The 1,153,433-nt window shown below is 44.6% G+C and overlaps 4 protein-coding genes, 4 long non-coding RNA genes, 2 other non-coding genes and 2 pseudogenes across 17 annotated transcripts; 6 read left to right on the forward strand and 6 right to left on the reverse strand.

The window, feature by feature from the left end:
- The first annotated feature begins 2,087 nt into the window (after nt 1-2,087).
- On the forward strand, nt 2,088-10,057 carry LOC140699293 (uncharacterized). The gene is made up of 2 exons (XR_012077340.1): nt 2,088-2,516; nt 9,868-10,057. It is a non-coding gene; the product is annotated as an uncharacterized lncRNA (long non-coding RNA).
- A 14,827-nt stretch (nt 10,058-24,884) lies between these two features.
- Nucleotides 24,885-187,364, reverse strand: LOC116282380 (ral guanine nucleotide dissociation stimulator-like). 3 transcript variants are annotated; one of them, XM_072972324.1, is made up of 8 exons: nt 31,181-31,258; nt 29,775-29,892; nt 28,789-28,899; nt 27,962-28,155; nt 27,277-27,336; nt 26,130-26,323; nt 25,763-25,862; nt 24,885-25,493 (listed from the first exon to the last, which is right to left on the reverse strand). In XM_072972324.1, exons 3-8 carry the CDS (start codon nt 28,882-28,884, stop codon nt 25,355-25,357), a joined length of 783 nt encoding a protein of 260 aa, XP_072828425.1. In that variant the 5' UTR covers nt 28,885-28,899; nt 29,775-29,892; nt 31,181-31,258; the 3' UTR covers nt 24,885-25,354. The 3 variants fall into 3 exon arrangements, with proteins under 3 accessions (XP_072828425.1, XP_072828426.1, XP_072828424.1); XM_072972325.1 differs by lacking the exons at nt 29,775-29,892; nt 31,181-31,258 and adding an exon at nt 187,310-187,364; XM_072972323.1 differs by lacking the exons at nt 29,775-29,892; nt 31,181-31,258 and adding an exon at nt 29,312-29,471.
- On the reverse strand, nt 34,700-38,536 carry LOC140699776 (uncharacterized). Its single transcript, XR_012078015.1, has 3 exons — nt 38,483-38,536; nt 35,027-35,502; nt 34,700-34,891 (listed from the first exon to the last, which is right to left on the reverse strand). It is a non-coding gene; the product is annotated as an uncharacterized lncRNA (long non-coding RNA).
- On the forward strand, nt 54,502-54,574 carry TRNAG-ACC (transfer RNA glycine (anticodon ACC)). The gene has a single exon. It is a non-coding gene; the product is annotated as a tRNA-Gly (tRNA).
- Nucleotides 61,289-70,592, forward strand: LOC140699294 (uncharacterized). Its single transcript, XR_012077342.1, has 2 exons — nt 61,289-61,958; nt 69,640-70,592. It is a non-coding gene; the product is annotated as an uncharacterized lncRNA (long non-coding RNA).
- LOC102540613 (U6 snRNA-associated Sm-like protein LSm3 pseudogene) lies at nt 74,307-74,643 on the forward strand (annotated as a pseudogene).
- WAPL (WAPL cohesin release factor) lies at nt 84,154-149,073 on the forward strand. 2 transcript variants are annotated; one of them, XM_006217380.3, is made up of 19 exons: nt 84,154-84,610; nt 87,412-87,932; nt 105,286-106,329; nt 108,422-108,540; nt 128,687-128,782; nt 129,863-130,015; nt 130,271-130,407; nt 131,146-131,257; nt 132,708-132,935; nt 136,065-136,176; nt 136,535-136,632; nt 137,653-137,729; nt 140,250-140,425; nt 140,754-140,869; nt 141,256-141,420; nt 143,377-143,584; nt 144,444-144,532; nt 148,053-148,148; nt 148,480-149,073. In XM_006217380.3, exons 2-19 carry the CDS (start codon nt 87,434-87,436, stop codon nt 148,543-148,545), a joined length of 3,591 nt encoding a protein of 1,196 aa, XP_006217442.1. In that variant the 5' UTR covers nt 84,154-84,610; nt 87,412-87,433; the 3' UTR covers nt 148,546-149,073. The 2 variants fall into 2 exon arrangements, with proteins under 2 accessions (XP_006217442.1, XP_006217443.1); XM_006217381.4 differs by having other exon boundaries at nt 108,440-108,540.
- On the reverse strand, nt 154,088-154,160 carry TRNAG-ACC (transfer RNA glycine (anticodon ACC)). The gene has a single exon. It is a non-coding gene; the product is annotated as a tRNA-Gly (tRNA).
- Nucleotides 181,063-185,549, reverse strand: LOC140699777 (ral guanine nucleotide dissociation stimulator-like). 4 transcript variants are annotated; one of them, XM_072972322.1, is made up of 7 exons: nt 185,446-185,549; nt 184,923-185,033; nt 184,111-184,304; nt 183,419-183,478; nt 182,277-182,470; nt 181,911-182,010; nt 181,063-181,467 (listed from the first exon to the last, which is right to left on the reverse strand). In XM_072972322.1, exons 2-7 carry the CDS (start codon nt 185,016-185,018, stop codon nt 181,431-181,433), a joined length of 681 nt encoding a protein of 226 aa, XP_072828423.1. In that variant the 5' UTR covers nt 185,019-185,033; nt 185,446-185,549; the 3' UTR covers nt 181,063-181,430. The 4 variants fall into 4 exon arrangements, with proteins under 4 accessions (XP_072828423.1, XP_072828422.1, XP_072828421.1 ...); XM_072972321.1 differs by having other exon boundaries at nt 181,063-181,470; XM_072972320.1 differs by having other exon boundaries at nt 181,063-181,641.
- Nucleotides 187,365-209,640: 22,276 nt separating the features above from the next.
- GRID1 (glutamate ionotropic receptor delta type subunit 1) lies at nt 209,641-833,734 on the forward strand. Of its 2 annotated transcripts, XM_072972326.1 has the most exons (17): nt 209,668-210,116; nt 212,354-212,509; nt 339,595-339,879; nt 403,476-403,681; nt 595,571-595,624; nt 626,180-626,350; nt 638,802-638,963; nt 640,441-640,560; nt 723,210-723,311; nt 724,713-724,910; nt 728,631-728,955; nt 730,179-730,317; nt 788,569-788,764; nt 815,677-815,843; nt 821,947-822,187; nt 822,445-822,535; nt 833,008-833,734. In XM_072972326.1, the coding sequence occupies exons 1-16, from the start codon at nt 210,038-210,040 to the stop codon at nt 822,532-822,534; spliced, it is 2,691 nt and encodes an 896-aa protein (XP_072828427.1). In that variant the 5' UTR covers nt 209,668-210,037; the 3' UTR covers nt 822,535; nt 833,008-833,734. The 2 variants fall into 2 exon arrangements, with proteins under 2 accessions (XP_031538194.2, XP_072828427.1); XM_031682334.2 differs by lacking the exon at nt 822,445-822,535 and having other exon boundaries at nt 209,641-210,116.
- On the reverse strand, nt 643,465-645,767 carry LOC140699778 (uncharacterized). The gene is made up of 2 exons (XR_012078016.1): nt 645,682-645,767; nt 643,465-644,827 (listed from the first exon to the last, which is right to left on the reverse strand). It is a non-coding gene; the product is annotated as an uncharacterized lncRNA (long non-coding RNA).
- A 176,711-nt stretch (nt 833,735-1,010,445) lies between the features above and the next one.
- LOC102540125 (small ribosomal subunit protein uS2-like) lies at nt 1,010,446-1,011,342 on the reverse strand (annotated as a pseudogene).
- Nucleotides 1,011,343-1,153,433: the final 142,091 nt, after the last annotated feature.

The raw sequence follows: 1,153,433 nt of genomic DNA on the forward strand, positions 1-1,153,433 counted from the left end.
TGCCCCCTCTCCCCGTGCCCCCACCCAGCAGCAGAGAGTAGAGCTCCTGCCTCTGGTCCCTCCCCCGTGATCGATCATCCGAGGCCTGCCCCATGCAGGGGTGGAGGGGCACTGCCGCCGTGGCTGGAGGGCAGAGCCAGAACGTCAGGTGGAAACCTAAGTTTTGCGACTGACTGGCTGCCTCAGGCCGGAAGCAGTCTTTGGAGAAACACCGGGAGCAAACCTTCCACCTGGTTTCTCTTCATCCAAAGGCACCCCGCTCAGCGCTGGCACCAGGAGGTCGGGCAGGGTGTCATGATGCTGGCTCTGTAGTTCACAACCACGGAGGCACCTGCCTAGTGGACACCAGCCCGCTGAAGGGTGTGAGGACTCCGTGCGATGCGGTTCCCGGGGCCCCCATCACTCGTGGACACGTTTTGCATTCCAACACATTATTTATTGACAATCCACATACATGGGAAGCTCTCCTCCCATGCCCCCCACCCCCTTCCCCCCAACTCACCCCCCCCTACACGAGGGGAGAGTTAAAACACCTCGTGGAGCAAACCCTCCAAGGCCCTTTTGATCTCATTGACCTCAGCCTCCTGCTTGCACCACCACTCCTGCTGCTGCAAGGCCTCCACTTCCCACTCCAGCTCATAATTCCTCTCCAGCAGCCTCTGGAGCTCAGCCAAGGACTCCTCCATCCTCAGGGCCAGGGGCTCTGATGGAATGTGCCCACGCCCCTCCCTCCCTGCCACGACCCGGGACTCCTGTTCTGCTGGCACCTTTCTCCTCCCCAAGATGACTCTGAGTACAAAGATGACCCCGCAGGTGTTATGGAACCAGGACGGTAGGTGGAATGTGGCCCCAGCCCAGGGGCCTGCCGGCGCCTCGGCCCAGTGACCCATAAGGAGGAGGACCACGCTCTCAAGGGTCCCGGGCACCGAAATGGTGACGTTGGAGTGCCTGCCCTTGCCAAAGCCCGCCGTCGCCTCCTTGGACCACCACCGACACGACTGCTCCGGACACAGCAGCGGTATGTCGAGCCTGGCCTGGGCTGGTGGCCTGGGATGTTTCCAGTCCGCGTCAGGGACAGGACGGCCTTTGGGTCCAGGTTTCTGTTTCCGGTCTGTGTCTTGGGCTCCGGTCTGGCTGGCTGGCTGTAGGGCAGGCTGGACTGGTGGTACCCGTTCTTCCCTTCGTGGAGGAGGTTGGGGCTGAGAGTCAGGGAGGGAACCAGGGCCAAGGGAGCCAGGGCCAAGGTAGGGGATGGCACGCGTGAGGACCGGCAGGATGTCTTCCTCATCCAAGGTGTAGCAGCCTCTTCCTGCCAGCTGACCCGGGACCGGCAGAGGTGCCGATGGCCAGAGGCAAAGGATGACTCGCCCTGCGTCCACATGAGGCTTGGGGCCGGATACCCGTGGCTCAGTTGGAGGAGGTCCTGGGGAGTGCGGCACAGGAGTCAGCGGCTGCCCTCTGTCCAGTGTCTCTCCGTGGTCACTCGGCTGGCTGGTGTAAAGCAGTGTTGGGACAGCAGAGGCCTGGGAGGGACAGTCCCAGGATGGGCAGGGGTTCGCTGTGCTCCTGTTGGAGCCCGATCCCCCACCATGGGGCTGGAACCAGGAGAGGAGCCAGGCCAGCCCATGCCGGTACACGGGGCGCCGGCTGCGGGTACGCGGGCTTGCTGGCCCGCAGAGGGGCCCGAAGGTGGACCCTAGCGTTGGAGTAGGGTGCTCGGTGTGGGTGAGGGGCCTGGGGCAAGAGGAATGGGCATGGAGTGTGTCAGAGGTGGGTGTGGAGAAGGCGGTCGAGGACGTGGCCACAAGTAGCAGGAGAACCAGAAAGGCCATCTCTGCTATGGCTCACCTTGGCAGCGGCGCTGGCTTTTATAACCACCCGTGGTGCATCATAATGCCTCCCTGTGACCCCTGCGTCCTGTCCGGCCAATCACCAGGCTGCTCTCAGCAGGCCACGCCTCCGGCCAATCGCCAGGAGGCTGTCACCGTGTCCCTCTGTAACGGAAAAGAACAAATTGGACTCCATGTTGGATCTGTTCCTGTGGCTTTCACCACTGTGCCTTGTTTTCCAGGCTTAGTCTTGCTAGCTCTGCACCTTTTGTAAAACAGTGTTGCCTTTAGTCTGAAATGTACAGGAGAGCCCGTTCTGGGATGTTAGCACTTGTACACTGATGTAGAGATGGCAGGTTGCAAAACAGAAAATAGCCTTTGTTTGTTGGAGGTTTACAGGGACACCAGGGCCTGACTCACATGGACAGCTGCAGGAACAAAGGCTTCCTGTGGCAAGAAGTTTGCAACAACCATCCACACCGCCTCCCCTGTTTTTCTGTATAAAAGGAGACTGTGTTCTGACTGGAGTAGGATGGTTCTCCAAGACATTAGTCTGCCATCCTGTCGGTTGGCCAGCTTTCCGAATAAAGTCACTATCCTTGCCCAGCGGAAAAAAAAAAAAAAAAGGTGTGGGCACCGACCCATACCTTTACTCCAGTGCCACCTACGCATACACCTGGACACGCGGTGAGTCCCACGCCTCCCACCCACAGCAGGTCCCCTTGGCTCCCTGCTCCGTCTGCTCTCCCTGCTGCCGCTGCTTTGCAAACTCTCCAGCCTGCAACCGTTCAGGGCAAGGTCTGGATTCAGATCTCTGCCAGCCTGTCCTAACCGCTGAAAAGTGAGGAAGGGGATGGCGGAGGGGGTCCAGAACCTGATGCGGAGGGGCAGAGGGGCACAGGAGAGGAGCCCGTGACAAGCAGAAGCTTTGAGGTGTGGGGGCCAGGGGGAGAGGCAGGGTTCTCAGCCTGGGTCCACAGGTGGACTTCAGGGCATCCATGAGCTTGGGCGAGGAAAAAAAGATACTGATGTTCACCCTAACCTCTAGCTGAAGTTTAGCATTTCCCGTCATTATGAACGTGGACAAAACCCCACATTAGCATTACCCGTGACTTTGTCACCAGTGGAGATCGCGGCTCCCTTTCTATGGCGGCAGAGTCGCTGCAGGCAAGGCGCAGCACTGGCCTTGCTCATCACTGCTTCAAAACTACGGCCCTGCTTGAAGCCCCAACCCGGTCTTGCTCCTGACTTGTTAGAAAACACACATGTTCTCCATCGCAGATTTATTATTTAACATTTTGGTAACAATATTTCACTGATTGGTTTCCTTTGTAACTCTGTGTTTTTTTGTTGTTGTTTATTTGTTGTTAATTGACATATAGCTGTTTTACAATGTTGTGTTAGTTTCTGGTGGGGCGTCTGTTTTATTCTGTGCATCGAAAACACTCTGGAAAAGGGCTCTCTCCATAGGCAGCCCAGAACTCCAAGGGGGTCCCCGGCACCATAAAGTTGAAGGCTGTGGAGTAGAAGACGAGGCGAGGGGTGCTCAGAGGCCAGGAGGTGGGGGCCATGATTCCAGGGGCTGGAGGCCGTCTCTCTTGGGTCCCCTCAAGGGCTGCCTGGGAGTCTTCAGAACCACCCATTCCCACTGCATCTGCGCCAGGCCCGGTTGTTCAGCTTTGCCTGGTCCCCTGAGCCGGCCAAGCCAGCTGGAGTCTGACCAGAACTTCCAGGCCTCGCGGCCCCACTATCCATCCCATCCCCGAGCCCTGGTGCGCGGCTGCAGGTCCTGCCTCTCCCTCTCCTCAGATAAACTGCAGTCCTTGCAGCCGGCAGAGCTGACCAACACTGTGCGGGCGGAGTCTGCGGGGGGCTTGGGCCGCACAGAGACAAGGGGACCCCAGTGTGTGGCGGCCCCCCCCACCCGGAGAGGGAGTCTGAGCAGGTGAGCTGCGCTTGGCACAGCGCCTCACTGGAGAGACAGGAGTTGCTGGGTCTTTCAGGGAGGGCTGGACAGAGCAGGGCGGTGGAGACAGAGGCCGAGGTGGGAACTGGCTTCCACTGCCTGGGTCACCCGCACCAAAGGGGATGGAGGCCCGGACTCTGACCCCATAGCTTGGACCCTCCAGCCAGCCCTGCTCCTCCGCTCTTTTCACTCCGAGAGGCTGTGGTCTCCACCAGGAGCCTCGCCTTTCGCTGATCATCTAAAAGCTTCTCGGAATCCTTGTTCTGAGAACAAAAACTTCACAGCTTCTCCCCAAGGACCAGGAAGCCTAGGATTTCGCACCAGCTGAAAAGCAGCTCCTCCCACCACCCTGCCCCTGAGTCGCTGCTCAGACTGTGCACCTGCAAACAGTGGGCAGGGGTGAGGAACCAGGATTTGTTTGGATTGAAGAGTGCCGTCTCCCCTCCGTCACCCCCGTCCCATAAATCCCCGAGGACCCGCCAGGGAAGGGAATTACTAGACTTGTTTTGTAGCTTTTATTTGTGTGATCTAACTGATACCAGCACCTCCTTTAAAAATGAAGTCGTACTGAAAGGCTGATGCAAAAAATAGTGCCCAGTCCAATCCCTGCTGCTCCCCCAGTTCCACTTCTTGGATGCAACCATTTTCAACCCTTTAGCCTTTTTTTCCTGCTATTTACCTCCATATTTATAAATAAAAGGCTTACACTGGTGACTCTTATTCAGAAGGATGTGAAAAGAGACTTCTGTTGATTAAAGCCTCAAAGCCGATCAAGAGGCTTAAGGGACCCCATATTCTAGAAAGGATGTCATAGAGCTGCTCCACTGTCCTCTAAAGCCACCTCAGAGGGATCCACAATGATGCTCCGGCCCCCTGGTCCCCAGCCAGCCTCAGTGTTCGCAGGGGGTGTGCTGGTGTTCCTCCTCTGTGGGGCCAGAGGCTGGGTGAGTCCCCCCACCCCACCTCTTCATGGGGATGTCTGGCTGGGCTGTTTGTCAGGGGACCCTGATACCAGTTTTCCAGAGAGCAGCCAGGTGGAGAAGAGGGCTGGTGGGGGAGGGAGCAGTCTCAGCATTCACTTGCCTCCTGGTTTGGGTCAGTAACCCCACGCTCACTTTTGCCTGCTGTCCCCCAACACAGACCCTCTTAGCCGTTTCAGAGACAACTCTCCAGTCTGCTGGGATGTGGAGACAGCTGTGCAGAGTGGGGAGGACGTTGAAGGTCTGAAGAGCGTGCTGCAGTCCTCCCTCCTCCCAGTCACCTCTCCTGAGGCACCTGGTGCCGCTCACAGCAAAGCCTTCGGGGGATCATGCATGATCATGGATGGTGCCAGGTTGCTCCCATTGCTAAGTTAGGACTTGGCTTTCTTGAGGGTACTGAGTTGGTTTCCACTCATCCACCTGCTTCGAGGTTCCAGATTTTTATTGTGGTTTCCTCTACATCTTTGGGGATATATGCCTTTAAAAATGTCCACTTAGTAAAAAAAAAATTCCACTTACTGTGATTTTAATGGAAGTTTTGGAGCAAGAGCAAAATTAGATACACATGTTCCATTTGCCACCTTTAGGCGTGCCCAGTTTGACTTCTGCTCTGAGATACAATGAGACTGTGCATTTTATGTCCTGTAGGCTGAGAGGCGGGGGCAAGAGTGGACGAGGAGGCACACACGGCTGGGCTGAGGCACTTCTGGTCTTTTTTAGGCTACCTGTATTCTACTCTTTCTTCTCAAAAAGGTTAATTAATCAGTAAGCTGGTTTTGTTTTTTTTTTAAACTGAAGTATAGTTGATTTACAATGATGTGTTAATTTCTGGTGTATCGCATAGTGATTCATTTATACATACATATATTATATAAATCTTTTTCATTATAGGCCATTACAAGGTATTGAATGTAGCTCCCTGTGCTATACAGTAGGACCTTGTTGTTTACAAATTTTATATAGAGTAGTTATTATCTGCAAATCCTGGACTCCCAATTTATCCCTTCCCACCCCCTTACTCCTCTGGTAACTGTAAGTTTGTTTTCTATGTCTGTGAGTCTGTTTCTGTTTTGTAAATAAGTTGTGCATCTGTGTCTTTTTTTTCAGATTCCACATATAAGTGATATATGGTACTTGTCTTTCTCTGTTTGACTTACTTCACTGAGTATGACGATCTCCAGGTCCGTCCATGAGGCTGCAAATGGCATTATTTTATTCTTTTTTATGGCTGAGTAGTAGGCTGGGGTTTTGTTGTTGATTTGCTAGCTCACTCTGTTAGTTCCGGAGGGAGAGACTGTCCGTGAGGAAGTTTTAATTGACTATTGGAATCCATGTCAGGAAGTCTCTCCGTAAGCACTGACTTGGTCCCTCTTGAGGCTTGCTTTCCCACAGTGCTGGAAGTGGGATTTCGGGATGTGGGTCTGCTCAGGGATCTGGCCCCCTGCTCTGAGGGTTGGCCTCTCCCACCCTCTCAGCTCCCCTCCGCAGCCGGGACCCTCCACACAGCACAGCAGCAGCACCCAGGGCTGGGCTGGATGGAAAAGCCCAGATTAGAACAACTTAATTTGGGGACTTGAAATAAGAATGTTATTTGATTTTACAGAACCCTGAGCCTAAAAACCTAAACATTTTTTTAAGCACAATGGCCGTCATACCCCACCCCATCCTCAAATCCTGGGTCTGATTAAAAAGCACAATCAGAGCTTCAGACCCCTCTCCCCAGCAGCCCAGCCCTGAACTGGAGTTTCCTTGGGTTCAGGTTTCTGATCTTTAGACTTTTGCACAGGAGTGATGTTTCCCTATGAGAAAGAATCCAGGTTTGGGGATTCCTGAGTATTTTGTTTCCAAACTCATGGAAGGAAGCTGAGCTGCATTTCTCTCCATCATGGATTTTGCTGCCCCTGCCTCCAGTCAGTGCTCCTGGAGAGGCTGGAATCAAGGGCACTTGGGCGTAAGGCCTTGGATACCTCTGAGCTCCATGACACCGGCAAAGCTCCCTGCTGGGTCCAGCACCTGCAAAGGACGCAGAGACAGAAGTCTGCAGGAGGTGGGGGCAAAGCTAGGCTTTGAGGAGGAAACTGGCATCAGGAGTGATGAAGCCTCCCCTTAGAACCGGGCCTCATACACCCCTGAGAAGAGTGGGGGTACTCATCTGAGCACGTATGTGCCTCGCTGAGGGCCACATCAGCCAGAGAACATACTGTTGAGGGACAGCTCCCCTCCCCACCCTTTTGCCTCCCCCTCTGCCCTGGTCTTGGGCCTCAACTGTCCTTTGATCAGAACTGGCTCCCGACCAGACCATGCACCAGTGCTGTGTTTGAGTGGGGTTGACTCATGAGAGGCCCAGGGAACTCTTCCTGAGCCTTCCTGCCTGTGCCCCTGAAGCTTTATAAGGGGGAGGGACTGTAGCCGGCACTCTGCAGGCCACGACCCCGCCCTGCCGGCCACTAGCCCCTGCCCCTGCCCCTCTGCATAGAGCCCCAGGAGCGGGGGCACCCTTCTTGGCACTCTTGATGGCCACCTAGATGGCCCGCTTGCTGCTTTTGATTCAGAAATTCGGGGACTTCAAATTCAAGAACACATTTGAAGTATCAGGATGGGATGGGCTCGGCTAGACCTGGGAGTGGGGTGAGCAGAGTAGGGAAGGGGAAAGGCAGTCAAAGGTGCCATTTCAGGCGAAGTCCTAGCCTCTGCCTGATTCTGCTGGGAATGCTGGAGTATAAATTACCTTTGGGAGTCGACCCAACCTCAAGGCAAGGAAGTTGTGTTTCTTTCCCTGGCAGTGCTTGGCTACAGGTTACCCTGGAGGGACATACACACTCAAGCGCTTCCAGCTCAGTCCAGAACCCAAAGGGTGAGGAAACCCAGATGCCAGCACTTAGAAGGGGGTGGGTGTACAGGACCAGTGAATGGGGGCCACAGGACCTGGGCAGAGCACCAAAAATTTCTGCTCCATTGAGTAGGTAATTGGAATGAAATTCTCCAATATCAACTGATGTTCATGAGGCACAGAGTCCCAGGATGAGAAGGAGCGGGTCATAGGTCATGACATGTAGACTCCCAGCTTCCACTCCACCTTCTCTGGGGGAGAGTCCCTTCCTTCCAAAGGTTTAACACTCCAAATCTGTCATCTTCTCTTGAGTCACCGGAGTGTCCTATCCTCCAGTCTGTGTCATTGAACTGACCCATAAGCTGCTAGAAGAGACTTTGGCCAAGTCTTCACAGATGACTACCATGACCCGAGTACTCACCTCACCAGCCCCTGCCCATCCACTGTAGCTGGCTTTCAGGAAAGTGATGATCTGGCTTGCAGAATGTCTCTAAATCTAGCCACTACACCCTTTCTCCAGGAGCACAGGTTTTACAGTTGATCAGCGATGTATATAAAGACCTAAGCTTTTAAAGTATCACTAATTATCTGAAAAATTAAAATTAAAACTACAATGAGGTATCACCTCACATCTGTCAGAATGGCCATCATTCAAAAATCCACAAACAATAAATGCTGGAGAGAATGTGGAGAAAAGGAAAACTTCCTACACTGTTGGTGGGAATGTAATTTGGTGCAGCAACTATGGAAAACAGTATGGAGATTCCTTAAAAAACTAAAAATAGATTTACCAGCAACACTACTTCTGGGCATATATCCAGAGAAAACTATAATTCAAAAAGACACATGCGCTCCAGTGTTCATAGCAGCACTATTTACAATAACCAAGACACAGGAGCAAACTAAATGTCCACTGACAGATGATTAGATAAAGAAGATGTGATGGAATACTGCTCAGCCATAAAAAAATGAAATAATGCCATTTGCAGCCACATGGATGAACCTAGAGATTATCACACTAAGTGAAGTAAGTCAGACAGACAAATATCATGTGATACCACTTATATGTGAAATCTAAAAAAAAGATACAAATGAACTTATTTACAAAACAGAGACTCACAGATATAGGAAACCAATTTATGGTTACCAGCAGAGAAAGGAGTGGTGAGGGATAAATTAGGAGCTTGGGACTAGCAGACACAAACTATGTAAAACAGATAAACAACAAGGTCCTACTGTATTACACAGTGAACTACATTCTATATCTTATAATAACGTAATGGAGAAGAACATGAAAAAGAATATATGTATATATACACATATAACTGAATCACTACGCTGTACACCAGAATCTGTAAAATAGGAGAACAAATCTGACAGTGTTGGATCTGTTCCTTTAGCTTAAGATGTCACCAATAGATGCAACTAGTGTTCCAGGTTCTTGTCCCGTCCCAGAAAGAATTCAGACACAAGACTTAGAGGTTTAAAAAAGGTAAAGTGAGGATTTATTAAAGAATGGATAGTACACTCTCAGGGGAGAGCTGGCAGGCTCCGGTGAGCAGCTGCCCTGAGTTTCTTTGGCAAGTTAGCTACACAGGGTGTAAAGGTGAATGGGTGGAATATTCATTAGGGAGGGAAGGGTTGGGGTCGTATTTCCTATTTATCATCCCAACTCCACCTTCCCACAGGGAGAAGGGGTTTTTGTCTTATTTAGTCTGGATCGAAAGTGTCATGGCGTCGGTGCATGATGGGTACTTCTGATCTGCAAGGCTAATTTTATTGAAATGAGGGCATAATGAGCAAAAGGTTACATTCAGACACCAGAAATTCCTGCCTTTTCTCACCTTTCTTTGTTCTTCTCCAGGCCACTTGTCATCCCAAAAGGCATGATCCCTTATCAGCCCCAAGGTTCCTGCTTTTCTTTCTCTGCCCAAGGATCCCTGCTGCTTACATGATCTGTGGTTTCCTGCATTTGGCCTGTGCCCCTCCTTTCTGCCCAATTTCTGCCATTTGATCTGTGTGCCCCTTTCTCTGCTCATACCTAGCTATCTGCCTGCTCTAACATAGCCACCGTGCCCTGCTTTCTAGGCTCAGTCTTACCAGCTCTGCAACTTTTGTGAAACAATGTTTCCTTTAGCCTGAAAAAGACAGAAGAGACTATTCTCCAGGCTCTGATCTTTGAGGATGTTAGCACTTCTGCACTTATATGGAGATGGCAAGATGCAAAATAGAGAATAACCTTTATTTTGTTGGAAGTTACAGGGACACCATGACCTGGCCCACCTGGATGGCTTCAAGAACAAAGAATTCCTGCAGCAAGAAGTTTGCAACAATCCCCTTCCCTATTTTTTGGTATTAAAAGAGCCTGTATTCTGACTGGAGCAGAAGACATCAGTCTGCCATCCTCTCGGTCTGCTGGCTCTCCGAATAAAGTCACTATTCCTTGCGCCAACACCTTGTTTCCCAATTTATTGGCATGTCTTGCGGCGAGCAGAACGAGTTTGGACTCAGCAACAAAACTAACACAACGTTGTAAATCAACTGTCCTTCAATTAAAAAAAAATAGTAGAAGATCTGAGCTTCTACAATTGACCTCTCCTGTTTTCTATATGATGGGTAATTGTTCCCTTCATCTCCCTTGGTGCTTCCCACCCCAAGGGCTCTGGGGGCAAGGACCACACCTTCTGTGGTAACCACTGCCTCCCCAAGATCCTCCTGGTGCCCAGAAAACAAGAGGAGGTGCTAAGTGACTGGGCGTGGAGCAGAACTGATGTCACAGGGCAATTTTTGTAAAACAAAGTGTGAAGAATGAGCTATGTCTTGGCCTCCATTCCTCAGAAAAAGAGCTTGAGACGAAAGCTGAGATGTTAACACTTTTAGGGGGAGTGAATCCCAAGGAAGTGGGAGTGAGACACCAGCAAAGAGGGAGGGGAGGCACCGGGAAGGTGTGACTGAGGGGGTCACAGGAAAAGGGTCCGCTTGGCTTCAGAAGACGTCTTCCGAGAGGCCATGAACCATCATGACGCCAAGGGGTCTGCCTCAGAGGAGGGAGGGAGAAGTGGCCCACAAACTCCCACGTCCCAGTCACTGTGTTTATTGGGTAGCCTTGCCAGGAGCTCTCTGCCCCTGCACTTGTGGGAGGTGCCCCATGGCCCCAGCAGGCATCAGAAGAGAGGAACCCCAAGGCCATGGTGCTGCACCTTCAGCACCGGCTGCTGCTCGTGGGGTGAGCCAGGCAGGAGCAGAAGTCAGTGGCACAGCCCGCATCTCCGCGGGCTGTCCCTGCAGGCCAGTAAGCATGCAGAGGTGCCACGTGGGTCTGCAGCTGCTTGTGTGTCCATGGGGACAAGCTTCAGGACAGGAGGAAGAGATGTGCAGCATGAATGGGGGTGGGGGGGGTGTGCGCTGCAGAGTCAGGTGGCTGAGCGGGGGGCACTAGGCAGACTTGGCCCAAACCTCAAGGCTGTGCCCAGCTCAGCAAACTCCCTCCAGTGAAGAGCCAAGCGTTCATTCCCTGTGCCTCAAGGATGTGGTGGTGCCAGGCTGCAGCCAACACCGACCAGCACATGCTATTAACATTTTGTCTTCTAGTCTCCCTCTCTTGGAGCACCAAGCTTACTAACTTCATTATCTGCCTTTCAAGTTATTGTAGGTGATAGTTTTGTTAAAGTTATCCACGTGAAACAGCTTCCAAAATCATCTTGCTTGTCTACCAGTCACTCCATCTCTCAGCATCAATTCTTGGATCAATTAAAGTATGCTAGATCATGTCAGAATCCAAATGACATAAAATACCAAAGGTTTATATGTTGCTCATGCTGCTTGATTGCCAGTTGCTGGGTCCTCTTCACTTCACACCTTCTCACTGCAGGATCTAGGCTGATGGAGCAGTCATGATCTTGAGCATTGCCAGACTCAAAAGCAGAGGGTTTGTTCTAGAAGGGGACACATGGGCTCATAGCAGATTGGCCAGAACTCGTCATGTAGTTCCCCAAGCAACCACAAGGGGGCCGGGAAGTGCGAACAGCCAGCTGCCCTGAAGGCAGAGAGAAGGAGGTAACTTGGACACCAGCATATGAACTATCCAACGGCATATAAACTATGTAGTTGAATGTGCTCTGGGTCTGAGGAACAGAGGCCCAACCTTACAGAGCTGCAGCCCCTCATAAGCCCATTTCCAGACTTCAGACACCCCTGACCAGCTTAAACAGCACACGTACACGCTGTGCACGTTTTTCCTAGTCTTCTGCCGAGGAACCTGTGGGGATTTTGCCAGGTCACTGAGCCAGGTAAAGAGGAAATCCCCGGGGGGGGGGGGAGAGTGTAGCTCAGTGGTAGAGCGCGTGCTTAGCATACACGAGGTCCTGGGTTCAATCCCCAGTACTGCCATTAAAAATCAATCAATCTACCTAATTACCTCCCCCCTCCAAAAAAGAGGAAAACCCCAAACTTTTCAGTTACAATTGACACTGGCTCTGAGATAAAACTAATTCCTTGATACTATGAATGAAAAATACTGCAAACCATATCAGTAAACAAAAAATGCTGAAGTCATCAAGTCATCAGCGGCTACTGCCACCCCCCAGTGAAGACAAGCCTGAAGCCCAGCCTCTGCAGCCACTCACAGTGGTACACTCTGAGGGGACTCAGAATAAGAAAGGACAGGATGCTGGTCCTAGGTAGCTAGGTGCTTGTCAAAGGAATGAATTCAATGAGCCCAAATGTTTGCTTCCTCCCATACATAGAAAAGTGCTAAATTCTTTAACTTGAGATGCCTGGTTTTCTTTAGTTAACAAGTATCTTTTAATGTTCTAACTACTTGGTCTTTGTTGTAAAATTCCTATATATCCTAGCTCCTCCCCTTCCTTTTGGAGCAGCCCCTCAGAGCAATCTGAGAGGCTGTCATATGGGCTTGAGCCCTCCCACCAAGTAAAACATAACCCTCAATTTTTAGGCTGCGCATTTATGTCAGTCGATAATACTTAGACCACCAAGTTGGTCCACCAATCAGGGCTTAGGAGCATCAGATGATAACTGAAACTTTGGCCAGAATCAACAACAGAGCCCACAAAGCAGCGATCATCAGGATCACTTCCCCAGTTTCTGAATGTGTAGATGGAGCAGATGGCCTGACTGCCATGCAACTGCACCTTGACTTAAAGAGTAAGCCCCCAAACTGTATTCACAAGTGTGGAGCATGGGAACTTCTGAGTCACAGAGATGTACGTTAGAACTGGTGCCATGGCAACCCTGGACCATTTGCAGGATGAAATCACAGGGAACAGAAACCTGGAACCCACAGAGCGCAGGGTGGAGTCTCAGAAACAGGAGACGTGGACCATACACACGAAACAAGGAGCCTCCTCTGATCGTAATGCTTCCCAGATCCCAGCCTTGTTCCCATGAGGCCTGGCTCTTCGCCATTTCTGTCCTTACAGAAAACACCCCTGGCCCCACTACCAACAGCCTGAATGGGCTTGTTCATATGATTAAATAAGCTTGACCTACATCTCTTCCATATCAGTCCCTGTGGTGCAGCCTCCACAGCATGTCACGTTCTCTCCTGCTTTTCCATCTCCACCAGCTCCTTCAGGTCCTTCTCGTGTCCCACTAGGGCCCTTGTGCTGGTGCCAAGCCAGTCTCTAGGCTCGCCCTTAGGCAAACCATCTTTCCTCGCTTCCATCTGCATCCATCTGCAACCAAGTCCTGAAACTACACCTGCCCAACTGGCCGTGGCTGCCCATCCCCTCTGGAGTCTAAGCGTCTCCCCTTGACCTTCAAGGACCCACACTGTTGGTTTTCATTGCCTCTCGAACTTATGCCTCCTCTCAGCGACAAGTGACCCAAGCTGGTCAGAACCGTGCTCGCCTTGGGTCTTGCTGTGCTCACACTCTGGTCCCCGGCAGCCCTCGTTCCCGTGTTTCACTCCACCCGCCCCGCCGTGCCCCGTAGGTCTTCTCAGGCCGCACAGAGTAAGGACCCTCTCAGGTCCCTGAGGGGTGGACACAAGGGAACTCAGGACACATCTCAGCGGTGGTGACCAGCCCTCAGGAGCATGTGTGCATCAGTCCCCTGCCAGCTGTCCTGTCATCCCCATGCCTCACGCACCCTCTGTCACGTCCCCTCCTATGGCTCCCCTGTGCCATCTCCTGCCCTCTCTGTTCTCACTTTAGGAAGCTCAGGTGGGCACCCGGGCTCCTGGCCAGCCAGCGAAGCTGCCACTCACCAGGGAGAGTCTGTCTACACCCCTTTCCTTAGAAGGGCCAGTGGGCGTTGACAGACGCCCGCTGCTTTTAAACATAAATTACATCATATTTTATGTATCGACAAATCTCACTTTTGTTTACTATTGTTTATTTTGCTTTCTCTCCAAAATAGTATTTTGAACAGAGAGAGATGTACACAGTCCAACATGTACAGGTGGCAATAGATAAACAATGAAAAACCTCCGTCACTACTGTCTTTTGATCAGGGCTTCTCCATCTAACACCCCTCCCTCACCATCCCTTATCCTGGGTAACTTTTTTCCAACACACTTGTCACCAGCTGATATAAGCAGACGTGTCAGTTTCTGCTTCCTCCTCATTGATTGGAGATTGTAAGAGAAAAGGGACCAGTCTCTTGCCAGGAGTCCCCAGCTCTTAGGGAACAACGCCCAGTCGGAGGCAGATCTAAGAGTCTGGGGCTGGTGCGGTGCAGGGCGAGCTCTGGGAGGCCGCCAGAGGGATCAGCAGCGGCAGTCCATGGAGTGGAGCGATGTCCTTTGAGGAAGGGCACAGGAGAGAGTTGATGACAGAGGTCCAAGCAGAAGAAAGAGGGAAAAGAATGGGGCGCTGAAGGACTTTCATGGTGGGTTGGGGAGAGACTGGAGCCCAGAGTCAGTCCTCATTTTTTAGGGGCACTACACTACTCAGGGCCACTAGCGTGTCCTCCCTTCCCTTTGGTGTGCCCCATTCTGGAACCTCTTCTATGGGCAGCCGAGTGGGGCTAACTCACCCTTCTGCCCCTAAGACCATCTCAGAGCTGTCAAGAAGCAGTGAAGAGGGCAGGAGATTGCCCTTGGTGGACCCCAAGTCCAGGATCCAGTCCCTGTGTGCATCTCTACACTGGCTAGATTGTGGCAGAAACTGCATCACTGACCTAGGCAGCTGGCTGTCCCCTCCATGTTAACTTTTATGACCCTGCGGTGCAATTGGAGACACTGGGAGAGGCGCACCCACCAAGGACTACCTGGAAAGGAGGCCGGTGCTGGCAGGTGGTGAGGGCAGCCTTAGGCCCAGTGCCTGTCCTGTCCTTGTCTGACCCCTCCTGGGGTCTCGCCAGCACCCCGGCGCCAGGAGCCCAGGGCCGGGATTTGTGGATGTCACTGCCTGGATAAGTAAGTGGGCGGAGTGAGGCGTCCTGGCATGGGCAATGCCACCCCGGACCTCTCGCTGCCCTGCTCCTTTCCCTGGGGACCCTGGGCACCCAGCCAAGTCACAGCCTCATGCTCCCAGTGTCCAGAGAACGGAAGGATGGCCGATCCGCTTCTCCTGCTCCGAGTGGTCCTGAGGGGAGACCCCAGTTCCAACCTCCTCTGTTCCCAGGCCAGCAGCTCGGGCCTCCTCGATGGAGGGTGATGCCTGAGGGTGGCGGGGCGCCGTAGCCTCCATCCTTCCTGGGCCTGGAAGGAGGGTGGATGTGGGGGATCCTGGCGGGAGGCAAAGCTGACTCCAAACCAGCGCAAACAGACCTGGAGCGCAAGCCAGGGGAAGTCTGTGAAGTTGGCGACTGTAGCGGAGGACTGGAGAGAAACACAGTCGGCCCAACCGAAGGAGCCACCAGGACAAGCAGAGCCTGGCAGCAACCAGCCTCACGGGGTGCGCCGCCTCCTCCCGGACCCTGATTGCAGGCCTCCGCCCTCCCACACTGGGCTGCAGGCCCGGCCGGTTCTCCGGGTGCTCGGGGCCCCGCGCACAGGCCTGACTCTCCGAATGCAGGGCTTGTGCCCGCCAGCCGTGGGGCCAGGACCCCCCGAAGCCCTCCTCGCCATCTGCTTTCCAGTTCTGAGATGGACTGGACACGCCTCTGGGCTTCCCAGGGGTCAGATACAAGAACTGCAGCCCTTTCCTTGGTCCCAGTGTGCCTGCAGCGCCCCCTGCAGTGAGTCTGCAGCAGGGCAGCCCGGCTCCGTTCCCACCTGAGCCTCAGCCAGAGGTCCCTGGGGCCTCCTTTCTCCTCCGTGACTGACTGCCCCCGCGGGCTGTAGCCTTTGGGTGTTGGAGTTGGAATTCCTAGTTTGTATCAAATCCCCAATATATAGCAAATGACACAAAACAAACGTGAAGCTTAGTGAATTCTTACAAAAAGAATAACCTTGTATGGTTCAGTATCAATGTAATACACCATAGTAACAAATTGAAGAATTTAAATCATGTTCATCTCAATAGACGCAGAAAAAGCTCTTGACAAATTTCAACATCCGCTTATGATAAAAACTCTCCACAAAGTGTGTATAGAGGGAACACACCTCAACATAGCAAAGGCCACATAGGATCAGCCCACAGCCGACATCATACTCAACAGTGAAAAGCTGAAAGCATTTCCTCTAAGATCAGGAACAAGACAAGTTTGCGTACTCTTAACATTTCTATTCAACATAGTTTTGGAAGTCCTAGCCACAGCAACCAGATAAGAAAAAGAAATCAAAGGAATCCAAAACAGAAAGGAAGAAGCGAATCTGTCACTGTTCATAGATGACGTGATACTATACACAGAAAATCCTAGAGACGCCGCCAAAAAACGACCAGAGCTCATCAATGAATTCAGTCAAGTTGCAAAATACAGAATCAATATACAGAAATCTGTCACATTTCTATACACTAAGCACAAACTATCAGAAAGACAAATTAAGAAAATAATCCCATTTATCATCCCATCAAAAAGAATAAAATACCTATGAATAAATCTAAGGAGGTAAAAGATCTCTACACAGGAAAAAAAATCTCTACACAGTAAAGTATAAGACATTGATGAAAGAAATGGAAGATCACACAGACAGATGGAAAGATGTACTTCAAGGATCAGAAGAATGAATACTGTTAAAATGACCATACTCATAAAGGCAATCTACAGATTCAATCCAATCCCTATCAAAATACCAATGGCATTTTTCACAGAAGTAGAACAAATGATTCTAAAATTTGTATGGAAACAGAGACCTGAACAGCCAAAGCAATCTTCAGAAAGAAGAACAGAGATGGACGTATTGTGTGTCCTCACTTCAAACTATCCAACAAAACTGCAGAAAAAGAACAGCATGGCACTGGCACAGAAACAGATGCACAGGTCAATGGAACAGAATAGAGCCTAGAAATATACCCATGCAGTTACAGTCAATTAATCTAGGACAAAAGAGGCAAGACTATTCAATGGGGAAAAGCCAGTCTGTTTAATAAGTGATACTGGGAAAACTGGACAACTACATGGAGAAGAATGAACATTTTCTTACATCATATCCAAAAATAAACTCAAAATAGAGATCTAAGTGTAAGACCAGAAACCATAAAACTCTAAGAAGAAAAGGAGAACACTCTTTGACATAAATTGTAGCCATAATTATGTTTGGATCTGTCTCCTAATGCAAAGGAAGCAAAAGTGAACAAATGGGACTCATTAAACTTAGAAGCTTTTCCACAGCAAAGAAAACCATCTGCACAACAAAAGGACAAAATACTGAACTGGAGAAAACATTTGCAAATGACATGCCTGATAAGGGGTTAATATCCAGAACAGACAAACAGCTCATAGAAACTCAATCTCAAGAAACCAAATAACCTGATGTAAAAATGGCAGAAGAACTGAACAGATTTTTTTCCCAAAGAATACATACAGGTGACCAACAGACACATGAAAATATGCTCAACATCATTCATCATCAGTGAATGTAAATCAAAAGCACACTGAGACATCACCTGACCTGTCAGAATGGCTATCATTGAAAAGTCTACAAATAACAAATGTTGGAGAGGATGTGGAGAGAAAGGAACTTTTGTACACTGCTGGTGAGAATGCAAATTGGTGCAGCCAGTTTGGAGGAAAGTATGGAGATTCCTTGAAAAACTAAAAGTAAAACTACCATAGGATCCAGCAATTCCACTTCTGAATAGATATCCAAAGAAAGCAAAAACACCAGTTTGAAAAGATACATGCACCTCGATGTTCAAAGCAGCTCTACTTACAAAAGCCAAGATACGGAAGCACCTTAAGTGTCACCCAAGAGATGAAAGGATAAAAAATATATACACTATATATATATACACACATATATATATAAATAAAATGGAACACTACTCAGGCATAAAAATAGAATGAAATTTTGCCATTTGAAACAACGTGGACGAACCTGGAGGATATTATGCTTAGTGAAACAAGTCAGAGAGAGACAAATACTGTATGTTATCAGTTATATGTGGAGTCTAAAAAATAAGAGAAAGCACATATGATAAAACAGAAACAGACTCACAGAGATAGAGAAGAAACTAGTTGTTACTGGGGAGGAGAGGAGGGTGGGGAGGGGCAAGACAGGGGTAAAGGATTAAGAGACACAAAATACTATGAATAAAATAATCAGGCTGTGTGTGGTTAGGAATGTTTACATGTATGTTTTAAACATAAACAAGCCCCAGTTCTGTCCTGAAGATGCTGATGGACGCTGGGGGGGGATACAGCTGCCTTTGTAAAACAGTTGCCAAGCTTTCCAACAGCTGGAAGGAAGCAGCTCCTGAGGTCTCCCCCGAGGTGGATGCATGACCAACTTTTATAATTCTTTTAAGAAAGTGGGCTGTTTGGAGTTTTTGTATTTCCTAGATTTAATTTTGGTTACTTTTGTTTTCCCGAAAATTATTCATGTAGCCTAATATGGCCAGTATATGGGTATGAAGTTGTTCATTACCTTTTTCATAAGACTTTTTTTCTACAGTATTTCTTGTCTTATTCATAATAAACTTTTTTAAAAAAAAATTTGCTTGATAGGGTTCATCTATTTTCAATTAGAAAACAACACTTTTCCTTTTCCAAAACCATCAAGCACAGTGTTTGCTTTCCAACTGTTTATTTTAGGTTTTCTATGTTAAATTTCTCCCCCATTTCCAATGTTTAAAATTTTGCTTTCAATTCCTAGGTTGAATGTATGCTTTGTATAATTTCAAACTTTCTAAACAAAGAAAAAAGTTCGTTTCCACTGAAAAAATGGAAGCACAGCTTCCATAAAAGAAAACAGACACCAGAAACGAAGTTATAGTGATTGACAGAGGGAAGAATGCATTTTCAGCATCGGTAAGACAAAGACAATCAAAAACAAATCAAAGACAAAATCAACTAAAGTAAAAGGGACAAAAAGTAACTGCACGCATGCGCAGTTGGGGCACTCATGATCGATAAGATACAGAAAGGCCACAAAACAGCTGCCACTCTCAGGCACCAGAAGTAAACGCAGAGCACTGAACGTGGCCCTGCACACAGCGCCAGCAAGGGGGTGGGCCCACCACCTAAGCCAGCCCTCTGGCCCCTCCCACCAGTCAGCCCCCACCCTCCCCCCATTTAAGGAACCAACCCGCCCCATCTGAGAGCAAAGGGCACCTGTTCCTTGTTCTCGCTCCCTTGCGCTGGAGCCTACCTGTTCTCAATTTCTATTGTTTCAAGGATCTAAGACCCAAAACGGGATCAATTACATAAGGCAATCTCTTCTTTTAACCCTCACATCATCCTGCTTCTACAAATAACCATATATTTACTGCTCACACTAATCCTTCCTGCAATATCTCTTCAGTTACTTTGATTGTGAAACTGGTTCTGAGCAGAGTCCTCTCCGAGGGCTCCTGGAACACTCTCCTGACGCGCAGTGATAAAGGCGGGGGCAGTATTTCTAAGTTTTACTTTTGCCTCTGGCTCCAATGTGACTCAGTACAGGTCTTCATGATCCCATCTTCACTTTATAGTTTGATATTTTGCTCATGGAGGACTTTTTGGCACTGATTCTGCTTTTTGAATAATTATTGCATTAAAACCTCATTTATCTTGATTTCTGAGTTGTTTGTGGTCCCCTGAAATTTTGTGCCTGAGCCCAGTGCCTTCTTGCTTTTCCTGGCTCTAGCCCTGAGTTGAAGTTTCTCCGTCCTTGGTCTTATAGGTTCCCATCCTGCCTAATTTTCCCCCCCGCACTCCTTATAGTTGACATCCACTGTGGGGTTCAGTCCTAACATAGCCCAGGCACCGCAGTTTGAGAATTCAAGGACTTTCATACCTTACCTTAGAGCTCTGCCTCAGTCACTGGCAGCGGTGTGAACCGAGTTCCTCCTCGAATCAGCTGCAAGTCCTTGCCTGACTCTGCATCAAACGACCTCAAGGCACTGCTATGGGTCCTTACTGGGCCTCAGCACCGCGCATGCGTGGGGCTCTCCTTGTCCGTAGGGGAAGTGGATCCCGCTGCTACTGTACTGAGCATGCGCAGGGCCTTCAGGCATTTACTTACACTGTTGCTAAGTCTACTTTGCCCAGACTTTTGAGATATTGGGCGGGTCTCATGGCCTCTATTCACCCACTTGGCTTTTACAGTCACGGGGCAATACCTTGTAACCTAGACTTGTTGTAAATGGGTTTTGATTTTAATATAATATGCTCTGTGTTTGTGTGGAGGTTCTGGAAGAAAAAAACTGGGCTTCCGTGAACATAGACATCGTCCCAGAATTCTTAAATTTATTTTATTTTTAAAAGGATACTTCAAAAAAAATGGAGGACAAGAATTATTTTTCAAGTACAGAAAGTATAAAATATTACACTAAAAAAACCCACAGGAGAATCTTGTTTGCTCAATGCTTATGCATTTCTCATTGTTAGCAAAGCAGGTTTCAACTGCTAAAGATGTGACAGCTCCTGGTCCAGGCGAAATGTAGACCAGACAGTCCAAACACCCTTGTGCTACAAACATCCAGATGTTGGGTGGCCTGGCCAAGCTCAGGAGAGAGAAAGGGAGAGGCCTCAGAGTGAAGAGGAAGGGAGGACAGGATTCCAGTCTGTGATCCAATGTGTCAGCTGTGGGCGGTGGGGCGGTGGTGGGGCAGGGGGGTCCTGTTATTGGTCCATGGAGCCAGGTGAGCATCTTTCTGATTTTTGCCCCTTTTGATGGGAGAGAAGGCAGGATCAGGGATGCAGACACAAAGGCACATAAAGCGAGGTCTGTGGGTGGATTCTGCCCCTAATAGACGTTGACTAGAAAACATTTTACTCACTGAGAAATATTTGATGTCTGAGTTCTGGGTTAGAAGACAGACTCCTCTGAGGGGAATATTTGTTAGGTCTGTGCTGAGGACTGAATATTTATTTTCCCCCCAAAATGAATATGCTGGCAGCTGAACCTCTAAGGCGAAGGCATTAGGAGGTGGGGCCTTTGGGAGCTGATTAGGTCAGAAGGCAGAGGCCCTCATGAAAGGGATGGATGCCCTTGTGACAGAGACCTGAGAGGGTCCCCTTGCCCCTTCTGCTGGGTGAGAACACGGTGAAAGATGGCCTCCTGTGAACCAGAACGTGTACCCTCACCTGACAGGAATTTGCAAGCAGTTTGATCCTGGATATCCCAGGATTTAAAACTGACAGAATTAAATTTTTATTGTTCATATGCCACCCAGTGTAAGGTACTTGTTAAAGCAGCTCAAACGGAGGAAGACAGCCTGTGACTCAGGCAGCCACTGCTGGATTATAAGTGCCATGGGTATAAGTACACAGAGGAAGGGGTGGAGGTGTGGAGTTGGGGCATTCTGTTTTAACTGAAGAGGTAACTGAAGCCTTTGTGTTGGGAGGAACATGAAGGAAATGATACTTAAGAAGAATATTGTATATTCATCTCCACAGGGTCTGAGGATGCACTTGAGAAAATTCCACATTGTTGTCTGATTAAAAACCAAGATAACACTTAACAAAATGACAATAGATCAAAATGTCCTTAACACGCCCCCCCAAATATATATACATCAAAACCCCAAAACCAGCAAGGATCCACTGTCACCCAAACGTGCCCTGATCTACCATGAACACGGGTCAGCAGATACTATGAATGGGGAGATTGGAACACCAAGACCTATATAGAATAGACCGATATAGAATAATTTGGCAAAAGTGTAAAAGAAATTCCTCTAAATTGGTTAAAGAACTAAAAGTTCCGATTGGAAACATAAATGAATAAAGATAATATGAAATTTCATCCCCCAAATTAAAATTTCATCCCCCAAATTAAAATAGTTGGAAGTGAAAGACTTAGAGAACTACAACACATTGAATAAGGAAATTAAAGATGCCTTAAAGCAATGGAAGGACACCCCCGAGCTCTTGGATTGGAAGAAAGAATACTGTGAACATGGCCGTACTGCCCAAAGTGGTCTACAGATTTAATGTGATCCCTGTCACATAACCCAGGACATGTTTCACAGAAGTAGAGAAAATCATCCTAAAATTTATATGGAATCACAAAAGACCTAGAATTGCCAAAGCAATACTGAAGAAAAAGATTGAAGCTGGAGGAATAACCCTCCCAGACTTCAGACAATACTACAGAGCTGCAGCAATCAAAACAGCATGGTATTGGCACCAAAACAGACATACGGACCAATGGAACAGAATGGAGAGCCCAGAAATAAACCCACAGACTTTTGATCAATTAATCTTTGACAAAGGAGGCAAGAACATACAAGGGAGTAAAGACAGTCTCTTCGGCAGATGGTGTTGGGATAATTTGACAGCTGCGTGTAAATCAGTGAAGTTAGAACACTCCCTCACACCATACATAAAAATAAACTCAAAATGCTTAAAGGCTTAAACATAAGACAAGACACTATAAAACTCTTAGAAGAAAACAGAGGCAAAACTTCATGTGACGTGAATCTTAGGAAGGTTCTCCTAGGGCAGTCTGCCAGGCTATAGAAATAAAAGCAAAAGTTAACAAATGGGACCTATTAAACTTCCAAGCTTTTCTGCAGCAAAGGGAACCATAAGCCAAACAAAACAACAACTTACAGAACGGGAGAAAATATTCACAAATAATGCGAATGACAAAGGTTCAATTTCCAGAAGATACAAATGGTGCATACAACGTAATAACAACAAAACAAACAACCCGCTCCCAAAATGGGCTGAACACCCAAACAAGCAGTTCTCCAATGAAGACATACAAATGGCCAATACCCACATGAACAATGCTCAAAATTGCTAATTATCAGACAGTGCACATAAAAAACTGCAATGGGGTATCACCCCACACCAGTCAGAATGGCCATCTCAAAAGTCCACAAACAATAAATGCTGGAGAGGGTGCAGAGAAAAGGGAACTATATTCAGTATCTTCTAGGGACTGTGGTGAAAAAGAATATGAAAACGAGTATGTCATGTATGACTGAAGCACTGTGCTGTACTGTGAAAGACAATTGAAGACTTTGTCACACAGGAGAGAAGGCTGAGGACAGGGAGTGCAAAGAGCAGTCCAGGCAGCAGGACTAAGTCAGGGCAGAACACATGACAGAACGACATCTTCAGATGCCAAGAGACACATCACAGGAACGTCCATATATTTTTCCTTCTAAGCCATCACTCAGGAGTAAAAGCAAAATAACATCATTTTCAGATTGAAGTACCTAAGAGAGTTTGCCACTGTCAGGCTGTCACTGAGAGTGAGGAAGGATGGATTTAAGGAAGAAGTGGAGAGTGAGACACGGAGGCAGGAAATGGGTGAGTGCAGGTCTGACAGTCACAACTGTGTAAATCAACAATCAGGGCCTAATAAGAACACTTACCAGGTTCAGTGTTGTGTCCTGGCCATCACCGGCCACCCTACCAGGGCTCAGGAAGCCTGAGCTGAGATAGCAAGAGCAGAAAAGTACTTATATTCTAGTCATTCATAATCCATCTGTGTAAGAAGAATTGCACACCATGAACAAGTGTGAGTGATTCCTGGAATGCAAGAAGGCTTCAGCCCAGGAAAATGCATGAGTGTAATACACTACACTAACAGTGTGAGGAGAAAAAACAGGAGCATCTCAATTAACAGTGAGAAAGCAATTGAAGAAATTCACCACCATCTTCTGAATTTCATATAAACATGAGAAATTGAAAGGGTAATACTCACACAATTTTTTTTAATGTAACTCTAGCACAACTGGCTAATAGAAATTTTTAGAAGTATCACACCATTATATATTGCACTATAGCACAGTATCACTTCCTTCTGTTCCTCTTGCTGTGTGTCAGGTCTTTTAGAGCCTCATCAGAGAAAGGACAAAATTTGGTAGGGATGCTCATTGCAAAGAAAAATATATTTGTTTTATGATACCGAGTTAAACATTCATTGCTCAAGGAACACCAACCATTATGACAGTCATGCAGAGCTGTGTTTCTCCATGTGGTGATTGATTCATAAATTTAGTCCCATCATGAAACTTTAGGTCAATAGGATCTACCATTCTGACATTGGATCCCTGAGGGATCTCCTAAGAGCTGTCCCCTGAGACCTAGAGTGCAGAGCCACACAGTAGGACAATCAAGGGGGCCGAAGTGAGAACCGAAGTGACAGCAGATGGTGCGATGTGACGTGGGAGAGCCCTGGGATCAGGTGGGTCCTGGCTGAGGGGCGCTGTGGGAGGGTCATCAGGTGTTAAGGGCCTGGCAGGGGAGGAAGGTGCTTATGTATGATGACCTCCTGTCGGGACAGCTCCAGGAGAGTCCCCATTTCAAATACATTCCCAAACCTGTCACATCTTGCCTCCCAAGTGTATTCAGTCAGCAATACAAGCACGTCTTCTCAGCCAAGTGCTGGGCTAGAGACCTGTAATATACTCAAAACCAAGGCGTAGACTCTGCTCCCAGGTGGCTGAGCGTTCGTTATAATACAATCCAGGGAAAGTTGTTGTAGGTAGAGGACCAGGGCATTAAAATCATAACCTGTCCCTCTCCCACAGTTCCTGTAATCACTGTTCTTTATTCTGACACTTTAGGATACACAGGATTTTAGCAAAGCCCCCAGGGGAAAGCAGATTCAGTGCTCTGGGGAAAGAAGTCAACGAGGACCCACCTTGGCTGTGCTGAGCAGGAGAACTTCCCTGGTGAGTGACTCCCACTGAGACCTACTGCCCCGCTTCAACTGTCTCCTAGGGATTCAGGGACAACCCCAGTGTCCTGTGAGCAGACCGCTTTCTACCCAAATCTACATCAGACACACACAAGGCAACATGAACTAAAATCTCTCTACTACATTGCACTGATTGTCAAAGTGTTTTATTTAAATAGATATTTACAAATGGAGGCGGTTGGAGGGAGAGAGGAAGGGACAGAGGTGGACACAGATGGGGGCTGGACACAGAATTATATACATGTTTATGTGTCACAAGGGACAACGTCCACTCAGTGCTTCACCTTATATTTGTGACTTATAGTGTATTTATATTAGCTTCCAAATGAGATTGAAGAAGAAAAGCAAATCACTATAGCTTAAAGAAATCCTCAGTTTACAAAATATTCTGATGAAGGCTCAATTGGAAAGGACCGTATTTGAATGGAGCAGAGTGTTTGTCATAAGCAGTTACACACCTCCCTCTGGTGGCCGTATGAGGAATGGCATGCATGCTGCTGGCTCCATGGATGTCAAACAGGCAACATTTGCACACACACACATCAGTCTCACTGCTAGAAGAAAACAAATTCTCTAAGATCAAAGGTTTGGGGTCGCCTTCTATTTGAAGTCCTTCCCTTCATCTTGAGGTGACCAGGCACTCCCCAAGGGGAGGGTCTCAGGGAGTGCTGATGGAGGCCCTGAGCTGGGCCCTGGGTCCACAGCAGACAAGAGGGAGGAGGCCGCTGCCTCACAGGACCTGCAAGGAGAGGGTGGGAACGTGCTGGGGTCACTTGTCCACGTCCCCGCCCTGTGTGTCTGGTGCAGAGAAGTGAGTCTACCTGAACAAAGACATGTAGGGCACTTTGATGTTTATATTAACGATAAAACACAGACACAACAGGCCGCAAGGAATATGTTATCACCTCTAAGAATAATCAGGAATTGTAAATTCACAGACACATCAGGAACAGTGGGCGTCCCGGCCCTGAAGGGGAGGGGAGGCAGCAGAGCCTGACTGAGACTTACCGCGTGTCCCTCTGCTCTGGCTCTGGTGCTGTCGCAGGCAGGAGAGCTGGAGCTGGCGCTCCATCCAGAGGGGTTTCCCCAGCGGGTTCTGGAGCTGGTGCTGTAGCTCCAGGAAGGGAAACTCTCATCAATAGGACTGCTTTCCCACGTGTCTCCCAAAGCCAGGGGAGCCCTCACTGCCAATCAATAAACTCCCAGTCCATGATTCCACCCCCAGGAAGTCTTCCCAGACTGCAGTCCAGGGGATGAGTGTTCTGAGCCTCCTCATTGCTCCTGAGCCAGTTCCAGCCTTGGGAGGCTCTAATCTGTGTGGTTCAGTGCCTTCCCCGCCCCACTCACCCCATCACCCACCCAGCATCTTCCTCACCATCACCCTCTGTGTCCGGAAGCTCCAGGTGCTCCAGCTCTGCCAGGAGAAAGTGGACCCAGTGCTTCAGGTCAGAGCCAGGCATGCTCAGCTCTATGTAGGCGAGCACGGTCTTCAGGCAGGGAAATTCTGGAGGCTGGTGGAAATCCTCTGGGTACTGGTGCAACCAGGTGCCCAGGATGGAGGTCATGGCCCTGGGGGTAGTGAGGGGGACAGCAGAGTCAGTGACTGGGCCTTGTCCAGCACACTGGGCTCCCAGAGCAGCCCTGCAGGGACCTGGGCCTCTTTGCCTTTGGCTCCTCTCCATCCAGAGGCTGGCTCTGCTCCACATCCCATGTCACCTGGCCGTCTGGGCAGAGGCGGGCCTGGACACAGAGGAGGGGCTGCTACAAGCCTTCTGAAGGGACAGCCCTTTGTCAGCAGTATGGGCACCTCTCTACCTCTTCAGGGACACATGTCACTCTGCTCTGTCCCTCTCCCTGCCCCTCCCCACTGGATGGTACCTTTGTGAGGACAGGAAGGCTGTCTGCTCTGGTCACTGCCCTCTTGGGAACACGGGAGCTGCTCTATGAGTGTCTGACCCAGGAGGGAACAGACAGGCTGTGTCTGCCGCCCAGGCTTCCCCCGGGCCTCCTCACTCCTCAGACATTAGCTCCTGCACCTGCCTGCTGCCTAACCCTCCAGGGACCTTGCCTTGGTCTCCTCCTGCCCCTGCCACTCAGCTTCCACAGGGTGGGCTCAGCTGTCCCCTGAGGCTCACGGGGTCCCCTGAGCGCCAGCTGAGTCCCCACCATTGAGGCTCCACTAGATGATGGTGAGCAGGATGCTGTCTACCCTTTGCGTTCTGGGTCCCAGAAAGGGGTGGGGGCAGGGCTGGGATGAAGAGGGGATGGCTGTGGGTTCTTTTAGGGGCTGACTCAGTCCTCTGACCTCCCATATGCCCCTCACAGCACCACAGCCCCATCCGCAGCTCTCTGGGTCTCCTTTCCTCTTTGCCAGGAGAAGCCCTAAGACTTCTGCTCTCAAGCCAGAATCAGAGGATGTGTGGGATGCAGGGTTCCGCCCACTCCTGCCCATCCACACAGCCCACAGCTTCCCACAGTATTTGGGGGAAGGAGTCCCTCCCGCTTCAATCAAAGAAACTCACTGTTTCAGCTGGTGCAGGGGTCCATCGTCCTCATCGCTAGAAGGGAGGATGCATCCGTATCTAGAGGAGACCACGAAGGCGTCACATGGACTGTCCTGAGGACACTACCTGGATGTGCTGTCTAGTGTGACAGTGTGATCCCAGGAGAATGGAAGCCGTGGAGGGCAGGGCTGTTGTCTGCTCGATGCATTAAATGATGGTTATTCCTAGAAAAGCCCCTGTCCCTCGGGGCCCTTCCTATATATTTGAGGAATGAATGAGCCCAACCAATCCCATAGCACACATCTGAGTGGACCTGGGACCCCCCCCCCCCAGGGATCCCTGCTCTCACTCTGCCAGGACAGGGACAGCTAATGGCATCACCGATCCCCTATGACATGGGAAAACAGTTCCACTCAAGGCCAAAGTCCCAGTGACACAGGAGGCAGGGGCTTCCTCATGGGCAGGAGGACAGTGACCACTTAGCACACCCACAGCCCCTCCAGCTGCCCTTTCCAGGGGCCAGGTCCCCAGAAAGCACTTTCCATTAAAGACCCCCTCCGTTCCTACCCTCCCAGGGCCCGATGCTCTCTTGACCCCAGTGTGCAGAGGGGCAAACAGGCTCAGAGAGGTTGAGTGCCAATCCCACATGTCACTGCTAGTAGGTGGTGGAGTCACCAATGTCCCATGCGGACAGAGTGCTCACCTTTGGAACAGAAGGTCCAGCACCTGCCGGGCGGTGGCGAAAGATCTATAGCTGCCCAGGAATGTGCGCAAGTAGGAGGGGTGGCCGCCCAGCATGGCAGGCACCAGGTTTGCCACCAGCTTCTCCAGTCTGTGTCGCTGGAGGCTCCACACCCTGTGGGTCTCATCCCTGCTCCCTGATGGTCCAGCTCCCCACTGGGTTGGAAAGAGGAGAGACATGAGTCAGAGGCAGCACCGGGGACCCCCAGGCACTTGGGGCTGGAGATTAGACCGAATCCTCAAGCCTCAAAGTCTTGTGCCTGAGGTGGAACAGGGGAACCCTGAGCAGATTCAAGGTTCTCGGCATCACCAGTACCAGGGGCGAAGGGCGATGATGAAATGCATCAGTGTCTCGGATCCCTGTGTCAGCACCGCAGTGCCGGCCCCTTCCTGCATGCACTGCATCATCCCTGTGACTGCTGTCACAGCATCCCATTCTAGAGATGAGAACACAGAGGCTGATCCCGGGGTGGGAGGGCTCAGGATTGTTAGGCCAATGTGGACACGTAGGGAATCGAGACAAAACAGGACAATCCATAGAAAAATGCAGAAACACTCTTGACTTATATAAACTGAACTTCTGTCAAAGTCTCTTTCTGAAATTCTGATTCATATGTGGGCACTGACTTTGCATCTGGCCAAGGCAGGGCCTGGGCTGTGAGGGCAGGTGGGGGAGACGGGGATCAGATCCCTTTGCCAGCAGGTCTCTAAGAGGGAGCCCAGGGGAGGAGCAGGGCAGCTGTGGGACCCAGGGCTTCCTGGGTGTGGAGTCTCCTCGCTCGCACTCACCCTGAGCGCGTCCTGGGCTCTGCTGCTGTTGTGGGGCACCTGTGCCTCCTGCAGGGAGGTGGAGCGGGGATCTCCATGGACCAGGTCCTGTCTCATCCCCTGTGTGGAGTCCTGAAAACACAGTGCCCAGTGGCCAGGCAGGAACCTCAGAGCCCTGTCTGGTTGTCTTGACTAGTTCTCAGACCCATAAGACATCTCCAGTCCCAACACACACACACCACTCTGCACAGGGCTCCATCAGGGACAAAAAAACCTGTCAACCTGAGGGCCTTGGATTCCCACTGGCACAGACAAGATGCCCCTCAGGAGTCCTCTTTTCCCCTTATCAGCCCTGTCCTTGGGTGTGGCCATGACAGGACCACCAGGTTACCAAGTGTTCAACAACCTGTTCCCACCCAGAGGGGACACCTCCCCTCAGGTCCCCCTTCCCCGACATGGAGATGAGGGGAAGTGGGCCTGCACAAGGACGGCCTCGAGCGGAGGCTGGGCCAGGACTGGCCTGCTCCAGGCCACCCAGTGTTACCTTAGGTGCCCTCCTCCTAAAAGACCAGAGGCGTTGGGGTTGAGGATTCAACCAACGCCTAAAGGCACTGAACAACCTCTCAGTCCAGGGTTTCCTGGCGGAGAAGCCCCTGGAGTTTGTGAAACAGGAGCAGAACATGCTTCTTCTTTAACTGTCTCCAGCCAAGTGAGCTGGCTCTGGGGCTGTCACTAGAATGTGGGTGCCTGGTAACCAGGTTCCGTTTCTGTTGGGGTCTGTGGTCAAGGAAGTGACCTCACTTCCTGGGGTCCACTTCCTTGGACCCCCTCCTCAGACAGCACCTCCACACACAGCCCTCCGGGCTGCTGCCTGCGCACCCCCTTCCCTGCGCAGCCCCACCGCTCCCGCAGTTACAGCGCCCCGCCCGCTCCACGGCTCCCGGGGTGGCTCTGCCTGCAGCTGTGAGGAGCCGCCCCGGCTTCCAGACTCCACTCCTCATTCTTACCTGCTCTCCATCCTGGATTTACCCTGGTGTTTCTCCAGGACGGGCTCCCCACCTGCACAGCGGGGCTGGTTCTAGCTCGTGCTTCTACGGACGTCCTCAGGCGCATGTGGGATAAGACCTGACAAGTGTGGGAGTGATGTCACTGGTAGGGGATGCCTCCAACCCCCCTTTTTTTGGTCTTATTACCACCCTAACATCAATTTCTCTCCTGATCCTGGCCCATAGTCCTTACTTAATGTCACTGTGCCCGTGTGTCTATGCGTTTGTGTGTGTGTGTGTGTGTGCTTGTGCACACATGTAAGCCAGTGCTTATACTCTGTGTGGCCTGCAGAAAACTGGCCCCACATGGAATGGTTGTGCAAGAGCTTCCTGAGGTCTGAGGGTTTCTAATTTCCAAAGCAAACCTGATGAGGGAGGTTCAAGCCTTGGCCAGCAGGTCAGAGCACTGTGACTCCAGGCCATGCAGGTGGCAGTGGCTGGAGCTGGGATCACAGACCCACACAGTCTGGTTCCACTGTCCACACTCAGAACCACAGTGCTGGGGGCAGGGAGGCCGTCCCCTTCCCGGGCACACGGCCTGGCAGGGTCATCTTCTCTGGCTGGACACACACTGGTCCAGGGACAGATGGCAGTTGAAGGGTTGCTGTCACCAGAGAGATCTGACAGTCTCACCTGGTGCTGCCTCTATGTTCCTGTCCTCACATCCCTCCCCCCAAGTTCCAGCCCCAGTGTAACAGTCACCTTCCCCAGGAACAACAGGATTTGTATGCGCTGGAGTAAGGAGATCCTCAGCCTCGGTCGGAATTCCTCGGTAATCAGTTCCTCCCAGTGATTTCATGAGGAACGTGTATCAGATTTGATCTAATCTCATAAGTGCCTAAGGTTCAGTTGGCCCCAAGCTGCCTTCTGGAACTCTCCTCCCACCCCTCCGCCATCCTTGCAGCATCTCCATCTCCCCACCTGCTCAAACCAGAACCTGGGGCTCTGTCTGCTCCCTCTTTCCTCCTCACCCCACATGCAGTCAGCTCCTCCCCGTCCCTGGGTCCCAACTCCAAATGCGTTCGTCACCTCTCTGTATCTCCCTCCCCCTCCCTGTCCAGGCCACCACTGACACTGTCCTGGATGCATGCTCTTTGCTTCCCTTTCTCACTCTCTCTGACCCAAGGGAGGGATGTTTAAAAGACAGATCTGTTCCTGTCCCTCTGCTAACACCCAGGAAATCTCTCAGAGGCACTTTGGGGAAAAGCCCCAATTCTCAGTCAGACGTGAAGCCCGTCCTCCTGCCAGCAGCCCACCTGGCCTTGCTGCCCTCAGTCCAGCCACTCTGGCCTCTGTCTGTTCTTCCAAGGACCACCCCCTGCCCCACCTTCAAAAGCCCCAGGCTGGGAGCCCATTGAGCTCATTACCTGGATGACTTCTTCAGGTTTATCTCAAATGCTGCAAGTTGCTCTGCCCTGGCCCTCAGTTCCTACCCCGGCTCTTTCCATCATCCTGGGAGTCTTCTTTGCAGTGTCCTGGGCCCCAGGGTTTGCCTGGGGAAGGTGCAGGGGCCCGGGATCCTGGGCAACCTCCCGGTGCCTAGCCCTGTGACTCCTCCTGCCACCAGCTTGCATGTGACCACAGAGGGCTCTGTCACCCCCTGTCAACCTGGTAGAAGAGGCCTTATAGACCTTCAGAGCCCCTCCTCCCTGCTGGTTTTTCAAGGGAAATTAAGAGGGAAAGCCAGAGCGGTGGGCGGGGCTTTCAGATGCTGCCCCGCCCATCACAAGCCCCTCTCCTTTTTCAGTTTCCTTGGTTGGTCTTTCAGGGCTCAGTGCTCAGAGTCACCTGGCGGCAAATCCTCACTTCTTCTGTTTCACTATGTGGCTGCTGCAAGTCACCTTAATTTTTTTTCTTCAACATGCCTGGGACTACTCCAGGCACTGGGAATACTGCGGGGAATGAAACCTACAAAGAGCCTGCCGGCTCGGAGCTTACAGCCCAGCGTGGGGAGAGTGACCATCAGTATGTTCACATCTCTGTTGGAGCTGGACCCGTGCCCCCTCCCTCCAGCTGCTACCCCATCCCTCCTTCCCTTTAAAGCAAACACTGTCAGAGGCTTGTCTAGACTCTGCTCCAACGGCTGTGATGGATTTATCTGTCTGTGAGAAGAGCATTCTTGGTGGAGCAAATAGCAAGTGCACAGGGATGTTCAGGGGATTCAAATAGTCCAGCTGCTGGGGTGGGTGGGAGGGCAGAAGGGGTTGTTGCCGAGTCCAAACTCGTTCTGCTCACTGCTTGACAGGCTTATAAATTGGGAGGTGAGTTGTTGAGGCAAGGAATAGTGACTTTATTCAGAAAGCCGGCAGACCGAGAGGACGGCAGACTAATGTCTTGGAGAACCATCCTGCTGCAGTCAGAATACAGGCTCCTTTAATATAAAAAAGTAGGGGAGGGGGTGTGGTTGGTTGTTGCAAACTTCTTGCTGCAGGAATTCTTTGTTCTTGCAGCCGTCCACGTGGGCCAGGTCATGGTGTCCCTGTAAACTTCCAACAAAACAAAGGTTATTCTCTATTTTGCAACTGGCCATCTCCCCCTAAGTGCAGAAGTGCTAACATCCTTAAGGGTCAGAGCCCGGAGAATAGGCTCTCCTGTGTGTTTCAGGCTAAAGGCAACACTGTTTCACAGAAGGTGCAGAGCCAGCAAGACTGAGTCTAGAAATCAGGGCGCAGTGGTTACAACTGAAGGAACAGATCCAACATAGAGTCAGATTCATTCTCCTCTATTACAGCTACTTGGGAGATGATTACACTCTTCTCTCAACTTTTTTTTTTAATCATACTTTTTTAAAAAAAAGATTTTTTCAATCATTTTTTAGAAGGGAGAGGTAATTCGGTTTATTTATTTACTTATTTTTAATGCAGGTACTGGGGATTGGACCCAAGATCTCGTGTTTGCTAGGCACCCACTCTACCCCTGAGCTATACCCTCCCCCCATTCTATTTTTAAGTATAACCTATTCCAAGGACTCCAACAGATATCTGTGTACCAATGTGTATAGCAGCACTATTCACAAGAGACAAAAAGTAGAACCCACCCAAGTGTCCATCAACAGCAGAACTGATAAATAAAATGTGGTATTTAAACACGATGGAATATTATTCAGCCATAAAAAGGAATGAAATGTTGATACATGCTACAACATGGTAGACTGTGAAAACATGCTTAGTGAAATAAGTCACACACAGAAAGTCAAATATTGTGTGATTTCATTTATATGAGGTGTGTACATAGAGGCCAGAGCTGACAGCAAAGATGAGGAGGCCAGACCCACCGCACCCCGCAGCTCCAGCCTCAGCCATCTCTGATCCTGTCCATCCTTCTTCAGTGAACTGGTCCACCAGTGACATTCCCCCCGTCACCATTTCCACTCAACTGCTGCCCTCAGAAGTGGCTGCATTTGGTGAATTTGGTTGACTTTTTTCCTTTCAACAGACCACTGCAAAGGGAAGTGGGGTCCTCTAGGATCCGTGGCCCTTCCCCATCTCCCTTCCTCTCTACCTGCTCATCTTTCATTCTCTGCTGTGGGGCTTCTGTGACTTCGCTGCATCAGTACCATCCTTCCGATTTGTGTGGTGTCACCTTGAGCTTGCGAGTGATGTGAAGGGGGCTGCGTCATGGAAAACCTGCCTGAGAAGGGTTAAGAGCTGAAAAATCAGTGGGGATGGAGTGGGTGCTTGCTAGGGGCAGTTAAAAAACAGGAAGAAGATCTGAAGGAGTTTCAGGTCACAGGCAGGAGAGGAAATCCAAGGCAGAGAGAGAGGTCACCTGTCCAAGGGGAAGATTGGTCCAGGGTCAGGGTCGCACGAACTTCAGTGCCTCCCTGCACCTCCTCCACAGCCTGGGGTCTTTAGAAGCAAACTGTGGCCCTGCCAGGCCCAGTCTGGAGCCCTGTCGCAGCCTCCTTTCCCCATCACCTGAGCAAGCCAGTGGCCACACCCATGGGGCTCCTCCCTGGGCAGGTTACAGAACTCAAAGGACAAAGCCAGGTCCCAGTGAATAGCCAGTCTGGCTGAAGCACAACCAGTGCCCTCTCTCCTGGACCTCCAGGCTCCTAGCAAGGAGGGGGCTGCAGGTGACAAAGGCAGAGCGTGAGCAGACGTTAGCTCGGTCTGCCCTTCCCGCTTCAGGTATTTCCAGCATCCTAGCTGGAGGTAGGGTCCAGGTCTCAGTGCTGGTCAGATGGTTACTGGGAGCTTCTGAGAAGGAGTTGCCCTTACCCACCACAGGAGTGAAGACTTCTGCTCATCCTTCAAACCCAGGCCTTATGCCTCCTCCTCAAGGAGGCCTTCCTGACCTGCCACCCATTCCACTCCCAGGGGACTCTGCAGCTCCGTCCCTTATTTGTATCAAGTACACCCAATAACTGCCTTACTCATGATTTTATATTTGTGTGTTTATGCCTGTCTCCCCAGCAGGCGTGTAGGCCCCAAGGTAAGGTCAGCCCCTCTGCCAGCACAAGGCTTGGCAGAGAGCAGGCTGTTCGGCAAGATCACCCGGACGGCAGCATCGTCCCAGCTCACTATGGTCCCTGGAACAGGAGGGAGGAGTTATTTCCAGGAAGAAGAGTTCTTTGGCTAAACAGACCTCAGGAGAGCTCTGCAAACAAAAGCTAAACAGATCTCTGCTGTGGGATGTCACAGGGCCGTTAGTCCACGGATGTTCACGGCGGTTCTCTGTCGGAGACAAGGTAGGCGGGGAGCCCAGGGTGACTCCTGGAAGAGTAATTACAGAAAGGATTTAGCCAACACTGCTCTCCAGCTGCTCAGAGGCTGACACAGACCTGCTGTGCCCACCCCCGCGCCCCACCACACACACGGCTCCCAGGGATGTTCCTATTGGGAAGAGGCACTTGTGCTGAACGGTCAGCACATTCAGAAGACAGGCCCTGGGCTTAGGAGGGTTCCCAAGGGGTGGCCACTCTGTTCTTTAGTTGTAGAGTCATCTGTCTTTCCTTTCACTGTGTCCAAGTCAAGCTCCTCCATCTTCAACTTCCCAGGACATGAACAGAAATTTCCAACATTTACATTTCTTGGTATCAAGCTGATCCTCCCCTCCTTTGGATTTATAAGTGTAGCCTATGATGGGGAAAGGGCAAGGAGAAAAGAGGACAGGTGTTGACAGTTCTGATGCTTTTGAGCTAGGCAAGTCGTTTCAGGATGTTTAAATATGCAAGAATAACATACCCTGATGGGCAACAATCAGTGCCTCACCTGGTGCCACAGCAAAACTGCCTGAGACACTCAGCTCCATAACTGTCCCACAAGGAGCGAGTTCTTTTTTCCTCCTGGAGTCAAAACATGAATTTTAAGCTCTTCAGACAAACATGTCTGCTGCTCCAGATTTCAGGTCAAAATCATCAGCACTCTGAGAGTTTGTACCTCTCTGCCTTAAATTTGTCCCGGCACCTTGGTCCAATCACTCACTCACTGTGTCAGAGTCCCCATGGGAAAAGTGGGCTGATGATACCAACCTCCTAGGATTATTGTGAGGATGAAAGGAGCAGGTAGGTGGAAAACAAGCTGGCACAGACGATGTTCAGCAGGTATTAGTTATATCTGGATCGCAGATGACTTACTGATGAGGCTTTCAGTTCAGCTTCACTAGATTCCAGTTGTGGTTGTAACTGTGGTTGACCTCAGCCATAGGTAAATTTCTTTTAATTATTTACTTGATCAAAAAAATACATCTTAAGAGAAAGAAAAATACTGTATGATATCACTCATATGCGGAATCTGAAAAAAAAAGACACAACTGATCTTATCTACAAAACAGAAACAGACTCCTAGGAATAGTAAACAAACTTATCCTAACTGGGTTGGGGGTGGGGGAAAGAAATAGGAAGGGATAAATTGGGAGTTCGAGATTTGCAACTATTATTATATATTAAATAGATAAACAACTAGGGGAGGGTATCACTGAAGTGGTAGAGTGCATTCTTAGCATTCATGAGGTCCTGGGCTCAATCCCCAGCACCTCCTTCAAAAAATAAATAAGTAAACCTAATTACTTCCCCCCATTAAAAAAAAGAATTAAAAAAAAAAAACAAGTTTATACTGTATAGCACAGAGAACTATATTCAATATCTTGTAGTAACCTATAATGAAAAAAATATGAAAACGAATATATGTATGTATGTGTATGACTGAAACATGCTGTACACCAGAATTGTAACTGACTATGCTTCAATAAAAAAGATACACATCTTTATATATAAAATGTGGGAAGGCAGTAAAGTACAAATAAGCCAAAAAAATCACCAGTCACTGTATCTGACCATATTGCAAACTCCCATGCCTTTCTCCCACATCTCCATTGTAAAGGCTGCCCGAGGTACCATTTCATGGATCCATTTCTATCCCCTATTGTTGGCTTCTTTGATTACTTCCGGTTATTGACTGTTGCTAAGAATGTTGTAATAAATCTCCTTAAAAAAAAATCTTGAGGTGGGGGGGGGGGATAGCTCAGTGGTAGAGTGTGTGCTTAGCATGCCTGAGGTCCTGGGTTCAATCCCCAGTACTGCCATTAAAAAAACAAAGAAACCTAATTGCCTTCTCCTCCAAAATCAAACAAATTAAAACAAAAAAACCAAAACAAAAAAAGAAATCTTGGTGCACATCTACTGCTAATTCTTTAGGAGAGATTCTTAGAAGTGAAAATTTTAAGACAAAGCATGAGAATAATTGTAAAGGGCCATTTGTATCAGGGGTTAATCAATTCCTCAAAGAGTGGTGGGAGTTTGGACCCTGTATGTGACCTGCTGACCTGCATGCATGGCCTGCCTGCTGTCAACAGTTCCAATAACATGGCCAAACTTTTTAGAGCAACCCTTCTCAGGATTTGAACCAAGGTCTCTACCGTACACTTTCTCCCTCCAGCTTTTCTGCATCTCCAAGAGAACTGGTTGAGCTTTGCCTTTCGTTGTTTATTTGATTCAAATCCTAGGTTTATTAAATATGTTTTTAACCTTTGAAGGCTCCTCCACATGTCATATTCTGGCATTCTTCCCAGAAAGCAGGACCTCGCACTCCCCACATGAAGAATCACTCAGTTTACTTGACTTTGTAGCCAGTCCCCTAGCTGTCAGGAGCAGTGCTGCAGTGTTGCTGGCTGGACACAGGATGCAAAAGCCTAAAGCTGATTCTGCGTTCCTGTTCCTGTCACCCCCCACCTCCACTCTCCTCTAGTGCACCAGGGTAGCCCCATCCCCTTTTTGCACAGCCAGGGTTTCCTTTTCAGTTTCCACCTGGACCCAGGCAGGAGGTGTCTCTGCTCCCTGGCTTCACCCTAAAAAGATACATCCTTCCTGGGGAAGCAGAAGGTCTTCCATCTCTCCCCCTCATCCCAGAGCTGCTCCCTGCTCTCTCAAGGCCAACTTCACTCCTTCTTCTCTGGAATACACTTCTTATCTATTTCCCTGAGCAGGGGGGCCTTATGCTGTAGCTAAAAGTCTAGCCAAGCCAAGGAAAAGGCTTGAGGGTAAATTGTATCCTCTTATTCTTCTTTTTGTTTGTAGTAAGGAGAGATTTTATTTGAAAGGATTATTGCAAGGGGGAAAGGGACTACTGCCATAGGGAGCATGCATGTGTGTAAAGAGTTAGGCAAAAAGTGGTTTTCTATTATAGAGAGGAGTGACAGGGCTAGGAAATTTTTCACCCTGAGCCCAGTCAATTGTCAGGAGAGGCTGTATGCTGCCCCAGGCAGAGAATGGGCCACAGTTCACAGGCCTGGAGGAAGGAGAGAAGCTTAACCAAAGTGTAGTTAACAGGCATTTTGTCCAGTTGATCAGTGGGAGTGAAACAGTTCAGCTAATCATTTGTTAGGCAAAGAATGGGAATTTGTAGGGTTAGTGTCTAGCCTTGTCTTTGGTCAGCAATGGGGCATCCTTGAGTGTTACCTTCATCATTTGGGTAAGAGTGATTTTTTTTGTTGTAAGCTGTTTTCCTAAATTGTCTCCTCTTCAAAGATCAGGAGTCCTGGGGCCCCTAGTCTGAATGGCGTGTAACAATACAGCCTAAACCCCTCCTCCACTTACTCATGAGGAAATGGAGGCCCAGGGAGGCGTGGGGCGTGTCCCAGGCCACCCAATGAGAAAGCGTCGTAGTCCAGATTAGGATGAGGGTCTTCTCCTGACCCTCTGCTGACTGCGACCCAAGTCAAAGTCTTGACTGTTTCCCTGCCTTTGGCAGGTGCGGGACGTTTTGAGTTCCTATCATATGAGGACACAATGGATCAGACCTCGCCCCAGGTCCCTGCCCCAGGCGGTGAAACTGACCAAGGAACAGTACACTTGCACACACTTTACTTGTATGGACGCATTTGTTCCTTATAACCCAGCAGGGCAGTTATTATTATGCCCCATTTTATAGACAAACAAACTGAGGCCAGTGAAGTTGAGTAATTTGCTTATAGTCTCACAACAGATAACGAGCAGAGCTGGGACTTGAATCTAGGCTGATTAAGCTAGATATCTGCAGTTGCAAGCATAGGAGGGTGGTGCCTGAGCTGAGCCTGGAAGAGCATTTTGGTAGCACGGGAAGGGAAAAAGGACTGCAGGAAAGGAAGAATAGGAGCCTCACGCAGATACAGCAACACAGAGCCCAGTCTCTATGCCCAAAGATCCCACAGGCACTGAGCCTGCTTCTCTGACGCTCCGCCCCCGTTTTAACCTTGGCTGTGGAGTGCTGGAGGGCCCTGCCCGGAAGGTGACCCGTTGATCATTTCAACTCCTGCAGTAACCGGTCTCCACCAGCAGGGGGTGAGGCGGAAGCGCCCTCGGCGAGCAGCCTTAGTACAGCCAGCCCGCCACCGGGGGGCGCTGCGGCTCCTCAAGAAAGGAAATGGCGCCCACAGCGATACTGGCCGCGAGGAGTGGGAGCACAGCTGGGCCCTTGGGTGCTGGGCACTGGGGTTACAAGAGGTACAAGAAATAGTTCCTGCCTTCCAGGAGCCCACGGTGGGTCCCCTAGACACATGGTTAACTAATTAACTGCTCTGACAACTGGTTCCCACTGAAAGGCCCAAGGCGGGGGGCGGCATTTGAGCCCCGATGTAGGATTCGTCCATAGGCCGTTCTCGGACCGGATGGCTGTGAGGGTGCCGGCTCCCACGTGGGGTGGCGGGGTGTGGTGTGGAGAGGGGTGTGCAGAGGCCCCAGGGGGTCGGCGGGTAGGCGGCTGGGGCTGCAGGCCTGGGCCTCTGTGCGCTGGAGCTTCAGGGCCGTCCCCGCCCCCCGCCCCCCATGTGCTGCCTCCCCGGTGCTCTTCATCTTGGTAAGCGCGTAGGTCAGGGACATAGAAGAGAGGCCCCTGGTGTTAGGACCACTGGCAAATGGTGGAAGCCCCAGGCAGGGATGAAATACTACGGACCTCCTGTCCTCTTAGTTCCTAGCCCTCCTGGTGCTCGGTCTCCGGTCCCAGCTGTGGGGCCACCTTGCTGCGGAACTTGGGACCCAGACGCCATAGGTCTTGGGGCTCAGTGATTGCATCTGTAAAAGGGGTCTTTCGTATGCATAACTATGTTGGAAATGAAAAATGTTAGTCAGAAGCCACAGGGTGGGGATAGATAAGTCAAATAGCACCAGAACAGCCCCTGTTGCTTCCTGTTGACCTGAGGGCGCACCCCGGTCTCCTTCTGGGAGATGAGGCAGCTGGGGGCAGCCGTCTCCCTCCCTCGGCTGCTTTAGTTCTGGGCAGGGCCCTTGGAAAGCCAGGATCTATCTTTGTCCTTGGAGAACAATTCATCTCCACAGAGTCTGTAAAATTTGATAGGCCGAGTTTTGCAGCAAGGAAAACAGTATATCTGGTAGATATATTTTCATTCTATTTTTAAGGATGAAACAAAGACTCTCTGTTTTCAAATTTTCTATTCAGAAATTAACCCGTCATGTTGTTGAAACCCACATTCAAACAGCTGAAAAATCGACTTTAGCAAAACACATGCGAAGATGGACAGACTGAGGTTAGTAACTGGAGACTTCAAGCCAGTGCAATCCAGGTGGTCCGGCTGGAGGTGGGCGGGCACTTACTGCCAGCACCCATCGGTGGAAAGGGACCCCTGTTTTTGCTCGCAATCCTCCCTCCCACAGGCACTGGCGGGATGGGGGTGCCCGGGCAGCAGGCCAGGACCCGGTGTATCATTTCAAGCAGATCCTTTTGTCATTTACAAATAATTCTGGTGAGAGGTGATACGGGCACTTGGAGGTGCCCAGGGTTTGCCAGGGAGGGGGCTCCTCCTCCCACTCCTCTCTGCCAGTTTCCAGCCCCAGAGCAGACTTGTCCACCCGAGATGGGGAGCCCATGTCTCTTTCAGAGACTCCAGAAGAGGCACAAGGGACTTTGTTGCAAGCTACATGTGCATAGCACTGCACAACCTTTTCCTTTAAATAGTATATTACAGACCAACACAAATCACAATTTTCCAAAGTTGCTTTTATTTACACATTTCACTGCAACACAACGGAAAATGTAATTATCTATTATTTATAATGATGAAGGAGGAGGAGGAGGAAGGCCTGAGGGGAGCTGATGGGGAATAAGGGAGATAAAGCCCTCTGGTCCTCCCCTCTCCCCTGCCCCTGTCCCTCTTTGCTCCTAAACAATTCCTTTTTAATGTTAGAGATAAAAGGGTCATGCAGCAATGAGGTCAAGAAATGCACTTGGCCAGGCTTTGGGGGTGCCACAGTCAGACTGTATGTAATTTCGTCCCCCAATTGTTAAGGAGCTTTCAGCACAGACCAGACTAGGTGCAGAAGTGCTTCAGCTTTTTGCACAGAAGGTAGCCTTGGAGGAGAGTAATTGAGTTTCCAGAAGACATGATGCAGCCCCAGGCACAGATTTGTTTTCTGCAACTGTGCGTTCCAGGAGAGGATTTTGAGGAACCTGGGAATCTTATCTATCCCTCATCTGTCCTGCAGAATGCTTCTAGTCTCTTTATGGGTATCTAATCTCTTTATGGGGTATCCTGGTACCACTGAGTTCCTTTTGTAAATTTGAGATACGTAAATTTAAGCAAGTGATGTGTCTGGTCATGCCATCAGTCAGAGCTTACTGTTGATAGCATCAATATCTTGGTGGTGGTATTATCCTTAATACATAAAGAGCTCATATAAATCAAATAAGAAATGAGTATCCCAGTTGAAAAATGGGCAAAAGACATGAAAAATATAACTCACAAAATGTTAAAGGTGCCCTGTATTAGATGAAACTGGCCTTCACCTTCTATGACTAGACATGTAATTTTATACAATCTTTTAATTGAGAATAGTTTCAAAATTGTTGAAATGTGTATACTCTTAGATCAAGCAATTCCACTTCTAGAAAATTATCCTCTGGAAACAACTGTCCAACTAAGCAGAGACAGATGTGCAAGGATTTCCCTGGCAGCACTATTTATTATATAGGCACATTGGAAAAAGCATGAAAGTCCATGAAGACTGGATTGGTTACACACTGGTATAACCACACAATGGAACACCGTGTAACTGTTAAGAAGCATACGGTAGATTCAAGCCTCTTAATGTCTGCCAGTCTACCCGCAACGTATTGTCAAGTAAAGAAAGCAGATTAAAAACCAGTATGTTCCCTATGAGTTCATCTACATAAAAATATAAATCTATATGTGCATAGAAAGTCTGGAAATTTATATAGCACATTAAACTTTTGCATGTGGCTGGCTTTGGGAAGGATTTTAAATTTCCTATTTTCTACTCTTCTGGATTAAAAAAAAACTTTGGTAATATTTCTTAATGTTATAATCAGTAAAAATAATAGAATTTCCATTTGGGGAGAAAATAAATATTCCAACACTTGAATTCCAACATGGTTTTTATGAGTTAGCTTTATATTGGTTTGATATCATTTTAAATCCACTTGTTTATGACTTAAATGAAGTTGTTTTAATCCACTTGTTTGTGGCAGAGACCAAAAAAGTGGTTTTTAGAGGTAAAATTGTTTTGATATAAGAGTGAAGTCAGTTGTGTCAGGATGTCATCACCTGGCCTGTTGTCACTGATGAGCACCCAGTAGCCCAGCTGCTGACGGCCCTGCTGGGGGCTCAGTGATGAGAGCACGTGAGGAAGCAATGTGGGCGCGCCTCGGAGATGTTACAGGCTGAGTTCTAGACCACCACAATAAAGCAAGGCACACAAACTTTTCGGTTTCCCAGTGCAAGTGAAAGTTATCTTTACACTGTACTGCAGTCTATTAAGTGTGCAATAGCATTATATCTATAAAATGTCCATACCTTAATTTAGAAATACATTATTGCTTTAAAAAAGTGCTACTCATCATCTGACAAAGAAAGATTGCCTCAAACCTTCAATTGGTAAAAACCACAATATTTGCCAAGTGCAATGAAGGGAAGCACAATAAAACGAGGCGTGCCTGTCAGTGCTGAGCATTTGTGGGGCTATCTGAGAGTGTTCGTCTGGGCAGGTGACCCTTTGCTGATCTAAACAGCTCTCCGAAGTCTGGGGCATTAGCTCTTGCGTGGAAAGGGTGACTGTTTTACTGGCAGTGGGGAAGGCCACTCAGCGGTTTCCCCAAAGAGATCATCTTGCCCATTAACAGCAGCGCCCTCGTTCCCTAGCAATGAGCTCTAGCAACTGGAGACTTGTCCTTTTGTGCTGGCAGCTGGGCGTCAGCTAGCGTTTGGCTCAGGCATCTGTGCTCTCCCAGCTTGTACAAAGGGACACCTCAGACTAAATTTGGACTTTATTCCTTCCACCTCCCCTTGCCTGGAACAATGGTGTGATTAATCTCTCATTGGTTTGAGGTATGTTATTTCTTTATTGGCTTTTTAAGAGATATCCCGTGTGCTTTTTGGCTTGTGAAATGAGCGCAGTGAACGTGTGTTAAGTACTTTGCTGGCAAAGACAGACTCAGTCCCTGAGCATTAATTTTGCCAAAATAAAATGAAACAGAACACTACCCCTCTCCGGGCCAGGGACGAGGCCAGTCTTTTCACCTCAGTCTTATGTCCCGATGGGCACCTTGAATCCCAGGAGTGCAGGGAGCTTGGCCAGGATCACACAGACAGAGGTGAGTGATCACCTCTCTTCAACTACATGTTTCACAAGGAACTTTTTGTTTTTCTTCTTCTGGGAGCCAGACCCTCCGTCCTGAGAACCTCCAGGTAGTTATCTTGGTATCTTGTATTTTTCCATAGCAGATTCTCAGTACCCTACCTGTACCTGCTTAGCTTTATCATTCCATTGTGTGTTGGCTTGACTTCTGAAGGCCAGCACCTGCATCCAATTGCCTGAGAACATTCTCTGGAGCCCATCCTACCTTCAAAAATAATTCAGAAGTGACAGAGCTCATCCCTCCTCATAGCAGTCCTCTACTTAATCACAGGCCGGAACTGGTGTATAAATACCCCAGCTCACTCACTCTGCGGGCATAACACTGAGCCTGGTGTTCTACATTGGCTTCCAGAGTTCCATGGCAAATTGACCTCCAGTTGCTCGGAATGGTAACTTGCTTGATAACATAAAATGTTGACTTCCTTTCCTATCTTACTTTCCCACACCCTTAATGAGGTTTCTAGGAAGCCCTTCCCAAATAAATTACTTTCATTTATATCCATATGTCAGAATCTGCTTCTGGGGTTACTCAAATTAAGACGCTATGCTTTGTTAGCAAGTAGGAAATGAGAATCCGCCAGGATGGAGGAGCCAAGAGTTCTGAGGGCAATAATCACACTTTGATGTCAGGTTAGGTCTCTGGAATAACCTAGAAAGAGGAAAACACCAAAATTCCCTCACAGCCCCAGTGCTGTAGGACAGGGCTTGGCAAACTTTTCTGTCAAGGGCCAGGTAGGAAATCTTTTCGGCTTTGTGGTTCAAATGGTCTTGGTTGTAATTACCCAGCTTTGCCACTGTGGCATGAAAGCACTTACAGGCAATATGGCAAATATTGGGTGTGGCTGTGGTACAGTAACACTTTATTTGCAAGAGGGTAGCAGGCCAGATTTGGCTCACAGACTGAGTTTACTAACCTTTCCTCCAGGACAACAGAGAGAGGCCTGGCAATCAGCTGGCCAGAGTGGAGTGCTGGGTGGGAGGGGAGGCCAGTTGCTGCCTTAGACTCTGTGAGTCCAGCAGCAGGGTTCTCTGCCTGAGAGGCCGATGGCTGCGCTGCCAAGCCAGGAGATACGCCTTCATCTCTGCTGACAGGGGGGCACTCAGTGTCTTAGTTTCCAAGCTCAAGATAAGCTTGCCTTCTTGTTCTTTTTTTAATTGAAGTACAGTCAGTTTACAATGTTGTGTTAATTTCCGGTGTGCAGCATAGTGATTCATATATACATATATATATTCCTTTCATATTCTTTTTCATTGTAGGCCATTATAAGGTACTGAATATAGCTCCCTGTGCTGTACAGTAGGATTTTGTTGTTTATCTATTTTCTGTAAAGTAGTTAGTATCTACAAATCCCAAGCTCCCAGTTTATCCTTCCCCACCCCCTTTCTCCCTGGTAACCACTAGTTTGTTTCCTATGTCTGTGAGTCTGTCTCTGTTTTGTAAATAAGTTCATTTGTATATTTATTTATTTATTCATTTATTTTAGATTCCACAAATAAGTGATACCGTATGGTATTTATCTTTCTCTTTCTGGCTTACTTCACTTAGTATGAAGATCTCCAGGTCCATCTATGATACTGCAAATGGCATTATTTTATTCTTTTTTATGACTGAGTAGCATTCCATTGTGTGTGTGTGTGTATGCATATATATATACCACAACTTCTTTATCCAGTCATCTGTTGATGGACATTTAGGTTGCTTCCATGCCTTGGCTATTGTAAATAGTGCTGCTATGAATAGTGGAGTGCATGTATCTCTTTGAATTAGGGTTCCCTCTGAATATATGCCCAGGAGTGGGATTGCTGGATCATATAGTAAATCTTTTTTTAGTTTTTTAAGGAATCTCCATAATGTTTTCCAAAATGACTGCACCAAATTACATTCCCACCAACAGTGTAGGAGGGTTCCCTTTTCTCCACACCCTCTCCAGCATTTCGAGATAAGCTTTCTACTTCATTTTTATGTGATCACTTTTCCTAATGGGAAGAGTACTGCCCACTAGAAAAAAAAAAAGCAGCCCCCTAGAAGTAAAAGCAGCTTGATATTTTAAAAGACATATAAAATGGTGAATTCAACTGATATTTCAAATAAGACAGGGAATGCAAAACTTGATTACAAATAATTTATGAAGCAAGAAATGGAGTCATTTGGCTGGAAACTGAAGACATAGTATTGATAGATGACTGTGAGAAATCTTTGGTTATGGTACTGAAGAGTACTGAACCAAGTTCACCAAAAGAGAGTTGATTCAAAGACGGGTGACAGTATTAGGAAGAAAATTATTCTAAATAATACAGGTTTCCTAATCTGGTGAATTACATTCTGGAAAATTTGCAAATAAACCAACAAAACTACATTTGGTTAGCTTTCCAATTTCTAAAAAGAATTGTCCATAGTGAGCTTCCTGCAGATTCGAGGTTGTGTTGTAGATGGAGTCTTTGGAGAGGCTGGTTTCTGAGCTGACCTAAAAAGGCAGTGAGCCCCAGAATGAGGAATAGAGACGATCAGGCTAAATTTATTTTCTTCTTTGATGGTGTTACTGGGCTGGTGCGTCAGAAAGTGCAGAAGACAGAGGGCGTGGTGGAAGCATGCTTTGAAATATTAATCTTTGTGCTTTTCCCTTTTTACTTCCGAGTACCTTGTGGCCCTCCCCAGACCAATCATCCAAGCCCTTCTCCCAGTCCTGTCTCAAGAGAGGTCAGTTACTTCAAATGGGCACAGATATCAAAGTACTCTTTGAGTTTTAAAATAGGCTTTTGGAATATGTGACAAAGACAACACTTTGATAGAAAGGGTTTTAGAATTCCCAAAGCCTTCCATTGCCTTGGATGTCAAAAATGAAACCCAAAAGAACTCAGGGCATCTAACTTATGCCATAAATTGCTGTTTTGGGGAAGTATAGGTAAAATGCCAGATTAACCCCACTTCATACATTTGAGATAAAAGTTCCACTCCCAGGGGAAGGGCAGGACAAATATGACCTAGCAAAGAGATTTGAAGGGTTCAAGGCAAGGTCACATGGACATGAACTGCATGGAAAACAAGATTAGAATCAGCATGAAAAAATGGCATAAAATGCCTTGGAGAGGGGAGTTCCCTTTTAACTTCAAAGTTCTTCAAAATCCAGAAGTCATAGACTACAAATCAATCAATTTGATTACATAATATCTAGCCATTTCTGGATGGAAAAAAAAATTTAAACAAAACAAATACTCCAGAAACAAATCATCAAAACAAATGACAGACTTTCACCTCAGGCTGTAATGGAATAAAAAGGACCACATTTAGCATTGCACCAAAAGAGAAAAAAAAAAAAAACTGGGCAAAGTGTGTGAAACCATTGGTTTCAGGCATCAAATAACTGGCAAGACACAACTGTGACACTTGAGAGAAAGGAAACAAATGAGTTGAGCCCTACGATCACCACAGCTTTCTTCCTGGAGGCATGTTTCAAACTAGGGAGTAAGGAAGGGGAATCCAAGCAGAGCCCAGCAATCTTGCTTAGATGAGGAGCCAGAGATAAGAGTTCAGGATATCTGAAGTGGCTGGAAATTGCAGGGCAGAGTTCAGAGAGGAGTGGATTATACAAAAAAAAAAAAGAAAAAAAGAAAAAAATTCCAGAAATCTCCATAGATACTTCCATGAATCTTTGTTGGACAGTAATATGTGAATGTATGGGATGAAACTCCATGAGGCTGGATAGAAACAAACCAGGAAGCTATGAGCTGAATGCTTCCCCAGCTCACAAAGGACTGGAAGACATTTGAGTTCTGACCAGCCAGAAGAGAGAGCTCTAATTGATCCCAGGGGACATTCAGCAGAGGCCCTAAGTGGGCCATGCCTTCATGAAAAAGCTGAACTCTCCCTAGAATATAGCCTCTCTAAACCCACTTTAATAAAACTTTAAAAGAGCCTCAAAGGGATCAAGCTGAACTGAAGTTAACTTCATTTACTATGAGAACAAAGCTGCAAAGGAAGAAAACAAAAATGAGACACACAACAATTAAAACAATTTCTAGCAACCAATTAAATTTACTGGACAGGGAAGAAGCCAGAAAACATGACTAGGAGAAAAATCAGTCAATACAAAGAGACTCGGTAATAGATTTGATAGACTGACAAATAAGAATATTAAAACAGCTATTATAACTATGTTCAAGTATTTAAAAGAAAACATGAGCATAACAAGGAGAGAAAGCATGAACATAATAAGGAAGCAAATGAAAGATAGAAAAAGACATAACAAAATGAAACTCCTAGAGATGAAATATACCATACCTATGTTGAAAAAAAATCACTGGATGAGATAAAAATCAGATTAAATAATGAAGAAAACAATCAGTAAACTTGAAGATAGAGCAATAGATTGTATTCAAAATTAAACAAAGAGAGGAAAAGAAAGACTGAAAAAAGTGAACAGAGTCTAGTGACCTGTGGGACAATAGACAATGGTCTAACATAATTGGAAACCCAGGAAGCAAGAAGAGATACAGCACAGAACAAATATTTGAAGAAATAATGGCCAATTTTTTTTCCCATAGGTGATAAAAACTATAAGGCTACAGATCTAAAACATCAACAAACACAAAACAGGCTGACTGTGCACACTGCTGCCACCACCACCGGCACCAGAATCAAGACACATTATAATCAAATAGCTGAAAACCAAAATATTATTAACAGAAAACCTTACAGTTATCCAGAGGAAAAAAGAAACAAAGGAATAAAGACAAGAATTACTGAAGAATTTCAGAAACTATGTAAATCATAAGGCCATGGTACATCGTAAAAGTGCTAAAACAAAAATGATCAACCTGGACTGCCATGTGTATCAAATATTGTTTACAAAAGAAAATAAAATAAAAACCTTTCCAGGTAACAACAATAAAAGCTGAGTATATTTGTTACCGGTTGATCTGTAGCACAAGAAATATTAAAGGAAGTTCTTTGGAGGTAAGGAAAACAAAAATGGAAGTATGCTATTGTAAGATTCTTACAATCTACATTAGCTGATACAGTATTATTGGAAGGTAGACTGTGAAAAGTTAAATGTGTATATTGTCTATGCTACAGAAACTCCTAAAACTAATAAAACAAAAAGAGGCAGAGCTATTAAGCCAATAGAAGAGGTAAAATCGAAGCATAAAAAATTAATTCAAAATAAGCAGTTAAAAAAATAAAAAAAAGAAAGAACAAATGGCACAAATAGAAAACAGATAGTAGACTTAAACCAAGGCAGAACAATAAGTACAATAAATTCACGTGGTCTAAACATACCAATTAAAGGGCAGAAGTATCAGATTGGTTAGAAAAGCAATACCTTACAATGTGCTGTATGTACAAGAAACTCAATTTAAACTTAAAGACATGGAGGGTGGGTATAGCTCAGTGGTAGAGCACATGATTAGCATGCATGAGGTCCTGGGTTCAATCCCTAGTACCCCCATTAAAAAAAAAAGTAAAGACATGGACAGAATAAAGTAGAAGAATATAAAAAGATATGCTATGGAAACACCAAGCGTAAGAAAGCTAGAATGGCTATATTAGTGTCACACAAGGAACAACAAGAGACATTACAAAGACTTAAAAATACTAAATAAGTACATACCCAATGGCAAAGCTTCAAAATACAAGAAAAAATAAAACAGAAAGCTAAAATAAAGAAATCCACAATTATAGTTCAAAATACAGACATGTTTCTCGCAGTAATTGATTCAATAAGTAGGAAGAAAATTGGTAAGAATGTAGAAAACTTGAAAACACTATCAACAATTTAATTGAAATTCATGGAACACTCTACTCAACATATACGTTTCAAGTACACTTGGAACATTTATTAAAATGTGCCATATGCCATAAAACAAGCCTCAACAGTATTAAAGAATTGAAATTACACAAATGCAAAATGAAGCAAAAGAAGCAAAAGAAAGATTTTACAAAGTGAACAGCACTCAGTGAGCTATGGGATAATATCAAGTAGTCAATGTATGTGTGAATGAAATTAAATTAATAATTAGTAGTTGAATTAAAAAAGAAATCAATATAAGAAATGAATCTAGAAAATCCCCAAATATTCGAAAGTTAAACAACTCTTCTAGATAACCCACTAATCAAAGAGAAAATCACAAGGAAAATCAGGAAACACACTGGAGTGACTGAAAATGAAGACACAACATTTCAGAATTTGTGGGACGAAGCTAAAGCAGTGAAAACAGGGAACATTATAACTTCAAATGTTTATGTTTAAAAAGAAGAAAAGTCTAACATCGATAATCCAATTTAGTACATTAAGAAGCTAGAAAAACAATAAATCTAAAATAAGTAGATGAAAGAAATAAAGATGAGAACGGAAACCAATGAAATAGAAAAAGAACAAATAATTGAGAAAAATAAAGAAATCAAAAGCTGATTCTTTGAAAAAGTCGTTGAAATTGATAATAGTTTTAAGTAGACAAATCAAGATAAACATAGAGAAAATACAAATTACCAACATTAGGAAAGAAAGAGGATAATTCTGTAGATCCTGCAGATCTTAAAAGTAAGTAAAAATTATGAAAATCTTTGTTATAAATTCTGCAACTTTGGTGCAATGGAAAATTTTCTTGAAAGACAAAAATCACCAAGAAAGAAAGTTAAGGCTCTAAGTGTCCCATTTTCTGCCAAAATAATAAAATTTATATTTATAAACCATCCTATTAAAAACTATCCAGAGCCAAAGCCTTCAACAGTGTATTCTCTCAAACAATTAAGGAAGAAATAGTATCAGTCCTACTCAAGTTTAAAGAAGGAATACTCCTCAACTCATTTTACGAAGCCAACATAGTGTTGTTTTTCTCAATATGTATTTTGTTGAAGTATAGTCTGTTTGCAATGTTGTATCAGTTTCTGGTGTACAGCACAATACTTCAGTCATATAAGAACATACATGTATTCATTTTCATGTTCTTTTTCACCATAGGTTACTACAAGATATTGAATATGGTTCCCTTTGCTATACAATATAGACTTGTTGTTTATCTATTTTATGTATATTAGTTAGTATCTGCAAATCTTGAACTCCCAGTTTATCCCTTCCCACCCTTTTTCCCTGCTGGGAACCATAAGTTTGTTTTCTATGTCTGTGAGTCTGTTTCTATTTTGTAAACAAGTTCATTTGTCTTATTTTTTTAGATTCCACATGTGAGTGATATCATATGGTATTTTTCTTTCTCTTTCTGGCTTACTTCGCTTCAAATGACATTCTCCAGGTCCATCCATGTTGCTGCAAATGGCATTATTTTATTCCTTTTTATTGCTGAGTAGTATTCCATTGTATAAATATACCACAGCTTCTTTATCCAGTCAGCTGTTGATGGACATTTGAAGCCAACATAATGTTGATACCAAAACAAGTGGAATTTATTACAGGAATGAAAGCTTCGTAACATTGTGATTTCAATGAATGTTTATTGAGACAGGAGAAAGTGGGAAATACCATACATTTTTAATCCTGAGATGCAATAAAATAATTTGACAAAATTGTACACACATTCATGGCCTTGACAATGATTTCTTGGTTACAACATCATCAGCAAAAGCAACAAAAGCAAAAATTAGTTAAGTGGGACTACATCAAACTTAGAAGTTTCTGCACAGCAAAAGAAACAATCAACAAAATGAATAGACAAACTACAGAATAGGAGAAAATATATGAAGAACTCATACAATTCAATAATAAAAGTAAATGAATAAATAAACAATCCAATTACAAAATAGACAGAGGAACAGAATAGATATTTTCCCAAAGAAGACTAAGACATGTCCAGCAGGTACCTGAAAACTGCTTGACATCACCAATCTTTGGGGCAATGCAAATTAAAACCACAATGAGATATTACCTCACACTTGTTAGAATTGGCTATCCATCAAAAACACAAGAAATGACAAGTGTTGGTGAGGATGTGGAATAAATGAAACTCTTCTGCACTGTTGGTGGGAATGTAAATTAGTACAGCCAAACAATATGCTGGTTTCTCAAAAAATTACAACTAGAGCTACCATATGACTCAGCAGTCCTACTTCTGGGTATATAGCTAAGGAAAAGAAAACAAAATCTTGAAGAGTTATCTGCACTTCCATGTTTGTTGCAGCATTATTCACAATAGCCAAGGTACGGAAACAACCTAAGTGTCTGTCAATGGATGAATGGATAAAGAAGATGTGGTATAAATATACAATGGAATATTATTTAGCCACGAGAAAGAAAAAGATCCTGTCATCTGCAGCAACATGGGTAGAGCTTGAGGGCATTGTGCTAAATGAAATAAATCAGACAGAGAAAGACAAATACTGTGCAATGTCATATATATGTAGGATCTTAAAATGCTGAGCTCATAGAGTAGACTGGTGGTTACCAGGGGCTTAGAGGTAGAAGAAATGGGGAGATGTTGTCAAAGGGTACAAACTTCCAGTTATAAGACAAGTAAGTTCTGGGGACCTAATGTACACCATGATAGTTAATACCACGCTGTTACACACTTGAAAGTCGCTAAGAGTGTAAATCTTAAGTGTTCTTACCACACACAAAAAATACTGAAATTATGTGATGTGATGGAGGTGTTAACCAAAGCATAGTGGTAATTATTTTGCAATATATAAGTGTATCAAATCAACACATTATTCACCTTAAACCTAAACAATGCTATATTTTATCATAACGTAGCTAGGAAAAAAAGACAATAGAAAAAGAGCGAACTAACCCCAAGGCAAGCAGAAAGAAGGAGATAATACAGAACAAAGCAGAAATTAATGAGATAGAGAATTAAAACAAATAGAGATTCAACAAAATCAAAGGTTGGTTCTTTGAAAATATTATCAAAACTGACAAATCTTAGGTCAAATGATCAAGAAACAGAGAAGACTAAAATTACAGAGATCAGGAATGAAGGAAGGGATGTCACTACTAACCTTACAAAAATAAAAAGTATTTTAAGGGAATACTATAAATACTAATACACCATATTTAATAGAATAAAGGACAAAGACCACATGTTCACCTGGATAGAGAAAATCAGTGAATAAAATTCAATACCCTTTTATGACAAAACCCCTCAGAAATTAGGCATAGAAGGAAATTTCCTCAAGCTGATACAGGGCATTTATGAAGACCCCACAGGTTACAAACATACTTAATAGTCAAAGACTGAATGCTTTCCCCCTAAAATCAGATCCAAGAATGTCCTCTCTCCCCACTTATATTCAGTATTGTGTTGGAGATTCTCGCTAGGGTAATTAGGTAACAGAAAGAGATGAGTCATTCAGATTGGAAAGAAAGAAGCAAAACTATCTTTATATGTAGATTGATCTTTTATGTAGAGAGTCCAAAAAATAGCTCTAAAAAACTGGTAAATAATAAATTCAGCAAAGTTGCAGGGTATAAGGTCCATATGCAAAAATCAATTGTATTTCCATGTACTATTAATGAATAATCAGAAAGTGGAATTAAGAAAATTACCCCACTTATAATACTAGCAATGAGAATAAAATATTTGGAATAAATTTCACAGTAGCACTGCATGGTTTGTACATGGGGAACTACAAAACAGTGTTTAAGTTCATAAAGATAAATAAATGGAAAGACATTCCACTCTCATAGATTGGAAGACTTAATATTAAGATGGCTTACTAAAGGGGATTGGGTTGGGAGGAATAAATTAGGAGTTTGGGATTTTCAGGTACAAAACACTCTGTATAAAATAAACAGCAAGGTCCTACTGCATAGCACCATGTTCAATAGCTTGTACTAACTTATAATGAAAAAGAATATATATGTGTTTATAACTGAATCACTATGCTGTACACCATAAACTAGCACAAATATTATAAATCAACTATACTTCACAAACAAACAAACAGATGGCAATACTTTCCAGATTGTTCTAAAGATTGAACACAGCCCCTATCAAAGTCCCAGGTTCCTCTCCCAACCTTTTTCTGGCAGTAATTTAGAAGTTGATCCTAAAATTCATATGGAAATGAATGAGACTCAGAATAGCCAAAACAATCTTGAAAAAGGTGAACAAAGTTGGAGAATGTAGACTTCTCAATTTTAAAACTTACTGTGAAGCTACAGGAATCAAGACAGTGTAGTGCTGGCATAAATACAGCTGGATAGATCAATAAGGTAGGATCAAGAGTCCAAGAATAAACCATTACATTTATGGTCAATTGATTGAAACAAGATACCAAGATAATTCAATGGGAAAGAATAGTGTTTTCAACAAATGGTGCTGGGACAATTGGATACCCGCACACAGAAGTGAACTAGCTCACGTCATGTGGGGGAAAAAAAAAACAACTCAAAATGGATTATGTACCTAACTATAGGAGCTAAAACTACAAACATTTAGAAGAAAAACATAGAATGAAAGCTTCGTCACCTTAAGCTATGTATGACCTCAAAAGCACAAGAAAACAAACTGGGCTGGGGGGAGGGCAGAATAGATACATTGGAAATCATCAAAATTAAAAACTTTGGGGATCAAAGGACACCATCAAGAATATGAAAAGACAACCATAGAATGGGAGAAGATAAATTGCAAATTATATGTCTGATAAAGTACTGATTATATCCAGAATATATAGAGAATTCTTCCAACTTAATAGTTTTTAAAAATCCAGTTTAAAATTGGGCAAAATACTTGAATATACATTTCTCCAAAAAAAATATACAGACGGACAATAGGTACATGAAAAGATACTCAACATCATTGGTCAGTAGGGAAATACAAGTCAAAGCTGCAATGAGATACCATTTCTTATCCAATATTACAGCTATAGTTTTTTAAAATGGAAAATGACAAGTGTTGACAAGGATGTAGAGAAATTAGAACCCTCATAATATGACTGATGGGAATGTAAATGGTGCAGCCACTGTAGAAAACATTTTGGCAATTCCTCAAAAAGTTAATCACAGAGTTAATCATTTGACCTGGCAATCCAGTCCCACATAGATACCCAAGAGAATTGAATACATATGTTCACACAAAAACTTGTATATAACTGTTCATAGCATTATTCATAGTAGTCAAAAGGTACAAACAAAGCAAATGTCCATTAGCTGATGAATGGATACACAAGATGTGGTACATACCTACACATATTGTATTTCATATCATTTATATGATTTTCCTGGAATAGGCAAATCCAAAATAGAGAAAGTAGGTTAGTGATGGCAGGAGCTGGGGAGGGGTCAATTGCATATGGCATTTATTTTGGGGATGATAAAAATGTTCAAAAATTATATAGTATACTCTTTGAATATACTAAAACCACTGAATTGTACACTTTACAAGGGTGACATTTATGGTACGTGAATTATATCTCAATAAAGCTATAATTAAAACATGGATCATAGACTAAATGTAAAAGCTAAAATTATAAAACATTTGGAGGAAAACCTTATGTTTCTCTTATAGAAAACTTTTGCAACCTTGGGGTAGACAAATACATTTTAAGACACAAAAAGCACAAATCATAAAAGAAAAAATGACAAGATAAATCTCAAAAAAAATTTAAAACTGCTGTTTTTGAAAGGCAGCATTAAGAAAATTAAAAAATAGTGGGGAGGGTGTAGCTGAGTGGTAGAGCACATGCTTACCATGCATGAGGTCCTGAGTTCAATCCCCAGTACCTCCATTAAAAAAAATTAAATAAATCTAATTACCTCCTTCCCCTAAAAAAAAAAAAAAAAAAAGAAAAGAAAAGAAAGAAAAAAAAAAAGAGAGAGAAAATGGAAAAGCAAGCCACAGACTGAGGCAGTATCTGCAATACAGAAACCTGACAAAGGACTTGTTTCCAGCATATATAAAGAACTCTTCCAATTAAGGAATAAGAGAAAAGCTTGAAGAAGACATAGTTAAAAAAAAACAAACAAAAAAACCTCACCAAAGAAGATATATGAATGGTCAGAAAACATAGGAAAAGATGCTCACAATCTGTAATCATCAGAGAAATGCAAAGTAAAACCATGTTCCGATACCACTACACACCCATTAGATCAACTAAAACTAGAAAGACTGGCAAGTATTTATGATTATAAAGATAAACCAGAATTTTCATATATTTCTGGTAGGAGTGTGAAATGCTAAAAACCAATTAGGAAAACAGTTTGGCAGTTTAACAAAAGTAAAATTAAACATATTCTTCCCATAAGATAGAGCAATTGTACTACCAAGAGAAAAAAAATGCATATTTATGCCAAGGCTCGTACATGAATATTCAAAATAGCTTTATTCATAGTGGCCAGAATCTGGAAATAATATAAATGTCCATCAACAGGTAAATGGATAAATAAATGATTGTATATCCACACGGTGGTGTACTGTGCAGGAAAAGGGAGAAAAAAAAAGAATGAATTATCGATACACACAACGTAGTTGAATCTCAGAAACAATCTGCTGAGCAAAAGCAGCCAGACAGAAAAGAGTACATACTGTACATTCCATTTATACAAAATTTAGGAAAAACAAATCTATAGTTAGAGAAAGAAGATATATGATTTCTTGGATCTGAGAGTGGTGGATGGAGATCACTTGGGAATGGGCATAAGGGAACCTTTAGGGATGATAAAAATGTTCTGTATCTCGATTGTGGTGCTGGTTACATGTGGGTATGTATTTTTCTAAACTCATAGAATTATACTCCTAAAATGGGAACATTTTATTATACATAAATTTTGTTTCAATTGAGCTGATTTTTAAAATTTCAAATTGGTTTTCAAAATATATGCAATTCAAATCACAAAGGCCTATCTCTCTAATAATAAAGAACTCCTAAAAATCAAGAAGTCAAAGAGCAACAACTGATGCAGAAAATTTCTGCAGAATAAAGGTAAAAAGGCATACATACAGTTTTTAGAAAAAGCAATACAAACTGCCCTTAAACATATGAAAAAAAATGTTTACTTATAAAAAGAGAATGCATATCTAACCCACACTGAGGCTACATTTCTCACTTATCAGATTGGCAAAAATTCAAGACTGACGGCACGTTCTCTGAGCCTGTGGGAAAACACTCATGCATGAGAGTCACGTATGCATGCAGCTGGTCCAGGTGCAAAATGCTACCTTCCCCAAAGAAGGAAATTTGGAAATTTTTATTAGAGCCTATCCACTAAAATTACAAATGCACATACATTTTGACCCAGCAATTCCACTTTTGAGAATGTATCTGACAGATATTCCTACATAGGGGCAAAATGATGTGTGTACAAGTTTATTTACTATAAGACTGTTTTTAATAGTAAAATATTGGAAACGCCTTAAGTATCCATCTAAGGGTGTTGGATTAAATAAACCATGGTTCATTTCTATAGTGGATGCAAGTAATAACAAAAAAAGAATAAGAAAGCTTTTTATGTAGTGATATGGGAATTTTTCTAGAAAATATTGTTAAATAAAAAGACAGGGCACAAAATACAATAAATAACATGCTACCTGTTTTTGTAAGAAAGAGGAAAACTACGTAATGTAAACCACTTTATGAGGTGTGATTGACATACAAAGAGCTGTACGTATGTAATGATACAACTTGATAAGTAATATATACATATCTATATTTTCTCTTATTTGCATAAATACACACTGGAAGGATTCACAATAAATGAATAAAAATACAGAGAGCAGATAAGGAGGTAATGGGCTGATGGGGACAAATGTGAGCAAGACTTCTAAGGATGGACATTTTTATCCTGTTTTTGTATTTGAACCAGGTAAATGTATTACCTATATTTTAAAAATTAAAGAAAAACCCAGCGAGAATGGTATCATCAAATCTAATAAAGATGTAATGAAATTATTTTACACACACACACAAACACACACACACACACACATATGTCCCATCTGCATCCAAGCAATTATTCATTGCCAGCATCAGAGATCATTTTTCAGTTCATTTTTCATTAAATCTTCAGTAATTCTGCTATGCATTACAGAGTAATGTGATGTCTGGGCAGTGACTAGCACAGTGACACAGAAGACTGGGAAAAATCTAGCTGAAGTTGGGTAGAATGGAGCTTTGACTTTCTTTTGAAGCTACCAAGCATATGAACCTATCTGTGTCTCTTGGTGGGAGGCAGAGAACATCATTTTCCACTACGGAAGCCGTAAAGGCCAGATCCCTGCTTTTCCAGCTTCCTTTGCAAATAGGGCATGGACACATATGACCTAGGCTCAGCCATTCAGCTGCATCCTCCCTAGAACCTAAAGTGAGAGCCAGTGGTGTAAAGAATCCTTTCTAGGGTCATCAGCTGCAGCCAGGGTACCACCCAGTTCCTGGGACAGTGTAGGTATCTCAGAAACAGTGGTGGTAGAGAATCCAGGGCTAACAATGGGTCCAATGGTGATGTCCCAGATTCCATGTTGATAGACCAAGTAGATGGAGCAGGGACCTCATTTTATGTCACTGGTTTCATTTTACAGCATAATATTTGCTGTGGCTCTGGCTACATAGCTTCCCTTGGACCTACTTATTTTCTAGGCCAGAGTCTCCAAGTCTCCCCATATGCATTCTGTGCATTCCATGTTCCTTCAGTTTCTTAGAGTTGGTTTCTGTTGCTTGCAACTAATAAGCCTGATTCAGGCATCTGGATTTTGTCAGAGTTTCTCTGGATAGAAATCAGAGCAAGTAAGGAAACCCCAACCTAGCAGGGATCTCCAGGCCTGCACTGCTGGTGGAAAAGAAAGAGATAAGAGGCTACAGAAGTCCTATCAATCGTAGAGAGAGGGAGGGGGAGAGAGAGAAAGAGAGAGAGAGAGAGAGTGTGTGTGTGTGTGTGTGTGTGTCTCATAGGACAGAGTTGGGGTAGGGGTCAGACATGAGAACACAGGAGGCTTTCTTGAGAAGAGGCTGCTGGACCTGTGTCCTGGCCTCAGCTGGGAGGGAAGCTTTGATGGGTACGTGCAGGTCATGGTTTCAGCCAATGAACAATTGGAAGTAAAAACTTGAGAGTGGGTATAGGATAGAAAATCCATGAAAGTGAACGTTCACATAGTTACAGTGTGTGCATGTATAATTTTTAATAACAACCATAAATTCACATATTGCTTTTGAAAATTTTTTAAAAGACAGATGGGAAAAGGATTCAGCCATGAAGGTTTGTGTGATTGCTCCTCTGTATATATCCAACAATACTTCCACTATATCTGACTCATTTCTTCATGTAATACATATTCAGTGAGCAGATTAAAAAAGTGAACTAAACGTGCATCTAATCACTCCTCTGGAGACCTCAATAAAATTGCAGTAAGAGTTTTATAAATTTTTTATTTGTGTCTATATTTTTCATTGTGGTAAAATGTACATAATACAAATTTCACCATTTTAACCATTTTTAACATACAGTTCAGTGGCATCAAGTATACTCATAATATTGTTCAACCATCATCACCATCCATTTCCAGAACTTTTTCATCTTTCCAAATGGAAACCCCAGACCCATTACACACTAACTCCAAGTTCTTTCCTCCCTCCAACCCTGGTGTCTCTAGTCTATTTTCCATCTCTACAAATTTGCCTATTCTATGTACCTCATATAAATGGGATCATACAATATTTGTCTTTTTGTGTCTGGCTCATTTCACTTAGCATCGTGTTTTCAAGGTTCATCCATGTTGCAGCATGTGTCAGAATCTCCTTCCATTTTGAGGGCCAAATAACATTCCATTATAGAGATATACTGATTTTTGTTTACCCAGTTCATCTATCGATGGACACTTGGGTGTTTCCACCTTTTGGCTGTTGTGAATAATGCTGCTGTGAACATTGGTGTATGGATATGTGCTCAAATTCCTGCTCTTAGTTCTTTTGGGTACAGGCCCTGAAGTGGCCTGTTTGGATCATATGGTAATTCCAGATTTGACTTTGTGACAGCCATACTATTTTCTACGGCAACTGCATTGTTTTACATTCCTACCAGCTGTGTATGAGGGTTCCAAGTTCTTCACATCCTCACCAACACTTACTTTTTATTTCTTAAAAAAAAATAATAGCCATCTTCATGTGGTAGCTCAGTGCGATGTAATTACTTCTGAGTGCATAACCTCGCAAAGCCAGGGACGTACACCCAAGCCTGTCTGAGTGACCTTTCCACGCCACATCCTGGCCCTTCTGAGGCCCAAGCACGTTTGTTTTAACCAAGCAGAAGGCTTCCCAACATGGCAGGACTTAGCTTAGACGTGCAGTGTTTGGTATTGATGGCATGTATCTCATTTTTAGGCCCACACCCTGGAATCTTGCTTCAGGAACAATGGGAAAATAAGCCTCAAGAAGGACTAACTTTAATATATGAAGATGTCCATAAAAGTAAAAGAAAATCTAGAATAACATAAATGTACAACAGGTATATGCCAGATAAATTCCAGTGTATCTTTTCAGTGGCTCTTATGCCATGATTAAAGAATGATAATTTTGAAGGCTTTGTTGAATCATTGCACCACTGAAAAACACTTAAGTGGAGAAAATGGCCTACAGCTGTAGTAAAATAATATGAAGTTACATGAATAAGGCCAGAAAACACACTCCAACAACAAAGTTGCTATGTTAGGATGTGGGATTATTGGTTATTTTCTTTGTTAAAAACATCACTCATGTCCTTTTATTGTATTTCCAGTAAGAAAAAGGAAAGGACAAAGTGAAGCAGACACTTCCCTGAGCTGCCTGATGAGTGACAACCAAATATATAACTTACACAAAACATTGTGTAAGTTTAAGGTGTACAGTGTGTTGATTTGCTGCATTTATATTGAAATACAATTGCTACTGTGATGTAAGCATCATTATTACCGAAGTATCATTTCTTCTAGTGGTGGGAACAGTTAAAGATTCAGTTTCAGCAGATGTGATGTTCATAATATGGTACTATTGTCTATAATCACTGCACTGTGCACTTGTCTATAATATGATATCATTGCCTATAATCACTGTACAAGTAAACTGTAGGGCTTACTTATCTACCAGTTGCAAGTCTGTACCTTTATGTCAGATCTCTCCTAATTTCACCCCGCCTCCCCCAGCTCCTAGTAACCATCATTCCACTCTATTTCTTCAAATTTGGTTTTTCAGATTCCACATATAAGAGATATCATACAGTATTTGTCTTTCTCTGTCTGACTTAACATAATATCCCCAAGGTCCATCCATGATATAGCAAATGGCAGGGTTTTCTTTTTTCTCATGGCTGAAGAGTATTCTATTTTATATGTGCATATATAAATATTATAGGAGAAAACATTATAGAGTAGAATAGTATTCTATTTATAATAGAATCATATACATATATATATGTTATCTTTTTTATCCATTCGTTTTTTGACAGAAAGGTTGTTTCTGTACCTTGGCTGTTGTGAATAATGTTGCTTTGAACAAGGGAGTGCAAATATCTCTTCAATATCAGTTTTCACTCTTGTCAGGCAGCACATCTCACTGTGACTCTGACATTTATTCTGAACCCTCTGTTGGCACTTTTTGCCTAGTTACATCCTGCGATGGGTTCCAAGAAAGGTGTGATTAAAACATGTGTCCAAATAGGAGGCCTCGACAAATGTGTCACTTTTGGATGGAAACCCGTGGGTCAGGTTTTGACAGCTGGTTGATGGGAGTATCCTAATCCTCACATTTCTCCATGTATTAAACAACCACTAGATGCTACCGTAGGCTGTGATCGGCTTCCCAGACAGGCAGCGTTTGCCTTTCCTCCTTCCTGTGGGAAAATGACAAACACATTGAAATGTTAAGTGTTAGGACACACTGTATGTGTTTTTAATGCCAGGTAAAGCCCAGCAAATTGGAAGCATCACCTTTGCTACGTCTTTTGAGCAGTGAGTTGAAACTAAGGTCTACCAAGTGTCTTCTCTAGGCCAGGCATTCTTTATTCACTTTCCATTTAATCTCCGCTCTTCACCCATCTCCACCCACTGGCTGCCCCCCAGAGGCTGACCTGTTAAGACAGCATCAGCCAGCTCCTTCCTCCTCTGGCTTCTGCTAGGGTTTGGCCAATAGGGAGCATCAGCTGGAGGTGACACACGGAAGAGAGAGCATCTGAGGTGTTTGTTCCGCCAGCCACCGAGGGTCTCACCTTCCACTCAGCCTCTCTGTCTCCAGGTTTTGTCCTTCAGGCCCAGGGAAGATGACAGCCCTATTGTTCCTAGTTCCTAGTCTCTACTCCCAGAGGACCACACTGTCCATGATGGTTATTCTACACCTTATTCACACCTTTGTAAATAGTCCCTTTATGAAACCCTCTTCAAATTACCCAACCGAGTGTGTCATCTGTTTTCTGCCAGGATCCTGACCAGTATCATTCCTGAAGAGATAGGGAGTAACCTACCCAAGTGTAAGAGTCCGTGGGTGGCATAAGCAGGCTGGGGAACAGGTCTGTCTGCATACTTTGCCAGGTCAGACTGCACTGCCCATGAAGGAGGCTCCTTGAGGAGTGGGCCAGTTGGGCACCCAGCACGAGGTCTAGCCCTGGACCTGGGGAACGGACTCTTCTCCTGCTCCATGCCCTAGGCTGCTGCACATCCAGAGCTCATTCCTCCTTTGTATTTCCTGAAGTTGGTGTGTGTCCTCTTCATTATTCAAACACTAAACATTTGCCCAGGAAGTCTTTTTCGCAGAGCCCAGAGCAACCTCCCTAATGGCTCTTGTGGTAGTTTGTAAAACATGGCCACAAATTCTCGAGATTCTCTCCATCGGGAGTGGAGTCTAATTCCCCTTCCTTTGAATATGATTTGCCCCTAGTAATTTGCTTCTAACAAATAGAATACAAAGGAAGTGATGCAGCATGACTTCCGAGGCGAGTTCATAAAAGCAGATTGGCTTCTGCCTGCCTCTCTCCTCTTGGGACACTCATTTATGAGATCCAGCTGCCAGGCTGTGAGGAGTCCACATGGAGAGAGCACATTCAGGTGTTGGCAGCTGAAACCCCAGCTGAGGTTCTAGCCATGAGAAAGCCTTCAGGTCCCAGCCGGGGTTTGACTACAATTACATGAGAGATGCCATCATGAACTCCTGAGCTGAGGTAGGCAGGAACTGAGAAAAAAAAAAAAAAGGTTGCCATTGTTTTAAGTCACTAAGTTTTGGGTTGGTGTGTGACAAAGCAGTAGAAAATGTCTTAACTCCTTTCTGCATAGGAGTGGTGGATTTACCAATATTGATTCTCTCTGAGAGATCCAGTGTATTCCGGGAGACCACTCTTCTCTAATTCTCTTTAAAAAATCTCAAGATCTCCACCTATTAGTTCCACCATGATTGTCCTGGATTTTGCTCCTGGATACTTGAAAAGTTGGTAAGTTCTTGGGATCGAATGTGCCTGAATTTTTCAGAACAAGATCATGTTCTAGGACTTGCTTTTTTCACCAAGTGATGTATTGTTGACAACTTTCCAAGTAAGTAATTATAGATACCCTGCTTTTTAAAAAAATATCTTCATCGAGGGGGAGGGTATAACTCAAATGGTAGAGTGCATGCTTAGCATATATGAGGTCCTGGGTTCAATCCCCAGTACCTCATCTAAGAATAAATAAATAAATAAATCTAATTACCTCCCTACACACACACACACACACACACACACACACACACACACACAAGTCATAGTAATAAACTCAGTTTTTAAGAGTTTTCCCAAGCTGAATATGCCACCAGATAACACCCACATACTACTGGAGAATTTATTAATTCATTCATTTATACATTCATTCTCTCATCTGTTTATTTAAAAAACCACAAAATGTTCACTACATGCCTAGGGGTAGTTTTGAGAATATCAAGAACTTTTTAGAATGCTAAGTCTGATTTTATAGAGATCATTTTTGCTTAAGTTAATCAGAGCTGGTTTTTTGTTTTGCAACAAAGAGCCCTGAATAGAATGGCAATTCCTACAAGGTGTGAGGTGTAAGCAAGAGACTCTCAGGGAAATGGAGAGAATCGAAAACTGGTCATCTTCCCTTAATTGGGGTTAAGATAATTGTGGTAGGCAGCCTTTAAGATGGCTCCCAAAGATCCCTGCCTCCTGCTATTCATGCTATTTTATAAACTGGACCTAGTGAACATTCTTCTAACGAATATTCTAATATGGCAAAAGTGATGGGATATCACTTCCATGATGAGATTACAAGAGACTGTAACTTCGTTTTGCCCCATTGTCTTCTATATTTGCACTTCTTTTTTTTTTTTTACATTTTTATTGATTCATAATCATTTTACAGTGTTGTGTCAAATTCCAGTGTTCAGTACAATTTTTCAGTCATACATGGACATATACACACTCATTGTCACATTTTTTTCTCTGTGATTTATCATAACATTTTGTGTATATTTCCCTGTGCTATACAGTGTAATCTTGTTTATCTGTTCTACAGTTTTGAAATCCCAGTCTATCCCTTCCCACCCTCTACCCCCCCGGTAACCACAAGTCTGTATTCTCTGTCCATGAGTCTATTTCTGTCCTGTATTTATGCTTTGTTTTTGTTTGTTTGTTTGTTTTTGTTTTTTAGATTCCACATATGAGCGATCTCATATGGTATTTTTCTTTCTCTTTCTGGCTTACTTCATTTAGAATGACATTCTCTAGGAGCATCCATGTTGCTGCAAATGGCATTATGTTTTCGGTTTTTATGGCTGAGTAGTATTCCATTGTATAAATATACCACATCTTCTTTATCCAGTCACCTGTTAATGAAGCAAACTGACATGTTGGAGAGGTCCAAATGACAAGGAACTGAGGGGGACTGAATCATGTCAACAACCATGTGAGCTTGAATATGGATCCTTTTCCATCAAGCCTTCAGATGAGATCACAGCCTCAACTGACACCTTGATTGCCACCTTGTGAGAGACCCTGACATACAGGATGCATATAGATTGTGCCCAAATTCCTGACTCACAGATACCGCAAGATAATTGCATGTTGTTTTAAGCCCCTAAGTTGCAGGGTAATTTGTTATTCACCAATAGATAACTAACTCAGTAATTATTTAGGGATGGGAACTTGCAAGTTATGGCATGTGATGATGAAATAAGTAATTTAACTATTGCTTAGGGTTGTCTGTAATAAAGTATCCATTGAGACAAGGCTCTGGGGAACCCAGTGGCTGACACCAAAAACCAGTATATAGAAAATAAGGTTCAAGGACTATGGCTGATGCCATTGCTTTGAATTCTGCTGGACAATTTAAGGTAAGAGATTGATAAGCACAAGTTCATGAATTCTTCTTCTTCCACTTCTTTTTACTTTTACTTTTCCATTCTCTTCTCTTCCCTTACTGTCCTGAAAAATTCAATCCTACGGGCATTAGCAGAACAGAGCAAGGAAGGCATTTGTGCCTGGAATGGAAGGAACTCTGGAGGCACAGAGTGACTGGTGACTGAATTGGGTAAGGAAGGCATGTGTATAGGAGGGCTACCTGGCATGGAGAGTCTGAACTTGAGCTGACTGAGGAGGGTGTTACCCTAAGAAGGTGACCTAACATAGGTGTTAGAGCCCAAGAAGGGTGAGAAGGACAGCACTGCCAAGGAGTAGTTCAGTGAGGGCATCATAGCCTGAGCATGATACTGAATGTGTATTAGTTATCTCTTGCTGCGTAAGAAATGACCCCTAAATTCGATCCCTACATTAGAACAATGATCTTTTACTGTCTTAGTTTCTGTGGGTCAGGAATTGAGACAGGGCACAGCAGGAATGGCTTGTCTCTGTTCTGTGATGTGTGGAGCCCTGGCTGGCAGACTCGATGGACAGAGGGCTGAAATCATCTGAGGGCTTGGCTGAGGCTGGGAGATCTGCTTCTAAAGTGGTTCACTTCATGCTTGTGAAGTCAGTGTTAACAAGTTGGTTTCTTTCCATGTGGGCCTATCCAGATGTGGCTCCCTCCAAAAGACTATTGAGTGTCCTCACGACATGGCAGCTAGCTTCCCTGAGAGCCAGGGATCCCAGAGAGTGAGCCAGGAAGAAGTGATCCTTTTTATGACCTAGTCTAGAAAGTCATATGGCATTGTTTCTAGCACGTTTTATTCATTAGAAGTGAGATGCTAAATCCAGCCCACAGTCAAGGAGAGGGAAATTAGGTCACCTTTTTTTTTTTTTTTTTTTTAGTGGAGGTATTGGGGATTGAACCCAGGACCTCATGCTTGCTAAGCATGCACTCTACCACTGAGCTATACCCACCTTCCTTGGTCCACCTTTAAATAGGAGGAGTATCAAAGAATTTGAAGACATATTCAAAGACCACTATAGAAGACACGGAGGGGCAGCCTGGTGTATGAGCAGGGTGAGGGGGGTATACACACAGAGGGGAAGCTAGTGTGGGTTTACAGAGCCTGAGCAGGATGAAGAAGACATCCATGTGGGAGAGAGAGAGAGAGAGATTGGTGTAGGGAGTTGGGGCCCAAGTGTGTTTGATGAAGACATCTGTGCTTCTGTGTGGTGGAAGCAGTGGTGAAGATAGTTTGCATATAAAGGATTGATCACATGAGTGAGCTATTAAGGATAATTGGAGTTTCTCACTGTCAGAAGAGTGAGTTACAAATACGGAAAGGGAGAAAAATAACATAAATTGTGTGATATTGGAGGTATGAGTGTGAACTCACAGTTTTCAGAATAGATAGATAGATGTGTGTGTGTGTGTCCGTTTCGTACTGCTGTCTAGGGGGCCTGGAAGAGCAGAGTCCTAATAGCCATGAGCATACCTAGCACCCAGAAATACTATTCCCGTAAAAAAGAACCAGTGTTCCTTAGAGAAATGGCAGATTCCAGGCTTAGAGCAGGGAATATACAAGATAAGTTCAAAACATCTTTTTGCCCCAGAAAGCAAGGATTTGCTCAAAGAATGTTGGGAATGTGTCTGAAAGACCTATGAACTAGAATCCTGCTGGCCAAATCTGGGACAATTTGAGCCAGTCAAAGGAAATAATGACATTAGGAAAGTAAAACCCATTAAAATAAAATAGGAAAGCATGAGTCTATACTATATATATTAATATCAAGTAAACTAATGAGGAATGGACAATTTACAGAGGTTCAAAGTAGCCGCAAAATACTTGTTAATTTCAAAGGGGAAAATGCGACTTTACAGTGGAGAGTCCTGGCAGACACTATCTTACTTAAGTGGTCAAAGCAAACATCGCCAGTGATAATGACAAATCAGAATCATGCACCATCTGATTGGTGCAGATAGAAGCACACAGTAGCACTTTGGTGATAACCCCGATCTAATCATGAGGAAACAGCAGACAAAACCAAAATTGGGAGCTACAACAAAATAACTGAACTCTAACCTCCCCAAAATGTCAAGGATACAAAAAGCTAGAGAAAGACAGAATTGTTCCAGAGTAAAGATTAAAAGGACATGACACTAAATGCCGTGTGCCAGGGAGGAGGGCATAGCTCAAATGGTAGACACATGCTTGGCATGCACGTGGTCCTGGATTCAATCCCCAGTACTTCCATTAAAAAAAATTATAAAAAAGAATAGAAGCAATGTGCCCAGTCTGCACTGGATCCTATTATTCTCAAGGACATTACTAAGACATTTGGCAAAGCTTGAATGGAGTCTGAGGATTAGATGGTGGTAATGTTGATTTCCTGACTTTAATGTAAGTGGCTTTTTTTGTAGGAAATGCACCCTAACTTAGTGTTACATGAAAGAAGTAGGCTCTTGTATCTTAAGCATCCATAACATAATATGAATTAACTCTCCCTGAGCATAATGATACTAATTATGTGCCATTCTTGGGGGGAACTGGAATAAATTGTCACTCAAATCATATTCTCCTCTTCTGTCATTAAGGTGAGGACCCTGGTTGAGAAAGGCTACACTTTAGTATTATAAGATGATCATGTTAGCAACTTCCTCTCAAATAGTTCTGGGAAGAAAATAAAAGTAAGTCTGAGATTGTTTTGAGGTTAAAGGAGGGAAAGAAATAAAATGTTATAAAAATCTTTTTGGCTTTAGACACGATAAAAACCTCTATTTGCAAGTATTCCATTCCTTTAAAAATACATACAGAGGAAAAGATTTGGATAAAGTATAAAATCACAGGAAACGAAGCCAAAGTCTGATAAAATGGAGGAGAAATTGGTGACACACAGTTACAAAGTTGGAGACTCACCACATCAAATTTTCCTTGAACCCTCTGCCCACTGTTTTTGCTCCATAAGTTAATAGCTAGCTCAGAAATTTCATGTTATATACAGTCTTACCTCTGCTCACTTCACATAATGGTGAAATCATTTATTTAATAAAAACAATATCAGAGAAAGGGATTGCCTCCAGAGAACACAGTAGGAAAACCATTTGCTCAAAGTGACTGAGAATTCTTTGAGAAATGAAATCACATAACCTGGGATTGTGCTAAAAGAACCTCTCACCTCTTGTAGCCACATGGCTGAGGTAGCCAAAAATCAGACCCAAAATCTGAGCAGTAATTTGATAAATTACACTCTTAGTTGAATTCATAGCCTCGCTGTTTCTTACAAGGCAGTGATGAGGATTCCCAAAAGTGCAGTGAGGTTCTCACTATCCTAACCACACTCAGCCTCATTTGTCTGAGGAATCACCTGCTTGAAGACCCTTTAGAGACTCTGGAGCGAGTTAGTTGCAAGAGGCCAATCCCACCCGGTGTTGGATCTACACCTACTACAGGAACAATGGTTCTCAGCCTTGGCTACATACTGAATCACCGAGAGAGTCTTAAAAAATACTGTTATCTCTGGCTTGCATGGCTAGAAATTTTGATTTAATTTTTCTGGGGTCCAGTTTAATTTGGGTCTTAGCAGCTCCCAAAGAGATTCTAACTTGCAGCCAAGATTGAGAACTACTGAACCACAGAGATCAGACCCAGCATGTCCAGAAGTCAGGTTGCAACATAAAACCCAGGAGCAGCCTTCTATGCAAAAAGATTTCAAGATTAGCTAATTCACATCAGCAGCTTACATTATTTGGAATTCTTCTGCATGGGAGATTTGCTGCTTCTTTCCCATTTATTTATTTCTTCAATCATTTATATCAGCATGGACTCATGGATATTTATTTTATATTTTGGGTCACCATCCAACACTACCTTTATTGTTCAAATTGCTCCAGCTTTAGCCATTGGAAACTCTTTCAATTGGCTTCTGGGTCCCTTTGCCACCCCCAGAATTGTGGAGTTTTGTTTGTTTTTCAGTGCTTCCTTACTTTCTGGCACTACAAGATGCTCCAGGCTTATCTTGCACATTTGTTTCCCCAGTCCTAGAATGAGCATTTCTCCAAGGGGCCCTGGCTCCTTTTATTGGACAATGGAATGAAACCAAGATCTGAGAGCTAGGTGTAATTTTTATATCCCGCTACCCTAAAACAAAACCCCCAAATTAAATTTTATAAAACCTGAGTTTCCAGGGCCAACAACCCCAGATTGGCACGTGCCCAACCTTAGAATTGCTTTCCTGGATGTCCTTTGAGAGTTTGAGTTGGAGGCTGTCCTGACCATCATCCTTCAGGTGGGCAACGGCCTGGCTCTGGGGGGCACTGATAAAACTAACAAATGATGGTGTAGTAAGTACTCGAAGAGAGGAAAGTAAAGATGCACAGAAGGAGAAATTAATGCGGTGGGGAGGAGCTGAAAGAAATTTCAAGCCTTGAGAGCTGCTCAGAAAGTACTGCTTGAGCCCAGACACTGAGCCTGTCATCTCTTAGACCCCATGCTCCCGGTACCCCTAACCCGACCTGCCACCTGGCCCACAGCAACCCTCCATCAGCATCCTGCTGATGGTCCCACTCCACTGAGCTCAGAGCAGCCCACAGAATATTAGCAGAGCCCTCAGTTTGGGAAGCCCGGAAGCAGTTCTCCAGCCCTGCTGCTTGTCCTAGGCAGAAGAATACTGCCAAGTTTCTGACACCAAAGAATCTACTCTGTGGGCCTTCTGGGGATTTCTGAATTATCCTTGGTGACATCCCCACTGAAAGCAGCATTTGGGAGATGACCTCCAAGATGAAGTTATTAAAGGGGTCCTCCAGTCAGCGCTGGACTAATGGAGGTGAAGAGGGCACAGAGAATAGCAAAGTCAAGGCCCTGTCCCAGGATCGTGCCAGTCATGGGGACTGAGACAAACTCAACGAAGGCAAAGGCTAGGAGGCAGCTGGCTCCAGGTCAGAAGGTTCAACCAGTTGCTGTAGCAGTTGTGAGATGATGACCCCTGGCTGGGGGGAGGGCAGTGGGGGAGAGCTGCAAGGGAAGCGGGGTGGGCATTCCTGCAGGCAGCTCACTGCTAACAAAGACACTGAAGCTGGATTGCCCAGGTACAAGTAGGCCAGCTTGGCAGGAGAAAGGGAATAAGCAGGGAAGTGGAGTCTGAGGAGCTTTTGAAATGGGATTCTTAAATCTGGGCCTGGATAGATTTCCTGGCCTGGAGCCTGAAACCAGGTGCAAAGTTGGGAGATCGCATTTTTCAGGGCACAGAATTAACAGGGCATAGCCTTTTTTCAAAGGTTGAAACCAGTGAGTCTCTGCACCTGTCAGGAGATCCACTGCGGCTTCTGACCAGAGACATAAAACTCAGAAGCTGCCTGGGATCAGACCTTACAGTTTATCCAAGAGGCTTTAAGTCTCCTGGCCCTTAACTCACTTGGGCCTCCTAAAGCTCTTTCGGGAGGGGGAAAGGGGGCCTGGTATTATTGTCCTCATTTTACTAAAACTGACAACTCATTTCCTTTCTACAATCCCAGGGATCCTCTTGGAGGTGTCTCCGTGATTCCAGAGAAAATGGTGCACAGACTGAGGTGAGTTCGGGAGAAGACCCGGCATGCAAACATTCTCCAGGGGAGACCTGGTCTCGAGGGAAGCCACCGCCTGGGGAAGCCTAGGACGCACGCGGCTAATTACAACCGAGACTACAACTTTGTAGAATGCCGTCGGGGGTCACTGAGAGGCCACAGACCCGGAGTCCTCCGGTTTGCCATGTCGATCAGCTTCAGCGGGACCAAGATAGCAATGCATACGTCAGGCAGGAGGAAAGGGGAACGTAGCAAACTGCGCAGGAACCATGCATCTGGCGTCAGAGCCGGGGGCAGCGCGGTGCAAGGCTGGATAGGCTCTGCGCCTGGCCTGGGGCGCCCAGGGCCTGCTGCAGACGGCGGGTCCGCTCCCACACTTCCTCCTTGAGCTGCACATGCCGCACCTCGATGGGACGCAGCGGGAGGGAAGCACGGAGGTGCGGGGTGTCCATTTGGACTTAAAGCCCTCAGATACGGAGATTAAAGCCCAGGTGGCGGTGGACTGGCCAATCCTACTATCGCTAGCCGGCCCCCAGCGGCTCCCGAGCATTGCGAGGGACAGCAGAGCCGGTGCGCTCGAGCGAAGGCGGCTGCCCGGCTTTATTCCGCCAGCAGGAGCCCAAGGACCCGCCTTCGTTCATAGAAACCCATCCGCTCCCCCGGCCGCGGCCGGATAGCACCGCGTAGCCGCCCGGCTGTTGATTAGTCCAGGAAGTGTCCGCGAGGTCACCCGCACAACAAAGGCGGCCCCAAGCGGCGCCTTCAGTCTTGTAAATACCCGGCCGGGTCCCTGGGCGAAGCGGAGCCCCGGGAGAGGAGCAGCCCAAGGATCCCGCCGCTACTCCGCTCCCCTCCCCCACGACTCTGGAGAGCATTCATTTGAAATGTTAATGTTTTGAAGCTTCCCTCTGTGCCTGGATCTGTCTCCTTGAAAGCGGGCTGAATGAAGCCTCTGGGGTTAATAAACAAACCGGCATTTGGTTTGGGTTAGAGCCGGGTAAATAGTTGTTGGTCTAAAAGAGAAAAACAGGTGTACCAGGACAAATGTGGGTAAATTATTACACAGCCCCGGCCACTCGCTTTAAAAAGATTGCTTTGTGCACCGATTCCAGGAGTTGGAGAAGTTTCCTCAATTCACAGATCCTTATTTGCACCCTCCAGGCTGAGGGCCCCAGCCGTGCGTCTTTCCGCCGGCGCCTGGCTTGGAGGAAACCGGGTCACAGGTAGAGGGCGGGGCGGGCCCGCGCTCGGGCGGAGCCAAGCCCGGCCCCGCCCAGGAGCTGTCAGGCTGGATCCCCGCCCGCCGCTCTACCGACAACTGGTCGCTAGAATTCCGGATGTCGGCGGGGAAGCCCTGACCCCCGCTATGTTATGTGTCTCTGGCCCGTAGGCCTGTGTCTGCAGCGGGAGGACACATAGCGGGTGTCACAGCCGGTGCTTTTTAAATGTCTTGGCCTACGGTTCCCTGTTCACATCCGTAGTTGTCGGGTTATTGCCAAAATAGCACCATGTTGGATTCTTTGCCGCTAGCAATGGTAATAGTATCCGCGAACGCTTTGGCAGCGCTGACACCGCCAGGCACTCTTCAAAGCCCTTCACAAGGAATAATTTGTGAGGAGACGACTCAAGTCATCGATGCGCTTCTTTCTAGAACGGGTACATCACCTACTCTCCACACGTCCTCTCCAAGTGAGAGCAAATTGGGGCACGCGCACAGGATATGGGGTTCCAATTGTGCAAGTTAGACTGCAAGGGCTCAGGGCTTGTGTGTGCTGTAAAGGGGATGTGGCGGTCACCAGGGCGCCATTGTGGTCCTGGAACGATGCCAGGCCCCAACAATTCCCCAGCTTCAACGTTCTTTAATCCATTAAATCCTCCAAGCAGGCGCTGCCTGGTCTTCCAAAAGCATTTCCCTCAAGCTGGGAAAACCCAACAGAGAAATGATCATTTTTCAACCCTGGGAGCCAACAACACTCATACATAATGAAGCAAGCCACACAAAGGAAAGAATTCTTTCCCACCCTCCTGGGAGAGGCCCCTCAGCCCAGGAAATCGTCAGGGCTGCCCAAACTATGGGCCAGGCTAGGGTATATTGGGGGTGGGAGTGGGGATTCACTGAGGAGCCCTCCTACCCACCCAAGAGCTGGAGTTTGTTGCTGTAAGAAATCCCAGCCCAGGTTATTCATTAGCATTTCTTAGGAATCCCAATTCCTGTGTTTTCTCTGCCCCAAGTGCCAGTTGTGGGTCCCCTGGGCCAGCTGAGGGACACAGGGAAGGGTGGAAGAACAGCTTATACTAGAGGAGTCCTTTCTCCATCCCAGTAAAAGCATCTGGGTGCAGTCAGAGGACCAAGTGGACAGAGTGTGAAGAGACTGTATATCACTGGTTAAGACAAGGCACTGTAGCCCCAAATTGGTGAATAAGATTGAATAAGAATAAAATGGTCTTGTAGACACCTGTCGGCACCTCTACCCTCAGTGTTCACAGATGCATATCTCCTAGGGGCTCGTAGATCTGTTATATCTTCCTGCAAGGACTAGTCCATTCCTGACTCCAACCTGGCTGCTTCCTCTAAACACCCCTGAAGTGTCAACCAGATCCTTACTCCTCCAGGCAGGCCTGGACCTCTGCTTTAAGAACAGCCAAAGGATGGGGTTCCTCTACCTGACCTGATATCAAGGGCCCAGAATAGCACACGTTTCATACCTGTGACCTTTGGAGAAAGACAGACACCTAAATAATTGGGATGGGGGTGTAGCCCAAGTGGTAGAGTGCAATGCTTAGCATACATGAGATCCTGGGTCTAATCCTGAGTACCTCCTCTAAAAATAAAGAAATAAACCTAACTGCCTTCCCTCCCAAAACAAACAAACAAAAACAACAACAAAAGATAAATAAATAGTTGGGTGACCTTGGGCAAATAATTTATCTTTGACAGTATTCCTTAAGTTTCCCATCAGCAGAGTAGTCAGATAATAGAGCATCCCTGAAAAGGAGATACAGGGAAATCTGCATTGTAAACTCAGCATCTGCTCACATGTTCTCCTGAGGCTCTACTATATGGTAGCAGAGATGGTAATGTCATTATCACACTGTCATCTGCCCTGGAAGTAAAATACTTGAAACTGAATCACACTGGCATCCTGGCTAGGGTGAGCAGCAGTCAAAGGCATATTGGCTTTCAGAGCAGGTGACAACCCGGAGGCCTGTCTCAAGTCATTGTAGCCAAGCAGTCAGCTAACACCACCTTACTTTAGGATAGATCTTGCTCCCAGCAGGGTATCCCAGTGCCCCCTGCCCAGGAGATGAGCCCAAGCAGATCTTCACTGACATTCAATAGCCTTATTCTGCTTCCATTGTTTTCATCTCAAAGATATTAATCCCTAGCCTGCCTGTGGCTATCAGAATTCTATTTCAACACTTCCAAGAGTAATATATACACTCATATCCATTTTCCAAATTTATTAGAAAAAGGCACAAAACTCCAATTTGACCAAAACTCAATAGGCCTATTTTCTGTATCCACTTTTAAATTAGAACCTATGGAAATACAGAATAGAGGATGACTGACTTATATGGAAAGGTGTATGATTCATGATAAGGTTCCACAAGTGGAGAGAGAGAAGGACTTTCCAGGCAGAGGGGACTGCATGAGTCCGTCAACGAAGGCTTGAGGCCCTTGAGTAGCCTGATACAGCTAGAGAGGAGAGGACACAGAACTGGAGGTGTGGTCAACGCCACTGCCAGTGCCGATGGATGTGAACTCATTTCTGGTAGACAGTGGGAACTACCAAAGTTTTTTTTAAAAAAAGATTTAAGTAGTTTATTACATTTATGTTTTAGAATGATCAGTCTGGGGCTGTGCAAGCATGGATGCATTTTTTAAAATAGACTTTTTTTAAGAACAGTTTAAGGTTCACAGAAAAATTGAGCATGTAATACAGAGAATTCCCATATCTTTCCCTCTCCACCCTGCCACAGCTTATTATTAATGTCTTGCATTAGGGTGGTATGTTTGTTATAAGTAATGAACCAATACCGATACCCTGTTAACTAAAGTCCCTAGTTTACATTAGGGTTCACTCTTGGTGTTTTACAGTTCAGTAGCTTTGACAAATATGTAATACCATGTACCCACCATTACAGTAAAATATAGAATCATTTCACCACCCTAAAAAAATCCCCTGTGCTTCACCTAGTCATTACTCCTCCTCCCTCCCCATAAATCTCTTGGTGATTACTTTATCTTAACTCATTTTGCTTTTGCAGAACATCATATAGTTGAAATCATATGTTATGTGGACTTTTCAGACTGGCTTCTTTATCTTAGTAATATGCATTTAAGGTTCTTTCATGTCTTTTTGTGGCTTGATGGCTCATTTCTTTTGGTAAGTCTGCTTTTCTATGTTTCATTTCAATAAATATTTACTGAACTTCTATAGCAACTTCTATATATTCTGTCTGTCCAATAGAAATATAATGCAAGCCACAAATTTACTTTTTCTAGTAGCCACATTAAAAAAGGTAAAAAGGAAATGAAATTAACTTTAATAACATTCTTCTTAACACAGTATATTCAAAATATTATCATTTCAACATTTCATCAGGGTTTGAAAGACATGGACTAGTAACAAACTACCAGCACCATCGAAGGGCCCCTGGAACTCATCAGTTTCAGCCTGGATGAGCGAATCTATGTGAAAATGAGAAATGACAGAGAGCTTAGAGGCAGTATACATGCTTATGATCACATCTAAACATGATAGTGGGAGATGTAGAAGAAACTGACAATATAGAAATTGATGAAGAAACATATGAAGGGATATATAAATCAACAAAACAGAATACCCTGATGCTCTTTATCTGAGGAGATAGTGTTGTGCTAGTTGCCTGCCATTGAGAGTTGGCCGAAACAAAGAATTTATCCTGTGTGGAAAAATAGGACTCTTTCCATGATTGCCTCTTTAAATGGAAAAGATAACCTAGAAGAAATGGACACGTTTCTGGAAACATACACTCCACCAAGACTGAATCAAGACTGTTGAAGACCACTTGAACAGACCAATCACTAGAAATGAAATAGAATCAGCAATAAAAAACCTCCCTACAAACAAAAGTCCAGGACCAGATGGCTTCACTGGGGAATTCTACCAAACATACAAAGAAGAACTCATACTGATCCTTCTCAAACTCTTCCAAAAGATTGAAAAGGAGGGAGTACTACCAAACTCATTCTATGAAGCCACCATCACCCTGATACCAAAACCAAAGACACTACCAAAAAAGAAATTTATAGGGCAGTATCACTGATGAACATAGATGCAAAAATCCTCAACAAAATATTAGCAAACAAAATCCAACAGCACATAAAGAAGATCATACACCATGATCAAGTTGGATTCATCCCAGGGACACAAGGATGGTTCAACATATGCAAGTCAATCAATGTGATACACCACATCAACAAAAGAAAGGACAAAAAATCACATGATCATCTCAATAGATGCAGAAAAAAGCATTTGACAAAATTCAACACTCATTTATGATAAGAACTCTTACCAAAGTGGATATAGAGGGAACATATATCAACATAATAAAAGGTATTTATGACAGACTCACAGCCAACATAATACTCAATGGTGAAAAACTGAAAGCCCTCCCACTAAAATCTGAAACAAGACAAGGATGCTCAGTCTCACCACTTCTATTCATCATAGTCTTAGAAGTCCTAGCCACAGCAATCAGGCAAGAAAAAGAAAGAAAAGGGATCCAAATTGGAAGAGAAGAGGTTAAACTGTCACTATATGCGGAAACATGATATTACATATAGAAAACCCTAAAGGCTCCACACAAAAACTACTAGAGCTGATAAAAGAATTTGGCAAGGTAGCAGGATACAAGATTAACATATAGAAATCAATTGCATTTCTTTACACTAACAATGAAATAGCAGGAAAAGAAAATAAAGAAACAATGCCTTTTAAAATTGCATCCAAAAAAATAAAATACTTAGGAATAAATCTGACCATGGAGGTGAAAGACTTATATGTGGAGAACTACAAAACACTGATTAAAGAAATTAAAGATAACTTAAAGAAATGGAAAGATATCCCATGCTTTTGGGCTGGAAGAATCAATATTGTTAAAATGGCCATACTGCCCAAGGCAATCTGCAGATTTAATGCAATCCCTAACAAATTACCCATGACATTTTTCACAGAATTAGAACAAATAATCCTAAAATTTATATGGAATCACAAAAGACCCAGAAGTGCCAAAGCAATACTGAAGAAAAAGAACAAAGCTGGATGAATAACCATCCCAGACTTCAGAGAATACTACAGAGCTACAGTAATCAAAACAGCATGGTATTGGCACAAAAACAGACATACGGATCAATGGAACAGAATAGAGAGCCCAGAAATAAACCCACAGACTTATGGTCAATTAATCTTTGACAAAGTAGGCAAGAATATACAATGGAGAAAAGTCAGTCTCTTCAGTAAGTGGTGCTGGGAAAACTGGATAGCAGCATGTAATCAATTAAGTTAGAACACTCCCTCACATCAAACACAAAAATAAACTCAAAATGGCTTGAAGGCTTCAATATAAGACAAGACACAATAAACCTAGAAGAAAACATAGGCAAAACTTTATCTGACATAAATCTTAGTAATGTTCTCCCAGAGCAGTCTACCCAGGCAATAGAAATAAAAGCAAAAGTTATCAAATGGGACCTAATTAAACTCATAAGCTTTTGTACAGCAAAGGAAACCATAAGAAAAACAAAATGACAACCTATGGAACTGGAAAAATATTTCTAAATGATGTGACTGGCAAAGATTTAATTTTCATTATATATAAACAGCTCATACAACTTAATAACAAAACAAACAAACAAACAATTCACTCCAAAAATGGGCAGAAGACCTAAACAAGCAATTCTCCAATGAAGACATACAAATGGCCAAAAGGCACATGAAAAAATACTCAATATCGCTAATTATCAGAGAAATGCATATCAAAACTACAATGAGGTATCACTTTGCACCAGTCAGAATGGCCATCATTCAGAAGTCCACAAACAATAAATGGACTGGAGAGGGTGTGGAGAAAAGGGAACCCTCCTACACTGCTGGTGAGGATGTAGTTTAGTGCAGCCATTATGGAAAACAGTATGGAGAGTCCTCAAAAAACTAAAAGTAGACTTATCATATGAACTAGCAATCCCACTCCTGGATATCTTTCCAGAGAAAACTCTAATTGAAAAAGATACATGCACCCTAGTGTTCATAGCAGCACTGTATACAATAGCCAAGACATGGAAGCAACCTAAATGTCCATTGACAGATGACTGGATAAAGAAGGTGTGGTATATTTATACAATGGAATACTACTCAGCCATAAAAGAATAAAATTATGCCATTTGCAGCAACATAGGTGGACCTTGAGATTGTCATTCTAAGTGAAGTCAGACAGAGAAAGAAAAATACCATATGATATCACTCATATGTGGAATCTAAAAAAAGAAATAAAGAGGAAACTAATGAACTCATCTACAAAACAGAAACAGACTCACAGATGTAGTAAACAATCTTACAGTTACTGAGGGAAAGAGGGTGGGAAGGGATAAATTTTGGAGTTTGAGATTTGCACATGATAGTCAGACACTATATATAAAAATAGATTTAAAAACCCTCAAATTTCTTCTATACAGCCTAGGGAACTATATTCAATATCTTGTAATAACCTGTAATGAAAAAGAATATGAAAACGAATATATATATTTATATGCATGACTGGGACTTGGTGCTGTACACCAGAAATTGACACATTATAACTGACTATACTTCAATTAAAAAGAAAGTATAAAATATTCAAAAGAGAAACCTGCATACATTCTGATTATTAAGAAATGACCAGGAATTCTTCCCTCCTGAAATAAATTGATTTGCAGATAACTTTTAAATTAAGCTAAATGGCATTTTAATTTTTCTCCAACCCTTCCAATAAATGTGATCAAAAAGATGCAAAAAAAAAACCCCAAAAACCCAACCCCAAATAATTTAATCAGCATAAAAACTGGATATACATTTTTTTGTACTAAGCCTTGGAAACCCAGTATTTTGTATTTTCAGCACATCTCAGGTTGGGTTTTTTTTTTTAATGTTTAAAATTTTTTTTATGAGGAGGTAATTAGGTTTATTTGTTTAACAGTACCGGGAATTGAACCCACGACCTCATGTATGTTAGGCATGCCTTCTACCACTGAGCTACACCCTCCCCACTTCATCCCAGGTTGGACAAGCCACATCTCCAGTGCTCAGTGGACACACTATAGGACAGTGCAGGATGGAGGATCCTGAGGATAGAGCAGGGAGCAGAGCAGACAAGGTCTCTGGCATGGCACTGTTGACAGTCTAGCATGGAAGACATGGATTGACATGGATGGTAAAGAAGTAAACAAATCAGTTTGGAGAGTGATAAGTGTCATTGAGAAAATAATACACATGTATTATATAGAGACTGGGTGGCTGATTTAGATTGCCTGGGTAGTTGGGAAAGCTTTTCAGAGGCTGAGACCCAAATGAGGAGGCATTAACCATCAGTTACCTATTGCCGCAATAATACTTTATAAAAAACCACATCAAAATTGAGAGGCTTAACTAATAGCTAGTTATTATTGCTTATGAGTCTGCAAGTAGCTGGTCAGTTCTTCTGGTCCCAGGTGGGCTCACACGTACATCTGTGAGCAGTTGCAGGTCAGGTGGGTGGCTCTGCTACTGGCTGGACTTGCCTGTTTGGGGTCTGCTGGCTGTAGACTGGTGTAGGATGACCTCAGCTCTTTCCCCTGTGGCTTCTCATCCTCCAGCAGGCTAGCCCAGGCCTGTTCTCATGGTGGAGGCAGGGATCCAAGAGAGAATGTGGAAGGCTCAGCCTCAGAACTATGTATCACTTTTGCCACATTATTTTGACAGATGCCAAGTTACAAGGCTGGCCCAGATTCTGGGAGGAGCTGCAAAGTCACACTGCAGAAGGTGTGTGCACAGGGAGAGATGGAAAATTCAGGCACTTTTTGCAATTAATCTCCCATATTACTTAAAAGCTTTCAACACCATCAGAAAGTTCTCACAATGCTAAACTTGTACGTGCCCAATAAAATATCCTCAAAATATAAAAATAAAAATGGAATTGTAGGGAGAAATTGACAAAATTACTCTTCCAGGGGAAGTTTAAATGTACCTTTTACTATTGATAGGTCAAACACACATAAAAATTAGTAAAGATACAAAAGAGTTACGCATAATTTATGAGGTATTCAGTCCAGAAATATCTTTGTTACACTTCCTGTGTGTGAGGCACGATTCTAGGTGTGTTAGCAAACCAAACTTGGGTCCCCTCATCCATTCGCAGTAAAGCCAATCTACTGATGATACAGGGTTGTGGTGAAGGCAAGTGCAGCGTTCATTGCAGGGAACGAAGCAACAAGTCCAGGGCAGCTAGTGCTCCGAACACCAGGTTTCTGCAAAGCATTTTTAAAGGCAAGGTGTGGGAGGGGCGTCCCAGGGTATGTCATCAGCTTGTACACAATTCTCTGGCTGATGGTGAGGTAACAGGGCAGTGTCACAGGGGTTAACATTATCAATCCTCAGGCACCAGTAGGTCTGGGGGCTATGTGCTCATGATCATCAAGAAGTTAATTTCTTCCATTTGGTGGGGGTTTTAGCATCTGGAAAACAACTCAGGAAATGTGCATCAGGTACTATCATCTAGGTACTTCAGAAAGGAGCTAAAGCAGAGGGTATGGGGGAAGGGTCTGTCCTGGGAAGGTCCCACAGGGTCCTGCTTAGTTACAGGTGTGCTGGACATACAGCAGTGATCAAAAGCCAACAGTCCCTGCCCTCATAGAGTTTCTATTCTAGTGGCAGGAAACAAATAAATAAATATGTAAAACACACATGATGACTACTATGGACAAAGATGACAGGGAAAGGAGATATGGAGTGCTGGGATGGCGAGGTGAAGGGTTTAACCTAACTAGCGTGGTCAGGGTAGGCACCACTGAGGAGACACTGGAGCTAACCTGGAAAAGGTGAGGGAGTGAGTCCTGGCCTTATCTCCAGGAAGAGTGGAGGGAACAGCAGTACAAAGGCTCTGAGGCAGGAGCTGGTTTGGCAGGTTCTTGTAGTAGACAGAGGCAGGCTTGGCAAAGTGGGAAGGGATAGGAGTAGTCAGGGGCCAGACTGTGCAAGGCCTTATAGGATTTTGGATTTTTGTCTTGGTGATGGGAAACCCCAGGAAAGTTGTTTTGTTTTGTTTTGTTTTTTGAGGGGGAGGGGGTATCACAAAGCATTAGGGGTGAGGGCCCTGGGGTTCAGAAGAGGGCTGTTTTCAGACAAGGGTCAGATAGCCAGATCTTTAGAGGTAACTAGGTACCAATCCTTGTCAGGCAACCCGTCCCTAGGGTACTTCCCTTGCTTTGTCTTTCAAATACCTAGATAGCAGTTTATTCCCCAAAGGATGTCACCATCTCCAGAGAACATATTCCAATTATCCCAGAAAACAAGGTAATTGGGATTATCATAGTATTCATCATCTCAATTCTCAGAATGAAAATCTATCCAAAGGAAGAACAAAAGGTAGCTCCAGAAAGCACTCCCCTCCCCCTTGGGAAAACCCAGTCAACAAGTTATGGAGCCGCAGATTATGTGAAACTGTGTTAGTTTCAAGTCACTTTCCTTTCAGAATATAATTTTACCCGGGAGAAAGAAAGAAATGGGGACATTCATTCAACAAGTATTTACTGAGCACCTACTCTGTGCCACATATTCTTCTAGGTGCCAGGGATATAGCAGAAAACAAGACAGGAAAAGATCCCTGCCTTCACAGGGAAGAGAATCATGCAAAGTATGCGATATGTTGGATAAGGCAATAAATGTCCTGAAGAAAAACAAAGAGGGAACAGTGAACATTTAAGAGTGGGCGTGTTACAATTTAAAATAGGCTGGTTGGGGGAGATTATTTGAAAAGTCCTATCTGCCCAGCATGGGCAGAACAGAGAGAAGGGCTGGGGAGTGTCACAGAGATAAAGGCAGGGCCTGGCTAACATCTTGTAAGCATTGTAACATAACTACTACAAAATTAAGTGTACAGTTTATAATTTTATAACACATTCTATGAAAAGGAAAAACTTCCTGGAGCCAATGTGGTCTACTCTCTGACTTCTAGCTCTCTGAACTGAATTCTATACGTTCTAATACATTTTACTACATGGTATCAGAGAAAGACTGCACAGCTCTATTTAGCAACTGCAGTTCTGACCCGTTCCCATGCCAGGGCTAAAACAAAGGCACAACAATGGCAGAATAGATTCTTCTCTTAGTTTTCTTTGTGGGATCTTTTTTCAGCTAGAGGCCACCTGAGTGGGACTCAAGGTAGTGAGGATTCTGTCCTCCTCTAGGCAGCATGCAGGAGGGCAGCCTGCAGCATCAGAGGGTACATGCTTGCCTCAGATCCATAATTTCAGTTTCTGGCATAAATATGAGATTTAATGGGGAAAAAAAAACAGACATCTGAGAGCTGGCATAGAGGCATTCTAGCAAAGAAAAAAGCACCTGCTGGCTACTTGGGGTGTGTGTGTGTGTGTGTTTGTGTAGATTCAAATGAAGAGAAGAGAACCAATCTACGGGGTGGGGATGGGGAATGGGCAGGTGGTGGAGTATAAGCTGAGGAAACTAAGAAAACAAAAGCTGTAAAATAAAAATAAAACTAAAAGCTGCTTGTGCATGTGTTATCCACAATGGAATCCAGATCACTTATTATGCTGTGGAAGTCAGGGCCATGGCAAGGAAATGGGGTGGGGCCTTCAGAGCACTTGCTTACTTCAGTGGAACCAGGGAGGTGAAGGGTTAAGATAGTGGTACAGCTTGGGGGCCCAGAGTCTGAACTTTCTCCAGGAGGGGCTCTCAACAGGGCAGGCTCTCCCCTGCCTTTAGTGTTGGACCCATGAGGGTGCAGAGCCCTAGCACAGCTCTTTTCAGTATTCATAGATTTAAGCTTACACAGACTAAACACACACACACACACACACACAATTTTAATTTTTCAAATCATGTACCAGATTCAGGAATGTCTATAAGTAATAATGGGTATCGAATGCTTAAGAAAAAATTTGATTCCCTCAATAGTTATGATACCTTGAGCAAATACCAATCAATGTCCCCATTACCTCACCAGTAAAATACAGAAAACAGGTAGAGATGCAAAGGAAGACTTCCTCAAGTGACTGGTATCATACCTGATGCATAGCAGGTTCTTAATCTTGTCCCCTATCCTAACAAAAAAGAATTAGATTGCTGTCAAACCAGATCAATCCACCTGGGGGGATCCTGTTAAAGCGCAGATTCTGATTCAGGGGAGTTGGGGTGGAGGCAGGGATTCTTGCATTTCCCAACAAGCTCCCAGGTTCTGCCTGTGCTGGTGACTTGGGCAGGGAGGTGGGGGTCACTCTTTGAGGAGCAAGAATTTAATATTATGTATGTTTCATTACTTAGCACAACGACTGCACAAAAAGCCCTCAAAAAAAAGCTCCTTGGACTAGTTTGTTTCTTTAAAAATTTAACTTTTCCACTTTAGCTTCTGCAGTCACTGACCCAGCTAAGTGCCCAGCACCAGCCAGGTCAGGGCATAATGAGCTGTGTGAGGGCATCATTTGGTCCCAGAGGGTTCACAGCTCTCTTTTACAGAAAGATCCTGCAGTCTTCTCCCCACAACTTTCGGCTTTTTGATCTTCGCCTTTGCCTCTGATGATAATTACCCCTTAATCAGCACCCTCCACCATGTCATCGAAATAATTATAGTAAGTGCAGCTTGCACCTCTGCTAGCAGTCTTCAAACAAACTGATAAAACAAGATCCTATGCCAATTTTTAAAAAAGACAAAACTGACCCAAATAAAAGTCATATGCTGTGAAATACACAGACCTGTTATAAACTATTGAAGGGTTGATTTTTAAACAATCAAAGACTGATTTATCTGGGAAATGGTAAATGTCAGAATATAAATTTTGCAAGCAGTTGTGCAAAAGTAAAAGTTCAACCATGCTAAAGTCCACCTTAAATTCCTGTTGGGAAGGGCTACAGGATGTCTGAACTATTTTTTCTCTATTTGGCGTTTCCCCGAATATATTGCAGGAGCTTGGTAACTTCTGAGTGCATTCAAGGCAAATTATTCTTTTGTGGAAGAGGCGGGGTTTACACTGAAAGCAATTAGTAGTTTTCTAATTTCCCAAGTGGATCTATATTCACTGTCCACTAAACAGCAGGGCCGTCCCGGCCCAAAGAATCGTGCACCTCTCTTAGGAGGAACAAAATGTGCTACCCTTCAGAACGCTGTTTTCCCACCGCAGTCTTTACAAAAACAGAAACAAAAAAACGCAAAACTTTCCAGTTTTCTGAATAGGTAATACATTGACATGGAAAAAAGTTCGAACAGCACAAAATGGTGTATAGTGAAAAATAAATACACTTTGATTCCATCATCGCCCACCTCCTTGCCCTCCCCAGAGGCAATCAGTGGTTCATTAATTTTTTTATTACGGAAAATTTCGGATATACGGGTAGACAGCCTGGAACGATCCCGGGTATAACACTGCATCAACAATGGAAAACATCCCTTGACTAGTTTTATTCTCCCTCCTTAGTTTTTGTAGGCGTTATTTTAGAATAATTCCCAGACACCAGATCATTTTACCCGTCAAAATTTTAGTATTTCGTCCTTTTTTCCCCACCCTCCTTAACCTAACCACATTACCAGCCTCACACCCACCAAGGTTAACGATAATTTCTTAATACCATTCAATTTTCTCGGGGGTCACTTTTAAGGAGTTCGTGACACACAGAGGGAGAAAGAACTAAGAAGGTAGGGCCGAGGGAATGCAGGCGGCGCATTAAAGAGCCGGGCGGACGTCGCTCCCGGCCGCGGCCATTGGATGCCCAGGGCCCCAGGCCTCTCGGGTCGAGGGCCGCTCTGAGTAGGAGCCGCGAGCTCCCCGCCTCCCGGCTCCCAGGCAGCGGCCCCAGCAGGCCCGGCGCAGCTGCACAACCCACCGTCCCCAGGCACCGGCGAGTCCCTGGAGGGGAAACGATTGACACAGCTGCCTGCACGGCGCTCCCCGGTCCTCCGCCGCAGCACCTGCGTCTCCCGGCGGGGCTGGGAGCTGGAACTGGCTCGCGAACCCGGACCGGTCAGGCCCGCCGCAGCCACTCCGCCCGCTGCCCGCTCCCGCGCCCGACTCTCAGCACCGCGACCTCGCGGGCTGAGACTACAACTCCCGTCGAACCCCGCGGCCGGGCCAATGGCGGGCGCCGGAGCATGCGGGGCGCGGCGCCTGCGCGGCGGTTTGAGTAAGCGGCCGCGCGATTGGCTGCGGGGTCGGGCGGCCGCGCGGGGCCTGTGGGAAGCGGAGTGACGGAGCGAGCGGCTGTTGGAGGAAGGAGGTGGGGGCCGGGAGCGCAAATGGCGTTGAGATGGTTCAGGGCCCTGTTCAAACTCCAGCGCTGACCATTCACCGACGGAAGCGGCGGCGCAGGAGGCGGCGGCGGTCCATCGGGGGCACGTAGCGGGCTCCGGCACCAGCTCCGGCGGCGGCGGCGGCGATCAGGGAGGCCTAGGCCCGGGCCCGGCCAGCGGCGCTCGACGCGGGGAGGGAAGTTGCGGTGCCGCCGCTCCTCCCCCCCTTCACCAGGTTTCCTATTTACCGAGAGCGGAGCCGCGGGTTCTGACGGTGGCGGAGCCCCTTGCCTCTCTTCGCGCACCAGCCGGCCCTGTTCTCCCGCGCGGGGCTCCGGCGCCCGCCCGTGGGCGGCTGGGAGCGGGAGAGGCGGAGGCGGCCCGAGGCCAAAGCACCCGCCAGGCGCCGAGGGTAAGTGAGGTCTGGGGCGGCTGCCTAGGCCCGGAGCTTGCCGAGGGTGGGGGAGGCAGGGGTCTGGGAGGGTGTGATGTAAGTCTCTATCTCACCCACCCGGCCTCTGAGGAAGTTGGGCAGGGGAACGATCTGAAGAACTCTTTTTCCTCTTTTCCCCTTTATTGTGAGTTCTTTCTGGGCGACGGCGGATTTACTTCCCTCCCCAGGCGCGGTCAAGTGTGTTGATTTCAGGACTGAGTCTTTTGCCGTCTTTCCCTCCGCCCCTGCCCGCCGCTGAGGCCTTCCACTGCCCTGGGGATTCGGTGGCAGAGGCTTCCGGGGCGTCGGAAGCAACATCCCTTTCCTGGGTGGTGGGGGTGGGGAGGAGAAAAGTTGCGTGAGCTTCCAGAGGGTGCGGGGCCGCCTCTCCCCGCCACCTCCTAGTGCACCGCCGCCCCCCAGGTGAGGCTTTCTGGGCGGTCAGGTTTGGCCTTTTGAGCTTTCATTCCTTCATGGAAGCCCCCAAGCCCTTGGAGATCTGAAAGACGCTGGATTTATTTGGAGGTTAAGTGTGAGGACTTTTTATCCCAGCGCACTTCCCTTAAAATTCGACCTGGCTTTGGTCTGAGGCAAAGGCCCAACGATCGAAAAGACTTAGTTGTGAATCATTCTTTCTTTTTTTTTTTTTGGAGGGGTGGTTAGGGTAGTCTTTGGAGTTTGAAGCCTGAGCAAGATAGCCTGTGTTCTTGAAATACAATGTCGAATGTGTCTATACACATATTTTTGAATTTGTACGTACTTTACGCTGTAGGCTTAGATAATGCCATCACGGTAGTGTGTAGTGACTTTTAAAAAAAGATACGGAAAATTGTAAAGGCAGTCAGAGATAGGGAGTATTGTATAATGAACTCCCATGTACTTAAGGGATTTCAGATTCAACAGTTATTAACATATAACCAGATTTTTCTCATCTAGGCACCTTCCATTTCTCACCCCTTAAAAGTTGGAGAATGACGTTTCATCAGTATTTCAGTGTTTATTTGTCAAAGATACGGGTTCTTTTAAAAGACAAAGATGATTTTCTTACCACTTAAAGTAATTAACTCCTTAATATCAAATACTCATCTGCAGGCTTTCAACTTGAAACAGTTAATGCTTTATGGTTCTAAGACCCATTTTTACCAAGCGCTGTTCTGTTATGGGCCTAAAATAGCCCAAGTCTAGATTTTTGGTTTGGCCTTTAGTCAGCATTTTTAGGTGATTGCCATGTAAGTGTATCCAAAACATTCCAGTTTTGTTGGGTGTATATGTAAATGTAGGTCTGTAGATCAGGGCTTTCCATTCACGGAGGAATGAAAAGAAATGACTTAATTTGTGTTTCTTGTAGATGCCAAACGTACTTAGTTTTTTTAGGTTATACTTGACAAGATTCTTGAATGTAAATCGATAGTAGAAGGGGAAATAGATCTCCCCAGGAAAAAGTTTTTGTGACATGTTAAAAGGTCTTCAGACAAATTAGACTATTTTCTCTTAAAACAGATGTGCATGATGACTAAATTAAGTATTGTCCAACTAGAATTGGATTCTAACCAAAATATGAGAAAATTCCTTTACCGAATATATTATATATATATATATATTTTAAACTAAGTTTATTATAGTAATTCACTCTAAGTTGTAAGAACTTAAGTTAATAAAGGGAAACATGTAAAATATAGATGAAAACATCTAGAAGTGTAGGTCAAAAATATTCCAATTGTTGTATTGTAAATTTGAAAGTATGAAGTTTTTTTCCAAACCCCTAGGCAATTGTTCATTTTTTTCTGGTTGTATTTAACTTACTGATATTTAAACTTTAGAAGGTCAAAGTATGGGAGGCGGATAAGGAGTGACAGTGTTTTGAAAGTACTTTTAACTGGTTTTAAAAATGTTTGACTCTTGATTTACTGTCCTGAAATTTCTTTTTGCCCTAGTACTTTTTAATGTAGATAAATCAGATGAATCATTTTATCTTTTACTAAAGCAAAGAGGAAAAAAAAGTTACATGTTTCTGTTGCTTCGTTTAGTAATCTATGGACTAGTCAGTGTAATATGCTGGAGTTCAGGAGCTCCAGAAAATGTAACTCAGCAAATGAGCACAGCACTATAGGGACAAGGCAGAATAAGTGTTAGTTTCTTGCGCTTAGGGAGATGACCAAGTGAAGAATATTTTTCAAGTCACAGTTCAGATGACATTAGACCAAGAGTCAGAATCTTTGAGATGGGGTTAAAAGCTGCAGATTCTGATGTGTGAGAAAACAGCACCATTTTTCTGATTTTTCCCCCCTTATATGAATAAGTGCTCTGAAATTTCAAAGAACTATATTTAGTCAATTATTTGACACTTCTGAGATTCATAAAATAACATTTTGTGCTTAAGGTTTTATATTTTAAGGTAATTAGCCTATTCAGATAATTTTTTAAGGTAAAAGTGATGAGAATGTTAAGTAGATTCATTTGAAACTTTAAAGAAAAATCGATGTTCCACAATAAGTTGGTTTTGTGTGTACTGTATTATAATTTAGTTGTTATGTTTTCTTATTCTAAAAGTAGCATATGAATATGTACTCACTGAAAAAAAGTTGATGTAGAAGCATATAGAGTAAAAAATGAGCCTCCCTCTTTACACTCCCTCCCCATATTTATTTAACTATTTTTAAAAATTTGTATCTTGATTGTTGAAAAGCCACATGCAGAGAATCCCTATGTTCTTAGTTTTATATTCAGTATTCACATTTGCGAAGTATTTGGCGATTATATATTTTCTTTTTTTTCCACAGAGAATATGAAACAGGTGTCAAAATGACATCCAGATTTGGGAAAACATACAGTAGGAAAGGAGGAAATGGCAGTTCAAAATTTGATGAAGTCTTTTCCAACAAACGGACCACCCTTAGCACAAAGTGGGGAGAGACCACATTTATGGCTAAATTAGGTCAGAAGAGGCCCAATTTCAAACCAGATATCCAAGAAATTCCGAAGAAACCTAAGATGGAAGAAGAAAATACTGGTGATCCTTTTGGATTTGATAGCGATGATGAGTCTCTACCAGTTTCTTCGAAGAATTTAGCCCAGGGTAAGGGTTCCTCTTATTCAGAATCTAATGAAGCTGCTCAGCTGGAAGATGTCACTTCTGTACTTGAAGCTAATAGCAAAATTAGTCACGTGATGGGTGAAGACAGCGTTGTATCTGATAAATGCTTGCGTTTGGAGGATACTTTGCTTGGGAAAGAAAAGAGCACAAACCGTGTCTTGGAAGATGATGCAAGCAGAAGTAGCTGTACTAAATTAATGACTTCAGGTAAGTTTTGATTTTCTTTGTTCTGAACCAGGAGAGCATTGTGTAAGCCATTTAGTTAAATGAGTTTTGATTTAAATTCTGAAATACTGTACCTCTTGGGTTTTCTTTCTGCATTTATAATTAATTGGGACCAAAGATAATTTTGTAGAAGAGATTTAAGAAATTAAAGAAACCAGTGGGGGTTGAAATTTTACTTAAACAACTTGGAGATTAATGTTTCCACACTATACTTACAGTAATTTTGGGAATGGTTTTTCAGTAGTCCCTAACTCCAGTTCCAGTAGTAAGCGTCTCTTTTTGTTGTATTAGGATTGCACAGTATCTCATTTCTATTACTGTGGAGAATTTGGATGGTGACTGATAATGAAAATGAGATGAGCATTTACAATGAGGATTAGGTTTACGAGTGTTAGACTTTCTTCCAAAACTGGAGAGATTAAGGAGGTATTGAGTGGGAATGTTGAAGAATTGAACTTCATTGCAGATTGAGATTAGTTTGAAGATGGTTTGGTGCCAGTAGCAACTTGTATTAATAGATTTTCCTCCACGAAACCAGTTGTATTTTTGAAATGTTAATTTGTAAATGTGGCATCTAGTGTTTGTTCCTAAGACAATGTATTTTGTCAGTTGTATCCCTAACTCTCTTTTGTAAAGAATTTGAGACTGAAAATAAATGATAAGAAGTGCAATTAACTAAATGACTGAAGAGCTAAGGTTGGAGATGGCAAGGAAGACAGCGTGCATGCCTTATCAGCAATAGGACAAGGATGGCACCTTGGTCGAAAACAAACCTTAGTTTTTTATCTTTTGGCAAAATTTAGCGATAATGAAAGGTTATATAGAGCTTATATTTTGAAAGGAGGTCAAGACAAACCTTTCCTGGTTCTGGATTATTGAGAGGAATTTGTCCTTTGGGAGCCTTATAAGGCCCTCAAACCGTATAATGCAAGACTATGCCTTGCATAGTTTGACTAAAAATGCTGAACATTTTTCGCTCTTTTTCTCACCCTTGGATGAGAGGATGAGCCAGCTGTTACTGTCATTCCGTTGACCCTCCTGGTTAATTCTGATTTGGCTCTTATCCTTTGCCCACATTTCTCCTGAGGCATTGTTTGTAACTTAGGTTAGGTTAAATTTCATTAAAAAACAACGTAAAAGCTGTTTCCCAAATCAGCTCCTAAAACTCTGTTCTAATCATAGAACGATTGAACCAAAACGATCTTTAACTCATGTCTCCTCGTTTGACATATGAGACTCAAAGACGTTAAGTAACTGTTGAAGGTTGGGTCGTGGCAGAATTGGAATGAGATTCAATTTTTGATTTTTTTAAAAATGTTGAGCACCTACTCTGTGTCCTGTACTGTGCTAGGCTCTGGGAATGCTGTTCCATGGCAGTTATCTAGTGGTCTGGTCCTCAGTGTGGGGCAGATAGGCTGGAGGAAAGAAGATGAGGCTGGGCAAGTGGTGAATCATGAAGGCAGACACAAGCTTCCCCAAGTGCTGTCTTTGGAGATAGGGCGGCGGCATTGGCAGGCAGAGGGTATTGATAGGATGAATGTTTAGGTAGAGGGGGAGCAGGAACTTGGAAGTGAAATAGTCATAGGCAGCAGTTACTTAGAGAGCTTTGCTGATGTTACATCTGTGTGTGTCCAAACTACCATTTGAAGTTGTCTGGGGGGAACTGGAAACATAATTTTCTGTAGAAATGAGGTACTAGCTTCCCAGTCTTAATGTAGCTGCGTTGTAGTTCTGGTACTGATACAGCGGACTGACTGGGACTCCAGACTCAATTATAATGGGTTTGTGAGGAGAAAGTGTATACTAAAATTCAGATAGATAGATGTTAAAGAACATCTTGCTCCTCTTCCTTCTTTCTTCACAAGGCACCATTAGTTGGGAATGGTGTAGCACTATGAATATTTCTTACTTTATCCTTTTTGGCCATCCAAAGCTGCAGCAACCCTGGCAGCCTGCTGTAGGATAAGAAGGAACTTTGAGTGAGTTCTTTTAATTCTGATGGTAATCTTATCTTACCCCTAACACGTGTAAGTTAGTTGTTCTTATAAACCCTTTAAAAGTTCGTGTGTTTATACGTTGATTATAGTTCTGGGAATACTTCTATACATTGTGCCCTTCTTTTTCATTGCTTCTCTCCTTTGAAATTTGGGCATTTCCCTGGGCGTAGACTTTTTTCTTGCATTTTGTTGGTCAGATTGTCTTGCCTCTACTATTGTTTCAAAAGCCTTCTGATTTTAAAGTTTAGAAATTCAAACCTAAAGTTTTGATAAAAGGGGTTTCTGTAAATCAAAAGTGATTCCTAAACCTTTTTTGAATTGGAGGTCTTTTGAGAATGATACATTTTGGACTTCAGATAGAAGTGTTTGCATACCTATGTAGGTCTCAGAAATCCTTTGCGGGTCTTTTTCAGGTATTTTGTATAAGAACCTGTGAAAAATTTTATAATCATGCTTGTTCAGAGTGTACAAGTTGGGTTCTTCGGAATCCTTCCAGTGGAATGTTCCTGCTCATTCAGACCTTTTTTTGCTGAGAATTATATAGCACGTTAGTGAAAAGGGCTTATCCAAGCTCAAACTTATTATATATCATTCCTCCTGACATTAAGTTTTAAAACAGATCTCTTTATAGGGGAGTATGTGGTTAATTTTTAGGTGCTATTAAAATTCCTTGTTTTTAATGTTTTATACCCGATAGTGCTTTTTAAAATTGTGGCTTATTTGAAGAGGAAACCCAGAATGAGGTCGTGATAAAATATGTAATGGTTGCCATGTTCCAAATAGATGCTTGATGGGTAAGGGAACCAGAAGCAAGATTACAAACTGAATGAGAACTGCAGGGAAGGATTGGGTTGCTAAAACATTCTAGCCTTGATTTTTTTTTTTTAATATGGAACTTTCAGGCACATAAAAATAGCATGTTAAAAGAACTTCATGTGCCTGTTTTCTCACTTCAGCAGTTGTCAGTGTATGGCAAGGCTTGTTCCATCTATTGTATATACTACTCTCTCTACCTCCTGTCCTCTACCTCCTGGATTATTTTAAAGCAGATTCTGGATTTCTTATTTTATCAGCATATACTTTAGTTGCAGTTGCCATGAAAGCCAGTGAGTTCTCAAACAAGTGTGACACTTAAAAATGACTTTTAGCAGGACCTAAAAGTTTGGCCTTTTGAGAGATCTTAGAATATTCTTAGGAAGTTTAGAATCCAGGGCTGTGTGCATTAGGAGTAAAAGAAGGCTTCTCTTGGCTTTTATATGTAGCTACTTCTATTTTTCATCTTTCTGCTACAGGTTTTTAATCTGGACTCTAGAATAAAGTGTGCAAAGACTTGCATTTCTATTTGGCACGTTTTCCTTGCTAGCCAGCTGGGATTCAGTCTGCATATCCTGCCAAATATTGAGATAACTACGGCATAGGCTCTTAATTTGCATGACTTTTTGTAGCCAATAATTTTTTTTTCTATTTGCTTAAAGCTGTACTGAGTATTTGTATAAGTTAGAGGGATGTTGTCAAAAAATCGGGAACTTTGATTTAGAACTAAAGATGGTTTTTAGAAAGAGATGGATTGTTTTATGCCTGAAAGCTTAAAGTAGGCCAGGAACTTGTGACCTGAGGAGATTGTCATCTACTCACTGGATAAAGTACAGGTGATTAATGAGGATTATTAAAGAATTCCCAAAGTATAATATAGGCAAGAGATGTTTGCCTTCATTTAGACATTGAATGTATTTGTCATGTAGAATATACTTAAATCAAACCTAACATCTACTTTTAAGGGAAGACAATAAAATGCCTATTATTACTCTTTGCTGAGCCCTTTATTTATCAGTTGATACTTAATCACAACTATTTAAGGCAGGCTTTATTCTCATTTTATAGGGTATAAAGCATAGTTCAGAAAGGTTGAATAACTTGAACTATTAAGTGGAAGATCTAAGAAACATCCTAAGTGTTCTTTTCATGTAGTGCTGCTGTATTCTGATGTGAGTGAACTTTATTTTATCATACTTAAAGCCTTACATTTAAAATAACAAGACTACTGCTATATGATCAGTTTAATCTTGATATTGGGAATCCCTTGGACAAATAGCAAGTTATGGGTTACCTTGTCTCTGTTTAAATAATTTTCTTTTTAATAAGAATGATGGCCAAACTACTTATCATACTTACTGAAGAAAGCTGGCCATATTTTTATAGATAATAAGTATCTTTTATTTGCTAATTTTTTGTGCTGTATACAGATGGAAATTCAACAGTATGCAAATTCTGAGACACTGTAATTTCAAGTAAATTCATTGTGTTTCAAAGTAAAACTTTTATTTATTGTAAAAGTTTTTTTTTTTTTAATAAAAGGAGGTTAATTCTCAAGGTTTGATCAATAGCACAAGCGTGGGTAACCACTAACAAGTTTCTCCTTGGATACTGGTTGAATACCAACCATGGGCTAGTACAAGAAAACTGTAAGCATAATATCTGTCTTCTAGGGATGGAGCTACTGACTTCTGCTGGTCATGATAAATAACTACTTCTAAAACAATGGCAACATACTTGTTTAATGCTTGTTGCTTTTCAGAGCATTTCCCACATGTATTCCATATTCTTAGACTTTAGACCCAGATGATACATCATATATTTTGATGATCCAGCCCCATCCTCAACTTTTCTAGACCCCTGGTGGTAGAGGAGGATGAATTTTTCATAGGTTGTTCTGGAGATACCTTCCTTCCAACTGTCCAGCTATAATTTTAGTATCTTCTGTATGCCAAGCGTTGGGTGTATATCCATGAACAAGATCTTGCCTTTTTCACATTCTAGTGGGCAAGATGGATTGAATAAAGAATAGGACAGAGATTGAATAAAGATAAACAAGTGTGCAAAAAATGACAGGAAAATATAGGGTGCTGTGAGAGCATATAATAGGCTAATTTACTTGATCTGAGTGAGGCATTTGGGCAAGGCTGACATTTAACTTGAGATGTGTTGGTGCACTGAGAAAGGATAAAAGTGGCAAAGTATGTTGACATGGTCTGTAAGGAAGAAGGAGATATGAAGAATTGATCCCAGGTATCTACTGTGAGCAACTGAGTGGATTGTAGTATTATTCATTGAAATAAGGGGACGAGTTGAGGGAAAGTTTATATGAGTTCAGTTTTGGCCACATTGAGATATTTGTGAGACATGTTCAAAGGCAGTAGAATCTGCTGGTATGGAACTTAGATAAAAAGTCTTGGTTGGAGATGATACATTTGTGATTCAACATATAAATGTTACTTGAAAGTACAGGATTAGAAGAAGTCATTACGAAGAATGTGAAGAAAAAGTACTGAACTTGAAGAACTAGCAATGGATGGAGAGAAGAAAAAGAAAAACTAGATAAGGAAATTGAGTAGGAGCAGCTAGAGCACCTGAAGGAAAATCAAGCAAGTAACATTTTATAGAATCTAACTGAAGAGTGTTTCATGAAGGTTCAACTGAATTGGAAGGCCTGTGCAAGGTCAGTGAAAATGAGGACTGCAAAGCCGGCATTGGATTTCACAGCTTGGACAGGAGTGGTCTGAGCAGTGAGTACACAGTGAGGAAATGGAATTCTACACAAATTGTTAAAAACGTTTGAAGGAAAGAAAAGAGGCAGCGAGAGATACATGAGGGGTTCTGGAAAGTTCAGTTGCACAAGAGAGCCTCAAAGCGTAGGATCAAAAGGGGAGAGTAGTCTTGGGAGAAAGGATGCTGCATTTCCTGGACAGGAGAAAAGGTGGGTGAAAATGGGAGCTTAACGGGAGGATGGAAGCTAAGACGTTGTATGAAAGCTTCATTTTCCTGCCCCCTCCCCCCATAAAGTGACAAAAGAGGTCATTGCTGAAAGGAAGAAAGAAAGAAGGTTGATACGTGGTGGCTGGAGGGAATGGGCAAAGGATTCAAATAGATAACTGCAGAAAGTGGAAGAGGAGGAAGTTGTCTAGAGAGAAAGTAGAATTTCTGGACGTTATTGATGCCTTAGTTGAAGTTTGTATCCCTGAAAACCCCTGGTCGCTGATCTGACTATTGAGCGTGTGTTTTCCCCTCTCCTTTAGTAGGCCTTATTAGCCAGAACCTGCCCAGAATATGGAATATTGGATAGGATAATGAGAATTATTTTGGACTGGCATTTTGTCTGACAGGACATAGAATGAATAGAGAAGAGAGTTAGGATATCAGCTGGAGAGTGATGGAAATGATGGACTGTCCTAGGTTTAAAGTTTATTAACTGGACAGGGTGGGTGGCTAGGAGAAAGATCAGAAGAGAGGTCAGTATACTGAAAGTCTTATTGAATAAAAGTCAAGAATGGGTTACTGAAACAAGCAAGTTGGATAGCTGGTAGTGATTAAAATGTGGGTTGTCTGATTTTAATATTTAAGATTTGCCACATTTTAGGACATGACAAGTTCCTGATGAAACTGAACTGGTGGCTGAAGTGAAATGTAGAAGACTTGTCAGAAGAAGGTTAAGGAACTGGGAGACCAGGGAGTTGGAATTTGGTAGAATTCAGGGTGATGGCAAAACTGGCATGGGTAGGGGTAGATTATAAATCTGGTGTGAAATCCTTAAATAAATGAAGAATAAGAGGTGGTTGGACAACAGATAGGAGAGATTTAGAGGGTAACTGGCACAAACCTGAAAAGAATGGGCTTGTATAAGAGGGGTGTAGTCATGGTTTTATATAGGGCTCTGGAGAGCCATCACGTGAGTAACCACAAACCGTCCTTCTCTGAGGTACTTGAGGGCGCCACAGGAGGAGGGCATACTCAGTCAAGTTTCAGCTAGGGCCAGGAGGTGGTGGAGGGCCTGACGCCCAGGTGTATGTGAGTATGCTGATCACTGAGGCCTGGGTACTCTGGATTTAGAAGGTGTGGGGTGGTGGGGGTGGGTTGTTGGATTAAGAGATGGGAAAGAGGTACAGGTAGATTTTGAGGAGATAGATAAGATGTTCCCCCCCTCATGAATTTTTCAAGTTTGCATCATGATTTATCAGTCAAGGTCCCAACTGAAAACAGGTGACAAGGACAGGTAAGCTAATACCAGGAGGGTTTATTTGTAGAGGGTCTGTTTATGAAGGTGTGGGAGGACTGTTAGGGAAAGCACCGAGGATGGTGCCCTAGCCTCAGTTAGCTGCAGTGAAGCTCTTCTCACTGAGTTTCATAGGGGCAGGGGATTATTTGAGCTGTGTAGAGAAGGCCACCTTGAAAGCAGCATCCTTCTTTTGAGGGACCTTGTAAGGAGGATACTGGAGTATAAAAATACCTGAACCTAACTCTGCTCCCTCCTTCCTTTGTCCTGGCGCTCCTCATAGTTGGAACCCAGTGGAAGCCTGAGGGTAAGGAAACTGACACAATACAGGTCAGCCTCCTGGAGCTGAGATCTGGGTGGAGAGTGGATCTGGAAGGGCAAGTAGAAGATAACTGGTACAATATCTTAAAAAAAACTATGAAGGTTTATGGAAATGTACACAATTATATAATCATTATTCAGATAGAGAATATTTCCTTCATGTCAAAAGTTCCTTCATGGTTCTTTGTGGTCAGCCCCTCCTCCCACTTACAAGCCTGACATCCACTGATCTGTTTTCTGTCCCTGTAACTTTGTTTTTTTCCAAAATGTCATATACATGAGATCATACAATACGTAGCAATTTCAGCCTGGCTTTTTTCATTTAGCAAAATACTTTTAAAGCATATTCCATATTGTTGCATGTATGAGTATGTTTATTGTTGAGTAGTATTCCATTGTATATATGTACCACAGTCCATTCACTAGTTGAAGGACATTTGGGTTTTCAGTTTTTGGTGGTAATGAATGAAGCTGCTTACATTTGCATTTAGGTTTTTGTGTAGCTGTATGTCCACATTCCTCTTGGGGCCAGTACCTAGGTGTGGATTGCTACAAGTCTTAAAAGTATGGATCCTAAATTTAAATGTTTGCAAGGAATATAATTTCCTGCAAAGTAATTTATGTAATTTGCTATAAATATTGGTGTTTTGAATTGAAACTGGCATGCAATTTAGGTATCAGTGATTTCTTTAAACCTTTTTATTGCAAAATAAAACACAGATATAAAAAATCACAATATAACATATAGGAATATCTGTTTTGCTTAATGAATTATAGGGCAACAAACACTGTTATAACCACCACCCACATCAAGAAGGAAAATAGTGCCAGCTACTCCAGAAGCTCTTCCTTGTGTCGTCTCCTTCACCCTCAAAGTAATTGCTATCCTGTGCTTTATCATAATCATCTGCTTGCTTACAAATACCGTAATTATTTGCTGTTCACTTTCACACGTTAAAAAAAAATAAAAACAGGTTTTTTCTTCAACAGCCAGATTTACAGCCCCCTCTTTGCCTTTTTGTAATTGTATTTCTGTCCCACTTCCCCTTTAGGATTTTATCCTAATGTTTAAAATGACTAGTATGTTTAGTGTTTTAATGGTCATCTTTGTCTTAATTCTTTGTACAAAAATATGTATATAAATTTAAACGTAAACTTTTAAGAATTTTCTGTGACTCTAATGCTTATTTAAAAATTCTTCTAGACTAAATTCTGATTGTAATTATTAGTGCATAATAGATCCAGTGTGAATGCTGTACATTTTAAAGGCAAAATTTATTGAAAATGACACATGTGGAGCCTTTTTCAATTAGTTTGAGTATATGTGGATGAATATTATTGCTAGAATTAAGAAAAAGCTCTGGCATCAATCTCTTCTTATTTCTTAATACATCTAAATATTGAGATACCCTATTGACAAAAATGAGAATGGAAAGAGTTTTGTTATGGCAGGTTTTATTTGTTAAAGCAATAATCGGAACCACCTGACATGCAGAGGATTTGTTACCGAGACATTAGACGTAGTTATTAAGCCCAGAAGAAAATAATATGTCACATTATTTATTTTTAGGCCATGCCAGAGTAGGAGCGGTATACCATAGTAGGTTTAGAGATAGGTGAGTGATAGATACGCCATTATTTGTAATGTGGGAGAGGAATGATTAATCCCGGGTGTGTTGGTAGAGGTGTTTTGGACCAGAGTACATGAAGTTGAGGATTTAGAAATGAATGTCCCTAAAACTTAATTGTGCTATATATGTTTTGAAAGGTCTTTGTTTAACTCCAGGCGTCTGTGTATTTAGTTTGAAAACTTAATTGTCAGGGTGGCCTACTAGTTGAAAAGTGGCTGGGGTATGTGGATGTGTTTCCTAATCTACTGCAAGGGTGGGCAGAGATGGGCAGTTTGAGCAGGAGACCCCAGGAGCAAACAGGCTCTTTGATATGTGGCTGGGACAGTAAGGCCCTTTTTGGGCTATTGATGGGGGGAGTAAGGGAAGTTGAGTTGTCTTGGACTGCTTTGTGTAGTGGGCCCAGTTGAATAGTTCTTTTGAAGTTTTTTTCTGTTCACTCTTCTTCCTTTAAACTTACATGTAAATTTTGTGTTTGATAGCTATGCTTTATAAAATACAAAAATGTTTTAAATTACCAGTTGAAATGCTGTGGTTTTTGTTTTTTTTTTTAAGTACTTTCTACCTTCCAAATATTTGAGTAAAATTGATTCACTGAGGAAGATGTGCCATGTTTTTCCTCTGGCTTTCTAGGTGCGTCTGATAAATAGCCACATACCCTTGTTGACAGTGAAAAATGAGTTCCCTTCCACAGAAGCAAATGCTGTTAACAATTTTTTATATATCTTTCATAATCTTTAATATACACAGCATGCAAATCTATGTATCCTTAAAAACAAACATATAAGCGGGAGCATGATATATATATGTGTGTACTGTGTGCATATTGTATAGTGTGTACACTAGTGTATTGTGCCTTAAAAAACACTTAAAGAAACCTCTTTAAGATGTACACTTACCAGTATTTATAAATCTACCTTGTTCTTTGTCAGCAGCTTCATGGTTTCCCATTGTATGGATATTCCATACTTCAAAGTAGTGTCTTTGGGATAATTTGGCTGTTTCTAGTCATTTGCTGTTACAAATAAATGCTGCATTGAACATTTTTCTACTTAAGTTTTTGAGCATAATATACATCAGTATAGTGTGGTAGATGTTTGTAAAAATGGAATTGAAAGATCATACACATTTAAATATTTAATTGATATTCCAACTTTTCCACTAACAGTGTGGTTTTTTTTTTTTTTTTTTTTTGCTTGCATCCTGTCAAACTTTGGACTTTGCCTAGCTGAAATGTAGAAACAAATGTCTTGTTTATTGTTAGGGTTTAATTTTTTCCACTTTAGAATATGCACATCTTTATTTTTAAAATTTTAAATTAAAAATTTCTACTTGCACATGGTACAAAATGATAGTTGGCTAAAAGCTTCCCAGCCTTTTTTCCCAGTCACCTTAGTTCTTGGAGTGATTGACCAAAGTTATTTGTGTTAGTCTTTCTTACATACGCCTTGTACGTACGTACAAGCAATATAAGCAGTTACACGTGTGTGTGTATTTAAATCTACAAAATGATAGCCTTCTGTTTTATACCTTGCTCTTTCATTTAATATATTTTGGGAATAATTCTGTGTCAGTATATTAAAAGTTTTCTTTCTGGCCTCTCTTTTATTTGAAAATACTGCTGCATGGTGTGTCAGTTTCTCTGTGTGTTGTGATTTCTTAACCAGTTCCATGTTGATGTGACTTTAGGGTTGCTTCCAGTGTTTTTGTTTTCTTTTTAAGTTGCTTTATTTTTCAGACAATAAATACCACTTAATAACTGTGTGGCTGTCAACTATCTACTAACCAAAATCAACTGTCCCTCATCTGCAGAATGGGTTACAGTTTCACATTTCCATATCCGAAAACTTTGGGGCCAGATTTCTCTTGGAATTGGGATTATTTTGGAATTTAGAAAGTATATATATTTTACATTAACACCCATCAGGGTCTGAGGCAGCACTCTAATTGAAGACAAGTGTGTTTTCAGAAAAAGGAAATAGTATAAATAGCCTCACTTAGGTGAGGTCAAGTTTTGCTTCAAGATGTGTTATGAGAAAATTTTGTTTTCAGAGCTTTCTGGATTTTGGAATTGTGAATAAAGGCTTGTGAACTTGTAATAGTTACTACCTCAGATAGTTGCTATGAGATCAAATGATCAAATGAATTAATGGATGGAAAATATTTAGAATAGTGTGAGGCACATACTGAGGGCTTAGTAAGTATAAATATAGTTCACCTTTATTTTACTTTGATTTTTTTCCAGCTTTATTGAGATATAATTAACATATAACATTGTGTAGTCTGATTTTTAATTGTAAATGAAAATTGAGTGTCTTTTCATAAGTTATTAATTCATTCTGTTTCTTTTTCCATTAGTTGCCTCTTTGTGTCCCTAGCTGCTTTTTCTGCTGAAACGTTGATTGGATTTGTTGATGTGTAAGAATCCTTAATATATTAAGGAAATCAACCTTTTGCTTTTCCCTGATGACTAATGATGAGCATTTTTCACATGTTTATTTGATATCAATATAGTTTCTTTGGTGATGTCTGCTCAGATTTTTTTTGCTTATTTTTAATTGGGTTAATTTTCTCATCAAACTTTCAGAGTTCTTTATTCTGGGTGCAAGTATTTTATCAGACATTTATTGCAGACATTTTCTCTGAGTCTCTGGCTTGTCTTTGCATTCTCTTAACAGTGTCATTGCAGAGTAGAAGTTACGGGTTTTGATCAGGTCCCATTTTATCATGTTTCTCTTATGACAAGGGAGTACACTTTCCCTGGGCATCACCTTGGTTGGACAGCTGTAATTGATCTTTAAAGCTCTTGGATCATCAGTCCTTATTATTTCCGTGAATTGAGTGATTTATACACGTTGGAACTTATTCCCTCTTTGTGTGATAGCCACTCAGATATTTAGAGGTGGCATGCTATGTAATAGTGGCACCCCATTTGCCCCCCAAGTTAAACTTTTTTAGGTACCTTAACCGTATTTTGTAAGTCATGGTCTCCAAAGCCACTTCTGTATCAACTGTACAGTCCCCTGAGTCAGAAGTCAAAGGTTTTATTTAAATTCAAGTCTTCAGCACATCATGTGGTACTCATTTGCAATTTGCCCCCCACATTAGATTTTTAACCTCTTCATCTGGATCTCTCCTATTAATGTGGGTTAAGGTGGTTTATCTGCTTTAGTATTTCAGTTTTCAGCAGCCAACCACTAGAGGTAGTGGAACATAGTAGAACTTGGTATGGTTCTTTTTATGAAGTCTCTTGGTCATTGTTTTAATTGGCAACCTTTGTCGTCATTGGCCTCTCTGGGCCGCTTTTTCCTCATCTATATAATGATAAAAAGTGAACGGGTATATCTTCACTGTCTTAGAAGAAGAGTGAAGGAAGTATATATGCTGTTTGTATATACAGACCAGCATACAGTTAAACGGGGGTGTGTGTGTGTGTGTGTGTGTGTCCAGCTTCAGTAAATGTCAATTAATGGCCAGTTTATCATTACTTACTCTTTCAACAGTGGATTATTTTGAAGCAAATTCCAGGCATTGTATTTCATACATAAATATAATTCTTTAACAGCTAAGGACTCCAAAAAAGATAACTGCAATATCATGGTTACAGTTTAAGTTACTTAATACGTACTTAGTATGTACCTTTGTCAGTTTTTACTTTTTAAGCTTTTGAATAGACAATAGACAGTATAAAATTCAAGAGATACCAAAGACTTTTCCCTCATCCTTCAGACATCCTTTTCCCTAGTGGCATAACATAATGTAGACCTACCTTACACTTTTTAACAGCTACATGGTATTCAGATATGTGGTTGTACGTTAATTTAATTAGTTCTTTACTGATAGGTGTTTGTATTGTTCATGAAAGCAAAAATCAGGAAACAATGTTGTAGTGAATTTCCTTGTTCTTTACGTTATTCATAGTTATGGGAAGTTATTTGTAGAGTGAATAAAACTGCTTGCTTCAGGGTAAGTCTATTTCTTTGACATGTAATTTTTAATTTTTAAAGATAATTACTAAATTGCTCTCTATAGTGATTGTACTGAAATATGCCCCTACAGAAATGTAGTTTATTTTTATTGCTCTGAAGTATTTCTTTATATGAACAGACCACTTGATTGTACTGTTAATGAATATTTATATTTCATTGTTTTGGAATGATGTGAGCATACTTAAATTGAACCATGTGGAATTGCTAACACTTGATTATTTTAAAAGTGGAAGTTTCATAAGGTTCACATTGATAACTCTTTTAGTGCATATGTGCATACATTTCTGTTAGGTAAGTACTTCCAAGTAGAATTCCTGGGTCTTAGGATAACTGTTACATTTAGCTTTTGTAGGTATCCCAGAGTGATTGTTCCCACTTCCGCTCTGACAAACTGAAGTTGCTTGCCTTCTCCACAATACTTGGCATTGTGAATTTGAGCTCTTGGCAGTTGTGTAGTGGCATCTCATTATGTTTTTAATTTGCATCTTCCTAATAAGTAGTGCATGTAAATGCCTTTTAATGTATTTACGTTTTATATATTTATTTAATGTCCTTTTTTTAATCAAGTCTCTTGATCATTTTTCTATTTTTTATTTCCGTTGGATATCTTATTAAGTTGTAGGCATTCTTTTTTGTGTGACATTACTTGATAGATTGATGGATGTATGAAAGTATAGTTTTTTGTAGGCATTCTTAACATGGTAGTAGTATCTCCCACCCCATTCTGGTCTGGTAGTTCTCTTCAGGATTGTTTTTTTTTTAATGGACATTTGATTTTGATGAAATTTCTTTTGTTTTATGGTTAAAGATAAAAGATGTTCCGGTACTCATTATTGAATAATCCTTGTTACAGAGATTTGAAATTCTACAATCAACATATACTGATTTTCCACAGATATTTTGCTCCTTCTCTTGCCCTTTCCCAATTATAAAATATATTTTGGAGTATTTGAAAACTTAGTAAAATTATAGATACTCTCCTTGAAAAATATGTGCACATTTTTTTCATGCAGTTTCACAAGATTTGCAGAGCTCATGAAACCCATTCATAGATCTCTGATTAAATCTTCCTTCCCACTTTTTAAATAGTTCAGAGTTCACTCGTAAAAGCCTTAAATCATCCCACCTGTTTATTTTCTTTATACTCACATGTGTGTACATACTGACAAGTATAATGTATACTGAGGTATATATACTCACATTATTTTGAGTACTGATGTGTGTTTTTTTTTTTTTAAGGAATCATCTATTTCCTTTCAAAATTAAGATTCTTGGCTCAGTAGTGTAGCACATGCTTAGCATGCACGAGATCTTGGGTTCTGTCCCCATTACTTCTATTAAAAAAATCAAAATTAAGAATCTTAAGGGAATAATGGGCATTTAATTAATCTTTTGTCAGGTTGTTAACTGCTTTTCAGATAAGCAGAATGAGAAAAAATATGACTTGCCAAATTTTTGCACATCTAGTTATTGTCTTAGCCATGTGGTTCAACAACGTGGTCCTCAAGTTCCAAATTCCTTGTCGTTTTCATTATGCTAAATTTCCTCCCTTATATGTTACCTGATGTACAAAAGATTGAGTACCTACCTAGTGATGCTAAAATCCAGTGATGTTAAAAGGCATTTATTAAGTACCTGTTTGCAGATGGTACTGGGATAAGTCTTCTACTGAAAACTTTCTACATATCCAGTCTGCCTTCTAGCTTGAGGAAGAACAGTAGGCCTTAGAATGTAGTTTTGAAATCCTTGCATGAAGCCGAAAGACACAGGACCTAAGGGAATACTGATGAATATACAGGTTAGATTCCACTAAGAAATGTCTCACTAAAAGATTATTAAAAATGTACCCTGTATCGTGGCTGAGTTGTAAAAGCTATGATAATTTGCATTTGTGTGATGCTCTATAACCTGCAAAACATCCTTAGGTATATTATCTTCTTTTATCTGTTCAACCAGCCCTTGAGACAGATTTTATTAGCTCATTTTTTTCAGATGAAGAAACTCCCAGCTCCTTAAGGTGACTTGCCCAAGGTCATTTTAGCTAGTGAGTGACAGAGCTGGTACTCATCCATTTAACTCCTAAACTGTATTTTGCTAGAAGTACAGTTTTGTTTCTTTAGCCGGTTTGGACTAAAACAGAATAAATGCTTATCTTCTCTGTAAAAAGAGAACTTTTTCCTTTTTTCCCCCCTTGATATTTTGAGATGTAAAGTCAGTTTATCTGATAGGGAACTGGGATGTTTGAGGAAGGAGGGCAGTTGAAAGTAATTGCTGTTGTGCATTTTAGGACAAGATAGCCTTGCTCTCTCTTCTGAAGGTATAGTTAAGAATATGTGTTGGAGAGCTAAATGAGTAAGAACCATAGAAAGCATTTATTTTATACTTTAGAATACTTTTATGGAGAACTTGGATAGCTTTTCTTTTGCAGAACTCTTGATTAGATTAAATTTTATCTATGCAATGTGTTTCAGAAGTTTAAAAATATGTACTTTAATAATTCATCTGTAGGATTGTTTATGCTATATAATTGAATACATGAATAAATTATATGTGCCAATGACATAATTTTTAGTGAGAATACTTCTTTCTATAGGGCCCTTTATTACTCTTGGCACTTAAAACAAAATTTATAAGATGTGCTCACAATACAGTTAGACTTATATGAAAGGCAGCCCATGAGAATAGTAACTGTTAAAACATTCTCTCTGACTTAGGGGAAGTGGGAGTAGTAAGTAAAACTTGCAGTAGTAATTTTTAAAAACATGAGTAATAAAGTTTATTGTTAATAAGCTTTTTTTAAGTCAGAAAGTTATTACATAAAATAATAAGAAACAGCCTGAATAAATTTTAATGACATTAAGATAGTAGAATGCTATACAGTTGTAAGTGGTGTGATATAACATTAATGACATCTCATGGACTTTTGTGTAGCTAAGCATACAAAGCATTCCCCTAGGCATTTATTAGGAAATAATTCCTTCAACAATGCTGTAAAGTAGTCTGGGTCAGTGGCTTCCCTTTTGAAGGGAAGAAATTGAAGCCCTCAGGAAAACTCCCAAAGTTAGGGGTCTTGCCTGAGCTCTACTGGGCTAGTTTGACCAGGGCAGCAGAAGTCTCCAGATTCAGGTACTAGTGCTGTTTCCACATGTTATAAAAGTAGTGGTATAATTTCCCCAGGTTTAGTTTTAGACTTGGCTTTTCTTCTGTTCCTTTTAAGATAGTATCAGATGTCAGCTTTTAATTCTTAGCTTTTCAGTATCTTACGCTTAGTGATGGGTACTTATGAGATTATAAAAACTTAATTCTTTGCCTTCGGCTGGGAAATATCTAAGAATACAATATATATCTTTATGAATTAGATGCCTTCTAAAGGTAAGTAAGTATAGGTTGTATTTTTTTATACCCATTGGGTAGCATTAAAATTGTACAGGAATTTCATGTAAAGCATCCTTTTGCTTGTATGTGATGGCTTGTTAATTGGAATTTGTAAATGGTTTTTCTTAAATGTAGGTGCTTTTTTGGGTAATTTTATTATTAGGCATAAACATTTTGCCTGGGCTTTTCTACTTAAAAGTGCTTAGAGAATTCACTGTAGTTCCAGTTTGAATCACATTTTCATCTCTTATTTAGAAAGATTTTTTAAAAATGTTTCTGATGATAAAAATTAAAGACAACAAAAATGAATTCCCCAGGTACAAAATTAATATGCAATTTAAGACTTACTACTGGCTGATATGGATAAGTAGTCACTGTAACCATGTAATTTAGGCATCAGAGCCACTGTTAAAAAAAAAATTCTTAAACTTATATGGCTTTTAGGATTAGGAGAAAGAATAGAAAACAAATAGCTAAAGAAACCTGACCCCAGAACAGGTTTCTAGACAGAACTGGCATGCCATATGGGCAGCCCGACCCCAGAGAAACATAAATACTGCCAGAATGTTTTCATTTATTGTGTTACATCGTTTAGGTTCTACTGAATAACTTATTATAGAAGTATTCTTGAAGTATTTTGAACAATCCATAATACCTCTAGAAGATTTGGCTGAGTTATTTGTATGTCATTCTCCTGTTGCTTAACCCTGCTGAAATCTCTTGAGTTTAGGGTAGCAATTTTAAGAGACTTGAATGTCTAGGGAGAAATCGCTGGAAGATATGAGAGCTGTGTACTGAAAAGGTAGAAGAGGAAATGTCAGTTATGTAAACATTTATTTCTTCACAATTTAAAATTATTGCAGTTGTTTTAAGATTAGTTGACTGTACTCTTGTTAATTGACCAAATGTCCCTTTTGTTAACTTTTACAGTGATGTCACTCATGTTTTTATCCTTTGACCTATTTTTCATTTTTGTAGATAAAGTGGAGAACTTTAGTGAAGAACATGATAAGAATAGTCTCCATATTTATAAAAATGCTGAAGACAGTGCTAAGAAATCCAATGTAGAAACCACAGCGGCTTCTGGACACAAAGCTGATGAAATCAAGGAAACAAATGATACTTGGAACTCCCAGCTTGGAAAAAGGTCAGAATCTCCGTCAGAAACATCTCCAATTAAGGGATCTGTAAGAACTGGTTTGTATGAATGGGATAATGATTTTGAAGATATCAGATCAGAAGATTGCATTTTAAGTTTGAATAGTGATCCTCTTTTGGAGATGAAGGATGAGGATTTAAAAAATCGGTTGGAAAATCTAAATGAAGCCATTGAGGAAGACGTCATGCAAAGTGTTCTTAGGCCAAGCAACTGCAGGACGTACTGTAGGGCCAATAAAGCAAAATCCTCACAAGGAGCATCAAATTTTGATAAGCTAATGGACGGCACCAGTCAGGCCTTAGCCAAAGCAAACAGTGAGTCGAGTAAAGATGGCCTGAATCAGGTGAAGAAAGGCAGTGTGAGTTGTGGGACCAGCTTTAGAGGGACGGTTGGACGGACTAGAGATTATACTGTTTTGCATCCATCTTGCTTGTCAGTTTGTAATGTGACCATACAGGATACTATGGAACGCAGCATGGATGAGTTCACTGCTTCGACTCCTGCAGATCTGGGAGAAGCTGGCAGGCTAAGAAAAAAGGCAGATATTGCAACTTCTAAGACCACTACTAGATTTCGACCTAGTAATACTAAATCTAAAAAGGATGTTAAACTTGAATTTTTTGGTTTTGAAGATCACGATGAGACAGGAGGTGATGAAGGAGGTTCTGGGAGTTCTAATTACAAAATTAAGTACTTTGGCTTTGATGATCTTAGTGAAAGTGAAGATGATGAAGATGATGACTGTCAAGTGGAAAGAAAGACAAGCAAAAAAAGAACTAAAACAGCTCCATCACCCTCCTTGCAGCCTCCTCCAGAAAGCAATGATAATTCCCAGGACAGTCAGTCTAGTACTAATAATGCAGGTAAGATTTAAAAAATAAAAAATTATTCCTAGTAAATGTGTTTTTCAGACTTAAATAACGGCTCCTTAATATCCTTCTAGATAATCAATTTTAGCTTATTAGGTTTAATTTTAAAAGTAGTGCCTATTTAGAGCCAATGTTACTGTATCTAAAGATACAGCATTTTAAATGTTAATAAAGTCCCACATTGTAAGGCACCAACCAATTTGTAAATTGAGGAGTCTTTTCATATTTGTATTTTACTTCTACCATTAGCACTTGAGAATTTTTAAGTGTGTATGTGTACAGGGATACTAAACATCTTGATGTTTCAGATTTGAAAAACCAAATGCAATGGAAACATGAGGATAGATTTTGGACATTTAGAACTATATTGATATTAGATGGTTGTAATGAGGATAATGTTAGAAAAGTAAAATAAGAAAGCTTTTGTAGTCTCAAAACTAATCAACTAATAAATGTTAAAAAATATTTTTAAGAAATCTTAACTTTATAAAGTTAAGATTAAATCTTAATCTTAAGAATCATCCTCGTTGACTTAATAAATTTGAAAAGTGCCAGTTAAGTATTTATATACTCTGAACAGTGAAAAATTAACTTGTCCTTTAAGATAGTAGGACCAGTAATGACTTAGGTCCTTGAGGAGTCGATAGTCTCCACTGTGAGAGACAAACAAAAGAAATAGGTTAGCTTTGCTATAAATAAGTCACTTTGACAAGGGCTTTGTGAAATGAATTGGCTGTTGAGTGAGGAAGAGGATGCGAAAGCCTCTGGGGCTGTACTTATTTATATTTAACAAATACAGTTTTCCTATATTGGTTTACTTGTTAAATAAAGTTTTTGTCCTGTTAGGGTCAACGATCAAGAGTTATGGTGAATTAGAATTACCACAATATTCTTACATATTGATTCTCTTGTAGAGTATGTCATTCTTGAGACTACCTATCATTTTGCTTTATTTGGCCTAAAATAGTTTTGCTAGATTAGAATCACTCTTATCTTCAAAACTAGAATTATACAGAAATAGCCCTTAGGAGCCCCCCTCCTCTTACTCACCACTGCAAAAAAATAATAAAGAAGAGTATTTTTAGAATTCATCCAATGTTGTCCTGAGTCCCTTCTGGAGAACCGAAATTGCTACAGCCTTGCTAGTCAGTTGAGATCTAACTGGGCAGACAGCTTTACAGTTGCTTTCTCAGGAGGATGAAAAGTAACTTAAGTACTATGAAACCTGAGCTCTTGTCCTGCTACAGCCTATTTAGCTCTTATGCTAACCTTGATAGCAAGCTATCCTGATCTGCAGTGGAAAATGCGTGTCTGAAATGTACATGTAAGGTAATTAACCCTTTGAGCTTTAAAATGTGCAGTCATTAGAGTCCCTTTCAAAAATGTCAAATTGATACATCAAATAACATTTAAAAATTAGAGACCATTTGATTGATATATATCCGAAGTTGCAATCTTGTGTCTTCATACAATGTATGAAACAACAAGCATTTTTAAGAGTTATGATAAAGTCCTATTTTTCTTTTGTTTGTTTATTTCTTTTTTAAAATTAATCTAATTCTTTTGTTAGTTTTGTGGGAATATCCACAAACCATTGAACTGCATTGTATTAGGTCATTCCATGTCTTTTTCCAAGGATAGCTATCCTCTTTTTTTGGTTTTGTAAAATGTGGCCTTTGTAGACGTAAGCAGGTATTCTTTGAAGGCCAGCGTGATTCAGTGTACTTAAATTCTACAAAAGTGTTATGGGTAGATACCACCTGATGTGTATGTGTGTTTTAAATTAGGCCATGCCGGTATCAGTGTCCAAACATATTCTGGAAAATATCTTATTTTGCCGATGAAAGTGGAGCACATACATAGCAACTCGATTTCTGGTTTTCTTTTTAGAGCAGGAGACAAGCGGGTTGAGCATGGGAGGATGAGACTTACTATCATTGGGAATATTTTGTCAACTATGTGGCGCTTCTATTCCTTTATTCTTTTCTCCCCATCATATGCCTCTTTCCTCCCCAAATATTCATAGATTGTCTGGTAGATAATTTGAAATTAATAGACAGCTAGCTAGTTTTGGTTACCATTTCAGAAAACTTGGATTTTACAGAGGACTTGCCTGGTGTGCCTGAAAGTGTGAAGAAGCCCCCAAATAAACAAGGAGATAAATCGAAGGAAAATACCAGAAAGATTTTTAGTGGCCCCAAACGGGTAAGTAAAGCACTATCATTGATTTGTATTATTTATCATTGGAGGGCTCAACTCTTAATTTTTTAATTTAAAAATTACTAACAAACATGGTAATTAATTTTTGTCTTTCAAAATATATTATGTAAGTCATTTTTTAAAACATTGTAACCATATTTTGAAGTGTGGTAAAGTGTACATAACATAGTATTTATTATACGCATGTGTACAATTCAGTGACATGAAGTATATTCAGTGTTGTGTAACCATCGCCATTATCTACACCCCAGACTTTTTCATTGTCTCTAACAAAAACACTGTACCCATTAAACAATAACTTAACCTTTGACCTGCCCAGCCCCTAGTAAACACTGTTTTACTATCTGTCGCTATAAAATTCTTTTCTAGATACCTCATATAAGTGGTATCACTTAATATTTGTCTCTGTCTTATTTCACTAAGCATTGTGTTGTCAAGATCCATTCCTGTTGTAATGTGTCAAAATGGCATGCCTTTTTTATGCCTAAATAATATTCCAGTGTTTGTATATACCACCTTTTGTTTATCTATTCATCTGTAAATGGACACTTTGTGGGAGAAATGGGTTGTTTTCACCTTTTGGCTATTTGAGTTCCTGCTTTCAATTGTTTTGGATACCTAGGAGTTGAATTTTTGGGACGCATGGTAGGTCTATGTTTTAACAGCCAAACTGTTTTCCCCTTTGCACCATTTTTACATTCCTATCAGCAGTGGACAAGGGTTCTAATTTTTCCACATCCTCAACAACACTTGTTACTTTCTGAGGGTTTTGTTTTTTGGTAGTAGCTATCCTAATGGGTGTGGAATGGTATCTTGTTGTAGTTTGATTTGCATTTCCCTAACTAGTGATGTTGAGGATCTTTTCATGTACTGGGCATTTGAATATCTTTTTTGAAGAAATGTCTATTCAATACCCACTTTTGAGTCGAGTTGTTTGGTTTCTGTATTGTTGAGTTATAGGAGTTGTTTATATATTCTAGATATTAATGCCTTAGTAGGTATGTAATTTGCACATAGATTCCCCTATTCTGTGGATTGTCTCTTTACTTTCTTCATAGTGTGCTTTAATTTCAGTGGAGTCCAATTTATCTATTTTTTCTCTTGTTACCTTGTGCTTTTGGCATCATATCCAATAAATCATTGTCAAATCGGATTTCATGGAGCTTCCCCTTATGTTTTCTTCTAAGTTTTATAGTTTTAAGTTTTACTTTTAGGTCATTGATCTATTTTGAGTTAATTTTTGTATATAGTGTAAGTTAAGGTCCCAATCATTCTTATGCATTATATAAGTCATTTTAATATAGTCCAGCATAAGTATTGAGAATAATATGCTTGATTTTTACCTTTTTATTAAAAAGTTACTTAAATAGCTTGTTACAGTGTTAAAAAGTTTGGTTATTGAAAATTGCTGTTGAAAGTTATTGACATTTTTTGTAGATTGAACTGCTTTTAAGCAGTTAAAGAAAGTGTGTCTTTTTTATGATCCAGCTTTATTACCTCTGTAAAGAGCCAGTTGGGAATATTTTCAAGGTAATTGTGTTATACTTTTGTACTCCCAGGTGCCCACCCATGCCCCCCCGCTCCCACCCCCAATGGAAAAAAATGCTTAATGCTAATTTCAGCTGAACTTGCTCTGGAGACAGGGGCTAGGGTATTGTGATATAATGATTATATAATGTCACCTTAATGCTTTGATGGGGCTTAGATACTTATTAATAATTCACTTAAAAAACAATAACCTATTACATGTTAATGTAACATTTTAATGGGAATTACTTTCTCTAAAATAGTACGAAGAGTAGCATTGTTTTAAATCTTTTGCAAATCTTTATAGAGTTTGGCTTAATAAAGACAATTTGTTATATCCTCTACATTCAGTGTATTTCATTATGTTGTTTTTAGTTGAAATATATGAAGAAAATTCAGCCTCACATATTAGTTGTATTTTAAATAGTCTTTTCAAGTAATCGTGGACATTCTTCTTTGATACTATCAAAACTCAACAAATGAGAGTTTCTTAAAGGTGGGTTGTAACTTGGATCTAAAACCATGCCAATGTACCTTTTGTAATTTATTGATCTGTCTTGCACTTTGAAATACGTGCATGCTTTGTAATAACATACATTGGTCACTTGGAAAAAGTTATATTGGTTTATGCAGATTTTTCAAATGGTGACACATTTCATTATACAGTATCAAAAAATCACGTTAATACCACTGCCAGACTCCTCAGATGAGTCACTAAGTATTGGGACGCTATCTAAAGTTAACAGTAATAGGTAAAAGTTCTTCAAAATTTTAGTTTTTGCTTCTAAGTTCCACATTTAATAACTAGAATTTTGTAAAGAGGAGTTTTCTTTTTTCCCCACCCACTCCCCTGTCACTATAGACTCAGTAATTTTTACTTACAATGGATTTGGCCAGAGTGAACCATCTTAAGCTGTTTCTTGAGTCCTTTTCATATAACCCCATTATCTTTGACCATTCTTTTGCTTTTAATAAACTGAGTTCATATTGATAGTTTAATTTCAAATTTAACTTTTCAGAATTTTGTATTTAGCTTACTTGCTTTATTCTCCTTTTTAAATTGTAATACCAGTATTATTATGGACAGTAAATACACTTTTAAGTTATAATACCAGTAGTATTATGGACAAAATACACTGAGTGAAGTTTCAGATTTCTTTGCAGTTCTTTTTGTCTTGAGATTATTTTACTAAAATGAAGCCATAGTGATGTGTTCAAAAGTTTTGAAATAATTTTTATCTTGTGAATGTTAATTCAGTATTCATTTGAATTCATTTGTACTTACTTGTGCTTTTTTTTTTTTTAACTTAGTTTTAAACTTAATATTACAGTCATTTCTTTGCTACTGACATGGCTTAGAAGACAGCAGTGTGCATGTACTTGACCCGATTATAAAAGAATCTCTAGCTAAAGTAAATCAGGTCATGCAACCAAGTAGGCAGAAGACCTATTTACTGTTAATGGGTAGTTGTCAGAGGAAAATTATTATTTGAAACCAAAAGAGCTGTGAGATTGAACTCATTTGAAAGATGTAATGTGAGTAAAGTCCTGCCTTAAGACAACAGTCCTGATTGAATCCCTGATGAGGCTTCAGTAAATGTTTTAATTTCCTTTTTAACCTCGTATTGAAATGTTTGCCAAAACCCTTTTTATTTTAAGTGGAATTATGTCAGAATTTTTTCCAGTTAGATATTACTGCTACTTAGGTGGATCAGAAAGCTTCAAAAATAAGACTGAATCCTGAGTGTTTTAGTACTTTAATAAAAAGTGACAAAAAAATGCTTTAAACCCCATGAAGTTAATGTATCCTTATGACGATATCTAGGTAAAGAATTTAGAAGCCTGCTTCAGGAAGAGAGCAACAGGAAATCAAGCACTATAAAATCCCTAGCTCTTTTAAGAACTAGGTCATCCATTTGTCTTCAAGACAACTAAAAGGCTACTTAAGAGTTGTTAAAAAGGAGAGAGCTATTGAGAAACAGAAATAGGAGAAATTTTACATACTGAGTTTTGGCGAGTATAAAGAAATAGGAGAAATACATAAATAGGATCAAAGTTTTAAGTATTTCTAAAGTAAGAGTGGAATAAATAGATTTCTTTTATATATAAGAAATCCGGGGGGTGGTATTGCTCAGTGGTAGAGTGCCTACTTAGCATGCACAGGGTCCTGGGTTCAATCCCAGCACCTCCATTAAGAAATAAATAAACCTAATCCCCCCACAATTTAAGAAAATTAAAAAAACAAACAAACCAGGATTCACGTTTTCCAAGCAAAAATAAGACAAGCTCAGTTCTCCAAGGAGTTTTTATGTAGGTTATCCTACATATCCCAGATCTCCAGAGAAAAAGGAAAGGGAGAGTTGCTGGGTAGGTGGGTGTAGGACATGTTTTCAGCAGTTGTTCCATTTCTCCATTTTAATAGAAATATCCTCCTGTAGCTGATAGGTTAGTGGGAATATCTGGGTCTTCTCTAATCTGATTAAAGACACTAATGACCTCATTTCAGAGTGGTGGAGAAGTGGTTTACGTCTTGTATGATAAGTATTCCTCCTTACCTACCAGGCTTTCTTAGCCTCAACACCGATGTTTGGGTTGAATGAGTCTTTGCTGTGGAAGGTGGCCCTGTATATGGAGGATATATAGCAGCATCCCTGGCCTCTATCCGCCAAATGCTAGTACCACCCCCTGACCCCCATTTCAACCAGGAATGTCTCAGACATAGCTAAGTGTCCCGTGGGTGGTCAGAATGGGCCCCCTTCTCATTGGGGGTACTATGTGTGTATGTATGACCTGAGAGTGGGTTGCAGACTTCACACGGATTAATCCTGGATACCGTAGTTTGTGCTTTCTAGAAACAAGAGTGCTCTCCTGCATAGCAGCAGTCTGCACATCAACCCCAGGAAGCCAGTGACATTAAACACAATAATTCAGTCTAATCCACAGATCCCATTCAGTTTTACCGATTGTGTCACCATCTTCCAAACAAAGAGCCCATGAATCCAGAATCACATGTTGTATTTAGTTGTCACAAATCTCCACTTCCTTTAGTCTGGAACGTCTGTTTCTTTCCATGGCTTTGGAAAGAGTTAAGATTGGTTATTGGTTGAATGGCTCTCCATTTGTGCTTGTCTCATGTTTCCTCACGATTGGATTTAGGTTATGTGTATTTAGTGGAAATACCAGGAGAGATGCTGTGTTCTCATAGTATTATCAGGTGGCATACAGTGGCAGTCTGTACCATTACTGTTGATGTTAACTGATGTTGACTGTCTTTTGCGGTCTGTCCAGTTCCTAAGCTTTCTGCATCAGACTTTTACCCACTAGTTTTAGCATTTTTGCCTGAATCCATCTTTACTGTGATAGTTGTTGAGTAATTTTTCCTAATTACATCATTCCTTCTATAGTTAGTAGTAGTTGGCCTTCTAACATAAGATAGATCTTTTCCTACACTTCATTTATATAAGAATGTATGTTTATACATTACATTATATATTCATTATTATATACCCATTTATATACTTATATATTCATTTCTTTATGTCAATATGAACTTGTTTTATTCAGTTGCTACTGTTACTTATTTAAATGATAGTACTATCATTATTTTGATACTCAGATTTTCTTAGATTTGGCCTGTGGATGTTTTTTCAAACTGACTTTTAAGGTGGCCGACCATTTTGCATTTCCTTAGTAAATGACACACTAAAGATGTTCAAAGCTCATCATATACATTCCCAGACCTGAAATCAGCCATTTCTCCAAGGACTCCTGTTTTGTTTTAGTGGAGTATGATCTTTAGAAATACCTGATTACTAAGTATGGCCATTTCTTCTTGGAGTAAACAGTATGGAAACGTGAATATATGAGTCTGTCTCTGTCCCCCCCACCAAAGGACACACCCAGGCATATACTTATTTCATATCTGCATATTTTTACCTCTGTATATTTAGAACCATGAGTTCATACTGATAATCTCCAATTCCAGTTAAACACCACATATTTTATTCTAGCCCTCCTGCTTTTCACATTTTACTTCTTTTTGCCAACAGCGAGGACTCTGGTTTCCATTATCCTCAATATATTTACTTATTTGTTCAGTCTTCTTGTATATAGCCAAATTCCTGGCCACACAAGCCATCTCCTTAGTTTTAGTGTCACTCGCCAAGAGGTCCCTCTTCCCTTTTTAACCTTCCCATGTTAGAAAACATTAACTTTTTAAGTTTGCTGGCAGTGAGAATTTCCCCCAACACCTCACCAGGGGTATAGACAAGGGTTGTTCATAATAGGGCTGAAGGCTTGCTGGGTGAACACATGTGGCAGGAAGAAGATGAGGAGGGTAAAGAAAACTTCTAGTAAGGACATGTTTGACATGATTATGCAGAAAAGGTTCGCTTGCAAGGGAGAAAAGTAAAGAGGGTTTGTGGGATTAGGTTGAAACATACCTGCTTTTAAGTGCCTTTTGTTTCTACGTAGTTTTATTGATCATTTGGCAATTTTAATGCTTTTTTTTCCCAAGGCCATCCTTTTTCTGATCACTGGCTCCAGTTTCTCTGAATGCCATTATTTGTAGTTGTCAAATATGTGCTGATACTTAGGTCATTTCTTCTGCCTGCCCTACCTTTTGTTGGATTTCAGCTGCTGCCTGTTTGCTCTCTTTCTAAAGGATTATCCGTATAATCATCCTTACTAACCTTTAGTGCTTAGAGGGTTATAGTTTACCTTGGGCTTTGGCTGTTTTATTTTGCCAGTTAAGACTGTTGCTGGGTCATTGATGAAACTAACCATAATGTCAATCTCAGTTTCAATTCTCAAGTGTTTATACCTTCACTTGTATCATTTCCCAGTGGTTTAATGCTGGGCGCATCTGGAACTATCTTTTGTTTGACTCTCAAAGAACATTCTGGCCTTTTTTTTTTTTTTCTTTTCCCTTCCCTTCTGTCATTCAATATGACACATAATAGTGGGCTTGGGCAACTGAATTAAAGTTTGGTTATCAGTATAAATCATGGTTGTATATTTAGCTGTATTAGAAACTTAAAATTACATAAAGCTGTGGTTTTAAGTGTAGTTTATATAGTTTTAGAAATTTATTTTTTGTTTAATAAAATAAGCTTATATAGGTTGTCAACTTAAAAGCAGATCTTAAAAATTGAAGAGATTTTGGAGGACAAGTAGTTCTCCCTCTCACCAGTGTTCCTTCACAGCATCGTTATCTGGCAGTTGGAACTCACTCTGATGAAGCCGCTTATTTTTCTATCAAATTGTTTTACATTTTGGCTTGGTTACCTTTGATCTGTGTCTGGGGATTCATTGACCATCCTGGGATCCAGTCATCAAGATAGCAGTATGAGAGTCACTATATTTTCATAGACTAAAACCTGAATGTGAAGCCTGAAAAAAAGGGAGACTCCAGTCACTGGTCTGCCGATGAGGGAAACTAGCCAAAGTGTAAAAGTAAAAAGCTACTGCTAGCCAGAGCTCCCAGGTTGGTGATCCAAAGAGTGGTTGAAGCTGAGCACGTTCTGGCTCAGCCTGGGTATGGAGAGGGTCAGTTTTAGCGGGCTTTTCTTTGTCATTGTTTTCATTCAACATATGCTACATGCGTTTCACTGTGCTAGGTGCTGGGTATACAAAAAGGAACATGTCTTCAAAAGTGTGTTATAGAATGTTCTTCCCCCATGAAAACTTGTGAGTAGTCTTAGTATTTCCTCAGTGTGTTAGTTCAGAAGCAGGAGTATCTGCTTTTTATGTATTTAACTTAAACATTAAACTTGATACTTGTCATTGATTTGTATTCTATAAAGACCTAGGAAAGTATAAGTTGTTTTCTCTGTGTGATCTAATTCTTGTGTTTTTTTTCCTATGATATATTTTTTTCTGGAAGAATTTTAATATGGAATAAAGGTACCATTAATCTTTTTATTTTCTTTAGTTCAAGATCTTTTAAAATTTGGAAGTTCAAAATATTGCACTATAACTTACTTCTCAGAAAATAAAGTTCAAAATGAGAAAATTTAGCTATGGTTTAATCAAGAAGAGCATGAGAACTTTGACACGTATTTGACACTGAGCCAAAGTGTCTGTGTGTGTATTAGGGTGTTTATAGTTTGGAATTTATTTTTCCAGTTTGTAATAACATTTTATTTAGAATTCATTGGGATTCTAACATCCAGAAAACTCTTTGCTGATATTGATACTCTAATGTCTTCATGCTAATAATGCTAATAATGACCCCAATTTAACATCAGATGCATAATACCAGGAGTTTTTTGAGAATAGTGACCATATTTTTTTTTCACCTTTAAATTCTTAGTGCCCAAAGTACAGAAGGAGTTTATAAATGTATATTTCTGGGATTCTTGGAAGTATCTTTCAGCAAAGAATCTCATATAGTACTAAATACTTGGCTTTTTTATATTTGAAAATTGGTAAACATCAAATTTGGGAAATTTTCAGCCAGTATTATTCAAATAATTTTGGGCTCTCTGTCCCCCTCTGGGGACTCTAATTACACCTGATTACATTTGTTTTACTTCGGTCAGCCTTAAATCAGCAGGTAAAACCTGTGGTCTGACAGAATCAAGCTTGTTGACTTACTGCAATAAAGGATACTGCACACCAGAGGAACCACGGGGCATTTTACCAAAGAAAAGTTTTTATAGGATTTTGGAGGAACTGGAGAATTGAGGTGAAATTTAAATGAAACAGTGTTTGAGAGGCTCAGAGCAAAGCAGTGCTCTCTGTGAGGGAAGTCATCTTTACCTTCTCACACAGTTATTGAGCTAGGTGAGTTTGTCCCAGTGTGCGCTGACAATTTTTTCATCTTTAATTTTTTTCAGTCTTTTTTCTTTTTGTTTCATTTAATTAAATAGTTTAGTTTCTGTTGCCCATTTTCAAGTTATTCTACAGAGTCTAATCAGCTATTAATCCCAATCATTATAATTTTCATTTCTGAAAGTTTAGTTTGGGTCTATTTTATTTTTTTCTTGTCTACTTAGCATATTCATTGTTCCCCCTACCTTCTTACATACGTGGAGTGAGTAACAGTTATTTTCATGTCTTTGTCTTCTGATTCTGACATCTGTATTATTTCTGGGTATGTTTTTATAGATTGATTTTTCTCATTATGGGTTGTATTTTCCTGCTTCTTTGCATGGCTAATAACTTTTAATTGGATGCTAGTCACTTAGACTTTTACCTTGCTGGGTGCTGGATATTTCTCTGTAAGTTTCAGCTTGCTCTGAGATGCATCAAAGTTATATTCGATCCTTATGTGTCTTTTAAATTTTAGGTGGGAGGGCAGCCTTTAGAGTTCACTTCCCTCTTCCACTCCCCATCCCCCCAAATATATCACCTGATTCCTCTGGATTACAAGGTTTTTCAGCCTTGGCTAGTGGGGACACAAACTTTTCCAGTTTGAGGAGAAGCAGTTTAGGAATTGTTTGCTCTTTTGAGGGAAGTACTTTTTCCTGCCTCACATTTGCTCGTCAGTACTCAGCCACATATTTGAGAGGGAGTCTCTGTAGATCTTTATTAAGTTCTTTGTGCAGCTCTTTCCTGTGATACTGTGCTCTGTGAACTTTCAGTCACCTTTATCCCTGGACTCCTAGTTCCGTCTCCTCAACTAAGAGAGGCTGCTGCTGGCTGGGCTCTGAATTCTCCTTCCTTGTGCCATTGTCTGGAAACTTAGGCAATTGTAGGCCTTATCTCATTTCACCCCTGCTTAGGGATTATTGTGCTATGCTACCCAATGCCCAGTGACTGAAAATTATTTCATAGATTCTGTCCAGTTTGTTATTTTCTAGTAGAAAGATAAATTTGGTCCCTGTTACTCCATCTTGTCCAGAAATGGACAGCCTAGATTTATATAATCGCTATATTCTATATCCTTATAGTCTAGAAAGTAAATCTTTTTTTTTTTTTTTTGTAGAGGACCTAAGATGTAATGAATACCTTCAGAACTAATGATTCATTCTTGTTTCCTTCTCTTTTGGTTTGTTTTTTTTTTCTCTTCTACCCATACTTTTGATTTGACTTGACATGGAATTCCATATTAAATTGAAATATAATTATATCTCTTTATGTTTAATTATGATTTATATGATGTCCATATAAAAAACTTTTTAAAAAAATGTATAGAGATAAGGTTGGTAGAACCAGATTGAAAATAAAGGAGGAAATTGTGTGAAGAAAAAGTAATGAATAGATGGAGTTGAAGCCAAAATTCAAGGGTTTTTGTCTTGATGGATTTCTTAGGGACCTACCACAAATATAATTTTGTGTTTCTTAGCAACCAGGGCAGAGGAGGTTGTCAAGTGGCCCCTTTGCTTTTTACCATTAAAAAAGAACACTCTTACTATCTTGGGCCAAATGTGAGTTATGTTGTAATCTTTTCCCATGCCTCAACTAAGGAAGTATTGCTGTTAAACTTTCGTTTGTTATTGATGGGCTATTTAATTAACAGTATTTGATTTAAGAACATAAATGAAAGATCTTTATCCCTTCCCACTTGGTAGGATTGCCTGTGTTAAGGTTATATTAATCTTTTATTACTCTTTGATTTCTTACTTTCTTTTACTCTGGTCTGCATTTGATTTAGTTTCATGAAAATTAAAACATTAACTGATAGAATGATGATTTATACTTTTTCTATTTTACAGGTTTTCTGAGAGAATTTTAAAAGATTTTTAATATTTTTTACTTGGAAATAATTAAAAATAGTTTGTATTTGGAAATAATTTCAAAATTAATAGAAGAGTTGCAAAAATAAAATAGTACAAAGAACATTCCTTACCCTGATTATCTTAATATTTGCCTTTTTCATTTGTTCTTTCTCTGTATTTGTGTGTGGTGTGTGTGTGTGTGTGTGTGTACACTCATACGTACACATTTTTTTCCTGACTATTTAAGGGTAAGAGATATATGTATATTTTATATATACATATATATGTATTATATATGTGTGCATATTTTATATATATATATATCTAATTTCCTAGTCAGTTACATGTCCACATCACAGTAATCACCTTCAGTATAGATGACATTGTTCCAGTATTTTTATCTAATTTATTGTTGTGTCAGTTTTGTTAGTTGACACAGTAGTGTCCTCTGTAGTGTTTTCTCCTCTCTGGTACAGGATCCAGTCTAGGGTGAGGTATTTCGTTTAGCTATCATTCATTTAGTTGCTTAGCTGTCTCTTCAGTCTCCTTTTTTTGGGGGTGGAGGAAGGTTAGGTTTATTTAGTTCTTTATTTTAACGGAGGTACTAGGGATTGAACCCAGGACCTCATGACATGCTAAGCACACACTCTACCACTGAGCTCTCCACCTCTTTAGTCTCCTTTAAACAGGAACATTTCCATAGACTTTCTTTGTCTTTTATAACACTGACATCCTGTACTTAAAAAAAAAGTTCCTCATTTTGGTTTAGTCTGATGTTTCCTCAGGATTGAATTCAGGTTATTCATTCTGGGCCAGGATACTGTGTTAAGTGATGATGAATTCTTTTCAGTGTCACCTCTGGAGGATGCTAATTATGATCACCCAGTTAAAGGTTGTCCATTATTCCACTGTATACTATTTTTTTTCTCCCTTGCAACTGAAAAGCAGTCTTTGAAGAAACCATCCAAGTGCCCTTGTTCTTCACTAGGATATACTCTTAAATCTGCTGCCTGCAAAAAACCATTTTCCATCTCTCACATCCCTTCACCTTCATCAGTCAGTCCTCACCGCCGTTATGAGCATCAGCCCATCCTCCTTCTCCCGTTTATTTATTCATTTGTTTATTTTATTTGGTTTTATTTTTCTTTTATCAGTATGGACTTAAGAATCCCTCCCCTCACTTTTAAAATGGTTTGAATTTGTCCTGACTTGGCTAATCTAGCTCTTCTTTCACTGTGACATGCCCACATCATTTTATGAGCACTTTCTTACTTTCTGGCATAACAGTATTGCAGATTCATCTTGCACCTGGTGTGTTCCAGCCCTGGAATCAGGCCCATTCTCTGAGGAGTCCCCATGCCCTGTAGTGGGGAATGGCACTAGAGACTAAGATCTGGGCAGTAGATGTAGTCAGCACTTCTTGGCCCCTTAGGTGGGAAATATGCACGTACATGCATGTAGATTTTAGCATGTGCACATACCTGTTGTAGAAATCATGAGTTCACACTATGTTCAGTATTAGTCCATCCCTGCAGGGTTCTTTGCTTGCCTTCTGTTTTAACCCTGACTCGCAGCAGTATCAACACTTTTACTCAAACCTCTGATACATCTAAAATAGAATTGCTTTGTCTGTTCCACTGTAGTGAATAACTCTACTAATGTGTTTAGGATTTGCTTGTGATCCTGCACTTGCCCCAGGCTACACTGCCCATGACTCAGGGAGTAAAGTCAAATATTGTGTTATAAGTTATTTAGATTAGTTGTCTGCCTGTCTTTTGTTCGCTCTGTTTTCCTTTCAGTGTGTTTGCTGTTTGTTTGAGTTATAAGTAGGTTTATTTGTTCTGATTTGCTTTTATTTTAGGCTTTTTTCCCTTTTATTCTCATTTATTTAATTTTTTTGATTGAATATGTATATTAACATGTTATGCATGCTTCCAAAAGTCAACACTATACAGAAAGGTAAGTTCAGTGAAGGGTCACTTCATTGGGAGATGTTGCAGCCCATCACCCACCTCTGGTAGGGAAGTGACTTAATTGTTCTCTCCTCTATCCTTTCTGTGTTTCTTTTTATAAAAAATAAGTACAAATTATCTTATTTTCCCTCCTTCTTATGTAAAAGGAAGTATCTATATGTGCACTTTTGCACTTTGCCTTTTTTTATTTAGTAATAACTCTTGGAAATCATAGTCTATAAGTTCATAGAGATCTTCCTTAGAGTATATGTATTTATAATTTTTTTAAGTTATATTTTTCCTTAGTGTTTTCCTTCCTCTATTCTCTTAAATGTTGTTTATATCCTTCAAAGTTACTTCTTTTTAAGGTTATATGTGTGTTGGTTATGTATATACAAATCCAGTATTGGTAAAATTTTGTATGTTCAGCACATCCCTATCATTATTTGGTCCTAATTTCAGTTGAAGATAATTCAGAGATTGTTGTCCTAGCATTTGGTTTAGCTACTGGAAAAGAAATCCTAGATTAGTTTTTATTTATTTATTATTTTAATGGAGGTACTGGGGATTGAGCCAGGACCTTGTGCACGCTAGGCATACATTCTAAGACTGAGCTGTATCTCCCCCTGCCCCCCCCCCCCATTAGTTTGTAATACGTAGCTTATTTTTCTTTGGTTTAGCAGTCCTTGGCTGTTTGTCTCTGCACTATTTTCAAGTTGCTGTATTACCAGGGACCCAGCTTTCTCTGTGGTGGTGTTCTGCCATTTCTATAGTATTGAAGAGTACAAATAGAAGGAATGGGAAGGAGAGGCACTGGACCATCCCTAGAAGGCCAGGACCCAGAAGATGTACTACACTTCCATTCGTACATCATTGACTAGAACTTGGTCACATGCCCACTTGAGCAGCAAGCGATGCTGGAAAATCAGAACAAGCACGTATCCAGCTAAAGAGTTTATGCTCAGATTATACTATTTCAAGGTGATGTTCTGAGGTGGCAATGCCTGCTTTTGTAAAGTTTTATAAAATTGTCACTAATTATACTGTTGAAGTTATACTTAAAACAGCTGAGTAGTGGTATGCATTGTTTTTCATATGATAGGAATTGACAGTTTCTTCATAAAAATAGCAAATGTATCTTTAAAAGGTTTATCTGCTATCTCTTACCTGAGTCAGGCAGAAAAGATTTTCATCTCTACTTCTCCTGTTACTTGTAGATTATATTCTCTGCATAGTTCTCTGTCTTTAACATACTCTAAATGTCTGGTTCTTAGCAGTACAGACATTCTTGGCTTTAGTATAGGGATAGCTGCAGTTTTCCCTCAAATAATCTAATACCCTGAATATTTAACAAATCATGAAAATTTAAGGATTTTTGTTTTATCATAGTTTAGAACACTTTGAGATTATATGATTCTGCTTAAAAGAAAGTTCTAAAGAGCTGAAACATTTTCTCATCTTTGCAAAATTTTCTCCTTCCGATTTCCAATGCTTCTACCACCCGTCTCAAAAAAAAATCCTTAGCAATTAAAAAAAAAGCCAAATTGAGATTAATTTTCCCCCTTTTGAGTTTCCGCTAAAGTACCACACACGCACATACACAGTTGTGCATTGCAGTGCTTTGCTTTTTCAGAACTCATGTAGTTGTAGAGTGTGCTGATGGAATTATTGGTGAGTGCATGCTTCTGTTCTCATGCTATCCTGGTGTGGGTAAGGCTGGATGAATTCTAATCAGCTTACTGTATTTGTCCTCATTTAGTACATAGTGCTCTTTAAAACTGAGAAATAAGTTTGGTACTGCTGAAGAATTGATAAGACTTAAAAAAGAATTGATAAGGCTTAAAAACAGTTATTCCAATATTTTTCCTTTTTGAGAGCCAGCTCAATAAAGGATAGCATAATATTGTCATTTCTTTGTAGCTTTTAATGAGGGAACTCTTCTTACCTCTGCTTTATAATTGTGATTCATTGAGCCAATCTGTTAACTGCAGCCTTGGCGTTATAGTAGTAAAAACTAATTTTTACCCATTGCTTTTATAGAAACTGGATTATCTCTCATGGATAAATTTTATGCTCCATAGTTCTGCCACTGGCATATTTTTTCCTTAGCTGTAGTGGAGTGTTAACATTTGACGTCTCCTTATGTGTCCTGCCCCTGGAGAATTGAATAGAAATGAATAATATGTTTAAGATTACTAGGACTGAAGTATGCTAAAATGATTCCAAATATTTAGAATATTAGAGTAGTCTTAAGAGCTTTCTGCTCATTTTGTTTTAAGTATTCTTCCCATTAGATTGCAGAGCAAACAGAATCCACAAATACTATAACATGGAGAAAAGTTATGGTTAATATGATGCATCTGCTTTTTAAACCACAATAAAATTAACAAAATTAAAGATAAACCTGGTGGTATAATCAGAATGACTCAGTTAAAACTTAGCTAAGTTACTCAATGGCAAGAGTGATTTTCATTTTCCATGAAAAGTTGATTGCTGTCTGGTATTCCTGCACATACTGTACACACTCACTCACTGAGTAGTGACATTAGAATGTGACATAGTAGTGTTGTGTGGTTTCTTTCCATATACAGTTCACTTAGGTGCATGTGAAATTGTTACACCTTTTGGAATGATGTAAAGAGCTCAAGAGTCCCTGAGTGTTGTCGTATCCTCCCATCCCCCCAGCATGTGTGTGTGTATTAACCACTCTAGATGTTACCTTTTATTTTAATTTTTAGATAGTGGGATGTATCTTCATCTCCTCCACCTGCCTGTAATAAACCCTATATTAATCTTGTAAAACTTTGAAATAATAGCCAAGGAACAATTTTCATTGGTTTACTTTCCTTTCAATTACTCATTAGCATTAAAGTGGCAAAACACCAGCAAAAACCTTTAAGATAATAGTATTTACTAAGTTGTCTTGTTCATCAGAGTAAACAAAAATTTCATTGAATGTATTTTGACTATAACTTACGCAGTTATGCTGAATACGTTAGGCTTCAAAGGCTTTTCAAAAATTTTATTTATTGTAGCAAAAAACACAGCATGAGATCTACCCTCAGGAAATTTTAAAGTGTACCATATTGGTAACTACTATTAGCACAATATTGTCCCATGGATCTGTAGAATTTTTTCATCTTGCATGACAGAAACTACTCATTGAACAGCAGCTCCCCATTTTGCCCCCCTCCAGCCCCTGGTAACCACCATTTCTGTTTTTATGAGTATGACTAGATATCTCATAAGTCGAATTATGCAGTATTAACTCCTTCTGTGACTGGCTTATTTCACTTAGTATAGCAGCCTAAAGATTCTTTCATGTTGTAGCGTATGATAGGATTTCCTTCTATTTTATTGATGAATAATAGTTGCCTCTTTTCCCTACACTTGTTTTTTGCTCTTTTCATGGTGGCCATCCTGATGGGAACGAAGTGATACTTCATTGTGATTTTGATGTTGCATTCCTCTTAATGCTTAGTGATGTTGAGCATCTTTCATGTACTTCTTAGCCATTTGTATGTCTTCTTTGGAGAAATTTCTATTCAGATCTTTTGCTTCCTCTTTTTTTTTGCCCCCCCCCCCCCACTGTGAAAACAGCTCTTTAATAAAATGACTAATTTTGGCAACTGGCCCTGAGAGGAGATGGAAAACCTACTTAGTTTTACTGCCATGAGTGACACATACCTTAAATCTGAGTTTCTTGCTAGAAGACTTTTAAAATTTTAATTGTAAATGCTGAGGACTTTTTTAAAAAACATCAACTAGCTGAAAATTCTGGGCATTGTTCATCATCAGGCATATTATATTTTAAGGAAAGGAATTTTTAGCAAGTTTAGCACCCGAATTACATTAATAGATCCAGTCAAGTGTGGCTTTTAAAAGACATTGCTCTTGGTCTATTTTATAAGTGACCAAAACAAAGAGAGAAAGAATTTTTGTTTTTGTTATTTTCAGTTTTAATAGGATTGTTAGTTTGACTGCACATGTACAATATATTGCATGTAAATACATATACATAATATACTGCACTTTTTTTTAGTTAACATATATGTACTGATTATTGTTTCTAAGAACAGTTTAGAGATTTAGCTTTTTAAAGTTACATAGTTGTCAAAGGAATAAAGCCAACCACAAAATAAGAATCAACGGAATGCTGTGATCCAGTCATCATTTTGCCTGTCTTTCAATCAGGTGGTTATTATTGTCTGTTATTTTTCTATTGACTTATAGGAGTTCCTTGTGTATTTTGGATAGTAACTCCTTATCAGATACATGATTTGCAAATATTTCCTCCCATTCTGTAGGTCACCTTTTTACACTTAATTGTTCCCTTTGCTGTGCAGAAGCGTTTATGATGTAGTGCTACTTGTCTGTGCTCGCTTCTGTTGCTCATGCTTTTGTGCTTGTGCTTCTTGGCAAGAAGTCATTGCCAGGTCCAGTGTTACGTATCTTTTCTCCCATGTTTTCTTCTAGGAGTTTTAGTTCTAGGTCTTATGTTTAAGTCTTTAATACATTTTGAGGTGATTTTTGTGTATGATGTAAGATGAGGCTTCAGTTTCATTCTTTTGAATGTGGATATCCAGTTTGCCCAGCACCATTTGTTGTAGAGACACTGTCCCCGTTGTGTAGTCTTGGCATCCTTGGTGAAGATCATTTGACCATAGATATGTGGATTTATTCCCGGGCTCTCTATTCTGTACTGTAGGTCTATATGTTTATCTTTATGCCAGTAGCATACTGTTGTTTTTTGTTGTTGTTGTTGTTTTTAATGGAAGTACTGGGGATTGAAACCAGGACCTCGCTCATGCTAAGCATGCACTGTACCACTGAGCTATATACCCATTTCCCTACCCTACTGTTTTGATTACTTTAGCTTTGTAATACGTTTTGAAATCAGGAAATGTGGGGCCTCTGGGTTTTTTGTTCTTTCTCAAGATTATTTTGGCTATTCAGGGTCTTTTGGGGTTCTATATGAATTTTGGGTTTGTTTTATCTACTTCTGTAAAAAATACCACTGGAATTTTGACAGGAATTGGATTGAATCTGTAGATCGTTTTGGGTAATATGGTCATTTTAGCAATATTAAGTTATCTAATCCATGAACACAAGATGTCATTCTATTTCTTTGTGTCTTTAATTTGTTTCAGTGATATTTTGTAGTTGTTGGGGTACAAATCTATTGTCTCCTTGGTTAAGTTTATTCCTAAGTTTATTCTTAAATATTTTATTATTTTTGATGTTACTGTGAATGGAATTTTCTTCATTTCCATTGGATTCTTCTTTGTTGGTGTATAGAAATGCAAATGATTTGTATATCATACAGCTTTATTGGTTACATTTATTTGTTCTAACAAAGTTTTTTTTTTTTTTAATGTGTGTGTGTGTAATCTCTAGGGTTTACTTTATGTAAAATTGTCATCTGTGAATAGAGAAAATTTTCTCCCTTCCTTCCTTCCTTCCTTCCTTCCTTCCTTCCTTCCTTCCTTCCTTCCTTCCTGATTTGGAGGCCTTTTATTATTTTTTTTTTCTTTCCTAATTGCTTTTGCTGGTATGTTCAGTACTATCAGTGAGAATTAGTGTGAGTGGGCACTCTTGCCTTGTGCCTGATCTCAGAGAAAAAGTTTTCAGTTTTTCACTGTTGAGTATGATGTTAACTGTGGGCTTTGTATTTATGATCTCTATGTTGGGGTAATTTCGTTTTGTTCTTAGTATGTTGAATGTTTTTTCATGAAAGGGTGTTGAATTTTGTTAAATGCTTTTTCTGCACCAATTGAGACAATCATGTGATTTTTGACCTTCATTCTGTTAATGTTGTATATATCACATTGGTTGATTTTCGTATGTTGAACCATCCTTGCATCCCAAGGATAAATCCTAAATGATCATGGTGTGTGATCCTTTTAATTTGCTGTTGAATTTAGTTTTCTAGTATTTCGTTGAAGATTTTTGCCTCTGTATTTATCTGGGATATTGTTGAATTACTTTTGATATGAATTAAGACAGAATATCCAAGTCTGCTTTTTATAATGTTAGTATTTGTTATCAGAATGTGTTCATTCATGTCAGTTGTAGTCCCTCTGTTACTTGGCTACACCATATATTCCAATTCCCTTATGAAGATGCTGGTCTCAGACAGAACTGCACATCATCACATAATTATTACTGTTATTATTAATAATATTTGTAAAGCACATATTGTTTCAGGCACTCCAGTATATGTTTTACACATATTCATTTAATCCTCACAATAACCTTTTGCAACAGGTACTGTTATTAACCCTATTTTACAGATGAGAAAAATTTTTAGTAACAAGCAATAGTAGAGTTTACTATTTATCTGGATTTTAATCCAGACCATCTGGTTCCTGAGTCCACTTTATAACTGTTAGGTGTATTGCCACTCAGAATTAACTAGAAGAGGGTCTATTTACTTTAGAATGTTGACCCACTCCACCATTTTGTTACCTGTGAAACCAGGTTACCTTTTTACTATCCAAAAGATTGTTAATAGGAGCTTTGAGGCACCTATTCTTTTCAAGTCTTGTTATCTTCCTAGGCTTATGACTGTGCTTTGGTATTAGTAGTTGCTTAAATGCAAGATCTGACGACTAGCAGGCATGTAGATGATGTAGATGTTTGAGAGAAAAACATTTAAGAGAGAGCTAGATTTTATAATTTATGTTGAGTCTGCTCTATGTGGTTGTGCCTCAAGGGGCCTGATCAAGTCATTGCATGAGTGCATAAATTGCTTTAGATTACTAATGCTGTGTCACTTTATGCTACCTGATATATAAAAATAATGCATTTGTATACATAGTACAAATGAAACTTTCTGCTTTATGTAAGTTTCATAATAGATTTGTTTTAGCATTAAGGTTTTCTAACAAATATGTGAATCAGTTTAAACTTTACTTTTAAAAAGCCAGTTCTTGGGACACTGTTGTCTTTGTCACAGCATGGTTACTTCGAAGATAGTATTTGTATAAAAAGATAACTTTATTGTATGATTCCAATTATGTTACTTCACTGCAGCGAATAAGGGAAGATGGTTAATTTTTTGATACAGATTTTTGGCTAGTCTTGAAGTATGTTTCTCCTCTTTTTGTATGTAGTACTAGAAATCTGAAGATTATTAATTATTACCCTCTTACAAACAGAATCTCTAATAAGATCAAACCATTTATTTGAAGTTTAAAAGACATAATTTAACATCATTTTTGTGATGGAGAAAATGTTGTCAGTCTGTTTAATCAGTCTTCTTTTGAAAGTGAGGATTTGTTCCTTTTATACCGGTTTAATCCTATGGATTTGATTATGCAGGCTTACGGTTATTTATTCTCAATTCTGAAGTTCAAAGTATTAAAACCGAAAGTTTTTTTCATTAAGTTTGTAGTATATTGATTTGGCAGCAAACTAGCCTGAACTAGGGTGGGGCAATTTACATCTTTATCCCACCCAGTGTGAATATTTATAATTTTGCTGCAGAAATCATGTATCTTATTACATAGTACTGCTGTAGATTCCATTATGTAATTGTGTGGTATACATACCATATTTACCTTTATAACTTTTGAATAATGGCACTCGTCTGGTCCTACCAGGTTCACTTAAATGAAAGAACCATTATCACTTGTCATAAGCTGCCTATTTCCATTGTTGGAAGAATGTGGGGCATGAATCAGTAGTATGAGGAATAAAGAACAGGTTGAATTAACTGTATTGATTAGTAAGTTAATATAAGCTTGGCAAGAGGTTTAATTTCTTTTCTTGGTTGAAAATAGTTCTAGAACACTGATTGTTGATTTTGTGGTGGAAAAACACAGTGACCCCCTGTCTGCTACAGGGCCGGATACTGTCTGTCCTCTGTCTAGGATCTGTGTTTCTGTATTTAAATTATTCTTTATGATTTTTAGTTTTTAAAATGAGGTAATTTAATAAGGATGCAGAGTAAGGTGGAAACAGTTGATCTTTTCCCACTTTCTCTAGTCTCCTACAAAAGCTGTATATAATGCCAGACATTGGAACCATCCAGACTCAGAAGAAATACCTGGGCCACCAGTAGGAAAACCTCAGAGTGTCACAGTAAGTGAACTGTACTGTTTAATTTCATGCTTGTGTAATGAATGGTAAATTAATTAATCAGTTGCTATCTTCATTCATAATTTGAAAGTCTCTGGCTTTTCTTACAGTTTATTTTCAACTTCCTCACTAAAATTTAGTAGCTTCAGTTTAATTCATTGGAACAGTAAAGATTGTGGACAAGATAACAGAAATTCTGGTATTACTAGGTTATAAATGAAAGCCTTAAAAAATATTAGACTACTTTATTTACTCCTGACCCATATTTTATGGAAATACAGTATTATGTATTTCATAGTTTGTAATAGTTTGTATTAACTATTAAGAGCTATATTATAATTTGCATTGATCTTAAAGTGGCTTTGAGTGATTAATTTGCTTTTCAGAGCAGAACTTTTTCCTGCGTTCCAATAATACCTTTCAATTCAAAACACATTTGCAAAAAGTTCTTATCAGATTATTTTCTTTAGAATAACTGATAGGGCCATACATTAATATTTCTGATTAATGGTGACACCTCAGCCATCTGGAGCTGTCAAAGAATGAGTACGTTATAACAACAAAAATAGGGATAGAAATCATTCTGAAATATACTGTACTGTTCCTTGTCTTCTTAAGTTGATATATTAAACTCCTTTTACTAGTATAGAACTATCACTGTGCATATTATGGCTGTTTTTTCCTACCCTAAACTATAGATGCTTCTACTTTAAAAATTCTTTTGTCTGTCTGTTATAGTTTTCTTGGCCATCCTGAGCTGCTTAAAAGTGCTATTTATGTATGTAATTGTGGTTCTTTATTTCTTCTAATGGTCCTGGAGACAAAACAAAATTTATGAAATGTAAGTTTAAAAAGACCAGAAGGAATTCCTGAGTGGTTCTTTTGTGGATAAAACGTACATGAGTCTTACCTTGTAGTGCATGGAATTTTTAAAGTATCCCTGATGACCTTTCAGAGGCTGCCTCCTACCTTCTGCAGGGGGAGAGGGGATTATTCTTCTTAAGCTAAATTTGCCAAGTAGATGAGATGTTACTATTTTTATGTATTTATTTAGAACAACTAATTTAATACCTTTATTAATAGGTGAGGCTGTCTTCAAAGGAACTAAATCAAAAAGATGATGGAGTTTTTAAGGCTCCTGCACCACCACCCAAAGTGATAAAAACTGTGACAATACCTACTCAGCCCTACCAAGATATAGTTACTGCACTGAAATGCAGAAAAGAAGACAAAGAAGTAAGCAGCCATATACAGTTTTACTGCACGTGGATAGAGTTTTGTGTTATCTAGCCTTTTAATGTCTTGAACACATATTAGCACCCTGATACTCAATTTTGAACCATGAACTTACCCTACTACTACCCATGTTTTTACTTATCTTTTGGTTGACATCTGATAAACTATCCATTTTAAGTAGAGCACAGCAAGCCCATAGATTTAAATATGCTACTGCATAGTTAAAAAGGAAGTGGACTTATGTTTTCTTGGCAGTTATATACTGTTGTTCAGCATGTGAAGCACTTCAATGATGTGGTGGAATTTGGTGAAAATCAAGAGTTCACTGATGACATTGAGTACTTGTTAAGTGGCTTAAAGAGCACTCAGCCTCTAAACACACGTTGCCTTAGGTAAGACTTTTTTTATATATTTGGTAATTGTATGCATGCTCTTTCTCATTAAAAATTTCTAACTGCATAGAGCACAACATTTGTGATTTTGTTATTATAGGTGTAGGCTATAGCCAGTGATAAGTTAAAACGTGATTGATTTCTTTTAAGGGACTTGATTCTACATGGACGAAGTAAAGTTGGATGATACAGCCTTTTGAAAGTATAGAATAGGATTCACTTCCGATGCTTAGAAGGAGTGTTATTCTAAAAAATCTTTTCAGTTCCTTCTTAGCCCCAAATTTTACACATGCAGATGATAAATTTGATTGACATATGTTTTGATTTGAATCATCTTTTACATACTGTAATGGATTGAATATCTTGATTTGACTGAATTATCCAGACATTTGGAATATGTCCAATTAGATATTATTTATACTCTTTATGAATTAGAAGCATTATGAAAGGTAGCTGAGATTTTTTTGCTTTTAATTTAATGGTAGTGATAATGTAAGAAATACACTGAAGATGATCCTGTGTCATATTTTTTAATATAGTGTGCATAATCACATACTATGCACCAGTAAGTTTTTTAATAATTTGGTTTGCCCATGTTTTTTATATTGTCATCTGTATGGGCTTTGACCCCCCACCCCGACCTACCACGTGTCTTTTTGCTTGTTTTGGTACTGTGCAAACAGAAAATTAATGCACTAGGTATTTTCAGTTCCCCTAACCTAGTCTCTTTTCTTCTAGTGTTATTAGCTTGGCTACTAAATGTGCCATGCCCAGTTTTCGAATGCACCTGAGAGCACACGGAATGGTAGCAATGGTCTTTAAAACCTTGGATGATTCCCAGCATCATCAGGTATTTAAGTTTCTGGGATTGAGAAGCATTATTTTAAAATTCTAGTTTACTTAGCTATTGAAAAAATACCTTCATTGAATATTCATCTATAAATATTTCCTAATTATGAGTTAAGTTTTATTTGCTTAATGCCAGAAGTTTTTGCTTAATAAATCAAAGTTATTTGCTCATGACATTTTTCTCTTAACCTGTCAATTTATACTGTTAAAACATTAATTCAGTTATTATAGCTAGCATACTACTGGAGATTTAATTCTGTAAGCATTGATTTTCTCTAATCAAAATTACTGGAAAAAAATCTTTTATGGTTTTTGATATTAATAGCACAGAAAAAAGTTCTGATAAAAAATTTTTTTTAACATTTTATCTGGATGTTGACTATAGAACATAGCCCATTATGAAAAGGGATCAATTTCTCATTTTCATTATGACTTTGACACTTTCTCTTAAAAATAAAGCATATTTACATTAAAAAGTTGGGTTTAACATTTTTGAAATTAGAAAAAAAATCACTACTAATCATGATCAGTAGTGGTATTTTGAGGTGGCTTTATTAATTTTTGTTCAAGGAAATCTCCCAGGGCCTATGCCATTTTAATTTCCAAAACTACTTTGCTCTGTAAGCATTTAGGTAGAATTTTGAACCTAATCAGAATTTGGGAGATTCAGAGCTTAAATCTTTAGATAGTTAATTGTGTTTCTGTGCATTGAAACAAGTGTTAAGTACAGAATATCCTAAATGTTGGAATATCCCAACATAGACTTTTTTTGTTATATTAACGCTTACCTATAATATATCACCTTCAGTGTTTGTAGATTTTATTGTAAGCAGAGTGTACTACTTGATCTGAATGATTTTGAGAGCACATTATATTAATGGTTTTCTAAAAATTACTTGCTTCACCCAGGCCTGATAGGTTTATTTTAAAGAAATGAGTCTAAATAATGCTTATTTGAGCATCCTAGCTTTATATATATTGACACAAACTCAGTTGTTTTCCTTTTACATAAAAAAAATAGCTGATTCTGATACAGATTTTACATTTATACTATTGCATTTAGTTACTGATTTTAAACTGAAATTCGACTTTATCTACTGTATCATAAAGAACAAAGAGTGAAGGTATTTTAAAATAGGATTATTTATAGCTGGAAAAGTATTTTGTAAACTCTTCATTTAGTACAGAATGGCCTCCAAAATATGTAATTCCACTTGAATGCCCTAAAGCTAGAAGCATTTAGGTAGGGAAATTCTGTAGAAAGGAAAATTTTAAGCAACGGTACTTTATGTATTTATCTAATTCATATTTCCGCAGCATATTTTAAGAGGGGAGTTTTCACTGAATAAAACATTTTTAAGGTTTCCAGAATATGAACAAACATCAAAATGATCTTATCTCCTGAAATTATCACTAATTGCTTACTTTTTTTTTTTTTTTGTCTATTGAAGAATCTGTCCCTTTGTACAGCTGCCCTCATGTACATACTGAGTAGAGATCGTTTGAACATGGATCTTGATAGAGCTAGCCTAGATCTAATGATTCGACTTTTAGAACTGGAACAAGATGCTTCGTCAGCTAAGCTGCTGAATGAAAAAGACATGAATAAAATTAAAGAAAAAATTCGAAGGCTCTGCGAAACTGTACACAATAAGCACCTTGATCTAGAAAATATAACGGTGGGTTCCTTCCTTCCATTATAAAATGAAAATTACTTTCAGAAAGTTTTTAGTCATAGTAGCTGTGTGACTTTGGACAAATCATTTCACCTCTTGGTTTATAATTTGGCAAATTCTTCTGATGTTTTGCTCAGCATAATTCTGTTTCCTAAAATGGCCCATGGGTATTTAGATTTTTTTTTTCCTGGCAACTTTTTTTCATTGCAGTTTGCTTAATCCTTTTCCTTTTTGTTTGTTTGCTTGTTTTTAATATAACTACATTGAGGCTAGTAGGAATTTGAATTCTTACTCTTCGTAGATTCCAGTAGTAAAGACTCAAAAGATTTTCAAAAGCATTTTCAATGAGCATTTATTTATTTCAGAGTTATTGCATGATATCTGATTAACTGCTGCAAGAGATCAAGACTCAGAAGGAAGATTCCTAGGCATCAGCCCTTTTCTGGAGTATTGTCTCTCATACTGGGGATCAGTCATGGCTGTGGCTACCGTTAGGCTCAGTGCAACTCCCCAAGTTCAAGATGATTGTGTTGCTTTCGGTTGATTTTAGTTCTACTTCCTTCTGGCTTTTTAAAAACTTGTCCTAAAGATTAGTAGAAGGTCATTAAAAAAAAAATATATATATATATATATATATATAAATACCCAACTTTCAGATATTTCCAACATTTGAATTATGTAAGCATTGATTTCTTTTACTACCCACAAAACTGAAGACTGCAGCATTTGCCTCAAAAATTGCAGAATGCTTCATGTTAGCCACATATGACTTAGGGATATTGCTGTGTTTAGTTAAGATAGAGTAGGGAATAGATTCAGGTAGAGTGGTGTTTGAGAGGGAAAGTGAGTTACCATTAAAAGTCAGGATACAAATTACATGTACTCAGTACTTTAAATTACTAAAATTAGAAAAGAGATAAGATTGTAGATAAGCAATCCTTCTACCTCACCAAACTATCTGTATGCTATTTTAAAAACATATTTTACTTTTAAAAGTAAAAGTTATTTACTTTTAACATTTTTACATATACTAATTTTTAATGGTAAAAATTTGAGCCTATAATTTTTATTTGCTGCATGATTGAATAAACATACCTTTAATACTATTTTGTCTCCCATATTGTTGTACATTTCAATTCTTTCCAGGCATTTTCTCTTAAATAACATGATGATAAACATACTCCTTGAATTTTCTCCATCATTTGTTGAATTTATTAGGATGGTAAATACCATTGTAACTTTCTTATATTGTGTTAAGGAGTTAACCACATGATTAAAACCAAACGCAGTTGCTAATATTAGGATGACTCTTTTTACATCCCTCTCCCCATTTCAACTGGTCTTGAATTTTGTGTGTGTTTTAAATCTTACAATAGACATTGCTTTATATAGTGACTATCTCCTACACATAAGTTTGGTTTGTTTTATTAATTGTTCGACCTCTTCCTTGAAATATATTGCTACTCCTGATGTGCTGTGGAAAGATAATTCAAAATATTAATATAATGTTAAAATAATAAGTATAATTCAAATAACTGAGAGCACACAATTGCTGGGTAGTAGTCTTAGTAATGATTGGGTTGTGCTTTAACTTTTCGAAGACTATTCCATTTTCAGATAAAATGTGAATTGTATGCTGCTTTTAAATACTAGCTTGTATAGTGTACTGAATATAGCAAGCAGTCCTTTTTATGCCTATAGAAACAAACAGTAAAGACCCCTTTTTTGCATAAAACCTTGTGAATCTTTGCTATGTTAACCCCAAATTACTATTACTCTCTTTTCTAAATGAAGAAAGCCTTATTAGTCTTCAGCTTTTCACTACTGTGACTCACGAGCTGACTTACCTGAACTGATCCCATTACATTACTCTTTCAGGGCCCTAGAATGAGAACTGGGCAAAACTTAATCTGTTTTTGGAGTATTGAATTCTAGTTTTATATTTATCACCTTGGACATCAACCTTGCTTTTTTTTTATAAAGAATAAAACAAAGTCTTTAGATCTCTTCTAAATCTAGTAATACTAAGATTTTTGCTGATAAGATCTTTTTTTTTGCATTTCTAAATATCTAATGTATATTCAGTTTCAAATAGGTCAGGAAGACTTAATGTAAACTTGCATCTTTCAAAGGAAAGACGCTTTGGGAAGAAAATCAGGTGTTTTCAGCTTTGCTAATTAAAGCATTTCTTTTGTTAGACTGAAGTTTCTTTATTGCAGCAGGAACTAGGTTGCCCTTTATTCAGAGGATGGCTATGAGTTTTTTTTTTTTTTTAAGAAATACAAAAAAAGAAAAATTAAAGGAAAAGAAAAATAAAAAAACTGACTGGTTTATAAATACGGCTCTGACTGCTCTGTGCTCCCTCTAGTGGTGGTCCTAAATCATTATTTGTGTGTTAACACTGTCATGTTGGCCACATGATGTGTATCCAAGCTGCTAACGCTGCACTGTAAAGTGTAAAACTGGTGAATTTGAAACCCTAAATGTAACAAAGGACTTTTATTCAGAATAGGTAGGAAAATATATAGAACAATATGAAAAAGACAAGAAACTTTGCGGGAAAATAAGGAAAGAATATTTGACAGGGGACTCCCAGTGGAAGAAAGAGTTAACTGATAAATACATGAGGACAGGCTCATTTTCAAAATAGTTAGAAAAGTACAAAGCAAAGCAATAATATACGTTTTTTACCATCAGGCAAAAGTTTAGACACACCCATACCCAGTTTGTGCAGTGTTACTTGTTACAACCTTTGTGGTAAATTAATTCAATACATTGATCTATAGTTGTAATACATGTACCCTTTGGTTTAGTAGTCTCACCCCTGAGCCTCTATATGGTAGAAGTAACAATACTAGTGTATATTTTATTGAACTGGCGAATGATAGACTACTTTAAATAATGGATTTTCGCTGAAATAAGCAAATGGTAAAAAAAAATTTCTTCAGTTTAAGACATTTCTGATACCAATTCAAATTAGTTTAGCTTTACATGAAAAGGCAATTGTTCTAAAAATACTATGGGCTGGTAGCATGAAGTAAACTTTTTTTTTTTTAATAAAAGTCTCTAGAAGTTTTGCTTCAGAATTATTGTTGAGAGTCAGGATTCATTAACGGCGCTTCTGGTTTTCAGACTGGACATTTAGCTATGGAGACATTACTGTCCCTTACTTCCAAACGAGCAGGAGACTGGTTTAAAGAAGAACTCCGGCTTTTGGGTGGTCTGGATCATATTGTAGATAAAGGTAATGATATACATGCAATAAAACATTTTAATATATTATTTAAAGCCTGAAGAAAATTCACATACTTCAAAGAATAATTACATCAATTTGAAAAGATCTGTTTTTAGTAGCATCTTGAAAATCTTCTAAAAGGAAAGGCCATTAATGCTGATATGGGGGAGTTGTGGAAATTTAAAAAACAATAAATTACAGTCTCATACATTTTCACGTCTCACAGAATAAAACTTAGAATAAACAGTATTCAGAGAAGCTCTAGCATATTCATAGCATGTGTACAGATGGCTTTTAAATATTAGTTAAGGGGAAAAGTATTGAAGTGATGAGACATGCTAATGTATATCCATTTCTTTCCTCCCAGTGAAAGAATGTGTGGATCATTTAAGTAGAGATGAAGATGAAGAAAAGCTAGTGGCCTCGTTATGGGGAGCAGAGAGATGTTTACGAGTTTTAGAAAGTGTAAGTATGAACAAATACTTGGAGAAAGTATTTAATCTTAAACATGACTGTGTGTGAGACTGTCATAGTTTTATATTAAATATCCCTAGAGTTTTACTTTGGTGAATCCAAATTGAAATTGTAATGCGTTCTTTGAACACCAATGTTAAAGAACAAGTGAAGTGAGCAGTGTAAGTTTTTTGTTCATTGCTCCATATGAAACCATGCACGTCAAGTTTGTTTCCATTGCCAGATGTTATTATTCTTTCCTTAATGTGGAATTCTTCTTAAACATATTGTTTGTGGAAAATAATAAATGCAATTATATTTTTTCTTTTATTTTTTAATTAATAAAATTTTTCTTGGTTTTTGCTATTGTTTGAGTCATGTTTATAATCACAGCTTATATTTGGCTCTGAAGAGTACTTCTGAACCATGTGCCATAAGTATATTTATTCTTTGACTTTTCTGAATGACAACCCAGTTCAGAGTAGATTAGAATTTATGCTGCCAGTGAATTTCAAGACGCATAGACTGTGTGTTGGCCAGATTGGATTAATGGGTACTACCTTTTGAAACATCTATGGGAAAATGATCTAGTGTGAATGAAAAGTTCCTGGCATAGATGAAATGGAAATTGTTCCTTGGCTCTTGTAGAGTGCTTCAGGTACATTTGATAAACAGACAATTTTTAAAAATTCTAGATGAATCTACTTTAAGACCTTTAAAACATTAGTTTATTTATTATATTAGTGATTTTTCTTTTCTGACCTTTAAAGTGCTTGGTAATTCATTACCATGAATGTATAGTACAGAATATATTAATTATGAACAAGCAGTTATAACAGTGATGTTTTAATTTTGTAGTAAAGCAATAGCTGTATTATTTTCAATTTAGAACACGTGCATTGTTTTTCCCTTAGATGACAAGGGCTGATCATCCATCCTCATCTTTATGTCCTTTAGAGCACTGTGTGTTGTGTGTGAATGAATGAATGAATGTTATGGATTGCCACAAAATTTCAAAATTTCTCCTTTTAGGTAACAGTGCATAATCCAGAGAATCAAAGCTACTTGATAGCATATAAAGATTCACAACTCATTGTTTCATCAGCTAAGTAAGTTTTTCTGAAATGTCATACCTTTTTTTTCCTTTCAAATTGATGAGCGGTGTTGTGTTTTTAGTATACAGTGTTGTAGTTCAGTTATAGACAGATTCTTTTTTATTATAGGTTATTACAAGCTATTGAATATAGTTCCCTGTGCTATATAATTGTGTATCGATTTTGTATATAGTAGTTTGTATCTGATAATCCCAAACTCCTAATTATGACTCCCACTTCCCCTTCCCCCTTTGGTAACCATAAGTTTGTTTTCTGTGTCTTTTAGTTTCTGTGAGTAACTTTTGTTTTGTAAATAAGTTAATGTCATCTTTTTAGATTCCACATACAAGTGTTATCATGGTATTCGTCTTTCTCTTTCTGGCTTACTTCACTTTACATGATAATCTCTAGGTCCATCCATGTTGCTGTGAATGGCATTATTTCATCCTCCTCAGAGCATGTAAAGTTGCCAAGTATATCTCCAGCCCTGGTTCTAGCTCATTATAGCAGCTTCTTCCTAATATGTCTATCCCAGTTCTTGATATGGCTGCCCTGGTTCTCTGGTTTCTAATCAGTCCAGTATAATACCAGTACCACAGAGGGTTAACCTTCCACAGATGTCTGTTTGTAAAAATAATCCCAAACTCCAAATGTGTGTGATGCCTTGTTGTCTTTGGATGTACATCCAGCATTCTTAGTATAGTATCAAAGGCCCACTACAACCTGACTCAAGTTTAAAGAATTTCAGAGATAAAAGTAGACAGTAGCATCATAGCCCCTGTTGTACACCTCATTTAGCTTGAATAGTCAGCTGTCACGGCCAGTCCTGTTTCCATGTATTACCCTATCCATTCCCTTTTTCTATATTATTTTGAAGCAAATTATATATTTCAAATCATTTCATTCATAGATACCTGAGTATATAATCTCTAAAAGAGGACTCTTAAAAATATAACCATAGTACCATTTTCATACCTTATAAATTATTAATTGCTTAATACCGTCATAAGTCCAGTCAGTATTCCAATTTCCAATAGTTTCAAATTTCTAATAGTCTCTAGTTACTAATAGATTTGTTTTTAATCTGTAGGATTCCCTGTCATCTCTTTTGTCTTCTATTTGTAAATTTTGTATCATGGTTAGTACCTTTAAGGCATGTTCTGGTTGTTTTGTTACCATGTTTACCCTCCTTTACCAAAGAGTACTATTGCAAGTTAAAATATGTTTCTTATTTTGAAAATGTCTCTTGTTTATTTCATGACCCCTGACACATGACTTCTAAAAGGAGGCGGTTAGGAACCTTTGTGATTAGGAACTTTGCATCAGATGTCTTAGAAGTGGCAGTAGAGATCAGAATTGGCTGTTTGTGAAAGACCACTCATCTGGCTTTTTGAAATTTTCAGCAGAACCCTGATAAATGCAGGGATAGCATGTTGAACAGTTATATATACTCCTGCTGTTCCCAGCTCACCTCCCAGCAGATTTATTAGCTCAGTACTACTTCAGGCAGTTAACAGTAACAGCATGGTCATTCTGGTGAACATCCCCAGTCATCTAAAGAACAAATTATTTTATGTTAGACACAAGGAACCCCTTCCTAACCACAGAGTATGTTTTAAGGAACAGCTGGACAGCAGTTTTCTTTAAGGGTTTTCTTTATAGGACAGTTTTCTAAAAGGGTTTTGTGTGGTATATGATACATGAAAACTCAGCCAACAGAGTTAGCTGACTTCATCTCTCACAGACTTTTTAAATTAATGGACTTGGCAATTTAAAGAGAGTCTTTAGAAATACTAGGCCCACTTAGAGATTACATTTCCTTGTTATTTTGGGTAGCATCTTGAGAATCCTTGGATATAGTTGATACCCTTGTATGACTGCCTGGAGACATTTCAGTTAAATGACCTCATGTTGAAGAATATGATTGGGGGGGTTGTTTATAGCTCAATGTAGAGCACATGCTTAGCATGAACAAGGTCCTGGGTTCAATCCCAAGTACCTCCATTAAAAAATATGATTTGTTCTAAGGTTTATGAAGTATTTAATATTTATCTATACAAGGTTATTATGTAATATTGATATAAATAATATTCTCTACCTAAGCTAAGAGCTTACATTTGAAATGCAAAAAACATCTAAATGAAATTCGGAAGTGCCCAGTGTTAGCTTTCAAAGGTTTGACTTGTTTGGGGATGGGCTGTGGTAGGTTGTTACGCTGGAGATTGGTAAAATGGGGCACAGCTGTGGGTAGTGTAGTTATAAACTTCTGCATTGAGTTTATAATTTTAACTTTGCTTAGAAAAATTTATATTATCAAGTTTTCCCAAAATAAAGCAAAAACTTAGCACCTAGCATGATTATCAGACATGCTTGGTACATGATAGAATAGGTAATACGTTATAAGTTCAGAAATGGAAGAAAATTAATTTGGTAGCATTTATGACAAAATTAAAACTGTCAGGTCCAGGTAAATAGACATTCTTAGTGTAACTATGTTTACTGAACATAATAGTCTATATTCTGTTTTCTCTTAAGAGCATTACAGCATTGTGAAGAATTAATTAAGCAGTATAACCGTGCTGAGAACAGTATATGCTTACCTGACAGTAAGCCTCTGCCTCACCAGAATATCACTAACCACGTGGGCAAAGCGGTGGAAGACTGCATGAGGGCCATCATTGGGGTGCTGCTCAATTTAACTAATGATAATGGTAAGTCATATTTTCCACATATATTCTCACTGAAAGATTGTATTACATGTAAAAATAAGTTACTCCCCTTGTTTCTTCTTTTCTTAATGTAGTCATTTTTAAATTGCCATTGTGTCATTCACTTACTCATGTATAGATTTAACTGCTTTTAGGAGTAGATGTTTTTAGAACCAGCCTGGTAGCTTGGCTCAGAAACATTGTAGTCAGCAGTGTATCTGAATAAAGGAATAGCTATGCATTTTTAATTTCTAATATTAGTATTAATAAGTATTGTTAGTGTCATAAAAGATAATAGCAACCTTTATCCTCTTCCCATTCCCTGTTTCAGAATGGGGCAGCACCAAAACAGGAGAGCAGGATGGCTTGATTGGCACAGCGATGAACTGTGTGCTTCAGGTTCCAAAGTACCTACCTCAGGAGCAGAGATTTGATATTCGAGTGCTGGTGAGTCACAATGACTATTTCAGAAATGAATGCTTGATCTATTAAGATGACAAAAACTTCATGTTAGTTTTGGATTTAAGAACCAGTTGTTCAATAATATTGTGGGTTTCAGTTGATTACCTATGAACATACCTCTTATAGTACAGAAGGGAGCCATGAAGGGCCAAGTGTAAAAATAAGGAGTATAAGGACTAAAAGTGGTGATTTTTAGAAGTGGTGAAATCATTCTTTGGGAAGAGCATTACTTACAATTTTATATTGGTTTTTAACCATTTTGTAGATGATAGAACACTGATTAGTTTTCTAGCTGTCAATAAAAGTTGTATATTGTGTTCATTTGCTTTTAATTCTCACCTGTGATAACATGCATATTTTACCTTTTGTAGGGTTTAGGTCTACTGATAAATCTAGTCGAGTACAGTGCTCGGAATCGGCACTGTCTTGTCAACATGGAAACATCGTGTTCTTTTGATTCTTCCTTCTGTAGTGGAGAGGGAGATGACAGTTTAAGGATGGCTGGACAAGTCCATGCAGTTCAGGCTTTAGTGCAGGTAAGCAGCAACTTAAAAACACACTGACACCTTCAGTTTTTACATCTGTCCAATTCCTTTATCAGGTGTTACCTTCTCTCCCTCCTACCTTCCCTCCCCTCCTTTTCCTCTTCCTCTGACTCTCTCACTGGGTCATGAGAGGTACACTGGGTTAGAATGTGTACCATTACTTACTCTGCTGACTGTTTTCAACCACGGTAATCACTCCTTAGGCATTGTTAGCGAAAAGCAGAAATAAGGCATATTTGTTTATGAATCAAAAGTAGATTATTAACAAATTAGGAATCAAGTTTTAGCTTTATCGCATCTGATTCAAGTCCTCCAGCATTACTTACTGGTCTGATCTGTACCCAGGACTGTGTGCACCTAAATATTGGGGCATACTTTGCAAAGTGCATATGTCTTTGGAGTAATTTCCGGGCCGAGGAATTGTCAGAGTATGTATGTTTAAAGTTGATGTCCCCGGCTTGCCCCACCCCAATCACATACTCCCTTTCCCATCGATTTATACTCCCCTCTGAAACTGTATGTGGGTTTTTGTTTCTTGACTGTTGTTACTTTTTCCAGTATCATACTTTCTGCCAGTTCCTAGCTACCTTTGTTATTTCCTTAAGTGACAGTTTGTACATGTTCAGAAGTGATGATGAACCTTTTCTTTTCTCTTTTCTTTTCTTTTCATTTTTTTCCAAAGCCTTTGCTAACCTGTTAATTCTTTTGGCCTTTTTGAAACTAGAAATGCTTGAACTCTGTCTTCAGGAAGTGATCTGCAACAACTTGATCTTTTCTTGAGTCATAACTAGGAGCCTATCATTCTCTTTTCAAACATTTGGATCTCAGGACTTTTTTATTCTATATACTTTATATCTTGTATAAAGTACATATACTTTATAATAATTACTGGGGATACCAAATAACTTTTGTTTAGGTGTGCTTTATCTATTGATAAATTAGAAATCAAAACTGGGAAAATTGTAAAATTCAGGCACTCATTCTATTAGCCATTGGAGCAGAAACATAATCACATAGCATGTAGATACTGGAAAACTCCACCATACAGTTGTGAGAGAATGAAAGAAGTCAGTTGACCTTTTAGTATTCTTATGAATGCAGTTTTGGGCTCACAGACTCCCTGAAAGGATTTGGGGGGACCCCTAGGGAACCTGGAACCAATTTTAAGAAATACTGCTTCATATAAAGCTTAAGTTTTATTTTCTTAAGGGTATTAAAGTTTGTATACCACTCTTGTATATATCTGAGATCTTCTTGTCATGTGATTTTCAGGTAGTTGCTATTAGTAACTGGGTCTTCCCCAGGTGCATCAGTGAGTACATGAAATGCTTTCTGTTCATTCAGCACTGCACCAGCACAGGGAACTAGAGTGAGTGAAGGCAGGAGGTTTAGTGGGTTCCCTTTTTGGTGTGTACTTCCATTATTAGTTATTCTAGTTGAGATTCATTTCTGGGTCTTTCTCTGAGAACTAGCTTTTTACTTTTACTAGTTCTTGTCTATCTCTTTACATTCCTTTTAAAGAAGCCATGTTGCTTTCTCCCCATATTATGTAGTTTTTTATTCGGTGTCCTTTCTTCCTTCCAGTTAATTTATCCAGGCTGCTTGGTTTAAATTTTTTTTAACTCTTTTAACTTTTAATTTGTAGTTTTTGCTTGAATTTTCCATCAGTATTACCCAAATTAAGAGAAGCGTTGCGATTTTTCAGTCTTACAATCAGAATGCCTGCATCATTAGTAGATACACTTTATTTACTTGATTGAATCCCAACAGCATTGATACTTTTGGTTTGGCCTTCAGTTGGATGAAGAGCGAGGGCTTTTATTGATACTCACTTTTTACCAGACAACATGTTTCTTAGCGTTAGTGATATTTAAAAGCAAATTGAGCCTTAAATTTGTTGCTGGTTGGTGATCTCTCTTAATGATCTTCAAAAATAATCTTTATCAGCTATTCCTTGAGCGAGAGAGAGCAGCCCAGTTGGCAGAAAGTAAAACAGATGAGTTGATCAAAGATGCTCCCACCACTCAGCATGATAAGAGTGGAGAGTGGCAAGAAACAAGTGGAGAAATACAGTGGGTGTCAACTGAGAAGACGGATGGTACAGAAGAGAAACAGAAGAAGGAGGAAGACGATGAAGAACTTGACCTCAATAAAGGTATGTTTATTTTGATGTATTCAAACTAAATACGTGTTCTTTTTCCTCCAAAACATTTTTTAATTCATATATTGTTAAATCTTGCTATGTTTATGGCCTCTCTAGTCCAGTGCGGACAAGCTTTGTTATTTCAGTGCTTGTAGGAGTTCTTCACAGGCTTCCTAGCAGGGAGGAAGGTATGTGTCCAGTGCAGGCACAGTCTGCTTTGCTTTCCTGGTTCTTTCTTTACTTATCTGTAAAGCGAAGCAGCTGAATAATATGACCTCTAAAGGCTTTTATACTTCTGAAATTTTGGGATTCTTTTATTAGCCTCACTTTGTAAACTGAGAGCTATTGTCATAAATTACAGTAATAGTTCTCCAAATCTTTTCCCCATATTTTTAATTGGGTTGTCTCTTTTTGGTTGAGTTGTAAGAATTCTGTATATTCTAGAGACTTGACTCTTATTGAATACCTGATTTGCAGATAAATTCTGTGAGTTACCCTCACTTTTTTGATGGTGTCTTTTGAAACACAAAAGCTTTAAGTTTGATGAAGTCCAACTTACCTGTTTTTTATTTTGTCATTTGCAGTTTTGGTGTCATGTCTAAGAAACCATTTCCTAACCCAACATCACAAAAATTTGGTCCTGTGTTTTCTTCTAAGGGTTTTATGGTTTGGGCTCTTATATTAGGTCCCTCTTCCATTTGTGTCATTTTTGTTGACTTGTGTGGATATCCCATTTTCCTAGCACCGTTTATTGATGTTTAGCAGTTTTGAAGGAAAGGTGACTGACAGAGATGTTGGTTTCTTGGATGCTTTTCTGTATGTGTGTGTGTTTTTAATGTACTGTTACAGTTTTTGGTTTAAATATTTTCAGCTCTTCAGCATGCTGGCAAACACATGGAGGATTGCATCGTGGCCTCATATACAGCGCTACTTCTTGGGTGTCTCTGCCAAGAGAGTCCAGTAAGTAATAGTTCAGAGCTGTTTATGTGTCTTAAAAGGATTCCATTGTGACCGCTTCATATCAGTACCTAACTAACTTAGGACTTTTTTTTACCCCCTCATATTTGGTGAACTTTAGAAGGTACATTTCAAAATAAGAATAAATTGGGTTTAATGAGAAAACTCCCAGGTTAATGGAGGAATGGATTCACTGTGCCTTTGGTTGAAGTCAGAGAGCATCGTCTAAAACCTGTGCTCAACTGGCTTGAGGTGGAAAAGTCCAGCCTCAGTGAGAGCATCAAAGACTCAGAATTTCTGTCTTTAAACTCTGCTGTCCTCTGCATGTCGTCTTTTTGCCAGCTCTCTTCATGGCCCTGTGCTGACTCTAGCTACATGTCTTGTCTACTTAACTAATGTCCAGTGGAAGAAGGTTGCCTCTTCCCGTTTGTTTATTTGTAACAGCAGTGGTTTCTTATCCCTGGGACCCCTGCACACGCACTGCAAAAAGTAGCCCTCCCCTCACCTTGGCCAACATCAGCTCACTTGCTTTTGTTTGATCTACCCACTGGCCAGGAAAATGGGATTACTACGTGAGATGTAGATCATCGTGATTTAACTATGAGAAGCATGTGAGTGTCTAGACATTTGGGCCGACTCAGCACAGAAGGGGACAGGTTCTGGCTATTGGAATGGTCTCTGTTAAAAGGGGGAACATACAGATATTGTTTAACAGAAAGGCCCAGTAGAAGAGCCAGATTTTAAAATAAAAGGGAGGGTTTTTCCCCCTTAGGAGCCAGGGGCATTCAGGATGCAAGAAAGAGTGGAGGGAGGTCTATGGTATAGTAGGATGGTTAGTTTTTCTTCTCTGAGGCTGGAGGATTAGAAGTAAAGACCATAATCTGAAGGCCTTCTCTCAGTCCACTCACATTTCTTCATTTCTGTCATTGACTTTTCTGCATTGCTTTGTTTTCTGCTGTATCCATTTGTCTTAAGTCCTGTGTATTTTTCTGATGGACAAGAGTCCATCTCTTCCATATTTATATTGTAGTTAAGCTCTGATCTAAATGCACACTTGCCCACTTGGTTGTGGCCCTTGTTGGCACCAGCGCTTTCAGGATCAAGACCAGAGTTCTTATCATGGCTTTGGAGGCCCTGCAAGATCTTTATTCCCCTTCCTGTATGTAATCTCTTCAGCTCAGCCCTTTTCCTTATTTCCTTAAAATCCAGAGATTTTAAGGGCAAATGAGAAACACATGCCAAGCAAAGGGAAGGTACAAGAGGCTCCTTCAGTAGCACCCCCCCCAAACCTGATGGGCATGCTATTTAAATTTAAAGATTTTGGGGTATTGCATTTTGCACACACCCTAATTTCAGTCAAGCTCTTTGTTAAATAATGGTTCTTGAAACTAACTTGGGTTATTAGCAGATGTGATTTATTTTGGGCCATCTTTCCTATGTTAATAAATTCCTATCCATCCATGTCTGTCTTGTCTGTAAAGAGATCATAAGGTCCTTAGGTTGTGGGAAGTGTTGTGAATTCATAGAACCTAAGATGTCTTTGTTGCCTAGGGAATTACTATGATTAACCCCAAAAAGCTAGCTGATACCACAAAATGTAAAGGAAATTGGTTTGCCCAGTGCTTAAGTGGGAAAGAAACAGAGAAGCAGGTGGTTCTGTGCAGTAAGCGCTGCTCTGTGGTGAGGGCAGCCTGCCTGGGAGCCCGGGAGACTCTGCTGTCATGTCCTGTCACCCCCTGCACACCTGACGTCCTGCAGGGCTCAGTCTCCTCTGGTCTCCCTGTTCTTGCCGCTCTCGTGACTCCCCGTTCCTGAAGTCCTGCACGCCGCTGCCACGGCTGACTTCCTTAAGAGCACGTCTGATCCCATAGCTTCTCTCTCACCAGTCTTTCTTGAGTTAACATCATTTAGGGAATGATGACTTGTTTACCGCTGCAGGACCCCAAACTTAAAACTACGTCCTCCAAATTTTAAATCTGTCAGGCCCCTTGGGTACTTTTTAAATTTCCCAAATAGGCCGTGCCGTTTCCTACCTTTTCTTTTTGTACCTGCTGCAGGCTGCTTAAAAATAAACGCTGTGACTCTCCCCCACGCCTCGGCCACTCACTGTGTTGTATCTGCGGTGTGGGGACAGAGGAGGATGGGCTTGCCTCTTTGAGAGGCTTTCCCTCAGAACCCCAGATCTGATCATTTATTCTGTGTGATGGGCGTGCGCTCCTCTGTTGAGATGTCTTCATAGACACCTCAGCCACCTCTCTTCCCACCACTGTGGTCTCAGGCCCCTTTCCTAGAAATTGGTTAAAGATGTTGTTAAATCCAGCTTTCCTTTCCCTCTGCAGTGACCGTAGCTATTGTTCTTAACAAAATATTCTCCACTTTCCAGTATATTTTAGAAATACAGAGAGTTAAAGATTGTAAAAATCTCTCAGTATTTTAGCTGCAAAACTTGTTAACTCAGTAGGAGTAAGCTTGTGCTCCGCCTCCCAGCCGGGGGCCTGTGGTGGCTTTTGGTAGGAAGGTTCACTTAGAATATGGGTGATTGCTACCGTGTACCTTAGCACATGGTTATGTTAGCAATGTTTTTATTAGATCTTTTCTGAAACTCTGTTCATACCATTATTTGCTTATTTATAATTTCAAAAGGACCTTGACAGAAATAAAAAAGAGGGAGAGAGGGGACTGGTGGCTTATTTCCCAAGAGGGGTGATATATACTCTTTCCTCTCCTGCCCCATCAACAAAAATCAAATCAGAAACTTCCCTGTTCCTCCTCCTCTTGTGACAGCTTATTATCTTTTGTGCTTTTTATTACAGGTGAGTCTCCTTAGAAGAGCTTTTCCTTGTATTCTTTATGAACCTTTAAATAATTTTTAAAATATGTTGAAATAGACCAGTCTTTTAGAGGCAGGCTGTGTATTTCCCTTGTAACAGAGAGGTTTATGTATAGTTTGGCTGCTTCTTGCTGTTAATGAAGGGAAACATCTGAATCTCATCTCCTGGCACTGCCTGCGTTCCCCTTCTCGTAGATGGTCCTAGGGTGTGTTTGGAAAGATGGAGTTAATTCCTAGCCTACATAGGAACCTGAAGAATCCTCTTTGATCTGTTTCTTTCTATTCCTGAGCAGCTCTTTGGGTGCATCTAAGTCAGCACTCCTCCCTCCTCCTTTCCCAGTACTTCCCGCCCCCCAGCCCACCCCTGCACACACATTCAACAGCGCATTTTGTTATTTCAGGCATTTTTCTGTGCATTTATGAAAGTGTATATGCACACAAGTGTTTCTTTGTAGGCTTTGCTGGCTTTATCTTTTTCCTTTCTTTCTAAAAATGGGATGGGGTAGGGAATGGACTGACACACGCGCTCACAGAGTTGAGGCCTGTGGAAAAGGAAACTGCATATTAACCAAGGAGTTCAAGGGCCTTGTAGAAGTTTGATACAGGATGTCTGCCAGAACTGACAACACAGTGCAAGGTTCAAGCTCATGTTTTCTGCCACCTGACCTGTGTTTCTGTGATCTGTTTCCTCAGATCAATGTGACCACTGTGCGGGAGTATCTTCCAGAAGGGGACTTTTCAATAATGACAGAGATGCTCAAAAAATTCCTGAGCTTCATGAATCTTACCGTAAGCAGCTTCTGTGGTTTTAAATATAAGCATGATACATTAATGACAGTAGAAATACAAGTACTAGGGCCATAGTGAGTAGAAGCAAAAAAGATTCCCTTTTAATAATTGTGTTCTGTTTCTTTAAGACAATTATGAATTATGGCCAAATATTCTGATAGTGTATTATCAGAGTCACAGTTTAATCTCTGTGTTCTGATTCGTAGTGTTCAGTTTAGTAAAGCTAAAGAATTTAAGCTTTGGTTCAATACTTTTGAAAACTTGTTAAATATTAACTGTTACTTCCTCTCCGCCCCACTCCCACCCCCGTCTCTGACCCTCCCCGTTTCAGTGTGCTGTTGGAACCACAGGCCAGAAGTCTATCTCTAGAGTGATTGAATACTTGGAACATTGCTAGCTGCTTTACCTTTGCTTCAGGTGCTCGGTAATGCTGGAGCTATTCTTAGACAAAGAAAAGTCACGAAAGAAGTCCTTGAAGATATATCAAGAACATTCATCAGTATCATTCATATTTGGATTTTTAAGGCCACCTGATTTCTTCGTCATGCATTCTGCATTTGCTAAATGGCAGTTACTACATCAATCTGCAAGTATCAAAAATGAGGGAAAAGGTTCAGGCTGTTAACAATTCCATGCAGTATTTAAATACACTTACTTCGGCAGAATTTCTACTCTCCCCTTGTTCTCTTGCTTTGTTCCGGGCAAGTGTAAGGGGAACATTTGTGCTGCTGTTCGTGCAACTGCTGTGTATGCTGAGCCCCTGTTGTCATGCCAGCCAGGTGCCAAGGCAGCTTAGCTACTGAGGTGTTGAATGTTTTGAGGACATTCTAGACAACAGCTTAGTTCCTTTTTCAGGCTCATTTGCTTTTGCTTTTTTTTGTTGAATGATTCCAATCGTAAATAAAGCTTTTAATAATTTTGTGAATTTTTTTGTTGTTGTTCCCTGAACTACTGTCTATATTTAAAATTAGATGGAATCCAAAGACACAAGGGATTAATAGTATATTTTTTTATTCTTGATTTGGTTTGGGTTGTCGAACTGTTTTTCACCTTGGAGACCATGACCATGTTACCATACCACGAAGAGTCGTAGCTGTAGATGCAAGAAAACAAGCAACACTCTGAGGGAACGTTGTGTAAGACGATGTGCCCTGTTAAAGGATGAAGCAAAACAGAGAGAGTGAGGGCAGGTGACCTGAATGCTAGGGGCGGCTCTTGAAACATGATGAAGTTCTAAGGGAGGACTCCCTAGCTATATTTTCTAATATTCAGTACAATAAATATAAGGAAGCTAACACACCAATGTGGAATTCATGTTTCCAGATAACGTGTATATTCTTCTATAGAGTGACAGGATCAAATGCATATATGCAAAGCCTTAAATTGCTGGTTTAGAGAAGATCCTTTTTTTCTTAGTTCATAGAACAGTGTTTCGTTTGGAAAACAGTCATGGAACACAGAAAACACATTTTATATATTTAATTTCACAACATGGCAAATTTTTCTTGTATTCTTGCTCAGACCACTGGTTATACATTTTTTTTTTAATTGATCGAGCCTGAATACGGGCGTTTCAGATATTTCACTTAATACTTTCAAATACCTTTCAGGTGGTTTTATCATGTTTCTTCATTGGATTTGTAAAACTTGAAGCCATAAAAATATTAGTTTGGTGTGTATTGGGGAAAATAGCTAAAAGTCTAATTTTTACCCATTTAGACTTTGTTATTTCCTTGTATAAAGTGACAAATCGGGGCTCTTGGATCAGTGCCAGCTGTAATGTTTTTAATGCAGTGGCTGCCTTCTATTGTCTTCCTATTTTTGATAATGCAGATTGTTGGGAAATCTATAAGGAAGTAACTGATTCCAGTCAAGTTGTTTTCTTCTTTCTCCTACCCACCCCAATCCCCAGCCATCACCTTTTAAGAGCATAGTATGCCAGTGTAACTTGGGAAAGACTGAGGTGGTATTTGCCCTGAGTATAAAACCTAGCTTAGACTACTTTAAAAGCATTTTGGTAAATGATATCCATGAAATTGAATTAGTTAAATTATTTTAAAAGATACTGATATTTATTAATCATTGGATTTAGGAAAAGGAAGAGATTTGGGGTAAAACTGACTTGTGGCAGATGGTAAAGGGATATTATAAAACATTTGGATGAGAACAATCAGGGCGAACTACATTTTTTCTGTTACACTGGTAATCATTTGAGAATTGATTTACCTCAGTGTTTAACAGTTTTTTGTTTTGTTTTTTAAATAATAACTAATTGTCAAGCACTGATAGAGATGCAGACTTTGGTGGGGGGGGTTGGGGGGGAAGAAATCACCTCACCAACTGCAGTGCATTTGTGTGTTTTTAACCCTCAGAGAACTCTGCATTTTAGGGTACTTGAGGCTGACTTGCAAATTAACTAAAGTTTTAAAGTAACCTTTTTTTCCATTGTAAATATTTCTGTAAATACTACCATTGGAAATTAGAAGGTAGAGTACTTTTCTGAATCCAATCCTATTTTTATTTTATACAGTATTTCTCAGCTGTGATCTTTGGAGCAAAAGCCAACGGCAGGAAAAAAAATAGTTTGTACCAGTTTCATGAAGTATGTCTTTGGGTTTTTGTAAATAATTTTAACTCAAATAAAATTGCTACTTTCAATACACACGTTGTCTTTAACATAAATCTATTGAACTGTTCTGGAGAAAGAAGTTTCATGAACTTGTTAAAGCTGATTAATGGGAAACCTGGTGTATCACTTAAGTGAATTTCACACTTTCAGTGCACACATAAAACTTTAACCAATTTTTGTTGGTTTTCTTCTTGTCAGCCTTTAAGTTGCCTGCATTTACTCAAGTGTCGTCCTCACCCTCTCCTCAGTGCTTTTAACTACAAACCTAGATTAAAAGACCCTGTCGAGAGAGTTCCCATCTACTTTCCCCTCTTACACACGTACGTATGTGTATTACCACGTTTAGGAGTGCAGGCTGCATCCATAGAAAGATCTTAAATCACATGCACAAATTTGGAATATTTGTTCAGATATGTTTGGTTTATTGACTTTGAGCAAATTCCTGAACTTTTACTGAACCAGAAATAAATAGCGGATAGTACTTAACCTCAGGGTTGTGAAGGTGCAGGTAGGGCCCGTGAAGCATTAGCAGTGTTCCAAACTTAGGTCCTGGTAAATGGTAGCTTTTATCAAGCAGTTTTGTTTTCAGTCCATCAGGAAATTAAAATACAAAGAACAGAGTAGAATACTGTGACTTTTTAAACAAACACATGGGATACTACCTTTTAATATCACTGAGGACTTTGGGTTTGGGTTACTTCAACAGCAAATCTCTAGTTTCCAAAACTAGTATTGTTAATATCTTGGTAGTGACTAATAAAGCAGGGGAACGTGGGATACACTTAAGTGATCGTTAAAATGTTTCAAACAGGTGTTTTCCTTATATTAGAAGGAAGAACCAGAATAGGTTTGCACAATTCAGTCAGTTAATGATCTCCTGATACTGGATGCACAAATAATTTCATACAGAAAGTCTTTATAGAAAAAAATGAATAAATACTGTTGAGTGTTTTGGTCAAATCTCTTGTTTCCTTAGCTTCTGTGTTTGCAATCTGAATGCCCCGAAGGCCACGGACTGGCTTAAGGAGCAAGAATAGAAAGCTGTCTGTATACCACCTAGTTTAGAAGGACCTTCCTGCTTTACAGAGTTGTGTAACAGAGGGGGTAGGTAAACTGTACTGTTGCAAGGTTCAGAAATCTTAATATAAACTAGTGTAATACTTAGTAGATTGTAATCAGTTAAAGACGCAGGTTATAATGCCTAGAGCATCCAGTAAAAAATAATACAAAGAGATACAGCCCAAGCTGCTTACAGGAATCAAAACGGAATACTGAAAAATATTTGATTAACCAAAAGTAGGGAAAGAGTAGCAGTCACAGAAAGCTGATGAGAAAGAAAACAGATGTGAGTAAAAAGCAAAAAATGCTTTCCTCCTAAGACAGGGAAAAGCCAAGTTTGTTCACTAAATCTAATGATACATACCAGTAAGTAAGCCAGACACTCCAATGAAAAGGCAGAGATGGTCGAACTGAAAAATGAAGAGACACAATAAATACAAATAATTTCAAAGAAAATGGATTGGAAAAGATGTTAAGAATCATAAGAAAATTAGAGTGATTAATATCAGATGAAGTAGACTTTTAAGACAAAAAGCACGTATCAGGTCTAAAAGAAGCATTTCATAATGATTAGAGGAAGGAGAAAGTCTTTATCCGTAAGAGAGAACAATTGCCTTTGCACTCAGCAGTAGAACCTTTCAAATACACAGCAAAAACTGAAATTAAAGGGAGTGTTTACTGAAGAAAAACACAACCTAAAAGGTGTGAGTTAAGTTTTATTTGGGGACCTTACTGAGGACTATATCCTGAGAGACAGCTTCTCATATAGCTCTGAGGAGCTCCTGCAAAGAAGTAAGAGAGGATCCAGAATAATACGTTTGTTGAAAATAAGCATGTAGTCAAACATTGAAAGATTACCACTAATCACAGAAAACAACATTTCAAATTAATGATTTTATGCTTTTCTGTGTATGGAAAGATGCAAGGGTCTGTGCTCACTGAAATTAGTCCATAGGTAACGCATCTTAACTATCTAGGACCAGTATCCAGAGCACAGAATGGTAACTTTTTATCCATCCTGGACTCCCCTTCCTAGTGTGTGCAGGGGAGTGCAGGGGCTGATGGCTTGATGGCGGGCAACATTTGTTGTTCACTGGAATGGCAGGCAACATTCATTTTCCACAAGAGAAATAGAGTTACAGTAATAGTTTAATATTTTAACACCTCTCGGGAATTGGTATGTTTTTCAAATCAGTAAGAAAATAATATCTGAATGACAATATTAACTACCTTGACCATCATTTATGACATACATTTATGGGCCACTACACTCAACAATTTTTCAATCGCACATGAAACTTTCACTGAGACAGACCACATGATGGGTCATAAAACAAGTCTGAGTGAATTTCATATGATTGAAGACCACAAGGAATTATATCAGAAAATAATATAGTAGAATATCTAGAAAACAATACTTAAAAATTAAGTAAACTTCTAAATAACACTATAAGGAAATTAGAAAAAATCTTTGAATTAAATGTCAATGAAAATACAAATAAAAATTTGAGAGATGCAGATAAAGCAGTGCTTAGAGGAAATTCAGCTTGAAATGTTTAGAAAGAAGGCTTAAAATTATCTTAATTTCTACCTGAAGTAGCTAGAAAAAGATGAGCAATAAAACTTAAATAAGTTGTGGAAGGAGAGAAAATAAGAGCAGAAGTCAAAATAATTAAAAAGACAAGCAATCGAGGAATTTTACCAAAACCAAAATTTGGTTCTTTGGAAAGTTAAAAGAATTGATAAACATTTAGCAAGACTCATCAAGAAAAAAGTCACAAATTACCAATGCCAGGAATGAAAGATAGAATATCACTAGAGATACCGCAGACCTTTAAAAGGATGATACAGACTATTACGAATAGCTTAAGCCAGTAAATTTTACAACTTAAGTGAAATGAGCAAATTCCTTGAAAAACAAAACTTACCAAGACTGACTCAAGAAATGGGAAACGCAGGTTGGGGGTAGGGGAGGGTATAGCTCAGTGGTAGAAGTGGATGCCTAGCATGCACAAAGTCCTGGGTTCAATCCCCAGTAAACCTAATTACCTACCCTCCCCCCCCAAATAAGCGTTTGTAGGAATATTTTAAAATCTTCCTGCAGATAAAAGTCCCGTCCCAGAAGAACACTGATGCATCATAATATGTTTAAGGAAGAATATCAATCATCTTTTTCCCCCAACATTTTATTTATTGTTTGTTTTTGTTTGGGGGAGGTAATTAGATTTATTTATTTACTCATTTATTATAATGGAGGTAGTGGGGATTGAACCTAGGACCCTGTGCGTGGTAAGCACATGCTCTACCACTGAGCTATACCCTCCCTGCCTTAAATAGACTTACTGAGAAAGCAGAGAAGGGAAATACTTCTCAAATCATTGTATGAGGCTTACTCATTAATCCCTAATACTAAAGACAGACAATCGAAAAAATAAACAGCAAAAAAACAACTACAAACCAAAATTATGAAGATGGATGCAAAAGCTTTAACAAAATATTAGAAAATAAAATCCATTATATATAAAAAGCATAGTACATCACAACCAAGTAGGGTTTATCAAAGGAGAACACATTTGGTTTAACATTTGAAAATCAAGATAATACACCATGTTAACAAAACAAAGGCCTAAAATACTATGATCATCTATTTAGATACAGAGAAAGTATTTGACAAAATGCAACCCCGTTCGTGATTTAAAAGGCCCCCAGCTCTCAGCAAACTAGAAATAGATGGGAGCCACCTTAAAAAGATAAAGAGCATATATGACAAGTGCAATAATATAATGTATGCTGCTTTACTCCTAATATCCGGAAAAAGGCAGAGATGCCCAATGTCAACACTTTTTTTTTTTTTAAAGTAGACTTGGCATACTGACCTCAAATTCACACGGAAATGCAGAGGATGTAACGTAGTCAAAATAATCTTGAAGAATAACAAAGGTGGAGGATGTGCACTATTGAACTTCAAGTTTCACTGCAAAACTACAGTCGTCCAAACCATGTGATATTAGCCTAAGAGCAAACAGATCAGTACAGCAAAGACAGAGCCCAGAAACAGATGTACACATATATCACCAACTGAATTTTGGAAGAGGCACCAAAACCATTTAATGTAGAAAGAAAGTATTTTAAACAAATAGTTCTGAAACTAGATGTCCATTTAAAAACAAACGACCTCATACCAAACACAAAAATTAATTCTAGATGGACCATATCTAAGTGTAAAAGCTAAAACTATAAAGCTTTTAAAAGAAAGCATGAAAGAACATGCTTTGGGGACCGGCAAGAATTTTTTTTTGACAGGATACAGAAATCAACAACCTTGAAAAATAGATTAGATTTTATCAAAATTAAAAATGTCTTCGTAAAGAGACACCATTAAGAAAATGAAAATGCAAGCTTCTGATGGGGAGGAAATATTCACAAATCATATGCTTGACAAAAGACTTTGAATCCAGAATAAAGAACTACAACTCAGTAAAATGGCCCCATTTTTAAACGGGAAAAATCTTTACAAAAGATGATACACAAATAGGTAATAAACACATCTTAAAGGTGTTCAACATCATTAGTAGTCATGGAAATGCACGTTTAAATTACGAGATACTACTACTGTCTCTTCAGCAGAACAGCCAAAATTTAACAGATGACAACACTAATGTTGGCACAAATGAGCAACTGGAACTTTGGTAATGTTGCTGGTGGGAATGTAAAATCAGCCCCACTTCAGAAAAGTTTTGGGAGTTGCTTGTAAAATTAAAGATAAACCTCCGTCACCCAGCATCTCCATTCCAGGAGAAATGAAAACATTCAACAGAAAAATCTGTGACAAAATGTTCATATCTATTTTATTAATAATAGTCTAACACTGGAAACAAGATAAATGTCCATCAAAAGGCAATGGGTAAACAAACTGCGATATATTTATGCAACAGAATACCACTTAGCAATAAAGAGGCAAGAACTGCTCTTTCAATCAACAATGTGGATAAAGTGCATGTTTACAATGCTTGGTGGAAGAAGCCAAATAAAACAACATACATATAACACGAATCAGTGGATACAAATTTGTAGAAAAGGCAAAACAAGTCTAAGGGGAAAATATTCAAAATTCATTTAGAAGCAAATAATGAAAAGTTAAGTTGTTTAGAAAATTTAAAACACATTTCTTGATAACTCATGGGTTAGAGAAATTGTGATGGAAATTTTTCAAAAGTTAGAACTAAATGATTACAAAAATAAAATATCCAAAGTCCTAAGATGTAGTGAAACAATACTAAGGATAAATGTTTAACCTGAAGTGTTTATATATAAAAAAAAAAAAGAATGGCTGAAAATTCTAAAAGACAAACTCTCCATTTTTAAGATAGAACAAAAGCAATAGAATAAACCTTTGATGAGTAGAAAGAATGTAAGAGGCAAAAAATTTTTTAATTGGTCAAAAATAGGTTCTTTGAAAAGAATAACCTAACTGGGGGCACAGAGATTTAAAAGACATTAACTGAATACTTTGAATAAGTATGTGCCAATGAAAGTGATAACTTACATGAAGTTATCAAAATACTAGAAAAATTAAGGGAAACTGACACAAGAAGAAATGGAATGAATATATGTGGAATCAAAAAAAAGATACAAACTTCATTTACAAACAGAAATAGACTCATGGACGTAGAAAAAGAAAAACTGGTTATGGGGGGGAGAAGAGGGGGAGGGATAGATTAGGAGTATGGGATTAGCAGACTCACATTACTATATATAAAATAGATAAACAACAAGGACCTACTGTATAACACAAGGAACTTAATTCAGTTTCTTGTAATGAGCCATAATGGAAAAGGAACAAAAAAAATATGTATGTATATGTAAATGTATAACTAAATTGCTTTGCTATACACCTGAAATTAACATTGTAAATTGACTATACTTTAATAAAAAAAAGAAATGTAAAACAGAAGAATTTTATAACTTCTAAAAAATCAAATCAACATTAAGAAAAAAATTCCATAACATATAAAGTTTACGTTTTTGAAAGTTATTTCTACTCAGTTTTCAAGAAATAAACAATTCCAGTCTTACACAAATTCTTCTGGAGCTTTGAAAAAGAGGGAACTCCCTTAAATACTCGATGAAATCTATAGAACATTGATAACAAAATAGGAAAAGGAAAATTGGAGGTTATCCCACTCATAACTACCAAATTCCTTTAAAACATATTAGCAAATTGTGTCCAGTAATATATAAAAAAAACAGAACATGTCCAATTTAGATTTATCACAGGAAAGCAATGGTAAATTAACATTAGAAAAATCAATATCTGATGAATGGCCAATAGGCACATGAAAAAATGCTCAGTATCGCTAACTATCACAGAAATGCAAATCAAAACTACAGTGAGGTATCACCTCACACCAGTCAGAATGGCCATCGTTCAAAAGTCCACACACAATAAATATTGGAGAAGGTGTGGAGAAAAGGGAACCCTCTTACATTGCTGGTAGGAATGTAGTTTAGTATAGCCATTATGGAAAACAGTATGGAGATTCCTCAAAAAACTAAAAATCGACTTATCATATGATCCAGCAATCTCACTCCTGGGCATATATCCAGAGGGAACTTTAATTCAAAAAGACAAATGCACCTCAGTGTTCATAGGAGCATTATTTATAAGAGCCAAGATATGGAAACAACCTAAATGTCCACCAACAGATGACTGGATAAAGAAGGTGTGGTATATTTATACAATGGAATACTACTCAGCCATAAAAAATAACAAAATAATGCCATTTGCAGCAACATGGATGAAACTGGAGATTGTCATTCTAAGTGAAGTAAGCCAGAAAGAGAAAGAAAAATACCATATGCTATCACTCATATGTAGAATCTAAAAAAAAAAAAAAGACAAACTTATTTACAAAAGAGAAACAGACTCACAGACATAGAAAACAAACTTATGTTTGCCATGGGGGAAAGGGGTAGGAAGGGATAAATTGGGAATTCAAGATTTGCAGATACTAACTTACACATATAAAATAGATAAACAACAAGTTTCTTCTGTATAGCACAGGGAACCATATTCAATATCTTGTACTAACCTATGGTGAAGAATATGAGAACGAATGTATGTAAGTTCCTTTATGACTGAAGCATTGTGCTGTACACCAGAAATTGACACAACATTGTAAACTGACTATACTTTATCTATAAAAATATATTAAAGCAAAAAGAAAGAATGAAAGAAAGAAAGAAAACTGGAGGCTACACACACTGCTAAAACTCAATAAAAGAAAAGAAAAGAAAAATCAGTATTGGTAACTTATCACATTAATAAAGAGGAAAAATGCATGGAATTTTCTCAGTGGATGCATAAAAAGAATTTAATTCAAATAATATTCAAAGATAAATATTCAAAATAAATGGAAAGACTAGCTGAAAAGAAATGCCTTATTTGAAGATTCAATGTTAACAATTCAGAAATATTCAAAGAAAAAAGATCTTTTAAAAAAGTAGAAATAGAAGGGAACTTCCTTGAAACAATTATTGAAGGTATTTAGTAAAAACTTACAGAAATTTACCTTAACAGTAAAATCCTAGAATTATTTTCTTGAAATTCAGCATCAAAATAAGAATTGCCAATGTCAGTATTTCTGTTTGATATTATTTAGAGGTCTCAGTGTGATAAGACAAAGAATGACAGACAAAAGTTTGAAAATTAAGCCTGAAACCACATGCAGATAAGACTGTCTAATACAAAATCCAAATAAATCCATAGAGAATTTGTTAGAAACAAAAAGAAAATAGTTTAGCTATATAGTAGATAAAAAAAAACAAAAAAAAGCAAAAACCCAAACAGCCAACAGAAGAGTTCAAACTAACCATCTTGCTGAAAACAATTAAAATGCTGGCAGGAAAAAATTCTTTTTCTTAAACCTTTTAAGAAAGCATTGAAGAATTAACAGGCTAATGAAACATCACTTGACCTAATAGAGAGAGAAGATGGAAGAACAGAGCACTCACAATCACTTTTGCCCTCAAGGATTTGCTCATCCACAAGTAATAACAGTGAAATTAAGGCAAAAAGTATTATGCGTCATAAGCATTACATTTAGGGCAAATCTCTGAAATACCATACATCTGTGGAAAGAAAGAGATCATTCTTGTACTGACAAGATCTCAAAGTCATACTGTTTGGGGGAAATTCAAATTGCACAGTCATACATACAGTGCATCATAATCCATTAAAGTATACAGTCACATAATATCTGCATATGCTTCTGAGTGCACAGACAGAACAATCCTGGAAGGCTATTTATCAAACTGATAAAGATGATTATTTCTGCAGGAAGATGAGATGAGGGGAAATGTGTTTTAACAGGTTTTGTTTAATTGGTATTGATTTGAGTTTCTTTTAAATAAGAATATATTTATTCATTTCGTATGTATTCAGAAGAAATGTGAAAGGCCAGAAAAATCAAATGAACAGACATAAAGCTGCCATTGCTACTTAACAGCTGTCTGCAGAGGGTGGTAAATATTGGGCCTATATGATCTGGTTACATTCAAGAGCATCCCAGCAAACCACCCTCAACTTAGTTAAAATAGTTCTAATAGCTCAGTGGCAACTTGACCTTTCTGGGGGCAGATTATCATTATTTACTGCCAGAGGCAGGCAGTAAATATAATAAATGTGTTATATACAACTAAGAGTTCTTAAGAGGTTAACAGGTATTGTGTATTTCAACCAGCATCATATGAATAGATTAATGCAAAAATTGGGAATGATTCTTAGACTTATTCCTGAATCTCCTGATCCTCTAAAATCTAAAATGTCTCGATCCCTGAAAGAAAGCAAATAGAGTCAAAGCAAAAAGAGAATAGAGCCAGTTTACAAAGAGTTTAAGGTATTTAAAGCGTTTTAAAACATCAAGAGCTGGGGTTGTAACTCAAAACAACTCTGTGCGATGATGTGAAGAAAATGTGACCACTGTTTGCTGACAAGACCAAGACTCTAGGAGGAAAAGCAGGCATGTGAGCAGCAGGAACCGGACCCTTCGATGAAGAGCCAAGCTGAGGAAGACGCCAGGAAATGGTCGTACTTTACAAACTGTCCCTTTAGCTTTCAAGTAATACCACCTGATGGCTGGCTGAAATCTTACAATCCTCTTAGAATATACAACAGCAGAATTTTCACTGGGGCGGCTTTTCTCACAACCACCACAAGGAGTTTCTGGCAGATGAGACTTGAGTCAGGCTCTGAAATGGTGATGAACTGAAACAAAGTTTGTACCTGCTGGTAAAACTGAGCTTTTTACTCCCCTAGTTACAAAACCGTAGAAGTCCAAACGTTGCATGGTGATCCGGGGGAGGATGAGTGCAAAATGAAATTAACATGGGCATGAATCGTAAGGTTTGTGAAACTTGGATTTCATTTGGAGTTTTTCTGTGACTTAGCACACGGGTCCAACATGCTGCTAGGTGATTTCACATCTCTTCTCTGATATAATCTCTCCAACCTCCTGGAAGGGTGAGTGGTATCTGTATTTCATTGAGAAATACATTGAGACTTTAGGTCAGATTGGTTACCTGAGGCCCCATAAGGGGCAGAATCTGGATTTAAACCCAGATCTGCCTGATTCCAAACGTAAGCAGGGGTCGCAGCACTCACGCTGTCCTCCCTGGGGTGACCTCTCATTGTATCCCTGCATCCGTTAAAGGTCTCTACCTCTTTCTGTTTCATGAGTTTCCCCATCCAGACTGAGTTTGTTGAGGGCAGGAAGCAGGACTTACTTGTGTTTGAATGTTCAGTGTCCTAATGAAACTGGCTTAAATTAACTTTATTTTTATCTCAATGAATTTCTAAAATAAATTCTAATTTCTTACAGCAAAGAAGAAACCATTTAAATTTCTCTCTTCTAAGCTTTAGGACTCCAGGAGGGACATAGGTAAGAAAACATTAGACTGAACATCAAAACTACAATGAGGTATCACCTCATACCAGTCAGAATGGCCATCATTCAGAAGTCCACAAATGGTAAATGCTGGAGAGAGTATGGAAATAAAAGAACCCTCCTACACTGTTGGTGAGGATGTAATTCGGTGCAGCCACTGTGGAAAACAGTATGGAGATACCTCAAACAGTTGAAAATAGACTTACCATATAATCCAATAATCCCACTCCTGGGCATATATCTGGAGGAGACTCTAATTTGAAAAGATAAGTGCACCCCAATGTTCATAATGGAAATATTTACAACAGCCAAAACATGGAAACAACCTAAATGTCCATCAACAGATGACTGGATAAAGAAGTTGTGATATACATATACAATAGAACACTACTCAGCCATAAAAAAGAATGAAATAATGCCACTGCAGCAACATGGATGGACTTGCAGATCGTCTTACTAAATGAAATAAGCCAGAAAGAGAAAGAAAAATACCATATGATACTTACATGTGGAATCTAAAAAAATGACACAAATGAACTTATTTACAAAACAGAGACAGACTCACAGACATAGAAAACAAACTTTTGCTTACAGTGGTGGGGAAAGGGGTGGGAAGGGATAAATTAGGAGTTCGGGATTGGTAGATACAAACTACTATATATAAAATAGATAAATAACAAGGTCCTACTGTAGAGCACAGGGAACTATATTCAATACCTTGTAATGGCCTATAATGAAAAAGAATATGACAAGGTATATATATATATATACTGTTGTATATGTATATGAATCACTATGCTGTCCATCGAAATTAACACAACACTGTAAACTGACTAATTCAATTAGAAAAAAAGACTAGAAAAAACTAGGTTGATATGATAGCTCACTAGTTTGAATGTGCTGAGAAGCAATTTACATGTCAGTTGGCAGTTTGGGATCAATTAGAGACATGTACTTAGAAAATGAAGCAAAGTATTGACTTAGAGGTTAACCAAATGTTGCACAAGAAAAAAATGTAATCGAAGGTTATTATATGTAGCTCAATATTTACACAATTGTTGTAATATTACACAATATTGGTGAAATATTGATTTCAGCACGTGTGATATGGGTATGTTGGAAGGATAAGTAGGGGCAGGGGGCCATAGGAGAGGGAATCCTAGTCTCCCAGGGCCGCCGGTTGATGGAAAAATCAAGAAATAACAGTATAAGCATATTGTTTAGAAATCAGGAGGGAACAGACAGAAGCAGCAGCTGAAAGACGGGGGAGTGGGGGCTTCTGGGTAACAGGGATGCGGTACCTTGCAGGAGGGCCAAGGGAACTGCTGTAGCTCACTGTAACCTTTTTCACTGTAGCACTTTTGACTTTTTAAAGTACATACATATACTACTTTGATAAGATAACAAATTATAAAGTGAGTGGTAGCTGGGACTGTCTTCAGGGGGGAACCCACATCCTGAGTTGAACCTTTAGACCATGGAACAGTTTCTGAAGTACTTGAGCATGAATTCCTGCATGAGTAACCAAGTAGAGCATCAAAGAATTTTTAGTGACTAAACTGAAAAAATAAAAATAAATGCTCTTGGTTTCAGGAGTCTCGTTGTCAGGACTCCAGCTCTACAGCACATCGTGGAAAAGAAAACAGTGCAGATCACGCAGTGCTTAAGCACGTACCGCGACTCCAGTGTTTCCTGCTGCTGTCACGCAAGGGGAAAACGTAAGCCCAGTTTTCCTAAAAATAACTCACCTGTACTGAACATTCACTGTATCTATGCCAGGCCCTGGATATACCACTTCCTGCCTTTAACCTTTGGATCACTGAACAGTTTCTGAAATGCTAAGCATGAATTACTGCACCACCTACCATGGCCGGCCAGAAATAGTTCGATGGACTAATATTAAATACACCATTTATTTTTAGGGTTTTAGGAGTAAGTGACATAGCAGAATCACATATAAGAGAAACCAAAATGCAGTGAATCTTTTTCAAGCACCTGTTACTTTTTCAACGACTACCTCATTTTGCTGCTCCAACCTACAATCACATTTTGAGGGATGTTTTAATATAAACTGCTGATGTACACTGAGCCCCTAGGATATGCCTGGCACAGGCTTCAATTTTTTTTTTTAATGCTAACTTTTTTTTTTAGTGGGTTTTTTTTTTTGGAGCAGGGGAAGGTAATTAGGTTTATTTATTAATTTTTTTAATGGAGGTTCTGGGGATCAAAGCATCCGCTTTGCTACTTGAGTTACACCCTCCCGCTAGCCTTCAATTTTTAGAGAAGAGCTGATGTTCCAGTTCTGGAGTTCCAGGTCTACGCCGGGAGAGCTCATAAATTGTGGACAAGCTAAATTTTAACTAATTTTCAAGGCACTATGAAAGTAAAAAAAAATAATGGAGGTTTACTTTGGGCCTTGCCTGGCAGTTATGAGTTATTTATGAATGTGGTATATAGATTTTTTTATGCATCAAAATAATGCAATGACATTTTAAGTAAATCTTCTACAAAGTGCAATGATTTGCCAGTGATGAACACGCAGGGGGTGAGCCACAGATGTGTACAGCCTTGTGCAGTAGAATAATGAACAACTCCTTTGGAAGAGGCAGTGCCGAGTGGGGACAGCCTACCAGTGCCTGGTTCCATGACAGCTGATAAAGTGGTTGGACACGGACAGCTGTCTGCAGGGCTGGGCTGCTTCAGTTGTCCCAGCGGAAGCCAACATCTATTGCATATCTACAAGGTGCTTTGGAAGGGGCTAGGTCTGGTGCTAGGGGTTTTCTGTGCACTGCCTCATTAATTGTCACACTGGCAGGAACTGCGGCCTGGAGGAGGCCGGGATCACAGTTAGCAGCTAAGGGCTAACTCAGTGCTGAAACCCAATTCTCCAGGCCTGTCCTTTACTGGTGATGCTCCCTGTGTCTGCAACTCTGAAGGGCAGCAGTATCCTCCCTGAGTTCCATGGGTGTTTCCTGAAATAATCTGCTGGGTGAGAAGGCTGACTGATGTATTTTATCTGTGCAGACTTTGACATTTATTTCTGTTTTGCTCCATGTGCATTTTTACTGACACTTTGGCTTTTTGAGGATGTAGCCTGAATGAGAAATCCAGGAAGAAGCTAGGCCTAGTGGGGAACACTGTCAAGAGAAGGGGCCGACTTAATTATCCAATCATGGGTTTATCCAAAATAAAGTTTCCTTTTGTAAGGGAGAGAAAATTAAAAAAAAAATCTTAGACTAGAATTAGTCTTTTAATTGTAGCATGGATAATACTTCTTGTGTGTTTCCTTAGCAGGGTTTTTTAGACACATAGAGGACACCTGATGCTGGTGCAAAGCTCAAGGCCCTAGTGTAGCATGTTTTTAATGTTTGTTTCAGGGACTGTGGAAGCCATTATCAGAAAGTTTCACAAGAGCTCAGTGGGAAAGGATATGATGTGTTAAAGTAATGCATAAAGAGCAGGCATTGTTAAGAAGAGGGAAGCCCTAGTTGAGCTGCCCCATATGATACCATGTGGAGGAGAAGCCATGCCCACTGAGCATCACTCAAATACCTGAACAGCTGACAAGAGGACTGTTGTTTTAAGCTACTAATTGTTAGTGTACTTTGTTACACAGCCATAGCTGACTGAGACAGACCCTTATTAGGAAGATCTTAAGTGGGAAAGATTCACAGGCCGAGGTTGAATCTAGGTAAGCTAAATTCATGAGACATAAAAGGTCCACAGAGAAAAGGGTGCTAGAATTCTTACACAGGGCATGCTGAGAAAGAGAAACCTGGTTGAGAGGGGACACTGGAAGTTTTTTTTCTTTTTTAATGGTATAACCTATATATAGCAGAACACACAAATCTTAATTATACAATGCTATAAAACATGCATATGTATACACCATATAACCACCATTCAGTTCAAGATCTAGAACATTTCCATCATCCCAGAGGTTTCCTCGTGCATTTTCCTAGGTACCACAGGGTAACCACTATTCTGACTTCTATCATCGTAGATTAACCTGCTCTTGAACTTCATGTCTATGGAAATACACAACATGTGTGTGACTCCTTCTGCTCAACAAAATGTTGATGACTCATCTCTGTTATATCAATAATTTGTTTTTATTCTATAAATACACCAAGATTTATATACTGTGTTGATGGACATGCAGGTCTTTTCTAGTTTGGGGCTATTATGAATAAGGCTGACATGAACTTTCTCATCCATGTCTTTCGCAGATATATGCATTCATTTTTTGGGGGGTAAATACCAAGAAGTGAAATTGCTGAATCATAGGGTTAGGTGTATATTTAACTTCAGTAGATAATGTTCAACAGTTTTCTGAAGGGGGTAACAATGATTTATTCTCCCTCTGAAAATGAAGGATGCTCTGTATCCTTGTCAGCACATAATATTGTCAGACTTTTAGATTTTAGCTGGCCTGTCTGGTATGCAGGAGTATCTCACTGAGGTTTTAATTTGCATTTCCTCCTTGAATGAAGAGGTTGAGCACTTTTTCAAGTGCTCATAGGCCATTTGAATGCCTCTTTATGAAATGCCTGTTCAAGTCTTTTGCTCATTTTCTAACTGAGTTATCTGTCCTTTTCTTTTTGATACGTAGGTGTTCTTTGGGCAGATAAATGTGTTGTGAATCTATTCTCCCAGTCACTGGCTTGTCTATTCATGACTTCTTTTGCTTAACATAAATATGGATTTTTAATTAACCAGGACTTAACTTTTTAAAACTATGGTGTATATATAAGTTATAATAATAATAAAACAAATGTCTACATACCCACCCCAAACTTCAGATCTAGAACGTGACTTCAACATTAGAGTAGCTTTCCTTCAAGCCAACTATTCCGTCCCTGCTACTCCTGCAGAGATGGCTCCTGCCTTGAATTTTGTGTGTATCATTTGCATGCTTTTTAAAAATAGCGTTACCAAACATGGATGTATCTCAAAACAACATGTAGCTCAACTTGCTTGTTTTTGAGATTTACAAAGTGTGTTGTTTCCTGAGGCTTTCTTTTTTCCCCCACTACTTCATGTTTTCCAAGATTCATCTTTATTTCTGCATGTCACTGTAAGTCATCCATTTTCACAGCTTGAAAACATTCCATTATGTGATTTTATCACAACTTATTTAGGCATTGAGGTCAACAACAGAAATATACATTTTCCTCAGTTTTTTTTTTAATTTCAAGAATGCTGTTATGATCCAGCTCACAAATACCTTCACATGCACCTGTGCAAGAGTTTCTCTAGGGTTTATACCTAGGAGTGGAATACACAGTTCATGGGATACACACATGTTCAGTTTTACAAAATACTGTCAAGTTATTTGACAAAGTGGTTGAACCAATTTATACCCCAACCTGCAGTTAAAGGTGCTCTCATTGCCCCATATTCCCTCCAACACTTCAAACTATCAGATTTAAATTTTTTTTCCTAATTTGGTGGGTATAACATGACATCTCATTGCTATCATCTATTTTTCTCATTACCAATGAGCTGGAACCTATTTATGGACCACTGGTCTTTTGTCCATTTTTCTATTGATTTATCTTTTCCTTATTGATTGTTTTAGTTATTCTAAATAGTATTCTCAATACTATTCCTTTGTTCATTAGGTATGTTGTGATTACCTTCTGGTTTGTGGCTTGATTTTTCACTTTCTTTATAGTATCTTTTATCAAACAGAAGATCTTCATTTTACTGTAGCAAGTATTAATCGTTTCTTTCATGATTAGAATGAAATAAAATTGTTGAATAGACCATTCTCTACCCAAGTTGATAAAGACATTCATCTGTATTATCTTCTGAAAGTATTAAATTTTGCTTTCACATTTGAGCATTCAAATTGGAATTGAATGTTTGCGTTACAAATATCAATTTCATTTTTTCCATATGAATGAACAATTGTCTAGCTGGATTTTCTGTTCCTTTTCTGTTGGTCTTTGTAGAAGGCTGAATAATGGTTCCCCAAAGAGGTCCACTTCCTAATCCTTGGAACCTGAGAATGTGTTACCTCTTATGGCAAAAGGGAATTTGCGTTATGACTAAATTAAGGGTCATGAGAATGGGAGATTATCCTGGATTATGTGGGTGAGCCCAGTGTAATCAGAAGGGTCTTCATAAGAGGGAGAAGTAGACTTAAAGAAATACAAGGACAGAAGCAGGGTCAGAGATTGGAGTGATGCAATCACTTGACAGAAGAAGGGGTCAGGAGCTAAGGAAGTTAGGCAGCTTTTAGAAATTGGCAAAGGCAAAACAACGCATCCTTCTCTAGCGCCTCTGAAAGAAATGAAGCCCCATGGACGCATTTTAGAAGTCTGAGCTCCAGAACTGTATGATAACCAATTTGTGTTACTTTAAGCCACTAAGCTTGTGGCAATTTGTTGCAGTAGCCACTGGAAATTAATATAGCCTTCATCATCACCGTTGTCTTATGTCACGGTTTCATATTCTTCTGAGGCTGTTTCTGGGCACTCCTGTATTTATTTGGGCCTTTTATGTCCTATAAGAAGCTTCACATTTTTTTCCAAACTGGTACTGTACATTTTTTATAAGATTTTTTCCCATATATTAGTTTGTGGCTTCTTTGTTTCCAACAGAAATAGCATTATTTTTAAGATTTTATTTTCTAACTGATGTTGGGGTATAAAACTGTGGTTGATTTTTATATAAGCTTTTATTAACATAACAGTTTGTCTATAGATTTCTTTGGTTTCTATTAGATAATATCACCTATGTAATGATAATTTTGTTTCTGCCTTTCCATTTATATTTTATACATTTTCTTTTTCTTCTCTTACTATGCTGGCTAGGATCACCAACATAATGTGGAATAGAGGTGGTGATTGTGGTCATCCTTTGTATATTTTTAGTTTTGAAGGAATTTTAACATTTCCCCATTGACAATAATGTCGAGTGTAGATTTTAAAAAAATTATAACCTGGTGTTGACCTTCAGAAAATATTCACCTTCCTGCTTTCCTTTCAGTGAAATGCAGCAACGTTTTTCAGTGAGAACAGATTGATCCTACTATTATACACCATATACAAAATAGAAAAACAACAGGTTTATACTGTATAGCACAGGGAACTATACTCAATATCTTTCAGTAATTTTTAATGAAAACGAATATACGTATGTACATGTATGACTGAAACATTATGCTGTACACCGGAAGTTGACGCAACATTATACACTGACTGTCTTTCAGTTTCAAAAAAAGAGAAAAGACTGGATTGACCCTGTTATTGCCTCCAATTGCTTCCCTGCGGCATTTCTGCCAGACACGTCATTCAACTTCTGACCTAATCTGCTTTGCCAAAGCTCAGGGAGGGGCAGCCCTGGGTGACCTCACCCAATAGGAGACACATGACCCATTAAGCACGCGTGGCTCAATGCTGGCCAAGTATTTCACTGCAAAGCCCCCAAACTGTGTTCACAAGTGTGGAGCATGGGAACTTCTGAGTCACAGAGATGCAGGTCAGAACTGGTGCCATGGCAACCCTGGACCACTTGCAGGATGAAATCACAGGGAACAGAAACCTGGAACCCACAGAGCGCAGGGTAGAGTCTCAGAAACAAGAGACGTGGACCATACACACGAAACAAGGAGCCTCCTCTGATCGTAATGCTTCCCAGATCCCAGCCTTGTTCCCATGAAGCCTGGCTCTTCGCCATTTCTGTCCTTACAGAAAACACCCCTGGCCCCACTACCAACAGCCTGAATGGGCTTGATCACACGATTAAATAACCCTGACCTACACCTCTTCCATATCGGCCCCTGTGATGCAGCCTCCACAGCATGTCACGTTCTCTCCTGCTTTTCCATCTCCACCAGCTCCTTCAGGTCCTTCTCGTGTCCCACTAGGGCCCTTGTGCTGGTGCCAAGCCAGTCTCCAGGCTCGCCCTTAGGCAAACCATCTTTCCTCGCTTCCAGCCACATCCATCTGCAACCAAGTCCTGAAACTACCCCTGCCCAACTGGCCGCGGCTGCCCATCCCCTCTGGAGTCTAAGTGTCTCCCCTTGACCTTCAAGGACCCACACTGTTGGTTTTCATTGCCTCTCGAACATATGCCTCCTCTCAGCGACAAGTGGCCCAAGCTGGTCAGAACCGTGCTCGCCTTGGGTCTTGCTGTGCTCACACTCTGGTCCCCGGCAGCCCTCGTTCCCGTGTTTCACTCCACCCGCCCCGCCGTGCCCCGTAGGTCTTCTCAGGCCGCACAGAGTAAGGACCCTCCCAGGTCCCTGAGGGGTGGACACAAGGGAACTCAGGACACATCTCAGCGGTGGTGACCAGCCCTCAGGAGCATGTGTGCATGAGTCCCCTGCCAGCTGTCCTGTCATCCCCATGCCTCACGCACCCTCTGTCACGCCCCCTCCTATGGCTCCCCTGTGCCATCTCCTGCCCCCTCTGTTCTCACTTCAGGAGGCTCAGATGGGCACCCAGGCTCCTGGCCAGCCAGCGAAGCTGCCACTCACCAGGGAGAGTCTGTCTACACCCCTTTCCTTAGAAGGACCAGTGGGCGTTGACAGACGCCCACTGCTTTTAAACATAAATTACATCATATTTTATGTATCAACAAATCTCACTTTTGTTTACTATTGTTAATTTTGCTTTCTCTCCAAGGTAGTATTTTGAATATAGAGAGATGTACGTGGTCCAACATGTACAAGGTGGCAACAGATAAACAACGAAAAACCTTCGTCACTACTGTCATTTGACCAGGGCTTCTCCATCTAACACCCCTCCCTCACCATCCCTTACCCTGGGTAACTTTTTTTAAGGCACTCGTCACCAGCTGATATAAGTAGACGTGTCAGTTTCTGCCTCCTCCTCCATTGATTGGAGGCTGTAGGTGAAAAGGGACCGTCTCTTGCCAGGTGTCCCCAGCTCTTAGGGCACAATGCCCAGTCGGAGGCGGATCTAAGAGTCTGGGGCTGGTGTGGTGCAGGGAGAGCTCTGGGAGGCCGCCAGAGGGACCAGCAGCGGCAGTCCATGGAGTGGAGCGATGTCCTTTGAGGATGACAGAAGAGAGTTGAAGACAGAGGTCCAAGCGGAAGAAAGAGGGAAAAGAATGGGGTGCTGAAGGACTTCCAGTGTGGGTTGGGGAGAGACTGGAGCCCAGGGTCAGATCTCATTCTTTAGGGGCACTTCACTGCTCAGGGCCACTAGCGTGTCCTGCCCTCCCTTCGGTGTGCCCCTTCTGGAACCTCTTCTGAGGGCAGCTGAGCCTGGCTGACTCGCCCATCTGGCCTGAAGACCATCTCAGAGCTGTCAACAAGCAGTGAAGAGGGCAGGAGATTGCCCTTGGTGGACCCCTAGTCCAGGCTCCAGTCCCTGTGTGCATGTCTACACTGGCTAGATCACAGCAGAAACCGCATTGCTGACTCCAGGCACCTGGCTGTTCCCTTCTAACTTTTATGACCCTGCGGTGGAATCGCAGACCCCGGGAGGGGCCCGCCACCCAAGGACTACCTGGAGAGGAGGTGGTGCTGGCAGGTGCTGAGGGCAGCCTTAGGCCCAGCGCCTGTTCTGTCCTTGTCTGACCCCGTCTGGGGTCTCGCCAGCACCCGGGCGCCGGCAGCGCAGGGCCAGGGTTCATGGATGTCACTGCTTGTATAAGTAAGTGGGCGGAATGACGCGTCCTGGCGTGGGCAACGCCGCCCCGGACTTCTGGCTGCCCTGCTCCTTCCCTTGGGGACCCTGGGCACCCAATCAAGCTCACGGCCTCATGCTCCAGTGTCCAGAGAAGGAAAGGACGGTGGATCCGCTTCTCCTGCTCCCCACGGCCCCCAGGGGAGCCCATCAGCCCCAGTTCTGACCTCCTCTGTCCCCAGGCCGACAGCTCGGCCCTCCTCGATGGAGGGTGATGCCTGGGGGCGGCGGGGAGCCGTGGCTTCCAACCTTCCCGGGCCTGGAAGGAGGGTGGATGTGGGGGATCCTGGCGGGAGGCAAGGCTGGCTCCAAACCAGTGCAAACAGATCCGGAGCCCAAGCCAGGCTGGGATCTGACCAAGCGGGGCGCAGGGCAAGTCCGTGAGGTTGGTGACTGTACACGGAGGCCTGGAGAGAAACGGAGTGGGCCCAACGGAAGGAGCCACCGGGACAAGCAGAGCCTGGCAGCAACCAGCCTCACGGGGTGGGCCGCCTCCTCCCGGCCCGGGATTGCAGGCCTCCGCCCTCCTACACTGGGCTGCAGGCCCGGCCGGTTCTCCGGGTGCTCGGGGCCCCGCGCACAGGCCTGACTCTCCGAATGCAGGGCTTGTGCCCGCCAGCCGTGGGGCCAGGACCCCCCGAAGCCCTCCTCGCCGTCTGCTCTCCAGTTCTGAGTTGGACGGGACAGGCCTCTGAGCTTCCCAGGGGTCCGATACAGGAACTGCAGCCCTTTCCTTGATCCCTGTGTGCCTGCAGCGCCCCCTGCAGTGAGTCTGCAGCAGGGCAGCCCGGCTCCGTTCCCACTTGAGCCTCAGCCAGAGCTCCCTGGGGCCTCCTTTCTCCTCCTTGACCGACTGCCTCCGCGGGCTGTAGCCTCTGGGGTTGGAGTTGGAATTCCTAGTTTGTATCAGATCCCCGATATATAGCAAATGACACAAAACAAACGTGAAGCTTAGTGAATTCTTACAAAAAGAATAACCTTATATGGTTCAATATCTGCAAATCAATGTAATACACCACAGTAACAAATTGAAAATTTATCACGTTCACCTCAATAGACGCAGAAAAAGCTCCTGAGAAATTTCAACATCCGCTTATGATTAAAAACTTTCCACAAAGTGTGTAGAGAGGGAACACACCTCAACATAATAAAGGCCACATAGGATAAACCCACAGCCAACATCATACTCAACAGTGAAAAGCTGAAAGCATTTCCTCTAAGATCAGGAACAAGACAAGAATGCCTACTCTTGATATTTCTATTCAACATTGTTTTGGAAGTCCTAGCCACAGCAATCAGATAAGAAAAAGAAATCAAAGGAATCCAAAATAGAAAGGAAGAAGCGAATCTGTCACTGTTCACAGATGACATGACACTATACACAGAAAAGCCTAGAGACGCCACCAAAAAACGACCAGAGCTCATCAGTGAATTCAGTCAAGTTGCAAAATACAGAATCAATATACAGAAATCCGTTGCATTTCTATACACTAAGCACAAACTATCAGAAAGACAAATTAAAAAATAATCCCATTTACCATTCCATCAAAAAGAGTAAAATACCTATGAATAAATCTAAGGAGGTAAAAGATCTCTACACAGGAAAAAAAACTCTACACAGGAAAGTATAAGACATTGATGAAAGAAATGGAAGATCACACAGACAGATGGAAAGATGTACTTCAAGGATCAGAAGAATGAATACTGTAAAAATGACCATACTCATAAAGGCAATCTACAGATTCAATCCAATCCCTATTAAAATACCAATGGCATTTTTCACAGAAGTAGAACAAATGATTCCAGAATTTGTATGGAAACAGTGGCCTGACCTGAATAGCCAAAGCAATCTTCAGAAAGAAGAACAGAGATGGACATATTGTGTGTCCTCACTTCAAACTATCCAGTAAAACTACAGAAAGAAGAACAGCATGGCACTGGCACAGAAACAGACCCACAGGTCAATGGAACAGAATAGAGCCTAGAAATACACAGATGCAGTTACAGTCAATTAATCTAGGACAAAAGAGGCAAGAATATTCAATGGGGGAAAAGCCAGTCTCTTCAATAAGTGATGCTGGGAAAACTGGACAACTACATGGAGAAGAATGAACATTTGCTTACAGCATATCCAAAAATAAACTCAAAATAGAGATCTAAGTGTAAGACCAGAAACCATAAAACTCTAAGAAGAAAACATAGGGAGAACACTCTTCGACATAAATTGTAGCCATAATTATGTTTGGACCTGTCTCCTAATGCAAAGGAAGCAAAAGTGAACAAATGGGACTCATTAAACTTAGAAGCTTTTTCCACAGCAAAGGAAACCACCTACACAACAAAAGGGCAAAATACTGAACTGGAGAAAACATTTGCAAATGACATGACTGATAAGGGGTTAATATCCAGAACAGACAAACAGCTCATAGAACTCAATCTCAAGAAACCAAACAATCTGATTTAAAAATGGCAGAAGAACTGAATAGGCATTTTTTTCCCCCAAAGAATACATACAGGTGACCAACAGACACATGAAAAGATGCTCAACATCATTCATCATCAGTGAATGCAAATCAAAACCTCACTGAGACATCACCTGACCTGTCAGAATGGCTATCATTGAAAAGTCTACAAATAACAAATGTTGGAGAGGATGTGGAGAGAAAGGAACTTTTGTACACGGTTGGTGAGAATGCAAATTGGTGCAGCCAGTATGGAGGAAAGTATGGAGATTCCTTGAAAAACTAAAAGTAAAACTACCATAGGATCCAGCAATTCCACTTCTGAATAGATAGCCAAAGAAAGCAAAAACACCAGTTTGAAAAGATACATGCACCTCGATGTTCAAAGCAGCACTACAAAAGCCAAGATATGGAAGCATCCTAAGTGTCAGCCAACAGATGAAAGGATAAAAAATATGTACACTATATAATATATATATGTGTGTGTGTATATATATATATATATATATATATATATATATATATATATATATAATGGAACACTACTCAGGCATAAAAATAGAATGAAATCTTGCCATTTGAAACAACGTGGACGAACCTGGAGGATATTATGCTTAGTGAAACAAGTCAGAGAGAGACAAATACTGTATGTTATCAGTTATATGTGGAGTCTAAAAAATAAGAGAAAGCACATATGACAAAACAGAAACAGACTCACAGAGATAGAGAAGAAACTAGTTGTTACTGGGGAGGAGAGGAGGGTGGGGAGGGGCAAGACATGGGTAAAGGATTAAGAGACACAAAATACTATGAATAAAATAATCAGGCTGTGTGTGGTTAGGAATGTTCACATGTATGTTTTAAACTTAAACAAGCCCCAGTTCTGTCCTGAAGATGCTGATGGACGCGGAGGACCGGGGGGGGGGGGAGTATTGCTGCTGCCTTTGTAAAACAGTTGCCAAGCTTTCCAACAGCTCGAAGGAAACGGCTCCTCAGGTCTCCCCGAGGTGGATGTGTGACCAACTTTTATAATTGTTTTAAGAAAGTAGGCTGTTTGGAGTTTTTGTACTTCCTAGATTTAATTTTGGTTATTTTTGTTTTCCCGAAAATTATTCATGTAGCCTAATATGGCCAGTATATGGGTATGAAGTTGTTCATTACCTTTTTAATGACTTTTTTTCCATCAGTATTTCTTGTCTTATTCATAATAAAGTTTTTTTTTTAATTTGCTTGACAGGGTTCATCTATTTTCAATTAGAAAAACAATACTTTCCTTTTCCAAAACCAACATTTATTTGTGTCCATCAAGCACAGTGTTTAATTTCCAACTGTTTATTTTAGGTTTTCTATATTAAATTCCTCTCCCATTTCCAATGTTTAAAATTTTGTTTTCAATTCCTAGGTTGAATGTATGCTTTGTATAATTTCAAACTTTCTAACTAAGGAAAAAAGTTCAAGTTTCCACTGAAAAAATGTAAGCACAGCTGCCATAAAGGGAAACAGACGCCAGAAAAGAAGTTACAGTGAGTGACAGAGGGAAGAACGCATTTTCAGCATCGGTAAGACAAAGACAAAAACAAATCAAAGACAAAATCAACTAAACTAAAAGGGACGAAAAGTAACTGCACGCATGCGCAGTTGGGGCAATCATGATCAATAAGATACAGAAAGGCCACAAAACAGCTGCCACTCCCAGGCACCAGAAGTAAACGCAGGGCACTGAACATGGCCCTGCACACAGCGCCAGCAAGGGGGTGGGCCCACCACCGAAGCCAGCCCTCTGGCCCCTCCCACCAGTCAGCCCCCACCCTCCCCCATTTAAGGAACCAACCCGCCCCATCTGAGAGTAAAGGGCACCTGTTCCTTGTTCTCGCTCCCTTTTGCTGCTGCGGGAGTCCTGGTAAAGCCTCGCCTGAAGGCCTCGCCCACCTGTTCTCATTTCTATTGATTCAAGGATCTAAGACCCAAAACTGCATCAATTACATAAAGCAATCTCTTCTTTTAACCCTCACATCATCCTGCTTCTACAAATAACCATCTAATTACTGCTCACACGAATCCTTCCTGCAATCTCTTCAGTTACTTTGATTGGGAAGCTGGTTCTGAGCAGAGTCCTCTCCGAGGGCTCCCGGAACAGTCTCCTGACGCGCAGTGATAAAGGCGGGGGCAGTATTTCTAAGTTTTACTTTTGCCTCTGGCTCCAATATGTCTCATTACAAGTCTTTTCATGATCCCATCTTCATTTCACAGTTTGGTATTTTGCTCAGGAAGGACTATTTGGCACTGATTCTGCTTTTTGAATAATTATTACATCAAAACCTTATTTATCTTGATTTCTGAGTTGTTTGTCGTCCCCTGAAATTTTGTGCCTGTGCCCAGTGACTTCTTGCCTCCCCTGGTTCTAGCCCTGAGTTGAAGCGTCTCTGTCCTCGGTCTTATAGGTTCCCATCCTGACTAATTTTTCCCCCCGCACCCCTTATAGTTGACATCCACTGGGGGTTCAGTGCTAACATAGCCCAGGCACCGCAGTTTGAGAATTCAAGGACTTTCATACCTTACCTTGGAGCTCTGCCTTGATCACTGGTGGTGTGAACCAAGTTCCTCCTCGTATCAGCGGCAAGTCCTTGCCTGACTTCTGCATGGTATGACCGCAAGGCACTGCTGTGGGTCCTCACTCGGCCTCAGCACCGCGCATGCGTGGGGCCCTCCTGGGAAGTAGGGTGGATGCTCGCTCCTTCTGCTACTGTACTGAGCATGTGCAGGGCCCTCAGACGTTTACTTGCACTGTTACTAAGTCTACTTTGCCCAGACTTTTGAGATATTGGGCGGGTCTCATGGCTTCTATTCACTCACTTGGATTTTGCAGTAATGAGGGATACCTTGTATTCTAGACTTGTTGTAAATGGGTTTTGGTTTTCATATAATATGCTCTGTGTTTATGTGGAGATTCTGGAAGACAAAAATTATGCTTCCATGAACATAGCCATATTCCCAGAATTCTTATATTTATTTTATTTTTGAAAGGATACTTCAAAAAAAATGAAGGACAAAATTATTTTTCAAGTACAGAAAGCATTAAAAAATATTACACTGAAAAAAACCCACAAAAGAATAATGTTTGCTCAATGCCTATGCATTTTCTCATTGTTAACAAAGCAGATTTCAACTGCTAAAGATGTGACAGCTCCTGGTCCAGGCAAGATGTAGACCAGACAATCCAAACACCCTTGTGCTACAAACACTCAGATGTGGGATGGCCTGGTCAAGCTCAGGAGAGAGAAAGGGAGAGGCCTCAGAGTGAAGAGGAAGGGAGAACAGGGTTCCAGTTTGTGATCCAATGTGTCAGCTGTGGGCGGTGGGGCAGTGGTGGGGTGGGTCCTGATATTGGTCCATGGAGCCAGGTGAGCATCTTTCTGATTTTCACCTCTTTTGAAGGGAGAGAAGGCAGGATCAGGGATGCAGACACAAAGGCACATAAAGCCAGGTCTGTGGGTGGATTCTGCCCCTAATAGACATTGACTAGAAAACATTTTACTCACTGAGGAAGCTTTGATATCTGAACTCTGGGTCAGAAGAGAGATACTCCTCTGAGGGGAATATTTGCTAGATCTGTGCTGAGGAATGAATATTTATTTTCCCCCCAAATGAATATGCTGGCATCTGAACCTCTAAGCTGAAGGCATTAGGAGGTGGGGCCTTTGGGAGCTGATTAGGTCAGAAGGCAGGACCCTCATGAATGGGATGGATGCCCTTGTGACAGAGACCTGAGAGAGCCCCCTTGCCCCTTCTGCTGGGTGAGAACAGAGTGAAAGATGGCCTCCTGGGAACCAGAACGTGCACCCTCACCTGACACGGAATCTACACACAGTTTGATCCTGGATATCTCAGGATCTAAAACTAGCAGAGTTAAATTTCTGCTGTTCATATAGCACCCAGTCTAAGGTTTCTGTTATAGCAGCTCAAACGGAGGAAGACAGCCTGTGACGGAGGCAGCCAGTGCTGGATTATAAGTGCCATGGGTATAAGTACACAGAGGAAGGGGTGGAGGTGTGGAGTTGGGACATTCTGTTTTAACTGAAGAGGTAACTGAAGCCTTTGTGTTGGGAGGAACATGAAGGAAATGATACTTAAGAAGAATACTGTAGATTCATCACCATAGGGTCTGAAAATGCACTTGAGAAAATTCCACATCATTCTCTGATTAAAAAAAAGGTAACACTTAACAAAATGACAATAAGTAGAAATGTCCTTAACATGACAAAAACCACGTATATACATCAAAACCCCCAAACCAGCAAGGATCCACTATCACCCAAACATGCCCTGATCTACCACAAACAAGGCTCAGCAGATACTATGAATGGGGAGATTGGAACACTAAGACCTTCGTGATATAGAATAATTTGGTAAAAGTAGAAAAGAAATTCCTCTAAATTGGTTAAGGACCTAAAAGTTCCTATTGGAACCATAAATGAATAAAGATAATATGAAATTGAATCCCCCAAATTAAAATACTTAGGAGTAAGTCTAACCATGGAAGTGAAAGACTTAGAGAACTAGAAAACATTGACTAAGGGAATTGAAGATGCCTTAAAAAAAGGGAAGGGTACCCATGAGCTCTTGAACTGGAAGAATGAATACTGTGAACACAGCCATACTCCCCAAAGTGATGTACAGACTTAATGTGATCCCTGTCACATAACACAGGACATGTTTCACAGAAGTAGATCAAATCATCCTAAAATTTATATGGAGTCACAAAAGACCTAGAATTGCCAAAGCAATACTGAAGAAAAAGAATGAAGCTGGACGAATAACCCTCCCAGACTTCAGACAGTACTACAGAGCTGCAGTCATCAAAACAGCATGGTATTGGCACATGGCATAAAAACAGACATATGGACCAAAGGAACAGAATGGAGAGCCCAGAAATAAACCCACAGACTTTTGGCCAATTAATCTTTGACAAAGGAGACAAGAACATACAAGGGAGTGAAGACAGTCTCTTCAGCAAATGGTGTTAGGATAACTGGACAGCTGCGTGTAAATCAGTGAAGCTAGAACACTCCCTCACACCATACATAAAAATAAACTCAAAATGCTTAAAGGGTTAAACATAAGACAAGACACTATAAAACTCTTAGAAGAAAACATAGACAAAACTTTATCTGACATAAATCTTAGGAAGATTCTCCTAAGGCAGTCTACCTGGCTATAGAAATAAAAGCAAAAGTTAACAAATGGGACCTTTTAAACTTAGAAGCTTTTGTTCAGCAAAGGGAACCAAAAGCCAAACAAAACAACTTACAGAATGGGAGAAAATATTTGCAAATGATGCGAATGTCAATGGTATAATTTCCAGAATATACAAATAGTGCATACAACTTAATAACAACAAAACAAACAACCCACTCCAAAAATGGGCAGAACACCTAAACAAGCAGTTCTCCAACGAAGACATACAAATGGCCAATACCCACATGAACAATGCTCAAAATTGCTAATTATCAGACAATGCACATAAAAAACTTCAATTAGGTATCACCTCACACCAATCAGAATGGCCATCTCAAAAGTCCACAAACAATAAATGCTGGAGAGGCTGTGGAGAAAAGGGAACCCTCCTACACTGTTGGTGGAAATGTAGTTTGGTGCAGCCATTGTGGAAAACAGTATGGAGATTCCTCAAAATATTAAAAATAGACTTACCATATGATTCAGAAATCCCATTCCTGGGCGTATATCAAAAGGGAAACTTAATTCCAAAAGATACATGAACCCCAATTTTCATAGCAGCACTATTTACAATAGTCAAGATATAGAACGAAACCTAAATGTCCATTGACAGCTGACTGGGTAAAGATGTTGTAGTATATTTATACAATGGAATACTACTCAGCCATAAAAAGAATAAAATAATACCATTCAAAGTGACATGGATTGACCCAGAGATTGTCATTCTAAGTGAAGTAAATCTGAAAGAGAAGGAAAAATACCATATGATATAATTTATATGTTGAGTCTAAGAAAAAAAAAAAGACAAACTTATCTACCAAACAGAAACATACATAGAAAAGAAACTTATGGTTACCAGGGGAAAAGAGGGTGGGACTGGATAAATGGGAGTTTGAGATTTGCAGATACTAACTACTAAACATAAAATAAACAACAAGTTCACACCATAGAGCACAGGAAATTGTATTCAATATCTTGTAGTAACTTGTGGTGAAAAAAATATGAAAATGAATATACATATGTCATGTATGACTGAAGCACTGTGCTGTACTGTGAAGGGCAATTGAAGACTTTGTCACAGAGGAGGGAAGGCTGAGTACAGGGAGCGCAAAGAGCAGTCCAGGCAGCAGGACTAAGTTAGGGCAGAAACATGACAGAATGACATCTTCAGATGCCAAGGGACACATCATAAAAACGTCCAATATTTTTCCGTCTAAGCCATCACTCAGGAGTAAAAGCAAAATAACATCATTTTCAGATCAAAGTAAATAAGAGATTTTGCCACTGTCAGGCTGTCACTGAGAGTGAGGAAGGATGGATTTAAAGAAGTGAATGAATCCCAGAAGGAACGAGTGGAGAGTGAGACACGGAGGCAGGAAATGGGTGAGTGCAGGTCTGACAGTCACAACTGTGTAAACCAACAATCAGGGGTTAGTAAGAACACTTACCACGAATAATGAGAAGGCAGAAGCCTTTGTGGTTCAGTGTTGTGTCCTGACCAGCACCAACCACCCTAGCAGGGCTCAGGAAGCCTGAGCTGAGATAGGAAGGGCAGAAAAATACTTACATACTATTCATTCATAACTATCTGTGTAAGAAGAATTGCACACCATTAAAAAGTGGGAATTATTCCTGGAATGCAGGAAGACTTCAACCTAGGAACATGCATCAGTGTAATACACTACACTAACAGTGTGAGGAGAAAAAAGAGGAGCATCTCAATTAATGCCGAGAAAGCAATGGAAGAAATTCAATACCATCTTCTGACTTTCATGTAAACATGAGAAATTTAAAGGGTAATATTTGCATAAGGTTTCTTTTAACATAACTCTAACACAACTGGCTAATAGCAATTTTTAGAAGTATCACACCATTCTATATTGCACTATAGCACAATATCACTTCCTTCTGTTCCTCTTCTATGTGTCAGGTCTTTCAGAGCCTCATCAGAGAAAGGGCAAAATTCAGTAGGGATGCTCATTGCAAAGAAAAATATATTTGTTTTATGATATCGAGTTAAACATTCATTGCTCAAGGAACACCAACCATTGTGACAGTCATGCAGAGTCGTATTTCTCCACGTGGTTATTGATTTTTAAATTCAGTCCCATCATGAAACTTTAGGTCCATAGGATCTAGTACTGTGACATTGGATCCCTGAGGGAATTAGAGGTGTCCCTTGACCTAGAGTGGAGAGCCACAAAATAGGACAGTCACAGAGGCTGAAGTGAGCAGAGAAGTGACAGCAGATGGTGAGATGTGACATGGGAGAGCCCTGGGATCAGGTGGGTCCTGGCTGAGGGGCGCTGTGGGAGGGTCTTCAGGTGTAAAAGGCCTGGCAGGTAAGGAAGGTGCCTATGTATGATGACCTCCTGTCAGGACAGCTCCAGGGGAGCCCCCATTTCAAATACATTCCCAAACCTGTCACATCTTGCCTCCCAAATGTATTCCGTCAGCAATACTCGGCCAAGTGCTGGGCTAGAGACCTGTAATGTACTCGAAACCAAGGCGTAGACTCTGCTCCCAGGTGGCTGAGAATTTAATATAATACAATACAGGAAAAGCCGTTGTAGGTAGAGGATCAGGAAATTAAAATCATAACCTGTCCCTCTCCCACAGTTCCTATAATCACTGTTCTTTATTCTGACACTTTAGGATACACAGGATTTTAGCAAAGCCCCCAGGGGAAAGCAGATTCAGTGCTCTGGGGATAGAAGTCCACGAGGACCCACCTTGGCTGTGCTGAGCAGGAGCTCTTTCCCTTGGAGTGACTCTCACTGAGGCCTCCTGCCCCCCTACAATTGTCTCCTAGGGATCCAGGGACAACCCCGCTGTCCTGTGAGCAGGCCACTTGCTACCCAAATCTACATCACACACACAAAAGGCAACATGAATTAAAATATCTCTTCTACATTGCACTGATTGTCAAAGTCTTTTATTTAAATAGATATTTACAGATAGTTGTAGGGAGAGAGGAAGGGACAGAGGTGGACACAGACGGGGCTGGACACAGAATTATATACATGTCTATGTGTCACAAGGGACAACGTCCACTCAGTACCTCACCTTATATTTGTGACTTATTTACATTAGCTTACAAGTGAGATTGAAGAAGAAAAGCAAAGCTCTATAGCTTAAAGAAATCCTCAGTTCATAAAATGCTCTGATGAAGGATAAATTGGAAAGCACCATATTTGAACATAGCAGAGTGTTTGTCATAAGCAGTTACACACCTCCCTCTGGTGGCCATATGAGGAATGTCATGGATGCTGCTGGCTCCATGGATGTCAAACAGGCAACAATCGCACACACAAATCAGTGATGCTGCTAGAAGAAAACAAATTCTATGAGATTAAAAGTTCGGGGTTGCCTTCTATTCGAAGTCCTTCCCTTCATCTTGAGATGACCGGGCACGTCCCAAGGGCAGGGTCTCAGGGAGTGCTGATGGAGCCCCTGAGTCAGGTCCTGGGTCCACAGCAGACAAGGGAGAGGAGGGACCTGCAGGGAGAGGGTGGGCACGTGCTGGGGTCACTTGTCCACGTCCCCGCCCTGTGTGTCTGGTGCAGAGAAGTGAGTCTACCCAAACAAAGACATGTAGGGCACTTTGATGTTTATATTAACGATAAAACACAGACAAAACAGGCAGCAAGTGATATGTTACCACCTCTAAGAATAATCAGGAATTGTAAATTCACAGACACATCAGGAACAGTGGGCGTCCCGGCCCTGAAAGCAACGGGAGACAGCGGAGCCTGACTGAGACTTACCGCGCGTCCCTCTGCTCTGGCTCTGGCGCTGTCGCAGGCAGGAGGGCTGGAGCTGGCGCTCCATCCAGAGGGGTTTCCCCAGCGGGTTCTGGAGCTGGTGCTGTAGCTCCAGGAAGGGAAACTCTCATCAACAGGACTGCTTTCCCACGTGTCTCTCAAAGACAGGGGAGCCCTCACTGCTACTCAATCAACTCTCAGTCCAAGATTCCACCCCAGGAAGCCTTCCCAGACTGCAGTCCAGGGGATGAGTGTTCTGAGCCTCCTCATTGCTCTTGAGCCAGTTCCAGCCTCGGGAGGCTCTAATCTGTGTGGTTCACTGCCTTCCCCGCCCCCCTCACCCCATCACCCACCCAGCATCTTCCTCACCATCATCCTCTGTGTCCGGAAGCTCCAGGTGCTCCAGCTCTGCTAGGAGAAAGTGGACCCAGTACTTCAGGTCAGAGCCAGGCATGCTCAGCTCTATGTAGGTGAGCACGGTCTTCAGGCAGGGAAATTCTGGAGGCTGGTGGAAATCCTCTGGGTACTGGTGCAACCAGGTGCCCAGGATGGAGGTCATGGCCCTGGGGGTAGTGAGGGGGACAGCAGAGTCAGTGACCGGGCCTTGTCCAGCACACTGGGCTCCCAGAGCAACCCAGCAGGGACCTGGGCCTCTGCCTTCGGCTCCTCTCCATCCAGAGGCCGGCTCTGCTCCACATCCCATCTCACCTGGCAGTCTGGGCAGAGGCGGGCCTGGGCAGAGAGGAGGGGCTGCTACAAGCTTCTGAAGGGACAGCCCTTGGTCAGCGGTGTGGGCACCTCTCTACCTCTTCAGGGACACATGTCACTCTGCTCTGTCCCTCTCCCTGCCCCTCCCCACTGGATGGCACCTCTGTGAGGACAGGCAGGCTGTGTGCTCTGGGCGCTGCCCTCTGGGAACACGGGAGCTGCTCTATGAGTCTCTGACCCAGGAGGGAACAGACAGGCTGTGTCTGCTGCCCAGGCTTCCCCCGGGCCTCCTCACACCTCAGACATTAGCTCCTGCACCTGCCTGCTGCCTAACCCTCCAGGGACCTTGCCTGGGGCTCCTCCTGCCCCTGCCACTCAGCTTCCACAGGGTGGGCTCAGCTGTCCCCTGAGGCTCACGGGGTCCCCTGAGCGCCAGCTGAGTCCCCACCATTGAGGCTCCACTAGATGATGGTGAGCAGGATGCTGTCCACCCTTTGCGTTCTGGGTCCCAGGAAGGAGTGGGGGCAGGGCTGGGATGGAGAGAGGATGGCTGTGGGTTCTCTTAGGGGCTGACTCTGTCCTCTGACCTCCCAGATTCCCTTCACAGCACCACAGCCCCATCCACAGCTCTCTGGGTCTCCTTTCCTCTTTGCCAGGAGAAGCCCTAAGACTTCTGCTCTCAAGCCAGAATCAGAGGATGTGGAGGATCCAGGGCCCTGCCCACCTCTGCCCATCCACACAGCCCACAGCTCCACAAAGTTTTTGGGGAAGGAGTCCCTCCAACTTCAATCAAAGAAACTCACTGTTTCAGCTGGTGCAGGGGTCCACTGTCCTCATCGCTAGAAGGGAGGGCGCATCCGTATCTAGATGAGACCAGGAAGGCGTCACATGGACTGTCCTGAGCACACTAGCTGGATGTGATGTCTAGTGTGACAGTGTGAGTCCCGGGAGAATGGAAGCCCTGGAGGGCAGGGCTGTTGTTTGCTCGATGCATTAAATGATGGTTGTTCCTAGAAAAGCACCTGTCCCCAGGGCCCTTCCTATATATTTGAGGAATGAGTGAGCCCACCCAGCCCTACAGCGCACATCTGAGTGGGCCTGGGACCCTACTTGTCCCTCCCAGGGATCCCTGCTCTCACTCTCCCAGGACAGGGACAGCTAAAGGAATCACCGATCCCCTTTGAAATGGGAAAACAGTTCCACCCAAGGCCACAGTCCCAGTGACACAGGAGGCAGAGGCTTCCTCATGGACAGGAGGACAGTGACCACTTAGCAGACCCACAGCCCCTCCAGCTGCCCTTTCCAGGGGCCAGGTCCCCAGAAAGCACTTTCCATGAAGGACCCCCTCTGTTCCTCCCCTTCTAGGGCCTGCTCCTCTCTTGACCCCAGTGTGCAGAGGGGCAAACTGAGGCTCAGAGAGTTCGAGGTCCAACCCCACATGTCACTGCTAGTAGGTGGCCGAGTCCTCAATGTCCCATGAGGACAGAGTGCTCACCTTTGGAGCAGAAGGTCCAGCACCTGCTGGGCGGTGGCAAAAGATCTATAGCTGCCCAGGAATGTGAGCAAGTAGGAAGGGTTGCCGCCCAGCATGGCAGGCACCAGGTTTGCCACCAGCTTCTCCAGCCTTTGTTGCTGGAGGCTCCACACCCTGTGGGTCTCATCCCTGCTCCCTGATGGTCCAGCTCCCCCCTGGGGTGGAAGGAGGACAGACATGAGTCAGAGGCAGCACCGGGGACCAGCAGGGGAATGAGTTGAATCCTCAAGCCTTAAGGTCTTGTGCCTGAGGTGGAACAGGGGAGCCCTGGACAGATTCAAGGTTCTCAGCATCATCAGTGCAAGGGGCAGAGGGCGATGATTAAATGCGTTAGCATCTCAGATCACTGTGTCAGCACCGCAGTGCCAGCCCCTCCCTGCATGATGCCTCATCCCTGTGACTGCTGTCACAACATCCCAATGTAGAGATGAGAACATAGAGGCTGGTCCCGGGGTGGGAGGGATCAGGACTGTCAGGCCAATGTGAACACGTGGGGATGGAGGAGAAACAGGACAATCTGTCGAAAATGCAGAAACACGCTTGTCCTAACGTGAATTGAAATTCTGTCAAACTCTCTTCCTGAGATTCGGACTCATATGTGGGCACTGACTTTGCATCTGGCCAAGGCAGGGCCTGGGCTGTGAGGGCAGGTGGGTGAGACATGGAATCAGATTCCTTTGCCAGCAGGTCTCTAAGAGGGAGCGCGGGGGAGAAGCGGGGCAGCTGTGGGACCCGGGGCTTCCTGGGTGTGGAGTCTCCTCGTTTGCACTCACCCTGAGCCTGTCCTGGGCTCCCTTGGTGTCGTGGGGCACCTGCCCCTCCTGCAGGGAGGTCACATGGGGGACTCCATGGACCAGGTCCTGTCCCATCCCCTGTGTGGAGTCCTGCAAACATAGTGCCCAGTGGCCAGGCAGAGACCTCAGAGCCCTGTCTGGCTGTCTTGACTGGTTCTCAGACCCATAAGACATCTCCAGTCCCAACACACACAGAACACTTTCTGCACAAACCTCCATTAGGGACAAGAAAGATGACAACCTGAGGGCCTTGGATTCCCACTGGCACAGAGGAGAGGCCTTCAGGAGTCCTCTTTCCCCCCTATCAGCCCTGTCCTCGGGTGTGGCCATGACAGGACCACCAGGTTACCAAGTGTTCAACAACCTGTTCCCACCCAGAGGGGACACCTCCCCTTAGGTCCCCCTTCTCTGACATGGAGATGAGGGGAAGTGGGCCTGCCCAGGGAGGGCCCCCAGAGGAGGCTGGGCCAGGACTGGCCTGCTCCAGGCCACCCCGTGTTACCTTAGGTGCCCTCCTCCTAAAAGACCAGAGGTGTCACAGTTGAGGGTTCAACCAATGGCTAAAGGCACTGAACAACCTCTCAGTCCAGGGTTTCCTGGCGGAGAAGCCCCGGGAGTTTGTGAAACAGGAGCAGAACATGCTTCTTCTTTAACTGTCTCCAGCCAAGTGAGCTGGCTCTGGGGCTGTCACTAGAATGTGGGTGCCTGGTAACCAGGTTCCGTTTCTGTTGGGGTCTGTGGTCAAGGAAGTGACCTCACTTCCTGGGGTCCACTTCCTTGGACCCCCTCCTCAGACAGCACCTCCACACACAGCCCTCCGGGCTGCTGCCTGCGCACCCCCTTCCCCGCGCAGCCCCACCGCTCCCGCAGTTACAGCGCCCCGCCTGCCCCACGGCTCCCGGGGCGGCTCTGCCTGCGGCTGTGAGGAGCCGCCCCGGCTTCCAGACTCCACTCCTCATTCTTACCTGCTCTCCATCCTGGATTTACCCTGGTGTTTCTCCAGGACGGGCTCCCCACCTGCACAGCGGGGCTGGTTCTAGCTCGTGCTTCTACGGACGTCCTCAGGCGCATGTGGGATAAGACCTGACAAGTGTGGGAGTGATGTCACTGGTAGGGGATGCCTCCAAACCCCTTTTTTTGGTCTTATTACCACCCTAACATCAATTTCTCTCCTGATCCTGGCCCATAGTCCTTACTTAATGTCACTGTGCCCGTGTGTCTATGCGTTTGTGTGTGTGTGTGTGTGTGCTTGTGCACACATGTAAGCCAGTGCTCACACTCTGTGTGGCCTGCAGAAAACTGGCCCCACATGGAATGGTTGTGCAAGAGCTTCCTGAGGTCTGAGGGTTTCTAATTTCCAAAGCAAACCTGATGAGGGAGGTTCAAGCCTTGGCCAGCAGGTCAGAGCCCATGACTCCAGGCCATGCAGGTGGCAGTGGCTGGAGCTGGGATCACAGACCCGCTCAGTCTGGTTCCACTGTCCACACTCAGAACCACAGTGCTGGGGGCAGGGAGGCCGTCCCCTTCCCGGGCACACGGCCTGGCAGGGTCATCTTCTCTGGCTGGACACACAGTGGTCCAGGGACAGTTGGGCAGTTGAAGGGTTGCTGTCACCAGAGATCTGACAGTCTCACCTGGTGCTGCCTCTATGTTCCTGTCCTCACATCCCTCTCCCCGAGTTCCAGCCCCAGTGTAACAGTCACCTTCCCCAGGAACAACAGGATTTGTTTGCGCTGGAGGAAGAGGATCCTCAGCCTCAGTGGGAATTCCTCGGTAATCAGTTCCTCCCAGTGATTTCATGAGGAACATGTATCAGATCTGATCTAATCTCATAAGTGCCTAAGGTTCAGTTGGCCCCAAGTTGCCTTCTGGAACTCTTTTCCTCCCCTCCACCATCCGTGCAGCTTCTCCATCTCCCCACCTGCTCAAGCCGGAACCTGGGGCTCTGTCTGCTCCCTCTTTCCTCCTCACCCCACATGCAGTCAGCTCCTCCCCGTCCCTGGGTCCCAACTCCAAATGCGTTCGTCACCTCTCTGTATCTCCCTCCCCCTCCCTGTCCAGGCCACCACTGACACTGTCCTGGATGCATGCTCTTTGCTTCCCTTTCTCACTCCCTCTGACCCAAGGGAGGGATGTTAAGCAGACAGATCTGTTCCTGTCCCTCTGCTAACACCCAGGAAATCTCTCAGAGGCACTTTGGGGAAAAGCCCCAATTCTCAGCGAGACGTGAAGCCCCTCCTCCTGCCAGCAGCCCACCTGGCCTTGCTGCCCTCAGTCCAGCCACTCTGGCCTTTGTCTATTCTTCCAAGGACCACCCCCTGTCTCGCATCAAAAGCCCCAGCCTGGGAGCCCACTGAGCTCTTTACCTGGATGACTCCTCCTTCAGGTTTATCTCAAATGCTGCAAGTTGCTCTGCCCTGGCCCTCAGTTCCTACCCCGGCTCTTTCCATCATCCAGGGAGTCTTCTTTGCAGTGTCCTGGGCCCCAGGGTTTGCCTGGGGAAGGTGCAGGGGCCCGGGATCCTGGGCAACCTCCTGGTTCCTAGCCCTGTGACTCCTCCTGCCACCAGCTTGCATGTGACCACAGAGGGCTCTGTCACCCCCTGTCAACCTGGTAGAAGAGGCCTTATAGACCTTCAGAGCCCCTCCTCCCTGCTGGTTTTCCAAGGCGAATTCAAGAGGGAAAGCCAGAGCAGTGGGCGGGGCTTTCAGATGCTGCCCCGCCCATCACAAGCCCCTCTCCTTTTTCAGTTTCCTTGGTTGGTCTTTCAGGGCTCAGTGCTCAGAGTCACCTGGGGGCAAATCCTCACTTCTATTGTTTTACTATGTGGCTGCTGCAAGTCACCTTGTTTTTTTTCTTCAACATGCCTGGGACTATCCCAGGCACTGGGAATACTGCGGGGAATGAAACCTACAAAGAGCCTGCCGGCTCGGAGCTACAGCCCAGCGTGGGTAGACTGACCATCAATATGTTTATATCTCTGTTGGAGCTGGACCCCTGCCCCCTCCCTCCAGCTGCTACCCCATCTCTGCTTCCCTTTAAAGCAAACACTGTCAGAGGCTAGTCCAGATTCTGCTCCAACGGCTCTGATGGAATTATCTGTCTGTGAGAAGAGCATTCTGGGTGGAGCAAATAGCAAGCCGCAGTTCAGGGGATTCAAATAGTCCAGGTGCTGGGCTGGGTGGGAGGGCAGCAGGTTTCATGCCTTCGAGGAAACGCTAGAGAGAGGTGAGTGTGAGTTGGGGGCAGGAGGGCTCTTGGCCCAGGAGTGACAGGATAGCCACTCAGTAACTGAATCCTTATGGCTGCTGCACAAGATCAGAGGACATGAGAGGAGTCACAGGATCAGATGGGGTGACTGTGTTGTAAGGATACCAGGGTGGTGCTGGTGGAGGGGTGGGAAGAGGCTGGATTCCAGATCTGAGTTGAAGCTAGAGAAGTTAGGATTTGCTGTTGGACTAGATGTGGGATTTAAGGGACACTCAAAAGTTTCTGAACATCAGAAAGGCTGGAGCTTTCTGGGTCGTTGAAGACTGTTGGAGAAGCTGGCTTGGGGATGGGGAAATAAGGAGCTCACCTTTGGACATGTCCAGTTAGCGCTTAACAGAGGACCTCTAGTGGTGATGCTGGTTTGAAGTTGATAATAAAGGGGAGGAATTCAAAGAGGTCTAAGCTGGAAATCAAGGTTTTTGAGGCAGGCAGAGATAGCACTTAAAGCATTGGAACTAGGTGAGATCATTCAGAGACCAAATGTGAAAATGAAAGAGCAAAATGTGTGTGTGTGTGTTGGGGTGGTGGGGAGTAGGGTAGACTGGGCAGGAGAAAGCAGAGAGGAAGTCGGGGAGCGGGGTGAGTAGGGCCAGGTGAAGGGAATGTTTCATGGAGAAGGGCATGTCGTCTGTACCAAATGCTGAAGGGGCAAGATGAGGACTGAGGGGTGACCACTGGATTCTGCAACATGGAGGCCACGAGTGACCTTGACAGAGAGGTTGTGTGAATGGTGGGGGTGAGGCTTGAAGTGGGTTCTAGAAAGAACTGGCAGAGCATTTGGAGGGGAGTCTAGACAAGCCTCTGACAGTGTCTGCTTTAAGGGGCAAGAGAGATGGAGCAGCAGCTGAGGGAGGTGGGAAGGTCCAGGTCCAGTAGAGAAGTCAGCATGTTGATGCAGGAGAGGGGGGAGTCGCGGGAGTGACGTCCTAGGGTGGAGAGCTTGACTTTCCAGGAGCAAGTGCATCTCCTGCACAGAAACAGAGAGAACAGGCTGTAAGCACAGATGCTTCTGGGGGGAACTTGTGGTTCTCTTTCTCTATTTTAACTCATGAAATACATTTGCAGAAAAGAACATAAAACACATATATATCACTTAATGAATAATGTGGGTAACTATGTAAACTTTACCTAGGGGAAAAAAAAAAAAGGACATGATTAACACCTTAAAAAATTCTCCAGTCAGAATTTTTTCCTTCTGCCCCAGATGCAACCACCATTCTGGTTCAGTGATAATAACTCAAAAAAAAAAAAAAGTTTTACCCTCTAAACATATTCCTAAACCACTTTAAATGTTATTTAACTACATTTGTTTTTTTTAAATTTGATTTGCATTTTTCCAACTTTATTGAGGTTTAATTGACAATAAAAATTTAAGATACTTAAAGTGTACAGCGTGATGATTTGATATATGTATACACTGTGAAAAGAATCCCTAGGTTTAATGAACACATCCATCACATCACGTAATTACTCTTTTTTTCTTTTGATGAGAACATTTAAGTTTTATTAACTTCTACTCTCTTAGCAAATTGTAATGGTAAAATACAGGCATACCTTGGAAATATTTTGAGTTACATTCCAGACCACCAGAACTGAATATATTGTGATAAAGTGAGTCACAGGAATTTTTCGTTTTCAGTACACAGAAAAGTTATATTTATACTATACTATAGTCTATTCAGTGTGCAATTAGCATTATGTATTAAAAATCAATATACTTAAAAAATCAATATACTCACCCTAATTAAAAAATACTTTATTGCTAAAAAAAATGCCAAAATGATTATAATAGTAACATCAAAGTTTGCTGACCACAGATTACCATGACAATTAAAATAATAATGAAAAAGTTTCAAATATTGTGAGACTCACCCCAGTGTGACACAGAGACACGAAGGGAGCAAATGCTGTTGGCAAAATGGTGCCCACAGACTTGCTTGACACGGGGTTGCCACAAATCTTTCATTTGTTAAAAAAAAACACAGTCTCTTCAAAGTACAATTCAGGGAAGCAAAATAAAATGAGATCTGCTTTGACTGTGTTATCAACTGTAGTCACCACATTACTCGTTCGATCCTGAGACCTACTCATCTTGTAACTGAAGGTCTGTACCTTTACCACCCTCTCCTGATGCCCCTGGAAACCACTGTTCAAATCTTTTGTCCACTTTTTTTTAATTGGTTGTTATTCCCGTTCTTTATTGTTGCATAAAATCCACCCCAAAACTTAGTGGCTTAAAACAGCCACAGTGGTGTGATTTGCTCATGAATCTTCAATTCGAGCAGGACTTGGCCTCAGCTGGGATGATTGAGGGTTGGGATTTGAACTAGCTGGACCATGGATGCCTACAGCATGGTGGTCCCAGGGTGGTCAGAGCTCTTGCATAGCAGCCAGTGCCCCCTGCACTAGGCACTGCAAGAGATCTGGGTGGGAGCTGCAAGGCCTCTTCTGATCTAACCATGCATGTTCCAGATGTGTCCTATTCATCAAGCAAGTCTGTGAGGCCAACCCAGATTTAAGGGAAGGGAAATTAGCATCCACCCTTCAGCTAAGAGGACTAGCAAGCAATTTGCAGTCATTTCCCATCTCCTGCACTTGTCTACTTTTTCCTTATTGATTTACAGGATTTCTTTATATAGTGTTCATCTAATGTCAGTTACCTGTTTTGGAACGATCTCTCCCATTGTGGCTTTCTTTCACTTCCTTTATGTCTTTCCCCCCTTTGTGACTAGTGCCTTTTGAGTCTTGTTTAAGAAGGTTTTCTCTCCCTCAAGGGCATGAAAATATTCTCTTAAAAACCTTCCAGTTTTTTAAACTTCTAAAAGCTTTCTAACTTCTTTCCTATTTATAGGTCTTTAATCTACCTGAAGTTTACTTTGGTGTGTGGAGTGAAGTAGTCTTTTCCCATGTGAATATTTAAGTACCATTTATTAAGAAGAATGCTGTTTCCCCACTGCCCTGCTGTGTTGTTTCTGCCAGATGTCAAACGTTGGTGTATGTGAGTGTCTTTTCTGGGCTCTCTGGTCTTTTCCATCCTGGCTTCCTATCCCAGCTCAATACCATGCTGTCTGAGTGTCTGTTGCACTAGGTGTCACCATCTAGTAGACTAAGCTTTCCCCTCTCACTCTGTAAGAGTGTCTTGGCTATCTTGGCACTACACTCCCTCCAAATTTTAGAATCGTTTGACATCTTCTACCAAAATATCTGTTGGGATTTTGACTGGAATTGATATCTACACTCTACTTACTTTTCCAGTGTTTATTTATCACATATCTTTATCTACTTAGATGTTCTTTGATGCTTGCCAACAAAGTCTAATATAAAGTTTTCTTCCTGCACCCTTTAAATCTGTATAGTCCACAGGTTGTTTATAGCTTTTGACACCACTGTAAATGTTATTTCTTTTTCTCTTTTAATCCATTACCATGCGATGAATATCACTGATCGGTTTTCCAGTGTTAAACCACTTTTGTTCCTAGAATAGACCAGTTTGCTTATTATGTATTAATTATCCTCTTTATATATTGTTGGATTTGGTTGGCCAATGTTCTGTTTACAATTTTGGCATTGACTTTCCTGCAGGCCATTGGTCTGTACTTTTCATTCCTCTGTCTTTGTGAAGTCTTGGTATTAAGGCTATGCTGGCTTTGTGAACAAGCTGGGGTTTTTTTCTCCGCTCTCTGCAGGAGTTCCTGTACTATTGACATTATTTCTTCCTTAAATATTTGGTGGACTTCATCAGTGAAGCCATTGGACCTGGAAGACGCACATTTCTTTAATAATTACAGGACTATTTAGATTTTAAGTCATTTCTTTTGGTATAAACTTTGGTGATTGTATTTTTGAAAGAAATGTATCCGTTTCATCAGAATTTTCAAATAGTGCGCATAGTGTTTTCTCATTACTTTGAATGTCTAAAGGTGCCTTAGTTAATTTCTCTTTTTAAAATCTTGGTTAGCCTTTTGTTTTCTTTCTCTCTTTCTCCCTTTTTGATCAGTCTTGACAGCCAGGGATTTTTAACTTTATTAGTCATTTCAAAAAACCAATTCTTTTCTTTTGATCTCTCCATTGTATGTATTGCATTGTTTTATATGTTATTAATTTCCACTCTATATTATTTTATTTATTCTGTGTTTTTGGGTTATTTAACTTTTCTTTTTCTAATGTCTAAAATGGATGCTTTCTCATTAGTTTTCTGTGTTACTTACTTCAAGACTATAAACGTACGTCTAAATACTCCAAGGACAGCTTAGAAGCATAAACTTTTATATGTAACATAAACTTTTTTTTCTACTGGAGCATAATTGATTTACAGTGTTTCAGGTGTGTAGGAAGGTGATTCAGTTATACATACATAAACATGTATTTTTAAATATTCTTTTCTATTATAGGCTATTATATAGCTCCCTGTGCTATATAGTAGGTCCTTGGTATTTATCTATTTTACGTATAGTAGTGTGTATCTGTTGATCCCACATTCCAGATTTTTCCCTTCTCTCTCCCCTTTCTTCTTTGGTAACCATAAGTTTGTTTTCTATGTCTGTAAGTCTATTACTGTTTTGTAAATAAGTTCGTTTGTATCACTTTTTAAGGTTCCACATATAAGTGATACCATATGACATTTGTCTTTTTCTGTCTGACTTACTTCACTTAGTATGATCATCTCTAGATCCATCCACATCACTGCAAATGGCATTATTTCATACAATATTCCATTATATACATATATATGTACATACTTACATACACATCTATAAACCAGATCTTCTATATACAATCATCTGTTGATGGACATTTAGGTTGCTTCCATGTCTTGGCTGCTGTAAATAATGCTGCTACATGTGTGTTTTGAGTTAGAGTTTTCTCCAGATATATGCCCAGGAGTGGGATTCCTGGATCATATGGTAACTCTATTTTTAGTTTTTTAAGGAACCTGCATACTATTCTCCATGGCGGCTGCACAAATTTTATATGGGGCGTTTTTATTATCATTACGTTCTAAATATTTACTATTTTCCAATTGTTATTTCCTTTTTGCCCACTGGGTTGTTTAAGAATGCATTTCTTAATTTTCAAATATAATGGAGATTTTCTCATTGTCTTTTCATTATGTCTTGCCAATATTGATTCCATTGTTGTAAGAAATCATGTTTAATACTATTTCACTTAAGCATGGTCTTTTTGTAAATGTTTCAGATAGGCCTGAAAAGAATGCGTAGTCTGTTCTCACTGGGTGCAAGTTGTGTGTCATGAGGTCAAATGTGTTAATAGTTATATTGATCAGATCGTCTCTTTCTTCACTGAATTTTAACTTCTTTTGGTTGCTTTTTCTATCTTTTCCTAAGAGACTTATGTTAAATCCTCCTGTTAAGATTTTGTTTTCTGTGTATCTATAACTTTGGGGTTTTCTACATTTTGAGACTCCTTCATTAAGTACATAAAAACTAAAATTGTTGCATCTCCTTGGTAAGCTGAACCTTTTATTATCATGTAATAACCCTCTTTATCTCTAGTAATACTTTTTTGCTTTAAAATCTATTTTGTTTGATATTGCATAGCCACACTAGCTCTTTCTTGGTTAGTGTTCACAGAGCACATTACTTTTATTCCTTTTACTTGCAGTCTTTCTGTATCTTTATGTCTTAGACGTGACTTTTGTAAACAAGATGTAGTTGAATTAAAAAAAAACCAATTTGCAACTATTTGCCATTTAAGTAATATGTTTAATTATCTCACATTTGATATACTTATTAATGCATTCATGTTTAGAAATACCATCTTATTTTGTGCTATTTGTCACCCTCTTGTATGTTTCTTTCTTTCTTTTTTTTCTTCTTTCCTTTCTTGCTTCCTTGGGTTTGTTTATATCTTATCACTCCATTTCCACCCAGAGTTTTCCTCTTGGCCTCTCTGTGTGTGTGTCTGTTGTTTTCTCCTAAATTAAAATCTGCATTCTTAATTTACTGATTCTACAGTTAACCAATACTTTTTCTATTTTCCTAGACAACACCTATGCTGTCTTGTATTTTGATTCTCTTACTTTTTTTTTTAATTCCACAGACATTACTGTTGCAGACAGTGTTCATTTATATTTACCCACATATTAAATGCCCTTTGCTTTTTATTCCTTCTTGTGTATCAGTCCTTCTGGGATCATTTTTCTTCTCCATGAAATGTCTCCTTTAGCATTTCCTTTAGTGCAAGCCTGCTTCTCAGTGAACTCTTTATGTTTCATTTGCCTGAAATTCTATATTTCACCCTTTTACTTGAAGGATATTTTTTCACCCTCAGCCTGGAATTCTAGGTCAGAAATGTTCTTTAGCTCATCGAAGTTTCATACCACTATTTTCTGCCCCGTGTGTGTATGCACATTGTTGGAAAGTCAACTAAGTCGGTCCAAGAAGTTATTTTCTTCAGCTGCTTTAAAGAGTTTTCTCTGTGTCTTAGTTTTCTGTTGTTGCTCTATGTTGTATCAAAATGTAGACTTTTTATTGACCGTGTGACTGACCAGGAGCTCCGAGGGCAGAGTGATGGGTTTTTGGAGTTGGGAAGGGCTGGGAGATAGGAGGAGACACAAGGAGGCATAGAATTTGTAGACAGTTCGCTTAGGATTTCCACATCTTTGAACCTCTGTTGTTGGTTCTATGAAAGAGGTTTGGTGATATTTACTTTGAATTTATGTATTTATTCTGTAAATTTGGAGAACCCACCAGGTGCCAGATCATAACCTGGGGAGTATGGACACAAATATAAGCCTCTGCTTCTGAGACTCTTCCAGCAAGTTGGGTTCCAGCAGATGTGCTAACAGATATAAGCAAAGGGGAGCGTTACTGCCAAAGATGGTACAGGATGGAGGGTTCTATGTCCTGTTGGAAATGTGGGTCACAAAGACTTCCTGGTTGATGGGGCTTGAGTTTATCTCAGAGGCTGAGTAAATTTTCACTGGACAACTCAGGAGAAAAGCCATTTGTAGGAGAGAGAAGAACATGAGTGACGGCTGAAAGTTGGGAAAGAGCTTGGCTCTTCAGTGGTACTGAATTGTTTTGTATGGGCGCAGGGAAGGGTGCTGATTGGCCTAGTTTGGATGAGTGGCCGTCCCTAGACCAATCATGTGGAGCCTGGGACAGCATCTTGCAAGAACTCTGTTACTGCTGCAGCCCTGGGTGTTGGTGGAGTTCCCAGGGGAGCAGGCTTTACTGGGTGCCAGTCCTGAAGGTGTTCATTGCAGCTTGAGGAGTCTGACCTTTGCTCACCAGGTAGAGGAGCCAGTATAAAACATTCATTTAATTTATTTTAATTTAAAATTTTAATTGTGGTATGATACATATAACATAAAATTTGCCATTTTAACCATTTTTAAGTGAACAGTTCAACAGCATTTAAGTACACTCACACTGTTGTTCAACCACTCATTTCCAGAGCTGTGAAAGCAAGTTGCTATTCCATTTATTCATGATAAACAGTATAAGTTACTCAACATGATTTTTTAAAATTGTTTATCAGTTCTTCCACTCTATTTATTTACACACCCTCGGCACCAGTTTGTGAGCACATTTGGATGTTTTCTACTATTATAAGTTAGACAGATGGCAGAATTTTGTCTTTCAAATTTCTTGTGGAATTACATAAAAGAAAAAGAACAGATCTTGCATCGACAGCTAACTTATCATTTTTGTCAATCTCTGAGGGGATTCCCAGGGAATATAATGGTGTCCTTAGACTAACAATTTACTATATTGCATATGAATACAGAAAGGAATTAAATACTCATGGAAATTATTTGGAAGACCGCCTATGCCCTGAAAGGTACAAAACTGGTAAAATTCATATTTATCTGGCATGCATAATTTCCATAGCTGGATTAGTTAGTGACAAAATACACACTGCTTCAGTGAATAATGTTGCTATCACTTTCAATCTTAATTGCACAATTACTTATTCTAATAATACATAGTGTATTCATATGAAGAGATAAATCAAGGTAAGCAGAATTCTTTTATCTATATTCTAATTGGTATTCCAGGAAGTTATCAGCATGATTTATAATTCATACCGTCCATGTTACCTAAATATACTAGATACTGAAATACTATTGAGATAATTTGGTTGGATGTTTCATATTTACCTACCTACATTAAACAGCATTTTATATGATTAAATGTAAAAAAGTTAAACAAAATTAATTTTGGAATAAATTTTGAGTAAAACAGACATCACAGAATTATACATTTACCCAGGACTTTTATAATCTTCCTTAACTGAAACTCTGTACCCATTAAACCACCACTCCCGACTCTCCCTCCCCTCCCACCCCCGGCTCTTGGCAACCACCATCCTACCTTCCATCCTTATGAAGCTGACTACTCTAGGGACTGCATACACGTGGAATCATAGAGTGTTCATCTTTTTGTGACCAATTTATTCACAAAGGGTTATGTCCTCAGGATTCATCCATGTTGTAGTGCATCAGAATTTCCTTCTTTTATGAGGTCACATAACACTCCATTGTAGATATGTTTGTTTGTCTTTTCATCTTTTGATGGACATTTGGGTAGCTTCTGCCTTTTGGCTATTGTGAATGCTGTGAGCATGGGTGTACCAGTATTTCTTTGAGATCCTGCTTTCAATTTTATTGGATATATATCCAGAAGTAAAACTGCTAGAACATATGTAATTTTTTTAGTCTGTATATTGCTAGCTTTTTAAAAATTGAAATAGAATTGATATAGCATTATGTTAGTTTCAGGTGTACATCACCATGATTAAATATCTGAATACATTGTGAGATGATCGCAATAATAAGTCTAGTTAACATTCAACACCATACATAGTTACAGAATTTATTTTTTCATGTGTAGTAGCACTATTTTTAGTTTTTTTAGGAATCGATATGCTGTTTTCCATAGTGGCTGCACCGTTTTATATTCCCACCAACAGTACACAAATGTTCCAGTTTTTTCATATTTTTGCCAACACTTGTTTAAAAAAATTTTTTTTAGATCCTAATAGGTGTGAGGTGGTATCTCACATGATGGTTTTAAGTTGTATTTCCCTAATAACTAAAGATGCTGAGCTTCTATTTACATCCTTATTAGCCATTTGTGTATCTTCTTGGGAGAAATATCATTTAAAATCCTTCGCCCATTTGTTTTAATTGAAGGTTAGTTGATTTACAATGTTGCGTTCTGGTGTACAGCATAGTGATTCAATTATACATACATATAAATTTATTTTCTTTTTCATTATAGGTTATTACAAGATACTCAATGCAGTTCCCTGTGTTCTACAGTAGAAACTTGTTTATTTTATATAGAGTAGTTTGTATCTACTAATCCCAAACTCCTAAATTATCCCTCCCCCACTTCCCCTTTCGTAACCATACATTTGTTTTCCATGTCTATGAGTCTCTTTCTGTTTTGTAAATAAGCTCATTTGTATCAATTTTAAAGATTCCATATGTAAGTGAAATCATATGACATTTGTCTTCCTCTGCCTGACTTACTTCACTTAGTGTGATAATCTCTAGGTCCATCCATGTTGCTGCAAATGGCATTATTTCATTCTTTTTTATGGCTGAATAGTATTCCCTTGTATATATATACCACCCTTTATCCATTCATCTGTTGATGGACATTTAAGTTTGCTTTCATGTCTTGGTTATTGTTCTAAAATAGTGCTACTATGAACATTGAGGTGTGTGTGTCTTTTTAAGTTAGACTTTTCTCTGGATATATGCCCAGGAGTGGGATTGCTGGAGCATATCCTTCCCTCAATCTTTAATTCACTTATTTTTTGTTGTTGTTTAGTGGTAGTAAAGACTTTAAGAAAGATGTTATAATTTGACCTATGGTTTGGAGAGGGGTGAGCTTGAAACTTCTGCAGTAACCAGGGTGAGAGTATGGGAGGACCACAGCTGTCTACGGCTGGCAGGATGCACACTGCACACACAGGTGTTCTCCACAAAGGCCCACCTAGCTCTCCTTCTCTGGACCTTGGGTGAACTTGGACAAGGATGACTCAAGTCATTCCCTTAAATATTGGGGTCTGCCAAGATCCTCTTCTTGTAAATGTCTAGGGATGGCTCAGAGTAGACTCAGGCCCACATGAAATCCATGGTTTTGGTCCTTCCACGTAGCCCAGGCAGAGAACAGTTCATAATCAGGGCTGTAGGCAGTCTGCTCTTCTGCAGCAGTGGCTGAGGGGTGAGGCGGTCTCTGGGAATTACAGAAAGTGACACCATTTCAGGACACATAAACGAAGACTCTCCCACTCCCCTTTCTGACAAGCACGTGGTTCAAAGGGCTGTAGAGTCAGACTGCCTGGGTTCAAATCTGACTCTGCCACTTCCTAGGTGGGCAACTTACATAACCTTCTAGTACCTCATTTCCTCCTCTGTAGAATGGGAATAATTAGAGTGCCTCCAGTATTAAGAATTAAGAGTAAATAAGTTAATCATGCATTTAAACACGAGAGCCATGCATGGCTCATAGTAAATTATGGCCACTATTGTCATTTTCACTGAGATCAGGACCTGCCCAACTTCTGATCTAACTACTGTCCAGCTTCTCGCAGCAATCCCCACCTAGGTTAAGGCACCTGTATCCCCAGCCAGGTCCTGTCTCCTGGGGTTCTCATGGCTGTTGTAGCCAGGCTTGGCTCCTGGCTGCCAGCAGGGGGCAGCATTGCACCACACTGTGCTGCTCAGAGCAGTAGGTCCAGCCTGTGAAGTCTGGCTCTGCGTCCCTGGTGCAATCCCCTCTGGCCTGGCATGCTGGGCCCCGGAGCCAAGAGACTGTCCTCTCTGCCAGCCCAGCACCCAGTCTCCTCCTTCAGGAGGCTCCCAACCCCCTGGGGCACTTGTGGCTCCTTCTCTGCCCTTTGTGCAGCCTGGAGGCACTAGTAGATACTCTTGACTTGGTGCACAATCTCCTCATCTGTAAAATGAGGACAACTGCTCTGTGTTGCAGGGCTTGGCTCAGGGTTGCAGGGTGAGGAGCAACAGATCTTTTAACAACCTCTACTATGCCCTTCTTTAGGGAGTAAGCTGGGCTGGGAGGTGATGGCATCAGGTGGGAGTTTGGTGGTGCATGTTAAGGGAGTGGGGATTGGGGAGATGGGGAGTGGGTGAGTTGTGTTTCTGAACGTGTGACCAACTGAGGGGAAGCGTGACCATGAGGGTGTGCTCAGGGGTCTCTGCTCCAGGCTGTGGCTGGCTATGTGGTCTTGAAGGCAGGGCTGATCAGGGTATGAGCGCACCTCATTCTTGAACTTGCTCAGTGCCTCTGCATCTGCTTCCTGGAATGCCTCTCCCTTTCTCCTTCGCTTCTTCTAATCCTGCTTAGGCTTCTCAGAAGTTCTTAAAGACTTCTAGGCAGCTCAGGGCCTGGCATCAACTTCCCCTGGCCCTTGCCAGCCCCCAGCAGCAGTCTTAGCCCCATCTGGGGCTACCCAAGTTCCTGCCATCAGGGCCTGAACCTCACGCCAGAACAAGTATCCATCTCAACCTGGCCCTTAGCAAGGGACCAGGGAAGTTGCCCGGCATCCAATAAAGAAAGTTCCAGTAAAGCTCAATGATTCCAGTCTTGGAATCTTGGGGACTTCAGGAGTCTAGCCCTTGGCTTTCCTCTCCTACAATTCCTGGAGGGCCTTGAACACTGGCCAACCCTACTTTAACCATCTGTGATCACACACCTCCAGTAAACCATGGCAGATGCAGATTCTCCCTTTAGAAGCTTGGGACCTAAAAAACCGTGTCAAAGAATCACAAACTGGCAAAAGAACACTCTGTGAATCCAGTGGTCGGGAAATGCACATTAAAACAATTTTGAGACATAACTGTTCACTTATCAAAATGAAAAAAAATTAGAAATTAATAATGCCTAATGTTGGTGGAGGTGCAGAGAAACAAATAGTCATGACTTTCTCTTGGAAATGTTAACTGGTTTTAAAAACTGCTTTAGAAAACAATTTTGGAAATATGTATTGAAAGATTTAAATTATGCATAACTTTTCTAGGCATTTATCATAAAAATAATTGCTTAAGTACCTGAAATGTGTATATGAGTACTTTTACAGTAGCATAAAAAAATGTCCACCAGCAAGTGACTGGTTAAATAAGTATGACAGGTGCATGGAAAACAACTGTCATCAGGGAGAAAAAAAATCAAGGTTTCGGAAAATAAATTCACAGTTGGGGAGGAGCTCACATTAAGATGTTCATTCACTCATTAATTAATTTATTGGTTTAACTAACATTTATTGAATATTGCGGCATGTCAGGCATTGTTCTGGATACAGGAAATATAATCATAAATGAGATATATCGTATCTTTCTTTTCATGAGGCTTGTCCCCTCTAGGGGGAGACAGACAATAAACAAATGAAAAAGAAGATAATTCCACGTATACTTTTCTCTGCTTGTATGTAAAAATTATAGCTGAATAGAGAAAAGGACAGAAAGAAAAACATCATTCGGTCAACAGTAGTTTCAGGTTGGTGGTTATCAGTTAGGATTTCTGTTACTAATAAGGGAAAACTTTACTGCAGGAGCTGAACTAGTCGAGGGCTGAACTGTCTCAGGTGTCCAGGGCTGAAGAAGCCAACCACTGTCACCTGGCAGCTCTGCCATCTGGGGTGAGGCTGTCCGTCTCCTGCTTAGCTTCTCAAGGTCACATGGCAGCCTCTCTTCTGGATCTGCTGTCCACATACATTACAGATCTGAAGGAAGAACAGGAAAGGTGGGGAAGAGAAAAGTCTTTCTCCTCCTGGGGTCCTTGTCTTTTTATCATCCAGGAGCAGAGCTTCGACGTTGTTGTTCAGAGAGGGCCACGTGGCAGCTTTGAGCTGAATGAGGGCAGGGAGAACATGGAGGTGGTGTTAGGACCAATCCTCATTGTCTTCTCCACGTTTTGGGGCATTTTCTAAATCAATCCAGGCATCAAAAAAAAAAAAGGTTTTACATAGAGGAAACCAAGAGCTTTCTGTGTTTTAAGAAATAGAGGAGGAGCAGTGTATTGCAGGCGCTCAAGGTCTGGCAGGTTCATGGATTCGGGTAGACAGAAGACACTGGAGGAGCTGTAGGTATCTCTGACATGCCTTTATTGCAGAGGAGAACACGGGACTAGATGGTGCCGGTGGCGGAAAGTCCCCTCCATCTTATAGACCAAGGCTAACAAAGCCAGCGTCTATCCAGCAATGACCTATGGGCTTACCCAGTGCGCTTGCGTAGCGCAAGTCATCCTTACATAACAATACATGGGTACTGCGCATGCGGGGTAACACTGCTGAGTCACCAGGCACTGGACGTCCAGGAAGGAGCCTGACTCCATTTCCCCCATGGGTGGATTGCGACATGTGCAGCGAGGGCAGAGGAAAGGCAGCAGCAGCTGGACCCAGACGCACCTGCGCGGCCCCTGACGCCAGTCCCTTGGATTTCCGTCCCCTTCGGCTTTGTGGCCACAGGAGGTCAGTGCAGCCCTGAGAGGACACGGGAAGTACAGGCCGTGGCCGCCCCAGTGAGGGCTGCTCCCTTTTACCGGCCACCCTGCTGGCCTGCGCTAGCTCTGTCCATTTGCTGGTCTGCAAGGAGGGGGCGCGTCTGCAGGCTGGGCTGGTGCAGGCCTGGGCCCACTGGCCCTTCTGCCTTTCTCCTCAAACAAGCTGGAGTTTGTCCCCATGCATAGGCCCTGGTGGCCCACGCCAGGCCGACTTGTGTTTGCATTCTGGTTTCCCTCCTTTGTTCCTTCCCTGTGGCTGGTGTATCAAATTACTGTAGATGAAGTGCCTTTAAACAACAGAAATTTATTCTGTCCCAATGCAAGAGGCCAGAAGTCTGAAATCTCGTGGGACCATGTTGGCTCTAGAGATCCTAGGGGAGAATCTGTCCTTGTCTCTGCCAGCTTATGCTGGCTGCTGGCATTCCTTGGCTGGTGGCTCTATCACTCTGACCCTTATCTCTGCAGTCACATCGCCTTCTGTCTGTGTGTCTACCTCTGCTTCTCTCTCATAAGGGCACTTGTGATGGAATTCAGGGCTCACTCAGACAATCCAGAACAATCTCCTCATTTCGAGCCCTTAACTTACTCACATCTGCAAAGACTATTTATTTTTTCAGTTTTACATCTATTTTTTTTAAATTTTATTTTTTTATTTAAGTGTAGTTGATTTACAGTGTTAGTTTCAAGTGTATAGTGAAACGATTCAGTTATATATATGTGTACATACGTGTATACACACCATATATTTTCAGGTTCTTTTCCATTATAGTGCAGACACTTTAAAAGACACTTTTAAAAAACAAGGTCACCTTTACAGATTCTGAGGATTAGGACACAAATATCTTTTGGGAACCACCGTTCAGCCTATCACACCCATGAACTGTCCTGGGACTTTGCCACTCTGAGCCTCAGTGATCTCATCTGTAGATTGGGGATGAGAACCCTATTCTCAGAGGGTCTTGTACTGATCACCAACTATGTGAGCAGGTGAGAGGAGGACAGGGCCTCTGTGTGGTTGGCCCTGCTCCTCCCCTCTGACCTCTGAGGGCTGTTATCATCTCCTAGGGCAGTTTCTCCCTCCACCCCTTTTTATCATTGACTGGTCCTGATTCTGTGAAACTGGGAGGCAAACAGACCCTTATCTCCACCTCCAACTGATGCTTTTTCTGGCCTTGCTGCCCTTCTGCAGTGAATTGTGAGGTGCTGCTGTGCCCAGGCCTGGCACTTGGCAAGTTTAGACACATGCAAGTTCCCTTCCTCTCCTGGGATCTCCGCTTGGGACTTCTGCTCTCCTGCTGCCTGTCTTGGCCCCTTCACCCCAAATCCTGGCTCTCCTTCTCTGTTTTCCAGATGAATGTCTGGGAATTTGGGGACCCTGCCCAAGGTTGCTCAGTAAATCAGTAGTCAATCCAAGGCTGTGCTGTCTCCCTGCCTCATCTGAAGGAGCATGGGGCAGTCCTTGCTCCTAGCCAAGTCCTCAGAAGCATCCCCAGGAGATAGCACCTTCATCCTTTGGGGTGACTCAGTGCTAAATGCACCGTGACACCCAGACAGAGAAAATCAATCACAATTTCATTTCATTGCTGCATAAAAGAAGAGGTTTACAGGCAAGAAAAAGTGCTCATGGAAATGGGTGTGTCCATGAACAGGGTCATCTGATTCATTAGGGGCTGTGTCTAGCTGGAGGTCTGAGTCTGGGGAAGGAGTTATCTGCTAGGTGAGCCAGTGCTTCAGGCAGATGCAGGTCCCCTACTCCTTGCCCCTTGGGAAAGTGGGGTCTCAGCTCTGAGAGGCTGCAGGCCAGGCTCTACCTGCCTTGGGATGGGATGAGATGGGATTGACTGAGCCTCTCACATTCATTTCACAGAGTGTCTGGGGTCTCCACATTGAGACCTCGGCTCTCAGCTCAGTGGGAAGGGTAACACTTGGTTATCCCATCACAGGTGAGGAGCAAGCTGAGTCTGAGGTCCAGTGAGTCCTGGGGCCCCACCTCACCTGTGGACACCTGGAGCTTCATCCCTCGTGAGGACAGAAGACATATGACTGGCTCAGAGTGTGATGTGCAGAGTCAGGGTGGGTCAGCTTCCTGTGAGCTCCCTGGTGGCCAAGGGGACAAGGGCTTCACCCCTCTGTCTTGACTGTGTCTTGTGGATAAGTGGCCCCCTGGCTTCCCTGCAATACCCACTGAAGACACAATGGTTGACATGTCTCTGGCTGCCCAGGGCCACCTTAGGACCCTGCTCTGTAGAGACATGTCTGAAAAGTAGTGAACAGGCCTCAGCATTCTCCCACCAGGACCATTCTGGCGACTTCCATCCTGGGCTCTCCACCGACTCCTCCTTCACATCTTGCTCCCCTCCCCTCTGTGTTTGTATACATGCTTCTACCTCCATGCTTTTACATTTGCTGTTCTCTTGGTTTGGGATGTGCACTTCTTCCTTAACTCAGCTCATGCACTCATCTCAGCCCGTGTGGAGCCCACTGCAGGGACCTACTGCAGCAGACGGCAGGGGCGGGGAGGCCTCTGGGCAGTGGTGGGAAGGACAAGGGGCCTCTGTGGTGCTCCACGTCCTGGGTGTAGAGCCTTGACAGTGACTGGCCAGGGTGTGGAGGCCCGAGTTCTGCTCTGGAGAAAGATAGCCTGGGGTTTGGTTCCTTGCTACTTGTCCTTCCTGGGGGAATTGGAAGCTCCCTCAGTGCAAAATGGCCAGCGTTGCAGGGCCCAGGGGCCGGGGAGAGAATTGGGAAGCCTCCTCAGGCCTTGTAGTGGGGAAGCAGGGATCCCAGCTTGCAACCTGGGGAGGGCCTGGGCCAGCTTTTGGGCTCTGGAGAGATTCATCAGGATGGAGGTTTTCAAACTTTAGACTCTCAACAGCAGAACCCTTTCCTCATACACAGTGGACTTAGAGCACTCAAGTTCAAGCCTGAAGGAAGTGGGGTGGGGCTAGAGCCCTGGAAGCCAGGACCTCCTCTGAAGGACACCCTGGACCCAGGGTGGGGGACACACACACACCTGGAGGACCACTGCTCTAGGAGGAAGTTGGGACACAGGCTGCCCCAGGAGGCCTGGGACTGAGATGACAGCTCAGGGTTCTTCCTGATAACTGAACCCTCCTTCTTTTTGCTTATGCTTGGTATTTGGTAATGCCTCTGTGCAAACTCTGGCCTGCCTCTTCTGCCCTTCAGAGGGGCCTACGGAAAGAATGGACCTTGCTGGACTCCACAGGGCCAAGGGGAGCCCTGGATGTCAGCATGAGAACGTGGGTGGGCTTGAGCTGGGGTTTGGTGCTGCCACCTACCCTGCCAGGGAGGCCTGGGTCCAGGGACCAGATCTCTGAGGTTCTAGATTGTTTTTGCGGAGGAAGCAACTTCTCACACAGGCAATGTTTTAGATTATCCTGGTTTTAAGCAGACTGCACACTCTAAATGGCCCTCAGTTTCCTGACCATAGAATGGGGATAGAGAGAGATCCCTGCCCTGCAGAAAGAAGGTGCTCTTGTCTAGAGAGGAAATGCTATGTGTGATTTCCTTCCTCCTCATTGGCCTGTGGGGCGTGGCTCCAGCAAAAGGAAGCCTCCTTACCTGGGCTGTGAGGCATGGGCTCCTGCACTGTGCCATTGGCACTGAAGTAGACAGAGTACCTGGGGAGGCTGGGTGTGGCCAGGGGGTTGGGCCTATCAGTGGATCCTGCCTTGGAGGCTGCGGCAAGGTGGGTGCAGGGAGGGCACCTTCAGTTTCATTCACCCAACCCCCAATGTGGAGAAAACCAAAGACTAAATGAATAGAAGCCTCGAATACTGGAATGAGGGATACAAAAGATTGCTGGCCTGGGAAATTGAAAAGTAAAAACCCATGAGGCTAACCAGAATAAAAATAAAGTAAAAAATACGGTAATATAAAAGAAGATGAAATCAAATAACTACACACTGAGAAACAGTAAAAATGAGATGAAAGAGATTGGCAAGAAGGGGTAAGGAAGACAAAGCAGAGATGGACAATTAACATACAACAAAAGACCAAAGGCAGCGACTGAGGGGAAGGATGAAATAAGCAATAAATAAATGGGGGTTTTTTGTTTGTTTGTTTTTAAGAAAAACCCAGTGGGTTAAGAGAAGAAAATAGCAGTGGGGTTCTCTGAGCTCAGATTCTGGCAGATGCCGGTTGTTTGGAGCCACTGGGAACTGAAGACACAGGGCGTAGAGCTTGGCTCTTTCTAAGATGCTGGCTGGCCCCTCCCTGGGGGGGTGACCCCAGGACTTGGGTTGGCTTCCTCCTTGTGTTCTCTGGAGTGCTGTCTTCTGTGAAAGCCTGCAGAGAATCCCCCAAGCTGGGTCTTGCTCTCTCTTGCAAGTGGTAACCATGCAGGTCTGAGCTGAATTATCTTAGAAATCCTGGGTAGGCTGTATGCTGGGGAGGGAGGGAGGAAGGTAGACTATCTTATCTGGTTTGGGGCTTGCTTAAAGGAGCATCACTGGGGAGGGGTAACCTCTTCAGGGGTTGGGCAGTGGTGGTTCTACATGAAGGAGACAGCACCCCAGGGAATGTGCCAGGGCAACAGGCTCCTGGGAAGGTCAGGACTCCAGCTGGTGCTCCCTCTGTCCAGTTGGGATGGCTGGGATGAGAAATGAGATGACAGAGAAAGGAGAGGTCTGCTTTATGGGATGACAAAACTCCAAGTGATGAGGTCCAAGTGGACCACCATGCGTTGTTTTTGTCTTGATGTTTCATCTGCAGGTGTGATGACAAAATACTGGCTTACGGTAGTGTTTTAATTAAGATTCCTGATGGGCTCAGGTTATCTCTTTGCATCTCCTTTCCTATATGGAAAATGGGAATACTATCTTCTAGTAAGATGTAGGGTGTTGAGCACTGTGCCTGCATATGGTAAATGTTAAATAAATATAGCTAGAATTAGTGTAACTGAAGATCTTTTAAGAAAAAGCAATCACTTGTGCTGGCTGAACTCTGTTCAAAAGGGGGATTGATTGATCCACTTTTAATTTCTGTGACTACATCTTTGGGGAGTGAGGAGCAAACCAAGAGCATTGAGTCCTGAATCTGCCAGTAACTCACCTGGTAACTTGGGCAAGTTACTCCTTTCTCTGAGCCTCAGTTTTCCCCTCTGTGAAATGGATTTGCATCATATGATCCAGAGATTGCTAATCTCTCTTCTCCAGCCATGTTATTAGCGTTGGGGTGAACTTGTTCATCAGGTAGAGTTGCTTCCCCTGGAGTCTGGTTTGGGGGAGACAGCTTTTGCAGTCCCAGAGGTTATCAGGTCTTAAAGGGACTGGGCTGGCCAGGATCAATAAGTAATTAAGGATTTGATGAGCTTGATAAAGCCCCAATTATAGCCAATGTCCTTGGAACCTGGTAATCCCAACTTCAGGTGGCAGAGAGGATTAAAAGAGTCTTGCCTAGAGGTAGTGGGGCATAGCACCCCAGTGATCTCTGGGCCTGCCTCCCCACTCTAGGAGAAATCGGACCTGTGCAGAGTGCCCCTCCTGGCTAGTCAAGGGCTACCCAGGCCATTCCGGTCTAGCAGGAAAAACTGGCTTGGCTTGGGAGTGTAGGAGGATGAGCACCAGGAGATGAGCATCTTGGGATGGTGAAGGACCCCACACTATGGGAGATGGAGAGAAAGGTGGTACCCAGGACAGGAGGTTGAGATTTACTCAGGCCAAGAGCTTCCAAGGGTATGCCAACCTGAGTCATCGCCGTCAGGTCCCAAACTACAGGGAATCTCATCATCCAAACTAGAAACTGATAGAAATCTCAAAACTGTGTGTGTGCTTATAGGTTGACTTCTTAATATTTGGAAAGGGGTCTTGAGACTGGTCTCACTGCAATCATCCTACCTCTATCTAGCATAATAAATATCAAGAAAAACTTCTAACTGGGTTAGAAGTATCACATGCCTACTTTACTAACATACTGCAGGGGTCCAAACAAGTGTGTTTGAGGAATCCCTGACCCTGTGGCTCTTGATCTCAAGTTTGAGCCCCTAGAGGGTGAATATACTACCATCCTTCTGAGGTGGAGACAATCCCCATAGGAATCAAAATGTTATATAATAAAATCCATCCTTTATTTCCCTTCTCTCTACAACTGTTCAGCCAGTGCATGGTAGAATTCCCAGGGAATGAGAATGGAGACATGGAGAGTTTGTAGAGCCTGAGTGGGGCATGTTTTACAATTCAAGGCCCCTAAGATGGATTTCTTGAGGAAGTGCCTTTGTGTGAGCACCACATCCAGCTGGACAGCTCGGCCTGCAGCATGCATGGCCATTTTTCTCTCTCTGTCCATTGGCCCCCTCATCCTGGAAGTTGCCGTACCAGCCCATGTGGCTCCCTGCTGTTTCTCCAAATCAGCTTCTCCTCTCCTCTAGGTGCCCCTGCCCAACTGAGTCAGTCCCATCAGTCACTGCAAGGGCTGCCTCACTGCTCTCCAAGCCTGCACTGGTCCCCTCTGCACCGCCTCCTCCCCCATCTTTCCACACACACACAGACTCACACTAAATTCTTTTTCTTCTTGCCTTGGCTGGCTAACCAGCATTCAATGCCTGGAAGCCTCCCTTACTTCTCCCTTGGTAACCCCTACTCAGCCTTTAGAACTGTCACCTCTTCCAGGCAGCTACCCCCTGGCTCTTCTTCCCAGGCTAGGTCACAGCCCAGGACGTGCCTGTGCGTATATGACACTCAGGGTCCTTGACACCTCTTTTAATGATCTGTTTAGGTGTCTGCCTCTCCTTTGAGTGGGGAGTTCCAGGAAAGCCTCTCTGAATCTCTCACGCCCAGCGCAGGGCCCTGATCAAGGCAGAGGCCTTGGGGGCAGGCCAGCAACAGGGCTCAGGGGTGCTCCTGGGCTCGCGGGAGCAGCCTCTCCTAAGAGGCTCTGCCAGCTGCTCCCAGACCGAGAGCTTCCTTGGAATCCTGGTCTGGGAAGGCTCAGTTGTCTCCCCAAAATCTTGAGTGTGCCACGTGCAGCCCACTCTGTCTGAAACTTGGTAGGGTGGGTGGGGGCGATGGGGAAGGGTGGCTACGCTTCAGGCTTGCCACCTCCTTCCAGGCTGGAGCCCAAACAGCTTAACGCTGTATCTGGTGGTGGCGGCTGGCCGGAGGCATCCATGGAGCAGTGGAGAGAGCCCCGCTCTCCGCTGGCTATAAGAAGCAAGCTCTCCGCCTGGGCTTGCGCGTAAAGGCTCCGTGCAGGGTCGGAGTCTGAGCACGCGGGCCGCTTGGAAGGCTCCTCACGTCCAGGCGCCTCGGTCACGGATGCGCCGGTTTCCGGCCATGAATTGGGCTTCAGAGTCAGAGCCTCCTGCCCGACTCCCGGCTGAGCCCAGGGCAGCCGGGCGGGGGATGGGCGCCCGCCAAGGTCCGTGGGGCCAGCTAGGGTTCGAGCCCACAGCGGTGGCTCTGCTCCTGGACGTTTGGCCGTGGCGGGTCCCCTTTGGCTCCCCTTGCATCCTGGTGCCTGGCTCAGCGTCCTGCCCCATCTTTATCCTGGCTATCCCTGGCCAGGCTCCGCGAGGGGCTCTTTGCCCAGGGCGGGGGTAATGGCGCGAGATGCTCGGCGGCTGAGGTTGGCGGGCGCCAGGGGGCTCCGGGAACCCCCGAGGGCAGTCGGAGGCAGATCCTTCTTCATGCTCTCCTCCCTGGCGAACGGGGCCCGAGACCCTGGGCCGCCAAGTCTCTGTGCACCGCAGTCCTGCCGATTCCCCACCGCCCTGCCGGCCTCCGAGCGTCGCTCCAGCTGGGAGAGAGGGGCACCCGGCGCCCCCTCCGAGCCACGAGCGGGAGAGCGCCGCGCTGCGAGGCAGAGGCTCCGCAGTCACGTGGTCGAGAGGAGGGCGGAGGGGAGGGAGGCGGGCAGGGAGGGGAGGGGGAGCAGAGCCGAGGGGGAGGGGGAGGGGAGGGGGCGTCCTCCGCAGTTCGCTCCTCGCCGGGGCTCAGACACACAGCAAGCCCGGAGCCGCCGCGCCGGCCCGGCTGCTGCTGCCACCGCCTCCGCCGCCTCCGAAGCCTCCCGAGCCGCGGGAAGCGCCCCCGCCGCCGCCGCGGGCCGCCCCCGCCGCGCCGGCCTGGGCTCGGGCTGTCGCGCCGCCGCAGCCACCACCGGAGCCGGAGCGGGAGCCCGACCGCGCTGGGCTGGGCTAGGCTGGGGCGGGCGCAGGGCGCAGGGGCGGGCACGCGGGGGAAGACGCACGGGCGGGCTCGGCTCTCCCGGGGAGCGGCCCGGGACTGCACCCGGACCGGCGCCTCCCCGCTCCGCGCTGCCCTCGGCCTCGCCCCGGGCCCGGGCGGATGAGCCGCGCGCCCGGGGGACATGGAAGCGCTGACGCTGTGGCTTCTCCCCTGGATATGCCAGTGCGTGTCAGTGCGGGCGGACTCCATCATCCACATCGGTGAGCGCGGCGGGCGGAGGGGTGGCAGGGCCGAGGCTGGGCGGGGGCCCCAGCGGCGCGGGGGGCGCGCGGCGTCCAAACTTGGCTGTTCCCTGGGCTGAGGGGCTCGGCGGGCGGTGCTCCCCCAAAGGGCCGCGCCGCGCCGCCCCGCGGAGGAGATGTGCATGGGCCGCGCCGCGCTCCCGCGGGCTCCCGCTGCTCCCCGTGGTTCCAATCCCCTCGCGGGGCCCGCGGCTTCTGCCGACACTTCGGGCTGCGGCTGCGGGGAACCTGAGGCTAGACGCACGTCCAGACCCGCGCCCGTGGCGGGGCCGTCGGCGGGGTAGGGCTAGCCCTTACGCTCAGTTCAGAGCAACGTGGGGGCAGGGGGCGGACAGGGCCCGGGGTCTCGCCAAGTTGGCAGGGCAGGATCAAAGAGGCCTGACCGGAACCGTCCGTGAATGTGGGTGGGTGGGTGGGTGTTGTCAGCGTGTGTCGCTTTGTATGCACCTGGCACCGTGTTGGTGTCACTGCGAGAGGGCGTCGGGGTGTGTGGGGCCATCCAAGTCTGTGTTGATGCGTGCACGACTGTCTGTCAGCCTGTCAAGAGTGGACACTGTCTGCCTGTTTCCCTGGTGTGTGTGTATTTCTTAGTGTATGTGTGGGGAGAGAGAGAGAGAGAGAGAGAGAGAGAGAGAGAGAGAGTGTGTGTGTGTGTGTGTGTGTGTGTGTATCTGGTTGTGGCGATGGCAGCCTAATCCTGGACAGTCCCAGAGTTTCCCATGGCCCAAGTGTTGGGGGCTGGCAGATGGCCTGGGTGGTGGGAGCCAGAGGAGAAGCCTGGGCAGCGGTGTGTTGGGGCAGTGTGTGTGCGCAGGCTGAGCGGGATTTGACCAACGGAGGGAGAACCGGGAGAGAAGAGGAGACAGGAGAGGAGGAGGGGGCCGGTGGATGGGGAGTGTGTGGGAGTTGGTAGCAGCATGGGAGAAATCCCAGGAAGTTGGGCCGGGTTAGGGGATTGACAGTGGTTGCTTTTAGGGAGCTCTTCTGCAGTCGCCTTTCCGGAAGTTGGGAAAGACCATCGAGCCCAGAGAAACTGGGGGTTGGGAGGTGTGAGAAGGCAGGAATGATGGGACAGGCCAGGCAGGGATGTGAGGGGTGGTGAGGGACTAGGCCTGGGCTTGGTGTGCTGCAGTTCCCCCGGCAGGGGCCAGGGCCAGTCCTGCTTCCCAGTGGTGGGTGGTGGTGGGGGGCGCTTGGGTCTTGGGTCTTGTGGTCAGCATTGCGGCTCTGGGTATAGCATGGAAGGGTACCTCCCTCCTCCTGCCCAGCCCCCAGCTCCCAGGATCACTGGGCCCAGCCCTGGGACTACGGTGAACCTCAGAGCCTGGAGGGGAGGAAGGACTCCAGAGTTGTGCAGGCTGCAGGGCCAGGCTCTGGCGAGTCTGACGGATCTTAGCTGCAAGTGCACAGAGTCAGCCAAGGCGGTGCTAAGAACGCAAAGGGCCAGCCGGAGGCTGCCCGGGAGGAGATGTTCATGGTTCAAGAGCAGCTCCTTCTGGCTCCTCAGCCTTGCTGTGTCAGAAGGCAAGGTGTCCAGGGACATTCTCTTACCCACCGGACCCCCAGTGTACTTGGAAGAAGAAAAAGCGGGGAGGGATGGAGAACAGGAGGCAGAGCCCAGGCAGCCAGGCTGGGACTGAGCTGCCTGTCATCAGTCATCAAAAGCCCCTACATAACAAAGCCCCCTGACACAGGAAAGCCACTGTGGACCTGCTTGCTCAGCTCCATGCCAGCAGGGAAGAAGGAAGTCATCAGTCAATTTTTGGGATGGGGACTGGGGTCATTGCCCTGCGGGGGAATTTTCTGGCTCCTAGGATGGCACTTACGGGGCCATGTCAGGGCATTTAGGAGCTGCCTGAGGTCATGCCAGCTTGGCTCAGTCCATTATATGGGGGCATGTCTGGTACATAAGGTGGCTTGATTGTGAGACACTTGTGTGACCTGGCGGCAGCATGTATCATGTGCATGTGTAACTCATGTCAACTGTGTTGGCATACGGGGGCGGGCATATTTCTGTGCTGGTGGACTGAGGAGAGCCTTAAACTATCCTATCTGGCTAGAACTCCAGCCCAGAACTCCCACCACCTGGCAACCTGCAGTCCTGCCAGCACCATGACCCAAGGGCCAAGGGTAGGGGTGAGGTGGGGAAGGAGAGCCTCTCTCTAGGCCTGGTCTTGACCCCTCCTCTCCTCCAGGTGCCATCTTCGAGGAGAACGCGGCCAAGGACGACAGGGTGTTCCAGCTGGCCGTATCCGACCTGAGCCTGAACGATGACATCCTGCAGAGCGAGAAGATCACCTACTCTATCAAGGTCATCGAGGCCAACAATCCTTTCCAGGCCGTGCAGGAAGGTGAGTGACCGGCCGCAGTGCCCAGGCTGGGGCCGGGGCCCGCCAGGCCGCGTAGCACTGGAAACCCGCGGGGTTGCGAAGGGCTGGGCCGCGCGGGGGGCCTCCTGTGCCCCTGGGCGGTCGCGGTGCTACGCACGGTGCGCGCTCTCTCCCCGGCCCACCAAAGCCGGAGCGCGGGGAGTGCTCCTCACCGCGGGGCTGAAGCGGAGAGCTTGTGAGCCAGCGAACTGGGCTCCTTGCGGGGCGTGTCGCGGGCTTGTGTGGCTCGTTTTCAGCTCGGTGGGCTAGTGTGTGTGCCCAGCGCTGGCGGCGCAGGGTGTGCGGCTCAGGGCCGTCTTTGTTGTTTTGAGTGTTTGTGGGTGGGCGTGTCTGCGCTCCCGGTACCTGGGGTGGTGCGCCTCCCCTGACCTGGATGCGCTGCTGTTTTCTTTGCTGCCGACCGAGGCGCGTCTGGCGCTCAAGCCCGTGGTCTGTCCTCTCCGGAGCACAACCCCGGACGTCATGCGGCTCCTCTGTGCCTTGGCCCGCGTTTCTCGGCCTCATTCCTCGTCCGGGGTTTGGAGAAGCCACGCTCTCTCGCAATCCTCACCATGGGCGGAGGCTTCGCTGCCTGGGCCGGAGGTGGGCGCTGTTTGACCAGGAAAGGAGTGAAGTTGGGCCAGGCCAGGCTGCGGGGAAATCCTAGCCTGCGCCTGGGCCTGGGCCGGCGTGGTCCAGCCTCTGCCTCGGCCCGCGGGGGCAACAAGAGTGCCTGGCTAAGCGCGTTTGAGACCGAAGCCCTTTAGCTTTTCCCTTCTCTCTGCTGCGCTCCCTCCCACTGGATGTGAGCCTGGGTTCTGGGACTTGTGTGTCTCCCCCACGACGCCTGCTTTCTCATCAAGGCTCTGATACCTGATCTCAAGGCCCCTCATATCTGCCCAGCCCAGGGCCCCTTTCCTCTCCTCTGCCCCTAAATCCATGGGTTTGACTCCAGGCCCTTATACCTGGGAATATTGAGGACAGAGGGCACCGCTGGTGGCACAGGGTGCAGGGATTTCTCCCAGGAGGAAGTGACAGGACAGTGGGTGTACGGTGGAGGTGGGCTGGCTGAGGGCTCCAGGAAAGTTTTCTCTCTCCCCCCTCCCCCAGCCCCTCGCCCCAGAGACCTCCCCCAGCCCTGGGCTATACGTGGCTGCTGGTCTCTTGGGGACCTCCAAAGATAGGGTGACTCAGTGAAAGGTCTAATCTGAGTCTAGAAGTTCGGTGCTGGGGAGAACTTCTTGCTGGAAGGAGGTTTTGGGGGAGCCTTCTATTCTTGAGTGTAGCAGAGGAGAAGAGGGCCCAGCTCTGGGGCCTGAAGGTCCAAGGATGTCTTGAGGTAGTCGTAAAAACCTGGAGTCCTGAATGTGTTTTGGGGGTGGTGGTGAGTGAGGTGAAGCTGGTGTTGTCTGTCATGGAAACTGCTGCTCCCAGATGTCCACTGATGTTCACTGAGATACGGGAGGAGGAATCCCTGTCCTTCTTTGCTGTTAGATCATGCCCGACCTGCAGTCCCTGTCCCCACACACCCTGCCTCTGGATGTCTTTCTGTGTGCCCTTATTAGGAGAATTGCCAGTGCTTGGGGTGGGCTCTAGCTAGGGGAGGGCGGGGCCTCCTTAGGCGGGAAAGACCCTAGCTGGGGTGGGAATCTGTGGTGACCCAGGCTTTTCCAGTTACACAGCACAGTTTTCACAGTGCCTTTTGCTCCCTTGACAATGTACACACACGCTTGTCTCTATGGACATTCGTTCTTTTTGAGCTCAGGAGCTGAGGACTCAGTTGGGGAGCACATATTTTCCTGCTCCAGGGAGCTCACAGTGTGACAGCGATGCCACCTGTGTTCGCCATGGTGTTTTGGCCCTTCCACCTTCTCTGTTGACGTACCTGGTTTCCGTTGACTTCCTCTCAGCTGTGTTGCGTATTCCATGCTCACTCATTTTGCTCCGAATGATGCTGATCTCCACGCCCCTTCCCTGCCCCGCAGCAGGTCCCCAGAGACTGAAGATAATGCCTTTGCCCCGGGTTACAGTCTCAGGCAGGTAACACACATGGGTGAGCTGGGCTGCTGGGCCTGGAAGGACCCAGAGTGTAGGGTCTGGAGAGGTCTTCTCTGTCAAAAGCAGCAGCTGTTCCACAGCTTCAGCCGATTTTGTCATTTTGGAGTGAAAATCCTAGTGTTAAAATTGTGCTGACTTTTTTTTTTTTAAGAAGAGCCCCAAATCTGGACCTTAATGTAAAACCTGATTTCTAACTGTTGTCAACTGATCAAACAATTTCAGCAATACAGTACAAGCCAAAGAAAATGGAGCCATGGGCCATTTAGCCTTCAAGCCCTAATGCAGTTTTGTCCTGGAGACACAGGGCTTTACCTGGGGCCCTTTTCTGGGTCTCAGTTTCCCTCTTTGTATAACTGGAAAAATGTCTCAGTGGGAGGGTATAGCTCAGTGGCACAGTGCATGCTTAGTGCACAGGAGGTCTGGGGTTCAATCCCCAGTACATCCATTAAAAAAACAGACAAACAACAAAACCCTAATCTCTCCCCCAAATAAATAAATAAAATATAAAAATTGAAAAAAAAAAACCTCAGGCTCTAAGGATGGGTGGCTGACACAGTCACAGGAGGGTGTGAGAGTGCGTGTGTGCACATCCGAAACTAGAGAGCTGGATGCTGGTGGCTGACAGTTGTCCAGGCAGAAGAATACTGACCAGGGGTTGTTGGGCTGCCCTCTGCCCATAGGGCATGTGCTGGTTAAAGTTGGCGGGCTTTCAACTGAGAAGCCACGTGGGCAGAAATCCACATTGTTATCTGTGACCTTTCGAAGCCCTGGGATGTTACCCGGGATGGGAGGAGCCAGCCCCTTGGGGGCCTTCAGGAGCGTAGAGCTGGGCACCAAGGCTCCCTCTCCCTGGCCTGAGGCTTGGCTAGGTAGGTGCTCAGCCCACTAGGTGTCCTCTGTGCTCCGTAGGGTGCTGTCCATCCCGTGGCTTGGCCCTGCTTGATAGATACCTCATCTCTCTCCTGGGCCTGGACAGTCAAAGAGCAGCAGAACATGGGTGGTAGGCACAGTTTTGCTGGGAAAGGAAAGGACTTCTTGGCTGGGGAGTGGCCAAGGCTTAGAGCAAAGGCAGACGGGTTCAGTCTCATTGTGGACCCCCTGGTGGAGCTGGGATTGAGCTGAGGCTGCCCTATTTTGGCCTGAGAGGCAGCACCATGCAGGAAGTAAGAACTTGGCTTCTGGTGCCCAAGAAATTGGGCTCAGATCTTGCTTGCTTCCTGTGTAGTGTGATCCTGGGGGAGGCCTGGCCCTGTTCAGAGCTTCTGTTCATGAGCCTGTTAAGAGGGAGCACTCACAGTACCCGCCTCCTGGGGTTATTGGGAGGATTAAATGAGACGTGTATGAATCGTCTGTGGAAGACCTGCGGTAGGTGTTCAGTAAACACTAATTCCCTCTCCGTTCCTTGACCAACTGCGAATCCATCTCAGCTTCTCTGGAGGCTGTTGGTATTTCCAGCTGCCTCACTGCTTCAGCTAGTGAATTCCTTGAGAGCGGACCCTAACTGACCTTTTTATTTCCAGCTTTTTACTTAACTTTTCCCCTCCTGATTATAAAAGAAATGCCTTGCAACAATGAGTGTGAATTAATTTAAAAATGTACAAAAGGAAAAGGGCAGTGCGTGCTCATTATCTAAAATGTGAAAGGTACAGGGAAGCAGCAAGAGACAGAACAGAATCATTCTACCACTGTTATTTCCTTCTAGTCTTTTTTCACTGACTGAATTTCATAAGTGCTGAGAGCTCCTATTCTGTTCAGTTGTATATTTTGAGTTTTTAAATTTTTCATTTATCATTGGCTTTTTTGGAAATCACTATGAACTATTTGTAAACATTACTTTTAATGGCTGTGTATATTTTTCAATATTCAAAACAGCTTTTTTAAAGAAAAACAGTGGAAACATTTGTGCTAAGATATGTTTAAGTATTTAATGAAGAAAACAAGAAACTCAGCTTTGGCTTGCTGGTCCTAAGCTTTATACCTGCAACTTCTTCAGGCTGGTTTTGTACAAGCTTCTTACAAACTACCTTTAGAGGCAGTTGGTCTGTTGAATGTAAAAGATTGGATCACTTTTAATACAATATGCATTTGGTGAGGATTTAAAGTTAGCAGATGATAAACAGAAGTGATGTTTAAAACTCTAAAAATGTTGTATCTCAGATTTAGTTGGCAAAGTCCATATTAACAGTAAGTGTGAAAATTTGTCTTCTAGATACTAGAAGAGATACTAATTTGTTAAATAAAAAAAATTTCATGTTGCTTTAAAGTGCCTGCTGAAGGAAATGATTACATAAATGCATAAATGCATAAAAGAACTGGCTGAACACGAGTCTCCTCCATTCCCAATATTACCTTTTACTGTAAGTAAAAGACTTGAGTTATTGACTATGCTGTAGATACATCTGTCATAGAGAGGAGAGATAACAATTTAGGGAAGAGGAAGAAAAAAGGAGCGTATGTGAGGCAATATTCCTTTTAGTTACAATAAGCACAAAAATGTTTCAGGAAGGCAAGGTAAAAATCAACCAAGTGTAGCTTGGTGTTCACAGAATAAACCAGTGAAACAATGAAATAAAATGAAAGGAAAGTGCAGTGAGTTTGTTGGTGTCTCTCTGATGGTCTTGATCGTATTATAGTGGGCGCTCTTAGGTGCCCTTCCCCTCGTGCTCCATGACATCTGCTAGATGGTCTCCCTCCTTGACACCTCTGGTAGCTTCCTCGGCTTCCCTTCAGAATGAGAGGTCCCGTTGAGGTTGAATTTTTGTAGCCCCTGCTGACAGACCCATTGTTCTCTCTGGGAAAGTCTTTCTTTGGTCCCTGCCCGGAAGACACTGCCAGCATCTCCCTGGGTGTGACCTTAGTGTCATTAAAGACGCTTGCAGGCCCACCGCCACCATACCCATCCACTCGGCTGCATTATTTTTTCTCTTGGTGCTGGAACAAATTTTACCACAAATTTGCTGGTTAACAACGGACATTTATTATCTTATAGTTCTGCAGGTCAGAAGCCTGACATGGGTCTCACTGGGCTAAAATCAAGGTGTCATCAGTGCCAATTCCTTCTGGAGGCTCTAGGAGAGAATCCATTTTCTTGTCTTCTCAGCTTCCGGAGGCTGCTTGCCTGCGTTTGCTCCTGGCTCCCTTCCTCCATCTTCAAAGCCAGCCGTGGTGGGTGGGGTCCCTCTCAGGGTGGGTCCCGTCTGTCCTCACACCTCCTCTGCCTCTGGTTCTTCTGCCTGCCTCTTCCCAGGACCCTTGTGATTGCATTGCCCCCCCCCCCCCCCCCCGATCATCCCGGCTGATCTCCCTGTCTCCAAGCCAGCTGATAAGCAACCTTAATTCCACTGCAACCTCGATTCTCGTTTGCCATATAGCCTGGCATGTTCCTGGTTCCGGGATGAGGACGGGGATGTCTCTGTGCGCCTGTGGGTGCCTGTTGTGGCCAGGGCGTGCTGTGACCCTTCCCTTTCTTCTGCACGGTTGGCTGCCCTCTTGCTTACTGGCTGGCATCTTCTTGTCACTTGGGGTGTATGGCCATGGTTCCCTGTCTATCAGACTCACTCTGGAGGTGGCACACTGTAAGCCTGCAGGCCTCTACAGACTTACCTGTGCTCTCCCGTGACACCCTGACTTCCTTCCCTGGGCCTGGAACCTGTCTGTGCCTAAGGAAGATCCTAGAGGAATGTGCTTTGTGAATAGCCAGACTGTTTCAGTCTGTGTCACCCATGCAGGGCCATGACCTCTGTTTCTTTGAGGCTGGGTTCTCCAAACCCCCTTCCTCTCCCCATCCTCCACCCCATTCACCTAGAGCCCAAGGCGGGGTCCTTGCAGAGGTTAGGCTGCCACCCAGGGGCTCCTGCCCGTGACGCTTCAAACCAGAAGATGGCTGTGGCCGTGGCTGCGGGTGCTGATGGCCACTCAGTAGAGCTGGGCTGGGGACGGACGGGGAGCCATCTGGTCCCCTCTCTGGATTTCTAACAAGCCTGTGGCTCTGTGAGGGAATACTGTCCACTTCCCTCATCTGAACTAGCAGGCTTCAGAGTTTCCCCTCGTTCTAAGGTCACACACAAGCGTGCACACAGACACACACACACACACACTTTATAGACTCTACTCCTGCCCTCCCCACATCCCCATATTTTGGTTCTAAAGGCTCCCTTTCAGTATCTCTAATGCCATGTCCTTGTCCCCAGATTGGGAGGTTGGATGTAGCTGGCAGTGAATAGGTGGGCAGCCTATGCCAGGCATGTGGGGAGGAGGCCACGGGTCTAGTGAGAGCTGCCATTCTTCCCCTTCCTGGTGACATGGGAACTTTAATAACCTTCCTGTCTAGAGCGGAGTGTTGGGGCCATTTCTCCAGGTTTCTCAGCCTTGGGTGTCCTCCTTAACACTCAAAGCCATATCGTGGAAGGGCCAACAGACTCTCCAGATTCTTGTAGTTGTCAGGTCAAAAATCCCCTAGCCTTGTCCCCTCCAACAGCCATCTCCTCTCTTTACTCAGCCTTTTCACTACCCAGAAAATGCTGTCACCTAAAAACTTGGAACAGTGAGTCTGTGCTGCTTATTTCCAAACCATTTCTAACCCAGCCTGATCCCTGGATATGAATCATTTTAGACTTGGCAACCCAGGGAAGAGCCAGTTTGTCCCTACTCTTTGGTTTTGTTCTGTAGTTCCATTGTATCAGTCAGGATAGAGTAAGTTACACTGTCGTAACAAATACTCTCCAAGTCTAGTGGCTTTAGCATAGCACTCATTTATCTCCTGCTCATGCTACTTGTCCATCGTTGGTCAGTTAGGAGCTTGGCTCATCATGATCACTCAGCTTACATATTGCTAGTTGCTATACTAGAGGGAAAGAGAGCTCTGGGGGTCTCCGCCTGGATGTGACACATCTCACTTCTATTTATAACTAGTCGTGTGGTTCCAACTAGTCTTAAGGGATCCAGGAAGCACAGTCCTGCGATCTGCCTAGAAGGAGGAGAACTGGAAATATTTGGTGAATGACACAAGTATCTACTACCCAATTCACATCAAAACAGCCCTCCCATTTCCTTGCTGACTCATTAAAATGACAACAGTGAAACAAACAAACAAACAAACAAACCAAAAAGAATTGTAGGTACTGGATCCTGGTTGGACCAAATGCATGGCTCCTGTCAGTTACCCTTTGCCCACTTGTTTAACTTGTCTCCCTGCTCCAGAAAGCACCGGGCAGCCCTTTGGTGTAGTGGGTAGTCCGGAACCCTGGGTCCTCAGCCCTGCCAGGCTCTCAGGAGAGAGCCAGTCTTGTATCTACCAATCCTGTCCTCTGTGAACTAGGGTCTAGACAGGCCCAGTTCTCAGATGACTTGTGCTCAGTGCTTCCTAAGTAATGAGGTGAAGATTGGCATTCCGGCTCATCTGGTGCTGGCACCAGCACCCATGGGCCCCTACTGCTGGGCTTCAGCAAGCCTGCACTTCCTGTGGACTCAGAAGGCCTCCCTGTGACCCTGTTTCTTCTTGCAGAACCTCCTGCCCCCACTTCCCACACAGCAGTACTTCTCTGTCTTTTGCTGCAGCATCGGGGCTGGAGTGGAGACTCACCTCTGCCACGGGCTGTCCTGTGACAGCTCCCCTCTCTGGGGGTCTGGCCTCTGAGAGGCATGGGGCTCAGGAAGGCATCTGGGTCTGTGTTCCATATCCCATCAGTTGGGTTCTCTAAGACCTTCCTCCCAGCCTATGAATGGCCAGTTTTCTGGCTGATGGCCACAGGCTGGGGAGAGAAAGACCCTGGGTTCTCCCTTCTAGGCCTGAAGCACAGGCAGGGTAGCTGGGAGGTGATTAGATGGCCCTCTTCTATCTGTTTCTGGGCCCAGTCTGTGGGCGGGGCAGACTCCCAGCAGGTAAAGCTGGGAGCTGCCCACTGGGGTCCAGGGTGGTCCTCATCCCAGGCTGTGCCTCGTCCTCCAGCCAGATCTGGGGCATATGGCCCTGACTGGCCCTGTCTACCAAGCTTGCTTCCCTTACATTAGTTCTTTGCCAGACCCAGCAGACGCAGCCAGATGCTGCAGCTCTGTCTCTGCCTGCCCTGTTCGTGCTCCTGCTCCTAGCAGTGCTCAGCCTGGCCCTGCCGTGCCTCTGCGTGAGAACAGACGTAGCGTCCACAAGCCGATGGGGTGGGGGTGGGAGTTGGGCAAGAGTCTTGCTGCTGTCACATGCAGACCGGGGTTCCCGATGCTGCTCTGTGTCTCACTCTGGGCAGGCTACCACAGTTTCCTTGAGTGGAAGTTGGGGTTAATGCCACAGGACCCTGGGACGGTCAGTGGAGGAAATGCACTAAAAAGCCCAGTTAAGGGCCAGGCACAGAGGTTGAGATGGTTGCTGTAGTGCCAGCCTGAGTGGTCCCAAGGGGCTCTTGGCCTCTTTCCACTTCCTGACCTGGGCTGGGCAGGCTCTCCCAAGCCCTGCCCCATTTAGGGGAGCTGAGAGTTAATCCCGGCCTTGCTGGTGTCCCAGAAAAGTGGGGAAGCAGGTTAATACTGACGATGTGACTCACATAGAGGCTGCCTGGAGCCACCAGTGTGGGTGGTGCTCTGGGAACCCGTAGCCCGTCGCTGCATGGAACTGCAGCCTTCTGCAGCCTCACAGCTCTGAGTGCGCATCGGGGCCAGAACCCAGCCCGCCTGGCCCAGCCCCCGAGCAGCCTGCTGTAGAGCCCATAACTTGCTCTATTTGGCGGGCAGGGGTCAGGCAGAGCCTGGTTCAAATCTCAGCTCTGTGACTGATCTGCTGTGTGGTCTTTAAAGGTCGCTCGCCCTGTCCAAGCCTCAGTTTCGGTGTCTGCGAAGTGGGGCTACCTCAGCGTTGTGGTGATGGATCTAGAGAGGTGATGTACGTACGCATGGCAGGAAGGAGGCCATTGGTCAGCAGCCGTCCACTGGGGTACCCAGCAGAGGTGTGCTGAGTCCTGTGCTGGGGTTAAGGGTGTGGGTGGTGGCACACTGTACCCTAAGTAGCCCTTGGTTCTCTCTGTGTCCTGGCTACCATTTGCTCTGTTCTCCTGTTCCCTGGACAAGGGTGCATGACTCTCCTTGGTCTCTGGGCCCTGCCTGGGTCTACCAGCCCCCAGGTTAGGGCAGAGACATGGACCCCGCTGGCTAGACCCCATCCTCCCTGGGCCCTTGGCTGGAGCTCTTGGCTCAGCCTGTCCATGTGCCGGCCCTAACAATGCCTGAGCTGAGCCCCTGCAGGCTCAGCCCAGGGCTGGCCTGGCAGGCGGTCTCCATGCTCTCTCCTCTCCACGCAGCCCTTCTGCTCGGTGCAAAGGCAGAGGCATTAGGTCTTGCCTTAGCTCTGCTCCTGGACTGGGGCTGGGGGCTTTTTTTCCATCCTTTTGTCTAAGTACCCAGAGGCCTAGGAGGAAGGGTGGGGCCACAGTCTGGGCCCTAGTCTGGGCTCCAGGCCCAAAGCTCTGAGACCTGAACTCGGCACTGGGCTGGGCTCCCGGGGCTTGTCACCGTGGTGCCCATCTTTGGAGACCAGTGCCAGGCGCTGAGGGGCCCTGACTTGGCTCTGCCCCAGGGTCCTGGCTGCCTTCCCTGTCATGGCCGCAGACATCAGGTGCTGCTCCCCCTCAGCCCTGGGTGGTTCCAGGGCCCCTGCCCTCACTTGCCTCTCCCTCCCTCCTGGGCTCTTACTGAGGGGGTTGGCCCCCCAGGGCCTCAGGGCCCACACATGTGGGATGAGATCCCTGCAGCTCCCAGGGCCATTACACTGGGATACACTGACCTGAGGCTCTCTCCCTACCTCAGCCCTTTAAATGTTTAAAGACAGCCACTGTGCCTGCAGACTTTTTCAGGCTTCACATCCTGCAGCCTGAATATTTCTCACTTGGTTCTCTTTTTGACATGTTGATTTTGTTCCTGCCCCTTTTAACACACAGCATCCCGGATGTCTCTTGACAAGGGATTTAACTTGCTGACCTCAGCTTTACCACCCATAAAATGGAGACAGTGGTACCTCCCTTAACAGGTTGTCTCAAAGACCAAATGAGGTAATAACAGTGAAGAACTTAGCTGGTGCCTGGCACTAAAGAGGCGCTCGGGAAACAGGATACACAGTTACTGTCCTCATGATGTCTGACCAGTGCAGAGGGAGAGGCACGGTCACTGCTGGTCCTGGATGCTCTGCTGACACTAATGAAGCCCTAGTTAGTACTCCTGCTATGGGTCTGGGTGAGGCTCAGGTCCTCGAGCCCAGGGCTTTTGCCCAAGAAAGGGTGATGCATCAGAGAACCCCTCCTGGAGCCTGTGCAGGTGATGGATTCCAGTGTGTGACTTCACACCTGCTCCTTTAAAGTCCAGCCTGCTCAGAGCTTGTGAGTCTCGCTCATGCCTTCCAGAGGGTTGCCTCTCCTTCCCAGCCCTGAGCCAGCCTGCAGGGTGTCTGTGTCTCTCTTACCCACCTCCAAAACCCTCGGCAGGCTGGGCCTGGGCCGATCCTGCTGCTCGGCTCCCCAGCTTACTGCGTGGCTCCACATGGGGTCACTGGCCAGTATGCGTGGGACACGGGATCTTATCTGTGGGGAATCACTGATGTACCACTAACGGCTGCATTTCTGCCCCGACTCCATCCTGTGTTCTGTTTCTACCCATGTACACTCTATATATGGACTTTACAGAATCACAGCACACAGGGTCTTCTAGGGCCTGGACTCCAGACTGTCCATTCCTTCACTGTAGAAGCCTTGTGGGCAGTCACCTGGGTGGCCCTGGGAGCCAGTCCAGGAACCTCACTGAGGGGAGGAATGCGGAGTGCTTGGCAGCTGTGGTCTAGTACAGGCTCCTGGTGTTGGCCTGTTAAAAAGCGGAGGCATCTCTCAATACCCATTGTCTATGGACCCCTGTGCCCAGGGCTGTGTGAGCATTGTCTCGGAGAGCAGAGGGAAGCAGAGGTTGCTTCGGAAATGTGAAGGAACCTCGGAAGCTAAGCAGGGTTGGGCCTGGTTAGTACTTGGATGGGGGAAACGTGAAGGATTGGTAGCCGAGCCAGCATTCTCCTTGTTCCTTGCCTGCCCTCCCACTATGCACGTGACCCTCCCCCTATCTCAGGCCTTTGTCCAGTTCTCCCCACCTCCACCGCCATGTCCCCAGCCTCAGCTTGGATCTTTGTGGTCACTTACTGTTCCCCGCCTCTGCTCTCCCTTCCAGGCCTCTGTCCATGCAGCAGCCAGAGTTACCTGAAAAATTAATTCAGTCACCTCCCTCTCCTATTGAAACCCTTCAGTGGCTCCTTGCAGTACTGAGAATAAAATCCAGACCCCTTGTCAGAGCCTGCAAGCCACCAAGTACCCCAACAAGGGCTGAGCTCACCTGCTTCACTGCCGCCACTCCTCCTGACATCTCTGCTTCAGCCACCTTGACTTTCTTCCTGTATCTCCAACAGGTGAAGCAAGCTCCCACCCCGGGGCCTTTGCACATGCTATCCACCCCCACCTGGAAGGCTCTTCACATGACAGGCTCTTCCTCAGCCTCAGCTATTCCTCAGATCTCACCTCCTCAGAGAGGCTCCCCTTGGCTCCAAGTAGGGCCCCTCCCATTCCCTGACAAAGCCTTCTTTTCCTTCTTTGCCAGCTTCCCCACCTGCAATTGCGTTATTAGTTTATTTGTGAGGAGCCTCAGATCTGTGAGGGCGGGGACTCGTCTGTGTCATTCACTGCTCAGTTCCTAGAGCCAAGCCTGTGTGCCGTGGGTCATGGGTGTGCAGTAAAAGCCCCTGGATGGATAATAGGACAGACGGACAAATGGGACCTCTGTTCTCTGAGAGCCCCTCAAGCTCAGGGTCTTGCTTTCATGCTCAGAACCACTCGGGGCCCCACGGCATGCGGGCTGCAGGCTTGTTGCATTTATAAGCAGCCCCGTCCTGCCACCTTGTGCCGGCCTTTCTCTCCTGGTCAGCTTCTGGATTTGAAGATCTCCCTCCTGGCAAGAAATGATAGGAGCTGATGGCACAGCCTCTCCCTGGCAGTGGCCACTTTCACTGGGGAGGCTATGGCCCAGCACAAAGGCTACAGTCACATTGTGGGGGGGGGCAGTTCTTATGCTCACGGGCTGGAGCGGGTAATAGACTTGGGGGACCCATTTCTGGAAGGTGTCTCCCCGCCTGAGCTGTTCTGTCAGGAGCTCAGGGCCATTGGCCTGTCCATCCCCTCTGACGCGTGCCTGTGGGGCTGGGAGTGGGTGGGGAGGGAAGGGAGGTTCCCCGGGGGAAGTAGACCCTCACCCTGGGCTCCAGGTGCTGGCATTGGGGGCTCTGTGGCGTGATTGACGCACAGGGTATAAGCCAGGATCTGGGTTCTTCCAGATCCATTCTTTTTTTTAAATTGAAGTCTAGTCGATTTACAATGTTGTGTTAGTTTCTTTTGTACAGCATAGTGATTCAGTTATATACATATAGATTTTATTTTCATTATAGATTATTACAAGTTACTGAGTATAAGCTCCCTGTGCTCTACAGCAGGACCTTGTTTATCTCTTCTGTATATAGTAGTTTGTATCCGCTCATCCCACACTCCCAATTTATCCCTCCTCTCTGCTTTTCCCCCTGGTAACCATGTTTCTTTTCTGTGTCTGTAAGTCTCTTTCTGTTTTGTAAAGAAGTTCATTTGCATCTGGGTTTCGATTCTTGTCTCCCATCTGGGAATCCTCTGGTGGGCTTGGGAGCCTGCAGACTCTGGCCTCAGTCTCCACATGTGTGAAATGGGGATGGGGAGGGGAAGGGGGAGGGAGAGACAGGAGCAGCTGGAGGTGTGGGGTTGGCGAGGCTGGCTGCTCAAGCTTGGAAGGGTGGGCACTGCCGAACCCCCCCCCCCAGCACCCCTGCAGCAGCTGGTGAGCGGAGCCCATTTGCAAGGATGTAGCTGCCAGCCCTGCCATGTTGGCCTCTGAGGAAGCAGGAATTAGAAGCCTCCTGGTGAGCCAGGGCTGAAGAGGCTTTGAAGCTCTGCAGTTGTTAATGATGGCATCCTCATCAGGAGCAGCCTGCAGAGCGTGGCTGGGGGTCTGACTGTGTTAGCTCCTGGAACGTCATTAAAGGGAGGACAGCGGGTCTGTGATGAGTATCAGCGCCCACTGAGCAGAGCTGGCTAGTGCTCCAGGGGAGCTTGTAGATGGCGGGGTGCAGCTGGATGGGGACTGTGTGCCAGCTCTGCTCTAGCCTAGCCTCTGGGACATTCTTCTGGAAGCCCTCCCTGGCTGCTCTGTTCCCTGAGGGGGCTAGAGCCTTCTCTTTGCGGCCATGCCATCCTGGTCATCTCCCCACATGTCTTAGGGGTCACCTGTGGGGTCTGGGAGCACAGGCACCATGTGTTCTGCCTCTCAGGATTCCCAGCAATGCAGGACCAGAGCAAGTGTTTGTTGAGTGGCTGTGTGACTGTACCTGTGGCATGTACATGTGTGGGCCTGCAAACACACAGGAGTGGTTTGCCTGTGTGTTCAGGTGAGCTCACAGACATAACACCTGCAGATGAGCTGAGACCCTGGTGGTGGGTGGGTCCAAGGATCATCTGCTTAGAGAGCCCCTTCCTGTCAGGACCCCATTAAGACAGTGACAGGGAGACTGAGCTATGGTGCCCTGGGGTGTGTAGAGAGTTTCTGCCTCACATGTCTGGGAGGAAGTGGTTGCCCCCATGTGTGCTTGTGGGCCTGCTAAGTTGGACCATCTGAGAATACCACCCCCGAGCCTCACATCAGGGAATCCTGCCGAGGGTCTGAAATCTCCTTCTGTGTTAGTTATATTAGTCACATGGGTGTCAGGAGCACCTGTACCGGCCTAAGCAAATAGGGATATTTATCAGGCCATAAAATGGAAAAGGCCTCAGGTTGTGTAACTTCAGGCATGGCTGGATCCAGGGGCTCCAGTGGTACCCTCAGGACATCATCTCCTTTTCCTCACCCTGTCCCTGCCTTCCCGGGGGTGGGCCTCCCTCCCAGGCAGCCCTATCCGTTCAGAGCCCCCAGAGGCTACCAAGGTCCCAGGATCGCTGCTCATGGGCCTGGCGGGGAGACAGTCTCCTCCGGATCAGTCCTGGTGCCAGTGGAGTCCCTGGGCTGAGAGTGAAAGGGGCAGAGCGGACATGGGTGGGGTCACCTGAAGTGGGATCACCTGAAGAAGAGAAAGGAGGCTGGGTCCACACAACACCGGCTTGCCCTCCGCCTTCTCTTTGCTGCCCCCGGAAGTGAGAGCGGTCATGCATCATGGGGCTTCTCTGCCCATTCCCAAGGTGCTCTGGGGATCAGGGTTGGGCTGGAAGCTGTGGGGCCACACCTGGTGACCGGACAGTGGGCTCCAGGAGACCTCAGACCTCGAGGACTTGAAAGCTCTCTGGGGCAGGCGGGGTTAGGAGGGAAAGAGCCAGGCTTTGAGCTCTGTGCTGTGCCTGTGGGGGCAGGGAGGAGACCCGATGTGGACTGGGCAGTGTGGGAAGGCTTTCTGGGGGAGGGACACATGCTAGCCCAAAGGTCAGGAGGCTTTGAGTAAAGGAACTGAGTGCTTCAGGCATGTAGGAAAGAGTGAACCGAGTTGTGGGTGGCATTTGTGGCAATGAGGGAAGTGTGGGGACCAGCCTGGTGGGGTGGGGGTGGGAAGAGGGGAGCGAGCTTGGGGTCTGACCCCCACCCCTCTGGGTGCCCTGAGGGTCCTCATGGATGTGGTGTGACCAGAACCTCCCTTCACACCCCTAAGTCCTGAAGGGAGGAGGACCTCATGGCCAGGAGGTGGGCGCACTGCTCTGTGGCCTCCTGCAGTTCCTGGGGTGTCTGCGGTCCTCCTCCTCACTGTGTGTGATGTCAACGTCCTGTTTCCAGGAAGGGGGTGGGGCAGTGGGACTTGGCCTTAGACACCACACCCGCACTTTATATGTAGCCACAACCCATAACCTTGGCCCCAGACTCAGCCTTTTCCACCTGGGAGGGTCTTTCCTATCCCCACACCCTGTTGTGGGCAGGGCTCTTTGCTCCCTTCTGGATGGCTCATTTGTGGTCACCCCTGAGAACTCACTCAGGTGCTGAGGGAGGGGAAGAAGTCCTAGGTTGGCAGCGAGAGACCTGGCTTTGCACCGTACCCCAGGCCAGCTCTGCTCATCCTTCTGTCTGGTGGTGACTCTGCCCCAGGCTACCATGGACCCTGGGGGGCTGGACTGACCATGGAAGAATTAGGAGTGCAGGAGGCAGCTGCCTTATCAACAAGGGCTCCCGCATCCTCCTGGGCAGTTTTTGTCCTGCTCTGAACGACTAATTGAATAAAAATCCTCCACACCATGAGGCAGGGCTCTCTCGGGCTCTGCCTAATCTCGTTAGGAAGTCCCCTGACAGTCTCATTAGGTGGCTGGCTGATCCGAGAGGTTTGTCTCTGCCACGGGGTGGTCAGGCCCCTGGAGTCTGGACCTGGGATCAGGCCCCTACCCTGCTGCCCTCTAAACACAGGCTTAGGCAGAGGTGAGGCTGCATAGCTCTGCCGGCCACCAGCAGTCCTTACTCAATCGGTTACAGTTTGCTGGACTTAATTACTTTAAAATTATTAACTTCAGCTGGAGAAAGCAGGCAGTAGGGGTCGAGGAAGGAATGGGAGCCTCCTTAGGGGCGTGAGGCTGGGCAGGCTGATGGGATGGTTTCTAGCCGGGTCAAGACCACTTTCTGGGAAAGCTCTAGCAGGCCGTCCATCCTGCCTGCCAGGTGTGGCAGGGACGGTCAAGTAGGCTAAGGGTATGATCTGTGCTACAGGAGAATGAAGCCAGCCCAGGAGCCCTGGGCGGACAGATGGGGTGCCTAACCTAGCCTGAGCTTGGGAGCAAGCATGGAGGGCATCCTGGAAGAAGTGACTCCTGAGCTGAGTCTTGAGTGGACAATGGTGGTTGGTCAGGTGAAGAAAGGGAGGCCGGCACTCCAGGTGGTGGAACAGCTTAAGCAAAGGCTCAGAGGTGTAGAAAGACAGGCTCTGTGAGCTGTCCAGGGTTGCTGGGCATGGATGGAGGAGGAGGCTGCAACAGCCTGGCAGGCCTGCAGGGATCTTAGCACTTCCTTTCTGTGGTCCTGGCCCCTGGGGCAGGCACTGGGAGCAGGCTGTAGACCCTAGAGGAGACGTTGGGGCCCAGAGCTATATACTTCGATCTAGGGGAAAGACTCATGGGGGTGGGAAAACCCAAAGGGACAGTCAGCTCCCTTCACTCCCTTCCCCCTGTGGGGCTCTGTGCTCTGGGCTCAGGGGCTGATGATGGGGACTTGTCCTTGAGGGTGGAGTGCACCCTGCTTGAAGGTTTCAGGATTCTGCATGATGTGGCCCATCCCTATAGCCTAGCTCCTGCCTTCCATTCCTACCACTACCTGGTCCCCCATGGGGAGGGGGAGAGGAGGGACAGGCTGCCAGGCTATTCTGGGGGTACTGCCTGGCTCCCATTTTGGTGGGGAGACCAAGGCCCAGAGCCCCAATTTCCTGCTGATGGGTGTGGTAGCCCTGCTCCTGTCTTTGCAGGCTGGGCTTTTCTCAGAGTCACTTTATTACATATGCTGTTAAGACGGTGATAACTTAAGCATCCTTGCATTTCACAGCTGCTAAAGCCAGAGGCTATCTGCGCAAGCCCAAACCAGAGCCTGAGATGCAGGCGGATGTGCACTTTGGAACATGTTCTAAAGGCACAGGAAGCTTGAACCAGGGAAGCAGGGAAAGCCAGTGCAAGCTGGGCATTGCCCCACTTGGGGCTTATTCTCACTGGGCCATCCAAGAAGCCGTGTAGACTGCCTGCCTCTTGTATTGTCCTCCTGGTGAAGGGGGTGTTTAACTACCAGCCCATCTCCAGGTCAGAGTGGCCTGCAGACATTCCCTCCCCAGCTCTTCCAGGCTTGCACAGCTGCTTTAGCTGGATAGGCTCCCATGGGTGCCTCGTGTGGTGCCATCAGGGGTCCCTCTGGCAGGGGAAGTGTTGTTGCCATGGTACACCTGTGTGCAGCTGGTCACCATAGCAACAGGTCTAAAGGTGGGGTGAGAGGATGTGACATGGGCCACAAAAGTTGTCTAGAGACTCAAATTCTGCCAGACTTCTTAAAATAGCCTAACGGTGAAGTTTTAGGCATCAGGGCAGGGACCTCCCTGATGTCTGGAAATCATACTCTGTAAACATACTTTGGTCCCCAAAGGGGCTGATGTAGGAGAGACTGGTACCCTGATCTCCTCCCCATGCCTGATGGTATCGCTAGACCTGATGGCCTCAGAGGCAGTGGCTAGCTCTTGTTTGTCCCTGTTCCTCTCCCAGCCTCTGGCCCAGCATTGGGCACATGAAGGTTCCTGGTCAGTTCTGATTGGCGGAGGCAGGGTGGGGCAGTTGGGAGTCCCTGAATGGACTTTGACATTAGACAATAACCTAGCTGGCCTTGAATCCCTCCCGTGCCTCTCGCTGGCTGTGTGATTCAGAGCAGTAATTCCACTTACGTTTCTGAGCCTCAGTTTCTTCATCTATAAAAATGGGAACACTTACATTTACCTTGAAGAATTGTCTATAGAGTTCAAAGGAATGGTATATATACCGGGCATGCATATAGTAGGTGCTCATTTATTCCCTGCCCGCATGTCTACGAAGGGGTGACTCTGTGCCACCCACTGTGCTGGGCATGTGTGAGCACAGCAGACCCAGCCCGCATCCTCAGGGATCTCAGACAGGTGTCATTGCCCAGGCTGTGCCCCCGAGATCCCGATTTCACAGGCCAGGGCAGGGCCCAGGCACGGGTATTCTGTAAGTGCTTCCTGGGTGGCACTAATGTGCTGTGGGACCTGCCTGTCATCACCGGCCCTTAATGACGGAGAGGGATGCTGAGGCTGGGCCCAACCTCCCAGACACCTTCCTGCCTCCCAGGAGGTAGCTAATGGGGGTGCTTATCACCATAGATGTCCTTCATTACAGCTCTCCCTGGGCTTCTCCAGTTCAGACTGTGCTCAGAAACGCACACCTCTGCCCCACAAGGAGGTGTTCCTGGCTGGGCCGTGAACTGTCATTTGGTCCACCTCCCTGTCTCAGGCCCCTTGGTTTTCCCTCCCCAGACACTGGGCTCTGGATTTCAGAGAGAGGACAAGGAGAGGCAGGCAACACTAACTTTGGGACTGGGGTCTCCAGAGAGGACCTTCCCACCTTGGCTGACTTGGGGACCACCTCCTTTCCCAGTCTGGGGGCCTCAACCACCAGATGCTCTGTACGCCCAGCAGCTTGGAGCGGAAGGTGGCTCACATTCTTTGCAAGGAGTATTTCTCTGCAAGGAGTATTTCGTCTCATCTTATCAGTAACGTGAAGCAGTGAAGCGGTGGTACGTGTGTGTTCTAATTTATAATTTTACAGTAATTTAAAAAAACTCAAGATACTGGTTTTCTTTCCATTAGTGAGATGGTGCCAGGCAGTAAAGCCCCCTGTCTTCCTATAATCGGATTTAAATTGTTTTAATTATACAGCCCATATTCTCCCAGTAACACACCATCTCTGTGAGTTAATGGGCTTTGAAATCTCCCTTTGTTCTATGCGCTGTAGATACAGATTTTTTTGGGTAAAATGATTTATTTTATATATAGAAACTCAGTAAATTAGCTATGAGGTAGCTTCAGATGAGTATTGTGAAGTTCTGTTATGTCAGAAGAAGGCAAATAAATGTCTACAGAAAACCCAGCCCAGATTCCTAGATGGAATTCTCAGCATCTCTCTGTCTCCGGAACAAGGTTTTAAGAGCACAAGTGATGCGCAGAGCTATCAGCGCTGCTCTGGCTGCAGCAGAGAGAACATATAAAGTTCTCTTCAGTCAGGCTGTTAGAAAGGGAATATTCATTCATTCATTCATGCATTCATTTCCTCAGTGCCCACTGTGGGCTTAGCCCTGAACTTGGGGATACATAGCAAGGGAAGCTATGATCTGTATCCTTTAAGAGCTGGTGCTTTCCAGAGAAACAAGCATTTCTGTATATGACGCTCAAATAAGAGCTTTTCAGTGCTTCTCTGGATCGGGCTGCTGGGCAAGGCCCACAGCTCCCAGGTCCCTCTTCTGCCGACAATCTCGGAATGCTGAGAAGGTGCACCTGGGTCTGACTCAGGCTGCCCCTGGCAGGGAAGCAGTGTGGCTCTCTAGGGCTTCCTGGAGGGTGGCCTGGGTCAGGCCAAATCTGTTCTTCAGATCCAGACCATCCTTCAGCTCTGCCCTCCCGACTCTGTCCTGGGGGCCTGGCCCTGTATCGAGACCCTCTTGGATATTTACAAGAGCCCAGCCTCAGCTCCGTCCACCTCTTAACAGGGCAGGGGTGCTGCCCCACTCAGGCCAGTGGAGTTGCTAGAAAGGACTCCTGGGTCCTGATGGCAACTGGCTGAGGATCTGTGTGTGTGCGTGTGTGTGTGTCTGCACCGGAGGCCGTTGGAGGCAGCCCCCTTGGTCCCCCTGGCCTGATGCTGAGGCATTACTAGGATCAGCTGGAAGTACCGTGTGGTCTTTGTGCATCTCTGCCCTCTCTGTTCTTGATGCTGGCTGCGGCGGGCGGCGTGTGCAGTGGTGCCTCTGCCACAGTCTCGGGGAGATGTGCCCTCCCGCCAGAGAGCAGTGAGACCCCTCCTTTCTCCAGCGCTTTCTTCTTGTCCCTGCTTCTGGAGTCCATGGGCACTGTGTTTGGACCCTGCCAGCTAAGGGTCTCTAACAGTGGCTTGGGGGAAAGACCAGAATCCCCTCAAGGGTCCAGAAGTAGGTGGGGTGCACAGGTTCGGGAGAGCCAGCTGCCCCTCGCCCACACAAGCCCCTCCACTGGAACAGCCCAGAGCGATTCTTCTCTAACAGGCTCCTTCAGCACAGAACCTCAGACTCAGGAGCCCTGCCAACCCCATGCTAGGACTTCTAGAATTAGTGCCCTTAAATCTAGACCCCTTCACCAGGCTCACAAACTCCAGGTTAGCATCCTAGGCTAAAAATCTCCATGGCAAAGCCTCAGGGTCCAAACCTTGACATCAGCTCCTCAGAATAAGAGCTGCAGACTCAGAACTCTCTATCCTGGAGCCCCAGTTTGGAAGCCTCCCAGCCCAGACCCTCCAGGCTAAGGTCCCCTGTTACAGAATCCCAGAACCATCCCTTTGAAGCCAGACCCAGCTCATAACCTCAGTCCCAGTGCCCCCTCTTCAGGCAGGCCAGGGTGGGGAAGAGGTTCCACCTCCGCAGATGTAAATGCCGAACCCACCGGAGAGACCACGTGTTGTGGGATGCGACTGACGTTTTGCGAAACCCGGCCTCTCACAGCGTGTCTGGTATTTACAGCTGGCGAGGAGTCCTGTAGTTCTGGAAACTGTAAGGAGGGAGATGCTGGGGCTGACGGAGGACTGGGGGCTGGGAACCCTGCAGGGGAGAACTGCTCACCCTCACCGGCTGCAGAACTGCACCCTTTAAGCTCCTTCAGTGAAATATTACCCTGAGCAGGGGAAACGTGTTGGTGGGAGGGCGCAGCATGAGTGCCCAGGGCCCAGGCTCTGGGAGGGGATGCGGCTGACATGGGCCATCAGCCACAGGGTTCTCTACTGTCCTTCTGGCTTGTTTATCAGGCAGTGGAGGCCCTGGGGGACCTGCCAGCCTGAAGTACAGGGATCTCGGTGTCAGCAGTAGGATTTCTCTCTCTCTCCCCAGAGCACTGTGCTTCCTTTTTTCTTGTGTTTGAAGAGCTCATATTGAAAGATGGACCTGGGGGGTCAGGGACAGTCCCAGCAGGAGGTGATGTCTTAAGTGAGGCCTGAAGGAGAAGGAGGACTTTGCCAGGGAAGGGAAGGGGAACAGCATGTGCAAAGGCTGAGAGGCAAAAAGAGGGGTGCCCTGGGGGCAGAGGGCAGGGGTGTGAGGTGGGGGGGTGGGAGCTTGCAGAACCCGAGGAGCCTGAGGATGTGGGAGCCCTCTGAGTTTACAGGATTGGCGGAGCTGGACTGGATTTGTCTGCTGTAGGGACTGGATGGGAGAGGCCCAGAGTTGAGGGGAGCTGGGGGTCCACCTATGGTCCTCAATTACCAGGGGTCTGAAGTAGGAGGGCAGAGATCTTGGCCTTTCCCTTCCTCCACGGGCATCCTCCATGCATTTCTTCCAGGGCCACCTCCTCCAGGAAGCCTCCAGTCCTCACCCCAGTAGCTCTGCTTTTCTGCCCCCTGCAGGCTCTGGCTGTCCTGAATGCTCCAGCCGGCAGGGAGTTCTCGGCCACTCTTTTTCATCCCCCCTCCTTTCCTCCTATCTTTCCCTCCCTAATTTTTATTTTTATCAAAACTATACATGCAGAGTGTGGAAAGAGTTGGCGACTTCCACGGGGTTAGAAAACCAGCGGCTCCCCTTTCCTGCGACCTTTCCCGCAGCGGCGGCCCCTGCCCCCTCTTAGTGGATGTTGGCTGTTTACCTGCACAGTTCTCCAGAGCACCTCTGCTTGCACGCCTTGACTTTCCAGGTGTAGATGGCTCTCTTTGGGGGCGGGGACTGTCGCACCCCCCCCACCTCGCCCACATGTTCCCCTTCCCCTCCCCCCAGCATCCTTAGGGTAGATCAGTGCTGCCTGGGAAGCTTTGTCCCTTCAGCCCTGTGTCAGCGTGGGCAGGGCCGAGTGGGCGTAGCCTTTGTCTTTCTTGTACCTCATTTTGTTCCCCCGGGGTTGATGACTGACTTTCTAGCTGTTTGGCGCTTCCTTTTCCGTGCATTTCTCACTCATTCATTCCCACACTCTCAGTGGTCACGTGCATGCCCTCTTGTGTTCATTCACGTTGGGTGTGGTTTCCAGGCCACCTCCTGACCGTGTCCCCTGGAGCCTTCTGTCTCCCTCAGAGTATTGGTGGGGCTCACGCTCAGCTCCACTCGTCTCTGCTCAGAACAAGAGCTCATCTCTGACACTCTGTATAGAATTTCACCCTGTTCCCTGTCCCATCCCCAGCATGCCCCTCATTGCCCTGTTTTTCTCCGGGGCACTCACCTCCTTTGAATGTGCCATCCCATACCAGTTGGAAACTTTAGGGGGGCCAGAGATTGCTGCCTTTTGGGCTCCTCATCTCTGGCACAGCCCCTCGCATACAGCAGGTGCCCATTCAGTGCGGGTTGCATGGGAGACTGAATACCTCTGAACTGGTTGCCAGACCCTGGTGCAGGAAGCTGCCCTGTGATATCCCAAGAATTGCCCTCTCCACACCTCCATCCTGAGGTCACTCCCAGTCTGCGGACTCCCAGCTGTCCTCTTCCTCTACACAGTCCCTCTTTCGTTCTCATAGGTTCCTCAGCTAGGTGTGGCCTGCCTTGCCAGCAGGGTACTCAGTGTGGCCATCCCTGAGAGCCAACTCTGGGCCCTCCTCCCCAGTGGGAGAATTGCCTCGTCCTCAAACCCCTGCCCTGTGCACTGGCAGTGCGGTTCTGCCTGCCTGGCTCAGCCGCAGAGTGCCTCGGGAACTCCCAAGCCCCTGGGAGTGTCAAGTTAATTAGTGTGGCTAGAGCCAGCTCTGAGTAATCACCGAATCCATCCCCAAGGAAAGGCACGTGTCTGCTGTAGCCTCCTGCATGGGGCTCTGAGTTGCCCTGGCCTCTGCCAGCCTCAGTGGCTTCTCTGGTCCCTATGCTTCACCTCCTCTCCTGCCCCTCCTGCAGCTCCCCCCAGGGAGCTTTTCTCTTTGGGTCGGACTCCTGGGAGGCTCCTAGGAGATGCCCAGGTGTGGTACTGCTGGGAGCATCTGCTTGCTTCCACAGACATTCACTGGTGTCTCTCTGGGCCAGGTGCTGTGTTGGGCACCAGCTGGGTGATGGACATGGCACATGGAGTTTGCTGTCTAATGGAGAGAGGGTGTGAGAGGCAACACTTTGGAGGCAGACCAGCTGGGTCTGAACCGCAGCTCTGTTACTTATCAGCTCTTGACCTTGAGTCACTTACTGAATCTCCCTGAGCATCACTTTCCTCATCTATAAAAAGGGGATAAACAGCACCTGGCACCCAGGGTGTTTGTGTGAATTTAAGTGGACAAGAGATGCTAGGAAGTGTTTGCCGAATGTGGCCCCATCCTCATCCCCAGCACACATCAGGGCAGCACCATGAGCCAAACACTTACTGTGTGCTGGGTGTTGTGAGGAATACAGAGGTGATCTCACCTGGCCTCAGAGTTCCAGGAACTCATGGTGGAGGGAGAGGAGAGAGGGGGAGGGCAAGGTGGGAGCCATGCTGGACTAAGTAACAGAGGAGCAGACAGAGCTGAAAGTTCAGATATGAGTGGAAAGTGCAGCTGGGGCCTGAAGGGTCCGTAACAGAGAGGCCTGTTGTGCTGGATGTTAAGGGTCGGACTGAGCTTGGAAAAGAAGAGCAGGGGAGGCACTCTTAGCTGTTGGGGTGGGCATCACAGGGGTCTGATGGTGGATGGACTCCTGACGTGGGAGGGAGCAGCAAGCTTCCCAGCTGAGTACCAGTCAAGGCTCCTTCAGTTGTGTGGGACAAGGATCCAGCTCACCCTGGAGTTGCCAAAAGGAGACTCAGGGAAGGCTGGGTCCTGGGCTTTGGAGTGGTCTCTTTGTGGCTCTGCTTGACCTCATTCTTTTGCTAGGCTTCTTTTATATGTCAGTCATTCTTCCTGCTTAGCAGAAATGCCAGGGGAAAGAGACCAGCTCTCTATTCACTCTGAGGGAGAGGACCCAGAGGCCTCTGATTGGCCTAGCTGGGGTCATATGCCCATCCAGGAACCAATCAGCACTTCTAGGGATGGGAGCATCCTGATTGGCCAAGCCCAAGTCATGTGCCAATTCATCGACCAATCAGTGCTACCAGGGATGGGACCAGCCGAGTGCTTCACTTCTCCCAGAGACTGTGTTGAATTGTAAGAAAAAGTTGCCAAAGGGAAAGAGAAAGGCTGTTAGCAGAGTAAGGTCAATGAGTAAATGCGCCGATCATTCAGAACTGCAACTGCCATGGCCACTGCCAGGAGTGATTCCAGCACGGCAGCTCTCATCATGGGCCTCTTGTCCTCACCATGCTGCTTTCAAGGCTGGCCTGGGCCTCCCCTGCGAAACAGCACCTACTACTTTCACAGCTCCAGGGAGGGCCTCAAAGGTGGATCAGTGTCTCCCCCGGACAGGGGCTTCTGTGGTGTTGTAGCTGGGGCTCAGCTGTGGTTGGGAGCTGCCTGCCCCTTACAGGACGATGTCTCTGGGGGAGGCACCCTGGCCACTAGGGGAGGCCCCTCGGCTCACAGGTCACGGATTAGAGACTCCCAGCTCCTGCCACATCCTGAGGCAGCCTCTGGTCCTGTCCCACTCACATTCAGGCTGGATGGTAGGGTGGACTCAGTGCGGGCCTTTTCTGGGGGGGCCAGGCTGCATTCTTGGCAGCTGGCCTGGGCTTGTGGTCAGTCCACCTGTTGATTGATAAGTCAGTCAACTAGAGTGGGCCAGGCAGTCAGCTGGGCTGTGTGACAGGGTCTTTCTAGAATGTGTACAGATGAATGGGTGACGGTCACAGGAAATAAAACAACTGTCAGAAACAATTTATAGCCATGTTCCCATGGAGCCAGGCCTGGTTATGACTTTGCATGTTGCTGCCTGGCAAATGGGGTTTGTCACCTAATCACTGCACTTTAGTACCTGTTAAGAAAGTCAGCCCTGGGGAGGGGGTGGGCACCATGGGCCTCCAGGCCCCAGGGGATGCTGTGGGGAGCCAGTCCAGGACTAGGAAGGCGTGGAGCCGTTGCGGGGGGTTGAGGGAGGAAGCAGCCCTACTTGTCACAGTGGAGAGGCCAGACTGTGGACATACACTTGGATTTCTTCTTCAGCTGCCAGCTTGGGCTCTAGAAGAGCCTCTGAGCCATCAGACTCCATAGGCTGTGACTGTGCTTCAGGAATGTTGACATTCCCGAGGCCCTCACTCCGTGCCCTCCTGTCTCTGATGTATCACAGTTTTTTCATTCAATCACCAACCCTCTCTGTTGCCTAAATATGTACTTGACCTGGGCTATGGGTTCGGGGTTGTAGTGGAAACTGATTCACATCTGCACATACCATCCTGAGCCCCATTAGTGTTTTCTTACTTAGTGCACATGTGTCCATTTTATTGTAAGCACTGTGGAAAAACTCCTTCGGAGACACAACATTGAACTTATAGTCTTGTTAAACTCCTAGGAGGGCAACCTAAAGTTGTCCATGGCTATCACAGTCTTTAGAAAAGTGAAACAGCCACTGCCACCTTCCCAGCTCCAGTCAGGGCCGACATCTGTGATCAGTAGATGTGATGTCCATGTGGCCACTGGATTTCTGTCCCCTTGCTGGCCACCAAAACCATGCTCAATGGAACCTCAGGAGGCCCCCTGAAGGGTTTGCCCAAGGCCAAGACCAGGCCAGGTGCCTGTGCATCCTGTCCCATCTTATCGTCACAGCTCCCTCCAGAGGTCAGAGTCAGGAGGGGCCCTCCTGTCATCTGTGGAGAAGTGGCCATGGGAAGTGCAAGGAGTTCCCAGCTCTCCCATGAGTGCCTTTCAATTGGCATCTTTTCCTGAGCTGCAGTTTCCGATTATGTGGCAAGGACCTGTTCTGCCTTCGTCTCTGTGCTAGGTGCTGGGGGTACAGCAGTGAATGGAAGAGACCTCAAGAGCCTGTCTTTATTTCTAAGATGGGGACAGCCCTACTTTCCCAGGCTACTGAGGAATGAAATGTAGTTCCAAACTGAGCTCTGCAGTACTAGTTCTACAGAGTGTTGTGGGGGAAGCAAGCTCTGTGGTTGCACGCATGTGACTCAGCCAGATTCTTCTCTTGAAGGTATTATCATGTGCATTGGTATATTTAAGGCTCTGAGAAGTCCTGCAGTCAAGAAGCCTATGAGCTTTTGTGAGCTCAGCATTGGCAGGCTCAGTTGAACATGCAGCTTTCTTTGGCAAAGCACCTAATAGCATCCTGTGTAATTACGGCCTCGCAAAACCGGTTTTGGAAATGCCAAGGCAGCATATGTAAAATACCCCTCGGAGCACCCTGTACCTGTGAGGTCCTCAGTAACTGTGTCTTCCTGCCTCAGTGTCCTGAAGGAGACACAGGGACAAAGCAGGGCCCGGCTGCCCACAGATCAGCTTGGTGGAGCTGACGGTAGCTCACACACTCAAGTTTTAATGATCATAGCAACAAAAGTCAAAGTGAGTTTAATCTTTAAAAAGCAAGGAGTGATTTCCCCCAGGCTCTGCGCAAAACAGGACTTGATAAATATTGCAGCAGTGTGTGTTGGATGCCGGGCACTGCTCCTGGCTGGGAGAATCTCTGCCAAGCACCGCCCAGTAGCAAAGTTACACTCCTGTTCTTGTTAGCAGGACACTCCACTTGACAGCTTTACCTGGTGATGCCACTGGCTGGCCTGAGGATGGCGGCAGATTTAGCAGGCCTGTGTTCAGGAAAAGACATCCCTGCAGCCACTGATGTGGGGAAAGACTGAGGGCATGGGAGGCTCTGTAGACCCAGCCACATCTTCGGCCTCCCAGACATGTTGCAGGCTCAGGGAGCCTCAGTTCACTGCTCTGGAACATGGAGACCATCATGTTCAGCAGAGTATGCCTTGAAGTAGAGACTGCATCTTTCCCCACTTGTGTGCCCATTACCCAGCACAGATAAAAGTCAGAATTGGGTTTTGAAGAATGAATAGGAGTTTTTCTTTTTAAATGAAAAATACATATAGTAGAAGAAAGGCATTCTAGGCAGACAGCATTCCATGTCCAAGGGCATGGAAGCCTGAAAAAATCTGACCTGTGACATGAACTGTATATAATGAGGTGCAGGGAGTGTATAAGGACCGAGAGCAAGTTACAGAAAACCCTTCTCAACTGGGTTGGTTAGGGCAGCCTTGAGAATCTGCTTCCTGGGCCAGAAAAGACACTAGGAAGGGAAGCATGGTATGCTCAGAGACAAGAGTGATCCCTGCTCCCACGCCATTCTGGGGAACCGGTTGACTTCCTCTTGACAGCCAGCAGCGGCAATAAATGAGGGAGATGGAACATGTTATTTTAATTATATATTCTCACCACCTAATTATAATTTTAATTGATATGTGAGCAGGTGCTGTGCTCTTCCAAGCAGTTTAAGGCAGGCGCATTCCCTGGGAAAGGAACACTGGTTGTTCTATTCATTAGTCAAGCAGATGGATGGGCTAGAAGAGTCAGGAGGGGCCGAGGGGCCAGGAGGCCAAAGGGAGGGAAAACAGCTTTTGCTCTGAGTGATTCAGAAGGTGAGGGTCCTGCCCTGGATGGGCTGAACATGGCATGTGAAGAGGAGTGGAGGAGAGGGAGGGCAGGGGAGGGGAAGGGAGGAGGAGGTGGTTGGCATCCAATGAGTGGATTTACTCATTTATTCATTCAGTTATACTTTCAACAAACATCTGTTGTGAGCATGCTGCATAGCAGGCTCTGTGCTAAATGCAGGGGATTCCAGAATGACTCCAGTACAATCCCTTCCCTCAGCATGCTCCTAGTCTGGTGGGGGAGGCGGAATAGATGTAGAAACAAATAATTACAGTTCATGAAATGAATGAGAAGTTATCAAAACAGCATAGACTAGGGGGAAATCTTTGCTCTCTAGTGAAGTCAGGGAAGGCTTCCTGGAGGACACTTGGGTTGGGGTTTTGAAGTGTGAATAGGAGTTGGCCAGGTTGTCTAAGATTAAGGATAGGAGATTTTAGTTGGGGGTGGCATTCTAAGCAGAGGCAGGAAGTTGTATGGGATGTGCAGGGAGTGCCTAGTGGTTTGCTGGATCACTGGCAGGAGGGAAGATCTAGTAAGAGATGAGGCTAGAGATTTGATTGGTGATTGTGTCTCCCAAGGAGTGAAGCTGAGGTGATGTGATGAGGTTTGTGTTTCTGGGAGATCATCCTGGTGGAAGATGGGCTGGAGAAGCCAATGATGCAGCCAGGGGGAGAAGTGAGGAGGGGTGTCATGAATGTCAGGGCAGGAGCATGGAGGTTGGATTCTGGATATTGGCATGAGGGAAGGGGAGGGTCAGGGTGAAGGCTGATTCAGGGCTTAGGCCTCGAGGGGAGGCCATACTGGAGATGGACAGTTGGGATGAAGCAGGAAAAGTCAGTGAGATTAGTTTAACATGAGATCTACCCTCTTAACAGATTTTTAAGTGCACAATACAGTGTTGTTAACTATAGGTGCAGTGATGTACAGCAAATCTCTAGAACTCATTCATCTTCATACCCCTTGAACAGCAACTCCCCGTGTCCCCTCTCTCCCAGCCACCATTCTGCTGTCTGTTTCTATGAGTTTGACTGTTTTAGATACTTCATAAAAATGGAATCATGTAGTATTTGTCCTTCTGTGACAGACTTATTTTACTTAACATAATGTCCTCAAGATTCATCCATGTTGTTACATATGGCAGGATTTCCTTCTTTTTAAAGGCTGAATAATATTCCATTGTGCAGATATACCGCCTTTTCTTTATCCAGTCATCCATCCATTGATGGATATTTAGGTTGCTTTAAAATCATGGCTATTGTGAATAATGCTTCATTGAGCATAGGAGTGCTAATTCCTCTTCAAGATTTTGGTTTCAGTTCTTTTGAACATACACACAACAGTGGAGTTGCTGGATCATATGGTAGTTCTATTTTTAAGTTTTTGAGAAACCTCCATACTGTTTTCTATAGTGGCTGCAACATTTTCATTACCATTGAAAGTGTACACGAGTTCCAGTCTCTCCACATCCTCGCCAAAACTTGTTGGTCTTTTTTTTTTTTTTTTTTGATAATGGCCATCCTGACAAATGTGAGGTGATGTCTCATTGTAGTTTTGATTTGTATTTACCTGATGATTGATGATGCTGAACATCATTTCATGTACTTGTTGGCCATTTGTTTGTTTTCTTTGGAGAAATGTTTATTCAAGTCCTTAGCCCATTTTGATTGGATTATTAGTGTTTTTTTGTTTGTTTGTTTGCTATTGGGGCGCCAATGGAACAGAGTAGAGAGTCCAGAAGTAAATCCACACATATACAATCAATTTGATCTTTGACAAGGATGCCAAGAATACACAATGGAGAAAGGATAGCCTCTTCAACAGATGGTGCTGGGCAAACTGGATATCCACATGCAAAAGAATGAAACTGGACCCTTATCTCACACATACACAGAAATCACCAAATCAACTCAAGATGTAGTAAAGTCTTAAATGCAACACCTGAAACTATAAAACTCCTTGAAGAAAACAAAGGGGAAAAGCTTCATGACATAGGTCTTGACAATGGTATTTATAGGTATGACACCAAAAGCACAGGCAAGAAAAATAAAAATAGACAGGTGAGAGGACATCAAACTAAAAAGCTTCTGCACAGAAAGGAAGCAATCAACAGAGTGAAAAGTCAGTCTACGGAATGGGAGAAAGTATTTGACAGTCATGTATCTGATCAGGGGTTAATTTCCAGAATATATGCCGACTTTGGCTTCCAGGAGGCTTGCTCGTGGGAGCTCTTGGGACCCACACCTGGGCAAGGAAAGCAAAGGGACAGAGTCGGGCCCGGGCAGGGTTATAAGGCAAGGAGTGAGGTCATCCTAGGGGAAGGCTGTGCAGACACCCTGGGAGCCCTGGAGGTGAGGCGCAGTGACCCTTCAGAGGCGCTCTGCTGTTGTGTCGGGGGGCTGGACCCTCCATACACCACGCTTCTCAGCCCTGGGTGGAGGGGGCAGCTGCTCCAGGAATGGGATGTGGCTTGGGAACAGGGTTTCTTCCCGGCTGGTGAAGAGCATCTGAAAGCAACATCCCAGGAACCTTTCACTCCTGAAGAGAGGTTTGGGACACATCCCAATGTCCCTCACATGTGGCGTTGAAGGAGACCAGAAGAGGATCCTCAGCCCAGCCTCCCCGCCCCACCCCTGCTCCTTGTGGCTTCCTGGACCCAGCATGTTCTGTTCTTCTTGTTTTCTCTTCCTGGAATGCCTCTCTCCTCTGCATGGGAAGTTCTCAGCCATCCGTCACCTCAGCAGCCTCCCCTCCTGAGGCAGGAAGTCGATCTTGATTCCAGAAGGGTAGAGGGGGTTGGTGAAGGAGCCAGTTCAACCGTGAGTGTGGGGAAGGCCAGGGAAGCCAACTCCACGTGTCAGGCTGCCACTGGTTGGCTGCGTGTCCTCAGGGAAGTCACCCCCTCCCTGGGCTCTGGTTTTCCCATCTCTGAAGTGAATCATCTGGACCCAGCATGTTCTGACAACTGCAGGTGGCTCTGGTGTTGCAGGCCTGCCCTGAACTCCCCCAGGCTCCGTCTGGTCTGCCCCCAACAGTCAGTTTCTGCTCTCTGTGTCTTCCCTGTCGGACAAGATGGCCAGTGTCCTGGCGGTGGACCTATGTCTGATCCAGCTCTGCCCCCTGCACGGTGTCCAGTAAGATCCAGCAGTGACAATGGGCCTGATGCTCTCCTCTCCGGAGAAGAGGTGTCAGCCTGGTTTCCCCTGTTTTGTGCCAGCTGCATGACCAGCGCTAGTGCATTTAAGTCTCGGGACAACCTGTCTGCAGATGAGGAAACTGGGACTCAGAGGCTTTCAGCCCGGCCCCAGGGAACAGAGCTGGGATGGAAGTGACAGCCCGGTTGGGAACTCAGGTCTAGTGACCTACAATTCTGGGCTCTTTCTGTTCTACCTCCTGTGCTGCCTGGTGGGGGTCACTAGTGGGAAAGCCAGCACTGTATTGTCCCTGGCTGGTTCAGTGGGCACCTTGCCCACTTCGCTGGGGGTGGAAGGGAAGGGGGCACCGCCTGGGCAGGCCAGCTCCAGAGCCACCCCCCACCCCAGCCGTCCATGCAACGGCTCGGGCTCAGCTGTGCAGTGACCTCCCTGGGTAGGAGGCCCTGCACGGTGGCTCTGAGTGTGCCTCCTGCCCCACTCAGAGGTGCGTAGCATGGGAGCCAGAGGCCAGGATGCCAAGTGGAAATTTGGGGAGGTGTTTAAAGAGGCCACAGTGCCCTGGGCAGCTGGAGAGGGGAGGAGAATGGAGTTTGTAGCACATCCCACAAGGACAAGCCCAGCCTGCAGCTTTGCACTGGTGACACTGATCACCTTCCAGACCCCATCTTCATGTCCTTGCCCTGCCACAGCCCTCCCCCACCTGCCCCACTGTCTACAGCAGAACCCTTGCCAGTCCTTCTGTGAAGGGTTGACTTTGGAGGAGGCTTGAGTTCAAGCCTTGCTTCTTACTTACTCAGTCCAGTTGGGGCTTTCTGGATTTGACCATCTATCCTAGGGAGGTAAGACTTCTACAGAGGGACGCTCAGTCTTCATGGCTTTGAGGGTCCAAGTTCATTCCCTGAATCCTGGGCCCTCATCCTCCTGCAGGCACCTGGCAGTAGGGGAGGCTCTGAGCCCAAAGACAGGTAAAGAGCTATGGGTGAGGGGCGACCTGGGGTCCTGGGGAGAGTTGTAAACAGAGCACAACCTCACACAGTGAGTCCCCCCAATCCAGTGATTCCTTGGCCCCCCAGGAATGGTGAGTCTGGGGGACCCGCACAGGCAGCGGGTGTGCACAGGTGCACAGAGTTTGGGGCTCCCTCTTGACCCTGAGCCAGTTCTCAGAATGTGAGCGAATTACAGGGCATCTCTCCCAGTGGGAGCTGCAGGGCAGCCAACATCTGCACATAAAAAGGGTTCCTGAAATTTTCTGATTGTAAAAGCACCACAGAAAAATTAGGACATACCACAAAGCACAAGAAAGTAGATAAATGTTGCTAGGAACCCAGCCATGCAGAGACGCACTGTTCACATCTTCCAGCCTCTCACCTCGCAGACTTCCTCTCCACAAGGTTGAGCTTGGTTTTGTCTTCAACCTTAACACTTCTGTTTCTTTAAATGTCACAAATAATACACACAAACTTCTCATTATGAAAGATTTAAGAAGTAATTATAAGAAATAAAAGTCTCATTTCCCTCCATAGAAGGAAAACTGAAATCAGGTTGCTCTGTCCTTCCAGAACTTTCTCTGTGTTTACATTTATATATACAGAAAATGGAATATGCAGTTCTGCTTTGTGTGTTTTGAATAATGCTGACTGCACATTTTACATCGCACTTTGCTTATTTCCACTCATCAGTATGTCTTGGTGAGCTTGCTGAGCTATTTCTTACAAATCCACCACCTTTTAAACAGAATCTCACGTCCTTCCCAGTAGAAATGTAGGTGATTTCCAGTTTTTCACAATTGCAAGCCATATTGTGATTAAAATTCTTGTACATGCCTGTGAGTATTTATGTAGGTAGATTCCAAGATGACACATGTGCTTGGCTGATCAGCACGCATAGTTAAATTTTTAAGTCGCTTCAGCCACATTGCCCTCTAGAAAGCTGAATCAATTTGCGCTCCCGCCCCACCGTGTAAGAAGAGCACCTAGTCCCTCACATTCCTGCCAACACTTGATATTATCAGCCTTTTGCTTTTTGCCAATTTGGTGGCTAATAGGCAGTGCTTCACTGTTATAATTTGTATTTCCCTCATTGCTAGGAGTCTTTTCATAGCACCTACGTGACATGTGCCATTTTTGCAGATCTTCATTGTTAATAAAAATACTATCATTTCAATTTATTTATCCAAATACCTCACTGTAAACACAGTTCATACAGGCACTCTCCTCTGATATAACACTTGATGAGTCCAACGATGAAACATTTGAAAGAGCAGGATATGGTGCCCTGGGACTCAGCCCTGCTGGTGATGGATTGATTGGTGCCCACTGATGTGCGTGCTGTTGTTCTTATGTAGATTTGCTGCATGTGAACATTTTAAAGATGATTTTGCCAAAGGATGGGGTCTCTGGCAGTGGACTGAGTAACTGAGTATAGATACCTAGTGTATAACCAGGGTTACGGTGAGACCCTTGGAATCTCTGAGCACTGGAATTTTAGGCTGCCCTACCTCCATATCTAATTAAAATAAAACAGCCCAAATTGTATAGCAAAAACATAAGGATGTACAACAATGATGTTAGTTTTCTCAGGATGACAAACTTTGATACAAAATTCTTTCTAAAAGGTGTTCTTTTGGGGCTATTGCTCTGCTGGTTGCCTGCTGGGTAACCTGGCACGTGCTTCATTCTTGCCTATGATTTAACCCGAGATGTGCCCACAGTCACAGCCCATACCTCCTATGTTACGGGTACCCATGGGGCTTTCAGCTCACTGATCACTGGAGCTTAGTATTGTCACTGGCTTGGTCCAGGAACGCTCCATCACTGCTCTTCCAATGGCCAGTCATCCTTCATATTCTTTTATGCCCTTTGGTGACTTTGTAGCCCTAGATTTTAATTTTCCTTTCATGGTCTATTTGAACTGCCTTCTACTATTTCATTAATTGATTTTCCTCTAACTTCTCAGAGTTTGTCCATATGGTTGAGACCATTTTGCCTTCTTAAAACCTTCAAACGTTTGATTAAGTAAATGAATGCTTGGAAAATGAATGCAATTCTTATACACAATCATTAGTTACTTGTCACACGCTGGTGTCAGCAGTTATAAATGAAAAGGTGTGCCTGTCACTGGATGCTTTGAATATATAGATTAATAAAGTGAGAGCTGTCATCTTCATATACTGATATTTACCATACAGGGACATAGTGTGTCTCTCCATTTATCTGGACTCTTTTAATGCTTTTGGTAAAGTTTTATATTTTCCTTCATATAGGTCTTGTACATTTCTTATTAGGTGTATCCCCAGGAATTTTATAGATTTTTTTTCCCCCTAATATGAATGAGCTTTCTTTTGGATTACATTTTCTAATTGGGAGTGCTGGCATACACGAAAGCTATTGATTTTTGCATATTGATCTTATATGCAGGAGTTTTGCTGAACTCTTCTATAAGTTCTAATAGTTTACTAGTTGTTTCTCTTGGAGGTTATAGGTAGACGCTCGTATTTTCTACAAATACTGCCATCCTTTGTCTCTTCCTTTTCAACATTTATCGTTATTTCTTTTTCAGGTGTTATCACATTGTCTAGGACAATGCTAAGTATTGATAGTGATAAAATATTCTAAAATTTCACGATTAAGTATGACTCAGGATGTAGGTTTCTAGGAGATGTCTTTTGCAGTTATTCTGTAGGTTATTGTAGAAGGTTACTGTAGTTCCCTTTCAATCCCTAGTTGATTAAGAGTTAGGAAGGGTTTTACCAAGAGTACTATTTTGGTCAAACCCAATAGGTGCCCCAATTCAAATTCATTTCTAAATAGCTTGGAAACTCTGTTGTCATGTTCTCTTCAGCCAGCAGCTAGGAAAAAGAACAGTTTAAGTTTCCTAAGTAGGTAGACTGGGGACAATTTCTTTTTATTGTTAATTCCTAAGCTGATTGCATTAGACTCAGTTAAGGTGCAATAAATTTCTGAATAATTTCTCCTGTAGGATTTTACTGAATTTCCACTGTGGAGAGCTGAGTGTGCGTGGAAAAGATTGCTCTGTCTCTCGCGGGTGCCATGACAAGGGAACAGAAGAGGGGAGAGAGAAATGACTCTGGGGCCAGCGTGTGGACTTGAGTCCTAGCCCACCTCCTGCTGCCTGCATGATGGTGGCAAGTGGCTGGACACCAGTTTTCTCATGTGTAAAATGGTCACCATAATAGTACCTACATTACAGCATGTGTAAGAATTAAACTACTTAATATATGCAAAACTTTAAAACAAAACCTGAAACATAATTCAAGTACTTAATAAGATACATATTGGGTACATTCACAGGTGAAATGTGCATATCTCCCCTATTATTATGTTTTGCCTACTGAATATGAAATAAAAATGTTAAGTCACCTTTATGGCTGGATTTGTCAGTTTCCTCTTCCATTATTGTCAGCTTTGCTTTCTCTATTTTGAAGTTGTGTTGTGAAGGTCACAACCTGCCATGACTGTTGTATTTGTGGTGTGGCTTGTTATCTTTTATGACTACAAATTTTCCCTGTCTTTTCCTTTGAGTGCTTTGCACCTTGGATTCTATTTTGTCTGGTAAACACCTTCTTTTTCTGGATTATCTTTTGTTTCGTATTGCCTTTCTCATCCTATTATTTTTTAAATTAATTAATTATTTTTAATGGAGGGATTGAACCCAGAACCTCGAGCTTGCAAAGCATACGTTCTACCACTGAGCTATACCCACCACCCCCATCCTATTATTTTTAACCTTCCTGGGTGTTTATCTTTGTAACTTTTATTTATTTTATTTTATTTTTTTATCTTTGTAACTTTTAGTAAAAAATTAAAAAGAAATCTACTCCATTTATTGATGTATTTATAAGGGAAAATTAATCTAATTACATTGAATGACACTGCTGATACGCTGGGATGTTTTTCTTGGCATTTTACTGTTTCTCATTTGCTCTGCTTTCTTGTACAGTTTTTCCCCTTTTCTGCCTTTTGTCATGTTAGTTGGGTTTTTCTTTGTCCCAGTTTTTGTTCCTTAAAGCAATGTTCTCAGTGGCTGCTGTCATTTTGGGCAAGACTGTCCCTTGGGATGTGGCACTCTCCCCTCCATTGTTGGACGTTTAGCATTCTTGTTCCTGGGCACTAAATTACAGTAGAGTCCTGCCCATCACTGTGACAACCAAAAATGTCCCCTTCTTTCTGTTCCTGGTGGAGAGCCATCTTCAAAGGCTTCAAAGAATATATTTTTGTCTTCTAGTGATTACTTATATCTTAAAGATATACTTAGGTTCATATTTGTCTTTCTTCCTATAATCACTGTTTCCTCTGTCTCCTGGGACGAGTCAAGAACCGTAACATGCCTTAACTGCTTCCACACCCAAATCTTATCACCACTCAAGATGAGGCCACCTGGAATTTTACTACTTAATGATAACCCATAGATGATTCTAACATAAATTAAAAGTTTTTCTCCAGTTTTCCCAACACCATTTGCTGAAGAGACTGTCTTTATTCCATTGTATATTTTTGCCTCCTTTGTCGAAGATTAGTTGACCAAAAGTTTGTGGGTTCATTTCTGGGCTCTCTATTCTGTTCCATTGGTCCATATATCTGTTTTTGTACCAATGTCATGCTGTCTTGATTACTGTAGCTCTATAGCATTGTCTGAAGTCTGGGAGAGTTATTCCTCCAGCCTCTTTCTTTTTCTTCAGTAATGCTTTGGCAATTCTAGGTCTTTTGTGGTTCCATATAAATTTTACTGTGATTTGTTCTAGTTCTGTGAAATATGTCCTGGGTAATCTGATAGGGATTGCATTGAATCTGTAGATTGCTTTGGGCAGTATGACCATTTTAACAATATTGATTCTTCCCATGTAAATCAATGAAGCTAGAACACTCCCTTACACCATACACAAAAATAAACTCAAAATGGATCAAAGACTTAAACATAAGACAAGATACAATAAACCTCCTAGAAGAAAACATAGGCAAAACATTTTACATACATCTCAAAAATGTTCTCCTAGGGCAAGTCTACCCAAGGAATAAAAATAAAAGCAAGAATAAACAAATGGGGCCTAATTAAACTTACAAGCTTCTGCACAGCAAAGGAACCCATAAACAAAACAAAATGACAACCTATGGAAAGGGAGAAAAGTTTTGCAAAAGATGCAACTGACAAAGGCTTGATCTCCAGAACATATAAGCAGCTCATATGACTTAATAAGGAAAAAAAAAATCCAAAAATGGGCAGAAGGCCTAAACAAGCAATTTTCCAAGGAAGAAATACAAATGATCAATAGGCACATGAAAAAATGCTCAGTATCACTAATTATCAGAGAAATGCAAATCAAAACTACAATGAGGTATTTATAATAGCCAAGACATGGAAACAGCCTAAATGTACATCGACAGATGCCTGGATAAAGAAGGTCTGGTATATTTATACAACGGAATACTATTCAGTCATAAAAACGACAACATAACGCCAGTTGCAGCAACATGGATGTCCCTGCAGAATGTCATTCTAAGTGAAGTAAGCCAGAAAGAGAATAGAAAAATACCATATGAGATTTCTTATGTGTGGAATCTAAAAAAAAAAAAGAACTTAAATACAAAACAGAAACAGACTCATAGACATAGAATACAAACTTGTGGTTGCCAAGGGGGCGGAGGGTGGGAAAGGGTAGACAGGATTTCAAAATTGTAGAATAGATAAACAAGATTGTACTGTGTAGCACAGGGAAATATATATGAGGTCTTATGGTAGCTCACAGTGAAAAAGAATGCGACAATGAATATATGTATGTTCATGTATAACTGAAAAATTGTGCTCTACACTGGAAATTGACACAACATTGTAGACTGACTATAACTCAAAAAAAAAAGTTTTTCTCACTGCTGTTTTTGTATTCCATATCTTGTTCTTGGATTCATTTTCTGTGGCTGTTGTTGAGGTAAAATTCACCCAACATCAGCTTCATGATTTTAACCATTTTAAAGTGTACAATTCAGTGACTTGTATTACATTCAAAATGTTGTACAACCATCACCACTGTCTAATTCCAGAACATTTTCATCACCCCAGAAAGAAACTCGGTACCCACTATGAGTGTTCACTCCCTAGTATCCCCTTTCTGCCCCTGCCCCCAGCCTCTGGGGGAGCCTCTTACTCATCTGTTTCCTGTTGGATTCATTTTTGTGGTGGCTGGAGCACACCATTTGGTAGTTCTTTCCAAGAAGGTATGTGGAGGATGAACTTTTTGTGTCCTCACATTATCTGAAATTGCCTATTTCCTTCCCAAAGGGTGAGTAGAGAATTCAAGGTTTATACCATTTGCACCTACGCACATCTGAGACACTGTTTCATTGACTTGTGCGCATCTGATGTTCTCATAACCGTAAGGTCTAAGTCTTACATAGCGGGCGCTCTGTGCCAGGGCTTTACGAATGCCAAGCCGCCTAACTCAGATGTCAACCCCTGTGAGGTAGGTACCGTTCTTCACACAACAGATGAGAAAGTGTGGCAGAGGGAGGGGGGCCCTCCAGCTAGGAAAGGGGGACTGAGGTTCACACCCCCGCCGCCTGGCTCTCAAGTCTACATCAGTCGCTCTGACTCCTGTTCCTCTGTACACTGTAGTCTGTGTCATTTTTCCCCTGGAAGAATTTGGCACTTTTTCTTTTTCCCTTGGGTTCTTAAATTTCCCCACTCTGTGCCTAAATATTGTCTTTATACATAATCCTCCTTTGCGTGTGGTGAGTTCTTTCCATCCGAGGACTTGTGTCTTTCCGGATTTAGTTCTTTTACTTATTTCCTGTATTCTCTCAGACAGAGCTCTCTGGAACTCCTTTTAGATGGTGTTTGGAGTTTATATCCTCCATTTCCTTTTATTGACTTTATCCTTTCTGTCCCTGGGTTTTTGTGCCACCACTGGGGAGGATTCCTGTCTCTGTCTCCAGGTCCCTCAGTCACTCTTCATCAGCTCCAGGCTGCTCTTGAGCCCCTTTTCCTACTTTAGCAGTGAAGTCTTCGCTTTCCAGATTGAGTTCATTCTTTTTTTTTAAATGGATGCAGTAGCCCCTGAGACCCATCGCTCTGAAGGTTCTTGTTCTAAAATGTCACTCTCTTTGTCCTGGTACCTCTCTGTCATTAGGTGTTAGTTCTTGTTACTGATGAGTTGGGTGGCCCTCTTTCAATGTATGTATCTTCTTAAATGTAGGGGGAGCAATTCTGGGTTTTGTACTTATCTTTATGTTTGAAATTTCCCACTGTCCTGTCTGTGGGGCTGTGCCAGCCCCCAGCAATGGCTGAGTTGGGTCCCTGGGCTGCTGTATCAGTGGCACCAGATTCTAGTGTCTGGGGATCTGGGGATTCCACTTTCCTTTTGGGTGTTGGACTTTAGGACTGCCTGCTCCCTGGGAATCAAGTAGTCCTATTCCTAGCTCCTGTGGGCCATTCACTGCTTAGTGTTATGGGGAAGGGACGCCTGGATGCCTCTCCCAAGGTCCTATCATCAGCCACCCTCACGTTTGATCTGGGGCTCCCTCTGTGTCCCCACTTCCTTGGTTACCTGCTGGAAGCTGCCACCTTCCTGGCAGCCCTTTCCTGGGTGTGCTTTGGGCGATGGTACCATTTCCAGCCTGAACCCATCAGCCTTCTACCCTTCAGGGATTCCTCATGATTTCTATTCCGAAAGACAGCATTCTGTCCTTGTTTTCTAGCATTGAAACGGAGTTTTAGAAATTATTTACTTTTTATGTCACTTTAAGGGTTTTGTGCTGGGAAGCAGAGGCTGACTGTGTCCTTAGACCAACATTTGGATCCAATCTCTATTTGTTTTTTTATGGATGACTGCGTTCCAAGAGGACCTTACCACATTGCATACCTTTGCATGTAATTACTGTGATATGGTAATCATTTCCTGGATCATTAAAAATCCCTTGTAATCACTATTTTAATGACTGCATAATACTTCTCCTAGTGGTATACCTTAATTGACTTAACCATTTCTCTTTTCTTCCCAATATTTTACTATACTCAAAAGTGCTGCAGTGAACCTCTTGCACCTGAAACTTTGTCCACCGTTGAGACTATTTTCCTAAGGTTATACGTGTATGTATGATTATTGTGTGCATAACAGATTTTATCATTTTAACCATCTTTAAGTGTACAGTTCAGTGCCATCAGGTACACTCACTGTGTTGTACAGCTATCACCAGCGTCCATCTGCGGAACTTTTTTTTTCATCATCTTAAACCGAAACTCCTTACCCGGTAAACAGTTGCCCATCCCCCCTCCCCCAGCCCCTGGCAACCACCATCCTACTTTCTGTCTCTGTGAATTCGACTACTCCTGGTACCTCATCCAAGTGGAGTCATAGAGTAATTGTCCTTTTGTGACTGGCTTATTCATTTAGCATACTGTTTTCAAAGTTCATCCGTATTGTCAATGTGTGTTTTAAAATGCCCCGTCTGTCCCCCTTCCTTCCCGAGCCCCTTTCCCCGGCGCCCCCAAGTTCGGGAATCCACAGCACTCTCTCAGGAGGTGGCCCGGGTGTCTCCCATCTCACTTCATTCCTGTGCAGAAGGGCTTTTCCCGGAGACTCTGCCATCCCCCTTTGGTGAGTGATTCATCTCAGAGCCAAATGAAATGGAATTTCATTCCCAGCAGGGCCAGTCCAAAAGTTTGTGCTCATAAACTCGCTTTACAGTAATCTGTACATAGAGTTTTCGCACACTTCTGGCTCTGTTTCTCCCGCCTCTGCCAGATGCCCTGCTGCGATGGGCCGAGGAGCCCAGGTCTGAGGGGAGGCCCCTCTGTGCCTGTGGGGTGGGGGATGGGGGTGACAGCGAGAGGGTCCAGTTTAAAAAAAAAATTGGGCTTGCATTTTATTACCTGATTATTATTCAGTATTACTTGATTATTACTTACTCAATTATTACTTGATTATTTCTTGATTACTTATTACTGTTGGTGCTGTCACCAAGGAAGCAAGGGGGCTCCTGATACATTTGCTTCTCCCTGCAGTTCATGCTTTAGTATCTGACCCTAGGAGGCTATTTGATAGAGTACAGAGGCCCAGTGCAGGGGCTCCCACCTCCCAGATTATCTCAGGGAACCTCTGAGGGAGCTGTTACCATGGCCATTTTATAGATGGGTACACGGAGGCTCATTGCCCAGTGTCACACCTTAAGTTCGTTCCTCGTGGTACATTGGGTGCTTTATCTGTGGGAGGGAGGGAGAGGTGAGGGCTTTCAGAGGTCCCCTGGGCCTGGAGTGGGTGGAGTGAGTGAGAGAGGCGGGGAGATCCCCATCACCCTTCTCACGCACTCCTGCTGCTCCCCCCCTGGGGCTCCTCCCTCCACCCCCCCCCCCCCCGAGCTCCACCAGTTCAGGATCCTCCTTCCCTCCTGCCCAGTGCAGAGGCTACCCCTGGGGAGTGTGTGGGGCACGTCAGCAAGACGGTGGTAGACAGAGTCTTTGCAGGCTCCTGGAGGCAGCAGGCTGGAGCTCCAGTTTGGATTCTTGGCCCTGCACTCCTAGATGAGTGACCTGGAATCACGTTCTTCACCTCTCTAACCTTGGTTTCTGTTGCTGTGTCACCCCGAGGGGTGTGGAGAAGTGTTTGTAAGGGTGATGTGTCAGTCTAGTCTCTGTGCTTCTCTTCCCAGCACAGCTGTCGGAGTGAGTCTTATAAAACAAAGGTAGAGGTACTGCTCAGGGGTAAAGCGTGTGCTTAGCGTGAGTGAGGTCCTGGGTTCAGTCCCCAGTCCTTCCATTAAATACATACATACATACATACATACATACATACATACATACCTAATAACCCCCCCCCCAAAAAGGGAAAAAAAACAGAAAAACAAGAAACAAACCCCAAAGGTAGATCATGGCACTCTTCTGCCTATGACCTGCCATGGCTCCCCATTTCTCTTAGGGTTGAAGCCTATCAGGCCCCTCGTGATCTGGTGCTGTTACCTCTTGGGTCTCACCTCCTCCCTTTCTCCCTGCACGCCCTCTGCTCCAGCCACACTGGCCTCCTCCTGCTCCCTGAGTACCCCAGGCGTGGTTCAGCCTCAGGGGCTTTGCACTCCCTGTCCCCTCTGTGTGGAGTCCTCTAAGACGTCCACATGGCTTCCTCTCCCACCTTCTCAGAGCACTTGTTCATGTGTCACCCCAGTGAGACCTACCTTAACCCCTATTTTAAGTTAAAGCCCACTGCCCAATCCTGAGTTCGCTTCCCCACTTTTCCCACAGCATCACCTGTAACCCACTATATGCTCTGTGTGTACATATTCACTTTTTTTAAAAAATATATATGTTTTCTTTTGCTGGAGTACAAACTTCATGAGGATAGCGTTCTAAACCTGTTTGTTCTCGGATGAATCCCAAGTGCTTGTTACACTTGAGTAGGTGCTCAGCTGTATGAATGAGTGAGTGAGTGAGTGAGTGAGTGGTGGATGAGGGTGTCTAGCAAGTTGTCCTGCCTCTGACAGGGTCTCAGGAAGAGCGAGGGCTTTTCTCTTCCACACCCTCTCCTTCTGCCCAGGACTCAGGCTCAGCGCCTTGGCTCAGGTGTGTCCCAGCAGGGGTGGACAGGCAGGACATTAGGCCTGGGCTGGTTGGGCTTTCTTGTCCTTCAGCCCCAGCACATCCCTAGGACACGGGAAGTGAGGTTTTCACAGCGGGAGGGGCAGCCTTGTGAGGTTCGCCCACCCCCTCAGCCTGTGTGGTGTGGCTGTGGGCTGGCCCTGGCAGGTGGAGGCCAGGGGGCTGGGAGTGGCTGTTTGAGCAGAGCACAGAGCTTGACTGGGGACAGAGGGGGCATTTTCCAGCCCTGGCATGGCTTCTGTGTGGCAGCTGTGGCCATGACCATGTCTGAGTTCAATGCAACATGCAGAATAAAAGCCAGAGTGAAATATGATTTCTGGAGTCAGCCTAGTTCCGTCACTGAGAGGAACTTTGGTGGACAGCATGGGGGCTGGCTGTCCAACTGCTGTGCACCCTTTGGGCCCAAAGCCCCTGCATCCTGCCTCTCTCACCCTGAGGGTCCTACCAATGCTTGGCTATGCTGACTCTTAATGGGGTGTGGCACTTTGGGGAGAACCAGCCCCCTACACTTGCTCAGGAACAATGGGGGTAGTTGAAAAGACAGCTCAGAATCTATTAAAACAATAATGAAAAAGCTGGGTCTCTCATGGTCTGAGGGAGAGGCCTGGGCACCTTGCCTCAGGGGTGGCTGGAAGGAGGCTAAGGCCATCAGAAGGGTCTGGTGGGTGTCTGTTTAGGGCCGCTCTGCTCTTGAGTGGGGCCCGCAGCAATGGGGGCAGGGCAGCCACACTTGGCACCGGCACTGAGGTCCTGGGTCATTGCTAGTGCCCGTCCGTGCCGATGTGGGCTACGGCCCTTCTTATGCCTCTGAAGAAATGGCCAGTGGTGGGGTGAGGTGTCCCACGGACCTGGGGCTTTTTCTTTCCACTTGGGAAGCCCTGGCTGGCCTTACAGACTGCATGAGCCAGGAGGTGTCCTTTGACCTCCTGATCCCTAAGTCTGAGCCAAGGAAAGGGGCCCCACTCGCCCTCATGGCCCAGCCAGGAGCACTGGCTGAGATGCCTGGGCACAGGGTTCCTGCAGCCTGCCCGCCGCTCCTTGCCATCCCAGCAGAGGCAGGCTCTGAGAATGCCAGGCGGGTGCTCCCAAGAAAAACGGCAGTGTGGAGAATCCATTTTCAGGAGGTGAGATGTAATTGTGGGTGACTGAGAATACTGTCAAGCTACTTGTTATCATGTTTACAAGTGCTTTCTCCTGGGGTCACTCATGAGACTTGCAGAAACTCCAAGGTCTGCAGGGCACCCACTCACTGCATTCTTCTCCACGGAGCCTGTGTTGTTCTGGGTGGGTGCGGGGAGCTTGTGGGTGGATTGGCCAGCAGGCAGGAGTAGGCAGGCCTGGGCGGGGAATTTCCTGGATTCAGGGGCTGAGCACTGTGGGATGAGGCGCAGCCTAGTCCTAGCAGCGGGCGGCGAGCCCGGTGTTTAGAATCAGGGAATAAGGAAGTCAGAACAGAGGGGCAGCTGTGCTCACACGGGCTGAGCCCTGAGGCCCTGAGGAAGGGCCCAGGGTGGGATGATGGGGTGCAGGGGTCTGCCTTTTGCATGGAGATGAAGGGTAGAGACCCCTTCTCTTTCCAAGGTGTGTATTTTTCATGAGTGGTCCTGGGGCCACCTATGTAGGAATCACCAAGGCTGAACCTTTATACAGCTTCCTGCCTCCACTAGCTCTGCCCAGTCTCTTGGGGGAAAGGCCTGGGGATCTGCATTTCAGCAAGGGTGGTTCTGGTGATTCCTGTATACCCTATAGTGAAAGCACCGGCTGTGAATAGGTGGTCTTTAACTCCAGCCTGTCCCTGTCTCAGAGAAAATGACACAAGCTCAAGATGGGGGCCATATCTGGAGGCTGAAGAGGTTGGTTTGAGGTCTATACATTTGTGTTCAATGCTGGGAGCTGGGAAGGCTGGGGTCCAGGAGCACTCAGGTTTCTTGCACTCACTGCTGGGCCCTTCTAGGTTGGGCCCCACATGCCTGTCTTCCATTGGGTCTGGGCCTGCCAATCCTGGAGGTCTGACCTGTGCTGTTCCAACTTGGCTGGGGGCACTTTTGAAGGGCCTCTGGATCCAGTGCTGGAGAAAGACCCTTTCATTTGGCTTCAGGGGTGTGTAAAGCCCCAGACGCCAGGCTGGGCCCGCCATAGGGGGCCACTACAGCACTGGAGACCCTGGAGGACAGTGCCTTATGATTGGACTCACTTGTTAAAGTCAAGGCTGCAAAGTCCCTGGCTTACAGGAGTGTGTGGTGAGGGTGGACTGTGAGAGGAGTGAGATCCTGCCAGAACGTACTGGAGGTACAGAATCTGCCTGGGCGATCAGGGAAGACTTCCAATGGCGCAGTGCCTAAAGGCTGTGGGAGGTGTTGGCTGAACAGAGGTTCCCAGCATGGACCAGAGTGGACAGGGTTGCCATGGGCGGGGTCTGTGGCCAGTGCTAGCCCCCCGTGTTGCATTCTACGACACACTTGCTTAGTCTTAGGAGAAGAGCAGGGCAGTGTAGTTTGGCTGGATGTGTAGATGGGTGGATATAGTGAATGGATGGATGTGTAAATGGATAGCTAGATGGATGGGGGCTAGGTGGATGAGTGGATGGAGTTGATAGATAGGATTTAGAAAGGTGGGTAGACGTACATATATATGGCTGGCTGGGTAGTCAGTGGGAGGCCATGTAGATAGTGGATTAATGGGGATTAGTATTGGATAGGTAGACAGATGGATTGGAGGATGGGGATGTCTGAGTTGATGGCTGGGTTGATGGAGTATAGATGGGAGTAGATCAGTGGATGGGTGGATGCTGGAGGGAGATAAGTCGGGAGTCTGAAGGAGAAGATGGATAGGTGGGGTATATGTACGAGTGGGTGGGAGGATGGGTGGCTGAAGGATGGGGTGAAAGGATGGGTGGATCTACAGGCAGATTGGTTAATGGGGGTGGATGGATGATTGCTGGGTAGGAAGCAAATCAGATGGACGATGAGGCTTAAATAATACAATATTAAATTGCAACCAGATATGCAGCAATGCAGGTTGCTTGTGGGACTCAGAGAGGCTGTAGGGGGTCTAAGAGGAGTTGCTCAGCCTCAGACCCACTCAGGGGAGCATCCCTGCACTCCTCCCTGGGCTGCCAGCCCATGTTCCTGCCTTGAGGGGAGGGGACTGATGCTGGGGGAGAGTAGGAGGCTGTCCCAAGGTCATGCTGTTTGACAGGGGCAGAGCCTGGAGGTCCAGCAGAGGCTGGGGGCTCTGAACTGGCGACATCACAGCAGGATCAAATCAGTGACGGTTCTGGAGCAGAAGGACAGTTTGGGTGGAGGGTCCTGACTGCAGGCCCAAGCAGAGGGCAGGTCCCAGGGAGCAATCCCTATGGGGTAAGTGAACACTGGGGGCTTGATGACTGAGTGATGGGGCCCTGGTCCTCTGCCTGGCTTATTTTATGGTGGGTTTCAGGCTGGGGGAATCGGCCCTCCTCAGTTCAGACCCTGGGCACCAGTTGAAGCAGCTAGCCCCACCTCTTGGTGGGAGAGCCCGGGGTGGGAGGCAGGGAATGGAGCCTCAGGAGTGAAGAGCAGGAGGCCCCTGTGTTTAGGAGGCAGGAGAGGGGACGCTGGACCTGAGCTGGCCTTAGCAGAGAAAGATAAAGCCAGAAAAACAGAAAAGTAATTTTAGTGCATTAGGCTAGAGATGGGAGAATGTTTACGGATCATTTGGTTTACGGACGGTGATAGGTTAGTGGTTGGATTAGCAGGAAGCCAGTCAGTTCGAAAGGAGGGAATTAATTTATGAGATTGCAAAGGGGAAAATTGTTTGCAAGAAATACAGGGGTTTTGTTGTAATAGCATCAAGTTCAGCAGAAACAACAAGCGCCAGCAGGCCCGGCTGTCCATCAGGGAGCCAGCCTCCAGGAGCGTGAGTCTGCGGGCTGGGGATGCGGGGGCAGCAGGACGCCCCAGCTGGGGGACAGCCCAGCTCTCACCTGCTCCCCAGTCAGGAGAAGGCTGTTCCTGTCCTCTGAATTTCCTGGGCTTCAATGTTGAGATTCTGGAGCCTGGAACTTGGAGTGGGAGTCAGGGTTGGGGGAGACTTGGCTACCAGGGTGGTCGTGGTGGGGTAAGCAAGACGCAAGATGCCACCCAGTCCTGGGCCATTCTGTGCCAGGTCCTGCTGCACCGCACCGCTGGAGGGGAGACCTCTGTGCTATGGGGATCCGGGAAAGGAGGTTCCCTGGTGACTCTTCCTGGTCCTGTGTCTCACTGAGAGATTGGGAGACGGGGGACCTGAGCAGGGGATCCCAGAGGCCTTGGAGAGTCCTCTGTTCATTACATAAACATTCCTTTGCTCAGCTTCTGTGCTCAAGAGTTGGGTGAGGTCAGAGGAACTGGGCTCCAATTCCAGCCCCACCACCTACTGGCTGAGTGACCCAGGCAAGCTGTGGAGCCTCTCAGAACCTCCGTATCCTCATCTGTCAGCATTTCAGGGATGTCCTGAGGATCACCCGAGAAGACGCGTACAAGGAGTCTGGCACGGTGCTGGGTGATGGCAGCTGTCAGTATAATTCCTGGATTACTAATGGTAGGGGAGTTAAAGAGAGCCTCCCAAACCTCAGATTCTGGTGGCCTCACTTCACTGCCCACCCCCAGCCCTGGTCCTTTCCACAGGACATGGCCTCGTGGTACCAAGGAAAGAGCTGCTGAGTTTGGCATCCTCTTTCCTGGTTTCCTGTCCTACAGAGCTGCTTTGAGGTCCCATCGCTCCTCTCAGTGGGAGGCCAAAGTGGGTGGGCCACTGCGAATGTTGTCACTGGGGTTCATTTGCCCATGGCCCCCTATGGGGGGCGCCGTTCACTGTTGTCTAGGTGAATGGCATCCCTGGGGTGTGTCAGGTGGAAGCCCTGAGGGCACTTAGCCCTTTACAAAGGACCCGGTCTCCCTAGTTGCTTTGTGAGATGTGACCAGTGGTGAGAAAATGGGGGCAGGAAGGTGAAGCGTCTTGCCCAGTGCAGGGCTTGTAAGTGACGGAGCCAAGGCCTCGCCCTTCCTTCTGTCGCGCTGCCTGTGCCGTCAGCTCTTCCTGTTCCACCGCCTTCAGGTCCAGCCTGGTCTCTGGGGTCTGAAGTCCTCTCTGGAGGAGCAGCTTGGAAGGAAGGGAAAGCAGTCAGTTTCCCTCTGCTGACTAATGAAGGGTGAGCTGCTCCCTGGGAGGCGACGAGTGGGCACTCTGGTCATTAGCTCCAGCAGAGAAAGGGACTGGTGTTTAGGGCAGGGTGGGGAGCCCCAAAGTGCATTTCCTCTGCTTGCTCCCGGCACCGCCAGGGAAAGTCATTTCTTCCAAGTTGGGGGAATTTCTGTTTTGGAAGAGAAGTGACTCTGATGTCATCTGGGCTTGACGGAGCTAAACCACCTGGAAGCATTAGGAGACAGCTTTGCTCTGTTTTCACCCACATTTAACTTAACAGGAGCCACGGTTATCGGAACTTTACAAAAGCGCCCTGTCAGCAGAAAGAGCCTGCGTGGTGGCGCTCAGCCAGGAGCCACTTTGCACAGATTGCAAGTGCTGGGGAGTGGAAGCCAGCCCCAGGGCGGAGTTGGGTTCCCTACTCCATGTGGGGAAGGCCCCCTGGACTGAGTCACTGGGACCTTCGAAACTGTTGACCCAAGGGTTTCAAAACCAGCTAATTCAAATGGATTGTGGTGCTGCCAGTGGGATTTTTGCTTTAGCTTCTGAATCCCGAGCTCAGGTTGGAGGGAAGGAGAGATCGGGAGAGAGAGAGGGAAGAATCATGGAACAATTCTTCACTCTGGTGGCCTGGTGTTCTCAGGAGCTGGAAAGCCCCTAACCCCTCTCTACTGTTGGGTCATAAATGTATGGTCTAGGTATTTCCCTTCCTTGCTGGGGGTGAGGGATGGTCCATGTAGGAGCCAGTAACACTCTCAGGCTTCGGTGGAGGGAAATTTTATTATGGGTGTGTGTGTGGTCACATCCCATGCATGATACGGTGGAATGTTATGGGGACAAGCATGTGAGTGACACTCATATGCTATCATCAGGTCTCCCACATGCCTCAGGCTTTTCTCCTACTGCCTGTTGGAAACTTCATAATACAGTGGAGAGAGGATTGTCTTCCACATCCAACAGTCTGAGTTTGCACTTACTGGCCGTGTGATTTCAAGGACATTTCTTAACCTCTCTGAGCCTTGGTTTCATCATTTGTAAAGACAGAATAACACTTACCCAACAGGCTCTTGGGAGACTGAACAAGTTATCAATATAGAGTGTCTTAGCTTTTAGGCTGGCACAGAGGAGATGCTCAGAAAATGTTATTCTGACCCTCCTAACCCACTTCTTCCCCCTCGTTCTCCTCTCCCTGTTCTGCACCTCCTCCTGCTCCTCCATCTTGACCCATGAGGCTCTTTCAGGATGGATTGGCTGGAGATCTGTCATGCTCACCTTCCTGTACCCTCTGCTGTCTGGGACAGAGAGATGTGAGCTCAGAGATAACAGGCTATTACTGTGCAGACTGCTGTACGGTGTTAGCAAAGCTGGCCGAGTTGTAAATTCCTCTGACTTCGGCTTTTTGGAAGCTCCAAAAATAAATGTAGGGACATTTCAGGCTCCAGCAGAATAAAGTGCATGTGGAGTCTCTGGGACAAGATGACAGAAGGGCAGCAAGTGTGTCTGGCTGGGATAAGTGGGATCAACCGCCTCTTCTGGAACTGCCAGCCTCTCTGCAGAAACCACAGACCAGACAGTGGGAGGCCTGGAGTCTGAACCTGTGTATGCTTTTCTCTGCAACTCTCAGATACCTGAGTCCCCTGCAAGAGCACTGATGGGCTGATACGTTAAACTATGACTGGGGTCCTGGGGACTCAAGGCTCATTATTGGGGTGGGGCACAGGCTGAGAGTTGATGGAATCCTGCTCCTACCACTCTGCCCCACCCAGGGCTAGGAAACACCCGCTGCAGCTGCTGGCCCGGGTGAGAGTGCTGGGGGAATGAGGCACCAGGTCCAAATGCAAAAAGAACCCATGTGGCTCTGTCCTGAGAGTTACAGGGAAAGATATGGGGCATTGGGCTGTGTCTGTTAAATCCACCAGTGTTAGGGTTAGAAGGATCTGGGCTTGGGGATGGGGGAAGGAGGGTGTGAGGGCTGTTGCTAAATTGCTCTGGGTCAGGGCAGATCTAGCAGGAGTGGGGGAGGAGGGAGTTTCTGGCTCAGGTGATGACAGACGTGATCAGAATCCACACAGATGGTGGAGCTGAGGCTGCTGGCCCTGGCAAGTGGCCTCGAGTCAGCCAGCTTGAACCTGAGGGTGGGGTGATAAACTTGCACAGGTTTGGTTGTGAGTTCTGAGAAGGTGGGGGTGGGAGGTAGAGTGGAGCTGGCTCCTGGATGCACGCATATCACAGGGGTGGGATGGAGGGCAGGGTTTAGAGCTCTCAGGGCTGAGTTCATTGAGGCACTGCCTTCCAAGACGCACTGGAGAGGATGGGCTCTCCCAGCAAGGGTGCTTTGTGGAAGGAGGAACTTCCATGCAACCTTCGTGTGCTGCTGCATAGACGTGCTTAGGTGCTGAAGGACATTGACTCCACCCACTTATGGCGGGGTTCTTTGATGGCATTAACCATGGAGGCCAGAGGCCGTGCTGCTAGTAATTCAAGCCTCTCATAAGAGTGGCCAGGGAAACAGACACTGTCCCCTCCAGTCCAGGGTGCTTTCCAGGAAGAACAGGTGATGCAGTGTGGACTCCTCTGACTCTTTACCCTGATTGAAACTGTGCCCTTAGGAGATGCAACAGGTGGGTCCCATTCCCAGAACTCTCTAGAATGCAGGCTCAGTTGATTCATTTTATGAATCACCCTGGTCCTCATCCTTAAAACCTCTTTGTCCTTTACTCCTGGCTCCAAACTCCATCCCAGTACCTACCCCAGGATAGTTTTTACCAGATCAAAATTGTTGGCTACTTCATTTACTATGGCTTTGTTGATTATCACTCATTAGCATGAGGAGGGGGCCGCTTTACAGGCAACTGAGACTAGAGCCTGCAGGCTTTGGTCTCAGCTGACCCTCTGTTCACTTTGTGAAATCTAGCTGTGTTTAGGACTCACCTCGCTCATGCAGTGTCAAGGAAATTAATGCTCTGCATGTTCCTCCTTTACCTCCTCTGCAATTTTATAAATACTAAGTTCTAAGACAAATTCTCCTAAATCCGCTAATTTACTGTGTCATCTTCCTATTAACATGAAGTATAGACTATTTCCAAACACAAATAACCAAATAATTATGTATTTAGAACCCTCTAAGTATATTATATTTTGTGTACTTAGTGTTGAACCTCATACATTCTCCTTTCCCAGCATCGCAGACTTCTCTTTAATCAACACCACCCTACAGGAGGGTTTATGACTTGTGAAAAGTGACACAAGGTCACTCTGAGGCTGAGTGCTTTGTGTTCTTAGTCCACCAATATCTTTGGGCGTAGACTCCCTAACTTGTCAGAACGTACAGAAGCAATAGCCTGTTTGAACCAAAAACATTTTCCGGAAATGGCTCTGAGGCTGCTGCCAAGTGTCAGGGCCTCACCCCAAAGACTGACGGGCCCTAGTTCAGGTCTGGGGGTGGAAGGACCCGAGTGGCCCCTCAGAGCGGGGTTCAGGTGATGGGTCTATGGAGCTAAAGATAAGCCGCTTCTAGGGCAGGGTCCAGCTGGAAAGTTAAGGGTCTGAAGAGAGCAGGCAAGAAGTGTAGGGTGGCAAGAGGTGAGGGCAGAACTGGTACCCAATGAATGGTTCCTATCTCTGGATGGATTCACACCAAGGTGGCAGTGAGACGTGAGGCTAGAGAATGGTGGTTCTTCCCCTCCCCGCTCTGATCAAAGCACACACCCGAAGGCCAGGCCAGCACCTCGGACAGTGCCAGGCAGGGCCGTTGTCCTGACACTTCTGCGGAAGGACGATCTGGCTCCACAGTCCAGACTGCAGTGAGCGACCTGCCCTCTCTCTGGAACTTTTCTCCCACCTCTGGGACTTCTATTGTTTATTGTGTGTTATGTGTCCTCAGGACTCTGGATCTCTGTGTCGGCGGCGGCGGGGGCAGGGGGGCTTGTTTTCCAGCCTGGGAAATTGTCCATTTCCCTAACATCTAGACTAGTGTTTGACCAAATGACTGGCCACATGGCCTAGCCAAGTTGACACATAACATTAACCACCACAGTTGGGGACAGTGTCATCCAGGGGCTTAGAAGTGCTCCTCTAGCCTGTGTTTTCATCCAAGAGGCTCAGATCTGAGAGTACCCCGCACCCTGACCATGAAAAGAAGGTGACTTTTTCTTTTTTCTTCATTGCTTTGGCTGTTGGCCTCTGGAGGCCAGACTCATGGCAGGGGCATGAAGGAGGGAACTGAGGGAATTGAGCCCAGACACAGGGAGTGTAACCATCTTGGAGACCCTGTGGTTTCTGGGCCAGTTCACCACAACTTTATATTTGGGAATTTTCAGATAGCTCCTCTGTTTCTCCCTGGGGTTTGGATGTCTCCTTGAAGCAGATAAGGGAGAACCAAATGTGATCAGGAGCTATTTTAAATCAGTGAGAGGAAGTAACTGGGGAAACATACTCATGGAGAGAGACTTCTCCATTGGCCTTGGCTCAGAGAGCCCTGGACCAGCCACCAGGGCCCATTAACACTCAGTTCATGTGGGAGCCACGGCCAGAGCAGGGGCCGGCTGAGGCCTGGGGCTCTAGCAGGAGGGGGCTCCAAACTGGACCAGCTTGGATAGGGGACTTTTCCATTCTAGTTTTGAAGAAGAGGCTGAGAGCCCAGTTTGCTTAAAGATTTGCCTAAGGTGTCTCGGTGGGATGATCCCTGAAGGCAGTTTCTCTTCTCTGCATTTGCATGTAAGGTAGAGTCAGCATTTTCCACAGCTGGGAGACATCTGAGCAAGGGGCATTTCTAGATGTAGTGAGGTAAATGTTGGGGCATTGATCAGCATCTTAATGTCGGTGGGAGGATTTGGGCTGGAACACGGGAGCATGCATTTTGAAGTCAAAACACTCGTTCGTAACCTTAGCTTCCAACCATCTTGTTGCGAGGCCTTTGGAAAGAGGGCTGTGACAACTCTTGAGCCTCAGATTCCTCAGCTATAAATGGGGACAGTGTTGCTGACTTTATAGGATTGTTGGGAAGATTAGAGACAAAGTATAGAAAGTGCTCAATGGGATTCTCAGCTCTTCCTTCTCAGAGGATCCAAGATACTGTGTGATCCTCCTTTCTGAAGGCCCTAGGGGAGGACCTCACTGGAGTTCCCAGTTCCCATTGTTTCTGGGAGCTTTTACCCGCGAGTAATAGAGACCCCACCCCTTCTCTCTGCACAGAGAGGCTGATTGAGGGACTTCTCTGTGCACAAGTGCTCCCAGCTGTGGCGGCACTTCCCTCTCTGCTTCTATTCCCACAGCCTTTGGGGTCTCTGCTGCGGATGTTAGATACTCTGTTACTTCCCAGGGCAAGAGGGAATGAGGGGTGGGGAGTGAGGTCTGAGAGTCATGGTTATAAACTAACAGCTGTTTCTTTTGAGTTTTACACAATCATAAAGCCAGGCTCAATCCTTAGCCATGTCACTTCCAGTCACCTTAAGAGAAATAAAGAAAGGTTTGTGAGGCACATCTCAGGGCAGGTACAGGTCCTGCTTCTTTGCTTGCTTCTCAGCACCCCCATACTCCTGACCAGTGACAGGCTCTTGAGGAGGGCTTCTTCCAGGAAATGGTGTATTAGTGAGGGTTCTCCTGATGATCAGAACCAATAGGCATGCATATTTCTTTCTCTGTCTCCCCAAACATCCATCCATTCATCCATCCATCCATCCGTCCATCCATCAAGATTGACTGAATGACAGATTTTAAGGAATTGACTCACATGATTGTGGGTGCTGCCAAGTCCAAAATCTGCAGAGCAGGATAGCAAGTGAGGGACCCAGAGGAGAATTAATGTTGCAGTCTTGGGTCTGAAGGTAATCTGGAGGCAGAATTTCTTCTTCGTGGGACCTCAGTCTTTTCTCTTTAGATCTTCAACTGATTAGATGAGGCCCACCCAATTATGGAGACTATTTGGCTTTACTCAAAGTCTACTGATTTAAATGTTAATCACATCTGAAAAATACCTTTGAAGCAACATCTAGACTAGTGTATTTGACAAAACAACTGGCAGCCATAGCCTAGTCACGTTGATATATAAAATTAACCAGCCATCACAGATGGGGACGATGCCTTCCAGAGGCTTTAAAATGCTCCTGTAGACCATGTTTAAATCTATGGGCAGGTAGGACCCTTTCTGAGACCCCTTTCTGAGACCTCAGCAGCAGAGCTTGGTGTAGGAAGGGCCAGACTTCATGGGGAGCCAAATGTGGCAGCTGAAGATGGGACACACGCAGCATTTATTCAAATGTAGGATTGGGTGAGGAATCCTTTCTGCTAATGTCTTCCTCCTCTTAATCAGGTCCCCACTTGTGCCCTCACTTTGTCTTGGTGCATCTTAAACATGCAGCTTCTGGGCTCCCTGGGAAGAACATGTGATGTGACAGGGGGCAGAGAGTGTTTTGAAGCTGGTTATTGAAGAGGCAGTTCAGGTAAGTCATACAGAGAAGTGCAGTGGAGTGAGCTGGGGACTGGATCCTCGAGACCCTCTCAGCACCTCCCCTGAGTGAGGTCAGAGCAGAGAGGCTCATCACCAGGGTCAGGGGCCTCAACAGCCTGCCAAGGAAGAGTTGTGGAGAGCACCTGCCATTGCATCTTCTCCTGGCACAGCCGATAGGTACCCTGCATGAGCATCCAGCTGGAGGGGGAGGAAATATTGGAGATGGGAAAGGGCAGTGTAATGAGGAGTAATGATCTGAGACTGAAAAGGGTAAGTTTTCTGGGTCTTTAAAAGGTCAGCATCTGTGAGGTCAGTTAGCCTGGAGATAACTTGCAGAGGCAGGTCTAGGAGAGAGTGTTGAGAAAGGCACCAGCATGGGTGGGAAGAGCTCAGGATGAGCCTCACCCCTGCTTCTGCCAGGATCCAGGTGCCCAGAAGAGAATTCAGGTGCAGCTTCTCAAATAGCTCCCTGTGGAACCAGGTGGGCCGCCAGTGTGTTGGAGAAAACTGAGGCTGTCAGCAAAATCCAGACGCCAGTCCTTCCCGAGCTGTGTGATGTGGGGTAATGTGCTATCCCTTAGGCAGCTCAGTGCCGTCATCTGTAAAGTGGGGCAAATAAGACCAAACTCATGGGTGATGTTAAGATGAATGGGGAAAACAACTATCAATTACTCTGGTGCCTAGTAAGTGGCAGGTGTGCAAGAAACATAGGTTTTCCTCCTGTCTGTCCCTCCTCCACTCACTGCCTACCTTCTGAGCCTAATTCCCCCAAGTGGGGAACTCACCTGCACTGACTCCTACCTGAGGACTACTCTCCTTTTTGTTTAGAAAATCTCTTTTATAAATTCTTTCCTTTTAGTTCTCATTTTCATTATACAATTTTTTCATACATACACCAAAGTAGTAGAATAGTGTAATGGACACCCACATCTCCATCACGTGGATTTCATAGTTGTTGGCATTTTGCTATATGTCTGCTTCATAGACTATTTTTTTCTTGTGGAACTATTTTGAAGTAAGTTACAGACATGACATTTCACTCTTCAGTACTTAAGTATGTATTCCTAAAAACTTCAGGACATTTTTCTATGTAATCACAACACCATTATCACCCCTAGGAGAATAATCATAATTTCTTATCATAATCCAACAGTCCCCATTCAAATGTCCCTAGTTGTTGTCCCCAAACTATCTCTTACGGCTGATATGTTCAAGTCAGGGTTCAGTCAAGACTACATCTTACCATTCGTTGTATTTCTCCCAAATTTCTTCTTATTTAGACTGGTGTTTGTCGGATTTTCATGTGTGCATACGAACCACCTGGAGTTCTTGCTAACATACAGATTCTGACTTGGGGGCTGGAGAGGGGCCTGAACTTCTGCATTTCTAACAAACTCTTAAGTGATGCTGTTGCTGGAGGTCCATCGAATACACTGTGAGTAGCAAGGGTCTAGAACAATCCCCCTCTGTTTCTTTTCCATGACATTGATTTGATGTAGATCATGGGCCAGTTGTCATGTAGAAGGTGACCTCTGCTGGGTATAGCTGTTTGCTTCCTCATGGTGTCATTGAACTTGTTCATCTGCCCCCTGTATTGCCTATAAATATTGCCTATTCTTTGTGGTGAGAATACATCATTGGGGGTGCAGCATGCTTCACGTTGCATCATAACATCAGGCACAGAAAAACATCCTTCGGTGTGATTCATGGTTGGGCATCAAAGGTCCTTGACCACTTGGGATTGTAGGTAGGTGCTGTTGGATGTGAGTGTACCCATTTGGGAAAGTGGGGAAAGGATTCATTAATTGCATCAGATTCTCAAAGAGATGTTAGAAGTTTGCATTCATGAAAGACAACCCTTGGGAGTGCTTCCCAAACCCTTGAAGGACATCAGAACTGTTCCTGGTTCCTCTTTTTGTCCCCATCTCCTTGCCTACAGAAGTGCCCCTGCAGGGTGAAGATCATCGCCTTTTGCTGCAGATGTGGCTCCCAAGCAGGTGTGTTTTCCCCTGTGGAGTGAGTCCCAGGGAAGAACTTGGCCCCAGGCATTGCTGCAAGGACCCTAGCTGGACATGGTCCACACCAGACACCAGGGTGAGGAGAGAAGTGCAAGGTCAAAGATACGGAGTTGGACAGAGTGAGAAGGGGCTTTCAACAGAGAAACAAGTGCTGGGTCAGGAGCCAGGGATGGTGGGAAGTGGAGTCGGGGTGGAGGGCAGGGTGAGTGACTCAGGAGGGCGGTGGTGACCATGCCCTGAGTCCGCCCACTTTGGGGGATGTGAGGATAGCCTCGATGGCTTAATAGGCTTCTTCAGGTACAGAATAACCTGACTCCAGAGGGTGTTCATTGAATCAGAATGGCTGTCATCCAAAGGCTGTGAACAGTTACTGTCTTTAACAGCACTGAGGCCTGTGTTAGTCGGGAAGGGCCTGATCACAGAAGGGGACACTGAAGTCATTTACCAGTGATGACTGTCAACCCCTGTGATGCCAGTGGTTCAGGCAGACACTGCTCAGAGGCAAGGCAAACAGCTGATATGCTGGTTCTGAGGACTCGTGAGTCCCTGCTGCCCTTTTCCTCAGAAAAGTTGGGCTATAAGGTAGGAATAGTCCTCCGTGTCTGAGGGTCCATTTGTTGGACCAGTGGGCCCCTTGAGAAATGGGTCTCAGCTGCATGACATTGGTACCTGCTTCCTTTCTTTAAAGAGTCCTCAGAGCTGGAGAGGAGAACACATGTGTGCAGGCTCGGGGGAAAGATAATGCTGTATAATTTTATATCTTCTTTTATACTGTGGCTCAGCCACATACCATTAGCACAACAGGCAGGAAAATGAACGGAAATGAAGGGTGTCAGTGGCAGACATAGATAGATGGGGGTGATTGATTTTGGGTTTTTCTTCAGTGCAAGCTGAAGCAGAAAGTCGATGAGCCGCCCTGAGCCAGAGTCAACCAGGGCCCGGGCAGCAGGGCCACGCACGGGTGTTGTGGGCCACAGGCCTGCGTACCTTTGAGCTTCTCTGGTCACCACGGGGAGCTGGCCCCGCTGTGTCTTTTCTGCTCCGGTGGGGGGTGTCTTTTACTTTTCAAACAAGGATTTATTTCCTTTGCCTTCCTTGGAAAGCAGAAGGAACTTCAGATCCTCCACACACACATTTTAGCTCTACAGGATGGACTAGCCATAGAGGGGGTCAGAAATGCCATGCTCCCTGCTCTCATAGGATTGCTTGGTTGGTAGACGCTGGAGGTGGTATTTGAACTCTGTCTTCTGCTTCCAAAGCTCCTGCTCTTTCTACTGGTCCATGATGCTGTGGGTCTGTCTTGTCCTGTCTTTCCCTCCTGGCTTAGGCTCCCTGGGCCCCACTCTGGACTCTAAGCCCATCCTCCAGGTGGAAGTGGGGAATGGCTGGTTCCACTGGGGAAGGGATAAGCCTGGATATTCTGGCTTTCTGCTAAAACCTCACAATCCGCATTAGCAAAGTGTTATTGAGTTCTTATTGCTCATGTGGAGCGCCAGTCCCTGTCCTGCAGGTCCCCTGTGTGACAGATGGGCTGAGTGAGGTTATCGGGCAAAGGCACAACCTTTGGATCAGCGCACCTGTTCATTTCCTGGTGTTGTGTGACTCCACCACCGTCCTGAGTTCATCAGGGCGTCTGTAAGTGGAGGTGATGAGAGGCACCCTTACAGGGTCGGGTGAGGATGGGATGGGATAAAGCACGGACGCTCCCCCACAGTGCCTCTAACTGTGAGCTCCTTTCCTTTCCAGCTACTCTGTGAGCTTCTAGAAGGCCTGATGCTGTTCCCTCCTCCTATGTATGTTTCCAAGTGCCCCACTGCCCCCACGCTTAGGTAGAAAGTGGGAGGCCAGTAACATGTGAAAGATGAACAAGTCTTTACTGATGTCCCCTGCACACCTAGTCAGAGCTCAGTGCTGGGCCTCCAGAGGCAAACTGGACAGAATCATTGCCCTCACGAGAATCCCCAGGCTTAGCAGGAGCAGGACACAGACACACTGGCAGCTCCACCAGGGAGAGCTGCAGGTGCTCTGAAGGTGGAGTTTGCGTGGACTGCAGGGAGGGAGCTGAGGAAGCTTCCTGGAGCATGTGAGCTGCAGGATGAGTCTTGAAAGATGAGGTTTTTCTAGGGAGGTGGGACGGGTGTTTCAGGCATCCCAGGAGAAGCACAGCACAAGTCTGGTGCACCCACGGAGCCTGGTGGGCCAGACCAGGGTAGGGCCCTAGGTCCTGACCAAGAATGGCCAGGGGGCACCATGACCCCTGAACCCCAGTACATGGTTTCTGGAGTTCAGGGGCAAGTGGCAGGTGAGGCTGACCATGTAGCCCAAGAGAGTCCTTTGTCTGAGTTTTAATGTAATAGACAAAAATGCTATTACACTGGGATGGAAATAATAGAACCAAATCCCATGGTTCTATTTTCATTTTCTATATTCCCTTCTAGTCCCTGGTCCACGGACATATTTTTAATCACAGCACAGCTACAGTTTTGGTTACAGCTTTCTTCATTATGTGGTAAACATTTTTCACTGTAGCTACAGAGTTTTCATAATTATCATTTCAATGGCTGCATAAATTGGCCATTAAGTTGATGTTCTTTAATTTGCTTAAACATCACCCTTTGTTCAGAGGTTTAGATTGTTTAGATTGTTTTCAGTTTCTGGTTATTATAAATCATGTAATGTTGACCATCTTCTTAGAGTAGCCTTGCCGTTTTCATGAATTATTTTCTTGGGGAAAAAAGTGAGATTATTGGGTCAAAGAGTGTGGGCATTTTCGTGGCACTTGCAATGGTAACGCCAAACCATTTTTGAAGAGGATTGTTTCCTGTCACTGTGTGAGAAGGTGGGTTGGGCTATAACTCAAGAAGCATTTGGTGTTACAATTACAAACCTCTGTTTTTCTTTGTTGCTATTTTAACAGACTTTCCATTTGATTCACAGAGGGATGGAGACTTTCTCTTCATGTGTTTACTAAAGGTACCTCTTCATTTGTGGATTTCCTACTCAAGCCCATTCATCTGTTGGCATCTTGAAGTTTTCAGAACAATTTGTGTGAACTCCTTACATTATGGAGTTATCAACACTCTGCCTGACACATTGCTACAAGTATTTTTCCTAGACTATTTTTATTGTAGTGATCTTGTTCCTTTTTTGCAAAGCTTTTGTGCTTTTATATTGTTGAATCTGTTGGGTTTTCTTTTTTGGTTGTACTTTATCAGTATGAAACTTAAGAAGTTATTGCTCGCTCCAAAGAACAGATAAATATTTCCTGCTAAATTTTTCTTTCATTTGACTTCTCTGTTTGATTTTCTAATCTCTCCAGAGTTTATTTTTTGTTGTGTGAGGTAAAGTGTGTTTCTGAGTTAATTACTTTTCCTTGAAACTACCCATTATCATAGCGTAATTTATCAAGCAAGAATTTCTTTCTCCATGATTTGGTGAGCCCTACTTTGTACTAAAATTAAATTCTTAGTGCAATTAGGTCTGGATTTTTTAATTCAGATTCATTTCTCTATTTGTGCCAGTTCTATAATATTTTAAATTCTCATTGCTTTATATTTTTATACCTGGTTTTCTCTCATTTTCCCCTCTACAGAAATTGACTTAATATGCTCATCTATTTATTTTCAAAATTATTTTAGAATAATTTTATTTAATTCCTCAAAGAAATCCTTTTGAGATTTTGATTGGGGTCAAATAAAATTTATAAATTAACTTTTGGGAAGTTGATGTCATTATAATGTAACATCTTCTCATCTGGGAACTGTTATTTTATTTTATTTTGTTTTATTTTATTATAGTTTTATTTGAATAACTCCCAGTAAAGTTTGGTTGTTCTCTTTCATCGGTCATGCATATTGCTAGTTAAATTTACTCCTAAGTAGTTATGCTCTTTGATGCCTCTGTGAGTGGGATCCCCTTTTTAACTTTATTTTATACTTATGCCTGGATAGAATACAGTGGTAGAATAATTAATAAAAAAAACCGATGCTTTTTATTTACTGTATAACCAGGATGGCAATAACAATTGCAGAATTCATAAAGAAAACCAGAGCGTAACCTGTCATCTCACCATCTGAACAAACAAATGGTTCACATTTTTCTGTGGCTTCCTCTAGAACTTATCCATAAACAGACGCACTGGTGATCTATTTGGCATCCCACGGCTTCTCTTATGTTACATCATAAGCATTTTTCCCCTTCTTGCTGCAGAGTTTTGCTAATGATCTCTGTTAATGGAAAGCCAGCAGGGGTGGGTGTGTGGGGTTGGTTCTCAGACTTCCTGAGGAGCACATGGGGGCGAGGAAGACAGCTGTGGCTGCTGTCCGTGGTGTGGAAGGTGCTGTGATGGACACAGAGTTGGTGAAGCAGGCAGAACAAGGGAGGCTGCTTTCTTCCCTGTAGGGCTTGCCAGGGCTAGATCGATCCGTTTTATAAACCTCCACAGGTGGTTCATGAACAGCCACAGTAAACAGGAGGAGCAAGGAATCAGAAACACCATCTGCAGAAGAGATGGAGAGATGAGTTTTGAATCAACTGATTGAAATTGCCCTCTGCAGTCTGGATGAACAGGATACTTTCCAGATTTCTTTGGCTTTGGTGCCAGGTGGGCACAGTGTCCATCTCATGGGTGTGTCTCCCTCCCTCATCATTCCTCCTCTTAAACATTTACTGCTGAGTAGTATTCCACTGTATGTGTATACCACAACTTCTTTATCCAGTCCTTCAATCCTTCAATACCTTGTAACGACGGCCTATGATGAAACAGTACATGAAAAGGAATATATACATATATTGACCAAGGTCTGGCAGCAGACTTGGGAACATGCCTGCAGACCTGGGTCTCCTGAGAGCAAGGTGTGTGCTCTTAGTTATCTTGCAGCTGCCTCTTACTAATGGTTGTTACCACTTGTTGAATGGGCTTTGGGAATGTTATCTTGGTCAATTGTTTTAAAAAGATTTTTAAGAAATGAAAAAAAATTAGGCTGACATATATATATACATGTCACATATATGTATGTATATATATATATGCAGACACACAGAGACACGTACATAAATAAAAATGAATCACTGTGCTGTCCACCAGAAATTAACACATTGTGAACTGACTACACTTCAATTAAAAAATATATAAAAAAGATGAAGCCTGTATACATATACCTGTGCCTCTTGATACCTCTAGCTCTATCTGTATCTGCATATGTATCTAATCTGTACTTACAGCTACGTCTCTCTCTCTATCTCTATATCTAATCTATATGTGCGCCGACACCCATACCCAACCTGGCTGTCTCAGAGCAGTGCTGACCTGCAGCGAGCACTACACCCGTGTTAGCTGTCTTGTGATTGTTATTACTGCCAAGTGCGGTGGTGCAAAGTCGAGTCTCTCCGAGGGTCCAGAAGCATGCCTGCCCTCCGCTGCCTGTCCCATGCTGCCCACCCACGCTCCTCGGCCTGCACGGCCCCCAGGCCTGACATGAAGATCTGGCGGGGCCCGTGTCCTGTTTCCCTGACCTGATCAGCAGGGGCTCAGGGCCTGGGCATTTAAATAGCTTGTTTATTGGAAGCTGCTTCCTTGGTTTCTGTGTCTGACGTCTCCCTGGCTGCATCTCTTTTGCGGGTCATTAAGAATGTCACATTTGGTTTAAGCAAGCGTGTCACCACAGGGCTTTTCTGTGAGCATCACATGCGGGGTGATCCTGAAGGCGCCTCCAGGACCTCCCCTGCCGGCAGCCTGAGACTGACTGGGAGATGGTGTCTGGCCCACACGTCATCCTGAAGGCAGCAGCGCCCTGGCTCTGGGGACGCAAGGCCTCACCAGGCTACTGAGTCTGACGGTGCCTGGGGGTGGTGTTTGCAGGAACATCCTGGACCCTCACCTGGCCCGGGAGGGGCTGAGGCAAAGGTCTCGAACCCCAGGAGAGCCTGCTTCTCGTCTGTCCTGACCGCGGCTCACCATGGAGGGAGAACGGTTGACAGGTGGAATGTGAGGCCAGTGGAGCCCATGTGGGGTTGGGTACAGGCAGGGGCGTGTCCTCACTGCACCCTCCAGCGACCCCACTGTGCTTGTCCCTCTTGTGTATCATGACACTGAGGCCTGAGAATGACAAGGCTGTCCCAGGCCACCCTGCAGGTTGGTGCAGAGCCAGACTTGAGTGACCACAGGTCCACTTCCCTCCTCTGGTCCTCAGTGCCCGCCCAGCCCCACCCTGCCATCTAACCCCACCCCCCTCTGCTGTGATTCTGCCCTTTGCTCAGACTCCGACCTGGGGTGTTGGAACCTGACAGCCAGTGGTGTCCAGCCTCCCCTACTGCATCTGCCTCTGCGCAGGGAGCTCGTTTGGCCTTTCTGCTTGCCCTGCCTGCCACATTTTTCGCCTGTGGGACCACGCTGCGGCACGTGGCCTGCTCCAGATGGCCCGGCTGTGTGATCGTGCTTGACGGCCCTCTTAGCTCCTGCCCTGGGAGCTGGCAGAGGCAGGGCTGGTTCATCCCCGCAGTGGATAGGACAGCCCAGCTCAGCAGTGGTGGTGGAAGTGGGTGCTGTCATGCAAGCCAGTGCTCTGGGTTTGTTCGGAGAGGAGTGTGTGTAGTCTTCTTGGCTCAGAGACTGAGCCTCCCCATTTCTGTGTGCTTCTGTGAAGCTAAACCTGTTTGGAAGGTGGCTGAGCTGCCGGAGGGATCTCCATCTGTAACTGGAAATGTGGTGATTAGAGAGGGGCAGGCTATGTGTGTGCAGGTGTGTGTGTGTGCAGGTGTGTGTGAGGGCAGGCGTGTGAGTGTGTGTGAGTGTGTGTGTTACGTGGGACAGCTACCCAGGTACAAGCTGTTCTGAGTGCCTGAGCCCAGCTCCCCTCTGCTAAAATTGGCCCAGCTCTGCTAAGCCAGGCGGTGAGCTCCACTCTGTGGGTACCTGCTACCTGTGGTGAACTGAGTGGGTCAAAGGACCCGGGCCTGGCCTTGAGAGTCTGAGTCTTCCCCTTCTCCTCTCCCCAGCCTTTGCAAACAGCCCAACTGAAGGGCCAGCAGAGGGGGGCTGGGCCAGCCCAGAGGTTTCTGAACACAGCCTGGAGAAGGTCTTCCTAGGGGATGGAAGGCTTTCTGGAGGAGGTGATACCAAAACAAAGCCTTGGAAGATAAGCTGGAGGAGTTGGTCAGGCACACAGGAGATGGGGGAGTGCATTCTAGGCCAAGAGGGCAGCATGGACAGGCACACAGATGCCTGGCAAGGGGGTGCTGGTGTCTTAGAGGAAGTGCAAGAGTTCAGTCTGGAGTGGGGGATGGGAGGAGGTGAGGGTGGGTAGGCAGGGGCTGGACTCTGACCCTGAGAGTCCTTCATGCCACTGCAGCCAAATGGGTTGCTGCTGAGTGGTTTTAGGTGGAAGAGTGACATAAACAGACTTAATTTTTAGGAGGATCCCTCTGGCTGGGGGTAGAGAGTGGGCTGGAGTCAGGGTGGGTATGAATCAGGGTGAGAGACCGTGGCTGATCTGGGGCCATGGCCTTGGGGGTTCAGAGGTCCCAGAGGGGAGAGTCCAGGGAGGGCTCGGGGACTGCTGAGATGAGGAGAGGAACGCAGGGGCCAAGGTACCTGGATGGGGGCGTGCCTGGGGCTAGGAGCTCAGCGCCCACCGCAGCTCCCCGGGAAGAGCCCTCCGTGCCCACCTGCAGGCACCCCCCCCAGCCCATCCTGAATGGTCTTGCTGCTGCTCATGGTGACTCTAATTATGCACAAACCTACTTCAGCTACAGCTTTTTTCTCCTCTGCGGATGGGGATTCCAGAGCTTGCTGATGATTCCACTCTTCCATCTGCTCCCTGAGAAGGGCCATGGGCCCCTGAGAGGGTGGGCCCAGGCAGCTCCTGGACCCCATGGAAGGGCTGTGCTCTGAGGGCCCTCTGGCTCTGATGTCCCTGACGGGTGATGACAAGAAAGGCTCACATAAAATAACAATAAAGGCTTGGCTCCTGTCCGCAATTATCCCCATTTTACAGATGAGGCAGCCAAAGCCCAGGGAGGCCCAGTGACTTGCCCAAGTCACCTAAAGAGAGAGGAGGACCCCCAGGCCTCCTGCCCCGGCCTCCAGAGGCTGGGATGGGGCTGTGAGGGCTCTGCTCGAACGTGTGCTAAGTGCTAGGGTCTGTGTGGGCTTCTTAAACCCCCCTTCCTGTGCCAACAGGTAGAGTCTGCTGCCCTGTCTGTTGATTTCTAAGTCAGTATAGGGATCTGACAAGAACCATGTCCCAAAGGGAAAGTGCCCCGGCCCCCAGTGAGGTCAGAGTGCCCTGGGAGCTGAGAGGAAGTGTGACCCCCCGATGGGCAGAGGCAGGGAAGTCCTCTTGGAGGAAGAGGTGTTTGCAGCTGGTCTCGTCTAGGGGAGGATTTGGGTGTACATTGGAAAAGGGGTGCTTAAGGCTGAGGAGGGAGCCAGAGGGCAAGGCAAGGAGGAATGGGGGTGGGAGAAAACACCTGGAAGTTTTCTGCACTGACAAAGGAGATCTTGGAGGATGTATGGGGAGCAGTGAATCGGGTTAGCTGGTGAGAGGGGTCCGGAACGGGGGTCATCGGTAATAACGGTGGAAAGGTAGGTAGGGGGCCAGGCCATGGCATTGAAAGCTGGGCCAGAGTCTGGACTTGGTTTCCTAGTGGTGGGTGGGGGAACATGATCAGAGCTTTTGTAAAATAAATGAAGAGGGCAGAGCCACGCAGCCCTGGATACAATGCAGGTAACTGTGAGTTAGAGAGGTCGGCCTTGCCCTTTGGTTTTCACAAGGATTCGACTCTTTAGTCTCTTTGCAACCAATCCCATTGCTGTTCTGAGTTTGCTGGCTACATGGAGGAGTTGTTGCATTTGGCCTTGACTCTGCTTCTGAAATGGAAGAGCAAGGAATCACTGAAGGAGCAGCAGGTAGAGGCGGGAGAAGGATGAAGAGGAGGAGGAGGAGGAGGAGCAGACTGTTGTGGTAGAACTTTTGTCAGATTTGATTCTAAGTACTTTGTAGTTTTAATGCTATACTGAATCATGAGATTTAAAGAAATTTCATCTTGTGAATGCTCATTGCTAGTATATAGAAATACGATTGACTTTTGTGTCTTTATATTTAAGGTGGATCTCTTGTAGACAGAATACAGTTGGGTCATGTTTTTTGATTCACTCTGAAAACCTCTGTCTTTCAATGGGTGCATTTAGACCCCTGACGAAGTGATTATGGATACAACTGGATTAATATCTACAATATTTATTAGTGTTTTCTGTTTGCTGCCCTTGTTCTTTGTTTTTGTCTTACACTTTTTTTCTGCCTTTTTGGGTTTTAATCGAACATTTTATACGATTCCATTTTCTCTCCTTAGCATTGGTTATATTTTTTAATTTAAAAAAATTTTTTTTCTTTTACTTTTTTCAGTGGTTGCCCTAGTATTTACAATGTATATTTACAGCCAATCCAAGTCACCTCTAATTAAGACTGTACCACTTCATGGTAGTGTGAGTACCTTAACAACAAAATAATACCAATTCCTCCCTCCCTTTCCTTATATTATTGTCATTCGTTTAACCTATGTAAGCATGCGTAACGTGTACACACGAACACATGCACAAGATATATAAAAGCCTACATAATTGAATGCATTGTTGGTGTTATTATTATTTTTAATTCTTATTTTTTATTGACGTGTAGCTGATTTACAATGTTAATTTTATGTGTACAGCAAAGCAGTTCAGCCATACATATACATACATATATATACATACTTTTTCAGATTCTCTTCCATTACAACTCATTACAAGGAATTGAATATAGTTCCCTGTGCTATATAGTAGGTCCTTGTCGTTTATCTATTTTATATGTAACAATGTGTATCTGTTAATCCCAAACTGGTATTATTAGTTTGAACAAACTGTTCTCTGTTAGTTGAAATAAAAGTAAGAAAAATAAAAGGTTTTATTATTTTACCCTCACTTATTTCTTCTTTGATGCTCTCCTTTTATGTAGCTCTTAGTTTCTCATCTATATTTTCTTCATCTCTAAAGAATGTCTTTGAACATTTCTTGCGAGTCAGGTTTACTGGCAACAAATTCCTTTAATAGTTGTTTCTCTGAGAAAGTATTTCTCCTTCCCTTTTGAAGGATAATTTCAGAGGGTATGGAATTCTAGTTTTTTTTTTTTTCCTCAATAGTTTAAAATATTTCACTCTACTCTCTTCTTGCTTACATGGTGTCTGTGGAGAAGCCAGATGTAATTTTTACCTTCTTCTATGGGTAAGTTGTTTTCCTGCTCTCTGGCTTCTTCTGTGATTTTTTTTCTTTATTTCTGATTTTATGAGTTTGAAAATTGTATGCATAGGTATAGTTTTATGTTTGTTTTTTGTTTTTAGCATTTATTCGTCTTGGTGTTTTCTGAGATTCTTGGATCTGTAGCTTGGTGTCTGACATTAGTATGCAGAAATTTTCAGTGGCTATTATTTCAAATGTTCTTTTCTGTTTCTTTCCTTCCTTCCTTTCTTTTCTTCCTTTTTTCTTTTTATATTTTCATTACATGAATGTCGTACCTTTTGTAGTTATTCCACATTTCTTGGTTATTCTGTTTTTTTTTTTTTCAGGTTTTGTTCTCTCTGCTTTTTGACTTTCAAGGATTCTATTTGATAGATCCTCGAGCTCAGAGATTCTTTCCTAGGCCATGTCCAGTCTACTAATAAGCTCATCAAAAGCATTCTTCATTTCTGTTACAATGCTTTTTAATTTGTAGCATTTCTTTTTAATTCTTTCTCAGCATTTCCATCTCTCTGTATACCTTGCCCATCTATTCTGACAAGCTGTCTACCTTATCCATTAGCACCTTTAGCATATTAATCTTAGTTTTTAAAAATTCCTCGTCTGATGATGCCATATCCCTTCCATGTCTGGTTCTGATGCTTGCTCTGTCTCTCCAGATTGTTTTCTGCTTTTTGGTATACCTGGTCATTTCCCCCTCTATAGCTGAGCGTGATGCACCTGGCCAAAGGAACTGCTATAAATAAGCACTTAGGAATGTGGTGAAGTTTGTTGGGGGAGGGAAGTATTTTATAGTCCTAGGATTTGGTCTTAATCTGTTAATGAGGCTGTGCTCTGTGGCCTGTCAGCTTAACAAGTGTTTCTCAACTTTTCCCCCTCTTTCTTAGGACAGGACTGGTAGAGTGTGCTGGAGCTGGGTATTTCCCTTGCCTGGGTTGGTTATGCTCTGATAATACCCCAGCTGGTCAGGCTCTGGGTACTAGTTTCCTCTGAGAACTTGCTGAGAAGGACAGAGTGTTGGGGTACATTTCAAAATGGTTCCTTTGCCCCTCTCCCTACCAGAAGCCCTAGCGTGTTTGTCTCTGATATTTACTCGGGGAATCTGGTTGAGCTTCTGGAGGCAAATCTCACCGGATTGTGGGATCCTTCCTGTGACTGGATCCCCTGGAGTTTTGAACTCTCAGAGTTGCCCACACTGAGCCTCCAGCAGTTCCTCCACTGCAGTTCAGCTCTTCCTACCCACCACTGGTTCCTGCAGCTGTTCCCACTCCCGAGTCTTGGATTTAGGAAGCCACAGCGACCTGTGCTCACCTGTCTCTCCAGTCTTGGGGGCAGCGCTTTTCCCTGTGAACTTCTTTCTCATATAGATCCAAGAAGAATTGTTGATTTTTCAGTCTGTTATGCTTTTTTACTGTTTTTTTTTTTTTGGACAGAGGGATGGCTTCCAAGCTCCTTATACACAGAACAGGAAACTGGAAATCTGCTTTTCTTTTTGAAACAAATTCTTTTTCTTTTTTCCTTTTCTTTAAAAACAAATGAAGTATCATCAGTTTACAATGTGTCAATTTCTGGTATACAGCATAATGTTTTAGTCTTGCATATACATACATAAATTTGTTTTTATGTTCTTTTTCATTATAGGCTACTACAAGATACTGAATATAGTTCCATATACTATACAGAAGGAACTTGTTAATTTATTTTATATATAGCAGTTAATATTTGCAGATGTTGAACTCTCAGTTTATCCCTTCTCACCTGCTTCCCCCAACTGCCCCAGTAACTGTAAGTTTGTTTACTACGTCTGTGAGTCTGTTTCTGTTTTGTAGAGAAGTTCATTAGTGTCTTTTTTACTTTTTTTAGATCCCACATATGAGTGATATCATATGGTATTTTTCTTTTTCTTTCTTGCTTACTTCACCCAGTATGACATTCTCCAGGTTTATCCATGTTGCTGCAAATGGCATTATTTTATTCTTTTTTGTGGCTGAGTAGTATTCCATTGTATAAATATACCACAGCTTCTTTATCCAGTCATCTGTCAATGGACATTTAGGTTTAAAACAAGTTCTTAAATAGACTCTAAGGTAATTAAATTCAGTCTTTTAGAAGTATATAATATCCACTTTTGTTTCTTATAACAGTTTTAACTTAAAGTCTATTTTTTCCTGGTATTAGCATAGCCACCCCAGTTTTCTTTCAGTTACCATGTGCATAGAATAACTGTTTTCAGCCTTTCACTTCCAACCTGCTTATGTCTTTGGATTTAAAGTGAGTTTTTAATAGACGGCATATAGTTGAATTATATTTTTAAAAATCTGTTCTTCCAGTCTCTTTGACAGGAGAGTTCAACTCATTTATATTTAAAGTAATTATTGATAAGGGTTGAATTATTCTACCATTTTCCTATTTGTTTTCTGTATATCTAATAGCTTTTGTGTCCCCCGTTTCTTGTATTGCTGCCTTTTTTTGGTGTCTATTTGATTTTTTGGTAGCAAGCCATTTGATTCCTCTTTCATTTCCTTTTGTGTGTATTTCTTAGCTATTTCCTTTGTGGTTACCATGAGGATTACATTTAACCTCTTAAATCTATAGCAATGTAATTTGAATCGATGCTAACTTAAGTTCAGTAGCAATTGAAGGGCGCAGTTTTGCTCCTGTCCGGCTCCTTCCCCCTTTATATCATTGTCACAAATCACCTCTGTATACATTGTGTGCCATTAGCAGAGATTTATAATTTTAAAAATGCCTTTGCCCTTTAAATCATTTAGGAAATGAAAAATGGAGATACAAACTAAAAATACAATACTAATGGTTTATATATTTGCCTATGTAGTTACCTTTACTGGAGAACATGATTTCTTCATGCAACTTTGAATCACTGTCTCCTGTCCTTTCATTTCAACCTGAAGGTCTCCTTTTAGCATTTCTTATAGGGAAGATCTAGTGGTAACAAAGTCCCTTATCTTTTGTTTATCTGGGACTGTCTTAATTGCACTTCCATTTTTTGGTAGTTATATACATATATATATATATATACATATACATATATATATATATATATGTATATATATACATATATACATATAAAACTAAAAATTTATCATTTTAGCCATATTTAAATGTAAAGTTTACTGGCATTAAGCACATTCACATTGTTGTGTAATCACACAGTCACCCTCCATCTCCAGAATGTTTTTATCTTCCCAAGCTGAAACTCTCCCCATTGAGCAATAACTCCTTGTTCCCCCTCTTCCCCTTCCCCTGGTAACAGCCATCTACTTTCTGCTTCTATGAATTGAACCATTCCACACACCTTACATAAGTAGAATCATACAGTATTTGTCCTTTGATGACTGATTTATTTCTTGTTTAGCATAATCTCTCTCTCATTTTTGAAGGACAGTTTTGAAGGACAGAATTCTTAGTTGACAGCGTTTCCCCTCCTAGCCCTGTAAACACGCCATCCCCACTGCTTTCTGGTCTCGTTTGTTTCTGATGAGAAATGGGTTGTTCATCTTACCGAGTGTTACGGGTTGAATTGTCACCCTCATCACCTCAAAATTCATGTTAAAGTCCTAGCCCACAGTGTCTCAGAATGGTCCTTATTTGGAAGTAGGATCACTGCACATGTAATTAGTTAAGTTAGGATGAGATCATTAGGATGGGCCTTAATTCAATATGACTACTGTTCTTATAAAAAGGAGAAATTTGAACACAGAGCTAGACAGACACATGTAGAGGGAAGACTGAAGAAGGGACACAGGGAAAAGACAGCCATATACAAGCGAAGAAGAGAGGCCTGGGACAGATCCTTCCCTCACAGCCTTGAGAAGGGACCAATCCTGCCAATACCTCAATTTCAGACTTCCGTCCTCCGTAACTGTGAGACCATAAATGTCTGTGGTGTGTGGTACTGTGATAATAGCACCTACAGTAAATCAATACATTGCTGATCCCTTGGACTTGATTAGTTGCTTCCCTCTTACTGCCTGTAGGAGTCTCTCTTTGCCTTCCAATGGTTTGATTATAATGGGTCTCTTTGAGTTTATCCTACTTGGACTTCATTGAGCACCTTGGGACTGTAAATTCATGTATTTCATCAAATTTGGGAAGTCTTTGATCATTATTTCTTCAGATATTCTTTCTTCCCTCTTATCTCTCTTTCTTTCTTCCTTCTGGGATACTCATAATGAGTACGGTTGTGTCCCACAGATCACTGACTTGGTTAATGTAGGCTGCCGTAACAAAATATCATAGTCTGGGTGACTTACACAACAAGATGTTTTCTCACGGTTCTGGAGCTTGGGAAAGTCAAAGGTCAAGTTTCCAGCAGATATGCTTCCTGGTGAGGACCCTCTTCCTATAAGTTTCAGGCAGCTGCCTTCTCACTCTGTTCTCACATGGTGGAGAGACAGAGAAAGCTAGTTTTCTGATGTCTCTTCTTATAAGGACATTAATTCTGTTGGATCAGGGCTCCACATGTATAACCTAATTTAACCTTAACTGATCTCCTTACTCCAAACACAGCCACACTGGGGTGGGGTGAGGCTTCAGCATATGAATTTGGTAGGGGGACATAATTCAGTCTGTAGCAGTCACTTAGGAGGTTGTTATTCATTCATACAGTTTTGAGTTATTGTCTAGTGTCCTTTCATTTCACCTTGAAAGACTCCCTTTAGCATCTCTTATAAGGCAGGTTTATTGGTAACAAACTCGCTCAGCTTTTTTTTTTACCTAAGAATGTCTTGATTTTACTTTTATTCATTTTTTATTGCGGTCATGTGCCATGTTGAAGAGGAAGTGGGGCAAGGGCAAGTAAAAATGTTACAGTGCTTTCCTAGTGTTTTCAGGTTGCCCTTTTCTTGATTAAGTGTTCTCTTGGTTGCTGTAAACCTTTGACTATTTTGCAGAGTTCTGACGAAGTTGGTTCTTCTTGTGGCCATTACTATTATTATTTTGTTTCTGTAGAAAGGTGAGAACTTAGAACCGTCTATTCTGCCATTTTGTTCTGCCATCATTTTTTGAAAGATATTTTCACTGGGTATAAAAATCTAGGTTAATAGTTTTTCTCTCTCAGTTCCTTAAAGAGTCACACCATTGTCTTCTCTTTTCCATTGTTTCTGATAGGAAATTTGCTGTCATCTTATCCTTGTTCTTTTGTACGTAACATACCTTATTTCTCTGGCTGTTTTAAGATTTTCTCTTTATCTTGGTTTTGAACATTTTGATTATGATGTGCCTTGATATAGTTTTCTTCTTCATTTTTCTTGTGCTTGGGATTTCTTAAGATTCTTATATCTGTGGGATTATAGTTTTTATGAAATTTGGAAAAATTTTCATGAATTATTACTTACCCCTCTTCTTTCCTCTTCTTCCCTCCTCTCTTTTCTGCTCCTCTGGGACTCCAACTGCACATATGTTAGGTTGCTTGAAGTTGTCCCTCAAGTTAATAATATTCTCTTCTTTCTTTCCCTTTCTTTTTTCTTTCTCTCTCCTTTCTTTCCCTTCCTTTCTTCCTTCCTTCCTTCCTTCCTTCCCTCCCTGTCTTTTCTTTCTCTCTCTTTTCTTTCTCTCCCTTTCTTTCTCTTTTTCCTCCTTTCTTTCCTTCTTCCTTTCCTTTTCTTTCTTTCTTTCTTCCTTCCTTTCTTTCTTCCTTCCTTTCTTTCTTTCTTTCTTTCTTTCTTTCTTTCTTTCTTTCCTTCCTTTTTCTCCTTCTCTCCTTCTATATTTCATTTTGGGTACTTCCTTTTGCCATGTCTTCAAGTTCACTAATCTTTTTTTTGCTCTATCTAACTCAACATTAATATAAATCATTTTATTTTTATCTCGTAAATTGTAGGTTTTTGCTCTTGAAGTCTGATTTTCATCTTATTTTAATTCTTTCATGTCTCTCCTTAACTTTTGAACATATGGCATGTAGAATAATGACTGCTTTAATACACTTGTCTGCTAATTCTGATATCTGTGCCAGTTCTGGTTTGGCTGTGGTTGATTAATTTTCTCTTCATATGGTTTACATTTTTCTGCTTCTTTATATACATCATGCATTTTGTTGTATTACATGCATTGTGATGGATATTTTATATTCCTGGAAATATTCTTGAGCTATATTCTGGGGTGCAGGTAGGTTACTTGGAAACAGTTTGATCCTTCTGAGTCTTGCCTTTACCTTTTGATAGGTAGGACCACAGCCATGGCTGCTGAGGCAAAACCTTTGTGTGTAATCCACCCAGTGTCTTGTGAACCAGGTTTTCTAGTCTAATTGGAAATAGTCACTGTTCTTTGCCCTCTGTGAATGTCAAATGCTGTTCCCTCAAATCTTTTTGGATGGTTCTTTTCCTGGTTTTGGGAAAGATTTACTCTACTAAATATTTAAGTGGGATCTTATGAAAATTATCAGATTTCTCTGCCTGTGCACACCTCTCTCCTTTCTGTTACTCGGTCCTGTGAACTCTGGCTCCCTTTGTCTCCTTGAACTCTCAGCTTCAAATCCTTACCTCAGGGCATCTGCTGGACTCTTCCTGTGCGCCTGACCCCAATTTCAGCCTGGACACTCTCTTAGGACAGGACAATGAGGCAATCATAGGGCTCACCTTGTTTTATTTTAGTCTCTTGGGGATCACTGTCCTTTGTTGCCTCATGTTCAGTGTCTCGAAAGCCATTTTTTTTCATATTTTACCCCCTTTTTTTGTTTGTTTCAGAAAGTAGTAAATCCAGTCCCTACACTTACTTACTACATCAAAATCAGAAATCTAAATGTTATCATTTTAAATATTGATAATTTTCTTTTATTTAATGATGGAGGGAATGGAATGGATAAAGCTGTGAAGAATGGTGAAGAAGAGACAATTGTTGGAATGAGGTCGGAAGAAATGATTTAATTATTTAATCTGCTATTGATTGATATTCTTTGCCAGACTCCTGTGGGTATTGGGTGGAATAATTTATAGCCCTTGCCTTCAGAAAAAATGCCCATGATCTGATGGTGTGGTGGAATAGTTTAGAGTTTTTTTAATCAGGAGATACAGTTGCTGAGACAAAGCAGATGTTTCATGTTTCCAAACTATGAAGAATTGGAGTCATTTAAAACATTTTTCATTGAATGCAATTATAAATGCTATTCCAGAAAGAGCTACAAATCACGGTAGATTTGTTCAGCCCTTAAGGGAAATGATGGTTAATTTTGTGAGGAGGTTGTAGGAAGGAGCGTAAGGTCTGGGGTCAGAAAACACACATATGAGCCCCCTGGACCCTCTGCCCTCAGGGCGTATTTGTGCCTGCATGTGCAGTAAAATGGGATGAAGGCAGGCATGTTGGCGGTTTTTCATGGGGTACACATGTAGAGTACCCAGCATGGTGCCTAGCATCTAGCAGGTTATTAGCAAATGTGGCCCCCACTACTTTGTGCAGAATGAGCCTTGCATTGTGTCTTTGCATAGCCCGACTCTCTCATGGGCACTTCCTTGGGATTCCCAAGTTGGCACACGTGCCAGTCAGACTCCCCCCAGCAAGGAACTGAGGGGGCTTTGGTTTATGCACTGCATTCTGAGAGGTGCAATTTCTGGCTCTTATTGGACCCCTTGTTCATTGGGAGTCACCCCCTGTTATAACCCTAAGAAAGATGAATCTGAAGGCTTAGAGGAATAGCAGGAAGCAAAAAGGAGGTGCCCCTATCTCCAAGACATTGCTTCCAACCTGCCTGAAAAGTGTCTTCTGCTGGGGAATTGAGACTAAAGGACAGAGAATGCAGCCCAACATGGGGCCTGAGGACAGGGCTGCCTGAGGCCAGGGAGGAAGAGAAGGACTGAGGACCAGGAGAGGCATGAGGACGGGGACAGGAGGACTCCTAACCAACAAGGGGTCAATGGAGACCAGGGTTCAGGTATCTCAGAGGAGCCAGGATTGGGAGTTCTCAGAACACTGCCATTCATCTGTGTGTGTGTGTGGGGGAGGTGACAGGCATATCTCAGAGCATTGGCTTGGTGACCTCAGTGAGCCCAGCACACCATCAACCTGGGGCCACTCTGTGGTCCGTGTGAGTAACAGGTGGCGTTATCTCAGATACAGCCTGTCCTAAGGTGGCTGGCTGGTCCCTGAGCTGACCCATGCCACAGCTTAGGGCTCAGGCTGGCTCATCCTGCTCCCTACCCCCCCCACCAGGTATTTTCAAGTTAATCAAAGGAGCTGGCAACAAAGAGTGATGGAGACACCTAAAGTGCTGGGAAATTTCCATGCACTTTTCTTAACATTTTAAAAATGCCCTTGGGGGTAGACATTGTTGAACCCATTTTATGTAAGGAGACTGAGGTTCACAGAGGGGAAGGGACTTGTCCAAGGTCCTGGATATGTCTTAACTTGGATTTGAATTCAAATCTCTCTGCCTCCAAACCTCAATCTTTCTAACATACCCCAGAGTTTCTCTTCCTTTTTCAGATTTAGTCATGTGGTCCTCACAGGCCTCTAAAACACAGCTGGAGTAGGTGTACTTAGAAAGCCAGCCAGGGGATGTCAGTGACATCCTGCAGAGTCCTGACACCTGGGCTTTCCTGGGCAGGCATGGGAAGCATCTGTTCCTTCTGTCCTTGCCAGAATAGGATAGCCTATGTGACCGTAACAAACAGCCCCCAAATCTTGGTGATTCATTTCTTGCTCAGACCACATGCTCAGCATGGGCTGGCCTTGGGGCGCTGCTGGCCAGTTGTCATCTTCCTCACTCCAGGAACCAGGCTGAGCAGAAACCACTTCCCATAATGCTGTTGGCAGTATCGGTAGAGAAGCAAGAACCAGCTCTGAAGCTTCTGCCTGGAATGAATATGTATCACAACTGTTTGCATTTCATTGGCCGGACAGCAACGGTCCACAGTGGATGCTCTGTGCTGTCCCATGAGGGATGACTTTTGGAGTCCCCGTGGTGCTCCCTGTGCCTGAGCTGAGCTGGGGGTGCTCAGGGGAGAAGGGCCCTGTTCCCTGTCTCCAGGAGGTCACTGTCTAGTGGAGGCAGTCATAATCCCAAGGAAGTGAGAGTGAGAAGGACTGTGTGTGACATGGGTTGCGTGCAGGGCTGTGGGGTTCATGGGAGCGGTGATGTGTTCTGCCTAGGGAGAACTGCAGAGGGGGCAACGTCTGAACCCTCAGCTCAAAGATGAGAAATCCCCAGCATTACGCAGGGAAGGAAGGGGCTTCTGCAGTCTGAGGGACAGGGTGTGCATGGAGACCAAGAGCATGGTGCTGACTGAAGCCAGTGGTCTGTGTGCTTAGAGCCCAGGGGTGTAAAGGAGTGTGGTGGAAAGGGGAAGAGGCTGGAGAGGTAGCGGGAGCAGGAGTGAGGTTTTCCTGGTTTGGCTGTCTCCTGCTGAGCTGTGGTTGTGGAGTTCTGGCCAGTGGGTATGCTGGACACTGGGTTCCCCTCCCCACATGCATCAACCCAGCCTGGGTTGTTCCAGGCTGCACAGTGGGTCTCAACCCTGCTCCCCTGCCGGCAGCCTCTGTTGTTCACCCTGGGGGGATGAATCAGCTCCATTCTTCAAGAACGAAAGCTCCTGGGTTGCCAGGGAGATGCAGGGGCTGCTGCTTGCACTTCCTGGAGCTGTGGTTCGGTGTCAGGAAGAGGTGGGCACAGAGCTCTGGGGTCCTGTCCTGAGCAGGGTGGGGCTGCATCCTGTAGCCATTCCCCAAGTCATCCTGGTTGAATGGGGCTCTCTGTGGGTCAGAGCTGAGCAGAGGCTCTGGAGTAGGACAGCCTGTGTTTGAACATGGCTCAGCTGGTTGATGTGCATTTGAGGACCAGATGTGGTGGTTTGGGGTTGTTGATGGCACACAGGAGTGTCACATGTGTGTGTTCTCCATGGTGGGGTTTGGGGGAGCAGGAGGGGTGTGCTTCGGGAGCTTTCTGATGAGGTCATAGGTGCTGTGCATTGCGGGGTTGATGGCGGGTCCTGGGGTCACAGGTGTGCTGGGGAGGAAGTGGTGTGGGATGTTTGGAGATTATTGATAGTGTGGTGAGGGATGGGGATCAGTGGGGATAGGGTGGGTACTGTTGGCCCCGGGGGTCATCAGTGACTATCCCTGAGTTCTGAAGTGTCTGTTTCTTGTCTGAGCACCCAGGGGACAGCTTGGGCCTGAGCCAAGGTTTACCTGGACAGAGAGGCATTTCTGGGGACTGGGTCTGGGGGCCAAGGGGAGGGGCTGAGCCAGGGCTGCAACGAAGCAGGGGCCTGGGAGGCTGGGCTGTTGCTCAGCCACTTTGCAGATCTGCAGGGTCATTACTTGCCATTGTCACCCGGGAAAGTAACAAAATGAAAATTAACTGTCGGAGAAGATTGATTTGTCTGATGTCTAACCAGGAGCAGCCTTTTATTGCTGCAAAATGTTGATTTCCTCTCTCTGCCAAAGGCAGGTAAGTCTTAGTGGCACTGAAGGAAGACAGACCCCCAGTCAGAACCTTACAGAAAGCGCGGCCTGTGGGGCCCAGCTCTCCTCCCTCCAGCCTCCAAGGCTGCAGGGGCAAGACCCCGTGTCTGATCTCACTCACAGGCGAGAGCAGACCCTGGGCTGCCAGCCACGTGGCAGGGCTGGTGGGGAGCCCTGGGGCTCTGGATTCAGACACAGCTGGGTTTAAATCCAGGCTGGGCCACTTAGAAGTTCTGTGCCCTGGGCAAGCCTCAGTGTCCTCATCTGTAGAACAGGAGAGTGTATCTAACCCAGTCTTAGACTCCGAAGCGCTTGGCACAGCGCCTGGCACAGGTTATTTGGGGGTTGGCCTGGATCTCACTGAAATGATCAGAGACTGATGTGATCGCACACAAATCACTTCTCAGGAGGAGTATCAGTCGAGAGTGAGCATGAGGTTGAGGGCAGGATGCAGGTCAAAAGAGAGGGAGCCACCAGAGAAACAGAGAAGGAGGCCAGTGAGGACAGTTCTTTAAGCTGAGACTGTCCAAGGCCGAGTGTCAGGAGCTCACACTTAACGGGGGCTGGGCAGAGCGGGCCATTCAGCCTGAAGGCCATGCAGGAGGCATCAGCAACCCCAGTCGGTGCCCCTTGTGTGGCCAGGGAGCTTCTCCTTGCCCACGGTACTTTATTTGCTTAAATGTAGGCAGGAAGGCAATGGCTGGGCCATGCACCTCCCGCCTGGCTGATCCCAGGCCTTGTTGGCAGATGGCAGTGTTCAGGGGGCTTCCTGGGGGTTAGGAAACAGCCATCCTTCCCTGGGAGCTTCTGGCTGGCAAAGGGTGCAGTTGACTGCAGGTCGAAGGGGCTTCCTTGTCTGTGAGGCCGAGGAGGAAGGGGCAGTAGTGACACGGCGAGCGAGCGTGTGGGAGGTCTCTGTGTTGGGCGTCTGTCTGCCCGCATGCCTGCCTCTCTGTTGCTCTGAAGGAGGCAGGGGCTGGGCCTGCAGCTGCCTGGGCAGAGCGGCTCCTGTGTGGGACACAGCTCTCCTGTCTGGTTACAGACCCACCGCTTCATTCCCCACCCACCTTGACAGTCAGCGTGGGGCATCGGGCCAGGCTCTCCTGAGCGAGAAGATTGTGGAAGTCTCATTGTCCAGGCAGAGCAGCGAGCCCTCTGGGAGGTGGTCAGGGAATGGCCCTGGCAGGGGACAGCCCCTAGAGGGGTGTGGTGAGCTCAGGCTGGGTTTGAGCTGAGCAATGATGCATCCAAGGAGCCTGCATCCAAAGCTGCGTGGTGGTGGTGGGCGTAGCAAGGAGGTGTCACCCTGCCCTGGACTGGTCTCTAGCCTGTGAGGCAGAGTGCAGACTCCAGCCCTGGGGGATGGGGGTACAGGATTCCTAGGGGCCAACAAGATATAAGGAGGAAAGGCAGGCAGTTTTGGCAAGTTTCCATGCCAAAGAGATGCAGCTGAGACCCAGAGGGTAAAAGAAAATGACAAATGAAGGACAAATGGGCAAGAATTTGCTAGCCTGCAGAGTGGAGGAAATTAAAGTTTGAGGCACCCCAGGTTTGGCCTGCCAGTGGGATGGTGCTGCAGCTGCTGGGATGGGAGAGGAGGGTGCCCAGCTGGGATCATCTGTGGGCCACCCTGGCCTGGCATTAGGTAGAGAGACTGGTAAGAACCTTACTGAAAATGAGGAGACTGGGCATCCTGAGGTCTCATGCTGCACACAGGAAAACTTGACCTGGGGCCGAGGCAAAGGCCTGGATTCCGTTCCCAGCTCTGCGATGAACTTGCTGGGGGCCCTGGACAAGTCCCTTCCTCCCTTTGGCTTTTAATTTGCTCCTTTGTAAAATGCAAACCATGTCTTTTTTAAAAAAGGGCTTTCTATCATTTTCAAGCAGTGGGACCCTTAGTTCAAATGAAATGTTCTAGGACCCCTTCTATCCTTAACTGAGTGAAGCAGGTGGAGTGGGTGGGGTGGGGGAGCTGGGCAGTGCTCTGCCCACATGCTCCCTTATTGCAGGACACAATTAGGACCCAGTGGTTTAGCCTATTTCCAACACCCTGCTTACAAACACTTGCCCTAGGTTTCTAAAATGATGTAGACTTTAAACCAACTTTTGCTGAGCACTTGATACATGCCAGGTGCTATTCTAAGCACTTTACAAATATTAACTCAGCTAATTCTCACAACAACCCTAGAAAGGAGGTGGGGAAACTGAGGCACAGAGAGGTGAAGTGACATCTCAAAGTCACACTGCTAGTGAGTGGCCCAGCCAGGATTACAGCCCAGGCAGCGGGGGCTCACATTTGAATTTTCCCACTATTCCTTGCGGCCCGTAGATGATAGCAGAAAGAGGTGGCTTATTCTGCTAAGAGAAGGGCCACCCAGCAGGTGACTCGGACTGTGGCTGCATGCTGGGACCCCAGACAGACAGTCTCTGAAGAATAGGGGGCCTGGATCTGGCTGAGCTGGGAGAGCCTGGGTCCTGGCTGCTGCCCTCTCCATTTCCCAGCTGGGACCGCTGAGGCCCCAGGGTGTCAAAGACGAGTTTATAATGGCAGCAATGCACACATTGGCACCTAGGAAATTGAATGCGAGAGTTTCTCCGCCAGGCACACACTCTAACCACCAAATTTATTTAAGCAGATAAAATGCAGGGGGTGTAATGTCAGATTAATGGATAAATAACCGTTCTGGTTTTTGGCAGGATGGCGGGGAGCGGCAGTGAGAAGCCTCATTATGTGCTGCTCTGCCTCGAAGAACAAGGCTCGCGCTGCAACCCCAGCACCCGGGCCCGCGAACAGAGCATTAAATTGTTGGAAATGGCTCCCCTTCACTCGCAGAACAAAGATGTTTTCTCCAGAATAAATTGACTCCCTCTCTGCGCGCTGAGTCCTGGTTTCCCACAAATGCAGCCTATGCTCCCGCTCAGCTCACCGCGGGAGGAGGGAGGCATGGGCCTGGGAACAGGGGTCTGGGAACGGGGCGCGTGGGGCGCTTCCTGCTGGGCTTATGGCACAAGCCCTGGGGGATTTCTGGCTCCCGGGCTCTCTTTCGCCAGGTCTCTGTGGCTTTGGGGGAAAGGAGCCAACCTGCAGTTGTGTGGACAGTGTAGGAATCTGGAGGAATGGATTAGGAACTAGGGCTGGTAGAGAGGCAGCGTCTGTTGTGGTTATGACTGTGTTTGATGTCCCTGGGGTCTGCGTTTTACTCACCAGCTGTGCAGTCTTTAGGCGAGTTATTTAACCTCTCTGAGCTCAGTTGTTATCAGAGAAATGGGGATAATAGCCCCTCCTACATGAGATAACACACAATGAATGTAGGACCTTGGACAGCGCCAGCAAACTTCTGCGGGGTGGAGCCTCGGGTGCAGCTCTATCAAGGCTCTGCCTACTCTTTTTGCAAACTTGATGCCCAGGGAAGAGGGGTGGGGAGTGGGGACCCAGGAGGCTGCTGAGCTGCTGGGCCTTGACCCTGTGGCATGAATCAGGTCCAGGCTGAAGGACCCAAGCTCCTCAAGGTGTCTAGCAGTACAAGGCCCCCTCTGGCTCCCCAAGGTCTGCCCAGTGCCCTGACAGGCCCCTGCTTGGGTGGGACCAGAATCTCAGGGGAAACTTGGCTTTGACGTGGGGCAGAGTTAAAGACAGAAATTCTGAGCTGCTGCCCTGGCTGCCCTAGGCTCTGTAGGAATAAGGCTCAGAGAGGCTGCTCAGGGGAGAGTAACTGCTTTCTGCTCCAGAAGAGCCCTTTTTTTACCCTCTCTTTCCTTCTTCTAGAGGCCACATGAGGCAGTGGAGAAGGCATAGGCTTTGAGGTCAGACTCACTGCTCTCACCCCCCAGCTGTGTTACTCTGGGCACATTGTTTCCTCTCTGAGCCTCAGTTCTGTCACCTGCAGACTCTGGAATGATACTTGCAGAGTTCTGGAAGACTGATGATGGAGTGCGAAGCTCCTGGAACAGTGTCTGGCACACAGCAGTAATGTTCTATAGCAAATATTTATAAAGCACCTACTCTGTGCCTGGGCCTGGGCTGGTCTCTAGAGATGCAGTGGTGAGCAAGGCAGCTGTGTTGTGGCCTCTAGGGGCTGCACTGGGGAGCAGGGCTGACCTGATGCTGGTGGCTGCCTGGTTGCATACGTGTCCTGCCTGTTACCTGCGTGCACCGGGCCTTCGAGGGTGAGTGACCTAGGAGTCTGCTGCCTCTGACAGGATCTGGCCTTTAGGGGAGTGGGCTACCTCTATCTTGCTCTGCCTTCTCCTTCCTCCTCACCTGCTCCATCTGAGTTTCTGTTTCATCCAGCCTAGAGGCTGGGAAAGGAAAGTTCAGAAAGTGCCCTGGCCTGGGCTGGGTCAAGTGAAGCTGTTTTGGGTCTGTGGGGCGCAGGTCCCTGCTGGTTGATGGAGCAGCTCCCAGCAGGTACCTTCGGGCACTCTTCAGGCTCGAGGGTCCCAGGTGGGCAGAGCAGACGAAGTCCCTGTCCTCGTGGAGGTTTCTGTCTTCTGAGAAGTGACAGTTACCAAGCATTTTCCCAATGTCAGGTTCAGTGCAGGCGCTTTTGGCATCTAATTCTCAGCATGGAATGGATGGTCTGTGGCCAGCTTTGACCCTGACCCGCTTCCCAGGCTGGCAGGTCCTTTGTAGGCTCCCTCTCTCCTAGAGTCCTGCAAGGCCCGCCAAGAGAGAGCTCTGGCCTCAGCCAGGATGGATCGGAACTTGACTCGGTCCTGTTATGTGGCGAGTCATATAAGCTGTCTGAGCTCGTTTCCTCATGCACAAAATTGGGATGTTGCTTGCATCACCCACCGCGGTGTGAGGAGGGAGCCACTAAATGCAGAGCTGTTGTGGGGCTTGTCCGACCTGGCTGGGTGTTTTGTTCACTGGGAAGTGGGCTCGGAGGTCCCAGGCTGTGTCCCAGGGCGGCAGCCACATCCTCTGCAGCCCCAGCCCCTCCTTGCCTTTCTTCTGGTTTTGGAAATCTGTGTTTGGGGTGAACTGGACTCCCTAGGGGCAGCGCTCCATCTCCCACCTGCTGGGTCTTTGTTTAGCTCCAAATTAAAGCCAGAGCAGAAAACACAAAACATTTCCTGCTTGGAGAGTGAAGGAACCGTCTGTCTTGTCAGCTCCAGAGCCGCCAGTGAGCGTGGGCCGGTAATTGTGGAGTCTGGCAGCGGGGTCTCCTCTGGGAGGCTCGCTTTCCATCACTGTCCGTGTCTGTTATCATGGTCATCACATTCCCAGGCAGACACTGGGGAAGCGGGGCTGATGGGGGTTTTCAGTTTTCCGGAGATGTAGCTCCCACCTCCACTCACTCACTTATTCTACTGGCCCAGCTCCTTATAGCCTTCCCTGCCCCCACCTTGAGCCTTCTGTGATGTCAGCTGATATTTGTGTAGTTCATTTCAATGTGTCTATCTGTGTCCCCACTGAGACCATGAACTCCTGAAGACCTGGCTGGAGTCCAGACAGATGTGCACTGCAGGAACCATTAAATAAGCTCTAATGAGGAAGGCAGTGGGTCACTTTGGCAGAGTACAGGCATCAGAGGCAGACCTGGCTTCTAAATCTAGCTCTGTCACTTGCTGTGTGACCCTGGGAAAATTACCTAACTTCTCTGAGCCTCACTTTCCTCATTTCTAAATTAAGGGTGATGGTGGTACTCGTGGCTTTAAGGTTACTATAAGGATTATCACAAAATAATATCCACAGTGTGTAGCTTAATGCCTGGCACATAGTCAGTGCTTCAAAATGTTGCCTCTGAAGTGGCAAGAAGCTATGTGGGCAGTGCCTGAATTTCCTTGGCGAAGGCAGAGCAGAGAACAAAGCCTAGGAAAGGAAGGGTGAATGTTGCCCAGGCCACTGCACATAGTTCCCGTGGGTGGGAGCAGACTCGTGACTGTCTTAGAAACAGGTGGGAACTGACTCACACTAACCAAACTCATGAGAGACTGAATTTTGGCTGAATACATTCGAGGCCAGCATATTAATTCACAGGGAGAAACCACTGCCTGGGCTCTCTCGTGCTCCTCCAATGAGAAATCCCAGTCCAGGAGTTCAATTTCAGCCAGCTTCTCTGTGAGCTGAGTGATTGGGAGCTTCCCACATCCATCTCTACAGAGGGGGTCCTCCTGCGTGGGCTTAAGGAGACTTCTTGATCACTGTTTGGAGCCTGCTCTGGAAAGAGGTCAGGGCTTGACCTCTCGCTGGCCTCCTCTGCTCTCTGTGCTTCCTTACTGGCCTCTGATTTCCATTCTCTCCTTCCTCTCGCCACTGCCTCCCTCTCTCTCTTCTCGTCCCCTCCCCCATAGGTGCCCCCACCCCCAGATGTACACCATTAGGGAAACAGCTCCAGCTGGATTCCACGCTTGATGAAGTGAGTTTGAAAAAAATTTACTGTATTTTCTGATTTGAAACTTTCAGATTTCTTCCCTCATGTCACTAGTGTCCCTGGTTTTCTTCTAAATGAGTATTTGTGTTTATATACTTTTCTATATAATTATAGATTTATATGATTTCATATTCTTTAATGATTCAAAAACATGTCATCTGCTGCACGCAGATACTTTGCAGACACAGATGAGGAAGGATGGGCACTGCATCAGCAAACATGGGCAGATGCAGATTTACGAGAGAGAGGAGGGAAGAAGACTGTGGAGATCCTGGAGTAGCCAGAACTGTCTTTATACTTTTGGGGTAAACTGCTAAGATGACAGCTTGCAAAGAGGTCAGCTTGGGCATCTGCCCTGGGCAGGGCTGGGCTCATCAAAGGAAGTGAATCCACATTCTTACGCGTTCTCTTACGTCTTTGAGGGTGTAGCTGTGGGGCACCCTTGACAGACTCCCCTTGTCTGGTCCAGCACCTGTCAGCACTCCCCTGCAGGAGGCCACAACAGCACCGTTTCCTCATCGGAATATCTCACTTTCTTTTTCTTTGAAATCGAACCATTACTCAGTCATGAAACTTAGCATTACTTTCTGTGCACAGACTTTTCCTTAGAGTGTGTCCTTTTGATTTCTACTCTCAGTTCTTTGTTCAGTTCCAGGAACTCTTCTGCTGGGCTTCTGAAGATAGAGACGATCTTCTCTGTTTCTCGTGTCTTCTTTGGGGATCAGAGCCCCTGCAATGGGCTTCTTCCAGCATCTTCTCCTATATACTTGTCATCTTCCCCATCATTTACTCTGTATCCTGGATATGCGTGGTAGACTGTCCTGTTGTTCAAAATCTCCGCTGTGGGAGGATTTATTGGCTGCTCTGATGATGTCATTCCTGGTCACGTGACTTGCTTGGCCCAATGAGATAGGGGTGAGCATGACATAAGCCTCTTCTGAACGGAAGCTTTAGGGGCCATCACGTGATTCTGGCGTGTTTGTTGTTCTCTCTGCCGTGAGAGAGGAGAGCCGCTCCCTCAGCCGGGATCAAGAGAGCTGCAGCCAACCTGCAATACACATGCAGTGTGAGGGGAAAATAACCTTTTGTTGATTTAAGCCTCTGAGATTTTGGGGTCACTTGTTCTGACAACACATCACCTTAAACTGACTAATACAATACTAACTACTGATGTTTCTCAAGTGTATTTTTTGTTTCACTGGTACAATTTTTTTGGCAGTACCAATTCTGTTTTTTACTGCTTCCAACAGTGGTTTTATTAGAATCACAGAGACATTAATTTTATTCTGAACTCTGTTTTTCAGTTGATGTAACATGTATATTTGTTCTTCTCTCCGAACACAACTGGTAGCATTTTTTGGAAAATCTTCTTGTGCTCTATGTATGAGTCTATTGTAGGGTTGGCCATGACTCTGAAAATGTACTGCTTTTTTTTTACTTGGATCGAATAGATTTTATTATTTTATTTTTAAATCTATTTACTCATCTTTGCCTTTTTTTTTTATTGTTCCTTCCTGTTTTGCTGAGGAACTAGTAGACTCCTTGGGGTAGGAAACTGCGTTGTCAGGCTGGAGGGGGACACCCACCCCAGGACCTTGGTTGACGGTAGAAAGTGTGTGATTTGAGGCTGGGCCTGTTTTTCACTCACGGCTTTTGGTCCCAGTGATGCTGTTTCTCAGTGATTGCAGATGGTTTTAATTGGATCAGAGGGAGAAAGTCCTTGGCACTGCTCCCCCGTCCTTTGTTTTCCTGGAGATAATCCCTTTAGCTGTCTGGAGCCGGCTCTTATGTCACCTTCTCACTTGGCCTGCCTCTTCCCAGGGTCCCTCTGGTCCCCTCAGCCATGCCCCTGGTGAGCGTCTGTGTCCTCTACACCTGGCCTGGTTGTCCCCTTCCAGGCCTTCCTCATAGCACCACTGTCCCTACTGAATTGCAGCCCAGGGTGGAACTCAGCTCTCAGTTGATGTCTGGCCCGTTCCCTCCTTATCCTGGGTGTCCCACTGTTAATTCACCCAGCGATGGCTGCATCAATCTGTTGACTCAGATTCAGCTTAAAGGTGGCTGAACTCAAGTCTTTCTTTCACAAGCTTCTCACTGTGTCTTCACCTCTTTTTATGCCTTTGGCCTTCAAAACCTCCAGGCCTCCATCTATCTCTGTTTGGCTGAATATGGTCCATTGCTCCATATAGCTGAGACCATTTTGGCGCCCAAACACTTCCGTTCGATATTGTAATGATCTCTTCAGAGAGATCAGTAGCAATCAATGTCCTTTGCCACATCATTCATGAAAATGTTGAACAGACAAGTCTTAGGATGGAGCCTTCAGGCACATCACTAGAGACCCTTTGCTAGTTGTTATGAACCGTCCTACTTTGGATCTGGTTAATTTCATCTCTGAATCCACTTAATGGTACTGGCATCCAGCCCACTTCAGAGGGCTGTGGAATGCTTCGCTAAAATCCAACCCTACGTCAAAGGCTAAAGGTGTAGACTCTCCAGGTGAGGTCAGTGTTGGGCAAGAAACAGATCGAACATTCCCAAGGGTCATTGAGCAGAGTTGAATGAAGAGGAGCCAGCCAGGGATAAGGAAGCACTCAGGGACTGGCGGTTGCAGGGAGCTGCCCCATCTCTGGGCCTGAAGGGGTGGGGGCAGGGCAGTGTGTGACTGAGCCTGAGAGAAGGAGGCCGCAGGCAGAGAGGGGCTGCCCAGGGGGAGCTGTGTCCCAGATGGTGGAACACAGTTGCTGCAAATCCTGCTCCACCACAGCCCTCTGATCGCCTGCTCATGCCTCCCAGCAGCTAAAGCCGAGTAGAAGCCAGGAAGCAAGGAAGCCCAGGAGTGGAGTCCCCGGAGGCCAGGCTCGCAGGGCACACAGCAGGTGGATCGGGAGGTGCGTGCAGAATAAGCAGCTCACCAGGTCAGGCGGTGCCCATGTGCGCCTCCACAGCAATGCAGCTAAGCTCCATCTGGTGCGACACACAGTTACTTATAAACGTCCCGGACAATCTCGTGAGTTACATGTTTGTTCGGGGCTGACCCCCTGCAATGGAGAGAGGGCTTCTCTGTCTATTGTCACTCGTGGACTCTCTTGCCAACAAGGTGAATTTAATTGCAGTCGTGGAGCTGTGTTGACATTTACATCATTTGGCAAATTCAATGCCTGTGGGAGCTAGCTGGACCATTCTGAGCCCCTGCTTGGGCCAGACACAGTGGCCTCAGGCCACCGAGACGGGGAAGAAGAGCAGGCAGGGCCCCCCGGAGTGGGAGGAGCTGGATGGGAGTTCATGGAGTCGTCCCTCTGCCCAGGACTGTTCTGAGCAAGACATACAGACGCGGTTCACATCCACACATCCGTGGGGCTGGGAGAGCCGTGTCAGCTTCTGGACAATTTCTGGAGCTGGATGGTTTCCGTTCCATGCCTGCTTTCTAAGGAAAGGCAAGGGCGGGATGTGATCTGAACGATCCTGGTTTTCTCTCTGGGAGCTCTAGTTACTGGCTGTCCTGTGCATCCTAGGGGAGGTGATAGAGTGGTTAGGGGTGTGTAGAATGTAAGGAGCTGAAATGAAGTATGTGTTGGGTGGGCAGCAGAGGTGAGGGCCCTGGGACTCCTCTCAAGTTGTCTGCCAACCTGCCGACCCAGCCCAGCACAGGTGAGCAGACGTGGCCAGTCTCTCCAGCTGCCGTGTCCAGGGCCTCTGCCCGACAGGACCAAATTGAACTCTTATAGGGATGGTGCTGAGGATACCCCAGGACTCCTCGGGGCAATGCGGGTCCCCTCTGAGGCCGAAGGCTGGCACTCGTCAAGAAAGCTGGTGACAGCAGGAGAAGGAGGGCCTCCTGAGCCAAGAGTGCTCAGAGCCTGTCCAGGTGTGCACACAGGTGCGAGGGAGCTCAGCTGAGGCACCCCAGGGTGCAGAGGCCAGGGCAGGTGTCCCTGAAGGCGCTGGTGTGTTTGTGTGGGATTAACCTAAGCCTTGAAGCGAGGAGATAATTTGTACTAATCATTAATTTTAAAGTATAAATACAGTATTATACGACAGAACTTTTGAAAAAGGAAGGCAAGAGAAGATAGATTCTTACCCTACAGCCTAACTCCACCAGCTTGCATTTGGGCTTGTTTCCTTCCAGGCCTTTCTCAGGTAATTGCAATTTCTCAGGGAGCAGAGGGCAGAGGTCACAGCGGGGTGACACTTACGTGAATGGAGGGCCCACGGAGCAGGAGAGAAGTTGGCTACCAAGGACAGGCCTGGCCTTGGGCGTTGGGGGCCAGGCTCACGCAGAACTTGTCCACAGTGGGTTCCCTCACGTGGCCCACCCTGGGAGCCGATCCTTGTCTGGGCTTCCTGCATCCTTGAGGCTCCCTCCTCCCCGCCCCCCCATCAATGCAGGTGGCTGTCGATGAGGCAATGAGCCGCAGCTAAGCATGTACAACCAGCGTGGGTCCCTCTGCAGCCCAGGCATTCCTGGCTGGGGTGGTGCAGCAGGTGTGGGTCTGGCCAGGTCTCTGGTTCCCTGGGCAGTTTTGTGGCCTAGGTGGGGCCTGTCGGACATCAGACCGGCGATGGCCAGTCTCAGGTGCTGGGTGGCTCTGCCGGCAGCACAGCTGGGACCTTGCTGGGCCCTGTCTGCCCTTCCCGAGAAGCACACAGCCCAGAACATGGCTCTCAGCTGCAGCTGCACGTTAGAGTCACCTGGGAACTTGTCAAATCAGTGACTCCCGGGCCCTCCGTGCTGGGGGTGCAACCTGGCTGTCAGGGTTTTTGCAAGCTCCCAAAGGTGATTCTAAAGAACAGCCATTGTGGTTCTCAGATTTCATGTGCATCAGAATCATCTGGAAATCTTGCTAAAAAACACAAATTACAGGGCCCCACTTCAAAAGTTTGTTTCATCAGATTTGGGTGGGGCTAAGAATTTACAAGCAATTGAACTTTGACAAGTTTCCAGGAGATACTGATGCTGTTGGTCTGGGGACCATACTTTGAGAACCGCTGGCTTAGAGGAAGGTGACTGCTGGAAGTCCTGGTATTTCTGGGTGTTGAGGGCAGGTATCACCTCTCCTGGGTGGTGAGGGCAGGTGTTGGCTGCCACGGAGAGGTGGTGAGAGAAGATGTTTGTCAAAGATGGGGAGGGAAGAGGTTGGTTGTCACAGGTGGTGAGGGAAGTAAGCAGGAAAGGTGTTTGCCGTGACACGCAAGGAGGTGGTGCAGGAAGGTGTTGGCTGACACAGGAAGCGGAGGAGGGCGCTGGCTGGTATCAGGTGAGGAAAGCTGTGGGTAGCTGTAGGTATAGGAGGCAAAGAGTGGTGCTGGCTGTGACAGGGGGCGAAGGAAGGTGTCAGCGTTAGTGAATGATAAGGAAAGCTATTGGCTTTCTGTAGAGCTGGTGAGGGCGGCACTACTGTTGCGGGTAGAGAGGGAAGGTATTGGGTCACCAGGTGGTGAGGAAGGTGCTGGTGTCACACACGTGACACGAGGGAACTGTTGTCAGTTACAGGTGGAGAGGAAGGTGCTGGCCTAGAAGGCAGTGGATCTCCGAGGCCTCCTGTAGGAAGGGTGCATTTGGAGGGAGAATTGTGACAGTTGGGTGGGAGATGGCGGTGAGTGTGGGGCTCTGTGGTGCTTTGCACAATAGCCCGCTGCCCGTAAATAATGCATCGTCCACCGAAGGCTGGCCCCAGGAAGCATAACTTCCCGGCACACATACAGGAGGCACATTTCAATGCAGAAACCACAGGAAGAGCACGTCCTTAGCTCTGTCTTTTATCATCATTTTCCAGTCGAGAATCACAGCAGCCTGGGTCCTGGGGCTCCAGCCTGGTGCCTTTGGGGGAAACAATTTTCTCAGGAGCAGACGGCCGAGATGCCAGATTTGGAGCCCGGTCTTTGGAGATGGCAACACGCAGATGAACCATTCTTGGGGGAAAAGACAGAGCTGTCAGCCGGGCTGAGTCTGATGGCTCTTGTTTCTATAGCTACAGTAAATGTAATCACCAAAGAGTAACCCTTTGCGGATTCCCTCGTAACCTCAGATAGTTAATGACATTTACTGGGTCTAGCAATCTGGGACAAAATGCTCATTTTGAATTTAATATGAGTAATGCCATTTTCCGTCTTAGTCAAGTACTTTGTGTCATAAAAGAGTTATCTGCACAGAGCCCCCGGCCCTTTCAGTAAGCACATCACAAGCACCATCACCACTTATTTTCAGGATGAAAGATGTGGTGGAAGCCCAGAGAAGCAGTTCTCCTTCACATTTACGTTGCTTCTCGGAGACTCAGCAAACTCGATGTGAGATCATCACGGAGGTGATTCTGACCGCGCACGGATATCTCACACGTAGCTGGAGGTCCCCCGGCTCCGGAGATGGTGATGTTATCTCAGGCAGCACAAATTGTTTACATACATCCTTCCACCACCCGGCCACATGTCAGACGGTGTCACTTGGCTACCAGCACAGATGACGGACACTGCGTGTCTTTGGTCCAGGAAAATGGAAGTCACTGACTGTAGCTTGTTAGTGGGGAGACGTGTTTCCTCTGTTCCTGGAGACATTAAGCATTTGCACACCAAATTGGAGTTGGTGCCAAACCACATGTGCATTTGTTTATCCATTTTTTCATGCCACATCAATAATCCTGTGTGTGCAGTGTGGTGGGGGCTCTGATGGAGGGGTCCCAGGAGTGCTGGGGCCAGAGCTAACATGGGATGAGGGAGGCACCTGGAGTGCCTGGCAGAGGGCGGGGGTCCAGGCAGGTCCTTGGGTTAGGTGTCATTCAACCAGGGGCTGAGTGGATGTGAAGGAGCTGGGCCGCCGGGGGCTGATGGAAGACGCTCCAGACTGAGCAGGCTAGTGGTGCTTTTCTTGGCCAAGTCCAAGGTCTCTGGCTGGAAGGCAGAGCGACATCTCCCTGCCTACCCTTGGGCTCATCACTACTTTAGAGGCCAGTGGGATGGAGGGAAGAGCCCCAGTGGGCCTGGGCTCTACACCCGGCTCTGCCCCTCAGTAGCAGGGTCACTTCAGGTCAGGCCAGAGTCTCAGTGTCCGCAGGGATAAAGTGCAGACACTCAGATCTACCTCCTGGAGCGGTAGTGACGATGACATGAAACAGCACACCAAGATGCAGGTGCCGCTTCAGGTCTTGTTCAAGGTACCTCATTTAGGCAGTGGGGGCACCCATCAGGATGTGCCCTGGGGAAGTCTGTGCCCCCAGAGCTTCCCAGGACAGACCTTGGCCCAGCTGGAGGTAGAGAAGCCTCAGCAGGTGCCTGGCCTTGAGCCGCCTCCCAGCTGCGGAGGTGTGTGGAAGAAAGGCATGAGTCCGTGCCAGGTGTCCATGCCGCCTTGATCCCTGGTGATACCTTGAGGGACCATGGAAGCTGCTGGGTGACCGAGGCCTGTTTCACTCCAGCCGCTGCCCCGTCCTGGCTCTGACTTTTGCAGGCAGTGATTGGCAGACAAATTCCAAAGTGTGTGACCTTTGGGGAAGGTGCTCCTGGCTCCTGGATTGAGCGGATTTAGGTGACAGTGCCCACCCCTGACTCCAGACCTGCAGGCCACTCCATCTGGGGCCTGACATGCTGGGGAGCTGAGCAGAAGGATGCACATCTAGGCTTTTCTAGGAACAACTGGGTGGTGGCCCTGCAAGGCTGGGAGGTACCCGCTTTTGGCAAAGATTAGGGGCCTGTGAGCTGCAGGTGTGGGGACTGGCTGCAGCCATGAAGCTGTGTAATTTGGTGTAATTTTGTCCTCTTGCATATAAAAATGCACATAATTTCTAAGGATTCTTGTTTTAATTCAAGTATAGTTGATTGACATTATTATGTTAGCTTCAGGCGTACAGCACAGTAACTCAGTATTTTTATAGATTATATTCTATTTGAAGTTATTATAAAATATTGGCTATCTTCCCTATGCTGTACAGTATGTCCTTATGACTTATTTATTTCTTGCGTAGTAGTTTGTGCCTCCTAATCCTTCACCCCTATATTGACCTCCCCTTCTCTCTCTTCACTGGCAACCACTCGTTTGTTCTCTGTATCGGTAAAGTACACACGATTTTTAAACGATCCTTGGACAAGCCTGCTGAGTGTCCTGAGGGGGAGCTGAGAGGCAGCACATTTGCATAAGGAGCTGGATCTGTAGAGAAAGTCGGAGGCTCGGTGCCCCCGCGCTGCTCACTGAGAGCATTTCCCTTTGCCCACAAGACACCCCAATGCCAAGGGCTCCCCACACCACTCTTCTTCGGGAAGGCTGTGCACTGAGAACGTAACCGTGGAAACAAAGGGGCTGCTCAAGCAGCAGGAGGGAAAGCTTAATGCTGGAGGGATGCTGGAGAGGTCACCTCGTCCACCCCTGTGCCTCTGCCCTGCATGCCCTCAACAGAGAGAAATGCACCATATTTGCAGCTTGGTGGAGCTTTGTCTGCCGTGGAGGGAATCTTGGCCCTTGGAGAGAGGGTCCGTATTGGCTCCTGCCCTTGCATCTTCTTCATGTGGTATTCTTGTTGGACCTCTTCATCCATCCATTCAGGCCATCATTCATTCATCCATTTTTGCACTTATTCATTCATTCATTCATTCTTTCATCCATGCATCCATTCGTGCAGCCATTCATTCATCCGTACGTTCATGCATTCATTCATCAAACACTGATGAGGCTCTCTGTGAGACCCATCTGGTAACCAGGGATTGGAAGGACTAGTATGGGAAGATAGACATACAAGCAAACATGCATAAGAGGACCTGGAGGCCTGGTGATTGGGTGGCAATTGGAGACTTTCTCAAGGAGCAGATACTTGGGTTGAGTCTGGAATTAAAGGCCGATTTATCACTGCAAAGTAGTGGTTGAGGTAAAGGAGTTCCAGGCAGAGGGGACCGCCTGGGCTAATGCCTTGAGGTCTGGAACAGCTTTCTCCTCTCCTTGTGGGGAGGAGGAGGAGGTGGGTGGAGAAATGGAGGTGAGTCGGGATCAGTGGGGGACAGATGGAGGTAGAGGGCAGTGGGAAGAGAGGCAGGGTGGTCGGCAAGATCCTCAACAAAGGTGTTAGCTGCTGACTTTTTGGCCTGAGGGCTCAGCAGGGGGCAGAACCCGATCAGTGTTCAGTCACTTCTGTCTGATGTCAGAGACTGGAGAGGGTGGGAGGCGTAGGGATGGGGGAGGATCTGACTCAAGGCCAGAGGAGGGGGCCTTAAAGGTCAGGCCTGCGGTGACCCCAGCTGGCCTGTAGTGGCCAAATGCTGGGCCCTCTCCTGCCTTCCAGTCCCATCCCCAGTGCACAGGTCCTACTGTCAGGCAGGGGCTCCCTGGGGACTCCCCTCCCCACCTCCTAAGGAATAAGGGAGGCCTTAGTAGGGGACCCTCTCTCCATCTGGTGACATCGTGGTAGTCAGAAGAGGAAGGTATCTGGGGACAGGAGGGTTTTCTGGGGGCCCTGTGTCAGGCCTTATGCCCCTTGAGGTCTCGGCCCCTCCTGCAGAGCTGGGCAGGTGTCAGGGAGAGCAGAGCCTTCCCCTGAGGAGGTGAGGGTGGGTGTGACTTCATTTCCTCGTGCCTGCAAAGTGCCTCGGCCTGCGAGCTGATGGGCTTGCTCTGGCTCCTTCAGTCCTGACAGCAGCTGGAGAGTGGGGACTGTCACACCCGGAGACAATCTGATTGAGATGCTGATTTATCTCAGGTTATAGGACCCGCACAGAAGGTAAAGATTTCTTCCAAGTCTGCTAATTCCAAACAAAGCCCATGGGAGTTTTTGGGTGATTCTTGTAATGTTGTTGTTGTTTCAGCCACTCCAGGCAGCACCCCCTCCCCTGCTGCCCTCCTCCCAGTTTGGTTCTGCAGATCTGCCTGAATATGGCTGCCTGTCTGGGGTGAGGCAACCCCCGGCCTCCTGGAGGGGGTGGGGGTGAAGGTGGGGGAAGGTGACTTTGGCAGAAGCCACCTCATTAGACAGCGCCTTTGCAGCCAAAGCCACTCCTTCCGTGCCGCCTCTCTGCTTCGCTCATGGGTTTTGGGGAAGGAGTTTAATAAGCAAGGATGGGGATTCTGTTCATTCTGGGGGAAATGGGAGACTGTTTGAGAGGTGGGCAGCCCCCTCTATTGGTGGTCCCTGGGTCCAAATATTCATTTCTCAGGTTCTAAAATGGGGTCCAAATTGAGGCTTGAGTTTCCTCGGACTCCTGTTCTGCTCAAAGGAGGAGGTCCAGCTCTGCCCAGCTCTGCCACCCGCTCCCTGGCCAAGCTAGCACTGACCTCACCTGGGCTCTGGGCCAATGCCCGTCCACTGCCCAGCCAAGCCGCGGCCTCCGGGGCAGGACTTGTTGATTGATCACCCATCTCTACAGAGGTTGTGGTTGGCTGTCAGCGTGGTCAGAACCACATTCCAGACTTGCCCGGAGGGCCTGGTGACCAACAGACACAGCTACCAACTCACGCTCGGTGTTCAGAGGGCCTGGCATCGGGCCCGCATTGGTCCTTTCAGACTCTGCCCGGCCCCCTTGAGGTGGGAGTTTGGCCCCATCCCAATTCTCCACCTCATGGCTTGGTGCTCCTGGGGCCTCCTAGGGCCCAGCCTGTGCTGGTCTCTGCTCTGCCTGGTGCCGCTTTTCCCCTCGCTCTCTGTCACCTCCCCTTCTCCAGCTCAGACTCCAGCTCCTGCCTCTCCCATCGTGATCCTCCCACTTTGGAGAGACCCTCAGGGACCAGGCCTGAATGTCCAGGCCCCTTATGGATGGGCCTCTTTTCCTGGCCTGGTGCCCTTGGAGACGGTGTCCAGCCAACTCTTTGGATTTGGGGGCTGGTTGGAGTCTCTTTTTGGTAATTAGTTTGAGTTTATCTGTTCATCCCTCTGTCTGCTTGTCCATCTCTCTGTTCTTACATCCTTCCACCCACTCATCCATCTGTCTATCTCTCCATCCTTCCATCCATCCAGTCATCCACACAAGTATTTATTGATCCCCACAGGGTTCCAGGCACAGTGCCAGGCACCAGGGGCTCTAAAGTAGATGGGGCCTGTCTACATTGAAGAGATGAGCCCTTTCCTTGTCTGTGCAGAAGGGCCATCAGTCACCCTCGGGAGCTGTTGAGAGGCCTTATTTAGTGACCCAGGGTTGTCACAGGCTTGATCAGAACTGCTGTCCCAGGGTTCTGAACAGGTGGGCTCATCACACTGGTTACTACCGGAGGCCGTGTGAGCTGGGCATGGAGGGTGGGGCACAGCTCTGGAGAGGTGGTCCCGGTGAGGACACCAAGGCCTGGAATAAGCTATTGAGTGGTGTCAGGAGGACAAGTGGGTGCTCTGTGCAAGGTGCATGGGGTGGACAGGAGCTCTGGGCAGTGGTGACCCAGCATCCCTGGGAGGAGGGACAGGCCTGGGGGAGGCAGGGGCAGTGGGCTGGTGTGAAGGGCGCTGGGTGGCTGGTGCGGTGGGGGATGTCAGCCAGGGGGACCCTGGGCTCTGAGGCCTTGTGTGGCTGGGAGGACTCAGGCTCCTCCCATGGTCACACTCCACCATCCTGTGAGCTGGCCCACGGGTGGCCACATTTGACGCACTGTAAGCCAGCAAGGGTCATGGTCAGGAGCGCCCTTCTTGTTTCTTCCGGGGGTGGCTGCAGCTCAGACAGGCCAGGGCTTCTCTCAGTTTCCAAACACACCATCCCTGTCACCAGACAGGCCCAATGAGAGCAAGGGGAGGTAGCCACGTCAGGCCTTTAGGAAGCCCTGTTGGTCCAGGAAGCTTCCCTGGGGTCTTTGGCTTTGCCTGAGTGGCCCTGGTCAGAGAGGGTCAGGAAGCATCAGGGCCAGTGAGGAGAGGTGAGGGTAGAGCATCTTCTGACCCTCAGGCTGATCCTGAGCCAAAACCAGAGAGACAAGGGGTGGGATGGTTCTAGTCAGTCTCCAGATAATGGTGTCTTAAACATCTGATACATGTTAGCTGTGAGTAATAGAGTAAAGCTGATGACAACAGGAGTTATGATAGTGTAATAATGACCCTAGGGGATAGTTGACCATCTGAGGGGAGGGACAGGTGCTGGGACGTGAGCTCCTGGGTCGGCAGCATCTTGACCACCCAGGACACTCATCCATGTCCTGGGCCCGCTTGCCTGAGGGATGTCTGTGCCAGCTCCATGACTGGCAGGTGGATAACATCTCCCGCTCCCTCCCTGGGTGGAGCCAGTCCCGAGAGCCTGGGAGAGGAGCTTCCAGGTGTTGGGAGCTGGACACAAGCCTGTTGGTCTGCCAGGAACCCCAGGCTCTGTGCCAGGCCAGGTTCCTAGTGCCTAAGGTGCCTGCCATTGCCTTGCGAAGAGAAAGGGAACAATGAAAATGCTGAATCCATGAGACAGGGGACTAATTACCTTGGGTAGCATCAAGCCTCCAATTTTGGGCACGGGTACTCCCTTTAATTTGGGGTGTTTAAATATTTATCTGAAACTGAGGGGAAAAAATCCTTTGGGCTGCATGGCTATTCTGGCAGCAGTGCACTGAGAAATTCATTAAACCATAGTTAATTAGGGGATGAAAGATACATATATAGCTCATTAGTTCAACCCACATAATTTACATCTCTGAGGATATTCTAGTACTAGCTCAGCTCAGGCTCTCGGAAATGCTGTCTTGAAACAGCCTCTCACTATGGCTGCCTCTGGGATGGTGGGACTAGGGAGGGGGCCATGGCTGCCCTCTGTCTGTCTGTCTGTCCATCCAGTAGAGGGAGGAGGCGCTGTGGGCCTCGCTACCCCTCCTGTTTCCCACCGGAGCAGGTGGTGGCCTGGCTGGCAGTGCCTCTGCTGCCAGGGATGATAAACGAAGCAGCGCAGCCGCCTCGCCGCCGCACTGCTTAGCATAATGGTGCGGTGTCTGAACAGATTTTAAGCTGCATCGAATCTGGTTCTGAGATCAGGGACATTATTCCCGATGTAATCTGTGGCAGTCAGAAATCAGGGCTGCAGCGTCCAATCCCCATGTCTCTTCACCAGACAATAGTGTTTGTTCTGCGCCTGCCTGGGCCTCTGAGGGGCTGGGGGCTCCCTTGGCCCTGCTGAGCCCCGAGCCCCGAGCCCAGCCTTGGAAATGCAGCTGGTCCCTGCATGGAGGAGAAGAGTCTGCTCTTCCCTGAGACCCCTCCCACCAGTCTGGGACTACGATGGGATTACTGACGTTGCGGAGGGTTCCCATATAGTCAGCCATCTCTGGTGGGGAGCCGGGAGAAGGTGGTGTTGGTAGAAAGTGGGGTTGGTTCAGAAAAATGTCCTGTCTTGGTGCCACCACCCAGTGCTCACCCTGATTATGTCTCCAAGTTGGGAATAGAGACATGGAGAGGAAGGGAGAAGCCATGAGTATGTCTGTGCGCATGTGCAGAGGGATGGCGGTAAGGAAAGGTGTGGCCCCTGTTCCACCCTGGCATCTGCCCGCGTTGTGCCAGGGGCCATGAGTGAAAGGAGAGTGATGGTCATCAGACTTGAGGGTGGGAATCCCGCATCTGCTAGCCAGTGGCTGTGTATTTTTGGTAGGTAACTCTCACCTGCAAGCCTTGGTTTCCACATCTGCAAACTGGTAGCAATATCCCTAATTCATAGGCTACGTTTGAGAACTAAGGGAGGTAATGCATTCAAAGCTCTTTCTCCAGAGCCTAGCATAGAGCAACTGCTCAACAGTGTTAGCTCTTTTCATCATTATTTTGTGTTACCTGACCTCTCTGAGCCTCAGGTCTGTCATCTGTTAAATGAGGTTAATGTTACCTGGCTCACGGGGTGGTGTGCAGAGCTGAGCACCCGCCGGTGCCTGGCACACAGGACCCAGCAGGCCTGGTGGCCTGGGGGCCATGTGGATGCATGTGGAAGGGTGAGCGAAGGCCAGCAGTGTTTTGCTCCCCAGCCTGTGGTGGGGCTCTGGAGTGACTGAGCCCCTAGAGGGTCCACCTGAGGACACCTGACTCCATCCCAGCCTCCCGCAGTAGAGACCTGCCCCACTGAGCTGTGGTCCTTCAAGCCAGACCTCCTCTTCTTCCTTGGGGGTGGTGCCTGTTCCTGACAGCACTACATCTGTGCTGGGTCTTTTGCTACAGATCACAAGCTCCACCATAGCAGCGCTGGCACCAAGAGTGACAGGTGACGTGCACTGTGCTTGTGCCCTGTGATGGGCACTGTCCCTGGGACTGACTTCCTCACCTTCATCCTGGGAAGTGGGCGCCCATATGACCTCTGTTTTACAGTTGAGGTCCAAGGAGCTTGAGCCTGGTCCCAGGCCGTGCCGGTGGTGGGGAGAGCATGTGCAGGACTGGGTGAAAGGCCGTGTCCAGCTGTCCATCGGCTACCAGGGTCAGATCCCCCCCTGCCACTTATCACTGTGACTATGGGCAAGCCATCTGTGCCTGAGCTTGCTTATCTGTGACCTGGGGTGTCATCATTTGGAGAGGATGGGGTGAGTTCACCCAGGTAAAACACCCATATCAGACTCATGGAGAGCTCTGATTATTGGTGGGGGTAGGGGATGGGCAGGTTTGCTCCTGGCGAAGGCCTCTCGGAAGAGGGGGCCAGGAGCAGGTGCTGAGGTCTTGGGGCTGGTATGGGCTGCTTCCATCACTGAGGAGCCTCCCAGGCACCAGCCCTGCTCTCTGTCAGCTGTCTTCCCCATACGGACCTGTGGAAGTGATCCAAGGAGGACTGAGCCAGGACCTGCAGGGGGAGGCTTCCCACGAGGCGTCCCTCCTCTGACAGGCGGGCAGGCAGCTCCAGGACTGCCTTTCTCCCCCCACCCCCCACTCCCTCCTGGAAGTGGAAGTATGTCAGGCCTCTGCTTGGCTGACCAGCAACCTGGCTCCCCGAGGGTCTCAGGGACCATGTTGGGGTGGGGAGGAAGTCTCTTGTCCCTTTATGCCCTTCTCGGTGTCATGTGGGTTCTTGCCTCAAACACTCCCTCTGTGACCCACAAACTAACTGCAGTTCCCTGGCCCGCCGCTGTCTTCCTGGCTCCCGGGCCTTGCACACGCTCTTCTTTCTGCCTGGGATTCCTGATTCTGTTCCTTACTTGGTGAACAGAGCTCAGCTTTCAGAGCTCAGATCTTGCTTTTAGAAACCCCCAACCCCCGCCAGGCAGGGTCATTGCCTCCATCAGACTCCAGCGTGTATCCAGAACCTGGCACAGGGCTTGTCACATAGTAGATGCTCAACAAAGATTTGTGTAATTGAATTAGTGCTCACTATTCACTGAGTCACTTCTCTGTTGTCTCCATGCGAGCCCCTGAGGCAGATTCCCTTCCTTGAGGGTGGGGGCTGCCTGATCCCCGTGTCCAGGGGTTTAGCATGGGCATCAGCGCATGGGAAACACTTCCTGAAGATCTCTTCAACCCAGCAAGGTACCACCCCCCAGGCTCTGGCTAGGCTGGGCCACATGTCCTAAGGCTCCTGGAAGGACATCTGCCTGCTGGTGCTGGCCTCCCCAGGGCAGTGGCCAGGGGTTGCTCCCAGCAAGACTTTGAGTAGGAACTTGCACTTGAACACTCATAACTAATTAATTATATTGTGGACTTTAGACTCATTCCCGTTACTCACTGATGAGAAAATTAAAGATCTATTGATATTGTGATAATCAATTAAACAAAAACTGGAAATAACTGTGCAAACTCTCTCTGGGGTTAAGTTGGTGCTGTTAACTCCCCAATAGTTAGATTGTAATGAAGAGCCTGAGGAAGGGGAGTGAGGGCTAGCCAAGGCCTGGGGACCCTGGTTGTCCATCAGGGGTCCCCCTTTGCAGGCTGATGATGGTAGTTTTTCTGGTCCTGTTGCCTGGACTTCAGCATCAGACTGTCTCCTCATGTGGATCTGTAAGATATGGTATCCACTCAGGCTGCAGGAATTCAGGGACCCGAGGGGCCTGACTTGGCCTGGCAAGTGGTGTTTGGAGGTGCTCAGTGGAAGGAAGGACACCTTCCATGCCTTTCCACGTGGTGCGATGCTGCTTTGCACCTGGCCCTCCTGCTGCTCTGTGCTTTGGGCTCCCGGAGGCTGGTCTGGGGCTCTCATCTTCTTGCTTCTGAAGCATGAAGGCCTGGGAAGGGGCACAGGTGAGCCACAGCTTGGTGGTGGGCTTGATGCTGTGGCTGGGATGTCAGGACACTCTGGTTGCTGCCCTGAAGTGTGCTGCCAGGTAGGGAACCCCAGGTCGTCATGGCCCCGGAGCTGGAGGGCGCCGCGATTACCTCCTTGACTTCTGGGCCCGTATGCAGCCCCCTGTGGCGCCGTGGCCGCTCTGACTCTCCGCCAGGAACACATCCCATGGGCAGGCAGCTGGTCTTTCTTCATCTGGAGCTAAAATCTGCTTCTCCTGGGTCCTGGCTCTGCCCGGGGGGCCCCAGAGCACGGCTGGCCCCTCCCTCTGTGAGAGGGTAGGGCCCTGGGGCACGTCTTCTCCCCAGGCTCACACAGACCTGCTGCCTTCCCTGTTCTTTCTTCTGGGTGCCCTCTGCCCCTCCTGCGTGGGGCTGGGTGCAGGAGGAGAGGGCACTCAGCCCCCATCCCTCAGAGGGTCCTCAAGCCCCTCTGTGTGTCAGGCACAGCCCCAGGCAAGGCTTCATGTCCTAGTGGGGGTTACACTGGGCTGAAGGGAGGGGACAGGATGGAGACTTAGGGCCTTGAAGCCAGAGACACCTGGGCCTGCCTCTCTGCAGCTGTGAACCTCAGGCACGGTGCCACCTTCCGAGCCTCGATCTCCTTGTCCGGAAATGGGATATGCAGTTGACCTCTGAAAACGTGGGGGCTGGGGGGCACCCACCCTCTGCACAGTCAATAATCTGTGTGTAATTTATTGTCAGCCCTCTTTCTACACAGTTCTTCTGTATCCAGAGTTCCACGTCCGTGGATTCAACCAACAACCCTGGGCCGTGTAGTCCTGTAGTACATAGTTATTGGGAAAAAATAACAAAACACGTGTAAGTGGACCCAGGCAGTTTAAACTCACGTTGTTCGAGGGTCAGCTGTATTACTTTGCTAGGGCTGTCATTACAAAGTACCAGAGCCTGGGGGCTTCAAAAACAGAAATTTATTGTCTCACAGCTCTGGGGGCTGGAAGACAGACAGCAAGGTGTCGGCAGGGTTGGTTTCTTCTGAGGCCCACCTCCTTGGCCTGTAGCTGGATGTCTCCTTGCCATGTCTTTCATGTGTCTTCCCTCTGTGTGTATCTGTGTCCTGATCTCCCTCTCCTGCAAGGACACTGGTCCTATTGGATTCCCACCCACCCTGATAATCTCATTTTAACTGAATTTTAAGTCCTGCTCTACAAATACAATCACCTGCTGAGATGCTGGGGCTTAGGACCTCCACCTGTGGATTTTGGGGAAACAACTCAACCCATAACATGGAGTAATGTTACCTCCTGTCATGACTGCAGGGAGAGGATGACACAGTGTCCTGACATAGCCCCTGGGACAAGAGGTTCCCTTCTGGTTCTCCCTGGATTGGGGGCTCCTTCCTGGAGGGAGAAAGGAGTGCAGGAGCAGTGGTCTCTGCCATCCTGGCAGCACGTGGAATTAAAAATCCTTCCTGAATGCATCTCACCATGTCGTCCTCTCAGCAGAGATGCTCCTGGGGCTCTGTGATGGCCTGGTTTTCCAGAGCCCCCCGCCTGCTCTCTTGGTGACCCTAAGAGCCAGGCCAGCCACACACACCATGAGTCAGGCATGAAGCTCTGCCCTGGGCTCCCAGAATGCAACGTGCACTTTGTTGTTTTCTGTGCTCCGCCCACACTGTCCCCTCTGCCAGGACTTCTTGTTGTCCTCCCCCTACTGATATCCCATCACAAGCTCCTTCTTGGTGCTCACGTGGGGTCCTGGCACTGCCCTGCACTTTACTTTGCAAGGACCAGGGCTGGTGCTGCTGAGGGTGGTTCGGGCCCTGGAGGGAACACACAAGGGGGAATGCCAGCATGGCAGGGGGCCCAACTGGACTGAGGTCCTCCTCTGCACCAGCCCCCACACTGGGCACTTCAAGCCACAAGCAAAGACTGGACCTTGACTTCTGGGGTATTGGTGATGCTGGTGGCCCCCAGGTATTGTAGGCCTAGTGTGTGTGGCAGACCTCCTGCTGGGCACTTTATACACATCGTCCCCACTCAGATGAAGACCTTGACAGCTTGAAATATTGCCTAAGAGGAAGTATTTGCCAATCACACATCTGGTAATGGAATTTTATCCAGAATATATAAAGAACTCTTACAACTCAATGATGAGAAGACAAACCACTCAATACAAAATAGGCAAAAGATTTGAATAAATACTTCACCAAAGAAGATACAGACTGCAAATAAACCATGAAAAGATGCTCAACATCATTAGTCACTGAGGAAGTACAAGACAAAACATGAGATACCCTTCACGGAACGCAAAACATTTCACACCTGCTAGGATGGTAGTAACGAATGTTGCAACAATGTGGAGCAACCGGAACTCTCATACCCTGCTGGTGGGAATGTGAAATGGTACAACACTTATGAAAAACAGTTTCTCAGTTTCTTAAAAAGATAAACATATCCTTAACCGTAATACTCAGCAATTCCACTCCTAGGAATTCACACAAGAGAAGGGGAAACATAAGTCCATACCAAGACTAGTACAGGAATGATTATAGAAGCATGGTTTATGAGAGCCCCGAACTGGAAACAACCCAAATGCCCTTCAGCTGGTAGGCTGATAAAATTGGGTGTATCTGTTCAGTGGACTACAGCTCGGTGATAAAATGGAATGAAACACTGACACATGCAACATGGATGAACCTCAGAAACCTTATTCTAAGTGAAAGAAACCGGGCACAAAAGACTACATATTGTATAATTCCCTTTATGTGAAATTTCTTGAAAAGACAGAATTCTTGAGGCAGAAAACAGATTCATGGTTGCCTGGAGCTGGGGGTGAATGCAAGAATTGACTGCAGACAGGCATGAGGGGAGTTTTGTGGGGGCTATGGAAGGATTCTGAAACTGGACAGTGGTGACGGTTGCACAAATGTATACGTTTGCTAAAACTCTAAGAACTGCACACGTAAAATGGGTAAATTGGGTGATATGTAGACAACACCTCAGTTAAGCTGCTGAAAAGTCTTGCTGAAGACCATACAGCTTGCAAGTGGCCATGATAAAATTTAAACCCAAGTCTGCCTTCTTTAGAGCCCTGGCCTCTGGCTCCTGCCACCAGGTGGAGACAGATCAGCCTGGGCAAGGGTTGAGAGGCCTCTGCACTCAGCAGGATGGGAGCCTCAGATGAGGTTACAACTACATTTGGCAAGGGAACCCTCCTACACTTTTGGAGGAAATGTAAATTGGTGCAGCCATTGTGGAAAACGGTATGGAGATTCCTTAAAAAACTGAAAAAAGACTTACCATATGATCCAGTAACCCTACTTCTGGGCATATACCTGGAGAAAACTCTAATTTGAAAAGATACATGCCCCCCAGTGCTCATAGCAGCACTATTTACAATAGCTAAGACATGGAAACAACCTAAATGTCCATCAACAGATAAATGGATAAAGAAGTGTGGTATATAGATACAATGGATTACTACTCAGCCATGAAAAAGAACTAAATAATGCCATTTGTGGCAACAGAGTGGACCTGGAGATCTTCATACTAAGTGAAGTAAGCCAGAAAAAGAAAGAAAAATAGCATATAATATCACTTATGTGTGGAATCTAAAAAAAAATCACAAATGAACTTATTTACAAAACAGAGACAGATTGACAGACATAGAAAACAAACGTATGGTTACCCAGGGAAAGTGGGGGATGGAGGGATAACTTGGGAGTTTGGGATTTGCAAATATAAAACAGATAAACAACAGGGTCCTCCTGTATAGCGCAGGGGCCTATATTCAATATCTTGTAATAGCCTATAATGAAAAAGAATATGGAAAGGAATATATATTACGTATGTACAACTGAATCACTGTGTTGTAACACTGGAAATTAACTAACATTGTAAACCAACTATACTTCAGTGAAAACAAACAAGCAAACGGACAAACCCCAATTACACATGGCAGTGAGTGGAGGACTGGGAAGTTGGGAAATCCCTTCTGGAAGACCCAGATTTGGGGGAAGGGTATGTATGTGTGCAGGTGTATGGGGTATGTGAGGGTCTGGACTTAGGGGTTGGGGGACTGAGCAGGCTGGCCCAGCAGCCCCAGGTCCTTTCTGCAAAGTCTATCTGAATGCACGTCCGCCCGTGGAGCTGCTTGTCCTCTCCGCTCTATCTCCTTCCCTTCGAGGTTTCTCTACTGCTATCGATTGGGCTGGTGGTCCTGCCATCAGTGCACCTGCAGATAGCGAGCTGACAATTTGCCCCGCAGCATCCCGGCTCATTAAGGAAGCCTGGGCTCCCTGGGCCCCCAGAACGCCTGTTGTATTTTGCTGATGGGCCGAGAGCAGCTGGACCACAGGGGCTGCTTTCTCATCCTCCCATTCCCACCGTTAGTATTCCAAAGTGGAAAACAAGCCCGATACTCACTGCCTAAATACTTAAGGGATACTGCTGGGGTCAGAGGACCAGAGCGGCAAATGAAATTAAAGATTTACATCCAAATACCAGCCAGGGGAGGGCTTGGGCCACGGCTTGCTTTTTGTGGTGCTTGGAGAAAAGGGTTTTCTTTTTTTTCATCCAAGAAACTTAGTTTTATAGATTTTTGGAGCAAAATGCATGAAATTTTAATCCATTGCTTCACATTGCATCTTCATAAGTTGTTAGTTACCAAGGAGGCAAAGGTGCAAGCACCTCTGTGTGCCTGGATGCACACTTGGAGATTTTGGAAAAACCAATTCCTTTGTTTGGCTTTCATTCTTATGGTCCCCCTGGGGAGGAGGGCCTGGTATACAGTGTGGAGAGCTGCGCCTCGTGTAAGGTATAATAGGTGGGAGCAGAAGTGCCGGACTGGGAAGTGCCAGTCTCAACAGTCCTGAGAGCTACACACTTCTGTTTCTGGGGCTGCCTCTGGTGGAGCCACCCATCTTTCATTGAGGAGGGCAGGGGAGGCTGGGGCATCGCTTCTGGACAAATTAAGCGCTGGCAGGGAAGGGAGGGTACACTCAAAGGGTACTGAGAGCAAGGTTAATGAACTGAGTCTTTATAAAAGTGTGGGCAAGGTTAAGGAGGCCGGCTGAGGTTTGTTGAAGCACCTGGGCTAGTGCTGCTGGGGGAATATCATCTTCCCACTCTTGCCGGAGCTAACGGAGGGGGACAATGGCTAAAGCACGGAGGCAGCCCTGGCCAACCCAGCAAGCAGGGAGCAGGGGAGAACCCCCCACCCCTCCCCACCCACCCACTCATCCCTGCCTGAGTCCCCCTGGGTCAAATCCCAAAGGAAACTGGAGGACAGGAAGTTCTGGCAATGCCATCCACAGCAGTCAGCCTTCCAGAGCAAGGAGTGGCTCTGTGCGGAGGGGCACATCGTCTCTGCTCAGGTTTCCTGGGAGCAGAGCCTGGGACCGGGGTTGGGGTGTGTGGTCTATGAGGGAAGCAGGTTAGAGATGGAGAAAGAGCCAAGCAAGCATATGGTGGCATACAAGTTTAGCCTGTCCCCATCTGGGGACACCGGGACATACGGTTGTCCCCTCTTGGGATAAGGAGGAGGCAACCTTCTCTACCGCCGTGACTGTAGGTCACTGGCTGTGAGTGAGGTTTTTTGTTTTTTTTTTAAATTAGGATTAAATGAGCTTTTATTTGTAAATCACTTGAACAGTGCCTGACACCCAGTAAATGTAATACAAGTCTCAGGTGGTTGGATGGGTGGACAGATGGAGAGATGTGTAAATATATGATGCAGGTGGGGAGTTGGCCATCACTTGCGGTCATAGTGGCCCCCTCGGGCAAGGGCAGTTTGCTGGAAAAGGTGGCAGCTGTGACTCTCAGCCCCCACCACTCTGAGCAGGTCAGCACGGTCCACCCAGTGAATGGTGGCCACACCCCAGCACGACTGTAGGGGAGGATAGATGTCAATTAGCAACTGCCTCTGGGTGAGAGAAATCCAGCCCCTTTGCTTCCCCACCATCTCATTCCAGTATTTAATCTGAGCACTAGTCTCCTCAGTAGCTTCCCTGAGCCCAAGTGAGTGTGTGACAGTGGAGCCGGAGCCCCTTCTGAGGCTGAAGGATTTCCTCTCGAGTTGGTCAGGGCTGTCCAGCTCTCCCCCAGTGACTCCTGCCTGCCGCTGAAGTGACTTCCTTCCTGTCCCCCAGGCCACCAGCAGAGACTCCATGCCTTCTGCAAAGGTCTGGCTGAAGTGCTCCCTCCGGTTATCCTGAGAAATTACACTGAAGGGTTCCTGCCAGCGAAGAATTTTAGATGAGGATATTTATCAGAGCCGAGCTTTAATAATAAATGCCGCATGACTTTTTTATTAGAGGAGCCACATAAATGTGGCTGCTTCAACTTTTTAACTCTCTGGAAAGCCTGGAGTTGCAGGCCACTGTGCTGTGGGAAAGTGACAGGCTGATCAGTTTCCATTCATATGCAAAGCACTCACTTAGCTGAGTTCATCAAAATTCAGTCGTTTCTTTAAAAAAATATTTATAGACTTCCCTTCCCTGCACAGGATTGCGGGGAAGACAGAGCGAAAAAATACAAATTGTTAATACCCTGAAAAGGAAGCCTCGCTCTGAACCCTGCTAAGCATTCCCTATTCTTTGAGAAGATCTTAAAAAAAAAAAAATGGACATTTGTACTACAGCATTCTTTACTTTGTTTTTCAAAACTTTCTCCTTCCTCTTATTCCAACTGCTTCTCAGTGTCTGTCTCCTTCGGAGGCTGGCCAGATTTGTCTGGGTGGTGGTGGTGGTAAGTTTCCGGGGTGGGGCAAGCAAGACCTGGAGCGGGGAAGGTAGGCTCAGGCAAGTCCTGCCTTAACTGCCAAAGCCATGGGCTTATGAAAGAAACATCACTGAGTTTTTGTATCAGTTCTGTCCCCATTATAGAGACTGGCAAACTGAGGCTCAGAGAACTGCCCGCCAGCTAGAGATCCCTCAGTGTATTAGCTCCTGAAGGAGCAGCAGAACTTGAGCTTGCAGGACTGGAGCTGCTCAGCCATCATTTTCTCTTGGCCCACACTGATGGCTGCTCTGTTACTCTGGGGCCCTTCCTGGCCTCCCAGTTGCTGCATTTTTACAGGACAGGGGAGCTAGGATTCAGGGCTCCCATGACCCCTTTCTCTACCTCTTCTTCCCCTCTCTAAGTGAGAATAAGGCACCCCAGTTCTCAGGAGGGAGAAGAAATATCCGTGCAGTTACGCAGGAGGGTTGGCAGTAGGGGACCCAGCCTCACTCCATCCCCAAGCCCACAGGCGTTTTTTGCGTGTGTTCTGTGTGTCTGCGATGGGGACTCGTGGCCACAGAGGGCCTGGACTGCCTGCTTTCTTGGGGAGACAGGTTGACAAGTGCAGATTACCGTGGAGGGCTTTGGCGGAGGAGTAAATGAAGACACTGGGTCAGCATACAGTGGGTGGGCACAGACAAGGTACAGAATCAACATCAGATGTTACATGACCCCTGGGTGGCTTATTACAGCTACTCACCCTCTGCTCCCTCCCCTGATAGCAAATATTCTTCCCATTGGTCAAGTGGGAAAACTGAGGTCCTGAGAGACACTGTGACCCAACTGTGCTCTTTGTACAAAGCTTCGGGTGTGGCATTTCTTGGACACCTACCTGGAAGATGGTCCGTTGGTGGGCACTTGTGTTGTGAGACAATGGTTGAGCAATAGGACGCCTGTGCCCACTGAGGCTCTCCTGGCTCCTGGCTGAGGGCATGGGGCTTTGCAGAGTAGGGCTGGAACAGGGTTACAGGTCGCCTGCTGGTTCAGAAGCTGTCAGAGCTGGAGCCTCTGTCCTAGTGCAGAATGACTGGTCCCTGCTTCCCAGGCAGAAGGCTGTGTCCTGAGTACTTGGAGGAGGTGGAGGGGAGGTCAAGAGTGTGTCTCTGACCTCCCAGGAACCCGGATCCTTTTGCCGCCCTCCCAGAAGATATTCTCTTCAGATTTTCAGGCAAATTAGCAGGGACTTCAGCAAACCAACCATTTCCATTTGGAATTTGAAATTGATCATGGACAATTTTCTGACATGCATATCTCCTGCCATTTGCAAAATGTGCATCACAGGCCCCTTCTGGAAGCTGGGCTAGGCAGGCAGTGTTTCCTCTGTCCCCAGCCATCACTGCAGGTTTCCAGGTTTGTCGGAGCCAGAGTTGTGGTTAGAGATCTTGGAAAGAGCCCAGTACTGAGAAGCTCAGTCCTCAGGGAAGTCTCAGGGAACTTGGGATGGGAGCTTGGACAGATGCAAGGCCACTCGGCTCCTGTCACTGTCCACACCGCAGGCCAGAGGTGACTGTGCATCATTCATGTACCATCTGTGGAAGGAGCCCATCTGTCAGGGCTTCTTCCTGCCAGCCCTGGGCAGAGGGTGAACAGATGACTTAGACATGACCCTGCCTGGAGGAGCTCACAGATCAGAGAGGGAGGCAACCCGGGAAACAGAGGAGAGATCTGGGAGAAACCAAGGAAGGCTTCCTGGAGGAGGTGAAAGTTGAGCAAATTCTTAAAGTATGACTAGCAGTTTATAGTGGCCAGAGGAGAGTTCTGCAGATGGAGGTAACAGGCCATGCAAAACTACAAAATCTTGGAGGGTGAGGTTGTTCAGGGAACAGTGAGTATTTCAAGTGTAGAAATAGAAGGTATTGCAAATTTCCTTGCTCTGGGCTTGGTGCTGACGGTGGCTCGCCCAGAGGTGATCAGGTGAAGCTGTATGAGCTCTGTCTGCTGCCCTTTCATTGTGCATCATGTGACCGAGTGGCTTCTGGGAGAGGAGGCACAGGAATTCCTGGGGTTCATATCCCCACTTGGACGTTCATTTCCTCATCTGTGGAATGGAGGTCATGATAATAACTCCCACAGAGGGTGATGAGCAAGACCAGAGACAAGTGGAGACCGGTGGTGGCCTCTCTCCTCCATCATTCAACTTAGTATCTCCCAGCCCTGGGGGTTGGTGAGGTGAACAGAGGCTCGGGGTTGGGGCAGGAACTGTAGGGAAAGGCCAGGGAGGTATGGAGCTGGGTTTAGGAAGGAGGGACAGGATGAGCTGTGTGAAGGGGTGGGTGGGCGCTACAGGCAGAAGTGCCACAGGCAGGGAAGAGGAGCATCCTTGAAGTGGGCCCCAGGAGCTCGGAATGCCTGGAGAGTGTTGCCCTGTCACTTACGAATGGTTACTTTTTCAGTCAACAAACACCCCATGAGGTCTGCTCTGTGCCGGGCTCTGGGGATTCTGAGATGAGTCAGACAGGTGTGGCCAGATGCTGAGAGAGGGACAGTGGAATGGGACAGTGTGAGCTGACGGCATCCTGTAGAAGTTGCAGCCCGGACTGGTGGCTGGAGCAGGTCAGGGAAGGTCCCTGGAGAATGGTGTCCAGGGAAGGGAGGCGTTGAGAACATAGTGCCTGTGGACTGTCCTGCCCCAGCAGCCCTCCTGGGGGACGCAGAGATTGGGGGAGGGGTGGGGGTGCCCGAGAACTTGTTCACTCAGTAGAGCGTGACTCGGAGTCTCCCTGAAGCCCACACAGTAAAGCAGAACCCAGGAAAATTCTGTGTCCAAGCAGTGACAGGTCAGGTGCTGAGGAGACGCTCTGGATAATCCTGTGCTCCAGGCAGCACTGGGCACTCAAAAACCAGCTTGGGAATTCAAACTCTCGAATGACAGAGTCCACTCTTTTCCAGAAGTGCCCCCGCTGTCATAGCTGGAGGCCGCCCTGGGGGTCCAGCTCTAAGCACTTCACACTGTTCACTCATTCAGCCCTGTGAGGGGGGCCTGTCATTAGCCCATTTTGCTGCTGTGGAAATTAGGCCCAGAGAAGTTATGTGTCTTGCCCAAGGTCACACACATTAAGTGGCAGAGCTTGGCTTTGAGCTTGGCAGCCTGGCTCCCATGTATTTACTCTGAACCCTACAATCTCCTTATGTGGTGCCTGATGTTTTGGGGGGCCCTCCCCTCTGCCCTGGGAGGAGGGGCACTGGCCCTGTTGGCCCCATGCACCTGCTGGGGCTGGGAGACTGGGGGGACCGTGGGAGGCATAGAAGGTGTATGGCTGGAGAGATTGAGGGGCCGGGGCCTGGGAAGGGGGATCAGAAAGTAGAAGGCCCAGAAAGGAGCACAAAGAAACCCTTTCTGAACTTCAAATGGTCCTTATTTTGAGGATACTGGGCCCCCTTTCCCAAAGGAGCCCCTCCCCCCTGGGTGTGCCAGTTGCCTCCACATGGCCCACCCTTGTTTGGGGTACCCCAGGCAGGTAGAGCATCTGGAGGGGATGTACCCCTCTCCCTCATGCCCTGGGCTAGTGATTGAGATGCCACTGTCATTTTGTGGTGTTGAAGAGTCTCCTTATTCCAGTGTGCAAAGCCCTTAAAGGTCCTTCCTCCAGGTACCAGCTCTCTAGAGCCACGAACTGCAGGGTGCATGTGTGAGGAGAGCGACCGGGGCCAAAGGGGACCCACACGTCTGTTTCCTGAGGTTGACCAGCTCCCTTGGGGGAGTATGGTCTCCTGGGATCTCCAGGTTCTGCTCTCGCTGCAGCTCATGGTCATGGTTGTCCCCACTGGGCTTTGGGGACCCAGGAGGGTGACTTTGCTCTGGCCTTGGCTGAGCAGGCCCAGCCCCCACTGATCCCTCATTTGGGGCTGACACCTGGCAGCTCCGACTTTCCTGGCCAGGGTGTCAGGTGGAATTAACTGGCAGCAGGGACAGGTGGGTGTTGATTGAGGCTGATTGCTGGGAGGCAGCGGCTGCAGACTGCACAGAGCTATTTCCAGCCACTCCAATTGTATCAAGGAGGCTTAATCCTTCTAAGTGCCTTTGTGCTTTGGCGGTGTGCAGTGAGGGCGGGGGCCAAGGCCGGAGCAAGGTCAGCCTTCCCCTCCCCTGGTTGTCTGCATTTTCTCTCCCTTCTACTCACCCGTCCACCTACCCATCCACCTACCCAGTCATCCATTCACCTACCCATCCATCCACCATTCGTCCACCATCCATCCACCATCCATCTAGCCAGCCAGCCAGCCAGCCAGCCATCCATCCATCCCTCAGTCACTCCCTCCCTCTGTGTTTAATGTTGATCTACCATGTGCGAGGCACATGGGTCCCAGGGTCCTAGGTCCTCCAGTGGCTCACAGCCTAGTGGTGGGGGCAGGGCACCAAGGACCCGTGATGGAGGGGAGCATGGCTACCATAGCAACACTGGCTCACCTTGGGAGGTGACCTTTGCTTGAGCTGTGTCTTGGTGACCAAGCAGGGAATTCACAGGTGGGACTTGGACTGACAGTCTTCTAGGCAGAGAGCTGGTGTGGGCGAGGGCTCAGTGGCAGGGAGAAGGGCAGCAGTGGGCAGGAAGTCATCTGTGATGCAGCGTGAGGGCTGGGGCGGGCACTGGGGAGTGGAATGGGGAGTTGGGTGAGGCTCAGCTCATGAGGGTGTTGGGTCAGGCCTGGGAGCGGCTGGTCCCATGGGGATGGGAATTCCTGAGGGTCCTAAGCAGGGGAGGGTTTTAGGAAGATGACCTGGGTGAGGAACGTGCCAAAGAGGCAAGGCTGGAGGCAGAAAGATGAAAGGACCATGGGCTTGACTTCAGAGCCCTGCTCCCTGCCTCTTTCTGCTTTCCTTGAAGTCCACGGGCTCTGCTCCCGTCCATCCACCTCCGCAGGATTTCTTAGGGCGGGCCCTGGGGCCTTAGTGCCGGGCTTGTGGACTGCCCATGGTGCCAGGGCCCATCCTTCACCCCAGAAAAAGGGCCCTATGGAGGGGATGGGGGGCTTCAGCTGCCACTGTCCTATGACCTCTTTTCCCTGGCCGCACCTTTCCCCAACTTCTCTCCCTGGGATCTGTCCCGAGTCTCACCCCAGCTGGGAGAGGGACCTGCTGTGGCTGCACACAGGCCCAGGGGCAGCCAGGAGAGGCACATCCTGGAGATGCCCTCATTCTCCTGGCAGTTCCCTGTGCATCGGGGGCTGTTCCCCTGAGCTGCACAAACAGCTTAGTGGCTCCCACTCCAGGTGTGTGATACCACAGAGAAAGAGGAACCGGGGTGGGGGTACATAGCATCAAATCCGAGAAAATGGCAAGGCCAGGGCTTGGTAATTCTCCCACTTGTCTCCAGGTGACCTTTTGCTTCTGTTTCCTAATTAGTGCTGCTGAGCTCGGGGAGGGACTGTGTCTGGTTAAGGCGGCTGTGGGTGAGGCGAGGTCCAGCCACTCCTCTGCTGGGACTTCTCCCTGCGCTGCTTGTGGAGGGCCGCAGAGAGGAGCCTGGGCCGGGACTCAGGGCGCTTGCTGGGGTGGCTCCTGCTGTTGCAAACATCCCTCCTCTTCTGGGAGCGCAGAGGGTGGGAGGCTGTGCTGGGTGGGTTCCATCCACGGCTCCAGGAGGTGTCAGCTTGGAAAGGAGACTCTTCCAGTAGCCTTACATATGAGTGAGGTGTGTGTGTGTGTGTGTGTGTGTGTGTGTGTGTGTTTGTGTGTGTGGTCTGTGTGTTGTATATATGGGATGTGGTGTGTTTGTGGCATGTGTTGTCTAAGCCATGTGTGTGGCACATGGTGTGTGTCATGAATGTTGTGCATCGGGGGTGTTCGTGTGTATGTGGGATGTGTGTGGTGTGTGTGTGTTATGTGCAGTGTGTGTGTGTGTTTTCTGTCTGGTGGCCAAGGATGGGCGGGCAGGAACAGACGGGTCCCCTCTTTCCCAGTGTGTGGCTCTGTGACTCTCCTGGGATGCTCTGTGATGGATTCTTCTCCTTCCTCCTTACAATCTTCTTGCGCCTCATGTCTCTGCCCTGTGCCCCATCAGCCCACCTACTCATCTTCAGGTCTGACCCCTTCATCAGGCAACTGTTAACTGAGCCAGGTCTGTGGAATTCCAAAGCCCCATTGAGTGGGTCCCCCTGGGGGCCCCAGCTCTATAGAAAGGGGACATGATTCCATGAGTGCCCCGAGCCTGACCCTGGCACACACACAACCATGATGTCTGCAGTCAATACAACAACATGCAGATTCCTTTACTGCGGGCTCATATGCTCACAGTGCATGCTTTGAGTCAGTGGGTACTAACTGAACAACAACCTCAGGGAGGGGCCAGTTTTGAATTTAAAAAAAAGGGTTCCATCCTCAAAGAGATATGGGGACCTCTACGCTGGGACACTAGTTAAGGCACCTTCCAGACCCCACTGTCTCCAGGCTGACTTCCAGGCATCAGTCCTTCCCTGCAAAATAACGTGCTTTGAGCAGAGTGTAAATTGCACTGAGCAATGTATAGTCCTCATCTGAATACGATTATGCTTAAACACTATAAATATTCCTAATTCTCCACCTGGAGTAGTGCTTCCCTTGGTGTTACAGCCTTTTACAAACCTCTTGAGAAGGCAACCATTTAAGGTAAAAGCGCTGTGCTGGCTCTGGGTAGCTGCCTTCGCTGGGGCCAGGGCTGCAGAGGGCGGGGAACAGATGGGGACGGTGGGCGGTGCTTGCATCTCAGTTCTGTGATGTGCCAGGGCCCTGGCCAAGTCACTGGGCGGTTCAGCTGGCCCCATGGCCTATGGGAGGGACTGGAAATGGCACCCCCTCCTTCCCCACTAAACCCCCTCCCCATTCCATCTTCACCCCTGGATCAGCTGGAAAACTTGAGCCACAGTGCTGTAGGGCAAAGGCCCTCCTTTTATGAGAAACCAGTCCTCAGCACTTCAGTTTGATCTAATTCAGCAGTTTCACTCCCTCCTTCAATAAATATTCCCCGGGCAGCTGTGCCTTGGGGATGCTGGAGTGGCCTCGACATGGTGCCTGACCTCCAACAGTTCACTGTTTGGTGGCAGAGACAGAAGATGATCGTTCAGAGTGACAAATGCCAGGCTGAGCTGAGTTGGGGATGTGGGGGAGGGTGGGAAGTTCCCAGGAGACTTCCTGGTGGTGGGCACTCGAGCTGAGCTTTGAAACGGGAGGTGGAGGGGGACACGGAGCTTGGGTGTTGGTGTGACAGTGGCCAGTGCTCTGGATGGCTGTGTGCCCTTAAGATGTCAGCTGGTTGCCTCCTTGGTGGGTGTCGGGTCTCCTGGAGTACTATGGAGGTGCAGGGGTTGGGGTGCCACCTGTAGTTGGCGTCTTTGGAAATGCGCTGTGTCTGTCCTATTTGTGTGTTCCTTACGTCCCATCATACCCAGTCTCTATGTGGCCCTGTCAGAGCAGAGGCAGCCATGCTGGGAGGACCAGGGCAGGGCCGGTGGGGCAGAATGGCCATGGATCTGACCGTAACCGGGTCGGCTGCAGCATCCCAGTGCCCACACCTCCTCACGTCTCCCTCCGTCCATTCCTAGGCTCTGAGACTCAGGGATTATCTTCCCATAAACTGCGTGGAAGTGTGCACGGCTCCCTGAGAAGGAGGAGGAGTGGGCTAGCGTGGGAGAGGGGTGCTCCTCTCTGATAAAGCTCTGTCTCGGCTCCTAGGTCTGCCCACCTGTTTGCCTCCCACTCTGTGCTTCCAGCCAACTCTGTCCCCTGACCTCCAATGGCTCTGACCTAGGTCCTGCCGGGATGAGGAGCCGAAGGAGGCCACTGAGCCTCCTGTCCTCTTGCTGTGTCCTCACTGGGGCTGCTCTTCCAAAGGTAGGCTCTGAGCAGGACTCGCCGGTACTCAGGACCCTCCCAGGCTCCCTGGGGCTCATGGGATCCAAGCAAAGCAGATCCCTCAGGGGAGCAGGCAAGACCTCCACAGTGAACCCAGCGCCTTGTGTCCCCCTCCACCTCGAGCATGAGTGGCCCATCCCTGGCAGGTCCACAAAACTCATGTGTGTGCCTCGGTTCTCACCTGGCCACTAGGCTGGTTACTTCTTTTTCTTGGTCTCCCTTTTAATCTGTGTTTTGCCCTGGCATCAGTGGCTCTGTCTTCCGTGAAGCTCCTCGCCATCCTGGGCCACATGACCACATACCCACACTCCTCCTGCCTGACATCCCTCTGTGGACCCTGAACTCTGTCCCGGCCCATGGCCCAGGTCCCCTTCCAGATGACATTTGCATCACCTCTGTGATCCCAGGGTGGGCCCCAGCTGGCCACATAGTAGGTGCTCAGATATGGGATGAACTCCGGGTAGCAATTTGATTACTCGGTAGGGCTCCCAGTGGGTCTTCTTGTGGCTGGAAATATGCCAGTGGGAAAACTGAGCCCCACTGATCACATTTGTCTTAAGTTCCTTTCTGGTTTGTGAATTTTGTTGCATTGTTTTTTAATTTTCTCCCAGCATCTGCTACTGTGAAAATTTTCATCCTCACTGGCAAAGATCCCTTCTCATCCCTGCCGGCTGCAGGAGATTTCTGATTTCTCTCTGCGTCTGCGCCAGAGCACCTGGGAGCTGAGCTGGGTAGTGTCCCTGGGCCAGCCAGGCTCTTCCGTGCAGATCTCAGGAGTGAGCTGGCCTCTGAGCTGGGATCAGCAAGGCTGGCCTGAATGGCGAGGACGGTGCAAGCCTCAGCTCATAGCCTGAGGGTTTTGCCAGTATTTCCTTGGGATGCAGGCTGGTCTGGCCAGGAAGGCTGCCTTCGGGGGCCAGGCCAGCACTCGTACCATCTCCTTTTCTGTTCTTGAGGGACCCTCAGGTGGTGGCCACAGGGAGCAGGGGCAGCTGCCTTTTCTAGACTCATTCTCTAAAAGTGGCACCGTCTCTACAATTTTCAAGGCTGAATGTTGTCACGATGGTTGTTAGGATGACGATGAGATGTTAGAACTCAAGGGCAAGCAGGGCCTTGGGGTGAGTGAGCCAGACAGCCTCAGGCATTGGCAAGCACCCAGGCTGGGTGTCGGCCCATCTTGTCCCTCACCTGCAGGGCTGCACCTGGCACCTGGCTGGGCACATGCACACGTGGGCAGCGGATGGCTTTGGGCATGTCCCGCACTAACCCTCAGCCCAGGCCCAGCTCCCCTGGCCTGGCTCTGGGTTTCCCTGTGTTTGAACCTGGCTGGGTGGCTTTCTTCTCAGTCCTTAGCTCACTCCTCACACACTAGAGGACCAGTTAGCTGCATTTACTGGTGCTGGTAGAAGTGCTTCCCAAGTTCAAACTCATCTGATTCTCCTTAGTGTCCTGTGAGGGAGGGACTGTGTTTTGTTGTTGTCATTTTGTTTTGTATGCTTGGTTAAATGCATTATTATATTTGGAATCACTGTTGTAGTCCCCTTTTTAAGGCGGGGCCTGGAGAGGGTGTGACTAGCCCAAAGTCCCATGTAGCTGTGAGACACAGAACAGGGGTTCGAGTCCAGGCACTTCAGTGCCAGAACCTGTCCTCTCACCCCCAGGCTGTCCCGTCTCTTCACGAGGGAAAGAGTGCTTCATTTCATTCTGTTATAGCCCCTAGAGGACTGGATGGTGGCTTGCCACCTTCCTTTGTGTGTCATTGGATGTCCTCTGCACTCTTGTAGGTTTCAATTTAAAAGAGGCTGGAAGGAAGGTGCTAAGTGCTTGATAAGTCAGTGAATGAAAGGATGCTTCCCAAAGGGAAGGAGTGAGCATCTTAGAATGGATTCAGGATGTAGTTTATGCCAGAGGCTTCTTTTCATGTCTTCTGCGTAATGCCAGTGCCATGACCCATCCCTCCCTGCCCTCATCCCCGTTAAAAAAATTAGACACTGACATCTGACAAGTGTCCAGCTCAGCTTTCTGGATGCTAAGGGACAGGATGTGGCTTGGGTTTCTAAACCGCTGTCTCCCAGAGGAGTATCAGTGGGGTGGACGGACAGAAGTTCATTTGTAAGAAACATATCAGGAATTTGCAGGACCACTTTCCCCGTACTGTTCTGTTCACAGTCAGCTGTGGGTTTGGACCAGTAAGTGTGGACAGCAGACTTCCCCACGCCAGACCAGGATGAGGATGTGACGAACACAGCAGGACCCAGGTGGTGTAACAGCTCCATCTGCTACCAGCCTCTCCCCAGCTTCGCCTCAGCTTCCCGCCTCCTGCTGTCATCCTAGGGGCCATGTAACGAGGGCTGGGGGAGCAGTGTACAGAGACGGGAAGGGCTTGCCCCTTGCTGGTGATCATCCTGGGCTTGGCTGTAAGACTTGGGGGCTGGGTGGCAGCCAAGGGGGCGGTCAGTTAGGAGGGGCAGAGTGAAAGGAGGGACTGAGCTGTGGAGGAGTGGCCCCTGAAGAGGGCTCGGCAGCCCGAGCATCTCATTTGAGGGACGTCTTGAGTTGGCAGGTTGAGCTCAAGGCTCCCTTCTGGAGGCTGGGCGTGGCTCTCCGGTCATGGAATCAGGGAAGGTGATAAGATGGACTCGGGGGGCTTTTCTGCACCAGTAGAGCCCAGAAGCTTGGGGTTCGGCAGTAGTGTCCTTCCTGGAGAATGGGCTGTCCCTGCCCTTTGGGAGGGCTTCAGGCCTGGCTCCAACCAGGTGACTGGCCCAGGAGTGGCACAGAGAGCTGGGTCCACTCATGCCTGAGGCTGCTGGAGGGGGGCTGAGATGCGTGTGGGCATCCCTACAGATGCTCACCCTAGGGACAGCCCCACAGGGTGGTGACAGCCTGTTGCCCTCAGGCTTGCCTGGGGAGAGCAGCTGTCTCAGCCTGTCCCAGTGATGGCGGTGGACCAGGGCCAGCATCATGCTCGTCCAGCACTGTCCTATTGTGGCCTCCTCCCCTGAGGGATCTGGGTGTCCAGTCCCAGGCTGGGTGCTAGGGACAGAGAGGTCTTGAGAGGGCTCAGTTCCCAGAGGGTGACAGAGAGCCAAATGAACAGTGAGACTATTTGAGCTGTAATCGTGTACAAAGTGGGCAGACAGCAGGGGGAAGGCCTTTGTTGTTTTGACTGGGTGAAGAAGGCCTCTGGGGAGGAGGCGGCACTTAATCTGGTTCTGGAATCATGAGGAGGGGATAGCGACGTGAATTTCTAGCAGAACGCAGGTGCAGAGACTTGCGCCTGACACAGCCTGGCCCCCAGGCCCCCTGCTTTGCATCTTGGAGCCCAGAGGTTGCCTTTTAGATGCCTGCTGGCAGGCCAAGCTGCCGGATTAGTGCGAGGTCTTGGAGCCAGAGCTTTGTAGGGTGGGGAAGCTTCTGCAGCTTCCAGTTTTTCCAAGAAGGGGCACTGGCTGAGAGGTGATGTTGCTTCTGCTACACTAACCCCCGGGGTGGGAAGGCCCGGAGAGCTGAAGGCCTGGCAGGCGGGCATCCGTGGATCAGCTTCCAAACCCAGGATGGAGACTGGGCGCCAAGGCTGAGATATGGGGCTCTGTCCCTTTGTGGCAGTCAGTCCTACCAGGGAGAGAGGGCATAGGCTGGTGGGGGAGTGAGTGAGATACACACACACATATACACACACACACACACACACACACACACACGCACACTCTGGGAGAGCTGAGAATTAGAGATTAGGAGGCAATAGCAGGAAGAATAAGAGATAGGGAGAGCCAGAGAGAGCCAGACAAAGTCAGACAGAGGTTGGGATGGGAAGGAAGAACCAGAAGCTTCACTGAGCCTCAGTTCCCCATCTGAGAGGGCCCTGGGACCTGGAAGGAGCGCCCAGGCCAGCCTGGGCCTGCTGTCTGGATGGCCTTGGCTTTCAGGAGGCCAGTGCAGGTGGAGGGAGGGGAGAGGCAGACGCGGAGCTGGCTTTGAGCAGCCCAGGGATGTTGGGAAGGCTGCGGTCAGGCTCCGTGGTCTCGCACATCTAAGTACATCCAAGTGTGGCCCCTGGTTTGTGAGAGCCCGAGAGGTGGGGACTGTTATTAGCCCATTTACAGGTGAGTGATTGAGGCTCAGCAAGGTGGAGTGACTTGCCTGAGGGCACACAGCTATAGCAGTGGGTTGCCTGCCTCCTGGGCTCATGTGCTTCAAATTCAGGGCAGCTCAGGGTTTCAACCCAGGTTCCTCAGTGACTCCAGGCAACATCTTAATCTCTTCTCTCTGCTTCTGTGCCTCCTGACTAGGATGGGGTAGCAGAACCCACTTCTCAGAGAGGCTGTGGGGTTCAGGAATAGTCATATGGGCTCCACATAGCACCTGGTCCCTACTATGCCTTTCAAACTCCTACTCATCCCCCAAGACCCATCCCAAATGCCTCTTTCTTGATGGAACTTTCCTTGACATCACTTTGGTAGGCAAAAATCATCATTCTTTTTCCTGCAGGATCCTGGCACACGTATGTTGAGTGTGTATAATTTGACTTCATACTGAATTCCAAAGGTCTCAAGAAAGGGGCTGAGTTTCATGGCTTTCTGTATCTCCAGGCACAGGACCCAATAGAGCGATGATCAGGGGATTTTGGGGTGAAGGAATGAGTAAGTGAAACACCGGTGCAGGGTCAGGGGAGCCCAGGAAGAGACGTCTGGACTCCGGGCAGAGATGCTGCAGGAGGCCCCCAGTGCTTGGCTGCTTTCGAGGTTCTCCACGTCTCCCAGGACTCGTCCTGTCCTGATTTAACTTTCATAGCGTAGGCTTCCGGTGAATCCCGGCCGGGGAGCCTGCGTTCCATTGGCGGAGCAGTAAAAGTCATTAACGAGGAGCCGGAGAGCTATAAATAAGCCAGCATGATCCCACCCAGTGTTCCCTGTGTTTCCAGTCTCTGGGAGCAGGGAATCAGTTTTGATTCATTAATTGGCATAAAGATGAGGCCCCAGAGATTGGCATGCTGCCGCCGGCCCTTCCCCACCCTCCTGATTGGCACCATGCATCCTACCCGCACTGGCTGTCCATCTGCCCCGGGCTACAGTCCAACCTCCACTGCGACCCTTTGGCCTTGCTTCCATCCACTCTCCTGGGGCCAGGCTGACCCCGAGGCCAGAGGGGTGAGCCTGGAAGTGCTCCAGAAGAGATACCCACCCAGGCACTGCTGCCTAGGCCAGGCCTCTGGTCCAGCCAACTTTCCCCTCCACTGTCCCCTTGGCACCCTCTAAGCTCTTGGTGAAACCCACCTTAGAGTGGAGGGTTGGCTTTAAGAAACTCCCCTTCTCCAAATTGTGGGATGTGGCTTCACTCTTGGAAGATGTGAGCATCTGGGAACCTTAGCAAATTTGAAAACTCTGTTCACCAATGAACTATGGACACCAACAGTGCTTGTCTTGTGGAGTCATTACGAGTATTAGTTTGCTCTGCTAGGCTGTGCTGGGCGCTGGGCCAGCAGCTGGGAGGGTGAGCAGTACACAGGTGCTTCTGCTCATGGGCTTGTGGTTCAGAGAATGAGCCGACTGGCAGCGGCCGCACAGAACAGCCCACAATTGCAAACATCAGTGGGTGGTCTGCAGGCCAAGTACCGCGAGGGAAGACTGGGGTTGTGGGAAGTTCTTTTGAGGAAGTCACAGTTACCCACACAAAATACAGAATGAGGAGAGACAGCCAGCCAGCAGTGGGAAGTGGGAGGAGTGCTGCAGACAGAGGGAGAGTGTGTGAGGAGACCCCCAAGTGGCAGGAGCTTGGGTATCTGAGTTGCTGCACAGGGGCTGGTGACTGGGAACTCAGAGCATGGGTGTGGGTTATGTGGGGACCTGATGGGGGTGTGGGCTTTATTTTAAGGACAATGGGAAGCTAATGCAGATTTTAAGCAGGGACAGCACAGTCTGGTTGGTGTTTCATGAAGGCTCTTCCACCACAGTGTGCAGAATGGGTGGCACGTGGATCCAGGGGAGGTTGGGTTTGTGGTGGCTCAGCGGGGAGGTGATGGTGGTTCAGACCAAGGTAATCGCAGTGGAGATGGAGGCAAGTTGACAGATCCAAGATACGTCTTGGAGCTAAAACACCCAGGACTTGGTGATGGCTTGTGTGCAGAGAGCGTTTCAGGGAGAGAGAAGAGTCAAGAATAAGGGGGTGGGTGGGGTGCCCCTTTATTGGACTGGCAGACCAGAAGGGACAGGATCACACCCCAGGGAGCTCGGTGTTGACACACCAAGTTTGAGCTGCCAATGTACTCACCGTGGGAGACCCCCTGGCTGGGGGTCAGGAGCCCAGGGCAGGCGGTGGGCTGGACCAATAAGAGGAACCATCAACAGAACTGGGGTGTAATTTTGAGGAGATGAGTCAAATATACAAGGAAGGTTGATGATGCCATAGAGAGAGGACATCGTGATGGGCCTGGGTCTGGATCTGGGTCTCAGGGAAGGCAGGAGGTGGGAGCAACCAAAGCTTATAAGCAGGGACCAACCTAAGATGGGAGAAGCTTTCTACCTCAACTTTCAGGACAAAAGCAGGCAGTCGTGTAGATCTGGTGAGAAGAAGTGGAGTGAGTTCTCTGTGATGGTGGCTTCTGTTTTTATCTATGAAAGCATGAGCAAGGTCATGAGTTGGACTTGGGGGAGAAGCCTGGAAGGTTGGAAGAGAATGGGCAAGGGGGGTGAAGGAGAGGGTGCAAGTGAAGGTGGTGGGGCGGCGAGCCCTGCTGAAGTAGCTGACACAGCTCTCAAGGGTCCCCTCGTTGCTGGGTGCGTGGGTCTCTCTGACTCTCTGCTGTTTGCTCACAGACATGAAAGAGTAGGTGGGTAAGTTGACCTTGGGTTTGGAGTTCACCAGGCGTGCTGCTTAAGGAGAGAGAGGAGCAAGGGACTCTGCAACAGAGTGACTGTAATGACGGATGGACAGAAACCAAACTGAGCAGGGAGCCGGGAGTGAAGGCAGGAGGGTGCTGGTGGGAGAGCCATTTAAGCAAAAGGTCTGCAGGACAGGATGCTTGTCAAGTCTATCCTGTGCTCGGGAGGGAGGCAGAGTCTTGGTGACCCTCCCCACTGGGGGCCTTTTGATGGTGAGGGGCGTGGGGCTCAAGGGCCTGCAGGGCCCGAGCGCTCGCACTTGCCTTTGTGTGGCGCTGCCACCCGCTTCCCCCTACTTCATGGTTTTGTTTACCTCTTAAATGTCTTAATAAAACATGAAAAATATTTATTCTCCATAGATCAATAATTTACTATGAGTTATGACAATACTAAATTTAGTCAATTATTCATTGACTATAAAGTATTTATAAATGCTACCTTAATTTGAAGGATTCACCATTAGAATTCAAATATTAATAAAGCCGGTGCCAGCTTAAAGGAGGAAAGGAAGGTCCCAGATAATGAGGGTGGCTCAGGAGAGGGTGAGCACTCCTGGGTGTTAAGATTATTGGAGTAGCTAGCGAGGTGGTGGTACCTGGAGCCTGAGTTGTAGGGCAGGCAGAGGTGCTGGAAGGCCTGGGGCTGGCCTGCTGGGCCCCCCGCAGAGCGAGATGATTCTTTCCGGAAGGACAGAGCTGAGCCCAGGGCTGCCCAGAGCCTGGCTCTCTCTTCTGCTTGCCGCCTGCTGAAATCAGCAGGGCCTTGCCAGTGTGCTTCTCTGACGTGCGGGCACCTCTACCAGGCTGCTTTTACCCAGGCTGAGTGCCCTTTCTTGCTTTGTCCATCTGGAAAAGTCCTGTCACTCTTTAAGGGGTTACCCAGAGGCCAGTTAGCACATGAGGTTGAGAGGGTTTGTGGCCTCAGTGGAGCAGGGACTGTGGGGGTAATCCGGGACCCTGTCAGCTCTTTCAGGAGGAGCAGATGTGGATGTGCTCGGGGCACGATGCATTCAGGGGACATGGTGGAGGGCAGGGCTGGGATGGCCGTGGCCAGCATCGTTACCAGGTGGTGGCACCAGGAATTGTGCGTCTCTTCCAGCACAAGCCTTCTGGGGGGTGTGGCTTCCCCCAGTCTTGGCCTGAAGGTTTTCCAGGAATGCCCATGGACATGGAGAAGATGGATCAGTAGTGGTCCCCAGGGTGACCTCAATGTCTGGGAGTGCTTCTGTTATCTCCAGAGCCCACCTGTGGGCACTGAATGACTTGACAAGCCAAGGATTTGCCTTTAGCAGAGGGAGGCCTTGTTCCTGCCCGCTGGTTCCTTCTATGGGGCCGGCATTAGGCGGTGGATCTGCCCCAGGAGTTTTTACCAGGGAAGGGCTGGGTAGAGTCAGCCATGGAATTCCAGGCTCTGTCCTCTGCTGGCCACCATCTTTTTCTGGGACTGGCTATAGAGGTACCTGGTGTCTGGTTCTGATGCTCTCATTGCTATTCATTCTCTGGTTGTGTGGCCTAGCCAGACAGTCAGCCCTCTCTGTGCTTCAGTTTTCTCACCAGGGGATCAGAAAGCTCACCTGGGTAAGAACTAGGGAGACCTCGTTTGTCCTGTGATGGGGCCAGTGCTAGGCCTGGCACGTCCACCCCTGAGAGTCGTGTGTCTGGAGCATCCTCGATCAGCAGGATGTTGACATCTCAGGAGAAGCTGGCAGGGAGGTGATTGTGGGGCTGTCTGAGAGAGCTGGCTGAGCCCCCTGGATGCTCTTGTCTGGGCTCAACCCTGAGTCTGGGCGGCCTGTTCTTGGTTCCTGGGGAGCCATTACTTTTCTTGACCACCAGGCTCGGGTCAAGGGGCTCGAAGCTGCTTGCTGCTTTCATCTCTGCTTCTTACTTTCCCAGCTGATGAGCCATTCTTGGTGAGCTCTTATCAGTCCATCAAGCCTGCATTGTTATCGTCAAGAGAGAGAGATCAGCTTTATGACTGTATGACACTGTAGGCAAAGAATTACAACAAAGGCTGCTATCTTCCAGTGAGCTGCAAAAAAACCTCTAAGCTGGAGAGGCGAGTAACAGGGTTGACTTCTACATTCCTACTACGCACCAGGCAGCGCCGAGTGGCTCTTCACACATAAAGACCTTTCACAGAATGTGCACAACAGCTCTGTGAAGTGGGTGCTGTCATCTTTATCTGATAGAAGAAACACAAAAGCCCAGAGAGGGTCAGTCCTTCGCCCAAGGTCCCACAGCATGTAGGTGGCTGGGCCCTGATTCAGACCCAGGCCATTGAACCCCGGCAATGGGGTTCTGTGTCTGTCTCCAGAACTAAGGCGTGAGTTGCGTGATGTCCTGTCCTGGGAGTGAGCGCACAAAACCTTGTTTAAGCTAATAGCTGATGTGGCTTTGATCTGATGTATTTTGATCTTATTATTTTTATGTTAGGAGCCTCTAAATAACCATCATTTCAACAGTGCCCCAATTAGCAGGTCATTCACAGTGGATTAGAAATTGACTTGCATCAGGCCTCTCCATCAGCGCCTGGGAGAGGCTTCTAGCCTTAATTACCCACCCTGTTCATGGAGGAGGTTGGAGACTTGATGAGCTTACGTGGTGCCCCAGGTGGCCGTACCAGGGGCAGGGCAGGGTGCCCACCTCCATGGGGAGGGCTGGTCAGCAGCAGGAGTGAGGCCGCTCTCTGTTGTGACTGCTGTTTCTTGGGATCCTGGGCATGATTTGGGTGGGGACTTTGATGGGGGGCCAGGGATGCCCAAGGAGAGGGGTCGGGGACTGATACGTATTTGGCATCTTTCTTGCACATAGCACAAGGTTGGCCCTTGTGGTCCACGTTCTAATTCAGTGCTCCCATAGCTCTGCTGGGTAATTTGTATCCTCAATGAACAGAAAATAGGGGCTTGGGAAGGAGACATGGCTGCTGGCCGGAGGAGCTGTCGGAACTTCAGTCTGTAAGGTTCTAGTGCTCCTTCTGCTGCCCCTGGTGAGGCGGTGAAGCTGGTTCTCTGAGTGCCAGTGGGGCTGGAGCAGGAAGACCAGTCAGGGAACCGCCTGTTCCCTGAGCATGTTCCTGCTGCCCAGCCCCTGTGTCTTTGTCACACAGCACCCCTCACTTGTACCGCCCCCCATCTCTTGATCTAAATCCTTCTCTTGCTTTGAGCCCCTGATGCTCACCCTACATGAGTTCACCCTCTTCTGGGTCCCAGAGAGCTTCCTCTTACCTTCCTCCCAGGCTGAGTTGTGGGGGTCTGTCTCTTAGGTGGATCCTAAGCTCCTCAGTTGGGGTGTGTGTTCATCCTGCCCTTTGCCTCTCCAGTGCTCAGTGCAGGGATTTGCACTTAGCAGGATGCTGAGTGTATGTATGAAATACCCCAGAGGGAAGAAACCAGTCCATCCATGGTCAGCAGTGGGATGTGTGCCCAGATGGGGAAACTGAGGCCCAGAGAGGTTCAGCAATGTCAGAACCCAGCATATATGAAGTGCGGACGGAGCTTGCCTTCAGAAGTCAGGTGGGAGGGAGCCAGGTGGGGTGGACCACAGGGAGCCGGGACCCAGTGATGGTGCAATGAGAGCTCTCACGGGCATCCTGGGCTTCGAATGAGGTCTGGAGTTCCTGGACAACCTTACACTCCAGTGCTATACACTGTATTTCATCAGATGACTTTTTAAAGGCGTGAATGCAATGTATGAACATTAAAGAGAACAGGTACAAGAGAAGATAGAAAAATCCATTCGCCATCCCAGACCTTGGCCTTTAGTGTTTTCTCTTGCCTTTTTCAAAAGCATGCTTTCTACTTACTTGTAATCCTGGTGAGCGTAACATGTCGTGTCCTGGTTTTGTCCCTTCCGTCAACTCTCGGAAGCATTTTTAGACTGGAAGGCGTCTCAGTCCAGCCCTTATCTGTTGTGCAGCCTCACATCTTGTTATCTGGAAAATAGACACAGCGATGCCTGCTGTACAGGGATGTCATGCAAGTAATGGGAATTCATATATAGAGTACCCGCCGGAGTGTTTGGCACAGAGAAAAGTCTCACAGAATAGTCTGTCCTCCTACATAGCTTCATACTTGCCCAGAAGATTATTTTCCTTTTGTAAAAAAGAATGACCTGTTTACAACATGAAATTTTTAGCAAAATGTAGAAAAGAAGGAAAAATGCAGCTACCTTTAACATTTTGCAGTATTTCCTCCTGGTCTTTCATGCATGTTAAGTTTGATTTCATTGATATCGTAAAATACGTACAGTTTTGTATGACTTGCACATAACTTTTATGACAAGTAGTTTCCCATGTTACTGTAGTATCTTCAGACATAGTTCTAGAGGCTGTGTGCGCTTTCAGCAAATGGAACCCTTTTATATTTCTCACCTCTCTGCATCTTTTAGATCATTAGCAATATATCAAGAGTCTGATTAAGTATCCTCTGAATGTTTCTGGATCTCAAGCCATATTCATAGTTTGGATAGATGCCCAAAGTGATTTTCCCGTCTTGCTGGACTGCTGTGTGCCAGGCATATGGTGTGTCTGGAAAAGGATGGGGAGCAGAATGGGCATGTCCTCTTGTCCCCCTGGAGCCTGAGGTCCAGTGGGAGAGACAGTTACACAGGCAGTGCACCGTGTGGTGATGGGGGAACTATGGGATGCAGATGAAGCACGTGACAAAGGGTCCTAAGCCAGCCTGGGGGTGCAGAGTCTGAGTCTTCAAACAGGAGTGGATATGAAGCTACAGGAGGCCATGGGAAACGTGACGGGTTCGAGGGGCCGAAAGGTGGGTAGTTGGCTGGAACAAAGTGGGCAGGGCTGTGTGAGGGCTGCAGGCATCAGGGGGCCTGCAAGACTGCCCTAAGGAGTTTGACTCTATGCCCAAGGCCCTTGGAAGCCACCAGAGGGCTTTAAACAGGAGCACAACACGACTGGATGTCAGTTCAGGAGTGAACTTGGCCGTGTGGAGCCTGAATAGGAGGGGCCAGAGCATTTTGGGTGGCTGCGTGATTTTCAAGACAGGCCAGAAACAGACTCATAGATGTAGAAAACAAACTATGGCTGCCAAAGGGGAAAAGATGGGAAGGGATAAATTAGGAGTTTGGGATTAACATATACACATTACTTTATATAAAATAAGTAAACAGCAAAAGACCTACTGTATAGCGCAGGGGGCAATATTCAGTATCTTATAATAACCTAGACTGGAAAAGAATCTGAAAAAGAATATATATAAAAGAAAACATATGTAATTATATTATATATATATAAAAGAATACATATATAATTGTATTTTATATATATATATATATAACTGAATCACTTTGTTGTACACCTGAAACTACCCAACATTGTAAATCATATACTTCAGTAATAAAATAAAATAAAATAAAATAAAATAAAATAAAATAAAATAAAATAAAAAATTTAAAAGAGAGAGAGACTTCAGAAAACCTGTTGTTTAACCGCTCCCTTCCCCTGCCTTGTGTTTGGAGGCTGAGGATTCAGCAGGGAGAATTGTGGGCATTTGAATTATCCTCCTGCTGAAACTCAAGAGTGTTCAAGGTGAAGGTCCTTGCGTGGGGGGCAGCTGGCCTTCGGGGTTTGCGAGCTGGAGGTGTCTGCCTCTGCCCACATCTGCCCAGCCTCACACCACCTTGCTCCTTCGGGTTGCTGCCCCTGCCCTTCGGCTCCTTCTCCCAGCCTTGTCTGAGGCGTTACATAAACCCAAGCGCTCTCAGCAGAAAGAACCGCATTGTCAAAGTTGTTCAGAAGTCTGCCGTCGGCAGCAGATGGCCTGCTGACATTCACAGGCTGTGTTTTGAAACTGCATCTGCTTTCCCACATTCCTGCCATCACATAAAGCATCATTAATAAATGTTTGCTTCAAAACTGGTGCAGTGGGTTGCAGTGTTGGGAGGTATATCTTTCTATTAATTGGTCTGATGTCCCAAAAAAGGCATGAGGTGTGTGGCTAAAAGGGGTTACTGGAACTCACAGTTACTGAGTGTCTTCAAAAGGCGAGCACTGAGTGCAGCCACCCTGGAAACCTGCTGGCCCCTGGTCTTGTTCCTCCTCTCCACCTGCCGTTACCGCCCCAGCTGCGGGAGCATCTTCTATTGTCAAGTGGCTTTTGAATAATCCTAGGCTTCTGCAACCAAACGCTTCAGCGGGGGTTTGACCCAGTATTTTTATCATGTGAATCAAGTGGACTTGGCCAGAAAACCTAGGGTTTCTGTTTTATTTTCGCCTACAATCTGGGTCCTCGGGGGTGTCTCCCCGACTTTCCACAGTAGTTCATTCCCTTCAGCCCCAATCAGTTTAGTTCAACCTACAGCTGTAGAGCACACAGAACATTCTTGGCCTGTGGCTTGGCCTTGGGGGATACATGGATCAACAAAACGAGTTCACACCTCTTAAGGGGCTCACAGCCCAGGTGGGAAGCAGGATGCTAATTCAGTAGCCCTGATGGGTGTCTCAAGCAGACGTGGCTTGGATCTCTGTTCTACTCTTCCTGCTTGAGTAGCCTAGGACAGGTGATTTTTACCTCTCTTGAATTCTGTTTTCCCATCTGTTGAATGGACGCAAGAACATCTAGCTGGCAGGATCACTAAGGGCATCAGTGAGACTGTGCCTGTGAGAGCCTCTGGCTTGGCCCCCCATGGGTTCTTGGGCCCCAGAGGGAGGCAGTGTTTCTTGGGACCCTGGACATGAGCTGCTTGGCATGAGCTGCACAAATTGAAGCCAGGGCAGCATCGTCCCCATGCTGACCCCCTCCCTCTCTCTCCCCTCTCTTTCCAGCCTGTGACCTCATGACCCAGGGGATTTTGGCCTTGGTCACGTCCACCGGCTGTGCGTCTGCCAACGCCCTGCAGTCCCTCACAGATGCGATGCACATCCCACACCTCTTCGTCCAGCGCAACCCAGGGGGGTCTCCACGTACCGCCTGCCACCTGAACCCCAGCCCAGATGGTGAGGCCTACACACTGGCCTCCAGACCGCCTGTGCGCCTCAACGATGTCATGCTCAGGCTGGTGACAGAGCTGCGCTGGCAGAAGTTCGTCATGTTCTACGATAGCGAGTATGGTGAGTTGGGGCCACGGGCTGCTCTGGGGCTCCGGTGGGGGCACAGCCGGGCACTGGGAGACGTATGAGCTGGACCATCACCCTTGGCAGCTGAGTGTTTTTGGAGGGGGCTGGGTGTGGACGGCAGTTGGTGGTCTGAGCTGAGTGGGTCTCTGAGTGGTAGGGCCCAGCCTTGAGCTTCGTGAGTGGGGGAAGAGCTCTGAAACCAGATCTGTAGACAGGCACTAAAGTTGCCTAGCAACACCTTCTTATCATGTCAGCTGAAGTTTGAATCATCTTAGAGTTTTCAATAAAATATTAATAAACTGTTGGCAGAGATCCGAAGAGCTGCACCTAGGCAGCGGTGGAGGCTGGCCAGCATGGGTCCTCCCAGAAGCCTCCTCTGCAAAGAGTGCCCCTCTCAATGGATGCCCTCCTGGCCTTCCCACCTCCTTGCCTACCTCTGCCCTGAGCTGCTCTCAGTTTCAGAGCCTCAGGCTAGGGCAAAGGTCAGGGGGAGGAACACCCTGAATGTCATGGAGCCAGGCTGGGGTTGTGTGGGTCTAGGGACACTGGGCATGGCTAGACATGGCTTCTCTGAAGACTTCCCATATGAAAAAATAAAATCATAATTTGCTTGTTAGGAAACCAGAAAAATGGACTTTGAAGGAATTGCTTCAGGTTTTCTTATAGTTGCTCTGTGAAACATCAATTCTGGTCCCAAAATAAAATAGTTTCCATGTTATGAAATAATTGAGATTCACATGCAATTATGAGAAGTAATGCAGAGATCCTGTGTGCCCCAACACCTTGCCTAACTGTCATTCCATATCCTAAGCAGGATTTGACCTTGTCCATATTCACCAGCTTTCATGCACTTGGGTGTGTGAATCTACAGTTTATCACATGTGGATTCATCACCACCACAGTCAGATGCAGAGCAGGTGCCTCACAAGGATCCCCATGCTACCCTTTTATAGCCACAGCTTCCCATATTACATGTCTTTAAAGGGTGTGGAGGACTGGGGAGAGTCAGCAGCCACATAGCTGGGGCCAGGATAGCATGGGGTGGACTCTTGAAAGTCCTGTTTTTCTCTCTTGGAGAAAGAATTCCTTGCCAAGAATGCGACTAAGAAGAGAAACCAGCATATGTTTGCATTTGCCTAAATACTCTGCGTCTCTAAGATGGGAATGTTGTCCTCAGCTCTTGAGCAAATATGCTGTTTGGAGTCTTCCAGGAGGAATTGAGAGAGCAAACAGTTACTGTACTCAAATAAAGACGAGGTGGTGGTGGGGACAAGGGAGGCTGGAGGCTCTCGGCAATTGAACTGGACTCTGTCCAGGACCTGGCCTCTCTCTCCCACCCCCATCCAACCCCTGGCCCTGGTGAGGAGTTGGAGATCATCTCACAGCATCTCTCACGGGCCCAACCTTCCCCTGAGAACCCCAGGGGCTCAACCCCGACTTTGTGGGTGCTCTGAGGCTGGGTCCCTTGGGGAGGTGTAGACACTGCCAGGGCTGGAGGGGTGCTGTGGTCCAGTGTCTGCAGGCCCTTCCCACCTCTCTTCTCCTGGCTCTTTTGCTGCCCTTCTTCTCTGATGTATAGAAACTCTTCAAGCCTTGGCTTCTTCTAAGGCCTTGAGGTGGCTTTGAGGGGAACCTCAGCCATAGGAGGCAGGCATCAGCTTACAGCCTGCCCACCCCATCTGGGCTCCTGTTATTCTTGCAGACTGAATGACGCCTGATGGCACTTGCTCAGACTCACTGTTTTCTTCTTATTACATTGCTTTCCCCCCTTGGCTCTAAGATCCAGTCCTCCAGGAAGGACACCCTGATCTCCACTTGTCTGCAGACTCTTCCCTCTCCCACGAAGCTGGTTCCTTGGTTACATGCTCTCATAGACACACATCTCCTTCCCTCAGCCTGCTCTCAGCTTGTTCCGACACACTCCAAGGACTGATTATTGATAGACACTTACTCCTACTCAGACTGTGAGCTCCAGGAGAGCAGGCCATGGGCTGTTCACTGCTGTGTCCCTGCTGCGTCCCTGCTTCTGAGCATGCTGGCCAACACAGAGTAGGCCCTAAGAAATTGTCACTGTGTGAATGAACCAATTCATTTATGAGGACATAGACTTTTCAAACAAGTTTTTGCACAAGCAAATGGAGATATACAAGGGCACTGCATAGTCTTTACCTCTGAGGTCGGGGAGGTGAGCTAGGAAACAGACGTTTTTTTCTGTTGATACTCTCCCCTGCCCCTCTCCTCTCCTCTCCCACCCAGAACCTCCAATCAAACCAAAAGTTATGCTTTTGTTTTCTAACATGGAGACCTTGCTACCTTCATGGGGTTGAAGTTAGTTTTCAACAAGACTGGCCTTTATTAGTGATTCTATAAAGACAGGATGACCAATGGCTTTTCTTTGGTAGACACTGCAGGCAATTTGTCAAGCCTTGAATGCTGTGTTGGAAAGGATTCTGAGGATGCGTGTGGGCTCAGCAGTAGAAAGAGCTGGGATTGCTCTAAGAAGGATCATGGTGCAGGGGAGAAGCTGGCAGCAACCTGCTCTGTTTGCTGAGTCTGGTCTGTAAGGTGGGGGCAATTAAAGCCTCTCTGAGCTGCCTTGCACTTGGCTGCCTCTGTCCAAGGTGCTGATCCATTTGGCTTTAGACGTTCTGGAGGCCAGTGTTCTTTCATAGGGATCTGTGCAGGACCTCCTGTCTTTGCCTGCCCTGGTCATTGGCCCCCTGATCTGAGAACCTTTGAGGCCAGGTTTCTACCCCAAAACATTGTGTGTAAACCTTTAACCATTCCCAACTCCTCTTACTTGTTTTGGCCATGCCCCTCATGCACAACCCAACCTCTGGCCCATTTTCAACATGTTAGGTGAATCAAAGTGTTATGGTGTTTGATGCAGCCCCAAGAATGAAGGGTTTGGGTGCTCCCTCAGCTTGGTTGGCACTCGTCTGTCCGAGGGCTGTGGATGGATTTATATTGCTGAAACGCCCAAAACAGATGGTGTCTCCCTGATTCCTTGAGGCCCTTCCTTCACCCTACCACTGCAACACTAGCTGTGATGAGCCTAGTTAAAAAGCAAATTGAGTGTAAAGACTGTTTCATTCCTTCCAAAGTCGAACAGCAGTGGTTTGGGGGATATAGTGACATTTTTGATGTTGATCTGCAAGTATCTTTACATGTTTTATTTTATTTAAGCCATTCTATAACTCTCTGAGGTAGGATTATTGCCGCATTTAACAAGTGAAGAGCATGAAGCTCAGAGAGATTCTTTTTGACCTTGATGCCCATGCACTTAGCCAAGGCACTGTCCTATTTCTGCAATCTAGGGGTTGCTGGCTCCAGCTTTCTTCTCCTGTCCCCAGCTGGGTAGAGTTGATGCCGAGGAGATGTGTGGAATGGACTTGGCATGCCCTATGTTGGTTCAATCAGTCACTTTAGTGAATGTCATATGTAAGTTCTCACCCTTACCGGGTGAGGACTGATCCTCCCTCATTTGCCCCTCAACCTCCCTTTAAACAGGGGAATGTCCTGCCCTGAGTGGAGCCTGAGGATTGGGCATGTGAGTCAAGAGCCAAGGGCCAGAGAAGCAAAAGCAGGTTCTAAGACAGAACTTGGCAGAGGGGTGGGAGAGGAGGTTGTATGTATGTGGTTTACAAAATGCAAGATGTTCCATTTGGTAAAATTCCATTGAAAATACTTGTATGCTTGTTGTGACAGCGAAAGGAAAAATAAAAGAGAAGCTGACATTTGGGAGAGAAAATCTGTAACATTAAAATACCAAAAGTTTGGATTGAACAGAAGAGAGAACTTTCTGACTTGCCGCTTCAAATTCTGGGATATTCATGTGTGTGCTGGGGAGGGTGTGCTAGAAACTACAGCCACAATTTCTCTCTGGTGAACACATTTGGATGAGGGGCATATTTATGATGGGCTCTTAGAAATCACTGACTCATTCATTCAACAAATATTCACTGAGTCCCTACCAGGCACAATTATTTTGCTAGGCGCTCATTTTAGATGAAGGAACAGATGGGTGGAGTATTTTGGTTAAAGCTGAACAGTGCTGGGATGGGAAGGCAGGACCCCCAGGGCTCTGGGTTGTGGTGGTCCCTCTTGGCCTCTGAGCCAGCTTATAGGCCTGGGATGAGTTGGCAGCTGGGATCCCACAGAAGTAAAAGCGTGGGGCTCTAAATGTGCGCCCATTTTCTATCCACGCTTGTTTTCAAAGTATTTTAAAAAGCTTAAAATTTACACATGCTTACAATGTTTATGTCTAGTTAAAACAATGATAGTAAAGTGAACTCCCATGAACCCAAACCAGTTTAAAACATGTAAAGGAGCCCTTGTGAGTCCTAATCCTATTATGTCCTCCCCTACTGAGGGGGCATAAGCACTACCTTGATGGTGTTATAACCAGTTCTTGCTTTTCTTTATCGTTTATCATACAAGTATGGATCCTAACATGCCTATTGCTTGGCTTGGCCTCTTGGTGAACCTTAAATATGTGGAGTTACACTTCTGTACACCTTGGTGATAGTTTTTTCATTCAACATTAGGTCTTTGAGATCTGTTCATTTGATGCCAGTGGGTGTATTCAATCATTTTTATTCCTGCAAAGTCATCACCTGATTTATTATCCATTTTGTCACTGTGGGCATTTGAGTTGTTCCCAGATTTTTGCTATTACAAATGATGCTGATAAGAAGATTCTTGTCTTTCTGTGTTCGTGTGCAAGAAGTTTTTGAGGGTCTCTCTCAAGGACCAGAATTGCTGGACTGTTGGGTCTTTGCGTGTTTCACTTTATTAGTTTATTCCAAACTGTTTTCCAAAGCATTACTACCTATTTTGACTGCTGTCTGCAGTGTACAAGAGTTCTCGAAACTCCCCAACCTCACCAACACCTGGTATTGTTTTTACTTTTAAGATTTTCATGTGGAATGGTGTCTTACTCTGATTTTAATTTACGTTGCCATGTTAAAAGGTGAGGGAGGTTGAGCATCTTTTCATATATTTATATATTATTTTTGTTTGCTTGCTTATGAAACACCTGTTTAAAGTTATTAATTTTTTTGCCTATTTTTAAGATTGAGCCCTTTCTTTTGTAAATTAGGTAGGTTAAATAACTTCTTTGAGTGATTTGTCTTAATTCACAGTAATTCTGTATTGTATTGTTGTCAAATTTATTCATCTTTTAGACACATAGCTCTATTTATTGTCGCATTTAAGAGGCTCTTCCCTATCCAGATGACATAAAGATAGTCTCCTGCTGAAATCTCACTCTATCCTGAGAGCAGATGTTGTCCTCTTTCCTGGGTGTCCGCAGCCTAGGTTGTGGCACTGTGTGCACATGGATCCCAATGCTAGACCATCTTTGTCTGCACCCATTTGCCCGACATTCCTCCTTGACTCTGCTCCACTCTGCCGTGGCCACAGGGCTGATCTTATTGTTGGTGGTGATTGCACAGGTTGTGGCATGGTGGTTAGGGAGGGCTTCCTGGAGGAGGTGGTATGTAAGCAAAAGTCTAAAGGTCTAGTAGGAGATAGGTCAGCAAAGGGCACTGTGGGAAGGAGGGCAGGAAGAGTGTCCCAGGCAGAAGGCAAAACATGCTGGAAGGCCTGGGGGCAATGGAGAGGAGAAAGAGCATGTGTTTGGATTGTGGGCAGTGGCCATGGGTGTGGCTGGAGCTATGGGCCAGGCAGGCCTTAGAGGCCTCACTGATGATCTCAGAACCCCTAGAAATCTTTGGGAGCCGTACCTTGCTACCTCAGGTAGTGCCTTTAGGTCCTGTTCTTTATGCCCAGGGAAGAGACCTGAGGACAATTTGGGGTCTTCATCTCCAGAGGGCCCTTTTGCCTGTGTCCAGACTCACTGACCACCTACAAAAGGAAAGAAACTGATGCACAAAGAAGAACTGAGATCTGAGGACAAACCCCAGACCCAGAGTCCAAGGCACAGTCAGGACTTGAACTTCCCAGATGAGCCAGGTAGTCCAGATGTCAGTGAGTAACAGCTCACGTTTGTCCAGCCCTCACTCCGAGCTGGGCACTGTGTAAGCACCTTAACTGCACCAGCCCACTTCATCATTAATACGGCAACCCTTCGAGATGGGTTCATGCTATCCTTGTTTTATAGACAAGAAAATTATGGCTCAGAGAATTACAGGGACTTGTTCCAGGCCATATGGCTGGTGAGTAGGGGGTTGGCCAGGTCTGATTCCCAAAGCCCAGGTGTCACAGCTCTGCTCACAGCCTCACGGTCTTCATGGCAAAGCTGTGGGGAGCGAACACTGTGGGTAGACTCTTTTCTTGATGAATAAGGACTTACTGTAGCATTGTTGGTAACAGCAGACATTGCCAACAACTTAAATGTCCCTCCCTTAGCAGATTGGTTACATATATTAGGATACATACATTTAATGGAAAATTGTGGTTCTTCATGTACTAAGAGGCCATAGTTCCAACACACGGTACTGTTAGCTCACGAAAGCAAAGTGAGAACAGTGACATGAATATTGCTCTGTGTAAAAGCAAGCTCATGTGTGTGTATTTGAGTACACACATACAGACCTAAGGAAGCGCTGTGCTAGGGAGGGATGCACAATAACTTGGGACAAGGATGGAGATATATTTTTCACTGCGGATTTCTAAATACCTCTTAAGTTTTGTGTCAAGTGCAAAGAAAGAAGTAAGTAAATAAGAAAGGAAATGTGAGTTTTCATCCTTCCCTCCTACTTACCGCCCATGCTGACTTCTCTGAGATTCTGCTTCCTCATCTAAGGAACAGGGATGGTCTTTTCTGAGCTGCAGAGTAAAACCCCGCAGAGTTCCTGGCACATGGCAAGTAGTCTCTATGATAATAACAAATCACACTTGGGAACCGGGAGTGGCAGCAGTCAGCATTCATCCTTCCCAGGGCTGGGTGTGGGCACAGGGCTCGGCAGAGTCTTAGCACAAGAGCTTTGGCTGTTTGCCCCTCCACTCTGGCTCAGGAGTACCCTGGAGTAGAGTGGTTAGGGGCATGGACTCGGGAGCAGGCTGCCTGGGTTGACTCTGCCTCTATAGCTGTGTGACACTGGGCAAGTCACTTAACTTCTCTGTGCAACTGTTTCCTGTTTGTAGAATGGGGATAAAATAATCATCCCTGCCAGGTGTACCTGATATTTGGATTAAATGCGTTAATATGTGCCCAGGGCTTAGCACAGTGCCTAGCATGTGCTAAGGGCAGTAGGACTTCTTTGCTCAGGAACTGTGTCCAGTAGTGTCTGCTTTGCTCCCATTCTCCCTTAGCCTCTGCGCTGGTGCGTCTCTGCTGTGGCTTGTTCTGTGGCCCTGAACTTATCTTGGTTGTGTTCTTGGTGCTGGCAGAAACAGAGAGATCTCAGGGTCAGCTCTCTCATCTGCAGGGGACACTCCATGCCTCCCTGGTGACAGGGATGGGTCCTCCTGATGTGAAACTTTCCAGAAGAAAAGAGAATTATTAGGACAAATGCTATTTTAACTAATGCTTCAAGCCAACAATGTCTCCTTTCTGGCCCCCGGCATGGGAAGCCAGACTGAGCTGTGATGGTGAGCATTCTCATTAATAACACACATCGTATCATTATGGCATTAGTTTAAATTGAAGTAATAAATACCTTTTCCAGATGAAATGAGTAAGTGAGTTTAATTGCTAGGAAACCTACCAAGAAGTTTGACAATAACTTTACTGGAATAAGTGTTTCGGGTTTTGTTCTTCGATCTAATTACAAAGCAGCTGTACTTCAGGGCACGTTAATTGTAGCATTCGCTAGAAGATTAAAGTTCATCAGCTCTGAAGTTCCCTCAGCCTTCCGTCAGATTCCATGATGTGTCTGGGGATGCGAGGCGATGCCTGATGCAGGCGTGGATGAAGGACAGGGAGACGAAGCTGCCTGGCTTCCACACACAGCCCGCTGTGCGGCTGGGGTCCGGTGGGAGTTGCCGCAGCAAGAACTTGGCCAGACCTTCCATACTTCCCTCGTCTCATGCTGTGCATCAGTGCCCCCTTGGAGGACGAAGGTGGCCCCCTTGACATCCCCCTCCTCCCGACCCCACTTCTCCAGACTTCCTCACCCCGAGTGCACAGGAGGGAACAGGTTTTATTGTTCAGCACCAGAATTCCAGGTAGGGCACCCGCAAGATGTGGCCGCAAGCATCTGGGAGGACTGTTGGCCCAAATGGGATCCCTCCCCACTCTGCTAGTGAAATGCAATATTACGTCTTTTTCATTGTCTCAGTTGAACCATCTCCTACCCTCCCGTCAGGGAGAGCATGGCTCTTTGCTCATAGGATCCTGCCATGTTGGGAGAGTTCCTTCATTTTTTGAAATGAACTATATTGAGGCATAATTGGCATGCAACAAAATGCACTCATTAGACGTGTACTATTTGATGGGTTTTGACAAACATATGCATAAGTGTAACCACCAGCCCAGTCGAGGTGTAGAACGTTGCCAGGTATAGAAATGCCTTTGCTGTGAAGAGAGAAAATCATAGCTCACTTGTCCCTGGTCCAGTCACTTTAGCACTGGCTAAAGCACTCAGGAAAGCCCGAGAGCAATGCTTTGTGCCAGGAACCCACCTGCAGCATCCTCTACTTTGAGGAGTGTGTTCTCGAGGACCTGAAGGGTCAGTGTGTCCAGAAGACTGAGAGCAGGGTGAGGAGGAGTGGAAGGCAGGGGAGGGGTGGGAGGAGCTATGGAAGCCCCTTGGCAGCTGTGGCTGGCGCCCGGGCTGAAGCCATCTCCAGCCAAGATGAGAGCCCTGACCGTCTGCTCACTGGCTGGAGATGGCTCCCATTCCTGTGCCAGGCGATGCCTGGCACCTCCTTGAAAGGCAGCATTCGGGTAGTTGTGAGCACAGACTCCAGAGTCAGAAGAGAATTACATTTAAGTCCCTACTCCATTGCCTACTGCATCCTAGGTGAGACTTGGTTTTCCTGATCTGTAAGATGGGTATCACAATGCTCCTTCCTAGGCCGCTAGCGGATCTTGGCCAAGTACGTGCTCAGCACTATAGCAGGTTGGGAGCCTTATGCTTTACAAGTTTTCCTTGGATTCTTGTGAAGGGATCTCAGCAGATGCAATGTAGCTCTGAAGAAGCCTTTTTGGAAGCCTGAGAAGTGGGTTCCTTTCCTTGTTGCTCAGCAGCTGGAGCCTGGGGGAGGGAAGCCCATGGATCTTGTTTAAGTTATGTTTAAAAAGCACCTCTGAAACAGTTTTAGGAACACACTTCTCCTTGAGAGTCACAGGAAACAAAAAGGTTCGGGGAGCACCCTAAGATATTTCCCTGTGAAGTGTTGTGCGGGACCTCAGGTATAAATTTGAAAGTCTGTTGTGGCCACTGGAACTTTCCACTCTGCACTGGGGTAACAGCTGTGGTCCTTGCAGCTGGTGTCCATGCCTTGCCCATGTCACCCCCTCCCTTCCCCCATCCCATCTGCACCCCCTCCAACTCTTTGCTGCTCTGTGAACATGCCAGGTGCCATCTGGCCTTGGGACCTTTGCGCTGGCTGTTCCCTCTACTGGGACACTCTTCCTGCAGACATCTGTAGGCTGCTTCCTCACCTTCAGGGCTTTGCTTCAGTTCCCTCTGCCCCAAGAGGCCTTCCTTCACTCACCAACGCACCAAAAAAATGGAACTCCTTTTCCTCTTGACACCCTCGTCCCCCTTCCCTGCCTTGTTTTCTTTTTATTGCATTTACTACCTCTTACTTATTTTTTGCTGTTTGTCTTCCCTCAGTGAGTATGAGTTTCACACACTCAGGGGTTTTGTGTGTGTTGTTAAGTGATGCTGCATGCCCAGCGTTGCTAACAGCACCTGGAACATAGCAGGTGCTCGATAACTATTTGATGTATGAGTCAATGCATCTCTATTTGGGGGCATGTCATATCCTATTTGTCATTTCAGGAAGCGTTTGTTTTTTGATATGAGCTTCTTTTTTTTTTTAATTTCAAGCAGGCTGACTTTATTTTATTTTTTAAAAATTTTTATTGAAGTGTAGTTGATTTACAATGTTAGTTATGAGACTCCTAATTGCAACAGTAATCTGTGATTTCTATGATGTCCAAAGATCAGGGAAAGCCCCGCGCTCCTCTGTTCCCACCAGCAAACCAGTGTGTTCCGCCTGCTGAGTTTCTGTCTCCACGTTCCTCCTGAGCAAGTGTAGAGGGAGCACTTGTGTACCTGGGGGCAGGGCATGATGAGAGTTCAGATGGGCTCAGCCCTTGAGAAAGTTCGCCCCCCAGTTTTCCAGGAGGAATAAACACAAAATAAATGTTTATGTCACAATGTGAGGGCAGTCGGGGCTGCTGAGGTTTTTGTGGGTGAGCATGTTGGAGAACTTGGATTCCGTTCCTGCTTCAGCCTTTTTCTAGATTATCTCTGGGCCCTTTGACGAGTCTTTCTCATCCCTGGTTTTTCTCATTTTGGTAGTTGGGATAATAAAAACGCCTACCTCAGAGGGCCTTTGGAAGGTTGAAATGAAACGATGGATCTGAGAGCGACTGAGTTCCCTGTGGTCCCTGAGAACTTCTCATTTTTCTGACTCCTCTTCAGGACCCAGGACAGCGCTGCAAGTGCTCTCCCGTGATCTTGGAGCCTGAAGTCTAAACCTCCTTCCCTCCCCAGCTCTGCCTTGGGAAGCAGTAGGTTCTTAATTATCTGGGAGCAAGTAACACTTCGTTGGGCAGCAGAGGGAGGAGGGACATTTCAGGAAAGAGAAACCTGTGTGTAAGACATTAGAGTGTGAAATAGCGTGATGTGTTCTAGAGAAAGAGGGTCTGGAGGGCCAGCAGCTTATGCTGAGAGCTGGAGTGGTGGGAGTGTCAGTGGGAAGGGTGGGTGGGGGCTGCATCTCAAGTTTCAGACGGTTGGGCCATGGGCATCTGAGTGGTTGATTCATCCAGTACACGGCAGGCTTCCCCGCTTCGGATGCAAGGTGTGTGCTGTGCCAACAAGGCTTGCCTTCCCATGGGAATTCTCCTGTCTAGTGAGAAGCTTAGGAACGGAAGCCTGCTCCCCTTGGTTGCATCACCCTGTGACGTGACAAGGATGAAATTGCTTGTACATTGTGTGGCCAGTTCTCCATTGTAAGAAAGCTGGCGGTTTTGATTTGGAGGGCAGCTGCCCACCCCATGATTCCTGCTGGAATCACTTGGAACCAGAAGATGGGGGTCACACTGACATAGCCATTTTCCCTATAAGTGGCATTAGGTCTCCTCTCCAGGCTCTGTTTATCCAACCTGTTGCCCAAAGCTACCCTTCAAGCCACCTGCTGTGGTACCTGTGAGGGCTTGCCTGCTCCCCCACCCCCACCCCCACCCCCTGGTCCGGGCAGGAGCCTCCACGTGGGCCTGGAAAGCTGTCTTTTGCTTTTTGGTTTAATTGGTTTGGGATGCCTTCTCTGCCTGTTTGCTCGTTTGTTTGTTTCCTGCGCCCATCCAGAGCGGGTTCCCAGAGGCTTCTAATGAGGCCATGGCAGTCAGAAAATCAGACACAGTGGCTGCGCTGGCTGGGAGGGTGGTGAGGACCACCGTGGTCATACTGTCGTGGCAGGCAGGAAGAGGGGAAGGAAGCCATGGCCCACAGGGTGTCTGCAGCCTCCAGAAGGAAGAAGCAGAGGGACCAGGCTTCTCCAGCACTTCAAAGAATCCTCCCGGAGGGACCTGACCTATGCAGGGAGACAGAGGACAGAGCGGATAGTAATTCCAGCCCAACTTTAAAGCAAATGCAGAGGTGGGCTTTGTTGGTCACACATTTTGCTGACAGTGGGGTGTGGTCCCAGGCTGGAGCTCGCCATTCCTGGAGGGCAGGAAGGGGTAGGACTGCTCCCATGTGAGCTTCCTTCAGGCTGGTCTTGAAGGATGGCATGGAATCCATGAATTTCTGTTCCGGTATTCTTTGTTGTCCACTGAGCGAGGCCTCCTGTATCCAGTCAGCCCACTTCCATTGGACAGACACTTGCTGAGTTCCAGGTGCTGTACTGGGGAACTGGAGGTGAGCGAGGCAGGCGTGACCTTTGTCCCCTTGGCCCCAATGGTAACTGCTTTATGTGGGGATAAAGGTCATGATGGAGGTCGTGCTGTGAGGACCACCTGAGCTGCGGCAGGGAGCTCGGCCTGCCAGGCAGAGCCTGGGGAGCCCTGATGGAGTGAGGAGGGCTGAGCAGAGGGGGAGGACAGGGTGGACAGCCGTGGGGGCCCAGGGGTGAGAGAATTCAGGGATGTTCCGGGAGCTGGAGGAAATTCGGCCTGGGTGGAGTCTAGTGTCTGGGATCAGAGGCTGGGCTGTGGAGTGCCGCCCAGGTGGCAGAGGGGCTGCGTATTCTAAGGACAGTGAGGAAACACGGACGGGTAGATCACTCTGCTTTCTTTCCTTGGTTGATTTTTCTTTGAAACTGTTCTTCATTGTATAAGTAATACACGAAATGGATATATTTTGTTGAAAAAAGGGAAACAGCATAGGCATTTAAGGTGAGAACTAGAGGTGCACTTTATGTCCTCCCACCTTCCTCTCTAGAGGTAAGTAGAGGCCTTGCCTGGGCTCATCTCACGTCCAGCCCGTGTGTGCAGATGTTCAGATGCACACACATGGAGCTTTGCAAAAGCAGAAGCAGAATTGTTCCTTATCTGTTGCTCTGAGCCGTGCTTTTCACTTGAGGTGCTTCAGAGCCCTCACACCACGTCGGCCCCTTTGGTCCTACCCTGCCCTCCTTACCTGCTGCACCGCATTCGGCAGGGTGGGGGTGGTTTCCTCATCCGTCTCCTCACTGGGGTGGTTTCTGGTGATTTTGCTCTTACAAGTAGTGCTATAACGCACACCCTTGGAGGCACAGCTGTGCGCACGTGCCTAAGAATTCCTGTGGGCTGGACTGCGAGAAAGTAGAGTTGCTAAGTTGCAGGGGACCCTGTGTTTTCCAGTTAGGAAGCTAGAAAGATAGTGTTGAGGTGCCAGGTACCAAAATAAGGCAGGCAGGAAGGGCAGGTTTGGGAGGAGGGCAGACCCTGTTCTCGTCCCTGGTTTTTTTGTTTTTTGATTGTTTGAAAGAAGGTCGTTTCTTGGATGCCATGTTGCTGAGAAGTGTGATCAGGCAGAAAGTCAGGGACAAAATCCAAAGTAAGAGAAGCAGATGAGATGGAGCAGGGGCCCTCTCAGGTCAGCAGCAGCTCTTGTGAGAAGCAGTTTGAGAACTGCGTCAGCTGCAGCTCGGTGGGCAGTGGGTGCAGGGGGTCCCTGGGGGGTGTCCTGCTCTGCAGGGCTTATGCCTCTTTGGTGCGATGGGGCCAAGATGACACGCGTTCAGGGAGGAGGGACCCTACGGTCTTGTGAGGGGCGGCTGACGGGCCTGGGGCTCGGGGAAGGGCTGGTGTGAGCTGATGGCTCCGGCCTGCTCTAAGTGGCACCCGGACTGGACCTGGACTAAGAGGGAGGTGGTACAGGAAATCAGGAATTTTCCCGCTGTCGGAGCTGGTCTGATCTAGAAGGGACTGCTCCCATCCCCCAGGGACGCCCCCCGGGCCACTGGGGCAGGAAGGGTCCTTGTCTCTTGTCCACCTGGGATGTGGTGGGGGGGAAGCATCTTTGGGTGTCAAGTCATTCTTAACCGAAGGTCCGCACGGGAGATCTCTGTGTCGTCTCCTGGGCCTGGAGGCTTACTAAAGGCCGTTTGGTTGAACTTTGCTTATGGATCATAAACAGAGTGACATGCCCTGCATTGCTTCTCAAAAAGGAAGGGGATAGAACACTTCTTGTGCAGTTACCTTGTGCCAGGCGCCTTCACTGTCCGTTTCCCAGTCTGCACAGCCACTCAGCAGGTCAGCACCGCACACCGGCTAGACTAGGAAGCTGAGGCTGGGAGGGGTTTCCGCTGCAAGTGGCAATTTCAGTCTCAAACCTTCTCACCCCTGAATGTCTCCCCTCTGCCCTGAGCACGTGATGAGTGTGTTCGGGGCACAGTGCCCCTGGCATGAGGAGGGAGATGGGGGTGGGGCAGTGGCACCCCAAGGGCCCCTGGGTCAGGAGATGCTGTGGTGTCAGGAGGGCCGGGGCTGAGAGGACTTTCCTACCTGCTCTGTCCTTTCTTCACACCCTCCCTGCCTACCCCCCCATCCTCCAGGCCTTCCTGACACACCCCCTCGGGCCCCTCACAGGCACGGTTCACAGAGGGACATCACGCAGCACAGCACAGCACAGCACAGCTGCAGGGCTGGAGCTCTGGAGGCTTGTTCAGTGGCCTGTATGGACTTTCTTGCTAGAGACCTTCATGGCTCTGTGGCATATGAAGGGATGTCACCTGTTGGTCCTTGGGACATGTACTGAAGTCTGCTTGGGCACTGCGAACTTCCCGCTTTGCGTCTTTGCCTTTTTATTGTGGTAAAATCTATACAGCATAAAGTTGACCATTTTAGCCACTTTACAGTGTACAGTTCAATAGCATTTGGCACAGTGCCACCACAGTGCAACCATCACCGCCCTCTGTATTCAGAACTCTTTTCCTCTTGCCAAGCTGAAACTCTGTACCCTTTAGACACTAACTCCTTCTTCCTTCCCACCCCCGGCCCCTTGCCACCACCCTTCTCCTGTCTGTCTCTGTGAATCTGACTGCTCTGGGCACCTCACGTAGGGCCTCCTCGTTTTGTCACTGACTCATTTTACAGCACAGTATCTAAGTATCATTCATGTCAAAGTGTGTGTCAAAATTTCCTCCCTTTTAAAAAAAATTGAGGTATAGTTGATTTACAATGTTGTGTTAGTTTTAGGTGTACAGCAATCCGTTTTATGCATATATATATATATATATATATATATATTCTCTTTCAGATTGTTTTCCATTAAAGGTTATTATAAGATGTTGAATATAGTTTCTTATGCTATAGAGTAGGTCCTTGTTGTTTATCTATTTTGCATATATTAGTATCTGTTAATCCTAAACTCCTAATTTGTTCCTCCCCCCTTTCCTCTGTTGTAACTGTAAGTTTGTTTTCTATGTCTGTGGGTCTGTTTCGGTTTTGCAAATAAATTTGTATCATCTTTCTAGCTTCCACATATAAATGCTATCATATGATATTTGTCATTGTCTGATTTACTTCACTTGGTATGATGATCTCTAGGTCCATCCATGTTGCTGCAAGTGGCATTATTTCATTCTTTTCTATGGCTGAGTAGTATTGTATTGTGTGTGTATATATATACACCACATCTTTATCCAGTCATCTGTTGATGGACACTTAGGTTGCTTCCAAATCTTGACTATTATAAATAGAGCTGCTATGAACATTTGGGTGCATGTAGCTTTTTGAATTAGAGTTTTCATCTTTTCTGAAAGTTTCTTTCCTTTTTAAGGCTGGATAATGTTCCATTGTATATGTATACCACATTTTTTTAATCCATTCATCTACTAATGGTTGTTTTCTACCATTTAAATTGTTTCCACCTTTTGTCTACCTTGCTTTCTGAGGGTATAGTCTCTTGGGAGCTTCTTTGCATGTGTATGTGTGTGTGTGTGTGTGATGCATTTGTGTGTTATACCTTTTGGAAGACACTCATTCATTCTTTACTCTGCCACCAAAGTCACCTTCCTTAAACTCATCGCCTTGCATAGAGCCCAACAGTGGAGGCCCTTCTTCTCAAGGATGGAGGTCAGATCCCTTCAGGAAGTCCCTGGACCTCAATGTCTGTCCCTTGCCCCACTGCTTCTCCAGCCTCTTCTCTCATCACTCCCCCAAGTCTCCTTATATCCTGGCGACACAGGGTAGATCAGTGCACTCAGGGAAACACAGCCCACTTCAAGTCCTCCAGGGGAGGGAATTTATCATGAAACTACTGACAGGTGTCCCCAAAAGTGAGACAGGCAAAGTGGAAGCAACCCAGACGAGCAATTTTAGGGAGCTGTCGGGACACCCAGGGCTGAAGGGACAGATGGGAGAGATGGTCCTGGAGGCAGGACCATGCAGTGGGAGCATGGACCTCCCAGAGGGGTCACCCCGAAGGATCTGGGAACCTGGAGGAGGCACTGAACTGACGCTTATTGTATGACATGGCTCAGATGTAACAGAAATGAACAGACCAGAGAGCTGGAGGCTCACACACCCACGTGAGCACTCACACACGCAGGCATGCGCACACGCATGTCTCAGGTGCCTGTGGTAATTAAAGTCAGAGGCGCAGATGAATGTAGTCTGCGGCCAGCTATGAATCTTGCTAACAGTCACCAAGAAAGATCAATAAATTTTCCTCCTTCCAAGCCAGCGGGAGATCTCACTGGAGGGCCTAGGGCAGCTCAAGGTGAAATCTTGAAGACTTTCAGTCAGCCAGCCTCTGCGGGGAGGGGGGTCACAGGGAGTGTCAGGTGCACCCCAGACCTGCAGGGTGGGATGGCATGTCAGGGGAACCTTTGTACCCAGAGACGGAGACTGGGGGGAAAGCTTTCCTCCCCAGGGGTCCACCTTGGACCTCCCTTGTGTCTTGGTGATTGTCTCTGCAGTCAGAGGCCCTGGCCCCAAAGCCAGGCCGTGGCCATGGGTGCTGCCCCAGCCTCTCCCGACACAGCAGAGGGCACAGGCATCAGCAGAGTGAGGCTTCTGGGGTCCCTATGTCTGCTGCGGGGATGAGGGCAACGAGAGGAGGAGGCATGTGTGGTGACCTGGAGCCAGCGTGCGCCGGTTTATGAGAGCCACTGGGCCACTTCTTCCCAGCTCCACGTTCAGTGACAGCACTTTGGTGGCTAGAAATGGACCACGTGGGAGTATTTACACCACTGAAATCAGCAAGTGCTACACACCAGGGCTCTTCATTCTGGAAAGCCTATTTAACACCACACTGCATGTCTCACTCTCAGGGAATTTATTACCTGCTTGGGGGTGGGAGTCAAGACGGCAACACAGGATAATGAAGGGCACAGTTTATGCTGAAGGGAAGAGGGGTAGCGTGCGGCTAAATCCTGTGGGACTCTGAGCGTCAGGGAGGATTAGGGCAGATGGAGACAAGGGTGTTCCGGGAGGACGGAACATTGAAAAGCATCAAAGGTCAGCGACTAGGAGTCGTGGGAAATAAAGTTAGGTGAGTCTGCAGGCAAAAAAGAAGTGCCTAGAAAGCTGGGTTTGAAGTTCAGACTTTATCGTGTAGGGCAGTGGTTTTTAGTGGGACAGTGGCTACGTCTGGAGACACCTTGGGTTGTCACAGCAGGAGTCGGGAGGAGCGCTCGGGGCCTCTGGGAGGTAGAGGCCAGGGATGCTGCTGAGCGTCTAGTGCCCCTCCTCCGGAGAGCCCTCCCAACAGAGTGTTTTCTGGCTCCAAGCGGCGATGGTGCAATTGGAGCTAATGCAAGTTCAGCATCAGGGCTGTACAAAGTTGTATTTTTAGTGCAGTGTGTGGAGTGAAGTGGGAGTGTGTGTGTGTGTGTGTGTGTGTGAGAGACAGGATTTAGAAGCAGATTGGTTAAGGATGGAAGAATGCGGAGGTGGGCATCAGGGTCCAGCTGCCAGCAAGGAAGGGCTATGGTTCACTTAGAAAAGTGTGAGAGAGAGAGAGAGGGTTTGAGCCCAGATTTCTAAAGGATAACAGAATGTTATAGAAATAATTCTGTGTACCCCCTTTTCTTTTCAGAGGGAGGGAACTGGAACCTTGAAAAGTGACAGCAGAGGCCTGTGGACTTGAGAGAGTAGGAAATCAGGGGAAAGTGTCTTTGGACAGTAGAAAATTAGCCTTTTGGAAGTAAGGCCATCTGCTGCTTCTCTGGGAGGGAAGAATCAGGTGTTGGGAGAGTCCTAGGCCTGGCAAGTTGCAGCTTTCCTGTGGCCTCCAATCTCCAGACACCTGATTTCCTGTATGCTCCTTGTGGTTAGAGTCCCAGATGCATTCAACTTCTGTCTCTACCACTTCCTTAGCTGGACCACTCCGACCCTCAAATGGGCATAACACTAGTACCTATCCTGTAGCATTGTCAGAGAATTAAATGAGATCACTGATGTGCCAGGCAGAGGGAACAATGAATGGATATTGCAATTATTTATTTTTTAATGGAGGGAGTTGGCAGTGGTGGGTGGTGGATGGCAGATGGAATGGATGTGTGTCCCACTGGTACCCCTGAGGAAGAGGTATTTTATTTCTGGGGTTTTTTGGGGCTGAAGGGAGGTAATTAGGTTTATTTATTATTATTATTATTATTATTATTATTATTATTATTATTATTATTATTATTATTATTTTTAATGGAGGTACTGAGGATGGAACCCAGGGCCTCGTGCATGCTAAGCACATACTCTACCACTGAGCTATTCCCTCCCACTCTGGGGAAGAGGCACTTTAAATGCTTGTCCCAGCCCTCCAGCTCCTTGCCACCTGTGATTAGGGGCTTCTGCCTTCCTCTAGGAGTGGGTCTTGGCAATAGAACCGATTGTTGGGTGTACGCAGCAGGCTCAGGGGTGTGACAACTTGGCAGGGTTGGGGTAGGGACATTCCAGACCTAATGGTGGCTGCAACTCCCACTTTCCCTCTGGGCTGTTTTGTGGAAAGTGAACTGATTTCCCCTGGAGGAAGCAGGGGCCAGAACCCTCGATGGCCTGGGAATTAGCACAAGTGAGCAGGCCTTCCAGGCATGTGGGGCCCACTTGCCAATGGCTTCCACAGTGGGGACCTCAGCCAGTAGTAGGGGGAGAGAAGCAGGGTTCAAGCTCATGCAGCTCTTTTATTCACTATCTCGGTGACCTTGAATTCAATTCACCTCCCATCTGTGCGGCGAAGAATCAACGTGCAACTCGCTAAAGCCCAATTAGGTGCTTCAGGGACAGCGAATGCTCTGTCCCTGTGGGTTCCCTTCCCTTTCCCTCCCCACAGCTGAGCCCAGGGTCTGGGTCTGGCTCAATTATCTGCAGTCCAGAAGGTGTGGGGAGTCAGGCCCTAGTGACATCAGCTGTGAGCTCCCCAGTCACCCAGGGCACAAAAGCAAGGACTTCCAGGAAACTAAAAGTAAATATATTTCTCAGGTTATGAGAATATGAATTTTATGATTGTAAAGATGTACACAACACTGACATATACAAAGTAAAAGTCAAACTTCTCTTTTGTGCACCCCACCCCATCACATTCAGTTCCCTCCCCTCCCTGAGGGCACACCAACGTTTTCTTAAGGTGTCTCTGGGTGAAACTGCTTCCTGTGCCCTGTGTGTGTTGTGGGGGAAGGGGCTGCACATGCTCCCTGTTCCATTCACTTTGTCATGCATGTTACTTTGAGGATGTCTGTGTCACTCATTAAGTGATCACTGAGAATCTATTCTGCTAGGACCTGCAAAGCATGGGCAGGGTGAAGGCCTGGGACCCAAGTCACCAGCCAGGCCTGCCATCACCAGCTGGTGGGCCTTGGGTGGGTCTCTTCCTCTGAGACTCATTTCTCTGCCACTACTGGCCTGGTGGTCATCTACTTGTATGTCTTATGTAGTAACTGCAGAGTTAGAAGCTCCTTAGAAGATGAGTGGTGGGCACTTCTCCTTGAATTAATTCCTCCATGAAGCTGCTGTATGGAAATGAGCCAATAATGGCTAATTCCAGGTGCAAATCAAATCAGGTCCAGGCTCGGCATAGCCTGAGGAGGCTTGATGCCTCCTACACTATACTTCTCCTGGAACTAGGGCAATCCTAAGAGTAACCTCAATGCTTCTGAGCAACTGTGCAGCTGACAGAAGCATCACCTGTTCTGCCTGGGGCCCTCCGGCTCTCTGGCTGCTCTTGAGATCTCAGATTTCATGGCTAAGGATAGCACTGGGTCCCTTAGGTATATTCATTCATTCCCATGAAGCTCTGGAGGATAGTATAATTAGCGGCAGTGGATGGGCTCTGGTGCAGACTGTCTGAGTTCACCCTTTCCAGCTAATGTGAACTTGGGTAAGGTACTCAGTCTCTCTATGTCTCACATTGCCCATGGACTTCTACGCTGTAGAATTCTGGTAAGGTTTAGAAGAGCCAGCACTGGGATAATACTTAGCGCCTGGCATGTAGAAAGTGCTTATCAGATGTCTGATATTATTACCAACTCCATTTTGCCAGTGATGAAATTGAATCTCAAGGAGGTTAAGTAACTTGTCTGAGGTCACAGATCCAGCAAGTGGCAAAGCAGGTATGTCTGACCCCAAAGACCTTACTTTTCCTACTACATCCCACATGGATCTGTGTCCTCTGAGGATTTGTTAATTGACGGGTCAAATGCTAAAGTAAGTTAAAAGGGGTCTTGGGATTCCTTTTCTTGGTTATTCTCTGGGATGCCCACCAAGCCCACTGATGTCATGGAAAAATTGTCTCTAGGTTCCTGGTTTTTCCATTTTGTACCTCTAAAGCTAGTCCACAAGGACAGGTGGTTCTGCTTGGGAGATAGTCTCTGAACTTCAGTTTGCTTCTTTCTAAATGAATGGATCAGATCTGCTGGACATTTGTGGCTGCGTTGATTTCTGTATCTGTGACTATGGGGTACTTATGTGGCCTCAGGTGTGACCTACAGAGATGATGGGGGTGATTTCTTGTCATAGGAAAGGAGGAAGCACTTATTGAGCAATTACTATGTGCTAGCATTGAGCTTGGGTTTTAAATTTGATCTCATTGATTTGTCATAACAACCTTGAAAGGTGGGTACTTTTGGCTCCATTTTCCAGATGAGAAAATTGAGGTTCAGGTAGGTTATTTAGTTCATGCAACCAGAAAGTTACAAAAACTGATACCTAAGTGACTTCAAATTCCATTGCTTTTTAGAGTGACAGAAAGGTCTCAAATTGATTACCTCGCCTTGCCTTAAGGAAATAGAAATTGAAGAGCAAGTGAAATCCAAAATAAGTAGGAGAAAATAAATATTAAAGGTCAGATTAAATAAATGAAACCAAAAGTTTGTTCTTTGTGAAGATAGAATTGATAAACCTCTAGACAGACTGATCAGGAAGAAAGAAAAAGAAAAAATAAAAAAAGGGAGAGGATGAGAGAGAGGGATAGGAGAGAAGACACAAATCACCAGAATCAGGAAAGGAGAAGTGACATCACTACAGATTCTACAGACATTAAAAGAATAATTAGGGAACGGTGTGAAAAACTTTACGTCAACAAATTTGACAAGCAGAATGAAATCGACAAATTCTTTGAAAGATACTAACTACTAAAGCACACTTAAGAAGAAATAGAAAATGAAAATAGACCTCTATGTATTAAAGAAATTGAATTGAAAAAGCCTGTGGGAGGGAAAATTCCAGACCAAGATGGTTTCACTATTAAATTCTGCCATATAGTTAAGGAAGAAATACTACCAATTTTACACAGTCTTCCAGAACACTGAAGAGACCATTCTTCTATGGTCCAGTTTTATGATTCGGTGAAACTAGTATTATCCTCACAGTAAAACTGACAAATGCATTGCAAGAAAATGAAGCCAACGTCCTTAATAAACACAGACACATAAAAAACCTGAACACAATATTAGCAACAGCATATAAAGAGGGTACATTGTTATGTCTGAGAAGTGGGGGAGGTTAATACAGTCATGCAGGATTGGTTTAGGCACTCAGAATTCAGTTGATGTAATTCACCATGACTACAGACTTAAAAAGAAAAGCCATATGATTATGTTACAGAGAAAAGCATTTGACAAAACACAGTCTTCAGTTGTGTTAAAACTCTCAGCAACTAGGGATAGAAGGGAACTTCCTCAACCTCATAAAAGGCATTTATGAAGAATCTATGACTAACATCATACTTCATTGTGAACAACTGAATGTTCTCCTTAAGATCAGGAACAAGACAGGGATGTTCATCCTCACACATAGTCAACATTGTATCTGAAGTTTTAGCCAGTGCAATTAGGCATGAAAAATAAATAAAAAGCATTTAGATTAGAAAGGGAAAAACTGAAACTTTTTATTTACTAATCACATAATCATCTATGTGCAAAATTCAGTGTGATCTATAAAAAGCTACTAGAATTAAGTGAGCTTTAGCAACATTGTAGTATAAAAAAATCAATGTACAAAAACTCCTTATATCTATATACTAGCAACAGGCAATTGAAGTAGAAATAAAAAAGAATACTATTTACAATAGCATAAAAATTATGAAATCCTTAGGGATCAGTCTGATAAAGATCACTAAGTCTTGTACACTACAAACTACAAACCATTTCTGAGAGAAATTAAAAAAGACCTAAATAAATGGTGAAATCTACTATGGATCGAAAGACTCCTTAGTTTTAAAATATAAATTCTTCTCAAATTATTCTATAGATTCAGTGCATCCCAATAAAAATCCCAGCATGTTTTTTTGAAGAGGGGGTAGAAATTGATAAACTGATTTTAAAGTTCATATGGAAATGCAAAGTACCTAAAATAGCCAAAACATCTTTGAAAAGGAAAAATAAACCTGGAGGACTAACTAAATGACTTCAAGACATTAAGAACTATAATAATCATGACAGTGTGTTTTTAGGGTCAACATAGACAAATAGACTCCTGTAACAGAACAGAGAACCCCAAAATAGACCCCCACATGTATGGGTGAATGATTTTCAACAGAAGTACAAAGGCCATTCAGTGAAGAAGAGCCTTTTCAACAAATGATGCTAAAACAAGTAAATATCTAGGTACAAAGAAATAGTCTTCAATCTATACCTTGTGCTATGTATATATAACCTAAATAAAAAAAATGGATCACAGACTGTGAAAAAACTAGTACTATAAAACTTCTGTGAGAAAACACAATAGTAAATTTTTGTGGCCATTAGGTTAGGCAAGGATTTCTTAGATACAACACCAAAAACACAATCCATAAAAGAAAAATAAATTGATAAACTGGATTTAATTAAAATTAAGACCTCTAAGAATGAAGCTCTTTGAGGGGATAGGGGCTATAGCCTAGTGGTAGAGTGCATGCTTAGCATTTATGAGATCCTGGGTTCAACCCCCGGTACCTCCATTTAAAAAAAGAAGAAAAAAAATGAAGCTTCTTGAAAAACACGGTTAATAAATAAAAAGACAAGCCATAGACTGGGAGAAAATATTTGCAAGCTACATATCTGATAAAGGAATCACATATAGAATATAAAGAACTCTTAAAACTCAGTAATAGCGAATGAAAGATGGGCAAAACATTTGAATAGACATTTCATCAAAGAAGATATATGGATGGCAAATAGGCACGTGGAAAGATGCTTATTAGTGATTAGGGGAATGCAAATTAAAACCACAGTGGAAAGCTAATACATACCTGCCAGAATGGCTAAAATTTAAGAAAGACCCGTGATACCGAGCGTTAGTGGGGTTACAGAGCAACAATTCTTATGCACTGCTGGTAGGGATGTAAAATGATACAACCACTTTGGAGAACAGTTTGACAGTTTCTTAAACAGTTAAAACCTACCCCAATCACATTACCCATTCTGCTTCTGGGTATTTACCCGAGAGAAATGAAAGCATATATCCACACAATGACAGGTAGCAGCTTAATTTGTGATGCCAAAAGGGAAAGCAACCGGAATGTCCATCAGCGAGTGAATGGATAAACACATTGCGGTACATTAATACAAGGGCATACTACTCAGCAATAAAATGGAATCAATTATTGGTGCGATCAACAGCGTGGATGAATTTCAAAGTGATTAGGTTAAGTGGAAGAAGATAGAAAAAAAGAGTACACACTGAATGATTACATGTATATAAAACTCTGGAGTATGCAAATAATCTATAGTGAAAGAAGCACTTCTGTGGTTGCCTGGGGGACTGGGGTGGGTAGAAGGGACCACAGAGGGGCACAAGGAAACTATAGGGGGTCATGAATAGGTTCACTGTCCTGATTGTGGTGATACATATGTTGAAATTGTATTAAATTGTACACTACAGTATTTGCAATTTATCACCTATCAATTACACCTCAGTGAAGCTGCTGAAAATTTCATTGCCTTTTCCAGATACCATACTGCCTGTCACAAGGGTTCTGTTTCGATGCCAAAGAAACCATCATGCCTGAATGCATTCAAACAATTGCATATCCCTTCTGGTTTCCAAAGACGTGTTAGTTTGGTAATCCATCTGTGTAACATCCACCACATAAGTGAGTCATGCTGGCTTGCTGGAATTCTGTCACACATGGACTAGAAAGGGTGGAGCAGTCAGGATTATGTCAGGGGCCCTGAATGCAATGAGTGATTTCAACTAATAGTCCTTGAAATGCACTACAAAAGAAGCTACGTGAGTCACGAGCTTCTGGAAGCTGACATCACGGTTTTTAATCTCCATGTTGTAAGTTTTCTTCCTTTACCAACTGTCTGCCTTAAGGTTGATTAGTAAGTCTCCGGGCCTGCTCAGAAGCCATCAGGTGAGGACAGATTAGTGTGTCATTTAGGGAACAGCGGTGGGGAGAAGCTGATCAGATGTACTCAGACAGCACGGTAATTAGCATGCCTGAGACACCAGGCTGCCACGCTGGGGCGGCCTTGGCCAGTCTCACTGTGGAGCAGTTTGTTCCTTTCCACAAAGAAATTCATTAGGGGAGATCAATGGCCAGCAGTGTGGTGCACCCCCTGCCTCCCACGGCTGCCTAGCATCTTCGTGACCCGGAGGCAAAGGTACACATGCTAGTTTGCCGGCTGCTCTCAAGGGCCGGTGGGCAGCATCCTCAGGGCAAGGCTTCTGAGAAGTGCCGCAGACCCTGGAATCTGCGTGCCCCCGCCGTCTCACCCCGTGCCCCCACCCGGAAGGGCTGAATGCTCAGCTTTGGGCTGTCTGCCTCTCTGGACATTCATGCAGCATCGACGCCAGGGTGTAGTTCTGGTGGGAGGGGTCTGAAGTTTCCGAGTCAAGTTCGTATAGAAGCCTGCTTCTCTGTGGTTTGCCCCAGGCCTGTTTGCTGACCAGTGGGCACAAGGCCATGGCAGATTGGAAGTACTGAAGCACAGAGTCGTAAATCCATTTATTCATCCAGTTAGTGTTTATTGTGTGCCGTCTGCCTGCCAGGCTCTGTTCTGGGTACCAGGCATCCAAGAAAGCTACAGAGTCAAGGTTCCTGCCCTCATGGAGCTTATAGTTTAACATAGGAGACGGAGAATAAAGAAATAAGGAAGGGAGAAGATGAGTACCAATAAGTAATAAATACTCTTGTTCTCATTTAATGCACAGAATACATACGACTTCCTCTCATTCAGAGGTTCTATTCCTGGTTCATAGACTCCATAAGCTCCTTGAAATTGTGTGGAAAATTGTGTGTGTGTGTGCACACACACGTGCACACATGTTTTTATTTTTCCCCTGGGAAAAGTCCATAGTTTTCACCAAATGCTTAAAGCATCTATGTTCCAAGGAAGGGTAGACCTTTGAGTCTAGTTCACCATCCTCCTTGTGTCCACTGCACAGGTGCCCATCCCTCATCCTCTCCTGGACCACCCTCCCCCCCACCCCCACCATGACTGTGTCCTTCTTGTCTTTCTAAGAGGCCTGTGTTCCCTTCTCCCAGCTGGGCTCTGAGCTGTTGCCACCCTCTCTGGGTTCGTGTCTGCATACACTGGGAGGTGCTTCTCACCCGGCTTCGTGAGTGCCAGTGGCCACTCTGCCCCAGTACCCGGTCTCTCTGCAGTCGTGAGAACAGGGTCTCCACTTACCATGGGGGATCCCAGAGGCCAGGGCTTTAGGGGCAGTTTGATGGGGGACGTTCAGCCCTAGCCTGGTTACTGGATTCTGTAAGGTGATGGCTGCAGGGGGAGGCCTTGGGTCCCAGCCAGGTGGGTGGTTGTAGGTAACCAAGTACATCTGTGGGGGTCTGGGTGAAGGGCTCAAAAGCAAGCGCACCTAAGGGCTGAGGCTCGGGGCTTATTAGGGAATGTGTCCTGCTCCCGGCCCCTCTGCTGGGAGGTGACATGGGAACCAAAGGGGTCCGTCCAGGCATCCAGTAGGTCATTTGAGCCCCATTCTGGGTGTTGCCCACCAGCATCTAGGGCTCCCCATAGTTGCACTACCAACACCAGCCCCTCCCTCCTCTCCCTACCCAACCAGGCGGCCTGGGCAGAGGATTGTGCCGAATGCAGAGAGCTCAGTCCTCAGTGCTGAACCTCACGCCCACTGCTGGCACACATTCAGATGTCTGTAGCCATGAGTTCATGGCTTTGTGGAGGTCTTGATGTGGATGACCTTGATGCACTGGGATGTCCAAGCTTCCTGACAGGGCAACTTCCACCTGACTCTGCTGGAAGCCTGGAAGCCCCCAAGCCTACTGGCCCCTAAATCCAGGTCACTTTCCACCTGTGTGAGTCACAGCCAGAATTTCTTTTGGCTCGGAGGTCCCAGGGAGCCTTGGGATGCCTGCAGCCATAATGCTTAGCATCTCAAGACATTTTCTTTAGAATAAAATGCTCACAGGACCTGAGGGATGAAGAAGGGCATTTTTTTCTTTCTTTGTTTTGGCAAAACAGTGCTGAGGGTGCTGGTTGGAGCCAGGGTGTGTGGGGTTTGGGGGTGCCCACGGGTGCCTGGTGGCGGGAGATAGGACATGTCCGGATACCTGTGTTTTCCTGTTCTGGACCAGAAGGCTGATCAGGAGCCTGCTGGGTGTCAGGGCTGAGCCTGAAAGTTTGTCCTGCCCATGGCCTGTATGTCTGGGGGAGCCTGAGGGTCTGGGCTTAGGGCCCTCCCCACAGCCAGCGTCCAAGCGAGGACCCTGCCCATCCTGGTACTCAGCACCACCTTGTATTCTCCAGGTTAGCCCACCCTGAGCTCCTCTGGTCCCTGCAGCCCCTCTGGCCCATCTCAGGGGGGCGCTGCAGGGGCCCTGTGTGCACCTGTTGCTCTTTGTCTTAGCCCCTGAGGACTCTCACTGCCCAACTCCAGGTGCCCGTCCTCAGGTGATGAGACAGGCTCTGGCAGCTACCTGGTTCCTGCCTTTAGCTCCCAAGGAGATGGCGCCTTTGTGGACGAGCCTCTGGATAAAATGAGGAAGGCTTGGGAGTGAGTGGGTTTGTGTAGGCCTTTCCTACGAGGGTCTCGGGGGACCATACCTTTGCCCCAGCCTAGCCCAGTGCAGGGAGCATGATAGGGCTGGTCACCTTGGTCCCTCAAATGGTCCTTGCCCTTGACCTGACCTGACTCCGGCACTCAGCAAACCACAGATTCTTCTATATATATATATTTGTTTTCTTTTAAAAATTTATTGTATTATTTTTTAAATGGCAGTACTGGGGATCGAACCCAGGACCTCGTGCATGCTAGGCACTCAACTCTGCCACTGAGCTGTATCCCATTCCCGCACACAGGTTGTGATTATGGTTGGAACACCATCAGTACAGGACACTCTGAGGACAACCTCAGTGTCTCTGGGATCCCAGAGACACTTTCTTTGCAGAGAGTAAGGCCCTCACACCTGCCTAAACCTGGCCCTGGGAAGTCATTTGATCACCTGGGGACTCTGCACCATTTGTCAGCACAGTGGGCTGAGGGACACGTGATAACTGGAGTCGAGAAGGGAGTAACTGAGATGATTCTCACAGGACCCCCTGGCCTGGTGCCCGTCCACTGTGTGCTCTGGGGCTCCTTCCCTTGTACCAGCTGGAGCCTCCCCTCTCACAGGCTTGCTGTCAAGGTCACCTCAACTATAAGCACCCCCTGGGGTGCCCCCCCCTCTGTCCAGCCCCGTTCTGCCCTGATCCCACACTCTCAGCTCTGCCTCTGCTTTAGGTCAATGGAACCCCACTTTCTTTGTGGCACCCCAAGCCTCGAAGAGTGATGCAGATGCCTCTGGGAGTCTTTCTGGAGAGCCTGGGACTCTCTCTGCCCATGCATAGTAGAGGGGTTTGGACAGAGGAGGAGGAGTAATAATGTGAGCCCCTTCGCCCTCTCCCTTTGCAGAAAGCTGTCTTTGGAGGGGGTTGAGGGGATGGGCTTCCTTGTGATCACCTGGGTTGTGCGACTTGGCACTTGTTAGTCCTCAGGAAAAGTGTTTCCATTGTCCCCAAAGAGGCTCATTCCACCAGCGTTTATCAAACACCTAGTATGTGCCAGGCGCAGCTCTAGGCAGTGCAGATACGGCAATAAACCTGACCCCGTGGAGCCTCCATTCTAGTGGCAAGAGATGGAAAATAAATAACCAAGTCAGTGTGTCAGATGGTGCCACGGAGAACCAGCAAGGAGACTGAGAAGGAGCAGCCGACAAAGTAGGAGAACCAGGAGGAGGGGCCAAGAGGAGATGCCTCTCTGGGGGGGTGGGGGGGTGGGGGGTGGGATGAGCTGCATATAGTGGTGCTGGTGGGACGGGGAAGATGAGGGCTGAGTGTTGGCCATTGGATTTATAGCAGAAAGGTGTCTGAGGTCCTTGGCAGGAGCTGTTGCAGTGGGCTGTGGGGCCAAAGCTGACGGGAGTGGGTTCAGGAAAGAATGGGGAGAGAAGTTGAGCCAGCAGGTACAGACAACTTTTTCTAGAAGTCTCATAGTAAATGGGAGCAAAGTCATGGAGGGGTGGTGGTGTCAAGGGAGGAGTGTTTTTGTAAAGATGGGAGATAGTGTCTGTGTGCTTGTGTCCTGATGGAACACCCCTGCAGAGGGCGTGGCAGATACAAGAGAGAAGGGACAACAGGTTGAGTGATGTCCTTGAGTCCGCGAAAGCGGATGGGATCTGGTGCTCAAGATGCGTGTGTCGTAAGTGAGATGAGCCTCATCTGGCTTCTCCCAGCACCATTAACCAGCTGGCCGCGGATGAGCTCAGCCCTGGAGAGATCTGCAGGCTGTCCTCTCCCTGCCGTTTCTCAGTGTCATGGTCATGACCGCCAGGACTCCGGGCACGCGCAGATGCAGGGCAGAGGGGCTCATCTGATGCGGCGTTGTGATCCTGGTCACGTGACAGTCAGAGCAGGCTGGGGGTGTGCGGGTAGGGCTGAGGGCAGGTTTGACTTATTTGCTTGAGAAGAAATGGTTCACACAGTACCCGAGTCGTGGTGGGGGTTGGGGTTCACTGATGTCCAGGCTTGTGGGGACACTAGTGGAGAGCAGTCTGTGGACTGAGGTCACATTCAGGCCACCAGCTCTTATAGAAGAAGGTTGAAGCAGTCAGGCTCAAGTCAGAACCCCAAATTGGTTGCCTACAGACCTGGGTGCAGGTGAATTCTTTTTTTCTGTATTGGTTTCTTTTTTTCTTTATTTTTTTTCTTAAAAAAGTTTCACAGCACAAGTTCGGGAGCTGGGCAGCAGTATGCAGGCTAGGATGGGAGTTAGGCAGAGAGGTCAGGGGGGATGTCCTGTCATGGGAAGTGGGGGCAGTGTGGGGCTCACTTGGCATCATCATCACCCTATATCTACCCCAGATCAGCGTGAGGAAGCAAACCCACGGTCATTGGTGCCAGGCTCTTGGGTAGATTGTTTGTTCTTCTGCCCATTCATTCAACAGATGTTTCTCACATTTAGTCTGTTCTGCACTGAGGCAGAAAATTTTGTTCCCCTCTCACTGATGAGGACCAAGGCTCAGAGGAGTTACACAATATCCCTAAGACAGTACAGCTAGTCACTGGCAAACACTCACGGTCCTGTGACTGTTTGATGCTCCACACCAGCAAGATGTGCTGGCTAGGCCCAAGTGGGCTGAGGTTCCTTGAATCTCCACCAGGGCTGGGAGGTTCCTGTGTCCTGCAGAGGGGGGTGTGTGTACCTGCGTATGCATGTGTGTATTGGGGAGTTGAGTGGCTTCAGCCAGGACAGAGGGTGGCAAAGGCCGTCAGCTAGGGAGGGTCAGAGGCAGCATCCCTATCGTGGATCTGTTCTGGGGTCGTGGGCTGGGAGGAAGGCGTGCAGGTCTTGTGGGTCGTGGAGACTGCGGCTGCCCTGCCCCGTCCTCCCCACTGTGAAGGCCTCTCAGGGGGCTCACTGCTGTTATGAGCCTGCTCCCCAGGCAAAGGTGAGGAGGCAGCTTCTGGGTCAGACCAGCAACTAGGGGCCTGAACTGGAGCACCTTTATTCTGATGCAGCATCACTGCACGCTGTGGCCTTGCCTGGCAGCTCCACTGCCTTCTCTGCTGCCCGTCAGAGCTCGTAGGGCATTCAGGGCAGCGGGGTTTGTGTTCCTCATGGCTGCAGCTTTTTGCTGTCTCTGAGGATGCTGGCCTGATCTCCAGGAAGCATTTCTTGAGCACCTACTCCGGGGAAAACAGCATGCCAGAAACCTTGCATCCTTGATGGGATTTCATCCTCCTGGCAACAGCATCGCCTTGTTTTACAGGTGAGGAATCTGAGGTCCAGGAAGCAGCACTGGTGTAGGAACCAAGTCTGCTTGCCTTCAAAGCCTGGAAAATTTCCAGAACCTTCATTGCTGACCATTAAGCTATTTGCTCTTATTAGGGTGTCCTGGATTGCCATGTCTAAAGCTGTCCATGCATTCATTTGTGGACAGAATGAAGACCAGCCCCGACAGTTCCAGGCAGTGCAGTAAAGGTGCAGTGCAGTGAACAGCTGGTGGCAGGAAAAGGGCAGGGTCCAGAAGTGCCCTCTGGAGTCTGAGGTGGAGAGGGCAGGAGGCAGAGGAGGGGTGTTTGTGACAGAGTGAACAGCATGAATCAAGTCCCAGAGCTAAGGGGGGTGGTTTCCCTTGACAGGAGATGGCTGTAGGCACATCCCCACCCTGGCCCAGAGTACTTGGAATCTTTTCTCTAGTTTCATCCATATTTAGCAGCTTGTCTGTGCATGTGCACACGTGTGTGTGCAGGTCTACACGTGTGTCTGCGTGTGTATGGGTGGGCAGCAACCAGGGAAGTGTCCATGCATCCCTCCGTCCATCTGTTCTGCTGGTGCATTGATCTGTCCATCTGCAGCCAGCAGTTACTTGTCTCTGTATCTCCAGAGAAGGGGCTTAATCAGTGTCATTAAGATGATGTCTAACTCCATCTCCATGTCAATTTCATGCTCATATGTAACAGTGGCCATGTGGCCACCACTGCCCCTGCCAACAGTTCATCTCTACCTTGGGCAAGACCCAGTGTCCCCTTGTGTCCCCCATCCCCACACAGGGTACCCCAGACCCTTCACCTCTGGTCAGGGGTCTTCCGAGAATGCAGGATGGTTGAAAGCTATTGAGTGGGTCGGTGGGGAGGGGGGTTCCATCTTTGTGGGCACCTCTGCGTCTCTTCCTCTCTGTCTTGGTCCTTCTTTATAGAAAGTTTTATCTGGTCCTCTCCCGCTCTCCCCAATTTGCCTTTGTAGTTTTTCTTGGCTTTCACCTTGACCTTCCCCTGGGCTGGACCTATCTAGCTCAGAAGTGAAAAATGACAAACTAGCCCTGAATCTTCTCAGACTTAGGTCGGCATTTTCTTTGAGCCTTTCTTTCTTTCTTTTTTTTTTTTCTGCTTCGATGAAGGTAGGAAAGTAGCTGAAATGTTCCTTGGGGAGTAAGTGAGTGAGAAAAGGGGGAGAGAAATACATAGAGAACAACCATCTCAACACCTGGAGACATTTTATCTATGTTTACGTCTGTGCCTACAATTACATTTTATCTACATTTACCCCTGAAATCTGCATTTACAACTGTGTTTGTATATACGTACCCACACCCGCATGCACACACATAGCTTTCTGTAACTTTTCCTGATTCTCAAAGGTCCCGTGGAACACTGGTGTGCTCTTTTGGGGGAGAAAAGGAAACAGAGGGACACAGTATAGACCAAGGTGACTAAAGAGATGCATAGAATAGTTGGCTGTATGTATGGGCTTCATCAGGATCCTGATCTGAAAAATCTGTTAAAAAAACGTAAGTGAGACCCTTGATAAATTTTAATACTAACTGGATAGTGGAAGATCTTAAGGGATCCTTCACTTTTTTAGGTGTTCTCAGAGTATTGTGTTTACATTCCCCCACCCTTTAACCCTTGTCTTATTAGAGATATAATTGAAATGTCTACATCTGAAGATATGATGTTGGAGATTTTCTTCAAAAAAATTCGGGAGTGGGTGAGGTATGGTTGATAAGAGCTGAAGCTGAGTGATAGATACGTGCAGGTTCATTATACTTTTTTGAATGTTTGCAATTATCCATAATAAAAATAAAATCATATAATAGAATTCTTTCTTCTGGTTATGCTGGGAATACTGTTTGGTTTTTATATGAGGTTTTATGCCCTAACTTTTCTGCAACCTGAGGTGCAGTTATCACTTGCTGGCTAGAGAGAGGAGCAGATGGCAGGATGGATGGATAAGTCATGAGCAAATATTAATGAGAACAGGAAATGATCAATCGAGTTTGCTGGACAGCTTGCTTTTATCCCTGGATACTTCTGCAAGATTACATGCATATGATACAGTCATATTATTTTTTATATGAAAATGATTCATACCATGGGATTAAATAGGCTGGTACTTTATGGTTGGAGGTGAATAGAAGCTTAAGTGTGGACTCTGAAGGCAGGCTGCCCGGCTCTGCATGTAGTCATCCTCTGACCTTGGGGAGTAACTCTCCATCTGCAAAATAGATAGCACCTACTGTGCACCTAGGCAGTGGAATATTATTCAGCCACAAAAAGGAATGGAGTACTGAAAAATACTCCGATGTGGATGAGTCTTGAAAACATTGTATTAAGTGAAAGAAGATAGTCACAAAAGACTACATTTTGTACGATTCCTTTTATATGAAATTTGCAGAACAGCCAAATCCATAGAGATAGAAAGTGGTTGCCAGATAGGGTATGGGTGAGGGGTATAGGTAATCTGTCAGTCTGTCTGGGCTGCTAATAAAAAATACCATTGGCTGGGCGTCTTATAAATAAAGATCATTATGTTCTCACAGTTCTGGAGGCTGGGAAATCCAGGATCATGGCACCAGCAGATTCAGTGCCTGGTGAATGCCCTTTTCTGGGTTGCACACTGCTGATTTCTGGCTGTGTCCTCACGTGGTGGAAGGGAGTAGGGGGCCCTGTGGGGTCTCTTTTATAAGTGCACTGGTCTCATTCTAACGACTCCACCATCATGACTTAAGCACCTCCCAGTACCATCACGTTAAGATTTCAACAAAGAATTTTGAGGGGATGCAGACATTCAGACCGTAGCTGGGAGTGACAGCTAATGGACATGAGGTGTCTTTTTGAGATAGTGGGAATGTTTTAAAATTAGATGGTAGTGATGGCTGCACATCTCTGAATATAATAAAAAACCACTGAGTTGTACTCTTAAAATGGATGAATTTTGTGGCATGTAAATTATATCTCAATAAAGCTACTTGGGAAGAAAAAAAAATCCACACCATAGAGTTGAGTTAAGGCTGAAATAAAAATACCGTGTACAAAGTGTTTAGAAGAGTGCCTGGCACATCACAGGGGGTTATCATTCTAGGTGCTTTACTGAAATCCCCAGGGAGGCAGCATTTTCTTCCAACGTTTACTTTCTGAAGTGTTTAAAACGTATCACGCTGTGGAAACTTTGGATGTCAGTGGTTTAGGTAGAATTACAGTCTCAACGTTTTAATGACCATACACTGGTCTGGAATGAAAAGTCATCTAAATAGCCTTAAAATAGATTATTCATCTCTCTCCACATTTTTGGCCTTAAAAATCTCTTTTAAAGAAACTTGAAAATACTTTGGCGAGTCTACAACATGGCATTTTCTTGCACTGCTCCCCCAACCCCCTGCCACCTCTCTCTTTAGATCGTCCTTTGTCCCTATACCTATGTTTTTCAGAACTTAAATGTATGTCGGAATCTTGGTACAACTTCACCGTTTAGATTCTCACCACTATTAACAGATATAAAGCTAATTAGTAGCTAACCTAATTGATTCACCGTCTGCCAATTTATCTCTCTTCCTTCAATAATTTCTTAATTGACTAAATGGTTGTGAGTGAGACAGAGCGAGGCCTGACCCGCAGAAGTGATGGAGAATTGGTCCTGATGTTGGGGACTTCCTTTCCTTTCAAGTTCCAGGCTTGCAGACCAAATCTCTGGGTTCCAGGCAGATGGCCTCAGGTCTGCCCGTATCCCTTCCCTGGTCATTCCTTAGAGTGGGGGGAATTGCATCGTATTGCTTTAATTTAAACGTTTGCTGCCCTGGCAGGGCCCAAGCATGCTTCCCAGAGTGGTTGCATGTCAGAGTCACTTGGGGACTTAAAAAAAAATACTAATGCCTGAGGCCTGCTTCTCGAAGCTCTGATGGAACCAGTACCGGGAACAGAGATTATTCAAAGCTCCCGGGTGAGCTGCCGCTAAGCGCGAGAGCCACCGTCTCAGAGGGGAGACACACCGAGTGGGAGGTCTGAAGGCAGGGAGATCGAGAGTATGTAATTAGTGGGGGGAGGAAGTACAGAGGGTAAACGTTTCTCTTAACTTGTGTGTAGAGGAAAGCCTGTGAGTAAACGTGCTATTTAAAGCCGTCGGCATTCTGCTGCAGAGAGACGGGGAGCGCAGGTCCAGCTGTCCATTCAGCTTTTAGGACGGGGACCAAAATAGCTTCCCTTCTGCTCTGACACATCCTCCGGCAGGACTCTTCCTCCTTTGTCAACCAAACATGTCAGCTGTCGGGCTCTGGCGCTGGGAGCCTGTGTGCACTTGTGATGCCAGGGAGGTTTGCTCAAGTGCAGGTGCTTGGTGGACTGCTCCTCTGGGGTTTACCCGTCCTTGGGGGAGCAGAGGCTTGTACCCTCCTGGAGATGAGCAGGCCCACGAGGGAGAGTGGTCCGTTCATTAAGAACAGGGGGTCAGCCTCTTCTGGGGTCAGGGCCTCTGGAGGCGGGCTCTGTGCTAGGTCCCTTATCTCCTGCAGGCTTCGACTCTCACTCCAGTGTCCTAGCTGCACTTTATAGGGGAGTAAACTGAGGCAGGGGGTGGAGGGGCTTGCATCCAAGGACGCACAGGTGGTGAGTGGTAGAGCCTGGATCAGAACTGCTCCACGTGCCTCCAGGCTGAAGTGGGAGTGATGCGGGGTGACATCTGCAGCTGCTTTGTGTGAGCTGTTGCAGGGCCCCAACCCTGCGGGCCAGGCCAGGGCCGCACCGGCTCTGTGGCTGGCTGGGATGTCACCAATCCCTCTGACCCCTTGACTCCCTGGAGTCCTAGGCGTGCCTGGAGACTTCCTGGGAGAGGTGGTGTGGGAAATTGACTTTTCATTAAGACTGCTGGTAAAGGCCTGCCCTCTGAGAGCCCCTGGCAGGGCTGATTTGGAACTTGCATGGGCCCCTCTCCTGCCTCCCCTCACCTTCTGAGCAGCAGGACAATGGAGGTGGTGGTACCTTGAAGAAGAGGGGGTTCTCAGAGCCCCAGGCCTAGGCACATGGATGAACTGTGTGCTCAGAAGCCATGGGGCTTGTATGGCTCCATCCTTCCCTGAGAACCCACTGTGGACCTAGCCTGGCACTTACCTCCAGTCCCGAATGTTCATCCCTGAGTCCTTGCTCCCCTTGAAGACCCTTCTTCTGTCTCACAGGAGTCCTTTGAGATGCTCAGGCAGGATGTCTGAGCCATAGCTGGCCCAAACCAGGCCTGGTGTCCAGCCAGCCCTCTTTTGTGTCCAAAAGCCAGAGGCTCGCAAATAGGCTTGGGAGAGCTGACCCCACAGGAGGCAGAGGATATCAGAGCCTTAGTTTCTTCATCTGTAAAATGGACAACGCTACGGACCCTGCCTGATCTTGGAGAAAGTCCTGAGTACAGGGCAGCAACCGACCCTGCCCCAAACAATGTGGAAATAGAGACTGCCCAGCAAAAACTTCGCTACAGCTGTGGGGACCAATGGAAACTGCATCTTGGTTATAGAGAACCTTCTGGTTTGGGAAAGCAACGATAGAATATTTGTTCCTATCTCAGCTTTAGATGTCAGCCTCGCCAGCCTTGACTGTGGGCCAGCAGTTGAGCTGTCCTGCCTGCAGGTCCAGCTTTGACACCTCCCAGCGGTGGGACTGCACAAAGTTACTAGACTCTTCCAGCCTCAGTGTTCTCATCTGCAGGGTGGGATAGTGGGATAGACCTCACAGAGTCTCCTGAGGACCAAGTGAAACAAAAACCTGTGTAAAGCACCATAAAGCTGGACCCAAGGCTCAGTGAATGGTGCTTAGATGATGACAATGACAAAAAGGACTGCTGAGAACGACAGATCTCACATTACGGAGACTGGTCCACGAACGGCGTTTATTCCATGGTTAGCTTGGGCATAATGAACCGTGGCACATTCTCCTGTGTCTTCAGCATTCTACCATCTCTTTTTGCTCTAATGTCCAATCAACACAGTTTGAGCCTCAGCTGAGTACAGTGGGTATTGCTCCTCTGCGCGGGATTTCTAGGGGTGTGAGCAGGAGGTGAGTCTCGCCTCTTGAATCCCAGGTCCTGCTGAATGTTACTTCCTGCCCATGTGTCACTTCCAGAGACTGCCAGCAACTCACAGCCCCACCTGGCCCCGCAGTAGGAACTGCCCCCTGTTTCTTCCTCTGATGCACCCGTAGTGTGACGCGGTCTGTGGGAACCCACTCAACACTCAGGAATAAAGGAAAGGATGATCGCTCACTCTGATCTCAACCCCAGCTGTGACACCCATCCCAACCCCAACACTCATTCTAACCCCAACCCCCGAACTAACCCCAGTCCTCACCCCTAGCCCCAGACCCAGTCTTAACCCTAAGATAGATCGGATTTCCCTCTTTGCAAATTGTTCCAGCCCCAGGTAGCCTGCTGGGTCCCGGGGCTCCTGCAGGGACCAGTCCTCAGCCCCTGCTCTCACACTCTGTCCTGATGCCCAGCATCCCCACTCAGCCCCCAGGCACTGTCTCCTGGAAGCCCACAAACAATGCTGCAGTTCTGCCTCGATCCTGCAGATCCCAGATCTCCTTCCCCCTCCTCCTCGGTCTAGCCTGGGCTTGGTCCTTCATACACAAAAAGGACTCTTTAGGCACTTCTTCACGAGAGCCTGAGCATCATCCCAGGGCTCTGACATGATCACTCCTCTTTATCTTGTTTCAGATCTAGTTCTTCATGGGGCTCCCTGCCTTCCCTGAGCCCCCCACCTTCAGGATGTATTAAGAGTAGGAAGTATGCACTGAGAGCAAACCTCCAGGATCACAGAATTACTTTTCCTTCTCGTAGACACAGCCAGGGCTGAGGGAACCCCTGACGGCTGCTCTGTGGCTGTTAGTCCTGCCAGGTGCCCAGGCTGCCTCTCGGAGCACACAGGGAGCCTGCTGGGGGCAGCCCCGCCGTCGCTGGATTCTGTTGATTCTCGTTCATTTGCTTCCATACACTGTTCTTTGTGCCCTCTCCTCGGCTTTGGATCCCAGGCCTGCCTTCCGGGCTGTGAGCACACACAGACTTGCTTTACCGCTGACCACATGGCTTCCCCTTGCTGCTGATGTGCAGGAGGAAGGTTGTACCCACACCGTCATCCTCTACCCTCAGGGCCCCCAGGGAGGGGCTGAGTAAGTGCGGGATCTGGTGGAGGAGGTGGCTTCTCTCAGGTCCTCAAGGAAACTGAGCTCCCAGCCCTTGTTCCTGCTCTTCCATCTGCCCCAATGCTGGTCCTGCATGTGCCTCCTCCCACCCCCGCCCCCACCGCAAACTCCTCTCCTAAGCCTCATCGTAAAGTTATTTTTCTGGAAGCCGTCCCTGATCATTCTGACAAGCTCTCCTTTGCCCTTGTTTAATTGTAATGTAACTATTTGGTTGTGCAGTTATCAATTTAATTACACAGCTGTCTCTCTACCGTTGCGGGGTGGAGGCGGGGGCCGGCAGGGACTATCCTCTGTGCCTGTGTTGACCGGGCTGCCTGAAACCAGATGCCACTCAGTGCATGTTTGTGCTGAGCTGGGGCGGGGTGGTGGTGTCCAGGGCTGGCTTTCTCTCCTCTGCCTTGGGATGCCGATGTGAACCGGCTCCCTCAGGCTCTGCTCTCCTGCGAGTCTGCCTCACCCCCAGTTCTGAGCCTCTTCCCTCCTGGTTCCTGGGCTGCTGCTCCAGGCCGCTGGGCTGGAGCCTCCCCCAGATTTTGTCCTTTAAAACTCATTGATTTTTGTGCTGACTTTTACAGTACAAATGTCATCGTTAGATAAAATAATTGAAGCGGGTAATCTATTCGCTGAGCTCACACAGCACCCCCGACTCTGCCTGGCCTGGTGTGTCTGTAGGAGCGCTGCTGGGGTTCGTCTCGCCAACCAGCCCCACCTGGCCTCCAGGGACTGGGGTCAGCTGGAGTGAGCAGGACCTCGGGCTGAGACCCTCCCCTGCATGACCCTGTCTTCACACTCTCTGCTCTTCTGTCTCGCCACCATTCAGTGGGGACAGTCGTGCTGCCCTGGAAAGAAAATTACATGAGACCACAGATGGGTGGCCCCCACTGTTCCTGACACCCAGCAGGGACTCAGCAGGTGTGGCTCCCTCCTCCCTCTCCAGAATGAGTCCTCCGGATGTGGGAGGGGCCAGGGAACCAGCTAAAGGCATGGGTGTTAAAAATCACTCAAAAACAAAGGAGATTTGGGAGAAAAGGGCTTCATCTCAGGAAGATAAACCTGTCAGTCTTTTTCTGTGTTCAGGCACTTTCTTGAGGTAAGGCAGAGAGTGGCTCAAACCCAATTTCCATTCTCCATTCTGCAAATCCAGTCTTCAGAAACAGAGGGTTTCCTGTGTAAGAGAAGAGTCTTGAGGGCCATCTTTCCAAAAGCAGAAAGGCACGAGGTCGGTTTGGACGTGGAGCTGGGTGGCTGTGCACCAGCAGGTGGCCGAGGGTGTCGTGTGGGGCTGTTCGTTCTGCTAGTGCACACAGGTGGGTGTTCGGGGACAGTGGAGAAGGGAGGCTCCCCTGGTCCTGGAGAGGGTGAGGATGGGTCTGGGCGATGGAGAGGAAAGGGCCTGTGCTTAGAAGCTGTTGAGCTATGTTATAGGAAGGCCCTGACGACAGAAGGAAGCTAGGGTGGAGCTCTGGGTACTCGGGGCAGCACCGGGCTCTCTCTCCTGGTGAGTGCTCCCTGGCTTAATGTGCAGAAGCTCCACCCGTGTGTCAGGGGAGCACCACGTTAGCACCTGCCTGCCTGGGTCTGAGTTCAGATTCTGCCACTCCAGGCTGAGGGGCGTGGGGCCCATGACTTCACCACTCTGAGCCTCAATGTCCTCATCTATGAAAAGGTGCCTACCTAGGGGCTGGGTGCAGGTTAAGAAGTGTGGAGTAGAAAGGCATGGGGTGTGGTGCAAACAGGTGCTGGCTTGAGCCCCTACCCGCCTAGCTGAGGGTGTGCACTTCCTGGGCGCTGGGCTTCCTGGCAGGGCAGGGACATGAAGGTCTCGGAGCCCAAGGGTGAGAAGGAACAGATAAGGAGATAAAGTCGGCCTCCTGCAGGGAAAGGCAGCCTCAACCACAAAGATAGACTGTGCAGATGTGCAGGGAGACGTGTGGAGTCGGGACAAGTCAGATCTGGGCTATGGCTATGGCTGGAAGAACAGAACAGGGAGCCCAGGGCCCCAGAGGAAGCCATCGGGCGAGTGGGCTGACCGGGCAAATGTTAGGAAGGCAGCAGTCCCTCCCTCCTAATGCAGAGTCCACTTCCCTCCTAATTCCAGTCCACATTCCAAATTCACCCTGGGCAGCCCGGGTTGCCCAGAAAAGGCTGGCCTCAGACCTGTGGTGGTGGAGAGTGAATCCTTCTGCTCCACCCCAACCCCTGCCCCACGCGGAGCACTCCGGTCTCCCCTGGGAGCTCTGTGAGTTTCCGTCGGACCCCGCTGGCCTGGGGCTTCCTGGCTGCCCCTGTTTCTTGCAGGGCAGTGGGAGCTCCTTCTAGGGACTTTGGCTCCCTGGGGGAGGAGAGAGGGAGGGGGCTTGTGGGACTGGAGGGAGAGAGGACAGCCTGCCCGGCCTTGTGGGTGCTCTGGTGTTCGTGGCGCCCTTTGAAGGGGCCGTGGTTGGGAGCGGGCCGACTGCGCTCTTGGCTGTAGGGCGGCAGGAATGCCAGTGTCTCCTCCAGGGTCCGGGAAGCACGAGGGTCCTCAGGCCTCAGCAGGGACAGTGTCGATGGCCCACGGTTTTAGCCGCTTCCTCTCTTCTCCCGGGGGTTCCTCCCTGCACGGCCATACCCTCCTCTTCTTCACCTCCGTGGGAGACAGGGACCCATCTGGATAAATTGCTAACAGCAGAACGCATCGATTTGTTTAACATTTGATGTTAATTAGAAGTAAAATGACCCCAGAACACATCTGGCCCCACCCCGACTGGAGGTTACGTGCCTTGCTGTCCCCTAGAACAGGCCCGGTTTCAGCGAGCTGTCATGAGCCCTTCCTGTGTGACTGCCTGCATTTTCCTCCTGTGAAGAGTGTGGCAATTGGCAGTGTGTAGAAAATAAGACACACTTGTTTTTCTGCCTTCTTGATTGATTGGGTTTTAACAGGAAGAAGCCAGATGTAATTTCTGTTTGATTTTCTTTTTGGTTTCCAAGTGGCTAGAGATGTTGTTATTAGTTCCTCCACCCCCGGCCCTCTCCGTGATCCAGTTCCTCCGTGACCACCGTCACCCGCCTGCAAGCCTTGTTGTGTGAGCCAAGCAGCCAGCGGGACATGGCTGCCGCCGTCACTGAATACCTTGCCAAGAACCAGGGTGATGTGGCTGAGAGTTCTGTAGCATAGTTGGGAAGGCGAGTTCTGACTGATGCAAACACAAACCCACAAGCCTGCTTGGAGACTCCCTCAGGCACACATGCTCTAGAGAGGCCCTTTCTCAGGGTCCCAGCTTCAGCTGCCGAGGTTACTTCCTGGCTTGACAGACTCTCCAAGCCTCAGTGTTCTCATCTGTGTAGTGGGCTTAGGGCATTTCTCATGGGAGCCAAGAGTGCTCAGTGAGGTAACTAACACACATGTCAACCACCTGCTTCACCACCTGGCACAGAGTGCCCCTTCCTACAGCTGCCTGTCCTGGCCCAGCTTCTCAGACCGAATCACTGCTCCAAGCGTCCCAGCTCCCCTCTTGGGCCACTCACCTCATGAGGCTTCAGAAATCTCAGCGTAAAAATCTGCACATTTTCTGAGCCCCCTGGATGTGCTAGGATGTCAGGCCAGGGCCCAGAATTTGTTTTGCCTCGTGACACTCTTGGGATCAGTTTATTTTCTTTTACTCCAAAGAGCGTGATTTCTACCAGCTTCTCTGGGTCACTGGGTCAAGGGTGAGGTGGTTTTGCATGGCTGTGGCTTCATTCAGCTTCTACAATCAGCCTGTCTGTCACTGCTAGCAGTGACAGCTGAGAGGTGGGAGGCCTGGGACAGAGGCACAGGTTTCCTGAGAGCCATCTGGGCAAACACTTCTTAACAAGAACTCCCTGGTTCTTGAGTTTTGAGAGGAACTTTCAAACAGCTGTCGAGAGATCAATGAAGGTTTTTGGCTTCTAAGAATGAGGATGCTTTGATTTCCAACGCGCTGAGTGTGTACTCCGACGGTGGGGCTACGCCGTCATAAGAGAACAGCTTTAGAGCTGGATTCACCCAGATTCCATTCCCTGCTTTCCTCACTTACGCCCTGTGTGACCCTGGGTAGGTTACTTCACCTCTTGGAGCCTCAGGCTACTGACCTGAAAAAAGAAGGGTACTTATTCCCACCTAGAAGTTTTGTTTTGGGGACTAGATGGGGGAGGGCGTGGTGCATAGTAGGCCCTCCATGCACGTGGACGACTTTCTTCTCCCTGTAATGCTGGGGGTTGCTAGTGATGCGCTATGGTGATGAGGACTCTGCCGAGCACGTCTGAAGCAGAGCTGTGGGCAGGCACTCGGGCTGGAAAGTGGTGACCTCGGGGAGGTTGTTGGCTCCCAGCCATTCAGCCTCTGGACCCTTTGCTGGCCGCGCCTCCTTCTCCCCACCCCTGTGAATGCCAGAAGATATACCTTGAATGTCCTTCCTGTTGGCAACTGTTGATGTTATTGTTTCTGAAGAGTTATCTGAGGGCAGCCATGGCAGGGTTGGCCTTCAGGCACCATGACAGCTGGGAGAGAAGGGGCAGACTAGGTTTTCTTGACCGAGCTGAGCTGGGAATTTCCATGTGGTTGAGATGGAATGTGTCCTTTGGGCACATGTACTCCCCAGGGAGGGAGGAGAGCCAGATAGTGAGTGTTCCAGGGTTCCTCTGTTCTCAGCCCGAGACTTTGGCAAGATTGGCCATAGTTTGTACCTGATGGTCCCTCTATATGGGAATCAGAGTCAATCTAGCCCAATCCCCCAGATTATAGATTGTTGTTCTGGAAATATGGGATGGACAAGTGTGCCTTGGCCCACCTGGTGATGATAATGGTGATGATGATGGTGGTGATAGTGGTTTATGACGATGGTGATGATGATGAAGACGATGTGGGTAGGATGATGACATTACTATATATAAAATAGATAAATGACAAGGCCTATATAGCACAGGAAACTATATTCAATTTCTTGTAATGAGCTATAATGGAAAAAAAATCTGAAAAAAATGTATGTGTATCACTGAATCCCTTTGCCGTACACCTGAAACTAACATTGTACATTGACTACACTTCAACAAAAAATAAGAAATAAATAAAGAAGTGGGTATGATGATAGTGGTAGTGATGGTGGTGAAGGTGATGGTGGTGAAGGTGATGGTAGTGGTGTGGATGATGAAGATGTGGTATGTTGGTGGTGGTAAGAGTCAGTTCAATACTTACCATATAGTGTGTCCTGATCCTTTGCATGGATTAATTTATTTAATTCTCATACGAAGCCTATGAGCTTGTACTATTATTAGCTCCATTATATAGGTGAAGAACAGAGACAGGGAGAAGTTTAGCAAAGTGTCCTGTGTCAAGAGGTAGAGTCTGATTTTAAACCCTGGCTGACTTAACCCCTGTGCCTCTCAATCAAGCCTGCTGGAGCAGCTCTGCTGAGGGAGGAAGGCAGTGTCCTGGGGGGGGTAATCAAGGTTATGGCCCAACGATGTCTAACAGAAATATAACGTGAACCACATGTATAATTTAAAATTTAGAATGTAAAAAGATCCAGGTGGAATTAATTAATTTTATTTAGCTCAATTCATTTATTTAGTCCATTATTGTCATTCCAACATATAATTAACATAAAATTATAAATGAAATATTTTATATTGTTTTGAAGTAAGTCTTTGAAATTTGACATCTATTTTACACTTCTAGCCTTCTCAGTTGGACTGGCCATGTTTTAACTGTTCGGTGGCTCCCTGTGGCTTGTGGCTAGGACCAGACCACCCATCCTCTGTCCTCTTGTGGCTCACAGCCTGCCTGGGAGACAAATGGCCCTGCTTTTTGCTTCGCATTTGTCACACAAACACCTCAATCTTGTCTCCTGGCTCCCCCCGTCCCCTTGCCCCATGGCTCCCCAGCACACCCTTCCACAGAGTTTCCTGTCTTTTTCATACTTCTGTCACTTCCCACATGTATTTTATGAAGTCTAGGTATGAACTAGTACCTATGATGAAAATTTAGTGTTCAAGTTGAGTTGTGCTGTATGTATCACATACACACTGTATTTCAAAGGCCTGGTACCCAAAAGAATGCAAAGTTTCACTAATAATTTTGTGCCAGTTATATATTGAAATGATAATACTTTAAATATATTTGATTAAATAAAATATATCGCTAAAATTAAAGAAAAAGATGCTTCTTCTGTCTGGGAGCCCTTTCAGGTGGGGCTGGAGCTGAGTCCTGCAGGAGAGGAGGGATCTGGAAAGGTCGAGAGTGGGGTGCTGGTGTGGGCTCAAGCAGGCCAGGGTGGGGCTGGGGGCGGCCACATCCATGGCTTTCTCTGGGGTCAGGAGGTGGGTGAGCCTGGGTTAGGGAACTGCTGATGATGGTCAAAGTAGCTACCATTTACTGGGCAGTATGTCTGACATTATTCCCTTAAATTCTCATAGTGCCCCTGCCCTCCAGGTGTCATTTCCCTTTTTATTTTAGTCAGTGAATTCGCTGCTAGGGAGACTGAGGCCCAGAGAGGCCAGCACCTCACCCAGTGGGTGGTGAAGCCAAGACTGAGCCCGGGGCTGTTTGGCGTCCAAGGCCAGGCTTTTTCCTTGGTCCTTGGTCCTTGCAGCTCAGGCTCAGCTCAGGCCGAGGAATGGGAATTATTCTCTGGAGGGACCAGGGTCCTTGAGGCTTTTTATTTAACTTGATGGATGCACTGGGGGTGGCAGAAGGTGACATGGTAGAAAATCCCAAATGCTCCCTGTTGGATGGGCTCCGTGGGATAACTGTTACTATCTGGGCTCTTCTGGTCCATGCTTCAGGGGTTACAGCATCCCTGTGGGGGAGAAGCCTAGCCTGCCTGTGAGTGCAGCTGGGAGTCAGGCGGAGACAGCTGCCCTGACGGCCGGGATGCAGCAGCTCCAGGGGCTCCATCAGCAGCGGGCGGTCCCGGTGCCGTTCCTAACAAGTGTAATTGTGGAGAGGATGGAGATGCAGATGGACGTCTTTATTGACTGCCTGCTATCGACTTGCGTTTATACGTTGGGCAGATTCCAGCTTATCCCTCGGATAACCTCCCTTTCACGCCCTGGTTTTTAACTCTGCTTTCTTCCATGGGGATGAGGTGCGCCTGAGAACCTAGGTCACTGGCAGGTGCCCCTGGTTCTGAACTCCCTATGGGAGAATGTTCTGCAGGTTTACACCATCAGCTGTGCTTTAAGGAGATAAAGAGTTGAGCATGGCAGGCCTTGGTCACCTCCCTGCCCTGCGGGCTCTACACTGGGACATGCGGTTCCTTGCCGGACCCCACCGTGTGTCTGTGCTGTCCCGCAGTGGAAGCCCACAGAGCATGAGGCTCCACCCAGAACTGTGCTGAGTGCTTCTTCTTTGGCAGAGATTTCAGAGGCCTGGGCCTCTGTCCTTTAATCCAGCTCAGCTGGAGAGAAGGCAGAGGGTCTAGGGCTGCTGTGTGCAGGCTTCTAGGATTCCCAGCAAGAAGTCGAGTGCAGTATGTAGATTCTGCCCCCATCCTCTCCTTTCTTCCTGCATCAAAGTCCACAGCCTTGCTTCCCAGTGGTGGAGTCCTGAGTGAGTTAAACATCTGGGCTTCCATCCATTTCCTTATCCATAAAATTGGTGACTGACTGCGGCTCCTTACAGGGTGTGGCGGGGATTTGGAGCTGATTTGCTCTGGTCCCACTGAGCAGCCAGCATCCACTTGGGTTGTTTGGTGTCTGTGCTGAACTGCTTACGTAGATCTTGACTGTTACCCTGATGCAGGGGCTAATGAGAGAACCCGCCCCCCTCCCCCACCCCGTTCTCATCCTCTCTGCCCCGTTCAGGGACCTTGCCCCTCAGATCAGTTTCTCTGTTTCTTGTTATTTCAGTCTTTCCCTTGCTTCAGTTCCCTCCCGTTCATTTCCCCCATCCCTACTGTGCAAGGAAGCCCGGCTCCTCCCCCTGCCATCCTGCCTCTCCTTCAATCTTCCCTCGGAGCTGGAGCCGGAGTCTTCAAAGTGTCACCGGTATTCACTGCCCTTACTGCCTCCTCTTAACTTCTGCCATGGTTAGTTTTATGTGTCAAATTGGTGAGGCAATGGTATCAGTTATTCAAACACTAGTCTAGGCATTGCTTTGTAGGTATTTTGTAGATGGAGTAAGCTTCTACAATCAGCTGACCTTCAGTAAAGGAGATTAGCCTTGATAATCTGGGTGGGCCTCAACCAATCAGTTGAAGAGCCTTAAGACCAAAACTTTCCCTGAGGAAGATGAGATTCTGCTTCCTTCCTGCAGCATCAGCTCCTGCCTGAGGGTTTCCAGCCTGCGGTCAGCCCTACAGATTTCAGACTTGCCAGCCCCCACAATCACATAAGCTGGTTCCTTTATATCTGGCCAAGGCTTTCCCCCCACCTTTTCCCTTTGTTCCTCTGTCTGCACGTTGGCTGAAACCTTGCTTCCCCCCACAGGGCAAGAAGCATGGCAGCTCTCACCTCCCAACCCTCACGTGGTGTGTGCTTTGTCGCTAGAGGGTGTAACCCTTTGCTCCTCGTTTCAGCTTGAGAAAGTCAGGGACAGGCTCTTTTGGCCTGGCCTGGATGGCGTGCCCTCTGTTGATCCAGTGCGTGGGGAACTTGGGACTCTGGGTGGCAGCCCCAGGAGAACTGCAGGGTGGGAGTAGGGTAAGGAGCCCCTTCCCAGAACAAGAGCAGGGCAGATCCCAGGAGAAGAGGGATGTGCTTGGCAGACAGCAAGCTGGACCTCCACCGCCTCTCTTGTCTTGCTTTTCCTCCATGCCTGCATGAGGGTGGGACTTTCCTCCTGCCCCCGTAGCATTTACATGTGTCTCTAACATCATTCTTAATGTTGCTACTGGACCCAGCATTTCCAAGTCTGGCTTCTGCCCTGGCCCCCCAGCTGCGTGAGGGGGCGCTGCTCATGCTTCTTCATCTCTGTGGCCTCCTGGACCAGCAGGGAGCCCGGAGCTTGGTGGGTGCCCAGTGTATGTCCATTTCCTTCCTTTTCCCTGATCAAATATCATTTTTCCAGTTCCCACTTTCACACTTCTGCTGTTACTGCCATTAATAAAAATAGTGACTGTTTCCTAAGTTCACTCCAAGCCCGGTGCACTTGCTGTCTCACTGGATCCTAGTGTCAACTGTGCAAAGTGGGTGTTATTATTCTTGTCTTATAGGTGAGGAAATTGACACTTCTAAAGATCTGAAGTGACTTGCCCAAGGTCACATGGCTCGGAGAGGCCGAGCTGAGTGGATTTCAAACCCAGAGCCGGCTAGTTCCAAACCTGGGCTCTCCCCACTGCTGCCTGCCACCCCTGAGTTTTACTAGGGTCATCACTTAATGTCTAGTGACTGCCTGCTACGTGCCAGGCACTGCTCTGGGTCCTACAGGCACAGTGAAAGACAAGACACAAGGAGTGATCAATGGAGGTGATCATTTGAGGAGATGTGGAGTGTTATGAAGAAGAGGGACCGAGATGTGGCAGAGGCTCACACTCGGCAGCTCAAGGAAGGTCTGGTTCTGAGGCGGCGACATTTGGATCCACGAACACAATGCGTGGAAGGAGGCAGTGAGATAAAAACAGGGAAGAGCTTTCCAGCAGAGGGAACATTAGGTGTGACATCCCTGAGATAGCAGTGAGCTTGGAGTGTCCAAAAAGGAGGAGGAGCGCTGGAGAGGGGAAGGAGAGGAGAGGAAGAAATGAGGTTGGAGATCAAGTCCGGGGCTGTGTCATGCGGGGCCTGTTAGGCCTCTGGTAAGGAGCTGGGCTTTTGATTCTGAGCAGGCTAGGAGGCTGGTGGGGTTTTAACCTGGACAGAGACATGTTTGCTTCATGCTTAGAAAAATCTCTGTCTCTGCCACATGGTGGGCAGGTGGCAAGAGGGTGAGGGTGAAGGCAGGGAGGGCAAGTAGGAGGCTGTCAGAACAGTCTCTGGGAGAGATGGTACCGGCATGGACCAGGGAGGCAGCGGTGGTGATGGCGAGGAGAGGTTGGGTCCAGAGTCTCTTGTGGATTATAGGTGAGGAGTGAGGAGAAGGGATGTCTCCAGGAAGACCGCCCCCCCTCTAAGGCTTTTGGCCTGAGCAATGGGATGGTTGGTGATGTTTATTAGAAAGGGGAGCAGAGCTAATTGGGGATTGAGAATAGAGAGTTTTTTCTGGGTGATTAAGGTTGAAATGCCTATTTCCTAGTGAACAGACAAGTCTGGAAATCCTGGCAGAGTCCAGGGTAGTGATGTGAGTCAGGTGTGGATGGTGTTTGAAGTCTCAGGACTAGGTGACATCATCGAGGGGGGAGAAAAGGCTGGTCAGGACTCTGGAGAGAATGGGGTGCTGACTTCTGAATCCCAGCAAAATGGAGCCCCCTACCCCCACCCCCTGGCAGCCACAAGCATAGTGACAGTGACACCATCACCTCAGATCCCCTCTCTCCCATTCCTTCTGGGCTCCTATGCTGGTCCTGACCTCTGAAATCCTGATCCTGCCTCACTGTGAAGGACTTGGCGGGCCAGCACAGGCATGGCGTTCTCAGAGTCCTGACCCCCTGGCTTCCAGGAGAGGCATGAGGTCAGAGTGTGGGCATGAGGTCACAGTGCTTTGCGCTGTCCTCATTCTCCGGATGTTTTCCTGCCTCCCCATCCTCTGCCGGCCTGCAGTCTGTGCGGCGGATCCTTAAACCTCCCTCGAGGGGCACACAGTGAGCCCTATCTGAGATTCATGACTTTCCCCTCCTGTACTCCCCATCCCTCCTCCCACCGGACAGCCCAGAGGACTGGTAACCTCTCCCTCGCTTATGCTGATGAATGTAGTCAGAGGAAAAGGGCAGCGGCATGGAGATGAGAAGGGGGAGCTTCCACTAGAGCTTTGACACCTCCGACTGCCCCGGAACCCATGCCAGCCAACAGTCGGATCTGTCTTTTCTCCTGGGGACAGGGCTTGCGATGAACTGCGTACATTTCATCTCTGACGGAGTTTTATGGCAGCTCCAGATCGGTAGGATTAATTCTAGATGCTTTCTGGGGTGCTCATTTCCTTCTAAACTGAAAATGGCTAGGTTCGCAATGAAAACTCGGACTCAGCTTCGGAATCTGCGTCTCCAGTGCTCTTGTGAAGTTGGTGAAAAAGACAGCTGTGGGTTGGTGCCCGGAGCAGAGACTGCAGGGCTGCTGCTGTGGAGAATGGCCGCCCGGCCACCCACCCGAGCATTGGAGCTTGACAATGTGGGCGCGGAGCGGTCGGCTGCAGGCTGGGGCAGCTCGGTCCCAGGGCCGCCATAGGGCTGTCCGCAGCCTTCAGTGCGCTGTCCAGCCCATGGCGCTCGCCTGGGAAGAGGACACTGGGCAGAGGGTGGGTTTATTTTCAGCTGTTAGTTTTCCTGGAAGGCAAAGGGGGCTAATGATAATGAAGGGGTTCTGGGTGGCAGACATGTCCCCATAAGGCAGAGAGGCTAAGGTAGAGGCTTTGCAATCACAGCTCTAGTGCTTACTTCTCTTGAGTCTCAGTTTTGCCATCTGTAAAATGGGGATGATGATAGACCTGCCCTCCTGGGGTTGCTGGGGTGACTAGATGAGACAGGGAGAGCACAGGGCTGGGCACAGTGCCTGATGCTCAGCCAGGATGTCTGTCACAGTCACTGTTCCTGGGGAGGACATGGTGGGTGGAGGCATGTGCTCCTGTTCAGCCCACAATGGCAGCCCTGCCAGCCCCTCCTCTCCAGCTTTATAACCTGGCACCAGCGTGGGCTTCTGCTTCAGCCTGGTGGATCTTCTTGGACGTGGACTTCCCCGCTCCAGACAGAAAATTGCCTTTCACTCATTAATTCACACAGTTCCCCCATGATGCTTTATTAAGCTACTATTATGTGCAAGGCTCTCTTCTTGGAGTTCAGAATGTGTAACAGTGAATCTGGATCCTGGGCCACTGGCCAGAGACACCTGCTGCTGCTGGGATGGGCCCCTTCGGATATGAGTCCCAGAGTCAGACAGGAGTCAAGGGGCCTCCTGGAGACCCAGCAGGGACTGTGGTCCTTGGGGCTCGATGTTCTGCTGTGTTCACTCCTCTGGAGGCAGCAGAGTGGGGCAAGTCAGATCTGCCTCTGTTACTTGAGGGAAGTGCTCTAGGGTCTGGTTTTCTTGTCTATGAACCAGGAATATGAATTCTGCCGTCACGGGCTTGCTGTGCGGGGGCCGTGAATCGGAGCGTGCGGGGCCAGCACATGGAAGGTGCTGCATGACTTGATTGACTCCCCTCTTCCTCGACCCAGTGCTCCTGGCAGGGAGGATGTTTGCCCTTGGAGGAGGAGTGGGCTGGCCTTGGCCCTGGCAGCCGCGTTTCCGTCGCTGTGCCCTGCCCCTCTGGCATTGATCAAACTATTAGTCCAGTTGTCCCCATCCTCCTTGGAGCCCTAGAGCAGTCCTGGCATTTTCAGGGCCTTCCAGCGGCTGGTGATGGATGGCACCATGGTCCAGCCCCCGCTTGTGGCAGGCCCAGGCGAGGGTGGGCATGTGATGGATCAGGCCGGGGATGGTTTTTTGGAAGGAAAGTTCAAATTATATTACAGGATAATACGCTGCCTCCCCCGGCCCCCACCCTGAATCCCATTTGTTATCTGGTCCAAGAGGTTCTGGCGGGAGTTAACTAGCTTGTGATGGATGGGCCGGCAGTTCTATTAGGCCTGCAGATCCTGGCTCTTAATTAATATAGATGTGGGTTTCACTGAAGGGCGGCATGGGGCCACAGAAGCCCTTGGCCACCTGTGTGAGCCCCCCGAGTGGCCTGGCTGCCTGGGTCAGGGCATCCAGCCACGTCACCCCATCCTCGCAGAGCGCCTGGCCTCTGCTGACCACGGCCCCATTATGACAGATCTCCGCCATCGTCTGGCTTTCAATTACCAAAGTTAGGCGCCCTCCAGGCAGCGCAGGGCAGCTGCATCACGGACACCTTCTGGGGAAGTCAGCTCCCGCCCAGGGGAGGGTCGTGGAGCAGGGGGAGCAGCGGGTGCACATCTGTTTTCCTTCCCAGGCGTGGCTGTGGTTTCTGACCACCCGTGTGACGTTAGGGGAGGTGAAATGCCAGTGCATGTGTAAGAGAGTAAGGGCGCATTGTGTGTGTCAGTGAGTTGAATGGCACTGTGTGAGTGTCCGTGTGAGTGAGTGGGTAAGCAAGGGTGCAGGTGTGTGTGCACGTGTGCATGCGAGCTGAGGGGTGTGAATGTGTGTGAGCCTTGCGAGTGCCGGTGTGCTGGTACCTGTTTAACAGCCGGCTCTCCAAGAAAACAGAAAGCCCCGATTTGGAGTTCTGCTGGCTCCTGGGGTGTAAGGATTCCCATGGTGGCTGATTGTGAGCGTCATGGCGTCCCTGATGGTGGAGTTGGAAAGGGATGATGCCCCATTATGTGGTATCTCAGATGCAGCATTCAGGGCCCCATGAACGTAGACAGTAGTAAACTGTAGCAAAATAATGAGGAAGTGATGAGCTTTGTGTGTTTGTCAATTTTGTTTGTAGTGTCATTTGTTTAATTATCCATTTACATCATTTAATTAATGGTGGCTGTGTTTAATAACCTGCTCGCAAAACAACTGAAAATGTAACAACAGGCTCTCGTGAGGTGGTCCGAGCCGGTTCCAGCACAGCACCGCGTGACTGTGCGTGTGAGTGAATGTGATCATTGGGGTGCAGGTGAGTGTCTGTGAATGAGTGTGTGTGAAGGTGTGAGTAGGTGGATGTGACTGTGAGCACAAGTGTGCCCTCTTGTGAGTGTGAACACGGAAGTGTGTGTGAGTGTACGTGCATGTGTGCACGTGTGTGCGTGCAGGGTGAGGGAGAGGGGGCGCTCCTGTGCACCCAGCATAGACCTGGAGCTCAGCGGCTGTCTTCCTAAGACTGAGCCCCCTGCCCCCCCAACCCCCATATTTCTGTCCTTGGTTCTCCCCTCACCAGCCCCGGCAGCAGAACCCAGCGTTCTTCATATTTGATTCCTTTCTCGCCACCTTCTCTGCAGCCAAAGGCCCTCCTCTCCACCCCAGGGCTCCTGCCTGTGTTCAGGCTCCACTGGGCTATGCTTGGGCCATGGCCTTGAGCTTCTGATGACCTCTGGACTTTTGCCTTCCAAGCTACACCCCCTCTTATGGGACTTGCCCACAGGAAGTTTCACAATCAAACCCTCTCTCCCACCCCAGGGTGTGTCCACACTGCCCTCTGTGGCCTGCCCTGACTTGGACTCCAGACTCATTTGCACGACACCCCTGGGATCCCCACTTGCTGCACCAAAGAGGGCCCTGGCGATGCCATCAGCCGGCCCACTGCCTCCGGACTCCATCTCAGCCTGCTGCCCAGCTCCACCCCATCCTCTGCACTCCCCGAGGGAGAGGAGGGCTCCTGCTCTCCTTCTGCCTGGCGCTGCCCACCCTTCCCTCTGGGGCTGGCACAGAAAGTTGTCCCTGGGACTGGTTTGTGCAGCTCTCTCCCTCTCCACTGTGAGGACTTTGCGGGCAGTGAACCACCCCGACCTGGCACCTATCTGGCACAAGGTGGTGTGGGGCTCTGTGTATGGTGCGGGCATGTGGGCAGAGCCTGGTCCTTCTGCAGAGGCGGCATCCGTAGGCCCCCAGAGAGGGACAGTGGCATCTGTGAGCCCCTTGCTGTGCTTCCCTCCTGGCTCTGGTTGGCACTGCCTCTTCAAAGGCAAGTTCCAGAGGAAACAAATTAAATCCGAGTAAATATCAGAAAGTAATTATGTAAATTAAATGAGTAAGTAAAAGAACATTTGTCATGAGGTCAACAGAGAGCTCTGAAGACAGAATCTTCCTGTACCAGGGCTAGGGAGGACGGGAGGGGCAGGGTGGTGGTAGAGGTGGCAGTGGAGATGGCATGTTGCTGGTGAGGCAGGCCCGTCTTTCCGAGCCCTCCCCGCATGTGGACTCTGTCCCGGGTGCTTATGTCCATCGTCCCGCTTGCTCCCCACAGTGGTCCTACCGCATAGGAGACATCACCCTGCCCACTTTACAGAGGTGGCAATTGAGGCTTGGAAAGCTGAGGAGCCACGTTCAGGCCACAGATGGCAACGTGTATGAGTCCATAGCTTGGTGTCAGGCCCCAAGCCTGACTCTCCCCTACTTGGGAGCCACTGCTCTGCTTTGGAAAGGCCTCCACAAGAGTTGTGCAGCAGCTGCTCGGGATGCCTGGCTCTGCCATGGGGGTCCTGGGCCTCCTGGCTGCCTCCAGAGCACCTGACTTTGCTGCCCCTTGGTCCTTCCTCTCTCCGAGACCTGGAGTAGGCCAGAGGGGTGAGGTTGGCATGGCTGGGGACACAGCCCTGGTCTCAACTGACCCGCAGGGCACCCTCATGGCCTTTCTGGCCAGACCCAAGAGTGCCACATAGCCGTCCTCCTCAGGGACACATCAGGCCCCATGTTTCTCATGGCCCAACAGAGCCATTGGTGGGTCCCTAGGTGGGCTGCTGGGTTCCACTGGGCCTTTGGTCTTGATGTTCTCTCTGCCTGGGGTACCCTTCCCTCTCTTGTCTACTCAGAAGAGTCCCCGGACCTGCAGGCCCAGCTCCTGGGCTGAGCTCTCAGAAGGTTTCCTGGAGATCTTTCCTCCCTCAGACACTGCCTGGGAAAACAGACTCTTTCCCAGGTACTTCTTGTCAGTCCTAACACGTCTTCAAGCATTGCTGGTGTGTCTTTTCATTGAGCTCCTTGTCTGATCTGTCTCTCAAGCCTCCACAATGGTTATGGACCAAAGCGGGTACCAGATGCTTGCGGAAAGCCTGAGTCTGGGAGGTTGCACGTGGGGTCAGTCCCATACCCTTGTCACTGGGAGGTGGGAGGCTGCTGCTAGTCCCCGGGAGGCGGGGAGAAGGGTCAGCAGGCAAGTCTGAAGATGTGGAACTCCGTCCAGGGTTGCTTTCATGTCAGCCCAGCCTGTCTGCCATTTCCAGGACTGTGGGCTTTCCCCTACAGTGATAATTTACAGAATTAATGAAGACACTGCATTTCATTGTGTAATGTCAGTTGTTAGTACTGATTGCAAATTAACAGCTGGTAATGGCATGCGTCATGTTTCCATCTTCTGGCTGTTTTTAAAAGCTAGACTCTGGTGTTTGACCAGCATGCTGCGTGGTGTGTCTGGAGCTCTGTGTGCCTGAGGTGACCCCTCTACTGGTGTGGGCAGGGGTCTAGGGGAGGCCCTGGTTGCCACCAGCAAGTCCCATGCCTTGATGTGGCACAGAGCAGATCCTCTGACAGTCTGGTGGTATATGGCCCTGGGGTTGAATTCCAGCCCTGTTCTGAGCCCAAGGGCTTATCGGGTAACTCCCCAGGGCTGTGTGAGGCTCAGCTTCCTCCTCGTATGTCCAGTATGTACAGTGGGGGGCCGTGCTTCCTTTCTGAGGGGCCTGTTGGTGCCTGTTGAATGATGCCTGTTGAAAAATGCCATTCTGATTCCTCACCCGAAAAAGATGGCAACCAAAGCTGTGGGACTTTAAGCCAATCCTACAAATCTTGGAGGAAGAGTTGCTAAAAATCAATACCAAATACCTCGTCAGTGAAAGGTGACAGCAACATCAAACTTTATTTGTGAAAATTCTAAGAATCATTAGTGTATTATGGATTCTTCAAAAATATGATCTCACTCATTTGACGGAAGGGAATTGCAAATCAAAGGGACTATTTATTGCAGTGGGAATAAGGGACCTACTGGATTAAAAAAAAATATTGATGGAGCCAGAGATTTGAAACATGAAAGACAGCAGCAGATCAACACCACAGAATTTTATCCAAATACTGGAACTCAAGTCGGAACAGAAGTTGGCCAAGAATTATTTTATAAACCGATTTTCATCATAACGTGTAAAATGCAAATTTTGATCATTATGTAAATTAGTTACTTGGTGTAATTTACTTAATTCAAAGCACTTAATGCGGTGTGGTATGTTTTTTCCAAAGTGCCAGAGTAGACGCTTATTTTAAATTGTTTTTAATCTCGATCTTCCAGCCTGATTATTTAAAATGTTTTTCCCTTGTGTTTGTTTTTGAAATGGAAAGGAACCAAGTCTGGGGAGAAGTGAACAAGTTATGATCAGGCAATACCCTCCCTTGCCAGGGCTCACGCATGGACCCGTGGGTCTGAAATGACACGTGTGTGCACACACCGTGTAAACGTGCTCAAAGGAATTTCCAGACGACCCTTCCTTCTTTTTGGAGTCTGCTCACTTACAGTTTCGTGACTGGTTCTGAGATCTGTTTGAGCCGAAGTCTCCTGGATATTCCTGGCCCTGATTATGGGCAGAAATGTGGTCTCTTTCCCAGAGAGTTTTCAACGGCAGACCCTTTCCCTTCAGCCACTTTACAACTTCGGGATTTCCATTATCACGGAAGGGAGAGCTGACCTTTTTAGTCTTCTATTGTGTTCTCAGCATTGTTGAGATGGCACCTCCCTTCTTGATGAGCCTCTAGAACAAGAGAGATGATTTGTTCATTCTGGAACCCTTTTTGGGGGCGTTTCCAGTGCTGATGAGAAGGTTGGAAGGGAGCTGCCAGTTGCTGAACATCTATTTTGCACTTTGCCAGCAGTAATGGGTGCCCCTCAGGGGAGGATCACGGAGCTCCTAGGAGGAAGGTGGGGTTAGCTCTGTTTGCAAATGAAGAAATGGGCTCAGAGACGTGGCTGCCAAGGTCACTGGGCTAATGAAGGGTAGGATACGAACCCAAGCCTGTGCTTATTCTGTGCCTTCTGGTGGGGGTAGTGTGGCCAGGGGGGCTGCTTCTGCGTGCCTCTCCCTTAGCTGCATCCCAGGTCACTATGGAGCAGGTGTTGTGTTATCACTCAGGTACGGTGAGGCCAGCAGATCAGGAGACAACTTCCATTGAAAAGATGGTTTATTCCTCACCATTCCCAGGTGGGGGGGCCATGCCATGCCTTGGGCGGCCAGCAGGGGAGGCACCAGGGTTATCGGGAGGCACGAGGGTTTTCAGGAGGCAGAGGGAGAAGGGACACGATGGGCAAGAGCCCTTGCTGCGATTTCTGCAGGAGAGAATGGGCGAAGTGGGGTAAGCAGGCTTAGGAGTGGTTGGTTTGAATAATGTTGGCAGGCTCTGGAGTGCAGGGGTGTCCCGAGGTGTCTGGTACCTAATTAATGTAGGTGGCTAGTGGCTCAGAGTGTGAGCCCCTTAGAGGAGGTGATTGGGGTGTGAGCTCTGGGGTGGTTGGTTTGCACATAAAAGGGATGCTCTGGGCCAGTTATTTATTGTCTCTAGGAAGAGATTATCCCTCTGAGGGATAGTCCTCTAGGATCAGCAAGGCCCCAGATGTCAAAGCATCAGATTATAGAAAATAAAAGACATTGTTAATACAGAGAACGTGGTTTGGCGAGGGTGGGGGTGGGGTGCGAGATGTCACTCTGAAGGACTCCCAGGGCCAGCTGGGCAGCTGAGACTGTGACCAGGGCAGGGGAGGCCTCCCTCTAGATGAGAACCTTGGCAAGAAGACATAGAGAAGTTGTCTGTGCCCCCAGCAGAGGTAGGACAGTGCCTGAGGGTCTTCCTGCTCCCCTGAAGCCAGCCCTGGCCTGGGCCCTGGGGGCATTTGCTCTGGGGAACCTTGTCACCTCATGACGGGGAGAGGCCTACATCCTGCTTTACTGAGAGCTGGAGGGATGGGCCACATCCGTGCGTCTCTGCTGCTCCCTTTGCTGAACTCGTGACTCCCATAGAGATAGCCTTTGTCACACCCACAGGGATTGATCACACATCCACGAAATGCAGTCTGGCACGTAGGACTTGCTCAGTGCATAGCAGCGCGGGGCCACTCTCTGCTTCAGGCTTCGTCTTACCTGTGGGACTGAGAGCGCTTTGAGGACAGGTCTGTGAAGTTTTAAAATTCTGCTGCTCCAGGGACTGGGCTAGGGCCTGGCCCAGAACAGTGCTCAGGAAATATTTGAGGGGGGGAGGGAGCGAGGGAGGAAGTATGTAGTTGGATAGCTGAATAATGGGAAATGTTAGGCATCAGATGGATTCTGAGCGGAGGGAAGGGGTATCCCTTTTGATTGGAACCACAGCAGGTAGGCCTTTGTGATCTCTTTTCTGAGAAATGGTGGCTGCTCCCTCACCTGCGGACACAGCATCTGTGGCACCCCAGTTCTGTAGCTGTTCCAAGACTGACAAAGATGGTGGCATCCTGAGTTGGTACTGGGAGGAGAGTGAACAAAAAGGGGGAGAGGAGCCGGGGCAGGGGTCTTGGAAATGACCTTGAATTTGGGTAAACCATATCTGGGAAGAAATTCAAACCATGTATGTAGGGGCAAGCTAAGAAAGAAGTTAAAAAAAAAAAAGTCTGTAGAATGAAAGTTGTGTCTCAGCTTTTGGAGAATTTGCCAATAATCCCCAAACTCATCTAACTGTGAACTTCTGGGTGTGAGGTGGCAGCCTTCATACGCGTATGTGTGTATTACAGATGGTAAAATATTCTTTATAAATACTCACAGCGCTTGGACATTTCTTGGAAATTGAAAATTGTATGGGAAGCAATTTGAAATGTGTTCTTTCATTTCATTTACTTTTCAGAAAGTGTTTAAAATACCCATGAGTATATGATTTTTTTTTCAAGAATAGTGGGATAGTCTCAGCTATAACCTTAGGTTCTGAAGAAAACTCTTGCCCAGTTTCCATTTCTCGCTTAGCGGGGTTGTACCTCCATTGGATACACAACAATCGTGTGTTTGCTGAGGTCGTGCGGGGCTTCAGGCTGGTTCTTGCTTTGATTCAGTTTGATTGCACGGACTTCGTCTGTGACTCTGCGCTAGGCACCGAGCCTTGGGGTTAGATAGAGAAATGAGAAAGATTTAGTCCCTGCTTCCCGTGTCCTTGAACTTTGAAACTTGGAGGAGGCATGAATTCTGACTTGAGGATCCCAGATGGCCTGAGGGGAGATATGATTTCTGTTGAGTCTTGACAGAAGGGTGAGGGGTCTGTAGATTTCAAATTGGAAGCTTCTAGGCTGAGAATGTGCGTGTGTGTATGGGGGGAGTGCTATGGGGTGTGTGTGTGGGAGGGGTGGTGTGTGGTGCGTGGGGGAGGATGTCTAGGGAAGGGCAGAAAGCTGCTTTTTCTGGAGTTTGGGGGCACGGTTTCTGGTGGTAGCAGGGAGAGGGGGCATATCGCTGATGGCGATACAAGAGCAAAAATAGAAGAAGCCGTTAGGACGAGAGAGTCTCTTACGTGCCGGGCTAAGATGCATGGAGTTTATTTACATCCAATAATAAAGTCTCTAGAGGGCTGATTGTTTATTTGTAATTGATGGTCTCTTTTGAAAATATTAATTTCTTGACAACTTTAAAATACGTGTGTTATTCATGGAAGGTTTTAGAGGAAGGTTGTATCATGAGCAGATATGAACTTAGAAACCATCCTACTGGAAGGCATTGGAGGGAAGGACCCCACAGTCAGGGGGGCCTCGTAGGAGGCAGTGGCAGAGGTCCCAGGGAGGAACTGCTGGGGTCTGAACCTGGGACGGGGTCATGGAGATGGGCTCATGGAGGGATGTCTAGGAGAAATTGAAAGTCCTTGGCCAACCTGGATGTCCGGTTTTGATGTTCTCTGAGCCTGACTGATGAAATGGGAGATGCTGGGGGAACCCCAGGAATGTGGGGATGGGAGCAATGGGAGGGGGTTGGGAAACCGCTGCTTAAAGAGAGGAGGGTCCCTGTTTGTTGACAGCATTGGCAAGAGCTTTAGAGCCACGCTGTGTGGGTGGAGATGGGCAGAGAGGTGCTGGGAAGTGCCAGATGGTGCCTGGGCCCAGCATGGGGGAGCTGGTCTGCAGAGGGGAGGAGGGATGGAGCAGAAGAGGCCCAGGGCTCGGGCACTGGGGCCGTGTGGGCTCACCCCCTCCACTGCTGGTGGCGGTGCGCTGGTGCCCGCTGAGCCCAGCCTCCTTCCCTGGCAGCTCCGGAGTCCCGGCTCCCCCCTCCCCCCTATTCCTGGTCCCTGTTGTGGGCTGACCAAGGCCCTTCTTCCTTTAGTGTCCCAGATGCCTCACTCTGGAACGTTCCACGTTTTGTTTCTTTGGTCAGGAGTGTTCTTCCCTGGGGGTTTCCAGCGGGGGCTGCTTCTCACTGATGCTCCTCACAGGCGCCTCTCCCACCCCTGCCCCTCACCCCCCTGCAGTTCCCTCCAGCCCGACCTCTCCTTTCTTTCGAGCTCTCATCATTGTTGGAAATGATCTATTTAGCACTTTGTTGATCTGTTTCTGGTCTCTTCTTCAGCCCCAGAAATGTGAGTCCCATGACAGCGGGAACACCATGCATCCATTCATTCTTGTTTCCCAGCCCCTAGGAGAGGGGCCAACACAGAGGAAGCTCTCAGTGAACGTTGGAGGGAGGAAGGGGTGACTAAGTGTGGACAGACGACTCCAGTATTGGAAAGACTCCTGGCGACCAGGTCCCTTGAGAGCCCAGAGGATGGGCCTGGGAAGCTAGACCTTGTTTCCTCATAGGACTGCACTGGCCCGTGGTCCCTGAACTGCTTCCTTTACTGGGGAGCAAGGTGCCTCTCCTGAGAGCCTCTCCCTGTCCCTGTGGGTGTCCAATGCCTTTGTCCAGGGTTCATACCTCCCCTTGGAGAGCTGTGGGTTGTTTTGTTTTCTTCTGCCCTTTCTGAGAAGGGGCTGATGTGAGGCCCACAGTGGCCCCATCATCTCCTCCCCAGTGGAGGTGGGGCTGGTTGATCAGCGAAGGTGGACCGGCCTGGCCAGTCTACACAGAGGGCTTGCAGTGGAAAGGCCTGGGCCAAGGTCCGGATCTCCACAGGGGCCAAGGGGCTCCTGGGGTGCCCATCCTGCTGCCTGAGAGCAGCCCCAGCTCTGTCCTCCGTTTAACTTCTTAGTGGACAGCTGGCTTCCTTGGGGCAGATGGGGTAGGGTGGCTTTGCAAACTCAGTCTCTTGTAAGGAGAAAGGGCTCTGCTGGAGAAGCGGGCTTTCTCGGCCCCATTCCTGGGGAATGGCAGGAGGGCTGCAGAGTTAGCTGGTGCTCTCTCACCTGTGATTCTGCCCTCCACCCCAGCCCTCCCCAAGTGCAGCTGAATAAGACCTTCAGAGGCTGAGCGCTGACCTTTTCAGCCGGGTGGGAGCTCCGTCTCTTATTGCAGGTATGAGGCACTAGCCCCTGACAGGGAGCTTAAACTCTCTCTGATGGCTCAGTTCCGTCAGGGGTTGCCCAAAGAGAAGGCAGAAATGCAGCAGCTGAGGGTGTGCAGGAGCTCTGAGGACTCGTGTTCTCCATGTTTGCATGTCCTTGTGTGTCCTTGTGGGTCCTGAGATGGTTGCCACGTGCCACGGTACCCCCTATTCCCTGAGGCAATGAGACAGTCCCATGGGTTGAGACGGATTTAGGCAAGAGGACCTCAGGGAACAGCCTGAAGGGGACTTCTCCCCCAGCCTGGGAGGACCCGCCATGCTGCTGTGATACATGAGACCCCTGAACCCCTTCCAGACTCGTGGACCCACAGGCACACACAGGGCCAAGCCAGAGCCCCCATTGTTCATGCACTAGTATAAAGCTGCAGAAAGCAAGGGGCTGCAGACCTGGCCAGTCTCTGCCACTTTAAAGACTTGCAATGGCCTTGGAAGGCGTCAGAAGAGGTGTGGGGGCTGGTAGACGGCGGGTCTCAGAGTGCTACCTGCACGCCTGTCCCAGCCGGCTCTCACTGTCCTGCCGGCTGTGCTCAGATCTGGGTCAGGGCCAAGGCCATGGGGCAGTGAGGACTGTTGGTGTCCAGGCACAGGGATAGGGCTGGAGATGCTACCAGTGTCCTTGCCTCAGGACTGGCTTACAGTCACACCGCTGTGGGAAAGCTCTGTGTAGGGGGGTGATGTTTTAAGACACAGGCCTTTCAGTGAAGTTTTCTTAAGGTGTATTAGATATAAGGCATCTGGTGAACTTGGTTAGTTACTGCTGAGAAGCAAACCATCCGCAAACTTAGTGGCTTAGAACAATAGTCATTTTTTATTTGTGTGTGTGTGTGTGTGATTCTATAGATCAGTGGAGCAGTTCTGCTCTGGGCTCGCTCGTGCATCTGAATTCGGCTGGCATGCAGCTGGGGGTGGCTGCCTGGGCCACCTGGTTCTTCTCCTTGTGTGTCTGTATCCGTCTAGGAGGCTAGCTGGGGGCTGTTCTCGTGGCTGGTGGTAGGATCCCAGAGTGGAAATAGAAATGCACAGTTACTCAAACCTCTGCTTACACCAAGTCACAGTTGTCCCATAGATCAAAGCAGGTCCTGTGGTTGAACCTAGAGTGAGAGCTGGAAGGGTCTTCAAAGTGATGGGCAAGAGGCATGGGAATAGGGGGGCCAGGATGCGGCTAATTCCCATATTGGGGAACGTTGTTTACATCGAGCTAGTCTAAAGACAGTTTCTTAGGCAGTGCCGTGCACTAGAACTTTCTGTGATGATCCATCAGACATGCTGTCTATCTGCTCTGTGCAGGATGGTAGCCAGATGCGGCCATTGAGTACTTTGCATGTGGCTAGTGTGACCAAGGAACTGTGTGTGACTTTATTTAATTTTAATGAAATTAAGTTTAGATTTAAATAGCCACATGTGGCCAGTGCCACCCGAGATGGAAGGGGAACCATCACGGGCCATGTGGGCACACTCTGCTGACTTGGACTTGGGGGTCTGCTCGGTGCTGAGATGCCCTCAGGCTTACCCTTGGCAGGCTGAGTTGTGCTGTGCTCAGGAGAGGGCGGGGCAGGGTTGACACAGCCCTGGGTTTTTCTGGTTGGGGGTCCCCTCCCCCTGCTGTGTCTCTGTTCCTTGAACCATCTCTGCCCATGTGCCCTCCCATCCCCTCTGACCAGTGAAGAAGATCTGAAGAGCCTCTTCAAACTTTTCTTTCAAGAGGTGTTGCAGCTGTGATCTCTAGGGGCCCAAGCAGGCTGATGAGAATTGCATGGCTTCTCTGAGAGTCCAAGGGGTGTTGACAGCCCGGGCCCTGTGTGTGGGGAGCCCCTGGTGCTGGGGCAGACAAACGGCATTGTGTGATCCTCCATCTGTCACCTTCCCTCACCTGGTGGCTTTGGGGGAGCCCTGGGGCTTGGTCCTGCTTCCCGGCACCTTTTCCTGTCTGAGTCAGGGGGCAGAGCAACTGAGACCACCCTGCTTTGTCAGGCAGGCAACTCTGGGCATGTCTCAGGCCGCCTCAGGGGCCAGGCTGCCAATGGACAAAGCTGGCTAAGTCATGGCTGAACTTGAACACGTGGACTTGAATCTCAATCACACATTTGCCATCTCTAATGGGGCCCTCATTTGGGCACTGCTGTGCCCTCCCCACGGACCATTAGGAAGTTGGCTCTCTGTGACCAAGCAGGTGGTAACTTCAAGAACTGTGGCTCCTCACAGTCCAATGACAGTGGTAGTCAGGGACTTTCATCCCCAGTTTACAGATGGAAACACCGAGGCACAAAGTGGACAGATGATTTGCCTAAGTGTTTAAGGAGCTGTACTGAGTTCTAAGTGTCTGAGTCCAAGGCAGGCACTCAGACCCTATTCCAGAGTTTCCCCCCATGGCGAGAAGTGGGGACCCTGTGCATATACCCCAAACACCCCAGTTATGGGTGCCATGGTACTCTGGTCTCCCAGGCACTGTGCTTGTTTGTCCATGGCCGCTCTTGTCATGTCCAGCTGGGACTAGACTTAGGGGTGAGCCGACCTCCTGGCAAGATTGGCACCCGAGAGACCTCTACAGAGGTTTGCGTGGTGCCTGACATGCATGCAGTTCAAGAAGCTTGTGGAGTGGGCATGAAGTGAAAGTCTGGGACAGGAACTGGTTGAGAAAAACAGTTGGGTTGGATTAACGCTGTATACTTTGGATTTGATTTTGGGTGACCAGATGGGCCAGGGAGTGCCGGGGTAGCCCATGGACATCTCAGATATTGTGCGATGTGGGCTGGCCCAGAGGCTCCTTTGGAGGGGGCAGCTCAGGTGTGGGGCCTGCCTCTGGGAGCTGGAGCACAGATACGGACCAGATGGAGGAAACACCCCAAGCTTGAAAAATGGCCTGTGTGTCGAGACTTTGGGCTGCCAGGATCAGAAATCCAGCCCAAGTTGGCTTAGGCAAGAAAGGGTATCCTTTGACTCAAGGAACTGAAAAATCCAGGAGAAACAGGCTTCACATTCAGACCCAGAGGCTTAACTGACATCATCAGGGCCCTGCCCTGCTCTTGGACCTGCTTGGTGTCTTGTGGACTTCATTCTCAGCCAGATTTCCTTCTGGCTCACGCAGGGATGCTACTGTGAGAAGATTTGGGCTTAGCTTTTAAAAAAATTAAGCAGCCCTGGCTTTCACAAGAGTAGCTTTGCTCTGAGCCCCAAGCTCCTTCCAGACGCCTGCTCCCTGACTCACGCCAGCTTCTCATGCTTCCCTCCTGCCCGGGGCTTGCGTCCTGCCCTCTTGGCTACCACAGGGGAAAGAGCAGGCCTCTCTCCCAGATGTCCCACCAAAGTGCCAGGATGGTGCTCAGTCCAGCACCGTCCTCCTGGGCCACTTGCTCACCCCTGAACCAGACAGGATGTGAAATTCTGGTTGGCCTTGGGGTGAGAGTCACCCCCGCGGGAAAGAGAGTGGAGGAGCATTTCATCCGGGAAAACTGGGTCCCTGGAACAAGACAGAGTCCCCAGCCTCAGGGCTGGGAAGTGAGGGTACAGGCTGTTCAGTTACAGGATTGGGACAGGGACTGAGGGTGGGCCCGCCTGCCCTAGACAGGGTGATCAGTGGCCTTAGCTCACCACTGAGGGTAAAGGAGCCACAGCCCTGGGGAGCAGAGTGAGGTGGAGGGAATGGGGTCCGGGGCTAGGGACCACCAGCACATGTAGCAGTAAGGACAGAGGGCCAGAACTTCCACTTCCACTGGGTGAAAGCGATAGGGAGAGAAAGGGAGCTGATCAAGCAGGATGCAGGATGCAGGATGCTCTCTAGCCACAGGACCTGTTGGGTGGCAGAAAGTGCTCCCCATGGTCAAGGACACTTACCCAGGGGCTGGATGCTAGTGTGGGACGTTCGGACAAAATAGATGTCTTCCATCCTCTGCTCAGTGGACCACGGAGGCAGACTTGAGCCCTTGCTCAAGGCCTGTATGGGGGGTAGCACTGGAGTTAGACGCCCTCCAAGGTCCCTTCCCGCTTAAAGATGGTTCTCTCCCCTCCTCTTCCCCACTGCTCAGATATCCGTGGGCTCCAAAGCTTTCTGGACCAGGCCTCGCGGCTGGGCCTTGACGTCTCTTTACAAAAGGTGGACAAGAATATCAGCCACGTGTTCACCAGCCTCTTCACTACGATGAAGACGGAGGAGCTGAACCGCTACCGGGACACGCTGCGCCGCGCCATCCTGCTGCTCAGCCCGCAGGGGGCCCATTCCTTCATCAACGAGGTAGGTGGTGGGGCCTGGAGCCCCAGGAGCACTGCCCAGGGCGTGGCTCGGGCGTGGCTGAAAAATGACGTGGGGACCCCTGGGTGCTGGGCCCACAGCACATACCATGAAGGGGGAGACCCGCAGAACAGCTTGGCTCTTGGCTGGTCCCCCACAAGTGACCCAAGGCCTGCCCAGATGCCGAGAGCCTGGGGACGGCTAGTGGGAAGCTTGGATATAAGTCGCTGCCAGAGATTTCTGCGGCAAAACTCAGGCTGCTGTTTGTTGCCTTTCTTTTTTTTCCTTTTAATTTTCCTCTCTTTGTTGACAGGTGTAAGCCTCTAGGGATAAAGTGAATTTCCAGCTCCCAGCAGAGGTGGGCAGCTTTGCTCTGGGACGTGTTAGCTCCTGGAGGAGGTGTCATTTGCAAATCACCAAGTGATCCTTGGTCCATGAGCTTATTTTTTTGATGCCTGAGATAATCGACGATTTTTTGCAAACACTTCTATTAGGGGTGAGGACCTTCTAATGAAGTCAGGGCCCACCAGTTTAACAAATTATCCATTAACTTGAGAACAGACAACTAGAAGGACTCCACGAGCTGGCTGATTGGTGCCGTCTAATGGCAGAGAGGTGACGACCTGGAGTTGGCAGGTCCCTCTCAGTCTTGGTTGGTTTCGGGCTTGTATGTGGGGGTGCAGGGGCGGTGCGCCTGGCAGCAGGGGCGATATGAAGGGGTCAGGGGGCGGCCGAATGCTCCCTGTGGTTTTCTTTCTAAGCTCAGTCACCCCATCGGCCCTCTCTGCTTGAACGGAAAACGAAGCGAAAGGCAGAATTACACGAATTCCTTTTGATGTCTTTTGCTTGCTTATTCTGCTCTCTCCTCTAATTAATTGTTGCTCAGAATGCCGCCTCATGCATCAGGAACCAGCACAAAGCCCACTGCTGGAGAACTTAAAATTCGGAACGCTTAGTTTGGTGCTGTTGGCCGGCAGCCCTGCCGCTGCGGGCTGATCGGGCCCCAGATCCCGCTGCTGGTCAGCCAGGCTGCGAGGTCCGGGCAGCGTTCGTGCTTTCAACCGGGGCACATGTCCCTGTGTGAAGTGATTCGGGCCGGTGATGGGCAGGCTGGGATTAGCAGCACTCCTGTGTCCCGGCTTTCTCAGAGTGTTCCCAGCAGTGGATGTGCTGAAGTCTGCCCCTAGGAAAGTGTTCCTCCTTGCTAAACTCCCCCAGCTGGGGTCTGCCCTGGGGGTGGCTTCTGCTGACTGTCGCCAGACTCCTCCTCTCCTCCTGTTGCCGGAGATTAGGTTCTTGTCTCGCCGCAGAAAGAATTCAGAGATGAGACAGGGAGGTCAAGAAAGTAAAGTGAGGATTGATTAAGGGATGGATGGTACAGTCTCAAGGGGAGAGCTCAGGTGAGCGGCTGCCTTGAGTTTCTTTGGCAAGTTGGTTACATAAGGTGTAAAAATGAAAGGGTGGAATATTCATTGAGGAGGGAAGGGTTTGGGGTCCTATTCTCAGATTTTCATCCCAGCTCCACCTTCCTGAGGGGAGGAGGGATTTTTGTCCTTATTTAGTCTGGATTGGAAGTGTCACAGCGTCGGTGCATGATGGGTACTTCTAATCTGCAAGGCTAATTTTATTGAAATGAGGGCATAATGAGCATTGGAGCACAGACACTGGAGATTCCTGCCTTTTCCCACTTTTCTTTGTCAGCTTCCAAGCCACTTGTCACCCCAAAATGTGTGACCGCTTATCAGCCCAGAGGTTCCTGCTTTTCTTTCTCTGCCCAGGGAGGGGCATCTGTTGCTGACGTGATGTGTGGTTTCCTGCATTTGGCCTGTGCCCCTCCTTTTTGCCCAAGTCCTGCCATCTTGCCTGCATCCCCCTTTCTCTGCTCATATCTAGCTATCTGCCTGCTCTAACACCTCTTCTCCCCAGTCTCTTGCCTCCCCTCCTTGCTTCCTTTCCTCTTTGCCACTGCCCTGCTGTTAAGCTTGCAAGTAGGAAGGACATCTGCTTTGGAGGTGAATAATTTGAGGGCAAGTCTCAGCTCCCCCGACTTCCTCTTTGTGTGACCTTGGATGATTTGCCTCGCCTTTATAACCTCAGTGTCTTCTCAAAGTCGGGATGGGATGGAGGAGGCGATGGACACAATAAAGCACTTGCTGCACAGCTTCTCAAGAAGCATCCGTTCTCTTTCACTGGACACATTCATCATTTCCCTTCCAGATGAATTCAGCCCTTACCCTGTTTCTAGGCCCTACGAGGATTTAACACATACCCAAGACTGGCCGAAAGATGTTATTTCCAAGTGGTTAATTATGCAAACTCCTGCAGTGTTGGATGCACTTAGCTTCGCATTGGCCTGTTGCCTTCTTGATCCCCTGGACTGTGCTTGCAAAGCCCTTGCTTTGCTAGGTGATGGGGAGCTGGGGTGGCCCCTGGAGTGGCTGCTTTTAATGTCAAACAAGAATGACAGGTCCCCAGGGAGGGGTGGCCAGAGACTGCGGAATAGGATAGCAGCTGGGCTTCACTGCCTTTGGCTCCAGCTGCTCAGAGTCTTGGTCTCTGGTTCCATATGCCTCCCGCCCACTGGGAGGGACACCTGCCCGCCATGGGCCTGGCCCTCTGTGTGCCTTCTCTAATCCTCACACTTTGCAAATAAGGCGACTAAAGCTGAAGAAGTTAGGTGACTTGCTAAGGTCACGAGAGCAGCCACCAGGGGGTTGAACAGGACTCAAGTCCAGACTGACCCACTCCGGAGCCCTTCCCTGCCGTGTTGCTGGAATGACTCCAGGCACACCTCGCTTTAGGACGCTTCCCAGATGTTGTGTTTTTTACAAATTGAAGTTCTGTGGCAACCCTGGGTTGGCAGATGGTGGTTAGTATTTTTCTTTAGCAATAAAGTATTTTTTAAATTAATCTATGTGCATTGATTTTTTTAGACATCATGCTACTGCACACTTAATAGACTCCAGTATAGTGTAAACATCACTTTTATTCATACTGGGAAACCAAAAAATTTGCATGAGTTGCTTTATTGCGATATTTACTTTATTGCTGTGGTCTGGAACCAAACCCACGATATCTCTGAGTTTGGCCTGGACAGAAAATACAAGCGTAGCAGTTAATGTAGTGGGTAATACACAGCTGTGCTGGCTTCATGGGAGAGGATATGGTTTAGCTGCTTCTGTTCGGGGTCTGGCATAGGTTTTTAGGGCGCCTCTGCTCAGGGAATTTTAGTGCACCTGCTGAGTGTGGTGGGGAAGGAATCTGGACCCTGGAGGTGAATGTGACCTGTATGGCCAGCCTGCCCGGCAGGTCCCCTAGGAGAGACTTGGTGATGCCAATGCTGGAATAAAACCTTTGTTCATCGCCCAGAGGCATTGCTTGAGCCTTGTGAGCAGAATGACCAACCTCTTCTTTGTTGTGACAAGGACAAAGGATGTTCGCCGGCGTGACCCACTGCCAGGACATGTCCTGAATTTTATGAAACACCAAACACTGGTGTGGGGATGTAAATGGCCTCATAGCTCCACTGCTATTGAGGACACATTAATACTGTGTCCCACCAGGCCTGGCAGGGACAAGTTATAGTCGGCGGAGGGTATGTGGCCCTCCTACCTGTCACTTTTTTCCCCATTCTAAAGGCCTGGCTGATGGGAGTGAGGGAGAAAGATGGTCCTGCTTGGATCTTTTACATCTTGCTACCTGTGAATCTGCTGGGCAGGCCGGCACTGTCACTGTCCTTAGTGACAAATTCTGCATGATACGGACATGGCTTTTGGGACCCATCAGACTGTCCACGTGCTGTGCTGGGAGATGCCTCCCTTCCCAGCATCCAGGCACCCTCATTCACTGCAGTGGTTGAGGGGGCTTGGCCAGGGGGTCCACACACCACTGGTGTCTCTGTGATCCCACTTTGCAACCAGGGGCTGTGGGTTTGGGGAGCCTGGCTTTTGGTGGCAGGTGAGTGGCAGGAGCGGGTGCCACAGGCCGAGGCACTGGGGTCTGCTTGGGTGGCCCTGTGGCCTCACCTTTTATCACTCAGTCAGTCTTGCATCCACATTCCCCCCTCTGAGATCTTTTTATCACAGTTTTAATAATCACCGCGTTAGTGCAATATCTTTAAGAGGCTCCCCTTGGGGAGACTGGGCTCAGGGGTGACAGAACCCTGGTCCCCTGGTTCTGGAACTGGATCCCCCCCAGGGGGCTGCCCTTGGGGGCTGCCAAGGACACAGGCCATGGAGGGAACCCTTCCCTGGACTCAGCACTGGGGCTTTCTGAGTGAGGGGAGGTGGCCCTTTCCAATCGCCCCTAATTGGGAATGAGTTGGACTCATTCTGTCCTGAGCTGGGCCTCCGTTCTTCTCTGGACCGTTGTCTGCTAAGCGGGGGCTTAGTGGACGGTGACAACCATCTGTGATGCTCTCCTCATGTAGCTGGCAGCCCAAGCCACCAGCCTGGGGAGGTGGGGATGTGGGCATCCTCTCCTTACTCCAGGGCCGGGGAAGTCCACCATCAAGGTGACAGCTGCCAAGAAGGGTCGAGGGCAGGGGTCTCGCTCCTGGCAATCCTGCCTGTGGCTGTTGGAGTCCCACCCCCACCCCCCCACCCCCCCCCGCTCAGGAGTCTCTCATTTGTCCAGCACTGAACGAGCCCGAGTGCTGGACCCAGTTCTCTGCTGGGCCCTAGGGCTGCTGCCCCTGCTCTCGTGGGGAGGACGAGAGATGTAAACAGACCCCTTCACCTATAAAAGCAGAGGTGTGGTCCAGGGCCTGTGAGAGCACTGAGGACAGTGATGTCTTCTGGCCTGAAAGAGATGGGGTGGTTAGAGGGGTGGGCGGTGGTCAGGGACCCTCCCTGGAGTAGGTGACACTGGATCTGGGTCTATAGGAGTGAACGTCCATTACCCTCCCTGGCCAAGGTGGGGCTGGAGACAGGGGTGTGGAGAGCCCCAGTGTCTGCAGGGACACGTGTCATGCGGTTGTGCAGGGTTGGGAGTGGTGGGGCCGAGGCTGGGATGTCAGCACAGAGGGCTCTCTAGTCCAGGGTGGGGAATCCAGACTTCAGGATGGGTTTGTTCCTGGGGTCCCTTTTCGGGTCTCCGAGGTTAACAGTCCTTGGTGCTCTCTGTAACCACAACCCCCGTGCTCTGCGGGGCACGCGTGTCTTCCTGTTTCTTCTTCTCCAGGTCAGGTTTGATGGGGAGACCTCCAGTCCACGGTCAGATTTTGGCCCTGGGCTTCATCTCATCTTCCCGGAGGAGATTCTATCTATCCGTCCATCAGCCGTCCATGTGTCCATCTGTCTGTCCATCCATCTGTTTGTTCGTTCATCCATCAGTCCTTCTGTCTGTCTATCCATCCACCTACCCGGTCGTCCATCCTTTCTGTACAGATGGGGTGCCTCCTATGGACCAGGAACCATGTTGAGTGTCTGCTGGGAACACAGCGACTCCCCATTGCTCTGGGAGTGGGGGGCATCTTGCACCCAGCCCTCCTGGAGACCTGCTGTGACGTGGAATAGTGGGGCTGCACGCCACGGCCATGGTCCTGCCGGGCACTCGGGGTGGCTGCACCCCAGCGCTCTCATCCGCCGGGGCCTCCTCCGGGCGTGTGTGGGGGACTCAGGGACTTGGTCCTTTCATCTCTCGTTGGTCATTTCTCTGCTTCTGTCTCTAGCTGTTCTTAGGCCTCCCTCTTTCCTTTTGTGTCCTCTGTCTTTCTTTCTCTCTCCTCCCTCTTCATCTCTTTCATTTTACTGGAAAAGTAGAAAGTTTCAACTATTTTAAGCATTTATGGAGAAGAACTGCCACTCTCTGCTCCCAGCTTGCGAGGCAGACAGTGTGCCCTGCCCAAGCACCACCTAGCTCCGTGCAGCCCTTAGATGGTGGGCAGCCTGTCCCTCTCACGGGACTGTGACCCGCCCCCACCAAGGGCAGGGACTGGGTGATACCCATTATTTTATCTTCCAAGAGCAGCACAAGTCTTGGCCCACAGTGGCTGCTGAGGGAATGAATGCGTGGGTGTTTTATGTTTCTTACCTCCAATAGGAAGGGCCCGAAGCTAGGTTTCCTGTCGTGTTTCTGCCTCGGTTGCCTTTCTGGCTGGTCATCAGGTCCTTGGCCAGCCTGTCAGCAGGGCCTTTGGTCTTCAGACTTCTGCTCTTGGGAAGGCTTAAGCTTGCTTGCCTGCCTTTGGTCTGGTCTTGGTTCGTTGGTCAGCGAATGGGGTGGGCTGCTCCTCTGGGTGGCGTGTGGTCCCGCAGGGGAGAGCAGTGTGCAGGAAGGTGAGTGTGTCGGCAGAGGGCTGGTGACAAGCAGCAGTGCAGGCAGGTGTGGGAGGCTGGACACACACGGACACACACCTGGATGCGCACACAGGGACACAGGCCGATCGATACAGGGATACAGCCAGCTAGCTGCATACGCTGGTACAAGCAGACCCTCAGAGCAGTGCAGCCCAGCAGGCACAGACACACACACACACACACACACGCATTGAAGGCGTTGCTGGTAGCTGAGCAGTCTGGGGATACACTGCAACGTTGGGAAAGAAACGGCAGTGCCAAGTGAGAGTTGCAGCTGGTGATTGCTTACCTTTGCAGTTAGAATGAGACTTGAACGATCTCTTTCTGTAGCGAGAAGGATGGGACAGACAACAGCCGGGAGGGGAGGTGATCCCAGCTGGCACGGATTCATCTCAGAGAAGCGGTCTGTGCCAGGCAGCCCGCATGGGAGGGCGACTCCCCATTGCTCTGGGAGTGGGGGGCATCTTTCACCCAGGCTGGGAGGAGTAGGTGCATATGAAGGGACAAAGGTGCACAGGACCGCTCCCAGCGTCCCTCCCCATCTCCTGCCGGGACTGGCTTCCCAGGCAAGGAGCGTGGCTGGAGGCCAGTTTAGTCCTTACGAGAAGCACAGCCGGGTTGACGCCTGGCTTCAAATCTGTTGCTCCTCAGAATTTGCTGCAGTGAGTGAGTTTGCTCCCACGATCTGAATATAAAGACCGCGCTACTTAATACATTCAGAGCAAAGGTAAATTAAGGAATCGCAATGTTCTGTTGTCCTACGTGATATATGCAAATATTTCTCACTCCAGCGTGGTAAATCTTCAGCAGATGACTTTATCACTCAGAGCTAGGATAATTCTGTGCCATTTAAGTATCATTTATCAGAATGTTTAAAATTACTAATTAATTATAGAAGATTAATTTTTAAATGTGGCCCCGCATTTGCATTTAATTATATCCTACTGTTTACGGATTTTAAAGCCTTGGTACTTCAGCAAAAGTGCAACGAGTCTGAGAAATTCTTTTTTTTTCCCCCCTCTTAGAAATTCTTGGAAATGAGCTCATGAGGAAGAGATATTCTGTAGAGTTTGTTCTGGTGGGTTCAGAGCTCAGTGAGGCTGAAGGCAGCTGGAATTCGGGGCCTGGCAGAGATGGGGAAGGGACAGAGAGCTGCCCTGCCAGGGCCTGTGTCTGAGACTCCGAATGGCCACTGTCCTATTCCTTCTCTGTCCCTGCACTCCTCTCATCCTTCTGAACCCTGGGTATGCTGGGAAAGCCATTGTGGGCGTGCAGGGGTCTGCAGCATCCTGGGCACACCTCCATGACCACCCTCACCTGGGGCCCAAAAGGCACCCACCACTGTCTGTCTGTACCTCTCTCCTCATGGATCCTAGGAGCACGTGAGAGCAGGAGCTGGGACATAGTCATCTCTGTCAGTGGCCTTTTCAGGGCCTGTGGATGATGGTTTTCAAAGGGATGGATGCAGGGTGGACGCCCAGAAGCCCTGACTCCGGCTCCATGCAGACATTCCCTAGATGCTCAGGTACCCAGTGGGCAGGCTAAACACATACTTACTGCTCAGGGACACCTGAGTAAGACATTGCTTAGAAAGAATTTAATGTTTGATTTTTAACCTGTCAAAGGAGCCTCCAAGCCCTCATCGGGGGAAATGCTGGAATGCTGCTCAATCTTCTGGAGCTTATTTTCTGGACAAGGTCTCTTTCTGTTTCCAGTTACATTTTGAATCACGCCACCCCATTCCCAGTGCTCAGGGAAGCCTTACTGGTCTGTCTGGGAGGCCTGGCTACTGTTTCCTGCCGTTGAAGAGAGGGATCTTGAATCTGAAACGTGGGCCTGAAGACACCGGGTGGTCTTTCCTTCCTTCGTGGGCCAACTAAATAGGCAGCAAAGTGTCAGCTCCTCCTGCCGGAGTCTCTGTGGCTCATGAGCCGGCAGCCCCTTGGGCTGCGGAGGCGGCAGGCAGGAGAAACAGGCGTTTACAAAGGGAGGCAGCCTGCAGTGGTGGGATGACTCCATTACCCTTCCTGCTCCTGAGTCCCCAGGGGCATTCAGCTTGTGGGGGGGCCTCCCCTGACACAGTGAGTCAGCCCTTTGTGATTGAAGGGCTGGGTGGGAAGCCCAGCAGGAGAGCAGTTTCCTCAGCAGGTGGGAAGCCAGAGGAAGGCTGGGGTGTTAAGCGAGGCAGAGGTGAGGCGAGGTGATCCCAGCTGGCACGGATTCATCTCAGAGAAGCGGTCTGTGCCAGGCAGCCCGCATCTGGTACCATCCTCTGCATGCTGCCAAGTGGGGCCCTCCCTTGGTGCCAGCAGGAACTTAGCCTTGATCACTTACCTTTTGTGCCCAAGCTGCCAGTTGGCTTGGAGGAGAGAAGACCTTTGCATCAGTTAGCCGGTGCAGTGTAACAAACTGTCCCCTTGCTCTGTTGTGAACCAGTAAGTGTTTGTGGTTACTCGGGAGCCTCTTGGTCAGCGGACCTGGGTCAGACAGGCCTGATCTGTTCTGGGCTTGCTCACGCATCTGTGCTGGGGTTGCCCAGTTAGGATGGTGGTTGGCTGGCTGTGAATTGGGGTGACTGGTGACCAGGCCCTGGGTCTCTCATCACCAGGTATGAGCCCACACTTATTCGCAGGGAAGCCCCAGAGTTCCATCAGAGCCAATGCGCCAATGCAAGCGCTCAGGGCCCCTTGAGGCTTGGCTTCACACTTGATGCATCATTGCTTCTGCCATAGTCTCTTGGCCAAAGCAAGCCATGAGGTCAGCTGGGATTTAGAGGCCAGGGGACAGAGACTCCTGGGACACTTCTCTTGGGGAAATACCAAGGTCACATTGCAAAGGAAGTGGAAACAGTAAAGGATGGTGAGCTGGAGCCATTTTGTATTTTGTCTGCCACTCCCAGAGGCGCTTCCTGGGAGGGAGCAGATAGCCCCCAGGTCTGTGGGTGACTGGGGCCATGTGCCTCCTTTCTCTAACCTTGTTTTGACCTCACTCAACTTTGGGGTGAGGGTGGCGGGGAGGCGGCTGTGGAACAGCGGGAGAGGTGAGACAGGCCTTTATCAAACTGAACTCTCCTAATCTCAGCCATGCTGGAAAGGCAGGGCTGTCACAGAGCACTGGAGCTCTAGGGGATTTAGGGACTGGCCTATGCGCCCACAGATAGAGTGACAGAGCTGGGATGCGAATTCAGAACTCCTTGACTCACAGCCCAGCTCTTTCCCCCTGTTTCCACTGGGAGAAGGAGGAAGCATGCTGCCCTTGACAGATCAAGGTGGAGTCCATTGTCATCCCAGAATGTGGCGAACGGTGGGCTCAGTGATAATTGCCATTGGGGAGCAGGTGATGTAGGGCTGCGGAAGGTGAACTGGACCTGTCTCTGCCAGCACACGTGCAGAGAGTGCAAAGGGATGGGCCGGCTGCCTGTGCCTCTCTCCTTGGCATGGCAACCAAAAGAACAGCCTCCAGGGGCCCCTCTGGCCATCAGAGGGCCTGAGGGCATTTAACTTAACCCTTCTGTGGTGTGGTCAGCAGGGCCAGGAAAGGACAGGGATCTGGCCCAGTTCCTGTCCCCATTTCTCACCCTGCATCTTTCTGAGCCTTGCTTCCCTATCTGTACAAAGGAGTTAATGATACTTGACTCACAAGGTTACTCTGAGAACTAAGCATGGGGAACGTTCTGGGGTCCAGGTCTCTTCTTTTCCTCCTTCACAGTGTCTAGCACAGGGCTGGTCACCAGAAGGTACCCAATAACTATTGTGTCAACGGGGAGTCGGTGAGTCTTAGAAAATGTAAAGCTATGGGGCACTGAGGGCCTGGAAAAAAACAATCTTTTGTGATTCTGGGCAAGGTCAACATTCCAAAGTTTGAAATGTGCTGGTGGTTAACATCAGGGAGTCTGACGGCGACCTGCTGCTGGGTTGATTGACCGAAGGCGTCAGAGCTGGGCATGGTTGATGGACCATGAATAGGTGTGTCTAATACTCATTTGTCGGCTGTTTGCTGTGCAGGAGTGGAGTGGCGTCTCCCCCACCTTGGTGTGTTACCCTTGCATCTTCAGTATCTTGGTCCATGAGTGATGCCAGGGAGAGAGCAAGGAACGAGGATGGTGGTCCACAGCTGGAGCCGTGGAGATTGGGGAGAAGGGGGATGTTGTGGGGGACCTGTGTGAAAGTGTGAGAGAAAAGAGCCAGGTGCAACTAGGACCTCGAAAGAAACGTCTACCAGGAGGAACACGCGTGCATCCCTCACCGCATACACGAAGCCCTGGGACGCTGGCGATGGGGAGGGAAGGTGCTGGGTTCTATCGTAAGGCAGATTCAGGACTAGAAGCACTTTAACTTCAGTAACAGGAGCCAGGGCAGAACATCTAATCCATTTCAAGACAAGCAAACCGAGACCTAGAGAAGTGTAGAGTCGTGTAGGGTGCAGCATCCCAGGGGGGCTGGTCCAGGGCTGGGCTCCTCCCTCCCAAACCCACTTGTTTCCTTCTTCACAGAGGGGATCTGAGGCTCTTGGTTGCTCAGCTGGGGACGTGATGGTGCTTCTTCAGGGGCTAGAACGGCTGACAGCACAGAGGAAGGGGCATTACCTTCGGAACAAATAGACACAGAGTCGGATCCAGCTCACTGTCGGTGCCATCTTTTTGCGCCTGTAAACAGGCTTGTTAACTCGGATAATAACACCTTCCCCGTGTCGTGTCTTTGGATGGTGTTTGTCTGAGATTGTGGAATCAAACTGAGCGGTTAGCGTCAAGGGTGGAAGTGCCAGTGGCTCAGAGGAGCAGTGCTGTGACCAGCCTGGCAGAAGGACGGCTCCTCACTCGCTCTGCGTCAGGGTGCACAGCCAGATCGCGCAGCCACGTGAGGAGAGCCGAATGCAGGGTGCACCCCGGGGTGGTGGCAGACGGGCTAACAAAAAGTGACAAAGTGCTCAGAGTCCTCAGCCAGCCCAGCTGGGATAGAGGACTGGACTTGTCTGAGTCGTCAGCTGGAGAGAACACTCCAGTCCACGGCGAGTGGAGGGGAGAGGGCATCTCAGTGCCCCCTCGGGCTCCTGATGCTGGCTGGGCACCTGCAGACCCTGCCCAGAGGCGCTCAGGGCACCTCCCACCTAGGCTCTCAGCCTCCCATCCCAGTAGACACAGCCCCCGTGGCTTCTCAGGACTGCTGATTGCCGGGCTGGCAGGAGCAGTGAGAGCGGCCGGTGCTTTGCACACTTCGGTGGAGAAGGACTAATTCAGCAGCCTGTCGGGTGGTCAGCCACCACCAAGACAGAATGGGCCCCTGTCCCTAAACCTTTTGCACTGGGTGCTTCACGGGAGAAAGACATGGGCCCTGCCCTCCAAAGAGCCACTGAGCTTAGCTGGAGAGAAAACTCACTCAGTAAGCACTATGAGCAAGAGAATTGGGTGCTTGGCTGTGAGCCCCCGATTGGAGGCAGCTGCATACCTACAGCATGTAGGAAAGGGAGCCGTGTATCTGCTCCTCCCTTGCTTCTCTGTAGCAGTCAAATGGGTCCATCCCACCCAGGAAACCACAGGACCCACTCTTGGATAATTCTGTCACGTGTGGCTTTTGAAGACAACCCAGGGGCTTAGATAAGAATGGCTAACATCACCATTTGGAATGCCAGCCAGGTATAACACACATCACAAACTTGAAGGCCCATGACATCCAGGTGGGGCATTACAGTGTAGCGCAGGTGGGCTGTCACAACCGTGGGTACCCGGAGGGCACGTCTTTCCCTGAAGGGGGCGTTAGGCTCCACTGAGATTCCCGCTTTAAGATCTGGTGGCAGTGCAGCCACTGCCTCCCGTGTCTCAGGAGGAGGCAGAAATCTGGGCTTAACTGTGAAATCTCTTAATTCTGAAATGTTGGCAACTAATTACTAGATGTTAAGCTCTCCGTTGGCCAGCTCTGCCTGTGGCAGGGCTGATAAGGCTTGTAGACCGCTGAGTGGCAACATCTAACTTATCACTTATCTGCCGTCCACATAAGTGTATGAAAACGGGGGAATGGGGTGAAGTGAGCCCACTCTCCCTCCCCAGTTCATCCTCGCTAAGAATCGGCAAGCGTCCTTAGTGCAGTGTTCATGAGAGTACTGATTTCTCGCCTGGATCCTCAGGGTACCCCATTTTCTGTGCATCCGTTATTTTTCTTGTCCTTGCTGATTGGTGCCAGGACGTCGCTGACCTGCCTTAGGATGCTTCTTTGTATTTGCAGGAAGTTATTGGTCTTATTATCCATCCTTGCTTGAAGTCCATGTTAAATGCTAAGTGTGTGGAGGTCAACTTTTTAGACAGAGGTCATTACTGGTGTTGGTTTGTGCCCCTAACAATACTCCACGGTGCTGCTACTGTCACTTACCCCAGGGCTGGCAGCTTTCCAGGGCCCTGGGGCTCTGTACGATATGGGAAGCTGGTCAGTTTCTTAACAGCCCAGCTGATGCACGTGGTGACTCTGCGCACCTATTCTGCACAGCTCTTTCTGAGCATGGAGGAAACTACTGAAAGGTGAGGTTGGTCCCTTCCGACAAGTGAGATAACGGTTTAGAAAGTCATGAAAAGTGATTCTACAACCCAAGGTAGTAAATGTCGGAGCCCAGCCCTGTACCAGGCCCCCCTGGGATGCTGCACCCTATGCGACCCCACTCCTCTCTAGGTCTCAGTTTGCTTGTCTTGAAATGGATTAGATGTTAACTGAGCAGCTAATATGAAATCCGGCCATTCTAGGTACTGGGGACACAGAGGGACTGAGACAAAGTCCCTGACTTCAAAGAGCTGACCTTCTAGTGGAGGCAATGGGCAGACACTAAACAAATAAATGAATAAAGCCAAAGTAATTCAGTTAGTGATAACTTCCATGAAGAAAGATAAGGCCAGGTAAGAAGAGAGTGGCTTGGTGGGGATGCTGTTTTAGTTGCAGTGGTCAGGGGTGGTGCTGCCAAGGAGGAGGCTTTTGTGGAGAGACCGGAAGGATGTGAGGGAGCCCATCAAGCAAGATCTGACAGCAGAGTGATTTCAGCTGTTGGAATAGCATATGCAAAGGTCCTGAGGCTGGAATGAGCTTGGCGGACACTGGAGGATCAGTGAGGAGGAAGGTGTGCCTGGTGCAAGGGAAGAGTGATGGGAGGTGAATGTGGGGAGGGGTCCAGCATCAGAGCACAGAAGCTACCTCAGGCCACTGTAGGACTTTGGTCTTGGTTTCAGTTTCATGAGAAGTCACTGGAGGTTTGTGAGCAGCTTGGCGGCCTGATCTGGAAAAGGACCAGGCTGAAAGTGTCTTCTCTGCTATTCTTTGATGCTACAGGAAGTAGCTCTAGGACAGGGAACTTCTAAGGGGTTGGTAATTCGTAGGTGTCAGGCCACAGGGAGCTGATGTGTGTGGAGCTACTCAGGGAGATGCTCCTTCTGCCCCCTCTGCTTTCTGGGGCCACTGGGAGGGCACGGGGTCTGGGTGGGCAGCCTCGTTCAGGGCTCGCTGGGTGGACCCATGATGTGGGAATTAGATGGACCCCTGCTTTGCGTCTCACCAAGCATGTTCGCAGGGGTGAGCGCAGCCTGCTGGCAGCTTCCCGTGGCTGCTTCCTGCGAGGAGCAAGTAATCAGCCTAAAGAGCTTTGCATTTTATTAATATGTGTGCAAATGGGCCTGCCGTGCTGCTCCGAGGCCTTTCCTTCTGGAAGGGCCAAGAGGTCAGGCCCTTTTCAGAAACATCTTTCCTCTGTCCTTCACGGGGGAATTCAGGGAAGCAGCAACCACGAACCAAGCCACGACAAACCTCTCCCTGGCCACCTAATGAGAGCCAGGCAGGACTGCTACCCAGACGGTGCAGGCCTCCCCATCTGTCGGCCTCTGCTTGTTTGCACTTGTGCCAAGAGGTAAACCAATCTGGGCTGCTGTTGTATGTTTTGTGTGCATGTGTGTGTGTGTGTGTGTGTGTGTGTGTTTGTGTGCGCGTGCATGGTGGGAAGGGCAGCTGGCTCTTGTTCCACTTTTGAACGCTTGCTTCCACACTGGCTCTTTGAACCTGTGTGTTACCCACTCCTTCCACAACAGGAAGCCCGCCAGCATGGTGAGAGATGATGCATGACTCCCCCCTTCACCCCATCCCACCCACTGTTGCTCCCCACTGTTCCCGTCCACCCTCAGCGTTCCAGGCCATGCTCTGTGGCCACAACGGTGACCTTTGCTCCCTGGGTGTCGGCTGCAGCTCTCCCCTCAGGACAGGGTGGGCTTGGGTTGTGCCCCCGTTCTCCTGCGGGGACCCAGTGGATTCCAGTCTTTATTCCCATCCCTCATTCCAGATCCCCAAGGGACTTGCAGTGTCAGGGTAGGGGAGTGAGCAGGCCTGGCTTTACACATGGCCAAAATCATTACATTACATTGCATTACTTGATTCATAACCCAAGTAGGTGCCTGAGGTCCCCTGGCTCTGGTACCACTAAGCCCAGTTCTGGACTCTGGACTTGGCTACTGCCTGGCCCACAGGGGAGGATGCTCACGCGGCAGGCGGCCCCGTGCTCCAGGCTGGGTCATGCTGGGTCATGCCTTGCCTCCCTCCCTTCCCCCCAGCTCCCTTCCACACCCCGCTGGGGCTCTGCTCTGCTTGTGTTCAGACCCCAAGGGGCCAGTCCCATCAGGGGCCACAGCTGTATCCTAGGCATGATGGGAAACCTCAGAGGCAAATAAAAGATGGGAAAAAAAAGACTTTTTCTGTGTCATGGGGAGCAGTCTTTGCACATTTAATTCAGTGACTATTTAAAAAAAATGACTTTTCTTTCTTTGAGGGAAGGCGTCCTTTCGAATCTGGCTAGTTTTAGCTTCCAAAAGAAGGGAATTTGTATAATAAGCTAGCCAGGCACCCAGCTGGGCTCCAGAACCAGGGAGAATTCTGGCCCCAAGGCTGTGTGTCCCCTTCCAGTTGTCTGGTGTCCTTTCCTATAAGGGTGGAGCCATGCCCACAATGGCTGCCTGCCCCAGGGCATGCAGAGCAAACACATCCTGGGTTCATGAATCCCTCTAAATGAATGTTCAGAGAATGGCCCTGCTTCTTGGACAAGGTCAGACAGAGGGGCCTGGCCTGTGGCATGTGTGATCTGTCCTCAAGGTTAGGGGACGGTGGGGACAACAGAAAGAGCAAGGCCTTGGGAATTACGCAGCTGGGCTCAGGCTCTGAATGTGGGGTCACTGGTAAAATGGGGAATCTAATCCTTGCCCACCCCAGGGCTTTTTTAAATGAGACAGTGTGTGGGAAGTGCCGGCATCGCCTGGCCCAGAGCAGGTGACTAGTAAGTGGCTGCACTCTGTCCCCTCCTGTGACACAGGGTCCCTCTGCCCAGAGCCAGGTGGTTGTCACCACTCTCATTTTCTAGGTGCAGAGACTGAGGCACTGCAGGGGTGTATTTGGGGGCCCAGGGTCTCCAATGGAATATTTCTAAAGAGCCGTGGAGTGGGCTTGAGGGAAGAGGAGCCAGAGCAGTAATTGTGCTCGTGGCCTTTGGTGTTAGTGCTTCTGGGGTTAAGATCCCAGCGCGGGCCTTATGGCTGGTGGCTGTGAGCCAGTTATAAAGTGGCTCCAAACCTGGGTCTCCTCATCTCTCAGATGGGGAGAGTAGCAGGACATCAGGAGATGTGATGAGAGATTGACAAGATGATGTATTTGAAGTGCTTAAGACAGTTCCTGGGTACATAGTAAGGAAATGTCCCTGGTGTTACTGTGGTGATGGTGGTGATGCTGCTGCTGCTGCTGCTGCTGCTGTTGCTGCTGATAGTGATGATGGTGGTGATATGATGAAAGTGGTGGTGGTGGTGATGATGGTGATGATGGTGAAGATGGTGGTGATGATGATGATGGTGATGATGGTGATATGATGAAGGTGGTGGTGGTGGTGATGATGGTGATATGATGAAGGTGGTGGTGGTGGTGATGATGATATTGGCAGTGATGATGATGGTAGTTATGAGGATGGTGGTAGTGGTTGGTGGTGAGGATGATTATGGTGAAGATGGTGGTGGTGGTGATGGCGACAGTGATGGTGCAGGTGGTGGTGATGATGATGGTGGCGATGATGAGGTGCAGCTTGTGCTCCCCATCAGAATTACAGTCTTTGGCACCACCTTTGTCTTACTTAGAAACATGAGGTCTCAACTCAATCACAGAGTGCCCAAAGGTGATTTTTATTTCATTTCTGGTTGGTGGGTGGGAGTGGGGTGGGGGCAAAGAGCACTTGCTGTGTGGGGTTAATGGGACCTGGGAATCCCAGGCTCCCCGTTGGTGGGGGATGAATAAATGTTTCAGGGAGATGTTTGAGTCAGGAGCACCAATACACTGGAGAAGGGGAAGAGCATCCTTCTCTCTCCCACAGTGGGACCGGGACCACCATGAGAAGCTGAAGTCAACTTTGGATGCTGGAAGAAGAATCTGAGAACTGTTTGTTCACTGCAGTGGCTCTGATGTTGGACCTTTGTCTGGTTACCTACTGCTGTGTGATGAACTGCCCCAAAGCTTAGTGGCTTAAAACAAAAATCATTTTATCTGTCTCTTGTTTTCCTTGGGTCAGAAATTTGGTAAGGGCTCAGCTGGGCAATTTGGGATTGAGATATGTCATGCTGTTCCAATCAGACAGCAGCTGGATCTGGAAGAGCGAGGGGCAGGAGAAGCTGTAGGCTGGATGGGCATCTTTCCCTCTGCACAGGGTCTCTCTGAATATACTCGTTTGAGTCTCTTTACAGTGTGGTGGTCTTAGGATAGTGGGATTTCTGATATGACGGCTCAGGGCTCTAGTATGAGGGCTCCAGCAAGCCAGGAGGCAGCATGGACTTGTCTGTTCCAAAGCTGACTGGATCCAGGAAGAGAGAGGGGCTAGGGTGGGACCCTGCATCCTGTATTTGGCTTTTATGGTGGTTCTACCATTCATGGGCCTACCATTTGAGAGTAGCCTGAAGGCGACTGACAGGGGCAATGTTTTTGTCAAGGCCCAGCATGAAGTCACAGTCACTCTAAGGATGAGGCCAGAGCCAGGCTTGAGAGTGGCTGGAGGAGAGGGCACGGTAGAGGGGTGGAGGCCCAAAGTGGGGCCTTCCTGGTCCGCTAGCAGGCATCGCATCCCTTCCCTGAGCCGGCTGTGCTGTGTCTGTCTTGTCATAGCGTCTGAGCGCCCCTCACTCCTCATGGTGCTCTTATTTCTCTTTATGGAGGTAAATTGAGGTCATGAAAGGATATATGACTTGGGAACCTCCCAGGTATCCTAAGGGATCCCTTCAGAAATTCCTGTAACTACCGTCCGGGTTCAGCCAGAGCAGACTCAGGGGTGGTGGTCTGCGCCTGGTTGTGTAAGAGCTGGGGCCCATCTTAGGGTCAGGCGTGCTGGGAGCCTAGCCTCAAGCCAAGGTGGAGGCATGTTTCCTGGGGGACAGTGGTGTCTGGCAAACCAGGTGTTCCACTTGGCATCATCGCTCTTCCCGTGATAAAGGCACTTCTCATCACAAACTGGTATGTCCAAGCCCACTGATCACAGAGTTAGAGAATAGTTACGTTGAAGGTGATGTTTAATATTTATGTCTGAGCTGGCAATACCTGGACATTAATTATCCTGCTATAATTAAACACAGTAATCCATTACATTGCCACATAACGGAATGGGCTACATAGGGCCCTGGTGAGGATAATGGAGCTCTGAAGAGGAGAATTTGTCATTTCAAACCCAGGACCAAAAGCTCTGGAAGGATGGCTGTGATTTTTCACCCCACCTTTTTTCCGCTAGTGGTTGACTCGTTGGCAGAGGAACATTTGGTGAAGATTGGCACTAGAGATGCATGCGTGAGAAGACAGTGCCTGTCCTCAGGGAAGGCAGGCAGTCAGCAGCAAACAGGATAGACAGAAGTGTAGGTGTTGATGGGAGCGTCCACCAAAGCCAACACGTCCATCCTGGGGCACTAGAAGGCTTTCTGTAGGAAGCAGTGTGTATGAGCTGAGTCTTGAAGGACAGGCTGGCGTCAGCCAGGGTCAGCAGTGGGGAGAGGGCATCCCGGGTGAGGGACCAGCAGGTGTGGGTACCTGGAAGGGAAGCATGTGGGAGCTGGGGGGATAGTTCTTTGGGGAAAGAGAAATAGATATTTTAACCCGGCAATGCCAAGAGAGGCGTGTAAAGGAAGAGTTGGAAGCAAGGGTGTGTGAAAGGAGCCTGGATGCCATGCTAGGGGCTGACTTCAATCCTGGAGACAGGAGGTGTGTGCCTCGTCACATCTGTGTTGCTGAAAGCTCTGGGTGGCCTCGGGGAACAGGACGATTGGAGGGGGGCCTGGGCCAGCGAGGAAGGGTGGCTCCAATATTGGGCGAGCACTGACATGGCGCTGATGAAGGCAAGGGTCCTTACAGAAAAGGGAACGATACCTTTGAGGACTATTTTGGAAATACATGCTACATAACTCTGGATGAGGCTCCAATTCTTAAAGATAAACTTTTAATTTTAGAATAGTTTTTGATTTACAGAAAAACACCGAAGATGGTACAGTGAGTTCTCATACACCCCACACCCAGTTTCCCCTATTATGAGCCTCTTAACATTCGTCGTGTACATTTGTCACAATTAATGAAGCATCACTGATGTATTTTTATTAACTAAAGTTCACGCTTTATTTAGATTTCCTACTGCACCTTTTCTGCTCCAGGATCCCGTCCAGGACACCACATTTGTTTTAGTCATCCTGGCTCCTTAGTCTTCTATTGATTCTGACAGTTTCTCAGACTTCCCTTGCTGTTGATGACCTGAACAGTCTTGGCCATAGCAATCTGGAGAAACGCTGGTCAGGTATGACGTAGAATGCCCCGAGTCGGGATGTCACCTGACGTTTTCTCCTGATTAGACTGGGGTATGGGTTTTGGGGGAGGAAGACCCTCAGAGATAAAGTACTGTTCTCACATCATCACATCCAGGGTGTGTGCTCTCAACGTGACTGATCACTGGTGATGGTGACCTTGACCTCCTGGCTGAGGTCGTGTTTCTCAGGTTTCCCCACTATGATGGGGTCTTTTTGTTTCCCCTTTCCTCAGTTGTCCTTTTCGGAAGATGTCCCTGTGGGCAGCCCATGCAGCCATGCTCGGGGGGGCCGCAGCCTCTGGCCACGTGGTCTGTCCTGAGGCTCCCAGTGCTCTTCTCCCTAGGAATCGGAGGCGGTCGTTCAAGTCAGCTTCATTCAAGTCAAACCCACAAGCACTTTTGCAAGCTGACTTTTGCGTGTGTGCCAGACCTGGGGCTGATCTCCAGAAATAGAAAGACGAGTGAGACATTCTCAGCCCTTGAGGAGCTAGCTCCCCGCTTGTGGGTACCATGCTCCTGGGAGAATCCAGCCTCATAGCTTCTCTCTAAGACAAACTAAATTTGCTTGAGATTCCAACCCTGCCCCTTCCAGCTTCTCACCCCCGTGGCTCCTCCCTGAGTGCTCTATTGGGAAGAAGGGAAGCGAGCAGGATGGTTGCTTTGGGGCGTTTGCATGATAGATTCTTGGGGTAGAGGCATTGCAGACATGCCTCTGCCTCAACATTTGAGGCTCAATGCTTTTCCAAATATCTGTTTTTCATGTATTCAAGTATTGTGTGTCTGTGAAATGAAATTTCGTAAGCACTTACTGATTACAGACAAGAAGGTGACAACAGCATGTGGTCGAGTTTTCTGCCATTTAACCCATGTGTGTTAGAAGATACACACATGTTTTGGCCTCTCCTGGTAGCAGCCCACAGTCCCCTTCTGACAGGAACAGCTGGGACAGGGCTGACCTCAGGTGATGGGGCAGCTGGATCTATCAGTCCTTTTCAGCAGGCATGGTGGGTCCCTGCACAGGCTGGCAGAGTGGCTAAGCACGGGAGTCTGGAACCATTCTCCTGAATTAGAATTCTGGCTCCAGCACTTACAAACTGTGGGACCAACGTGAATGGCTCACTTTTCTCACCTGAAGAATACAAGTAATAGACGGCTTTCAAGATTAAAGGAGTTAACGCACGTAAAAAGTGCCTGGTTCGGGGAATATCGTTACCTGGGAAGTATTGGCCGTTATCATTTCTAACACAGGCTTAGGATGTTGTGAGCTAAACAGTGGATTTGGGGTTCTCATTTATCCATTCACTCATCTGCTTAAACTTTTTTTAACATGACCAATAAAATTGATTAAACATCTTTACATATGTTCACAGATTCTTTCATAGTTGAGTACAAAAACAGACATTTGCAGTTTCCGAATTTTCACTGAAAGTCTTTTTCTTTCTGTGGGGGCCAGTGGGTAACAGACTCTACTGTGAGATGAGTGAAGAGCTAAGTTTCTTTGTGTGACTAATTCTAAATATGGCCAACGCAGTAAGTCATCGGTCCTACAACTAGAGAGTAGTGTTTCATTCATCTGTAATCCAAATAGAACTGGTGGTGCCCCATGTCCCCGTCTCTATGTAGAGTCACATTAGGAAAGAAAAAAAACAGGAAATGTGATGATGTGCCTAACAATTCTTTATTGATCCTTTGAAGACTGTCAGAAGATCCAGTCCATGATTCACAACACTTAGAATCTTCGTTCTCTGTTTCTCTCTCTCCCCCTTTGTCTTTTACAAGCCACTGTCTCCCCAGACTCTCCAGATACATCCCCTTTCATAGTCCACATGCGTTCTTGTTTCTTTTCCTCTCTCCTCCTTCCTTCTGCCCCGTTTTTTGTTTTGTTTTGTTTTGTTTTCCCAACAAAAGCCCACAAACTAGCATAGGAAGCCCAAGAAAGTGGAGGAGATACAGTGGCTAATACTGGACCCCCGTCAGTGGCCTGGGAGGGAGGAGTCTTCTGACATGACTTGTCCTGACACGTGGTTATCCGGCGTATCCGCGCTCAGTGTCTCTACACGAGCACCTGTGCCGGGTGATGGGAAGGAGACGGTGGGGTGGCATGCACCCGGAGCTCTGGGCCTGCACGCAGCTGGGAGGACGGAGATGCGAATACACTTGCTTTTCCGGCTTCCTTCTGATTGGGCCTGGGGCTGGATGATACGATGGGAAACTGAATGCATTTCTGACTTTGGGCTTGGCTTGGAGATTGAAGGGTCCTCAGTTTCTTAGGAGACAGGGGAGAGGAAAAGGCAGCGTGAGTTCAGAATATTTCCCCCGGACAGGTCTGAAATTGGGAGGGAAGTGTCTGGCCCACTGGGGGTCCGGGTGGCAGGATTGCAGGTCATGGCAACCTTCATATCTGAGCTCAACTCTCAGCATCACATGGATGTGCTGTAGGACCTCGACTGGCAGCCTGGCCTCCCTGAGCCTTGGTTTGCTTGTAGAAGTCACGTCAGCCATTCACAAGGCTGTGGGCAGGGCTGACTGAGATGAGCAATCAGGGTGCAGGTGGTGATGTTCTGTGACTAGCCACCTCTTTCACCCTGTCCCCTATTCATTCTCCAGGCTTGTGTCCCTGGAAGAGATTGTAAGAAGGCAAGGGTGGGAGCAGAATGAATACCACCGCACACATTGTATGAATAGGATCCTTGAAGGTTCCTTCACAAGCACTGGACAAAGCAGAGGCTAAATGTCTAATTTCTCGCAAGACTTGGTGTCAGTGAGAGCCTCTGAGACTTGGTCGCTTAAATACTAACTTCTAGGGGTATTTTCTACTCGTGTAAAATTTGCGTCTATATTTGCCCCCAGTTCTGGGTAACCCTGGTCCAGGGGAAGCCTGCACACTTCAGCCAAGGCCGCCAGGCTCTGAGCATGGCCAGCCCTGGAGGGAAGGATGCTCAGGACCCCTCCTCCTTCAGCACTCCTCTCCTCCAAGGCACCTCGTTCTCATGATGTATCATTAACAAACACATCAGTGGAAAAGGGACTTTCATCTTTATCAGCAGCACTTCTATGTTGCAGAAAAGACCCCCCTCATTAGGAGACGAGGAGGAGGTGAGATTTGGAGCTGGAGGTCCTTGGCAGATCGCATCCCCCACCCCCATCCTAGCTCAGCCACGGTTGTCATCAATCTGTATTTCACTCCTGCTTTCATCCTTCCCTTGCTGTTTGTCATTTTTGGAGAAGGATCCTCTCTGTTAGCACATTTGGAAACCTATTTCATTGCAGAGGAGAAGGGAACAATACAGGTTTTCATCTCAGACTAATTATGCCTCCAATACACTGATGCTAAATAAAACCAAGGGGAAGGTAATTGGAAATTCTTGACGTGACATTCACAGCTTTGAGAAAAACAGATGTTCACTTGAGGAGCTGGGAAGAGAATGCCTCTCCCTGCGACTGGCCAATGAGATCCGCTGCAGGAGGTTGTGGGTGAGAGCTGGGCCGCTCTTTATCCTGCAAATGTGGTGAGGATGCTCTGCGAGCCCGTCTGTTCCTTGTTGGCCTGGCCTGTGCTCTGTCCTCACCTGGACCAACACGGCCAACTCCTGTGTTGTCATCCGAGGCATTAGTGGCAACTCAGGTCTTGCAACAGAAGGTGTCTGCCTGCGGCCTTGTCTGTGCCGCGCATCAGCTGTGGGACTTTGAGCAAGGACTCTAGTCTCTCTACAACTGTACGTTTCCTTATCCATCGCATGGAGCTGGTGTCTCACAACATCTCTCAGGGTTCTGGGAAAAATTCCATGAGACAGTATCTGTAACGTGCTCAGACCATAGAAGTTCCCCCAGAAGTTTCCATCTTCTTTCCAAAAGATGGTACTTCCTGTGGTTTAAGGCTATGCCAAGTCGTGAGTGCTTCATCTCATCAGCGTGAATTTTTTGACCTCTTTAAATGGTGTGACTGATTGACCAGCCCATCTTTGGTCTCTGTCTGCCTGGGAAGCTCCGTATACCACATCCACTTCATTTTTCAAATAAAACGCTTTCACCAAATGCAAATAATAGTGGAGAACTGAGGCAATTGAGTGTGTCTCGGGCAATCTCCTTGATCCCTCTAAGCTGGCTCTTCCCCGCCTGTCAAATGGGGTAAAAACTGCCGGGTCTAATTTATAGGACACATATGTAGTGGGAATGAGACAGGGGATATTCCTTTCTGGTTAAAAAAGACTCTGGGTCCCAAACGACCCCAGTGATTGGGGCAAAACCATAATATGCTACAATTATTCTTGATATATTGCACTCCCAGCGCAGGCTGGGAGGAGCTCTCGAAGGGCAGAGGCTGGGTGTCGCCAGTTGACTAGTTCCCCTCCGTGCTTCCCCGCACCCTTGCACTGGGCCTTTCCACACGGCTGATGGTCAGGCAGCATCTTGGCCTCACGATGCTGCTGTCCTGGGGTGGAGTTCTGTGCGAGAGGGAGCCGTGAGCGTGCTTGACCACTGTAACCTCAAGGGTGGCCGTTGCCCTGGGCCTGACCACAGAGGCCCCCAGGGTGGGCCTATGAGACCCTGTGTGCTGGGCACCGCAGCCCTTTGCTGAGAGCTTTGTGAGCCGTGCTCACGCCTGGCAGGGCAAGGATGAGAGCATCACCACAGAACAGGCAGTTTCTCTTCCTCTCGGCACCTGGATGTGCTCCTTTCTCCCTTGTTCACTGCTAAGCAGAAGCCCTAACTGGGGTGAAGGGAATGACTGATTTGACTTATAGACAAGGGAAACCACCTTAAAGCAAGATAAACAGGAAGGCAAATGTGGGTCGTGGTAGCTATTCAGCCTCTAACCATGGCTGGAAGACCGTTTGCTTAGAGAAGAGCCAGGAGAAAAGCAAAGGATGACGCAGGGAGAGTGGGATGGATGTTTGCATCGCTGGGGCTTGGAAGGCATTCAGGGCTGGGCAGGGGAGCGGGCTCAGATGATGGCGTGGAGGGAGGGAAGGGGCTCCAAGAGGCCAGCGGGCCAGGGTGGGGATGGATGGAAGCCAGCTGAGGCAAGGGCTGCCCTGAAATAACTCAGGGAAACCAAGGGATCAAACACAAAACCCGCCAGACTCACAGGCACCTGGGGGCCCTCTGATGGCTTCTTCCAAAAAGTGCCGACAGAATCTTGAAAGTGATCAAAGACCTCCCCTGTTAAACACAGGACTGACAAATCAAAGACTGTGGGACATCAGAGAGACTAGAAGAATGGCAAACAAGAAAATGTAAACAATTCCATGGAGAGAAGCCAAGGGCGGCTGGTCTGATGCGGGCGGTGGGGTGTGAGGGCCGGCTGCTCCCCCACCGCGGGGGGTCTTCTCCTAAGCTAAGATGGGCTGGGTCCCCAAATACCGCCTGTGTGTGTGTGTGTGTGTGTGTGTGCGTGTGCGTGTGCGTACAGACACCTTTTCCCATGGAAGTTTCCAGTGCCAGAGGACAGCAATTGGACGATTGCTCTTCTCCAAACAGGAAATAATAGTAACAGCTCATACTTGCCGAGGCTTGTTGAGACCAGGCACTTTCTGAGCGCTTTCCGTGCCTTGTCTCATCGAATCCCCTTGATTCTGTAGAGATGTAAACAAATGTATTCCTGTTTTATTTGGGGAAACTGATGATGCAAAGAGCTGACTAACCTGCCTGGGGTTGGGGCTGGCAGTCTGGCTCAGGACTTGCTGCCAACGCTTGTGCTGCTGTTTGTTGCACAACTTCAAAGGACACCTTTCGTTTTTTAATTTTAAAAAAATTTGAAATTTTTTATTGAAGTATAGTCAGTTTACAATGTTGTATTAATTTTTGGTGTATAGCATAGTGATTCAGTTATACATGCATATATATGTACCTATATATATGTATGTATCTATCTATCTATATATATTCTCTTTGATATCCTTTTTTGTTATAGTCTATTACAAGTTATTAAATATAGTCCCCTGTGCTATACAAAAGGACCTTGTTATTTATTTATCCTGTATATAGTAGTGTGTGTCTGCTAATCCCAAACTCCCAATTTATCCCTCCACCCCTGCCCCCTCTGGTAACCATAAGTTTGTTTTCTATGCCTGTGAGTCTGTTTCTGTTTTGTTAATAAGTTCATTTGTATCTTTTTTTTTTTAAGATTTCACTTATAAGTGATATGTAGTGTTTTTCTTTCTCTTTCTGGCTTACTTAGTTTGACAGTGTCCAGGTCCATCTATGTTGTTGCAAATGGCATTATTTCAATCTTTTTTGTGGCTGAGTAGTATTCCATCGTGTGTGTGTGTGTGTGTGTGTGTGTGTGTGTGTACGTGTGTGTGTACACCACAGCTTCTTTATCCAGTCATCCCTCAATGGACATTTAGGTCGCTTCCGCAAAGGACACCTTTTTAGATGGTGGTCATTGTAGCTGTGGATATTATCACGACACACTTCTGCTGGCAGCGCACTTGTGCAGAATAGCTACCGGCCCACTCCTGGGTTCCCTCTGTGAGCAGCAGTCGAGCAGTGGAAATGTGAGGCCCTGGATAGGAAACAGGTGAGGGGCGAGCTGCCCAGGGCCCCTCTGGAAGCTCATGGACACACCCCTGAAGTTTGGTGTCTGGCTGCCTGGAGGAGGGGGATGCAGGCAGATTGGGAGTGGTAATCTGCAGGCTGAAGGCCTGGGAGTCACTGGCTGCATCAGCACCAGACAGCATCAGGTGCCACCTACGGCAGTAACTCACATTCAGTGAGACGGCACCAGGAGTAACATCTGGGTTCAAGACCCCAGCATTCCCGTTGTGCCAGCACAGGGGAAGCCTCCTTTTCCTGGACCTGTAGCGCAGTGATCTATTTGTGCGCACGTGGGGTTTTCCATAGACAGATTTGGCCTCAGCCCACGCAGGTGTCTGGGTTCTCTCGTTTCAAGATTCTTTTGACCCAGAAGCCGTCTCTGCTGGGCCTCACCCCTCCCCTGACCTCCTCCTTGCCATGATCAGTTCATTTTCCTCTTGCCTTCTGAGTGCCTTTACCTTCTCCATCCATCTTAACAACCAGCTCCTGTGACCTCATCCTGGAGCTGGCCCAGCCCAAGAACTGCTCCACCTCTGGACTCTGCCATTCGAACTTCCCATCCTGCTCCGGTGCTTCTGTCGACATGTCCTTTGACTTCGCTGAGACACCCGCCCTCACCTCTTCAAGGGGCAGGAGTCACAGAGGTGAATGGTTTGGCCCAAGTGTGCCACCTGGAACAGAGCTTTAACTTGAACCCGTGTCTCCCTCTTCCTATCCCACTCCTGAATGCAGGTTCTTCCCCACACCCTAACACCGATTTTGCTCATTTTAAAAGCATTATGACAATATCAGGAAGAATTTCATAACCGCCTTCTTCCTTTTCTGTGTTTTTCTCTGACCATTACATGCCTGTTTCATATAGAGATGCTCATAATCTAGATGCAGTTTTGTGTTCTGCTTTTTCGACCCAGCATCCTGGCATAAACATTTCCTGTGTTGCAAAGTCTTCCTAATGATCATTTTAAATGATTGCATTGAGATAAAGAATTGATGTTCCATAGCCTACCTAATGTTTCTTATTATTGGACATCGTGGCTGTTTCCAATTCTTCAGTCAATTCTTTTCTTGGACAATGTTTCAGTGATAATCTTTATGTGCCTTGTTTTATTTCCCTCCCTGGATTATTGCTGATGGGAAATTTCCAAGGTCAAAAGGGTCAGGGTGCATGGCATCACCTTGGTCTTGGCTACCATGCCCAGGGGTGGTATCATCACCCTCGTTTTAACAAATGAGAAAACTGTTCTTTCTAGAAACTTCTCCCATGGGCTTGCTCTCCCTGGAGTAGCCCCCAATGCTCCTGTGCCCACATTGCATACCTCGCTAACTTCAGTTGATAATCCTTTCCATCTCAACCCAATCATTACTTCTTGGAGCAGCTTTTCCTGGGTTCCCTGCCCTTCCCTGGCCTGTCAGAAATGCACATGGCACCCCGTGCTTTCCGTGCAGAGTGCGTGTTTCACTCTGCAATGATTTATTGGTCACATAATTATTTGACTAACGTCTGCCTTGCCCACTAGATTCTAATCTGCGCTCCAGAAGGGAGTATGACCACCTTTTTTTCCCACAGTGCCAAACCAGTGCCTGGCACTCAGACGGGTTTTACGAAATACTTCCTGAATGGGGACTGAGGGCCCTATATGCCAAGGACACCACAGGTAAGGGGCGGCTGGCCCCTTGTGCTCTGCTTTGCTTGAAGAAAATGTTCCCAACGTAATCTTGATGCGTGTCTTGGAAGGGTAGATCTCAAGTCTGAAAATAGAGTGGGAACCACAGGAGGCCAGAACAGTGAGCAAATTTGCTGTGTTCTTGAAAGACGGCATGGTGCAGTGAGGCGAACAAGGCTGCTGTGGCAGACAGCACGTGCTCCTGGCCACCTCTGCGCTCGGTAACTGTGGGGCCTCGGGCCGAGCATTCAACACCCCTGGGCCTCAGTTTTCTCATCTGGAGAATGGGTGCACTCTGTGCTCCTCTGGACTTGGAGGTGACCTTTGCTTCCCTCACTGTCTCCTCGAGCAAATTAAAGCTACCCCAGTGCCCATACCATTCAGCTTTCTTCCCAGGTATTTGCGGGTGGGTAACACTTCTTGTGAAAACCCAGCCCATTAAAATTGAAAGTGCCCCTCAATTTCCTGGGAAGGAATGCAGTGTTATCTGGAGTTTAGAGCAACTGTAAATCAGTAAATTTTTTTAACTCAGGTATAATTATGTGAATAAATAATATTAAGTCAGAAACGGGCTGGAATAAATCAATCTCAGCACGTGGAGGCACGTGGGGCATGAGACTTGCTGCAGCTCTGTCACCTGCTACAGATCTCGCTGGCCTCCCACTTCTCCCCTGCTGCCTTTGCCCTCCTGTCCTCCCTGCCTCATGGCCCTGGACCTGCCTTCCAGGATGCTGCCTGGCCATCAGCCACGTGGAAAGGCCCAGTGCACCCCGTCGGGCTTCGGAGGGTCATGGGAGCAAGGCCTCGGGGCTGAATTTCAGCTGAGCCTGCGTATGGTGGGAGCCTAGGTGCAGACGTGGATCTGACACTGGAGGGAAAGAGGCAGAGCCCTGCTGTCCTGGGGGCCTGGGGTGGGGGATAGGCTGGATCCCATCAAAGGAAGCAGGGGTGGCTTGTGGCTTTCAGTCCGCTGAGGATTGCCTCTGATGGGTGGCGTGAGTTGTTCTCTGGTCCCCCTATCTGCCTGTCTGCTGCCAGCTAGCACTGGGCCTTGCGGCACTGGGACACATCACACATGGTGGGCACACTCTTGTCTGGACTGTCCTTGTAGCAGGAACCTGCACCCTGGGAGGGGGCCCCTGGCCAAGCAAGTGGCTGTGAGCTGTGTCCCCCCATAGATTAAAGAATACAGGTGTGGGAGGCCTGTGTCAGGCCTTCACAGGAGGGTCTGGGCACCCTTACCCTTGCTAAGGCCTTGCCCACAGAGCTGAGAAGATGTGAGATGTGGAATGGGCATGGGCCTCAGGTGCACCTCAGACTCTGAGCTGAGCCAGCTGGTAGCTTTGCAAGAGGAGTGAGCACTTCCTATCTGCTGGGCACGCTTACACATAAGCACGTTTATTCCTTACAGCTTGAGAGAGACATCTTACAGCGGAGGGAGCGGAGGCTCGGGGTTAAGTAACCTGCACACAGTTCGTAGCCAGAGAGTGGCCGGTTTCGGATTTGATCCCTGGTCCATAAGTCACCAAGCCCCTGCTCTTATGTGCTCTGTGATATTGAAAAGAGTCAGGCAGTGGGATGGTGCCTTATCTAGTAAATGGGCTCCCATCTGCCTCTGTGCAGACTGGAGTGTGTGTGTGTGTATGTGTATGTATGTGTGTAGCTAGAATAGACCCTGAGGGCCACAGCAGGGAGCAGTGCTTGCCAGGCAAGTGCGGCAGAGGGAGCCATCCTTCTGAACAATTTGTGACAGAAGTCTAGTGATGGGGAGTGGAAACACTGAGGGGCGTGTCCGCCCAGCATCCGGCAGCATCGGATGACTCATTTATTTCCCACTGTGCAGGGCTCAGCCCAGCAGGGCTAAGTAATGATTTTCCCTGTCCCAGTGACATGGTTGAAGTGTTGGGCGGGGTGGCAGTATACCAGAGTGACTCTGCCATCTGCTTTGCTACCCTTGGGGTCTGGGGGATATCCCTTCTTAAGAACTATATCTGGGGAAGAACAAGAGATACTGTGAAATGAAAGGGGGGCCTGTCCCTCCACCTACCAGAAAGGTGGTACTTGATCACCAGCGGGAGTCCCCTCCCTCCTGCTCTGGTCTGCAGTGTCCCTGCTCATCCACAGGGGCTCCCAGCTCGCAGGGCTGACACTTGCCCTTGGGAGCCTGGACACTTGAGCCAGGATGGCAGCCTGTGGCTTGGGGGTGCCGTAGAATATCCTTAGGGGTCAAATTGTGGATGTGGCCCCAGGCACTGAGCTGAGGCCTGCGGGTAGGTAGAGGGGCTATGGCCTCTGTCACAGGCTCGCAGGGAACCACTGAGGGAACAAGAATTCCCCACCTGGGCCCCAAAGGGAAGACAGTGCCACCTGGGACTGCTAACCTCAGAAGGAACCAGGCTGCCCTGGATGTCCTCGTTTGGCAGAGTGGTGACAGACTTTGACCTGGCCTCTTCCCCAGCCATCCTCCCTGCATGGCAAACACACTTCGTGGGCTGATGAGTGTGGAATGTGGTCAGGGCCATTGGCCCCTCCAGTTGGCCTGTCTTCACTTCATATCCCTGCTCCCCAGCCCTTCCCAAGGCTTCATATTCTGGTTGTGAACAGCCCAGGGGAAGACCCAGCTCCCTTGCTAGGCAGTTCTCCTCCCCCCGCCCCCCGGCACGGCCTTTCCTGGACAGGGGCACATTTGGGCTTTGGGATCTGCCTGGAGGACTCCCACCATGCGATTTCTCCTTAGGAGAACTTCTGCTTTTCTCTCTTTGACTTAAAGCAAATGGTGTGGTGATGCCAAGCATCTGGCTGCTGAAACACCAGTTCCTGGCTCTGCCCTCTTGACATGTGGCCATGGGCAAATGTCTGGTTCTTTCTAAGCCTGGGGTGGCCTTCCCTGTAAAATGAGCCACATATCCTTCCTTCAGTTCTCGGGTCAAAAATCTTGGAGTTATTTTTGATGCTTCTTTCTCACCTCATAATTAACCCATCAACCATTCTGTCAGCTGTCCCTTCAGTGTATCTGGAATCCAATTACTCCTCACCACTGCCACAGCCACCTCCCTGGTCTATCCCACCATCATTATAGCAACAGCCTTGTGATTGGCTTCTGTCCTTGATCCTTGTAACCAGCGTGATTCTGCTCAGATGTCAGCTGATTACATAATTTCTCTGCTCAGAATCTTCCTATAGTTTCCGCTCTCACCAGGAGTAACAGCCAGAGTCCCTACCATGACCCAAGTCAGATGAACATACTTCCTAGTCGGCGAGGGGTGGTTCCCATTTGTACCTTTTGTCTGCAAAGAATTATTCCCTCTCTGAATTGTCCTGGTTTGCTCTGTGTGAATGCTTGTAGCACTGTTATGCACGATAGCCCCAAACTGGAAACAACCCAGGTGTCTATCAGCTGCTGAATGGATAACAAACTGTGGTACATCCATACAATGGAATATTATTCAACAATGAAAAGGAGCAAACTACTGATACACACAGAAATGTGGGATGATTCTCAAAAGCATATGCTGAGTGAAAGAAGCCAGACTCAAAAGGACTTATACTCATGATTCCATTTAATTATGTTCTGAAACAGGCAAAAGCGCAGGGGCAGAAAACTGAGCAGTGCTGGCCAGAACTGCAAGTGGCATTGAATCCAAGAGGCACAACAAAGTTTTGCGTTCTCTGTCTTCATTAGGGGGTTGATTTCATGACTGTCTAAGGTTATTAGACTCAGAATTGTATGCTAAAAAGAATGTATTTTACCATATGCAAATTACACTTCAATTTTAAAAACATGTTCTGGGTTGGATGATAAATTACACGGTCATCCAATTTCTGACGTCTTACATGATCCAGCCATTCATCATCTTGTTAATCTCATTTCCTCCTGCCCTCTTCCTTGTTCTCTCCATTCCAGCCACCCAGGCTTCCTTGCTGTCCCTCGAATATGCCAGGTCTGATCTCTACATTTATTCTCCTCTCTGCCTGGCACAGTCTTCCCCTAGAGAGTCACATTGCTTCTTCTCCCACTTCCTTAAGATCTTTACCCCAAAGTCTCTCTATTGGTCACCAGTGCAACCACATCATGCTACGTAACAAACAACCCCACATCTCATGCATTCTTACAGGCTGGCTGGGGTGGCTCATCCAGGCTGGGCTTGGCAGGTTTTGCTTCCACCTGTGGATTTGCTTCCTGGCATCTCAGCAGAGGCTGAGGTTGGTGGAGCAGCTCTCTGTCCATAGGATGTTCCTTTATGGCCGCAGCTGAAGCATAAGAAGGTAGGGTCCTGCACGTGCATATTTCAATCCTTAGCTTATGTTATGTCTGTTAACATCCCATTTGCCAAAGCAAGTAGAGCTGTGCCATATATACCACCCCTGGGGGAGAGGAGGGAATGTTACCAATAATCCAAACTGTCACTGTCACCTTCCCAATGAAGCCTTTCCTGGCCAACCTCCTAAAACTTGAACCCCTGGCTTGACACTGGCTATCCCTCCTCTCTGCTTTATTGTCTTCCTAAACACCCACGACCATGCAACTAATTCTACATTTTATTTATTGATCTTGTTTGTTTTCTGCTTTCCTCACTGGAATGTAAGTTTCACCAGAGGATGGACATATGTCTCATTCACTTCCATATCTCCAGCACCAAGAAAAACACCCAGTAAATATTTGCCCAAGTGATTGAATGGGGTTATGCTGAAAATATATTGAGATGATATATGAGATGGTCCTGCACACAGGAAGTGCTCAGTGATTGGTGACTTATTCCTCTACAGCCGGAACACTGTTGGGAGTCAGGGACTCAGTTATGTACGATTGCAATATTTTGCATAGTAGACCTTTGAAGCAAGATCTGTTTTAATTCTGACTTCAGAGATAAGACGTTGAGGCATGGAGAGGCTGTCAGGTGCCCAAAGTCATCCGGTGAAGTAGGATCTCTTTGACTGAGAGCTCCTGTGTCTTCCTAGTGCTGCACTGGTTCTGCACCTCCCTTCCTCCCAATTACCAGGTTCTGGACTCTTTCCTTACGCCAGACTCCCTGTGGAGTCAGAATTCCCAACCAAATTAGAGCCCAGTCCCATGAGGGTGCTGAAGTTTGGCCTCAAACATCCCCCCAGCTCCCCAGGAGTCAGGCACAGTGTGGGGTCTCAGGACCACCTGCCGTTGTTCTGTGCTACCTCCAGCCACTTGTGGCCCCTGTGTGCTGAGACCCCAGAAGGGCAGCTCTCTGCAGACTTGGAAGTGGTCAGACCCTGAGGAGAGGTGGCTGGGCCTCTGGACAGAGATCAAAGATGCATATGGTCAAGAAAAACACAGACGACTCCTGCTCAGGGCAGAGGCATGGCGGGAGGGTTTGATGGATGGGACATGGGAAAATTTATGAGAGTCATTCTGTTTGGTCTGATGACCCCTTATGGATGATATTGGGCTGAAGGAGCCAGCCTGCCCAAATGAGAAAGATCAGAATGATGAATTTGACCTTGAGTGATGGATTCTGTCTTGGTGAGGGGACAGGGAGTCTGGGTCACGCCCGCTTAAGTGCCTTGTACGTACTTCTGTGAGGCCTGCCACGTGGATGGGCAGTTAGCAGTGTCTCTGTCTGTTTTCCATGCCAAGCTCTGAACTCCTGCTCATCACTGCATTCCCAGGGCCCAGCTGAGTGGTCCCAAAGGCCTCTCAGCAAGTGTTTGTGAAATTAACGATTTTTGGAGCAGTTACGGTGAGCCAGGCACTGTGCTTGGCTTTGCACGCCCATGACATGATCTCATCCAGCCCTTCCACCTGCCCTGGGAGGAAGTTGCTGCTGTCATTCCTGGGGCTTGGAGAGGTCTGCTCGTTCTTGGTGGTGCAGGAGTCAAGGCAGAGCTGGTTTGCAGACCTGGGCTCACAGCCATAGCACTGTCTTGCCTCCTGGAATTGAAGGACACGATCTGGTCCCAGCCCTGATATTTAGTGGTTATGTAGCCCTGGAAAAGCCAATCTAATCACATTGGACCTCTGCTTTCTGCTCTGTAAGGTAAGAATTACAAATCCCATCTGTCCTACAAAATAGGACTGTCGTGAAAATCAAACCAGAGGTTGCTTGCACTGCGTGCTCTATAGATCTAAAATTTCATAACCAGTATTACTTCAAATGGGCACCAGTGGCAGTCAATAAATAGGGGAGTCATAGCAGAAGAGTGACAAGGAGGGCTCAGGGAAACTTAACTATCCTGCTGATCACTCTCAGCAGATAAATGCGCAGAGAACATGATCAGACAAATCACAAGAGGAAATGCAGCTTGTTAACAAACATATGGAAAAACACTAAAACCTCAGCTGTAATCAAAGCAAAGCAAATTAAGACAAGATGCCACTTTTCAACACTCAATTAAAGGACACTCAGTGCTAGTGAGACTTTGGTAAAAAGAACACTTGCCTTTTCTACTGTATACTGGTGAAGACTTTCTGGCAGATAATTTAGTAATGAATATCTGGACCCATAAAAATATTTAAACCTTTTAACTTGGTAATTCCATTTGTGAGATTCTCTTCTAACAGAATATCTTAATTACACATAAAGCTTTCTGCATGATGTGGTTCAAAATAGCTGAATAAAAAATCGGTGACCTCTAAAGAGTTAATGTTAGGAGAGTGGTTAAGGAAACTGTGGTATAGCCAAGCGATCACGTTATCATCCCATGAATATTTGCCAGATTGCGTGAGATGAACACATGGACTGTGAGGGAAAAAGCAAGCCCCAAGATTGTTCATATCATTGGGTTACAACTACATTAGATATCCTAGGGACCTTTGCATAGAACTAACTCTAGAAGGAAGTTAAACAGAATCGTTAACAATGGTTGTTTGGGGGTAGAATGAATATGGGTGCCTTAAAAACCATCATTTTAATGGTAAGCGTGCACTGTTCTCCTATGGGGACAGTCCTGTAGTAACTACATTGACGTGGGTATTTACATGGAGACCCGGATGCTGCCAGAAAAGAGGTGTCATGGTCAGCAAAGCTGGGTGAAGAAACTGCTCTCGTAGTATTTTCACCTAAAGCTCATTTTGTAGAAGAAAGGGGGTGGTTTCTGATGATCAGCCATGCTGGAAAATTGCCACTGGATTGCATTTTCTTCATATTAGGAATGTTTGGTTGGTTTGTTTCACACTTAGTTCCCTATCACTTTCTCTTTTTCTTGAAAAAAAACTTGAATATTTTTCTTCTGCATACAAACTAAGTGATAGTCAAATCAACTTCAGACATAATCAATCCCTAGACAATTGAAAGTGAACAAGGCTTGTCTCCCACCCTGCAAAGATAATCACCATCAAGAGTTCAGTGTGTATCTGTCCATCTTTCCCCCCATAGTAATGTGTAACTGTAGTGTATTCTTTTTTGTTTTTTTTTTAAGATTGGGTCATAGTATGCGTTTGCTTGTTTTTCATTAGCAACGTAACTTGGACATTTTTCTATTTCAGGTATATAGAAATCGTAGGCAAATGTTCCCTTCTGCACACTGCTGGCGAGAGTGTGAATTGGTATAAATATTTTTGGCTGGCAATCTAGCCATATCTATTATAATTAAAAATTCTCGTCTCTGTTGACTTCACTCCTGAGAATGTGTCCTTTAGAAACACTCTGCTATGGCCTCCGTGCTTGTAGGCCCCCTCGCTCCCAATTCATATGTTGAAGTCTTAACCCGAATATTATGGTATTTGGAGGTGGGACCTATGGGAGATAACTGGGTTGAGATGAGGTCATGAGGGTGGAGCCCCAAGATGGGATTAGTGTTCTTAGAAGAGGCAGAGACTAGAGTTCCCTCTCTCTTCCATGTGAGGGTATAGCCAGAAGGCTGCCCTCACTGTTATCCTCCCAGTGTATTCCTGAGCCAGAGCTGTACCCTTGGAACTGGGTGACTGTCATCATCTCCCTTTCATGGCCCCAGCCTCTCAAGACAGGGTACTGTGGTGGGCAGCAAAGGACAGTGGCCGTAATGGGATGCACGGGGCATCTCTGTTGCCATCTGAGTGCCTCAGAGTCGTGGTCTTCTGGGAGGGTAATCCTGCCTCTGTTCTCTCTTCCTCTACTCAGGCTACTCAGGCTCAGGAACTGGGCTGCTGGTTTCTGCATCCTGGATGCTAGACTTTTCTATGCCCTCAGATTTTTTAAAAAATTAAACTTTCTGTTTTGAGATAATTAGAGATCCCATGCAGTTATAAGAAATGATACAGAGACTCAAGATGCCTTAATCCAATTTCACCCAAAGGTAAATCTTGCAGAGTTAAAATTAAATATCACAACCAGGATATTAACAATCAATACAGTCAAGATACAGGACATTTCAGTCATCACAAGGATTCCTCATGTCCTTTTACAGCCACATCCACCTCCCTCCCACCGCATCCCTCCCAAACCCTAGCAACCACTAATCTGTCCTCTGTTTCTGTAATTTATTGTTTCAAGAACACTATGTAAATGTAATTATTCAGCATGTAGCCTATGGAAGTAGCTTTTTTCGCTCAGTGTAATCCTCTGAAGATTCATCCAGGTTGTGGCATGTATTCATGGGTCATTCTTTTCATTGTTAAGTAGGATTCCATGGAATAATGTATCGCAGTTTGTTTAACTACTCACTCATTAAAAGGTATCTATTTTTAATATTTTGCTGGTGAGAATGCTCCTTGACAGTGATTTGTGTGTGTGTGTGTGTGAATCTGACACCAAAAATAAAAGTGACAGAAGAAAAAGCAAATGGGACTACATCAAACTAAAAGACTTCTGCACAGCCAAGGAAACCATCAATGAAGTGAAAAGGCAACCTATTGAATGGGTGGAGATATTTGCAAAGCCTATATCTGATAAGAAGCTAATATCCAAAATATATCAAGACTAATACAACTTAATAGCAAAAAGAGCAAACAATCCAATTAAAATGGCAGAAGATCTGAATAGACATTTTTCTAAAGAAGACATACAGATGGTGTACATGAAAAGATGCTCAGCATCGTTAGTCATCAGAGAAATGCAAATCAAAACCACCTCACACCCGTTAGAATGGCTATCATCAAAGAGAAAAAAAAAAGCAAATGTTGGTGAGGATGTGAAGAAACATGAACTGCTGGTGGGAATGTAAATTGGTATAGTCACTATGGAAAACCGTATGGAGGTTCCTCAAAAAATTAAAAGTAGAGCTGCCATATGATCCAGCAATTCTACTTCTGTGTATTTATCCAAAGAAATGAAAACATGAATTAAAAAAGATATATGCACCCTCATGTTCATTGCAACATTATTTACAGTAGCCAAGATACGGAAACAACCTAAGTGTCCATAGATGGATGAGTGGATTAAGGAATTGCAGTGTATGTGTATATATACATATATATATATGTATATATGTATATATATATATATATATATACATATATATATAATGGAATATTATTCAGTCATTAAAAGAATGAAATCTTGCCATTTGTGACAGTAAAAATGGGCCTCGAGGGCATTATGCTAAGTGAAATAAGTCAGAGAAACACAAATACTGTATGGATCTCTTATATGAAGGGTCGAAAACACACACACATACTCCCCCAAAACAGAACAGAACAAAACGAAACCCAAAAAACCTCCAAGCTTATACATACAGAGAATAGACTAGTAGTTGCCAGAGGTGGGGATGGGGATGGGGTGGTGGGAGAAATGAGTGAAGGGGGTCAAAAAGTAAAAATAAAAAAAATTAATTTTGGAAAAATAGTGGTGGTGGAGAGGAGGTAGCTTGGACAATAAAAGAAAAAGACACATGACCCCCCCACCCCAGTTTTTGGTTACTGCAAATAATGCTTTTAAAAGCATTCTTGTGTAGGTTTCTGTGTGAGCATGCTCCCACTTCTCTGGGATAAGTACTCAGGAGAGCGACTGCTGGGCCGTATAGTAGATACATGTTCTGTTTTGAAGAAGCTGTCAAACTGTTTTCCGAACTAGCTGTACCATTTTATATTCCTAACATCAATGCATGAATGATCTAATTTCTCCTCATCTTCATGAGCATTTGATGTTGTTACTGTTTTTTATTTTAGCCATTCTGATAGTTGTGTAGTAATAGATCACTGTGGCTTTAATCTGCATCTCCTTTGTGACTAAGATGTTAACCATCTTTTCATGTACTTACTTGCCATCTGTATATTCTCTTCAGTGAACTGTCTATGTCTTTCGCTAATTTTCTAATTAGATTTTTTTTTTTACTGTTGAGTTTTTTTTAATTTCTTTGTATTCTAGGTCATGGGCCTTTGACAGATATGTGGTTTGCAAATATTTTCTCCCAGTCTGTAGTATATATTTTCACCCCTTTGTAGTTTGAAAGAGCTCTGGCTCTTTTATAGAAAGAAAGTATTTCATTTTGATGAAGTCCAGTTTATCAGTATTTAATTTTGTGGATCATGCTTTTGGTTTCAAATCTAAGAACTCTTTGCCTAAACCTGTATCTTGAAGAATTTCCCCTTTTTTTTCCCCCTAAAAATTTTATAGTTTTAGGTTGTACATATAAGTCTGTCAACTATTTGGTCTATTTATTAGCTAACTATTAAATAGTCAACTATTAATAGTTATAATTAATAGTTAACTAATAGTATAATTAATAGTTAACTAATATTAAATACTTAGCTATTTAACATTTATGTGACTAATTGTTGTATAAAGCATGAGAGTTACTTTGAGGTTACTTACGTATTTATTTTTCCTATAGATGTCCAATTGCTCCAGCACTATTTGTTAAAAAGGCTTTTCTTCCTCCATTGAATTACTCTGCACCTTTGCTAAAGATCTGTCTGATGTATTTAGGTAGGTCTATTTCCAGGTTCTCTATTCTGTTCCATTGATCTGTGTGTTTCTCCCTTGATCAGTACCATGCAATCTTGATTACTGTAGATGTGTAATGAGTCTTGAAGTAAACCACTTCTTCCCACCCTGTTTCTTTTTTTTTTCCCCTCTTCAAAATTGTGTTAGCTATTAGTCTTTTGCCTTTTCAAATAAATTTTAATCTTGTCTGTATCTGGAGAAAATCTTGCTGGGATTTTGATAGGAACTACTTAAACCTGTACATCAATTTGGGTACAGTTGATATCTTTATTGTGTTGAGTCTTTCAATTTATAAATGCAATATCCCCCCATTTATTTACTTATATTTATTTATTTATTTTTAATTGAAGTATAGTTGGTTTACAATGTCATGTTAATTTCTGGTGTATAGCATAGTGATTCATTTATATATATATATATCTCCTTTTCATATTTTAAAATTATAGGTATTGAATATAGTTCCCTGTGCTATATAGTAGGACCTTGTTGTTTATTTATTTTATATATAGTATTTAGTATCTGCAAATCCTGAACTCCCAATTTAGCCCTCCACTCCCCCTACCATTTATTTAGATCTCTCTTCTTTGATTTCTTTCAACAGCATCTGGTAATTTTCTGCATCCAGGTCCTATACGTGTTTTTCTTTTTTCTTTCTCTTTTTTTTCAGACTTACAGTGAGATATTTCATTTTTTGGCAGTCATCAGTGGTATTTTATGTTAATTTCAGTGACCATATGTTCATTGCTAGTGTATAAAATGTAATTGATTTTTGTATGTGTATCTTGTATCATGTGGCCTTACTAAACTTGTTTATTAATTGTAAATGTTTTTTCCTGTATTTCTTGTGATTTTCTTTATTATCATGTCATCTGCAAATGGGAGCTGCTTTCTTCCGCTTCCATCTGTAGGCCTTTTATTTCCTTTTTTTTTTTTTTTTTTTTTTTTTTGCTTTATTGCACAAGCTGAAATTTCCGGTACCATGTTGCATGAGAGATATTCTAACTTTGTTCCCTATTAAATGAGGAACAAATGAAAGAGGAAAGCATTCAGTTTTATTTTGCCATTAAGTATGTTGTTAGCAGTCAGTTCTGGTAGATGTTCTTTGCCAAGTGAGGAAGTCCCCTCTGGTCCTTTTCCAGAGAGTTTTTATCATGAATGCCCATTGAAATTTGTAAAATGCCTTTTTTCTGCATTGATAGATATAATCGTGTGATTTTTCTTCTTTAGTCTGTTAATATGGTAGATTATTACATTGATTGATTTTCAGATATTGAAGCATTCTTGCGTTCCTGAAATAGCCCTACTTTGTCATGTCGAATAATCCTTTTTATATGTTACTGGAATCCATCTGCTAACATTTTATTAAGGATTTATGCATCTATATGCGCCAGTGATATTAGTCTAATGTCTTCTTCTTTTGTACAATCTTTGTCTGAATGCGAGCTTTGTAAAATTAATTGAGAGAAGTGTTTCCTCCTATTCTGTTTTTTGGAAGAGATTGCATGGAATTAGTGTTAATTCATTTTAAAACATTTGATAGAATTCTTCAGTGAAACCATCTGGGCCTGGAGATTTCTTTCAGGGGAGTTTTAAAGTTATGAATTCAATATCCTTCATAGTGATAAGGCTACTTAGATGATCTATTTCATAATGGGTAAGTTGTGTGGTTTGTGCTTTTTGAGGAATTGATGCATTTTATCTAAGTTGTCAAATGTAGACGTATAGAGTTGTTCACAATATTCCCTTATTATCCTTATTTGATGTCTACAAGTCTGTGGTGATACCCCAGTTTCATTATTGATACTGGTAACCATGTCTTCCCTCTCTCCTTTTTTTTTCTTTATCAGTCTTGCTAGAGGTTTGTCAATTTTATTGATCTTTTCAAAGATTAAACTCTTTTTTTTATTTATGTTTTCTACTTTTTTCTGTTTTCAATCTCATTGATTTTGGGTTTTATCTGTATTATTTTCTTCCTTCTGCTTCTTTTAGGTTTATTTTGCTCTTCTCTTTCTAGATTCTCAGTGTAGGAACTTAGTTTATTGATTTCAATCTTTTTTCTACTGTGTGCTTTTAGCTTTATAAATTTTCTTTTCATGATTACTTTAGCTGTGTCCTACAAATTTTGATATGTTGCTTTTTCATTTTCAGTCAGTTAAGTGAATATTTTTTGCAACTTCCTTTTTGACCCATGGACTTTGTTGTAATGTGTTATTTGGATTCTAAGTGTTAAGAGATTTTTACTGTTATTTTTCTGTTGTTAGTTTCTAGTTTGATTCTATTGTGATCAGAGAGTGTTCTCTGTAAGAGCTCCATTTTTAAAAATTTGTTGGCATTTGTTTAATAGCCCAAAATATGATCTATTTTGGAATGTGTTCTCAGGGCACTTGGAAAGAATATATATTCTGCTGTGATTAAGTGGAGTGTTTTACGATATGTATCCGATTCAGTTGGTTGGTGGTACTGTTAGGTATTTCTGTGTTCCTGCTGACTTTCCACCTAGGCATTTTATCAATTGTTTAGCGATATGGGTTGATGTCTCCAACTATAATTGTGAATTCATATACTTATCTTTGCACTTCTATCAGTTTTTCTTTACACATTTTGCAGCTCTGTTGTTTGGTGCATACACATTCAGGACTGCTGTGTCCTCTTAGTGGATTGACTCTTTGATCGTTGTGTAATGTCCCTTCTGTCTCTGCTGACTTTCTTTGCTCTAAAGTCTACTTTATCTGATATTAATATTGTCTCTCTTGCTTTCTTTTGATTAGTGCTGGCAGATACAGCATTTTTCATTCTTTTCCTTTCAACCTCTGTATTGTTATATTGAAATACTGTTCCTACAACAAAACTTGAGTTTGTTGTAGACAGCATGTAGTTGCACATGGTTTTTAATCCACTCTGCCAATTTCTCTCTTTTAGTTGTTCTATTTAGGCTGTTTACATTTAATGTTATTATTGATATATGAGAGCTTGAGTCTGCCTTTTTTTTCCCCTGTTCATTTTTCTGTTTTTTTTTTGTTTCTATATTTCCTTTCCCCCTGAATTACTTGAACATTTTTTAGAATTCCATTTTGATTAATCTATAGAGGTTTTAAGTGTACCTCTCTGACTAGCTTTTTAAGTGATGACTGTAAGTATGACTGTCTTTGTCTCTGTGCACACACACACACACACACAATCTTGTCACAATCTACTGGTGTTGACATTTTGCCAGTTCCAGTGAAGTGCAGAAACCTCAGCTCTCTTTAAAAAAAAAAAAAACTTTTCACACTTATGATGTATAATTATCTTATCTTACATATTTACTCTACATACATTTAGAAACACATCAGGCAGTGTTATAATTTTTCTTCAGGGTTCAAACATAATTTATAATACTTAAGAGGAGAAGAAAGTAATTGTATTTCCCCGTAGTTTTGCTCAGTGGATTGTCTTCTCCTTCGTGATGTTCTAAGGTACCTTCTTTTATCATTTCCCTTCTCTTCAGAGAACTTCCTTTAGACATCCTTAGAGCAGGTCTGCTGGCAACAAATCCCCTTAGGGGTTCTTTATGTGAGACTGTCTTTATATTCCTATAATTTCTGAAAGATAATTTTACTGGATACAGGATTCTGGGTGACAGGTCTTTTCTTTCGGCACTTGAAGCGTGTTGTGACATTTTCTCCATGGTTCTGATGAGAAATCTATGCTCATGCAAGTTGATTTTCACCTGTAGGCAAGATGCTGTTTCTCTCTTGCTGCCTTTAATAATTTTTTCTTTAGTTTTCTTTTTGGCTTTAGTTTTCAGAAGTTTGACTATGACGTGTCTTGATATGGATTTAGTTGGGCTTTTCCTATTTGAGATTCACTCAGCTTCTTAAAACTGTAGATTTATGTCTTTTGCCCAATTTGGTTTTCACTCATTAATTCTTCAAGTACTTCTTCACTCCCACCTTCTTTCTCCTCTCCACCTAGGACTGCGATGACACAAATGTTAGATTTTTTTTTTTCCTTTTTGGTAGTCACACTAGTCCCTGAGGCTATGTTCCTTCCCCCCCCCCCCCCACCCCAGTCCATTTCGTCTCTGTTGTTTAGATGGAGTAATTTCTGTGGTTCCGTCTTTCAGTTCACTAATTCTTCCCTCTGTTCCCTCCATTCTGCTTTTGAACCCTCCTCTCAGCTTTATTTTCAAGGATTGTGTTTTTCTGCTCTAAAATTCCACTCCGTTCTCTGTGATACATTTCTCTGCTGAGACTTTCTATTTTTTCATTTGTTTCAGGTGTATTTGCAATTTCCCACTGAAGAATTTTTTTTTATGATGACGGCTGTAAATCTTTGCCAGATCGTACTTACCATTTCCACGATCACAGGGTTGTGTTGTTTTCATTCAGTTTGAGTTCCTCCTGGTTCTTGGTAAGAATAGTGATTTTCACTTGAATCCTGGATGTAATCTTGGATATTATGTTGTGAGACTCTGGGTGTCTTAACTTCCTCCTTCTGTTTTCGCTGGTTTCTTCTGACTCCTCTCTGGGGAGAAGGTTGCTTTCTCATTACTGCTGAGAGGGAGTAAAGTCCTGATTCTCCTCTTGGCCTGTGTTGACACCTGAGGTGAGGTCACTTGTTATCACTGGGCAGATGTAGGAGTTCACTCTCCCCACTAAGGCCTCACAGAGCCCTCCCTGGCTGGGAGAAATAGAAGAGCCCTGTTACTCATCCACACCTGCACGAAAACCACAGGGGTGACCTCTTTATCCCTTTGGTACTGAAAGCCCGGACTCTCTGCTGAGCCTCCTGGTACCACCCTGGTGGATACGAAGGAGCTTGTGACAGGCTGGTGAAGGTGGACATCTAGGGTCGCCGCTGCACCTTTGCTGGCCAGAGTGTAGGTGGGGCCACACTTTTTTTTTCTCTAGCATTTGGCTGGAGTAGAGTGGTTAGCATCCAGAAGTTTTCTATCTTGCTAAGCTGCCCCATTCCTGGACCTTTGGCTAGAGAAAGCAGATTCTTTTTTTTTGTGGCTTGTTCCTGTTGGTGTTTCTGGGTTGCCAACCCATCAACTCCAAGATGGGAATGCATGAGACAGAAAAAAAACCGCAGGGACCTCATCACCACGTTCCTCGGTCCCGAGGTCCCTAGCTGGTCTGCTTTCTCTGCACTCTTCAGACTTTCCTTGTGTTTGTTTTCCTTATAATGTTTGGGGATTTTAGTTATACTCAGCGGGGAAGGATATGGGGAAGTGTGTCTATTCCAGTTAGTTAAAGCACAGTTGCTCATTTTTCAGGCACATTTATTTACATTTTTTTAATACTCTATTTTTTAATTGGGGGGAGGTAATTAGATGTATTTATTTATTTTTCTTTTTGAAGAGAGGGACTGGGGATTGAACCCAGGACCTCGTGCACATGTGGCATGTGCTCTGCCACCGACCGAGCTCTACCCTCCCCTCTCAGGCATACTTCATACTAGGATTCATTTGCATGCTAACCAAATATATGTGGACCCTAAGACAGTGTTTAAGGACCTCAAGTGGAGGGTATTTATTTAGTTCTGAGTTAACAGTTGTGATCTCTCTCTCTCTTTTTTCCCTTTTATTTGCGTTTGATCCCATTGTTGTCTTTTAATTAAACAATCCTTTCACAGGATGTTCTTTCATTGAGAATTATTAAAGACATAGACCTGCCTTTATCAAACCATGGGCTGTGTAATTGTATACACTTTACATTTGGCTCTGGGGAAATGTTAGAATTGTGGGAGAGAAGGTGCTTCATTAATTGGTCGAGCAAGATTGTGCCTTGAACGGAGACAAAGCCACGGAAGCGTTTGTGGGGCTGGAACAGTCCGCGGTTGTTGGCGAGGACAGAGGCGTCCAGTGTTGGGGGCTCTGCAGACAGTGCCTCCTTCTGCATGGGCCGCACAACGTGCCCTGCACGAGCTGATGGGAGGCGGCGGGGATGGGGAGGACCAGCCCCTGCAGGGGCCTGAATGAGAGCTGGTCGCTGTGCTGCAGTCCTGAGCAGACCCCATGAAAACCTGGGCTGCCTTTTCAGAGTTGGGTGTCACTGGTCCGGGAGGGCTGGGGGGAGCTGAGCCAGATGGGGTGGGAGGGTGCGCGGTGGAGGAGTTGGGGCTGTCTCCCTTGTGCTGTCTGGGCTGGGTGCTCATTGCCGTGATGCTGGGACGTCTTGTGGACAGGGACCCAGGGGAGGGGGAGCCTTGGGCACACCTACTGTTAACGAGCACATTAGTTGGTTGTGCTTATTGGTCACCCAGTAAGTGGTGGATGAGAAAAAAACAAGGAGCCCACTTGGTCTCTCTCTCGTCAGAAGTTTGCAGTCTGGAGCAGGAGGCAAGGAACACACACACACACACACACACACACACACACACACGCACACATAACCCCAGAACTCACAAATAAGACTCCATCTACCCAGACACACTCTCAGATCTGCACGTAGATTCAGTCATAAATAGTCCTGCACATCACATTCACACACACACACACAAACACACACATGCACAGATAACCCCAGACTCATGCAGAAGACTCCACCCACTAGACACACACAGATACACACACACATACCCACACACACACACACACACACTTCATCTTACAAATACAGAGGTGACATAGTAGGCAGGGTGGAGAGGCCCAGGCAGGAAGCACGTAGAGCCATTGAAGAGACATCAGAAGCTTGTGTAGGTTCCAGACCCCATGCCCTCCATGTCAGTACATACATTTTTTTAAACCCTAAGCTGTTACTAAGCTGGTCTTTAAAGCCTCAGATGCACTCATTTCCCCTGACATGCACGTGCAAAAAAGCACAGGAACTTAAAAGAACCGTAGCTCACATGGAGACAGATCTTGCATTTGCAGTTAGTTCAGCAAACTATTACTGAAGCTCAGTTGAAGGCCCTGTGGAACGTCCTGGACACAAACGTTTGAAGAAGACCAGGGCCTTCTCCTGCAAGAGCTCTTGGCCCCATGGGCTGGAGCCATGTCCCGGCCTAGGGGCCCCAGCATGCACAGCTCGAAACACACACACACACGCACAACAACTGTCTTCTTGTGTGCCACTGTGGTCTCTGTAGGACCCTCAGATGGATGTGGCTTTGAATCCCAGCCCTGTCTCTCTCTCACTGTGTGGCTGGCCCTCAGTCTCCCTGGGCTCACGTTTCTCATCTATAAGGTGGGGATAGGAATTCCTATCACAGAGCAATTCACTGATAGATCAGATGAGATAACAGGTGCGAAAGTGCCCAGTGGATCATATTCATTCGTTCATTTATCCTGCAAATATTTTGGCTCCTTTCTGCTCAGTACTGAATCTGGGCACTCGGCCGAAAATGACAGACAAGACCCCCGCCCTCTTGGAACTGTATGCTACTGGAAAGAGGCAGACAGCAAACAAGTAAGTGAATAGACAAGGCGAGTGGGTGTAAAGAGTGGTGAGCTCTGTGGAGGGAAGCAGCAGGGAGTGTGAGAGAGAATAGCTGGGTGGTCAGGGAGGGCCTCTTGGAGGCGGTGACATTGGAGCTGAGGCCTGAAGGATGAGCATGAGCCAGCTCTGGGGAGATGGGGCAGTGGGACCCTGATGCAGGGATGGCAAGTGCAAAGGCTGTGGGTTCCAAAAGGCTTGGAGAGGAACAGAAAGATGCTCAGTGGGGTTGGGGTAGGGCACGGAGAGCTGGAGACTCAGTGGGATGAGGTGAGGTCGGAGTGCTGGGCAGCGCCCACCCAGAGCCCTGATGGCATGGGGGAGATCCTGGCTTCTGCTCTTAGGGCCCCATACTGGTGAGCGTCAGGACCCTTCCTCTTCCCCAGCCCGCGCCTGGCCCAGCGCCACGGACGTGTGATTAGCAGGGATCTTGGGGCTGACATCCTCTCTCTGCCTGCAAACTTGTGCACCCCTAGGACCACGGGGACATGGAGACCATCGGGTGGAGGGGACTGTGCCCAACCGCCACTGGCCTTTCTTGGCGGCCAGACAATGGAGGAGACATTCCCTGTGATTCTCCATTTGTTCCATGAGAAGATGTGGTTCTGTGAACTTTGTCTCCCACGGGCAGGCAGGGGCTTACCTTTAACTCCTGAAGAGTGTAGCTCTCGTGGGCTGCAGCAGGGCAGAGTCATAGGCTTCTCGCTGGCCCGAGCAGCCATCCTCTCCTGCCCTTGCCCGAGGTGCATTTCTACTTGTACTCTTGGTGCCAGTGTTTTCTCACACTTGCCTGCCTGAGCCTGCTGGCCCCATTGTAACTTCTCCTCCTTGGATGCCGCGCTGTCTTCTGGGGACTGGCATGGTGGGATCTGTGAATGGTCACAGTGAGGCAGAACCTCCTTGGGTAGGCAGATGTGGGTGGATCAGAGCACGTCGCAGAGCTGGGTGAACCCTGAGAGCCCAGCAGGAAAAACTGAAGACCCAGGAGACTTGCTGACAGCCCGGGCTCCCGGCCACCTCCCCAGCCATCCCTGCAAGGTGGTCCTATCCTCCCAGCCCTGAGGCCTTTAGAAGCAGCAAGAGAGGCTTTATCACAGTGGTCCTTCCTGACCTGCTGCCCCCTGGAGACCCCTCTTCATTTTTCTTTCTTTATTTTTTAAGTGATTGTAAAATATACATTAAATAAAATTTACCACATGAGCCATTTTTTTGGTAGCTCAGGGTCATTAAGTACATTCACATTGTCGTGCAACCATCACCTCCATCCATCTCCAAAACTTTTAAATCTTCCCAAACTGAAACTCTGTACCCATTAAACAAGAATTCTCCATTCTCCCGCTTCCTGCAGCCCCTGGAAACTACTTTCTATCTCTGTGGTTTTGACCACTTAAGTGGAATCATACAGTATTTGTCTTTTTGTGACTGGCTGATTTCACTTGGCAGCACATCCTCAGGGTTCAACCGTACTGAAGCGCGTGTCAGAATTTCTCTCACTTTTAAGACTGAATACTATTTCATTGTATGTATATAACGCCTTCTGTTTATCCATTCATCCACTGAGAGGAATTCGGGTTGCTTCCACCTCTTGGCTTTTGTGAGTAATCCTGCTATGAACATGGGTAGACATCTCTTTGAGATCTTGCTTTCACTTCTCCAGGACGTATAGCCAGAAGTGGAATTACTGGATCATATGGTAATTCTATTTTTAATTTTTTTAGGAAGTGCGGTTCTGTTTTCCATAGTGACCTCACAATTTCACGTTCCCGCTGCAATGCACGAGGTTTCAGTTTCTCTGTGTCCTCATCAACACCTGCTCTTTTCTGTTTTGTTGTTGTTGTTATTGCTGTTGCTTTTGTTTTTGTTTTAAATAGTAGCCAAACTAGTGGGTGTGAGGCCTTTCCATTTTTTGAGACCCAAGTCAGCCATCACCTCTTCCGGGAAGTCTTCCCTGATGCTCCTAACCTGGCAAAGCACCTGTCCTCTGTGCTCCCTCAGCCCACTTGATTACCTTTGTGTGTGTGCACGCAACTCCTCCCTCGCTGGTCTGCGAGCAACTAGAGGGAACATGCTGTGAATATTCAGTGCTCCCTCCACCCCCCTCCCCCATCCATGCCAGGTTCTGACCCACAGGAGGTGCTCAGGACATCTTTGGAATAAATGCACGACACCCAAGCCCAGGCTGGCCTCCAGGGACTACCTCAAGACTCCAGACTCAGGAGAAGAGCCTGGTCTCCTCCCCAGGGGCAGCTGGCCCCAGGATACCGGGAGAGCTTCTCATGGGTCTGGCATAATCTTAGAAAGCAACAGCATGCTGCCGCAGGGTCTCACAGCTGAAGAAGCAGAAGCACAACTTAGTGTGGACTGAACTGAGTTTAGTCCGCGTCGGAATGTGGTATAGGTAGATGGCTGCATGGGAGGTACGTGGCGAGTGGAGGTCCTTGGCGGTGTTGGTCAAGGTGACCGGATTCCTGACGCTAATGGTGACAGATTTATCATTCTTCTTCCCAGTGATGAAGATAACGACGTAACTTATATTCCTTGTGATTTACTGGCAGCCCTTTCATTTCTCAGAATGGCCAAGAGACTTGGAGCTGAAGGTAATACGGCTTTTCATATAAGCTGTAGCTGTCCTTATCACCTCGGGGGGGGGGTCGGCTTCTGAGATGCGATTTAAGGAGCAAACTTGTTGACAAGCAGGGAAGGGAATGAACTGGCAGTAATTAAGCATCTACTGTGCAAATCTTCAGTGCATTTTACCCAGCCACGACCTCACAGCAGCGCACGAGGTAGAGACAGGAGCAGGGCCACGCCGGGCTTGGGAAAGTGGACGCAGCAGCAGCTCCCCTGTGTTTGCCCCCTCAGGGCCAAACCCCGCCACGACCCCGTGTCCTTCTCAGAGACGCCATCTCCCAGCAAGTGATGCTCAGGAAGTGACTCTGCATGAGAGTATAATGTTCAAGGGAAGAAGAAAATGCTGCTTTATGTTCCAGGTGCAGGTGGGAGCTGGGCCAGGTGGAAATTTCCTTCCATTTCCATTCACCCCTTCACCCATTGTGCAGACTTTCCTGAGCCCCACCATGTGTCTGGCTTTGTGCCAGGCATGGTGACAAGATGGATAACATATCACCTTCCATCCCCCAGAAGCTTCTGGTCTAGTGGAATGGAAAGGCAGACCAGCCCTTCCATTGCACTGTTATAAACTCAGGAGTAGGAACAGGAGCCCAGAATGGTGAGAACGAAGACTGCTTCCTTGACTCCCCCTAAGGTGCTGGGGATGCACCACATCAGAGGGAACATGTGAGCTGTGTATCCAGGATAAAATCGAAGAAAGAGGACAGGACAGGGGGTAGAGGGCACCATGTGTGCCAAGGTAGAGTCATGGCTTGGGAAACCCTGGATGGCAGGACCCAAGAATGTGGAGGAGGTTGGGGAAATGAGGCAGGAGAGCCAAGCTGGGTCTGCTTGGCTAAAGGCTTTCTTGTGTGTCATGTGAAGAAGCCTGGTGGGTATCTTGTAGGCAACTGGGCACCAGCAGAGATTTCGAAGTGAGGGAGTGACCCTCTGGATGCATTGTCTTCCAAGCTCCCTCTGGCAGTCATGTTGGGGATGGATTAGAGTCTCAGCAGAGGGAGACCAGTGAAAGGCTGACAGTGGTCCAGGTGAGAGATGATGTGGATGGGGGCAAAGGAAGACATTCAAGAAGCAGGCTTGCGACCCGATCCTGGGTAAATCCAACGCCCGCTCCACTCTGCACCTACAGATGCACCTGGGCAGTTGGATGTGGTTGGAGGAGAACAGGCAACCAGGCTGAAGCTGGCCTCTCTGTGATCTGGCTGCCCTCCTCCAGGAAACCTTCCTGCCGCCTCCCCGGGGCCATTCAGCCTCCTGCTCTGTAGTAGAGTATTTCACAAGTTTCCTCTCTTCCGTTCTCCGATGGTTCTTCTGTTCTTACTTCTGCCGATTTTTGTTTTTACAAAATTAATGGACTTCCCTATTTTGGAGCATATTTAGGTTTACAGAAAAGTTCAGCAGGATGTATCGAGTTCCATATACCCCTCACTCTCCTTCCCACCTTCCCCCATTCCTATCTTCTATCTGTGCTGCATTTGCTACAGCTGATGAGCCACTACTGGTACATTATTATTAACTAAAGTCCATGGGTGACGTTAGGGCTCGCGCTTGGTGTTGTACATTCTGTGGGGTCTGGGCAGATGTAAAAGCACACGTATCCACCACTCTAGTGTCGTACAGAGTAGTCTCACTGCCCTATTTGTTCCCAACCACGGATCTTTGTGCTATCTTCATAGTTTTGCCTCTTCCAGGATGCCTTGTAGTTGGAATCCTACAGTATGTAGCCTTTTCAGATTGGCTTCATTCACTCAGCAAGATGCATTTAAAGTTTACCCGTGTCTTTCTGTGGCTTGATAGCTCATTTCTTTTTAGCACTGAGTAATAGTCCATCATCTGGATGTACTACAGCTTATTTATCCATTCATCTACTGAAGGACAGCTTTGTTGCTTTCTCATGTTGGCATTTGTCAATAAAGCTGTGATACATGTAATGTTCTTGCTGTTTACATCACTGAGAAGACGGGAGCAATGAGGACAGAGCTGATGTGTGCACCCACAGCCACACCCACCGGCTTCCATCACTGGTACCCAGGAGCCTCGGCCTGGGTTCTAATGCTCTGTGTGCAGCCTGGGGGCCCCTTATCAAGGGAATGCCTTTCCTTGGAAACTGGAAACCACTCCCTGTTACCTACTCAGGAGTGGAACTCATGCATCCTTAAAACAGATCGTGTTCACCAGCTATAATTTAATTTTTCCCATCTTGCATAATCCTCTCTTCACCCCACAGTCATCTCCAGCCCCATTTCTCTGTTCCTCTTTAAGCAAAAACTCTTGAAAATGGTCAACTGTACTTGCCCTTTGTACTTCATCTCCCCACATTCTCTCGTGGAGCAGGCGTGGGCTGCGAATGGTCCACACTCCTCAGATCCTCCCATTTCTGCGAGCTCTGCCTTCATTGGCCTCTCTGTGCTTGGGTTTTTTTTTTTTTTCCCCTGGAACCTTGAAGGCCACAATCTGCTTGCACTCATAGCAGGCAGGAAGTTCTGGGGCATTAGCTTCCCCTGGGAACAGCCCTCAACTGAAGAGGGATGGAAGTTGGCATGTAAAGACCCTGTCCCCTGTCCCACAGGTGGCATAGTCCCACCTGTTTTCAGGCATTCCCTGCAGGAGGAAGCTCCATCCTCTACGTGGAAGCTTACTGAAAACGCCATTATTGGCTGCCTTCCCTTCCCTGTACCACGTCCTACTCTCTGCTGATTTTCTCCGGGCCTCCCAAGTTAACCTCTTGCACTTGAATCCTGGCCTTAGAGGTTGCTTCTGGGGACCCAAACTCAGACACTTTCCCAGGCGATGCTCACCACCCCAGGCACTGTTTCTATGTGGTCACCAGTGACCTCCGTAGGCCCAAGCCCAGGTCATGCCCCGGGCTTCATCTGACCCCGCTTCTCTGGCAATCTTTTGCCCTGTCAATCACTTCCCTGCACTTGGACTTCCTCACTGGGACTTGAGGACACAGGTCCCTTTCGGGTTGACTTTACCGGCCGGTCCTTTCGTACTCCTTTGCCGACTGCTTCTCGTCTTCCTGGTCCCAGCATCCCCTGTCTGGGAGATCAGCCAAAACACAGAGAAGGGAAGTGACACACATTCATACAGAGAGGGTGTTAATTCTCTCTGTGACTTTTAAGCCAAGGCAGGAGGTGACTGTTTAGGGAGGGCCCAGTAGACGCCAGGCACTTTGCATCATTAAGTCCTCTAATCCTGATGACAGCCCATGGTAAAGGTGCTATTTACTGCTGTATTCAGAGGAGGAAAAAGAGGCTGGGTCAACGCTGGGCTCCCGGTGTGGTGTTGGGATTCAGCCCCGGGCTGTCTCACTCTTTCTCCTTTAAGGAGGCAGATGTGGCCCAAGCTTGATAGCTGTACATGAAGTAGACTCTGATTCTTTTCTGTCTTCTTTCTCCCCCACCCCCTTCCCGGTCTGATGGATGCCTTATTCCCTCCAGCCCAGTACCCGGAGCCCTTGATTTGGCTGAGCTGTAACATAAGCCCCAGAGAAAATGGATGATTAAATCATCAATAGTGCGGAGCCCCAGCCACTCGCGGGAGGCCCTGGCCCCCACCGCCTGGAGCATTTCAACTTCCATCTGAGAGATGGAGGCCAGCTCAGACATTCCTTTTCAGAACTGTATTCAAAGGATAATCAGCCCCCATCCAGGCCATTTGCTCAAACAGGGCTGAGTGATTCACCAGGCGCTCCAGACAGTCCCTGTGACTGGGTCCAAGTCATTGAGGCTGGTAACAGGGCTTCCTGGAAGTGACGGCCCGCCTCCCCGCGCTCACTTCTCTCTAACGTGAGCTGCGACCCTCTGAGGGAGGAGGCGGCATTGAGCACGAAGCCAAAGTCCCCTTGTGCCTTGTGAAGGGCACCACAGCTGCTGGGCCAGCACCCAGTGTTCCAGGACCCTGGTACCCTGGGGCAGCTCCTCCCTGGGAGGGCCTGCGGTAATGCCTGGTGAGCCCCCCCTGGAGGTGAGTCTGCATCCACACAGCTCCTGACACAGGGCCTGGTGCAGGCAGGCTCTCAGTCATGTTTGTATAAGGCAGGAATGCCTTTCGAGCTCCCCTCGCTGCCACCAATGCTGGGCGGCTGGGAGGATGCTCACGCGGTGCCAGGGGTTTCGCTGCAGTGCCAGGGGAGCCGGGGTGGGGCTGGGGGAGCTCGGGCTCCCTGGAGAAGGCTGGGTTTAGCCATACGTCTGTCTCTCCCAAGCTCTTGTGCATGGCTCGCGTCGGCCAGCCGGCCCTGGGTGCCGAGTCGTGCCCGCGGCTCCGTGGATAGTAGAACGGGATGTTGGTGGAGACAGAGCCACTTGTTCCCATGTTGATCCTGAGTCTGATTCCTTGTTCAGGGGAGATGGAGGACAAGAGACAAGGCTTTCAGGAATGTGCAGGCTTTTGAAAAGAAGGTTTGAGCTCCTGATTTACAGGACAGGGAGAAGCGGAGGGAGGGAGAGGGAGGCAGAGCCGAGAGAGGGTATGCGGAGAAGCCGCAGCAGCCACAGAGAACACCCGCTCCGCCTCCCGACTCTGCCCAGGGCGGCCGGCTGCTGACGTCCATGAGGGGACATTTCTGACTTACAGGTTTTTACACTTTGGGGTTTTTTGCCATGAAGAAGCAGCTGTGCATTTGAGCAGGAAGCTAGAAGGAGGCAAGAAGCCCAGGCAGGAAAAGATCCACATGTTGCCCGTTAAATTCATTTCAGGGCTTTGCTAAGCATCTCCTTGGAGTCATAGGCCTCCTGGTCTTTGGAAAAGATAAGTGGAGTGATCGTAGTCCTCTCTCACAACTGTCACAGAGTCAAAGTGTCAGGGTGACGTGTGAGGAGCCATCTGGGAGGATCATGGTGGGTCAGCTGGCCCAGGGCCCCTGCTCCTCTGTGCCTCTCATTGTGGGATGTTATGCGCAGGTCAAAACTTCCTCATTCAGGGAGGGATACACCGAGTTTGGGGCTAGCAGATACACACTACTATATACAAAATAGACAAACAACAAGGTCCTACTGTATAGCACAGGGAACTGTATTCAATAGCTTGTAATAGCCTATAATGAAAAAAGAATCTGAAAAAGAATAGTTATACATGGATAACTGTACACCAGAAACTAACACAAAGTATAGTTGTAAATCAACTGTATTTCAATTAAAAAAAAAGAAGCTTACTCATTCATTTGAGACATTCAGCCATTGATTCAGTATGCACAGTCATACTCATTCACCCATTCAATTCATCCTTCCCACTCTGGTCCTCTCATTCACACATTCCTGCGCTTCATTCATTGATTCAGCAACTACAGTAATACTGATTCATTCACCCCTTCCCTCCATCATTCACACATCAGCACCCATTCCATCATTCATGCATTCAATCCCCCATCAAAGGTAGTGGAGACCGGTTCTGCCCTGTTACTGGGCTAGGAGCTGAGGCCAGATTTTAAGACCACCCATGCCCGTCCCTCGAGGCACTCCCCAGGACTCAGAAGGTGGAGAGGAATTTCTTTTTCTACTGTTTTTGTTTTTTGCTTATTGAATGTTTCAGCTATCTCCCTGTATTCAAAGTGATGTGGTTTCCCAAGACTGAAGGAAAATAATGGTTTGGTGACGAATGGATCCACAGACTGGATGTACACTTAATTCCTTGGCCACTTCTGCTCAGAAGAATGGGGCTGTCCCGCAGCTGGCAGGGATGGAGAGCTGTGCCCTGCCTTCCCACCACTGATCCCTAGGATGCGCTCTTTAGAAACCAGACTCCTGTCTGCTGCTGCCTGACTGTCCACACCTCTCTGAGCAAGACGAGTGCCTGGGTGATCGTGCTGGTCAGCCGTACAAGCCACGTCTGTTTCCATGTGCCTGTCTCAGCCTCAAGCTGGCGTTTGAGTGGTGCCCACATTGTGACCTGGAGTTCTCTAAAGGCCTAGGTGTGTCCTCAGTTGTCCCTGGAGGAAAGGTATATACTCCATCTTCCCGCCAGCAGGGCAGGGTACCCAACCTCTTCCCACTGCCCCCCCCCCATCATTCCAACAGGAGGCAAGAAAAGGCATCATGAACGAACTCTGTTTCCAGGCTACATGACCACATCCCCATGAAATCCACCAGAGTTCTATTGTTGGGGTGGACAAAATGAGAATCACAGATTCCTATGAAGAAGGCAGTGGCTCCCACTTGATTGGCAACCATTCTCCCAGGACACAGAGAATGTCTTCACCCTGCTCCAGTGTGAAAGGGGAGTAAAGACTGGATTTCCTGCTGCACAGGTCTGAAAGAATCAGTCCCAGCCTAAAGGTTGCTCTGGTGAAGAGAAAGGCTGCATTATGAGCACATGTAATTAGTCTGCTTAGATGTTTGCAGAGTCTCAATTTTGCTAATCATTTTATTCAGAATTTATTTCACTTACTGAAGTATCTGGGGGTGTTAATGTCTCCTCCTAAATCCCTTCAACAAGCCAAGATTATTCCATTACTAGTAAAGTACCAATGGGAAATATGAATGGAGCTCTTGCTCAGTATTTATTCCCTATGCTTCAGACTCACAAAACCACACATTGGGATAAGCAGGGAAAATTCCATCAGTTAGTTTCCATGTTTCCAAATCTTGTGGCTTTGGCATTGGGCGGCTGAAAAGAAAGGAATTAAAAAAAAATCATCTCACCTGCATGTCGTAGACGCAGTCTGCACTGTGCGAGAACCTGCATGTTTCGTAAGCTGCGATCGTGTGGGTGAGGTGAGGGCACGTAGGTTTCCTTGCTTTCCTGTGCTAGCCAAGCAGTGCGCATCTCTTCTTGGTGTAGACCATGAGAAAGTATGAGATAGAGTGATGAAAACAGACGAACAAAGACAGGCTAAACTCGCTCTGCTGATCAGATCTGAGTTTTTTTTGTGTGTGTTAGGTATGGCTCCTAGTGTGGGCATGTGGTGGGATTTCATTTATTTATTTATTTTTTAATTGAAGTTACAATGTGTCAGTTTCTGATATACAGCACAATGTTCTGGTCATGCATATGCATACGTATATTTGTTTTCATATTCTTTTTCATTAAAGGTTATTACAAGATATTGAATATAGTTCACTGTGCTATACAGAAGAAATTTGCTTTTTAAAATCTATTTTTATATATAGTGGCTAACATTTGCAAATCTCAAACTCCCAAATTTATCCCTTCCCACTACCTTTCCCGTGGTAACCATAAGATTGTTTATTATATCTGCAAGTCTCTTTCTGTTTTGTAGATGGGTTCATTAGTGTCCTTTTTTTTCTTCTTTTAGATTCCACATATGAGTGTTATTATATGGTATTTTTCTTTCCCTTTCTGGCTTACTTCACTTCACTTAGAATGACAATCTTCAGGTCCATCCATGTTGCTGCAAATGGCATTATTTTAGTCTTTTTCATGGCTGAGTAGTATTCCATTGTATAAATATACCACAACTTCTTTCTCCAGTCATCTGTCAATGGACATTTCGGTTGCTTGGATTTGATTTCTTGGCTCGGCTGAAGAACTCACTTAGGTTTGTCATCCTAAAAAATATGTATTGGTCTTAATTTTGATATTTTCTCTTATATTTTTGTTTTTCTTGTTCTTTCTTCTGATTTTCGATTTTGATGTGTGGTTTGGGCTTCCATAGGTGGTTATTTTCCTTAGTAGTTTGGAATGAATACATCTTATTTTACTTCTATAGTGCAGTCTTTAATGACCTATGCTGCTTTAAAAACATATCTGTATCTCCTGAAACATACTTGTGTTTCTTTACTCAGTAGAAATAAAGGCAGAGTTGGGGGGAGAGGGGGTGGGTGGAGAGAGAGAGAGAGGGAGGGAGAAAGACACTGTTGATTCCTCTAGGTAAGATGAAGAAATACATGTAACTATCGGAGAAAAAAATCTAGTAGCCTGAAAGGTGGCCAGGCACTGTCTTGCCCATGAGTCTTCTTTTAGCAACTTAGATATTACAAATTGCAGAAGTTTCTCCTGACATCAGGTCCTTGGTTACTGATAAATCTTTGTTTACCGTTTTCATCTTGGTCTGAGTCGTCATAGATTTTTTTTGGAGGGAAGTTGGATGAGGAGTGGATTGTTGCAGACACTGCCTTCAACTTGAAAGTCTAAAACAGAAAACTGAGCTTGTCACTCCCAGGCATACAAGCCTTCCTTGGTTCTCCACTGTCCCAGAGTGATGTCCTGTTCCTTTAGTCCCCGTGGGGTCCTCAAAGAGCTGCCAGCTTTTCCTCCGCCCTAGCCCGATGCCATGGATGATGCTTTAAGTGAGCAGGGAGGGGCATGCGTGGTTCTCAGCCCTTCCCAGACACTTCTCTCATTCCTGGGTCCCCTCTATTAACCTGAGAGTGCCTCCAAGGTAAGAGCAAAATCTGATCATATTAATCAGTTAATTAATCGCTTTCATCTCTGTATTAGCAGTGACTAGTCCACCACCTGGCACAGTCAGTGAATATTTGATGAGGATGATATAATGCACAAATGAGTGGGTGGGTAAAGGCATGGGGGCAGGAAGGCGTCGTGTCACTGGAGTTGCTTTCATTCCTTGCTGCTCTGGGGATTCCCAGAAGACTGATAAATATGTCCCAATATCCACTGTGGAGAAATGCGAGTTTGAGCACCTTTTGGGATTTCCTCCCCTCTATTCTGGTCCAGACACAAATTGGGATGAAGGTTCCTGGCGAGGGCTTTTGGGGACCATGGGGGCAGGTAGGATGGCGATCCTGTGCCCATTCCAGCCTGGCTAGACTAATGTTTGAAACAATTACTTTAATTTGACTCCAACATGTAAGACCCCAGGGGCTGAGCCAGGAGGGCATAGCTCCCCTGGTGAAAGATTTGGTTCTGGAAGAGGACTGTCTGGCAGAGGTGGGGCTGGGTGTAGGATGCGAACCACACAGCCCAACTCTGCTCCTATCTGGGGTTCATGCTGTTTTCTACTGTTCCAGGGAGGCTGGCACTAATCAGCCCCAACTCCTGCACCCCCTTGCTCTCTTCCAAGGCGGGATGCCTGTTCCTCCTCTGGTTTGCCTGGCTGAGAGAGAATTATTGAACTTCTAAAAACTTTTCCGAACTTTGAGGGGAAATACTGAAGTAAGCATGGGGAGCACGCGACATAAATAAAACTGCTGGTGTTCCTTGGGCTTATAACCAGGTTTCCATTCCTCAGACCTTCTGAGAGGTGGTCTCTCTAGCTTTGAAGCTGAGAGCGGGCACAGAGCTGGCAGCTCTTTACCCAGGCCCCCTACTTTCCTTCTGCAAGCTTGTAAGCCTTGGCAGGTACCATATCAGGACCCACAGTGACCTGGGAGTTTCCTATTGGGCATCCCTTTTTCTCAAAGGTCAAAAGCAAGTGGCCTCCCTCCCATCACCCACCCAGCACCTGCTTGGGGCTTTCTGGGTTTTCTGCACCAAGAATGCCTTTATCCCTCCATCAGATTGCACCTGCATCATGGAGGAGTGCTCGGGCCAACAGGAAATGAGAAGGATGCTGGGCTAGCTTGCTTTGTAACCTCCTGGGCATCTTTGCCGCTGGAAATGGAAAACGAGAGTGTGGTCTTACCGATGAAGACTGTTGGCTGTTCAGGATGTGGGGGAGGGAAGCGCTGGTACCTGTAGCACTCTCAAGGGCCTGGCTCTGTAGTCTGGGTAGCATGCCCCGCTCCCCGCCATAAGCTAGGGCCTACTTAGAATTCCGTCCACATTTGGACCAAGTGTACCTGGCACCGAGACCGAGTCTGCAGCAGCAGCAGGTGTGGCTGCAAACCTGGCCCTGTGAGTGGAGCTGCCTCCTGTCTGCAGCTCCAATTCAGGAGCCGCAAGTGTAAAGTGTAAAGTGTAAACCCGTACACACTCCAGCGTTGTGCCCCTTCCCTGGTCCTCCACGACCCGACCTTCCGCAGATGTGTGCACATCCTCCCCCTCGCCATGGCTTCCCCAGGAAATTGACAGATCAAATCAAGCCAGCAGCTGAAGGGCTGCAGACCAGCTTGAAGTTTCTGACTGTGGCCATGGGAGCTAGGACTTGCCCGATACTAGGAGGAGGGTATCTGGATGCAGAAAGGTGAGACGTTGAAAAAGAGGCTTCCTGACTCCTGACGCAGCATCCTGCCTGTCAGCTCTGAGATCACTGGGACAGAATTAATACCTTACAGTGGTGGCACTTCATTGTTGGTTTGTTTGAATTAGAGTTAGGCTACCTGCCTTCTTAGGAATGACAGTATCCTTGGGCGACACCATCTGAGCAGGTTGCTTCTCCAGAGATACTCATCACGGAGCGTGTTTTAATTTAGTTAAAGTATGTCTGACCGTATTGGAGGGCACCGTTGCTGGCAGGAGCCTTTTTTACCTTGATAGAAACTGTTAGCTCCCTTACGCTGGAGCCCAAAGGGACCTTTGCCTCGGTCTATTGACCAGTGAAATATACATCCAAATTAAAATGTAGAATATGCTTTACAGTTGGGAATCAGAGAGGTGGCAAGCAATTAGTTTCTTGCCAAGCAACAGCGTCGGCTCCACTGGAGGTGACAGGAGTGTGCAGAGCGGTGAATTGAGCCCCTCACCTCAATGTGGGGAGGTATTCTCCCATTGGTCTGTCAGCTCTCAGTCTTGTGTATCTATCTTTTCAGATCTCTACCTTTATTAAGCTCCATTGTCTTCTCTTCAGAATCCACACAGTGTGTGGTTAACACGGGAAACAACATGGTGTCATGGCAACAGACTTGCTTTGACTTTAGCATCAGCCAGTCCTGGGCTGAGTCTTGCCTTTGCCATTTAAGTTGCACATGACCTTGGTCGAGTCACTTTCCCATTCAGAGCCTCAGTTTCCTTACCTGTGAATGGTGCCTTTATTCCATACCTCACAAGTTTACCGAGGAAAGTTAGTGAAACAGAGTGTGGAAATGTCTTAACAGTGCCCTGCACTTTACATTGCTCAAAAATTTGTGGCTCTCACCCCTCTCCTTTCCTCCCGCTTAAGTCTGGTTCCCTGAAGCGGAGTTTGGCATTTCACAGGTGATGTATCCCAGGGCAGCTCTCAGGTGAGGTCCTTCAGGATAGAAAGAAAACAGGATAAAGCCGGGAAGACGCTCGACAAAGCTAGAGGTGCAGCTGACGTCTGACCTCAGCCTGATCCCAAGAGGAGCTCCGGAGTGGGATTTATGCATTTGAGTTTATTCTAACTTGAGGCAAAAGGGCTGGACTTTGGTGTCGCATCACAGTCATCAGTTGTCTGGCTGCGGGCCACCTGCAGAGGGAGGAGGCGACCTCCCGGGCATTTCTGGGTGAGGCAGAGCCCCTGGTGCACCAGCTGGTATAAGGGATCTGGGTTGGGCGAACCAGTAGCATCTCCTACCTTCCCCTTGACTATTTTGAAACCTCTTATCCCATGAGTTTTGGTACCAGCTCTAAGTCTAAGTATGTTGGAGAAAGTTTTGACTCCATTCCTGCATGCCCAATAGACTTAAGGTTGTCTGCGGGCAGGAGGGTTGTGTGTCGACTTCTCCAGCCTTTTGGGATTCAGTCTGTGAAGCGCTGCCTGCCCACGCTATTCCTGGGTGCTAGACTCAGGCCTGATGCCACGGGGCAAGCCCAACCTGCAGGGCAGCTCTGAAGCACTGGAGATGTTTCCTGCTGCGGGCTGGGGATCATTTCCAAATTGAGAAGCTCCCCAGGTTTAATTGGCCAAACCTCCAGCGGGTGCGCTGAGCAGCAGCTCTGTGCTGCTCGAGCCTCCTCTAATCAGCATTTGCTAAGGTTTATTAACACCTCATCAGTGCTTGGGACGACTCAGCGTATACTCCCCTGTCTGCGGTGTTATCTCACTCTGGGAAATTTGAAAACATTGGCTGCCGAGCGATCCTGCAAGCCTCATTAGCTGTTCAAGGCATGCACGGTTTGAGGACCATGATGGGGGGGAATCCTTCCGCTCCATGTGTGACTAAAGAAGGAGTTGATTGATAGGTTAGTCCCGACCCGAGGCTCTGCAGCCACAGGGGCATCTGGGCAGGGGTGACAGCCCACGGAGAGCCCCTAGGCTCTGCCTGCACCTATGGGCCACTTGTGTCCAAGGGCAGCCCCCAGGGGGGGTCTGGGCTGTGGCTCAGCGTATTTGTCATCTGAGCCAATTGCCGCTCTATAGTCAAGCCAGTGCCCATCTCCTTAAAGGAGAGGAGGTGGCCCAATGAATGACAGGCAAGAACACACAGAGCTTCCTGAGTTAAGCAAACTTGGATTTGACCTTTGCTTTGCCACTGAGAAGTTGTGTGAACTCGAGTGTGTTCCTCAATGTCCTCTTCTAGAAAATGGGAATAAATCCTCCCATCTTCAGGGATAATAAGTGTGACCCGCCCCTTGGCTTATAGCCTATTGGAAAGTTCCAGACACATATTAGCCACTCAACTATTAGTAACAGTTGTCATGATTGCACTTGGATTTTCATTCTCAGCTTGGGTTTGAGCTTGTGGGAGGCATGTGGTCCCTCTGGGCACATCTTTGCATCAGAGCCCCCCATGGAGGAACATCTCTGAATTCCTCTCTCCGGGAAGGGGCTGCAGGGTTGAGGGGGTTTGATGAGTAACTTTTCTTCCAAATCTTACATTTCAGTCAACTTAGCCTCCCGCTGTGTGTGGGAAATTGCACATCTTCATACTTCTCTACCCTCCCCCACCCCCTACCCTTTAATCTGTCTTTTCAGAATGTTCTGTCAATTAGAAAATGCTTGTCAGCTAAGTGACTATTCGGGAAAACAACCTACATGACTTCTCCAGCACTTGAAGAATTTAAAAGAATGGTGGGGGATTAACTTGCAGGAGAAGGCATTGTTAGGAAGGAGGGCTGCGGTTCAGAACTGCCTCCTAGTCTGCATGGTTTCATTAATAACACCTTTCAGTCTGTAGCCCCTCGCATCTAGAAGGATCTTGAGTGATTAACAGATGCTGCGAATAGGAATTACTTCATCTTCTGCTGAAATATTGCTTCTCCCGGGGCTGGAAGCATTTGATTCTTGACATCCTTGTCATGTCAAAGGAGGGCTGAGGCTCCAACAAATTAGGGGGGTGTAAATGATCACCGGTGAGTCCATTAAGTGCCAAAGAGGCCCCAGTGTCTCTGCCTGGGGACTTGGCTCTGCCAGGTGTTGAGGGAGGGGTCAACAGCCCATGGCCACAGGGCAGGGGAGTGAATGGGAAGAGTGTGGTCAGGAGCTGACACTGGGCTGAGCTCTGCTGGGACTGAGGATAGAAGGATGGAGGTTGGGGATCGAGGAGGTTGACCTGCTGCTTGGGCGAGATCCCACAAGGCTAGAGCAGAGAGTCTCAAATTTGAACAGTCATCTCCATCTCCTGAAAGGCTTGGTATCACGTGCATGGATTTCTGGGCCCCACCCCTGGCATTTCTGTCTCAGTAGTTCTAGGATGCAGCCCTGAAATTTGCATTTCTATCAAGTTTCCAGGTAATGCTGATGCAGCCGGGCCAAGGAGCGCACTTGGAGAACCACTGTGCCGAGCATTTAATGCAGGGACCGCAATCCTGGATAGACGCCTCCAGAGGCCAGCAGGGGTGGCCGGGTGGCGGCACTGGCGGGGTGGGGTCTGTCGCCAGCGGAGAAGCAGGCACCCGATGAAAAGAGAACAGCTGCTACTCAGCCACAGCCCGCGGTCGCCATGTGGGAACGTGGGATGAGTGTTACTAGAGCTTCCACTTGGTCTGCAATGACTGGGAATCTCAATTTTTTATTTATTTTTTATGTCAAGCGTCTTTATTTTTACAATGCCACATGGGTCTGAGAAAACACAGCTGCAGCCTTCGTGTGGCCAGCGGAGTTTCTAGTTTGTGCTCTTTCTTTTAAAGAATGAATAGGAGGTTGTCAGGTGGCTGGGGAGTGAAAGGACTTTTCTTGCAAAGGGAACCAATCTCAGGTGCCAATGCCCGGAAGCGCAAAATACCCTGAGTGGGGACATGCAAAGCCTTCTGATTGGCTGGAGTGGAGTGGATTCCCCTGGAAGGAGGAGGGGAGAGGTAGAGGAGTGGGGGAAAAGCAGTCACAGGGGAAGGTTTCGAGTAGGTCTCTGACCCCAGCATGGCCGGCTTTGCCTGCTGACCTCAGTTCCCCTGGGACAGAGGAGGCAGTTTGATATGCATTATAGCAGGCGCTGTGAGCTCAGAGAGTTCTGACCTTCGCGTGGTGCTTCCCATCCAGGCCAGCTCCTGGGAGGAGGGGCTGTGGGTTTATGGTGGTGCCTCTCCTTGGCGAGGGGCCCTCTGTCCCGGTCTTCTCAAGAGAGGAGCATTCCTTCCATTGAGGTCCCAGGACTTTCTTGGTCAAATGGGGAAAACCATGGTGAACATTAATGAAATTATTCATAATACAAATATGTCAAAAGATTATTTTTCCAAATTTTGTGCTTTTTAGAAGATTGTACATTATCATGGTAGAAAAAAATAGAAAAATGTAAGTAGGCATAAAGAAAAAAAAACCCAAGAACATTAAAATTACCCAACTTCCTACTACCTTGAAATAAACATCATTAACATTTTGATATTAACATTTGATACCTATTCTAGACGAGGATTAACAGACTCTTAAAAGGCCACGAAGAAAATATCGTTTGTTGGCAGCACATATGGTCTTTATTGAAACTACTCAACTTTATTCTTGTAGCCTGAAAGTGGTCGTAAAAATCCATAAATAAATGGGTGTGGTGTTTTCTAATAACACTTGACTTATAAAAACCAGTTCCATGGATTGTAGTTTGCTGACCCCTGTTCTAGATTCTATGCAAAGGTATATATGTCTATCCTATATTTTAGAAACATGGAATCATTATACTTTTTCTTTTTTAATCTCATGTTCTCTTCACAATATAGCATAGAAGTCTTTCATATAAATATTTACTCACTTTATTTTCATTTCTAAGAGCTGAAAAGTATTTCTCAGCATAGCAGACTGAATAAATAATTGGACAAGTGTAATTGATTTAGCCAGTCTAGTACTGTTGGATGCTTTTCCAGTTCATTTCTATTAAACCATGGTACTGAGGATAAGCTGTGTGTTACATCTTTGCACACTTGTCCAGTTTTGAAATAACTTCTCTAGAGTCTGGGCACCGTAGGTCTTGAAGAAGCATTAGTTGCTCCCTCTGGTCTTTCTCTCTTGGGTTCTCGCCATGGTGTTTCACATCCACTTCTATGTTCTCTTTTATCCATTTCACCACCAACTCCTTTATACTTTCGGGTGACTGGCGTGTTTCTCTAGGACCTATCAGTTTTATACCATTACTTCATCTGTTTCACATAAGTCTAGGGTACTTACAATTCTGCATGCACATGAGCAAGTGGACTTTGGTGTTTGTTTCCTCTTTGCTTTAGAAGAGTCTGCCTCAGTTTCCCTGCTTCTGCCCTCGACAGGTGGTCACCTGTGCTTGGTGGAGGTGGAGGGCTTCACCTTTCTGTCTTCCTGGGCTGGGTGTTGTGACAGCCTTCTGCCCTGGACCCGTGCAGTCACTCTAGCTCTCCCAAGTTCTGGGGGGGACTGACTCATTCTAAAGACCTCTGAGAGGCTCAGGAGAGAGGGGAGTGACAGTGTCAGTCTTTCCCCAGTGAGCAGTGGTGAAGAGAAGCTTGGACACCAAAGGGAAACCTCTGATGGTCTTGGGGAGGTGGGCAGCTGCAGCCACAGGACCAGCAGAGAACCGCCTGAGCCAGACTGGTGCTGGGCATGGGGGCTCACCCAGGCGTGGAAGGCAAGGTCCCCATCTTGCAGGAGCTCATGGCCTGGTGAGGAGACAACACACACCTGGCTGACAGGATATGAACTCACCTTGATGAGTGGCGTCGTAACTATGGCTTCGGGGGCACACCTGTGCAGCGGGCACTGTGATAGTGCTTGTGCACACGCTGACACTCAGGACAGCTCTGCAGGACAGGCCTTCGACTGGGGGCCGTTTCCCCAGGAGCAGAGCTTGAAATGAGGATTCAGGTACGAGTGATTTCCTGAGGTGCTCTCAGAGGAGGCAGGGAAGAATAGGGGAAACAGGACAGAAGCCAAGCCAGGGTGAGACCTTGCAGGAGGTCCCACAGGTGTCAACCTGACCTGACCCCCAGGGAGTCCTGGAGGCCGAAATGTCCCCGAGGCAATGGGGCCCCACAGGTCTCTGCTTTCAGAGTGTGTGTGTGTGTGTAGGTGTAGGTGATTCTCAGGCCCTTCCAGGCAGCTGCAATAGCCAGAGAGCCATCCTCTGAAGAAGAGCCGCAGGGACTGGGTGGCATGGGTGGAAAGCACAGCAAAGCTTCATCCTTCTCAGACTAGAATGTTGCTATCCTCTCGTTGTACAGATGGAAGAACTAAGGAGCTGGAGAGGGGGCTAGCTCATCGCAGCACGTGGAAGCCCCAGGGTGGCGGCTCAGCCTGTGGGCCAGCTCACTGACACCGAGAGACTATGGGGAAGGGAGGGAGAGCGTCTTGCCATTCAGGAGTGGGGGCCCTCAGGGACAGGTTCCTGGAGGAGGGGCCTTGGTTGTGTCTGAGGGGGGGCAGTGATGCCAGGTGCAGCACTGATGTCACTTTGAAGGTGGCGTGAGGGACAGAAGTAGGCTGAAACCACGGGAGGCAGGGGGTCCTGCATGATGGGTCACCTGGGGCCTGAGGGGACCAGTGACCATCTGGAATGACAGTGGAGGGCTTTGCCTCTCCTTGCTAGGCAGCAGGGGGCCCTACTAGCATCTGATGAACCCCTGGCTGGGCTTTGAAGAATGTGAATCTGGCAACAGGAGTGGGACAGATTGGAGGGGGAGAGCCAGCTGGCGGAGCCACCACCTTGAAGGCTGATGTCGAATGTGAGGGGGCTGCTTTCAGGATGGAAAGGAAGTCCCCAAAAGAGGTGATCCTGGGATGGGGTGTCCCTCCTGGGGAAGGGGGCAGAGGAGAGGGAAGAGTCAGAGGCATTGCAGGGCTTCCTGCCTGAGGGATTCTTGGCTTGGCCCTGCAGAGTGGACCTAACTCGTGGGGCACATGGTTGTTAGTGTTCGGTTCTTGTGAGCTGCCTTTGGGACCTCTGCAAATTGAAGATGCCCGCAGGCATTCAGAATGGAGAGTCCCAAGCTCTGCAATTGGTAAATGAGGCTCTCAGAGTCCACCTTCAGGAGGGGGCGGAGGGAGGAGGGAGCAGCAGGCACCAGGTGACCCAGTACCACGCAGGCCAAGGAGTGTGAGGTCACTGGCAGGATGGTGCAGCTGTCAGGGGAGATGTGGGGGCCCTGCGGAGCTGGGGGACTGCTCTGCCCTCCCTTGAGGGCTTTCGGAAGGGTATACTTTAGGATCCACTGATCTCCTGGTGGCCACATGGGAGGACTCAGCTCACTCAGCTCCCGGCTCTGTTAGGAGACAGCTGTGCAGAGGGCTTTGACATCTGTAAAGGAAGGAGCTGCCGGTGGAGGGGGGGCAGGTTCATGTGTCAGCCCACAGAGGATCCAAGGAACTGAACGGGGCTGCCGGACATGGGGCATTTGCCTGTGGCCTGGAAGCTGCGGCAGGGATGGAGGTCTTGAACCTGGTCTGGGTGCCGTGTTTGGGGGGCCAGGAGTTGGAGACCACAGTTGCGGGGGGTGTTTATTTCACCCTGAGCTCCTGAGCACTCTATGTGCCAAAACAAGAAGACGGGTGGCTGAGGCCGGGGCCCGGCTGTGGTGGAGAGTCTGACACCTGGGGACATCAGATGAGCATAGGTGACAAGACTTCATAATGGGGCAGATCCGGCTACCGTCCTGGTTTGCCCCTTTGCCTGTGTCCATGAGCTGCTCAGCCCTTCGAGCCGTTCTGGGCCTGACCGCTCATCAAGGGTAAGATGAGGGTGTGTTCCCTCCGAAGCCTGGCTGTGCACACTGGGTGCTCCGGCTGGTGGGGCCAGGCCACTGCCGTGTGGTGGGTGGGACTGGGCGAGCTTCTGCCCTGCTCCATGGAGCTGGTTCCCATAAATGCTGGAATACAGACCAGCTCCCCAGTGGGAAGATCCTACATTTGGGGGACAGGGTCCACCTGAAGTTGAACACATAAACTCTTTGGGAGGTAGATGAGCAAGTCAGAGTTCTACTTATAGCACTGGATTTATTAATTTAGGGACACCTGCGTATTTAAACTCACACGGTATATAAAATAGTCTGAAAATTTAGAAATACTGCTTGCTTTCCCCACTTGCATTTCATGGAGCAATTTTATGCAAGGCCTCTTCTTTGGCAGCAATGTTTCTATCATTGCCTGAGCCACTATCTGCAGCTACTAACCTAATTTTCAGGGCACAAAATCTCCACTTCTGTCGGAGTTGTCTGAGGGCCAGCATTTTGCAGATCTGTGTAAAAATGCTGTCACTGGAGATTTTAGCCCAAGCCACCTGCACTCATTTGCATAATATTAGGAGAGTGGTTTTTTTTTTTTATTTGTTCTATTGGTATAGTCTTGCCCTCTGCAGTGTAACTACTTGTGGTATTGCTTTTTAAAGTGATTTGTAAAAGGCTTGTTTCGAGCAACACCCCCAGCTTGCAATTCTAAGGTCATCCTCAGGGCTAATTATTAAATAGGAGTTAAATAACTTTGCCTCCTTTTTAAACAATTCCATCAGGAAACCTCTCATAAGCATCCAAAACTAGCATTGATCGAGGTCATTTCAGGCTAATGTCTTTTCCCCAGATGGTACTTTGTTGGCTAAAATCAAGTAAATGATGCCCTTTGATAGGAGAGAATTTGAGTATAAGTTCATTCATTCTATTTTTGAAGGATGATTTTGGTAAACATTATCCTTGCCTTTTACTTGGTCCTAAACAGTAGCAGTGGGTCTGCAGCTGGTTGTTGAACTGAATGAATGAATGAATGAATGAGTCTAAGGATTTCATCAATGAAACCCTTGCATATGGCACAATGCCTGTCATGTAGGAGGTGCTCAGCAAAGGCCAATTCTTTTCCCTCTTGTCTAAGTCCCACTGCATCTTTCCTGCCTCTCTGTTTAGGGTATGACCTGCCTACCCTCTCTCGCCTGTGATGTTGTCAGGTCTCCTAGAATCGGGACCCCTCGGCATCATCCTGCACAATGGGACTCAGGACCTGGATGGTCACACCTGCTTCCTTTGCCTGCATTATCTAGGACCACACCTGCCTTCAGCATCTGTCCATCCACTGGGTCCTGATCCAACCAGCAGAGGTTGCACATGCTGCTCCCTCTGCTGCATATGCTTTCCCTGTGCCCATTCCTTCACCTCACCAGCTCCTACCTCCATCTCTGGTGTCCCTTCCTTCTAGATGAGGTCAGTTCCCCCCTCCACCCCATATTATGCTCTCCTAGAGCCCAGTATTTCTCCTTCCTAGGCAGTAACTGAACATGCATTTGGGTGGTTGTTTGACTGATGCATGGATCCTCCCCTAGATTATAACCTCCTCAGGGTCAGGGACCTCATCTGCCTTCACAGCTGTGTTCCCAGTGCTCAGCGTGGTGCCAGACACACAGCAGGTGCTCAGGACAGCATTCGCTGGGCATTTGACTGAATGCATGGTGCCTGCAGATTAAGAAGTTTAGTGGAGGAGGAGAAATGCTATTCAGAAAACTTTGACTCGTTTTCTGGGTCTTGAACACCCTCTGGCAGGGCTCTGGCAGATGTTGGTTTCTGTCATTTTGCATAAATATGATGGGCTGAGGAAATAAAGGCATGGGGAGCTCAGAGCCTCCAGCTATGGGTCATGGTCTCCATACAAGGGGCCACTTCTTCCTGTGGAAGGAATGAGTTGGATCTTTCAGCATAAGCAGCCAGTTTGGGCATTACATGCAGCCACAAGTAGGGGCTGAGACTTATCTAAAAAGATTCTTGTACTGGAGGAGCTGAAATTGTGTGCTAATGGGAAACCAGTGGAACAGAGAGGTGGGACCCAAGAGTTCCAGTATCAGCATGGCTGCAGCTTGGGGCTGGAATCACCACAAATCAAGTAGAAAGCCAAGCAGAAGCGAGCTGGTTTCTCACTTTCTCCTACCTGTCCTGTCATGCACACAGGTGCCCCTCGAGCTGCTCCTTCCCCCTCCTTCCCCCCAGCCCTGTAACCCAGGGCTCTCCTTTACATTACCCGTGCTCCCTTCTCCCCCTCCCTTTTTTCCTTCCTTCCTACCTTCCCTCCTTTCTTCTTCCCTTTCTTTCTTCCCTACCTTCCCGACTCCCCTATCAATTCTTCCTGGTTTCACTTCCCAACTTCCTAAACCGACTTCTCCTCAAATTTTGGTCCCAGGATCTGCTGCAGGGGACACTCACCCTCAGACACTACGGACCCTCCATTCCCCAGAGCAGAACTCCCAGTAAGAACTCTTACAGTCCTCATTCATCTGTCCATTCAGCCAACGAATATTTGTTGAGCATGTACCGTGTTCCCGGCACTGGGTTAGATACTGAGTGGACACGTGTAAGCAAAAGCAGACACGGTTTCTACTCTCCTGGGGTTTACTTAACTAGTGGGCAAGACAGATGTTAACTACAAGATGACATTGACAGAAATATAACTTCAAGATGCATTAAAAGTACCATGAAAGAAAGAGATGTGGTTCTATGAGAAGCAAATCTGAGGATGCTGACCTAAGATGAAGGACTAGGGGGCTCTCCTGATGAAGGGACCCTGGAACTGACACCTGAAGGCAGGCGAAACAGTGCGTAGCAAGGCCTGTGTGGGAGGGATGTGGCTCAGGGGCTGAAGGAAGGCCAAGATGCTTGGAAACCCACGAGGGAGGGCAAGAGTGAACAGCTGAAAAGGCTGTTGGACAGGCAAAGGCAAATCTCAGAATCTTATAGACGGTGTCAGGGGCTACAATCTTCATTGAAGAAAAAAGGGAAGCCATGGCTTGGTTGTAAGCAGTGTAGCGATGGTGAGTAGGGTGGAGATCCAAGCCATTTTGTTGGCCAGTTGAGAGGAAGGTGAGCTCAGATTCTGGAGAGCGTGGCACATTTAGGAAGTAAGCTAAGAGGTGAAGTCTTCATCTATTCCATTCCTGACTTGAATCCTAGACAACTCCTGGGCAACCTCCGGAGAACTGATCACAAGAAAGAGCTTCTGGAAGGCCCAGTGCAAATGTCATGTCGCCTGAGGAGTTTCTTTAAGACCCTTCCTGCCCTCTCTCCCCCTAGACCAGAATCAGTTGTCCTCTGTGTATAAATAACTATATAAACCTCTGTAGAACATTCACTACTCAGCTGAGGGTACCTTGAGGGCCACAACCAGGCCGTGTTCATCAGAGTGTCTCCAGAGCCCCCAGAGAGAGCAGCCCATTGCCTGTGTGTGGAGTAAACTTCATCTTTTCTAAGAGTTTCTCCACTTCCTAAAAGGTTGGGGCAGCGCTCCAGCTCCAAGGGAAGCATACAACATCCTCTGATGCTTTATGGCATCTGAAACAAAGCTCTGCCTTTGCATAGCAGATGGGCCCCAAGCCCTAGGGGCTCCTGATTACTGTGTGGTTTGCAAGCTCTTAGAAGTGGCTGCCAGGCTTCCATATGCAGGGCAACAGCCAAACCGCCTGCATCGGTTACAGCCTCTGCTATAAGATCCACTGTGTGGCCTTGGAGAACTGCTAAGGGTGATCCGGGGGCTCTGTTCCCTGCGTGGGCATACGCTGCTGCTGCCTTTATGATGCTACGAGGCAGCTTCATGTCCTTGGATGTCCACTAGGGACCCAGGCCCTTACCACCTGCCCATGCTATGTTAACTGTGTGGCTGAGCAGGCTGATTCATGGAGAAGGGCTTGGGGAAGGGGGAAGATGAGATCGGAATTCATAAGCAGCTCCTAGGAGTTTTGGTTCCTGGAACTCAAGACTGGGACCCTTGAGGCACTGGGGTTGGGAGCAAGATGAGAATTCCTGAAGAGCAATGCTTTCTTGCTCTTACTGTCCCTGGAGAAGCAGATCAGTGTGGTGTGGACAAATGAGCACTCCCCTGGGGCCTGGGAGACCTTGACTGCAGCCTTTATGGATAGTTTGACCTCGGCCAGTTCATTTAGATTGTCTGGTTTTCAGCATCACCGTCTGTGTAAACAAGGAGTGAGTTAATGCCCTCCACGTCTGTTTCCAGCTTTGGAATTCCATGTGCCTTGACAGTTAAGACTCCAGGATAGCTCTGGACAGAGGGCAGCCCAATGATGTGGCTGGTGAATTCCCTGGAAGTGCAGTCCCTCTGCTCGGGGCACAGACTGGAGGCTGGGTAGGAAGCCATGGTTTGTTTCTTAAGGGCACAGGCTTTGGATTCTCACTCTGTCACCTACTAGCTGTGAGGTCTTGTCTTAGTCTGCACTGGATGCCGTAACAAAATACCACAGGCTGGGAGGCTTAAACAACAGAGATGGATTTTCTCATAGTTCTGGAGGCTGCAAGTCCGATACAGGAGTGCCAGTGTGGTTGGGTTCTAGTGGAAGCCCTCTTTCTGCCTTGCAGACAGCTACCTCCTCTCTGTGTGCTCTCATGGCAGAGGGTAAGGGTGGGGAGAGAGGGAGGGGGAGCTCTGTTATTTCTTCTTGTGAAGGCAGTAATCCCATCAGGCCAGGGCCCTGCTTGCACAACGTCATCTCATACTGATTACCTTCCAAAAGTCCCATTTCCAAATATCAACACATTGGAGGTTAGGCTGGGGTGGAGAGTGGGGGTGCATTCAGTCCATAACAGGAAAGTTTCTCCTTTCTCAAGTTGAGTTTGGCAACCATAGTGGTACTCACGGATATCCAGTTATCCATTTCCATAATAAAGCAGTGCAAAAAACTCTCTCCAAACTTAGTCGTTGAAAACGACAACCATATAATATTTCTCATGAATCTAGAGGGCCACGTGGTGATCTTGCTGCTCCAGCCCTGGCATGGCGGACCTTGGATCAGCCATGTCTGTGGTCAGCCGGAGGAGGGGTGCCTGGGTTGGGGGGCTTTGGCTAGGACGGTTCTTCTCCATGTGGCCCCTCATCCTCCAGGGGGCTCCTCCAGGCTTGTTCTCATGAAAGGAGCAGGATTCCTAGAAAATGAGTGGAAGTGTGCAAGGGCCCTTGACTCCTGGGCTTAGAATAGGCACACCATCACCTCTGTTTTACTTCTTTGCTCAAAGAAAGTCAAAATATCTGCCCCAAGTCAAGATGAAATGCAGGCTCTCTAATCTTCATAATCCAACCTCTTGTTGGGAGAAGTCACATGACACAAGAAAGAGTGGAGACGGGGGGCCATTTTACAGTGAGTCTCCTACACCACCACCTCAGAGCCCTGCTGCTTGGTTTAAGTAAAATTGTTTATGTCATTGCTGTGCCTGCTAAATCATGAAAACAGGGTAAGTGATAACTGCTATTATCTTATTATGAAACTGATGACTTTTCAGAACTAGATACAGATCAGCCACTTTTTGCAGCCAGGAGCCAAAGGGAGGTGTACACCTAGACTCAGCCTTTGCAGGGCACACCGCTCCCTCCTTCACATTCATAAGGAGGAAAAGCTGCGGGCAAGTGAGGGGCCCTCGTCTGGAAGGAAAGTCAGCAGGACGTTGGTCTTGACCTTCTTTTAGAGTTGGGGGAAGACCAGCCCAAGTCTGAATCTCCAGCATCAAGTCATTGTCCATGGTGGATGTGGCTCAGCATACGCTCAAAGACCAACCGATGGTGTGGTGGTGGCAGGGGGGGTGTCTGACCCCCTTCCTCACCATGTCTCTGCTTCTCTCTGCGCACTCTGGCGTCACCTTGCTGCCCTGCCCCAACTCCTCTCTCTAGCAGACAGACAAATCCACACTCTGCCTCCCAGTGAGTCCTGTTGAATTGCACCGCTCGGCCTTCATGCGTGCTGTCATCTGCCTGGGATAAAAGCCCTTCAGACTCATTACCTGAGTTCTGAGAAGGCATTTTCAGGGATAACGAGAGTTGAATGGTTTTCTTGGTGCTTGGATGAGTCGTAAGGACAGGGCTTTGTGGGAGAGTATTCCTATGTTTTTTCATCTGCAGACTCTTTATCCAAGACTCTTCTTAGCAGAAGACCTATTTGTCAGACTCAAAAAAGTGGAGCTAGTCTGACCAAGTGTACGTGAACGGGTGGGAGGGCCAGAGTGTGGAGCAGAGCTTCAAATCCTGCTTATCCTCTGCAGCCCCCGAGGAAAGCGTCTGGATCTCACCATAGTGCAATTTAAAAATGATTGGAGTAGGCAAACTAGACAAGTGACATCCATTAGGGCAGCGTTCTTGGATATCAATCAACTGAGCTGAGATTTTTCTTTTTCTTTTTTTTCCTTTTTAATAACTTTTATTGTTTTTTTTTATTAGACAAGTAATGCAGATTCATTGTAGAAAAATTAGAAAATGTTAATATGCAGAAAGGATGTCATCCATAATCTCAGCCCTGGAGATAACTGCAGTGAATATTTTAGTATATCTTTGCCAGCAGAGAGTAGACATCTTTTGGTATCATTATATATTCTGCGGCATAAATCTGGTGCCTGCTTGGCTTTCTGTTGTACGGGAGGCCATGATTTAGTTAATGAATCATCTATTGTCGCACATTCGTGTGTGACTTTGTACCAAAGTCTTTGAGCACATTCTTAATGATTTTCTTAAAAAAAGATCTCTAAATATACAATTGCTATAGAGAAAGGGTATTATTTGCTCATCAAAATGTTTTGAATGATGAGGTTTATGTAAATACATTACCCACATATGAGTTTTATACAATGTATGTGAATATAGTAGCCCCCCTTATCCACGGGGGATACATTCCAAGATCCCCAGTGGATGCCTGAAACCGTGGATAGTACTGAATTCTGCATATACTATGTTTTTCCCTGTATGTATGCAACTCTGATAAAGTTTAATATAGAAATTAAGCTCAGGAAGAGATGAACAACAACAAATAATAAAATGGAACAATTATAGCAATAGTCTGCAACAAAAGTTATGTGAATGTGGTCCCTCTCTCAAAATATCTTATTGTACACATTTAATACCTTTTCCATCTTTAAAAAAATTTTTTTTAATTGATGTGTAGTTGATTTACAATGTTAGTTTCAGGTGTACAGCAAAGTGATTCAGTTACACATATACATACATATATATTTTCTTTCAGATTCTCTTCCATTATATGTTATTACAAGAAATTGCATATAGTTCCCTGTGCTGTACAGTAGGTCCTTGTTGTTTATCTGTTTTGTATATAGTAACATGTATCTCTTAATCCCCAACCCCTAATTTATCCCTCCCTGGCCTTTCCCCTTTGGTAACCATAGTTTGTTTTCTATGTCCATGAGTTTGTTTTTGGTTTGTAAATAGAGTTTGTATCATTTTTCTTAGATTCCACATATAAGTGATACCATGTGATACTTGTCTTTTTCTGTCTGACTGACTTCACTCAGTATAGTTATCACTGGGTCCATCCATGTTGTTGCTCTGCCTTTTCCATCTTAACTAAGCACTTACCACACACTGTGGCTATAACTTTTGTAGTTTGAGGTGCGACAGCAAAACTAGCATGAATTTCTTTTTCCTTCTGCACAATGTCATGGATAGAAGATTCATCCTTACTGAAGATCTTAGCAAACTCAGCATGCAACTTTTTTTTTTCTTTTCTTATTCAGTCAAGTACTTTCACCTTTTCACTTAAAGGAAACCCCTTCTGAGCTTCTTTTTGGCATCTCCAAATTGCCAGCATCACTATTCTTGCACTTTGGGGCCATTATTAAGTAAACTAAGGGTGACTTGAACACAAGCGATGTGATACTGTGACAGTTGATCTGGTAACTGAGCGGGCTAGTAAGTGACTAACAGCTGGGATACGCCAGACGAAAGGATGATTCATGTCCTCCTGCAGGATGGAGGGATGTTCTCACGCCACTCTGAGTGACGTGCAATTTAAAACTTATGAATTGTTTATTTCTGGAATTTTCCATTTTATAATTTTGGACTGTGGTTGACCGTGGGTAACTAAAACCTTGGCAGTTGAAACCAAGGTTAAGAGAGAACTACTACAGTTTAACAACATTAGGGTGCATATTTCTCATGTGTTATTCCTTCACAAACCCAGTTATTTGCATCTGGTTCTTCCTTTTTTGTCCTATAGGGTTTTGCTCTTTTCTTGTCATTCTTCTATGTCCTCCATCTCTGTAGTTCTAGAATTTTACTTAATTTTTGTGGTCTCTGTGATCTAGTCCATTAGCATTTATTTTTTTAAATAATTAAAATATCTATTTAATCTTTGAATAGCTAATGCATTCTTAGGACTCAAAAATAAAGTGTAAAAAAGCATAGAGAGAAAATTTCCTATGCCCCATTCAGCTCCATTCCGTCTCGCTCCCTCAGACAAACACATTATTCATTTTGAGGGGATCCTTCTAGATTTTCATTGTGAATTATAAGCAGATCTGACTATAAATTCACATCTCCCCACCTCTTGATGCAAATGGGGACATACTCTGTGTACCTCTCCCGCACTTTGCCATTTTCACTTGGTGACCCATCTTGGAGATATTTCTACATTAATATATTAAGAATGTTCTCATCTTTTTCCCAGCTGCACAGTATTTTCTTGTATGGATGTGCCATTACCTATTTAACCAGCTTCCTAATGACAACATTTGGGCTCCAGCCAGTCTTTGGCTGTGAAAAACAGTGCTGCAAAGAATAATCTTGTAATTAGGTCAGTTTGCATTTTTCTGAGTATCAGATGAAGTTCCAAAAGTAGAATTGCAGAGTAAAAGGATTTTTGCATTTGTAATTTCGATAGCTATTGCAAAGTTCCCTTCCAAAAGGGTTGTGCCAATTTATACTCCCACTGGCAACGTATAAACATGCCTGCTTTCCCATAGTTTTGTCAACAGAATACGTTATCAAACTTGTGGATTTTTGCCAACCCGATGGATAAAAATAGTATGAGAGCATAGTTTTAATTTGCATTTCTCTTTTGAGTGAGATTAAGCGTCTTCTCACACACGCAGGAATTATTTGTATTCCATTTTCTGTGAACCATGTGCTTTGCTTATTTTGCTATTGGTTTGGGGAGCTTTCTGTAATTAGAGATTCTGTCCCTTGTTCTTTATCAATTGAGAATACTGAACCCAGTTTATTGTTGTTTGTGACGTCGCCTTCTTTTCACGAAGAGGTTTTCTTTCATGGCTCCTGAATCTTAGTTCGTAAGAAAACACACCCCAATACAAAGTTATAAAGGATTTTCTCCACTTTTCTTAGAAGTTCTATTATAGCTCCATTTTAAACACTTAAATCTAAGATCCATTTAGAATTTTGCTTGGTGTGTACTCTCAGTACCATTTTTTGAAGCATTTATCATTTCTTCATTGATTTACAGTGCCAAATGTATACCTTTTTTTGTAACAGACTTTATAGTATATTAAAACCCTGCATATATTTGAGTCTATGGTTTAGAATCTCTGTTCTGTTTCATTGATCTTTCTGATGATCTTTCAGACGTCTGTACCAAACTTTTAATTTTGATGTTATCTAATATGTATATTTTCACACCTGGAAGGATTAGTTCTCCCTGAACTCCCTACTATTCCTTTTTTTTTTTTTTAACGTTTCTTTCCCTCTAGCTCTTCTCCTTGTCTTTTCCTTTTGAACTTTAAAAATTGGCATGAGGATTGACACACAGAAAGGCTGTTTATTTTCCATTTTCAATTCTTGCACTCATTCTGTGAGGGAGACGTTACTATTTCCATATTATAGAAAAGCTCAGATCCTCAGAAAGGAGAAGGAATCAAAGATGCACACCCAGGTCTGTAGGGCTTTAAAACTTGTGAACTTTTCACAAGTCCTGCAGGAGCCCATAGAATCATCATCATCATCATCATCATCATCACAAACAAGGTCAATCTTCAGTGTGATGTGGCAGCAATCAAAAGCTAACATGGCCTCAGGCCACATGATTTTCAGCTCTCCTCCCATCTCACCTTCCAGATGGCATTTCAACGCACAGGTACTCACCCAGACTCTTCCATCAGGAGGGGAGAGGCCGTTAGCATCAGCTGGAAGCTCTGCCCTGAACCCCAGGCGTTGGGTTTTGAGCCCAGGCCACTAGCCTTGCCCCACTTTTCCCCGGAACGGTTTTATTTCTAAGCCTTACTGTGTGCTCCCGCCTCTGGGACTGGAGGAGCCCCTCTGACATCCCCTGGCAGTCTCTGTAACTTAGGCTACGAGGTCGCCACGGTTGGGGTTTTAGTATCTTGTCCCTTGGGGGCCCCTGTAAGGCTTTGCAAAGCTCCAAAGGAAGTGATGATGTCAAAAGAGAATAATCCCAAACCGTGGCCGCCTCTCTGCCTTACTTTTGCCTAAGAGGGGCACTCAAGGGATCCTTCAGAGGTCAAAGAAGTCAGTGTTTCTATTAAAACATAAAATGAAAAGAATATGTGGCACACTGTTTAATACGCCTATGAACTTGAAATGCAATGCATGCAAATTAGAGCCCTTAACTGGTGACCTTTGATCCTGGAGCCTCAGAATAGTTTCTCTTCCTTCCTAGGCATTTGGAGTTTGTTTCCAAAAGTAAGGAAAACCTCTGCGTGTGTTCATTTGTCTGCCAGGATGATAAGCTTGAGGTCAGGGCCAGGAAAGCAAGAAGCAGAAACGGACAAAGGGCAGGCAGCTACCGCATAGCCACATGGGGTGTTTCCAAGGAGGACAAAGCGGCCATTATTTTCCTCCCAGAAAGTTCCGGTCAGCCAAAGAACAAAAATCCAAATGCCTGCATCAGCAGACTTCATGCCTAAGTTCTCTTCAGCTTCTGAGAACCGAAGCCCCACATTACAGCGGGCTCCATTGCTTGAGATTTTGTGGCTGTTTCCAGCTAATTGCACATGTAATTCCATTTCCCTGTCTAGATTAAAAGTCATTTTTCGCCCTGGAAACCATGTCCGCAGCGCCTCTGGTGTACCACAGAGGGCATCTTAGCGGCTCATGTGTGGATCAAAGGCCACAATAGGACTTGGCTAGTGCAGGATTGCCACAGAAATCTGCAGCAATCACTGCTGGGTTCTTCTTAGTCCAGAGCTGCTTTGAATTCCTCAGACCTTAAAGTTTACTTCATCACAGTTTAAAGGCAAGGAGAGGGGCAGGGTTAGGAACTCTGTTTAGGCTGGGTAATTTAGCGGTGCTCCACCCCACCAAAAGTCCTAATTAACCATTAAATTGTACCCATCACCCTGATAGTAATGAGTCCCTTAATATCTCCATTCACTGGGAGTAATTGCACCATTTTGCAGGGCTGCTGCCACGTCCCAGGAAAGGACCAGCGCTATTAATCACCTAATGCAGAATAAGTGAGGTTCAGCTTATGGTTTAATAATGTGCGCCCGGCTCGGGTCCGTGTACTCAGGGCTTGGCTCCGCTCTGTGCCTGCGGATTACCGTTCAGCCTGTGGCCATGCTCCCTTCTTCCATCAGGGCCCAGGTACAGCTCAGGAGGCTGAGTTATTTGGATGAGTGGGTTCCCTGCTGGGGAACCGTCTTTGATGATGAATTCAGGTTTGGTATTTTTAATCATTGAGGGTGAGGCTTCAGTGAGCTTAGCTGAAATTAATTGATTTTGAATATGAGCGGCTAATTAGTTTTAAGGCAGTCCTTTGTTCTGTTGCTCAGAGAACATGGTACTGAGCAGTGGAGACGTTTTGCAACCACTCTTCCAGTGGCCCATCATGAAGAAGTGTGTTTGGGATAGGACATGCCCTTTGCCATCGGACAGACCTGGGTGGTGTCCTCACTTGACTGCTTGCTGACCACATGGCCTCAGCGATGACTTGACCTCTCTGAGGCTCCGTGTCTTCCTTGTGCAATGGGCTTAATGATTTGCAGCATTATTTCGGGGATTCAATGCATTTACATATGAAAAGAGCCTGCATACACGTGATCAATATTTGGGAGTAATGTGAGTATAATTGTCCAGAGATGAACACCCAGCATTTCCCTCCTTGGCAGTATCATTTCAAGCCCTCCTTCCCCCTCTGCTGGCGTGGGGAGAGCAATCCAGATGGATCACGGTGAGTTTAAGGTTTAAGTATAATGTATGATCTTTATCAGATCAACTCTTTGGAGAATTAGACTTTGAGAAGAGAATGAGGAGAGAGATTTTTAACTGTCAACCCAATGTGGTCATGCCGACTATAACCCAGAACTCACCCACTGGCCACTGTGTGCCTTGAGACCAAGGTGAAATCACCTTAAAACCCCTGCCCCAGTCCATGGCCAGTAGAGTCCAAAGCTCACCCAGAGACAGTTGCGTATCTCGAAAGGTTTCTCAGTCTGCTGCCTTCCTTTCCCCTGAGCCAGCCTCTGCCTTGTACCACATATTCCCAGTGGGAATGTTAGTCCTCCTTTGATTCCAGCAATCCTCGCACCAGTCAGCAGTCATCACACCAGTCAGTCGTGAGATTGGCAGACTTTCCTTAAGATTTGCTGGAGGGGAGGGGGCATCCAGAGATGGTCAGCCATCACTCGGCGGTGCCCAGCCTTCCCTCCGCCATCTTGCTCTCTCTTCTCTCCCTCCCTCCAAGATTGTCCCAGGAACCCCACATGCTTTTCCTCTTATTCAGGCTTCGTTCTCCGACCCCTGAAGTTTGGGGCCAGTCAACAGAGATGTTTATTGGGCAACTGCTATGTGCCAGGCCCTCCTCTCAACTCTGGGAAAAAGAACTTACAAATCCTTGCTCTCATGGGACCGGCAGTCTGATGCAAATGATCTCGGCGTGGATAACATTCACTGAGTGCTATCCCATGCCAGTTACTGTTCTAGCAGTTTTATTTGTCTTCACCCATTCAATGCACAAACACCCAATGTGTAGATTCTGTTCTTATCTGTTGGGATTTCCTCGGGGACCCTGTGATCGCACCTTTGTGATGTGATGAGTAGGTTTTCTTTTACTGACTAAGACTTCCTGTGGGAGGTGAGGTCTGGGGACTTCTGGGGAAACTGGCTGGGCCATCATACACTCTCAGTGGATGTGCAATAGCGGGATGCAGGATGGAGGGTAAGAGTTGTTTGTGTGAATGCCTAGTTCTTTTCTAAGCGAATCCTGTCTCTCCTGTGCATCAGCAGGGTTTCAGGCCTTCCTGGCTCTTCAAGAGGACCGGCAATTAAAATATAACGAGAGTTAACAGTCACTAGCATGTCAGAAATGGTTAGGCCAACGCAGGTTTATACGTTTATGCACAGTGATTATTGGGCCGGGGAAGGAGGCAGGTTGTGTGGGTGTTTGCCTGGAATTTGAAAATTAAATCCTGACTGCACTGGAATGCCATTAATTTCTTCAACTCCTTCATTCAGCAAACATTTATATGTCACATATTATGTGCCTGGCACTTGCAGGCATTCGGATTAGAGAATTTAGCACAGTTCAGCTCTTGACCTCAACGACCTTACTATCTTAAGCAGTGTTTATGTACTGGAGCTTGGTGAAAAATTGATATTTCTTCAGTGGACTAATGAAAAGAGATGTAAACCTGGTATTACATAATAGATTACTTGCTGCCTTAATATTGAATACATGTTGTGGATGTTTATTAAGTTTTTCAACAATCGTATTAATCTATGTTTTTCATTTTTTTATCTCCATGCATTACTTCTCACTGAAATTTAGAATCTCCTAGGCTCATAGCACATGGGATAATTCACCTCGTGGGTGAAGATCCAGTTATTTGAAATTCCGGAAGGTACACGTGTTTGTAGATGAGTGAAATTCAGCGTCAGGACTGACGTTTGGGGAACAGAACTGGAGGATGAGAGAAGAGATTGTTTTGTACAAATGGTCAAAAATCTGGTAGTCGGATTATTTATGATGCATTGTCCAATTCCGGAGGGGGTTTTATTGAATTCAGTCGAGCTGTGAATTTGCCAGAGATCAAATTGCACTCCAGCTGAATGCTGAGCCGAAGTAGGTTACCCGTAGCCTGCAGCCTGCCCACCTGCACCATTTCCTGCGCCTCCAGGTCCGTGCAGCCGGTAATGAGGGCAGGGGTCAGCAGGCCACGGGAAAGAGGCCTGTAGGAGGGCCTCAGGACACACTCCCAGGGGAGGCTTGGGCTCCGTGACATCCTCAGTGTGTGGTCCCAACCCTCGGCTGTCAGAAAGGTCCTCAGGCACACAGATAAACCTCCACCCTGTCCCACAGGGCTGGAAACAGTCCTCTGAAGGAAGGGTTAGGACTAGAGAAGCCCCTGTGCCGTCATGCCCTTTATGGGATTGTCTGAGGCCCTCCTGAGTCCCCCTCAGATACTTTCACAGTATCCCCATCGCATGGCTGGGCTGTTTGAGGAGCTGGTGGATCTGCTTCTGTTTCAGGGCTGAGACTGCTCAGAGGGGCTGCCTCTGGACCAGATGGAGATGTCCCCAGGATGGGGCTGGAACCAGAGGGGAGGTTTCAACTACCCAGGCGGTAGGTCCTGACAGGCTGGTCCCTGTGTGACAGGCAGCGTGAGGCCAGGTATCTGGTGAACACCCCCAGTGAAGAGTGGTGGAAACAGAGCTAGGGATTAGTTCACCAGGGCACCAGCAGGCAGCTCTGCCCTCATGCTCCCTTACGGTAACAAAGCTTAAGTGACCCTTTGGGAAAGCCAGGTTGCTTCAGGTGGATCCTGGGGCTGGCCCCACCAGGGAGGAGAGCCAGCTGTCAGCTCTATCTTCCACTCTATTAAATTGCACTGGCCAGGGACATTTCTAAATAAGATCAGTCTCTTCCCTGTGGGTCACGGAACAGAAAGATGTATCTGGCTCATGGACTTATACTTCAAGGCCCTTGTGTTTCTTTCTGAGCCCCTGCTGGTGGTGTGGTGGAAGCAGAGGAGGGTTCTGCTCTGTTTCCATGGCCATTGCAAGACTTCAGGTCTTGCAGGAGCCCCAGAAGGACCTGAGGCCTTGCCCCACCACTGACTCCCTGGGTTGCTTTGCAGGAGCAGATTTCAGTGGACCTGCCTTCGAAACTGCTGGTCTGAGGTGTTCTAGGTGGTCTCCACGTGAACGAAAGATGGGGCATGGTGCCCTTGCCCCTGGGATCCAGGGGTGGCTGGTACCCCAGGATCAATGAAGAGTCACATCACAGATCACACATGTGAGGAACAAGAGAGAGAGGCAGAGCAAGAAGGAGGAAGAGTAAAAGGTACCAGGTAGGAGAGGAGGAGGCAGAGCGAGGTGGGCTGTGAGCAGCCTCTGGATCCCTGCCCTCCAGGGGCTCACGGTCCAGTGGGGGAGACTGACAAGGGAGCAGATGAGTACCACTCTGAGCAGGTCTCTTCCTGCCAGACACATTCCAGCTTCCAGGGGCTAATGATTCATACTCAACCCTCCTGTGAGTTCTGGACCACTAAGAAACAGAGATGAGAGTCAGATAGGGGTTAAAATATATGTTTTATTGCTGAGGGAAGACCCACTTTGGAGCCGAGGTCAAAATGGGTTTTCTGCTATTTCCCCTCAAGTGCACTGAGCCTTACACATGGAGACAGTCAGTCTGTAGATCTGATTTTCATTCAGGCAACTAGCCTGGGCCTTGGTCCTCCCTTTTGCTCCCTTTTGCTGGCCACTGAAGATGAGTGTCAAACTCTTACGCTCTCCCCAGGCAGATAAAACCTTCCCCTTCCTGAAGGGAGGAGCCTGTGAAAGAGGAAAGGAAGCAAAAAGGCAGCCTTTTCTTTCATACATTTAAGGGGTGAAATTTATTCTTTAGAATCTGAGACAAAACATGGGGAAAGAGAGTAAGCTGTTCCTTATAATGATCAATTGACATTGACTAGAAAAATGCAGACATGGGTTTTGAAGGGGCAGAGGAGCTGTCCAAGGTAGTCCAACTGGGGTAAGGAGGAGAATTTTAAGCGGCAGGAACTGCACATGCAAAGATACAGCAAAAGGTCTATCATATCGTCTCGAACCACCAGAATTAGGGGTAAGGGTTGGGGGAACTTGAGGGGAAGAGGACCATAGACAGCTGGGGAGGGGGAAGTGGCAGGATCAGTTTTGCATTTTGAATTTCCTTTCTAGCTGAGTGAAGGAGGGAAGGAAGGGAGGGCGTGAGATTAAAGAAAAGTGGGACACTTAGCTAGGGGATAATTGCGTAGTCTTGGCAGAAGGTGATGAGGACGTAAGGGAAAGAAGTGGCCAGTGGGGAGCAGGGGTGGATTTCAGGACTATTTAGAAATTGATGGGACTTGTGATGGCTTGATTTGTCATCACAAGGATGACATTGCTTAGAGTAGAATTTGGGGAGTCTGTCGAAGAGAAGAGTAAGGGTGGTGAGGTGACTTTCTACTCCAAGAACTAGGAAATAATAGAAATTAAGACCATTCTATGAGAGTTTTCACTTTAGTCAACACAGGTAGATCTTCATATACACACCCCAGAAAGCATGGAGTGGCTCTCTCAGAGAGGAATGGCTTCTGTCAGAACAGACTGAGATATTCAGAAGGTCTGAGAAGTGGAAGTTGGTCCTCCCAGAGACAAAGGCAAAGGAGAGTTGCAGGGGCCAATGTTGGCCATGTTTATCTAACGACAGTGCAAGTGGGGTGGGGTGGGGGGCCCCTGGAGCTGCAGGGGCATGGCTTCACTGGCGGTATCATCACTAGTGTGAGCCCAGCACCTGAAGGCTAACGGACTCCCAGGCTCCTCGGCAGGATGGTCAGCTCTGCAGATAACTGTGCATTTGGCTAACTTCACTTGTCCCATTAGTCAGCTGCTGCTTCTGATGCAGCAGCCCAGGAGATTTGCCTCCAGAAAAAAAAAAGAAAGAAAGAATGCAGCTTGTCTCATGGATGCAAGATTTCAATCCCAGGCTCGGTTTAGACAGTGTTGTACTTGACCAGCTTGTAGCTACTCTCAAGAGCTGACTGTGTACATCTCTTCCCAGCTCTGTGCTCAGTGGCATCACGTTCATAGCTTGAAATTGGTTGTGATGGGAGTACTTACAGTTTGGCAAATCCTACAACTCAGGGCTCCCCACCCAACCCCTCACCCCCATCTGAGAGCTGGTTGTTAAACTTCTTACCAGCACAGCACTGGTGATAGCTCTCACTGCCATTCAGTCATTGGCCCTTTGGTGTGTATACCTATTTCAGTGAGCTTGGTGATTCCTCAAAGAGAAATAGTCTCTAAGTAAATAAGGCTAAGAACAGGCTCTGGACTGTCCCTGGAAGAAAGGATAAGGCATCCACAGGCCACCAGCCCGCAAGGCTTCCTAAGACAAAAAAAACTCTTGTGGAGAAAAGGGAACCCTCCTATACTGTTGGTGGGGATGTAATTTGGAGCAGCCACTATGGAGGACAGTATGGAGGTTCCTTAAAAAACAAAATAAAGTTACCATATGACCCAGCAATCCTGCTCCTGGACATATATTTAGAAAAAACTATAATTTGAAAAGACACATGCATCCTGATGTTCACAGCAACAGTGTTTACAACAGCCAAGACATGGAAGCAACCTAAATGTCCATCAACAGGTGAATGAATAAAGAAGATGTGGTATATGTATATACAATGGAATATTACTTAGCCATAAAAAGAATGAAATAATGCCATTTGCAGCAACATGGATGGACCTAGATATTATCATATTAAATGAAATAAGTCATACAGAGAAAGACCACTATCATATGATGTTGCTTATACGTGGAATCTGGAAAGAGAAAGACACATTTTATTTATATACCAGGAATAGACTCATGGACATAGAAAACAAACTGTGGTTACTAGGGGTGAAAGGGGGGAGGGCTAGATTAGGAGTTTGGGATTAACAGGTACACATTACTATATGTAAAATAGATAAACAGGGACTTACTGTATAGCACAGGGAACTATATTCAATTTCTTGTAATGAGCCATAATGAAAAAGAAACTGAAAAAACATATCTGTATAACTGAATAGCTTTGCTGTACACCTGAAATTAACATTGTAAATTGACTATATTCCTATTAAAAATAAGAATTAAAAAAAAAAAAAAAGACAGTACCCTCTTGAGCCTTCCAGTGGAAGTGCATCTTGAAATAATAGCAACAACTTTCATTGGCCTTTTCCTAGGGACCAGGCTCTGGTCTAAGCACCTGGCATGAAGTCACATATCAGCCCTCACAGGAACCTTGCAAGGTAGGTCTTATTATTATGACCATATTGATTTCTGGATGAGAAGGCTGCCTAACACCATGGTGCAGCCAATAGATGGTCAAGTCCGGATTCCAGCCTGGTGGTCTGATACCCTCGATCATCAGGTTCTTGAGGCCCAGCACCTCTCCCTTCACCCCACCCCAAGTAATTCATTGTTAATAACCCTTTCCAGAGGCCAGATCTTGGTTGTTGACCGCCTTTGTTCCCCTTCCAGGAAAATAAGTAAATCTTTGCAAACACTTTAGTGGTTCAAACTTGGATGGTAGATTGGATGATATTTCTTTTTTTTTTCCTTAAAAAAACCCCTAATCATTAATTTTTGGAGGGCAGGGGAGGTAATTAGGTTTGTTTGCTTATTTATTTATTTATTTATTTATGTATTTACTTTTTAATGGAGGTCCTGGGAATCGAACCTAAGACGTCATGCATGGTAAGCGTGCACTTTACCACTGAGCTATACCCTGCCCCCTTGATGATATTTCTAAACGCCTCCAGTCCCTTGTTCCATCCCAGAAAGTGGTGTCAAAAGGGCACCTTTAGAATTCACTCTGATTGCATAAGTCCTTTTAATAATACCATCTGTAATTTGTGACATATATTTTCTAAGCAAAACAGAGTAAGCCGTGCTTCAGGGAACACACTGTGCTGCTGTACTAATTAATTTGTCAAGTTGTAGCTAATTATAAAATGCAGTGTTCCTTATTTTGATTTGTAATGTAGCCTATGTTGTGTGAACCACTAAACGGGAAGCGGCGGAGTGTGAGGGAGCAGAGCGTTGCCTCCAGGCTAAGGAGCCCGGGGCCTGGCGTCTGGGTTACCTACCTCCCGGGTGTGTGGTGCAGCCATCCTCACTGCCCCTGTAAGGCCAGAAGTCCTCCTGGACTCTGAGCTCCTCCAGACCATCCTTATTCTGCTGAGAGGGCAGCAGAGGGCCCCCTGCTTGTCAGCTGCTGGATAGTCCCACCAAGTTGCAGTATTTTGAGGGGTCTTGCAGGGTGAGACCAAAGCTCTTGGTTTCCAGCCCCTCCCCGGCCACGCCCCTGCCCCACCCCCCACCCCCTGCCGAGAACCCAGAGGCCAGACAAGGTCACTTCCTATGTGCCTCTACTGGCCACAGAGGGGTGTCAGGGGAACTGGCTTTGCACTTCTGTCTGGGCCTTCTTGGGGCTGGAAGTGACAGGGATGTGGTCAGAGTGCCAGAAGCCCACTTCCAAGATTTCCAGGGGGCAGTATTCCTCAGGAGATTCACCCAAGCGCAAGGTTGGGTCTCTGGAGTGAATCCTTAGAAGCTTGATTTTGTCAGAACATTTAGAGGGACCCCCTTCCCAGGACAAGCTCACAACGAGGAGGCTTCCAGCTAAGGCAACCCCTGTGTGAGCCCAGCCCAGAGTGCCTGGGAATGCAAACCCACCGCTCCTGCCCGCCCAGGGAGCCTGTCGCTCAGTGGGAGCATCATCCAGGACCCCTCCAGCCCAGGCCTGGTGAGCTCAGGTCGGCGGCCCTGGGTACCCTTTCCCTGGTAGCACTTGCATGGGTGCTGCCAAACTCTGCCTCTTGGCGTTTCCCTCCCCGTGTTCCAAACTGATCATCTACTTTCTTTTCCCCAAAGTAATTATAATACATTTGCTGAGATGCCCCCACAGCCTTGCTCTTTGAGGGTCACACCCAGGGCCACTTGGGCTGGGCTATAGGAGGCTCCCCAAAGCTTCAGCCTGAGGCTTCCACCTCAAGCATCGGATGGTGTCAGTTTTCTGATATTTCCCCATATTTTGCCACCCCCATGTTATCTGATTAAAATGACTGCTTCTTTTTTTTTTGGAGTGTGTATCTCAGCTTATAAATACCTATTTATTAATATTTATATATTTATGTTGTGCTACAAACAAATTTATTTACTTTATGCTCATTGTCTCCATCCTGGACTGTATCTGTTTTGTTCATCAGAACACACCTGGTGTCTAGCCCAGGACCTAGTGGATGCTCAATATTATAGCTGTTTTATGCACAAAAATTTTGGCTCTGAGAGGGGACCCCAGGAACACCTCATAGACCTACTTGACTCTGGACACCCCATTGCTGTGGACATCTGGATGGGGCATCCGGATCCTGCACAGAACACTCCCACTCTCAGTGCTTTCGTAGTCAAGAGGGTACTTGATGAAATTAAAAGGCTGCAAATTTAAAATAGACACACAGGGACCCTTTTTTTGGCAACATACAATTAGTCAACATTCGGAACTCAATCCTGCAGGATATCATTGAAGCAAATAATTTGGCATGACTAGGGAGAGGATTAGAAACCTCTGTGAATAAGAATAGCATCTGTTAGCAGGGAGCTTCCCTTCCCAAAGAAATGCATCCCAGGATGGTTAGGTGAGATCTCACCACCAGCTGTGATGGAGGGGTGACAGGCCTATTAATAGCAGATAAAATAAAAGGGCTGGTGAGAGGGTGGCTGTAGCCACTGCACTTTGATTGGCCGGGAAGAGAGGCCCTGGCCCAAGGTAGCCCAGCCCCTAAAGGCTCCCAAACAAATAACAATGATCCCTGAAGGCTAGAACCTAGATTCAATAAGCCTCCTATGATTCCATTCACCTATCCATCCATCCACCCACCCATCCATTTATCCATCCATCCATCCATCCATCCATCCATCCATCCATCCACCCATCCATTTATCTATTTAGCCAGCCATCCATCCATCCATCCATCCATCCATCCATCCATCCATCCATCCACTCATCCATCCATCCATCCACCCACCCACCCATCCATTTATCCATCCATCCATCCATCCATCCATCCATCCATCCATCCATCCATCCACTCACCCATCCACCCACCCATCCATTTATCTATTTAGCCAGCCAGCCAGCCAGCCAGCCAGCCATCCATCCATCCATCCATCCATTGACCCATCCACTCATCCATCTATCCATCCACTCACCCATCCACCCACCCATCCATTTATCTGTTTAGCCATCTATCCATCCATCCATCCATCCATCCATCTATCCACCCATCCACCCACCCACCCATCCATCCACTCACCCATCCACCCACCCATCCATTTATCTGTTTAGCCATCTATCCATCCATCCATCCATCCATCCATCTATCCACCCATCCACCCACCCACCCATCCATCCATCCTCCCATTTGCCCATCTGTCCTTACATCCAGGCACAATGTGGGGATTCAAAGGTGAAAAGAGAGACAAGACCCTTGTTCTCAGAAACTCACAGTCTAGGAAAGGAGACCAAAGAGAAAACAGACAATTGCGATAGTGCATAATGAGTGTCATTACAGGGAACCTTTCAGATGCTCTGGGAGCCCACAGAAGAACTCCTTACCAGGAAGTGAAACTTTAGCTGGTTCCTGGGAAGGAATTGTTATGGAAAGATTGTTTGTTTTGGGACTTGTCAGAAGTGGATTTTAATGCTGACTCTGCCATTGAAGATAGGAGAGACTGTGGGCAAGTTATGGAGCCTCTTGGAGGCTTTATTTTCCTCACCCTTAGAATGCAGACAGTGATACCCAGTAGGGTTCTGCAAGGAGTAGTGAGATGGTGTCTGTGAAGGGCTCAGCGGAATGCCTGCCATAGTAGCCGGGAAGTAAATTTTGGTATCCTTCCCTCTGTTTGTCCTATGCTGAGCCTCCCTTTGGTTAATTGACTTATGAAATGAATATCCTGTTTAAGGACACTTATATATCCCATATTTTACTTACATGCTCACATACATCCATAGAATTTAAAACTCTCAATTCACCATTAAAGTGCTCCCTTTCCCTGGGCTACTCAAAAGGACATCTGTTACCTTGCTGCCATTAGCTGTGTTAGCACATGTGTAAGTACCTCGTTAAAAAAAAATCAAATATTAACACACATAGCGGGAGCCTTGAGCTTTCTATTTGGTTACTCTGAAGGGTAAGTTTACTTAATGCAAGCAAATTTATAATTCTGAAGTTGTAAATTTGAATAGCACCGTTCTCTGAAAACTTTCTTGCCATGAATCCAAGTATAAGCATAGAATCCACATTTTTTATAGGGGAGACCCCAGGGTAAATGGATGAGGTGATACGGGGGGTGATATCAAAGTCAGCAAGAATGCAGTTAGCACATTTGACACGGGAGGCAAGATGATGAGAATTTGAAACCTGTTGCTATGGTAGCGGGTGATTGCCTTCTTCCAATTCCATCTTGTGGTGCCTCCAGCAAGTGATGGGGGAGAGCTGCGTTCTTGCTTGTCTGGTGGCAGGTCCAGTCTGGAGACCCAGCCTCTAACTGAGAGGGCTGGGGGGAGACCCATCCACCTGGGGCTGTGGGAAAGAAGCAGCAACGTCTGCTTGTCTGAGTGTTCCTCTGGACAGTCTTAGGGTCCACACTTCTGCAGGGCAAGGCTGCTGTCTTCCTGCAAAAGCCCAGGAGATTTCCACAAAGACCTCAATTGCGTTTTTAAAGCAAAGTCCAATTCCCATCTTGTCTACCTCTAATTTCTAGCCTGCTTTGGCTCTCCGCCTTCCTCCCACCCACGGACAGTGCAGAGGCTGAAGCATCTTTCATATTAATGGGCCTCCCATTGTCTGCTGTTCTAGTTTTCTCTCTCCTTCTGAGGAGCCTGCCAGGCAGGGCACCATGTGCTCATGGACCCTTAATAAATGTTTGATGGTGATAATTAGATCATGGGCAATTTGTTACCATAACATTTATTTTTCACATTTTTCTTAAAAATGATACCTGTCTCTAGCTCTGCTTGACTCAGGATAGTGATTTCAATTTCTACAAAGAATATGTAGAAAGGAAGTTCGTTGTTGAACAAAGAGCAAGGGTTTTTGAGCTTCATGACCTGGGCTCACAGTCTGGAATTTCCACTTTCTAGCTGGATAAATCTAGGCTGGCTTGAATCTCTGGCCTTGAATTTCCATTTTTGGTAAAGATGCCAATATCTAAAGAAAATTCCAATTCCATAACCTTGTTGAGTGTATAAAATTCCCTCCCTCTCTCTCTTGTCCCCTCCTCTCTTCCTTCCCTCCTACAAATATCTAATAAGCACCTACTATATGTGAGCCAGTGAGATATGACAATGAGCCAAACCAAGCCCCTTTTATCATGGAGCTTACATTCTAGTGAAATGAGAAAGATGGTAATCAGGTAACCATATAAATATAAAATATATTTGGTAGGGATATCTGTGATAAAGAAAAATAGAGATGAATAAGGAGGAAAGAGAAGGTGAGGGTTCTAGAGAGTAGCATAGGGAAGGTCCCTCTGATGTGGGGGTATTTGAGCAGAGATCCAAAGGAGATACCAGAGTGAGCCTCTGGGTTGTTGGAAAAGCATTCAAGCAGAGGGAACAGAAAGTGCAAAGACTCTGAGCAGGTGTGTCTGGCATTCTCAAGAACTGGAAGTGTTTGAGGGTGGAGCAGCAGTCAGAGAAGCAGCATGGGAGGGGACAGATCAGGTACAGTCCTGTGGGCTGGGTAAGGAAATTAAATTTTACTTCATGATGGAAGCCATGGGAAGGTTTTGAGCAGATCCAATGTGAAATACAGACCATAGTGGGAGAAGAGTGAGGAAGGCCTCTTAGGACACTACTGAAACAGTCCAGGCAAGAGCTGTAAGGGCCTTTGATGAGGGTGGCAGAAGTGGGAAACTTGGAAAGGGGTCCGACTGTGGATGTGTTTTGAAGGCAGATTGACAGCATTTGCCAGTAGTGTGCATGTGAGTGTTGAGAGGAAAAGAAGTCCAGGATGGGGCCATTGCTTTTGGCTTGAGCAACGAGAACAGTGTGGCCATTTCCTGGGATGAGGAGGACAGTGGAAGAGTGGATGTGGGCACACGTGAAAACCAGGAGTTTGGTTTTGGGGCATGCTAAATTTGAGATGCCCCTTAGATATCCAAATGGAGGCTTGGAGGAGGCAGTCGGGTCTGCCACATTGGGGTTGAGGGGACATCAGGGCTGCAGATACAGCACTGAGACTGACTATCACACAGGCTCAAAGAGCCAGGATATTAGATGAGACCAACAGTTGAGGAGGGGGGGGAGTGAAGGTTGGGAAGAGGAGGTCTGGGGACTCATCCCAGGACTGTAAGGACTAAATGTGGGAGCCTTAGAGCAGTCAGCTTTCCTGCCTCTCATCCCTGAGAATTCACAGAATTTTTTGACCTTTGAGTCTTCCGACTTGGATGTCTCCTCCTCGAAGACCTGGGACTCTTTCTTAAAAGTATGGATATTTTGCTCATGATGAGGCAAATACTATTTAGTTATAGAGCTGTCATGTCCCCTTTCCCATGGCCCCAAAATTCCTTCTACCAGATGGTCTCTGAGGGACAAGTGATGCCCTAGGAGCCTGGGCAGTGGCTGAGGGCTCGTGCCAAGGGGATCCCTGGCCCTTCTGACTGTGTTCTCTCTGGCAGGTACTAAACTTCGCATGCTCCCCTTCTCTGGATTCTAGCCCAGCTTTTCCATGTGAATATGCATACGAATAACTAAAGACACCAGTATCTACAGACAGTTCCCACCGTTCCTAGAATAGATGACAGGTGCCCATTTAGCTGGCAGGGAGGTGAGGGCCAGTTCAGTGGACTGGCTCACCTGAAGTCAGACAGTAACTCAGGACACACCAGAGACAATACCTTCTCAGAATAAGGTGGGTAGAATTGACCTCTGAATCCAACATACAAGAACAGGGGCTTTGTTTATTTGTAGAGAGGCAGTGGTACTCAGTTTGATGGGGCGGGAAGCAAACGGACGGCATGGGAGACAAGCAGGAGCACGCTAAGATGGCCCGTTGTTAATAATTATTCTATCAAGGAAGCATTACCTTGTTGTGCAGGGGGCAGCTTTGGAGTCAAACAAACCTGGGGGCTGAATGCTCACTCAGCCTCTCATTAGCTGTGTAATTTGAGACAAGTCACTTCATCTCTTTGAGCCTGAATTTTCTCATCCATGTGACAGGGGATGTTAACTTCTACCTCAAAGGCTGGTGGTGAGCATCAGGTCAGATAAGGTATATAAAGGAGCCAGCACAGAGCCTGGTATGACCCCAGCACTCCCCCATTGTTTATTCTCTTTCCTCATCTATATGCAGCCAGCAAAAATGCATGATGATAATAGTTAATGATTAACAGTTTCTGTGATGATGATTGTAATAATGTTGAGGGTGAATTTTACATCAATAAATCAATTAGGAAACCTGAGCTGAGAAAACACAAGATGGTGCCTGATGTGCAGGCAAAACAAAGTGTGTGTGAATGGAAAAGCCATCAGCTGCTGGCTTTACTGGATGAAATCTTGGTCCTAAAGGAACATTGGAAAGAGCAGGTCCAGACCCATTAAGGTTGATAAGATGAACCAAATTAATGAAATTGAAGCAATGTTGTTCCCATCCCTTCAAATCAGATAAGGGTTAATAGCAGCACTATTCATAATAGGCAAAAAGTGAAAACAACCCAAATGTCCATCAGCTGTTGAATGGATAAATAGAATGTGGTATATCCATGCAATGGAATATTATTCAGCCATAAAAATAACAGAGTACTGAAAGATGCTACAGCTTGAATGAAAGTTGAAAACATTATGCTAAGTGAAAGAAACCAGATGTAAAAGGGCAAATGTGATTTGTTATGTGATTCCATTTATATGAAGTCTCCAGAATAGGCAAATTCATAGACAGAAAGCAGTTGCCAAGGCTAGGGGAAGGGAGACATAGGGAGTGATTGCTAATAGGTACAGGGTTTCCTCTTTAGATGATAAAATATTCTGGAACTAGATAGAAATGATGGCTGCACAACATTGTGAATGTGCTAAATACCATTAATGTGGCTAATGGTTAGTTTTATATCATGTACATTTTACCCCAGTTAAAAAATAATCAGATAAGGGAACCTGGGATTTTACCCTAAAGGTCCTCAAGGCAGGTTGCTACCTCTGCGTGGAGCTCTTTTTCCTGCCTCCCACTGCCCCTCCATGGACCAAACACCAGGGCAGAACACTTTAGACACAATCTTCACAGCCCCTCCATGAGGGTGGAGGCATTAGTCCTGCTTTATGGGCCAGGAATGTGAGGATGGGAAAATGGCATTCATTTTTCTCAAGTCACAGAACCAGCATGTGCTGAGCTGTCATTCAAACCGTGTCTGCATCCTTCACCACGTTAGGGCTGGACTTGCCACCGCAAGCCCCATCCTTTTGTCAGCCACCACAGTCATTGTCATTTATGGACACCTAGCATGTGCTGGGCTCTGTGCTCGATCTGGGATGCCTTTTCACCATCTGGGTTTGCTTCTGCATCCCCTGTGCTTGGCACAGCGGCTGATCTCTGGCAGAGGGTAGAAACTGCGGGTTGTTTTGATAGATAAATGTCAGGTTTTGTCCTTGAGGTCAGTGACTTGGTGGTAGAATTCAGGCTGGATTGGGGAGATGACTTTCTCTTTGACAACCATTAGTACGAGTGGTTTCAACAAGAGTGAGTCTGACTCCTCACTTCTTGAAGGAAAGCTTCTTGAAATCCTTCTCCTTTTCCCTGCAACTTGGCAGCCACAGCTCATCAAGCTGTTGAAAATCATTTCTACGTTCAGAAATGGACAATTTGATATTGTACAGTTTAAAAATTAACGAACTGTTGAAGGATCGGTGCACTTCGAGCAGTGGCAGAAAGTAAGCATTTTAGCTTTTTGCAGGAGTGGTGTGTGTATGTGCAGATATCAGCTATTACCCATTGAATACAAGCATCTGTCTATAACCCATCATCTATCTGCAAATAGTTTGTGGTGTGGTGCCTGTAGCCACCACAAACAGTGTGAAAAGTACATAAATTATGCAGTAATATAAATATTGCCCATATGTTAGTATGAGCTAATTGTTGTCAAAACTCTGGGCTTACATGGGTTTGTGATGGGCATGGTGGCGATATGCTTGCAGACCTGGGAGTGGCAGGGCAGGGGGGTGGGAGCAGCAGGGCCTGGGGGTGAGGAGGGGCTGGCTGCCTGCCTCAGGGCACTGAGGGCTAGACCCTGAGGCAGAAGGCTTAGAGGCGGGTTCCCCAGGCCAGGGGCCTGGCTTTCACTTTGGCAGATGTGAAATTCAATTATATCAGGACTCCGGGGAGTGAATGGGCCCGAGGCACAATTCCAGGTTCACAGAAGTCCTGAGTGTGTTGTTCACAGTGAGGAACCCAGTGTCCGCCGGGCAAGAGTCTCACCTTGGCTGAGCAGCGTGGGCTGCCTTTGTTGACACAGTGCAGAGCACAGACATCAAATTCCGCTGTGGGTTCGAAATTCAGCCCTGCCATTTCCTAGCTCTGTGTGTGACACAGAAGGGTCTGCTTTCTCTGTAAAATGAGGAGAGAATGGGTCCTGTCTCAGTGTTATGGTGGGGACCAAATTCATACCATTTGGGAAGAACTTGGCATGTATAATTGGTGCGCAGTTGGTGGGTCCCATGACTGTGACTCTGACTGTAGGAAAGCTACAGGCAGAAGCCGATTCCAGTGACAAAACTGCTTGGTCTCCTTATCAGGGCTGGTGACCCTGTGGCACCATCAGTGAGCAATGCGGTGGATGATGCCATCTCCCCTTTAGGGCTGGCCCTGCCATCACACAGCCCAGACTCAGGGGAACTGCTATCATGCCTGTTTTTGAGGACCCACTATGTGCCTAGCAGTAAGTGCTTCATATGCATTGCATGACCTGTTCCCTCCCAGACGGAGAGGTGGGCCCATTACTGTGTCTGGCCTACCGTGGGGGAGGCTGCAGCTTAGCGAGTGGAGGCCGGATCCCTGGGTCACAGGGCTGCTCAGAGGGAGCCAGGTGAGTCCAGCCCCGTCTGAGTCCAGAACACACCGCCCTGTGGCCTTCTCCTTGCATCAGGGCAGCCTCTCTCCGAATAGTGCTGGCTAGCGGGGGACACATTCCTGCATTGTGAGCCTCTCTCATCACAGGTGCTGTGTTTAAAGCAGTTTCCAACCATGTATGCTGTGTTTCAGGTTTCTGTTCATTGGAACTGACATTGCAGGCTCCCCAGGTCTGCTTTCCCGCATTTAGCGTGGGATAAAGCCCTGGGTCTCAGGTGGTATCTTAGGACGCATCACTCTTTGGGTGTTTTCCTCGTTTGCGTCTTGGCAGACGGGGCTGAGGGTCTCTCTCCTGCCGTTGTCTCCCTGTGCTGGGGAGCCGGCAGCCCCCTGCCCGCGGGGACCAGCAGTGAGTGAAGAGGCAGGGCTTAGTACTCAGAGAGGAAGCCACCGGGGGCCGGGGGGAGATGCGCTCTGCCTCAGCAGGGCACCGCGAGGCCGCTGAGAAACAGCATGGCGGCCAGAAAGACATCTGGACCGCAGCCAGCCAGAGAAGTGGGGCTCAGGAAGGGGATGTCATTTGCTGGGAGGAGCCCAGCACCTGGCTCCCCGGCGCTCATCTTGCGGATTCCCGGCCCCTGCCCTCCTCGCGCTGAGGTTTCTCACGACGCTTCTTTATAGAACACGGAATACCATTTAGAGCACCGCGCAAGCAAATTTAGCCAAGTGTATTTTGGTCCAATTGAAGTTGTAGGCATGCTGCCTGGGGAAAAAATAGATCTTCTCTCGCTTGATGTGTGACACACAAGCGTGATGGAGAGGCTGGTGCACCCCATCCTGCATGCAGTGATCACTGCCTGGGGGTGGGGGGTCAGGGCTGGCTACCTTGTTGTCCTGTTCCCCATCGTCACTTTAGAGATGTGTAAATGGGCTGTTCCCACCAGACAACTGGGCGACCGTGGAAAAGGGGTGGCAAAGGGGGGACAGGAAAGTTATTCTGTAGGATGCTAACCGCGTCTAGCCGACTCTGCCCACCAGTCTGTCTGGGAACTGGGTGGCCTCATCCGAGATTACCCATTCTCACTGTTGCTTTGCCTCCCGTGGCTTTTGAGCTTTCAGAGTGCAGACACTCACCTCCTTCTTACTGTCCTCTGTTGGAGGGTGGGAGCCCTTGATAGGGAAATCTCACAGTTTTTTTTTTGTTTTTTTTTTTTACCATCTGCACCTCCTGGAGACACATGTTGCTGGCCTTGGTTCAGAGGGGCTGTGGAGGATAGAGTGAAGAGGAAAAAGCGGCAGGCACTAATTCAGCACAATTATTTGCTCATCATGTGCTAGGCTTTCCGATGTGGTTGTGGTTTCAGTAGGCGCAGGTGTCCTCAGTAAGCAAATGGTACTCAAAAAATGGTGTTCAAGACGGGGGCCTGGATGGGAGGCCTGCGTCTCTACATGGTGGTAGGAACAGAGGGCGTGGAGCTGGTTGCTCACAGAGAGAGTCTGGTAGGAGAACAGACCCAGGGGCAGAAGCAGAATAGATGGGCTGGGCAAAGGCAATGGAAGGTCAAGGGCGTCCTTGCAAAACAGGATCATTATAGAACTTAGCTTGTGGAGTCGTGAGAGGCGATGCAGCGCTTACCGCAGGGCACTGGGCACTGAGTCGCAGCCCAGGTCCGCTGCCGTTGTGGGTTTTGCTGTTCTGCTTTGGTTAGTTTCTCCAGCCTTCCTTGGGGTGTATGTTTCACCTTTGGATGAGGTCAGATATTAGTGGGTAGGGAGCTGGGACTTTTGACTGCATCCCTCGGGGAAGGGGAGACCCTAAGACACAGTAGGAGGTGGCAGTGCAAGGGGATGGGGAGGACCTCTGAACACCCAGGGCTGGACGGGAGGTCGGAGAGCTGGAGTCGGTCCGCCCAGGAGGCAGTGGTTGAATCTCCTCTGAGCCTCCCCAACGTGTGACCTGGCTTTGCACCCCCCTCTCCTCTTAACCATCTTGCAGGTCTTGGAAAAGGTATTCGCCAGAACACCCATTCCCCAGTAGACTGGGGGCCTTGAACTAACCGTTCAGGGAGGTTTGGGGGAAAGAAAAGGAACTTCAGAGCTACCTTCACTTTTCCGCCTTTAATTGACTTTGGGGTCCCGAGGATAATGGCCATTGTAGGCCAAAGCCGGCACCGGCTGACCCTGGGCCTCCCTGCCTTGCCCTGCAGTTCTGCCCTGTCCAACACAGGAGCCACCAGCCATGTGTGGCTGTTCAGTACTTGAAATGTGGCAGTGTGCCTGAGGACCTGCATTTTTAATAATATTTAATTTTAAGCAATTTAAATCTTTAAAAACTCAGTTTAAGCACTGGGAAAATTTTAAGTATGTTAGGAACAACTCGAACCTACTTTTCTACAGGTAAATTTTATGAAACCTAAATTCGGATCAAGTATTTCTGATGAAAATTTAACACTGAGATGTGCTGTAAATGTAAAAATACACACCGGTTTAGAAGATTTAGTATGAATGTAGAATATCTTATTAAAATTTTTTATATTGATTATGTGTTGAAAGGATAATATTTTGGATCTATTGGGCTGAATAAAGCATGCTATTTAAATTAATTTCACATCTTTCTTTTTAAGGTGGCTACTAGAAAGCTAGAAACCTGGGGAGATCTGACTCATCCTCTGGTCTGAGAAGCCTAAGTGGCTTTGGGCTCCACTTAGAGAATATGCCATGGGGGGTGAATGGGTAAGGTTGGCAGATTTGAAATCGACATCAACGGTAATGTAAACTATGGACTTCGGGTGCTAATGATGTGTCAACGCAAAGGCATCGGTTTTTTAACAGGTGGGCCACTGAGGTGGGGGAGGCTGTAATGGGGGACGCTGTGCCTGTGTGGGGGTGGGGGGGAACTCGGTACTTTCTGCTCAGTTTTGCTATGGACCTAAGACTGCTCTAAAAAATAGTCTATTTGCAGTATTCAAGCCGAAGAGTAAGAAAAACAAACAAACATCAAACAGAAGAACACAATCAGACATCTCAGAGTGCTGTCAGTGTATTTTGGGTGAAAAGAAATTTGCTCAGTTAATCCCTAGTCAGTGAAGGCACCTGTTCATCAAAGCATCTCATTATCACAGCATCCTTGAGGCCACAAGGCTGAGCTGCAGGCAGAAGCCGCCTGTCCCCATCAAGAAGTCTCTCCTGAGATTCTCAGCAGGAAACCCAGAGAGGCCCAGAAAAGGAGGAGACCCCTTTGCTTAATTAAGCTGGCCTCCGTTGTGGAGATCAAGGCCTCAGATCAAACCCCACGATTATAGGTGGATTCCCTCCAAGCGCTGACCATGGACATGGTCTTTGCCTTATAGAGCAGCTTTCGGACACTCTGATCCTCCTCCCAGGCAGGCTGGTCCACGGCTGGATTAAGCATGTTTGAGAATCAGAAGGTGAGAACACCTTGCAGAGTGGTCCCCGGGAGTTCCAGCGGGGCTGCTAATATTTGCTAATACTATCTCTGTGTGTCCATCTGTGAGAATTCACCAGTCTTTAGAAGTTTTGCACTTTTCTGTTTGTCTGTTGTGGTTCCGTAAACATAGTTTCTTTAACAAAAGGCCCCCGAGTTAGCTGTCACTGTCACCAAACTCATGAGGAACCAGCAAGATGCTGCTCCCAGAGCAGCTTTCCCACCCGCCCAGGGAGGCCTGGCTGCCTCGCTGGCTGTGCGCGCTGGGGGCCTGTAGTGCTGGCTGAAATGACAACGATGCTTTAGGATTTTACAAATCGCGAGGATGGAGTTAACGATGATGGATGACAAAGCACCTTCTAACGCTTTTCCTGCATCTGTTACTTCCTCTGACCTACAGTCATCTTCCTAGACTTGACTTCATTCTAATAGGCAGAAATGCAGGCTTGGAGAAGCCAAGGTCACTGGGCGAAGATTTGAATTCAGTGCAGCTCATGTCCCCTCGGTCCCCTAGGCTGCACCCAGGACCGTCTGGAGAAGCTCACAGGCTGGCACCGAGTGGGTGGGCTGCTCATTGCAAGCTGGGCTAGTCCCTCAGTCTGTCAGTGGCCAGGAGCCGTCCCATCAGTCACAGGGGATGGAAGCAGCCAACTCAGCTTTTGTTCCTCTCCTGTGCCAGGCCCTGTCCTCCCTCCTGTCTGGCTCTTTACAAATGAGTGAGGGGTCTCCCCCCTGCACCTCCCCCCCCCCGCCACCTAAAGTCAACCAGCTTTTCTCCCACGTTGGAACAAGTCTGCTCATCAGTGGATGTGCGCTGTCTCACTGCTGCCAGTGCATTGCCAGCCCTCGGAGGCGAGTGGGCAGAATGCTAAATGAGCTCCCTTGACAATACACCTGAGACATGTTTGTGTTATAAATGGGTACAAATTGAATTTGGTTTTAAGTGATGTATGATGTCTGTCACGTTTTCCTCCATGGTAGGACGGCTCGAGGAGAGCTAATTTATTTGGGGTTGAGCATCTCCAAGCCTTTGGTGTCTTTGGGATCGCCCTCTCCCCTCTGTAATCACTGGGATGGAGCTGGCAGTGCCCGGTGTGGGGTGGGGGGCTGCCAGTGTGCCGGTCCCCACCACCAGGGTGCTCAGCTTGGGCCCCCTGACCCTCGGCATGCTTGCCCAGCATGGCCTGTGGCCCTGACCACATGTGCCTCTGCCTCCTTGTGGCCTGGCTTGGAGTCAGACAGACCTCTCTTTGAATCCTGATCTACTTATTAGCTGCCACACTAGGGTGTGGCTCGAAGCAAGTCACGTACCTGTTGTGCCCCTGAATGTGGACTTCCTCCTGGAGGTTTCTGGGAGGAGCAAGTGAACAATTAACCAGGACCTGGCAAGGGTGTTCCACACCTGTGGACTGCTTTTCCTCATCTGTAAATTGAGAACACAGAGGCCACCTGCTTACCCCGCCAGGTGGGAGTAAGCAGATTGGAGAGGTGTTGGGGTCATGGACAGGAAAAGGGGGGGCATCCTATGTCCTGAAGTTCCCCTGGTCCCACAGGCCCCGGAGGTTGCTGCCTCTTCCGTGATGGGGATGCTGTGACCATCCCAGTGACAGCGTGCAGCCGAGGCACTGGGGGCTTGCTAGTATGGTGCCCGTGGGAGCACTGTCTTATCAAGGGGGCACGCTGTCTGTGAAGAAGGCAGCCAGGATGGAGGGGCAGCTATGAGGCAGGACTTGCAATTGTCAGCATTGGGTGGGGGCTGTGCAGGGGTGCCCAGGCACCTCCACAGGGCAGAAGCCAAATCTGGGCTAGATGTGCCCCAAGTGGGCCTCCAGGGAGCTGCCAGACCTCTGGCTCAAACTGCTCATGTGCCTCCCTCTGCACTCTCTCAGGAGAGAGAAGGTGCCACCTTGATCAGAGATGCCTTCCTGTCTGATAAGAGCCACGGTGTCCTTTATTGTCCTTTCAGTCTGCAATCCAGCATTAAGTCTCGCGATCATGCATCCTGATTTGGGGTCTGCAAACTCCTCGCTCTGCATCTGGAGTGTGTCTTGGAGGAGGTCCATTGTGGGCTGGACGTGTGTGCTCTCTTGGGGTTTCCCAAGTGCAAAAAATATCCGGTTGCATCACGAAGAAGGAGAGGACAGTGTTGGGTGGATGGTGCCAGAACCCTGGGTCTGTGGCTGGTGGAAACTGTCAAAAGGACACGCAGCAGCCTCTGACAGGGTGGGGTGACAGGATCGCTCCTCTCAGTGGCAGGTCAGAGCCCCTACGCAGCAAGTCTTGGGGATGTGTCCGTGGCCCCAACCTTCTGGCTGTCTGTCCAGAGCTGGTGGGCTCCACGGGCTTGGAAGGAGTAGCCTTTGCCACCCAGCAGCTCCGGAAGGCTGAGGCTCGCCCGAGATGAAGGCGTGGGCACCTATAGTCACGTGCCGTGTCTCAAAGCCAGCTGTTTGCTCTTGGCCTTGGAGCTGTAATACAGAACCTAGACTTGTTGGAGTGAGAGACGGGTTGTCACGCTGTGCTGAGAACGCAGCGTGTGTAACTGGATGCGGTTCCCCCAGACGTTTTGGCACGGGATTCCGTCTGTCTTGTAGCATTGGCTGCCGTTCGCAGGCCTGTCTTATCTCTCCCTGCAGAGCTGTGGGGACCAGAGAGCCAGTAGCTGTTTCCCCCGCATCCAGATGCTCACAGAACATGGACCAGGCTGGGTCATCTTTGGTCTGTTGCGGGGAGAGGTTTCTGATGCTGGGGTTTGGTGATGGCTCCTGGCATGAAGGAGTGCATGAGCAATGTGTGTCCCTGTGGCTGAGGGGGACAGCCCAGGGCCAGATCGCCCCCATTCACAGTGGCGATCATCCTCCTTGGGTGTGACTGTTGCTCCAGACTTTCCCATTTCCTGGAGGGGATGAGGTGCCTGGCAGAGTCGGTGTGTGAGGAGCAAGGAAGGCCCAGCAGGTCCTGATGAGGTCATGCCGAGTCTGGGGCTGGACTGTTGGGCTTAGAGATGGCCAAGCACTGGGGGACACGCCAGTCTTCTCTCTGTCCCTCCTTCTTTCTTGGTAGCTTTCCGAGGACTTGCATCTTCCCCATCTCTTTGTTTGCTTCCTGTTTGGAGTCCTCACAGTGGCTTTTCCTTCCTCACAATGCTCAGAGTTACCAAGTTATTTTCAACTGTCCAGACCATCTGCTTTGATCCCCATGACTCCAAAGCAGGACATCTGAGTTGTCATCTGGATAGCATGGCCTTTTGATTGGATGTCCGCCATCTCTGCCTGTCTCTCGTCCTGGAGACATGGGGCCAATATAGCCAAATGGGCTGCGACATTGGGAGTGACCCAGGGGTGCCTGCTCAAGGGTCCTAGAGAACTTGGGTAGTGAACCCCCACTTCTGCAAACATGGCTGGGACAAAGGGCAGCCCAGTGCCCAGCCCTGCCTCCGCAGGCTGATGGCTTCTGAGACCCAGCAAAAGGTGAGTCCGAGATCTGAGGCTGGGCCACCACTCACCAAAATCTGATACAGAACCCTTCAGTCCAGGCTTCTCTGAGCACTTGCTTTGTGAGCTGTCACCCATTAGGTTCCATAGAAGATGCAGAGAAAGGAGCAAGGGAGAAAGGAAAGATGATGACACCCCTTGATATTTATCCACATGCCTTGATTTTGTATGTTCAATTGTTATTCCCACAGATAAATGAGGGAACTGAATCTCAGGGAGGTTTGAGTCAATTGCTCAGTGTCTCAACATAGCAAGCAGGTGTTGGGGTGGAATTTGAACCCAGGAGTACCTATCAGCAAGTCCAGTCTTCTTCCTGCACGCTCTGATCTCCACCACACGTGTGTAACCTCTTCCTGAGGCTTTGGGCCCTTTCTAGCCCAGGGCCTAGCAGAAGTCAGCCCCCCGGTAGCACTCAGTCAAGTTTATTGAAGGAGTGAAGCAGCCAGCTCTAGACTCAAGCCCCTCCCTCATCAGAGCACCCTTGTCCTGTGGATGCTGAGTGTAAGATGATGTCTCAACTCTAAACTTCGTGGTCTCTCAGCCACGTGGTTCTGGCCATCAAGGTGTTCATCATTCTGTGGGGAGATGGAAGGGTGCACCTAAAAGAGGGAGGAGGTTTAGAAAATAAAGCCAAGGCTCCAAGAGGTATATGCTTTGCCCAACATATGTGGCCAACCATTCTTCAGAGCCATGAAGAATCTATCACAGAAGTAGGAAAGACGTATGATGGAGGAAAGAGAGGCTGAAGTTCATTCATTTGTGCTATATTCCGTAAATACTTACTGAAGACCTACTCCATGTCCTGCACTGTCCTAGGCCTCTAGGGATTCAGAAATAGAGATCTGCGACACTCTTGCAACAAAGGCTGCTCTTTGAGGCCAATCTGACCATTCAGTTCACTCACTGTTTCCTTCCTCTCATTCATCTAAGACTTGGGCTCCTGGATAACTGTCTTCCTCACCAGCCCAAGTCCAGACGTAATGCTGGGTGACTTCACTGATCGTGGAGTGACCGTTCAACTCTATGCCCTCTTGTTTCCTCGACTTTGTTTCCAGGAACCCTCTCCTCCACGGCCCCTCATCTTCCTACCTCCATGGCTGTACCTCGGTCCTTAGCATCCTCTGAAAAATACTCCACCTTCCAGCTCCTGCTTTCTGAGCACGTCTTTAACTCTTCCCTCTCCTTTGCTTCTGGTACCTTCAGGATCTTGACTGCAAACAATGAAAGTCAGCTTCACTTAGGATACTGGGCAGCTAACAGAATCCATGGGAAGTGTGGAGAATCATGCAGGAAAGGGGCCAGGGGAGTATGAGGCCACAGAGAACACAGTGAAGTCACCCACTCAGTGACAGTTTTGTAAGGCAACAGAGTTACTGCTGAACTCCAGCTATTTCCGCTCTGCCGTTATGGTTGGACTCTTGATTGCGCTACCATGATGCCATTGCTCTCTTGGATTTCATGCACCCTGGTGGCCTTTCATCAGATTTACAGAGTCGGGTAAGATGATCTGGTTTCCACATTTTACTGTAGCTACTGTAGGATGTTGGGAGAGAAAATACCTAGAGCCGTTCCGCTTCTTTAGTAAGAGGAACGACCTTTTCTTCTACAAAGACTAAAGCCATGGTTGCATTTCCCCCCAAACCAGAAGGGAGTTTAGATGCTGAGCAACCAAAAGAGGTCCAGACAGTTACTGCATTTCACCCTTTTGGCTGATCAATTCCCACATGCGTTTATTCAGTAAGTATTTTTGAACACCTACTGTGTGACTGGCTGGGTTCTAGGTTTTGAGGCACAAAACACAATACTGCTCAGATGAAACTTTGGGGAGATGAACAGTAAACACAATGAATAAAAACATTCCGTTCTTTCCTTGGTATCCGTGGAGGTTTGGTTCCAGGACCCCTGCAGGTACCAAAATCCTCAGATGCTGAATTCCCTTATATAAAACAGCGTAGTGTTTGTATACAACTTAGCGTATCCTTTATTCTTCAACGCTGTCTGGGTATTCTTTATATATCCTAACTCTTTGCTAAAGACTTCCCTCTGTGTATCTATCTTCCTCCTGAGTTCTCTGCCGTCATTACTCTAAACTCTTTCTCGGATAAATTGCCTGTCTCCTCATCACTTATTTCTTCTTCCGGGATTTAACTTGTGCCTTGGCCTGGGAGATATTCCTCTGCCACCTCGTATTGTCTAACTTTCTGTTTGTATTTTTAGGTAGGTTAGTTAACGTTTCTCGACTTTGAAGAAATGGCCCTCCGTGGGAGACATCCTATGTGTTCCAGCAGTACGCTTCTCTCTTGTCACCCAAGGGCCAGGGTCCAGCCAGTCCCAAAGTAGAGTCTGGCCTGTGTTTGCGATTCCTTCCACAAGCTTTGGGGTTGTGTTTTCTCATTTCTGGTATCTGCCCCCTGGTGGATGAGGCTGGACTAGAGGCTTATGCAGGTTTCTTGGCGGAAGTGCCTGCCCACTGGTGAGTGGAGCTCTGTCCTGGCCCTCCGGTGGGTAGGGCTGTGTCTAGAGGCGACTGTGGACTCTGGACTCTGGATTTCCGCTGTTGGGTGGGGCTGCATTCCCACCCCTACGTTGTTTGGCCTGAGACTTCGCAGCACTTAAGTCTACAGGCTGGTGGGTGGGGCTAGGTCTTGGTGCTAATGACCTCAGCCTCCAGGAAAGATCATGTAAATGAACACTGCCCGAATGTCCACCAGCTTTTATGTCTCCAGAGTGAGCCACAGCTGCTCCCTACCTCCCCAGGAGACCTTCTGAAACCAGCAGGCATGTCTGGCCCAGGTTCCTATGAAATCACTGCCTCTGCCCTTGGACCTGGCGCACACAAGATTCTGTGTATGCTTCCCAAGAGAATGAAGTCTCTGTTTCCCCCGGTTCCATGTGGCTCCTGGATCTAAGCCCCACTGGCCTTCAAAACCAGATATCCTGGGTTCTCTACCTCCTCCCTGTGCCGGAACCCAGGCTAGGGAGCCTGACGTGGGGCTCAGAACTCTCACTCCTGTGGGAGGGCTTCTGTGACTTAATTATTCTTCAGCTTGTGGGTCACGCACCTGGGGGGCATGGGGCCCGAATATATCACGAGCACGCCCCTCCTACCGTCCCACTGAAGTTCCCTCCTTATGTTTCTTGTTGAAGAGAATCTTTTTTGCTAGGTTTCCAGTCTTTTTTTTTTTCCCAATGGTTGTTTAGCAGTCAGTTGTGGTTTTGTTATAGTCGTGATGAGAGGCGAACCCGTGGTCCTACTACTCTGCCATCTTGACCAGAAAAACTCGCTCCTGTATCCCTTAAATCATCTCTACTTTCCTGAGAATACTTAAATACAATATAAATGGTCTGTAAATAGTTACCAGCATGTGGCAAATTCAAGTTTTGCTTTTTGGAGCTTTCTGGAATTAAAAAATATATATATTTTTTATCTGTGATTGGTTGAGTCCTTGGATGTGGAATGCACAGTGAGTGGGGACCAACTGTAGTATGTTATGTGCTGATCAGTTCTATGGATAGAATACAGGAGAAGGGGGCGGGGAGTGTTTAGAGGGATTCCATTTTAAGTATCTCGATAAGGGAAGGTCTTACCAGGAAGTTGCCATTTGAACACAGACCTAAAAGATGAAGAAGTGAGCTATCTGAGGAGCTGGGGAAAGGGAATCCTGAGCAGAGAGGACAGCGAGTGAGAAGACCTTAGTGCGGGAGCATGAATGGATGTGGCGGTGGGCTCTAATGGGATGCTGTGCAGTCGGACAGGTCGGATGCTGACGTGGCTGGAGTCACAAGAGCCAGGCAGAGAGTAACAGGAAGGCAAGGAGGTAGCAGTGCTAAGTCTGAAACCTTGCTCCTTGTGAGTCTGATATTCTGACCCAAAGTTGGCCACTGGCTAAGTGTCACTATAGTGCTATAGCACTTCACTGCTGGACTGCACCTACCTATTTGTCAAGTGATTTTTGATAGTATGCCTGAATGTGTTCCTCTCTTCTCAACTAAAGGCGGTCCTAAATAGGGTGATGTGGGTTGAGAGAGGGGCTGCTGCCTGGCCAGAGTGTGCAGAAAGCTTCCGGTGGCTTCCTTGTGGGTGCAGGACCTGACCAGGCATGACCGTGTTGATGCCACTTCTATGGGATGATAGAATGCAGATGCACATACCCAACTTTTTCCTTCTTCCAGTTTAATGAGAAATAATTGACAGCACTGTAGGAGTTTGAGGTGTACGGAATGGGATTAACCTACATCATGAAGTGATTATCACAGTAAGTTTAGCGAGTATCCATCATCTCATATAGTTACAAAATTAAAAAAAAAACAGAAAAAATCCTTTTTCGTGTGATGAGAACCCTTAGGATTTACTCTCTTAATGACTTTCGTATATAACATACAGCCGGGTTAATTATATTTATCATATTGTCTATTACATCCTTGGTACTTATTTATCTTATAAGTCTGTACCTTTTGACTCAACTACTTCCTCCTGCCCTTATACCTCGCCCCTAACCCTGCCTCTGGTAACCACAAATCTGATCTCTTTTTCTATGAGTTTGTTTATTTGTTTGGTTTTGAAGTATAATAGACCTACAACACTTTTAGTTCCTGTTACATCACATAGTGACTCAGTATTTCTATACATCCCAAATTGATCACCACTTTAAGTCCAGTTATAATACATCTCCCTACAAAGATACTACATCATTATTGTCTATATTACTGTATATTTCACATATATATGTATATTTGATTTGTTTATTTTGCAATTGGACGTTTGTACCTCTTAATCTCCTTCACCTATTTCTTTTCTCCCCCATCCCCCTTCCCATCTGGCAACCACCTGTTTGTTCTCTGTATCTATGACTTTGTCTCTGTTTTGCTGTGTGTGTTCATTCTATAAGTGAAATCCTACAGTATTTGCCTTTTTCTGACTAACTTATTTCACTATGCATAATACCCTCTAGGTCCATCCATGTTGTTGCAAATGGTGAGATTTCATTCCTTTTTTATGGCTGAGCAATATTCCATTCTCATTTAAAGTAATTACTGATAGGTAGGTACTTATTGCCATTTTGTTATCTGTTTTGGGGTTGTTTTTGTAGTTCTCTTTGTTTCCTTCTTCTTCTTTTGTTCTTTTCCCTTGTGATTTGATGACTATCGTTAGTGTTATGTTTGGATTCTTTTCTCTGTTGTGTGTGTATCTGTTACAGATTTTTAGTTTGTGGTTACCATGATGTTTCTATATAGCAATCCATATGTATAGAATATATTATATATATGTGTGTATATATATATATGATTATTTTATATTTATATATATATTGATTATTTTAAGTTGCTGATCTCTTAGGTCCTAATGCATTTTAACAACCCTGCATTTTTATTCCTCTCCCCTCATGTTAACTGTTTTGATACCATATTTTATATCATCATGTCTATCCGTTAACTGCTTATTGTGGATGTAGAGGATTTTACTACTTTTGTCTTTTAACCTTCCTGCTAACTTTGTTAGTGGTTGATTTGTTACCTTTACTGTATATTTGCCTTTAGCAGTGAGTTTTCTCTTTCATAGTTCTCATGTTTCTGGCACGTACCCAGCTTTTTGACTTGGGGATGCTGAAAACATCCAGTCTACGTAGGGTAGCCCAGCCTAACAGTGATATATGGTTTCCATTACCATTTCCTCTCTCCTGAGCATGTTGGCAAGTCAGCAGCTGCTTTGCAAAATGAGCATAGTTCTTCCCCCAGAGGACATAACTTTGCTCCCAAGCCCCAGGAACCTCTGGCATGTTTCCCTTGTGTGGGCTCCATGCAGCATCCTGACTCAGTATAGTCATTTTGAGTCCTGAGTTATGAGAGCTGATTGTCATGGCTCTCTGAGCTGCCACCTGGATATGAGGTGGAGAGCCTGCTCTTTCTTTGGGCCCCACCAAAGTCGTCAGAATTTCACCTCATCTGGTGACTGCATGGGAGCAGCACACCTAAGTATGGTATCTTTGTGTTGTGCCTCTTTATTAATGACACGGGATACAAGGGACAGCATGTTGGCCTTTATTCTGTAGAGCATATTCTTGAAGACCCCAGAACATTGGGACTCCAGAAAACTTGACCAAGTTTGGCAAGTTCCTATACTTTCATAGGATTGTCTTCTACCATATGTACATACATCTTACTAAGGCCCTTGATACTTGCTGATGTATCCTCTCATGTCTTATCAGCACGGTGTCATCAATGTATTAGACAAGTGTGATGTTCTATTAGATGGTCAGACAGTCCAGTTCTTGTGGAATATGTAGCTCAGTGACAGAAAGTTGATCTGGCCCTCCAGCAGGACAGTGACGGTTTACTGAGGTACCTACCTGGAGAAAGCGAACTGTTTCTCGTGGTTTGTGTTTGTTATGGTAGAGGGAAAAAAAGTACCGACAGATCAATAACTGTGTACCAGTTGCTAGGGTCTGTATTGATTTGATCCAATAAAGAGACCATATCAGGAACAGCAGATACAATTGAAGTCACCACTTGATTAAGTTGATGATAATCCACTGTCACTCCTTATGACTTATTATCTTTTGCATCTGCCAACCTAGAAAGTAACATAGAGATGTGACTGGAATCCTGGGCTTTGCACCTTTCAAATATTTAATGATGATGCTAATTTCTCTGATTTCCCTGGGGATGCAGGAATGCTTTGTTTTCTGATTTCGGCAGGGAGAAGGCAATGGTTTCCACGTTGCCCTTTCTGCCTTATTAGTCCCTAGTCGACTTGCAGAAAGTCAGCTAGGAAGTTCATCATGTTGCTAAAGGTATCTGTTCCAAACATTCACTCAGGAAATGGGGAAACAACCATTGAGTAGGTCTGGGGTCCTTTGGATGTTCTGCGAGGTTGCCTTGGGTCAAAGCTCGATTTTTCACTGGACTTCCATTAGTCCCCACTCTGACAGATGGGCCCAGCAGTGTTCCAGGTTTCTAGGACTTAAGAATAGCCGAGAGTCAGCATTCAACAATACCCAGCAGGTCATGGTATTTTCTTTCCCCCAGGGCAAAGGTATTCTGATAAATAGTTTCGAGTCTCTCTGAGAAGGGCCAAGAGAATATTCACAATGTTTAATTGTGATGCTCCAGGGAGAGTTCAGGTCCTTCTCTCATTTACAGTTCAGCGTCATTCACAGGCCTCAGGGCTTGAACTTTGGATGGAAACCGTCTGTGTCTCCATTGTTCTTACTTAAATCAGGCCTCTTGTTTCCACCAGTTATACAAATTAAGTAAGGTTTTGGTAAGTTACTCGTCTCCTTTCGTTTTGGGGACCTCAGAGTCGATCAGTCACCATCAGCTATCCCTGTGGGTGAGGACATTCTGGTGACACCTCTGGTCCTGCTGCTGCTTCCAGCCACCAGGTTCACTTTACCTCTGGTGTTTGGCTGCTGCCACTTGGCCTCTGCCCCTCTCTGTTAAAATCAGGGGTCCAGTTTCAAAATTGTATTTGACCCAGAACTTTACAGCCTGTAGACACCGGGCACTGAAATGCGTAGCCACAATGCCCGTGCTCCCCTCACTCCTGCATTTATCAGCACTTGGTGGAGGGGGAGGCATCTGGGCGTGTGGGTATGGGTGGGCAGAGGGAGGTAACATACGATAAGTGGATGTCAGTATTCCGTGCTCCTGGGACTCCTTCATCTACCTTATGCCGAAAAAGTTCTGGCATCTCTGCTTCATGTGGAGTAGATCATTGTTGAGTCTGGATTTCTGTTAAATAGCTGAGCAAACAATTAGAGCCACTCCCAGCTGCCTGAGCTAGGGCATTGAACTTAGAAGTCTGACAAGTGCCTCCAAATTAGTGATTTCAGTCTGGTCTGAGATTATGTTTCTCAATCCTTGGTCTAGCCTTCTTAGGGTTTATACCTCCACGCGCATCCCTGGTATAAATCAGCTAAGTCTGCTATCTTTGTGTATGAACAAACCTTTTCCTCCCAGACTTAGCTTTGTAATTGTCCTTCAAGAGATGCTGGGATAATACGTTAGTTACAGACATCAAAACAGTGATGTGTGTCTGTGTGTCTGTGTGTCTGTGTGTCTGTGTGTGTGTCGTGATGAAAATGAGTTCCTTGTTTCAAAGTAAAAGCTGCAATCAAAGGAATTTGGGGTCTTCAAATGAAGGAGGATTGTGCCAGTAGAGAAGGGAGGAGAAGCTGTTTCAGCCGATAAGGGAGGCTGAGTGGGGTTGGGAGTAGTGAGGCTGCTTCAAGGTATCTTAAATTCTGCCATCAGTATTCATTTCAATTATCTGCTTCTTGTGTGTTCCCAGTCAATGCCCCACCTCCAGCATAAGACACTGGGTGAGTTGTGAATGCAGCTAATATTATAATTCAGCACTTATAAGACCTAAGATTCAGAGATCTGAGTTTTTCTTTCTCTTTCATTTATATAGTGTAGTTAGAATCTGCCCCTCCAACCACTCCATTCTCATTTGTCTCTTCATGCCTTTCACGCTGCTCTTTGGGATTGGGGCCTTCAGTTCCCAAAGCCTTGCCTTCAATCCATCCATCCATCCAACAAATATTTAATAAGCATCTGGTATTCACTAGGTATAGTTCTAGGTGTTAGGATATAGTAGAGGAAAACAAAAAAACTGAGAAAAATCCCCGACCTCATGGAGTTCCCAACCTAGCAGACATTTTATTTCAGATGATCACGGGTGATCACTTACTGAGTTACTTCACAATTGCAAAGTATGGGCTTCAGCTTCTCATTCTGGAATCCCAGTAAGATTTTCATTACTTTAGCCCACACGGGGGCCAGAATACCAGTCCCAGATAGCGCTCATTGTTTCTTCTTAAAGTAGACTCTTCATTTGTCTCTACATATTCACTTTGAACACCTCTAATCTTCATCCAGAGTTATTTCTTTTCAAAAAACAAAATACAAAAGTCATCTTCTGCACCTACTCTTTCCTAGCCCACATTCATTTCAAGATTTCTATTGAATTTAAGGTAAAGACCAGAATCTTAAATGTGTCCTTTATGGCCCATCTCCCACCTAACTTTGCACAAATTTCCTTTGCTTACTTGCTCTTGCACTCAAAAATGCACACGTGCATGTGTGCACACTCACACACACACACACACACACACACCCCTTCAACGGGCACTTCCTTTATATTTCACTTAAATCAATTTAAACTTCTCTTCCTGACCCCGCATTTCCACCCCTGCCAACATGATCTGGTCCTTAGCACCTTGCCTACCCTTCACAGCCCTTGGTTCAAATTGTAATCAAGCTTACAGTGTGATGACTGTCTGATAAAGAGTTTTTCCCTTGCCAACAAGTGTGCCCAAAGGAAGCAAGTGCCATGTTTGTGTGTTTCCTGCCAGATTCCCAGTGCACTGCATGCACTAGCACATAGTGGTGTTCAGCCATATTTGCCTAATAAGTTAACAACTTCATGGTACCCGTTCTAATGATTTCTCAGTCTCTAAGTACCCACCATAGGGATGGTAGAGATACCGTTGTCACTTGGATAAGAGGCCCTTCAAAGCTTCCAGGGGCAACCAGGCTGGCTTCCTGCAGGAGAGTTTGAGCCATGACATGGACTGAGTTTGTCCCTAAGTGGGTGTTTGACAGTAGCCTGGGTCTTTTTGTTCTGGATCTTACTCTGTGTCTGATCTGCAACCCTGAAGGAGGTAATTGCTGGATTTAATTCACTGTCTGGAGTCAAGGAAGTGGAGAGAGGCAGTAGCATTTTTGTCTCTGTCTTCGGAGGCCACTGAGACATGGGTTTTCAGCCTTGTAACATCCCTGCCCATTTATCTGCCAATGATTAGGCCCCAGCTTTCGCGTGTTATCTTCTTTCTGTTCGTTCTGATGCCTTACAGACCTCAGCTTAGGCTGGGTTCAGAAACTCCCAGATAATGTGTTCGTGACCCTGGTTCTTCAAAATTCTTTAGGAAGTGAGAAAGCCTTTGCAGGGGAGACGTGTAAACGATGTTTGGGAAACTGGAGTCTAACAGTGTTCTCACTACACTTGCCTTCCTTCTTGGCAAGGAGGTTACCTCTTTTACCATTGCTCTTTCATTTATCCAATCAACTCCCGATTATCCGTCCTCAACAGCATGGCCTGACTTTATCTCAGGCAATCAGTTCCATCAGACAGACTGATTAGAAGCCATTTCCTTCCCAAATTCTACAGCTTGATATTCCTGTTAACTTTTATCCTCAGGACTACAGAATTCTTTTCTTGTGCTGCCTCGATGCATGCATTAAATAAAAATGGCCGCAGCTAAGCCCCCATCCACTGCCACTGAAATCTCAATTTCTCTCACTCTGGGATTCTGGTGTAGGTATTTCATTTATGGTATTGGTTTGAGGAATGTCAGGAAGGAACTTGCTGCTAAAAAAAAAAAAAACCCAAAAAACTCTCCTGTAATAAACATCTATGCCCTTTGCAAAGATGAGACCACAGCATTTGTCTGACCAGGGAAAGATAGGTGTCCTTTCAAAGACTTTTTTCCACTTTTTAAAATTTATATTTTAGACCACAGAATGGGATTAATTGTAATCTCTGGTTTATGAGACACTCTCATTATTACTATGTGTAGCCAGAGTTAGTTATGTCGCATTTTGAGTACTACATAATATTACAGTGGGATGCTATTGTGAATGGTGTCTCCTTTTGAATCTGTTCTCCTGTTGATGGGCACGAGGCAAGATGCCAAGATTTTGCTATTATGAACTGTGCTGCTGTGAGCACTCTTGTGCCTGTTTCCTGCTACATATGCACAAGTTTCTCCCGGGGTGGCATTGTTCGGTTGTCGGGGACTGAATGTTCAACTTTACAAGAAAAGTACAAATTACTTTCTAAATTGACTGTATCAATTTATCCTCCTACCAGCAACGTACAGGAGATGCTCTTGATCCATGTTCTGTGCAACAGGCTGAGGCTTCTCAATCTGTGTGGACAGAATATGTGTGTGGAACTGTATTATTCAGTCTTCATTGGTGTTTCCTGATCACAAAGGAGAGTAAAGATCTTATAGCTTTATTGTTTGCAGGCATTTCCTTTTTGTGAACTGCTCATTTTTGTCTTTTGCTCATTTTCCTACTGGTTTGCAGATTCTTTTCTTATTGATTTATAGTTCTTTGTATGTTATGGATGTTAGCCCATTGTCTGTTACAACCATTACAAATATTATTTTCCTATTTACCTTTTTTTTTTGTTTTCTTGAAAGTTTCCATTGATCAGCATGAGTTCTTAATTTGGATAGAGTCAAAATTTATCACCCATTTACCTTATATAGTTTTTCTTGGAGGGGTGGGGCTTAAGAAATCCTTTTCTATTCCTTCAAGACATTTACCTATATAAAAGAGTTCAAGTTGGCTATTGTCATTAAGTTCTTTTTTTACATATACATACATATTATACATATATTTTTTTAGATCCTTTTCCATTATAGTTCATTACAAGAAATTGAATTTAATTCCCTGTGCTATACAGGAAGCCCTTATTGTTTATCTATTTGATATATAGTAATGCATACCTGTTAATCCCAAACTCCTAATCTATCCCTCCCCCCTTCTTAATCTGACTACAGTTAATTTTTATATTTGAACTGAGTTAGGGGTTGAAATTCACTTACTTTCTCAAGTGGATAACCGTATTTTCTAACTCCATGTATTGAATAGTCCCCCACGTGTCCTGGGAACTGACCTGCCGCTTGGATCGTGTATAACACTTCTATATACCTACAATGTCTGTTTCAGGGCTTTGTATCCTATTCTGTTGGTTAATTTTCCTATTACTGCAGTAGTCCCCCAGTGTCTTAATTGCTATAGCTTATATAATTCTTGATAACTGGTAAAACAAGCCTCTCCTCGTCAATTTTCTTTTTCAGAAGTGTTGGCTATTCTTTACTCTTTCATATAAATTTTAGAATCAACTTATTAGGATCCATAAAAATCCTTTTGGGATCTTGAGTAGAATTACATGAAGTGTACAGATGCATCTGAAAGAATTTACATCTACATAATATTACATACTCCTCTCCCTGAAGATGGCATGTGTCTTCATTTATTTAAGGTTTTCTTAGATCAGATAGAAACTTGTATTCCAATATTCCTCTTGCTTGCTGTCATGAGAAGTCTTCATCATCTGTTTCTCCATTGTCATAATACGAGCTGTGCCTCATAATTATGCATTCCTGTATATTGTCTTAATTCAGTGTCTGCTCAATTGCCGCAGATTACTAGGTGGTACTTGTCAGGCACTGAGGAGTGAGCATGTATGTTGGAGCCATCACTGTGAGATCCCTTATCTGAGCTTGGCAGTTAAATTATCAATGGTTTCTATAGATGCTTGCTTTCACTTCTCTTTGTGCTATGTTCTTAGTAATCCATGTATCTTGTTCTTTGTTATTAGATGTTTCAATCACAGCACATCTCTCACCTGCTGCCTAACTTACGTGATTAACCAGTACAGGCCCCAACTACATTTACCCTTGCCTTTGGTTGCTCTCCTTACTGTCTTAGAGGAAGCTTTTTGTGTTTGTAGGGAGGGAATGCTAAAGTTTTGTCTTTGTTCCATATTCATTTAACAAGTACATATTGAGTGGAGCTGGCCACTGGGAAACAAAAATGTATGCCCTGGGGGAGGAGGGTGTCTAGGGAGCACAGAGCAGAGCCATCTCAGTCAACTGGCTGGAGCTGTGGGTCAAGCATAGAGTTTTCTGCAGGGAGAAGTATATTGAAATCAGTGGCCCTAGAACCAAAACTGACCAATTCTTAGAATTCCTGGCATTTACCCCATTTCTGTTTGAATGCTGGCAGAGCCAAGGTGTATATATGTATAGAAAGAGAGAGGAGAAAGAAAAAGAAGGAAAGAAAGAAAGAAGGAAAGAAAGGAAGGAAGGGAAGGAAAGGAAAGGAAAGGAAAGAGATTTAAGGAGGAATTGGCCCACATGATTATGGAGGCTGGGAAATCTAAAATCTGCAGGGCACGCTGGCAGGCTGGAGACCCAGGGAGGAGCTGATGTTGCAGCTTAAGTCACAAGGTAACCTGCTGGCAGAATTCTCTCTTGCAGGGGTAGCTCAGCCTTTTGTTCTATCCAGGCCTTCACCTGATTGGGTGAGGCCCACCCACATTCTGGAGGGCAGTCTGCTTTACTCAAAGTCCATCGATTTAAATGTAAACCTCATCTAAAAACATCTTCACAGGAACATCCAGGATAATGTTTGACCAAAGATCTGCCCACTATGGTCCAGTCATGTTGAAACATAAAATTAACCAACACAGAGGGGCTTTAGAAAGCTCTTTCTTATAGCACCTCTACTACTTCTTCTATTATTACATTTTTCAAACAGAGGTAAACATCAAGGAGAATTGCAATATGCCTCCATGTGCATTCCACAGAGACAGGATTCCAGAGTGGTTAGGAGCACAGATTTGGGGACACATGGCCTGGGTTTGCGTCCTGGGTGGGTAATCTTAGGCAAGCAACTTATCCTCCAAGTGCCTCCATTTCCCCATTGGAAAATGAGGGTGAATAGCACCTCTCCCTCACAGCATTGTCCTGAGGGTTAAATGATGTAATGTGTGTAAAGCGTAGATCAGTGCCTGACACCTGGCAATTTCTATCTTTCACTTCCTAGGGTTAATAAATTTAAACATTATGATGTGTTTATGTCAAATATTCTTAATGAAAAATAATATATATATAGTTGAAACCACCTTTGTTTCTCTCCTCAAGCTGATTTCCCTTTTTCTTCCCTCAAAGGCAGCCTTGTCCTAAGCTTGGCATCTAATTTGACAGTTACTTTTTCCTATGTTTTAACTACATATCCATTAACAAGATACAGCAGTGTTTTCTGTATTTCAAATGATGGAATGTGGTATCATATTGTACATAATATTCTGTAACTTGCTTTATTTTCACTCAGCAATATGTTGTGGGGATCTAATGATTCTGAATATACAGAATTTTGTCTCATTTTAATGGTGATGAGATTCTTTTGTATGAATTGTTTACCATCCTGTGCCTGTACTGCTGGCTCTTGGGGAGTTTCTGATGCTTTGCTGTAACAAGCAGTGCTGTGAGGGACACAGCTCTCCTTGTGTCCAGTGTGACAGGCTGCAGGGCAGGGCAGGCATGTTGGCTGTTCCCTGGGTACCTCCAAGATAATGGTGCTTTACTTTTTCATACCCTGGCCAGCACTTGGTTGATATTGTTAGACTTTAAAGTCTTTGCCTATCGGATGGGCATCAGTGGTGTCTTGTTACCAAATACAGCTCCCTGTTTGCTGATTTTTGAATGTATTTTCAGAACCCATTGACCATTGGGTTCCAAAGCCTTTTGAGAAGAAAACCACCTCAGAAAAGGGAACCCTCCTACGCTGTTGGTGGGACTGTAGTTTAGTGCAGCCGTTATGGAAAACAGTATGGAGATTCCTTGAAAAACTAAAAATAGACATACCCTATGACCCAGCAATCCCACTCCTGGCCATATCTCCAGAGTGAACTCAAATTTGATAAGATACATGCACCCCAATGTTCATAGCAGTGCTATTTACAATAGCCAAGACATGGAAACAACCTAAATGTCCATTGACAGATAACTGGATAAAGAAGCTGTGGTATATTTATACAATGGAATACTACTCAGCCATAAAAAAGAATAAAATAATGCCATTTGCAGCAACATGGATGGACCCGAGATCGTCATTCTAAGTGGGGTAAGACAGACAGAGAAAGAAAAATACCATATAATATCACTTATGTGTGGAGTCTAAAAAAAGACACAAATGAACTTATTTACAAAGCAGAAACAAACTCACAGACATACAAAACAAACTTATGGTTACCGGGGGGAAAAGGGGCAGGAAGGGATAAAATGGGAGTTTGAGATTTGCAGGTACTAAGTACTATGTGTAAAATAGACAAACAACAAGGTCCTGCTGTATAGCACAAGGAACTATATTCAATATCTTGTAGTCACCTAAAATGAAAAGGAATATATGTATGTATATGGATGACTGAAACATGATGCTGTACACCAGAAGTTGACACAACATTGTCAACTGACTATACTCAAATTAAAAAAAAGAGGTTTAGGAATGAAAAAAAAAAAGGCCACCTTCACATTTGATGTCTATCGATGGCAGCTTCCCCCACATTTCTGGCCCAGGTGACGATTGGGATGTGGCCAGGCCCACCTGGAGTTCCATGAGCCAACTGCCCTGTGTTCTGCTGGCTGCTGGTGGCATTGGTGGCTTCGAGAAGCCTGAGCTCTGAGGAGTCCAAAGCAGCTGGGCTCCCCTGACTAGTGACTGAAGTCATATTCTAAGTGGGGCACAAGTGCCAGAGAATTAAAAATACTTCTCGTTTTTGGATACAAAGCTGACATGTTCTCAGGACAGCAGGGCTATATCTGGATGAGCAGCTGTCGGCTGCCTGGCGGGCTCTCCCAGCCAGCTGATGTGCCCAGGGCTCCCCACTCTTCCAGCTCCCTGGCTGCCCTGGAGCAGGCCTTGAGAAGATGCGGATTCAGGCAGGGCAGGTGCCCTGGGGGCTCTCCACTATCACTGGGCTCCGCTGCCTGACGCAGCGCTTGGCATATTGTAGTTGTGCACTTGCATTTGTTAAATGAGTATGTCGAGTGTCCCTGTTTGCCTTGGAGGTTCTGGACTGCACTGGGCAAGGGAGACAGAAGGAGGAGGAGATGCCTTCATCCTTATGAGTTTGCCATGGATATGGTGAAATAAATCAAACCAGTGGGAGGTCAGGCACCCCTCACACTTCAGGAGGAATAAAGGGCAGCCCCCAGATCCCAAGGAACCTTGTGCTAACTCTGCGAGAGTACTTACAACAGAATTTTTTTTATCAGTTTTATGGCTTTGTCCTATTTGTGCTTGTATTGCCAGCATGATACATGGGATGTGGAAGACAGTAGGTGCTCAGTGAATATCTACTGAGTGACTGAATACACCAGTGGAGGGAGATACAATGATCCTCACCAACCATGGTTTTGAAATGCCACTTTTGTTTCTGTGTAAGAAAAATGTTAAATTCTACAATCTTCTAACGTGTGCATAATTCAGCGTAGTCCCTTTAAACGAAAAAGCCCAGCAATAAACATGGCTCCTTCCTCCTCAAACATGGGGCTAAGTCTGGGGAGTTATAAAGGGAGAGAGATTTGTTTATACCCCTCCCAGGCCCAGTAACCACCAAGATAGTTTTGTGAAAAAGGCCAGACGGTTGCACAAGAATTTTGCTGAGATTTGGGAAATCGAAACACAGGAGAAAGCAAGTGCAATGAAAAATCGTTAAATTTTACATCTGTGAAGGTTGCTTTGAAAACTTTAAATGGTGGTGCAGCCTGCATTATATGAAAACACACCACTCAGGGGAGGCTCTGTTTTCCCCAGAAATTCGAGATAAAAAGAGCAGAGACTCAATGCCAGGGAACCTCTTCAGAATCAAGTGCTACTAGTACATCAAACAAATCGATGCCAGGGCTATTGTTGTCCCTTTCGCTTCCTGTTTGCTATAAACTCTTGATGTTGTAGGTTGAATTGTATTTCCCAGAAAGGTGTGTTGAAGTCCTGATTTCCCATGCCTGTCCGTGGGACCTTATTTGGAAAAGGGTCTTTCCAGATGTGACCAAATTAAAATGAGGTCTAACTAGGGTGGGCCCTATATCCAATATGACTGGTGTCCTTACAAGAATAGGGAAATTTGGACACAGACGCACATAGAGAGGAAAATGTCCTAGAATGAGATGCAGAGGGAAGGCGGCTGTGTGAAGATGGAGGCAGAAATTGGGGTGATGTGACCACAAGCCAAAGAATGCATGAGGCTACCAGAAACCGGAAGAGGCAAGGCAGGAACCTTCCTTGGAGGCTTCGGAGAGAGCATGGCCCTGTCAACACTTTGATTTTGGACTTTTAGCCTCTAGAACTGTGAGAGAATATATTTCTTTGTTTTAAACCATCCAGTTTATGCTTACTTTGTTACGACAGTCTTAGCAAACTGATACATTTGAGGTAGCTGTAATTTCAGCAATCAAGCTAATTGTCAGATGTATATCCCACAGATGATAAGGGAACTTTCTGGATTCTTGGATGCTAAGCTGTGTGGCAGAATCACAGATAACCACTGAAGCCAATCTCTGCATCTGTAACATGCGCTTCCAGTGCAAGGCCAGATTTCCTTGGGAAACCTTGTCAGACTCTGTGTACAGGCAAATCTGAGGACCAGTGCTGTAAGAACACCAATTCAGGGGCAAGTGGCTGAACAGTGCTTGCTCCAGGCTCAGGAAGGGACCAACATCCGCTCCTTTAACGCCTTACCATTATCCTCTGTGTCTTCTGGTTTCCAACGTGCTTTTTTTTGGTTTCATTTGTAAGTTTTTAACTTAGGAAGCTTTTACATAAGACCTTGGAGACTGACTGAGGGCCTCCATGGGGCCATCTGGTGTATGTCATTGTGTTGTAGTTGCTTGTTTTCTTTTCATCTACAGTTCTCTGAATATTAACAGAGGTAGGAGAGTTGTGGCGTCACCGCCCCAATTAGGATACATACCAATTGCATCAAAAACTCCTTCCTGTTATTCCTTTATCGTCCCACCATCTCTGCACCCCTAACACCTGTCTGTTCTCTGCTATGATTGTTTAATAGTTTGAAGACTGTCATTTAAGTGGAATCAGATGGTATGTAGCCTTTGAAACTGGCTTCTTTCACTCAGATTAATGCCTTTGAGATTCATCCCTCTGTGTGTCCCTAGATTGCTCGTTTTACTGCAGGGTAGAATTTTATTGAATGTCCTGTGGAGGGTTTATCCGTTCACCTGCTGAAGGACACTGGGTTTTTTCCAGTTTTGGGTGATTATGAATAGTGCTGCTTAAAACATTTGTGTCCTTGTTTCATGTGAAGATTTCATTACTCTAGGGTAAACACCCAGGAGTGAGTTTGGGCTGCATGGTAGGTATATGTTTAGCTTATTAAAACTGCCACACTTTCCCAGAGTGGCCAATCCATTTTGAGTTAACATTTGTGTGTTGTAAGGCTTAGTACAAGGTTTTTTTTTTTTTTAATATGAATATTTAGTTGTTCCTACATTTATTGAAAAGACTATTTTTTATCCATGGAATTGCTTTCACATCGTTAAAATCAATTGGCCTTATTTGTGTGGGGAAATCAAATACATGGAAAATATAAAAATAATAGATAAAATAAGTGGAACCAACTGTTCTTTGAAAACATAACAAAATTGATAAACCTCTAGAAAGACGAACAAGGAAGAGAGAGAAGACACAAATTGCCAATGTCAGGAATGTAAGAAGAGACATCACTACAGACTCCACATATATTAAAAGGAAAATAAGTGGACATGACAAACAACTCTACACACATAAATTCAGCAGCTTAGATGGCACAGACCCATTCACTGAAAAACAGATATACTAAAATTCATGCAAAATGCAATCAGTAACTCGAATAGTACTAAAAGCTCTGAGTAAATTTAATGCATCGTTAAAAGCCCTCCAAAAAAGAAATCTTCAGTCCTGCATGATCTTACTGGGCAGTTCTACCAAACATTTAATGAAAAAAAAAAAACAAACCCAATACCACATCATCTTTTCCAGAAGATAGAAGAGAAGGGTAGGCTCTCTGCTCTTTTATAAGGTCCAGGGTCTCCCTGGACTTCACACGTTAAACCCAAAGCAAGCAGAAGGAAGGAAATAATAAAGATTCGATGGGAGGTCAGTTTCCCTGGAAACTGAGACAGAGCCAGCAGATGGGGTGAGACGGTCCAGCTGCTCCCTAGCTGGGGACCGCTCTGCCAGCTGCTTGCTCTTAGGACATTTAGGCTATCCAGAACCAAATCCTGGAGAGCTGATAGACGACAAATCAAAGAATTAGCGGGTGATACCACAGAATTCCTTTGTCCCTAGACGACGCCTCTGCATTGAGTCGATACAAGTGAAGCTTCAGCTTCCTCTGGGCACAGTGTTGTTTTCTACGGGTCCAGGATTCCACTTCTGGACAATCACTTTGCAACATAAAAAGCCCCAAGTCTAACATGACAATAAATGAAAAGAATATAAAATACAAATATGTGCCTTTGAAAACCGTTATGGTAAGTTTGTGAAGCCAGAGTCTGGAGAGGTTAATTTTACATTTGCCCCTGTTTCAGCCAGGCCTGGGCTAGGCTGGCAGAAATGTTTAAAAATATAAGCCTAATGGCATTTGGGTCGAGGATTCCATTTTCTCTTCTTAATAAATCTCACCCGTGAAGCACTTTTTATTGCTTCAAGAACCTTTAAACTGCATTAAAAAGTAAGGGATTCTTGTCTGTAGATGGCTCTGTCTTTAAAATCACAGGCTGCCTTTTCCAATCCTGCCTGGGCAGCTGGAGATAAGGTTCCGGCCATGGTTCCTAGACCGCAGGGTGACCACTGAGATGACCTCAGCAATCCGTTCACTGTCCCAACTGCACACTTGTGTGCAGAGCTTCCAGTGGTTCACCAGTAAATGAAGTGCAGGCGGTCTCCAGCCAGGACGGACCTCTGTTTCTCCATCCCAGAGCCTCCCATTATCTCTTGGATTTGGTTGGTTTTATAGTTACAGCTGTGGGCCGCTGGGGCTCTGTGTGGTCCCCAGCCTCTGCTTCCAGGTGTGTGATTCAAGGGCAGGGATGTCTGGTGCAGAGATTGGTTTGTCAACAGTTATTGGCTGGATTTCAGGCCATTTCAATCCTGCTTGGCTTTTCCCCCCTGGAAACCACCCTGCCTCACCTCTGCCCGCTCACAGATGCTGTCACTGCCATCCTCACCTCTGCCCCTAGTGACCCAGGCTGCATAGCAGCTGTAAGCCCAGGTCCGGGGTCTGTTTCTTGACTGGAGGAGCTATTTGGGGGCATCATGTTGAGCCCTTTTCTGGGTCTGATTCGCTCATTTTTTCTTTCCTGTTGCTTGTTGTGTTTGAAAAATTGAAATGGCTTGCACATATCCTGGCACATGTCTGCTTAGCTGATTCATCATGAGGGATGGCTCAGCAGGGCCAGAGTCCAACAAGGTTAAAAGAGGTGGTGTCCATCTCCGTGGCAGGGGCACCTGCTCTGTATTTAAGCTAACCTCTTGATGGGGCAGATGCCTGACGGGGCTTGGAGCAGGACTTCTGTGCATGGGCTGCCATACCAGGACACCTCATCTTCAACAACGGAAGGGGGTGCCTTCCTTTGACTTTGGGCAAGACTCATTACTCTCTAGGTTACAACTCCGTCGTCTAGAAAATGAGTACATGACATAATTTACTTTATAGTATTGTCATGAGGGTTGAATAAGACAATGTATATAAAAGCAATTAGCTACAAGTCTGCTGCAGGACGTCTGAATGATGCTTTTCTTCTGTCACTTACTAGTTGTGGGCCCTGGGTGTGGTACCTAATTTCTCGGACCCTTTTCCTCAGATGTAAAGTAGGAACGGTCATATTTTCTTTGCAGATTGTGAGAGGATTAATGGGCCCCCAATAATCAGTCCTGGGACTAGTGAGTTTCCAATATTAACTGGAACACTCCCCAAGACTCCTTGGTTGATATACCTGTCTATGCTTTGGGAATCTTTCTAATATATAAAAAAAAGACCCGTGTGCAGAGAATAGCCCAAGTGAGGTGGTGTCCTGGGATTAACCAGACCATCTGGTAGAGTCAAGAGACCTCAGCTCCAGAACTGAGTCCCTTTCCTGCTACACATCTATCAACTACCATACACCCTGCTTCCCTCAATCAAAGCCATCCCCGAACCGGCACAACCTCCACCTGCTCTCACCTCCCGCACCCTTCTGCTCTCCCTCTGCAGCGGGCACCCGGGGATCAGCAAACCCTCTCACTCTTTCCCTACATACCTTAGTTCCCACCTGGTTGTCCTCTGGGGACAACTTGTCAAGCTGAAGCTCTTACTCCCTTTACCTCCCATGTTCCCCAGCTTCCTTATTTCACATCACCACCGCGAACCATTTCTTTTCCTTCTTCCTCCGACCCCCAGCTCTTCCTAGCTCATGCCATTGCCTCCGCCACCCTCTGTCCTCATGCACAGCTCACTCCCCTTTCCTGCCCTTCACTGAATACTCTGGCTGTCTCTCCATCCCAAATCTGGCTCCTTCCTCATAGCTTTCGCATCTTGGCCTTTCATGTCCTCAGTCTCGTCATCTCCCATTGCATTTCCCCCTTAACCCAAGCCTTCTCCTGTCATGGATGTTCCCCTCTAGACGTGCCCACAAGTGATAACAACACCATCTGAAATCACAAACACGATATGCTAGTCTCCAGCCACCCCCAGTTCTTCCACTGAAATATTCTTCTATCTTAATGAGACCTCCAACTCTCTCTCTCTTTTTTTTTTCACAAAACCCTTGTCTTCATATATTCTGAGTGAAGCCTCAAAATTTTGTTCCATAATAATCCTCCCCTTGCCTGCCCAGTTTCCTTGGTCACTTTCCTTTGGGATAGTCATCAAGCTGGACTCCAGCAGGGGCTGAACCTGGCCTCCACCTTTGTTTGCATCCCGCACAGGAACACCGAGTGTTGCCATAGAGAGTCACGGAGCTGGGCGGCTGGTTTTGCTTTGCAGTGTTCATCACAAATCACAGTTTTTGCTCTTCCTCCCTAAACCAGTATTTCATACTTTCTCAAATCCCCATTCTCCTCCCTTCCCATTTTGCCACCATTGGATGGGAACCCCCTCATCTCCCATCTCCAATTTATAGTCCCACCTGCATCTGCACCCTTTGGCCCATAACCCCACCCTGTCACTGTCAAGGAAGTAAGTGTTCCCTCTTCTTGCAAAATCCACTTCCTTCCCTGGGCTCTGGATCCATCCCCTTTCCCCTCGCTAGGATTTTGCACTTCCCAGTTCACATCTCCCTCTTACATGATCAATCTCATCCTCTCCATTCATTTATTGCTGCTCTGCCTAGAATCTTGTTTTAAAGTCTTCCAAGAAAACAAACAAACAAACAAAAACAAAGCTACAGATTTTTCCACACTCCTCTTTAGCGACTTCCCTGTTTCACTCATCTTCATTTTCTCTCTTTTTGTCCACTTTTCAACCCACCACAGTGGGACACTCTCCTTGCCCTGAAACTACCTTCGTCAAGGCCCACAGTGTTTATATATCCGAACCAGAGCTGGTCCCCCTTTCCTTGTCCTCTCTGTAACATTGGACAGGCTTGAGGCTGGGATGAAGGGTGGGTAAGGTAAGGCTGAGAGGGAGGGCAGTCCTCAGCGAGTGAGCCTTTAGAAGGTGGGGCCAGTCATCTCATCCAGGATAAGTCCCAGAAGGACCACTCTGGCTGCTGGGCTGGGGAGCCCGCAGGCTGAGGACAACTCTGAGGTCTGGGCATTGAGTGGCTGCCCTGTCCTTGGCTGGAGTGCACCACCACCCCCCAAACCCCCAAGGATGGGCCTAGGTGGGAGGAATGGCTAGCGAGGGGCAGGGAGGTTCTGACCCACCCTGGAGCTCAGGCTGGCAGTCCTCACCGAGGAATCAGCACCCATGCTGGGGGATGCAGCCATGCCAGCACGGGGCTGCTCTGAGCCAGGGTACTGAGCAGGGGAGTGGACAGAATCCTGGCTTCTTTGAAGGACTTGAGCAAATGGGGACTCTTGTTCATTTTCCTGCTTGCATGAAAGTGGAGAGAGAAGAAAGCTTCATCTTGCTGCTGTATCTTCAGCACCTAGAGCGATTCTTTGGTCTTTGTGCTCAGCCAACACTTGTTGAATAAACGATATCCCACGTATGTTAGACTTAGGTACAGCTGCGGGCTGAGTTGACCAAGGGGCCAGGGCTAGTCTCAGAAAGCCCCAGCATCCCTGCGCATCCCCTCACCTCTGCGGGCTGGATGCTCGCACGCTTTTGCTTGCTCAGACCTTTCCCTTCCCCCGTGTGGCTGGCGGGAGGGGCAGGTTGATGTTGCAGGCAGGATTTGGCAGCAATGCTCAGCTTCTCCCTGCTGCTGTATCTCCCCGGCGCTACCCGCAGCCAACGCCCCTGTCACGCCTGTCTCTGCAGCTAATGCTGTTTCCCCAGCAGAATGCACAGACAAATGCCTCAGACAGCAACCTGTATTATTATTATTTTTTTCTCGCGGACTGACTGCTTCAGTGCCCACCAAGGGCTCTCCCAGGGCATCTCATTTGGAAATGTTCTAGGTTTGCTGTCTGCAGGCGATTACCTTTAAGACAGAGCAGACTGAGACAACTTCATTGCCTTCCAGCTTCTTCTCTATGCAGTTGGGGCTGCCTCCAATCGGGGAGCGTGACTGATCACGGACTTCTTAGCATACATTTATGTATCCGCCCGATCTCTCTGTGACTTCAAAAATGCCTGGGAGGCAGGCAAAGCTTTTCTCCTAGTCATGCTTAGCATTTCGTAATTTTATGTAATGAGCGATTTATCGAGCACCTTGAGTGCAGCAGACGCTGTGCCGGGCATTCAGCCTCCGACATCTGGCTTTATTTCCACTCTGTCCCTGTGAGGTGGGGGGAGTAAATGAATGCTTTGAGAAATGAAGAAATCATGTGTTCAGAATTTGTCAGGATTTGTACCAAGTGACCAGACCTTGCCCTTTTCCCCTTGTGAACCTGGCAGAGGAGGGGACAGGCAGACTCCACCTGCCTTGTCCTCCCTTTGCCTCTTCCCACGGGCTGGGCAGCCAGGTCTGGGAGGTCAAGTGGGGCTGTGTCTGGAGATGCGATCTCCTCCAGGCACTGGTTTAGGTCCTGCAGATGGAAAGACGGATGGAACGAAGTTCACGAGGAGCACAGTGGGGACAGGCACAAACATGTGCTCAACCAGGTGAGGGCGGCGGGGCTGGCGTTCCAGGGGCCCCACAGGTACTGAGCAGCCGTCCCGGGACCCCTGCGTATGTTGGTTCTGCACTGAGAGTGGCTCCTACAGGGAGGGTCTCCCCAGGAGCTCCCTGTACCGTGCGATGAGCCCTACCTCTGGCCTCTGGAGGCCACCGTTTAGTTACACACACAGAGGCAACTTCTATTTTATTGATCAGATTCAGACATTTTCCTCTTGGTTAGGGGAGACTGGAGTAGCAGGGACTTACTGTTGTTCTTTGCAATGGGAGATACTGTGTAGTGGAAAGTGCCCTGCACTTTGAATCACAAAGCCCTGGGTTCAAAGATGAGCCCTGCTGCTTGCTTGCTGACCTCGGGCAAGTCCATGAAATCTCTCTGAGTCTCATTTTCTCACTTGTAGCTGGGAATAGAGATGGCTGTTGCTACTCTAAAGATTAAATAGCGTGTACTAGGGGTTCTCAACTCCAGGTGACTGTGTCCCCCAGAGGGGCATCTGGCAACATTTGGAGGTGTTTTTGGGTGTCAGGACTGGGGGATAGAGGGCGGTGGCATCTCGTGGGTAGAGCCCAGGGTTGCTGCTCAGTGGTCTACAATGCAGAGGTCAGCCGTCCGCTGCAAAGAATGGTCCAGCCCAGAATGGCAGCAGAGCTGAGGTGGAGAAAGTCTGGTGTGAATGACGCAGCTTCATCTAGTGCTTGGCACCCAGGAGGGTGTTAATCAGAGTGAACTGAATTCAGTTCAAGTGTGAAGAGCAGGAGCTCTCCTCGCTGGGTCTCCTGTCAGGCTCCCAGATGCTCCGTGGCTGGCTTCCGGGACCCAGGGCAGGGGTGCTGTGAATGGGAGGTGTTCTCTGTTGGGAAGCTCAAAGGGTCTTGAGCCTGTTGGTGATGGAGGACACTCCCCTTCCCCTTTCTGGTCCTTGCTATCACCGCCTGGAATGTGGCAGATCTGTCACCTTCTGAGGGCCATATGGCTCTGATGTTCTTTCCTGGTTTCTGGCCAGGGCCAGGGCTTTTGTCGGCTTTTCAGCAGGGGTCCTGCCCCACCTCCATACCCCAGCACATCCCACCCACCTGCAGCTGCTGGAGACAAGGCACAGCAGTTGGAGGAGCGCACTTCTCCCCAGGACCCCTCTGCCTGGGGCTTCATTCTTGGCATAAGATGCTCATGCCTTGGCCCCAGGCAGCCAGGTGGTAGATGGATACTAGACCCCCACAGGCTTGGACTTGAAGGAGCTCCTCGGGCTGGGCTGGGTAGTGTGAGTCCACAAGGAGGAGAGAACCCTTGGGTCTCTTCCTTGTTCCACGCTGACTCGTCCCAGGTCTTTCTGAGGCCACCAGGCTGGGGAGCCAGGAGCAAAGGGAATCTATTAGGAGCCCTGGGGCAGGGTCGCTGGCAGCAAGCATGTAGGGAGATTAGCAGGGCAGGGAGGAAACGGGGGATGTTCTGGGGCCTCTCTCTGTGGTCAGGGAGAGTGGATGAAGCTGCTGGCAGATGGAGGTGGGGAGAAAGGCTGGATCAGGCAACATTTTTGAAATCCAGTGGCCAGATGGTGGAGGTCAGTAGAGTGTGGAGGAGAGAGGCTGACTGCAGGTGTCTAGGGAAGACAGGAGGGGAGGAGGAGAAACAGGCATGGGGAGGAGCTCATTTTAGATGTGCTGAGGGTGAGGACGTGGGAAAGGTGAAGGATGTGGTGAAGGATGTGAGAGAAGGAGCCCTCTGCTCTCAGTCCTAAGGCCATGGCCCCAATGAAGAGTCTTGGTCCTCCCTCCCTTGATGGAGACTTGACTGGAGGCCCTCAAGCAATGGAGCGTGGCCTTGAGGAGCAGTTGGGCACTGCTCTGGAGACTCCATGGGACCTTTGTTAGTCCAGCCAGTTCCTGCTGGCCATCCACAGGGTCCTGAGGCCCATTCCAGTCTGACAACCCTGAACGTGACCCCCCTGGCCCAGGAGAGGTTGGGCAGCTGGGACTTCTTGGTCATTTTTGAAGGAGGTTCTGTTCAAGTCTTCACATCCCCTTTGTGAGCTCAGAGGAAAACAAGACTCTCTCTTCTCTAAAATGGAATAATCATTTTCTGCCCTGTCCATCTCCCAGGGCAGCTGTGAAAATTAGCTGGGCTCATTTCAGAGGCCGTGCCATACTGTGAACTCAGGAGTTCCTGCAGGGCCCAGGGCAGTGGCCACACGGCTTGGTCTCCCCCGGGGAACTTACACACATGTCCTGCTCCCATTTTCCCCTCCCTGCCTTCTGCACATGGCTCCCCGAGCCTTCCTGGTTTGAACTGGGTCCTACCCCAGGCCAGGGTCCACCAGCATGTGCAGGAGAGGCCCCATTTCCTCACTTATCAACTTAACAGACATTGTCTGGCCACACCTGCTGCAGACAAGGCGGTGGGGGCGGGAGAGAGGCCGCCTGCTCCCCCGGAGGCCTGTGTCCAGGTCATGGGCAGAGTCTGCTTGCACCTGGGCAGCTCCTGGGGGCCACCAGCCTCTGGGAATCTGTGTTATTTCCGGGCCCCAAACTGGCTAATCGGATGAACAGCAGAGGATCTTGGGAGAATGCCACGTGTGTTTCTGAAGTGTTTTTAGGGAGCCATAAAAGTGGCAGGCTGTCTTTTTTATGATGGTTTTTAAGGTTCTGATTTAAGAGATTTTTGAGTTTTCCTGTTTTTTGCCCGCAGGTTGCTCTTACTGAGAAACTGGGGCCTGCTCTAAGGGGGTCCCTTTTCCAGCTGCATCAGCCACTGTAGGGAGACATTCTCTCCCCGAAACAGAAATGATAGCAGAGGAGGAACACAAGTCTGGATGTGAGCTGGGCACTGTGCGAAGCAATTTATGTGTGTTATCTCACTGTGTTCCTACCGGAGACCCATGCGATCCTGGGGTCGTCCAGAGGCAGACACCGAGGCTCCAAGAAGCCCTTGACTTGTCTCAGATCACACATCTGTCAAGGGCTGGGCTCGCCAGGAGTCTTCTCTCCTGCCACCAGTACCACCTGTGCCACCCTCCATTCTTGCCTAAACCACAGGCCACTGGCGTTCTCACCTTTGAACTCTAAAGACATGTTTTCCGTAGAGCACCGAGACTGGCCCTCTTAAATATAACTCCAATTATTTTTGCTCGAAATGCTTTCAGTGGTTTTTGTTCTCACTTGGAATAAGTCCGAAGCCCTGTTCATCACCTCCAAGGCCCTCACGAAACGACCACTACTCCCTCCAGCCTTGTAGCCACCATCCACCTGCTATGCTCCCCTGGTACCTCCTTTTTGGTCCTCAAACACACCAAGCAAGCTCCTGCCTCAGGGCCTGGGCACTGGCTGCCCTCTGACTGGATCAGTCTTTTGCCCCAGATAGCCTCAGGTTCGCCTCCTTATCTTGCTGGACCTCTGCACAACGTGGCCTCATCAGAGCAGCCGCCCTTGACCCCCTCTCCTAAAACAGAACCCTCCCCACCCGGCTCTGGCCCATCCCCTGCTTTACTCCACTGTATTTGTCATGACCCAACATTCTGTCATATGCTAGTGTGATGGTCGGTTGACTTTCTCTCTCCTACTGGGATGCGATAAAAGGGTCTGTGTCTGTCTTGCCCTGTCGCACCCTCTCATGCCCGCAGTGGCAGCTGGCACACAGTTGGGACTCCATGTATTTGATGAAAGAAGGACTCACTGAACAAGCGCCGGGATGAAAAGGGTGGGGAAACACAAAAGTGACAGTTTTAAGAGATGGCCAAGGTCTTTTAGACCATACTTCCAAATGCGCACATCTGGGCATAAGGCCACCAGCCCGCCAGGGAGCCCCGGCAAGGAGGCAGAGCTTGGATGAGCTTTGGCACCATTTGAAGGAGACCAGCATGAAGTCCTTTGCTAAGGTTCCTAGAGGCTGCTGGGCTCCCATCTAAGGCTGGACTGGCACCGAGGCCCTGGTGTTGGCAGCCAGGCGCTGTCAGGTTCCCCTGCTACAAAGGCTAATTACCCTGGAGGGCTTTTCCCTGCAGTGACAGCAATTCACAGCCATTGCCTACACATCTCCAGACATACAAGAGAGCAGAACCAAGCAGGTCGTGCCTTTTCAGCTGTGTGTCTGACCGAAGGCGCTGCTTGGAGAGGTGGGGGTTATTCCTGCCAAGGGGTGGCGCCGTGTGGTCACCACAGTTGGCTACTAGCGGTCATTTCTTCCAGGGCTTGGACTGGAAGCTGCAGCCTATTGGTCAGTTCTTGCTGCTCTGTGCTCATGGGCTGTTGTTGAACGGTGGGCTGGCTGAGATTGATCCTCACCCAGCCCTTTGTCCCATAGCCTGAGTGGCAGCCAGGAGCCCCTTCACACTGGGGACTTCCAAGCTACAAATCACCCTGGAGGAAGGAAGACTCAGCTGTCATGGCCTGGGTGCCCGCAGCGGCCGGCACCAAGCTAGGCGTTTGTGATTTCCTGAGTCCTCGCTGTGAAATGGTCTTCAAGATTCCCTAACATTTTACAGAGAAGGAAAGTGTGGTTCAGAGAAACTATGAGGCTCTCCCAAATTCCTGCCCCGATAAGTCGCAGAAGCAGCATCAGATGCCTTGTTTGGGAACTTCAGATCCAGGGATCGATTCATTGCAACGCATTCAGGAGGCAGATCCCTCTCTGACCTCACTTGGGGCATGGCCAGCACTCTTGCCTGTTTTCATTACTTCTGTCTTATCAGCCTTTTGCTCCATCACCTCTGGGTGGGGCCACAAGGTATTTCTGTAGAAAAGGAGCAGGGGGCGAGGGGTTTGTCTACTGGCCAGGAAACACCCAGAGATGAGTTGCAGAAGGAGGAATCAGTGGTCCCAGATAACCCCCAGGCCAGGAGCCACTGGAACTTTGTGGTTGAGAACTCAGCATCAGGAGTCAGCCAGGGTTAGCTGTGGACCCTGGACAGTCATTTCTGGTCTCAGAAATTCAGCTTCCTCATCTATTACATGGAAATGAAAGTTGTCTTTGTATCTAAAGCTTCTGGTGCAGTCTTATATCTAGAAAGGATTTAACAAACCTTCACAAAAAAGTAATCCAGGATAATACAATTAAATGAATCACTGTCACACTTTGTCTTCACTTAACAAGTGTCAAACACCGCCATGTGCCGGGCAGTGTTCTAGTTGCCTGGGGTCCAGTGGTGAGCAGAGCAGAGTTGACGCTGTCATGCTGGGGGCTGTGGTCTGACACAGGAGACCTGGGAAAGAAAACTTTTGAGCTGGGAACTGATGGGTGAGAGGACCTTAATTGTTGCCAGTTTCCCGGTGAGTCAGGGAAGGAGGAAGAGGAGAGTGTTTTAGGACCCAGTGCAGTATTTGAAAAGTAATAAGGATGAAGTGGCTTTGATCTCTCTTCTGAGACTAATGGGCAGCCTTTTGAAGGCTTTTAAGCAGTGACTGCTGTTATCAGATTTGTGTTTGATTGAAAAGTTCATTCTGGCTGCTGTGTGGAGCCTGGATGGGGGTGATGATTGTGGATGAGTGAAGGCCAGGTAGGAGGCTATTGAAGGTGTTTTGGCAATGGATGAAGGTGGCTTGGAGTAGAGCAGTGGGCAGACCTGGAACCTGGCAGGAGGCCAGGTCTCTGCTTGGCCTCCTGACCCTTCCCAGTCCCTGTGGGCTGGCCTCTGCCACAGACCATACCTGTCTGTGCTAGAGCCTTCTGTTATGGATTGAATTGTTCCTCCCACCCCCACACAAAAAAAGATCTGTTGCAGTCTTAACCCCAGTAGTACCTCAGCATGTGAGCTGATTTGGAAATAGAGTCTTTGTAGATGATCAAGTTCAGATGGGGTCATTACGGTGGGCCCTAACCCTATATGGCTAGTCCTTATAAAAGAAGAAATTTGGACACAGGGACAGACACAGAGAGATTATGTGAAGACACAGGGAGAAAATGTCCATCTTTAAGCCAAAAAGTGGAATAGATCCTGGGATAGATCTTTCCCTCACAGCTCTCAGAATGAAATTAACCCTGCTGGCCCCTTGATCTTGGACTTCTGGCCTCCAGACCTGTGAGAAAATACATGTCTGTTGTTTAAGCCCCCTGATCTATGGTACTTTGTTATGCAGCCCTAGCAGGCTGATACACCCTAGTCTCTGCATATAGAAAACTTGGGGACGTTTGAAACGTCCACACATCTGGGTCACAGTCTTGAAGATGCAGAGGTGGTGGTAGTGCAGGGGGCTCTCCAGGTGATGCTGATAATCATTCCAGGCCATGGGGAGGGCGGGCTGTGGAGCACAAGTCTCCCGCAGGCCTTCCTCGGTGTATTTTCATCTTCGGCCCTCAGCTCTATTCTTGGGGGAAATTCGACCACCGAAAACTCTGCCCTTGACCTTCATTATGTACCTAGACTTAGAGTCCCCTGCACAAAGTGGTAGCATTTGTCAAGGGCAGGAAATAAGCGTGTGGAATTTGCCAGTCTCTGTGGCTGACACTGTTATTGGTATACAGGAGAAAGAAGTTGGACATGGGAGTCAGAGAATGCAGCTCTGTCACTCACTTGACTTGAACTTGGCTGAGACACTTACACATGTGAGCCCCGGTTTCTTTTTCTGTGAGATAGAACCACGTCCTTCCAGAGTCATCGTAAAGATGCAGGAAGATGTTGCATAAACAAGGCCTCCACATATCGCCGGGCAGGTTGTGTCCTGCACCGGGTGGCCGGGAGGTGAGTCAGAGATGGGCTTGGTCAGTGTGCTGCTCACCAGTCCTTCCAGGCTGGGTCATGCTCTTCTGAGCTCCCATGGGCTGAGTGGCCTTGGATGTCAAGGGCCTCATCACATTCCCATCGTGTAGCTGATGTCCCTTGAGCATTTGCTTTTTCCTGTTAAGAAATTGTCTTTTACACAATTTAGAGGGATAACTTTCAGAATTTTGTGAAAGTCTGCTTCCTCCTCCCTGGCATCATGACCCATGTAACTGAATGTATTTCCCTTTTTTTTTTTTTTCTCTCACTGGTGAGAAGGTCAAGACTATTAATTCTTACATTTGCATGATTGCATTCCCCTCTCCCCTTATTCTAACTTACTATGCTTTATTTATGTTGTACAGTTGATCAAATGCATTCCTTGTGGTAAGTCAATGCGGTTCCTTTGGAGAAAATGTTCATAAGTAAATACAATGTTTTAGACTTTGACCAGCACATCTTGTGGCTGTTCTGGGTTCTTTAGTCTGGCACATAGACAGAGGCACGTCAAGTAGCTCTAGCAGCTGCGTGGTGTTGAGAGTGAACCCCAAGGATCTGGCTTCAGGGATATTTCTTTGGTCACAGAGTGAGTGGGGAAGATGCTGCATGGCCTGGGAACATGCCCACCTGTGCATCACCCGTTGGTGACTTTATTTTATACAGAGATCAAGAACTACAAGGATAACCCCAGGTGTTTGCGGGAGTCCTGGAAGGTTAGCAGAGTGCTTTCAGAGAGCTGACTGAGTTTCTGGTCCTTTCGGCTTTCTGGTCTGACTTGACCTGGGTGCTCTCATACGGGCCTTGCAGTGGCCTGTCTGTCATCACGCCCGTCACCACGCCCACCCTCCAGCGCACTGGATGTGCCAGGCATCTGCCCAGGCTGCTGGGCATGGTCCACGATGACATCCTGGGGTCTAGCATTGGCAGTCTGTTGAAATTTAGGTTAGGATTTCACTATCAGTGGAGGGTCTTTTTCGAGTTGTGGGTGTTTGCCATGTGCACATTGGCCTGGCATTTCTGCATGGGAACTGGGGCTTGTGATCCAAGCCATGGATGTGAAGGAGACCCCTTGATGGCACTGTGTCCCCAGGGGACAGCCTTGGGTGTGTACGTGCGAGAGGGAGTGTGTTTAGCCTCAGCAGGTGCGCATGGTGGCCTTACTCTGATCTGCTCACTTTATGTCACTAGAGATGTCTATAGCTATTTTTATTTCTGTGTTTTCCAGACATTTCTCCCCTCCAGAGTTGAAAACTCACTGCCCCTGGGGTGAACCTGTATTCAGAGATGTGTTTGGGTGACTGGAAGAGTGGTTTTTACAATATGCATAAGGGTAAATTAGGTGTGCTCCCTCGGGTCAGCCACAGGTCCCACCCTCATCATGAGCTCATCCCCTGTCTGTTCCTCTCCCGCCTCCATGCATGACCTGCCTGAGACAGAGTCTGCGCTGCCTCTGGCATCTGCATTTGGACCACAATAGTCTGTAGGATGGAAGAGAAATATTTACTGACCCTCTACCACATAGCAGTCACGTTTCTAAGCGTTTTTAAAAATCTAGTCTTCTACAAACTATATCGCTGTACAATGTAGACATTAACTGCATTTCCATTGGACGCTGGACCCCACGTCATATGTGTAAGCAGTGTGTTTCAGGATTTCTACATCCCTGGCTTCTACACAGGCTTCAGAATTTGTCAGAGGGAAAGTCCTCATTGGAATCCATGGGCCGGCACCTTCTGTAGAAATCCATCCTCCATCAGTGCCTTCCACATGGGCCAGGAGAGGGAGGATGTTTCCTTTGATGATTTCAGATACCTTACAGTCCTAGAGCATACAGATCAGTTCCCGTTATAGTCCCAGCAAAGCTTTGCTTATGTGTTTTATCTTCCTGGGTCCTCAGTAACTCTGCTGTTCTGTTTTTGCCTGTCATCTGGGGTTTTTGAAGACCAACAGGCCCGAAGGCAGACATTTGCAAAGAGTGTACACAGAGGTTAGGAGATATAGGCTCTGGCTGGGAGGCTGCTGTCTCTCGTCAGGCTGCTGTAGGGACAGAAGGGCTGTGTTTCCTGGGTATCAGCCTGGGGTGATGTTGGCGTGCACACATGGGGGGGGTTGGGGCAGCCAGGGGCTAGCTGGGCGGGTCAGGTTTTGTAGGGCAAGAAAGCAGTTGCTCGCCCTGCCAGTGAGTTCTGGGAGGAGCCAGAATCTGGAACCTTCCTTCAAGGTCAGTGGGAGCCGGTAAAGGGCCACCCTTCTCTGCAGAGAGCCAGGCATGAGTCATGTGAGCAATAGCTCAGACCGCCTTCACTCAGCCTGGAAGCATCCCTGCTCCTGGGGCAGTGATTCTAAACAGCTGACTGTGAGCCACTCTGGCAGTTGTGCTGTATTGATGGTGCCCGGTCCTGAGTCATGATTAACGTGAGTCAAAGTGCTTGGTAGAACACGGCCTTAAAGACAGATGAATTGCTGCAGGAAATGACCACAGTTTGATCTCTGGTCATTTTATTTTTAGTTGAAAATAGGACAAAAATACCAATAATCAAATTAGAGAAGTAAATGTTTTTATATTAGTGAGAAAAAAAAGGAAAAGAATAGCACAAACATGTTAGGATTCTAAGAAAGACAAGACACATAACACAGAGGCATTAGCATCTATTAGACGGCATTTGCCAACCCAGCAGTTAGCTGACAAGTAAACAGAGACAAAGAGGGCCCCTGAGCCTTAGGTGAGCTCTCTTAAGGCTTCCTAGCACATATGGTACTCCATTTCTAAATGATAGATTTTGGAAGAATAATAAAGAAAAGACCTATAAATATGTTAATTTTTTTCACAGAGGTGAAATATATTTCATAAGAAAAAAAATCACTATCACCTGTTTTGGGGAGCACAAATTCACCTAGTTCTTGGAAAAGATGGAAAAGAGTTTGGCCGTGAGGATGGATTTACTTCATCACCTGTTGGGTGGTCTCCTGCCTTGTGGGAGCTTGGTTGGAGGAGGGCTACTTGGCGACCCACCTATCACAAGTCTGGACCAAGAAGAGCCAGTTCCTAGAATTTGGGGTTCCAGTTTTAGCCTACTACCAGCTGGTCCCAGCTCACTGTTCGCAGTGAGATCAGTTGGCATCCTCTGTTTGAAAATTCTAGGCTGACCTGTAAGCTGACCCCAATCACACATTAGCCATCTGCTAGGTCTCACTGAGCATCATATAGCTTTTTGACAACTTTATTTCCCATAGGACAGAGGATCCAGTGAGGACAGTTGCTACCTTGGCCCTAAATGAGGATGATATGGAGGAACTGTTTGTTAAAGTAGAAGCGAAAAGAAACTTAGGCTGCCCAGACGACCTTTTCGTTTTTGAAGCCAAGAAGGGAAGGCTGGGCGAGCGCATGCTCACCCTATACCTTGGTAAGGGGGAGTTCAAAAGGTCTAAAGAAATACCAGTGTTTTTGTCTGAGCAAGGGAAGGTGGCTCTTTGGGCTACAGAGATTGAACTGAATGTGGGCAAATAATTGTGAATGTTCCTCATGGGGACAGGGAAGACTGGAACAGACAAAAAGAGCCATATGCAGAGATTTTGGACAAATTCATACCTAGGACATGGACACACAATGGGAGTAGAGGTACTGAAGGCAGTGTTTTCAGATTTATACAAGGCTCTTGATCAGCCCTTGTAGGGACAATGGAGAAACACAGAATTGTCAGCAGGATAATTAAATTGATGTGTTAACTTTAAACACATGTACCCTGAGGCTATTGATTCACTGATTTATGTCTATCAAAAGAGGGCTTCATGGTTGTCCTGTCTCCCTCAACACTTCCACCACCCATGAAGAGCGGTGGCATGGTGATTGAACATGCGAACTACAGTAAGTCAACAGGGATGGCTGTTTCATCAGTGCTGCACAAAGCAGTCGGGTAACATATGGGAACCTGGTGTAGTGCTTTCAGAACTTATTTACTTTATTTATTTACTTGATAGATGATGATTCCAGATATCTCCAATGACTGGAACAATGTATCAGAGATAACAGGATAAAGTCTGATATGGAAAAATCAAAAGTCTTCCACATGGGTTCAAAAGATCAATTGCAGTATTTGCTCTATAATTAAAAACAATCATAATATTTGACATTTACTGTGCTGTTGCTACTCATCAGGCACAAAGCTGAATGCTTCCCAGACATTATCCCATTTAGTTTTCATGGCAGCCCCATACGATGGGCAAGGTGATCATCTCTGTTTTTACAAAAGAAGGGAACTGAGACTCGGGCTTTAAGTGAATTTCCCTAGGTCATATGGTGTGGTGGACTAACTTATTGTGCAAATATTCATTCCCTTTCCTCAATATTCACTGATAAGGTTACTTCTATGCACCATTGATACTGGCCTTGGCCATGAACTTGCTTTGGCCAATGACATATGGGCAAATGGGAGTGTGCAACTTCTGAGCTTAGGCCTTCAGTGGCAAGGCATATTTCCACCTGTCCCTCTGCCTCTGACCATGATGAGAACATGACCCGAGTACTTACTGTCCTCCTGCCTGGATCCAAGAAGGAGACATGTGGAGCAGGGCCATCCAGCTGACCTGGAGACCTGCCAGTGTGGCAAACACATTCTCAATGTTGTGTGCTGCCATGATTTTGAGGTTGTCACTTAGCAATGCTAACTGATATATATCGCCAGTTTGTAGCCGAGCTGGGATTCAAACCCAGATAATCTGACTCCAGAGCCCATTCTCTTTGGGATTTAATCATATTTCCTCGAAAAAAATAAGGAAATAATCAAGGAGACTTAACTGTGTTCCCAGATGTAATCATTGGCTAAATATAAAAAACGTGTATTCTTAATTTATAAATTGTAGTTCAATTTCTATCAAAATCCCAATCAATTTTCTAATTGGACTTTTACAGAATAATTAGAAAATTACTCTGGAAAGAGAAAAGTGGTTAATATAAAATACTCAAGAGAACAGGAAATAATGAAGAGGACCAGTGCTAACAGATTTTAGAACATATAACAATAATGATTAAATCAGAGAGATACTAGTACAAAATAGAGATTTACAGCTGAAAAAGATCCTATTACATAAAATAATTTATGAAATAGATAAAGGATGAATGCAACATCATGGAGAAAGGGAGGATTATTTAATAAAAGATGTGATTAGTTATTAAGAAAAAATAGCCACACACCTCACGATGAACCAAAAATAAATAATAGTTCTATCAAGCAATTAAATATCCTAAAAAGTATGAACAACTAGCAAAAAATAGAACACAGGATTTTTCAGATAATTTCCTAAATTTTACATGATACAAAATACTAAAACAGTAAATAGACACAACTTTATAAAAATTAGAAGCTTCTTTATAAAGACAAAAAAGAAAGAAAGAAATCATGGAAGGAAGAATCTTTGTTACAAATATGAATGATGGAAATATTTACCTTGCCTCATTCAAATTAATGAGGCAAACAGTATAACCCCAATTTAAAAATGAGCAAAAGGTGAGGGCTGGATCGAGATGGCAGAATAGAAGGACATGGAACTAACCTCCTTCTACAGATACATCAAAAATACATCTACATGGTGGAACAATTCTCAGAGATACCTACTGAATGCTGGAAGAAGATCTTATAAAACCAAAATTGCAAGAGAGATCTCTACATAACTGGGTAGGAGGAAAGGAAAAAAGAGAGAGAGAAAGAAATCAGGACAGGACCTGTGCCCCTGGGAGGGAGTTGTGAAAGAGGAAAGGTTCCCCTACACTGGGAAGCCCCTTCTCCCGCAGGGAGATTAGCCATGACAGATGGGGAGCTTCACATGCTCAGAGGAGGGTGCAGCAGCTGGCTTGCAGCAGGCAGAACAGAGAAGAGACTGTCACACAGTGTCCTGGATACCTCCCTGCACTCCCCAGCTCGAGAAGCATGTCTGCTGCTGCACATGGCAGCTGGGTGCTGAAACTTGACCTTCAGTGGACAGAACCAGGGAGAGGTCTGAGGTTGGCTGTGCAGAGACAGCCTGAAGGGGTTGGAGTGTGCTCTGAGTGGAAACCAGGGGTGTGTGTGCAGGAAGGAGCCAGGATCTGCCATTAAAACCCCACCGTTAATGTGTATGAGAAGGGAGGAGTAGCAGCCTCATTCTCCGCATGCTCATAGTGGGTGTGGCTCTGCCTTCAGGAGCTCTGGGAGCTTGCAAGAGCTGGTGGGTTGCTCACATGCGTAGGGGAGACTGAAACCTTAGCTGGTACCCGGGGGCCAGGAGACACTGGAAGCAGGACTGAAATCTGACTCTATGCTATTTGCAACTTACATGCCATCTGTGACTCTGTAAGCTCAGTGTCTGCAGGACATCCAAGCAGATTGCTGGTGCTCCCATGGCTGGATGGGTCCGGTGATGGCTGCAAATAGCTGTGGGCTCTGTGGGGACTCACACACAGATGTGGGGCTGGGGCCTGAGCTGATTCAGTAGCTCCCACAGCAGGTCCAGGTGCGTGACTATGCAGTCCTGGTGCCTGACCTCAGCACTTCTGCACCTGTGGATCTGCGTTAGTGACTTTATGAGCACAGAACCTGAGGGACACCTGGACCGATTGCCTGAATTCTCACAGCTGAGGTAGGGTCGAGGGCAGTGGCAAACACAGTGTACTTTGTGAGCCCACACAGTGGCTGATAGGCAACACCAAGGAACACACTTTCTGGTGGACAGCTCCTGCAGAGGAATATGCAGTGGCTTCTCTTTCACCGGGAGCACTTCAGTCCTGCCTACCTCACACCCCAGTTCAGAAACAAATCTGGGGGATTCTATTCCAACAACTGGGGGGCAGAGCAGATCTTGCCCCTAACAGGACTTTGACAACCACAGAGCAAAGAGGAGGCCCTGCTCAACATTCAGTGTAGGTTCTGGTCACCACAACACAAATCACACCCCTATAAAGGGGAAAATGGCCAGTACCTACTGAGGAAAGACGTGGCAGGCATTTATACTGAAAATAGCCCTCTCACCTAAAATATTGAGCTCATGGAGGCTATACAGAGACATGCCCACATAAAAACAGCCCATGAAAATACTGAAGGAATTAAGAAAAGCTATTGATAGAAATGTAGATTACTGTAAAAAGGAGCTAGAAACTCTAAAGAGGAGTCAATTAAAATGAGAAGACTCATTTGCTGAGACAAAAGCTGAGATATAGGCAATAAATAGCAAACTGGATAATACAGAAGCATGAATAAGTGATCTGGAAGATAGAATAATGGAAATCACCCAATCAAAACAGCAGACAGAAAGACAAAAAATGAAAGAAAGAAAGAAAGAAAGAAAGAAAGAAAGAAAGAAAGAAAGAAAGAAAGAAAGAAAGAAAGAAAGAAAGAAAGAAAGAAAGAAAGAGAGGGAGGGGGGAGGGAGGAAGGAAGGAAGGAAGGAAGGAAGAAAGCAATATACAAGACCTATGGGATAATATAAAGCCTCCAATCTACACATAATAGGGGTCCCAGAAGGAGAAGAAAGAGAAGAGGGGATCAAAAGTGTATCTGAGGAAATTATGGCTGAAGACTGCCCAAACCTAAGAAAGGAAACAGATATCCAGGTACAGGAAGAACAGAGGGTTCCAAATAAGGTGAACCCAAACAGGCATGCACCAAGACATATTATAATTAAAACAACAAGATTAACAATAAAGAGAAGATTCTAAAGGAAGCAAGAGAATAACAAATAGTTGGTTACAAAGGGACCCCCCCCCCATATGGCTATCAGCTGATTTCTTTATAGAAATGTTTCAGGCCAGAATAGAGTGACAAGATATATTCAAAGTCCTAAAAGAGAAAAAGCTGCAATTTAGGATACTCTACCCAGCAAGATTATCATTCAGAATAGAAGGAGAGTTAAAGAATTTCTCAGACAAGCAAAAACTAAAAGAATACAGCAATACTAAACCTATCCTAAAATAAGCATTGAAAGTTCTTTTCTAAATAGGAGTGAAGCAAGAATCTATAGAAAAAAGAAAATCACAATTAGAAATGCAATGATAACTAAAATGAACAGCAAAAGAATAAACATGAAGATGTAAAAGAGAACATCAAAATCATAAAATGTGGGGGAGATGAATAAGAAGATGCAGATTTCTTTCTTTCTTTTTTTGTTAGAATGTATTTGAGCCTCTACAATTACCAGTCTAAACTCGCACACCTACTGTCAGATAATCTTTAACAAAGGAGGCAAGACTATACAATGAAGAAAAGACAGTCTCTTCTACATATGGTGTTGGGAAAGCTGACCGCCTCATGTAAATCAGTGAAATAAGAACCCTCCCTCACATTATACACAAATAAACTCAAAATGGCTTAAAGACTTAAACATAAGACAGGACACCATAAATCTCCTAGAAGACAATATAGGCAAAATATTCTCTGACATAAATCATAAGAATGTTTCCCTAGGCCAGTCTACCAAGGCAATAGAAATAAAAGCAAAAGTAAACAAATGGGACCTAATTAAACTTACAAGCTTTTGCACAGCAAAGGAAACAATAAACAAAACGAATGGACAACCTGCGGACTGGGAGAAAATATTTGCAAACCATGTGACTGACAAGGGCTTGACTTCCAGAATATACAAACAGCTCATATAGTTCAATAACAAAATAACCCAAACAACCCAATCAAAAAAATGGGCAGAAGACCTAAACAGACATTCCTCCAAAGAAGACATACAAATGGCCAATAGGCACATGAAAAGATGCTCAGTATCACTAATTATCAGGGAGATGCAAATCAAAACTGCAATGAGGTATCACCTCAAACCAGTCAGAATGGCATCATTAAAAAGCCCACAAGTGATGAATGCTAGAGAGGGTGTGGAGAAAAGGGAACCCTTTTACACTGTTGGTGGGAATGTAACTTGGTGCAGCCACTGTGGAAAACAGTATGATTTGTTAAAAAACTAAAAAGTGAGTTACCATATGATCCAGCAATCCCACTCCTGGGCATATATCCAGAGAAAACTCTAATTCGAAAAGATACATGCACCCTAATATTTATAGCAGCACTATATTCAATAGCCAATACATGGAAGCAACCTAAATGTCAATCAACAGACGATTGGATAAAGAAGATATGGTATATTTATACAATGGAATACTACTCAGCCATAAAAAGAATGAAATGCCATTTGCACAACATGGATGGACCTAGAGATCATCATTCTAAGTGAAGTAAGCCAGAAAGAGAAAGAGAAATACCACATGATATCACTCATATGTGGAATCTAAAATATGACACAAATGATCTTATTTTTGAAACAGAAACAGACTCATAGAAGTAGAGAACAAACTGATGTTTACCAAAGGGGAAATAAGGTGATGTGTGTACTAATTCCAAACTCAAATTAAGAGTAGAAACAAACTACTATATATAAAATAGATAAACAAGGTCCTACTGAATAGCACAGGGAACTATATTCAATACCCAGTAGTAAACCATAATAAAAAAAATGAAAAAGAATATATATATATAACTTTATCACTTTGCCATACACCAGAAACTAACACAACACTGTAAATCAACTATACTTTAAAAAAATGAACAAAATTCATGAGTGAACACTCACATCAGAAGAAATAAAGTTCAGTTCACTCAAAAGATGTTGACTGAGCTTCTTCACTGTGTCTGGTTCTGTGTTAAACACCAGAATTTCAAAAACTAACATGGCAAAAATGGACAGCTACTGGAGTACTCATATAATTGCAAAATGAGACGAAACCCATGATATCATCTTATAGCTAATGTATTTGATTAAAAGTTGTCATAATGCTGCCAAGATTGTAATAAAACTATTATCATTATACATTTTGGTGACCATGTCCATTAGGAAACCATTTTGCAAAAATACCTGGAATCATACATTTGACCCAATGATCTCACTTCTAAGAATTTTGCCTAAAAGTAAAATTTAAATGAGGCAGATGAATATATAAAGATTTTATTGCGGTGCTATCTATCATACTGAAGAATTGGAAACAACCTAAATGTCCAGTACAGGGACCAGCTATATTAATTATTGGCGTAGCCACACAATACACTACTCTACAGCCAATAAAAATGATAATTATAAAGATGATGGGAAATATTTATGATATAGTAGTATGCATATTAAAAAGAATAGCAAAATTGTATCTAATGAGGTGATTATAAGTACATAAAGTTAAATATGTAAGTGGACAGGAACTGGAGAGCCCTGGCGCTTGATTCATCGGATGCAAAGCCTGCGGGAAATTTTCCTCTTCCCAGCTGCATTTGATTTCCATTAGGGTTGTTCCAATTTGCAGTAGGGAGTGATAATAATAACATTAAAAAATTTTGAAACTTGGAAATTTTAGTTGACTGAAAGTTCACTATGACCATCAATATTTTAGATCAGTAAAATGTGCTCTGGAAATCTTGGGCCACTTTAATTGAGACACAGCATGAGCCCTACTGGACACAGAGACATAAACATAATGTCTGCTGGGGCAGACCTTGTCTGGAGTCCTGGGTGCAGGCTTTTTTTTATATATATAATTTATTTTATTTTCCTATTACTCAATCTATTTTAATTTTATCTTTGATGTTGCGATTAAAAAAAACTTTTGAATCATGGTTTGGTAAAGTGCATCAAAATGTAAATTTTAAGTGTAGACTTTGTTTAATTTTTTACATATGTACACTCCTATATAACAACCACCCAGATCAAGATATAGACCATAATGGTATTCCAGAAGGTTCCATGGTGCTCTCGTGTCCATTTCTCTCCTACATAAACGTAGGAATGGGATTGCAGATTATAAAATAGGTACATGTTTAGATTTAGAAGATATTGCCAGATATTCTCCCAGCGTGGTTGTAGCAGTTTTCACTCCCACCAGCAACGTATGAAAGTTTCAGATACTCTGCATTCTTACCAACATTTACTGTTGTCAGTCTTTTTAATTTTAGGTCTACTGAAAGGAATAGAGTGGTGTATCACTATGACTTTAATTTCTGTTTCCCTGATGACTAAATATATTGAGCTTCCTTCCACATTCTTAATGACCATTTGGATATCCTCTATTATAAAGTATGTGTTCAGGTCTTTTGCCCACTGTTCTTTTACAATGGGTTGTTGGTCTTTCTTTCCGATTTGTAGAATTATTAAAAACATATATTCAATATAAGTCCTTATTTGGGTCATATTTTGGATATTAACCCCTTATTAGATATATTGTTTGCAAATATCTTCTCCCTATAGACTGCCTTTTCACTTGTTGATAGTGTCCTTTGCTGTGCAAAAGTTTTTAGTTTGGTGTTGTTCCATTTGTTTATTTTTGCTTTTGTTTCCTTGATGAGACATATTTAAAAAAATATTGCTAAGATTAATGTCAAAGAGTGTACTGCTTATATTTTCTTCTTGAATTTCTTTGGTGTCAGGTCTTCCTTGATCTGATTTCCATCTTCTTTAACTTTTTGAAACTGTTTTGTGGCCTACCATGTCATCTGTGCTGGAGAACGTTCCATGTGCATTTGAAAGAAATGTATTCTGCTGCTTTTGTGTGGAATGTTCTATGTATATCAATTAAGTTTATCTGCTTTAATGTGTTGGTTAAGGCCAGTGTTTCCTTATGATTTCTGTCTGGATGATCTGTCCATTGATGTAAGTGGAGTGTTAAAGTCCCCTACTATTATTATGTTTATTGTTAACATCTTCCTTTATGTTTGTTAATATTTGCTTCATGTATTTAGGTGCTCCTATGTTGAGTATATCTATATTTACAATTGTTGTATGTTCTTGGATTGATCCCTTGATCATTTTTTATATATGTATACATATAGTGATACCATATATATATGTGTGTATATACATATATATATAGAGAGAGTCCTTCTTTGTCTCTTGTAACAGTCTGTTTTACAGTCTATTTTGTCTGATATTAGTATTGCTATGCCAATTTTTTTTAATATCCATTTGTATGAAATACCTTTATTGATCCCCTCACTTTTTGTCTGTGTGTCTTTAGATCTGAAATGAGTCTCTTGTAGGTGGCATATATAAGGGTCTTGTCTTTGTATTCATTCAGCCACTCTATGTCCTTTTATTGGAATATTTATTTCATTTACATGTAAGGTAATTGTTGATATTATACTTGTTACCATTTTATTGATATTTTTCTGGTTTTTTTAATTTTTGTTGCTGTTTATTTCCTTTTCTTTTGCTCTCTTCTCTTGTGATTTGATGACTATCTTTAGTGTAATGTTTGGATTCCTTTCTCATTTTTATGTGTATCTGTTATAGATTTTTCGGTTTGTGATGAGCATGAGGTTCGTCTAACCCCTGGCTTGGTTGGCTGCTAGGCCCTGTTTTTTGCAGTGGCCACTGGCCTGCTGGTGGGTGAGGCTGGGTCCCAGTGTGGCTCGCTGTGCAGCCTACAGGGTCCTGGTGCAGGTGGCTGTCCCACTAAGGGGTGGGGCCATGTCCCCATGTGGCTGGCTGCTCAGTTCTCTGGTGGGCAGATAAGCCCCCAGCACTAAGAGGCTAGAAAGAAGACTCCAGAATTATGCTTGCCAGCATCAGTATTCTGATGGAAGTACAAGTTCCAAGAAATGGCTTCCACCACCATCTCTATCTCCAGGGAAGTCCCAGGTGCCTTTTGCTTCTCTGGGAGGCTCTCCAGGATCATCAAGTGGGTATAATCCAGTCACCTTTCAAATTATTGCCTCTGCACTGGGACTTGGAGCATGTGAGGTTTTGTTTGCACTTTTTAAGAGTGGAATCTCTGTTTCTTACAGCTCTTTGTCTCTCCTGTATGTCAGTCCCTCTGGCCTTCAAAGCCGGACATTCTTGGGGATCATCCTTCTGTTGCAAGACCCCTGGGCTGAGAAGCCTCATGTCATCCTCAGATCCCTTGCTCTTTGGAGAGAACCTCTTCCATTGCGATTATCCTCCCATTTGTGGGTCAACACCTGAGGTTGTGGGTCAGCACCCAAAGTTGTGCGTCAGAACCCAGGGTTGTGGGTCTTGATGGTACCACATCTCCTCCCCTCCTACCTGTCTCACTATGATACCTTCTTTGTATCTTTTGTTGCGGAAGATCTTTTCTGCTAGTCTTCAGGTCATTCTCATAGACTGTTACTCCATAAATAGTTGTAATTTTGGTGTGTCTGTGGGAGGAAGTGAGTTCAGATTCTTCCTAATCTGCTACCTTGGCCACACCTCTATCTTTGATTCTAAAGTTTGTTTCTTGTAGACTGGTTGGATCTTTTCAAAGATTCATATATGCTAATCTGTATCTTTGACTGGAACTGTTTAATCCATTTACATTTAGTACAATTACTGATAAAGTATAATTTTCATCTTCCATTATACCATTTGTTTTCTATATGCCTTATATCTTTATTCCTCTCTCTCTCCATTACTGCCTTAATTTGCATTAAATAGATATTTTCTAGTGCAGTCTCTTAATTTTCTTATTTGTATCTTCTATTATATATTTTTAGTTATTTTCTTAGTGGTTACCCTAGGAATTACAATTAACACCTCAACTTAAAACAATCTTCAGATTAATAGTAGCTTAATTTTAATATTATACAAGAACTTGTCTCCAAATATAGCTGTTTCCTCCTCTTCCTTTGTACTATTTTGGCCATACAGATTATGCAGAGAATTGATGACCAGTACCTGGGACTAAAGAAATGGCGGTATACAAGGGAAGAAAAGGGTGAAATGGAGAGAGAATTCAACAGTGATATCCATGGGGCTTGGGACCCAGTTACATGTGGAGGAAAAGTCAGAAGAATCATTTTATGTCTGAAAGTTGTAGCTTGTTTCACTTGGAGAATGCCATGGACTCCAGGCTTCAGCTGCCTTTAGGAACATATTCCAGAATCCACAATACATTTGCAGCAGGAGAAATAAATAAAGGAGAAGCAATTCCTAGCTCAGGTCAGTTCCGGTATCAGCAACACAGATCATTTTTCCAGACTCTCCTGGCTGGGTTGAGTTTCCCTTTTTAGGCTCACACAGAACCTACTTTTTATCCCCAGTGGAGCTCTTAGCACAGTATTTTTAAATTATATGCTTATGTGCCCGTCTTTCCCTATAAACTGTGAATGCCTCAAGATTAGGAGCTAAGTCTTTCTCATCATTATGTTGCTAGCTTATCCCACTGACCAGAGTAGGGGTTTCACAATTTGTGCATTGAACTAAGCATGGGTGTAGTGGATTGGAAGGAAAGGGGAACCTTACTGGTGGTTACTACTGGTGGGTCCATCAATTCCTAAATCCATCTCTTAAGTTCAGGACCTCCCAAGCCTGAGCAATGTGCTCAGTGTCCTCAGCCTGAAGAGCTTAGAGTTCATAGACTGTGGCCCTGGTGCCCTGTGATCAGAGTGTCTAGAGCAAGCTTCATCACAAATACATATTGAGCAAGGAGCTGCAGCCTCCCAATTCAGGGTGGCCAATTCTGACTTGACTATTCCTCAACTTGCCTCTGCCGATCCTTGTTCTGTTGAGCTGCTAAAGTCATGTGAGACTTTGGCCCCTCTCCCAGCCTCTGTTGGACCTTTCCCCCTAGGCATTTGTGAGATCTCTGTGCTGGTTTGGGAGTGGGATGGATTCTCTGAACTCGGGCTCCCATGCTTGTTACCGTGTGCTTAGGATTGTGGCCATGCTCTGGAGCTGGGTCCTCGCATACTAATTGGGTATGGGGTTGCCCTATCCCTTCTCAGTGCTTGAGACACTCAGCCTCCCTAGAGCAAGGGTGACCTCTGATGCACAGTGGTTTCTCCAGAGCCAGCATCTTGCCTTCCAGGATCCCTGCTCAGAGTTCCCAGTGTGCCTGGACGCCCAGGCTGTCCTGGGAACAGCATTGTGATCGTATATTCTTCCATCCCTCCACATTTGGGGAGCTGATATGGCTCTGGGCAGTATAACTTCCCTGGGCATCAATTTTGAGTGGAGTTTCTGAACAGTCATGGAGTTTGCCCTGCACTCGGCAGTGCCACTCAGCTGAGCTGGGGCTTTTTTTCTGATTTTGGAGACAAGCTGTCTCAAGGTTGTCTCCTTAAGTGGAGAAGCAAAGTGGAAACTTGGAGAGAGGGCTGTAGAGAGGAGCACCCAGGTCCAGCCATCAGATGCTAAACAGCTTTGTAGCCAAAGAAGTGAATCTGTGGACTGTGGATGCTGGGGGAAAACACTGGGGAAGAAAAAGAAGGAAGGAAGGAAGGAAGGAAGGAAGGAAGGAAGGAAGGAAGGAAGGAAGGAAGGAAGGAAGGAAGGGAGGGAGGGAGGGAGGGAGGAGGGAGGGAGGAAGGGAGGAATAACCTGTTGGTCCTGAGGCTTGGAACACATGCTTCCTCTTGCCTCCCTCAGAGCCCCAGTGATGACTTGCTCCCTTACCCGGTCTGGACCTCACCGTGCTCATCATACAAGGTCACTGTGGGTGCTGACAGTGGGTCTGTTCATAGCTTTTCGAGACTGACAGATACATGAGTACTTGTTCCGCACAGCTAATAAGTCTGGTGGAGCTGGCTGGTGGGGATGCTGGCTGTGTGAGGAGAACCAAATGCCACATCATAATAGGACCTTAAGTTTGGGGAGCAATTTAGTGTTTTGAAAGCACTTTCGTATACATTATCTCATTCTACCTTCAGAGCAACGCTGTGAATGTGTTATTACCCCTGCTCTTTTTAGAGGAGAAAATCTGGGCTTAGAATGGTCCTGTCACTCATCCAAGGCAGGGCCCACTCCTGACACGGTGAGACCCAGGTCTGCAGCCCTTGCTCCCGGGACCAGGACAACTGCACAGGGGCGCTGTGTGCCAGCCTGTTGGGGGTGGGGGAGGGCAGACTCCACTGGGGTAGGGGCTCCCTCTGCCAGTCCTCAAGGAGAAGGCACGGGCTAGTAGGGGGCCCTGCAGAAGCCCCTTCTCCCTCCCCAAGCCGTCAGCGTCAGGCTTAGCATTTTTTCTCAAAAGATCAAAGGGAATGTTTTCCCTGAGAGAGGTCGGTGCTCAAAATTGTGCACCCAAGTGGAGAAAGCAGTGTTCCGATTGAGTGAGTCAGGCATGGAGACAGAGACGATTAACCCAGGCTCCATTCTTTCGTTCATTAATACGACTGTTCATCATGCGTGCACCCGCAAGTGGTAATGCCAGGCTTGGGGAAGGAGTCTCAGGGGTAGGGGTCAGGAGGAGAGAAATCTAGGTAAATGAAATGGGGTTCTGCCCTTGAGCCCCTGGCTGGTGGAGGCACATGGTGCTCTGTCTACCCCAGCGTGGCCAAGGCTGTATGGATATGTGTCACTCTGTGCCCTGGAAGTACAGAGGGGACTTCAGGGTTGGGGAAGACTTCAGAAGGGAGGGGGCTTCAGAGCTGGCTGGAAATTCTTGTCCTACTGTGATACAGTCACACTCTTTTTCAGCCCACACAGCCTGAACACCTCTCTACCTGTGGGGGCTGAGTGATATTCAGACTTTGCCCTGGGAGAATGATGACACTTAGGAAGACGGTCTGTTCATTTCTTTCTTTTTTTCTTTTTTTTTTTAACATTTTTTTGAGTTATAGTCATTTTTACAGGGAAAAAAAAGCGACATGAATGTATGTATGTTCATGTATAACTGAAAAATTGTGCTCTACACTGGAAAGTCTGTTCATTTCTTATAAAGTTAAGAGTAAGCTTGCCTTATGAGCCTACTGTTTGGTACCTAAATATTTACCCAGGAGAAATCAAAATATATTCCCACACAAGGACTTGGACATGGATGTTTAGAAGAGCTTTAATTATAATGGGAAAAAAAACTCTGAAAATTATCCAAATGCCCATCAACAGGTGAATAGAAAAAGAAATTTTGATGTATTCAAGAAATAGAAAACTGTGCAGTAATATAAGAAAACTACCTACTGAGGATGTGGTGACAAAGATGAATGTCAGAAACATTGTGCTGAGCGATGGCCAGATTTCAAAAAGAGTACCATGTGTATGAGTCCATCTATGTGAATCCCTAGGAAAGACTGATCTGATCTGGGGTGGTGTAAAGCAAGGCCGTGGTTTCCTGGGGTGAGGTGGGGTGGGAGATGGAGTGGGCAGGGCACAGGGAACTTTCCAAGGTGGTGGAAATGTGTTACATTATGATCAGAGTGATAGGTGTATACACTTATCAACTCACTGACATGCACACCTCGAAGCAGATGCTTTGATACATAAAATTAACCATCATGGGGGTCACCAAGGGGCCTTGGAAGCAGCAGAATATTTATTATGGTGTTGTTGAGTGTACGCACACAGGCTCAGTGTACCCCAATTTTGCTTGCCCTTCTGGGTGCACACACACTGACCACCCCACCACCCCTCAATCCATGTTTAAAGTCACTTCAGCACTATTGAATAAAATTAGTATTTTCTACAGAATCTTAGCCACAGTGAGGTAGGAGTGGAGCATGAATAATTGGGAAAATGAGAGTAAGGCTCAGGGCGTTCATTCATTTCTTCATTCAGTGCCTAACACGGCACAGATTTAATGAGTTCCTACTTGTAAGTACCAGGTGCTAAATGCCCATGACGGTGGTGGAAGCTCACGTAGACCAGACTGGGTCCCTGTCCTTTCGAAGACTGCAGTCCAGAGAGAGACCATTGTCAATACGCTGTCATGCGAGGAAGCAAAAATAAAATTCAGACTGCAGCACTGTCCACGAAGGAGCCCTATGGGACCCAGGAGTGGCCCTGGGTGACCTGAGCCAGCAGGATGTCAGGAAGGGCTTCCAGAAGGCGACGGCCCCAGGTCTGTGAGGCTTGCCTTTGCTGTCTGGGTGTTCTGCCATCACTAGCCTCACTAGGTACACATTTTCCCGACCTCCCTTAGAAGTAGTTTCTCACGTTTCATTTTCATTTTAACCAAAGGAGGCTCAAGTTGGGGAAAGGTCTCTGCTTCCAGCTGGTCTCACTGTGGCAGGTGACAGAAGGGTTCGCAGCTTCTGAGCGGCAGGTTTACCTGATGAGCCTCGCTGATTTCCATTAACCCCTTGTCTCCCAAGCTCTGGGGAAGGATTAGCTGAGGAAGCGTGGCTGACCCTTAGGACGGATGCAGGGAGACGGTGGTCTGCACAGCAGGCTTGGGGTCTTGCCAGGCCAGCCCTGGTGGGGAGCTGGGTGTCCGGGGCAGGGTGTGACCCTGCCAAGAGGGCTGTGGGTGTCTGGACACTCATCTTCATGTTCACTGGGGCATGTTCGTCCTTTTCTCCTTCCCAAAGCTCTCTCCTTTCAGAGGCTGGCTCTTGCCCCTGTGTATAATCTGGGGGGATTTTCCCACTTAAAGATGCCAAAGGGGCATCTTACTTCTTCTCACTGCTCAACACAACCAGAGGAAGCCCCAAGACCCCATCTGGCCAGTGACGTACTTTCTTGTAGAGCTTTGAAAATTTGAGGGCCACAGACGCAGCGAGAACTCATGCATCTGGGGGCGTGGGATTGGGGGACAGTCTGGTCCCAATGTTTCTGCTCCAAGTAGTAGTTTCTTCTCCAACTCTTTGGAGCTGTCGTATATCCCAGCTTCATTTTACAGCCTTTGGTACTGATTCTGTGGGCTCCCAGATTCCTTCCAATAATTCCTTAACTTTTATTAGAATTAACTTCTGTTGCTTGCTCTCAAAAAACCCAGTGGTGGTGGTGGTAGCTTCCTGGACCCACTTCAAATTGATGCTTCGCATTTCCACCTCATTCCTGCACTGGCCTCATCAATAAGAGGAAGGACATTTTCAGTTCAGCTCAGTGGACCTCTTTTAATTAGAGTTTGTAAAGGGCTGGACCCTGAAGGGGCCGTTCTGATGCGACTGCTGAACGTTTGGGCTGTTTATGGTGATCAGGCCACACGCATGAGCTAACATAGTCCCGTGGGGTCAAAACTGCACTTAATCCCCACCCATCCCCGTTTGAAAAGAGAAATCCTGAGCATGTATTTTATACTTTCTTAATACATGACATTGATGTAATGTACTGAAGTGGCAAATATCTTCCTGAACTTCCAAAGGGAACAGCATTGGCATCTCGCTAGTGTCCAGAGCAAGGTGTTGGGGAAGTTTGGGCTGGGAGGAGATCGCTGGAGTAGGAATTGTCCAGGAGGGAAGTTGGCATAGCCGATTAAGGGCTCACGTGGTCATTGGTACCCAGCTGTAAGGACCTTCCTCTGGACTCTGGAGCCCAGGACTTGCCAGGTAGACACAGACCATTTGAAGCAGTAGCTTATAATCTGATTCAGGAAATTATGTTGGTTAAAATTAAAATAAGGAAAAAAAAGTGTATGATGGAACATAGGCTTCACAGGTGTTGAGGAGAGAAAGTAGGAGATACCTGGCTGGCTGGTGAGGCTTTGCAGTAGCTTGAGTATCAAGAGTCCTGAGTCATCATATCTGGACCATAGTCCTCCACTTTGAGGGCCAGAATTGAGACTCAGCTCTGCCGGGTGCCTGGAGGTGACTCAAGTCAGTCAAACTCACAAGAAACTGTCCCTCACATCGGATTTCAATTCCCTTATCACACTGAGAATTAGGAAGGGTCTGGGTGCCCACGATGGCTGGCAGCAGGCCAGCAGGCCCTCTTGGAGAGCTGAGCGGGAGGAGGTACGTGGGGGTCTGGCAGCACCTGGGTGCTGGGGAGTGAGGAGGAGAGGCGTGTCCACTGCAACACTCAGGGGCAGGTCGGCTGCACTGTCCACTGCGCCTCTGGCAGACAGGGGCAGACTGTCTGGCACGTAGGATGCTCAGTGGAGATGGACTGAATACATGAATGAATGATGGTGGCCAGAAGTCTCCAGCTGTCTGTCCCACTGGACCCTCTTCATAGCCGGCTAGAGCTTTCTATTTTTCTTATCCCAGGCAAGACTGGAGGCCTGGAAACACTTTTCTGTCCTTCACTCTGCCCCACATTTTCCAGTAGAACAATACCCTTAGTGAGTTCCTGCTCCCCGGTTCTCCTGTTCCTGTTTTGACGGCAGAGACCCTCCTAGGCAGGGGGCCAGGAAGGGAGCCTGTCAGACCCTCCTTCACAGATTTCACCAGTTTTACTCCTAAAAGAGGATCTTGCATGTGGGTTCTGGGCACTTACAAGTCTCCTATGGCTAGACATTTGGTGACCTGGATGCAGATTCTCAGGGGCCTTTTGGGATCTCCATGTGCTGTTTGCTCCTGGCTAGAGGTTTGTCAGCTTGAGGCTGACCTCTAGTCCCTGGGGTCTGGGACTCTGGGGCAAGGTCAGAAAAGCTACTGTTGCCCCAGTTCCTGCTGAATGAGCAAAATGAGCACCATCCAAGGAACAGGGAGATGGAGTCTCCTCTTAAAGCCGCAGCAGCTCATCATCTGAAACTGTGAGTCACTGAGCAGGGGTCAGCGGTCCTCTCCATCCTGTCACCTGCATGCTCCACCCAGGGACAGGGGCCCAGAGCTGACACACATGTGTAGGAGCATTTAGTATTCTTGTACCTGTGGACTCCAATCCTTTACACCTATTTTAGAGCAGGTTATAGAAAGGAGGGAAAAAAACTAATGTTCAACAAGCATTTGCAATGGGTTTGACACTTCATATCCACGACCTCATTTAAGTTTCACAACATCACCGTGGGGAACTGTGGCTCAGAGAGATTAAGTGATTTATTCTAGATCACACGATTAGTAAGTGTTTGAGTTCACACTACTTCAACACTTGTTAATGTAATTTACTACCTTGATCTGCATTTGGGGGGGGTTAACGCAGTTCAGCAAGCTTGTGAGGGCCGGCGAGGCTGGTATAGGGACATACATCACCCAGTTTTGTTATATTCTGCTTATTCTAGAGCACGCAGTTTTATAGGAGGCACCATATGGTAGAGTAACACTGTCAATTTGGGGACAGCTTTTTCGAATATAGCAAGGGTCAACTATCCGTATTTTATGAGTTAATTCCTTTTAAAATAAAAAGTATAAAGTTTTTTTTTTTTTTGCATGCCTGCAGTGCTGATTAGAAGGTCACTTGTATTGCCTGTATTTATGACTTAAATTTTCATGTAGATTTAATTTCGGAAGATTTACCATTACTGTAAATTACTCTCAGTTCGTTAAGTAGGGCATAGGATAAGGAGAGACAATGCTTATAATCACTTGGCATATGTGTTTGATGCAATAATTGGCAGCCAATGATTTGCACTGGAATTGCAGTTCTTTCTGTTGGAGTTTTTATTTGATTGAATATCCCCAATGTATTGTCACCCACCTATTCTGAGAGTGCCATCCGATTATTCACTTCATTAATGGCATTTCGTGGCATGGTTTTCCTGAGGCTGGGGTCTTCCATTGGCTCCCCTTCTTTCTTTTTCGATTTTTTTTGTGCACTTGTCCCTTTCAGGTTAGTTTCAGCTACTCCCTGTAACGTGTGGGGCAGCCACAGCCTCCCTGTCTCTCTGACTTGGTTGTGAAGTGCCAAATTCCAAGTTGAGAAGGATTTGTGATTTGGAAATTAGTTTGCCCTCTTTTGTAAATTAATTTCCTTTCCAGAAAAGACAGCCAAAGTACCGCAATGATTTTCTACCACCAAGAGGTAATGAGGCTTAGGGGGAAATGTTTAATAGGAAAACATCGTCCCACACTGAGAATTAGGAACTCTGGGCAGAGAAGAAGCCGATGAATAATAAAACCAGAAAGCGTGATGTTTCTGGCGGAAGGTTTCCGTGAGTTGTGCGTGTGCTGTGCTGGGAAGGAGATATGTTTGTGCTTACATGCTGTTATCAATGGCCCTGGTGGTTAAGCCCTTAACCCCTCAGGGGCTGAAGCGGAAGAGTGGGGGTACTTGGTAGAGTACCTGAGGTACCCCAGAACCCATGGATTCTGTGCACTAAGGAATCCTTTTTTAGTTATATGTAGTCAGGAAGTTTCTTCTTACAAAATATCCTAGCAACTATACACTTCTCCCAAGGTGATATCCCAGACAAGTGGAAGAAAAAAATACATACCAGAAAGCGCACAGAACTGAGATGTAGTTCAATTTGCAAGGCAGTCTTTGTTCCTGGAGTTTTATTTTGTTTAGGTGCTGTGTTGCTAGTAGAAGACTTTTTTTTTTTTTTGAGGGAGAGGAGAGCTTTGGAGGAAAACAAACCTCTTTAAAAAACAGGTTTTGTAAACGTTAGCCACTTTATAAAAAATAGATTAAAAAACAAGTTTCTTCTGTCTAGCACAGGGAACTATATCCAATATCTTGTAATAACCTTTAATGAAAAAGAATATGAAGACAAACATATGCATGTATATGTATGACTGGGACATTGTGCCGTACACTAGAAATCGACACATTGTAACTGACAACAATTCAATTAAAAAAAAAACAGGTTTTGTGTAGATACTGAAGGCATTGCAGGAATATTGAGATTGGTTTCTCAGTGCCCATTTCATCAAAAATGAATTGGGGAATTTAGATAAGTTAGGAATTTACCCGAGTTGGGGAATTTTGGAAACACTGAAGAGAATCAATAAAAGAAAAGAAGAATTTCAAATTTCCATGCCTAGATTTTCCTCTGGATAGAACTAAAAAAAAAAAAAATTTGTTGTTTTCTGAATCGTTTTGAATTTTAGCCTGTTCTAGCTAGAAATTTACTTCCTTATGCTTAATTCACAGGTTTGTGTCATAACATTTACTCCTTCTTGTTTATTGAAAATTATTAACTCCATCCAGTTGCTCCCACATTCCCTCATTCATGCAACCCGCACCTGCTTGTTTCCAGGGTGCCAGGAAGGCACTGCTCTACAGGAGATGGAAGAAGGAATTGACATACACCTTGTTTTTAAGAGATTTGTTGGAAAAATGGGATGTTACCTTAGATCGAATTTCCTAGAAACAGCCTGGCATGGAGATTCGTGAGCACTTTATTATTTGAAGAAAGTAGAAACTCGGAAAGGAGTGAGGGGCTTGGAATAGAGGGTGGGGTGGAGCTGCTCAAGAATGTGGTTTCAGGAGAAACCTAGCTTCAGCCTGACTCCAGGGGAAACCTTGCTTCAGGAGCATGAATGGTGCTGTAGGGTGTCACCTTGAGGTAACAGAGTCAGTGTTTAATCTCCAGCAAATTGGCTGTGGGTTGAGGACGTGGCCATGTGGGTAACTCCCAGGCACTTCTGGGCTTCAGCAGCTCCAGTGAACGTTGTAAGTGAGAGCCGTTAGCCCAGCACCTGTAGCCTCTGGGGCAGGGCCATAGCTGCTGGACCAGTAAAAGCGATCCTGGGGTGCTTCCAGATGGGGCACCAATGGTGTCTGCTGCAGGTGTGTAAATAGTCTTAAATTAAGATAGAATATAATAAATGTGACTAGAAGGTTTAGACAACATGCAGTTGGAATTCAGAAGGTATAGCGGGTACCTTAATCTGGGACCATCTGGGAAGACTGATAAGAGAGCTAACATATGAAACAAATCTGGAAAGATTTGAGCTTTTGAACATGTGTAGGGAAGGATCTTTTGGTTTTATGTGACAGAAACCGAATTCAAGTTAGCGTAAGCAGAATTGCAGACATGGAACATGTGAGTGTAGACTTAATTAAGAGGTCTAAAGGGCACATGTTCAGAACTCTCTCTGCACACTGTTTCTGCCTTTCCTATTATTTGCCTACTGATCTAAATTGACCCTGGCACATTCATTTATTCATTCAACAAATATGCATGTACTGTGTGCCAGATGGAACCCTCCTACCCTTACTTAAGTTAGAGGCCAATTTTCTCCAGAGTGGGTGAGGTGGTGGCTGGCAGCCCCAGCCTGCATTTTAATGGCTTCTGATCCCAGGAAAAAGAGAGGTGGAGTCTGTCTGTATGTTCATCTATCACTTCTCTTAGAAAGGCTGGGTTTGGAAAAACTGGGGGGGTGGGTATAGCTCAGTGGTAGAGCGCATGCTCAGCATGCACAAGATCCTGGGTTCAATCCCCAGGGCCTCCATTTTTTTTTTAATTGAAAAAAAAAAAAAAAGAAAGGCTGAGTTTGGTCTGGCCTGGGTTATGTTTCCATCCTGTGGGCTAGTCACTGTGAACAGGAGGAGGTAAACCTGCAATGGCCAGATATGAAGTGGAATCTTGTGAGTGGTACCCAACCAGAGCCAGATGAAATCATGTAGGGACCATTTCCAAATGGCATGGGGTTGCCAGCCGGTGCCCAGACTCCAGATGTCCACTGTGTATACTCCAGGCCCAGGGTACACGTCAGGCAATCGCTGCCATGGGAGGGGACTCCTGAGTGGTCATCTGATCAGAGTGCAGGGTATATAGAGGGAAGTGAGGCAAGTCGGGCTGGGACCAGATTTGGGAGGACTCATGAATGCCTGGCTAGGACTTCAGGCTTTATTCTGTAAACCAAAGAGGACTAGAGGGCCTGACATGATGAAGAGCAGGTTTAGGGTGCTCACTCCAGCAGGAGGTTTGTATCAGACATGAGGTTTATGGGATTTGGGAACTGATTGAACTAGAGGATGAATCAAAGGTAACTACAAGGCTGCGCTTCTGATTTTAAATATTTTGTTGTCTCCTAGCCCTTTGAGATACTCCCTCCTTCTGCTCCTTGCCAAGATTACTTATTACAGCCTGGTCAGCTTTGGATTCGGAGAGCCTCCCACATCTGTAGCTGTATCATTTTTAAGTCTTAGTCTTGCTTTTCTCTGGGCATTTTACAGTCTCTCTGGCCAACGTCTAGGGTACATTTGTGATTATATGGAGGTTTATCCTCCCTGGTGAACCTGCTATTAAATGTAGGGTCACTTTTTCTCAATGTTCCTGCCACTTCTGTTACCTGAACCATTTCTCCAGAGTAGTGCCATCTCCTCCAGTGCCCCCTCTTCCGCCTAAGTCACCGCTCTCACTTCCATGTGCTCTGCTCTTGGTTTAATGGCCCTTCAAGCAGGTAGCTTAGGGGATCCAACTCTCTCATTGCTTCTGTGTTTTGTCTGTTCCCTATTTCTCTGAGTAGACATGAAAGGATATTAAGTTCATCGATCACTAATTTGCAAAATTTCCCCTATCCTCTGTTAGTGAGGAATAATTCCTGCCAGGCTTCCTGACCTACCAGGTATGTATTTATCTGTCAGGCTCTTGGTCCATCCACCCATCCATCAGTCCATCTATCCATCCATCTTTGTATCTATATTCATCCCTCTCTCTCTCTGTGTCTCTCCCCATCCCTGCTTTCTTCATCTATAGACAGACACACACACCAAGGAAACTACCCGATGTTTTTGTTCATTTAATTTCACTCATTAATATAAACTCATTTAATCCATACACCTCTCTCCGTAAAGTAGATGTCATTGCCAATTAAAACGAGGGTGCTGTGCTTCAGGGAGGTGAAACAATCCATCCAGCAACACAGAGTTCATCTTTGGAGGTTCCAGGGTGGTAGCTCAGAGGGCTTCTTGTAAAGATTATGCTCATCAGAGCACAAACAAGGTGGCAGCCCCATCTGTAACAGCAAGAAACTGGAAACGCTGTAATTGAAAATCAGTAAAAGGCTGGATACATAATTTCAGTTTTATCCATAAAGTGGAATACAATGCAGCTTTCACCAGGAATGAATTAGAGCTGTGTACAGAGTAGAAAAAGGTCCATGATCTATTGTTTCATGAAAAAAGGAGCAAGTTATACAGTGGTGTGTTTAATATGATCCCATCTCTGTTTTCACATGTGCACAGAAAGAGTCTGGAAGGATGCCCAAAAGTGTGCAGTTATCAGTGGTAACTTCTGAAAAACGAGACAGGGGGATAGAGAGGAGTTTTCAATGAAGACTTTTTTGAAATTTTTATAAATGTTACTGTTTTAATAATAGTTATTTTTATCACAAATGTCAAAAAGCCTGTTTAAAACTACCGTTCCCCAATGGGCTAGTATCTCTCTTTCTCCCTTGCAAGCATCTCTTCTGTTCTCACAGTGAAAGCTTTTCCTTTGTCCTTTCTGCCCGGATTCAGCCCTTGTGTCCACATGGTTTCACTCCTCTCCAGTCTGTGTATTTCTTTGCGGGCTTAAAGCTTCTTTTTGTATACTTTTTCCTCGTTATAAAAATAATAGTAACAAAAAATGTAAATTAGACAACCATAAAATTTTATACTATCTTTCAGGATGATCAAGGTATTTTGGGGGGAGGTTATATCATATACATTTCTTTTTTGTCCACAAACACACATTTTTATTGAAAATTTTAAAAATAATGTGTATACTTAGAAGCAGTCAGAATGTCGACAAGACAGTTGCAACTTTTTTTAAAAATTATAAACTGATATTCAGTTCACAGAACAATGACTTAATATAAGCTGTATCTATCAAAAGCAGAACTACCACCCCATATATCATTAGTGTTATACACGACCTGCTTTAAATTTCTGTGCCAATTTACAGACCCCATAACTGTACCATACAAGGTGAATGGCTATTGCAAATCTCACTGAAATTCAGGGTTAATTTAATACTAGTTTCATCATACAAAATAAATGATCTTACATCTCCTTGTGATTTCAACAGTCTTTTTTTTTTTTTTTTAAACAAGTGAGATGTGTGTAGGGCAGTTCACTCCTTTGGAGTAAAGGAAAACGTGCACTAGAGTCAGCTAATGTGTTAACTGATTTTCAGCCACCTCTGCCTCATCTTCCGGGTCTTTCTCTTTTTATCCTTGACAACTTCTTTTTTTTAAACTTTGCAGTAATTTTTTATTATTAAACATAATACAGAGAGTTTTCATATATCCCCTCACCCAGTTTCCCCTAATGTTAAATATCTCATTTAATTAAATCTTACTTTACTATGGTACATTTGTCAAAACTGAGAAACTAACCTTGGTGCATTACCATTAATGAAACTCCAGACTTTATTTGGATTTCGCCGGTTTTTCCACTGATACCACCTTCCTGCGCTAGGATCCCATCCTGGATACCACACTGCATTTGGGACAACTTCCTTTCTCCCTTTGCCAGACTCCCTTTTACCCAGTAAAGCAATGTCATTTTCAACCTTTTTTAAGCTTAGCTGACTTCTTATAAGTCTGCTTATCATCCTCTGCATTATTTAACGTCTCAACTCTTTTGCAACATTTCCAAGATGCTCTCCCTTGAAGTCTGGGCGATAGGCAGAACAAACAAGAACAAGGTCGAAGGAGGCTGTTTGGTGCATTGAGATTCTTGAACCTCTTTTCATTCGAGGGACATAAGGCTTCCATGACAAGGCTTGGATACTTTTGTCATGTCTTCAAGTTTCCCTCTCTCCTTAGGAGACGTGGTGGGCCTCTTCTGTACTAAGCATTCTGGAGAAAATTCTGTGAAGCTGACTGAAGCATCTGGGTCCTGCTTTCTGTGCCTGTTCCTGTGGCACAGCATCCTGTAGGCTTTGCATGCAGGACAGGTCCGTGGCCACCTGAGGGGGGACCCACAACCCACCCAGAACATGGGCTGGGTCTTCAAGGGGAGTCTGTGCCCACAGCTTCACTCACAAAGCCAGCCAGCCAGCTGGTACATGCCATATATATATTAATTACATTTTATCTGAATTACAAAAGTTCTAAATGGGCATCAGGACAAGTGAAATCACGTAAAGAAACATATATTAGCGATTCTTCCCCCACCTCATGCCACCCTCCGATCCCAGCCTGCTGAACTAACCCCGTTCACAGCCTGGAGTGCATCCTTGTATGTCTGTGCATGATTATAACATGCATAGTGGGTACTTATTTCAAGCTACAAATTCAGACGTGAAAAGAATGTGACTTTCTGTGTCTACAGCTGAACTTAATTTTTACCTTGAGCTTCCCATTCTGCTTTGGGGCTGAGAATCCGGTCATAACCATGTTGAGCATCCTCTCTTCCCTCCTCCTGGAGGAGTCTCTCAGATTGGCGGTGGAAATGGTGGGGATGATGGCGTATTGAGGGCGGGGCGTGCTCTTGTCCAGGGTCATCATCTGCCTCCTTTCATCTGAGATATACGCCATTCCTTCCAGAATTTACTGGCCGGCATCTCTCTTGCTATTTGCACATTTCCACATCTTTAGTCGTTGCCACTGGTACTGTGTCTTTCTCATCTGCACCTACAGTTGTTCTCGTCCATGACTATCGGGTCACCAGGCAGCTCCAGGCGCCGATCTGGGGAGTGTGGGCAGGATTGTGTGCGGGGCTCCACGTCCTTCTTCCTGGATCCCTGTGAACACGAGGCTTCTTGGCATCATAGCCTCCCAGCAAAACCAAAAACCAGCTCCTTTCTATTCAGAGGCACCTAAGACTGACTGACGATTCCCGCAACACCCCCTCCCCACGGCTGGCCTTGGCTGGGGTCTGGGGCCCAGAGAGCAGGGCCACTGTAGCTTCCAGAGACCTCCCATTGGTTTTATTGCTCGAATGAGCCCTGTGCCCTATTCTTGGCATAGCAATGTATTTTTCTCTCCTTGTGGCATAGAAGGTGATTTCCCAATGGGTTATTTAGAGCAGTCAACTCCAGAGTGAGTTGCACAGTTGATCCCCTGGGCTATGAGGGGAAAATATTAAAACTTATCTTTCTTTCTTTTTTAAAATCAAAAAGGAGAGGAACTAAGCTTTCCTAATATTTGATAGGAGTTGGCACTTGGGCCAACTGGAGTGGACAGTGAGGAGTGTTTGGAATGGTGACCACTGCTGTTTTTTAATAGAGTGTGAACCCAGTTTTATATTCTGTGATGCAAATAGGTACCTATCTGTTTCTAAATAAAACTGTTTACATTTTTTAAAAAAAAGTCTGTCTTCAGGGTATCACAGCACATCCCATTTAACCTACCGTGGGTACCATTAGCTGATGGCTTTGATAAAAACAAGACCTTTAAATGGTAGAATTCTTTACAGTATTTTGTAATTAAATAGAGAGACATTCTGAAATCTTTTGTATCACCCAGAGCAGTCACTGATGATTTCATGGCAAAGTGTTTAAAAGACTCATTGAAATAGATGTGAAAATACTTTTTCTTTTGCAGAAAGACAGGCATTCAAGTTGACCGACCTTTGTTTGAGATGACAATTTTAGTCAAATGCTACCTGGCAGTAATTTTTGAAAAATTAAGCATATTTAATTGGTTCCTTCAATGTAAGATAGTGTTTAACAATTCATGAGAAAAGAATCACTTTTTGAAAGAAACTCTTGCTCTTGAGAAAGCATTTTGAAAATGAATGTTTGGAAATGTTTCTATAATTTGGTTGTTGCCGCTGAAAACAGTGTGTGTCACCCATAAATAATAATTTAAAAACTCCTCTCATATCTGCCAATTAAGAAAACCCCAGGAAACAATATTTTCCAACCCATATATAAAACTCTTCCAAAGTGAAGAGTTTCAGCGTGTTTTTAAATATTTTCCTAAAAACGTGAAGTTCACTATGTTCTGAAGCCTTTGTAAGAACTGATTAACATCTCTGGGTAGGTTAAATTGATTTAGCCAACTTTTGACATATTCTTTGATGGCTGAGATTGAGAAACCCATGCCACTAAAGATGAACTTTTTAAATTTGGTCACACTATTGGAAGTTAGTTCTTTCAGCTACAATCACCATTAAAGCTAAGCATTGAAATAAATGGAAACTGGAACCAGGTCTTTGAATGACTGTCTCCTACAGGGTTAAGCCAAGATTTTTTTAAAAAATAAAGCATTTCCAGTTATACTGTTGTCACTAAAAATTGTTTTTTAATTGAGAATATACGTTTTTAGTAAAATCAAAAAGATTTTATACTATTAATGAATTATATATAATAATATAACTTATTAAAATAGTATTTCCTCTTTTGGCTCTCCTTTTAATAGTCATTTTTTTGTATGTTTTATTCTCTGTAGTAGTTAATGTACATAAATTTCAAGCAGCTAAATATAATGACACACTTGCTCCAAAGGTTTAGTGGTCATGGTTTGGATAAGGACCTCAGAATTTGAAACTCGAAAGCTCTGAATTAACCTGTGTTTCTGTAATCTGCTATGGCATACATTATTTCCATGTCTTTAGGAGAGGCACTGGATAAAAGGAATTAGTGAAATGAAAACATGCCAATATTATTCTGCTAAAACACATACCCATGTATTATCTTTTTTATTTCAGAAAAATAGAATTATATTACATCCATTATATTGTAAGCTGCTTTAAAAAAATTTAACAGTAAATTCATTCCTCTACATTAGTAGATACAGCTCTAATTCATTCTTTTAATATTTATATGATAATCCATAATATGCATGGAGTACATTGTATTAAACGTTTTCCTGTTGAGAAATAGACACGATTTCTCAGGATTTCTTTTCTTTCTTCCCTTTTAATTGAAGTATATATATGTATATATATATATTTAAACTTTTTTTATTGAGTTATAGTCATTTTGCAATATTGTGCCAAATTCCAGTGTAGAGCACAATTTTTCAGTTATACATGAACATACATATATTCATTGTCACATTCTTTTTCACTGTGAGCTACCACAAGATCTTGTATATATTTCCCTGTGCTATACGGTATAATCTTGTTTATCTGTTCTGCATATGCCTGTCAGTATCTACAAATTTCGAACTCCTATAGTTGATTTACAATGTTGTGTTAGTTTCTGATGGACAACATAGTGATTCAGTTATACATATGTATATTCTTTTTCATTATATGTTATTAGAAGCTATTGAATATAGTTCCCTGTGCTATACAGTAGGACCATGTTGCTTATCTATTTTATATGTAGTAGTTTATATATACTAACCCCAAATTCCCAATTTATCCCTCCTCCTTCCCTTTTAGTAACCATGAGTTTGTTTTCTTTTTTGCAAATAAGTTCATTTGTGTAATTTTTTTAGATTCCACATGTTAATTGATATCATATGATATTTGTCTTTGTCTGACTTACTTCACTTAGTATGATCATCTCTGGGTTCATCCATGTTGCCTTAAATGGCATTATTTTATTCTTTTTCATGGCTGAGTAGTATTCCATTGTATAAATCTACCACAGCTTCTTTATCCAGTCATCTGTCATAGACATTTAGGTTGCTCCCATGTCTTGGCTATTGTAAATAGTGCTGCTGTAAATATTGGGGTGCATTTTTTTTCAAATTAGAATTTTCTCCAGATATATGCCCAGGAGTGGGATTGCTGTATCATAGGGTAAGTCTATTTTTAGTTTTTAAAGGAATCTCCATACTATTTTCCATATCTCAGGATTTCTTTTCTTTCCTTCTTTCTGTCCTTCTCTCTCTTCTTTCCTTTTTCCCTTCCTTCCTTTCTTCTTTTTTTATTTCTTTGGTGACTTCTCCCCTGCCAATCCAAACAATGCCCCAATAAATATCTTTATACTTTTATTTTCTGTAAGATAAAGCCCTCCAAAGTGGTCAAAGAGTATATGTATTTTCAATTTCACATTACTGTTCAAATAAGTTTGTAGCAGTCCATACTCTTGTCAGCAATGAATGAAAATATTTATTTCTTCACATCCTTGCCTGAACCAAAGTTAATCATTTTTCTTCATTTCTGTCAATTTGATGGGTAAAAAATGATGTTTTTAAAAAAATATGCTGCTTGTGAGTTTGAACATGTTTTTATTTATTAGCTGTTTTTGTTGACTTTTGCTGCCTAACACACCACCCTAAAACTTGATGGCCTAAAGCAACAACTATTTCCTTAGCTTATGATGCTGTGGGTCAGCAATTTGGGCTGGGTTCAACTGGGCAGTTCTACTGCTGGTCTTGCCTCAGCTCCCTCAGGGGTCTGTAGTTAGCTACTGACCACAGCTTACACAGTTACGTGGCTCTGGTGCTTGACAGTTGGCTGCCTGTTGGCTAGAGGATAGGGGGATGAGTGTGTCTCTCAGCATCCACCAGGCTAGCCTGGACCTGTTCACAGGGTGGTTGTGGTCAGCTTCCTCAGAGCAGCAAGACAGGGCAAGCCCTCAGTATGGAGAACTTTGCACTTTGCTTGCATTATATTTGCTAATTTCCCATTGGCCAAAGCAAGTCACATGGCTAGTCCAGACTGGGGTGGGGTGTGGAGCAATAGACCCCACCTCCTGACGCAGTGGGGAAATTGTGTGGCCATTGTTTGCAATCTACCACATTAGCCTTTCTGATTTTTTTCTCTGCATAGTTTTTTGCAATCTTTTGCCCTCTTTTTTCTTATAGTTACAAAGGAGCTCCTTGTTTAGTGATATTGACTAGTTTCTTGTCGTATACTTGTAAATGTATTTTCTAATCTTTCATTTATCTCTTGGTTTTATTTGTGGCACCTTTTACTGTATTAAAAATGATCTGCCTTAAGACGTTCTTCCTCATTCCAAGGTGAGGTAGTCCTCATGTTGCTGGTATTTTTTTTCCTTCATAGTTTAGCCATTTTATTCTTTCTTATTTAGAGCTTCAGTCTGCCTGGCATATAGTTTTTTTATGTGGTATATATGCCTTTCACATATTTAACTTATTCTGATTTATTTAAGCATTCTTTATTAGACTTATTTAATAAATAATCATTTTTACATGATACTGAATTTTTCAACCTATTATATATATGTGTGTGTGTATATATACATATATATATATATATATATATATATTTTTTTTTTTGCTGGTGGAGGGCTACTTAGCAATATCCTTTGACATAAAAATTCAGCCTCTAGGAGTTTATCCTCCAAAAATGGTTGATCAATTGAATGAGAGATATGAACAAGCATGTTCATTGCAGCATTATAATAGTGAAAAATTGGGAAGTACTCTATTTTTGAAACAGAGGATCAGATAACCAAATAGGACAATAGATGATCACTCAACTGTGACAAAGAATGTATTAGCTCAATAATTCTGAGACCTACTGCTCAGTGAATAAAAGAACACTGTGGAAAGCAGGTGTGGTATGAGCCCGCTGTTGTCCTGTTATTAAACTATCTATATATCAATATCTCACACATCCAAAGACATGAATGCAGTAATATTTTAAGACATTAACAGTTGTGCTTTTCTGTTCTTTGTATGCCAAGCCCTTAGATCCCTTCCAATCTCAGGCAGTAATTAGGTCATTTCTTGCTCCTGCTGTAGGGAAGGAATGGTAATGCTAGTACAGAACACAAGACCACAGCACCAAAGTGAATTTCCAGCTGTGGAATTTTAATTAATTAATTAATTAATTGGAGTATAGTTGGTTTACAATGTTGTGTTAATTTCCAGTATACAGCATAGTGATTCAGTTATACACACATACATATATGCCTTTTCATATTCTTTTCATTATAGGCTATTACAAGGTATTGAATGTAGTTTCCTGTTGTATACAGTAGGACATTGTTGTTTTCCTATGTTATTTATAGTAGTTAGTATCTGCAAATCTCAAACTCCCAATTTATCCCTCCACCCCTACCTGTCCCCCCTAGTAACCATAAGTTTCTTTTCTATGTCTGTGAATCTGTTTCTGTTTTGTGAATAAGTTCACTTGTGTCATTTTTTAAAGATCCCACGTATAATTTACTATAGATTTTATGCTCTATACTGGGGATACTGGTTAGAAGACTTGTGTAGCCTCCAGGCTGAGGCAGTGGGCGCCACCATCGACTTGGTGTCATAAACCTCAAATACCCAGGCACGCTGTCTGACCCCCATAGAGGAGTTAAGGACCACAGATCACACTGGCCCAGAGAGAGAATCCAAGTGGAGAGTGATCTTGGAGTGTAGTGGGGGTTTTGAGAAGGACTGTGTCTTTGGGGCTCTCCCTGGATGAAGAAGGGAGATCTGGGTCACGGATCCCAGATAGTTGGTGATGTGAGAGCCAGAGGCCTCACCTGAGCCCAGTGGGTTGGCGGTCCTCACAAACGTCCCCTGAGCCAGGTGACTGCAGCATCAGAAGGATAGAAATATCTCTCAGAGCCAGAGAGAGCCTGAGAAAGCCCCTCCCAGGGCTGAAAGGAAGAACATCCAGAAGTTTTCCATGTCATCCCTTGGCGGGGGGCTTTTGGAGAGCCCAAAGCTGTTGGACCAGAAGAGGGCTCTCAGCTGAGAAAGGGATGCCCCAAGTGTTCAGCGTGGTTGGTGAGTGGATTTGGCAAACTTGATGTCACAGAGCCTGTCAGTTGGGGTACATCCTGCAGACCAAGGCCAGGCAAAAAGTCTATGTTGGCTAGTTACACTACCAAGGTCAGACGGTAAGCGAGCACCAGATGCTCCCACACACCTGGGTGCCATGTCAGCCCCCAGGGATAAAGATGCAAGTCCAGGGAGAAGAACGGGTGGGTAAGTTAAATCCACAGAGAAAACCCTGATTTGCCTGACCTTACTCTCCATTGCTTAAAATGAAGCTTCTGCCACTAGGTGGAATGGGGACTCGAGATAGAAACAAAATTCAGTTACGTAAAAACTAAAGCTGCCCCCTTTTGCACACCTGAGTTTGTGGTCTGTGAGATGCATGCCCTCTCCATATGTATTTAGATATGTTTAGAAAAGCATCTGGAGGGGCTCATAACAAGCTGTTCCCAGTGTAACCAAGTTTAATTTCCTACACTGAACATGGATCACTTTTGCAATAAAAATGCAAATCTAGAAAAATACTTCAAAGTGCGTAATGTTCATTGCAGGCAATTTGGAAAATATGAAAAGTATATTTAAAAATTAAATCATCTGAATTCCCACCATGAAAATAACCTTCATTAATATTTTTATATGTTTTCTTTCATATGTATAGGTACAGATATATTCAAAGTATATATATATTTTTTTATAAAATTAGAATTATATTGGTATTTGCCATCTACTTTTTTTCTTTTAATGTTGTTAATGAGCATTTTCTTATGCTATTAAATATTCTTTGAAAACACATTTTAAAAGGTGCATGGCCTGTGAGGTATACTATAATTTTTATTTATATATATATATATATGTATTTATATATAGTAATTTCTAAATACAGATTATATGTTATAATTTCTAAATATAATAATATATTATATTTAGAATATAATATAATTTCTAAATGAGGGTCAGAAAAGTTAATTAACTTACCCAAGGACACCCAGCTAGCATTTGGTCCAGTTGGGATTTGAACCTATACCTTCCTGATTATTAAGACCAGGCAGTCCTCCCAAGGTTTAAAGAATAAGTGAAAATAAATGTTAAGGTCGATGTAACATACCTGACATGTGTGGATCCTTAATAAATAGTTTTCTCCACCTAACCTTCCTTGCCTTCCCCAGGCAGGACAATTCCTCCTCCCTACCAGGGTTCCCGCCTCTGTCAGTCTTGGTTTATAACCACCCCTCCACAGAAGCTTGGGTTTCTGTTTCTTGAGCTGCTGTTTTCTGAAGCTCTTGCCTTGGCACGGGAGCCTCTGCCTTGATCCGCTGTCCGTGGTTCTGGCCGGTGCCCTTGTCCAGCCCTGCTCTGGCCCTGGCTATGGCTCTGGCTCTGGCTCCTTTGCATTTCCCACCTCCACTGGCGCCATGTTTTTTACCGTGCTTTGTGTCCAGCTCACCCAGAAGTATAACAGAACCCTTCACAGAGGACAAGATTTAAACAGTTCAGGCAGCCAAAGTTTTCCCAGTGCCCCTTTAAATTTAAAGAGATCAATCCAATGAGTTATTGTGGAAGCAGTAACTGGGTTTCAGCTGGGAAAAGTCTAGGGTCTATAAAATTCAGATAAATCATTCTAGAGATATGTATCTAGAGCCATATGTCACCCAGACATCAATAGAAACAATTGTTTCCCCAGTTTATTTTTGCAGAAGTCACATCAGTGTGTGTGTATCCCAGAATCTGCATTCAGTATTCACTCCAATAGCTTTTGAAAGGATTGCAGATGGCATGGTGCCAGGAACTCATGGGGTCCATTCACAAGGTCACTCTTCTGAGCTTGGCTTCCTAAGAGAAGAACCCAAGCTTAGCAAGACTGGGTCTCTTTTGAAGATTTACTAAACTTGGGTTGGAAAACCCAAATCCCTCCTTAATTCAGATAATGTAAATGAGGCAGAGGGTGGAGAAAGACAATCAAGAAAGATAGGGACTGGGTAAACTGGGAAGGATGTGTCCCTTAGAAAGGCTATAAAATTCAATTAAGAAATTATTGCGAGGGCCAAAGTCCGCTGACAGTTTGCTACTCCATCTGACAGGTGGTGTGGTAGGCAGCATAATGCCTCCTTACCTCCCCCCAAGTCCATGTTCTGACCCCTAGAACCTGTGAATATATTGGGTTACATGGCAAAGGAGAACTAAGGTCACAGATGGAATTAAGATTGCTAATTAACTGACTTTAAAATAGGGAGATTGTCCAGGTGGGTTGATGCAATCAGCAATGGTCCTTTAAAGTGGATGGGGGAGACAGAACAGTTAGAGGAAGATATGGTTACTGAAGAAAGGCACAGAGAGATGCAATGTTGCTGATTTTGAAGATGGAGGAAGGTGCCACAAGCCAAGGAATGGAAGCAGCTTCTAGAAGGTGGAAAGGGCAAGCAAACAGGTTCTATCCTAGAGCCTCTGGAGAGGAATACATCCCAGCTGACACCTTGATTTTAGACCAGTGAGACCCACATCAGACTTCTAACCCGTAGAACTCCACAATAATACACTTATATTGTTTGAGCTGCTAAATCTGAGGTAATTTGTTGAAGCATCAATGGAGAATTAACACAAGTGGTGTCTTTCCCATGAACCAATAAGAAAAAAATCTCAGTCTGCATCATGGGGCCCAAGGAGACCTCCTTGGGTAGAGTGAGGACACAGACTTGACTTAGTTGCTGACTCAGATGGGGGGTTATGGTCCCCCTGAGGCAGCTCAAGGGAGTTGGCAGAGAGGCAATTCTCCAGACCAGGCACTGGGTGGAACTGGGGCTGAGCAGTGACCCATCAGTAGAAGGTTGGCCTCAGGGTCCCACCATTTGGCAAGGCCCAGCTTTCCAGGGGGCCACAACTGTCACCGTCCATTCCTCAAATAACCAGTCCCTGGCAGATTTGAACAACTATACTCAAATTTATTTGACTGATTTTTGTTTTTATGAGGAAACTAATTTTAAAAAAGGGATTTTACATAATGCATTTTTGTGCGACTTCTTTGGGTCCAGTATGAGTGATTATTTTATTGTTGGCATTGGCACACTTTAATTTTTAAAGTTTTTTGAGTCCAGGTTTAAGTGACTGTTTTCAATTGTCCAGCTAGGGGCTAACAGAACTGGTTTCTGGCCTATTTCCAGTCTATTACTATGTTGTGATAGGTGATGACTCATAGAGGACTGGGTTGTTGACAATTGTTTGGATTTCTAAATAGTGCTGAATTAGACTTTTTGTGCATTTTCAGCATGTTTACTCACTATCCCTGAAATCTTGGCTGTGTTGTATCATGGTGTATTATCATATGTCTGAGCCTCATTTTTCTTATCTGTATTTTAGACATAATGATAGAAACTACTCCATAGAGTTGCTGTGAGCATTGATGGAGTTAAGCCACATAAAACTCCGACCACATCGCCTAGTGTATAGTAAGTGCTCAAGTAAAAATAACAATTTATCTCTTTATTACTCTAAATTTGGAATATAATACGAACCATTGGAGAATGCTGTATTGAGGGTCAGGGAAAGAGTAGAGGATGGAGTTTAATCTCTTTGGAGCATTTGGGTGCTGGTGACCCAATAAAGGGTCATAAGTGTGGCTGAAAGCTCGCTTTCAGTATTCAGCCCTAATTATAGGAAAATGTGTCCAGAAATCTTCCTCTTTAATTCAGGTGGATTTTTCTGGAGAACTGGCCCCAGGGAGCCAGTCTTTCCCATCTACATTTTTTTCCAGTAAGAGCTTTGGGATTGTCCTTGGAATGGACACATTCTGACCTCCTGAAAGATCTCTGCTCGTTAATATGTTAAGTTCAAAAATTTGTCAAATTGGAGACAAGGTGGCTAACAAACCTGGTATAAGTCATCTAGGTGTGTATAGAGCGCAATGGCCTTATGTGGATGATGAACATGTGTGGGGAGAAGAAAGTTCTTGATAGGAATGTCTTCCCAATATTTAGTATCAAGTGTTAGAGGAAACTAGAGTTTCTCAACCTAGGTTCTGGCATTGGGCTGGGTAATTCTTTGTGGCGGGGGACTGCCCTGTGCATTGTGGGATGTCTAGTAGCATGACTTCTACCCACAAGATGACAGTAGCACCCTCTCCCCAAGTTGTGACAAGCCAGCATCTCCTGATATTCCCAAATGTTCCTGGGGGTGGGAGGGCTAAATTGCCTCTGGTTGAGAACCACTGGGTAGGCAGTGGGGTTACAAAAATTAATTAGACTCAGCCCTTGGCATGGAAACTCTCCAATTTAGAGAGGAGACACGAACAATGAGCCGTGACAATACAGTCAGGTTAACCACTGTCTGAAGCCATGAGGGAGATAAGAAGGACCAACGTAAGCAAGGGGGTGGGCGGTGCCCTCCCACAGCTGCTTTGTTACATACAAAGACAGAAGATCCTTTTCTTGTGAATACAGGTCAGCATTTGAGTGTCAGTTTTGGTTTCCTGATGACACAGGGGCCAATCAGAGGATACTTACTCCTGGGCCCAACAGCAAGTAACCCCAGACCACTCTACATTTTGACTTCATGTGCTAGTGTGTGTTTGTTTGTTTTTTTGTTTTGTTTTGTTTTTTAGAATGTTAGATACAACAATTTTCAGTTCTCACTGTTTGAAGTCCGTCTCTAGCATTCTTGGATCTTCTCTCAAAGTGCTAATAACTTGCTCAGGCTCCTCCCAGGCTAATTAAGTCAGAGTTATGAGGGGGTGGAGCCTAGACATGGTTTTTTTTGTTTGTTTTATTTTTTTTAAGCTTCCCACAGCAGGTTGAGAACCACTGGTCTCAAGAAAGACAGAAGAGACGGAATGAGGGTTTGAGCAAAGCAGAGAGGGATGTGGGTTTGCTGCATCTCTCAAAATGAAATCCACTCTCCAGGGCTGGACTGGTTTGTATCAGTAAAGTTGGGCAGCGGCCACTTGTAGAAAACAGAAGCATTTTTTTAATTTATGAAATTAAACTCCCTGATTTGAAAAAAACAAATGTTGAATTAAAATTACCTTATTAAACCAATCTTTACAACTAGTACCAGAAGAGATTTTATTAATGTCATTTTAAAGCACATTATCTTTTAACTAAATATTTTGAATTGAACATCAAAATAGCCCAGTAAAAATACTGAACATCAGATTTTCCTCTCAAGCTAGAGTCAAATTCTTCTCTTGAATAGATTCTACAAGCTAGTTTTCAAAAGATTCCATTTTCCTTAACATAAACTTGGAAAAAAGGAGTGATCCAAATTCAATTTTAATTATTTCAATTGTCTTTAGTTCAGATTAACAAACCTTTAGGGCACCTATTATGTGCCCAGGACAATCCTAGAAGTTGAGAAGCAGATGGCTAAAGAACAGTCTCTTGAGAAATGTACACGTAAGACACAAAGAACGTATACTGTGACTTTGGTCTGGTAACCCATCCATCTCCCCAGTGCCAGGCCAGGAAGTATGTTGAATGGGTAAAGGATCACTTCCGAATGTCCCCTGAGGAAGGCAGAAGACAGCTGGGTTCAGAACCACCATGGAGAAAGATGGAAAGTTCTTCCTACAGGGGTTACATGAGGACCATGCAAGCTGTGGTCAAAAAGAGGACATGGCAGAAACTTGACCAGGGTCCATGTATCATAGGAACCAAATCAGCCAGACGTCCACCAGACAGGTGACCACCAGCCAACCCTGCCAGAAAGACCAGCACGTGGGACAAAAGGGCAGTCCAGGCCAGATCGGACCAGACCAGCTGGATCAGAGGAGAGTGCTCCATACCATGAGGTCCTGAAGACTCGCCATGGGGAGAAGGAGCAGTAGCAAGGAGAGGGTGTCTAGGAGACTGGACCTCCACCAAGGAGACCAACTAAATCCAAAGTGACTGAGACACAATGTACAGACAAGCCTGTTTCCCTGGCGCCCAAGGGTGGGGATGGAGACTTGCGAAGAATGTTCTGGCAAATAAAGAGGCTCTGTTATCTTTTGTGCAACTGAGTCAAAGGAGGAGTCAAATGGCAACTTGACTCTATACCACATCACCTGTTCAGATCTGTTGTTTGTGGTCATAGATTCCTTCAAGCAATATTTATCCAGTGAATGTAGTGTCCTAAGCTTGAGTATCTATCTGGTGGCTCTTAAGGGCCAGGATTTGCATTAGGCACCAGGGACTGAACCAGTAAACATTTACAGCCCTCACCCTCATGGAAACTGTAGTCTAGCATGGAGGGAACAACTGATGACGAGATAGCCTTTGTTAAGTGCCTGCTGTATGCCAGGTGCTTCAGATGCATCATCTTTGTAATGTTTCATAACAACTTCATTTTGTGAATGGGGCTAAAAAAGCATCGGTCATGCCAAAATGGAGCATGGGAGTTAGGGTAGACTTGGGCATGCGCGCGCGCACACACACACACACACATGCACACATACAAACATTCTGAAAGGTGGCAATATACATCTTTTCACTAGAAATATCTCAAATGCTTGTCAGCACCTGATGCTTGGAGTTCCCGAAGAATATATCTTTAGAGATTTCTTGAAGTCCTGGAGAAGGTCATTCCTGGAGAGGTATGAGGGATAACTCTTCTACTCTGAGAGGACACATCCCTTAAGTGGCATATGGGGGCTGTTTTGGCCCTTCCATATTTGACTGCAGATCTGTACTCACACCTTCTAGGTGAAAAGGGATACTCAGGGTTTGAAGAAAATAAATGATGGAAAGTTGTAGGTATCAATGAGTTGGAGGGCAGGATGGCTTTAAGTGTTAAGCAAGCCTACTTGGCTGTTTTCCATATGCTACCCTATGTCACAGTAGCATTGATAACTTAAAGTCTAGTTACAAAATGGTATAAAACCATAAATCCATTAAAATAAAGTTACAGTGTTAAAAGCCAAATAGCCAAAGGCAAAGGGACCTTGAGGCCAGAAAACACAAGCTAAAGGAAGCTCTTAATATTGACCTCAGTTTTGAGCTTCCTGGCAGGCAAGGCAACAACAGAACCTGACAGAGTGCATAGCCTTTGATGCTTACTACAAAGAAGAACAGCAGTCCATGGGGAGAGAAACTTCTATTTCCTGTGTTATTTTTTTTTGTTTAGTGTTTTGGGAGACATTTGTCACATGAGTCTCTAGATAAAGGGCATAGAACAACATAATGGATAGTGTCTTTGCTAGCGGTTTTACAAACAATGCAAATGTGATTCATACGCTGCATCTTATATCAGCCCTGGCCAAAAGCCAAAGGCACGAACAATGTGATATTCTAGTTCAGTGCAGATTTTTCTGTGGAAAACCGAAATGATATCACTCAGACTCGGAGCTTCCTGGGATTTGACTTGGCATAAGGTAGAGTTTAAGAGCTTTAGAAGAATTAAAAAGTGGGGTTTCTTAGATTGTCTTGCTGGCTCACTTCTACTTCCTTTTTAAGATGTAGCTCCAGCATCATATGTTCCAAGAAGCTTTCCCTGACTCCTTGAGGTTGAGTTAGGTGCCCGACAATATGCTCCCCTAATGCCCTGTGCACCCCTCCCCTCCATAGAGCCCCCGCCTCATTATACCTGGTTATGTGACGGTGTTGAAGATGGTGAGACCCCGAAAGGCAGACGTGAGCTCAGTTATGTCTGCATTCCCAGCTCACACAGGGGCTTTGGCACATAGTAGGCCTTTGTGGATTTTTATTAGGCATGCCAAAACTGAGAGCAGTTGTTGGTCTAAGAAGATGTAATATACAGAATGGTTAGAGTCTGGGCTTTGGCACCAGATGGCTGGGTTCAAATTTGGACCTCTCCTACTGTCCAGCTGTGCTACCTTGGACAAGTTAAAGAAACATTCTGTGCTTCAGTTTATCCATCTGTGATATGGGGCTAGTGATAATACCCACCTTGTAGGATGCTGAGGGAGTTAAGGGAATTGATACGTGGAACATACTTAGTACAGTGCTTCAATATTGCTATGTGTGTAACTGGGTACGATGAATGGTGTCTGATGTCGCAGAAGCTCTTTTGCCAGAGTTAGCAGGCAGATGGGCCGAGTTGTGGTCCATACTGGGCCTGGCACACAGCCACTTGTTGGCCTCTCAAAAGCAGCTCCTGGGCCCAGGCTCTCGGGCATGCGGGGAACCAGGCTGACACTCTATGCTTATTGGCTCTCCTGGCTGCCTCTGTCTAGAGATTGGGAATCCTTCTTAGAGCTCCCCGTCCAGCCATGCTGGGGCAGGTCTGTGGAAGGAACTCCATCTCTGAGGCTCTCCAGCCTTCTGGGCCTTCGTACCCTGCCTCAGTTTTCTCTGGGAGGCAATTGAGGGGCCTTTGGCTACCGGCAGACTTGGGATCCTATCCTGGCTCAGTCTCTTACTTCCTGTGTTGAACTAGGGTGGGTCACGTAGCATCTTCGGCCTCTAATAATAGAGGCGATGGTATCTGCTGACGGGTGGCTGTCGTAGGGATTCAATGCGGTCATCTGTGTATAGCGCTTGGCCAAGACCTGCCGTGTGATCGGCACACACTCTAGGTGCTGGTCCTCTAACTCTGTGATACTCACTTCTCTGATGTCTGCACCCAGCCTTTCTCTCCATGGCACGAACTCCCTTCAGAATTTACCTTTGTGAAAATAAGCAGGAAGCTTCTGGGGGCCTTAAAGTTCCAAGGGGGCTTTATCTGAACCAGGGTCCCCAGGACTTCATTGTGGGTAGGGACTTACGTTCACTAACAAGATTCTGGAGTTACAGGAGCTCCCACAGAACCCCCTCCCACCAGACCCTCCTGCAACAGGTCGGCTGCCTGGCACTCAGGCCCAGGCTTGGCCAGTGACCCCAGCCAGTCTCTTGGTCCTCCCATTTGCCTCTGTGTATCCAGGCCAGGCCAGGCTTCTCCATGCCCTGTTCACAGTAAAAGCATGTTCTGCTCTAAAAGACATAATAATATTTTACTAGACAAGGATTTGGGGGAAAAAAGAAGAGAGAAATACTTTTCATCATCCTTGCGCAGAAAGTGATGTGTGAAGTGGTTTTGTTGAGAAGAACATATGATTTTGTGAATGTAAATATAGCATACGGTGTACTAGAGTGAAAAAGGAAACTCTAAGTTTAGGCTGTGCAGAAATCTTAGCCCCAGAGGGAAACGTGTACACACACCCCAAAATATACATGGTGCTGGGGGCCACATATGCAAATCTAGACTCTTGGGATCCCCCAGACTAGCTCAGACCCACGCCAGCCTGGTGGTGCATCCTTTTGGTTGAGCGTGCTCTAGGTGAGTGGCTATCTCTACCATAGTCTTCTTGTTTTCTGTCTCTGTCAGTAGAGACACTTCGAGCCACAATTTTGGGGCATAGTGTGGGCACCTGGGACTTAGAGCCGTTTGCCTGTATACTTTTTTTTTAATTGAAGTATAGTCAATTTCCAATGTTGTGTTAGTTTCTGGCATACAGCATAGTGATTCAGTTATACATATGTATATTCTTTTTCATTATAATTAAATTAATTCCCAGTACTCTACAGCAGGACCTTGTTGTTTATCTTTTCTGTATATAGTAGTTGATATCTGCTCATCCCACACTCCTAATTTATCCCTCCCCTGTCTGTATACTTACTGTTATTTTTGAGGACAGGGGTGTGTTCTGCACTCTCTTGCCTTCATCATTTTGCTCATTCTCCCTCTTCCCACCTGGGATTTTAATGGCCTCCTTCTTCCTTTCAGTCTATCCAAACCTTCTCATCCTTCCACCCAGCCTCTCCATGAAGCCTTTCCCGGTCTTCCAACCCGAGTCCGCTTCTCTCTGTCCGTGGCCCCTCGAGACAGCTCACCCATCCACAAACTGCAGGCACTCTCTGTTCTTCATCCTTCTCCTCCCATCAGAGCCAGTCTGATGGGGGAGAGAGACACCGTCCACAGCTTCCCCTGCTGCTTTCAGGCTCAGCTCTCCAAGGACGTGCCAAGGAAACCCTCAGCCTGGATTTATGCTGAAGAAGCCCAGATCCCTGTATTCTGTACGTGTTTAAATCTTTCATCCTTCTAGAGGGATGTGTTGATCAAAGTGAGCTGCTATGTTTGAACATTCCTTTGAATCCCCGAGTTTCACACACATCCGTCTGATACCAGGTCATGGCTGATGGATCCTCCTCTCCCCTTACCTTGGGTTGCCTATTGTCTGTTTATTTAAATGGGCTGTGAAATGAAGTTATTGGATAAGAATCTGACATCCTTCCCCACTAGGAGTGATAAACAGAGACTGATCCCAAAATGTGTTTATGGGCTTGATCAAGAATTCTCTGTGAAACTGTGTACCTTCTCAGCTGCGAGATGGCCCAAAGAACACACTGCCCCAGACAGCCTCCAGGGGCTGTAGATTAGAGCAGCAAAGAGAGCTGTCTGTCCCTCTCTCATCCCAAAGTCTGGGCGGGAAGTCTCCCCATCCCACAGCTTGTGAAAATATGTTTGGCATGAGGAGTTTTGGAGTTTGGGTTCTCAGCCAGCTTTCCAGGCTCTCAGTGCAGAAAAAAAATGTTCCTTTTCATTCTCGTTTTGCCTTCAGCTTGCCTTTCCTCATCAGCCTGGGAACAGGTCACACTCATCCTGACTGTGCTTCCCTGCAGCCTTCTTGGATGGGTCGGCCTTCTCAGTTGCCCACAGCAAAAACTACTCTGTTTAGCTTGAGCCAAAGGGAACCTCTGACTGACTTCAGTTTGATTGAGTCCTGATCGATTAGACAGGTCTGATTTGTTGCCCATGTTGAATCCCTCTTTCCCCCAAACTTTTTTATGACAGTGAAGTTCGCTGTTATAAACCCGCAAGGGCAAAGAGTACATGGGAGGGGACAACAGTGGGTTAGCTCTTGGGGCTAGTTTTTGGAAAGTGGAGAGAGGGCAGGGGAAGGGTGGTTGATTCAGCAGAGGTAAGGATGTCACAGCCTCAGGGCCTGACAGTAGAGGCTCATGGGAAGTGAGTTGGTCCTACCTGCTTGAGAGCCCCTCATCCCAGAGGCCCCAGAGGGTGGGATGAGGCAGGTGGCCGAAACCAGCAGAAATTAATCAGAGATTTGCGTGGTGGGGAATGGGACCTTTACTTCCTTTTCCTGCCCTGCTCCCAGAATGCTCGCAGCTGGAGCGTATCTTGCAGGCAGGATATTGGAAGAATCTTTTCTGGAGAATCTGAGCAACTCTGGAGACAAGCCCTCCAGAAGTTGAAATTGTGGAGGAAAAAGGTATCTTCCAATGCAAAAGCAAAGATGCCCACCAATCCATCCATCCACAAGCCACATTCAGGCCCTTTAGTGAGCTTGGAAAGCCCCACTTTAAATATGAAGGAAAACTAAGGATTATTATGCATTTGAGGAAAGTCTCTTATATGAAAGAGAGAGAACAAAACAAACATGAAAAAGGAAATCCAGGGCAAACTTAGTTTAGGGAATGGTAGGAAACATCAAAAGCCATATCATGGATAATCTTAAAGAGATTAAAAATATTACTTGCTTAGGACGTGAAGAGGATACTGTGAGAAAGAACAGAGAGCACAAAACAGCCACTGAAGACAAAAATAAATGTGATAACTGAGAATTTAAGAATCCAATTGACATATTAGACGAAGTTGAGGAAAGTAAAATCAGAAGTAAGAAGGTGTAAAAAGGGAGAGAAAACTTGACAAAAATGCATAGCTCAGTCTAGACAGTTCAATATTCTTCCAGCAGAAATTCTAAAGAATGAGTAAAAGTGGAGAAGAGGCAAATATCAAAGAAATAAACAGGACAACGTCTCAGAACAAAAGGGATGAGTCTCCAGATTAAAAAGTCCTGTCAACCATTTAGCTCTTAGCCTAAATACATGAAAAGAACACCCACATCAAGATACTTCAGTGCCACGTTTCAGAGCACCAGGGAGAGAGAGGGAGAAAGGAAGAGAGAGACAGACAGACAGACAATGATGGACAGAGAGAGAGAGAGAAAGGCAGTGGGAGAGAGAGAGAGAGAGAAAGAAAAAAAGGAGGGGGGGTGCGAGGAGAGGAAGAAAGACAGGTGATGTAAAAGGACCAGAAATCAGAATGGCATTAGGATGTTTAGGAGTAACAATGGATGCGAAAAGATACTGGAGAAACACGATTTCTGTGGATGAGTTAGTATTACCCTATTGTGTAATAAATAAAACAATCAGCCACTGTGATAGCAAAATTAAAAAAAATTTTCCATACGTGTATACACACAGAAATGTACAGCCCATACCCCTTGTCTTAGGAAGAGGCTATAGGATGAGCTTCAGAAAAATCAAATAAAAACCGAAAAGATAAAAGTAAGTAATAACATATAGAGAATCCAACCAGCAAAACAGATAAGAAAACCTCAGGACAGCCCCGGGTCAGCCAACTGCAGAGCAGGGATCCAAGCAGGAGCAGGGGAGGGAAGGCTCTGAGAGGCTGTCTCCGGAGTTTAAGGGAACTGAAAGACTATTTTATATGGTTGAGCATTTGGACATATGTGTTATGGAACTTGTATAAATAAGTACAAATCAAGGTAATTGCTAATGCAAGAAAAGCAAAAGTTGTACAAGAAGAAAATACTATAATCATAGTCCACTACTTGGCTTAATAGAGAATAGTGTTTTCCTAATTATAATAGAGTCAACACTTTTGATTTAATTTAAATATTGTGATACAATTAGGCTGCGAATATTTGAGAAGGGAAACGAAAGCATATGGGGTAGTCTATGAGATTTAAATCCTCATTACCATATCAGGAAGATAATAGAGAATGCTAATGTCTAAAATTGAGCAACCAAGTAGAGCAGGATTGAGCGTATGATTAAGAGATATGGAAGTAGATTTCAAAGAAGCAGCTAAAAATACATCCTTGGGGGTTGAAAATGAGGCAGCTGGCTGTGTGCTGTGTTGTCCCCCAGAATGTGGTGGTTTGGGCTGCACAAAAAGAAGGCGTAGTGGTCCTAAAGGGAGGGTGAAGAGGTTCTGGTCATCCTGGACCAGCTCCCAGCTGTCACAGGTCACGGGTCCTCCAGCTGCTGTGACTTGCACGTGTTTGCAGGTCAAGCAGCCATTGCCGGTTCTTACACTGGAGGATGAGGACTCTAAGGCTAACTGAATGCGGTGTAACCTGCCCTGTCCTGTGCATCCTCGCCTTTTGGGTGAGGTAAGCCCTTGCCTTATCCCTGTTTCCTTGCAACCCTGAACTCATCTCTCCCAAACTTTTATGCCTTACCTTTCCAACTTCCTGCTGCCCCAGGAAGTTACACCTCAATTCATCATCTTCCCCACTTAGCCTGATCCACCTTCCACCGTGGTGTCATTGTGTATAACAGTCCTGGCAGGTTCCTTTTTCTCCTTGACATTTCATTCAACTTCCAGCCGATGACCATATCCCATCTGTGTTTTCTTTCCAAACGTTTCAAACTCCCCTCTCCAGCCTAGTGACCTCACTCTGCTCTGGCCCTCATCACTGCTTTTCTGGACCGCTGTAACTGCTTTCTAGCTGATTTCTTAAACTTCTGAGGCCTTTGACAGTACCACAGACTGGGTGGCTTCAACCGCAGATGCTTATCGTCTCATAGTTCTGGAGGCTAGAAGTCCCAGATCAAGGTGCCAGCAGAGTTGGTATCTTTTGAGGCTTTCCTTCCTGGGTTGTGGGCGGTCGTTTTCTTTATCTGTCCTCATCTGTCTGGAGCCCAGATCTGATCATCCCAGCTTCCTCTTCCTGGGCCCCCAAGGTCCACAGTGCCATTTTCCCCATCCTGGTCTGCTGTAAACTGAGTGTCCTGTGAAATACCAATATGTTCCTTAGACAAAGAAACCTTAACATTCTGGGCAGGTACGTTTGATAGACCTTGGGTTCAACCAAGTTTGAAGATGTTCTGGAACATGAGGGCTTATCTGTTCATATGCTTCGTGCATCTTTGAGATGGGAATAGAAATGCCAAATAGCTCAAACTTTCTGACCACAGATTTTCTTTACAGGAGAATTTTAGCATCTCCTGTATTAGCCTGCTAGGGCCGCCATAGCAGAATACCGCAGACCAGGTGGCTTAACCAAGCCATTTGTCATCTCATAGTTCTGGAGGCTTGAAGTCCAAGATTAAGGTGTCAGCAGGGTTGGTTTTTTTCCCCTGAGGCCTCTCCTCCTCGGTTGTGTTTTCTTTCTTTGTCCTCACATGGCCTTTTCTCTGGGAGTGTGCACCCCTGGTGTTTCTTACTCTTATTATAAGAACACCCGTCAGACTGGAGTAGGTCCATCTTAATGGCCTCATTTTAACTTAACTCTTTAAAGACCTCACCTCCAAACACAGTTACATTCTGAGGCCCTGGGGATTGAGACTTCCACGCACGGAGGAGCTATGCCCTTCTTCCTCCCAACCTCCTTCCTGCGGCTGGAATGCACACCTGGCTCCAGCAGCCACCTTCCAACCATAAAGTGACTTTTGCAGGGAAGCCATGAATGATGGAGCATTGAGATGGAAGGAGCCTGGGCTCCCTGACACCTGAGGTGGGGGGGCAGGGGGTGGTCCATCCCAACCCTACATGGTAAGAGAGAATTCACCTGCCTTACTTTTGTGTGTGTGTGTGTTGTGTGTGTGTGTGTGTGATGGCAGTGCTGGGGATTGAATCCAGAACGTCATGCATGCTAAGCATGCACTCTACCATTGAGCTATTCCCACCCGCCTCAACTGCCTTACTTAAGCAAGCCAAATCCATTGCTTTAATCTAAAGAATGGTAGAGGATTCTGAAGACTTGGTTTCTGTCAGTCTGGCGTCATGGTCTGTAAATCTTCTGTGACTCAGACACCTTGGTGCACTGGGTTATCTGTTGCCAACTGAGCATCGCCGCTACCCACTGGAAGAGGAGATGCCAAGAGCTCTGTTTCCCAGCATTCCCTTCAGTGTGGCTCTGGATTAGGGTTTGCCTGTGAGGGGCACTCATGGGCGATTTGGGAGGTGGAAAAGGAGAGGCTCTTAGTCTCCAGAGATAGTAATAGGCGACAGACTCTGGCTGCCATGCCTCGCAGCAGAGGTTAGCAAACTAGAGCTACGGAGAGGCCACGGTTCAGCCCGCAACATTCTGAAGATTTTTCTGTTCAAGGCGGGGGTACGAATGCAGTGTACCTCAAACTTCCTCAGCATAGATTTTTTTTTTTAAAGGAACTTTTGGCATCTCTTAAGTCTCTTTCATTTCATAGAACACAGCCTGGGAGCTCCCAGTGCACATGGTGAAATTCAGGCTCCACGGCTTAGCTTAAGGCCCTGCCACCTGGGACCGGGCAGTATTTCAGTCCAGAACTCAGGCCTCGTGATACTGACCCCCCCCCACCTTTGATTTTTAAGCCACAGCGTGACCACTAGTGAGGTTGGTTCACATGCACATTTAACTCCAGCCGATAGGTACACGGGCCAGACAGAGTCGTGTCTGCCTCATCAATAGGCCACGGGCACAGTGAAGCTTGACACAGTGAGAAACAACCTGCTGGACAGACGGTGTATGTTCTCAGGGCTTCTCCACAAGGCCGGTCCGACCTCTAGAATGCAGAGCTGACCGTATACCTCCCATCCTAACTTGCAAGGCAGGAAGAGGTTCCAGAGCGATCTGGTCTGGCCATTTGGACAGCACGGTGGCGTGACAGGACAGGCATTCCCAGGCTGGGCAGGTGGGTGATGGTTTAGTCAGTATCCTCAGGGAAGAAAATGAAGTTTTAATTGAGGGTTGTCGAAAACCAGTGATTGATAAAAGTTAGAGGATCGGATACAGGGTTCTTGACACAAACTGTATTTTCTATACTGTACTTTATTCTTGAGCTAAGAAATCTCCATGGCTAGTTTTGATTATAATTGATTTTTGCCTCCTCTAATAACTTTACAAACAAATCCTTATTCGAAAGATGTGGAGATGTGACTCAATTACTGGTCTCTACAAACCTGAAGCCCTTTTTCACCTCCAGGCTTACACATGCTGATCTTTAGACTGGAAGACCTTACTGTCCACCACTACCCACCTCTAAGACGGGGCTTCTGCTCTCCAGGAAGGAGTTGGTACTTGGCTCCCGATTTAGAAAAAGCACCTCTCTCACTACACTTTCTCCTTTTATCTAGTGGGCTTCTCTCTTTGTGTGGGTCTGTCTCTCCCAGGAGGCTGGATTCACTGAAGGAGAGGGCCCGAGGCTGCCCCATCCCCATGAGCAGCATCGTTCACAGCACCCAACACCTGGTAGGAGCCCAGGACGTGCTTGCTAAATGGGTGGGTGGGTTCTGTTGTTGCCTCCCTCCCACCTGCTCATGGATTTTTCCGGGGGGTGACACCCGCTTCTTTGACTTTTCCATCCCATTAATCCACAAAGTGGATGAGTCAGTGAATCCTGTTATTCTCCCTTGGGCCTCCCCTGTGCCTGCTTTTTCCACAGGAGGCCTATGGGGTGGGTCCCCTGCTAACCTTGCTTTGTGCCAGTGGCCCTTCCCCTGGGTGCTGTACTGCCAACCGGGCACTAGCCAGCCCTTGGCCCTTTTCCTGGGCCACAGCTAACTGGTACCAGGGAGGACAAATTCAAGATGCATCAAGTCCACGTTGGATGACCATCAGGAGAGGGGCTGAGACCCTCATGAGCTTCCCAGTCCTTGGGGTCTGGTGGGACAGACAGCTACTCCAGACACGGTGACAGGCTTGTCCCGAGCTGTCATTATCTGGGCTGTGCACTTGGGCTTTCCAGCCTGGGTAAAGGTGATCCTCTTCTTGTCTGTGACTCCAAAGAGCTGACCATTTAGTTATTAACTCGTTTGCAAGCTTCACTTTTTCTTCTGTTAAAGGAGATCAGAAATGGTCACCTTCCACGATTGTTGGAAGAATTAGTGACAACGTAGAAAGAGGTCCACATTTTGGAATAAGCACCTTGGAAGCCATTTGGAAAATTTGGTCATGGAGAGATGAGTGTGGATCTGAGGCAAGGGATTTTTGAAAGCTACAATAATGCCTTGTGCTGGGCATTTTGTGTTTGCTGATTCATTGATATTAATTCTTATCTGTGCTCCATTTTCCTCCAAAAAGTGAATAAAGGGAAATTGTTTATGTGTGTGTGTGTATATACGTATATATGTGTGTGCACAAACCCACATGAATAGGAGTATTCGGAGAGTTTAAGGTTTAAAATTGCCCTGCGGGAGTCAAGGTTGTGTCTGGTGCCAAGATCATCAGAGGAAACCAGTGGGGTGCCTCAGACCAAGGCAGGTTGCAGACATAGTTGGTGGTAAATTCTCTCACTATTTTTTTCCACCCCAGGTACTGAGCTTGGAAGCCTTATGTTCAGAGAGTTTCACTCTAAATGATGCCTTCCCATAGGTAGGGCCTCTCCAGGTGCCTCGTGCAGGCCCTAGGAGTGGAGGGTGGGCAGGTGGGCCATACCCCTTGGGATGAAGCATGTGTGTATTTGGCTGCTTGCAGCCCCTCAACACAGAGTGGCCTGGCTTTACTGTTGGGCCCAGAGGGCTTTGGGAAAAGACTAGGCTCCTGGGGGCACTCAGGTCTGGGTCCCAAATGTACAGAGGCTTTGTACTTGGTGAGAAGCTATCTCAAAGATTGTAAAGCAATTTATGTTGTGGGTTCTGAAGGAAAGAGGTCCCTCCTCCCTCAGCTCTTTTCATTGAGCTTGAGATAAACCTCTCTTCCTGACTCCCCCAGACCTCAGGGCCCCACCCATGGCCTCTCTGAATCATTTTCAGGGGATCCAGAGTCCCCTGCTGAGCACCAGGATGAGCAGATGAGCTCCCCACCCCCTCACCCCCACCTCAGCACGGGGTAGCTCCCTGGCTCCCCTGTGTCACAAATCAGCGGCTTATTCCCTGATGATTCCCGAGCCAGGGACCTCCTCCCCAGCACCCCGAGGAAGAAACAGTTCTTGTCTCCAGAACTGAAAGGGAGAGATTTTTCTTTCTATTTCATTGTCCAAAAAGTCAGGATCATAAAAAAGAATACAAATTACACCCAGCAGCTCTTATCAGCTTGGTAAAAAATTGCTACTTTCAACTTTATTGCCTTAAAAAGAATTCAAACACTTCCATCTTTTAAAAACAATTTAGGTTAAGAAGAGGAATTAGATCCACGTGCAGGAGCGGTTTGCCTGGCATGATCTGAAGGGGGCGCGCTGTTAACCTTGAACGCTGATGCTCTAATTGATCAGCTCAGACAGTGTAGTTGTTCTCCCAGTGGACATCTTGCCGTGGGGCTGGGTCTCTGGGGCTGACAGCTACACCCGGGGAGGGGAGGGGCAGGCCTCTGAGCCATTTTGTGACCCAGTGGCACTAGGAGGGACTTTTCTGCCCCAAACGGTCCCCACCCCCTCCTCCAGCCGCATCTGATGCTTTGGGTCCCCAGAGCCAGTCTTTGGATGCACGCGGCGCTCTCTCAAACTCCAGTATGAATGTGCAAATACCTGTGGGAGGGAGAAGAAAACATTTCTAATCAGTTTGAGACTTTGCTTTGCTTGTATCTGAAAATCGCTTGAAGCTGGAGCTGAACAACAGAGTGTATGAGAAATGGTTCAGCGCAGCCACCTGCCACGCAAGAGCTGCATCCCCTGCCCCTTGGGGGACTGGGTGGCGAGATTGTTCACAGACTCTGCAGAGGCAGGTGGCTGCTGTCACCAAACCAGAGTGGGCTGTAAATAAGCTCAGAAGCCATTTGGTCTGTTGTACACCTCAGTCCCCTAAAAGGATTGTGTGGTAGCCTGTATGTGACCAAGAACTGGGAGTACCTTTCTCCTCCGCAAGACAAGATTGAAGGAAACACTGGCTCCATCCCCTCCCATCAGGACAGCTTGGGTGTCTGTGCGAGTGAGAGCATGGAGGGCCTTATTGGGCTTCTGTGCCCTCCAGGTGGCAGGGAAATTATGGACCATTGATTAAAATCCAAGTATCCATCAGTTGATAGTCATCGGTACTGCCTGGTTTCACTTCTCCAAGTTGATCTTATTAAACAGACCGTGCTTGCGAGCTGACTCCATTTCATTTTTCTGCTGATATTAATGCTTCCTCATAAATTGTCCACATGTAGCATATTCTCACTTTTTATTACAGCAAATTGCACTTCTTGCACAGCGCTGAAACCCGTCTCTATTTCATCTGAAGGATCCACAAATGATCTGTAATGAATCTTCATCCCCCAGAGGCCGTGAGCTGGCACTTCTGACCTCTGCACAAAGTGGGAAGGCGGTTTGGAAGAGCTGTTTATCTCAAACTTGGTAAACAGTGGGGACAGAGGCCAGGGAGGTCTAATGATTGACTAGAAATTGTTTAGATCTATCAGATTTTTATATGTACTTGGTCAGTTATGCTTTCTTTTTTTTTTTCTCCCGATAGCAACATAATAGTTTTTTTCTGAGATCAAAGCAAGTGTAGGAAACACATCTAATGAACAACACTCTCTCTCCAGTGTTACGGTAATATCTTTGTAAATGCTGTTGATTGACCAGACTAGTTCAGAACTTATTGTGTGGTTAAGCAGAGTATATGGGGACTTTTATCAGGAGGTTCGGCACTCAGCACAAATGACGAAACGATCCTATTCCCGCAGAAAAGCTCTAAAATTTGATCATGTTTCCATCAGCTTCTAAAGGTCACGATATCTTGCATTTATCCACCGTTGAGATTAACTTCATTTCATTCTCAGGTTCTCTCAGCAATGTAGTAAAAGGCTGCTACTTTCAAATACAGGCAAGACTTACTCTGCACGGCACAGTGTTAACTGGAAATAGAGTGCATATTGAAACCGTGGGAAGTGAGGATGCGCTCATGTGTAGGTTTCCATTAATTTGGTACCTACTGTGCAAAGTGATGGCTGCCTGTATGTCAGTATCCCTTTGCACTGTACTGGGCTTTCTATTTATGCCCCTGACCTTCCTCATGCTCAGCACTGGGGAAATATGCAGGAGTGTGAGTCCACCCATTCATTCCTTCCGTAGACGTCTTTTGAAGTTTGCTGTCCATGAGGGCTGCATGGTAACTAGACCAGACCTTAGCCCTTAGGAGCTCAGCTCTTAGTGGGCTGCTTCCCATATACAGAAGCCCTTCGGCAACCAGAGGACCACCTGACCCAGGAGTTCTGGGGAGGGATGGTGGCAGGAAACTTCAGAATCTAGGACTTGACTTTATAGCATTCTCTGTGGGTCCTCAGGTCCACACGCCAGGCCTCACCCCTCTCTGCATCGCCTTCCAGCTCAACTCTTGTTTTTGTGTTAAACGTCTAAGAAAAGTTCCAGGAATGAATTTGTCTTTGCTCAGTCCCCAAGTCGGCATGATATGCTCAAAAGTGCATGGGCTTTGGCATCTGCAAGGCTTGATTTCGCTGTCTTGGTCGCACTGACTTGCTGGGAGACTTTGGGCAAGCTTCCCCATCTGTAGGCTCAGATCAGAACCTCCGTCAGGGGGCTGTTGTGAGGACTCAGTGAGGTTTCCTGTGTAGTGGGCTTGGCTCTGGTCAGGTGGCGGAGTTGCTTAGTGTCAGCCCGCAAGCAGCCCTTTCCCGCAGCCTCTCCCAGCGAGAGCATTCCCAGATGGCAGGTTCAGATCTCCCTCAACAAAAACATCCTCTTACCTCCCCCAGAGTTGTTTGAAAGCTACACAGGATGGATTCTGCCGCTCCTTCCCCAGATGTAGCTGGGGTGATTTCCTTGTTGCCACCATCCTCCAGCCCTCCCGAGACACACGCACGTGCTCAGGTGCCTGCGTTCCTGGTCCCGCCAAGGGTGAGGGCCCTGAGTTTCAAGGACGCTCCAGCAGAGGGATGGGCGAGGTGGGAACAGGTAACTCACCCTTGGTCCGGAGGGGCCATCTCCTGGGAAGGGCTTGGAAGAAGAAACTGGAAAGGAGACCCACCTGGGGCCTGAGATTCCTTAGTGAGATCTGGGAGTAAGGATGGAGCCTGGAGTAGGAGCCATGGGAGACTTGGGGAGAACATGAGGGTAGTTTTCTGGTGAGAGCAAGGCCCCGAGAGATTCTGGAGACAAGGCTGCATGGAGTCCAAAAGGAAAGAGTCTGGGCCCAGAGCTCAGGCCCTTTCCCCAAGAAGGCAGGGCCCTGGGAAGCATGGAGTGGCTTCACAGCTCAGTGATAACATCCCTGTGTGCGGCTCCTCTTGGTTCTGGGCATATCTTTTGAAACTTGGGCCTCATGGTGGCCCCTTTGCTGATTTCCTTGTAAATGAGCTCCTGAACTCATCCGCGGTCTTGCAACCAGCTCCTCCCCTTCCTTGCAAATGGGGGGTGTTGCATCCCTCACACTTCAGAGGGGTAACACCGCACAGAGAGAATTGTCCCTAAATAGCGTGCTGTCGCAAAGGCAGCAGGGGCTCTTTAAAGTTAGCTCCTTATCTGCCCTTGGGAAAATGCCAGGTCCCAGGCTCCAGAGGGGGAATGTTCTGAAACGTTAAAAGTTGGGGTTTTAAAAAGATGCTAATCGTCATCAAGCTTTCATTATCTCGGGCTCCCAGTGTTGGGGGGGTGCCTAGATAAGTGGCCAGCAATTAACACATACATAAACAGTCAGTGGCGTTTGCACTTTGTAAAACAGATCCTCGGCGATGCTGCTGGAAGGCTTCCATGTGGAGGCTTTTTCCATTCTATTCACTATTCCTTGAGGCCAAGGGAAACAGGCTGATGCTCCAGAAAGGCAAGTGGAATAATGATCTCAGACATACGAGGACGAGTTAACCTGGAGAAGGTGGGCACTGGGGCTCATAAGGGCGTTTTCCCACATATGAGAAAAAAAGATCATTTTGTTCCCATCATCAGAGGGCCGGGCCCAGGCCCCAAGGCTCATACACCTGCTCTGATGGTTGTCCAGGCCTTTTGAGGAGGAGCATGATCGAGGGAAAGCAATGGAAGCTCTGGGGACAGATGGACCCGAGTTCAAATCCAACCTCTGCTAAGTGCCAGCAGAGAGACCTGCGTGAGATACGTGTCTCGGTCTTAGTTTCCTGGTTGTGAAACAAGGATGAGGACTCTGCCTGGCTCCTTAGGGTGCTGTGAGCAAAACCAGGAGGCATGTGGATTGTGACATGGGAATGTTGTCCTGACGTATCTGGCCGGGTGCTTGATAAAAGCAGGTTCCCGTCGCCCTTGGAGATGGCTCCAACTTAGTCCTGCGTGAAAGGCTGAGGACACCGAGGAAGGGGACCGGGCTGGAGGTGCTTCCTCGAGTCCCTCAGAACCTCTGTCTTCTCTGCTTCCTTCCAGATGTTTGCATATGGAAGCGATCCTTACCTCCCTGTGTTCAAGGGACTCCCCAGTCCTTCCCAGGAGAGCCACCCCCCTGCTACATCCCATTCCTGGCAGTGCTGGGGGCTGCTTTCTGTCCTGAGCTTTTGGGAGCCAGGAGCTGGGGTTTGGTCTGCATCTCTTTCCCTAGGCAAACTGTAGCACCTACGTGGCTGGGTAACCAGGACAGGATCTAAATATCCCCTGAGCCCCTGCAGGACAGCATGTCCTGTGTCACTTAAACCACAGCTCTGTAGATGCCACTAGCCATAGGAAAAGGCACCCTGAGGTTCAGACAGGGGCTGCTGCTCACTGGCAAGAGGACACATTCCCTTCTTCAGGTGTGGGAAGAACAGCTGCCTTTCGCTTCCTTGAACTGGGGTCTACCTATGACAGCACACTTATGGCTCAAGAGGGTGGTACATAGTGTCAGAACAAGGGTAGACATCTGGTCCTGCCTCTGTGAGCAATGCCCTTCCCCCCTGGCAGCCATCCCAGCCCTTTCCATGGGCTCCATGCCACCTGAAGCATCTTGGGTCTCCTCTTCTGTTCACAAAGGGCTAAAACAGGAGTCAGCATGATTCTTTAGAAGTTCCCACCCCCTCAGTTCTTCTTCTAAAGTTCCCTGTTTACCAATCTATCGAGGGACCACAGGAACCAGGCCTCTGGGCTCTGGTGGTCCAGCGTGGCCTTTCAGCCACTCACAGCAATGACCTCATCAGGGCTGCCTGTCCCGTGCCGAGGCATTGCACCACTGCCGCCATCCCGTGGGTTCACTGAGACCTAGTTTCCATGCCCACGGGCTCCGTGTGGAGCTCCTGCAGTCACTCAGGCCCCCGTCACCTGCCACTGCATTATTTAGTGGGTCATCCCACAGCATGGCGCCCTGTTCTGGGAGACAAGCCCAGTTGCAGGAAACTGGCCTCCAGACTTGCTGAGGGCGAGTGACTGGGAACCCACCCTGAGCAGAAGGCCAGCTCCGCTCCCTTCCGTACGCACGGGATAAAGGGGCTGCCCTTTATTTGTCTAGTTGGCTCGGCCGTCCTCTGCAGACGCTGACAGTGATGTAGCAGGAGACATGCACTGTGGCTGAGATGAGGGGCAGCCCCGAGTGGGGCTGCCTTGACGGGTCTGTGGACTTGCAGAGAGGCAGTGCTCACCACACTGGCAGGGTGTGTTTATAACGGGTCTACTGTTGGCTCTGTGATGGCACAGACGAGGCTCCTGGCTCACATCCACATCCAGGAGAGTGAGGGCAGCTGCAGTGTTTGGTGTCTGTTGACTGAAGAAAGGAACACATGAGGGATTACTACTGACTTCTACACGTTCCAAAGAGACCGTCAGATGACGACCAGGCAGATGTGAGTGGAAGGAATGGAGAGGACCTCCGTGTTAATCAATCGTCCATAGAGCTTCTTTCTGGGCTGGAAGCATCACATGTAACTTCATTTCATTCCCACAATAACCCCAAGGTGGGTGGTGTTTGTCTCAGGTTGGGTTCCCAGAAGCAGACTTTGAGCTGAGGGTTTGTGTGACAATGATTTATTAAGAAGTGTTCCCAGAGGAATTGGGTGGGGAAAAAAAACCAGTAGGGGAGTGGGAACGTGGGACAGGGAAGTGAAGGCGGCCAGAGAAGGCGCGTGAGCAAGTGAGGCCGTATTGGCTGGTCCCAAGCAGTTTGAACACTCGGAGCAGTCCCCCTCAGGGAACAGGGCAGCTGGGATCTGTACACGTGGCACCCTCAGTCTAGGCTAGAGTGTAAATTCCCAGGCACCGTGAGTACCAAGGAGGGTTCCGGCAACTGAGCCCACAGTGTCTGCCATTGGGACAAAATGCACATCGGGAGCCAGTGGGCTCAGAATTCCTAATGGGATGCAAGAGGGCCCTGGGCAGAGCATCAGTAGCACTGCTAGCATCTGAACACCTTGCAGGCGTGGGACTGCCACTCAGAGGGGTGGCATAACTCACCCAGGAGCACTCAGCTAAGCAGAGGCAGAACCGAGGTTCAAACGTGCCCTGCCTGCCTGCCTCCTCCTTACCTTGTGGGCTCTGAGATGAAAGGGAGGACTCGGGGGCCTCCGTCTGCCTCAGACAGGCTGGGGAGGAACAGGAAAAGGATGGCACTTAGAAGGGAACACTGTCCCCTGGGCTGGGAGCATTTAGGGCTCTGCTCACTGAGCTGGCAGGCCTCCAGTCATCACGGGGGAGGAGGTGTTCTTGCGAAATCTGCAGTAGCTTCTCCTTCTCACCGTCTATCTCAGCTTCTGTGTGAGTTGCACCCTCTGGAAAAGACTGTAGCCAAGTGCTATTTATCTCCGTGTGAGGAAAAGAGGCTTAACAAATTAGCTAATTGCTAATTGGTGAGGGAAAGTAGGCCAGGAAAGTTGGCCAGTTGTCCTGTGGGGTTTTCTGATCAATTCTCTCCATCAATATCTTCCATGCACGAGTCTAAGACCAGGTGGGAATCTGCCTTAGCGTAGCTAGGGCTCCCACCTGCTCCCTGGGATGTCGTGGCAGCTGAGACAGGTCCTCTGCACTGCTGGCTCCTGCACAGACATCCGAGGACCTCTCACCTGTATAGGCGCACCTACACCTTCAGATTTCCAGAACTACACATGCTGGAGTAGAGCTCCCAGCCCCGGAGGTTGTGAGTCAGGGTTCAGAGCTCTGAAACGTCGCAGCATCTCAGTCACATAATCATTGCCAGTGAATTAGGAATTCATGGAGTGGGGCCCCAGGGTCTGCATTTTTCAAAGCTCCCTAGAAGGGAAGGATGAGTCAGATCTCGATGGACCAATGAGGAGAGATACTCTTGATCCACTGATACGTCAAACATGGCAATTGTAACCTGATGTAGATTTCGTGATCCCATATTAATAAAAACATCTGTCTGGTATGTGTATGTGGATACATATATGTAGATGTGTCTTTAAAAAGACTTCTGGAAGGGGATACTTGGAACAATCTCTAGGGGATGAACTTGGAAGGATAAATGGGGCATTCTCACAACTTTAGCACATTAAAAAATAGTGCGGGTTAATGGGATAGTTTTGAATATTTTGCTTTTTGTGTATTTTTCCAAATAAATGGAGTAATAAAAATTACACTACAAAATACCCCAAAAAAGTGAAAATAAAGGACGACAATCTGAGAGCTGTCTGCCAGGTTGGGAGAGGGCCTGGCACAGTGCCTGGCACTCAGCCGTAGTTGGCGCGTGCTAACTGTGAGTATTCTTACGGGACAGGCTTGAAAATTATCAGTTCCTTCTCTTTTTCACTCTGTTGGCATTCCAATTAAAGGAGGGAAAAAGTGCTCGTAAAAACATATGAGAAGCCAAATAAGTGACTGGGTCCCATCCGCCCTGCTCTCCTATGCTTCATTTGTATATTCAACAACAGTATTCATTTGTCTGCTGAACACCTACTATGTGCTGGTTATCGTGTAAGGTTCGGGGATGCAACTGTGACAGCCACAGATACGGCCCCGACCTCATGGAGACCTCAGCCTGGTGAAGGAGATGGGCAATAAAGTAAATAAACTGATAACTATCCAAGCACAGACATGGCAAGTGCTATAAAGAAATAGAACCAGGTGCTCTAAGAGAGAATGATGCAGGTGGGGTCACTAGGCAGGAGCCAGGAAGGGTCCTTGACGGGTTCTTTAGAGCTGAAGGCAGCTCAGAGCCCTGGCTGTGAGCTGTCAGCTTCCCAGGTGTTGTTTAGCATGGCCGGACAAGCTGAGTTGCCGCAAACCCCTTTTTCCAGATCCCTGATTCTCTAGCCTCGGCCAATGCTGAGACTCACCCCCCTGAGCATCCCTCCAGAAAGGTGTTTGCAGGCATCCTCCATGAGAGGGGAGGGACGCCCCTGCCTCTGGCCTTGTGATGCCTGCAGGAACTGGAGCTTCGAACCTTGCCTGGGACTGGTGCACGAGAGCTTGGAAGAACAGCAGGAAACCAGATGTCTGTGTTCAGACCAAGCGTCTTGTAGCTAAGGCCTCAGGGGGATGGCATGTTGTGTGAGGAAAAAGTTGTCCAAGAACAATGTTTTTCAAAGCCCGTCTCGGCAATCATCCTGTGTGTCTGCCAGCTTCTGGCTTGCTTCTGCTCATGTTTGTATTCTTTTTCTCTCTACAGGCCGTGGAGACCAACCTGGCTTCCAAGGACAGCCACTGGGTCTTTGTGAATGAGGTAAGAGCCCCAGGATGGTGAGGGGCATGGCCTGTGCAGAGCCCCCGCCCCTTGGGGAAGCGCAGAGTGATGCTTTCAGGCCCAATTCTGACTGGGGGTGCTGGAGTGAATTCCAGGGCTCCACCATGTGAGACAAGAAGTGAGAGATGCTCACCTGGAGCAGGTGGGAACCAGGGAAAGAATCGAGATGTGAGTTCACGAGGATGTCAAGAGTCAGAGACATGGTGTCAGGCATTAGATGTGTGGGGTGAGGGGAGGTTACCATTCAGGGGTCAGGGACCTGAGAGATGCGGGCAGGTTAGAAAATGGGGTGCATGGGGGGTGGCAAAGGAATGAAGAAGGGATGGAGGCTGCATTTCCTGCAGGAGCTTGAAGGTGTGTGTGTTATGTGAGTGCGTAAGAGTGCATGAGTTTGTGTGTGTGCATAAATGTACCTGTGCAAGCGTGTATGTCAGTGTGTGTATGTGCATAGGTGTGAGAGTGTATGTAGTGTGCACACCCCTCTGTGCAGCTGGAGGGGGACAGGGGTCAGCGTAACCATGTAAATGGGGAAAGTGAGAAGTCTCTGCCATGACTGGCCTTCCACTGGTTTGGGCCCTGGGAGGGATGGGGACACCAAGGTTTCACCAGTTACACCCTAACTGGCCCTGCTCCTCCACGCCGCGGACGTTACACGGGAGTGGCCTGTAACCACCTGCCCTGGCTTTCCTGAAGAGTCCCCTCTGTGTGCCCATCCATGCAGGAGCCACCCACTCGCAGCAGCCCCGGTGACCCGAGCTGGCTATTAACACAGCTGACTCAAGAAGATGCTTCCTGGAGCGGGCGTTCATTAGCCCTGGGGCCTTCCATTGCTCCTAAATTAACTGATCAGTTTCTAATGGCTGCATTCTAGAAGATGCAAGGTTTATTAGGGAAGTAATTTATGCTTTTATGATGTGTGTTTCATCAGCTCAGCGCTACTATGGCTGAAAGAGTTTTGGCTTATTTGAATAATTTTTTAGGTAGGATCGGATAGTAACTGCTTGCAAGGCCCACTTTTCGTGGGTTTTGTCCATAAATTCACATCTTATTAGTTCCACATCTACACGGGCCAGTTGGAGACAAGTGAGGGAACTGTCCATTTCCCTCGGGGTGCGGATGGTTGTGCTGGTCATCAGAAGGGACAGACTTCTTTCCCTTTTTTCGGAGCCTGCCAGAGTCTTCGTTGGTCCTTGGGAAGTTTTGATTCTCTGGGCTTTGCCAGCTTTTCTACAGGTTTCCTTTATTTCAGGGAAAGGGTGCATTCTACTTGCCCCTTAAGGCAAATGCTAGCTTTATTTTTTTGACTCCTCCGAATTGGCTAGCCAGCATTTCTCTGTTGCCAGTCTTCAAAAAGTGCTCTGTTTTTACATTTCTAACTGATTTCCTTTTTCCTCCCCTGCATCCCGACCACTCCCAGGGCCCTCTGTCTGTCCCTCCATTTCCTATTTTGGCGGGGCCCCATGGAAACAAGTCCTGTGATTCTTGTGACAGTTGCATCATTCTAGGCTCTGTCCAGATACAGAGCCAGGGACAACTCGTTTCCCAGTTGCTTTTCGGTGATATGTGATGGCTAAGGTAAAAGAAAGTAGGAAGAGAAGAGTCAGGAGCAGGCAGTTGGTTGCAACAGCATGGTCTCCAGGGTTCAGTGTCTACACTGGGGCCCCATATTCCTGCTTCCTGAGCTGCTCCCCTCTTCTCTGGAGGGGCTTCAGTCCATCAGATGAGCTCAGGTCTGTGCCCCTGCCCCCACATCTTCCCCCAAGGAGGCCTTCACTGTGGTCCTCCAGCTCCACCCCTGACTTCCCTCATTCCTCACAGGCTCTGTCCTCCTGTTTCTCTCTCTGTATTTGGTTTGCTTAGTGTATTTTCCTGGATTCAAGACAAGCACTTCAGGGCATGGGTTTCTGTGTGCTTTCTTTATGCACTGGTTTGTTTAATATGTCTACCCCCTCACCACCGAATATTGGTGTCATGTGCTACAGGCCTGTTTTATTTGGAGAAGGGGTGATTGGATGCAGAGAAGGGCTTGTGAGTGAGTGAACCTCACTGACAGTTTGTATGGTTTCTGGACTCCACTGTGGGGACACTAGCAAGCAGACGTGCTTTGGGGTGTAAACTGTATTTTTATCAATTGATTAAATTACATGTTAACTTGAGGAGGGTGGGGGGATTCAAAAGAGCGTGTGGAAAGCGAATTGAACATTAATCAAGATGGCCAATAGGCTGTAAGTGAGTCCCTTGAGGACAAAGTCGGAATCCAGGTTATCACTGAATCCCCGATAGTCAGGGCAAAGAGTAGACCCTTAAAAAGGTTTAATTGAAGGCAAGTTGATGTGTGTAGTTTGGAGCAAGTTGCTTTGAAGAGTATTCCCGGTCAGCCTCCGAGAAGAGACAAAGGCAACAATTAGGGTGGGGGGCTGAGGGAGGGAGGGGACCACTCTGGGTCATTCATCAGAAGCTGCCAGTTCAGGACCAGTTACACTTGACTTTGGCTCCCAGAACCTCTTTATCAGCGGGTCTGGAGAGCTTCCTCTCCTCGTGGCGGTGGCTCAGGGACTCACAGGTGTCCTCAGCGCTGGGTGGAGTCTAGACACAGAGAAGAATACCCTCCCTGTGAGGCTCTGCGTCCAGGCAGGAGGCGTGTACCTCATAGTCTGGCCTCTCGGGAACTTTCTGGAGGAGATTCCTTTATGGAATATGTATATCTCTCTAGCCTCTTCCAGAACCATCTGTGAGGGGGGGTGCTTGAAGCACTCCATTTGTTACTGGACAGCTCTCACTAGTTCTTCCAGACTCTGAAACCAAGCAAGCTTTGATGGAAATGGTTCAAGAAATGCAGAAACATGTGCATAACCCTTGCACTTAGGTTTTGTCAGCACGTGATGGTCTAAACTGTGTTCTGTGGCTCAGCAGGGGCCCCGGGGAGGTAGGATCTAAGGAGGGAAGAGGCACTGGCAGCAGGCCCTCATACCCCGCCCCCTTGCCAGCGTATGTCCGTGACCCCCACATCCCGTATCTTCTGTCCCTGAGCTCCAGCCTCAGGGATCCAGATACCTTCTGGACTCAGCCGCATGGAAGCCTCGTGACCACCTCCAGCTCAGTGTATCTCTCTCTGAACTCATCACCCTCCCCCTAACCTGGTTCTTACTCAGTGCTCCAGTCCCAGAGACCAGTGTCCCCATCCTGATTGGCTCCCTAACCAATGGAGAAAAGCCTACATCCTGCTCCCTGCTTCAGAACTCACTGCAGGATGACCCTCTCCCATCACACCTTTCCATCCTTATTTACTTCCTACCTGCTGCCCACTCTCCCATGGCTCACCCCGGCAAGCAATGGGTGACTTCTTGTTTCCTATGTTTATCTTCCTCCCCTGGTTGTGGGCCTTTGCCAGGATTTTCTTTGACATCTGGCTTGCCTTTCCTGAATCTCCGATTGTCAAGGACTTACCTTTCCTGCAGGGGTTTGCTAAACATTACCTCTGCCAAAAGGTCTTCCTGGATTTCCCAATTAGTGTTATTCATTCTCCTGCCATCCTGGCCTCCTCACCCCAGCTGTGCTGTGTTGGGGGCTTGATGCACGTGCCTGACTTCCTGAACAGCCTCCATATAAATGGGGGCCGGACCTCCTTTCCGTCAGGCTCCCCAGAGTTGCCAGCGTGAGGGGTTCACACACACAGGAAGTGCTGGGTTAAGCCTCCTGCTGCTGCCTCTGCCTCTTGCCTTCTCACCTTGACTCTGCTTGTTTAATTGCCTCCGCGTGGAGGAAGAGGTATTTCTAACCTCCCAATCCTTCATTAACTCAGAAAGCTGCAATCCTGCTTCCTGAGCTACCGCTGTTCCCCTGCGCCTCCTTTTCCGGTGCCTGCATTACAAGTCCCGTGGGGTACAAGCTCTTCCTCTGAGGCACACGGGCTCCCCACCGGCCCTAGACCAAGCCATCGGCAGGTGGTGGAACAGCCAGGGAGGAGGGCAAGGGAAGCACCAGCCAGGCTTCCTACAGCAGTCTCCACGCTGTGCTCCGGGGAACATTTGTTCTGCTGATTTGTAGGTGCTTTGTAGAAAAAAAGATTCTGTGATCAGAGAGGGCGGATAACTTAAAGAGCAAGACACAGGTGTCTCCTGCAGGCATCTTCCATCTCTAATGGATGCTCTGCCTCCCTAGGATGAGGTCGTGCACACTGGCTGCCACGTGCATTTGTGTTTCAAACACACTTATGTGCTTTTTCTCTCAACACCTGCTCACCTCTGTGCTGGAATAGGTCTTCGGCAGGTGGTGGAGTGTCGGGGTCCATAGGATTGAATTCAGATTCTTCCCTGTGGACCACGAAGCTATTCATGAGCTGACTTCAGAGCCCTCTCTGGTCTCAATTTCTGCCATCTCTGTTCATATGGAGCTGCTCTGTCTGTATCATGAGAAATCTCTGCCACCCTAAACACAGGGTTGTCCCAGTGTCTGGACCGCTTCATTCCCCTCCGCCCAGAACGTTCTCCTGTTTTTGCCCCTCGGACCCCCGCCCCCACCTTATCACCTTGGCCTGCCCCAGAGGAGACATCTGTTAATGGTCCAGAGAACATCACTCGAGACTTTCAAATCATCCCTACCCCCAAACACACACTGAGTTAAAAACACATGGAAATGAGATGAGGCTACACTTGCATAATGTAGGGAAGAGCAATGCTAATGTACTAAATTGAAGAAAACAACAAAAAAAGACCGCGCTATGAATGCTGAATTGAGCAGCTTTAAGAACTCTCTATTTGGGACACAGAGGGAGAGAGGGAGGGAAAAGATTTAATTTTTTTTTCCTTCCTTTCATTTTGAAGATTCCAATTCTAGACGGATATTAAGTCCCTGTACCATTTACCATCCACAAATTTCATTTAGTTAACTCTCAAAAACAATTATGCTCGTTGTAATCGGCTCACTTGTTTCTCTCCCCAGCCCCACTGAGGAGTCCTTGAGGACAGGGCCCACTTCTTACCCAGCTCTGTAGCCCCTCTGAGAACCCAGCACAAGGAATATCAGACATGAGGCAGAGCCAGGCACTGTTTCTGAGCATCACTGCCTTTATTTTTGTACTTAAAAATTAACCACTTGATTGAGATTTAATTCACGTACGATAAATGCATATATTTAAGTGTACAATTTACATTCGATGTATGTATACACCCGTGAAACCCTAACCACGGGGAAGAATGGGAGCAGAGCCATCACCCCAACAGTGTCCTCCTGCCCCACCTTCCCCACCCCCTGGGTGTCTGTTTCTGGCACTACAGATTATTGGTATTTTATATAAAAGGAATCATACAGTGTGTACTCTTTTCCTCTGTTTCGCTCTGGCTATTTCCCTCCAGATAATTATTTTGGAGATTCACCCATATTGCAATATACAGCAATAGTTCTTTTCTTTTTATTGATGAAACATATTCAATTGTATGGCTACAGCACAATTTGAACATACATTTACCCTTCAATGGACATTTGGGTAGTTTGAGATTTTTGGTGGTTACAAATAAGGCTGCTGCGAATGTCCACATACAAGTCTTTGTATGCACACAGGCTTCCATTTTTCTTACGTACATACTTACAAGTGGAATTGGAGTGTCATATAGTAGAAGTAAATTTAACTTTTTAAGAAACTTCCAGGTTGTATGAGAATAACGGTTGTTCCACATCTTCTTCAGTACTTGGTTTGATCAGGTTTTTTGACCTTGGCCATTGTAGTGGTATGTAACGGTACATCATTATAATTGTAATTTTTGTTTCCCTAATGACTGATACTGAGCATCTTTTCATGTGTTAAGTCTATATCCATAGCTTCCTTAGGGGGATAGCTAACATCATTGATTTGAGAACTTTATTTTTCTTTACTGCTTTAAATATCCCCTTAAGTGATTTAATGGCATCTTCCAAATTTTGGTATTTTGCATTTTCATTGTTACTCAGTTCAGAATACTTTCTGTATTACTTTTTGATTTCTTCTTTGACCCTTGGGTTGTTTTGAAGTGTGTTATTTAGTCTCCAAATATTTAAAGATTTTTCAGCCATCTTTTTCTTACTGATTTTTAATTGAGCTTCATTGTGATCAGAGAACAGAGTTTCTATTACTTGAATTTTTAAACATTTATTGAGACTTATTTGATAATCCAATATATTGTCCTTCCTGGTAAGTGTTTCATGTGCACTTTGAAAGGATATGTAATCTGTTGTTGTTGTGTGAAATGTTCTCTAAATGTCAATTAGGTCAATTTTGTTTATAGTGTTATTTATGCCTTCTATATCCTTGATGATTTTTTGTCTATCTCTCCTGTCAATTATTGAGAGACTGGCATCAAAACATTCAGCTTTAATTGTGAGTTTGCCTGTTTCTCCTTGCAGTTTTATCCGTTATTGCTTAATGTATTTTGAAGCTTTGTTACAAGAGGCATGCGTGTTTAGGATTTTTCTTGTCCTGTTGATTAATTGATCTGTTATCACTACGAAATGACCTTTATCCCTCTGCTCTGAGGTGTACTTTATCTATCTGATATCACTGAAGCTATTAGAGATTTATTTTGACTCGTGTTAGCATAATACAGCTTTTTCCATTCTTTGACTTTTAACTTGCTTGTTTCTTCATGTTTAAAGTATGGTTCTTGAAGGTCATTCATCCTTGGATCTTGCGATTTTATTCATTATAATACTGCCTTTTAATTAAGGTGCTTAGATAATTTATATTTAATGTGAGTATTGCTATGGTTAGGAGAGGGTGGAGTCCTGGAAGCCAAATGAAGAAACCACTTCAAAGAGGAGGGAGAGATCGTTGATGTCAAGCGCTACCATTTTGAGGATGTGATGCCCTTGGGGTGAATGTTGGGAAAGGGTTGGAGGACAAGCTTCCAGGTACTCCAATTTATATCATTGCATTTTACAGATAAGGACACAGATTCTCAGAGAGATGGATTGACTTTTCAATGTCACTCAGTAAGTGGCAAAGTCAGGATTTGAACTTAGGCGTGAGTGACTCCAAATTTAAGAAATATACACCCTGTGCCACACAGACCACCTCTTACCATTCCTCCTCACACTCAGCACTAACTAAATGCTAAATACGTGACTGCATCCAGCGATGTGTGTGTGTGTGTTTTAATTATTTGAAAGTGGTAATATAATCTTGTTGTGGAAAGTCTTATAAAATTTTTATTATTTATTATTAGATTTCTTCCCTTTCTGTCATTTTACATATCAGCACCTTATTTTTATTTATTTATTTTTGTGTTTTATTTATTATTTTTATTTTTTATTGAAGTATAGTTGATCTACAGTATTGTGTTGGTTTCTAGTGTACAGCAAAATGATTCAATTATACATATATATGTGTAGATGTGTATATATATATATACACATACACAAATTCTTTTTCATGTTTTTTTCCATTATGGTTCATTACGGGAGATTGAGCATAGTTCCCTGTGCTATACAGTCGGTATCTATTTTATTCAGCACCTTATTTTTAAAGTTTCCTATGGAAAAGGTGAGAGAACCCTGGAAAAGCCCGCACAAGCAGGCTAATGCATGTCACATGAGTAGTATCTGAAAGGAACAAGCCATATTTACTAGAAATGTGCTTCCATTTGTTAGTCAGAATATATCTATTTTCCTTTCTCAGCCCCAGAGGAATTGATGGGATGTAACACTTACGGTTACAGGGTGTGAGGAAATTGTCATTATGGAGTGTCATTCCTCAGCCCTTTTCAAAGCCCCATGGGGAGGGTACTTGGAGCTGCACAGGTGGTGGGTTTGGGGAGCAGTACTTAGAGAGAAATAAGGTACCACTATGTTCTAGATGAGTCTTTGGGAACACGCCATGGATGGGATTTGACTCCCATGCTGACCACTTCTTTGACTTTGGGTAAATTGTTTTACTTCCTTCCTTGAACCTTATTTTCCTCACCTGTTCAGTAGCGTTCCTGATAACCACCTCACAGGAAAGCTGTGAAGACTAAGTGAGATAACTCACCAGAAATGACCTTCCCCAGGGTCTAGCTCATAGCAGGCACTCTTAAAAGATACCTCTTCTTACTAACAATCAACTGATGTTCTGTGGCAAGTTCATCTTTGGAACTTAATCAAGGAAGCATCTAGATTTAAGGAATTGATAAAGGTCAACGCATGGCTTTATGAGGAGTGCAGGGTGTTGGGGACATAGCTTGGTTCCATCACCAGGCTTGAATTGCAGCCTTTTTAAAAAATTTTATTTTATTATTATTATTTTTAATGGTGGTCCTGGGGATTGAACTCAGGACCTCACGCATGCTAAGCGTGTACTCTGCCGCTGAACTATCCCTTCCCCACAGCATTCATAACTGTGGTTTGGGCTTGGTGGGACCCTAGTTTTCCCAATCTCTGCCTCTCAATCTCCTATGCATCCTTTAAGACTCTGATCAAATTACCCTCTCCCCACTTTGCAACACCTATGGATTTCTTCCATAACCTTTTCTTTTTCCAACACCTTATAATTCTTCAGCGGTTCTTAAATTCCTCCTCCATGTCCTATTTCCCTACCTGACTATATAACTCTTGACAATCTATCATTATTTATCATACATGTATCAAACACCTATGAGGCACTGGGGGTGCTTTTGAGAATCTGAGAGAGAACGCTTCTCACCCTCAGAGAGCTTCTTGTATCATGGGTAAGAAACATGTGTGCCTGGATCACTACACTACAGCTAGCAATGATTGGAGAAGCCATTCCAGATCCTCTGCAGTTTGCAATCAAGTTCAAACTCCTTGCAGACAGAACAGCTCAGCCAGACCCCTACTGCTGCTGCAGAATCAGACTCCATATTTTGTTCATTTGTTCCCAACAAGTGTATTGTTGTTTGGCAGAGTTTTGACAGAAGGATGCTTGGGAAAGGGAGTGCTGACACTTGGGGAGTTTTAAAAATAGCTTTAATTACCACGTGCAGCACATATATCTGAAAACTAAAGCTTAGTGTCTCTACCTTTCTGCCTTCCTGCCCATCGCTCTTCCCCCAAATGGATTCTGATGGATTCAGATGAACTCGCTGCTTGTACCAGAAAGACCCTGTTATCTGCGCCTTCTACCCTGTTATTACACCTTCTTTGCCAGGCTGGATAATCATCAGGAACTGCACGGAGAAGCGAGAAGCAAGTGTGAGCACACATACAGACACACACACACGCACTGCCTTCACCTGCAGCGTGGGCAAGAGCAGGCTCCTGGTGGAGCTCCCAGGGTGAGTCCCTTCAAAACTGGAACATAAAAGCAGAAATGGAGACAGGAGACAATTCAAACCAGCAGAACTTCTTAGGAAATGTCTTACATGATGTTTGAGGGCTCATGGAGACAGTAGGCTCTTCTTTGGGGTTGTTCTTTGCTGTCTCAAATGAGAAGATGGGTGCACTGGGGCAGCCTGTCTCTTGGAGCTCCTTGAAGAATTTAAAGTAAGTGTCATGCGGTTTCAGGAAGAGGAGGAAACCCTTTAATTGTCAGTGATCAGAACTGGGAGGCTGTTTCCTAAAGCCCTAGAGACTGGCTGGTCAGTTACTGAGCAAATAAAGGGCTGAGGACCAGCTGCTGCCACCATCATGCCTGGCACTGCTCCTGGCCAGGTGCAGATCGGACCTCCTGGTCAAGGATTGCCGAAGAGCCTACCTTGTGAGGCCAGTGGGGTCTAAACAGCCTCCTCCCTACCCTCATACCTCTGCCTGTTTGCTATGGGATGTTGCAATAACACTGAGCTGAGTGGTTGCCCTCAGAAGCAAGGAGACTCACCTTGTTGAGTACCTACTGTGTGCCAGGCCCTGCTTTGGATGCTTTCCAGACAAAACGAATTACATCTGCCCATGAAATCCCGTTTAAAGAGATTGTAAGAAATTTGAACCTATTATAACTGGAGAGCTTCCTCCTTGCCCTCAGGAAGGTTGTGTAAAGGCCCCCAGGTTTTACACTGTCAAGATCATCATAGAAAGATCTCTGTGCACACTCAGGAAGTTCCAATCCACTTGGTTAAGGAGGGTGACTTTTTTCTTTCCTGAGTCTGAGAGGCCCCATCTTTGGGGCCCAGCCAGCCTTCCTAAATGGCCACCAGCCACTCCTCTCTGATATCCCACCCTGGGACTAATGTGGATCAGGGGATGGATCGGCCACAAGCCACTCTTCTGTCACCTCTGTCACTACTAGAAGCTTCCTGGCTCAGGCCACTTTGACCCTCCATTCTCCAAGCCACAGAGGGGCTTTCCAGGCAACCATCACTGTCATTTCATCTATATTGAAAGAGAACATCTTGGGAGAAAGAAGAGCACGAACTTTCTAGAGCGTAAGGTGTTGTTTACTCTTGTGTGGGTGTGTGTGGGCGTGTGTGGTGGAAGAGGAGGGACAGGGATAGAGGAAAAGTGGAGAAAAATTGCTCTAATTCTTTTTGATTCTTATTGCTGTAATTCTTTCTGATTCTTCTACAATAGTAAAACACAATACAAATCAATATACCTATAAAATTGTCCTTTCAAACAGCCTTATATATGTTGCTTATTTTGCCAGTTTGAGGTTTTCCTCTTTTGTTCAGTTTTATGCCCTACTGTTCTCAATTAATAATATATCATTAACATTTTATCAGCTCGGTGAATAGCATTTGGGATAATAGTTAATAGCCTTGCAGTAGTAGTCTGTCACTTGGAGGAATGATAATTTATGTAAATCTACACCATCTTTGGAAACTTAGGTTAGTTAATGCTATTGCAAATAATGCTGCAATCAACATCATTATACTCAAATCTGCTGATGTCTCTCCGATTTCTTATGGTGATGGACATGGTGATAAAAATATTGTTTCAGAGAATGAGAACTCCCAAAGAGCTGAGTTCCTTTTATCAGAGCGCCTGTCTCATCCCTCGCTTGTCTTGTATACATGAATATAATGAACATAAACCAATATATATTGGTCTTTCATTTTTACCAATATTTTAGATAAAAAATAAAAGCTCACACTGCCTTATTTTAATTTGCATTTCTTTGCTTATTAGTCAAGTCAAACACTTTGCACATCTATTGGTTGATCATGGCTGTTTCTCATCTTGTGACTTGGTTGCTCATGTCCTTTGTGCAAATGCATTAGTCTTTTGTTATATGACCCGATCTTTACAACAACTCTATGAGAGATGTATTATTAACACTAGTGAGGCAGGAGGGAAGGGGGCAGGGCACAGCCATTCAAGGAATAACACAGCAATTAACACCAGAATGGCAAAAGATTCAACTCCCATTGGACCTTGAAGCTCAAGATGGCAGGAGATTTGACTCCCAGTAGACCTTGAGCTTCATTATACAATCATTGTAATATATTAGCATGGTAAATGACACGCCCACAGGCACCATGACAGTTCCAGGGCTAACCATAAAAGGTCAAAGAGTGGGCAATGGCCAAATTCCTGGGAATCCCAGCCCCTTCCCCAGGGTAGTTAGAATGGTCCTCCCACTTGCAGGCGTGTGAAGCTACCGAGCTTCAAGGTCCAATGGGAGTTGAATCTTTTGCCATTCTGGTGTTAATTGCTGTGTTATTCCTTGAATGGCTGTGCCCTGCCCCCTTCCCTCCTGTCTCACCAGGGTACAGATAATGAAATTGAGGCTCAGAAAATGTCTAAGGTATAAAGACAAGCTGGAATTTTAAGCTCAAATTGGTCTCATTCTAAAGCCTTTGTTCCTTCCATGTAGTATTGCCTTTGCACCAGACCAGCTCTACCTTAACGGGAGAGACATACTGATTTATGTCTTTTAAGGGTCAAAATTTCTGCACCAAGCCAATTATTGTATTGGATTAGACCATTTTAATTTCTGCATCAAAACTTGGTTTTGCAACTTAAAGTGACACAAAATTTTCTAGTAACCTTAGTTAACGAAGAAAAGAGTCGTGAAACTTGCCTTAATTTTCATCCAATAGAAGGGAATGAGCAGGGTCAAAGGGCCAATGGAAACATTAAAACAGCTTTCATGGTTAAACCCAAAGAATCCTGCTTGTCCAAGGTCCTGGCTCTGCTCTGTGAGAGTCTCCAGTAACCCCAGTGAAGCCCCTCCAGGAAGACATGCAGTGAAAAGGAGGGCTCCCTCCTTACTCTTAGGGGGAAATGGAAGCATATCCAAATTCTTTTTTCCTCCTCAAAGAAGTGCTCTTCTCTAAATCCTCTTTCCTTCCATTTTGACTTTTCTGGACTTTTTATATCTTCCTTGTGGGTGAGAATTTTTGGATTGAAGAAATGGATTGCCAGTCGTTTCCCTTGGCCAATCTGCTTATGCACCCGGCACTTCACTGTGGGCTTTCATATTAAAGCCTGGTGCCTCCAAGGGAAATTCCAATTTAGCGTAATGGTTCAGTTTAATATAAAATGCCATTTCCTCCCCTGCAAATATTGGCTTCAGAAAAAGCGCTCTATTATCCATTATGTTTCAGTACCTCAGCCCATATGACCAGATGTGTACCCCAGGTGAGAAAGAGTCACAGCAACTAAGACTCAGAAGTGTGGTAATGATGAGAGGACGAAAATTACGGACAGATATCTAATAATGGGGCAAAAACTTGGAGTACATGGTGGCAATATGTGTGAGAGGGTGTGAGGAGATTCTGTTCCATCTGCTGCTACGAGGAAGTTGGCTTTTGCTCTGAGTGAGCTGAGGAACCACTGGAAAATTTTGAGGCAAAGAGTGATGTGATCTGAATTATTCTTTAGAAGGACTTCTGTGTAAGAAAATACACTGTTGGGGTTGAGGTGAAAACAGTTACAAAATTAGGGCCTTTAATAAGAGATGATTGTGGCTTGATTTGGGGTAATATGAGCATAGGAGGTGAGATATGCTCAGATTCTGTCATTCTGAAGGTAGGGTTGACCAGATATTGTTGACCAAACTGATGTACAAAGAGGGCAAATGACTAGCCCAAGGTCAGGCACCTCACAAGTGTTTAAAGTAGGGAAAGGGAGATGGATATTTTAGGGTGTGAGTTGGGTGGTAGCTTATGTAAGCTATTCTGGCTCTGAACCTAGGCATTCTAGTTCTCTTGCTTATACTGTTTATTTTACAAACTTCCAAAGTATAATTGATGTTAAAAATACTGCACAATGTGATGAGTTACAGTTTGGAGTTTTGACATATATACTCGTGAAACTATCACCACAATCATAATCATACACATTTGTATTACCCACAAAAGCTTCTTCATGCCCCTATGTAATAAATGTCTCCCTCCACCCAATCCCAGGCAACCCCTAATCTGTTTTCTGTCACTATAGATTACTTTGCATTTCCTAGAATTTTGTATCAGTGGGTTTATAGAGTACATATTCTTTTTTTATCCAGCTTATTTCGCTTGGCATAATGATTTTGAGATTCATTCATACTGTTGTGTATGCTGATGGTTAATTTTAATATATGGTGTGAGGTAAGGGTTGAGGTCAATTATTTTACTTTTGCACATGGATATTTAATTGTTTCAGCACCATTTGTTGAAAATAGTATTTTTCCCTCTTTGAATCCTTTGCTGAAAATAAATTGGCCTTCAGTATTTGGATCTGTTTCTGGACTCTGTTCTGTTCCACTGACCTATATATTTATCTTCACACCAGTGCCACACTCACTTTATAATTGCAGCTTTATAGTTAGTCTTGAAATCAAGTGAAATAAGTTCTCTACCTTTTTCTTTTTGAAAAATGTGCTTCCAGCCTTCTGGGTCCTTCACATTTTCATAGGACTGAGACTAGGATGAGGCAAATGCGGCACAAAATTTAAGGAGGAATTTCCTCTCATAGTTTGTACCTATGTCTCATGCTAGTTTTGACCCCCCATTTCCACATACATTTTAGAATTCACTTGTCAGTTTCTAAAAAATACTTATAGGATTTTAATTTTTTCAATTGTGTTGACTCTAGGGATAATTTGAGGGAGAATTAAGATCTTCACAGTATTAAGTCTTCTGATCCACAAACAAGGTATATTTTTAAATTGATTATATCATTCTTACTTCTAACACTGTTTTGAGGGTTAAGTGTACAAAATCTTGTTATTAAATTCATCCTTACATATTTAATCTAATATTTTTGATACAGTTGTAGATGGTGTTGCTTTTTCAATTTAAATTGATAATCGTTTGTTGCTAGCATGTGGAAATACAATTAACTTCTGAATATTAACCTTTTATCCCACAACCTTGCAAAACTCGCTTAGTTCTAGTGACTTTCTTTGGTTGATTTCTTGAGATTTTCTATATAGACAGTCATGCCATCTGTGAATAAAGACAGTTTATACTTCTTCCTTTCCAATCTGCATCTCCTTTATTTCTTTTTCTTGCCCTGTTGGACTGGCTAGAACCTCTAGTACAAGGCTGAATGGAAGTAATAAGAATGGATATCTTTGTCTTTTTCCTAACCTTAGGGGAAGATACTCAGTTTTTCACCAATTAATTACGATATTAGATGAATGTCATTCATAGATGCCCTTGATGAAGTTAAAGAAGTTTTCTTTTATTCCTTAGGGTTTTTAACATAATTGGAAATTGGATTTTGTCCAGTGCTTTTTATGCATCTATTGAAGTAATCACATGCCTTTTCTTTTTCTTTTCTAAAAATTCTGTAAATACAGGAAACTAAGTTGATTCATTTTTCAAATGTGAAACCAACCTAAACCAACCTCACAGTCCTGGAATAAACCTCACTTGATCATGATGTTTGTGGTTTTTTGTTTGTTTGTTTGTTTGTTTTGAATTGTTGGACTTGAACTTAGCTAAAGTATTTTAGCTAAAGTAGTAGCTAAGATATTTTAAAGAAGTTTTGTATCAATGTTCATGAGGGACATTAGTCTGTAGTTTTCTTATCTTGTAAATCCTTTACCTGGTTTTGTTATCAGGGTAGTACTGGCCTCCTGGAATAAGTTGGACTGTGTTTATTTATCTTCAATTTTTTGGAAATGTTTGCATAGAATTGATATCATATCTCCCTTAAACATATTTTAATTCAAAACATATTTTGAATTACTTTATGTATTTTATCTGTCCCCCATTTCTCTCTTCTCCTTCATGGACTTAAATGACATGTATATTAGGTTCCTTGAAGTTGTTTCATTGCTCGTTATTAATAGTCTGTTGATTTTTTCCAGTTTTTTTTTTCCCTCTCTGTGATTTGATTCATTTCAGAGGCTTTTCGTTTCCACACTTGAAGTTCATTTATTTTTCTTCTACAGTGTCTAATTTCCTGTTGATTTCATGCAGAGTACTTGTCATCTCAGACACTGCATTTTTATTTGTAGAAATCCAATTTATGTCTTTTATTGTTCTCCCTATCATGCTCAAACTTTCCTCCATCTTCTTGAGCATATGGTGTATATTTATAATATTTACAATATCTGTTTTAATGTCCTGTTCTACTAATTCTAACATCTTTATTAGTTCTGGGCCTGTTTCTATTGATTGCTTTTTATCCTCATTATAGGTTATAATTTCCTGTTCCTTTGCATGCCTAGTAATTTTTGATTAGATGCCAGACATTGTCAATTTTACATGGTTGGCTGCTTGAATCCCTTTTATTCTTTAAATACTCAGTTAAGTTACTTTGGAACATTTTGATGTTTCAAGAGTTGTTTTGAAGCTTTGGTAAGCAGGTCAGAAACAGTCCATAGTCTGTTGCCAATTTCACCCATTTTGGGGGGCATTGTTAAACCTGATCCTTTCAGGTGGTCCTTTCCCTGTGGTGTTTCTTCACACACAAATGCTAATCGATACTCAGCTAAAGACTCAAAGGGAACCTTCTACACATTTCTAGAAGACTTTTTGGGTCTCTCTCTTCTCTGGAATTCTGCTTCCTTGGCCTCCTCAAACCTCAACTCATGGAGAACATTAGGCTCTGCCTGGGATTCCCCTTCCTGTGCAGAAACCTAAAAAATCTGAGCAGTAAGCTCAGAATTACTTTCTTTATTTCTTTTTTTCTTGAATATCATCATTCAGCTATGCCTGTTGTCCCACATCTGAGAACTGTTGTTTCATATGTTTTGTTTGTTTTTTTACTTATGTAAAGTGAAACATAAGTTCAGCCCCTATTGATCCATCATGGTCAGCATCTACACACTTAACTACCATGCTGTGTATCTCCATTTCTTGGAGTTTATATCCTTAGATTTTTACTCTTGGGTCTACACAATTGGATCCAGTTTAGATGTAAGGAAGGGCATTGATATGATAAACACAGACCTATAGACTACAGAACCATTCATTCCAGGGCTCTGGGCCATGCAATTTTATTTTCAAGTCATCTTTGGAACTTGTTTTTGGTATTATTTCCAGATTTTAAGTTATAAATGCAATTAAAAATTACAACTTTTCTGTCAGCTCCTTGGGGATACAAAAAAAAAAAAACCCAAAAACCAAAAAACCCCGTGAGGTGTTAATGTGAAACATAAGGTCTCATTTTCCTAGTGGTAGGGATAGTTGTGCACAGATAAAAGCAGATTTAAATATTCTCCTGAGAGGAACAAATAGATATTGCAAACGAAATAATTAAAGTGGTTGGTAGCAAGCAAGCAAATGAAGACCGCGAAGGATCAGCCGCTATTACATTTATTTTTTTCTTTTTGAATCTCTGCCTGGAGAGTAAGCTGCAAATTGAAGCTCCAACCAGCTTTTAAAACTTTAACAACAGAGTGAAACACATTGGCTTTGTGTTATAGAGATAGTGACTTGGGTCGGAGTTTTCAGTGTTAACATTTTTGAGGTTCACATGTTTTGTGTGTGGAATTCTGAGGAATGCCGTCCTTCCTTCTCTCCCTTTCTCTCTCTTCCTCCCTCCCTCTCTCCTTCTCTTCGTCCTTCATTCCTTCCTCCTCCCATCCTTTCTAAGTATTTGCCAGGCCTGGTGCTCAGCATTAGGAAGATAGCAGAGCATGAGAGACATGTGCCCTGTCCTGGAGGAGCTAGTCTTGGTTCCAACTCCTACACAGAGGAAGCGATAGATTAACACCTGCAATTTCCTACCGTGCAGGGGATGCTGAGAATTCATAGTGCCCCAGATGTGAGTCCGAGTTGTGGGTATACAATAGAGGGTCAGAGGATCTGAATAAATGGAATTTCCTTGTGTAATTCTTGAGATTCCCCATTTTGGGTGAATTCTGTGCTGCTCTGCTAGGGGCATAGGATAGCATGAAGGACCTCTTCTCTGCCTTGTCTGCAGAGTCCTGCTCAGACTCTGCCCTGAGTTGTTGAACTGTGTGGACTGTAGATTTGCCCTGCCCTCCAAATGGCAGCCTAAGCTATTTTCAGCCTGTCCCTACAGTTATTTTAGTGCTTTTAATGCCCAGGTCCAGACCTGCTGAAGTATACATTTCAGGTCCAACTTACAGCATATTTCAGGGATGTCACATCTGAAAAAGAAAAAGTAAAATTAGCAAATGCTGAGCCACTTCTGGGAATTGTTTTGACCTACCTTAGTCCAGTGGAATTAAGGAAACCTGAATGAGTAGAGATGGATGATGTGGGTTGTGAGAATTCAGAAATTCTAAGGTTGGTGGAAGCAGAATGGCCAAAGAAGATGGGTGGAAAAAAGGATGGAAGGGAGAGGAAGGGATAGTGAGAGACAAAGGAGACAGTGGAAATGGGAAGAGGAGACAGTGAAAGTCAGACGCAGGAAAGAAAGAAGAGGAGAGAAAGGGTGGATGAATCTCACCGACAGCCCACTCAAACCCATCCATCATCTGTAATTATCGAGCCAGTCAAGAGGCGCTTTAGGGACTGTTCCCAGTAAGTTCTGGGTACATATATGGGTCCCCTGGCTCATTGGAGGGCAGATATCCACCTTGTGCTCATGGTCAAATATAATAGAGTAAGATTGAATAAAATGTGATGAAATAAAAAGTCAATTAAATGAAACAGAATAAAAGAGCCACAAAAAATGCAAAGGCCTGGGGGAATTTAGCCTTCTCCAGACAAGACAGACGATTCTTCTGGTCAATCAGCTGGCCCGGGGAGGGTTTCCCAGAACTGCACAGGGAGTCTGTGGGGTGATCCGTCCAGCCTCTTTCTTGGCCACGGGCAGCTGCAGGGCCTTAGGGAACAAGTTCAGCTGCCTGTTCCTAGCTAGTCTGACTGGACCACTCAGGGGAATGGGCTGTGATGGGGCAGGTGGGATGGGAGAGAGCTCTGCCGCCTGTACCCTGGACAACCCGAGTGTAAAGGGGCAGGCAAAGCATGAGCTTTACTGTGAGCAGAAGCCATTTGTGTCATTTATAAAAATAAAAAGCATACAAATTTTCAACCAAGGGCCATCTTCTTTAACAAAGGGATGGTTGAGTCCTGGTTTGATGTCTTGACAGGGAGTCAAGTGTACACTGGGGTCTCTTGGAGATGAGGAGCAGGAAGAGCTCAAAGCCAATTGGGGTGGTTAGCTATGGGCTCCCGTGGGGTGTGGAAGAGGCTGCAGGAGCAAAGGGGTGACAGGAAGGGCAGGAACAGGATTGCTCTGGCTTGCCTGGAGGCCGGGCTGAGGCAGGTCTTCTGCTGGCATTTCAAGGTCATAGGAAGAGCTTCAGTTTTCAGAGTCAGAAGAATAAAGAATAAAGCACTTGCTACAAAGCTTGGTGCTAGACATGTTGGATCCCACTGAATTCAAGTCAGTGAATTAAGTCAAGAACCCTGGGAAGTACTGTTACGCCATTTATAGATGACATTCAAAGAAATTAAGTGCCATGTCCAAGTTACAAATGCAGGAAGAGGAGAAGCCAGGAATGGAACCCAAACCCACCCAATTCCAAATCCTACAGTCTCTTCACTTCACTGTATAATGTTTTGGATCAGTGTCTCTCAAACATCACATGCCTATGAACCACCTGGGGATGGTGTCAAAATGCAGATTCTGGTTAGATAGGTCTGGATGGGGCCTGAACCTCTGCATTTCTAACGAGCTCTCAGTGATGCTGATGCCTATGGGTCACACTTTGGGGAGCAAGGGGCCCCTCGATGGCAATTTTCTCTATCCTAGGTAAAGTAGGAAGACTCATGCATACCCTGTGAGATTTTAGGGGTCCACTAATGAGACAAGGTATGTCTCTAGTCATAACAACCTCTCAGAAGGTACCCTCCTTTCACCACCATCTGTCCTGGACATGGACCCAGCACAAGCTTTGGCAGCTTCCTCCCACCCTGTCTTCCTTACCAGGACGTCTTTGTCTTCTTGGAGCCTTAGCTTCCCTTGCCTTAAGCGCTCCACAGGGACCTGAACACAGCAGGCATTTCTGAAAAGCCTGTTGACTTCAGTGGGAATAATTCTTTCATCACAACTTTATTGAATCCTCCTTCTATTTTCTCAGCTTCTCTCAAACCAGCCTTATCGGTGAAGTTTCTCTACGATCATCAACTTTAAATTACTGGCACCATCTTTTTTTAGGAGGAAAATAAACTTTATTATTTTACTGGAGATGAAATAATGCTGGTATCACACAGATGTGTGATAGATTGAGGTCTTTCTAAAGAATAAAAGGAAATGACTAATAATGTGATCACACAGCCCTATATAAGTTTAGAGCTCTGAATAAATATTTAATACTAGTCTCCCCTGATATCAGAAGATTCAGAAATTTTACTGAAGTCTTAAAGATCAGACAAAAACTGATGAGTTTTGCATCTCGTTTGCCAAAATGCATATTTAGAAAAAGGAGATCCTTATTTTAATTGCTATTTTCAAGATTTCTCCTCATTATAAAAATTTATCCTCTTTGCTACTCTGACTCGGAGAGAGACATCCTTAGTGATTCTCTCTCTGTTTTAAATAAAATATTTCTAAGAAGTTTAAAGGATACAGAGCATGATACAGCAGACACTTGCATGTCCACCGTTCAAATTTTGTCATAGTTGAGATCTCAATTTTTAAGAAACTGACCATTTCAGATATAATGGAAGTCTATCCTGTACCCACTTACCCATCCCATTAAATTCTGTATCAGTCAGATTGATTTTGACTATAAACTAGAGAAATATCTGAATCTAATTTCCTTCAGTGGACCAAGACTTTTTATCTCACCTTACAGAAGCCTCAGAGATAGGTCATGAGGTTACAGGGCAGGGTGATTCCGAGGGTGAACAGTGTCCTCAGGACCCCTGATGGTCTGCTGTCCTCAGTGTGCTGGACCTGCCCTCATGTGGAATCTCCCATGATTCAAACTTCCAGGGGCAGAAAGGTGCTGTCTCTTCTTGGTCTCAGGATTGAGCCAGCCTTCTCAGAGCCCCTCAAGGAGAAGCCCCCTCACTTCTCAGCAATCAGAAACGGAGTCGTGTGCCCTCCTCTACAACCGCTTAAAGTAGCAGGACCACCCAGTTTGGCTCAGACCAAGCAGGATGTACCCCTGACTCAGGGCATCAGGGTCACCCCCCATCACTTTGAATCCCCTGGTGGAGGGACGGGCACCTGTTCACACAAGGGCTCTTCCTGCCCAGAACAAGAGGGGCGAGGCTGTCAGGCAGGTGGCACACTTGTTTGTTTCCCCTTCTGTTTCCCCGGTGGCAACACTCTGCTGAAGTCGGTGTGTGTCCTTCACAATTGGGTTTTAATTATATTACTACGTATAGTTTTACTGTTGGATACATCAGTCGGTAGCTTGCTCTTCATTGTCTTCCTTTCTTTTTCTGTTTTCCTTAACTCTATTACCTCCCTCTGTACAGGTAATACTGTAAGGCTGTAGATTTACTCAGTCATTTTGAGAGCTGCGTAGTAGCTCGCCATATAAATTCCATTGCGTCTTTGATTCTAGTTTTGTTGTTGTTTTTACATCAAAGGCCCGAATGGTAGTGAGGAAGAAACAGCTATGTCTGGCAGATCCTGAAACTCCTGCACCTCCGAGTTATTCTGTCAATGTCATTATCATCATCTTTATTCTTCGCGTGGTTAGCAGCAAGGAGGGCTTTAGAAACCATCACTAGCTTCCATAACAGTTGCCCATCACTGTTATTGCAGTCAAAGGCTTCTTTGGAAATCTGTGGGCTTTTCTCCACAGGAAACTTCACAATTACTTGTATATTTTACATTTGGGGGGAAGGGTGAGCACCCCCCAAAGCCAGCAGAGAGCCTGACTGAAGACACACAGTGCCTCTGAATGGAGGCAGTCACATCCCATTCTGTTCCTTTCTGGGCTCTGTAAGAAGGACAGTTTTGCTTTTGATCAGGGAATTAAGTTTGGCCCTTCTGGGAGGAAGCGAGGACTGAATTTTTCTTTAGAATTCTTCTTACTTTTCTTTTAGTCTTAACTTTTTGTAGATCTGTAGAAGTTTCCTAATAATTTATTTGACCCCAAATAAAGATTGTCTAAGCTTCAGTATGAATTCTCAGTACAGAATTAAAGACAGTGAATATTTTTATGACTCAGTTCATGAAGCAAGTGGCACATTTTATTGTTTTTCTAGAAATCTTGCCTTAGGTGTGCTACAAGACACAAGAGTCTTTTTTTTTCTCCCGATGACTGGCAAAAAAAGGATGTAATATTGCTGGGAACTTCATGCCTGTTTTCTTCTCCACTTGTTTTAGTTGTTACAGTGTTTTTGTTATCAAACTGCATCTACTTCTTCCACTGGAAAAGGAGCTAGATCCAACCGGGGTTTACTATCACCCTGTTCTAATTCCATCGATCAGTATGTGCTCCATTTTCTCCATTTTAACATCTCTAAAGATGATCCATTTGCCACCACCCTAGTCCAAGTCCCTACCGTCTTTCACAAAGATAATCTTGTGAGTGAGCAGTACTGATGAGAGAGTATTTGTAGTGGAGCCTGTTAGATTACAGGAGAGGACAGGAGCAGAGAAATTCGGGGGGGGGGGGATTTCTGGAGCAACAGAAAAAAGTAAGTTAGCATCTGTAGAATATTTGCCTTCTTCTACCCAGAATAGTGAGACGATTCAAGGATACAGTTGAGATTTAACTAAGTGGAAAATGTTGCACAGCTTCTCTTGGGCCCCTCAGAAATAGCCCTCCTTCTAATTTTAATGACAGTGAACTTAGGAAAAGGCAGTCAGATGAAGCAAATGTAAATTGTAACATAAGGATTGAGCTTTAGTCAATCACACAGCCAAGGCATATGGAGAGGAATTTGGGAGATGGATATGTACGCCAGGAAAAAAGCAAGGTCATGCCTTAAAGAATAACAATTCAATATGCAAGGTTTAGTGTTGTGAATTTATAAAAGAATAATTAGCTTGAATGACACTCCCAAAAGGAAAAGAACTAACAAAGCTGGATGTAATATATTTTTAAAGTATTTTCAAATAGATCACTGAATAGTCAAGAGTAATGTCCACAAGAGCCAAACATAAAGTGCAAATGGAAACTCTGGGAAACAGATGAGCTTCAGATTAGGTTTTGCCTTAAATCTGTTGGTCAAACTGTGGAGACCTTGAGCTTCCATTCTTCTGGCTGTGTGGGACACAGAACACGTGCAATCCAGTGAAAGAACCAATCACATTGGAGGCCTAATGAGAGATTTCTACATAATGCTGGACACTTCAGTCCTCAGTGTAAAGGCTGATGAGAAATGAGCCCACCGTGTGGAAGGGAAGAGCAAGGAAAATTTCCTGTCTTGACTTTGGAGGTGCATGGAGGTGGGATATTTTCTTGAGAAGTGGTAACACTCATGCAAGCTTATGATCTGAGTCACACCACCTCTGGTGCCTAACGAAGTGCAAAGCAAAGTTCAATACAGAATTATGTGGTTGTAGATTGGGAGTGATCCTAGGTAGGTGGTAGAAGGAAGCGTAAATATTCTCTGAAGTCATGCCAATTCCAGGCAGACTTCAAGACTTCATAAGGAAGTTTTAGGAGAATATGATTGCATGTGTGGAAGGAAGGAAGAAAAGGAGGGAGGGATGGAGGGAGAGAGAGAGAGGAAGGAAGGAAAGGAAGGAAGGAAGGAAGGAAAAGGGAAAGGAAGGAGGCAAGGAGGGAGGGAGAGAGGGAAAGAAAACAAGCCATCATGAGTGAAATCCCGAAAAAAAGGGACGGGTTAATCACATTCGAGATAACTTTAACTATTAGAATTAACTGACATAGAAAATTAAATAAGCATGCTTAGATATGTTTAAAAACCAAAGATGCTGGGAAATAAGAGCGAGGAATAAAAGACATTTAAAAAAAATGAAGTGAAATTAAGAAAGAAGCAAACAGTGATTCAGGAAATTAAAAACCTGATAATTGAAGCTAAAAATAAACATCAAAGTGGACACATACAGAGAAAGAATTAGTGAATTGGGAAATATGAAGAGATTATCTGGGATGTAGCCCAGAGAAACAAAGAGATGGAAAATATGAGAAGGAGGTTAATAAACGTGAAAATAGAATAATATCTGGCATACTGTTGACTGGATTTCTAGAAGGAAATAAGAGATAACAGGGAAAATTATGTTAAAGGACATTATAGCTTAGAATTACCTAGAATTATTGAAAGAAATTCAGCCCCAGGTATAGGAAGCCCAAGGATTGAGAGCCGAATAAAAACAAAAAATCCACACTTAGGCAACTCACAGTGTGACTGCAGAACACCAGAGACCAAGAAAAATCTGGAGGGCATCCATAAATAAAACACAGTTCTTCAAAAGAGTGGCAGTTAAACTGATTCCTAATACCTGAATGCTGTGGGCTGAGCAATGGCCCACAAAGATATCCAGGACCTAATCCCTGGACACTGTGAGTGTCACCTTATATGCAGAAGACATTTTGTAATATGATTAAGTTAACTATCTTGAAATGGGGAGATTACCTTGAATTATTGAGATGGACCCTAAATGCAACGCTAGGTGTCCTTGTAAGAGGAAGGCAAAGGGAGATTTAACTACGCAGAAGAAGAGAAGGCAATGTGACTATGGAGGAAGAGGCTGGAGTGATGCGGCTACAAGCCAAGAAATGCTGGCAGCCACCAGAAGCTGTAAGAGGCAAAGAACAGATTTTCCCCTAGAGCCTCTGGAAGGAGTTCATCCCTCCCGACGTGCTGGTATCAGCCCAGTGAGACTGATTGTGGACTTCTGGCCTGCAGAACTGTGATAGAATAAAATTATGTGTTCCAAGTCACCAAGTTTATGATAATTTGTTACTGCAGCCTTACCGTGGACAAAGATGGAAGTCAGAATACAACGTAATATTGTTTTCGCTCTGCTAAGAGGAAATAGTAATCAACATGGACTTTTCTATTTCAAGAATGAGATCAAAATAAAGACATTTTCCAATCAACAAAAACTAAGTTTACCACCAACAAACCCACATTAAAGGAAATTCTAAATTATGTACTTCAGGTTGAGAAAAATCATCCCAGATGTAAGGTTTGAGGTCCAGAGAAGAATGTTTAACAAATATATTGATAAATATTGGCTAAATATGTAAATATTAACTATATAAAACAATGGAAATTATGTGTAATAGAAGGGCATTAAGAAAGATACCATGAAAATAGTAGACATCGTTAATTGAAATGATGATGATTAGATAAAAAGATTGAACAAGAGAGTAAAAACCATTGATTAATTTCACACTTTAAGGATGCATATTAAAATATTTATGGTAACCAATAAAAGAAATAATAGATAATATAATTTCCAAAAGAGGATAAGAAATGAAAATAGGAAAAAATCATTCCAAGGGGAAGCTGAAAAGAAGGAAGGAAAAAGAAACAGTAAAATATGTAATATAAATGATATGACAAAATCAATCCAGATATATATATGTAATCATAGTCCAATGTAAATGGGTTAAGATTGCTACTAGATCATCTAGGATGGATAAAAAATATTGAGTATATTTTGTTTACAGGAGTCCAACTAAAATGTGAGACAGAGGAAGACTGACAGCAAAGAAATGGGAAAAGTTAGAACAGGCAGATACTAACCAAAATAAAACTGCTGTAGATACATTAATATCAGGCACAGTAGACTATAAGTGTAATTAATAAGAGACTCAAAATATGGTTTTTGAAAATGTAGACTGAATACAAAGAGAAATAGACAAATTCCTGAACTAATTGACCTAAAAACAGACCAGTAAAATCAACGACAGTTGGACAGTGACAACACATGAAACATTCATGCAGACTGGCCACCTACCTGATAGGTCACAAAATGAGGCTCAATAAATTTTAAAGAATTTGTATCACGTGGTTCACATTCTCAGGTTACAATGCAGTTAAGTTAGAAATTGATATGAAGATAATTTAAAAAATAATACCCTCATGTTTGGAAAAGTTAGAAGAAAATTCCTAGTAAATTACTCGTGGGTCAAAAATAAATCAAAATGGAATTTTAGAACTAATGATACAATTAATATATGTGATATCTTGTGGGACACAACCAAAGCAATGTTTGGATGTAGATTATAGCCTTAAATACTTCTTGAGAAAAGACAGAAGGTGTAAGATTTATTAGCTAAGCTTCATATGAAAAAAGTTGGAAAAATAACCACTTAATAAATCCAAAGAAAATAGAAAATAAAAGTAATAAAGATAAAAGTAGAATGAAATAGAAAACCAACACATAAAAGAGCATCAGTTAAGCCAAACTTCCTTTTTAAGAATGTATAAAATGCACAAATTTCTAGAATCAAAATAAGAGAGAAGGCACAAACACAGATTGTTAGAAATGAGTGCAGTACATCACATTAGATGCATTGAAGGGAGGACCAGGGGTAGAGTGACACTGAGAGCAACTTACACCAATCCATTGGAAAATTTGAACAACATGGCTGAATTTTTAGAACAAAGAAACAAAAAACTTAAGACAAAGAAGGCAAAACAAGCAAAATTCCTGTAAAAGTAGGGCTATTTAAATAGTAATAAAAACCTTTCTACAAAGGAAACACCAGTTTAGATGAATTTATTGGTTAGTTCTACCTAACATTCTAGAAACTAGAGACAATATTTGCAGCATGTGACGAAGACTTAAATCCCATAATTTAAAAAAAAATTCCCCACGAATCAATCTGCAAGAGATCCAACTTGATGGAAATTGGACAAAAACACAAACACAAGAAAGGAAACACAGATGATTCATGAATATATGAAAGATATTTAACTCTATTAAAAATTCGGAAAGTGGAAATTAAAGTCCAGTGAAGTACCGATTCATACTCACCAGACTGACAAATATGAGGAAGCCCTATGATATCAGGTGCAGGGAAGGCAGCAGAACCACGGGGACTCTCTTTACTACACATGATTATTAGTACTTTGGTATTAATCACTTTGGAAATTTGGTGCTACCTAGTCAGTTTGAACATACTCTTCTTCTCCTCTGGAGCAATTCTAATTCTGGAGAAAATCTTAAATAGAGAAATATCTTAAAGGAGTGTACCAAGATGCAACAGGCAAGAAATATGAACATAGAAGCTCTGTTCCTAATAGCAAGCAAGCAAATACACTCAAATTGTCATCACTAAAGGATGCATACATTCTGGCAGCGTCACACAATGCAGCCGTGTGCAGCGGTGAAAATGGATAAACTAGAGCTGCATCTATCACCGTGAATAGATCACAAAAACTCAGCATTAAACCCAGTGGGTTTTAGACATTGGTGAGCACTGGAATTATCTGGAGAGCTAATGGAGAACACAGAGGCCTTCTTGTTGAAAAGGGCCAGGACTGGACCTCTATAATTGTCAGTTCCCCAGGTGAGCCTGATCAAAAACAAAGTTTGAGAACCACTGTGTTAAAACACAGTTGCAAGAGGCATGCAGACTATTTGGCTTCCCCAAAGCTAAACGAAACATGCAAGACTAAGAGATAGATTATTTAGGTCACATACATAAGTCAGAGCAGGACAAAGGCAGCTCCTGGGGAGAAGGAAGCAGTAAGCATTTGGGGAGGAGGCATCCAACCAAGATGCAGGTGACATTTCATTCCTTAGCTTGATGGAAGGTCCACGGAAATCATTTTATTACTCATACTTTATGTAAGGCTTGTGCATTAAGATACGTTTCACAATGCAAACTTGAAAAATAATAAAATCAGCAGGATTTATCTTGAGTCTGCGCACTTCAGGACTGCCGCGACGTCTGAGTGTGATGTGTTACTGTTTCACTGCTGCCTTGCTGACTGTGATGAGGTCAGTGCAGGTGACATGGTATATATACAGTGTCTCGCTTCTGCTCATCATCAGCACTGTCTGCAGGGAATGTTCAGCTGGGACAAAGGGAAAGTTCGTTCTCCAAGTGGGTTGTGTAAATTGGCTGCTTGGATTGCCCTCTGCACACTTAGGAAGGCCCAGAGCTTCACAGTGGTCCAGAGGCTGGCCTGATGTGCAGCCTGAAGGCAGGGTTTGACAGCAGTGAGCAGGCTGTGTGCATCCCAGTGGGACAGAGGGGACCCAGAGAGGGCCTTGCATGGAGCTGCTGGAACCGATTGCTAAGGCAGGCTTGGAAATCTCCTAAGGGAAGGAACATGTCTGGGAGAAGAGGTAACTCTGCATTGCCCCCAAGGGATCCAGAGGAGTTGCTTCTGCGAATTCTTAGAATCTGTTAGGCGCTGTCTCTGTACTTGACACTAAGGATAGACCCGGAAGTGTGGGGAGGTGGGCAGGAGCGCTTTGGCAGACAAGAGTATGTGCTTCGATCCAGAGTGAGTGAGTGAGAACTGGACCATAGGAGATGGAAGGTCTGCAGAAATCCAGCAGACCCTTAGTGTGAGATCCTCACTGCAGCTCTTCCAAATTCTCATCTCTGTCCTGGGGAGACAGAATGGAAGAGGAACAGCCTGGAGATCAGGGCTACCTGGGGCAGGGACCCAGCCCCCTGGCTTAGGTTTTGGCTGCCCTGGCCTCCTTAGCCACTCACGCCAGGTGCTGCTGCATGTGACTGGAGCAGGTGAGGGTTACATTTACCACAGAGGTCCTGTGTGTGCTGTAAGTCGGGCCCCCTACAATTTCTAGGGTTCTGCCTGGGGTGCAGTGGGATGGGTTCAGTGCCACCGACTCTCTGGGAAGTTGAGGACACAGGAGACATTTAATAAAAGAGCTTCTGTGGTGGCCTCTGCCATCAAAAGTAAGTGAGAAAAGCAAAGGGTAACATATCCATTTCCTCTCCAAGATGTTCTGGCTCTGATGAACCCCTTATGCATAATCCAAATTATGTTCTTCTTGACCTCATGGTTTTTCTAGATTAAAAAAAAAAACCCTCCCCAAGTCCTCTATATTCCTTCTCCAAGTAAACGAACTACTTTTACTCATTGCCCTTTCTTACGGTTCTACTTACCATTAGATGAGAATGTGACTTCTCTCATCCTGCTATCCCGGGCTGGGGCAGGACTTCCGTTAGCAGGGCAGGGTGGAGCACAGAGGTCCAGGCCCAGCGGCAGCCCCTGCTCTGTTTCCCAGCCCCTGCTCTGTGCTGGCCTGTCTCTTGTGGTGGTCCTAAGATATGAACATTTACAACTTCCTCATCACTGTTTGTCATTTGGTCCCAGTCCAGCAAGATCATCATGTCTTAAACAGACTTTTCTCTGAAATACAAAGTTTAAGCGGTTTAAACCCAGAGTCGATATGTAATAACACTCTAATTCTTTCCATATTACTGCAGTTCTTGGGACTTGGGAAAAACTGATCATTCTAAAAGGATGCAAGTCTTCATTTCTTACTTTCTCCCAGGTCTAGCAGATGGTTACAACCAGCGCACACACGCACATCAAGGACCTGGGACAGTTCCTGAAACATACTGTTTACCCTGATACCCTTACGTGTGTTCTGTTCCTGTTTAAGTAATTTTGAAACCCCTGATCACTAATTTCCAACCTCATTAGCTCCATTTATACCATCTCATTGTCTCAAAACTAGGCTATGTCACCTGCAAGGTAGAAGAACTTAAGACCAATTTTAAAACATGGTTATTCACAGTTAAAATCTTGTCTGGCAACCAACATCAATTGAGTCACTTAGAGCCAGTGAACCAGAGATTTCTTAACCTGAATCTCTCTCACTGCTAAAGCTCTTGTCGAGTGTCCATTTTTTGTAGTCCTGTGTTGGTTTTTTGTTTTGTTTTTTTTTTTAGTGGGTTGTGACCTTTTTATTAACCCTTTTCAGTTTGGATTCCCAGTCTGTCCCTTCTCACCCCTCTTCCCCCTGGCAATCACAAGTTTGTATTCTATGTCTATGAGTCTGTTTCTGTTTTGTATTTATGTTCTTTTTTTTTTTTTTTTTTTTAGATTCCACTTATGAGCTATCTCATATGGTATTTTTCTTTGTCTTTCTGGCTTACTTCACTTAGAATACACAGAGCTGTTTTGTTGTTTTGTTTCTCTTTAATCCTCTTTCCAAACATCAGCCAGCGGTTTTTTAAAAATGTAAATCTGATTGTAGCTTGATTTTGCCTACAGTCTTTCAAGGGCTTCTCATCATCCTTACTGTGGATGTTTCCGCGGGGTTTACTGAACCTCACGCCCCCATCTGGCCCAGGACACAGATCCCACTCTGCCTTTGACCCTTCCTCCTTCATGCCAGTGGCCCTGCTTCTCCCCTGGTTGGAGGGGTACCCTGCTACTTGTACCAGGAAGGGGGGGTGGCACAGGGTGCCACCTGCTGGCCGTATCCCCAGCAGTGCCACCAACAACACAGCTCTGCACTTGCCCACTCTCCCCCAACCCAGTCCCTGCAAGTACTTTACCCAACTTCATCCTTCAGATTTAGCTTCAGTGCTAATTCCTCACAGAAGCCTCATCCTGGAAGGAGCTCCCTGTGGCCTGCTCCCTTTGCTATTTCTGTGCGTGAGAATGCTCATTTTAAATAGAATAATAATAAGACCTACCTCACAGAATTCCCAGAGTTTTTGTGAGTACCTAATGAGATAATGTGTGTATAGAGCTTAGCAAACGGCCTCACGTGGAAGCACAAGTGTCCTTTGCCCCTCGGTTTCCCTATGACGTCACTCAGCCTATTTCATCCTACAATGACCTTGAGTTTCACCGGATAGGATTAGGCCTGCCTCATTCGTGGCTGTATCCCCAGTGCTCAAAACAGAACTAACCACAGAGGAGCTGTTGGGTAGATTTTGTGGAATGAATGAGTGGATGAATGAATGGATATATTTAAAAAATTTGTTTGAGAATCTTTTTTCTTTTTAAATCTAGTTATTAAAGAATTCGAGGAAACCCATTGCATTTTGGTCAGCTATGTAGGAGAAGGCCAGATTTCCTTGTCTGAATCAGGAAGATGGCTCCCAACAGGAAATTTAGCCATGGCTTCCAACTAATGCCTACGTGACATTTGACAGCAGTGGTTCCTTTAGAGCTTGACTCCATGGAAGCCAGTGCATTGGTGGTTTAGCTGTAGATGTCTTTTTCTGTCCTTCAGGGATCATGTTGAATAATCCTGTTTGCATTTTAGGGTAAGCAAGTATTATTTGTAAATAAGCAACTAATGAACGCATTTACCTTGGGCCCAAACTCATAACCTCTTTCGCATCAGCTATGTAGGCTGTCGACCTGGACAACTATTGTTAGGCCTTCTGCAGAGATGATGAGTTCATGAGTCAATGGTAAGCATTTTTGGTTATCTTCCCAGGAAATCAGTGACCCAGAGATCCTGGATCTGGTCCACAGCGCCCTTGGCAGGATGACTGTGGTCCGGCAGATCTTCCCATCTGCAAAGGACAACCAGAAGTGCATGAGGAACAACCACCGCATCTCCTCGCTGCTCTGCGACCCCCAGGAAGGCTACCTCCAGATGCTGCAGGTCAGTGCTCGCCTCCCAAGCTCCCTCTGGGAGGGAATGTCACCCATACCCTTGGCCTGGCACAGACGGCGATGCGCCTCAGCTCCAGCTGAGCGCTCTTGCCCACCAAGTTTAATTACTCGAATGCTGTCATTTGCTGAAATTGAAACCAGTCAACTGGGCAGTGCCTCTAAGCACATTAGCAGGCAATTATGGTCGTTGTCAGCAGACAAGGCATATTAGCTCACTGGGTGCCTCTTATATTTAAAAGTTGCATGCTTAGGCAGTAAGGAGAGTCCTGTCTCTTGGGCTTCGGTGATGACTGTTTTCTGGGGGATGGGCTCACCTGGCAGGACTCGGGATGGAGCCTTCCTGTAGGGAGTTATCATTTTGAACCCGTTTGAAGTTCTTCCCAGAAGGATGTCAATCATATGGAAACCATTAGGAACTCACCTTCCGAACACTGAGGCTTAGGTTGACCACAACACTGCTGGAATGCCAGCGGAGCAGGGAGGGGCCAAAGGTTAGAATCATCACTTGCCCACCTGTTTGATTCCTTCCAAGATGAGAAATACAGAGTGTTTCTGGTCAGTCCTTCCACCACTCCTTTGGCAGTGGCGCAGTTGGGGTTAGCTCCCCTTGGGCCAGGAGGAGGACGTGGAGCTGTGCACTGGCTGTGAGAGGTGGCATTCTCCCTGGATGTTTAGGGGTAACAGTGAAACACTGGGGAGACCGTTGGCAATGGAACTGCATCTCCATTAGGAATATGGTGCCCAAGACACTTCCATTTGATCCTTGATGGGAGCCATATAACAGAAGGTAATTTGTCCCAACTGGGTTGATGACAAGTGCTCAGGAGTTTGTGCGTGGGAAATGCTTGCCACTCAGTGTTTGAAACTAGTCAGACCTTCTTTACCTAGCCACGGGTAAGGAGTGGAGATCAGGGCTGCAGGACAGAGATGGGCTGTATCTGCCACCTGAGTATCAGTCCCTCCCCAGGACATCTTGATACCATCTTATCAGAGGGCACATGTTTTGGGGAGGGGGGTTATTAGAATCTCTAGGGTAGTCTGGGTACATGTGTGATTTCCAGAGCATTTAATCCAATCTATAATATTTTGTTGGGAGTCAAGGAAACATACTCCAACAGATGGCAAACACTAGAAATATGTTCTTGGTTGATAAAGAAACACAGAAGATACTGGGATTTTAATCAGAGTAACTCCCACTTCCCTCAGAACAACCATTCCAAGGAGCCATCGCAGGGCCTGGGGTCTCTCTAAGGTGGCGATGGGTTGACCAAAAGAGTGGACCAAAGGCTTCTGCAGGGCTCATGGGCCAGGGGTAGAAGGTGCTTGATGCAAGAATTTATGTTTTTGGATGCTGCCAGCCTGTTCTGCCTCCCTTTCTGGAATTTGGAAGAAGAAGTGAGGGCCTCTCACTGTGTCTCTGTACTTACCACCTCACCCTCCACGTGGATGGCAGCACAGTGTGCCCATGTGGCCCCGGCAGTGTGTGCTCAGCCCCATCCAGGGCAGGAGGGGAAGGTGATTCTGCTGTTCTTTGTGGGATCAGACCCTGGGAAGGTCTCACTCCGGGGAAGGGTTCTCTCTCCTCCTCAAAGAGCTTCGTCCTTCTCTAAACACACACCAGCCCTGCCCCGCCGTGCGCCATGTCTCCCATCCATTTTCTCCATTCTGGCTTAGCCGTACCGCGCTCCTTCTGCTCCAACAGAAAGGAGGGCTGTGACCTGTTGCACCAACACTTGCTGCCCTGGGGAAGCAGAGGGAGAGGGGAAAGCATTTCTTGTCTAGGTCTGGTTTAGTCATTTTGCCGTGGACCAAAGGCTCAGGTGAACTCTTTGGTTGCACACCAGACAATTAGACGCCAAGCATCTCGAATTTGTCCTGGAGGACAAGAGAGAAAAGGAGACGGATGGTGGTGGCAAGAAATGCAGTAGGGGGCTTTCTAAAATGGCACGTCCCCCTCAGGAGGGTAAGCAAAGCCACGGCTCGGAGGTGGGTGGCCGTCATCACCAAACACGGTCAAAGCGATATCAGACCTAGAAGCTTGGCCACTCTGCCTCTCTTCTGTTTCTGCTGAGACCCAGGCACCACGTAAAGAGCAAGATTTAAAGCATTATCACCAAGATCTTGTAGCAGCAGCAGCAGCAGCAGCAGCAGTAGTCGTGGTAGCAGTAGCAGTCATAGCAGAAGCAGCGGCAGCAACAGCCCAGGAGCCAGCTTGCTTTGGTTCAAATCCCAGTAACTCTAGTGACTGCTTGTTGTGTTTATTCGTCATTCTGCGCCTCGGCTTCCTCCTCTGCACACCGACGATTAGAATATGACCTACCCCTCAGAGTCACGCTGGAACTTAAAGGCGAGGACATCTAGAAAGCACTGTGAACAAGGCTGAGCACTCCGAGGCTTTCTGGAGGAGGCGGCCAGGTGCGCTGAGCATGTCCATGGAAAGGCTGAGCGCAGCCTCATCTTGCGTGTGTGTGATGCAGTCCGCCTGTCCTCCTGAGCACGCTCTTTGACAGCATCCCAGTGCGTGGCAGAGCACGTCCCCTCGGTCCAGCCCCTGATCACAGGCGCCGCACACTGCTCACTGTCTGCATCAGTCTCGCGGGCACTCAGTCAGTGCTGCCTTGTGCGGGAGAGGAGAGGCTCTGTCTCTGTGACCCCGCTTAGCCCTTCAAACGAGACTCTGCTCTTTGAAGACTCTGGATAAGGATCACTGGGGTGGATCCATTAAGAATGCAGGTCTTCACATAAGTTAAACTGTCTCTAGAAGCCTCTTTATGTAGCTATAAATAAAATACTTTATTAAAGGAATCTATCTCCATGTGTTGCATCCACTTTCTTGTGCGGGGCGTCACGAGAGGGAAATGTGGATTTATTCACTCATCCTACCCAGCAACCATTTCGGCCTCTTGTAGATTCATCTCATTTACAAGCCATTCCCTTCAAGTTTCCTCAGTAGCTGTTACCACTTCTTTCTTTCTTAATGACAGTGTAGAAGGCAAACTAATTTCTACTAGCCTCTAGCTGTGAGATTTATCGAGAAGACGCTAACATGTTTAGCACAACCAACTGAAGGAACAAAAAAACCCCACAATATTGATGTCATGGATTATTAACTTTGTCTTGATGAAATTAATGAAAATCTTTTTGGAAATGGAGCTCTCAAGTCCATCTTTAGTTCCTCCCCCAGACGGCTGCTCTTAGGATGATAATTCTGGATTAGAAGTTTTCATGAGGACCATCCAAAATGGAATTTTTTTTTTTTTTACAAGAGCATCCATCTCTCTACTTCTGCTCTGAGCTGGTCTCAGAAACTCCATCTTCTGCTATTAGGCCTGTGGTCAAGGATTTCTGTGCTCCAGAGCCAACTAGACACTATGATAGCAAATCAATTTGGTTCCTATTTAGTAAAGAAGACATCCTTTGGAAGAAGAATACCTGAATAAGTGGCTTCTAGTAGCTCCCAAACTACCATGTTTGCCAGCGTGCTGGCTATTGTTTATTTTACCCCGTAAAGCAGTGTCTTATTTGGATGTTTCACCTCTTGTTTTCCGGACAAGTTAGTTTAGGGCCTGTCTGACTCATCCAGTAATAAAAGTGACAGCCAGCCCCTAAGAAACCTGAGACTCTGCTCAGATTCCATGGGCCACCTTGCTCAGAGAAGCATCTCTAGCATCCTCGGTCTTCAGAACTGCATTGCCTGGTGACTTCAGAGCGACGATGGACCTAATAGACACACTGTCACATTGTTACCCCGTTTCTATTCAAATGTGTTTCCGAAGGGGAACAGGCAAATGATTGAAGCTGTGTTGTCTGGTCACCCTGGAGCCTGATCCTTGAATTAAGCTGCCGGGGCTAATGTGGTATAAAATGCTCCCTCAGGTTGGAATCTCTCTTCTTTTGTGCATTTGGAAATTGTGGAATGGCTGGATAGGTGAAACCGCTCCTCCCCCGCTCAGCCTATTAAAGCATTTCAAAACTCTCCTTCCCCTGTGCATCCCTGTTTCTTTACAGCTTTCTGGACTCTTCCTGGATTACAAGGTTTTGGTCCACCTGCCTGGAGAATCCCTTCCTCCGGAGCAACACTGAGACTCCTCACGCCAGAGCTACCTTGAACTTTGTTTTGCTTTCACTGATTTACTTCACCCTAAAGACCCCAATGGAGCATGTAGCAACCAGAGCCGGGGCGGGGGGCGTGCTCATGGAGGCCTTTGTCAGACAGCGTTGCCCAGGTGGTCTCCTTGGGTGCAGCTGGTTACAGTTCTGGCCATGTGGCCATTTGGAGCCCAGAGAGCCTCGGGTACAGCAAGTGCCCCTCCCCACTCTCTACACCCCCTTCCTGCTCAGATTCAATGTGAGCAGAGGTCCCCGTGCCCTGTGCCCTCTGCCACCATCTGCTCCCTTGTCCGGCCTGGCCATGGTGCCCTCTCTCAGGATGGGTGGGCTGGCAGCAGGTTGACAGAAAGGCCTTGCCCGGGGATGGATTCCTCAAGCTGTGACATCTGGGCATCAGCTTGTCCTCCCAGCTGGACCCTCTGCCGGCTGCTTGTCTGACTTCGCTAGACGACCAGAGCCTGTCTGAGGATCTGGTCGGAGGTCAGTTCCTGCTGTTCGTCTCTGTGAGGTCTCCCTGCACAGTCCACTTTGCTTAATTAATGATGGAAGCAAGAGAAAACGGGGCTCTTTAGAAGCCTGAAGGAAATGCAGTCTCTCTTAATGAAAACATTTCCCACATTTCCAGCTTTGGTGTTGGACGGATAATGGTCTGGTGGCGGGATGCAGCTGGCCCGGGTGGCTGTGACCCTGGCCTGTCATTCATCTTCTTTTGCCTTCCAGGATGATTGGTACCTTGATAATGTGGGTGCACAACAATTCCCCGTCCCCTGGAGTATAAAGGAGGCAAGGCTGGCGCGACTTGCCTAAATCCTGAGATTTATTGCAGAAAAACACGCACAGAGTGCTGAGAAGGCAGACAGCCAGCTGCCCTGCAGGGCTGTCACCCTCCATGGCCTCTCCCTTCCAGTCTGACAGGCCCAGGTCTCAGCCTGCTGAGGTCCAGATCGGATTGGATGCGTGCGTACGGCTCTCCTGAAGAGCTCAGTGCATTTTCCCGCGGGGTGGCAGTGGGGGCGGGCTTCTGTTTCCATTACTCCTGGCCCTAATTCTGCTTCTAGGGACCTGGTAAGTAAGTAAACAGATCATCTGGGCTTCTAATGGGGCTGCCTCCGCTCCACTCAGTACCAACCCAGATGGGAAATCAATGCCTTTCCTTGCTTCAACAAGACAACAAATCCGAGTCTCAGAGATGGTGTCACATGCATTGGGGGTTGGGGTGGGACTTCTGCATCATAGTTGCACAAACAATCTTTGATTTCTCAGTCCCCTCCTGCTGGCAAATGTTCACCTCCCCCACTGCCCCACGCCTCCACCCAGTGCCTTATCCTCTTCTCTTCAAGTCTTGCTGGCTTCCTTCCCTACCCACCCTCTGTTATCTCCCTCTGGTCTTGACTCCAAAGTAAATTCTCCTCATTTGCTCATGAAGATCAATTTATCAGTCTTCCTGGTAGCCGTTACTCCTGCTGACACCAGGTATATTCCTAAATAAAATATGGTTACTGATGTAATGGGGATTCTGGGTATTAACTCTTTAAAAAAAAAACTCTATTTTTGTCTCCCTGGTCCTCAGTTGGTTTCATGCGATTGGTCTGTAATTATCCAGTAGCCAAGAATGTCTACCTGGGTTTCTCAAGAACTGAAGCCCCAGTCACCAGCTGATGGCTAAATTCTCTCTTATGTTTCCCACAGATGTCTTCACCTTCCTCGTTTCCCTTCTGAGGACCCATCTCTTGCATAAGGAATTGACTTTGGAAATGCAAGCCTTTGCCAGGGTGCCCCCATCCCCTGGAAACACATACCCCGGATTTCAGACGGACAGTTCCACGTGGAATAGTCTCATACGGAGTTCCTATTCCCTTTCCCAGCGGGGCTTCTGCCCTCCATTCCAAGAGGCATCCTCTTTGCCAACACTTTGGCATCTCTTTACACTGGTATTTTCTTCTAAGAGCAGATTTAAAACTATTCGTTTAATATCCATTGATTCCACAAATACCCCTTAAGCACTTAAGATGTGCCGGTCCCTCTGTCAGACATTTCACAAATGTTCTCCCTCTGAATTCTCACACACTCTGAATAAATTGGGAATTTTAATCTCCACTTAGTAGCATGTTCTGGTTAGGGAGATTGGCATATGCAAAGGCCCAAAAGCCAAGAAGAGCAAGGGATGAATTTAGTGTGTCTGAGGCAATGGAATGAGAGGCAAGAAGTGTTGAGAAATCAGTCAGAGAAGCGGACCGCTGCCAGGGCACTGAGGCCATGGTGCAGCTCTTGGAGATGTGATGGGGCAGGATGTGCACCTGAGAAAGATAAAGTGGCGCAGGGTGGAAGTGAAGGGCCTGGGCTGGGAGACCAGGTAACCAGTGATTGCCATCTCCCCAGGGGAGAATAAGGGCTCCTGAGCCAGGCTGCGGCTGTGGGAGATGACCGTGTACAGAGGACGTTAGGAAGCTTCCCCAGGGGTGAAACATCTAAGTCCAGGCGGAGCGCTGGCACCTCCCACAGGTACTGCTTTCTCCTCTGCCCTGCACACCTGAGTGATCTCGCTGCAGAAGTGGTGGTGCCCCAGGCTCCTGTGGCTGAGCCAGCCCTGCAGTGCAAATGGCAGGCCTTTGAAGTGGGCCAGGCCACCTCCCTCCCTCCCTGGGTCAGGGTATAGTAGGGGCCCCCACTCTGGGCCTTCCTGTGTCATCGGCACCTTTTATAGAACACCCCGGGAGCAGAGAAGTGACCTTTTCCTCAAATGGCAACCCTGCAACGCCTCAGGACATGCAGACCTGAAAGGCCCGGCTCAGTCCTAGGGAGCAGTGGGGGTTGTGACTTTGCCACTGGGCCAGGAGGAAGCCAGGGATGTGCGCACAGGTGAGCAGATTTCAGGCAGCGTTAAGGATGTGATGCCCAGGGCTGATCCTTGCTCAGTCTTTTGACCCAGAAGCTGCAGAAGCCACATATGACCCTCGGCTGCCCTTGAAAAGCTTTTGGAACGAGGGGCATTGGGGAAGAGGGTGAGTGGCATTTACATTTAGAAATTCGTTTTCAAAACAGTCCCCACGCTTCTGTGTGCCAGACCTGTACTGGGCCCCAGTCACTGAGACACCCCTGGATGAGTTCGCAGCTCCCCCACACTGAAGTCAGGAGCCTGCCTGGGTCCTTGCTTCCCCTTCCATTCCCTTGCCTCTGTCCCTCCAAAAACAAAAACGTGCACCAAGAGCTTAGGATGCTATTTAGCATGCAGGGGTATGGTATCTGCATTTCATAGGGTGGGTAAATCAGGGCTGCCCCACTGCCCCGCTCCAGGACCACTGATCACGTTATATTTTATTGTCATCAAGATGAGGCTAGAGTTTTAAATGAGTTGTTCAACATCACTCCACAAGTGAGTGCAAGAGGAGCTTCAGTTTGCCGAAACAATAAGCATTTATCAAGCGCGTGCTGCATCCGCGTGCTGCTGTCCATGATGGGGGTTTGCAGTGAGCAAGGCTGGCCCGGGCTGTGATGAATCTAACGCCCATCCTCCCAGGCCACCGGCTAAGCTGCACGTGTGATAGAGAAAGAATTACACTCTATGACAGCAAAAGAAGACCCTGGCGTGCATCTCCAGGGCAGCTGACTGGACCAGTCGGGCCCCTTCCAGATGTGTCTCCACTTCGCTTTTTGGTTTTTTTTTTTTTAATTTAATTTTTTTTTATTGAAATACAGTTGATTTACAATGTTTTGTTTGTTTCTGGTGTGCAGCATAGTGATTCAGTTATATAAATATATATATTCTTTTTCATATTCTTTTTCACTATAAGTTACTATAAGCTATTGCATTTAGCTCCCTGGGCTCTACAGTGGGACCTTGTTGTTTACCTATTTTATATGTAGTAGTGTGCATCTGCTAATCCCAAGCTCCTAATCCATCCCTGCCCCCACCCTTTCCCCTCTGGCAACCATAAGTTTGTTTTCTATGTCTGTGAATCTGTTTCTGTTTTGTAAATAAGTTCATTTGTATCATTTTTTAGATTCCACGTATAAGTGATACATGGTATTTGTCTTTTTCTGCCTGACTGTCTTCACTTAGTATGATCATCTCTAGGTCCGCCTGTGTTGCTGCAAATGGCATTATCGCATTCCTTCTTACCAATGAGTAGTACTCCATTGTATAAATATACCACATCTTCTTTATCCAGTCATCAGTTGATGGACACTTAGGTTGCTTCCATGTCTTGGCTATTGTGAATAGCGCTGCTAGGAACACTGGGGTGCATGTATCTTTTCGAATAAGAGTTTTCTCTGGATATATGCCCAGGAGTGGGGTTGCTGGATCATACGGTAACTCTGTTTTTAGTATCTTAAGGGATCTCCACACTGTTTTCTTCGAATGGAGGCCACAGGCTTGCAGGGAAGCCTCAGGCCCCTCTCCCAGCCCTGGCTCCTGTGTTCTGACTGTGTTCTGTCCGGCATCTCTGACCTGGTCCCAGGTCTTTCGTTGTGCATCTGGGTCTTTCCTCTGCCGCGGCCTTAGCCTCAGCATTTGGTCTCTCTTTTGCTTCTCAAGTCTACGCTCACCTGAAATGCTTTTTTCAGTCTTATGGCACTTTTATGCTGCCGTGATCCTAGGCCAGCCAGAGCTCCATCTCCCACTGGCAGAGGGATGAGGGGATAGTATCCGCTCTGCTTTTCTGTCTTTTGCTAGTGAGCTTGGGGCTGGGCCTCATTTGAGATGTGAGAAAGGGAGGCAAGGACACTCCTTCAGCCTGGGCCCCCTTCTCTGACCCTGCAGCTCCAATTTGGGCTTTTCACCCCTTGAGACCAGCAATGAGTGAGGGTCCACACATCTGGGAGCCTCTGTCCTTCTAGACCTCCCCTCTTGGCTCAGGGGCCTGGCATGACCAACCCGGGACACTGGGACACTGGTCTCCACCCATCTACCATGAGGAATGGCTTCTCTTGTGTTTCTCGGGACCTGGAGGGAGCCCTGAGCAGAGGCTGCCTTCCCACTATACACTCTCAATCTTTTTCCTTAAAAGTCCCTCCTCTGGACAACCAGACGGTGAGGCTAGCACCCCTCCCTTTCTACACCCACCAGTGAACCTAGCAGGTCACCTAAGCGGGGATGCTGAGGTTGGTAGCAGACAGTGAAGCCACAGATCGATACCGGAGTGTTGGCTCTTGCCCAAGGCAGGGAGAAGCAGTGAGAGAGCAGCTGACAGGAGAAGGGGCGGGAGTGAGTGGAGAAGGTGGAAACAGCTCCAAGTGAGGATCAGGGAGACATTCTGAACAAGCGATACATGAGAAGCAAATTTTTGTTTGAACAAAGGCACTACCGTCTCAAGTCAAAGTTGGACACAGAAAAGTCTTTTTCCTGCTGTTTCCTGTATTTTCTGTTTTTGTGAGCCAAGATCAGTATGTACCTTCTTAGCAGGAGACCCGTTCATCCATCCATCTACCCATCTTCCCCACCCATTCACATACCCACCCTTCCAAACTCATCCATCCACCCGTCCACCCATCCACCCACCTTCCTTCCACCGTGCATCCATCCGTCCACCATGCATTAAGCATGTGTGCCTCGTTTGGTGCTGGGTTCTGGAGACAGTGAAAATATATGGAAATGTCCTGGAAAAGAGCATTGCTCAAGGCTCTTCTTCCTTTGGCCTTTCTGAGTCACATCCTGGTTTTTTTCCTCTTCATGACAGGCCTTTCTGCATCCGTATTTGTATTGTATGAATCACTTATGTAATTAAGTACCTTAATTTATTGTGAATAGAAATACTGGAGGGGAAAAAGGGAAATTCCACCTGGTGCTAGTCTGGGCCATGCAGGGGTTGTGTTGCCCGTGTGTGTGTGTGTTTGTGTAGGTGGGGGTGTGGGTCAGAGGGTCTCAGCTGGTTGAATAGCGTCAGCAGGGAGTGGATGGCTGGGAGATGAATGTCTTGAGAAGAGAAATCTTCACATCATCAAAGACTCTCAGCTTTGAGTTATCCTTTTGGGGAAAAAAGTGAAAAATAAAACCAAGCCAATTCTAAGTGCCTTATGCCCTCTTATAATATCTCCCTTAGTGGTTTGTATTCCAGAGAGGAGGTAGACAGGTCAGAAACAGTTTTTCAAGGGTAAGGGCTCCCGAGAGCTGGCTCCTGATAGGAGCAGGGAGTGGGTTAGTCTTTCTCATCAAGGAAATGCTCCCCCCTGGGGCTCAAAGGGTGGAAGACAGAGTTCTGTCATGCAGGACAGGGAGTGAATTCCCGGTGGTGCCAATGACTTCTCTCTGCTGTCACCTGGTTGTGCAGGGCCCTGAAAAAGGTCACCAGGCACTGACATGCCTGCTTCCCTTTGGCTGGAGGCCCTTGGTTAAGTCAGCAGTGGTCAGTCAGGCCAGGCACACTCCTGACACCTCTGAGACAGTCCCTGTCCACCCTACTTCCTCCACCTACATGATGGAGAGGCGTCAAGCACGCAGGCCTTAGGGGCAGGCCTCCCTGCAAGGACACAGGTTGAGGGCGGATAGGAAAGGGCTCTGCAGGGATGGTCAGGCACAGGGGTCATCCATGGCAGAAGAGGCCAACTCGGCTTGGACGTGTCAGGGCAGAGATGACCCATGAAGGTAGCATGAGTTGAGGAACAGGCAGTAGATATTTATGACGTCCTGTACCAGCTCCCTTGGCCCCTTTATGATCTCAGCTGCAGAGGACAGTTCCCAGCACCCAGGTTCTTGTCTGGGCTTCTGTCTAAGATGTGTGAGGCAGGAGACTGCAGGCTGAGAACAAGGCTCGGAGGTGTTGGAGCGGGAGGGGCTGCTGGGGAGTGGTGTGGGGTCAGGCTGGGAGGTGGCCGGAGTTCCTCCCGCAGCCCAAGGAGCTTATGTGATCTTCTCGGGAGTCCTGTGAGGCCAACATATTCTCCTATTTATATCCAATGGTTTCGTTTTCCTGGAATATTTTTAGCAGACATCTTGCTGCTTAGGTGTGCAGACAATTGTCCCCTTGACCCACTTTGGCTGATGGTTGTTTGGGCAACAGTTAGCCATGCGGGGTCACAAACCTGACCAAGGGTGGACGTTACTTTGTCCCCTCCCCTTCACCTCTGTCTCCTCCCTTTGCTCCATTACAACCCCGTGGAGGACAGGGTGGTGTGGCCACAACTGAGAGCAGGGCTGCCTTCCTCCCCGCAGAGGGCTCTTGTCAGCGCTGGTGTGCAAACGCATGCAAATTAGGCTCTTAATCAGGGTCCAGAGGGTGGCGCAGACCTGCCCGACCTCTGGGTCTCCCCGCTCTTCCCACTGCTGTTACGACTGCTCCCTTACCCCGTGTTCTCGAGAGTGTGGACAGGGCTGTGTCTCTACTAGGATCCGTCTCTACTGGGGACAGCTAAGCAGAGAAGTAGTTCTAGACGCTCACCGTTGCAAATTCCAAACGTGCCCCCCTCCCCAGCAGAGATGTCACTGTCGAGCAGGCTCTGTGGCTGCCAGTGTCACTCAGGCCGCCATCTACCCTAGGCCCGTTCAGGGACCAGGGTGGTCTTTCTAGGGCACAGTTCTGATTTCAGGCACAGACCCTCAAGCCACCTACGTTGTCGCTCTTTGACATGGCCCACGACGCTCGGCGGGTCTCCATCCTTGAACCCTGCCTGTCTCTTAGTCCTGCCTCCCCCCTGCTGGACCCCTTGAAGCAGACATCGTGAACTGCTTCCAGTCCCTCTAACCAGGGGTCGGCCAGCTGTGGCCCCCGAGCTGAATCCAGCCCACTGCCTGTTTTCTGAATAAAGTTTTATTGGCACGGCCTCTGTTTCTGCATTGTTCACGGCTCCTTTCCCACTCTAACCATGTGACCAAGCAGTTGCAGAAGAGAACGCAAGACCCACAAAGCCTGAAATCTTTACCACCTTGTCCTCTGCAGGACATGCTGGTGGAACGTGCCCTGCCAGGCCCAGCTTCTCTGCACCTTCACGTCCTTACAAATGCGGTACCTTTCCTATAATGCCCCTCACCCTTTATCCTGATCCTTCTGGACCAAGCTTTCTGCCCATCCTTCCCTCTATCCCTTGTTACCTGAGTAGGATGGCCCCTCCAGCCTGGTGTAGAGCTGTGTGCAAGTCTCAGTCATGATGCTGATCATGCTGGTCCTGTTGGCAGATGGACCCATCTCCCACTCTAGTTCCTGAAGCAGGGCCAGGTCTGATTCTGCTCAGGACGCCATCACCTGGCTGGGTGCTTGAGTAACCGCCAGGAAGCCGGAGATATTGGGCCCTGCTTCCCAGGGTTGGCATCCTGGGTCAGTCCAGCCCTCTTACAGTCTCTCCCCATCCCTGGAAATGCACCAATGGGAAGGGCTTCACCGCCTTTGTCTTTGCAGATCTCCAACCTCTACCTGTACGACAGCGTTCTGATGCTGGCCAACGCCTTCCACAGGAAGCTGGAGGACCGGAAGTGGCACAGCATGGCCAGCCTCAACTGCATCCGCAAGTCCACCAAGCCGTGGAATGGAGGGAGGTCCATGCTGGACACCATCAAAAAGGTGAGTGCGAGGGGCACCTTCCAGGCTGAGGCTAAAGACAGACCCCTCCTCGCACCCCACCCTCTGCCCACTCCAGGAGGCTGCGCTCTTCCTGTGGTTGCCCAGCCAGGCCCCTCCCTGGCCTCTCCCCTTACCACTCCTCCTGTCGCAGCACTGGAGGGCTGGGACACTGGGACTCCTAGATGCGTATTAGCATTATTAGCTCCATTTTATATAAAGATATTGGACTTAAGAGAGGGTATGTAACTTCCCCTAGGTCACAAGTAAGTAAAAAACTTCAGGCAACTGGCTAGCTGATGCCTGCCAGACACACCTCACTCTGTGCAGCTTGCTACTGTCCCCAGGAGAGCTTGTCTCAGTTGGCAGTGCACGTGCTGCTCAGCAAGACCTCAGCGCGCGCGCGCGTGTGTGTGTGTGTGTGTGTGCGTGTGTGTGTGCGCGCAGGTACTAGCACGTGCATCCCTGTGTCTGCATGGGCATCCCTGCAATTTGGCGAACTGAGTGTCCCACCTTAGCCCGCAGGACACGTATATGTCCTATATGCTTAGGTGTGGCACTCAATCTACCAGAAAGCTGATTTGAGGTGAACTGAGTAATCCACAGAAGACTTGTTAGAGTGAATTGGCTTTTATCGGCTTCAGAAGGACATTTAGGGAAATCTATGGAGCCAGGAGTCACAGGCACAATAAATTCTGCATGGTTTCAGTAGCAGTGGACACATTCTGGTGTTGCTTTGAATCCACTGCAGCCCAAGCCTGAGCAAGGGCCCCTCTTGGGCCGGCTCGTCCTCTGGGACTCTGCCCGCTCACAGTCTGTGGGAGATCAAGGCTGGATGAGACCCTCGACTACAGGCTCCAAGAAAGCAGAGGGCTCAGCCCAGGCTCTCCCAGCCCCTCTGCCACCTGCTCCTACAGAGCCCACGGAGAGAGAGGTGCGGGGCCGGACCTGCGCCTACATCCAGTCTGTGCCCGACACCACGCCCTGTACACAGTACGCATTCTCTCCTTGCAGGATCCGTGATGTGGGTCTAATTAACTCCAGGCTGAAGCTGGGAGGTGGGAGATGACTTGCCCAAGGTGGCAAAGCCAGGGTTTTGGTCTCCAGGGCTCACGCTTGCTGCCCTGCCACTTCCGGTCACGTGTCTGAGATGGCTCTCGCTGACTGTGGTCTCCCCTCTTGGCTCACGCTAAGTTGAGCCCCTGGAGCAGGTTGCAGTGGAAGACTGTAAGCTCCAGGAGGGTGGGGGCAAAAGCCGCCTCTCTTTCATCTCAGGGCTGGCACAGCGTGTGCACAGAGCAGATGCTCTGATCATGTCAAATGCATGAGTGGCAAGTGTCAGCCTTAGGAACTTCCTCTGTGAGCAATGGCCTGGGAAGTGTCAGTCCTGCTTCGAGTCCTTAGAACTGCCTTTGGGATTCCACCTCCTACCCATCCATCTTTGCCCTGCCCTCCCATGGTTTTCCCTTCTCTCCTGCAGGGCCACATCACTGGCCTCACAGGGGTGATGGAGTTTCGGGAGGACAGCTCGAACCCCTACGTGCAGTTTGAAATCCTGGGCACGACCTACAGTGAGACCTTTGGCAAAGACATGCGGAAGGTAAGCCTTGGGGCGCCCATCTCCCCCTCTTCCCGCTGCTGTGTATCAGGCTTTTGTTGCGAGCAGGTGTTTCACCAGCCGAGGACTCTCCTCCCCGGCTCTCTCTCTTCAGATGCCGCTTTGATGCTGGTGTTTATGGGGCGTGTCAGGGAGGAGGGTCAGAGAGCTTTCAGATGGAAAATGCCATTAATACCGTCTCTGAGTACAGCAGGGGCCTCTGGCACCAGTGGGTCCTGCTGCGTGGGCCTGAAGGACCAGCTTTGTGGTCCTGGGTGAGGCCGGAAGGGGCGATGGGTTTTCCTAGAGTGGCTGAGATCGGCCCGACTGTGTGGACAGATGTGACTGTCACTGAGGCAAGAGACAGAGGATGTGGCCAGAGAAGGTTCCCCAGACCCAAGAGTGAGGCAAAGCCATTAGCAGAAAATGAGCCACACGGAGGGTAAGAAACAGGAGTCCTGGAGCCCGCTGGAGGCAGAAATGAGAGACGGGGAGCTGCACAGTTTAGGGCGGGGTTTGGCTTGTTGTATTTGGTGCTGATGCAAGCAGAAGGCCTAGGGGCTTTTTCCAGTGATACCTGGTCTCCTCCTCTCCTCTCGTGTGGGGGATTTTCAGGATTGAGGACTGGTGGGGTGGCTTTTACCCAGAGTTGGAACCCCCAAAGTTAAGGGGAGGCTGTGAAGTCAAGAGTCTAATAGGTATTAAGACCAAGAGGTCAATGTGGCCAGCAAGGGGATGGAGCGATCATCCAGCAAGGGGTCTCATGTGCGGTCTTTATGAGCCAGTGTGGAGCCAACGGTCAGGGCACAGGTAAGGGCGGTATGTAGCTGCCCAGGGCCTGGCCAGCCCAGCTGGCTCATATGTATGCCCAGAAATGGCCCGCACAGGAGGACCGCATGCTTGTTGGAGCCAGAGATGGGAACGCTCATGATGTAAAGGCCATCTAACCAGGAAGATGCTAAAGCATTAACTGGTTGGCATAGACTCAAGTCAGAGACTCCTGCAATCTCTATCTTGTCTCGTGCGCGCGCATGCACACACACACGCACATTTCTATACACTTGAGAGGAGGACATCTGTACTGATGACAGTGCCTGGAGATGAGGGCATAGTGACCTTTCAGCACATAGGATGAACCTTTGACAGAAAGCCCTCTAGCCTGGCCTCCAGCATGGGCGGGGGGCAGCGGAGGGGCAGGAAGAGGTTACACGATGTCCGAGTACTGAATCTGGGTGAAGGGTTTCCCTGGCTGTGCTCCTTGAGGCCCAAGGTAGAGGGATGCACGGATGAAGTCGTGGAGGGTGTGAGAGCCGGAAAGCACGGAGGGAGCAGTCATCAGCTAGAACGTTGGGAGGGGAACTGGCTCCCTCGGGAGCGGCTGGGATGGAGGGGAATCCATGTGTGATGTGGGGCTGGGGGTCCTTCAACTCGTCCTGTGACCGAAGGTACAGTCGCATAAATAATAAGTGAAGTAATTCTTTGTGATACAATGGTGACACCCATGGTTTGATGACATTTGGGAGCTCAGAGGATTGTCTGTGGCATCATGAAGGGGGTTGGTGACTATGGTGTGAAACCCTCGAAAGCCAGGGTGGGGTGTGCGATGTCAAGGTGTCAGGGATGACCTGTGATGTCTGGGAGGGATGCCCAAAGCTGTGCACCTTGGCAGGTGGGAGCCTGGGGATGGCTGGTCAGTGTTGGTCTGGGTCATTCACAACCACAGTAGAAACTGGCTTGTGCTTGGACTCCTAACTGGTAAGGGAAAACGAAGCCGCTCTTTCAGTCGCTCTGGTGTGAAGGGAGCTACCTGCCAAAGTGACCGTTCGTATCTGCCATGGTACCTGCCTTCATCCCCAGCATTCCTCTGAGCTCAGAGAAGACCAGCCCCCCTACCTTCTGGCTCCTGTGCTACCCCCACCCCCTGTCTTTTAGCTCAGCTGTAACCCCAAGGTCCCCCCAGTCGGTGGGAATGTTGGCCATAGGGGTCCCCGCCTCGTCTTAGGCAGCTGACTGGGGTCACTTTGGCCACTCCAAGTGCCCGAGAGAAGAGGAGATACTGTGTCCTCCACTTCCCATTTCAGTTTCAGGTGTCTGGGCCTTCCACGTTGCCATGGCAACCCTCCTCCAATACCCAGAAGCCAATGGGAGCTGGCATCTCTCGGTCTCAGGAGCTGCTGAGCAGGAGGCCTGAATGTGACTGAGTTGGAAGGGAAGCTGATTTTCAAGTGGGCTTTATTTTAAAACGTATTCTTTTGTCATTTTAAAATCTGCCCTTAATAACTGCATATCCCAGTTGTTATCTGTCTGCCCGCAGCTTATCTCTGTTAAGGAAAGTTTTCTGGAAAGCGGGGAATGGGATTTACCATAGCAAATGCTTGCTATTCGGGCCCAGGGTGCGTGAAAGCAAGGCCTGGGAGGTTTCAGGATGAAGAAAGAAGAGGGGACTGGGACAGAGGGACACTGGTCTAGGACAGCATTCGAAGGCAGGGCTGAGCTGCGATTCCTGGTGAAAGATGGGGCTGGGAGGGGTAGGGCTGGGAAACTGGGGCAGCCTGAAAATAAAGTTGAGGGTGGGCAGCAGATGTGAGGGGAGGGTTAGGGTTCGGAGGCACACAAAGGCAGCGCAAAGATCAGTCACCCTTAGGAGGCTGGGGCAACTCTGAAGAGGCCCCCTCAGTTGCATCTCTCTGTGGCCACACCCAGGTCAGAGTGGTCAGAGGAGCCGACTGGGCTGACTGCAGGATGCTGTCGTGGTGGAGCAGGGTCAGGGGTTTCCTGCAAACATGATACATATCGTAATATACATGTATGCAATATATCCTACTTTATTATATAATATATGTATATGTGTGTGTTTATATACAGTAAACATATAAACAACTACAGTAAAACATATCAACACAGACACAAAGGCAAAAACCAAGCCATTTCTTTAAGGTTTAAATCAAGAGGAATCGTTTAAATTATGGAGCAAACGGATGCTTTCTTAAAGTAAATACCTCGGAGGGAAATCTCGGGGAGGGTGAGTCACCCAGATGTTTTAGATTAAGTGGCATCAAGAGGCTGTGGATTACTCAGCCCCTTCAGAGGATGGAAGGAGTGGGTGATCGCCTTTCACTGCAGGGTGCTGGACAAATACTAATTAAATTATCTCATCCAGAAAGTGCGTTCTTGTTGAGGGAGGGCGGGATGGTGAAATCCAAGGTCTCTGTCACCCGCTTGCTGTGTAACTCCAGGCAAACGGTTCAGATTTATCATCTTTGTGTTCTGCTTGGAGGTGTCTGGCATGGGTAATTCCCCAGCAACCCCGCCAGGGGCAGGCTTTGTTGGAAAGTCACGTCCAGCTCCCACAGGACTTGGCCTGGCATTTGTCCTGGGGGACGGTGCTGGTTCCTATCCGGAGCCCTACGCATTTCTACTTGGCTTTCTCTCTGGACAGAAATCTTCAAAGGAGGGTTCATGGGTTTTTCCATGCAGATGTCCTCAGCGCAGCACAGGAGCTTTGATGGGATTGTTAGACACTGCCTGCAGGAAAGGCTCCTACCGTGGACCGAGACCCATCATACGTACGTTGTCTCCCTGACTTGGGGGCCTTTGTGTCACTCTTGGCTCTGCCTCTCCTGAGATTTTGCAGCCACTTCCCTGTTTTGAACTTTCATTTTCTCAGATGGAAGGTGCAGATGATTGGAGCCTCCTGGTTGAATAGAAGGGTCAGTCAGTGTAATGACCCCGATGCAGCACTTGGCAGTGAGGACTCTCCCGTGTGTCCTGGACCATCAGCTTCAGCAGCTGGGGCTGTCCACCTTCTCCACCCCAGATCTCACAAGAGCAGAGAGGCACAGGCAGACTTAGAGCCTGGCTTCCTGCCCGGAGGTGCCCTGGACTGCAGCTCCTCCCTACACCTGTGTGCCCAAGCCTGGGGCCAGAGACAGGAGGAGCGCTGAGCATGGTGCGCAATGCCGAGCCCCTTCCCATGCCTGGGAGCAGATGTCCACTCCTCATCGAGATGAAGGGCTGAGAGGGAGCTGGCGGCTCAGTTTTTTTTTTTTCTATTGAAGTACAGTCAATTCCCATGTGTCAGTTTCTGGTGTACAGCACAATGTCCCAGTCATGGAGATGTTGTTTTCAGGATGGTTTTGATGGGGAAGAAGGGAAACATGGTTGTTTTCTCCTCTATAAGCTTGGCTTGCCTGGAGTGTAACATCGGGTACAGCCCAGCAGAAACATTTTCCCATGACACAATTGCTGAGGATGTCTGCCCTTCTCTGTCCTAAAGATTCCATTGTGGGGGACTCATTCCTCACCAGTAACACGGGTCCCTGGGACAGTGAAACTCTGGGAAACTCGCCAACTGCCTGAAGGCCCTTTGAACCTCATTTCCCACGGGCACCGTCCACCTAATTCACTTAGCTCAGTGGAGGTTAGCCTGTCTTCTTGGGCAGGGGGGTGGGGAAGTGGGCGGGAAGAATCTGGAAAGCCTGTGGGTTTGCTTTCTGTGCTGACATTCTGTGACAAAGGACAGCCTGGTGCGACGAGAGAGAGAAAGGGGCTATTTTCTGCTCCTTTCCAGAGAATTGACTTAGGACCAAGGGACTAAGAAAGAATTTAGTCCAGTGGCTTTTCAGCTTTTCTCTAGTCCTAGAAAATCTGCCTTAGCAGTATCTGACTGCAACCCAAATATAGTCAAGCATTGTGGCAGCAGACATGCAGTGGCTGCAATGGTGGGAATTGGGGCGGCGGTCCTGAGCTTCAGCTGAATGGCCTCCCCGGCCCCCAGCATCTCCAGGGTTTCCTGCATCGCTCTTGAGACACAGAGCCCGGAGACACTCAGTTAGGTGGTACCAGGAAGCAGGTGGCTGTGCTCGAGCTGGAAGGCAGGTTTCCTGGGGTGGGGGTGTGGGTATGTGTGGCAAAGGGCCTGGAACATCCTTTCTGAACTTAGGATGATACAGTTCTGGGACTCCCCCACCCTGCTCTGCCCACTTTCCACTCCATCCTCCCATCTCCCACCGCCTCCGCCCCCAGCCAACATCAGGGCCCCATGATTCCTTCCCATTCATCTGGAGCCCACTGACAGGATGTTCCACTGCTGCCCGTGGCTCAGCTCCCTGTTCCAGCAGTTACCCAGGAAGATGGGAGGATTTTGTTCTCCTGTACTAGTTTAAGATGTTTCGTCTGTCTTCTCTGTCAATTTTGATTCCTTATGAAAGCTGGCTTTGGACAGGAATCAAATGCCTCTCTTGATGTTATGTCCCCGAGAGGGCCTTTGTGATAATTCATAGAGTAATAATTGCTCATTGTGGAGTGATTGTCACGCCCTAGGACCAGCCCTCCCTGGGCTCGGAAGTACATCATTAACATTCTTGCCCGGGTCTGCTACACTGTGTTCCAAATGGTCCGCATTCTTAGGGTTCAGGAATCCTAAGCAGTGAGGCCAGGTGGAAAAGGTACCAGCGGACAGGATAGCTCTGGTAATGAAGTAGGGCTGGCCTCTTAGAGCCCAGGTGGGATGCTTTACTTGGTGGCTCCCGCAGCCAGTGCTGGGCGCTGCACAGTGAGTTCAATGATGAGGAAGGGGAGTCGGGGGTGAGGGGGCTGGGAGGCTCCAGCTTGAGAATTGGGCAGTGTCTCTATTAAGCCGCTCTGAGAGAGACTCCCGGCTGTGCACAGTGAGCCACAGAAGAGAAATAAACTTCAGTCTCTTCACAGATTAGCATTCTTGCAGCGTATTTCCCAAGTAAAATGTCAACCATTCCGAACCCTCGTGCAGAACCGCTTTTGATAGAGCTGAGGACCAAAACAAACACTGCCGCTTCGTCTGAGTAAAGGGATAAGGAAAAAATTCGATTAAATACTTCATTTTAAGTAACATCACTTCATTTTGAGGACAGCATCAATACGTGCTCATTTAGGGTAGAATGTTTAGAAAATACGGATAAATGAAAAGAAGAATATAAAAGTCAGCTATAATCCCTGAAAGAAGAAATACTGTTAGCATTTCTGGTGCATTTTTCTTCTTATCATTTTTTTTCTTTTTTTCATCACTCTGTACATAGAGATGGAGATAGTAATATGTATATTTATCAAATTGCTATTTATTGTACATAAATTTTATATCCTGACTTCTCTATTTAATGCTATCTCATGAGTATTTTCTCACTTCTTTAACTGTTTTTTACAACTGTGATTTTTAATGGAAACACATTACTCAACTTATAGGGAGCCATCATTAATTTCATCTTCCCATATGATGAATCTTAGAGCATTTTCACATTATACAATAGTATTGTTACAAATATCCAAAAACATATACTTTTATTACATCCATATTTCTTTAATTTTTTTTTCAGTAAGTGGAATTACAAAACCAAGCATAATAATTTTAGGTTGTTGATATACTTGATACATATTTTCAAGTTGACTATAGAAAGACTTAATAATCTTTACATCCATCAGTAGTTTATGAAAGTCTTTGTTATAGCCTATGCTCAAAAATTGAGTGATGTAGTAAACATGTTTGCTTATTTGGTAGGAATATGAAAAAATAATGCTTCTCAATTTGCCTTTTTTAGGAGATCGTACATTTAAAAATATAATCATTGGTCATATATATTTCACACTTCATAACTTACACCTCAGGTCCTTTGCTTTTTCTGTATCAGGACTGAAATTTTTCTTTCAACTCATGTAACCTCTCTTTCAGAAGGGAATTGATGGTTATTTGTGTCAAGTGTTTTGTTCTCATATATGATTTGCTTTTGAATTAAGAAAATATTTTTGCATAGAGACATTTAAATATGTGTGCATTTGTGTTTTTTTTTAGAAAGCCATGTCCAATTTGTTAAGTAGATATTATTCATCCATACTTTCTTCTAGTGTTTTTATGGCTTGATTTTACTTCAGTGAAATCTGTCACCCACTTGGGATTGATTTGGGATAAATTGTGACATTATGATCTATCTCTTATGTTCTTTTTAGTCATGGTTCCTACTATCATTTGTCCAGTAATCCTTCCTTCCCCCATGAACTTAAACGTCATATTTATCATATGCTCTACTAAATTTTACATTATCTCCTGAATGATTTTTTAAAGAAAATTCTTAGGCTCTTTTCTCCCATTTTCCCTCTGCTTAAATGTAACTCATCTTTTATATTATTAGAATGTGCTTGTCTGCAAGTAACAATGCTCACCTTGAGTGGATTAAGCAATAATGAAGACTTCGTATCTCACATGAAAAGATGCCTGGAGTGAAGGTGGCTCCAGGGTTTTCCAATTCAGACATTCGGTGCCCGTATCAAAGGCTCTGGTCTTTTTCATCTTGATACTTGGCTGTCCACAGGGTGGAGTCTCAGCACTCCCTGTGGTTTCAGGATGGCTGTGGCGGTTCCCACTGCCATCCCCAGAAGGACAGAAGCACAGGGAAGAAGAGAGTATTCCTCTGTGTGTATCTCCTTTCTATAAATGGAGAGACCGTTCCCAGGAGTTGACCCTGGCTTCCTGTTTTGATACTAATGGTGGTTTTGCATTTTTGTTACTGCAGTTGAAGTTTCCCACCTAGGTGCGTATGTGACATTGACCTCAGATAGTTGTGTTCAACTTGTATTAGGATTTACTCCCTTCATAACACGCATAAGGAATTGCTCATTCTTTTGCACTTGCATGGACAGAGCTCTTGAAAGTCAGAAAAAATTCAACTGTCAAATTATCTGGGCTGGTTGTTGGTGTTAGAGCCATTACTTTGATATCTTGGAAAATTTCTTTTCTGGTTTCTACATTTCCTTGAGTCATTTTAAGTAATCTGTTTTACAGAAAATCATGTACAACAGTGGCATTTTCAAATGTATGATTAAAGCTTGATATAGTATTTGCAAATAATTTAAAAATATCTACCTGTTGTAATATCTTCCGTTTCATTGATACTATTGTGGTTTTGTGCTGTCTTCCTTTATTCCTTGATTAGACTTGACCGAAGTTTTTGTTGTTGTCGATTTCTTCAAAGAACTAGCTCTAATTTGTTTAATCAATTTTGTTGCATTTTATGTTACTCTAATTAATTTATTTGTTTTTCCTTCTTGTCTCCCTGCTGCCTAGTGTTCATTTCATTGTTAATTTTTAAATTTATTATATGAGGTGTTAGATAATTTGTTTTTATTCTTTCCAGTTTTGGAATGTTGTCTTGTTTATTCTGAATATAGTTGTGATTGAATCCTAGTGAGTTTTCTACTGTAAATTGAAGTATAACATTCATAGAGAAAAGTGCCTAAATCATGAGTAAATCACAGTGAATTTTCAGAACCCGCCCGTGCAATCAGTACCCACAAGAAGGAACAGCATCAGCAGTGTCCCCAGAGGTCTCCCTTGTATCCCCTCTGGTCATTACACTCATCAGCGGAAACACTGTTGACATCTAATGCACTTACTCTGTACTCTTTCATAACTGCTTTCTTTTGCTCAGCATCACGTTTGTGAATTCGTTATTGTTATTCTATGTAGTTTTAGTTCATTCATTCTTATTGTGTTTTAAAGTGTAGGTTTTATTATTATTCTGGGATGCTGAGGCCAACAGATCTGGAGAGGCCTGCCACTGATAAGATAGTTTGTTACAATTCTGAAGAGAAAAGGGCAAACCACACCACACAGGGCCACATGGGAAAGCACCAGTCTCAGTCAGGAGGCAGAAGGAAGAGGGCAAAATGAGGACAAGAGCCTTAATTGTGATTTTTGCAGGAAGAACTGGACAAAGCAGAGTAACCAGCTAGGACTGGCTAGTTTGAATAATTTTAGCAGGCTCTGGAGTGTAGGGGCTTCCCCTAGTCCTCTGATACCTTGCTCTGGATTCATGAGGGCAGGGGAATAGTAGATGAGAGTTTAAGAGCTCCATGCAGGAGATGGTTGGGGGCTGTGGGCTCTGGATTGATTACTTTGCATATAAAGGCACACATGCAGGCCAGCCATTTACTATCCCTAGGGACTAGCTAACCCCGGGAGGGATAATCTCTTCAAGGGCCCCAATATCAAAGCATCAGAAATATAGAAAATAAAAGACATGGTTAATGCATGTTGACATATAATATTCCTTTCATGAATATTTGATATTCTGTTTATTCTATTATTGACTACACTAGAGTTGTTTCCAGATTTTTTCTATTCCCAGTAATACTGCGATAAACATTGCTAGATACATCTTTTGGGGGAGCATGTGTATGTCTTTCTGTTGGGTACACACCTCAGAGTGGATTTACCAGGTCAACAGATATTTGTATGATTAATAGATACTGCCAAACACTTTTCTAAAGTGCTGATACCAGTTCGTACTCCTGTCACTGGTTCTAAGAGTTCCAGCTGTGGAGTTCACTAACCCTCAGGGAACTAATGCAGATTGCTGCTCTTTTACATGGTAATCACTCTACTGGGTGGGTAATGGTTTCTCACCGTGGTAATTTCATTTCTATATTGATTAATAATGTAGAGCTCCTTTTCATGTATTTATTGGTCATTTGGATATCTCCTTGGTGAGGTGCCTGTTTAAGACTTTCATGCAATTTTTTTCAATTTGGTTTTTAACCATTTTCTCAGTGATTTGTAGGAGGACGAGATATGTGTTTCTTCCAGTGGCAAACATTGATACAATCCATGAATCTGATTCACTTTCACATTTCCTCAGTTTCCTTTGTGATTGTATGTGTGTGTGTGTGTGTGTTTGCTCTGGGTATTACAATATACATTTGTGACTTACCAGTCTATTGGTGCCAACATTTTACCATTTCAAGTGACACGTGGAAACCTTACTTCCATCTGGATCTCTTGTTTTGCTTTTAAATTTCGTCTTGAGTATCAGTGTTATAACTTCTTTCAGACATCAAATATGATACGCATGAAACTCACGAGGAAGTCAGTCTATTGCATATAGTCATATTTCTCTCCATTCGGTTGTTCTTTCTTATTTCCAGTGCTGAAGAATCCTTTAACCATTTCTTTTCTGTTTAATGAATTTCCTTTAGCCAATCTTTAAGGATTGATCTACTAGCCACAGATTCTCTTTGTGTTCCTTCCTCTGATAATATCTTTATTTCTTCTTCATTCCTGAAAGGTAGTTTTGCCAAATAGAGAATTTGTGTCTGAGAATTCTTTTCTTTAAGCCCTGGAAAAGTGTTGTACCACTTTCTACAGGCCTCCATGGTTTCAGGTTAGGAATCTACTGTCATTTAATTTGGTTTCCTTCTGGCCGGTTTCCCTCTGGGTGCTTTCAAGATTTGGGGGCTTTTTTTAGCTTTGGGTTTCAGAAATTGTGTTATGATATGTTTTGATATGGATTTCTTTGCATTTATCCTGTTTGGGATTCCTGCATCTCTAAATTTGGTCAATTGCCAACCATTGTTTATCTGAATATTCTTTCATCCCCACACTCTTTCTCCTCTCCTTCTGATATTCCAGTGGAATGAATGTTACATTTTTTTGTTATTGTTCCACAGGGCCCCGAAGCCCTATTCACTTCCTTTTCAGTCTTGTGTTGGGTAAATTTTGTTTTTCTGTTCTCCAGTTTACTGATTCTATCATCTATCTTTTAAACTCTATGATTAATATCATCCTGTGAGGTTTTTAAAATCTTTTGTTATCATATTTTTATAGTTCCATAATCTCCATTTAGTTCTATTTTACACTTTCTCTTTCTTTGCTGATCTTTATTATTTTTTTCATTTGTTTCAAGAGAATTTATAATTGCTTGTTGAAGCATTCTTATAATGATATTTAAAATCCTCAGATAATTCTAATATCTGATTCATCCTTGTCTTAGTATCAGTTGATTGTCTTTTTTTGAAATTTGAGTTGTGATTTTCCTGGTTCTTGATATGATGGGTAATTTTTTTTTATTACATCCTGCACATCGTGGTAATTATCTTAGAAGACTGTGCGTTCTATTTAAGTCTTTTATTTTAGTAGGAATTTACCCTGTTTAGTTTGAGCATATGAGTCTGGCCTACTTTTGTCTGCTGTGCTTACAATGACTACTTCATTTTAAGAGCTGATGCCGTTTGGTGCTGCTGTTTTGATCTGCTTGGTTTATCTGGTGCTGTTGGGGCTCCTGTTGCTCCCTCTTCATGTTTCTCCAGGTTGGGCTTCACCTGGTACCTCTGGCTGAAGGAAGGGAATCTCTGTCTTGTGAAGATGAGAAACACTTCCCCGGCTGGGCCCCTGAGGCCGGACCAACCTGCCTGTGGGAAATGGAGAGCACTTCCCCAGCTGAGTCCGGATTGTGGCAGGATCCACCTTGCTAAGGCCACCTTCTGGCTGTCAGTGGAGGGCATTCACAGGCCTATGGGGAAAAAGAGGCTCCATGCTGTGGTGGAAACTCCCTTGTCGGTCCTGCCCAGCTGCCTCAGTGTCTCTTGGTAGGGAGCAGAGTCTTGGGCCCACAGTGACAGAAGGAATGCCTGCGTTATATGCGTGTGGTGAGACCTCCTTTCCAGTGCTGCCCAGCTGTCTGGGGTCTGTGGGTGGGTCAGAAGAGGCTCCGGCTGGTGCCAAAGGAGAGTATTTCCTAGATGGGGACCATTTGTTGCCAGAAGGGTTCTTGATGGATCTCCTTTGCCAGTGCTCCTGGGCTGGGCTGGCTTAGGGGAAGTATGAGCTGACGTGGGCCACCTTCTGTTGCTAGATTAGTTCCCAATTCTAGGCTTCACTTTCTTCTGTTGGTTGGGGACTGTAGGACACTCTGTCGCTCTGTTCCTCCAATCCTGGGTTCTCTAACCAGTCCCCCCACCCCCACTTTGTATCTTTCAGTGTTCTCCTTCGGTTGCCTTTTACATTATTTCCAGGGCATTTAGTTGCACTTAACAGAGAGAAATGAGTCTGCACCATCTTGTTCAGAAACTTTCATGTTGATTGATTTTTGGAAGTTAAGCAGTTTTTCATGGTTCAGATAAACCCTGCTAGGTCCTAATTCCTTCTCCTTGGTATATATCATCATGTTTAATCTGCTGATATTTTGTTGACAATTTCTTTATGTTCATGGAGAGTTTGTAATTATCCGATGTGGTAATGTCCTTATTGGGTTTCAGTATCAAGATCATTGAGGGCTGAGGTTCTTAAAAATGAGTTGGAAAGTGTTTCTTCTATTTCTGTCTCTGCAGAAGTTTGTGATGTGGGCATAACATCATGCTTAAATGTTTGGGAGATTTCACTAGTGAAGCAGACTCATGTTGATCACACACACACATCAATATGTATATTTAGATTTTGTATTATTCACTGAGTTAGTTTTATTAAGTTGTGAATTTAAAGGAACCTCTACTTACTCTAAATTGTCAAAAGTCAGGTCACAAAATACATTGTCTTTTTATTCCTGATTTTTATATTGTTTTTAAAAAGCAAATTTGGCTTATCACTTTGTGATATTTAATTTTTAAACTGATACTTGTTCTTATTTTACATTCTAATTTATCTTCCTATGATTTGTTGTTCTTTTTAAAGTCTTCTTGATATATTTGGTTAGATCATTTATTTGTTGTTTTTCTTCTTCTCATTTAAAGCTATGAATGTCCTTCTCAGTACTGTTTTAACTATACTTCACACATTTTGAAATATTTCACTTTCAATGTTTCCCAACTCAAACATCATTTAATTTCCTTTTTAATTTCATCTTGACCCATGGTTTATTTAGAAGCAAATTGCTTATTTTCCAAGCAGAGAAGGTATTCCAGTCATGATTTTATTAATGATTTCTAACCTATTTCCATCATGATCAGAGAACTTGTGAATGATGCTGGCTCTTTGAAAGTTTAGGTCTTTCTGTATGACCAGCATGTGGTCAGCTTGAGTAAATATTCCATGAGCCTTTGAAAATATTGTATTCTGTCTTGTCTTCTATAGTGACTACGGATTTGTCTGTTTCTTCTTTTATTTTAGTCTTGTTTTGAATGATTTGTTTTAGTGCTATGTTATTAGAAACATACAGTTTTAGAATTTTGGTTGTTTTCCTTTAAGACTGACCTTTTATTATTATGAAATGTCTTTCAATGCTTCTTGCATTAAAATCCTTTTGTCTGATAGCACAGCTGGCATAATGACTTGTCATGGATGTTTATTGGTCTTACCATTTTATTTTTAAACACTTTCTCATATTGAAATTATGTTTTGTTTAAGCAGCATATACTTGCTAATTTTAACTTCACTCTAACAATTCTAAAATTTTGGTTGGGAGTATTTTGTCTATTTACATTCTAGGTAACGGCTAATTTACTGGGGCTAATGGTCATCAGTTTCCTGTTTGTCGATACTGAGTATAGTTCCCTTTGCTATACAGAAGAAATGTTTTAAATCTATTTATATATATATATAGTGGTTAACATTTACAAATCTCAAACTGCTTCTCTTTGTTCTTCAGATTGAGTTATTTCTTTTGCTCTGTATTCAAGTTCACTGACTATAGAGCAGTAGATGAGGTTTCCTCTACCTGTAAGTATCAATGCTGCCACCACCACCGTGCTGAGCCAGTGAGGGCTCCCTTAAGGGTAAATTGAGAGAGAACAGGGGGAGAGAGGAAAAAAAAAATATATATATATGTATGTATACATATGTATTTAATGCATACATATATCTATATCCATGCTTTTGTCCATGAGAGAGAAAGAGAGAGAAAAACTCATCTGTGTGCAGTTTGCTTCTCTAAGTTTTAACTCCCTTCCACAACCTGCCTTCATTTCTTCATGCTTTAGAGCCCTCAGATAACTGCTTTCTGCATCTTGTCCAGAAATTGCAATTCCATTAAGCAGGAGTGAGAGATTATAGGGTATTTTTGCCACCATACCAGAACTAGAACCCTAGTCATATGTCTTTTAAACACTTAAGAGAAGTAATAAAGTATTTATAGTTGCCATCTACAAGAGGGTTTCCACAACCACGTTATCTCACAGCCTTTATTACAAATTACCGCATCACCATTTTTTGAAGGCTCTTTTCACTAGGCGTCAAATTTTAGGTTTCCAGTTATTTTTCTTTTAATAATTTACAAACGTAATTTTATTTTGTTCTTGTCTGTGTAGATTTTTTTTGAAAAATCAGTCATCAGTTTTCTTGTTGCTTCTTTCAAGAGTGTACACTTTATTACTCAAGCTGCTTTTAAGATTTTCTCTGTCTTTCATTGTCACAACTTTGAGTAGAATGTGTCTAGGTAGGTGTAGTTTACTTTACCTTTATTCTGCTGTATTTGTTGAGTCAATGTTTTGATACATTTTAATAGATTTTGGAAATTCTCAGTCATTATTTATTTTAATGCTGGTTGTGACATTTCTCTTTCCTTTTTAGACAGTTAAAATTTACTAGACATGTTTAGCAGGAACCCATGTCTTTCATGCTATACTTTTATTATTTTTTGTAATCTCTGTGCTTCATTTGAATATTGCTTGTAAATACATCTTTGAGTTAACTAGCCTCATCTTCCACTCAGTTTTTATCCTGATACAGTGAATATTAAAATTTTTATATTTTTATTTTATAGTTCTTGACTACATTTGTATAATCTGTGCAAAGTTTTCAACTTTTCATTCCATTTCTCCCTTATTTCTTCTGTTTTTCTTAACATACAGACATAACACAGGTATACTATTTATTTTCAAATCTTGGTTTGTTAGCTCCAATTTCTTCATCTACTAAGGGTTTAATTCTATTGACTATTTTATCTCTTGATTATCAGCTCCTCGTTCATTTTTTTTTTCATGAATTGTAGTAATTTTTAATTTTATCCTGGATATTGCGGGAGATATGTTGAAGGGCCTGGCTTATGTTATTTTTCTCTGATGATTGTGAAATGCTCTTAAGAAAGTCATCTAAGTTAATAACAAATCTTCCTGATACTATTGATGTTTGATTTTAGAATTTGTCATGGTGATTCTATTGTAATCTTTCCCTGACTCTTAAAGCAGGGTTCTTACCTGTAGGACATAGGCTCCTGGGGTCTCAACTGAAAGTGACTGGTATTCATCAAGATATTTATGCTTTGCTGAGCCTAAAGATATATATCGCCAGCATTCTGAGACCTCTGAAATACCTGCTTATTTCTCCATCCTCCTAGCACATCCATCACATCCTTTTAGATTCTTTGCAAGCTACGTACATATCCTAGGAGTCATCCAAGATAATGCATGCAATTTCTACAAAGATACTTTGTACCTTTTCACTGCAGCTTCTTCCTCTCTTAACATGCTTCACAAATTTGTCTCACCTTGGTATCACCAACTGTTCCCTCCACCGACTGAGCCTGCTAGTCCATTCCTTTTTTTGATTTCCACGCAAAATGGATTGAAGAATGTCTTCAGGTAAGAAGATCTGGTGTGACTATTGGGTTCCTCTCATGTTTTTTTCATTACCTCAAATGTAATCTTGTATTGGTTGATATACACAGGCCTGAAAACAGTTATTTTATACATTTTAATAGGTTTCACAGTTGTTTACTGTAGGAAGTTCCTTTGTTTTATGATTCTGTTACATATTTATTTATGTGCCCCTTTTCCCACTCCAGCTTGAAGCATTGTTTAGTTTAAATAGTCCTGAACTTTCAAATAAGGACACTACATTGTAAATATTCTCCTGGGACTAAATTTTAAATTCAACATTAGTTAATAAATTTTGTTAGGTTTTGCTAATTTAATTTTCATGGATGTATAATATTTTATTTTCTGTGTGTATGATTTATTTATCTATTTCCCTGGACTTGGACACTTGATTTATTTCTAGGGTTTTTAAAACAATTATTGTTATTGTAAACATTATTGTTTTGAACCCATTTCACTTACATATGCTCATATACAAGAATTTCTCTTGACTATGTACAGGGATGGAATTGCTCAGTTGTGATTAATCAACTCAAAAGTCAACTTATAATACCATTTTCTTTTCCCAGTGTGGTTATATTAATTTATACCTCCAGCAATACATATGATATTCCATGATCCACTACTTTGTTAAGTAATCCACTCCTTACTATGTTTTAGACTTCTTATTTTGTCAGTCAGGAAAGTGAACTTATTCACATATCCCCATCACTATAAAGGCTGAGTTCTCTTCACATGTTAATCTAGCGTACATTTTTTCCTGTTAATGTTTACTTCTTTTGCTCATTTTCGCTCTCTTTATATATTGATCATTGACTTATTTCTCTTTCTCATTGCTTAGTGAGTTCTTAATGTGTTCCTGGAGCTTATAATTTTTTGGTTTTAAGTCACACAGTTATCTTCCATGATTTGTATCGTGTTTTATTCCCCCATCTCTTTAAGGTGCCTTTCAATTAATAAGTTCTTCATCTTAATAAAGCAAGATTTATTTCTCTTTCCTTTATAATTAGTACCTTTTGTCTCTATCTCTACCTAAGGTAAAATTTTTTTCTTATACTTGCTAGTAAAAGCTTTAAAAATACTTCACTATCATTTACAAGGAATAAAGCACACCCATATAACTGGACAATTGGATGTGTAATGTTAAATGTGTTCAGGTAATAACCAGTCTATTTAAGGGATAGAGTATTTCCATGATCCCCCAAATTCTTCCATTCCCCTTTGAATTCAGTGCCCCCTCCCATTGTATACAAATGATGACCTGATATCTGTCACTATAGATTAGTTTTATCTAGTCTGGAATATATAAGTAAAGTATATTGTCCTGTGTTATATCAACATTTTTTTTTCACTTAGCCTAATGTTTTTGACTTTTTCTATGTTGTTCTGTGTGTGAGTAGTTTGTTTATTTTTATTGATGAATTGTGTTTCATTTTATGAACATAAGCACAATTTTATGGACATTTAGTTTCTTTCCAATTTTGGATGATACTAAGAACATTAATATACAATTCCTTATGTGGATGTGGATTTATGCTTTCATTTCTCTTGAGTAAATATCTAGGAATGTGGCAGGTGTGTGTCTAGCTTTATAAGAAACTGCCAAGCTGTTTTCCAAATTGGCTGTACCATTTTGCAATATCAGCAATGTATGAAAGTTCTAGTTGCTGCATATTCTTGCCAATGCTTGATGTGTCTATTAAATTTTTGTCATTGTAGTGGATGTAGAGTGGTATCTCTGTTTTCAAATTTCTCTTCTTCAATGACTAATGAATATTGTTGAACACCATTTTATGTACTTATTTGCAATTTCTAATTTGTTCTTTTCTAAAGTGTCTATTCAGATCTTTTGCCAATTTAAAATAATTGGCAAATGTTTTATTGTCTTCTTTTATTGAGTCATATGATTTCTTTCATATTCTGGATACCAGTCATTTGTTGGATGTATGCATTATTATTATTTTCTCCCAGCCCATGGTTTCCCTTTTAATTTCCTGGTAGTGTCTTTCAAATGTCATAAACACTTAATAGCTATAGAATCCAATTTATCAAAAAATTTTATGGCCAATGCCTTGTGTTTCCTATATGTAAAATCACCTTTGCCTACCGGAAAGTTGTGAATATTGTTTCCTATCTTACCTTTTGGAAGTTTTGTAGAAAACTTTACTTTTCTGTCTATGATTCACCTTGAGCTATTATTTTGCACATGGTACGAGGTAGGCATTGATGTCATTATTTATTCACATGATATCTAATTGTTGAAAATGCTGCCCTAGTGAGTTACATTGAAATCTTGGTTGAAAATCAATTGAGTATGTGTAGGTGGGTCTTTTTTCCTGGACTCTCTTTTCTGTTTCTTTTTTTTTTATGCATCTCTTCTTATACTAATATAACTCTTTCTTTATTGCTGAAACTTTATAGTAAATCTTTTTTTTATAATAAATCTTGATGTCAGATGATATAAATTCTCCACCTTTGTTTTTCTTGGTAAAAAAAAAATTTCTATTTTAGATCTTTTAAGCTTTTAGAATCATGTAATTTCTTTTGAATCAGATTGTCAATTTCTTAATATACCTGCTGGGATATTTGAGGCTTATTAATTTTTTGATCAATATAGGATTTATTAGACATCTTAACAATATTGAGATTTCACCTGTGAACATAGTAAATCTTTCCATTAACTTAGGTTCTATTTTATTTCTCTTATCAACAGTGTATAGTTTTTAGTGTTCAGCTCTTGTGTATATTTTAATAAACTTATCCTCATGTATTTTCTATTTCACATATAAATGTTATTTTATAAATGTTTCAAATGTTATTTTAAAGTTTCATTTTCCAGTTGGTAACTGCTGATATATGGAGATAACACTATATTTTTATATATTGACATTGTATCCGATGACCTTATAAATATTATTTTTTATCCTAGTAGTTTTTTCCCTAGATTTTTTTAATTTTTGGATTTTCTACACCATGATTAAAAAAAGATAGTCAACTTTTTTCTGTCTTTCTCTTCCTTCTTCCTTCCTTCCCCCCCTCTTCCTTTCTCTTTCTTTTTTCACGTTTTCCTTTTACACTTATGATGTTGAAAAGACAAGGTGAGAGTTGATGTCCTTTCCTTGTCCTTATCTTAGTGGGAAAGTATTTAGACTTTCACCATTAAGTGTCAGGTGAAATGAAGGCTTTTTTGAGCATGCTCTTTATCCAGATTCTACTTTGCTGAGATTTTTAATCCATGAATTCCACTTTCCTCCCTGCTCCCACTATGTAACCAGGGTTTTATCACCTCCTGATAAGCTGAATGTCTTCTCTTTTCACCTGCTGGCTCCTAGACACAGGGAATTAAAGGGAAGGAAGAAAGGAAGGAGGGAAAGAAGGAAAGAAGGAAGGAAGGAAGGAAGGAAGAAACGAAGGAAGGAAGATTTTTATTCCTTGCTTTGCAGGGTATTGCATCTTTTTTTTCTTTTTTTGTAGTTGGGGTTTGCATGGTGTATCTGTTTTCATCCTTTTATTTTTAACCTGTTTCTTTAAATGTAAAGAGTGTTTTTTGTAGACAACATATCTGGCTTAAACATGTTGTTCTGACAATCTTCACCTTTTATTTGTATGTTTGCTTCATTTGCATAGAGAATAGTTTCTATGGTTAGATTAAGGTCTGTAGCTTTGCTATTTGTCTATTTGTACTACCTGGGTTTGCTGCTGCTGTGGTTTCCTTCCTTCTCTTTTGTTACCTTCTCTTTTGTTATGTTTTAATATTCCATTTAATCTCCTCTATTGGTTTATTAGATGTGTCTTCAATTTTTAATTTTTAGTGCTTGTCTTAAGGTTTATCATATGCATCTTTAATTTGTCACCTACCTTCAAATAGTAGTATACCTATTCATGTATAATGTAAGACCCTTCCAACAGTATACTTTCAATTTCCACTACCCTATACTTAATTAATGTTGTCATTAATTTCATTTTTACTCATGTTTTAAACCTACAGTTTCTTGTTAGTGATTTTGTTTACATACCCAATTATATTTTTAAAATGAAAAACATTCAAAAATCTATTACACAGTTTCCTTCACTCTTTATTGATCTGTTAGTTCCACATTTCTGTGTGATATTTTCTTCCAGCAGCCTGAAAACTTCCTTTAACGTTTTGTGTTGGGCATTTTTTTGTTTGTGAGTATGCTTTATTATTCCTCATTTTTCAAGGGATTTTATTTGGCTGCACATAAAATTCTACTGTGATAATTAATTTTTTGATAACAATTGTGTTTTATTATCTTCTGTCTTGTCCAGTGTCTGAAAATAGTCACTTCATATATTTAGTCCAACTTTTTATTTATTTATGTTGGAAGGACTAGTGTGACACTGATTACGCTGCTATAACCAGGAGTAAGAATTCTTTCTGTTAAAGTTTAGTTTTTTATTTCCTTTTAAACTTAAGGTCTGAATCGATCAGGAAGTGATTTTTCAGTATAATGTGAAGATAAAATTTTATTTTTAAGAAGTTATGGGTAAGTAACCATTTACCACAGTTCTATTTATTGAACAGTATTTTTCCTAATGATTTATCATGCCTCTTCCCCATAGCTAATTTCCATAAATATTTGTGGATCTGTTTCTGAGCTCTGTCCTATTATGTTGGTCAGTTGATCTATTCCTATACCAGTACTGAACAGTTATAATTTCTATGGCTTAATAATAAATATATGAAGTACACTATCTGTTAAGTTCGGTCCCCTCTTTCAGTTCTTCTTCAGAAATGCCTTAGCTATCCCTAGCTATTTGTTCTTCCATATTGCTTTTTCTGATTAGCATTTCTTTGCTTGTATAGATCAATTTAGGGAGAATTGAAATCTTAGCACATTATGTCTGTCTTTCCTTGATCATGAGTTAACTGTTCACTTTTTTAAAAATTCTTAAATGACTTTCAGTCATTTTAACATTTTTGTGTTGACCTTTCACATATTTTGTTAGATTTATATGCTATTGTAAATGCTTTTTTTCTTTAAAGATTTTTTTTCTAATTATTTGGTGTATAAACAACTGACTTTAGATTAAATAGATCTTATAATCATTCATCTTGCTTAAGTTCATCTCTTACAGCTAAAGATTTTTCACAAGGTCATTTGTATTTGTTTTACATACACATAACTATGTGATCTAAAAATAATAACTCTCATTTCCTCCTTTATAATCTTTGGGTCTTTTTTGCTCTTTCTTTTTTTTGTATATGCTAGAACTTCTAGTATAATGTTGAATAGATTTGGTAATGGTGAGCATCCTTTCATCTTTCTGATTTTAAAGTGATTGCTTTATTAGTTCCCACTTAGGATTATGTTTATTAAATGTACTTTATGGATAACTTTAATCAGATTAAAGAACTTTCCTTCTATTCTTAATATATCATGATTTTCATCATGCATAGATAGCGAGGATTATGAAAAGTTTTTCTGCCTCTGTAAAGTGAAGAGGGGTTTTCTCTATTAATGTATTTAATCTAGGTTATATGCTGTTATATTTAGTTGTTTAGAATTTGTTTTAAATATTTTTGTCTAAATATTTTGCATCTACATTTAAGAATGAAATGGCTCAGAAAAATATTCTTCTTGTACTGTTTTTGATCCTTTTGGGATCAAAATTATAGTGGATCATGAGATGAGTTAGGGTCTGCTCCTTCTTATAATTTCTAAAAGGACACGTTCTTTATAAATTTACCAGAGATTGCCTGTAAAACTGTCAAGAACTTATTCGTGGAAAAAAATCTAACTACTGCTTTAACATTTCTTTAAAAGCTATAGGAATTTTTGTGTTTTATTTCTTCTTAAGTCATTCATGTATTAGTTTTAACAAATACACCTTTTAACTTTTAAAAGTTACTAGCATAAAAGAATTACTAATATTCTCTTTTATTTTTAGTCTCTGCTATATTAGTAATTATGTCAGTTTTTCATTCATCATATTATTTATTTTTACCTCTCTCTCTCTTGAAAAATCAATAATCCCTGAAGGCTGTCTATTTTGTTCTTCTTTTTTAGAAAAACTAGCTTTTATCTCTGTTTGATTCTTTCTGTTTTAACAAAGCAAATAGCCCAAACTTTTATCACCAGATTCTGGCTGCAGCAATTGTTAGCCATGCGGTCGTGTGTAAATCCCTTAAGCTCTTGGTCTTTTGATTTGCACCTTTGCAAATTATTGTTCTGATGATTAGATGAGTTACCAATTATAAAACATTTAAAGCAGTGCCTAGCAAATGGTTATATATGAATAATTTTTTAGTAAAGAAATCTTTTATTCATTTCTGTTCTTATCTTTTCGTATCTTTATTATCTCCTTTCTTATATATTTTGGAAGTATTATCTTCTTTCTAAATTTTTAATGCTTGTTCCTCTTCTAATGCAAGGATTAGAAGCTATACATTTTCCACAAAGGGCCACTTTTGCTATATTGTATAAACTTTGCTAGGTGGTTGCAGTATTATTACTATTATTATTGTTGTTAGTTAGTTTTAGGTGGTTTTGAACTACCCACTATGAATTTTTCTATGATTTCTGAGTTATTTAGAAGGACTTATTTTTTTCATATAAGGACTGTCTTATTTACCTCTTTGTTATTAACCTGCTAACTTTTGGTCAAGAGCATAGTTTGTTCATCTTTAGTATGTAATCAGCTTTTGGAAATGTATCTTATTTGTTTGAGAAAAATATATGTTTTTAAGTTGTCCTGAACGTAATTATATGTTCATTAAATTGTGTTGTTTGCATATTTTACATCTTTGGTGATTATTTGTCTGCTCGACCAAAAGCTGCTTAGAAATTAATTACTGTGTTGCTAGATTTTTACATTTCTCTTTGCAATTCTGTATGTTTGCTTTATGCATTGTGAAGCTAATTATTGGGTACGTATATGTTTAGACATATATCTTTTTGAGTAAACTCTTGAACATTCTGTAGTGACTCTCTATATTATTTATACTTTTTTTGCCTTAATGTTTATCTTGTCTGATATTACTTTTTTAAAGTTTTTTTATTAGTTTTGTGTGGCATATTTTTTTTCTCACTCCTTTACTTTTAACCTCTGTGTCCTTAAACCACAATTTGCAAACAACACACAGCAGATTTTCCCCCAATTATTGTTTTTAAACTGCAAACAATATTTACAGTGAATATTAAAATTTTGAATTTTTCTGTCATTTGAAGATTTTGTTTAAATTATCCAGCTTTTTCTGCCTTTAAAAAAATTTTTTTTGCCTTTATTCAAATGATAAGAAATGTAGCTGCTTTGTACCAATAACGTCTGCCATCACCCACATCATCTTGTTATTTTCTAGAATTTTCATTTTGGTTTGTTATGGATCTACTTTGTCTTTTCATTTTATGATACTTTTAGGCTTTTAAAGACAAAAGGAATCTTTACAGTTATTTTTTCACCCCTATTTCATGAATCTCCTACCACATCTGCTAGATTTGTTCCTTTTCTTATTTGAGTACTTTCTCACAGTCTTTCTAAAATGGGTTTTTGTGTGACAAACCTAATGAGGCCTTGTACATCTGACAATTATTTTATGACGTATGAAAGGCAATTTGGCTGGATATAAAATTCCAGGTTTAATGTACCTTTGCTTCAAATGCCTTAAAAAAAATATTACTCCATTGTCTCATGAAACCAGTGTTGCTGTTAAGAAGTCTGATGTCGAATGACTGTGATCGGTTATTTGTTCTTTCTCTCAGGAAACAATTTGATTTTTTTTTCTTTATTTAGGATATCTTAAATTTTCACTATAATATCAATTCTTACATTTGCTTATTTCTCTATATTTCATCCTGTGGCACCTTCAATCCAAGGTCATTCTTTTTTCTTGAAGTCTTGGAAATCTATCTGCAGGGTTCTGTCATTTATTTTCTCCTCTGCCATCCCTCAGGCCCCTCACCCACAGACTGATTTTTGTCTGTTTCTTAGCTTCATGCTCCTCCCCTGCTTCCCTGTGGTACCCAGTGTGGTCCAGGATGCTTCTGCTACTTTCTTCTGACTTGCATTCCTGTATTACAAACAAGGGTTGTTAGTATTGCTTCTTGATACTCTACATACTTTTGAGAGGAAAGTGACCGATTGGCATTTCGTTATCAGAAATCCAAAAATTTGAATTAACACATATACACTGTGTGCTTAAATTATTTCAGTGTTTAGCATCATTGCTTTTCTACCGTGATTTGCCTATCTTGGTTTCTGAACTCTGCTCTCTCTTTCAGGTGGATTGATTTTATATTCATGCTACTTTTCCAATGTGCTGGATTGTGTATTTTATGCAATTATTCCAAGTGTGTCACTTCTGTTAATTTCTAAGCCTTTTATATCTGGCAATGCCATTCTTAACCTAGAATCCAATTCTTGTGTTATTACATAAGCTGGAGACATTTATTCCCTTTTCTCTGTTTTTAGTGTGAGGAAGGGAAAATATGAAATCAAACTGACTTAAGTCAACACCACTTTTTGGGTAAGACTTTGTCATAGTATGTACTCTTTGTTCAGTTAAAATATTTATTTTAGCAGAAAATGTCTAGACTTATTTGAAATGATTTTCTTTCAAGTACTGTAAGTCCCTTTGATTTATAATCAGTTCTTTTAAAATTCAAAAACTATTTCTTTATGTGTGTCTTCATTTGGTTCTTTAAAGTGTTGCGTGTTTTGTGTGTTGTTAAGGTTTGTGTTATGTGTTTTCTAAGAATCTTCTGTGATTCTGGCTTTTCTCCCCATCCTTGGTCCTCTCCATACTTCCCACGTTAGCCCATGTCACTGCTGTTTCTGTCATTGCCCTCACATAGCAGGGGAAAGGAGGCATCACCTCACCAAGTCAGTCTTCTCTTTGTGCATTCCAATGTAGTCTTGTATGTTGTTGGGATTTAAAGTTTGGATTTATTGGCAACCCTTCCTTCCTTAACTTACCAACTCCCTCTTAAGCTCAACTTGCTATTGCTCTGTCTCTTCCTGTGACTTTCCATCTTTGCCTGTTTTCCTTTAGTTCTTTGTAAATTTCATTTAAAAAAGAAATGTCCTCTGAATTCTTTTGCAGATGTGGTTTACCACATTGTACACTGGTCTGTGTATCATCACTTTCTCTGGCATTCGAAATAGATTACCCGGTAAGCAGCTGCAGTCCCAGCTGTAGGATGTTAAGCTTCTTTCTACATCTGCCCCAGCCCAGTGTGCTTTGCTGGTGGGGGGAACTACATTTCCAAGGATTCAATGTGTTCTTGCCCCGTCTTCTCCACTTCGGGCTCTACAGTTCTCTGGAAATTGTTTTCCCTGAATGGACTTAGAACGTTTTCTGAAAATATGTTTCAGGGAACGCTAGTTCTTCTTAATGTGTATAGACGTTAAGTGAAAAATAAAAGTGCCAAGTATTCAAATGTATTTAAGAAATAGTGAAACAAAACCATAAAGGATTCGTTAACTGAATGGCTTCTCTGAGCCTTTGATGGCTCTGTAGCTGCTTGAGATGGGGCTAGACGAGGCTCTTTGAGATACGACTGGTAGGACTAATGTTCTGCAGATCACCTTCCAGGAACATTTGCTATCATATGTGTGGGATGATGGAGAAATTTGTCTAGCTGGCCGGGAGCAGGAAGCACATGCTCGTGGGATTGCTGTGCACCCTTCAAGTTACTTTAGACCCTGGGTGCCAATCTCAGGAGCAAGCAAGAAAGGGAAGGGTGATGTTATGCCATTTCAGAAAGGCCAGGCTCTCCTGTCTTTTGCCAAAAAATGTAGGTAGTCCACTGATTTTATTTCTCAATCCATATCCATCAACCTTCTACTCCATGGAAATCCCCCAATATTTACAATAGGATGATTACCAAATTGTCTTTGTCTTTTTCCTTTGACTTTTAAAGAATCTTTTCTTTGTCTTCATAAATAAAACTTGGAAGTTCAGGGGAAATGGGCTATCTGCCATTTTAAAACAGAGACTTAGGTAAATAGTGCAAGAGGTTGGTAAATAGTCCACATTGAATTTGCTCTCTCTTTGGGGGCAGGGAAAGCAATCATTTGGAAGCATGCCAGCTTTACACTTCTGCACGAACATCTGACCTCAAAGGCACGGCTATGTTGTCTCATAATGACAGCAGACAGATGCAAGTTCTTATTTCTGGCTCAGCTGTCTCTCGCAGCACGTGGCTCATTTGGCACCAGTGGAGAGTCCTGGCTGCACCCCAGCACTAGTTTAGAAGTCAAACCTGGAACTTGCCACTACTTAATCCCCATCAAAGGTAGCTTGTGAGAAGCAATTCTTTTAGTAGATTACCCAAAAGCTATTCAACCCGTCAACCCTTTGGACATTCTAGAGTTTATAATCCAATAAAGCTGGGCGTCAAATGAGCTTCCTCTGTTGAGAATTGCTTTCCTCCATGAAGACCCATTTCATCCGGTATTTTTGGTGTGATGTCAATGGCTGTCATGGAGCGACACGGTTAGAAATACACTTATGAAACTCATTATTGACTTTGTTGTGAGCCTGATCTTGGAAACATTCACTGCCTGACATGTTTTTCGCTCTAAGCACTGATGCACTGGGACTTAGTCTCAGCGACAGAAAGAGCATGCTTGTTTCTGTCTTGTGATATTACAAGTCGTGTAAGTGATTAGGGTACCCATCATGTTAAGTAGCTAAAATGATGGGTGACAGAGTTGATATTTAAATCATTATGACAGGCTGGTAGAGGCTAACCAGATAACCTCAGCAGGGGAAAATCTACAGCCTTCATTTGGGTAAAAACAATCAATTTGAAACACCTGTCCTGACAAGCAAGATTAATTCGGCTTTTCCGGAAGTGTGTTGTGAACAACCACACTTGGAGGAGATGCTTCAGAAGAAAACCAAGTATGGGAAATGCTGTATGTTAAATTTATCTTACGATGATTCACTACACACATTAGCATATTAAAAGTCTGTAGTAAAGAAATCTGCTTAGTTTTTGTCGTTGCCATCTTTTCTTCGAAGGTACTTTGACCGCAGGACTTTCCGTATCGCGGTTGCTATCACTCCTCACAGGGCCCTGTACTATTGGACGAGTGCTCTGAAAAATTCACTGTAGAAAATGCTGGGTTAAACCATTTAACCTAAAAGACCAGTGGGCTTTTCCTCACGCTATCGGCTGTCTCCCACTATCGTAATGCTTTTATTTTTTCATATGCTTTTCATTATCTGCCTGGAACTTTTCCTTTGCCATAATCGTAATAGCTATCATTGGTGGGGCGTCCAGGACATGTTATACATTGTGTGCAGTTAATATTAATAAGGGTAACAAGTATGCTGAAAGGGGAGGCCCTGGAGAGACCGTCCTGCACCGTAGGGGTTGCAGGACTGCATGTGACAATAGGTCGTGCTCCAAGAGCAGGACTTGATTCCTTCATTCGCATCTTGACCGACTTTCTTCCAGGCCTGTGCTAGGTTCTGTGAATAAAGTTAACAAATAAGATATAGACACGCCAAGGGCTTCACATCCAGCATGGTGACAGACAAGTGAACGCATGGGCCCCAGCGTAAGATATCATGGGCTTTGCCTGCCACCTCCTCCACATAGGTCACATGTTATAGAATAGCTTGCTATCCGTTCTGAAAATCCCCACTGAGGAAGGCAGGGTGTGTCCAAAAGCAATGGGGACCACTGAAGGATATTAAAAGGGGTGATGGCATGGTTAGGTTTCTTTTTAGATAATTCCATATGGTGAGGGGTTGAAAGGAAGGGAGACTGGAGGTATGAAGGCTGGTGGGGAGGCCACTAAAACAGTTTAGGAGAGAAATGTTGAGAGTGTGGACCAAGGCTCTGGCAGGGAGGCTTGGAAAGGGTCAAAAGACTTGAGAGAACTGTAGGAAGGAGATGGGATATGAGGGAGGACTAGGTTACCATCAATACTTGTGACCTTGCCATCCAATAGCACATGTGATCCTAGAAGTGGTCCTAGGACAGCGGTCCTATAGAGGTATGGGAGTTGCTTTTATCATTCCAGAAGAGAAAGATCATAGGGAGACAGCTTTCAACTAACGTAAGTTTCTAACAGAGCTGTCAGAAGAGAGCACGGGCTGCCTTGTGAGGAAGTGAGTGCCCGTCCCTAGGGGTATTCAAGCAGAGTCCAGATGCTATGGTGGGGACTTTTGTTGTCAGTGGGATGCTTGATGAATTGATCTCTGAAATTCCTTCCCATACTAGGTTTCTGTAGTTCTTTTTCTTCTTTTTTAATTGAAGTACAGTTGATGTACAATGTTGTGTTAATTTCTGGTGTACAGCATAGTGATTCAGTTATTCCTTTTTCATGTTCTTTTTCATTATAGGCTGTTACAAGATACTGGATATAGTTCTCTGTGCTATACAGTAGGACCTTTTCGTATATCTGTTTTATATATGGTAGTTAGTATCTGCAAGTCCTTAACTCCCAGTTTATCTCTCCCCAATCCCTTTCCCCCGGTAACCATAAGTTTGTTTTCTATGACTGTGGGTCTGTTTCTGTTCTGTAAATAAGCTCATTCATATATTTTTTTAAGATTCCACAAATAAGTGATGTCATATGGTATTTTTCCTTCTCTAGGTTTCTGTAATTCTCAATCTCTGCCATATTCTCAGGTATTCCGTAGTTTCTAAAACCATAGTCATAAAGACGGGGACAGAGTTAAGACCACACCACACAAATGACATGCAACGTAGTGCTTTGTTTTCTATCAAGATGGAAAGATCTGATCTGTGTATTTGGATTCAGACCGTTTCAGGTCATGCGGGTACTTGGTGGCCCGAAGGCCTTGGAACCCAGGATGCATACCCTCCATCTGTGGGACCCCCATTATCTGTGCACATCGGCAGCCAAAGCCAGGGATGTGAGGCTTCGTATCTACATCTCCCTGGAAATACTGGTACAGATTTCCTCCATTGCAGACGAGGCATCAGGCATATTATCCATTAACAATTGTTTTATTTGAAAGTAGTTAAAAGAAAGGACCATGTGGACATTCTTGGAGGTTGTAGGACTTCTCTGTGGCTAGGTCCCCAAAGACCTGGATGTCTTGACCCACGTGGAACACCACTGTCCACAGCTAGTTCTCTTCCCTGCCCGGAGGCATGCCTTGGACGGGAGCGGGGCAGGGCAAGGTGTGGCAGAGCCCCAAAGTAAGCATTTAACTAAATCTGAGATGTTTTGCATCGTCCTCGCTGCTGTCTTTCTGGTAGGTGTCCTTCGACCACCCTCTGCGTTGTTGGCTGGCGTTGGCGTCTCACCAGCCCTGCACTCTCCTGTAGTTTTATTGGAAGGGGAATTAGACTCGATACCTGTGGCTCCCCCTGTAGAACTACAGGGTGTCCCTTCCATTGTTCCACTGGGGTGTCAGGAGGGAGGGGCTTCAGCTTCACAGGGAAGAAGCCCAGGTCCTTTGAGAGGGCGTGGAATGGCCCTGCCTTTGAACTTGCCCTGTGGACCTGTGTGCTCAGACAGGGCTGCAGCTGCAGCTTTCTTTAGCCCGTGCTGGGGGGATGGTGGAGGGAGCCCGGAGCCCCGAGGCCTGCCACCCCCCTCAGCTTGGCTCGCAAGCTGGATTCCAGAGCAATAAACCTTGCATCCTGCCAGAGAACAAATCATCTCAGCAAGAAAGAGGATTCTGGCTTCCAGTGTCTGATGACTGATTATGAAGTACAGCCAAGAGGAAAAAATCGTTTTAAAAATATTGAAAGGCACCTCGCCAGGGCTCCCTCCACTGGTGGAAATATCAATACAAGATTCATCTGAGGCCCCGAGTCCTGTGGCATCATCACCTAGAGACAGGAAAGACGCTGTCTGCATTTCAGAACTGACAGCTACAGTTTGTTTCTGCCCCTGCTGCTGCTGCCGCCGCCGTCAGGAGCTTCATGTGACAAGGTGGCTCTCTGGTGGCAGTGGCGGTGGGGACACGATCGTCTGGCGGGGTGGGCAGTGGTTCCAGGGAGGCTGACTTCCCAAGCCTATGGGAAGAGGATCTGGGGAAAGGCATACTCCACAGTTTGGTGGGGTGGACAGGAACTTTAGCTGTGGCCTCACCTGTCAGTGCCCAGCCCAGCAGCTTTGTCCTCGAGGCTCCTCTCCTCCCCTCCTGCCTTGTCCTGCCGCCCTCCCTGCAGATGAACACCGGACCCTCCCCTCCAGCCCTCCCACTGTGCCCCCAAACAGGATCTCCCGGCATCTCTTTCCTAAGCTCCACAGTTGCTTTTTATCTACCTCTGTTGTCTTATAATCTCTTCTTTGAACTCCCATCTCTCTTCTTAGATTTCTTTTTCCTTCAAGAGACCATGTTATCTGTAACTTCTCTGAGACTGGGGAGAATATTTGTCTGAACTCTTCATTTTTCTTTTTTTTTCCCCCTCTCCCTGAGAGATAATTCATTGTGATGGATCTTGCATTTTCTTTTTGGTGGGGGGAGATAATTAGGTTTATTTATTATTTATTTATTCTTAGAGGAGGCACTGGGGATTGAACCCAGGAACTCATGCATTGCTAAGCATGTGCTCTACCACCTGAGCCATACCCTCCCCCTTGGATCTTATATTTTCTTTATCTGCTCTTTCTGTTGTTCTGTTCTTCCCCATGCCTGCTCCTCCCTCCCCCAACCCATTTTGGGGGAAATTCTGTTCATATGGTCATTGTTTGCTTCCTTTCTGGTTGTTACCCATCTTTGAGGACTGCTAGCTCCCTGTTAAAGGAAGCGTGGGGAGGAGCTGGGGCTAGGAGTGAGAGGGGCAGGGGCAATCCTGGACCTCCATCCGATTCAGTGGTGCCCTCATGGAGCCTGCAATTCACTTTGTCCTGGGTGTGCATCTCTCTATGATTCTCAGGATTCAAAGTGTGAGGGAACTTGCAGAAAATCACCTTAAGATCCACATTATCCTCCTTATGGCTTGGGGTGTCAGCTCCTTCACTCCACCGTGTCTTGGGACATCTGTCCTGGTTGGGGCCTGGCTAGAGACCACTGCATGGCCTTTCCCCTCTTGGGCCCCTGTTGTGTTCGGGGTCTGACCTGGCCTCTTCACTGACATTGCTCACTCCTTCCGTGGGCTCACTCACCTGGGGACACCCGTGTTCTGGTATTTAGCATCTGTCTCTCCACTCAGGGATCACCCCCAAACAGGTGTGCCCTGGTCATTGTGGTTTGGAGTCTCTGGGGGTGAAGGTCCCTTGTTGTCACTGGGAAAGTCAGGATTAGAAGGGGATCAGATTAGGAGGGCAGTAGAGTGTGACCTCAGGAAGACCAGGAGGAGCCAGTGAGTTTCTCATCTCTGCTTCACACAGTGTTGGACTGTGGCCGACATCTTGGAACTCCCTAACAGGAGAGCAGGGGCTGGGTGGCAGAGGGCTCTGTGCAGCCCATGATGAGGGCTTGTTCTGGGCAGTGGGAAAGGGCAGAGAGGAGATGGTTGAGGAGGAGGAATGACAAGATGAATGTCCCTGCAAGGACAAGGTACCTGACTCTGTTAAAGCCCATTGTCTATCAGCAGCCATCTCTGTCCTCTGCCTCTAGATGCCCCCTTATCGAGCAGGGTGGTGTGCATCCCCATGGTCACCCGACCAAGCCAGATGGCAGATTGGACCAAGAGCCCAGCCACCTCCTGCCAGGCAGCTCCTGCTCTGATGCAGGGTAGGGTCAGGTCCAAAGCCAGTGACCTCAGTGTGTCCTGCTTCTACTCCATCCCCGCCGTGATTTCCCTGCCCTGCCGTCTCCCCACAGATGCAGACCTTGATTGTTTCCTGCCAGTTTCCCTTTTTCAAGGCCCAGAATGGCTCCTGGGTGTAGAGTCAGGTCCTCTGAGGACAGTTGCTTAGTGACAGACTGCTGGTGCTTGGCGGACAGAGTGTCATCTCATTTAATCATCTTCTGCTCAATCTGTATTTACCGAGTTCCCAGGACCTGCCAGTCATGGGGTGAGGTGCCAGGGAAATGGCAGGGGACAAAAGGAGACACAGCTTTGCCCTCTCTCCAGTCTGGTGGCCAGTCCTTACCCCATTCAGTAGGCATTTTCCGTGATGCTCTGAGCGCCGTCGCTGCGGGAAGACAGGGCGTTCCAGGAGAGCACATGGCAGTGGTCCGGGGCAGCATCAAGAAAAGCTTCCACACAAAGTAACATTGAAACTGAGGCCTGAAGCAGAGTCAGGTTAAGGAGTGGGGAAAGGGAGAGGGCTCCCTGCAGATGGGAGAGCAGCTGTGAACGCCCAGAGGCAGGAGGAAGGTGGGAGCCACTGTTATAGAGCTGGGGGCTTTTCAAGGTGAAGGAGGAGAGAGCAGGGACCAAACCACTCAGACCATTACACCTGCCCTTGTGTATTCGGACTGTATTCTGAGGGTAGTGGGGAGGTGTGCATTTTGCACGACCGCGCTGCCCCGGTGTGGGGATGTTTAGGAATGCCTGAGGCTGGAGCCTGGGGCACTGTTACACCTCCGCTCTGCACCTCTTTCTTCCTGACCACGAGGCCCCAGAATCATGGGGACCATCCACTTCATGAGCCAGTATGACATCAGCTCAGCTCGGTCCCTCTGCTCTGTTCTGAGCCTGGAGAGTGAGTGTCTCTGCTGCTTTGGTTCTGGTGAAGAGCATGTCAGGCCATGCCTAGTGCCACAGGAAGGGCTGTCGATCCCAGGGACCACACGTTGTCCTGGGCACTGCCCCAGGTGGTCTGCAGAACCCACTCTGCACCCTCAGAGATGCTCTTTGTCCAAAACCCCATCAGTTATTTCCCATAAGTTCAAGCTGAGCCTCAGAAAGAGATGTGACTATTCATTATCCTTCTGGATTCAAGGGGCTGCCCAGGCCCTGTGTGCTGACAGTCCCTCCCTGGGTGCTGTGGCATCTTCCTCAGACCTCTGGGCTGGTCTCAGCTGGCCCACCGGCCGTGGGGCTCCACAGAGTGGCGGCTTGGGCCGGTGTCTCCATCCCAGAGCCAGCCCTGCATTTCCTGCTTACACAGTCAGAATCCTGACATTCGAAAATAGATCACAAATAAACACGTGGATGACCTAAATCCAAGTGGAGTGGGCTACCCTGGGGGAAGACGGAGCTCATTTATTTATTTATATTCATTTATTTATATCCTGCCTCATCCCAAAAAAGGATTAGTTGCAGCTTACAGAAATACTTAATTTACAACTGAGGGCTTTTTTTCTTTTCTTTTCTTTTCTCTTCCCCTCTAATCAAGGAATTGGGGAAATCAGGGCAAAAGAAAAATGAGGGCAGGGCTGTAAGATGAAGATAGTGGAAAGATGAGTTTATTGAAATGCATATACCCACTCCACCTCCCACCTGCCACCCTGTGGTCACCTCCCACTCTGTGGTCTCTAGCCCAGTTGTGTCTCCTGAATGAGTCCTGACTTGGGCTGAAGCCTCTAAGGCAGCTGAAGTCCTCCCCACTGGTGTGGTTGGTGCTCACTTACCTGCTAAGAACTTGATCTGTTGCTAGAGATTAGCTCCAGATGCTCTTATGTGCCTGCAACCCTCCCACTGGCCACAGTGAAGAAGGAAAGCGATTCTGGTCAAAGTGCCAGGCATTCCTAAGGCCAAGATAAATCAGCTCCCCCTGGAGAAGATGAGCCTTTCCAGATACTACTTAAGACTGAAGGAATCTTCAGCAGATTATGTCTAGAAACAAATAGTGCTTTCCTTTCAACAGAGAATGAATTCAGGTGACCCATCAGCAAGTCTGCGTTGCTCTTACTCTGGGCCAGCCACCGTGCTAGGTGCTGCAGAGGGGCCAACGGGGAGACAGACCATAGAAAGAACACACCTAAACGTAGTAATTGAAGGTCCTGGTCCCTGCTAAGAAGGGAACAGGACATTTCTGATGGAAATGGGCGGTGCTGCTGGTAGGGCTGTGTTCTGCAGAGTTCCTTCTGAGGAGGTAATACACAAGCTGAGACCTGAACACTGAAAGGGAGAAAGCCATGTAAAGAGCCAGGGAACCGTGTTGCAGGCAGAGGAAAGGCAAAGGCAAAAGCATCAGGCTGAGAGGAAGCTTCGAGAGTTTTAGGGACCGTGGGAAGTCGGTGTGGCTTCAATGATGTCTTTGACTTCACAATTCCTATCTCTACCCTAGGGCTCCAAGGGCCTCAGCCTGAGAGCCTGACTCGGGTTAGTCCAGGTGAGAGGCTGGGCTCTCCTAGAGGCAGGAGCGGCTCAGGAGGATTCAACAGTTTTGCCTTTTAAATTAAAGGGAGCTTATCAGGCCTGAGTGGAAGCTGGGTTGGGGCAGCTACATTTCAGTGGGGGACTTTATCCTCTCCACTCAGAATTGGCTTCACCTGATGAGACGGGGGAGAAGCCAAATTAGGAGCCTGCATACCTGAGGGCACCCTTGGGGATTTGGGTATAAGGATTGGAACAGAGGACCAAGGCAGGAAAGCAAGCATCCCCTAAGAGATGCCCTCATAATTTAGGAATCAGGCGGTTCCTCCAGGAAGTGTCCCTGGCTTGTAGTTTTTAAACTCACGATCTCCCTGAGGATTGAATGATGAGGAACGACATGCAGGGACTCAGCTCACTGCTTAATGGGAAACACGTGGTCCCCAAGACAGAGAACGGGGTAGGGGGACAAACTCAGCAGTATACGTAGGACATGGAGTCCGCCCGCCAGTGAAATCTGACCATGAGCATTATGTGGTACCGAAGACCCAGATCAGACTTACCCAACTTCCATCTCATCAGATATTGGCTTTAAGGGAGACCAGCAGGGATGTTGGGAGGATGTGGAGGGTACATAGAGAGGCTGCCTCAGGTGGGCCTGTCCCGTGGGAGGCACTGTCCCAAGATTTTCCACCAAGGGATTACCGTTCTGAGGTTCTTCGTCCTGGGTCAGATGTGTGACCATGGGGAGTCGGGGTGAGAGCTTGATGGCTGGGATGGTGTAGCCAAATTGCCAGCGCTCTTGGTTCACGGATACATCTGTACTTCAATTTTCTATCCAGAGGGCAGGGACCAACAGGCATACTGTGGAGCCTGGAAACTAAAACTGGCCTGGTAGCAACATGTAGGTTTTCAGGAAAGCACGTATGTGGGATTCAGTTTTTCTTGGTGAAGGTAAGGAGCAGAGGTAGTAATCTAGCGACTCAAGCCAAGCTGTACGATCCCCAGTGTCGAGGTCTGGGGTTTCAGTCTTTGCAAGAGTGGCTTTGAGGTAAGAGGAGTCCACATGGAATCACGAATCTGCTAGTTTACTTACAGTGATCGGGACCGTATCTCCAGGGAGGACGGTACGCCTGCAACGTGCATGGTTTTCCAGCCCTTCCATGCCTTCTTCCTGACTTGCCGAGCCCACATCCCTGTCTAGCAGGGCACTGAACTCCTGCCTCTTCTGGCCAGGCTCACTGCAGCCCCTTCCCCCAACTATATTCCGTAAGGGAAGTTCCCCCCACCCCCACAGAGAAGGAGTCCATCAGGAAAGTAAAAAAAAGGCTGGCAAGCTTCTAGGCATCAATACTTCCTTATTTTTTTCATTCATTCATCAACTCTTAATTGGTGTCTGCTGTGTGTCAGACACTCCACTAAAGGGTAATTAAAAGGCAAAATAACTTCTTTTCTTTTTTTTCATGAAGTTTATAGCTTCCTGAGGGTGACTGATGAGTAAGCAAATACTTATGATGTGGTAAGTATTTTGCAGGGAAATAGGAGATGAGAGCAGAGGGCGTCACTAGGAGTCAACGCTGGGGAGTGATTTTGGATGGGATTCTGTGAACCGTAGGCACCCTTCTCAGATCCAGGGGCAGACGTGTCTGCACAGGAAGAAACTTTCGCAGGGATTACTTGGCAACTCAGGCCCCCAGGCTGATGGGTGTCAACAGGACAGAGTGTCAGAGAAGGGCTGGGCTGTGGCCAAGGACACACCTACTGGGACTGGCCAAGGGGTGGTCTGGCCTGGGAGATGGTGGAGGTCTAGCTGTGGGGTAGTGCACTTGCCTGGGCATATGCCTGGCTCCATCCGTGGTGTCCTGATAGTGGTAGGTGTCCCTGAGGCTGGGCAGCTTCTGCAAAGGGACATAGGGTTGGTAGGGCAAGAGATTGTTATGACATCAGCTCCCAGTTATCCCTCCCCAGGATTCAAAATGGGGCTTCAGTTCCTGAAGGAGAGATGAGTGAGGGAGAGTGGGTCTAGACATTGGAGGCTAGCACTGACGTGGATACCCAGCCCACAGACAAGCCAGGAGCCACTTGAATGGCAGCCTTACCCATGGGACCCTTTAAGAATGGAGTCCAGGTAGACAGCAGAGCTGGGACTCAGAAGCAATGCCCATTTCATGGTCAAGGCAGCTGTAGGCTAGGTCCTTGACCAAGGCCAGCATTGTTCAGATGCAGGGACCAGGCTGGGTGTGAGGATGGGAACCCCCGCAGAACCAGTGGGAGCCGGGAGCAGCCAGGGCAGGGGAAGAAGCGGTCACATTTAGCAGGCCCTCCTCCTTGCCAGGCACACATGTGTCCTGGACGCTCAATGTCTGTGATCTCACTACAGTGTTGCATGAATGGAAAGGGTCTCTCCATCCACCAAGGAGGACAGCGAGGCTTGGAGGCAGAGAATCTAAGTCACTTGCGAGCATCCCGCCGTCCTTGGTAGATTCTGTGCTCCAGGCAGGCCTGTGTGGTCCTGATGGCAGGCGGCAGACCAGAGCTGGGTGTTGCAGGGGAAAGTCTTTCCATAGCAGCAGGACTCAGTCCCCCTTTGTGCTGGGCCACAGTGGGCGGCCCAGCCACGACTCTGGCCCTCATATGAGTGGCAGGGTTGGCTGGTTGTGACCCCCGGGCAAGCTGGTGAGAGGCTGCATCCTCTGCTGGCTGGCTTATTTCCGGGTTGAGACCTCCTCCCTCCCACCGCCCCTCCTCAGCCGCCCTGCCCTTTGCAGCCTGGTCCCTGGGAGGCCTTGGTGACATCCAGCGTTCACAGCAGTTCATCGCCCTCTGCACAAATCTCCTTCATGGCAGCCGGGACTCGGTGGGGGGGTGGGCGTGCTAATCTAATCGGCCCATTCCCCACTCTGTAATTACTGTAATCTATAACAATAATTACAGTCCATTTTATTTTAGTGTCACTTATCTAAATGTGGATGTGCGCTACTGGCATTGCCAATAGAAGGAAGACCCTTGGTGAGGCGGCTGGGCGGTGGGGGGGTGGGGCACTGCCTCACAGCCCATGGCAGCCGCCTCTGTGAGCCCATTGCTGCTCCATCCAGGATGCCCCCACTTTCCCCTGGAGTCCAGCGTATCTGCTGGGGGGTGGGCCATTGAACGCCGATGGGAAAGAGGCAGGGTCGGCATGTCAGCCCTCGGTGGACTGATCCCCAGGGAGGGGGTCACCTTGGACCTGAGAACCAGAGTGACCGCCGCAGTCTGGTGACAAAGTCCTTCGAGGATGGGGATGACATCCCCCACATCTAGTTTCTTAAATGCCTAATGTGATGTTTGGCCCATGGTAGGTACCTAATGAGTGGCGAATGATGTAAAAGCAGCATTAAAAATAAATACTGTGGCCTTTGGACTGGCCGTTGATCTGGGAAGGATGATTGCTTGGGGGAACAACTTACGAGAAACGCACTTCATTTTGCATAGCGTTATGTATGTAGTTGGGCAGAGACTGTGTGAGTGTGGTGTGTGGTGTTTTGCATGTGTACCTGTTCCCTTGTTTGATGTACTTTGGTGGCTACTTTTCCTTTTCCTCCCATTGAAGGGGAACCAATCTGTCTTCAGACTCACCCTGAGCCAGATGCATGTCCAGGGTTTGGAAGTCTGGGGGTTGGTGGTGGTTATGGTGGTAGCTGGGTACAAACCAGTTATGACTGGGGGCTTCATCATAGCATCCGGTGGGGTTACTTTGCTGAAGCATCAGACACCAGGGACGCAGAAGGAGGAAGTCACCTTTGGGACCAGTGGAGACAGATTATTTCATCCCAGCCTGCAAGCCTCAGACACTGGAGGTCATTTCATGCTTCCATCAATATGCAAAAGTGGCTGAGTCCTCCTCCAAATTAAAGTGGCAACCCCAGAGCTCCACGCTCTGAACACCTCAGGGAAACATGCTTCCTCCCCGTCACTGTCTGTCTCTTCTCTTTCCTGCCTCCATGGAATTCATCTCCTGATCATTTTATCTCCTGCTGTGAGTCTCTGTCTCCACTGTGGAACCAAACTCTTTTCCTTTGATTTATGAAAGTGGCCCCAACACAGTGCTGTTGCAGTAGCAGTTTCAGTGAAGGACTGGGGTGCTCGGAGACCAGCATAAGGCACCCCTTACCTGAATATTTAGCCTCTGAGTTTAAAAGCCTCTGAACCCCACTCAAGTTTATTTTTCATTCATAAAAAATCCATTAGTGTGTGTGTGTGTGTGTGTGTGTGTGTGAGGGGGTCTGTTCCTCCTGGTCAGGCTGGGCCCCAGCCTGCATGACTGGTTGCAAAACAACGCCAGGTGAGGATATCCCATTGCAGACAGCGGAGAGCATAGGGGTGCTCCTTGGAGAATCATTGCCAGACTTAGAAGTGTCACTTGTCACATCTCATTGAGCAGAACTCAGTCACGTGGCCAGGCTGGAACAGAAGGGAGGCTGGAAATACAGTCCAGCTGTGTTCTAGGGAAGAGAACCTGGTTACCAAGCCATAATCCCCTGCCACGGCTAGCCTGTATAATGCTTCCTCTCTCTCCCCTCGCATAGGACAGATGCACCCCATCCTCAAAGGACACAGCCCCCAAATCCGGGCCAGCCTCTGGATCGAGTCCAAAGGCCAAAAGTTCTGGATTCTGTCAGCTTATTATGAGACTCCTGGTGGTCCTGTGGCTTGGGAGCTAAAACAAGCAAAGCAATACCTCTGGGTGTCTGCTGCCCTCTCCCCTAAACCACATGACACACAGCCCTGGAACTGGGACAGGATCAGTGCGGTAAGCACTCCCGCTCAGGAGAAAGAAGAAAAGGAGACACACGGCCGTCATTCAAAGCAGAAAGCCCTCGTGTGTGAGCTCTTCTTCCCTGGCAGCGGGCAGAGTTCCCTGAGCAGAGCCGGGTTCTACTCTCTGGGGATAATTTCCTTGCCCCACGTCCCCTGTGCCTTCTGATTCCCTCTCTCCTTTACCCGTCAACCTCTGTGGCCGCATCTGAGGAGGGAGCTGTGGGTGCACGTAGGTTGATGAGCGTGAGGATTGGTTTATACAAAGGTCTTGTTCGATGTATGTGTATACATACCATAGCAGATAAGCATGAACCCAGCTGTTGAAATGAGAGTCAAAAGTTCTGTAATATAGAGCTGGAATGCTTTTTACATCTTGAACTGGAAGCTTCCTGGTCAGACAGTAAACCCTCCAAAATAATTCTTCCCAGAGATGGTCCACATTTCTTCAGCCTTCCTACGAATTTATGCTAGTATGTTTGCTAGATGTACCCCAGATCTTTTTTCATCTATAGGAGACCTCACTGAAGGTTTGACATGCTGGAAGCCTCACACAGAAAGCCACACAGAAATTCAACGTTGCATGCTCATGTTCGTCCTTAAAAGGTCCTCCCCCCCCACGTAATGTGGTTTCCTTGGGGTGTCCTGGGTGGTTCTCCTTTCTCAAAGGCTTTTGGGAAGTTTTGTTTTGGCTCAAGTATGTGTCTGGTGGCAACGGCTTTTTGTTTTTTCAGAGTAAAATTATTCTAGCCATGCCAGATGGAAGGGGACGTGGGGTCAGTCCCTGATTGCCTGTTTGTCTGTGTTCTGCAGCAGATTCACGGCAGTCTTCTGGGGTGATTCCTGGCCCCGCCAATAGTCATCCTCAGCTCACCTCACAAGCCAGGTGGGATGCATTCCTAGCAGGACCTGTGGCTTCTGTGAAAGGATGTCATCTCTTCTTGGCTCTGTTTCCTGCTAAGTCTCAGAGGTGACTACTCAACTGGCAGCCAGAGAGCTACACCCCAGGAGTTTGCTGGGCAGTTCCAGGAGAGTCCCAAATTCACCATTGCTCTTTCTGGCCACAATTCAGCTTTAAGAAACCCCATTCGGTGAGGATTACATGAAGGACAGGAGGCCTCTCACCTCTCTTCTTTTTTTTTTTTTCATTTGAGTTCATTTTATTTTATTTTATTTTATTTTTTATTAAAGTATAGTTGGTTTGCAATGTGTTAATTTCTGGTGTACAACATAGTAATTCAGTTATATATATGTATATACACACTCCTTTTCATATTCTTTTTCATTATAGGCTATTATAAGATATTAAATATGGTTCTCTGTGCTATACAGTGTAAATTTGTTGTTTATCTATTTTTTATACGGTAGTTAGTATCTGCAAATCCCAAACTCCCAATTTACCCCTCCACCTTCCCCTTTCCCCCTGGTAACCATAAGTTTGTTTTCTATGTCTGTGAGTCTGTTTCTGTTTTGTAAATAAATTCGTTTATGTCACTTTTTTTTAAGATTCCACATGTGAGTGATAGCATATGGTATTTTTCTTTCCCTTTCTGGCTTACTTCACTTAGTATGACGATCTCCCGGTCTTCTGATGTTGTACATATGTTGTAAAGTCAGTCCTCGTGTCTAAAGGTGACACCCTGAAACACCTAGCACTCCCAGCACCCTCAGAACTGCTCTGAGTGCCTTGCACCTCTCTACCTCAGAAACAGGGTCTGGGAAGCTTCCAGCTGCATTCGCTGTAAGGATGCTGCTAATGATGCCAGTCAGTTTGCGTTACATAGTCTGGGTCTGTGATTCCCCCAGGAAACAGTCTTTTCTGATTAAAATGCCAAGAACAGTTGTAATCCCAGAGAGCAGTTTATTTGCATGTATCTTCTGGAGGTGAGGAATTCTGGAGATGATAACTAACAGTGTTTCTCTGTTCCTGCTGACTCCCAGGAGGCTGAGAACAAAAGAGAGGGTCACCTGTTGGAGATGTAGAGAGCATCTTTGATTTCTGGTGAGCTCCTGGTTCCGGTTTATTTCCATCCTTATTTATTTTCTTCTTTTGATCTCAAGTCAATGTACATTATTTTATTGCAATTAACTTTGTAAGCTGTCTAAAATCCCTCCTGGAAGGAGGTTTGGACACACACACAGAAATACACTGACATGGACATGAATCTTTTCTAGAATAGACCCCAAGGCCAGTGTGACCTGTCACCCCCAACCTCCCTGACTCCACTGCAGCTGTCCTGGCCTCCTGGCTGTTCCTTATGTCTACCAGGCATGCACCTACCTCGGGGCCTTTGCACTTGCTATTCTCACAGCTTGGAATGCTCTTCTCCCAAACATTTGTTTGGCTTACTTCCTCAAATCCTTCAGGGTTTTACTGAAGTATCTCCTTTTCAGTGAGGCCTTTTTCTGTCCACTTTACTTAAAATTTTAAGGCCCAAATATTCCCTGTCCCTCTTCCCATGTAAACATTTGTATAGTCCACTGAGGCTCTCCATGATGATATCCATGAATTGGCCCACATGATCATGGAGGCTGACAAGTCCCAAGATCTGCAGGTTGAGTGATGAGCTGGAGACCCAGGAGAGCTGGTAGGGTGGCTCCAGTCTAAAGGCCGGCAGGCTGAAGAGCCAGAAAGAGCTGATGTTTTATCTTGAGCTTCAAGGCAGGGAAAAGCCAAAATCCCAACCTGTAGGCAGTCAGGCAGGAGGACTTCTGTCTTACTTGGTGAGGATCAGGGTAGCCTTTTTATTCTAGTCAGGCCTTCAACTGATCAGATGAGGCCCACCCACATGGGGGAGGTTCCATCTGCTGTCCTCAGTCTAGAGACTTTAATGTGAGCCTCATCCAAAAACACCAGCACAGAAGCACCCAGAATAATGTTTGACCAAATATCCCGCCACCCCCTGGCCCAGTCAAGTCGATGCATAAAATTAACCCTTCTGTTATCTAGCACATTCTTTATTTTGACTTGTTTTTCTTTTTGTCTGCCTCCCTCCACTAGACTGTAGCACACAGGAGGGCTGTGATTCGTGCTTGTTTGCTTTACTGCTGGGTTCCCCAAGCTTTAGCAGAGGGCCTGGTGTGCTCAGTCCACATTTGTCGAATGAATAAAGAAATTCTGTTTTCAAGTGGTCAATAGACAATAAGACTGTCCACCCCACAGTCACCTTGTGAAAGACACTGATTGTCAGTAATTCAGACATTTCCTTGGCATGGTATCTTATGCTATGGATTTAGACTGGTGTGTGTGTGTGTGTGTGTGTGTGTGTGTGTGCGCGCACGCACACGCAGTTCTGGTCTGAAGCTAATTGTTAAGTGTTGGAATTAATATTGTTGCTGTCATGATCATTTTGTGCTAACTGTTGTGGCTTCCAGGCCTAGCTAGCTTCTCAACTTAGGGATGTTATGAAATTCTTAAAAGAATATTAATTTGGATTTATTGTAATTAAACTGTTAATTTATTTATGCCTGAGGAAGATTAATTTTGAGACAAAAGACTAACAAAAAGAGGTCAAACCAATGCTAACCTGTGGAGAATTCCTGGCTTCCTGAGTAACCAGCGAGGTCTGTAAGACCTTGTCAGGGTTTAGCAATTAAGATCATGGCTTCTAGGGAAAGAGTGGGGAAGGGATAAACTGGGAGTTTGGGATGAGCAGATATAAACTACTACATACAGAATAGATAAATAACGAGGTCCTACTGTAGAGCACAGGGAACTATATTCAGTAACTTGTAATAACCTATAATGAAAAAGAATATATATATATATATATATACACATACACATATATATATATATATCTGAATCACTATGCTGTACACCAGAAACTAACACAACACATTGTAAATCGATTATACTTCAATAAAAAATAAAAATAAAAAAATAGAAAATTAAGTCCTTAAAAAAAATTGTGGCTTCTGAGACCAGTCATTTTGGGATTCAAATCCAAGCCCAACCAGTTATGACTATGTGAAAGCTAGTTTCAACTAGTTTTTAATGCACCGTGAATCTCAGTTTCTTTGCTGGAAAACAGAGGCGATGGTATTTGCTTCACAGACTTATGCAATATGATCCTTCGTGTAAAATGCCTGCCATGAGGCCAGGCGTGTAGTAGGTGTCCATTAATACAGATTTTACTCAAGAGGCTTAAAGGAATGAGTTCACATTTCCTGAGCCAAACCCTCTGGCTGGAAAGTGAACCTCAGTAACCTGCCTATTAACGATGTAGCATTTTCACATCTGAACTGCATATTTACATGGGTCGAGCAACACTGTATTACAGCTGATGTCAACAATAATGCCACATTTTACAAAAGCAAAGCTTGTTCACTTGTCCGAGACACATTATAAAAACATAACCATATGGATTTCGGAGGACAAAGAATTAATTTCTGGCGGCACCAGAAGTACTTATGTGGCCTAGTGGGAGCATAGAGAGGAGTCTCAATATTTGAAAGGAAATGTTCTTTCTCAAATGATATTATGACTCGGGAGTCCAGGAGTATTAGCTTTAGTTTTTTTCTAGCAGAGGAAAATTATCCTTGATTTGATATTGATTTTTTTTAAAGTTGAGTTCTGCTGCCTTCACACTCAGTCTGAGAGCAGAGATTCAAATGCTGGCTCTTAATCCCAGGAGCACCACCTACCCCTTCATTTTCCCTTCCAGTATGGAGAGCCAGAAAGTCTCCTGCTGCTCTGCAGGGATTGGCAGAAACACTTCCTGTGCTACAGAAAGTCATTCACTTCTGTTTCCACCTGTTTCTGTTTCACCTGTGCCTGCTGTGGAACCAGCTGCTGGTCCAAGCAGGGCATCCTGGTCTCCTGACAAGACCACGTACTCTGGGAATCATAATGGCAACATCTTTATGAAGCACTTAATGATGTGCATGGATTATTTGAAGCACTTTGTATCTAATAATTAATTTAATCCTCATAATACTTCTATAACTTAGGAGCCAATGCTGGCCTCCAGTTTATAAAAAGGAGGTACGGGGAGGTGTAGCTCGTGCAGGATCACAGAGCTTGGAATGGGTGGAAATAGGATTGACCCAGAGGGTCTTCCCGCAGACTGGCTCACTAATCTATCTAATCTCACATCAGGCCTATCATGTCCCAGGCATCATGTACATGTCACCTCTCTGCCCCGGCAGCTACCCCGTAGGAGGGATTGTCATCCACATTTTACCGGTGGGCGACCTGAGGGATTGAGTAATATGCTCAAGGTCATATGAATAGCAGTTGGGAGAGACAGGACCTTAGGCTAATGGTGTAGAGTGAGAACCAGGCTCGCATCCTCTCTATAACTCCGCTTCTCACTGGTTCTCCTCCCTCCAGCCTTCTCCCACAACCTCCTCCAGCACCTTGGCTGGTGGGTCTGTGGGATGTGTTCGCAGTTGAAGGTCAACATGTTCCTGAATCCCAGCTGCTGGTGACTTTGGCTCTGAGTCCATTTGGGCCGAGCGCACCTGGGAGCAAAGCGATGCGTGGGCAGGGGTCTAGCAGACCCTCCTTTCCCATAAAAATTTGTTCTGAAACCCTTGGACTGAGTGTCGGTCAGGCGCCCACAGTGTCCTCCCAGCTCAGTGCAGTGGAACGTAGATAAAATGAGAATCTACCCCAGGCTGCCCCTTGCCCTAGTCAGCTCTCCCTTCCTGGTCCCTGCAAGTGTCTTTCCATCACCCCACAGGCTCTGGTGTGCACAGCCGACCAGGTCCCGATGCAAAGAACCCGAACATGGTGGCATCATGGAAGCCACCCACCATTTGTGCATTTCACTTTCCTTTTTCCCTTTCCATCCTCAACGACAGCGGCCTTGCCAGCATCAGCTGGGGGAGATTAGCTGCTATTACTGACTGCTAGCTCCAGGGCAAACTGATAGGAGAACACGCCTGGAAGGGGCAGTTAAGACCTCTTTAGGTGATGTAATTAACCTCGTGGTATTTCTGCTTGTAGAGTGGATAATGCTGTCAGACACTGTCCAATCTTGCTGCTATTCGACGTGTTTTAATTAAAACAGAAAAGCAGGGTTGCACAGGAAGGGGAACAATTGAGTCTTTTTGGGTTTTTTTTGGATTTGTCGAAGAGTTTATCATCCCATCTTTTGAAACATCGGAGCGGTGTGTGCCCGGAGCCCTGGGCCTGGCACAGAGTAGGTGCTTAGTAAGCACGGACCACGCCAAGCGGCAGTGATGAAACTCTGGCAGGAGAACGGAGGAGGCTCGTCCTGGGGAAGAGCGATCTCACGTCCCCAAGGCAGGATTTTTAGATTTTTCCAACAGAGCGAGGCAGGGAAACAAAAATCAGAGACTTGTTTCCATTTGACGTGTTTTACGTGCTTGCCTGGAGGCCTTCACAGAGCGAGAAACACCAGCAGATGAGCCAGGGCGTCCCCAGGCCGGGGCCTTTCGAGGCAGATGTTTCCCTCACATGAAAGGCATCACGGCTCTGCCACCCCAGCGTCCTCCTACAGCAGCTGGGCTACGTGAACCACAGGAAGAAAGAGAGGAGTATTGTACTTCCCTGAAACCAGTTTGAAAAATGACAACGTACAAACATTTCTGTTTAAACAGTCAGCTCCTTCTCAGAATTCCCAGGTGCTTTTTCCCTCTTCTTCACATCCGTCTAAATACTGTTATTTCCTGGGGATGTTTTACAGCTTCACATCCTCCCCCGTTACTTACTATCTGTCTTGGTCCAGCTTTGGGGAATTTTATTTCCTTCATCTCCAGCTTGGGAGTCTTTTTTTTTTTTTCTTTTTCTAAATTTCGTTGCTGAGGTCTTTGCTTCTGCTGGCAATTTTCGGTTGTAGATTGACAGTCCGTTAAAATCCAAAACGTCAGCCCAGCACACGTGGCATGCTTGTCCCCTGCCCTGAAGTTATCCCTCATGGGTCCTTCCTGTCCACTGAGGTCAGGAACTGCATCTTTTGGGACCATCACAGTATTGTAAGGGCCTACGGTGACTAGCAGAGAAGAGAAGCAGGATACATTGTGTGTGTGTGCGTGAGTAACTACATGGTTCTTAACAACCTGGCCCTGGAGTCACATTGCCAGCTGTCATCCGCTGCCCTCTGACCCTGGCCCCCCAGTGGTGCCTGCTTCTCACCGCACGGAACCACCTGCATGTCCCTGCATCATCCCAGGCCCTGCTCCCCTGCCCAGGGCCCTGCTGGGCTTCCCTCCTGCCTCACAGGATGGGAAGGCGTGTCAGATGTGGGCTCATCTGATGAGCCTGGGCTTAGGGATGCTCTGGCAGCCCCAGCAGAGCTGGTGTGCCCAGTGCACTCCGGTAACCTGTAGTGCCTGCTTGTTTGTGTAGGAGGGGGAACCAAGTGGGGCAGCCCGAGCTGGGGCCACAGCCATCGTGCTTGGTAGCAACCCTCCCTCTGGGGGTCTCACCTCCTGCCGTTTCTTTCCAGCCACCTCCTTGGTGCTGTGAGTCCAGCACAGGCCGCATCAGCTCATGCCCAGCCTCTGCATGGGTGGCCTTCGCTCTGTCCCCACCAGGACCCTGGCACTGTCTTGTAAATGTCTGTTCCTATTTTCTTTGTAAGTAAAGGCAGAGGGCAGGGGATTTCTTACTGATTCATTTATTTATTCATCTTTTGAATTTTATTTTCTATCAATTGTCTGTTCCACGTCCTTGCTTGAGGAAATCATGAAATGGATCTCAGCCTCACTTTTCTTATTTATAAAACAGGATTGCTTTGGGGATAAATTTTATGTCATACATATGTGTTAAGTGCCCATTCTTGGGCCCGTAACATCCAAAAGTGATTGCTAACTTTCTGTAGCTTTCCCTCAGAGCGGCAAAGGCCTTACCCACCATCTCCTCCAACATGCACGGCCCGGGGGTTCTGAGTGACTGGGCCAGGATCCTGGAGGGGTCAATGCCAAGGTCAGGATGCACGCTAGAACCTTTTAGACCATGGCTTCTAACTAGCCACCTCTCTGACAACTCCAACAGAAAGTATTTGGCCGTTGTTCTGATGGTAGAAAACTCAAGCAGATTTTTTTTTTACATTTTTTTATTGAGTGATAGTCATTTTACAATGTTGTGTCAAATTCTAGTGTAGAGCACAATTTTTCAGTTATACATGAACATATATATATTCATTGTCACATTTTTTATGCTATGAGCTACCACAAGATCTTGTGTATATTTCCCTGTGCTATACAGTATAATCTTGTTTATCTATTCTGCATTTTAAAATCCCAGACTGTCCCTTCCCACCCCCCGCCCTCTTGGCAACCACAAGTTTGTATTCTATGTCTATGAGTCTGTTTCTCTTTTGTATTTCTGTTTTATTTATTTATTTCTTTAGATTCCTCATGTGAGCAATCTCATATGGTATTTTTCTTTCTCTTTCTGGCTTACTTCACTTAAGGAGATATTATTTTTAAAGTTCATCAGGTTAGAATTTTTTGATTTGTAAATTATCGAATTATGCAATGTATTCACATGGCTCAAAAAAAATTTTTAAGGATTGAAAAACTACATAGTGAAAATTCTCCTCCCCACCCCCTGTTCGCCTCCTTTGACAAATAGGGTAGCTCCTGTGTGTTTAATTCTCATTTCCTCCCTGCCTGATTAGCTTCTCTTGTTAGCTTCTTGTGTATTTTTTTAAACTGCATACAAACACATAAAAATATATAGACTTTAACTCCTTCCCCTACTTACTGATACTCTTGAGATTATTTCAATAGTTTAGAAAGTACTTCTTCACTCATTTTTTCCGGGTGCATTGCTACAGGTTTTTTATTTGTCTGTTTACAGCTGCAGGACTTTCCTGTACGTGAATAGAGCATGATTTATTTCACCCAGTTGAGGGACATTTAAGCTCTGTCCAATCTTTTGCTATTGAAAACATCATTGAATGAATAACATTGAACATACATTAATTCACAAGTGTGTGAGAATAGCTTTTAAGATAAACACCTAGAAATAGAATTGCTGATTAAAAGGATTTGCGTGTGTATGTGTGTAATTTTGCTAAATATTGCCAAGTTGCCCTCTACAGGGGTCAAGTCGATTTCCACATCCTCCAGCAGTGTCTGGAGGTGCCAATTTCCTTACAGCCTTGTTAGTACCGTGATTTACCAAGCTTTGAGGTATTTGCCAACATGATGGGTAAAAAATTATGGCACAGAATAATTGGGATTCACATTTATAGTATCCTGCGGGAGGCTGTGTATCTCACCAAATGTTTTAGATCCTTGCTTTTCCTTTCCTGTTAACTGCTAGTCATGTCACTTTTCCATGTTAAATATTGGGTTGTTGATGTGTGTCTTGCTGGTTTGTAGGTGTTAACATACATGAGGGAGACTATTACCCTTTGTGTTGTTTACTGCCAATATTTTCTCTAGAATTTTTTTTAACTTCACTTATTAACCTAATTATTGTCATGATGATTTTTTTTGACCACATGGAAAGCGTTTATGTAGTCCAGTTACCATTGTTTTCTTTTTATGGGCTCAGTCTTCAGTAATTTTTCCATATTTTCTCCTAGTATTTTTTTATAGTTTCAGTTTGATCCATTTGAAGCTCTGATCCTTCGGGGAATTCATCCTGGCATGTTATGTGCCTTGGGTGAAGAATGGATCCCACTTAATAGTTTCCAGATGGTCGCCCAGTTGTCCCGACACCATTTATTGAATAATTCCTATTTCCTGTACTTTCTTAGGGTTCAGTTAAGGGCAAAACATTCTCAACTCTCTTCTGCCTTCATGGATTTTAGCCTAGGGTTTCCCAGGAAGGTGATAAATCTCTTTGTCAAGGCGTCTGGCGTTGACATTTCCTATTCTGTTTGGGATTACTACTACGTACTCCGTGACTCTGACACCTGCTTTCCAAGCATTTGTGGCTGCCTCCCTTGGCAACAGGATTCTTTTCCTACAGAAAAGCCACATAAAAGCCCAGTGTGTCTGATGTGTTCTCACGGGTTACAGCTATCGCACCAGCCACAGCCACTGGCGAGCAGAGAGCTCAGCAAATACCTCATGGCTTGTTAATTTCTACCATACGATTCTGCCTCGGGACAGTGCAGGTGCCACCAGCCAAAAGATATATTGCCAGGTGGCGTAGGGGCTACATTTGGGAAGTGAAAACAGAAACATGGAAGAAAATGTCATCTCCAGCATAGGAAAAATAACTGAAGAAGTGCTTACAATGTTGTGTCAAATTCTAGTGTAGAGCACAATTTTTTTGCTTTCCCCGGAATTCCATCTTGCCCCCTTTCCAGCTCCCTCACCCAACAGCTCCTGCTGATGGAATGATTAACCACAAGCTGAAAATTCCAGCAAAAGACATACATGACTCAGGGCTTCTGGGTCCTGTTTGCCTGTGTGTGCATTTCTATTTAAAGGTGACTTCTCCTTACAAAAATAAACATGCTCGTTGTATAGAGAGACGGTTTTTAACTTATTTGAATTTTTAATGAATCTGATTCAAGGGAGAATTTGAAGCAGCTATAGAAACCAAAAAAAGATAAGAGAAAAAAAAACTGGTGGAATTCGCTAATGAAGGACCAGAAAGAATAAGTTGAGGGTTTGGGGGTGATAGTGGGAGAGAAGGAGGGGCTCACAGACGTGTGACGTATATGAGTTGACACGATTGCTACATTGCACATAGATTTGGCTCAGCTTTCCTCGCAGGCAAAGCAGAAAGGGGAATGTTAGCTACAACCTCTACAATGAGCTAAAGAGCTGCACGTGAAAAATCCAACTTCTGATTCCAAGTCCTGGGGACTTGTTCTCCAAAAGGTCCAAATGCTCACGGCAAAGAGATTCTGGACCTCGTTGGGATTGACAATTATGTATGTGGATTTGATTACAGGAAACAGAGGGCAGAGAAGAATCTTCACGCTGTGAGGGAGGAGATCCTTCACTTCTGGTTAGCTTTGCAGGCAGAGTGGATCCAGGGTTTGCGAGACAGGAAGTATTTGCAACTTCAGAGCAGTTTTTTAAGGAAAAGGATATGAAATTGTGAATATAAAATCAGACATGAAAGTGAATATGTATTGACTGAGACTATAAATCATAACACAAACCATTAAAAAAAACATGAAACAGCTGACAAATACAAAGCACACACACATACACACAGCCTGGCACAAGGTCTATAAACTTTTCCCTTATCCTTTTATTTTTGGCTACTGTTTGATCCTCTCTTCATGCAACTGTATTTTCGGATTTAATTTTCTATAGTGAGAATAGAAGGATAATTAAATCATTCCTCTGGTATAGCAGATTAAAAGGTTTTTTTTTTAATTATTAGCAGTTAGAAAAATTTTATTCATCTTCTCATTGTTAAGGTCTTGTAAATTTAAGATAGTGTCAAATTTGGGTTTCCCTGTGCGACTTGTAAGATTTGGAAGATTTCTCCGCTAGCTTCTAACTTGGTTTTTTTCAAACTTTGTTTCTCCTCCACTGCCACAATATTTCTGGTGAGGGGGTACAGGGCATGTATTGCCATGACACCTCACCTGTGCACCTTGGTGGCAGGAGGCCAGGTGAGTCAGCATACAGGGAGGCTAAAAGACATCCTAAATTGTCCCCTGGGAGAGCTGGCAATTGGTTAGTGTACGCACAGAAGTGCCCTTAGACCATGAAAATGCATCCCACTAAATTCAAACCAAATATACTGAAGCTTAGCTTCCCAAAATTTCTACCAGCTGCTCCAACAGTAGTGGGCTTAAGAGAAAGTGTGGCTAAAGGGAGTTGGCATGGAACAGTGGTCTTAACTGATTTCAGTTAAGTACTGTACTTTTGCAAATTTTGCAGAATCAAAGGGGCATGGGAGTGCAGAGCTAGGGCCCCTCCTTAGCAATGTGACCAGTTTACTAGAGCAACAGAAGGACCCTGAAGCCTGAATTATTTATTCCCTTTAGTTAAATCTCCCTGCGCCTGCAGAGCTTCTCAGGCTAGCCCGTGGTCATTTCTTATGCCTCCAGGGGGAGTTCAACACATGAGATTTGGAGGCCGACACCAGGTCCCATTTTATTGCTGTGTGACTAAGGGCTAGTTGTTTAACTTCTCTGAGTCTCAGCCTCATCAGCTCGAAAACTGAGATCATCACAATGATACGAATGTGTGGGATTGTTTTAAATGAGATTACATAAATGAGATCTATTTCACTTGCTTTGTACGGCACTTGGAACATCATAAGCTCTAAATAAATATTGGGTATAAAGATACACTGGCCGTCCTCAAAGAGACCATCTCACCCCTTGGTTTGTCCTCTTTGGGACCAAATCCCTGCCACATGTGTGCCGTATAGTCTGATACCCTTCATGGTTTAAAAGTATTAAGATCTCACCTTCAAACAAGTAGTATTTGATTTAGCGATTCTGATGTCTGTTGTCAATCTTCTGTTTCTCTTTTCCTTGAATTGCATTTGGGTTCACACTCTGGCTCATGTTCAACGTTAACCAGAAGTGTAAGCTAAAATGAGAACAAACTCTTGCTGTTTTTTTGTGGGTGGAGCAAGGGTACCACCCTAGCATAGGTGGGGGAGGACTGACTTGAGGACACAGGTTTGCTAACTGAGCTGGAGCAGAATTGGGAGTAAAGTCTAAGGGTGTTTCCCCTTAGCACAGACTGGACATTCACCTGCCTCTGTCCACCCATTATGTCCTGGTTTAGTTTGCTCTGGACCCCATGGTGCCTGTGGCCTAGCCAGGTGGCTGAGTTTCTCCACACCAAGAAGGCTGGCTCTTAAGGGGACCAGGGAAACCATTTGCACCTCCACCTGCTCTCTCTGTCCCTGTAGGGTCTCACTGAGGGCTGGTGTTGCTCCCAAAATGTGCCACGTGGGGCCAAGCAAAAGGCCCACCTTTATTTCTGAGGCCCTGCGGTCGGTGGATTTGCCAGAGGTACCCCAACTAAGAGTGTCTCTCACTGGGGGACTCCATGTTGCCCATTTAGAACAATCACTTCGCAGGGCAGCACCCAGCAGTGTAGAAAGACACTGAACCTCTCTGATTATTAAACACGGCTTCCCCTCGGCCCAGGGAGGGTTAACTGATCCTTTAGGGTCACCTCCCCTCACCCTTCGTGGAAAGGCTCACCCCTTCAGAGGCTCGTCGTCCTATTACTGAACAAAATTGGGTTTCTGCAGGCAGGAAACATATTTACTTAACTTTTATTATGCACTAATGTGGAGGCATCCAGCAGTCTCCAGAGGTCTTCTCTGCAACCTCCTCTGTAATTTATGTATGATTTAATCTTCAAATGCAGTCTCACAGAGACTTTGCCGGATTTGCCTCATCTGCCTCCCCACACAGAGATGAAATTATTCCCTGAGTGTCTTAGATCACGAAATGCTACCTTTTGGAAATGAAAAGATAATACTGTTTATGTATGAGGATGAGAGAATTACTTTACTTGTCTGTAGTAACACTGATTAAATTGAAATGTCAGAGCTAATGTTACAGTTAATAAATGTTATACATATTTAAATCTGTCTAAATACTGAAGATTCTCACCCAGGCAGAGGATGCTGTTAAAAATTGCAGGAACACCCAAATCTCCTCGTGAATGCCATTTTTGCTATCCATTTCCCATGAGCGAGGTAAAAATGTGTATTGTAAATAAGACCCATGTTCATGATGTCTGTGAATGCTGTTTTCTCACTTGGCGTTTATTTTACCAAATAAATTGGTACTATTACAAGACGTCAACCTAGCATTGGGGGAAATGTTTGGTGAGATGAGTTGCATTATGTAAATCAGAAGGTGATGGGGTAGGGTGTGTTGTCAGGGTGTGATGGGAAAGGAGTGTCAGACGTTAGTACCCAGGGGGCCTTTGGGGAGAGGAAGGCAAGTGGGTGTCCCCATGCCCTCCCCTCTCACAGCCTTGCGAAGAAAGCTTATGGCTGCATCTTCTCTTCTGCATAAGAGAAAATGTAGCTGAGAAATGTGATCTCAGTGGGCATCCTTGGCCTGGTGGCCGTAACATCCTTTCTTTCAAGGAGTAGAACACAGAGACCGTAAGTGGGTAGGTACACAGAGGAATGGGGATTATGGCTGGAGGGGCGGGGGGAAGGGGCAGCTGGCATGGTCTCACTGACGACAGAGACCAAGACTCCAGTGCCCTATGCCTGTCTTTCTTGAAAGTCAAGCCTTGATTTTTTTTTTTTGAGATTTTTAAAAAATTAAGTATAGTTGTAAAAAAAAAAAAAACAACTCAATAATCTCTACACTGTAATGGAAAAGAATATGTATATATATATTTATATATGTAACTGAATCACTGAATCATATAGATGTGTAACTGATCACTTTGCTGTATGCCGGAAACTAACACAACATTGTAAATCAACAATACTTTAAGTCTTGATTTTTAAAGGAAGTTGACACCTCTTGCTCAGGCCACAGAAGATCTCTGCCCATTTGCTGTTTAGCCACCCCCTCTCCCCAGATGCTCTGTGTTCCATGGTGGTTTCCAAGTTTCCAGAAAGAGCATGAGATTTCTAGCCCCTTAGATTTAGAGTTGTTGTAAATTCTAGCCCCGCTGTATGACTCTGGGTTTTAACATTGAGGCTGTTCAGGGGCTGCGTGTGTTAGATGGGGATAGACCTAGCCATCTCCTGGGATCATTCTTCTTCATCAGCGAGCTCACGTTTTATCAGGCACCTGGCAAGTCACCTGGTTTGTAGCAAGCACTCTCTCCTCCAGCAGGCTCCAACTTGTTATGCAGTTTTTACAACATCAGGACGATGTTTTCCTTCTCACTTCCCTCTCTCTATCCTGGCAAAGCCCCAGTCACCTTTTTGGGTCAGCATGAAGGGAGCAAGTGGTCCATTTCCTCCTACTGGCACGTGGAGTCGTCCAGGGCTTAGCGAGAGAGAAGCTGATTGAGGCACAATCCGTGCATCAAGGCAGACCACTCAGGGGTGACTTGCACCTTCAAGCTCTATAGTAGAGTGTCCGCGACAGGGCAGCCAGGATCTGCGGACAGGTAGCTGGCTCATCACCCGGGGGAATTCTGATTCAGTGGGATTTTACCGGCAAATGACTGTAACAAAGAAAGGATATATTAAAGGGTGCGTTAGGGATTGTGGTTATTATAAATTACATTCTTTGAAATCTCATTTAGATCCAAGAACCAGACTGCATTTGGAAGGCTCTGAGGATTAATCCTTCTCGGAACAATGGAGTGTCAGTGATCATTTAGAAAAGTAATTATGCCAAATTTAATTATCATGCACGTGTGTTTCGTCAGCACCACTGTACACACCCAGAGGACAAGTGGGGAAAAGATTGTCCCAGCACAGGCTCTTGATTGAGGAACACGGTGCAAAATTATACATGTTGTAATTGAGTGTCGCTTAATACGAGGCTTGATGGATTCAGAGATGATGGGTGGAGCGAAAGGGAGGGGGCGTTAGGCCCACTCAGCAGATGTTTGAGATATTTGGAAAGGCTTTTCAATGTTTTCAACATAGTGGAGACGAGCAAACTACATTTCAAGCAGCCTGATAAAAATGTTTCCCTGTCTTAAGCATTTCTTTTGTTCTCTGTTCTTGTGGTAGCCTCACCTCTTCTGAATTGCAAAATTCAGCTTGGAATACTCAAGTGGGTTGCTGATGGGGAGTTGGAAAGTGTATGTGTGTTTGGGGGGAAGATACGGGGGTGGCACGAAGAGTGTCTGGTGGACGGATGGACCGTGGCAATATGGATCGCAAGGTTTTCAGGGTTTGCGGTATTAGAGGCTGACCTACTGGGGACCTGTGTCAAGTTCATCTGTCTTCTGGCCCCCAGCCCCACTTCCTCCCTTTGGCTGGCTAATGCTGAGCCATTAGAACTTATTGTCATTGCCTCGCTTTTAGAGGGCTCCCCTAAAGACAAGTATTGTGTGGTATCACTTGTGGAATCTAAAAAATAATACAAATGAACTTATTTGCAAAACAGAAACAGACTTACAGACATAGAAAACAAACTTCTGGTTACCAAAAGGAAGAGGGAGTGAGGGACGGACAAATTAGGAGTTTGGGATTAACAGATACAAACTACTATATATAAAATAAATAACAAGGGCCTACTGTATAGCACAGGGAACTATATTCAATATCTTGTAGTAACCTACAATGAAAAAAATCGAAAAAAGGATATATATTGATATATGGATAAAACTGAATGCTATACACTTGAAACTAACACAATATTGTAAATTAACTATACTTCAGTTTAAAAAAAAAAAAAGAGGGCTCGCATGATGACCCTGGGTTGGGTTGGGTTGGGTGCCATGCACTGACTTGCGCAGCAAAACAATATCGACATCTGTGCTAATTTGTATGCCTGTTCCCCCCCGTACACAGTAGGCATCACTGTGAGAGCAGTGGCCACAGCCTTTGTTCAGCCCTGGCTCCCCAGTCCCCAGCACAGCACCTGCACAGAAAAGGTTCAGTAAGTATTTGTTTGAATGTATGATCAAAACCTGGGAAGGACGGGAGTCAGTTCTTCCTCTCCACACATCCCTAACTGTGCTGAAGCCTAAACAAGCTGTCTTCAGAGATGCTGCCTGGTTTGGGGGTGTGATCTGTAATATTCTGGAGGTAAAACCATTCTATGTGTTGGAAACGTGGAAACTTCCACTTGATGTGGGCCCAGGGCTAACAGGTGAGCTTCTTTGGGGTCAGCGAGGATTGTAAAAGTGGCCATGGGCATCATTGAGAGGACAAACTGCGAGAGCATATGGCAGGAGCCTGGAGGTGGCAGGTGCTCTGTCCTTCCTGGGATATGCACGAAACTTTCCATCTGTTCAGCTGAACTCGGAGTCTCTACTGAAGAGTTGGCCAAGCATTCATTAAGGATCCAAAAGCTAGGACCCTTAACTCCAGGTTAGAGGTGTTATTGGCTTATCAATAACTGTGGTCCTGATGCCACATCTCATGGGTATGAGTAGTTGGTGGGCAAATCTGCTTGTGTTGAAGAATGACCTTCTGCCTGTGTTTTCAGCTGAGAATCTTGCTGCCACACGTGGAGTTTGATGGCCCTGCTGGGGTTTGGTATCCTATGAGATGCAGCTTCCCCTGCCCGGAGTGAACCAAGGCCAATGAGCCTCAAATTGCTACAGCCGGGCAGAATGGCTTCCACACGGAAAATCCAAGCATAACTCCACAGAGCTCTTGGGAGAAATAAAATGGGAAATTTGGGGACATTGTGCTCGAGAAACCATGGAGAATATTACAACTATACACTTATCACTGACTTCTGCCTTGCTAGCTAATATAATGAATGTGACCAGCCTCAATTGCTCTTCCAAGACATGGGCAGGCTTAAAGAGAAAGACATGTAAGGGGCCTATGGCTTGTTGAGTTAATTAAGTTTTCCTGGCAACAAATAAATGAGGCAAACTGAAAATCGGCAAGGGGAGGGAACCAACTTGTTTTGAAATTGACCAGTATGCCAGACAGAATGCTAAATACATTGTGCCATATGATTCCATCTACCTTTCCCAACAGCCTGAGGAGGAGGTGGTACCAGCTCCATTTACACCTGAGTTGCCCAACTATGCAGTTAGTCACAATGATGATACCTGAAATCTACTGAGCACTTGCCATATATAGGCATTTCATAGTAAAATTGCCATTTGTGTAGGTAAAAAACAATTGAAGATCAACACTTTCCACGTATCTTATCTGTGTCTGAGCTAATTCAAGTCAGGTAGACTGTGGAACTACAAGTTTCCTGTTGTGACACTTGCCTCCCAAGAAGGTAAGCTACAGTGCTATTGCCAAGAAAGCCATGTTACGTATTCGTAAGAATGATTGTTACTATCAAGGGTCCCACTGGGCAGGCTTGGGGCTGGGGATGTGAGGAAGTGGAGGGGGTGTGAGGCAAGCCAGCAAGTTCCCAGGTGGCATGCTTTGGGGACCACTTCCTTCTTATGCTCTTTACCTGCATGGCAGGGTGCCCTCAGAGGTGGAAGGCTCTTTTGCTGGATTAAGTTTAAAATGTCACCACTAATTAGCTAGGATTGCAAGCTGGGGTGATGCAGCACCAGGCCTGGGGACTTAACTTTATAGACATAGAATTGAAGGAAAAAATACATTTTCTAAACTCATTTTAAAAATAGTTTCCCTTGGAAATTAAAACCATTAAATGTACATCATTATGCAGATCAGTATTCATGCTTTAAAGAAACATAATTTTGCCTTCATTTAATTTGTTTCTCCAAGACCTAATTATGGATTGGATAAAAAATGTTATTTTTCTATCACTGTGCAAATCGCCTTTTACCACCCAGGAGGACAGTTCTCTCTGGTTGTGTCGTTTCCATGCAGTGATTAGTCAAGGAGAAGTCAGGGAGATGTATTCCAAGAGGGAGTTGGTTGTTCATGATGGCAAAGAAACACAAGTGTGTTCCGTCTCAGGAAGACGGAGTCATGAGAATCAGCTTGGCTGAGACCCCAGATCTTTCCCCAAGAGCAGATGCATTCAGCTGCTTGACCAGGCCCTGGGGTTGTAAGGAAGCAGCAGGTCCAGGGACCAGCAGCAAGTCCTATCAGACTGGGCTTCCTGGCAGCAAGCACCCGGGTGGCAGAAGCACGAATGACACTCAGTTACCTTGATTTCCATTCAAGAATAAGGCAGAAGATAGCGCCTTTGTAGAAGTCACTTTGCTTTCTGGGAAGTGCTGATGTCAGCAGTTTGAACCAGGGAAAGGCTCAGAGATGGGAGTTGGTGCCGATGAGGGTTATAAAAGCAGTAAGCTCTCCTACCATGTCTACTATGTGTCACTTTTGTGTTGTTAAACACTAGTGTTTAACTTTAATGCTAACTTTAGTGTCGTCTAGTCCTTTTAAAGTGTGTTTTAGACATGTTACAAACACCCACTTATCTAATCCTCAAAACAATTCTAGACGCAAGGGTGATTATCATCTGCATTTTATAGAGGAGGACTTTGAGGTGTATAGGCGTTAAGTAGCATGTCCTGGGTCACATTACTAGTGACAGTGGGACTCTGGCAGTCTGGCTGGTTTCCCTGGCTTTGACCACTCTACTGTCCCACCTCTCAGGATGAGCAGTCCACTCCGAATGCCCAGTGCTGTAGCTTCACACATGCGCTTAATCCCTTCAGCAGCCTTTTGATGGAGGGGGGACTGTGGTGAGCTGTTTTTCTGGTGGTCCTCAATGAATCACACCTCCATGCCCTTTTGTAGTCCCCTCCCCTTTAACCCGGGCTTGCTTTGACCTGCTTTAATCAATAGAACATGGCAGAACTGGCATGGTGACAACTCTGGGTCTCAACCTTATGACACTTGTCGGCCTTTACCTTGTGCCCTGGGGGAAGCTAGCTGCTATGTAAGAAGTCTGACTACCCTGAGACAGCCATCCTCAGCAATGAGAAGCTACATCGGGGAAACTGAGGCCCCAGCCAACAGCCTCTGCCCGCCTCCCAGCCCATAGCCCTACCATCTTGCCAGCCATGTGAACAAAGCCATCTGGGAAGTAGACTCTGCTTCCCTGGTGAACTTCCTTGACTGATGCCACATGGAGTAGAGATGAGCTAATGCTGAACTCTGACCAAATGCAAAGGTGTGAGCAAAGAAATGAAATGATTAAAAGTGCTTTTTGTCCTAAGCCACTAAGTTTTGCAACTGTTTGATAAGGCAGCAAAGTGTAGTAGAAGGAACTGTTCACTTCACTTTACAGATGAAAAGATCTGAGGTACAAAGAGGCTGTAGAACTAGCCCCAAATGATATAGCTAGGAAGTGGCAGATGCAAAACTGAGTCAAAGAGTATGAATGCAGAGATGCACTCTAATCACAATTTTCTACTCCCTCTGTTGGGGCATCTTCAAGGATGCACAGTGATGCTGTGGTAAGTGAGCCCTGGCCCCTGCCTACTGGGCCTTCTTGGTCTGATTGGAGCTTCCACTCTCCCTTTAGAATGCCTCCCAGCCTAGGGGCATGCTGCAGGCTTCACTGAACTCTAAGAGCCTGCTAGACATGTTTTAGCAGCCTTATCATGTAATCTTACCACAGGTCAGACGTTTGTCCCCGCCTTGCAGATAGGAAACCTGAGGCTGGGAGATTTAATTTGCTCAGATTAACACAGTCTGTTTGGAGGGCAGCTAGAATTTGAACTTGGTTCAGCTCAACCTCCGTACACAGTGCACGGTCCAACTTCTCCTCCTGCACCCACTCTTCAGGCCCCCCAACAGGCTCTGCCACATCTTCCAGCTGCTGCTGAACCTGGTCCAAATTCAGCTCCCTCCCACCCTTCCTTCGATAACGAGGTCAGACACTACCCCGGAGATGCTTTAAAAGTTTGTGAAACCTCCCAGACTTGGTAGGACACACCAGTCCCTCCTATCTGGAGGATCTCCTTGTCCAAATTGCAGCAGCTCCTTTCAGCACCTTGGACAGCGTTCCCGCCGCAGCCGCGGCGAGGCCAGGCCAGCTTGCTTTCTTGTGGCTGTTTGAGGATCGGGTTCTGCCTGGCCCGCAGGCAAGTCTCTCCTGCTCACCCACAGAGAATGAGCAGGGAGGTGCTCTTAAGTGAGAGGCTGGTTCTTCCTAGGGAGCAGGGGAGGCAGAGCCTCAAAGGGGATTTAGAGGCATCGCTGAAAGGGCGAGCCCTGAGCCCCTCGCCAGTTTCTGCTGTGTTGGCTCAGTATTTTTTTTCACGCCTTGGCTCCTATACATAGCTCAGAGCACATACCAAAGGCTAGGTCCCAGGAGGGACTGTGGAAGTAGCAAGTGGACTAGGAGCATATTTGATCAGAAAGTGCAGCCATCTGAAAGCTTGAAAACTACCCCCTGCATCAGTCTCCCATTGTACTTGAAGTTGGCAATGGTGCCTATCTCATCAGATTATCCTGAGGATTAGGGGAGTTCATATTTGTACAGTGCTCAGAGCAGCACCCGGTCTAACCTATATATTGTTGATTTAATCAACACAGAAGGGCCGGATACCTCAGTGTACAGGACAAATGGGCAAATGGCTGGATGCCTGTGGGCACATATAGGTGGAGGATGAGCTAGAGAGGGGTGGAGGGGTGGGAGAGAGACCACTGCGGTGGGGGAGGTTTCAGAACTGCTCCCACTAGTGTCCAGTGCATGGCAGGGTCTCGGTAAGTCCTTGTGGTTGTGGAAGGGCTCTCAGAGGTCAGGATGCCACCCTTCAATTTAGGATGAGATGACTGAGGCCCAGGGCCAGGGGAAAGGCTGGTATAATTTGGTGTAAATTTGTATCAGACCTTTCCCATCCATGTCACCAAGATAGGGGGTCCTGGGAGGGGCCTGGGTGTCAGAGCCCCCATCATGTGTGTTTTCGGGGCTTCTTGCCTTCTGGGCTCCCTGCACAGGTGTGCCTGAGCAGAAGTGCCACATCAGAGCCGGGAAGTGAGAGCTTCATGGTCCTCTGCTCGGTTAGGCTCTCGCATGGTGGCAGGTCCCTCCGTTCATCATGTGCGCTCCTCGGCACTCGCGTTTGCTGCTTCCTCCTTCTCTTGCTCTCCCCTGGAAATCTGGGCCAGCCCATGTCATGATTTGACCAACAGGATAAGGTAGAGGTGATGTTGTGGAAGTTCCGGAGCCTCAGGAAGCCACTCAGTTTGCACTTTGCGCACTTGGATGCTCCCCAAGCGGGTCACACTCAGAAGAGCCCAGGATGAAGACCACCTGGAGAGCAAGGCTCTGTCTTCTCAGCAGTCTGTTGATCCACCACCTGAAATCCCAAGAGCAAACCCCATCTTCCCACTGAGTTGTTAGAAATAGTTTTTGGCCACTAGGTTGGGGGCAGTATGTTTTGGTGCAATGGAGAATTGAAACACCTGCTCAGGTCAGACCTGGCTGGGAGTCCTAGGCCTCTTTCTAGCTGCCCTTCTACCAACATACGAAGTAAAATTGGATTGTGTTTGGAAAAGGGTGACTCAAAAGCATGCCTCATGAAGAACGGTAGGAGGAGCTGTTGAGAAGAAAGACTGACAACTCACCGCAGACCATTAGGCTGCTTCAAATACCAGGATGGCTGTCAGGTGCTGGGAAGACTAGACTGATCTAAAAACATCCCAAGTACTTTAGGAAAAATCATAACAATGATAAAAAAATAAATTCAGTACCTTCTATGAGCTGGTCATTTTATACACAGCCCACCCCAATCCTATGAATAACTCTTGAAGGTCATAATTCATTATTTTGCAAGGGAAGAAACAGAATCAAAGAGGTTAAGTTCCTTGCCCAAGTTTGCACAGTATCTCAAGTGGAGGCACTAGAATTTGAGCCTAAGTTCAACTCCCAACACCAGTCTCTCTCCATGACGCCTTGCTGTCTCTTTCTTGGGCCACTGGATGGAACTAGAGGAAAGAAGGCTTTGGGGGGATGGAAGAGGGGCTCTCTGAGCATGATGTGCTCTTTCACCTCTATAACATTGAGTGTGCTGTTCCTTTAACCAGCAGTGATCTTTCTGTTCTCCATATGCAGGAATTATATTCACCCTAATATCCCATCTCACCCTCTTTGTCATAAGTTTCCCTCGTCTTCCAGGCTCAGAGGATCATTCTTCCCTCTGTCTTTCCACAGTGCATTCTACAAACCCTCTCATATGTAACCTATGATTTTAGTGACTTTCTTTCTTTTTTTTTCTAATGGAGGTACTGGGGATTGAAACCAGGACTTTGTGCATGCTAAGCATGCAGTCTATCACTGAGCTATACCCTCCCGCCTGATTTTAATTACTTTCTGTCATTGTACCTTTCTCCCTTCTAGACCATAAATTTCATTTAGAAAGGGGCTATGCCTCATCCATCTTTGTGACTGGTGTCTATCGGGTTCTGGCATGTGACAGGCTTCAGTAAATGTTTGCTTAGTTAATAGACATATTGATGATTCAATAGGAGAAATAACTCAGTGAACCATTGCCCGTATTTGGAAAGTGACGCCTGTGATGGAGGTGAGCCCCTCCCCCTCCATCTGCTAAGTGCCTAAGTAGTCATTTAGGCTGCTGTCATGCGGATTCTGACATCCTGTGGGAATTTCACTAGATGAGTGATCTCACAAGTGAAAGGGTGACAGAGGATAAAATTAGAACGTTTCTTTATAGGTTTTTATTTCCTAAAACTTGAGAAGGAAATGAAGCTTCACGGTATTCACTGCATAGACCGACATTGGCGCTGGTCGGGGAGTGGTTCTGCCATGATGCTCTGACAGCCTTGCGTATATCCAGATGAGCCACGCCGGTGAAGGTCTGAACCGCAGCTACCGTGCGTCTGGGTGGAATACCTTGTGAACCTCCTGAAACACAAGAGGTGGGGAGGCCTGGGAGGAATCGCTATGGTCATCTCCTGCCCGCTCCCTGTTTCTCCTGGGGGTTTGTCCTGAGACAGCTTCCCACTGCTGCCCAGGTCCTGATGAGTTAGGAGGCTTTCTGTACGCAGAGTGCAGCTGCGGGCTGGAAAACTGCTTAGCTGAAGTCTAGAATTGGTTCGTAGCAACGGAGTACCCCACCCACCATGTGTGTTGCAGTCACCCAGACCCTTTTGTTTCAGTGCCATGACTTTATTTTATTATTTTGTTGAAGTATAGTTGATTTACAATGTTGTATTAGTTTCTGGTGTTCAGCATAGTGATTCATATATATATATATGATATATATGTGTGTGTGTATATATATATGTGTATATATATATATACAGACACACACACATATATATTCTTTTTAGTTATAGGTTATTACAAGATTTTGAATGTAGTTCCCTGTGCTATACAGTAGGACCTTGTCATTTATCTATTTTATATATAGTAGTTTGTATCTGCTAATCCTAGTCTCCTATTTTATCCCTCCTACCTCCCTTTCCCCTTTGGTAACCATAAGTTTGTTTTCTATGTCTGTGTCTGTTAAACTGTCTGAATCCAAAAATGGCTCATTGCATTTTTACCAGCCAAATCATTTGCCTTCTGGCCTTACCTGTGTGCCTGACGATGCCCTCTCTCTGTCCACACATCACGTCTGTCCATGGGTCACATATGATAGAACCTACCCCTCAACTATCTGTAATGAAGGACTACTTATTTCTATTTTTAACTTGCCACCAACCCGTATTTTCATGAAGTATAATAAAATGAGTTTCTAAAGTCAAATGAAATAAAAAGCCTGCAAATATAAGTCCCTCCCTCTTTTTGTTAAGTTAGACCGCGCAGGATAATCTGTCAAATTGCTAGATGTCTTTATACACTTACTTTTGATTTCTCTGCTTATTTCATAGAGGGCTAGAAATGGTTTGAGGGCTGGCCCTAGTCCACGGATTACACTCTAAGCGGTACTGATGTGTGGAATGTGGCATACCCCAAGGGAGAAGGAGGGATGTTAGACCACAGATGGTTCACCAGAGTGCCTGAGTTTTTATTTGATTTCAATAAATTGTAATGTTTTGTAATTCATATTTGCCTGCTGAGGGATTTATGGATAATATTGAGTTTTAACTAAAATGATCCTTAGAGGATGGAGAAAAAATGGCTTAGAAAGTTACCTGATAATAATTTACAGACTGAAGATAATACAAAAAAACACAGCTAACATTAGGAAAGTGTTAATCTCCAGATTTACTCCAGATTTGGGCTCCCTGTCAGCCATATTACGAGGTAAAAACAATGACGATGTATTCTGATATTGTAGGAAATTGGTTTAAAAAAGTTCAAGTTACCATTAGATGTATTTAAGATATCAAAGTAAATCTACAGTGGTTAATAATGAACTCTCCTTAAGTGTGTATTGGATCTTGAAATATTCCCTAATGAAAGTATGATCTATCAAGTCTGGCGAGACATTTAATGATAATTGATTGCACCTGTATCTTCACTTGTAAAATTCTTCTTTATTTGTTTTTTATAATATATACATTATGTTAGTGTATATGTATATTTTTCATAAATAAGCTTTCACATATCGTCTTGAGGCTTTACATTTTCTCACTGAAGGAGTAGCGTCCAGGAAATGTGAAGACCATGGCACGTGGTCACCTCCAAGGACTTCTCAACCTGGGAGAGGTGGCCAGACATGTGTCCACCTTTTATCCTGCAAGTGCAGGTCAAGATTTCTGGACTTTATCCGGTTAGAGTCTGTCTCCAAGAGCATGACTTCAGTGCCGGCCCTGAGATGTGTTTCCCAACAATTCTAACTCATAAAGGGCCTGAGGGCTGGGATTGTGTGTGCTTCGGTCTTGTACCAATTACAAGGATCATAAAGATACACTCAAGGGGCACATTGACTCTTTCTACAGTTTGTCTTTTCCAAGCTTCATTAAAGAATGTGGATTAAAGAAAGCCCATTTTGGGAACACCGAGGTAGCTCTGTCCTGGCCAGAGCAGGCTGACGAGCATAAATGTGGGCATGATGGCTTTCGGCTGGTCGCTGACATTGGCAATGCCCCTGGGCTTCTCTGCCAGTAAACACTGAGCCTTCTTGTGTAAAAGTATGGCTTAATTTCAAATTACGGTTTATTTTTCTCACTATAAAAGCAAGTCAAGCTCATTATAGAAAGTTTCTAAAATGCATTGAATTCTAAAGAAAAAAATTCAGCAATAATTTCATTACTTAAAAAGAATCATTATTAAGTTTTGTATCTATCTACTGTGTATTATAGATTCTCATACTATGTACCATATAGATGATATATATATATATATATATATATATATACACACACACACACACATATATAATAAGAATATATTTATGATTTTTTTGTTTCTTTATGAAATCATATCATCTTGATTCCCCACTTTTGACCTGTACTGACCCCAAAAGCCACAAACTGAACAAGTGAAGGCCTATGGACTCACTCCTATGATGGGACCACCTTGGTGGGAGTGACAGAAGATCTGGTGACAGAGCTAGCTTTCGACAGCAGTTCATTCTTACTTTGAATGTGACATTGTCTCTTCTTACTGTCACCTTTTGTCTCCTGCACAAACCCTTCCCCAGTTCTTCCCCAGTCCCACCCCAAAGCAGAGCTTCTTTAGAAAGTCAACCCTGCTCTTCCTAATACTGCCAATGTCATTTGCATATGACTTGGCCCATTTATAATACCCTTACCCAGAAAGAGGCCTGTAACCAGGGCAACCAGAAGAGGTGCTTTTGCAATTCAGACTTGAACAGACTTTCTGCTCCATTTGGTTGGATTCTGATCCGCTCTTGACTCCCTTCACTCTTGAAATTGTAAGAATGTAAACACCCAGAATCTCCCTTCATCTCATGTCCACGGCCTCCCCCTCCACCCTCAGGCACAACACATTCTGTTTCTCTTCAACAGTGATGCGATTCCCCTTCTAATGATCACCACCCAACATTTAGGTCATGAATATTTTCTAACGTTATTACAATCTCTAATAATCATTTTTAGCACTGCATAATATTATATCCGGGGGTAGACCATAACTACTTAACAATTCTCATGTAATTGGATTTTAAAGTATCTTTTTTTGATTTGTTTTGACCATTATATTTAATTACCTGATGATCATCTATGTGAATCATTTTTTTGGTCATTAATGCGTAGAATTCCTTCCCTGTAAAAATCCCCTAGGATTGAAATGATGGGTCAAGAGGTATATTTGTTAAGCTCTTGATGCAGACTGTTAAGTACCTTCCGCAGTCTCAATTTACCGTGTATCATGATGGTGTTTATTTCACTGTGTCATCAGCTGGGTGTTTTATTTTTAAAAAATATTTTTATAAGCAGGAAACTGTGTATCATTACATCTTGTCTTTTTATGTTATTAGAGGAAACGTATTTCCATACTTGTTAGGTAATTACATATTATCTGTTGTGGAAATATTTGTTTTTGCTTTTTTCCATACGATTTCCGATTTTCTTTTCCATTTTTACAAATGTTTTATGATGCAAGGCTTTCTGTCTGTAAGGCTGGGGCAGAATCCCTGTTTTTGACAGCAGAGTATCACACCTTTCAACCAGTCATGATGGTGATCAGATGCCTAAATTCTTACCTGAGGATGAGTCAGAAGCGTCTTGTGCTTCTCAGCATCTCTGAAGCTCCTCTGAATGGGTGAGGGACAGCTCCATGTGATCTCATATTAGGATTCTTCCAGGTCCACACTCTAGTCATCTGTCTGCACTGGGATAGATGTTTCTGTTGGAATGCAGCTAACTGTAAAAATAGGCATGCATATCTGCATTGTTGGATATAATGATAGTAATAATCATTAGCTCTTATTGAGTGCCTGCTCTGTGCCAGGCATTTTAATAAGAGCTGGGGGTTCTGCTGAAAATAGGTCAGAAAAATTCTGTCCTCATGTAGCTTGTATTCCAGTGAGGGGAGATAGACTATGCCTTTATAAAAATGTGAGCAATTACATAATAAAATAAGTTGGATAATTTTATATAGTCACACATACTCTCAGAAATGAAACAGGAAAATAAGACAGAGAGGGGGAATCTACATAGGGCTGACAAGGAATCTCTTTAGAGAAAATGAGGACTGACTGAAAATGATGACTGAAAGTGAACTCAGAATAGCTCCAAAGTAAAAATGACTCTAGAAAAGGAAAATGTGCAAAGTCTCTAAACTAGGAATGTTTGAGAAAGAGAAAAAGGTTAGGGTGGCTGTTTTAGATAACTAAGAGGAAGTGATAGGATGTAATTAGAGAACTAAGCAGGGGTTGGATCCTGGAGAATGTTGTAGGTCATGCTTAGGAATTTGGATCTTATCTTAATTGGGAGCTAAGGGAGCATTTTAAATGAAGGAGTGATGTGCAATTTATGTTTCTGAAATGTTTCTCTACCTGCTGTGTGAAGGATGGACTATGGTCAGGATGAGCTAGATTGTGCTGTTGTCAGAGGCTTAATACAATAAAAGTTTGCTTCTTTTTCACACAAAGTCAGATGTTTAAGCAAAGACTTCAGAGTCATCTTTGATTCACTGCCCACACAAAAGCTGTATGCTAGTCATGAGGCCATGTGCCTGAGTTCCAACAAATGGGAATGTTTGCAAAAGGGATTCTTACTGTTGGTCCAGAGCTCATAAGAGTTTGTATTCCTTTCCTTCCATCTCTTCTTTAGTGTCATGGAGGTCACAAGTTGATGGAGATAATCATAGTATAGATGTTGCCTGGATCCCTGAGTCATTACATGGAGAATATATACCCTATAGGTAACGGCAGCATCAGTGAAAGAAGGCTGAGAAATTTAGGTGAACCTACAGATCTTTCATGAACTGTAACTGCCTGTAACCACTTGAGTCTGGCATGGAAATGTTAATATTAGGGATACCAGTTACAAAGAAGTTTCAGTGAGTTTAATGATAACGTTGGCTGGGAGGGAGGCAGCCATAGAGATGGTTCCATTTCAGGACATATTTCAGAAGCAGATGGGTTTTATGTAGGAGGAGAAATCAAAGATGACTTTGATGTTTTTGGCTTAAGCAACTAAGTGGATGGTGGTGCTTGTAACTGAAAGGAGGAAAGGACTAGTAGTGTATGATGCATATTTCAGGAGTTTGGGGATCAAAAGTTATGTGTTGGAGATTTTTGACTCTGAGTTGTCTATTAAAAGTATTCAAATGGACGTGTTAAGTGACAGCCTGGACATTGGAACCTGGAGCCCAGGGAAGAAATCTGATCTAGGAAGGTGAATTTGAAACTGATTAGAACATTGGTGGATTTTTAAAACCCAGAAGAACCCACCATCAATGCTATTATACTCTCTATTTCAAAGAAGCAAAGCTTGAGGCTGAAAAGGGTTAAGTAGCTTGATGAAGGTCATAATTAGCATGTGACTGAGATAGGGTTCAAATCAAGTCTGTCCAAACTCATTTTGCCAAAGATAATCATTGCTTTAGTATTATTAATACAACATCAACTTTATGTTCCATTTTGTAGCTCTCAACTCTTTTCATCCATGGCTTCATTATTAGTGCAGAGAGTAGATATAAAAGATTCCTACACCAATTTCCAGCTGATGACTATGGGACATAGGATATTTAAATCAATAAGCTAATGCCGAATGGTATGTCTCAGGCAACTTTACTCTCGATTTGTAGGTTTTTCAACGACTACTACCTTATACTACACTGTTCTGCCTCTTGATCAATAAGCGATCATGTGAACATTTTACTCCATTCTATTTATTTCAGCTCAGTTACAAATGTTCTTCTTGAGTATTTGTTCGGAGCCCACAAAGAGGCAGCTACTTTGGCCACCAACCTGATGCACACAGTCAAGATGGCCAGATGCCCTTCACTCCTGTGACTCATTTCCCTGCCCGTAGCCTTAAAGCTTATCAGGGACAAAGTCCTCTCACAAAGTGGAGTACTGATCATTTTCTGTCTTTACTGTTGCAGGAATAAAAGTGCTTTATTTGGTTACCTTCAGGTCTGAGTTACATGTATAATCTAAAGAAGAATCACTGTGACTGGAAACAAACATCTCATTTACCTTCTGATTACAGACTGTTAAAGGGAAAATTAGAAATAAGAAGAACCATCTTTCTCTTCCTAAACTGTCTCTAGCCAGTTCAAGGCTTCTCCTAGCCCCCATAACATGAAATGTTTTCAAAATCTCTATCTCTTGGTTCCTATTTTTAATATCACTCCTGTGCTATATAAACTAATCACTTTCAGGAGTAGCTTTTAGCCTTCTTATTGTCACCTTTGTATTCATTTACTGGGTAATATTCATTGTTTGGTGCTGAGGAGAATGAGCGTCCGTTTGCCTTCTGTGCAGTTGGAGAGCCCTCTAAAGTGTGAGGCTAAGAAGACAGGACAGGAGGAAGGAGATCTGAGGCTGTGAAGTTTCCAGATTGCACCAGTACAATAATCTGGCTCCCAGAATGTCAATAAAATATTGAGAGAATGGGAGAATGCTGACCTCAGGAATGTGTCTGGGTTCTGCCCCTCATCTGTTGCCCCAGAGTCCAAATGAGATTCCATTACTATGGAAATGAACAGCCTTGGGGACATGTGTTCTTTCTTTCTTCCTTTATGGACTAAGGAAATGCTTATGAAGGGCCTACAATGTGCAGAGGGAACGTTTTAAAAGAAAAGTCCAGTGGTTTTGGCATCAAAAGTGTTGAGTTTCCAGCCTCCCTAAACTATTTAGTAGACACACAACAAGTCATGTAACTTCTCTGGGTCCCAGTTTCTCCACTGGCAAAATTGAGGATGCTAATTGCTATTCTGCTTAACTCACAAAATGCTGATGGCATTCAAATGAGAGGCAGTATGTGACAATACTTTGTGGAGTTTAAAAAAAAAAAGTCCACCTAATGTTTGGGAGGCATTACTTTAGACATCTTAAGAATACAGAGAGAAATGAATCAGCTCATGCCTTTAAGATGAGCATAAGGACAAATGCATGGGAAACTGTTACTATTGATGTATAAACTACCCCAAAATCTAGTGGCTTCAAACAGCAACCATTTTATTATATCTCACAGATCCTGCAGGTCAGGACGTGGAGCAGGGCTTGGCTGGAAAGTTTTGTGCTCCTTGCGGCAACAACTGAGATCACTTAGTTATACTCAGCTGGCAGACGGGCTGGTTTGGAGAGTCTTAGAGGACTTCACTCATACGTTGGGTACCTTGGCAGTGGAGAGAGAAGGCTAAGCTCATCTGAGACTTTCTTCCAGGGCACCAGCATGTGGCCTTTTCAGCATGGTGCTCTCAAGGCTGTTAGATTCCTTACGTAGTGGCTGGCTCCCCCCAGAGCACGTATCACCAGAGAATCAAGTGGATGCTGTATGATCAGTTGGGATGTAACTTCAGAAATCACAGTGTTACTTCCACCACAGTTTATAAATTCCAAGAGAAACCAGTCAAAATTCGAGGGGAAGAGAAGCAGTAAGTCTCTACGTGTTGATGGGGAAGTGGCCAGACCACATTCTAGAAGAGCGTATGAGATGGATGACTTTGTTCCTACCCTTGAAAGATCCAATCTGCTATGATCTCTCCTCTGGCCATAATGATCCACAGCCTTCGCAAATGAGAAATACTCTCATTTCTTCCCTCAAGAACACCAGAGTCTCATTCTGTACGGCATTGGCTCTTAGTCCAGGGAGTTTCATCTAAGTCAAGTCAAGGTGAGGATGAAGCTCTTTGGGTACAGTTGCTTGGATACAGCTTTCCAAGTATAGGTTCTTTCAACTGATTTGACGATCTCAGTCTAAAGAGATAAGTTTTCTGACCTCCCCACACTCCACATAGAAAAGCAAGACAGTGACAGGATAACTGCAATAAAGATTTCCATCCATAAGGAAGGGAGGTATCTCCTCTAATCTGGAATCACATAGTGATTGCTGGTCCATAGCAATTTTGATATCCACTTGGATTCATATTATTAACATCTTGATTAGGACCTGCTACTGCTTCCTGGGAATGATTCTATCTGATCAGTCCTCTGAGTTCTTGATTCTGCCTTCCCAATCACCCTTCCTTTTCTATATATATATATATATACATATATATGGCAGCTTAATAGATTTCTCAACTGCGTCCTCCCCATAGAAGTTCAGGATCTAAAAGTCTCTTTGCATTTTGCATTTTCTATGTCCCATTTAGTCTAACCTGGCTGTGCTTCTGTCATTGCAGTTCTTTTAAAAATCGTGTGAATGTTTTAATAAGTTCACTGGTTGTTCACTACATTAGATGAAAAAGCCTAGAAATTTATTTGAGACAGGCTCTTCTCTACCGTGAACTCCCTAACAGGCTACTATGGAGTTTTAGAAGCTTTATTGTTTAACAGAGAGGGTCGGCGACACATGCCTTTCAGATTATAGAAAAAGCCATTTGTTTCTCTGAAAGCTCTACAGGACACTACCTTAAGTATTTCTGAGATCTTAAGGAAGGGTTTTACAGTTGCACCCTTGATTTCATGGGTCCACATTTTCCAGGGAGCCTGTGGGATTTCTTTGCATCAGAGATCTTTTTTATTTTGGAAGTTTCTGCCAGAAGAGACGCAGGTTGAGAAATTTTATTTTTGAATCCAGAAGTCATGGCTTCTATATATTTTCTCTAAATTTTGCTTGAAAATAAAATCACTTCTTTAGGCCGTCTATGAACTGTCTATGCATCTACGCTTATTTACATTATGATAAACAGCTAAGAGGAAACAAAAGATACTTCAAATTCTGTCCGACACTTTTTTAGCCAGATCCATCCATTTATTAAGGAGATTTGCTGTGTTTCAAATCACTGCCAATGACAGTTTTCCTTAATTTTCTGACATTGTGTAACAAGGGTACGCTTTCCTCTAGCTTCCCGTAATATTTTTCTGCCTTTCCTTTAAACACTCACCAGTCTTCTCAAGGCCCGTTTTGCTTCCACTAAAAGTCTCCTTAAGGTCCTTCTAGGTTCTTGCTGCTACCCAGTCCCAAAGCCCATTCCACATACTTTGTATTTTCCTTATAGTAGTGCCACCATCCTTTCGGGTACCAAATTCTGTTTGAATTGTTACTACCACATAACAATTGTCCCCACATTTGCTATTTTAAACAAAAGTTTATTATATCTCGTGTATTCTGCATATTGGAAATTTGACCAGAGCGTGGCTTGGTGGTTGTTTCGACGTTAACTGAGATCGCTTGATCAGGTGCACGTCGGGCTGATCTTAAGGGCCTAAGATGGCTTCACTCACACGTCTAGTACTTTGGCAGAGGTGGCTGGAAGGCTGGATTCATTGGAGACTGCCAACTAGAATACCTACACGTCATTTTTCGAGCATGGTGGTCTCAGGGCTCCTGAACTTTTTACTGGCAGCAGGCAATGGGGATGGGGGATGCTATTGTCACCTAGTTGGTAGAGGTTAGGGATGCTGCTAAACATTCTACAATGCACAGGACAGTTTCCACCCCTACAACAAAGCACTATCTGGCTCCAAATGTCAGTGTGGTCAGGGTTGTAAAGCCCCGTCCTAGAGCGAGCATCCTAAGAGTCCAGCAGACGTTTCTAACCTCGACTCAAAGACATGCAGCATCAGATTCAAACCAGATTTTTTTTTTTCAGACCAGGTTTTAAATGAGAGGGGAATTCAACTTGACTTCTTGATTAGGAGTGGTGAAATCACTTTATAGAAGAGCATGTGGGATGGGGACTATTGCCACAACCATCTTCAGGAGCTGTCAGGGAAATCTGAATGTGCTCAGCACCACGAAAAGGGGGCAAGCATGATGCTTGCAAGATGCAGGAGGATCTGCCGGTTCTCATTGGAGGGATAAAATGGGATTTCCTGAAAACATGACAATTAAATGATTTTTTAATGAAAAATTAAACTTTGAAAGAAGCATAGTGTTTTGAAAAGTTCAGTTGGAGAGGGGAACATTTTGGACAGAGGGAGCAATAGAAATAAAGATATTGACGATTAGGGATCAGAAACTATGGCCTTTGGATCCATTCCAGCTTGTCACTTATTTTGTAAGTAACATTTATGGGAACCCAGCCACATACACTCATTGAATAGTTGGCCACAGAGACCATATGGCCCAAAAAGCTTAAAACATTAGCTTCCTGGTCCTTTATGGAAAAGTATGCTGACTCCTTGGACTAGTTCATTGATTTATTGTATCAGAGGTTGAGTGTAGGATGGTGAGCAAAACAAACAGTAGAACAGATATAAACCAAAAAAAATTTTCTGTCACAGAGGGTGGTTTTAACAATTACAATATTTGAGAGCTATAAAGAAAATAGCAAAGTTCTATGCTTAAGAATATTACAAGTACTTAGAAAGAATGAGCTGGGAAGACTTTATTAAGAGGATAAAGGTAAGATCTGCCAGATGAGAAAGAGCCAACCATGTGAGGGACTGAGATAAGAATTATCAGGAAAGTGAAGAGTGGATGCAGAGTTCCCAAGGCAGGAAAGATCTTGGCTCGAGAGCAATTGAAAGGTGACACGTTTTGGTGGAACTTAGTAAGCAAGGTGGAAAACATGGCAGGGGTCGAGGTTGAAGGGCAGGTCTTGGAGAGCCTTATAGGTGATGGAAGGCTTTTAAATCCGGGTTTAACAGAAAAATCAGTTGAGGATTTTAAGAAGGGGAATGAAATAAAACAATTTTTATTAAAAAAAGAAAAGAAAGGTAATTCTGGCTACACGGTGGGAATTAGACAGCAGATGGACAGAAGCAGCACTGAGAGATGGGAAAAGCAGCTCAGAAAGGTTCCAGGCAAGAAATCATGGTGGTGTGGTCTAGAAACTGTGTTTCTCAAACTTTTTGTGCCCACATGTGACCTGGGAACCTTGTTAAATGCAGACACTAACTCAGGAGACAAGGGGTGGCACCAAGATTCTTGGACTTAAAAAAGTTCCCAGGGGATGGGATACCCTGGTCCATAGACCACACTTTGTGCAATGAGTGTCTAGAGGTAAAGACAGAAAAAGTGGGTTTTTTAAAATGCCTTCTGAATCATTCATGTTACTAACACTTTCCCACGACTAGAAGTCTTAATGTAACTACACAAAACAAAATCATGCAAAAGAGAAAATCCAGCCCAGACACTATCAACCATCATAATTAAATCAGAAGTGAGTGAGAAAGCCTTTTACAGAGCTTCAGATACGGGGCATAACCTGACAGTTAGAGTTTGAAAAAATAAGCATGAAATTTCAGCCAGTTAATGAGACAGTGCCCAAGGGATGATAAATTTTTATTAATTTTTCTAGTAGAATTTTATTGAGTGAATCAAAATGAAGAAAAGAGAGTGCCTGCCTTAGAAGAGATATAGGATATTTGTGAATAATAGACATGAAGTTTTAATATTTGGGATGGATTGGGATCACCAAAGGGAGACACTTACTCTTGGTATAAGGTCCAAGGAAGGATCTCTAGAATGATCTTCAAAGGATGATGGAGAGTCAGAGAACAAAGGACGAGGAGAGTGTTCTAGAAAGAGGAGGTAGCCCAGGATTTAGAGGGTGATGGGAGACACCTGCTCCTCTTCCAATGCAGGGACTCCTAGTACTGCTGTCAGAGCTATCTTGTCAGCCTTCAGACTGATGTACAGTGTATACAGTGTGTATGGAGCCATTAATTCTAGTCAGTTCACACTAATAAGAATCCTCTGACCTGCTAGCATGGACCTGAACACAGTAAAGACTGGAGAAAAAAGAATTATTAATAACAAAAACTAACGCATGTTAATAACAAATAACAGATGAGAATATACGAGCCCAGAGAAAGAATGGGACCAGTTCAAGCACTGAGGTCCCCCAGCACACAGGTGGGAGAAACAGATTCCATCCTGGCTTGTTTCACCGACGATGCTGTCTTTGCTAGGACTTGCGGTTTATTTAGAGAGACAAAACCAATACACTGAAAACGATCAGAGAGAGACATGAAACCAACATTACAGTTACAAGCTAGATTGCAATGCAGTTTCAAAATGAAAATCGCTTTATTGGTTTTCTTCTGATCACAGAAGTGACTCTTCCTCTCTGTAAAACAATTCAAACATTATAGGACGGTACAGGGCAAGAGATGCACATTACCTGCAAGCTCATCACTCTACCTAATTCCAGAAATAGCCACTTATAACTAGCTTTTTGAGTTGGGCATGTACATGCGCCATCTTGCAAGATGAAATAAGCATGAAAAGAAAGGTTGTGTCGCATTATATTTGATGTGTTGTGATCTGTGTTACCCCCATGCAAGCCAAGGAATTATTTGAAGGTAAAACTGCACTTACTAAACCTTAATAAAGATGAATTAATTTCTTTGAGATTGATAAATAATTTCCTGGCCCCTTGCTAGCCATCTAACTCTAGCTAGTTCAGGCACGAATACACGAGTGTACTGACACTGCTCATTATGTAATTTTGGGAATCCTCTCCTCTCACCCTCCTTGCCAAAGGGTCACAGTTAGGCCACAGGATAGGTTAGTACCACTACCCCACCACCTCTCCAGCACATGGCTCCATCCTTTTTCAAATCATTATCAGTATGTGCATGTGTGTGTGTGTGTAAAACAAGTCAAGTTTATTTATATGAAATTATCTGCAATAAATTCACCCAATTTAGGTATATGGTATGATCAGCTCTGAAAGTGTATCTGGTAGTAAAATCACTCAAAATACAGAACACTTCTGCGACCCCCAAATAGCCTTCCTTCCTCTTTGCATTTGGATTCCCTCCTCCCATCCCTGGCCCCAGGCAGCCATTGATCTATTTTCCAGACCTACGATATTGCCTTTTCAAGAACGTGACATAGATGGAGTCATAAAGTCTGTGGTCTTTGGGGTCTGGCTTCATTCCCTTGGTGTAATACTCTTGAGCTTCACCCATGCTCTTGTACGTGTCTGTAGCTTGTTGCTTTGTATTGCTGAGGAGCATTCCATTGTAGAAATAGACCCCACTTTATCCATTCACCAATCACCATGGTTGCCATTGGAGTGTTTCCATTTTTTGGCTATTATGAATAAAGCTTCTATGAATAGCCACATCCTGACCTTTGTATGGACATAGTTTATATTTCCCTTAGGTAAATGGCTAGGAATGGAATTGCTTTAGGGGTATGCTCAGTGTCTGTTTAACTTTGTAGGAAATTGCCAAACCGTTGTCCAGTGGGGCTGCACCTTTTATATTCCTGGTTCTCACCAGTACTCCATAACGTCAGTCTTTGATCTTAGCCATTCTAGTGAGATTCAGTGGGATGCCCGTGGGGTCTCATTTTTCATTTCCCTAATGACTCACAATGTTGAGTTTTCTTATGCATATTATCCATTCACATATATTCTTTGGAAAAGTAAGTTCTTTCTCTATTGTTAAAAAGTTGACTTGTTTGCCTTCTTATAATTGAGTTGTAAGGTTTCTTCAAATATAGCAGATACAAGTCCTGTATCGATCCACATGTATCTGATATTGTCCCATAACTTTCGGTTGCTCTGTCTTGTTTTTCTTTCTCACCCTCCACCCAGTGGCAGCTTGGTGGAAAGAGCTAATGAGAACATGTGGCCCCACCTTGAGTTTGGGCTCCCAGGAGCCTCACTGTCATGGTGGTCCACACACAGCCCGTGAGAATTTGCTAAAATTTCAGGTTTTGTCCTTCTTATCCACTCATATAACCACCACCTCTTTTGTCCCACTATCTGCCAAAGAGGAAATATTTCTTATATCCTGTCTCTCCTGGGAGGGGCTTCTCATCCTTTGAAATTCAGTTCACCAGATGGTCTTATGACCACAGGTCTCTCCGAGGATAATTTTTTTTAATACAGTTGTACTGATGATCTATTTGTTTGTTTGTTTTTTACAATGAGAGCAACATCATCTTGCTGCTTTCTGGATCTTAAGCAGAAGTAGATCTGCATCCATTGTCCCTGTTAACGTGGCAGAAGAATTTCATTGCTGGCACCGTCGGAGTCGGTCAGTGTGGGCTCAGTGAGCCCTCTGTGCCCTGGGCTTTCAGATAGGAGAGGCTGGCGTTTGGGCCTCTCTGTGACCTCTATCAGGAATGACCTGGTTGCCAGGGTCAATGGCATGTCTGATTTTAAGCATCTTCCTCTCCAACGCCCCCTGGGGGGAGTATCTTTCATTCTTACTAAAGGTTTTTCATGAAGCCCCCATATGTGATATCTCTTCAGCTTATTTCACTTTTCATTGACTTCCTAAGGGCGCTTCCCTTTGGACATTTAGCCCGAGTAATGCCGGGACTTATTTTAAAAAGGCACAACTTTCACCAAACGCTTAATTCCCTGTGCCAGCGCACATGGACCGAGACTTGGCAGCTCTCCCCATCCCAGAATGAGTCCCCTCTGCCCTCCTACACAGCACATCTGGAGCCTCAAGAGTGGTCCTGGCCCCTTTCTCAATAGATACATCTGACCTGATGGTCATCTCCTGTGGTTCATACTCTAAAGGCCTGCCCTCAGTAGCCCCGATATATGGGAATTCTCAAAATGAATTCTCAAATGAGACTTTACTTCAGGAACCCTGGCTACAGATACCAATATCCTACCCTCAGGTGCTCACACTCTGCTTCCAAGGTGCCCTGTTTGTGTCTAAACATGTTGTCCTTGCATTTAGCCAAAGTTTAAAATGTGCAATTTTCTGACCAAAATCAGAGCTGGCTGAACCCCTACCCAGGGCTGTGATTCTTTGAAACGCACACCTGACCAATTTATTTTCCAATAAAAATGGACAAAGAAATCAAAGCTAACAGAGGGTTCATTATTTTAGAAAAGCCCCCCGTACCGACGTGATGGTAAACAACACGTGCCCTCATATGGAAGCCTGCATCCCCGCCGAGGGTGTCTGGGCTCAGCTGACGGCAGTTGCTGGTCGATGAGGTAACAGCTCACGTGGGACTCGAACTATGGCTGTGACGTCTGACAGGCTTGGTCATAAAAACTTCATTTCCTGCTTCCAGCGCTCTCCTGAGACAAGCTCAGCACCAAAGTATTGTTCACTCAGTTGTGAAACATGATGATAGAGGTTATTGATCTGTTATTCTGTCTGATAAAGCTAAATAGGAGATTTGGGGTGAAGCGAACCTACCTACCTTCCTTCCCTCCCTCCCAAGGAATTGACCAGGCTCTCTGTGTGCAGTTGGTCATACTCTGGGCTGTAAACCAATTGAATTTCCTCCTCCCTCCTTCCCCCCTCCCCATGAAAAGAGCACAGCCCTTTAAGACCCCTCTAGAACTAGACTACAGACCACAGTGCCCAGTCTTCCAAAGGAGGACCATCCCATTTCTGGTCAATGGTCCTGCATTTAGTAAGGACAAGCCACAAAGTCCCAAACCCCTACATCTCACAACTCAAACACTAACATGGAGAACACTGAGATTGACTCAGGAAATATATTTTCCTGAGACCAGTGGTTTATGAAATTTATTCTCCTATCGGCTGATCTCCTGAACGGTTGTTTGTCATAATCAGATTTTGAAACCATATATCGCCTTTCAAGTGCTGACTGCGCTGTAACCTCTGGCTCCATCCACGCTTCTGGTCTGGGTAGAGCGGATCTTGGCAATGAATGAAAACCGTAGCTGTCTTATCAAATCACGGCAGTTCTTGTTTTGTTTAACAGAGCTGGAAATTAGTTTTTCAGGCGCTGATCTTGACAGGTCAGCTGTCAAAAGTGGGTGTCTGTGGCCATAAATTCATCGAGCCCATGAACAGAATTCTGTCTGCAAAACACAAGGGGAAGTTAGAGTAGACACGCTTATGTACAAATGAAATGGTTTGCAGCTGTATGACTAAGTGTCAGGACTTCTTTGGGTGAAAGGTTTTTCTGGCTTCCCATTTATCAAACCTATCAGCCTCATTTGGCTTTTATGATTTGAAACTTTTTCTCTAGCATCTTGAACCAGCAGCCCCAGCTACCCTGGGGAGGAAGGCAGGACATAGTCTCTCCTAATCTTGGTGGACTGCAAGTTTGGGAGTCCATTTAAAGGCTCTATTTTATTTTTAAACATTCCACTGGAGTCTTTTAAACCAAAGATTTTGTTTAGAAAGGATTATGCCTTTCTCTGTTCTGGTCTTACATATCAGGTGCTCAGAGGGATGGCCTCACTCAGAAATGATGACGGCTTACCACTCCAGTCTTAAGATTTGGGCGAGAACACAGGGGGACCCAGCCTGGGGTCTTGGCTTTAGGCTGATGTGAGGGAATAATAAACTTTCCTGCCCAACTCGAATCTGGATCCTGGAACATGATTACACTTTGATGTGTTTGAAGGCAGAATCTTGGTTTCTCTTTGAAGTATTTTTTTTTCTTTTTGTCGGAGTACAGGATGCCTGAAGGCCAGGGAGAGAGGAATCTGTACTGTACAAACAATTAAAAAAAACAGAAAACAAAAAACCTTTTGTAGTTTCAGACAAAAAAATAAGCATAATAATAACAGGTTTAGAAGAATTTCTTTCCCCCTCTCATGAAGCTGCACTTTGATTTAAATGGCCTCGTGTTAGGATTGTCTGAATAGTAACTAACATGACTTGGTGCTGCCCCGCTTTCTTAGTGGAGAGCGATCGTGTGTCTTCATGGAACCGGGCCTCAGGAAGGGCTGCTTCCCTGTCTCCAAACCCAGCGGTCTCCTGGGGCCCTACACCATCTTGGAGGTGTCTTAGAATGTGTGATGCTTTGCTGGAGGACCTCCCAATGTGCGTCTTCTAGGAGACAGGGCCCTCAGCCACAGCCCCTTGCAGCCAGTGCTCCTGCAGAGTAGGTTCTGTTTCCAGACAGTAGGTTCTTGTCTCATCGCAGAAAGAATTCAGAGACGAGACCCGGAAGTCAAGAAAGTAAAGTGAGGATTAATTCGATACATATTCCATAGGCAGAATGTGGTTCATCTCAGAAGGGAGAGCAGCCCTGGGGTGCAGGGGCGGTTAGTTTTTATGGGATGGGTACTTTCATATGCTAACAAGTGGGAGGATTATTCCAACTGTTTTGGGGAACAGGCTGGGATTCCCAAGAATTGGGCTCCTGTCCACTTTTTGGCCTTTTACCGTCAGCTTGGGAACTGTCATGGTGCCTGTGGGTGTGTCATTTAGCAGCTAACGTATTACAGTGAGCCTATAATGAGGCTCAAGGTCTACTGGAAGTTGAATCTTCCGCCATCTTGGGCCTAGTTGGTTCTGACCAGTTTATGTTGCATCCTCAACAGCTATGTTATTCTTTTAGTGGTTGTGCCCTGCCCTCTTTCCTCCTGTCTCAAGAGGACTGAGCTGTTAAATTCTGACTCTCAGGCTGGCCTTGACACACCAACAGATAATTTGCTCTGATTACTTCCTTGCTTTCAGCTTCAGTCATACAAGTGCATGTGACAGGATTTTACTTCATCACCCCATGCTTGCTATTTCTATCCAAAGCTTGTTTTCCTTCTTGTGAAAGTAATGAAAAACCTATTAAAAACATAGAAAAGCGCAAAGAAGTAATCATGGTTATTTGTAACTTCACCACCAAGATAAATCCAAATATTACATTTTAATACATTTCCTCCCATTGTTTCCGCTACCTTTAAAAAAAAAAATTAAGGTTGTGTGGTACACACCATTTTATATCCTGATTCTTTACTTTGTGATTATTAATTAAATTATTTTATAACATATTATTTCAAAACTATTTTCTCCTTTGAACAGCCCCTCAACATGGTGGGCAAGGAAGGTGTTTTTATTCCATTTTATAGATTAGAAAGTGGAATCTCAGGGAAGTTAAATTTATTCCAGAATATTTGTTGACTGTCTCTTATATTTTGAGTGTAAAATGTGCTGTAAAATGTGCTGAGGTCACTCAGGTAAGTAATGGAAACACCTAGAACATAGATCTATTAACTCGTGCTAACTTAATATCTCCAACTTCCCCAAGTCTTTCCCAGTACTTGGGAATTGATCCTCAAGAGGAGAAATGACATTGAAGGCAAGGCTGGAAATCTTGAGATGGGAATAAGCGAGGCCAAGTCCAATCCAAGTACTTGAGACTCTGGACAGTTTATGAAGACAGGGTTTTGATCCCAGGGGACAGAGTAAGAAACCCAAATAGCACTGACTTAGGTCCAGAAGGAAAGATGCTAGGGGTCATTCCTGCTGCAGCTGTGTATAAATAAATGGTGATGATTGAACTCGACGTTTCATCATTGTGAGGAATGTATCACACTGATGTAACATCTGAACAACAGGGGAAACTGAGCAAGGGGCGTAGGGATATTCTCTGCATAACTTTTGCAACTTTTCTGTGAATCTAAAACTGCCCAAAAGTGAAAGCAAGTTGTTTTTAAAAAATTGAAGAAGAGTTTACCAGACCCAGCCGAAGAGAAATGGCATCCTAGGCGGAAGGACCTGGCTGTAGAGTCAGGAGGGGACACCATCTGTATGAGAAAGGTGAGGGATTTGGGAAATGGGAAGTAATTAGGAATTAACACAGTTCATGCTTCAGGTTTTTTATTATTATTATTATAAATACAATGGAGGTGGACTGTAAGAGAGAGAGGCTGGGGGTAATGAGGTCAATGGGGAGCCTGCTGTAATGCTCTGGCGCAGAAGTGCTGCTGCCTTGAGCCAGGCACTGGGCTAGAAGCAGAGGATGCTGTGGACAGGGACTGAGAGACAGAGCCCTTCTCTCTGGAGCTAAAACTCTAGAAGGACAGGGCTTTATCCCAGCTGCTTTTCCTGCCTCCAGTCTCAGTACTCACGAATAATTACAATCCCAATAGAAGGACAGGTAAAGACTGGTTGATCAGTGCTACACAGAGCCTCATTCCCAGGTGCTGATCTAAGCCAGGGCGGCACAGAGTTCAGATGCCCCTTCACCAGTGCCAAGGAGGTTTGGCAGCAGGTGTTAGGCATTCAGGTCCTGGTGCAGAGTAGAATATCCAGTCCCTGGAGCTGGCATGTCATCACTGGGACAAGATTGCTTCCATTATGACTCTGTAAATCATTGGGGTAGTAAAGGGAAACTTCATAACACCACCTAACCCAGGAGGTGCAGCAGATCACACATAGGGTTGAGCAGCCCCAATGCCTGGGCTAACCAGTTGTGGGGATGAGATGCAGGCTGCCCAGATACACATCAGAGAGTCCCCTGAGTCCAATAGCAAAGGGTCTGAAGAATGCAGGGGATCAACACCTTGACTCTATTTGTCTGAGTCTGTCTTTTCCCTTGCACTAGCATTTTAATGGATTCTGGGTCCCAAGGCTATTTCCTAAGACCCATTGGAGAAATAGCCATGATGTTTCTTTCTCACTATACCAGTTCCCAGAGTATGGCATCTTGATGTCCTTGAACAGGACTTTGGGTAGAGCTTAACTTTACTCTTCACTGCAATGCCCCCAAATTAATGAGTGGTGGCTGTGGGGAGCTCCTCGGAGTAGATGGCTGTGGTCTTAACTGAATGACTCATTTGTCACTGCCAGGTATCTTGTTATTTAGGGTGGAGTGGGTCTTAGCTGGTATCATCATATCTGAAGTGACAGCGGGAGTTTCCAGTTTCCTTTAAACTGGTCCTAGAACCATGTATCTCATTCTGATGTTCCTGCTTTCGTCCTCCGGGTTCTAGTGTCTTCCAGGTGGAGTAGTCCCTCAGATTCTGGAACTGTGACCTCACAGAGATGCTGGGAGGGTAGGAGTGTCCTTCAGTGGCACTACTGATGGCTCCTTTAGGGCACCTGGTGGCACTTCTCCACAGAGGGCTAGTTCTTTCGCTCAGCCTAGCTAGGGGTCTTGTGGGTTTTCCTTGATGTAGGGTAGATCTGTCTGTGCCAGTCTGATCTTTTAACCCCTTGCTACTGAAATGATGGTTTATGGATCAGCAGCAGTAGCACCTGGGAGCTTGTTAGACAGGAATAATCTTAGGCCCCAGGATCAGAAAGTGCATGCAACATCCCTGGGTGGTCAGTCTGCATATTACGGTTCGTGGATCACTGCTTCCACAGTCCTGGCTGTGCATTAGAATTACCTGCGAAGTAAATGATCCATATCCAGCCTGCTCCAGACCAATTAAATTGGAATCTCTAGGGGTGGGGCCCAGGCTTTGGTATGTTTTAGAAGCCCTCTTTAGAGATTCTAATACGAGGTGAAGTCAGAGACCCAGTGACCTAGAAGAGCAGAGGTTTGCAGTGAAGATTATAGGGGAAGCATTAATATTCCTCTGTCCAAGCGCTGAGGTCCTGATTCTGTTGGCCTTAGATGGGGCCAGTCTCTGTATCTTTTTACAGCTCACCAATTAATGATTGAGGATCGTTGCTCAGACAAAGGTTGTATCGCTGTTGCTCAGGCCCTGCAGGGATGCAGGGAAGTGAAGCGGTCCCAAGAACGTCTGTGTCTCCTGTCGTTTCTGAGCCAGGATGGGGTTTCTTGACCCCCTTAGGCGCCTGTCAGGGATGCATCAGGCTACTGGACAGATTCTGCAGTTCAGGAGGGTACAGCAGACCCAGAGCATGGCTACAGCAGACCCAGAGCATGGCTATTCTTGGCCTCTACCTGCCTATCAGGCAAAATCATGAAGTTCACACTACAGTGAAGACAGACAGTGAGCTCCCGATCCTGCTTGCAGTAGGCATGCGGGTGCAGGACAGCTGTCTACGTGGGTCTTTGTTACCTGCTTCACTGTTGAGCCCCATCCTGCTCTGGGTGGTGGCAGCGGTTGCACTCAAGAACCGTCTGGCCTGGGCAAGTCAAAGGAGTCATTTAAGACAGAGGATACTTTGTGAGTGACACAGTGACATAGCCTCAGTAGGTGGACAGAGTAAAATTGGATATAAACGTTCATTCCAGAAATAAGTTCTTACCAACTGGTTTCATTTCAAGGAGGTAGCGAGTCCTTGAGATCCAGATGAGCTGACGGAGGAGGTGGGACTCTGTCTGTCCCACCTTTATTCTTTCTAAGGTTTTAAGATGGCTTTGGGTCTCTGGGAAACTCGTAGGGCTGTTGTCCGCCTATCTGCCTGACTCAGGAGCCCAGATTAGGAGGCAGTTCCTAAGATGTGTACACGTGCCCGCTCCGTCCCTCACACTCCCTTTTTCCTTCACAGCTGGCGACGTGGGACTCAGAGAAGGGTCTGAATGGCAGCCTGCAGGAGAGGCCCATGGGCAGCCGCCTCCAAGGACTGACTCTCAAAGTGGTGACTGTCTTGGTAGGATCATGGGCACATGGGGAGGGCCACCACTCAGGCTTTTGAGCCAGAGGCTTCTCTCTGTTTGGCCTAACGCTGGGTCTGGAGAGAAGAGGGTCTTAAGTAGTGGCTGGAGCTTTCAGAAGACCTTTCACTCTTGAGAATTTTGTGGATAATGAAGGAAGAATAAGATTGGAGATTCTGCCCTGGAGCCTCTGAGACGTTCCACAGGAGGTCACGGGGCTGCTCTAGGCCAGATCCAGTGCTGAGCTCCAGAATGGGCACAACTACACTTGTTCTTGGATGTCTACAGGATCTTGACCTACTGCTAGTCCTTAAAAGAGCTTTACTAGTAGCCAGAGCCCCCAGGAAGATGCTGGGAGGACATTTTTCCAGAACCCAACACCCTTGATGGGCCCATGTGACACAAAGTTCATAGCAAAGACCATTGGTTAGAATATTTCTGCACAATTGTTCTGGAATCAGAGACTTTTACATCTTTCAGACACCTTAGAAGGCATCTTCCTTTCCATTTCGTTCTTTGCCTTTTCTGAACTGTAGGAGACATTTTTGATTTATCTTTTATTAGCTGGTCAGACATGATCCAATCATTCCCCTCTGTCCTAACAAGCATGAGTGCCCCCTGGGTTCTAGAAGTCTTTGACAGCAGTATCCCTGCATTCCCCATATGCACACCATGAATACACATTATACCTTACACCCCTCCCCCAAATTAAATTAATGAGGTGTAGTCTCGGGGACTGTTGCAAAAGGCCCCATCTTGTTCAGTTTCACAGGTCTGTGGTAGGGAAGGTTGAGGTGTCTTCCAGATGATCCCATGCCCTCTAGGATCACATGTGACAGCACAAAATGTGTGAATGTGAACATACCCTGGATGGGACCCTGTGGGGTTTAATCCCGTCCTTGTCCTGTGACTCGGCATCCATCTCCTAGTACAGTCTGATAGTTGGAATACTGTCTTCTCTCAGTCCAATATCACAGAGCTTTGTTGTCATTTATTATCCTGGATGAGAAGTCTCCCCATTTCTTATGTGGGTCCTGGAGAATTATGGCATTTCCTAAGCACAGAGTCCTGAATGCCACAAATGAAGGGAAGACAACAAGTCATATTATTCTGGGAGATGGTGTTCTGGGCTGAGTCTCGGATGATAGAGGACAAGTAAATCTTTGTTCTTCCATCAACAAACCAGTTGGAAAGATTTTCCTGTGTCTTGTATCCTGAGTCTCCATAAAGTGCTTTAGGAAAGGGAAGAGAGGTTCAGACTCCAGGCCTAAATTGGGTAAATCCAAAATGTTCTGAAGTTATGATTCATTGGCTTGGTCTCTCCATCAGTACCCTGGGAAGATGTGTGTTAATGAACCTGTTATTGAGTTGAAGAACATTCATTCTGTTGTCCTCAGGAAGAGCCTTTCGTGATGGTGGCTGAGAACATCCTTGGACAGCCCAAGCGCTACAAAGGGTTCTCCATCGATGTCCTGGATGCACTGGCCAAGGCTCTGGGCTTCAAATATGAGATTTACCAGGCCCCCGATGGCAGGTACGGTCACCAGCTCCATAACACCTCCTGGAACGGGATGATCGGGGAGCTCATCAGCAAGGTAGGTCCCAAAGCAGGTCCCTGGGGAGGGACACCATCCTCTGCCTCTGGGCTAATCTCTTAACTGGGCCCATTGTTAAGTTGGAACGTTGGGCCCAGCTGGACAGAATACAGTCACCACTCTCCACACACCAAGACCCTCTTTTCCTCAACCCTCTTCCTCCTTGCTGTATCCATTTTTACTCTTTTATTTTCTCATTCCCTGGCGCTCTGTGCTTTCCTTCTGTGCCTGTTCCTTTGAAACCCATCCACTGTGTCTGCTGTGTAATACACCCTTCATAAAACCCACCCCAACACTGGGGCTGAAATAAGAACCCAGTTCTCGTGGCGGGGACTGGTGCTTGCTTATTCTCTTCTTCACAGCCCGAAAGTAGGTGTCTATATCATGTGTGTGTCCACATGCATGCGTATGTGTGCATGAGTGTGCGGGTGTGTCTGCATCACTGCGTGTAAGTGAGGTGGCATTCCCCAGCTCCTCGTGTTAATATCAAGCCATTACTCTTCCTCCTTCCTGTAGAACCTGGATCTTCGTTGAGACTCATGGCATGCAGCCAATTCATTGTGTCCCCTTCCTTGCACCTGCTGTCCCATGACTGACCCTTGGATCATTTCCTGACAGTCATTTATGATAGTGGATCTGCTCAAGTCCTCCCTGTCCAGTGTGACTATGGCCATCAGTCTCACCATTTCTGACATCCCTACAGACAACCCTGGGCTTCCAATGCTTTGACCCTCTTACTCCCAGTGACCTTTGCTCGTGCTCTGCTCCAGTACCCGGACCCATGCATCTTGTTAGCATCTTACACGTTGCTGTCACTGTCCCACTCCATGACTGCAACCTGTCCACCTGCTGACTTTTTCTGGCCTTTGTCCCTAAAACTCAGGCCCTTTGCCTTATAAACCCCTAAAGATAGACACGAGGCCCATATTCTCTCCAGTTTCTCCTAAGCTTTAAAAAACAACAGCTTTATTGTGGAATGATTTATACAAACAATTCACCCGATTTCTGATGTATAATTCAATGAGTTTTAGGAAATCTAGTGAGTTGTGCAACCTTCGCCATAATCTAGTTTTGCAATACTTCCATCGCCCCAAGGAGATCCCTCATACTCATTTACCAGTAATCCCACTCCCAACCCCAGCCCTAGGCACCATTAGTCTATCTGCTGTCTCTGTAGATTTGCTTTTGTGAACATTTAATACAGATGGAGTCACACAACATGTGGGCTTTTGTGTCTGGCCCTTTTCACTTGGTGTTTGAGGTTTATTCTTCTCTGAGATTTCTATGCCCTTCTGAGGCTGCATCCTTTCCCGCCTGGTGGGCCCTCTGTGGTTGTCCAGAGAAACTCCTGCTCCCTTCATCCTTTGTGAGTCTCCTAAATTATTCTTGATTTCTTGCTGTACTGAAACCCTGACTTGATTCTGTTATCTACCCTCTGACTCTGATGTTGTTCTACACAGTTAGAAGAGAAAATCGCAAATTTGTCCAGATGGGTGTACGGACAGTGTGTGGCCTCCCATCTCAGCCAGGCCTTCGGGACAGCCCACGTTCCTTAACTTGTTCTTTGTTGGGCCTCTTGGCTATGTTTCTTAGAGACTGTTTCCAAAATTTATCTTCCTCTTCAAGCCACCTGATAATCTTCTATCCTAAGTTAAAAAAAAAAAAGTCATCTTATATTCAGGAAAGAAATGGAGACTTCTGGGCATGAAATTCTACTTCAACTTCCTGTGAAATTCACATCTGTGGACACATGCTCTCACCCCCAGTTTCAGAGAGGGGAGTGTTTTCCCCCTGTTACAGCTCAGCCCTCCATCTGTGCCATGAGTCATTTCCCTTGTGCTCTGGACCTGGTTTCATAAATTAATTTCCTTCCATCCTATATTGTAAACCTACCCTGATCCACTAGGTCACTTTCTCAATCCTTAAATATGCCTCAAACTCTCTGAATCTTTAAAGCAACCACAAAACAAAAAACAAAACAAAACCCCTCCCTGGATCTTGGGTTTATGAGAAGAGAAAACAAGAGCCAGAGATACAACTGTGACAAGTCTGTGCTGCGACATGGTCACCTCCATCATTTTTTCTCCTTACTCTAGGTATGTTGTTGGCTTTCACAGTTTAGAACATCAGTACATCTCCCCCTCCAGCCCACATGTTAGACCTGATAAAATCTTTCTGTGTAGTTTTCTTCCATTTGAATATGTAGTTTGGCTCAGTTGTCATAACTGGTCATTCTAAACTAAACTTGGTTCTCACAATGCCTCCTACTTAGAGGCCCAAGAGCCAAGACGGAGATGGTCACTGTACCTTTTAATGCACTCGAGGTTGAAGCAAGTACTTTAAGCCCATTACTGCCGGCCAACATCCACCAAGGCATGAGGAGCCAAGGCTCCACCAGTCTTGGCAGCTTTAACCTTACAGTCTAGTTCCACCTTAATGAGGTTTTGTCTATTTTTTATATATATTTTTTATTTTTATTTATGTATTTATTTTTACTGAAGTACAGTCAATTATAGTGTCAATTTCTGTACAATCCCCAGTCATGCATAACATCCATATATTCGTTTTCATATTTTTTTCATTAAAGGTTATTACAAGATATTGAACATAGTTCCCTGTGCTATACAGAAGAAACTTTTTAAAATCTATTTTATATATAGTGGGTAACATTTGTAAATCCCAAGCTCCCAAATTTACCTTCTCACCCCCTTTGCTTGGTAACCATAAGATTGTTTACTGTGTCTGCAACTCTGTTTCTGTTTTGTAGATGAGTTCATAGTGTCCTTTTTTTTTTTTTTTTAGATTCCACATATTAGTAATATCATTTTTTTTTCTCTTTCTGGCTTACTTCACTTAGAATGATGATCTCTAGGTCCATCCATGTTGCTGCAAATGACATTATTTTATTCTTTTTTTTATGGCTAAGTACTGTGTCTATTTTTAAGTTAAGCCCATCTGGGAAAGCAAAAGTCTTGGGAGGTACGTGCGAGGTCACAGCACTGGATGCCCAGAGGGCCCCTTCACAGTACGGTTCTCCTCAGGAAGAATCAGCCATATGTCTGAGAAGCCATGAGTTAAGGGAGGTGGAAGATCAAAAGAAGTAGATGACCCCTTTTTTCTTAGAGGACGTTACTGTCTGATGTACAGTCTGCATATGAAACAACCTAAGACATGAATGAGATTCGAGGTAGCTGTACAACTCACCAGAGAACTTGTAATGTGTTTTAGAAAAGAGAGACATCTGTGTGGCCTAATGGAGCTGGGAGAGGCTTGATGAGAATAATGGAGTGTCCCTGTGGCCTTGAAGTATAGGAAAGAGGTAGCTAAATGCAGCAGGAAATAGAAGGGAGTCGGAGGGGGCGGGGGCACAGCAAGAGGGAAAGACCAGGAAGAGAGAGAGTTTGCTGGGGGGACCAATAAGAAAGTGCAGAAAAACTGCAATTCGCACAGGAATTAAGATGGTTTATAGACTCTCTCCTCCAGAAGGGGTTTCCACGAGTTTCTAGGGTTTGGGAGAGAAATTTGTAAGGCGAAGGAGATAAGAACAGACAACTTAGCGCTGGATTTTCCCTACAGTATTCAAGGTCACGAGGGGTCAACTCTTGACTCCCCTTCCTCTGAGCAGAACACCCCGAAGGCCAGAGAGGGCAGGCGTCGGCCAGGGTGGCACCCAGCAGTAAGCTGAGGACCGCCGTCTGATGAGATGGGTTTGCCTTTCAGAGGGCAGACCTGGCCATCTCCGCCATCACCATCACCCCGGAGCGCGAGAGCGTGGTGGACTTCAGCAAGCGCTACATGGACTACTCGGTGGGGATCCTCCTCAAGAAGCCGGAGGAGAAGATCAGCATCTTCTCCCTTTTTGCTCCGTTTGATTTTGCCGTCTGGGCCTGCATCGCGGCAGCCATCCCGGTGGTTGGCGTGCTGATATTCGTGTTGAACCGGATTCAGGCTGTGCGGGCCCAGACTGCCGCCCAGCCCCGACCCTCCACTTCTGCCACTTTGCACAGTGCCATCTGGATCGTCTATGGAGCCTTCGTACAGCAAGGTACCCTTCTGGTTTTCCCCCCCGCTGTTGAAATAGCCCCAGGGGGCCTGGAAGAACTTGTCCATTGGCAAAGTTCTTGGATGCATTTAGCCAAAGTCATTGCAAATGCAATTTTATTTAGTCTTTAAGGTAGTACTGATACCATGCTGCATCCAGTTTCTCTGAGTAATGTCACCTAGGAACTAAATGAAATAATGACACCAAGAACTTAACTTCAAATGCTGATTTTCCACTTTAGATAAAATTAACTTTGGAGTTCTGCTTGGCACTTTTGCTCCCCTCCCACATTAGACTGATTGTTATGCAGACGGGGTTGTCAGATGAAAACTGTATCTTGCTTAAATTTGAAGTCTTAATGGGATAAAAATATCACAATTGTTTTGCAATCACCTAAGCAGTACTTCAGCCATTCTTGAGATCCAAAACCTCCTATCTCTGAGGAGTCTGGAGAGCACTTGTAGGGGTTGCGGGATTGTGCAATTTTGACCAGAAACAACAGATTGCAGAGTTGCTAACGTGAGTCCTGGCCCTGTTTGCGGCATGGCAAAGCATGCATTACCTGTTCGAGAGGTTTCATATGAATAGTCAGTGAGAAGCTTTTTTTCTGCTATCACCTAAGGGACCAAGGAGAAATAAGTGGCCTCAAAGAGGCAGCTTCTGACTAAAAGTCACATGCAATGATTTCTGAAAAGCCTAAAGAAAGAAAAAGTCATCTACTGAGGGCTGCATATTAATAAAAGTGATTTGGTACATCTCATTTCCGAGGTTTAAAAGAAAGCGAGGGAACACTGCAGGTAGGAGGTAATTTTACACTTAAAGAATTCCTGAGCCTATTCCATGGGAATTTAAAATGGGAAGGGACCTTCTGTACGGTCTCAGCTCTGGGAGTTCTCCACACAGTGAGGCAGACTCTTCTAATTGAAAGATTTTGATATTCAGAACTCAATTCTTGGCCTTTTGAAATACATCACATCACTAAAAATGCCAGTCCGAGCTTTTCCATATTTTGTGGTCCTCCCATCTCTTTCCAAGATTGGTGGTCTTAGGATTTTTTTTTCCCCAGAATTGTCACCACCCACCAGAACCAGCCAGCCATCACTTTCAAGCTCCCCAGTTCATCACCAGGGTGGGTCCCTGTTCCTGGCCCCGGGGCAGATAATTTCCCTGGGGATGAGAGTGAGCGTGGAAGCTCAGGACCAATGCTCTTCACCTGCCTTCTGCAGGTGGTGAGTCCTCAGTGAACTCCATGGCCATGCGCATCGTGATGGGCAGCTGGTGGCTCTTTACCCTCATCGTGTGCTCCTCCTACACAGCCAATCTTGCTGCCTTCCTCACAGTGTCCAGGATGGACAACCCCATAAGGTAAGATCCATTGCTCCTTCCAGATCTGACTGTAGAGAGAAGATGCAAACTTGTCCAGGGCAGCCTGGTTGTCGCAGAGGCAGAGAAGGACTTGGATTCCAGATCTGCAATTTGATGATGGTAACCTTTAAATGCACGAGGAACTTCACTCCTGTTGTATTTTATTTCCTACACAATTAAATACATGTACAAATTCATTAAATAATATTTCTTTGAACATTTAAAATTCTGCTTATATGAATAATAAATCAAAACATTCAAAGTTAACAAATTAAAGGTCCTCAGACACTTAAAATTGTTAATTATAAATTTATTTAATCAAAATTTTCTGAACATTTAATTAAAATTAATTTAAATCACAAGTCTAATATATTTTTCCAGTCTTCAAACATCTAAAATTATTTTTAAAAACATGCCAATTATCACAGTGATTAGAAAACTTATTTCATTTACAGTTATAAAATTATAATATTATTGAAACCAAGGACTAAAAATGTTTCTGCCTTTTACTAGAATGTTAAAAACATGGCATAAAAGAATTAGTTCAACATAGTGAAATAACTCAGAACTACCTTTGCTTTATAATCAGATTCTCACATACTGTGTGAATTACAAAAAAACTCGGACTAAGAGAACGTGTGTTGGATGTGTGGTTGCTGAAGTGACCAAAGGCACAGGTCTAGTCTACACGTCCTTGGGTGCAACGTCCACTTCAGTATCACCTCTTACTTGATCCCCGATCCTGGTTTTCAGTGTCCCCGCTTTTCGTAGTTTCTTCTTTAATTCGTCATACTTACTATCATCATATTGATTCTTTTCATCCAAAGCTCTAATCAAGTCATGCATACTCAACCAGCTTCTATAGCTCCCAACTGCCTATTTGAAACAATTGAGACTCCTTGACTAGGATTCAAAATTCAGTGTGATATTATCTAGTTTTTATTTTAGTTGGCATATTAATTGAGATAATTATAGATTCATAGGCAGTTGTAAGTAATAATGTGGGGAGATCTCATAATATCCTTTAACCAGTTTCCCCCAGTGGTAACATTTTGCAAAACCGGGATATTAACATTGATTCAATTGACTGATTCTATTCAGATTTCTCCTCTTGTACTCATTTCTCTTTGTGTGTGTGTATGCATTAGATTCTGTACAGTCGTCTCGTATTAGTAGATTTCTGTATCCACCACTGCAGTAAAGGTGCTAAACGATTTTATTCCTACAAGGATCCCTTGTGTTGCTCTGTTATGACCACACCCACCTCATTCACACATATTCCCCTCCAGACCTGTTCTTAACACCCGCCAAACACTAATCAGTTCCCCATCTCTAATATTTTATCATTTCAAATATTTTATATAAATAAAATCACACCTTTCGGGATTTTTTTTTCTTTCAGTATAATTCTCTGGAGATTCATTCAAGTTGTTGTGTGTATTAACAGTTCATTGCTCTTTATTGCTCAGTAGCATCTAATATAACACAGTTTAACAGTTCACCCACTGAAGGACATCTGGGTTATTTCCAGTTTGGGGTAATTATGAATAAAGCTGCTAGGAGCATTTCTGTGTAGGTTTTTGTGTGAACATAAATTTTCATTAATGTGTGATACGTATCCAAGTATGCAATTGCTGTATCTTGTGGTAATAGAATGTTGAGTTTTACTAGAAACGAACAAACTGCTTTCTAAAGTGGCTGTACCATTTTACATTACTACTAATGATGTAGGAATGATCCAATTTCTTTGCATCTTTTCCAGTATTTAGTGTTGTCATTTTTTTTTTATTTTACCATTCTGATAGGCAGGGAGTGATATCTCACTGTGGTTTTAATTTGCCTTTCTCTAATGGCTAAATATATTGAACACCTTTGCTTATTGCTATCTGTATATCCTCTTTGATGAAATATTTTGACCATTTTCTAAGTGGGTTGTTTATTAATATATTTTGAATGTTCTTTGTGTATTTTAGATACTGGTTCTTAACCAGATGTGTGGTTTGCAAATATTTTCCCTAACTCTAAAGTTTATTTTTTCAACCTCTTAACAAGGTTTCTTACAAAGAAAAGTTTTTAATTCATATGAGGTACAATTTGTACATTTATTCTTTTGTGGCTCATGCTTTTGGTGTCAAGTCTAATTCTCTGCCCAGCCTTAGACCCTAAAGATAATCTCCTGGCTTTTTTTTTTCTTGTTTTTATTTTTTTTCCCCTCTAAAAATTTTGTCCTTTGACAGTTTACATTTTGGTCCACAATCAATTTTGAGTTAATTTTTGTGTAAGGTGTGAGATTTAGGTTGAGTTCTCTCTCTCTCTCTCTCTTTTCTTTTTCTTTTTTATTTTTTTTGGCTATGGATGTCCAATTGCTATAGCACCACTTATTAAAAAAAAAAACTATCCTTCCTTCATTGAATTGTTTTTAAATTTGTCAGAAATCAGTGGGGCATATTTGTGTGGGTCAATTTCTGGATTCTTTATCTCTTTCATTGATCTATGTGCCTATCCCTTTGCCAATACCCACTGTCTTGCTTACTCTATCTATAGAGTGAGCCTCAATATTGAGCATAGTGATTCCTCCCATTGTATTCTTCTTTGCCAAGATTGTTTTAACTAGTCTAGGGCCTACAATTTCCATATAAATTTTAGGATAAGCTTGTCTATGTCTATACAAAAAAAATCCATAATTTTAACAGGAATTGCATTCATTATAGGTGTTATTGAATTAAGCCAATAGATAATAATTTGCCAAGAATATTTATCATGAATGTCTATTGGATTTTGTTAAAAATTTTTTTCATTCCTTGCCATGATCATATGATTTTGCTTCTTTAGCTTCTTTAGCTTATATGGTAGATTATGTTGATTGTTTTTCAAATGCAAACCTTGAATGAATCTCATTTTGTCATGGTCTATGATTCTTTATGTATATTGTTGGATTCTGTTTGCTGACATTCTGGTTGAGGAATTTTGCATCTAAATTTATAAGAAATACTGGTTTGTACTGTTTTTTTTTATTGAACTGTCATTGTCTGGTTTTGATACCAGGGTAACCCTGACCTTATAAAATGATTTAGGAAATCTTCCTTCATCTTCTATTTTCTGGACGAGATTATGTAAAATTGCTGTCAAGTCATCTTTAAGCCTTTGGTGTTACTCTCCAGGGAAACCATCTAGGCTTGGAGATTTCATACTTTTTGTACTTTTAAATTGTGAATTAAATTTTTCATAGCTATAGGGCAGTTCGTTTGTCTGTTTCATCACCAAGTCTAATTTACAGTGTTTACAGCGTTGCTCACGTTTTCCATTGACTTGATCTTCTGCCTAATTGTTCTCTCAATTATTGGAAGTGGGATATTGAAGTCTACAACTATTTTTGTAGAACTGCCTATTTCTCCCTTCAATTTGATCAATTTTGCTTCGTATATTAGGTATATATATTTTTATAATTGTAATTGTTACATAGTCTTTTTTTTTGTGCCAAAACCCAGATGAAACATATTCTTATTGATGACCCCTTTCTCACTATGTAATGTTCTTGGTTTCTCATAAAAATTTTAGCTTTAAAGCGTAGTTTTTCTGATTATTAGCATAGCCACTCTAGTTCTCTTTTGATTCTTGTTTGCACAGATTTTTTTTTCTATCCTTTTGTGTAGTTTCAATCTGTTTGTCTCTGAATCTAGAGTTGCTTCTACACAGCATAAAGTTGGATTATGGTTTTTCATTCATTCTACTGATTTCTACATTTTACTTAGAAAGTTTAATCCATGTATGTTTAATGTAATTAGTGATAAGGAAGAATTCGCTTGTGCCATTTTGCTGTTTTATATATGTCTTAAATTTTTTTGTCATTCATTTTCTCTATTATTGCCTTGTTTTACGTTAACTAGATATGTTTTTCATTCCATTTTATTAATTCCCTGGTTGTCTCTTTTATTATATATATATTATTAGTTATATTTTATATATATGTATATATATTAGTAATATTCTTAGTGGTTACCCTAGGTATTACAATAAACATCTTAATTTATAGCAATCTAGCTTGGATTAAGACTTAACTTATTTTAATAGTATACAAAAACTTTGCTCCTGTATCACTCTGTTCCACTCCACCCCTGCAGTAATAACTCATTTTTGAAACTGTCTGATCCCTTCCTTCTTAGGAGGTAATTAATTTTTTTCCAATTTATTCAATACACGGTCTTCTATATTTAGTTTTTAAATTGCTATGTTTTAGTTTTTTACTTATTGCATAAATTTCATGTTTAAAAAAACAACTTTAGATATTAGAATATATTATTAAAATACATTTGTTTTTTAATTTTGGTAAAATATGCATAACATAAATTTTATCATCTTAATCATTTTAAATGTGCAGTTCAGTGTCATTAAGTATATTCACAGTGTTCTGCAAATATCACTACCATCCATCTGTAGATCATGTCATTGTGCAAAATTGAAAACTGAAAGTCTATACAATATCCTTCATTCTCCATTTCCCCAGACCCCAGAAACCACAATTCTATTTTCTGTCTATAAATTTGACTCTCTAGGTACTCCATATAAGTGAAATAAGACCTTTTTGGTTGAAATTTTATGGTTTATTTCACTCAGCATGTCTTCAAGGGTCACCATTTTGTAGTATGTTTTAGAATTTCCTTGCTTTTTAAGGGTAAATAACATTCCATTGTATGTATATATCACATTTTCTTGATCTGTTCATCTGTTCAGGAACATTTGAACTGCTTCCATCTTTTAGTTATTATTTAATAATGCTCCTATAAATATAGGCATACAAATATCCGTTGAAGTCCCTGCTTTCAGTACTTTGGGGTATATAGGCAGAAGTCAAATTGCTGGATCATATGGTAATTCTATGTTCAATAATTTTGAGGAACTACCTTACCGTATTCCACAGTAGCTGCACCATTTCACATTCCCACCAACAAGGCACAAAGATTCCAATTTCTCCACATCCTTACCAATACTAGTTTCTGTTTTGCTTTGTTTTTGTTTTTGCTTTTCATTTTCATAACAGCTTTCCTAATGGAATGAAGTGGCATCTAGTTTTGGTTTTGAATTGCATTTCCCTAATGATTGGTGATGTTGAGCATAGTTTTATGTGTTTATTTCCCATTTGCATACCTTCTTTATAGGCACGTCTTTTCCATCTCTTTGCCCATTTTTAATTGGGTTATTTTTGTTTGTTTATTATTGAGCTGTAGAAGTTTTTATATTCTTGATATTAATACTTTATGAGATATGTAATTTGCAATTATTTTCTCCCATTCCGTGGGTTGCCTTTTCATTGTGTTGATAGTTTGCCTGGATGCATAATTTTAAAAAAAATTTGATAAAGTTCAATTTTTCTGTTCCTTTCTTGTTTCTATGGCCTTTGCTTTTGTTGTCATATCTAAGAAATCATCAGCAAATCCAATGTCATAAAACATTTTCCAAAGGTTTTCTTCTAAGAGTTTTATAGTTTTAGGTCTTATATTCAGGTCTTTGATCCATTTTGAGTTACTTTTTTTAATGTGGGCTAACATAGGGGTCCTACTTCACTCCTTTGCATGAGGGTATCCAGTTTTCCCAGTATCATTTGTTGAAAAAACTGTTCTTTCCTCACTGAATGGTCTTGGCACCATTGTTGAAAATCATTTGACCATACATGGGGCGGTATTTCTGGGCTGTCTATTCTCTTTCATTTGTCTATATGTCTGTCATCATGCCAGTACCATACTGTTTGATAACTGTAACTTGTAGGACATTTTGGATTCAGAAGTTTGAGATCCCCAGCTTTGCTCTTTGTTAAGGTTATTTTGGCTATTAGGGTCCCTTGAGATTCCATTTGAATTTTAGGATGGGTTTTCTATTTCTGCCAAAAACATCATTGGAATTTTGATAGTGGCTGCATTGAATTTACAGATTGCTTTAGTCAGTATTGACATCATAGCAATATTAAGTCTTCCAATCCATGAATACAGAATTAATTCCATATATTTATGTTTTAAATTTTTTTTCAAAAAAACTTCATTTTCATTGTACATGCCTTTTGCCTTTCTGTTTTCTTCTTAAGTATTTCATTTTTTTATACTATTATACCTGGAATTGTGTTTGTAATTTCCCTTTCAGATTGTTCATTGTTAATGTATATAAATGAAGCTGGGTTTTGTACATTGACTTTTGTATCGTGAAACTTTGCTTAATTTGTTAGTTCTAATAGTTGTGTGTGTATGCATATGTGTGTGCCTAACTTTAAAATTTTCTACATATAAGGTCATGTTGCCTGACAAGAGATACTTTTCCTTTTTCCTTTCCAATTTGAGTATCTTTTATTTCCTTTTCTTGCCTAGGTATCTAACTGTGCCTTCCAGTACTATGCTGTGTAGAAGCGGTAAAAGAGGATATCCTTGTCTTGTTCCTGATTTTAGAGAAGAGGTTTTCAATTTTTCACCATTGAGTATGATGTTAGCTTTTGGTTTCTCAACCATTGTTACATGGTTGTTTCCCTTTATTCCTAGATTGTTGAGTATTTTTATCCTGAAAGGGTGTTGGATTTTGTCATATGCTTCGCCTGCATTCAGATGATAATTTGGTTTGTATCTTCATTCTGTTATTGTAGTATAGTACATTGATAAAATTTTGTATGTTGAATCATTCTGGCATTCCAGGAATAAATCCTTCTTTGAAATAGTGCATAATCCTTTCAATATGCTGTTGAATTCATTTTGCAAGCATTTTCTTGAAGATTTTTACATCAATATTCACCAGGAATATTGGTTTGTAGTTTTCTTTTCTTTTAGTGTCTTTTTGGGGCTTCCATATCAAGGTAATGCTGGCCTTGTAGAATGAATTAGGACATGCTCCCTCCTCTTGAATTTTTTGGGAAGGATCTGAGGAGGATCGGTGCTCATTCTTCTTTAAATTGTTGAATTCCCCAGTGAAGCTATCTGGTCCTGGGCTTTTCTTTGTTAGGAGGGTTTTTCATTACTGATTAAATCTCTGTACTAGTTCTAGGTCTATTCAGATAGTCTAGTCCTTCATGATTCAGTCTTGGTAGGTTGTACATTTCTAGAAACTTGTCCCTTTTATCTAAGCTGTCTAATGTGTTGACATACAATTGATTGACAGGTATTCCAATGTAAATATATTTGTTTTTACTGCTATCATGTTTACATATGTATTCTGAATTGTTTTTGTAAAGTTTAGCAGTCAGTCCCATTGCTGTTCCTGTGTTTCCCCCCCCGCCCCACCCCCACTAGAAATTAAGCCTCCTCTTTTAACCTTCAGAGGTTTCCTTTAGGCTCGTATTTGCCTGCATGGCCATTTCTCTTTCAGAATCAAGAGTGAAACCATATTTTCATATCTATTCCTATGTAAAATGATAACAGAAACTTTTTTTCTTCTTCTTCCACCTACTCAGTCATCTTCTGGTAGACTCGGAGATTTTTAGACTCAGTTTACTCTGATTTTTTTCCCTTTTCTTCTTCTTATGCTTTTAAATCTTTTATGATTTCTCTAAGATACATAGTTGACATTTGCATTCTTCTGTTTTATCTCATCCATATTTATAGTCATTATTTGGACTGAATTCTATGTTCAAAATTTTTCAGTGCTTGTTGAATGTCCCTTTATTCTGTGCTTTAGCCATTGTTCATTTATTTTGATGACTTTTTGTTCAGCTAGAATAGCTCTTTGAGCAATAAATAAATCTAGCAAGAAGGATATGTTTTGTGGGACAGCATACCTGAGAATCTTTTTCTGTTGCATGTATACACAAATTAAACGTATCTGGGTGTAATATTCTTATGTCACAACTTCTCCCCTTAATATTCCATAGAAGTTGCTCCATTGCCTGATTTCTACAGAATTTATTCCCCTGTTCTTCCTGTATGTAATGCTACAGAGAAGCATGGTAACACCCCACTCACCTTCTCTTCCTCTCCTCTGTCCTTTCCTCCCTTTCCCTTCTCACTCTGTTCTTTGTTTTCCCCTTTCTCTCCATGTCCTTCTTCCCCATCTTCATCACCTCCACCTTCTTCCTTCCCTTTCTCTTCTCCTCCTCCTCCTCTCACCTTCCTGTCCTTCTTTCTCCCTTTCTCTTCCTCTCTTTAATCCTTCCTCCTTCTCCTCTTCCCTCCCATTCCTTTTATTCCATCTCCACACAGAAACCTGCACATGAATCTTTACAGCAGCTTTACTTAAATTGTCAAACAACGAAAATGTCTTTAAAGAGGTGAATGTACGGATAAACTGGAGTACATCCAGGCAATGCACTGTGATTCAGTGCCCAAAAGAGAGGACCTATCAAGCCATGAACAGACATGGGAACCTTTGATACATTATTGATAAGTGAAAGTCTTAGGATAAATACAAACATATATATTTATAAATTTTATAGTATATACATTTTATATACATACATTATGTATGGAAAATATATAGGTTTATGAAGACTTGTGTAAATTTTAAGATACCTTTGTGGGTAAAATGGGAAAAAATATGAACTGGGCAGCACTAGATATCAATTAGACCAAGCAAAGCCAACTTAACATGTTTTTAATCAATCATGCTATTGGTGTTGTATTTAAGAAGTCATGGCCAAAGCCAAGATAGATCAATTGCTCTTTACTAACTGGACTTAAAGGGTGTTTACACATGGATTATCATCAATTTGAATGTGAGGATTCCATTTTTGAAATTAATATATGGATAAAGACATTGAACAGGAATCATAAACTGTTGGGTATGACCTGAATTTACCTCACGTGTTTTTGGTTTTTGGGTTTTTTGTTTGTTTGTTTGTTTTGGCAGCAGTGTTGTAAATATTTAAATTTGAATGACTTTGGTGGGACTAGCATTTTTCGGGTTACCTCTGGTCCCACCATCCTCTGTTTTATTATACCTGCTGGCCTCACACTTTCAGATACCCCTCCTTTCACCATCAAGTCGTTGAGGTTAGTATCCTCTGACGCAGAAGCCCTGGATGACTCCTTGTGAGCTAGCAGGTCCCACACATCCCTGCTATGCAAAGTGTGGCCTACAGACCAACAGTGCTGGCATGAGTCAGAATCTCAGGACTTATCTCAGATCTCATAAATCAGAATTTATATCTAACTCGGTCTCTATGTGACTTTTATTCACATTAAAGTTTGGAAAGGACTGCCTCCAATTAGAAAATAAAAATGATCTATAAAATTCTAATAGCCTGAAGATATTGGCTGCAGCTAACAAATACATTTTAATAGAGCTATCCATCAGTTCTTGCCTTTGAGGGTACCACCAACTGGAAAAGGAAGGTGGTGCATATTAATGGTATTCAAGAAAAAGAATGTGGGACTTACCTGTTATTTCATCATGTCATTTAGAGTATCCGACTAGCCCTCCCATCATCAGAAACAACTATAAAATATGCTGTTTACAAGCATTTTAAACATAAAGGTACAGGTTGATTGAGAAAGAAGGGAAAAGATATACCATGCAAACAGGAACCATAAGAAAGCTGGTGAAGCTGTCTTAATGTCAGGCAAAGTAGACTTTATGCCAGAGAGTATTACAAGGGATAAAGAGGGCCATTACATACTGATAAAAGAACCAGTTTTGCTGACAAGGCAATTCTAAATATGTACGCACCTTATAATGAAGCATAAAAGTTCATAATGGAAAATTTGACAAATCTAAAGGGAGAAATAGGAAAGTCTGATATAGTCCAAATTTCAATTTCATTCTCTTTGAAATTGACATAACAAGTAAACAAAAGACGCATAAGGCTATAGAAGAGCTAAACAAACTGTCAACCAGCTTGACGTTTATAGAACACTGTACCCAACAACTGCAGAATACACGTTCTTTCCAAGTATGCATCCACCAAGACTAGTCATTTGTTGGGTCATGGAGTTAAATCTCAACCAATTTCAAAAGAGTAAGATTTCTTGCAGAGTATGTTCTATCACTCTAATTAAATTAAAAATCAATAAAAATCAATAATCTAGAAAATCCCCAATGAAATTTAAATAACATAATTCTAAACCTATGGGTCAAAGAAATAAAATCACAAAAGAAGCATAAAAATATTTCTAAGTAAGTGATAATGAAAACACAACATATTGAAATTTGTGGAATGCAACTAAAATAGTGCTTAAAGGAAGGGTTATAGCCTTAAATGCCCAGGTGAGGAGCAGAAAATGCTTAAATTCAAGATTGTTAGTTTCTTCCGTAAAAAAGATTTTAAAAAAAGAACGAGCTAAACTCAAAGTAATTTTAAAGAAAGAAAGACATAGATTATGTATAATAAATAGAAAATTAGCAAAGTCAAAAGCCGGTTTTCGATAAATTTAATAAAGTTGATAAACCCCAAGCAAGACTAATCAAGAAAAATAAATGAGAGAAAACTGAAATTATTAATACCAGAAATGAAAGTGCAGATTTCACTATTGATCTTTTAGATGTTGGAAGAATAATAAAACAATATCACGAACAACTTTATGCCAATAAATTCAACAACTTAAATGAGGTGGATAAATTTCTTTAAAAACACAACTTATAAAAGCCTATTTTAAAAAGAGAAAATCTGAATATCAATATATCTGTTAAAGTTATTGGATTTGTAAGCCTTACCACAAATGAAATTCCAGATCCAGATGGCTTCACTGATGAGTTCTATCCAACACTCAAATAAATAACACTAATTGTAGACCATTTCAGAAAATAGAGGGGAAAATGCTTTTTAATTCATTTAATAAAACTTGCATAATTCTGATACCAAAAAACAGAAAATATATTACAAGAAAAAATTACTGCCCAGTAAACCTCTTGAATTTAGATGTAAACATCCTCAATAAAGTAATAGCAGGTTGAATCTAGAAATATATAAAAAGGATAATATGTCATATTTAAGTGGAGTTTTTTTTAGTTGAAGTGCAGTTGATTTACAATGTTGTGTTAGTTTCAGGTTTACAGCAAAGTGATTCAATTATACATGTATATATATTCTTTTTCAGATTCTTTTACATTATAGTTTATTACAAGATATTGAATATAGTTCCCTGTGCTATACAGTAGGTCTTTGTTATCTATTTTATATATAGTAGTATGTATATGTTAATCCCAAACTGGAATTTTATTCCTGGGAGATAAGTTTGTTTCAGTATTTGAGAACCAATTAATATGATTCACCATATTAACAAAGCAGAAGACAAAAATTACATGATCATCTCAAATGATACAGAAAAGCATCTGACCAAATTAAAAACCCACTCATGATTAGTAAATAAATACATAAAAGGAAACTTCCACACTAGGATAACAGGCACAGAGAGGGGACATACTTCTAACAGTGTTCTTAATGGTGACACCTTGACTGCATTTCCCCACAACATTGTATTGTGGGTCCTTGTCTGACCAACAAGCGATGAAAGAAGTAAACGGTGTACAGACTTGAAAGGGAGAAGTAACATTGTCTTTATTTTCTGATGACACAATTATCTTTGTTAAAAATCCTAACAATCTTCTAATAAAATTAAATCTAATAAATAAATCTTCATAGGCTGCCCAAAACAAAGTCCCTATACAAAAAAGCCAGTTGTATTTTACATACCAATAACCAACAACTGGAAAACAAATTAGAAAAATTATAGTAATATCAAAAGCATAAAGTTCTTAGGAATACATTTGTTTTTATTGTATAAGAACTATACTTTAAGCAGACAACTGAGTGGAAAATGTCACTAAGAGAAATGAAAGACCTAAATAAATGGAGAAATATCCAATATTCATGGATTGAAATGTTCAATATTGTTGAGATGGCAAATCTTCCTAATTGAGCTGTGGATTCTATACAATTCCCATAAAAATCCCAGCAGGCTTAAAAAAAAAAGAATGGAAAAGATTATACATGCATATATGTGTGTGAATATATGTATTTAAAGGTTCTAGAATGGGGAACAGAATTTTGAAAAAGAAGAACAGAGTTGGAAGACCAGTGCTACTTTATTTCAAGACTTTCTACAAAGCTGTAAGGGCATCCTGCATGCCTTCTGTCTAACTTTATTTAGTCTCATTTTTCAGCGCTCTTGCTTCTCTGGCTTCAGCATATGCTCCTTAAAGATGACAGGTTGTTTTCTGCTCTGTGGCCTTCACTAAGCTAGTCCATATCTTTGGAACACTCTTCTGTGCTTTTTGACCCAGCCAACGCTGACTCATCCTTCAAGTCTCTACTTGAATGTCACCTCCTCACAGAGGCCCTCCTGGATACATCAGTTTAAAAAGATATGCCTTTTCTATTTTTTCTCTTTCTTCAGTACCTTTCCTTCTCAGCCATTGTCACATTGTGTGACTATGTGTTTGTATGTTTACTTTTTGTTTAATATGCCTCCTTCCTTCTAAATGGTAAACTCCATGGATCCAGGGACTGAGTTTGTTTGTCCCCCCTTGTATAACCAAAGTTTAGCACAATGCCTGGCATAGCTCAGCTGCTACAAAAAAAAATATATATATATATGTATGTATATATATATACACACACACACCATAAAATTGAACAAAAGGAATTTATTTCTCACAGTTCTAGGGGTTGGGAAATCTAAGATCTCAATGCCAGCAAACTTGGTTCCTGGTGGGGACTCTCTTCCGGGCTTGCAGATGGCCAGCTTCTCTCTGCTGTGTCCTCACATGATGGAGAGTAAAGGAGCAATGTTCTCTCTTCTTATATGGTCACTAATCCCATCATGGGGCCCCACCCTCATGACCTAATCTCAATAAACCTAGTTACCTCCCAAAGGCCCCACCTCCAACTACCATCATGTTGGAGGTAAGGGCTTCAACATGTGAACTGGAGTGGACCCAACATTCAGTCCATAGCACATGATATGTATGCCATATATATATTAAAAGGATGAATTAATTTTTGAAGGCAGATTTGTTCTTTTTGGTTCCTCTGTAGAGAATGAGGAACTTTGGGTAGGACAATCCAAGATACAGAGTTTAGCTCAGAAACAAAAAAAAGTCCCTTCCTGGCGTCAGACCTGTCTGAAGCTGAGTAGACACCCTTAGGTGGTGATAAACTGCACATCCTTAGAAGTGTGTCTGCAGTAGCTGGGAATCAGGAATGTCACCCTTAAACTCTGAAGCCTTGTATTCTGTGCTTCCTGTTCTTCTCATCACACTCCACTTACAGATCTGTATGCAGAGAAGGCATTGGCTCTGTTGCTTGTTTGTTTGTTTGTTTGTTTGTTTGTTTGTTTTTCTCTCTTTATTTTTATCTTGCAGGCAAAGGCTTATGTTGGGTATACATGTCAGTCTCCTGCTGGACAAAGTGTTGACACCTTTTTCAAAAGGTCACATTGGAGATTTTTCTACATGTTTTGATTTTTTTTTGGCATTGTTTTAATTTATTATTTTTTCATCCTTATTATTTATTGTTTCTTTATTGCTCCCATATTCATGGATCCATTAGAATCGTATGAAATGCAGCTTGCAGTCTGTGTCCTGTTTCACATTGGAACCATGAGATTCAGGAATTGAAAATCAGCTCCAGACTTTATAGCTGTGATAAATCATCCATAGGCACAAACTGGCTGTAGAATTTGTATTCAGGCTCAGGCTTCTGAATGCACAATATATTAGCAAAACTCATCTGATTCAGGAAAGCTGGGTTCCTAAGGGGCAAATGGATTGTGCAGCTCCTGGGATGGGATGCATGCCCACTCCTCTCCTGTCACATCTAGAACTGCAGCATCTTGTTGTGAAAGAAACATTGAAAGCTTAGAGTCAGTCCTTGGAAGCAGATGTTGGGTTCCTAAGGAAGTGTAGAGACAAGTCTTCCACAGGCTTACCGTGTTGACTGTGTTCAAGAAGATAGCCCTTCTCTATGGCTAACCTAAAGCGGTATGCCCAAGATGCTGGGAGACCTCAAACTGGTATTTCTACCACCTTCTACTAAAAAAATAAGAAAAATGGACTATTTTCCTCAATGGTTTTAGGTTTACAGGAAGGTTGAATGGAAAGTATGGAGAGTTTCCATATACTCTCTCCCCCAGTTTCCCCCTCTTAGTAATATTTTGCATTAGTGTGGTACATTTGATGACCCGACATTGATACATTATTATTAACTGAAGGTCATACTTTACCTCTGGCTCATTCACGTATTGCATGTTACACGTTACATTTAGATAAATGTATAATGATATATACCCACTCTCATAGTAGCATACACAATAGTTGCATTCAGCTAAAAATTCCCTGTTCTCTATTCATCCTATCCTTTTTCTCCTTGAATATTAGTTTTAACTAAGCAGAAATCAGGATCATTCTAAATACCTACCTGTTCTGTGCTCTCCAGACTATAGATTATATCCATTTTACTCCCCAGAGCTCTCAAGTATGTGTCATTTCTCTCTTCTCTCTGCTGTCCATGTCCTGAGAACCACTTCGTTTATTACAACAGCCTTCTGACTTTCTTTTTTTCTCTCCTGAAAAACTTCTTCCAACCTTCCTCCAAATTGCCAGCAGAAACACCTTTGTAAAATAAATTCTGATCAGGTCAGTCCCTTGCTTTTCAGTTGCCAGTGGTTCCCCGTACATTTCAGGCTAACAATTCAGCTTCCACGTTCACTTTATAACTGCATGTACGTTCCGTTTTGCCTCAAATTGCTAAGCCTTGGTGGGTATCTGGATATATATACTTCCAGTACTTACCTAATGTAAAAGTTGAATTTTTTAAGATTCAGGTGTTTTTTATTTTTTAAATCTTGTATGGTTTTCTCTCCCTTATTTTTTCCCCTATGACAGCTTCTATCGAGAACTTGTTAAATTGAATTTTACCTCTTTATCTGTTCTCTTTGTGTTTCTATCGTCAGACTTATTAAAATGGAATTAAGACCATGAGTTCTTTGAGGGTAGGAACATTTGTGTTAGAATTCTCCATGATAAGTAAAGGGCTTGGCACTTAGCTAGAACTTAGTAGGGTTGAGCAAATGCAAGAATGAATGGACAAGGGAACTTGACAGACTCGGGTAACCTAGAGTCAGTAGGAAAATAAATAAAAATAAGCATTGAAAGCTGGAGGAAGAAATGCTTGGTTGTAGAGAGGAAGTAGCAAAAACGGGGCTGCCGTTGAAACCAGGGAGAAGTCTATCTGATGCCGGGAATGGGCTCCCCATTGGGCTTGTACAGAATCAGGTGGAACATTTGGGTACCAGAGGGACCATCTCAAGAACTACTGAAAGGTATAGAGTGACAGCTTGAAGTGAGACCACCCAGCGTGGGACCCTGATTCCAGTACCCTTTGAAGTGGAAACAAGATGGTTTAGATAAGTTGGTCATTGCTCTTCGTGTTCGGTGACTGTCTTCTAACAAGCCCAGGTCGAGTGTCTTGGAAAACAACCAGGATATTTATGGCAAACTTGGGGCCATGTGGATCTGTTCCCCTTTTAATTATTATAGGAAGAAAATATTGTGTTGATAATGCAAGTTTGGGGGAAAGAGAAACTGTCTTATTGAAATTTATTATGATAGATCTGAAATAGAAGAAGAGCTTGGTGTAGCTTGGCAGTTATCTCAGACTATAGGAAATTTCAGAGGGAAATATCTTTAAATAATAAAACGGTAGTTATCTAATCACAAATGATCCCAGTGAGGAAGGGACAGCAAGTGGATGCTTCCGTGGGGTCAGATGGCTAAAAGACAAGCACAGAAGTTGGGAAGTAGTGCACAGGGTAATGGAACAGGCACAGCCACTTGAAAACATGTGCAAGTAGGGCCAAGTTACAGAATTACCTTCAGCTGGAGAAAAATGAGGAAGAAGACGAATGTGAGGCTTTGGCAGAATTAATTCCTAAACTCTAGTGTTTATTTTGAAAATGTCACAAGGGAAGAGAAAGTCAATGCTTCAGGAGTACTGGGTGATGTTAACAGATGACAAAGTACAGCAGAATCATTGTTGCAGTATCACAGTCATCAGATTTGGAATACTGTGCTAGCACAGTGGCTTGCTGTGTGTAAGGATCAAAGGATCAAAGGATCAAAGCCTCGGCTTTCTCACCTCCAAAATCGACACAGTCCTACCAGTTCAATGGTGTGTTATGCTGGTTAATTAAATTAAAATGTATAAGATCGAGCATGGTGCTGGCATTCCTTTGGGCCTCAATAAATACATAAATACATCTTTCCCTTGATGCTTTTAAAATCTTCCTTCCGGATTCAGTTGGATAACTCTCCCAAGACACTGGAAACTTGTAGATGTATCTGCTTATAATATTTGAAAATGGGAATAGTGTCAGATTATTGATGATAGTTAAATATCTAACCTTTCAAAAGACAGTTCAATTTTTGAATTTTTGATTTGATACATGCTAGCGAATTTTATACGCAGCTGTGGCAAAATTTATAAATAATTTATTTGAAATGAGGTTTATGAGTACTGAAAAAGACAAAAATGATTTCTAGGAGGTAGTACTATTTCCCCATGAACAAATCACATTGGGTTAGGCTATTCAATTTATTTTTGTTCATTTCTGATAGAATTATTAGACTGGAAAATTAGAATAATTGGATAAACATACTGTATCTTGATTTCAGCAATACATTTGATGACCTTACATAGTAATCTTGTGAATAAGATGGAAAATGTGATTTATAGTTAAACACATTTGAAATTGGTTAAAAAATGTTCCAGAGCATTAATAAAATAATTTGGTTTAAACTTGGCAGACAGTTGCCTAGTTGAGAGGCATAAAGGTCTGACCTTGGAACCACTGTGTTCAGCAATCATCAAAGACTTACATTAAGAGATCAAAGACATACTAATCAATTTCACAGATGATATAAAATTTAAAGGACGTATAGTATGTTTTGTACAAAGTTTACTATTAAAAATACATATGCATTAAAGGCAAGTGCCCAAATCAAATTACAAGAATACAAGACTATATATTACAATGTATACTTATTTTATTGCAGATTTAATTCACGTCCAGGTCAAATAGGTATGGTTTATCAAAATCTTTGTCTTTAAGATAATTTTGATACATAGAGTGTTCTTCCTGCTGATTTTTTTTTGAGAATCTGAAAATCATCTTATATATATATATATAAGATGTATTTTCATCATCTATATATGAAGTATGTTTTTGATAGGTGTTTCAACAAAAGACTACAGCCATTTTATTTTCAAAACTCCTTCATTTCTGCAGGTGTGTTTCATTTCTTTACATATGAAGGATAACTGGTTGGGTCCAAGATTACATTGTCTAGCATGTAGACTCCGCGTGAGATGAATGACCAGCTTTATATTTCTTCCTTCGGATCTGTCCTGCCTTCCATTTTTTAAGCTTGAACTGTAGGGTGTTGTTGGCAACTTTGTGTTAGGGTGTGTACAAGCAGTGTAGGTTTCTTTTCATTGGTTTTCCTTTGAATGTGATGAACCCTTCCCATTTTTCTGCTCCAATATGTTGCTAAAGTATAACTTTGGTTATTTGGCTTCTGCTAATACTTGTTTACATGTATCTTAACAACTCCTATATTCTGAGTGTGGTCCTCTAGTCTCTTGCCTCTGTAACTATCATCATTTTATTTTCACTTTCCTTCCGTTTCTTTTTCCTTTTACTCTGAATTCAGAGCCAACTTTTGAAATGTGTCCTTCATACAATTTATTCTGTGTTCTCTGCTGCCAGCCTGCATTTCATTTGAGCAACTACAATTTTTCCCCTGCAAGTCTTCATTTTATAAACCATTTTCCTTTACATCTCATCCTGTTGACTTTTCACTTCTGGCTGTTTTCTGTACCAGTTCCAAAAATGCTTGCAAAGAAAAAGCACATGTTCTATTTTATGAAGTTGTAATTTTTAGTGATTGGGTGACATTTTATCCTCTCTGTGGTTATTTTACTAGGAAGCTGGGAGACTAGTGCGTGCTAGACAGAAATCATTTTCAACGGAAACATCTAGGATGGCTAATATGTTGACTGATAGAATCCAGACTTTAAATGATATCAACAAGATTGAACAAAGTGCTGAATCCAACGAGGTAGATAAATGAAATCTGACAAGCTACCTAAAAATAATCAGCCACTTAAGTACGGGACAGGATAGGGGATGTCCAGTTGCGTGTTATTTCCAGGCTTACACATTCAGCTCAGTGCTCTGCTCGCTCTCTTGCCCTTCCCAGCCAATCTCATCCACTCTCAAGCCTTCAATTAGCACCAAATGCAGGAGATGGGACGTCTGTGGCCCTGGTCCAGGCCAGGCACCTGAAGTCAACTCAGTCAACACCAAGCTCAATAGCTCAACCCTCAAACCATCCCACAAACGTTATTCATTAGTTGAGGAGCATCACCATCCACTGGGTGACCCAGTCATCCTTGACCTAGCCTGTCCCCATTTCCCACAGGAAGTCATTTGCCACCTATAGATTCAATCTGCCTCACAATTATTTTGCAAAATCTTCCCTTCTGCGTGGTACTGTTGGAGCAGGGGCTCATATACCTGGATGACTTCCTTCCAGCCTTTGGAAGTGTTTAAATCCATCTTGTCTGCTTTTCTTTCATCCAATCCCTTCTGAGCATCTTTTTAAAAGGCAAGTTTGTTATTTCCCATCGCCACCCCACACCAAGAAAGAGCCTGCTAGAAGTGTCAGCTCTTTCAGAAAGCACCAAAGGCAAGAATGTTACCCTTACATGCCTTTGCAGCCTCCCCCTTCTCCATTTCTTCTCACACATGTTTTAATCACAACAACTTGTGTCCTTTATGTCCTTTTGCATTTTTTTTCCATCCTGGAGTAATACCCCTTGTCTTCCAGGAAAATTTCTAATTTTCCATTGAAGAATGTACTCAGATACTCCATCCTCTGTGAATCCTTCTGTGATCTACCAGACTCTGAACAATCCCATTTTCCTGCGCTTTCCCAGGACTTTACACATACCAATATTAATGGCCAACTCCCTCTACAGAAATTGTGTCATTATTATGCTGTATTTCCTAGACCTTTCCATCCAGTCACTTCACTGTCAGTAACCTGTCATTTTCAGGTTAGTTTCCCCCACTCCCCAACACATACTCAGTCCTTCAGTTCTTTGTGACCCTTTGCTCTTTCAGATCTGGTTAAAATCTGTTCCTCCTTGAATTATTCTTGAACTTTTCCAAGTTAGTTGGTGTTCCTTTTTTTTTTTTTCTGTGTCTTTCCTTTTATTCTGCACAAATACTTTCTTTTTTGTTTGTTTGTTTGTTTTTTTGTTTTTTTTTTTTGTTTTCCCTTCCCACCCTCTACCCCCGCCCCCCCCCCCCCGGTAACCACAAGTCTGTATTCTCTGTCCATGAGTCTATTTCTGTCCTGTATTTATGCTTTGTTTTTGTTTGTTTGTTTGTTTTTGTTTTTTAGATTCCACATATGAGCGATCTCATATGGTATTTTTCTTTCTCTTTCTGGCTTACTTCACTTAGAATGACATTCTCTAGGAGCATCCATGTTGCTGCAAATGGCATTATGTTGTCGGTTTTTATGGCTGAGTAGTATTCCATTGTATAAATATACCACTTCTTCTTTATCCAGTCACCTATTGATGGACATTTAGGCTGTTTCCATGTTTTGGCTATTGTAAATAGTGCTACTATGAACATTGGAGTGCAGGTGTCATCCTGAAGTAGATTTCCTTCTGGGTACAAGCCCAGGAGTGGGATTCCTGGGTCATATGGTAAGTCTATTCCTAGTCTTTTGAGGAATCTCCACACTGTTTTCCACAGTGGCTGCACCAAACTGCATTCCCACCAGCAGTGTAGGAGGGTTCCCCTTTCTCCACAGCCTCTCCAGCATTTGTCATTTTTGGATTTTTGAATGACGGCCATTCTGACTGGTGTGAGGTGATACCTCATTGTAGTTTTGATTTGCATTTCTCTGATAATTAGTGATATTGAGCATTTTTTCATGTGCCTATTGATCATTTGGATGTCTTCCTTGGAGAATTGCTTGTTTAGGTCTTCTGCCCATTTTTGGATTGGATTGTTTATTTTTTTCTTATTGAGTCGTATGAGCTGCTTATATATGTTGGAGATCAAGCCTTTGTCGGTTTCACTTGCAAAAATTTTCTCCCATTCCATAGGTTTTCTTCTTGTTTTATTTCTGGTTTCCTTTGCTCTGCAGAAGCTTGTAAGTTTCATTAGGTCCCATTTGTTTATTCTTGCTTTTATTTCTTCTAGGAGAAAATTTTTGAAATGTATGTCAGATAATGTTTTGCCTATGTTTTCCTCTAGGAGGTTTATTGTATCTTGTCTTATGTTTAAGTCTTTAATCCATTTTGAGTTGATTTTTGTATATGGTGTAAGGGTGTGTTCTAGCTTCATTGTTTTACATGCTGCTGTCCAGTTTTCCCAACACCATTTGCTGAAGAGACTGTCTTTATTCCATTGTATATTCTTGCCTCCTTTGTCGAAGATGAGTTGACCAAAAGTTTGTGGGTTCATTTCTGGGCTCTCTATTCTGTTCCATTGGTCCATATGTCTGTTTTGGTACCAATTCCATGCTGTCTTGATGACTGTAGCTCTGTAGTATTGTCTGAAGTCTGGGAGAGTTATTCCTCCAGCCTCTTTCTTTCTCTTCAGTAAAAGTCATTACATTTTTACATTTATTTTTACTGGACTTTGAATAAAAATAGAAAAAGTAAAACTAAAGATATTACTGAAACTTGATAAATGTTTATTTATAGCAGAAAATATTAGTTTCTAAATTATTCTTTGTAGTTACAAAATCAGATCTGAAAAACTGAAGAAATCCAAGTACTTTTTAACTACCTGCTTCAATTATTTGAATTTCTACTGTGGAAAAAAGAGAAATACCATAAACAGATATTCTCCCATTTCCCAGAGCATCATTTTCTACTTTTTTGCTAGTTATTATTTTTGCATGGTTTAAAAAAATGACACTTGTGTTCCTTTTCTGTAAACACAATAGCCCAGAATTGCCAACTATTTGTTCTATAAATACTTGAATTCAGGGATTGCTCAATATTTGTATTTGTATCTTAGTTCACATCTCATTAGTTACCTTAGATTTTGCACAGAATATTGAAGTTGTGAAAAAAAAATTAAAGATAACCTAAAAAGCACTTATGCCCCACCCCCCATACGTAACAAATGTTACTCAGTCAACTTGCTTCAGATTATGTTTTTGAAATAAAATCTTATAGACACAATTGAACACACATTTGAACCTATTCCCAGATTCATTATTTTTCATTCTACCCAGAGGCATTTTCTGACATGAATTCAGTGTCAAGTTTATGTTTATATATAAGATTTTATCATATATAAAATGCATCTATAAGTAAAATATAGGATTATTAGAATATATTTAAATATATTTATAACTACATATTTAATATATTCAGTGTAATTTTTTATATTTTCAAACGTATGTAAATAGCATAGTATATAATCCATATACAGCAGAAGATCTTCAATGTATTGCCCTTTACAATCAATGTTTTATACATAAATGTCTAGTTCATTTATTTAGATACCATGTAGAGGAGAATGTTTTAATTATGCAGCCATGTATATTTACCTGTCTCCCTACTGACACTGGATTGTTTATTTTGCCAATATTGACAGCACTTCCTTGTGCATTTGTAGGTGTGTTTTGTGAGCACATGGATGCGTTTTCTGAGATACAGACCTTGCTCTAGCATTGCTAGCTCATTGACAAAGGCCTGCTTGATTTTATTAGACATTGCCAAATCGCTCTCTAATGTGGCTTTGCAAATTTACATTCTCAATAACTGCAAAAGAAAATCCCCATTGTTTATCAATGTTGTGAATATTTGGTGCTTTCGGGCTTTTCACTTTCGACAATCCTCTGAGTGACATGATGCTTTATGACTGTATTAATTTGCAGTTTCCTGATTACTTAGTGAAGCTAAGCATTTTTTCGTAAATGTATTTCCACTTGGGCTTATTTTTATGCCCATTTCCTTTTTCTACTTTTTGCTTTTCTTCAATCGGATTATTTGTTTTAATCTCACTAAGCTTACATTTATCTGTTATTTGCATACAAATATTTTCTTCCTGTCTGGGCTTATATTTCATTTTCTTTACAGTGTCTTTTATTATGAAGAAGATTTTAATATTAATATAGTCAACTTTATCGTGTATCCTTTTAGGGTTTGTTCTATTTGTGTGTTATTTTAAAATATCATACCTAACTCCAGGTCATATAATTTGTTTTAAAAATTGTACAATATTGATTTTTCACATATAGTTTTTTTTAATCTGTCTTGAATTTATTTTAGAGATCCTTTATCTCATATAACTAAACCACTTTTATGGCATCATTTATTGAAGAATCCGTGCTTTCCCTTGTGATTCTTTTAAATAAACATTTTATTTTAGAATAGTTGATATTTACAAAAAAGTTGAGTAAATAGTATCGAGAATTCCTGTATGCTTCTTACCGAATTCCCCTGTGGTTAATCTTACATTATGATTTGTCATGACTAAAATCTGACGTTAGTATTCTATTAATTAAATGCCACAGTTTATTTGAATTTCACCAGTTTTCCCCAGTGTCCTTCATCCTTTCCAAGATTCCATCCAGGATACACATTACACTTAGTTATTGTATCTCCTTGCCCTGTGACTGTTTTTCCAACTTTCCTTGTTTTTCAAGACCTTGGCAGCTTTGAAGAGTGTTGGTCAGATATTGTGTAGAATGTTCCTCAATTGGAATTTGCTTGATTTTTTTTTTCATGGGTTTTTGGGGAGGAAAACCATAGAGAAGAAATATCCTTCTCAAGACATCATATCAAGTTTCGAACCTATGGACGTTCCTCATCACTGGTGATGTTAGCCTTGTTCACTTGGCCAAGGTAGTGTTTGTCAGGTTTCTCTGGTGTGAAGTCACCTTTTTCCTTTTCAATACTCTGTCTTTTAGAAGCAAACCTTTAAGCACAGCCTGCATTCAGGGTTGAGGGGATATTAAGTTCCACTTCCTGGAGGAGGAAATAGCTATATAAGTTATTTGGAATTCTTCTCTAAGGGAGATTCATCCCTTCTCTCCCCAATTACTTATTTATTTAGTTCTTAATTTATATTACTATGGGCTCATGAATGTTTTATGCTTCAGATGATGATTCAGTACGACCACATTTACTTTGTTGCTCAATTTTTTTTCCGTTTTGGCCAATGGGAGCTGTCTTGGTTGGCTCCTGTGTCCCTTTGGAACACCCTCATTCTTTTGGGTTTTTTTTTGGGGGGGGGGAGTGTTTTGTTTTGTTTTTTGGCATTTCCTTGCTTTCTGCCACTACCAGATGTTCTATGATCATCTTGTGTAAATCCTGCCCCGGTCCTACAATCAGGCATTTTTCCAAGGAGCTGGGTTCCTTTTGTTTAAGAGTGCTTTTGGGATCTAAGATACAGGCTCTCGCTGTGCTCATTGCTACTGACATTACTGCTTCTAGACCCTCTTAGAAGCAGAGCTCGGAAATCTCTGTCTATATACTAACCCAGGTGTCTATAATTGTTTCTTTATCTATTCCTCTGTATCTTTACTAAGCTGCACATGAATTCACCGTGTTGTCCCTGATTCTAAACCAGTCTCGCATGTTTCACTCTAGTTTTCTCCCTTTGTTTCTCTGCAGTTCCCCTCTCCAGCAGTCAGACACCTGGATCCCAATAGTTGCCATCCATTTACGTATTTTTTTTCAACCCCATTGTATACATACACCAGTTTCAGAATTAATACCTCATTATTCCGTGAGAGACAAATTTACCAACTAGAACACAGATGTCATGAACGCTACCTTTTTCCTTAGCCTTACGTTCCAGGAGAGCATCGTTTCCCAAAGCTACTTGGGTAAGCGTGTTCTTCCCCATGCCTTTCAGAGGCTGTGTCCTACATTTGTATTACAGTTAGACTCCTGCATCACAGTGTATACAATTCATATTCTGCCACTGTCTCCTATAAAGTTCTGTGGGTTTGGACAAGCCCCTCTGGTAGCCTGTGCCTCTTCTGTCACATAAACAGGCCTTGTATGTCCCTAAGACTGTGTTGGGGCTTTCTGCCTCTTCCACTGGTCTATGTGTCTCTCCTTGTGCACTGTATCCTTTTGTAATTGCCCCACTCATCTCTGTTTTTTCCCTCCAGAACTGCCTTGAAGCATTATTCTTTCATACACATTTATAAATAAGCTTCTTAGAGTTCACAAAAACAAAATCATGATATATTGTAGATAACTTTGGGGATAATTAGCCCCTTTTTGGCATGAGCTTTCTGTTCATGAATACAGTGTATGTCTCTTTCAATTTATTATCTATTTATTTTTCTTCAATATTGAATATTCCAATCAGTGTAAATGGTAATCTCTCCATTTATGTAAATAGTCTTTCAATTTAATTTCTCTTGATAATGTTTTTTTTGCGATAAAGACATAAACACCTTTTGTTGGATTTATTACTTGGTATTTGAAATTTTGATGCCATTTTAAATGGTATCTTATAATTTGTAACTTCATCCTGAACATTTCTGTTGCTAATATACAGAAAAATAATTTATTTAGCTTATTGGTTTTAAATATAGTTACTTTTCAGCGCAGTCTTCTGAATTCTAGTAATTTAACTATAAATTCTTTTAGAATTTCTATGTATGTAGTCATATTATTTGTGAAAAATTAGGATTTTGTTTATTTTTTCTGATTCCTTTGAGTTTCATCCCCACTCCTCTCTAATGCACTAAATAGGACCTCCAATACAACGTTAAATAAAGCAATGTTAGTGGTTGCTATGGACTGAATTGTGTCACCCCAAAATTCATGTTGAAGCCCTCACCTGCAATGTGGCTGTATCTGGAGACAGGGCTTCTAGAGGGTAATAAGGATAAATGAGATCATAAGGATGGGGGCTCTAATCCAATAAGACTGAGGCCTTATAAGAAGAGGAAGAGAGATCTCTCTCTCTCTCTCTTTCTCTATCTCTCTGACATGTGAGGACACAGTGAGAAGGTGACCTTCCGGTCTGCAAGCCAGAGGAGATCTCTCGGCAGAACCTGACCATGCTGGCACCCTGATCTCGGACTTCCAGCCTCCAGAACAGCGAGAAAATATATTTCTGTTTTTCAAGCCATCCAGTCTATGGTATTTTGTTATGGTAGTCTGAGCTGACTGATACAGGTGTTGGTACTGAAGTGGGGTGCTACTGTAACCGATACCTAAATATGTGGAAACAGCTTTGGAACCGGGTAATGAACAGACTGGAAGGGTTTCAAGGTGTGTGCTCTTAACATGGATGTTGAGGGAAGTTCTGAAGAGATCTGAAATGGAAATAGGGACATGATACTGGAAACTTTAAGAAATATAATTCTTGCTATGAAGTGGCAAAGAACTTGGCTGACCTATGTTCTAGTGTTTTGTGGAAGGTAGAACTTGCAAGCAATGAAACTGGGTATTTGACCAAGGAGATGTCTAAGCGAAGTACCGAAGAAGCAGCTTGGTTTCTCCTGACTCATTTTGGCAAAATGCAAAAGGAGAGATGAATTGAAAGAAGAATTGTTGGGCAACTAGGAACCAGAGCCTGAAGATTTGGAAACTCCTCCGCCCATCCATATTACGAAAAACGAGAAATTGTGTTCTGAGGAGAACACTCAGGCTTTGGCTGAACAACCATTAATAAAGATCAATAATTTAATAAAGAGACCCCAGGTGTGCCTCACGGACTTAGTCGGCCATCTTTGCAAAATCCAGGAGTAGAGGGAGATTAGCGCCAGCCAGTGGTGGTAATTAGCATTGCCAGTTTGAACCAAAGGAGGTAGAGAAAGTGGGATGGAAGGCAGGAACTCACTGGGACTCTTGGATTCTATAGGACTGGACCACAGATTTATTTGGCTGTTGAGCAGATGCTTTTCTTCAAGGAAAGAGAAGAATGACCGGGAAGGGGATTCAGATACCATCCGGGCTGCCTCTGCAGACCCAGGGGTGTGGTGGTTTTTCCCTGATTTCAAAGGGTGGGGCCCACCTCCCTCCTTTCAGTGAGTTAGGATCAGGGAGAGAGTTGCCCTCTCAGGAGACCCTCAAGGGCAAGGAGCCTGGAGGAGGAGTGGTCCTACAGAGCCTGGAAGGTGGCGGCCCCAGTGGAGGGCAGAGTATTGACCAGAGAGGACGATTCTCCAGCCTTGAGATCGAATGCAATTTACCTTAGCTAGGTTTTGAACTCGTTAGGGACCTGCCATGCCTTTCTTCCTTCCAGTTTCTCCCTTTTGAACAGGGATGTCTATCCTATGCCTGCCCCACAATTGTATTTTGGAAACACACAACTTGTCTGGTTCCGTAGGTTCACAGCTGGAGGGGAATTTTGCCTCAGCGTGGATTGTACCTCAAGTCTCATCCACATCTGATGTGGATATTTAGATGAGACTTTGGAGTTTAGACTTTAGAATCGATGTTGAAAGGGGTTAAGACTCTGTGGGCTTTGGGGGTGGCATGAATGTATTTGGACTGCAATAAGGACATGGATTTGGCAGGCCAGGGATGGAATACTATGGACTGAATTGTGTTCCCCCCTCCAGAACTTAACCCTGATCTCAGACTTCCAGCCTCCAAAATTGTGAGAAAATATATTTCTCTTGTTTAAACCACCAGTCTTTGGTATTTTGTGTGGCAGCCTAAGCTCACTAATACAGTGAGCCTACTGATCTTGTTTCTTGTCTCAAAGGGAAAGTTTTTAGTATTTTACCATTTAGAACAATGTTTGATATGTTTTACAGGTAACCATTGTTAAGAAAGTCCCTCGTTCTTACAAAGCTAAGAGTTTTTGTTTTTAAGGTGAATGGATGTTACATTTTCATTAAATGCTTTTTTACCTCTTTGAGGATGATCATAGGTTTTCTTTTTCTGCTTTATTATAACATGGTAAATTACATTGATTTTCTTTTCTTGGGTATATATATATATATATTTTATTTATTGAAGTATAGTCACTTCACAATGTGTCAGTTTCTGGTGTACAGCATCATGCTTCAGTCATACATAAACATACATCTATTCATTTTCATATTTTTTCACTGTTAAGTTACTACAAGATATTGAATACAGTTCCTTGTGCTATACAGTATAAACTTGTTGTTTATCGAACTTATATATATTATTTAGTATCTATGTTGATATTTCTAATGCTAAACTAGCTTTGCATTTCTAAAAGAAACCCAGTTAGTCTACAATGTTTATCTTTTAAAAATATATTTCTGTATTCATTTTCCTGGTATTTTATTTGGGATTTTTACATCTATATTTGTGATTAAGTTTGGCTTGTAATTTCTCATCCTCCTACTATCTTTGTCAGATTTTGTTATGAAAGTTCTGCCAGTTTCATAAGTTGGGTTAGGAGTATGGATATCTGTCAGGTTAATCTATGCTACATTGTGATAACAATTAAATGCCGGCATGGCTTAATGCAATTCATTCTGGCTGCCTTATAGTCCAGAATAGATTCAGATGACTCCCGTTGGCATGGAGATGACCAAGGGTCCAAAATCTGTACATATGATAAGGCTCCCAGCTTAAATGTGTGGTTTCTGAGGTTGCCATAGGAGGAGAAAAAGTATACAGACTCAGATTTTATGGTTGGTCTGGAATTTTTGTATATAATTTCTGTCCATCTGCCATTAATTTGAATCTAGCACATGGCCCCAGCCTAACTGCCAGGAAGGCTAGAAAATATAGCTTTCTATTGTGTCCAGTAAGAGGAAATAGGTTTAATGAGCATTTAGACACTCTACACTCTCGATTACAGGAAGGAATTGTCATTGGCTATTATCTGCAAGAGATCGTTGAAGACTAGAAATATTTAGTTCTTCGATATTCGGTAGCACACCAAGAAAGCTATCTGGGCCAAGAGTTTTCAATATAGGAAGGTTTCAAAATAGGGATTTCGTTTCTCTAATACTTGTAGGACTGTTTATGTTTTCTATTTTTTTCTCCTGTTGGATTTCACTAGGGATTGTCAGTGCTGTGTTTCAAGCATTTGTTCATGACCAGTGACTGTAAAAAGCTGGAATCCCAAGAATTTCATGACAATTTTCCGTAGTTTATAAGGAGGAAACATGTTTGCTTTAGAGTTGATGGCATGACCTCTGTATGGTCTGTAGCATCAAGTCATAAATTACCAGTCCTCAGGACACTTCCTATGCCCCATGTCAAGTCTTCAACTAAGAGCTTTAAAACAATATTGTGAAGATTAGTTCATATTTTCTTTGTCAGGTCAAAACTTTAAAAAATTCCTCCCTTAAGGTCTAGAGATCATTTATCCAATGCAACATGTGTATTGTTACTGAGAGAGACTTGGAGCTCACCATGTGTACTTTGACACTCACACATCCCTCAAAACATCCCTGTAGAAGATCCTTGTCACTTTTGTCTGGTGAAATTTTGTTTCCCTGTTTCCCTTCTGCATGCCTACAACAAGCCTCTAGAACTTTCTATAAAGTGAGGTCTCTGATGTTGAATAGGTTTCAGGCAGAGATACAAGGGACACCTGTTGGAACTTCTCTTTATCTAGGAGTGATGGTGAGCTGGTGTGATGGCTGCTAGCCCAGCATGTTGCCATAGGAACTGATTGTAAAAACAGGTTGCTTTACCAGACTGGTTGATGTAAACTGAGAAACAAAGGAGAAATTAATCAAGAAGGAAAGTGTAGGATGTTCTTCACATCCTTGGAAATTGAGAAATGACCACAACTGAAAGGTCTAGCCATCAGCCATCTTTCCTGAAGAAGGACGTCAGAAGGAGGCTCTTCTTGTGCATTTGAAGAGAATTCTCAGAACGGACATGCTTGTGGTTTTTCCAAATGCCTATATTCCATGAGCTTGGCCACATCCCAGGCACAGTGGCTCCACCAAGTCCAGTCTATGCTGCTGAGGGCAGGCAGGCAGGCAGGCAGGCTCGGAGGAGGCCTCAACCTCTGTTGGGGAGGATGCCTGAGGTCTCAAATCTTCTCTCCATACCCCAGTTGGACGTCACAGATGTTTCTTTCCCCACCCAGCAAAGAAGTCTGTGTTTACAGGGAGGCGAAGAGAGTAGCACATGGAATTAACATTTTTTGAGCCACAGGCAGTGGTTTGCTGGAGTCAACTAAGTGGTAGTTTGGTGACTTCACTGTTGGTAGCTTGAAACTGGCCATGGTGGGAGTATCATACCATAGAAATTGGCCAACTCTACAATTCAGAGCTTTTTATTTATTTATTTCTTCACTTACTTTTTGAGAACTTGTTGGACATTCATTCCATCATCGTAGACCATAATTGCTGTGCAACAACTATGTGCTAGAATCTCTGGTAAATGTGTTATAAACATGTCATTATGTCTCATAATCTTGTTATCCTCCCAACTCTCTGTGAGGTGGGTACCATATTTTTCCCATTTCACTGAAGAGGAGATAGAGGATCTGGGAAATTAAGAGCTTTGTCTGTACTCCTGAGCTTCATCGCATACCCTTCTCACATTGACTCACTTCCCTTCCCCTACATCTTCAAGACCTTGGTTGGGAACCTGTCTCTTGCTGAAGAGAAGCCCACTGGTTCTGAGAAGGCAAGTCTGTCTTTCCTGTTCTCATCATCCAACACATGTGACCCTCTACTGCTGCTTTCACATAAAAAATACTGCAGGCCATGATGAGAGATGGGACGGGATGCACTCCCTGTGTTTGCTAGTGTGTAAGCTCTTCCAGGAAGTACACTGAGAGCATGCTTTTGAATGAATTGCCTGGGGAACCCCGACATTCATTCAACTCTGGTTCAGCATCAGCTCTGCATAAACACTGTGCTGAACATGTGTGGGCAGAGTAGGACATACATTGTCGTCCTTGGAAAGGACCCTCCATCAGAGAGATTGCTGCCTGACGTGAGAAATAACAGAGAAGCAGAAATGCCAGCAGAACAATCCAGGGCGATGTGTCAGATGTGTGGGCAAAAGACAGTGTGGAGGAAATGATTATTCTTAGCTGATGTGGCAGGAAGGGTGCTGGGTTGTAAAGGAGCTGTAAGATCTACAGAGTGATGGTAAGAGGGGCATTCCAGGTAAAGAGAAAATGCATGTTGGGTAAAAGCAGAGGTGGGATCCACAGTGTATTCTGGGGAAGCATCAGATTGGAGGAAAAGGAGCAAAGATGTAGAAACTGTCAGACAAAAGCCTGAGTCCAGGCTCTGAAAAGTAATAAACCTTGTGCAACTTAACTTTTCTGGTTTTGTTTCTCTTTCTTTTTTCTTTTTCCAGAAATAACTGAAAATGCTAGTATCTTCTTTAAGGGAGTTGTTTGAATTTAAAAAAAGAAAAGTTAATACATTTAAAAGTGTTGTATGCATGGCTGGACTCCAAGGATATGTCCAGAAAACTCAAGTTATCCTTTTCTCTCTTCCTGGGTTCAGGTTAGGTGGAAAACAGGACTTACAGGAGATCCAAGGGAATACACTTGGACCTGAGGTTGAGCCAGATTCTTGGATGGAGGGCCCTTCATTGGAGATCAGGAATTTCTACAGTTAGTGACTTGGAGATTGAGAGTTTCAGTCAGGAATGGCCATGATCATGGTGACACGTCTGGGAGATGTGTTTGTGTGAATTCTCCAGGGCAATTATGTCTGTATCTGTCCCCGAAGAGTTCAGTTGTTATCTCCTCCAAGAGGCCTTCCCAGACCCCTCTAGGATGGGTTGAAGAATAGCTGGAAATGTACACCTTTTGGTCTGAGTCAAGTTAGGACTGCTAGACCCGGATCCTTGAGAGCCCCCCCACCAAGAAGTGTACTCATCATTATGGGAGTTAGTGAATTTTCAATGAAGTTACTGTAGACTATAAGCCAGGAGGGCCTGGACAGACCTTGGACAGGAGTCACATAGAAGGTGTGGCTGAGGAAGACGAGGGAGGCCTGGGGTTAGGGAGTTGGGGGAGAGGCCCGAGGAGCTGGATTGCCGTGGTTTCCAAGGAGCTGGGGTAATGGGGATGCGGCAGTGGTGGGGAAGGTGGTTGGTCTGGGGTTGATTTCAGAATCCCCTGGAGGAGGGTTTGAAACTCTTCCCCTCACCCCATCTGCTGAGAATCACTGCCATGGTAGTGTGGCCTTTCTGCTGCCAGAAAGATCCTCTATCTCTAGATCTGATGGGGCATGCAAGACTGGAACGAACACTGATTCAACGGTAAATGAAGTCATCAGCACACTTTGAGAACTTGTTTTCTTTTATGGCGGGTGTAGATTACCTATAAAGATGCTTGTTAAGGTGCAACGTGGGACTTGGCTGAGTATAGCTCCCTTTCCTTTACCCATAGAGAGAGAAATTTAGTTGCATGCCAAGGGTACAACTTAAATTTCAAGGAGTATAAACCAAACTTGAAGTGAGGCTAAACTGTTGTTGAGAACTGTAATGACGAGAAGCAGGGGAGAGGAGGCAGTAGCTTGCAGGGCTGGTAGTGGCAGGGTTGGGGGTCGGGAGAGGAACTGTCCAGGGAGATTTGAATATTGTAATTATTGTTTTTGGATGAGACAGATCTTATTATGATTTCAGAAGTAGGAGAAAGGGAGGCTGATCAAGGTGGAAAGTCTCTAAGAACCCTAGAGAAAATGAACTTAAAGGTGAGATTCAGGTGGACATGGGAACCAGAGAATGGAGGTGCAAAGACCACTTGAGGTGATGAGACCTTGCCACGGGCCAGGTAGCTGCCTGTAGAAGAAGCCACATTCAAGCTCATGTTCGAGTATGGATCCTTCTAGAAGTCCGCTGTTCTCAGGTTACAATTTCTGCCCCTAGAGCTGGGAAAGAGCAAAAGGAGAGCCTGGGGCCATATTGTCTTTGCACGTGTTTGAAGGAGGTTGGCAGAGAAGTAGAAATAAGTGCATTATGTGCAGCTTTCAGAACATCAGCAAGAAGTCACACTTTTGTGCTGAATCATCCCGGCTGAGATTCCCTGAGGGCACTGAACCTCCTGCCCCACTGAGGCCTCAGTGGAAAGGCTCGTTAGTGATGGGCCCAGTCTTGCCAGGAAGCCCACCCCAGGCCTTGCTTCAGCCCTGGCCAGGGGTCAGGAGGTGCAGGCTGGTAGTGGAGAAACAGAATTCTTGGCTCTTGAGTGCCGTGTAACTAAAGAATGAGAATCAGCATCCTGCCTGCACATGTCCTAGCTGGAGCCCTTCTGTAGACCCCAGAGTTCCACCTTGTGGTGTCTGAGAAGGTTTTGGCACCATCACTCTACGGAGCTTCTTGGTTTTTTGTGTCTTAAGATGCAGCAACATGAACTCACTTCTCTCTCACCTCACCAGTCTGCAAAATGCGTCATGTCCTTCACCCCATCATCGCTCACCCCCTTCCTACTCCCTGGAATGTTCTTGCAGATTATTTACCACCAACCTTCTACTTTTCATTCACGGCTCAGCTCATAAACACTGCTTCCTAGGGGAGACTCAGGTTCAGACTCAAAACTTTATTCTCTCCAAGAAAGGTCCCATGCAACAAGGATTCCAGAAAAATAGTCAGAATAGAACTGTGGTGGGTGAGAGTCACCCGAACTTTGATACTCAACTGATGGAGGTTGCTGTCTTCTCAGCTCCATTTCCTTAGGCTATTAGAAACATGAATTCCTTCTCCATCAAGCTGTTGAAAAGGTTAGCAGAGACCACCATGCAAGTGCATTCAACACAAGATAGGTCATCCGTGGGGATTCCTTGCCTTTCTTTTCTTTCCCTCTTTTTAAATTCACAATTCTTGATGCATTCAGGAACACACTGACTTCTGATCCCTGCTTTCCCACCACCCCCAAGTCACAAGAGTGACTCAGACTGACAGACTCTCTTCCTCCTGCTTGCTGGCCACTTTGTGCAGGGAGTGCTGGCTGGGTGGGGATTCCTGGTCCACCTGCAGCCATCACACCTGACCCTGATCTTAATGAAAACTTCCCAGTCCTTGTCCCACTTTCTCTCTCGTCCTGTTGAACATTGTGGCTCTTGAGAATTTGTCCTAGAAATAGATTCCAGGCTTAACATCCAGTGACTCTGACTGTTTTGGGGAGTCAGAAAATCCTGCTCTGAGTTGATCAGAGTCGACCTCTGTGAGAGTCACACAGTCCAAAACCACCAGGACAGTCTGGAATGTGCAGCCCGAACGTGTGGGCTGATGAATTGGCTTCTCAGCGTGTCTAAATAGCCACCAGTGTGGATCAGGTTTTCTCCTGGGCCTTATCTATTCTATTTCCTCCCCAAACAGAAAAAAAAAATGATGGTTCTGATAACTCTGCCTGCCATTAACTAATGGCCAACTCAGCGACTAATTGTGCTTGAATCTGGTGAGCAAGTGAAATTAATTGTCCTTGCAGAGCCTGGCTCCTGAGGACTTTGGAGAGAAGAGAAATGCAGGCGTGCAGAGAGCCAGCTGTATGAAAATGTGGAGTTTTATCAATCAAGTCAGACCTCCAGGATTAAATGGGTGCCTATGATGTGCTCGGTTCTGCGCCTCATAGCTTTCTGTAACTTGGAAGTATGTGCCTCTCAGTCTCCATCTTTCAGCCCGGGGCTGGGAGAGGCTCGTTGGGAGACTCTCCATTATGGTGTGTTTGACCCCAAAGCTCCAGGCCCTGTGCCTCTAGTTGGAATTCCTACAAACAGAGCCTGAGCCAAGGATTCTTCCACAAATCCTTTAGGGGATTGGGGGCTCAGGGTGGGGAACTCAAGAGAAGCAGAATGAGAACAGGGTCAGGCAGGGGGGAAATTGCTAAGAAAGGATGTGATGCCAGCGCCAGACTGGTCCTCCAAGAAGAGCTGTAGGGTGGAGTTGCCCCACAGAGATGGTCCTATCCTCGGGCAAAGGGGCTGGCCTTTCACAGCCCCACACCACTCACTTGTTGGCTGTGAGTTTGCCTCCTGCAGAGGAGACGCGAGGGGGTGATGTCTGGGGAAGGCAGCTGCCCTCCAAGGAGGGCAAAGCTCTTGAGCTTTTAGCATCCAACATTCACACGAGGGATGAGTACATCCTTGCCAAAAGGGATCCTGGCAGGTCACCAAGAGTTTCCCCTGCAGACCTGACGTCCCTTCCGTGAGCAGGGACTCAGATTATACCTGTGCTCTTGGCTGCTATGAAGACCCTCCTGTTGTAGCTGCCCCTGTGGCATTTTTAGTATAAACCACCTGGGGAAAGACAGGGTAGGGGGCAGAATTTGCCAAGTGCTCTTGGACCAAGCCCAGGATTCTGAACTCGGGGCCTGACTGTGGACCTTTGGTTCCTAATTGTAGCTTCCCCTGCAGTTCTCAGCCCTCACAGGCCACCTCCAATGCTCACAGCACTGAACTGTGGTCCCCTGATACGGACTCCATCCCTGGCCTCTGACTTTGCCTCATACATTCAGAACCAATCCTGTCCCTCTCCTGCGCACCTGAAGCTGACACATCCAATTTTGCCTTTGTGGGTTGATGTCATACCAGGCTCTGAAGCAGTTTTCTACCAGGAGTCCTGCCGGACCGCGAGAGGACATTACTCTTTTTATCGCTGAAGTTAAAAGGCTGGCTTCATTGTGTTTATAACCTCCCTCTGTTTGGGAGAGATAAAGATGGAAAGAGAGGTAGGGGTTGATTTTCCACCACATAAACACATTTTAATGAGCTTGCCTTGTCATTCTCTCAGGCATCTCCCTGAAGGATCTTGAGTCATAGTCTTACAGGGCTGGGTCAGGGGACCCCCTAGGTGACACCTGAATGATGTTATTCCTCAAAGCAGCCTTCCCCGCCAACAGTCACCATGCGTCCCTGCTCTAAGGTCGGTATTTTGCCCCTCATTGTCCTCATTGTCCCCTAACCTGGGAGAAACTGGGGTGGAGGGGAAGAGATGGAGGAGGCAGGCACTTACATTCTAGACCCTGCAGGGTCAATTGCCAGCCCAAATGTATCTCATCACCCCCTCCTAGACACGCCGCTCGTGGATGTGCTGCCCCAGGATAGACTCTAACGTTGCATTCCTTCTGGACCCTCTAATAGTAGGAATAATTTCTGAAAACTTTCCCTGAGATGGTTTTCTCCTTTATTCTGGGCAATTTTCCTAAGAGGAAATGACACAAACCAGCAGCATTGAGCCTGATGGACGGTCTCTTATCTCCTCTGAAACAGCTGTAAAAGCCATTGATAGAGCATTGAACGTGAACCCTGAAACGAACGGTAAGAAATAATTTTCAATAAACGCCGGTGGAATATTATCAGCAGTTTAAGCAGAACGATTCTCCACGCTTCTGAGTTCCATGAACAGAGTTTGTCCTACATCTATCCCCTCTTGGGATGGGGGACCTGGCGTGTATTTTGTTATGATCTGCATTCATAATGAATGAGCGTCCCATTCACATACATTGGCTGTGTCATGGCAGGTGATCCATTTATCCTCTGCTATCGGTGGATTTATGTAGCACTTAAAAAAAAAAATCTGTAGTGTCAATTCCTAACTTCTCTTGTGTAACAGAAAGGATATGTGATAGGGTTTCACACAATACTAGGTTTGTGATTCGGAATAATCCTTTAACCACCTAGAACCTCTGTTTCCTCATCTTTAAAATGAAGATAAATAATTGCAGTTGATTTCATAGGATAGTCACCTGGATCAATCACTGTGCTGATTCCTGGAAAAGTGTCAAATGTCTTATCAGATATAACATGTAGGTTTTTATAATCCATCACTCTGTCAAGTAAGACTTTTATCATTTGTGTTTCTTGAGCTTTGAGCTGTGCGGCAGTATATGCTGAAGCTGGTCCCTTTTATTTGATTTCTGCTTAACCCCCATTTCCTGGATACCTGGTCTGTGAGAGGCTTTCTGAGGGACATTTAGAACCAAGTAGAGAAAGATGTGGATATTTGCATGTAGGTACATACAGAGGAAGAACAGTCTAGCCCATAGCTCAGTAACTACTGGGCAAGTCATAGCACGTGAGCCAGAGAAAAGGCTCACATGTCCAGTGTGGAAGGATTCATGGAAGGAAAGGAAGTCTTGCCTGAACTGGGACAGATACAACACGTAGAACAGACAGAGATGCGGGCAAGAGGAGTAACATGTTTAAGTGTAGAGGAAATTTTTAAAAAATGGATTTATAAATTAGGAAGAGTGATCCGAGAGTAATTTGTAGCTGGACTCAGGCAAAGATAAATTGGTGTAGTGGAAGTCTACTGCAATAACTGAGTGACTGGGAAAGAAACTGAGTGAAAAAGGGTAGCAGCAGGAATGAAAAAAAAAAAAAGAAAAAAAAGAGGGCAGTAGAATTCCATCAGTTAAATAAGGCAAATGTAGACAAGGAAAGGATTACTGAATAGTCCTAAGATGTTATGCTTGGGGGATTGAAAGGATGACAGTGTCCTCTAAAGAAATTGAGAAGTCGAGAGGATGAGCTAGTTTTGGCAGAAGAAGGTTGAGTGATGGAGTTCTGGGAGTGGAAGAGTCATATTTTGGCATCATGGGGGTGCTCATGGTAGCCCCTGGAGAGTAAGAGGGCCTGAGGGATGAGGAATAAGCCACAAACCACCTATAAGTGAAGGAGATGAGACAGAGGAGATGGAGGAGGTGACAGAGAATTTGCAATCGGAGATGAATGAGAAGAGGTAAAACAGTGTGTTGCCAACGTGGACGGGCAGGGCTAAGGCACTTTCGGGGAGGCGGCGGTCTATAGGGTCTACTGATCCAGCGAGATGGGCGGCCCATTGACTGACGGGTGGGAGCAGAAGGTGAAGTCGCAGGGGAGTCAGTGCTCTCAGCTGTCCTCAGTTTTGTCTTCATAGACCCAAAATAATATATCTGTTTGTTATTTTGTGCCTGGGTCCCCTTTTAAATTTCTGATACTGTTTTTGGCCTCTTTTCTGAGGTGTCTCCCTTTCTCAGTGAGCAGAGTTCCTTCAGTTAATTATTCAAGATGGGGGGAAAAAATAAGTCCTGAATTGTCTGTTTCTGATGCAAGTCTCAACGCTGACTCAGCATTTGATGCCCATTTTTGGAGCCTTCTGGTCTTGGGTAGTCTCTACCCCAACATTTCTAAGAGTGAATTCCTCATAACTCTATTTTCCTAAGATAGGAAAAGCTGGGCTAAATGAAGTTTAAAGTTTTCTTTTAAAGGACTTCTCAGAGTCTTGACTGTGTTATTAGGCATCATAAGTCTCCAAGAGGGAACCACAGTGTTCCACCTTTCCCAAATGTATTTTATTAATGAACTTTGTTGTTTAAAAAATCAAAAATATTTCGCTCTTTGAAAAAAGGTGAAAAGGGAATTCAATAATCTAACCTGATAAAAAAAATTATCACATTTTTACACGAAACAAAATCTTTTTTTTTAAATTTTTTTTTTAATGACACAATTTCACCAGTATCTCTCACTGTAAGCTGAAACACAGCAGGATCTCTTCAGGGTAAGGGGAGTCTGCAGTTTTTTTGTTAGACAGCTTGATCTAAGGATGGGTGAAAATCAGGACCCACCAAGCAGAGCTGAGGTAGGAAGCCATGAGGGGGTAAGGCTGGGAGTCCAACTGGAGATGCAGCAAGAAGCCTTGGATGGAAAATGGGTCAAGAGCCACGCCAGAGGGGTGCAGGCATGGAGAGTGAAGCTAGGGGCTTAGGAAAGTGTGTACCTTGTTGTATGTGGGTGTATATTGCTTTTTATATTCCCTAGCCTACTTGTCCACACTGGAAATCATTTGCCTTTTCTGCCTTTCCTCATGTCCCCTAGACAAACCCTTGGGATCCTCTTGGAGCCCCAGTTTCCTCCCCTGTGAGAGGCCACTGACTTCCCGACAGTGCCGTGACTGTGAGAAGAGATGCTGTCTGCAAAGGGCGCTGCACGGTGCCAGGTGCATGGGGGTCCTCAATAAATAGACCTCCCACCATCCTCCACAACTACTCACCCCACAGCCCCACCTAGAGCCGGAGGAAAAGACAATGCTTTGGATTCAGGTCATGGCCATGAAATACCCATTGGCCATGGACAGGCTTAGTTAGGGCCTCAAGCTCCTTCAGTCCTGGAGCGGGGAATCCTGTGATTAGCCCTGTGTCATCCTGTGGTGGAATCGAGGGGATTCCTAACTTAGATGGTGCTTTCCAAACACCTGACTTCATCAGTGCCAATCTGCAATGGTTGCCAGTGTGTCCTCTGGGTCCCTTCTCTTCCCTGTGGCCTCCTGAGCTCTGGACCCCTTGGACCACAGCCCCTTGTCATGACTTGGCTACTAGACTCACAGTTCGGGTCCTGAGCAGTTGAGAATGCACTGATGAATGTGACTCTTCAATGTGCCACGTTGAGTGTGAATATTGGTGGCCTTCCCTTAGGAGTCTTGTCTTATTCCACTGCAGACACGTGGCATCAAGTCTACCCTGAAGCAGTGGCAGGTTCTGTGGCAGCCTCCCAGGCAGGGCGCAAGATCTGCTGAGTAGGGTTCTGACAGTCCTGGCCAACTCAACAACCGTGTGTCTTTGGAAAAGTGTCATTTCTGGGCCTCATTTTCTTTTTCTACAAAAGGAGGGGATTTTACAAGACCTCTGAAGTTCCTTCCCACTCCAGCAGTTTGCAAGCTTATCAACAACTTAGCTCTGACTCTGGTGGATTCCTGCAGAATATCTCAGAAGCGGCTTCTCTTGGTCCAGCACATTAAGAAAAGCGGGCTTCCGACAAGGGTCAAGACAGACACATTTTCTTCCCTCGGCTGCAGGCTTCCACATGGGGAGGACACACATCAGCTCACACACACCCATTCAGAGGCGACCGCACACACAGACACACACATAGATACACACGCTCGCACACACACACACGTCAGCCACGTGCTCTGTTGCTCACACCCAGAAGGGAATCGGATCTCTGTCCATTGCCCTCTTTTACTCCCCTCCCTGCTTGTGGCTGAGAAACGTTGCTGCGTTTCCTTCTTTAGGATTCCTCTTGGAGCCTCTGTGCCAGAACATTCCTGACTCCTGTGCCTGGCCAGCTGAGGGATGTGTGTGCGTGCCCAATGCCCTCACATGGCCAATGTGCTTTACGTCATAATAACAATGGTCAAAACACACAGCAGGTGAGCTCGGGCTTTTCCTCTGAACGTGGGGAGAAGTCAGCTGGTGAGACGTGTGTGATCTCTGGAAAGCTGGCCTTTGCCTGTCACTCGGGGAAATGTGGGGGTGGTGGGTGCCCTCCTGTTGAGAACACTGGCTCAGCCTAAATTGATGGAGAGGTGAGGAAGGAGGAGATGCCGTTTCTTGTAGGAGAGGGAAGCCAAGAGCAGAGGGTTACCATTATCAGCATTCACAGCGATGACGTGCGCTGTAATAGGACAGGCTGAACTCACCCACTCATCCACTCACCAGCTCTTTATTCATCGCCTGCTGTGTTCCAGGCACTGTGCTCAGTTCTGGAACATACTGGGGAAGCAGGCAGACCTGGGGAGCATCTTCACGTTGCTTAAAGCATGGAAGGAAACACAGTTAGGAATGCAGCCTAGGGAGCCAGATTGCTGGAACTCACATCCAGGACCCCATGTTTAATGGAGGTGTGACTTTGGGCCACTTAATTAACCTTCTGGGCCCCAGACGCCACTTCTGTAGATGGAGAACAATTGCCACACCTACCTGAAAGGGTTATTCTGCAAATACTCAGAACAGTGCTCTGTACACGGTAAGCACTCTTTAATAATCTTCTCTTATTTGTCTGTCTTCTCCTTTTTAAAAATAACAGCTTAGGGGGACAAGCCGGCAAATATGAGATATGTAATGGATGGCTTTGGTTGAGGAAGAAGAGGTGTTGCACGTCAGGATGGGCCCCTGTAACGTGGGGGTCACAGAAGGATGCCGAGGGCTGAAATCTACTCCACTTTTCTGCTATTAATGAAGCTAAGCTCATTCTGTCTGTCTGTTCCTCTCTGCTTCTGCTTAGTTCTCTTCTCCTTACAGCCCAGTGAGCATTCTCTGTATTTTCCCGAACTAGGGCAGCAGCACTATTGGAGGAGGAGAGGAATCTGAGAAAGATGGAGGAGGTCAACTTGATCATGCCTGTTGGGATATGACAGATGGGAGAAAAGGCTGAACGGAGGAGGCAGGGCAGCCCGGGTCCTGGCTCGAGGGCCTGGGTGGCTAGTGATGCCTGACCTGACGTGAGAGGTACAGAGACAGAGCCAGCTGGGACCCGATAGGCTTTAGACGCTCAGGGAGGTCCAGGCGAGATGCCCAACAGGTAATGACAATAAGGGAGTTCAGGATGAGGTGAGGTCACATCTCCTATAGCATCTGAAATCAGGGCATGCAGCCCAGGCTACTGTAAAAACTGGTTTACTGACTACAGTGAAACTGACCTAAATAAAACAATGCAAACAGGAGAGTCTCTAAAATCATCCACCATCTCCTCCCGCCTTGTGGGGTAACCTGAGTAAATCAGGTACTTCTCCACTGAGAGTTGCTAGGACCTGGCCCTCTCTGGGGACAAAGTCTCCCTGGTTGGGAAGTCCAAGTTTCAGAAGAGTCTCTGCTGTTGGCAAGGGCAGCAGCATGCCAGGGTCGTGCAGAGGGAGGCGCTCACCCTGGAGGGGTGTCCCAGCAGGAGGGCTGTTCCCCTGGACAAAGCCTTCTCATCCTGCCCTGGCCTCCCATGCCTCCTGTTTGATCAGAGCAGCGCATGGGAGTGAACGTAATCAAAATGGCCCTGAATTCTGCTGAGCCACTGACTGGCCATGCTGGTCCTAGTTTCCTCATCTACGAAGGACACCACTCTAGATCTGTCACTATACTGTGAAAGTTGAGTGCAGACTCACCATCCATTAAATATTAGCTACACCCCACTTCGTATCAGGGGACGTTTGCCAAAGTGATGGTTCAGTTCTTTACAAAAGAGGTGGGAGATCCAGTAGTCACTGTTGGTCTAGTTGCTTTGTCTGGCTTGAGGACCTATTTGTCAGAACCAGAGCCGTGACCTCCAGGGACGAGCTGTGCGTACTCCTCGCCCCCCTCCCCTCGGTGGAATTATGCTGATCTTGCCGGGCAAGGTGCCTCTCTTCCCGAGACAGCCTGGAGATGCATATTTATATATTTCCAGTCATCACCCAAGAGCTCAGATTTTCCTGTCCTTGGTGTCACTTTAATTAATACACTGCCGTGTGCTGGGTGACAAAATTAGGCTGCAGGGGTGGCAGGCATTTATATCACGAAGGGAGAGAAAAAGGTGTTTTGTACCGGTTTCCTTCTTGAGCTCCGTTATTAATCTCTGCAATCAATACTCCTTTATTTTTGGCTCCGGGAGGTGGTGGCGGGGCCGGGGGGGGGGGAATCCAACTGTCAAGCAATTTAAGGCCACATCTGCATAAGTAATAGAGATGGTTTGTTACTTTCACTCGAGGTGAGAGCGTGTGTCCCTGGCCAGATGTGGCAAGCCAGGCTCTGGGATTCTCATGCCAACTTTATGGTATGTTTGATTTAGGTAAAGTGCCCGGAACCTGCTGGGACTCAGTTGTTATTAAACACCATCTGGAGTTTTCACTTTAATTAATATCACAAGAGCGAGGATCTCTTGCTTTAATTACCTTGTTAACCCTTTAGGATCATGGGAAGAAGGAAGGGAAAGTGGGCGTATGGACAAGGTGTTTCTTGAGAGGTCTTTGGATCTGTGTGTTGACAGCCTTCTTCCCGAGCCCCAGAGTTTTGATCTGAAATCAGTCTTGGTCTGGTTATTGCCCGGGTGTGACCCTGGGGCTGCTGGGGTTTGCCGGTATGGAGAAGAAACTGGAGTATCTGGACCCAGTAGAGGAGTCTACTGAGATACCAGTCACATCCATTTTTCTGACTCTATAAGAGAAGTTGCTTCAACAACAACACTAGTAATAATAATGGTAATCTTTATAATGACAGCATTAATGCATATTACTTATTGGAGAGAGTTATACAGTAACAGTTATGTGCTAAGAGTTACCTAAGTGCTTTACACAAATTTTATCGTTTAATTTTTACCGCATTGAACTGTTATTGCAGATGAGGAAAGCAAAACAGAGAACCAGTCCACACAGCTGGTAGGCAGCAGGGCCTGGATTCAAGTGTTAAGCTAGTTTGAATCCCAGTCAATGCTTTTTCGCTGCCATGTACCACTCAGTAAAACATTCAGGCTGAAAAGTTGAAAGGAAAGTCTCCAAGTTGAGAGGGGACCTGTTGTGCCCTCCTGAGTTTCATTTCCTTTGGGGAAATGAAAACTCAGACGCTGTTATCTCTGCCACCAGCATCTCCAAGGTACCCATGGCTGCAGCTTCAAGCTCAGCTCTCAGCAAAGAGACCGAGCTCATCCCTTCGGTCCCCAGGTTCAGCTAAGGTTGGCTGGGACTTTGAAAATGTTTCATCAGCCCGTGAGGGATGGATGATAAAACATGAAGACATTCAGACATTACAAGAGATAACAAGCTGAAAACACGCACGGTGAGCGTAGGTCTAGCCTCCAAGGAATCCTCTCATTGCAAGGGAAAAGCACTTTGGAGTCAAATGCCCCTGGGAGATTTTTGCCCGCACCCCTGCTGGCTGCAGGAACACAGATAAGTCACCTATTTCATATGCCTTGGCTTCCTCATAGGAAAATTCTGAGGTTCGTATTCAGTTGTCTTGGTGTTCATGAGGATTTGACAGGGTGTCTAATGCACAGTAGGCATTTTCTGTATAGCATGATGCCTTCTTGCTGGAGGCTGTTACATGTGGGCTGTCAGACTGTGATCCTCGACTCCCAGTTAGGAGCGCCTTCCTGAGACGCCACCTCTCTGTTCCTGTTCTTCTGCCCGTTAAGTTCAAGTGACTGTTCCACGTGGCTAAGTTTATCTCGAGGGGGATGACACCAGGCGTGAACTCATGCCCAGGGGAAATTGCCTTCTACATGCTGGGAGAGTCCAATTGATCCATTTATTCATTTCTTCATCCACCAGGTGGCCACTGAGTGCACAATGTACCCAGATTGGGCTGGGCATTGCTGGGCTAACAGTACTGCAGTAACATCTCCATGCAACTGACACAATGACCATATTGCAAGGGTTGCCCATAACCAGGGGCCGTCCTGTTCATTCATTCATTCACTCATTCATTCAATCAGTCACTCCATTCATTAACTCACTCACCCATTCCTTCCTTCATTTCCTACAATAAAGAGATCACTTGTTCCTGTGATGTACCCGGCATTGGGTTAGGCCCTAGGGATAAAAAAGTGAGTGATGGAAGCATGGTCTCCAAGTTCTTGGAGTGGCAGTTGGCAATTCAGAGTTGGTAGACCACGGACTCAAGACAGGACAGTGAAGCAAGTGCTCCGACAGGGGAAGTGCTGGTGATTTTCAGAGCACGTAGGGTGAGAGGGGTGTTAGTTTCCTGGGCTGCCATAGCAAAGTGCTACCAACTAGGTGTCTTAAACAACAGAAATGTCATGTCCTCACAGTGCTGGAGGCTAGAAGTCCAAGATCAAGGTATCGGTGAGGTTGTTCCTTCCGAGGGCTGTGTATGAGGATCTCTTCCACGTGTCTCTCCTAGCTTCTAGTGGTTTTCTGGCATCTTGGGTATTTCTTGGCTGGCAGATGCAGTGCCCTGATTTCTTCTTCGCTGTCACATGGCGTTCTCCCCATGTGTATGACTGTCTGTGTCCAAATGCCCCCTTTTGATAAGGACACCAGTCATATCGGATTAAGGCGCATCCTAATGACCTCATGTAACTTAATGACCTCTGTAAAGACCCTGTCTCGAAATAAGGTCACATTCTGAGGTCCTGGGGGTTAGGACTGCAACATATTTATTTTGATGAGAGCGGGACACCAGTCAATCCATCACAGAGAGCATATCTCAGACTGAGTCCTAGAGGTAGTCATATGTATCAAACCCAGAATATGAGGAGATGCCCATGGGCAGGAAAGGAGACGTGTTCCATGCAGCAGATGGGAAGGACAGAGGTGACGGAAACATGGTGGGCTTGGGAAACAGGCTGGTCACAACATAAAGGGTAGCGGTGGTGGCTGGAGGACTAGGTGGGCACAGGTCCTGTAATGCCTAGAGAGTCATGTGTAGGAAGGGTCACTTTGTTCTGAGGGGAGCCAGGAAGGTTGTCCAGACAGCATCGCGGGCAGGACTCATCACAGCCTCCTACTCAGAACCTTGTCACACCATGTAGCAGGGAGCTAGGCCTCCCGCGCCACAGGGTCTAGCTCTGTCCTGGTCCACCGAGTTTCCTTGGCTGGCCTGACTTCAGAACAAAGCTGACCATGGCTCAGTTCAGACACGGGGGGATGTGGCCGCTTCCTAGGGAGATGAGTCCTATGGTTTAGAAGGAGCAGGGAATCTCTCTGTCATTGGCATTGGCTGTATGGGGAGGGCGGGGCTTTGGGAGAGTGATGGGAAGACATGTTGCAGAGCTGGAGAGAGGTGGGGCTCCACTGGGACATCCCCCTGCCCCATCACTGGCTCCTTTCCTACCATCACCCGGCTCAGGAAGCCCCTCCCGCTCGCATCAGAGCCCCCTCCTGCCTGATGCCCTCCTCTGCCCCTGTCCCTCCAGTCCCTTTGCCTTTGCTTCTTCCAGCCAGGCTGGTCAAACCCATGAAAGCCATTTTCAAAAATGCCTTTGTAGAGAGATGTGAGCCTCCCTTGTTTGTGTACCTGACCAGAGCCTTCAGAATAGAAGGAAAGGAGAGAAAAAACACGGATGAGGCAGCAGAGATTTCCACACAAACGAATGCAGATGCACTGTCGACTGAGCAACTCTTGTGATCTGGGCATAAAGATCCAGGTATAGCTTGGTCCTGGTGCTCCAGATTCTAAATCCCAGGAGACACGGGAGGTGGCCGTGAATGTGAGTGGCCTGTGAACATGGCAGGAGGGGGACATTTCAGGCAAAAGCTTGATTCTGGCAGACACAGCAATCTGAAGGGGTAGCAGTCACAGGGCAATGCATCTTTAAACAGCATAGTCCTTTGAGGGTGCCCAGGAAGCACTCATTTCTCTTGAAGTTGACAGGCAGCATCCTTCCAAATTCACCGTCAACTCTCCTGCTGAAAGACCCTCTTGCCCCACCAAGGAAGGAGCTGGCTTTGCTTTGGGTTTGTGGCTGGTTTTTATGCATTGTCTTTCATTCTCAGACATCGTGGGGACAATATTATGTTGCTAAGAGTCCGAGAAGCTCACAGAACCCTGAGCAGACGCCCTTGAAGGTGGTTCATTTGCTTGCACCCATTGGGCATGTGGTGGCTGCAGCCTTGGTGTGACTTGGAGACCAGCTCCCCCAGCCCCTGCTTCTGGGGAGGAGGCCGTGAGCCTCCCGTAAGGGAAAAGCTCCTGGCGTCTGGACAGACTAGATTTTAATTGCTTAGAGGCATGTTTTTGTGGGATCCTCCCCATGGTAGCTCCGAGTCCCAACAGATATTTAAAAGCGAGATTCCATTCTAGCCATGTTTCAGAGAAAATTGTCCATGGTGCTGCTGCTTTGTTGGAAGAGAGAATCTTAAACTAAGGTTTTGAATTCCAGCCCAAGCCAGGGAATCATGAAACATCGCAGTGGGGGGAAGACCTAAGAGGTCATCTTGTGCGGGGAGTTCAATCACAAATGTTTACACGGCCAGGGCAAGAATGTTAATGTGGGTCTGAGACCAAGGAGAGCACTGGAGCTTGCAGTGACCCAGAAATCACATGCCCACATCAAAAGCATTCACATTCAATACAGACAAACGCTACTCTGGCCAAACCAGCCACCTGTGGAACTGTCCTGAAGAGTGGCAGTTTATAGCCATGCCACAGCCTAATTTTCTCATTAACTAACTGGGATACCTGAGGTACCCATTTATTGAGTGTTTCCTAATATACAGCATTGTTCTCAGGGCTTTGCCTCAGTTCCCCCAATCTTGTGAACAGCCCCGTTGTGTAGATGAGGAAACTGATGCCCAGAGAGGTTGAGTAGCTTGGCCGAGGCCACAGAGCGAGCAGTATAGAGTGATGTAACCACAGTCTAACTCTGGCACCGAAGCCCTGGACCCCTGCCCTGCATGGCTACCCCAGTATGGATGCCCCTCAGGGCAGGGGGGTGCTGTGTTCTCTGGGCAGGGCCCAGAACTCAGGCCCCCGACTCCCAGTATAACAGCACCAAACTGGACCACGCTGCTTCCCTAATTTGCTTCTATTTCTCAAGGGGTGATGAGTCAAGATGCAGAGTGAGGCTTTGCAGCTAGAACACACAGGTGTGCATGCTCAGGGCCAGTGCTGATGCTCTAGGTTCTTGGGCAAGTTGGTCTCTAATTCTTGGAGAAGTTAGTGAACCTCTCAGGGTCCTGAGAATGAGGACTGTGATAACTCCCTCCCAGGGCCAGTAGGAGGACCAGATAAAAGAGGGAATAGCACAAGGAAGGCGTGAATATATTTGGATGCCCCTGAAATGCCAGTGTCCTCTTTGTCCACCAGGCTGCGGAAAGCATGGTGCACTTTTCCAACAGTTTCTCCGTGGAGCTTTATTTAGTGGTCCGCAGCTGGGTGTTCTGTCCCCATCAGACAGCCTCCTCTTGGACACTGGCACCACTGTCCTGAATGTCTTACCCAAACCCTAAGAAGTTAATGGGATGAGTAATTATCTTAGAGAACGAAAAGCAGGACCGTGTCCAGTTCTGCCAGCATCCCGGTGCTACAGCTGTAGGCAGTGTTCCTCTGATCGGGCACAGGCGGCTTCCAATGAAGCAGACAGTCACCAACCAGAGAGAGCGCCAGGTTGAGGCCGTTTGGCTTGTGGGACTTCTGGGTGGTGCGGCTGGCACCTGGCATGGCTATTGGTGCTAGAAAAGCCTTTTGTCCAAGAGGAAACCAGAAGTCACCGAATGGTCGACAACAGGGCCATCGTCCTCAGGTGGAGCTGGTTTGGGAAGATGTGTCAGGCATCCTGAGATGGTCTGTGAGTTCCACCTGGCCCTGGCACGGGACCAGCCCCCAAAACCTCACAAGTTCCTCATTGGTGAAGGGGTCGAATAGCTTATCTCAAAGAGTGGTTCTGAAGATGAAATGAGCCAACCCTCATTCAGCACTTGGCACGAAGTAGGGCCCCCACCCTCCCCGACCCAAGCAAGACTCATGAGTAACAAAACGTACCTTAGTCCTCCGCACGCCCCTCGCTAGCCTCTCCGTCAGAGTCTGTATCCTCGTTAAAGTGATTATTCTGCAGACTGATTCAGAACGGCCAGCATCTTGTAGCTTCACGTTTAATTACAGCTGGGTTTGTATCGTTCAATAAGAGGCTCACACGCGCTAGTGTTTTCTCTCCAGCCTTCCCACGTGGGAAGGGCCCGAGTCTCCGTTTCCTTGCACTGTGAGAGCTGACTGCCCAGGGTCGTAAATATGCTTGGGTCGACAAGGTGTCTCGGATGCCATGATCCCTGCACTGGTTGCTTTGGTTGGTTTCCCTGTCACACAAATCTGCCTCCTGTGGGGTCACCATTCCGCTACCTAGAAACTCATAGCTGCTTCTTTTAAATGTTTGTCAGAGAAAATGACATCCCTTAATCTGAGTGTCCCAGCTCTCCAGCAATAGCCCCCTGCCCTCTTTCTTCTCTTCTTCCTGCCCAGGGGGTCTTTCCATGTACACACTCAGGCCCTCAACACGTGTGCACATGCAGCCATGCACGCATACTTACGTGCAAGCATATGGGCTCACTGCTGTTCCTCAGCCCTGTCTTCTAAACGTGTGACAGTGTTCTGCGGTACCTTCCTCACTGCCCCCTTGTGCAGGGCGGGCTCACCTGCTCATCTCCCACATACCCAGACCCTGTAATCGTCCAGGGAACACTGTCATGTTTGCACTTCCATTCCATTATACTAGCCTGTAAGTACTTTATGAGTCATTATTTCCTCAATCATATCCTTAGCACTTCTTGGTTATTTACCATTCTTGCTCCCTTGTAGCAAACTGTCAGTAGTTCCCAGAAGGGTTTTCTCTCAAGACATCCATGGTTTGAAAATACTGGCACCTTTGCCCAGAATATCTTTTACTTCCCTCCTCCATGTGTCAGTTTCTGCCTTCTCCTTAAGTGTCAGCGTAAGCCTCACCTTTCCTGCTAACCCCCTCTCCCTGTCCCCACCCACAATCTCTCGAGTCTGCCAATCTAGGGTAGGTTCAGCATCGTGTTCTAGTGACTCTGAGCTTATTTCTAGCAATGTCTTTTGCACAGTGTTTTTTTTTCCCTTTATTCCCTTTTTTATTGAAGTATAGTCAGTTTACAATGTTGTGTCAATTTCTGGTGTACAGTGTACCGTTTCAGTCATACACACATATACGTATATATTCCTTTTCATATTCTTTTTCATCATAGGTTACTACAAGACACTGAATACAATTCCCTGTGCTATACAGTAGAAACTTCTTGTTTATCTATTTTATACATAGTAGTTCGTATTTGCAAATCTCAAACTCCCAGTTCATCCCTTCTCACTCCCTTTCCCCCGGTAACCATGAGTTTGTTTTCTACGTCTGTTTTGCACAATATTTTTGATTATCTGTCTATTTAGCTCTGGGCTGCCTAACATCACTGGAGGATGGCGGTCGAATGGATGAGTTTTTGGATCAAGCCAGTCCTGAGTGGGGAGACAGCACTCCTCGCTGTTTCTGTAACCTTCCGTAGTGATGTAATCTCCTCGAGCCTTGATTTCTCCATCTGCAAAATGGAGGGATAATAATAACTTTATGAAAATATGGCCAAGGATAAACGAAGCAATACAAACGAAATATTAGGACAGTGTCTGGAAGTTAGTGTGATGACAGCTTTGCTCTAGAGTATCAAGTGACTGCCTGCCAGGGAAGCTGACATAATAGAGGGGCTTAGTCAGACATCCGGAAAGAAGGAGAAAAGGGAGGGAAAGACGGTGAAAACCAAAGCCAACAGGGAGCGAGGAGACTCTGGCTGTTCCTCTGGAGCAGGGGGGGATGCGGGCTCTGCTAGGAGGCACTGAAGGAAGGCACCTTCACATCCTCCCGCGGGGCTGCTGCTGCTCTGGTCTGCATTCCAGTCACATTTATGACAGCCTCATAATGGATTAAGAGCCCTAGCACTGATATATTAAAGGTTAATGGTGCATCTTGCTTTTGTATTGATTTGTGGCAGCAAATATTGGTGGGTGTGGAGAGCTGGGAGCCAGCCGTGTTCTTGGCGTGGAGGCATTGCCGCCTGGCGGGGCTGTTTGTGCGGGGCTCCCACCAAGTGGGAGGGGCATGGGAGCTCCGGAAACAGATGGCGGCTGCTGGGGAGGGTGGCGGGTGTTCAGGCCTAGGAGGATTCTCTCAGCTAGTGCTGATTTTCATCAGATCCATAAGGAAGCTTGATCTTGAAGCTTCAAGGCCCTGAGGAAGGCGCCTTCTGAGAACCTGGCTTGATCCCTGGATTTGTTCCTGGCTTGGCTCTGATCATGTAGCTCTGGGCTCTGCCTCCTGGCCCAGGACTACAACTCTTGCATTCCCTCTCCCCAAGCCACCCCTAGGCTTGCTTTCTCTGCAGATGTCCGACCTATGCTCATCCTGAGAGGACACCGGTCAACCCAAGATGAATACCTTTCCAACAATATCCAACTTAGATGATTGGAAAGTGAGAAAAAGGCTAATTCGTGACTGTATTATTCATGCACACAACAACGCATGTTTATGAGAGCATCTGCTGTGTGCCAGGCACTGTTGTGGGCGGGAGAGGGTGCAGAGTACTCCAATTTGGCTGGAGCTTCCCTGGTTTTAGCACCAAAAGTCCTGTATCCCAGGAAACCTCCCTGTGCTCTGCAAACCAGGATGATTGCTCATGCAGGTGTAGGCACTGGTGACACAGACAATAAACCAGGTAGGCCCCATTCCAGGGGGGGAACTGCCATGAAACAGCCTGTGATAGACTTCTTTGTGGTTACCATATAACTTAAAGAGGATGAGATTTCACAGACGGTTGTCAACAAAGTCTTCGTGGAGAAGGTCAGAGACCCAAGACACGGAGGGAATGAGCCAATTAGAGATGCGAGGAAGAAAATATCACACTGAGAAAAAAACAGCTGCAGAAACCCCAAGGCAGAAAGGCAGGGTAGCCAGTATGGTGAGAACAGAGGTATTGGGTCCTAGATCATGTGTGACCTTGCAGGCCATGTGAGGATTTTGGATGTTTTTTGGAGAAATGAGAAGCAATTGGAGGGTTTCAAGCAGTGAGGTGACATGATATGACTTAGATTTTGAAAAGATCACTCTACCCATAACCCAGAGAAATAGACTATGGAGTTAAAGGTGGAAGCAAGAAGACCATTGGGAAGATGATCTCAATATCCAGGTAGAACACAGAGTGGTTCATGATGAAGGCAGTGAGAAAAAAATCTGATTCTGGATCCTTCTTGATGGTAGAAGATATCCAAGACACTGAGACTGTAGGTAAGATATGCAAGGGAGAGGAATCAGCAGTGTCAAAAAATAGAGCAGCATTTGAGTGAGATGGTTGAACCAGATCAAGAACAAGGGTGGTGGTGGGTTTGGGGTTTACAGTTGAAGAACTTGGGTTTGAACATGTTTGGTCTAGGGACCTCATAAGCCATCCAAATGGAGATGTCAGGAGGGCAGTTGCCCAGAGTCAATGGGGTGGGTCAGGGCTGGGGTGGTCTGTTGGAGTCATAAGTGTATAGATGTATCTACAGTGAATGGACTTGACCTAATCATGGTGAGAGGAGTGTCACCAGAGAAGATGAGCAATCTGTGGATGGAACCTGGAACACCCTAAGATTCAGAGTCTGAAAAGAGAAGAAAAACTAGAAAGGAGATGGAAAAGGAGGTTCCTCCAGCGGGGGAGAACTAAGAAAGAGTGGTGCCCCAGAAGCCAAGTGAGGGAAGGCCTTCAAGTAAGACCGAGTAATCAAGTTTGTCCAATGCAGATGGTGGGGAATAATGTGAAGACTGGGAATTGGCCTCTGAACTCGGACGGTCATTAATGACCTTGACAGAATCAGCTTCAGTTCAGTGGTGGCATGAAAACTTAAACTTGGCTCATGAGAAATCGGAAAACAATCACCATAGATTACTCTCTAGAAGAACTGGACAGTAGTGCGATCTCAAAGAAGGAGGGAACAATTTTTTAAGATAGAAGATGTATGTGTTTGTATGCTGATGGAAATGATCTGTAGAGAGAAGCAATTTCATGATGTGGGAGATAGAGGTGCCAACTGGAAGAGAAGTGTACTTGACAAGGCCAGAAAGTCTGGGATCCAGGGGACAAACAGAGTTAGAAATAAATAAGAGCAGAGATGGAGCTACTGTTTTTAAAGGCAAGTATTTGGTGGCTTTATAAAAGGAAATTCTTTATAGAGAAATAAAGTTCTCTACTGATTGCTTCTGTTCTCTTAAGAAATTGGAAGCAGGATTATTGAGAGTCACCTAAGAGAGTGGGAGGATGAATTGAACAGGAGAATTTAGAAGATTGCCTGGCAGCATTGGGGTCACTTGAGGTTAGGGGTCATGATTCTAAAATTAGACCCATCACTGTGCTGGTCTCCAGCCTGGGTTTTCCCAGCCATGTTCAGCTATAAACACGGAGTTGTTTTGAAGCTAGAGTTGATTCTTCCAGAAAACAGCAACTCAGCACCTGTCTCCTGTGAGACCATATGAGGGGTGATGGGAATCCAGAGACGGACACAGAGTCCAGCCCCCAGTGAGCCCACTGTTGAGGTAAGGAAACAGATGTGGCAACAGCCCCATGAAGTCCAGGGGGTAAACATCAGGGTAGGCTAAGCGGGGAGCACAGAGAGGGGGCGTGGGTCCGGGGGGATCAACTCTTCTTACTGGAGATGACGGCTGAGCTGATTCCCGGAGGGAGGGTGGGCTTTAGTCACGCGAGGATGGCAGGGTCCTGCCTGGGAAGCAGACAGTCCGCCTGAGTGAAGGCCTGGAGGCCTGAGAGAGCAGGACGTCTGCCAGGCTGGTGCCTGAGAGCAGGGTAGTCTGAGAAGTGACTGGAGGACCCAGGACAGGAGGCAGAGGTTGGCACAGGCTGAGCACCCTTTGCCGACGGCATTAGAGGTCCCCAGATTTGACCCAGTGAAGGATGTAGATGTTCAGCCTCTGCTACCTGCTGGGGCCTTGGCTTGGTCCCTGGCGCAGCATTATCTGCCCTGGTCCCGATCATGCTCACGGCCCCAGCCCTCAGTACCGATTCCTGAGCCCCGCTCACCGCCAGGGTCTGGACTGCCTTTGGCAAATTAGAAACACGTGAGGCATATGCCCTCCTTTCAGAAACTCATATCTGGCCACCCTGGTCTGCTCTGGCAGCCAAGGACACCAGGGCTGGGCTGAATCCAAGCAGAAGATAGGCAAGTAAGGGAAACTCCAGCCGGCCTTGGGGAGGGGGTCTTGGTCCTGATGGGGCCCTGGATGCCCAGGATGGCTTGGCCCCCTTGGAGTTAATTTGGGCATGTTTATTGTGCTCTGGGACTGAAGATACAGCTGTCACAGCCAGCAGGGCACACGTTTAATGGGGTGGGAGAGAGGCCTCTCTCTTCCAAGTGAATCTTAGCTGCAGGAGTGGCCAAGGAACTAGAGGGGACAGGTGAACACAGAGCTAAGTCCCCAAGGCCCAGCACTGGTACTTGGGCAGCAGAAGGATTTGTTCAATCATTTGGATCACACTTGTGTTTCCAACATCATAAAAAAATGCAAATTTTACAGAAACACATTTGTAAGAAAGTCTTACAACTGTTCAGTGCTTATTCCTCCTATTTTTGTCCCTTTAATGGTTACTTTTTACAGGAATGGAAATATCCTACATACAAATGGGTTGAGGTTTGTTGGGGGTTTTTTGGTCTTTGTTTTTCTTAGCCTATTTTGGGCAAACGTGAGTTTCAGTAGTAATCAAAGAAGTGGGATTTGGAGAGGAAGCCTGGAGGGAAGGCTGGGGAAGAAAGCGAGCAGGCCCGAGCCAGGGACTCCATCCCCGCTGGGCCCTCTGTGGCTGGCGTCGGGGACACACATCTGCAGGAGGGCTTCAGGGCCTTCTATGTCCCGCAGGGATGCATTTTCTTGCCACACGGCCCTCATCCTGGAGGGTCCCTGAGTGTCCTCGTGCGGTGTTAACATGACAGTTTCCTGAGCCGGGATCCTGATCTTCAGTCACTCAGATGACAGAATTTGGATACAGGGGAGCCTGATGTATTCCCAGCATCCCCTTCCCCAGGTCTCTCGGAGGGTCCCTGGCCCATGTTAAGGGAACCGTTCCAGGGAAGAGAGGCTGATAAGCTCCGAGCCCGCCGGCCTCTGCTCCTCAGAAGGCACGGCTTCTCCAGCTCTCAGCCCTGCCCTCAGCAGTCTCTCCTCTCACCGCCCCTCAGTCCAGCCCAAGAAAAGGTAATGAAGAAACACACGCCCTCGGTGTCAGCTCCAGTGTTTAAAACACCCCCTGCGTACTCCACATAATCACTTTCTCCATCACTTTCTCTAACCCTTACTCTGCGATATTACTCTCCACAGCACTTTTCATCACTAGAAACATGACATCAGGGGTTGGCTGACGCCACCCCCACAGGCCACATCTGGCCGGCGGCCTATTTTCCTGCAGCCTGCAAGCTAAGATTTTTCTTCTTCTTCTTCTTTTTTTTTTTTTTTTTTGAAACATTTTTACAGTGTTCAAAAGAAACAAACAAAAAAACCAAGGGATGTGCAGCAGAGTGGTACGTGGCCCTCGTTGCCTATGTTCAGACACTCTGCCCCTTCCCAGAAAGCCTGCTGACCCCGGCGTGACGTCATGATTTGTGTTTTTGTTAGTTGTTCCTGTGTTCGTTTCTCTCACCCCACCTCCATCATGCAGACTCCACGAGGGCGGGAACTCGGTGCTTCTCAGGCCGTATCCTTAGACCTAGGTCGGTGCTCGACAGATGCTCAGGAAACAGTTTTGTTTTGTTTTTGTTTTGTTTCAATGGTTGGGTGAAAGAATGAAGACCCCAAGATGCCTTTCAGAGCCCAAGCTTAGGAAGCATCTTGGAGATTCTCAGCCTTCACCTGAGGTCCTGTCCGCCTTAAAGAACCCAGGTCTGGAGGGGAGAGAATGAAAAATGTGGCACAGCCCCAGGTAGGAGCACGATGTGTGGGCGAAGGATTAGAGGGAACAGAAGCGCAGGGGGGGCCCTGGAGAAGAAACCCAGGAGGGACTGGGGAATGGGCAGGGAGGTGACAGCGCGGGTACCCGAAGGTCCCGGATGCAGGCTGTGGAAACCCAACCAGGCAATCCCGTCCGATTTGTGCTGCATCATCTCTGATAGAGTCAGACACGAGAGACGGAAGAGGGAGGCTGTTGGAGTCAAGGCACCTGTGGGCTGTAGTTAAGACAGCTTCAAATTCTGAGTGTGAACATCCCCACCCTCCCGTAACTCTGTGGCCACTCCACTCCTTCCTTTTCCCCTTAATTAAGAATAATAGGGCTTGGGAATTTAGATTTATCGGGCCCATGATGATGGCAACCCCACAGTTGTTGAAATCTGTTTTACATACACTGTATATCGATTCTGCTCTTGTTGCAAGTGTATTTATCTCCATTGCCAATGTAAATATTTCTGGAACATGCAAAGATGTATTTGTAAATTCTGTATTATTGATTTTTCTCATGCTACAAACACATTTATCTCTTTGTTAATGAAAATGTATCTGGGAAATAGATTGATTTATGGAGAAAGGTATGGGGAGGGAGGGAGGTGGTGCCGAACTGGGGAGACTGTCCTTGGCCGCAGCTGAGGGAGACACCGTGGGACTTCTCACTGTTTCATCGGTGGAAACTGTTCCCAGAGGCAAAGGATGCTTACAAAGTCCTTTTGCAAGACAGTCTGCTATGCTTTCCCCCTCCCCTAAAAAAAAACAGAAATCCAGGCCAGAAGATACAGAAAAGCAGCTCCTATTGGTCCCAAACTCAGTTTCGATAGGGTAACATTGAGTAAAAGATACTGGCTCAAAAGAAGGCATAGAAGAGTGGCTGAACTTTGCCACAGGAGGATTGTTAACACTCATTGTTAATAAAAGGTAAAAGAAGGAGAGAGCTGGGGGTGAGCTGCTACGTGTGTGTGCCTGCAGGTGACACTGAATTAGTCAATCCAGACCCAGGTGGGCTTCTCCTTCTGGGAGGCCTTCAGCGGTGGTCCCTGGGCTAGCTGCTTCTCCTCTGTGCTTCCAGGACCCCTCATGCAGAACCCTACTTTAATCCCTCTCACTGTTTAGTTACTGTCAGTTCACTTGTCCGACCACTCATCCACTCCTCTCTAGGAACCCCTCGAGGAAGCTCACCATCCATTCTGTGCCCTTTGTGCCTCTGCACCTTACCCCGTAGGTGTTCGCCGACTGGGGACGGGACACCTGGTTGAATGACTTCAGCCAGTTGCATCATGCGTGATACTGGTTTACAGCGACGCCCCTCGTAACAGGCAGATCTTCGTCTTTCTGTGGTTGCGGTGCTTGGATACTTTCTAGCCATTGTTGCTGGAGACGCTAACTGGAGAAACCGGCTAAATTAAATGTGCTGCTGGTGCAGACTTCTCCAGGCTAAACCTCCCTTGCTTGATCGGACGGGCATCCTATCTGACATGAACATCTGTCTTCTGCTGACTGCTGGCTTGGAGCCTGGATGGCTGGCTGCCCCAGTTCTCCTTCACTCCTCCTCATGGGTCCCTTCTAGAACTGCGCTCTGACGAGAGGACGAGTGCCTCAGGGAGATGACAGATTTGGTCTATGAGTGGGCCTCCTGCACGAACTTCCAAATCGCCTTCGATAGGTTTATTCACTCTGAAATAGGGCGGTAGCACCTACTGTGTGTTAGTGAGCTTGGACGCTTTCCTTGAAAGAGGGAGTGTGCATTTGAGATGGGGAAGACGCTGCTACCCAGACACATGTCTAAGGGAGATGGATGGAGGCCATAGGGCTGGCCCAGCTGAGATGGCGGTGGCGATTTGGGATGGGAACAATGACCTTTACTGGGACAGAAGTGGACGTAAAGCCATTAACATTGGGGCTGCCTGCTTGTATTCCAGAGATGCTCCCTGAGCCTCTGGCCAGGGGCACTGTCATGAATAAATACCAAGAGGAGAGAGGAAATCTCCATTTCAAATGTGGGGATGAAGCAGTCGTGCTGAACTCCTTGGCAGTTACACATTCATTCCATACTCATGGAAACTGCAGTAATTTAGAGCGGTTCAGTATTTAGACTCAACTGTGTAATTCATCCTGATGTTTCCCATTCATCAAAGCCTTGTGTTTGTTTGTATTACCATGAGAAAAACAAAAAAAAATGTGGGGAAAAAAGATCCCCCACTTTTCATGACAGGCAAATTACGGCAGAGTTACAACCCTTGGGGCCCTTCAAGCAAAGGAACATCTTGCTTCAATTAGATATAAATAATGAACAATAATTAGAAAGAGTTCTTCATCGAATTTGTTATTTTATGTTTCCTTTCATCAGTAATGTATTGAAACGAACACTGAGCTCTGTTTCTGGGCCACGTGGCAGGGCCTGAAGGAATTCCACGGAGTGTGTCTCCAAAACAGGAGGAAGCACGCTTTGCTGGCTCCTCTGTGTGCAGGCTGTGTTGGCTGGGACCGGCCCTGGCTCTAGTGCTGAGGGTGCAAACACAGGCCTCCAAATTCTTAGAGTCTACTGGAGGACCGCGACGTATAATAATAGCACAGAATAGTTGCCACTAGTTCCAGGGCACAGAGTTTGCATCCTTCATTGCTCTGAGAGATGGAACACACATCATCTAATTTCGTTTTCATCGCAGCCTCCACTACAGGCCCTGTTTTTTAAAGATTTGGAAACTGAGGCACAGAGAGGTCAGCTGACTTGCCCAGGCCCACAGCGTTAGTGCTGGTGGAGCTGGGAGGAAAGGCAGGTGGTTGAACCCCTGAGTCCCTGCTTTACCTACTCTGGGCTGCTGCTCTCTGCAATCGCAGTGAGATCATACTGCCACGGAAACCACGCAGGGTGGAGAGCAAGGGATAGAGATGTCTTCTTATAGAGAGAGGTGGCCGCTGGGACTTCAAGGGGTTTGCAGAAGTGTATCAGGTAGACGAGTAAGATAAAGGGATTCCGGGCAGAGGGGGCGCCATGGTCTGGTGCCACAAAGGGGGATGGACCGTGTGGGATTTCCCGATTCAACCTTGGCTCTCCATGTGGAGGTGCAGCAACAGCTGGAGGTGAGATCAGGAGATGGAGGGTTGTGGAGATCAGGTTGAAAAGACCAGGTCTCTTCGTGGGAACGGTGATTCGGTGAGTGGTGAGGATGATGATTCTGGCTGATGAAAAGGAGAGGCAGATTTCCAGAAGAGAAATAAATCAAGAGCGATCAGGTTGGAGCCTGGAGAGAGAGGCTGGCTCCCTACTGAGCTTTTTGTTCCTTGCAGTTCTGTCCTCTCAACGCAGAGTCAGGTACTGCTCATCTCGGGACAAGTGAAAACTTGGTGCCAGTTGGTCCCTTCTGATCTGACTATTTGCCCTACCCCAAGGAGGGCACTGTTCCTCTGCCCCCAGCTCAGACACCTGCTCCTGGGCTGCTGATGGGCTTCCCGAAGCACTCACGCCCCACCCCAGCCTGGCCCCATCATGCACCCGGCTTGAGCTACGTGCTTCTCCTCCACGTGCAACAGACCGAGTCGTTTATCTTCACCGCCTTGAATAATTGTCAACACTTCAAAGTCGAGATTTCATACACAAACCCAGATTTCTTTCTTTACTGAAAAGCAAATCAGGGTCGGGGGAGATGCTAAAAAGGCAACAACTGGGTGGAAACTTCAGAACAGCTGCAAGCTTTGGAGGGGACGTGCCTCTTAATTGGCACAATCCCTCAATGCGTGTCTGCCCTGCACCAGCCCAGAGTGACACAGACCATCTTGCCAACGTGTTTCTCTTTCCTGTGCTTGTAGGCGTTTGAGTGGGAGATCTTCAATGTACAGCCTCCCAGGTTGCCCTGGCTCTTTTATATTGTGATTGTCTGTCTGTGTGTTTCTCCAGCTAGACTATATGCTCCTTGAGGGCAGGAGTCATGTCTCACTCGTCCTTTTGTCCCTCAGGCTCAACACAGAAACTGTTAGGGAGTGTTCAGTGATCTTATTGAATTAATCTACACCGAGGAACTGTCACTGTGATAGAAGGAGGCCTTGGCACATGCTCCAGGCTGAGGGACTCATGGGTTGGGAGTGAAAGATGTGGATGGTGGGCCACAGCTGGGCTCGGACCCCAGGAGGGCCCTTGCAGCCCGTGTACATCCCTGCTGGGCGCTGCGTGTACCCACGTCTCACTGCCATTTTGCGTTTCAGGACATTCCAGGACCTGTCCAAACAAGTGGAAGTGTCTTACGGCACTGTTCGGGATTCCGCTGTGTACGAGTACTTCCGAGCCAAGGGCACCAACCCTCTGGAGCAAGACAGCACGTTTGCGGAGCTCTGGCGGACCATCAGCAAGAACGGAGGGGCCGACAACTGCGTGTCCAGCCCCTCAGAAGGCATCCGGAAGGTAGGCGGGAGCTGGCTCCAGGGCCCGTGTGTGCTGTGACTGGGGCCACGGGGCCATCATGCTCGAGGGAGGAGATGCCTTCCCAGAGCCATCGCCTTTGGATAACTCCGTCACCTGCAGGGTGACCCATCTTCAGCAGCTTAGATAGGCATTTCTCACAGGCATGTGGGAGTCAGGTAAAGAGGTGCACGTTCTTTGGGTCGATGCCCATCTTTGGCAGCAGAAGCAAGGCAGCTGGTCCTTAGGTGCCGCCTGAATTTCCAAAGGCTCAGTGAAGAACGGGCAAGTTAAGCCGAGGCATGGTCCTCCATCCTCATAGGATCATAGGACGGTGGCTCAGAGGGACCTGACCACCCCCAAGTGAGAACATTTGGCAAAGGCAGACACAGAGGACCAGGTGAGAGGTGGAGGGAGTCGGGGGGTAGAGTTCAGGGGAGGGTAGCCACGCCAGGGGACTGTGCCGTGGAGCAGAGGTGTGCTTCTGAGATGGTAATGAGGGCAGCCAGCCTGGGATGGAGGCTGAACCAGGGGAAACTGAGGGAGCACTGGATGGGAAGAGCCCAGGGCCAGAGAGAGAGGAAGGGCCGAAAAAGGTAAACACGTCCTTCAGCAGTGGGTTAGGCGTTGCTTATTCACTGCAGTTAATTTCCACCATAACCCAAATGAATTATGACCATCCCGTTGTCCAGATGAGAATCAGAGACGTGAGGCATGCTTCTTGTTAGGTTCTGATGCCCAGGGTTCCAGACTGAGCAGTTTGGCATTTTTCTGCCACATGCAGCAGAGCCCTGGAAGGGCCATGAGGAGGATGGTGGGATGAAGGCAGGTGTCATAAGGATGCTGCTGAAGGCACCTTCTACCCAGTGAAGTGGGTAGGCACTCAGTGGCTACTCTCAGGCAGTGGCTACTGTCCCTATGGTCATTAGTGAATGAGGCAAGAAAGATGTGCACCGTGGCCAGAACAATGCCTCTCTGGGCGGACCGGCTGTCCAGCCTGCCTCGCTCGGCATCTCTTCCCTCTGTTTCCTGTTCGATCTACGCCACCACCTCTGTGGAACCTTCACGCACTCACGAGCATGCACAAACACATGCGCGCACGCGCACACACACACCCGTCCAGCCTCCCTCAGCCTGTCCTCCCGTTCCCTGCCCATCAGTTCCCATCTCTGTGGAACCTTCTTACGGGCCGTCACACACAGCCACTCACTCACACACACACTCCAACTAATCACACTAATGCACACATGTTGTCACATGCACACACCTGTGTTCCACATTCCCAGCCACTTGGCGATCCCATGGCCTTACTGCAGAGGGCAGTGGATATAAGGGGGCAGTTTGTGGAAAGTGTCAGGGCCATGAGGGCCCACCAATCTACTCTTCATGTTGAGAAAAGTCCTCAGCAGTCTGCCAGCTCCTCCAAGGAGATCCCCAAGGGGGTCCAAGGAGAGAGGCAGAACCTGAGTCCTGCTTTGGAAGCAGTGGGGTGGGCGGGGCATGGTGCCTGGAGACAAGCCACCCAAGCACGCATGCTCACAGGGCAGTTAGCTTGGCATGGCTTCTCCCTGTCATTTAGCTGAGTTGAACAGCAGAGAGTGTCAGCTCTGGAGCCTGGCATATTTGCAATGAACTCCAGTTCCACAGCTCACCACTGATACAAAATTGAGCACGCCACTCTCTCTCTCTTCTTCAATGGATTATATCTGCATTCTTTTTAAATTGAAGTATAATCAATTTACAATGTTGTGTCAATTTCTGGTGTACAGCGTAATGTTTCAGTCATACATATGTTTTCATTTTCATATTCTTTCTCATTATAGGTTACTACAAGATATTGAATAGAGTTCCCTGTGTTATACAGTAGAAATTTGTTTATCTCTTTTATATATACTGATTAGTATTTGCAAATCAAACTCCCAATTTATGCCTTCCCACCCCTTTTACCCTTCGGTAACCATAAGTTTGTTCTCTATGTCTGTGAGTTTTTTTCTGTTTTGTAAATAGGTTCATTTGTGTCTCTTTGTAAGATTCCTCATATGAGTGATATCATATGATATTTTTCTTTCTCTTTCTGTCTTACTTCACTTAGAATGATAATCTCCAGGTCCGTCCATGTTGCTGCAAATGGCATTATTTCATTCTTTTTTATGGCCGAGTAGTATTCCATTGTATAAATATACCACAACTTCTTCATCCAGTCATTGGTCGATGGACATTTAGGTTGCTTCCATGTCTTGGCTGTTGTAAATAGTGCTGCTGTGAACATCAGGACACCACTCTTCCGGTCGGGAGCCTCTCAGGTTTGGAAGAGCTCTGGGCAACTTCCTGTTTGGGGGTCTCTTTAGACACTTAGAACATTTAAAAGTACATGTCATGGTAAATCTGGAATGCTTGTATTTCACCAAGTGGTATCTTAACAAAAATGATAGAATGCAACATAAATGTGCTATTCCCCTGCTCACAAGGTTTACTAAGACCTCTGACTTCCTCTTGCCCAGCAAAAGGTGGCACTCTCACCTCCAGCTGCTGGGTCTTCTTTAATTCCTGACACTGCATCTTTGTGGGTGTAGGTGACCTCATTTGGCGATAATGAATACAAAGCTGATTTAAGACCTTTTATGAATGTAAAGCTTGGGCCAAATGGCCTTCGAGTTTCCCTTTTCTGCTTCCATTGTCTCTCACGGAGAGCCAATACTCCCATCCATGCTGGATTCTTATGAAGATTCATTGCAACAGGGCTACAGAAAGAACTTCTTAAAAAGGAAAACACAGCTTGTGACTTTATCAAACTTCTATTTATGACAAGACACTTTAAAGAGAATAAAAAGGCAAGTCGCTCACTGGGAGTGGATATTTACAATGCATACAATCAATAGATTACTGTCTAGATTAGATGAAGAACTTTTACAAATCAAGAAAAGAAGCTCACGCAATTTAGTGGGAAAATGGACAAAAGACTTGCACAGGACTTTCACAGAAAAGGCAACACATGTGGCCGATAGACATATGAAGAGATGTGTTCAATCATTAGTGGTCCAGAAAATGAACATTAAGACTGTAAAAATATATCATTTTACACCAGTTGGACTTGCCCTAAGTGAGATGTGGTAGAGAGGATGGGAATAACAGGTGGTTAATTGCTGGTGGGAATGGACTCAGTCTAGCCACTTTGGAAGCAAGTTTGTCATTCTCTTAGGAAATGAAACATTTGAGTACCTTATGTCCCAGCAACTCCATTCCTATATATCCACCCCAAACAAACTTCTGCCGTACTTCAGGGGCAAGAAAGTCCATGACAGCATTGTTTATAGAGCCGAAACCCTGGGAACATTTCAAATGAGCATCAAGAAGTTAAAAAAAAAACCTACAATGAAATAAATGAATTATAGCTTTATGTAACAGTAAGGATGAATCTTAGCTGAATAATATTAAATCCAAAAAAGACATTAAAGGCAATTTCATCTGGGTCAACTAATAGAGAGTAACATACCACATAGCACCCTTTTTAAAATGTATTAAACACAGGCATACACACATCCCAAAGTGATGATAAAATAAAAGACAAGATAGTTGTTACTCCAATGAGAGAGGCAGAGCAAGAGGAAAGGGTGAAGCATATTGTTCGATGTCAGTCAGTGTCAGTTTAGCTGTATAGTCACAGGTTTTGGGTTTTGTTTTTTTTTTAATTTTTCATTTTGCATTATAATAAATAATAAATGAGTTAATTTAACAAGAGGGCCATTCCAAGACAAAAAAGGACGAGTGTCCTGAACCAAGGGTTGTGATTAATCTCATTCATTGCACCTACGTGCTCTTTCAAATAAATCATTCCAGACCCGCAGGGAAGAGTTTGGCTCCCACACATGCCAGCCCCTTCTCTCCTTGTGATCACCCAGGTGCCAGCCTGATCTTGCTCCTGGAGAACCTCTAGAAGGCAAACGCCACCAAGAAAGCCATCTGGAGCATGACAGATCTGGAGATGGGTTGTCAGGGAAACGTCTCATTACCCTGCCATCCCACCTACTCACATAGTCCACTGCTAGCACCTTAGAAATCATCACCTGCTGGTGATATTTAGGGTCTTACTCATGAATAAAACAAGGTTAAAAAAAACAGTAGTAGAAGATGCAAATAAGAGATTCCTTATAAATGCCTATAGTTTTGTGGCACAGAATCTAATCTTTTTTCTGTACATCGTATGTGTTACTTTCATGACACCTTCATTTTATAACCCCCAAGCCTTTGGGGTCACAAATCTCCCTCTTGCACTTGGATCTTTAAGGAAAAAAAAACTGACTGTCAGCACTAGACAAATGTTGAGAGTTTTATAACTAGTGTCATAAAAGTGAGTTTATAGTATTGTCAGAAAATGGAGTGCCCTGCATTTTTTACTGGAAGGAGCGCTCAGATTCACTCTCAAACCCTTCTTCTCCCTGTGCTAGTTTGGTGGCAGCTGTACCTAAATGCTTATCTGAAACTCGTCCTGTCCCCCACCTCTATGGAACTGCCCCTCGCCCCCCCCCCAGGTTTTTTTCAGAAACCTCGTGAATCCCCAGCCATGGGTGCCCTGGGTGAGGGCCACATCCTGAATCCAGAAACTGTAAGGAGAAATCCAGCCTGTTGGAAAACATGGGCATGATCCTAATATTCAGGGAGGATGGGCTTCTCTAAATCCCAGACGGAGCCCGTTGTGGGGCAGTGCAGGCAGCCTGGCAAAGGTGAGGACTGGATGCCCCCCAGGGATGTCACAGGAACCTGCTTTCGCGAGGGGAAGATGATCTCATTTCTCATTTCCAGTTACTCTTTGGTGACTCTGGCTCCGTTTCCAGAGAGTGCCCGGTAGTTAGTGGAACAATGTCTAATTGCTGCTAAAGTCAAAGAGCTTGGTATCCAGGGTCACCTCAGAGAGCTGCTACAATTTTTTTTTTTTTTACCTTGAGATTGCTGCAGCTTTTAATGACTGGAAACCAATTTAGGTGGGAAATTGCTTAGCAAGAGGTGATCACTTTTGTACACTATCAGAACCGGAGAAAGGAACTCTGTCACGGTTGCCCCATTGCTGTGACCCACTCCTCCACGCCAGCCGTGACTCAGATAAGGAGGGGGCAGCCCTCCGGGCCCTGGGGAAGAGAACAGAAAGGAATCTGGAAGGGGAGGGAGGTTTTATTTATTTATTAAAGGCCCACAGTGTGCAGTTTTTACAACAAACCTGCCTGGCGCCCAGTAAGTCTCAATAAATACTGGGTTGTCCCCGAATGAGTCATCTGTTTGTTGTCTGACTGAGCAGAAGCTCGTAAATCAGGATGTAGTTGGTGCCATCAGTTACTGGGTTGCCCTCTGTGAATTCCTTGATGAGAGGGACAAAGGATACAGCTTCACAGTCCCTTTCGGGCTTTTCTCCTGATACCCTCCTCTTAGGAAGGAGACCCTAGGTCCTTAAGGAGAGGAGAGAGGCTGCCTTCCTTTCTCTCAGCCACCTGCACTTGCCAGTCTTAAGGAAAGACCAGACCCAGGGTCCACAAACTACGGTCCCTGGGCTAAATCTAGCCGACCACCTGCTTTTACCAATCAAGTTTTATTGGGACACAGACTCATTCATTTATGTTCTGTCTACTTTTGCTTTTCGGTTCTGCGGCTGGGCTGAGGAGTTGTGGCAGAGATCATGCGGTCTCCAAAGCCTAAAATATTTGTGACCTGGCCCTTTATAGGAAACCTTTGAGGATCCCTGGTCTACTCCAGGGATATTGCCCACAGGTCAATGTCATCTGATAACTCCTAGACACATCCAGTAGCTCATGGTCGAGCCTACACCATCTAAGAGGGCACAAGCACATCTAGGAAGTAGGTCATCCTCTGGCTTTACATCCTCTAATAGCGCACAGGCACGGGCAGTAACACATCACCTACACCATCAATTAGCACGCAGGTGCTGTCCTGTCTTGTCCTTTTCAGGCCTCACTCTGGTGGCCCAGAGACTTCTCTCTCCCTGCACCAGGACCCAGCCTCTCTCCTGGCCTGGCCTCATCTCTCCCTGAAGTCTATTGAGCAGTCTATGTACCAGGCACTCTGCCAAATGGTCTGCATATATTATTCTTTTCATCCTAAACAGAACTACTTGATTATGATTATCACCATCATGTAGAAATGGGACTGACCCTCAGAGAGCATAAGTGGCTTGTTCAAGGTCACACAGACATGAGTAAGCTGTGGTCCAGTCCTCGGTCTCGCTCCAACCTTGCCCCTTTCCATGGGATTACATCCTCATTTCTGTACCTCGGTGTGTCTCCACCCCCTTGCATACTCTTTACATGTGCTTTTATGTCCCTTCCTCTTTTATAACAAAGGAGCAAGATATATGCCTGGCTCCCATTTTTAACAGCCTTACTTCTCTTTCCATGTGACATAGCGAAAAGTTATTCAAGTCTGCGATTTTATCTTTTGATTTACAAACGATTAAAAATATCAGTTAGAGAAATTCTGAGATGCAGAATTGAGCTGGCAAGTGGTTCGAATTTATATGATAATAACTTTGTCACATGAAATCAAACTTTAATGTTGTTAGTGGGATTTTTTTTTAATTTTCTTTAGCTTGATCAACTCTATCAAGTGACATCCTGTGTAACCCAATTTCTGCGCAGCGACAGGGCTGACCCAGGCTGCCAATTTATGAAGCCTTTCCATAAATCAGACCTAATATTTAATAACATTGTCAAATAGAATGCAGTGTTAATAGTTTGAGTGTCAATCTTCACAGCTCATTGGGCTCTTTGAATAAATAGGTGAGTAGCTTGTTACAGACCCTGTGGCTGGAAATAGTATTTTTCGGAGTGAAGTAGCTTTGGAGTCCAGAAGTCATAACAGAAGGTGGTTTTTTCCACTCAGTAAATATTGCCGAGGTCATAAAGTGTGAATGCAAATGCAGGAAGAAAACGGGCCCACAAATCTTAGTTATTTGCACAGTGATCTAATGCTAGCCTTAGCGCCGGCTTGTGTGTGGGTATCACCCATTAGCACCTGCATTTATTCCTTCTCCTTGCTCTCTGCCCAGTGACAAGGGCTGCTCTCATTGTCCAGACTCCCCGCTGAGTGTCAGGGACCATAGCTTGTGGCAGGGGGTCCCCAGGAGGACTTCAGTCTTCCGTGGGAGGATCAGGGACTTTGATGCCCCACGAGTGCCCTCTATTTGGAAGAAGCAAGGTGAGGAAACAGCCTGCTTCCGGGGCACACCCGGAAGTCCTTACTGAGGAGGGAGACGAGGCTTATATGGGATGGCACGCCTTTGTATTTTGGAGATGCTAGGTTCAATGATTAGGAAGGTTTGGCCAAGCTGATGAATGGGATCCTTGATGCAGGTCTGACCTCCTCCCCTGACTCCCCGGAAAAGGGACTGGTACTGATGAGGAAGCCCTGCGCAGAGGAAACCAACAATGCTTTTCTCTGGTAGCAGCAATAGACCCTGGAGGGACGCTCCAAGGCATGTATTTTGTCCTTTTTCTGCTTCCAAGTTAATGCAGATCAGAGATTCTGTATGCCTCCTTCCTTTTCAGACACCCACATTGGATAATCATTCAGCTCTATTCTTTTGTACTTGCTCAAAAGGCACTATATCTTTTTTGGCAAATTGGATGGCCTCTTCTCTTTATTCATTCATTTATTCACTTATTCATCCATTTAAGAAATGTCATTTGAATAGCTTCCACCTGGGAGTTTGGAGATGCGAATTGAAGTTCCACTTTCAACTAAATTTAATGTGTGGCTTTGGTCAAGAGAATCCACCTGTCTGGGCTATCTGTGAGGCTGAGACAAGTCTGCCCAGATTACTTGTGAGTTTAGCAGTTCGGAAGTGGAAAATGTCTGGTGTGGACTGCAGTATGAGGTTAACATGGAGTAGATGTCAGCAAAATGCCTTAGCACCTACTGTAGATAAGGAGAAGAACATACTGAAAATGTAAAAACAAATAGCTCTTCATCTTTTTATGAGGTATAATTGACATACAATAAAATACATATATATTGATTATTTCGTGGGTTTAGACTATTGTATACAACTGTGTAATCATCACCCAAAACAAGATATAGTAACCCATTGGTATCCAGGGGGGATTGGTTCCAAGACACTATGGATACCAAAGTCCATGGATGCTCAAGCCCCTTCTATAAAATGGGTTAGTATTTGCATGTGACCTGCGAGCATCCTTCTGTGCACTTTAAATCATCCCTAGATCACTTATACTATCTAATACAATATAAATGCTATCTCAATAGTTGTAAATACAATGTAAATGCTATGCAAATCATCGCCAGCAGGCAACCAATTCAAGTTTTCCTTTTCGGAATTTTCTGGAATTTTTAAAAATATTTTTCATCCACAGTTGGTTGAATTTATGGCGCAGAACCCACGGATGCAGAGAGCCAACGGTGCAGAGCATTTCCATCACCCTGAAAAGTTTTCTCATGTCACTTTCTAGAAACCTCTCCCCCTAACCTCAGAAGCAACCACTTAGGAATTTCTGGTGACACAGACTAAATATCCCTGTGCTTGTACTTCACATATGTAGAATAACATAAGTGTATTTGTGTTTATTTTCTTTCATCCCACAAAATATCTATGAGTTTTAACCATGAAGTTGTAGATATTAGTACTTAGTTCTTTCTCTTTTTTTTTTCCTTTGAGTAGTATTCCATTATATGAACAAACCTCAATTTGGGTGTTTTTTTTTTGTTTTTTTTTTAACATTTTTTTATTGATTTATAATCATTTTACAATGTTGTGTCAAGTTCCAGTGTAAAGCACAATTTTTCAGTTATACATAAACATATATATATTCTTTGTCACATTTTTTTCTCTGTGAGCTACCAAAAGATCTTGTGTATATTTCCCTGTGCTTTACAGTATAATCTTATTTATCTATTCTACAATTTTGGAATTTGTTTATTCGTTCTCCAGTTGACATACATTTCGGTTGTTGCCAATCTAGAGCTATAACGTGTTAGGCAGTATGATCATTTTTGTACAGCTCTTTTGTGGCAATATGTTTCCATTTCTCTTTGCCAAATACAGTTGAGCGAATTTCAGGTCACAGGGCAGATGTGTGTTTACCTCTATAAGGCACTGCCTAACCACCTCCAATGTGATTATTCGATGTTACACTCCAGCTAATGATACCCCGCTTACATGCTTGTAAGTTCCAGTTGCCGGACATCCTAACCGACAATTTGTTTGTCAGTCTTTGGAACTGTAGTCAATTTAGCGGACGTGAAGGACATCTCATTGTTTTAATTTGCATTCCTTTGGTAACTATAATGTCCAGCACTTTCATGTTGGCTATCCACAAAGCGTCTTTCGATAAGTGTGTGCTCCAAGCTTTATAAAATTTTTACTAGGCACTTCATCTTTTCATTGTTGATGTAGATTACATATATATATTCTGGATATAACTCCTTGATCAAATGTAAGTACTCTAGATATAATTCCCAATCTGTAACTTACCCGTTCATTTTCTTAATGGTGTCTTTTGATAAGTGGATATTTTTAGTTTTAATAAGACACCATAAATCAATTTTTCTTTTCTTTTATGGTTAATGTTGTTTGTGTCCTGAGAAAGTTTTGCCTACCTCATAGTTGTCCGTTTTCTCATAGCCGTTTTTATATTTACGTCTGTGCTGTATCTCAAATTAGTTTTCGTGTGTGGAATAGAGCACTGGTCCAGGTTCCCTTTTTCCCCCAATATGTCCATCCAGTTGATCTAACACCACTTATTAAAAAGACTTGTATGTACTTAACAAATGACTAGTTGCTTTGATTGAAAATCAACTGGCCATATATATATATATATATATATATATATATATATGTTGGTCTGTTTCTGGATTCTCTGTTCTGGTCCAATGATCCATGTATCTGTTCTTACACTGATACAAAGATGTCTTGACCACTGTGGCTTTTTAATCATTCCTTAAATCAGGCAGTGTAAGTCCTTCAACTTTGTTCTTCTCCTGCAAGATTATTTGGGCAATTCTAAATCTTTTGCATTTCCATTTAAATTTTATAATCATCTTGTCAGTTTCCTCCAAAAAACTTGAGATTTTGATGGTTATTACATTGAATCTATAGATCCTTTGGGGGGAAATTGATACCTTTAAACTATTGAGTTTTTAATCTATGAGCATAGTTTTTCCTTTTAAAACATCAACTTTTGGTATTATTGATTTTCTTGGAAATCATGTTATATTTTATTGATTTCAGCTTTTTTTGTTAAATATTTTCTTACTTTTATTTATTTTGGTTTCAATTTGTTCTTACCTCTTCTAGCTTCTTAGTATTGAAACTTAGATCATAACTTTTATTCCTGTTTCTTTCCTGATAGAAGCTATGTATTTCCCTTGAAGCACTCTGTTGGCTGAATTCCATGGATTTTTTTGTATATATATATATTTTTTTTTTATTTAAGTAGAGTCAGTTTACAATGTTGTGTCAATTTCTGGTGTACAGCATAATGCTTCAGTCAGACATGGACATACATATATTCATTTTCATATTCTTTTTTCACCATAAGTTACTACAAAATATTGAATTTAGTTCCCTGTGCTGAATTCCATGGATTTTTATATGTTGTGTTTTCATTATCATTAAGCTCACAACATTAAGCACCAGACTTAGCCTTTTTCTTCTTGGTATCCCCTTTGAGTTCTGAGGACTAACAAATGGCCATGATTTAATATGGAAAAGGGTAAAAGAACAGAAAGCTGGGTGAGGTTGAGGAAAACTTCCCCAGGTAGTCCTGTCATGTATACACGTTTTACAACCCAAATGCCTCAATTCCTTTTCAGCTTTGAAGATACAAATGTGAGGACGTGAGAGGAAATTGACAAGCAGGAAATAAAACACACAGAAACACAAGGGAAACCAGAGAAGCAGAAAAGACAGCTGAATACTATGTGAACAAAACCCATTTTTATTTCTACTAAATGTGGAGTTTCCTTATAGGAGAATGATGGTGGTCGTACTTTTCCTGCTTAACAGTTGCTGTCTCTGGAACCCCTTCAGTGGGGTTCTGGGCATCTTGGCCCCATGATATACCTGAGCCTTCTTCACGTACTTTAACTCTGTGGTCCAACCAAACTCCAAGGGCGCTCAAGTTAAATATCCCCCAATCCATGTCGTTGTTTAAAATAAAAGGTTTTGAGAAGAAATCTTAGGTTATACATTTGTAGTTTAAATGTAATATATCACCATTCAGAAAAACTTGGAAGCTTTCTAAAAATAAGCAGAGAAGAACCAATGAAAAAGAAAAGAACCAATCAAGCATGTTTATTTACCATTTAAATATGGCTGTAGGAATTCTTGTGGGTAATTCTAGGCAGTCCTTTTTTTCACTCTCCACAAAAGTTTTACATAATTACAATGTTATAGAAATGTTTATCCTGCATTTTTCTAACACCACTGTAAAACTTTAAGATCATTTTTAGTGGCTAATTAAGGTTTCATCAAAGAGATGTAAAATTATTTATTTAAACATTTCCTTCTTGATTGTCATTTGGATTGATTCCAATGTTTCACGAATACATACATTTAATGAACATCTTCATGGCTAATGGTTTTTCAGTTACTATATTTATTTCTTCAGGTCAAATTTTCAAAAGTAGAATTATGGTGTCAAGAAAGGATAAAAACATTTAAAGCTCTCTCTACAAAATATTACTGAGGATTGCCAAAAGCAGGGCTTTGAATAAATTATATTCTATCTTTGGGATCAAAAGAATACTCAGGCTTCAGTGTTTTTGCTTTTTTTCCCCATTAAATCCTTGTGGACTTATCTTTAGTAGGAAAAGTCCTTTTATAAATTGATCTTTTCTCAAATCCTTTATTGTGATTTTTAAAAATTTTCTTTCTCTTTGTCTTTCTCTTTTATGGGTACATATGTATTTTGACTTCATTTTGCTTTATTTTTCTGGGGAATGGAGTGGAGAAGAAACCACTTTCTTTTCAACTCACTTTTCCCTTAGCCTACATTAGGCCTTGCCATCGGTGATTCATGAATTTCGGTGGGTTTGAGGAAATTGAGGAAGATCGCGGATAGACATCTGCCTTTGTTTGACAATCAGAACTGAGACACATACAAACCCCTTCCTGAAATGTCTGTTTCTGCAGTGATTTGCTGTTTGACATATTTGGGTTTTTTACTCATTCATTCATGTATTCACTCATTCATTATCAGCTCATGTACTAGTGCTGAGCTCAGTTCATATGTAAGAGTGGACTTAATACTTTCCTCCTAAAATTGAGTTAGACTTGGTGTAAGGTTAAAGTGAAGACAAAGGCTGGTTTTAGACTGTACGTTATTTCAAAAAATAAAAGATTCGTGTTTCCCTTCTTTCTTTACCCAGAGTTTTTCCTTCTTCCCTTTGGGGCCTTGCATCAATGTTTGGACAATCAGGAGGTTAATTTAACCGTAATAGCTACTAGCAGAGCTGCCTGGGAAGGACCAGGGGTGGTAATGAGTCCCTCCCCTGCATTAATTAGCTCAACTGTGCATCAAGACAGCCCGTTTATTAATAAGGAAGCTAGATTTTGAGGAGGGTAAGGGATCTGCTGAAAATCAAGCTTGAGTCAGTATCAGACCCAAGATTTGAACCCAGTATTTTTTCTCACTTCAGCACCCGTGTCATTTCCCTGTAGACACAGGGGGAGGCACGGGATCAAAATGGAGCCTCCACTCCTGCTGCCACTAACCTAGTGTTTCCAGTACAGGAAACCTGAGCGGTTCCTTCCCCTTTCCCCACCTTTATACACTTGGGTACGTGCTGCTTAGAAAGCCTTTCTTTTTTGGCCAGGCTGGTACGTGGTTATCTCTCCAGCCTCAGAAGATGCATTCACTCTTTCTGAACCCCTTCTTCCCTGGGCAGGGGCTCCCTTGACACCCTGTGCATCCCAGGGCACAGCTTCATCAGATGTCACCCCATCCTCAGTGCCCCGCTCTGCCACATCCCGGATTAGACTCTGAGCCTCCCTTGGGTCAGGCCTGCCTCTTAGTCATTTGTTTGTCCTTAGGGCCTAGAGCAGAGGTAGGCATAGGGGCAAAGCACATGGGCATCCAAAGCCTTTTGTACTTTTACAAATCAAACAAAATAAACGTTCAACGAGTAAGAACACTGACAGTGTTCACAAATGCGTCCACGTGCACCTTTCTTCAACATGAAAGAGCGGGACTGCTGGGACCTAGTTGCAGGGAGGGCAAGAAAGGGGGAGGAGGGGCAGGGAGGGCAGGGGGCTCCGTCAGTTTGCTGGAGCAGGTTTCCATACAATTGACTAAGTTGGCCCCTTCGTACCACCCTGCAGCTTAATTCTGTTTGATGATGATGGGTTTGGGATAATACAGTGCAAAGATCAAGGAAAGCCCCCACTGTGCCTGCCTTATTAAATTACTTTGCTTTGGGTTTTGAGCATTGCCAAGCAAATCTCGTTATGAATTCTTCAATTACTTTCTTCTGCGATTTTTATAATTTGGTAGGGTAAGCTCTGGAATCGAACCGATATCCGTGCCATCATGCTAACTTTGATTATTTTCAAACTCCTCATTAGGAGGATGGGAGGATGTTCACTCCCCTGCAATCTGATTTTATTCTTCAGATTTCCTGTGCCCCATAATTTGCTTTGTACCCAGGTCTGACCCGCTTCACCTTCTTGCTGGCTGCAGATGTGGGCCCATTCCATTCTGTTTGTTCCACTGAGCATTATGGCTTTGGATTTTGTGACTCAAGTTTCTGTATTTTGAACTGCATTGTTTTGTGATTTGATTACATTAAAATCAAGAAGTGATTGCTGGTAAGAGCAATTTTGATTTACCATGTCGGCCAGATTGCTGGCAATTTTTGTTTGGCTTATTTTTATTGCCGTTTTGTTGGTATTCTGTTGTTTGTCCAGGAACAAAAAGGGAGAAAAAGAGGAAGGAAAATAACAGTAATAAAGGAATTGTTCTATGTGGTATTGTACTCATATACTGTATCTTCACCCATCAGGGCATTTTGTGATATTTCCATTTTGAAAATAAGCAATGCAAAACTCAGAAAGGTTAAACGATTCGCTTAAAGATTATTGAACTCTTTCTATCGTCCATGTGTTTGTTATTATTATTGCTATTACTACCATCATCATCATCGTCATCATCAATAAGAAAACATTTGCAAATGATGTGACCAACAAGGGATTAAGATCCAACATGTACAAACAGCTCATACAACCCAATATCAAAAAAAAAACAACCCAATCAAAAACTGGGCAGAAGATCTAAATGGGTATTTTTCCAAAGAGGACATACAGATGACCAACAGGCACGTGAAGAGATGCTCAACATTGCTAATTGTTAGACAAATGCAAATTTAAAAAGCAATGATATCGCCATACACCTGTCAAAATGGTTATTATTAAAAAGTCTACAAATAAGCAATATTGGTGAGGAGGTGGAGAAAAGGGAACCTTCACACACTGTTGGTGGGAATGTAAATTGGTGTGGTCACTATGGAAGACAGTATGGAGGTTCCTTAGAAAACTGAAATGAGAACAATATGATCCAGCAATTCCACTCCTGGGTATATATCTAGAAAAAACAAAACTCTAATTCGAAAAGATACATGCACCCCAATGTTCATAGTTGCACTATTTACCAATAGTTAAGACATAGGAGCAACCCAAGTGCCCATCAACAGAGGATTGGTTTAAGAAGCCGTGATTATATATATGTGTGTGTATATACGTGTATATATACATACATATACATATATAAGATATTACTTAGGCATTAAAAAAGAATGAAATATCGCCACTTGCAGCAACATGGACAGACCTAGAGAATATTATGCTTAGTGAAATAAGTCAGACAGAGAAAGACAAGTACTGTGTGATATCACTTACAATACAAATAATACAAATGAATGTATCTACAAAACAGAAACAGACTCACAGACATAGAAAACAAACTTCTGGTTACCAAAGGGGAAAGAGATGCGGGAAGAGATAAATTAGGAGTTTGGAATTAACAGATACAAAGCCGTATACTAAAATAGATAAGCAACGAGGATTTACTTTATAGCGCAGGGAATTCTATCCAATATCTTGTAATAACTGTATAATGAAATATAATCAATTAATAAGACAACAGCAAAAAACATACCTCTATGCCGTACACCTGATATTAACACATTGCAAATCAACTGTATTTCCATTTAAAAACAAAAACAAAAGAAACAAAAAACCTGTTTGGGTATACATGGTGGTTTCCACTGGGATGGGAACCTCTAGTAAAGAGTCTCTTTTCTCTACAACGTAGAGGTAGTAAGATTGAGACCTGCTTTAAACTCTACATTTTAAAATTTTAGCGTGTGCGTGTGGTGTGTGTGTTTCACACACACACACAAGCAGAAGTGGACAAAGCTAGAGAGACGGGGGCGGAAGGGAGACAGAAGAGAGGTGGATTAACTCAAATCAGGAAGGGTAATAGGAACAGTAAGACCTCAGAAAAGCACGCCTTCAAGGATCAGGTAAAGGAAGCAGGGATGGTGAGGAGCCGGTAAAGAAAATCCTCAGCAGTGAGACTTGGTATCTCTAATATTTTCAGACTCTTCACACGGAAGAGGTCTTGAACCTCTCCAGGCAGCCCAGATCTCGGACCTCAGTTAGCTCCCTGGGGAAGTGAGGAGGAGGGACCACCGCACTTCCTAGTACGCGCTGGGCATCCCGGGCTTTGCAATGGGCTCCTCTCACGGCCGTGCCCCCACCAGGCCCCTCTAGTGGCGCATCCTTCTGACTCTTTGACTTCACCAAGCTGTACACCTGGATGGTACAGCTCCACGCTTCTTCCCTGAGGGATGGGAGTCCATTCGGCTCTTTTTGGTCCGGATGTGACCTCTGGCGTGACTCCTCTCAGTGTGAAAGGCTGCTGTGTGAGCTCACTCCCTCCAGGCTGACATTTTAGCAAAGACCATGAAGGAACACGTAGCTACAAATGGGATTAGAGAGTGAGACTCATCGACATAAACCCCACAGGGATGGTCTCCGAACACATTAAGGAAGAGTCTTTAATACTAATCGTGATCACATGCAATTTAACTGCTTCTCTCTCCTTCCGGCTCAGCCCGAGTTGCCAGTTCCCAGCAACCCTTTATGGCTAAGGAAGCACTGAGGAGAGCTGACTGCAGGTGGCCTCAGGGGGTAGTTTCGTGGGTCTCACTTGAACTTTGTCTCAGTGAATTCAAGCGCTCAGTTAAGGCAACATAGTGTAGTGAATAGAGTGTGAGATTTGAGTAACAAGAAGTGGGTTTCGTTCTCGCTCCCATCCTGTGCCAGAGGTGAGATCTTGGGCAAGGTAACTTAATCCTGAACAAAATAAGCTCATCTGAAATATAAGGATAATAATACTGGGTCTCCCCAGAGTTATGGTAAAGATTAGAGGTGATGTAAAAGGATGAGTGAAATGCCTCGTAGAGTGTATTTTAACACGGTAATTCTCAAGGGGTGGTCTTTGGACCAGTAGCATCAGTGTCATCCGGGACCATGTCAGAAATGAAACTCGTGGGCCCTGCCTTAGACCAAAGGAATCAGAAGCCACAGGAGGCAAACGAGGGATATTAGTGACTGTATTTGAACATGCCCTCCAGCTGATTTTCATGCCTTCTGAAGTTTGAGAACATATGCTTGAATGAATACTGCTTATTGCTATGATTATTGTTTTAATAGTTCAGTATTTGATTTATTCCTGATCTTAGGAAGTGACCCTTAGCCAGAGGCCAAGGATGCCCATTGATGCTGTCTGTAAAATCAGCCTCTGGAGGAGAGCACAGGATGGAGAAGGGTGGAGGGCAGACTTGGAGGAGCAAACAGGACAAATCCAGACCATCTTATTTTGATGCAAGTCCCCAGGCTTCCCAGCAGCCAGTATTCATCCCTTCAGTTCTGCATTAATCATTTACACATATTAATTCAGCACCATCTGTATGCCAGGCGTCATGCTAGGGCAGTGAAAAGGACATGCATGGCCAAGAGGCTCACATCCTTCTGCGTGTGTGTGTGTGTGTGTGCGCTTGCTCATGCGTGTGTGCGTGTGCCTGCGTGTAGACAAGAAGCTTCCGTGACGCCCTGCCCTGTGCTTTGTGGGATGTTTGACCACGTGGGTGCCTCTTCTCTGTGCCGCCTGGGTTCATGTATTCTTAGGTTGTTTCTCTTTCCTACGTTGGCATTTTTCATTCTGTATTCTTGTCTCTTAGTAAACTATTTTATACCTAAGCAAACCAATTTACTTTTTTTAGATCATTCTTAATCTTGCCCATGGAATAACTCAGATTAGATTGTTGTTTATCATGGTCTTTGGACAGTTTCAAGTTTTGACAAATCATTGAAAATCAGTGTGTCCCTTTGCCCTGCCAAGAAGGTTGCTCATGGCCCCTTGTTTTGCTGACAGTGTGCAATTTTTCGACTTTGAGGAAGGAGCCATTGATTCCTCCAAGTTTGGACTTCCCTTTTCTCCTTTGTGCCAAACCAGCTTCTTCTCCCTTGGAGACGTGAGAAACCCCCCCCACTGAGACAATACTTGGTTCACTAAACGGTGCCCGAGGTCCCACAAGGGAGTGCAGCCGTAAAGCTTCCACAAGGTTGGGTGCTGGAGGTACATCACTGAAGCTCGTTCAGAATCTGGCAGCGCGATGCTCGGGGTTGTTGGCAGGGGCTCCATGTGGCTCTTCGGGGCTCTTGATGTGGGACAAGGGGAGGCCATTTGTAGTCCAGGAGACCCGGGAGACACTTAAGCACTACCAGAAAGACTGATTCTGTGGTCTTGGGCAAAGTCCCTTTTGAGCCTCGATTCCCTTGGACGACGGACACAGTTTGTACTGTGGAAGTTCATCCTGAACCTTCTAGGAAGAGAATGGGTGGAAAAGCACCAAATAGAATGATTTGCAGGAAGACGATGTCAAGTGTGACTTGCCTTCGATGTTAGTTTTCAGTGGCCTTCATCTCTTAACTCTGGGATGGTCCCTCCTCCAGTTAGTGCTCTGACCCAAGTCTCCAGAGCCATAATACGTTATCCTTCTGCTGGGTAGTGTAACTCAGTGGTTGAGTCCATGCTTAGCATGCATGGGGTCTTGGATTCAATCCCCAGCACTTCCATTAATCAAAAAAAAAAAATTACTCTTTCCTTCCTAAACCTACTTTCAAGAGGAGATAAGAAATTGACAGAGAGGTCAGTATCATACTGGATCCCAATTTTAGCACACATCAGGGTTGCTGGAGTGATTACAGAAAGATTGTTGGGCCCCATTCCCAGAGTCTTTTGTTCAGTGGGTCTGGTATAGAGCCTGAGAATTTACACTTCTTATAAGTTTTCCAGTGATGCTGGTGCTGCTGGCCTGGGGCACACTCCCTGAGAACCACTGGTCTAAATTATAAACTTGGAGGATGCTAACGCTGGAGAAGACCTCAAGGACCATCTGGGCTCACCTTCCATTTTGACAAATCGGTAGTGAGTCAGTAACTGGGCCAAGACTGCAACCCAGTCTAGCAGACTTTCTAATTTACCAGGCTGGTGACTGGGGACAATTTCAAGTGTTATTTTCCCCAAGGCAACTTCATTTATTGAGGATCCAAACTTTAAGCGGTAAGGAGGATGCTGTTGATAATTACCATGATCCTAAGGGTCGTGCCTTCTTGCTGGCGTTCCTGCAATGCATCGGACACTCCCTTTGCCATCTATTCCTGTGATGAGCCTGTGACGTGGGTGGGGCTTGCTTCTCCTGTCTTCTAGATGAGGTCACTGAGGCTCAGAGGGTCCAGGTGGCTGGCCAAGGACACTGGGGGAAGGCCTGCCCATCTCCTGACCCTTGCTTTTACCTACGTACCATGCCATGCTTTCTAGGCAATGGAGTCGAAGGTTCTATGAAGGATTTTAAGGAATCAAAGGGAGGGTAATGTAAGCCTAAGGGCATCGGTGGCCTGAGAAATCATGTGCCACCTTCTCTGCCACTTACCGTGCTCCTCACTGTTGACTGTGTTCCTCCAGGACACAGGGATACACAGGTTATTGTTGGCAGAAATCGTTTTTGCAGACGTAGTGCCTGCCCATCAGGAGCTAGTTCCTGCTGCTGTAGCCCGAGGATGTCTCTGTCACCGTGGTCCTCTTGCCTAGGTGATGGGCAGCCTCACTCACTGGGACTGCCATGGCCACACACACGTGCGTACACACACAAACACACACACACACACACACACACGGCATCCCTCTACCAGAGGTTCTTGCTGCCCCTTTGGTTGCGTTATCCCACGGATCAGCTCCAGCCCGTTCACTCTGTTCTGAAGCCAGAAGCCACACTGATTTTGTACCCTGTGGACACTTGAGGAAAGCAGCCATTGCACTAATCGTGGGGGAGTCCAGCTGCCGCCTCCCCCGCCCACTGAGCCTGCCCGGGGTGGGTCTGCTTTGGCTGGTCCAGGGGCTGATCCAGGTGAAGGGTCATTATCCTTCACTCCTTGCGTGTGGCTGGTTTCCCTCCAACACTTCTGAGGGGCCCGTGGATTGTCTGCCGAACATTTGCGTGTCTTTTTCGGGGCCTCTTTCTGCTCTTCTGAGAGACCAAGGAGAGGCCGGCTGCTTCTCTTTGGCTGAATATCTCCTTTTCCTGAGCCCTCTGTGGTCTCCAGGTGCTTGGACTCTGAGTTCATATCTCTGCTGCTTCCCTGGGGCTGCAATTCTCACACTCACGCACATTCACACACACACACCAAGAGCATGTTGCTGACTTGGTTAAGGTGGAGGAGTGACTGGCAGGAGGGGAGTGGGTGGAAGGAAAGATGTTTCAGTGACAGCTGACAGATTGATCTTCTGAGTCTAGCTGAGGATTTCCCGAAGGAGAATAAGGGGCTTCTTCTGCGTCCTCGCTGCGAGCCAGACACAGCGCATTGTGTCCTGCAATTCCATACTCAGACTAGTCCTCAAGGAAGTGATTATTAGCCCTAAGTCTGCGGGTTCACCAAAGACCTAGGATGGGGCAGTAGGTCTTTTGTGGTCCAGACCCCTGCTCTTTTCACTACACTGTGCTCAAGGAAGGAGGCTGAATCACTAAAATTACCCTCTTAGACCTCTGCGTTCATAGACGAAATGCTTGTTGAGTTGCAGAAAACATGGGTGATGCAGGAGATGGAAAGAAACCAGCAGAAGTCATCCAGGATAGCATCACCGAAAGATAGTATTTGGTGCTTGGTTTTGATTCTTCATAAAGTTCTTACATAATAATTTTAAAAGACTATCAAAATGGAAACACTCTATTGTAACAGTTTCTTTTTCACTAAACAGGATAATATCAGTTAGCATTTATTTAGTACTCACTGCATACCAGGCAAGACCCTAAACAAGGCACATTTATTGAGAGATTTAATCCTCATCAAAAGTTGGTGAGGTATGGACCATTTTACATCCAGTGGAACTGAGGTCCAGAGATGTTAAGCAACTTGCTGGCGCTCACACAGCCAGCAAGCCGTGGATTTGGGATTCAATTCCATATGGTTGGAGTCCGGAACCCAAGCTGGCTCCTTTTCACCATGGTCAGTTGTTTCCCAAAGCAAGAGATGCTCTTTTAAAATGCCATAGTAATGGTAACATAATATTCCATCATTTAATACTATCATTTACCTAGCCGATTCTCAGTTGTTGAGCATTTAGATTTGTCTCTAATTCTTGCTAGTTTAAACAGTGTTGCCCTGAGAATCTTTGTACAAACATCTTTTCAGAAACTGAACAATTCCTTAGAATGAATCCCTAAGGGTGGGATTGCTACATATGCACATTTTAAAAGCATCTGATTCTCCCCAGCAAACTGCCATCCCGGGAATATCATGCCAGCCCACACTCCTACCGACAGACTGTAAAATTGCCCTTTTCTCTACAGATAGTCTGGGTTTTTACTGTTCCATCTTGTGATTTGGTGCAGGGCGTAATACGGGTGACACTGTAGCCAGGGTTCAGACTATGTGTGGCAATGTGTCGCATTTTGTGAATGTGACCACAGGCGCTAAGATTTGGGATGCTGAGCTCTGCTTTGTTGGGGTGAAGGGTGGATGCAGGCAGAGACAATGAACGTGTCACTGGATAGTTAATGCACGTGAGGTTGCATCACATTTCCAAAGGGTCCCTGATAGGCGAACATCCCCATCCACAGACAGGGAAGGCCTCTGGGTCCTCCCTCTCCCAGCGTTTCAGCTGTTCAGTGAACCACCTCTGTTTGTAAAGCTGGAAAGAAACGGTCGTGACCACTCCCACGCATTCTGTCACCCCCAGCATCCTCCTGGGAAGTGCTCAGAGGACAAGGGCACCGTAGGAGTTTCCCCAGCCCTCCCTTCACGAGTCCAAGCAGGGCAGAGTGGGCTTCTTTATAGCCAGATGGACCTCAAGTTGACCTGCCTCTACCCCCCACTATCTGGGTTTATTTATTTGGGACAAGTCATTTCATTTTTCTGAGTCTCGGTTTCTTCGTCTGTAAAACAGAATTAATGTTCTGCCCCTCAGATTTATACCATGCATAGAAAGGAATCAGGTTTCTGACAGCCCAGCCCCCAGCAGGTATTTCTCACCTGTCCTGTACCTGGTCCCGCACACACCTGATTTCCTTTAGCACTTCTTTACCCATAACATTTGTGTTTAATGTTTGCACCACCAGTGTTCTTGTTTCGCAGAACAATGTAGCTGCTTGTTCTGTTCCAGGAGCAGTTAGGATGGAAGAGAAGAGCATTAGGAAGTTCTTGCCTCCAAGGCTGTTATCTCGGAAAGTTTGTGCTCCCAGTGAGTTCTGGGAAGAGCCGAGTCAATGGTGCAGTGAAAGGCAATGCAGTCTCATTTTATGACCCGTGTGGAGCAACCGAGATGAGTCATCCAATATCCCAGCTCACTTGTGGCTTTGCTTATGGTGCTCAACCTTCCTCCACCAAAATAGGCCAATTGTGTTCCCCCAGATGTTAGGGAGGATGCTCTAAGCAGCGGGGTCAGACAGCCCCATGGTCTCAGTCCCTTTCCTTTTGTAGCAGCGCTCCAGCATGTGGGTGGACTGGGGAGGGAGTGGACTTCAGGGATGGGCTTGAATTCTGTGTCCTAAGATGCTTCCTGGGACACAAGCCAGGGATGGCCTGTCTACCTGCTGCCGTCCCAGCCTCCTGGGGGTGGAGGCCCAGATACCCCTGACTTTCTCCAATCTCCAAGCTGCTCTTCCCTCCTTTCCTCAAAGCCCTCACATCTGTTCTTTTAGGTGTGAGCCAGATGCCTTTTCTTTTTCTTTTAGAGAAAAGAGAGAGTGAATTGAAGCCAAATGTCTAGATGCAGGCCGGGGATGTAAGGGAGACTTGCCCAGGTGTTCGGGTAGCATCAGGGAGCCAGTGCCCTGGGAAACTGGAGAGCTCTGTCAGATCTTTGTGTTCCGCTGATGAGCAAAGGCGCCTCTAAGTGCACACAGGGAGATGGAGACCAGCTTCGGTACCTACATGCTGTGTGATAGCACAGATTGTGTAACAAGACTAAAGAAAAAATTTAATCAATTTGCCCTAAGGACCATCACTAATCCCACTCCATTATGCAACATTCTTGTCCTTTTTTTGCCATATTATATTTCACATGTCCATAGAACAATAATAACAGTGTGTCCATCCCCTCATTTGCTATTGTTTTCATTTTCTATATATGTGTACACCTATGTATATGTTCCTGCATAGTCTGTATAATTACTGTTGGTTGCCTAGGTTCACATCACGTTTGTGAACTATATTAAATTATTTTCCTAAATTAAATGTTTTAACTGTTCCCATGCTTACTTTATACACAACATTAGATCTAAAGTATCTGCCACATCTTTAAGATACACAGATACACTTGGTTTACTTTTTAGGTTAAATCCGTAATTTTCTAGGGCAGAGGATATGAGCAGTGTTAGATGTTGGTGTTAGGTGTTGCTGCGTTACTTTCCGAAGGGTCGTGTCCTTCTGGGATGCCTGTCGCCACGAAGGATCATGATCATTTGTCACAGCCTCACTAACATTGGCTATGATCAATCAGAAAACAAAACAAAACTATGGGAGCAGGGAATTATATTTCTTGACTCTATCAATTTTCAAAACTCCGCTTTCTTAGATGATGTGCAAATGCCTTCAGAGTTCCTGAAGGAATCTTGGGCTGGAGTCCCAGAACCCCAGAGCCAGCTCTAAAGGGCTCCCTGGGTTTTTATGTCCATCTAGGCTCTGCGTAGAGCCAAAGGCCTGGGGAAGGCTTGGCTGAATCTACTAGCCTTGTCTCCAACAGCCACAGCCCAAGGCATTGATGCATGGTAAGTCATTGATTAGAAATTCAGAATACATTGAATACTATAAATAGGCCAGCCAGATAGAGGTAATTTAACTCATTAAAGAGACGAAAGACAGTATTTGTTCTTTGTTTTATTGCAGAACACCAGTCTATGATAACACTTTCATCATTTAGACTTTGTGAAATAAACGTCAACAATCTATTTGTAAACAACTCATTGCTTATTGCTCCTGCTCTCACATAACATCCTCCTTAACTTCCCAGAGCCACCTGGGAAGTGGGGAAAGGACAGGACTGGAGACAGAAAAAAGGATGAGTTAGTATGAACAAGAAGTGGCAAAAAGCTACCCTGAAGATCTGTTGTCCCTTGGCCAAGGGACTCCTACAGGAAGGGGTCTGGGTTCACCCTTCTCTCCCTGTGAGGGACAGCCCATGGCACACGATTGAGAAGAGACTAGATTCCTGCCAGTGCTCTGTCTTCTCAAGAGACTAGGGGGAAAATCTTCAACAGAAAGAAGTAGTTCATATAAATAGGAAATGACCAGTGTCTCAAAGGGTTGGGGGTCTCTGGCATGGAGTTTAGGGAATGGAGAGTGGAGGGAGGGGGTAGAAATGCCTTCTCAATGGAAGTAATGACTAGATGAGAGACTGAGCCACAGAGGACAGAGCTGAACCTTGAGCAGGATGGGGTAAACACTCAGACTCGAGATAGGACAAGGGAGATCCTGTGATAGGAGAGGAGAGAAAGAGGAAATTCTTGGCTCTCCTGAAGGCAGATGTTTGCTACATTTGGTGTCCCCCACATGTGGAGAGGCCAGACCTTGTGGATCAGCAGCACAAAATAAGAAGGTCGAAACATAATTATTAGGGGCTGCGTGGAAAACTGCTTCTGATCCTACAAGGGAGAGGCTTATAACTCTGGGGAGGTTGTGGGGAGTTCATTCTGCATTGGGCAAGAGGAGGGTCTCTGTCAAGGGGATATGGCCATGATGCATACGATGCTCAAGCTTCTTATAGCTGGCGTCTGAAGTGTTCCTGAGGGCAGGGTCCTACCTAAGAAGCCTTCTGTCTCATACAAGGGCTGTGGCACACCAGGAAGACTGGGGAGATGTCTGCAAGATCCAGAAAGTTTTCCTGGAGACTGATAGACTTGAGAAGCCCAGGGAAGGTTTTGATGCTGCATTTCACTCAGGGTGAGGCTAGAAGAGGAGGACCCAGGAAGCTCTGGGATGCTGCGAAAGTGAGGGAGAGATGTTGGAGATGGAGAGCATTTCCTAAAGATAAAGCCCTGTTGCAACTGCAGCTTCTGATTTGGCCCACATACAAGATGTGGGGTCCTCTCTGTCCTGGCATCGTCAAGTAGATTAGGGACCCGGCCACATGCTTCTTGACGCAGGCATAAGAAATATGATAGTCAACTTAGTCCCTTTTTACAAATAAGGAGGTTAAGTGTCTGGGGTCTTTCAGCAACTCAAGAAGGAGACGTTCTACTTCCTCCTCTTTTCTCGGCTGCCTTCCTGGTTAGCAGGGATTTGCAGCTGAGAGATTGCCAGCATCCCTTCCATATGTGTTCTGCCTTCTCAGCTTAGGGAGCAGGGCTATAAATGCAGCTTCCTTCACGCATCTGTGCTCACCTATCACGTAGCCCAAACTGGAGCCACAGATGCTTGTGGCTTGACGGGCTCCAAGTGCCCCGTTAGAATGGCCACGCCAAGCTTCTGTCAGAGTCGCTTTCCAGTCGAGTTGGGTCAGCTTATTTCTTTCTCCTTCTTGGAACATCACTCGAAACATAGAAACAAACTTGGTCTTAATTCTTCCTTCAACATGACGTGCCCTTTTGAAATCGTGCAAATAACGATGTCTGATTGTCACGTCGAATTGCGAGCCAGGGTATGAAACGCTCCAGAGTCGGACGGAAGCCAAATACTAGGTCATAAGTCAACATTTTGCGGAGAAACTCGGTTACTAAGAGTGGAAAATTTCTGTCTTTCCATGAGAAAACCGTGTTTGCCAGCAGGAAAAAAATTTCAAGGACTGTTATCTTCCCACGTGGAGGAAGAGAGATGAGTGTAATTTTGTCACCTGGGTCAGCGCCCTTTAGGGACTCCCGAAATTGGCTGGACTGAGGAAAGATGCTCTGAGGTAGTATTTGGATTGTTCCCTGAGGTGAACGTCCGTGGGTGGCACAGCGTGTGTCATTTCTTACGAGGTCATCCTGCAAAATTGTGTGAATGGCTGGGAGCAGTATATTCTCGGCAGGGTGATGCCACACTCTGCCCACAAATCCTTCCAGTGGAAAACTCCTGATGAGAAAATGAGCCATGTTGGCCCATGGGCATGTAGGGTCCCCAAAGAAGTAAAATCTTGATGAGCTTCGCCTGAGCAGCTTTGGTACTCTCTGGAAAGTCTCAGTGGGCATGAAGACTCGACTGAATAAAGGCGGGAACGTGGAACAAGACCCCTGACAGTACCACGAAGCCTGTAGCTTACCAGCTTGGCCTGTGGTTACCTGTGATGTTTCAGCCCTGCCACCGCCCCAGACTGCGGTCTTCCAGCATCTCATGTGAACTGTGGTAGGACTGAAGGAGAAAGCAAAGGGGAGACTGTAAACCAGGCTCTTGGCTGCATTAAGAACAGTATGCTCTATTTTAAGCTGGCCAAGTGACAGTGTCTAGTGTGCATCTTCTTCCAAAAAGCAAAGTAGCTCGCGTTCCCTCTGAGTGTCTAAACTCCAGGCCAAGTCAGGATTAAGTCTCAGGATAGAACTGAATGTCTGCTGTGGGTGGGTGTGATGGAGCGGGACTGCAGCTGCAGCCACAGGCAAATTCCTGATGGAATACTCTGCAACCGTTGCGCTGATACAGAAACCCTGACACCAGAAACCTGCCCATGTGTGCATGTGTGTGCACGCACATGCGTATATATAAATGTGTGTGTGCGTGTGTGTGTGCGTGTGTGTTGGTACATGCACACACTCCTCTGTGGGCGGTGAAAGGCAAGTGGCAGAAATCCAGCTTGGCACCGTTAACAATCAGGACCCTGTCCTTAGTGGGTTCTTCCCCAGACATTGCATGGACTTAGATATTAAGTCTCAGCCACCTGGGGGCATTGAACCTAGGGCCATCTCCCACATTCATCTTAAGCAGGGCTCAGTCAAGTTCTAAGTAGAAATATTCAATAGATACTATTTAATCTCTGATCAGGAAATCTGAATTCCCTCGGGTCAGACTTTCTGCAGTCTCCAAGGTGAGTTCGCTAATCTGAGAAACAGGTCCGTGCCGCGGGGACCAGGAGGCTAGTCTTAGAGCTCACGTATGGCTCCTCTTGCCCCCCTCTCTCTGTGAGATGTGCTACACTGGGGCCTCCTAGAGGCAGCATTGCATCCTTTTACGTCTAATCACAGTGAGTGGCATCAACCGGTGGTGGAATCTGTAGACTAGAAAATAAAAGAGTTGTTGTGCTGGTTGGCCGGACAGGAGGACCACTTAGGAGGAGGTCCCTCAAATCTCGCCATTGGAATGTCTTGCTGCTCAAAACTGAGACAGCAGACCAGGTCTGCCTGACTTCACGGTGATTTTGGTCTTTCAGGCAAAGAAGGGGAACTACGCCTTTCTGTGGGACGTGGCCGTGGTGGAGTACGCAGCCCTGACAGATGACGACTGCTCCGTGACGGTCATCGGCAACAGTGTCAGCAGCAAGGGCTATGGAATCGCCCTGCAGCACGGCAGCCCCTACAGGGACCTCTTCTCCCAGAGGTAGGCACGGTCACCGAGGCAACTCCCACAGTCGCCTGTGCCGGGGCCGGAGGATAACTTTCTCTTTGGGAAATGAGAGCTCGTTTATCCATCACGTTTTCCTCAGCACCGACTACGCACCAATCCGTGCTCCTCCCTCACCCCACCCCTAGCTAGGCCTGTACCAGGTCCTGAGATGAAAAAGAAGAAGTATATAGTCCCTCCCCATGAAGGTGCCTAATCTCAGTGGGAGCTGTGATGTGAGTAGGTGATGCCAGCATAGGGCAGCAGGTGAGACAGAGAGGATATTCTGGGGCTGGAGGAGGACAAAAGAGGGCATCTGACCAGACTCGGAAGACCAGGGAGGACTTCCCAGAGGAGGTGACCCTGGAGGCCTGAAGGATGAGTAGGAGTTATCCGGAGAGTCAGTAATTTAAAATTGAATGCAGGATTAATTGGATCTGGCAAGGGCCCAGTAATAACTTGGTATAAAAATGCAAAGTGGGAAAAGTCAGTGTGGAGACTTGGGAAAAGTGGGGTGAGAGAAGCAGATTGACCCCACAGGCACCTGCACATGGGCTGAGGGGGCAGACGCTACCCACCGGGGCAGGGAAGAGACCTGGCCCTCGTCGCCTGCCTCCTCCCCATCCTTCCCAGGTCAGCTTCCTGGGTTAACACTAGCAATGGGCATGCCTGGCCTAAGCAAAGGCACGAGGATGCTGTCCACCAGAAATAAACATGGGGTGTCTAGTTCTCTTTGGCCTAGTCAGCCCCCTTGTGATTTTCTGGTAAGAGTGCATCCCTTCATCCTGATCTTCTCTGGACTCTTGGGCTTGACTGAGTTTCCAAGTGCTCAGAGTGAACATCTGGCCGGCCTCCTTGAGGAAGACAGTTTCTCATTATCCTCCCGCCATCTTCCACTGTGGGGACTTACCTTAGTCCTTGACCAGGTGACTTGGCCTCTCAGGAAGGGCTGGGGGAAAGAGCAAGGGTGAGCTCGGTGGCCTTTTCCTAGGAGCCAGCCTGCTAACAGGGGATCGTGTCCCGAAGGACGTCTAAGCCTTGGTCCCACCATTTACACACATCTGTGAGGTGACATCCTGACAGGTGAAGGAGCAGAACTACAGAGCTCTGCCTCGATCCACCAAAATCCCAAACGTGGCGGGAGTGTCCACATGCCGAGATGCCAAGGTGCCGAGGCTTAGGGTCAGCCCTCAGTTGTCTGATTAACACATGCTTTCCAGCACTGAGGGGCATCCACTTGGAGGGGCAAGAGTTCTTAAAGACTATTAACATCCCCAAGTGCACAGAGAGTAACTTGTGCTGAGGGTGGCTCCTCCAGCTACTCGCAGAGCTGGGAGAATGCAGGTGCCCCGAGCCCTAGTGCTGGGTCCATGTTGCGGTCAGACCTTGAGCCCTCCCACCTCCCTCCTCTTACCTTCTAGGTGTTGACTGGGCTATCCTGATTATGAGCACCTGAGCCTAAACCCCGTCAGGGAAAGGCTGAGGAGGAGGTCCTGTAACTCACTCATTCAGTGGCTTGCTTGCAAAACTGGGGAAAGGGGTAGAACTAATTAAGTTAAATGAGGCTTTTGGGTTTTCTCTAGAATTTAATCAAGTGTACACTCCGAGCCTCCCCTTGCCTCCTGGGGAAGAGAGAGATGACACAAGAGAAGGAGGAGGAGTGATTTATCCATTGCTCAGATTGAACATGAAGAGAAAAATGGCTTCTCTCCAGGATGGATAATACATTGGTGTTTGCAAGGTTTCCCCACTTGGTTTTCTGGGATGGGATGCTCAGGGCCTTCCACAGGCCATCAACCTGTGAGCACCTCCCTGGAACAGATGGTAAGAGAGCTTGGGAGGCCAACACAGCAGCCGCACCACCACCAAGACAGCTCATGTGCCAAAAGACAGTGCTCACAGAAGCACAGGGTCCCCAGTGTGGGAAGGTTCGGGTCCCCGTGCACTTAAACTGCTCTGAGATCTCCTGAAACTCTGCTGAAGTGAACATTGACACACTGGAGAGAAGAGAGAGCTTGGTTCTTGGCTGGATTCTTCAGGGGATGGGAACAAAGTGGCTAGTCCAGTTTCAGTGTGATTCTGGCAGGAAGTGGTTTTGTTACTCTTTGCTTTCATCAGAAGGCCACGTGCTGTATGATTGTAAGTCAATATCCCCAGCGGGCTCCTGAAGTATTGTCATCAGCCTGTCTGTTATAACCCTTCCTGGGCTGGAAGCATCTCCCACAGCCCCCACCTGAGCAGATGGGTGTCTACTCAGGGGGAACACTCAGACCTCAGGTTTCCAACTTACTGCTGCCAATGTTTCTTTAAGAAGCTCCGTTATATGGTGCATAGAGAACTGTGAGCTGGCCCTGGCTGGGTCACACCTGAGAGAAGGATGGTGACAGGTCCAGGAAGTAATGCTCTATGGCATTTACAGGCAAAGGGTCCTGTGTAAATAACAGATCCCAGTCTTATCTGGAGCCGCTGTAACCCTCCTACCCATAGTCCCGAGAACTAAGCTATCTCCTTGGAAACGGATCAGCTCCCTTGCTTTGGCAGAGGATGGGGTCCGTAGGCTACAAGTGATGTATGTGTGTGGCGGGGCTGCAGTCCTGTCGCCCTTTTGTGGACCGAAGCATGCAGAGAAGGCACTCAGCAAATGTTTAGCAACTTAATAGCCATTTATGGAGCGCCTACTGTGTTGCAGGCTCCATGACTATTGACCGAAGGGAAGCACCTGCAATTATGTCTGTCTGCAAAATAGAGCCACTGGCTCCAGGAAGTGGCTATTATCACTCTGGCTTACTCAGAGGCAGGAGGAGAGATGAGCATGGTGTGCATTCGTTTGGCCTCATTCCTAGGGTCAAGTTTGTCCCCGTGACTTGTTTTATCTTTCCTCTGTTGCTTACATATTTATATTTTCTTTTGGATTTGCTTGTTTGGTTTTACTGTAGTCTATGTTTTCCTATAAATTGCCTGACATTCTTCCTCGAATAATGTTGGGCATAAAAAAGCACAGACAAGTGGAAGGAGCAGGACGGATGGAGGCGTCAGCAAAATTAAGCCGCTTGCCCGACGTTGCAGTTAATGAGCACAGGAGTGGGAATCCGGCCCTACAGCCACGCTCTGGCCGGAGTCTCACCGTCCCCAAGGCCAGAAACTGACTCTCAGAGAGCTGGCTGGCTGCACTTAGCAGCCTGGTGTTCCGGAAAGAGCATGGCCTTCCGGGTCAGCGTGACCCAGCTCTGAAGAGCCACTTGGCCTCTTTCTAATTTGCAACCGGGAGCAAGTCATCTCAATTCTGAGCCTCTGGTCTTCCGTCTGTAAATCTGACGTCATCATAACTACTCTGCAGGCTGGTGTAAGGATTAAAACAATGTAAAATCATGAGTCCCTACTATGTTCTCAATGAAAGGCAGCTTGTGTCAGTATTGGACCTGGTTCTCGTCTCAGAAGGGCTCTTCCTCATTAAATATCATCCCTGCCAACCACCAGATGACTGTGGCAAGAGATTTCACCTCTCCATCTCCTTCTCTATAAAAATGGGAACATGGAAGTAGCCTTCTCAGAGAGTTGACATGAGAATTAAACACTGCTGGTTGAGCAGTTAGGAGGTCCAGATGCCTTGGACCCATGGTGCCATATTGACCAGACCGTGTGCCATATTGACTAGTTTTATGAAGCTCTTGTTGGACCTTGAGTTGAGTGGTCCCACGTGTTCCCTCTTTTCCCTTTGTCACCATAATTCTGTGAGGTAGGTACTTCTGTTATGACCTCAGATTTTCTGGGTACAAGAGCTTGAGCTGAGAGGTTTCCTCACATGGCCAGTGTGATGGCCAAGCCTGGCTTTGGACTGATGTCCACCAGAGCAGAAACTGTGCCAATAAACACAAAACCCTGCTGCCTCTCCATGGCGAGCCAGCAGCCAACCACGAGTCCTCTCACATGCAGCCCTGGGGTTCCTGTAACTGCCAGGAGGCCCTGTCAACTCAGACCTTCCTGGAGCGACTTACCGCTCCGTGCAAGCCAGTGGCCGTGCAGACGTGCAGCTTCCCTGACACGTCCAGGGCCACTTGGAGGTTATGGGACACTGCAGCTGCTCAGTTAATCACAGCATGTGTCACAGAAGAGATCTATGGCATACCAAGTGCGACCCCAAGCCACGTAGATGCCTGTGTAAATCATGCCTTTATCTCAGTGGCCAAGCTGCATCCTAAATCTTTTGTGCCCTGACCACTTAGCTGGCATTATCTCATGGCAGTCATTCTAGTTCAGGTTAGTTTTCATGATTGAGTTAAGACATTCGCACAACACATATCGATGCAACAAACATCCACTGATGGCTCAAGTTGTGCTGGCCACTGTGCTCGCGCAGCGGAAACCACGGAGAACGCCGCTCAGCCCCGGTTCCGAAGGATCAGCTCACCTACTGGGGATCGTGGGTCTGTCTTGCAACGATGAGGAAGCCAGGCTTAGCAGGGGCAAGTCACTTGTCTGAGGACACCCGGGCAGGAGTGGTGCCTCCAAAGCCTGCTCTTTGCATTGAGCCAGGCTGTTCCCATCTGGCAAGAGGCCATGCTACGCCGGCCTGTGATGCTGACGGGGCAGGGCACCCCCTGTGGGCTGTCACCCTCCCTCTCCACCAGTCGCAGCCCGTGCATTGTCACTGAGCTCAGCCTTAGCCTGTGGTCACAGCTGATCTGCAATGCAGGTCTAGGGCAGAGGCTGCTGAAGTGGCCAGTTGGCCATGAGCTTCTCCTGACCATAGAGTCTCTTGAACTGTGCACACTCAGAGGGCTCAGAGAGGCCACTGTGGGTGTTGTCAGCACCATGCATCACCATGGACCAGACTGAAAGAGCCTCCCCCTCCACAAATAGAAAAGCTTGGGTGTGAGGAACCTGGGGGCTGCCAGCTACCACGGGCTCACTGTCCAGACCCTTGGATACAGAAAGAGTCCATAAAATGCAACAAAGGAAAACCCCATCCAGACACCTACATGGGGGATATGGGTTTCCACCTTTGCAAGGAGGATGAAATCCAGTCCCCTCTCACACTGTCTCAGAGCCCAGATTCTTGCCTCTGCCTGGTCCACTGTTTTCATCTCACATTGCCTTCCTCCCCACCCACCACCCTCCAGCCTCACTCGCCACGTTTTAGCCTTTTCTGCACGCCAAGCACTTACCCCTAGACAAGACTTTCAAACCTGGTTCTCATCTCAGGAAGGCTCTTCCTCCTCATTAAATATCATCCCTGCCAAACACCAGATGACTTTGGCAAGAGATTTCGCCTCTCTGTATCTCTATCTCCTTCTCTATAAAAACAGGAACATGGAAGTAGCCTTCTCAAAGAGTTGACGTGAGAATTAAACACTGCTGGTCGAGTAGTTAGGAGATCCCCCGGCACAGAGATGCACTGGACCCGTGTGAGCTATTTTGTGCTTTCCTGTCGCCTCCTTGATGAGGTCTACCCCCCCCCTCCAGTCCAGGCCACCCTCCCAATGCACCTTTCTTAGTACCTCTGCTTTCATTTCATTGTATTGATCACAGCCTCTTTCTCCACGTTGATTGCCCTAATTGTTTCAGTGTCCAGGTCTGTGTCTCTAGACCATATTCTCAGCCTCGTTGAACCTCGTACTTGGCACGACGCAGATGCTCCTCAGATCGAATGAATGAACTGTTTGGCGAATCCTAGTGAGAGACGCTTAGGATATAATTATTGACGTTTTTAAGAAACCATTTCCCCAGGTCCTCAGACTGTTTGCCTTGTCCGTTTCTAGATTTCCCAATTTTATCCTCGAAGCTTGTCCCAGGAGCCCATGTGAAGGGTCCTTGTGTGCTTTGCCACTGGACTTGGTCCGTGCACAGTGGGACAAGGTGGGAGAGGGCATGGAGGTTGGAGGAGGAAGATGACAAATCCGATGAGTGTTTGGAGAAGGGTGCTCTGCCCATAGAGTGGAGAATGGATTGGGAGGGGAAGAGTCGAGGCAGAGAGCCGCCTGTCTGCTGTGAGGGTGCAGCGTTGTCTGTGGAGGAGCCAGCATGGTGGGGGAGGGTCCAATGCCCCCAGGACTGTGAGGGTGAGGCCAGGGCTGTGGCTCACACGGATTGTGTCTTGCAGGATCCTGGAACTTCAAGACACCGGGGACCTGGATGTGCTCAAGCAGAAGTGGTGGCCACACACGGGCCGCTGCGACCTCACCAGCCACACCAGCGCCCAGGCTGATGGCAAATCCCTTAAGCTGCACAGCTTCGCCGGGGTCTTCTGCATCCTGGCCATCGGCCTCCTCCTCGCCTGCCTGGTGGCCGCCCTGGAGTTGTGGTGGAACAGCAATCGGTGCCACCAGGAGACCCCCAAAGAGGTCCGTGCCCCGGGCCCTGTTTCTCCTTTCTGCGGCCTAGAGGCAGGACAGTCCCACTGGGCCACTCGGCGGGTGGTTTTCGTCCAGTTAATATTGACCCAAGCACCCTGTCTGGAGACAGTGTTTTACCCTGGGGGATGGTGGTGTTACTTTGTTTTGCTTTTAAAGCCAGAGAACAAATATAGGGGATGTTTTCATGCTTGAACAAAGTGCCAAGGCACCAGCCGTGGCCACTAAAGTCATGTATTTATCTGTAGAGCGGGTACCGCATGAGCAGCGCCAGAGAGCCCTTCCCCACCCTGCCCCGCCCATGTGCCTCCACCCTGACCTGGAGAGACCAGCTGTAGGGTAAGAGAGGAAACGCCTTCCTGCCTGGTTCTCTTTGACTTCTCACCAGGGGCCGTGGGCCCTGCTCTCCCAGCATGTGAGGGGGACCGGCCCTGCCCCTCCCCACCCCTTCTCCTTCTCTTCCTCCTCCTTGAAGGGCCCGGCCCTGCCCACATGCCTCCGGGCACAGCGCGCACAGGGAAGACTGTGGCTCTGTTCTGACTCCGGGCTCTGAGCACACTTTCTTGCAAGCTGATTCCGCCCTCCACATTTCCTTCTCTTTGGGTTTGTGTTCTTCTTCAAGCTATTTCTCTTCCTTCCTTCCTTCTTCCTTCCTTTTTTTTTTCATATAAAGTCTTCGCCAAGTTCTCCTGGAGCCAGCTCCTCTAGGGGAGGGCGGCAACAGTCATCATTTGCTAAGGATGCTCTCCTGGCAAAAATCTACACGCAGGCTTGGTAGCATAAGCCCAGCCACTCCACTGTGGGGCTGTCACCACGTGACACATACACCTCGGCAACTTCTTGAATCACAGCCCCACTTATAGATTATGTTGATATCAATAGGATAACTTTCAAACAAAAAGCAGTAGAATAACCAGCACCCCATCACCACGGCCACCATCTCTGCTGCCTGGAAAGAGTGGGTGGCCACAGCCCCATGCCTCAGCCTGTATCGGAGCCCCTGGCATGGCTAGGAGTGAGGACAGACACTCCATTCATACCAGGCAGTGAGCTCCCTGTCATCACACTTCGTTTTTGCTGGAAGGAACTTGTTTGACTCAGCATGTCTCAGGCCATCCGTCTTCCTCTCAGGCCATCTGTATACTTCCACGTAAGGAAGTGTAAGGTCTGAGTCTCCCACTGCCTTAGTGGCTCTCCTGTCACCCCTGGGCCACAGGAAAGAAGAAAGAAAGATTTGAGGAAAACTCCTTGTGTTGCAGAAAAATGTGTTACAGCTCGCTGTTACAGCTCAGTTGTGACAGCAACCTGGATCCGGGCGAGAGACCAAGCAGCACTCAGAGTTGGAGAACTCAGGTTTATTATGCCAGTGGGCCCGGAGGAGTTAACCCTCCAAGTTCTGGACCCCGTCTGTAGGTTTACACAGGCCTTTATAGGCTGCCAGTTTTACACTTTGCAACATCATATGCAAATAAAGTATAACAGAAGTTGATCAGCCAGGAACAAGCTTTGTAGAAATAAACCAATCAGGAGTGAGAGAAATAACCAATCAGGATTGAGCTCCATGCAAATGAAGTACTACAAATGGACCAATCAGAAGTTAGGAAAGTGGACCAATCAGAAGTGAGAGTAATAACCAATCAAGAGTGGAGGAAATAACCAATCAGAAGTGAGCTCAGGGAACCAATTGAATTTTAGGGGTAAGTAAGCTGTTTCAGAGGCAAAAAGTGAGATAGAGCTTCTGGGCCAGGGAGCGGGTTGGTACCGGCACAAGAGTAGTGGCCCTGCTTGGGGGTCCTGCTGGTCTTTTTATGGGGCTTCCTGCCTCACTTGAAAAGAAGAGTTAATGGTCCCGAGCCAAGCTTCTTTTGCTACTGGACAATTTTCTATGAAGTTTACAGCATCTTGATTTCCTCTGTGCATATGTCCCTTTGGTCAGGGGAGGAGGACAGGTTTTCCAGCTGGTCGAGCATTGCACTGTCATGGAGTCACCATTCTGGGACATTGTGGGCAGTGTGGTACCCAGGGGACACAGTCTCAAACCCAGCCCTCCAGAATGTCACTTGTGAGCCAGGTACATCGAGAGGCCATCCTTCTTCAGGATTGGACATCCTTGTCTGCTTCCAGCCTTGTCTCGTCACATCTCCTGGTTCAGTATAGAGTGCCTGGTCCAGCCTGGACAGCCCAGAATGAATTGTCACAGGGTGTGTGTGTGTGTGTGTGTGTGTGTGTGTAAGAGAGAGCATTGGAGAGACATAGAAGGCAGAGGCAAAAAGAAAGAAAGACCAAGAGACCAAGGGGTGATCTAGCTGGGAGGAACAGCTCCCTTCTTGCCAGGAAAGCATCCTGTCTTCCTTTTTGGCTTCTGCATAAGCCCAGGATCTCCGGCACAAGAGGAGAGGGTGAAATACGTTGGTCCTGCTTAGAAAATGTGGTACTTTCTGCCCGAGGGTGTCAACCTGCTTCGGGATAGGAAAGAGAGTTGATGTAGAGGCAGGTTGGAGAAAGCATGGTAGCTGCCCTTCCTCCAGCCCCTCGGGCTGTTACACGGTAAAAGGAGGAGCTATTCCATCTTTTACGGGTTCTTCTGGGTTTCTGGTGTTCAAATGAAATTGCTCCCTTCCTCACCTTCTTCCTTTAATAAGTATGCCCTTAGGGACATAATCCGTGTCCTCAGGGGACTGACCGCTGCATGGGCAGACTTCGGGGAGAGGTCAGCCAAGCAGTCTCCGTCGTTCTGGTGATCAGGGCCGTCCTGAAGTGAGCGGCGGGTTCCATCAAACATTCAGGGCCACCCAACCCAGCCAGGGCGTCATGGAGTCACAGACGTAGGCTCCTGGGTAGTGAAGAGTTCCTGGGGCTTGGAGGTGCTAGAACTGAGTGTTGAAGGGTTGCTACTAATCCTGGGGCTGGAGATGAGATTGGATGTTGCCTTTTGGGCAGGGTGATCAGCAGGGGTAAACAAAGTCATCCCACCTCTGGCAGCTCCGAGGGCTGGAATGTGGTCTCCAGCAAGGAGATGGGAGTACAGGAGGCCAGGGTATCATGCAGGAACTTGCTCTGAAGGACTTAGAGGCCAGACCAAGGGATTTCTGCCTCATCACATAGGGACTGGGAACCAGGAGAGGGTTGCAACAACAGGATTTTAGAAGCACCTGTTTTAAACTTTGATAACTAATAGTGGTATCCAATTCAGGACAACTTTGTGTTGCCGGTTGCCCGTGTTCTACGGACCAGCATTTGCAATTAGGTGGAAGTGTGGTTAATCTCAGAATGCTTCATTTTGGGGCATTGGTTATATTTCTTAAGAGCCAGAAACCTGTCTTTGGGTGGAGTCCTAGTCATATTTAACAGCTTGTGCTGCGATGTCTTCAGAGTTCAGACACCTACTTGGGGAAGAGTGGTAATGTGCACTCAGCTTCTTAATATTCATGTGGATATGAGCTCATATTTTTTTTCTAAGGAATCAGACGATTATGTAGTTACCCAATGCAGGTGAGTGCGCCCAGCTCCGCGGATGCAGTAAAGAGCCACCCTCTAGATTTATGAGGGGAAGTGGAGCCATTGCTCTGAGAATAAAATATTCATGAAATAAAGATGAGAACTGCACAAACGGGAGGTGACAAGAGAAGTGAGGGATGAGTCGCTTGTCACTGGGCTGGGAGCTTGGAATTCTTGTAGCTTCCTGCCTTGCCTGCCCCCTATCCTGACCCCGTCCCTGCTTCCACTGCAGACGGGGGCTGGCAGAGGCCAGGGTGGCCAGGCAGCTGGGGCAGAGTTGCAGCCAGGCCCCTCCGTTCTGGCCAGTGGGCCAAATTCCATCTGCAAACCCCTGCAGTGCATTCTGCTCTCTGTGGAAGATTTGCTGCTAGGAGCACTCTCCTCGGAGGTACGCCTTTCTCTGCCACCACACCTCCGATGCTTCTTAACCCCACATAGAGACATCCTTTCCTGCACCTTTTCCTTCTTCTTTTATGCCAACCTCCCAGTGTGGCCCTGAGGTTCAATGAGGGACAGCGTGGCAGGGGCCTTATGCAGCCCCTGAGCCATGGGAACGTGCTTGGTGAATGGTGGCCAAGGGGCTTCTCCCTCCCAGGGACCTTGTGATGGGCAGTAGGGGATGTGAGGAAGATGAGTCACATCTTAGGGCACCTTCTCTGTGCCAGGAAAAGTGCATGTTACCTTCTTAACTCTCCTGATCGTCTTCAGCAGCACTTGAGGAAGGCATCCTTATCCCTGGAGAAATGGGACTCAGAAGTGGCAGGGGCGGAACTGGGATATGAACGATTTGTCTGCCACTGGCCCTTCCATCAGGTGTGTGCAGGAGCAGGGGTTCCTACCGAGCATTTCCAGATGGTTTGAGGATGGGGGTGTAACTGAGAGTCTTCTCTGAGCCAGATCCTGGCTCCTAGCTAGGCGCTTACATCCTCTGAACCCCAAAGGGGCTCACATCTTTGGCTGAAAACTGAGCCTGGCCCACTGGCTACACTGCTGTTACCAGATCTCTTAGCAGGAGAGTAAGGGCAGTGTGTTTTTCAGACCTGAGCCCAGAGCCTTCCAGGTCCAGGCACTGAACACTCACCACACACCAGCGAGCATCTCAAAACCAGGTTAGACCTTCTTCCTTTCTGTAAAACCTCTCCTGCTCATCTCCACCAGCTGCCTCGCCTGCCCGCGTATGCACTCACATTGGCTGTAATTCCAAGTTGCCGCTAATGGTTTACCGGGCCGTCTCTGCCTTGAGTCTGCTGGTGCTCTTCCCGCTCTGCATTCCCATCACTTTGCCCAGTCTCTGGAGCAGTGAAACCTCTCATTAAGGGATGATGAATATAAAGTATGGAGCATCTTCTATGTGCCAGGGACCAAGGTGGATGCTTCATGAAGAACATTCGCTCATCTGGTAGTAGGAGCCCAAGTGTTTATCGAATGAATGAACCAGTCTAGGATCCTGTAAGGAAAGCGTTGTTAATGTTAAACTGCTGTGTAATCATTGCAGCTGGATCAATGGCGCTCAATTCTGGCTACACGTCAGAGGCGATTAATCCTGGAGCCTCTTAGAAATACAGATGCCTGGGCTCCATTCCCCAAAGGCTCATATTAAGCAGATCTGAACAACTGGAATTTCTAGAGGCTCCACATGTGTTTCTCGGATCCTGCCAAGAGGAAACCACTGGTCTACACTATCATGCTAAGGGGAATTGGGTAGAAAGGAGCTCAGATTTTTGGAACCAGGTAGATATTGTCTCTCATCCTGATGATCCACTACCATAGACTTGCGTAACCTTCAGCAGGGCTCTTCACCCGGTGTGTACCTGCCTCTACCATACATGATAGGAGGTCTCTGTGCCCCCTTCTCTCATTGCCCTCCCCCACAAAATCTGCAGTTAAGCTCATCAAAACCCTTTCCCATAATGCTCTGCAAAAAATTCCCATCATCTCCCGAGACCATTTCATTGATTGAAAGTTTAGCTTCTTTGCTCTTACTCAACCACTACTCTTAGACCCCTCAGAGCCCAGCCCCTTGGGTTCAGGCAAGTCTTTGGATGAACACTTAGGAAGATCGCATTGATAGCGTTTCTTCCAGCCAGTTGGGTCTTACTTAGCATCTGGTTGGTTGGTCTGCGGTAACAGAACATCGCCTCCTACAACCATCCTAGCCAGGTGAGAAGTCTCGTCTTATTTTGTTCCTGCCCAACTTAAAATAGGAGCCGTTGGACTCCAAACAAAGTCAGTTCTAATGAGTCCCACGGGTATCCTGCTGTTACATAGACGACAGTTTAGTTAATTACCGTTTTCCAGTACACTGTACTATTTCCACGTTGGTGAACAGCAGCTTAATTACAGAACTTTACTTCTCTGCAAGACAATGCCTGGGAGAGGGTCCCCAGTAACCTCTGTTGGTGCATATGTTGTCATATTTAATAAGAGGTGAGAAACACAGAGCTGGAATTCAGCTGGATTCATGGATAAATGCAGTCAGTGAATTTTATGTCATATTCAGGGATGTTTGACTAGGTCAGTTACCTGCAGTAAATTAATGAATGCAGCCCAGCAAGCTTCCAAGTCTCTTTCCACAGCTGTCATTACCTGGTTGAACACCGAAACCTTGAGATAATGAGGATGTAAGCTGATGTAGTGCACATAAAAAAGTCCATTATTTGAATTTGCATAACATAATAGAATGCCCCATTTTGTCTAAAATATAGATAATTATTCAAATCACTCCTGCTTCTTTCCTTGAGCAGGCAGATTATTTCTGCCTCCTATTTCCTTGGCCAGGGGGCCACCAAAAATGACTTAGTGTGTGCTAAATCTGATCCAAGAAGACAGTGCTTCCATTATTTCCAAATCAGCTGGTTTCTCCCAGCTGTCTGCACTGCAGCTCTGCCCCCTTAAACAGGCACCTTAGAGGACAAGTTGGGAGACTCAGAAATGGGCTGCATGTGTTTTCCAGAGAGGAGAGGGAGGTATTTGCTTTAGCTCTGCTCATTCTTTTCTGTCCAGTTAGACAATCAATGTAGGAAGCTTTTGAATGCATCCTCCTCTTTCAAGGTGTGATTTTTGTGTTGGCTCTACTAGCAGTAATAGAATTTGAATAGAATGAGGTCTCATTGGTGTGGATAGGATGAATTTCTTGACCACCATTTGGTGTGGAAAGGTCTCCTTGGAAAGTTTGTTCCATTGGTGTGGACATTTTGTCTTGTGTCCTGACGTGGAGAGGTTATAGGCTAATGAAAACCTCAAATGGAAGTTGAGACCCACTGCAGAGCTCTTCAGTCCTTGGAATTCCTTCCTTTGTCCTTAATTGGAGGCAAGGAAAAAATATGGATTTAAAAAACTATTTATTCTGGCTCTTTCCTCCAAAAATACTGACCCTAAGGTAACGGGCTTATCTCCACACTCTCTTCAGTCTGGATGCTTTGTGACTACCTGGTCCACTCCTTGAAGCTGTGATTATTATGAGAGATTCGTGCCTGTCTCCTACCACTTTAATGATACTACCCCCTCAAGCCTCCTCTCCCTTATACTTCACTGGTGAAGGATTTCATCTCAGCGACCTCTTTAGCTCACATGTTTCTCCAGAAGATTTGGGTTGGTTGATCTTCCCCCAAAGCCCTCCTTATTTTTGTGTCCCTGGCATTAGGTAAGAGGACTGTCACTGAACCAAACTTGGGTTCACTCACCTGCCACAAAGCTAATCTATTGACACCCGACACCGGGTTGTGGTGAAGGAAAGCACAGTGTTTATTGCAGGGTGCCAAGCAAAGAGAAAGGGTGCTTAATGCTCAAAAGACCCAAACTCCCCAGTGACTTCCAAGGAAAAGTTTTTAAAAATAGCGGGAGGGAGAGGGTTGTGGGGTACGTGATCAGCCTGTGGACATTCTTCTGATTGGTTGGTGGTGAGGTACTCAAGAATCAACATCATCAGGATTCTGATTCCAACTGGTCTGAGGTCTATGTGCTTGTGGGCAGCAAACAGTTAACTTCTTCCACCTGGTAAGGGTTTTGGTTATCCGCAAACCAGCTCAAAGAGATGGCTCAGAATATTATCTCTATCCCTTGAGGAGGAATTAAAGGGCTGTGACTTTGTTTAATGGCTAAGCTGTTATTATTTTGTCCTGCTTGACTGTTTTCCTTTGTTTCTGCATTTTCTCACGTCTTGGATTAAATTTGCTCCCTGGAATTTGGGTAACATTTTTCTACCACAAGAGAAGAGGCAGGTGGAAGAGACAGGGGTGTCGGGGGCAGGGGGGAGTCTGTCCCAGGAAAGTCCCATAGGCTTCTGCTGGGTTGCAGGGCTCCTTTTATTTTGCCCCCACTTTTGATTCTCTGTCTCCTTATGGCCTTCTTTGGTAGGAATTTTTCCTTCCTCTGTCTATAGACCCTAACAAAATGAGAGCATCTCCTGAACACTGTCCTGGTCAAGTTTTCCACTAACTATGAGAAAAAGGTCCAAGCTCTCTCATCTAACTGCCAGAATCCAGAGTGAACACAGCTGGGACCAAGATACTCACCTCCCACTCCAAATCAGTCTACTCTTAAACTACTTATTTCCAAACTCAAAAAGAATGCGTAAATCCCTGGAAATAAAATAGAAAGCAGGAAAAGGCAAGATCATGCAACTAATTAGTTCTTCCAATGATTCCAGGACCACTTGGTTATCAGTTTTCCCTCGTTGGCTCTGCCGTTGTGGGCACTCGGCTTATCCATCCTAATCAAAGCTTTGCTAGCTGCAAAGAGAAGGAACATTCATATTATTAAACTCCATAAAGTGTCTGAAATTCTCCTTCAATTTCTCCAGCTTCTAGGCTTTCTGGTACCTGTCTTGTGCCCTACATATATTTTGACATGAAAATAGCCTGTAGCTATAAATATTTACCAACACAGCTGTGGTGCTGACTTTGGCTAACGCACATGAACACACTGCATCAGAAGCTTATCGGGAGCTCACAGCAGCCATGAGAAGGCTGGAGAAGCATGCTGGGTGATGGGCAGAAGTCAAGGCTGGTCCAAAGCTGGGAGATAAGATCCAGGAGGATGGCCACAGAGTAGAAAGTTTGTTGAAGCTCTACCACTGTAATGGATGGAGCGTCCACCATTTCCTGTCTCTATATCTCTTTGTTCAAGATTCAGGTTCAGTTCTATTGTCCTCACTTGGGTCATGGGCCTGTCTTTTGGCTACAGGTAGGCGGGGCACTGCCAGACTGTTACCCGGTAGGGAAAAAGTGGTTCCCCAAAAGCAAATAAACCATGGTCTTCTTAGGAAGGGGAACTTGGTGCTTGATGGCACTAAAACAGCCAAGGCCTAATATAGTGGTTTAAACACTATTAAAAATAGTTTAATATGCAAGAATAGAAACAAAGCATATAAATGAAACACAGGGAAAGGGCAAAATTGCTTAGAGCTGGATCAACTAAGATGAGAACTTGGATTTGGTTTGTTGCATATTTTGCAAAGTGTTGAAGGAGTCAGTAAGAGACACTGCATGCTCCATATTGTCTGTGACTGAGTAAAGCCCTGGTACTTTCTAGTCACTTCTCCCAGTTTCACCCACCACACTTGCCACCCTGAGGTGTCCCCCAGCTGAGAGCTGGTCTCCCAGCATGAATGAGCTGAGCTCTGCTGTGTGGGGCTTCGGATCACTGGAATGTTGGCTCTGCCCATGGGGCTTTGTCAACGATTTCTGATGTGGTTTCCATCTCTGACACCAAACCACTCCCCGCAGGGTCTTCCACCCTCAAGCCTGTTGGCTTCCTTATCTTCAGATTTATTCTTGACTTAGACTGAGTTCTTCATTGTTGTATGGGTGTCGTCAGCTTTCTTGTTCTGGGAAAGACAGCCCTGTGTGCCAGGCATGAACTCAGCAGTTGTGGAAAGAGCAGTGGCCCTGCGTTTGACATGCCAGGGGGCGTTGGGACCCCGGGGTAGACTGCGGAGACAGCACCCTCGACTGGGAAAGGCTGGGATGAGGCTTTGTCCCGTGTGCTCCCTCCAGTATGAGAGGGGAGCTCACACCAGTTTTTCAGGTTTGCCTCTTCCAGAAGAATATTCTCTCCCGCCAGCCTCAGAGGAGCTCAAAGCAGCCGCTGGAATGGCCCTTGGATTTGTGTGGCTCCTTCTTTTTTCTTTTGAAAGCACATTCAAGACTTTCACGTTTGTGGTATTTCTAACAACCCTACGAGGTGGGCAGGGGACAGATTCCACTCTCTGCTGTATGGGTGTCAGCATTAGACAGCTGTGATGTTCTGTCTCAGAGCAGAGCTGTGACATGGTATTTCTCTGGGAGTTTGACACCAGGGAAGCATAGGCAGTGGAAACAAACTTGCCTGGCACATTGGTACTAACTCCTAGCGCCTCATTGAGGGGCTGGTGTGGCTTTTCCATGGACACTGTGGGTCTTCGTACCCCACCTCACCGGGGAGAAACTGAGGAAGCAGATCACATAGTCTTTGTCAAAGCAGCTTTCAAGCAGTTTGGTCTCTTTGATTTATTCTGACACTTCAGACAAAAATATCAAAGAATGATATCTGTTCTTTTTTCTTTCTTATGCAAATATGTAAGTGAACGACTTCCTTGATGCCATTCACCATATGGAAAAAGAGTGAGGTGTGAGGGTAACTTATCTCAGCAACCTCAACACGCCTGATACCAGGAAGGTCAGCTGACTCCTGGGAAGTCCCTTCACTCACCATCCCATCCCTCATCCTCATCCAGGACCCATGCGCCTTCCAGACAGGGACCTGTCCCCTCCCCGGCATCTCTGGAGATCTTGCGTACCCCAGGCTTCTGGAGCTGCCTCTTCCACTCACTGGGGGTATGACTCTGGGGAGGTCACTGACCTTCCTGAACCCAAGCCTCTTTCTGTGTAAAGTGGGGATGATCACGTGGAGTCTTTTGAGCGTTGTGAACGCTAAATGGCAAATGCGTGGGGCACGTTAGGGGCTCAAGGACCATTTCCTATTATTAATCTCATGGGACTCCTGTCTTCTGCTATTTCTGCCAGTTGTTCAAAGCATCTTCTCCCAAGGGTTGCCTCTGGGTGTGACAGTGATTCTAAGCAGAGTGCAGAAGGGAGCTGCCAAGTCCTGCTTAAAGGGTTTTTGCTACCCGGGGGCAGTGTCTTAGGCTCCTGGTACCCCAGGTCACTGAGGGCTGGCCATATGGTTGAGGGGAGGTGGGAGAAATGGGGGCATGGTCACCCACTGCCCAGCAGGCTGAGCAGACGTGGGGTCTCTGGCCTCCAAGAGTTTGTAGAAAGCCAGGCTTGGCTCCCGTTAGGGCTTGGCCTGACCTTCCTGTGCTCGCCCTCCAGGACAAAGAAGTGAATCTGGAGCAGGTGCATCGGCGTATGAACAGCCTCATGGATGAAGACATCGCTCACAAGCAGATTTCCCCAGCGTCCATTGAGCTCTCGGCCCTGGAGATGGGGGGCCTGGCCCCCAGCCAGGCCTTGGAGCCGACGCGGGAGTACCAGAACACGCAGCTGTCGGTCAGCACCTTTCTGCCCGAGCAAAGCAGCCACGGCACCAGCCGGACACTCTCGTCGGGGCCCGGCAGCAACCTGCCTCTGCCCCTGAGCAGCTCGGCCACCATGCCCTCCATGCAGTGCAAACACAGGTCGCCCAACGGGGGGCTGTTCCGCCAGAGCCCCGTGAAGACCCCCATCCCCATGTCCTTCCAGCCGGTGCCCGGAGGCGTCCTTCCAGAGGCCCTGGACACCTCCCACGGCACCTCCATCTGACCGCGCCGCCTGCCCTCCCACCCGCCCGCCCGCCCGTCCACCCACCCGACCAGCAGAGCTTTTTAATACCAGAAAATGACGACACAGACCACACACACACCGACACACGCACACATACACACAGACACAGAGACTCATTTTTCTTGTATATACGTGTAAATAATGACAGAATGGAGTGGGGTAAAAGTGTATTTTGAATATTCCCAATTTTCGAAGTCAGTAAAAAAAAAACACAAAAACTGTATGAATGACTTTGTAAATTTTGTTCTATATGAATAAAAAGGCAAATTACTTGTGATCATTCTGAAGTGCCAAAGAAGCCCCCCCCCCCCGTTCCCGGGCCTTTCTGAGGACGAGGGCAGGAGGGGCCGTAGGAGAAGGAGCCCCTCTGGCTGATGGGGCTGGGGAGGTGAGCAGCCAGTCCCTGTGCAGGAGCCCCCGGTGGCTGCCTGCTGCCCTGCCTCACGGTTGGTTTCCTGCCCTGCTCCTCTGCTCCTGGCCCTTTGTTCCTCTCAGTCCTCTTGGGTAGATAAAGGGTGAGCCTCGAGCCCGCCTCGGCCTGGCCCCTGGGTCGCTGTGCTGTAAGGTGATCAGCTCTGCCCATCAGCCTGGGACCGAAGAGGCTCCCGGGACCCTGGGCGGTGCTGTGGGTCCCTCCACTCGTGCCGCTGTGTGCCACTGGCCCAAGAGAAGCATCCAGGCTGAGGCCACCATCTCTGAGGGCTCTGAGGCCGATGTGCTCTAGTTATCCTGTTGGCCTTTTTTTTTTTTTTTAACTTTTTTCTCCCCTAATTAGAAGAATCAATAAGTCATTGACTATGGGAGAAGGAGGGTAGGCCCCCCTCATTGCCTCGGGGAGGCTGGCCAGAGGTGGGCTTGGCTTTGTCCATAAGGATGGGGAGGAGTGAGGTGCGCTTTGTGGACCAGGTGAGGTGGTGGGACAAGAAGACAGGTAGGGGGAGAATATTCCCTTGGGGTGGGACTCGTGGTTTCAGGTCAGAGAATCCTGTTGAAGAAGGGGAGAGAGGTACCCCAGGTGAGCAGACCCGCGCTCTAGGTGATGCGAGTGCCTGGAATAGGTAGAAAGGACCATGTTTGTTCGGGTAAGAGGAAGCCTTGGCTCCTAGCCAAAGAACAGCGTAACTCTGTGTGGTGTGAAGACAAGTGATTCCCAGCCCCCAGGGACATAGCTTCAAAAGCAAAAGGATGTCTCTGGGTCTTAAACCCTGCAGGAGGGTCTGCCAAACAGGGCCAGGACCCAGAAGGGGCCCTCACGTCATTTCACCACCTTCTCTAGACTGGAAGCCCTCATCCTGTGATCCAGCCCTTAGCAGGGACCCTCCCGGCTGAGAGCATCAGATAGTCTCTGAGATTCCGGGCCTATCCCTGAGCTGGCAAACCTGCTAGGAAACTCTATTTCTTAAGGCTAAGACAATCTGACAGCGCTCCCTCCCGCCCTTACCCTTTCTGAGGCAATTAAACTGTAGAATCAGAGTGGCAGTTAGGGGAAAGATGCTAGCTGCAGAGTGATCTCAGCCATCTGAGCTGTCTCACTTCAGCTCTTCTCCTTCTGGAGACCAGGGTGATTCTGCTCACCTAACCTGCCAGGGTGGTCAACACAGCCCACGTCTGGCACTGGGAGGGGCAGGGCTCCCTCCCCAGCAGTCAGTCCTCAGAGGGCTGATAGCTCAGGTCTGTGGTTGTGTAGAAATACGAAGTCCTATTGATCGCCTCTCCTCTAGCCTTGTAGAGTTACCCCAGAGAAGTATTTATGAGGGTGATAACCAGCCCAGGATTGATTTCTTTCCCGAAGTCCCACGTGATATGATTGAGCAGTAAGGAACGGCGGCATCGCACACTCAGCTAAAAGCTCCCTGGGGAGAAGAGTGTTTATAATGATGTTATTTATCTCTGGATGCTGAGAATGGCCCGATATTAGTGCTACCACGGTGATCCATTGACATTTGTCCAATCAGAGCGTATAGAGCCCAGAGCTGGGTGCAGGCACGTGAGGAAGCCGTGGTGGGTGACACTTACCCTGAGGAAAAACAGGTTTCATTTTCTTCCCATCAGCACTTTGGGGTCGAGGGAGTCCTGCGCTGGATGGTCAATTTTTTCATATATATTTCTCTATTTTTTTAAACAAATTCTGGTCTCACTGCCTTATCCCACCCACACTCAAGTCTTTTTGTTTGTTTGTTTCCCTGAAATGACCTGCCTTCTGGGGTATACCATGGGTGTCTTCTCGGGCAGCTTTGCTTAGAATGGATGTCAGGGAGAGGAGAGAGATGGGGGTGTGTGTGTGTGTTCGTGCGCGCGTGCGTGTGTCAGAGAGAAAGAGAATAAGACAGCAGGTGCCTCTCTGAGGGAAAGATACTCTGCTTATTAAAAAAAAGAAATCTTAACACCTCATGGTGTTATTCCTCACCAGGTTTATGTTATTTTTTAAAATTTCCTACCCTTGGCATGAGGGGAAATGATTGAGATTCAAGCAAGTTCTATAGAAAAAAATTCTTCCCGACTCAGATTTCTGTGTCAAGCTCAGAATGTATCTTTTTTTTTTTCATGCTTTGCTCTTTGGATTTATAACTCTGTTTAGACGATTCCATACATTTTAGGTATATTTTGTGCCTTCAGACACTGCAAATAATAATCAGCATTTGGATTAAAGTTGTTTAATAATAAAACTTGACTTTGCTCCCTACCCTCTTCTTCTCTCGGGTGAAGAAATGCTCTCTGCTTGTTCCTGGGCGTGAGCTGGGTTCCATCCCACTGGTGTGGATGGTCATGAGTGAAAATTCTTAGGCCTCAGATACGATTGAAGGTAGAGGCATCCCCTCCCCTCCCAGTATGTATACAGTTTCCCCACATCGACTGGGGAGCAATGTGAGGGACCGGCTGAGAAGCAATCCTAATTTTTGGTTATCCTAAGAGTTTCCTGTAATATGGGACTTCTTGGAAAATTCCTAGGAGAGAATTGGGCCACACAACCTTGGGAAGTGTTTCTATGGCCTTGCGGAATGAAGATCCTTTTAAGCATCATGTGACTTTGTTTCTTCTCTCAACTCTATACCTGCTCTGACCTCAGACAAGTTGCTTCCCTGTGCTTCAGCCTTAGGGCTAAGGAGCTATCATTCTTTGAGGACTCACAGCTTGGCTTCTCAATATTTGGCCCTCAGAAGGTCCATGGGTACCAATTTCCAGTGAACATCCAGATGCCCTGTCATTTCTATGGCCCTGGGATCACCAGCCTGGGCCCTGGACCTCCAGATTCACATGCTCCCCAGCCTTACCTTCTGCATCACAAGGTCCCCCTCTGACTTCCAGGCCTTCGTGGGAGAAACAGCCCCACTGCCAGCCTTGGGCCAAATAGGACTGACTTGAGGAGTTTGATTTTCATGATCAAGATCTCAACTTCTGGGCACTGAAAGGAGACTGTCTGGGCCGTGTCCTTCTGTCCCTACACCCATGAGAGACTTCTCCAGTGCTGGCTGCAGGTTCCAGAGGCTGGGGACAGGGAGGCAGGGACCACACAGACATTCCCAGATTATCTGAACAGACACATGGATCTGGACAGGAATCCCAAAGGGTTTCTATATTTTCTTACGAAAAAACTTCCCAGCTTCTAAATTCTGAATCCTTCTAAATCTTGCCAAAGTGAAGCCAATTCCGTACTTCATCTTATGTTTTCAAGCATTGAAAGAAGACCAAGGACACACAAAGGAAGAAGAGACCACTGGGATCACACAGAAGGAATGCTCAGTTCCTCTGGTCTGCGCCTTCTTTAATAATCACAGGGATATAGGCAAGATCCAGTGGGGAACTTGGGTCTCCGTGTGGCCTTATGCTTCCAAGGCAAAGGATTACTTACTCATCACCCTCTGCCTTTATTGTCAGTAACCTTTCTGGAGGAACTCACCTTTCCCTCCCACAGCTACAGGCTCAAAAATTAGCCTCTATGTCTTAACAAAAGCCTTGTTTTGCACTCCTAACCTTGGCAATGCAAGATGAGATAAAAGCTCAAAATATTTTAACTGGCCTTTTCTGACTATGAACACAGTTAAAGAGACAGCATTTCTGTTCCTGGTGTGACATTTTTTCGTATCTAAAATATTCTTTTATTTCATATCATTGGTGGCTTTTAATAAATGAAATTATGTTTGATCCTTATTTTTCTCACCTTTCATACCAGGAAACTCCAGATAGGTAACAATTTCCTGTGCCAATAGCTTTAATTACTGTCTTTTTTTCCTCTTCTCTGCAACGTAAAGTCAGAGAGACTGTTTATTAGAGAAGTACACATATTCCAAATGAATCAGATGAGCTAATTAATAGTCACCTTCTGTAAGGGAGAAAGGGACGATGGTCAGTGATATCAGACCCTCCCTCCAACTTTCATTCTCTGACCTCTGAACTTGACATTGGGTGTTGAGCGCCAGAGAGAGAAGAGGTTCTCTCCATAGCAAGGAAAAGACAAAAAAAAAAAAAAAACCTCTTGCTACAGAAATTTGCAATGGCCAATGGTCAGGATTGGAAGAGGGGGGCAGCAGGGTGAGCAATAAAATGTGTCCCAGGAGCGCTCAGCGGTTGGCAGAGTCAAGCATACGGTTGCCAGGGGCAACCAGGTATCCAAGCTCAGAGGAAAACAAGATATCCACCAACACACCGAGACTTATCCACCAATGGAATCAGTGTACACAGGCTATATGCACACTCATGCACGGACACTGAGGTCCATGCACACACATTCGCCATTTCAGGTATGTGGAGTTTAAAAGCACTTAGCAATGCACTTGTGTGATGGAAGCAGGTAAAATCGTGCTCATCAGGGAGGAAAGAGGCTGTTTCAGAGCATCTCTGCCCAGTGCACGGTCTCAATGCAACAATCAGCCAAATGGCAATCAGCCGTCCAGGAGGGAGAAGCATTTCCTGCAAAGTGACCTCTCTCTGGCCAGATGGCCCAGTGTGCACGGTGAACTGTCCTCTGTCACCAAACCCTTCCTCTGATATCCTTCTGATTTTCAACCAGAATCCCTGAAACATGCAAAGAAACCTCAAACACTCTTTGAGGCATCCCTAATTGTTTCCAAATAAGAATGGACATAACCATATCCATATCAGCAACTTTTTATTGATCAGGTACATGCAAACCACGAAGATACTGCAAGTTTCGTTCCAGACTACCGAGGTAAAGTGAGTCACCAGAATTTTTTGTTTTCCCAGTGCATGTAAAAGTTACATTTATACTCTATTGGAGTCTATTAAGTGTGCAATAGCATTATGTCTAAGAAAACAATTTACCTACCTTAATTACAAATACTTTCTGGCTAAAAAATGCTAACCATCATTTGAGCCTTCAGGGAGTCGTAACATCAGAGTGCAATAGTGACATCAAAGATCACTGACCACAGGTCACTATAACAAATACAATAATGATACAAAAGTTTGAAATATTGTGTGAATTAGCAAAATGTGTCACAGAGACACGAAGTGAGCAAATGCTGTTGGAAAAATGGTGCCAATAGATGTGTTTGATGCAGGGGTGCCAGAGAGTTTCAGTTTATAAACAACGCGATATCTGCAAAGAGCAATCAAGCAAAATGAAGGGCAGTAATACGGGGTATGTACTCCACCCTTTACGTACAGATGCTCTCTCGTTCTCAGGTCAGCCCTGCAAGGTAGAAACTATTAGTCCAAATTTGTAGGAAGGGAAGATGAGACTCAAAAAGGCATGGTCCCAAAGCTGGTAATTGATCATGCTGGGATTCACACTTCCTACATGTCTGAGTCCACAGTCATGTTCCTGCCGGCACAGCTGGCTCTCCATCAGTAGGGAGCACACCTGCTGTCCCTCAGCTGCTGTCCCTTGTTGGCTTGCTCTGTCCCAGGGTGCTCTGTCACCACTCCTACAAGCTTCCTCAGCCTCCACGTCTGCTGCCTCCTCTCCAGGGGCCTCAGGATTTGTTAGTGACTGTTAGCTTATGCATCCCTGCAGTGGCTGTGGTTATCCTGGGCTAACGGGGTCATTCCTGTCCACAGATGATGGGCTGAGTACCTTCTCCTTTAAAGAGCCCTTAATCAGGCAGGGCGTCAGCATCTGCCAGATTCACTCAGAAGATGGGCTGCTTCTCAAGGGTATTTCTTCCCCCCAAAGCCCCTCCTTCTACAGAAAGCAAACTGTGTATCAGGCCAAGAGATGCTCCAGGGCTGACTAGTGCTCTAAAGCATTGTAGGATTCTCTCCAGAGCAGGAATTCCTCCCCTGAAGTCCCTGGATAGATCTCAGAGGTGCCTGAGAATCTTCTAAAATCGTTCATCAGATCATTGAGTTACTCTCTGTGTGTGCCTATTTCTCTAGAACGAGAACATATCTCCCAGTATATTCTTAAAACTCTCTTATAAAAACTCAAAGAAACTACCCATAAGAGCTAGGAGTCAGGCAAGCCTCTGGGTCCCACTCTCCCAATGCCAGTGCTTAGATGTCATCACATGTTGGTACCTGTCTGAGAGGGGGAAATCATTACAGAATGGTAGCCAGAGGAGGGAATGTGAGAAATGCATTGCAGGGTGGACCCTTGGGACTTTAACCCAGAGGCAGGGAAGTCCCGCTGGCAGAGCACACTGGAAACTACAGGATGTAGGGGCGATGAGACGATGCTGATGGCGTAATCCTGATGCATGGGAAGGTGGTCCAGACAAGGCAAAGGAGCAGATATTCAAACTGGCTGAGTCTGGGCTGGAATCCTACTTCTGGCACATATTGACCGTGACATTTTGAGAGTACACTGTTTTTTCACTTCTTTGAGTCTCACTGCTTTATTCATATATTGATGACAATAATATCTGTCTCATTGTCTTTTGTGAGAATGCCATAGTTAGTCACGACAAAGATGGCTGGAAGTTACAGAGTGTGTAACGTGTGCCAAAGTTTTCTCTGTATCATCTCCTTTGTTCCTATTATTATCCTGCATGGTAGCTAATGAGGAGAATGAGGCTCAGAGAAGCTCAGTGACTTGCTTACGTGATGGAGCAGTGATGTGACATCTGGGCAGTCTGAGTGCAGAGTCTGTGCTTTCCCTCATGACCCAGTATTAGCACTTTCCACTGAAAGTGTCAGCACATGGCCCGGGTCATATCAGCACCCGTCCTCCTATGCCTGGCTCCATGGGAGGAGGGGGGCAGGGAGAAGGCATGCATGTCCCTTGGACCTCAAGCTAGACAAATGCTGAATGTCAATAAAATAAGCAGGACCTGGCTTTTTCCTTTGCTTCTGACTTTCCAGCTCTGTTATCCTGGATTTAAGGTGATGAGAATAAATCTGTAGAGCTATCCGTGACCTATGACGTCAGAACGAAGTTTTCCCAGTACACAAGCTCCCCTCTTCTGATGGCTGAGCCTCCTGTCGAACCCACACAGATGCTGGCAAGCAGGGCCATGCTTACCTCTGTTTCGTGGAGGTCAAATTACTTGCTTCTGCATTAAGGTAGAGCCAAATGAACCTCTACAGAGGGCAGCATGGCTTGGCACTCATACAGTAAGCACAGACTGGGAATCAAACAGATCTGACTTAAACCCTGGTCTTTGTCGCTCATCTCTGGTCCCATCACTGTCATCTCTGAGCCTCTGTTGTGTCCTTTCACCTGTAGAATGGGCCCCGGATCCTGTGGTTGTGAGGATCAGTGATAAGTCACCTGCACAAATACATCTCATATATGGCAGCCCTTGCGGTGATCTGCATACCTACAGCATCCCACTTCTCAGTGGGAACTGCTCAGGCTCTGAGCTTAGCCAACCGTCTCATTCATAGTGTCCACATACAGGATGCTTCCTTTCAGCTCGGGCAGCAGGCAAAGTTGCCTGCCAGGACAAAGAAAAGCAACATTTCCATGTTCAGTCCTGGCACTGGGACACCCACCCTGTGTCCCATCCCTGTCCCGCTGGGAGCTGACAGTGCCTGCAGCCCTCACCTCTGTTCCTGAGACCCGCTCAGGTAATAATTCTGATTGTTCCCAGAAAAGCAGATGAAAAGCAGCCTGGCTTACCTAGAGTGGCATGAATTGATTGAGAGCCATTCAGTTGGTGCCCTCTCAGCGCCTGACTTCCCTGTGTGCTCATGATGAAATGCAGATGAGAGAAGAAGCAGGCTGGGGGAGGGTGAGCATCCAAAGCTGCAGAGTCAGAGACCTCGGGGATATAGTTTAAGGGATGAGGTTCAGAGTCACATATTCCATAAAACCCCAGACCTTCAGAGGCTTCCCGGGGTGATCGCCCTTTGATTTTGAAATAGGACCCAACTCCCTGTGTCTTATGAAAAAAATTAAAGCATACATGTGGTGCCGTGATCATTCTACATTTACTCCGTGCCTGCTTTTTTTGGTTCTGCCGCTACCTTAGGTGTGACGCTCACAGTGGCTGAATCTTCCTCCATCGGCAGCTTGTCATCTGGACAAATGTTATTTCAGGTAGAAGGAGCTTCTTGAATTCAGGAGAAAATGACGGAGCAGACTGCTAGATCAGAAAGGATCCTGCCCGGTAAGACAAAGGGCGCATATTGAAGTTGAGGAATTTGAAGAGAGGGACTATTCAGAAAGATGTATGTGGGTTTTAGAAAGTCACAAGGATAACGGAGAAGCCTGTGGTTAGAAGATTCTCTTACCCACTTGTGGCCATCCAGTGGTGACCCCATAAGGAGTCAGCAGACAGGACACATACTCCTACTCTACTGGTCCCCACCACCTCCTAATCTTCTGCCAGTCCCAAGAGCAGAGAGCAGCGAGCCCACCGAGACAGTTCTCACTGACCAGCCTCCCAGGGGCACAGAGCAGGGTGTTGGAGGGTGAACGGGTAAGGAGAAGGGGAGAAAGAAAAAATACTTAATATTTCAGGATCCAGAGGTAGAAAAGGGCCAGTCACATGGATTATATGTCTATCATGTTCTATGAGAATTAGCCCATTTCTTACCTTGGAAAATCAAGAAATCTCTTTTTGACAAATGAAGCCAAAAAGGCTCAGAATAATTACGTGGTTTGCTCAGGGTGGTCCAACTGCTCTGTCAGCCTAAGTGAGACCTGTGCTCTTTGCCCTGCTAGGTTGCCCAGCGTGTTCAGAAGCTGTTGACATGAGATGCCTTCAGGCAGTTACTTTGCCAGATCTGGGGCTCAGCCATCACGGATTGCAAGCCTGTGGGTGAGGGTAGGCAGAGGGGAGTATGTGACATTTGTGGAGAAAACACTCATTTCCCTTTCCACAGTTGAGGCAGAGTGACTGCATCCTTCAAAACTCTAATTTAGTTGTTGTAGAACCACTCTTTTAAATGGATTCCCAAATAATACTGAGGCGGAGCGCTACATAGAAGACAGTGAATTGGAATCAGAAAGGTGTGCTTTTGAAGTCAAGTTCTGCTGTTTTCTTGCTATTTGACCACGAGTAAGTCACTTAACCTCCCTGAGTATCAGCTTTCTCATCTATGGAATCTATGCAATGAGGGCAGCAATCCCATCTCAAAGGACAAGATCATAAAACTCGGGATAAAGCATCTAGTACCAGTGTTAGCGGCTGGCATCTAGCAAGTGCTTAATCGGGGATGAACATCACTCGTGTTGGAAAGGACCCACCTGACTACAAGGCCACAGTTTTACAATAAACATTTTTTTTCAAAAAATTATAAAACACACACAGAAAAGTGCACAAATCATAAGGGTACAGTTTGATTTATTTTAACACGATAATCACTCTCCAGTAGTTAGCAACCAAAAAAGAAATAGAACATTACCACCTTCCCAGCTGACGCCCCTGGAACCCCAAAGGTGACCACGACTCCCAGGTCTATAACCACTGATTAATTTCATGTCTTTTTGAAATTCATATAGATTGACTCAATTGTCCTTTTTTGGGTCTGACTTTTTTTTTCATTCAATGTTGCCTTTAGAGATTTCATTACATTCCTATGTGAAGTTCATTTTCATTGCTGGAGAGGATTTTTTTATGAATGTCACAATGTATGCAGTCTACTGTTGATAGACTTTTGGTTTGTTTTCATTTTGTTTTTAAAAATACCGTCCCTATGAACATGTAGGTGCTGTTAAAAAGTTTTCAGAAAGACTTGTCCTGATTTATGCACTTTATCTGTGACGTTTGAGAGTGGCAATTATTCTATATCCTCGCTAACACTAGTGCTTTCAGATTATTTTAATTGTAGCCACTCTGGTGGGAATGTAGTCTGCCAAACTGTGGCTTTCATTTGCATCTTCCTGCTGACTAATGAGACTGGGCCTGAACATATGCTTGTATGGGTATCTGCTTTTGGGAAGTCTCTCTCTTCTTCCACATCGTGACTTGCCTTCTCACTCTCCTTCTAGTAACTTTTGATGAACAGAAGTTCTCCATCTAAATGTAGGCTCATGTATCAGCTTTTCCCTTATCTTCAGCGCACGGCTTGTCCCACTTCTCAAAGCTTGACCTAACCCAAGCCAGGGAAGTAGTCTCTGATGTTTCCTTCCAGAAAAAAATTTTTTGTTGTTTGTTTTGATTTTCACATTCACATCTACAATCCTCCTGGACTTAACTTTTGAGATAGAGGTTAAAATATATTTTTAAGAACATAGGTATTTGATTATTCCAGGACCACTCATCAGAAAAAAGTACCTTTGCCATCCCCATCGCAGCTTCAGATCATAAATCAAGGGAGCCTGTATGTCGTCCTGTGTTCATATTCTGTTCTTATGGCCTGTTTGTCCATTTTTACTAATGTCACACTGTCTTAGTTGCTCTAGCTTTTTAATCAATCGTGACATCTGGGAATGTAAGCCAGTCCTTTGCGTTTGCATATAAATTTTAGAATCACCATCCTATTTTCCACAAAATTCCTCCTGACGCTTCGGTTGAAACTGCATTGAATCCCGAAATAGATCTGGGGAAAACTGACATCATTCCATTCCTTACTTTCAACTTTTCTGTGTTCTTATATTAAAGGTGTGGCATTTGTAAGCAGATTAAAGTTCTGTGTATGCACGCGCGCATGTGTGTGTGTCTGTGTGTGTGTGTGGGGGAAGGTCTTTTAGTATAGTTTTTCTTTAGTATACCTTTAAAATTTTTAATTGAAGTAATTAGTCCATTTGTGTTCAATGTAATAACTGACACATTGGGTTAGAATTATAATCTTAAGTTTTTTCTATTTGTCCCTCTTGTTCTATGTTAAATCATCTTTTTTTTTTTTTTTTGCCTTCTTTATAGTGAAAACAATGCTTTGTCATTCAATATCCTGTCTCTGTTAGCGGGTTGGTTATACAGTCTTATATTCCCTAAATTCTTAAAGGAACTACCCTAAAGATATGAATATGTATTTTTACCATGCCCGAGACAAAGTCAGCACCTTAAAAGACTTTAAATCAATTCACTATTTTATTTCCCACCTTTTATTATTTTAATTCTACATATGTTTTTAACAAGGTTCCAGGAGAAGAGGTCAGCATGTATCAAACACAACAACACGTGGGGCACCAGCTTCTTCTGGGGATGCAGAGATGCACAGAAACTCCCATGGAGACGTCGCAGCATCCTGTGGTGAGACTGTGATGAAGATGGCCCTACACCCTCATCTGCCAGGGACAGTCCCAGTTTATGCTTACTTACTGCTCCAGCAGAGCTATGAATAGGTTCAATTAGAAGCGTAAGTTATGTGGCCACTCTGACTGTCATGGAAGTGATGATTAATATTATGTGTCAATTTAGCTAAAGACATACACAGGTATTTGGCCAAACACCAGTCTAGATGTCTCTGTGAAGGTATGTTTAGGATGAGATAGACATTTAAAATCAACAGACTTTGAATAAAGTAGATGACCTTCCATAATATGAGTAGACCTCATCCAATTAGTTGATGGCCTTCAGAGAAGATTGACGTCCCCAGGGAAGACGGAATTTCGCCTCCATCCTGCCTTGAGGCTCAAGCTTCAACATCAACTCTTCCTTGGTCTCCAGCCTGCTGGCTTGTCCTGCAGATTTTGGACTTGCCAGCCTCCTCTATAGTTGCATGCATAATTACATGGGCCAATTTCTTAAAATCTGTCTCTCTCTCTCTGTGTACACACGCACACACCAAGACACACACACATACACACACCCTATTAGTTCTATTTCTCTTGTGTAAGGGGCTATGGAGGCACAGTTCAGGCAACATTGTTTCTTCTGGACCCAGGAATTTAAAGGGCAGGCTGGCTACATGGCAAGGCAGGTGAGGGGGTGGTTAAGGGGAGAGGAGCTTGGGGATGCTGAGGAGTTCTGTGTGGCTGGGAACTGGTGGACTCCAGGAAGAGACAGCTAGGGGTAAACTCTAAAGGGCCAAAGCAATTTGCACTTCGGATAAAGTGCTCACCAGGTAATGGGGAGCCACCAAGGAATTTAAACCCTGGGAGTGTTAGACTTTCCCTAAGGCTATTTCTGTCTCTACCAGTAGCTGAAGTGGTAGGGTGGGAAAAAAAAAAAAAAAAAAAAAAAAAAGGCAGCAGGATAGGAGGTGCTGGCCGTAGCTCAGAGAGTGAGAGCATGCTTCTGAGCCAAGGCAGCAGCAGGGGAGGATGGAAAGGACAGAGATGGATTTGAGAAATATTATCCTTCATGTCTTATTGTGATTGCACCTGTTTGGTGACACCTGTATCTTGAATAAATTCAACCACCTGTTTTCTCTATTCCTACACCCAGATGGTGGAGCACAGGTGATGGAAGCCACGCAGGAGAGCAGGTTGCTGCCCTTGTAAATTCATGATCACCAGTCTCAAGGAGACCTGGAAATTCTGCTAGGACATTCTGGCCAATTCAATCTTCACTTTCCCCAGAAACTGTTCACACTTTTAAAATGTATGGACTAGCTTCCTCTCCCTTCACTCAACATTCTTTAAATAACTTACATTTTTTAGATAATTATAAGTTCATATATAGTTAGAGATAAGAAAAAGAGATCCAATGATCCTTTAGTCAGTTTCCTCCAATGGAAACATCTTGCAAAGCTAGAGCACGGCATCACAAGCAGGATATGGATGTTGCTGCAGCCAGAACAGAGCATCTTTTCATCATCGCAGGACTCTTCATATTGTCCTTTTACAGCCACACCTTCCTCCCTCCGCCTCTCCTTAACTCCTGGCAACCACTAATCTGTTTTCTGTTTCCATAATTTTGTCATTTTAAGAATGTTACATATATGGAACGACGCAGTATGTAACTTTTGGCGATTGGCTTTTATCACTGTGTAATTCTCTGGCGATTCTTCCAAGTTGTTCTGTGTATTAACAGTTTGATCCATTTTATCGCTCAGTGATAGTTCATGATGTGGAAATACCATTGTTATTTTAACCGTTCACCCATTGAAGGACATCTGAGTGTTTCCAGTTTTGGCCTGTTACAAATAAACCTGCTATATAGACATACCCATTCAGGTTTTAATGTGAACGTACATATTCATTTTTATGGAATAAAAACCCAGGAGGGCGATTGCTGGGTTATAACTGCTATAATAGTTTTATGTTGATTTTATAAGAAACTGTTAAATTATTTTCCAGAGTGGCTGCACCGTTTTACATTCCCACCATCAGCATAGCAGTGATCCAGTTTCTCCACATGCTCTCTAGCACTTGGTGTTGTCATTATTTTTTATTTTAGCCATTCTGACAGATTTGTAGTGATATCCATTGTGGTTTTCATTTCAATTTCCCTAATGGCTTATGACGGTAAACATCTTATCTTGCAATCTGAATATCCTCTTTGATGAAATGTCTCTGCTTTTGCCTGTTTTCTATTTAGATAATTTTACCGTTCGGTTTCCAGAGTTCTTTAAATATTCCAGATACTAGCCATTTGTCAGCTATATGGTTTACAAATATATTCTTCTAGGCTACAGCTTGTCTTTTCATCCTTTTCACAAGGTCTAATTTATCAATTTTTCCTTTTTATGAACAGTGCTTTTGATGTCAGATTTTTAAACTCTTTGCCTAGTCTTAGGTCTCAAAGATTTTCTCTTCTTTTTTTAATAAGTTGTCTTATAGTTTTGCATTTTACATCTAGGTTTGTGATCCATTTTGAGTCACCCTCTGTATAAGGTGTGAGACTTAAGTTGCATTTCATGAGCTTTGCCTGAAGATGTCCAGTTGCTCCATCACCATTTGTTGAAAAGCCTATCTTTGCTCTGTTGACTTACTTTTACTCTTTTTTAAAAAATCAGTTGGGCATCTTCACGAAAGTCTATTTCTGGGCTCTCTATAAGTTCCATTGATTTATGCGTGCATGACTCCATCAACACCACACAGTCTCAATTACTGTAGCTAGAGGGCAAGTCTTGATATCAAACACACTAATTTATTGCCCTTTATTCATCTTCAAAATTATTTTAGCTCTTCTAGTTCTTAGACTTCCCATTCCATCTAGAGTAACCTTACTTGTGTCTACAAAAATCTCGCTGCAAATTTGACAGCAACTGCATTAAATTTGGGTATTGAGAACTGACGTATTTACTATGTCCCTTTATTTAGATCTTGTGTGATTTCTTTCAGGAACAGTTTGTAGTTTTTAGCAAAAAGCCCTATACATATTTTATATTTAAACTATATATATGTATACTTATATATCCCACATTTAAAATAAATGGTATTCTATTTTAAATTTTGGTATCCATGTGTTCATGACTAGTACATCCCACATTACTAGTATACAGCACTAGGCTTGGTTGGCTCCTAGCTCAGTTGGTTGCCAAGCCCTGCCTTGTGCTGATGCTGCTGGCTGCTGGTTAGCAGCACCTGGTCAAGTGCTGGGTGACTGCAGAACCCCAGGAGGTCCTGGGGCTGGTACTGTCTCTCTAGTGGGCAGAGTCAGAGTCCAGAAAACGGGGTTGTTGCCCGCCCTCTAGTGGTCGGAGCCAGGTCCTGGGGTTAGTTTCGAATTATAGCAGGCAGAGCTGGATCCTGGAGTCTGGCTGCAGGGCCCATGGTTCCAGAGCTGGTGTCAGATTGCTGGTGGTTGTGGTGGTGGTGGGGGGCTAGTTTCTGAAACCCGGTCTGTGACCAGGGTCCAGGGTGTCCTGAAGTTGTGTTGGCCTGCTAGTGGGCAGGGCCGGGGCCCAGCTGTTTGCATCTGGCCTGCTGGGGGATTGCACTTTTCTAGCGTCTTGTGTCTGCCCCTTGACGGGTGAGGCTGGTCTAGAGGCTAGAGCAGGCTTCCTGGAGGGCAGAGCCGGTGCCTGCCCACTGGTGGGGGGAGCTGGGTGCCCTCTGGTGGGCAGGGCCCTGTGTAGAGGCATGTGCAGAGGTGGCTCTGGGCTCTGAAAGCCTTCAGGCGGACTCTCTGCGGATGGGTGGGGCTGCGTTCCCCTCCAGTTAGTTATTTGGCTGGCGGTGTCCCACGCTGGTGCCTCCAGGCTGTTGGGCGGGGCCCGGTCTTGGCGCTAATGAGCAAGGGGGAGGAGCCAATGGTGGTGCCGCCCACACCCCTGTCCCCGCGAGAGTTCCCGAATACGGCTGCCGCCAGCGTCTCCGGCCCCAGGTGAGCCTCAGCCTCCTCCGCTCCCCTTGCCTCTCCGGGAGCCTCTCTGAGACCAGCAGGTAGGCCTGGCCCGGGCTCCTATCCGATTCCTGCATTTGCCCTGGGTCCCGCTGCACGTGGGATTTTGTGTGCAGGTCTCCGTTTCCCCGTCCTGCGGGGCTCGGGAAATTAAGCCCCGCTGGCCTTCAAAGCCAAATGCTCTGGGGGCTTGTCTTCCCGGTGCCGGACCGGGGGCTGGGGAGCCTGAAGTGGGGCTCAGAACTCTCACTCCTGTGGGAGGGCCTCTGCGCTGTAATTTTTCTCCGGTTTGTGGGTCGCCCCCCTCCCCCATCTCACTATACAGTGAGTCTGCCCCTCCTGTTCATCCTATTGTGGTTCTCTCTTCAGTTGTAGAAGATCTTTTCCGGTAGGTTCTGGTCTTTTCATCCATGATTGTTCTGCAGATAGTTGTGGTTGTGTTACCAGGTCCTTTCCAAATTCTCGGACAGCAATATCACAGAAATGAATATTGCTTCCATAAGACTCTTCGGCAAGCAAAGCTTTTTATTAAAAGAGACAGCTTTTACACAAGGGAGAAGGTGGGAGGAAGAAGTTTCAGTTCCCCGAGTAGAAGGGGCGAGTTGCCTTTATAACAAAGGGATGGTTTGTCTCAAATCACTGATAATTTCCCCAAATCATCAAACTTGATCAGCAGCAGGTGGCTCCGTGGTGGCTGTCAGGAATAGGGAATGCTTCTGTGAGGGGAAAGAAATGCATGGGAATTTTCTGCAAGAAAGCACAGGAACAGATAAGGTTAAAATGTATAGTTTTGCTTCTTGTCTCATGGCAACTAGTTATACTCTAAGTGTAACAGAGATAAAGTTAATCTTTTATTCCTGTAAGCCTGGTTTTTTTGTCTGTGGGACTCAGGCCCCGAGGGCCTTTATTCTTGCAAAGCCTGTTTTTCCCAAGGCGATTCCCCAGATCTGGTCCTTTTCCGAAATGGCTGTACTCTTGTCTTCCTGTCTGGATTTTGGTGCGCTCCTGAGAGGCGGTGAGCCCAGGGGCTTTCTGCTCCACCGTCATGTCATGAGTATTGAATTTACTCAAATGCTTTTTCTGCATTGACTGATATAATTGCATGATTTGTTTCCCCTTTGACTTTTTAACATTGTGAACTGCATTGATTGTCAAATACTGAGCCATCCTTATATCCTTGGAATAAACCTCACTTGGTTATACTGTATAATTATTTCTATAAACATTGGCTGAATGTTATCTACTAGTGTATTTTTAAGGATTTTGCGTCTATATTTAAGGGATAAATATATCTATAGGGTGTTTTGTTTGTTTTGTTTTTTGGTTCTGCCTTTGTCTTGTCTTGGTATCAGGCAACAGTAGCTTCAAAAAATTAATTAGGGAGTGGGCTCTCCACTACTGCTTTCTGGGAGTACTTGTGTACAGTGGATATCAATTCACCTTAAATATTTGATAGAATTCATAAGTGAAATCTTCTGGATCTGCATTTTTTGGGGGTGGTGAATAAATTAAAAATTCAATTTCATGAATAGTCCATTAAAATTATGTTTCATGTTGGATCCATTGTATTAATTTTTGGTTTTTGAGGAATTGCTCCATTTCACCAAACTTGTCAAATATTTTTTATAGAGTTGTTTATATATATGAATATTTTATACTTTTGAAGTCTACAGAGTCTGTAGTGATATTGTCAGTTTTATTCCTGATATTGATAATTGGTGTCTTTTCTTTTTTGTCATTGTTCCTAGAGGTTTGTCAGTTTTATATCCTCTCGAAGAATCCAATCTTGATTTCGTTGATTATCTCTGTTTTTCAGTATGCAATGTTATTTATTGCTATTCTAATCTTTGTTTTTTTCTTCCTGTTGATTGTTTTGGATTTATTTTACTTTTTTTCCTCTAAGGTCTTGAAGTGGAGGCTTATATTATTGTTTTGAGACTTTTCCTTTTTTTATTGTGTGCATTTAGTGTTAAAATTTTTTAGCACTGCTTTCTTTGTGTCCCATAAAGATTTTTTCCAATTTAGTGATTTTTTTTTATTTTGGTAGAGATTTTCTCTTTGATATTTAGAAGTATATTATTTGGTTTCCAAATGTTTGAAGACATTTTTATTATACTTACCAGTTTCTAGTTTGACTCCGTTGTAGTCAAAGAACACACTATATGATTTCAATTTTTAAAAAATATGTTGAAGATTATTTTATGGCCCAAGATATGGTCTATCCTGATAAACGTTTTAGAAGAAGTTGAAAATAATATGTATTCTACTGTTGTTGGGGAAGGTGTTCTATAAATGTCAGTTAAATCTTGTAGGTTGATGTTGTGAGGTTCTTTCATTTCCTTGCTGATTTTTTTGTCTAGTTGTTTTGATTTTTGAGAAGGGCATATTGGAGTCTACAGCTCTAAGTGGATTTGTCTATTTTCCCTTTCAATTCTGTCAGTTTTTCTTCATGTATCTTGTAGCTCTGTTGTTTTGTGAATACACTTACGCATTTAGAATTTCTGTCTACTGGGTGGATTGAGCCTTTCTAAATTATACCACATCCCTGTCTGTCTCTGGTAATAAATTTCTTTGCTCTGAATTCTACTTTATCTGATGGTAATATATGCACTTCCGCTTTCCTTTGATGAATGTATGCATAACATATCTTTTCCATTCTTTTACCCTCTGCCTATATCATTATTTTGGTAGCTTTTTAAAAAACTAAACAGCATATAATTGGGTCACATTTTAACATCCATTCTGCAACTGTTTTTTCCTTGATTGCAGTTACTCGCTAGGGCTTAAGTCTCTCATTTCTTTTTCTTCTCTCTCTTTTCTATCTCTTTTTTTCTTTTACCTTTTCCTGCTTTCCTGTTTCCATTTTTATAAAGCATTTTTGAGTGCATCTCTTTCCATAGTTTTTTTTTTAATTTTTCTTTATTTTCTGGGAGGAGGTAATTAGGTTTATTTATTCATTTATTTATTGACGGAGGTACTGAGGATTGAACCCAGGACCTCTTGCATACTAGGCATGCACTCTACCACTGAGCTGTACCCTCCTGCCTCATAGTTTTCTTAATGGTTGATGTAGGTATTACATTTCATATACATAACATCACTGCCTATGGTATTGTGCTTTTATCAAATAGAGTGAAATGTTATTATAACCTTACATCCCTTTCAATCCCTTTATCTTTCCTGTTTATCATATAATTACAGTAAATATTTTCTTTCCATGTATTTAGAACCACATCAGGCTGTTATAACTTTGCCTCCTCAATTAGTAAATTCAAGAGAAGGAAGGTCTGTTGCCAGTATTTGTGCTTCCATGTTCTTTCTTCTTTCCTGATGTTCCAAGATTCCTTCTTTTATCATATTCTTCCTGTTTAGAGAACTTCCTTTAATCATCCTTTTCCAGGAGATCTGTTGATGACAATTTCTCTTAGTTTTGCTTTATCTGAAACGGTCTCAATTTTGTCTCCTTTCCTGAAGGGTATTTTTGCTGGATATGGAATTCTGTGTTGACACTTTCCTTGCAACTCTTTAAAGATGTCATATCACTTCCTTTTGTCTCCAGTCCCACTGCCTCACATTGACTTGAGACATTGTCACATCTCTCCTGCCACTGCTATTGTCACAGCTGCCTCCCACCATCTACCCTTACTCCTTATCAAGCTGGTTGCCAGAATAGTTTTTCAAAATTCAAATTAGATTCCCTGTCTCTCTGTCTCTGTCCCTCTCACAGATACACACACACACACACACACACACACGCGCGCTCAAAATCTGTGGATGTCTCCACTGTACTTTGCAAATACTCTTAGAACAGAGACATAACTTGGTCATGTAGTCCAAAGCTCTGTTTGGTCAGCTCTTCTTCTAATCTTCAGTCTCATTTTATGCAATTTTCCTCAGTTTCTGCCTCACCCACGTGCCTTTCAGTAATAAGGATGCTCCATGGTGCTTCTTCCCTGGGGCATTTGCCTGCATGATTCTCTGCCTAAGCCCATTTATTCTCCTCTTTTCAACTCTTTATCTTTTCCTCTTCCTTCAATTCCTGGCTCCATCATCATTTCCTGCTTTATCTTTGCAGTGTTTTATTTATTTGATGCTTAAAGTATGCCCATGTCCCTCCATTAGATTTCATATCCATGAAGACAGAGAATGTCATTTACTGCTTGTCCTTATAGCCCCTGTGTGTGGCCCAAAACCTCCCAGAGTCACTGTATTGCACAGAACATACAGTGTCTCTGGAGTCATGCTTTGCTGTAGGTGGAATTATTTACTTCACATGTGAGGGATTTAAAATAAATACCTTCAAATGAATGAATACAATTAAATCAATGGGACTTAATGTTGAATTGGGCCTATGGATGGGACTAAATGATAAAAAAGTAAAATATCATTCTTAAGTTTTGACCTTGGCAATATGATGCCATTAATAATGCCATTTGGTTAATATGCTATTAACCAAAACAGAGATCACAAAAATGACTTTAGGAGGAGGAGGCTGGGTTTACTCTTTGACTTGTAATTTTTGCTATATGAGTGCAGATCTCTAGTGTTTGGTTGAGGTCTGGGCTTGGGAAATTGGTTTTGGAATCATTAACTTATAGATGGTATTTACAGTCATATATGTAGAGAGAATCTGTTTAGTGGAGGAGGGGAAAGTGGAAGAGTGAAAGGAGAAAGGATCAAAGACCCTGAGTAGTCCACCCTAAGATTACGAATGTGTCATCATCATAGAAGTCACAGAAAAAGGAACTTTCAAAAGAAGGGTGTGGTAAACGCTGTTAGAAGCTGCTTGTTTCCACTGAGATGAGGAATGGAGTGAGGGCTGTGGACTTAGTCTTTCCAGAGTGGCCATGGGAAGATGTCAGGGGTCTCAGGAATGAATGGACTGATGAATGGTAAACAGGAAGACTCTGTGGAACTTAGTGGCAGGGCATGATCCATGAAGCTTTTTGACAAAGTGAGGTCCTGCTGAAAACCAGGATATTTGATACCTGGGGAACAGGTAGGGGGCAGATATAGGAAAGGTCTTCAGGGGAAAGTTGAAGGAGTTGATGCTTAATGAACTCCATCTTCTTAGTGACACAGACCACTTACTCATCAGCTGAGAGAATGAGGGCAGGAGCCTGCTGGGGTGCCTGATGATGAAGACAAGACTGGGAGTCACCCCTAAGGCCACAGAAAAGGGAGCTGACTTGAGCAAGATACAGGATTTGGAGTGAGACAGAAAGCTCAAGGATGGCTGCATTCTTACATGTATAGTACATCTTAAACAGCGGTGCTCTACATCCCCAGACCAGCCAAGGGAAGAATAGGTGGTTGTATTAATCTAGGTCTGGACATCATCACAGTCAGCACTGAGAAGGATTAAAAGATCCAGGGAGTGGAGGAAGTTGGTAAACATGTAGCTGAAATGACTGACAACAGCGAGGAGGTTGATAGGGAAAGAAGTGAAGCTGGGCTGAGGTTGATGGGCTGGAAAGATACAGCAGGACTCCGACATTGGAGTCCTCCATAAGGCTTAAATTAGGGCAGTTCTGTTGAGACAGGTGAAGAGAGAAACTTTAGTCAGGCACTGAAAGGTTAAATTAGAGATTGTAGAAAAGAAGCAGTGTGAAACTGATAAAAATATATACTTTGACAGTAGACACACCTGTGTATAAATCTTGTCTCTCAGATATTAACTGTGTGAACTTGGAACCCAATTGCTTAATCTGTAAAGCAGAGATAATAATAGTTCCTATGTCAAAAGCTTCTGGCTGGAATTAAATGTGATAATGCATGTGAAGCACATAGCACTGTGTAGGCCAGGGTAAGCTTTCTAGGAGGAGGTGGATATTTATATTCTTAATTTTATGTCCATCATGATGTGACCTCACGTGGTGACTGGTACTGTGAGTGGCTGAAGGTGTGCAGAGCTGCCGGATTTTGGAGTGGAGAAGACTGGAGACCAGGGTATAGGAAGGGTAATTCACAAGGCTGTACGGGTGAATAACAATATTCTAGCTTTGTCTCCATTCCTGACTTGGGTTCCCCAGCTGTAGGCTGGAGATGGTGCCCTTGGCTTCCACTGTCTCACGTAAGGCACTTAGTAAAGGCCGCCCAAGACTCAGCCCAGTTGGGACCTTCTTGCAAGCAGAAGCACGTGTGCAGCCAAGGTCAGCTTTGTTTGCATACAGTCGTTCCACGTATACCCCAGTGCTGCATTTGCATAAAGGGATGCTCAGGGTTTAGTCATGAGACCTTTTTAATTGTTTGGTTTCTGCACATGCAACTGGTTCTGAGTCAGCCAAATATGCTGATAATGAGGAGACAAACAGCAGAGGCCAGCCGGTAGCATTTTCTTTTGCTTATTTAAATAGCCAGCTTACTTGGAGTCAAGCCAATATCGATTCTGAGAAAGCTTTATTCAATTAGTGCCCATGTGTTCATTCAGCACTGTGTAGTCAGTGACAACCCAGGGGGCCTTGAGAGTGACCCCGGGTACTTCCCAGGAGTGTTGGATTACCATATGTCCTGCATGGGAGATGGAGAGACTCCGGCTCCTACAAGATGGCCCTCATACATGCTGCCTCTGCAGATGCCAACCATGTCAGCATCCACAGGGCCGCAGTAGTCCTGTTGGTGATCCATGAAAGCTCACAGGTCTGGGTGCCCAACACAGCTTGCAAGACGTGAGGGAGATAAATCATGATTCCTAGCTTAAGAGATGAAAGGAAACTGGCAGTTAATAAATGCCTACAGCGTGCCAGGCTCTGTTCTATGTACCATTAGTGATAGGAAATCATTCAATTATTTCTCTGTCTTACAACAAGGAGACCTAGACTCAGAATTAAATGCCTTTCCTTAGGTAATACGAAGTTGGTGAAACTGGGATCTAAATTACAGGTATTATGAAATCTAAGGCTCACATACTTAGTGGACTGTTAGTTTCCCTTTCCCCACCACCACCTTGTGTGTATATATATATTTTTCAGGGCTTACTGGGAAATTTAAGTGAATTATATAAAGGACTGTGTATTTATAGCTTTGAAGACCCCCTATATGGGGAATATCCAAGACTAATGTGAGGGGTTCTGGCAGATTAGAACAGGGCACTGGCTATCCAGGGGCCCAAGGCCTTTTGGGAAGGTGATGATGAAAATTACTGGGGCCAACGAGTACCAGTTATGCCCAAGAGAAAACTTCTGGCAAAATTTCAAGAGGATCAGAGGTCAAGATCTTGTTAATCTTGAATTCAATAGGAGATTGCCACAATGTAGGAGTGACAACCATCTTTCTCTTTGGCTTAAACAACCTGAAATTAAGTGAGAAGACGGGTGAGGACAAGAAAGACCCAGGGATGGTATCAGGACATAGTATATGAGGATCCCAGAGAGTCTGGCAGAAGAAGGATTTCACTAGGGTAACTGATAGAGTCAACGTGATGTCTCTTCAGGAAGAAGGAAAGTAAATACAACGGAAATGGCAGTTAAGTCCAAGAGGGGGATTTAGGGAGCAGAACAAACCAGTTTGCCTCGAATTGTCTTGGTTTTTCATTGAAAGCCCTTCTCCAGGGAAACTCCTCAGTCTTTAAATTTTTTTTTTGAGATTATGCAAGCTTTTTGTAGAACAACACACATATATCAAGAACAGATGCATTCCATAGATATAAACATGGCAAAGAGAAATGAGCCACCAGTGCAGATTCCATGAGAGGCTCAGGAAAAGTGTCAGGAGTGGGTGGCAGGACAGTTCAGTACCTGTCACTGTGGTTGGTCAGTTCTCTCTGTCAACCTCAGTGTCCTCAAATATAAAGCAGGGAGAGGGGTTCCTCTTGTGTGTGGTTACTGGGCTGTATAATGAGCATTGAAGAAAAAGGGATAAGGAACTAAAATCATGGCACATTCTCTTTGAACTCCTGCTGGAACTACAGCATCTCCTTTAATCCTCATTTGTAATATTATGATTGTTTCCCCTGTTTCGTAAATAAGAGAAAATTAATGAATTAATGAGGCACCAAGTCACTTGTCCCAAGTTACATGACTGGAATATAATAGAGTTACATTTAAGAAGCAAATAGTAGGGAAGAGGGGTTAGATACAGCTGAATTTCATTGCCGGGGGGAATTGTGAAAAATCCAGGGTTGGGCACCCCAGGGAGGCACCTTCTTACTGAGAAGAATGGCTGGGGATGACGTTACTCTGGTTTGAAGTGTCTGAGCTACAGGGTGCTGGATGGTTCTCAAAAGGGCTGACCTTTTCAACCTGAAATTTTATTTTATTTTTTGAAGAGAAATAACCACTCTTCTGAATTTCTGTTTAGGAGAGAGTTGGCCATTCCAAGCAAATAAGGCGAAGATAAAAATGAAATAAGGACCCCTGCAGTGCCCAAGAGTGCTTGTCGGGGATTATTTCTTGTTGGCTTGAAAGAGGATAACAGCTCAGAAAAGAGAAGATGCCTTTGGGCATGAAATCTGTTTTTTTACAGAGCTGGTTGGTAAGCATTTAATCAGGTGGAGATATACACACCTTAAGCCACTGCAACCCGGAAGCCCACGTGTCTTCTTTGGGAAATTAATCACTTCTGACCGAATGAATAAGGAAAAGCCCTTTCCAGAACCAGCTCCATTCAAACTACAGAGCTCCATGGGAGACCCCTGGGTGTTGGCTTTGGGAACTTCAAGGAGGCCTGGAGCTGCCGTCCTGCTCTGATAAAGGAAACCCCAGTCAGACTAGCCTTCACATCCAGCTCTCCAACGTTAGGTAGAACATTTCAAAAGGAACAGATGACCTACAGATATTGATCTTTGAAATGATAATTTTCTAATTCTTATTTATTAGCTTTCAGTTTCTGCAGAGATGTTTCTAAGGGGCAAAAATGACAGCTAATCAATGTAGAGTTTGAAAATCACAAATTAACATCTTTTAATGTAAAAACTGATTCAAGCAAATAGTACCAACTAATGCAAAAATCTTTGGGTGAATTTTTTTGAGGGGGAAAGAAATTCACAGACTAATAAATATAACTGCCCAATCATTTACTAATTATAAAGGGTCTAGGTGTATAATGCAGTGTTATATTATAGAGATATGACCAAAAAGTTACAAAGGACGAGAAGAAATAAAACTACTCTAGGAAAATTCTTATATTTATGGTGAAGTGGTATAATATTTGCCTTTAAATTAAGGGTCTTACTGTAATTCCTAGAACAACTACTAAATGTAATACAAAGAAGTTTAGCTGAAAAGCTAATGGAAACATTAAAATCAATTACTAAAACAACCAAAAGATTTAACCAAAAAAACAAAACAAAACAAAAGCAGGAAAGGAGTAATAGAAGATCAAAAAACTGATAGGCTACATTGAAAACAAAATGATTCAGAATGTTAATAAATATATTAAGTGAAAAGGATAAAACACTCCAATTAAAATGCACAGCCTATCAGGTTAAATTATTTTAAAATGACAAGACTTAGCTATGTGCTATACAGGGATGAACTTTAAATGTATTTTAAATATACTTAGATGGTCAAATAAAAATTGATAAAATGGTGCTTTGAAACCAGTAGCTAAAAGAAAACTGAGCAGCAATATTAAGTATTTATTTTTTTATTTTATTTAGTTATTCTAAAGTAGCTGTTTTCCTTATTTTTAGAATAATATTACCGATTTCTAAAATAAGTAGATAAATAAATAAAAAATGAAAGCCTGATGTGATTTTGATTGGGATTACACTGAATCTATATCATTTGGAAAAAACTGACATCTTAACCAAGTTGAGTTTTCTAATGTATGATTATGATAAATACCTTTATTATCTATCTTTATACCTTTCTATCTCTTTTTTTGTCTTTAATTTCTTTCTGCAATATTTTGTAGTCTTTAGTATAAAAGACTTGCAGATTATTTATTAAATTTCTTCTAAATATGTTTATGATATTGTTGGTGACACTGTGTTGTTGTATAAATTTTATTTGTCAATTTTGATTTGCTAGTCTTAGAATTACATATTTTTTTTTGTATATTGGCATTACCTTCAGTAACCATGCTAAATTTAATTTTTGCTTCTAGTGGGTTTTTTTAAGTAGATTCCATGTTGGGTTTCTACATAAACAATCATTATCTGCAAATGATAACAGGTAACTGTTTTACCTCTTATTTTCCGATCTTTAATTTTCTTTCCCCCATACTTCCTTCCCTCCCTCCCTCCTTCCTTCCTTTTTCCTTCCTTGCTTTTTTCCTTTTACACTGGTTTGGGCTTCCAGTACAATGTTGAATACACGTTAAGAGCAGGTATTTTTGCCTTCTTCCTGATCTTGGTGGAAAGGTGTTCAGTGTTTCACAATTTAAGCATGGTATTAGCAATGGTGGATCTTTGTTTTTGTTGTATAAATATACTTTATCAGAATGAGAAATTTGTTTTCTGTTCTTGGTTTCCTGAGAGTTATTATCACGACCAGGTGGTAAATTCAATCAAATGCTTTTTGACATTTACCGCGGTGATCATTTCTTTTTCTCTTTATCCTGTTGTTGTGGTGAATTACATTGCTTGGCTTTCAAATATTAAAACAACCTTGCATTCCTGAGATAAATTGCATTTGATAATTTATTATCCTTTTTATCGACTTCTGGAAGAGATTTGCTAATATTTCATTAAGTATTTTGTGTCCATGCACACGAGGGATATTGATCTGTAATTGTTTTCTTTCTAATGTTTATCTAAGGTACCAGTTTATGTAAGGTACCAGTATTAATGTCAGTTCTATAAAATGTGTAAGAAATTGCCTCTTTCTCTCCTATATGTTCTAAAAAGTTTGTGTTGAATTTGCTTTCTCTCTCTTAATGTTTTGTTGAATTGTTATAAAATGTCACGTGGGCTTGAGATTTTCTTTATGGAAGATTTTGTTGTAAATTTCATTTTTTAGTACATATTGGGACTGTTAGATTTTCTGTTTCTACTTGTGTTAACCTTGATTAAGTTTTTACTTGTCAAGGGCTTGTTCTTTTAAGCTGTGTTAAAGAATTCATTTCCAAAGCTCTTCCTGCTGTTCCCTTATTATTGCTTTAATGCTGATAGATCCATAATAATCTTCTCTCTTTTATTCTTGATGTGGGCAATTTGTGTTTTCTATTTTTATCTTAACCAATTTTGCTAAATTTGGACTAATTTTACTACTATTTTCAAAGTACTGAAATCAATTTTTTCTATTTGTCATTTTTCTATTTTATTGACTAGTAATTTTTTTTTTCCTTCTACTCATTTTTGGTGTAATTTGCTCTTTTTTAGCTTCTGAAAGTAGAAATTGAGGTAATTGGTTTCAGCCCTTCCCTTTTTCCCTTGTTTTCAATATAATCCTTTAAAACTACTTAATGCTCTCTAAGCAACTTTTTAGCCATAACCCATGCATTTAGATATGTTGTGTTTTCATTGTCACTCAGTTCAATACAGTTTAAAATTTTTCTTTCTGATCCCTTGTTTGACTCATGAACTATTTAAAGTGGTATTACCAAGTTGACATGTATTTGGGTATTTTCTGGATATCTTAATGCTGTTTATTTATAATTTAAAATATTTTTGGCCAGATACTATAATCTGCAAGATTCCATTCTTTCATATTGATTGAAATTTGTTTTATGACCTAGAATATTGGTCTCTCTTGGAGATGGTCCATATGCAACTGAAAATAATGGTATACTGAAGTGTTATGGTTTTGGTTTTGTTTTGGTTTGGTTTGGTTTTGGTTTTATTTTGGTACCCCAGGTGGGACCGGGGTATACTGCAGTTTTGAGGAAAAGTGTTCTATAAGTGCCAGTTAGGTCAAGTGGCGTGATAGCATTTTTCAAATCTTGTGTTTTACCGATTTTTGTGTACTTACTCTGCCAGTTACTCGGAGAGGAGTATAAAAGTGCTCAACCATAGTTTCCCTCAGCTCTCCTGATCTGCTCTCAGCCTTCCAGTTGGGGATTTCTCTCAGTTCCTTCCCTTCCTGCCTCTGCCTTTGGAGAATATTTGTCTTGCACGTGGAGAGGGTCCATGCACCTCACTGGGTCTTAGCTCTTGCCCTGGATCCACCTTTCACACAGTATCCCTGAGCATTCAGCAAAGATCCAGTGGAAAGAATTGGTGGGTGGGGAAGTCTTTGTGATTGAGATGGCTCAGAATTTCAAACTGTGATGCAAGTGCACTCGCTGCCATGGCAAGTGCGTTGTAAGTGTTTATACGTTATCCTAAACCTCCCCTTGATGGATTTTTTATCTTCACACTTCTCCAGGAACCATCAGTTTCTTTTATCCTATAATATGTTTATCCTTTTCTGGAATTTAGTGCATTTGCATTCTCAAGTTTCTGATTTTTCTTTTTAAAGACTATAATTTTATTGCATAACTAGCTTGTTTGGGTTGCTAGAATAAGAACAAGGATTTCTTGCAACTTTCTTAATACTAACAGGAGGAGAAAGTCTGTTTCAGTTGATTTTTCATTTGGGGGATTACTTTTCAAAGTCTCTTTTTAAATATGTAAAACATTTACTTGGTTCAAAACCAAAAGCGTAGAAAAAGTATAATGTGGGAATTTTTGTTTTAATTCTTTTTTCTCCTTTTAAAAGTAATGACTGTGCTTTGCTTCTTGTTTATTTTTTCAGTGTTTCTTTTTAAAATATAAATAAGTGTATATGTGTGTATCTAGATAGGAAGGTAATATAAGTAGATAGATATTAATTTCCTATCCTTTCTTACCCAAAAGGCAGCATTCTAAAAACTGTTCTGTACTTTGTTGGATTGTGAACTATGATACAGGAAAGTATAAAAATGATAAAAATATAGCTTAGTGATTAATTATAAATGAACCCATTTGTGTGATTCCCTACACTTTCCGAAAAATAAAATGTTAATAAAAACCCTTAAGCCCCTACCATGCCATCTCTCAATTATTATATTCTTATTTTTCTCAAATATAACCACTATCTAGGTTTTTACCATCACTGATTAGTCATGAAAGCTTTGAGATTTTATATGCAAAATCATACATTCTTTTGTGTCTGACTCTTTTGTGTCTGATTCTTTACTCAAGAATATATTTGTAAAAGTCAATGATGTTTTTATATTGAGTCTTATTAGTTTACTCATTGTATGAATGGCATGCAATTTAGTTTGCTATTCTATCCTTCACTGATACTTGCTATTGGAAATTGTATTAGTAAATTCCGTATCAGCTAAAAATGATTATGGCTTTATTTCTTGCTTTGTGTTCCTTATATATTTGTTTTCTTTTCCTTGCTTTACAATGTTGAGTAGAAGGAGTAAGTGGAAACATATTAGTTGTTAAATATTTGTAAATTTTTTTTTGAGGATTAGGGCAAATTTTTATTTTCTGGGTTTGCTGGTAGTTTTTAATTTTTGTCATCAATAGGGCTTAAATTTTATCAAATGATACCTAGGCATCTATTAAAAAATGTTTTTCTCCTTTGTCCTGTTAGTGAGTCATATTATATTCATTGATTTTTAATGTTAAACCAACCTTGCAATCCTGAAATAAGCCTACATCTAACATAATATGTTACCATTTTAATATATCACTGCGTGTTTTTGCAAATATTATCTTTAAGAGTTTCATTTATGTTTATAAGTAGAATTGGCCAGTACTTTTCCTTTCTTAGAATGTCTTCATTAGGCTTAAAACCAAGTTAATTCTGTTTTCATAAAATAAAATGATTGGTCCTCCCTCTTTTTCCATTCTCTGGAAAGATTTCTGTAAGCTTGGTGTTTTGTACCCTGAAAAATTTACCAACTTGCCCTGTGAGGTACTGTGGGACTACCATTTCATTTGTGAGGAGTTCTTTCTTTTTTTTTAAAAAAAGAATACAATTTCCTTAACAGAGAAAGGACTATTTATATTTTCTCTATAAGTGTCAATTTTAGCAAATTATTATTTTTCTAAGAATTTGTTCATGTGATCAAAATTATAAAATTTATTGTCAAAAAGTTGACCATAATACCTTTATTTTTAAATGTGATATCCTCTTCCCTCCTGATTTTGGAAATGTTTCCTTTCTTTTTTTCTCCTCACTAGTATTAAACATTTTTTTAAATCTTCTTTTTATTATTCTTTTAAATAATCAGTTTTTGTAAATCTGTGTTTTATTTTTGTTTTCTATTTAATTTATTGCTTCTCTTATATTGATTTTCTTCACGTATTTCCTTTGTGCTTCCCTTTTGGACTTTATTTGCTTTTTGCTGTCATCTGACTCTCCCTCATGGTGGATCATTCTCTTATTTTATATAAGCACATCTTCAGCAGAGACTAATTTGTCTACAGACATCTTTCTTATAAACCCTAACTGTATAATAGTTAATCTGGATTGCTTTGCATTTCATTTTGCCAGATGGCCTGAGAGTTTTAACAGCTTGAAACTACATTTTTGTTTTCTTCATTTGTGAATTACAATCCTGAGTGAGTCGAGACAATTTTGACTTCATTTCCCACACGTGAAGCAGGCTTATGAATTTAACTTCCATAGGAGACACAGAAGACAGCTTTACCCACCCAAAGCCCTAGGCAGAAGCTCTTCACCTTTCATTTCCCAGTATTCCGGGGGGAGGTGCAGGTGGTCTCTTCCCCCTGTCGTTCAGGTACAATCCTCCCGTGATTTCAGATTCCAAACCCGGCCTCATCTGCCTTCTTTGACTCATGTGGGCCTGAAGCCAGGTGTTCTGTTTCTGAGACAGCCCTGAGATGTCAGAGCTTCCCTCTGAAGCCTCAAACTGTCATGTGGTGGCTTCTGCACTGACATCTGTAGGGCTAATTATGCTGCTTAATTTTACACATTCTTTCTGTGTTTTCTTTTCTTTTAAATTTTGGAATAAGTAGATTCTCCATTGGGATAGAGATTCCTGCTAATTCTTTCACCACCTTGCTCGACTTCTGATTCTAGGTTACCTTTATAAAAGTTAGATTGGAATCTGATTAAGTATGTTTCCAATGAGGTAGTGGTGGTAGGGGTGACAATATCAGTGGCAATAATATGGAAATGTAAGGATGCGTCTGGATGATAAGGAAAAAAGACAAAATGGATGAGCCGTGTAACATGCGTTTTTATCCTGTTTGCAGGATAGCCAACATAGAAAAATGTCACTCTTGAGATATCTTAGATATCAAACAAATTGTAGTAAAGAATGTGCCTGTGGAATTAAGCATAAATAAATCAGAGCACAGACTTCTTCATAATGCAAATATGTATGAGCTTTGAGGTTTAAAATATGTCCACACTGGGAAATAAAATTAAGCGCATCATTCTGTGTTGGGTTTTAGTGAATTTGGCTTCACTCACGCCTAATTTTAGAGTGTCCCAAAGTTTGCAATTAAAAGCTACAATCAAAGAGTAGCTGATCACAGACTTATTAGTACAGAGTTACAAAAGCTCAGCAAAAACCACCTAAATTATAGACCCTGGCTTTTCACAAGGCCTCCTCCATTTTGGCAAATCGGTGTTTTTAAAGGGCAAGTGTATGTGGTTGGGGAAGAAATTGTGTATTTATTGCTTACTGTATTTATTCATATCACTCTTTTTCTGTGTCTCAGACACCGAGATGTACATTACTTGAGCTCTACCATTCAATCATCCAGTAAAAAATCTTTTCAGTTTTTGGGTTTTTTTCTTTTGCTTTATTTTTTTAAAGCAGTTTTAGATTCACAGCATAATTGAGAGGAGGATACAGAGGTGTCCCGTAGAGCTCCTACCCCAACACATGCATAGCCTCCCTCATCATCAACATCCCACACCAGAGTGGTACATTTGTTATAACTGATGGGCCTCCGTTGACTCATCATAGTCACCCAACGTCCATAGTTGACATCAGAGTTTACTCTTGATGTTGTATGTTCTATGAGTTTGGACAAATACAGAATATGTATCTACCATGAAAGTATTATAAAGAGTATGTTCACTGCCCTAAAAATACTCTGTTCTCTGCCTATTCATCCCTCCCTCTACCCTTCCCCATGGAAGTCACTGACCTTTGGACTGTTGCTATAGTTTTGCCTTTTCCAGGATGTTGTATAGTTAGACTCATACAGTACGTAGCCTCTCCTGATGGCTTTGTTTCCTGGGTAATAAGCATTTAAGTTTTTAGTTCACCCAATCCCTAATTTCATTTCTTTTTCTCAGTAGTTGTCATAATGTGTAAAATCTACCTGTTTCGAGGGATATATATTCATTCTGAAAAATGCAAAGATTATAACAGACAATGTTGGTAGCCTGCCGCATCCCCTGCCTTAAATGTTGACTGATGACACTTGGCAGTTGCCCCTTCTCTGGAGAACTGTCCTTAGCTGCATGGGCGACCTCTCTCTTTCTCATTCTCCTCTCAGGAGAAGCATTTTCACAAGAATCTCTCTCTCAGGCTCTGCCTTTAGAAAAATCTAACCTAAGAAACAGGTTTGTCATACAGATTAATGATTTATATATACATGGTATATAGTATATGTATATACAATTTATGTATTGCAGGAATTTACAAAATTATAATTTGAATGTTATAAATATATGTGTATAATAATGTTAATATCACATTAACTCTCTCTCTCTCTCTCTCTCTCTATATATATATATATATATAGAAGAATAGTCAGAATAATTTGAAAAAGAGGAATAAGAGGAGGGGAACTTCTTTGGTAGATATTTTGACTATGACAACATAATAATCATTGAAGAAGTGAGCTTTTGGGGCACAGAGATATCAACTTCCATAAAGGAACCAAGTAGAAATACAGAATGAGGCTCAGGCACAATTATTTTATCACTAACATATAACTAGTTCTTAGAACAGACTTGAATACCTGGTAAATAATAAAAAAAAGAAGGCTGAATGAATGGCAAATTGATATGTGATGGAGTTGACATTACAGATTAGTTGGGAAAGAAGGGATTGTTCAGTAAATGTTTCTGGAACAATAGCTTATCCATATGAAAAAAAATGTACCCCATCTTTACACTATAGAGGCATATCAATTCCAGTCAAAGTGCTAAATGTGAAAAAATGTTTAGCAGAAACTATAGCCAAATAGCTTTATGACATTGGTTTAAGAGTGTGTAGTTTTTCTTTTCAATACACCAAGAAAAATATGAACAATAAAGGAAAATATGGATTAGTTTGACTATTTAAAATGTTTATGTATCAAAAGATAAGCACACAGGGAACTATATTCAGCACCTTGTAATGACCTATAATGAAAAAGAATATGAAAAGGAATATATACGTATATGTAAAACTGAATCACTCTGCTGTATACCAGAAATTAGCACAACATTGTAAACTGACTGTACTTCCATTTAAAAAAATAAAAAAAAGAGAGAAATGATAAACAAATTGAAAAGATAAGCCACAATCAGGAAAAATATTTGCAATATATAAAAGTGACAAACTATTAGCTTTCAGCGTATACAAAAGCAGTAAGACAACAGATGATAATGGAAAAATGAAACAAATGAATAGGCAAATCCAAAGGCAAAATAAAAACATAGGTTTTCAACCTCAGGAGATTTTTCAAATTCATTAGGTAAATAAAATTTAAAAGCAACAACAGAAATCTCTGAATGTGCAACCTGTTGGCGAAGATGCAGAGAAACAGGCACGCATTCATGTGATACTGATGAGAATATAAATTGGCATTACCACTTTGGTGAATCATCAGCAATGTCTAGGAAAATACAAACACCAGTACCACAGAAATTCCAGTTCTAGGTTTTTATGCCATTGGTGAGCTCATGCACGCATCAACAAGAAGATGTGTACAAAATTGCTCATTCTGTCCGTCAAGTCAAGGAGAAATAATATAAAGTGTATTCATATGATGAAATAACTCTACAATCAAAAGGAATACAGTAGATGTACAAGTAACAATAGAAAAAAACTGAAGTATAATGTTGAATAAATTAAGTTGGTTCAAAAGAATGTGTACAGTAAGATCCTTTTTTATAAAGCTTTAAACGTAGAATAATATTATATATTGCTTTTGCACAAATACACATGTAGTGAAAGTCCAAAACCTTGAATGGAGATGATCAGCAAGATCAGGTTAGTTTAAATTCTGGTCCAAGGAGAGGGGACTGTGTTCTTGAAGATTTAATTTTCATTTACACATGGGGTTGAATTTCATATGTCATGTTTTATTTCTTAAGGTGAGTAGCAGGTATAGGAGCTTTTTGTTATATTGTGCATACCTTTGTATGCCCCAAAACCTTCTTGATAAAAAAGAAAAATATATTTTATGTTGTTTCCTATGCATTTAAGTTTTTATATGTGTGAAAATAATCTACAGTTAAAAGGAATACACTAGATATTGCTAGTGTACACACATTGCTTTGTTTTATACTTTATTCCCTCAGGATTTGTTTTGTTTTGTTCTTAATATTACCTGTGCTGCTCTACACAGATCTTCAGCATTTCTGAGTGTTGCAGTGCCTTCCAGTATTCATCCTTCACATTTCGCTTTCATTGTTCCATTGAAGGATCCCTTCCACCATTTTGCCTGTCCTCTCGTAGACCTACTCAGGAGTCGCCTTCATGTATCGCTGGACCATAGATGTACACATAGGTAATTTCACTAGGTATAGCAGCTAGCTCTAAACCAGATAACCTCCAAATGACATCTCATCTTACACTTCTACCAGAAGGGGATGAGTGATTCTATTTTTCCACAATCTTTTAGTCTGTTATCAGTTAACAAAATCTACAGCATCCTTTGTTGAACAGGAATTCTTGTATGTGATGTAGCAAAATTAGTTCATTCTTACCTCAAACTATGTGGGGTTTTTTTTTGTTTTTTTGTTTTTTTTTTTTCTTGCATCTGATTTAGGAAGTTCATTACAACAGCAAGGTCACAGAAATATTCTGGGCAGAGGTTCTATCAGGAGAGTGCAGGTTTCTTGAATGCTCTTGGTCAGAGAACTGTTCTCTACCTGAAAAAAGTGATCCTTCTTAACCACAGGGGTGGTTTCAGGAGGAACGCACCCAGGAGTTTAAGGGAAAGGACTGTATTTAGACAACCAAAACACATGTGCTGTCCTGGACAATCAGTGGAGTGTGAGCTATTCCAAACAGGGCATTCTCATGGGTGAGTTAGGAGACCTGAACGTAAGACTCAACTCAGACACCGTGGATTCAGCCTTTCCCTTTCTTCACCTCCAGGTTCTCATGTGTAATATGGAGATAAGATCTCTGTTATCTCCTTCAGATCAAACTGTCCATGTAGAATTTTTTTTTCCAATTTATAAGTTCCATTCTTCCGGAGTTATAGGAGTCAAGTTTGGGAATAGTTTCTCATGTGCTCTAGAACAAGCCATTAATAAATCAAGGACATCTCAGATTCTAGGTGGGACCATATTAAATTATTTACCAAGTATATTACTTTAGTTTAACTGCTATATATATAGTCTCAAACCTCAATGATTTACTGCAATGGAAACACATTTCTCACTCATGCAAAGTCCAATGGAAGGGTTTTGGTTGGGTGGCTTTCCAGGCCATCACTTAGGAACCCAGGATTCTTCCATCTTGTAATTCTTCTCATTTTGAGGTTCTTGTAGTCCTCCCTGGTCACCTTCCAGACAGGAAGAGAGACAGAGTTCACTGTGGGAGGATATTTGGGAACTCTACCTTGAAGTGTTGCACATCACTGCTGTTAGCACTCTCTTTGCTGAAACTTGATCCCATGGCTACAGTGACAGAGAGGTTAAGAAATATATTATAGGTGTGTGCCACAAGGGAGATACAACTTTCAGAGAAGACAGAGGAGTCTCTGCCACACCAGGAGTCCCTGCAGAACACAAATTAGTTTTGTTTTAATTATAGAAGCAATGCAGCAATGTTAAAAATCGTGTTTCAAAACTAGGGAGGAATCACCCATAATCCCATGCCAGGAACAAAATGTCTATTAGTATTTATGCAACTTTACATGGCTGGAACCTTAGAGAGCATGTAGTTGAAAAGTCCTCCCTCTTTTCCTTCCCTCCTCGATTTTCAACGTTCTTCTTTAAACATTTCTGTTTTGGTTTTGTTTTGTTTAAACACTTCTTGATTGTCTGCAGCATTAGATATCAAAAACACGGAGGTCAATGAGACAGAATTTTAAACTTGCCCTCAAAAAGTTCCACAAGTGTGAGATCAGGCAAGTAACCAACCATTATAACATAACGTGACAAGGGATGTGGCAGAAATGAATACGGAGTCTAGTGGCAGCATTCATCCCAGAAAAAGATGTCTAGAGAGAGTGGTAACTGAGTAATAAAGGATAAATAGAAGCTAATGGGATTAAAAAAAGCAAGTTCAAGAGCATTGCATGTAGTGGGGGCACCATTCTCCAAGGTCTGGAGACATGAGCTCGAACAGGGAGCTCTGGGAGGTGCACATTGTTCAGGTGAACTTGGAAATAGAGTGTAGGTAGGAAGTGATGAGAGCTGAATCAGGAAGGGGTCAAATTGTGGAAGATTGTCAGCTCTGCTAAGAAGACAACATTTTAGTTTAAACATAAGAGGAGTCATTGAAGTATTTTAAGCAGGGGGATGAGTTCATCAGAACCTTGCTTGAGAAAGGTAACCCTGGTTACTATGTGAAAAAATAGACCAGAGGTGGACAAAATTGAAGGTAACAGATGAGTTAAAGGACTAGATACATAATTCATATGAGATATGATGGTGGGTTTACTGAGGCTGTGATTGACATTGGAGAGAAATACATAGCATTCAAGCGATATTTAGGCAGTGGAACCAACAGGGTTTAGGAATTGATTGGATATGAGCAGTTGAAGAGAGGAATATATTAGGGGTGACCCAGAATTCAGACTTGGTTGGTTGGATCGATAATTAAGACAGGGACTATTGGAAAAGAGAGGACAATGAATTCGGTTTTTATTTTACTTTTGAGGTACTTTTGGAACTATAAGTAGAGGAGACTGGTAAAAGGTTGGTTATTAAACTGAAATTCAGGAAAGAGGACAACACTGGAGTTAAGATTCATAATTGAATGTATAGGCATAAATGAGGTTTTCCAGGACCATATGTTGATTGTGAAGACCATCACTTAGGTGAGTGATAAAGGAATAAAAGCTGACAACAGAGGTTATAAAGGAGCAAATAAATAGAAATGAGCAATAGACTAATAAGAGTATTAAGTCAGAGAAACCAAGGGGAGAAAAATTTTAAGTGCTGAAAAGAGATCAGGGGAAATAAAGATAAAAAGTGGTCCATGGGGCTCTAAATAGACTTGGTATCAATCAATTCATTAGTACCTTTATGAGTATGTTTTCTTTGGAAAATAATCGGCTGACTTGGATTGAGAAGTGAGTGAAAAGTAAGGAATTATCTCTTAATGACAGTAAATGATTGTCAATAGAGAGAATAGGCTGGAAGTTCTTATGTTTATCTGAACAGAATTTTTTCTTTTTTTTCCAAAACCAGAAAAGATAACGTATAAATGCTTCTGGGAAAAATCTTGTAGAAAGGGATACTTTGAAAATAATGAAATGAGAACAGAGAAAGGAGTAATTAATAGGAAGAGGCCCCTAAGAGGCAAGAGCCGACCTGGAGGATAAGCCTTTCATTTTAACAGAACCAAGGAACGATGATTTTGGATGAGGCTACATTTATTGGTTTAGCAGTGGGAATTTCTCGTAATCTCATGTGCTGACTCCTATTTCATTTGTAATGAAACACCTGCTGCTGAGGGAAAGCAGAATGAGAGGGTCAGGTATTTAGGAAAAATAGAGAAGGTTTAAAATTACCATTATGGAAGAAGATCTCACACACACACACACACACAAAACAATATAACATCAGTACTGAATAGAGCTGGGGATCTGCCCATTGAACTCAGAGATGCTATGATCACCACCCTCCCAAGTTCCTGCTTTGAGGGTTTTCTCCGGCAGTGTTCAGTGTCCTGTGTGTGCAGGTGAAGAAGGAAGGTAGTTGAATTGGTCACACACTTGACAGGTGGATTTGGCAAAAGGACAAAAGAGGCAAAGGTAATGGCAAGAAAGTGGAGAAATTGATAAGCCAGAAAATCTGAGCTGACTGTGAAAGATGGGAAAAGCTCCACAGGACTGCAGAGTCTCATAAGATGGAGATCAAATGACACTGAGTAGAATTGAGTGAAAGGAAAGGAAGAATAAATGTTAGTATTCTGAGTAGACATTTCACTTGAATTTCATAAGTGGTCCATGGGGCTCTAAATAAATATTTGCTGAATGATGCATGAGTGATTTACCCATAGGACATAAAAACTTTCCCATTGCACATCTAGATTGCTTTTATTTTCAATTTTTAAATGATCAATACAGTAAAATAGATTCTTTTCTTTTAGCGTACAGTTCTATGACTTTTTAAATGAGTGGACTTTCATTTTTAGTGCAGTTTTAGCTTTTCAGAAAAGTTTAGCAGTCCATACCAAGAGTTTCCTTATACCACCCTTCTACCCCATGCCCTGTACACAGTCATTAACAACTTATTTTAATGTGGTACCTTTGTTATAATTGATGAACCCATATGGATACACCCATTATTGTTAACTAAGTCAGTCATTTATACTAGGACTCACTCTGTGTTGTACAGTTCTATAGGATTTGACTAATGCAAATGTAAACACCAAATGAATAGTGGCTGTTATCACGTTATTAGTATGGGGGGTAAATAATTGTCCTTTTTTGAATAGACTTTTGTGGGGTTTTTTGTTTCTCTTTAACAGGAGAAAAACAAACAAGTTTAATAACATGTCTACCTCCTGTATACAAGGGAGAGACCCAGGAAAACTGAGTAACTCTTAGACGTTAGTTTTTAAAGTAGTTTTAAGTTCACAGCAGAATTGGCAGAGATTTCCCATATACTCCCTGCCTCATACGTGCACAACCTCCACTTCTATCAACATCTTGCAATCAAGTGGTGCATTTTTACAATCAGTTAACCTCCACTGTTACATCATAATCACCTGAAGTTCATAGTTTACATTATAGTTGACTCTCGGTGTTGGGTTTTGACTAATGTATAGTGACGTATATCGAGCATTGGCAGTGACAAACAGAATATCTTCAGTGTCTTAAAAATCCCTTGCCCTCCACCTGTTCATCCCTGCCTTGGTTCCCTTCAATCCCTAGCAACCATTGATCTTTTCTTAGTCCCTATAGTTTTGCCAATTCAGATTGTCATATAGTTGGAATTATACTGTCTGTGGCTTTTCAAACTGATTTCTTTCACTTAGTGGTAAGCACTTAAGTTTACTTCATGTCTCTTTGTGTCTTGATAGCTCATTTCTTTTCAGTGCTTATATAACATTCCATTATCTGGATATATCGGTTTATTTATCCATTCACCTACTGAAGGACATCTTGGTTCCTCCAAGATTTGGGAGTTAATGAAGTTACTGTGTATGCTTTTGTGTAGACCTGCAAGAAGAGATATTGCTGGATTGTATGGTAAGGCTGTGTTTAGCTTTGGACGATACTGCTGGATGGTTCTTCCAAAGAGGCAGTACCATTTTGCATTTCCACAAGCAATGATTGAGAGTTCCTGTTGCTCCAAATCTTCACTAGTTTATGACGTTTTCAGTGTTCTGGATGTTAGCTATTCTAACCCATTTGTAGTGTTTTATCATTATTTTAATTTTCCATTACCTAATGGTACATGATGTTTAACACCTTTTCATATAATTATTTGCCATCTGTTTATCTTCCAGTGAGTTGTCTGTTCAGATCTTTTACCGATTTTAATTGCATTGTTTGTGTTCTTATTTTTGAATTTGAAGAATTCTTCATATATTTTGGATACTACTGCTTTATCAGATATGCGTTTGGCAACTATTTTGTCCCAGTCTGTGGCTTATTTTTTCATTCTCTTAACAATGTATTTCTTACAGTAGAAGTTTTCATTTGAATGAAGTCCAGCTGATCAATTTTTTCTTCCATAGTCTGTCTTTTTTGTTGTATTAAAGAGTCAGCACCAAACTCAAGGACACCTAGATTTTTTCCTACATTAACTTCTAGAAGTCTTGTCATTTTGCATTTATATTTAAACCTATAATCCATTTAAAATTAATTTTTGTTAAAGGTGTAAGGTCTGCATCTAGATTAATTTTTTGTATGTGGGTGTCCAGTTGTTCCATCGACATCTGTTAAAAAGGCTGTCTTTTCTCCATTAAATTTCCTTTGCTTTTGTCAAAGTTCGATAGACTCTATTTGTGTAGGTCAGTTTCTGGGCTCTCTATTCTGTTCTATTGATTTATTTGTCTGTTCTTTTGCCAATACCACACTGTCCTGATGAATGTCATTTCTGTGAATTTTAGTACATGTACAGACTTACATAATCACCACAATAATTAGCATACAGAACAATTCCATCACTCAAAAAACAATTTCCTCATGGTGTCTCTTTATGCTTGCATTTCCTACCCACCTACAATGTCTGGCAACCACTGATCTGTTTTCCATCACAATGGTTCTGCCTTTTTGTGAATGTCATCTGAAGGAAATCATATGATATGTATCCTTTTGAGATTGGCTGCTTTCACTCAGCATAATGCTTTTGGAGAATCATCCACTTTTTAATTTGTATCAATAGTTTGTTCCTTATTATGGCTGACAGATATTCCCTGGTATGGATGTAGCACCATTTGTTTATTCATTCCCTAGTTGAGAGACATTTGGGTTATTTTCAGTGTTTTTTGATTAAGAGTAAAGTTGCTATAAACATCCAGGTACAGGTTTTGTGTGAACAGAAGTTTCACTTCTCTAGGGTCAGTACCTAGAAGTGAGATTGCCGGGCCATAGAAGCATATGAGTAGCTGGAAGGAACGACCAACCAACCTTCTATCCTGGCTGCATCATTTTGCATTCCCACCAGCAAGGTATCAAGTTGTTACATACCTTCTCCAGCACTTGGTATTGTCAGTCATTTTCAGTTTGGGCATTCAGTAGATGGCAGTTGTGTTTCACTGTGTTTTAATTTGCATTCACTAGCTAATCATGTTGAATGTCTTTTCACGCGATGATTCACACCATCCATACATCATCTTTGGTGAAGTCTCTGTCAATGTATTTTGTCCATTTAAAAAAATGTGTTTGTTTTTCCACTGTGAGTTTTGCGGACTCTTTATTATTATAAGTAGAAATCCTTTGTCAGATATGTGGTACAAACATGTTCTCCCAATCTATAGCTTAATTTTTCATTCTTGTGATAGTGCCTAAGGCAGAGCAAAATTAGGTTAAATTTGATGATTCAGTTTATCAAAAAAATTTTTTTATGTCTCAGGTTTTTGGTGTGATGTCTGAGAATTCTGTTTCTTTGTATAGATAGCCTTAGGTCATGAAGATTTTCTCCTAAAATATTTATAGTTTTTGCATTGTATATATTTTGATGTGTAAGCAATTCTGAGTTAGTTTTTGTATAAGATGTGAGATGTAGGTTAAGGTTTGTTGTTTTGTCCGTTGTATGTCAAACTGTTCTAACACCATTTGTTGAAAAAGGCTGTCTTTTGTCCACTCAGTTACTTTTGCAGCTTTGTCAAATATCAATTGGCCATATCTGTGAGGGTCTATTTCTAGACACTTCATTCTGTTTCACTGATATATGTGCTTATTCCTTCACCAATGCCACAATGTCTTGATTACTATAGACTTATAGCAAGTTAAATTTGGACAGTGTGATTTCTCCAAATTTATTCTTCTCTATCAAAATTGTTATAGCTATTCAAATTTCTTCACCTTTCCATATAAATCTTAGAATTGGCTTATCTAAATCTACAATGTGTTTTGCTGACATTTTGGTCAGTATCATGTTCATTTATAGATCAAGTTGGGAAGAATTGATGTCTTTACCATATTGAATCTTCTAATCTGTAAATATGTATCTTAGTCACTTGGGCTGCTATAATAAATATACTATGGACTGAGTGGCTTAAACAAAAAATTTCTATTTCTCACAGTTTGCGAAGCTGGGAAATCCAAGATTAAAGTGCTGGCAGGTCCGGTATCTGATGTTACTTCCCTAGACAGCCCACTTTCTGGCTGGTAGTCAGCTGTCTTCTTGCTGGATTCCCACAAGGCTTAGAGATAGCTCTTATCTGTCATGTTGCTTCTCATAAAGGCACTAGTCCTGTTCATGAGGGCTCCACCATCATGACCTTACTACCTCCCAGAGGTCCCACCTTCAAATATTATCCCATTGGGAGTATCGCCATTTATTTAAGTCTTCTTTAGTTTCTTTCATCAATGATTTGTAATTTTTGGTATATAAATCCTTTACTTGATTTTTTTTTTGAGTTATAGTCAGTTTACAATGTTGTGTCAATTTCCAGTGTGGAGCCCAATGTTTCAGTCATACGTGAACATACATATATTCATTGTTGCATTCTTTTTGACTGTGAGCTACCACAAGATCTTGTATATATTTCCCTGTGCTATACAGTATAATCATGTTTATCTATTCTACATATGCCTGTCAGTATCTACAAATTTCAAACTCCCCGTCTGTCCCTTCCCACCCTATACTTGATTTTTTAAAAAAAGATTTATACCAAAGTATTTCATTATTTTCTTAAAGCTATTATAAATGGTATTAATTTAATTTGTTTTTAATTTTACATCATTAGTATATAGGAAAAAGTTTGATTATTCTTACGTCTGGCAACCTTTTGCTAAACTTTTTTTATTATAATTTCTAAAAGGTTTTTATGTTTGTTTCATTTTTATTTTTTTATTCTCTGGGATTTTTCTATGGAGGCAATCATGTCATCTGTGAATAGAGACAGTTTTATTTTTTCATTTCTAATCTAGTTTTTAAAATAGTTTCTGTTTCTTGCTTACTACACTGGCTAAAACTTCCAGTACTAAGTTGAACAGGAGTAATGAGAATGGAATCATTATCTTTCCCAATCTTAAGAAGAAAGCATTCAGTCTTTTACTAAATTCTTTCTCTTCAATTGATGAGCTAATTTATTTTTTTCTTCTTTGGTCTTTGAATATGTTAGATCACATTGATTACTTTTGAAATATTGAACCAGCCTTACTCTCTATAATGCCTTTGGAGAATCATTCATTTTTTAATGGTTGATTGTGGTGTTGTGATTATATCGCTTCATGTAATTACAGTAATATTTTTGATGATTTTTGCAACATTTCATGAAGGATATTGGTCTGTAGTTTTCCTTTTTTCTACAATCTTTGTCTGGTTTTGGCACAGGGTGATGAAACTTCATAAAATGACTTGGGAGGTATTTTCTTCTATTATCTGAGAGACATTTTGTACAATTGGTGTAATTTCTTTAAATATCTGATATAATTCACCTATGAAACCACCTGGGCTTGGGGATTTCTTTTTCAGAAAGTGTTTAAACTAAAAATTTTACTTCTTCACTGTTTGTAAGACTGTTCATTTCATCCCGTGTGAGTTTGGGTAGTTTACAGCTTTCAAAGAGTTGCACCATTTCACATGAATTATTGACTAGATTGCACAGAGTTGGGCAGAATATTCACTTATTATCCTTTTAATATCCAGCATCAGGTAATTCCAACATCAGTGTTATATTGGCATTTGTACCTGTTAATTATCTTTTCTATGCAAGTTGAGAGTTTCCTGGTTTTTCAGAAGGCAAGTAATTTTGGGTAATTCCCTGGTGTTTTAAATATTATGTCATGTACTGGATCTTATTTAAATTCTGTGGAAAATGTTGGGATTGTTCTTTCAGTAGTCAATTGACCTGGATAGCTTCAGACTGCAAGTTTCAGCTTGCCTTCTGCAGACTGTGGACCCAATCTCAGTTCTATGGTCAGTGTCTTGCAATGCCACTCAGATTTGTCCCACATATGTCCTACCCTACGGTCCATCTGGGACCTGGACAGTGATCTCTTTGTTAGTTCAGTGATTTAAATTTATTGTTTGCTCAGTAGAATCAGATCCATGTGCGTGTAGCCTAAAGATGAGCCCACTAGTTCTTAAACAACTTTATAGGCTTGTTTTCTCAATATGTACTTCCCCTTCGCAGTCTCCCAGGAACAGTATATCCATCAGTGTTTAACAGATTCCAACGGGCCCCCTGGCACTCATCTTTTGTGTCCTCCAGACAAAGTACTGTGGCTGAATTTTCCCTGCCCTTCCCTACACTTCTAAGACTACAGCTGTGTCTGGCATCAAGTGGAAGGAGTACCTGGGGAAAAAAAAAGCAATGGTGATTTACTGCACACTCTAGGGACCCCAACCCCACTGACCGGAGAGGCCTTAGCAACTGTCGCTAAGTTAATGCTTGGGAACTGAGCATGAGATGCCAGAGAAAAGAAAACAAACAAACAAACAAAAACAAAACCCAGGGATTTCCACATTTTAGGGGGGGAGATTTCAGAGTTCTGTTTCCAGCTCATGAGGCCACAAGTAGGGGCCTGGAGGTCTCTCTGTGCTCATGGCCACCTTTAGGTTTTCATTTGAGTTGCATTCAGGCCAAGGGATACGAGAGGCAAAAACATGTAAACTTACCACTATGTTAATGGTGGTTGGGATTCTGGTCTTCTTTCCCAGTCCGCTTGCTATTAACTTAATTCTCCAAGCCCTAAAAGAGCTCCTCCCAGTACGGTAGTCACAGCAGTGGGAGAGACGTGGAAAATGTGGTTACTCCATGGAACAGACCTGAAACTGCAGCCTGGGCCAGGAGGTTTTGTAAAATAGTCTTTGCAGTTTTTAAAACATTTTATCTGGAACTAACTTTGAAGTTGCAAAGATAATACAGAGTTGCCATGTGTGTGCTTCAGCCAGCTTTCCCCAGCGATTCCATTTTCCGTATCACATGCATGCCAGAGCCAGGAACTCGGAAGTGGCACATTACTATCGACTGAACTACAGACCTTGTTTGGTTGTCATCAGGTTTTTGTTGTTGACGGTGGTGGTGTGCAGTACTATGGAATTTCAACACATGTATACACCTGTGTTCACACCAACACAGTGAAGATACAGAAGCCTTCTGTCGCTTCAAGAAACTCCTTCATGCTCCCTCTGAGGAGTCGTCCTCTGTCCTGACCCTAACCCTGGGCAACCACTGATTTATTCTCCATCACTTTAATTTTTTCTCATTTCAAGGTTATTCTGGACATGGGATCATACAGTATATCCATCAGTTTTTAACAGAATTCAATCTTTGGCACCATGTGTTTTGCTGCTATTAGGTATTCAGACATCCAGCAACAGTCCTTTACTTGGACAAAAAACTGGAATACTGGCCCCTCCGTTTAAGTCACTCTAACAAGTACAATAGTTTAAAATGAAGGAATTACAGCCCAGGTGCATACAGTGACTAGGGTTTGTGAAAGGATCAGACACTCCATCATTGCCCATTTCTGAGCAGCCAACTCCTGGGCTTCCGGGGTCCGAATGAAACCAGCTTCCCTAGACATAAAACAGCTGAGTCGTTGCCACGGGTCACAAAGTATGACAAGGGGTCAGGTCAAGGGGGCATGCCTTCTCCCTAGCCCCAGGTGGCCCCCTCTGCCTTCATGTAACTGGAAGAGCTGGAGAAAGGTGTGTTAGCATGCCACAGGGAATCTGTGCACAAAAAAAAAAAAAAAGTACATTTAAACACACCTATCTATTATCCCTGTGGCTTTGTCAACAAAGTATTTCAACCCCTGATGAATCTCTCTGTGTTCTGAGATTTATTTTTAGATGGAGCACAACAGATTGTTTCTTTGTTTGCTTTTCTATTTGCTCATGGTTATTACTTCCTCCTGAATGGTTCATGATAATGGCAGTCATACAGTAATCATCTGGCAGTATATTATTATTTATTATGGATCGAGTGCCATAAAGGCTCATAAAGCTTTCCAGGTGCCTATAACGACACCAGCCGTTGGCTGCCAAGCACATTGCCACGCTTGGGCACTTACTGGGGAGGTGGAGCTAGAGGCCCAAGGATGGGGCAGGCAGTTCCGAGAGCAATCTCTTACAGCCTGCTTCCTCCCGGCAGTGTGAAGGGATGCAGCACTGGAGAAGCTCCATGTGGTCCAGACACAGACAAGGTCGTGAACGGAGCATGAAATCTGGATGTGGCTGTAACAGGCGAAGCGGGTGGTGCCTGTAACAGCATGAATGGCTTTACTCCTTCGGTTCTGAGAACTCTGATTCTCCCAATTTCCGAAATGAGAGTCTACAGTTGTGAGAGAGGTTGGGGAGTGAAAAAGGAGGGCAGAAGTAACTCATATTTATTGCTTATCTCTGTGAGCCAGCACCGATCCAAGCACTGGGGTATAGAGGCCTGGAATTCACAGTGTGTTACAGAAAATAGACAATAAATGAATAAATGAATGCATAATGTCTGGCCTAAGAAGGAGACTAAAGTTAGGTAAGGAGATGAGGCATGAAGAGATGGGTATTTTTGATAGTTTGATCAGAGAAGAGCATTCTGAAGATACAGCCTTTGAGCAGAGACCTTGGGGAAGGGCATTGAGTAAAGAGGGAACAGCTCATGCAAAGGCCCTGAGTTGATAACATGCTTCTCAAGGGGTGGGGCAGCAATTCCATCAATGGAGCTGTAGCCCGATGGGCAAAGGGAAAAGGCACAAAGGGGAGGTGGGAATCGTAGCCATGGGCAGACCGTGCAGATTGTGAGGAAGGCTTGTGGATTTGTCCTCAGGGCAATGGTGAGCCATGGAAGGGTTGAAATGGGGGAACTGCATGATCTTGACTATGACTGAAAAAATTCCCTTTGGGTGCCATGCTGATGTGTGGAAAATGGGATGGACACAGGTAAGACTGGGACTCTGTGTAACTGGCAGTCTCTTGCCAGCCTAACATGCCCATAACATTTGATTCTTATACCGATGCAGAAGGTAATAGTGTCCATGTGACAGAAGAGTCTGCAATTTAGATAAGTCAAGCAACCTGGTCCAGGTTATTCATGTAATGAACAGTAGAGCTCCCATTGGAACCCGGAGCTGTTTCACTACAGATCTCTTCTTAAATCCCCTAAACAGCCTAATTGGGGATGCCTTGCTTTTGAGAGCCAGGAAAGGCCATTGCCTCTGCATTTCCCTCTCTGCCCAGATCATTTCCTTCCTTGGGCCATGGAGACAAGATGAGTTTGTCTCAGTCCCATGGTGATATCTCCTGGCTGTTGTGTGTCTTTGCCTCTGCATTTGGCAACTCCCTCCCGTGTGCCCACAGAGGTCATCAGAGAACATTTGAGCTGCTCAGATGAGAATGGCCCTCTGAGGACACTCTTCTGCCCTCCTGGGATCACTACTTCCCTGTTTAAAACACCAGCCACTAGTTTGTTCTCTAGATCTGTGAGTTCTTTTTTGTTATATTCACTAGGTTGTTGTAATTTTAGATTCTACATAGAAGTGATATTATACAGTATTTATCCATTTCTGTCTGACTTATTACACTACACATAATACCCTCCAAGTTCATCCATGTTGTTTACAAATGTCAACATTTCTTTCTTTTTCATGGCCGAATAGTAGTCCATTATATATATATTACAATATGTAATGGGATATATATTATATATACACACATCTTCTTTATCCATTCATTTGTTGATGGACGCTTAGGTTGCTTCTAGAGCAAACTAGTGGTTACTAGTGAGTAGAGGAAAGGTGGGAGGGGCAATATAGAGGTAAGGGAGTAAGAGGTACAAACTGTCAGGTATAAAATAAGCTACAAGGATATATTGTACAACATGGGGAATAGAGCCAATATTTTGTAATAACTATAAATAGAGTATAACCTTTAAAAATTGTGAGTTACTATATTGTACACCTGTGACTTACATAATATTGTACATCGACTATGCCTTTGTAGAAAAATGAAATTATATTAAAGACAAATAAATTTTAAAAAATGACACCAGCCACAAAGCCAGTCTTCTGTCTATTCCTAACTCTCTGGTCTTCCCAAGAAGTGAGCTTTCCTAAGTTTGCTCCCCGTTGGAGCCCAAATCCTGCAATTAGCCAGTATTATCTTCCAGTGAAAGAGTAACTGATAGGGGTTTATCTCGGGAATTTTAATGACCTCTGGCTATATCCTCCCAGTCCATACAAAGCGGGAGAGCAGGGCCCTGTCAGGTAATTGATGAAACAAGTCCGGCAATTTTGTACCCTGAGCAGAGTGCAGAGGTAGCCATGGCCTTACACAATCCTGTTAGCTCTGTATCATCTCTGAGAGTCTTCTGTTTGTTTGGTGATGTTACACCAGGACCAACCTTTTGCCACGGCTTCCACTTGAACCCGGCTACGTTTGTAGCAGTGCCCAGCATTCTTCCTGAAAGAGGCAATATGACATAGTCAGAAAGAGCTTGGCCCCTGGAACCTGATTGTCTCAATTAGAACCCTATGTCTATAGCTCGCTAACTGGGGGGGTTTCTGGTGTGTGTCTGTTTCCTCTTCTGTGATGTGGCGCTGGGTACGTGAGAGCTCCTTTTGCTCAGTGCTCTTTGCTCTGTAGAGAGAAGAGCCCAGTTGGCTGCACTGACCACTTTCTCCAAGTTCACAAGTCTCGAGGCACTCGGTGAGTTCCTTTCAAATATTGCCTGTCTTGGTCAGAAAGGAGCGGACACGGAGAGCTGTCTGAGGCTGGTCCTGCCTCGCAGACTTGCCCCTCGTGTCTGCTGGGGGCTGGGGCATTCAGCTCCATTACAGTTTTCCCACCTCCCTCAGGGGACACGTGCTAGTCTCAGGAGGATGGTGGTGCTCCCTTCCTGAATGTGAGCGTCTTTCTTCTCTCCGTCCTGTGCTGGATTCAAGATAGGGTTCCACAACCAACCCCCCATCTTTCACTTGGCATCTGCAGATCCCAGGCAACCGAGAAGATTTTGTCAAATTTACTTTCTGAAGTCTGTTTATGAACCAGTTCTCTCATTGACTGCGCTTTATCAGCTTACTTACTGCCTCTCTGGAGATTCAGGCACGCCTCTTTATTTTCCCCTGGATGAAAATAAAGTATAATTTAGAAATCCCTCAAGTTTATTTTTCACTTTGGATTGCAACCCAGGCCTGATAAAAATTTTTTCTCCAGTTTTATTATCTATCAATCTTTCCAATGATATTAATGGAGATAGAGGCAGTTAGACTCCTGAGCTCAAATCACTGTCTCACCCAAAATCCTATGCAGGGCCAAGTTTTACATATTTTGAATAATGTGGAGCTCATATATTCCATATGCTTGATGTCGCTAGGTTAAGTCTTCCTGTTGGATTCTGTCATCCTCCCCGAGCTGGCTCAGTTGACATCTGGAGTTTCCAGAAGACAATAAGGCACTTCTCATGCATAACAGGGACAGTGCCTCCACTTTAACTGTCACTCTGACCAAATTCTGTCACGTGATCACATGATCTCCGGCACTTGACATACATCTATCTTGGCCTCTGCTTTGGAAGCTCTCACATCCTGTGGACCATGTCTTTACACCTGTGTGGCCACAAGGGCCTGGAATATAAGTTCCATGAGGACAAGGACTGGGCTGGGTTTGGTCTCCCATACCCATAATCAGTGTCTGACACATGGTAAGCACTGAGCATTTACTGAGAAGTGAATGAAAGCAATCAGGAATTATAGGCTAGATACTTTTCCTTCTGCATTTTGTCCCCCCAGAGCACATGGAAGATTTTAACAAACTATTTCAGCTTTATGTAGAGCACATTATGACATATATTTGATCGTAAATAAATATATATATTACAAATATATGTACATTACGAATTGATCACCACAGTAAGTCTAGTAACCATCTCTCACCATACAAAGTGGTTACAGTATTATTTACTACATTCACTATGCTGTACATTGCATCCCGATGACTTATTTATCTTATAACTGAAAATTTGTACCCCTTACTCCCCTAAATCCATTTCACCCACCCACCCCAATCCCCCTCCCCTCAAACAACCACCTGTTTGCCGTCTGTAACTGTGGGTTTGTTTCTGTTTAGCTCTGTTTGTTTCATTTTTAAGATTTTACATATAAGTGAAATCATATGGTATCTGTCTTACTCTGTTTGACTTATTTCACGTAGTGTAATACCCTCTAGGTCCATCCATGTTGTTGCAAATGGCAAGATTTCATTTTTTTTTATGGATAAGATTCCATTCTCTCTATATAACACATCTTCTCTATCCATTCATCTACCAAGGGACACATAGGTTGCTACTATATCTTGGCTATTTTAAATAATGCTGCAGTAAACATCGAAGAGCATATATCTTTTCAAATTAGTGTTTTTGTTTTCTTTGGATAAATTACCCAGGAGTATGGATTGTATGGTGGTTCTATTCTTAATTTTTTGAGGAACTTTCACAATATTTTCCATGGTGGCTGCACCAATTTACATTCCCCTGACAGTGCACAAGGGTTCCCTTTTCTCCGCATCATCACCAATACTTGTTATTTCTTGCCTTTTTAATAATAGCCATTCTGACAGGTGTGAGGTAGTATGTCATTGTGGTTTTGATTTGCATTTCCCTGATGATTAGTGATGTTGAACATCTTTTCATGTGGCTGTTGGCCATCTGTATATCTTCCTTAGAAGAATGCCTGTTTAGGCCCTCTTCCATTGTTTAATCAGACTGCTTGTTTTGTTTTGTTTTGATTCTGAGATGTATGAGTTCCTTTTATATATTGGATATTAACTTTTTAACAGATATATCACTTACAGACATCTTCCCATTTAGTAGATTGCCTTTTCGTTTTGTTGATGGGTTCCTTCATGCATTTTGATATAGTCCCATTTGTTTATTTTTGCTTTTGTTGTTCCTGACTGAGGAGACATATCCAAAAAATTTGCTAAGACCAATGTCAAGGAGCATACTATCTATATTTTATTCTAGGATTTTCGTTGTTTCAGGTCTTATGTTTAAGTCTTTAATACATTTTGAGTTTATTTTTTATATGATGTAAGAAAGTGGCCTAGTTTCATTCTTTTTCATGTAGCTGTACATTTTCCCAACACTGTTTATTGAAGAGACTGTCTTTTCTCCACTGTGTATTCTTGGCTCTTTTTTTCATAAATTAATTGACCAAATAAGTATGGGTTTATTTTTGAAATCTCTATTCTGTTCTATTGATCTATATGTCTGTTTTTGTGCCAGTACTATACAGTTTTGAAATTCAGAAAATACCTTGAGACAAATGAAAATGGAAACACAGCATACCAAAATCTATGGGATGTAGCAAAAATAAGTCTAAGAGGAAAGTTTATAACAATAGAGGCCTACCTCAAGAAATAAGAAAAATCTCAAGAAAACAATCTAACATTACACCTAAAAGAACTAGAAAAAAAGAACAAAACCCAAAGTTAGTAGAAGAAAAGAAATAATAAAGATTACAGCAGAAATAAATAAAATAGAGACTAAAAAAGAAAGTAGAAAAGAATAATGAAACTAAGAGCTCCTTCTTTGAAAAGATAAAAAAAAAAAAATTGACAAATCTTTATCCGGACTTGTCAAGAAAAAAAGAGAAGTTCCAAATGAACAAAATTAAAGATGAAAGGAGAGCAGCTACAACTGACACCACAGCAATACAAAGGACAGTAAGAGATTACTGTGAACAGTTATGTACAAATAAATTGAACAACCTAGAAGAAGTGGATGAATTCCTATAAATGTACATTCTTCCAAGACTGAATCAAGAGGAAATAGAGAATCTGAATAGACCAATTACTAACAGTGAAATTGAATTGATAATCAAAAACAAGTCCCAACAAACAAAAGTTCAGGACCAGATGCCTTCCTAGGTAGATTCTACCAACCATTTAAAGAAGAGTTAATACCCATTCTCCTGCAATTTGTTCTGCAAGGCCAGCATTACCCTAATTCCAAAACAAGACAAAGACACTTCAAAAAATAAAATTACAGACTGATATCCCTGATGAACATAGATGCAAAAATTCTCAACAAAATACTAGCTAACCAAATTCAACAATATATTAAGAGAATCATGTGCCATGATCAAGTGGGATTTAGCCCAGGGATTCCAGGATAGTTCAATATCCACAAATTAATCAACATGATACATACACCACATTGGCAATCAAAAGATAAAAATCATATGATAATCTCAGTAGATACAAAAAAGCATTTGACAAAGTCCAACATTGACTTATGATTTAAAAAAAAAAAAAAACTCTCACCAAAGCAGGTATAGAGAGAACATACCTCGACATAATGTATACCATATATGACAAACCCACAGCAAACGTAATACTCAATGGAGAAAAGCTGAAATCTTTTCTTCTAAGATCAGGAACAAGACAAGAATGCCCACTTTTAGTCAACTTAATATTGGAAGTCCAAACCACAGCAAATCAAAAGAAAAAGAAAGAAAAGACATTCAAATTGGAAAGAAAGAAGTAACACTGTAACTATTTGCAGATGATATGATACTATATATCTAGAAAACCTTAAAGTCTCTACCAAAAAACTATTAGAACTAATAAATGGATTCAGTAAAATTACAGGACACAAAAATCAACATATAGAAATTTATTGTGTTTCTATTCACTAATAATAACAATCTATCAGAAAGAAAGCTTATGAAAATAACCCCATTTATAATTGCATCCGAAAGAATCAAATGCCCATGAGTGCATTTAACCAAGGAGGTGAAAGGCCCATACTCTGAAAACTATAAGGCATTGTTGAAAAAAATTAAAGACAACATAATGGAAATTGTTTCATGCTAGTGGATTGGAAGACTTAATATTGTTAAAATGTCCATAGCACCCAAAGCAATCTACCAATTCAGTGCAGTCCCCATCAAAATACCAATGGGGTTTTTCACAGAACTGGAAAAAGATAATTGTAAAATTTGTATGGAATCATGGAACCCCAAATACAAAAAGCAATCTATACAAAGAAGAACAAAGCTGGAGGTATCACAATCTCTGACATATATATATATATATAAATATAAAATCTAGCACCTCAGGGAATCTAGCTAAATCATCAGATTCATTGGGATTATTCTTTCTAACACAAGGAGAATTTGAGTTTGTGTATGTTCCTCCTCACATGTTTCAATTTTAGCTGCATATTTCAAAACTTGGGTTTGGCTCCATCTCAGGAGCTTCCATTTTTCCACGATGTTAACTCAAGAAAGTTGTTGAGCAACCTGTTTTTTTTTTTCTCTCACTTTGCCATCAATACTCTACTCACTTTCATTCAGTCTCACAGTCTTTCTTGTCAAGTGATGTGAGGTATCCTCTTCAAGAACATTCAAGAGAAGATGGCAGAGAAAACAGAGTGGGAAAACCATTTTGCTGTGGAGATGCATCTGTGGTAGGCAGGAGTCCTAAGGAACAGCACTCAAGATTCTACACCCTCATCCCTGGAACCTGTGAATGTAGAGAGATACTATTCCCGTGGCTGTGTTATATTATACAGCACACTTGGCCAAGAAAATGGCAGATTATCTGGGTAGAGCTAGTCTAATCACACAGGTCCTTAAATCACAGAAGGAGACCTGGGAAGAGTGAGGAGGACTTGATGTACCATTGCTAGCAGGAAGATGTGGAGGGCCATGGGAGATGCAGAGGAATCTAGGTGGCTTTTGGGAGCAGAGAGCACCTCTTACCCTCAACCTAAATGAGCTTGGGAGTGGATTCTTTCCAGACCCTCCAAAAAAAGGCCCTAGCCAGGTCACACTTTGCCTTGGTGAGAACTGGAGTTTAGAACTTAGCAGAGGCCTCCCAGATTTCTGACCTATAGTAGTGTGAGCTAATAGAAAACTTTTGTTTTATGCTGCTTTTCTGGGATAATTTATTACCACAGTAATGGAAGACTAATACCGACTCCTTCGTGTGTAATTGAGTTCTAAACAAAAGAGGTAAATGGAGTTAGTGAATATCCTACTTGCAAAAACTAAATTAGAAAGTGAACTCATTTGCACAGAGAATTCTTTACATTTACAAAAGGATTTAGAGGTCCCTTTAAGTAACACATTTAAGCGTTTGTTTACAGATCATTACTTGCTTAACAGAGGACAAAACTAAAAGCTGAAGTGTTCCAAGCGATTGCTGATTAAATAGCAATCAAAAATGAAGATAAAGTATGAGATTATAATAATAACAAATGGGCATTTACACATGCATTTCAAACATTTTCATTTTACACCCCTGAAAGCAAAAATTCCAGAACCTTCGTTTCTCTCCGGGACGCTTGCCCTTCCTATTCGAGTCATGTTTAGTGCAAGCAAGAAACTGCAGTTCTAGAGACCTTAGGAGCACAAAGAGGAGAGGAGGAATTCTTGCCCTTGGGTCCTTTGCTCCAAACTACTTTTCCGCTTACTTGTTTCTAACACTGAAATTCAGACTAGAGGAGTGGGGAGGGAGCAGAAATATCGAGACTCTCAGAAGTTGAGGTGAAGAATGCCAATAGCAGGGATTTTGATTCTGGGGAAAGGAATCAGGCCCCCACTTCCAAGGACTGATGGTAAGAGGAAAAAAAAAATTCAAAGACTCTTGTTAGAGATGGCCAGGCAAACTTCATTTGGGATCATTGCCATGGGTCTACTACATTGGGATCTTACAGCAGCAGGAGAGAGATTGTGCTCAGCTCTGAATACAGACGGGCAGGTGGTTATTTACAGCCAAGGAACAAGGTGGGGTCTGTGGATGGTGTTTACTGAAAAAATGCCCAACCTAAAAGTTGAGAATTATGTTTTATTTGGTGGACAAAGCTGAAGACTTAAGCCCAGAAGACAGCCTCTCAGATCGCTCTGAGGGACTGCTCAGAAGAGGTGAGGGAGGAGCCAGGATGTATAGTTTTGCAACAGAAAACAAATAGTTGGAACATCAAAAGATTACTGTTAATTAAAGAAAACCAGATATCTCAAGTTAAGGAATTTATCAGTTTTCTATGTAGGGGAAGATGCTAGAGTCTGGGCTCATTGAAGCCATTCCATTTATATGCATCTGAATTGTCCAGCACCAGTCTCCCGCTTTGTCTCCCTCCTGAATCCCCTCAGGGTGCACAGTTGGGGGTGGCTACAGTGGCTGCTGGCTTGACAGGCACAGCATCCTTTGTTTACTGTTATGGCAGGCAACATTTTTCATCCATAGTGGAAAATAACTAAGAAAAAACACCAGGAGTAAAGGAGGTTTTTGTTAAACTGATCTAACAGGATTCTTGCTGAAGGCAGGCCAGGTTAATCAGACATTACCTGGGGGATGAGGGGTGCAGGAGAGAGAACTTGGTCAAATATCAAGCATGAGGGTGATCAGATTTCGAGGGTTGGGGATTTCTTGCTAAACCACTTAGCAGGGTTCTTGCAAAAACTGGATTTTACAACGAAGTGCATAGATGGACCTGGGAGAGGTTTAGGAGCCTGAAAAAGTTTGGTCAATCAAAGAATCTTTGTCACTGGGCCAGGCCCACTTGACTTAACGTTATCTCATTCAATTCTACAAGGTATGCAATTTTGCCACCATGTTTCAGGTAAATAAACCAAGGTTCCAAGAGGAAAACCAATTTGTTCAACTTTACAAACACTTAAATAAAAGGCAGACTCAGTTTGATTCCCAAGCCCCTGCCGTTTGTTTCTGTTTTAACAAGCTGCCTCTCCAGACATCTGCAGAAGTGCTCAGGTGATTAAGAGAAGTTACAAAATCAACACTAGGGCAACATCAATTCTGTCTTTGTAAACAGTGACCATAGGACTCTTACCAGGTAGCAATGAATTCAAAATTTTGACTGAAAGATTCCTAAGTGCTTAGACACTTCCTCCATATATATATATAATATATATCATATTATATATACATATATATCAATAAAATTGCAGTTAGTCCTAATAATTTTCACAATTACCTTTAATGGCTAGACTCAAGATTTAGTTGCAGCAGAGAAACATCAGGTACAAATAGCCTAATGTCAATCAAAACATATGGTAGAAAATATAGGCAAAACATTATCTGACATACATCTCAAAAATGTTCTCCTAGGGCAGTCTACCCAAGCAATAAAAATAAAAGCAAGAATAAACAAATGGGACCTAATTAAACTTACAAGCTTCTGAACAGCAAAGGAAACCATAAGTAAAACAAAACGACAACCTACAGAATGGGAGAACATTTTTGCAAATGAAACCAACAAAGGCTTGCTCTCCAAAATATATAAGCAGCTCATGCCATTTAATAAGAAGAAAGCAAACAACTCAATCCAAAGATGGGCAGAAGACCTTAACAAGCAGTTCTCCAAGGAAGACATACAAATGATCAATAGGCACATGAAAAAATGCTCAATATCACTAGTTATCAGAGAAATGCAAATCAAAACTACAATGAGGTATCACCTCACACCAGTCAGAATGGCCGTCATTCAAAAATCCACAAATGACAAATGCTGGAGAGGCTGTGGAGAAAGGGGAACCCTCCTTCACTGCTGGTGGGAATGCAGTTTGGTGCAGCCACTGTGGAAAACAGTATGGAGATTCCTCAAAAGACTAGGAACAGACTTACCACATGACCCAGGAATCCCACTCCTGGGCATATATCCAGAAGGAACCCTACTTCAGGATGACACCTGCACCCCAATGTTCATAGTAGCACTATTTACAATAGCCAAGACATGGAAACAGCCTAAATGTCCATCAACAGAAACAGTTTCTTTTTAAGCAGAAGCCAGACACCTGTCAGCTTTGCTTCTCAGTCAGCTCCTTGTAGGACACTGTGGTTCTGCTCAGCCCATGTGTAAGCACAGCCAGAAGTACGAGGGAATGAGGCTGACCTTTCCATCTCCTTCTCATGCTTTGTTTCAACACATGAGTCAGCCGTGTCCAGGCATCTCACTGTGTCCCTTAAACTATCACACTCCCAAAGGATAGGCTTTGTCCTTCGTCCTTCATTTCTTTCCTTATCCACCTGGCTGATTCCTACTCATTCTGCACAATCTCTCATTTTTCACTCCTCTAGAAAGCCTTCCATCATCCCTTTACCCCCTTCTTTCATCCCTGTTAGGTCTCTTCTCTGTGTTTGCATTTTTCTTTGAATCTTGCCAACATAGAAGTACTTACCGTTTCTTCTTGTAAATGATAATTTCTTCTTCCTCTCCCACATATATTGGAAGCTCTGTAAAGGACAGAAGATTTGTCAATCATCTCTGTATCCACATTCCTAGTGTGTGACAAACAGCTGTCACTAAGCAAACATTTGTGAACAAATGAGTTAATGGTTTGCAGACTCCTACTGACACCATTTAGATCATTTTGCATAAGGCAAGTACAAAATTAGTAAATATTTTGGGGGAATTTATTTGCCATATAGAAATCATTCAATAAATGCTGAGCTCTTATTTAAGCTCCAAAATAGAAAAATCACTCAAGAGAGTGAGGAAAATGAATATAAATGTAACAAACTTGATCATAAGAGTTTCAATTATTTAATGAGTCAGAGAGTGGTTGAGTATATGGCTGACTGCTTCATAGAACCCATGGGGTTATGAGAAAGAGCCACAGCGAGCTAGAGACCAATATTATTAATTTAAGAAATGCTTATAGGATGCCTACTTTATGCCAGGTGAAGTATTTAGTACGACTGAGCTGATATGAACTACCACAGTATTCTTCAAGCTGTAATTACTTTGAAAGTAAAGGAATGTTTACTTGGTTTGAATAAATTCTAAAATCTTTAGCATCCTGAAGGTAAAATTTGAGTTCAGAACAATAGAATATCCTAGTGATGAATGGTCCCTATTTTCACTGTAGGTTTTTTTTTTAATATTTTTTTTATTGGGTTATAGTCATTTTACAATGTTGCGTCAAATTCCAGTGTAGAGCACAATTTTTCAGTTATACATGAACATACGTATATTCATTGTCATTTTTTTTTTGCTGTGAGCCACCACAAGATCTTGTGTATATTTCCCTGTGCTATACAGTATAATCTAGTGTATCTATTCTACATATGCCTGTCAGTATCTACAGATTTTGAACTCCCAGTCTATCCCTTCCCACCCACAACCCCGTTGGCAACTGCAAGTTTGTATTCTATTTCTATGAGTCTGTTTCTGTTTTGTATTTTTCTTCTTCTTCTTCTTCTTTTTTTTTTTTTAGATTCCACATATGAGCAATCTCATATGGTATTTTTCTTTCTCTTTCTGGCTTACTTCACTTAGAATTGCCATTCTCCAGGGACATTCATGTTGTTGCAAATGGCTTTATATTGTCCTTTTTATGGCTGAATAGTATTCCATTGTACAAATATACCACCTCTTCTTTATCCAGTCATCTGTGGATGGACATTTAGGCTGTTTCCATGTCTTGGCTATTGTAAATAGTGCTGCTATGAACACTGGGGTGCAGGTGTCATCCTGAAGTAGATTTCCTTCTGGGTACAAGCCCAGGAGTGGGATTCCTGGGTCATATGTTAAGTCTGTTCCTAGTCTTTTGAGGAATCTCCATACTGTTTTCCACAGTGGCTGCACCAAACTGCATTCCCACCAGCAGTGAAGAAGGGTTCCGTTTTCTCCACAGCCTCTCCAGCATTTGTCATTTGTGGATTTTTGAATGATGGCCATTCTGACTGGTGTGGGGTAATACCTCATTGTAGTTTTGATTTGCATTTCTCTGATAATTAGTGATATTGAGCATTTTTTCATGTGCCTATTGATCATTTGTATGTCTTCCTTGGAGAATTGCTTGGATAAAGAAGCTGTGGTATATTTATACAATGGAATACTACTCAGCCATAAAAACCGACAACATAATGCCTTTTGCAGCAACATGGATGCACCTGGAGAATGTCATTCTAAGTAAAGTAAGCCAGAAAGAGAAAGAAAAATACCATATGAGATCACTCATATGTGGAATCTAAAAACAAAAACAAAAAAGCAAAGCATAAATACAAAACAGAAATAGACTCATAGACATAGAATACAAACTTGTGTTGCCAAGGGGGCAGAGGGTGGGAAGGGATAGACTGGGAGTTCAAAATTGTAGAATAGATAAACAAGATTGTACTGTGTAGCACAGGGAAATACACACAAGATCTTATGGCAGCTCACAGAGAAAAAAATGTGACAATGAATATATATATGTTCATGTATGACTGAAAAATTGTGCTCTACACTGGAATTTGACACAACATTGTAAAATGATTATAAATCAATAAAAAATTAAAAAAATTTTTAAAATTTAAAAAAAAAAAAAGGAAACTGTCCCTGGTAAGTGAGACTGAGCTTATATGGAACCATCCGCTGGCGGAAACGAAAGACAGGCCAGGAGGATGTCATACGGAGCACTGGGGCATCTGCTGCACATACTTTGTGCATGTGACTTTGGGATTAGGTTCTCTTGGACCAACTGCCGTTGCCAGGAAGCCTAGGAGGCCTCACTGAGATCAAGATAAAAGCAGAGTAGTGTCTGAAATGGTCCAGCCAAAGGTCCATAGACAGTGGAGAAGTATCAGACAGATGCCTGCACCCCAGCTCCTAATACACCTTGTGGCTCTTCTGAACCTCACTGACCTCAGTAGAAATTTAACCTTTATTTCCTTTTCAAGACAGGGTGGGATCCTGACTCAAACACTTGGACATTTGGGAGAGACAGTGGCCCAGCATTGGGATGGTCAAACCTGGCCTGGACAATGGTTTCCGAAAAAAACCTGATTCCTTTTCAGCAGAACATACATTTTCAATATTCCATGCTCCACAGCACTCCATAGTACTTTTGATTCATTACCATGTTCATTCTCCTTTCCTGACCCTCTAGGTGTTTGACTTTAAGACCTGGTGAGGAAACAGATAGTGGAATGCTAGAAGACACCAGACCAGCTTGAGATCCCCAAATAAAAATGATCAAAGAGGGAGCAGTAAGAGGAGCATGCTGGAGAAAGCATGGTTGTTTGCAGAAAGAGGAAGGTGTACATGCGAGGGCAATGTCAGAGGAAGACCAGGCAAGATGTTTATTTGTAGCATCCTTTGGGTGTTGCACTGAGCAAAACCAAACCTGGTCCTATCTGGTCCCTGTGGCATTGTCAGGAACTTTGAATTTTAAGAACCGAGTTTATTAAAGTCAGTTTGCTTCATTATTGTCTTCTCCTCCAGGATTCTGATTAATAAAATTGAAATTATATTCAAATTATGAAGAACTAAGTCTAAAGGGAGAGCATTAGTCACGCCTTCCCCCAGGTTTTCACCCCTGCTCATACCCGTTCTCCATATCCACCCCTGTAGATCATCTTTGTCCACTTTTCTCAACTTGGGCCCCTTCCGTTCTTTAACTTTCAAGCTCAGATCCTCCTTCTTAGGACATCTTTCTGCTGCTTTTCTTCAAGGCTGAGTTGACTTGATCAATTTCTGAAAGCTTTTTCCTTATCAATTTCCCTTTCCAAGGCACTGGCCACTTTGCTTGACAGATGAGGAGGCCTGAGTAATGCCCAGATAATTTCTTCCTCTTCATTCAAGGGCATCAAGGCAGAGCCTCCTAACATTTGAAAATGGAAAAAAAAAATTGCAGAGATTACTCACCAGCAGCCCAGGGGCTGAATGAGTTGTCAAGTAATGGTGCAGGGGAGGTGAGAGGTCGAGTCTGAAATGTCCCTTAGCTCTCCTAAGAAGGGGATCCTTTCTTCTCCTCCATGAGTGGGAAGGCACTGAGGACAGTAAGGGAAGCTGTGAGTCTATGGAACCTTCATTCCACTCTGTTGGCTCCTGTCCCCGCTGATTCTCTCTGTGAGATGAGGTCCCAGGATTCCAAACTCTCCCTTGGCCCCAGATTTTCACTGTTTTTTTTCGCTCTGCTATCATCTCACAGTTGGCTCTCTGGATAAGAATGATTTCTACCATCTGTAAAAATAATTTCTTTTTGCATCTGCGTAAGAATCTCTTACATCTGTAGCAGCCTTGAGTATTCATTATCTCATTTGATCCTTGTAACTGTCATGTATCAGCATAATAATGTTGATAACAATTATTTCATCCTTCATCTGTTCTAGTCAGTATCTTACAAGTTTTGTGCTGCCTGATTGAATTCGCTCAAACCCTATAATGGAAAGATTTTATTATTCCCATTTTTTCAGAGATGGAAAGTAACATTTAAATAGACCTTAGTCAGAAGCATCAAGATTTTCAAGGTCATGCTACCTTTAGGTTAAGAAGCTTCTAAAAGTAGGTCATACATTTGTAAGGGTATGACCTACTCCACCAGGAAGGGCAGAAGTTAATCAAAGGAGATAACTCTAGGCACTTACCAGCCCAGAGACAGCACCAGAGGAATCTAGATCATGAACCGTCCTAAAACCAACCTGTATCTGCCTTTCCCTCATATGTTTGCTTTTCCACAAGTCCCTAGAAGCTGAAAGTTCTTTTCTTTTTTCATGTTACTTCTCTAAAATTTATTACTCTTTTGTTAAGATGCTATGTAAGCCCAAGTTCTAACCACTCCTTTGAGTTACTCATCTCTGTTCCCCTGTGCATGTACGTGTTGATAAGCTTCTGTTTGTTTCCCTCTTGTTAGCCTGTCTTTTGTCAGTCTAATGTATAGGGCCCCGGTCAGTGAACCTAAGATGGGAAGAGGGAGACACTGTTTTCCTCTCTCCCACAGCTGGTGCCAAAGATCAGGTTCCCCAGCTCATGATCTTGCGCTGATTGTATTACACCAGGTTGCTACAACCCTATCTTACAGAATAGCACTTCTCAAAATTTATCCTGTTCGCATAGTCACCTGGGGATCTTGTTAAAATGCAGATTCAGATTCAGTAGGTCTGGGATGAGGCCCACAAATTTGCCCACAAGCTCATGGGCAGTACTGGCATCGCTGATCCAGGGAATGCACTGTGAGTAGCAAGGTGTTAGGAGATGAGACCCATTAGTAGATATGGCCCCAGGCTTCAGTTCCCTTTCTGAGATAAAAACTACTTTCAAAAGAGGGTTTTTGCCACCTGGTCGGCATCTTGCTTGCCAGTGAAAAGAAAAGAGCCATTCCTGGAGGCCCCCAGAGAATCTGCATTGTGGGGCATCAGATCCTCTTCCTGGGAGCTGGGGAAGGTGTTGGTTATAGAGACGAAAGCCAGGGCCCTTTGTCTCAAAAGCAGCCTTACTTAGAGTGGAAGGAGGAAGAGTCAAGGAGTAGATGCATTTTTTCCCCCTCAGATTATCAAAACACTGTATATCTTTTACAAATCACTTGCAAGACACCTAAAATAACAAAAGAACTATTTAACTCACTCAGAGCTCAAAATCTAGCAATAACCATTATTTAGAATTTTTATGTATTTACAATGAGTTTTAAAGCTAGATGAAGACATCAACTGGTAGGTAAAGCAGCTGTGCTCACACTGCATTTTTAGATTTATGTTCTGCAATGGCTTTAAAATTTTATTAGAAGTATATCCCTATGTTGTTAGGACTTCTTTGTAAACATCATTTTTAATGGTTGCATGATTTTCCATTGTTTGTTCCTATCATAATTTCCTTAACTATTTCTGTTCTTTCAAGTTATTTTCAAGTTTTCACTGTTAGAATCAATGTTGAAATAAATCCTGTTTACATTTTGGAGGGGGTTTCCTTATAATAAATTCCTAGGAGTGGAATTTCTGGTGATTTTAGACATTTTTAAGACTTTAGTTACATATATTGCCAAACTGCCTTCCAGAAATGCTGTTTTCTGGAAAGGAAGTTTTGTAAGTGTCTCCTTCAAGAGGTGACCATGGATGGTGACACTGAGCCCATTGTCAGAGGCTCCCTCCTCTGGGAAGTTCATACCATGTGCCTGCTATTTGCTTCACAATTGTTTTCCCAGGCTTTCTTCCCTCTCATTAACAGAAAAGTGGCAGTGGAGGACCAATTTGGTTCTTAATGCACTTTTACTAATTGCACCGTATGTTACACATTTAGGTCACGGTAGTTTTGGATTCTCTTTGTGTGTCTTCAGGGAAGGAAATGGAAACAAGCCAACAGAGGAAAGAACCAGTGGTTTGGGAAGCCCAGCCCGTGGTGCCTCCAGCCATACTCTCCTTCCTGGTAGGTCACCAACAGAAGGGGACTGGGTACAAAGAGCCACTCGAGTTTGCCTCTGTGGTCCATTTTGATTATCTGGCAATTTAATTGTAGTTAAGTTGAATGGAAATCAAATTGTCTATGACTTAATTGTGGGTACTTCCTTACCCCTAAGGTTGTGTTTTGCTGTTGTTCAAAGTTACATGTCTTGACACACATTTCCTTGTGGAAGATGTGAGCATCTTTTGCTCACTCTGGTCCCCAGCCCGCCTCCCTCCATCTTCACAGCTCACTCTTCACTCCTGTCAATGGAAACACTGCAAGAGAAGAAGACTTCTGGATGAGGTCTTTCCTTCTTTAGCTCCTCTTCTCACACAAAGCTATTTCCTTTCAGCTCCAATGTCCCAAGTGTGGAAAGCATGGCTGAAGTTTAGAACTCAGTGTTCTTTTGCCTCTTCCAAAGGCAATGCTGTTCTCTATCTTAGTTTGGGCTGTAATAATAAATTATCACAGACTGGGTATCTTATAAACAATAGAAGTTTATTTCTTACAGTTCTGGAGACTGGGAAGTCCAAGAGCAAGGTACCAGCAGATGCTACCAAATACATGTACAGTATCTGGTGAGGACCCACTTCTGGTTCATAGCCGTCTTCTCGCTGTGTCTTCACATGCCGAAGGAGCAAGAGAGCTCTTTGGGGTCTCTCCATTTATGAGGGGCCTGCCCTCATGACTTAATCACTTACAAAAGGCTCAGGCTCCTACTACCAACACATTGGGGATGTCAGCACATGAGTTTTGGGGGACACAACCTTTCAGTCCATAACACTCTCCATTGACACTGGACAGAGCTTTGTATCCCCAACCTGGGGCAGACTGTGGGTGGAGCTTGCCAACTGCTAATGACTCCAAATGATTATCCTTGATTCATTTATGATTGGCCATTGCTAGGCTACTAGTGGTGGTATGTGAGGGCCTGTGACATCATGGGCCTGGCATCTTCCTTCAGAGGCAAGTACCTGGGCATTCTGAACATTCCTGCTGTCTGATGTCTGCCATTCTGACACAGTCCCACCAGGCACCAACCCCAGAGTGCATGGGCTGGGCCAGGTCAATCAAAGGTACCTCTGAATTCTTTTTTTTTTTTTTTTTTTTTTTGGCTGCTTGGAGTTTATTTTCCACTTAGTGCAAGGCACAGAGTTATGAGGTGTCAGGAAGGCTCTCATGTGGCTTGGATAGTAAAGAGTCAGGTTCTCTCAACTTCCTTTTTAGTGTTTTGCTGTTTTGATATTAAAGAATCCAACTGGTTCTGCTGGCTGTAGCATGCTTAGTCTTGGGGAGGGGAGGGAAGGGGATGGGGAGGGGAAGGAAGGGGATGGGGAGGGATCTTGTGAGCCTAGCCCCTTGGAAGGGAGCCTGGCGGCTGGTGGCGGCCACTCGGGACGGGGGCCTGGAGTTGGTTTTGCCAGGCTGGCCACCTGCCAGGCTGGCTGCTGCTTCCCTGTGGCTTCCTGAGCCAGGTCACAGGTGATCGTGCAGGTGGAGGCCTGGGGCGATTCCGAGTGCTCTGGGGACTCCAACACTGTGGCCGTGAATGGGAGAGTGGACTTTCAGAAAAAGAAGCTAGCACACCAGCATCCCAGGTTGGCTTTGGGGAGACCAGGAGGGGTGGGAGATGACTTCCCCAGGGTACCCCACACTTCCGCAGGAGCTGTTCCTTGAGGTGGAGCCCATGCGGCGCCAGTAGTGGTTGTGGGTGGTCACGAACGAGTGAACTGCTGGAGGGGATGGCTGCCATGGTCTTGCTTGTGGGCTGGTGGAAACCTCAAAAGTGACCCCTCGCAGGCCGTGGCCCACGATCACAGGTGGCAGGGCTAGGGACACTAGGCCACAGAGCCCACTTGCAGAGGTGCCCGCAAGCAACCACTCCACGATTCAGACATACAGGCAGGTACCTCTGAATTCTGAATAAGCTCTCAGTCACCTGATCTCACTGGAACTTCATCTCTAAGAACTGCTCATCTGTCCTGGGGATTTGAGGGGTGGCAGGTGTAGATGAATTCTTTCCACTCTTCAGCGAATTGGGCTGAAAATCCACCAGAATGGGTCTGCTTTCTTGTTAGTGACAGACCAACGCCGAATCCTGGAGATCAGCCATTGGGAGAAAGGGGCTGTTGCCTTCCTGATACAAAGGAATGGAGGGGTCGTTTCCCTTGATCCTTCATACAGCTTGTAAAGTCAGTACAATTAGCCCCATTTGCCCGATGTCGAAATTGAAGCTCAGAGATGTAGAGGAAACCACAGACTCACACAGTTACTGACCCAAGTGGGATTTGAAAAGACAATTTCAGCGTTCAAATGATTGTGCTCGAGCGTAGAGGAAACCACAAATCAGTTCTGTGGGACACAGGAATAAACTTCAGTTTGCATGTTTTTGTGATACCTTTTAACTAGGTCCTCTCCCCTTGTTCCTGCCTGAGACTTCTCGAACTTGAGAGTCTGAGGGGTTGTCACAGACCCCCTACTAGGCTAACGTTAATGCTTCGTAGGATGATGGATCAGGCTGCTTAAGTGGCAACAGATTACCAGCAAGAGGGATTTTCCAGGCCAGAGGTGATGTGATAGAAGAAAGGAAGGGAAGAAAAAAAAAAGGGCAGGTTTGTGATAAGCCGTAGATACGTTTCTTAACATCTTTCAAACTTCTTTGTTTCCTTATTTTTAAAATGGGAATAATAATACTGCCACTATCCAGGGCCATGGAGAGAATTAAATGAAAGTGCATTTCTGAAACTTCTGGCACTGCACTATAAAAGTTTTTTAAAAAAAAATGTTGCAACTTGCAGAGTGACTCTAAACTCTGAAGAGTTGGGAATCCAGATCAAAGTCCTTCTGTACTCTGTCTTCCCTTCTCCCCCACACTTTCTTTACCTGCCTCCTTCCCGCTGCCCTCTTCCTAGAAGCTCCGCCCCAGCCCGCCTGCTCTCTGCTGCCCACAACCTGTCCGTTCCCCACCCGCAAGCACACACCATTCATGTTCAACTTCCAGGCTTCCCCTCCTCTCCACTTTCTGCTTGTCCAAAGTGTTTCCAGTGTCAGCCAACACCCATTTAACCCGTTCAGTGCCCATGGAACTCTGCCTTCTTTGAGGCTCTCTAATGGCTCTAAACAGGGCTCGGTCTCTTCCAGGAGCTTTGGAGCTGTTTTATCTGTGGGACTGTGAGGCCATCGAGGGAAGAGCTGTCATGCCCAGCACAGCTGAGTGCAGGCCTCAGTTCATGAGGGTAACACAGGGCATGTCCTGACCCTCTGGTGGTTCCCAGGCCACACTAATCTAGAACAGTGCGTAGAACTTGGAAGAGGAAGGGCGGGAGACGTTTAGCATCTTCTGCTATTGTATTCCTCTTCTTGTTGCTGTCCTCAAACCGCGACATACACACTCGCTCGCTCTCAAACACGCACACGCACACGCACACGCCTGTACCTCAGGAAAACGGAGCACAGGGATACATCCATTGCATCTCAGCAAAGCCTTGTGACTGGTTTCTTTTAAGCACCTTCTTGGGAATCTCTGCTGCTATGAACTCCAGTTTTGCAGGTGACCTGATTTATGTAAAGGATTCAGGATAATTTTGTCACAGTGCGACAACTCAACGACCTCGGGTGACTGCTAGGGCTCTGACTTCTGATGGAGAGGTCTTTCCTCAGCCACCTGAGGGTTGCATGACCAAGAAGATGGGGGAATAAAGAAACAAACGCAGTGGGGTCTGCTTCTCCTAATGCTGGAAGAGGGAGAGAAAAATCTGAGCCTAGATGCTTTCCAGAGACAGCTACAAGGCTCACTTTAAACACAGGCCTGTCCCAAAGCTACCCCTGTAAACTCTGACAGAGTACATTTGATTTCCCCCGCTCGGAACAGTCTCTCAGCAGTTCCCAATTGGCTCAGAGACAGTAGAAAAGGGAGTCAAAGCAGAATCAGATTACCCCTGATTTGATTTCTTTCTCAGTTTCATGGATCATAGGTTTAGGTTATTTTAAGAGCTGCTGCCGAAGAAGAAAAGGCAAGGAATTCAATATAACCGCACTAGTAACGTGACCGAAGGGGCCTGTGCCATCTTCTTCTACCTGCCCCTCCTCCCCCCTTCTTCCCGAGCATCCTTCCCTCCTTCCTTTCCAGAACAAGATGTATTGATCCCTGGGCCACAAACTAGGCACTGAGGACAAGAAGGTAAGCCAGAACAGTCCCCTCCCCTAATTCACGGGCCAGTTGGCAGAGGGGACAGCAGAGAAGGGACCCAGTTTCTGATCAGAACTCTGCTGACAAATGCATGTCCTCCTTGCAATGCCTCAGCGCTTCCCTTGCAGTTACTGTTATCTTTCGGGTTCAGTGACATCAAAAGGGTGAAACCTTGATGGAAAGAGGTTAAAGCAAGAGGGAAGAGATCGCAGCCGACAGGAGTAGAGGTCAGTTCTGAGTTTTTAAGGTTCTTCAAGCTTCGTTCCTTTCTTGTAATACTTGCTTTTAACAGACTTTCTTCTTCTACATAAAATAAAAGCTCATGGTAGGAACATTAAGCTTTAAAAAGATGAGCGCTCACATTTACTAAGCTCCTACTTGGTTACTAGGCCCTGATCAAAGTACTTTACATGACATACACCTCATTGCTACTGAGACTTGGAAGGGTTGAGTTACTGAGGTAGCAGAGCAAGGAAGTGGCAAACTAGGATTCTAATCAAGGTGTGTTAACTTGAGAGTCCAGCATCTTGACTACTAACCTATCCTGCCCGGAAAAGAAGGGGCCAGTTAATCTCACTGTGTAAAGTCATTTTAGTTGCTACGCTTCCTTCCTTCTATTATTCACAATTCTTATTTTTGACGCCAATTACTTTGGGTTCCACTTCTAGATTGCTATTTAATACCATTGGCAATGCAAGTCAAAACCACAGTGAAATATCACCTCACGCCTGTTAGAACAGCCGTCAGCAAATGACAAGAGATAATAAATGTTAACCAAGATGTGGAGAAAAGGGAATCCCTATCCATTCTTGGTGGGAATGTAAATTGGTGCAGCCAATATGAAAGTAGAAAACAGTATGAAATTTCCTCAAAAATTAAAAAGTAGAACTCTCATATGATCCGGAAGTTCTAGTTCTGGCAGTATGTCCAAAGGAAGCAAAATCATTATGTCCAAGAGATCTTTGCACCCCCATGTTCATAGCAGAATTATCCACAAGAACTAAGACATGGAAACAGCCTAAGTGGATGAATGGATAAAGAAAATGTTATATATATATATATATTTATATATATATAATTATATATATATATGTTTTTATATATAATATATATAACATACAATTATGTACATAATTTATAATTTATATATATATAGGAAGACTGAACAACAAAGCCAAACTCATAGAAAAAGAGAACAGATTTGTGGTGTTTGTGTATGTGTGTGTGTATATATATATTTGTTATTTATATACTTATATATATGTGTGTGTGTGTGTGTGTGTGTATGTGTGTGTATATATATATATATATATATATATATATATATATATATATATATAAATAAATAAATAAATAAATCCTGCCATTTGTGATAACATGGATGGACCTTGAGGGCATTATACTAAAGTGAAATATATAGGGCAGAGAAAGACAAATGCTGTATAATTCACTAATATTCGGAATCTGAAAAAACAAACAAACAAACAAACAACAAAACCAAACAGAACCAAACTCACAGAAAAAGAGGACAGATTTGTGGTTACCAGAGGCTGGGGGTAGAGATGGGAGAGTGGATGTAGGTAGTCAAAAGTTACAGACTTCCTGTTGTAGGATAAATAAGCACTAGGGTTGTAATGTACAACATGATGACGTTATACACTTAACACTCTTGTATGGTGTATTTGCAAGTTGTTAAGAAGGTAGATCCGAAAGAATTCTCATCACAAGAAGAAAAACATTTCTTGTTTTGAATCTATATGAGATGATGGATGCTAACTAAACTTATTGTAGTCATTTCACAATATAGGGAAGCCAAGTCATTATGCTGTACAACTCAAACTTATACAGTGCTGTACGTCAATTCTATTTCAATAAAACTGGAAAAAATAATGCTGGCAATACTATATACCTTTCTCCTATTTTAGATTTCAAAGTTTTACCAAGCATAGATGCTTAGTTTTATCAAAGCCTTTCTCTGGAACTACTGAGATTATTTTGACCTATAAATATGGTTAATAATAGCAGTAAATTTGGGAATAGCTTCTGTGCATTTCTAGTCAAGGTGATACGGAAGTAAATGAGACAAATACACTCCGTCCCTCCTGGGTCCTACGTGGTGGTGAGGGATGTGCGTATTGCCCTTTGTAGCAGGAGAAAAGGCTAATACATGAGAAAGTAAATATGTAGAACTGTGAACAGCACCACCAAGAGAGAAAGTAACATCTTGTAACAGATAATAATGGAGGTAGGGGAGGAGTTGTTGCTACTTTTATAAGGTGATCGGTGGAAGAACTCAAGGAAATATGTTCAAAGAATTTTTAAGAATTATTGTAGAGATCAGAAATCTCCATAGAGAAATGAAAACGATAAAATATAACCAAACATAAATTTTTGGATTGACTGAGATAAAAAACTGATTGAATGGTCAATTGAGCAGATTGGAGAAAGAGGGGGGGAAAAAAAGAGGCAGTGAACTTGACTACAGATATGTGGGTCAGTATCATACAGTCTGACATGTACGTAAGTAAGATTTCCAGAAGGACTAATTAGTCTATTAGACTAACAATAATAATACAGAAAAATAATTGAAACGTAATAACTGAAAAGTTACAAATTGTGATGCAAAATATTGACTTATGGATGAAAGAAGCTCAATGAATTACAAGCAAGATAATTACAAGGAAAACTATTTCCATGCATTTCACAGTCTACTGAAAACCAAAGACAAAGATACGATCTTGAAAGCTTCCAGTAGAAAAAGTCGTGTTATATACATGGCAACAAAGATGAAACTGACCGCTGACTTCTCATCAGGAGGACAGAGGACCAGAATGCCGTGGAATGACCTCTTTATAGTGCTGGGTGGGGATGGTGGGGTCAGTCCAATGGAATTCTCTGTAAATGAAAAACAGCTTTCAAAAATGAGAGTTTAAAAATAAATCTTCTGATAAAACAAAAGCTGAGAGAATTTATTGCCAACATACCTGCAACAGAAGAAATTCTAAATAACATCCTGGAGCTAAAAAGAAATGATACCAGAGAAAAACTCAGATATCTAGGAAGTAAAGAAAGGTAACAGATGGAAAATAAAGCGGTTAAACGTAAAAGACTGCATTTTGTTCTACTTATAATTTCTATAAATATTAACTGACTTTAAAATGAAAATATCAGGTAGAATTTATAGTGTGTATGGAATTTTAGAAAAACACAATGGCAGTAAAGAAGGGGGTGTGTACATCAAATAATACTGTTCTGTAGTTACTGTGTTTGGAAGGTGGTAAGTGGGAGTGTGAAGAGTGAAGTGGTGCATTGTAACCTCAGAAGTGGAGCGCTCAGCCGTGAAGTGGTACAAGATTAACCTAACTAGGTATGGAAAGTGAAGACTACATCTTGTTAGCTCTGGAGCAACTGCTAACAAAATAACAGATGTTGCCTTGGCAAGAAGTTAATAGAGGAAATAAAAGAGGTACTTATATTTGAGTAATCCCCCCACACCCCTAAAAAGGCAAAAAAAAAAAAAAGGCAAAAAAAGAACAGAAGAACAAAACCAGATGACACAAATGGGAAAAAAAAAAAAGGTTATCCCTCTTGCCAAGTGAAAAACAAATAGGAAGATTGCGGACTTCAGCCAACCACAGGGATAGTGACATAGAAGACTGTAAATGGACTAAACACGAATTAAATGTCAGAGCTTCTCAGACTGAAGAAAAAAAAACAAGATCCGACTCTAGGCTGTTTACGAGAGACACAAAGAAATTCCAGGCCCATGTGGTTTCACCTAGGAATTCTACCAAATATTCGAGGGATTCAGAATTCCAGTCTCATACATCCTGACAGAAAATAGAGGAGGAGATGCCAGTCACCTCCTTTTATAAACCCAGCGTTGTCCAGATTCCCAAACCAGACTCACCTACTATTAAAAAAAGAAAGCCACAGACAAATAGCTTCATGGCCCTATACACAAAACTCCTTAAAATACCAGTCAGTTGGATCTGTCATTGGGCCCGCTTTCTCATTCCCACTGTTGGTGTATTTTCTCTTCTAGTCCTTAGTTAAATTTATCAGAATGCTTTTTGTTTAATTGATATTTACAAAGGCTCATAAAGGTATTAATTTTAATTTATGCTGCATTTAATAGAATGCCAGCTTTTAGACTGTATTAAGAGCCGGTGTGTGTCTAGATTGTAATATTTTTTCTTTCCAATATCCTACGCTCATTTAAAAAGATGGTAGAGTACAGATTATACACATCTGGCAAATAAACTTTATTTATTGTATTATTCATTTTCCCTGAAGCCCATTTATTCTTCTCTGATCTGTTAAAGATTTAGAGAATCGGATTCGTTTCCCAAGTTGACGATGGTTCCATTAATTTCCCCTCATATAGTAGCGGTCTTTATATTTATGTTGATGCAGTGTTACTCAGCATAAACACTTCGTGGCAGGTCTATTGAGAGCACTTCATCATTATCGACAATGTTGTTAATACTAAATACTCTTCTCGCTTATCTTTAAATACCCAGTTCAGGAGGCGCCTCCTCTAAGAAATCTTGCCCTGGTTCCCCAGGCTCTTTTTTCTCCCTCCCCTCAGCCCCCTGGGCTTAATTCTTTTGTTGTACTTAAGTCCTTTATTAATATAGTGCGTTGTGTGATGTTCTTCCTCCTTAGATTGTGAGCTCCATGAGAATGGAATTCAAGTCTTATTTTCTTTTTTTTAAATTGATTACAGTGTGTCACTATCTTGTATATAGCACAGTGTCTCAGTCATGCATATGCATACATGTATTTGCTTCCATATTTTCTTTCATTAAAGGTTATTACAAGATATTGAGCATAGTTCCCTGGGCTATACAGCAGAAACTTTTGTAAAAATCTGTTTTTGTATGTAGTGGCTAACATCTGTAAATCTCAATCTCCCAAATTTATCCCTTCCCACCCCCTTTCCCTGGTAACCGTAAGATTGTTTACTATGTCTGCAAGTCTGTTTCTGTTTTGTAGATGAGCTCATGGTGTCCTTTATATTTCCTTTTAAATTCCAAGTTTTAGGATGGAGCTGGGTACATGTTTGTTGAATTGGATTGAAAGAAAAGTACCTAAAAACAATAGGTATTTAGAACTAGTCACAGGCGTTGAAGGATGTGCTGGATGGGAAATCAATGTGAAGAATCTGAAAACCAACAGAAAAACAGAAGGAAGATGCATCCAGCTTACAAGCTGCCCTCACCACTCCAGCCCCATCTCACCCGCATCTCCCTTCCTAAATCATTCTCTTTGCTCACCCTCATTCCAGCCTCCGTTAGCTGCCAGTCCCCGCCCTCCCCTGCAGGTTCTTCCTTCACCTTTAGCCCCTGAGCAAAGCAGGTCAGAAGGCATGCTGTTTGTACGGCAAGTGTCCAGGATGAAAACACTGTGTTTTGACAGTGCGGTGGTGTGAAATCATTCCTAACAAGGCACCTCTGTGTGTGGCTTGCCTTACATGGGAAGAGGATAACAAGCCAGTAGCTGGGATGTTCTGCAGAGACAGGGGTGGGCAGTGGGAGGATGGGGCTTCTTGTTTCAGTGTCAGACATCACGTACACGCAGCTCAGGGCGTGCTCTTGGAAGAGAGAAGCCTGGGACTGGAGAGCAGCTGCATCGCACCTTCAGCCCCAGTGTTTCACCTGCTTCTGACTTGTTTTTCCTAAAGCTCCCTGGGCTGTAGCTTCAGCCGGGGTAAGTCTAAAGGGAGACAGTTCCAAACTACTCAACCCATTCCTGTTCATCTCCATCTCAGTCTTTGTCCCTGGGCTGGAGGGCGGGGAGAGGATCTGATCAAGGGACCACTTGCAATTCCTGAAAGCAGTATTGTGTGCTTCACACTTTGTCCTGTGCCCCGGCTCTTCCCTCCAGCTGGAATGCCCACAGCCCTCACCCTCTGCACCTCTGCAAATCTCCATATATCTTTCAGGAACCCTGCTCAATTATCAATTCCTCTATGAAGATTTTCCTTTATTCGAAGGCGTGTTGACAACATCCTTCTGTATGCTTCTAACATAGTCTGGTCATTTAGCCATCGTAAAATTTGAAGGTATAGATAGTAATAAACATTTTTGTTAAGCCATCTCTTTCTCTTACCAGTCTGTGGGATCCTTTCAGACAGGGCGAGATTTTATTCATCTTTTGCATTCTCGGTACCTAGTGTTTGACACATAGTAGTGCTCAATAAAAGTGCGTTAGCTCACTGATAACTGGAGGGAAGAATGCTTTAGTGTGGAGTCCTGGCCTTTCTGGACATGCATCTGGTATTTCTGACTTCTTAAACTTTGGCCATATAGATTCCTTCTGTCTAAAAAGCCCCATTCCTTACTCATTTTTCTTTGGATTTGTGCACTGGGCTAAAAGGAATTCAGCTCTCCTTAACCACTAAAGTGACGTTGTCTGTTAGGCTCTGGTCCCAACAGATATGGAGTCAGGTTTCTGTTCTAATATTACTAGAGTCTTGGTCTTGGTCATAACTTTTTGAGCCAATTTATTCATCTGGTAAAATACAAGTATTAACTCCTACTTCCTTTGGCATAAGCAAGCGCCTGTGAATTTTTTTATCCTAATAATTTTTGTATGAAATTTAGTCTATGATTTACGGTATTCTTGCCTTCCTGGAATATCATGGAGAGTAGATGAGATGACATAGATGGCTGATCAGAATGGCATTGGGAGATCAAGCTGTGAACCTTTCTTTGCTTTAAACGTATCAATGATGGATGAGCTGTGCTCGCAAACAAGAGGAAACTCTCGGGGTCCCAGAGCGTAACTGAAGCTCTCTGTGATGAGCAGAGCTGTAGTCACAGGCCTGCTGAGCTCCACGTCTGGAAACAGGCAGAAGCAGCCTGGAGTGAGTGTAACATCTGGGGATAACGGGAACCAAATGCTCTCTGTGTGGGGTGGGGGTCCCGAGAAAACCCTTTTTATGCACATTGCATGAAAACAAGGCTAAGCACAGGGTTCTTGCATCTGGGAAAGACTGAAAAAGATGCTCTGGACCGTGTCCTGAGGTGTGGATTATGTAAGCGATGCATGCCTTGGCTGAAGAAAGATTTTTATAGTATATCACTTCGAATTTGCAGTCTCTTGCTGGCACATGCTGGGTCTACTGGGTGATACTTGCAGGATCAATCCAAGATGGAGCCCCAAGCCACCAATGTAAGATCTGCTTACAGACTGGGTGATGCTGGGGCCATATGGATAAAACTGTGAAGCCACTAGATTGCAAGGAGTGAGTTTAGAGAGAAGACAAAATGTCAAACAAAGAAAACTGCCTCTCAGGCTGAATCTGCAAAGGGCAGCTCCAGGCAGCCTGAGCTGTTCCAGGAGATGGTGGTACCATCTCTCCTTTTCTGCAGTGGCCCTACTTTTTCTTGTATGTATATATACATACATAATCATGTTTTCCTTCTAGACAGCGTGCTCCTTGAGGACAGTGGCTTTTGCTGAGTCCTTCCTCCTCCCTGCAGGGGTACAGACCAGGGCAAACAGTGGGAGCTCTGTTTCCTTTGGGCAGAACTCTGTCTCCACCAAATGCTGTGTCTTTGTAGTGGAATCACTGCAGAGAGCACAGTGGGTGTGATCAGTGTCGGCGTGAAAGGGAGCTTGAAATCCTTTCTTTTTGTCGGACCATTGCTGAAAACTGCGTAGTTGCTCTGCGGAGCTTTGCCTGTTTCTTAGCACGAATAACATTCTCTACAACACGACTTCAGCGCACAGGAGTCCTTCTGGCCGTGGACGTATCTTCCATCACAGGACAGGAAAGTCCCAGGCCAACCGCCTCCCGAGTTCAAGGCTCTTCAGGCGTATTTCATCTTTCTGGCTGCTCCAGTACTATTTTGTGTTATTCTCTCTGCTGCCTTTTCAGATCTTCCCTTTTTTGCTCCCCCATCTATTTCACTTGCTTGGGTTGGCAGCTGCATCTCTGTAGCATGAGGAAGCCAGTTGCCTTCAAAACAGTAGGATAGTTTCCTTTGTTTTGTTTTGTGGGGTTTTTTTTTCATTCCCTCCCAAGTGTTTAATTTGATATTTTCTGTGAATTTGATATCACTCGGTAGCAATCTATCAGTGCATACCCTGGGGCTACAGTTTATCTTTAAATGAAACTAACTTTGCCTCTAAAATTCTCTGCGTTAGGTATTGCTGTCTGGATCCTCCTGTTAGCCACAACTGTTCTCCGGTTTCTCCCTTTTCCCTGCTAGCTCCCCGTCACTCTCTCTTTGTTCTTAAGCGCCTGGGTTTCAAGAGGAAGAGTCCTCTGTCCTGCTAAGGCAGTCCTCCTGCAGCTGCTACTACAAGCCAGTGGTCACCTTTCTTTAAATGTCATGAGCCCGCAGTGGCATCGTATTCACATCTTCATGTGAACTCACAATATTCTCATCTGACTGTAAGTCAAAATCCAGGCAAAGAAGGCAAGCCACTACGGAGTGATTGTTTCTAGACTCAACTCTAGACCTACCCGACTCCAAAGTCCATGCTTTCTCCATCCCACTGTGATGACCCGTCTCTGACCCCTGCACGCTGTGCCCAGCCTTCTCTGTTTTCCCACATCACGCACCGTGCTTCTTTCATGCGTGGCCAGACCACTCTGCTTAGACCATCTGATATAGTTTAAGAGAAGGATCTAAATCTCCTACCTGGCTTGAAACACGCACCCATTGCTCCGTTGTTGGCAGTCGGCTCCAGCCCTGATGAAGTTACTGCAATTGCAGCCTTGGGTTTTTCTCCTCAGTCCTCCTCCTGCTGTTGAAAACTTTCCTCCTCTCTGTCCGTAGTTCTGCTTCCTGCTAACCCTGCCCTCGTGCCCTCACATTGCTTCCCTCCTGGACTCTGATTGGGGAATAGGTCTGGAAGCAAATATGTTAGACTGGCATAGTTCACTTTTCTGCTACTCAGCATTCATTCTCCACTTCTGCCTTTATTTAATGTGCACACAGCAGTGTCTTCATAAGGCAGAAATGGAAACAAAATGTGCTGTTATTCACTGTACTTACTTGTAAGTCCCACATTTCCTGGTGATATGGCATTTCCCTTTTACTTCAGGATGTGGCTTTGTACAGTCTGTTGACCTTTGAAGTGAAAAATATATGTAAGCATCATTTACATATCACTCAAATTAATAGAAAAAGGGAAAAATAGAAAAAAGAAGAAATGATTTATATATATGGTTAATGATTTACACATATGGTTAATGATACACATATATGGTTAACGATTTATAAATATGATTAATATTTATATATATAAATATAAACCATATATATGGTTGACCCATGAACAACATGGATTTGAACTGCATGGATTCACTTATATTTGGAGTTTTTTTAATAAATATACCCTTTTTTTTTGGGATTTGCACCAATCTGAAAAAACTTGCAGGTGAACCCAGTAGACTAAAATACTAAAACAATTAAGAAAAATGTTAGATATGTCATGAATGCATAAAATATATGTAGATATTAGTCTGTTTTATCACTTACTACCATAAAATATACAGAAATCTATTTTTAAAAGTTAAAATTTCTCAAAACTTAGGCACACCAACACTTACAGACCATACATGGTACCACTTGAAGTTGAGAGGTGTGTAAACAAACATAAAGATGCAGTATTAAATTGTAACTGTATAAAATTAGTAACACTATCCTACTGTAATAATTTCATAGCCACCTCCTGTTGTTATTGTGATGAGCTTAAGTATTTTGAACATCCGATTAAAATGCCGTGTGATGTTAATCATCTTTGCGTGAGCAGTTCGTTCCTCCAGTCAGTTGTGTGTCATAGTAAAAAGTGATCTCTTTCAGTTCCTGTGTATTTTTCACCGTGTTTCGTGCAATATTGTAAACCTAGAAGAACACCATGGGACCCATATGAAGTGCCACTTAGTGATGCTGGAAGTGCTCCCAAGCAGCAGAGAAAAGTCATGACATTACAAGAAAAAGCTGAATTGCTTGATATGTACCATAGACTGAGGTCTGCAGCTGTGGTTGCCCACCGTTTCAAGATAAATGAATCCAGCATAAGGAACATTATAAAAAGAGAAAAGGAAATTTGTGAAGCCATCGCTGCAGCTGTACCTTGCACTTTTTTGTGAAATACCCTTTTTATCTCATATTGAAAATCCAGCTTTTATGTGGGTGCAGGATTTCTGTAATAAAGGCATACCTATGGACTCTGTGTAATATAGATTCAAGAAGAAGCAAAGTCATTATGTAACAACCTAAAGCCAAAAGAAGGTAAGGGATCTAAAGCTAGAGAAACTGAATGCCGACAAAGGACGGTTTGATAATTTTTGAAGAGGTTTGGCTTCAAAAATACAAAGAGTACAGGAGGAACAGCTTCTGCCAACCAAGAAGCAGCAGACAAGTGACCAGACACCGTTAAGAAAATCATTGAAGAGAAAGGGTATCTTCCTGAAGAGGCTTTTTACTGCAGAAAAGATTTCTGTTCTGGAAAAAGGATGCCACAACGAATAGTTATCAGTAAAGAAGAGAAGGAAGCACCAGGATTTAAGGCAAGGAAGAGATAGGCTTACTCTAGTGTTCTGTGCAAATGCTCTCTGGTTTATAATCAGGACTTTCAAAGAATTACATTACCATACAGTATACACCCCCGCTCCCCGATTTCGCGCGCGCTCTCTCACTCTCTCTCTCTCTCGTAATTGGAGACACTGTATCAGCCTATCATTACAGGTAAATGATTTTTTAAAAAGTGTAACAATGCTTCCAATACCGTATTATGAAGATGATTGTATACTGTATGCCATAAAATTTTATAACAATTCCTTCTTCATGTTATTCATATATAATAATTATATATTGACTACAGTATTGTTATTCATATATGATGAATATGTGTTATTCGTTAGTGTGTAAGCTAGGCAGCTAGGAAGTGATCATTATCGATTACACTCGGTTACCACAAAGCAATCATATTGCTGCTTCTTTGTTACCAATGCACGGATCATTATACCTGTAAAGATTTTATTTAGGGAAGGAGAGAAAATCCAATAGGAAACACAATTTCCCCCAAAAAATGGTGAAAGAGTTTTTATTCTGTTGAATACTTCGAAGGTTGCTTTAGAAGCTGGCTTGGAGATAGGAGTTGGGAGAATTGAAAAACTTCGCTTCATGTAAGGAGGAAAATATGGACTTTGTTGGAAAAAGCTGAAAAAAGGGGGAAACAAAAGACCCTGGAAAAATAGTGTGAGGCTATTTAACATGAACCACAAGCCCACAGTATGTCTGTCAAACTGGAAACAGCATTTTTAGTAAGAGGAAGTAATCCAGAAATGATATAACTCCAGTCGTAGCTGAAATCAGAGCCAGAAACTATCAGGAGAACCTCAGTCTTTTATGTATTTATAAATAGTCTCTGAGAAAACAACTACAAAAAAAATCCACAACATAAGGAATAGGGATTCTAAATGATCTTAACAAAATATCAAAGGCCAGGCGATAGCAGTTGATATGTGCTTTCTTTTTTCATCATGGGATCAGGTCTTATGCTGATTAAATTAGTAAAGTTGCTAATATATTTGGAAATAAGTTGGAAATTTAGAGAAAGTGGCTCTGGATTCATTATAATCCCCTGTGTTTGTGATGTGTGTGTTTGGGTTGCAAGGTAGCCAGCTGATGTCCTTTTGATGTTCTGAACTGTCAGGAGAATAAAACCTAAGCTCACGTGTCTGTTCATAACCCGTGCACTTGTCTGTGAATTTTGAGTTGGCACAAACATTTCTACCAGGAAGGGTGTTCAACATTTGCTTGGTAGCTGGTTCCGTGGGCAAGGTTGGAATTGCCAGCACGAACATGTAGAAAGAATGGAAAAGACTCAACAGTAGTCTTGGGAGACAGTATATCTAAGGGGCAGGCACAGGCAAAGACCTGAGAATGGAGACCGATACAGAACAGAAACACAGTGGCAAGAAGTTGGGATTTCGTTTATCATGTTACACAAGGGAGAGAAAGATGGTGAGAAGGTCAAGGACTTGATCCTGTAGGAGTCTGACATGTAGATACTCTATTTGGCATTAGGGAGGTCAGTTTCAGCGAGTGGTGGAAATGGAAGATAGCTTGTGTTGGTTGAGTAGCAGTCATGAGATGAAAAAGCCTGATCTTAAAAAAAAAAAAAGATAGCATTCCTGGCTTAACTTTGCATCCCCTCAATAACCTCCTGTGGAGAATCTGGCACAGGACAGATGTTTAAAAACACCGTCATTTGTTCCCTTACAGTCTGGATCTCTCTGCCTCCTCCAGGGAACTGCTCTGGGTACTCCCCCTAGGGTCTACTGTTAAGTTTCCTGCATCTCACCTTGTGATTGCACCTCCTAAGGGCACTTGACAGGCACCCTTGTGAGCTCTTGATATTAAGCCATCACCCCCAGTTCCGTAGGGGCTAACCTCGGCCTACCTGCTAGTGAGGGCTTGATGCTTGTTATTCTAGAGAGGATAGAGAGGGCATTGCAACATACACAAGGTTTCCCTGAGCTAATTTCACAGAGTGATGACAGTTCATTCATTATAAGTGCAAATGTTAGAATAAAGGAAACACACTGTTTAACAGCTGTGGGTTTAAGAGATGGTGTTGTCAATCACGGTCTCTCACTGGGCAAAGACATGTTTAATTAGCTGGTTTGAGATAATGATCAAATGGGAGATAATGCTCTAAAACGGATGAATGAGAGTTGAATGTTACCTAGATGATTCTTTTATCCTCTGTGATACTGACCACCTGATCAGCACGACCCAGTGTTTCTCTGCCATCATTTTACATCTCAGTGCTCTGCCTCTACTGGCCTGGAGGTATCTCCTCAGCCATGAATGGCTGCCACCTAGCCTTAACATTTCATCTCTCCTCTCGGTTGCAGATAGGTTGTGGTTTCCCTGGGTCTTCTCCTCTGGTTCCATTCCTTTGAGTCTTTTAGGATTGTGCCTTTGAAATAAGGTATTGCACCAGAGTAAGCATCGTGTGCCTTCCCTTTCAAAGAAGAGTCTAAAACATCTTGCCTCTCTGCTATATGCTAAGCACTGCCACAAATTTTATCTAATTTAATCTTTACTGCAACTCAGTGGAGGATGTTTTATTATCCCATCTTAGAGATAAAGAAATTGAGCCTCAGATAAGTGACTTGCTTATGATGATTTATCTATTTTACAATAAAACTGTAATTTATAACCAAGTCTGTCTTACCCAGGGCATTGTGTTCCATAAGGCATATTAAATCCACGTGATGACGTAGCGCCCTAGAGCGTGGGATATTCCCACACCTGGAATGCTCTTCTCCTGTGGCTGGAATCTTCTTTTCACTCAGGCATAAGCTTAAATATTGTCCCCTCATAGAGCCTCTTTTGACCACTCTAGCCTCCAGCACTTTCTTTCACAATGAGGCTATTATCAGTACTTGTCAGTTTATTATTTATTTAGAATCTCTATTGTGTATCTTCTCCTTCTAGAATGAAAATTCTGTGATAATAGACCTCTTGTCTTTCCTAGTCAACACCATATCCAGTCTCTTTACCAGTGTTTGGTACATCCTGGCCACTCAATAATTTCTTGTTAAGTATGTAAATAAAGGATTAAATGAATGACTGAATAAATAAATCAGTAGAAATTTCTTTTTTTCATCAACTACACTTTTTAAAGTTTTACTCTACAATATAAATTATATATCAGTAGTTCTAGAAAGGAGTGAAACATTATTTTCAAACTGAATTGGGCTTAGTTGATTTAGAATAACATACACAGGTTTAATAAATAAAGGCCAGTAGAAAAAAAAATGAACACTGATGTGGACATAAGGGAACTTGAGTTTTACTGCTAATTTAGCAATGTTTGGCTATGTGATTCAAATAAGTAACTTTTGTAGACTAAAATATTCTCTTCTTTCTTGGTTTAAAAATCTAAAGGTATGTGTAAATATTTGCCTAGTTTTCTAAGGCAGAGTCTCAGTTAACACTCAGGGACTTGGGCACTTGGAAAATGTTCTCCCAAGAACAGTGATTGCTTGTGATTACAGGGCATGAAAAAGAACACATCCGTTTACACTCCTACGTGTCTGGGTATTTTAGTTTCCTATTGCTATTGTAATCAGTTACCACAAACTTAGTGACTTAAAACAGCACAGACTTTTTCCTTTCCCTTTTCTGGAGATCGGAAGTCCTATGTGGGTCATTTTCCATGTAAGATAACCTATTTGCAGGTTTGAGGATTAATATGAGGGCATCTTTGAGAGTCTGTTCTACCTACACCAAATGTTTAAGTCTTCTTCCCATGGCAAAGCTATACGTGATCAGGCCTTCATGTCTCCTACCTTGTTTTGTGTTATTTGCCTTTTCATGCGCTATATTCTACTGCATTACTTCTTTCAACTCCCCATGGTCTTTCCCAACACAGGGCATGTGCACACATTCTTACCTATACTTGGATTTCCCCCCATTCTTACCTATCCACTTATTTCCTTAAATAGATCTTTCCCCTGTGTGCTCCCATTCTTGTCATTAAGCCTTACACGTTGTTTTGTATCTTTTTATTTGTGTGTGTGTATTTGCTTCCCCTAGTAGAAAGTAAGCCCTGGAAAAGAGGAACTGTGTTTGCTTTGCCCTTTGTGATACCTCCAGTGCCTTGAATAATGCTTAGTACAGGGCAAGCAGTCAACGGATCTATGTTAAGTGAATGAACCAACAGATGGCTTGGGGTCCTTTTAAAGACACTGCTCTTTATTTTAATACAGAAGGTAATTTTAAAGAGAGTAAGATCAGGATTGGTTTAACACAATCTTTTTACATTTTAAAAACATTAACTTGGCTGATACGTACGGAATGGTTCAAAGGAAAACAAGAGTGGACGCATGGATGCATGAAGGCTCATCCACATAAGAACTGATGTGCGCTTGATCTAGTGGTGATGAAGATGGAGAGAAACTTTGATGTCAGAGAGAAACAGGTGCAAAGAATGATGGTTAGGTTTCTTCTTTAGTCAGCTGAATATTTATGCCATTCACTGAGATAGGGAACAATGGAAGAGATAGCTCTTTGGCAGGGAAGACTGAGTTTAAAGTCAGAGATACTGAGTCTGAGATAGCTTAAGGATGTCCAAGTGGAGAAACCACGTGTGAGATTGTTTTACCTGGGGTGACTACATATTCTGTTTTGCTTCAGACAGTCAGGATTATGCTGGTTGTTCCAGTGTCTTAATCCGTAGTACCTCCTTTCACTCTCAAAGCCGGTTCTTTACTTTTACTTTAGATTTATTGCATCAGACCTTGTCAGTATTGGAGCAAATTTGGTAGTATACTGCATCTAAATTTAAGTACTAGGAATAGACATTATTGCTTAAGGAGAGAGCTTCGAGTGAGAAAAGAAAAGGATCAAGGACCAAGGCTTTACAAATTTCAATAATGACATTGAGAATGTTGAGCTTACAAAGGAGATAGAGAAGATATGTCTAGTTCTACAGAAGACAAGCGAAGATACAAAAATTGCTATATTTCTATGTAAAAAGTATCAAATGCTTCCAAATTGATAGTCTTGATACGAATTAAGCTCTATGAGCAACATTAACATGTTTGATCCTAAGACCCCCAGTATCTTTTCCATAATAGCACTCTTGAGACAGCATTACCATATGATTGAAAGAAAGGAATCGGAGCATGGAAAAAAGGAGAGAGAAGGCAGGGAGGGAACAATGTTGATCCAGGCCTGAGCCAGAAAGGATATCTGTTCCTTCTGTTTGGTGAAGCAAATTGTGGAAAAGTTTGGGGACGTGTGAATTTCAGGCTATAAAGACTTCAAACCATCTTCCAGAGTTGCTAGATATTTACAGCACACACAATGGTGCTATGAACCCAACAGAACCTCTATATTTATTTATGGAAAAAGTAATTTGTTTGCTTGACTCTTACATTAAAAGTCACAGCTACCACTGTGGTAGGCTGAATAATGGACCCTCAAAGATGCTCAGGTACTAATTCCTGAAACTTACATAGAAAATGGAACTTTTATATGTGATTAAGTTAAAGATCTTGAGATGGGAAGATTATTTTAGATTATCTGGATGGGCTCTTATGGGACAAGAGTCTTTATAACAGGGAGACAGGAATGTCAGAGTAGGAAAAAGATCGGAAGATGATAGTCTACTGGATTTAGAAATGGAGGAAGAGGCCAAGCTGTGCAAGTGGCACCTAGAAGCTGGAAAAAACAGAAGCAAATTCTCCCTAGAGCCTCCAGAAGAAATAGAGCTTGGTCAACACCTTGGTTTTAGCCCAATCAATTTGGGGGAAAGGGAGAAATCATGCCGTATTTCTAAGTTTATGATCTGAGTAACCAGAGGAATGGCTCTATTTATGGGAAAGGAGATCTAGAGGAAGGGTGAGTTTAAGAGGGAAAATCAGCACTTCTGTGTCAGGTATGTAATACTGAGGTTCCCATTAGACCATCCAGTGGAGCTGTTGAGTGGGCACTTAAGATATATGAAGTCTGGAGTTCAAGAAAGCCATTAGGTCTGGAAATAGCTAGAGAGAGACATTTCATAATGCTAACAGCTTAATGACGAATTCCAGTATGAATCAATACCAGCATGCTCTTGGTAACAGAGCTTCGAGTTTAATGCAAAGACTGACAGAAGCACAAAGGGAAATAGACTAGTCTAAATCAAATCTAGAAATTTTATCACTCCTCTCTCAGTAACTGATAAAAGAAGCAGTAAGGATATAAAAGATTTGAACAAAATGATTAGTACATTTAACAGAATAGGTTATATATAGAACATTGCACACAACAAACACAGGGTAAACACTATTTTTTCAAGTATACATGGAACATTTACCAGCATTGACTACATGCTGGGTGGTAAAGGGAATTTCAGCAAATTTCAAAGGATTGAAATTCTACAGAGTAGGCTCATTGAACACAGTAATGTTAAGCTAAAATTCAGTGACAGAAAGGATAGCTAGGAAATTCCCATATGGCTAAAACTTAAGGAGCACAGTTTTAATACCCATGTATCAAGATAAATATCAAGTAATTATAACATAGTTAAACTGAATGATAATAAAAACTTTATCAATAGACTGGGATTTCAAAATTGTAGAATAGATAAACAAGATTACACTGTATAGCACGGAAATATACACAAAATGTTATGATAAATCACAGAGAAAAAAATGTGACAATGAGTGTGTATATGTCCATGAATGACTGAAAAATTGTGCTGAACACTGGAATTTGACACAACACTGTAAAATGATTACAAATCAATAAAAAATGTTAAAAAAAACTTTATCAAGCTTTTTAGAATGGAAGCAAACACAATCTTAGAACAAAATTTATAACCTAAAATACGAATAAAATAAAAGAATAAAAGCTGAAAAATTAGTGACCTAAACATGTATGTCAAAAAGTTAGAAAAAGTAAAACAAATTAAACTCACATAAAACTTAGAGAAAGAAGCCATAAAGATATAAAAGTAGAAAATAAGTGAAATTGAAAACATGCAGGGAAGAGATTAAAAGTACACGCTGTTTGATGGGGAGGGTATAGCTCAGGTGGTAGAGTGCATGCTTAGCATGCATGAGGTCCTGGGTTCAATCCCCAGTGCTGCCTCTAAAAATAAGTAAAATAAATAAACAAATCTAATTACCTACCTCCCCACTAAAATACAAGCTGTTCCTTCACAACACTAATAAAAGTGTTAATGCACTGACAAGAGGGAAAAAAGAGGACTCAAATATTCATTCTTAGGAACGAAAAGGGAGCATCAGTATTGATGCTGAAGAGACAAGACAGACAGTGAGAGTGTATGGTGAATGGCACTTTGACAATAGATTTGAAAATGTAGACTAAAGAAATATCTAGAAAAAGAAAATACTAGAACTGATGAAAGGAGAAAACTGGAAGAGAACTCTAAATGTCAAAGAAGTTGAATCTGGAATTTAAAACTTTCCAGCAAAGAATAGTTCATACCAGATGAAATGTCTTTGGAAAATTCTGCCAATATTTAGGAAAAAAAATAATGAAAGTTGAAAGCTTTCTTTCTGAGATTTGGAATAAAACAAAAATTCTTCCTCAGAATTGGAATGTAAAGATTACTACTTTATTTGTTTTGTGTGTCCAGAATAACCTAAATGTCACAATTCAAGTGCTTTATGTCAACGAATAATAGAGGCCAGTCTCACTCTTGAAGATAGATCCAGAGAGCCTAACACATTTTTGCAAACAGAGCCATGAAGCTATATGTAAAACTTCATGACTCTGTTGGGTTAACTCCGTAGTAACAGAATATGGAAGAACAATTATATGATCAGCGCAAAAGATGCAAAGATGTTGATAAAATTTCACATCCACTCATCTTTGATGTCTTAGCAACCTAGGAATAAAAGGGAACTGCCTTGATCTGATAAAGAATATCTGTAAAGTCTTGTTCCAAATATCATACATAATGCAGTATGATATTTTAGAAATTATACAAGCACACCACAGAAGTGGTAAACAGCTCAGATTCATACCTGCTCATACATAGGAGAAATTGTTTTAAACAAAGGAGAAATTGCAGAGTAGTAGGAAAAAATATATTATAGTGAATAATAAATGATGCTGGATCATTTGGATATCCATGTGGACAAAAATGAAATTTGACCCCTATCCTGTACCTAATGCAAAAAAAAATTTCAAGGGAGCTGTAAATCTGTATATCAACTGCAAAACAACAAAGCTTCCAGAAGACAATATATGAAAATATGCTCATGATCTTGGTGTAGAAAAATATTTTTAAACTAAGACAAAAATGGAGGGAGGCTATAGCTCAAGTGGTAGATCACATGCTTGGTATGCACGAGGTCCTAGGTTCAATCCCCAGTACCTCCTCTAAAAATAAATAAACCTAATTACCTCCCTCTCCCCTGCCAAAATAAAATAATTAAATAATACAATAGATAAATAAATAAATAAATAAAATAATGAATGACATACATACCTGTAAGTATAAAGGAAAATACTGAAAAAGGGACTATATTAAAGTTAAGCTTTTTTTAAAACAAAAGACAGTATTAATAAAGGAAGACAAAAAATAGCTACAGAGTGGAAGAAGATGTTTTTTGTAGCCAATATAACGAATAAAACCCTTGTGTACAGAATCTGTAACTATTTCATTAAAAAAAATAAGGCTACCCAACCAAAAACTGAGCAAGAGGACTGAACATTTTACCAGTGTCCAGTTGACCATTAATATATTTTTAAAAGTCCTCAACTTTATAATAATCAGAGAAATGGAAATACAGTCACAATTTAATACAGCATTCCCCTCACCATAAAAACTAAGAGAAAAAAAAAAGAAAGACTAATATTTCTAAGTGCTGACAAATATGTAGAACCAAAAAAAAAAAATTCTCGTAGACTGCAAATGGGAGAGTAAGTTGGTGTGTTTTAGAAAACATTATTCTATTAGTGAATTATCTATGCAAGTTGGAGATACATAAAGCCTACCATCTCTCACTTTTACATCTATCTGTAGATCCCAAAGACATACCTATAGATATGAATCAATAGATGTGCAAGGATGCTTATAGCAGCATTATTGATAGCCCCGAACTGTCAACAATCCAATGTCTGTCAAGAACAGAATGGATAAAGAGGCATGCTCATGTGCTAGAAGACTTTTTAACTATGAAAATGTATAGATTACAGCTTTGTGCCACGTGATGACTCTCGCAAACACGATGTTGATTGAAAGAAACTAGATCCAAATAATTTTGTACCATATGGTTCTGTTTGTATAAGTTTAAAACATCGGGCAAGATAAACTACAGCCTTTGAGGATGTGAGCATAGGTGGTAAGACTACAAAGCAAAGTTAAAAAGTGCTTAAGTAAAATTAAGAATAGCTAACGTTGGAGTGGAGAGACCGAGGAATTGGGAAGGGTAGAGAGGGGCTCCTGAGGGGCTGACACTGTTCCATTGCTCTGTTATTGGGCTGTGTGGTAGTTAATTGGTTGCTGTCTTCTTTGGAATGTGTGTTATATTTACCAGTTAAAACACTGTACGTCTGTGTGTGTGTGTGTGTGTGTGTGTGAGAGAGAGAGAGAGAGAGAGGGATTGAGAATGAGGCTGAGAGTGAGAAATTGCTTATGAATTCAACTTTATAAAGAATTTTGACTGTAAAAAGAAAAAGAGAAGCATCGTGGCAGTTGTTAAGGGAATGTGGGTGTAAATGCAGCTGTTTTTTAAGATAGGAGATATTACAGTATATTTGCATACTATTGCTAAATCTGCCGGAGGGACAGGGACATCAGTGAGGTTGAACCCAGAGAAAGTGACAAAGTGTGAAGCCCTTGAAGATGGAGGAGTGAGCTGCAGACCATGAATGGAGGGATCAGCCTTGAAAAGAAAGAGCTCCCCCAAAAAAGGGTCTTGAAGAAAGTTGAGATGAGTGTAAGCGTAGCAAGGTTTGCAGGACTGAGTCTTAGAAAACCATCTCTTTCCTTAGTAAGCGGTGGGCCTCAGCCCCAACTCAGGCTCACCTCAGGCTCTGCAGGCTTCTTTCTGTTCCTGCAGAAGATCACGGTCCTTCCTACCGAAGCACCTCCACACATGCTGTACAGTGAATGCACTCTTGGCCCCCTCCTCCTGGTTAATCCTGTAAATCTCAGCTGAACCAGCACATATGCAGGAAAGCCTGACCTGACTCCCCAGGACACACTGTCCGCTCCCAGGGCAGCTTTCCCTCACAGCACATATCCCTGCTGTGACTACAGATTCATTTACCGTAGGCTGTCCTCGCACAAGACAGTGTGTGCCGTGTATTCAGGGAGGATTTCTTCCTTAGACTCACCCCTGGCACACAGTGCCTGGCATCCTGTAGGTGCCATTTTCTCAGTGCACAAATGCATGGATCAATGAAGGTCGTGCAGAATATTCTTAGAAATATTACTTGAAGAAGTTAGAATTTGTTGGCAAGAAATGTTATTAGCAATAATGTTTCTGCTCACTGATCAAATGCTCTCCTGTATTTAACCTAATAAATCATATATTCATTTAGACAGCCATACATTACTAAACATGTATTAACTGATGTTATGAGAATGGTCACAGAAGCAATTCAGGTTTCGTGTACATAAAATTGTTCTGGGAGAACAGCCCCTGGCTTTGGAGTTTATAGTTTAAATTTTAATTCCAGCTCTTTTCCTACAAATTTTTTCCCTAAAGTCTGTGAGCTTTTATCTTCTTATTAGTAAAATCCTCATTCATCTCTTACATTATTTTTGTACAGATTGCATATGGCAACCTGCATAAAGACTTGTAAGATGCCTGGTGCAGAGCTGTGTTCTGCCCTCGGTTAATATCTAGGCAGAGAAGGGAGGCAGGAAGCTTGTGCCCTAAGTGAGATTCTGCGCATTAATGGGGATGGGGGACTGATGCTAAAGGAGGTTGTGGGTCGATCCGCAAATCCTTAGATAAATACAAAGTCACAGCTGGAAGGAACTTAAAATTCATGTAGTCAGAATGAGACTCTGTAGCCCTGAGAGGGGAAAGGGCTACTGTGGGTCGATGGCTTCATCTTGGAGCAGAGGGCGGCCTGTATCTTAGAAACGACACGCTTCTTCCTCCCTTGCCTGTAGGGGCTCTCGGCTGGGGTGCTAACAGGCAAGCTATTTTGAGCCAGGAGTTGCATAAAGAAAGGCTCACAGCAGTGCCCAGCCTTGGTCTTGCCATTGTGTTGGCCTCCTGTGATGCTCCCCTCCTTGCAAGGCACTTTGTGTCAGCAGGAATGTGAGACAAGTTGTGAAATTCAATTAATTCTACAGCCAGCCCACACACCTCCTTCCAGGGCCAGCCCCGCCAGGACCAGGCAGTGCTACCAGCTCTAAAATAGGCTTTCTGACACTCCGCCCCTTCCCGTCTACCAGCTCTCTCTGAGGTCTTCCCTCACTCTCTTCATTCTGTTCTTGATGGAAGACAAAGCTGATGTATGGGGATGTTTCTGTATTAAAATACTGTTGCATACCTAAATTTGATTTGGGATCTCTGAAAGCTTGAATTATAGAATTGCTTTTGTTGAAGTTGGGATGGAGTGACTAAAATACACTCTCCATCTCTCTTGAGCTATAAAGAGAGTAAAAGCAAAAAAACATGAATGTCTGTATAACTAATGCCCCCAAATATTGCTGTTACCTCTATAATTCTTTGTCTCCAATAAGATCTTAAAGAATTTGCCCCAAGTCTTTTAAACAAAAGTAAAGAATAATATCCCTTACAAATATAGATGTAAAATTCCTCTTAAAAATACTAGCAAACTGGATCCAGCAGCATATAAAAAGGATTATACACCATGACCAACTGGCATTTAACCCAGAAAATGCAAGTTTGGTTCAAAATATCAAAATTAATGTAATACACCATACTAATAGAATGAAGGTGAAAAATACATGTTATCTCAACAGAAGCATAGAAAGTGTTTGAAAAAATCCAACACCTTTCATTATAAAAAAATGTAACAAACTAGGAACAGAAAGGAATTAACTCTGAGAAAGGTTATTTATGAAGAAAACATAGTGAACATCGTACTTAATAGTGAAAGACTGAAAGCTCTCCCTTTGTATTAGAGGTTCTAGTCGGGATAAATAAGTGGCATCCAAATTGGAAAAGAAGTAAAATTATTTCTATTTGTTGATGACATGTTTTTAAATGTAGAAACCCTTAGACAATCAGTGAAAAATGCTTATTAGAACGTGATAAATGAGTTCAGCGAGGTTGTAGGATAGAAAATCAATACATAAAAATCAGTTGTATTCCTTACTATAGGTAATAGCAATCCAAAAATAAAATCAATTTCATTTACAAGAGCATCGAAAGTATTAACTAATAGAATTAAATTTAACAAGGAAATATAAGACTAGAATACTTCAAAATATAAAATATTGCTCCCCCCCAAAAAAATAAAGACTTAAATAAATGGAAAGACATCCCTTGTTCATGGATTAGAAGATTTAATATCATTAAAATGGAAATACTTCTCAAAATTGTCTCAATTCAGTAGCATCCTCTATCAAAATTTCAAATGCCTCTCTGCAAAAATTAACAAGAAGATCCTAAAATTCATATGGAAATGCAAGAGACCAAAATTGTCAAAATAATCTAGACAGCAGTGAGTGAAGTGGGAAGACTCACACTTCTGGATTTCAGAACTTACTATAAAGCTATGATAATCAAGTCTCTGTGGTAGAACTAGTACAAAGATAGACATAAAGATCAATGGAATAGAACTTAGAGTCCATAAATAAACACTTACATTAGTAGTCAATTGATTTTCAATAAGACTGCGAAGACAATTTAGTGGGGGAAAGAACAGTTGTTTGTTTTGTTTTTAATAAATTATGCTAGGTCAAGTTAGTAACCACATGCAAAAAACTAAAGTTGAACTGTTAACCTTACACCATATAAAAATAACTCAAAATGGATCAAATACCAAAATATAAAAGTTAAAAGTGTATAATTCTTACAAGAAAACAGATCTAAATCTTCACAATCTTGGATTAGGCAATAGTTTCTTAGATATGACACTCAAAGCATGCATAACAAGCGAGCAAATATATAAATTGGACTTCATCAAAATTAAAAACTTTTGTGATGGAAAGAATAGTATCCTAAGTGAAAAGACAACCCCTCAAATAGGAGAAAATATTGACAAATCATGTATTAGATAAGAATCCAGTATCCAGAATATATAAACAACTTTTATAATTCAACAAAAAATAAGTATCCCAATTTTTAAAAAAAGGTAAGGATCTGAATAAATATTTCTTCAAAGAAGATATACAAATGGCCAGTAAGTACCTGAAAAGATTTTTGACATCAGTAAGTTGCCAGGAAAATGCAAATCAAAATCACAATTAGATGCCACTTCACACCCACTTGTCTTTTATATACTCAATATAAAAGTGCACTTATTTTACCTACATAATTACTTTTTCCTTACTCTTCATTCATCTCTCTTCCCTCTTAGATCATATTTTTTATCTGCCAGAATAATTTTCTTTAATCTTGTTTTTAAGTAAGAAAAACACAAAAATTTACATTTCCACTGTCATGTAAAATATTTTATCTCTTTTAATAAATAAATAAACCCCTGGGTTTACATTTTTTAATTAATATTTGCTCATAATTGATGTTATTCTTTTATCTGTGAAAACTAATTCCAAGTAGATGACCTGTGAGGATCCTTAATCTCAGGTTTGGAAACTACTCATGGAATAACTGACCCTTCCTGTTGACTCACAAGTGACAGAAATCCTGCTGAAGTCACCCTGAGATTCCTCTCAAGAAAAAGGAGTACTTGGTATGGTAACCATGGCTCAGGCACACCAGTTGGAAGGACAATTCAGATTTTCCATTGTGCACTGGGAGTACACATGTGAAGAAGGCAGGCAGTATGCTTTCAAAGATTTTGAAATTTAGCGTAAACAACAATTTCATTACCAAGGGGCAATGTAACAGAAATAAATACTAGAGTACTGTAGAAGAAAAAATAGATTATTGTTCAGAGTTTGCAGGTGGATAGTGGATCCCGAAAGCTTCCTGAAGAACTTGGCCATTCAAGAAGAGGGACCAACATATGCAAAAGAACCAAAATGACAGTGCACGTATTGCGAACTTAGGTCTTGGAGTAGAAGAGAAATTTGGGGATGTATGAGTCTGACACTATGCCCAAGTTGCGTATTTCTTCAGTTACTTAGAAATTTGGATTTTTCTTGAAGCCCCCGAGAAGACATTGACAAGTTTTAATCAGTGCAGTGAAATGATGTTTGACCAGACCAATCTGGCTACAGTCTGGTATGTGGGCAGCAGGCACTTGGTTGGGTAGTTCCTGCAGATTTCCATGCAAAGCAGTAAATGGGCCTGAACTAAGGCTCATGCACGGGAGATCAGGAAACAAAATCAAAACCCTCTGAGGCAGGGGAATTTTCAGAACTCAGGGATTGGGATTGGATTGGAGGAGGCAGTTGAGACAGCGTGAAAAAGATCATCACCAGATTCCCAGTGGGTCTTAGTCCTTCATGAAAATGGCAGTTTAGGCTTACGAAGGGTAGAGGCAAAGCGTAATCTACTTGCTGGCGATATTAACAAGTATAAACAACAAAACTTACGATGGTGCTTTGGTAACTTTGTTCCTTCCCCATGTTCTTGGCTTTGTAAGACCTTAGTCACACTGATCCTATTTCAAGTGTCCAGTAGCCACCTGTGGCTACCTTATTGGATGGCACAGTTCTAGATTAAAGGTAGATCACTTTCTTTCTTGATGCATGCATGTGTCTGTGAATGCACTTGTTCATGTGTACATATAGGTATGTGTACACAGTTACAGTCAACATGGTGCCCTGCACATTCTGGTAGATAGTGCTTTTGTCCATATCTTGTGTAGCCTTGAATGTTTCGTTACATCAAGGCTTTCGCCTTAAAAAAGACGATGAGGGTATTTGTTTCATAGTGTTATATCATTGGATCATTTACGAGAATCTGATGTTGAAAGCCATTCTCCCCCTGGCCAAGGATGTGATAAGTTCTTGAAATCCCACTAGCCCATTATATCTCTTGTTTAATTCTTTCTTTACTTGGATTTATACCGGAGCTGCCACCTTGAACCTGTCCGATGGATACTGTCTGGGTTGCCATGGCTCTGAAGCTTGGAAGGTGACCCCTGGCCCCAGCAAGCCTCAGCTGCTTGCAAGCCTCATATATGCTTTCAGCTGCCGAACTTAGCCTATCAACCAATGACCAACACAAGGAGTGACTGGAGCAATTAACAAGAAGCCTTGAAGTGGAAGAGTCCCAATTCTCTCCTTTTTTTTTTTTTTTCTGTAGCTCAGAACCTAAGCCAGGCTTTATTGTGAATGTAAATACGTCACAGTGAAATTGGAAGGATAAAGTTTAAGCCTCATGTAAGACACTCAACATGATGCCTTGTCCAGCGACATCATTATTCTGGAGGCTCACTGGGCCCTAGGACCTGCTCATGGTAGACAGTTCTATCCATGGTCTTATGTGAAATCTTAAAAATTGCCTATCTGTCCTTCCTCAACTCCACACAACTCTTTATTCCATCATAGAACACAAGCCTTTTCTTAAGCCCATGTTGATTTAGAGTTCCTCTGTTTCTAAAATCTACCTTTGCACAGTTGACCCTCCTCAAACACTGGGGCCTTCGAGATCTTAGCATACGTTAAATCAGCACATGCGTATCGTCAAATCCTCCTTGAATCTTCCCCTCTACCCGATACAACTATTGGCGCTGATATCTGGCAACTCTCCTGAGCAGATGTGCATTTTAAGGTAGGAAGTCAGCATCATCATCCTTTTACTTGTCGGTGCCTCTTCTAGTTCACTGCTCTACACTTAACATCAGCCAGACCTTTCGCCTACAGCTGGGGTTAAATGCACAACCGGCAGTCTGATGACCTGGAAGAGAACTCTGCTGTACTGCATACTGAGAGTGTATTTGACCTTCCAGTGCTCATTTGTAAATTGGGAGAACAGCAGTATACCCCCTACAGGGACATTTTGAGAATTATGTTAATACACATATTAGTGCCCAGCTCGCAGACATCACTAAATAAATGTTAGCAGTTACAATGGTTATTGTTTCAGGCTCATGATGCCCAGCTATAAAGCTTCCTACTGCCCTCTTCTCACCATCTGTTTAGTCACTCATCACAATCTGAGTGACTTGGGCACCTGATCTACAGTCTTTGCTTTACTCCAGTATCTGCTTTCGCTCCAGACCATGTGTGAAAATACCATTGGACATCTTTGCACTTGGGATCTTCCCATTTCTGGATCTTACTACTCTCCGGACTTAAACTTCTATGCCTTCTGCAATTTGGGCCCTCTATTTAATCCTTCGATGTGTTAAGACCACAGACCTTTGCTTTTCTGTGTTCTACCATATCAGTGACCTTTCAGATTCACCTTTTTTGAGTATTCTGTCCAATACCCTCATCTCCTTTCTCCGTCTGTCCCTAAATGGTCCCGTGAGCCTGGATAAATGCAGACATCTGCTTTCATTTCTCTTGCCTTGGGACTGGTGGGTATTCCTATCACACATTAGACAGACCTGAAATCTGGTGCCATTTTAGGTATATAATTACTGTTCTTTACTGGGGCAACAGTACTTCCTGATAAATGGTCCTGCCCTCCTGATTTCTATTTTTCTTTCCACCCTCATTTAAGAATATAACTATTTAGAGAAAAATTTTCCCCTAATACCAAGCTAGTTGGGTGTTCCTCCTCCATGCTTTTGTAGCATCCTAGCTTCTCTCTCTCACAGCTCACATCAAACTGGGTGGACATTTCTTCCTTAATTATCTCAATCTACCACTAGACTGTGAGCTCCTTAAGATCAGTGCACTCAGTTAAATAATGTTCTCCTGAAATTCATGGCCATCTGGAACCTCAGAATGTGACCTATTGGGAAATCAAGTCTTTGCAGTTATAATCAGTTAATTTAAGATGAGGTCATATTGGATTAGGGTGGACCTCAAATCCAATAACTGGTACTCTTACAAGAAAAGCCTATGAAGATACAGAGACACACGGGGCCGAAGGCTGTATGAGGATGACAAGCAGAAATTGAAGTGATATGTTTGCAAGTCCAGGAATGCCAAGGATTGCCAGCAACAACCAGATGCTAGGAAAAGGACGTAGAACAGATCTCCTTCAGAGCCTCTGGAAGCAACCAATCCTACTGACACCCTAATTTTGAATTTCTGACCTCTAGAGCTGTGAGATAATAAATTTCTGTTGTTTAAGCCACCCAGGATGTGGTACTTTGTTAGAGGTGCCCAGGAAGCTAATACAAATTAGGACAGTATCCTTCATATCCATACATTTAACTTCTGACTCAGAGTATAGCACAAGGTAAGTTCTTAGGAAATGATTGTTGAATATGAATGATCAAAGCAAAAAAGGGATCTTGTATGCAAGGTTGGTCCTAGCATCCTAGGTCCTAGGACTAGGGTTGATTAGTCTAGCTGGTTGAGTGTAATGCAAATGGAGCCCCAAACATTAGATTAAAAAGAGCACTTGGCCGCCCTGCTTGTGGCCTAATAAGAACCTTTGGCTTAAGGGGACTGTAGGAGACAAAAAAAGAGACTTCCCTGACTTTATTATCATGGAGAGAGTTGGGTGGATACATATATGAGGAAGCCAAAAGAGATGGAGCATCAGAGCAGGAAACTGGAAAGTAATGTGGCCAAGGCCTGGGGTTGGTGGAAGACCAGAGTCTGAGCTTCAAGCCAAGTTATTAGGAGGGGAGAGTAAGAGGGTCATCACGGATGGAGAAAGGGGATCCAGCACAAGGAGGAGCAGAGAAGGATGCTAATTCTTGACCACAAGGTGAATACAGTTCAACACAGATGAAACAAACAAGTCAGGAAAATGCAGGAAGGGACGAGAAAGAATTTGTTACTGGAGTTCGCGGAATTCTGTAACTGGAGAAACACTTGATGCCTCTATTATTATAAGGCCTTAGCCTTCATAAAATTGAGTGTCAATTGTGATTCAATTACCTGGACACAGGGGCCCGTAGAACTTGCAGAATGAACGAGAATTCACTTCTTGGCAACCAGGAAAGTTTAACCTCTGTAAGTCAGATGAGAATTTGGTTAAACACACTTAGCTCATCTTGCCTTGAGAGCCAAGCCCAGCCATCCTATTTTACTAACAAATGTTATTTAAGGGAAGCATTTGTTTACATCTACTGGCCAGTCATTTCCCTGCTCCTTTTGTTTTGTCTTTTTACAAATACATCCCTGGGCTAAAAGCCATTCCTGCTTCCCTTTTATTAGAATCCTAAATCCAAACAAATAAAGATACTCATTGGCATAATCAGATATGAAGCCATCTCAGTAATTAGTACCGCCCATGGATTCGAGCAAAACAAGAGGACTGCTGGGCTGGAACCTAGGGGGCTTGTTGAAGATGATACCATCCATGAATCTGCTTTCTAGCTTGGGGATCAGTGGCAGGAGAAACCCATCATAATTTCCCTTTGAGCCTTTGGAAACGTCATCTGGGAATTCCAGTTCAGTCACATCGCTGCCTCATCTGCTGGTGCAATGGGCCCAGGAGTCTCCTTACTGCAGATACGCTGCGGTTGAGGCACAAGTCTGGCAAGTCAAGCAGAGAGTAAGTCAGAGATTGAGGCTGGTTTGCCACAAGGCACACTGAGATATGGAAGGGGTCAGACAGAGCGAAAAGAGAAAGCTAGAGATGCGAGGAAGGGAAGGGGGTCAGTGAAGTTCAAGCTCCAAAATAGTGGCAACTTCCTGTGTTTCCGGAAACAAGGGACTTAGGGGCATCAGTATGAACGCAAAGGAAATTATGGACAGCAGAGAACTGTACTGAAGCTGTAATAATATAGTTACTTGGATTGCAGAACTAAGATCAGCAGCACGTACTGTGTTACTACAATGAGCTCGACACCACTGTAAGTGCTTCACATATTTTGACTCATTTGATTGTCACAAGGCTGGGACTGTTACTTTCATTTAGAGATAAGGAAATTGAAGCAAGGTCACACAGCTAGAAAGCAGCAGTTCCGGGGCCACAAATTCCAACGACATGGCTCTGAGATTCATTCTCTTTACCCCTAAGCTGTAGTCTCTCCCATGTGTTATATTTATTTGTATTTGTTTAGCTAGTCATGGAGGTAGCATAATGATCCATCTTTGCCACCAGTGACTTTGCCACAAGGTCAACAATTTAGGAGGGTGATGGCTAGGCTGATCATATAATTTATTGAATTAAAATTACATCATTGTGGAAATATTTGTGTGCTGATTAACAAATGATTTATTCGTAGATGTATAAAATTATTATTTTCAAAAATGTTTTCCACAGTTATTTTTTAAAACAAACTAATGATGTATTTCTTTATATTGTACATTAAAACAAAATTAAAAATTTATATTGATTATCTGAAATAAAAAAAATTAAAATTCTTGGCATACATCATGTATCTTAATTTTGAAGCCTTACATATCTGCTAGTATATTTGAAGATTACATTTTTTAGTATGGTCTTATTTTTTTAATAAAATCGTCTGAAGCTTTCTTTAAGGTCACGTGTTATGCTTACTAATTTTCAAATTATGAAATTTCAGTTAGTCATTTTCTGTTGACCATAATATTTTTAAATGAAAAATAACTGTATTTATAGGTGCTAAGATACTTGGTAATTACAAAGGTATTACATTTCGTAGTCTAAGTGGATTTTATTCATAATTCTATCTTTTTGTAATAAAATTGATGTCTATTTTAGAATGTGTATTTTCACAGGACTGTTATTTTGCCTCAAACAAGTTTATCTTTCTTTGAAAAATATTTTTACAGCTAAAATCTCATCAAATTATTTTGAGTGTTTCACCAAACACAGATGCTGTGAGACCAGAGGCCACCTCAATTTCATTCCGCTCTGGTGTCGAACATCAATTTACTGAAATAAAAAGTATAAGCTCTTTCAAAAGATTCTTCCCACAGTTGAGATATTTGAAAGAGTAATTACAGAATTTGAAAATTAAATCCTGACCACTCTTTGAATTCTCTTTGTTTAATCTGTTCAGCTAGCTTCGTGTTCACTTTTGCGGGATTAAATTTAAACGTCTTCCTGTTTGGCAGCTTTGCTTTCAAAAGTCTCAGTTTGCTGCAAACACAAAGGCTGGATTTTTGTTTGGAATCTCATTTGTTGAATATACTGATTAAAGATTTACCAGTGATTTTTAATAAAAATGTATGCCAGATTTAGAAAACTCATTTTAAAATGCTTAATACCTTTGTGGGATATTTACGTTGATTTACAAAGTAGTTCTCCAGAAGCTCAAACATTCCTAAAAATTGACTGGTGCTAAGCTGCAGTGGAAGTGCATGTGTCTCCAAGCTGAATTTTTGTAGTCAATGTTTTTGTCACACAGTTCCTATAATTCAGTGACTTTGTGTATCTGTAAACATTTATGTAGTTTGACTATAGTTTTTACTTTCATCATTAGCATATTGGTGCGTTTTTGAAAGTAACCAGGAATTATGTGTGTACTGCAAAATATTCTGAGTACATTCTTTTCCATTGGTCCATTAACTCAGTAAAAATGTTTCTTTTGCCATAGGCTGTTGTGCTTCACTAAACTTTTTGTTTGTATTTTTACTGAAAAAAAAATTAATTCTTAAAGTTGAATTTTTCAGCTGAACTTAAAATTGCATTCACAGTACCAGCAGATGGTTCACCTTCAAAAGAATGAACTTCTAACAACTTTTTAATTTAGATTCGCTTGGTGAAATAAATTTGACCTATTATTGGAAATAACTTGACTGGTTTTTTTTTTTTTGAAGTGTCTGACAATATTTATGTAAGTCTTACCTCGTCTATTTATTTGCAAATCTAACTTCTATTGAAACAACTTATTAGCAACTATTCGTCACCCCTTTATATATCCATGAGAAAATTTGGAGCCAAATATAACTGAAATTAGTTTAGAAAGTCGGTCATTTGATCTAAAGGAAAAGTGATGTCTCATTATATAAATATAACTTCTGCAGTGAAGGCATTAAATCATCATCCACAAGCATCATTTGAAAATAATGATAACTTCTGAGGCTGTTGGTAAAGTTTAATCAAGTTTTTGTCTTTTTGCTTTAACGTAATCAACAATATCACAGTCGTTCCCCACTGTAAAATATAAATAAAGGCCAGGAAGTGAGAGGTTAATACAATGAAATTACAGAGGCCTGACACAGGGATGAGGAGATCTTGTGGTCTGTGGCAAGCTGAGTTATTTTCTCCAAAATAAAAACATGTTGTCGTGTCCACAGAAGACACAAAGCCATTTTGTGTGGGCAGCTTTGGACTGCTAAAGCTGTATAAGTATATCATATTTGAGTGTCTGCTTTGAGCCACTTGCTAAGTAATCCACAAGTCCACTGGTTTTGAGAGGGACGCAGAGCAAAATAAATTGTGTAGCAGGGCTGGACTTTTGTGTTTGTTTTTTCGGTCAGTTTTGCCTTACAATTACTATATTTTCCTTTTATACTTTATTGAGGTAAAATTTACATGACATAAAATTCACCCCTTTAAAGTGACCAATTCAGTGGCATCAAGTACATTCACAATGTTGTGCAGCCACCACCTTTATCTAGTCCCCCCAAATTTAATTATTCCAAAATAAAACTCCCTACCCACTAAACAGTTTTTTCCCATTCTTTTTCCTAAAAGTCCCTTGAAACCACCAACCTGCATTCTGTCTCTATGAATTTATCTGTTAAAGAAGTTTTGTAAATTGAATCGTCCAATATTCCAGACCTTTCATATCTGACTTCTTCACATAGCATATTTTCAAAGTTTATCTCTGCTGTAGCATGTATTGGTGTCCCACTCCTTCTTACTGGCTGTATGATATTCCATCATATATACAACCATTTGTTTATCCATTCGTCAGTTGGGGGAGACTTGGGCTGGTTTTGCCTTTGAATGCTGCCTTAAGCATGCATATACATATACCTGAGTCCCTGTTTTTAATTTTTTTGAGGGTATATACCCAGGAGGAGAATTGTAGGGTTATGTAATTATTCTATATATAATTTTTTGAGGAATTGCCATAGTATTTCCAACACTGGCTGAACCATTTTATGTTCCCATCAACAATGTATGAAGGCTCCAGTATCTTCATTCTCTGTTACTTTGTATTTTTTTGTTTTTTAATTATAGTCAACCCAAAAGATATGAAGTGGTACTTCTTTGTGGTTTTCATTTGCAATCTCCTAATGAATAGTGATGTTGAGCATAGAGTTATATAGCACATATCATATGCTATTGGCCATTTGTACATGTTTTTTGGAGAAATATCTATTCAAGTTTTGCACCCTTTAAAAAATCTGGTTATCATTTTTGTTGTTGGAAGTTGTTAAGGGTTATTTATATATATTTGGGATATTATGGCATTATGAGATGTATGACTTGCAAATATTTTCCCTCCTTCTGTAGGTTGTCTTTTCAATTTCTGTATAACGATATTTGATGCACAAGTTTTCAGTTTTGATGAAGTACAATTTATTTACTTGTTTGCCTTTTGGTTTTGGTGTCGTATTGAAGAATCCGTTGCCGTATCCAATATAACGAAGTTTTACTCCAACGTTTTCTTCTAAGAGTTTTATGGTTTTATCTTTTATGCTTAAGTCATCAATCCATTTTAAGTTAATTTTTATATATGATGTAAAGTAGAGGTCTAACTTCATTCTTTTGCATGTTTAGCCTCTTGTCCAGGACCATTTGTTTCTCAGTCAGGCCAAACAGAGATGAATGCCTTTTTTTCTTCCTTCAGGCAGTTTCCAGGAATTTTAGAACAAACACAATAGCTTGTGAATAAGGCCTGCTCTAGAACCAGGGACCAGGGTCCCATGCTGGAAACACAGTCTGCAGTCTTTTAAGATCATGTAAAGGTAGGGATGGAGCAGGGCAAGTGGAAAAACCTCAGAGTTTTTCTACCATTTTGAATTTTTTTTCTTGATTCGGCATTTTCTTGCTATAAGCTTTTGACTATTTTCCAGAGTTCTGGCAAATTTGGTTCTTAGTGTTTCTGTGGAGTAATGGAAACAGGTAGCTGCCATCTCCACCATTTTTCTCATGTCACCCATCAAGTATTTCCTTTTTGAGAAAGTTTCTAGTTTCTTATTGAAACCTGGAAGTCATTAGATATATGACAACAGCATCGTAATGTGCTCTCTACTTGATCACATTATAATGTCAGTCGTGTTCGGCAACATTTCTTTAGCACCTGAAAGTGGTTTATATGCGATAAGGCTTAAGCAAATACCAAAAAAATCAAGTGAGTTGAATGAAGAAATAATTCAAATTTCCATGGCATTTACCTGTTTTGCACTGACATCTCTTTCAACTCACATTTTCAATCTAAGAGGAATAAAAAAAAATAATTTTTTATTCCTGATTTACAGATAGTTCTGACAAGGTGCCAACAACAGCCAGTTTTTATAGCCCCAACCAGAAGTAGCCATAAATTACAGTGGGGAAATGTATTCTCTCATTAGGCAAAACTTTGGTCAGTCGATTTGTTTTCTCACTTTGAAAGAAGAAATAGTCAGAGGTATAGATACATCTTGCTTCATGGGCAATGGCTAATGCTGTATCTGTTGGTCAGAAATTTCGAATGACAAGATTTGAGAATTAGTGACAAGGGGTCCGGAAAAGAAGTGCAGATGTACCATGTTTTATTGTGCTTCAATTTATTGTGCTTTGCAGATACTGTATTCTTTTAATTGAAGTTTTGTGGCAACCCTGCGTTGTCAGATGATGGTTAGCATTTTTTAGCAATAGGATATTTTTAAAATTAAGGTATATATGCTGTTACACACTTAATGCACCACAGACATTGTAGGCATAGCTTTTACATGCACTTGGAAACCAAAAAAATTTGTGTAACTTGTTTTATTGCAATATTTGCTTTATTGCAGTTGTCTGGAAACAAACCGCCAGTATCTCCAAGGTATGCTTGTGTATGGAAAGCTTTCTCAAAATGGAGGGTATTTGTTTTCTTTGTGTGAATGCACATCAAAGGTAGCAGAGGAGTCTTTCAAAAGTCACTGTGACAAAATTCCAAAACTGTGGCTATATTTGACCTCTTTCCTCAGTCAGTAAAGTCCTTGTTCGCAGAACTTAAGACTAAAGTAACCAGAGTAGCAGAGATGAAAGATTATATATGGGCTAAACAAAGTAGGTTCTCCCTGACCAAAACTTACTTATCCACCTTTTATTTTATGTATCTACCTGCTAATGACAGAGACCAATGTTTAACTCCAACACAACCTCGTTTTACAGGGGAATCGGTTGTCTACCTCGTGGCAGGTTAATTACAATGACCTCCTCCAGCATGAACAGGCTTTCCATCACGGGTATATTTGTACTCAGTAGAAAGCCTTTTGCTTTAGTTATGCACTTGCCTTAACATCCAAGTATTTTTGTCAGCATCACCATCTATAGATTTTTGGAATGCTTTATTCACTTTATCCCAAACAAGATTGCTGTTGGTCAAGGAACTCATTTCTATCCTATTTTCCAAAGTGGTTTTATCAATATATGCTCCTGTTGGAAGTAGATGAGCGTCTCCATTGATACACATCCTTAACAATGCTGGTAATTGTTCAGTTCCATTTATGGTCAAACAGTTTGTTATTTTCTGGTGAAACTGAAAGTGAGAATACCTTTAGCTTAGAAATCATTTCAGTGACGTACACCCTAAAATGCTTTTGAGAAAGTCTATGCTAAGATATATATATATATATTCATACACGAATGTTCATGTCAACATCATTCATGATAACAAACAAATGGGAACAATCTGTATGTACATCAACAGTAGAACAGATACAGAAGTATTGGTATATTCACAAAATACAATACTGGGAAGGAATGAAAATAAATGTATTAAAGTTCTATGCGTCAGTGTGAATAAATCTCAAAAACATAATATTGAGTCAACACAGAAGCCATGGAAGAATATATACATTATGATTCTGTGTGTATAAAGTACAAGAAGAGAAAATCTCTGTGTATGTGTATGTATGTGTGTATATATATATACACACACATATATGTGTATGTGTATGTGTGTATATATATATATATATATATATATATATATATAAGCAAATGCAGAGAAGTGTTAGAATCTATAAAGAAGAGAAAGGGAATGGTTAACACAAAATTTAAGGTAGCATTTTCCTATGGGAGGGTGATGAAATGAAGAAGGCACATATGGACTTCTATGATACCATTAAAGTTTACTTGTTAAGCTAAGTAGTAGGTATGTATATATTGCATTCTATTATTTTCTTTAAACCATATTTGCCAAACACTGTATCTGTGTAGATCAAACCTTTTTCCTCTTCCTGGGTACCTAGGAACACAACATTTCCTAGCCCTTTGCCATTAGGGAATCTCATGGTATTAATTTTAGCCGATGAAACGGAAGTGCTGAACATGACTTCCAGGCTGAGACAGCCAAAACCACCACAATCTTCCTGGCACACTCTTCTATTATGTTGGCTTCCTGTTCAGATGGAGACACCTGAGGCCTCCTGAGTTCTAGACCTCTTCCTGCTGGAAGAGTGTGCCCTGGAGGACCTCTGGGCCTGCAGTGGACTTTGTATGAGTGAGAACTGTAGTTTATGTGCTAAGCTACTTTGATGTAGGGGTTTGCAGCATAAACTGATCTTTCCTGTTTAATGCAATGCACTTACAGGATGTATGTATTTACTTTTGTGCATGTAGTAAATTACCCAATATAAAAAGAAAGCTCAGGCTTTGGAACCAGACACAGAGAGGGGAGTCATGAGGGGCAGAAACACTTACAGTTCTGTTCTCTAGTAGGTATGCTCCTTATTCAAGTAACTTAACTTCCTGGAGCCTCAGTTGCTTCATTAAAAAAAAAGAAAAGTAATAATAACTGCCTTGCAGAGTTCTCTGGGCATTACATGGGGTAATGTGTGTCATTGGCTTAGTGAAATGCCAAGTATGCGGTGGATAGTAAAAGAATAAATATTGGTTTGCCTCTTCTTCTGATAAAAGAAGTAAGGGAAGGTAAAAATAGGTAAAACAGATAAAATAGGTAAAAGGCCTTTGATTTCTTAGATGAAGATATTCTACTGTCTTGACTTAGCTAAGATCAAAGGAAATTGAGGCAGAAAAAACTGAGGAAAAGAATCCGTCAAAGGGAAAACCCAAGTAAGCCACAAGTATGAATGGTTAGGATTTTCCCATCTTTTCCTCCTATGATCTGGTTAATGAAGTGTTAGGAACATGTAAGGGTCATTACAAGGATGATACTGGGTCATGACTTATCATCCCCAAGCCTAGTGCTGAGAATGCTAAGAAATTAATTGTGGTTTAGGACCAGACTGTCAGCATTATCTCCTTTCTGGGGTTTTTCTGGTTACAGCAGTAACTAGTGGGCTTCAGGGTAGCCCACTGGTCCATCCTGGGTCATTCTGTTCTCAGTCACCAAGGACAAGACCTCATCCTTCACCATGTGTACTTTCCCCCACAGCTTTTCCCTTTCCTCATTCCAGGCATCCCCCAGAGTTCTAGTGGCTTGGCAAAGAGATAGGATTTCTAGACCAGTGGTTCTCAAACTTGAATGCACCTAAGAATCACCTGGAAGGACTGTTAAAACTCAGATGGCTTGGCTTCTCCCTCAGAACTTTGGCTCCATTGGGTCCCAAGAATTCACATTTTGAACCAATTCTCCAGTGACTCTTAATGCTGCTGGTCTGGGAAAAACCACTGTGGAAATAACTGCCCAAGATCATCCCCTGATGTTCTCTGCTGCTCAGAAGGTTGGGAAAGCAGGGACCCCAGACATCGCAGAGGGCTGAGTGCTCCAGGAACACCAGTGACTTAGATATGTCTTTCTCTGGGTTTTGTGGTCTGGGGCTAAATGTCTGCCCTTGTAACCCAGAATCTACGCTGGCCTCTTTCAAGTGACTCAGTTAAACAGCAGAAAGTGATGGAAGACATCAGGGAAGGGGACTGAAGTTGGACTCCTTGAAATGGACTTTTTCATGATAAAATTTGCTATTTTGTGTATTTCTCAGAAGCTATCGTTGCAGGCTGATTGTGGGAGCGACCCTTTTTAGGAAAGGGGAGAAGGCAGTTCTGGGTACCCTGTGGGACCCTCCCAGCTCTATTTTCTCTCATTGTAATGAAGACTGAAGGGTAAGGGGAGCAGTTTTTACCCAAGGGCCTGCATGGTTCTGTAGGATTCCTTTCCCACTGTGGCACATTTGGTCTGCGGGGAGAGGATGGATGCTGGAGGCAGACTTGCTGACAGGAAGCCAAATTCAGGCTGGCCTCACATCATCTGATTCCCTGTGTGCTTGGCTGGCCTGAGGGAACCATGTGCCCTCCTTCTTCCCCAAGGTCGAGGGAGGAACAGTCAAGGCTGATGGCCGCCCCCAGTTACGGCCCTTCGGGGAAGGCTCTGTGGAAGAATGTGATTCCATTAAAACACAGCCGTCCCCCTGGGGCAGCTGAAGGAGACAATAATAATCTTTAGAGCCAACCCTGAAGTTTAAAGAAATTACTGAGAATAAAAATATGTCAGCATACTTTGCAAAAATACCAAACCGAGTCCATACCAGCTAGGGAAGCTACAATGAAGGGGAAAACTAAGATTTCTTGAGCACTTTCTAAATACCTGGTGATTGAAATACCTTCTCTAATTGCACATTCAGGCAAATCCTGGAAACTAGAATTTATCAGCTTAATTATATGAGAAAGTAAAATGGGGTCAGAGAGAGTAATTGATTTGCTGAAGTTTGGTAAGCAGCAGAGCATGGCTATGAAGTCCAAGCTGGCCTGGCGCCACAGCCATGGCCACAGCCACACGACCCTGCTTTTCAAAATGTTACGTCTCATTTGGATCAAAATTAAGCTGCCCATCAGGGAAAAAAACACTTACACACATTGAGCCCGTGTCTTGAATTTTCTATAGGGATCCACACATTTGCCAAACAAACTCCACACTCTGGTGCTGGTGCAAATGGAATATTCAATTTCTTACCTTAAGAATCTCAGCCCAGAGGTCTAATGGTTAATAATTTCCTTCCCTGGATCCTGTTTCCCGGAATCTTGCCTTCTCAGCATTCCTGTGTCGTGATGGTATCTTTCACCTCATTCATTCATTCTTTCTTTCATTCACTCTTCGCTGTTTAGTGAAAAGCACCTACTGTACGCCGGACACTGTTCTAGGCTTTAGGGACACTGAGGCGCACAAAATAGATCAAGTCTCTGCCCTCTTCCTGGACTTGCGTTATAATAATAAAACTAGATTGTTTGATTTCAGCTGGTGAGACTTGTTATGATGGAAAATACACTATAGTAAGGGGTCCAAGAGTTGGGGGAGGACCTAGTAGAGAAAGATACTTATAAAAGGCCTACTGAAGAGATGGCATTTGAGAAGATGCCTAAAGCTATGGAGCAAGTGATGCGAAGATGTGGGGGGAGGGATGTGCTAGGCAGAGCGAGAACTCTGTATGAAGGTGCTGTGTCGGAAATGAGTTGAGGCGTTTGGCATAGGACAGCACACAGTCCAGCCCAGTGTGGCTGCGGTGGATTAGACAAAGGGAATTGTGGTTGACAATATGGTGGGAAAAGCCGGGCAGGATGTGGGCGGCTCACAGCTTCCTAGCTCAGCCTTAGACAAGGCAGTTCTCTCTTCGGAGCCCCAGTCTTCCCATGTGTAGAATAGGGACTACAATGCCTGTTATGCTGGATTCCTAGGAAATGGACCAAGACAATGAGTAAATGGCCTGGTTTAAATGGACTCAACCACTTTCACTTTCCTTATTTTTCCCTCATTTTCCATTTTCTCCTGTTTTCCCCTTCCTTCTTATCTTCAACAAAAAGCAAAAAAAAAAAAAAAACCTATCCATCCTGAAAACAAGAACCTGTGCTGGTCCTCGGGCACATGGAAATGATCTAAGCAAGTTTCTTGTTTTCACTCCCAGAGGGGAGGGTCACATTCAGAGGGGAAGGTCATTGTGACAGTAGGACTTGCACTGTGATCACCTGAGGACGGATTCTGATCCTGCAGGAGCAGGAAGAAGGAAGTAAGCTCTGCCTGGGGGTGTCAGTACTGTCTGAGCTGTATTGTAAAGAATGTCGGGAATGTTCCAGAGTGTTCCAGGTAGAGCAAAATGTATTCTTGGTGGTAGGGAGAATAATGTCCTGCCTCAGATGTCCATATCCTCATCCTCAGACCCTGTGAACGTTACTTTCCATGGCCATTGGGCCTTCGATGATGAAATTGAGGCAAGGATTTAAGATACAGAGATCATCCTGGATCATCTAGGTGGGCCTAAGGTGATACCAGGTGTCTTTGTAAGTGAGAGAGGGAGGCAGGCAAGTCAGAATCAGAGAGAGAACTGAAAATGCTAGTCTGTTGGCTTTGAAGATGGAGGAAAGGGGCCACGAGCCAAGGAATGTTGGTAGTTTCCCCCAGCTGGAAAATGCAAGTAAATGGATTCTCCCCTAGAGCCTCCAGTAGGAACGTAATCCTACCCTTCAAGACCTGATTCAGAGTTCTGACCTCTGGAAGTATGAAGTAATACACTTGTATTATTTTAATCCGCTTAATTTGTGGGAATTTTTCCCAGCAACAATAGGAAACTAATTTATTCTCATTCCCAGAGCAAGGAAACAGTGAACTGGATCTAGACAGATGAGTGAACTCCAAACTGAGAAGGGTTTGGTCCTTCAGGCAACTTTATCCTGTAACCTGGGGACATTTATTCCTTTCCTTTGCTTTTATCTCAGAGCACTTCAGCATCTAGCAAACGACACATCTTAACACCCTGGTTACTTGTTCTAAACCATCTTCCCTGGAGTCTTCCTCACTTCATCAGCATTCACTATTGTATTCATCAGGAACTCTGTGGAACCATTCCCAAACCTGTGCTACTTTAAGTCAGACATCTCAAACCTTTCACTGTTCCCAGACCACAACCTCTTGTCTCACTTTTCACTCCTTTTTAAAACGCATCACCTTGTGGTTTCTCACATCAGACCCATTCTTTCAGCGATCAAATTTAGCATCTCAGTGTGGATGTCCTGCAGCAACTTAATGTTATAACTGAAACATACCCACCCTCCACCAGAAAACTCCTCTATATCATGATGAGTGGCAGAAACATCTTCCCAGAATGACAGTCAAGAAATTTCAGAGGGGTATTTGGTTTTGCCCTTTCCACCTGACCTTAATGTCTAGGTGCCAACGTGCTTTGATGCTGACCTCATAATGTTTTCTTCAGCTACCCCTTCCTCCCCCTCCTGCTGTTCATAGTCATTTTCCCTCTTTACTGTCTGCCTTTTGATTGACCTTCAGCATCCAGCCTTGGTGTCCTCCAGTCTGTCCCACACCTGTGTTACCTAAGTGAAGTTGGTACCCTAGTACATCTCAAACTGAGCAAGTCACTCCCCTCTCAAGTAAGCCCTGTCTCATACATAATAAAGTCATTCTTTGGCTCCAAAGTCTTCCCAATTTGGCACCAGTCTGCTTTTTCACATGAATCTCACCACATTTCCCTCCTAGCGTGCTGTGCATTGCACTGTTCCTGGCAATTCACCAATTGTTGAATACACCTCTGTTCTGATTCTGTGCCTTTGTTCAGACTACACCCTGAACACTATGACTTTCTCCCTATTGAAGTGCTTTCCCTTCCTTCCAGACCCATAGGAAATATTAACATTTTCGTCCACCCTCTTGAGATTTCCTTACGTACCTTCTTAATTGATGTCCCTCTCTCCTATTTCCCAACATTGAATATGGTAGCAGAGCTCTTGTAGTGAAAATTGAATTCACATGGCATAATCTTATGTCTGTAGCTGTGTCTTCTTTCATTTGAGAGAGTACTGGGATAGCAGATTGAGCAGTCATTTATTAGAGTCTCTCTCCAGCCTATCCCCAGCTTCCTATCTGGGATTAAACGTCCATCCTTAGGCATCCCTTGCTTTCAAATACAGTTCCAGTCTTTGGGAAACGTGCTTGGCATCTTCTCTTTGTCCCTCTAACTCTGGTCCCCACTCTTCTGTACCCTGCTGTGTGTGCCCTGTGTGGATTCCATTGATTGGTACCTGTGCCAACTAGTTTTGGGTTGAATTTGTCCAATGGGGAGCCCAGGAGGAGACGGAAGAAGAGAGATGTTTGTTCTGGCTGCTCCTTCTGGAGGCACCACTGCAAGCTGGCTGTATCTTTGATCAAAGGTCACAGCCTCTTTCAGGCATCCCCCACCTCCCACCTTACTGTCTCAGACCTATGGGTCATCCTGCTGTTACAAACCACATAGGAGACCACATCATCCTCTGTTTCACATTCCTAAACCCCGACTACATTTTTGCAAATAGTCCTATTACTGAACTTTCCTAAAGCTATCTAATTTGAGTGCACCATCTCTTTTCCACCAGGACTCTGACAGGTAGTGCAACTGTCCTGTTCCACTGGACCCAGCATACAGACTCCAGCAAACATTTTGATGGGAGGGGAGTAAAGGGTGTATGGACTATGTCCAAGCACTTTCTGGTACCAAAGAGCCCTGCAGTAATGGTAGTGCAGGCATCATTCTTATGAACTTCTAGGGCAGCAATCACCAAGCATGGCTGGGTCTCCACGTGGTGATTGCTTTGGAAAAGATGGTAGAATGGAGTTGAATCACATCCATGGATGAACCCCTCTTTTTCCTACAGCTGTTGGAACTCATAAATGCCCACTGCTAGTGGCAGAATAACAGACCTGCGTCACATCATCTCATTCTTGCCCAAACCTCACTGCTTGCCTGTAGGTCATGAAATTCCTCAAAGGCTATTTTGATTCTTTCTTGGATTGAAAGAGCATAGAGATATTTGAGTGGCAGTCTAGAAAAGGCAGCTCCTCTGGGAAACAGGGCTAGAGGCTGCTGAATGAATGAGACAAATCTCTGGGGACATGGAACCTCAGCTCTTGGCTGAGATATAACTATGGAGGAGCAACCCCCTAGGAAGAAACCCCACTCAACATAAGATGCTCACATGACTCCAGCTCCTTAGCTCCTGCTCGTGTTATTTATAGGGAGAGAGGGGTGACTGGGAGAAGTCCCAGAATATGGCACTGGGGCAATTAAGAAGCATTTCTGAAGGACTTGGTGCAACAGAAGGCTGAGTCTTTGGAAAGAAGCACGGCGGGACGAGTCTGACGTGGAGACAGGTGGGTTGGTCCTGGCATCTCCAGTGAGTACTATGATTCCATCGTGAAGTGAGTTCCAGCAGTGCTCTCAAAGTGCGAGCACAGAGCAGCAGCAGCGGCATCACCTGGGAACGTGAAAGAGACGCAAATCCTCGGGCTCCAGCGCAGAGCTATGGAGTCAGAAGTTCGGGGCGGGGCGGGGTGGGTGGGCAGCAGTCTATGTTTTCACAGGCCCTCCAGTGATTCTCAGGTTTGCTTAAGTGAAAGAACTACTGAGTTAGAATCTATCTCTACAGCGCCTGCTGGTGCCCAGGACCTGTTACTGCACCTCCTTCACGTCCTCTCCAGGAAGCGAGCACCCCACAGTCAAGGGCACAAGACAGAAAGGCTTGAGGTTTGGTGTGGGGAGGAAAAAAAGCATTTATTTAAAAAAAAAAAAAGTTCAGTCTTCTTGCCATGAATTTCATCCAACGGACCAGTCTTTGTACAACCCTGGATGGCTGAAGGGTAGGGACTCCTCAGAAAGGATGGGTGAGTAGATAACAGTCCTGCAGGGACTCAAGCCCCACAGATGGAGATTGGCCCCCAGTGTTCTGCTAGCCCCTTGCTCAGGATTGCATAAAAGGCTTCAAGTCATGCTGTATTTCTGAGACAGAGGAACTGGGTGGACCTGGTACAGCTTTGTTCTCCGGCGATTGCTGAACAAAACTGCACCAAGAGAGATACTCAGGCAGAGACATCTCAGTGCATGGATCGAGTCAGTATCCAGAAGGGACACTCACACCCCGTAGGCCAGAAGCAAAGGACAGTAAATTGAAGGCCAGAGGCCCAAGGACACACCATCAGCTGAATGCTTGTGGCTCGTGGGTCTCATTAGGTGATGCAGCCCTCTTTCAATTGGCTGACCTATGACATGAGACAGACGACAGTCGACGCGCAGACCAGTAAAAGCTCATCTCTGCATCCTCAGAATCCCGCAGCTCAGTCACAGGTCTTTTTCCTGAAGATTTTAAACAGATGCGAAATATTAATCATGTTCTAGCTGTGGCTTTGCTGGATGTCAGGGCTATTTGACAATATTCAAATGATATTTTTGTGATGTTTTGAAACAGGATCCAGGAACAGTCAAATCCACCATAGATGCCAGTGACAAATCACCTTTTCCTCGAGGGGCCTCATGGGAAATACGTGAGCAGAGACTAAAATTAGGCAAAGCTAGGCTTTATTCTTCACACCGTTTGGCCCCAGTCACTGTGACTAAGTCCAACGTGCTTGCCTGCACTTAAGGAGACGTCTTGACCTTGGGCAGGTCCCCTGCTCTGACCTCTTCCACCTGAAAACCTTGGTGTATCTCAGAACTTCAGTCCACTGTCCTGGGAAGGCAGGAGGAAGCAGAGAGGAATGCCAGAGGTGGGGAACATTTGTCCTTGGAGACAAATACCAGGGAAGGCATTTGGGAAAAAAGAAGCAGAGGCCAACTCCCACAGGGCCTCCGCCAAGTTAATGGGGGACCAAGACACTTCTATTTTTGATGCTGCTGCTCTATAAAAAAACAGGAAGAAATTAACAAGAGGTTCATAAAAATAACAGATACTCAGTGTTTCTTTGAAAGAAATTAATATTTTAACAAAAAAACAAAGCAAAGTTAAACTTGTGCGACTCATCCCAGAATTTGAAAAACCACGTGCATATAGAGGATTTCACAGGCTGGTGGTCCAGGCAGGGACACACATTTACAGGTTTGTATGACGGGTGCCTTTTCCTTCAGTTGGTCAGGTGAGCTCTATGACTGCAGGCGTCGTGGTATTTGAATATGATATGCAGCGTCTGTATCGTTTGAGGCATTAATTACGTGGTCTTCCCGATTCACCAGCCTCGTGTTGGGCTCAGAGCTGTCCTAACCACGTCCCTCGTTGCAGCGTGGCAGAGAAGATGGCATTTGTATTCGTTGGGTTGGGCTTCTGTAACAGCACCACAGACTGGGGTGGGGGGGGGGGCTTAAACAACAGAATTTTAACTTCTCACAGTCCTGGAGGCTGGAAATCCAAGGTCAAGGCATTGGCAGGATCGGTTTCTTCTGAGGTCTCTCCCTTGGGCTTGTAGACGTCGGTCAGCTCTCTGTGTTATCACATGGTTTTCCCTCTGTGCATGTCTGTCCAAATTTCCCAGATGACTTCATTTTAACTTAATTAGCTCTTTAAAGACTCTTAACTACAGGCACGTTCTGAGATACCGAGGGTTGGGGGTTGAATTTTAGGGAGACACAGTTCAACCCATAACAGCTCCCTAACCCGTGCCCCATCTGCATGTTTGCAGCCCTTAACCCAGCACCAGACTGCACCCATCAGTAATGCCTGTGCAACGGAAGGTTCATACGTGGTCTCCCTACCCACCCACCCAAGGGGGAGGAGCAGAGAGCAGGAAGGGGAGCCCCAGGTTCTGCTCCTAAAAGCAGGAGAAGCCTTGCGATGGTCATCAGCACACCTTCACTTTCTGTCAGGAAGCAACATGGCTGAACCAGGACTTCTCTGGCCTGTGGTTTCTCTGAGCAGGGATAACGTCACCTGGCATCTCTGGAACTAGCCACTTCTTGTCATTGTCATGCATTTGAGCAATTTGAGTTTCTCTGGTGTTCAGTGCACAGGCAACACTTGTGTTGGTTTGTTTTATGCAAGATACCATTTTGCCCTTCCTTCGGTTCCTTTATGGCTTCCTCAACAGTTCCACCCACCATGGGCTGTCAGCTGAGAGTCAGGGAGAAGCCAGGAATGACAGAGACCTGGCTGTCCCCTCCTTTCGTGTCTGCCCGGTGCTCTGAAACATTTGACTGCTTCCCCAGGCAGCAGAAGCCTTGCTGGCAGCCTCCTGGGAAGGTTTCACTGAGAGACAGAAAGAGAGGTGGGAGGCAGACGGGGTGGGCTGCCCTTTCTTCGGTGCATTCAGCTCAGGCACTGGCCCGTTTATCTGCCGCAGTGAAGCTCTGCTAACACAGAAGGAATACATTCAGCACAGAGCGCCCTGGAGAGCGGTGGGGATAATAATGCCACTATTCATTATTTTAAAACAAACACAATTTGGAGTGTGGATCTCTCTGGAAGTGTGAAATTGGTTCCTCTTAAAGAACAACTGGCAAGGGGAGAGCATGTGACCAGCCCAAGGGCAAAGAATTCCACCCGGGGCCAGCAGTGCAGGCTGGTCTCTCTGGGTCCAGCCAGCCCCACTTGCTCAGCTGCAGCTGCGTGTGATGCAGGACTGTAAGCAGGCGTGTTTAACATGTATTGAGCACCTACTGGGTGCTCTAAATGCTCTATTACACAACTGCTGTGTAAGGTGAGTATTTTTTTCCCCATTTTCTACAGGAAGAGGTGGCATCTCAGAGAAGTTAGGACATTTGCCCAAAGTCACATAGCTCAGCCTTGGCAGGGAGGAACTTAACCCAGACTGATCTGACATCAATCAGTAATGTTCTGTCCACGGTACCTTGTTACAGGGGTAGGGTTAACACCTGAACTGCCCAGACTGTGAGATGAGACCCTCTAGGCTTGACCCAGAGCCAAAAAGCAGTGGGAGAAGGTGAGATGCACAAACAGGAAGAAGCCCTTTTCACTGTGGTCACGGCTGGATCCCCCTTCCAGCCTGGCCAAGCGTAGGCACCAAAAACAGGTACGACTTTGGCAGGCTATTTGCCAGTTCTGTCCCAATTCCCTCATCTGTGAAATGGGGATTTGAATGGGATACAAGCCCTGCTCTGTGGGTTTCCTGTGCCAAAATCTTACGCCAGCAAGACCGTTACTCATTGATCCAGCCAGGCACTTGGTGGTTCCGAAAGGACCCACGATGAGCTTTAAGGAGAGGACAGGCATTCGTGTGGGCTGGTTGCGTGTAGTCTGAATGGACGTGGTGTGTTGATGTGGTCATACCCCGAGGTTCAACTCCTCTGCACCTGTCATATGAAAGGGTCACTGTGATGAGATGGGAAAACTGTGGTTTGGAATCAGACAACCCTGGATCCGAATCCTGTCCTAGTCTGTATCCATCTTGGACCACCTGCTCAGTTGCTTGAAGCCTAAGTTCCCTCGTCTGTAAATTGGAGAAAACAACGCCACCTTGCAGCTAATGGAGCAATTGAATGAATACAGGGTGTGAAGCAGCTGGCAGAGTGGCTGGCCCAGTGCTGGTGTCCTTTGCCCCTTCTTCATGTCATCTCCCTTCGGTAGAAAGGTCCGTCCTCTGAGAGGTGATTCACAGGCTCTGGATCTCATCAGGCTTGGTGATCTGTAAGAGCTCTGCCTCTTTAAGATTTTTAGGGTCATAGGCCCTTTCGAGATAACATGACATTTGTGAAGCCTCTTCCTAGAGAAGAATCACCTTGAGCCATATGTGGTAGCTGACACTCCCTGGAATCTCGGCCATGCACTCCAGGTGGCATCCTTGCCCTTGTAGAAGGGAGGGGTTTGGAAGGATCCACATATCCTCTGTCAGAGCTTTTGAGAATCCACGGGGCCGCCTGCGATTCAGTCCACAGAAAACAGGAAACTCATTCCCAGACCCTGGGAAGGCACTGAGAGGGGAGGTTGAAGGCCGGGCGGGTGGCCCACTGGCCTTCCCTAATTGCTTTCCTTGTGTTTGCCTGCGGACGTGCACTTGTTAACCTCTGCTTCCCGAGCCCCTGGCCCTGGCACCTCCTCTCTGATCCGTGACGCCAGCAGGAGCACAATTAGTGAGGAAGAACAAAGGCTGAGAGGTACCTGGATTGGGCTCTGACCTCACCAGATGTTCCGGCCCGGCTGTTTTCATGTAGCTCCCCGGAGCACGCTGAAGGCCGCCAGCTGCTCCTCTCCCAGAACGCTCCCTGGTCTACTGAGGTGGCCGCTCTCCTCTATTCTCAGTTACCCTGCGCGGTGACAATCATCTGTCCTCGGGCACTTCGCTCACACCAAAGCCAGGGACGCCCATCTTCTGAGATCAATGCCCTTTTATTTATGACCTAACAGGAGAACAGAACAGACCGCTGTGCTTTAATGCGAAAAGGGCCCCTTGGTTCCCAGCCAGTCCCACGCACGTGAAACCTGACAGTTCCGGCAGCAGTAGAGGTGGCAGCGGCAGTGGCAGCAGCATCTTTGAACGCAGGGGACAGCCGCCACCAGCTTGCTTGTAGTGCCCTCCCCTGGGACGGTGTGCCTGCAATTCAGCCTTATTATCTGGCTCTTTTTTCCCCCTAGCCAGAAGCTCCGTTCGTGGACCAGCCTTGATGACACTGTAGATTTTGACCAATAGATCTGGAACTCCTACCAGATCTACACACAGACACACAGACACGCTGCCCTGTTTTTGTGTGTCCTTATCCCTTGCACACAAGATTTGTACAATACTGTTCACCTTCCCAGTGGCCACACGCTGCCCCCTCCACATTCTGAGCAACCCCTAGTCCTCTTACCTTTCTCCATCTCATCGCCCTGTTACATTTTATCTGTAGATCTCACCATTGGCTGAAATTCTATTCCTTATTTATGTTTTTCCCTGTTGATGGTCCGTCCCTCCCACTAACAAGCGAGTCCGCGAGAGCAGGGACTCCATCCCTTGTTCGTGTTCTTTCCCCAGGGCAAGGAGTAAGCACACACAACCAGTTCTGTTGAATCAAGTGGTCTGTGGCAAATGCAGCGATATATTACATGGATTCAAAACGTTCCCCTGGGTCTTGTTTTACCAGGGATTTTATCCATCTGAGAAAGAAAGACTGAGGAAGCTTTGCAGCCCCAGAGGCTGAGGCGAATTGTATCTCTAACATACCACGTGGAGCCACGAGAGTAGACCACGCATTGTGGTCATGGTGGAGGTTTGTGCTGTTGTTCCAACTGCTGTGTGTCTGAGCACCTGTATCTTGTTTCTGATGCCTGCTTGCTCCTCCTGCTTTTACAACCCAGCTTCACTCTTGGGCATGCAGTTTCCGGTTTTCCAGGAATGGCCATCTCTGCCATATTGTGAAATCTGATTCCCAACCATTATTGTGCAGCGTGCTAACTAAGCAGCTAAACGTGATGGTCACAGTCTCAGAGGTGACACTGCCAAAGTGGGGCCTCGGACAGGAGCCTGGAGCAAGATCATCTACTTCCTAAACTTATGACGCTTGAAGCCATGGAGGTTCGCGATCCTTTGTGGTCAATTACTGGGAGAAGCTGGGCTACTTGGTTTTCTGAGCACGGGGGGTCTGTAGCCGTAATAATGATGATGACGATGGTTAAACTATGTTAAACACACTTTTATGGGCACTCTGCTAAGTGATCTGTATGTCGCTGCATTTAGCAATCACTTAAAACTTAACAATGTAGGGCTTGTTATTATCCCTATTTTCAGGTAAAGAAACTGAGGCCGAAAGAAGTTAAATAACTAGGACTTGAGTGTGACTCTGAAGCCCGCATCTTTAGCCATCATGTTTTGTAGCCTCTGTTCCCCCGGAGGCAGGGAGGCTAGACAGGAGGTCGCCCGCCTGGTTGGCAGATTCCTATGGCAGTTAGGTCTCAGATCGTGCATCACAGCCTGGGTTTGGCTAAAACACACTGGACTTGGGGATGGACTTGGTTCCTGATTCGTCGTCCTGTTGATGTCACCTTGACCAAGTCACTCTCTCTCTTAGCCTCCCAGCTCCATAATCTGCAATAAAGGACAACAGCCTCCCTCTCAGGGTTGCTGTGGAGTTTAAACAAGATACTTGCTTAAGAGGGGTAGTCACTTGGCATTTTTTCTAGTTGGAAGGGTTCTGAGTAAGCGAAAGAGAGAGCATGTGAAACTCTCTGGCACTTCCCTTCCGTGCCTCCCCCAGGTAGAACCCTCTGTCCAGGCCTGGCTGACGGAGACGGGCAGTCACCTCTGCCAGGCCCAGCAGGGGCGTTACCACTCATGTTGTGGGGTGGGGCCCCACAGCTCAGATGCAGGATGCAGATGCTGGCCAACCAACACCTTGCTGCCACGGAAGCTTGCATTTTGATGTAAACATGGAAAATGTGAAGACTAGCTTTGCTTGATGCGATGACTTTCCTTAACTGAGGTCTCAGGACGAGCTCATGTGTCTCTGACACCCAGATTGCCTGCACAAAGTTATGAGACGTTTTATATCCATTTCTTCCCTAAGGATCCAAAACATTCACCAGTTCCTCAGGGAGCTCTGTGATCCCGAGAAATAAGAGGAATGTAAATCCTAGATGACCGTGACATGGGAGGGAGCATCTTGGTTCCTGGAACATTGTGGGCTCCATGGGGCCGGAAGGAGAGAGGGCAGGGAGGTGTGGGGGAACCTCCTCAGGCTCTGATGTTTTCTCTTTTAGGGGATGTCTGTGTTAGAATGGGGTGGGGGTGGGCAGGAAGAATGAACAAAGTTGGCATGGGCTTGTCTTTGTTGCATCCTGTCGGTCAGCTCTTTGCCTCTGTCGTCTCATTGGGGTTTCCTGGATAGCCTCTAAGGGTGACGCTGTCAGCTGCATTTTACAGCAGGGAGAGCAAGCTCAGAGCTGCCAGGCAGCCCCTCCGAGGAAAAGCAGCTGATAAGTACGATTAGGATTTTCAGCTCAGATATGCCCGACTCCCACGTCAGAACTTTTGAAAAGTGAGAGTGTAAAAGAATAGTCATCATCAGCAGAGGCAGCAGCCCCCCGCCAAGTCTTAGCAAAGATGGAAACTGTGACAGTCTCAGGGACCAACGTCACCCTTCTTTTCAGTTAAAAGGAAATTTAGAAGCATTGGCAGCTGGAAATCCAAATTGCACATGGCACTAATGATTACTTGCATGAGTCTATCAGAAATTCCCACATCTTGATAGTGTCAGATAATATCTGAGTGAGTTTAGGTATGGGGAAACGCACAATTGCTGATGGAACTGTAAACTGGTGTAACATTTTAGGAAAGTAATATCAGGGTATTAAGTGCGATTGCAAATAACTATATATTTTGACCTTCTGGAAGTCAGTAGTACAAACGTATGTGTACGAGGGTGTTTATCACAGCACTGTTTGAAGTATCTGACACACACACACAGACAAAAGCATGAAGTTTAAATGATCTAAGTAGCCACCAGAAGGGGGATGGTTGAATAAGCCACAGAGCATTCTTACTATGAGATTTTATGCTGCTGTTGAAAAGGAAGAATGAGGTACGTGTGTGTGGGTCAGAGGGGTGGCTATGAGTGGTTCATAGATGAAAAAAAGTCATGGTGCAGAGCTGTGTATGTTGTATCCGCACACTTTTGTAAATAGCTACAGATGAAAATCAGCATTTGTATGTGCACGTGTATCTTTGTATCTTCCCACTATCAGAGGGCAAGGCAAGGAAGGATGCTCACAGACCCAACTGGGAAGGCTGGTTAACTTAATTCAGTGGGAGAGCTTGCGATACTATTTTTATTTTTATACCATCGCATTTTTAGATGTGTTGGAAATGCTATGCACTTCTTTTTTTAATTTATAAAAGCGATTTTAAAAAGGAAAGCAGAGAAAATCAAATAGGGAGGTAAAATTCGGCATACTCCTCTGCATTAAGAAGGAGGAGGTGGTGGGCTGAGGCCAGGCATGGGACGTGTCGGCCTTTTAAAGAACTCAGTGTGGCTTGGTTATTTCATTATCGGGGTGCTGACTGACTCAGGAATCAGAGTCAGGAAGGGGGACTGGCTATCCAGAGATGGCAGGGGTCGGGGGACATGTGTAAGAGGCCCTCACATTTCCCAGTCTCTTAACATTAAGAAGAAATGAGAAGATCGATGATATGCAGCTTGTGTGACTGAAAAGATTACGATTTGAATTGTAATTGGTCAAAAAGACATACTTTTTTTTTTTAATCTTTGTCACAACTCAGCATAGTTCTTTTTTGCTGTCCGCTAGAGACCATCCCTTGTCGAGCAATTTATTTATATTCTTCCATTTCAGCAAGTCCCTACCTCACCTTCCGCAGCTGCAACAAGTTGGGTCATGATGTGCATCATTTTAGAAAATCATGAGACACTGGCTGAAGTGAGAAGACTTGGGGGAGATTTTTTCAAAGTGCAAATTAGACGAGGACATTGGTCCTAGCTGGTGGCATTGGTGCCAAAGGACAAGTTCATTTTCTCGGAGGCCCCTGAGTAGCATAATAAAGGCTGTTTCTCAGGTTTCCACTTCATAGGAGCTGTTTGACTTCAAACCCCACCTGTCTTATAAGCAACTGGATCATTAACCTTAAAAATGTCAACTTGTTCATGTTAATGTGAAGTGAGTTACAAGCCAAGGGACCCTGCAGAACTGGCAGGGATCATAGACATGCACGTAGCATTCTGTCTTCATGCATAGTTGGGCTAGAAGCCGGAGATGGGCAGGGAGCAGGGAGTAACCCCCGGAGTCTGTCCCTGTCGGATCTGCTGGGTCCAGTGGGAGAAGAGCAGGAAGGCAGGGTTGGGAGGGGCAGGACAGATACATGAGTGAAAAATCCACGGGATAGGCTGAAGCCAAGGGCTGAGCAGGAGCACAGACCAGGGGAGGGGCCCAGAAACAAGTTTCTACTGGCAGGAACCAGGTGGTTGCATCAGAAGGACTGAGCAGGATGAGGAGGATGGAAGTATGCCTATAGCCCAGAACCTCCACCCCTTTTTCAAGGGTCCCCAGCTCTCCTGACCCGGGACAAGCAGGCCACACCTGCGAGCCCCGGTTCTTTCCTGAAATGTGGTATAGAGTTCATGGCCAGTAATTGACTGTATGAGTTTGCTCGGGCTGCCGTAACAAGTACCACAGACGGAGTGGCTTATAAAACAGAAGTTAATTTTCTCCCAGGTCTGGAGGCTGGAAGTTCACAATCAGTGTGTCAGCTGGGTTCGTTTCTTCTGAGGCTTCTCTCTCTGGTTTGTGGATAGCAGTCTTCTCCCTGTGTCCTCTCATGGTCCTCCCTCTGTGTGTGGCTGTGTCCTAATATCCTCTTCTTATAAGGACACTCTTCATACTGGAACAGGGCTAACCCATCTGGCCTCCTTTTAACTTAATTACCTCTTGAAAGGCCCCGCCTGTCTCCAAATACAGTCACATCCTGAGGTGCCAGGGTTTAGGACTGCAACATCTGAATGTTGGGTGAGGGGAACCATTCAGCCCATAACATTGATTTCTTCTATTTTCTCCCTTCAGATAAAACCAAGCACCCAGTTAGAAATGTCTGTGCTGGTTTGTGTGCATGTATTTAGGAATGTGACATGATTGTTTTTCTGATAATACTTCGCTTCCTCTAGTTTTCAACAGTTACACCTTGCCAGCCCGCTGAGCTGTGCACCTCCAAGGAGCATGACGCTCTGTCCCTCAGAGGGGCAAGGTATCTCTAAGCACACGCACATAATACAGCTTTGAGGCCCACTTCCATTGCTGACCCCTGGACAGAAGCGCTGACTCCGTAAAGAGGGCCTGAGATCAGGATCCATCTGGGGATCTGAGTGTGACTGTCAGCCCTTCATCCGCTCAGACCCTGAAGATGCACGCACAGCTGATGAAGTACTCACTCGGGCCCTTTAGAGGGCTTAGCCCGTTGACACCAACTGACCCCTTCTAACTCTCCAGCACCATAGGTATATATGCATATTTGCATGTTGATTATTAGCTACCACTTACCTGGTGCCAGATATACTAAGTGTTTTGCAGATGTTAATTCGTTTAATCATCACAACCACCCTAGGAAACAAGGATCTTCATTGTGCCCATTTTATAGTTGAAGAAACTGAGGCTCCAGGGAGCAGAGCAACCTGACACCCAGCCAGAGGTGGAGCCCGGTAGTCCAGAGCATATTTATTCTTCACACAGCCTTGCAAGGGAGTATTGGCTTCCACTGACTTGCAAATGAGGGAAGAGATCTATTGCTGTTTAGACCCAGGGGTGTCTAATTCGGAAACCATTTTTCTTTCCCTTGTGCCAGCCTGTTTGCTTGGACACTGCCTGTTCCCCAGAGCCCAGGCCGATCCTTCCTCCTGCCACACGTCCCTCAGGAATTCTCAGAGCCACACATAGTCGCTTCACCACATCAGTACTGCAGAGTGTAGCCATCAGGTCTGTTTGGGGAAATGGACAAAGCCCTGGCTTTAGAGTCAAGTCCATCTTGTTTCAAACCTCACCTCTCTTAATTTCCAGCTCTGCAGTCTTGGCCAAGTTACTTCTCTGAGTCTCAGTCTCCTCGTCCTAAAAGCAGGGATAATAAGAAGTAGGTAATCGTGGGAATGAAATGTTTAGCAGGCAGTTAATCCACACCCCTGTTCCCACTGAGCAGCGTGGTAAGTGGACTGCAATGTAGCTCTGCATTTCTCCCCATCAAGAGATAACACTTTCCAACCCTGGAGTCTGGGCTGACCTCGGGGTTTGGTTTGGCCAAAAGAAAGTGATGGAAGCGAAAGTGTGTCCGTTACAAGTCCCAGGAAGCCTTGCATGCGTCCAATTTGTCACATGGACTCTTGGGCCACCATAAGAAAAAGCCTGGGCTAACCCTGCTGGAAAGTCAAGAACCACATGGTGCAGGACAGAGTCATGGCAGCTGAGGCCATTCTAGACCAGCAAGCCCCAGCCAACTGGCCAGGTGACCACAGATGCATGAGCAAGCCCAGCTGAGGTCAGCTAAACACACAGCCATCCTGTTGACTCCTGGGAAATAAGACACAGTTGGCAGTCAAGTTATTCATTTTGGCATAATGTGTTATGCAGCCATAGCTAACTGATACAGCCAGATAGTAATAGTATCAGTACTATCTAGAAAAAGCTCAGAAACATGCTCATATTTACCCAGAGAAGCATCCCCTCTCTTGTGTGTGCTCTCATGGACACACTCATATTCTCCCCATGTGTTCATACGAGAAGATCTACATAGGCTACTGAATTATGATTCTAACAAATGAGAGCAGTAAACATTTGTCTCCATGGGCTCCAATAAACTGCTTCTCATTGTCCTTGTGTCAAAACTGACATACGGAACTGGGATCTTTTTATGAGGGCTTTAGAGCTTGATTTTAGCAAAGAGACTGACACTTCTTTTGGCAAAGAGAGCACAATTCAAATGACACTAAAGTTTTAGGGAAAGAGTCCACTTTCTCCCAAACTGACCCATCCAGCAGGGTCTGGGGGCCACAGTCATGGCTCTGGGTCCTTGTGCCTTCTATTCTTTGTCTGTTGCCAAAGCACTAGGGTACTTGCCTGGATGGCCAGGGCACAACCCAAGTTCCTATAATGACTGGTGGCCTCACATGAGCCTGCAGGGCTTGTGACATTGATCAGGTCTGATGTAATTATTTTGTGTGTGAGTATGTGCATGTACGTGTATGCTTGTGTGTGTTATATCACACAGCGGTGACAGGTAAGATGGCTGTCTTATGGTATTTATGGTAGACATTTCCTACCCCAGTTAAAAGATGGATCAGGAATTCCCACCAAAGCTGCCGGACCCCAGGGAACCAAACAGCCCCAGCTTTAGTAGAACACAGTTGCCTTGTGTACTTTGGTCCTAACACAGTGTCAACACAGCCCCCTAGTAAATGTCCACTGCTTGATTGAGTGAGCCTGAAATCCTGGTCCACGGACAACTCCTCCATCACCCTTCCCTCTGCCTCCTCAAGCAAAACGTTCATTTCTCAGAGTCCATCATGATTGTTAGGAGCCAAGCGTGGGTTGAGATTTCGGCTCCAGCCCTTGCCACCTGAGCGATCTAGCCTCAGTCCTTTAACACTGGTGGGCCTCAGGATGCTCGCATGTATGTGAAATACCCCATAATATTTATAGTGCCCTGGTGAGGAAGTACACACAGGTGGTTAAATAAGAAGGCACAGGTAGGATGCTTGTAACACTGCCTGGCGTAGAGTAAGCACTGGGTACATATCACCTACTCTCCATTTATACTTCCATTCAAATCACTCTCAGAGCAGCCGTGATTTGCTGGCTGCATCATATGCAGAGATCCAGGGATGGAGGAGACCTGGCTCCTTCATGAGAGGCTCTCCTGGCTGTAAGGGGGAGCTGAGGGTAGACAGGTGCATCGTGATCTGCGAGGGGACAGGGACAGTTGTTATGCAGATGAAAACCCGGGTCTGGCAGAGCTCAGGGGAAGAAGTATCTGATTCCTCCTCCGTTCAGGGGGCTGGGGAGAAGCCGCAGAGGAGACGATTATTTGAGTTGAATTTAGAAGGATGAGAGGGGATTTGACAGTTGAAAAGGTCAGTTATTCCAGGCAGAGGGAAAGGCCTGTGGGACGGAATTGGGCCACGCGAGGCCTGTGTTCTGTTCTGGAGAATGTGGAGAGGTTCACATGGAGGCTGTCGGGAGGGAAGTGCCAGGGGGACGGAGCTATAAAGGAGAACAGGGACAGAAAGAGGTCCCAGGACTCCTGGAGAGGCCCTGGTTCCCTTCAGCTGCCTGTGCAAGGGGGAGGTAAATGACAATGTTTTGGATGCTGGGAGCAGAGTTCCACTCAGGGAGCACATTTTGCTTGTTTCAAAACGAGCTTTAATGGGCCTTTTGGAAGAGGATTGGAGGCCTTGGTGGGGGTTGTTGGAATGGGTTGGGGTGCATCAAGGAGAGGGAACCGTGTAGTAGAGGAATTACAGGAAATGTGGGCGGAGGAGGTGAGCAGGAAGGTGGAGGGGAGATGCAGGGGTCAGGGAGAGGGAGGGGAGCACCAGGAACTCTGCTGACCAGAAGCGCTGCCAGGGAGAGAGCTGGAGGGTGGGCAGAAAGCCCTGGAGGCTGCTGAGAAGAGGACGAGCTGTCTGTTACTTGAGCTGTCTGTCAGTCACTTGGCTTTAGGCTCCTGGCTGTGCAGTGCTGTCTTGCCTCTTCAGGAAAAAACGGCTGCACAACCAAACAGCCTGCACAAATGGTGTTTGAGAAATTAAGGGGCAGGGGCTGAGTTCCAAGCTGAAGTCAGCTCAAGGTAGAAAGAAGAGAGAAGCTATCAAAACGGAGTAGAAATTCGGTGACACCAACACAGTACCTCTGGGAAGTCCCCCAAATATGAAGGGAGTATCAACTTCAGAACTTCTGAACCAATTTTGTTTACATATTACAGAACAGAGAGACACCCAGCTGTCCCTCTTGCCTTCGCGTATATGTCACACGGTCACCCCCAATCTTTGCAGGCACGAATTCTTTTCTGAACATGGCAGACAGCTATTGTGTGGTCAGGAGAAATGAAGTTGGCAGATTCTGAGAATATTTTAAATTTAGCGTCCTTAACTGTATATTGAATTTTCATAGCCATTTTTCCTGCTCAGTGGCAGCAGGACACGTTGACCTTTCAAATTTATCTACATCCTCTTACCCACTAAAGCCCATGAAATAGATGGTTACCAGAACACAGGTGCCGGACTTGGTGTGTCTCCACCAGAGGCAGAAGACAATGCAAGGAGTGTTCGAAAGGTCTTAGTGCCTCAGAAATGATTGAGTGTTTTTGTTTTTTTTTTATTCAGGCATCACTGAGTAGCAGGGACAGAAACCCACTCTGAATATAAGGAGCAAAAGGGAGGCCCTTTTGGAAGGGAACTGCAGGGTCCTCAAGGAACTGAAGGCGAGGCGTGGAGCCAGATGTGGGAGGGACAAGCGCAGAATCGGAAGCTGCGAATCAAGGCCACTGCCTGCTCTCCAGAGGCCACGTGGTCTCTTGATTCTGTTTCTTCCAGCTGCATCTTTGTCTCTCTTTCAGACAAGTTCCCTCACCCCAGCGTGCACGGGGTCCCCAGCCTTGCTCTAGAGAAGCTTGGGTTGGGCTCAACCATCAAATGCTCCTGGAGGAGGCTGGTACCTCTCCACCTCAGCCCAGATTCCCGGGAGCCCGAATCTCACTGGTTTGTCCCTGTGGATGGGCTGCCGGCTCAGGAAGCTCCCCTCCCTCCAATCAACTGTGCCTGGGAGTGGAGGCAGGTGGCATGGAAGGGGATTCTTGCCTATGAAATGAACTCGTTTCAAAGAAGTACAATTAACAGGGAAATACCCTCCTGCGTGTTGGGCAGAACCGCTCAGTTTAGAGTGTCTCCTCGGCAAGGAGAGGACCCTGGCTTTTAGAGCATCACGTCCGCCCGGCCTCATGGCAGACACGCTTCCCTTTTCTCACTTTCTTCTATCAGCCACTCTGGGGAGGAGACATGATGGTGCCCACTTTATGGCTAGTGACTCGCCTGGAACCTCATAACCGCTGTAGGGAGGGAATCACAGTTTAACCTGAAGGTTACATGAATAGGAGCAATAGGACAAGGCTGCACTGTCACCAGAGCTCATTTCGTGGCACCCCAGGTCCTCCTGACCCCTGGCTCTGCAGTCCTGTGGAATGTGCTGGAGGAGTCAGGGTGGCTTTGCCAAAGGAGCTGGTCCTGCACCTGGTTACTGCTTTTGCTGCTGCAACAGAAGCACTTAAAAGGGCTGAGGGACCACAGCCAGGCAGCCATCCTAGAATTCTGTTTGGTGAAGGGAGGGCTTTGAGAAAAAGAAATGGATCAGTTAGTGGAGGTGGTTTTGTGTACGTGAGCATGTAGGGGAATCCCGTCTGCATGCAGTTGTCAAGGGCTGTCTGTGCACAGAGACCCCTGTGCAGGGGACCCTTTTAATACACACATCCCTATACAACATGCACGGAGACTGTATATACATACACACACACACACACACACACACTGGGTGCACTGGATCCATAATGTGTCAGGCCACGGATTTAAGATGTAATCCCAACTTTTCCTCTTGCTCCCTGTGTGATCCTGAACAAATCTTTCTCTCTCTGAAGTTCACTTTCTACATCAATAAAGTGAAAATAATTATAGACTTTCAATAGTGATGTGAAAATAAACTAAGATCATATCTAAAACAACTTAAGAGCCCACTACATACTTAGCTGTGTATAAATTTAAACAAAATATAAACTATTATTTAACTATCTGTACCTAGACCCACATGCACACACACATGCACACACGGTCATTCACGCATTCACATTTCTGTACACATACTTATTTGCATACATGCAGGCACATATACAACCAGAAATACCAGTGTACACAATGATTCTGTACACACCCAAGGACAGTATTAACATTTACAACCATTCATATACATATGTTTGTGCATATATGTAAATATATACATATATACTTGTATATATGTAAATATATACACATACATAAGCATACGTCAACTTATTCTTAGACACACCCACATTAGACATCTAATAAATACACATCACACACATATATACGTATTGTGTATTGTGTGTGTGTATAGGTATAAATAAACACATTTTATATAGTAAGAATTTGCCTTTGATACTAAAACAAGTCAAGCTAATTCATAGCTCTCAAAATATCCCTCTGGTCTGCTGATTTTATTGCCTCACATATGACAAAGTACTTTCGCTGCTGCTTTGGGGGAAAAACACCCAGATTGCGGACATGCACTCTGTGATCTTCATTAGCCTGTTGGTGCTGGGGAAGGTCATCACTCCACGTCAGGCGTGGAGCAGAGACACCCACGTTCCAGCCTGGGGAGAGGAGCCAGGTCTCCCCGCCGCCTGGCATAAGGAGCCAGTCTGCATTTGGAGCACCACCAGCCAACCGTGAGATGGGCTTTGCTTGCACAGAAGCCCTGTCTCCAGTGCTGGCTCACAGAAGGCTGGGCGCGGTTAGTACAAGGTGTTTGTCTTCCCGTGGTGACATGCTGTAAGGTGAACTGCCGGAGAGCTGCCGGCAGTTTGTATTCTTGAGCGTGTGTGCGCAGTTGGGAGCGCTGTGTGCAAGGTGCCAGCGTCCTCTCAGTCTGTCTGCAGAGTCCCAGAGTCCCAGAGTCCTTGGGAAATTGAATTCGTGTTCAGTGGCTCTGAGGCTGGAGCACAGGCTGTAATCAGCGCTGCCTACTGCTGCCTGGGCATCTGGGGGCTTCACGCCCCGGCCCCAGCTCTGCTTGGGATCTGTGGGTTTGTACGGCTCACTCTGGGGAAGACACCCAAGCCTAGGGGACTGGAGATACAGGCAGAGCTCCGTGCAGAAGGACATCAGGCCGCCTCATGTATATGGCTTCACTTCCATTTGTAAATTATGAAAGGGATGAAGAAAGAAGACTTTGATCCATCAAATTTATGGATTCAATAATTGTTGCCATTTCAGACAGCGGGCATCCCTGGGGATTATTTTTCCATGTATGCTTAGGTAACAGAGAGGGAGAGACAAATGCTAAATATTCTGCTGTATTTATGAAATGTCAAATGTGCTTTCCAGGGTAATTACATGAATACTGAATAGCCTCGCTGAAATTTACAACCTTGCAACTAAGTGTTTGGGACTGCTTCTTGCTGGCAGCCTCCCCTTGGACAGGACAACAGCCCTGGCACGAAAGACCCACATGGGATGAAATCCAGCCCAGTGCCCCGCTCAGCTTGCTCTCACCACTGCAGCTGGCCTGACTTCATAAATATTGACCATCCGAGAGGTCCATGTCAGGCCCAGTCGTTCTCCTGAGCAGAAAGAGGGGACTGAGTTGGTATTAAATAGTCCATGGCAATTCTCAAAAAAAAAAAAAGTTATTTTATGACAATTGTCCCCAGATCTGGTGGAACAGCATATAGTTTATCAGAACCCAAGACATTCCTGTGGGGAGATAGATCACTCCTTGGCTGGTTTCTCCAAAATCGTGGCATATTCTTTGGGGATGAGAGGGTGAGTAATAGCTCAGTGGTAGAGTGTGTGTTTAGCATGCATGAGGTCCTGGGTTCAATCTCCAGTACTTCCCTTTAAAAAAAAAAGAAAACAATGGGGGATGGAGTGTAGTCCTCTTTTTTGTCAAATTTCAGTTAAATCAACTTAATAGTCTCATGGGGCATACTCAAGTCCTCTCTCTCCTTAACCACTGATCACCTTTCTGCCATAGATACTACTGCTCAAATCTCAGAAGTGTCTCCTGAAGCCCTAGCTTGCTTTGCCACTGTGTTTTCCCAGGGCCCCCAGGATTATTTGAATAGCATCCTATTTGTCTCCCTGCATCTAGTTCATCCTTCACATTGCTCCCTGAGGGACTTCTTATTTAGGATGTCATAACTAAGTGTACTTTAGAGAGATGTCACCCACTGTTTCCCCTAAACCCTGCTCTATACTCCTCATGGCCACGCACTGCTTCCTCAGCCCCCATCCTCTTCTCACACCTCTGTGTCTTTGTCCATGTTGCTTCCACTGCCCAGGGCCCTTTTTCCTTTCCTCCACTCAATACATTCCTACCTACCTGTTAGAGTCCGGTTCAAATGCTAAAGGTATCGGATCTCAGAAAAATTTGGCCACAAAATATGATCTAGCCTCCTCCTGGGCCCACCAGTTATCAACAGAACTCAAGATTTGCATTAGAATTTCAGTCGTTATGCGAAAGTACCAGGAGTTTTAGGCAAAGAGAACAGATAAGAAGGGCAGTCCTGAGGGGGGTGATGGACTGATATGTAGAAGAACTAACTGCCTGGCGCCAGCAGGGGGATGAGGACAAATCCAGGAACTCACTATGAGTCACACTGTAATAGGTGAGCAGGGGGCCTGGCAAGGAAGGATGGTGTGGATGCGAGGGTGACGGGAAACTGGGGAATATTGGAGAAAGGACACCTCCAATATAGTCTACGGGCTGTCTGAGAACAGTAGAGGTGGATTGCAAGGAAAAAGGTTAGTAATACCAGGTACACCATCTACTGTTGTAATTTTTAGGCCTAGGCAACTTGTAATCTGCCTTTGCTTGTGTTGGGTAATCTGCTCCAGCAGTCAGCTGTAATAATCACTTCTTTTGAGATAATTCGAGGACTCCTCAGTGGATACATTCTTCCCTCTGATCCCATTGCTCTGCCAATCTCTGTGCTAAAGCTCTGAGTGCCTGGCATTCATCTGCCTTTGACCCTAACCCTCTGTCAGTCTTCATTTGCCTGACCATTAAGGACTGCTACCCTCTGGACATCAGAGCCTCTCTGCTCTAGAGAGATGTAGGCAAAACCTAGGTTTTAGGCAACGTACTAGATGTTTTCCCCTCTCATCCACTGATGTTCAATTTGGAGGAGTTTCTGTTCTCGATACCAAGAAAGTAGAGAGCCATTATTTAACGGAATGACAACAACAACAAAAAACTTAATTATTTTAGCCATATGCTACATGACAAATTGCCTAAAGCCCTCAAGTTGGCCAACTGGATCCCAGATGGGGCTCCTGAGTACGGATATCTTGTCAAGGGGCGGGGTGGGGTTTATGCTTCAGGCCACCTCTCCCAACTCTGTCAGTGATGGCCCAGCAATACATAATGGGATGTGGGCACCAAAATATTGGTGCACCAGGAGGGGATTAAACCTGTACTAGGAGGGTATCATACAACGTGGAAAGATACGTCAAGTTTCTCCCATTATTTTAATGCCCGCATTCCATGATGGCTATGTATAAATCTATGTGTATATATACACAAAGTGTATATGTGTGCATATATAAACCATATATGTATGTGTGTATACACATATATAAACACACACACTTCACTGAAACAGAGTACTCTGAGATAGACTTGAGCCATGACCCAGCCTGCTCCCATGATGACAATAAGCATCATGAGATGAAAACAAAGAAGACACAAAACAAATAAAACTTCCAAAGACCAAAAGATAGACTAGTCTTTACGTCTCTGCACAACCAAAGACTCTCGAGGGCCTTATCCACCAAAAGGTGGGAGATGAGGATGGTGGGCGTCTTGTGCCACCAGTGACATCTCTAGCACCTTGATTCCAGCCCATGTCACGCATGGGATGGAGATGCTGGTTCCCATTTCTATTTTCCTTGGGGTATTGCATCCCCTCAGGATGGAGGTGTGACCTCACCTTTGCATTCCTAATGCAAACCAAAGAACCCTCTACATAGGCACCCAATACATTTTCCTGACTGAATGTCTTTAGCTAATTAATTGTCTTAAATCTGCATGAAATTTGATCTTGCTAAATTGTACATGCACAGATTAAATTGGTTCTACTAATAAAATTTTAAAACAATTTCTTCTTCCATGAATTTTGAAGAAAGGCAATGAAAAGCCAGCTTGAATCAGCAATGGGAAAATGGAGACATGATAGATGTCTATATACTGATATATACAATCATGGCTCACTGTGCGTATCAGTACCTGTTTGTAGACACAACACTACAAAGGACAGGCTTTTTACTGTTTCTCCAGCTGGTAGATGTCAGCGAGTGGAGACTTCCCATCCCTACATGGTACAGTGTGCGAGCTCTCTGCTGGGTGAGCATGGCGTGGGTTTGTTCCTCTCCCATTCTGAGAAAAAAATACCTCTTCCACCTAGCCTGAAGTGAAAATATGCGTAACCCAGAAGGGATTTTAAGCCAGTCGTTACTGACAGGTTCACGTCTTGGAATGTTTTCAAGGCCACGCACGGTGCGCGTTGTGTCGGTGTTCTGCCTTGAACTTCCCAAGAGGCGGGGCTTCACTGCCACTCCCTGTGAAGTGCCCCCTCCATCCCTGGGTCTCCCTCTTTTCTCTTCTCTTCTTGTATTTCTCTTCCTTGCCATCCTCCCCGTCTGGTACTCTGCCTCCCAGTGACCTGATACGCTGTCCCTCCAGGTTCGTGACAGTAATCTTTCCAGTCTTCAGGTCCCCTTATGTCCTTTAAGTTCCAGAACCTCAGACTTTATTCTCTGCTCAGTTTCTGTTCATGGCAGGGAGAGAATCGTCTTTTGTCTCAGTTCTGTTGACTCTAAATGAGCTCTGGACAGGAAAATTGGTAGTGGTCAGGGGGACTTCCAACCTAGGCTGTGCCTGAAAATATTAATTTTTATGAGAATCAATTGCATTCTGAAGACCATCTAGATTCATCTTTGTCCTTCATGCTTTAGAAATGATAACAGTGGCCTTATGATGCTAAGGGCACAGTTCCCCTTTTCTTACTCTAAGTTTCATTTTAAAACCATCTGACATTAATAGACAGTGAAGGTACCACGCTCAAGATGTTTCTGTTGAATTATCGGTAGGGGAAAGAGAACAACTCTGATTTTCAAGCCCAAACCCTCCCCAGCCCTCTTTCTAGAGCAGTGGGTGGTGGGACCGAGCCTTTCTCTTTGTGAATCAGACAGTCATTAACTTTAAGGTCATCGGCTGGTCCTTGTTGTGCATTTCAAGCAAATTAATAGACAGACTAAAGTCTAGATTCCTGCACTGAGAGTTCTGGCAGGTACGATGAACCCAGACTAAGCTCTCAGAAATGTATGGACTATGAACAATGGGCTGATGCCAAAGGAAAGTAGAGACATAGCTGCATCCAGCAACTGAGATCATGCTGAACATCTCGGAGCATGGTGGGGCTTCTAGATGGCGGCCCAGGCTGATGCACACCCTTTATCTCCAGTGCCCTGCACAGTAGACTTTTGGACAAGACTTAATAAATGAATGAATGGATACATTGATTAAAGCTTACGGCCCTGTTTACCCTATCCCAGGGTGATTACTTTTAGGTGAATACTGTGGTAACCAACAGTAGTTAAAACATTTATGATCTTCTGCAAAAATTTCTCTATCTTTGAAACAATATAATTTAATCTATGAGCATTCTGCTAGGAACCTCACTTTCAGAGACTGAATTTGTCCAGGAAAAGCTGGAGGAGCAACTGACCACAAGATGCCTTGGAACAGCACTTCTCAAACTTTAATGTGCACTGGGATCACCTTGGAGATCTTGTTGAAATGCACATTCTGATTCACTAGGACCAAAAAGCAGTGTGAGATTCTGCACTTTTAATAAGCTCTTAGGTGATGGTGATGCTGAAGCCGCTGGTCCACAGACCACACTTTGAGTAGCAAGGCTTTAGAGGCAGCTTGCTATAGGACTCTCAGTAGGGCAGGGATGGAGGAGGGAAGGGGGAGGGCTTACCTCCCCTCGTTGAGGATGCTTGGTGATGTCTGGGGATTTTTTGATTGTCATAACTAGAAGGAGGCTACTGTCATATAGTGGTGGAGGCCAGGGATGCTGCTAAACATCTTACAAAACCCAGGACAGTCCCTGAACAAAGCATTATCTGGCCCCAAATGTCAATAGTACTGAGGTTCAGGGATTCTGCTCTAAGGGAAAGAGCACAGATTTGCAGTCTGGCTTACCTGGGGTGCATCCATGACTGTTCCACTTAATTGTGGTAACCCTTAAAATATTCTCTGAATCTCAGTTCTTTGGAGAACTACATAACTAGGATTAGCAGAATGCCTGGATATGCAGTAAATGTTCAATAGCGCTTGCTATCAATTGAAAGAAGGCCAAAGAACTGTCTTCCTTGGGGACCTATAGAAAAGCAATTACCATTATTGAGTACTATTATTTATAGCTAGATAAATATTTTTAATATTCCAGAAATGCTTCAGATTACACAGGCAGACCCGGGCCACAGACTGTCTCTTGAAACTGTCATTTTAGATTTCTAAGGGAAAAAAACGGTGCTTCAGTCCCCATTGTTGGGAAGATATTGACAGCAGCTGTTCTCTTGGAATCACAAAGTATAATGGCCAGTTGGTGGAGAGAGTTAGGTACTGTGTCTTTGACTATCCCAATGGCAACAGCGTTTTCCCATCTCAGTGGTACCCAGCTTTGACTTGCAAAAGCGTGGGTGCAGCAGAATGCCACGTTTGGTGATTTCGTGGGCTTCCTTTGGTTTGCTCTTGGAACAGGAGCAAAGCTAATCCAGTAGGGAGGTCCTAGGGTGGTGGGACAGAAGCAGGCTGAGGCTAACCACTCTTGGCACTGGTGCGTGTGCACTTCTGGGAGCGCCTAAGGCTTAATCTTTCCAAGTGTCTCAATGCTTTTCCTATGTTCGTCCCCTGCCATACCCACCCTGCAAGTCCTCCACCCATCACATGAACAGATAAACACACACACACATGCTCCACCCAACACACACACACTACCCCATCTATGTCTCAACAGATGAGTCTTTGCTCACTGCCTGTAAAAAGAAAGACAACCAGATGGCACAGCTGGGGGAAGAAAAAGATGTCTGCATTTTCAAGGGTCAGTAAAGCTCTATCATCCCAGCAGGAATGAGCAAGGACCTGGGAGGACACCCGGGAAGTCAGGAAGAATGTTGAGCATTTGTTTGACTTGTTGGTGAGTTTTTAACAATTATCTCCAGACCTCTCTCTCGCCAAAGGTGTCTGCATGATAGCGCTGCCTGGGACCCGGAGGTTGCCATTTCCTGGTTCCTCCGTCATTTACAATGCTGCTCTCCAGCTTGTCTGCCCGTCTGTAGAATTTCATGTAGTTACTCTGAAAGCTTCTTACATTTGCCCGGATGGAGACAATTAGGTCAGTTCATATGGCAGAATAGAGATCAAGGATCTGGGACCGAATATGCTAAGGGGACTAATAGGACTAGCACATTGTTCTACCCATGGCTGTACTTTATTATAAGAAAAGGATGCTAAGCACAGTTAGTGAAGGGAAGAGGCACACAAGGCAAAGTGTGGAGGAGACCAGCCTCAAGCTTCTAGAGTCCTTGCCCATTGACATCAAACGGGATCCGCTTCATCCCCCAAGCAATGTGTGTGAAGTGTTGCCAACGGAGGAAGCTCATTAGAGACTCAGTGAAGAGGTCTGCTTCTTTCTTTGTTTTTTTCCTTTTTTACTGTGACCTGATCACATAGGCAGCCTCCGCCTGGAATGTACCCGAATTCCAGACTCCCAGAAGGAAAGCAGGTGCTCGTCATACACCACATTGTTCACACAAAGGGCTTAGGCACAGTGAGCTGTTTTTACCAGGTTATGTTGGGAACCCTCCTGAAATCTAAGTTCCCAGACATCACACAGGCCGTTTCGAGGGTCACGGTTGAGACCTGGGGTGTTAACCGTTTCTGCGTAGCCGTGGATCCTGTGCTGGTTCCTCGTGCTGTCCTCCCTGGGGCACTTGACAACTCAGTGGGAGTCCAGGGCTCCAGAGACGTGACAAGGTGCCTTGGGGCCCCCATTTCTCCCACAGAGGCAGAGACAGCTGGTTCTCAGCCATGCTGCCTGGAGCCTTTGAAGATGCACGGGTCCTGTGGGAGAGGACCACGATTCCCAGGGATAACAGGTGCTGCCAAAATAAAGACAATCTCTTCTCAAAACCTTCTCTTTCTGTAAGATCAGCTGCTCCATTTTCTTCTTCTTTGAATTAGGAACACTCAGAGTTTTATTCTTGTAAGTCAAAGGATCTTTTTGAAGGATGGCGTGTAAAATTTTTTTTTTCTTTTTGGTTTGAAAGCTCGCAGGAGTCTTTCTTCATCTTTGAAACTGAAAGCTTCCCCCCCCCCACCAGGATAGGCCTTGGCATATTTCCTTATTATTAACTGTCTGGCATGTGATGCTTCCTCTCAGTTTCTCACGTCAGATCTTTTTAACATTTTCTTTCCAATGCCACCAAATTTTCTTCTATTAGATCTGGAATTATTGACGTTCATCCTTGGTGATACTGACCATCTGGGGACTGGATTCCCGTGTTCTGTCTTGTCATTCATGTTTGAACCCATTCATTTATTTAGTCAGGAATTGGTACATTCACTCAATAAGCAGCCCCAAACATCCACACCCACGGGGGGCGCCACCAGATGCTGAAGAGTCAAGGATAGTGGGGCTGCTATAACAAATTACCGCAGACTGGGTGGCTGACACAACAAAGGTTATTTCTCCCAGTTCTGGAGGTTGAAACATGTGAGATTAAGAAGTCACCAGTTCCTGTGCCTGATGAGGGCCCGCTTCCTGGTTTGCAGATGGCCATCTTCTCCTTGTAACCTCACATGGTGGAGAGCAGAGCCAGCTAGCTCTCTGGTCTCCTCTTATACTGGCACTAATTTCATTCACGAGGGTCCCACCCTCATGATCTCATTACCTCCCCAAGGTGCCACTTTCAAATACCATCACATTTGATTTAGAGTTTCCACGTAGGAATTTTGGTCAAACACAAACAATTGGTCCATGACAGTAACTAAGGTAATACTATTGGCATTTAGGATCGCAAGAGTGAACATACATGTGCACAAATCCCCAGAACATCCGGGCTTTGATGGAGACCCACTCACCATACCAAGGAACACAAAGGATGAGGGGCCTTAGAGTGATGAGGGGCTTGTTTATGAACTATTTTTCTTAAGTTTATTGTCCATGCCAGCATTTGGTTCTCTGCAAACCCACATTCTACTTACTTCAATACCATTTTTATTTGGCTGGTTGTGCAGTCCGTGTGTTTGCACTTTGCTCACAAGGGTCAGAATTTTGTACTTTGTGTGATGTGTTGATCTTCATTCTCTCCTAGTTGTCTTAAGGAGCTGCTCTAAAGCTCCTTCCCAGTCCATCTGGGTCCAGTCCTAAAAGACAAGTCAGTGGGAGAGGACACATTTTTCTCTGTCTCCTACACCGTGGCACTGACAATGCCCTCACCCTCATACAGATGCAGGTGGAAGCAAGCGTGAGTGCTGTCTGTCATCTAAGCGTGGCCAGAAGCACAGAGTACTTCCTGGGGCTGGAGAGATGGCTCTGGACACTTCAGTGACAAAGCCTTAGAGACATCATCACTGTCTGGCTGCACTAGGGGCCTCCAGCCAGATCGCAGATGGATGAGGGGTGGGAGCTGCTCTGGACACTTGCCTCGGGGCCCAAGTACTTTTAGGTGGTCTCCTAGACCCTCAGTGGTGGCACGGAGCAGGTGTGGGAACAGATCTCTACTATAGTGACCAGTCATGGCTGGATCCACAGACAGCCCTCCAGTGCTGTGGGAGCAGCGTGGCTGAAAGGAAAAATACTATGTGTCTTCCATTCCTGGGAGCCCTTGTTATTCCCTGTAATTACTGCTGCTACTTCTGTTGCTGTTGAAAACTCCTTGAATCAGATGATTTAGTAGTAACAATGATGCGCATTAGGGAAAAAGATTCCTTGTTATTCATCTTATTCTGCCGTCTCTTCGGAATTCTTTCACCAGTTTATCTTCAAATAGAGGTAATTGAAAATTAATTTTTGTCATAAAAAATGAAAACCCTTTAACATAACTGGAGCCACCAGAGAGGGTCTTCTTAGTCCAAAAAGCAATCTTTCCCACTTACTGCTTTCCCGTGTTCTTTAGGGGGGTTATTTCGGGAGATCTAGGTAGAGAAAGAGGTAAACTGCTCTCTGCTGAGAACTAAAGTGAGTACTAGGTACTCAGATCGTCTCTACCTGGGTTATTTAACTTGGTCTCCCAAACAAACTGACAAATTAAGTGATAGTACCTGCCCCCCTCCCCCAGTCTGGCAGATGATGAAGCTGAAGTAGAGGTGAGGCTAAGAGATCTATGCTTGAACGAGGTTTAGGAGTTTCATTGGTTTCTAATCCACAGTACCTGGAAACATGCGCATCTCTCAAAGGTTGACTTACCTCTCACCTGCACAGGTGACACAGTGTCCCCCCCCCCCCCCAGAACTTCTCTCCATTTGCTCTCCTGGTTTGGGGTCAAGGTCCTTTATCACCAAGGCTTGATAAGTCATTTAGGGGCAGGTAAGAGCCTTCACACGTCCTTATCCTCACCCCCAACCTCAGAGCTCCTCCACTGGCAATCCCATCCTGTCCTGGCACTGGACTGGAGGCAGATCGGGTTTGGGATGTCCCTCTTTGTCATTAGGCTTGCCATGAGTTGTCATTAGTCATTAAATTCCATTTTAATGACTTACCTGGAACTGTTTTTAAGTAGATCACTTTCAGATGCATGACCAGTCCACTTTTTCCTCCTAAAAAGATCTCTCCCCCAGGCACCCCACACTTGCACTGGTCATAGTGGTTGGACTGTGTATCCATGCCCTAGAGGGGACCAGCTCTAGAAAGCAGGAGACTCTGTACGTCCTCTTGCCTCTTGGATTACACAGAGGTCATGGAAATAGGGAACTATTGATTTGTTTCAAGGGTGACCAAAATATTTGGGGTCCTATTAGGATGAAAGGCCAAAAAGGGTTGAAAAAAATTTCAAAGCCAGGCTCTCGGGTGCTTAGAAGTGGTGAGCAGGCTCTCCCGTTGTTGGAGGCAGGCTGGAGACTCAGGCAGGGATGCTCTGATTCCCTAGGTTGGGACACATTTGCACTTCTGTCAGAGGCTGCTTCTTTGCCCAATAATAGCATGTGCTGTGGCCTAACAAGGGAAAAGTTACTGTGCCCATGGTTGTGCGATCTGTGAATTCAAGACATTGTTCAGGAATTTGGGGGAAGGAAACATCTCTGCTGGGGCCAGCTCTGAATATTGCACTTAAGAGTCTTTCCTCCACAGGTTTGCCACGTGGACTCTCCCAGTCACAGTGTGCCCTGTGGATAAGCGGATTTTTGTCCCAAACTGTCATGATCAGAGGAAGGCATTCATGTAAATGCTGGAGAGATGTGCATTAAAGGAACCCTTCTACACTGATGGTGGGAATGTAAATTGGTGCAGCCACAATGGAAAACAGAATAGAGATTCCTTAAAACAACTAAAAATAGACTTACCAAATGATCCAGCAATCCAATACCTCTCTTGGCCATATATTTGGAGGATACTCTAATTCGAAAAGATATGTGCACCCCAGTGTTCACAAGAGCACTATTTACAATAGCCAAGACACTGAAGCAACCTAAATGTCCATCGACAGATGACTGGATAAGGAAGATGTCGTATATGTATAGGGGTACTACTCAGCCATAAAAAAAGAATGAAATAAAGTCACTTCTAGTAATATGGATGGATGTAGAGTTTATCATACTAAGTGAAGTAAGTTAGAGAAAGACAAATGTCATATGATATCACTTATATGTGGAATCTTAAAAAAAAAAAGACATGAATGAACTTATTTACAAAACAGAAACAGATTCACAGACATAAAAAACAAACTTTTGGCTACTAGGGTGGAAAGGTCCGGGAAGGATAAATTAGGAGCTCAAGATTTACAGATACAAACTACTATGTATAAAATAGATAAACAACAAGGTCCTACCATGTAGCACAGGGAACTATATTAAATATCTTGTAGTAACCTATAATGAAAAAGAATAAGAAAAAGAATACATATTTATATGTATAACTAAATCACTATGCTGTACACCAGAAACTAACCCAACATTGTAAATTGACTATACTTCAATAAAAAGAAAGGCATCCTTGATATGACAAAACAAAATCCGTATTTCCAGCTTTCTTGTTTATTTGCCCTTCTGATTTCTTTTTCTCTTTTCATTTACTAATGCATTTATCCATTCTTCCACCTGATAAGGGTGAGGAGGGATAAAATGGCACCAGACAAAAAGTGTCTTTGGAGAACTAATGAACCCTTTCAGCACTAATGAAACCTTAATCCCGCCTTTTCCAAGAGTTCATAAACAGGGACCACCTATTTCCTCTAAATATCTTAATACAGCATTAGTTCTTCATCATTTTCATTTTTTAAAATGTTACTTATTTATTTTAGGTCCTCCTATCAGCAGTGGGCAGCACCTTTCTCTGCAAGGTGTTTATGATTTCCTTGACACTAATAAATGGGTCCCAAAGTAAGAAACCAGAGCCTCGATAAAATCCAGTGTCTCTTACAGTTCTTAGTTCCTATGATTTCTTTTTAATGTTAATTATACAGATATAAATAATGAGATTGCTAAGCAGGGAGGGCTTTTTGTTTGTTTTGTTTTGTTTTGTTTTTTTAAAGCATTCCTCCCCATCCCCACTCTCATAGTCGACTCTAAAACCCCAACTTCTTCAATGGGACTCTAAAAGTGGCCAGCTCCAAGACGTGAAATCGAAAATGTGGATTGAACAATGCAAGGCAGGAAGAGGCCAAGGCCTCCCCTGGGAAAGGACTAAGAGGATGCAAGAATCACACCTGTGCAGAGCAGGGTGTGGGTGGGAGCCACTGTGCTGAAAGCCGGTCTCTCGGCAACCACAGTCCCTTCCACTCACAGTCAAGTGCCCCTCATTAGATGCGTAGGCGTCAAAAGGCAATGAAACCCTAATTAAGGAGCTGCTGCCTTTTTCAAGGAGAGCCACGCAGACCAAGCCTGCTGCCACTGCGGACCTAATTCAGACCCTTCATCTGGAGGGGCACAAGTCGTGAAAGTCTGAATTCCCAGCCCAAATGTACCCTGACTGGACCCTCTCCTCCTCTCTCACTTGAGCTTTTTGAGAGGAGCCTTCCAGTACTCACTCAGGCAAGTCCCAGGGGCCTGTGGAGGAGGCATGTGGGGCGGCTGGGCTCAACACCCAGGGCTTTCTAATTGAGGAGCCCACATGCATGTTCACGCCAAGGAACAAGTCGGAGGGAAGACGAACAGAGGAGAAAATTTCCCCTTCAAACCGATTGATTCTTCAGCAGCAACAAGAAAATTGAAGCAGAAATGTCGCTGGAACTCCAGCTCATGAAAGGCTCAGAGTGAGGGCTCTGGGGAAGATAGGAGACACCTGCTAATGAGAAGAGTTTTTAAACCATTGCAAGCCGGAGTTTCTTATTATTAAAAATAAAAAAATCCCTAGAATGACAATTTCCAAAACTGGAGGGGAAGATGGATGCGGCGGAGGTTTTTCCAAGACGGAATCTCTTGCTGAGACAAACTGTCAAATTTTTCATTATATCCATTTCAAGGCAGGCATTTATTACCTTTCCAGTGACTGTATATCTCCTGTAATTTCTTACTGTGGTTTGCCTCTTAATTACTCACAGAATTTGCATTTAAACTGAGTTAGAGTGTGCTATCTTCTCCGTGGCTTCGCACGGTTATTTCCATGGTAACCAAAGGGGTCTCCTGATGGCTGGCTGGGCTGGAGTGTCTGCTTCCGCTGGTCTAGAAGCATCTCCCCCTCATTGCTGATCCACCTTCACGGCACTGATGAGAGTGATTGGATTTCTCTAGAAACTACTAATGGCAGCAAGACTTCCCTTTTCTTGATCAGCCCTTCAGGACTAGGGTCTGGGGTTGATTTCCGCCGTGGAGTCCACTCAGATTGCTTCCCTTATCTTCAGAGACATGATCTGACTGGCCTGATGTCCGGTCCCCTCTCCTGACCTGAGCACAAGTCCCAAGCCCAGGCTCCTCCTTGCCTGAAGAGCATGAGCGGACCCTTCTTCCTCATGGGGAGACAGCACGACCCCACCTAAGCGTCATTGTTAAAGACAGTCATAGCAGGAGCTCATGACAGCACCGTGCAAACTACACTGAGCTCGTGTCAGGAGCACCTGGAGTCCAGGCCTGGCTCTGCAGCCTTGGACAGAGCTGGTTTACCCCTCCAAAGCTAAACAAAACAGAAAGGAAGGTGAATCTGCACTGGATGATTTTCCTCGATCCTGTTGGCACTAAAAGCACATGTGTCTAAGGTTACTTTTTTCCCTCAAAGAGAAATGGATGAAAAACAAATAAAGGTGCAGCAAAACAATTTTGGAAACAAACAAACAAAAAACTTAGGGTATGACCCTGCTCAAAGCACAAGGGGAGAAACACAGACCTCTGACCCATCCCATGGTGTGGCCTTGGATGTGTGAAGCAAGGAGGAAAGAAAGGAACTGCACAGCTCTCTGTGCAAATCTTGCCCCCCATTCTCTGAAAAAGCTAAGCAGAGATTATGCTCACACCTCCAATGACCAGAGCCCAACAGCTAATACTCCACCTTGATCCTCTCTGTTGACCAGTCCTGGTGTTGGGCAAAGAAGATGCCTGCCGTGCGATCTGTTACACACCATCTCAGAGTGGAAGCAGAAACTCCACTGGGGGAGAATGGGTGGTAATGAGACTCCCAAATCACATGGACAGTGGTAAGCGGCCGAAGTCCAGGATTCTAAGTAGCTCTACTTGCTTATTCTGAGAGGCAACTTTCCACTGCAACCAAATTTCAGGTTATATGTCCATACGTGGTCCAATCAGTGTGACTGAGGCCATAAGGAGCAGTGATTACTTTAGCCTTGGTCCCTCTGACAATCTCTGGTAGATGGACTGGGAACGATCCCACCTGAACTACATGGAAGAGGAAAATCTGGGTGCTACAGCAAGAGATACGATTAGTCCAATTTCACTTTTTTATTTCACTACTGTGAGAAAAAAAAGGAGTTATTTTCCTTATGCCAATTTGGCAACTGATGCCAGTGTAGTCGTGTTACAGTACTATACAATTAATAGATCATGATTTGAATCCTTGTCTTTCTGACTCCATATTCCATGGTCTGGATACTAAATTTTCTTGTTCAAGTTTCCTCATGGCTACATTGTGGAGATTGGACTCAGAGAATTTGAAGTTTGGTTTCTCAAAAGTGTACTAAGTTTAATATTCTGAATCTTAGGTGATGATCATAGCAATGGTGATGGTGATTTTGTTCATTGGTATTATAATATAAATTTCTAAACATGTGTCATCAATTATTCTCTCACTTTTTGATTGAAGCAAGTATTTATGCCCCCATTTCTTTGAAGCTAAGAGGAATGTTGACAGTTTCCATGGTCACCCAGTTAGTGAGGGATAGAGCCAGGATTAGAAACCGGGTCTCCTTTCTTTTATTTCAGAGTCCTTTTTAACCACCTCTAACTCCCTGTTTTTATGATTTCTTTTCTTTTGCTGAGTACAGTTCCCCTGAGGAGCAGGACGGGACTCTTAAGGATCCACGTAGCAGAATTATTTTTGGTCCTGATGCAAAAAGCCAAGTGAAATGGTCTAGAAGTGAGTAGATGAACATCCTTGAAGGTTTTTTTGAACACATATATTTTCAACTTTTTTTTTTAAATTTAGGTATAGTCAGTTTACAGTGTGTCAGATCCTGGTGTACAGCCTAATGTTTCTGTCATACCCATACTTACCATTTGATATCGATGATAGGTGGAATCTGAAAAAAAGACACAAGTGAACTTCTTTATAAAACAGAAACAGACCCATAGACATAGCAAACAAAATTATGAGGGTTTTAACACCAACATTACCCCAAAAAACACATTTGCTATCACAGTGGGAACTTCGGCCCCACCAGAGATTTCCATTGGCTCTAATGTGCTTTTGTTTCTCTGAAGGGTTTCTATAATACTATGAGGAAGGCTCGCTCTTAGCTTCCTCTCTGGCCCATAGGACACCTCTCTTTTTGCGGCTCCCCCATTTGTCCACACCTTGGTGGGAGGATATGCCAGTCGAAATGGTCTGATCCTAAGGCAGGGACTGGCTATGTTTACTAGCGAGCAAGGTCACAGAAGGCCCGGTGGATGGCAGTCTGTCAGAGGTGGAGCAGTGCGGAAGTCTGCCCTTGCTATATATACATAAGATGGAAGCTGTCTTCAGGGAATTTAAAAACAATACTAAAATCAACTAAAACTTGGTCTCTTTCTTTTTTCAGTGGAGGTACTGGGGATTGAACCCAGGATCTCCTGCATGCTAAGCATGTGCTCTACCACTGAGCTATACCCTCCTCTCATTGATCTGCTTTTTATTACCACTATGTTCCCAAACTCAACATCAGTGACACAACCCTTCTCTCCAGAGACATAACTCCTCCCACCACCGCCCCACCCTTTATATACCCCTGCAGTGGGTCAGAATAGGTGTAAAGGCCAGGGGTTGGGGGATAGAAATTTCCAATGCTTCGCATTTACTGAAGCTAAAGCCTTCCTCTCCCGCCGGCCCCTCCCTGAGCTGGCCCACAGATGTTCTGAAGGAGCACACTCAGCAGGGAGATTTCTACTGATCTATAACTGAAAACGGTCTGAGCTCCCTTTGGGCTCATTGCCTCTCCCAAGCAACCTGCCAGCCAGAAAGAGCTCAGCAGTGGGGTCCCCAGGGGCAGGATAATGACCCAGACTGTAAATGTGGTTATTGCTACCGCAGCACAGGAAAGGGAGGAAGAGAGAGCAACAGTGAGAATGAGAGAGGGACTCTGAGTTGGGGACAGGGGCGTGCATGGGGGCACTGGGTCAGTGGCAGAGAGCAGGTGGGTAAGTGTGGATGTGGAAGGCTATCTCACTGGGAACGAGAAAGATCACTTCCAACATCTGCCCAGGGGCATGAGGACAGCATCCTCAAATAGACCCGGAAATTATGTCTGCATCCTGAGTTCCTTCAGTGGAGGATGAGGAAACCTGCAAGGCCTCACACCCCATCTCTTGGCAGGTACGGAGTTGGGTACGAGGCTCAGAGGGGAGATACAGCAACAGGCATCTAGGCTGAGGCTCGATGAGGTTTGCTATCTGGGGCCTCCCTGCTCCTTTATCTGACATTGGGATGTCATTGTCCTGTGCTTGGGGGGGTCATCTCTGCAGGACATCTTTAGAAACATTCATTGGGCCTCTTTGCTCTCCAGGCCAGAATGTATTTTTACAAATATCCACCTGCGTCTTTAGACATCACTTCTGTCATGGTCCCTGTCCGGGGATGGATCTGAGAGAAATCCCTAGGTGATTCTGTGACTGCAGAGAGGGGCATTTTCTTGGCAACATCTGTCCATGCCTCTAAAGCTGTAGACATGACACATCTCAGTAGACAACTCTGCTTTTGCTTCTGTGCCCTTCTGTGGATCTGGCAAATGCCTGCTTATGGTCCCGGGGTCCCTGCAATGGGCATCTCCCACAGAACCGCCTCCAGAGCCACTGTGATCCTTGGAATGGTCTCTCCTGGGACAGGTCTCTCCCTGCCTCTGTGGCTGTGGTGGATTTCTTCCAGGCAACACCTGCCCCTGCCAGTCATCTTTTAGGATGTATCACGGGGATCATGGTGTAGGGAGGAGCACTGTCTGGCACTAGAGCTGGCAGCTCAGTCTGAAAGGACTCTGGGCAAACTCTGCAGGGACCACACTAGTCAGCCGGGGACGCTAGTCCAGCAATCAGGGGCCGCCATGCCTGTAGAAAGTTTTAAAAACAGTACTGAAACTTCCTCATTATTAACCTGCTTTGTATCTGTATTAGTCTGTGAGAGCATCCATAACAAATACCACAGGTTGGTTGGCTGAAACAACAGAAAGTTACTTTCTCGCTGTTCGAGAGGCTGAAAGTCCAAGATCGAGGGCTGACAGGGTCGGCTGGTCTGAGCTCTCTCCTTGGCTTGTATGGTGTCTCCCTGCTGGGTCCTCACATGGCGTTCCCACTGGGTGCGGGCATCCCTGGTGTCTCCTTTGTGGGTCCACATTTCCTCTTCTTATAAGGACACCAGTACGATTGAATGAGGGCCCCACTCTTAATTTTTCCTTTTAACCTAATTTCCTCTTTAATGGTCCTATCTCCAAATACAGACACAGTCCAAAGTACTGGGGGTTAGGACGTCAACATATGAATTTTGAGACGATGCAGTTCAGCACGTAACAATAGTATTCTCATGTTCCAGCAATTCTGAACAACTTCAGTAATAACATTTTCTTCCCCCAACAAAAATATTTTTGTGATTAAGTTCTGAGCAATTGCTCTAGTGATTGAATTTGTATTGCTTCTACATTAATAAACATTGTATTTAACATTGAAATTAGTTTACACAAACACACAGGTTCTACACATGGCCCCAGCACAGGATAACACAACTAAAAGGGGTCATCTCAAGAGTAAGGTCTTAAAAGTTTGGAATCATTCAAGCTCATATCTGGTAGAGTTCATGGCTCCAACCAGGTTTACTCCATACACCTGTGTGTAAGTGATTGATTAAAAATTAAGGGTAATGTTAAAGACAAACAAAATTCAAGTTACTTCAGTTGGAGTTTGTGTTTAAATTTTAAAATAGCAAAACAAAAGAGTATTCTGAGCTCCAGAAATTCATAATCAATGGACATTCAATACAAAATTGTCATCATCTATATATTTTTTAAATGTCTGGCCATTATTATTATATGATTAATACTAAAAATAACAATCATAAAAAGGATGAGGATGCTAAAAACAAAGTCAGTGCATGATGATCTTTAGCTCCAGGAAAACAGTTAATGTTGAGGATTGAAAGGGAGAAGGTGAGGGGAGAGCCATGGCTGCGTAGAGGTTAAAATGCAGCATCCAGTAACTAGGGTCTAGGCAGAAAACCTGGGGTTCACTCCTCAGGTAGCCCCCTCCTTATGCACATGGCATCCGCGCGCACACACACACACATGCACACGCATACACTGTGGTTCTGGATGGTATCTTAGCACTGGGACCAAGACAGAAGTCCACTTCTGCGAGGCCAGGCACAGGGACCTGCAGGACTCTGCACAGAGGCTCCATTCTGCGCAGAAACGTGGTGACGAAGCAGATGATCTCTTGCTCCAGGGAAGGCAGAGCCCAAAGTCCAATACAGAGACTCAGGGCCAGCCTCTGCGTTCAAGGACTCGGACTGTCCACTCCCTTTTGCTCCTTAGTGTAGCCATATACTCCCCAGGCTTCTGCTGCCAGCTGCAAAGTCCTCTGCCACGCACGGGACACACAAGCCATGGGGATAGGTCTTTGCCCTTGAGGAACTCAGTATGCTGAAAGAGTCAAAAATGTAAACAGACACAATTCACCGGATGCCAAACTTCCATCCTCCAGCCAAGAAGAAGAAGGGGAGAATGTGCTGGTTTTGGCAGAGAGCTTCTGTCACCCAGTGTATAATTCCAAACTCTGGAGAGCAAGCAATACTGAGTGTCTGACTGCGATCATATCCACCAAGTCCAAACAGTCCCCCAAATGTGACGGGCCAGAGCATGACTTTGGGAACATGATACTGGAAAGAGGGTGGAGAGTCAGGGAGTGGAAGGTCAGGGAGATGACGGAGGGGAGCTGTGCATGGCAGAGCGATCTTGCGCAGGGCTGGGTGGGTGTGATGTTTCTTTATTAGTTGGAGGCTGACTTTTCTGTGCACGTGCTCGTATGTCTGAGGACAAGCCCGCTGTCCCCAGTGGTCCAGGACAAAGTGGGTTGGGGATACAAGGACAGGGAGGACACCTAAGAGAGCACCCAGGAAACTTCCCATGGGGCTGGTTCTTGAGATGAGCCCTAAGGTTGAAAAGAATTTTAATTTGGTTGATAGCAGGGAAAAGTTATATATATTACAGGAAGAAAGAAGCCTTCAAAAGAGTAACACTGTTACAGGAGGCAACCTTAGCTAGCTTGCAGAGGTCTTCAAACATTACTGGTATAATCAACAAGGGGGTAAATGCTGCCCCTGGATGAAACTCGAAATCTGAATCTGGGGCTGAGCTGGCCCTTCTCAGGGCCTCCCCTGCTTCCAGTTGAAAGAGGATTCTGACCATCAGCATTGAATCTCCGTGTTCTAGGTCAGTCCTCGGGGAGGGAGACTCTGTCCCCTGCCATCTGACTGTCCGGGGAACTGGAACAGAGCAGCCCCTGCAGGTAGAGAGATGAGGAACTCAGCGGGAGAAAGCCAGGCAGGACCACCAGCTTCTGCCATCACCCAGCTGGGGTGCATCCAGCTTGTTAAAATGCAGGTTGAATGAGGCTCAAGGCATTATCTCCTTTCTGTCCTCTGATCCTGGGTTAACTTTGCTCAATTACTGCAAGAGATAAGAGAAAGACCAAATGAGAGAGAGGCAGGAGGAGGCCAGCCCCTCTTCACCTTAGTAAGAAGGAAATGTGGGGGGAAGGGGATTCACTCCTGAGCAAATTAAAATCAACAAATCGGCCAAACTCAGGGATGTGCTCATTATATCTGCTGGAGACAGGAATTCTCACGGACTAGAGCGTTTACCAGCGACCTCCAGAGATAGGCTAGGTCACCCGTGCCCACTGAAAACCTTCACTGAAATTTGATGTCTTTAAAAAAAAAATAACATGTTTTCTTATTATTCAGAAAATATATGCATGGTAGGATCTTTGGGAAATAGAAAAATACTTAAATCACCCACATACCTTACTCAGCAATACAAATTTTGAGATTTTGGGTTAAATCTTTCCAATATTTTTATACCCCTTGCCCCCCCCACACACACACACATGCATAATACTCACTTTGTACTTCGTTTGACCATTATAAAGGAATGGTTACAGAAATTCAAAAAAAAATAATAAAGGAATGGAACTCTTTAGAAACCTGATTTTTAGTGTGAATTAATCGCTCATTCATAAAGTGCATATTAACACCTCCTTTGTGCAGGCCCCCTTGTAGGCGTGCGGATGCAGTGGTATCAAGTTTCCATGTCTGTCTTTCTATATACATATCTCACATCTTCTTTATCCAGTCATCTGTTGTTGGACATTTAGGTTGCTTCTATGTCTGGGCTATTATAATTAGTGCTGCTGTGAACACTGGGGTGCATGAATCTTTTTGAATCAGAGTTTTCTCCAGATACACGCAGGCCACTTCTGGATGCCTGGTTTGTCATCGGTGCTGCTCGCAGACAGCCTCTTCTCTTCCCAGGCACATGGAGAACGGCACCCCTGGACCCCTGAGGTTGGGCGAGGCTCTAGGATCAGCTCTGGCCGGTGAGTTTTGAGTCGATGTGCTATACGTCCTCTTGGCCGGAGCATTTAATCTTCAGTTTGAGAACTGATTTCTCCTCCTTTGGCAAACGTCTGGCCACATTTAAGACGGCAGCTGCTCTGTCTGCCCAGGTCTCTGAATAACTGAAATTAGCAGAGTTCTCCAATGACCCTTGATAGGCATGTACAAAAAATAAGATATAAACCTTTGTTATTTGATGCCTTTGAGATTTGGGAGGTTGTTACTACAGCATGTCCTAGCCTGTTCTGACTGCATGACTCTTCCCTTGTTCTCCTGAGGTTCAGTCACCTCAAACCCAACTCCATCAGCCTCTGCGCCATGCAACGTCCCTCTCAGCCTCTTCCCTCTCCGTGACCTGGGGAGCTCTGTCTGGCATGCGGCTGAGGGTGGAGCCGTGCTCTGCCCCAACATGTTTTTTTTTTTTTTCTTCTTCTGATGCCCTATATCCTCTCAGGATTAGGCTTTTGAAACTTAAAAAAAAAAAGTTCTAATAACCCTTCTCTGAAGTTTAACTGGGGAAGGCCAGGGAATACCAAACAGCATCCAGGAAACCAGTAACACACCATTTATTACATTAAAATGTTGTTCCAGCACAGGTACATCATACTGGGCATCTGTAAACCACTTTACTAAACTGTGCTTTTGTGTGGTACCATTTGATTAAGTCAGAGGACACCATAAGGAATAGCCCTGTGAAATTTATTACTGTGAGCTCTGTCAGAATGTTGCAAGGACTGTTTATTTTATCACATATGGTTGTCTGTGTGAAGATACCCACGAGAAATTCTGGACCAAGAACGGTCAAAATGTTGAGCAATTACTTTGTTTTTATATCACAGACACTATGAGCTATACCAATATTTAGACGTCCATCTATCCATCCACCTGCCAACCCGTCATTAATCAAGGAAGCACTACTCAGTGTATATATAGTAAAGCAAAACCTAGTGGTAGGGTCAGATGTGGCTGTTCCTGTTCCACAGTATTTGGAGAACTAGATTGTTCTCCGAGCCAAGGCTGGCCGGCCTTCAGCTTTTCCATTTTAGGAAGAAGGGCTCTCTCCAACTTGACCTTGAGCCTGCATCTCGGTTTAAAAGGATTAATAGAGGCTGTTACAGCAGAGACCCAGGATTTGGGTGTCTCTTATTAAGAGTGATGAGTTAACCGTGGAATTGTCCCAGGAAACCCAACATCATTTGATGCATCAGGTATCCAGCTCCAATAAGAGTAATCAAACCTCAGAACTTCTGGAATCCTCTTCTTTGACGCCAACATTGACATTTCTGGGTGTGGTGGCTTTGTAATAAGGTATCACCTCAGCTGGGTTCAACTACACTTCCCCAGACCCTCTTTTCCTCTGTGTGTCTGGGGAGAGTAAGCCGCGGGGAGATGCTTGGGAGATATATAGGGGCAGAAAGGAAGCAGACATGGCTGCTGATCAGCTGACTCAGCTTGTGGGCAGGAGGCTGCAGCTGGGCCTGCAACTGCTCCACCTTCCCCCAGAGCCTCCTGCTGCTTCTCTGACTCCTGGGCCAGGTGTGTGTCTAGTTCTGTCACCCAGGGCCCTGGCTTCAGCAGGACATCGCACCTCGGCAGTTCAATTTCTCTTATTGAAACGTGTCCTGGGATTTGAGCCACAGCACACAGGATAAGGAATCCGCACGGCATGGCTGCAGTAAGTGCCTTTTCTAATCCATCTTGGGCAGCTCAATCCCCAGGATGTTCTATTCCTGCTGAATGTGATGTTCCTCCCATGATGTTTTATTTCTGACTCGTGCTCTTATCTGCTAGTGAATAGATTTGCATACGTCTGTTAATTCACCAGATAGGTGCTGAACATCAAAAAACTAAACGTATCTCAGCCATTTATCAGATTCTGGGAATACAGAGATAAATGATGCAGGTAGGGGTAGTCTACAGACAACTGATAAAACCTGGTGGGAAGGTAACAAAGAGATACAAGTTTTCATGATCAAAGTGGGAGAGAGAATGACTGTTACTTCCTAGAGAAGACCTGACATCAGGGAGGACTTCTCAGAGAGGGAAGCAATGCTGGGCCTTACGTGACAATCTCATCAGGCATTCACATTCTTTGAAACAAAAGAAAAATCCAGCAGTGCAGGACAACCCTGTCAAATGAAGTAGGCTGCCTAGAAGGAGCAGTGGGGGTCGGGTAGAGAAGATGCTCTTTCTCTTTTGTACTTGTAGGTGGTCAGATGCCAGTAGGGTAGCCAGGTAAAGATGCCCAGGAAAGTGCAATCTATTTTCAATCCAGGTCTTCAAAGAGAATTCTGGGCTGAAAGTGTAGATGTGGAAGCTTTCAGCACATAGATGGCAGTTGGGTCATAAGAAGGACCTCAATCCAAGGACAAACAACTTGCCTCAGACAAAGTGACTGCAGGTCCTTGCTCATGGCTTCAGGGGTCCATGGTTCTCCTGTTCATCTGGTCTTTGACTCCCCAATTCCAGGCTCTGTTGGCTTTGTGTCTTGGTTTATGCTTCTCATCCTATCCATGTGGCAGTCACATGGGATCATTCATTTTGAACATGCCCTGGACTCCGTGCTATGCACCTGTTGCAAAGCAGCAGGAAGTCCAGCCCACATTCCTGGGATCTGGCCTTGGTGAATTTCCAGTTGTCTGGCGGGTCTTGCATCCATTTGTATGTCTTACTGATACTACTTCCAAAACATGCCTCTACTTCTCTAGGCACCATTGCTACCACTCTGGTCTACGTTACCGTCGCATTCCACTGGGACCATATTTTCTCACCCTCTCCTGGCTTCCAAATGTGGGCCCCCATAACACTCCTTTCACAGTAGTAGGACCAATTGATCCCTTAAAAAAAAAATAAATGTGATCATTCCCCTTCCCTTCTCAAAACGATTTAGTGGCTTCCATTACACTTGATATAAATCCAATTCTTTCCATTGGCATGGAAGGCCTTGCACAATCTGTCCCCGACCTCTTCTCGAAAGTTGTCATGTCTCATCCTGGAGTGGCACTGGTCCTTTTTCTGTTCCTGGAGCATGCTAAACCTTCCTCACCTCAGGCCATCACGTTTGCTGACGGCCCTACTTACAATCTCTTCTCCCAGTTCTTTTAAAGGCTTCTTTCATTCTTTAAGTCTCAGCTTGAATATCTCTTCCTCAGACAAGTTACGCTCTTGCTCCCCAATCCAAATGAACCCCACCCCATTCACCCAGTTGCACACTAGCCATCACCATGTTTATTTCTACCACGCGTACGACCAGAGAATATCTTCTTCATCCCTGTGTTCTCTTGTTCATCAGCTGTGCTCCACACTCCGTTGCAAGTGTGTGTGAGTGTGTGTGTGTGTAGAGGAGTAACTTCTGCACATTTAGAGATGATTTGATCTGAGAGTTTATGAGCATAGGAAGAGAGGCTTATGTCCTAGAAAATAACATGTTCTTATCATTTTGTCTTTTACTCTTTACATTCCACTTTATTTCATATTCATTCCAAGTCGGATATAGTCCTAATATTTTTTATTTGGAAAAGCAACATAGTATTTCTTTATGTTGATTTATCATGCTCTCCATTTGCTTGGTAATTCAATTATCTACCAGATTTTTTTCTTCTATTTTCAATTGTACTTCTATAGGTTCCTAAATTTTTTGTTTATTTTATCTTGGAGAATTTCTCTGGGATATAAACACAGAAGTAGAATTTCTGGGTCAAAACTGTGAACAATTTTGAAGGTCCTATTACATAGCAACAGATTTCTCCTTAGAAAGATTGAACCAATTTTCTATGCCAAAGCAAAGTACAACTGTGCCTGTTTCCCCACAGTCTTGTCAACAATGACTTTAAACATTTTTATCACTTGTACCTTGTTTTGCTAACATAGGTATGTTGGGAGGCGCCCCTAGGAAACTGCACAAGGGAAAAATCACACCGTAGAGTCACTATGTTCCAGAGTGAAGCACTCACTTCCTCAGTCCTAGAAACGTGATTTTAATCAGACCCTGTATCTTTTGGAACGTGTTAAGCAACAGGAAACAGAAACAAACTATTCACGCTGGCTAATATCATAAAGCAGATCTGCAGAGTCAGGTAACTGCTCTGCTCATCCGGACCGTGGCTCCGTATCTCTCCCATCCTCTTAGCTTTGCTTTCCTCTTGTGTCCACTTGCTGTTGGAAGGAAACCTGCCCAAGCAGTCCCAGGCCTCACTTCTGCCTGTGACAACACCCAGCCAAGGAATGAAACTTAATGTCTAGTGACTCTTTTTGCAATGGAGGAAGTTTTTCAAAAATAACGCCTCTGGCCTCCCAGATAGATCCCCTTGTGTCTCACTGGACTGAAGTGGGTCTCTTGCTTATTTCTGAACTAATTACTATGTGCCAGCAATAAACGTGGGCATTATCTCAGGCTTGCATTCCTGTACTTCTCGCGGACATCCCTGCAAGGGGCCGATGGGCAGTGAGTAGCCAATTAGGCTCGACCCCCAGGAGCAAGGTTTGGGATAAGCTGTCAGGAAAAGGAGAACACACGAATAAAAAAAGAACGATTAGGAAGAGGAAATAGATGATGGATAAATAATAATTCCGCGCCGCCTCCCCTACCAAAACCCAAAATATAATCACACTTACATTCACCAAACTCACAGAGACTGACACACCAATGGCTGGAAGGATTTACAATGAAAAACAGCACCGTCAAAGGGACATTATGTTAAATCCATAAAACATTTTCTCCTGCATGCTCACTGCATGTAAAATGAAATGATTTCATCCACTTGAAAAACAGAGCGATGAAACAAGCTTGCAAATTCTTAATGGCCTGTATCCTGCAGCTGTGGGGGGCACGTCGTACCGGCTCCCCTGCTAGTCAGCGCCTCCAGGGGGACCAGGAAGCCATGGCCTGTTGACCAGGATACTCCTTTCTTATGAGCTGTGCCTGGAAACTGCTGACTTCTCTGGATAAAATGCAAGTCGAGGATTCCCCACCTAGTAAACACAATTTTCATAAAGCCAAACAGAACGGAAATTGGTAGGTCTCAGCTTTGAAAGCCATTGGATTTCGATTACCTGAATTGAATATTGTGTCTGGGTTATTTTTTTCCTTCCTCTGGAACTCATTCTCAGAGCTTGACTTCACTGCACTTGAGGAAAGTGTACTATGTCCTCCTCACGTGCAATCTGCCGCTGTTCGTGCTCACTCGGCGTGTCGTGTTGGGCTGTGCCAGGCACTGTGGAATGCTCAGGTGCACCTCTGTGTTCTGAACGCTAAATGCTGACAGCACCCTCCTCCTAGTTGTGGCATTTCTTATAATTTGGGGCCAAGGGATTTTCTTAATTTTCCTTTACCTAAAAAATGTATTTATTTCATACTCACTGTTACAGAATTCTGTATTTTTCTCTTATTAATTTGAAGGTGTGTTTTCACTGTCTTCTGAACTCTAGTTTTTGATGAGAAAATAGGGTAATTCAAATCCTTATACCTCTGAATGCTGTGTTTTGTTTTTTTCTTGTTGCCTTTAAGATTTTCTCTTTCTCTCTTTCTCTTTTTTTTTCTTATTTCAGCATGTTAACTGATGTTCTTAAGGGTGTGTGTGTGTGTGTGTGTGTGTGTGTTTGTGTGTGTGTGTTTGTGTGTGTGTGTGTGTGTTGTGTTTTAAACCTGCTTGGAATTCAGTGACCTTTTTAATTTGTAAATTTGTGATGTCATGTTTTGGTAAATCCACAGATGTGGGCTGGAGTCTCTTCAGCCAAAAAAAAAAAACATTGGTACAAAATGTCAAACCTGATAACACCAAACACACACACTGAGAGAATATGTAAAGATTTATTACTCACACAATGAAGATTTATGGGGAAAGCACTTCCCAAGTGGATCCAAAATAGATTGAAAGAGCAGGGAAATGAGATTGGCTTAGGGTTTTTATGGTGGCTGGGTATTAAGACCAGGATGAGTGTTCCTGCATATAAGTCAGAGCTGCATGGTGTTAACTTCCTACTGGTTCCAACGGAGGATACACCTGGGCTTTCTTATCTGCTCGCCCAGATGTGAGGAAGAAAGAAAAGAGGAGAGGTGGTGCTTAAAAGCCATCAGCAATCAAACATCAAAAATGGAGTCAGACTCTTTATTAAATATGACCAAAACTGGAAAACATTTCAGAAATTAGATCTTCATTTGTTTTCTCACTCTGGTCTCTCCCCCACCCTCTCTTTCTTTCTCTCTCTCTTCTCTAATTTGAGTTTGATATCAACAAATTAATTTTTACCATTTTCTATTTAATTATTTCTTCCTATTGGCTTTCATTTAAAATGATGCTTTTGAGAGATAGTCATGTGGTTGCAAGTCATTCATCCATTCCTTTTTATTTTGTGGATATGCGACAGTATGTCTACTCAACTACCATTTGAATGGAAATTTGAGTTATTTCCAGATTTGGGTTCTTTTTGATAAACTTTGCATGCAAACCTTTGTGTAGACGTACGTTTTCATTTATTTTGAATAAATATAGGGGAGTAGGATTCCTGAGTCTCCTATCACAGGTGCATACTGAACTTTATAAGAAATTATCAACTTGCACTATCACTAGCAGCATAAGAGAATGCCAGTTACTCTAGACCATTGCCAACACTTGGTAATGGGAATCTTTAAGTGCAGCATTTCTAGTGACCTTGTAGTAGCAGTTATTCATCATGGTCATCATTTGAATTTCCTTAATATTTAATGATATTGTTAATCACTTCTTTTACTTATTTACTATAGATATATCCTCTTTGGTAAAATTGCTATTAAAATCTTTTGCCTGATTTTTAAAATTCCTCTTTTCATCTTTGATTATTTTCTTTTGATTTAGATGTTCTTTGTATATTCTGGATAAAAATATGTGTTACTAATATTTTCTCCTAATTTATCTAGCTAGTAGTGGCTTGAAAGGCAAAGGAAATCCAGGGCACAAAATTTTCTCCTCTATTTTCTTCTAGATGGTTTTAGGTATAAGTTTACGTTTAGATCTCAGTTACCTAGATTAGGCAACAATTTCTTAGGTAAGACACAAAAGCAAGAACCTTAAAAGAAAGAACAAAATGCAATAGACTTCTCTTTATAAATAATATAAGGCAAAGACAGTGGAGAAATATCTTTAAAGTACTGCAAGAAAAAACCTTGTCATCCCGGAATTCTGTGCCCAATAAGATATTCTGCAATGATGAAGGTGAAATAAAGATTTTTTTTCAGGCATAAAGAAGCTGAAAGAATTTATGAGCAGTAGACCTACACTACAAGGAATATTAAAGGAAGTCCTTCTGACAGAAGGGAGAAATTACTTGAGATGGAAATTCAATCTACTTAAAATAATGAGTATCACTGGGAATGATCAAATATGTGGATAAATATTAAAGTTTTCTTGTTTTATAAATATCTGTTTGTAAGATAATTGACTATTCAAGCAAATCAAATGTGTTACGTAGTTTATAACATGTAGAAGAAAACTGTATGATGACATTGGCAGAAAGGCCAGGAGAGGGAAAATGGAAGTGTTCTGTGATAAGGTTCCTACACAATGCATGAAGAGCTATAATATTACTTGCAGACAGATTGTGCTGTTAAAGACGCATACTGTAAACCCAAGAGCAACCACTAACACCACAAAATTAATATGTACAGCTAATAGGCTAATTAAAGAAATGAAATAAAATCAAAATCTATTATGTCTGAACATTGGCACACACAAACAAAACTCAGAATTGGAGTTTTTACGTGTTTAGAAATTTTCCAAATACAGAATTTCACTGGGTGTAGAGCACTTGTGTTAAAATATCAAAATGAAATATCTTCTCATTCGTGTGTAGGAACTGCTGATTGACTTCAGGAATTGTGGAAATACACAAGTGCAATTTCTGCAAAAACCAACCCCTAATTGGAATGAAAAATGATACTGTGATTAATTACGCATAGCAAATGATGACTTTTTCATTTAGATTCATGAATCTTTGTGAGCCTTCTTTTTCAGATACTATAGGCATTAAACAAAGAATCAAAAGAAACTAAACTTAGAACTAGACTTTTGAATTTCTAAATCACCAAGGGTGAAACAAATATTATCCAGAAATAATGATACATATCCAAATACATTATCATTATTAAAATTTTATTATCAATGAGAATATTTACTGTGTGAAAAGATTTTATGTATATTTAACGTGTAAAATAACTTTTAAAATGTAAACATTGGTTATTTCATCTTTATCTCATTGTTTTAATTTTATAATTTTTATACCATCTATAATGTATATTTAATATCTACTTATACAGTTTACAATTGCAACTTATTCTGTTATATATTATTTATTATAATAATTATGTTTACATAGTGATATATATATATAGTATAAAAATACACATGAAACATAACCTGTACCTATTACTAACTGTAGGAATTATGATTATGTAATGTTAATTATTTGGAGAGTAAACCAAATGTGTATAGTGAGGTTTTAATGAATGGGAGGCTCAGTTCTAAAAGCTTGCACCCTTCTCTTCCGAATGACAATGCAACTGGATGGCCAAGCATGAAATTTCAGAGAGACTTGCATGCATTGAGATCCAGTTTTAGCACTTTCTAGCTATGAGAAAAATGCCTTGTCATGTCTTTAATTCAGAAAGTATGTTTAATCCATGACTTCTAGCCTCAATTTACCTTTTTTTTTATAAAAAGGAGCATGTGTTAATACCTACCTCAATAAGTTGTTGAAAGGATTAAATAATTTTTGTAAAACAATTAACATTTATAATTAACATATGTAAATTAACTTGAATAGTGATGAGACATACTAGTGCTTACAACTGCTAGCATTAATTATTGCTAATATTTATACAGCATTTTTAATAATAAGCTCTAGGCACTATTTTAACATAGGTCATACACGTGTTAACTCACATGATCCTCATTTTAAAAAAACAAAGTGGATATGCGTGACTATTAGTCCAGCTTTAGAAATGAACAAAGTGGCATACAGGGAGTTAAACTGTATTATTACAGTATGCTTGTGTTAAAGCAGCCTTCTATTTAGAATAAGTCATTTTGGTCATGGTAGATAAGTAAGGTATTAGGTTGGTTAAGATAGGCTTGAAAAAATAGTTTTGCATAGATTGTCATAAGTTAGATTAGAATACAACATTTTTTTTGCCCTTAATATCGTATTTGACAATCAAAGTCACATTTGCTTCATAACAAGTGAGCAAATTAACTCTAATCTGTTAGATCTATTTTTAAAATGGTTTATGTAGTATAGGAATTATTTGGTCTTCAATATTAAAAAATAAATCCAAAATAAATTAAGGCCAGCTGGTGTGTGTGTGTGTGCGTGTGTGTGTGTACTAAAACACAACTAATTAGGATATGCACTGAGACACTTTTCTTTGATCTCAAACGGTGATGGAAAAAATACCATCACTCTACATAGAAGCACCATACAGATGAAGACATTCAAGGCACCTCTGGGTGTACTATGTGATTGATTATTTTGATTTCTATTAGCTGTTAATAATTAGTGTTTCTCTAGCTAGTGGTTAACTGAAGGCACAGATCCATTGGATCAATGTCTCTGACCTTCATTTTTAGAAATAAAGCAGCAGAAGCCCATGTTCTCTTTTCAGTTTGCATTTACTGGGCAGCTACTTTTGTGCCTAGCACTGTTATAAATATTGGGCAGCTAGCAATGGGAGAAATCAAAAGTCTTGTCTCGAGCCACTCACAGTAATGTAAGAGAGCACTGCAGGATGATAATGACAATACACAGTATTGTAGGTGCTATCATGTCTAGAGACATGGTAATACTGTTACTATATTCAAGAAGGTCTTCATAAAGGAGACTGTATTTCAACTGCATCCTCAAGATGAATTTTTTTCCCTCACGCGAACTTGGCATTCAACGTAGTAGGTGTTAAAAGACACTGGATTGTGAAAGAGAAGATCATGCATGGAAAAGTTAGTTCAGAGTAACTGGAGCTAGCTGTAGAAGGTGAAGATGGACAGGCTGGGGTTTATTCATGAATGATGCAGCTTTTATCCTGTAGAATACAGGAGTCCGTTTAAGGTAGTCTCCATAATCAGATGTGTTCTCTTTGTCTAAAAGTAAGATAACTTGAAGCCTAGCCTGTGCTAGGCACTATGGAAGACCCTGGAGATACAGTAATGAAGAAAATGGAAATGTTTTCTGCCCTTGGGGTGCTTACAAGGGTACTGAGCAGGTGCCCAGGTGCTGTTGTCTGTTGTCCTGACAACAGATGTTGAGGACCACTGAGATATTTTGGAGGTAGACTCAAGAGTATTTAGCAGAGAATTAAATGTTGCAAGTAAAGGAAAAGAAGGAATGGAAAATTTCTGGATGGGAGGTAAATTGGATAGTGACATGACCGAGTCTTACAGGAAAAGAATCAGGGGTGGGGAGGAAGGTGCTAGTTCAGCCTCTGACATGGGTGCAAAATTCTTTACTATGGCCGAACACACATTGAAGCTAATTAAAATAATACTTCTCGTCAATAAGGTGTCAGTTTGACATTTGTGCAGTTCATCTGTCCTGTGCAGCACATGCAAAGCCACAAAGCAGCCTCGCTCAGGGCAGGGGCAGTGAGTGTGGGCACCAACGTGAACATGGTGGGACCATCCCAGAAATCAGCAAGAAGATGCGGTAGCCCCCGGCTCTCCCCTAGGTACCCTACAGAGACTCACAGGCTGCTTCCCGTCAAGCCGAGTAACTCAAATACAAAAATACACTCAGAAATAAAATCACCAACTATTTAAGAAAAATCTGCACCATGACAGACAGAAACCACACTCAACCAATGCAAAACCTTACATGCCATAGAGAAAGTAAAAGGATACGTGGGGTTATTTTTCTTTTTCAGTAAGGAATTGAAAGGGTTTGTGGGAGGAGGGTGATACAGATACCGATTAATGCTAGCAAGATTTTGTTTGACAAATACAACTTTAAGTACATGTGTTAACACCTTAGAGCAAACACTTGAAAAATGGAAATAGAATGACTAACTTGCAGATCATTGGTGGGAGAAAAACAACAAAAAATCCTTGGAAGAAATGCGATAAAAAACATATACAAAAATCCAAAGAGTGGGAGGAGGGGGTAATTAGAACTCAGGATAAATATAAATCACTAAAATGACAGAGAATGCCCCAAGATGTGAGTAATCATTATCAATATGAATGAATAAAATTCATGTAAATGCAAATGAAATAAAGCAAGCAGGATCAAGAAGAATTCAAGATGCAAAGATTTTTAAAACCAAAAAACATTTTTTTTCATTTTGACGAAAGGAACAATGCACCATGAACACATTACAGTCAATAAAATTTATGTATCCAGCAAAATAGCTTGAAATATATAAAAGAAAAATGGTTAGCCATGGAGGACAAATTGACAAAGCTACAAACCTAGTGGAAGAGTTTATTACACCTCTCCCAAAACTGACAGAACAGATAAGTAGACTACAATAAGTGTAAGGTCATTGAATAATAAAATGTTTGAACAAACAATTTAAATTCAATAGAAACTGCACATTGTTTTGTGAATTTCAATGATAAAATAAATTTATTTGGGCAAATAAATATGTATTACTTTGAATTTCACAAAACAGTACTTTTTAAAAAAAACACATAGGAAATTTTCAAATACTGATTATGAATTAGGACCCAAAAGAAATCTCAACGAATTACAAAAAGTTGATGTAATGTAATCTATATCCATTAAACAAAACACAATACAATTAAGAATTAACAGCAAAGTAGATGCAAATGATTACACTCACTGAAAAATAAAACATATGCACATATAAAACCCATTCAATTGTAGAGAACTATTGAGTTAAACATAAAAGTAGAAGTTACTATCCACAACTTATATCAAAGACAACACCTAGGTATTTTAAAAAAATAGTAAACATTGAATAATGTATGACCTGAAAATAAAGTATTAGAAAAATAAGAAATTTTAGAAATAAATACATGAACTGAGCTTTTCATTTAAAAACTAGACTAGCCCAATCCAGTGATTAAAAATAAAAGCAGAAATAATAAATTAATAAGCAGTCAAAAATGACATAAAAAGGTAAAACATGAAGTGAACCAAAAAACCCAGTTTTAATTATTTATATTAGTATTCATAATATTAATAAATAATAATATTTGTGAAATTTATATCAATGTGTTTGAACTGGGAAATCAGTGTGGGTTATTTCTTAGTGTCCTGATGTTCAGGGAAGTGACTGTGTTACATAATCCTTGGCAGAAGTTTTATAGTAGATAATCCCAACCATCAGACCCATCTTACCTTCAGAGAAGACCAGAGAAAGTGAGGAGCTCCACTCACCTGCTGAAAACGCCAAATGATCAGATGCAAGGCTAGACTAGAGGGGAAGCATTGGGCAGGGTGATGAATTGCCTTTCATACAGCCCAGAATAGTCTGTGCCCATTTACAACTTGCGGGGCCCTGGTCAGCTCCCAGGAGCTCCGCCAGGAAGCAGACACTCTGAAACAGTGACCTTGAATCTTGGCTTGCTGATAATGGACCACAGAGAATTGACACAATCCAACTGCTTCCTGAAAGATACATGGTTTCCTTCAGCAGACAGAGAAAGATGAAATAGACTGACTTAAAAAAAAATCAAAGAGCTTTAGGCTTATTGATTTTTATAAACAGAATCATTTGAGTGCCCTTTGAGTAAAAGATGCTCTGAAAATCTGTCTTCTTGGAACAAAAATAAAGATGTATAAATTAAATATGCTTTACTTCTGAAATATATGCTGAAGTAGAACTAGCTTTAACTACTACTGGACCTCTTCCTTTCACTTTTTTTTTAATCAAAAAAAAAGCTTGCTAAGCATTTTTTAAAAAATTTCTAATGAAGCAGAGAGCAATGCAGTGAAGCCTTCCTAGATCTTTGATTTACACAGAGATCAAGAGTTGGATTAAAGCTGGATCCTTCACCAGGGGTTCCCCTCCCCCCATCCAGCCTCACGTTTAACCAGAAACCTCATATTCATTCTTTAAGTTTTAATGTAAATGGGCATTTTTTGGTAGTTTTCTGGGTAGTTAAAATATTCTCCACTTCTGGGTTCATAAACTTTTTGTTCATTTCTGTTTTATGTCATTTTCTAGATTCTATTGTCTCTTTATCAACCCACCTCGAGGAAGCAAACCAAAAGTCACTGTGTGCTCCCAAAGGTGAAAAATCAAATCTTGTTTTTGTTTCTAGGATCAGGGAGGAAGAGAACAAAGGAAGGAGGGAGAGGGGTCATGTTACTAAATTTTAGTGAGTGATGATACTATAAAAGGTATAATCTAGACCATTTAACCTTTTATTGTATTTCATTCACACAGCAACTGGGGTACACTGACACGGATAACATCAGATGGAACGTATATGAAGTCTACAAAATTTAAGGACTTTGGCAAAGGTCACAAAGCTGGTTAATGTTATACCCTTCATCTAATTCCAAAGTGCATGCTCTTTGGTAGCAAACTACCATATAATAATGTCAAATTTAAAAGCAAAATAAGTTGCCTGCAATATTGTCATTCCCTACAAGAGATGAAACCCTAAAATGTACAATAAACGTTTCAATTGCCAATGACCATGAGAAAAATCAGAGCAGGTGTTATGGTACCTTTGATGATGGTGTTTATTTAAGTAGAAGTAAAACAGGCCTGATTTTGAAACATGGCTGCGAAAAGATAGGGAAAGATTTTCTGGGGATGAATGAAGTTCTCAAGGAAAACCGCCAGTTCAACGGGTTGTCACTCAGTAGCATTTGGAATATGAATCAACTTAAGGCATTTCTAGATCTGATTTGATATCCAAAGTTATAGCAATCTCATTCTCTAGGATATTGATGAATTTCCTAACTCCACAGCCTCCAAGTAATGATAAAGCTTTATGCACATGTAATTTTTTCCTGGCTGTCATAAGATTTGGACTACTCAATTTTAATTATACATTTGGTTTCTACCTGTTATTAAATATAGATGTATTTATATAAATAGGTGTACACATACATATTTATATACATATGTCATATATACATACATATATATAAAGATTATTTTGTTTCAAATAACATTAAGCCATTGTAACTAGCTTAAGTACGAATGGAAACTTTTGGAATTATACTCCACTGTCTCATGGAATCAAGAAAAGCAGTGAGTCATATAAATGTGATTCAGCTCACAATCTGATCAGCTCATCATGGGTGTGATGCCCAGTTCTGGACCAATCAGAGATGCCTGGTGGTGCAAAGTCACATAATGTGGACATGGTTGATGGGGGTGGGAGAGATTTCCCACTGTTTCAGGAGTAGTTACCAGAGAAGAGAAGACTCACAAACCTGGATGATATATCCCTTTCTAAGACTTTGGATGAAAGCATTCTTTATTTTTACATCCCTGATACATTACACATTCAGAAAAGTTAAGCCTGATTAAGCAATCAGTAAGGATTTTGACCAAACTGGAATTTTGATTCTACTTCGTTGGGCCCACCTCGTTTAAGGATGATTGTAATAATAAGGACACAGTGTATGAAGAAAAGAAAATGATGTGTTCAGAATGACTAAACCCATAATCTGTAGTAACAACTGCCCATTTTGCATTTCCCAAAGATGACTACATCAATTTATATCCCATCCCACTACTCTTAATGTGAAGTATTGACAGCCTTGCATTAGCTGGTTTAGCCTATGATCCTTTCCACTGAACCTGGGTAGAACTTTGTAACTGCTACAACTGCTGGAATTGCAGACAGATGTAACATTGCATGACAATCAAGGACAGGTCGTCAAAGGTAAAACAGTTTCTGCCTAGCCCTCTCTCTCTCAGGATGCTTGTTCTATGGGAATCCAGTCACCACGCTATGAGAAAACTCAAGACTAGCCCATGTTGAGAAACTACCTGGACCTAAGATTCCAGCTGACAGCCAGAATCATATGCCAGACTTAAGAATGAGCAAGCCCGTGGTAGATCCTAGTCTGCAGACCTTGAGCTGCCCAGCTGAGAGTAGAGACAGGCTTTACTGAGACTGTGCAGATTGCAGATTCATGACCCAATTAAATGTTACTGTTCTAAGTCTCTAAGTTTTGGTTCGGTTTGGTTTGTTACACAGCACTAGCTAATTGGTATAGATATTGGTACCTGGATATTGTATGCTGCCATAAACAAAACCTAAAACTGTGATAGTAGCTTTGTGACTAAGTGATAGACAGCATTTGGAAGAACCTAGAAGAAACATAATGGCCTTTTTGGAGGCTATTGGTGAGGGCTTAAAAGTAAAGAAAATATTTTTGAAAACTGAAGGAAAGGGGAACTTTTACGTAGTTTCAGGAAGTTTAGCAACACTGTTATATGTTATAATGCAGAAAGTAGAAAATGTACCTGAACTGGATGGTCTTACTAGAGAGATTCTCAGGCAAAGGGTTAAAGGTGTTATCTGGCCTCTTTTATCTGCCTATAATAATATGGAAAAGAGAGAGGCAAGTTGAAGAAATAACTATTAAATACAAAGGGACCAGGGCTTACTGGGTTTGAAAATACAACTCTTAAAAGGGAAACTTTCTACACTATTGGTGAGAATGTAGTTTGGTGTGGCCATTATAGAAAACAGTATGGCGATTCCTCAAAAACTAAAAATAGACTTACCATATAATCCAGCAATCCCACTCCTGGACATATTTCTGGAGGAGCTCTAATTTGAAAAGATACTTGCACCCCAATGTTCATAGCAGCACTATATACAATAGCCAAGACATGGAAGCAGCCTAATGTCCATCAACAGATGACTGAATAAAGAGGTTGTGGTATATTTATACAATGGAATATTGCTCAGCCATAAAAAAAGAATGAAATAATGCCATCTGCAGCAACATGGACAGACCTGGAGATCTATCATTCTAAGTGAAGTAAGCCAGAAACAGAAAGAAAAATACCATATGTATTTTCATATCGTGTATCAAATATCATATGTGGAAACCACACATTTGTCTTAGAGTATGGCACTGGCACTCCTCTATCAGGAGAAGAGTTTCACAACTGCCTTAATAGAATGCAGCAAAAGGAACAGTATGACTGCACAGGCTAGGTCACAAAAAGCAATGTGACTTCAAGTTGGTCTCTTTTCTGTTTTCTGTCTCTCTCTCTCTCTCTCTTTCTCTCTGGGCAAGTCAGACACTGTTCTGTGACAAAATCCAAACCAGCCTGTTGAGAGACCCCATGGGGAAGCCATGAAGAGAGGAAACTGAGCTGAAGCCCTCACCAACCATCGAACATATGAATAAAGGAACTTTCAGACGTTTATAGCCCTCAGCCTCGGGGCCCCTGCAGGTCATGCTTGCAGGAGCCAAGCCTTCTCAAGCTCTACTCCAATTGTAGATTTATGGGCAAAATAAATGTTATTGCTTTAAGGGATATTTGCTGTGAGGCACTAAGTAACTGAAACCAAAGCTATGTATGTTGCGGTGTTTACATTCTAAACCTTTGAAATTAATAGGCCCCAATTTTACCAATTATGGCTAAAAACTAGGGTCATATGTTCCTTTATGCCAAAACGTAGTGGATCTAATTCCCAATCTGTTCAAGCATAAGCTCATTCTTCTTCAAACCTACATCTTGGTCTTCAGTACTCTATTGCCTAAAAAGAAGACAAGTGTTCAGGTGTGCGCGTGTGCACACGCGTGCACGCGCACACACACACACACACACACACACACACAAGTTCGCCCCTGTCTGTACAATTCAAAACGCCTTTATCCAAAACACAAGTCCTTCCACTTAGGGAACTTACTCTCCAGAGATGCATCTTTACTTGCATCTTCCTATAGGTACCATCCTCGGGTACCAGCCTCAGCTTCACTACGAAGCAGGCGTTAACTGTTACTCAGAGTAACTAATGAAAAATACTGTTTCATCCGGATTCATCTTCTTCTATGTAATGGAAATCTCCTCTGGGGCCCTGAGTTGGAATTTTTTCATTGGACCGCTCAGCTTTGCTTTAAGTCTTTTCTTTTTTTCAGAAGTGTGAGGTTCTTTATGTGCTTATGTTAAACACTCTTACTGAATTGAAAATTCCTGCTTTACATCTAAGAAATCAAAGATTTTTGTAAGCAACGTGGTTCTCCAAATTTAACAAATCCTTTCTTAAGGGCCAAAGAGCCATGAAATTCTTTCAACGAGAAAATGTTTCATGTTTCTAGATAACCATTCTAGATCAGCATATAATGAGTATGACACATTTATCGAGGAAATAAACCTTTATGAGTGTTGCCTTACTTTTTTTCACCCTTTTTTCAAGTCTCTATTCTTCAGTTCTTAATCTTTGTTCAAACTTAGCTTTTTTTTTTTTTCCCAAGCCATGCCCACTATACTTGGTTTTCCTACCACGTGCATTGCAACGAGCTGGCATCTTGCTCTTCCTGTTAAAGGCTAGTTGAAACTGCAACTCTCCTTAAAGTGAGAGCATCCTCTCTCTATGGTCTCTGGCATCGTAGTCATTCTGCGGCAGCCTTGGAATAAAAGTAGTGCTTTACAGTAACATTAGTAGAGAGACGCTGTTATGAAAACAGATTCCCACTGTGCAGAACACTGGTGTCTTTTGCATTCTACCATTAAACAACCAAACAGAAGCCACAGCTCAAGGGCATCGCTGGTTAATTGTTTTATACCCAGGGTCATGGTAGGTTTCATGTGCAAATATCTATGTTATATCAAAGTATTAGTTCTATTTCTCACTCTTTTTCAGTTAAATTTAGTGTATATCGTAGTTCCCATGTGGTTTTTGAAAATGTGATTTTAACAGTTGTATATAGTAGTCAAGTTAGTGGATCAACTGTGACTTACTCAACCATCCCACTATTACAGACGCTGTAGATTGCTTCTTGTCTTTCACTACAATAAATACTACATGCATGGAAACTTATTTAATACAATAGTTTTTTCCCTCCAAATAGTGGACAATTTATTTAATCCTGTAAATAACTAAAAATCTATGCTTCCTAACACATATTGTCTGTTTTATTCCTCAATGTTTTCTGTTCTCATTTCCACGGTCACCTTCATTATATAAGAGAAAACATTTTCCTTACGTTTGCTAGTATCAGATACTTACCTTATTCACATTTTACCAGTTTCATAAATTAAAAAAAAAATAGTTGCCTTAATGCACATTTCTTTGATTGTTGGCAAAGATGAACTTTTTTTTCATGTCCTTGCTTATAATATTTACTAGCTTCTATTTCTCTTATGAATTGTTTGTTTTTTTTTTTTTTCTCATTTACCTTTGCCAAGTTGTAGAACTAGTTCCCTGTAAAGTCTAGATTTGAAGCCAGAATTGTCAGGCCCTGGGCAGGACATAGCATCTCTTTTTCATCGACAAACCTCAGAGATATAAAGCATTTTAATAAACATAAGAACCAAAACTGGAAAGTAGAGGAAATTCAAGAAGTGATTCTTGATAGTAATATCTTTATTTTTGTTGTGGTTGTCACATAAGTAACTGATTATCCAGAGAGTATTAAAGAGCAACGATGGCAGGAATTGTCCTTATTTGAGCCCTAATATTTATGAAATCACTTTTATTATTTTTCACATTGTTGATTATCATCTTGAATATTGGTTCTTGATATATACCACTTGTTAGAAATATGTTTACACTTTAACAAGGTTTTTTGGTTTCTATTATGATGAATTTTATTTTCCTTTTTTTTCTGATTTGGCCAATTGATTTTGTGTTTTGTTACAATAATAAATGGTATTTAACCAATTTTTGTGTTTAAAAGATGAAAACTTACTTGGTCATGGTAGAATCGTTTTAGTGAGCTACTAACTTCCATTAGGAAAGAATTGAGGATTTCCAGTTCTATATTCATTAATCTATGGTCTTCAGTTGTATCATCCTGGTTTCCTTTTTTATATCAGGGACATATTTCCCTTGTAAATCAAATTGTTTTGCTTTATTTCTTCTGGGTTTTAGATCATTTTCTGTTGTGTAGAAATTTTCTGCTGCTGAATATTTATAAAAATTAGCTTTAATGATCAACAAGGCCTGAGGCTTCAGCTGGGTGACTTTTTGACAAATTTGTGAGCCACTTTTTATGTTATGTAATTTATTCAGTTTTTCTATTTCATTTAGCAATAATTTTTGTGATTTGAATTGTTAATATTCTATTGAAAATTATCTGCTACAAAAATTTCAAATCAATCAATGTGTTATCTGTTGTATTTTATTATAAATTAAACAACTCTTCTGAAATTCCTGTTACATCTCCTTTTTTTCTTTCTCACTTTACTTGCAAATGTTTTTTTCTTTTTTATTTGCTTTATTTTTATTTATTTTCCAAAACACAGAATATAATCGGTTTTGTACTCATTATTTTACCAAAAAATCAGTTAATTCCTTTTCTAAATTTCCAGTACATAATATATTCTTATTTAATTATTATCATTATTATTAAAATTTTACATCTTTAAATCACCTATTTTTGCACAATTTGCTACAGCATAAAACTCTAGATAAGGTGCGTTTATAAATTTTATTCATCGAAGCCATACTTATCTCTAACTCTGTGCTAAGCGATTACTAGGCATTCATGATATAGTTATGACCATGATCATTTTCTTACTACTTGGAGCTTACGTGGGTAAAAAAGAGATTTGGAAATAAGGATTTATAAAACATCATGGTAAGCATTAAAATAATAACCACAGGGTCCCACAGAAACACAGAAAAGGGAGCATGTATGAGAAGTACCATAAAATGCTTTACAAACATTAAATATTGCTTTTATTTTGCTTTTTTGTCCGTGTCATCTTTAAGGCATTACCCAAAATACTTGACTCTTCTCTAGTGTATTCCTTCTGCCACCCTTCTCTCATCATTTGATAGGATATTACTCTACTGGGATATATCCAAATAGTGGTTCATTCTTTCTATCTTTCTATCTTTCTATCTATCTATCTATCTATCTATCTATCTATCTATCTACATACCTACCTACCTACCTATTATTTATCTGTCTAATCTGTCCATCTATGCAGTTGCAGGCTTAGAAATCTCTTTCATGCATAGACCGGACACCATGAACTATAAGCCAGACTGAAATAGCAGCATTCCAGTTGGACCCTGATTGTATGTATTCTGTTTATTACAACATGATGTTTCCCATGTTGGCTTCCAAAAATGATAAATATTTTATGAAAAAAAAAAGTTGGGAAAGCTGTAAGTCAAAGAATTATATTTTCTCTAAATTTTAGAGACTTTAATATGCTTTGAAATCTCTGAGAAAAAAATACAACATCCAGAACTTGTCATATTAATTTTATCATGAGCTTCTTTGATATGGGACCTTCCTTGAGAGAACAATGTTCTTTGCGACAGACTTTGGGAAGAGCTATTTTATACTACCATGAATATACTGGGTTTATGATTCTGCCAGCCTCAAGAGAAGGAGATATAGAAAAGCCATTGAATTTATCTACATGACTGAGAATCTTAATTGTAAGATAAACAAATCACAAGTAAAACAAAAGGTACACACACAATGAAATGTATAAACAGTATGTAAATATAGATACTATTTAAAATACAAATACTATAGTGCCCTGTACTATTATAAAACACAATTGTTTTAATGAGACTGAGCCCATGTGTGATATATTACATAGAGTGTAACTATCACACAATTTAGGAGAAAAGAAAACTTACTTTTTTGTGAGACAGTCAGCAAAATGGCATGAACTATGTAAAAACCTGATTGCAAGTCTAACTTTTTATTTTTAAATTTGTGAGACTTATGATTCACATTTGCAGGAAACAAAACCTTACCCAGCTGGGTAAGTGGTATAACAAATTCAATCTACTCCTACTTAGATGACACCAAAGAAGGACTCATAGTGAGGAGAGAATTTCTATGCTCTTAGGACATAGAAACCACTAGGATTGGCTGGAGGTTGGTGATAATTTAAAATAGGACAATGCAATAGGCCATCATCCCAGGGGAATCTTTTTTTCTTCCAAGGTAGAAATATTATTAAACCCCATATCACTTTTTCTTTAATGTTTTGAAATAATTTCAGACCTAGAGAAGAGTTACAAAGATAGTTTCTATATACCCTGCACACAGCTTCTCCTAGTGTTAACATCTCACATAACCGTGATTTAATGATCAAAACTAAAAAATTGATGTCAGAACAATATTAATAACTAAACTAGAGACTTTACTCAGATTTCCTCAGTTTCTCCACTAATGTCCTTTCTTTTTAAAAATTCTAGGATTCATTCCTGCTTTGTACATTGCATTTAGTTGTCATGTGCCCTTAATCTAATTGGTAATAATTTGTCAATCATTCCTTGTCTTGGTGACCTTGACAGTTCTGAACTGTGCTGATCAATTGTTTTAAAAAATGTTCCCTGATTTATATTTGTATATTTTTTCATGATTGGACTGAGGTTATACATTTTTGGAAAGAACATCTGAGGGGTGATGACCCTTTTGTATTGCATCATTATCAGGGGCATGTGATATCAGTGTGACAGGTGATGTTAACCTTGATCACTTGTTGACCGTCTCAATCTTTTAAATAATTTGTTTATGACATTTACTTTCAATGTGCTTATAGATACTAGTGGTAGACTGTCTACCACCTTGTTAACTGTCTTCTATTTCTTCTGGCTTTCTGTTTTTTTTCCTAACTTCTGTTGGTGTATTTGAGAATTTTATTTCCTCTATTAACATCTGCCAGGTTTTTGTAAAGTTAATATATCTCTTTCATTACTTTATTTGTTAGATGTGACTCACGAAATGCAACCCATGTCTAAGGAGAGAGGAATTATGCTTCATGACCTGGAGAAAGTATCAAGGAATTTGTGGACATGTATTAAAATCACCATAATAGTTAATAAATATTTCAGGAGAGAAACTTTGAAGACATGCAAGCATCCTATTTCTCTTTAATATTTCTTCCACAAAACTCCAAAATCAGTGGATTTTGTTTGAGCAGTTTTTACTGTGGCATTCTGGTGGTGATCTCCCATTTCTTTTCTTGTTCTCTGTTTATTAATTGGGATTTTTCTGTAAGAAAAAAATGCCCTTTATACCTCATCTATTTATTTACTCAATTATGCATTTACATATTTATTCTTGTGGTAATAGCCCAACTATTATTTTTCCTTTTGTTGCTCAATTGAGTCCCACACTGGTCACCAGGAGCTCTTTCAGATTGGTTCCTGTGATTTTGACACGCCCCCATGCTTTTATGTTTCTTCTTTTGCAAGCATTTCTTTAATTCTGGCACCCAAAGGTACTCTAGGCTTATCTTAGATTCATCCTGTCCCTGCCCTAGAATGGTCTATTTCTCCACAGAGGCAACAGTGGTACTTGGAGATCAAGATATTCTTATTTTTGTATCTATGTATTTGTATATGCATTAAAAAATCCAAGTTTATTCTGATATATTTGACACCAATGTCATGGTTTCATTTTAGTATTACCTCTTTGCTTATTTGTTACATCTGGCTTTCGCTGTCTAAATATATATGATTTTGTCCAGATGTAGTGTACAAATAAAGCAGTTTCAGAATAACTAACGTGTGCTCCTGTGAGAAACACATTTACCAATCAGAATGTAGTGTTTATGTATAGTTCCTTTTGTCTTTTGCCTCGTGATGGGAAATCTGGTTGAAGTCATTGCTTTGCAAAGATAATTAGGTCAGAGCTTTTATTTCCCACATCCCAGCTTGTGGTTATGTTTTACATTGTAACACACTTAGATTCATTTGTCAATTTGGGTTACATTTTGGATTGCTGGGACCTCGTTATTTTCTGCCTGCTTATGTTATCAACTGAGAGAGAAGTGTTGAAGTTTCTGATTCTAATCATGGCTCTAGCTCTCGTGTTAGTTCCACCAGTTTTTCCTCACGTGTTATGAAGCTCCTTGTTAAGGGCATTACTTCTGAGATTAATGTATCTTTTCAGATAAACTCTTTCATCATTAATTAATGTCCATCTTTGTCCCTGAAAATGTCTGTTGTTTTGAAATCTACTTTGTGTGGAAGTAATATGGCTACTCCAGTTTATTTTGGTTAGCATTTACATGATGTATTTTATAATCCTTTTACTTCTCGCATCTATTTTTTCATTTAATGTGATTTCTTGTCGATAGCATTCATCGGGTCTTGCTCTGTGTTCAATTTGACCGTCTCAATCTTTTAAATAATTTGTTTATGACATTTACTTTCAATGTGATTATAGATACTAGTGGTAGACTATCTACCACCTTGTTAACTGTCTTCTATTTCTTCTGGTTTTCTGTTCTTTTTTTCTAACTTCCGTTGGTGTATCTGAGAATTTTATTTCCTCTATTAACATTATTTACACCATTTAAAACATTTTAGGGGTGTAAAGAGTTTACAATATATGTTTTTAATTAATCTGAGTCCACCTTCAAATAGCAGTACACTGCTTCATACCAAGTGTAAGAATTATGTAAGAATATATATATTCTCAATCTCCCATCCTTTGTGATGATTGTTGCCATATATTTTATTTTTAAACTTGTTGTAAATGGCTAACACATTTATATTCAATTTTAGCTTTGGACATCAATTATCTGCTACAGCAAATAAAAAATAAGTAAAAGTTATGAAATTTATTTCACCACTATTCCATTTCCAGTGATCCTTATTTCTTTTTCTAGATCCAAATTTCTAAACAATATCATGTTCTTTTTGCCTCAAGAATTTCCATTGATATTTCTTGTTGAGTAGGTCGGTTAGCAGTGTTTATCTCAGAGTTTGTTTGTGAGTGAACATATTTATTTCCTTTTCCTTTAAATACTTTTTTAGTTATTATATAGCAAGACTGACCTTTTCTGGTGTATATTTCAATGTATAAATTCACAGAACCACTAACATAATAAGGAAACGGAACAGGTTTGCACCCAAACAGTCTCTCCTCCCTTTGTGGTGATTCCTTGGGTTTAGATAGTGGGCTGTTTTCCAGAAGTTATTCCTCAAGGTCTGCTTCTTTCTTGGCTTTGTATCTTCTCTTTACTCTGTGCTCTAGAAGGAGTTAGTCTCCTGCAGTTCCACAGTCAGGACTCCACTGTTATTTTCCATTTTATACTTATTAGCCTGTTGGAGGGCAACAGGTGTGTGGGTGGGGGGGGTGAGGGGCGGATTGTCCTCTGATGTTCAGTCTTAGGTAGACATTACATCCCTTCCTAGCCATCTGGTACCCCCTCCAGCTTTGAGGCTGTGCCTAGCAACGTATTCTGGCCCTTCGCAAAGAGTTAGGGTTTTTTTGTTTGTTTTCATGTTGTTTTTTCTGTCCACTTTACCCAACCGTAGTGGATGCCCATCAGTGCCCCTAAGCAACATGTGATCTACTCTCAGGGCAAAAAAAATCTGGCTTTTAATCTTTAGAGGCAATGGGGGAAATGCAAGACCTAGAACTTACATAACTGAATTTTAAAAACTCACGTTAGGGTTTATCAGCAAACTGATCACAGTGAAAGGAGGATTAGTGAATGAAATATAAATCAGAAGAAAATATTCATGCTGAGGAATGGAAAGGTAAAAGCAAGGAAAATGCAAAAAAAGAAATAGATTAAAAGGCATACGAAATATGGGAAAACAATGTAACAGATGTGTAATTCAACTCCCAGGAAGAGAGGAGAAACAGAAAATGTGGAAGATCGGTATTTTAACAGATAATGGCTTAGAGTTTTTCAAAAACTGGCAAGAAGTATAAAACCACATATTCAAGAAGCTGAATATTAAATAGGAACTTCACTTTGAAAACCATGCATAGACGTGACAATAAAACTACAATCCAAAGACAGGGAGGGATATCTTAAAAGCAACCTGGTGGCAGGGATAGAGAAACATATTAAAGTAGCAACAATCAGACCAGCAGATGATTTCTCAACATAAATAATGGAAGAGGGAAGACAATTATATGTTCAGTGTGCTGGAAAAAAAAAAATCTGTCAATTTAGAATTCTAAACCCAATAAAATAGCCTTCAGATAAGAGCAAACATAAAGATATCTTCAAACACAAACACACAAAACCTAGAGACTTTAGCAACAACAAGCCCACACTAAATCTAATGTTAAAGCAGATTTATCAGGAGGAAGGAAAAAATAATCCTAGATAGGCACTCAAGAGCGCATAAAGGAATAAAAAGCAATATAAATGATAAAAATGTAGGTAAATGAATGCTAAGTGTATTAAAACAATAATAATGTATTGGGGGGATAAAAATACAGAATTCAAACAACTAAAATAAGAGTATATATGGTAGGAGGCGATTAAAAATAGATACTGTGTTATAATGTCTTCGCTTCGTCTAATAAATGATAAAAGTACTGATTTATATTGGACTTTAATTACTCAAAGATGCATGTTCAGTTTTCTAGGATAACAAACTAATAACAAATGGTTGGAGGCAATGATAAGTAGTAGTAATAATAATAATTCCTAAAAAAAAATTAAAAAAAAAAGGAGAAAGGGGAGGTGACTAAGTAGCAAATAAGAAAATGGTAGATTTAAACACAAAAACTGGCACTGGGTGTAAGAAAACTAAATAATTCCATCAAATGACAGATTACTATGGTTTATTTTTAAATTTTATAAGATATAGGAGACGAATATACAAAGTTTGAAAATTAAAAGATACAAAAAAGATGCACCATGCAAATACTAAAAAGAAAGAAGTAGTCACATTAATATCAAAGTAAACTTTAAGGCGTAAAAGCACAGAAAAACAGGAATACATAATCATAATAGAAGTTTCAATTCACCAGGAAATTCTACAAACGTTAAATTTGTATGTATCTAGTCATATACCCTCTCCGTTGATTTCCAAGTGCTGCTGTAACAAAGTAAAGTGACTTAGGACAACAGAAGTTTGTTCTCTCACAGTCCTGGAGGCTAGAAGTCTGAAATCAAGGGCTGTGTTGCCTCTGAGACTCTGGGTAGCATCATTCCTTGCCTTTGGGATCCTAGCATCTAGTGGTGACTGTCAATCTCTGGAATTCCTTGGCTTCCAGCTGCGTCCCTCCGATCTCTGCTACATCATCACACGATGTTGTCTTTGTCTCTTCACAGGGCGTTTTCTTCCCTATGTCTCCACTGTTCTTAAGAGAACAGTCGTTTTCAGTTAGAGACTACCTTAACCCAGTGTGACTTCATCCTAACTGCAAAGACCCTGTTTCCAAATAAGTTTACATTCACAGGTTTCAGGGGTTAGAAATTCAACATATGTTTCTGGGGGACTCCATTCAACCCGCAGTAGCCTCAACAACCCACAATAATCTCAAAATATATAAAATGAATATTGAGGGGACTTAAACAAACAAAACACACAAAAAGATGAAACAAAGCTCAGTGTGAATGATACTAATACACCATTCATCACTGATAAGAATAAGAAGACCAAAAAAATCAGCAAGAATCTTGATTAAAACCATGCATCCAACAGCAATAAAATATACATTATTTTTAAAAGCACATGGACCACTAACCAAAACTGACCAATGGCTGGGCTAAATAAAAATTCCAAATGTTTGAAATTTTCAAAACTGTGTGGAAAGACAGTTTAGATGCTACCATTCATTGGAATGTCTTTGGAAACAATTATTTAAAAGATGCAGTAGAAAAGAGAATACACATACAAATACAAAAGAGAGAGAGAATATAAAACGTAAAATGGAATTTGGAACAAAACCAAAACAATGAACTGAATGATAATAAGATACGATGTATTTAAATTTGTGGTACCTGCCTAGATCTGTGATTCCAGATAAATTTGTAACCTTAAACACATAGGATATAGGTAAGGTCTTTATCTCAAGAAGTTAAAAGCAAGTATCAAGTTAAACAGCAAAAAGGTAGGGGGAAGGACACAACGAGGGCTAGAACGAACATACCAAAATCAAAAAACAGTCCATTTTGCAGAGAATAAACAAAGGCACAAAGTTATTTGAAAAGACTAATGTAACTGATAAACTTCTGGAGGCAAGAAACAAGCAAAAAGGGACGAATGGCATAAACTCCACTGTAAAAATGAAACCATCCCAAAAGAATCCATAACCACTTTTAAAGGATAAGAAGAGCATGCATGTTTATACTTGTAAAAGCTAGTATTATGCACTCAATAATGTTGAAAATGTTGGTAAAATAAGTTCCTAGAGAACACAATTTAACCAAACCTGATGCCAAAAGGCATAAATAATCTGCCTAGTCCTAGATCTACAAAACATACTAGCACCCTAGGAGGTAAGCTTCTCACCGAACCACAAGAGCATCTGCAGGCTGACGGGCTTTGACCAGTGAAAGAAGTGACACAGATGTTAGTGAACTTGTACGGATAACAGAATAAGAGGGAATCCTCCCCCAATTCATTTTATGAGATCAGCATAACTTGACATCAAAGGCTGACACTGAGTTTGCAAAGATGGGCAACCTTTTGCTGGACATAGGTGCAAAATTCCTAAATACTCATTATTCAACCAAGTCCAGAGTTATATAAAAGCAAATGTACTCTTTTTAACTAAGTTGGGTTTTTTTTTTCAATTCCAGGAATTAAAGTTTGATTAAACATTTGAAAATCAATGACTGTAATTTACCACAGTAATAAAATAAAGATTGGTTAAGGTAGAGAAAATATTTAATCAGTAAATTATAAAACATACACACCCATGAGTACACACACACACACACACATTTCACTCACTAATTCTTTATTTCATGCGGATTGTCAAAGTCCTAGCAGGAAGAAACCTTAGATCCTAAAATTTGTTGGAATGCCTTTGGGAATAATGATTTCAAAGATGCAGCAGTAACGAGAATCCACTTGCCAGAGCAGAGTAGATGCTAATGGAGGAGAAGGTATTTAGCTAAACTTTTGGCTAAACTGCTACTTTGAATAGGATGAAAAAGAAATTTCTGAGTGAATCTATGCCTGTTTCCTGAGATGGAGCCCAGGGAAGTGATCAACATTCAAGACAGAAACAGCTTCAGGCATGAAAGGGTCTCAGCGTCTTTCTAGCACAGAAGGCTTCCAGGGAAGGAAAACTTCCCTCTGCACCAGGAGTAACATGGCCCTGGGAAAGGGGTGGTCTCTCAAGTCCAGGACGATGTGTCCAGCCCCAAACCAAATGTGAGTCATGCAGTCTGGGCATCCGGAGCGCAGCAAACAATGACCAAAACAAATTGCTTCCCACGCCACCCGGAAATCTTGACCTACGCAAAACTTTGGAAACCCAGACGGAGCTACGAGCAAGGATGATGGGTCGCCCTGACTGGACCACTATGCTTTCACCTCCAAACTACTGATAGGTCATATCTTATTAGAGAAAAAAAAATTAAAAAGAAATCTACACGTGTCATGCACCTCAGTTGGTGAACTGCTAAATGAGCATTCTGGGATGGAAGATGCAGCTGTGAAATTTTGGAGCAGCCGGGAATCACCATGGAACTACAGTCTGCAGCCGTAGTTAGGAACGTAATCTAGGTCAAAGACTAGCCAAGGTGAGGAGTAAGGATGCAGCTTAGACACAAAGATGGGCTACTCTCTAAGGTGCGGGGACAGGCGTCCTGATGCTAGCAGCACCATACTGGACTGTGAGAACTAGCCTAGTTTCATTCATAGGAAAGAGGTAGGGGCTTTATTTTTATTTATTTATTTATTTTGACTTCTCAAATGCTTTTCCAATTAGCCTGACAAATGAGAGTGGCCCAGAGATCTACTGAGACCTAAGTTTGGCCCATACAGAGCACTGCTCCTCTTACCAGGGCTTGGGTCCCCATGTCCCCATCACTAGCCTTCAGAAACATCTGTCCATCAGCCCAGCACCTGTGGGGGGCCTCCCACCACCCCTGGATCTTGTTAGGTTTCATCTTAGGGGGAGACAATAAATTGTTAAAAGTTGATTCCAGAAAATCAGCTTTATCCAGAGAAATAAGTACACTGGCCCAGATTCTCATCTGTACTCTGCTTTCAAAGAGGGCAGTGCCAACTGACTTCTTCAAATCTAACCTGCAAAGTGGGCACAGGGTCTCCACTCTACTGATAAGGGGATAGCCTACTGGGACTTTCAAATGTGGTTTAGCTCCGCTTTTTATATTATTAATTACAAAATGTGGAAGTCAGTATTTGTCATCCCAAAATAGGAATGGCCCATATGTTGGGATTTAAACATAGAATAAAGTTTGCATGTCTCGCTCCCCTCTTCCCTCCAAATCCATCCCCTCTGGGCTGACAAATTTTTTTGTTTGCTCTGAACTTGGAAATAGAATGTTTGCGGCTCTGAGGCTCCTCTGGTCTCCGTCTTTTATGAGAACAGCGTAACATTCACTTCTATTTTGGACAGAGACCTTCTGTTTTGAAAGTTTCAAGGAGAGAAAGGCCCGCGGCCCTTCGTCAATACAGCATATGTCAGCATGAAGCAGAATTAATTTTCTGAAAAAGAGAACATGTTCATCTTTAACCTTTTAAGGTGTTGTAGCTGAGGACGGAAAGCAGCACCGGGAATCTCAGAGAAGCTGCTTCTGAGGATGAGTGAGGAGGGTGTGCGGGGAGAGCCCAGGTGGACGTGCCTTTCCAGGGGGTCTGGGTGTGAAGTGGGAATGGGCAGAGCTTCCAGTCGGTGTTCTGTGGTACTTTCACTAGCGAAGGCAGCCTATAAAGTGATGGGCTCCCGTGTCCAAGACAGACAGGATGCCACGGCCACAAAGATGGACAGAGGGCTTCCACCACTGACAATGGTGCCACCTCCTTTACTGGCCTGCATTACTTCCAAACAATTTCTCATGAAATGATGATCATGGATCATGTTTTAACTTTCTGGGTTCTGGTTCCTCTGATTATCCTTGGACGGAGGGTGCAGTGGAGAATGCAAGGGCTTCAGAACCAGACTGGGAATTTGGGGGGCATCCTCTGCCTTCACTGAGTTTCATGCCCTTCTTCTATGTAACTGGAATGATAATCAGTAATAGTAATTCGTTGTGCAGATTACATATGGGAAACACACAGAATACACTTGGAGAGCAAAAGGTGCAGAATACATGGATTTTATGTTTCTTTTTTTTTTTTTTTTTTGGTAAAAACTGCTTATTTTCTGTTGACCTATTTCCTATTTATGGACGAACAGCTAAAGACCACTCAGTGGTTGTTCCTGCCCGCTCAGTGGCCTGAGCAGTGGGAGCTGCCGACCAGCCTTCCATGGCGGGCTGAGCGCTCCAGTCTTCAGTAGGGAACTGCTGATAGGCAATCTAGGGCACCCGCACGCCTTTGGACCAGTCTGCGACCTCAGGTTGGGTACCCATGAACTCAGGAGCTGGAGCAGTCCATTCACCCTGAAATCCCGCCTTGGTCACAGCCTTTTCAGCTGCAGCCTACTCTTCCTTTTCAATCTCTTCAGGATCCCTGTAGAAGTAGTGGTCAGGCTTGACCTCCTGTGGGTGTTCACAGAAGATGATGACGTGCATGCGTAGAGCCTGCTGGGGGAGCATCCATGCATCAGACCCACTGAGTGAGCTCCCTTGTTGTTGTACAGGATGGCAATGTCCACATAGAGCAGAGGGGAGTCTGTGTTACACAGAGCGAAGGTAGGCAGGTTAACGTAAGATGCCTCTGTGAGAGGCTGGTGGTCAGCCCTGGGATCAGTAACCACCAGGCTCCTGGAAGGCTGCCTGGATCTGGTTAGTGAAGGTTCCAGGAGTGAAGTGACGAGCCGTGGGAGTGGCTCCAGTGGCCACAGCAAACTTCAGCACAGTTCACCGGCCAGTATTCCTGGAGGATATGACACTGATGTCAGCTGGGTTTTCAATGGCAGCAATGGCACGAGCTGCCAGCAGAAGCTTCTCCCAACTTCTCCTCTTCAGATTTATGATGTAGATGCCAAAAATTTTCCTTTTGTAGATGCGCTGCTCCATTTAGAAGCCAAGTTTAGTACCACCTAAGTGGGTTCCTGCTGCAAGGAATTTGAGGACCCCCTCCTCCTTCATTTGCAGGACATCAAGGGCTCTGGACATTGTGAAAATTTCCCTTTAAGTCATGATGGGAACCCAGAACAATGCCATATGGACTCCTGTCTGGGTAGCATGGAAAGTGTTGGCTATTTTTATTATGAAAATAAGACAGGCATCCTCTGAGAAAAATTCTGGCCACCCAGCTGTGATCATCATTCCTGACTGTCATTTGCTATCAGTCTAAGCAGGATAACATTTCTCTTCTCCCCATCGTTTTTATTAATCAACCAATCGTGAGCCAAAAAATATAAAATCTGTTCTTTCTTCCAATAAAATGTGGTTGGCAAGCTGGATACAGCTGTGCAATGTGAAGTCTTCACGAGTTAGACTTAAGGGTAGGTTTCATTTAAGGACACACACACACACACACATCTGTAAAACCGGAGGCATTTGTTTAGGCTGTAGTTCAACATCTCTCACTTTGGGGATGCGGACATTGAGACACGGAGAGTTCAAATACAGAGTTGGAGCTCCTCGGAGTTGCAGATGACCTCAAGAGAAGCAGTTGTCTGGCTGGGGATTGTATTTCTCCCCCAACATCCCTGACAAGTCTGCTCCTTTCCTGTGTTGATCCGTCTCCAGAAAACTCCCTCATCCGGAGGGCTGGGAGCTCGGATGGTCCAGCAATTTCCTTTCAGTATCAGATGGAAACCTGACCTCCTGAAGCTTTCATGCTCATTCCAGACCTGGGCTCCGTGAAGAACGAGGATGATCCTCCCACGTGTCGGTCCCTCAGTGATTTCTCGGCAGCACCATACCCTGCTGAATCTTGCCTTTGTCACAGCCTTTTACTGTCACCTTCCCCATCCTGACTGAAGCCCTGAACCAGCCTGGTGTGTGGTGAACAGAAGTAGGTAGTGGGATTTGGCATCAGACAGAACCTGTGGGGTCAGATTTCCCATCTGTGAACGGGCATTAGGAGTCACCGCTTCACAGGCATATGATGAGGAGATGTAGCAAACCTGCTCATTTCTTTGCCTCTTCTCTTTTCTGAAACCATATGCTTTAACCGGAAATACACAGCTGAACTGTGGGGGAATAATTGGTAAGATTTAGATCTCCTTCTTTCGTTAAGGATGAAGCCCCAAATTAAGAAAGTGAGAGTGAGAGCTGTTGTGGTGCGTTCATTTTTCCCCCAAACTGTTGCATAATTACATTGCCTCAAAGCATATAATTAGAACTTATCATTCTTATCTCATTATAGTAGCTTGGAGCGTTAACAAAATTTAAATTTAAGCAATATTTGTATGCCCTATCATGTTTCTAAAAGTAAGGGAAAAAAAAGAAATATGATAAAGCTGTAATTTAAGTAACGATTGTTTTGATTGCCCTCCCTTGCCCCACCCCTGTCTACAAGATAAAGTCAAGATCTCATGGCTGGAGACACTCCTCACAGCTTGGCTCTGTGTTTCCTTTCTTTCTTAACAGTCACAAAAAAAAAAGGCCTTAGCAAATCATTTGAAATTTAATTTTTTATACAAACTTCCATTGAAGGTCTATTAAGCACCGAATACAATGATGATTGTATTGGATTTTTTTTTTCTTCTTTTCATAATGTTAATGTGTTTCCGGTGTCTGGAGACAAGAGGGGCTTCTGCAGCTGCTGGCAAGTATAAAGAGCACGGGGCAGGGAGACAGGACACACTGCCTCGTCTCTGACCTGAGTCGTGGCCTTGGACGAAGGCTCCTGCCCTACTGGCGTGGTCCAGGGTCAGGGGCATGCTGAACGCTGTCAGCTGGAGGAGGAGCAGGCTGAGGATGGCGTGTGGTGGGAGTCGGGAGAAGATTGTATGCCCCCTTCCCTATCCTAGGATCGCAAGTAGGCAACACCCTCATTACTCAGGTGGATGGAGCGGCAGAGCCGACTCTACTGGAGGCTGAAATTATATCTGCTTAAGGTTCAGGGACAGTGAGGCCATAGGGTTTGGAGGCAAAGAAGTTTCTGTTACCTGGTGAGGGTAAGAGTCACAGGCCTCATCAGGAATTCTGAACTGATACACGAGGTGCCAGGAGTTGGAGCCCACCACTGCAAATAGGAAAAACTAGGGCTGAGCAAATGCACATCAAACCAGGACCTGCGCAGAAAACCCATTAACAGACTGAAGGCAGCCAGCGGGGCTCATCGGGTGGTTGACCCTTCGCTCCAGCACAGCACCCAGGAGCTCCCTCCTCTCAGGTCCCCCATGGGCCTCGTTCACGGAGCGAAGAGGATTCGAGCGACACAGCCAGGCAGGCTGGAATCCGCAGGCTCTGGGACTTGGCGGTGAACTTCCTGCTGCAGCTGGCAGAGCCCTGAGCTGGGCCGAGATGGATGGATGGTCCCTGAGGTCCCAGGTCCTGATGCCAGGGTATCGCGACACATGAAACAGCTTCTGCTTTAATGATGAGGGGTGGCCCCAGCACCTCACCCCGACCTGCTCTCCTCCAACCTCGTGGTACTTCTCTTGCTCAGATAAGATGCTCACTGAAGAGGGCTGCAGATTAATTATTTAGTGTCAGAGGAGGGAGATATTTCTGATGATGAAGAGCTTCATGTAACTGCTAAGTATTATTATAATGAGGGAGCTAAGCAGATACATTTATCCTGCATCTACTAATTAGGCAAGGAAGTAAATTAATTTTTCCCTATCCATGCTCATTTTGCTTGTTGGTTATTTTTACATCACGTACAAGGAGAAAACCTTATCTCCTTCAGTATGGATTATATATGCTGTGCTCCTCCGTCCAACCAATTTAGATAAAACTGGATCCACCCTAGAGAAATTGCATTTGGGGAAATGGTGGTGGGAGGAGATAAGACCTTCTTGTCTGAGTGAGTTATAAATAGCGGACGAATAAATAGAAAGTCCCAGCTGCTGTTGGGTGAAAAAAAAAAATGTGTGTGTGTTTTTTTCTTCTCCTGTTACTGTATAATTAGCATGAGTCACTGTCCTCCCAGCTGGGAGCGTGTGAGGGAGAGGAGGAGGAGGTGTGGACGAAGACAGCCAGGCCTGGGGCTGGGGAAGGCGCTGTTCTTCCTTGAGTTTCCTGGAGACCGGAGCTCCAGGACCAGTGGTGCACAGAAAGCATTGGGTCCTAGCAGGGCAGCCAGGAGGGAAGGATCACCACTGCTCAGCGGGACGCACATCTCAGAGGTGTAACGTCTGCATCCCATTTCTTCTTGGAGGCCTTGTTCCCTGGGAATTGCTTTAATAGATGTCAATTCGTGATCTTCTCATCGCTTTTCCCTGCTGCATGTACCTTGCAGGGGGTGTGCATCTGGTCCTCGGTGGTGGTGTCGATGCTGGTGAACTCAGACAAGTGCATGCCCCACCTGGCCTGCAGTCCCATCCCCAGCTAGAGGCACGGCCACTCCAAGACCCACTCCATCTGCATGAAACCCACTCCTCTCTAGGGTGTTAACTAGAGGGGCTGTTACTCTTGGGCTCAGGGGAATTCATTCTACTGCTCTCTGTCTTCCTCTCTGTTTCTCAACTGCCTGCAACACACACACACACACACACACACGCACACGCACGTGCACACGCACACACACACGCACAGAGTCACTTATGTGAACACATCCCAGCTCCGGGAGCCAGCAGGAACTCCACTGGGACCATCTCAGGCCTGCTGCCTGGACAACCCCACCTATTTCTGCTCTAGCTCTGCTCTGCCTAAGACCAGATCCAGACTAGAGCAAGGTGAACAAGGCACCGAGTGCACAAAATTTAAGGGCACACTCGTTTTCAGGAGCTGATCCCTCCCTCGGGATAATCCTGAAAGTGAGGGCCTCTTTAAATCACAGACCCTGCGGGCCTCATTCGCCTCACCCTTGTCCCTGCTCGGCTCCAGGCTTTACCCATTAAAGGAACTCTGGAGGGCTGAAAGGTGACCCCTACAAGTGTCCAGGTCTTAATCCTTGAAACTTGTTATGTTACCACAAATTGCAAAAAAGGGCTTGGTAGGTATTGATTGGTTTAAGCATCTTGAGACGGGGGAAATTATCCTGGATTATCCACGTGGGCCCTAACTGCGATCACAGTGTCCCTATAAGAGAGAAGTAGAGGGACATTTGACAGCTGAGACAGAAGAGAGGAGGCAGGGCCGAGACTTCAGCTGAGAGAGGGAGAACTGAAGATGCTACGGGCTTTGAAGATGAAAGAAGATGCCAGCCGAGAACATGGACTGCCCCCAGATCTGGCAGAGGTGGGGGAGCAGCTTGTCTCCCAGAGCCTTCAGAGGGAGCACTCTCCCTTTGACTTTGACCCACCAAGAACCGTAAGAGAATAAATGCATGTTGTTTGAAGCCACTGACTTTGTGGTAGTTCATTACAGCAGCCACAGGGAAGGAATCAGGAGCCCAGCTCCTTCTACCCCTGGCTTCCCCCAAACTACCTGGGGTGCCTCTCATCAAGACCCTAATCAGGGAGTAGGCTAGACGGACACAGACGTCTCACCCACACCCACGTGCGCCAACGTGGACCTCCTGCCTTCCCTTCAGACTCTGACTCCTACTAAATACCCTGTTGCCAGATATGTGGCTTCTTCAACTCCAAAGCCCAGAACTGACCGAGGTGGGGAAGGTGGAGTGCCCGGGTAAGGGGGCCACGGTGAGGGGATCTTGGTAAATATCACAGCGAGCTTTATCTCCGTGAAGATGGTGAGCAAGGCACTGTATACACTAAGATATTTACCTACGAAGGCATCACAGTTCGCCCTCAGTGTGCAAATAAGTAAACAGAGTTATCAGAGAGTTCATTTATTTCTTCTAATCTCACAGTCAATAAACAGCCAAACAAGACTTCCTTTTTCTCCTCTTATTGTCTCCTTCAAACCAGGAATTTAGAGCCCCCTCCTGGAGCTTGCAGGATCTGGAATTTAACATCTGCTCCCCATAATGAGCTCTGGACCAGGGGAAAATAGAGCCCTAACAGCCACCAGCGAGGCAGCTGTGCTGGTATTGCCCCACCCCTGTTAATTACCAGGGGTTAAAGTTCACCCCTCACCACTGCTTAGGGGGCCCTCCGGGAGGTGGCCCTGGCCTCTGGCTCCCCTGGGCATGCTGGGTCTCCCGTGGTCATTGTCCTGCTCCCAGGGCCTCCCAACAGCCTCTGGCACCAGGCTCTGTCACTGAAGGAGTCAAGCATTCCCATCTGCCCCGCTTCCATAGACACACTGGCTTTTGCACGTGCCCTCTCCATTTACTGTGCAAGTGCTAAGTCTAAAGGATGCTCTCTGGCTGAATCTCTTCTCATACCCTTTGGGCAGAGCGAGGGCACCGTTCTAGGTGCCCCAGAGTTTCAGAAGCCCCATCTCACTGCTCCGTTATTATCTCTCCTCCTTCCTACCACAGGCAGAATCTGCACCTTACAAATTCTGCACCTTTTCCCTTTAGCAACTTGCTCAGTGCCCAGTACATAAAGGTCACTCAATAAATGTTTGTTCAATGAGCGAGTGAATGAATACATAAAATATAATAAAGGGGAATGTTCTTATTGATAGAAAATTCATTCTGGTATCTCTGAGCAGCACCATCTAAGGCTTGCTCCAGGGTGAGAGAAACCCTAAGAGGATACTTTGGAGGAGAAATTCCAGTCTGATCCTTTGGAAACGGGGTGAGGGAGGGCTCCAGTGATTTTTTTTTTTCTTCTTCTTCTTCTTCTTGGTTTTTACATTTCACTTCAGTAACCACATCCTGCCTCACCCGCAGTGGAGCTGAATGTCTTGTAGAGCGCATTGAACAGAATGAGTGCGCCCGGGAGATGATGCGGGGAATTGAAGATGAATGTCAATTTACCTGGGCTTGAAAATAAAAGTTTAATGGTAAGAAAAATCAGTAATGTGAATCTTCCCTTGAACTCAGAGGTAGAGGAATAGATGAGGCTAAGGAGTGATACAATAAAAAACATTCCACAGAACCTGCGGGGTTGGAAGAAGCTTGTTTTGAAGAGCTGGGGTGGAGAAGGGGCAGGGAGGGATGGTCTGAAGGAGGCAGCACCACTGGGGAAACTTCCTTCTTCCTCCTCCTGCTTTACTTCTCAGACTTCAGCATAAGGTTGCCCTAAGATGTACCTGGCTTCTGAAACTCATATTTTAAGAATATGTATGGTCCCTTCAGCCTTTCAACTTAGTGATTACATACCTTAGTCCCAAATTCTGCCATTTCAAAGGCTAGTAAGGGCTGAGTTGAGGGAACAGTGACAAGTTGAGAGAGGAATAGTCTTCAATCCTTGACCATAGAAATACAAGCCCCACAAAATATGTCTGCCCTAAGGATGAGTCAAAAAAAAAGACCCCAAGATCAGAAGCATTTTCCGTTCCCAGGTTGAGTAGAAAAAGAAACATGTATGTCAGATAGAGGAGGGGAAACACCGTGGCCCCCTGGGGTCAGAGTGGCCCAGGCTCATGTCCCAGCTCCTTCGATCCCCTGCTAACAGAGGGACTGGAGGCAAACTAGGTAACGTTCTCTCACAGTTAGAAGTAGGTTCATCTCCACCATGAAGAATCGCTGTGGCTCTTGTACTGGAGACCCCGCTGTGGTGCTGTACGTACCATCCCTGACACGTGCAAAGGGCACTGAGGAATCGTGACAGGTAAGTTCCTCTCTCCCTGTAATCACTTGTCTGCTAATTTAGACGAAGAAATACGACCGTGTAGCATGTTGATGGTTTCTGACATGCTTTATGATGTCAATGTCATGACATCACCCTCCCTGACCCTTTCCTGGGAAACTAGTTATAAATTTCTCTAGGTTAAGTTATAGATTTGCTGCAAACATCCTCTGCCTTCTCTTACAATATTTCCCAAGCTGAAGCTACAGATTTGCTTCCCATATTCTTCTCTCTTTAGGTTTTAGGACATTAGGGGATAGTATTGAGTCATGCCTGGAGGTGACCAACATTGTCCTTCAAATCTTTGTTAAGTCTTTCCATCCCCAAACTAGTCAGGAGTGTGTGTGTGTGTGTGTGTGTGTTGGTATATACATATACATGCTTATATATGTATTATAGAGATATATACACTCACATACATATATACACACAACACATATATGTAAAATACACGTATGAGTACGTTAGTTTATATGTAGAGAGAGATCAAAGAAGTAGCTCTTAAGTTGATGTGAGCCCCAGAGCAGCAAACCTGTATCCATTCTATTTGGCTTCTCTGGAAGCTCTTGAGAAATTGGCAACAGTTATATACAAAATGCTGTCCCTTTTGGCACTGACACGTGCTTTGTTAAGGGATTTTCTGTTGCAAGGAGCAGAAACACACCCAGGAAAGCTTAAGGAAATAGAAGGTCAATTATAAGAAGAAGGGAACGTGCAGCCAGACCTTATGGGAGTGGAAACCCTTTAGTCTGACAGGATCCTCTATCTCAGGCTCATCCTGCTTCAGGCGCCACGCAAATTCTTGTCTCAGTGCAAACCGACTTCTGCAAGCTTCTCATTTTCTCCCATCACTGTTTCTGTGTACTCGCTGCCCCCCCCCTCCGCCCCGGTGAGTTTGACTTGCATGTGATGTGATTCCAGCCCATCCTGGTACCACCTCCGGTCCCAACTCCACTTATATTTCGGAACAAAGCCTAATGCGCTTTGAGTTTCTCAGAACAAAACATGATGCAAAAAAAAAAAAAAAAAAAAAGGAGAGAGAGAGAGAGCTTTTTCTTAGGTTGGCCTAGGTCCCACCTGCTGTGGACAGGGTTAAGTTCAAGGTCAGGGTGGTGACATATATTCTACAAAAGACTCAAGCCTGAGAGGAATTTATTTACATTTCTAGTAAAGGAGGTAAAAGCAATGTGGCCCAACCTTTTTGAAAAGAAACATTTTGGAAATTTGAGAGGGAAGTTTTAAATTTGCTCTGAGACTTTGATCCATATATTCTGCTGGTGGGGCTGTAGATTGAGAACATTATACTGAATTTGGAAGCAAATAGTCACAAAAATGTTCAATGAAGCATTAAATAAATTACAGTGCAAAAGATAACTAAATTCTGAATTCTCTGGAAATGATCATAAGGAAATGATCACTGAAATTAGAATCTGCTTTTGATGCATTATTTAACCATCAAAATGCATAAGGATGATGAGTGTCCCTTGAGTTAGTAAAAAAAAAAAGATTCAGAATTGTACATACAGTGAAATCTAAAATATGCTAAGAGTATGCATATATAAAATATAAAAATTAATACATCAAAATGTTTGCACCTGGTAGCTTTGGTGTAGAGATAGATCTCTACTTTTTTTTCTCTAAAGTTTCATGCCTTACAAGTTTTTTATTAGGAGTGTGTATAATTTTTTACTATAAATTGACACTAGGTCCTATAACTATTTAAGAGAACCCTTCTGGCTTCCTCTTCCATTTTAGCTCCTGCATTTTTTTGAAAACGCAAACCAAGATGTGTGAATCGAGGAGGCAATGACCACAGTTACACTGATCAGAGGTGTCAGAAGTAAATCTGGTGTCCTCCAATTTGTGGCAAGAAAAATATTCTAAACAGGGCTTTCATTTTGCCAAATTTCAATTAACCTTAGGCCTTTTTAGATACGTTAACACTTTTTTTGTCAGCTAAATGATGATTACTCAGTTTGCATGTCTCTAAATCCTCATTTCAGTCTTCTATTGAAGTCCTCACAGCAAATTACAGCATTTCAGAGACACATTCTGCTACACAATCACAAGAAACCTTAGAAAAATGTCATTGATCACTTGTTTCTTCTTGGGGAGGGAAAAAAAACCCCTTAATTATAGTCATTGAAGATCCATTAATATAGTCTAAAATAGCAATCATTCTGGCAGAATTTTTAAGCCAGTCTCTGAAAAAAGTTGGTGGTTATTTTGCATGATAATAATGCCTTCCCTCCCCTTCTCTTGTTCCCATACACAAGACCCTGGAAAGTCACTCTTCTTCATGAATGAACGCCTCTTACCTGCATGCCCTATTTGAAAACTCCCCGGTCAATAAAGTAAAGTTTAATACCATTGGGAGGAAAGAAATGTCAACATGGTACTGTTAAAGGGCAAATAGTATTTCCATCTCTTTCTGAAGCACACATAGCACCCATGCCACTGTAACCTGCAAAATGTTATTTCAATTTATACATTCATGTATTTGTTTCTTTACTCAACAAGCATTTATAAAAAAGCTTAAAAGAGCTATGGCTAACATTTAAAAAAAAACTGTTAGAACTATTAGAAGAAAATAAAGAATGTCGTGCACACTGGGCTAGGCAGTCCTCTAGGTGCTGGGAGTATAGTAGTTAACAAGGCAAGATCCTGCCCTCATTGAAGTTACACTTCAGTGGAGAAGACACAATAAAGAAGTGTACAGTGTATGATATATATACACATATTTTTATATATATGTATGATACTTTTATATATTCATATCACAATGTATACATACATAATTGACATAGTGTGTATACATGTACTTCTATTGGACCCCATACCCACGAGATTGTGGTGCTGCTAGAATGGGTTTGGAAGTGACGTAGGTTTGACTTTAAACCCTGGCTCGGTTAAGTACTGACTTCATGGACTTCAGCAAGTGGCTTGACCTCTCTGAAGAATCCAGTTTTAAAATAGGCAAAAGACTTGAACAAGATCTCACCAAAGAAGATGGTAAATAAGCACTCAAAAAGATGTTCAACATTATATGTCATGAGGAAATTGTAAATTAGAATGAGATACCACTACACCCGTGTTGGAATGGTCAAAATCCTAAACAACGACAACACTGAATACTGGTGAGTGGTGGAGCGACAGGAACTCTCATTCATTGCTGGTGGGACTGCAAAATGGTATGGTCCCATCGGAAGATAGTTTTGCAGTATTCTTCGTATAACATGTGACAAACACGCTCCTATCATGCAATGTGATGGTATTAGGAGGTGGGGCTTTGGGGTGTGTAATAGTCAGTGTTCTTCAGAGAAACAGAACCAATAGGATATCAGATGATAGATAGATAGATAGATAGATAGATGATAGATAATAAACAGGAGGAGGTGTATCATGGGAATTGGCTTATGCAATTATGGAGGCCAAGATATGCACTATATGCTGTCTATAATCTGGAAAACTAGGAAAGTAAGTGGTAAAATTCAGGCCAAGACTGAAGGCCTGAAACCAGGGGAGCCAATGCTGTAACTTCCATTCCAAGGCCAAAGGCCTGAGAAGTAGGGCAGGAGGAGGTAAGGGTATGCCATGACTGTAAGTTCTAGAGTTCAAAGAACCAAGAACCAAGAGCTTCTATATCTGAGAGTAGGAGAAATGGATGTCCCAGCTCAAGAGAAAGAGGGAATTTATCCTTCTTCTACCTTTTTTAACTTCTACCTTTTACCTTTTCCAATCATATTACATTCTGGAAAAGGCATTATCCTGGCCCTCAGTGGCTTAGATGATCCTGCTCAAGTTGGTGAGGGCAGAGCTTTACTCAGTCTACTGATTCAAATGCTAATCTCTTCCAGAAACATCCTCACAGATACGGGGAGAAATGCTTTACCAAATAGCTGGGCATCTGTTAGTCCAGGCAAGTTGACATGTAAAATTAAATATCGCAGGTGGTGATTAGATCAAGAAGATGACGTTCTTTTAAACAAAATTTGTGCCCTTATAAAAGGGACCTCGAACCCTCTTGCCTCTTCCTTCATGTGAGAACATAGCAAGAAAATATGGCCGTCTATGACCAGGAAGAGGGCAGACACTAAATATATCAGTGTCTTGATCTTGGACTTGTCAGCCTCCAGAACCGTGAGATATAAATGTTTGTTCTTTAAGCCATCCAGATGAACTAAACACTAAGTATTCTTGTTTCCTTGGGTGCTTCAGGTATTTTTGTTGAAGCCTTTTGTCACAAAGACAATCAAAAGTTTTTCCTCATGTGTGATATCAACTTTCATATTCTTTGGTGCGTTGACTCTCCTTTGTGGTATTTTGATGTAAAGAAATTTACTTTCTGACATTGTGCTCTTGGGAAAGTTAATTCTTTTCCTTATTTAAAAAAATACGATTGCTGGAAATCTTTCCTCCTGTCACATTAGTCCCTCAGTAGGAGGGTCTGTGGTCAAAATTGTTAGTTACTGTTAAATATCCACTTCTCTAAGCATTATTAGTGCACAGGTAAGCTTATCAATACTTGATATTTCCCATTTATGCTACATTTTTCTTTATAGTTCTAATATATTAGATTTATGATCCTCATGATTTAAGGGAATGGATAAACGGTGGTATATCCACACAATGGAATATTATTCAGTGCTAAAAACAAAGAAGCTATCAAGCCACAAAAAGTATGGATGAATCTTAAATGCAACTCTCTTGGCTGAAAGAAACCAAGCTGAAAAGGCCACGTGCTCTATGATTCCAATCATATGACATTCTGGAAAAGGCATGCTATTAGAGATGGTAAAAATAACCATGTTTGCCAGGGGTTGCAGAGAGGGAAGGATGAGTACTCTAACAAAGAGGATTTTTAGAGCAGCAAAACTCTTCTAGATGCAACTATAATGACGTATATATGTTATACTTCTGTTCAAACCCATACAAATGTACACCAAATGTGAAATCTAATGTGAACTACGGACTTCCGGTGATAACGATGCATCCGTCCACATAGACTCAGTAATTGTAACAAATGTATCACTCTGGTGGGGGATGCTGACAATGGGGGAGGCTAAGCATGTGTTGGGTAAGAGGTACATAGAAAATGTGTATACCTTCCTGTCAAGTTTGCGGTGAACCTAAAACTGTTCTAAAAATAGTTTTATAAAATAAACGCTGTATTCTGGTCCTTTGGTATTCTATTTGGAGAGAGAATTGCACTCCTTACCACCCACATTCCTAAGCATGTTTGCAGTCAATAGAACCAAACCCTGGTAGAGAGGCAAGCTAAATATAAGCTTTCTCCCCTTAACTTATCCTATTTCTCTCCTTTGGTCATACCTATATCATCCTACCCTCGTTTCTCTGCAGAAAACTCAATTGAAAAAAGAAAATCAATCAATATATCTCAAAGATGATGTATTCGCTCTATAACTCAGTCATTTGACAAACTTATATTGTGTGCATAAAATGTGCCACATTCTTTGCTGTGCTTTTAGGGGGATCCCAAGTAGAATAAACCATCATCCCTCTCTCCAAAGAGGGTAAGAAAAAAAAAAAAAAGAGGAATATTAGATGAGGAGAATTTGGAAAACCACAAAAGCAACAGAGATGATTTTAAAAGCCTGACATTTGTTCTTTGAAAAGATTAACAAGATAGACCTCAGGCAAGACTAAACAAGAAAAAAATCAGGAAGTACAACTAAATGCCAAATGAAATGGGGAGATAATTTAGACACATTCGAGATTTAAACATATTAAAACAACAATTAGAGAGGAGGAAACCAGATAGCATGCATATGACAAGCTGTTCAAACTCATTAGTAATATGGAAAATGCAAATTAAAACAACAATGGAATATCTCTTTAAGCCATGTAGGCTGGAAAATGAGAAAGCTGGGTGATGCCAAGTATTAGCAGGGATTAAGAACCCTGGGCATAAGAACCCTGATATCCTGTGAGTGGGCATAACTTAGGTCTCCCAACCAGGAGAGTAAGCAGACAGTACCTGATCAAATGAAGGTTACACATGCTTCTAGATTCAGCATTCACGCTCCTGGCTTGACATGCTGCGATCGTTTATCTTACATGTCAACTTGTCTGAGCTATGGGATGCTCAGATATTTGTCCAACACTCTGGCTATGTTCGTGAGGGTGTTCGGGGTGAAATTAACATTTAAATTCACAGACTGAGTAAAGCAGATTGCCATTCATAATGGGTGTAGGCCTCATCCAATCAGATGAAGGCCTGAGTAGAACAAAAGACTAACCCTTCCCTGAGTAAGGGAGAATTCTTCTTGTCTGATGGCCTTCAAACTGGAAGTGCAACTTTGTCCCTCCTTTGGACTAGAAGCGAAGGTCAGCTCATCCTGGGTCTTGAGACCTTACAGTTGGGAACTGCACCATCAGCTCTCCTGGGTCTCCAGTTTGTGACTCACCCTGCAGATCTTGGGACTTTTCAGCCTTCATAATCATGAGAACCGATTCTGTATAACAAATTCCTTGATATATTAATACGCACACACATTCTATTGAGTCTGTTTTTCAGGGAACCTTGACTAATCCACCTGCCAAACCCGTGAGTGACCAGTCCAGAAGAGGACTTAACCACATGAGTGCTCATTTTATTTGTGGAGGTGGAGAGTGGCTAGATCAGATAGGGTACAATTCACATCATGGAGGGTTTTACCACAGTTGGGAGCAATGAGCCAAATATAGCCAAACAGATGCATAGTGAAGACCAAGTGCTGATTGAAAAAAGTTAGAAACAGAATGAGATATATTACACAATATCATTAGTGTAAATTGAAAATGCATGCATGTAAAACAGCAGTATACGTTTTGCAAAACAAATGCCTGTTTTGCAAGGATAGACTTTTTCATGTGAATGGAAAGATATATAGTAAATTTATGAGAATTTTGACTAATGTGGGTGGGAGAAATGAGAGCAGACTGTGGAAATAAGAGGAAGTGATTAAATAATTGAATTTAATAGACAAATAAGAGGAGAGCTTTGCACTGGCCAGAGGAAATAATACACCAAGAACTAAGTAGTGTTATGCACTCAACTCTGCGCTTTAAAAGAAATAAAGAAAATCCCTTGAGGCCACTGGTCCAGTGGACCACGAGATGCTCCATATCCTCTTAACCCTCTCTAGGAAGTGTCTGTGCAGCCCATGACAGGGCACCGGGATGGGGAGGAGCTCCGGCACCTGCAGCAGAGACACTGTTATCTTTGGGTAACTGTGACTGCTAGAAACATCTCCTTCAACATGTGTTTGAAAATCTGTCTCCTCAAGATTCTGGGCTGGCTCTAGTCCCTGGTTTCCTTTCTCCTGATTTCCTTTGCCTCGCGATAGTCTCAGCGTAACACCATCGATGTGAAAACTCTTCTTTGCATTTAAATCTTCATTGTCATGATGCTAAGTGTTTTAGGAATGCTTGGATAAAGTGTCTTCCTTCAATCTCCCCACCTCGCTGTACAACATGGAGACATATTTCTATAGCTTACAGAAGTCCTGTGAGGCAGAGAACTACCTTTATTTCCTTCTTAATTGGATGGGAAGTATAATTAAGAACCCTGCAGATGAATAGAATTAGGTGTCACCATAGAAATAATTGATAAAATATAAAAGTCCAATCTTAAATTTGTAACCATGACCTATTAAATATTTTTTTTATTCTGAAGGGTCATGGTATCTAGTCAAATAGAACTGAGACATCAAACAGAAATGAAACTGGATGAATATTCAGAACTAGATCACCAAATCTGAGGTTTAATCCATCAGGGAGGTCACTGCATTCTCCATCAGTGGTGTCCATTCTTTTAAAAGCAAGGATGACACAGCCTTGCTCCTAAAAAGAGTCCATTTAGACAAAATATTACTCAGTAACTCAAGAGAAAGATACCAGATAGCTCCAATTCCTTAAAACACAGTTATGCGATGACAGATGGAGTGTTTCAAACTAATTCTTCCACTAACAACAAATAAAAAGGCAGGGAAAATGTAGAAAGATTTGTCTTAATAATGTCAAAGACCAAATAAGATACTGAAGATTACTGGACCAAGTCACTGGCTGAAATATAGGAGCAGAAAGTATAGAACAGAATGCTCTGCTCATGGACATCTTCCTAGGAGCCAGGAGGGAGGCAACTGGGAGGCAGAGCTCTGCGGGCAGACAGGAGGTAGGGTGGTACTGAGCCAGGGCTCTACACAACAAGGATCAGAGAAATTCCACACACACACACACACACACACACACAGGGATCCAGTCCCCTGTCTGGGCACCCCTGACAAACAGCTGAGAGGTAAGCAGAGCTATGGGTTGACACTTGGGAATGACCAGATGGGAACTCAGATCCACCAAAGGCAAGAAGCCAAGAGTGTTCTTCATTTTCTTTTTCTCCTCATAGACCCCTTTGACAGTGTGATGAAGCTTATACACCCCTTCTCACAATAACTTTCTAGATGCGTGTCGAGAAATACTTCGGATTACAAAGAAACCAATCTTTGGGAAAAAACGGTTATCAAAATGTGTTTCACAATAAAATGTATTTTTTAATGTGTAATTATATGATTTTTGACAAGTGCATAGTCTAGTAACCATGGTGACAAATAAGATATAAAACAGTTCTATCACCTCCAAAAATCCACCGTGTCTCTTTGTTGTCAACCCCTCCACCAACCTGCAGCCCTGACAAACACTGGTTTATTTTCTCCCCTTATAATTTTTGCCTTTTCTGCAATGCCATATAAATGGAATCCTGTAACGTAGTCTTTTGAGTTAGTTTCTTCACTCAGTATAATGCATTTGAGATCCACCTAAGCTGTGTACATTAAAAGTTTCCTTTTTTTTGGTTCCTGAGTAGTAGTCTGGGGTATTTTTTGTACCATAATTTGTTTATCCACTCACCCCTTAAAGGACATTTTGGTTTTTCCAGACTTTTTGTGATTAGGAAAAAAGATGTTCTACACAATAAGTACAGTTTGTGTGTATGTGTGTGTGTGTGTGTGTGTGTGTGTGTGTGTGTGTGTACATAAGTTTTCACTTCTCTTGGATAAACAGACAAGTTGTTTTTTTTTTTTTTAATCAAGCATTCCAGGGTGAGAAAGTCATCCTTGCTGGGTCTATTTGCTTAATTAAAAACTGGAAGTTTTAGAGTATTCTTGAAGAAATGCAGAACTATTTCTTTCAGATCCTTAACAAATACTGTCTTAAAGGTGAAACTATTTCATTCCGTGGAAGATTTCATGTCTTAGAAGCGTTTCAGTCAATGGGAGGAGTGGTTTGTAAATTAGCAAAGTCATCGTTTGCCAATAATAGCTCTTTTCATTAGCACTTTAAATAAAGTTACTTGATTTTCATTATAAAGGATAATTTCCCTTGTTTACCTGTTGATTCACCTTGTAATCATTTTCCCATTTGAACAGTGGATTATCTTACTTTGGGTGAGGTCTCACTGTGCTCTTTTTGGTCATCATGCCATGACCAAATTGAAGCTCAAGGTCTTATCTAGGCTACGGGGCTGACCACTCTGTCTTGAGAGTGCTTCCCCGGAGTGGAGCGGTAGCAAAAGTAAAGGTAGGAGAGAGGGTATAGCTCAGTGGTAGAGTGCGTGCTTAGCATGCATGAGGTCCTGGGTTCAATCCCCAATCCCTCCTCTAAAAATAAATAAATAAATAAACCTAATTACCTCCCTCCCCACTCCAAAAAAAAAAAAAAAAAGTAAAGGCAACCTAATGTGTTTTGGGGGTGGGGCAGTGGGAAAGATTGTAGTCCTGCATCAGAGAACCTGTATTAGTTCCAGCTCTGCCACCAACTAACTATAAGAACTGACCAAGCACTTTGTCTCGGCATCAGTTTCAAGGTTCAAACTAAGGTGGGGTGAGTTAGGTGCTCAGGGCACAAAAATCCAGGAGGCAGTCATTCTCATGACACGCCTTGTCTCTATAAGATCCTGTCACCATGACCCAAGTGCCCTTCAATTTTTGCACCCTAGGCGCCTCACTCCCCCAGTCCCAGTCCAGGCTGTTCACATTTCACTCACATTTCACTGCACAAGGTGTAAGGCTTTCCAATCATTCCCAGTGCTAACATTTTCATGTCCCAACCTAGAGCTTAAGCCAACACAGAACCAAAGTAAGACTCACAGAATTATTGAATTGAGTTTGGTCAATAGCAAAGCTCAATAATTCAGATCCCGAGTAACCCTTTTTCTGTAACAGGAGGGTGGATTTTCTTTGCTGTCCACCTCAGAAAGGCTATATGAACACAGCTCAGCCACCTTATGATTAAATTACATCTGCAGTTCTCAGCCCACTGGCTTCAGCACTTTGTTTTGACATTTTAGCCCATGACACGCCTCCTCTTGCCCCGTGATGACACATTAATTTGTTCAGTCTAAAAACGTTCAATATGTGTGTGGGTATGTGTGTATGTTGGTAGGGGAAAGGGGTCTTAAGCAGTCCAAGCGCTGTACCCCTAGGAGTGACATTTATTTTATTTTGAATTTCAAATAACACTAAATAAGGGTGTCAAAATATTTTTAAGATGCTAATTGGTGAAATGATAGTATATTTGCATTTTTTCTTGAGCGCTCAGTAACAAGATCAAATGGTGAGTCTTAAAACTATGAAAATTTCAAAGCAGTGATAAGCATAAATGATATTTTATGAAATTTGCCATCTCTAGACTGTTTATCTTGCTGAGTCCAAGGGTAAATGTGCGTATGTAAGTTTCTTAAGTATTGCCAATTTCTCTTCCAAAGAGATTGTACCCGTACGCTTTCTCAGCAATCTATGGGAGTGCCTGTCTCCTCACAGCTTTATGATGCAGTATATTGGCAAACTTTGGGGTTTTTTGTCATTGTGATGGATGAGAAATAATATCTCATTATAATTTAAATTTACATTTCTCTTACTATATAAATAAGCTTGTTTCATTCAAGCTTGTTCATGAGTTTGCACGTCATTTTCATTTCTTTTTCTTTCTTTAGCCTCTTTTCCTAAAACATTTTATAAAAGACTTTTTTTTTAATTGAAGTTTTTTTAGAACCTTTTTTCTTTTCTACTTTTAAACTTCTCTCTATGTTAGGAAAATCCAGAATTTGTTTGTCTCATTAGTACTCATCTTTTCTTCCCCCAGTGTGTAATTTTCTCTTTTGCTTTGCATACAGTATATTTCTATCACAGAAAGTTTTTTAAATGTAATCAAATCATCTATTTTTATTTCTTATTTGCTGCTTCTGGATTTTGAGTAATAGATTAAAAATATTTCCCAACTCGCAGATTATAGAAGGATTTACCCCTGTTTTATTCTGGTACTTGTATGGTTTCCTTTAAGTTTTGTGATCCATTTGGAAACCTGGTTTATAATCCAGGAGATTTCATCTTCTTCCAGAAATACCAAAACCACCAATTTAAATGTACATCTCTTCTACTGATCTGAGATTTTTATAGTAAAATATACTAAATTTCTATATGAAATTAGGTGTACTTACAGATTTTTTTTTATTAAGCTCCAGTGAAATACCTGTCAATACCCAGCTGTCAAAGCTATGGGGGAAAGAAAGCATTCTCACATATCCCTGGTGAGAATGTGGATTAGTGATCACCTGTGTAGGCATAGATGGTAATTTCTAGGAAGATTATATGTTCATTTACCTTTCGACTCAGTAATTCCCCTTCTAGGAATTGATGCCAAAAATGCCCTGGCAAAAATATGAAAAGTCCTATGTTCTCGGCATTCTTTGCAGGAATATTTGAAATATCAATAGACTAAAAACAAATAGGAGACTGGGTGAATAAAGTAGTACTCCACAGTGGAGTACTAAGTAGTTGTGAAAAGTAATAAGCAATATCTCTATATCTTAATTTAGAGAGATCTCTAGAATGTCTTATTGTCTGAAGATAAAGGGGAGAAAAGTGCATAGTTTGGTATCATGCATCTAAGAAAACAGAGCGTGTGTGTCTGTAGACTTAAATATAGTTGGGGTTGAAACAGGAGTATCACCAGAGGCAAAGAGTTAGCAACTAGACAACTCTGAATGTACTTTGTTTTATGTGATTAATTTTGGAATCAGATACTTGAAAAATTAAAAAGTGATTTGGAAAAAATGAACTTAAATGTTTGTCTGGCGACTGATCACTCAGAGGGGAAGTGTTAGAACTGACTAAAACCTCAATCATTTAACTCTAATGTCCTAGTGGGATGTACTCTCCCAAAGAAAAACTGCAACAAAAATCTGAAGCTTTTTATAGTAAACACACTTTTGTTGTTATTTATGTGTATTTGTTTGTGCGACTGTTGGGTAGGTATATTTTGGGATTCAATGAATAAGTAATTATATGATATTCTAATTCAATCACCTCTGTGTTCTGGAGTACTGGGATTCAAACTATAATTTATATAAACTTATATATCTATTATATAAAATAGATAAGATATATAGGTAGAGAGAGATATATACTCACACATACATGTGTATACAGGAATACCTATATAAATACGTGCATACATATGTATATATGTGTATTTTCTAGCTCTGTTCCCTGAAAATGCCTTGAAAACTCAGTAAACCAGTAGCAAGGAACACTCATAGCTCATCACAGATTATAGTCTTGAAATGACATTTCATACCAAAAGTCACCAGAGCTCTTTTCAAAATGAATGCTCCTCCTAAGTCTGGGGCAGGAAACGGTGATCGTGGAATATCTTTTTATACCAGATAACAAGAAAGACTAGTAGGGTCGTTTCTAAACAAATTTGAAGTCAACCGGAGTAAACTGTTATTGGCCAAAAGTGGTCCAATCTGAGCATCATTAACACTGATTTCTGCTATGAATTTAAACAGATCAAATATATAAAACTATAAGGTGCAATATGGTGCTAGAAGAAAAAAAATAACCTTGATGACCACTGCAAACTCGAAAATAAAGGGAAAGAATTCAGCATTTTGCCATGTCTTCCCACACTGCTCAGTCACCAACAAGTAGATGAGGCAGTTTCTCTTTATGGAAGTATTCTAGCTAATGAATAAAGAAGACATGAAAGAATTAGAGCACCATTATTGTGTAACACACGGTGAATTTTTGTATCTAAGCACAGGTCATTAACTACTAACCTTACAAAAAGTGGCCAACAAACATTCCATGTACCCTGATGAAATTCACAAGTCTGTGTGTAAACTAGACTTGTCCTCACCCAGACCCATCCTGAACCTGATCAAGCCGCCAGATTCAATCTAGCAACAATATGAAAGACAGAACAGTATGTTGAATGACAAATATTCTGTTAAATAACAGATGTTAAAGAACAACCATAGGGCTGTAATCAGCAAAATTCAGCTTGTAGGAAGCGCTACAAGACAAACCCGTTTCTTCAACAAATACACTGTAAGGGGGAAGGAAGAAGACAGAAAGGAATTTAAAGTAGGGAACTTACTTGAATATTGATTCAAAGGAACTTTTAAAATGGCATTTATGAGACAGTTGGAAATGTGACCATTGCCTCATTCTGTGACTTGGGATGATGGTGGCTTGGCTCTGTACATTTGTCAGTTCTCATAAATCTGTACACCAAGTAGAGTGAGCTTTCCTAGATGTAAATTTTAAAGAGTTCTAAACAAATAGTGGCAAATCAAATCCAGAAATATGTAAAAAGGATAGTACATCATGCCCAGATTAAATGTATCTTTTGAATACAAGTTATTTTTTACAAGTTATTTTTAACATTAGAAAAATCAAACAATTTAGACATTAATAACTTCATAGAGGGAAAAAAAAACACATCTTCCCAATAATGTTTGATGGAATTTAACACTCATGTTAAAAACTCTCACTAAAATGTGAAAAGGACTTCCTTAATTTGACAAGGAAATCTACCAAACTCATACAACAAACATCCCATTTAGTGATGAAATGTTGAAAGCTTTCTTTTGAGGTCTAGAACAAGACAAAGATACTCACTATCACAGCTCAAGTCCTCTTGAGAGCAGACACTGACATAAAAGCATAACCAGCATCACATATAGTCAGATATGAAATGAATAAAATAGAAGTAATAGGAATTTGGATACTTAACGAGGCTTAAAAAATGTTTCAATGAATCTTTTGTTCAAATTCTGTGTATATGTCTACTGAATCATGATACAAATCCTATTTCTTGCTGTGGTTCACATCACAAAGGTATAAGAACACTGCAGAGAATAGAGTCCAGACACCTTTGTAAGTTACAGGAGGCTCTCCTTACCCCTGACTCTGCCTAACCCCCTGCCACCACGAACCTCCTGTCCCACACCTCTTTTATCTTTCTGTTTTGCAGTATTTAACAACTTGCAGTTTTTAGTCCTGTGTGTTTGCAAGTGAGCATCCTTCCCTAACTCACCCACCTAGTGCATTTCTCCAGGTTAATTCCCAGCTCTAGTGCATTCCCTGCAAAGCTGATTCACTACCCTCTCTCTGCCTCCTTCAATATATACCTCCACTATAGTGCCTAGTATATTTCAATTATTTGCTACAAACTTCTTTAGCTCTGCATATGGGGGCTTTTTGAAGGCAGGTAGGGTGCCTTTTCATTGAGATGATAGACATTTTAGGAAAGCCAGGAAGTGAGGAAAGGAGAGAAGAAAGAACAGAGCCCAGAGTAGCGGAAGACTATTGCCAGCCATGTTCATTACTGAGGCTTGAGCAGAGCGTGTGGGGTTGGAGGGAGCCTTTAAATGGGGAATCCTCCCAACACCTTTTGTCACTCAGTGCCTGCAGCAAACACGCTGAGCTGTACCTTCCCACATGGACCCCTGTCACCCAGGCCCCCACAGGGCTATTCTCCATAATGAGAAATGGGCCATGGAAAGATTTTGGCAAACAGGCAGCACTGAACTGTCAAATTATTCTCTGCTCTGGGATCGCAGGAGAAGCCTAGCTTCTGCTGTCATGTGCTTCTCATTGCTGTCAGCTTTATTAGCTTCTTGATACTGGGTAGATTCTGATGATGAAAACGTACAGATAGCTGAGCTTGAACACTAGCATTTTCTCCACCAAAGCCCAAAGGTGATCCACTAATGAACTGGAGAAAGAAGCACTTCTTGGGGGATTGCAGAAACCACTCTTTCTCTAACAATTCTGAAAATATTTTTGGAGGAGTTATGAGCCCACAACTGTGCATGTGAGGATACACTGATAAATGAAACAGATTTCCCATCCTTAAGTTGCTTAACAGTCTGGAGATTCATGCAGACCAGTAAGGAGAAAAATGTAATGGTGTAAGTATAAAAAAAAAGAGGTCTGTCCTGCGTGCTTCTCACACTTTGATGTGCATTCAAATCACGTGGGATACTTGATAACGTACGGGGTCTGAGTCAGTAGGTCTGGGAGGGGTCCTGAGATTCTGCATTTCTGATGAGCCCTGATGAGCTCTCCCACGGTGCTGATGCACTAGTCCAGGCACCATTCTTTGAGTAACTAGGAGCTGGAAACAAGGAAATGAAAGTGTATCCTCCAATGGTATGTGAATAGAATAGTCTTCCCAAAGGATCCAAGGCTTGAACCAAACCTTGACAGCTATGTCGCTGTTTCCATCCTGATCTAGGGGTTATAGGCATTTACGATGAAGAGACGAGCAAGCCCACGGTCCGTTACGGTTAGGTAATTACAGTGGTGTCACTGGGATGAAGCAGAACCATGAATAAATCAATGACAGGGAATAACCAAGGAAGGCACAGACCAGATGTTAAAGGGCATAGTAAGAAGCGGAAATGGTATCTTCTACACATTGAGGAACCATAGAAAATGAAGATAGTGTATGAAAATATCTGTGCCTTTTATATGCTGGGGAAATCAGTGCTGCTGTATCTATGAAGTAATTTATTTATGAATAAGATTAAAGAAACGATATCAACTCACTGGTGTTATGTATATATCTCAGTGTTTATATATATATATATACATATAGTCATATACATATATAGTCATATATATGCAATTATATGATGTGTGCAGATGCTTTTCAAAATGTTTTAGCCCAGTGGAAGCAGAAATAAATAAATTCAAGATTTAAAGTTAGAACCTATATGAGTTGGGGAAAAGTATAATGTTTTTCTTTTAAGTCAAGTAAACTTCACCTAATATAATGTCACTGTTTTGAAGTGCACAATTCAGTGACATTTAGTACATTCACAATGTTTGTGCAAATGTCACCTCTATCTAGTTACAAAACATTTTCATCATACCAAAAGGAAACCCCATACCCAATGAGTAGTCATTTCTCATTCCTCTCTCCTCCCAGCTCCTGTCAACCACTAATTTGTCCTATGTCTATGGATTTAACTATATGGAATATTTCACATAAATAGAATCATATATATGTGACATTTTGTGATCAGCTTCTTTCACTTACATAATTCACAATTCATCCATATTTTAATCTATTCTGTTAATCTCTGTGTTGATCCAAATTCCAGTAAGACACTGTTTGGATTTCCATACAATTATAGTAAATTTTGAAACTGGAAAGTAAGAGTTTCAACTTTGCTTTTATTTTTTAAAATTAGGACTTTCCACTCCTGGGGAAAAAAAAAGAAAGACATCGAGGTTTTGATAAGAATTGTTTTAAAACCCACAATGAGTTTGGGGTCTACTGTTATCTTAACAAGGTGATATATTATATAATCTCAGTATGTATGAATATACTTTGTATGAGTTCAATATCTTAAAACTTTATTGAAGCATGTTTTGTGGCCTAGCATATAGTCTGTCCTGAGGAATATTCCATGTGTACTTGAAAGAATGTGTACTCTGTTGTTGTTGTGCTGAATGTTCTAGATATGTCAGTTATGTCTGGTTGATTTATCCTGTTATTAAAAGCTCTTGATACAATTATTGAGTTCCAGTCTAGATGTTCTATCCAATATTGAAAGTGGGATATTGAAGTCAGCAACTGTGATTGTAGAACTGTCTAGTCTTCCCTTTAATTCTGTCACTTTTGTTTCAAATATTTGGGCTTCTGTCTTTAGGGGCACATCTATTTATAACTATTACATCTTCTCAATGCCTTTCTTTGTCTCTTGAAACATTTTTGGAGTCTATTTTGTCTGATACTTGTATAGTTATTCCGGGTTTCTTTTGTTTACTATCGGCATGTGTTATCTCTTCCATCCTTTCACTCTCCCTAAAACATGAATTTCTTATAAATATCATATTTTGGTCAATATTTCTTCAAAGAGTCTTTCTGTCCCGTTTTCTCTCTCTTCTCCCTCTGAGACTCTCATTATGCATTTGTTCATTTACTTGCTGTTGTCCTACAAGTCTCTTAGGTTCTGTACATGATTCCTCATTCTTTTTCTCTCTCTGCTCCTCAGACTGGATGATCTCAATTTACCTATCTTCAAGTTTGCTAATTCTTTCTTCTTCATAGACAAATTTGATATGAACCACTTTAGTGAATTTTTAATTTGTTTTTGTACTTTTCAACTCCAGAATTTCTATTTAGTTTCTTTGTACAATTTCTACCTACTTATTAATATTCCCTATTTGATGGGACATCATTTTCCTGATTTCCTTTAGTTCTTTACATATGATATTCTTTAGTTCTTTGAATATAGTTAATATAATCTTTGTCTAGTAAGTCCAATGCCTGCTTTCTCAGGGACAGTTTCTATTCATTCATCTTCTCCCTTGTGACTGGGACAGACTTCCTTGTCTCCTTGAATGCCTTATCACTTTCTTGCTGAAAATATTCTTCTGAATATTTTACTTTTGAATATTTTACTGTGGCAACTCTAGAAATCATACTCCTCTCTCCCTGGGTTTGTGTTCCTGCTGGATGGGGGTTGTTTGTTAATGACTCTTGTAAACCAGAAGTCTATATTCTCTGTCACGTGTGGCCACTGAAATCTCTGTTTTATTAGCTTAGTGGTCACTAATGTTTTAACAGAATTTCCTGAAATCCCTGGAGCCAAGAAAAGAAAGGAAAATTCTCCCAGGCTTTGTAGACACAGGCTCTGTGTTGGGGCACTTTTTCAATGCTTAGCCAGGACATTTACAACTTTGCCTTCACCTTCACTTCCTGCTTGTGTAGAGCCTGAAGGTCAGCCAGAGGTGAAAGCTTAAAGCCTTTTCAGGCTTTTACTAAGAATACATCCATCCCTGGGAAGAGGTGTGGCCTTCTTGATTCTCCAGCACACACAGGAGATTTTTCAAGCCCTTATTCTCCCCACGTATCTCATTTCCCAGCCTCTTCTCTACCAGGAGTTTTGGTCTGTCTACTGCTTGCCCTGACTGTTTTCCCTTGTCCCAAGACGCTGCAGTCAATACTTTTTGCCTTTCACTAAAAGCTGCCTGGGAAGCCACCCAGCCCTGGAAATGCTCCAAGCCAGGCAAAACCAATGCCAGTCCCTGTGCCCATCTTTGAGGGAGCTGCCAGCCAGGTTGACACCTAAAACCCCGGTTTTTGAGAATAAGGTATTTATTGTTCCCAAAGGTACTTGCAGCATGAACCAGGTGTTCAGTCTGCTCTTCTCACGGCTTCTGACACGGGGAGTGAGGGATGGTAAGCAGGTGGTATAAAATGCGACAGAACTCTCTTACTGTGATGAAACGATTTCTTTCTCCATTAAACTTTTCCTTGGTTACTGTAAGTTTTTGACTAGAGTCCAGAGGTCTATAAAAGTTAATTCTGGCAGTTTTTGCCAACTTATTAGTTGCTTTTATAGATGGACAGAGTCTTAGAGTTCCCTAAATCACCATTTTTATTGAATCCACCATGATACTGTTTTTATAGCCCATGGTGTGATCCGTGTTTCTGCCCAATTTGAGTAGAGGAGAAAGTAATGTTGAGTGTTAATTATTGTGGCGTATGTTACTTCCAGAGAAATCCCTTTTACTTCCAGGCAAAAGGAACCTCTGATCTTCCATATACCTTGGTTAGGTCTCATGGTGCTGGCCTCATAGGAACTCAACAGCTCTGATCACAGGAGAAGGAACCCAACTGTTGACTGAGATAGAAGTTCCTTGTATATTAGTTTTGACTGCACATACCTCTGTGCCTTACCTCTACCTTTCCCTCCTCCTCTCATACAGGGTTTGTTAAAATGTGACTTTTAACATTCTAATGATCTCTGGGAGACTATTTTGGAGGCAGGTCTGAGACACATATATCATGTTTTATACTTAGTCATTCATTCAGTGCTTACAGTGACTTCACACATACCCTATGCCAGGACAAAGCCAGGAAGAATGTGTGGTCCTACCCTCACATAGCTCACCGGCAGCAGACACTGAATTACAGATCAAAATATTCTATTATTATGTAATTGTGGGGAAAGGATGCACACTAAAAAAAAAAGTGATAAACTGTTAACCCACAACCATGACTTTTGTTAGCAAGACAGGTTAAACAATTTCAGCAACATACATTTCTGTCTTCTCAGTAAATTCATGGAACCATATTCTAATGTGTGCCCTTATTTTCTAAGTAAAAGCAGGGAACTCTAAAACCCACATGGATATCTAAAAATCAGAGCAGATCTGTCACTGTGTTTGATCAGCCCTCTTAACCCAATGTCCACATGAAAACCAATCACTACACAGTAAGCTCCTTCTTTCGTTAAAAGGTTATGAACTATAATGATCTAAGTTCTAGTAACTTTATTAAATTTTATGGGTAATTTGGAAATGGAAGAAAAAGAATGAACAGTTTTGTTAGTGAAATTATCCATGAAATCCATTTGGGAAAGAGGTGGCTAAAAGGCAAAAGAGTGTATTTAACTAAGATTGAGTAAATACTGGGTTACCCTCCTTCCATAAACGAGTAGAAAATTGAACAAACTATATATGAAAGAACTGTTTCATATGAGTAGAACATGATTGCGGAGAGTGAAGAGAAAAAAAATGAGGTCATCCGTCTAATCACCCTAGATTTCTGATCCACTTTCCAGAGACTAGCTGTCTAAGTGGGAGGGAAGGAGAGCCCAAACACACAACTGGGGTCTCATTTCCTTGAGACCAGAGATCAGAGTTCATGGAGGCCAAGGAAGCTGAAATTTACAGGGCAGATACCATAGAGGAGGAAGTCACAAAAAGAAAAGGCAACAGAAATTTTCATAAGTTTCCATTTGAATCTTTGTGCATGTATAGAGTGATCCCCTACAAGGCCAAATGAAGAATGACCAAGGAGCAATTGTCAGACCTCACACAGGGGTAAGAAACTTTCTAGCTCCAACTAACCAGAGTGGAGAGTCCTTGCTGAACATCTGGAGCATTCAGTAAGTTATCCAGGAGAGAATCTCACTAGAAGGGAAAAACTATTTAAAAACAAACCTGAAACAAGTTTATACTGTATAGCACAGGGAAATATATACAAGATCTTGTAGTAGCACACAGTGAAAAAGAATATAAAAATGAATATACGTATATTCATGTATGACTGAAAAATTGTGCTGTACACCAGAAATTGACACAAGACTGTAAATCGACTTAACTCAATAAAAAAATTATACTGTAATAAAAATACATCATAAAAGTTAAAAAAATTTAAAAATTAAAAATAAGTCTGGAGGGAAAATATTCAACATTTTTAACAGCTTTATTGAAATATAATTCACATACCATATATTTCACCCATTTAGATTGTACAGTTTAACAGTTCCTCAAAATGCTAAGTGTAGGGTGACCATATTGCCAAAAGTTCCTCCCAAGAGAAAGGGAAATACACATCCACACAAAAACTTCAACAATAAATTTCATAGCAACATTATTCATAAATACCTAAAAAGTGGAAGCAATTCAAATCATAAGCTGATGAATGAATAAATAAAACCTGTTATATTTATACCATGAAATATTACGTGTCAATAAAATGGAGTGAAGTTCTGACATGTGCTCCAATACGGGTAACCCTTGAAAACATTATGCTAATTGAAAGAAGCCAATTACAAAAGGCAATAAATTGTATGGTTTCTTTTCTATGAACGTCCAGAACAGGCAAATATATAGAGATAGAAACTAGTCCAGGGCTGGGGAGGGGCAGGTGGGGACTGGGGAGTGACTGCTAATTTTTAAAGTAATGATATGCTCCAAAATCAGATTGGTGTGATGGTTGTACAATTCTATGAATATACTAAAAAAAACACTGAACATTCTAAATGGGTGAATGATATGTTATATCAATTAAATCTCAATAAAGCTGGGAATTTTTCCATGAGTTTTAAAGGGCATAAAAACTGGGTATAATACTTGGTTCTGTATTGGATGCTCATAAACAAATAAATGAATTATTAAAGATGGTTAGAGAAATTTGAATCTGGAATAGACATTATGGAGACAAAAGAATATTGAATATTGACATGGACGCATAAAGGCAGAGAATGCTTCTTCCCAATAATAAAATAAACACATTAATAACAGAAACAAACAAAATAATTAAAATGTATACTTTTATGAAATTTTGGATAAATTAAAAAAATTAGATGAGGGTGTGTGTGTGTATCTACACATACATAAAGATTTGGAAGAACATACAGTACAAGAGCATATACTTAACTGTGGTAAGTTCTGGGTAGTAGGAATATGATGGTTTTATTTTCTCATTTTTCCCCTTTTTAAAAATTCTTTACACTGCATGCATATTTATTTTATGATTTTATTTAATCTGTATATGTCAAACATATGCAGAGTATAGAGAACAGAATGACAAACTTTCATGTACCCATCATGCTGCCTCAACAATTATCAGCACAGTCTATTCTGTTGCATCTGAGCCTCACCCCTATGCTCTTTGTATTCTTTTGAAGCAAATTAAACTGTTATTTTTAATTCAAAGATTTTCGTCAACTTGATACTTAATTAACTTTAAATAAATGCACAGAAGAAGGTCTACTAGGTACACATTAATCTGTAATTGAGAAGACAGTACGAGTGCAATGGAGTGGGTGGCTCTTTTATGATGAAAAAGCATTCGTGTAGAATTTTTTAAATCATGCAAAACAGAAAGATAATTTTTGAAAGAGAAGCATCCACCCATATGTACTAGAGGGCATAAGGTTTTCCTCAAATTACTGAAGGTCCATGTAAAACAACTGAAGGAGCGCTGATCTAGAGATAAAACATGAGACTTTTACTTCTGTTTCTGTCACTGTAAATAACCTTTATGAGTCATTGTTTGCAGTTGCTTGTAAGGATCAAGCGTAATAATTGCTTGTAAGATCACTCATCCCAATAATATCTTGAGACTCTACGTCCTGCGTTGTCCTCATTGCTGGAGATACAGTATGAGTTCATTTCCACATTAGTCCAAGACTCGTTGGTTCTAAGTAATGGTATCTCCCACTCAAACTAGCTAAATCAAAGAGAAGATGCAGGGGGAGGATATAACTCAGTGGTAGAGTGCATGCTTAGCATGCTCAAGGTCCTGGGTTCAATCCCCAGTACCTCCATTAAATAAATAAGTAAGTAAATAAATAAATAAATAAATAAAGCTAATCCCCTCACCACCACCCCCCGCTCCCCCCAAAAAAAAACACAAAGAGAAGATGCAATGGCTTACACAACCACAGAATCCAGGGATGGACCTGACTTCCCATGCATCTGAATTACGGGCTATTAGAGTTTCATCTGGACCCAGTCTTCCTATCTCTCCATCCCATCTCCTCTGCTCCACTTGCATGGGCTTCCCTTTCATGCAAGCTCTCTCAATATGCCCCCTGGCGGCTCCCTGACTGTAGTCTCACTTCATTAGGACCAATGCTCTGGGAGCTGCCTTTCCCCCTCAGCCAATTACGATCCCATCTCAATATTCTCTTGCATAAAATCCAGTGGGCACCAAGCGCAATGTCTGATACTATATAAACGTCATCTCCTTCCGCCTTCTATCTACAAGGCTGCCTCCCTTATGCTTGACAACCAAGTTTATTCCTTTGCTTTTCAATTTTTTATTATTTATTTGAAAAAAGTATTTATCTTTTATCTTTTTATTTTTATCTATCATCTATTTTCTGAGGCCACAGTTTGGAAAAGATCCATGGCCCACTGACTCACGATGATATTCTGAGATGATTTTCAGTTAATCATCACTGGATGTTTCCCTACTGAACCATCAGAGATGCTGCATGAGGTTACTCTGCCAGAACAACCCACGTTATTCACACCACACTCAGCGCGGATGGGAGAAGCTGGGCTTGTGTTTTCACAGTTATTATTTCAGGGGCAAACAATGCCTATGACTGCCACCTCTCTTTTTCAGAATTACTTATAGTTCCCCTATGATCCAGTGTAAAGCTGCAGCAATAGCACAGTTCTCTTTTTTCTAGGGACAGTGTCAACACCCTTCCTCTCTACTCTCCTTCTCTCCTTAGAGTCAAGGAGGTGTTCCAGAGAGAGAACTTAAGACAGTGTAAAATCCTTCTCATCATCTGCTGCTTGGGGCTTCCTGGAAAGTCATTCGCCCCTCTGAGCCTCAGTCCTCACAGCTATTAAGTGGGGATAGTAACGGACCTACCCGGTGATGCCGTCGGGAGGATTATGGAGAATAAGGTTTATAAAGTTCTAACACAGTGCCTGGGACAGAGCAGCCACACACAAGTCACCGTTCCTCCTCCGATGGCACAACATGCTTAGATTTCTTTCTTTAGGTCTCATTTTACATCTTGTTTGACCGTTTCTTTTCTTATCTCTCCAACTCGTTCATAAATCTCTTAAGCTTGTGATTCATGCTTTGTTTCTATTTATTGCCCATGGGGCTGCACACAGTGTCTTTTCCATGGAGAAGGGCCCTAACCAATGACTTACCGCTGTGTACAATGTAATAACTTTGACACTCCTATCCCCAAATGATAGGGAGGAATACATTTATGATACAAGCATTTAATAACCCCACTACATGGAAAACCGTGTTATGTGATTTCTACTTACTTTCTCATTTGCTCTAACGCTGTGGACATAGGTACAGCTCCTTTCTTATTTTACAAATGAGGAAACAGGCTTGTAGATGCCGAGAACTCGCTGCAGAGTCATTCAGCTGGTGAGTGGCGGGCTTGGTCCTTAAGCACCGGTCTGATGACGCTGGACGCCCAGCCCCTCTGACTCGACTGTACTGCTGCACGTGGCCTGTCTTCCAGGTAAGCCAGTGCCTAGGACGTCACCGTCTCAGCCTGGTGCGGTATGAACAGACCTGGCTAAGTGATGTAGAGACTTGAAGACCCGTACTTCATGGTACACGTGTACAGCGCTGTGGGAGTGGAGATGGGAGTACTCACAAAGACCGTCAGGGGAGAAACCCAGGCGGCAGGAATTCCTCTTTAGAATAGACTCACGGACATAGAAAACAAACCATGGTCATTGGAGGGGAAGGGGAGGAGGGATAGATTAGGAGACTGGGATGAACAGATGTACATTACTATGTATAAAACAGATAAACGACAAGGACCTACTGTATAGCACAGGGAAGCATATTCAATTTTTTGTCATGAGCCACAATGGAAAAGAAACTAAAGAAAATATGTATGTATGTATGTATATGTATAAGTGAATCACTTTGGTGTACACCTGAAACTAACATTATAAATCGACTACACTTCAATAAAAAGTAAGGGGGGAAAAAGACACAACCTAGGGAAAAAGAATTCCTCTCTAACCTCAGAGCCCAGCCAATTATGCACAAATAACCACTTGTTCCAATGCTTAGGTGAGGCTCCCGTTCCCTGCTCTTGTCCCTCCTCTGAGGATCCTTTCCGTGCTATGGTCCCAGGTCTCTGTGGATGCTTTGTTTTGAGTCTCAGGTCTGTGCTTCACAAGGACACGTGCTCCTCGCCTTCATGCGACACTGAGGGCTTTGATGTCCCAGCTTCCTTCACAATTTCTGCTTGCCAGGCGGCCCAGTCCAGTTAAACTCTAAAGCGTGGTGGGAACCTGGCCTCTCTACCTCTCTTTTGCAAAGTAGCATTATGCTTCATTCATGAGATTTAAAATTTAAAAGCACCCATATTCCTACAGCAGAAAAACATTTTAGCTCCCTTTCCACTGACTTTTTGCTACTTTAAACCTTGAAGTTTTCTCTTCTCAGCATCAAATGGCTCATTATAAGCCCAGCCCAGGTGCTAGTAGGTAAAGTCCAATCTAGATTTACAAAACAAGAGTGGATCCCAAAGTGCATGGTGGAAGGGGGAGGGTATAGCTCAAGTGGTAGAGTGCATGCTTAGCATGCACGAGGTTCTGAGTTCAATCCCCAGCACTTCCTCTAAAAAATAAATAAATAAACCTAATTACCGCCCCCCCCCCTCCAAATAAGCTAAACAAAGTGCTAGGTGGAGATGGTGGAGTTGCCAGGCATTTGATCCTTCGACCCGGATTCAAAAGGAGGTAAGAAAAATGTACCTGGGGCCGTGAAGCAGGAGCCTGAATCCAGATCACGTGCCTGGAGAATCAGGTAAGCACATCCTGACTCTGGGAGGCAGTAATGGAGAAACCCTACAGATGTAGGCAAAAGGAATTAGACCGGAGAAGGTCTTGCCTGCCATGTAATACTAATGAAAATAGTTGCTATCACCTTATAAATGCTCCTTCTTTTCATCTTCCAAACAGATCTTTGGCTATGTATTTGTATACTCATTTTAAAGATGGGAAATTTGAGATTCAAGGAGGTTAGGTAATCCGTCCGATGTTCTAGAGACAATAAATGGCCAAGATTTGCGTGTCCATTTGTCTGATTCCAGAACTCATGCTGATTTTCCAGAGATATTCAGGGGCCTACGTTTCAATATTCTCCATGGACATTAAGATGGTCTGTAAACCTAATGAACCGATGGGGCAGGACGCTCCTGATGTGGTAAGGAGTCAGATGTCTTTGCCATGATGCTACTCGGGTGACTGAGGTCTTTTATGGCCAAAGGAGACAGGGATGGTACCTGCAGGGGCTCACACATGTGGATAAAGGACTGGCACTAGTGGGCTTGACCTGGGCTGAGATGTTCCACTGGGGGCCTTGGGCCTAGCAAATAGCTTCACCCTCCTTATTTCCCCACTCTTTGACATTTGCCTCCCCTTACAGGCTTCCTCTCGCATGCCCCCATAACACATCTGCAGTGATTTGAGAAGGTTCATGTGCTTTCCCGTGTCCCTCCTAGCTTGCAATTCCACAGGGCGTGTTCTAAAAATAAAAAGAAGCTATCCTGAAGTAGGAATATTCATTTGCTCAGAGCTAAGCTTCTGGGGAGCTCCAGGCAGTCAGCGACACATTTACAGACACCCATCCCATCTCTTACAGCTCGGCCATCTATTCCCCTAACCTCACAACACGGCAGCCTGGCTTTGCAGCCCCATAGGACCAGTGCAGATTCTCTCGGCCTCCATTTCATTAGAGATAAAATATACATTGAGTGAGGATCAAAGCATAACATGCTCTGAGCATCCCTAGAGCGATGATGGGAGCTTGGGAGCCAGCAGTGAGTGAGTTGGAGTGGGGGTGTGCAGGGCAGGGAGGCTGTGCGAAGAAGTTATCAAGAAGTAGACTGTGGTCATATGAGGACATTTTGATAGCCTGAGCTGTCTGAGGATGAAATGAACCATTTTGGAAGGCAGAGAGTTGCTTGTCACTGAGAATGGGGCTGCAGCAGCATTTAAGGCTGCAGGGGAAGGGCTCACCTCCCCCACCCCGAAAACCTGGTTTTCCTTTCCCCTGACATTCCCATGCCAGGCCAGCACAATGCGGACGGGGTTCCAGGAAGCAACAAGTTCATGGGCTTAACCATGAAGGAAGCCGTTAGTCCAATCCCATCACCTCCAGGGGGCGTTCCAATCTGAACCGCGTGAAGCATCATCAAGCTGGGTGATGGTATTGGTCCAGTTTAGCAGGGAGCACAGGGATGCATGAAGCCAAGCATCCTGGCAGCATCTGAAGGAGCAGCGCCAGCTTCGCTTTCTGAGCTGAGCACTAGGTCAAGTCATAGACCCTGCCGAGGGGACACTGAGGGCCAGGTAGGAATCTGGACCTCTGGGGAAGTTTCCGATTCCTCAGTGGGTCCTGATGGGGCCTGAGAATCTGCACCTCTAACAAGTTCCCAAGGAGGCTGAGGCTGCTGGTCCAGGGACCACCCTTTGAGTAGCTCTGGTTTAAAATAATTCTAAGTCAAAAGCACCCAGGAAAGTGGTGCCTGCTTTCCTCTGTACTTATTCAACAAATGTAGCAACTTCTTGATTTTAGTTACCGTGCCAAGGACTAGAGATACCCCAATAAATGAGACAGAATCCCTGATGTCGGTGGCTTATTGTCCAGAGATACATAAATGGGGAGTTATGAAGCAGGGTAGGCGCCAAGACAGGAGTAATTACAGGCGCCAGTGAGCCTGTGTGCACACAAGTACTGAGACTTACAGTCTTGGGGACGCTAGAGAAAGTTTCTGAACCACGTGACCTTGAAACCAGATGCTGATTTTCTGGTCAAAAAACTGCAGCAACTCCTGGCTTTGCTCCTTGGTAGATGGTTGATCTTAGGTGAGTAAATTAGGTTCTCTGAGCTTCAGATTCCTTGTCAACCGAACGGTCCTGGGTCACTCAACACCAGGACTTTGGGGATGTTCTAGGCACGGGGCCACAGAGATCAGAGCCTGACGTCCTGTCCCTGTTCCCAGGGAGCTCATGTTCTGCTAGTGGCTGTGGGATTGGAGACACGACACCACCATGCAGATGCAGGAATAAGATAAACTGTGACAAAAAACAGACAGGATGACCAGGACAGGGAGAGATGAAGGAGGTCAGGTAATTTTAGAGAAGCTGGTCAGGGAAGGCCTCTCTGAGCAGATAACGTGTGACCTGAGGTCTGGATGATAAGAAGGAGGCTGTATTTTTTCCATAGAGAGTGGACATTTGGGTCGATATGTGAGTTACATAACTCTGATGGCCAACTATCAATAAAATAATTATTATCATCACCTTTCTCTTTACTATCCTTACTGTTATTATTATTACAATAACTCTAATGCAAGCATGTGAGAGACGCTCGGAGGGGCGTGGCCCCCCAGGCACAGGTGGACAGGTCGTAGGTCAGCTGCACTGATGCACAGAGCACTCCGGGGCGTGAAGGACCACACTGAGAACCCAAGAACAGGTCTGTGGACCAGGCTGGACCCTGGACTTTGTCCTTGGGAACCAGGGGAGGAATCCGGAGAGCAATGCGACATGTCCATCGTTGTGTTTTAGGAAAAGCACCTGTCGTCTTGTTGGCTTCTGTGTGCAGGCGGGGAGTGGGCGGAGGTGAGCAAGACTGTAGGCAAGGGTGAGATGCCAGTGGTCTGTGCCGGGAGGGAGTGGAGGGGGGCAGGTGGTGACAGAGATAGTTAGGAGCCAAAATGAACTGCTGCTGATTGGATCGGATGACAAAGGGGCTTGGGCAGTGGGGAAGCCCCGCCGTGGGAGCAGGACATGCCTCTCCCCGACCTCTCTTCAAGCTGGAAGGAAGCCACGGGGAAGACAGATCACGGAGGCAGGATTTTGGGGAACCTGCCGTGGGATGTTGGGCCGGCAACTCTGCCATGCAGGCCTTCTTTTTGTCAAATAGGATATTTTCCCTGCTTCATGGAGAAGGGCACTGTGAGGACTGAGTCAGCGAACAGGTATGAAAAGCACTTTGGCAATTGTAAAACATTTTTTCAAATGTGAGGTGCTATTTTTACTCCCCTCCGTTTCCTTGTATAGAATGTGACCCACTAACTGGTTGATAGCGTCTGGCTGCTCCAGAGGGAGTAACAAAGGAGGGGACAGCAGGCCCCGGGCCCCACCCGCCAGGGCCTCTGGGTAAGGCCTGAGCTAAACCCCCCACCCCCACAGGGGACCACCCTTCCCAACAATGCCCGTAATGTGTCTCATTTAGAATGATTTGCTAGTCAAAGCTGTGTACATCACGAGAGGAGAAGCGGCCGCCTCGGATGATTCAGTGGCTGCAAAGAAATAATCCCCATCAACTCTAATGGGAGCTAAGGCGGCAATGACATGATTACCGAGCATCCTCCGTGATTAAGCTGCGCAGGGCAGCTGGCTCTCCATGCAAACAGGCACTCCCAGCAGGGGCATTCCCTGTGCAAAGCCATCACGAGAACTGAAGATAAATTCCTCTTTCCTGGGCTTTGGAAACGGAAACCTATTTAGGGCTAAGCTGGCCATGACACGCCCTGGAAGTCATTTTGCTCATAGTTGCCAGTCCTTCTGTCCTTTCCTCTCTTTCTTCCTCGCACTTCTCTTTCCCTTCCTCCTCCTTCCCTTAGGATTTTCCATCTCCTACTGTGACATCAGGAAGTAATCCCTGAGGCGTAGACCCTGATGTGTTTGGAGTGATTTACTGACAGAGGTGTCCATGGGAGCGCTGGGCAACAGCCTGGGGTTCCCTGCGTGCGGGCAGTCAGGGAGAACAGTGGCAAGCCAGTGGTCGCACTCACGCTTGCTTCCGTCCCTTGAAAAGTGATGCACAGGGGGACACGTGACTCTCCTGTCCTTGTGCATGTGCATGTGCGTGCACTGTGGCCCAGCACGGCCTCCTGTCCTTCACCCCGGCCAAGCGTCTTGACGACGTGCTCAGAACACAGTGACTACTTGCACTGTGAGTCCCCAGAGCTTCCAAAGGATTCTGCAAACATTGGCAAACTCATTTGCTGTGAAGGATTTTATATCAAGACTCCTACAAGGGCCACAGCTCGATCTCAAATTGCATCTGTATTCCTGGGTCTCATCAGTCCTCTCTCCTTCCCTTCCCCTAGTGATGAGCAGTCCTGTCTGCCCCTGCCCAGCTCCCTGGAACAATGCTCCCACTTTCTCTCCAATGGAAACCTTGAACCCTAGAGGAGGTCCTCTCGATCTCCAGGGGAACAGATCCTGGAGTGGGTCCCCGTTCTCAGAGCTGCTTCGCACCTTCTCCTAGTGCCTTAGTTGCAATAGGTTATCACCTTTTCCCCAGAGATTACTGCCTTTCCAGGGTAAGATCACATCCATTCAAGGCTTCACGGTTTGCTTCAGTAGGGACTAGTGTCCTCTTTTGAGCCTCAGAACACAGCTCGCTTTTACATCAGTTCAATAAATGTTTACTGATTAGTGATTAGTGGGGAAACAAATGAAAATAGGACATAGCTCCTGGCTGTAAGAAAACCAAAGTTAAAGGAGAGAGACGTAAACAAGTAAGTTCAGTAGATTATTTCAAGTGTCCTTTATAATTCAGAGACGTTTCCATGTATAGACATGTGTTCCTCTCCGGAGAAGCCAGGGTGGAACAGAGCATCTGACTCATAATTCCTGGGGATCTCATGTTATTACCGAGACTGACAGTAATATTTTAAGCTCTCCTGTGATCTCCAAGTATCTGTAAGCACTAGTTCCATTATACTGCTGAGGAAACTGAGGCTTAAAGCAGTTAAATGACTCACTAAGACCAGACATCAAGAAAGTGGCAGAGCTATAAACCAAATTTTTACCTATTTGACTCCCAACATCTCCCTCTTTCCCTTGCCCCAGCCAGCCTTTCTCTGACACTCTGCTCTTTGGAGGGGGACTTGCTACCAGCCCGCAACACGGTGGAGGGTGACCCTTTTTGGGTCAGCATCACGCAAGACTGTTTCAGCTTCTGAAATCAGGCCAGCATCAGACATGTGACACAACAAGGGAACATTTCCCCCCATCCAGAGTGCCATTAAAGGAAATGAAAGCCAGCAGATCATTGTTATGCACGAGGAAACAACATAAATGGAAAAACCTATGAACATCATCATATCTATAAGTGTCTGAGGGATTTGCAGTGGAAACAAAAGGGCCAGAGTGTGAATGAGTAATACTTCACTGATGGGAACCTGGGAAACGGGGGGGCCAGGCTCGCAGCAACATGATCCATTCTGCTCAGGATGAAAATGAATTCTCTGGCAAAATAGAGGAAAGGTAGCTTAACCACCTGCTCCTCGGCTGTAAGATCTTTGGATCTGGATTCTGACTCCTGGAAGATGAAAGAACGCCGAAGTCTATTCCTCTGGGCGTACGGGCAGAGGCTTGGGGGGCTCTTTTGCAGGTGGGATAAAGCCTGTTGGCCATGTCCCTGCAAATGTGGCAGTGTCTGGAGATCAGGGCTTGTTCCACACTCCTTGAATTCTTTCTTAAGATGGGAACTGGAAGATAAGGCCACTCCGGGAAGTTGGACATGGAATCCAACACGATGCCTCTTAGAACAAGGACTGTTTAGCAAGCCCTGGTCCTTTCTCACAAAAGGACAGTTCCCAGTGGATCGTAGGGAATGTTTGCTCATTAGGCTAAAATTTCACTCTGTCCCTACTTGGGCATGGTCCGAATTTCCCCCAAATCCCTGCCTACTCAGGAATTTCATTCTGCTTCTCCTAGGAAAAGTAGCTCCCTCAGGAAGTTTTGATTGATCTGTTAGTGCCAAACCAACAGCCCCTCCTCTTAGGGTCCTTCTGTATGCACTGCAAAGTGTAGATTATATGCAAAATACAGAGAAATTTCTTTTTTTCTTGCCCACCATCCTTTCTCACTTCGTATAATAGCCCCAAGATTTTCCAAGAAGAATCTTCACGATGGATATTCGTTTTTCTTCTTATGATTCAGTAATTTTACAGAAGAGAAGCTGTGGGCAGCTTCTATGAAATAATTAATAATTATTCCATCTCTTCTTAAAAATAAAAATAAGAATTATAATGATGAGTTAACTTTAATTAGGTGTTTAAATGCATGTCCAACATAGTACTCAACAGTGAAAAACTCATAAGCTTCCCACTAAAATCTGGGACAAGACAAGGATGCCCACTATCACCACTCCTATTCAGCATAGTCTTGGAAGTCCTAGCCACAGCAGTCAGGCAAGAGAGAGAAATAAAAGGGATCCAAACTGGAAAGGAAGAGGTAAAAGTGTCACTATATGCCGATGACATGTTAATATATATAGAAAACCCTGAAAAGTCCACACAAAAACTACTACAGCTGATCAAAGAATTCAGCAAGGTAGCAGGTTACAAGATTAACGTTCAAAAATCAGTTGCATTTCTTTACACTAACGATGAATCAACAGAAAAAGAAAGTAAAGAAACAATCCCCTTTAAAATAGCACCCAAAGTAATAAAATACCTAGGAAGAAATCTAACCAAGGAGGTGAAAGAATTATACACAGAAAACTATAACCATTGATGAAGGAAATTAAAGAAGACTTTAAGAAATGGAAAGATATACCATGCTCTTGGATTGGAAGAATCAATATTGTTAAAATGATCACACTGCCTAAGGCAATCTACAGATTTAATGCAATCCCTATCAAATTACCCAGGACATATTTCACAGAACTAGAACAAATCATAATAAAATTTATATGGAACCATCAAAGACCTAGAATTGCCAAAGCATTACTGAAGAGAAAGAAAGAGGCTGGAGGAATAACTCTCCCAGACTTCAGACAATACTATAGAGCTACAGTCATCAAGACAGCATGGTATTGGTACCAAAACAGACTTATAGACCAATGGAACAGAATAGAGAGCCCAGACATGAACCCACAAACTTTTGGTCAACTCATCTTCGACAAAGGAGGCAAGAATATACAATGGAATAAAGACAGTCTCTTCAGCAAATGGTGTTGGGAAAACTGGACAGCAGCATGTAAAGCAATAAAGCTAGAACACTCCCTTACACCGTACACAAAAATCAACTCAAAATGGATCAAAGACTTAAACATAAGACAAGATACAATAAACCTCCTAGAAGAAAATATAGGCAAAACATTATCTCACATACATCTCAGAAATGTTCTCCTAGAACAGTCTACTCAAGCAACAGAAATAAAAGCAAGAATAAACAAATGGGACCTAATGAAACTCACAAGCTTCTGTACCATAAGTACAATAAGTAAAGGAAACCATAAGTAAAACAAAAAGACAACCTACAGAATGGAAGAAAATCTTTGCAAATGAAACCGACAAAGGCTTGATCTCCAGAATATATAAGCAGCTCATACGACTCAATAAGAAAAAAATAAACAACCCAGTCCAAAAATGGGCAGAAGACCTAAACAAGCAATTCTCCAAGGAAGACATCCAAATGATCAATAGGCACATGAAAAAATGCTCAATATCACTAATTATCAGAGAAATGCAAATCAAAACTATGATGAGGTATCACCTCACACCAGTCAGAATGGCCATCATTCAAAAATCCACAAATGACAAATGCTGGAGAGGCTGTGGAGAAAGGGGAACCCTCCTACACTGCTGGTGGGAATGCAGTTTGGTGCAGCCACTGTGGAAAACAGTATGGAGATTCCTCAAAAGACTAGGAATAGACTTACCGTATGTCCCAGGAATCCCGGTCCTGGGCATATATCCAGAAGGAACCTTACTTCAGGATGACACCGGCACCCCAGTGTTCATAGCAGCACTATTTACAATAGCCAAGACATGGAAACAGACTAAATGTCCATCCACAGATGACTGGATAAAGAAGTGGTATATTTATACAATGGAATACTACTCAGCCATAAAAACCGACGACTAACGCCATTTGCAGCAACATGGATGCTACTGGAGAATGTCATTCTAAGTGAAATAAGCCAGAAAGAGAAAGAAAAATACCATATGAGATTGCTCATTATGTGGAATCTAAAAATAAAACAAACAAACAAACAAAGCATAAATACAAAACAGAAACAGACTCATAGACATAGAATACAAGCTTGTGGTTGCCAAGGGGGCAGAAGATGGGAAGAGATAGACAGGATTTCAAAATTGTAGAATAGATAAACAAGATTATACTGTATAGCACAGGGAAATATACACAAGATCTTATGGCAGCTCACGGAGAAAAAAAAGTGACAATGAATATATATATGTTCATGTATAACTGAAAAATTGTGCGAGTCAAGGGGCCAACAGTATAGAACCAGGTATTTGCACCAAGATGTCTCTGATTTCAAAGTCTATATCCTAGCGCACTATGTTTTGTGCTGCCTCAAAACTCCTTTTTTTAGATAGACAACAAATTAGAGGATCGAGTGCCCTAAGATACACTCAGTAAATAATGCTATTTAATGTTGCCTAATCTTTTCTGGGGAGAGGTAATTAGGTTTATTCATTTATTTAATGGCAGTACTGAGGATTGAACCCAGGACCTCGTGCATGCTAAGCATGAACTTCACCACTGCGCTATACACTGCCCTGTTCCCCCCACCTCCACCAATGCTGCGTAATCTTAAATTACATTAAGAGCTTTGTTAAGCTCTGCCAGGTACATTGCCACAACCAGCAGATAAATCCCTTTCTGACCTACATGTCCAGAACAGGACTGTTGTGTAGAAGCTGGAATAGTGGGATTGGTGGTGGTGGTGGGATGGTGATGATAGGATTTACTGAGAGACAATTACACGCTAAGTGTTTTCCATGTATTATCTCTTTTAATTCGTACAATTTTCCCAGAGATTGAGTGTTATAACCATCTCTATTCATAGCAGATGCACATTGGAATATTGAGAGCTATCTTGCCAAAGTTCCCATCAAAAATGGTACAAAAGGCATTTGAACCTAGATCCACCTGAATTTTCAGCCCCTGGCTGGTGTCGGCTTTTCCCCTAAGCAATTGCAGGCTGACTGCCCTCGGGTGAGGACCATCCTCCAACCAAGCAAATCCCCATCCACCCTGATAACTCAAACTCTAAAAGGACCTGGTGCTTTTCTTTCAAGGTCTTAAGGTCACCAGAAACAGCAAGTCCCCCTGTCCATCTGTCCCCTGCCTTCTAAAATGCAAAACATTGGAGCCCGCGGAAGCTCGGCTGTCAGGCTCAGGGCTCTCCTGAAGGGGGCTGGCACGGGGAGGGGGTCCCCCACAAGCCTCATTGCAGCAGCACAAGCATCAATCTATGTGGAACCCTATAGACCAGGAGTAGATTAAGGCTCCAAGATACACGAATTTCAAAATTGAAGCAATAAAGCACATTTTTTTCTCGGCTTGCAATTGCCCCTTAATTGGACCATGAATAGCAATTACATTATAAAGCCTGACAGGAGTTTGTGGGTAATTAGAGTGTGTCTTGGGCGGTGGGTTTTAATGGTGGAATCCGGCTAAACATTGAGTGACTTTCACCCTCTACCAAGTGATAAAATCATCACGCAACGCCCATCAATCACTCGGAGAAATTGCAAGTGTGATTTTAATTCCTGCTGGAGTAGGACTAAGAAGGCTGGAAAACCACTCTGCCCAGAAAGCTCTGCCTGTGTCCTTGAAGAAGTGGAAAAAACCAAAGAAAAAGAGCTCCCGTGGTCTGGGAACTTAAGTGTTCTGTCTGTAGCTGCCGGGCACACGTTGCTAACTTCAGTCCTCAGTACAGCTTTGCGGGGAGCATATCTTTATGCCCATTGCACAGATAAAGGCATTGAGACCTGGAATAATTTACCCACTCATAGAGCTGTAACTGACAGATGTAGAATTTAAATCCATGCGTTAGGTCAAGTTCAAAGTTCATGACCGTTCAACTCTGCAATTGCTCAGCATTTATTGAGTCCCTACTCTGGGCAGTGACTTTCCATGCACCATGCGATTTAATATGTTCAACAGCTACGCTGGGTAGCTGGATAGGTATTTTTATCATATTTACAAGTGAAAAAGTAAAAATCAATAGGAATGCTATCTTGTACTATCATCCTTCCTACCCTTCTCATCACACACACGGACCCACACACACACCACACACACCATTCCTTCTGTCCCTCTGAGACAGGAGGGAAGAGGGCAGGGCACAGTCATTCAAGGAATGACAGCAATTAACACCACCATGGAAGATTCAACTCCCAGTAGGACTTGAGGATTAAGACGGTGAGAAGTTTGACTTCTAGTAGAACTTGAGCTTCATTATACGCTCATTGTAATATATTAGCAATGGTAAGTAACATGCCCACAGACGCCATGACAGTCCCAAGGCTAACCACAAAACAGGGAGGTGGCACAATTCCTGGGAATCCCAGCCCCTTCCCCAGGGTAGTTAGAATGATCCTCCCACTTGTAGGCCTGTGAAGCTACCGAACCCATAAAAATCTGGCAACACAGTGCCTTATGGCTGCCCTTTTTGCTCCCTCATCTTCAGAGAGGACCTGCATTCTGTCTATGGAGGGTGTATCTACTGTTACTCTAACCTGAGCACCCAACCCCCACACCTCATGGCCTTTCTCTTGCCTTTTGAAACAGCCTACACTTTATACAGTATGTATCTCTCTAAATAAATCTACCTTTCCTCAACTGTGGCTCACTCTTGAATTCTTTCCTGTGCAAAGCCAAGGACCCACACCTGGCGGGGCACGTCCCAAGGGACTCAACCGAGACCTGCGACATGGCCCTCCTCACGCCCCACATCCATTTTTCCTGCATCACCTCCATCTCTTACTTTCCAGTAGCTGATGCCACATTTTGAGGGTTCCCTCAAAAGCAGGCCATGAGCCAACAATACAAGAGCTGATGTAAGAAGCACCACTCGGGGGGATGGAGAGATGGCACAAGGAAGGGAAAGCAGCCAAGAAAGGATAAGTCAGGAAAGCAGCTACCGATGTCGGAGCCTGGGTTTGGCCTTCCTAGGAAACCAGAAAACAGTGTTAACCACACGCAGAAGCATTAACTCACTGAGCTGCAACAGAGTGGGTATTCATTTACTAACTTCAGTAGTCACAGTTGCGGAATCCTGGAGGTGGGAGAATGACTTCTCCCATGCTTTCAACTTAGCGACAAAGATTGCAAAATGGGCTCCAGAGGAAGAAAAGGTCCTCAGCGAAAGAATTCAGGCACTTACAGGTGGTAAGGACCAGTTCAACAGCAATGGAACAAACTGGTCCTCAATGAATTAGGAAGGAAAGGAGAGGCATCAGAAAGCATAGCTTTGGGACCAGATAGACTTGGCTAGGTGTCATTGCTGTGACATCTCCTGGCAGTGACTGACCTAGGCTAATGTGTTCGCATCAATCATTCAGTTCAAGTCAACTCACATGCGAGCCGGGGGACTGATGCCCCCATCCAGACTGGATTGGAAGATTCCAAGGATAAGACCTGTCAGATTGCTACACTTCAATTAGACCTAGCATACATTTGCTGTTCATAATGTTATGTCACCTGCACCTTGAAAACTGCCTTAAAACCAAACAATAAAAGGCAGTTTCTGGTCTAGCCAAAATATCAAATCGTTCTTCAGATAGGTCCTCTAAAGCAGTAAGGTATAATTTGTAACTTCTCTATCCAAGGGGTCATGGATTCCTTCGAAAATCTATTGAACTCTCCCAGCTCCCATCCCATAAATACACAGAGAAGATATAAAAAGACATCTTGCAGAAAGCAGAAGAGATACTTCCACAATTATCCGGGGGAATCAATGTGTAAGAACAAGTTTTTCCTACATCATCTCCATGCAACTCCAACAATACAAGAGCTGAGGTAAGGAGCACCACTCGGAGGGATGGAGAGATAACACAAGAAAGGGAAGGCAGCCAAGAAAGGATAAGTTAGGAAAGCATCTACCAACATTGGATCCTGGGTTTGGCCTTACTGGGAAACTAGAAAACAGTGTAGACCACATGTAGCAGCATTAACTCACTGAATTTGCTGATTTTTTTTGCCTGCTATGAGCAATCCTAAAGCCTTATCCTGGTGGTGAGGTCAGCCCGTGTAGACTCTTGGAAGAAAAACACCCTGAATGGTGTCTATGAATGGCTCAGGGCCATCCAGAACCCTTATTCTGTATCCTGGAGCCCAGCAGCATCAGGACCACATACTTCAGCAGACAAAATTATTTTGTGAATCATTTGCTCAGTTCGCTTTGGGCCATTGGTTTCCCTTCATGTCAGTGTCCTTCCAGAAAATGATTTAGGTCAAGCTGAAGGCTAAATGCTGACTGGTTTATTCCAAGCTCTCCGGGATAAGAAAAGGCGTGGTGAAAAATAGAAGCCAAGTTTGGAGTTACTTAACCTGGCTAAGAGACGTCAATATTTCTTGGGAAATATACCAACCTGCTGACATTTTGGATCTAAATCTTGGCTTGTTCCTTTTGGGAAAGAAAATCTCTACGTGAGGATGATAAAATATTCCACTACCTTTTTATAACCAAATTCCTGAACTTGGCTTGCAAAGACTCCTCTTTCCTACCACACAGCGTAAGTCAGACCTGCACAGCACAGGGACACATAACTTAGTTGACTTTGCCCTGTGTCCTCATTTTCTTCTCCCTTTATTCCCTCCTGCAACATTCCAGGACACAGAGACATGTTCCGAAGCTTCAGAAGAGAATTCCTACTAAATCTACCCTGTGCCAAGGGGCTCTTCCAGGTGAAAATAGACTCTCTTTCACTCAGACGCTGAGTGGCTGAAGAGGGACCGCTTCACGGCAGGTTTACTGCAGGGCGACCTCCCCCACCCCCTCATTAAGCTCCCTTCCCGTGGAAGAGGAATCTGCTACCATCTGTGTGTGACAAGAGCAAGTGGCTAGGGGACCATTTGAGTCGCTGCATAAGGATTTATTCCTCCTTCAGAGATGAAAAAAGAGGCACATTTTATGCCTTATTCACATCTTCCCTATTTCTTACTTTCATTTGTCCTCAACAGAGGACACAGTTATCAACAAGGCTCTCAAATGTCATGGGACAAGGACACACACTGGAGGCTCAAGAGAGACAGGAAAACGGCGAGAACTTTCACTCCCTCTTTGCCCGCTCCAGTCTCCTGGGGCACCTCCCTAGAGACCAGCACCGTGGAGCTATGGACACATGGCTTGGGAACCACTTAGCTCTGATCAGAGAGCAGAGCCTGAACCTACCAGCTGTGTGATGCTGGACAACTGTGAGTGTCTATTTCCTTAAAGCGGTGACACTCACATCTGTTGGGCTGTTGAGAGGTTCACATGAATTAATTGGAAATACGTGAAATGTTGGACTTATAAGTGCCCAGTAGATGTGAGGGCTCTTCCCCACTGCTCTGGGTTCCTGGAAGTCCATATCACCTTTTCCGTGCCACATGGTAAAAGTATAACCAGGCTACTATGGATATCATAAAACCAGACAAACAGACACATTCTTAAAAGGATGTATAACCATAGGAAACATACCTGGCCTCCTGATACGTTCCTGAGACTTATGATAGGGTTGTCAGGTAAAATACAGGTTATCCAGCTAAATATGTTTCTAGTTTAAGTATTTCCAAACCTGCACAGGATATACTTGTACTAAAAAGTTATTTATTGCTCACCTGAATTTTAAATTGAATGGACTGTCCTCTGTTTTGATTCACGAATTCTGGCAACCTTCTTGTGCATGTATCTCATGATTCAAAAGTTGCCTTACTGATGGAACAACGTTAAGAGCCTCAAGGGCTCTAGTCACATTAGGTTGCCCTAATTTGGATCCCAAGTCATGAAGACTGTCCTGCATAATCTTAATCATGTTTTAGGCAGCATCGGAAAGATATTAACAAGCTTCAGGCGAGTAGACACAAACATCTTTTTTATGATATGTAGATTTACCAAAAGCAATACAATAGCACAATGAAAACAGAGCAGCTAGAACCAGATAAACCACGCTACCTCTTCATTCAGCAGCATCAATCTATAAAGGAAATTTAAAACATTTGTCATAAGAGTGTGGAGATATACTTTTATGATATGTAGATTTGCCAGCAGCAATATAAAAGCAAAATGAGAACAGAGTGGCTTGAACCCACAGAATGCTTGTTACTTCTCTATCCAGGAGCATCAATCCCAAAGGAATTTTAACTTTTGGTTTGTTTCAAGAATATTTCTTTGTCTGTGCTAACATAAGAAACAGGAGAGGAAAACCTCCCAAAGGACAGATAAGATTTGTCCAACTAGGAGATTCAGTATGTCCTGCTAAAATGTCTGATTTGTGGCTGTCCTTCGTTTAGAGGAAGGTGGTTCTCTGGAGAGGGGTAGAGGCAAGTAGACTTTTAGAAGGATGGGCATTGGGAAAACCTGAGATCATAGGCTAGATCCCATAATCGAGATGCTTTCGAGGCATTTCCAAGTTAGCTGCCCTCTGGTTGTTTCAGCTATCTATTGCTGTGTTCCAACCTCCCCTACAACACACACACACGTGGCTTAAAAATAATAACCACCATTTATTATCTCTCATAATTCCACAGATCACTTGGGATTAGCTAGGGTACCTGTGCTCCTCATTTCATTGGCTGGGACTGCTGTCACCTCTACAGGTGATACAGCTTGGCTAGGCGGGAACAACCAAGGTGACTCACTCTAACGGCTGATGTTCAGTAGCACTGTTGGCTAGGAGCTTGCCAGGGGCTGTCAACTAGAGAGCTTGCTGGTCCTCTACCCAGACTCGCCGACTGCTTGAGCTTCTTACAGTGCAGCAACTGGACTCCAAGAGAAAGTGTTTCTTGTGCATAAAAGCGGCACATCTCTTATGGTCCAGATTTGCAAAATATGCAAGGACACTTCCATCACACTCTATTGGTCAAAGCAGATTCAAAGACCAGCCCACATGCAAGTAGAGGGAAATAGGTCTCACCTCTAGATGCAGGAAGTGGCAAAAAATGACCACTATCTTTATCCACAGTTCCTCCTGTGGCCACAGATTATTCACATTCCTCCCTCATGAAAATACACTCCCTACATCCCATACACAACAAAAAGTCTTACTCAATTACAACATTAAACTTAGGTTTCAAGTCATGGATCTTGTCATTTAATCACGTTCAAGAGTGTATGAGAAACGTACCCTGATGTGTCATTCCTTGGGTGCAGGTCCTTTATTGTGTTTCTTCTTGATTTGATGACCTAGGTATTAAGAGACACAACCTGACATGCAGTGATGGAACAGGCATAGGACAACTGTTATAGAAACTCATGTTCACCAAGGGAGGAGTGATGCGGTGTATAAACATCACTGTTCTATAGCAATTCTGAAATCCAGCTGGGCACATATTTTGGGGGCAAAGGATGTATATTGATTAGAACCTGTTTTTTCTCCCTCGGGTCTTAGCTTTGCTGTCTGGATCTTTGGTTCTACCCATCTGAGTCATCTCTCCTTTATGACTATATTTTCTTATTTTCTGTATTCTTGAAGCTCTGACATTTGAAGCCTTCATCCTTGAGACTGCCTCTCCCAAGGCTGGCTAATTTCTAGAGATAATAAACACTGCCTATAAAATAGTACTGTACTATAAACACTGTACTATAAAAATAGTACACCTTTCATATCAACCAGTCCAGAGCCCACAACCTCAACTATTTCCTTTATGAAATTCTCACACACTAAGCCAACAATTCCTCTGTCCCAAACCACCCCAAGTTGAGACACGTGAGAACTGGGGCCACCCCTCTAGCCCAGATCCCACCTGAAATCAGTCAAACTCTTCTAATCCTTAACTTAGCATATTCTACCCTGTCTCACCTCTTCCTTTCTACAAACACCCCAATAAAATCTCTGGGTCATACTTGCCACTCTCTGCCTCCTTATTCATTCATCTAACAGTCGTAATTGGAGACAACATTTGTGGGACTTTGTGCTGGGATCAGGGAGGCACCCAGCTCATTCTCTAGCCGAGGACAAGACAGACACATACTGATAGGCAACGTAGATATTGAAAAGGCCTTAGAGGGGTTGAAGACAAACTACTGGGAGGTTGAAAAGATATGTTAAAGTCAGATTATGAGAGTCTTTAAATGTTTGTCTAAGGACTTGGGCATTTTTCTGTGCCTGATGGGAAGTCATTACAGATTTTTGAGCTGGAGAAGGCTATGGTGAGAGTTGAGCTTTTGAGAAGTTTATCAGGCAATGCTCCAGAGGGATGAGCAGATGGAGATGACTAGATTAGGCTTATCAGTTGAGGGCTGGGGGAAGGAGAGCCATTACTGGGTCATTTATGAAATGAATCTTCTTGGAGCTGGAGCCTCGGTGGTGTGCCCAGTCCTGGGATGATGCAAGTATCTTTGAGTTTTCACAGTTGTGGGCATGAGTGGTACTGAGGAATGGTTGTGCCATCCTGTTGGTGGCAGTGGGATGTCAAGATTGTGGGATGAAGATTTAAGACCTTCTGGAAGACAGGATATATGCAGGACTCAGGATGAGACAGGAGGGAAGGGGCCAGAGCACAGCCATTCAAGGAATGATGCAGCAATTAACACCAAAATGGTGGAAGCTTCAACTCCTACTAGACCTTGATGCTTAAGATGGAGGGAGATTTGATTTCTAGTCAACCTTGAGCTTTATTACGTACTCATTGTAATATATTAGCATGGAGAATAGCATGCCCACAAGTGCCATGACAGTTTCGAGGCTAGCCATGGAAGGTCAAAGAGTGGGCAATAGCCAAACTCCTGGGAATCCCAGTCCCTTTACCAGGGTAGTTGGAATGGTCCTCCCACTTACTAGCATATGAAGCTACCGAGCCCATAAAAACTAGCAACATCGTGCCTCATGGCCGCCTCTCTCGCTCCCTCATCTTCGGAGACGGCCAGCACTCTGTCTATGAAGTGTGTACCTACTTCTGCTTTAACCTGAGCACCCAACCCCCACACCTCATGGCCTTTCTCCCACCTTCTGAAACAGCCTACACTTTGAATAATATGTATCTCTCTAAATAAATCTACCTTTACTCAACTGTGGCTCACTCTTGAATTCTTCCCTGTGCAAAGCCAAGGACCCACACTTGGTGGGGCACATCCCAGGCACTCAACTGAGACCTGGACCATGGCCCTCCTCACACCCTACATTCGTTTTTCCTGTATCAAAGAGAACACGTCATGTAAGACAAGTTCTCTTGGTCACAAAAGGGCAGTAAACTGTGCTCTTGGCCATGTCCCCTCTGACAAGTGAAACTTCTCTTACTATCAAATCAACAGTCAATGAGCTAAAGAATTGTTAGAGACCATTTTTAACTCCGTGGAGCATATTTCCTATAAATCGTATTTATTTTTACATCCATTTATTCCCAAACATTGGTTAAATGTGTGCTGCAGCTCCATGATATGCTGCACATAAAGGGTGCTAGAGGTGGGAGGATGCCCGTCCTGTTATAAAATGATGGTGATGGTAGATGACAGTACTTTTTCTTCCCTTCCCTTCCCTTCCTTTTACTTTACTTTTTAAAATAAATAAATAATGCCCTAACTGGGCAAAATAAAATATTGGCAACCACATGTTAACACCCCACCTCCCTCCCTGGTCCGTGACGCTCAGGGTAGCAATCATTGCTTCGTGACAGAGGCTGTGCATGGTTTTCATCCCATTCAGATGTTTATTGTGGACTTTTCAGGGCAGTGATGATATTCCTATCAAGTTTCTGCACGACAGAAATAGGAAAAGGTCCTAAGATACAGGTATCTAAGATGCTGAATCACGATCCAGAACTTTCCAAAAAAAGTTGCCAGTGCCTTCAGGAGATGGATTGTAGGAGGAGCTGGAGACACAGAGGAAAGGGGTGCATGGCAGCTGGTTCGGAGCACAGCTACGCGCCGGGTCTACCGCTGACCAGCATCCTCTAAGGACAACACTGACCGGGGAGTTGAGGAAAGGGTCGCCAGGATGTGGAAGCCATCATTTTAGAACGGGAAAACTGTTGTTTCATAAAAGAGATGGCTTATGGCAAAAGAGAAAGAGTAGCCTAAGATGCTCATTTAAAACAAATGTTATACCCTTGTGTTTTAAAGACCTTTGAACTTTTTGTGGGTCCCAACAGGAAGCAGAACTCGGGATGGTGGATGGAAACTACAAGAAACCTCATTGGTCTAACCAGCAGAAAAGAAGACCCCTTTTCATAAGAAAATGACCTCACAGATAAGATAAGGGCCCTCTTCCCCATCACCACCGCTGCCCAGGTCTGAGTGCTCACCACCTCATCCTTGGGGCCCTACTGTTTCTTGGGAAAGCAGTCCCGACTGCCAATGGCCGCTTGGACTAACACGTTCCCACACATGGTCATGTGGTCCCACCAGCGTTCTCGAGCATCACTCCCTGTCCTTTGTCTCCTATTCCTTTTCCTCCCTTCTCATCTCTTCCTTGCAATGGTGACTCTAAATAATTTCAAATAAATATGACCCTGCAGAACAAACTACTATTGACAGTGAAAAGACTTTGGTCACAAGTGCTAGTTATTCAACAACCAGTACTACTGTTAGGAATTTAAATTAAAATACAATTTTGGAGAAACAGAAAAAAAAAAAAAAGTCCAGCACACAGTAAGCAGGGAACTGAGTGCTATAAAACAGGGTCTCGTTTTACCCTCACCAGACACCTGGGAGGAAGCAAGTTCTTACACCCAACAGAGTTCATGGCTGGGGAAACAGAAAAGCCAGGTATCGCGCATGAGGTCACACAGCTAGCGAGTGGCAAAGCCAGGTTTTGGAGCCCTGTTCCCATCCGCCCTCCCCAGTGATCACTTACCCACGTGAGCAGAAATTCCAGGACGCCTTTGGGTAGGAATTCCAACAAGTCTGATTTTCTTGAGTTTAACATCCTTGACTCTTGATGAACTGAATCAGAGCATTGCCCCCACCCCCCCGAGGTTATGGAACCAGCGAGGCTCCCCAGGGCTCACGCACCAGTGAGCATGGGATTTGGAAGCATCCTGAGGGCTGTCCCTGTCTCCCAGGAACGCCACTCATGGGCTGGGTAAACCCTCTGAGTTTCCTCATGGAAATAATATTTTCCTCACGCAGCCCGTGATGAGGGCCACACAAAACCTTGCCTATAAAAGAGAGGACAAAACTGGTCGCAAAGGTTGTGCTTGGAAAATATACGTGCCTTGCTCTCATTTTCTCTCTTGAATTAGCTGCAGGCTCGTGCCAGGCGGAGCCGTGGACGGCAGCTGCCCCATGGCACTGCTGTGTGTGGCACATCTCCGGTGGCATGGCCCGGGAGAGGGAGAAGCTGAAAATCCTCTGCCCAGAGCCTGAACCGGAGACAGCAGCGTGAAACACAGTGATCACGAGGCCGGAGTGAGAGACGCAGGGTGGAGGTGACCTGGAGCAAGTCACTTAACTGTTTTCAGTTTGTCGATTCGGTGGCCTTCAGGACCCTGTCTCTGTGGGTGTTTTGAAAGTTACCCAGGATGACACATGAGAAGTCTTTGGTGTGAAGCCTGGTTGAGAGGAGACGGTTAATGCGTCGACAGTTCTTGTCTCCTGTGCTTCCTTTCATGTTCACATTCAGGCTTCTGCAGGGGATTGATCTCTGGCCCAAAGGATTTGGAAGATGAACAACGAAATGAGCTCTGACTGTCGTCGGATCCAGGACTCGGTCCAGGTGGAAGATGCGCGTCGCCCGAGGTGATGCCGCCCTCCCTCTGCACGGAGGGCGCCGTGTGAAGGATGAGCCTTCTCCCGCCCCAGCCCTGGGTCAGGGAGGCAGAAAAATCACACTCCCCGGGAGCCGCTGTCCATCTTCTGCAATGAAATTCGGAAGGATCATCTTCAATCAGTGTCGCTCCCAGGAAGACAAGGAGCCACTTTCTATTTTCACTCTGATTTCCCACAAAAAGAAAACCTTGATGAGGGCATCTCTTGGCGTCCGCGGTCCTCCCCCTTTGCACCTCCTCACGGAGAGGATCAAGTGCAACCCACAGACTTGGGTGAGACTGCTGGTCTCTGTCGACCCTATTTCCTCCCTGTTCCTTGCAGGTGCTCCAGGAATGACACCCCCCTCACCCACCGGGGTTCTGTGAAGTTTCCTTCTGCCTCCTGTGCACACAGGACACCCTCTGTAGCCCCCTATCCCCAGACACCGGTCACCGCCGCTGGCCCCGCTCCTGAGCCGGGCCTGGCTCACAGGTGGCCCCCACCTCCCTCATTTCCTTTTCGCTTCCCTTTTGAGCCTCTAGGAATTATGAATGTGCACTCTTCCCCTCTGTTTCCAACACGGCCCTCTGCTACAACGGCCTTGACCTGAGACCCTGTCAGTTTTATTCAAGTCTTTAGAACTTGTCTTTCAGGCTTTTCCCAGCAGGATGACCACGTGTCTTACCCCAGTCTATGGGTGAAGGCTGAGCAGAGTCTAAAACATCCTGTAAGCCAGCAACCCCTCACTACTGTCTTTCAAGTCACTCTCCTGGGTCACCTACATGGTTGTAATGCCCTCTTGCCTGGTCTGTGTGCCCACGTCTTGCTCCCCGCTTCCACGTGCCCTGAGGGGCTGGCCTGGAGTCTATTCTCAGAGCAGCAGCAACAGAGGGGCTCATTAAACGTAAGTAAGAGCTGCTCAGAACCCACTTCTGACTCCCTCTCCCCCGACCCCAGGAGGAAGAGGTTTTCACATCCCAGCATCTCTGCTTTCCACTCACTCTGCCCACTCGCTCACCCCGCCTTCTGCCTTCCTCGCTGCCCCTGGGTTCCTTCCTGCTGTTGGCCAACATGCAAGGCAGACCTCTACTTCAGAGGAATGCTCTTCTCCCAGAAATCCAGCAGATATTGTTTTCCTTCATTCCTTTTATTGTTTTGCCCCTCTCAAACACCACCTTTTCACTGAGGTCTTCAGCAAACCCTCTATTTTAAATTGCAATGTTTACCCCCTGTATTCAGGCATCTCTCTCTCTCTGATTCCCCTTCCTTGCTCTATTGTTCTGTTCACAGTACTTGGCACTTTCTAACGTACTACAGATTTTAATTATTTTGTCTGTCTCCTTGCATTCCATTTGCAACTCCATGAGAATGGGAGTTTTATCTGTATCCCAGCACCTAGAACACTTCCCAGCACATAAAAGGTCCTCAATAAATGCATGCTGAATTAACAGGCTCTAGTAACCGCAGCCAAGACTGGGATCTGGTCATCTCTTCATCCACCTATCCCCTCGCAGTTTTATTCCTCTTTCTCTTCGTGTGTGTGTGTGTGTGTCAGTAATTAGGTTTATTTATTTATTTATTTTTATAGGAGGTACTGGGGATTGAACCCAGGACCTCGTGCACGCTAAGCAAGTGCTCTACCACTGAGCTCTACCCTCCCCCTCCCAGCTTCCCTCCTCATTACTATGCATGTGGCCCTTGACCCACTCCCTCGGCTGCCCACAGCAGGAAGGTGATACAGGAAACAAATCCATCTAGACTTTTCCCCAGTTATTACCTATGCCCTAGCTCTAACTTGGTTTTCTTTACCATGTGTCACTGACTTTAAGGGACCCTTTGGAGTACAGGTGACTGTGTACATACCTGTTCCCCGTTCAAGGGCCAGGGTGGAGATGAAGGATGGTCCTGTTATTATTATGCGCTGTCAGGAAACCTCATTGGCTTGATCAATCCAGACAACCTTTATTCAGAGGGGAGAGCCCATGATCAGTCAAATCGGTTATTTGACAGGGTGTCTAAGGCACTTCAGTTATTTGGCTGAAATGAAATGTGCTATCAGTTAGGTTGGTTTTGTTGAGAAACACGCCTTCCCTCAAAGACTATAAAGTACACATATACCTAGTTATTCAGACCCCTAGAGAATGAGCCCAAATGTGCCTCATTTACTTGTCCTATAACCAGGAGCCACTACTTGTGGGCAGATGTGGGGGGAATCACCTAACCACTTCCCTAGGTCAGTCTTTGTCAGCTTTGATCATCAGAGCCGGGTAGGTTGTACCTGAGGGAGGTCACAGAACTACTATTTATAGAGTGGCTACACTGGCAGAGCACTTTACATGAAAACTGTTCCTCATTTCTCAGAATAGTCCTATGAGGTAGATTGTATCAGCCCATTTTACTGATGAGAGAATGGAGGCACAGAGAGGGTCAGTGATTCTCCAAAGTCACTTGATTCGTTGATAGATAGCATCCGAGTTGAGATTTGAACCAGGTGTGATTCCAAATCCAAGTTCCTTTAGTGTTTCAATCTGTATTTCTAGTCTTATTCTTTCTCTTCTAGGCTAGTTCTGTGGCCAGTTGAATAAGAATTGTGTCTAAAAGAGCCAAAGATTCAATAGAAGGAAAAAAAAACAGATTAAATATTCAATCCTTTCCCCTTGCATGGTCCTGGGAGAGCACCTGCTCTCCAGCTACGTACACACAAGCATTGAGGTGTTGGCCATTCTTTCAGTTAATGGTCAAAGTCAGCCATTACTCATTTAATTCTATCTTAAGACTCATCCAACTGCTAGAGAGAGAAATCCACCTTAAACTGTCTTAAGGAAGAAAGGGAAAGTGTTGGCGCCCTAAAAAGTCCAACTTTAGCAAGGGCAGAATTCAGGGGCTCAAATTAGGGCACTGGGAATGCGTTTCTTTTTATCATGTTTCTGCATTTTCTTCCATGTCAGCATCTTGCTACCAGGCACTCCCCTTCAGGTGGCAAGTCGTCACTATTAGCTACTCGTATCTTACCTGAGCGATCACAAGAAAGAGGTGTTATCTTTCCTAACATGTCCAAGAAAATGCAAGGGCTCAGTCTCACTGGTCTGGTCAAAGCCCTGTGCACATCCTGAACTCACAAAATGGCCAGGATAACGGAACAACCTGATTAGCCAGGCACAGGTCATGGAAAGGGGTCAGCCCGGTTTCAGTACAATGTTGGGAAAAGGGGTTCTCTAAGGCAAATTAGGGTGCTATGACTTCAATAATGGCAACTGATTGCTGGACAGACAAAACCATCAATAGTCACCAAACCAACCGCTGTGAGGTAGGACAGCTGGCTTACCCTCTACGGGTATCAGTTCCTTCATCTGTGAAACAAACATACTGTGTATCTCACAACATTTGAAAAGGATCCAGTGATATAATGCTTGAAACCACTCAGCACAATGCTTGATGCTTTGCAAGGCCTCCAAATGGCGTTTTATTATTTTATACGATAATGCCCCAGGCCTTACGACTCTCCTCTCCCGCCTTCCGACGTGCAACTGCATTGATTGCCACACTGTCCTCATGCCTCTGGCTCCTGATGTAAACAGCCCGGAACTTGTTAGACAATCTGAAGTTTTGATGGTCAGAGGGTCCACGGGAAGTTGAAACTTTCAGAAAGGCCGCTACAAAACCCATCGGCAGCCATCATTTTGTAAAGTGGGGCTGGGTGTGTGTTTTGTGTGTCGTCACAGTGTGAGAAAGGAGTACACATCTCGTTATCCTATTAATCCTCTAACGCGTTGTTATTTGGTCATAATCTCCCTTCCCCAAAGACAAGAGGGGTAAGGGAGCCGGCAACCATCATACACATAACAGATTGTACTTTGATACCAATAAGTGATCTGGGACGAGAACAACTTCATCTACAGAAAAGACTTACTCCCTCCAGTTTGGCCCCGGTAGCAATTAACTGGCTGGGGAATATCTTTGGGGGGAAGTCATAGTAAATAAACGGTGGAGATAAGCTTCCGGGGACAGCTCATCTCTCCCCTTTCTTCAAATCTGTTCTGTAAATATTTTAGGATAAGTGCTGAGAGCTGGCTTGGCCTCCCTGGTGACAGACATCATTGTTTTAGAAAACAGTGGCTAAGCAAGTTTCTTTGGCACGCTTAAAAAAAAGCCAACCAACTGCTGGGATATGAAAATGGCAGAGGAAACAAAGGAACTCCAGGGAGCAGGTGACCGTGACAAGGACAATGGACAGGTCAGTCTTTTGACATATTCTTTGTCTGAACATGAACTTTTTTTTTTTTCCATTCCAGGAGAAGGTGTCTGGCAATCAACATTCACTCAAGAAACCAGCCGTTGCTCTAGAGTCTGGAGATGTATCTGTGACCAAAACAGACAAGGCTGCTGCCCTCAAGATCCTATACACTAGTCGGGGAGACAGAAAATCAACAATTAAGCAAGATATATATCAGAGGATAAATGTAAGTCAAAAGTCACACTGGGCTTATGTGACAGAGTGTGTAGGTGGCCATGCTGGGCCAGGTGGGGGCAGAAGGTGAGCGGATGCCCTGCTCCATCCTATTTACTAACCGGTGCACACGTCCACCAGCTGCTGGAGCAGAGTTCTGTGGCCAGTGGCTCAAATATGCAATCTCCTTGGGAGAACTGTCCTTGGCTGATAGGAGATGCCTGTGAGGCAGCCAATGACTGATTAATACAGTGGAACAAAAGCCTGGCTCCTTCCTGCAAGGCAGGCCACCTATGAGGAATGATTTATGTTCCAAATCCTCTCCTCCCCCAACCATTACCCATAGATCAGGCCAAGCTAGACATTGCCTAAGACTTCATCTCAGATCACTTCCTTGTTTTCTTTTTTTTCTTAATTTTTTGGGGGGGAGTATTAGGTTTATTTATTTACTTATGTATTTACTTTAATGGAGGCACTGGAGATTGAACCCAGGACCTCATGCATGCTAAGCATGCGCTATACCACTGCGCTATACCCTCCCCTCTCCCTTGTTTTCTTTTTCTCTTCCCCTCCCGGCTGCCTTCACCCCTTTGTAGGTTTTTCTTAAGTATACACTTTAAATACATCATGCGCTCCCCAACCCTTCTCCCAGGCTCTATTTCTAGGAAACCCAAGCAAGTCCATGGTCAAGGAAAGCCTCTTTTATCTTATTTAAGCTGGGAAATGAGTGATGAGAAGCAGCCAAGGATGCAAACATCTGGTGGGACAAGCTTGAACATGCTTAAAGAATCAAGAGAAAATCTTGTGTGGAGAGCTCCAGAAGGGGGGAAAGTGGAAAAAGAAGAGGTCGGAGAGTTCTAAGAGCTGAGCCTAGATCTTACAGGTTAAGGATCCTGGATTTTAGTCCAAATGTAATGGGAAGCTATTAGAAAGTTTTGAGCAGTTGTGTGTTCTGATTTACATTTTAAAAAATTCCTCTGGAGAATAATTAATCCATGGGTCAAAATGGAAACAGGGAGACCAGGTAGGAGATGGCAAACAATGACGTGGTCTGGACCAGCAACCATTACGCACCTGTTATGTGCTAGACAGTTAACCTATACTGTCTCAGTTCTACTAATAACTACATGAGGTGAGTATTGTAATACTCATTTTAGAGATAAGGAAACTGAAATGTTGTTTATACAGCTAAGGTGAATTCCCCCAGTTGTTATGTAGTGTATCTGCTATTAAAACCTGACTATCTAGTTCTAAAACCTGTGTTTTTTCTTATAGTACTACCCTCCTCATCTGATTTCCTGGTGTACGGTTTTCCCTGAAAATAGCTCAATAGCTCCGAATTGCCATGTTTGGGTTATCAGAGGTGTTGAAGCCTCTCTGTCCCAGTGGGGATATGAGTTCCTGCTGAAGCATCGGTCTGTTGGGCCCCTGAAAGACTGGTTCTTATCATTCAAACACATTTGTTCATAATTACAAGGTGCCCTTACACTTCCCCTTTTTGTCAACATAATTACCCTCAATTATATGAATACTCTGCCCTGACCAGCCCAGGGATCCACACCCCTGCCAACTACGGTGGGTGATTTCCAAAGCCTCCACCACTCCAGGCCAAACGTATGGACCCCTCTTCTCAGCTCCAACCTCAGGAGGGTACAGGCAAATACAGTATGAATAGTAGCTACCTCTCACTTTGTCTGCTATCACTATGGCAATGTAAGAGATGGGTAAATTACCGGGGGCCATGTTTGAAATTTGCAATGCCTTCGTCAACTAGAGGGAAATTTTAATGGGCATTTAATTTGAAAGTGGTTCTCTTGCCATGAAAGTCCACGGCAACCCCCAAGTCTCCTCCATCTCAGTGTGATGCAGATTGATAAAGAGAAGCCAAATCTGCTTCCAACAATCAGTTTAGAATTAAGGCAGACGAGATCTCCCAAAATTAAAGTAGGGCACAGAACAGACGCCAGGGGAGATTTTGGTGTGGTTGATGAAGATTCTGGAGTAAAATCCAAACTTGGAGAAAGGGCAGGCTGAAAAGTTTTCTGTACTTGGTGTAAAACCCTGAAGGAAATATGAGCTGAGTCCCAAGTGCCCTAGAATATGAAAGAAAAAAAAAAAGGGAGAATTATCATTTACTTAGCCTCCCTCTTGCCCAGCATGCTTAAAGGTGTTTTACCATGATGATGACATTTAATCCTTATTATACCAATACCATTAGGGCAATTAGTGTTACTCTGGTTCTCTAATGGAGCAAACGGATTCAGAGAGTTTAACAACTTGCCAGAGGCTATATACTTCAAAAATGACACAGGAGTCATCTGAGCTCTGGTCTCTGTGATTTCAAAGGCTACACTATCTTTCTCACCTGCAATAGTGAGAATTGGAGAAGTGAGTGAGCTAGGGAGAGGTAGAGCAGAGGGAAGAAAACTTGACTAGGGAAGAGAGATTTTCTTTGGAGAAACCTGACCAAGAGGATCAAGCAGCTCTTTAATTTGGTGTTGCGGGAATGATTAGAGATAATACAGAATCCCAAAGCATATTAATTACAGCTTGATGAGTGTGTGTGTGTGTGTGCATGTGCGCATTCAAAATAGCTCTCAAGCATTCCGTAGTATATACAGCTCAGCTGCTCTCAAATATTACTCTTTGACACTATTAACACTGAAGAATCACTAAAGGCTTTGGAATCCAGGTACCATGTAGCTTGCAGAGAGGGTTCAGAGCCCAGGCAACTTCCATCGCCACTGGGGAAAGGCAGAGCTTAACCCTGTCCTGCTCAGAGGAGGCTCATTCATTGTCCTGGTTCTAATTCCAGACCTGCAGGGATCACCTGAAGTTAAATCCGCATGCAGGGCAGCGCTGTTGATAGACGTCTTTCCGAAGAATTTCCAGTGACCTACTTGGCCCCTCCCTGCTCTGTCCTGTATTTTTTGTCAGTTTCTTTAAGCAAGTCCCCTTGTTCCAGTGGACGCACAGGTAGGAGGCTCACCTGCAGGCTGACTGCAGACCCTCTCTTCCTGAGGACAAGGAGTTACTGTTGGGCTCCCTCAGTGGAATCCCAGCCTCCTCTTTGTAATATCTTGTTTGGAGAAAACTCTTGGGTGAATCTTGACTTTACCATGTATGGACTCTTTCCTAATTCTCTTTGTTCAGATGGTCCTGCTTCTATTCAAGAACTCGGTTACAGTCTGTCCCTGAGGGCAAAAAGCATGCATTTCTTTTAAAAAAAAAAAAAGGAAAGAAAAAAATTTTTTCCTTTCTTTTCTTTCTTTTTTTTTCCTTTGCTTTCTTTGTTCATCTATTTGGCTCATCCTTTGCAATTTCCCCCCCCTTGTCCACCTAAAGCTCAAGCTGGTCTCCTGTGAACTCTTTTCTGAGTAATATACAGCCAAATCCGGTGGAGAGCATTTTCCTTTATCCTCTGGTATGTCCTTTGAGAATTGAGAGATGCAACTGCCAATCTTAGCAGGGTTCAAAGAGAGCTGTATTCAGAAAGGATAAGTGGAAATATGAGCAAGAGAGCATTTTCAAGTCTCAGTAAAATGCATTTTGCTGAATTGACAAGGCTGAGAAGACAACGTACAAAAGGCAATCCTCTAACCCAAACAGCATGGGACTGTTCCCCTAGACTTGAAGGACCTGTCGCCTGGCCAGAGAGATAACCACTGAGCTGGTTAAACTTTATGAGGTGCTAATAGACTATTCATGGAATGACAAACTCTGGGCCAGTTTAATAATTCCTTTCCCACGAGTGCCTAATTGGGTCCCTGTGATGGAGATAAATAAATAACCACTGATTCTTGATTCTCACATGTCAGAGACTGTTCTGAGCCCCGTTCCCTGAACTGCCAGTGACAACACTATGAGGTAAGTAGGATTAAAATCCCCACTTTACAGGTGAGAAAACTGAGGCTTGGGAGAACTACGGCCTTGCCGTGGTCAGGCTATAGGTCAATTTGACATCAAAATCAGTATTCTCAGCTCACTGTGTTCTCTCAAGGCTGAGCGCAGATTAGAGCCCCAGGCAGGGGCGGAAGGCCTCACGGGTCTTGGGTACTGGGAAGAGGAGAGCAAGAGAATGGGAAGGTATGAGCTGCCACCATGTGTTAGGCACCCTGTGGGCATCTTTATAGATGCATTATGGTTTAATCCTCACCCTAGTCCCGCTGGCAGCTGACTTTCAGTGTCCTGCTTCCGCATGTAGGTACACATGGACTCAAGACTGTGAGTGTGTGCCCCCAGGGCACCCATCCATCCATCCATCCATCAATCAACAACTCTTCACTGGATGTTTACAAAGGATCACATCCTGTGCTGGAAGCTGGAGTGAATGAAACAAGTGACGTACAGCTCAGGGAAACGGCTGGACGTTAATCAAATAATTACAAAGAACGGATATATGATTACATCTGTCACAATAAGCGCAGGCCATGGTGTTCTTGGGGGAGCATGTGCCCCATCAGGGGGTCAGAGAAGGCTTCCCTGAGGAAGTGAGGACTGAGCTGAGCTCTAAAGACGCATAGGTGGTAAAGAGGAGAGGGAGGACTGTTTCTGGCAGATAGAAAGGCCATGATGAAGACCCCGTGGGAAGAGACAGTGTGACCCATCTGAGGGGCTGGGAGAGCAGAGAGAAGAACCTTGGGGCCACATGAGGCCAAAGAGTTTGAGCAGGAGGAGTAAGGCTTGGCTGAGACCACAGAGTTGGTGATGGCTCCTGAATCACAGGGCTGCCCAGCCCGGTTGTTGGCTCTGTCATTTCCGTGGGGCTGTAGCCCTGTCCACACTCTACTCCAGAGGTCCAGCCAGGGGAGGCCAAGGACGGAGCACGGTGCAGGCAGAGGTGGGCTTAGTGAAAAAGGAGGAGAAGCGGGGAAGCCATGCCTGGCAGAGAAGACTGGCTGTGGCTAGGGAGAACAAAAGCAGCAGTGTTCCCAGAAGGGAGAAAAGTGCCACTTGTGGGACAGTGGCCACATTCCCCAAAGCACAGAATGTATGTGCATGTGGGGTGGAGTGGAGGAGGCGGGGCTTTAGTTTGAGTCCTTTTATGATTGATATCAGAAAACCAGAAAAATCCCATGTGGGGTCTGAAGCCTTGGGTTGCCCACCCTCATGTGTCAGTAGTTCTTAGAACCCGCGTTGGGTGCAGTACCACGGGACATGCTACCATTGTAGGGGGGCTGGGGGCATTTACAGCAGCCATATGGGTATTTCTACTGGGGCGGGCCCACTCCTCTTTGTACAGGGCCTCTTACAGTGTGGGGTGCAAGCTGGAATCTTGACACGCTGTCCAGTGGACATAGACATTATAGCCTATCTGACCTGCTCGTGGTGTTGAGACCTTATAAGCAACGGCCACAGAGCACTTATTTGGGAAAAGCCTATCCGCTAACCTGACATCCAGGTCCTTCCCAGTACTTCCAGTTTCAGGATCATCTACTCCGGGGAACCCAAAGTCCATAAGACTGGGTTTTGATACAAGAACCCTAGCCACCCAACCCTATTCAAGACTTGGGTTTGGAGAGCAGACACTTTGGATGGTGAGGGATGTGTGTGGACTTGTCAATGGGACTCCACGATGCTCTCTGAATGCCTGGTCACCCTGTGGTGCCACCTCTCTGTTCACCTGTGTCTCTGCTGATCCCAGAGCTCAGCAGTGAGTTGCCTGGACCTCCCGCAGACCACAGTCACTTGTTGCCAGATGTCTTTCCAATAGATTCTATCTGGCTGCCCACCTATATGGGCTCTGGACACCTGATGCCACCATCTGCCATTTATCTGCTCACCCGCTACATGAATGCGCACGCTGCATACTGCATTCCGTCCCAGCCCTTTGCCAGGACCACTTGCCTGCCACCTGCTCTCCCCTCCCCGGGACAGATGGCTCACTTTTGCACTTCCCTGTGCATACTTGTGTTGGGTTCTGACCTAGGCAGTCACACTCTCTTTGAGTCCTCAAGGCTTGAAACCTTCACACTCAGGCCATCCAGGCCCTGAGCAAAGCCGCGGAGCTTCAGCGGCCTAAGCCATTTGCAGACAGGGACTGGATTTGCTTTGCTGCCCTGACCTCAGATCACCACTTGATCCGTGGTAGACTGTAGGCTTTTACTGATCGCCACCATACATTCCCACTGCAGTGTATTTACGCCCTTGCCTTATTTCGTGCTTTGCTTTGCTGCTATCCACGCTTTCCCGGACTCCCACCATTCTGTATTAGCCATCTCCTGGGGATTTCTGTGTTCATGTTCTTCCTTGAGAAGCGCCTCCATCTGGGTATAGCATTTGGATTCTGGTTCTTACCATTGGGGTCAGTCCCAGTAGGGTGTCTTTGAGCAAGTGACTTAATTTTTCTGAGCTTCAGTTTTCTCATCTGTTAGTGGGGTTAACAACTATAAGTCTCTATTACAGATGCACTGTGAGGGTTAAAAGGTCAGGACGTGTGGTGCATTTGACCCTGGGAGACAGTGCAGCCTGCCTCAAGCTTAGTTATTATCCCTGCTTTATGTTTTATTCCAGGAGGAAAACTGTTGTGCATGGGGCCCCAATTAGGCTGTTTTATCAGACCTACTACTCCCAGCCCTGGCGGGCTTGGCCACATTAGCAAGATCACTTGGGAACCTGGATTGGTCTCCAAATCACAGACCCTGCAGGAATCAGAACGTGCCAAGGGAATAATTTGCATCCATCCCTTCATTCACTGTTTTCTTCATTCAAGACATATTTGTGGGGAGGGTATAGTCCAAGGGGTAGAGCGCATGCTTGGCATGCACGGGGTCCTGGCTTCAATCCCCAGTACCTCCTCTAAAAATAAAAATAAACAAATGAACTTAACTACCCACCAGCCCCACCCTCCAAAAAAAGAAATATTTATGAAGCCTCTGCTCCATGCATGGATGGCACTGGCATGCTTTGCCTCCTGGGCACAGCTCCTTGGGTTGGGCATGTCCCAGAAGCTGGAATCCCCACAAATGGAAAGCTGGATCCACATACCCTGCCCCGATAAGTTCTGTTTTGTAAACCAATGGATTCCCTGTCAGATGATGGTGTCTGTATAGCCAGAGGGAGCTGAAATGATCCACACATGCCACAGGCGCCCCATCCCTGGCAGGGACTCCACATCCAGAAGTGGAGGAGGAGGGAGGATTGAAACCACATCCTCCATAGAGCCACCCTCACCTGTGGTTTCCAGCATCCCGGAGGCTGTGACTCATTTCCATTCCTCTCTCCTCCCAGAATGCGCTCTGAACCCCACCCTGTTGTCCTCTGGTCCTGCTTGTCTGCAACCATGCCTGTGTCTTTCTGCACCTCTAAGCCCTTCAAGGCAGGATCCCCATCTGTCTGAATTATCTATGTCCTTCACCAACACAATGCTCTTGATTGGCATTATGCTAAGCACTCTGGGCAAACTGAAGGCAGATGTTTTTCCTCCTGGAATAAAACATAAAGCCACAGCCTAATATATCTTGGATATGTACCTTGGACACTCTGATGAGACTCGGAAATATGTCCATGATTACGACTGCCAAGTTGAATGCTAGTTCTAAAAATTTGTTTCAGTGATAATGGGGCAACTGTTTTAATGCATCCGATTATCATTTTGCTGCTTTTTAAACAAGAAATGAATTTTAAGAAGAAGAAAGAATAGAATAAGAGACTAGATATAACTTCTCCCAGGCAATGAGTAGGAAAGTTCCTCTGAAGGGTCTCCTGCCTGCCTTTTCAGGCTTCTTTCTTTAAAAAGTTGTAAATAGCCCCCAGTGATAGGAGTGCTAAAAGGAATGATTGAGGAAGAGGCACGCCCTTTGGAAAACTTGGTCTTACTAACTTATGAAAGTTGATGGAGGGATGGATGGATGGATGGATGGATAGATGGGTGGGTGGAAGAATTGATGCTGCCTGCCTTAGGAGGGATGAAGGACTCTTTGGCATGGCCTGCCAGGTGATATGAGTTGGCAAACATCCATCCGGTGCTTAAGTGGTTATTAATCTAGACCACATCCAACTGTACTGAAAGGCTCAGGGACATAGTGGCTGCTGTGAGCCGCCCTGGGAGGCGAGAGGTGAATTCACTTCTAAATGGAGACTCCATCACAGGCTCACTGGGGATCAAGGTCAAAGTGCTTCACCTCACTTGGTCTTGTTAACTCAGATGGAAAATTGGGTTAGAAGCAAATCACGCACATGGAGAACAGCCGCAGAGCCGGGACCACTTTTACAGGATAGAAGGGGGTCTCTGAGGAAGGAAAAATAGTTAAGGTGGATGGGTAGACAGGAAGGAGGAGGTGGAGCAGGCTCCCTGGGGAGCAGGAATCCCCAGTCGGCATCAGAAACATCATGCTGGAAAATCTTTTTTGTTTCCTACTGCAAATTGTTGCCGAAAGTCCCTGCCGTCTCTCAGACCACAGTGAGGATGGTTGCCTAGACTTGGGGCTGCGCCTCTGTGGGTGTCAAAACCAGTGGGCATTTGAGTGCTCTGGGGCTGAAAGCCAGTCAAGATCCACCTGGCCAATGAAAGCAAAAGGAACGGCTGTACTTCATCCTCCCCCACCACCCTCATCACATCTCACTCCAGCTTGAAATTCTGGTCCCCTGGCTCCCGCTGGCGTGGCTCTGAGCTTCTCAGGTTAAGCTCTGCTCGACGCTGATTCTGCCCCAGAGCCTGACAGGCAACCGTGTGCTCTGGCTGTCCCTGGGCACCCTTTGGCACTCCTCCCATCCTCAGTCTGCCCAGGTGTTGTGCTGGCCCCGCGTCTGAGAGCAGTGATCACCAAAACTTCCTGTAGGAAGCAAGTGCACCGCTGGATATTTCCATGAGGGGAATTTATCAAATCCCTTTGCATGAAGATTGTGATGGAACAGCCTGAGTTAGGTGTGCTCCCTCTCAGCACCTCCAGTCAAGCGCAGCCTCTGGAAAAAGAGATAAATTGGTGTCCTCCACTCACGAGAGAAAATGAAAATTTTCAGCTGGGTACCCAGAGCCGGACAGGAAACCATTGATCATCGTGAACAAACATCCTTCAGTAAATCTTTCTCTCTTCTGAAGATAATTGGAAGGACAGTGACTTCTGAGTTTACTCTCTTTCGAGCAGTCACCTTCCTTTCACTCTTCTCGGAGTATTTATTTTCAAAGCCAAAATGTTCTACGTGTTCATCCATCAAGGCGTAGGGACCCCAGATGATTTGCTATTTCAACTCCAACGTGTCAAGCTTGAGAATTCGCTTAATCCGCAGGCTTTGCGAGGTGCTTGATCTTTTCCATCTTGGGTGGGCGTCACGTTGCTTAATTCCTCACGGAGGATGTACCCGCACGACTAACCCCATCGCTCTGTTTGGGTTCAAGATTTCCTCTCCTTTTGCTCTTTTAATTAACTTATTTATGCATCTCACATGTCCATGAGTTCCCTGGGTCCCACTTGCTGAGATGAGCAGCTAAAGCAAAGAAAATTGCTTGGCTGGGCCACATTCATAACCAAACCTACACCCTTCCAGTTCTAAGAATCATTTGAAACATCGAAAGACTTTAACTTGGTATTTTTGATTTTCAGAACTCTTAATTAGCTGTGTGGCTGGTACATCAATATCTCAAGATCTGTATTGATTTTTTAAAAATCTAGGTCATTATAATGCATAACTTTCAATAAAACCTTCCAACTATAGTCATGCAAATCGTAGTGGCCCCGAAAGCTCTATGAATCAGTGCCACCACCTCACACCCAGCTGTGGAAGTTACCTGGTATTCGCACAATAACCTGTCAATAGAAGAGTGTGTTCTTACACATTCTGGGCCTCAACAACGCAGCCCACCCACACGATTAAGAGGCCCAGCCTCTGTGTTGCACTGTTATGTGAAAATATAATGGGAAGAATGTTTAATGTGGCAGAAACAAATGTCAACTCTTACAAGGAGATTTCACGAGGCTCTTACTGAGTTTGAAGATCACCGAAACGATGCAGATGGTTCTTTTTTTGTAAGGGGATAAAATGCAAAAGATGGTGTCTCCCCTGAACAGAGGAAGATGTCAGATCTCACTCCGAAGGCTGTCTGAATAAATCTGCAATTAGTCAATTGAGAAGGAGGAACCCAATTACCTTCACAGCGGAGAAATTTGGAAAACCCCAGGCTTACCAAGTGATCAATGCTGACCTCACCAATAATGGTATCAACTGGCATCTAGTGCCTCCGATGTGATGTGCTGAGAAGAACAGAATACTGCCTTCAGAGTTGTTCTACTGAAAATGCATACCTTGAATCCATCCTGAGACAAATTTATCAAGGGACAGTCTAAAATCAAAGAACAGTTTGATTCTTCAAAATGTCAAAATCATAAAAAAGAAAGAAAAGAGGAAAAATCATTTCCCCTGAAAGGCGTGGCCCTGGGTTAGAGTCTGGATTAGAAAAAGAAAAAGATTAGATTAAAATCAGTTGATTCGTTTATGTATCTGTCTGTCTACCCATACGTAATTTCCCCTCAATCTCCGTGTGTGTATATCTCATCAGAAGGATGTCCACCTACGTAAGTATCCCACAGCTATCAATTTCAGAAAATTTAACACTGGTAAAATAAAATAAAAATATTATCTACCTCTCTGTCCATATTCAAATTTGCTGATCGTCCCAGTATGCCCCTGAGAGCTGGGGTTTGCAAACGGCAGCCCACCCACCATCTGTTTTCATAAGTAAAGTTTTATTGGAACAAAACCATGCCCCATTTGTTTACATGCTGTCTATAGCTGCTTTTGCATTACAACCACAGGGTTGAGTAGTTGCAACACAGAACATATGGCCCATAAAGCCTAAAATATTTATTATCTGACTCTTTACAGAAATAGTTTGCCAACCCCTGCTTTAGAGCTATTTAACTCCCGGCTCATCCAGGGTAATGTATTGCACTCAATTGTCAGGTCCTTAACATCTCTTTTAAACTGAATTAGTTCCTAGCCCTTCTTAACCTTGACATTTTTTTTAAGACTATAGGCTTATTATTTTGTAGATTCCAGTCAAAGTAAGTTTGTCTGATGTTTCCTCATGATTAGATTCAGGTTACGCATTTTGGGTAAGAATACCGCTGAATTGATGTTCCATGCTTTTCAATGCATTGTATTAAGAGACATGTGAGTTTGCTTTTTTCCAGTTTTATTGGGAAATAATGGACATGTATCACTGCATACGTTTAAGGCATACAGCATGATGGTCTGATTTACAAATATTGTGAAATGATCATCACAATAGGTTCAGCGAACATCCATCTTCTCATAGAGGTACGACAAAGAGAAAAGAAATTAAGAAAAAGAATTCTCCTCGTGATGAGAAACTCTCAAAATGGTTTTATCCCAGTATTGATGATGTTAGCTTTGGTCACTTGGCAGAGGTGGTGCCCACCAGAAGGAAAAATATTGTATTTTGTGCTAAAGGACAGAATCGGGAAGATTAGTAACATTTAAAAGGGCTGTATAAACGGTGATAGAAATTTACCCATATTCAATTTCCATTATTTGATCATTGTGACATGGTTACATTAAAAAATGTCTTTGTTCTTAGGAAATTTGTACTAAAGAATTTAAAGAGGCCGGGTCATTATAATTACCACATATCAAATGATTCAGCACATACACACACACACACACACACACAATGTAAATGTGACAAATCTTACCGTTTGACTAATCTAGGTAAACAGTATGTGGGTGTCCATTTTATTATTCTTATGACTGTTGTGTAGGTTTAGTTTTTTTTAAATAGGAGAGTAAAATATTAATGGATCTATTTTACCTGGCACACAAGACAGAACAGAGTGTCAGGAGGCGGTCAAGAAGTGTGGTTGAGCGTGGAGGCCATCCTCCCCTCGGTACTGTGGGGAGGATCTGTACCGAGTCCAGTGGATGATAAGGAACACCTCCCCCCACCCCAGAGGGGAGAGCCCAAGCCACTGGCCCATTCCATGGGAATTGGCCCACTGACTTGATAAAATTGGTTTTTATTTAATTGAATAGAACACAGTTTTGATTTATCCATGAAAGCTACAACTTCCAAATCACTTAGAGGAAAAAAAAAAAATCAAGAAGGAAAAGAAAAATGACCATAAGGAACTGCAGGAGAGTTGAAGTAAGCCAAACCCTATGGGCTGTAAAAGTAACGCAAATTATTAAAGAGTGATGTCTGGGGTGGGGTCAAGACACAAATGCAAACTAGAATGTAAGCTTTTTGCAAACAGATAAGCTTGAAACAGAAAGTACAGAAGACAGAGTAGAGAAGTGTTTGCCAGGAGCCCAGGGTGGAGGACAGAGGTGAGACAGGAAGGGGGGCAGGGCACAGCCATTCAAGAAATGCTACAGCAATTAACATCAAAATGGTGAAAGATTCAACCCCCAGTAGGCCCTGAGGCTCAAGATGATGGGAGATTTAACTTCTAACAGATCTTGAGCTTCCTTATAAGCCCATTGTAATATATTAACATGGTGAATAACACGCTCACAGGCAGCATGGCAGTCCCAAGGCTAGCCATGAAAGGTCAAAGAGAGGGAAATGGCCAACTTCCCGGGAATCCCAGCCCCTTCCCCAGGCTAGTTACACTGGTCCTTCCACTTACTAGCATATGAAGCCACTGAGCCCATAAAAACCAGCAACACAGCGCCTCACGGTGGCCGCCCCTCTCTCTCCCTCTTCGGAAACATTCTGTCTATGGAGTGTGTACCTACTTTTAATCTGAGCACCCAACCCCCACACCTTGTGGCCTTCCTCTTGCCTTTCAATGTATCTCTCTGATTAAATCTACCTTCACTCAACTGTGACTCGCTCTTGAATTCTTTCCTGAGCAAAGCCAAGGACCCACACCTGGCGGGGCACGTCCCAGGGGCTCAGCTGAGACGTGGGACACAGCCCTTCTCATGTCCTGCATCTGTTTTCCTGCATCAGAGGGAGAGGTTAGTAAAGATTATAAGACAAATGTTGTAAGATGAATATGGTCTGAGGAGCCAACGTATAACATAGTGACTATAGTTGATCACATAGTATTGCATAATTGAAACTTGCTAAGAGAGTCAAACTTAAAAGTTCTCACCACACACACACACAAAAAGTAAATATGCCAGGCGATGGACGTGCTAATGAACTTGATGGGGGAATTCCTTCACAAAGTATGTGTACATATATAAATTATCATAATGTACATTTTAAATATCTTACAATTTCATTTGTCAATTATACCTCAGTAAAGCTGGGAAAAGAAATCCAGAAGGGAAGAGCAGCTAGACATCAGGCAAATGAAAATGCAGAAAATGCAGAAACCAAAATTAATGACAGACAAGAGGAAACGGAACGGCAAAAGCATAAAAAGATACCAAGAGTGTTATTTTATATTTTAAAATGAATAATCCACAAGGAAGATATAACATTCATGAAATGAATAATAAAACACTGAAAAATGTAAGAAAAACTATTAGAGACTGAAGGAGAATTTGACAACACCATAAACATAGTGAAAGTCCAAAACACAAATTTCAGTCTTTGACACATTGAGAAGACAAAATTTTAAAAAATGGTATGGAGAACTTCATTAATTAATGTTCCACTAGTCTGCTTATATCAAATATATAAATATAGGAAATAGAGGAAATGTATCTTTTGATGTCAGTGTGGTATTTACACAGACAGATCATATCCAATAATAAAAAAGAGAGAATCTCACTGATCCCAAGGGTAGAAATTCTATAAGTCACAATTGATACAATTGACTAATTATAATACAAACAAACCAAATACTTAATATATGAATAACTTTTGACAAAATACTGACCTAATCATTTTAATTATAAAAATAATATTATTTAAAACTAAATGACAAAGAGAAAAGTAAAAGGCTCCAAATACCAATTTTGTAATTTTTAATTTTGATTGAAACAGAGAACAGAATTAACTTTTAAAGTTTTTTTTCTCAAAATTAATTAGTGTCAAGCTATCATGACAATTCGAAGATTACCTTCATATAAAACTATATTCAGGAAAATTTATATGCTTATAAAACTTACTGCTAAGTGTGAAAAAAAACTAATGAAATAAACTCTGCTTCAATTCTAGAAGCAGAGAACAATAAGACTTCCCAGAAAGGGCAAAGAAAGCAAGTCAAAAATAAAACCAAAAATTAATAAATTAGAACAAGATGTAATAAAATTAAGAACTCAAAGACCTGATTCTTGGAAAAGAGCAATAAGATGAATATATCTCTGACAGTACAAAAAAATGATAAAAATAAAAATACAAAAATGTGTTACATTATGCAAAGCTGCATATACACACAAACATGAGAATGGCTGAAATAATTACAAAGGAATGCAGTATGTCACTGTAAGCTTTATGACACGCAGTTCATTGATCAATGCATGACTTTCTAGAAAAATGTAAATTGTCAACATTTATTCAAGAAAAGTTAGAAGAGGGAAACAGGCCATTAACTAGAGTAGAAAATGATAAAAGTTGTCAAAGAACTTCCTCCAAAATAAATGTTTAAACCAAATCATTCTCTGAATTTTATCCAGTGCTATTTAAACTGTCAAAGTATAAGAAACTGATGGAAATGAGTTATATAAAACTAGCATTAAAATTGATGCAAAGTTGGAAAAAAAAAAGTATGAGCTATATACAACTGGTGTAAAACTGACGCAAAACTTGAAAAAAGGATCGCACCAGAAGAAAACCCGCAACACAGTCTCACTATGAATGTAGTGTCTATACAGTGCATGTATAAAATCATAAATGAAATATTTCAAAACACTTGCAGGTTTACTACAGACATGCAAGTGTTAACCCCAATAACCACCTCGCTGCTGCCAGGCAAAGGAGTTTTAAAATTTGGGGAAACCTACTATGCAATTAATAGAGGGAAAAAAAAGGGCCAATATGATTATCAGAAAGATAAGCAGAAAAGATATTTGATGAAGACTTGCATCAAATGTACCATTTTAATGTAGACCACTAGGAAGATGAGAATCAGCCCTCCATGTGAAGTCAATAGCCGTTATTATGTTGAAGTGATGAACGAGTGACCTTGCCCCAGGAGCCCCAAAGGGTCTCAGGTGCACCGCAGTTATTAACCCTGCTACGGCCGGTCCAAGTGGCCAAGAAAAATAAATATGACCCACATACCGAGAGGAAAATGGAAGAGGCACAGACAACTGATTCTGTGGCAAGTCAAAAGAATTTAGTCCACAAATTTGCATGAGGGAAATAATTTACATATAATCACTTTGAACGTTTATCCTATAGTTCAGAAGTAACCATTTGTAAGAGACAAAAAAAATCCCTTTCCAGGATCAGATGTATTTTAAAAATTCTAGTAAGTAGTCTGCAGAATTCTTTTGGGCAAAGCCATAAATTTTTACTGAAGAAAATAAACACTTTTTATGCATTATATAAAGTAATTCTCATAACTAGAGTATGAGGTAGATATAATTATTTTCATTCCACAAATAAGAATACTGATTCAATAACTTGCCCAAAGTCGCAGACTTGTATTATCATATATTATATTTTATTTGGGGATCATAAAATAACATAAAATATGTAGTAAAATAAGAAAAGACAATTAACAAGCAATCAACGAAAAACCAAAGACACTCAACAAAGTATCTGGATAATGTATATGAGAAAGAGATACTTTTTTAGTCACTGGGGGAAAAGATTGCTTATTTTTAAAATTAAGCAGCTGGTATACCACTATAGACAAGTTTAGATGCTCACTTCACAATATACACCAAAAAATTTTCTGACGGATTATGAGTAAAGTGATAAATAAAAGTGTGAATGCAATTAAACAATGGCAAATATATGTTAACTATGAAACTAGGGAAACTCTCAAAGAGTAACATCAAAGGCAGGATTCATGAAGAGTATCATTAATAAATTTTGCTAAATATAGGTAGAAAAGTTGTATAGGAAGAAACTCACTATAAACCATTAGAGAAGTAAGCAGAAAGCTGAAGACAACATGTAAGATGGACAAAGAGTCCATGTCTTTAATCTTAAGATAAAAAGGTCACTTGCAAATAGTTACTTTAATAAGTAAAAATCCAATACAAAATATTCCAGTTATTATACACATACTTTTAGGTATATATTTTAGGTAAAATCTAGAAATGTGTGCTTAGGTAAGTTTGTTCATGAAATATTGTTATAAATTCCAAAATTGCGGAAGCAGAGAGTAAACATCAAAAATACACTACCTGTACTTTAAATTATGATGCACCAATGTAGTATGACACAAGGCCACCATTAAGAATACTGTTACGTGTAATGTACAAAATGTGACATGTACATCAACAGAAATATACAATTGCTAGTATATTATTACCAGCATATGGTTCATCGGATAATGATGTTCACAACCTAATTCTATCTTTTTTTAATTACAAAACATCATATGTAGTATGTCTTCATCTTTGTGAGAAAAGCATCATTGTAAGAAGGATTTCCAAGGGATCTGCACCAAAATTATATCAGCAAATTATTTGGAGACATGGGTACATTTTTGCTTTTTCGTACATCTTTGGCACTTACAGTTACATTTGTAATTGTCTCCAACTCACCCTCTGGTCCTGGCACATCTACTGGGTGCCAGATGTTATGGAAATTAATCACACAGCCCTTAGCAAGGCAGGCCCCCTCTTTGTCCACTTCAGTGGGGAGCAGCCAGTAAACAAATAAACTAGAAAGTGAGTAACGCAATTAATCACAGGTGTGCAGAGGAGCTGTAATGGTCCAGGTGGGAGTGACTGGGTCCTCCTGATAAAGTCATCAGGGTAGCTGTGCTTCTCTGAGGAGGCAGCAGTAGAAATGAAACCTGAATGAGGAGATTAAATCCAGGTATTGAGGGAACGGTACGGAGGTCAAGGGAACAGCAGGTGTCAGGCGTTGAGAAGGCAGTGGTTAGACATGTTACAAGAAGGGAAAGGAGACAAGGGTGGCTGAGTGATATGCAACGTGGCGGGAGACTTAGTCCAGGACAAAGGGTGTAGTTTTTATTCTAACTTGACAGGAAGATTCGGGAGTAACACAGCATCTAGCTCACCCCAGTCATCGGTCAACAACATGCACAACGTCAGACAGTAATGGAAATAAGATGTGATAGTAGATAATGTGATTCCTGACTGCAGGAGAAAAGAGGAAAGGTTCTAGAATGAGAGGTCATTCCATTACTGCAGGTATCAGGCCAAGAATTGGGAGCCATTCTCGCTTGTCTCCTAACTCATCTTTTCCTACACCACTCATTCAAAGGACAAGCAAATCCAGCTGACTTTACCTCAGAATCCAATGACTTACCGCCTACACAGTGACCACCTTCAGCCGTCATCTCCCCATTGCTCTCCCCTTCCCCGTCCTTCTCCCCTTTCAGTCTGCTTTACCTCCTTATAGCATCCTGCACAGTCCTCTGAAAACCTGTCCGCTTGCGTTACTTCTCTGTTTAAAATCTCCCAATGGTTTTCCACCTTATTGAGAACAAAACCCAAACACCTCGCATCTGTCCCCATGCTTCCTATGCTCTCTCATTCCTTCGCATCCTTCTCTCTCCACCGCTCCTCCACTCCAGCCTCATCCATCCCTCAAGATACCGGGAACCCCGCGAGCACGGCTTCAGCTCAGGCAAGGCGCTGGCTCCTCCCTCTGCCTGCTGCACTCTTTCACCAGAGATCCGTAAGGCTCATTTCCCCACTTTTTTCAGGTCTCTGTTTAACAGGAAGGCCACCCTGGATACCTTACATGAAACTGCCCTCCCTCATTGCCTACATCAACACCATGAGGGCTGTGAGCTCTCTTTGGTTCATGGCTGTATTTTCAGTACATTGAATTGTTGGAATAGATGAGTTCATTCAAAGCATCTACTAAGAACAGGCTAGGAATCAGAAACCACATGGATGCTGAGGAAGCCAAAACGTGCTAAGAAGACGTCTTAGACTAGAGGGGGAAGAGAAGGGCTGGGGAGCAGCCACGGATCAGTGGCCAGCTCGGTGGATGCTTACCTCATGCTGAGTAGTGTGTCATTAGCCCTCCCTGTGCTGTCACGTGGGTGCAAATAGCCTTCATCCTGAACAGGGAGATGGGGAATCATGGTAGGGTTTCCTTCAATGGCTGTCGTGATCAGTTTTGTCTTTTAGAAAAATTGCTCACAGTATCTCATGGAGCCGGGAGGGCAGTGGTTGAAACAGGAGGCTGCTGTAATAGTCCTTATGAGAAAAGACCTTTGATTGACCTAAAACAATATATCCGTGGGGATGGAGAGAAAGGCTTTCATGGAGAGATGGAGGTAGAGCCCTAGCTTTCTGTGATGCAAAACCATAAATCAGGCATAATCTGGGGAGGCAAATATTATTCCCAGAAGCCATCTCACTTCATCTGCTAGAGTTGTTCCTTTTCTCCCTTCCAATGAAAGCAATTAGAAAGACTTCCAGACTGTCTTCTTCATCAAAATCAAGGCTGTCCTTCTGCACTCTCAGGAGAAACAGATGTCACGATGACAGTTCAACCTTATCTTCAGTCACCCACTCATACTGCTTGGTGAGTGATGAAACACTGAGGTGAGGACCTCCCATTACCGGAGTCACAAAGGAAGAAACAGACACTTTGGGGGAAATAAATATATCTGTGGGTGTGGTGCCAATTTTACGAGAGCTTTCCCCTGGCATTGCTGAAATCTAAACATGTGGTCAGACTTGATGGAGATGCCTTTTTCTTCTCCTCCAGCCCCACCATCACTTTTTGACATTGTAGGCAGCCAGATCCTGGTCCCCAGGGATCCTGTTTTAACTACAAATCCAAGACTACTGACTTTGGCTCCTCTGCCCAGAGAAAGTATCTAGATTAAACGGACTTCAGTTCTCATCTAGAAGACTAAAGTTTGAGCAAATCTAGCACTAGGGCAACATGTACATGGAGGAGAAACATCACAAAGTTTGAAAAGAATTATTTTTTTCAATCCAGAGATTGGCAGTACATCCTGGGGTATTTAGTTGAAAGAACACAAGCCTGTGTTAAGATGAACTCAGCAGTGAAGAGAGGAAAAAAATCCAAAACAAAACATCAGGTGCAGAGAGACTTAAATCCACATAGAACCAGGAAAAGTGCTCTGTGCCCTCTGAGGGTCATTCCACTTTCTCAGACGCTAACACGGCCTTAACAAGACAGGGGTAAGCTGGGCGGACGGTTCACTACCCCAGTATCCCTATTGTGGGTTTTACTGGAAGGAGATCAGGCCTCTGCAACTAAGACAGCCAGGATCACTGGGAGACTGCCGAGCAGAGCAGTCGCAAGACAAGAAGTCTAGCACAGTAAGGTGGGCTCTATCTGACAGGTGCCCTGGCAGGTGGGCACCTGATGGTTAAGATGTCCGAACCCAGCATGCGAAAATTGTCATCACCGAGCATTTATTCATGCATCAACCTCCCCTATGTGCATTCACTGCTGGGCAAGAAATGTGGGAAAGTGTCATCGCTCTCCTGTTTCCGCTTCCCAGATAGAAGAGGGCATGACGCAGCCATCCAGGCGGCCCCCTAGAAGACCCCAGAGAGCCGTTTACTGAGTCTCTCCCATCCCTCTCTTGAGAGGTGCTTTCTGTTTTGAGATGTGAGAAACAGCCACGGCCAGCTACAGGGAGACACGACGCCACACTGATGTGGTGACAGGAGCTCAGCGCACGGCTTATCTACACTTTATTTTCTGGCTTTTGAATTTGCAGGTCATAAAAAGCATTGCATGTCCACAGACGAGCGAGAAGAATTAATTAAGGGGAGCCTTTTAATGTAGGAAGCAGCTTACTGAGATAATGGAAAAGGCCTTGGTAAGACTTGGCTTAATTGGAATTTCAAGCAATTCCTCGCTTGTTGTACCACGGATTTTTACTGTTATAGACAGGATGAGCGAGCTGTTTAAAGAGCTTACGGGCAGAACTGGACTCAGAGGTTTTGACAGAGATGGATTTGGCTCAAACAATCAGGGTTGCCTCAGAAAACAGCAAGCAGGGAGCGTGGACTTATTCTCTTGTCACTGCACGGACATGTAAGGCTTATAAGCCTCTATTGGCCCAGATAACCCAGAGACAGAGAGCTCAACTGGACGGTCAGGTTCCAGTGCATCAAACTTGCTGCCCATTCCTAGGTGTAAGTGCGGGATGAAGATGAAAGGCACCAACAGCAGAGTGTGAGCTTTGGTGTTTGGAATGCACGTTCATGCAGTTCTTCCACGTCCTTCCTGATAAATTCCAAATAATAATGCGCCCTTCATGGGAGCAGTGTGGATGTTAACTGTTGATAGAACGTGTTCAATGCATAGACCTCTGCTGTGATAAGCAGTGTTTTCTGGGCGGGACACATCAGTGGACAAGGCAGAGACACATCCTTAAAGAGATTTGCAACGGGATGTAGATGGCAGACAAATTACATTAGCTGGGATGAAGCCTTTCTATTTGAATCACTAACTATGCAGTGCATTAACTGAGCAACGGGAAGGTAAAACCAGCTGAAATGACTGCCTTTAAAAGCTGTGACAGAGTTTCGGGAAAGAAGACAGTGGCTCTTATGGTGGGCGGGTTAAAGTGCACAGGGGAAGCGGAAGATGACTGAGGATTCGCCTGACTGTCCCAGAGAACAGCTCTTTGCCTTCTTCCCTTGGCTCAAACGCTACGCATCATAAACATCTATGCCAGCAATTTGATGGGACTGTCTGAAGGGCTGCGTGTCTGGAAATTAGCTTGATTCACATCTGAATTACCAATGATTACCAACGATTAGTTGATTATGCCTTGACATGAGCTCCAATTGCTATAAAGTGCTGTGTGTCACCCTAAAACACATTCCACTGAAGACTTTCTATTTGCTTCTTTTTGTGTCACTGGGGCTAAACTGAGACTCTCTGAGCGCTCCTAAGGGACAGTTTCGGGGAACAAGCACGCGGTCTTCTCTTGCAACGCCGGGGCCACTTACTAGGTCAGAGAGTGCAAAGAGCAATTCCTTGGTTCCAACATAAGGATGGGAAGTCTTTCAGGGTGCCAATTTCCCCGGTAAAAACGCTATTTCTGTTTAGTGATGACAAAGAGAACAAAATGGAATCCAGGGCATTGTGAAGCTTTTTTTCCCCAAGTTTTATATATATGTGCCCCAGAGGCAAGAAAGAATCCAGAAGAATATGCATTTACTGGAATAATAACCTTCTAAATATAGCAGCACAAAGCTTCCCCAATGCAATAGAAAATTCCAGGATGAGCTTCTCAGAAGAGGCTGGATGACAGAGGTTTATATGAACAAAAAATGGACCCGCATCTGTTATTTCCCTCAATGTATATCGTACCAGTGCCTAAGAGGAGTCTATTACTCTACAGAGCTTTCATATTTGCTCTCTGCTTTTATCTACACATCAACCCGAATGGGTATATATTTTATTCCCATTTACATATCAGGGGACCAGGACAGAAAAAAAAGGCAAATAATTTTCAAACGTTCACACAGCCATAAGAAGCGCAATTGAGATATGGAACATAGGCTTTTCCCTCCAGGGACCAAGTTTTTCACTCCACGGTTTCAGGAATACTGTTTCACTTCCATTTTTGCAATTCCCCAGAGCAGTTTCCTGGAGATTCTACCCTAAAACTCCTACCAGGTCTCCTATCCTACCAGCTGGCAGCTCTCAAGACCCTTCTGCCATCGACTAGGGGTTCTCAAGTGGGAGTCTGCCTCAGAGTTACCACATTTCTGAGCCCTACTATGGAGTCCTCAATTTTGTAGGTCGGGGGATGGCCAGAGAATTGGCTTTTTTTTTTTTTTATTTGAATAGCTTCATTGAAATATACTTTGCATGCCATAAAATTCAACTATTTCAAGTGTGCCATTCAATGATTTTTAATAACTTGACATACTTGTACAAACATCACCACGGTCTAGTTTTAGAACGTCTCCATCACTCCAGGAAGACCCTTTGTGCCAGTCTGCTGTCATTCTCGGTTCCCGTCCTCCCCAACCCCCAGCAAGCATTAATCTACTTCTGTCTGTATCCTTGGCCGATCTGGAATCATAGAATATGTGATCTTTTGCATCTACCTGATTTCACTTTGTGTGATGTTTGAGGGGTCCATTCATGTATCAGTACCTTGTTCCTTTTTTGTTGCTGAATAATACTTTATGCATTGGATACACCGAAATGTGTTTATCTATTCACTGAGAATGTGCATTTCTAACAAGTTCCCAGGTGATGCTAATGCTGCTGTTCCGGTGGCTACACTCTGGGAACCACTGATCTAGTCCAGTGGTTCTCAACCTTGACTTTCATTGAAATCTCCAGAGCAGATTTCACAAAATACCATTCCCAGGCTTCATCCATACACTGATTTAAATGGTCTGAGGTGGGGCTTGGAAACTAGCGTTTTAATAAAACGTCCCCGGTGATTTGAATGCACAGCCGAGGCTGAAAATTACATCTCTAAACCCCTGCAACTCAAAGTGCATTCCCTGGACCAGCAGTAGCAGCGCTTAACCTGGGAGCCTGCTGGAATCTCTGAATCTCAGGTCCTGTCATCCTAGAACTCCTGAATCAGAATCAGCATTTAGCAGCATCTCGGAGTGACCTGAGATACGTGAGAATTTGAGAAGTGCTGCTCCAGAGCAGGGCAAAATGCCAAGGGACAGAGGACAGGAACGAAAGGGAAATTTCACTTTCAGACTGAACTGTAACGAGCTCCAAACAAAAGGCGTCGACGAACAGGTTGTTCCTTTAGTATGAACTGCCAAGGTCAGCGCTTGCTTTGATTAATTATGGAACAATCACTGGCCTTCCCTGCCCCGAGTCCCTGTGGCTACTATGAACTTAGTGAAGGGATTTGGGTTAAACTGCCTGCTCTAAATAGATCTCATCCTCTTTCCAGAAAGTGTGCCTGGGACATGTTCATGAGTTTGTTTCATCTGTGTCCATCCTAATGGGGATGAGCTGGGATTCCTCCAACAGTTTCTTGTCTGGACTGATGAAGCCATGTATGGAGTCAATGAAACCTTAACATCTTGACCAGATTGTAACAATTTTAGGGGCGTGAACCTGTTCAGTTCTGGGCATGGATATGTATTAGGGTGCACAGATCAAGACCCAGTGTCTACCTAGAGGTACTTGGTCTACCAAGGGGTGCAGAGGCTCAAAGAGACATGTAATGCTCAGTGTGATGATGATAACGGAAGCCCCAGAAGGGAAGACTCATACCACATATTAAGGAGGATGGTGTAAGCAGGGAAGGCTTCTTGGAGGAGGTAATTATTGGGATTATGTTGAATAATTAATAATTAACCAGGCTGGGATGATAGGAAGGCGCAAGGGGCACTGATGAGGCACAGGGAAGAAGCAGGGCAAAGGCCTGGAAACATGAAAACTTGAACTCTTGCTTCATTTTTAGGACTCATTTTTTTAGATGCACGATTTCAAATTAATGTTTTGTGGAGGGTCAGGAGAGGAATTTATGCTAAATTTTGAGCTTGAAGTCAGAATTTCTTTCAGTACAAAGACAGAGACCCAAAAGCCAACTATAGCTCTAACAAGGCATCACGATGTAAAAAGGACATGCATTACTTTGGGTGTGGGGGTTCTGGAACGTGGAGATCCAGAGAGGGTCACTTTCCACTTCCCATCTTCTCATCTAGGGTGACAATCTGATTGCTCCTCTCTGGAGTCTCATGACTTGCAGGGGGAGGCACCCAAGAACACGTTGTGGGCTAGGGGATCTGAGAACCAGTCTAATGGAGAGTCCATTCCTTAAACATGAACCCACTAGTGAAGGGAGATGAGGCAGGAAGCTGGAGGTCTTGATGGCTAGGATTCTGATACCAGACACCGAGACGTGAGCTCAAATTAGATCCTTGATCCTCACCAACTATGTGAAAAAAGTATGAGTAGAACATCAGATGTAGGGACAAGTTTGATACCGATGAGCAGTTGATGCCAATTTCCCTCCCTGCCATAAGCCTCTTTCCATGACAATATCCTGGAAGTCAAACCCAGATTCCAACCATCCCTTGCCCTGTTCACCTCCCTTATGTTGCCTGCTTTATTTGTAGCCTGACCTCTAGCCTTAGAACCAGAGCCTCTTACTCGGGTGACTGTAGTTCCTGCAGCAGTCAACTCCAGAACTTACAGCTTTGGTTTCTCTTCCCTCCCTCCCTCCCTTTCATCCTTCTTTCCTTTCTCCTTCCCTCCCTCCCTCTCCTTCCTTCCTTTTTTCCTTCCTTCCTCCCTCCATCCCTCCCTTTCAATTTAAATTTTTATGCTGCAGCTGCCTGAATACTGAGTGTTTTAAAAACATTTGAAACAAGGGGAAGAGAATTAACATTCAAGAGATGATCTCATTTCAATCCTCAAAATAACTTCATGAAGCAGATAATAATGTATCACCCCATTTTACACACTCAACAACATCGAGGCATATCAGCTCACCCAACCCTCCCCCCCGCCCCAGCTAGTAAGTGGTGGAAATGGTCAACCCAAGGTTTTCCCTGGAACAGGCTGCCGCCCCTCAGTGGGGCTGTTTCGTGTGTCAGTGATTCCGCGGAGACTAGAGATGCCCCACTTGCTGTGGTGGTTGGGTCATTACCCTCAGAAATAGAGCATGATGATCTCGGGAGCGGTCCTGGGCTTGTGGAATGTTGCCGTGAATATGAGTGGACATGAGAGTCCCCCCAGACCTGCTCTGTCTGTGATTCCGGGCCAGGCAGCCAGGGGATTGGCCTGAAAGCGTGCTCACCTGATGTTTCCATGTGTTCCATTTAGAATCCGCACCGTGAGGTCAACACAGGACTCAGACCCGGGACAGAGCGTATGCATCACAGCTACAGAACAATTCCATCCTGCTGGATACCAGCAGGCGAGTTAGCTTGAAAACCAATTATGCCTGCGAAAGGGCTGGATGCGGCCACTGTGGCCAGGCCTGCTGCGTATCAGGTTATTTCTTGTCCTAAATTACACTGTCCCCTGGTGGGGACAGAAAAGAAGGTTAATCCAGTACAGTCTGTCCTCAGAGTGGGGACCCCCTTGGATTACTTCAACTTTTAAAATACTCATTTTGTTTAAATGAATGTGATTGTGGTTTTACATTTGTAAATTAATATAATTAACGAAGAAATCCTAATGAAGTGCGGGTTACACTTATTTGGCGTTTACTCCATTAATGTCTAGCATCTACAAAGCATTGTTCATCATGTGCACACTGTTAATTATCCCAACATGTTTAATTGCTGTTTTCTTAAATAACTAGTAGGCCGTATGTAAATGATCTTTCAAGCATTAACATTTCATTTTGTGGAAAAGTAAAACACTGAACAGATTGCATGATCCACGAGACCGAGCATGATCTTTGGGGCCATTGGCGCTGTGTCAGGAGACGGGGAAACCAAGTGAATGATTCCATCTTCCCATCCTAGCCTAAAACCCCAGGGGCCCAGGGGGGCAAACATAACTACACTTGGAAATATGACAGAACTGTCAAAAAAACAGTAAGCCTGCAGCATAAAATTGTGAAACATGTTAGAATTCTGTTTTTCCTGTGACTGTAAACTTTGCATTTTTTTGTTGTCGAGCTAGGAAACAAAAATAATAATGTCTAACATTAGGAGAGTCCTTGCTATTCTCCAAGCACTGTGCAAGGGCTTGGTGCATTTGCCTTTTTTTTTAAAATTTATTCTCCTAACAGTGCTGTGATGAAGAGAATGTGATTATCTTCCCACTTTATCAACCCAGACAGGGAAGAGTTAAGTAACCAGCTCCAGGTCACGTACTAGTCTAGTTAGGACTGGAATGCTTTTACATAGGATTTCCCAGTAGCCTTTCTTGGTGGGCATTACTTTACAATCCCAGTGACCCCCACCTCCTCTGCTTGTTGAGAACCTGAGCTCAGCATCAAATAAAACTTATAAGACCCAATCTCTAGAAGACCTGGAAAATGTCTATAAACCCACTTCCCATCCAATGTGTTAGGATAGATATATTTAGTCTGTTTAAGAGGCAAGTTTGCTAGATGCGTTTCACATTTTTATTTCCAGAGGCAGGAAGCAGGGCTCAGGGTCATGTTAACCTTGGTGAGTTGGAGACAAAAGTGTAGTAATAGTGCTAAGAACTCTACCAGAGTACGTGTATGCTGAGGCCAATGCAAGAGGAACAAGTTGTGTGTGTAGTGATGGACTTGGCTTAACCATGAAATAAGAACATAACATTTAACTATAAATGTCAATCAAAGGAGGAGGGTATGGCTCACTGGTAGAGTGCATGCCTAGCATGCATGAGGTCCTGAGTTCAATCCCCAGCACCTCTATTAAAATTAACAAACAAACAAACCTAATTACCCCTCAAAAAAATATTGAAAAAAAATAAAATGTGTATATGTTTGTAAAAAAAAGAACAGGAGGAAAAAATGTCAATCAACTGATACGCTCAGTCAAAAATCCTATACCAATTTAGAACTTTGTTAAATCTGGAAAAGCTGAAAAGCATAGAATTTTTAATAAATTACATACAGTGATGGCGGTAAGTGGGCTGTGGTTTCTTAGGGTCCATGCACATGACAACGAGGGTAAGAGAATAATCTGATTATGAGCAGCCCAAACCACTGCCAAAGAAATGGTTCAGAGCACGGCTTCCCTGAAATGCCACCGAAGTCAGTAGCCATGCATTTTGAAAGGAAATAGCCTACACCCATTTTGAGCCCTGGTGTTTCCTGCTTTCTCTAATTTGGGCCCCATTTGGCCCCATTCCCACTGTTTTCTAGGGCTACACACAAATCTGTGTCTGTTCAAATGCATATATCTGCTTAGAGAAAAGAAGGGGATAGAAAAGCCACTTGAGTGGGAAGACCTCATCCTGTCCGGAGAAATTACACTCATAAATTCAATGTAAATAAACCAAGATGCACAAACAGGCTCCAGAAAGGACCCTACCAGCCTCTGAACTCTAACCCTGTCCTCTTAAAAATAGTTCAGTGTTTTCCACGAACTTCCAGGCATGATGTGGACTTCCTATGACTGGATGACTGCTCTGAAGAAATGGTGCACGCTTCGCGGGGCTGCTGGGTCGCTGAGTGCAGTCCTGCCTTTATGGAGGCCGTTTGAAAGTCATGATCTTTCACAACTCCCTGATTCTATATACGCTGTTCACTTTGCTCTGGATATGAAGTTACCTCCACTAACACCATCACCCCATTCCAGTTGACCTGGAAGGCTCTGAATCATTCTTCAAGACTCAGTCCATAAATTACATAATCTGTGCAGGCTTTCCTAATTGGCCCAAATCAAGTCACCTTGTTTTTTGTCTAAAAGTTCCCGGAAAATAAACTTGTTAATAGTACTTACTATATGTACTTACTTATACTTCTTTATGTAACCCTAGGACCTAGCAAGAGATCAGTAAATTTTCTTGAATGTGTAAATGAAAGCAAAAAGGAAAAAGTAGAAAAGGGAGAGAGAGAGAGAAAAGAAAGAAAAGATCATGTCCCAGCCGTATGCACTTTGTTTTTGTTGAGTTGTAATTAACATACAATATTATGTTAGTTTCACATGTGCAACATAGCGAGTCCATATTTTTATACATTATAAAATGATCACTGCAATAAGACCAGTTACCATCCATCACCAAACAAAGCTGATGCAATATCGTTGACTACATTCCTTCCATGTACATTACATCCCTATGATTTATTTATTTTATAGCTGGAAGCTTATACCTCTTTTTTTTTTAACATTTTTTTATTGAGTTATAGTCATTTTACAATGTTGTGTCAAATTCCAGAAACTTGTACCTCTTAATCTCACCTCACTTATTTTCCTATTTTGTTTGTCCCTCAAAACTCTTCCACTCTGGCAATCACCAGTTTATTTTCTATCAGCCTGTTTCTATTTTGTTTTGTTTTTCATTTGTTTTGTGTTTTAATTCCACATATAAGTGAAATCATATGGTATTAGTTTTTATCTCAGACTTACTTCACTTAGTATAATGCACTCCAGGTCCATCTATGTTGCCACAAATGGCAAGGTTTCATTCTTTTTTAAATGATAAGCAATATTCAAATATATACATATATTATATATTATATTATATTAGGTTGCTTCCATACCTTGGCTATTGTAAATAATGCTGCAATGAACACTGAGGACCACATATCTTTTCAAAGTAGAATCTATGTTTTCAAACTTTGGATATATATCCAGAAGCGGAATTGCTGGATCATACAACAGTTCAATTTATTTTTTAAGGACACCCCCATACTGTTTTCCACAGTGGCTTCACCAATTTGCATCCCCACCAGTAGTGCACAAGGGTTCCCTTTTCTCCACATTCTCTCCAATACTTATTATTTCTTGTCTTTTTGATAAGGGCCATTCTAACAGGCATGAGGTGACATCTCATCGTGGTTTTGATTTGCATTTCCCTGATGATTAGTGATGCTGAACACATTTTCATGCATCTGTTGGCCATCTGTACGTCTTCTTTGGAAAAATGTCTATTCAGGTCATCTGCCCATGTTTATTTTGCTATATTGAGTAGTACAAGTTCTTTTTATATTTTGGATACAACCTCTTATTAGATATTTCATTTGTAGATTTTTTTCCCCACTCAATAGGTTGCCTTTTCGCTTTGTTTTTCTGTCCAAAAGCTTTTAATTTGATGTAGTCCCATTTGTTTATTTTTCATTTATTGTCCTTGTCTTAGGAGTCATATTCAAAAAATACTGCTAAGACTGATGTCAAAGAAATTACTGCCCATGTTTTCTTCTAGGATTTTTATGGATTCAGGGCTTACATTTAAATCTTTAATCCTTTTTGAATTAATTTGTATATACGTAAACAAAAATTAAATAAATAAACCTAATTACCTCCTTGGGGAGGAGGGTATAGCTCAAGTAGTAAAGCATGTGATTAGCATGCACGAGGTCCTGGGTTCAATCCCCAGTACCGCCATTAAAATTTTCTTTTAAAAATATTTTTATATATGGTGTATGAAAGTAGTCCAGTCTGATTCTTTTGCATTCAGCTGTCCAATTTCCCCATTTATTGAAGAAACTGTCTTTTCCCCATTGCATATTCTTGCCTCCTTGTCATAGATTAATTGATCACGTAAGCACAGGTTTATTTCAGGACTCCCTATTCTGTTCCACTGATTTGTGTTCCTGTTCTTGAGCTAGCGCCATGCTGTTTTGATTACCATGGCTTTGTGGTATAGTCTCAGGTATGGGCGTGGACGCCTCTAGTTTTGTTCTTTCTCAGGATCACTTTAGCTATTTGGAGTCCTTTGTGGTCGCATACAAATTTTAGAATCATTTATTCCAGTTCTGTGGAAAATGCTATTCCTATTTTGATAGGGATTGCATTAAATCTGTTGCCTGTTTTGGGTACTATGGGCATTCTAATAATACTGATTATTCCAAGCCTTGAGCACAGTATATTTTTCCACCTATTTGTGTCATCTTCAATTTATTTCCTCGGTGTCTTCGAGTTTCCAGAGTACAGTTCTTTTACCTCCTTGGTGACATTTATTCTGAGATATTTTATTCTTTTTAATATATTTGTAAATGGGGTTCTTCATTTCTCTTCCTAGTAGTTTGTATTAGTGTGTAGAAATGCAAGTGATTTCTGTATATTGATTTTGTCGCCTGCAAATTTACCAAATTTATTTATTAGTTCTAAACATTTTTTGGTGGAGTTTTTGCGGTTTTCTGCATATAAATAGCATCATGTCATCTGCAAATTGTGACAGTTTTACTTCTTCCTTTCCAATGTGGATGCCTTTTATTTATTTTAGTTGCCTAATTAATTGATTGATGTGGCTGGGACTTCCAATACCATCTTAAATAAGTGGTGAGAGTGGGCATCTTTGTATTGTTCCCAATCTTAAGAGTAAAAACTTCCAACTTTTCACCACTGAGTATGATGTTAGCTGTGGATTTGTCATACATGGCCTTTATTATGTTGAGATTTATTCCCTCTATACCCACTTTGTTGGCAATTTTTTTTTATCATAAATGGATGTTGAATTTTGCCAAAAGCTTTTTCTGCATCTCTTGAAGGCCACATTCCTTTTACCTTCTGTTTTGTTAATGTGGTCTCCTAACACATGAGTGCGCTCTCTTCATCTTTGCTCTGTTGCAACAGTAATGCTATTGGTGATGCTAGTCCACTTTTTTATCCTATCTCAAGAGCCTCAGGGCATACTATCTGCAGGATTGGTCTGAAGAAAGTGCCTGTGCCGACAACATCACATCCAAAGTCAACCCTTCCATCTGCTCTGAGTTCCAGTATCTTCCCTTCTCTGCTAAGGTAGGGCATTTACATCAGAGTCCCATTGACCACGAGTTTAACTCCAAAGTGCCCAGCAGCTGTTTTCTCTCCCCAAATGCCCTATAGAGCCCTTCTACCAATAGAACCCTCAATGGCCAGGCCTGATGCAGTGCAACGTATCACAGTCTCTTCCCAGATGGATTTACAGAGGAGAAATAGCTCTGCAACCCTTGCTACGTTATCAGTGAGCTGACCAAGGGAACATCGGCGAAAGAGAAATGGAAAGGGACTTAGGGGAAACTGACTTCCAAAGCCCATCCCGATTGGGTACTGAATTGTTTCTGGGCAAGAATGACTTTCTGCCCAGTCATTCTATGGAGTCGGTTGTCAGTGTGTTAATGTGATCTTTAAGCAGCCCAGAGAGAATAATGATAACCTGGCACAGATACAATTACATAGTGACAAATTCAGGGCTGTATCTGCCATCCTCATGCACCCTGGCAACTTGCAGCTTTCAAACCTCATCCTTGATCTAGGCAGGGGACCACCAGCCCACCAGGGTGTGATCTTCTTTAAGGTCATTATAGGCATGATGGGGCTGTACCTCGAATATCCTGTCACCTTCCCCAGATAGCAGCAAAATACCATTGAGTCTGTCCATAACATGATACTGTTTTCCCAGTTGTTCTGACCTTGAGGTTAGGTCTGTGGCAATAACCCACTGGAAAATGTAGCTGAAGAGATGATAACGTGCCACCTGGGAAATGAAGCAGTATCAAAACTCTAATTTCCACGAACAGATTTTTCAGAGCACTCACTGAGAGGACAATCATATTCACCTAAATCTTTAACTGAGCATTTACAAACTATGGTTCCATTAGATTTTAAACCAGACTATGCTTGCAAATTATAGAAAAACTAATTAAAATTTTGTAGAAAAACTAATTAAAATAAACTGATACTGCATTTAGTGTGAGAATTTGAAAGAAAAAAAGGACTATAAGCTACAGAATGAGAATAAGGTATTGCTCTATTTTTTTCCTAGTGGGTATTATGAACCCAAGGGATCTTCAAGCCCTGTTGGAGATTAGGATAAGCTTTAACATATAATTTGGCATGTGCACCAATCTTAATTTAATCTTCTGGTTATATTTAATTATACTGCTTCTTTTATGCAGGGGTATTGTTTCCAAGTCTTCTGTGAAGGGCGCACTCTTGGCCCAATGCCTCCTCGGGGACCTCTCGCTTCGATCTCTGAACCAGACCCACCCGGAGCCCAGTGAGGAGATCAATCACTCAGGCATCTCCCGGGACACCAGGTCAAGTGGCGAAAGTTCATCCTCTAGCCTTTGGACCTTTGTAGCACCGATTGTCAACTTGACAAAGCCAGCTGAGTCTTTGTGTGCAATCGCAGACAGCAAAAGGCAGAGCAAATCATGAGAGGCCAGCACTAAACCTTCAAGCTTTCTAAAAGGCAGAGTGATGCAACACGAGGGAAAAACAAACCACATATATCCAGCACCTTCTAATAACTGAGTGAACACAGACCAATTGAATAACCTCTTTGGGCCTCGGTTTGCTCATCTGTAAATGGGGTGATTGCCCCATTTTGCGGTGGGTGAGCTGTCTCGATAGAGCTCTAGACCTGTGCCTTGTGACCCCACAGCATCCTCCTCTGGGAACACTCAGAGGGGCCTATTCATTGTTAGTCCCCTTCTCCCACGTCCCCAGTCATTCAGCAATATAGACAAAGGTCACATCAAAGCTTTATACGATGGTGATGGAATTTGATAGAAGATCAGTAAGACAGAGGAGAGGATCCTTGAATACATCCTCAATCCATCATTGCTCTGGGGGGAAAAGTATCCATTGCCCCAAACCAAACATGTAAACCATTAAATGATAAATGCAAGACGGTCAGAGTAGAGCAGTCATTTGACAAAGATTCTCAGATTATCATAGCCTTGTCAGGCCAGCCTGCAAAAGAGCCCAATAGGGGGTCCCCACTGAGAGTTCACAATCTCTTGACATCCAACAGAAGTTGGTTAAGCCTGACGCAAAGGAATTGTAATGTTCCAGCCTAAGGGTCTGCATCTTATTCATACAGGAAGCAGGGAGGTGGGAAAACGAGGATCTGCAGATGGGGACAGTTGGGATTTCCCTAAACATTCCTAGGGATTATATCAATCCTATTAATATAGGACTTAGATGACAGACAGAGAGAGAGAGAGAGATACCTCTGGTCAAACAGAAGTTTGAGACATGCTGGATTAAGGAAAATGGTAGACTTCTAGTATATGACATGTCATTCATTCCTCACTCCAGCACTTCAAATTTCAAGTCAGTATCATCCCCCTTTCTCTGTAGTGGAAGAGGAAGTCAACGATTTGTCCAAGGCCACACAGTTATGTCAGCACTTTGGTATTATTTCAAGTCTGCCTCACTCCCAGGCTGGTAGTTTCCTGTAAGACTGTATTCCTTTCTGAAGGAAAGACTGGGGAGTTTTTTGAGGGGAACTTAGAGAAGTGAAAAACAAAGCTTGCCAATAAAAGCCGTGGAAAGCAGAGCGAGGCCTGTCTGCATACGGGCAGGATGCAGTTGAGGGTGCTCCCCTACCGGCAAGCCTGGGAAGAGTCAACATCCCAAGGACAGGCACACGCCTCAGTCTCTGTTCCTGCCTGGAACAGAGCCAGAGCAACTGACATGAACACTCTGCGTTGAGAAGAGAGGCCTCATTCAAGTAAAAAGCGTCACCAGGGATTCGTCGCTCAGCCTTGTGGCCAGTCCCAACGCAAGCCTCTTCATAGCTCAGCACTGGGGTTAGTCAGGTGGCCCAAGGCAGGACCACCTCTCTGCAAAGCCAGAGTGAAGAAGCCCATCAGGCCTCAGGGACTTGCAGCTAAAGGATGCAGAGCTCTTTACTTTTGGCAGAAGGGCAGCCCAGGCTTCTCTGCCCCTCTGGTTCTGATGCTTTGAACCCTGGAGAAAAGACGGGTTGTGTCCTATTTTTCTGGGGAACCTGCCCGCCTTTCCAGCCAAGCTCCTGTTTTTCACCACTCAAGCTGTATCTCCAATGGGCATGCCTGGACACGAGTTAGCTCTGTTATGTCTGGACTCTGAGGGGCAAGCTCCCACCTGCTTGCCTAGGGTTGCACCTGTCACACCACCCCCACGGAAGGTAACAAGTGCTGATGAATGGACTCCAGCTTCTCCACAGCCAGCGGTCTTCTTCCATTGTGATTCTGGCCTCCTTGGACTTGCAGGGCTGCGAGTTCTCATCCCCCCTTCTTTGTCTGGGCCCCTCCTTTGCAATGTGTTGTGCAGGTGGTGCAACCCTCTCCTGAACGCAGTTGGTTCTGGGGACTCTGAGACCGCAAACGGTCACTACCTTTCCCTGGACGTGGATCCTCCAAACTTCTATGGTCAAAGGCTCTCAAAACGAGTTTAATATCTAGGCAGGATGTCACTGAAAAGAGTTTCCTGAACCATGTTCTTTTGAATATATTTTGATGGGCATCCCATTGTGTCCTGAAGCCTCCAGAGGGCAGTATCCCTGTCACCCAGGAAAGGCATCAGTCATGTAGAGGATGCCTGGAAATGCTCCTCTTCAGACAGGAGCCAAGGGCTCCCTGGAGCCCTGAGCTCTTGGTGGTGAGGGCAGGAGAAAAGGGGGAGGTTTGTTTCCGAGGGATGGTGTGGTCCTGGGTCTCCGAAGCCCCAGGGTCCTGTCTATAAGTGACTAGAGGAAGCAGATCTCTCGTGTCTACCTCCACGTGGGGGGATATGAATGGCACTGGCGTTAGGTGGCAGGAGGGCAAAGCCATCATCCAACTGCTCATTATGTAGAAATCAAGCACTATTTTCTAATATGGAGAAATTACAGGTTGATAATGTGATCCCAATGGAAACAAAATATAGTGGCCGATCCCATCTGTCATTCAAATCCTAGCATCAGCAGGGAATCCCCACGCTGAGGGTTAAAATATGATGGCTTCAAGGGGGAGACATGAAAGCATAAATAGCAGGTATTTGTGTTTTACTTTAAGGAAATTCTTGACCATTCAGCTGTTTGGTAATTGCTATGCACAGCTGAGTAAATACGCAGTGAGTTCCAAATCATTCAATACTAAGAAAATAGAGCCATACATATAAAAAAACTTTTCCTTACAACAACGCCCCTTGACACTGGGGTTCGCCATTCCTTCCAGCTGTGACTCGAGGTCAGCTCGAATGTGAAGTGTCAGAATTGCCAAACATTGCCTGCAATTTCCGATTCAGAAACACAGACCAAAGTGATGGGAAACAGAAAGCTAGATATCTCTGTGCACGAGTTGTTACTGTTGTTGCTGTTTTGTTTTCCCACTCCCCAACTCTTTTCTCCCTGAGCAGATTGAACCTCTTTACAAATAAATACACTCATTCCTTTCCTTTGTCCCCTCTGGCAGCTATCGTCAGGGCAGGGCTGGCACTTGGCAGGACTTAGAGGAGTGAGGTTGATCCAGGATATTCAGAACCAGCAGTCTTGCCAGTTTTGTGCCTCAGGACCTTTGCACAGGCCATGCCTTACGACCAGGAAACAACCCCCGCTTTCCACTCTTTTGGCCAAATAATTCCCCATCCTTCAGACTTCATGTTAAATGTCATTCCCCAGATGGGCCTTATCTGGCCCCTACAAGTCAGGCAATATCTCCTGTGATTGGTTCTCACTCCATTCTAGACTTCTCTTTTACAGCTTACCACAAGGTACAACAAGTGGTAGCAGCAGAAGTGGTCAGCAGGAGCCAGAGAGCCAGAATATCTTAGAAGATGGAGGGAGCCAAATGGCATCCAATCAATAGGTGTACAATAGTCCAGCATCCTCTAGAGCGTCAGGACCAAAGCAAGGCACGCAGTGGGCCACTTCCAATTAAAGATAGCTGGGGTAGCCCTTTGGGCAAATTTATTTCTGTCTTCTTGCTCTGCGGATATTCTCATACTCTCAGGATTCCATCACTGCCTCAGACCTATTTAAAAATGTTGTATTTTCAACCAAGTTCTGCTGGATTAAAAAATATACATGTATTTTCTTCTGCCTTTCAGATCATTTTCTGGCATGGATCTATTGCAGATTCCTGGCTCTCCTTCTTTATCTTTGTTCTGACAACCTGTGTCCTCTCCAGTTAACTCAACTCCCCTCCCCTGGCCTCCTTTCTGGACGGCTCCGAGCACATCTCTCGGACTTTGACATTTATCTCTTCTATCTCTACCTGGGGTCTGGCCTGCCACCTGTCATTCTCAGCTGGACCTTAAAAAGAAGTATTGAAGCCTTAGTTTCTGTTCTGGAGAAGAATTAATATCCCCAGCAAAAAAACAAAAACAAAAACAAAAACAAAAACAAAAACAAAAACAAAACGGGGGAGGGGTGCCACAATCTTTGAGAGAAATGAACTTTAGAATAAAGTTCTCTATTATTTCTCTACTCTGAGGCAGACTTTTTTTTTTTTAATTGAAGTCTAGCCAATGTTGTGTCAATTTCTGGTGTACAGCATTAACGTTTCAGTCATACATATACATACATATATTTGTTTTCATATTCTTTTTCATTATAGGTTACTACAAGTTACTGAATATAGTTCCCTGTGCTGTACAATAGGACACTGCTGTTTATTTTATATACAGTCGTTAGTATCTGCAAATCTCAAAATCCCAATTTATCCCTCTCCAACCCCTTTCCCCCTGGTAACCATAAGTTTGTTTGCCACGTCTGTAAGTCTGTCTCTGTTTTATAAGTAAGTTCATTTGTGTCTTTTTTTTTTTTTTAAGATTCCACATGTAAGTTGTATCAGAGCTCCAAATCTGCTTGGAGGAAGAGCGTCTTAATGATGAGTTCAGAGGGTGGGCCAGGAATTCCTGATTCCCTTTTGCCTAAATTGAAAATGAATCTGATGATGAGGAGTGAGCCCTGGTCTGGTGTTTCAAGTCGGATGTCTCCATCATTAGGTACACGCAGCTGCTCTTATGATGCCAACCCCTTCATATCTCTCCAGGTCTGCCCTCATTTCCTGACGTCTACAACTTCAAAAGATGAGAAGCCTCAGCCAGTGCCATCCCCAGAACAACATTTACTTTCTGGGGGACGTTACAGCAGCTGACACTAACGACTTCATCGCTACATTCCAGGGCTGGTTGTGCCTGTGGGACTGCGCTTCCCTTACCTTGTAAGGAGAGTTCCCCAACAGTCGCTGTGGGCTTTCACAGCTCATTATCACCTCGTTAGAGAGGATTGCAGGTCAAACTCTGGCCCTGAAAACCCACTGTAGGTAGGTCCTTAGTGGCGTGATTATTTGCGCTCTCCTTTTCAAAATTCAATTTACATGCTAATTACCTTTTGCGCACGTAAGTGCATTGAACACATTCACCCGTGTATATAGTTGTGACTCTCTTCCTCCTTGAACTTCAATTTTGTGGCATTACCATCCCACTGAGAGGTGATCGCTCTCCTTGGGTCTTTGTAGCCCAGAATTGGAGGCGCTCCTATTTTAAAACTCAGAAAGCTGTGTTCATTAATTTAGCGTCTAGGAAGGAGGAGCAAGGGCAAGACTGCCCGCCTTCCTCAACACAAAAGAGGGCTTCTTTCCTGCCTGAGTCATTTTGCAGGGCAATATGGAAATCGGTTGTCTAACACTCAATACTGGAGAACAAGTGAATTCTCTCTTTCCAAAATGTGGCTCCAAAGTCTTCAAATAGCTACTCAGGGAACCATTTTGCCCTCGATAGTGTGTTTGTGTGCAAACGTTCTGAAGCTCAAAATGCCAAACTGTGTGCATTAACTGGAGACTGCCCCTTTGCAGATTTTACTCTACAGTTTTAATTCAAATGTAATTGACCATGACAATGCTGAAGGTGCTAAAACTCTTCCATTATTGGAATTAACTGCAAAACATTTCACCCATTGGTGAGATGCGCTGCACAGGAAGGGCTTATGCAAACATCCTGCTGAAAATTCACAGATAGAAACATTTCCTGGAAAAAAAGAGTGAAAATGGAACTCGGAGGACCGCGGCATGAAAATGAGGGCAAATCGATCACATGGGCCAGCTCTGGCCCCTCTTTGACTTCCACCGTATATTTTTATGGCAGTTTAACAAGATGGACTGACCGTGACAAGATGAGTGGCTCTTGTGAGGCTGATGTCTCTCAGATGCCTTGATGCTGCTTTTCCCCAAAAGATTTAGAGATTTCGCCCACCCTGGGCATTCTACCAGGGACCTCAGCGTGGGAGTTAGAAAAAGGATGACATATCTGGAATTCTATAAAACCATTTTCAGCATTACTCCTTAATCGGATCCTTCTAAGTCTTTCTCAGACAATATAATTGAATTTGGAGTCTGTATCTCTAGTTGAATAAGACGTGATATGAGAAACTCATCCAGACCTTGAAAGGACAAATGGTATCTGGGTGTGTGTCGCAGCAGTGGTGGGAAAGCCCTGATGTTTACATGGGATCTTGGAGACACGTCATAGAGCACACCAGTAAGCGCAACAAAGCCCTTCAGGATAACCTCACCAGGAAGCACTTCTCGATCACCACCATCTGCCATCACCCCCCGCTGCTGCAAAAGATGCCCCGTCCCACGCGCCACCATGGGGCTCCTCAGATTTCTATCACAACAGCAATTTCCAAAAAAGTGCACCTGCTTGTTTACACAAGCGTCTCTCCCACTAGAGAGTGAGACTTCAATACCATCACTGTGTTACCTTTGTCTTTATCTTTCCAGGTCTTAGGACTTAGTAGGTGCTCAATTAATACATGAGCTGAACTTTAAAAACAGGTCATCTGTATTCCCTATGACTTATAGAAATGTGCCCTTGGTATGTTCTTTGACTAGGTTTACCTTCCCCACCCTACATTTCCCAGGCAGGCTAGCATGAAGGGAAAACTTCTCACGTCTTTATGTGATAGTTCATCCGCTGGTCCTGGAACCAATAAGTACCACCATATACTCATGCTTCCAAGTGCTGATGATGATGATATGTTGCTCACTATAGTGAAAGGAAGCTGGGACATTCCACTTAGAAATCCAGCAAGTTTCCTACGTCCTGATTGTCTGCTAGAGGGGTTAGATAATCTTAGAAAAAATGAAAGAACCACAGCTATGGAGGGAGAAATGATTGTTATCTCTGGCCAACCTCCAGACAACATCCATGTGCAAAATCCCAAGAGAGGAACCCTTGAATCTTTGTCAATGGTGTTAAGCAACCCTCATCTCAGACAGAGACAATGTCCTGGAAGCCACTTGAACTGGGAGAACTTCTCACTCTGTCCCTCTCTAGTTAAAAAGCTTCAACTGATTAGACCAGAGGACACCAGGGGTGGGCAGGTGGAAGTTCGGGAGTTGGATGAGAGAGCCGAAGAGTTGGTGGTACTTGTGGGGTAGGAGACCAATACAGAACTACTCCAGTCTTAGCCCCTATTTCCTGCTAACTGAAAAGCAACTGGATGTTTCAAAGATTGGCATCCAGCAAGCAGCATATTATAGATTGTCTAGCCTGAGACCTCAGAAAAGCTCAGCCAAGTAGAGCAGTCGGGAGGGAGGCGAGCTTCAAGGGAAAACGGACCTCATATTTCCTGAGCTCCTACTATTGCTAAGCACTTTACAAGCATTATCTCATTCCACGCCCAGAAAATCCTGGCATCTGGATATTCCTGCCTCTGTTTTACAGAAGAGAAAACTGGCTCATAAACAATTTATGTAAGGTTTAAAAGTCCTTAACATGGATGAACTGACAACACTGTCTCATTTCAAAGCCTATGATCCATTTTATTAGGAAAGGAGACAAAGGAAGATGAAGAAAAAGGCAATGGACAAAGAAGAGAAAGAGAAGAGGAAAAAAAGAGGAAAATGAAGGCTGCAGACACCATGAGAGGAAAAGAAGAGGAGGCATCTGGGTCTCACGAGCCCCTTCCCCTTAGTCTGCATTGGAAGAAGATCCCAGGATCGATAACAGTGATTCCTCCTGCTTTGCCTCAAGCTAGTTCTCATCTATATTTGGTCCTTCCCTTCCTTCAGGAGATAATCTGAGTTTTGGCGAATTTCTGGACCAGCATGGTTGATGAAGTAGGCACAATGACAGTGCAAAACCTGCGTTAATTTTCAGGTCATTATAATAAATACATGAGTAGCTACATAAGTCAGGTCCTCACTGGAGAATGAATGAGCATTGAGGGGATCAACCATAACGCTGTTTTATCTCGAGTCAGTGAGCGTGACATAGGGCGACCTTCAGCGGTGCAGGTCCGTTCACGGTCAATGCACATGTCTAATCTACCCAGCTGCACGTGGGAGTCAGGAGTCTGGGTTCTGGTTCTCACACCCATCACTGGTTGAATAAATTCACTTGGGATAGGCATGGAGATCTCATTATTTGTCTTATTTACTGAAACATCATTCTCAGATTAATTTTGCCTTTTTAAACTTGGACACCTTCCTGATCACACTACTCTTTAATTTTAATTTAGCCACACCTCCACTTTACTTATTGAGAATTCTTGCATTGCATCTAAGATTAGTAAAATACCTTTTATGTATACATTTAATACATATTTACTTCTCTTTCACTAAATTGTTTTGTGTAATTTTTTAAAAAAAATCCATAAAATTTATGGATTTAAATCCATAGTTTATTTAGCAGCATTGTACAAAGTAGGGATACAATTTATTCACAATTATTCAACACTAGGTATTAAATAATCAACTTTATCTCTATTGATTTGTGATGCTTCCTTTCGACTGGGGTATTTTTTCATTTCAGCTCAAAATTCTTGTCTATTATAACTGTTTTCTCCAGCTATTCTGGCTCATTTTATAGAGGGAGAAGATCTTCCTTAGGAAGGCCTATAATTTATAGGTGGTTTCTGATTGTCTTTTCCATCTATTCCTCCCTCTCTCTCCCTCTCTCTCTCTCTTTCTCAATATTTCTCTTTGGTTTCTCCTTCCCGTCTCCCTCCAAACACTGCAAATCTTTGTCTCCTCATTATCTTCTTTGGCTCTTTCCTCTGACTTCTGGAATGATTTCTCAAACATTTCTTTTAACATAATTCAATTTTCTGCACCGTCAATTTTATTCCTTTTTGACCCCCATGCCAATCTAAAACCTGATATATATAGCTTTTTGAGTTTTGATTTTTGTGGCAGGCTTAAAATTTTTTTAGCTTATGGATTTTATTTCAGAATTTTGTCTTTTCATCTCACCTGTTCTTTCCTCATGTGTCATTTTCTTGTTTCATGGTTCCTTGTTATCTTACCAAGAACAAAAATCAGATGTTTTTTTTAACTTGATCTAATTTCCCAGCAACTGTCAAAGACAGGGGCTTTTTCCCTCTGAGCCCTCCACACCTGTTGTGCTGCAGAATTTTCTCATAGGCCCCAATGTCACATGCAACAAGATAGCGAAGTACTTGGCAGAGATCCAAATTCCTCCAGCTCTTTATTTGTAGCTTGTTGCCTCCGAAGGTCCTCAGAGGAAGACTGCAGGGGATACACTCTGTGTCTAATTTGTCACTAGCCCCCATGTGGCTATTCTAAGTCTGGAAGCACAGCCCAAGTCTCCAGGCTCAGGCAAATGTGAGTCCAATGTTATGTAAATGAACCCTCTGCCCTAAAATAGAAGCCAGTCTTACCCTGTTTTCTTTATACAATCAAAGCCCCATCTTCACATCTTGTGGACACAGTTACAGCTGGTAAATTGTGAGTCAGCTTCAGTGATTACCCTTCACCAATGTGGACAGCACTAGAAGGCTACATACCCATCTAGATCCTAACAGAAAATTCCTTTTCCCAGTATAGCTGGAAAGGGTGTGCCCATCCCCTGGCCCATATTCTACTAGCCCGAAATACAATTGTATCCTGCTGCCACCACCTGATTCTCCCAGTACAGAATAAAAACACAAGCCACGGAGAATACGTGGTGATCTTTCGTCATCTTTTTTTTCCCTTTGTAAACTAACCGTGGTGCCCAAAACACTATTTTTGTGCTCCTCCTGCAGTTCTTGCTGCCCCCGACCTAGCCTAACATACGTAAGCTGGGAAAACTATAATTTCCAAGACGCCCCCATCCCTTCTCTAACTTCTAACAATACTGCATAGTGAGGGTTCTTTTCCAAGGGGATGGAGAAAAGACCAGAAACAGGAGTTAGTGACAGGAATTAGAAACGGACAGTAGATAAATGGTTTTTGTTCGATGGAGCACTTGTTTCATCCGTGCGCTGTCAGACATGCGTGGGCATAAAAATCACGAGGGAAGGTAGTTAAAACAGGACGGAGCATGAGATTCTGTGTTTCTAATAAGCTCCCAAATGATGCTGACGCTGTCGATTCATGGATCACAGTGGAGCTGTGAGGCTGTGAGCTCCTTGAGGCAGGGACCATATTACCTGAACTTCGTTCGGTGTAGGATTATAATAGACACTTTTCAAGAGTTTCTTCTACGGAATTGAAATGAAGCATTCTGGTTTCAAAAGGCAGAGCACGCACAAAACACAAAATGTGCTTTTTAATCTGGTTGTGTTGGTACCACAATTATATTGTTTTGTCTTAAAAGCTGACTTTTAGGTATTTTCAAATTCCTGATCCCAATGACTCTGAGTATTGGGTTTGGGGGGAAGTCTGATGGAGATACCCTAAATTGTGTTAGTCACAAAACCAGTTTTTCTTTCCTGTATGTTTGTGTCTTCTGTGCCTCAGTATCTTCCCCTGGGCTGGGGAATCACCCTTCTGAGCCCAAGGCTGTTCACCAAACACACATGACCAGCAGGCATGTTCACGCAGACATGCATGACTACAGTCACCATGCCATCACCACCCTCGCCATCCCAGTTCCACTAGCAAGTGGTGAGGTAAGTGCATGCCACTGTGGCTTTCACACAACGCTACTTCCAGAGGGGTTTGTATCAGTTTGGATCCCATCAGGAGACAGAAATTATACTAGCAATTTTCACAGAGAATATTTCATTACAGAACTGTAAGCCGGGAATAAAATTGTTAACTAGGTATCCTGGAGGTAGCAGGTGCAGGGCTGGTGTCTGGGCTTGAGGGAGAGGATCCATGGGCCTGGGCCCAGCCCTCTAAGGAGATGCTAGCATCTCTGAGAGGGATGTAATAAAGTTGGCTTTGCAAGGGTTGGAAAAACTGCAACCTGGCTTTAGCTGCTGCTCCAGGAAGGAGTGGCCTCTGCTAGGGTGAAGTGTTGCCTGGGTGACACAGTTAAAAGGAAGCACAAGGCAAAAAGGAAACAGACAGGAAGGAGCATGCCTGCCTTTTCCCCCTCCTGCCTTGTGTCTCCCCCTAATGGCTCCTGTTTGAAGATCCTAACAAAGAGCAGTTATTCAGAAAGAAAGGTGGTTTTGCAGAGGCCCAGCCTCAACATCACAGAGCTGAGTGTGGAAAGATAGGTTTGGAGCCAACAGACAATAACCAATAGCTTGGTAACTGATACATACATGACGAGGGTTGAATAAAGAAATAGATTTGGGGAAAATTGGGTTAAGAAAATGTAAAAATCAAAGTAAATTATGAAGTATCCTGTTCCTTAAACCATGAACCCCTATGACTTTCCATCCACTGAAAACCACTTTATTACTTCAGACAAAAAGCAGTTGCCATCCAAGAACACAGAAGCCCACTGGAACAAAGAAGGAGGTATCACTTAGAGATGAAAGGGGACAATAGCCAAGATATAGAGGCAGCCTAAATCTCCATCGATGAATGGATGAAGAAGTTGTGGTGTATTTATACACAATGGAATACTACTCAGCCATTAAAAATATTAAAATAATGCCATTTGCAGCAAGATAGATCGACCTAGAGATCATTATATTAAGTAAAGTAAGAGACAAATATCATATGATATCCTTATGTGGAATCTAAAATAAACTACACAAATAAACTTATTTACAAACTGGAAATAGACTCACAGACATAGAAAACAAAGTATGCTTACCAAAAGGGAAAGGGATGGGGGGGAGGGTAGGGATAAATTAGGAATTTGGGATTAGCAGATACAAACTACTATATATACAATAGGTAAATAACAAAGTCCTACTTATAGCACAGGGAACTATATTCAATATCTTGTAATCACCTATAATGGAAAAGAATCTGAAAAAGAATATATATGTATATGTATAACTGAATCGCTTTACCATGCACCTGAAACTAACACAACATTGTACATCAGTGATGCTTCAATAAAAATACATAAAAAAAACTCAAAAAGAAAAAGTGAAAGGGAGCTGGAAGTTATTCTGGTTCTGGGAGGTAGAAACAAGAGAAGGATAATGAATGAAGTCAAGAGATCAGGTATAAGAATAAGATCAAGCTAGAGCTGATAAAGCGCTAGGTGAAGAAGATGAAAGAGTGAAAGAAATGCCATGGAGGTTGAAGGGAAAGCTGCTCACTGCAGGCCCTGGAGATGACACAGGAGCAGCCACATCGTGTGTTCAGGAAGAGGGAGAGCCAGCAATGGCACCCCTGCTCTCTGGTCGTCTGAAAGAAATCCAAAGTTCTATGTGCTTCCAGGATGCAGGAGGAGGTGGCTAAGAATTGAGACCCATGGGCTTTTCCCCTGGGGTCCACGTGAACAAGAAAAAGAGTCCCTGTGGCCATAAACATCTAGGAATTAGATGCCCTAAATAGATCTGGCCTAAATACAGGGGTTTGAAGAGCCAACAGGAGCCATGGTGAGATGAAGTTAGCACAGAGTCACCAGGGAACTATGATATAAAAACAGGTCATGGAGTTCACCAGCCACAAATGTGAGCAGCCAATGCTAGCTGGATGCCAAGTGTCCGGGCAAGGTCAGGGGCATCTCTACAGAAGTCTCATGAATCCAGAGGACGGCACAGGAACCCCCATGTAAAGCAGTGGTCCCTTCTCATCCTCCCTGAAGACCTAAAGAAATCTCCAGCAAGAGAAAAATCAACGCTGGTAAGGAGTTTGAACCTTGAATTTGACTAAATGTTTATTAGTTTATCAAAACAGCACCAGGCTGACTTGAAAGTGATTTTTTAAATGGAAGACAATAAAATAACAATAAAATAACTTTCGATGATAAGATTTATCAGCACCACCGCACTCTCTTTCTCCCTCCTTCACACACACACAGACACACACACACACACACACACACAATTTATCTAGGAGAATACAGGGGGTTTAGGAATATGTTAAGAGACAAAAAATTTTTTAAAAGCTTTCTCTTTTTTTCAGGCTTGAGCATAGGATGCAACCTTGAAACCTTCACTACATGGTCAATCAGATGCCTCCCTCCCTCGACTTCTCCAAATCTTTATTATAATAGTGAGTGTGTGACTTTCCAAGAGAAAGCGAACAGTGTCCCCCCCCCACCTCCTGGAAATGTCCTTAGAGAAGTGTACTGTGGACCACTTAAGAAGCAGTGAAACATATTTGAGTTCAGATCTGTTTGGTCTCAAAACCACTATATAAACCAACTGAAAACCCAAGGACTAGATAAAATAACCACAAATGACAAAACAAAACTAGACCGTAAGTTCTCTGCAGTTGGTCAGCCAATAACCCTTCTGTCTTTAAGACACAAACAAGAAAATAGTTTAGAAATATAATAGCACAGAGGTCTTAGAAAAAGCATTTACCACTACGTTTCAGACCATCGGCAGACAGACTGTTCACATTTTATTTTATCTATCCAATTTTTCTTACACAATTGTCAAGTATTATCTCAAGATCTAAATTAATTAAAGTCAGCCCAAGGGGACAAAGACAAGGAAACATATTTTGTAAGAACGTATTAGATGCTGTTATCAACCAGGGCTGCTCTTAATCATTGTAGGAGTCACAGCGGGCACCACTGAGCTAATTTTTACTTTGTATCTTCCCTAGCAGTTCATATTATTATTGTCTCCGGCATCTCACATCATTTCAGGTCCTCCATCCTAAAGCTGGCATGTGTATAACCACCTGGCCGTCCGGCTCTCTCCTTCCCTTCCACAGTGATATTTTAGGTAGCCAAGATGCTATTCACCGCTTTTAATGTGTTACCTTTTATTCACTCTCCGTGGCATCTTGACTCCTGAATCCCCGTTCTATTAAAGGATTCAGGCAAAAGCTAAATGTGATTAACTAATAATCAAGTGTAATGGATTCTTTTCCATTTTCACCCTATTTAGTTTATCAGCAGAAGCTGATGTTAGTGTAACCGCCATCATTTATGGAAACCTCTGTTTCCCACCTTAATTCCTATGATGTCATTCTCTCCTGCTTCTCAGACCTCTGATAGCTCTTTATCTTTTTGGTCAAGTCCTCTTCCTTCCACTTTCTCTAAAGTGATTTGCAATGTCTGTCTGTACCAACCTAAAACTAAACTTGTAAATACCAATCTTCTCCCCAACTCTTAGCCCCTGGACCAAGAGAATCTCTAATTACCTACTGAATATCTGTATTTGGATAGCTCACAGGTCAGTTGATGTTAGCATCTTCAAAGTCCATTTTATTTTCCACCTGCTTAAACCTAAAGTTCCTCCTTTGGTTTTGTCCTATGAATCTCATGAGACAATCTGAGTGTTGTCCTGAGTTATCGTTACTGTCTGCTCATCGCCAAGGCTAGAGAACCCACTTCCACTACCTTTCCCCGCTCTAGGTAAGAATCACCTCTCATGGCCTCAGCTGCTTACAGACACACCTCCATCTTCAGCCTTTGCTCTTCCAACATACCCTCCCCTCCAACACTACTTTTCTAAGACACAAATACTTTCATAAGACTCCAAAAAAGTTTCCGCTACTAGTAAATAGATAGCTTCCCACTACCTCATTACTTTGCTATAAATCCACGGGGCACACAATAGTTTTAATATACTGGCTTCAGGCCACTTTTGCAGATTTACCATTCTTTGCCTCAAAACCCTACTGCCTCTACCTGCCATAATTCTCCCCGTTGCCTGTAACACACTGTGTCATTTTAAAACCACATGTCTTTGCTCATTTTGCTTGCTTTCTTTATTATTCAACATTGTTAAGAGCCGTTTCAAATGTCACATCCTTTCTGCTGCTCCCCGGGATCCTGGAACAAAACGGATTCCTCACCTTTTCTCTTTATGAACGGGTATAATGTCAGTACACTGCACCAGCACCAGTTGTCACATACAATAAAAAAAGACTTTGTTTTTGACTTCCGTATCTCAGTATGTGTTGGGCGCCATGACTGACTGCTTCACTCTTAGATAATAATCATTTCTCCTGTTTCTTTACTTGGTACGCACAGCCCCAACTCAGAAATTAGAATGTCAAGTTCCAAACAACTTCGAAATAATCTTCCAAAATAACACTGGCGACCTGGGAGTGGCAGAAGATGCCCTGGTTCTTCTCTTCTTATCAATCATTCTAGGGAGACAGGAGCAGAAAACAGGACAGGGGAGTTCTTTCTAGAGCTGGCTTGGAGGTCTTCAGCCCTGGTGAATGCTGACAGTGACTCTCTTGGGGACTTCTGCAGAAATTTAGAGGTTCCCCCACTAAGGCATGTTGCATACAGTTTTCCACACTCTTTCAGATACCCACTTCCCCGAGTTCCCTGTTTTTCGAGACCCACATTCACTCTCCTTGCTTGGAGTTCCACCACCTCTTATATAGTATAGTGTTCTTGAGAAGCCACAAAAGAGCTCCAGGCTGGCTCTGTCTCCTGCAGAGGATGCATCTGGTTCCCAGAAAATGCTCAGTCCTAACTGAACTGCCAACAGAGGGGAATTAACATGCCTCCCAGAAGCAGAGGTAACTTCTTCCCACGAGTAGAGCAGTTTACCAGCCCTCCATGCACCTTCAGAGGATTCAATCCCCTTTTTAGCTTCTCACACTTCTCAAGTCCTCTGTGAGCTTCCTGTGAAACCCCTGTCTCTATGACTGAAGTGAAGGAAGGAGCATCCTCACCCATCTACCTGTGCCCAACCCCCTTGGTGAGAACTGGGTAAATCAGGTACCATGCCAGTTCTTGTCAAAGAAATTTCATCATGAAATCTTACTTTCATCTCCAGTCTCTCAATCTTTTAGAGCTTAGATTTATTTCAGTATTCACAGTTGAAGGTGACCCTGAGTCATGAAATCAGTCACCAGCCACTTATTATGAAATCCTGCCTTTTAGTCTGGCATCATTCATTTTATAAGCAGCAACTTTCATGCTTTGGTGTCTTGGCTGAAACTTTAATTTCAACATCCTGTTACACACAAATTCACACTCGTGTGCATGCAAAAACAGTTGGGAGCATACAGACGCTTTTTCTAAGTAATCTTAAATTTGGGGGATTAGTACAAAATCCAGTATCAACCAACTGTTTCTGGCATGAAGGTTGTGTGGGGTTTTGACCCTGTGCTATGACAGTCTAAAACTTTAGAAATCGCATTCAGTAAGGAGAGAGTGCCCGATAAACTGATCTACCCCAAAAGTGTAGCTATGAAAACTGAATTAACTTAAAATTAAAACAAGGGAACAAAAACCCAAAGTACCTATTTTGAGAGCACTGGAGACTAAACAAAAGCAGGTAGCATTCAGAGGGGCATTAAAATTTAGAGACAGTATCTAGTAGGGAGTTCCACCCATCATTTTTCTGTGTTTTCTTTTGCTTTCTTGTTCCTCCTCCCTTTTTTTCTCTTTCCCTTTCTTTCTTTCTTCCTTTCTTTCTCTCTCTCCCCCCTCTTCCTTCCTCTCTTTCTTTCTTTCTCTCTCTCTGTCTCCCTCCCTTCCTCTTCTCCTTCCTTCAGTTTTACCTCAAAGGCAGCCATATTTAAAATGACCACCACTGCACCAGGCAGCTAAAACTTTGATAGGAAATCCACTAGTTTTCTTACTCAGTAGAGAAAACCCTGTCATTACAAGGGTGAGCAGAAAATGAGAAATAGTAGAAACAAAAGAGCAAATGTGAAGCACAATTATGGAACTCCTAATTCTATACGTAAACTCTGTAAAAGTCTGTGACTGACTTCCAAGTCATGTATGAGAGGCACACTGAAAGTAGCTTAAACTTGAGCTCCAAGAATAGAATTGATATTTGAACTGCTAGTCACTGCAGATGATCAGTTGGACTTGAGTCAAACAAGTTAATTGCTTGCTTTTAAAAAAATCAACAACCTCTGGGAAAATATAAGAGAATCCAGAATCCTCACAACATAATATTCAAAATGTCCAAGATACAGTCCAGAGTTATTTGGCATAAGAAAAAAAGAGAAAAAGGATATGCAAGAGATGCCAATCTTGAGATGATACAGATGCTAGAAACATCATGTAAGAACATTAAAAGTCTATTATAAGCCTATTATATTAAAAAGCATATTATAAGTATTTCAGTATTTACACTGAAATAAAGTAAAATACACAGACAACATACTTAAAATGAAAAGACAATAAATGGCAGCAAAGAAACACATAACAAAGAAAAAGTCAGACTTCAAAAACCTGTAAAATACAATACCTGAAATAAATTTTTCAACAGATAGGTTTAGTAACAGTGCAGCAATGAAAAGGAAGGAAGTAGTGCATACAAAGATCAATCAATATAAAGCATACAATCTAAAGACAAGAAAGAAAAGCATCAAAAATCAGTTAAACAGACTCTAGGAGTCCTGAGGAAAATTTCAAAAGGTTCAGGAGAGAGCGAGAGAGAAGAGGGAAACATATTTCAAGAATTAATGTCAAAAACTTCATAAATTTGTTTAAATACAAACACATAGATTCTAGCAGCTCAGTAAACACCAAACGTGATATATTTGAGAAGAACCACACCTAAGTACATCACAATCAAACTGCTAAAATGCAGGACAAAGAGAAAAAGTTTGAAAGCAACCAGTGACTATCGACACAACAGATACAAGGAAATAATAATCTGGATGACCACAGACTTCCGATTGGAAACAGAGGACGTCAAAAGATGGTGGAACAGCACCTTTAAAAGACTAAGACAAAAAGAAGTCTGTCAACCCACAATTCAATTAGCAACCAAGATATCTTATGAACTGAAGGGGAAATAAAAACACTTGTAGATAAAGGCAAAATAGAGTAATTCTTTGTCACCAGACTGTAGAGCTCAAAGGGAGTTTTTTAGCATGAAGAAAAATGGTATCAGAGAAAAACCAGACCCTTCAGGGATCAATGAAAAGCATTTGAAACGGTAAATATAAAATATTATTCTTCCTCTTAGCTTCTTTACAAATACATACACTGTAACAATTATGCAAAAAAATGTAAACTGTCTTAACATTTTAATGTTAAGTGGATGCAACACCTATGACAGGTGGGAAAATTACAGAGCCTACATGGTTATAGAACTTCTCTATTTTACATGAAGTAGAAGGATATAAATTCCAGGTAGAATTTTAAAAATTAAGATTGTATGTTGTAATCTCCATAGCAGCCACTAAAAAAAATGCACAAAGGTATGTTAACCACCTGGTAAAATGAGACATCTGCAAGATGACCAAGCAAAGAGGACCATCCTTCCTTTCCTAACTCTGCCCAGATTCCACGTAACTAAACCCTCCCTGTCGGCGACCACATGCAGGAAGCTTGTTCATACAACAAAATGTGCTCAGAGGGGCGTGGCCAGATTCAGCCGTTTCAGTCTCGGCATTCAGTGCTGCTGCCCCAGACAGCTGCTGGCTGTACAAGTTCCTCATGACCCTTTCTGTCGTCTGTCAGACACACGAAACTGCTGGGCTGCCAGTCAGAAGAGTTAGAAGGAAATGTGGTAAATTATGGATTAGAAGAACATGAAATACATGCAGAAAATAAAAGCTAAGCAGTCCTGTCGTAGACTGAAAGGAATACTCTGAGGGCTGTGGCTCCTGTGATTTTATTTATTGTGTGCTGTAAATCTAAAAGTATGTATTAATTTTATTCTTTCTGTAATGCTTTAAAATATATATGTAGACTTTTTTTTTTTGCAGTAAGCCCTTCGGCAGTAGTGAACAAAAAGTATAAAAGCACATTTTATTTTTTTTAAAAAGTATTGAAATTCCATCTCTTACAAAAGTTGATGACAAGCCTGTAACAGTTTTTTTGTCAAAATTTACTTTTTACTATGGGGCCATAATACTTTTTCTTGCTGCACAGAAACAAGAAGTCAAAAATTGCTAAAGAAATGTTGGAATCCGTTATCAAAGTCAGTATTTTGACTTGATTGCACTGGCTAGGACATCTGGCGCAGAGTTGAATAAAAACGATGAAATCTTTGTTTCATTTTTGAGGTTATATAGAAAACAATATTTCAAAAATAAATGTGATGTTGACTGTAGATATTTTAGAAGTACTCATCCTAGTTTGCTATTTAGACATGAATGGGTAGAGAATTTCACTAAATGCTTTTTCTACATATGTCACAGTAATCACATGGTTTTTCCCCTTTCTTTTAGTAAATGTGTAAATAACATTATTGATTTTCAAATGTTAACTCAGCATTACAGATTCAAATACAGCCCACTAGGGGATGATAGATTATCTTTTTAATATATCATTGAATTTGATTCACTAATATTATGTTTAGAACTTTTGCCATAAAAATAAAACCAATTTGCAACTTTGCAATAATAATAATAAAGCCAGTTTGTCTATAAATACAGAGGTATTTTAAGTGATATTATTTTATCATTTAGGTACCTTCTTTCTCTTTCAAAATTGTCTCATCTTGAATAATAAATTATACGGTGACTCTAAGTGTGAATGAAAGAGAGAAAAACATTCACAAGGGGCACATAATGTCATAGCTTGAAACAAGAATAGTCTGGGGTGGGGTGTATATAGCTCAGTGGTAAGAGCATGCACGAGGTCCTGGATTCAATTCCTGGTACCTCTGTTAAAAAAAAAAAAAAAGAAGGTAAAATCAAGAAGAGCATAGTCCAAAGACTCAGAGGTATAGCAAAGTTCTGGGAAGAATAAGGAGAACACGGGTTGAGAATAAAACATCAATAAAATAGAAGACATATCCTCAGTGAAACAAGAGTAGAAAACTGTACGCCAATAAAGATAGAGATAGAAATTCAACAGAATGAGATAAGGAATGAGGAGGATGAGCTTTACAGAGAGGTGGATGATCACAGAAGGATTTAGCAGGCATCCGAACAACTAAAAAACAGAATTGAAATCCATGTTAGAAAACAAAAAGGAGCAGGCCCGAAATGACTGAACGCAGAATCAGGAGGGCCTTCAGTTCAAACGACAATTTAAAACCACGCATTTAACTTGCCCCTCTAACAACCCTACCGAAATGAATAATGAAATTTAAAATTGGAAGAAACATGGATCACCACTCGAAACTAAGGAAACATGGCACCTGAGGGCCAAGCAAAAACTTCAAGATTCTGTGAACTGGGGCGTAAAAGCTCGGGACAAAACAAAGGGCCAAGGGTCTCCTACAGAGCTGCCTGTGGTTAGGTGCAGGTGGAGAGCCTCCAGCAGACTGCCCACATCACTTCCAGATTTCAAGAAGTAAGGCCTGAAGGCAACCTCTGGCCATTGCGTAGTTGGTGCAGTTCAAATGCTGCCCTACAAGGGCCAGTGGTAACCAGCACGGCAGACCTGTTCTTGCAGACATTGCTCTAAAGAAGGGAGAAGGTCCTGCTCTAACTGGCTCCTAATGAGGGAGGACCTTCTCCTTCAGAAACACATGATCAGGTATCTTTAAGCTATCATCAGGAAACAAAGACAAAAACAAGAGAGAGAGAGAAAGGAGAGAGGGAAACAAGAAAGTCAGAAGAAAAGCCTTCTGTACCTTCAGAGCATGCGGCCACATTGACCCCTTCTGCTTGGACCACTATAATCCATGTGCAAAAGAAAAGTCAGCAAATCTAAACATGTTCTTCTCACTTATCCAGCCCTAGAAAGCTGAACAATGCATGGTCTCCAGCCATGTCTGTCCTGATTCCCAGCGTTAGACAAACATGGAGCTTCCTTTCTAATAAGAGCAAACAAAATATATACATTGTTATGATTTTTAAAAAAAAAACTGAGAAATAGGAATAAATATTTCCTTCTAACATAAATTATTCTGCAAACAAAAAGATAACCTATGGAATGGCAAAAAATATTTGCAAATGATGAGACTGACAAAGCCTTAATTTCCAGAATGTATAAACAGCTCCTACAACTTAATAGCAGAAGAAAAAAAAAAACCCAATCTAAAATAAATTATTCTAAGAAAAGAAAAACCTTCAAGAAACATTTTATTTCATGTGCTTATCAAGATCTGACTTTAAAATTAATGTGTGAAAAAAAAATGAGCAATGAGAAAATATTGTTTTCAGATGAAAAACTGGATTATCAAAAAGTGTAAAGTCAGTGAAGGCTGGGAATATTGGGTTAGAAATTGCAGAAGACAAAGAGTGGATTGAAAAATCCAGTTTGCAAAATATCAAATAGAGCCCAGCAGAAAAGGAGACTGAGATGAATGCAAGTTCAAGGGTAGAATCTATGAAGACAGAGTATTTATGCAGAAAGACACACACATTTGAAAAAAGGACTAGAGATGAATAAGCAACAAATAAAGAAAAAAGAAATTTTATTGAGTTGAAGGTTAAGGCTTCACATTGAAAATTAATTAAAGAAGTCAACCCAGACTACTGATGGTGAACTTTCTGAAATTAAAAAAAAAAAAAAAAGAAAGGAAAAAAGAAAATCTAAATTCTCATTTAAATGACTCACTGAGCATAAATATTTCCCATTTCTTTCTTTCAAAATCTCATGAAAATGACAAAATTACTCTGATATAGGGGGGAAAAAAGTAATGCTAAAATACTAAGAATGCCTTCAAAAGCAAAGAAATATAGAGTATTTCTGGAAGATATTAAGCTAATGCAGTAATATTGATCACCCAAACCCATAGATCTCAAGAACTTTGAAATGTATAAAGCAGAGGCGGGAACCTCTGAAAAATTAAGCATGTCCAAAAGAATCTCTCAAAAACAGGGTCATACAGAGCAAGAGCAATGAGCTGGAACAGAGTGCAGGCCTTTTTTTTTTTTTTTAACTGTGTAATTAATTAAAGGATTACAAAATAGTTACTGGAACCCCCTGCTTTCAGGCCTGCTGTTTGATACATTTTCTAACTGGATAAACCCTGCAGGACCACTTTTTTACAGAGCGTGGGAATTCAGCCAAGGGGTCTATAAGGGGGTGACTTCGGGCTTTTGCTATGGGGGACAAGGCCACCTACACTGTCCACGTAGGCTCTTTCTGCACCTCTAAGGTACAGCCTCCCTGCCTTTACCTCCCTGTCCACTGGACATAGTTGGTCTCAGCCCTCGTTCTGGGGCAATAATCACTGTCACACACGCCAAGGAAACTTTCATGAATGGTGATCACAGATAAATATATATGTGTATTCATATATGGAAATGAGCAAGGGAAAAAGATCACCAGACATTGGAGGAAAAAATAATTTTAAAAACTTAACACCACGAAAGGGAGACGTCAAAGTGAACAAACAGAATGACTAACACCAGCGGAATCAGAGTCAGCACTGAACACAGAAAGATTTTAACCCTTTTGTATTCATGTTTTCATAGAAATGGAAGAAAAGCTCTGAAAGATAGAAAGGAATGATTTGCTTCTTTAAATTCAAAATATGATTAAAATTTATAATAATAATAATACAAAGTTTGGGTAGCAGAATTGTCATGGATAAAGATTATTTTTGTGATTAGAAAGAGAAAGCTGAAAAATTATCCCAATGTAGAGTTTCAAAAGCCAAAGCAGTAAAAGTTAAAAGATATCAAGCAGGAGACGTGGAGGTTAGATCTACAGCAGCCAGTATCCTTTTAAGATTCAGCCTGACATCCAACTTCTCATCTGAAATGCTGGATTCTAGACAGTAGCAAATAAGAAGGAAGGATTTTGAACTAAAAAAAAAATTCCTATCTCTATCAAAACTTTGATCCAACTATGAGAACAAAATTGACATTTTAGACATCAGTGGAAAAAAGCTATGTATTACTTACATTTCCTTTTTCACAAAAATGTTTCCATTAACTTATCCTTGTGAATTGAGGAATGAATCTTAGTATATGGAGGATATATAATGACAAACTAATTAACTTGAAATAGTTCCAGGTAATAAGGCTATGAAAATTTATCCAGCTGTCAAGAAAGTGTTCTCTTCCCCAAAAATAATGGTCCAAGAAGAAGAGAAGGATTTAAATCCTACTAGAATTTTTGCCTTGTTCTATGGGATTCTAGGACTGGGCTATGGTTAGCAATCCAGTTTGAAATTGACAGGAAATGCTAAGATTAAATGCATTTGCTTCAAAATTAATGTAACAGCTAGCAGAAAAGTGTGTGTGGAGCAGAAAGTCCATTCCATGAGAACGACAGCAAAAGCTCAATCTAACAAAATTCAGGTAGAGGAAAAAGAATCCATTGTAACTTAATGAAATAAAAATAAAGAGAAAACAGAAACTGCGTCTAGAAATGTTTTGGTTATACTTTATGAAAACACTCTCACTTAAAACCACCTGGAAATATGAGATACAATTCAATAAAGATTATTTCACTTGCCGAGCTGAATTCGTGAGAATGTTAGAGAAGTCTGACATCTAAGAGGAAACAAGTAATCAGGAAAGTGAGCTACAACTGAAGACCTGGCTGTCCTAAGGGCATTTTCTAGTTATAATAAACTCAGCTTTGACTCTTAACATCCTCAAGGTCTTTAGGAGAAAAGGTCTTAGGTGAGTATAGGTGGGAGTTAGATTGAATCCACCATATAAATCCTTCAAGGGTTATACTTTCAGGTAAAGATACCTGTTTTCAAAAAAAGATAACAGGAAACTAATGGTTTTGACCATTGTGCTGGGTAAATGTTAAAAAAAAAAATCCTTGCAAAAAGTCATAATTGTAGTCTTGCTCATACACATATAGGGGATATTAAATTTATTTAAATATTCCAGAAGTTCCCAATTCTGGATATTGAACTTAAAGTGGTTCCAGGTTCTTGACATCCTTTTCAGGAGGAAAAAAAGAAGCCAGGCTTCTCAACTTGGTCACATATAAATACCTGGTGAAAATGAGCTCACGTACAGAAAGAAGTCATTATGAGCTAAAGCAAGTTTAAACAACAATCAACAGAACTAAATTTCTACAGAGTTTAGACAGAGGAAAAATTAGATACATAACATGACACCTTTACTTAAAATGTTTAAGGAAATAAAAGAATCTGTAATATACAAAAGAAGCTGCTATTTATGAAGAACATGAGTATGTGAAAAACAAAACAAACTTCTGGAAATTAAAAATTATACTCGTTTAAGTTTAAAAACTCAGTGAATAGGTTAAAAAGCAAAACAGACATAACTGGATAGAGAAATGGTGAAATAAAAGGTTGATCTCAAGAAATTATCAGAAAAAAATAAAAAGAAAATAATAGTGGGGGCCTAGCTACCATACCAATGTTTCAGTCATAAATACATATATACATATATTTGTTTTCATATTATTTTTCATCATAGGTTACCACAAAATATTGAATATAGTTCCTTGTGCTATACAGAGGAAGCTTGTTTATCTGTTTTATATATAGTAGTTAATACTTGCAAATCTCGATTTTAGGAAAGGGGGTGGGAAGGGATAACTTTTCTTTCTAAAGCTATAAAATACACTATAAAACACAGAAAATATTTAAGGTAAAATCTTTCCTAATAAATATTCAAAAAAAAACAAACCCCAGAGGCTACAAATTTGACAAATTTGATTGTATACATTTCTAATGAAGTTTTGTTTTGTTTTGTTTTGTTTTTTTAATTACAGAAACTGTGGTAAACAAAGCCAGCAGGCAAGGAAGCCTAGAAAATGCAATCATCTCAAATACAGAGCACGGGAAATAAAAGGAATGGATTTTGGTAACAAATAGAGAAATAGACTGGTACAAAGTGCATCTTAGACTGAAAAACAGAGTTCACTAAAAGAGTGGGCCATTTCACACAAAAGGCAATTCTTATTCCAACAAAAGGGAAACAGGAAATGTTAAGCAAGCCCCTTAATCTGTATATATGTTATCATTTATGGAAAAAGACAAGATTGCAAACAATGACCTGAGGTTTAGTGCTTAAGATCATCCACGTTTTAAATTTGGGACGTTTTGCTTATAGGAAAGACAACGGCTATGTTTATTTCAGGCTGTGGAACAACACCAGGTGCTATCAAAGAGCATGCGTGTATCACAATGGGCCACTTAAAGCTGAATGGCTCTTTGATCTCTGCATAGCGCTTTAGGTTATGTTACCTCATTTAATCCTCTCAAAACTATATTAGTCAGATAATATCGACTTTCTTTGTCTAAGAGAAATAAACTCTCAGAGAGATTTAGACAACTTCCAAAAGGTCGGACAGTGAGGGGAGGAGTCAGGATTCAAATCCAGATCTTCCTCGGACATAAAAACAGTGATATTTCTACCCCTTCACTGTGACCTCTCCCCTGTATATTCAATCAAGTTTAAAATATTCTAGAAACAAGGTTAAAAGACATCATAGCTCAAAGAAAATGATTAGCAACATATATAACACATTAAGCATTCATACTTACTTCTATACTGTGCTCCACTGCACCAAGAAGATAAAAGGCAAACAAACCAACAGAAGCATAAGTAAATGACAAAATGGATAATTTCAAGATAAAATGTATAAATGTTCAGAAAATGTTAAACTACGTTCTCTCAAACTGATAATTAGGAAGATGCAAATTGAAAATGTAATTACTACATCATTCTTAACTATCAGTTTGGTAAAGATCAGGACATTTGCTTGTATTCTGCGCTAGATATTTTTTTACATTTTATATGATATGTCATTTTGGTAATCAGAACACAAGAGAGGTGACATTAATTGATTAGAAATTGATCGACTGACTAGAAAGCAACCCACGTGGTATTTCCTACTAATCAAGACCAAGAAGCTGCCAGAGAAGAGAGGGAGGCTCTGTCTTCAACAACCATCTCTACCAGAGAAGATCCGCTGATATGTTAAATCTCTGGATAAGCGTTCAAAGAAAGAAGAAGTCAAAGAAGGAAGAGAAAGGAAAAGAAAGTAACAATAAAGAAAAATAAAGGTGCTGGACAATCTCTGTTGCACTGGAGAGAGTGCAGGCAATGTGGAATGCAGTTAACTTCCCCATTCATTATCCACGTGGCCATGTATAATTTATATAACACGTATGAGCCCCAATCTATTCATTTATACCAATATTTTGGAATTTCTATAAAATCGGAAAAAAATCTGGGTGAGGCCTCTGTGTGGGGGACATCTGTTTCTATTTGGACTGGATTCGTTCCATCTTTTCTGCAAAGAGCACCTCGACTTACCTTCAAGGATTTCCTCCCCAGATCCTTGGTGACATCACTGCAGGGACAGCAGACTTCCCCCATTGTCCATGCTGCCCTAACTCAAAACCTCCACACTCTTCTTTTGTTATTTCTGGAAGTAAGAAAGCAAGGGCTCAAGTTTCAAACACCAGCGGTTATTTCTGTCTCTCCACCTGCTTTATCTCTCATTGTCTTACTAAGGACCTATGTCTCTAGTGCACGGGGTAAGAAACTTGCCATCAGGTCCTGCCATTTGTATCTGAGAATTCAGATATCCAGTGAGAGACTCTTTATGAAAACCACCCCAAAGGTGCTTCCCCGAATGCCTGAGCCCTCACTCCAATACGAAAGATGATGATTGGTCCTGCGTGGGTCAGACTGCCAACGCTGCATCAGCCCACCTGGGCTAAAGCCACCCTCCTCCCACTGCAACTGTGCTGGTGAGGGTTGGAGAGGGAGGGGCTATTCTCAGGGGAATAGAAAGGGTGCTAGTTATGCAAACAGGTAGGTGTCCACCACCAAGCCTGGACACAGAGTGCCATGAAAACCAAAGGGAGGAAAATGTCACCATCATTTCAAAGAAAGATGGGAAGTGTTAAAAAGGACAAAGGCTGCAGAGCGCACAGTACCATAAGGGTGGACAGGAGTCCCTGGATTTGGCGACGAGGCAGTCACAAGTGACCTCGGCGAGAATGCAGCGGGTCGGGCGAGGTGTGAAGGAGAACGAGGTGACCGCATCCAAGCGGGCGAGAATGCTATTAAACCAAGTGAGGCGGACTATGTCCTTGACGAGAATGCTGTCAAGTTAATATTGTTTCTTGTTAAAGGATGACCATAATCATTGCTAATAATCTCTTGGCTTTGTCATCCTGGTTTTCTACTGTGTGAGACTGGGGGAAAAGAACAGGCCTTGCGCTGATATTGGGGAAAGGACCACACTCCGTTTTTCAGTGGTTCAGGACCTCCCACATGCTCTTAACAAATCATGTCTCTTTGCCATCCAAGGAACATGCGCAGTGACCACAAGAAAGGCTCACCACAAAATTCCTCACACTATCAATACCAGCAGATTAATTGATAGCCACAATACCACATTTGTTCAATTCCCTGCGTTAAATTATTTCATTTGTATAAAACGTTTTCTCTCCCTCCATGTCTGCCTTCCCCCATCAGTCTGACCACAAAAAGCCCCCTCTCCTCTGACGCTTTCCTTTGTGGAAGTTTTCTGGAGTTACCCATAGAGAGTCAACGCTTTTTCATCCGAATTCTGCATCTCTGAATGCCCCTGTGACAACAGAGACAACACTATGGTTCATGCACTTGCCTGACTTAATGTCCAGGTGTTACACTGACCAGGTTAGGAACTGGTGCAGCCATTAGAGCATCTCAGATGTGGGCCGGGGTACAAGGCACAGATCAGCGCTCAGTGACAGCACTGGGCTTCTCTTCCTAAACTGGCCTGCCTTGCAGGATGGCTTGCATACCTACGGGAAGACACCTGTGGCATGAATACACCTAAATAAGATACCTCAGTTCCAAAGACCTGTCAGGAACCATCTCATATTCTGTCTGCTGGGCTAAGCTTTCTCTCAACACCTGACACCTCCCTGGCGTTCTCCCATTCTGCATCACCGACTGGATGAGTCAGATCAGGACTCAGCCCCACCCACTCTGCCCCATTCTGCTGCAGAAAAGGTGACTCAGAGTTACAAGAACAGATGGGATTTACCCGGCATCTGGGCTCAGCACAGGGAAATGGTACATGTGAAATGAAGACACGTGAAGGGGAGAGCTGGAGCCTCAGCTGGGGAGACTGCAGGCCACACCTGGGCTGCAACCCTTCAGCGGGGAGGGTGGACCAGCTCTTTCTAGAAACGGGGAGGATGGAGGAAAGGAAAGGGAAAGGCAGGTTAGCAATAGTTGGTGTTCACACATGCACAACTCAGACTATCTGGAGACTAAGTTAGCATTTATCTAGGGGTCAGCGACAAAGGGACTCACTAGGAAAAGGTGAAACTGGCAAGAGGGGCAAAAGAAGTCTCTGGTGCCTCTGTTTAGATTTTCACTGACACCTTCGGTGGGAGAAGCCATGAGGCTTTGTGGCTAAAGGCACAGGATCCAGAGTCCAGTTCCACCCCCGACCAGCTGTGTGATCTTGGACAAGTTACTTAAATTCTCAGCATTTAGCTTTATCACTTAAAATTGAAATTTCAAAGTCCTAGCTGACAAGGTTGTCGGAAAGATTATCAAGCATGTATAAACACTGTGCTTCACACAGTCCCCAGTCGGTGTTCAATGAACAATCATTTTCTGGAGGGCTTCCAGATTTCAGGGTTTCCAGCAATCTGTGTTTGTTTGTTTTTTTAATTTTAATTTTATTGATGTATTTATTTGTTTGTTTGTAGAAAAGCTGAAATCTCTCGAGCCTCTCTGAGTCACAAAAGAGCAGGCTCAAGCAGTTAATGATCAGGACACCGATTCAGTATCCAGCTGCACGTTCCTGAATTGTTTTACAGATACTGTAACAGCCACCAGAGGGAAAAAGCAAACTGCGTGACCAGACTGCAGCCATGACTTAAGCTGTTCCATCTCGAGCGCTTCTGAATCTGCGGCCAGCACAGTTCCAAGAACTGGCATGAAGAGAATGGGACTGTGTGTTTTTAATTTGAGGGAAGGGTTTAATTTGTTTGATAGGTTTTTTTGTCTTTTCGCGCCATCCAGTTGTGGTTTCGGTGGGAAGTCGGGAGAAGCTGAAAAGAGAATGCGATGTACGACCTAGGAAGATGCTGTATTTAGCTGGAAACCTCAGAGAGGAGTAAACCATGTTATTATAGTTTTAATTTTTTAAGCATTTAATTATATTCCAGTTATTGGCAATTTGATCATCCAAAATGGCATAACTCACATACGCAGCACATTTAATAAACTATTAATTACATTTATTAGCTCACTATTCTGAAAAATCTGCCTTAATTGATTTCCTAACTCTTGGTGACATTTTGAGCACTTTATTCTGCATAAACTTCTGTAAAGACAGATAAAACAGGCTGGTCTTATGTAAACGTCTTGCCACCAAGAGTTAATGCACCATCCATTATTACGCTTATAAAAAGGTTGTTTTTACAAAGCAAACAAGAACCCTCGGTAGCTTTCAACCTCCCAGTCTGTCAATGGGCATCACCAGGGAACTGCTCTGTGCTTTTTCTCCACTGCGTGTGTGGAGTCCAGGCTCTGGGGGCAGCCCTGCCTGCTTCGCTGACCTCCTCTCTCGCCACTCCGCCTGGCTCTCCAAGGTCCAGCGACAATCGCCTTCCTGTTTCTGGTTTCTGACCAGCTTTCTGGGCTTGTACACACACACACACTACTCCTCTGCTTGGCGTGCTCTCTGCCTTTCTCTCGATGCTAAAGTTTACCCAGGTTTAGTTCTCAGCTTAAATGCTTCCTTCTCAGAGATTCCTCTGATGCCGTATCTCCCTTCAAATCCTTTTACAGCAGCCTGCACTTTGCATCATAGCCATTGTCACAAATGCATTTCAGCGGTTATCTATGTAATTTTAACTTAATTGCAGTCATCCCTATAAACATGTATTTTTCACACTGAGAGAGACCATTTCTTTTTGGTTTCCTGACATATTCTCAGCTTTTAGCCCAGTACCTGTTCAATAAATATTTATGAATTGGGTGAATAAGGGAGGAAGCTTGTAAGAGAAGCCAAAGCTGTTTCATCTGGAGGCTGGTGCTCAGGCTTTGAAGCTGGACAGGTCTGGGATGGGAACACAGATTTGCTATTTAATTATCTTGTGACTGTGAGCAAGAAACTAAAGTGGCTCTAAGCCATGGCATTTTCTCTTTTGCAATATGGAGATAATACAGCACCCTCACGTAAGATTATTGTTAGATACGAATTAAGTTATGTTGTATCCACAAATACCTATTATAATGCACATAATAAGCGTTCACAAATTCTTAAGGCTTAAGAGTGATGTGGAATAGAAATCTATTTCCATGATATATGCCTTGCATGAACCCTTAAACCCAGACAACTGATGTCATAACAGAATCAACATCAATGGCAGCTCAGTTCTTCCTGAAAGTTGATCAAGAGCATCAATGACCCCAAAACAGCATAGGAAGCCCACCCGCTGCCTCCCCAAACTTAGCCTGAGAGGCAGTTCTCATCAACTTGTAGCCTCACACCGCTTCGCCCATGAGAGCGACTGGCTCCCCAAATACAGCCTAACTCCCACCTTCAATTATATTGTTTAAAACAATGAATGGTGTCTCTTCTTCTTGGAAGGCTCAGCAGGATCTTATAATCATCACTTTAGCAACCTCTAGTCACTAGCCAGCAATAGGAAAGAGAGGGTTCTGGTAACATCTGGTCTGGGCACACACCTGGACTTCACATCTAAGTTGAAAACACGCAGCACTCACCACGTCCGGGAGTGTGAATAGTGTGGGAGGACACATGAATATCCATCTCCTTAGAGCCCAGCCTCTCCAACATGTCCATTTCAGATGCAGTTTGTCCTTTGCCTCTGCAAGACAAAATCATTTTTTAAAAATCTGTTTAATAAATTTTTACTTCTAATTACACATTGTAGAAAATTATTTTGTGCCAGAAAGAGCATTGGGAATAACTTTGGAGAACTCTGTGGAAAAAAACAATCTTAAGGAAAAAGAACAAAGCTGGATATATCACCCTCCCAGACAACTGACTATAGATATAGTATAGTATAGACTATACTATAAAACTACAGTAAATGAAACAGCATGGTATGGCACAAAAACAGACACATAAATCAACAGAATAGAATGGAGAGCCTGGAGACAAAACCATGCACTTATGGTCAATTAATATATGACAAATGAGGCAGGAATACACAATGCTGAAAAGACAGTCTCTTCAATCACTGGTGCTGGGAAGACTGGACAGCTACACGTCAAAGAATGAAATTAGAGCATTTCCTCGGACCATATAAAAAAATAAAGACAAAGTGGATTAAAGACCTAAATGTAAGGCCAGAAACTATAAGACTGCCATAAGAGAACATAGGCAGAACACTCTTTGACATAAATCATAGCACTATTTTTTTGGATCTGTCACCTAAGGCAAAAGAAATAAAAGCAAAAATAAACAAATGGGACTTAATTAAACTTAAAACTGTTTGCACTGCAAAGGGAACTATTAACAAAATGAAAAGACTACCTACAGAACATGAGAAAATATTTGCAAATGATATGACCAACAAGGAGTTAATATCCAAAATATATAAACAGTTCATACAACTCAATATCAAAAAATTACCCAATCCCAAAAATGGGCAAAAGACCTAAATAGATACTGTTCCAAAGAAGACATACAGATGGCCCATAGGCACATGAAAACATGCTCAACATCACTAATTATTAGAGAAATGCAAATCAAAACAACGAGATATCGCCCCCATCACCTGTCAGAACGGCTATCATCAAAAAGTGTACACAAAATAAATGTTGGAGAAGATGTGGAGAAAAAGAAACCCTTGTACTCTGTTGGTGGGAGTATAAGTTGGTGCTGCTACTGTGGAAAACAGTATGGAGGCTCCTCAAAAAACTAAAATAGACCTACTATATGATCCGGCAATTCCACTCCTGGATATTATCCAGAAAAAAATGAAAACATTAATTCAAAAAGATACATGCATCCCAATGTTCATAGCAGCAATACTTATAATAGTAAAGATATGGAAGCAACTTAAGTGTCCAACAACAGACAAGTGGATAAAGAATACACACACACACACACAAACACACACACACACACACACACACACACACTCACGGAGGAATATTATTCAGCCATAAAAAAGAATGAAATTCTGCCATTTGCAGCAATGTGGACAGACCTAGAGAATGTTATGCTTAGTGAGATAAGTCAGATAGAGAAAGACAAATACTTTACAGTATCACTTATATGTGAAATATAAAAATTAAAACAAATGAATATATACAGAAAAACTGAAACAAACTCACAGATATAGAAACAAACTAGTGGTTACCAGTGGGGTGGGGAGGGGCAAGATAGAGGGCTGGAATTAAGAGATACAAACTACTATATATGAAATAGTTAAGCAACAAGGATATATTGTACAGCACAGGGAGTTATAGTCATTATCTTGTGTTAACTTTTAATGGAGTATAATCTGTAAAAATACTGAATCACTGTGCTGTACACATAAAACTAATATAATATTGTAATTCAAATATACTTCAATGAAAAGAATTAAAAATAAAAAACAAAATAATTAAATGCTAATGGAGTCATTATTAAGTAAATTAATTTTATAATAAAATTTCAAGCGGTATGTCTGAGAGAAGACTGCAGCTAAATGGTATAAGGCAAGCCTGGGTTCATTCACGCAGAGATGGTTTAGGAGAAAGATCTTCTCAGCCATCTTTCCATCATTATTGAGAACAAATACATCAGACGCATATGAAAGGGAATTCATAATTGAGGCTAGTTGCAACAGTTCGGACAACCCAAGAAAGAATAAACATCTCAGTTTTACCATAGAGTTGATGCTGGCAAGTGGATGCCCAGTCCGGGATTACAGTTGCCGACTCCCTGACCTCTTGAACCTTGATGGAGCCATGTGACCAGTTGCCAAAGATACATGAACAGAAGTGCTGCTTGTGACTTTGGGGCAGAAACAGTTAAGAAGTGTCTTCATCCTCTATTTCTCCCATCTGTCAGCTGTTTCCCGAGGAACCTGAGGCCAAAGGGATGGTGAAACCACAAACCCGATTCTTGTAATCACTGCCTGGAGGAAAGTCACCTGTTGCTCTGGAACGTCCACACTGAACTGCTTTCACAGGCAAGATGCGCATTTCTGTTGACTCAAGGCATTAAACTTTCATTAGTATTTATTACAGCAGTTAATGCTGCCCCAACAAATATATTCTTTTAAAAGGAAATAGAGTCACACATTTTCAGAAGGTTCCTGAGATCTTGAAGTCATCCAAGAAGTGAAACATCTGCATGGGCTGTGTCTCATATAAACAGGACTGATCTCAGGCACATGTTTGTTCTTCTTGCTGAAGTGATTTTTCTGGTGTTTTGGACTCTGACATGCTTTGGAATTCTGTTAAGTATTTCTGAAATATTACCAATGACTAGTTTGAGACACTTCCTAATTTTTGACATTTTGTTCCTTGATATCGTGTCCCTATAATGGACATAGGGGACCATAGAGTCACCATGTTCCAGCTCATTATTTCCTTCCCCAGTGCATCGAAGGCATGACATGCAACAGTCAACCCTTTCAATTAGAGGCAGGCCGGAAAGCCATATCGCTAATAATCCAAAACTCAAGAAGCAAATGAATTGACCGATCACGCTGCAGGCAGACAAAGGCCTTAGGGACTCTCAGAAGTGGCACGAACTTGGAAAACCAGATCCTAGTCCAGTCACAGGATGTGTTTGGTTTCAAGATTGAGGTTAAGGTAGATTTTAAAGAAGAGTTCAAGTTGATTAAGCCAATGGCAGTCATCAGAATCAGAACTATTATTGTTGGATTTTAAAATTTATTTGTTTTTTTTTTTCACACATCTGAAAAGTCTTTTTGAGTAAGTTCGGAGCTGGGCTTGGGCAAATGCACTTTAAACCAATTCCCCATGTGCTAATAATGCACACTAACACTTGAGAACTATTGTCCTAAGCCGTAAATTGTAACGTATAATCACTCATAAAAAGGTAAAATAAAGGCTGATACAATAAAAACGGAAGTATTCTGTTCTAATGTTAAATACTGGAAATGGAAAGATGCACCTTTTGAAAGGGGGAAAACGCATATATTATCTGACAGAAGCAATCTGAATCCTGTCCTTTGACCGTAGTCTTGACCAGGTACTGCAGCCCTAGGAAGATAGCACACTCCAGTGTATTTCTTTCTTATTTGGGCGAATAAACTTCTCTAAGGGAGACACTCCATTTCTAAAGGAATATCAGGGTCCATGATAGTGCTGGCATAAGGATGTATTCAGAGAAGACAGAAGATGGAGTGTCATAGGTTTGTCCATCCTTTATGGACACACTTCAACAACTCAATGCCAAATTGGTTTCATAGACTCAAAAACCCTAGTGCTGGCAGAACAGTAGAGTCATTAATGAGTACACGTGTGGACCTCTGGGTCTAAAACAGAAGCATCCATACTCCTTGCAGAGAGTTGGTCTAAAGGAAAGGACAGAATAATAATTACCTTGTTCTATGCATTATGCTACACGCGTTATTCACAACTGAAGGCTTTACCTTCCAAGAGGTAAGTGCTCAACTATAAGTAATTATATGTATATATATATTTTTTATACAATATATATTTATATATATTGTGACATAATTGGGGTGTTGGCTCTACCCTCCCATGGAAGAATTAAATCAGTATTTGATTAAAAAGTTCTACATTTCAATATGCAGAGTCCATACCATGACTTGAAGCCTCACTCTTTTTTTTTTTTTTTAAACTACTCCTATTACGCTTACAAAATCATCATTGCATTTGAATGAGAGATGTCATTTCTAACACTCATAGGTGACGTCAAGATTCCTAAGATGCATGGGTGAGTGGCTTCCTGATTCTGAAATCCAGAATCAGGGACACCAGCCATACTCAATGGTCCTTTTTCAATATTTATTCCCCAGGGTGGGGGCGGTGGTCAATGTTTTGTGAGCGATTTCAGTGGCTTGTTTATCATTTTCTCCCGATCAGCTACTCCCTTTGGCCACCGTCTCTTTCTAGTCCTGGAAATCGCAGGCCTAGAGTAATGATATTAGACAAAATTGCTATCACTCCCTCTAATGAAGAACCCTGGCACCTCTCGTCCCTGCCTCCATCATTACCTGTGTTCATTTATAAGCAGCTCTGCATATTTGCAGCAACCCTGCCAAGGCTCGGAGAAACTCTTCTGTGTGATGAAATATTCAGAGAAACAGTGACTTTTCCGGTGGTTAGGCTCAGGGTGAGCGCTGCTTGGAAGAACACAGCCTTCTTTTCGGGTGAACTGCTGTGTTAAGGAGGCAAGAACGCAGCTGAGGGTTGCTCACTGGGGCCAGTAAAAGGCAGCATCAAAGGAATGATCTGAAATGTGAAAAAGAATCAATAATCATTCTTCAAAATAAGGCCTTTTCAAACATGGCAAATGTCACTGGCTTTTGGCAATACAACTTGGGATTTATTCTCTCAAAAAGGGCACCACCACAGGGCTGGAATAAAAAGCCCTGGTATGTTATTCTTGGAAATGGCAAAATGACAGAAGAGAGGGGCCCGGGAATTCAGACCCAGATGTAAATTAAACGTGCATAATTCCTTGAGGCGTTTTCATCCATCTCCCCGAGGGGGGCTGTGCTGCTGGGGTAAGCGGGGGCGGGGGGGGGTCAGGTCGGGGGAGGGCAGGAGGGGTCTCAGCAGAACTTGAATGCTCTCACTCACACTCACATCGCAGCTACATCAAAGGTGGGAGTTAACTTCTCGTTTCTCAGGTCGCTTCTGCCTTACCTGCTACGACTCAGTTTTTGACTCCTCCCTCCCCCCTGTCCATTTCCAAACATGTTAATCTCACTTTGATTATTTCACTTCCCTCCTTCCCTTGACCGCGAATCAAGCCAGCTGGGTTACCATGACGGCCTAGCCTCTAGTTTCCTGTTGCTGAATTCGCCTTGCCTCCATGCACTCGTCATGTTTACACCGGAAAAATGGGGCCAGCACTTAGATCTCATCTCACCTACTGATGACCTCTGAAGAGGTTGGAGGATGATCTATAAAAACAGAGTTCAAACATCTTGAGGTTTATTCTACATCCTTCCCAGTGTAGCTCCAATCTTTTTTTTCAGAACAATCTTCTATATGAACCCCCAAGCCCCTATATTGTAACTACAAGTACCCTCCAAATATACCATCCTTAAATGTATACAGTGCCTTCTCCCAACTGTCCGCATGGAAGCAACTTGTATCCATCCTTCAAATCCCACTGTCTACAATGGAAGACTTTATAGGGATAAAAAGAGCTACAGGTCCACAGTGTCCAGGGATGGGTCTCACAGACAAATGTTGAGCTGAAGAACACAGTTACAAAAAAAAAAAAAGCTACCATATCATATGAACCCATTTATATGAAATTCAAAAACAGGCAAAATAATTCCATAGTGATAAAGCAGTAGTTACCTCCTGGAGGTGGGAGGATCGACTAGGAAGAGGCACAAAGAAGCCTTCTTGGGAGATGAAACGCCCCATCGCATATCTCAATTTGGGTGGTTAATGACATGGATGTACATATACGTAAAAATTCACTGAGCCACACAATGAAGATGTGTGAACATTACTGTGTTATGTTATACCTGTCTTAAAAGAAAACACCCACAGATAAGTGACATTTTGGAAGAAGCATTTCCTGTGTCCAACTGGCCACCACCACCCTACCTTTGCCCATAACATCACTGCCTATGACAGCTCTAACTACAACAGGCGGCCCTTACTGATGTCTCTTTTGTTCTTAGCCTGGGGCATCTTTATAAAAAGGGACTGAACAGCATTTTTCTCTTCCTCCCCAGTACTTAACACAGTGCTTGGTCAAATGTTGCTGAATGAATGCAATAAGAAACCACAAATAGAATTGAACGGGCCCCCTGCAAATGTGGGGCCATTCCTGCTATAAATGTCTCCTAGCACAGCTATGTATTTATCAACAGGCAGAATTCTAAACTGCCATCCTTACCACTCAGGCATCTGTTAACACACTGCACTGTCTTCCCCAGTAAGAAGCTGAGTGAAGGCAGAAGAATTTGCACTACATGATAATATTCAGACCACCCTGTGCTGGACCAAGAGAGCACACACAGCGAGGCTTGTCAGCCACGTGAACATCAGGTTGGTTAGTTGTTTAAAGAAAGCAAAATTAATTTGTAGCTGTCAATCAGTTGAGCAAGATTTGCTTCGCTTCTGAAATTTACTGACAGGCTCTAATAACCAGCACTTAAATTGTCTTTTCTGGAAGCAAACAGCGAAGGCCAAGAACTAGAAATCTGATGTTCAGCTCTGGTTCCCAAGCGAAACAGTAAGAAGCTATTGTGGTCATATAGTTTTTTATACCATTTTCAAATTTTAATAGACATTTTTGCTATTGGAAGTTTCCCAAATTAGCTTGCTGTTTTTCTTTATTACTGCAACGTTAATGTAGTCTGAGTGTTTCTGGCAAGGTTTACAGCACAAAGAGCTCAGGAAAAAAAAAAAAAGAGCTGTGATTGCCTATAATAAAGAGGGTGTTGAAGACTCAGAGTCAACAACCATTTTATTGAGGGACTTCTGGTGATGGGCACTTTGACATATTTTAATTCAAATACTCTTCACAAAAAGAGGATTTATTAGACCTAATTTCAGATGAGAACGTTGAGAGTGGAGAGGTAAAATAATTGCCCAGTATCACACAGTAAGGCTGAAGTCAAAATTTAATATGTCTCAGGCTAAATCCTATGACGTCTGAAGAGGTAATACCTTGGAATGTTATAGATGCAGCTTTTAGGAAGGAGCAAAGTCCTTCCCAACTTCCCTTAAAACTCATCATATGTATTTACTTAACTTCAATCAGCCAGCCTCCCAGACGGAGATAACTTCCTACCATGTCTATCAGCTCAAGGCAATATTACCGATATTTACCGATGGCTTCTGAGAAACAAACACTTATTCATCTGTCTATTTTTGCACACGATAGGGAATCATGAGGACAGGAGGACAGCCCCTGCCCTCAAGGAGCTTCCCGTCTACAATTGGCCACCTCTCCAAGGTGTAAAGAAAGTCATGGATGGTTTTAGCGTGGTGATCTCCGCACTTGCTACTCAGTAGAACAAAAAGAGCACCCTTCTCTGAAGTCACTAGTTGTCGCCATTGTGAAACTTGAGGGATGTTAATGGGCTGTCGGATCCTGGATCCCCGGGGACAGCCATCTTTGCCTCCTGGGCTTCCCGCTGCAGGTTAGGACAACACTCAAAACACAAGAGGAACTGATTCCATAGCCAATGCTTGAATGTCAGGGACTCAGTGGGGAAGGTTCAAGATCTGATTTCCTCTTGAGGAACTGATTATACATACTGCATATAAGAAGAGTTTGATGGGGGAGAAGTGAGCTGTAGGTTAAAGGTCTTCCATCCCACAAAGATTAAGTGAGGGACCACTGGGTTCTCTAGGGTTGTGAGCCCCACTGGGAAGGTAGATGTAAACAATTGTCACTCTCTGTGACACCACCCCAATAAAGATAGGGACAAAGTGTTATGGGACCACAGGGAAGGTCACATCTAAATTTCCCTGGAGGAGCTGAGGAAAGTCAGGAAAGAAAAATGAAAGAGTATTCCAAGAAAAGACAGGAGCATGTAATGTGGCTCATAGGCACTGAAGAATGAGTCACGTATCAGGAATGATGGGGGCTTGGACCACAGGCTGTGTTGGTGGTGGTTTGGAATTGTTTTTCTACTTGTTGGTTTTTTGTTTGGTTATTATGTTTGGTAGTTTATCGGATTTTTTTTTTTAAATATTCCAAAAGGTGAATTATCTCATTTAAAGATACAGGATCAGGTCCTACATTAGTCAACTCTCTCCAGAGAAACAGAACCCTGAACAAACAGAATGTGTTGGGGAGTGTGTGAGTGTGTGTGTGTGTGTGTGTGTACATATATATAGAGAGAGAAAGATCTGTTTTAAGAACTTGGCTAATGCAATAATTGTGGAGGCTTGGTAAATCCAAAATCTGCAGGATGTCCTGGCAGGCTCAAGACCCAGGGAAGAGCCGATACTGAAATTCAAGTCTGAAGGCCATCTGTTGGCAGAATTCCTTCTTGCTCAAGGGAGGTCAGTCTTTGTTCTATTTAGGCCTTCAAATTGTTGGATGAGGACCACAAACATTATGAAGGATAATCTGCTTTATTCAGAGTCCATCAGTTTAAATGTTTATCTCATCCAAAATATGCCCTCACAGAAATACCCAGAATAATGTTCCACCAAGTATCTGGACACCATGGCCAGCCAAGATGACATACAAAATTATCCATCACAGGTCCATAAAGTAAACAGACATGTTTAGAGTTCCCAGGATTTTGTTTTTCATCTTTTGGGTAATACGGAGCCCTTGAAAAGTTTTAATCAAATGATGATTTATAAAAGAGGTAGAGTTGCATTGCAAATGAGGCCTAAAATTTTAATTGAACAGATGCTAATGATATTAAGTGAGACAAATATAGAAAGAAAAATAGGATTTGGTCATGTGGAGTTTGAAATAGCAGTGTGACAGCCAGGTATAAATATGCAGGAGGCACTAGAAACACAGGTGTGTATGTGTGTGTGTATTGTATGCGCACGTGCACGTGCAGCTTGGGTTAAAAGCTATAAATTTTGAAATTGTCATTATATAGTTGACAGCTAAAATCATGTATTTACAGAGGGTAGAGAATGAGAAAATAGCAGAGGGTGGTACTCTGGTGAATACGAACATTTTATATAGTGAGAGAGGGTGGCGAGAGGGGAAAGGAAAAATTATATTAAAAAAAAGTTAGACTAAACAGTGAGTAAACATAAAGAAAGGGTCTCTTAGAATATGGAGAGGAGAATGGACATTGACTTAAAGGAAGAAGAGTAAATTATGAGCAAAACAAAATCACAAGGGTCTTCTTTGTAAGCTGTTCTAAATATTAGTTGGGTATGAAAATATTTCCCCCAGGAGTCTGAAGGAGGGGGACAACAGGCACTAGGGAAGCCCTAGATGGAAATCTGAGAACTCTGAACACGAAGAAAACTGCTACCACTAAGATCAGTGCAAAGAGGATACGCTGAAGAGCAGAGGTGGTGTGAAAAAGTTCATCACTGTCAGAGGAATCATTTGAAAACAAAATGGTGGAGCAAGCAAAGGGTGGAACCTTTTAAAGACCTCAGGGGAGTTTTCTATAACTGAGAGGAAGGCAGTATTTATCTCCCCAGCTCTTCTTTTCCTTCCAGGTGAAAAGTCATCATCAACATAACATAGCTGCCTCCCCCTGTCCCTACACTTAACGCTCCCCCCGTGGTGTCTGGAAAGATGGAAAGAATGAATTCAGTGCATGTGACTCAGAGCCTCCCTGCTCCTCTTAGGAGCAAGCCCTCCACGGCTCTCTGCCATGTGGCCAACAGTGAAGGGGCAAGTCTGTCTCTCTAACCCTGGGGATCGGTGTTAGGGCCATGATCTGCAAACGTCTGCCTCCCTCTCCTGTGCCTTATTACTGGCAAAAGAAGAGCTATTTTGGTATCACTTCTGCTAACTGTCTTAGTATTCCAGAGATTCAGCTAACTATGCAGAGAGGAGAGATGCTCTTATTAGGCATCTGATTCCTAATAAGAATTAAAGTCAAGGCGATCTGTGCACGTTTCGTCACCCACAGCTGGACTGAGCTACCTGAGGCCAGAGACGGGCTCTCCTCCACTTTCATTTCCCGTTGCACCTACATGACCCTTAGAAAGCATCCAAATAAATCAAGGCGCTGATTTAATTAACGGTGAACGAAATGTTTCCTAACTCTACAACCTTCATTTATTCTCTCTTTCCTAAATGGTTAGGGAGCAAGGAAAGGCAGACAGAACATGATTCTAACATATTCAGTACAAAAAATAATATTCAGTATATAGCTAGCACTCCTAGAAATGCAAGAAAAAAAGAGAATAATCTGAAAGAAAATAGATAAAGAGAACAGACGAAGCATTTCACGTAAAAGGAAATTAAGCAGTCAACAGACAAAATGATGCTCTATCTTGGTTCACCCCAGAGAATGAGAATTAAACAATGGTTCTGTTGGTTCACAAAGCTTAAAAAGATTGATGATATCTAACGCTGGGGAAGATTCGGGGAAATGCGCAATGTCTATCCCACTTTCGGCGAGTGTGTAAACTAAGGAAGCCTTTTTTCTGGTAGGTGATTTGACGGCAGCATCTAAATATGAACTGTGCATTCTTTTCCCAAGCAATTCCATGCACAAAAATTTACTCTTAAAAAACATGAATCCACGATATCAAAAGATATGGGCAATGGTGGTCTTTTCAGCATTGCTAGAAATAATCTTAGCGTTGATTAGCAGGAGCTGTTTAAATGAATGATGATACAGCTGTATCATCATTCCATATATACCAGATATTCCATATATATATATATATATATATATATATATATATATATATATATATACCAGATATTCCATAGCAAGTTCTCTCCATCTCAGCACGGACATTTCAATCTGAACCCTGATACTTTGGTCTGGATGATTCTTTGTTGTGGGAAGATGTCCTATGCTTTCCAGGATGCTCAGCAGCATCTCTGGCCTCTATTCTTCCTGGCACCCCCTTCCCCACAACTGTGACAACCAAACAGGCTTCCAGACGTTGCTGTGTGACAACATGTTTCCAGGCACTGCCAAAAGACAGCCTGTCTTTTAGACAGAGCGCACCATTAATGAGCTAAAAAGATACATGTGACCATATATATGTTTATAAATGGAGCAAACATAGCGTGAGTGAAAGAAGATGAACAATGGTACCCTGTTGCCAGTGGTTACTCTGAGTGGAGAATGGGAGAGTGGGAGCTTTTAATTTTTTTTAATAAAGAGGACATTGCTTTATACACTATACAAGTTTGTTTTTATTTTTTTGAGATTTAAAAAAAATATTTTAGTGCATCTAATTAAGGGAATTTAGAAATTGCATTACACTGCAAGTAACAGAGCCTTGAAAACAGTGATGTGGGCAAGTCCCAAGGCAGGCAGTCCAGAGCTGGACTTGTCGTCCAAGACCAAGGTCCTACATTTGATCTCAGGTAGCTTATGGGTCCCGTCACCTAGAGCTCTGGGATGGCAGCTTTACCCTGAACATCAAAGGTCAGCCAGGCACCAGGCAAGCTGAACTCATCCTCCCCACTTCTATGTCATTGGCCAGAACTATGTCACATGGCCACATTCATCTACTAAGAATCTAGTTTTTTAAGCTGCCACACTACCAAGTTGAACACAGTTAATGGTAGCCTTCTAACAATACTGCCATACCTGCAGAACTCTTTGAAAATGAAGCAAAAAGGGGAATGGAAAGAAGTGAAGGAAGAAAGGGATGAGTGCAGAGGGAAAGATGGAATGGGTGTAGACCTGGAAGACAGCAGACCTGGGTTTGAATCCTTGACATCATCACTTCCATGCTTTTTGACAGACAGCAAATGAGTTACTTTGAGGCTGCTTTCCTGACTGTAGGATGACTATCTTACAAGGTGGCTCTAAGGATTAAACAAATTCACGTATGTAATATGCTTAGAACAGTGATTGCATACAATAGGTGCTAAGAAAAGCAAATTTTCTTCTTCTCCCTAGAATACCTACAGCCTATTAAATATTAAAACACTCAAGTGCACACACTTGGTTCTCTAATTGGTTCATGGATGCCTTATAGGATCCTAGCAAGAGCTTCTGCTGTTCAAGAGCAGGGACTCTGGGATCCTGTGGGATCCCATAAATGATATAGACGCCTTTTACACCACATCCATGTTCATTAGACACCATGTACCTTCTGGACACTGGGCAGGGCTGATTACACAGTGATTCTACACAGAAGGGAGAATGGACCTTCAAAGTAAGATCCTGTGAAGATAAAAGAATGAATATTATGAAGACAAGTTCCCCTAAAACAAAAACAGGACTGATCTTCAGTATCTGGATTGGCTATGAGAAGAGGAGGCATTGCTCAACATGGGAAATGAAGGACAGAGAGAAGCTCAGAAAGGAACTGAGAGAACCATGTAGTCTTTGCCAGGTGGAAATTCTGCTGAGTGGAAATCATGCTTATGTGGTACGGGTAGTTATGGAGGGTGCCAGAAATTCTGGTGTGCGTGCATGTGCGCGTGTACATGTACACACACACACACGCTTTTCTAAGGCTGGAGAAATCCCACTGATTACTTACTCCTCTTAGATGGTCCACTTAATTCCACCCCTAAACACAGCCCCCATCTCCACCTCTCCCCTCATTAAGCATGCTCTCCTTCAGGACGCCCCAGCCTCAGTCATGAGCGTCTTCCACTTCCCTGCTCTTGGGTTCACAGCTGAGTCCCTTGGACTCGCCAGTCATAAAATCACCTGCCAATCTTGCCTTTCACAAGTGTTCCTTCCTTTGCAATTCCACGGCCACTACTTTAAGGGTTATGGACTATTTACCGAATCTCCTTACAGCTCTCCTCATATTTCATCTCTCCCTCCACGTCACCATGAAAAACTCTATTAATTTCTGAAGCATGGTTCTTTCATCACATAAGGCGGTGTCACACTTATTTTCTAGGCAAGTAAGCTGAGGAATAAAGAAGTGAAGGCCCTTAACCAAGACGGCACAGCTTGTACATTTCAGAGTTGGGGCACAGAACTTGGTCTCTCTACCTCCAAAGCCACATTTTTTCACTGTATCATCACAGCGTCCCTCAGGCATCAGAGAAATCTCCTCCCCGTGCCCCTGGAGGGTGGTTGACTTCCTGCCTCGCTCAGCAGCCTGTGTCCCAGCTGCTTCCCCATCGCTGACAAGCAAGCCCTCTGCTAAGAGCCCTGCTGGAACCTGTAGTGAAGCCAACATCAGGTCAGGATGCCAGCTACTGGGCAGCAGAGTTGGGGACGGATGAGTGTCAGTGCCCGTGACTTCTGTGTTTTAATATTCACTTAACTTTGTAGAGAGTAATTATATTCCACTCATTCTACACCAGCTGGTATTTACTTCATCCTCCATCAGGCATCAACAGAGCATGGGGCTGCAAGACAGAAATATTACTCTGGCGAACATAAATATTTCATTTTTCACACTACAAATGCATTGATGATTTATTAATTAGCCTAAAGGCTGCTGCCTCTGCAGAGCTGAAAACGAAGCCTTTCTGCTCTGTGGATTGGGCCTGTCTGGGGCACAGTGCCCATGGGTGATGTTCAGCCAGGAACATGGCCTGAGTTTGGCCAACAGCCCCTGAAATGCCCAATCCAAACTTTGCAGGCTCGGCCTTGGATTTTGAGTGCACACAAAAGCTCTGCAGAGAACTTTTCCAGCCTCAAAAAGTATCTTATCCTTGTCTTTCCAGAAAAACGTAGCTGGAGCCAGAGCCAACTGGTCTACCTACCAGGTGCCTACTGAGATGAGGCTGCCAACCTGCTAAGGGGGTCAGTGCCTGCCTTTGACCCAGGTTTTGAGGCTATGTGACTCATTGGTGAGTTGGATATTCAGGAGACTCAGTGGAGGGTCCCCTTGAATTTCAACCACAGATGTCAGGTCAACAACAGAGCTCAGGGCCCTCTCTTTAATTTAATTTTATTTTTTAAATTATTTTTTTGAAGGGGGAGAGGTAATTAGGTTTATCTCTTTATTTTTAGAGGAGGTACTAGGTATTGAACCCATGATCTCATGCATGCTAAGCATGCGCTCTACCACTTGAGCTATACCTTCCCCCAGGGCCCTCTCTTTTATAACTGAACACTGTGAGAGGAATAGTTAACTTAGGGGTGAAGCACTTATGTGACAGAGGTTTGCTCCAACTGAGACTGACACACCCACCCTAAGCAATTCTCTCAGCTCTCTGAAAATATTCTGGGTTCTGAATAAGTTGTAAACTGTCAAAAGCATGAGTAAAAATGAAGCCCCAAATATCAGCTTTGTCGCTGACAAAGCTAAACTAAAAGGCACAATTTGGTGGCAGGTCCAAGTGGTCTGCCAACCCTCCACATCTGTTTAGAGCAGTGGTTCTCAAGGGAGGAACATGCAATGTTGCAATGTCTGGAGTCATTCTGGGTTTGCACAGCTGTGAGGATGCTATGGGCAACTAGCGGGTAGAGTCCAGAGATGCAGTGAAATTTCCTCAATGCACAGGAAGAGCTCCCAAACCGCACCTCACCCTCAACAAAAAGAATCATCTGGCCAAAATGTCAACAGTGCTGAGGTTGAGCAAACTTGGTCTACACTTGGAGGTAGCACATCTGAGGTAAATATGAGCCTGTCAAGTAGACATGCTTACACAGGTCACTGCATCCCACTGTTCCTGGGGAAGAAGGGAGAAGAATGATAACCCGTAGATTATCTATTGAGAAATGTCCTCCAGTGGTGACTGTTCTCTACCCAAGTAACGTGTTCCATCTTAATAGGTGGGAGGAAAGGGTGGGGCAGGAGGCCAGGAGCATTCTTGGGAACATCTCAAAGATACCAGAAACTAGTAAGAGACTCTCCTTTCTAACAGTATCCATCCCCAGACTCTAGCCCGACATGCAGAGGTGTAGTACTACTCAGACACTAGTAGGTGATCAACGTCACAATCAGGAATACATCCTGCCTGTTCCTTAACTTCATCTCAACATGCTTTCCCTTTGCTGTGCAGCCTCAATCCCTTGGCTCAGGTATTTGTCCTTGGCTCCACTGACTTGCCCCAAACTTTACCCTGGACCTCAGCTTAATGATCCAGTGCCTTTCTCCTTCTGGGGCTTATAAGCATTTTTCTGACCCTTTATGTATAACTGAACCCATGGACTTTACAGGTGTAAATGAACTGGTCCCCAGCTCAGGACAGCCTGGGAAAGGGGTGAGAAATCCACACGTAGAAAGTCCCTGGGTCGCACCTTTCCGTATTTCCCACTGCATCTTCTCAAATATCTTTCAAGGTAGAACTACCGTCACCATTTTACATAAGGGGATGTTGAGGTACAGAAAGAAGTCGCAGTTCCTGGAACAAACCGAGAGTGTACCAAATACTGAATAGATGTGGGTAAACTATTGACTGAATGAGTCAGCTAATGCATGGCAGATGCAGAGTAAGAACAAGATCTACCTTATCTCTAGGTCTGCTTTCCTACATGATCATGCCTCCTGCCTCTCCCCTAACTACCTCCCTGTCTCCTGTCCCAGGGCTTACGGCCCTTCCCCAGGAACTTCATTTTATAACACACATCTTTTTATCTATGGTATATCCAAGCCATCACTCCACGTCCATGACTTTGTAGTTGTCCATACCCAATGCAATGAATTTCAGAAACTGCGAAATTCCAGAGATCTTTTGGGTCAGGACATTCCTGTAATTTCTCACATCTTATATATCTAGATCTATATGATCTATAGAGAGGAAATCTACATATCATTTATAAAATTTATTCATTCAGCAAATATGCATTGGGAGAACAACACCTTTGGGGGAAGAGTTTAGAATAGTAGTTAAGAGAGAAAGCTCAGAATCAAACCCCATTTCACCACGTATGTGTTTTATGACCTGAAGCAATTTTAACAACTTCCCTCTTGGCCTCATCTCTTTGTATGCAAATGGAAATAATAATAATGCCTACATCATGATTTTGCTGTGAAAATTAATGAGATAAACTTATAATCTCTGCCACATTGGGGTGGCTCAGTCACATGTTAGTTATTGGTCTTGTCTCACATAGAATGTGTGCTCAATTCATTCAGCAAAGCTCTTGCCGTTCAGAAAAGACAGCAATCGTTGGGCATTTGCTCTGTTTCAAGACTCTCCCCGTACTTAATCTCTTCTCTAATGAGTCAGCCTGTCACCCCTAGGAGTCACACACCATTAGTATCCCTGTTGCACAGATGAGGAACGTGAGGCAGAGGTTGAGAGTGTAAAGATGGCATGGCTAGTAGGCATCATATAAGGATGAGAATTTGGACTGTCTGGCTCCCAATCTGCCCTCACTCTCCACTCCCTTACATCCTGTCAGGGGATGGACACCAGAACATGAGAGACAACTTCAGTGTAGGGGATGCTTGACTAAGGTACACACAGATCACTAAACAGAGACAAAGGGGACCGGAAGCAAAAGAGGAAGTTTCTCAAACGATGCAACATCCGAGGCTTGATAAATGAGGGCTATTTCGGGGGGAGGGGGCGCTCTCTGGTGGGGCTCCTCTCACAAACACACACGAGCAACAGAGGACCAGAGGCAGTTGGGTCGTGCTCGCTGAAACATGGATTGAGAAGACAAGCAGAAAAGCTGAGCCGCTGGTGAGGTGGGTACCGTCTAGATCACAGGGGACCTTAGGCACTGCATCGGCCTGTGTTTTTTTCCGGAAGGCAGCAGCAGAAGGCCACAGGTCACTTGTGTCTTGGAAAAGCTCATCTAAACCCTAGTGTGGTCAACAGGTTGCAGGGTAAGATTGGTAAACTAGGTCCAACAAAAAAGTTCTTATGATAAGGCCTGAGCTAAACTGGACTGGGCATGGGCAAATAAGAGGGAGATTTAGAAGGTGAAAACCTTGTGGGGTTTGAGTAGAGATAAGTTCAAAAACAAAATTTCTGTATAAGTAAAAGGAGACTCTGCTAACAAACCTAGAGCCTCATAATAGCAAAGCTCCAACACAGGGCGCAGCCACCAGTGGGCCGGGTCACAGGAGGCGGGAAGGAGAGAATTCCCTAATGGTGGCAGCAGGATCCATTCCACACGCATCAGAAAAGCCCGCCCCTCACCAGCAGCCTTGTGCACACACTTGTCAGATTGCAGCCGTAGCCTCAGGACGACTGGCCAAGAACATTTACTTCGGCCCATGCAGCTGGAGAGGCATGGACTGAACCGACCCAAATGAGCAGTTCCCAATTCTTATTTTAGTGAGTAAGGAACAACATACAATAAAATTAGGCATCATTCAAAATGGCTGACCCTAGCAACTTCCCATGGAATCCTTTAAGCCACTTGATTTATGGGGCTCTGGAAACCTTCCCTAAAACTATTATCAACATATGGAGAGTTTTCATTATTATTAATAAGAATGTGGTTGCAGCAAGTTACATTCAAAAAGGCTTTATGCATCAAATACTGAAATAGATGGTATTCTTGGAGACGGTTGCCAGAGCCTCCACTCAGAGATGCTGCATCAAGGTTGTATAGAAGTGTCTACAAATGACAATGCACACTCTCTGATCCACGCATTTGGAAATAAATCTACCCTCTGTTCCCTCCAATTCTATATACATTTTATTTATCTAGATACATATTAGAAATCCATATGTTAGATAATGTTGATATAGTAGGTATCATATAATCATGTGATATAATACATAATTAGATAAAATGCTTATATTAGACAAACATTAATATTTCTAATTAATATGGATATAGTAGGTCATATAATCATATGATGTAATATATAACTAGATAAAATTCATATATTAGATAAACATTAATATTTCTAGTTTAATCTTTCTCCTAGCCAAAAACAGTATCAATCTATACTAGACTGGATAACCAGATTCCAGGATATTTACAGAACAGAAAACTGTTCAGCAATGAGTATGAATAAACTACAATTACATGGTGAACCTCAGGGAGAAATACACATATCACATATTTTGTAAGAGCTTCTATCATTACAATATTAAATAAATAAACCTTCCCTATAAAAGAAAAATACTATTTAAAATATAGTAGATATTAATGATAAAATAGCAAATAAAAAATTGCGTCAATGATTACAGGAAGAGGAGAAGGAAATGTATCTTAATGTTATGGAATTTTTTGGAATAATAACCAAGAAAGATTTATTTTTCGTACTCCTTCCTTTTATGCTTTCCGGCTTTTGTTTAATGAGTATATACTATGTTGATGGTAAAAGCAGTAACCTACGAATTTCAAACTGTTAGGTTAAATTATTGCAGTGTGTGATTAACTGTTTTTTTAATCAAGCTTTAGTTTAAGATGTAGGTTGTTGAATAAAATAGGGAAATGGAGCTAAATAATCTTTATTCTTAGTGTCAAAGTATAATGTTCCATTAAAATGGAAAATTGGGTATCAGCTGATTTGCTTCATAGGTCCACATAGTGTGCAAAGTCTCTTAAAATAACCCCCAAACAGCAAAATGTAGGCCAGAACACCAAAAGGGATGCATTTGACAAATTGCATATGACATAATGTAAAATTTATAAATGGATGATTTCTGAATCTAAAAATACTTGAAATACTTCAAAGTGGCCAAACGAATCAAAAATATTTCTAAAAGGATGCAAGCACTCATTCTAACAAGTGTAAGATTGCGTATATTCCACAAAATGCGCTGTCTTGTGTAAATAATGGATTTTGAGTATCACTAGGAAACTTTCCATTAACCAAATTAGTTTTACTCAACTGGGTTGCTTGCCTCCAGACAAGTGCCCATCACAGTGACAATGCTAGTGGGCTGGGAGGACCCACTGCCAGCACACAGTCGGCAGAAACCAAGCAAATGCCTGATTAAAAAAGGAAGAGGCACCAGGTTTGGCTGCCCGGGGAGGGAAGTTGACAAGAGGAAGAAAGATTCTCATAAAATACAATCAATAGACAGTCAGTGCTAATATGAGTCACGTACAGGAAAGAGATAATTAAGAACATGCAGCTAAGAGACAGAAACAGAAACTAACACCATCGTACTATTACGAGCTTAGTATCCAGGTCTGTGAAAAAAGCAAACAGAGTTTAGAAGAGGGAGTGGAGTATCTGCCTTGAATACTGGAGGACAGAGTTGGGGGCGGTGGGGCGCTGTCCAGAAAAAGGCGTATTTCTGAACCTTAAACCTGAGTAAGACTTTTATCAAGTGAAGACCAGGGGGCAAGTAATGATAACGAAAAGGGAAAGGGTGTGGGAAATGGGAGTTCAAAGTTAGAGACAGTTTTTGGAGCCAAGAGGATGCAGAGCTGCGTAGCTGTAACTTTCCCCTTAGGCATCGGAGACACCACAAATACTTTTGTTGTCACTGTTATTTTGTTAATTTTTTTAAGAACAGAAGCAAAACATGCTCATTATTTTTAATTTGAAGAAAGGAGTAAAAGTGGAGAAAGACATTATCACAATCGTCCTTATGAGAGATGATAAGGGACTGAATTGAAGCTTTGACACTAAGGAAGGACTATAAAGAGACTTAAGAAACGTTTTGAAAGATGAATAGTCAGGGCTTGGTTCAAAATTGACCGTGGAGGGTGACAGAGAGGGAATAGCAGATAAGGACTCTGAAAAATTCTAATTATGACAACCCAGGGGACGGCAGTATCATTAACCCAGATACAGAATGCAGGGAAAAGAGCTGGTTTTAGGAAGTAGATAATGAGTTTAGCGTTGGACATGCTGATCTGTATGTTCCTTTGGTATATCCAGGAATGCAGAAAATGGAAATATAGGTCTGGAACTTAAAAGTTTGAGTTACTGACATAGATTTGAGACTCAAGATTGTGTAAAGCTGGTAGTTAAAGGTCTTAAAGAGGATGAGAGACTAATAATCAAAACAGGATGCATGTATTAGATGCTCCCTGTGTGACCACTTTACATATATTCATTTATTTAATTCTTACCACGAACCCGTAAGTTAGGTGCTATAGTTGTTTCTCCTGTGGACAGGAAGCTGATTCACAAAGAGGTGAAAAACGTGTCCAAGAATGGACGTGGCCAAGCTGGGATTTGCAACCAAGGGGTCTGGTGTCACAGCACAGATGTCTGGCCAACAATTCCTCAGCCAGCGGCCGACAAGGAGAACACTGGGGCGGGGGAGGGTAGGGACATTCGGGGGGCAAGTCGAGTAAGAGAGACCAGTGGAGACCACAGACGATAACCCAGGAGAGTGTAGTGGGAAGAAAAGCAAAGGATGAGAGGGTTTCCAGGTAGGAGCCGCCCTCTGTGTCAAGACACTGTAATGCAGTATCAGGTGCCTGTGTGTGGGGTCAGGGGCCAGAGAGCAGTTTTCTGCGAGGCAATGGGAAAGGAGGCTGGCCTGCAGGGGGCGCTGGAGGCAACGGGAGTGAGGGGACAAGAGCAGTCAGAGCGGATGAGTCTTCCAGAAAGGAGAGAAAGGAGGCAACAACTTGATTGGTAACAGGATGGGGGAGAGCTTTATGGCATTTTCAAAAGCAGGGGTGGTCCTGACCCCAGTGTCTGTCTTGACTCAGGTGAAAAAGCTGAAGTCTGCAGAGGGGATCACAGCCTCACCACCCAGCTTGTCTGAACACACTTTAGGTTAACACAGAGAAAGAGAAAGGACTAGTGTTTAGGGTCACAGGCAGGAAAAGGAACCCCAGATGGTTGAAGGAAGCCAGAAGGCTCCATCTGAGACAGCCCTGCCAGAGTCAAGACCTGGAGTGTCACAGCCAGGAGGAAGGAAGGACATGGGCATACAGAACCAAGAAAAGACACCCAAGACCTGGAAGGGTCGCTCCCCAAAAGTCACCTAAATGGTGGGGTCTGAGAATCCAGGTTTAGGAATGGACTGAGGCACGTGTGGTCGGGGGACATTCCAGTATCTGCCGAGACAGAACTCTTTTCTTAAGACGAATAACGTGGCCTTCTAAGCCTCATATTATTCCAGGCTTTGGAGTGTTTGTGCATGTTTCCCCTCACGGAATTAATATTCAAAGGACTCCGTCTGTGCTGGGCCATGAGAACACTGGGGGTTGCTGGCTTTCCGGGTCCAGCACCGCAGGGCAGCAGCCAAGCCAGATGAACGTGCAGAGAGCAAACTCACAACTCATGGTTCTAAATATAAATTATTGGGAAGGCAGAGTTTGTTGGAGACTGACAGAGCCTTTCCTGTCTTTTTCAATGAACTTGGATCTTGTGTGTAATTGTTCGAGCTCCCACACACACATACCCGGAACTTTCTCCTAGAAAACAGCCAAAACCTCCATTTGCTACCAAAGGGCAAGGAAGACATGGGCCTTTAACAGTGGAGAGGAAGGATCTCCTGGCCGTGTGTTTTGAATCAATTTCCTCAGCTCTTACAAACCCACGTCATCACAAATCAACCAGGTCCACAGAACCTTAGACAATGGGATTTGGCGACCGCTTTCTACGTGCCTACCCTAAATCATTTTCCTTACCGCTGACATCCTAGGTTCTCTAAGATCCCCTTTCTCCTTACTAGCCTTCCAATATTTCCCCAAGAATATGACTTTCATGCTATCCTCATCTCTTACCTGGCAGCCGTGTTTAGAATCGCTTATCTGAATGGAACTCCATGCTCTTCAAACATCAATTTAGTATGTGGTTTCTGGTCCTTGAAAGACAACTAATGAGAAAAGATGTGCCATTTTCTGTCTGACCCCAGAATCCAACTAGCCAATCTCACCTCTTGTCTGGCTTTCCGCCAAGACGAGGGTAAGAGCTTGGGGATGGGGTTTGTATCCATCCCTGTTAATTGTCTTAAATGGTACTTTTTTTCTTTCCCAGCAGAACCACAGGGAAGCCTTCTGATGCCACTCATTATCTTTGGTTTGGAAAGAACAGAACCATTTTGCATAATACATGGGTCTCCCCCTAAATTATAAATATGCTGTGACTGTAGATTTTTCCCACTGCCTCTGTCTATATCTTAATGTCAGCTGAAAAATTGTCTTCCCAGAGTCAAGAAGATGAAAGGCAATTTAGACGTGGCAAGATCGGAAGTCAGAGCAAGGAAGTGGCCACGTGTCCCGGGCAGCTGCCAAGATGTATGACAACACTCTTCCTCACTAGATTCTCCCACAGCTCATAGGTGTCTATTCTTCTGTTTCATTGGCTTCCCCAGTGGCTTCCAATGAGCCTTCTGCTTCCTAAGAGCTGGGCTCTTCAGGTTAGCCCTCTCGTGTGCCCTATTTCCCCGGCCCCTGCCAGCCAAACCCGGATCCATGCACTTAACTTATTGATATATTTAGAAAGGATTCTTATTTGACTCAGTGGCTTGCTCTCCTGAAGCCAGCTTTTTAAATGGCTGTTTGATTGGTGCAGTTGTTCAAAACATAAGATCTCATAATATCAGATCATATCTGAGTTCCAATAGAAAACTAACATTTTAATACTCTTTGCCTTCAGTTGTTAGGTCAAAATAAACTAAAGCAGGGATAGATTTAGAAAAAATATAGAGCTCAAGGTTATAGCTGGAAAATAAACTTCAGTTCTGACTTTCTTCAGTCAGGCAATTTCCCCAATACCCCGACATCCATTTCCACTCAATGCAGCGATGCTCCGTGAGCCCTGGTCATGGGCTGTCTCACCTCGCACGTTGCGTATCTCCTGCCCTTGTTGAAAAGTCAGGCTGTAACTCAGGGATTCCTGGTTCTCTGTTTGTTTGTTTGTTTTTCCCAAAGAAATCTAATCTTAGAAATAAGGCCAAATAGTAAAGAGTCAGGTGGGATAATCCCTGAGAGACCAAGGGGTAGGATAAGGAGCTACTGTCCTTACTCTAAGAGTAGTAAGTAGTAAGTAAGTATCCGGACACTCCACCACCTCCTGCTGACCCCCACCACTACCTCTAAGAACGTAATATTACAAGGATCTCTGCAGTATCCCAACAGCTTACTCCTGGTAATGACGTGGTGCTTTCATGCCCATTGGTTCACTCTGTCAATGGGAGAGATTGTCCCAGACAAGGAAACTCAGGCACATAGAGTTTAAGGATGTGTTTTGGAAGAATTATCCTCATTAACCCCCACGGAGAGAGCCCCAAGCTGTCCTAAGCTCATGTTCCCTGCTGATGAAAGGGCTTATTAGAGTCATGAACTTCCTAAGTTTTTATTGGCTGTGTACACGCTTTTCAATTTAATATAAACATCCAGGGTAAAAGGACTTGTTTTCTTTATCTTCTATGCTATAGTACTTTGCAGGCATTATTCACTAAAACTTGGTTCTTGAATTCAGTTGAATTGAACCTACACCATATTGTACATTTTTTAATGTAATAGTCTAATTGTAATGTTTAAGTCTTCATTCATCAATCAGATCCCAGTTTTCTCAAGGCATAAAATCTGGCTTGTTCTTTATCCTGTGCAGTGCTAGGCCCACTGGGTATGTAAGAATTTCCTCAGAATAGAATAGAAATAGACAGAATCTTTTAAAATAAAGACCTTTTCTACAGAAGGTGTTTTTTGTTTGTTTTTGTTTTGGGGCTTTTCTGTTTGGGATTTTTTTTTTTAGGTTTAATAGGAAGAAAATGTTTACTGGTGTTTCTACAATTTCTACTTCCCTGATCCACTGAGGATTCCCCACCCTCCATCCTTTAAAATTGAGTGTAGCCTGTATGATGTGAAGAAATTAATCAGAATCTTTTCCCTTTAACAAGCCTCCTACTGTAAAGGTATGTATTCCTAGACATTTATCTGTGCTTCCCTTCCTGTCTCAAGGTGCCCCTACAGATCGGGTGTTCTG

This window comes from Vicugna pacos, chromosome 11 (assembly GCF_048564905.1).
Source record: "Vicugna pacos chromosome 11, VicPac4, whole genome shotgun sequence".
Classification (NCBI taxonomy): domain Eukaryota; kingdom Metazoa; phylum Chordata; class Mammalia; order Artiodactyla; family Camelidae; genus Vicugna; species Vicugna pacos.

Excerpts from the sequence above, each read along its gene's own strand:
- LOC116282380 (XM_072972323.1), bottom strand. The coding sequence starts at position 29,449 with ATGTTCTGCTCCTGTTTCACAAACTCCAGGGGCTTCTCCGCCAGGAAA. Across the intron at positions 28,900-29,311 it reads TTAGGAGGAGGGCACCTAAG|GACTCCACACAGGGGATGAG; the intron begins GTAACACTGGGT and ends CTGTGTTTTCAG. Across the intron at positions 28,156-28,788 it reads GAGCCCAGGACGCGCTCAGG|TGGGGAGCTGGACCATCAGG; the intron begins GTGAGTGCGAGC and ends TTTCCAACCCAG.
- LOC140699777 (XM_072972319.1), bottom strand. The coding sequence starts at position 185,018 with ATGGGACAGGACCTGGTCCATGGAGTCCCCCATGTGACCTCCCTGCAG. Across the intron at positions 183,479-184,110 it reads CTGGACCTTCTGCTCCAAAG|ATACGGATGCGCCCTCCCTT; the intron begins GTGAGCACTCTG and ends GGTCTCATCTAG. Across the intron at positions 181,468-182,276 it reads TCCGGACACAGAGGATGATG|CATCACTGATTTGTGTGTGC; the intron begins GTGAGGAAGATG and ends TTCTTCTAGCAG.
- GRID1 (XM_031682334.2), top strand. The coding sequence starts at position 210,038 with ATGGAAGCGCTGACGCTGTGGCTTCTCCCCTGGATATGCCAGTGCGTG. Across the intron at positions 210,117-212,353 it reads GGACTCCATCATCCACATCG|GTGCCATCTTCGAGGAGAAC; the intron begins GTGAGCGCGGCG and ends CCTCTCCTCCAG. Across the intron at positions 339,880-403,475 it reads GTTCTACGATAGCGAGTATG|ATATCCGTGGGCTCCAAAGC; the intron begins GTGAGTTGGGGC and ends CCCACTGCTCAG.
- WAPL (XM_006217380.3), top strand. The coding sequence starts at position 87,434 with ATGACATCCAGATTTGGGAAAACATACAGTAGGAAAGGAGGAAATGGC. Across the intron at positions 106,330-108,421 it reads GTCTAGTACTAATAATGCAG|AAAACTTGGATTTTACAGAG; the intron begins GTAAGATTTAAA and ends TTACCATTTCAG. Across the intron at positions 143,585-144,443 it reads AGAACTTGACCTCAATAAAG|CTCTTCAGCATGCTGGCAAA; the intron begins GTATGTTTATTT and ends AAATATTTTCAG.